This window comes from Acinonyx jubatus, chromosome B3 (assembly GCF_027475565.1).
Source record: "Acinonyx jubatus isolate Ajub_Pintada_27869175 chromosome B3, VMU_Ajub_asm_v1.0, whole genome shotgun sequence".
NCBI classification, from domain to species: domain Eukaryota; kingdom Metazoa; phylum Chordata; class Mammalia; order Carnivora; family Felidae; genus Acinonyx; species Acinonyx jubatus.
In genome coordinates this window covers 7,093,440-8,246,872 of record NC_069386.1, presented here as the reverse complement: position 1 = coordinate 8,246,872, position 1,153,433 = coordinate 7,093,440, and the positions used below count along the sequence as shown (strand labels likewise).

General features: G+C 44.9%; 1 protein-coding gene and 4 long non-coding RNA genes across 11 annotated transcripts; 3 read left to right on the top strand and 2 right to left on the bottom strand.

Moving 5' to 3' along the window:
* The first annotated feature begins 287,475 nt into the window (after window positions 1-287,475).
* LOC128316188 (uncharacterized) lies at window positions 287,476-292,827 on the top strand. The gene is made up of 2 exons (XR_008299775.1): window positions 287,476-287,585; window positions 292,426-292,827. It is a non-coding gene; the product is annotated as an uncharacterized LOC128316188 (long non-coding RNA).
* A 353,228-nt stretch (window positions 292,828-646,055) lies between these two features.
* Window positions 646,056-1,110,975, bottom strand: NTRK3 (neurotrophic receptor tyrosine kinase 3). 7 transcript variants are annotated; one of them, XM_053223582.1, is made up of 19 exons: window positions 1,027,022-1,027,971; window positions 953,038-953,112; window positions 951,133-951,204; window positions 914,804-914,872; window positions 905,196-905,353; window positions 904,385-904,527; window positions 903,812-903,953; window positions 903,087-903,383; window positions 895,084-895,107; window positions 893,587-893,648; window positions 892,406-892,508; window positions 798,498-798,686; window positions 710,598-710,728; window positions 701,304-701,476; window positions 697,982-698,225; window positions 678,072-678,146; window positions 657,739-657,780; window positions 652,109-652,267; window positions 646,056-648,161 (listed from the first exon to the last, which is right to left on the bottom strand). In XM_053223582.1, the coding sequence occupies exons 1-19, from the start codon at window positions 1,027,267-1,027,269 to the stop codon at window positions 647,976-647,978; spliced, it is 2,592 nt and encodes an 863-aa protein (XP_053079557.1). In that variant the 5' UTR covers window positions 1,027,270-1,027,971; the 3' UTR covers window positions 646,056-647,975. The 7 variants fall into 7 exon arrangements, with proteins under 7 accessions (XP_053079557.1, XP_053079554.1, XP_053079556.1 ...); XM_053223579.1 differs by lacking the exon at window positions 678,072-678,146 and having other exon boundaries at window positions 1,027,022-1,027,614; window positions 1,027,780-1,027,970; XM_053223581.1 differs by lacking the exons at window positions 678,072-678,146; window positions 1,027,022-1,027,971 and adding an exon at window positions 1,110,931-1,110,975.
* Window positions 795,748-803,210, top strand: LOC128315860 (uncharacterized). The gene is made up of 2 exons (XR_008298974.1): window positions 795,748-795,937; window positions 802,741-803,210. It is a non-coding gene; the product is annotated as an uncharacterized LOC128315860 (long non-coding RNA).
* On the bottom strand, window positions 1,021,978-1,026,988 carry LOC128315861 (uncharacterized). Its single transcript, XR_008298975.1, has 2 exons — window positions 1,023,125-1,026,988; window positions 1,021,978-1,022,312 (listed from the first exon to the last, which is right to left on the bottom strand). It is a non-coding gene; the product is annotated as an uncharacterized LOC128315861 (long non-coding RNA).
* Window positions 1,022,828-1,024,619, top strand: LOC113601948 (uncharacterized). The gene is made up of 2 exons (XR_003423303.2): window positions 1,022,828-1,023,825; window positions 1,024,236-1,024,619. It is a non-coding gene; the product is annotated as an uncharacterized LOC113601948 (long non-coding RNA).
* Window positions 1,110,976-1,153,433: the final 42,458 nt, after the last annotated feature.

The window sequence follows — 1,153,433 nt, the reverse complement described above, 5'->3', positions numbered from 1 at the left end:
TCATAGATGTATGATGATATCTGAGTGTTGTGAATACTTCTAAATTATTGAACCTGGGGTGGTCTCGGGGACCCCTGACAGTCACTTAAGTAGCAATTTATCACTTAAGATGAATTGCAGGAAGCTGAGTGTGGACAAGCATGAGAGTGAGAAACTTTTGCAGAGCATTGTCTTGGAGGGATGGACTCCCATATATTCATGGGCTTTATCTTCAGGTACCCGACACAGTTCTTATGTGGAGTTTTGAGAAAGATCCTTTCCTCGCTCTAGCAGGGAAAAAGGAAGAGAAAACATTGTGGAATATACTCAGAGATTTTTGTATAAGAAAATCCCAGAAGTCTTTGCCAAACACTTATGCTAGGAAGATAATTCCTTCTATTCCCCTTCAGGGTTCCTATATCACCTAAGAGGAAAAAATATTCAATAGGAGTCAGAGTTTCAAGGAAATAGTTGTAAACATTGAATCCAAGGAAAGAATTGGAGATCTAGGGGAAAACAATACTATGACACTGAAGAGACAATTGTGGAGAACACAGCCTTGAGACCTAAGCCCACTAAAAGACTGATTTAACAGGAAGAATACACAGTGCTCCCCATCCACCCACACTGAACACTACCACATCAGGACATTATAAACACAGTGGATTGTAACTGAAATAAGTGCAAAACACAGACTTTAAGAAGGACTTAGGGGACTAAGGTCTAGAGGAAATAAAAACAAGGATACTATAGGAATTTGAAGTCTTTGGTACCTACAGCTATAACAAATATTAAACACAGCTCTTCTTGGGGCACCTGGGTGGCTCAGTCGGTTGGGCAACCGACTTCAGCTCAGGTCATGATCTCACAGTCCGTGAGTTCGAGCCCCGCTCTGGGCTCTGTGCTGACAGCTCAGAGCCTGGAGCCTGCTTCAGATTCTGTGGCTCCCTCTCTCTGACCCTCCCCTGTTCATGCTCTGTCTTTCTCTGTCTCAAAAATAAATAAACATTTTAAAAAACCCACACAGCCTTTTTTTATAACCAAGTTAACAAAAATCATCACACTAAAGACTTATTTATCTCACTTTTTATTACCTAATACAAAATGACTAGCTTTTAACAAAAAATTACAAGGCATGCCTAGAGGCAGGAACACAGTCTGGCCAGACAAATCAATCATCAGAACCAGACTCAGATATAACCTGATATTAAAAGTATCAGCCAAGGAATTTAAAATGACTATGATTAAATTGTTAAAGGTTCTAATGGAAAATAAGATTAGACATTATGGAAGAATATATAGGTAATATAAGGAGAAAAATGGAAACACTCATAAAGGAATCAAAAAATTCTATAAATCAAAAATGCTGTCAAGAACAAAGAATACCTATGACAGGCTCATCAGTAGACTGGAAATGACTAAGAAAAGAATCAGAACTTAATATTAGTGAATAGAAACTTCTCAAACTAAGGTGTAAGAAAATGAGTGAAGACAAAAACAGACACTGCAAGAACTCTAGAACAATTTACATAGATGTAACATAAGTGTTACTGGAATGCAAGAAGGCAAAGAGAGAGAGTGGAGCAGAAGAAATTTTTGAAGTAATAATGGGTGAGAACTTCCCAGAACTAATAAAATAATAAAACCAAAGATCCAAGAAGCTCAGCGAATACTAAATAAGGTAAGTACACCCACACCTGGGCTTATGATATTTAAACTTCATAAACCAAAAACAATGAGAGCGTTTTAAGAGAGAGAGAGAGAGAGAGAGAGACAGAGAGTCACCTTACTTTTAGATGAACAGGAATGAGAATTATGACAGAATCTCATCAGAAACCATGCAAGTAAAAAGAGTGGAATGAAATTTTGAAGTGTTAAAGAAATAATACAACCTAGAGTTATATGCAGTAAAATTAGTATTGAAAAAGGAAGAAGAAATGAAGGCCTACTCAGAGGAGTAAAAATTGATCAAATTCCTCATAAACAGATCTTCTCTGCAAGAAGTATTAAAAAACAGTTGTCAGAAAGACAACGATGTAGTTAGAATTTTGAAGCTCCATAAAGAAAGAAAGAACATAATAGAAGGAATAAATGAGAGAAAAAAGTTTTGGGGGTACCTGAGTGACTCAGTTAGTTAAGCATCCAACTCTTGGTTTTGGCTCAGGTCATGATCTTGTGGTTGGTGAGTTCAAGCCCCACGTCAGGTTCTGTGCTGACAGCTCGGAGCCTGGAGACTGCTTTGGATTCTGTGTCTCCCTCTCTCTCTGCCCCTCCCTCACTTATGCTCAAATTCTCTCTCTCTCTCCCTCTGTGGCAAAAATAAATAAACATTAAAAAGTTTTTTTAAAAGAAAGAAAAAAGTTTTATTTTTATAATTTGTAATTGATCTAAAAGATTAGTGCTTAAAATAATAATAGTGGTAATCTATTAGGTGATTATAATATATAATTTATGGATAATAAGAGTGAATGACAGCAACATTGCAAGGGATAGAGGGAGGATTTGAGAATCACATGTTATAAAGTATGTGCACTACACTGAAGCAATAGAGTGTTGTTAGAAGTAGACCTGTATTGGTTGTAAATGTATACTGCAAACTCTGGGACAACTACTAAATTTTTAAAACATTAACTTAATTGATATGCTAAGTAAGGAGATGCATTGAAAGCACAAAAATGCTCTTTTAAAACTAGATAAATCATAAAATGGGAGAGAAAAAAGAAACAAAGGACAAAGGCAGAAAATAGAAAACAACCCAAAACAATATGTCAGTAATCACTTTAAAAGTGAATAGTATAAATACACCAATTTAAAGGCCAAGATTTGTCAGAATGAATAAAAATTGGCACACAACTCTATGTTGACTTCCAGTAACCCACATTAAGAACAAAGGGTCATATAAGTTAAAGGTAAAGAAATGGGAAAAGATAAACCATGCAAATACTAATCAAAAGAAAGTTAAGGTAGGTATATTAATTTCAGACAAAGATAATTCTAGAGCAAGGAAGAATACTGGGGACAAATAGAGGAAAATGTGTAATGAAAAAGGGATCAATTCTCCAAGAAGATACAATAAACCTGAAAGTATATGCACCTAACAACAGAGATTCTAAATAAATGAGGCAAAAACTGATAAAACTGACAAATAGATAAATTCACTTTTGTAGTTAGAGACTTCAACACAGTTCTGTCAGTAATTGATGTATTAACCAGGAAAAAAATCAGCAAAGATCTAGATGATGTGAACAGCATTATCAATTAACTTGACCTAATTGACATTTATAGAACGGTCTATTCAACAAAACCAGAATACAAATTTTTCTTCAGCTGACCTGGAAAATTCACCAAAACAACCACATTTTGGGCCATAAGGCAAAGCATAACAAATGTAAAAGAATAGAAACCATTAAAAATATGTCCTCAGGCCACAGTAGAATTAAACTACAAATCAGTAACAGAATGCAAGCCAGAAAATTATCAAATATTTGGAAATTAAACAATACACTTCTAAACAATACATGTAGCAAAAAAGGATTCTTGAAAAAATTGAAATATATTCAACTGAATGAAAATGAAAATTCAACTTACCAAATTTGTGGGATACATCACAAGTACTGATTAGAGAGAAATTTGTAACATTAAAATCTTGTATTAGAAAAAAAGGAAGATATAAAATCAGTAATATAATCTAATCTGATGCTTTATTTACTGTATTTATTTATTTTTTAATGTATATTTATTTTTGAGAGAGAGAGAGAGAGAGGGAGAGAGAGAGAGAGACAGAGCATGAGTGGGGGAGGGGCAGAGACTGAGACACAGAATCCGAACCAGGGTCCAGGCTCTGAGCTGTCAGCACAGAGCCCAATACAGCCTGATGTGGAGCTGGAACTCATGAACCCTGAGATCATGACCTGAGCCATAGTCTGCTGCTTAACCGATTGAGCCACCCAGGCACCCCTTAATCTGTCAATTTGGGAAGCTAAAAAGAGACAAAAAGTCTAATCTTAAAACAAGCAGAGAGAAAAAGAAAGAAAAAAGAAAGAAGAAAAAGTTGTACCAGTTATCAATGAAATACCAATTATCAATGAAATTGAATATAGGAAAACAATAAAGAAAATCAATGATACTGAAGTTGTTTTTCAAGGAAAAAAATCAATAAAATTGGTAGACATTAGTTTGAGTTAAACAATGAAGAAAGAAAGGACGTACAAATCACCAATATTGTAAATGAAAAACTTTAAGATACTGGTCCAGTGGACATTATACCAACATTTAGGGGAGAAATAATACAAACAAATAAAATCGAGGAATTATAATTCCAGCAAATGAAACCAGACAGGAGATTTCCTAACTCATTGTATTAGGGCAGAATTACCCTAATATCAAAACCAGATAAAGATATTAGGAGGAATAAAATCCTGTAGCTATATGTCTTTCATAGACATAGATAGAAATGTCCACAAAAAATACTAGCAAATCAAATCCAACAACGTCTGACTATACACCAGAGTGAGTGGGATTTATTTATTCCAGGTATGCAAAATCTTTTCAACAAAAGGTTCTAGAACAATTGAATGTTCATATGCAAACAAAACAAAACAAGGAACTCAAAACCCACATATAGACCTTGCAACTCACAAAAAAAATAATTCAGAATGGATCATTGACTGAAATGTAAAATGCAAAAATATAAAATTTTTTAAACAAAAACTTTGTAAAAATAAAATATAGCAGAAAATCTACATGATGTTGAGTTTCGTGATAAGTTTTCAAACATAAGACAAATAGCGTGAAAACCTTAATAAGATGGACTTTACTAAAATTATAAACTGCTCTGGGAAAGACACTATTAAGGGAAACAAAAGACAGGCACACCTCTATGAAGACATAAGATAGCAAATGTTGTTGACGAAGTAGATAAGAAGGAACCCATGTTCACTGTCAGTGTAACTATGAATGGGTACAGCCACTGTGAAAAACAGTATGGAGGATCCTCAAAAAATCAAAACTAGAAATACCATGTGATCCACTCATCCCACTTTTGGGAATATATCCAAAGGAAACAAAAACACTAACTGGAAAAGCTACCTGCATTTTTGTTTTATAATAGCCAAGATATGGAAACAATCTAAGTGTCCATGGACAGAAGAATGGACAATGAAGTTGTTGTATATATTTACAATCCAATATTATCTGGTCACAACAAAAGAAGGGAATGCTGTCATTTGTAATAAAAATGTTGGACGGATCTTGAGGCCATTAGGCTAAGTGAAATAAATCAGACAGAGAAAGACAAATGTGTTATGATCTCACTTATATATGAAATCTAAAACAAATAAACAAAACTAAAACCACACCAAACCAAAATAATAACCACACGTTAAAAAAAAAAACAACAACAGAAAAAAACTCTTAGAGATCAGATTTGCGGTTTCCAGAGCAGAGATTGTGAGGAGGGGGTTTGAAGGAAGGCCAAAGGTACAAACTTCCAGTCATAAGATAAGTAAATCCTGGGGAAGTAATATAAAGCTTGGTGACCATAGTTAACACTGCTGATGGCATATGTGAAAGTTGTTAAGAGTAAATCCTAAGAGCTCTCACCAAAGGATTTTTTTTTGCCTTTTTCCTCTATTGTATCTATATGAGATGATAGATGCTAACCAAACATACTACAACAATAATTTCACAATATATGTAAAGTCAAACAATTAGGCTGTATGACTTAAACTTCTACAGTGGTGTTATGTCAATAATATCTCAATGAAAAAGGGAGGAAAAGACAGGAATAGGCTGAGGGAAAATATTTGCAAAAGACATATCTGGTAAAGTACTTATATCCATCTTATTAAAAAAAACTCCTAAAATAAAAAATTCCTAAAATAAAAAAAAAACCAACATTCCAATTAAAACCAGGCAAAGAGAGGCACCTGGGTGGCTCAGTTGGTTAAGCATCAGACTCCTGGTTTCATCTCAGGTCATGATCTTGCAGTCCATAAATTCGAGCGCCACAAAGGGCTCTGTGCTGGTGGCTTGGAGCCTGCTTGGGATTCCTTCTCTCTCTCTCTCTCTCTCTCTCTCTCTCTCTCTGTGTGTGTGTGTGTGTGTGTGTCACTCTCCTACTCATGTGATCTTTCTCTCTCTTTCCAAATAAATAAATAAACTTTAGGAAAATATGGGCAAAAGATCTGACTAGACACCTCACCAAAGAAAAAATACAGATGGCAAATAAACATATCATTTGTCATTGAGGAAATGCAAAAACAAGATGCCACTTCCTACCTGGTAAAATGGCTAAAATGCAAACAATCAGAATATCAACTACTGGTGAGGATACAGAGCAACAGAAACTTTTAAATCATTGTTGGTTGGAATGCAAAATACAGTCACTTTGGAAGACAGCTTGAGAATTTCTCACAAAGCTAAAACATGGTATTACCATACAACGCAGCAATTGTGAACCCAGATCTTTGCTCAATTGTGAACCCAGATCTTTGCTCAATTGATTTGAAAACTTACATTCTTATAACACCTGCATATAAAGTTCACAGAAGTTTAAGTCATAATGACCAAAAGCTGGAGGCACTCAAAATGTCCTGAAATAGGTGAGTGGATAATTAAATTGTGGCAATCATAGAATGGAATACTATTCAATAACTTGAAGACAGGAGCTATCAAGCCACAAACAAACAGACAAACAAAAACAAAGTTGAACTTTCAATAAATGGTATTAAGTGAAAGAAGCCAGTCTGAAAAGGTTACATATTGCAGGCTTGCAATGATATGCCATGTGTAAATGCTACAACTATTATAAAGGTGAGTAGATCAGTCGTTGCAAGGAATGTAGCACAAAGAGTGAATATTCATGCATGCAAGAATAAAAGGAGATTGAGACACTTGGGGGACCCAAGTATGGAAAGTGGGTGGTGACAACATAATACAACTATTACAAATGTCTGAAACAAACGCCCTGAAGAGTTCAGGAAAAGGTGTTAATCTAAGTAACTTTGGAAATGAGCGGAGTCTATACTATGGAAAACAAAAAGATCTCTCCATACCAAAGTACTCTAAGTGATAAAACTGTTTCTCACAGAAGTATCGGTTAATAATTCTGAAAGCATTATAGGTATATCCTGGCATTAATCAATTTAAAATGGATGGCAGATGGTAGGAAGCATATTTCTCACTATTAGAGTGAGAGGTTACAGATAAACAAGGACATGAGGCTAGGATGATCCATGTGGGAATATTTACAGTTGGAGATATCAGAATGAATTAATACTTAGCTCATAGAGATGGTCACCTATGGAAATATTACAGATATATGTGTATACATAGATGAGTATGCGCACTTATTTCCTTGCTTTGATAGCGAGAAAGCCTAGAAGCAATGGTACCCTGGCAGCAATAGCTATTTATCACCCTGATCTTCGTTTCTTTTTACTATTTTATTTTATTTATTTTATTTTATTTTATTTATTTTATTTTATTTTATTTTATTTTATTTTGGAGCAAGAGAGCACAAGCAGGGGAGAAAGGCAAAGGGAGAGAGAGAGAATCTTAAGCACGTTTCACGCTCATTGTGGATCCCCACATGGAGCTCTATCTCAAAACTGCAAGATCACTACCCAAGTCAATATCAAGAGTCAGATGCTCAACCAACTGAGCCATCAAGGCGCCCCCTGATTTGGTTTTTCTTTTCTTTTTATTATTTTTTTTTAATACAATGTAGTGTCAGATTAATTAACATACAGCGTGTTCAGTGCACTCTTGGTTTTGGGGGTGGATTCCCGTGATTCATTGCTTACATACAACATCCAGTGCTCATCCCAACAAGTGCCCTCCTCAATGCCCATCACTCATTTTCCCCTCTCCCCTGCCCCCCACAACCCTCACTTTGTTCTCTGTATTTAAGAGTCTTTGATGGTCTGCCTCCCTCCCTCTGTTTGTAACTACTTTTTCCCCTTCCTTCTCCCATGGTCTTCTGTTAAGTTTCTCAAGTTCCATATATGAGTGAAAACATATGGTATCTGTCTTTCTCTGACTGACTTATTCCACTCAGCATAAAAACCTCCAGTTCCAACCACATTGCTGCCAATGGCAGGATTTCATTCTTTCTCATTGCGAAATAGTATTCCATTGTATGTATAAACCACATCTTCTTTATCCATTCATCAGTTGATGGACATTTAGGCTCTTTCCATAATTTGGCTATTGTTGAAAGCGATGCTGTAAATATCGGGGTACATGTGCCCCAATGCATGGGGTACATGCATCAGCACTCCTGTATCCTTTGGATAAATTCCTAGCAGTGCTGTTGCTGGGTCGTATTTTCAATTTTTGAGAAACCTCCACACTGTTTTCCAGGGTGGCTGCAGTTTGCATTCCCACCAACAGTGCAAGAGGGTTCCCATTTCTCCACATCCTCTCCAGCATCCCTAGCTTCCTGATTTGTTCGTTTTAGCCACTCTGACCAGTGTGAGGTGGTATCTCAGTGTGGTTTTGATTTGTATTTCCCTGATGATGAGTGACATTGAGCATCTTTTCATGTGTCTGTTGGCCATCCTGATCACGGTTTCTAATGCCATTCTCCAATTAAAATAACTGGAACACTTTGGAAAATGGCCGATTTTAAGATTGGGGCTGGGAATAGTCAAGAAGAACCTGGAGAATCTTGTAGTGCCAGAAAGTAAGCAATTGTTAAAAATTAAGCATGTGCGCGCACACACACACACAATGAAAGGAAGATGTCAAAGGTATATAGTAACAACTGAAGGAGCTCTCAATGCCCAAAGCTGGAAGAACTTGAGCAACAAAATAATTTTGGATGATAGCCCAAAATACAAAACAAATATATGCAAGCCTATATTGATATAAATAAGTTATTGGATAAATAAATGACTAAATAAAGGTGGGAAATAGACAAATCTCCCATGTAGAAGAATTTCAAATAAATCAGGTAGCTACTCCACCTTCATAGAGACGGAATCTAATCCCCCCTCCATTCTCTAAGTGTGGACTGGGCGTACGGATATCCTTTAAATAAATACAGACAGAAAGGGGTAAAATAGAGTAACTTTACAGTGGAGAAACCTTACAAATCCTACCTGAGGCAAGTGGTCAAGGTTAACAGCAGTGATAAGTCATGTGGTTAGTAGGTTGCCTTGGCATAAGATGAACATGGTCCTTCTTCCCCAAAACACATAACCCCAGTCTACAAAAACATTGGCTGCCTCTCAAAAGACAGATACGCTACAAAATATCCAACCGTGAATCCTCAAAATTACCAAAGTTATCAAAAGCAAGGAATGTCTGAGAAACCATTACAGTCAAGGGGCTTAAGGACAAAATGACAATGTTTCTTGTGATATTTTGGCTGGACAGAAATAGGACATTAGGTAAAAATGAATATGAGTAAGTATGGTGCCCCCCTGGAAACTGGAGTTCACTCCATCCTGGAGAAAGAGGCCAGCACCAGCATCTACAACATTCATAGTAAAAACAACACTGTTTCTGACAGATATCTAAGATTTGAACTGATCTTGAACTTGGCGATAAGCTGGCATATCTGTTCCAGAAAAGCAGCGTTTCTTCTGCAGTATTTTTAATTTATGAGTTTAAACTAGTTTCCCATTCTCTGTCTGAAGCCTCACCTCTCTGCTCTGCAGGTTAATCTCACACAGAGCAATTAATCTCTCTTTCAGGCAGCATTTTAAAGCAAACAGTTCATTCTGTAAGTGATCGCGTGTTGCATGGAATATTAATAAACATCTGAAAAGTTTATGTGATAGTGTCTCACTTAAGAAATCCAGTCACTCACTCAACAGATATTTACTAAGCATCTACTATATTCAAAGCACTCCATGAAGCATTGGGAATCTTTCAGAGCTGAAGCTCCCTGCCTTTCTAGTGTTTTCAATCTAGTTGGAAAGATAAAATTGCTGACCAAGTGTTTCTGACTCAACAGTGTATGGCGGTTACTCTGACAGCATTATGAACTTCCTAAGTGGACCAGGACATTATGGGCTGAGATTACCAGAAAAGACTTCTTTGAAGGCCTCCAGGATGCTGTTAAGTAGAACCGGTAGAAGAGGGCACTCCAGGAAGACTTAATAAAAACAAAAAGGCACATGGCAAAATGGGGCAATCATTTCAGAGGACAGAAATTGGTGCTCTCTGCTCTGAGCTGAGGGATGGGGAGGGAGTAAGGAGAGGGGGAACTTTACAGAGATTGTGTCGTTTGTGGCAAAGCAAAGGAGTCTACATTTCATTTAGTAGGCAATGAGGAGCCACTTCTGATCAGAAAACTACCACAATCAGACTGATAATTGAGAAATTAAGTGGTAATTAAGAGAAATCATTTTGACATCAGTGTGGAAGATGGATGGAAAGAGAATTCGAAGGTACCAAACCTAGAATCTAATGAACTAAAACAGAAGATGATGGGACTAGAACAGAAAAAACGTGTATGGGAGACACAAGGTAATTAAAGATGATGTTTCAAGCCTGGATAATTGGGTTGGTTGTGCTACCCTTACCAGAAATAAGGAGGTTGAAGAAAACTTGGCTTGCAGAGGAAAGACGGAACAGGAGCAGAATTTCTGCAGGGTAGTCCTGAGCCTGACATCTCAGTGATCATCCTTCTGAAATAATTCTTCCCCAATTAATTTTCAACTGAAGAACATTAGCTGAGCTACAAAATAGGTGTCTAGACCTATTTTTTTCCAAGTCTCCACATTTGCAATTAGTGATTATGACCAATGGAGACATATGTCACTGAATATGTCCTTTGCCACCAGAGGAACGCCATTCCTCCAATCTCAGTAATGAACGCTCGTTCTCCAAACCACTAGTTAGTATGTAAGGTGTGCAGGAGATAGTTCTCTGGTTTCATACTCCCACTACAAGACTCCATTTCCAAATGATGGCCAGTTCCTTGAAGACAGGGAGTATGCCCTGATTTTTGTCTTACAGACATGCAAAGGAGAAACAATGAGATGAGAAATGAAGAGTCATTTGCTTTTCTGACACTGCTAGACCAGCTTCTGACATTGTAGGAGGGTGCCTCTCATCCATCCTTCCTTCACGACCCCCCATGTGGAACTAATGGCAAAGGAGACAGAAATGAAATCCCCGGGGATCGGGACGTATAGCCAAAGAGGCTTGCAGGAAGCCTGAACATGTCTTTAAAGTTTATTTTTTTTTACGTTTTAACCTTTACATTTATGCTTTCGGTCTAGAATTGTGAATTTTTGCCTTCTGTTTCACAGTTGTGTTTACTCTGATATAGAAGTAATGTGTCCTTTTCTATTATTGGAGTAAAGTTTATGCTACTGGACAAATGCCATGCTAACTCAATGGCTTCGAATACTCACTGTGGGTCCCTATGGCCCTCTGGGGGTACTCCTACCTCTGTATGGTTAATATCAGTAGGATAATTTTTTTCTTTCAGAAGTAGGCAGTGTGGAAGGAGGGCAGCTCTCACATCTACCAATCTCATCCTAAGGACGAGTGGGAATTCAAAAGCCAGCTGAACCTATAAATGCTGGACCTCGAAAAGGAACTGAGGCATGTGGGTCCTCTGCCAGGACAGCTCTTCTTTACTTCCTGGCAGACAGAAATACCAACCAAGGCCTTTGGAGACTGAATGGTCAATCTTGAAATTATCAAAGCCTAGCTGTTTGGAACAAGACAGCCCAACTTTCCCTAACTACATTAACATTTCCCTCCATCCAAATATGAAAAATGGGCCCATTTATTATTTATCATCTTTCTATTTGATATTTCACCTGCTGCCAACACAGCTAAGCCCAGCCAAGCTCCCCCCGTGGCAGACCCAGAGGCAGACGATCCCAGCAAATCAGAATCATCGCACCCAGGGAACCAGATGGGTGACCTTTCTCTCTCCTGCTCTCCAGACTAGAGAACAGATAGTCAGAATCTCTAGGTGGCTCAGTTCTTTGCTTCTATAAATTAAAATGTATATTTTCCAACCGATGATGGTCTGTTTCTCAAAAACATCGATCGCATGTTCATCAAACACCATCTTTCATGCATTATGCCAAAGCAGCCAGTTTTTTTTTTTCGGTTTTCTGAAATCCCTGACACGATGCCCCCTCCCTTCTTGCCGACCTCCACTCAAAATAACATGGTGTGAACTTTTTCCATTGCTTTTTCTCCCCCTTCTCCTGTGTAGCCATGTGTTTGAAGTTAAGATATTGTCACATCTCACATTTTAAATATCATGAGGATAGGCCAATTCTATGATATTTTAAGTGCCCTCATTATGAAACATATGGCTGGAGGGGTGGGGATAGGGAGGTGGGGAAAGAAATATGGCAAATGCAGTATTTTCCCGAGGGGGGTGGTGAGGAACATGACCTGCAAGACGCAAGAATCTATGTGCACCACCACTGAATACCATCTGTTTGCATTCAAATTATCATCTTGAAATTATGACTTTTTTTTTTCATATGCCATAATGTATAGGATTCAAGGGCCAAAACACATCACAGTGTTTGCAACCAAATGATCCAGTTGCTGTCAAAGCTGCGGCAATTTAAGAAATAGGAGAGAAAAACAAGACAATGTTATATTTGTGGCACTTTTAGTTCTTTTCAAAACAGATGCATTGTTATTATAGAGACAGTGAGAGGGGTAGTCATTCACCACATCGTTCACTGGTTCATTTATTCACGCATTTACGCTTTCATTCATTCAGCAGCTATTTCGTGTATTTCATGAACCAGCCATGATGTGTGGAGAGGGGTACAGAGGTGAAAGTGACTTTGCCCCCAGGTGATCAGAAACCAAAGAGAGTGAGAAGCTTGTGATCAAACTGTTAAGACCAATTGTAGAAGTTAACAGAGGTATGACCGGAGTACCCACGTTTTTGAGGGGACAATGGCATTAACCCAGTGATAGGGACCTCTTCTTTTAAAAAAGTCTCCTTTTAAGTAGGACTTATGCGTGCAAGGTGGATGTTGAGCTTCCCTGACTTCGGAACTAGAGTCTGCAAAAATGCAAAAGTGTCAGTGAGCAATGCTTACAAAGAATTCATTCTGACTAGAACACAGGCAGAAATACAAACTATGCAGATAGAGAGTGGTTGGAGCAACTCCTAGAGGAACCCAATTTTATTGAAGTCCGATAAGGACTTTAACAGCTAATGCCTGGACTCCTGCTAGGACAATGAACTGTCTTTGGTTGGAACAGTATTTGACTAAAAACTTACTATAGAAATAACTGCAAAGGGGGCGCCTGGGTGGCTCAGTCGGTTAAGTGTCCGACTTTGGCTCGGGTCATGATTTCACTGTTTGTGAGTTCGAGCCCCGCGTCAGGCTCTATGCTGACCGCTCAGAGCCTGGAGCCTGCTTCAGATTCTGTGTCTCCCTCTCTCTCTGCCCCTCCTCTGCTTGCACTCTGTCTGTCTGTCTCTCTCTCTCTCTCTGTCAAAAATGAATAAAGATTAAAAGAAGTTTTTTTAAAAAAAGCTGAATCCCTGGGTTCTACTCCTGAAACCAATACTACGCAGTATGTTAATTAACTTGAATTAAAAAAAAATTAAATAATAATAAAAAAAGAAACCATGGAATGGATGGGCTTTTAACTTCCACACAATCCATAAACAAGGTAGATTCTTAGGGATAAGAAGGCATCCCTTGATGACAGTTAGGATGTGTCAGCAAAGATTTAAATGTCGTGGCCATAGTTAGGAATAAACATGAGGAGACTTGATCTCTTTACTAGAGAATGTATAGTCAAATTAAGGAGACAGTCACATATGTAAGAGAGTAATGAGGTCACTTTGAACTGGGTAACAGCATTCATCCTTAACAGGGTCGCTTGACCATTTTCTCTCTGACACCCTGAGAACTCTATGGAAATCACAAAATAAGGTATTGACCCTCAGACTTTGGGCAGTGATAATTACAAGCTAAAAAAATAACTACCAGCAGATGAAGATTTTCCATATTTCTGTGCTACTTCTGACCATCCTCTCTTCCCACCCACATATATTTTTTTTTTCTATCTCTCACATTATACTTCAAGAATCCCGTGGATATGTGCCTGTTGGAATCCTCAGTGTTGTTCTCTGTGTCCCCAGGAGTTGGCCAAAATATCAATTATCTTGTATTTTTAGAGTCTAAAAAATATTGGTTGAATTAATAAGTGCGTGCACGAGTTTCTGTGGATTGATGAATAGCAGATTTTTCAAAGAAACTGCCCAAGATCTATTTCTCAGTGATACATGCATTTTTAGCAGATTAAGGAACCTGAATCATTTCCAATACTTCTGCATGAGTAACACACTAGTATTCAAATGTGAAAATATGCGATCAGAGGGTGTCCCTAATAAAACTACTATTTAACTGGTACTGTTCATCAGAATTTGTATTGGGCCAGTGCTCGTGTTTCGGCATCTCACAATTCATTATCTCACCTATTCTTTACTGCACGACTGAGGGGTGGACCATACCATTCCTCTCTTTCGGTGAGGACACTGAGGCCTACTGATAATCAGCTCTGGGATTTATACTTAGGTCCTTTGATGCCTTCCCAGGACCCATCAGCCTCACCGGAGAGAGAGTAGGGAGATGTGAGTTTTGAGACCACTTGCCTCTGATTTACTCTCTGATAAGACCTTAGGCAAGTCATTTCCATAACCAAACTGCCTCGTACTCTCCCATCTCTGTATCCCTCCTCCTGTGTACCTGGTTCTACTTAACCTCCAAGTCAGACATCACCTGGTTTGCAGAACCAACCTTTAGTGCATGCGCAAGAATTTGGGTAGACTAATTTAGTACCCAGCAATGCAATGCCTTCATCAATCGGGTCAGCCATTCGCTTCCTCAGACATCTTTCTGAGGACAGAGTAGTAACCAACGCTGGGGTCCTGTGCTTCAGACTCATTCTGGTGCTGGGCAACGAGCGTCTCCTTGAGTAAGAGGCAGTGTGGTGTACTGGGGACAGCTTGGACCTCAGAGGTGACTCCCAGGTTCCGATTCTGTTTCGACCACTTATGAGCAGGTGGAACAAGGCACAAGGCATTTTATGTCTATGAGTTCCTGTCTGTAAAATGGAGGTGCCCAGCAGTGCCATAGGCAACAAGTGAAAACAACATTGTCAGAGTGGCCAGTGGCCGAGATGAAACAGGTGCGCACAATAGCTGCTGATTCCACTGCCCGTCTTCATAGGGGCTATGACACTTTCTGCTTCAAAATCCACTGGTTTCCTTTGAGTGCCAGCCTTTTCAAATCTGTTGTCCTGAGGAACAGCCCCCAGGTTTCCCCCCTTTCTCTCTTGCCTCCATCCAACTGATTCTCCATTCAGCATGAGAGAGGTTCCAAAAATATGAACTTGATTGTGTCAACCTTTTGATGAAAGCTCTTCAGTAATTTTCCATTTTCTTAGAATAAAATTTAAACAACTCACCGTGGCTGGTGATTAAATCCCCTGCCCGCCTTCCTGTGGCGTCCCTCACCACATCTTTGGCTGACAATCTTTCCAGCCCCTCCTGTTGCTGTCGCCGTTGCTGTCGCTCAGAATGCCCACGTCACTTCTACTTTAGGGTCGTTTACATCGCTTTGCCTTCTGTCAGTAATACTGTTCCCACCCCCAACCCCCAGATCTCTGCCTGACTGGTTCTGGCAAACATACTACCTCCTGACAGACCCACACACTCACCACACAATCTAAAACTCCCCCACTCCCAAGTCACTAACCTATTTTGTGCCAACTAAAATTTTTATTTGCTGATATATATTCTCTGCCCCCCTCCCATAAAAATGTGAAGTCTATAGGAATGTAAACAATGTGATGTGTCTATTTGATTCATTGCTATGTCCCCAGCATCTGGGACAGTATCCAGTACTTAGTAGGTCCTCAACAAATACTTTTGGTGAATGACCGCATCAAGGATGCTCCTCATTTTGAATACCTGGCCTAGCTGCTGGGCAAGACTTCATATTAGCTTGTCTAAATTTAGCACAAACTTTGCTTTAACTCTCTCGAAAGAGATACCACTAAGCTAGTTAAAAGGAATAGGGAGCTATAACTGTCTACAGAAAAAACACCCATAAGCGAGGCACTTTCCTTATTAAAAGGGGCCCCTTTGGGCTGTGGTGTGGGTAGCTGTTTCATAAGGATATGTGGGCGGATGGCCTGATTATAGAGGCCATTCCCTGTAAGCAAGGGTCTAAAAAGGCGCACGAAATGTTCGCTCCTGATTGCAGATCCCCGTCCGTCTTCCTCTTCCTCCCCCTCTCTCCCCTGTCTCTCCTAGACACTTATTTGGAGGTGCCTGGGCTGTCATCCCATCGCACCAACAAATTGCTTCTGTCACCTCCCCCTCATTGCCCTTCATCCCTCCCCAGCATAATTACCATCTTACTAATAAGTCAAATGAGTGGGTATAGCGAAGTGGGCAGCTCCATTTGGCTGCCTCACTGAGCGCTGGCATGGGGCGAATGGGAAAGACGGATAACGGGGCTGCTGCTGCCCCCAGTGCTCCAAGGGAAGCCTGCTAATAGATTTTCTCTTTAGTGGCTCTTGCTTTAGGGGATGGCACAGGGAACCAGCTGAAAGAAGGCAGAGCCATGACCCCCATCTCTGTCCCCAAGCTGTGCCACGTTTGTCATGGCACTGATTCCCCAGTCACCACAAAAAGGAGGCAGCCAGATCCTTCTAGGAAGGGTTTCAGCTTGCTGCTCTCTCCCCCCAAACCCGAGCCCATTCCTTCCAGACGTGCTTCTGGGTGAACGCTGCCCTTCCTGACATCCTTGCTGCCCTACAGTCCAGACTCGCAGATGAGCTTACCGGCCAGCAACTCTCACCTGGCAAATCGTGACTCCAGGCTGGATGGAGGATTCTGGGGCAGGAAGGCAGCAGCATACTTAGGGACCTTTCCTCCTCCAGGCAGGCGAGCTAGGCATCAAGGCGACTGCGCAGACCGCAAGACTTTAAAGGAACAGGAAGTCTGCACTAACGTATGCGATTTTGTTAACACATTAGCATGAACATTTCAGCAGTAGCATAAGGAGTGCCAAGTACTTAAAACGCAGTAGTGGGGCTACTGGTGTAGGGTTTCTTAATTTCATTTTAAACCCAGTAGAGCATAAGTGATGATAAAGAAAAGGGTAGACCCTGAATGGTGAGGGGGTAGCCTTGCTTCTGCCTAAGGCAGAAAGACGCCAGATGAAATAATTGTGGCAGGAAAAATGCCAATGCTTGGGCACCAGCTCGACTTTAATATACCAGATCGTGCTTTCTTTTTTCCTTCATCCACACAACAGAGCTCGGCATGGAGTGTCTAGGGGGGGCGTGGCAGGAAGGAGATGAACACCATGTCATCTCACGAATTATTCCCCTGTGCACTTTTAAAATATTAATCTGCACCCGATTATTAATCATGAGGAAGGCAGCCAGGGGTACTGGCCACACAGACCTTATCCTTTATCACACAGACCTCAGGATTCTAAAAGAGCTGATAAAAAATTATTATTGGAGGACCACCTGAGATCCATCACCTTGTCACCTTGTCCTTTCCTCCCTGAGACCACCAGGGGCTGCATTAAAATGCTCTCTGCCTCTAGTGTACAAAATAAAGGAAAGTAACATGGAGTTCTTTAAACACAGGCCTCACTGATTTGAAATGAAGGGATGAAGGTTAGTGCAGATGAGTGGAAAACCAAAATTCAGAATATTCTTAAAGAAATCTATGGATACCTCTTTTAATTGTGTACAAGCATGAGAGAACATCCCAAAGTGAATTAAACATTGCTAAAAGACATTCAGAAGATGGTCCTGGAAGATATTGAGGAAGCAAGGCCCACTCATGTCACCTGTTCCATTTTTTTCAAACACCATGAATTCTTGACTTTTGTCAATTGCAACTTGCCAGCTGCACCTTGAACCCCTTCTGGAATACATCCTGCTTTGGACTAAAACAGAGATGATGCAACCTCCGTTAGCTACATAGAGAATTGGGTATTAGATCGTCAGTTTAACTCTGTCAGCACTAGTCATAATTCTTTCAAAACAAGTTATGTGACCTTGTGGGCTTTTCCTTTAGAAGCCTGCACTCCGCTGGCAGCTCAGAGCACACTTTGTTAGTTTCCTATCAGCTGTGCTTCCAGAATCATAATCCCTCAGACCCCGAATAAATATTGTTCATTGCTTTACAGCCTCTTCTTGGCTGACACATGTAACATACAATTATGGCTAAGGAAGTGTTGCCAAAAAAGGAGGCCAAGGGGGACCAGGTAAATATCATTTTGAGAAACTTATTGTTTATACATCAATGGCTAATGCAAATTTGACTATAGGGAGGCACTTTTGGAAATACTTTATATAATTTTCACCCTTTCTTCTGGTCTTTCAGGGTTGACACTATAATGATCTTCAACTTCTCCATTCCAATTTTCTTTTCTTTTTTTTTTTTTTTGCCATTTTTTTTCTTTTGTAAGAGCTAGCATTAGCTGAGTGACTATGATGTGCCTGATGGATATTATTTGTGATTTTGATCTTTACTGCCAAGTAGAGAATTTTAGGCACACTTAGCATATAGGAAAATTAAAGTTTACAGAGATTAAGTGGTTTGTTTTAGGCCACAAAGTCCATTAAAAAATAGGCTAGGTGGGGTGCCTGGGTGGTTCAGTTGGTTAAGCGTCTGACTCTTGATTTTGGCTCAGAGCATGAATCATGGTTTGTGAGATCAAGCCCTGCAGTGCACGCACACATACAGTGCGGAGCCTGCTTCGGATTCACTCCATACCTCTCTCTCTCTGCCCCTCTCCAGCTTGCACCTGTGCACGCAAACTACCTCTCCCCCCAAATAAGTAACTAAATCTTAAAAAATAAATAAATAATAAGGTAAACTCACTATCATACCACCTCTATCCACCTTTAATAGAATTACATTAAAGATATCTATCCATACCTTTAATAGGTTGTAGATCAGAGCTTTGCCGATCCAGGTGTAATATACCTGGTTTTTGTTAGGCATCTGTTATGGGCTGAATGTTGGTGTCCTCTCAAAACTCATGTGTTGAAACCTACCTCTCAATATGATGGTGCTTGGTGGTGGGGACTTTGGGAGGTCATGAGAATAGAGTCCTCATGAACGGGATAAATGCCTTTTTAAGAAGAGACCAAAGGGGTGCCTGGGTAGCTCAGTCCATTAAGCATTCGACTCTTGATTTTGGCTCAGATCATGATCTCACGGTCATGGGATCGGGCCCCACGTTGGCATAGCAACTGCTAAGATTCTCCCTCCCTTTCTCTCTGCCTCTCTCCCACAACCACTCTCTCTCTCCCTCTCTCTCTGTCTCTCTCAAAATAAATAAATAAACATTAAAAAAAAGATTCTCTCTCTTCCCTTTGCCCCTCTCCCACACATACTCTCTCAAATAAATAAAAATTAAAATAATAAAAAAAGAAGAAGAGGCCAGAGACCCAGCTGTCTCTTTCTACCACATATATGATACAAGATGTCAACAACCTGTAAGCAAAGAGGCTTCTTACCATGACCTGATCATGCTGGCACCCTGATCTTGGACTTCCAGCCTCTATAACTGTGAGGAGTAAATTCCTATTTTATGTAAGTTACCAAATCCATAGTACTTTTTTATAGCAGCCCAAACGAATGGAGTATTCAGTAAATGTTCCTATTAAAATTTACAGAAAATATGGGCTCAAATATTAATTAAGCTAAACTGACCCCTATTCTAAATTACCACTGGAGGACCCTTTCTTAAATAAACAGATAATTCAAGTCTGTGACATAGCTCTGCTTGGTTCCACTATTATTGACATTCCGAGGAACTTCTTTCTGATCACTGCTGTCCAATCTCGGGATGCCTCACGTCCAATGCTACCTTTACTATGACAAGATACAAAGACTGATAACCAGTGGGTAGGTTTCACGAGGCAAGAACACCATTCTTTAGTCAGGACTTGGGCCCACACCTAAGCCACAGGCTTTTGTTTTTTGTTTTTGTTTTGTTTTGTTTGGGTTTTTTTTTCCTTAACTTGGATGAAAACACATGTGGCTAAATCAACCTGCGCATGACACAGAGCAGTGAAGGAAACCTAAAAAGGATTCCCTCCCAAAAAATGTTACAAAAGCTGCCATAATGGACTGAACATAACATGATGAAATTTAACAGGCACAAATATAAATTTAAAAATAAAAACTACCATCAATTGCACACATGAATAATTGGCAGGGAGGGGGGTGGTATTTATCAATAACACATGTGAAAAAGAGACAAGGGTTTTAATTGACTTTGAACTCAGTATGGGTCAACTATGCGATGTAGTTGCCAAAATACTAATGCAGTCTTAGGCAACAAGAACAGAAATAGAAAGAACTTTTCAGAACAAAAGGCAATTATCCCACTTCTTTCTGAGCCAATGAGACCACACCTAAAGTGTTGGGTTGGGTTCTGGGGAACACTCAGGTAGTGGGGGGACCTGGATCTGTGTTGTAGAGAGAATGATTGAAGGAATTCACAATCAGGATGGAAATAAAAAACATGGTAAATACCTTAAAATATCCAAAGGACTGTTGTATAGAAGGGCAAACGGAGTTCTCCTCTATGACTGTATATATAGGAAATGGCTGGGAGCCTGGGATCGATATAAAGGAGAAACTTTTTACAATTTAGAATGTTCTTCTTTCTTTCCCTTTTTTTTTTTTTTTGAGAGGCACAAGCTGGGGAGAGGAGGAGAGAGAGAGAGAGAGAGAGAGAGAGAGAGAGAGAGAGAGAGAATCTCAAGTAGGATCCAAGCTCAGTGTGGAGTGCAACACGGGGCTTGATCCCATGACCCCAGGAGCATGACCTGAGCTGAAGTCGAGATGCCGGATTGACTGAGCCACTCAGATGCCCAACTGACTGAACCAGACAGGCACCCCACAATTTAGAATGTTTTAAAATGGAATGGGTTCCAGTGGAGAAAAAGTGAGTTGTGATTCAACAAATTAAGCAGATTTGAGATGATCACCTATACAGAATTTTAGAGATGATTTGTCTTCAGTGCGTCAATGTTGGACAAGATGAACTGTGGCATGGGCACGAGTGTCATTATGTCATAGCCCATACAGATTACACATTGTTGAGCAATCATGAATCATTTGGTACATTTTTCTGTGATTTCCTCTCCCCAATTAAAATGGTAGCTCTCTGACAGCCAGGGAGTGTATCCTTATCAAGTGCTTCTCCTACATTTCTCCTTATTCCTTCTAGTGTGACACCAAGATGAACTCTTAATAAATATGTCCTGGTAGACAGCTGCCTTTATTAACTTATGTAACTAATATTTTCCTTATCGAAGGATAAAGGTATGTGCTAGTCCAACCTATGCCACGATTGTCCTGTTTTGTTCCAGTTAATATTGTATGATTTTGGCAAGCCACTGTTTGTTTATTTCCTATGAAAACTCCAAGGTTCTATCTAAAGATATCCAGTCCTAAGTAGTATAGACATGCTGGGACACCTTCGCACGTTTTAGTGTTCTCTTTGTGAAACACAGAGATGGGATTTCCAAGGTCCCTTTCAATTCTGTCATTCTACAAATCTAGTCATGTGGACCTGTTGAGGAGTTTTGATTATTTTGTCTCTTTCATACATTTTCTTCATCTCTCACCTTCCATATGTCTTCAATGACTTTGACAGTATCAGCACTGAGCCACAGATGTTAGCATCACATTCCGAACAGAGCATCTCAAGAACTCTTAAAGATTAAATATGTAGAGAATTATAAATATTTGAAATACCCTGGGGCTGGTGTATGTACTGTCTTTAAACAGATTTTTTGATCTAGTATCTTTTATTTGCTTGCTTATGTGCTGGCATTCCCCCCCTCTTTCAGAGCATCAGAGCTTCGGCAGGTTTTAAGAATAACCAAAGGCCCTGAATACAGTCACACCACCCTAAGTCCCTGCCCTCCAAACCTGCTGAAGGTTGAAGGCAAGGATGGGACCCTCACAATCTCTATACCACAACAGACCACAATACTAAGATTTGCTTTTGCTAACCCTGAACTCTCTCAACAGTTAACTATTGAAAAGTTCAAGCTCTGGTTTTAGATTCGCTGTTCACTCCCTAAGGAAAGATGAATAGCCTTGTTGGCAATCATTTCCAAGACGATGACCCTGCATCCCACAAATATTTATTCTATGTCTTTCTCGAACATCTATCTCCTAATTCTTGATCTGTTGTAATCAAAATTTTGTCATTGCAGCCCTGCCAGAAATATAATTCAAATAGACATAGGCCGTTTATTTATTAAAATATCTCATGTCTTTCCTTCTTTGTTTGCTTTCTTCCTTCTTATCGCTGCCCTTCCCATCTTTCTCTCCACTTTCTTCACTATATTTCCTCCAAAAAATGCTTTAGGGTGTTTTACAAAAAAGCACAGTGAAAAATGAAATTAAAATAAATAAGTTAAGACAAAAGGAAAAGTTGGATGAGCCCGGCACAGAGAAAAATATACAGAACACATACCAAATGATATATGGGGTGTAGCCCTGGTGTTTTGTAATAGCAAGGACAGGGTAAAAATGAGAAATTACATATAACAACATGTCTACAAGATGGAAAACAACCTGTTGACTGAAGCATGACTACTTCTGGTGCTGAGACCAGAGAGAAATAAAGAAAATCCCATGGGTTGCTGTAGACCTGGTTCTCAACATACTATTTACAAGAGGACAACAACAACTATGGTTAGAATGCTTCTTTTAATATTCTTCAAAGAAACCGTTGATCATGATGGCAAATGGCCCTCCTTTTGAAGGCACTGTATGTGGTAAAGATAGATGATAAGGAAAGAAGGGGTAGTAAGGAGGGAGAGCCAGAAAGTTTCCGTGATTAACCAGCTTAAACCAAAGATAGGGTTTCAATAACCAGAAGACTGGGTCAACTCCATGTCTTTCAGACAACTGTCTATAAACTGAGAAGCCCAAACTCCCTCTTAAGCCCAATAGAGCTCTTGGTAAATGTTCATGGGTTTGAAGTTATAATACTTAATGAGTACCAAAATACCAAGATATCCCATTTCCAACAAAATCCAGTCCTAAAGCACTAAACAGTCAAGTTTGGATTAAGGTAAGTCTCTGATAGAAATGATTTTGATTAAGTACGTGTCTATCTGTTGTATCACATCAAGAATTTCTAATATTTAAACAACCCCTCAAGATAAGCAGCATGTAGAAAAAGAGCTATGAGGATTGCATTTAAGTAACTTGTCTAAAGTCACACAGTAAGTAGAGAGGCTAGAATTCACACCCATGTTTCTCTGACTATGGAAATGGCTGCTCACCTGTCCATACTGAGGATTCCCCTTGGTTAACTTCCTGATAAATGTTTATTACATCTCTGGATTTTTTTAAGCTACCATGGTTCAAATATTTGTATGGTTTTCTGAAAGACTTTGTGATTCATTTTGGTCATATGGAGTGAAAATTCTAAAAGCAAATTCACATTTTCTCTCTCACTTTCTTTCTGTTTCTCATTTCCCCTCCCCCATCCCTCCCCTCTTTCATTCCCTCTCTCTTTTCTCTAACTTTATAAAACCTGTTAATGCCTTGGCAGAACACAACACATTTCTTGCTTCTTTATCCAGTCTTAGAAGATAAATTTTGTCTCTGATAGGGCCAAGCTCTATGGGATATCATAAGGTTAAGAAAAGCAAATGCTGAATTTGGCCCAGAGCAGAAGAGAACTGGTAGTCTCCAGTTTTCTTTTTATTTGTCCACTTTAAATGGCCACCATTTTTACATGCTCAGCATGCTCTAAAAGAGGGTTCTCTGATGTTGATATCAGAATGGGTACGGATGGAGATCAATAGAAGAACCATACCCGTGACATGACATTCACACTTGCCCAGCCTTCCATGTAGAGTCTGTAAGTTTTCTTGCACCAGTGCAAAGCAGTTAGAAGGACATTATGTCAAAATTCTTGTCCTGTGCCACTGATCTCTTCAAACTTACTTCCAAGTTACTTAAACCTTCACATTTTATAAAATAGCTTCAAAGATGAATGCCTCTCTTTTTTAATTAATGTTTTTTGGAGAGAGACAGAGAGAGCAAGCAGGGGAGAGGAAGAGAGAGAATCCCAAGTAGGCTCCACACTGTCAGCACGGAGCCCAATGCAGGACTCGAACTCATGAACTGTGAGATCATGACCTGAGCTGAAACCAAGAGTCAGAGGCTTAACTGACTGAGCCACCCAGGTGCCCCCAAAGATGAATGCTTATCACTAAAGATGCTTCTAAAGATAAGCATCACTATAGTGAATGTGCAAAATACAGAAAACAAAAATGTGGGAATAAAAAATCAACTATGATGTCACCTCCATGATGACACTGTTTACATATTTGTGAACATAAGTGTAAGCTTCCTTCTGTGTGCATAAATGCACTAACACAGGCACAAACACACGTATTTGATTTTAAGAGAATTAGAATTTCATTTAATTCATTGCATATAATTGTGTGCTATTATTTTTTAATTTAATTTTATAAGCATGTTATAAGTTTATTGAATTTTTAAGGATGTTTTAAATGAATGCATAATATCCCAACATAGGTTATACTGTAACTTCTTTAATTATCCCAATATTAGTGCATATTTATGTTTTCAATTTTTCACTATGTGAAATAGTGTTGTAATGATCATTGTTGCTTTCATACATAAAATTATGATGCACATAAAATCACTTGTTCATCTCCAAGAAGCAAGGCAGTAAGGTCTTGAGTTAACTAGCTCAAAAGAGCATGGAAAGAATTTCAATACAGAAGGGAATCGCATACACAAGTATCTTTTGATAAAAAGGAGGATGATGGGCACCTGGGTGGCTCAGTTGGTTGAGCAGCCCAGTCTTGATTTCAGCTAACGTCATGATCTCCCAGTTCAGAGCCTGCTTGGGATTCTCTTTCCTTCTCTCTCTGCCCCTACCCAACTCTCTCTCTCTCTCTCTCTCTCTCTCTCTCCCAAAAATAAATAAACCTTAAAAGAAAAGAAGGATAGAAAAAAAACACACACACATGCAAACACACACACACACACACACACACACACACACACACACACACCAAAAAACACGGGGCAAACCCTAACAAACAGACAAATAAAATCCATAAAGGCATTAGTGCAGAGAGGTCTCTTTCTCTTTTTATTTGGGCATTAATCCCATCATGAGGGCCTCACCCTCAAGATCTCATTTAATGCTAATAATTTCCTAAGGGCCTCATTTCCAAATGCCATTGCATTGGGTATTAGGGATTTAATATATGAATTCTGGGGGATTCAACCATTCAACCCAGAGCAGATACCATTTGACAAAGGGAACACAAAGTGTACCGGAACCAAGGCTGGAAAAACTTTTTAAAAAGCTGAACAACATTTCCAACAGCATGGGGTTTTTTTTGTTTGTTTGTTTCTCCAATTCCCCATATTAGCAAATGAAGCCCCCAAGGCCAAAGGACTCTTGGTGTTCTTGAAAGCAACTGAAAAAAAAATGAGCCAAAGAGGGAAAAACTATGCCCCCAAATGCTTCCCATCTTGGGACTAAGATCAAAGGATGCAGTGTGTTTTCCCTTATAAAGCAAACAGTCAACCAAACTGAGTTAAGTTAGCCCAATGGATTCATTCTGAAATAATTAGATCCTAGGAAAAAGATGGAGGTGAGGTGAATATGTATCTATAGAGTATTTACTGGGATCCTAATATATGCAAAGTGTAGGAACTACTCAGGGAGAGGTTAACCTAATGATTGGGCTCATATTGGGAAGCATAATATTTTCTACTGTGTTTTAAACATTAATGCATTTATTTGTTCAATCATTTACACATTTTTATGGAATGCATACTGTGTCTCAGGCCTTGAATGCCTAGTACTGAACCAAAGCAGACCTGGTCCTTACCTTCATGACTTAGCTTGGTGACATTTGAACTCTTCATTTGAGTCTGCAAGAAATTACATGATCCCTGGATCTACCTCAGTGTCACAACTAGAAACACTTTTCTACAGTCTCAGATCAGCAACTCTATGTGTGATCCACAAGGTATTCCTTAACTATGTCATCAACTTCATGAGCACGCAGCCAGTACAAGGGTCCAAGGAAGGACAGCTTATGCGCATTTTCTTCCCTAATCTCTCGCAGTGCCATCTGAACCCTGTTATTTCCCAAAGAATCAGGTTCTTCACTTTCTGTCTCCTCTTCTTGAAGTCTTCAGGGCACCGGGGAGGGGGGGGAAGGGCACATCACTTGCTTTTACTGTTCTTAGTCTAATCAACTCCTTGTTAAATAAATTAGGACAAAAAATATAGGATATCGAAAATCCAATTATATTTTAGTTACTCTGGCCACAGACAAATTGGGTTGTTTTCAATCCACACGTTAATTGGAAGCAGAAGATAATTTTGTTGTTGTTTTCAGAGCATTTGTTTTAAGCTGTCCCTCATGTTAACTTCTCTCAGCTCATCTCCTCAGGAAGTGGGATTTCTCTTCCCAGAGCTACACGGCTGCCCCAGGGTGAACTAGAGCCCTCATTTTTAAGGTTTCTCTCATGACACTCTTTCTATTTCAAACCATGTCCTGCCCATCTCTGCCCTAACTAACCACTACCGTTTGGGATGCAACTTACCTTGGATTTGTTCTCCTATTTCCACAGCTGAGCCTTTAAAATATACAATGCTACATTTAAAGATATACAAAATAGCTCTTGTTTCAGAGTCAAAGGATGTCTTAAAGGATATGTTATGTCCAAATAGAGGTGACTGAGGGGCATTCATTATAGTGATTTTTTTTAATGTTTATGCATTTATTTTGAGAGAGAGAGAGAGAGACAGAACAAGCGTGCACTGAGCAGAAGAGACGCAGAGAGAGAGAGAGAGAGCGAATCTCAAGCAGGTTTTACCTGGTCAGTGTGAGCTGAAATCAAGAGTCGGTTGCTTAACAGACTGAGCCACCCAGGCACCCCAGTATAGTGATTTTTAAAGTGCCTGGTAAATATTTAGGAAAGTCATACGATGCAGTAATTTCACTCCTAGGAATATGCTCCTAAAATACAAGAATATGAAGTATAAAATGCACAGTGATTATTGTAGCACTTTGATATCTCAAACAATTAAAAACTACTTAAATATCAAAATGGCCATAGAGGGACAGGCAAAATAAGCTATGATGTCTGCACAGATTAGAGTAGTAAGCAGCTAGAAAGAAAAGAATAAGAATTCTATCATATATATGTATCTATCTATATCTATATCTATATCTATATCTATATCTATATCTATATATATCTTATAGATAGAAAGACAGAGACAGACACTGAGAGAGACAATGACAGAGAGACAGAGAGAGGAAGGGACAGAGAGATTAGTTTATTTTAAGGATTGGTTCACACAGTCATAGAGACTGACAAATCTAAAATCTATAGGGAAGGCTAAGGCTGGAGTCCCAGGCAAGAGTTGATGATGGAATTCTGAGTCTGAAAGCAGGCTCCAAACAGAATTAATTTCTCTTGCAGGGACCTGAGTCTTCTCTCTTAGAGCCTTTAACAGATTTGATGAGACCCACTCACATTACAGAGGTTAACTATGGACTGTATTGATTTTGATGTTAATTACATCTTAAAATATACCTTCATGCAACAAGTGTATTGGTATTTGACCGAATAACCAGCAACCACGGTCTAGCCAAGTTGACATAAAATGAGCACTTACATATATAAAATACTGATAAAACTCAGGTTTGCATAACTATAGATATACTCTATGTTTATATAAATATAAATTTAGATATACTTTATATTTACATATAAATTGTGTGTGTGTATGTGTATATATATATATATATATATCTTTATATATCCATCTAGTTATCTATTATGCAACTGCTGCCCTCCTGTGCAGAAAGAATTAATGTAGGAAGCCTGACCCAGCTGTCTTTAGAAATCGCTCCTTACAAGTTTGATCCTTGGCTACTGTCTGGGCACTTGGCTAGTAGACAGTTCTCTACAGTGCAATAAAACTTTCCCTAACTAAAAAAGGTGGTTCACTACATCTAGACAGAGCAAACAATATGGTTTAGGCTTAATACAGGACTTCCTTTTGAGAGTCTGTGATTTTGGCATGCTCTAGTCTATCTACATAACCAAACTCTAATTAAAAACTTGGGTGCTGAGTAGGCTTCTCAGGGCATAAACATTGCACACATATTTCTACATTTTTGTTACAAAATTGAGACAAGAGTGAGCTATGTGTGGAGGGAAAGACCATAAAGAGGTCTGCATGGTGATTCCTTCAGACTCCACCTTTATCTGTTTCCTTTATGATCTATGTATATCTTCGCTACATTCCTGTATAAATCTTAGTCATGACATAACTACATGTGGAATACACTGGGTCTTTCTAGAGAATCTCGTAACACAGGAGTGGTCTTGGGAGATCCAATACATCTATCCTACTGACAATATTTTTTCAGTCTAATAATTTTTTTTAAATTTTTTTTAAAATTTTTAACGTTTTTTATTTATTTTTGAGACAGCGAGAGACAGAGCATGAAGGGGGGAGGGGCAGAGAGAGAAGGAGACACAGAATCGGAAGCAGGCTCCAGGCCCTGAGCCATCAGCCCAGAGCCCGACGCGGGGCTCGAACTCATGGACCGTGAGATCGTGACCTGAGCTGAAGTCGGACGCTCAACCGACTGCGCCACCCAGGCGCCCCAGTCTAATAATTTTTTTAAATAAACTTTTAATTGTAGAATAGTTTTAGATTCACAGAGAAGTTTCATATGTAGTACAAGCAGGTCACATATACCCCTCACCTAGTTTCCCATATTGTTATGATGGTACATTTGTCACAACTAAGAAACAAATATTGGTACATTCTTCAACTGAAGTCCACGTTTTATTTGGGTTTCCCTTTTTTTCCCCTAACGTCCTTTGCATTTTCCAAGAATCCATCCAGGATGCCAGATAACATTTAATTATCTGAACCCATAGCCAAGACAACTTGGTTCCCTTTGCTTGTGACCATTCCTCACACTTTCCTTTTTTTTCCAAGAAGTATTCTTCTTCTTTTTTTTTTTTTAACAGCTTTTGCTCCTGCTAATTATCTCTACTATTCATTTGTGTTCTATTTCATGAATTTCTGCTTTTTAGCTTTTATTATACCATTCTTTTACTATTTTCTTGGAGTTTACTCTCTTTCTCTTTGGTAACTGAGTAGAATTCTTAGCTTAATCTTTCTTGTTTTCTAGAAGTTGCAGTTAAGGATGTGAATATTCTTCTCTTTTGATGTCTGCTATGTCTGCACTACATTTGGGTAATTCCCTCAGATTTTGTTTTTTCTAATTCAGTAATAATTTCTTCAGCTCCATCTAGTCTACTAGGACAGGTAAAAATAGGTACAGATAAAGATCACCCGACAACAATAGTCATATATTGAAGAAGGGGTAGAAAAGAGCAGAGAGGATGGAATAAAAGCTAAATTTCTCTACCTCTACTCCATTTGATAATTTTGTCTTTGGATGTGTACAAATGATTTCATTATTTTAAAACAAATTAAGTCAAAATAAAGTGTAAGTGATACCTAAATGTTGAAAATAAAATAAAAGCAGATTCTAAATGCATACAAAGTTGGTGGCTTAAAAAAATACTTGATTCCACAGGCTTTGTGGGATGCATTAAAAGGACAAAAAGAACTGCAAACCAAAAAAGCCACGATTAGTATTTAGTACTCATATTGTTAGTAATAGTGTTGCTTTTGTTAATGCATGCATACATGTATACATATAATATTACATGTAATATTGTAATATAATATTACAATGAAAGAACTAATTGCCCCCCCAATTGTTCCAGATGAAGATTTTAATGCAAAAGGAAAGAGAAAATAAAATTAAGATAATACTGTTTATATTAAATTTGAATTTGAAATAATTTAGAAATATATGATGCATTTTATCTTTAGAAAAAGTAGTTGTGTCCTAGTTCTGTCTATTGAAATGGTCTACCAGTGACAGCAATACCTCATAGAAATACTAACTTTGGGGCTCAAGACTGCTAACTCTAAATACTATTTCATACTAGAAGGAACTAATAATTTTCAGTGAAATGACCGATTCCAGGTCTGAAACAAGAAATGTACAAAGAAATATAAAATAAATTTACCAGAACACAAACATCATCAATGCCTGCTGGGTCTGTGGCAAGAAAGGTCATAAGCACCCACGTACCAAGCTCTCATTGATAAAGGAATGAACAATTAGAGTATCCAAAGGAAATCCAGTTATAATAGATTAGAGCCCACCACCTTTGATTTCATAATGACACAAAATCAATCTCACTTATCACTTTAGGAAACTGTCAAGGCAAAATCTCATTCTGGAAACTGGTAGAAGGGGGAAAAAGAGGTAGGAGGGGAAAATCAAGCATTTATCCCACCTGTTCCGTATCAATTATGTTGCATGATAATTGTAAAGGTAGAAAAGTGATGTTCTTTATAGAAGAACCCCACAGTTCCTAAGTACATATTTTTCCACCCCTTAAATGTAATAAGATGTATGGACAATGATCCTAAATGACTGTTAAACATAATGGGTGAAAGATTCCTGGAGAACTTAAAAATGGATGGATTGAATCAATAACCCCTGAACCTTAACATCAAAAGGGAGATACAAGAAGATATGAAGTGACTCTTGAAATTATAAAGTGTAGACAAGTATTTATGAAGATTAAAAAAAATCAAACATGAAATGGATCAATCAAGTCCCCATCAAGGCTCAACATTTACAGAGGAAAGAAGAACATGCTCAATGATACCATATGGCTACGTCCAGAATATGAGAACACGGCAGAAAAAAACGACTTTTTTTAAATGTTTGCTTTATTAAACATTCCACAGAGCACCAGTTTTATCTTTTTTAATGTTTATTTTATTTTTGAAAGAGACAGAGTGCAAGTGGGGGAGGAGCAGAGAGAGAGGGAGACACAGAATCTGAAGCAGGCTCCACGTTCCGAGCTGTCAGCACAGAGCCCAACGTGGGACACAAACCCACCAACCATGAGATCATGACCTGAGCTGATGTTGGATGCTTAACTGACTGAGCCACCCAGGCACCCCCCAAAAACGGACTTGTTATTCTCCAAGTAAATGAGACAAAGAGAGAGGGAGAGAGAGGAACAGAGGAAATTTTATAGATGAAAAAAATGTTCAAGTCATATCAATAAAATATAATATGTACATGATGTTTAGAGATTGACTTACAAACCAGATAAAGTAAGTGTGGCACAATTTATGAAGGTGAACACTACATATCAGTAGTGTTAACATAAAGGATTTTCTTTTTCTTTCTTTCTTGCTCTTTCTCCTTTCTTTTGACTGAATGTTGGCATTGTGGTTACTTTTCTAAAGTTTATTTATTTCTACTACTTGAATGCCAACTAGTTTTAAGAAATGCAGTCTTAAAATTACTAAGTTTATGAATTTCTTTCACATATTATCTCCTTGGATTCCCATGATCAACAAAAGAATTATAATGGGAAGGTATTATAAGCCATTATTTTTCTAGTGGCATAATGAGACTTTAAAAATGCAAATGTTTGATCCCAATATCTTCCAGAAAGTAGAATAGTCAAGGTCTGTAGTGATCAGCCCAATGCCCTGTTGGTTCACTACCTCAGCTGCCCACATTTACACATTAGCAAAAAGCAGAAGGAAATAGTTACAGCTTAGGATTCTCTAGGCTTCAAATTTTCTTTTTTTTTTTATTAGATGTGCTTAATTTCACTTAACACATTCAGACAACACACACACACACATGCACACGCACACGCACACGCACGCCATGGGAAATAACCTAAAATCTATGTTCCCTTTTTGACTTAACCTATGCTCAATATTAGTTCTACTGCTGTGCGCATTTTCTTGGACACACTTTAGGACAAAGCAATTCCTAAGTCATTTAAAATGTCAACTATCTTGATTTTAACACTAACAAAGCAGCATTGAGTGAGCCACTCCAATGACTGAGTATCTAATGTAAGGTACCTGAAATTTCCCATTACAAAGAGTATAGTGTCCCTAGGATTTAATGGACAAATCAAATTTTACTAGCCCATTTGAATTCCACATATCCTTTTTCTACTATGTATGGTTCATTTCACATTACCCAATTTTATGCAAAGATAATCTTAAGGGCTGGATAATATTCCAACAAACTTTCTAAATATTTCCTCAACTGGGGAGCATTATATTTTTTTCTAAATTTTAATATTATGGACAAGCTTTGCTCCACATTTGTGCATGTGAGCTTTTAATATGAATGGTGAGCTAATTCTTCAGGATTGCTTTCCAGAAGTGGAATTAATGGATCCAAGGGGTTTTTAAGGCTCTTGATTCCCATTGCCAAAATGCTCTCTAAAAGTGTACTGAGTTGCATACCTGCCAGCAACATACCTTCTCAACACCCTCTGCAGCAGGAAGATGCTACAGACGTCTAAACTTAAGTGGCACTGACCTGCGTCTCTTCTGGGCTTTATTCTGACATGTATTTGGCCTTGCATTGTGTGTTGGGTAAGAGATGAGGGGAGCAACGTGAGGTGTTTCCTCTCCTCAAGCTGCCTTCCACGGTCCTTTTCTGTATAGTCACTTTGCCTAGAAATGGTTTCATTCAACACTTTCCTGTTTTGATGTATGAAGTCATTGAGTTTCTCTGCTTTTTAATCTCCTTAATTCTTTTGATCTGCTGGCTGGTTGAAAACAAAAGGAATAAATAGCTGGCACAGAGGAGGCAATGTATGTTTCAAATGAAGTTTCCTCTTTGTAAAGCTGGGTGAATGCAGGCATGGCCCCCTCTGCCTCTATTCTCAATGGTTCTGTGCACGGCAGCGATGGTATCTGGTTCAATGACCACGTTGTCCAGGCTGCTGGTCAGAATCAAGCTTAGTTCTGAGCCGCTCTTTTGGGCAGTAATTAGAATGTGCTGATCAGAGAATTAAAACAGTGTGCAAATCAAAGAGCAGTTTCCTTTAGAAAGTAGGAGATTAGTTTTCATTTCCTCCTGCCCTCTTCCTATTTCTAACTCCCTAGGAAGCTGAAACATGCTTAGTGCTCATCGCATGCACACACACACACACACACACACACACACACACACACAGAGTAACTATTTGAGGTGATGGATGTTAACTAAACTTGCCTAATCATTTTGCAATATATACATATTTTAAATCATTATGTTGCCATCTTAAACTTATACAATACTGTGTGTCAATTATAGCTCAATAAAATGGAAAAAAAATATGTTTATGCTTTGAAAAGGACACGGGACTTAAAACACACTGCAGCCCTAAAGAAATATACCAAATTATGTAAGCTCCCATCTTGTTCTCAGTTTGTTTTTTAGATTCTACTAAGATCTTTGAAGGCCTTACTAAAAATTTAAAGCCAGGTTATAAGGTAAAAGTCTTCCCTTGAAGCTGCGAACATATAAACTTTGGGACTTGGTTCACCACATGCATTCGTATATTCATTCATTCACTCTTCATTCATTCATGCAAAAGACATTTGTTTTTCATTTTATGCCAGCACCATGCTAGGCAAAAATGATTCATGATTAAACACAATATAAGTTTTGTTTCCAAGAATGTCCAATTCAAGGAAAAGGCAGGACCATTTATGGTTAACTCTAATATAGAAACTTCTAGAAGGACATACAGCTTTAACTCCTGAGACTGAAAACATAATGAAAAACAAAAAAGCAACACAAAAATGTCCAGCATATTACAAACTTCCATGACCATCTCACTGCACATTTGATATGCCAATTTTGTGAATTGTATTTAAAAAATGGCCTTCAACCATTAGTTAATATTTTTTAATATGTACTTTTTTCTTTTCCTTTCTTCTATTTTATTTCCAACAGCAGACCACTAAAATTCTCTGAACCCTATGTTTTTGGAAAAGTGTCACAAAAACATTCAACACATATTCAATTTATTATGAAGTGTCCTGAAGCATCAGGACTTGGTGATCTAGAAATGGGCCCCATTGGTTGTGATAAGTGAAAAGTATCTCTCTTTGACTCACTCTGGTTGGGTTTCATCATGTTGGTCTCTTGGCCTCATTTTTCTGGGGTAGAAAACTGGCTCTAATTGTTGGCCTTGAAAGTGCGCAACAGAATCATCCCCAACCATGGAGATCTTTCTCTATGATATGTAGGCCTGGCCTTGCCAGAATTCTCTCCCACTGAATGTCCCAGCAGGTAAGGACTTCTTGGTCATGTCTGATCCCCTTCTTTAGGCCTTTGCTGTTCCCCTCCCCAAATTCTAGGAATATCCATAAATAAAAAGGAATTTCCCCCCCTTTCAAAAATTAACCATGGTAAGGCTTAGGCAGATTTTACTGAAATGAACTCCCTATGGCACTGACCATTTTTATTCATCACCATATCTTTAAGAGTTAACAGGCTCCTGCAGAGAGTAGATGTTTAATCAGTATTTTGGAATAAGTAATGAGAGGATGCATTAATACATTTTCCTGATTATTGAAAATTTTAAAAAATGGACCTACTTTGCTTTGTGCAGTCCATCAATTTAACGGCATTTTCCGTGTTGACACGGAGACATCACCAGGCAAAGTAGCTGCTCCCGGAGTCCTGAATTTTCTTTCCCATCTCACTTGCATTGATTGAGACCCCAACAGATGTTTGGAAAAACAGGTTTTTTCCTTAGAGTGGCTTCTTTGTTTCAGATATTCTTAGTTATTAATGCTTTTCTTGGTAAAATAATAATAATAATAATTATTATTATTTTAAAGTATAAATTATTTTATAGTATAAATAAAAACCAGACTCTGTATGGAATAAACATTTCTAGCTGCACTGATTTTCTTTCTCCCTTTGACAAAATCAAGCTCTTTCCTGACTTTTACTTTCACCTCTGTAAGTTCCTCTGTTTGGAATATTTCCCTACGTTTTCTTTTTTGCTTGTTTGTTTATTTGCTTTTTCATGATTGGCTTCTTTTGCTTATGCAGCTCTCCACTTCATAGTAATCTTTTCTGAGAAAGTTACTACCTGATCAGGGTAGCTCTCCAGGGCATATCCTTACTTCCTAACTCCATCTTTTTTATAGAAATCATCCACAATAATTTTCTCTCTTGTTTACTAGTGAGTCCCCAGTGCCTAGCACCATGCCTCACACAGAAGAGAAATTCAATAATTATTTGTCGGCTCAATTAACAAATGGATGAATTGGAGCCCATGGGTGCCTCAGTTGGTTAAGCATCTGACTTTGGCTCAGGTCATGATCTCCTGGTTCTTGGTTTTGAGCCCTGCGTTGGGCTCTGCGCTGATAGCTCAGAGCCTGGAGCCTGGAGCCTGCTTCAGATTCTGTCTCATTCTCTCTCTGCTCCTCCCCTGCTCGTGCTCTCTCTCTCTCTCTCTCTTTCAAAAAATAAATAATAAACATTAAAAAAACCCAAATGGACAAACTCAAGAAATATATCAGGTGACCTAAAATATCTCTTCCTACTTTTAGATTTCTTGAAAACCGTGATACACTAGATACTATTAACTTTTCTACTTCAAAGAGGGCAGTCGGGGCAGTGTCCAGACTTCATATTTCATTGGCTTTGTGTGAAAAGCCCAAAGGTAGTGGTCTGTGATCACGGAGAGGAGCTTGCTTACTTATAGGCTGAGAGCTTGAGGAGGTACATGGACTGCTGCCCATTTTGCCAGATGTGAGAACAGTGATTGGTGAAAAATTGCCTTCATTCAGAGGGCTGCACTGATCAGCAAGATTTACTGACTGCCGTTAGGAGTCTGAAGTGGAAATTCCTGCAAACAATAACAGATTGATAATGAAATATTGATCGGGGATGCACATTGCAGGGCAATTCTGTCCATTTCCTCATGGAATGGGGAGCATCCTCAGGCAGTGAGGAGGGTCTGCACTGGCATCATAGCCCCAAGCCTTTCCCTCCTCCGAGGTTGATAGTGATGCTTCTTCAGAGCCATCTGGAACATACACTTATTTCTAATTTTCTCTGGGCCCTTAGGATCTCTGTTTCTTCTCCTTGTTCTCTCATCCTGTCTCCTTAAATATGGCTTTGAAAATTAGGTAGCGTGACTTGGGAAAGGTTTGCACAAAGCAAACTCTGAAATTAATCAATCAGCCTGGCTCAGTGTCAGCGGCTATAGTTCAGGAATGACACGGCCAGCCTGCTCAGCCATTACTTACATCAGAGATCACTTCCTCTGTTTTCCCTCCCACTCGTGCCCACCTGAATCCTGGACAGATGGAACAGTTTTGCAGACAGCAATGCCTTTTGGCTGGAGTGCGAATCAGAGAGTCCTGTTGTTACAAATCCTTTTCCTTTGCCACAGAACAGATAATTTGCAGGTGTCACAAGTAGGGGCTATCACCAACCATCTCCTCCGCTTCTTCATGCTCCTGTAGCTGTGGACACCGGGAAATTTGTTGTCTGAGGATAGAGAAAGATGCACTGCTTCTCAGAAGCCAGTGGGATAAGGAATGAAGTGCACTGGCGGTAAGAGCCACGAGATGTGTCATTGGGACCTGGCGCTGCCTCTTCCTAACTTCGAAACGTCGCATGGTATAATAGAAAAAGCAAGGATTGCATGGTCCTGGTTTAATTTTCAGTTCCATCACTTCCCAGCAGAAACAAGTTTCTTAGCTCTAAGACATAATTTCCTTGGCTCAGAAATAAAATTTTAATCTCTACATTGCAAGGTTTCTTTAAAAAAACATGAGATGACCCATGGCCTATTATTTGGGACCCTTCATTGGGTATCAATTTCCTAATCTGTAAAAGAGGGAGGGCTGGCCTACTAGTACCTTCTATATCCTACCTGAATGTAGAAGGTACTTCCTCATCTTACAGAATCAGTGAGAGGATTATGTCAGAATATAAACATGTGTGCTAGCCCTAAGAAGTTGTGCCTGCACAAAAGGTAGTGACTGGTTCCCCAGGTGGCTTCTACAGATGAGAAACTGGCCATGATACTGGTGACCTAGACAAAGAGTATCACATTGGCGAAGTGGATCAACCATGGGAACCAAGCTGAACACCAGATATAAATTAAACTAGAATCCCTTCTGAGTTGAGAAAATCTGGGTACATGACTCATAGGGCTACATCTCCACAAAGCTCAAAAATGAATGGGCTTGGAGGCATGGTGGGTAGTATAAAAGGCAGGGCTGAAAGGGAGACAGATTCTAAAAAGTTTCATGGGGATTAGGCTAGTTCAATAGAAAGGTTTAGCAGTACCCATCATTAAGTAAAATTAGTTCCAGTCTGAGTTAAGCCAATCCAAGGGTCCCATACGTCCTCTGTTGGAAGCATATGTTCTCCTAATTCCCTGAAGTCCATGGGGCTGTATTACAGACATGCTCTGTTATAAAGGCTGTTGATGCACTTCCTAAGATCCTCCCCAAACCTTTGACATTTCCACCTAACTTGACAATTTTAACTTCTTTTTTTTAATTTTTTTATTTTTGGTAGGATGTAATAGATCACAACAGACAAATATCCCTACTACAATGAATAGAAGGGTCATTCCAAAAAAAAGGGTGTCTATTTTGCAATAGATATATTGCAAAAATATTTTAAATAGAGAGCTAGGAAAGCAACACAGGCCAGATAAACTAAAATTCAAGAGAGGGAAGAGCTCTACCTAGCTAACCTGAAGACCACCAGCTATATACTTCCCCTGGGTCATTTTCTGATATCAAGTGTGGGCCAGATTGGGATAAAAAGACAGTATTAGCAGAAAAGAAACCAGTTGGGAGTCTTGGTGCCTGCACAGGGCTAGATTAATGGATTGAAAGCTAGATGAGTCTTAAAGCGTGATTAGTTTTCTTCATGGATAAGTCATTGAATTTTATATATATATAATATATATATTATATATATATATTATATATATGTATAATTTGTATAATTTATTTTATAATTTATATTATATATATAATTTATATATATAATATATATATATTGAAAAAAATGTAAAATATGTATATTTAAGGTCTCGGTGGGGGGGAGGAGAAAAAGAATAGAGAATGGATCCGAATAATATTTGAAGAGACAATAACCAAGAATTTTTCAAAATGATCAAAGTTGTCAACACAGACTAAAGAAGATCAACAAACCCAAGCAAGATAAGCAGAAGGAATACCATACTGATAGTATTTTCAATAAATAGTCTGCAACAATTCAATATGCATATGGAAAAAGTAATGAAACTTGACCCTTACATTATGCAATACAGGAATTTTAGAATCAAACTTGTCAAAATAAATTATAAATCCAGATATTGAGGACAACATAGAAGACTCTGTCTGTATGTGTGTGTGAGTAGGGAAAGATGTCTTAAGCCAAACGTCTTAAGCCATAAATAAATAACTGATTGACCTCAATGATATTAAGAACTTCTACCGAAAGACATCATTGAGAGAGTGAAAAAGAGAGCTGTAAACTGGGAGAAAATATTTGCACTGCATATATTTCACCAAAGAATAAAAAAATATTCAGAGTGATATCAGAAAAACAGCCAAATAAGAAATCTCTCACATGTGTCTCTCCCTCAACAATAACAATTGCATCCATCCATGGACAAAATGCTTTCATGGGAGCCCTGGGATCCAGGTAAGAGATTGTAAAACCTCGCAGCAGTGCAGAACTGAGGAGAGTCATTTTGAGAAAACATGCTCACAGCCAGGTGGCTGACTTACCAACCATGGTCCAGATGACAGAAAGCTAAATAGCTCTGTACCCCTAAGAATTTAACTACAGTCACCATTTGGTTTTGAATACAGACCAGCACCATATGCCAAGGGACCTGGGGTGAGTCACAGCCACCCATGCATTAGGTAGTTAACATAGACTTTCAGTCAAAACTCATCCCAAGAGATAAAGAAGGTCACTAGATAGTGATGAAGAGGTCAATAAATCAAGAGCATATAACAGTGTAATTATATATACACCCAACATTATAACACACAGATATTTAAAGCAATTTCTTTTCAAGTTTATTTATTTTGAGAGAGAGAGAGAGAGAGAGAGAGAGAGAGAGAGAGCAAGGAGAGGGACAGAGAGAGGAGAGAGAGAATGCCAAGCAGTCTCCACGCTGTCAGCACAGAGCCCACCACAGGGCTCAATCTCCTGAACCATGTGATCATGACCTGAGCTGAAATCAAGAGTCAGATGCTTACTGACTGAGCCACCCAGGTGCCCCTAAAGTAGATAACAACAGAACTGAAGGGAGAGATAGAAAGCAATGTAACAGTAGTAAAGGACTTCAATATTCCACTTTCAATGTTGGATAGTTCACGGATACAGAAAATTCATAAGGATACAGCATGCCTGAATAACAATACAGAGCAAATGGTCTTAATAGACATATATACTACAGCCAACAGCATTAAAATACACATTTTTCTCAAGTACACATGGAGCATTCTCTAGGATAGACCATAGGCTGGGCCACAAAGCAAACTTTAACACATTTAAGAAGATTAAAGTCATATCTAGTATCTTTTCTAACCATAATGGTAAAAACCTAGAAATCAATAACAGGAGGAGAACTGAACAATTCACAAACATGTGGATATCAAACAACACACTCCTCAACAACCAGTGGGTCAAAGAAGCAATCAAAAGGGAAGTCAGAAAGTATCTTGAGACAAAATGAAAATAAAAACCCAACATAACAAATCTTATGGGATGTAGAAAAGCAGTGCTAAGAGGGACTTTTATAGCTAAATGCTTACATTAAGAAAAAAGAAAGATTTCACAACAACAACTTAGTTTTACACCTGAAGGAATTAGAAAAAGAAAAACTAAGTCCAAAGTCAGTAGAAGGAAAGAGATAACAAAGACCAGGACAGAAATAAAAGAGAGACCACAAAGACATGTTTAAAAAGCAACAAATATTGGAGCTCCTGGGTGCCTAAATTGGTTGAGCCTCCAACTTTTGATATCAGCTCAGGTTATGATCCCAGGGTCATGGGATCAAGCCCTGTGTCCAGCTCTGCACTGTGTGTGGAGCCTGCTGAAGATTCTCTCTCTCTCTCCCTTTGCCCCCCTCTCCTGCCCGTGCTCTCTCTCAAATAAATAAATAAATAAATGAAAATAATGGTTGTTTTAAGGTGAGCAAAACTAACAAAGATGTAGCTAGAGTAACCAAGATAAAAAGGGAAGACTCAAACAAAATTATAAATAAAAGAAGAAACATTATAGGAGACACCACAAAAGTACAAAGGATCACAAGAGACCAAATTATATGCAGGTGATTAGGATGACCTAGAAGAAATTGATAAATTCTTAGAAACATACAACTTACCAAGACTGAATCAGGAAGAAAAAGAAAATCTGAACTGACCAAAAATACACAGAAATTTAAGCAGTAGTTAAAAAAAATGTCTCCCAACAATGAAAATCCCAGACCACATCATTTCACTGATAATTCTGCCAAATATTTAAAGAAGAGATCATGCCAATCCTTCTGAAATTTTTCCACAAAATCAAAGAAGATAGAGTACCTCCAAACTAATTTTATGAGTCCAGAGTTGCCCTTATACCAAATCCAGAAGAGAAAACTATGGGCCAATATCCCTGATGAATACACATGCAACCATTCTCAGCAAAATTCTAGCAATCCGAATTCAACTGCACATGAAAATGATCATACACCACGATCAACTGGGACTTATCCCTAAGATGGTAGAAGGGGTGCACAAATCAATAAACATGAACACCACATTGAGAGAACAAAGGAAAAAGTCATATTATCCTCTCAATAAATGTAGAAAAAGCACTTGGCAAAATTTAACACCATTTTATGATAAAAGCTCTCAACAGATAGAAGGAATATACCTCAATTTAATAAAGGCTATGTCTGACATACCCACTACTAACACCATACTCAGTGGCAAAAAGCTGAAAACTTCCCCTCTAAAATCAGGAACAAGACAAGGGTGCCTGCTCTCACCACTCTCATTTCATGTAAAACTAGAAGTCGTAGCTAAGCCACTGTACAAGAAAGAAAATTTAAAGGCATTCCAATCAAAAAAGAGAAAGCAATACTGTCTCTGTTTGCAGATAACAAAACATCATATATAAAACTCTAAAGACTCCCCCAAAAAATGTTAAAGCTCACGAATGAATTCAGTAAAGTTGCAGGATGCAAAATCAACATACAGAAATCAATAGTATTTCTATACACTAACAACAAAATATCTGATATAGAAATAAAAAAACACAATTCCATTTACAATAGCATCAAAATAATAAAATCATTAGGAATACATTTGACCAAGGGGTGAAAGATGTTTACATTAAAACAATAAAATACTGATGAAAGAAACTGAGGAAAACACAAGTAAATGGAAACATACCCCATGTTCATGGAATGGAAGAATTAATATTGTTGAAATGTCCATGCTATCTAAAACCATCTACAGATTCGGTGCAATCCATAACAAAAACCAGTGGCATTTTTTACAGAAATGGAAAAAGCAATCCTAAAATTTGTATGGATTGACAACAAACCCTGAAGAGTTAAAGCAAATGTGAGAAATAAGAATAAAACTGTAGGTGTCATACTTCCTGATTTCAAACTATACTACAAAGTTATAGTAACTAAAACAATATGGTCCTGGCATAAAAACAGGCACAGAGATGAATGGAATAGAATTGAGATCCTAGAAATTAACCCACACATATACAGGCGATGAATATTTGACAAGAAAACCAACAATACTCGGGGGAAAGAAGAGTTTTTTCAATAAATGGTGCTGGGAAAACTGGAGATTCATATGCAAAAGAATCAAATTGCAACCTTATCTGACACCACTCACAGAAGTTAACTTGAAATGAATTAAGACTTAAATGTAAGGCCTGATTACAGTAAAATCTTAGAAGAAGACACAGGGGAAAATCTTCTTGACATTGGTCTTGGCAACGATTTGTTGAATATGACAGCGAAACCACAAGCCACAAAAGAAAAAATTAGACAAGAGTGACTTTGTCAAATTAAAAAAAAGTTCTGCACAGCTGAAGAACAAATGAACAAAATGAAAAGGCAACTTTGAAATGGGAGAAAATATTTGCAAACCATACACCATCTGATAAGGGGATGATATGAAAACTATGTGTAAGGAACTCATATAATTCAGTAGCAAAACCGCGAACAACCCAATTTAGAAATGGGCAGGGGATCTGAATAGACCTTTTAGCAGAGAAGGGCATACAAATCACCACCAGGTACATGAAAAGATGCTGAGCAATACTAAGCATCAGGGGGGTGCAAATGAAAACCACAATGAGAAGTTACTTCACACCTGTTAGAACGGCTATTATCAAAAAGATAAGAGATAAATGTTGGTGAGAGTGTTCCAAAGCAACCAATTAGAAGGACCTAGATACACGTGTCAGTCGACCTTCTGCTTGGGTCAGCATAAATCAAATAAGTATACGTCATGCTAAAAACAATGATTCGAGTCTTTCTCGGGAAGTCGACCTCTGGTCAAAGGCGGTCTCTGTAGACTTGCAGTATGACATGAAAGGCTACTGCTTGGGGATGCTATACAAAGGCAGCTTTAATATTTCATGCAAGACTTAAACACCAAAAAAATAAACATTTGTGATATTGGAAATTCGCACTGGTTTGGGAGTCAGGACACTTGTGGTCTAAATTTCACTTTGATATGAAAACCAACTACACAATCTTCAATGATTTCTACTTTCTTTGAGTCTAAGATTGCTTTCTTATAAAATGCAGAAGTCCATTTTTTTCACTTTTCTAAACAGCAGAATTGTTTTTCCAAATGATTTTTTTCATATAAAAATACAGATCTCAGATCTGTTCCGGTTGGTGGTTAGGTGGTGTTATGGCCTAAACACTGTCCTCCAGTCTCCCATTTTGTCCTTCCAACTATGCAAAGAAGACGGCTGAAAACCCACGGGAAATAGATAACACTCAGCTCTGGGGTTCGAGGATGAAAGAGAAATCTCAAAGGCTTCACCAAGATAGGCTCGCTTATCACTTTGAATTTTAGTCAGATTTCGTTTTAGCTGGTGTGCTCGGAAGAGGCAATATTATTCCTTTTCATGTTCATAGAGATCCCTGGCTGCAGTGTGCCTGCTACCCTATGCTTCACAAGACACAGTGCACAGAAAAAAGATGCCTATAATGGAAGGCAAAATTGGCCTTAGAAGTCCATTTTCCTACCCTCTCTCTTCCTTCCACTTTCTCTTCTTAAACTTTATGCATCACCCCTTCACCACGCCCTTGGCCCCTCAATCAGAGCCCTTTGGATCAGTGTGTCCTCCCTCTCAAGAATCTAATTATTGTTGGGATATAAAGACCTTGTTAACAATGTTAACTCTGACATCAGGAATAATAATAAGAAAAAAATATATATAGAATGGCGTAATGGAAGGGACTTTGAAGGCAATCATCTTGGAACTTGGCTTTGCTGTGTGGTCTTGGCAATGACAATATAATTCTCCAAGCGATTTTCATCATTTGCAAAATGGGAATAATAAACTTGTAGAATGCTACATGGAGTAAAGTTAGCATATAGGGAGTACTTATATACTTGGCACATAGCCTGCATTACAAAAATGATAATAGATTGAACAAACTTGTACTAATTTGTGCTTTTAGACCATCTCAAACTTTCCATGGTACCTTTATGTTAGAAAGAACATTGGACTATCTGAGTCATGGCTTTCTGACAGAAGGTAAAATAGCTTTATGGGAACTGGGAGTTTGCCAGTAGACCCCTTAAATCTTAAGAACACCTCAGTTTTGGGGATTGCCAGAGAAGAACAACTTATAAATGCCAGCGTGTCATCTGGCAGCTTTGCCAAAAGCTCCAATGAAAGACATGACTCGGAAAGTAAACTTCAAGGGCAATGCCAACTTCTGTGATTCCTGTCATTCTTTTAAATTTGCCCCAATTACAGTATTAAAGGCACGTGGTGGCATAGATTACTCTCACCTGCAGAATTATTCTTCAGGGATTCTTAGAAACCATGACTAATTCCTGCTCCTTAGGATCTGGCAAGAGTGAAGTCATTCAATACAGATTATATTTCCTCGACCTCATCCTTCCTTTGCCCCTGAGGTGAACCAAAGGAAGCAGCACAAGTTCATGGTTGCCCCTGCCAGGTAACTAGAGTCAGACAGTTGCAGACTAAAGGCTCTGCAATGAGAATGTGAGCAAAATGTGAGCAACTGTTATTAGCCTCAGTTTCCATATAAGTAAAATGGGGATAATAATGTTGTTTTCTGCCTAAAGTTAACTCTAAAGATTAAACAAGTAATTTCATTGGCACATGGAAATGGCTCACCAAATATCAGTAGTTAATTTTCAAAGAGAGATTAGTGGCCTAAAATCTGGCTACATGGGATATACTCTTGATTTTTCATACAGCAGGTAAGGTTACTCTTTTTCATTTTGGTATTTTTGCCTTTCAAACAAAAAAAGATGGAAGTTTGGATTACATGATCTCAGACATAATTTTCTAATTTTAAGATTTTGAATTCATCATAACCGAAGATGCCTCCATGTTATAGAAAAAAAAGTTCTTCAAGATCTCTGCTCTACTCTCAATCTTGTCTTTTCAGATAGGAATAGGATAGGACCTCAGGGAATGGAAGATATATATGCTAAATATAGTGCCTTGATAAATCAATTTGCTAGTCAAGAAACACATCTGTATCATTCAATACACAAATATGACCCGGGGAGGTAAACCACTTACCTAACTAGTCATAATGTTTGATAAAGAAGGGGATGTAAAGATTATTTCTTGAGAAAGAAGGGGTCTCCAACTAGAAAACTGGAAGCAATCATCTTGAAAGATGAGACAGTGAATGAGTCATATGGACAAGTCAAAGGCTTAAGGAAAAAAAAAAGGAATCGCATCAGTGCTACTGATAGAAACCTACAGATGTGTCAGGGACAATATAGGTAATCTTTGAGAAGTCAGGGAGAATGGAGATTATGTCAAAAGACTAAAGAAATGGATGGCAGAGAAGAAAATTAGTAGGCAGTAAGGACCTAGTGCATAGCAGGTATTTTCATGGGCTTGATTTCAGAACAATCCATTTTTAGTAGGAGGAATCTAAAGATCAATGAGATTATGTGACTTGCCTAAAGGAATACAGCTAGTAAGTGGCTGAACTAGAATTTTAACTCAGGCCTGTCTACCGATACAACCCAGGAACTTTCATTAATCTCTTATTCATACATACATACATTCATACATCCTTCCTCCAATCATTCAAAAGCAGCAGGCAATGAGATTAAGGGGGTGACCCAGGCAGGCACTATCCCAGCATGCCTGGAGCTTGGTGTCTGGTAGAAACGAGGGCCAAAATCAAATAAATAAATGTGAATAAGGATGGCAAATTCTACTTTAATAAATTTAGCTTATAATTATAAACTTATAAATGTACTTTATAATTTAATAAATTTATTTATAAATATTTATGGTAAATTCTACAAAGGAAACAAGCAGGATGTTGAGATGAGGCATAAAGGGGGTTGTAAGTGGGATTTGCTTTAGAAGGGGGATCACAGGTGACCTCTTGAAGGAGGAAAGATCAATGCTGAAAGCTGAATCCTGAAAATGAACCAGCCATGTAAAGGGCAGGGAGAAGAACAGGAGTCCCATGCCTTCTCACTACAAAGCAAGGAACAAGGAAGTCAAGGTCAACTGCATTAAAATTCTACATTGTGTTATGATGAAGGTAGCTTGAGCGCATTTACAAAAGATTCCATAAAACTATATAGGTGTCCAGATAGGGAATTGTGCCAAATTCAGTTCCTGTTTTCTTTCTGTTGTTTGTATGTTTGTTCACTCCATCTTATTTTAATTCATTCTCTTTTTTCCTTCCAGTTTAGTTATGTTATTGAAAAATAAAAAGAATGCTAAATCTATTGTAGCTTCATGAATACACTGGACATAATCTCTCATGACATACTTGCAAAAAAAACCATGATTTAATTGAGACAAAGATGTGGTAATACTTCTGTTACAATTGAACTGGTTAAGCATCCATGGTGAAATGTATTGATGGCTCTGGAGGTGGAGGAAAAGTTCTCTGGAGCAGAGCTGTGGGATTCGACCTGTTTCGTTGAACACTGGCATCCAAGAGTTGCATACAGTCACATAAAGTATGTGTCATGAATTACTATCAGATGACTAGATGACAGTGGTGGCCGAAATAAAATGCAAAATGTCTTAGAGCTGTTACACTGTATGTAAACAAACATAAAACTTAAACAGAAAATGAGACGATTCTTATATTCACATTAAACATGATTGATTTGGGGCACCTGGGTGGCTCAGTCAGGTAAGTGTCTGACTTCAGCTCAGGTCATGATCTCACAGTTTGAGTTCGAGCTGCATGTTGGTCTCTGCACTGACATCTCAGAGCCTGAAGCCTGCCTCCCATTCTGTGTCTCCCTCTCTGTCTCTGTCCTTCCCACACTTGTGCTCTGTTTCTCTATCAAAAGTAAATAAGTAAAAATTAAAAAAAATAAAATAAAAAATAAACCTGATTGATTTTACAAATGCAGATGTAGGGAGATTGGTTGACGGCAGGTCATGTGAGCTCTACAATCCAAGGTGTCAGAAGCTTAAGCAAGTCAACTGTGCCATAAGACTACAAAGTGACATCTTGACTCATGAGATCCCTGCAGTGGGCACTGTTGGAGGCATCTACTCCACTGTGTTCAATTCTGAACACCTCCCTTTAAGAGCAATGTGGAAAAAATAGAAATTGTCAGCCATTCAGCTATTCAGTTATATTAATGCCATTTCTGTTTAGGACCTATATACCACTGTTCTTTTAATTATAATATTCTGCTTTCTTTTTTTTTTTATGCTTATTTATTTTTGAGAAAGAGAGAGAGACAGAGCACAAGTTGGGGAGGGGCAGAGAGAGAGGGAGACACAGAATCCAAAGAAGACTCCAGGCTCTGAGCTATCTGCACAGAGCCCAACATGGGCTCAAACTCACAAGCCGTGGATTATGACCTGAGCCAAAGTGAGACGCTTAACTGACTGAGCCACCCAGGAGCCCCTAACATTCTGCTTTCTGAACTTGGTATGGCTGGATCCCTTTTTGGAATTTAAACTTAAATGTAAATGAGACTTGCTCAGAGCACTTCTTTAGCTACATTATCAAAAATTAACCACTTAGGGGTGCCCGGGTTGCTCAGTCAGTTAAGCACTCTATTCTTGGTTTTGGCTCAGATCATGATCTCAGTATGTGGGTTCAAGCCCTGCCTCTGGCTCTGCACTGACCGTGTGAAGTCTCCTTGGGATTCTCTCTCTCTCTCTCTCTCTCTCTCTCTCTCTCTCTCTCTCTCTCCCTCTGTCTCATTCTGCCCCTCACCTCCTTGTTCTCTCTCTCTGTCTCTCAAAATAAATAAATCAACTTGAAAAAAATTAACCACCTAATTCCCCCCACCCCACAAGTCACCTTCTTTCATTTTATTTTCCTCATTTTCCAATTACTTCTCTGAAATTATCTTCTTTATCTATGTGTTGCAGTGTTTGAAAAGGAAGAATTTCTAATTTCCACTAGAAGTGGAAGGATGCTACCACAGAGAAGGGCTCAAAGTAAATTTGTTTTGAAAATGAACCATGTAGAGAGCAAGTGAAGAAAAATGTTAACTTTTTGTTTATGCATTTATTTATTTTTTTCAACTTATCTTCAAGTTAATTAACATACAGTGTAGTCTTGGCTTCAGGACTAGAACCCAGTGACTCATCTCTTACACATGACACCCAGTGCTCATCCCAACAAGTGCCCTCCTTAACTTTCCATTGGACTAAAAGGCTGTAGCAGAGTTGGCTGCAAATATATGAAGAACCATCATGAGAAATAAAAGGAACTGGGGCATAGGAGTTACACCAGAGAACATGTAAGATCATTAAGTAAAAAAATTAACATTCAGTGTCATATTAGTTTCAGGTATCCAGTATAGAGATTCAACAATTCCATACATTTCTCAGTGCTCCTCAAGGTACGTGTACTCTTAATCCCTTTTATCTGCCAACCCCCCACCTCTCCTCTGGCAACCACCAGTTTGTTCTCTGTATTTAAGAACTTGTTTTTTCGTTTATCTCTTTTTACTCTGTTGGTTTGTTTTGTGTCTTAAATTCTACATATAAGTGAAACACACACACACACACACACACACACACACACACACACACAAACGCACACACAGAAATAAAAAATTAAACCATGGGCAGAGGCCCTGCATAGACCTTTTTCCAAAGAAGACATACCGATGGCCCAAAGACATATGAAAAGATGCTCAACATCACTAATAATCATGGAAATGCAAATTAAAACCACAATGAGGTATCACCTTACACATGTCAGAATGGCTAAAATCAAAAACACCAGAAATAATAACAAGTATTGGTGAGGATGTGGTGAAAAAGGAACCCTTGTGCACTATCGGTGGGAATGCAAAGTGTAGCCACTTTAGAATAGGATATGGAGGTTCCTCAAAAAGTTAGAAATAGAATTACCATGTGATCCAGTAATTCCACTACTGGGTATTTACCGAAATGAAATGAAGCCATTAACTCAAAATGATATATGCGCCCTATGCTTATTGCAGCATTATTTATAGTAGCCAAGATATGGAAGCAATCCAAGTGTCCATCAATAGATGAATGGATAAAGAAAAGTGACATTTGTGTGTGTGTGTGTGTGTGTGTGTGTATAATATATATATATATAAAATGATAGATTATCACTCAGCTCTAAAAAGAATGAGATCTTACCATTTGCAACAATACAGATGGACCTAAAGGGTTTAATGTTAAGGAAAATAAGTCAGTTAGAGAAAGATAAATACCATATGGTCAGTAAGTAGAATTTAAGGAGTATCATTTTGTCTCAGAATTAAGAGGAGCTTCCTGCTTCATGTTGTCTACAGCAGTATAAGTAGCATAAAGTTGTGAGAGTCACATTCTATTCAAACAAGCAGACAATGTGCAGTTGTGCGTTGGAGAAATCTCACAACACAGCCTTGTATAGATGGGAAACTGAACTAAATGATGTCTAAAGTCATCTTTAGTAGGAATCATTTCTACATCTGTAACACCAGTAAATATCCAGAGAAGCTTTTGCTTCATTCTAACATTGAACCAGGGAGGAATTCCAACTGTGGAGAGAAGCTTACAGCAAAGCTTAGACCTGAGAAAAGCTCCATTCACTCATATTTATTATTCTCTTATGTTCCTACTTTCACAAGGATACAGGGTAAAGAAAACCAACCAACCAACCAAACAAACAAACAAACAAAAACTCAACCCAGAATGGGTGAAGAAGGGAGCCTCATTTATAAAATCAGGATTCCAACATTCTGTTGAGCAAAGGTCCTAATTATTAATTAATAAGACAATTTCCCTAAGACATTATTTACCAGATTGGCTGTGTTAATGAGGATGTTTTGCATCTAATTTAATGCACTGCAATGAGGATTTTCATCACAAAAAGGACAAACCTTCCCTGTATAATCAAAGCCCTTGTTAGCAGCAAACCTCTGTAAATAATTCCTCATTCCTAAATGGAAGCCACATGCAGCACACAATCTCTCCCAGGGGAAGGGGAGACTTTCAAGTGTGCATTTAATGTGAGACACACCCTCAGAAAATGCTCTGAAGATTCTGTATGTCCATCTTCCGGTGATTTCCAAGGTCTGCATAGCAGAGCTCACCACTGGGTAGCCACCGACCTGAACTGACCCCAGCAGGCTACTCTTTTGTTGGCATACAAACTTGTATTCTGGTGTTTCCAGATCACTCTCAATTGAATATTTCTCCAAGTAACACTCCACACCACTTCCCCTACTCAGCATTGAAATCCTGCTACGAGCGCCATTATTCTCACCCAAGTGTTTCCAAACCTCGGGGTCTACCCTGAGGCATCAATTTCCACCCCCATTTATCTCCAATCTGTTGGCAAGTCACTTGCATTTGACATTAATCTCTCAGTGCAGGAGGCTTCCAGAACTCAACTGCTTTGTTTCTGACCACTATAATCCCATCAGAAAGACATACTCAAGAATGTGATTGAAAATCATTAAATTGGAAGACTAATTGGAGTTTCTCTTCTCTTCGACTCACCTTCCTTTGGAGCATGCAAGTAATCCTTCACTTACAATATCCTTTCTAGGGGCGCCTGGGTGGCTCAGTAGGTTGAGCGTCTGACTTTGGCTCAGGTCATGATCTCACCGTTCGTGAGTTCCAGCCCCGCGTCGGGCTCTGTGCTGACAGCTCGGAGCCTGGAGCCTGCTTCGGATTCTGTGTCTCCCTCTCTCTGACCCTCCCCTGTTCATGCTCTGTCTCTCTCTGTCTCAAAAATAAATAAACGTTAAAAAAAATTTTTTTAAATATCCTTTCTTGGGCTCAGCTGGGATGTCTCTTTGGCTCTCTCAATCTTTCACCCCAACTTTAAGATGATACCTTAAAACTTTATTTTAGCAAATGACTTTTTTTTCTTTCCCTTGTTCTAAAACAAAGCCTTCTTCTAGAGTCTCCTTTCTACTCCCTCTTATCCAAAGTGAAAACTACCACAATATTACAAGAAATGTACTATTATTTCCCTTGGGCATGGCAAAGGACTGCTTTACACTGTAGACAAGAGGGGCAGTGTATGGTAAAGGGGGTAGACTCTAAAGTCATATGCACCTAAGTTCAAATTCCAGCTCAGCTGCTTACCTGCTGTGAGGACTTGGCCAAGTTACTCCACTTCATAAAGCATCAACACCCTCAACTGCAAAAGTAGGATAGTAATACGCCTGCCTGGCAGAGTGGTTGAGGACAATCCATGAAATCGTGAATGCAAAGCATTGAGTAACACATGCCTGATGCATAATAAGTACTCAGTAATAACTAGCTATTATTTATTTACCACAAATAATATCATTATAACGTTAGCAGCAGAGCAAAGAGGCTGACATCAATTTCTAGTGTTGTATGGTGGGGTTGCTGTAAATCCAGAGATGTTGAGACAGCATCCACATTATCCTTTTCATTGTAACTCCACCAGCATACCTAATTCATCATGGTCTCACCTGGACCACAGCCTTCTAACATGGGTTCCATTTCAATCTTTTCCAATGTATCATTTAACTCAATTTTTCAACACTGCTACAACTATCTTCAACACTGCAACAACTATCTTACAAAAGGCATCTTTGCTTATTTTATTTTTCCATTTGTGATAGTTTCTAAGGTCTTACCAAATATCACTGGATGCTGCTTAGCATAACATTTGGGGTTCTCTATAGTCTAGCCCCAAGCGATCGCCTCACACCTTCATTATAAGGCTAGAGAACCAATATAAAGATGCAGCGAGTGTTGGTGGCATAGATAGGAAGTCATGGAGAAAAGCAAGGGTATTCCACTTGGGGCTGGTAGATTTGTTCTGCATGTCTTTCCTCCATTGGATCAGGACAACTACTAATGAGGAAAGGGGCACTTCTATCGACATCACTTTGCTTCACTTTCTACAAGTTAAAAATAACAACTAAAAAGAGATCCCAGCCACCGTTTCCCATTTATATGTCCTAAATATTTCACTTGACAAATGCTACGACATGCAAAAAATAGAATGTACATTAGTAGCATCCTATTGAGAAAGGCTTTGAAATTTGCTATGACAGAGTTTATCTTTTCCCTCAGTGCTGAGTGTCACAGATTTTTTTTTCCCATACCTACCTATTATGTCACAAGTCCCCTGCTTTCTTAATGACCACAGGCAATTCTTGGAAGGGATTTAGGTTGTGCTGACCTGTAATAATAATGTACTAAAGAATTGAGTGATGGTGGTCCTCAGTGTCCAGGGGGACCTGGTGTCGGGCTAGCAAGCATCCCCCTTCTTTCTTCCTGAGATGCTGTTCTAATAAACAACAAAGCCTTGCTCAAGTCTGGAGCCTCAGAAGATGAGGGACTAGAAGGCTAAGTAAGGACAGTATTCTCTCCACTTGACCACTTGTATGATGCCTTGTTTTTTATCCAGTGTGTGTCTGTTGAAAACTTCCTGTGTATTCACTACTACACAAGACTGTACTGCACTGGGGGTGCCTGGGTAGTTCAGTCAGTTAAGCGTCCAACTTCGTCCCAGGTCATGATCTCATGATTCATGAGTTAAAGCCCCGTGTTGGGCTCGCTGCTCTCAACACAGAGCCCAGTTCAGACTTCTGTACTCCTCTCTCTCTCTCTCTCTCTCTCTCTCTCTCTCTCTCTCTCTCTCCCCCTCTCTCTCTGCCCCCTTCCACTCTCTCGCTCTCTCAAAAATAAATAAACATTAAAACAAAGACTGGACTGTACTGGACAGGGCGTCAAGATAAGGTGATTTTATTAGGCTAGTTAGAACCTTCAGCACTACCCTAGTTTTTACTGAGAACATGAAACTACCTCCCATCACTAAAATTATCTATATGAGGAAACATGGTCTTTTCCGGAATCAAGCAGTGTGTCCTCCACCCCCACGGAATTATTTTAATTATACCCTCAGGGCCCATTCCTTCTCTTCTCCACATAGACAGTGAAACATTGTAGAAACATTGACAGATATTCTGTAAACTGATCTGGATAAGGCGATGCAGACCTCCACTTGCAGAGACTGATAAATGACAGAGGCTAGAAAAGAAGTGCAGATGCAGAGGAACAGGGGAGACCCAAGTATAAGGATAAGATAAACCTCCATCTCTGAAGAAAAAAATTGCAAGGACCAGGAACCTTCACTGCAGATGAGTCTCTCTTATTGCCCTCCAGGGGAGCTCACTGGCCACCAGCATTCAACCCATCACTCACAAAATACCCACTCTGAAATGATGACCATCCGTGCCCCTGCAGAGTCTATCCAGCTGCTAACAGCAACTAACTCTCCTTCCAGGCATAAGCAAAAATACGGTGGTCTAAACAAATGTGAGTCCCCACCCGTCCACCCAGAAAAATAAAATGGGTCTTAAATACCTTCTTCCAAGCCGGCAACACCAAAGAAAGTGCACAATTTACCTCAAAACCAAGACAGAAGTGACTGAATGAGCCTACATTTTTCTGCTAAACAAGAAGGTTAGAGGAATATACCACCAAGTTACATATAAATTAATTCCAGGTCACAGTTAATTATGGTGATGGTGTAGGTATTCCTCAATGTCATGGGGAAATACTGCTTCAAATGAGCCAATCCACTCAGTATCCAGTGCACAAAGAGCATAGTTGTCCTGTTGAGGAAGGAAGTCTAACTTCCTGTTTGTCTCTCAGCCCCAGGTAACCAAGTCTTCTAGAGGCATAGCATGTGGGTGTTTCTTCCCATCGTCACAGCTACAGAAAACATCCTCCCTGGGACTTATTTGGAATAGGAAAAAATTCAAATTCAGCCTCCTCAACTGAATGGAAACTGATCCATCAGAATCAGATGTACACCTGAACTGAGGGCAAGGTTGTAAATCACCCTGCCTTGTGGCAACAGGGAGCCATCTATGTGAAGATTCATGGGGAAACAAAAGAAGTGATACAACTACTCTGGCCATTCTCTATAGGCTGCAACTCTTTTCATTCTCCTCCATCTAACCTTCACATTAAGCCACATAAAGGAGGAGTTTTCTGCTGTCCATTGGACACATGAAAAAACTGAGGTACCCAAAGAAGAAATTAGTGGTCTGCTTTGACCTGTTTCCTAAAGCAAGTCAGTGACATAGCTTCACTCTGGATCCCTGCCTGGAAATGACTTCACCAAGTTGGTATAAATGGTGGTCTATGGGTCAACTACAAATACATAATGGAAATTAGAGTGGGAAAAACCTTGAGGAAGATAACTCTGCCAGCCTCCTGACCCCAAGAAAATGAAGTTTTACTCTACCCATATGAAGTCCAAAAAGGTTAAATGATCACACAGTTATTATGTAGTAGGAAGTAGGATGGGAACACAATTAGTCTTGATCTCCTTCTTCTTCTTAAGCTCTCTTTTGACCATTTCAGACAAAAATGGACAGAAATCACTAATTCTGACATGTGTACATTTTACTGGGCTATGTGAGAGAAGAGGATTGAAGTTCGGCCTGATAATGAAGAAAGTGAGGAGTCAAGAGCGGAAGCAATAAATGGATGCTGAGGTAACAAACTCCTTGCAATAAAAACAGATTAGCGGCAGCCGAGGAGGAACTTGTTAGGGGGAAAAAAACAACAGATAAAATGAGATTAAGTCTGAGAATGTATAAGAAAACAGCACAAAGGCAGACTTTTCAATGAAATTTTATCTTTCACCTTTGTGAGAAGTAGCAAATTCTAGGAGCAACATTACAATGAGAGAGGTGAGTCAGAGAGTTGCTGTTGACTGTCATAGAACGAATGGAGTGTTCCCATCATGAAGAGTGACATGGAATCCACGTTGATTGACCACATTTTCTCTTTTCAGAGTAGCCCAGAGTTGGAGTGCTGGTGTTTTCCACCTGCGTGCCACCTTATCTATATTAAATGCAAGTTCTTGCTAATGGGATAATAATAATTTCTTATATTCATCACGACACTGTAGAATTTCTTAAAAATGTCATTCAAATTATAAAATTGAATGAGGTTGGTGAATATTTCAATTTCATTAGAAAATATTCAATTGTATTAGAAAAAGTCTGGTCACACAATTAATTAATATGGCAATTACTTTAACAACTTTTATCAAATGTCTACCATGTGTCAGGCACTGTTACAGGTGGTGAGGATATAGCAGTTGAACAATGCCAACCCCATTTCTCCTCTCTCCTTAGGCTCCAGTATAGGAAGCAGACAAGTAACCAATCAGTAACTATTTGTGGTGTGGATTAGTCTCAACAACGTGGGATTGAAATGTTTCTACAATGAGTGGTAATCTACCTCCCACATGTTATAATGAACTCAAGGTCTCCATAAACTTAAATCACATTGTACTCAAAGGCTCAGGATTATTTTTCAGACCTGAGCACCTACCAAATTTCACAAAATGGAACCAGGCTACCAGGTGTTTGGAGAGTAACAGTCTGCTTTTTCTTGTCTTTTCTCTTGATTCCTAATTTTTTTATCTTTTTCTTCCTTGCTGTCACCTTCCTCCATGTTCTTCATTGTTGTTATCACAAAGGAGCAGTGTACTCCCTATTCCCCACCTCATTACAATGCCATCCTCCACTCTGCTCCTCCAAATTTACTCTAGCTTTGGCAACTGATTCAAATTGTGTGCACAATTAAGGTAGTTCAATTATGGGTGAGGATTTGGAAGACATTTCTATGAATAGAAAGTATAATTGTGAATATGGACTTTATGACATATATGTTGACAGGTATTTTTAAGTTAGATGTTGACAGTATCTCAAATAAGTGGGAAGTGGGGTTGGGAGAAAAAATATTCCAAAATAACAGGTAAGATAATTTTATTATTATTATTATTATTATTATTATTATTATTATTATTTTAGCGACCTCTCAGGTTTATGGATCAGCATTTGAACTTTTAGTTCCAGGCTTGGAGGTATAACACGTAAATTAGGGCAGGTGCTACACAATAATATCCTGGAAAAAACATTAAATTTCAAATCATACAATCCAGTCCTAGTCCTTGCTTTGTTACTAAATACGTGTGTGCTGCTGTGAATGCTACTTAACTTCTCTGTGCCCGGTTAAATCAACAATTAAATGGGTTAGATCAGAACAATCAATCTGCCTAACAAAGTTGCTTGAGAACGAAAGTTGCTTGAGGGAATGAGTGTAGAAAATGCCTCGAAAAATAAAAAGTACTATATGCATGAATGTATGTTTCCTGTTAATTATTTTTCAGGCTGTGTCCTAATTTCTCCTGAGATAATGACTTCCAGAATATTAAGGAAGAAAACAGCCAAGTCAAAAACAAAAATCCAGAGCAGTCAAATCAAGAAAAAACTAGAATTAATCAGGAAAAAAAAAACCTCACTTCTTGTAAACAAAATGATTATTTGATTGTAAATGAGTAGCATAAAATTTGGCATAATTATGCCACTTTTTTTTCAGTACAATATTTAGATAATTTCAACTCTGCTTGAAATGCCACTGATCAGCATCCTGGACTGGAAACTGGGATACTGGGTCTTTACATGAACTTTAAAATTAAGTGGCTATGCATCATTGGACAGATCACTTCCCTCGTGTAAGTCTGATTTTTCTGGGGAATGAAAGGGCTGCAGTGCTGTCCCTTAAACTCGCCCAGTTTTGCTACTTCCAGGATGTGGAATAAGAGGAGAAGCAAGTCCCTCTTTGTCTGGATGTGGGCCATCTGTTTCAGGCAGACTCTGGAAATTCTGGGCATCAAAGCAGAGCTTGTGTCCCATCTCTTTGCATGTGGAATAAGGCACATCATCCACAGGTCAGGGCCTGTTGGAGGTCAGGCCCAGGGTCCCGTGTTGTTCACACCGGCAATGCCTTGACATCCCATCAATGTTTATCATTAGCCTTTGCAACAAAACTTTGATAGCTTTTTATTCCATGCTATGGGGGCCATTAGTCAGTTAGGAACATAGCAGACAGAGTGAGATCAGTCTAGTTGAGTACACTCTCAAATGAGCATTCCAAAATGGCAGGCACTGATGTACCCCAATGTATGAAGGGGTCACTCCTACTGACATGTTGAATCCTTTGGGGATAATGGTGGTATGCAGAGGAAGCTCCCCTAACAGCCTCATGTTAGACCATTTGGGAGCCATGTACTGGGTGCAGCCTCAGCCAGGTCTCTAGCTCCTTTTCTTTCTTTGACTTAGTTCTCTGTCTCTCTTTTAAAATTGTGGATGAGAAAAACACAAACACAAAGTTAATGTAGTTAACTGATTCAATTTGTAAACTAAGAACCACCTAATTTGGGGGCTGGTGCCAAGGGGTTGTCATGGCAATAGATGTTCACTAATTTAAAGGATGATTTGGTCTAGTCTTTTATCACCAAATATAATTTACAGTTCCAATGGAGATCTCAGAGGCCTGAGGTTATAGCATGCACAGCCTCCTCTCCCAGGAAAAGGGCTTGCTTCAAAGTCTTCTGTAGGCTCAATCTAGAGTAAGAGCATGAACAGAGAGAAAGCTATGGCCTCCAATAGGCAAGATAGTAAACTCAGCAGAAGAACCGTACCCCTCCTAAATCACAGTCTCTTGGGTGACCCCTGGTCAAGTCAGGTTGCTGCAGACAACAGCTATTTCAGTGTTGATTCAGAGATATGGTTGCACACAGCTGAGGAATCCAGAGATCTGTGTTCCAGGGTTATTGAAACATTAATGGATCTTAAGCAGATCATTTCATTTAATCCCACGGGGCCTTAGTGTCCCTATCTGTAGAAGGAGACTATTGTTTCAGAAAAGCAGGATTCAGCCCTTTTGCTGCCGCTCTGCACCCTGACAATAGGTCAGATATCACTACTCGATGCCAGTACACTTTCACACCTCACACTCCTTCTCAAAACTGTGCTCCAAGAAATTGCTTGCTTAGTCAAACAGAAGAGTCACGTGGGATGCATCGTATTTGAGATCTCGGATCTAGAGGAGGAGTAGTCTTCATAGAAACAGGGGTTGCTAGTGCCACTGGCGTGCTAGGAAATGTTAGCAACCAATCTACAGGGAAAAAATGTGAAGGAATGACAACAGGTAGCATTTTTCAATTTTCATGGTATAAATACTCCAACTATAGCCATTTCAAGCTACCAATGCAACAACTGGTTTGCAAAATTCTCGTTTGCGAAAAAGCTTCTAAAACTTTTGCAAATGGCTCCTGCAAGCCATTACAAACCAGCTCTAGCACCCTTCTGGCAGTGACTTCCTGGATGAAATGTAATAGAATCTATAAACTCAATGAAATTGTATGCAAAAGTGGGTATAACCATCTAATTCTTTCTGGGTAGCTGGTCTCTAGTTTTCATCAGACATTTGATGAGTTCAGGATCCAAATAAGAATCACCAGCTAGAGGATATCTACAGTAGATATGACAATTAGTGTCTGGCTCAACTGTCTTTCCAAATGTCTGGACAACATTCCTCTGGAGTTAGACCAGGCCATATAAATAGTCCTGGCAGGTGAGACATGAGCACAAGTGACATATGTCACTTCTAAGGCAAAGCTGTGCATTTGGAATATGTCTATCTGGGTCTGGAGCAGAGGCCCTGTCAGCCCATAAGAGGTATATAGTATAGTAAGAAATAGTTTTATACTATTAAGTAACTGGCCCTGAGGAGTAAAAGTGATGCCACAAAACAAATCTAGACTATTCTGACCAATACAATTAATCGAGTGCTTTTGAGACCTCAAATCATATAAATTTGAATCAAAGATCTAAGGTGACAGTTGGAATCCTAAATGGATTTATTAATCTATGACTGATCCTTTCCTGGAACTGTAGCCTGGTCCTCGGTTGTCCTCTGAGTCTCATACTCCAATGCTCAATTATTTTTCTTTCCTCTCTGGTCACAATTTTCTTCCAAGGCACTTTCCAAGCAGCTAGACTGCACCTTGGGGCTGCTTTTCCCCCATGAAGGGCACAAGTTTTACTTATGGAGGGCTGACATTACATGCCCTATATTTCCCCTCTTTATGAGGCATTGGCAGTGTGCATTATACCACATGAGTCACCATCTTGGCTAACATTATGTATAGCATGTCCAAAAGTTGATCAGCTGGGCAGACCTGGTCTCAGGTGTAGATGAGAAAGGCAGGTCTTTGTGCTGCAATTTTGAGAGAACTTAAGAATTCTCCCTGGACCCGAATAGCTTTCCAATGAGTTTATAATGCAGCCTGCAGTCCTATCATTAGAATTGTATCGCTTGGGCCAAATAAGCACCACGCTTTCTATAAATTTCCCTGGAAGGGTATGAATCAATCATCAGTCACTCCCATTATTATCAGAATAGTGATACTTGAGAGAATTCCTCCCTGGAAGCTGGATGAGAGCACTGTAGAGAAGAATTAGAATTTTTGTGAAAGAAGAGAAATGAGGGGAGAAAGAAAAAGTAGTCATTTGGGAGCAAGAACAGTGCCTAAGGAAACCACCTTTAAGTCCTTCGGCAATGCATGAAGTAGTAAAAAAAAAAAAAGATACAGTTGTCACTGACATTTCACATATAAGGAAAAGAATGAAAGTCAGAAACACTGAATGTCTTGTCTTAGGTAACACAACTTGTAAGTGATGGAAGGTTCAGTCAAACCTAAGGTGGTGGTGGTGGGGTTTATTCCAAATAGAGGACCTTTTTATTTATTCTATCTCTAAAATATAGAAGGAGACTTCCTTTTCCACAGTTCTTTTCATCTAGAGGTCATAGACCAAAATGTTCCAGAAGGAAACTGAGAAGCAACATGGATTAGAATGGCAAAGACCACATTGAGGCCATGAGGAATGGCCTGGGTTGTTCATTCCTACCTGAGGAAACGACGGGGGGCCCAGAAGTGAACAGAGAAAAGGAGTTGTGTATTGTATGATGTTTGCCCTGCACCCCTCTACCCATCCCCACTCAGGAATTTACTTTTTTTTTTTTTTAAATGTTTATTTATTTATTTTTGAGAGAGAGACAGAGACAGAGACAGAGAGAGACAGAGAGAATACAGTGGGGAAGGGGTAGAGAGACAGAGGGAGTCACAGAATTCAAAGCAGACTCCAGGCTCTGAGCTGTCAGCACAGATCCTGATGTGGGGCTTGAACTCAGGAACTGTAAGATCATGACCTTAGCCAAAGTCAGACACTTAACTGACTGAGCCACCCAGGCACACTGCATTCACTTTTTTTTCAAGCAACAAATACTTCTGGACTTCCTACTCTGCCAGATACTACCCTGTCTACAGAGGTGGGAAAAACAACTCTGCTCTCATAAGTTATTTGTGTGGAGGGAATAAAAAATAAATTAATTAATAAACAAATTGCATGTGTGGCAAATGCCATCAAAGTAAAAATAATGTCTTGTTAAATAATTGCAGTCTTGCTCTTCTACAAAATCTTGCAATGCAAGGATGGGGTGAGGGCAGGCATATGATCTCTAAAATGTTTCTGTGGCCAAAGACAATTAAGATGTGGCTGATTTCCTCTCGCTGACTCAGCAACAACCCCACCATCACAAGCCCCATGAAACCCCATTGATGTAAGGATATAACCATGAACATGTCAATATAACTATGAGAAAAAGGGAAAAGCAAACTGGTCGTAGTAATAAATATAGGGGTCCAATAGCAGGAATTGTAAGCCTTGGCCTCTCAGGAGATTACCTTTACATGCATCACCAGAGTACCAGGCAAGGCAAAGCAAAGTGAATGACGACAGCTATCAGCAGTTTGGAGTAACTGGGCACAATGATAGTCTGCACTTGTGAACAGCTTAAATAGGAAAACGAGGTAAGATTTTGTCCAAAGAAAGCTAAAAGCAATGAGTTACAAGGGACCAGAAAAGGGGAATGATGACCAGGTGCATGTGCTCTGTAATCATTTCCTATTTCCTGCATAGCTATGTGACATATTTCTAATTCAACAACAAATATAGCTGAACCTATGACAATGGGCCAACCATATTATTGTGTTCATGGTTGTGTCGCATTATTTTAAGTGTCCATTTTGGGCCAAAAATCTTAAATAGCACCATTTTTAGACACAGCAAGATCATGTACTCCTACAATAAAGGAGCCTTGGAAAGCTCATCTAATTTCATTCATTTTCCAACTCCAGGCAAAGATGAACAGTTGGAAGCTTTCCATTTGGACTCCAATAGAGGCATTTTCCAGGATCTCCCCCATACAGCCCTTACCTGGAGCTTCCTGGAGTTTTGATTATTCATTCTAAGTAGGCCACGAAGGACAGTTTGAATAGAGGATCAGAAAACCAGAATAAGACTTGAAGGAAGTATCAAGGTATTGGATATAGTTTCTACAGTCAGACATATCAGGATTCAAATCCAAGCTTAACTAATTTCTATGTGAACTTTGGCCAGTTGCTTAAACATTATATCAGTCAGGATCTAGCTGGGATTCAAATGCCATCTGAATATTTAAGCAGAAGAATTTAATTCAGGATTTACACAGGTAATGAGAGAGCTTAAGAGTCTAATAGATGATAGTCAGGCAATCCAGACATTAGTAATAAGAGGAAGTCATCTCTACCTTAGACCAGAGAGAGCAGAGGGAGAGGAGTGCTGATAACACCATTCAAAGATGGGAGCACCTTACAGAAGCTAGCCTCACGGCAGGTCTCTTTGTCAGGAGCCAAAACCAAAGAGACGAATCCATTACTTCACACCTTGGGCAGAAGCAGGGGGATAGAAATGCCCTTGCTTCCCTTCCATCAGTCACTCCCGAGAGCCCCGTCAGTGCCTACAAATGGCCAATCCTAGCCAGACACCTGTTGACATGGAAATCTTGAAAACAAAGCCTGGAGGGGTCAGCTACCCTGGAATACAGAGCTCATTCAACATGGACAGTCGATCATAAAAGGTTATTATTAAAGTAATCACTGTCAACAAATATTGAAAGTGTAACCAGTGGTATGCTGGCAAAGGTTTAACAGCTGAGTCTCCGGGGAAAAAGCCCTGATTTGTTGTTGGTTTCCATGGTCTGAATACCACCACCAGGCTAATTTCAAACATCCAACGTAAAGGCATGGAACATAACATGGAGAAGATTGGCTTATGCAAGTGTTTATAAGCAATTCCAGCACAGTGCTGAAAAGTGGCGTATCAAATATAGCAAACATCCCGGTACAGTTCCAGGAGAACAGCACCAATACTAACAGTTGACAATTGCAGAGGGGCAGCTCTGTTTAACTTAAACATTTCAGATTTAGACTATACCACCCTTTGAGTCCATATATTCCTCATCCCTTGGGGCTACATCTCGAGAGAGTCAGTCATTCTTCATAGATATTTTTGAGGAGCTCTACATCACATAAGCAATAAACCACGATGGTTCCTGTGATTGCGAAGAAAGAATCCCAAGCTTCCACCTTGTTTTGGAGCCAAAATTTAATCCCTGGCCCTCATGCATTCCTCTTGATGTCAAAGGGATGACATCAACCCTTATTACCTGAACTCTCTAGGTAAGAATTATTTTGCATTCATTTGTGATGCAAATGAGATCTTGATGTTATCTTGAAGCTTCCTCAGACTGTCTTTCCCTATGTCTTTTGCTCTCCTAGTCATGCTGTCACTGAACAACGTAAGGACAAAGTGGCAGAGCTCCTCCCAGCGACTGATGGACGACATGCTTGGATTTCTGATTTGCTGACTTCCGTGATTATGTGAAAGTATTCCTATGGCCGTTACCAGACCAGTCCACTCTTCCAAGGAGCTCCCTGCAGAGCTCTTATGGAACTATTGCTTTCAGCAATTGAGGAGGTGATCTCTCGGGCACACGTTGACCTGTGTCCCTAGATGCGGCACTGGCAGGTCGAAGGACAAGCTAGAGACACAATTACTACAGTAGCTGGGAAGGTAAATAGTCCAACATCTGGTCCAATAGGTCTGAATAAAATATCCTTAGGGAGATGTGCCTCTTATTTTCTCTGGCTGTTTTATTTATCGTGTTGGAATCCATCAAGAGTTGGTCCATTTGTTCATTTGCACTTCGCATTATTTCCAAATTAACTTCTCTTTACTGTCAATAATTACAACACTTATAGAAAATACAATATAATTAAGGTAGTAACAAAATAAATATACAAAAAGGCGAAGGCAAGGATGAGGGTCTTTGGACGTGCACTTGCACAGAAGACACAGTGAGAAAAGGGACGTGGGATCATGTAAGCAAGCACCCAGGTAGAGTGCTGTATGAAAGGGGCAATAGTCCAAGGACACCTGGGCAGCCTCTAGGTAGGCTGATACTCAGAGCCAGATCTGACTCCAACAGATGCTGAAAAGAAACAAAAAAATTAAAAGAAGGAGGAGGAGGAGGAGAAGAAAAGAAGAAGAAGAAGAAGAAGAAGAAGAAGAAGAAGAAGAAGAAGAAGAAGGAGGAGGAGAAAGAGGAGGAAGGCTAAGGCAAGAATGAGCTGAGACTAAAATGACATAAAGAAAGCTACACAGTTTGGGGCTGATGGGTGCTATGGGCAGAGATTATCAGCCACTTTTCTCCAAGATTAGAGTTTCTGTTTGTTCCACTCATTTGATGTTGTACAAAAAAAAAATGCTTGGGTATTTTGTCTTTTGATCTATGCCTTCTCTATCTTAAGCTGAACTCCAGATGTCTAGAGAGCATACAATTTGCCTAAAGGTTGTAATCGTAGCCTGCCTCAGCTAATATTTGATAAATGTGGAAGATAACAAAGTCCCACCATCCTGAAAACCTTACCTCCTGCAGCCCCCTTCCACTTCTTGGGTGAGCTCATCTCTCCAGCCTGACGTTATGAATATGCTTTGAAAAATATACATAAAGCTCGGTGCAAGACCAGTGGACATAATGGTGGGAAGAAAGCAATTCCTGTTCCCATGATGCCTTCAAGATCCAAGTTCCCATTCTGGTAGATTAGAAGACAATAAAAACCTATACTTAGGGTCAATGGTATTAATGTTAAGGAGGGTTAGGTCTGAGGTATTCCAGGAGCACTAAGGAAAGACAGCTATGAGATCCCCTAGGAGAATAACTGGCTTAATAAAGACCTGAAATACATGTAAAGGATTGTGAAGAGAGAGGAAACACTATTTCAGGTAAAGCCAGTTGATTGTACAAAAAAGGCAGGAGCAAAAAACAATCAGAGGGGAATCCTATTTTTGGCTACATCCTGGATTTATCTTCCTACCTGAAACAACCAAAACTATATGAAGTTATGGTTTTCAAGCACTGCACCTCAAGAAACAAAGAAATAGTGATCCCTGGGATGTGAGAAGAAAATAAGGCAAGCCCTATAATTGTCTCAGCTGATTGGCCTTAAAAGAATTTCCAGGCTAATCCACCAGGGGTGGGAAACCAGGGGAGACCAGTGACCCCCTAATTGCTGAGTCCAGAGCAGCCAATATGGCTAGGGTTTTCAGGAAACTGTACCAGAGAAGAAAGACATGCCAAGAGAGAGACTTCTAAATATATGCACAGGCTCTCCCTTAAGCATTTGGTAGAGTAGTGGTCACCACATGTATATGAAAACCTAGCCAAGGGCAAGGAAAAAACTACACAAACAGATTAGAGAGAACAGTACTCAGTGCTCACGCTGGCCCATAAATAGAGTCTGTACCCAAAAGCCAAACTGGAAAGCTTCATAATTAAGTGTGTGTTATATGGAATACTCAAAAGGATCTTGCATCAATAGTGGGAAATAATTAGCTTTACACCAAATCCTGCTCTCGACACTTCTGAAAAAACTTAAAAGCAAGATCTAAAAGGACCAAACTGTTTCTAAGTAACTTAACTGCATCCTAGAAGAAAGTTAAAGAATATTTATAGAAATACAAAAATATCCAGCACTTAATAAGGTAAAATTCACAATGTCTTGCATCCAATTAAATATTAACAGACACAATGCAGGAAAATATGACCCATAATGAGAAGAAAAATAAATGAAAATGAATACAGGGACGCTTGGGTGGCTCAGTCGGTTAAACATCTGACTCCTGGTTTTGGTTCAGGTCACGATCTCGTGGTTCATGAGTTCAAGCCCCACATTGGGCTCTGTGCTGACAGTGCAGAGCCTGCTTGGTATTTTCTCTCTCTTCCTCCTTCTGCCCCTCCCCTGCTCATGTTCTCTCTCTGTCTCTCAAAATAAATATAACTTAAAAAAAACCTAATACAAAACAGATACAGATGTTAAAACTAGCATACAGTTACAAATATATTCCTTACTTCTAGGGATGAAATTTACAGTGCATACACTGGATAAGATTAATGGCAGATTAAACATAAGAGATTGCAGAAGAAAAGATTATTGAACTGTGGGAAAACTTTAAGTAGCCCAATACATGGGTAATTGGAGTCCCCAGAAGAGATTATGGATATTTGAAGACAAATAGATGAAATTGTTAAACGTGATGCAAACTATAAACCAACATGCTCAGGAAAAGTTTTTAAAAACCTGAAAATAGAAGGAAAATAATGAAAATCACATATACATAATAGTCAATTTGCTCAAAATCAGTAACAAAGAAGAGAGCACAACAGCAGGGAGAGAAAAAGAGACAAATTATGAATGCAGGGACAAAGAGAAGGAGGAGAGCTGATTTCTCATCAAAAGCAGGAGAAAAACTTGTGGAGCAACATTTTTGAAGTACTAGAAAAATAGCCCACCACTCTAGAGTTTTGTACCTAATGAAAATAGATTTCAAAACTAAACGCAAAATAAAGACTTTTCAAACATTCAAAACCTAAAAAAAAAAATCAACCCACAGTATAAAATATGTGACAGAGATTCATTCAGGCGGAAGAGAAATGATGCTAAGAGGAAATGAAAAATGAAGTACAGAAACTGGTAACGACAGGGGTAAATACAAATGAGTTTAAAATTTTAAGTATTTAAATAATTGTCTAAACAAAAATAACGACAATATAATGAGAAGTTTAATATTATATATGTTATACATAATTTACATACCTAATTATATGTATTTCATTTATGTATTTTATGTTATAAATTATATTTTATATATTATATACATAATGTGTGTGTGTGTATCTGTGTGTGTGTGTGTGTGTGTGTGTGTGTGTGTACAATGCCTGACAACAATAACCCCAAGGCCGGGAAGGGAAATACGGAAATATGCTGTTTTAAGTTATTTTAAGTTATATTATGCTATACTTAAAGTATTATTACTTGAAAGTAGACTGTTGAACTTAAAAATATATCTATATACATTCAAGGAACATTAAATTAACAAAACAAAAAAGTATCACCAATAAATTAACAAAGGAAATAAAATGCAATCATAAAAAAAACAAAACACTTAATCCAAAGAAGGCCAACACAGAACCAGAAACAAATGAGTCCAAAAACACATAACAAGATAAAAAATGTATACCCAACATTATCAATAATCACATTAAGGGTGAATGATGTAAACCTCCCAATTAAAAGGCAGAGATTGTCTGATTTGATTTGTTTTAAGTGAATAAACTATGTATTCTTTAAAGAAACACGGTGTCCTTTAAATATAAGGACACAAATAAGTTAAAAACAAAAGGATGGAAAAAAGATATACTATGTTAATGCTAGTCAAAATAAAGCTGGAATGTGTATATTAAAATCAGAGAGAGAGGATTTCATAGCAAAGAATACTACCATGGACCAAAAAGTTTATTTCATAATGATAACAAAATTAATTCATCAAGGGAATATAACTATCCTAAATGTTTATAAAACTGCAAGGAGAAATAGACACATCTATAATTCATAGTCACAGACTTCAACATCCTTGTCTCAATAATTATTAAATGGTAGACTGAAAATTCAGTAAGAATATAGAGGATTTGAAAACACTGTCAACTGCCTCAATCTAACTGACATTTCTAGAACACTCCACCCAGCAACAGCAGAACACACATTCCTTTGATGCAAACACAGAATATTTACAAATATAGACTCTATTCTAATCCAAGTATCAAAACATTTAAAATGATTTAATTAATATAAAACACAATGGAATTTAATTAGACATCATTAACATAAAAAGTTCTGGAAAACTAAATATATTCCTTCCAAATAACCCTTGGACCAGGATTAGCCAAAGAGAAAATAAGAGTATTTTTAACCAAATTAAAATAAAAACACAACAAGACTTGAAGGAAACTTATAGTACTAAGTGGCTTTAGTGGAAAATAAGAAAGAATTCAAATCAATTATCTCTGTTTCTATCTTAGAAAATCAGAAACTATCAATATAGGAGCAAGGTAATCCCAGGTAAGCTTCAGAAATGAAATATTTAAAGAAAGAGCACAAATCAATAAAATAGAATGTAGTAAAATAAATGTAACCGAAAGATATATTTTTGAAAAGATCAACACATTGATACAATGATAGCCAGAGTGACCAAAAAAAAAAAAAAAAAAAAAAAGACAGAGAGAGAGGACATGAATGAGTAATATCCTGGATGATAGTAGGGGCATCACTTCACACTCTACAGATATTAAAAGTATAATAAGGAAATATCTTATAATTTTATGAATTAATTTGACACTTAAATGACATGGACACATTTCTTAAAAGACATAGTCAACAAGAAATAAATAACATGATTAGCTCCATATTGGTTAAAAAATTCAATCTGTAGATAAATACATCTCCACTCTCCTCCCTCCCTCCTCCAAAGGATACTCCAGATTCAGATAGCTTTACTGGTGAAACCAAACATTTAAGAAAGAAATTATATCAATGCCCACAAGTTCTTCTAGAAAACCAAAGGCGAGAAAATCCTTATGAAGCCAACATTGCTTTGATACCTTACCCAGACAAAGACATTATCATAAAATTACATACCAGTATTTCTTATACACAAAGATAAACGTTTGTAAAAATTTTAGCAAATCAAATCCAGCAATATATAAAATTGATAGTATGTTATGTCCAAACACAGTGCAAGCCAGAAAATACAAACGCTGCTTTAACGTTTCAAAATCAGTCAAAGCAATCTGCCACATTAATAAACTAAAAAAATAAAAACATGATTTTCTTAATAAAAGCAGGGGAGGGGAAGAAAATGAGAAAACTCCATATCCATCATGATAAAAACTCTCAGAAAACCAGAGACAGAAGGACCTTTCCTCAATATGATAATTTACAACAAAACGAAATGAAACAAAACTATAACTAACATGATAGGTAATTGCGAAGGACTGAACGTTTCCCTTAAGATCTGAAACAAGGCAAGGATGTTTGTTCTCACTGTTTCTGTTCAACATTGTAATGAAGTTTCTAGGTAACACAATAAAGCGAGAAAATATAAATAAAATTGTCCAGATTAGAAAAGAAGAGGTATTTTTTTAAATTTTCGAATAACATGATTGTCTATGTAGCAAATCTGATGGCACCTCCAAAAGCCATACTAAAACTCATGTGAGTTTACCAACACTGCAAAATGCAAGATCAATATACCACATTAGTTGTATTTCTGTGTAAAAAAATAACAGGAAATTAAAAAATTTTAAATACTATTTACAGTGCATTGAAAAATGAATGTTTTAGGGATCAATTTGACAATAATGCACAAGGCCCGTATATTAAATATTATAAGACATTGCTGAGGAAAATTAAAGCCGACCTAAATAAATTGTGCTATATACAATGTTCGTGGGTTGGACCACTCAATCTATATTTGTAAGAAGCCATTCTCCATAAATTGACCTGTAGAGTCAACACAATGTCCATTGAAAACTGGTAAATTGTTAAATTTTGGGGTAGAAATCAGCAAAATTATTTTGAAATTTATGGATATACAAGAGGCTTAACATAGCCAAAGCAACTCTGGAAAAAAGGAACAAAATTGAAGGATTGAAATAGTCTGATTTTGAAACTTGTATAACTATATTAATAAAGGCAGTACAGTATTGACATAAAGATCAATTAATGGAACAGAAATAGAATTACACATACGTGGACAAATAATTTTGAGCAAAGTTGCAAAGGCAATTCAGGGCAGGGAAGATTATTCTTTTTACTAAATAGTGCTGGCACAATTGGATATCCATTTGCAAAAAAAATGAACTTCAATTTATACCTCCTACCATATGCAAAAATTAACTCAAATGGATCATAAACCTTAATGTAAAAGTCTAATACCATGAAACACAAAAAAATGTCTTTGTGACCTTGGGTTAGGCAAAGATTCCCTAAATAGGACACTAAAAGTACAACTTATAAAATTTTAAATTTGAGAAGTTGGACCTCATTAAAATTAAAAACTTACTCCCAAAATTCTGTTAAGGGAATGAAAGACAAACCACAGACTGGGAGAAAATATTTTCCAAACTTCTATCTGATGAAGGCCTTGTATCCAGAGCACCCAAGTGTTTTTCATAAGTCCATAATAAGAATTAAGCAACCTAATAAAAAAAATGGGCAAAACATTTTAAAATACAAAGGGAATATGGGTGGCAAATAAGTGCATTAAAAGACTCTGAACATTACTCATAGTTAGGGAAGTGCAAATTAAATCCACAACAAGAAACTAATCCACTTCTATCAGAATGGCGAACATTAAAAAGATGGACCACATTAAGTGTTAACCTTGGCAAGGACGTGCAGGAATAAGAAATACTATATACTGTTGATGAGGATGTAAAGTGGTACAACTACTTTGGAAAACAGCTTGGCAGTTTCTTAAAAAGTTGAACATAAACCTATGGCTACCTACTATATGATTCAGCTATTCCATTCCTACATACTTAACCAAGAGATATAAAGGCATATATCCAGACAAAAGACTTGCAAACAATTATTCACAACATGTCTATACATAATATCCCCCAACTGGAAGCAACTGGAGAATGGCTTAACAAATTGTGGTATGTCCATACAACAGATACCATCAACAGTAAAAGAAATGAAATACTGATACAGATAATGACGTGGATCCCAAAGTAATGAATCCAAGATAACTATGCTGAGTGAAAGAGTCAGACAAAGAAATATAAGCTACATGATTCCATTTATAGAAGTCTCTAGGAAACTCAACACTAATCTATAGTGACAGCAAGCAGATCGGTGATTGCTCAATGTGGCGAGAGATCCAGGCAGGAGGAGATACAAAGGAGCAAAAGGAAACTTTGGGGATAATTGGTATGTTCACTCTCCTGATTGTGGTGATGGCTTCACAGGGGTATACATATGTCAAAACTCATCAAACTGTACACTTTAAATGTGTACACTTTCTTGCATGCCAATTATACCTCAATAAAGCTGTTTAGAAATAAAGACAGAAAGAGAATTGGATGAACCGTAAGTCAAGCTGTTGAGCATGGCAGGGACATAGACATGATATATGCTGCAGAAGAGTAAGTGTTGGAAGGCACTGGGGCAGGCACTGAAAGGGTCTTTTAAGCCATTAAAGGAGTTTGTACTCATTACTAAGGACAAAAGGAAGTCTTGGAACCTTTGAAAGCGTGTGTGTGTGACTTTTTTTCCCGTAAAGATAATTCACGCTTTAATTTTCAGTTAATTTTTATCTATCTCTTACCAAAGTTACAAAAGCAAACCAAATTAAAAAATTTAAAAAAACATACTTTTCCAAATACTTGTAACTGAAATCTCACCACAATCTGCCTGAGTCTTCCTCATTTTGGACCATCCCTGGGACTTCTGATCTCACCAAAACCTAGTGATGAAGTTTGACATAATAAATAGGCTTCTCAAATAATAAGTTATTTGCATGGATATTCATGGAAGATAGTTTCTTCATAATCCATTTTCTACAGAGACCGCTACACCAGTTTGGTTTTCCTCTGCTTGTCTGTCTTCTCTTCCTAGTAGAACGAAGACCTTTAGAATTAAGAATTCTGCAGAGGTCTCAGATCCTAAGCTCTGCCATTTTGGCATAACCTTGGGCCGATCACAATTGCTTTTTGAAACACAGCTTTGTCACACGTGAGAGGGGCTAATAATAACACAGTCCTCATAGTGTTGTAGTAAATATAATAAGCTTCGACATATGTAAAGCCTCCAGCAGAGAACCTTCGACATAGTTGAGGTTAATTTCCCCTCGTCTGCTTTTATCTCTTCTCATCCTCCTCTCTCTCAGGACTATTTCCACCAGATGATGAGATCGGAATATCCCACTTTGTTCCTCAGTTACAAATTTAGTTGGGTGTAAATCTATGATCCATTCACAAGAAGTATTGTTTCAATTTAAAAAGAAATACACAAAACTAAGGCTGTCATTATGAGGAAGACAGATTCAAAACTGGCTTGAGTATGAGCCCTGGCCTGGATTTTAATCAACACAGCCAGTGTTTTCAAGTCAGGGCCAAATTCTTGTGACACATAATACAAAATTTATGAACTTACTGAAACTGATTTATAAACTGATAGAGGATAATATAACCATACAGAGCTGGTTGCAAAATAACCAGAGGGCAAAATTGAAGTTTTATTAAAATGACCTCAGTCATTTTATCTCATACCTATGCTGGATAAATAGTCATTTTTGTAGGATCCATAAGCACCCGAGTGCTCCTACCCCCTGTTTCTAATGCATGAGGTACCAGAGTTAGCAGAAAATCATCCCAGGAAATGAGGCTCCTATTGAAATGAATTCAATAAACTTTTATTAAGTTCCTACTCCGTACCAGGCTCTGGGACAGACAGACATTAAAAACACATTCTCTCTCAAGAGGTTCTTAGTATAATGGAGAAGGGCAAACATGGTGACAGAAAGAGAAGCTAAGGTACAGGATCCTGAGAGGCATAAAATAAGCAGAGGTCAGGAGAAGTGTTACTGGAAAAGCAAGGCAATGTTTACATTCCACATTCAAGTAGATTTCTGACCTCAGGAGTCATTCTTTCATTCACCCAGGAAGTACTTAGTTTCTTTATACACCAGGCACTTCACTGTAGGAGCCTAATTTCGTGTTGTTGTTTTTTTCAATCAGATTGACCTATTACCTGTTTACTTTTCTGTCTCCCCCAACTAAATCGAGTTCCTGGAGGACAGAGACTCTCTCTAGTGGTCCCAGCAATAAAACACTTAGATTTTAAATCATTTGATGTTTACCAAAATGATATCAGATCAATTCTTATAAACTGGCTTTGATAGAAGAGAAAGAAAGGGAATAAGCAGGAAGCTCATAAGATGATGATGGAAATACTTTCACATCTTGCCAGAGATGTTCTTTGAGTCTTTCCCCCACCTTCTCTCCCTGCAGGGTGCACATGCCCTTCAGTGTTGGTTCTCTTCTGTAAGGAATGTGACTCTTTCATCTCTTCAACACGTGGGCTTTCACCCAAATCCTCTTGCCAAATAGAGTTCAAATCTACCATCGGAAGTGGGGTGGGGGGTGGGAAGAATCCAGTGCTTTATTACAAGTTCGAGACTGTAATAGCGATATTCACACATAGTTTAAGCTCCCAATCCAGAAAAGATTTCTCATACGGGGAGGCGGGCCATACCAGTAACTCTTTGTACCTCCTGGCGTCTGTCACAGGTGAGAAGAAATGGATCTTTGTTAGAAATCTCGTATCTGCCAAGCCTTCCACTAATGGTTTTGTATACAATGTTCCATTTCACGACAAAAGCCCTCTGATGTAGGATGTTTTTTGTATCTTTAGATTAGAAAATAATAATCAGCTTGGACTTCAGTCCAAGTACATTACAAAATGTCTAACTGAGAAAAATTGGGGCTTATAACCAAGTCTGGTTTACTTCAAAGCCCACAAGCTTCCACCACTCCACACAAGGCTCAGAAAGGCCACGTACTCCAATCTGATTTGTAATAACAGTCTGGATAACTGGTTACCCCAACTCTTGTCAATCCTCTCTTTAAAAGAAAAGAATGTTTTTTATTTATTTTTGAGACGGAGAGAGATAGAGCATGAGCACCGGAGGGGCAGAGATAGAGGGAAACACAGAATCCGAAGCAGGCTCCAGGCTCTGAGCTGTCAGCACAGAGCTCGACACGGGGCTCGAACCCACGGACTGTGAGATCATGACCTGAGCTGAAGTCGGACAAACTGTGAGATCATGACCTGAACTAAAGTCGGATGCCTAACCGACTGAGCCACCCAGGCGCCCTATCAATCCTCTCTTTCATCTGGGTGTTAAATGCCAGAGAAGAGGCTCCATGTAGGGTACAAGCGAGTAACACTAATTCTCATCATTTATAGGTATTTATGTTCCCCCTTCAGAAGTTTTTATTACTGTTTAATATTTATTTAAAATTTAAATTGCTTCAATTTTTTTTTACCGCAATAAATTTGTTCCAAATAGGTATTTTATATCATTACTAGGAGCATTAATAGAATAGTGATTAAGAGCACATACTAAATTCAAATCCCATCTCTACTACTAATTTTAGCTGTGTGATCTCAGATAACTCACTTTCCCTCTCTGCCTCAGTTTCCTCCTCTGGAAAAGGAAGTAATAGTAGCACTCAACTCACGGAGCTGCCACGGGGATTAGAGCAAAACATGGTAAACACAACAGTTCCCTGTATAGGTTAAATAATTAGGAATTATTAGTCATCGTTACCATTAGTACAGAAATGGAAAACCCAAATCGCCTTCTGTAAACCAAAGGTAACCATGGAAGTCAATACTATGAAAACAAGCCATTCGTATTAAATTCTGGGCACACAGTGCTGGTCTTAAAGGCTACAGGCCTCAGGCTTACTCTATGGTAAAAGGCAGTATTACTAAGTGTTCAAGGGTGGTTGACGACTCGTACCAAACGGAGTCAGAAGGATAAAAGACAAGTAATTTTCTGTACATGACTCAATGGCATTTGATTTCTTGCCGAGGCACCATCTGAAAGCCACAGCACTGCCAGCTGGACGTGAACCACGTGTTCATGAAGATGTTCATAAAGATGTGTTATGAAGTATATCGATGCACGCAGGCAAGTGAGCTTCCTTGCCTCCTTATTGGTCTGAGCTCTGCTCCCGAGATAAAACTGTCACTGTCACATCTCTGTCCCAAGAGAGTTTGATGTGTTCTGTATGGCATACCCCCTGAAGGTAGAGATGGCATCTTAGACTGATTTTATTCCTCACTTGACCCAGATTCGTACGGGAGGTGGCCTCACATAAGGTTGAATTAAGTGTTGATGTGGGGAGGTGAGAAGCCTTCCCTGACAGTAAGAAAGCATCCAAGGGGTCAGGGTTAGTGGGGAGGAGGGCTGTTCTACAGAGAATCAGACTGTTGCCTTCAAACAGAGGCAACTGTCCAACTTAAGATATGATAATGGGTGTCAGGACACCCATGCTTCCTGCCAGCACTTGCTTCATCCAAGAGATCCTGGAAGGAAGCATCAGCTTGAACTGGAAAGGCCTCAGGCCAGGTCTGTCATCAAGTCTGGAATCAACAACAGCTGACATTCCAAGGATCCACAGAGGGCTGGAGAATGGATGGGAAAGAATCCTAGCAACTGACCTTGGGGAAAAGACTTAACCTTCTTTTGTCATTCACTCATGAGACACAAAGCAAATAAACATAAAAGATACTGAGCACCGACTGTGTGAGTAGCTGTTTTTTACCACGCCGGACAGAAATGTTTGTCTCGAAGGTCTTATGGTTCAGTAAGGGATACCTGTGTAAGTAACTCTATCCAAGATATAAAGTAAAGCATTAATAGAACAATAGAGATAAGCTATAAAGGAGGTTTATGTAAGAAAGGAGTCATTTCCAACCACAGGAGCCGTGCCTTTAGGGATGGTAAGATGCAGGCAATTAAAGCTGAGGAACAGGGCAGAAGAGACAGAGGTGAGCTCACAAGCCAACCTGTGTGGAAAGTATAAGCCATGTTCTAGAAATGTTGAGTGGTCCCATGGAGCTAGGATCTGGCACAGAGCTTAAAGAAGCAAGTGCAATGGGTTGGGACCAGTTAATGGAGAGTCTTTGAATGGCAAGCTGAAGAGATTCTGGTGCTAACAGCAACGTCCATCCTTCCCTAAACTCCACTGAAGACTATGGAATGTGAGACAATAAGGAGCCTTCTAGGTTGCCTGTGACAATGTGTCATGTTCCTCACCATTGCCACCCTCTCCAGACACACACTCAGTCGTGTATATGTATTCATTGCACCTTCCTATCACATACAGCGCTCCTGCCTTTGCTGATTCTGTGTGCCCCTGCTGGAGAACTGGGAGCCAAATAAAGCTCCAAGGGCTAAAATTATTTGGTTGGGTGTGCCAAGGCACTCTTCCCCACCGGCAGAGGGTGGGGGCCAGGGGAGTTGGGCAGAGGGAGCAGAGGGTCGGAGCCAGGGGAGATGCGCAGAGGGAAGACATAAATCTCTGAGCGCTTCTGAGATTCCCTGCCACTGCATGGCCAAGCTCACTTCTCTGCAGCTGAACATTGCAGTGCATGGCCTCCCTTCTCCCCAGTTTGCCCAGAAACACATGATGAGAACTGGCCCCCTTGCCGAGTGGGGGAAGCAGTGGCAGCAGCTGTGGCCCTCTCTTCAGCGAGGTAATGAGGATTCATTCCCATTTTATCACTTCTGTCATGTCTGCTTTTCTCTCTCTGCATTATTTTATTATTACGGTTGAAATTGATTGCCGTAACAGAGCAGGCAGCTAAATCCCATTCCTTCATCCTCCCTCCCTCCAGCTCCCTCGAGTCCTTTCCTCTCAACCTTGCCTTTCTTTGCTCCATATCTTTCCCCTAGCCACCTCCTCCTGCCGTGGTATGTTAAAAGGAAAGAAAAACTCATTTGAAACAATTTACGAGGTGACTCAGCAATCTGTGTTCTCCTAACCCCGGGACCAGGCTGGAGGCACAAAGCAGGGTTCTCTGCAACGAGACAGCATCTCCAGTGTACCTGTCTTTTGGATTGCCTTCCGGAGTTGCTCCTGTGTCGGGGGATGGGAGAAGAGCGAGGAGGGTCCTGAGAAGCACCCCGACCCAGGGCTGCGGAGAAGATGCCTGATGGGGCAATGCCCAGGTGGTTTTGGAAAGGCGGCAGAGAACAGGGGGAAAAGAGGAGCTATTGTGTGGGGCAGCAGCCTCTGGCCATGTTTCATTGTCTGTGAGTGGGTGCCGCGAACTGCCTTCTGGAGGTGCTGTGAATGGCAGGATTCCCTCTGAACCTTGAAACCTGACTTCTTGAACTCATTTTCCCACAATTCCTTGAGCCTTGGCTCCAAGTATTCACGGTGAGATAGACAAGGGGAGGAGGCAGTTGGGGGAAGAAACCTATCAAGTGTAAACATGAATGGATGTATTTAAGAATATCCTCCAGGTCTCTTGGGTGGCTCAATCTGTTAAGTGTTGGACTCTTGATATCTGTTCAGGCCATGATCTCACGGTGAGATCTAGCCCTGCATTGGGCTCTGCGTTGATAATGCAGAGACTGCTTGGGATTCTCTCCCTTTCTCTCTGCCCCTCCCCTGCATGTGCTCTCGCTCTCTTTCTCTCTCTCTCTCTCTCTCAAAAAAAAAAAAAATCTTCCTTTAGAGAGAGGGAAAGAAGGACGTCAAGGCAAACCAAATTAAATGAGGAAGTTAAAGAAGTGTGGACTCACCACAGATCTGACTTACTGGTAGGTATTAAATGCTCGGTGGGTCTGAGATTCCAACTCAGATCTTTCTGACTACAAGACACATTGTCTTTCCATTTGACCAACACTGCTTGGGTATGGGGGAGTTGCAGAATCAACCCCCCACCCCAATTAGTTTGATCTGAAGGGGTATTTGCTTGCATTCACTTATTTATATTAATAAGACTGAGGCTCTGAGTTTTGTTTTGTTTTTGCAATTCCTAGAACATGGTGAAATTTTAAAATTGTAAGGTACTGGAAAAATGGTAATTTTCCAACCTAGGATAAGATAAGTAGGTGAAAAGTAATTCTATCTGGCCTGGTAAATTTTAGAAATAAGTCTTTGATGATGGGTTTGTTTAAAAAAATTTTTTTTTACATTTATTTATTTCTGAGAGACAGAGAGAGACAGAGCATGAGCAGGGGAGGGGCAGAGATAGAGGGAGACACAGAATCCGAAGCAGGCTCCAGGCTCCGAGCTGTCAGCACAGAGCCTGAGGAAGGGCTCGAACTCACAAACTGTGAGATCGTGACCTGAGCCAAAGTTGGACGCTTAACCGACTGAGCCACCCAGGCGCACTGGGTTTGTTTTTAAATCTCTGTATTTGGCCACTTGAGAAAAGAGGCAGTATTTTTTTCCTACTTTTTAACAGAAAGCTGATCTAGATGGACACTGTTGGGGCTCAGGGCATTTTAGCAGGCATGATTTTTCAGCAGGCCTGATTTTGTGCCATATAAATCCATTCATCTTTTTGCATCCCCTGCATGGATTAGATCAGACTTCACAAAACCCTGGAGTATGGGTTTGGAGGCAGTAGGATGGAACGGAACAATGAGTCTGTACCTTCCAAAGCCCAGAGTGCCTTCAGAGCTGCTAAGATTTGCCTAGCTCACCGCCCCTTAATCTTTTCTTCCCCACCCAGCATTTTTCAGGTCTTAACCATCTTCTCATAGGGGATCTGGTTTGCGTATGTGCTAAGAAGTGTGTAGGTCCTGGATGAGAAAGATGCGAAGAGGCCAGTCTTATTTGGATTCCGGATTCTTCTTGGCTACATACCAACGTTCTGAATCTGCACCACTGCCTGGACAGCCTTGCCTTCCTAATGCTCCACTTTCCACTTCCCCAGCCTTAGCTTATCCTCATCAGTCCTATGACACTAACCCCCCATCCAGCTTAATGCAGCTTCTGGGCTTGCAGTAGTAGATGGCAAATTGGGCTGTTTTTAGCAATCCTTTACTAACCTGCCAAAATAAATACTGGTTGAGTGAATGAAAACATGATTGAATGAATGCCCCCTACTCTGATGATCCCCTTACCTGAGCCTTCATGTCCAATTCCAGATGTCGCTCTGGGGCCTGGGCATCTTGCCCATTCAGAGTGAGTTGGACCCTGGATGACTGCTGAGTCGGCTCTCTTCGTGTTGTGAGAACTTTGAATTTTTGCTCGTCTGTGTTTCCTGTGTCTTGGAAGGCTGAGCTTTCAAATGCAGCTTTAGAGAATGAGAATCCACTATTTTTTTGGTTGGCAGCAAGAAGGCCCCTCAACCCCAGGAAAGGAAGGATTTAATGTTTCTTAAGTCTATAAATCTGGCCTCATTCCACTTGAATCACTGAAACCCGATTCAGATGTATTTTGTGAAACCACCAAAGGCTGCTGCACTGACTGTTAAGCCATCAAGAAGGAAGCTCAGGGCCCCAGGTAGGCCAGAGCTCACAGGAGGAGACAAGAGAGGCTCTTATAAAAGAGGTCTGGGGAATGAGGAGGAGGAAGCTGTTGGCATCCTGCAGGCCTGAATGGCCATCCTGGTTCCTTTAGCTAAGTGGATGTGGGGTGTATTATCAAATCTTTTAGAGAATCCATTGTCTCATCTGAATGTGGTGATGCTAATTTCTTGCCTCTAACCTTGCTGAATGAGGTTTCAGTGATTTGGCAGGTGAGAAAGTTTCCTTTTTTTAAAAAAGATTTTATTTTACGGTAATCTCGTCACCCAGTATAGGCTCAAACCTACAATACCAAGATCAAGAGTTGCGTGCTTTACCGACTGAGCCAGCCAGGAGCCCCCAGATGGGAAAGTTTCTAACATAATGCCTGGCATTCACGCCATGTGCCTTCTCTTCTGATACCTCCCAGAGCTGTTATATTGTGTTCCTCCCAGCCATAGACACCTGCAAACTCTCTCTGGGTCAAAACTTCAGATATTGAGCTTTCTTTCCTCCAATTCCTTAAAACCCATATGTCAAAATCATAAAACCCAGCTTCAGTGGCATTCACTGTTCCCCTGGCACTGACACCAGAAGCTCTGCCATTTCAATTGCCATATACCTTCTCAGTTAAGGATGTCTATTTAAAAACTCCCTATGCATCTGGCAAGTTCAAGTTTATTGCTCAAAAACTTCCAAGAAACTTGGCTTAAAGGAAGGGTTCATGTATACTGTTAGCTATGCTAGACCCTTAATCCAAAATAGCCTGATCCCAAACTCCATACGTTAGGATGTAGGATGACACCATATATCAAATGTAGAATTCCAGTTCTGACTGCCAAATTCCCTGACACACAGGTTTTCACGGTCCCTTTATCCCTGGAGAAGATTTCACCTACTGGAGCACTCCAAGTTGAGCAAGTGGACATGGAATCGGATGTCATGCTGCGGTTCCAGGGAGATGTCCCGCCTGCTATCTACCCACTGGCACTTCAAGAACAGACGGTGTGGGCTCTCACTCTGCCTGAATACCTTGTAGGGACCACTCCCCTGGCTTACCTTCCTTTGAGCTCTGACTGAAGGTCGTGATGCTTGTCCTTAATGTTGGGTCCACCCCAGCCCCAACTCTCTTACACCGTAGGGTCCATCGTTCCTATTAATGTGACATCTCTTGGCTTTGATGTCAGATTTTCCTAACTTATTCTCCTGAGATTTCTCTTAACTCCACATGCTTCTCGCATTACTTTAATTTGCATTACCCTTGACCTTTCCCTTCCAGTATCTTCTTTCCATGGCAAACTCCAGTACGACCCAGCTCAAATATTTTCTTCTCTATGAAGCCTTCCTTATTTCCTCCACGTTCATTCTGGGCTTCCTAAAGTACTTTATAATTGAAGGTTTTATATATTTTCCCATCTAGGAAATCTTCCCTATATTTTCAGCATTCGGTGGCTATCCAGACACACAAGTGGAATGTGTAAATAGACAGTGTAATCACCTATTATTTTTATTTTTATTTGTTCTCAGATCAACAGCTGAAGTGGTAGACTATATGCTGAGCCTGGACCCCATTTTCATAGTGAACTGGTTCTTCCGTGTTCTAGACACAAAGACAGTGGTTCTCAAACTTTAGCATGCATCAGAATAACCTGGAGGAGTCATTAAAACACAGATTGCTGGGCTCTGATGTCAAAGTCTCTGGTTCACTAGGTCTGGGGTGGGGTGTGAGAATTTGCTTTTCTAACAGATTCCCAGGGATGGCTGATACTGTTGGTCCCAGAAAGACCCTTTGGGCACCTTTGCTCTAAAATGTATCTGCATATGAAATGGGTCACTTGGCAATGCCTCACCCATTTTATAATGCTCTTTGGTTTCCCAGGTTCTTACAGGTCAACTGCTCCAATTCGTTGACTTGCTGACAACTGTTGTATTGGAAGCTTGAGCCTGGAGGCCATGCCCAGACACTCACCTCAAGCTTAAGGAACCCTTTTCTCTTGTGTGCTTGAAATTGAAGACAGGAGGAGAAAAAAATGCACAATTATCTTGGGAATGGAGCATAGTACAGAAAAGAAAATATGGCAGTGATGACACAAAGTTTGCCTTCTACCTCCCTTTTAAAATCACTATGATAAGGGGTGCCTAGGTGGCTCAGTCGGTTAAGCGCCCAACTTCGGCGCAGGTCATGTCCTCACCGTTTGTGAGTTCCAGCCCCACGTCACGCTCTGCGCTGACAGCTCAGAGCCTGGAGCCTGCTTCAGATTCTTGTCTCCCTCTCTCTCTGCCCCTCCCCTACTCATGCTGTCTCTCTGTCTCTCAAAAATAAAACAATAAAATAAATAAATAAAATCACTATGATAAAAACAAGAAACAAAACAAATCATCCCCAAGGGGCTAAGTCTGTGAATCAGAAATGTTTCAAAATATGGGAGAAGTTTTTCTGTCTGCATTTACAGAGAACAGATTATTTCAAAGATTATTGCTCATGCCTCATTCATTTAAACATCCACAAGGCTAGTGAGCCGAGAGGTGGACCAATAGAAGCCAAAATGATAAATTCTATGATAAAGGTACAGAGATGGATTTGGGTGAGATAAAGTCTGAAACACAAAAGAAGTTTATAGAAAGGTAGCAACTAGTAAGTGAAAAAATTTTAAATTAAAGGAACTCTATAGAGGAGCACCCGGGTGGCTCAGTTGGTTGAGTGTCTGACTTTGGCTCAGGTCACGATCTTGCATTCGTGGGTTCAAGCCGCTGGTGGGCTCTGTGCTGACAGCTCAGAGCCTGGAATCTGTTTAGGATTCTGTGTGTCCCTCTCTGCCCCTCCCCCACTTGAGCGCGCCCGCGTGCGCGCTCTCTCTCTCTCTCTCTCTCTCTCTCTCTGTCTCTCTCAAATATAAATAAACATTTAAAAAAGTTAAAAGAAAAAATAAAATAACTACAGAATAAAATTAATACAGTAGGAAATCAGAGGAGTATATGGCTTATAAGCAAGATCTAAGAATGCAGAGAGAAAAAAACAAAAAAGTAAAAAGTATGAGAGAAACTAAATAGATATAGGATGAAACAAAATTAATTAAGTAATTAATTAATCTGTTTACTTATATCTTAGACTATCAGTTCCCAAAGTTAGGGACCATTCATGTGTCCGCTGGTGTTTCTCTAGCACACATTACTCACTTGCTGATTTTTTTTTTGTTTAAGAATGTTAGGAATGTCAGAAAATAAAGACTCATATTAATAAATGACATGCTCGGGAACGATCCAGAACAAACAAGCAAAAATAATCATCAAACACTTATCTGAAGAAACTGCTCTTAAACTAAAAAAAAAAAAAAGCAAAAACAAAAAAACACTGTTTCATAATCCCAAATTACTGGCAGACAAAATAAGATAATTTTAAAGCATTCAAAAGAAATGCTTATGAAGCAGATAAATAGAATTTTTTTGGAAAGGAAAAAAAATAAACTTTTTCTTTACAGCACTGTCAGCTGATAAATATCTACTTGGTTTTAAGTGAGAAATTGTTCTTACCCAAGAATTCTGTTCTATGGTAGCATTTTATTTTCATGCATGAGTATGAGATGAAAATTTGCAGATAAGTGTGGGTCTAGGAAAGGGTTATCCATTTAAAAAAAAAGCTCTAAGGCTACAACTGCCAGCAGTGAGGTGAATCAGAAATAAAATCTTATGAACCTTATCATTATTTTAATTCTCTCCTGTTTTCAAAATTACCAATTTCCACTTTTATCTTTATGAGCCCCTTAATCAACTTTTTGAGTATACTTTGATATTTTTCTTACTTCTTCATGTATTAGGATTCACTTAATTTTTTTTTAAACTTTCTCCTATTTTGTTCAAACCCCTGCCCCTTCTCTCACTTCTGGCAAATGCCAATCTATTCTCTTATCTCTTGAGTTCTTTCTTTCCTTTTGTTTTTAGATTTCACATTTAATGAGATCATACAGTATTTGCTTTTCTCTGTCTGACTTATTTTACTTAGTATAATGTCCTCAAGTTCCATCCATGTTGTCACAAATGATGGAAATTCCTTTTTTATGGCTTAATAAAATATATATTATATAGACTACATGTGATATATATTATTAATACATAGTATGTATGTAATATTATATATTATATAATCCCACATTTTCTTTATCCATTTATCTGTCCAATGTCTTTTTGCGATAGTGATTTTGTTTTCTTTGGATAAATACCCAGAGATAGAATGGCGATATCACATGGTAGTTCGGTTCGTAATTTTTTGAGGAATCTCCATACTGTTTTTCATTGTGGCTGCTCTAATTTACATTCCCATTAAGTGTGCATAAGGGTTCCCTTTAATCCTCAATCCTCAGCAATATTTGTTATGTATTTATTGTCTTTTGCTAATAGCCATTCCAACAGGTGTCAGGTGACCGCTCATTGTGGTTTTCATTTGCGTTATCTGATGATTAGTGATGCTGAGCACCTTTCCATGTACGTGTTGGCCATCTGTATTTCTTCCTTGGAAACTGTCTATTGAAATCTTTGGCCCATTTTTAAAAATCAGATGGATGGGGTTCCTGGATGGCTCAGTTGGTGGAGCATCCAACTCTTGGTTTCAGCTAAGGTTGGGAGCTCGCAGTTCATGAGTTTAAGCCCCTCATCCAGCTGTGTGTGTGGGCAGCACAGGTCCTGCTTGGGATTTTCTCTCTCTCCCAATCTCTCTGCCCCTCCCCATATAGGGGGACCTATAGGGTCTTCGGTAGTTCCATATAAATTTTAGGATTGTTTGTTCTATTTCTGTGAAAAAAAAACCATTGGAATTTTGATAAGGATTACATTGAATCTGTACATTGCATTGGGTACTGTGGACATTTAACAATATTAATTCTTCCAATCCGTAAGCATGGGATGTTTTTTTCCCATTTATTTGTGTCTTTTTCATTTTTTTTCATCAGTGTCTTATAGTGTTCAGTGTACAGGTCTTTAACCTCCTTGGCTAAATTTATTTCTACGAATCTTATTCTTTTTACCACAGGATTCATTTAATTTTAATCACTCTTTTTGTAGTGATGACTTTTGAGTTTATGAATTTATCTCTGTCTATAGTTTTAATTGAATTCCACAAATTCTGATATGTAATAGTTTCATAATTGCCATACAGTTAATACTCAATAGTTGCAGATCTGGATGGCTTATTTATACTTAAGAAGATAAGGTAAAACTAATTGAGAATACTTCATTGTTTATAGCTTTAGTTTGAATTGTCATTTTGTATTGCATTCTAAAGAATTTTCTGTATGTATATTTTTAAAAATATTAAAGTCATGTTTATAATCTACACATGGACACTTTTAATGATTTTTAAAGTTTGGGTTGATGGCCATAGACCATTCTAGGTTCCTATCCCAATATATTTATGATCAGAAAGAAATGGCTTGATGTGTGAAGAATGGAAAGACAAAGAGGTATTGTAAAATCTCCTTGCCTGTAGTGACTCTATTTCTCACTATTATCCAGGAGAAAGTCTATAGACAACTCCCATATCATTCTGATTAGCATCTCTGGAGAAAAACAGATTTAAGTGCCAATAAAAATGCATTAAGAGACCTTATTATGTATCATTTCCAAGCATAGATCATTGGCCACTACAAAGCATTAGTACATAAGGTCATCTCTTTCCCACGCAGTGTGCTAGATTTCTCTTTTTTCTCAATTTTATGGGGCTTCTGCTTAATCTGATAGTCACAGATTAAGTCAATTTGGTAGCATTTTTAGTAACACATAGTCATTTATTTTTTTAAAAACTCCTGTAAACCTCAGTAAAGTTTTAAGTTATTAGTTTGTGTGGGTTTTCCCAGTGGGAACAGAGAAAGGTGGAAAGAATGGACGGTAGCTACAGGACCTCCTGCCCCTCCTTCCAGTCTAAACACTTCTCCTTGGAACAATTAGGCCTCACGTTTTACTGGAATCAAGCCAAATGGGCATTTGCCAGAAGATGATTTCAAGTCTGCTTCAAAGCTCATGGCAACAGCACTACCCACCACCACCTCTGCCTAGGTTACCGCTTCTCTTGCAGAATCTGTGACTCCATTTCTTTTCCTTGATGGTTTGGGTCTATCAGCTCCAGTGTTGGCATGATCCCCATGGTAAAGCTTCCTCCCTCTAGAAGAGTTGTGTATTAGCTCTACTAATGATTTATACTGCCATTTTGGAACAGGACTGCCTTAAGCCAAGGAGTTGGTCCCCCCTCATTGAAACAACTCTGCCAGAATACGTGCTTCCCATTCCTTTGCAAGGCACCAGATGGGGCTTGAGAAGCATAATGCTTGCTGCTTTCAGGCCCAAGAAGCCCTACTACTTTTCTAGGGTCACTCATATTTTTTTTTCTGATTTTTTTCAGAAAATTGTCCAGAGATTGGAGAACAAGGAAACTGAATCTCTCTTCTCGTCTCTCACCCTTCTCCAAATCTCTTTCAACACTAATTTATATAAATTGCTTCACAAAATGTAAAGGAATGTAGAACTTGAAGACATTTCTAATAAGGCCTTCTAAAGTGGATGAAGCCTGCACAAACATCTGCCTGGAATGGAGGCTGTAACACAGAGATGAAACATGTCCTGATAACTTCCACAATGCACTGACCCCTCTTTATACCATATCGAAGCCTACAAGGCAATAGCTCTCATATTAACTTGATATTCTGCCTGCTGCCAACACTAGGGGTTTGATCTAGCAAGATCACTACTTCTCTGGGAGATGGGAGTTATTCCATATTTGCAGAGTACTGAGCTGCGATGGGAAAATTGGTATGCTATAAAGAAGAGGACTGTGGCCTGGTATATTCCAGCAAGATTTCTTTCATAATATACAACCTCATACAGGCAAAAATAAAATGGACTTGGCTTGAAGTAGGGCAGAATGTTTTAGAGGTAGCATAAGATGTAAAACACCGACATGGAAGTTTGAATACTGGCTATTCTACATATGAACTGAATATTCTTGGGCAATTTAGTTAATCTGTTAATCTCACATTCTTCACCCTTACAGTATGCATAAAAGCACATTCCTAGTGACTATGAAGATTAGAAATACATTTGCCAATCATCTACACCATTGCCTTGGCCTGCGCAAGTCAGATGTGGAATAGCAGGAGCTCATGTGAAGACTAAATGAAACTGGAATTCTTTCGCATGCTAAACAACATCTTCCATGAGCTGGATCTTGGCCTTCTTGTATATCTTCTAGATATATAAATACAAGAGCTGTATTTAGATTACGATTTAGAAATTTGGTTGATTAATTATAGAGACACATTCTGATGAGAAATCCACGGTTTTTCCCTTCTAATTCCCAGTGTTTGTCCAGGTATATGGCTCTATTTATGGTCATTGACAACCTGGACTCAACTAGATCCTAAATAGAAACTAAGAAGAAAATATGTATGTGTCTGGAGCTCTTCTCTTTTTGTCAAAGTGGTATCCATTTCTCACTCGTTAATATCTGATTACATTTGTTTAATTGTGTATATGTCTTCATATTTTATATTTAATATTTTATGTCAGTTTTCTATTTGTTTAATATCAGTTTTATATTTGAATAATCAACTTAACTCTCTCATCCCAAGTTGTTCATGTCACAGACAAGAGATTGGCACATAATACAGTCTCGCCAACTGGAGACATAGTTCTCTGGCTTGGTTTACGCATGAGCTCACTAGCTAGTCCAAGCCAAAGAGATTCAATATAGGACTTTTGTCAGAAGTGTTGGAACTGTTGTGGGGATAAGGCAGAAGTCTGTCACAGTTGGCAGCCATCTTGCCACTACAAGATGAGGCCGGACTGAGAGCATAGAAGGCAATCGAAAAAGAAGAAAAAAAAAAAAATCTAAGGGATGGGAAGGATAAGACTGGGTCCTGATAGTATAGTTTGAGACTTTGGGTCCAGCCATACTTGATTTTTCACACTTTATTATTTTTGTCTAAATTGAGTTTCTGTCATTTTCAACTAATAGATACTGACTGACATACAGGGTAGATCCAAGTTTCCTTTCACCTAAAAATTATACAATTTGTGGGCCCTCTTTAAGAAAAGAGTACAATGCTATAAAAAGAAAAGATGATGTAAAACAGTTATTTAATGAGAATTTTAAAAGAAATCATGGCAAACATAAATTTTAAAGGACTCACAAGTATCACAAACTTTACAAAAACCAAAAATAAACAATACTTTTTATTAACTATTTATAGAATGCTTTTAATTAACTTTTTTTTTTTTACTATATGCTCTCTTTATTTGCCTTGTTATGGCACAACTATTTTTGGCATCATTTTTCTAAAGACAGTATAAAATTTACATTTCCTCTGCTGGTTGATCAAAAGTTATTTTTGTTTTAAAATTTTAATAGTTCAGATTTTTTCAGATATACAGGAAATTATTGGTAAAGATATTATTACCAAAATGTGAATTATCATAATGTTTTGGCTAACCTCTATCAGGATTGTTTTACATAGGAGCTGTAGGATTTTAGAGAATTTAAGGTTTTCTTGTATAGTGACTTCTCTTGAATATTCTTTGAATTGCTGCCATTTGCTTTCCATTCCATCCTCATTATTGTCCATCTCCTTGTTATAATGGCATAATCTGAGCTGTATGTTACCTTTGCCCATGCCAATATTTCATGTAATATTAACAACAGTATTGTGTTTCATTATTTTCCAGTCTGTTCAAACGATTCATTTCTCTCCATTAAGTGGATTATCAAAGAATTCTAGGACCCATTTTTGATGAGTTTAAAATGTATATGCTATATCATAGGGTATATTCTTGACTCTTGACAAGGGAGAACTTTTGTTTTGACTGAGTGTACAACAAAACTTCATCTTCCACTTACAGCTTTATGTATCTATTGATGAGAATTGTTCACAGCCTAGCATCTGGCCCTATTTATATCAGACTTGGTTCCTCCTTCTCTAACACCCATGTTAGTGTTGAACACCTTCAACTGTATTACAGTTTAAGCCTTGAATCCACAACTTTGTGCCACAATACTGGGCAAGTGGACCCAGTGAACAGTACTGGGCAAGCAGGCTACCAATCACCTAACTACAGACATGACTATAAACCACATAGAAATATCTCACTAAATACAGTCCAAATATCAACAAGGTCAGTAGCCACTCCAGTGCTATCCAACAGGAAGAAATGAAAGTTTGGGGTGGGGGGCTGTTGGAGTGGAACAAGATGAAGACCTTAATGCAGTGTGGTTAGAATAGCTCACTCCTACAAATATTACAAAAATAAATAACCATGTTAAAACATTGCAAGTCTCCTCTCAGAGTCTTGCAAGAAACTCACGCAAAGGTGGGACCCTGAAGCTTCTAATTCATTAAAAATTTATCTCTACTGATACAACATTTGGTTTGAGACTCTGGGAAACCGTAGAGCTCCTTATTTACAGTTCTTGGGCCGTACTGACACAACAGAAACCAGGAGCACCATTTGTGCTCTACCTCTTCTTTTTTTTTTTTTTTTAATTTTTTTTTGACGTTTTTATTTATTTATTGAGACAGAGAGAGACAGAGCATGAACGGGGGAGGGGCAGAGAGAGAGGGAGACACAGAATCAGAAACAGGCTCCAGGCTCTGAGCCATCAGCCCAGAGCCTGACGTGGGGCTCGAACTCACGGACTGCGAGATCGTGACCTGAGCTGAAGTCAGACGCTCAAACGACTGAGCCACCCAGGCGCCCCTGTGCTCTACCTCTTCTAAGAACTCAGGAGAAACCCTGAGCAATGACACTGTGAATGTCGACATCTGTGATGCCCTGATGGCTTCCACTGTGGCCAGTAGGACTGCTTAAACATTTATGCAATAATCTTTGACTTTCATACAATCATAATGGATGGATTGTCATTGCTAGGTCAAATCAAAGAGTGCATCATGTTTGGCTTTGACAGCAGCCCTAAGAGTCATTTTTAGAAAAGCAAGAGACTTTCCCTCTTTTCAACCTCAAGAGACTAGGTTTTCTTGTTTAAACATCCCCGAGAAGCTCTTATTTTCCTTCCAGACCCTGGATTGTGCTCTTAGGAACTGAGTGACTTACATCTGAAACACCGAAAATTAATGAAAGACCTTGGATAATAGAAGATCAATGTGAATAATAGGGGATTTGAAGGAGCTTTTCCCTAGGTCAAAGTAGGTCGCATGCCAAGAAAGATTTTTGCTGATTTCACCAGTAAGGAGAAATTGAGGATTAGATTTTCAATTTGAGAAGTCAACTGCAGCCTGGGGAATTTAATCGGCCACTCTACATGTGCTTCACTGGTTACCAGCAATCTCTAGATCTGCCTGTTCTGTGGAAACATGTAGAGTGAGTGAATCTTGATCATTCTCATTTACCTAATCCGATTATCTCCTTGTCTGAATGCAAACTGACAGGTGGAAAACAGACCTGTAACTGGGGTGCATTCAGCCAGGGTTCCATGTCCTTCCACTTGCTTGTCCTCCAAATGGCTCTTTAGAGAAGCTAATGAGCACAGAGCTAAAGGGCTGGAGGTCTGCATCTGGCAAGGCCTGGCATCTGACTTGGCAAGGCTCTGTGGTGGAGCTTTGTCAGTGCAATCACCTATAACAGAGGCAGAGAAATTGCCATCTGCTCAAGTCTCACTCAGTTCACTGGGGAAGATTAAAGGATCCCTTGTCCAGATCCCAGATGGATCATTTGACACTCAGATGCAAGGCTGCTTCCAGAGACGCTACAGGAGACACGGATCAGAAGGACCCCTGGACCCACCAGCACACTTTCTTGCTTAATAATTCTAACATTTTGGGGCACCTGAGCAGTTCAGTTGGTTAAACATCCAACACTTGATTTCAGCTCAGGTCATGATCTCACGAATGGTGAGATTGACAGCCCCACATTAGGATCTGCACTATTCGTCTCCCAAATAAATAAATAAACATGTAAAACAGAATTCTAACATCTTATCTTAGTTAGCCTCAAATACAAATGAAGTTAGCACAAACTTGACCTAAGTTCGAATTTTCTAGTGGTGGGAATTTAGGCAAGTTACTTAATCACTGTCAGCTTACTTTTCTCCTCTAGAACATGGAATATAAGACAATCTACTCTTATTTGTATTGTTCTGAAAAATAAGCATGGTAAAATGAAAGTGTCCACTACTGGGCTGAGTGTAGAGAGACATTCAGACAACCTTTGATCCTGGAGTTATGTTACACACATTCATTGGTCTCAGGGGCATGCTGGGCTTGACTCACTCTCTGAGCCTGTTCATGACCAATATCCTATAACCCACTGTCATACTGTGCTGGCATTCAAAATTTGCTACTTGTAAAGGGTGGGAAGACAGACTTGGGAGGGCCTGATTCAAAGTTTCAACTTGACTCAGTGTCATGAGATGAGGTTAAGAGTCGGTAGAGCCTCTCTCAAACCCAGCAAGAATACCACGTTGGCTGACACATACAGGATTAGGTCCATTTACAATGGTGATAAGATAGAGTCCCTGGCAGTTTGCTGTTCAGTCCACTAATTCTATGTATTCACATTACTGAACACTAGTGTTTGTGGAGTATCAGTAAAGAAAAAGGAGGCTAGCTCCCAGAAATAGGCAAGGAGCACCAGAGGATTCTTTATGAGGAAACGTCTCTCTGAGGATGGCCCCAAACAGTAAGCTATTTAGTTAGAAAACTCTTCATTGGGGACAAAACCTCCCCAAAGTGAATTAAGTCTACCAAACATTTTGTCTTTTTGTCCCATTCTTTCATTGGGAAGATACCTTAAGATATATGTCCTGACAAAATCAGACTGTTCTCACTCAAACTTTGTATCTTCGCTCTTTCTACCTGAATTTAATTCAAGTCAGTTCCCCTTAACAAATACAATAAAACCTTGGTTTGCGAGCACTGCTTGTTCCGGAAACATGCGTATAATCTAAAGCACTTGCGTATCAAAGTGCATTTCTCCATAGGAAGTAATGGAAACTCAGACGATTTGTTCCACCACCCAAAGATATTCATATAAAATGTTACAATACTGTAACATAATACAAAATAATAAAGAAAATACAAAATATAAAGAAAAACAAATTAACCTGCACTTACCTTTGAAAACCTTCGTAGCTGGTGTGAGGGAGACAAGAGAGAGGAGGGTTGTTGTACAGGTTGACTTTCATTACCACTAGCAGAATCACTGCAATCTACTGGCCCAATGGAATCTTTTTCTGCATGGGGCCATTGTATACCCTCTCATGGATGTTGACTACAGTACAGTATTAATAAACTCTTGTCATAGACTGTATTTAATGTAACTAGCAATCAGGCAGCAGAGGAAAGGGTCTATATCCACAGGCAGCCTGACCTAGAATGAAGCAAAGCATTCCTAAGCTCACTCTTGTACGGAAAAACAAAGGACTGTCCTCAGGTGCTTTGAAGGGACAAAAAAATACACTAGTGCCAGTTGTGGGCACCTTCCAATGTTTTGAAAAATCACTGACTTCTGCCAAATACCAAGGCCTGAAACCTAGCTTCCAAGAATGGGAGACAATCACCCACAGTCCTGCGGAGGGAGAGAGACAGAGACAGAGACAAAGAGAGACAGAGAGAGAAGAACCATTGGCTGAATTGTGATCATGTGATGTTTGGTGTCATGTACTACTTTATTGCTAGATGTCACTTGTTGATCAAGTTAAAACTCATTAGAAATGCTTGCTTGTCTTACAGAACACTTGCAGAACAAGTTACTCGCAATTGAAGGTTTTACTGTATTTGCTAAGCTCATGCTGTGTTCCAGACAATGGGCTAAAAAACTAATGGTACGATGATAATAAAGAGATTGATTTGTTACTTGTGGGAATATTCACTTCACGTCCAGTTTGTGGCAGATACAACTAATTACTACATAGTGAGGTAAGTGCCATCGTCGAAGTAGTTTAATAATAATTTACTAGGGGTATTTTTAGAATATGGAAGTGTGTAATGCTTCTCTGTGGCAGAGTCAGAGAAACTCCCTGAGGTAGTGTGATGTTTTGTTTGTCTAAGAATAAGTAGAAGTTTGCCATGGGACTTGGGGATGGATGTTAGCAGGATTTTGGTAATTAGTAAGACATTGCAGCAAAGAGGAGGAGAAAAATAAAAACAAGTTTTTATGGTTTTCTTCATGTGTGGGGATAAGGTAGGGGTGACAGTAAGAAAGCTAAGCAAGACAGTGAGTGAAATGACAAGGAGAGTCGGTGCCTCACCCAGGGTGTGGGTGTGAATTCAGCTCGACATCAGGAAAGATATCGGGACTAAACATGGACATTTGGCCTGACCTGTATTCATACAATGGTTCAAGCCACATGGTTTTCTTCATAGTTTCTGAGCCAGACAAACTTGTAATTGAATGCTGGTCTATCACCTACCAGACACGTTACTTGATAAAATACTAATCTGTTTTAAAGCCTCAGGTTAAATAAGACTGATAATACCATCCTCATGGTTTTGCTGTGAGGATTTTTTTTTAAACGCAATAAACAGGGGCGCCTGTTTAACATTGGGTAAGTGTCCGACTTCAGCTCAGGTCATGAGCTCGCGGTTGGCAGGTTTGAGCCCCGCATTGGACTCTGTGCTGACAGCTCAGATCCTGCTTGGTATTCTCTCTCTGTCTCTCTCTCTCTCTCTCTCTCTCTCTCTCTCTCTGCTCCTACCCTACTCACACTCTCTTATCTCTGTCTCTCTCTCTCTCTCTCTCAAAAACAAATAAAACATTTTTAAAAATTAAAAAAGGCAATAAGCAGAAAATACACTACATCTTAACTGCCACATAGAAAGAACCGGTTACCTTAAAGTTGTCCTTCATGAGATGGAAATGGGGGTTTTACATTGTGAGGGTTCCATGGACAGGCTTTTGGGGGGGTGGGCAGTGAAATCTGATACGCGTTTGCATTTTCCAGAAGAGATGGACCAGTTTTTATTTTATTCTCCAAAGGCTGTCACTCAGAGAAAAGCACTGGTTCCCGAGAGTGCAAGAAAGAACAGTGAAGAGGGAATATTGAGAGAGGTCTACAGTATGGAGGCAAGAAAAAGAACAGAAAAGGCATGAAGACAAAAAGATGGTTCCTAAAGACAGTCCGTTCTGTTATTGTGGGACACAGATATTCCTAAAAGTCACTAAAGGGGAGGCAGAAACTTGGCCTCCAGGACCTCACACCCTGGTTTGAATATATCATGTTACGTGGTAAAAAAAAAAAAAATACTTCACAGGTGTGATAAGTTACTAATCAGTTAGCCCTAAAATAGGGAGATTGAATGTATTTATATATCCCTTCATGCAGTGTTTTTCTTGTAGCTGAGGACAGAATTGGAAAGTAGGAGATAAAGCAGAAAGGGAAGGCAGAGAGATTTGAAGCAAAAGAATTCACGCAAAAAGATTTCACGCACTGTGGCTTGCTTTGAAGATAGAAGGGTCCATGCTTGGGTTGAGGCATGCAGGCAGGCTTTAGAAGCTGAGAATAGCCCCTGGCCAATAGCCATTAAGGAAATGAGATCTCAGCCCAACAACCATCCCAAACTGAATTCTTCCAACAACTTGAATGAGCCAAGAAGTGGATTCTCCCCAAGAGCTTCCTTTAAGAGCCCAGCTTGATTTTGGCTTTGTGACACTCTAAACAGAGAACCTGCCTGATCTACGCGATGCCTGGACATTGGACACATAGAAACTGCGAGGTAATAAATTTGTATTGTTTTTAACCACCATGTTTGAGGTCATTTATTACAGCAGCAATCGAAAACCAGTACACCATGCTATGAAAAAGAAAATGTGCAACAAAAATCACAGAGATTAAGGATAAAACACTCAAAAGCTTGACAGAAAGGTATGCCAAAATTAAAAAAAAAATAAGGTAGAGATGTAATAAAAATGGTAGCATAGTTTTACATATGTGAAATGGTTAACAAATATGTAAGTACTACAATAAAGATGCCACTTTACCTTAACTAAGACCCGAAGTTTGCTTCTGGAATCGGGCGTCAGAAGAATTGTAGCTCATGCATTCTTGTGAAATGGTGGAGGGAGGGTTATCTGTAATTGGACAGAAAATTTAATACCAGATGTGGACAGGCGTGGCTCACAACACATGATGAACTGAGTTTCCTGGTAGATGTTTAAGGTGTGTGTGTGTTTGCGTTTTCTATGTTCTTACATGACTCAATGTGGTTTTCTATGTTCATCTAGTGTTTCCCGTGGCTGTGACCAAAACCATGCATGAGGAAATATAAAATGTGCATTTTGATCAAATTCTTCATTAATATATCAATTATATTAAATTCACATTTTCAAAATAAGTGACTCAACATAGAAATAATGGCGATGGAAAACCGTAAAACTGGCCGGGTGACTGCTCATGCTAGACATTTGTCAATCTTCCTGACAACCAGGCCAGCCGGGCTATTGTAGTTTGGGGAAGTTAACGGCAATCTAAACATGAAGATGTGTAGCCACAGACAACTCAACAGGTCAAGTGTAGCAGCGGGCTTCCTCAAAGTCAGCAACAGCAAAATAATTAATCAGTATGTCTCACTTTCTTAGGGGGCAGACAGTATGAAACTAAACCATCTTTGGGATCCATACTTCAACCCTGGGAGTCAATTTCTCATTTTGCAGTGGCCTGGCTGTTATAAATCTCTTTGTAAATCTTTTAAACACAGTTTCACTTGGGTGTGTTTCTAGCCCTCCAACAATTAGTGTTTCTCATTGATTGTTTTTCTGCATGATTGCCTGTGCAGAGTCCAAAGGAAGCCAGTCCTTGGGAAAAAAATCACCAGATACTGCTGCCCTGTCATGGGCAACTCTAGAGGGAAAAAATTACCCAAGAATACAGTTTCATGAGAAAAATACACACTAACTATAAGCAGAAATGGCAAAGCTCAAGTTTATTTTATAATCTCTACAATTTGGAAAGTGCCCTTGACTTTAGTCCAACCCCTTCATGGGGTCACTTGAAGTCCAGCAAACAGTGTGCTTTGTCCAAGATCAAAGCGCAACTTAGTGTAAGAGCAAAGGAAATAACTTAGGCTCTCTACCAACTTGCAGTGTGTGGTGGCCATATCTAATTTGCAAATTTTATAAAACCTCATGCTTTTTTCGCATGAACAACACCCTCTTTATTTTTAAGTTGTGCTCCACATCAGCCAAAAGAAAGCCTGAAGGTCTCACACTGTTTTCATGACAATGTCTTAAGATTAATTAATTCCATCATTCCAATTAATCCCCTCATTTCTTCAATCATTCATTATTTCCTTCTTCAATTCCACCTGAACAAGAAGCCAGATGCCTCCTATCAGTGGACAATGTAACAGGGGCTGAGAGAATGGGGAAACTAAGACAACCAGGCATCTCTTGTGTGACATTATTTACAACCTCATTCTTGACCCCTAATGCAAATCAAGTCTTCCTCTCAAGAAAACATGCTCAGAAATACTTCATTTCTGTGTACCCCTACCATGTTGCCAAGCACTAGACTCCTATGTCATAAAGAATGGAGAGTCATTGTTTATTGTTAAAAAGGGTGTGTGTGTGTGTGTGTGTGTGCGTGTGTGTGTGTGTGTGTGTTGTAAAAGAGAAATGCAAAGGCTGTACTGTTTAGAAGCTCAATCCCAGGTCCTTTGCTATCTGTGACATAAAAAGGCTCAAGTATCCTTATAGTTTAAGTTCTTTCCAGAAGATGTGCCATCATCTGCCATCATCAAAACCTAAGACGTTTCTATGGCAACCTACTCCTCAAACCCATCAATTTTTTTTCTGGTGATGCCATTTCATTCTGTCCCAGGGACCGCATTGAAGTTAAAAAAAAAAAAAACAAGAAAACTCTCAAAAATGAAACTAGGAAAATATCAACGTGCAAAAATAAAATCAATATAATCCCAACAACATCCTGAGTATAATAAGATTGAGAGTAGAAAACACTCCCTGGTAATATTGGGTTCAGGGTGTTAATGAAGATTTAACATAACAAATAATATTATAAAAGAGGATAAAAGGATGGAGGCAGGGAAAAGCCAGCCCCCAAAAGCAAAGACGGCACAATAGTTTGGGGACAGCCAGCTTCTTCTCCTTGCTTCTCTTTTCTTCTCTGATAAGCATAAGGTTGCCGGCATTGAAATAGAATTAAGCTAAAGCTGTAAATGAGGTTTCCACTAGGAAAAGCTGTCTCTTGCAGTGTTCAGAGCAGGGCTGGGAGCAGTGCCAAGTGCTCAGGAAGCAATTTTGGAAGGTTCTGCTGGAAAGGCAGGAATCCCTGTCCTTCTATCACTCACAGCCCTTTATGACAACTGGCATATCAGAGCATCAGGATCTTATGGTGAAAGTCAGGATTTGAAGTGGCATGGGCAGTGTCCATCTGTCTTTTCCCACACAGTTACATTTCTATTACCACTTTAACTTTAGCCAGTACTAATTGTAAGAAATGCCCATTTCTCCTCCAGGGCCTTGGCTCTGAGAAGAATCATCTCTCATCTTCTGGATCCCAACTCGACTTTGGTCAGTCAAACATTTTCTGAGTGATGTTCCCCTGCTGCATCTGTAAGCATCAATCCCACGTGTTATGAACCCTTTGGGGGCAAGGAAAGTGGTCTTCGGGCCATTCAAAGCACTGTAACAGATAATTTTGTGGATACCTGGGGATGGGAGTGTGTGTGATCCGCACATGCGGGCAGGAATAGGTTTAGTGTTCAGATGAAACTCCTGCCTGGCTTTAATCAATCCAGCAGTCAGTGGTCAGGAAGAGTAGCAGGGAAACAACACATAGGCACTTTGATCTCTCTCTGAAACATGATTCCTTTGCTCCAAACCCAGGAACTTGTAAAGAAAGAGGATCAGTTTCTCCAGGAAGGCTTTCTTCTGGTGGCATTGGCAGAAAAAAGCAAAAGTTTTCATATCCAAATAAAGGGTCTCCTTAGGAAAGTAAATGAAGCCCTTCCCCCCTTAAAAGAGAAGTAAAAGAAAGAAAGGGCCGTGAGAAAAATAAATAGAATTTCCAGCACATGACAGAGAGCATGTGTTGAAAGTATGATAAACTATTCCCAGAGTGGAATCAGTCAGGATAGGTTAGATTATGCTGTGGTAACAAACAACTCCAAAAGGTGGCTTCAAATAACAACATTGATTCCATGTCCTGCATTGGCTGGGGCTCTGCTCTGCATCATCCTAACTAAAGACCGAGGCTGACAACACAGTCACTCTTGAACTCTGTGGGCAGCTTTGGCAAAGGGAACAGAAATCTCTGGAAGGCCAGAGTTTCAGCCCAGAAGTCACACAATCCTTCTCTTCACAACTCATTGGCTAGAACCACCCACACGATACATCCTGACCCCAGTGAGCCTGGCAAGTGGAGCTAGAAATGTTTGCTGAAATGAAACTAATGACTATTTCAAGGGGAAAAACTTCAAAGCACATTTCAAATTTCTAGTTTTATGTTTGATTTTTTTTTAGAATTAGCAAGTATAAGAAAAGAAAAATGCCAGTAAATAACATAGTTTCTGGCTACCTTCATTGGCCACTTTCCAAGCAAACTTGCTCAGTCTTAGAATCACATGAGAAACCTGGACATTCATTATTCATTAATTCATTCATTTTTTTTCAGCTGATAGTTACTGATTTCTGTACTAAGTCCTGTGGAAGGCACCGTGGTATCAAGGTGCATGTGTCACCTTAGTAAGCCCATGATCCTTCTGGATCTATAATTATCCCATTATGACAACCCGCCTTGTGTCTCCAGAAAAAAGCTCTCGGGTTTCATTTGTGGCTTACATTATAACAGAATTCATAACTGTACCCCCAGAGACAGGTTGATTTGAGCATCTGTACTTTGCTCTATTCCGGCTAGTTTCGCACCCTCATGCCCTTATCCCACAGGCTACTGTTAGATTGTTCTTACTTCCTCGCTATGTGATATGGTCTAAATCTGCTTGAGTCAATTTGCATCTGATTACACTGGACGTTTGAGATTACTCCCTGGAGTAGTTCAATGACCAGAGCGAGAAAAGATCATTCTTGACTTTTCATCTTGATACTCTTTTTAAAAAATGTATCCTCTAACTTCTTCCCAAATAGGTGTGAACGTGGGTCCTGGACCCAGATTTATCTGATATGTCAAGAATTCAAAAATCATCATTATAACATAATTATGCCTCCACAATATAGTTTAGGTTTGGCTTGAATGTTAACAAAGTATTTAAGTGTTAAACTTCAACTCAGAAGTTTAATATTTATTGAAGGAATAACTAGTGTGTTCCTTGAGCAGAAGTGTTTCTGTAGGAAAGGCAGAATGATTTTAGCCCTGGATATAAGAAGTATATCTTGACAAATCAACCCACTTTGAAATGCAAATCTAATTCATTCATTAATTGTCTTTAGGGAGTATAATTGAGACACCATTTGCTAAGCGAACCTGATAGAGACTGAAAGTTGCCTAACGCAAATCCATTTTTCCTGTTCACCTACAGACCCTATCTATGAGATGCCCCAAATGAACCCAGATAAAGGACCACATTTTCCAACTGCTCACATTGAGGTTTGGCCACGTGACTAAGATCTGGCCAACGAGGTCACAACCAAGACAATTAGTGACCTACCTATATTCACCCCAACTCTGCAGTGTGCTCCAACAGCCAACAGCCTGAGCCCCAGTACCTGGAACATCTTTAATGTGTTTGCCCAGCACTGTAAAGAGCCAGTGCCTGCGTGTGGCACAGCAGAAGTGCAAGCTGACACAGTCAAGAATAGTACTCAGTCAATGCTTCCTAGAATTGGTATATAAGTACTCCAGCTTTCTCATCCTTTGGGTGGGAAAAAAACCTAAAGTTGTGTATTTTATACAATTCCCTGGAACTGATTTGCCAATTTGCGCTCCAGTTGTCTGCTTTGATGGCTGGTATAATAGTAAATTATCTTTGACTGCCTCCTGTTTCCTAGATCATTCTTCATTTTTCTCCCGGTCCCCCCTACACTTCCAAATAAACTACTAGCAGTACTTGAAGACCCCTTGTCTCAGGGTCTGACTCTGGGGTAATGGGTTAAAACCAAAATATAAGCAGAATGTCAGCAGGACTCTGGAGTCATTTTGGGCCATGAGAACGAGGGCCTCATCTATGTCATGAAGGGCTGAGAAGTAGAAGAGCTGGAGCCCTGATGACCAATGAGCCTCCATGATGGGCCATGCCTTCCCACCTCCAGAACCATTCTACATGAAAGAGAACTAAATTTCTATTTGTTAAATAAGATATGTAATATGAAGTACCTTAAGCATATCTGCTTATCTTTAATATTTACCTGTTATTAATATTTACTTATTTTATTCTCTAAACCAATCCAAATTTACATATGTGTGTGTATACAGATACACACACGGGGAATGGGGGGCCTTCCTTCTTTGAAATGTAAATGGGGACTCTTTTGTGAGTTGGAAATAATACCTAGAGTGTGTGAAACAATGATTCATCCAGGGTCAGAATTCACCTGGCTCTGATGATTTAGATCCAGACCTTAAGAAATCTAAAAATCTCAAAGGATTTCTACCTCTGGGACAGGTCTCCGTCCTCCCTGCCCACTCAGGTCACCGGGATTCCAACTCTGCCTGGGCCATATGCATCTGCTGCCCTCCAGGTGCAGAGTACAGGTCCAGGCCCTGCTTCCATAGTGGATTCCTTTATTCTGACCCATCCTTATCTATCCTGTGTTATCTCTACTCATGCTTTAGTTTGAAATTAGATGGTATTATTGGGGGTGCCTGGGTGTCTCAGTTGGTTGAACGTCCAATCTTGATTTCTGCTCAGGTCATGATCCCAGGATTGTGGGATCAAACCCCACAACAGGCTCTGGGCTGAACGTGGAGACTGCTTAGGATTCTCCCTCTTGCTGTCTCTCTCCCTCTGCCCCTCTCCCTTGCTCTTATGCTCTCTCTCTCTCTTAAAAAAGAGAGAAAGAGAAAAAGAAAGAAAAGAAAGAAAGAAAGAAAGAAAATTAGATATTAGAGAAAAAATCAACATGCCATAAACCACACTTTTTTTCTCCAAGTATTTTCAGTACAATGCCTATTCCTACATTGTTAGCTTATTAGGATCAGCCCCTTGGGAAGGACTTCGTGTTTTGCATTTGTACTAAAAGCCACTTGTGGGAGAGTGACTAATGAGAACAATGCTCTGCCGGGGCCTGTGCAGTCTAGAGGGTGTGGCAGGAGAACAGGAGCATTTGTGGGCACGTCATCTGTGTGGGGAGGGATAACTGCTGTTCCCAGGCCGTCACCTTTTCTCGAAGCATACGGCTTATGCAGCTCCAAAGGATAATGATCCATGGAAAGCCTGTGAGTCACTTCCCCATTGGACTAAAGACTCACCAGATTATCTCTTCTGTCTCTGCATCTCAGAGTCCTGGACACAGAAGTAGAACACAGACATTCACAGAACATGAGAGAGGAAAGGGAGTTTGCTCTGCCACTGGCCAGATGTTGTTCTTTTTGACGTTATAGTTTGCCGGTTCAAGACCCAAGGGAACCTCTAATTCCTGAGGAGCACAGACATTGCCTCCGGGCCAGAAAATGCCTGGCTTTCTGATCAATTGTAGTTCTGGCACTTTCTGATGTGCATTCTCCAAGGAATTCAAACTAGTTTTAAGAACACTCAGTCTACTTACAAAGGAATGGGGAAAGTATATGAGGAAACAAGTACTTGCCAGGTACCTTACAGGTGCCAAATATTAGTCTAATTACTTTATATAAAACATCTCACCTAATATGTTCAACATCTCAGTAAAGAAATGGGTATTGTTACCCTCACTTTACAGTGAAGATAGTCTATAGCTGTCAAATGTGAAGCCTGGGATTTAAAACAAGATCTGAACGACCCCACTTATACCCACCAGTATCCAGGCTTTGAGCTTTCCAGTATCTTTATTCCTACTGTGAATTCAGGGTGCCTGATCTGAACCTGGCAGGTGCCAGTGTTTCTGATAAGGAGATATAGTGCCTAGTGTCTGATACACAGACCTCATGGATGACATCCTAGTCTGTCCTGAGATTGGCAAATACAGAAAGAACTGTAGATAAATAAAAGACTTTTATCCCAAGTTGCTGACCAGACAAAGCAGGGTGGGTTTGAGGAGCTAGGCCTGAGCAGAAAACCTCAGTTCTTTTATTATTATTATTATTATTATTATTATTATTATTATTATTATTTTAGATAGAGAAAGAGAGCATGGACGGAGTAGAGGGACAGAGGGAGGGAGAGAGAGAAGATCTTTATGCAGGCTCCACACAGAGCCTGACGTGGGGCTCGATCCCATCACCCTGGGATCATGACCTGAGTCAAAATCTAGAGTCCGACACTCAATCGACTGAGCCACCCAGGAACACTGAAAACCTCAGTTTGTGAGGAAAGTGCTATTAACGGTGTCACATGACTTTTAGGCTATAAGGCTGTGGGAATGTCTGTTCCACATCTTGCCCTGGTTCCTGATTCTTCCAGCCAGCCAAGTCACCCAGTGAGCAGCATAAGCTGTAGGATATGCCTCTCCACTCCTGTCATAACCAGGCTTCAGTGAGACCTTGGTTTATTACGTGCCTGGCTTAGGCTTGCCTCTGCTTCCTTACTTACCAGTGACAAATGGCAACAGAAGACTATTAAAATGTCTGATTCTGGGGGTGCCTGGGTGGCTCAATCGGTTGAGTATACAACTCTTGATTTCAGTTCAGGTCATGAACTCAGAGTATGTGAAATCTAGTTCCACTGCACTGACAGTGCAGAGCCAACTTAGAATTATCTCTCTACTCTCTGCCCTTCCCCCTGATTGTTCTTTCTTTCTTTCTTTCTTTCTTTCTTTCTTTCTTTCTTTCTTCTCTCTCTCTCTCTCAAAATAAATAAATAAATAAATAAATAAATAAATAAATAAATAAGCAAGCAAGCATTTTTTTTAAAAACAATGTCTGATTCTGGGCCAGTTATTCTGACAGGCTGATACCTAGTATGCAGACAAGGCAATGTCCCCAAAGCAAACTTGGCCATGTCAATGTGAGGATTTTAAGGTCAAGTAACTATAGTTATATTATGGAAAAAGAACACTGGACTTGGGGTCAGAGACTATGGAAATAACTCCTCATTCCACTAGCTGGTAGTTCTGTGATCGTCGGCAAGTCACATACATTTTAGAAACTTTATTTGTTGATAGAAACAAAAAAAAAATGAGGATAAGAATATGCCAAACACAGAGAGTATCTGTGGAGGACCTTTATAAACTACAAAGCATGATAAAGCTCTATAATGGTATTTGCAGAACCACTAGGTGTGGGTAGCCCAGTTGGTAGCAATCCTGAAAGACTGGGGTCAGAATGTCTTCTGTGGGGAGAGAACTCTAGTGTGGGGAGTAGGATCCTAGGATCATAAAAGAGTATACCAAAGATGAAGCCAGAAGGACATGTCTAAAGTAGGGCCATGTCATGGGGATGTGAGCTGCCACATGTCCTGGGTGTGTACCCAAGTCTGAGAAACCCAAGGCAGTCGAAAACTTGGGACAAGAGATGGCCATTGAATATAGACAGAAACCTGGAAAACCCAGAGAAGCATCTGGGATTTTGTGTTTTCGGTAGAGTATCATATGCCTGACTCATCTGAAGGGCAAGAGTTGAAACCCATATGTGGATTGTTTCTCTGTTATAATGAAAAACGAAACCCTAACCAAAATGAAGCCAGAAGGTATAGGCTAACATCCAAGGTTACATGAAGAACAGGGAAAAGATGATTGGTTAGTGACAAGTTTAAGTATCAAACACAGTCCTGGGTGCCATATGGATACAAAGGAGTGTGACAAAAGCCTGTTGTTTCAGGAAAGTTCAAATTTATTAGGGAATATGAGAAGTATACAAATCATTAGCATGTGAAATGGAGAGCAAACACCAGAGAAAAGATATAAGGCATTACAGGGAATAAGTTGAGAAAGTCATTTTGCTGGCTTGGAAACTGATCAGGAAACTGTCCGTAAGAGAAATGGCATCTGAAACGGGCTGGACTTGGCCAGATGGAGCTGAGAGAGAGGGATCTGGGAAACAAACCATAAGAGACTCTTAAGTACAGGGAACAAACTGAGGGTTGATGGGGGGTGGGGCAGGGTAGATGGGAAAATGGGTGATGGGCATTGAGGAGGGCACTTGTTGGGATGAGCACTGGGTGTTGTATGTAAGTGATGAATCATGGGAATCTACCACTGAAGCCAAGGCTACACTGTCTACACTGTATGTTAGCTAACGTGACAATAAATTATTTCAAAAAAAGAAGAGAATTCTTGACTCTGAAGCATTGGAAGACAGTCGAAGAGCAGAAGACCAACCTTAGAGGAAACTTCCACAAGCCTTTGATTTCACCTGGTTTCTTTACATTAAAGAGACGAAAGTTCCCTAAGAATGGAACTCTGGATGAATATTGCATAAACAGCACGTTGGCTTTTCTCATGCAAGGGTTCTGGGTGAATTTTTCAGGATTTTGGCACAAAAGTCAATGGCTCAGCTCAGCGTGTCCAGGTGACTGTACCTGATCCAGAGGCTGCATGGGAGTTGATACAGCCAAGCAAAGATGCTCTTCGTGGATTTCCTTACCCATCTTTAACTGTGATGTTCCTCCTAACTACACAAATGGAGGAGGGGGTAGTCCTAAGCCATTTGTCCCAGGAAAAGGAAGCTCTGCCTATATGCCAGATATTTGCCATTGGTATACGAGGGGTTTTGTGCAACCTGTTGCGGTGGTAAATAACTGCAGGGCTCATTTGTATCCATTAGGGCTTTAACCTGACAGGGAGCCCGAGGTGACCTCCCTTTGTGCTTCTCTCTTGCCTATGTGAGCACTGTAGACACAGGGAGACAAGCCCCAGTATCTCAGCGCCAAGCTCAGCCCTGAGTGATGCTAATTACCATCCCAGAGCCAGTTAAGAAAAACACATATTGTCAAGCTGGGGCTTTGAAAGAGAAAACAATGAATATTTCTTTGCCACTTTCTTCTTTTTGCCTCAACTAATTGGTCCATTCTCCGCTACAGCCACTGGGAAGATGGATTTTCCCCCAGTTTGTAAAATAAGCTGAAATCTATTTTTCTTTTGTGCCCATTAGAGCCAGCTCCTTGCTAATTGTGCCTATAAATGAGTAGATAGTTAAAACAAAACATCGGGAAAGTTTTGTGTACGTTTTTTGTTTGTTTCATTTTCATGGCATTTTGGGGAAGACTTTTTCCTTCCCTTAAGAAATGAAGCAGTGTTTAGAACCTTTCACATTTCAAGTAAAAGCCTTTCAAAATGCAAGAAAAAAATATTTCCAACCTTGGCATTTAAAGTCCATATGGTCTCTATTCAGAGGGAACAATTAACGCATAGCTGGCAACAGTGCCAGGGAGACAGACGTGTGCCGCTTCCAAGAAGGCGGGTAGATTTTTGGTGGCAGATCTAACATTTAAGGCCTTGAGCACATTGTCGCCAGAAAAGTGACATATGAGCTGGAGCTAGGAGTCGAAGGTGCTGCTCAGGGTTTCTCTGCCATTAAGGCTGGTAGACCTCTACATGCTTCACACACAGAAGCAGGTAGCATGTAAATTGTGGGTATGTATCACATGGGCTGGCATTAGCACGATAAACGTGTGTTTTGACTGATTGTTTTTGCATAATGATCAATGTAACAGGTTAGATTTCATGTTATCCAATGGAAGTGATATTCACCCCGTTTGGAAGCTAACCCATTCCCATGAACATGTAAAGTAGAAGTATCAAAAGCTTGCCTAAACAGCATAGCCCCTGAAAGTTAAACCCGACATAAGCTGTCCTGGGATATTTGTGCAGTGGCTTCACTGAGAATCTATTATTATGAGGTACTAGCCAATCTCATGGTCAAGAGCACAGCCTAAAGAAAGAGAAAGGCAAGGTAATATTAGCTTCGCCACAAAATAACTATGAGAGCTTGCTATCATCTGGGCATTGCCTCTGAGGGTCTGAGGACAGCATAGTAGTCAATAGCCACTCTAAAGTCACTTAATAGAGGGGCACCTGGGTAGCTCAGTCTGTTGAGCATCTGACTTTTTATTTCATCTCACGTCATGATCTCACATTTTATGAGTTTGAGCCCCGCATCAGGCTCTGCACGGACAGCGCAGAGCCTGCTTGAGATTCTCTGTCTCTTTCTCTCTCTGCCCGTCCCTTGCTCGAGCTCTTGCTCTCTCTCAACAACAAATAAATAAACATTTTTGTTAAAAAGAAATGTTTCTAATAAAAATAAAATGAAATAAAATAAAATAATAAAGTCACTAAGTAGAGTGTAGAAATATTTAAGCGTGGTAAGCTCTCTGATGTAGGGAAGCACCATCATGAGGGAGGCAGGAGGTTAATCCAGTCTGGGCATTGAGGTAGGATTATGGTGAATGCTGGACAGAACGGAACTTAGAAAATGAGCAGAAATGGCCGATAATGGGGAGACGGCTTTTCCTTTTGAGGTCTACCTCTTTTGTTCCCCCAGGTTATCCAGTAATGACCATACGTCATCCTTCGTCTAATAAGGAATCCATCGCTAGCACAGACTGAGTGCTTTATTTTCCCATAGTGATGTGTGTCTCCACAGACTATTCTTACATCTGTGAAAGAGAAATTGGGTTTGTTTCTTCTCAGCCATAGAGCAAAGTGCCCAATTACACCCTCGATGGGGTAAAGCAGTCTGTGAGTACAGTCAGCCAATGCAGGGCTACTCACTGTTGAAATATCCGATTGGTCTGTGGTGAACCAGGTCTGGCTGGCTGCAGTGAGGGAGGCGATGTTCATATAGAAACCAGCCCTGCTTTTTCAAGGTTTCCTCTTCCTGTTTCAAAAGTTCCTATGTTGAGAATCTGGGACCCCCTCTTGGCTCTGATTTCTGTTCCCTTCTCCTTCAGACTGTCTTCACGTTCAGTCCGGTCTCCTTTGGATCTGAAGCTTGGTCTAGACTCTGCTACCAAGGGTTTCCAAGGGCTCATACTGGCTTTTGCCCTTAGATGATGTCTTCACTACTCCTTTATTTCAGGGTCCACAGAGTCAGTAAGGTGTCCCTACACTATCACATGTCCCACTTTGGTCAGTGCCATGGACTCCTGCATTATTTTTCCATGGCTGTCCTAAGAAATTACCACAAACTTAGTAGCTTAAAACAATATTTTTTTTCCTGCCTATCTGGACAATTAATTCCAGTCCTACTTTAACACACACACACACACACACACACACACACCTTTCCTCTGATCAGTTTCACAAGGATCACCTTTTCTATACAAGGTCCTTTCCTATAAATAATACTATTCAGAGTTCCTATGTTGACACCAAGTTAGTAAGTACAGGGACCATGTCCAGACAGCACACAATGTATGTTCAATGAATTTCAGATGAATGAGAGATGACATACAGTACTGGTGATATCTCATGCTTACAGAGTTAGAGCCTCAGAAATGTATTGTAAACTTATAAATGCAAATAGTAATTATTTCTATTTCATTTCTATTTAAAATTTTTTAATATGTATTTATTTTTGAGAGAGACAGAGTGTGAGTGGGGGAGGGGAAGAGAGAGAGAGGGAGACACAGAATTCGACAAAGGCTTCCGTCTCTGAGCTGTCAGCACAGAGCCTGACATGGGGCTCGAACTCATGAGCTGTGAGATCATGACCTGAGCCCAAGTCGGACGCTCAACTGACTGAGCCACCCAGGGGCCCCATATTTCATTTATATTTTAAAGAGCTTGGGTAAAGCCAACTCAAGCCCACATGCTACCATTCAGTCCCTGTTTCATCTGGCTAACATCATTCATGATACACATTCCTATTAAACCAGATGCAGTTATTCTCAGAACAGCCCTCAAAGCTCCTCTCCAATCAATCTAAATTGGAAAATGCAATAAAACCTAATTTCCAACTCTTACCAGTGCAATGCCTAGCACAACCACAAGTATGGTGAATATTTGTCAACATAAATAAGTCACAGTTAAGAACAACCTAAGAAGACATAACTACAAATGTAATGTGATATCTTGAATGAGATCTTAGAACAGAAAAAAAAGGACATTAGGTAAAAAAAAAAAATAAGTAAATCTAAATAAAGCATAGACATCAATTAATAATAATATATCATTATTGGTTTATTAATTATAACAAATATACCATACTAATGTAAGACGGTAATAATAAGAAAAATGGGGTGTGGGTATATGGGAACTACTACTTTTGCAATAATACTGTTAAGTCTAAAACTGTCCTAAAATACAAAGTTTATGTAAAAAATTTTAAAGGAAAGAAAAATTTCTGACAAAAGAAAAGAATGAATAAGCATGAATCTAGAAGACTGAATTTAATACTGTCACCGTGAAATAAAAAACTGATTTTTACCAATGGCTTTCATTTTGGTAACTATCTAGGAGTAGTTTCTGAACCTTCTTTTCCTCAACTTAAAAACAAAGGATACAACAAACTTGAAAATTGAGTTTTAAAAGGAAATTTACACACTTTCACATAGTTATTCATCCAGTGATTCTAGTATACCCATTACATGCATGCCATGTGTCCCTATTATTGAAGAATCTTGTCACTTAATTGGGTACAACTATTCACTTGGCCAAAGCTAACTAAATTTTAGGTATGCAGAAAGGAATAAACAAGTTCCAACCATTAGGAGGCAAAAAAAAAATTATGAAGACTTGCATTTCATTTTTTAAAATGAGCGAAAAATGAAAAATAATATTTATTTCATTTTACAACTAAAGTTTAAAGTGTAGAATCTGTATTTACCAACAATGACACACTTAAGAAAGACACAGAAAGAAGACATGGCCTCGTTCGTTAATAACACTACAGATAATGTGTCTGTCTTTCATCATATGGTCAGAATGTTGACCTGAACATGGAGATTCTCCACTCAGCCTTTCAAAAGGCCCAGGGAGATAAATTCCACACAGGCTTACGACAGGCATCTTCACAGGAAGGTGCTGTAAAGTTTTGGTGAAGACCCAAAACCTTGAGAAAAGCCTGCTCTTGCATTAGCCAGGGTCTTACTGGAAATGCCTGAAGGTACATAAGGAAAGCGATTCCCTTTGACTCCTGACCCACAAGAAGCTTGGATCATTCACAAAACCTTTTGATAAGCATCTGGCCATCTGGGTTCAGGTCCAAGCCAGATTTCTGAAGTTCCTGAGATGCATCCATCCATGCTCATTATATTACAAACAAGCATGGATAAAAGGCACATACTAAAAATTGTTGTAAGAAAATGCCTTGGCACCTAGTGTCCATCATTAATAAATAAGTGGGGACTTCCTTTCTGTGGACAAGCATGGAATGTGCATTTGGTCCATCAAACTCAAGCCAGGAATCCAGAGTGATTCTTGTTCTTTCTATTTGGCGGGGGGGGGGGGGGGGGGGGGGGGGCGGGTGGGGAGAGTGAGACCAGAATTATAGGCCAGGTACCCATCTTTCAGCATGGACTCTTGTGACAAATTGATTTGAAAGTAAGTCTCTCTCCTTTACAGTGTATCTACAAGAAAAAGGCAAGCACAGAATTGGACCTGTGTTTCACCTTCTCTCTCACCTATGGGAGAATACTGTCTTGCCTCATTACCACCATTAAATCATAGCCACAAATCTTTCCCCGAGGTCCTGAAATTATCTATTTACATCCAAGGAGACACCAATTGCAGTATTTTGCCAGTAGTCATAACATGATACTAAGAAGAGATTTGGGGTTCCCTTAGGCAAAGAGGACAGGGAAAGAGGTTGGCCTACCAACACATGAATAAATATCACTAAGACGGGGGTAGAGACTTCCTCCGGAGCTGATTACTAATTCATTTAAAGGTGACTGCCATTGTCACCCAGAAAGAAAATGAACTTCTTTCTTCCATTTTCCTTCAGACAGGATCCTTATTTGACATCTGTGATCTCCTGTGTTTTAATTTTTATAAGCTACTTGGTGCTGGCAGAAATGTTAATCCTCTAAAAAGAAAACTTCAGCCCTCTTATTCTTCCCAGCCACCCTAGTGAATAGTAATAAAACATCTTCTGAACACAGCCACTCCTATGTTTTTATCCACAGTCCCAATATTCCCAGCTTTGATTTTTACCTCCAGGGTCACAGTGTACTCCAGGATAAGAAGGGACGGGGGTGGGTGAGGAATAGAAAAAAGAGGTAGAAGAGAAAAAAGGTGGTGGAGATCAACTTTTTGTGTGTGTCCACTGAGGAAAGAAGAGATAAGGTGGTGAGCAAAGGACACCTTAGATAGAATGTCGTATATTTATATATCTGTGTGAGGCTCTGGGGATACAGAAATGAATCAAACATCATAAATATCTTCCAGGAATTCACAGTCTAATGGAAGGAAAAAATATGCAAACCAATGATCTCAACTCACTTCTGCAAGTGCTATGAGACGCCAGAGAAAGGTCTTAGCTTTTCCTGGAGGGTCTTGGGATAGATTTCCTGGCAGAGATGATGCCTAAACCAGATATTAAAAGTTGGCCAGGTAGGACACCTGGGTGGCTCAGTCGGGTAGGTAGGGCACCTGGTGGCTCAGTCGGTTAAGTATCTGACTCTTGATTTCGGCTCAGGTCGGGATCTTATGATAGTGAGATTGAGCCCTATCTCAGGCTCTGTGCTGGGCAGAGAGCCTGCTTTTCCCTCTTCCTCTTCCCCTCCCTGCTCATACGTGTTCTCTCTCTTTCTCTCCCTCTCTCTCTATCCATCCCTTAAAAAAAAATGGCCAGGTGAGGCAGGGGAGAAAGGTGTGAGAAAGACTAACAAGAACAAAGCAAAAAAGGTACAATACCCAGTACAGAGGTATTTTTCAAGCTACAAAGAATTGGGTGAGGGGCACCTGGGTGGCTCAGCCCATTAAGGACCTGACTCTTGATCTCAGCTCCGGTTATGATCTCGCAGTTTGTGGAATTGAGCCCCGCATCAGGCTCTGCACTGAGAGCACAGAGTCTGCTTGGGATTCTCTCTTCCTCCCCCTCTCTCTGCTCCTCTCTCTCAAAATGAATAAATACGCTTAAAAAAAAAAAGAATTGGGTGAGGGGGAGACAGGTTGCTCAAGTAGACCAACTGACATAGACCCAAATTTCATTTTAGAAAAGTTTCACCAAAAAACAACCGCATCAAAAGTATGTGTTTTGCGGCTCTGTAGAGAGGAGATTGGAGAGACACCCTTATGCCAGGATAACGCAGAAAGATGTATAGGTTTATATTGGGAAATTAGGCAACTTCCTAGGTTGTGATATTAAAGTGTTCTTCCCCTCCTCCACACAGAGCCTGCTTCAGTCTTGATACTGACATTCCGACTTAAAGTATTTCCCACAATCATCTGGAAAGTTTGTTAAAAATTATACTTGGACCCTATTTCATTAGAATGAAAGATCCAGGAATATGCATTTAACAACATTGTCCCAAGAGGGGCACGTGGGTGGCTCAGTCAGTTAAGCATCTGACTCTCAGTTTCAGCTCAGGTTATGATCTCAGGGTTTGTGAGTTCAAGCCCTGATTTGGGCTGTGTACTGACAGTGTGAAGCCTGCTTGGGATTCTCTCTCTCTCCCTCCCCTGCTGGCACTGTCTCTCAAAATAAATAAATACACTTCAAAAACTTCTCCCAAGATACTCCCATGCCCATAAACCTCCAAGACCACCATGGGCAACACTTCTTAAGTCACTGCATGCAGAAATTCATATTTTATTTGAAAGACATTTGGAATTGAAAGACCCAGTTTGACTGGTTTCAGGTGCCTAGCAATCGACGGAGCACCTTTAACTATAATTTCCACAGGAACGTGAGAGGACCCAGAACTCCAGTGACCAGGTGTTGCAATGGGAGTGGGGTGAATGGGCTTGAGTCTCCAGAGCAGCTAGTGTAGTAGTATGGTAGAGGAGATCAATGCAGGAAAAAGGGGGGCCAAAAGAGCACAGTAGTCAAAGGCATAATCATCTTATGACATGTAACTTATACCTCCCAGCACCAGTAACCCAACACAGCCACACTATCCCCTATTTACATGGGAGGATAGGAGGAATCAGACATTCTAAATGATGTATCCTGGTCCTCACCCCTCCAGGAAAGCAATTACTAGAGTTTCAGAATGCAGAAGAAAATCTATATTTTTTTTCCTCCAAATCCTGTCCTTTTTCCATAACATCAATGGCCAATTTTCAACAGCCAATTTTCACTATATATATATATATATATATATATATATATATATATATATATATCACTTGTGCATATATATATAGTGTGTGTGTGTGTGTGTGTGTGTGTGTGTGTGTGTGTATAGTGTGTGAACTAGCTGTAACCATCTCAATTTGAGGATGTTGGCTCTTTGCATTTTTCCATCATCATCACCATTATCATCATCATAATGATCACCACCATAACAATGATAATAGCTACCATTTATTGAGTGTTGAAATTGCTACACCCAGTACAAGATGTTTAAAATACACTCTCTAATTTAATTCCCACAACAACCCTGTGTCATAGGTCATTCTATGCATATCTTGAAGATGAAGAAACAGAAGTCCAGAAAGGCCAGGTGACTTGCCCTGGATTCACAGATGCTGAAAGAGAGAGCTGCCAGTGGACCAGGGGTCTTCCTGATTTGAAAGCCTGTGTCCATACCATCATGCCATTTTCCCTTTCCTTAGTGAGTGTCCCTTCTGGGAAATCCTGCCAATGACTAGGTTAGATTCAGGGAAATAGATAGTTTTTCCAGTTTCAGCTGTAAAATATGAACTATGTTGTTAATGAGAAGGGAGCAGTGTGAGATACAAAGTGGGAATAAATGACAAGCTGGTGGCTGCCTGAAATAGTGTTGCAAATGAAGATCTGCTCCTACGAATGCATGAATTTCATGAAGCCTAGCAATATAGGATGGAAACAACCTTCTCATTGGCTGGAATCCGCTCTTAGGGGACAGCAAAGTAGTAAATCCTCCCTGGGGTCTAGATGCATAGGACCCATGTGAGATCTCACCACAGGGGGCCAAGTCTGTGTTCACAGATGGCTGATTGCCTAGGCTAATCAGACACTGACAGTGGGCTTGGGAGAGAATGAAGTTATGTCTACTGGCTGTGGGCTAGCCCATTATTCTCGACTGCCGCATTGGGTAGATTTGATGAGCATGCTAATGCTGGTGAGAACACGAGTAGACCTCCATGTCACTTTTGCATTCTGACTCCATCAGGAGAGCGATTAGGGGCAGCTGTGACTGGTGGCTGTGACTGTGGCATGGGGTGGGGAGGGGTTAAGACATGAGGCTAAATGAGAGGTGAAGTCAATTAGATAGTCTGTGCATCACAAGGACCACTAGTTGCTTTCTCTGAGACTGGACCTATGGTTTATCTAATTTTGACTTCGGACCTCCAAGCGTCTTCCCAGAACACTGGTTTATTACTGATATCTCTACTAGCTTCTTCATTTAACATTTGACTAGTATTTTTCATTCTTTTAATCATGACTAACAGGAAATATCAGACTAGTAAAACCTCAGATGATTTTGTACTTCAGCTAGTTTAATAACTTTCTGTCTCCTTTCTTTCCTTCTTCCCTCCCTTCCTCTCTCTCTCCCTCTTCCTTCCTTCCTTCCCTACTTTCTTCCTTCCTACCTTCCTTCCTTCCTCCCTCCATCCCTCCATCTCTCCTCCTTCCCTCCTTATTCATTCATGCCTTCCTTCCTCCTTCTCTCTCTCTCCCTCTATTTATCTCTTTCTTTCCTTTTGTGGACAATGAAGAAATGAAAATTATAGGCATCAATCTACTAGCGATAGAGTGAGGATTAAAATACAAATGCCTTGCTTCATGTCCCTAGACCTTGTGGACAATCATTCAGTTCACTATTCCTCCCATGATTGCCAAACTCTATTCATAACCAGATCCCAATGAATTTTGCGTGTGTAGTTCATGTTGGCAACAGACATGATAGAAGCAATGAGAGCAATGGTCTTGAAACCACCAGTGCAATCTGCAACCCAGGAAAAGTGGCAACGTGGCCGGGAGGATTCACAGCCTTTATTCAACAGAGCCACAAGTGCTGCTGCCCGAGCTGTTGTTGTTGTTTTACAACCAACATTAATACTCTTGGGGGATATTCAGTTGCCTGGAAACAGAAGCCCATCACAGAATTCATTAATATTCAGCCAGTATGCTTTTATGAGCTTTATTATATGATTTTTCTCCTTTGATCCTAATTAACAGGTAAATACCATCAAATGAAACATTCTCTAAGATTTATGGAGCTGAGTTTGAATTTCCAATTTTCTCTTTCCATTCCCAGCTTCCCCAAAGCCAGATGACTTAAGATGTGTTCACTGGGAAAGAAAAGAGGCTCAGGTCAATGTTGCTCTGTTTGGGGTGGATATGAGGGGTAAAATCCATTTATTTAAGAGAAACTGTTAACATTTTCTTCAACTCTGTAGGAACAGACCTGAAATTCTGTCCACAGATGAAGCTAGATAGTATGATTCTGAATTAAACTCTTGAACAGCACAAATACACTTCTAAATGGATGGCTAAGGTGAAAGGTGCATCAGGCTAAAATATGTAGGTAGAAAAGTGCTAACAATTCTTAGACAACTGCTTTGTGCATTGAATTGTATCTTCTGAAAAGATATGTTGGCATCCTAACTCCCACTACCTGTGAATGTGACTTTATCTGGAAATAGGGTCTTTGCAGATGGAGTCAAGATGAGGTTCCCAACTTAATAAGGATTGGCATCCTTAAAAGAAAGGACAAGACACATACAGATTGAGGGACAAGGGAGAAGGCCATGCATATGACCAAAAAATTTAAAAAATGGTTGGTAGGAGGGAGGGAGGGATGCATTTACAAGCCAAGGAATGCCAGAGATTGCTGACAATATCAGAAACTAAGAGAGAGGCATTGAACAGATTCTTCTCTACAGCACTCAGAGAAAGTGTGGCCCTGCCAATATCCTGATTTCAGATTTATAACCTCCAGAACTCTGGAAGAATAAATTTCTGTGTTGTTGTTGTTGTTGTTGTTGTTTTCTTTGTATTTTTGTTGACACCCAGTTTGTGGTAAACTAATATGGCAACCCTAGGAAACTAATAAAGATATATAATCACCTGGTTCAAGTGGGTTAAATTTGCTTTATTGATAAATACTGAAATAATCAAACATCATGGAAGAGTTTTAACAATGGTATCTGTAATTAAACTTTTTGTTCAGATACATAAAATAGAAGTACTGCTAGTTCTTGCCAGACTCTTTCTAATAAATTTGATTAACTAAAGCTCTACTAAATCTTTATCATGAAAGGCATAGTCAGGAATATGTAGTTTTTGTAAATATAATCCATAAGAAATAGAATAAGTTAAAAAGTTGAAAACAAACAAGTATTGGGCAAAGATGTATCCTATATTTGATTTTTCATTACCCTCTTTAAGATATTTCGTGGGAGACATAAATCATTAACTATTAATTCACTCATTTATTTAATAGTACACTGATAAGTCATTCCTTAAGTATGCATTTACAATGTTTTATAGATGTTTTATTCTTCTCATCTGTCCTCTTAGCTGATGCTTTTGTAAACTAAAATTGTAAATATTTGACAGATATCCACAGAATTAACATAGTCACATAATACAGACTCAAGAGATATTATGTCAATCACCAGAAACTTCTCTTTAATTTTAAAACAAATTACCCTACCTATTCAGCTAACCTATTTCTTTTTTTTTTCAACGTTTATTTATTTTTGGGACAGAGAGAGACAGAGCATGAACGGGGGAGGGGCAGAGAGAGAGGGAGACACAGAATCGGAAACAGGCTCCAGGCTCTGAGCCATCAGCCCAGAGCCCGACGCGGGGCTCAAACTCACGGACCGCGAGATTGTGACCTGGCTGAAGTCGGACGCTTAACCGACTGCGCCACCCAGGCGCCCCTCAGCTAACCTATTTCTATTACTGTCATATCAGGTGGGGTATACCAATATCCTAAAAGAGTTAACTCTTGAGATAAAATTAAAAAGTCTTCACAACTTACAACTAGTCTAATTTGCTGCACTTGAAATTTAGAGCTTTGAGAATGTTCTGTCACTTCTCCTTGAACACCTGCCTTATATACTTATTGGCTTTGGAGATGTAATATCACATGGGTTAAGACAGATCCCTGAATCCCTCATTCAAAATAAGCAGAAACTTTATAATAATGGGTCCTACAAATTGTTGGGAAAATATTTTCAAGTTAAAGAATTGTAGAAGTTTTAAAGAATAATTTACCTCCCTAAAGAATAGACAGAAGTCAATATATAAGCTGGTGGAGGTAAGAGATTGTTCTCACCAATATAAGACAATAATAGAAATGTGAAGCAGGAAGTTGTTAATAAAATTGCTAGTAATCCATCAGGCGGAAATAATCATATAGAGAGAGGGATTCTGTAAGTACATACATGCATAGGGCTTCTCAAATCCTTCCTAAAAAAGAACCACAAAAGGAGGGATTAATTTGCCAGGTGTTGAGGACATAATCTAAAGCAACTGCCACAAGAACAGACAGCCTGGAGCGTGGAGCCTGCTTCAGATTCTGGGTCTCCATCTCTCTCTGCCCCTCCTCTGCTTTCGCTCTCTCTCTCAAAAATAAATAATAAACATTAAAAAAAGCATATCTGCCATAATTGCCTACCAAGCAGCAGAGTCCATTGTTGACCAGCTTGTGTGAAGTGGACATAACTAGCACTACCCTTACCTGGGTCTCCTCACGTTTTCAGGAAGTGAGAAGGCTATATTTCACTTCTTTAGCCCCCTGTAGTGGTCAAGGTCACACGACTACTGTCTTAGTAAATTATGAGTACAAATGAGGTGTATCCCTCTTGGGTCAGGTAATGAAAATCCCCCTCATAATCTTCCAACCATTTCTTCCCCTTTGGTGGAGAGTATGGAAGTGGTGCGTTCAGATGATGAAGCCATATGAACAGATTGGATCACCATGTCATCGAGCAGGAGGCAGCTAGATAGGTCTGGGCAGGGCCCAAACTAGAGCAGACTGGGTATTTAAGAAATAAACTATGTAATAAAACACTGAGATCGTGAGTTTATTTGCCATCATACCATAAGCCCAGCCTAGCCTGACCAAGAAAACAGGCCATGTCTATCATTTGGCTTCATTAGTCTCCTGGCCCACAGAAGACCTGTGGGCATGGGAGTCTTTTAATTATGTAGTTGGCTTCCTGAATATACCAATTTACTAGGGCACTATCAACATCCCATTTCATTTAGCCCTGGGTAGATTTCAGGATGGTCCCCTCACATTTCTTCCCTTTTTACTCCTGTGAGGGAATAACTTCCCCACACAAGCCTTTCTCAATAAAGGAAGGGCTGTTTTTTGTTTATTTGTTTGTTTGTTTCAGTTTATTTCAAAGTAGATCTAGTAATTGGTCTAGAAGGGTGAAACCACAATCCTGTGGACTTAAAGAAGAGTTTCAACTAAAAGGTTAGTGTTGTGTTAAGTTGTCACTGTTCCAAGTATTTGCCGGTTTTCTCTCAGCACAGCCCCCCCTCCCCAGCCCCACCTCCATACTTGGCATTGCTGCTGGGCCAGGGAATTAGCAAGGAATTCTTTTCAGACTTCTGGTCTACCTGGCTCTGTGTTGGGTTCTGCCAATGGGACACAGGGTTGGGAAATCAGTAGTCAGGGAAAAGAGAGACCCTTCTTGCTTCTGGAGCTGACAATGTGGCAGTTGATGTAGAGAACATAGAGGTAGGCTGATTTCAGACTCCAGCATCCAAGGCATGGGCTGCATGTTTTAACCAATTCCAGGGGTGCATGGATGGTTCAGTCGGTTAAGTGTCAGACTTCAGCTCAGGTCATGATCTCACTGTTCATGGGTTCAAGCCCCATGTCAGACTCTGGGCTGACAGCTCAGAGCCTGGAGCCTGCTTCAGATTCTGTGTCTGTCTCTCTCTTCCCCTCCCCTTCTCTCTCTCTCTCTCTCTCTCTCTCTCTTTCTCTCAATCTCTCCAAATAAATAAATACTAAAAATCGTTTTAACCAATCCAGCCCTTGTCAGTGGAAATGACCACAACGGCACAACTTGCAATGCATCAACATGTACAGTACCTACCTATGGATCTAACCCAGAATACTTGCAACTCTCAATCTTGAGTATTACTGATTTTTCATTTTGCTCCTCCGTCCTTCTGCCTATCTCCTTTTCACTCTTATAGTCCTTTCTACCCTACTGCAGCCAACTTTCTGAATTAAATCCTATGGGTTTGAAATACCTAGGACGGTTGACAAGATCCTGAGGTTGTAACTACTTTAAAATTCTATTTGTGTACCGAGTAAAGGGAAACCATTTTGATAGCCACATTTGAAGCATGTTATGGAATCAAAAAAGCCTATATTCAAATGTTAGCTGGGTCACACCCACACTATTCAGTGTCATTGAGTCTCATTAGCCTTTTCTGTAAAACCAAGATGATGATATTGTCATAGCTTTAAAGTGTACTCATTATAATGTCTAAGTTATTAATATTAAGTACTAAGTGACATTAATAACGATTGTGAACATTTCTCAAGTGCTGGCAGTGCCAGTCATGGGCTAGTGCTTCTTCATAGGGACTGTTGGACAATCCATAAGACTGTGAAGTGGGTTTCATTGTCGAACACATTTCATAGATATAGAACTCAAGTTTAAAGAGCTTAACTAATTTGCTCAAGTCAACGATTTAGTATGGTGGAAGCCAATACTCTAGACTCTGCAATCTGCAAGCTGATTCTGCAATCTGACTCCCAGGCCGGCGACTTCATCACCATGAGACAACACCATTCTCATTGTATCAGAACTGCCAAATACAGTGCCTGCCGTGTGACAATCACCTAGTAAACGACAGATATTATTCCTTACCATTAGTAACTACAGGGATCACTGGCTGAGGGCAACTGACCATGCTTAACCAAGAACATCAGAGCTTAGATTAGGCTGCCACTTTTGGCTTGTCCTCCCCTCTTTCATCTCACACTGGACCAACATGGCAGTTACAACGCGCTATGGCAATGCTGTTGGGCCATGATGCCCATACCCCGGGGGGGAGCTGAAAGGGGTTTGCATTGTCTCTGCCTGTATACCACAAAAACAGAGGGACAGAGAACTTGAGCTGCTTTTAGATATTAGACAATATGCCCACTCCTCCTCCTTACTGTGAAACACGTTCATCAGTCAGAGTAATGATTAAAAGAACCAAATGTCAGAGCTGAATTAGCAAAATGACCTGATCCAGCAAAATAATGGGGACCCTAAAAAGCAAAGTGTCACTTCCTTAACAGTTCTCCTCAGATCTTTTTAAATGACCTCCTCTCTGAATTTTGCCTGAAAACCCTGCCTCTTTTTGTGTTTCCCCTTGAAGCACTCTGCGATATGATGGATGGAGCATGCCATATAAAAATAAATTGGATGGTATTCCCTCCTATTATCTATGATTCCTTGATTGCCCAACAGAGTTTTTAATAAACATTTGAATTATTTACAGTAATCTACAAAGGCATTTTAATAGTGCATGTGGTAGAGGGAAGAGAGTGAAAAATGTCTTTGCCTCACTCTGACGGAACCAATGAACCATGACACAAATGATCGCCTGCCTCATTTGTAATTATTCATTGTAAAGATCTTCATTCAGTGGCAGAAATTTTCTGGCTCTGGGTCCTAGTGATTATGCAAGCAGGAGAGTTATTTGCCACAGTCTCACCCGAGGACAAACTGTACCGCACACAAAGTTTGGGATGGACTTCAGCGAAGCAAACACAGAAGGTGACAAACGTTATTGCCAGCGAGGTCACTTTCAGCCCAGTCCCAGAGAGATGAACAATTAGGTTCTACTTTTCCCACCCATAGAGACATCACTCTGTTGTCACTCTGCAGAGTTGACATTTGTGTTCAATTATTTTGAAAAGATTTAGCCAGCTGCTTTTCCCCATTACCGCCTTATGCATTGCCGATGGAACCCAGTGTGGGTTAAGTCAATGGAGATTGTCTGATGAGGCCAGGTGCCTTTAAGCTAACTCACATCAGACACTGACATGTAAATATTCCCATCTTAGCTCACATCTATGGTCTTATTTACTTTGTTCTCCAGCTAGCTTCCATTCTAGTACACCTATTTCTTGGTGGGGTTTTTTTTTAAGTTTATTTATTTTGGGAGAGAGAGAGAGAGAGAGCACGAGTGGAGGAGGGGCAAAGAAAGAGAGAGAGAGAATCTCAAGCAGGCTCCACACCCAGTTCGGAGCCCGATGCGAGACTCAGTCCCATAACCCTGAGACTATGACCTGAGCTGAAATCAAGAGTTGGGTACTCAACTGACTGAGCCACCCAGGCACCCCTAAGTCCTGTTTTTTTTTTTTAACTTTGCCTTCTATTCTAAGCTATGTATACTCTCTGGAGTTTTCTTATAATGGATCATTTTCCTCTTCATGGTTGGTTTTCTATATTCTCTAAGAATTTGGGGAATATCTCTCTTCTAGACCCTTGTGCTAAAGCCTCTAGCTATAGTCTCTTCGGATAAAATAGTTAGCAGCACCCTGGGAAAGGCAATTCAAAAATGCAGATAAATCAGTGGCTTTCTACTTTAGGGTATTTTAGAATCACCCAAGACTTTTAAGCAAACCAGTGCTCAGGTTCACACCCAGACTAATGGAATGAGAAGTTTTGGGGCTGAGTCTAGGTATTTTATTGCTTAGAGTTTCAGGATGATCTTAATATTCTGCAGCTAAAAACCACAGATCCAAGTAATCTGAGATGTCACTTCCAATTACAAAAGAAGAAAATACTAACCAGTTGTAGTTGGTCTATATCTACCCAGATTAAATTAATTGAAAATTGATATTCAGTTAAAAACTATTGATCAAGCACTGCCCATACACCAAGTCTTTCCAGATACCAGCACTGAGCCTGGTACATTTTAGTTATATAAGCCAATACAGCTTCTTTTTGCTTAAGCCAGCTCAGTTGGGGTTTCTGCTTCCTCAAAGTTCTCTTTGATATTAACAGGATGGCAAATAAGGGGATGTGTGGGTATAAGAGGGAAAGTGTGTGTGTGTGTGTGCATGTGGGTTAGTGAGTTGATGATGTTGTGTGTGTAATAAATAGATTATTTAATAAAGAAAACATCACAGCATCCTGATGAAAGGCAGTGGTGCAGAAACCATTGTTTGAGGTGTTTTGCCTGACAATAACAGAGTCTTTCATTACATTGCCACATTCTATGACCAAATAAATAAAATAGAGCATTCATTTTATCATCATGTGGGTACCATGTGCGTGGGGGGTGTGCCTGGGGGGCAGAGACAGAGACAGAGACAGAGAGAGAAGTGGAAGTGGAGAGAATTTGCAATGAAGCTCCTTTATCAAAAATTCTACTCTCTCAGAGGACATTTGTGTAATGGAATGAAACATTTGAAATGCAAATTTCACAACATTCAAATGTGCTATGTAAGTTTCCCCCTAGAGATGAACAAAGGAGAGATATGAAAGGAAGCTTATAGGAGAAGTTATTCTAGCCATGAACATAGACCATAAGGAAGTATTTAAGTGTGCAGTAGAGTCAAATGTACAGAACCAAGGTCAGGTATGGGAGGTATGGGAGCAGACCCATACATCATGAGTTGCAAGGTTACACTCACACACTGTGAAGGGACTCTGAGAACCAGAATGAAACTGGGTAGGCTTGGGTCTTCCCATTTGAACTTGAGTTTTGAAGCTTCTAGCTCCAGTGGACAATGTCGTTGCATAACTATTACAACTAGGAAAACTACAACTAGAAAAGAATCACAGGATCCTCATGAATATTTTTAGTCTGTTTCTTTGTTTTCATCAGTGTTTAAAGTTTTGCTTCATAATTAATGCGTTTTTATGTGAGGAAAGTGTGTTTACTCATTTATGGTACTAATCTGCCTCCTACCGCAAATAGTACCCCCTGCATTTCCCAGATATTTTCAAGTAAAATAGCATGACATGTCTCGCTGTAGCAGCATGAGAACAAGCATGTGACGACAAAGAAATAAATTTCATTTTAATTTTTTAAAAAGTAACTGGAGCCCTACTATGTGTATTGGACCAGGAATAAAGCCTGAAACACAATATACCCATTCCTTCAACAAAGATTTACTAGACACCTGTTATATTCCAGTTTCCCGGTTGCATGTTATATACATGATTTAATTTGATCATTACAACGAACCAATAGGATGTACAGATAAGAAAAAAATGAAGGTCTTATGTTTCTCAGAACATTAAACCCATGTGTTTTCATAATGTTAAATTTTGATGAGCACCTATGATGTGCTAAGTACATTATACTTGCTCTATTAATTGATTATGTAAAATTCTGTATTAAGAGTACCATTTTATTGGGGAATGAAATGGGGCTCACATAGAATAAATAACTTCACAGTCACAACAGCCATTTAAATCCAAGTCTGTCTGATTCCAAATCCCATTCTCTTTCTTCTATCTATATATTATGATTATTTAGCTAAAATTAGTGAGCATACATGACTTTTGAAATGAAAAAGGAATATGTTGTTTAAAAAAATAAGGGGAAGATGCAAATCAATCTTATTCCTTTACATTCGTATTTTGGCGTTGCCTATGTATAGCAACGTCTGGGTTGACAACTTTTATTCATCAGGCTTGGGTCTGAGGAAGGGAGCATTAACCCTCCAACAAAATTATCTTTCAGAACATAATTGTGTGCTATCAGTGAATATCCTAAGGGAAATGATGGTAATTCCCCAAAATAGAGTTCTGCACATGACTTGGGCAAAACAGCATTATTTTTGGAAGTACATGTCCTCCCAAAGGGGCTATTTTGAAGGGGATGAGATTATCTTAGAACTCTCAGTTTGTTCAACATCTGTCACAGTATGTTACAGACTCACCCAGTTGTCTACTGAACCAACGGGAAGAGAGAGAGAGCTTAAAAAGCCAACAAGAACGTTGATGGATTGGAATTTGGAAACACTTTTTCTTTTGCTCACTAGAGCACTACACTCATCTGGTTTTCAACCTACTTCACTGGCCACTCCCTCTGGGTCTTCTTTGATGGCTCCTCCTTTTCTCCCAGGGATGAGTACTTGGGCTCTTCTTTATACTTAATCACTCCTTAGATGAAATCATCTACTGAGTGTCGTTACATTCTATTTCTATGCTGACAGCTACTAAATTTATAGCTCAGCTTAGATCGCCTCCCAGATGTCCAGGCTCTGATGTCCAGCTACCTACTTAATATCTCCACGTGGATAGCTAATACATATTTGAAACTTATCATGCCTAAAATCAAATTTCGGATCTTACCTCCAAACCGACTATCCGTGTGTGTGTGTGTGTGTGTGTGTGTGTGTGTGTGTGTGTGTTTCTTTAGTTCATTTAAGGGCAACTCCGTATTTATGTTTGCTCAGACTCAAAAATTTGAAGCCATCTTTAATTCCTCTGTCTATCTCTTGTACCACACAGCTAATCTGGCCAAATCCTTCAAATCATAACCAGAATCCAGCACTTACCAGGAATGACATCACCACCCCCTTGGTCAAACCACCGCCATCTCACACCATTCATTTCCAGGAATGCCCACCTATAATCAATTCCTAACATAGCAAGCACTGCAAACTTTTCCAAAGGTAAGTTAAATCATGTCGGATACTACTCAAAACTCATGCATGTTTTTCCATTTCACAAAAAGTAAAGCCAAAATCTTCACAGTGACTCACAGGGTTATGCATGATCAAAACCCTCGATTTTTCTCTGACCTCCTTACGTGCAATTCATCCTCACTCCTCTTGACCCAGCCACTTGGCCTCCTTGCTGTACCTGAACGTGAAAGTCCCAATACCACCTCAAGGCTTCTGCACTGGCTGTTCTTGGTGCAGGAACACTCTTTCCCATACCACCTGTGCCAGAATTCTCTTCCTCATCTGCGAGATGAATTTAATTTGTATTCTCCGAAAGAACCTTACCATGCTTATAAAATGGAACAGGTTCAGTAGCTAGCTACTGACTTATTTTCTACTGAAAAGGGCAAATTCCATGAAAGCAGAGGACTCCCAAATTCCAAACCAAAGCTAACATGTCCAACACCAGGTGGGTACCAGGAGATGAGAACGAAACGCTGAGTTAAGCAGGGATCTTCTGCTACCATGGAATACAGCTCGACCAGGAGACCTCACAGCCTCAAACAACCTAGGTCCAAGAACCCTAGGAAATCACATGTGTAATTTTTTTTTCCTGAAAAGACTCTTAGTCTAGTGATGTTGGACAGAAGCTTTACTTTCCTTATGGGTGCTACTTACACTGTATTTACTACCTCTATGGAGCATGTATAAACAGATATGCTCTTCCTCTTGAATGGATTTCTTTTTATATTTCCTGTCAGTTACTGTACTCCAATAATGAGAGAAATTTGTGTTATAGAAAGGCTGATAAGTATACACAGAACAGTTCATGCAGAGCCAAGCCTTTAGAGAATTAGTTAAAATCATCCTACATACAAAATTCAAGTGATCTACCATCAAGAAACCCATGGCTGTTAGACCTACTATAATCAAAACGTCATGACCATCACCACTGATACCATAAAATAACGAAAACATAACTTTGACCCTTAAGGAGTTTACAATGAGTGCAGGGACACACAGCTCTCAAATATACCTAATGGGTTGGTAAGGGCTCTAAATACGCTACGAAGAACTTGAGGCCGAAAAAGAAATGGGGACAGATTTAATTTAACTGATACAATTAGAAGAAATTTCATGAGGTGACATTTTTTTTATGTGGGCTTTGAAGGACAAAAAGAATATCAATAAGTACAAATGGAGAAGAGCCAGAAAAGCTTTAGATTATATTGTTAGTCATTCATTCATGACAAGAATTACTTACTTAGAGCTTTCTTTGTGTCAAGAAATGTCTTAGAGATAAGAAAGATCTTCCTCATTCAGAAGAAAGAAAAACTACAGTAGTAAGAAAAAGAAACTGGCTGAGGAACTGGGAAGGCAAAAAGTAAAAGCATAGTTAATTCATAAAATATGACTGGTAGAATGGGAACCAAATGAGCTTGAATTGGTCTCTTATTTCTAAAAGTGTATGATTTGTTGTAAAACTCAATGGAAGTGTTGGTTTTTAGCATAATAATCAAGAAACTTGCATGATGCACTTCAGTACTTTGGGTTCATGCAATAGCAAGGTTTTCTGAGCAGGGAAGCGGGATTCTCAATGTTCTTCCCAGGAGGGAAGAATTTTGCTAACATGGCCCCAGGAACACTGGGCTGATGAGGTTCCTCAAACACAGATCCCACAAATTCCTCTAAAAGAGTTCATTCTGCATTTGCTTCAGGGCAATCGTAACCCATTTAGATAGAAATTAAAACAGGGTATCACAAGACACCAAATTTGGTTATAGAGAAACTGACTTTACAGGGATTTTCTTGAAAGTATTAAATGTGTTTGGTGTCCCAAGTGCAATTGTCTTTGGACTGGAGTTATGGAGTATTAAAACATTTATTTGGACTGATTGATGTGGTGATGATGCCTGGTTATTTCTTGTTAAAACTCTGAGTGCCCAAACAGCCAGTCTGTCTTTGCTGTGACCATCTTGCACATTTCTATTTGCAGCATGACACAGCTCACATTTTCAATCTATACAATAAGCCATTATGATTAAACATACGTCAGGCCTTCTATTCTGCCTTGTTCTATAAACACAATTGCCATCAGTGTTTGTCTATTTAGGTACGTGTATTCGATTTATGTGACCACAGGAACACAGACTGAGATAACTTCAACTGTCCTGAGAATGTTCATTCTCATTCCTCACTGCCTGTCTCCCTTTATATCTGGTTGGGGTGATTGCCTGCCTGCCAAGATTTAAAAGGTAGACAACTGTTCATGGCATAGACTTAGAAATAGAATTGAGTACCCTGATCAGCCCAACTTCCCCCAATCCTCAAAGAGTAGCTTCAGTCAAATATCATTTGACCATAGGGAGAAATTTCTAAGTATATCACGCACTGAAATTTACCAAACAGAATAGCTTCCCCAAAAGTCAAAAAATGGGTATCTGCTTTTCCTTTGCAATCTTTCTGCCACATAATTTCATTGTCTTCCAAACTCAGTATTTCCTAGATGGCTTTTGTTAGATATGCGTAGTAAACTGCAAACACATCCTGGCTAAGGTACCCGAAGGAGTGGATGGCCAGAGCAATATTCCCAGGATATATATGTAGAGTCACTGGGCTCCTACAAAGATAAGAGTCGATCTCTTTCCACTAAAGGAAATAATAGAGATATTCAAAAGGTGGGCGATCAGGCAATGAGAAGACAAGAAGTTAATAATTCAGACAACACACACACACACACACACACACACACACACACACAAGGTTAGCCCTTCACCTGTTGTCCAGTTCTGTGCTTTGGTGGTTTGTTGTATGAGCTGAGGGGTTCGTGGAATTCAAGGTAGCTGAGCAGAGCGGGGCCAATGCTAGAGTTGGCAGGGCCACAGAGGGTCCCAAAAAGAATGGAAGTAGATGATATACCTCAAAACCTCAATTCCGGTGCTTAGTCTATAGCTCCCTTCACCTTTTCACCCTGATGACTCCCAAATTTGTATTTTTCAGATTCAATCTCTTCCCTGAACTTCAGACTCATTTATTCAACTACTAACTCCACTTAAACCAAACATCCAAAATAGACACTCCTTCCTAAGTCCACTTCTCCCAAAGACTTCTCCATGTAATCAAGTGGCACTGCTCTTCCCACAGTTACATAGTCCAAAATCTGACCATCTTCCTTGGTTTCTCTTTTCTCTGACATCTTCTATATAAGCCACCTAACAAGTCCTGACACAGTTATGTTAGAATTATACCACAAACTTGATCCGTTCTTACCAAATCTACAGCTAACACATAAAGCCAGCCCCAATCATGTCTCCCCTAGACTACCACAGAAGACCTTTAGCAGAGTTTCCTCTTTTCGTACTTGCCTCACTTTTCCCTGTGCCTCCAACAGTGGGTTCTCCAGGCACAGCAGCCAAAGGGATCCTTCTCAGCAACAAAATCAGATTACCTCAGTCCCCCGCTCAAAAGGGTTCCAGTGACTTAGCACCAGGTTTTGAATAAAATAGAAAATCTTTAGCAGGGCCTGCAAGGTCCCACATGGTCTGGCCCTGCATACTACTTAGACTTCACTTTGACACAGCTGCCCTTCACTCTTGCTGTGTTTTCAACACAGCTTTCCTGCCTCCAGCATTGTATGCTAGCTCTTACCTCTTCTTAGGATGTCTTCCCCCACGATTTCTAAAGGGCTTAACACTTCACATCACGTGGGTTTTTCTTCAGATTCTGCCTCTTAAGATCATCCTACCTAAAATAACCCTCATCTCCACCCTGTGACCCAAGGATACCCAGTGACCCAACTATACCCAACTACATTTTGTTTTCTTAGCACACACACCACCTGAAACATTATGTCTATGTTTGCCTGTTTAGTACCCGTGGCTTTCAAAAGAAAATAATTTCCATAAGAGGTCAAGACTGTTTCATTCACCATTGTTTCTTCAAAACTTAGACCAGTGCCTGGCACATAGTAGATGCTGAATACGTCTTTGTTAAATCAAAACACAATCTTGGGGTAAAACAAGATAGCTGCCAACCTTCCAGCCACAGTACATGATGGCTACACTAAAACTATTTGGAATTAGTTTAAAGAGACTTTCTATTTCTGTACACCATCTTATAAATTCAATGCTAATTGTACGTACTTTCTTATTTAGCTTTTCTTTTCTTTCTTTCTTTTTAATGAGTACAAATAAAATGGATGGCCACGGCTTCTCTTGTTTTGTATAGAAATCTTTCCCTTGAGTGCTAAAATGGAAAATTAGATACAAAGACATTTTTCTTAAAGGCCTAAGGAATGGTGGGGGAAAAAATGCATTGAGGCTGGAATCTTATGTTCTGGGTTTTTTCTTAGAAAAAACCTCAACCCTGTTCAGGAATTCCTGTCGCTGAATTAGCTATCAGGGCACCTTGTAAAGATTTAGGCATAGGGCAACCTAAATAAAAGTCAGAATTTAATTAAACTTCCACATATGTACTATGACGGATCTTACTAAATATGCAATAAAACAAATATCCTTTGCTTATGTTTTAAAATCGCAAATAAAAAGACTAATATAAAAAGTGCCAATATTGGCAAACACTTGAGAGAGTAGCTAAAGTTGGGACATTCCATCTAAAAAAATAAGACTAATGATATCCCCGCCCCCCTCACACACACACACATCTATGATGAGGCTTAAATAAGGAAAAGGAGGTGAATAGGCTTTGATAATTATACTGCACTACAGTTATCAAACATAAGGGTCGTCAAGAGTATTGGCGGGCAAAGGAGTTCCATCAAGTCCTGGAAAGCCCTAGACTCCATTCGTCACGCTTTAGCCCAGCTGCACACCTTTCCTCTGACTTAGCAGAAAGAACAATGTGGTATGGCAGAACAAACGCACATGTGAGAGGCAGGATACAGGGACCGTAGTCTCAACTGTAGCATTAGTTCACTGAATGTCCTTCACTCTTTCACATCATTTCTCTACCTTTGATTTTATATGCCATACAAAATGGACCCTGAAGGTGTGACCTCTAAGCATCTTCCAGCTCTCCATGTCGTGATTTTTATATTCCTTGGTGCAACCGTAGTATGATGCTGCCCAACCATGAGAACCTGAGTAGATGCTATGTCCACTCCTTTCATTTCCTACCAGGACAACCAATGGAGGGACATGTCTTTCGGATAAGAGACACCTAGATGGGCCGATAAATCAGTCTCATCCTCTGCACTTCTGCAAAAGCGGGGCCAGGTTTGAGAGATGAGTGGGGCTAGGCCTTGAGAGGTAGACTGTGGCGTGAGATGTTATCTCATTGGATATACCACTTTACCCCAAGAGACAGAAACTGGATAATGAAGACAAAACAATACAATTAGCCCTATGATACTGCTTTTCTCCAACTTCAGAGCAGCTCCATAAACCTTTTGCTTTATGATTTGGAGGTCTCTCAGTCTCTGTCTCTCTGTCTCCCTTCTCTTCCTTCCAGTCGAACGAAATACGCAGGTCCAGTAAGGCAATACAAACGTTCTGAGTCTCTGTCTATGTTTTCATTGTCTGGTGTCCTCCCTGTTCTCATCTGCTGCTGCAAAGTTCTTCCTTCCTGCCATAAGCACAAAACTAAGAGAATATTTTTTTTTACTTATAATAAATAAATGAATAAATAAAGATTTGCTTTCCATCTAAAAGGAAAGTGAAGTGGAAAAGTGAGCTATTTCCCCATATTTAGACTTAGTCCTTTTCTCTGGATATGCTGAATCCTATAAAGAACAAATATAAGGAGACTGACTTAATTGTGTAGGTTTTATTACAAAATGTTTATTTTTAGTTTATTAATACTAATAATCCTATTAACTGATGTATCTTAACACTGACTGAGATTTCCCATTTCTCTGGTGTAAATTCAGGCTGGCTCATTTGAACACCCTAAGAAAAGAGCAGATTTCCAAGAGTAACTGAAACGTAAAATTTGAAAAGGAAGAAGGTAAAATAAGACGAAGTGGGGAGAAAAGGAAGGAGGAAGGGGTAAGAGGAAGGAGAAGAGGAAAGAGAATGGGTAAAAAGCAAGAGGAATGAGAAGGTAGCAAGGTAGAGGGGGAGGAGGAAAGATGGAAGGGAGAGAGAGAAGGGAGGAAAGAAGGAAGGAGGGAAGGAAGGAAGGAAAGAAGGATGGAAGGAAGGAAAGAAGGAAGGAAGGAAGGAAGGGGCTTTCCCAGTTTAAGAAACAAGAAAAAAAATCAATATCAGGCAAGTCTTCAGCACTGTGAGAACACTTAAGCAGTGGAATCTGCCTAGGGTCTGGTTTAGGAATAAGCATCAGGCATAGCATGCGCACTCCTCAGGAAACCACACACCAAATTCCTAGTAGGGTTGAATCAAGCTTTTATCCTTCTATTATTCAAAAGCAGATCCCTTTAGTTGGGAGTATAGTATTTCCTTTTCCAACCACAGTATTACAAGCCAAAGTCATGGATGCTCCAAAAAACTATTAACAATCCCTTTCTTAGCTTTGTTTCCTTCCAAAGGAAGACTGCAAGAATTAGCCTGTCTGCACATCAGAATTTCACTTGCTTACTGCCCATTCATCAGAGAAATTGCAAACACATTTGGCAGAAGGATGGAGAGAACATGGTGGGATCGTGCATCATCTCATATCCACCCAAATTATATTTTCTGCAGATCACAGATTATTTTATTGGAAATAAGAGAGGAAATAAGTAAGCAATTGGTATCATGGGAGGAAGGAATGCATAAACCTCCATAACTTTGTAACTCTGGGAAGAGCTTATGGATTATTCCAGTAGTGAATTGGTAGATGATCACTGAATTCTCAGTGAGTTACCCTACTGAGCGTCTCTTCTCTACTCTGTAACAGAACAACACACAGAGAAATATGTGACTAATGCTCAAATTAAGAACATTACTTAATATGGTTCAAAGATCCCCAAAGTCAATTGAATGACTTTAGGCCCCTTTGACAAAAATAAATGGCATCACAGACTTACTACTATTGCACAACAAAGTAAGCTGTGAACAAAGCCTTGTAGATGAGAAAGTGGGTAAGTGTTGCCCTAGTCAAGAAAGTTTCTGTAATCCTGAGTAGCCTAATCTAATAAACATTGCATTAAGAATTTGAATGTTATTATCAAAACCATCAGCCTTCATAGGGTGCAAAACAACCCACTGGGATGCAGAAAGAAATTATTAGACTTTCTATTTATAAGATGAAGCTCAAAATACAAAGCAAATAAGCTTCACTTACGTTGCCATGTGGATTATCTCTGGAGCCCTTGCTTGGGTCAAACATAAGATGGTTCCAGATCTCAGGGGGTTAACAGGTGTCCTGTGGGAACACTGAAGCCACAAGACAGGGGCTTATAACTTTAGCCTTTCTTGTTTGTTTGCTTTAAGCACATTGCAACCTGCTGTAGTTCCTGTGGGCCAGGTTGAGCAGACTCATGTATTACATTATCTGGTTTTAATTAAACTATCATCAAATGGACAAATGGTTTAAATGATTTTTTTCCCAAGAGCTGCAGACTGGAGATAATACTAATAATGCAAGGAAAAGTGAGCAAGTCAAAAATGGCAAAGCTGACATTTTCCCTTAACCTTGTAGGTAGCTCTTTATCAGCCATAAGATGAAGCAAAACTCATGACTAGGTAAGCAGTTCTGACAAGGCATCTTGCTAAAAATACTAGAAAACCTCAGGAAGATTCTCTGAAATATTTACAGCTACTATTGTCAAGAATGAACTTTGTCCTAAGAGTCTATTTTGTTATAAGCTATTAGCTAATAATAGTAAAAAGTCAGCATGATTAATAAGACATAACAAAATACTATTTTTTTCATTTTATTCTCAAGGCTTTCATAAGTAGTATAGTAGTAGATATACTACTATATAGTAGAAGACTACTGATGGCTTAATATTGCAATTCATGGATCTACTTTATAGATATTAATAACAATATAAATCTAACATTTGAGCAATTCCATATTTAGCAATGTTTAATGCTAAGATGCTTGAAAAAAATGAAAATAACTGTCTTAAGAAAAATGCTTTTTCACTCTTATGTGGATCCTGAGAAACTTACCAGAGGACGAGGGGGGAGGGGAAGGGAAAAAAAATTTAGAGAGGGAGGGAGCCAAACCATAAGACTCTTAAATACTGAGAATAAACTGAGGGTTGATGGGGGGTGGGAGGGAGGGTAGGGTGGGTGATGGGCATGGAGGAGGGCACCTGTTGGGATGAGCACTGGGTGTTGTATGGAAACCAATTTGACAATAAATTTCATATAATAAATAAATAAATAAATAAATAAATAAATAAATAAATAATTTTAGATAGAGGAATAGCCTGAAATTTTAGTTTTGGGAAAGTAACTAACTGATTGTATTACAGGGAGTAAATTGTAGGAAAATATAAAAACAGAGTTATCTGCTAGGAAGCTAATTCAATAGTGAAGACAAGAATCAAAGCAGATCTCAAGGAATCAAGTAGACTTCTCTCTAGTTTCTATACTGCAAAATAGTCCTGAGTATTTGTCCACAGGGAATTGTCTTGTAGAGAAATAACATAACCCAAAGGAAAAATGTCATAGGGCTCAAAACAACAACAACCAAAACAAGAACAAGGAGGAAAAACCTACCAAGGAAGTCAGACCCCCACTCTTCACTTAGCTCTTTTGAGCTAAAACTGAGGGGAAGGAAAGGAGAAACTTCTCCTTCTCCTAGGAAGAGAATGAAATAAATCAGAAAGAGTTTCTATCTACTCTTCCCTTCATAGGATCCCTGTGACTTACATCTGAAAAGATCTACAAAGTCAGCCCTCTGTGCTTCTCAAATTTTACAGGCAAAGAAGTCTTCTGAGGAGTTAGTGAAAATGCAGATTCTAACTCAGTAACTAGATTGGGGCCTGGGAGTCTCCATTTCAAACAATCTGCTGATGCTATTACTGATGGTCAGCAGACCGCATTTAGAGCAATCGTCCAAATTTATCTGAGCTTGTATTATGCTTCATGAAAAATATGAGAGCATATATCTGCCATATACGTGGATTTATTAATGTGTAAGGTAATATATTTGTTATTACTTGCTACCAATATTATGGGTGTTACAAAATGCAACCAAAAATAGAAAATTACAAATGATAACATTTACAGTAAATGCAAATAGCAGTTCTGATATCTTCTTCCTTCACCCCCGCCCCCCACGGGACCATATTTTGTACCCTCAAAGCAGGCCTCCCACTCTGGAGGCTGCAGGCCTAGACGGTGAATGTCAGTTGCTTGTTTGTTTATTTGTTTGTTTGTTTTTGTCTGAAATGTGGGTCATAACTCCAGGTGAACAGCAATGCCTTAAGGTATTTACATAAGCCAGCTCTCAAAGCTTCCAAAATGGGGATTGGAAGCTTCCAAAATGGGAATGGGAATCTTGTGTGTATTTCTAATATGTAACTTCCAATAAACTTTATTCTTGTTGAAAATAGCATGATTATTCATCATTAATTATTAACCCTTACAAAACAGGTTAAAGTTAAAAGAAATAGCAATTTTCAAATAAATACTGATAACCTAGAATCAATCAGGTGCTTTTCTAACTAAGTTGAATTGAAATCATGCAAGTTCCTACATAATCAAACATTTTCATATTCTTTTAGCTATTTTTCACTTATAGTCTGTGTAATCAAGAGTTGTGTACATGATGTAAAACAGCTCTAAACCATGCACAAAGGAGTCCATCAAAATAGAATCATCCACCTTCCCAAACTTCCAAAATGGTTCATAAAAGAAATGGAGAAAATAAGACTAAGTGTCTTTCTTGGGCTAATTATAAAACTATATGGGTATTTGCCCCCAAAGCAAGGAAAGTTTTCTTGATGACAACCTCTCTGTGATTAAGTCACGAAAGTTACTGAATTCGTAAAAAAATTTAAGCAAGTTCTCAAAATCTCATGCGGATAAGAATTTCCTATGGAATTTGTTTAAAATACAGATTCTTGCATCTCACAGATTCTTACTCACAAATCTGAATGGAATGAATAGGAAACTAGAGAGCCCAGAAACAGACCTATGAATCTATGAAAATGTGATTTTTATAGAAATGACATTTTTAATCAATAGGGAAATGATGGAATATTCAATAAATAGTACTAGAACAATTAGGTTTCCATATGGATAAGAATTAAAGGAGCCATTTGGATCTCAGCAGGAAATAGATGGTACATACATATTGGATATTTTGAGGAAGGTTTAATAAAGGAACTATTTGCAGCGATGCTGGCAGGATGTAGTGAAACCACAAAGGATGTTATATCCCAAGGCTAGAAACTCAGAACTATTACTACCTCTAGACCCAAAGAGGAAAAGGGTGAGAAAGGCTTACCAGAATCGGGAAGTTGAGCTGTTGTGTAAGAACAACCTTCACAGTAGATGCAACTTTTAATCAAGAGGCACAACGAGCCACAGGCAACACTTCGGGGAAGAAGCTGGGATACTTAACTATTGCAGTATCTATAAATAGCACATCTCACTTTCTCCCCTCCTTCCAATTTCCTTTGGTCCTTCAATGCCTGAAATCAATCAAAAGCCAAGAGTTCAAGGGAGCTCTTTGTTGTACAAGATGTAGATGAGTATTTCTAGGAAGAGGGCAGCATGCAAAAAAGTAGGAGAACTGGCCTGGGGGGCAGGGGACAAATATAAGAGATCCAGCAAAGATTGCTAATGCACACCATGCATAAAATCAACTGGAGATGCATTAAGATTCCTCTTCTTAATTGTGGTATTCCTAAAATGAGGTAACGATTGGTTTAGATTTATATAAAATAATATACCTTGTTTTAGGAAAATCTGTGTTGCTTAGGGGGAAATTTTCTCAACACAAATTAAAATAGAATCATGGTTTTATGGTTACAGTCCTTACCAGGATGCTGAACTAGTAGTTTCTGGCTGTCTCTCCCAAGAACAAACCCAAAAGCAGTATAGAAGAAAAACCAAGACAGGTGAAACACTGAAAAATCTTGAGACTGCACACTTGTTGGTGTGGTGTGGTTTTGTCAGAGGATAAAAAATGAGACTTCTCTTGCTTCTCCCTAACCATTGCTTTGGGATCAACTAATTGATTCTCAAAGTCTGGTTCCAGGACAGCAGCATCACCGTCACCTGGGAACTTGTGAGAAATTCAAATTCCTAGGCCCTACACAGACAAACTCAATCAGAAACTGAAGGAGTAGAGCCCATAAACTGTGTTTTAACAAGCCTTCCAAGAGACTCTGATACTCACTGAAGGTACAGAACCAGTGGTAGAAATAATGTCAATATGTCCACTAGGGCAGTCAGATTTAGCAAATAAAATTATAGTATACCCGGTTACATTTGAATTTCAGCTAAAGAACAAATACTTTTCTTAGGCTAAATATGCTACAGAAATTCAAGTTTAATTGTGAATCTTGCATCTGATTGGGCAACCCTATCTTTACCTATAAATATTCAGAACTCTGGTCCAGGTGTTGTCTTCTACAGTAAACTCAGAACAGCTCAGAAGCACGTTGATTGTGAGGTGCTGGGAAATTTAAGTGGGTACTTACTCAGTACTATTCAAAACATGGTACTCCAAGTAGAAGCAATTGGCTGAGGGCTTCCAAGAGAGGCAAATTCTCACTCCTGCCTCAGAGCCATGGAATCAGAAACTCTGGGGCTGGGGCCAAAGACTCTATCGTTTATCAAGCCCTGTAAGTGATTTTCTGTGCCCTGAAGTTTAAGAACCATTGTACTAACTTAAGCTCAGGTGATCAAGTCCACCCCTTTCCTGTGAGATTCAGCAAAAATAATGAGTCACGGGATACTTATAGCCTTAAGTACTTTACTAAAAAAAGAGAAAACCTCAAAATTAGTGATCTAAGTACCAATTTTTTAGAAGTTATCCATAGAATATCTGGGGAGTAAAGAGGAGGAGGAGGAGGAGAAGGAGAAAGAAAAGGAGAAGGAAGAGAAGAAACACATTCAAGGTAAGGGCACAAATTAATAAAATAGAAAGCAAAATGCTTGGGGCACCTGGGTAGCTCAGTCAGTGAAGAGTCCGACCCTTAATTTTGGCTCAGGTTGTAATCTCACCGTTTGGGATATTGAGCCCTGAGTTGGGTTCTGCACTGATAGAGTGGAACCTGCTTGGGATTTTCTCCTTTCTCTCTGCCCCTCCACAGCTTGCTTGTGCACATGCGCTCATGCTCTCCCTCCCTCCTCTCTCCTCTCTCTCTCTCTCTCTCTCTCAAAATAAATAAATAAATGCATAAAATATAAAAAATAACTTAAAAAGAACACAAAATGCAATGGTAATGGTAAAATTAAAAATTCCACCTGAGTTGGTTCTTTGAAAAAAATTAAAATAAACAAATCTATAGCAAAAATAATCAAGAAATAAAGAGGACAAAAAAACAAAAATAACCTTGGAAAGGAATATTGTAAAGACTGAGACAAAGGCAGAGTAGAAACTTATAAGAAGATAAAAGAATATATCAACAATTATATTACAAAAGTTAAAAACGCAAATGAAGTAGACAAATCTTAAAAAATGTAACCTAACAGAACTGAGTAAAAATGCAACCAAAAGTTTGATGAATTTTACAACTATTAAGGACTGCAGCAGTTAAAGAAACACTAAGTCAAGAGGGGCTTAGTATTCATTTTTATCCAACTTTCAAGGTGAAACAAAAATGAATGTTTTAACAGAAGGATTAGCCAGTGCAGTAAGATTTAGGAAAAGAGAGAGCAAAAACTGTAGACTCAACAGGAGAAAACAAAAGTTTCATAAATGGAATGTAGTATAAGTATATATCATAAAAAACCTAAAATAATATGCAGAAAAATGTTTAGAAATAAGGGAAGCACTTGGCAAGATGGCTGTGTTAATTTGTAAACAGCAGTTGCTTGAATGTAAACACCATGAAGATTGCATATGCTAATATTTAGACTTTATTTATCAAAAGACACCTTGAAGAAAGTGGAAGAATAAGTTTCAAACTGGAAAAGGATGCTGGGAATACAAAAAAATAAAAAAAATTAACATCAAAAATACATTTTAAAAATTCAAAAACTAACCAGAAACAACACCAAGAAACTAATAAAAAAAAAAACCGGGAGATGGGGACGGAGAATAGACATTTCATGGAGGAGTAAATGCAGAAGACCAAATAAACTCCTGGAGAAATGTTTAGCCAGTAGTGACCAGGACCATGCCGGTCACGACCACAATGACATACCATTTTATATGATTTAATTGGCCAAACTTAAAAGTCTGACAATAATCACGTACTGGAGAGAAGTGCATTGATGGACTATTCTATACCTTGCGGAAGGAAGTATAACTCGGGCAACTGCTTTAGGAAAGGTTTTGGTATTTTGGAAATACACCTGTCTCTCTCTGGGGAAGTAGGCGTGGATAAAGAAGCTTTGCGTGCATTGAGAAGCAGGACAATAGTCTGCAAAGCTTCTTCTTGCTCTTTCTTTTTCCCTTCCTTCCTTCTTTCTTTCTTTCTTTCCTTCCTTCCTTGTCCTTCCTTTTTTTTATTTTCTTTATTTTCCTTTTCTCTCTTCTCTACTTTTTTGTTTTTTACTTTAGTTGACACACAGTGTTACATTCGTTAGACAGCTTTTTCTTTATCGTGCATCAGACTCCTGGCCACCACAAAGGGTGCAGAACACTTTCTCCCGGATGGAAAAAGTCTGAGCCCTTTCATTTTATCTATTTTTATTTAACTATGTATGTATGTATATATGTATGTACTTTTCGAGCCCTTTCATTTTAATGAATACCACAGCAGTTGTCTCCACAGCCACTCCTGCTACTGTCTGTGATCTCAGGAAGACCCCTTTTCTGAGACCTTCTCTTCCCTATATTGTTGAGTTGACATGCTCACTTTATTTTAATCAGGTTCTCAATTTGTAGCATCCATAGATGCTTAAGTGCTACAGTCTTCTGATGGACAGCTCCCCAAGCTCCTTACTGGTGCTGTGGATTTTCTTTTTCCTTTCATTTCACTGGGCTTTCCGGAGGAAGCAGGTATAACCTCAAATGATTCATCAGCCATTTTGAAACTAAAAGTTCTCAGAAAATTCCTTTAGAATGAGGACAGGGAGTGAGGCCTGGTTTGGTCTCTTTGAAAAAAAATTTTTTTTTTTTTTGCTGATGATTCAGAAAGATGTGTTCTAGTGGTTTGAGTCAGGATTCTTAAATTATTTACCAGACTCAGGCTGAGCTGTTAGAAATGAACATAAACAAACAGAATGAATCCGAAAGAAAATTGGGTTGCCAACAATTGAGGCTTTAAATAGCAAGTCTGCAGTCCCTGGTGCAAGGACTCTATTTTTCACAGGACAGTGGCTTTCAGATATCCAAACCCTATACGCATGGTAAGTACATTAAGACTTGTTGAAATGATAACACGCAGGACTTTAAATAATCCGTTAGCATGGCTTTCCTTTTTCATTCCCTTGTTCTCTCCCATTGGAAATGGTCACTTCCATTCCCCAAAAGTGGTCTGAAATTTTAATTTAATTTTCTTTGTAAGACATTCTAACATACTGAAATGAAAGATATAGTGAGGGATTGCGGGCCAGGTTTTTTCTCTTTCTTTCTTTCTTCACATGGCCCCTTAGGAAATTTTCTGTCAAAGCCATTGAAAGGGGTAGTTTGATGAGGTTACATACACAGTAATAAAGTGCCAAAGTTTCCAGACATTCTGTCTACTGGGACATCTAAGGTTTATCTTCAGTACTATTCAAGATATCCATCAATGAACTTACCTTCTTCTATATTCCTCTCATTTTCCTCATTCCTTAACCTTCTTCTATATTCCTCTCATTTTCTCGCCCTCTTTGGTTACACCCTCGTTTTCTATCATATCTAAACTCTAGATGCCATCCTAGGTCTTTATGGCTTGCAATGACCTACACCTGTCTTATTTCATCCCTGTTACTAGGCTTTAATCACACTGCCATTGGTTTCTGGAACATGTCAGAATTCCTGCCTCTGTGCTTTACTTCCCTCCGCTTGGAATATTCTTACTCTTCCACCTGTTCTCCCCGGCCCTGGTTAACTTCCATTTCAAGTATCACTGTCTCTAAGAACGCATTTCTGAACTTCCATGCAAATCCCTAGCACTCTGAGCTTTTCCTTTAGAGAAATTATCAAAATTGTAATCTTATACATGTTTCTTGGTTAGCGTGTCTCCAGTTCTGCACCAGGACAGGCATAGTACTGATTTGGTTTCCCACATGTGTGCAATCAAGGCACAGCGCCTAAAACTTAGGAGTTTTCTGAAACACAGAAAACAGAGTATTGTAGAACTGTACTGAGTTCTACAAACCGAAGGTAGAGTTTTACGTAAATGAGGGCTGAAGTACGTACTTGAGGAATTGGCCAGTTCAGATTCAGTGGGTCATGTGCTGCAGATGTCTCGGGTACTGAACAGCTGTTGCATTGTTTTTACCACATCCCATTAGGTTGGCAGGGCCTTCTCGCAGCCCTGGCTATTTACCCCGGGTGGGACCTAAGTCCACCACTGGTTCTGAGGATGAATTCCATGTAAAACATTAGAGACCTGAATATATTTCTTGGCCTTAGCATCTTTAGGTAAGTCACAAAAACTCTCGGAGCCAGAGTTTCTTCACCTGGGAACAGGTGAAGATAACACTTCTGTCTCAGGTCAGCTCGGGGGTTATAGAAGACCCCTTAAATACTGATCATAAAGCATAAGCTAGATGCTGGTTCCTTTCTTGACCATTGGAGTTGTGTCTAGGTTTAGGCCAAGTCTGATACCTACCTTACGGTGTTGTAAAGCTTCAATGACTTAATAGATAGAAAGTTTATAGAACAGCATCTGGCATACTGTTAAATAATGTTAACATATCCCATTTGTCCCACTTGCCATTCCACTGCATATAATCATTAATTGATTTATTCATTAATTTACAAATACTTACAAGTACCCCCTATTTTGCAGGCACTATCTTAAATTCTTGGACTAGAGAAAAATAATCATTTGTATGCTAAAACTTAAAACTTTTTTTGGGGGGGTGTGAAGGGAAACCTATAAGCCACAATTACATAGGGAGTCTGAGAGGCTCAGTCAGTTAAGCATCTGACTCTTGATTTTGGCTCAGATCATGATCTCATGGTTCATGACTTTGAACCCTAAGTCTGTTGATCTCTGCACTGACAGTGAGGAGTCTGCTTGGGAGTCTCTCTCTCCCAATCTCTCTCTCTCTCTCTCTCTCTCTCTCTCTCTCTCTGCTTTTCCCCCACCCACTCTGTCTCTCAAACTAAATAAATAAACAAGTATATATACATACCCAATCATTCATATATATATATATATATATATATATATATATATATATATATAAAATTCAGCTATGAGGAAAATAAGGTAATGGAATAAGAATTTGAAGAGATTTGGGGCACCTGGGTGGCTCAGTTGGTTAAGTGTCCAACTCCAGGTCAGGTCATGATATCATGGTTTGTGAGCTCGAGCCCCGCATCAGGCTCCATACTGATAGCTAGGAGCCTGGAGCCTGCTTCAGATTATGTGTCTCCCTCTCTCTCTGCCCCTCTCCTGCTTGCACTCTGTATTTCTCTCTCTCTCAAAAATAAAATAAAACATTTAAAAAAATAAAAAGAATTTGAAGAAATTTAGATAGTAAGATAGTATGATCAGGGATGGCCATCCTGGATAACATTTTGAGCCAAGATCAGTATATTGAAAAGGATCAAAACATTTGAAGATTTTGTAAAGATTCTCAGTCATTAATATATTATTTAACTTTCTATAAGACCAACTTTTTCTAGATCATGGGTGATCATTGTAGGACCCCTTAATTCCATGAGCATAAATAAGCCCACTGCCTTGATTCTTTTGCAGTAAAATCAATTCCTTAGTCAGGCAATTTTGTTGAACAGTGTATACTCAGTCACAGCTTATACTGCCCATGGAAACATGGCAGGTAGTGAAGACAAATCTAAATCCAGCTTAGATATCTGTCCTGGGTTGGGGAACAAATCACTCGGCCCTCCATGACAAAATGGTCCCCATATAATCAGCCTACCGCTAAAAGGTTCACTGACTTCCTGGTTGGTGGTTTGGTAACAAGGCTCAGAGTTGGTCACACAACTACAAATTTAGCACTCATTCCTGACAGTCGCCAAGTCATTGTTGGAAGACAGGAGTCCAAGCTGTTGAGCCCTTGTGTGATCTCCATGCCTACCCTCATGAATGCATTGAACAAGACCTAGAGTTGCTGAGGAAAAGAAAATGTTGCAAATTATGTGGTCCATTTTGCCCATCTCATTACTGACTCTCTTCCTTGCTGCCAGGGACTTTTGGCGAGTGTTTACTTGGAAAACAAGTTATGTCACTCAAGGCCCATTCTGAGCTTCCCTTCCATAAAATTATTACCCAAAATTATTTATCACCAAAACGCCAGACTTCTTATTTTCAAATCCCTGAGCATCCAGCCAAAACAAAGTTTAGGGGAAAAAAAATAAAAGAGAGAAATAAAACCATCATAAAATGTCACACTGGAAGCAGTAAAAATGACACTTGGCATTACAAAAGACAAAGAAAAGACAAGGATGGCCAGAAAAACCATCAACATGATATTGAACTAAAAATAATTAAATAAACAGAACTGAAATACCAAGTTAAAATAGAGAAGAAACGATAAATCCAGAAGACGAAAAAATGTCACTTGACGTGTATCTAACTCATACCCATGCAGAAGAGAGTTAAACAATTTGGACAAAACATTAACTATATAAATCAAGAAAACTCTTCAGATCTAAAAAGAAAATGTATGAATTTAAAGATTTGAAAGGCTTCTTAGATCTTGGTAAATATACTGGATTTTAAGCTAAAGAAATAATTCTTTGGATACCAAGTCAGGCACAAAACAATATCAGTTATGACAGGGATTTGGGGGTGAATTGACAGGCTCAGACTCCCCACAACATGTGCTAAAAGATGGTGGATCTCTACCTACAAAGCCTTTAGGGAAGAAAGCATGACCAATAATTTGCTAACCCTCCAAAATATTGTTCTAATCCAAAGGTTACACTGAGACATTTTTGACCATTCAAGTCTTGAGAACATTATGAGCTCTCCCAGAAGAAACTCTAGGGAAAGATCTTTAGTCAACCAAGTGAGGAATAGAGAAACCAAGGTTAAAATACCAGAAAGAAGCCCTGAATACATTCAGAGGAAAGATTCAAACAAGAGTAAGAATTATGGTTCAGATAACAGGTAAGGGGTTGAAGGCAGTGACAACATGGAAGTAATCTAACTAACACAACTGGAAGGAAACAAAGAGAAAAAGGGAGAGGTCATATAAATGTTTGATCCCCTCACCTTTTTATTCAAGGGCATCAAATGGATGAATTTAAATCTAAAATAGTACAGAATGAGGCGTACTAGGAACACTTGAGAATATAAAGGTAAACACCAGAAAAAATTAAGAAATAGAAAAGAATGAACTGAAATAGAGTGTAAGAAGGAAGGGAGGGGTGGTGGAAGTTTGCTTATTTGTTATCACTTCTGAGAATCCGCAGACACTACCTGAAGAAAGAGGAGAACGGGTATATTTTATAAAGTTATCTTCTGAAATTTGTATGGCTGATCTATCTTCTAAATTTAATATATAAAATTTGTAGTATGTACATTACACACTGAAACTTGGTCACCAAATAAATTAGTTTATAAGTTAAGTGATATTAATATAATAAAATTATATTATATATAATATAAACATTATATAGATATAAATATAATATAAAAATAATATAATGAAATCAGCTAAATTATTTTATTTAATTAAGCTAAATAAAAATGATTGCCCATGAGATACTACTGAGATTCCATAACATGGCACACCCTATATTTTCTCATGTATCTCTCCGGATGGTTCCCCCATCACAACATGTCTTATACTCTGTGCTCCCCCAGCTTCACTAGACACACATTTCCCAAAAAGATATTTGCTTCCTGACTTCTGTGTAAATCATGTTATTCCATCCACCTCAATGGTCACCTCTATGCCCCCCTCCATTGCAATATATTTAAACGCTTTCTTTGAAAGTTTTTTGATGCCTCTAGGTAAGATTAATATCATGCATTGTTTTATTTAATATATAAGATAGAGCTTTCTAGTTTTTAGAGGTATTTTTTTCTTTTCCCTGCTAAGTTGTATACTTCAACATAGTAAAGACAAAGTTTTATACACCCTTTTGATTCAAAATTTAACATGGTTAACACAAGCAATGAATGATCTAGGATAATATCTATTGCATATATTTTCTGCATTGTTGAAATTTTATGTGAATAAGAAATATTTATGTATAAGTGAACTGATATGCGTATGTAGATGTATGCAGACTATATAGATCTACAGAGACACATACACATTCAAGACTTCAGTATTCCTTGAAGGAATACAGTGCTTTCGTTCTTGTTTACAAACTCAGCAACACTTCACGTAGTATTCAACATGGAGTTGAAATTCAATTATTACTTGTAAGTTAATTTCATTCATGATCATTGGAAAGAAAAGAAACTGAATATTTTGAAAATTATTTTGCTGATTTTATATTAACCAGTATCATTCACCCAATAATATTACATTCTTCTCTAAAAGGTAAATTGATTTTTCCAAAAAACGAGAGCCTGACATTGCCCACAAGAAGTTTCTTTGTTCTCCTCTCTTAATGATAGTTTACTGTCAAACCCTTAATTTTCAGGATTATTTTTCTTCTCTCCTTGGAAGATCAAAACTCTCTCTCTCTCTCTCTCCCTGCCTCTCACTCTATCTCTATCTCTATCATCTATATCTATATCATCTCTACATCTATCTATATCTACATCTTTAGATATATCTATATCTTTAGATATATCTGTATCTTTAGATATATCTTTAGATATAGATGTAGAGATGATATAGATATAGATAGATATAGATATAGATATAAATATACATTCTATCTATCATATCATATGTAGCTATATATGTATATCATATATATCAGGTCATATATAGATATACATATAGGTATACATTCTATCTATCTATCTACCTATCAATCTCTATATATCTACATATGGTAGATAGATGATAGATAGATAGATAGATAGATAGATAGATAGATCTTCAATTGCACTAACCCAATCTGTGTGCTTTCCCCCATTGGGCTTCCTCTTGTAGAGTCAGGCTTTCACCACTATGCAGTCCTTACTTTCACTGCATGCTTTCTTCTCTGTTACTGATATCCACTCAGCCTGCCCACAAAGGAGCAGCCCTTCCTAAAGTCATGGTAGATGTTTCTTGAGAGTATTATCCTTTACTAGCCTAATTAAAGAGGGTGTTTCAGAAGCTGGGAGGTTATTCAATAACTCTGCTTATTTTTATAAAGTGAACTACACAAAAGTGTTTATTGTGCTTTGCAGATGGGCTGCAGAGAAATTGTGCTTCTTGACCTCTGGCTAGCCCCACCAGTCAACATAACTGTCTTTGCTGTTACACCCCAGTGTATCACAAGAAATAGGTCAACAGAGTTCACTACGTTTAATATATAAACCGTCAATGCCTCAAGGAACAACCTTTTAAACAAATGTGACTCCAAAGATAGTATATTATAGATTCTTAACTGGAATTATAAAAGGTAAATTACGAGTACCGCCTTGTTTTTCACATCTGTATTGATTTCGTGTCTTAAAGCAAAACTGAATCAGTTCACAAACTCAGTTGGAGTTGGGCTCTGTCTTTTATCTTTCCCTGTTTATTCCGAGTGTAAGGGGAAGTGGCTCAATAGGATATAAGCTTTAATATCATATGATCAAGATAAAGGCAGTCTTCTTTGTCATCCTAGAATATCTATACCAGGCACATATTCAGGCTGTTAATGTGGACTCTCATTCTCCATACTCAACATTGAACCCAGAAGCATGTTCTAAGACCTTATTCAATTCATAGCTGTATTGAGAGCAACCTATTAAAATAACTCATTATTCCATGGGTTCCTGATGGGCTTAAGCTGTAAGAAAATATGCAATCTCCCAAGCCATGTAGCCCTCAATTCTGTGTCCGCTGATCTTGTCCACAGTCTAGAGTTTATAGTTTCAGTCACAACGGAAAGATGAAACACAAAATACAAAAGAATTGAAGATGGATTATAGGAGATACTGTTCAGAGGAAACAAACTCAGACACAAAATTGACTTCATAAAGAGAACTTTAAAAATATGGCAAACCAAATATATCTACAGGCCTCGTGGATCTCCAGGGGCAAATGCTAAGGCTATCAAAATGAAAAAAGAATATGATAAGCTTAAAGAGGCATTGTTGTTTCCTCTTTCTACCTCTGTGTTCATGAAAGGCATTGACAAGATAGACAATTGTTTGGCAAGCGGTTTAAAATGGGAAAAAAATAAGATGCCTTGATGGATGAGACAGTGGAATTTTTTTTTTAATTTTCTTTTTCCTTTTTTTAAGTAATCACTGTGCCCAATGTGGGGTTTGAACTCAAGACCCCAAGATCAAGAGTCACATGGTCCACCAACTGAGCCAGCCAGGAGCCCCACAGTGGAACGTTTAAAACCAATTGCAAATGGATTTAGTTCCCAGCTCCCATGACATCTACCTCTGCATTTTGAAAATATAATCACTGTAGCCGGTTACATGCTACTCATGTACTTGCCAGAGTATTGTCCAACGAGTCAGTGAAAGACATCCTGGGAAGTACTTGCAATGTACTCATCTGCGCAATTACTGGTCCAAGGTATGAAGAAGTCTAAAGTTGAAGTTTAGTCAAGCCCAGAGGAATATAGCCCAAACTTTCAAAAAGAAATAACAATTAAATTGCAACACATATCCCATTTTTTTTTGCGTGAGGGAAGTCCTTGCCTTAATCTTCATTGGGTTCATCTTGGATGACTGGATGGCATGATGTACAACAATACCCTTTTTATGAAACTGAGAACAAGAAACAACAGGTGCCTGAGACAATACCACTATTATTTTTTTTTCCTTTTAGAATCTGCATGTGTCTGTGTACATTTGCAACTGTAGCAAATTACACACAGGAAAACCCAGACATATAAATTTATTCCTCATAAAAGTGGTCTCCTTTCAAGTTTAATTCAGTGTGAAAGCCATGTCTGTGAAACCTGGTTAATATTAACCTTAACTCAATCCTATTTTGAGCTAAAGATAAAGGAGGAGATATGAAGTTTGAAATTTTCTTTCTTTCTTTCTTTCTTTCTTTCTTTCTTTCTTTCTTTCTCTCTCTCTCTCTCTCTCTCTCTTTCTTTCTTTCTTTCTTTCTTTCTTCAAATTGTGTAAGAAGAATGAAAGCACTTGAGCGAGCCTAGCCCCTTGAAGATCAATGACCCTGGTGAGGCTAATTACCCCAATCCTCTCAGTGTAAATTAAAAAAAGACCTCAGTAGCTGGAAAGACTATATGATTAACTGGCTGAGAAGATTAACCGTGATCAGAGTGGTCTGGGGCTTCCTGGTTTCCCCTCGGTTGCCTATTTGTCACTTGCAGAATACACTCTGTGCCCATGAGCTGCATCTCAAAGGGCTGGGTGATTCTTTCATAGAGATTGATGGCAGTGGAACGAGGGTGGGGAAAGATGTTCCGGGTCTGAATGAGCTTGTGCTTCCCAGGGAAATGTGAGATGTCTGTGAGCCTCTAGGTACCCAGTTGTCATGGGCAAAGTCCAGATGGCATTTTCCCATCTCTTTTCACCCCATAATCCAGACATCCTGTGGAAGATGGTGGTGCTACTTTTGGTGTCCAGACATGGCGCTCCATTTAAGATCGATGCTGTCTTTGCTAAAATGAAAATCCATGTTAATTGAAACTATTTCTTTGTATTATTTATATTTTATGTGTACCTGGTTGTGGCCATCATTCTATTGTCATATCATGAATGCTTTTCTCATGTTTCCAACAGGCAACTCATTATCATAACACAGTCCCCAGTCCTATCCTGCCATTTCTCCGGCATTTTTTTCAACCTCACGCTTGCCCACCTGACACGTCTAAATGGACTTTCCACTTATGCTGGAATAACAAAGACATTGCAAAAGCCAAAGCTAAATTAGCATGTTTTCAAAAGTTATGTGATATTTAATGAAAAATTCTGTTAGTGCACAAATAAATTGGCCTAAAGCTTTAGATCCATAAGCTTCTTTGTACACTTTGGCTCAAGAATAGAATTCCTGGGAATTTATCCTAGAATAATAATAATTAACAATAATAATAATAATAATAATAATAATAGTTCATTAGATGTGAAGATGTGAAAAACAAACATACACGGCATTTATAAAATTTCCATTGTTAATTATTTAAAAGCTACTAGAAGCTATCTAAATGTCCAGCTATAGAACAACTAAGTAGATGTTATACAATTTAACAGTATACTTAAGCCAGACATCAAAAAATATAATGATTAAGACAGTACAGAAAACCAAAATAGTTTATAATGTAGTGTTAATTAAAAAGCATCATATAAGGGCACCTGGGAGGCTGTTGGTTTTGGCTCAGGTCATGATCTTATAGTTTCTGGGTTCAAGCCCCCACATCGGGCTCTGCGCTGACAGCACAGAGCCTGCTTGTGATGCTCCCTGTCCCTCTCTTTCTACCCCTCCTCTGACTGTGTTTTTTTTCTCTCACTCAAAATAAATAAATAAACTTAAAAAAAGGCATCATATAAAATACTTGTATGTTTTATAATTGTATGAAATACAACCATCCAGATCAGGAGTATACAGTAATGTGCAAAACAGAAAACAGTTGTTATGTTAAATGAGGACGTTGTTCGAGAATTTTGTTGAGTCCATTCAGATTTTGTATTTCATCATGATTCGGTCTTGGGAGATTGTGTGTTTCTAGAAATTTATCAATTTCTTGTAGGTTGTTCTGTTTTGTTGGTATATAATTGTTTGTAGTAGTTGTTTTCAATGATTATTTATAGTTCTGTGGTATCAATTGTAACTTCTCTTTTATATCCAATTGTATTTATTTGAGCCCTCTCTCTTTTTCTCTTGGTTAGTCTAGCTAAAAGTTTGTCAATTTTTTTTTTATTTTCAAAAACTCAGCCTTTACTTTCATTGATCTTTTCTATTGTCTTTCTATTTCTTATTTTATTTATTTCCACTCTGATTTGTTTGTTTGTTTGTTTGTTTCCTTTAATCTACTGTGCTTGTTCTTCTTTTTCTACCTCCTTTGGGTGTTGCAGATTTTTTTCCCCTTAACATAGACCTGGATTGCTATAATCTTCTCTCTTAGAACAACCTTTGCTTCAGCCCATAGATTTTGCTGTGTGTTATTTGTATTTCCAATTGTCTATATGTACTTCTTTTATTTCTACTTTACCTTCTTTGTGGAACCATTGGTTTTTCAGTAGTATGTTGTTGAACTTGCACTTTTTTTTTCCAGCCTTCTTGTAATTGATTTCTAGTTTCAAACCATTGTTGTCAGAAAATGTTTGATATAATCTTCCTTGAATTTACTGAGACTTGTTGTGTTTGGCAGAATGTTCCATATGTACTTAAGAAGAATGCAGATTCGGTTGCTTTTGTATATATCCGTTAATTAAGTCCATCTGTCTAATGTTTTGTTTAAGATCAATATTGCCTTATTAATTTTCTGTTTGGATTATCTATCTATTGAAGTAAGTGGGGGTGTTAAAGGCCCCTGTTACTACTGTATTGTTGTCAATTTCTACCGCTAGGTCTGCCAATATTTGATTTTTATGTTTCTCATGTCACACTTCACATCTTTCATTTTATTCTTACTAATTGTTATAGTTTTCACTATTTTTACCACTAAAAGTCTTTTAGCATTCATACTTGCTTTACAAGCTACTGATCCACTATCTTTGCTATATATTTACCCTTTTTAGTGAGATTTTTACTTTCATGTATTTTCTTATTATTAATTAGTACCATTTCTTTTCAAAGGTCCCTTAAGGTAACTTCACTTTTTAAAATTCTCTTTTACTTTCTGCTGCTCTGTCTTGGTGAATGTCATTATTTTGTCTTCCAGTTCTCTGATCTGCTTTTCTGCTTCATTCAGTCTGCTGTTGAACCCCTCTAGTGTGTTTTTCAGTTCAATTTCAGTTCCATTCTTCTATTCTTATTATTCTATTATTCAGGTTCTGTATTTTCTGTTTGATACTTTTTAAATATTTTCTCTTTTATTTATTTTATTTTATTATTGATTTTTTAATATGAAATTTATTGTCAGATTGGTTTCCATACAACACCCAGTGCTCATCCCAACAGGTGCCCTCCTCAATGCCCGTCACGCACCCTCCCATCCCTCCCACCCCCCATCAACCCTCAGTTTATTCTCAGTTTTTAAGAGTCTCTTATGGTTTGGCTCTCTCCCTCTATAACTTTTTTTTCCTTCTCCTCCCCCATGGTCTTCTGTTAAGTTTCTCAGGATCCACATAAGAGTGAAAACATATTTTCTATCTCTTTGCTGAGGCTCTCACTCTGTTCATTCATTCTTCTCCTGAGTTTGGTGAGCATTTTATGACCATTAACTTAAACTCTTTATCAGGTAGATTGTTTATTTCTGTTTCATTAAGGATTTTCTCAGAGGTTTTGTCTTGTCAGTCATTTTGTCTGACTCTCTGTGTTTGTTTCTATGTATTAGGCAAATCAGCCAATTCTCCCAGCCTTGAAGAAGTGACATTATATAGATGTCCTGTGGGGCTTGGAAGGGCTATTTCCCCTGGCCACTTATGCCAGGTGCTCAAGGGGCATCCCTGTATGAGTTGTATGTGTCCTCTGGCTGAAGGTGGCCTACAACTATAGGGTAGGCATTGGCAGGGCTCTCACCTGGTCCAGCTGTGCATATAGCTGTTATGTAAGGGTGGGCAGGGCCCTTACCAGGGCATGTTCTCCAGTACCGAAAAGCTAGAGGAAAAGTTTCAAAATAGCACCCACCAGCACTGGCACCAAGTTAGAATGAGATTTCAAAAATGGCACCTGCCACTGTCTCCATTTCTGCAGAAAGCTTCAACAAGTTCCTGCCTCTTCAGCAGACCCTTCAAGATTCTTAGCGGGTCGTCTCCACATATGATCTGGGCACTTTTCCAACTGGTGCATTTGAGTTGGATCCCAGTGTGAGTAAATCTGTGCAGAAGCCCTTGAAGAGTGATTTCTCAATTCCCAGTTCTATGATTTTCCTGAATGTAATCCCCACCGACTTTCAAAGCCAGACATTTTGGGGGATCATCTCTTCTGTTCAGAATCTATAGGCTGGCATGCCTGATGTGGAGGAAAGAACCCTCACTTCTCAGGGAAAAGTTTCATAGTTTGAGATCCCTTCCAATGGTGGACCAGTGCCACTTGGTGTTTTATTGTTTGGGGGTTTTGGTGAGCCCATCTCTGCCTCTCCTATCTATTTCAATGTTGACTTTTTATCCTTTGTTGTGAAGATTCTGTTTATCCAGTTTTAAGTTCTTTTTCAGGTAAAATTATTCTGCACATGGTTGTAAATTTCTTGTGTCTGTGGGAGTTGGTGAGTTGAGTTTCCTATGCCACCATCTTGAACCCTTCCAGGTCCTTTGTTATTGGAATCACACTCACAATGACCTCTCTGCTTTCTGCAAACAGTTGTTCTGGAACATGATGTTACTCGAGTTATTTGTTTAGGTTTTTCTGTATTATTTCAAAGCAAATCTTTCTGAGTTATATTTGATGAGATATAAGCTGGGAAGAACTTTAGAACAGATAATTCATTCAATTCTCAAGAGCCACTGTTGACTTTCCTGCCTACATCTCTGTTTATTCCACTTATTGTACAATGTGTGTTTATTCAACAAAAAATGTACACAATCAGCCTTATATATCCACATATGTGACGCATAGTCTGACTACTTCTCACCACTCAAGATATGACTAAAAAAAAATCTAAGTGAATAAATATACTCTTTCCCACTGTTCTTGCCAATATGAGGCTTAAAGAGCTCTTGTTTATATTTCCAGCTGACCATCACTGAACAGAAACAGGCAAGGTGGGTTCATTTAATGCCAATCTTTTCATCACATTACAGATGAAAAAATGTGAAAGTGGGAAGATAAGACAGGTTGAAGCAGAATGACTCTGCTCCCAGGGCAAAGAAAGGGGTCAGGCTGCCATCCTCTGCAAAACCACACAACAGGGACAGGCAGGATAGCAGAAACGTAAGCAATGAGAAAGAAGAAAGAAAGAAAGAAAGAAAGAAAGAAAGAAAGAAAGAAAGAAAGAGGAAAGGAATAAAGGAAGGAAGGAAGGAAGGAAGGAAAGAAGGAAGGAAGGAAGGAAGGAAGGAAGGAAGGAAGGAAGGAAGGAAGGAAGGAAGAAAAAAAAAGACCTGGGACATTGTATAAGTTAACTATTGCTATCTAACAAAGCATCTCAAAACCTAATGAGTTAATATAATAGTTTAGTATTTTTCACTAGACCACAGGCTCTTGGGGTTAATTCTCCAAATCTGGGCTGGCTCAATAGGCTCACACATGCATTGTGGTCAACTGCAGGTCAATGGTGTCTTGACTGACCTCGGGTGGGCTTTGTTACAGATGTAGGGCCTTAGCTGGAACAGCTGGGCTGACGTGACTCTGCTCCATGGGTCTCGTCCTCTAATACAGGCTAGCCCAGACAAAATCTTATGATGAAGGAAGAGGAGCATTAAGGAGAGCAGAAGTATGCAAGGCTCCATGAAGTCTGCATCACATCATCACTTCCATTACATTATATCGAGCCACGTGAGTCACAGGAAATCCCAGATTTAAGGGAGGAGCTGCAAAGTCAGATTGTAAGAGGTACAGATTCAGAGATAGAGTTGGGGTCAGTTTTGCAATCAATCTACTGTAGAGATGTTTAGGAAAGAGCTAACAGTCGTATTTGGCTAAACACTGTGACTGCAGATGAAAGGCAGTGGTTGGGGGAAAAGGCTGGGCTTATAATTAAAGGCATAATTAGGCTTAATGCATTTTCATCCGGTTGCCAGTAGGAGAATCTGAGCACAAAAGTGATGGAATTGAGAACATTAACCTGGAAACATTGTGGAGAATTAATTGAAGTAGGAAGGCACAACGGGTGGGGAGCCCAGTTAGGAGGCTATTGGAGGGGAGGAGTGAGGATTAATGTGGACCAGAGCCCTGAGGGCAGAGGTGGAGTTGAAGAGAGACAGGCAGGCTTGAAAGACCTGACAGTTATAAAATTAAAGGTGTTGGTATCTAAAGTTTATGGAAAAGAAGTTTCTGTGTGGGTGTCTAGGTTTACTGATGAGATATTTATACAGTTAATGTAAGTAGAACATCTCAGGAAATGATCCAGAAGGTAGGAGATCAGTTCATTCAATGGGAGTGTTGTGTTTAGTACTCAGGATAAACAAGGTATGCTATGTTATGTAAAAAGTAACCTCAAAGATTCGGCAGCTTATCACAACAAAAACCCATTTCTCCCTCACACGCCATGACTCTTGTGAATCAGTGAAGGTTCTATTCCCTCTTAGACCCTCCACAGCCATGTGGGTAGGAGCTCTACCGTAGCAGTGTTATCTTTAGGGTAATTAACTTGTCTCAATTTTCCTGAGACTTTCTATTTTAACTCTGAAAGCTCTATATCCCAGCAAACCACGCAGTCCCAGACAAAGGAGGGTAGTTGGTCACCCAATATCCTGTTCGAATACTTTGAGACAGCTAGAGTCTCTTGCTTGTTCTTTTTTGATTTTTCCAAAATCACACCATTTCTTCTTACTTGTCATTGGCTAGGAATTGTCATGAGGTCCTATGTAACTGAAGGAGGCTGGAAAAGAGAGAGCAGAAGGAACATTTGCTGAGCACCAATGCCCCTGTTTGAGGCCTTTCAGGAGGTATTATCCAGCTGAGTACATAAAAATTGACAGCTCTTAAAAACAATATAATGTAAATGTAATGTAAAACTTAAATGCAGTCAAACCATGAGGGCCATGGGCTCATAACCCTAGGACAAATTCTATCTAGACTTTAGACTCATTTGCAAACCAACTGCAAGTTTTAATGTACATTCTCATGTGTGAACATAAATAGTGCAATTCCTTTTATGCTGGTGTCATTCTCTCGGTTTTTCCACTAGCCTATGGGCAACACTTTTAAGCTCTTGTTTTCTTTAGAAGACACAGCTTTGGACAAAGCTACACTATGAGTGGATTGAGAGCTGGATTGCTTTCTCAGCTCCCTTTCCAGGAGCCCTAGGTGGGGAAGAACTTTCCCAAAGGCACACAGAGTCCCTGACTCTTTCAAATAGTTTCCATTACAAGTTTGAGGGAGAGTTTAGGAGGGAGGATCCAACAGGAACCATTTTGCTTCTCCTGAGAACACCATCTCCTCCTGTCTGAGAGAGGAAAGAATGTGGGCTGAATTCTGAAGCATTCCCCTTTGAAGGACTTGAAATATCATAATCCTCAGTGGATTGATGTTCTTGAACGTTTCACACTTGAGGCTTCACTATGTCTATGGCAATATACCATACCCCGGGGACTCAATGCCAGCTGAACATGAGCTATGTAAACAAGAACTTGGCTCCCTTATTTTTTTCTAAAGAAATAAACTTGGATTTGAGTAAGCCAGCAGATTAATTCAACAATCAGAAAATGTTAATATAATTAATCACAACTTACCCTAGATGATCTCTGTGCATATGTCTATAAACATTGTTAACATTGTGAATATGTTAGAGTTCACAGCTTACCCTTTCCCTTTCTCTGTGGCTGAAGAGGGCAGGCCTGATGTGCCAGGAGCACACTGCCAGCTTTAGAGGAGGGAAGACTTTGCAGGATCAAGCCGTCTGGGATAACATGGCATAAGATGAGAAAGGGGCACAAAAGGATTAAGCAACTTGCCTACGATGCAGGGCTAGTAAGTGGGAGTACTACTGGTTAAATCCAGTCTTCTGATTGTGAAGACTGTGTTCTCCCTTCTCTGTGAAACTACATCCCATGAGGGAGTGTGATATATATTTAGCCTCCATGTCCTCTCTGTTGACTTCATATTTTCATATAGTCTATTAGGCAAGAGAACTTCTTTGTATAGTCTTATACCACAAACATCTTCGAGATGAGGGGGCAAAGACTCTATACAGCCAATAGAGCAGATATGCCCGGGAGGACTGGTGGGGATACATTGTAAGAAGGCAATACAGGCTCTGGGCCCAGCTGAAAAAAATTTAAGACTATTCCGAGTACAGCAGATGGAAAGTCAAGGAACCAGGAGAGAGCATGGCAAGGGGCCCATTAGACTGGACATTAAGATTGATTTGGAAGTATAGTGAGATTTGAGGTCCAAGGATTGGATAGCACATCCTTCTTCATAAATTCTTTTGGCAAAATTGTGTATGTATATATGTATGTATGATTTCATGCATGCCTGCATATATGTGTATATGCACACATGGATGTATCTATCATCTATCCACACAGGTGCATAGAGTGGCACAGACTAAAGTCTGTCATTAATGCCTCAGCTGATGGCAGTTCAGATTTTCTATAGGGGAAGGGCTTAAGAACAGCAATCTAGCAGCAAATAAGTTGAGGGGTTGTACTGAAAGCTCTGTTTGCATTTTAAGCACAAAATTTTTCTTTTATTCAGAGTGACACCATATGACTTCTGAAGCTGAGATAGAACAGTGATATGGCTTCTGTCTGGTCCCCTTGGGACACTCACCCTTGGAACACAACCACTATGTCATGAAGAAAAGACCACATGGACAGTCCACACGAGGTCCCAGCCTACAGCCGGACCCTCTTTCATTGCTCAGCTGCAAGGACATAGCTCATGCTCTTGCTTGACCTTGCCCATGTCTTCTATTGGCTTTCTCTGGCCTTCATCCTTTCTTTCTTTCTATCACTGGCTCTCTTCCCCCTCCCCCCCCACCCCGCCTCAGTAGTGGGTCTTCCAAGAATCCAGTCTTCTTTCTACTTTTTGTTCTCCTAACCCTCATGCTGGAGAGCCCATGTATTCTCATAGCTTTAAACATCACTTCTATGCTAATGATTCCTACATTTACATTTCCAGCACCATCTTCAATCAAAGCAAATCCTCATTAATCACTGAGCTTCTGTTTCCTGCCTTCAATTGCCTACTGGACACATTCAGCCGGAATATCTTACTGTCACTTCACCCTTAATAGAGAGCACATTATTTAACCACCAAAATTAAATCTTCTGAACTCCCTTTCATGGTCAATGGCACCGTTCCTCCACTCCTTGGGTGGTTCCCACCAGCTGTTTCTACCTAGATTTTAGATACATACTATAATCTGAATACTTCTTTATTAACTTAATTCACAAATAAATTATACAAATAAAGGAAAAATATATAATGCAATGCATCAGCTAGATTCACAGGATATGATGGTTCAGCTTCTCCTCTTCTGAGGATGATGATGATAATGATAATGGCTAATAGTTGTTGACCACTCTCTATGAATTAGGTACTGTTCTTAGCATCACACATGTTGAATAACTTAATCTTCACAACTCTACAAGTTAGATACCTCGACTTAATACAGACTGAGCATCAACTGTGAGATCACAGCCGAATGATTTGATTTCATCACTTCTGTTCTCACATTTCAACACCCCATTCAGCATTCTCAGTGCTGGAGCACACAGCAATCTCTCTATCCTATCAACCAGTTTATCTCTTTTTCTTCTATACCTTCAATTTCTTCTGCTTCCAGTCATTATCAGTGTAGTTCCCCTGACCTCCAGTCTCATTTCTCTTCCAAACCCTTGTCAGTCAGGTCATTTGGTCCCTCTCCTTCTTAGCTGCACTATCCTGATGTCATCCTTTATCCTTTCAACTGGTAACACAGTCCAACTGGTTGGACCTCCTGCCATAATGTGACATGATTGTCTCTTGGCTACAGTCCATCCAGTGTGCTATTTATCATATACATCTTCCATATGCAACCTGTTCACCCCGATAGCCCACTTCTGCTATTCTTGTTTTTGATACTGTACTGTGTCTGTGCAAGATGTTATTACTCAGAGAAAGTAGGTGAAGGGTCGGTGGGAGCTCACTATTCTATTTTAGCAACTTACTGTCTTATTTATTTCAAAATAAAAAGTTATAAATATCCTAAGGTATTTTTATAGAAGGTTACATCCCAAGCTGTTATCATGAGATGAACTACAAGGAAAAGAAGAGAAAGCCTTTTCCTTTTTATTCTATGTAGTTTTTTTTTTGTTTGAAAATTTTACTAGATAAATATATTCGTGTATACCTTGTATAAAAATAAAAATTCAAAAAAAATCTAATGCATTTCTTTACTATAATGTGTACATTTGAATTTCAAATTCCTAATTGCCAACCTTACTACAATCCCACATTATTTTGTTTTACTTATAAATATAATCCTTTTACTCTAGTCAGGTAGTCACCTTAAAATTCCAAACACACGTCTTGTCCACTCTTGTCTTTCTTTGCTTACTCCTTTTGCAACCTCCTAGATTTGGCTATGCTATCTAAGCAGATGACTTCCAAATATGTCGCTTCCTGGTTCCCTCATTTCCCATAACTCTACTCCTAAATTTCAACTGCTGTTAGGTCTTTGCATGTAGATTTCTAGCTGGTATCTCCAACTTAGTTTGTTAAATAATTGAGCTCTTTTTTCTCCTTTTTTTAGGTGTATGTATTTATTTTGACAGATAAAGAATATGAGCAGGGGAGGGGCAGAGGGAGAGAGAGAGAGAGAGAGAGAGAGAGAGAGAGAATCATAAGCAAGCTCCATGATCATCAGGGGGCTCAATTACATGACCCTAGAATCCTTACCTGAACTGAAATCAAAAGTTGGATGCTTAACTGACTGAGCCACCCAGGTGCCCTACAATCATTTTTTATTCTTCCCCCTTTCCTTCGAAATTATCATCAATATCCTTTTATGCACATTTGGGTTTCTCTTCTCTTCATCATGGCATTTAATGTCATATAATGTCTGGCCTCAGACAGCATTACCCTGCTATCAAAGCCAGACAAGGACACTACAAGAAAAGAAAATTACAAGACAATATCCCTGACGAACATAGACAAAAAATCCTCGACACAATATTAGCAAACTGAATTCAGCAATACATTAAAAGTGTCATACATCATGATCAAGTGGGATTTATCCCAGGGATGCACCCACAAATCAACAAATGTGAAACACCACATTAATAAAGTGAAAGATAAAAATCATATGATCATCTTAATTGATCCAGAAAAAGCATTTGGCACAATTTAACACTCTTTCATGATTAAATATTCTCAACAAACTGGGTATAGAGAGAATGTTCCTCAACATAATAAGGACTTTATATGGCAAGTTCACAGGTAAGAGCATACTTATCAGCGAAAAGCTGAAAGCTTTTCCTCTAAGATCAAGAACAGGACAAAAATGCCCACCGTCACCACTTTTATTCAGCATAGTCCTAGAAGAGCAGTTAGGGGGAAAAAAATAAAAAGTATCCAAATCAGAAAGGAAGAAGTAAATTTGTCTCTATTTGCAGACAACATAATATATTATATAGAAAACCCTAAAAAGCCCACCAAAAAGCTGCTACCACTAATAAACAATTTCCACTAAGTTGCAGGATACAAACTCAATATACAACAATTAGTTGCATTTCTATACACCAATAGTGAGCTGTCAGAAAGAGAAATTAAGAAAAAAATCTCATTTATAGTTACATCAAAAAAATATAACATTTAGAAATAAATTCTACCAAGGAGGTAAAAGATTTATACAAAGAAGATTATAATAAATTACTGAAAGAAATTTAAGAGGACACAAATAAAGGAAAGGTAGTCTATGTTCATGGATTGGAAGAATTAATAATATGGTTAAAATGTCCACACTACCCAAAGTGATCTACAGTTTCAATTCAATCCCTATCAAAATTCTAATGTCATTCATCACTGAAATAGAAAAAAAATAATCCAAAATTTTTATGAAACCACAAATAATACCAAACAGCCAAAGCAATAATAAGAAAGAAGAACAAAGCCAGAGGCTTCACACTTTTTGATTTGAAACTATATTACAAAATCTATAGCAATCAAAACAACTATATGGCCAACTAATCTTTGACAAAGCAAGAAACAATACCCAATGGAAAAAAAGATAGTCTCCAACAAATGGTGTTTCAAAAACTGGATGGAGATGTGCAAAAAGTGAAACTGGATCACTTTCTTACACCATACACACACAGAAATTCAAAATGGATGAAAGACCTAAATGTGAGATAGGAAACTATTAAAATTCTGGAGAAGAACAAAGGCAGCAACCTCTCTGACCTCAATTGCAGCAACTTCTAACCAGACACGTCCCTCAAAGCAAGGGAAATGAAAGCAAACATGAACTACTGGGACCTCATCAAAATAAAAAGCTTCTGCACAGCAAAGGCAACAATCAGCAAAACTAAAAGGCAACCGATGGAATGGGAGAAGATATTTGCAAATGACACATCAGATAAAGGGTTAGTATCCAAAATCTATAAAGAACTTATAAAACTCAACACCCAAAAAAACAAACAACCCAGTTAAGATATGGGCAGAAGGCATGAATATACACTTTTCCAGAGAAGACATCAAGATGGCTAACAGGCACATGAAAAGATGCTCAACATCACTCATCATTAGGGTAATAAAAATTAAAACCACAATGAGATACCACCTGTCAGAATGGCTGAAATTAATAACAGACAAAACAACAGGTATTGGTGATGATGTGGAGAAAGGGGTAGCCTCTTACACTGTTGGTGGGGATGCAAACTGGTGTAGCCACTCTGGAGAACAGTATGCAGATTCCTCAAAAAACTAAAATAGACCTACCCTAAGATCCAGTAATTGTGCTGTAGGATTTATCCAAAATATACAAAAGTACAGACTTAAGTATGTTTACAGCAGCATTATTAACAATAGCCAAACTACAAACAGCCCAAATGCCCATCAACCAATGAATGGATAAGAAGATGTGGTACAGAGACAGTGGAATATTATTCAACTTTTAAAAAAAAAAAAAGAAGGAGGACATTTAGCATTTGGGAAAACATGGATGAATCTGGAGGGCATTGTGCTAAATGAAATAAGCCAGAAAGAAAAAGACAAATACCGCATGGAATCCCTAACACCTGGGGGAAAAAAAGAGTCAATCTCATAGAAACAGAGTATAACAGAGACTGGAAGTTGGGAGAAATAGGCAAGATTAATAAGAGTACAAACTTTCAGTTATGAGATGAATAAGTTCTGAAGATCTAATATATAACATGGAGACAATAGCTGATAACATTGCATTGTATAATTAAAATTATAATTTTAGTATAATAATTGTTATGTAGTGTTTTAGCATAATTGCTCGGGGAATAGAATTTAAATGTTTTCAATAATAATAATAAATAACAATTAATAATAACAATAATAATAATAATAAAGTGGGGTGATGGATGCATTAATTAACTCCATGGGGGAATCCTTTTACGATGTATATTTCTATCAAATCATCATTTTGTACATTTTAAGTATATCACAATTTTATTTGTCAATTATACCTTAATAACACTGGAAAATAAATAAATAAAATAAAATCTGACTTCAGCATATTCTCCTGTGTCCCTCATTACTCAACACCATGCTTCCTACGGTTTAATGAAAATAAAATCTTCATCATATTTCTAACACGTCTCTTTTCACCTCTCTGCCCCACACAAGTAGATAGCAGTGTTTCAGAGGGAACTCATCATATTTTTTTTATCTTTATATCAGTTACCTGATATTATGCCATGCTCAATAGGCACTCAAGAAATATTTGTTGAATTGAATGGATTTTCCTAATCAGATTGTGGTGCTCTGAAAATAGACTCTTCTGCACAAGAAAAAATGTGAACACTTAGTAGGAGCTTAACAAATATTCATTGATTGATTAGAATTGGCTAGCCTGGTTTCATTACTCAGGCAAAATGAAATATGGAAAATAAACTGCCATCTCAGGCTGGCTTTTTCTCCCAGAAATGAGGGGAGATAAATGATCCCCATTGAGTTATATAAGATGAGTATCTGGCCTGGCATCTGTAGAGAAGAGTAAATTAGATTTTTAAAATAGTTTCAGGGTTAAAAATGTAAGATGTTATTAGTAACACAAGTAAGGAATCATTATTAATGTAGTCTACGACCTTTATCTTGATGTACTGGAATAAGAGATTTATACATCAGAATGGGATGAATTGTTCATTTTCATCAAGGATTTGGAAACAAAGGGGCAGGAAGCTCAAATTGGGAACATTCGGGTTTGTCTACAGACCTACTGGAAAGGACACACTGCAATTTTCCATGGTTTGTGCGAGGCCTTTAGGAATTGAATCAGCCCAGAGGGAGAAGGGATTGAGGAACAAGAAAGCTACTTTTTACACATAAATATGTAAGTAGTAACCTGCAATAATTCAAAAGGAAATAAAGAAAATCAAAACAAAACCCGCATGTGTCAGTTTAAGGAGATTGGTGGGAAAAAAAATAGTATATTCTTTTAAAGTTTGCTTCCATATGACAGGGACTCTTTAACACATTCTTCATTGGATTTAAAAGAGGTTAAAAAGATTTAACCAGTCTTAACCCCGATTTATTAACTATTATGCAGATTTTGTAAACTCACTAGAGATTCAATACTAGTGATTGTAGAATCAGTAAATCTTCCTTCATGCTTGTTAGCACTTTCTATAATTTAACAAGGAGCTGAGTGTAACCAACACTAAGATTTAACATGTAGAGTTTTATTGAAAAATACAAATGGTTCAAAGATTTATTCAATGTGCTTAAGACTTAACAAATATTGTCTCAACTTGGGAAAATAAATATGGAATGAAAATGGTCCTAATTGCTTGCTCTGAAGCAAATGTTCAATTTAGCATTTTTTTATGTATTTAATAAATAGATTATTAAATCAAGTGCAATGCTCATTAAAGATGGTATCAATTTAAGGAATTCATCTCAGCTATGATTTATTCAATCTAATGCCCCATTGATTAAATGTTCTTCAGATCTTAAAAGTCCACTTCAGGTTTAATAGGTACCAGGTCAATTTAGAAAAGCATTCAGCACACGTGAAAGCCAATGAGCGAGGAAGTGATTTATACACTCCATGCTGAACGGGTACCATAAGTGGTTGTGATGTTGGGAAATTGTGAATTTAAAACGCTACTTAAAAGCATTTCAGAGGGTAAATACTGCAATTCTGTAAGCTTCTCAAGTGCCTCTAAGTGGGACAGATACAGAGCAAATAACATAACCTGAGGAGAGTGTGGTGGGTAGTTCTTGGGAGTCGACCTAGGAATATGGCTTTCTGGCCTGCCTGCCTAATAGCTAATGTGCCTTCCCTGAAAGTCATGTGAAACGGGGCCCAAGGGTTCTAAGGATGTGTTTTACTCTTCTTTGTATCATGTCCCTAGGACGCCAATCAGATTGTGGTGCTCTGAAAATAGACTCTAGGACGCCCATATAGAATTACAGCTTTGTAACCTGGAAGACGTTTTGCCTTGGTTAAATTCCATGATGCTGTGATATCATTATTCCAAGACTTGATTTCTTCGTTTTCACTATTTTTGCTGTGACCTGATAGATACAGAATAGATTATACAGCAGGTTCCACTCTGAAACAATTTTGTGGCTACTGTGTCCAAATTGTTACTCTGTGTTTAGGGACAGAAGACAGCATAGCATTTTCTCCCTAACTCTTAAATCAAATATCTCCGGATATTAGAGTAGGTAATTAGCAGAGCTCTTATATAAGCTTTTCATTTGCCCTTTTCATGCCAAAAGAATACGTTATCATTTATTTAGCAGCACGGCTGTGTACTAGACATTATTTCTTTTATTTGTTACAAATATCCTAACATAGTTCTAAATATCTGTAAGTTTATTAGCAGTAAATAACTTGCTCCAATTTAAATTGCTAGTGAGTGGCAGAAACGAGATTAGGAATCAAAAGGATCTCACTGCAAAGCCTATGATGTTCCACTTCTGTGGAATATCCAGGACAAATTTGATTAACACCACGCATTGAGTGGCTACCTTTTTTCCCTGTCGCAGTGCTAAGTACTAAGGATACAGAGATAAAAAGACAAGGCTGTCTTCAAGCAAATCACTGTCTTCTCGTGGACACAGTCAAATAGAGAGAAAATTAACGTGCAGTAAGACAAGTATTTTGAAAGAGAAATTCACAGCGCCCAAGAGGTAGTTAGTTTTACCATATGGGAAAATTCCTGGACGATTTCTGAGCCTATTAAGCTGTGTTTGTGGTAGTACTAAGAAAAATATGATATTGTGGCACACAAAATTGCACACGCAAAGGCATGGTGATATGATCCATCATATTTAACATATGGATGAAGTCATCCACATGTCTCTGAAATGCACGAACACCAGCAATATCATTTTCCAGTGCTTAAAAAAAGGTTTTCATATGCCAATTTCAATAAATAAATGAAGTAAGACTGTTCTTCCTAAAAAATGGTGCTAGAACAAATAAATGTCCAAATAATCTAATTCTTGACCTCAAACTCTCTCCATGCAAAAATAAATAAATAAATAATAATTTGAGATGGCACAGAGACCTAAAGGTAAAAGTTAAAACCATAAAACTTCTAGAAGAAAATATAGTGCCATATCATCACAACCTTGGATTAGGCAAAATTTTCTTAAATGGAACACAGAAATCACTAATCGTAAAAGAAAAATATACCCGATAGGACTTCATCAATGTTAAAAATGTGCATTCATAATTAAGCACCATGAACAAAATAAGTTGGCAAGTAGTAGACAAGAAGAAAAAGTTTACAACATATAATATTGGACAAGGAAATTGTACCAGAATATATAAAGAATTCCTAGAAATCATAACAACACCAATAAAAACAATAAAATGCAGTTTTCAAAATGGTCCAAAGACTTAAGATTACAGATAAGTCACAAAGAAAACATATGAATGGACAATAAGCTTACGATAAGACACTAAATTAGTCCTCAGGGAAATGTTAATTGAAGGCACATTAAAAAGCCATTTAATATATTCTGGAATGGTTAACATAAAAAGATTTATAATATCAAGCGTGATAGAGGAAATGAAACAACCAAAATTCTTATAAATTGCTTGTAGAAATCACTTTGGAAACTCTTTGGTAATTCTTTTATGAAGTTAAGTATACATATAGCCTACACCCCAACAGTTGCAATCCTAGGTATATACTCAAGAGAAATAAAAACATGTATCCACACAACACAAATGCAAGAAAGTTTAAAGCAGCTTTGCTCACAATAACCTCAACTTGAAAACAGCCACCAAAAGGTATATGGATAAACGCAGTGAAGCATGTCACTATGACGGAATATTCCTCAGCAACAAAATGAAGAAACTAATGATACATACAATACTATGGACCAATCCCCAAGCTATGCGAATAATATGAAAAATAACTGAGGCACTAATGAATATATACAATCAGGAGACAATTGCCTCCTTAGAGTTTGGGATGGAGAATGACTGAAAAAGATCATGAGGAGAGTTTCTGGGAAGGTGGAAATGTTCTGTATCTCGATTGGGGTAGCCATTACACAGATATATTCAATACTCAAAACTCATGAAATTTGTGGAGTCTGGGTGGCTCAGTCGGTTAAGTGTCCAACCCTTGGTTTCGGCTCAGGTCATGATCTCACACTTATGAGATCGAGCCCCACCTCAGGCTCTGCACTGGCAGGGTGGAGCCTGCTTGGGGTTCTGTCTTCCTCTCTCTCTCCCCCTCCCACACTCATTGTCTCTCTCTCTTCTTGTCTCTTTCTCTCAAAATAAGTAACTACACATTTTTTAAACACTCATAAAATTTAAGATCTTAACAATACATTTTTGAGACTTAGAGCTCAATTAAAAAGAAAGAGGTCTTCAGAAACTAAAAGAATGTTCCTTCAAATCTTCCCACTCCGTGGCAGTGAACAATTGAGGACACTGAAGAGGAAGACTGATTTAAATTCTTCAGCCAGAAAGAGTAGCCTATCACTAGGCTTTCCAGTTGGAATGTAAAATGCGTTCTACGCCTCATTCTCTATTTGAATACACTGGCGAGAGAAACCAAGCCGTGCATTTTGCTCTCCTGAAATAAGGGTTAGAAGTTGGAGATCAAAATCATCTCATATGAAGACAGCATCAGAGGGGCACCTCGGTGGCTGTCGGTTAAGCCTCCGACTCTTGGTTTCAGCTGGGGTCATGATCTCATGGTTTGTGAGTTTGAGCCCCACATCAGGCTCACTGCACTGACAGTGCAGAACCTTCTTGGGGTTCTCTCTCTCTCCTTCTCTCTCCACACCTCCCCTGCTCACTCCCTCTGTCTCTCTCAAAAATAAATAAATAAACTTAAAATAATTTAAAAGAAGAAGAAGAAGAAGAAGAAAGCAGTGGAGACTTTAGAAGGCTTAGACATTCAAGTCCTAAGTCAGCAATGGTATGTGTGACTTCATGCAAATCCATGAACTGTTCTGGAACTCAGCTTCCACTGTGTGTGCGTGTGTGTGTGTGTGTGTGTGTGTGTGTGTGTGTGTGGTATGTAGGAGGGCTATAAATACATCACAATGGACAAATATTCTGTGACAGTGATATTATGAGAGATTGAGCACAAAGAAGAGAGTTTAATAGCAAAAGTCCAGAGATACAGAAACTGAGTGACCTCTTTTAAATTTAAGATGCTTTCAGGCACCGACTGGTCAAAAAAACATCATTAGCATGATCTGAAATTAGTAATATGAAATTAAATTCCCCATGTGATGGCTGAATGAGTGGGACTTGGATGCCAGAGGCCTTTTATTTATTTTTTTAATTTTTTTAATGTTTTATTTATTTTTGAGACAGAGAGAGACAGAGAATGAACAGGGGAGGGGCAGAGAGAGAGGGAGACACAGAATCCAAAGCAGGCTCCAGGCTCTGAGCTGTCAGCACAGAAGCCAACGCGGGGCTTGAACTCACAAATCGCGAGATCATGACCTGAGCCGAAGTTGGACGCCCAACCGACTGAGCCACCCAGGCGCCCCGCCAGAGGCCTTTTAGTGGGGAAAGGAAGAAAAGAAAACTCTCTCTAAAGGCCATGAATATTATAAATTAAACAAATTAAAATCAGACTGATTTTGAAATACTCATGTGTGTACTTGGTATGAACATATTTTGTATGAGTTGCACACTCTGTCTCTATTTCTCTCTCTCTCTCTCTCTGTCTCTCTCTCACACACACATACACACACACACACACACACACATTTAAATATATACTTCATATGTGTAATTTTGTATGAGGAGTATTTGAAAACTGGGACCAGAACAAGGTCAATTAGTATATTAGATATTCACAGCTGTGTTTGGTCCAGTAAATACAGTACGTCAAACATACAGGGGCAGCTTCTTAAAAATAATATGGAAAGACAATATTTTAAGGTATTAATCAGTGATGTTTGAATTTCATACCTATTAATAGTAGTTACCTGGGTCCTTATCATAAATTATGAATGATATGTCTCTATTAAAAGATGAATTGCAATATATTCCCCTTGCATAATTTGTTGTAAGAACCTATGAATCTAAGTAGCATTTTGCTTTGGAAATATTCTGTTAGGGAGCTGAATGTATTATTTGGGATGTATCATCAGTCCCTTCAATCAAAAGTTTTTCACTGTTCTTCAATGTGTATTGAGGAAAGTTCTTTGGCTCACATTCCACCAAGTGTTACAAGTTTATGAGGATATCCCCACACCAGCAAACACCCATTAATTTTTTCAGAACATTTATTGAGCTACCCTGTTCAAATACTGCTAAAGGAAGTATACCACAAACATTTACGTACACGATGCTTCACAGAGACCTGATACTTATGCATATCAATAAAACTTCCCTGACAGATGAAAGGGCAGGTATTATCACCCCCATTTGACAGACAGGGAAACTGAGGCTCAGAAGTTTCATAATTTGACCAATGAAACCCAGGTACTAATAGGCACGATAGCAATTTGACCTTGGTCTTCCGATTTAGAGAGTAAAGGACTTTTCAGAGCCCCAAATGATGTCTCTGACTTCTACTTTATTTCTAGAATTTTTTACATTTTTTGCCACAAAAGCCACAGAGCTTATCTTTTACATGAAGAGTAACAATGACTCATGTCCTTGATTTCAAGCCACTAACCTTTAGCAGGATAGGAAAAGAGACTTCAGAATTTAAGACAAAGAGACCTGGAAGGAAAGTACACTCAATACAAGTAAGCCTAGTTATCCCTAGCTAATGCTCTTTTAAAATAGATCAGCCAAAGGGATTTCTGGAGGGAAAAAAAGGAGAAACCATCACTCAGACAAGATAATAATCTTAATTGAAATCAGAAAACCTTCAAATCTCTTTGTGTATAAATGTGTGTGCTGTAATAGTGAACATTTAGAATCCCTTTGGGATTTTAAAAATTCTGGACAGTGTTTTATCATTCTGGGTTTTTTTAAATAGGAGGAGGTGGGGCAGAGGAAGTGGCAGGGAATCAGTACCCCTGAACTATCATCTGCTTCCTGAAAATTCTTTCCTCAGTGCTTCACTGGGCTCCCAGGAACTCGCAATCTTAAAGGAATGCAATGATTTGGCAATAAGCTGTGGTTGCAGGCATCCAAGGATCCCTTTGGAGGATGGAAATAAAGGTAGTTAAAATTCTTCAATCCAACACGATAAAGATAGAGAGGAGGGTGGGAAGGAGAGATGACTCTGCTATGATTCAGCTCACAACACCCTTTGGAGAAACAATTATAAAATGCAAATATAATGGTGACATCCTTAAATAGAGCCCATCCATGAAAGCTCCTGTTCTCTTCTGTTCTCAAGCATCTATTTAAAAACAGATATCTCCAGGGCAAAACCAAGTTAGGGAAAATGGTTGATATGATTCCCCAGCCACAGGCATGAAGTATGACACTGTCCAGGTGAGGAGCTACTCTACATTGTCTCTGATGGTTCAGTTGTTTACAATGATAATCATCATTATTAACCCCTCTCTAAGAGAGTATCAGATTGTGAGGTCTTCAGAGGTTCAAAAGAAAATGCAGAGACTTCCAGTTTTAGCTCTGACATGTAAAGAACTTTGAACTTATCACTCCCATCCTTACAAGAAAAAGCTGGATAAATCAAAAAACAAAGGACTTCTGTGGACTCATCAGAGAAAGGATTTTTCAGAGCAAATGACCAGCCTGGAATCTGGAGATAAATGAATTCAAAAACTCACAACCAAGATCTGCTTACAGAGAGGAGAAACCACTAAATTGGTAGAAACACTTAAATAATCATTTTAATGAGCTCTTGGAGAGTGAATGTGGCCTAACTTGAGTGTAAGAACCCTTTGGGTTGCTATCTTAGGACTTCCACACTTTCGTGGGACTTGCCTCCATGAATGTACAGGAATCTTCACATGGCGAAGGTCTAGAAAGATCCCCTCCTGGCGCTGGAAGGAAGAGAGAAAGAGTAATCCTTGTGAAATATGACCATAGACTTCCCTATAATAAAGGCGTACTCTCTGGAGGAAAAGACATTAACAAAACTTTGTCTGGAGCCATGGGAGAATGTATTCTGTCTAGACTTCCTTTCTCATCAAAGGAAAGGAAGGACTCTAAAAAAAGAAACACTTCTGGATGTGAGAGATCAGAGAAGCAAGCTCATAAGAAGACTGGGGTTGAAGTGAATGTTGGTGGAATACCCCCTTTCCTCAGGCCTTATAGGAACATGGCCCCAGCGCCATAATGGTTGTATAGATTACAGATGAAATAATGGCAAGACACAGACTCTCTTGGAGAAGTACTTAAGGGACCCAATGTTAAGAGGGGAGACAAAAAACAAGAGCACTAGAGGAATAGGAAGCCTATGACACCTACAGCTACAAAAAAATTAAACAAAAACCAGCTTCCACTCTAACATAAAACTTCACACTGAAGTCCTACTTATCTCAATTCCTGTTACTGAATACATCATCTCCAGCTTTCAACAAACAGTTACAAGGCATACTATAAGGCAAGAAAGAAACGGGGTCTGAAGCGGTTCGTTGTGCATCAAAACCCACCTCAGATACAATACAAACACTGGAATTATAACACAGGGAATTTTAAATAATTATGATTAAGGGCACGTGCATGGCTCAGTTGGTTAAGTTTCCAACTTTGGCTCAGGTCATGATCTCACAGTTCGTGAGTTCCAGCCCCATGTTGGGCTCTGTGCTGGCAGCTCAGAGCCTGGAGCCTGCTTTGGATTCTGTGTCTCCCTCTCTCTCTGCCCTTCCCCCACTTATGCTCTGTGCCTTTCTCTCGCAAGAATAAATAAACATTTAAAAATTTTAAATAATTATGATTAATATGTTAAAGGCTCTAAGGGAAAAAAGGAGACCACATGAGAGAACAGATGAGTAAAGTAGGCCAAGATGAAAATTCTAAGAACAAACCAAAAGGAAAGGGTAGAAATAAAGGAAAAAAATACCACTGCAAACTATATAAAGAATGTTTTCTATGGGCTCATCAGTCTACTGGTCAAAGTTAAAGCAAAGAATCAGTAGGTTTGAAGATAGAAATTTACCAAACTGAAATAGAAAGAAAAAAAACATTGTTTTTTAAAAAGAACAGAACAATCAAGAAGAGTACTTTCAAAAGGTGTAACATATATGTGGTTATAATCCCTGAAGAGAGAATGGAGAAATACATAAACTGATACGCATGGGGAACTTTCCAAAATTAATGATAGACACCAAATCACAGGTTCAAAACACTAAGCAGAACAGGTAACAAAAAAGCTGTGCCTATGTATATTATATTTAAACCTCAGAAAACCAAAGAACAGGGTATTTTGAAAACAGCTATGTGGAAGGGGGAGCGGCTGGGAGGGACCTTACTTACAGAGAAATGTTAATAATAATGCATCAATATTGGTTAATGAAATGTGACAAATGCACCATACTAATGTAAAATGTTAATAAGCAGAAACTGAATGTGGGTTATAAAGACTCTCTGTACTATCTTCATGGAAATTCTGCAGATCTGAATCTGTTCTATAATAAAAAAAGTTTACTTTTAGAAAGAAAATACAGCCATTTCAAATGCATATTTATTTCTAGTCATAACTGTCTTGTAATTGTAACAACTTTATGGACAAGTAACCTCTCAACACCATGCATTTTCTGATTCCTGTTATCTCTTAGTAGGTGGAAAGCATTTCCATCACATCGCATCACATGGTCTTGGTTTGCAGAGAAGACAATGGCTGTGGGTAACATTTTGAGATTCTTTGAAGCATTAACAGACATATTTTAGGAAGTGTGACCTTTAGGATCTCCAATGATGATTCATCCATCTTTAAAACAAGTACAAAGACATCCAGACGGTTAAGTAACTTCCTCCCAATAAAACAAGTCTATCAGAACAAGGACCTTAACTCAGTTACCATATTTTTTCTGCTTGCTTTTCTTACTGATTTTGTGTAGTCAATACTATTTACATTATTTTGAAACTGATAAAAAATGTTGACAAAATGCCCCATGACATCATAATTATCATACCATCGTGCATCCTGAATGAGATAATTCAATGTCACAATCGTCAGTGGATAATAAATCCGACTCAACATGTGTTTACTGTGTTCTTGCCAAGACACCAGGTGGGCGAGTTCAAAATGAGAAGTGGAAAACGCATGAGTAAAAGTAGAACAAGATGTTTTAGTGTGACTAGAGCTCATACCACAGGAGGAGAGAAGTTGGGTTCCCATGTGTCTCAGCTGGCTCAGTGGGGGCCTGTTTATGCCTGTTAACCCATTCTGTTATAAAAAGTATCCCAGTTTAGGTGATAAATCATGCAGCTATCCCTTGAAAGGGCTTTGCATATCATCCTGGAGCCACATGAATCAATATATGCCTAGACACCCATTCCAAACCATGGCACTCCCAGTCAGGCACTCTGTTCCTAAGACTTCTCATTCTGCCACTTATTTCTGCCCACGTACTCTGTGGCATGCCTGGTCTGCTGGACACTATTGTAGCCACATGGCCTCACTCAAGTTACATAGATTCTGTGTGCCTCAGTTTCCCCATGTATAAGATGGAGATAATACCAGCATCTTCCTTACACGGTTCATATCAGGATTAAACTTAAATGTGCCTATCACTTAGTGTTCAATAAATTTGGCTATTATTTTTATTATTCTCAATAACTTTTGAAGTTTTGATCTCAGATCATTTCTCCAACTCCCAGTTTTTCACACCTAGTTAGTCTCATCATTAGTTGAATTTATCTAAAGTAGAACAACAGATTTTGGAAGAGGGTGTTTTTTCTTCTATCACTTATTTCCCAAATATTACTGAACACCTCCTGCGTTCCAGGCACTGTTCAGAGTGCTGAGAATACAATAGCAAATGAGACCCACAAAGACCATGTTCTCGGGGAGCTTTCTTTAAAATGTAGAAGTTCCAGGTTAATTTGCCTTTGTATGTCTTAAAAAATGAGGTGTCTTATTGGAAGGCACAGCTCCATGAGCACACAACTTGGTGGTGTGTTAGTGCCTTTTGGTGAGATAAATGGTACCACCCCTTTCTTCTCCAGGCACAGCGCCATGCTGGGCCTAGGGCTTAGCCACTGTAACACAGTGGTCTCAACTCTTTTTACCCTCTCTGCTGAATCATTCTGTGCAACACAGTGGCTTTTAACTACCTGGTGGTACAAAAAAAAAGAAAACACAAATGAGGAAATCATTGGATAAACCACTTTGGTTACCAGGGCAAAATCACAGCTAGCAATGTAGACTCGGGAGTTGTTAAAAATAGATGATTCTGAAGTCACAGGATTAAATGGTTTGAGGGCATAGAACATGACTGGGCGTACTCTCCCCATTAGAAATTCAAGAGAGGAGGAGGAAGAGCCAAAGAGGAACATCTGGGAAATTGCCAGCAATAAAGGAAGACTAGAAACCAGAAGCTAAGGTAAAAGAAGAAAGTATGTAATGCTAGGTCTGAGAGACAGAACCAGGTCGGCACTGTCTCACATAGGCACATTAAGGAATGTTGTGAGATATGTTAGAGGGGAGAGAAGAATTACTAAAAATAGAAGCTCTTCCGAGTTACCTTATTCCCTGACTTGTCTCTGAAAATAATGCTTTGGCAGTTAATGGTGACTGAGAATTTGCACCATTGGTGAACTCAACTTTATAATCACTGAAATATTTACATAAAAACATAATAGACAGTAATCCTCCTTACTTCTGATGAATAGAGAAGAATTGTAGGAGCACAGGCTCATGGGATGGGGTTCAGTCTTCACTGGGAAGATCCACCGGCAGAGCAAAATGGCGGAGGCAGCTCATGATGGGGAGAATCGTTGTGGTAAAGATAGGCCAGCGTTCTTGAGAGATACCCAAGAGTCAAGAGCTGGACAGATCACATAAGGAAAAGGTTCAAGTGGCCAAAGCTAGGCCAAAGTCAGGAAATACATTGGATAAAGGTGGAACAAGTTCTTAATTAGCAAATAAAGCCTAGGTAAGAACTATGAATAGCAGCCATGCCATAAATAGCTGTCTGAAGTCAAGCAGAACCTCCTTGTCCCTCCTTGTCTCATTATTCTTATTGTATCGCTTGGCAGACCTGCTGGTACATGGTATGGAGAACTAATTAGAACACCGAGAACCGGGAAAGAGAATGAGAAGGAATCATTTCAGGCTGGCTGAACAGTGAGAGTTGAAGCATCTTAATCCATGGGCATACATACACACACATGCTCCTTCACTAAAGCTCCTGGGTGTCTGTGGATTGCCAACAGAATCCTCATCCCTCCCCTTCCCAAGAGACCTCCTTGCTGAATATAGAATGGTTTATTTAGTTTATGGTGTAAGGCATTAAGTTAGGACACACAAAGAGTAAGACAAAATCATCCTCCTTCCAAATGAAACTGTGCTGATAAACAGGTGCAGAGAGAGTATACAATTCCTCCAAGCGGTGTCTTTGATGTGCTCAAACTGTCCGCCCTTTCTGTATTTGTTTATTGTGTGTTAACTGTAACTTTGCTTGTTTCTTCCCAGATGTTTGGACATCCATTAATTAGCACATCCTCTACAACGTATTTGTGAATGCATCTCACCAAGAAAAAGGAAAGGTTGGAATCCAGCTGGAAAGAAACTGTGATTAAGAACGAACACACACACACACACACACACACACACACACACACACACACCTGAATTTAGGACAGAATGAGAGTGAGATGGGAAGACAAGGGGAAGATATGGGTCCCGAGGAGCAGAGATCCAATGGGTCTCATTTTCAAGCTCACATGTCAACAAACATTTACCTGACATGTAACTCCAGGATCTAACTAATTCAGAAAATAAATTCAGTGGGAAAAAGAAGGTCTTCACCCTCTCATGTAAAATTGACCAAAGTAAGACTCCTCAAAATTCATCATTTTTCTTGACCTCCCTTTTCACCATTTTTTGTCCTGACTAGGGAGCATATCAAAGTAACTGGAAAATTCAGTGCAAAAGGGGCAATTTAAAAAGTCAAACAATCTATCTGTTTGAGAAATGATTAAGCTGCCTTAGTTTCCTAGTATGACGAACTTGTCTCTTGAGGCACAAAGTGAAAGGTGAAGGAAGTGTTTGGTTGTCTTTCCACAGAGACATGCCCAGTCTCCCAGCCCTTCCCTCTCACCATCTTGCCCAGAGAACTGACCTGCCAGAGTAGTCACATTCCCTCCTGGTAGGTATGATGCCATCGATTCCTTTACCAAACAATAGTGCCAACCTCTCTTGGTTCCTGGATATCACGGAGAACTTTCAGCAGTCAGATTTTACCCACCTCTTTGGAGCCTGTATTTTTTTTTTTTACTCTTTTAAAGTCAAGGCTCCCTTGCCAAAGGCACTGGCCTTTATATGGACAAAGATACAACGACATGCAAAAGGCCAGCCACCCTGACCAGGGAAATTTCTCATCTAGTTTAGGGTATGTCTCTTTGGAAAATTAATAATCTCTATAAAATCTCATCTCCCAAATCCCAGTAACTAATTTTCAATTTTTAACAGGTCATTTCGCATTGAGCCAGAGCCATAATATGAGACCATGGTTAGCAAACATTACCCCAGTTTTCATCAAAATCAGTAATCACCATTTGAACATTTTGCCTCTGGTTTTGTTTCTAAAAACAAAGAGCCAGACACATGCCCGCTGAATCTTAATAAAACCCACTATGTACTGAGGATCTACCATATAAAGGGATTACAATAAAACAAGGAAAGAAAAGTTAAAGCTGTTTTTGTGACAGTTTGTGGGTGAGACAAGAAGACAAAGAGGGGGCTGGTGACACTGTGCTGAGAATATTATCTCCTCCGAATCCCCACCACAGTAAGTGCCCACTTGGCATTACTACTTTTGTAGACAGATAAGGAAGCTGAAGCTCAGAGAGATTAAGTCAGAGATCCAGGAGTGATGTTTGTAGAGCTATTAGCACTGGTTAAGAGCAGGGGCTTAGGCATCTGAAAATAAAGGGGTCGAATCTTGGTTTGGTCAATGAAAGAGTAATGGCAGCGGGGGAGGGCTGGGGATTCGGTCTGAGACGACAGTCTGGTTCACAGCATGGCAATCAGATGGCAAAGCACAGTGGAAGTGGGCATGCACAGAAGGAAGAGACATGAAGGTGTGGTGAGTTCAGGAGGCCAACCAAACGTCAGGTTCAGAATCTAAGCAGAGAAATGAAATAATTATATAGTGCATCAGCTTTAGCACTGGGATTTATTTAAAGTGTGTGAGTCAGCTACCCTCATTGCTGGGGGTTGGGGTAAACACCAAATTAAGGAGCCCAAGCTTGGAACCCGGCTGGAATGCAGAATAAAGCTGGGTAGAATTAATTGATCACTTCATTGGGTAGATCAAAATGGTCTAATGGCCAGTGTACATGTATCATCACCTTTTGCTTTCATTTGAGAGAGAGAGAATGCCAGCAGGAGAGAGGGGCAGAGGGAGACAGAGGGAGAACCTCAGGCAGGTGCCACGCTCAGCTCAGAGCCCAACGCGGGGCTCGATTCCATGACCCTGGGATCATGAGCTGAGCCAAAACCAAGAGTTGGACACTCAACTGACTGAGCCCCGCCCCACCCCCGGCGTCCCACATGTATCTTCATCTTAACACAGGTTTGCATACACACAATACACTTTGCATAATAGGTGTCAATGTACTCATGTCACAGATGGGAAAGCAGAAGATGGAGATGTGTGTCACTTGCTCTAGCACCATGCTGAGGCAGGCAGCAGCACAACTGCGGTTTGAATGTAGCTGTAACCGGGTTCAAAGCCCATGCCCTCATACATGCTGTCAATTAGAGATTGGGCCCAACCAGATGCGGGGCCACTCGAGGCCAGTGTCAACCATCAGATGGAATCCGTAGAAATATGCCAAAGGGTATAAGTAGTTTATAGGAAAAGAAATCAAGAGGGCCATGGAGTGATGAAAATATGCTCAATGTTATGAATCATCAGGAAAATGAAATTAATTCATTAAGGAGACACACTTCTTGCCTACCAGATTGACCAAAAATTTAAAGTTTGATAATATCAAGTGTTTTTAAGACCGTGAGGACGTGGATAATCTCAGACACTGCTAGTGAGAATATCTACTTATTCAGCTATTTTGGAGAACAATTGGGCAATATCTATTAACACTTAAAATATAAATAACCTCAATTCATTTAATTCCACCTTTAGGATATGCCCAAGAAATATTTGCACAAAGATGTGTGCATGTGCACAAAGATACATATATAAAGACATTTGCTGCCGCCTAGCAATAAAAAAAAAAAATCTTAAAAACAATCAAAATGTCCAAATAGAGGAAATAGGTAAATCAAAATTGTGGTTGAATACATTGTAGAAGTTTAAAACTGAGCTAGATTTATGTGTAGTGATGTAGGAAAATCTTTCAGATGTATTATTAAAAACAAAACAAAACAAAACAAAAACAAGTTCCAGAACAACATCTTCATTCCCATAAGCAAACACAAATATACCAAATTCCCTACTTCTCCGTATAAATATATATGCATAGAAAAGCATAGCGAAAGATAAGAAAGGATATGCACCAATGTGAAAATAATGCTTCATCTGGAAGGGGATATGAGAAGAGGTCAAGGGGAATTTTCCTTTGTTAGATATAGAAGAGTTGATTTGTCTGAAGTTGTTTGAATTTTTAATGACATATATTCATATCCTACTTGAATAATTAAAAATAAATAAATATTTAAACAAAACAAATAAGTCAAAGTGCAGAAGATACCAAGGAACAATGCGGGGTCATGCCTCTGAAGTCTGGGCCAAGAAAGTAGCACTGTTCTTGCAATAAGTAAGAAGACAGGGAGGACAGCTACAAGTTTCAGTACCTTGCCCCAGAACAAAGGTTTTCCTGGAATCAGGTAGGGTTGGCATTTTGATCCATTTACCCATTTTCATTCCTTCCTATCACCCTGGTGGCAGTGGTGGCAGTGGGGGGAGAGTTTCTGATTTTTAATAAGAAGTCAGGGGCGTCTGGGTGGCTCTGTCGGTTAAGCGTCTGACTTCAGCTCAGGTCATGATCTCACGATTCATGGGTTTGAGCGCCACGTTGGGGTCTGTGTTGACAGTATGGAGCTGGAACCTGCTTTGGATTGTGTATCTCCCTCTCCCTCTCTCTGCCCCTTCCCCTCCCCCCCAAAATAAATAAACATTAAAAAATTTAAAAAGAATATGTCAAAGTTATGCTAAAAGAGTAAATTGGTACGAACAGAAAAGAACCCTATTTGCTCTGTATTCATATAACACTTCAGATTTACCCTAGGACCTGAGCGAACAGGTAAACAAGGGCCGAGCAGATGGCTCCAGCTTGATCTCCCTGTGGACTGAGATGGAGCGAGTGTGTCTGGATCCAGGAGAGCCCATCAGACTGCAGGGTCACAGGTCCCTTGCAAGTATGCACTTGGGCAGAGAGCATAGAATGTTGCTTCCCATTCTTGTTGGCACTCCAAGTAGGGGGATCTATGGGCTGGCTTATTCTTGGAGGGACAGACTAAAAGAGCACTGACAGCCTTCTGGACAAACAACTGGGGGCAGGGTGGTTATGAGTGAGGACAAGAGAGGAAACAGTCTGTTTTATATCTTGTCTGTGTCCTCAAAGCTGACATAGCATTGATGGCAAATGTAGCCCTGGAAATGGACATTAGGGAAACTAGAAATAGATAGGTCCATTTAGTCTTTAAAAGAAGCACTAAAGAAGGAAAGAAGGAAGGAAGGAAGGAAGGAAGGAAGAGAAAGAAAGAAAGAAAGGGGAGGGAGGGAGGAGGGAAGAAGGGAGAAAGACAAAAGGAGGGAAGGAGGAAGGAAGGAAAGAAGGAAGGAAGGGAGGGAGGAAGGAAGGAGAGAAGAAAGAAAGAAAGAAGAGAAGAAAGAAAGAAAGAAAGAAAGAAAGAAAGAAAGAAAGAAAGGAAGGAAGAAAGAAAGAGGAAGGAAGGAAGAAAGGAGGAGGAAGGGGAAGGAGGGGGAGGGAAGAAGGGAGAAAGACAGTAGGAAGGAAGGAACGAAGGAATAAGGAAGGAAGGAAGGGAGGGATGGAGGAAGACAAGACACAAATGGAGCCATGAGCTTCTGCCTGTGCTGATTCTGAGGTGAAGCATCTCCAAGCCAGAGTGGACCATGCCTCTGAAGCTCCCTGGGGTTAAACGTGCTGGCTGCGACTATCCATGGAGCGGGGGGGGTGGGCAGCACCCCACAACACCTCTTTGTAGACAAAGCCAATTACCTCAAAATGACGGGAAATGATTAGTCATGTTAATTAAAAATAATTTCCATTCCCACTCTTAAAAAGGTCAAAGTGTCAGCTCTATGGAAAATTGAGCCTTCATGCATTTTCGTTTGATTTCATATTCAAAGTCTAATTAGTCACAATTCGTTGTTGAAAGTGATAATTTTTTTGATAATGTCGTTGCTTTTGATCGTGGTGCCTTCATTATCAAGGCAGCATTGTCCTTAATACCGGCACGGGGTGGTTTTTATTCTTTTGAGCTAACGGAAGAAGATGTTGCTTCCTTGAGCACTGCTGATCAAATCCAGAAGCATCACTGATGCCTGCAGTGGAATGCAAGAGGCAACCGTTTCCGTGTCTGGATTACATGGTTTCCATATTTAAAGCAGGGGGAGGGGCCAAAAAATAAAACAAAGGAGCTTTAGACTTTCCAATCAAGGACACCTGTGCTCAATTCCAGCTCTTCGGCTTACAAGGTGTGTGACCACAGGTCACCCACTTTCCCTCTTAGATCATAAGATTCCCCCAATTTTAAAATGGAGATAATAATGCCTATCTCATCAATTCTTAGGAAAAATAAATAAATAACAAGCATCAAATGCCTAGCATAGGTCCTGGCCTTCAGGAGCTTGTCAGCAAATGTGAGGAGAAGCCCATCTGAGAAACGAGGAATCAGTTTCTTCTTGACTGATGTGGGATCTAAATGATAGTATTAAAAATAACCTTAAAGCTTTAAATTTAACAATTTTCCCTTACATGGATTGCATTACTTGAACTTCCTGCCTGCTGATGAGATATGTCATGTTGGAGAAATGAAGTGACTTGTTCAAAGTCACACAAGGAATGAATGGGACAGCCAGGCCACCGATCCTGTTTGGCACTCAAACTAATTGCATGAAACTAATTTTTAAAAAGATGTTAGCACCCTTTGCAACGTACAATCCCTCTACAGAATGTTGGTTGCCCATGGTAACGGACCGCGAGTGGAAAACACGGTTGCCTGTAGCATTCACTGGTGTTTTCCCTGTTCTGTTTGGGGATCTGAGAACAACCTCTTTATGTTAAAGGAAGGCTGGAAACAAAGGGTTCATCACAAGTGCCCACCCGCCGAAACACTCAAATAATCTAGAAGCCAATAATGCACTGCCATCCAATCCTGCTCCTCAGAGTCAGAGGAGGAATTTTGGAGGGCTTACTCTTACTACCTTTTTACCCCAAAACGATTCCCATTTGGGATCTGAATAAACAGGGGAAATGAACTGAACTCTTCATTTAAGGCTAACATACTGTGGTCATGCTTGATAGATATTGATGTGATTATCCTGTATTAAGTGCACACATTGTCACTTAATGCAAACTTAAAAAAATAGAATAAAGGCAGATAAAAGAGCACGGTTTTGATTCAATACAGAAAACAGCATGTCTTAATAGCACCCATCAACAGGGAAAGTCCATTCAATAATGCCAGTCAGAGGAGAAACCACTTAGGAAAGCAGCAGCGTGGTGGATTAAAAAGGCTTTTTGTCAAATATAAAGGTCACTGAGGCAGTAAACTCCTTAAAGGGAAAGACAATGCATTTCACGCATGAGAAGCCCAGGGTGAAACAAGACATGTTGACCATAGGAATGGATAATCCTGTCTGAGCAGAAATAGACTCAGAGCCATCATTTGCAGAACTTAATGGCATAAAAAGGTGTCATCAGGGAGAATAGGTAAGTTCATGATTGACCCAGATGCCACCTCCAGGTAAGCGTCCTTGGGGATCTCTGCAAGTGTGGCAGAATCTTCTAGAAGATCTTGCCTGAGGCCATGACCTCAACCCTGTGGCTTCTAGCTGTACGTGCAGGTGAAAGGCCCACAGTCCAGAAGCTTCCCCAAGTCACCTAGAAAACCTACTCCCTCCCCCTCCTTAATGGGAAATGTCAGTTCTGGGACCCGTCCTCATGTAGGACAGGCTCATCTGCCCGTCTGGGCTATGACCTCATTAGTGGAGTAAAGCAGAACAGATTGCTGGTGCTCATGTTAACGAACAGCCATCACTGGGTGCACTATGCAGGCCAAGAAAATAATCTTTTGGAGGAACTTGCTTGTCTATTAATTCATTCTCCTGAGGCACTCCCCGGTGTGCCAAATCATCAGATCCGACCGTGTATGGTAATCATGCAGGTCAAGTAAGGGAATAGGGTTCCAGAAGGAAAATCTATCACTGCTGCATCATTGACAGAGGATCCCAGGGCCCAAATTCCCTCCCCCATACTATTATGAGAGTGTCATAATCCTCTAGTTTAGAATTATCCCTGGGGTGCCTGGGTGGCTCAGTCGGTTAAGCGGCCAACTTCAGCTCAGGTCATGATCTCACAGTCTGTGAGTTCGAGCCCTGCGTCAGGCTCTGTGCCAATAGCTCGGAGCCTGGGGCCTGCTTCGGGTTCTGTGTCTCCCTCTCTCTCTGCCCCTCCCCTGCTCATGCTCTCTCTCTGTGTCTCAAAAATAAATAAAAACATGTAAAAATGAAAAAAAAAAGAATTGTTCTACGCAGAGTAATCTCCGACAAGGTATGTTCTAAAGTTCAGCCAATTCAAATAAGTTGCTTCCAACTGGGCCATGTATTTTACGCCTATCTCTTCTCTACCTTCTCTGAGCCTGCTCACTTTTGCATCCATACCACTGGGTTGAATGACATCCAAGTTGACCTCAGAAATGAAGGGCAGCTTCCAGGCCACCACACGGTTGTACAGGCTGTGCACTGCGAAAACATCGTTGTATCCTGCTTCAATTCTCCAGCACATATCTTGGGATAAGAATATCAAATCAGTCAGATGAAAGCAAGCTGGTTTCTGGGATTTATTTGTACTTCCGTCTTTATGTGAAGATTTGTCTCTGATGGAACATTTATAAAATAGTTGCATTGATTCTCAAGGTTCTTCGGCTAGATGCAACAGGAATATTCTCTGGTTTTAGCTTATGGAAAAAAGGAATTTGTTGCAATGGAAATGATTTAGTAAGTCTTTAGAGGTTCTGTAGGGACAACTAACTAATTTTCCTCCCTTAGTTTTATTTTGTAATTGAACTAGCAATTCGTTGCATTGAAGTTGATAGCTAATCCATTCATTGTGTTATCACTGTGTCGTCATAACTAGAAAGCGTATCCTTCTTGGCTCTTGTATACAGAGCTGGCATAAGGAACACAGTGGTCTGTCTCATTTCTCAGGTAGTATGTGTCTTCGCCAGCCTGTGACTGTTAGTGCCTTGGGTGAATTACACATCTGTGTTCATATATCCTGTGAACACTTTCCTATACCTAAGGCAATATTGGCAGAGGACTACCATTGCTTTATCCTTGTAACAGGGGTTTACTAAAGAAGGGCATGAACCAAAATGGAGTGACTAATACAGAATAAGAGGGAAAGCCGTGTGAGTATGTGTGGGTGGAGCTGATTCATATTCATGTTCCTTTGTGGCTATACAAAGGCGGTTTGGGAGAAAGGTATCATTTCACCGTAAAAACTAGGTTTTGACCCAAGTGTAAACAGCACATATTTCCCTGGCTCAGGGGTTGAGTTGAGCAATGTTGTGTGTTCCCCTTAGCCACCTGTACACCCACAAATTATGATTGAGTGTCTGGCCTCACCCTGGCCTGGCTCCATATTCATAATGGGAAAATTCTCAATCTTCTCCAAACCACAGGTCTTAAAATTAGGCTGCGGGTCTTTTGAGGAGGAGTTCTGTCTCAGTGTAATTTATGTGAATACAGATATATATGTGTACTTGTGTTTATGATTACATATATTCTCTAAAAATGTAGACCAGCTTCGGCAATAACTTTCCATGTGCTACGTTTCCTTCAATCAAAATCAGAAAATGGAATGGCCGAGAAAGGAAAAACACACTCACCCTCCCTGCCAGGCCAATATTGAAGCCTCTAAGTCATCTTCTAACAGAAGGATGCGGAAGTGGGTTTCTTTGGGGCTGTCCCAGATTTTTTCCTTCAAGGCTCTCTTCGCTTGGTTAGTGAAACTTTTTTGCAACTCCCCTTTCCCCTGTCAACTATAGAAGAGAACAGCACCTTCTGTCCTTTCCACTTCCCCCAACAAAACAGCACTGGCATCAACAACCACAGCAAAGAAACAACTGACAGCTGCATTAAGGAAACGAAACCAAACCCACTCTAGTAGACAATGAGTGAGCCCAAGCAGCGCCATGTTTCATCCCGGTGTTCTGTCTGTTTGAAGAGTTTCAAGACGATCTAATTTATAATCCTATTGAAAATAAAGTGCTCAAAAAATGAAAGCTGTTTGGTCTTTTCAAGCAAACTGTCCTTTGTTCATAATGCATTAATGGAGCAATCTTTAAATAATGACTTAATTTTTTTTTCCACGTGAAAGATGCTTTCTGCAATCAAAAGTGGGTTCTTTATTTTCTAGCCTGGCACCCGCATTCATTAGAACTAGTTGCATCCAAGTAGTAGAGGTTTATTTGTTCAGCTGGAAATGGGACATTAACATTTTAAGGGGATGATGCATAAGCTTTTAGAGATAATATTCTCCCTGCCCTATTCTGTTGACGCTTTCTTTAAAAATGCAAAACGCAACATAATTTTCTCTCCCTAAGAAATGATGAGTTTATAATAAACAGTTTATCACAAGAGCACAATTTTTGGCAACCCCCTGCCCACTTTCAAAAAAAATCAAAATTTGGGTAACGAAAGGAAGGAACGCAAACACAAGAGACGCCCAGAATGAAGCATGCGTCAAGCTTGGATCAACAGTGCGCATCTCTTGTGAATAAGTACGCACCCCAGTTTACCAACAGCTCTGCACTGTCTTAGCTGGCAGGTGGCTGGGACCGCCAAGTCCTACTGCTCACTCCTGTTCTTCCTTTCTCCTTTGTCATTAAGTGCCCCTCCTCATATGGAAGGGATTCCCTCTCCTCTCACCTTCCCAAAGATTTCCTCCTTCAAGCCCCCACCCCTCTCTCCCGCATCATCACTTACTCCTAGTCTTCCTTCTAGACTATTAGTCTTCCTTCTAGTCTTCCTTAGACTATTCCCATCAGCACGACAACAAACACTAGTGTCTCAGTGTGATCTCGCCTCAGCCAGGGGCCATTGCTCTCCCCCATCCAAGGCCCGGCTTCATTTCTCCTTGTTTTTAATAGCCGACCTCCTCCAGTGTTGTTTATACATGCTGTCTCCAATTCTCCATTTCCCGGACTTGTCAATCCACTCTCATCTGACTTCAGTCCCTACCACTCCATAAAATTGTCTCTTGCTAAGGTCACCAAAAAGCTCTCTTTTGGCAAATCCTGCAATCACTTCTTCTTTTTCGTTTTATCCCACTCAAAAATCCAACCACTCTTCCCTATTGGTGAGTGGGACAAAATCCCTCTCCCGTGGAAGGTAGAAGACAAGGGCCACCAACAATTCCCATTACTCCTGGCTTTGAATCCCATCCAAATATCCTCATTCTCAAGTTCCAGACCACGGGATAGCAAATGCAACTCTATCCTGATCTTCACTCATTTGTAGCTTTATAAAATTAAAAAGAAACTGGCCAGGGGTTATTCTGTAAGGATTTCCAGGTGACACTGTATCTCCCATCACAAAGATGCCCCCTTGGGCCATTGTCCTTTAGAAGTCCTAATGGTGATTTTTTGAATATGACACGGAAGGACAAATGCAATCAACTTATTATTTTTTTTCTAACCCTGGGCTTTTACTCATATCTCATGTACTGAAAATATGGAAACTCAAAGCCAATTTTATCCTTGAACATACGTTTGATTGTTCAGCGTGTACTACTGAAAAGGCTTCTGTGAGGGCTACTCCAAGAATGAATTCTGGTCACTTATCACAGAGCAGTTGCTCTGTTTCTTTGCTAATTTTATGGATTTAAGTCAATTTATTAATGAAACAGATGGAGACGTGGGTGTTTGAAGGTACGTGGCAGATAGCGATGGGGAATAAACTAATTCACCAACTCTTAACAGGAAACCATCTGAGAACTTAACTAAGAATTGTCTTTAGAACTCAGAGCTGCTGTTTCGCTGGAATGTGTTTGTACGGTGTACTGATTGTCCCTGAGGGAATTCATTCTCTGTCACTTTTCTCTCTCCCATGCTTGTCAGTGCTCTCCACCAGCTCTCCTCCCACGTATAGCTCAACAGCATAGCCTCCCTGATGTTTTCACTTGTCATCTACTTGTCCATCCACCTGTGTTTCTATCTTGGAGAGCACCAGAAATTACAGACACTTCAGCAGCAGAGTTGGATTAGCATGAACAGCAAACGGGGCATCGTAACCTCCTCGGATTCAGCGATTCGCTACCTTCACAAGAGATTGGCCAAGGGTCCACACGGAAAAAAACCCAAAATAAATGGTATTGCAACACCTCCTGGGATTTGGGGAGGCCAGAGGAATTCGGGCCCCGGGGCGTATGTGAAAACCTGAAACCCGTGACATTTCAGTGCCAGAAGAGTTTTTGTTTTCCTGCAGCCACTGCCCAAGGGATCCGTTCAAACACATCCCTGGGACTACAGACCTCTGCTTTTGATTGATTGCCCATGGCACTTCTCCTCCATAAAGGGTTCTCAATGCAACAACAGCCAGCTGTGAAGTCTATTTGCCCACAGTGTGAAAACTTTCAGCCTCCAAGCCACCAGCAGGTAGGTCAGTGGGCACCCAGCTCCGCTAGTCCCCGCAGCTTTGTGTGAGTTTATTCACACTCCGCTGATGGGTGTTAAGAGGGGTCTGTGTGCAAGCAGGGATGCCCAGGTTCCCCAAACCTCCTCAGTTCCATTCACTGTTGTCAGAGGGGAGCCCTGCACACTGAATAAACCCACCCTTCCCACCAGTGGTGAAGAAGGAGGTGGATGCCAATGGACTACACCCTCCATCCACGGAGATCTAGGAGTCCCAGCCTACAAACCTGTCTATTCCCAATATTCACTGTCTTGCACTTTGAGTTCATAAGGAGTAATCTTTTGTTGTCCCACATTCCTGTTCATATTATAACAAACTCCAGAATTCTAGGTCACCCTTGCCCACCCAACTCCAACTCTGACAAGGTTGTGCATCTCTGCTCCTCCCTCCCCTGCTTCCACCACTCCCCACCCTCCCATACCCTCCCTCTGCACCACTTGGAATTCCCAGATCCTTGGCAGCTAAGTCTCCTAGACCCCCAACCTCTTCTCCCAAGTTCCTCTTGAGCTTCTCATTCTAACCGAACCCAGAGTCAGTCTTGCCAACCGCTCTCTTGGAAGCCCTGTCAAGTGGTGGCCAGTTTCCCTCACAGCCCAACTACGGCTGGGTCCAGAGGTGGCAAAGGCATGCATCCTCCTTGGTCCTCCCCACCCTTCCAGACCATCTGAATGCACACCTTCCTTCTTCTAAAGTTTCCAGACTTGACTCTCTTGACATCTGATCATATCAATAACTCCCTGCTTCAGTCATTTCCTGGATCTTGCATCATTCTCCTTCATTTCTGGAAGATATTTTCTGTATGCTCTTCTTGTCCTGCTCTCCAACACTACTCTTCTTGGCAGTTGTGATACACACAGAATGACTTTTTGAACACCTCAGCATCTCAGCTCCTTGAACTTTTTTCCCCATCGATTTTGCTCTCCACCACTCACTTCCATATTCATAATCTACACCCTGTTGTTACCAATGAGCACAACCCTTCTGCAACTGTAGTTCTATGCACCCCATTCTCTGATCCCTGTCCCCTATCATTCCAGATAATTCCCTCATATAACTTGACTCCAATAACATCTTGTCGGCACCTTTTTACTGTCTCTCTTCCTGATGTTCCTTCTTCTTCCATGGTCTTTCACTAAATATCATTACTTGTTACACAAATCCTCAAGCCTGTTTTTCCTTTTCACTTGATCACACACAATTAGCAAAGACAGAACCATAGTCAAGTCCAACTCCGCCCACTTCGTGTATGTATCTTAGTTACAGAGCATAGGAAACACACAAACTCTCTGACTTGTGTCACCTTTAGCATATAGAGATGAACTTCAAATGGATTTTAATGGTACCCAGCAGTCTAATGTCAAGTCCCTTTTTTCCTTTAAATCTCCACCATCTTGGGGTGCCTGGGTGGCTCAGTCAGTTGAGCTTCTGACTTCGGCTCAGGTCATGATCTCACAGTCTGTGAGTTTGAGCCCTGTGTGGGGCTGTGTGCTGACAGCTCAGAGCCTGGAGCCTGCTTCAGGTTCCGTGTCTCCCTCTCTCTCTGACCCTCCCCCTTCATGCTCTGTCTCTCTCTGTCTCACAAATAAATAAGCATTTAAAAAATTAAAAAAAAAATCTCCACCATCTTCTCCCTGACTCTTACTCTCAGGCTTGATTCATGATGCCTACCTCACTGAGAAAAGTGATGTGGTCATGAGAGAACACTCTCCCATATTTACTCACAAGTTAGCATATTCACTCTGCCTTCCCACCTTGTACCATAGTAGCAACACTCTTTGAAGGAGTTGCCCTAATTTCTCTCCTCCCACTATTTCCTCAAATAAGCATCTTCTATTTAGTCAAGTATCTGATCACACCACTCTACCAAATCCACACGTCTCAAGGCCACCATGCACCTCTACACTGCTAATGCCAATGACTAGTTGCTTGATTTGTCAGCAGTATTTCAGGAAGCTGGTCATTCCCTCCTAATTCATACACCTTTTTCTCCTTTACTTTGCTTCCAGGATGCTTTCTTGGTTTTCCTCGCATTATACTGGCCATTCTTCGGTGACCTTGGCTGATTTCTTCTCTTTGCTCCGACCTCTTACTTTAGGGGTGATCCAGGGCTCCGTTCTTGCCAGTGACCTTGGCTGATTTCTTCTCTTTGCTCCGATCTCTTACTGTAGGGGTGATCCAGGACTCTGTTCTTGCCGGTGACCTTGGCTGATTTCTTCTCTTTGCTCCGATCTCTTACTTTAGGGGTGATCCAGGGCTCCGTTCTTGCCGGTGACCTTGGCTGATTTCTTCTCTTTGCTCCGATCTCTTACTTTAGGGGTGATCCAGGGCTCCGTTCTTGCCGGTGACCTTGGCTGATTTCTTCTCTTTGCTCTGATCTCTTACTTTAGGGGTGATCCAGGGCTCCGTTCTTGCCGGTGACCTTGGCTGATTTCTTCTCTTTGCTCTGATCTCTTACTTTAGGGGTGATCCAGGACTCTGTTCTTGCCGGTGACCTTGGCTGATTTCTTCTCTTTGCTCCGATCTCTTACTTTAGGGGTGATCCAGGGCTCCGTTCTTGCCGGTGACCTTGGCTGATTTCTTCTCTTTTGCTCTGATCTCTTACTTTAGGGATGATCCAGGACTCTGTTCTTACTCTAGTTCCTTACCTACCCTCCCTCCCCTGGTGTTCCTATACCATCCCACAGCTTTAAATACCGCCTATATGCAATGACTCCAAGATGAATATTTCCAACATGAGCCTCTCTCACGAACTCCAGATGCCTATGGCTACCTTTCTATGTCTCCATTCAACATTTCCAGAACATCTCAAAGCTAACTTGTGCTCCTCATCTTCCCCCTGTATCCTACACCTGCTACACCCCAATTTCCTCATTTCAGGCATTTTTCCTTAGGTCAAGATACTTGCAGCCATCTTTGAGTTTTCTTTTCTCTTACATCTCACTTCCAGGCAATTTATCCAACACATCAGGCAGATTTCCAAGTCAGTCTTGGCTCTTGTTCTTTCTTCTTAGAAAGCATTTCTTCCAACTCTCCTTCAGCTGCTACCCGGTACCTTCTCAGTGACTTTCTTATTGCAAACTGTATGATATCCCCTCTAAAACTCATTCCCTAGTTAATTTTTCTCCACATTTATGAAACATTAGATAGAATACACTCATATATTCTTTTAAGTATCGTTACAAATATTAACCCATTTAAGTTTAGTATAACCCTATGAGATGCATACTATTATCATCACTCCCTTTCTACACATGAAAAAAAAATGGAGGCACAGAGAAATTAATAACTTGCCGAAGATCATACAGTTGTCATCACACAGAGCTGGAATTTAAATCAAGGATTCTGTCTCCAGAGTCTGCACCCAGCCATTCCAACATGCTGCCTTTCCAAAGGCATAACCTTCTGGCATGCTGGATATATTTCAGTCATTCATTTGTTTGCTGTCTGTCTCACTCTTCTAGGATGTTAGAGCTATCAGGGCAGGCAGGTTTTACTGTTTCTGTCACTGCTATACTCCCAGGTCTTAGAACAAACCCTAATGCATAGTACCAGCTCAATAAACACTTCTTCCAGTCGGTGACTGGACCGACAGAGAGCAATGCTATTCCAAAATGAACAAAACCTTCACTCAAGAGGTTTATGTAGCTCTGAATAAACAAGATTCATTAGAGTTATTTTAACTGGCTGCAATTGTTAAAGGCTATTTTTTTCCAACTGTGATCAGCATGCTTATAAGTAAGTGGGCACTATGCCATTCATTCAATCTGATGATTACTGGAGATTTTAGCAAAAGTTTCAGTTCCAAAAAGAGCGGGGTTCAAGAACCGGCAATCGGATAAGAGACTGGATCAGAGTGTGGAAAATGTGGACAATCCTTGATAAGATCAGAGACAATTACTGAGGGACACCTGGATGGTTCAGTCGGCTGAGCATCCGACTTCGCTTCAGGTCATGAGCCGAACTCACAGTTCGTGAGTTCGAGCCCTGCATCGGGATCTGTGCTGACAGCTCAGAACCTGGAGCTGAGCTGCTTCGGATTCTGTGTCTCCCTCTCTCTCTGCCCCTCCCTGATCATGCTCTCTGTCTCAAAAATAAATAAACATTTTAAAAAAGACAATTATTCATATTGAGAGGCTATGCCAATTTTAATTTGCATCAACTCTTCGTCTTTCAATGTAAGGTTACCTGCTCTTGCAGAATGCCAACTCAAGAAAGTAAGTGATCTGCTCTCGATTTAAAGCCAGAATGAAATACAGGTATTCACCACCTGCTATGAGACCCACTTGGGCCAGCTGCTTTAGACCCAATGCTTGGGCTTTAGACTGCCTGGCATTGCCAGCGAGAAGCTCACTGACCCCGAGCCAGTTACTCGGCCCCTCCAATCCTTATTTTCTTTGTCTGGGACACAAAAATAATAATAACAATACCTATCATGTAAATTTGAAGAGAGTGTTAATTTAGTAGACGCAGTAAAGCTTTCATCACCGTACCTGGGAAGTCATAAGCACTTGGTAAATATGAACAGTGAACGTTCATCACACACCCAGCCTTCACTCAGGTTATTTGCTCAGAGTTCCTTGTGAGAGGCAGAGCTGGGATTCATGTCTCAGTTGGCCTGACACCTGGTCTACCACACTACCCTGCTTCCCCTTGCAATACTTTCCCGAATGTAGTAAGAGTATTAATAGTGAGATCTTCTATGTGCTCGGAAATTACTATGTGCCAGGTTTGTTCTGAGAGCTTGACATAAAGCTTAACTCATGTAAACTTCACGGCAGCCTCATAAAGTTAGACCCTAACATTAATCCCAAAAGTAGACCCAGAGAGTTCGGTGTGGCCAAGGTTACCCGGTTAATACGGGCCAGTGCGAAGAGTCCCACCAGGCAGCTTGACCTCCCGTAGCCCAAGAAACCACCAGAAGGTATTTCTCTGAGAAGGAAAGGTGATTCCAGTCCCAAGTTTCCTGTTCATAAACTTTTGCTGTTTAAACCTTGATTTTCCCATGTGGAAATCCAATTGTCATACGGACTCTCCGACACAGTAATTAGCAGTAATAATAGTAATAACATCTTGTCCTGGGCTGAAAAATCTGACACTGACTAAAGCAGCCCATCTAAACAATTGATATTAATTACATGAGGTTTTTAGGAATAATCTGCCTGACACAACTCCAAAATGAGAGGATTAAAAGGCAGAGATAATTCTCAGCAGCTGCTGAAATGGCATTATGCAGAGATGTGACTGACGCCAGCTTGTCAAAGCATGCCTTGTCTTGACTGCTCAGCCTACGTCCTGTCACCAGGACAGTCGGTCAGACCATTCATCGGTCAGTGAACAACTTATTTTGCCCGGAAAATCCTTTCACATTTCTCCATGTCAGTCCCTTCAGAAATTTCCCTTGGGAACTATTTCTGCTTTCTCCTCCTGAAGTTGACCTCAGCTTTACAGTTTCAGAAAGATGGGCCATGGATTCCTGGTTGCCCCGGTCTGGCAGGGCTGCTGGAAAGAAGTACCACAGACTGGGTGGCTTGGACACCAGAAATGGAGTTTCTCACAGTTCTGGAGCCTCCCACAATCTTCCACCGTCCTGATTTCTTTTGGGGCCTCTCTCTTTGGCTTGTAGGCGGCTGTCTTCTCCTAGTGTTGTTACATGGCCTTCCCTTTCTGCTCGTGTTTATCTGCATTCTAGTCTCCTCTTCTTAGAAGGATGTCAGTCATATTGGATTCGAGCCCAACCGAATCACCTCATTTGAACTTAATTGATGTTTTAAAGACGCTGTCTCCAAAGACAGTCACAGGCTAGAATACTGAGTCTTAGGACTTCAACATATAAATTTGTGGGGGACACAATGCAGCTCATAACGCTCATTTAGATCTCAATGCCCTAAAGCTAATTTTGTTGCTTTAGGCCTCCATTCTCAGCACCCCTCCTCTGTCAGGGGAAGCCTGACAGTGTGAGCATCGGTGCATATAGACAACAACAATTTAGCCACCCTGATTTCTGTTGCCACAAAGGTTGAAACATCAGGCCATAGATGTCTCATTCCATCAGCTAAAGCACAGCTTTGGGGAATGGAGAAAGAAAAAAGAATTCACATAAACTGAGCACCTCTTAAGCCTAAGAATAATGGAAGACGATGTCTTTTACATATTGTGTTTCTTTGAAAACTCTCAATAGCCTTATGACATAGGTATTATTATCCCAGTTTTAAAGATCAAAAAAAAAAAAAAAGAGCCTCAGAGAGTTTAATAAGCTTGTCAAAAGGTCATGCAATTAATAATAGTGGAACCAGTAGGTTTGAATTCAAGCCCAGTAGAGAGAAAGACAGAAGAGAAGGAAGGAAGGAAGGAAGGAAGGAAGGAAGGAAGGAGGAAAGCAGGGAGGGAAAGGAGAGGAGAGGAGGAGAGGAGAGGAGAGGAGAGGAGAGGAGAGGAGAGGAAGGGAGTGGGGGGTGGAGGGCATAAGGGTAGTAAGGAGAAGGAGCAATGGAATTATATTTGAAACCACTAGGACAACTGTTTGATCACAGCAGAAAAGTTTAAATTCACATTTCCCCCCAAATGAACCATTTTATAGCACAGTAAAAGACAGCGGCATGTGATACAATCAAATGCCACCCGTTTGTTTAATCATTATGTCCTTACAGGCTCCCCAGACGACCATCACGTGGGCCCCGGAACAATTTGCAGGTCCAACAGCCTGCCTTTCTTTCCCCTAACATTCCGAAGCATCTGCCTCTGAGGTGAGACGGGTTCCGGATTCTTCTGGTCTCAGTTAGAGTAGTTGTAGGCCTGTGCACCTCTGCATCGATATTTTGGAGCAATTCCTTCCGATTGAAGATAAAGAAATTGCTGTGAGAATCCACTGGGAGGGAGGGACTGGTAGGGGTGGAATAGCAAACATCAAGGATTCCTGTGTTATACAAAGAGACCAAGGAAAGAAAAGGAAAGTTCTATGTTGGAGGTCCCTCCTCTGTTAGCATTTGACAGATGAGACTGCCACAGGAGTTAGCTCATCACATTTGCTGGTGGGCATGAGGATTATGGGAAAGGTAATTCTTGGGAATTCTGACGGATGTCTGTGTCCATAGACTGCTCCTGAGTGTCACTGGGTCTAAAAGCACCTCTGGTTGAAAAACACTGACTTAGCTGGTCCCCACATTTCCTTCTAACTGTAGAATTACTGGCTCCTTAAATCCTAATGAATCCACTTTCCCCAAGAACCTCTGGATTGGATTACACCTGCTCAGGACATATGGCCCTATGCATGGGAGGTGGGTACCTAAGAATGAAAGACACATTAGTGGACAGTTTGAGAAGTTTCCAGGAGCCAAATGTACTTGAATATTCTTTCCTCATGTTAAGTTGAGTTCATATTCAGGGTCAATGTTAAAAGGCCCTGGAGGATTTATAAATAAAACAAAATTGGACCGTAATAGGACACAGATGTGGGTCCCGGATGCAGACTGCGAAGATAGGCACCCGTTTCAGAGAAAAGTATCCCCTGTCCCCTGAAATGAAAAAGGAAAGAGCTGCATCTTTCTGGAGGATCAGGCCCCCACCGAGACCCTGGCTGTGCTTATTATTTCGTCTTCAAGTGAAAAGGTGGTACAGCATTTATAAAGCCATATGCTCTGGGAACTCAAGCTGGGACAATGTTTTGGCTTGCCCTAAATTTAATGCAGTTTTTATATATGGACATAAAAATATACATTTTTGGAATCTCCTCCGCATAATTACTTGGTAACCCCCACTTTTGAATTCTGGCCGACCTGTCTATTACAATGCTACTGGGAACCTTATTTCATACCACACCAGGGAGGGGGACAGCAAAGGGCTGAGAAGTTGGAGAACTCAGATATTACACGTGCTAAGGGGGTCATAAATATCAATGTAAAATTTAATGCAAAAAGGCTGTGGGCACCTAACCATTCGAGTCAGAAGATAATGCAGATGGAAAGTAGGGTTGAGCTTCCAGAAGGTGGTATATTTTTGGTAATTTCTTTGAAAGGTGTATAATAGTACTCATCTTTGCCAATCCATGTATGAGTTGAGCATGTTTCTAGCCATGCTTTGGGACCCATTTCCCATTTGGAAAAAGCAACCACCATCATAGTAAACGTAAAAATAGCTCTTATCAAACTTGTTCTACGTGGTAGGCATTGTGCCAGATGGTTATGCTACCTGTAAATTCTCATAACAATTCTGAGTGTCTTATTATATCTACCTCACAGATGAGAGTTTATAGAGATTAAAATTCTAGCCCATGTCCCACATTGAATTCATGACTCCTTGACTCTAAAAGCCATGATCTTTCCACAATGCAAATCCAGATCCAGCTTTTACACACAGCAGTATTGTGGACACTTGCGTTAATTGATTTAACGAATTCTATAAAGTGGGAATCATGGTTTCTTCTTTAAAACCTTGAAGTAAAACTCAGAATCCTTGTTTCAGCTTTAAAAAAAAGTTTTTTAATTTATTCATTTTTGAGAGAGACAGAGACAGTGCGAGTGGGGGAGGGGCAGAGAGATGGAGAGAGAGAGAGAATCCAAGCAGGCTCCGCACTTTCGAAATCACAAAACCATGAGATCGTGACCTGAGTCAAAGTCCGTGGCTTAACCGACTGAGCCGCCCAGGCACCCCATTGTTTCAGCTTTTAATGGCTTCTCCTTGGTTAACGTGAAATGATTTACCACATCTAGCCTCCTTCTCCTCATTTGAGTCACAAAGTAGTGAGAAAAAATTTGTACGTGTGAAAAAGAAATAAGTTCAAATTAATTACTCTGGGAAACTGAATTTTTCATTATTTAAGAGAGGTCTAAGATCAGTGGTTGACAGGATAATCTCTAAAGCTACATTGTCTAGCTTTAAGGCTCATTTTGCCAATTCCTGGTGTAAGTGATCTTGGTCAAGTTCCTTACTTTCTCTGCACCACGTTTTTTCATTTATTTTTTTTTTAAGTTTTTTATCATGTTTATTTGTTTGGTTGTTTTTCGGAGAGAAATACAGAATACGAAATGGTGAATCTTCTTTGGAAAACAATGTGGAAGCTGGTCAGAAGTTAAACATGGAGTTACAATATGACCCAATGTTGCTAAGAACATACACAAGAAAAATGAATACATGTGTATACACAGAATTGGCACATACATTTTTTATAGCAGCTTTATTAATAATAGTAAAAAAAAGGATAAATGGCAATGAATCTAAATGGCAATGAACTGATAAAGTGAATGAGTCAATGTTGAACAGCAGTGCAATGCATATTATTTGGCCAGAAAAAGGAATGTCGTACTGATGTGTGTTACAATGTGGATGAACCTTGAAAACATACTAAGTGAAAAATCCGGTCATAAAAGATCATATAGTTTGTGATTCCATATTTGTATGAAATATTCTGAATAGACAAATCCATAGAGACAGAATTATTGGGTTAGTGTCTGCCCAGGGCTATGGAGGTTGGAGGTAAGTGTCTTCTAATGATTATGGAGTTTTTATGGGGGTGATTAAAACGTTATAAAATTAATTGTGGTGACGTTACATGACTCTGTGAATATACTAAAAGCCATTGAATTGTACAAAAAAAGAAAAAAGAAGAAAAAGAATTGGAGATTGTGGCTTTAAAGAACTAATGGACGAAATGACACAGACTAAGTCACCTGGTCATGAGGGAGAGTCCTCAGACATTAGTGGGATATTGGTAAAGAAGAAAGAATGATCTCAAAATTAATAACCTGAGAAATAGGTGCAGTTCGGTGCATGTTTAAAATTAGAAATCAATAGAGTCCTTAAATCTTTATAGAGAAATAAATCCTGCCAGAACCCTTCTCTTCCAGGTAGTATTATGTGGTGACATCTATGGATTAAAAAAAAAAAATGCCTTGTCACACAACATTAACACCTAGGATTATACACTAACAGTCTACCCATATCAAAAAATACATGCAGGGAAACTGAGTTATTGTCATCACAAAACCCTGGAATAGTTATCTTTGCTGACCGAAGTCTCAGCCCTGATAAGACAACCAAGTCCTGTCAACTCTTCATCGTGTAACATTTCTTTTTTAATTAATTAATTTTTATTTTGACGGAGAGAGAGCATGAGCTGGCGAGGGGCAGAGAGAGGGGGAGAGAGAGAGAATCTCAAGCAGGCACCTCACTGTCGGCACAGAGCCCCGTGTGGGGCTCCATCCCACACACCACAAGATCATGACCTGAGCCGAAATTAAGAGTCGGATGCTGAACACACTGAGCCACCCAGTGCCCCCATCAGTAGCATTTCCTACCTTTGTCTATTCTTACCACTACCAGCTTCTTATTACCTCATCCCCGTATTGTTTCCATAGCTGCTCAAATGCTCCCTGCTTTATTATAATTTACCTTTTTCTCCAATCTACTCAAGCTATTGCTGTCAAATAATCTTAGTACAGGCTGCTAGTCAATTCAAATGTCCAGAAATATTCAGACTGTCACTCGCTCTAGGAAAAATATCCAAGTTCTTCATTTTGGCACTCAAGGACATCCTTCATCATGTGCAAAGCTGTTTATCCCAAATCACCTTCTGATTCTCCTAAGTCCGCTCTTCCAACTAGACCGCCCTGAACAAAGATCTGTTAGTATCTCCCTCTGCACCCTGCCTTTCTCTTAACATATCTAACTTCTGCCAGCTTTTAAAAGTGCAGTCTTTTCGTACTTTGTCACCAATGCTAGGGTCAATTTCTATACTGAATGAAGTTTGGCCCTTTCTAAGAAACATTCTCTGACCATTCCAGGCAACTGTGATTTCTGAGTCAGTCTTAACACCTACTGCTTTGCTGTTCATCATGTTCTACCCAAGTGAATCTTAAGCATTTCAATAGTGTCAGTGACTTAAGGTTTTGGAAAAGCTTCTGCAGACATACTGAGTGTTCAATAAATAAAGAGAAATATCAATAGAACTGAATGACAGAACTGGAGAAGAACAAAACAAAATGTTGGGGAAAGACCTTATGATACATCTAGCCTAAGCATGTTTTATACACATGGGGAAACTGAGGTCCAGAGATGGGGATAGACAGGCACAAGACCTGGCATTGCTTCAATGGCAGAGCTAAGGCCAGAGTCTGGTTTCCTTATTCCTGCCTTTTTTTTTCCCCTTTCCCTCTAGAACGTGTTGCTTAAACCTCACTGTTGCTTTTAATAGAACGTCATCCCAGAAATGACTAAACGTCCTCAATTTGCTCTCAGGTGGGCAAGTGGTGATGGGAGAGAGGCAGGCCATCCCTCTCTTATGCTAAGTTCTAGAGAAGAGACACAAGGAGAGTCGTCACAGGGCCTGAGAAGCAAGCTCATCCTGAAATGACCGGTGCCGTGTCATCTGGAATACCACCAGGGCCAGACAACCTCCATGAGACAGTTCGGGTGGATCCAGAGGGCGTGGAGCTCCCAGGTACAATTTTCCACAGGCCCTACTGTTCCAGCTTAGCTGGCCGGAAGGTCCAGGAGCAAACGGCCAGTGACCTACTTGGTAATCTGTCTTGCCCTTGCCTGGTCTGGCAACAAAGTGGACATATTGTAGACACAGGCACTCTCAGCTCCATAGCCCACCTTTGGGAGCAGACACCTCCTGGGAAGCACCCTTCCCTGGGGAGAAAGCTAGCCCCCTGCTTCCCAGAGCATCTTCAAAGTAGGAAAGGAAGCAGGTTATATTTATGGCCACATTACAATTACAGTGACGTGAAAGTTCATGATTAGAAAGATACCTTTCTACCAAGGTAGAGGCACCGAGCCACTGTGCCTTCACATTGGGTGTCCCCATTCCAGTGGCGTTTTCGTTCCGAATCTGCTGTCAGCTAACCGTGTGACCTCTAAGCGCCTACCATAAGCTCTCTGAATCTTGACTTTAGTAGTTTCAAAACCAAGATGCTGGGAAATATTGACACTAAGGCTATTTTTGATTCTAAAATTTTGCAGTTTTAAGATTTACCATGAGCATCACACTATACAGTTTATGAATTTCTAAAAAAGTCCTCTCACGGTATCTCAGGCCATCCTCACTACCTGGGAGTGGGTAGCCCAGGTGCCGTTAGCCCCATTTTACAGATGAGGTTATGGATAATCTAAAGATTACAACTGAATGAGCAGCAGAATGGAAACCCAAGTCTTCCAGAGTGGGCACACGATTCAGCCCACGATCCAAATCTGGTATGCTGCCCATTTCTGTAAATAAAGTCTCCTCGGAACAAAGCCACGCTCACTTGTTTATTATGTATTGTCCAAGCCTGCTTTTGCACGTGCTACAATAGTGGAATGGAGAAGCTGAAGCTGCAACAAACATTGTATGGTCTGCCTGGCACATCACAGGAGAAGTTTGTCAATTCCTATTCTATAGCATAAGTTTGTGCTTTTCCATAATAATATCTAGCCCCTAACTCTGCAAGACCACTCACCATGTCTAATTCTTGGCATCACTGTAATCAGAACCCGACCCCTCTTTTGCCCCGCCAACTCCCGCCTCTCGACTCCTAAGTCGGTTGGAAAATCACTTGCAGAATGGAATGCAAGAATGAAATTAATCTGATTCCAAAAACAACACGCACTTTATCCATGTCCGTTTTGACGTAGTGGTAGAAAATCAAAAAGGGAAGAAGAGGAAATCTTTAATCATCTATGCACCTGCATAAGAAAAGAGAAATGTACGGTACAAATGTGCTGATTTCATTATTATTATTGGGCTGTTGAGCACTAGTGGTAATAAAACACATAAAGCCACAATCACTAGCCTAAAGCCTTTCAACTGAAGCAAAGCACACAGCTTAAAAACAGAAGCAAGCTCTAGAAAAACTGGTGAAGTCTCTGAGGTGTGATTGAGCTCTCAGATGTAAGCATTGAATAAGGATGCTCATTCGGTGTCACAAACCCTACAGTCACAGAAATATTCAGTGACTGAGTATTATGGGGTTTTCTGATTCGGTGCACACATATGTGTGTGATATTTCAATTGTTACAACTCCATTGCTTTTGTAACTGTTTTTAATTACTCATGAGACCATTTCTCAGTACAAGCTGAGCATATGGGCACTTTGCATTTTTTAAATTCTGCTTTCAGAGTTATCCATGGGCTGAGAAACCCAAGTATTTCTTTTCAAATGTAAACAAGGTATTACAGGAGCCTTTACACCAAGAGGGAAACAGCCTGCTGGGTCCCCTTTGGATCACTATCCTGAGACCCCCACTAGGGAGAACTTCGCACACAATGAAATGTTTCCGGTTGCTGGAAGCTATTTAGTCATTCATTTGACAAAGACAGATTGAAGAATTGCCATGAATGCCACAGTGGATGAGGACAGAAATTAATGAAAGAGGATCCTTGCTTTAATAATATCTGTGCATGATAAGATAGTTATTGAATCCTTCACTCATTTTGCAACTGTGTATATATATATATATATATACACACACACACACACACACACACACACACACACACACACACACACACACACACACACACACACACCCTGCCCTTAGTGAGCCTAAATGTTTTCTTAAATGTGCATAAGAATTTATAACACATATAACTAACACAGGACTCATACCTAGGATATAGAGAGGACTTTTAACTCAATAAGAAAAAGATAGAAAATCCAGTAAGAAAAAAATGGGCAAAATACATGATAAGACACTGTAGAAAATAGGATATTCAAATTACCAATAAAACTAGATGTAGACATTCAACTCTATTAGTCAGAGAATTGCAAATTAAAACCACAGTATGATAACCTACTAAATATCCATTTTAGAATGGCTAAAATTAAAAATCCAGAAAATGCTAAGTGTTAGCAAGGACGTGAAGCAACTGAAATTCTAGTTCATGGCTGGCAGGAGTATTGATTGGTAAAACCAACTTGGGAAACTGTTCAGTAAAGTCAAATAAAGTAGAAGGTGCCCCGTGACCCAGGAGTGCCTTTGCATAAATGGAGGCATGTTCATGACAGTGATATTTGTAATAGTCTCAAATTGGAAACTATACCACCCCCCTACCCCACCCCTGCAACTACTTTTCAGGAAGACGATGGGACAAATTACACTGTGCTATGTTCACCCTATGGGATATCACATAACAAAGGGAGGAAATGATCTACAGCTCTATGTAACAATACTGGTGAATCTCAAACACATCATCGTGAATCCAAAAGACAATGCGTAGAAGAGATTAATGGCTCTATGATTCCACTTATTTAGGACACAAAGACAAAACTGACTTGTCATGTTGGGAGTCAGGGTGGTGGCTACTCTGGGCAAGGGTATAAAGAGTTTGTGACCAGCAGGAGCATAAGGGGGCTGCTGGGGGCTGCTAACGCTCACTTTCCTCATTTGTATGTTGGTTTTGCCCGTATATTCATCTTATAAAAACCTATTGAGCTATACACATATGAGTCGTTTCGTCAAGACTGCATATAAGACATTTCACAGGAGAGAGTTAAAATGAATTCTGAACAAGTTATGGGAGGGGGCTATGTTTTCCCTAGAGGAAGCAGAGGCCCCAACGGTGGTGTTGAGCTAGGCTTTAAAGGTGAGAATGGTTTCGCCACACAGAGGGGGGATGATACATTCCATTATGAGCAGAAGAGTAGACATGGTAAAATGTGGAGCGATCCATGGAGCATGAGGTTTGTGGAAGAAGGATAAATAAAGCTATAAATAAAGCTGGAAAGGTAAGCTTGAGCCAGAAGGCGGGGCGCCTTGATGGAGGCATTGGGCTTTTGTGAAATAGGCAGTGGGGAGCCATTGAGGGGGGTCTAAGCAGGGCAGCGCTGATCAGACCTGTGTGCAGGGAAGATTAACTTGGCAGTCGTATTGTAGAATGAATTGTAAAGTGAAGAAACTGGGGGGGAGGGAGACCAATTTGGAGGTAATTGCAGTTGTCTGGGTGGTACATAATTAGGCCTAAATTAGGGTAGTAGTGTGAGTTGAAAAGAGAAGATGTGTGTAAGAAGCATTAGATGAGACAAAGCAACTTATTGGATTTTTATGTCAAGGGAAAGAGAAAAGTCCAAGGAGGCCAGTCTGGGCGACTGGAAGATAAATCATGCTGTTAACTGAAATAGATGAATTAGGATCTCTTCCTCCAGGGCAATGGCTGAGCATGGGTGGTTTTTTGTATCTTTTACACCAGCGCTATCCCCTGAATACAACAGCTCCGTGCGGCTCAACATGACATCTCTCAAGCCCAACGCTATGGCACTTTGCCGGGCATCTGTATGTAAAACAGATTCTGACTTTCTTACGACGGGAGCTGTCTCACTAAAGGGTGCCTTTTCCAAACTTCTTTGCTGATGAGCCTGGCGATAGGGGTAGGTTGCAAGAAGTAAACGATATAACTTTGAGGCTGTACCTCAAACATTCCTCTCCTCTTGTTTCCCCCTTCCTGCTGGCTGATATGCAGATGTGATGCCTCTGCTGGATGAGGGCTCCAGGAACAGGATGTAGCCACAAGACAGGAGCCCTGAAGCAAGGAGGCAGAGGCAGCCTGAGTTCTAGATGATTATAAACCACTTCTCCAGCTCAGTAATCTCCCTGGAACTTTCTGCGGCAGAGAAATAAATTCTTTCTTGTTTGTGTCACTATTAGCTTGAGTCTTTCTCTATTAATAGAGTTAAGTTGATATCCTAAATAATTCAGACCCCAAGCTTGTGGTTTTGATCCCGAAGATATTATATTAAAATGTCATTTTTTTGGTGCGATTATTTGGTAACAGGAGCCAGTGATAAAACAACTCACGGATTCTGCACAAAGATCTAGGAACCTTCCTGAATATATGTGATGATGTCTCAAGCAGGGCTCACTCATAAAAAAATTGCTATCTATGGAACACTTTCAAAATGCAAACACTGAGTTTAGAACACTGTCAGAAAGATCCTATTTTTATCCCCATTTTCCAGATGAGGAAACTGAGTCATCAAGAAGGTTGAAAACATCTCTCAAGTTTCTACTCTAATGGTCATAATCCTGTTTCCAAATTGTTTGACACCACAAACGATTTGGAAGAGCATAGAGGTAGGGGCGCCTGGGTGGCTCAGTTGGTTAAGCATCTGACTTCAGCTGAGGTTGCAATCTTGCAGTTCGCGAGTTTGAGCCCCATGTCGGGCTCTGTGCTGACAGTTCAGAGCCTGGAGCCCGCCTCGGATTCTATGTCTCCTTTTTTCTCTTCCCTCCCCCACTCGTTCTCTCTCTCTCTCTCTCTCTCTCTCTCTCAAATATAAATAAATATTTTAAAAATTAAAAAACAGAGGCGCCCGGGGGGCTCAGTCGGTTGAGCGTCCGACTTCGGCTCAGGTCAAGATCTCACAGTTCGTGGGTTCAAGCCCTGCGTCGGGCTCTGTGCGGACAGCTCAGAGCCTGGAGCCTGCTTTGGATCCTGTACCTCCTTCTCTCTCTCTTTGCTTCTCTCCCGCTCACACTCTGTCTCTCTCTCTTAAAAATATAGTAAACATTAAAAAATATTAAAAAAAATAAAAAATTGTTAAAAAAACAAGATAGGGCATAGAGATAGATCAGTCTTTGTTTACTTCTACCAAACACTAAGAGTTTGAAGCCAAGTCACAGAGAAGATCACAGATTCCTGTTCCATGGAGTGCAGACCTTAGCTTTCACTTCTCCTGATGCAACCCGATGGCTCCAAAGCCTCACCTGCTTGTAGCCCGTCAGGGACCTCTGTCCTTTGCATGAGTGTCAGGGAGGACAGGCTCAGTGGAGCAAGGTGGGAAGGGACAGAGAGAAAAGGCAAAGAAGAATGTGAGGGACAGCATCGTCACCTGAAAATTAAAGTTGTTTCCTGCTGGGTTTAGTAAAACAACTTAGAAAGCAACGTGAAAACTGGGGCTGCAAGATATTTGTGGGAATACTGGGTGTTGCGGGGATAAGAACAGAGCCCACGAGAGAGATGAACTTGCAGTCATCTCCATGCAAAATTGCTGAAGGGTTTGTTCAAAACAAAAAGAAACAAGCCTGTAATAATAACAATACACCTGTCCATTTCCAGTCCAAGATGTTCAAGCATGCTGTGTGTCTGATAAAAGAAAGAGCTTAACAGCTCGTCTTTGAGTTCACGATCATGTAGGTCAAGGATCATGTTGTGGCTGCAGGGAGACGCAGTGTTGACGGAGTAACTGTGTGTGAAGGCGGTGGATGGCTTCTCTGGAGCTCAGCCGCCACTCCTGTCAAAGAGATGATGTATTTGGGGGGTGCCTGGGTGGCTCAGTTGGTTAAGCATCCAACTTCGGCTGAGGTCATGATCTCATGGTTCGTGGGTTCAAGCCCCACGTCGGGCTCTGCGCTGACAGCTCAGAGCCCAGAGACTGCTTCAGATTCTCTGTCTCCCTCTCTCTCTGCCCCTCCCCCACTGCTCTCTCTCTCAAAATAAATAAACATTAAAAAAAATTTTTTTATAAGAGTTGATGTATGTGGCATTCTCGCCTCACCACAGAGTGGAGGACAGGAGGCTGATGAGCTCAAAGCCCACCAGGACCAGTGCCAAACTATAAAGTCAGGGTGACTCCTGATGCAAAAGAGGTACCAAAAAAGAAATAGATACAAGGGAGGCATCCTAAGAAACCAGAAAGGACCACGAGAAGGAAGAAGAAGTCTTGCTTGGGGAATACACGGACTCAGCTAAAGCAGGTGGCAGGAAAGACACATCGCAGGTTTTTGTGTTGGCTGGTTATTTGGCATAAGCCATTAACAGAAGCTAATGCATCCTTTGAAGTCTTGGGGGGCAGGGAGGTGCAGTAGTAAGATCATCCCAGAGAAAACCTTCAGAGCCCGGGGGAAGTGTCTTTTCACTTTCTGATGTTACGAGAGTAAAACACAGAGATAACAGGGACTCTCTCAGTATAATGTGAAGCATTTTATTCCACGTTATAGAAATGAAAAATAATTTCCAGGCTACTAAATGAAATGCTAGTCGTCATTTTTTCTTGTAAAATAATGAAGTCGATTTGGGCATTCTGCCCATTGACCAGGAATATAATTCCAAGTTCTTGTCGTATCCATGGAAAATCCAATTAAAAATTACAGCATGTTTTCTTCGAACATAATTTGCCATAAACGTCTGTGTGTCTGTGTCTAAATAATATCTGCAATCTCATCTAAGACAAAATATACAAATCAATAGATGGGATGTGTAATTGCAAAGAGCTTATTATTTTATAGGCTCTTTCGGGGTTCTTGAGAAATGACCAGAGGAAATGATATTGGGCCAACTTTGCAAGTGGAAGCAGAAACAGTGTACTAAAATCTTCCTATCCTACTGCTCATTCGCTGAGCGGCCAAAGAACACTGTCTATATACACACATGATATGACATACATCACCCAGGAAAATCATCACCCACACAGTTTGGAAAACAGGGTAGGGTTAAGTGTTATGACAGTTGGAATATGAGCAGTGTTAGATTATTATAAAAATAATGCTGCCTTCTATTTATGCAGTGCCTTGCTCCTGCTGAGTTCCTGGTTCAGCCATATCTTACTGTGAATTCTATTAATACATTATGTTCAAAGTCATCCTTCATGCACAGGTCATTACTGGCCTTCGTTCTCACACAGCCCCAGTATGGGGTTTCCTAAAATTAATCTTGTTTCAGAAGCAGAAATTCTGGGTATGCCACGCTCTGGTCATGCAATGTCACTAGTCACTGGGGGAATAAAAACATATCAATTCTAAGAGAAGTCAAGCGGTCCTAGAATGCTACGCGTCCTGGAATCTAAGTCCGACTCTTACTGTAATGGAAAACAAATGAGACGTTGGACAATAATAAGGAATATTGGGCCTCCTGTTGCAAAAGGGGTAGAATTGACCACGGAGATGGAGCCATACATGGGAGGTCTCTCATCACAATTCAAGCCTCTGAGGGAAATTCTTCAAATTCACACGCTAATTTTTCCTCATTAATTTGTCCCCTCCATCACAAAGTATATGTTCTAATTATAAAAACAGAAGTATTCCAGACCTGAAATAACTTGAGATTTGGTATCATGAGTGATTAGCTTCGACTCCAAATGTACTGTCTGCTCGGTTTAATCTTTCCTTGTTACTTGTTCTCTTACAGCAACATGCTCCCTCACGCTTCTGAGGGTTTCCATATGCTAGTCCCTCTTCACGAAATGCCTTTCATCTCCATATTTATCAGCACAACTCAAAGCAGACCTTTTCCACCTGGCACTGTTGGTGATGTAAGACTGAAAGCCAAAATTGCAGGGGGAAAAAATGTCCTTCCTGGCTTTTGTTATCAAAACCAAAAATTGCAGAGAGGATGCTCCTAGTAAGAGGTAAATGAGGAGAGACTTAGAGGAGACTAAGGACAAAGCACGGAGAGGGGAATGAGTTTTCCAATGACTGAGCTAGGGGTCTTGGGGATGAATGAAAGGCAGGATGTCCACCCCCCTCTCCAGGGAGCATAGTGGCCACAATATCTGCCTGGGGAGGAGAGGTGGGTATTTCTACCTTTCACAAATCATTCCCAGGAACTTGAAGCCTCTCCTACTGCCCACAAGCACATCAGCACTGCCTAGTATGACCTGAAGACCACAAAGCCATTCTGGAAAGTTCTGCTGTGAATAAGGAAGCAACCTGCTGCAAGGCTTAGTGTGAGAAGGAGCCCCTTTGGCATTCCTTAGTCATCCAGAAGGAAGAGGCTTCAAGCCAGATTCAATCTGATTTTAGCCAACTATTATATCATTTTGTACTCAACTGAATTTTGAGGTGAAATTTTAGATCTCTTAACACTCCGTGTCTCTAGTGCATTGTCCATAAGTAAATATTAATTTAATAAGTAAATGAAGATTCATTTTGTACCATTCTGCCACTAACTTCCTCAGAGGCCTAAGTCAGAACACTGCTGTGCAAGTGTTCAGAGCCCCACACATGCACATGCGGTTCCTGTAATTAACCCAAGGAGGACCGTGCAGGTATGGTCACTCTTGGCCACCTGGGCATAAGTCAGTCCCTAGATCAAGGTCGCTTGTCCTCAGGCTCAGACAGAGTCCTCTGTACATTTCCCTCTTTCCATCCCCCCCGCCCCTACATATCAATCTAAGTCCTTCTTTCATGAAGCCCAGTAACACGTCCTGCTTCCTCCCTGCCTCTGCAATGAACACACCCTGAGGACAGAGGATGGGAATGGGTTTGCGCCTGTAGGAGTGAGCCTCGGGAGCAGGACTGGGTAGTACACTTACCTGCCTCCTCCAGCCCCAAAGTGGTGACTTCATCCATGAACTACTAACCCTACCAAACCTTCCCCGGGCTCCCCACCACCATATTCACAACGTCCTTGGGCAAATTCAGAATAACACTTTGGAAATGTGTGAGATCTGTGGGGCACCTGGGTGGCTCAGTTGGTTAATCGTCCAACTTTTGGTTCCGGCGCAGGTCATGATCTCATGGTTCAGTTCAGGAGTTTGAGCCCTGCATTGGGCTCCGTGCTGATAGTGAGGAATCTGCTTGGGATTCTCTCTCTCTCTCCCTCTCTCCTTTGCTTGCATGCTCTCTCTCTCTCTCACAAAATAAATAAATAAACTTAAAAAGAAAAAGGAAATGTATGAGATCTGGGAGTGCTTTGAGCAGAAGCTACTGTTATGTTCAGCAAGAACAGGGGCACTTCTTGAAGTCATTTATATTCCTGCTCTCATTTTTTTATTCTTTTTTATCCTTTTCCGGTATTATGTACATGATTCCTTTTTTTTAAAGCCAGACATTACGTTATAAGAAATGAGATGCAACAGAAAAGAGTCTTTTATGCAAATGCAGGGGGACGAACAAGAGTAAATGAAAACCATTTATAATACGTAAAGTTCGAAATCAGCTGGTGTTTAATAAAAAACAAAGTTTAGACAAATGTTCCCCATAAATCACTTTTGAGTTTACTTAGCATTCCGTTTCTTCACAACACGAGTGCTTCTTAGCTAAGCGAATGCACTGACTTAGTGACATGTTGACAGTGACTTGCCCCTTACATGCGTCCTTTCTTGTGATTTTTTTTCCCCTGATGTTATGCCATCTCAGCCAATCCAGACAGTACAGGGGTGTGCGAGCGCGTGTGTGTGTGCGTGTGTGTGCAGAAAATTAGTATTTCACGTGAAACAAATCTGAACTCATACTCTTGCAAAATAAGTCCAATGATATTTCCAGTAATGATACTCTAGTAATGATCCTAGTTATTCAGCTGAGTTACGCAGAGGCTGAGGTCCAAGACCTCAGAGGGATCCTGATTCTTTTATTTCTCTCACCGTGACATGTTGTCCATCAACAGCCACCACAAGGGCTCTCTTGAAATATATCCTAAACCCTCTCATTTGTCATTTCGGCCACCCCTTCCATCCTGGTCCATGTCGGCAACAACACAGTGCTTGTGTGAGCTCTCTCTTGGCATTCTTCCTCCTCTACAGGCTGTACTCTGAAGAGGCACACTGAATGATGTGTGTAAAACACGGATCAGAAAGGATATATTGTTCCTTCTCTGTTATGATGTGCGTACTTCTTTTTGAAGGACAGACATTATATTATAAAAAATGAGATCTGAGGGGCGCCTGGGTGGCTCAGCACATTAAGTGTCCGACTTCGGCTCAGGTCATGATCTCACAGTTCGTGGGTTCAAGCCCCATGTCGGGCTTTGTGCTGACAGCTCAGAGCCTGGAGCCTGCTTTGGATTTTGTGTCTCCCTTTCTCTCTACACCTTCTCTGTTTGTTTCTCTCTCTCTCTCTCTCTCTCTCTCTCTCAAAAATAAAGAAAGAAAGAAAATTCATACTGAACATGAATGCAATCACAGAAAAAGTAGCTGACTGTGGGTATATGGATAAAGCCATCACCCAACAAACTGAAGATATCAAGCCAGAGGAACTGAGTGAGGACAAAGTCACTGACATAAATGAGGAAGGCAGTGGTGAAAGAAAAGATGAAGATACCTCAGAAGGGATTCTAGTAAAAACTTTCCATTCAAGGAGGCTTCAAAATTATTTCCTGGCACGGGAAGCACAAAGGAAGACTGTTGAAAGCTGATCCAAACTTAGAGGTGAGTAGGACAATTTCCCCAAATATAGAAAAGACGCTCACTCCATACGGTAAGTTATGTCACAAAAAGTAAGGCAAGAACTACTCAATCTATTCTTGTATTTTACAAAGAAATAAAACACTTAATTTTCATGCTGATGCTTTAAATTGCAGTAGATTAAAGAAATACTAGCTTTGCTCTTTTTTTCATTTTCTGATACACGTGTAAGTGACAGTAAGAGAGTTTTTAATGCCTTGAACAAAATTTTAAACATCACAGAACAATTGGAGAGTATCCAATTGATTTTTAAGATGATGTTGTGCGGTTTCAGCTTGCAGGTCATTTCTACAGTCCCACACTACTGAATAAAGCGAGGACTGCTTGTAATCAATTCATCCCAGAGCAAGCAGCAAAGCGAACAAGAGAATCAAGAAGAATTGCAACAAGGTTTTTAAACAATAGCCAGGTGACAGGTTATAAACCAACTATATCAATAATGTCATTATATGGAAGTATTGTAAACATCTCAATTAAAAGACAGATATTGTCATGTTAAATGTAAAAAACAAGGCCCAATTATATGCTGTTTTTAAGAAACACTCTGTAAGTATAAAATATGCTTATAAAGGAAGAAGACAGAAAAATATATGACATAAAAACACTCATCAAAAGGAAGCTGCAGTGGCTGTATAAATATCAGACAAAGTTGACTTCAGAACAAGAAATATTGCTAAGGATAAAAAGATGCGTCATATCCTGATAAAGGAGTCAATTCACCAAAAAGACAAAACAATCCTAAATGTATTTGCACCTCACATCAAAGCTTCCATATATACAGAGCAAAAACTAATAGCTTGTGACTTCAAAATTCCTCTCAGGAATACATACTACAAGTAACAAAACATCAGTGTGTCTTTGGAAAACCTGATGGAGAGTATCACTCATGTATCAAAATTGACATTTATGGAACACTCCATCAGACAGTAGAATACACACTGTTTTCAAATGCACATGAAATATTCACCAAAATAGATTATATTTTGTGCCATAAAAAAAGACTTCAACAAATTCAAAATAATTTAAATCATATAAACTGTTATCTGACTATAAGGAATTAAATTATAACAGTTGTCAAAAACAGAAAAATACCTAGAAAAATCCCTCCAAATTTGGACATTGAACACACATTTCCTTTTCTTTTTAATTTTTTTAAAAAATGTATTTATTTATTTATTTAATGTTTATTCATTTTTGAGAGAGAGAGAAAGACAGAGTGCGAGTGGGGCCAGGGGCAGAGAGAGAGGGAGACACAGAATCTGAAGCAGGTTCCAGGCTCTGAGCTTTCAGCACAGAACCCGACATGGGGCTCAAACTCACAAACCATGAGATCATGACCTAAGCCGAAGTCACCGACTGAGCCGCCCAGGCACCCCAAACACATATTTCTACATAACTTATGGGCCAAATAAAAAGTTATAAGGAATATTAGAAAATATTTTCAGTTGAATGAAAATGAAAATAAAATAAAACATTAAAATATGTAGGATGCAGCTAACATAGCACTTAAACAAAAATTTACAGAATTAAGGGTTATATTAGAAAAAAAAAGAGAGATCTCAAATCTCTGATCTCAACTTTCGCCTATGACACTGTAAGAAAAACAACAAAGTATATTTATGGCATTCAAGAAGAAAGGAAATAATAGTAGTAGGAGCAGAAATCAATAAATTTAAAAATAATGGAAAGAAAACAAGTAAAACAATAGTTAGTGTGTTAGAAAAAATTAATAAAGTTCATCATCTTTTAGCCCAATAATGAACAAGTTACAGCCCACGGGCAGAACACATCCCACTGTCTATTTTTGTAAGTAGAAGTTTTACTGGAACACAGCTACGCATTTGTTTATTTTCTGTAGCTGTTTTCTACTACAACAAGAAAGTTGAGTGGTTGAGACAGACCAAATGACTGGTATATTCAAAAATATTTACTATATAGCCCATTATACAGAAAGTTTATCCAACCCTATCCTCCTCTGGTCCGACTGATGAAGAAAACAAAAAAGAATAAATAAATGTTCAATACCAGAAATTTTGAAATAGGAGATTTCATTGTAGAGCCTATAGTCATAAAAAGGGTAACAGAGATATAAAACAAAAAATATTATGCCAACTTTTTGACAAATTAGGTGAAATAAATAAATTTCTTGGAAGACATAAACTACCAAAACTCACTCAAAAGCAAGTGGATACCCTGAATAGTTATATAGTTATTGCAGAAATTGAAATTGTAGGTAAAATCTTTCCCCCACTCAAAAAAAAAAGTCAGACTTAGATGATTTCACTGAGGATTTTTACTCAATATTTAAGGAAGAAATGACACCATTTCTACATAAGCTTTTTTTCAGGAAATAGGAAAGGACAGAACGTTCCCCCACATGTGTTATAAAGCCAGAATTACCCTGAGATCAAAAGAAAGACATTACAAGAAAAGAAAATCCTCAAAGCAATATCCCTCATAATCAGAGGAACAAAAATCCTCAATAAAATATTAGGAAATTGAGTCCAGCAAGATTTGAAAAGGATAATACATGACCAACGGAGTTTAATCCCAAGAATGCAAGTTTGCTTCAACATTAAGAAATCAATCTGTGTAATTCGCCACATGGATAGATTAAAGAAGAAAAATCATACAATACTCTCAATAGATGCAGAAAAATCATTTAACAAAGTTTGATATCCGTTCATGACAAATACTCTCAGCAAACTAGGAGTGGAAAGGAACTTCCTCAGGGTGATAACGGTCATCGACAAAAAAACCTACAGCAAATATCACACTTATTAATGAAAGACTGACAGCTTTCCCATTGGACTGAGAAAAACACAAGACTATCTACTCTCTCCAATCCTGCACAGCATCATTGGATGTCTCATTTTCTGCAATGACGTTGGGGTTCTGCTGTGGTGGGTAGACATATACAGATTTTTTTTAAAGAGAAAAAACTATCTCTATTTACAGATTAACAATTATCTAAGTAGATGGGGCACCTGGGTGGCTCAGTCAGTTAAGCATTTGACTTCAGCTCAGGTCATGATCTCACTGTTCTGTGCTGACAGCTCTGAGACTGAATCCTGCTTCAGGTTCTGTGTCTCCCTCTCTACCCCTACCCCACTCACACTTGGTCATTTGCACCGGTCTCTCTCTCTCTCTCTCTCTCTGTCTCTCTCTCTCTCTCTCTCTGTCTCAAAAATAAATGAACATTAAAAAAAAACCAATTAGCTAAGTAGAAAATCCCAAAGAATCTACAAATAAGCTTCTAGGAAATCTTCTAGGAAATCAGTGAATTCAGCAGGGTCACAGGATAAAGGGTCAATTGTAAAGATCCGTTGTACTTGTACATACTATCAATGAATAATTAGAAATTAACTTTTAAAGTACTTATAATGATAGCACTAAAAACACAAAATACTCGGATGCTAATCTAACATAATATATACAAAATCATTATGCTGAAAACCACAAAACACAGAGGGAAGGAATCAAAGAAAGCCTAATGAGAGAGATATACTATGTTCACAGATTAAAAGGGATAATATGATTCGAGTCAATTCTTCTGAAATTTATTCACGGATTCAAGTAATTCCAACTGAAATCCTAACAAGACATTTTGTTGAAATGTACAAGCTGTTTTTAAAGTTTACATGGAAAGACAATTATAATAGCCAAACACAATGATGAAGATAAAAAACAAAGTTTGAGGACTCATACTAGTTGATTTCAAGACTTAGTGTAAAGCCTCAATAATCAAGAGAGTGTGTTAGTGAAAAAGCAGACACATGGAACAATTAAACAAGGTAGAGAACCCAGAAATAGACCCAAACACATTTAGGGAACTGATTTTTTGGCAAAGATGTAAAGATAAGCCAATGGAGAAAGAATGGTTTTTTCAACAAATCACATGGGAACAATTAGACATCCATCGGCAATAAAAATAAGACAAGAAAAACTTTGACCCACTCCTTCACCACATACAAAACTTAACTCAAAAAATGTTGTAATCTAAATACCAAATCTAAAACTAGAAAGCTTCTAGCAGAAAGCATGGGAGCCAATCTTCATAATCCTAGGTTATATCTAAGATTTCTTAGATATGACACCAAAAGAATAAGCAGTAGAAGACAAATTACTATTTTGGACTTTATCACAACTATCATCACCTGTTCCTCAAAAGACACTGAAGACAATGAAAAGACAAGCCAACAGACTGAGAAAATACACATTTGTGAAGCACATGTTTGGCAACAGACTTGTATTTATCCAGACTACGTAAATAATTCTCAACACCCAAGAAGAAAACAGCTTATTTTTTTTTAATGAGCCGGAGATTTGAATAGACACATTACTAAAAAAGAGGTATGGATGGTAAATAAATACGTGAAAAGATTCTTGACATCATTATGCATCGGAAAACTGCCAGTAAAGCCTAAAATGAAATACCGCTGCACACCTATTAAAAGCCACTGGAGCGTCAGAAGCAAGAAGTTATAAGAGCTCACGAACGTTTGTTGAGGATAGACTGAAGTGGGAATGAATAAAAGATTTGTCTTCTCCATTGCAGTTGGACTTGCCGGGGAGGACTTCCGGTGGCTTGGATGTGTAAGGGAAGGTAGAAAAGAGAGCCAAGTGTGATTCCTAGGTTTTCAGCCATATGGGTCAGAATGATTGTGGTGACTATTTACTAAGACAGAGAAATGGGCTGAAGGAAGATTTGTGGAGAAACTAAAACATTGGAAAGAACTAGAATATCAACACCTCTCATTTTTAAGCCCTGAAAATATACCTACTAGAAAAAGGAATAGAGATAAAGAAAAACGACCGTAGCGCATTATAGATGTCTGACTTTTCTCTTGTTACTATAAATACTTAAACAAAAAGATGCATACTTTATATAATTGTCATTAACCCATCAACTAAACAAGTCTATTGCAATCTATTGCCCAGTACTAGGTTGGAATGATGAAGGACACAAAAATTAAAAGTTCTGATCGCTGCTCTCAAGTAGCTTTTGACCTAATTTAAGGGATACATTGGAAATACATAAGTAGAAAAACAAAAATAAAAAAATAAAACTGACACAAATAATAAGACATTGAGCATGACATTAACAATGTCCTATGGCTGTGCATGCACATTGTCAAATGCGGGGGGGGGGAGGGGCAGACACAGAGCTGACTTCAGAGGACAGGCTATCCCTGTGTGCTCCAGTAGTCTGGAAAGTTCTTTTGGTGGAAGAATTTGATCTCCATGCAAAATAATAGAGAGGATGTTTCCTATCAAGATACATAATCTACACCACAATGCAATTCTCCCTTTGTCTCAAGTGGAAAATTTATCATTTTTAAAAAAAATTTTTAATGTTTACTTTTGAGAGAGAGAGAGAGAGAGAGAGAGTGAGCTCCAGTGGGGGAGGGGCAGAGAGAGAGAGAGGTGGGGGGAGACACAGAATCCGAAGCAAGCTCCAGGTTCTGAGCTGTCCGCACAGAGCCTGATGCAAGGCTAGAACCCACGAGCTGTGAGATCACGACCTGAGCTGAAGTCGGACGCTCAACCGACTGAGCCACCCAGGTGCCCCCCCACCTTTTTTTCAATTTTTATGAAAAATTATCTTTTTTTAAAGAAACAGGACTGGAAGTAGGAAACTAAATTTTGTAAAATCAGTAAAGGGCCTCTAAACAATTCTTTATAGAATTTTTGAGCCATAGACTCTGTCATTGAAAGTCCAAAACTGAATATGGACCCAGCCACACTTTCTTCCCTCCTGGAAGCCTCTTTATGGCCAGAGGTAAGAATTCAACACTGTCTTTGATCCTCCGATTGTAAAGTCCTCAAAGAGCATGTACAATGAATGACTGGCCTTATGTTAACAGACTATACCTTCTGTGCCAAGATCCTTGTCTGGGATAAGTAACTTTTGGCCTATCAGCCAGGCTAGACAAAGATCAAAGTTATGTTCACCCTGGAACCCTTTTCATACAAATATATTTTGGAAAGCAGTAGCACTAAGCTACACAAAACTGATACAGCTTACCTGTGGGATCATTTATTTTTAACTCGCCCAAAGCAAATAGAAAAGGCTTTCTAGATTAGAGGTACCTGTTTGCAAACAATAGCCTGCTGTGATTGGCTGGCCTTAAATAGACATCCATGTGACCACCTTCTGGTTAAAGGTAGTCCATACGTTCTAAAGCACCAGTTCTGCTGGGAAAGTGATTGAGGCTAGTGCTTCCTGCTAAGGACTCAGAGAGTTTGGATAGTGCTTTCCAAGGCCAAATGAGAGTAAAGTGAAGGACATAGCCCAACCTATTTGTGGCACCAAGTTTCACAGTGAGTTTTGGTCACCGTGTTGATGACATTGGTAGTGTATTAATTTTATAGTGAAAAAGAGCACGGTTGTATGAAATAACAATAATTAGGGAATATCATCGAGTCTTAGGCCCCTTCACAATGGGAGAGCTCTTTTCATCTCAGATGAGTCCAGCACTTACTCTGTGTGACAAAATATAGGGTGGGAGATATATATGTCGCCTCATATTCTGCCTCAGCACAGCTGATTTCCAAAAGGGGAAAACGACAGAAAAAGGAATCAGGAGTTAGGGAAAAGAAAAAGTAGAGGAGAAAGAGAGAACAATTTCAAAACCATATAAGGTGACAGAGAAGTCATTGCTTGCAGGAAGAATGGCAGATGACAACCAAACCTTCTGAGAAACAGGAGGAATCTCAACTCAGTCCACCACACGGACTTAGGAGCCTGCACACGGCTATGAAGATATTCGGACAGGCTAAAGAAATAGAAATTCCTATTCTTAATAAGGGGCGACTGAGGTGAATATCCAAGTCCTGCCAAGTCAACTCTAGACTGGAACCAACTCGCTCCTTCCTTGACATTGTTCACACCTCAGTTCCAATGTATCTCCACAGAGAGGCCATGCCTGACTCGCCAACCCAAAGCAACATTCTCAGTCACCCTCCCTGTCAGCAGGAACGATGACAGAAACCACTCTGTGTACACCAACTGAGAGATTTGAGCAGAAGAAATTGGTTACAGAGGTGTTAGAAAGGCTGAGAAGTTATTAGTGACTGTGAGAAGTCCTGAGAGTCCCCCAGGACTTGGAAAACAGAGAAAGGAGAAGGTGTTAGCAGAAGCCACATGGTGAATGAGCCCCCCTCACACACACCAGCCTGTGAGGAAGTCTGAAGGAGACACTGCACAAGTTGGGTGACCGAGCGTGGGATAGGGCAGAAGACTCCACAATAAAGCCTTGTAGTGTTTACTTTCTTCATTTTCTGTATATTCTCATGGTTTGACCTCCTAAAACCCTTTCTGGCTAGGGAGATACTGCCCCCATTTAATGCCAGCCAGTTCTCTCTCTCTCTCTCTCTCTCTCTCTCTCTTTACAGTTTATTTATTTTGAGATAGAGAGAGCAGGGCAAGGGCAGAAAGAGAGAATCCCAAGCAGGCTCCACACTGTCAGAGCAGAGCCTGAAGTGGGGCTCAAACCCAAGAACCCTGAGGTCTTGACCTGAGCTGAAGTCAAAGGTTGGGAAACTTAACCCACTGAACCACCCAGGCGCCCAGCCAGCCAATTCTTTTGATAGCAAAGGACTCGGCTGGGAGCATGCGTTTGATATGCAACCTAACCAGACCAAGCCAGACCTCCTCCATTTGCTCCATACACCCCAGGAGGCAATATTTCCGTACCCGGATCATCCCAGGACCAGGTACCAGGCAACTAGAGGCCATCCCCGTAGGTTAGAGGCCACGAAATTTATCCGAAGTAACCACTCCCGAACTGTTTCCCTTGCCCTGCTTTTTCTTTCCCTCAGAAACCTTAATAAGGGCTCAGTCCTGTATGCATTCTGCCTCCTGACCACCCAGAAGTTTCCCATGTAGCCCGGTCCCTGAGTCCCATGAGTGTAATATACTTCTGCTTTCCTGAGTCTCTCCAATGCCCCCTCTTTGCAGCGGCACCTGACTGTCCATCCCATAAATGAACACAGAGCAGATTGCCAGAACTGGTGAAGGGTGCTGGGGTCTATACTTGCTGCTGAAAGAGAGCAAGCGAGACCCTCCTTGTTCCTCTAATTCTCAGCAAGGCTTCCCTTCCCTATCCCTCAGCAGCGCAGAACCTTGAAGGATGCCTTCCGGCAACAGTCAGGAAATAGTTTCTCTGATCTATATTCCTTCCTCACCTCATCTCCAAAATATGCTGGAGTACAGAAAGGCAAATGACCAAAACAGTATGTTCCTTCAGATGTATCACTCCCCGAAACATTCACTTGTTTGTGACTGACCTACCCACTGCCTGCCTCCTGCCCACAGAATGAGAAAGCATGAGATCAAAGACACTGAGCATCTCATTCACTCCTGTTTTCCCAGTGGCTCATGCAGGGCCCAGCGTAAGTTGGTGCTCAATAAGTACTTGTTCAGCAAATGAATGAAGGAAAAATAATGAAATGTATAGTCTATTAAATAAATAGATTACTCATTTAAGCTGACTCTACATTAAACTGTTTCATTTCCATATATTGGTTTAACTATTTCTACCAATTATTTTCTTTACAAATTCCTACTAGAAAGAAGGAAGAGGGAAGGAAGGAAAGAAGGAAGAAGGAAGGAAGGGAGGAAGGAAGGAAGGGAGGAAGGGAGGGAAGGAAGGAAAGGAAGGAAGGAGAGAATGGAAGGAGGAAGGAAGCAAGGAGGGAGGGAAGGAGGGAAGGAAAGGAGGAAGGCAGCAAGGAGGGAAGGAAGAAAGGAGAGGAAGGAAGGAAGGAAGGAAGGAAGGAAGGAAAGGAGGAAGGGAGGAAGGAGGGAAGGAAGGGAAGGAAGGAACAGAGGAAGGAGGGAAGGAAAGAAGGAAGGAAGGGAGGAAGGAGGGAAGGAAGGAAAGGGAGGAAGGAAGGAGGAAGGAAGGAAGGAAGGAAGGAAGGAAGGAAGGAAGGGAGGAAGGAGGGAAAGAAGGGAAGGAAAGAAGGGAGAAAGGAAGGGAGGAAGGAAGGAAGGGAGGAAGGAGGGAAGGAGGGAAGGAGGGAAGGAAGGGAAGGAAGGGAAGGAAGGGAAGGAAGGAAGGAAGGAGGGAAGGAGGGAAGGAGGGAAGGAGGGAAGGAAGGGAAGGAAGGGAAGGAAGGAAGGAAGGAAGGAAGGAAGGAAGGAAGGAAGGGAGGAAGGAGGGAAGGAAGGGAAGGAAGGAAGGAAGGATGGAAGGAAGGAAGGAAGGAAGGAAGGAAGGAAGGAAGGAGGGAAAGAAAGAAGGAAAGAAGGGAGAAAGGAAGGGAGGAAGGAAGGAAGGGAGGAAGGAAGGAAGGAAGGAAGGAAGGAAGGAAGGAAGGAAGGGGAGAGGGATGGAGGAGAGGAGAGTAAAGGGGAGGGGAGGGATGAGGGGAGGGAAGAAGGAAGCCAAAGGAAAACACTGCAAGCATTGTTGTGTATCATTGTCACTATTTGGACTAATTGTCAATAAACTGAAAAACAAGCTGAGATTTTTGTGGCCAAAGAGCATACTAGTTTATGCCCCAATGCAGAAGAAGCCTTTCTGAATTCTTCCTGATAGTGCCACTTCCAACAGCTGGCTTCTATAAATAAAGCCACTTCTCTGTCTCTCCAGACCAAGCTCCAATGACACCAAACCTTGCATGCTTCTCGGATGTTCCGGCCTTGTCACAACACAGTGCCTTTGCACATGCTGTGCTTACTATTTGAAGCCCCCATCTCCATTTCCCAGTTGGCAAACATGAAAAATGTCGCAAAAGGTTAATGAGACTCTTCTGGTCCTCTTCCCAGCTCTCTCTACACCTTTTTGGATCTGTCTTGTGTCTAGCCTTTATGACACAATATGACAGCATTAGTTTACCCGTCAGACTCTCCCACTAGAATATGAGTGCCAGGAATCTGAGAAAACTTGGGTTTGCATCCATCATAGTACCTAGCACAGAAGAAACTGCATACAAATACTGAAGGATGGAGGTGTGGGAGACAGAGACAGAGAGACAGGGGCTGGGGGTAAGGGGGGGGGGGCAGTGGGAAGGAAGAAGAGAGGACTTTTCATTCTATAAAGAGACACAAAATCTCCCTCTTTATATGTTGTCATTGTTAAACCAGTCCTCCGTCATCAATAGAACTTCAGATTGTGTTTCCAAAAGTTGAAATTTCATTTAAGAAAGAGACCTGCAGTGTTCTACCCTCTTAGATAAACTTAAACCACTTTAGATACAAACCCTTTTTTCCGCACAAATGGGTGACATATTGTAAATCCCTATTGCTTTCAAGCCTTATTCTTTCTTTCTAATTTTTTTAACGTTTATTTATTTTTGAGACAGAGAGAGACAGAGGATGAACAGGGGAGGGTCAGAGAGAGAGGGAGACACAGAATCTGAAACAGGCTCCAGGCTCTGAGCCATCAGCACAGAGCCCGACGCGGGGCTTGAACTCACGGACCGCGAGATCATGACCTGAGCCGAAGTCGTTCGCTCAACCGACTGAGCCACCCAGGCACACCCCCAAGCCTTATTCTTTCAAATAGCCTTTTTGAAGTTTGCTGATTCATGGTGGCAAGGCCATCCTTTCCATTCTATGCTGAACCTTATAATAACTGTCTTCCCTACCAACCAGTGTAAGGGCCCTCCTCCCCTGCTGACCACAGAGCAGGTCTTGGAGGGGGTGCCAGGTGATTTTCAAGCACAAAAGAAAGCATGTGATTCTGATGCGAAAAAAAAAAAACGGTGTTGAGGTACCCGGGGCTCAGAGCTGCCAAACAGCCCCTTGTTCCCCTCCCGGAGATGCATTGCTTACAAACAACAGGCCTTGTTTAAAATTTTGAGTCTATGGTCTTTCTCCACAAAGACTGTGTAAAACTCTAGATAACTCGGGGTTCATACAGCTTCTGGAGAGAATTGATGATCTAACACCATACTGCTGTCAACTTTCTCCCAAGAGAAATATCTGTATGTCAATATCTATAATGCCCAGGATTCAGCTTCCCTATCCAATTTCAAAATTCAGGATTTCCTTTTTGCCTCTCTTTAATCTTCTGATTGCCAAGAATCCTCAAAGATTAGAGTTAGTGATTCTGAGATTACATTTGCCAAGTTCCTTTAGCACCTTGGGATGGAATTCATCTAGGCTGAGGATTTAAACTTCTTTAAACAGGTAAACATTCTCTCCCTACTTCCTTATATATCTTGAGTAGTCTGTGTCATTTTTACAGTTTTTTCCTGTTCTCACCATTTTAAAGCCTAGTTCAGTTGCTAAAGAACTCACAGTGGAGTAAATTATGAATACCTCTCTTCCCCCCTCACCTGTTAAAATCATATCACCATCGAAGGAACAGGCTAAAGCCTCTTGCTATAAACAAAGCTTAAAGGGCCATTTGTGTTGTGTTCAGTGCTTTGTATGTCCCACCTTAGTCTACGATTTTGTCTCTACGACATAAGAACTAGGAGTCTATGCTTCTAACTCGCATTTTTCCTTTGCAACCTTTATTCCTTTAAAAACCCGTGCTTAGCATAATACCCTCCAGTTCCATTCACATTGTTGCAAATGGCAAGATTTCATTCATTTTCATCACTGAGTAGTATTCCATTGGGCGGGGGAAATGGGTGATGGGCATTGAGGAGGGCACTTGTTGGGATGAGCACTGGGTGTTGTACATAAGTGATGAAACATGGGAATCTATTCCCGAAGCCAAGACTACACTGTATACACTATATGTTACCCAACTTGACAATAAATTATTAAAAAAATAAATAGAACAAATTTAAGTTAAATTTTAAAAATAATAAAAATAAATTAAAACCTGTGCTTATCAGAAATGTAATCTGTGTGCCATAAAATGGTAGAAAGAGAGTCACATGGAAATATTTTTGGTAAATAGGTAATCAAGTAAATAGTATGGTGGCAGATAATATAAGCATGGGTGACAATATCAAAAAAGGGCAAGGTGGTGCCCCTCCATGATGTAAGTCTCCTTTCCAGCTCCATCTTATCTGGAAGAAATTTCTAGGACAAGGGTTAAGACCTCCTGCACCTTCAGGCAACTCACCGAACCAGTTGGGCTTGAAAAATGCCATTTATCTTTTCAAAGAGAGAGGACATATAAAACTATAGCTTAACAAAAACTCAAGCACCGACTGCACAGGCTAAGGAAATTATAGAGGCAATTTTCTCACGTTTCCTAATTCACTTTTCTTTGCTAAAAGTCTTGATTAGGTTCTTATTGAGACTCTCCATTTCTTGTCTTTTTCTGGTTTAACATCTATCAGGGGCTCCCCAACACTGACATCCACTTTTTCTGCAAGGACATGCATTTTCCAGCCCCCTGAAAAGCTCACCTGTGTCTCCTTTCCGTGACTCTGCACAAGCTGGTCTTTGTTGCTAGCATGTCCTTAACCCTCCTTGACTTCTTACTAAATATCTCTTCATCCTTAAAGACACATTGAGGTCTCCCCTCCTCCAGCAAGATCTTTTTCCTCCTCTTCTAACCTTAATTTTCTCTTCCCCATCACATCAGTTCCTCAGTATTTATGACTGTACCTAACAACATGCATTTTTCCTCATGATCAAAGAAAACCTTGCTTTTTTTCCCAATGTATCCGGTTCATCAAGGAACTCTGTGATGCTCTTTATTCAAGTCTGCTTACAGGAAGGCATACTGATGACAATACCTCTTAAATTTTCCACTTCTCCTCTTGAAATTAATGATGGCTTCCAGCGATAGAAAAGTCAACTACGCCCTCTGTATTGTATTGCCTAATAATTTGCCTTTCTGTTTCCATGAGTAGAATGTATGCCACTTGAGGGCCAGGACATTGGCGCATTCATGATATCACCTGTCCTCTGTCTTCAGCTTTGTTTCCTGGTTTTCTGACTGAGGTTCCCCCTTCGCTATTCTCCTCCCTCACCTCATGCCTTTGTGTGACTATCTCTTACATATGAAAATGGTCTATTCCATCCCTCTTTGGCAAATTCATATCTTTCAAAGCCCAAGGAGACTACACTAAATGTTCTTTGGCCCCTATCACATCCTGTGCTTAACTTCCTAGGAGATCCCCAACCCCCTGCCCTGTCACATTGTGTTGTCATTACTTATGGATCGTGTCGCCTCAAGTTTGTAAGCTCCTGGGGGACAAGAGCTGTGTGTTCATTTTTTCATTATGGCCATGGGACCTATTATCAAGCCTGGCATAGAATAAGCCATGGTGAATGCTTATCAACAGGACTGGTTAGTTTCACTCCCCTCCACCCGTCTGGCTCTCCCTCTACCTCCAGCTCTGATTCTCAGTGAGCTGTGGGGGGTGTCTCTCCTTTCCAGTCTTGTCTTTCCTCTCGACACAGGGTTGTTTCAGCAAATCCTCTTGGTCACAGAAGAGCCATGCATGGTGGAAATGGATCTGTCCATCTGAACACAGCTCTCAGTGGTACCTGCTTGACCTCAACAATGAGCAGCCCTTAATGTGGATTTCCTTCCTCTGAGTCACCAGAGAGGAGAAACCTTTCTCCTAGAATCTTTTGTTCTCATTGGGTCTCATACCAAGTGCTCTTTCTTTGGTTTCCTAACTCCAGCGTCTCCCACGAGAGACCTCTGCGTCCTGTCCCAGGGCCTCATGGCTCAGGCGCCCTCATATTCCAGAGACACCGATTCTTTGTAGACAGCAGTGGTTGCCAACCAGAGCACTGGCTTTCAGATGGACCGCAGGGCCTTTGACCATAGGAGGGGTGGGGAGGGGGGTGCTCCTGCTGGACACACATGCTAATTGTGAGGAAAGCTTTTTTTTTTACCTTGAAGCATTAGTCATCTAACAATTATTACTAGATTAATCATCCCATTTGGGGATACCCTAGCCCTCTTAATGCTTTATCAAAAAGAAAATCATGGAGGAGCGCCTGGGTGGCTCAGTTGGTTAAGCGTTGATTCTTGATTTTGGCTCAGGTCATGATCTTACGGTTTGTGAGTTCGAGCCCCATGTCAGGCTCTGCGCTGGCAACGTGGAACCTGCTTGGGATTCTCTCTCTCCTCTCTCTGCTCCTCGCCTGTTCTCTCTCTCTCTCTCTCTCTCTCTCTCTCTCTCTCTCTCTCTCTCTCAAAATAAATAAAGTTTAAAAAAAAAAGGATAATCATGGAAATTCAAGATGCTGAAAGTTAACAGCAGAAAATTCTGTTTTTTGTGCCCCCACACCCTGCCCATCTATTTCTGCTTTACATCTCTTTCAGTCCTGAAGATGCCAAGGTTCAGAACCAGCCCTCAGGTTTTCTGCCCCTAAATTAAGAGTTTTCAATGTCTTTTAATCATAAATGTTTTTATCTAAAAAAATCAAATGCAGATTCACCATATATGTTTAAAAAGGCTTATTTGTTCAACACTGATGTATTTTAAACTTTGTATAACAGCAATTACTGCTTAAAAATTAAACCAATGAAGGGCGCCTGGGTGGCTCAGTCAGTTATGCATCTGACTTCAGCTCGGGTCATGATCTCATGGTTCACGAGTTTGAGCCCCGCGTCAGGCTCTGTGCTGACAGCTCAGAGCCTGGAGCCTGCTTCAGATTCCGTGTCTCCCTCTCTCTCTGTCCCTCCCTGTTTCACTCTATCTCTCTCTCTCAAAAATAAAATAAACATTAAAAAAATTAATAAAAACTAAACCAATGAGAACAATAAGGCAAGCTTCAAGACTTTAAAATGTTTATCACATAAGTTTTGGGGTGGGGAGGTGTTGGATGTTACATCAAACCTAGCATTCAATTTATTTCTGCATTTTGTTTCAGCTGCATGGTGCCTGGATAATCCTGATCCTCATAGATAAATTGTTGCATATAGTCACAGTTGTGCTTTTTATGTTTTTAAACTGTTTTTCCCCAGTGTTAAGTGTGCTTGGACATTTTGTTTCAGAGCTGAATCCTATACAACATCACCCAAAGCTACCAAGAAGCACTAGAACTGTTTACACCATAATAGTTTCACTATGGGATGTGTGATTGAGTTTGCTTGTACTAGTTTCCATGATTGGAAATTTAGAAGAAAAGGATAAATTCATGGCACCTGTACAAAAAGACCAACTATGGGGGTGCCTGGGTGGCTCAGTCGGTTAAGTGTCCGACTTCGGCTCAGGTCATGATCTCACAGTCTGAGTTCGAGCCCTGAATCGGGCTGTGAGCTGACAGCTAAGAGCCTGGAGCCTGCTTCGGATTCTCTGTCTCCCTCTCTCTCTGCCCCTCCCCCCTCATGCTTTATCTATCCCCCTCCCTCAAAAATAAATGAACATTAAAAAAACATTTAAAAAGACCAACTATATATCCAGAAGCAGAAAAAGCTTAAAGTAATAGCTACACAAAACGAATTGTAGGGGCGCCTGGGTGGCTCAGTCAGTTAAGCGTCCCGCTTCAGCTCAGGTCATGATCTCACAGTCTGTATGTTTGAGCCCCGCGTTGGGCTCTGTGCTGACAGCTCAGAGCCTGGAGCCTGCTTCAGATTCTGCAACTCCCTCTCTCTCTGTCCCTCCTCCGCTCACACTCTGTCTCTCTGTCTCTCTCTGTCTCTCTGTCTCTCTGTCTCTCTCTCTCACAAAAATAAACAATAAAAAAAAACTTTTTTAAAATGTACTGAAAACATAGTAAAGCATAAGCATGATGTAATATGCCGAAATTTATGTATAAAACTTATTTGATGGTTTGTTTTTCATTTTTTGAGTTCTAATATTTTTCTGAACAGTTAATAACATATTAAAGTATTTAAAATATAAAATATTTTTCTAAAAAATTAACAAGTATTTGTATAACTCTTGCACATGTTGCTTGAAGACCATTTAGCAAATGTATTTCTGTCATGTCTATCGCCTCCGTGTAGGGGCCAAAAGAATTTCTGTGTCTAGTACTGACCTCATCTGTCCTTCAATCCTGCTGAACATCACCTCTTGATATCTGGCGAATATCTCCTATAAAATGGATAAAACCTCCTTATCTTTCCCCTAAAATAAACTCCTCAGCTGTTTTGACAGGGCTTGGTACCTCTTTCTGCCTTTCATTTATAACGCTTATTATCTGGAACTGAAATTTTGACAATTAATTAATTTCTGTGATACTGATTCCATAAGTAATTTACATTTGTAAGTTTTATCTCTGAACCGCTTTGTATAATGTGAGGGCAGGGATTCCAGCCCACACTCTCCTAGTTCCCTAGCCACAGTAGCAAAGCTAAGTGCAGAGAAGGCATTTGATACATTTTGTGAATTAGAATTGGTTAAAACAAGATCTTACAGCTGATTCATGATCCTTAGTCCCAGTATGCATGGATTATAGTTTCTAATATTAAAGGCACCATTGTAATAACAGCAACTCCTCACTTAAATCTCTTCTTTTTACTCAGCTCATAGTATTTCCCTGATTTCATAATCTTTTCCTTCAAAGTTATCCCTGAGATGAGGGAAAAGAACCTCCTGATATACTACGGGCTAGAAAAATCTAACAGCTACTACCTCAGGCTGATGTTCAACCTTTGTGGTAAAGAAAGCCCTTCATTTTGTAATGCTAATGGAAATGAGGTAATAGACAAAGATCCCTTATAGCTCAAAAAGAATAATATTCTCAAATATTCATCCCTCTCACAAAGTCCCGTCAGGGCTGCCTGTGGGGACCCGCTGACATCCAAGGCTCCTTCCAACTCAAAAGGAAAAGGAACATGCTTCCAAATTTGCATCCTCAATAAGCCAGGATTAATGCCTTGAATCTGGGTGATTCAATAACTTTATGCCCTTGGGCAAAGCTCTTAGTCAGAATAGGTTTCTGTTTCTTATCTGTGTTTTGAAGTGAAAGCTAAAATAAATAGTGCCAGGTTTTGCCAAATGAAAGGTAGTTGAACCCAGAAAACCCCAAACAGGTAAACTGTTGTTTCCCAAAGCTATACTGGAAAAAAAAAAGCAAATAAGAGTTATCAATTATTATGCTCTTACTGTGTACCAGGTTAATGCACATATATTTCTAGTTAATGCCTACAAATATCCTACCATTGAAGTTAATCAACGTGCACATTTTTCTCATAAGGAAAGTAATCCTTCCTCCTACAGGGGATATTGGTAATAGAGGCCAGGGTCTGGATTTAGCTTCCATATCTGTGCAACTCCAAGGTGTGCTTTCTCTAGCTCTCTGGAATGCTGCATGCTCTACAAGGCCTCATTCGTGGAGAAGCTCTACCCTTCAAGCACAGCCATGCTCTAGTTAACAGACTGAAGGGTTAAAGACAACCAGAGTGCCAAAGTGCCCAAGTCTGTGGGTCAGGGGAGCCCTGGGTCTCTCAGACCCAAGAGAAGAGAGTTTGCAGGTTAAGATGGGCTTTGAGGGGGATGGATAGAAATGTGAAGTGTCTCCCTCATGCACTTTTCGATGCTTAGCTGGAAACACGGTGTTCTATTCACAACAGCTTCAACTAATTTTAAAATAATTTTGCACATAGGCTTCACTAAGATTAGCGTCAAGGCATAAAAAGGGTGGGGCCTCTTGCAAGGTGACGGAAGGACAGATGGCCACCTCCTAGCATTTACACGGGTGTCGTGCTTTATTAACTGTTTGCGTTTCCTTGCAAAATGGGCATGCATTTGGTATTTTAAAATACAGGCTCTTTTAATCTTCTGCTGTTTCATTTCATATGCATTTTAATGGATGTGTTTAACTTGATTCTTGCCTCCTAATGTGAATTAATCCCAGAGGGCACACATTTTATTGAAAAGGGAAAATAATAAAATAAAATGACTGAGTGAAAAGTTAAGCTATTCCTGTTCTAGATGACTTGGTAAGAACCGGCTCACTGAGAAAATCATCTTCACTGGGCATCAGTGCATGAGGCCTCAGTGGGGCATCTACACCAATAAAAAGAATGAGACGGAAATGTTGATTGTGTATGCAAACATTTCAGGTGATTTCATGAGATTAAAAAACTAAAAAGTAAAAAAAAAAAACACCACAAGTCCTAGTTGGGAAAAGCCTCCATGGTTTCCAGTGAAGCTGAAACTGGAAATGAACAGCATCCTCCATCGACTTAGATAATTGAGAAAAAATATTTATTATGGGTCTTGATATGGATGTAGGAATCACAGATAATACAGACCCTTCTTTCAGATTGATTAAAATTCTCATCTGAGGTCCTCGGCAACCAAGTAAACGGAGACAAATAAAATGTTCGAGGTTGGGGGAAAAAAACAGAGGCAATAAAGATTTACGAACAAATAAATCACAGAGTATCTGCCTAGAAAAGAAAGAATTGAAAGGAATGTGGTGGACACCACTAATGCTCATCAAATTCTCATTAAATATCAAACAAGTGCTGTTCATTTCCTGGTAGGAAAATGCAGCTGGTCAGTGGGATATGAGTGCCAAGCACCTTCCAAATGACCTTCCATCTCGTACCTTCAACCCTCACTTCGCAATGAAGGTCTTAAAGACCACACGTTCAAAATGGCATCACTTCAGGGCACCTGGGTGGCTCAGTTGGTTGAATGTCCAACTTTGGTTCAGGTTATGATCTTGTGGTTCATGAGTTCAAGCCACACATCGGGCTCTGTGCTGACAGCTCAGAGCCTGGAGCCTATTTTGGACTCTGTGTCTCCCTCTCTCTCTGCTCCTTCCCCACTCATTCTCCCCCCCTCCCCCGCCTCTCTCTCTCTCTCTCTCTCTCTCTCTCTCTCTCTCTCTCTCTGTCTCTCTCTCACACACACACACACACACACACACAAATAAGTAAACATTTAAAAAATTTAAAAACAAAATGGTACCTCTCCAAGATGGAGGACGGTTACTCAATGTATAATGAACTTTGATTGTGGCAAGAAATTAACCTTTCCTGTGTTAAGCCACTGAGATTTTGGGATTTATCCATTGCCACAAAGAGGATTAGTTTACTTGGATTAATACAGAATCACTCAAGCCTTTAGATACTCTGAAGTTACAGGGTAAGAATCAGCATGGATATTGGTTTTCTGTTGTCATTAAAGAGGAACAAGGCAAGACAGAGAAGGTATGACTGAGATGAGATATAAGGAGAAACAAATTGCATTTTAATATTCCTGAGACATAGACATGATCTACCAGTAGACAATTCTGGAATTGTTCTTGTAAGGACAATTAGCAAAGATCAGTAAATCTATTGATAATAATATTACACAGCATGGAATTGTATATATCCAAACATTTTCTCATGGTAGCTTAAATGAAGTTCTTCTGGGAGCCTGGAGGTGACCAGATACTGTCTGGAGATTGGTTTCTACCTCATAATTTTAGAATGGAAACACACTCCATTCTGGTGCCTCCAGCATTTGACCAGCAAGAGACTTCTCTCCATCCCATCTTTGACAAAAAGAAAAAAAAAAAAAAAAGCAACATCCACAGCTGAAAATGACCCAAACACACCAAAGAATGCCTGGATAATGGCAGTGGTCTATCTCATAGCATTTTGTGTCTGCCCCTCAGGCAAGTAATTCATCATCACAATCTCACCAGTGAATCACAGGGCTCACACACTGTTACAAATTCTGCCTTTCAGCATGCCCAGAATGAACCATTACGCTTCAACCCAGTATGAAATAATCCCAGTGAAACCAGCTGACCTGTCAGAGGGTGCCTAGATAACACAGAAAGACACAGCACTTAATGCAGTGGGGAATCTGTCAAAAACCATAAAGATTGGTGTAAAAACAAGCCACACGTTATTGATCTGGTATATTACAGTTGCTTTGAAAATAACTGGATCTCACTTTTGCCCTTTAATTTCTCCATCTTAATCACATTCTGTCAAGACCCGGACATGCATATTATGCATAAAAAGGTCAAGAATACCCTTGTGTGCTGCCTGACCCAACACTGAAATGTGTCGTGGACATTGGCGCACAGGCATACAAAATCACAGGCCTCTGTGAGCTAGACCAGCCAGAAAAATAGAGCTTGATGAGACATGAGCCTGTAAGACAAATTTACAGTCCAAGGCATGAAAAAAAGATGTCTGTAAGAACATCTGTAAGAATATACAAGAATATACAATGTCTGTAAGAATATACAAATTTCAAGTAACCTCTCCCTCCCTTAACTTAGACTCTGGATCCAAACAATGGGATGCTCTCCTAGGAAATTTAGACCAATTTGTGGACAGCCCTGTCAAAGGCTGATGGCCAAACTTTGACCCAGTTGTAAACGTTGCTTCTACCTTTATGGGGGCTGATAATATTCTTGTGCTCATTTTTCTTGAGTCCCTGTATCTTTAGATTTGTTGGTCTTTAGCTGAAGCCAATGAAACATTAGGAGTTTTGACACCCCCCCCCCCCGCCCCCACCACCCACCATGCTACATGCAACAAGGTAGCTCCTAACCACTTGCTGATTCTTATACGCTCATTTGGGGCTTACTTCTGACACTTTTCTTGGGGGAAAAATTGGTAATTATCCTCTCTCCAGGGATTCAACACCAAAATTGTTTCTTAATGTCCCTCAGGGCCGCTCTGTGAGCCTCACTTAAATATCATCCCTTTGCTTTTCTTTCTCTACTGCCTTTATCTTTCTTTCTCTCTCTCTCTCTCTCTCTCTCTCTCTCTCTCCACACACACACACACACACAATATGTTTATTACACAAACAGTATATCTCCTAAAACTTTCCTCTTCTTACAGATTTCATAAGCTTCTCTGATTGGTCTTCCCAGCTCATGCTATATCTGTTCTTTCAGTAGTCAACATCCATTATTGATGTGAAAATAAGAAAAGACCTGCCAAATGGGAAAAGCAAAACCTATTCCCGAGCTTGCTCTTGCAAGGGACTCAGCCACCGTCACTTGTGTTTTGACGGAGACTTGAAAGCAGGCAGAGGACTAGGAAGACTTTATAGCAGAAAGAGGAAGGCTTCAGGTGTGCCCTGATTGGAAGCTTTTGGCGTGGAAGGGGGCTGACTCGAAGAGGGGCATCCTGTGTGATTGGCTGTGGGTGCATTTTTGGCTTTCTCTGCTTGATCCTAAGTTGGAAGTGAGGACCGAAATTAGAAGCCCTGTCAGTTATTAATGAATTCCAGGCTCTTTGGGGTCGATCATTACAGAAGTGATTTAGCTTCCTAGGTTGTCGCTAGAGATAGCAACCTGGCTTCCTACAAGTGTCACTTCTGGCAAGCAGGCTGGCTTCCTGGGTTATTCAGTGAAGATAAGGGCCTGGTTTCCTGGACAGGTTACCGCAAGTTCTGAGTTAGAGTTCTACTTTTATACAGGATGTGGCCATCGTCTGTATCCTCCACCTCTCAGTGCCTACCTACCACGAGTGAAATATTGTTCAAGGTACAGGTTGTGAAGATGTAACCAAACAGTCTTTGCTCTCTTGGAGCTTATGTCCCAGTTGGAGAGATGGAAATTGCTGTGTGATTCGTCCGGTTGTGGTAAGAGCTATGGAAACCAAAGCAGGATTGGGTAATAGTGAAAGATAAAGTAGCTCCTATTTTAGAGAGACTGGCCAGAGAAGGCCTCTTTGAGTAGATGACATCTGAGTGTTCATTCTCCTCTGTGGCTTGTGATCCTTTCTTCCCCAGAATACATCGATGTTGCTTGTAAACTCCAGAGAACCCCTCATTCCTAGGCTCAAACCTGCAGCATGTCAGAGACGTGTGATGTCAGGGAAAGACCGTAGGAAAAGGGTCCACAGGCAGTTCCATCACAGATGCACTGTGTGACATTTGACAAATAACACTTCCTTTGAGCCTCAGTTTATCTTTGAAAACTTTTTTAAATGTGTATTTATTTTGAGAGAGAGAGAGAGAGAGAGAAGGCATGTGCATACAAGCAGGGGAGGGGTAGAGAGAGAGGTGGAGAGAGGATCTGAAGCAGATTTTTTTCACTGACAGGAACAAGCCCAACGGGGGACTCAAACTCACGAACTGTGAGATCATGACCTGAGCTGAAGTCGTGCGCTCAACGGACTGAGCTGCCCAGATGTCCCTCTTAATCTTTAAAACAGAAATAATAATACCCACCTCAGCAATTTGTTGTAAGAATAGAAACAAAATATATCAATATCACATGTGGCATTCAGTAGAGAAACTTATTAGTCTTGGCATGATCCACTTGGCATGCCTGAGATACTGTGATAGCTTCTGAGTTAGGAACATGTTGCAAAGCCTTCATAATCCAAATGCAATATTTAGGACAGGTCCCGTCACGTATCTCTTTTATTAATTACAGAATAAACAGATGCCCGTCTTTTGTCAATGAAGAGACCACATGAGCAGAATTATAGATGAACAACGTGGGGGTTAGGGGCTCTGACACCCTGCACAGGCAAAAATCCATACCCTGGGGCTCCTGGGCGGCTCAGTCAGCTGCGTGCCTGACTTCAGCTCAGGTCAGGATCTCACAGTTCACGAGTTCGAGCCCTGCATCGGCTTGTTGCTCTCAGAGCAGAGCCTGTTTTGGATCCTGTGTCCCCCTCTTTCTGCTCCTCCTCTCAAAACTGTATAAACATTTAACAAAATCCACATATGACTTTGACTCCTCCAAAACTTAACTACTAAAAACCTACTATTGACCAAAAGTGTTGATAATATAAACAATTAACAATATTGTGTATGTTATGTGTATTATATACTGCATTCTTCAATAAAGTAAGCTAGAGAAAAGAAAATGTTATTAAGAAAATCATGAGGATGAAAATATGTATTTATGGGACTTACTGTATTTATGGGAAAAAATCCGTGTGTAAGTGAACCCACTCAGTTAAAACCTATATTGTTCAAGGGTCAACTGTATTGCCCTCAGGGAGAAAAAGAATAAGGTGGCTGGCCAGAGCCTTTACCAGAAATCTATTGTCTTGCCTATGTTTGTCAGGTAGTAAGAGCTGCAGGAGTCATTAACCCTTCCAGAAAGGCTGTTAACTAATCTTCATCAAGTGGGCACCTCTTCCCAGAGCCCACGTTTTCACAGAAAACAGTGTATAGAGTCCCAGTAGTTTATGGGCTATAAAGGCCATCATAGGACTTCATAAATACCCTTTTGCTGGAGAAGCAGGACTGTTGAGAAAGTTTGTCGTTATCATTTCAGATGACTTTATAAATTCTGAATTGAATTTTTGAAGTCATATTGGCTCTAAGACTCCCATGCTATGTCAAAAGACATAGTGTGTATATACACTGTATCAAAAATTAGTAATTATGGGGGCGCCTGGGTGGCGCAGTCGGTTAAGCGTCCGACTTCAGCCAGGTCACGATCTCGCGGTCCGGGAGTTCGAGCCCCGCGTCGGGCTCTGGGCTGATGGCTCAGAGCCTGGAGCCTGTTTCCGATTCTGTGTCTCCCTCTCTCTCTGCCCCTCCCCCATTCATGCTCTGTCTCTCTCTGTCCCAAAAATAAATAAAACGTTGAAAAAAAATGGTAATTATGGAAACTATTCTTTACAGAAGTGCTTCTCAATCTGTATCATGCAAAAGAATCATCTGGAGAACCTATTCAATTACAGATTTCAGGAATTGGGCTGGAGAACTGGTATTTCTTTTTTTTTAATTTAATTTAATTTAATTTAATTTGAGAGAGACAGAGACAGTCCAAGTGGAGAAGAGGCAGAGAGAGGAAGAGAGAGAATCCCAAGGAGGCTCCACACCACCAGCACAGAGCCTGATGTGGGGCCCGAACTCACAAAACCCTAAGATCATAAATAGAGCCAAAACCAGAGTTGGACGCTCAACAAACTGAGCCACCCAGGCACCCCTGGAGAATTGGCATTTCTAACAAGCTCCCTGGTGATGCGATTGTTGGTCTGGGGACCACACTTTGAGTGGCACTGCCATATAAGCCAGCGGATAGAGTACTCATATTCTCAAACCAAAACACACACACACACACACACACACATACACACACACCCCAAGTTTTGTACAAAAGGCAGCAAAGAAGATGTAGTTGGGACTCTTGAACATTAAATTTTCAGCATATGTCATAGGTTCACAGAAACATTAAGAATGTGTATTTGAAATCGGCACTGTCCTAGAAAATCCAGGATGTCTGATTCCCTGAACTACACACCACTTTCCCAAATGGTCTAATTAGTTCCATTTTGGAACAATGTAACAGAAAAAGATTTCTTCTCCTCTTTGTTTACCAACACAGCCAAGCCCCAAAGAGGAAGAAAAAAATAATACAAAACATCACCATCTCAGACCATCACCATCAACAGATGTTAGCAATATCCCACCCCTCCCTTCCCAAGCCTTGACCCTCGCCCTGACAATGGCTTTGCAGAAGTGTGGTGACCTGAGGACAAGGTGAGACTCCTGGCCCCTGTCCTGATCGCAATGGCAATCTAAGGAAAATCAAGCAACTCAAAAGGAGGGAAGGAGCTTAGTGTTTGGCTATATAATGCCAGCCACGGAGACAGGCTGTTAGAATCTTCCAACAATACTTTTAAGAAAATAGTAAAGTTACCAACTAATCCACAGACTTGAGCCCAGTGGGTTTTTTTTCAAGAGTTGCAAACAGCAGTGAATGAACCTAGCTTGATAAAGTCAGGAGCAGCTGCTCTGTTTCCTTTGAGGACTCAGGATCACCCCTCCATTCCCCTTAATTACTTGATGGGTATTCAGTCAATCAATGAAAGTAATACCATTAAAAATTAGGGAGCCAAGTATTGAGATGAAAATAATATATTTAAAATTCTTCTTTCTCCCGCACCAATCTAATAAAGCCCTAAAGAATCTAACTTGTTTTTGTTTCCTACTCTATTTGCTGAAGTTATTGGTGTCCCTATGCTTCAGGCAGCACTGTGGTGCCTTTGACATCTGGGTCACCTTTTCCTGCCTCTTCCTTGACTTCTTCTATACAACAAAGGTGCCATGTTGCTCCTCTATGGTTTCACATTTATGCGTCTTTAGGATTTTCTCTAGTCACTATATTATCCTTGAACTTGTAAGCCAAGAAGTAAAGAAATATTCATTTCCCTTTTTGTGGCAGAAAAAATGCTGAATTGGATGTCAGGACACCTGAATTTTCATCCCAATTCTGCAACTAACTAGAGGCATGACCTTGTACAGGGTACTTGACCTCTAGTTTTCTCCCTTATCCATAGAAAGAGGTACTTGGTGCCCTTTTCATTCCACATATGTTTATTTGTCAAACATGTTCCTTCAAGTGGTGGAAAGAAGAGAGTATTCATTAGGTTTCGCATCTTGGTGGTGACTTTCTCTTGTGGCTTTTATTCCCCTCTGAGTGATGCACACCATCCCTCTACAATGAAGATAACTTCTCTTGTTTCTGAAAGGATTCTTCACATGGTTTCATAAATTGTGTGTTGTGTATAATTCATTCATTCACTTCCTGTTTCCAGTGTGTCTGACACTGTATTTCATAGACAGATATAGACAAGAGCTTAGTGTTTCTCTGTGGCCTGAGAGTAAATCACAATGCAAGATGTCCTTCCTCTCCAGAGAGTTGTGAGCTCAACCATGTCCCATTTATAACTTCTAAACTTCTGACACGATAGCTTCCTGGATGAGATGATATTAAAAGAAAAAAAAAAAACATAAGGCAGAGTTTGAAATAGCCGAAAGATTGATCCATTTTGCAGGCACTTCCTTTTGTGCCCGCTGTTAATTTCACATATTTGTGCCTCTGAAGCAGTCATGGGATAACCTTTACACTCATCCACCTGTTCTGGACATTCTCCTTCTTACAGATATGACTGGTGCTTCCATAGTTTCTAAAGAAAGTAGTTTGGGAGTGGCAATCTGGTTGAAAGGGAAGAGTTGGGAGTTCGTGTGGAGAATCAGATGAAATAGTCAAGACACATAGCTATTCATTAAAGATGCTTTACCTCCAATTTCATAAAACTGAAAAACTGCTTATGTATTTTGGGGGAGAGTGAGGAAAGTGGTGATATGCTACAGGGTGGTCATATGCCCTACACTGTATTTTTAAATGTTTATTTATTTTATTTTTGAAAAAGAGAGAGTGAAAGCATGAGCGAGGGAGGGGCAGAGAGAGAGGGAGAAAGAAACCCAAGGAGGCTCCGTGCTGTCAGCACACATCCCAGTGCAAGGCTCGGATTCACAAACCATGAGATGATGACCTGAGCCAAAATCAAGAGTCAGATGCTTAACCGACTGAGACACCCTTATCCTACACTGTATGTTAAAGATGGACAACATGTGCTATCAGATCTAGTAATACCACTGGGAGAATATTATCCTCTGTGAAAGATCAGTTCCTTTATGAGCACCATAGAAGGAGGGACAAGGAGTGATGGAATAAAACGAAGGAGCTTAGTCTAAGAAAAGAAACACTTTGGACAGGGCATGATGGCTTTAACCAAATACATGAAGGGCTCTCACAGAGAAGGAATATTTGAGGTGAAATAGAAAAAATAAACAAAACTAATGGCTTCTTTTGTTTCAATAAAAAGAAAGAAATTTCTATCAGAGTTGTCCTCTAAAGAAATAAATTACCATGTGAGGTAATTAGCTCTTTATCACTAGAGGTATGCACGGTAATACCAAGTGCCAATTTTACAGAGAATTTCATGCCTAATTATGACAATTTTGGGATACTGGTTTTAAAACAAAAGTTCTCGGGGCACCTGAGTGGCTCAGTCGGTTGATCGTCCAACTTCAGCTCATGTCATGATCTCAGAGTCAGTGAGTTGGAGCCCCGCATCCCGCTCTGTGCTGACAGCTCACAGCCTGGAGCCTGCTTCGGATTTTGTTTCCCTCTCTCTCTGCCCCTCTCCCAGTCACGCTCTGTTCTCTTTGTCTCTCAAAAATAAATAAACATAAAAAAAAATTTAAACAAAAATTCTCCTACATCTCATGTTTTCCACTTAATTTGAGTTCAGTGATACTTTATTCTTCGGAAACTCTTCTCATTTCATTTCACGCTGCCTCTTTCTTTCACAGTTCGGACATATCCCCTTAACATCGCTTCATCTCTCTGTCATTCCTCCCCCTTTTTCCTATGCTATGGCAATCTCCTTATCACCCATGTAAATGTTATTCAATTAAACTTAGTTCAGTGAACATAGGCTGAGCTCCTATCGTACTTAAGTTCTGTGATAAGTATAATGTGGGGGGGGGGGTGCAAAGAAGAATCCCAGGGAGATCTTAAGGGAATTTGCAAGATTCTCACGAAAGAGAGAAGGCAGGCCCCAAAATAGCCATTATATAAGACAGAAAATAGCCACTGCTATTTTTAAAAGCCTGTGGAGATCACATCTACTGGAATTGCTTCGGGGAGGAGATAGCATCTAAGAAGAACCTTAAAGACTATGGAAGATGGATTCCAACAGCCAAAGATAGAGAACGATGGGCATTTTTGACACAGTTAACACTTGAGAATCGACATAGAACAGGAAGGGGCAGGATGAGTTTGGGACCAGCAGGTAGATCATCTGACAGGGCAGATGACTCTGCATGATGAGAGGTGAGCAAAGCAGGTTTGGAATGTCTAGCAAAGAACTCGGAAGTTGAAAGAAAGGACTTTTTATTTATCATAACTCAAGGAGCAACTGCAGAGTATTTAAGGTTATCGGAGAAAGAGAATGATAAGAGATGTTTTATTGGGAAATGAATGTGCTAGTTTTGCTTAGGAAGGATTGATGTAAAAAAAATGTCAAAAGTGGGAGAATCAGCAGATGACTGTGCTAGTTTGAGAAACAGCAGGATTTCAAAGAAGTGAGTGTCTGTGGTGGAGGAAAGGAGCTGTCAAACCCTGCTTGGAGACTTTTTTCTTAATTTGATTATGTATTTATACTCATTGGAGAGAAATCCAGAATGTAAAAGAAGTGGGAAGAGAAAAACCTACATCACCAACACTACTAACAATTGGCAATAGAGATTAACATGTAATGTATTTCCATCCTGACTTTTACTCTTTATACACTTTCTTACAAATTTGGATGATACCAGGGGTGCTTGGATGGCTCGGGTGGTTAAGCAGCTGACTCTTGGTTTTGAGATCGGTCAGGTCATAATCTCACAGTTGTGGGATCAAGCCCCAGAGCAGGCTCAATGCTGATGATGGAACCCCTTGGGATTCTCTCTCTCCATCTCTCTCTGCCCCTCCCCAACTTGCTCTCTCTCTCTCTCTCTCAAAATAAATATATAAACATTAAAATAAAAAATGTGGATGATACCAAAAACAAGAACAACAAAATTTGGATTATAGCCATACACTATTTTTCTCAATTGGTAATGTACTACTATTATTTTTTCAGGTCAGGAAATTCATGTTAATGACTGCAGAGCTTGTGTGTGTGTGTGTGTGTGTGTGTGTGTGTATGTATATATATATTTTCTGATTACTTCCTTAGATAATAGGTCAGAGACTACTCCTAAACCATCCACAGTAGTTGTTTCTTGCTTTCTTTTAGTATTTGAACCATGAATTTTCAATGAGCACATAGATGCCAACAATAAAAGTGACATTTTCTAGCCACCTTTTCAGCGAAAAACTCCAGGTGTTGGGATCTAAATGGAAGTGTAGTGTGTGCCTTCTGCAAAGGGTCACTTAAAAGCCAAGTTTTCTTTTGGTCTCCCTTCTGATAGGATGGCTGGGACTGAAAGAACCTCCAAAAAAGTGAGGAGAAGCTTTTGCTGAAGCTGATCAAGCAATAAGATACAAGCTTTTGCTGGGTCCATGGTACCTTCTATGGAGTGCCGTATCAGCCCTGGACTGCTCACTTCCAGAAAAGAAGAAGTACACTTTGATCTGACTTGAGTCATTTTAGAATTTGGTTTTCTATCAGATACAGCTGAACTAATCCTAACTAAAACAATGGCTTTGAAAGCTTGCACATTTTTAAGGCTTTCTGTACACATTACCAAATTTGAGTCCAACAGGGCTGTGCTGATGAATATCCTCACCAGTAATGCATAAATTAAGGTTCCAGTCTCCATTTATCCTAGGTAACACTAGGTACTATAATTCTTTTTAAATCTTTGCCTGTTTGGCAGTTGATAAATACTATCTCTTTGTTTATATTCACATTTCCAGCTCATTTTTCTGGATCTTTTTTCCTATTTCTCTTCCAACCCCCTGACATAACCCTCTCTTTGACTAGGAATTCAGAGGAATCATCTACGTTAAAAACATAGCCCTGATGATGAACCAGTTGGGTATCGCTGTTCTTTTGATACCTTTCTGCCTTCTATTCCAGAAAGGAGAACTTCTGATCCAAAGACAGTGCACTAGGGGCTCATTCTTTTGCTTATAATTCTCTTTCCTTGATACCTGATCTGTTCCAGCAAAACATGCTTGGCCATCACTCTAAAGTGCTCAGGCTATTTTACTGCTGCAAAAGAAACATTAGGGTACAAACTTTAAGCAAATTAGCCAAATCACAAGTATATAGAATATTTTAGGATTCATGGCCACCTTCACCTCTCCTTCTCCGTCTACTCTCGCCTGCTCACTGGCCTGTCCAAGGGCTCTTTTTCTATACCCTTTTGGTCTTTGGGGGAGGCAAGTCCTTTTGTAACTGGTCTAAGCCTATCTTTTCAGTGACCAGTGAAAATTGTTCTTGCATTCAAAGGGAAGAACCCTATTCTGTAACTTTACATTTTCCCCTTAAACTCTCACGGTAGTAAATCGCCTTTCTCTTCCCATAAAGATCACCTCCCTTTATTGAATACAACCTACTTAAAAAATGACAACACAACAACTCTGAGGACAAAAAACAAAATAATTAAAAAAAAACTACAGTAAAACTTCCAAACTTTAAAATCTTCATGATGTATGTCAATCATCTTGTCTCACATTTTCTCCCCAACCTAGCCTTTCCCCAGTATCTATTCTTATTAATTCTGCTTGCCTCCACTTTACAATGATGTTACCATCCTCAGGTAAGACCCTTCCCACTTTCCCCCAAAAGGTCATTTCTAACTGCCTGTCTGCACACCGATCACCACTTTTTTTTTTATTATTATCTAAATTGTCATAACTACAAACACCCGGAAAACCCAACGGATTTTGAATGCAATGTCCCAGACCAACATGGACTTCTTCCAAAGCCAGTTATAAGTTAGAGGTGGAGATAGGAAAAATGCAATACACTGTTTTCTCCATTATCTTTCTCATCCAGGCATCTGGCCATGTAGGAATCGCTATCCATTACCTCTCCTGCTGACTACAGGTATAGTCCTTGAGGCCATCCTAGAACTTGTGTTACCCACCCCCATGTTTTACCTGAGAGCCTTTACTTATTTGTGTTGCTTGGACTGCCTCTTAATATAAAATCATATTTTGAGTACCTACTACGTGTCAAGCACTTTTCATGCATCACCTGGTTTAATTCGCAAAGTAACTTACGAGGCAAGTGTTATCATGAGCCCCGTTTTAAAGGTGGAAATCCTAAGTCTCGAAGACACAGCTCGCAATTGGTGGAAACAAGATTTAAACTCTGGCGGTCTTAAATCTGTTGGCATCCCTGTCAGTGACACCCTGCCATCTCTCCCAAAATTCCTCCAGCTTTTCCTAGCTGGGCCTATTTATTCTCTTTCTTTATTGCTCTCCATCACTCTGACGCCTCTGCCTGGAGGTCTTTCTGCCATCTGCATATCAACTCGAATTCCACTGAACTCTTCACTCGCCTGGGTCTGTGAGTTTAATCATAACAAATCCGTTGTACCACAAGACTCTTCATTCATTTTGGCCCTCTCCTCCCAGAAGGCTGAGCGGGCTAAATGGAATCACTTGTGATGAAAACCAAGCTGCAGCCACCAGCTTCTCTCCTAATCTGCTTTTTTGATGACAATTTGCATCATTTGATCCTCAGATCAACCCTGGGGAAAGGGTCCTGTTATTATCCCCATTTTACAAACGAGCAAACTGAGGCTAGGTGGCTCCCAGGAACCGGTCCAGCTCACCCACGCACCCAGCACTCGAGTAAATGCTCTGCACAAATTTGGTACCTACATTCTTAACTACGATAGTACAACGTTTCAATTTTTTAATAATGTTGCTGATATCTTATTAGAATAGCAGAAGCCCACAGGGAAACTAATTACTGAACAGCCTATCCCCAAATCCAATCAATTTCTTCATTTATATCAGTCAGTACGTGGCCATGTACATACCCAATTTTACCTATTTACATTATGTAATATTATGGACGGAATTATGTTTTTCTACATTTTCCATTAGCATTATGTCAACCACACAACTCTCCGGCAATAAACTTAAAACCAGAAGGAAATAGCTGATTTCCTAGCAACGTATCCATTGCCAAAACTGACCCATTAGGAAGTGGAAAATGTGAAGAGGGTAATTACCGTAGAAGGGATAATAAAAGGCACTAAGATTGGGTGAATTGCCAGCTAACTTTATCTAATCTTTAAATAACAGGTAATTCCAATGTTATTTAAACCACCCATTGATAAAACGATGGACATTCATCCAATGCATTTATGTGTACAGTTGGACTTTAATAACAATATAATAAAGATGCTACAGGGAGGAAAAATATTGTACAATCTCAATTCAAATAGGATATTAGAAAATTGATCCTACAAAGTTATTAAAAGACTACTACGTTATGACTGGGTAAGGTTTATTCCAGGAAACCAGGATGGTTAATATCAGGAAATCTATCTGCATAATGCATTATGTATTACGAACATAAAGAACAAAACATGTGCAAATAGACCAATGCTGAAGTGATTCTTGATAAAATTTAGCAATCTCTTTTAATAAAATATTAAGTGAACAGTGAAAAAAGAAACAAATAAAATATAAAATGCCAAATGCAGCAGAAAATATTCTCTTGAATTGGTGATATCTGTTATTTAAATTAAAATTAAAAAATCAGACTGGGAGAATACTCATTGTCACAATTATAATTTAATATTACCTTATCTCAATATGTAAATGCTGAAGAGAAAGAGCTAAAACTATTTCATAACGATCACATTTCTTTCTCAAATATGCCAAAAGGCTGAAAAAAATAGAATTTATAATAGGATTTACAAGTTAGCAATAGACAGCCACGCATAGAAATAGGAAAAGAAAAATTCATTTATAAAAGCAAAAATAAATTATAAAAGACGTAAGAAAAGTGTCATAGAAATGGCATCAGCTAGAGGTGATAAAGCTATATAATCTCTTGAAAGATCAAACAGTACTGAAACAAATGGAAAGATATGCCAGCCTTTTGGATAGAAGACTTACAATCATAAAATATAAAATCTTTATATATTAGTAAATATACTCACATTTCAGTTAGAACCCGGGAGAATCATTTGTAATGATTATATAAAACGCTTTTAAAGTTTACATGGAAAAACAACTTTCATATAATAGCTACTTTTTTTTTTTTTAATGGCAAGGAAGGATGGAGAGGGGTACTGGCCATGCCAGGATGCAAATTATCCTAAAAACAGTGTAATCATGTCAATATGGCACTGGCCAGAAAAGACAATGGGATTAAAGGAACAGAATAGAAAATCCAGGAATCAGTCCTGGTCCATATGAGAACTCAGTTGGTATTTCAGTTCAGCTGGAAAGGAACAGACTTCTTAATAAATAGTGCTGGCGAACTGGTTACCAATCTGGAGGAAAATAAAGTTGGACCTCAATTTTACACAAAAAATGAAAATATTTTCCAGATGGATTGAAGACTGAAATGTCGAATATGAAGCAATACAAGTCTCAGAGACAATCTTGAAGACAGTATGTATAATCCAGAAGGAGGAAACGTTTCTGACCCACACTAGAAACCCCAAATCTATGAAAGAAAAAAAAAATCGATACATTTGCCTATGTAAAAATTGACAAATTCCGAATGATAAATGGTACTCTGAATAAAGCAAATAGGCAAATATTAGATTTGGGGAGAAAAGCGAAGAGCCTCTAAATGATACAAAAGAGTCAAACAACCATGAATATTCGTAACAATTTTCCTGAAGAGCAAACGCAAACAGGCAACAAACTTATTCAAAGATATGTAAACTCATTGGTTACCTAGAAAATGCAAATTTCAGGAACCAGCTCTCACGTGATACCTGTAAGCCCAGCAAATAAGCAAACAAGGAAAGCAGAGGGGAATGGTTGATGACAGTATGTCCACACCATTCAGTTTCTTGCAGAATTTAAAACCAATGAATTAGTCCAACTGACTTGGATTTTTTTTTTCTGATATAATATTAGAGGAAGAAAAGATTCAGAAGAGTGAGTACAAAATGATCTGTTTTATTTTATTTTTTTAAATTTATTTCTTTATTTTAAGAGAGACAGAGAGAGAGAGAGAGCAGGGGAGGGGCAGAGAGAGGGAAAGAGAGAATCCCAAGCAGGCTCCGTGCTGCCAGTGCAGAGCTCAAAGCGGGGCTCGAGCCCGTGAAGCCATGAGATCATGACCTGAGCTGAAACCAAGAGTTGGACGCTTAACCAATCTACTCGTTCAGGCGTCCCCCAAATTATCTATTTTAAGAGAGCAAAGACAAAGAAAGTTCTTGACGTGTGTATAACCAAGACATTTTAAACACGGAGAAAACTATAAAAGGGTGCCTAATTATGTTTCTAACAAGTGTTGAAAAAGTATACAAGTCAGGGGGTTGGCTGAGGTGCAGAAACAATAAAAGGGGCAGGATTGCAATAAAAAGATGATGCATGTTAAGTTGATTTTTTGTGTTTTGGGGGGAAATGATGCTTATGAGTGCACGTGTAAGGAAAGTGTTTAAAGAAAATGTTAAAAATGTGAACAAATATTATTCATGTGCTCCTAAATTAATTTCACTATCACTAACACTGTGTTATGTGTGTATGTTATGTGTCCTCATTTTCTCTCTCCTTTTAGATTTCTCCTCCCAGGACCATTAAAAATATTCACAGCCTTGCACGTATCTTCTTCGTTCTTCTCCACCAATGACATTGTTATTTATTGTAGCAAAAGTAGAAGAATCTAGAAACTACCTTATAGTCCTACAGATCACAGCTGCTCGCATTAGGTACCCATTTGTTTCCCTGGGCTGTGTTAATTCTGTGCTGTTACGACTCTGGGTGTTCAAAGTTCTCCGGCCCTGCTCTCAATTCTCAAGAGAGCACTGTCTATGGATGAGTCATCATAAAAGAGTCAAATATCAGAGTCACGACTGAGACTGAGCCATGCCAGTCAACAAGATCCCCGCGATGAGAGAGGAAGGTTTATATGGTAAGAGCCACTGGGCCAGGCCTCAAGGAAGGCCGGAAAGCAATCTCTTTATACACCATCCTTCTAGTCTATAGATAAGACATACACCCTTGAAATAACTAAGCCAATGAGGTAACTTGTGAAAAAGCCAGGGATTGCACCAACATCCTATCTAGCCTCTGAAAACGACACACTGGAAAGGCACACATGTACTTCCTATGCACCAACGACTCTCGCCAGCTCTGAGTCATGGAACCTCAGGAAGACTTGCAGGTAAGTATGACTCTCATGTGTGTTTACAGATGACACACAGAAAGGTTACGGAATCCTTCCCTGGGTCACGTGCACCAGACACTGCACAGCTGACCTTCAAACTCAAGTCTTCAATCCTCAGGGTCTGGGCATTTCACCACTGCCCCATGCTGTTTCTCAATCCAGGAGGGAAGGAAACCCGAGAGTATGCAAGTTGACAAGATGCTGAGTTTCAGGCACATGAGGACTGGTTTACAATGTCGTGGTCTGTCTCAGTCCCTCAATATCCAGCAGCAGTGTCCCCTGGATAGCTGAAGGCGGTGAGAAGGTGGACACTTACCCACCTGAACAGAGTCAGAAGAACGGGAAACTTGCTGTGATCTAGGGAATGGATGCTTTCTGCAACTTTTATTTATTTTTTACACTCACGCATACATTCAATGCCACTTTTATTGTTTTTCCCCCTAATCCCATATTTGCAATGAAACTGATTTTATCAGCTGCAATTTTGCCAACCGTGGTGTTTCTTAAGATTTGGCTAGGGATCGCTGCACTGAGATTTCCCCAAAGTTAACACATCAGCACTGATAGGGAAGGAAGTGATTCACTTGGCTGGCAACAAGCTGTGAGGGGCTCCAGGGGAGGATGCTGGAAGTTGGAGGAAGCATAGGAAGCATACAACCCCATCTGGCCAGATATTATCCTGGGCCCTGCACAAAAATAGAACTCCGTCCTGGGAGGGCCTCTCCTGGGGTCCTCACACAAAACCCTCAAAATAGCCTGGAGCACTTATCCCCACTGACACAGAATGAAACAGAGTTTCCATTAAGGATTTCATGAAGGGCACAGCGTAGAATTTGTTTAATACCTAAGTATTTGTCTACTTGGACTGCTATAACAAAATACCATAGCTTGGGTGGTTTAAACAACAAACATTATTCCTCACCATTCTGGAGGCTGAGAAGCCCAAGATTAAGGTACCAGCCAACGCAGTTCCTGGTGTGAACTTCTTCCTGGTTTGCAGCTGTTGGCCTTCTCTCCGTGCCCTCACGTGGTGAGACAGCTCAGGTGTCTCTTTCTATTTTTATCAGGGCACTAATCCCATCATGAGAGCCCATCCTTCATGACTTCCTCTACACCTATCTCTCAAAGGTCCCATCTCTAAATCCCACCACATTAGGGTTTAGGGCTTCAAAATATAAATGTTGAGGGGACACAATGCAGCTTTTTACTTTTGAATAACCTCCCCCCCCCCACACACACACTTATCTCTTCTTTCCCAATTTCTTCTCTCTTCCTGTTACTGGGTCTCTCCTATGCCTGGGAACCTTCTTCCAACAGGCAGCCCCTAGCTTTTTCCATCCTTCAGAAACCGCTCCTCTCTTCTCTGTTTTCTCATTTCTTATACAGAGCTGACATTTCTCCTCTGAAAAAAAATGCCGTTACACAGAGGTTGCCTCAAAATAAAACAAAAGATCCCCACACTATCTGATTCCATTCTCCCTAGATAATGGTAGAGAAAAATCTAATTTCCCCATGCCACAAAATATTTTCTTCTTAGGACACATTTTTAAAAATTTACCAAGTATTAATTCATATATGTTCAACTGATGGAAAAATAAATTCTACATGTACAGGTCTTCCCCTATAACTGGGATTTGTCTTAAAAAGTCCCATGTTATTAAAAAAGGAAAAAACTGAAAGGAATGAAGTACTGATATGTGCTACGACATGGATGAACCCTGAAAACATCATGCTTAAGTGGAAGAAGCCAGACACAAAGGACCACAGATTGCATGGCTCCGTGTACATGTGGGGCTGAGAATAAACAAACCTCTAGAGACAGAAAGGAAGTTAATGGTTGCCTCAGAATGAGACGGGTGCAGGCATGATGAAGAATGTTGATGGGGATGGAGTTTCTTTCTGGACCGATAAAAATGTCCTAAGTTCATAATGGTGCTGGTTGCACAACTCTGCAGATATCCTAAAGACAATTGAAGTGGGTGAACTGCATGGTATATGATGGTATATGACTGACATCTCAATGAGGTTGTGTGTGTGTGTGTGTGTGTGTGTGTGTGTGTGTGTGTGTGTTTAAAGCAGAGTCTCAAGTTTTGAAAAGTGGAATTATCTCAAAGGCAGGCTCTAATAATGCTGGGTCCCTGAAGGTATCTAGGCTGGATTACTGTACAAAAATTGTGTCTTAAACGATACCCAACCCATTTGCCTCCACCTAGCTAATCCTAGCACACACCGGCACCTTTTACTGGGAAAATGGCCCTGTTCCCAAGGAGGAGTATCCAAATATGTTTTTAGTCATAACTATATTATTGGAATAAGTAAAACATCAAATATGTCTTGACACACACACACAACATACATTTGGATGTATAGATTCCTTTCCATTTTGTCATACGACCAATAGCCCTTCTCAACGGTGGCCAAACCTTACATGTTGCACATTCCCTATGGGCAGTGCGAAATTAAATCAGAGGAAAGATACGTGGCCATTTGCTGTTAGAATTTAAGAATAGAACAGAGTAAAGAGTATGAGAGCATGCATCATGATTCGCAGGAAGAGGAAAAAAAAATTAAAACAAAATTCACAACCAATTAGAGGTCTGCGTACATGCTAATTGCTGTCTGTGAGAGGTGTCCCATCAAGAATGGCAGCTTGTCTATGTGAATGAGAAAGTGTGAATGAGTGAGCATGTTGATTCTAAGGTAGAACAAATTCTTATCTCACAGGTTCAAATTTTCCAGGCTCATGAATATGACACATTAATATTCATTAAGTGGAACACATTATCATTTTAGAAGGAGATTACTCGGGACTCACTATTTTCATTCCATCACATTTTCCAATTAGGAGTCCCACTTTTGCAAATAATCAGCTTTCCGTTGCCAAAGGCTTTTCAGCTGCATTCTGGCAAGCGGCTTTGCGGCTAGGTTCGGCATCCATTTAAGAAACAGGAGAAAACTGAAGTACAATTATATATTTTTTTTAATGACAGGTTAATCTTCCTGCAGCAAACCTGATCATAAAGGAGCCATACTCCAAAGGCAGAAGGCATGAACCCCTCATAGAGAGAGGGACTCAGACAATGAAGTCTGAGAAGAAGTTGCCTGCAGTTATTGAAAAATAAATGTGCCCTGTGAATGATCTTGGAACTCTCATTAAGCAAGAAGCAGCAGCCATGTAAGGGGAGACCCTTGTGGTCTGGAAGTGAACTCAAGGGGCACAGCTGATAACCATCAAAAAAGGCCAACAACAGAGTAGGACGAGAAATAATGAACAAATACGTGCATATCCTCCAGACTGACATTTTAGGTTCTAGATCAGACCTTTTTGTTGTTGTTGTTGCTGTTGTTAAAACTTTTGATTTTACTAATGATTTTACCAGATGAAACACTAGTCTAGGACAGGTTTGTTTGTTTGTTTGTTTGTTTGTTTTTTAATGTCAAATAAATTTGGTATAATGCACTCTGATACATTAATGTTTCTTAATCATTAATCCCTAATCAAAGCAACATCTCTAAATAAGGTAATTTAATTTCTACCTAAAACAAACATTCATGAATTTAATATGAGATAGCTAGGATTTTTGTCTACTTGCAAAAATAAACCGAATCAGAACTCAGTTGTTATCCCTTTGTAAAAAGAAATGCACACAAGGCAAAAAGAAAACAAAACAAAACAAAGGTGTTGAAAATAGTATGTTAAGGAAAATGAGTTGTCCTTTATAATAGACTACCAGTTCTTAGTCTTCCTTCCCCGAGACAGCTACTTCACCAGTGTTTTTTTATTTCATCTTTTTCGAAACAAACTGTACACATGCATCCATACAGGCACCACCTGTTTTTACTTACATCACTGGGGACATGTTCTATGCATATTACTTTCCCAATTTCACTAAAATCTATCTTGTACGTAATTCTACGGCGACATTTATAATTTAAACTCACTACAGTGGAAATAGACTTCACTAAAATAATCTAGTCAGTCACCAAAAAATAAATAAGTAAATGACAATAACAAGCCCCAAAGCAGGTTGGGGAGCCAGAATCCAGAGTTGCTATTATCTAAAATGTCTCATTTCTAACAACAACAAAAAATATGCAAAGAAACATACAAGTCTGACCCAGACACAGGACAAAACAGCACGTAATAGAAGCAGAGTGAGTAAATACAGGATTTAACAAAGACCTCAAAGCAGATCATTACAGATATGTTCAAAAAACCAAAGGAAACCATGATTTAAGAATCAAAGTGAAGTATGATGACAATGTCTTATCAAATAAACTATATCACTAAAGACATAGAAATTACAAAAAAAAAAGAATGAAATGGACATTCTAAAGTTTAAAAAAAACAATAACCAAAATGAAAAATTAACTAGAGAGGATAAATAGCATATTTGAATTGGCAGAAAAAAGAAATCATGAACTTTAAGATGGATCAATAAGAACTATACAATCCGAAGAACAAAGAGAAGAAGGAACGGAGAAAAATCAACAGAGTCTCGGAGAAATGCAGGACACCATTATGTATAGCAACATACACATATCACAGGTACATCTTTCATAAACGAAGGTGAAATTAAGACATTCCCAAATAAACAAAATATGAGAAAATTTGTTGCTTGTAATTCAGCCTTACAAGAAATAGTAAAGGAATTTCTTCAAGCTGAAATAACATAGATTTGGGAAACTTACAAATAGCTGGAATTTAGACAACACACTCCTAAATAACCAGTGGAAAACATAACAAATCACAATAGAAAATAGAAAATACTGAGATGGATAAAACAAAAACACAACACAGGAAAACTTACAGAATGCAGAGAAAGCAGTGTTAAGAAGGAAATTTATAGCTGTGAACTACTATATTAAAAAAAATCTTGAAATAATAACCTAACTTTATATCTTATGATACTAGGAAAAGGAGTTAAACTAATCTGAGAGCAAAAAGAAAAGGGGAGTGATAAAGATAAAAGTGGACACAAATGAAATACATAATAGAAAAATAATAGATAAAATCAGAAGTTTATCCTCTGAAAAAAAGCCAGAAAATTAACAAATCTGTAGGAGATTGACGAGAGAGAGAAAGAGGCAAGATTCAAATTACTACAATCAGAAGCAAAAGAAAGAGGGGACATTGCTACCAATCTTACAAGATAAAAAGTCTCATATACCACAAGAGAAAGAAATCTATAGACAAATCTATCTTATCAATATATACACAAATACCCTCAAGAAAATACATACTAGTAAACCAAATCAGCAACATACAGAAGGATTATACACTATGTTCAAGTGTAATCTATGCCAGGAATGCAAGGTTGGTTTAACACTCAGAAACAAATTAATAGAATAGATCCTATCAATAGAATAAAAAAAAAAAAAAAACCCAAAGACCACATGATCATCTCCATAGATGCAGAAACAGAGTTTGACCAAATCAGCTTTCCATGACAAAAGCATTCAACAAACCAGAAAAGAAGGGAACGTAGTCAGCCTTGAAAAGAGTATCTTTGAAAACCTACAACTGACATCCTGCTTAATGGTGAAAGACTGAATGACAAGTTTTTATTTGGAAAAAGAAACATTTGTCCATTCTCAATCACTTTTATTTAACATTGAATTGGAGGTTCCAGCCATACCACTTCAGCAAGGAAAGGTATGGACATCCAGATTGGAAAGGAAGAAGTAAAACTATCTTTACTTGCAGATAGCATGATTGCATTTAGGAAATACTAAGGAATCCACTAAAATCTATTAGCACTAATAAAAGAATGTGGCAAGACTGTGGGATACAGGATAAGTAAACCAAAGTTATTATTTATTTTTTTCTGTATATGACTCAGGTGTTTCCCAAAAACAAGCACCAATTCTCTGTGGATACCAACTGGATATCCTACAAGTCCATTTAATTCTGACACTAACTGCTTGGAGTTAGCACAGTTTCTACAAGTTAAGGCTCAGTCCCACAAGGCTGTCTCTGCTTCACATGCCAGTTCCAAGTCCCAGGAGCCACCTGTACTTCTGATCAACTGGCTATATCTTATAGGTTCCCATTAGCCCCTGATCCCAAAATTCAATAATTTGCTAGAATGGCTCACAGACTCGGGAAATACTTTACTTACCTCTAGGAGGTAAATTATGGGTGGTGGGAGAGGTTTTATACGGACCTTGCATGTTCTGTCTGGGTACATTACCCTCCCAGCACTGTGATGTGTTTATCAACCCACAAACTCCTTAAATTTCATTGTTCAAGAGTTCTTATAGAGCTTAATCTTTATACCCACCCTACCAGCAACCCCTTCCTAGTGATGGGTGAGACTGAATCACTGAGTCTTTCTGGTAACCAGCCCCACCCTGAGGCGATCTAGAGGCCTCATCTAGGTCACCTCATTAACATAAACTCAGATGTGATCAAAAGGAATCATTATGAATAACAGAAGACACTCTTGTCACTCAGGAAATTCCAAGAGGCTTTAGGAGGTCTGTGCCAGGAATAAGGAAAAAAGAACAAACACATCTTTGTTTTAAACCACAACCGCCAATGAACAATCCTAAAATGAAATTAAGAAAACAATTCCAGGGGCACCTGGGTGGCTTAGTCTATTGGGTGACCAACTCTTGATGTCTACTCAGGTCATGATCTGATGGTTTGTGGGTTTGATCCCCTTGTCTGTCTCTCTCTGCCCCTCCCCCACTCACATGTGAGCATGCTCTCTCTCTCTCTCTCAAAAAAATGTATAAACATTAAAAAAAACAATTCCACTTGCAAGAGACTAAAAAAATTAAATGCTTAGTAAATTTAACAAAAGATGCATAAACGTTATACTCTGAAAATACAAAACATTGTTACAAGCAGTAAAAAAAATTCTAAATAAATGGAAAGACATCAATGATCACAAGATTGAATATTGTTAAAATAGCGATATTCCTCATTTTGATATGAAAATGTAGCCAAATTCCTATCAGAATAACAGCTTTTTTTTTTTTTGAAATTTCCAAGCTGATTCTAAAATTTGTATGAGAACTCATGGGACCCAGATTAGCCAAAACAATCTTAAAAAAGGAGAACGTATTTGGAGGACTTATATTTTCTAATTTCAAAACTTACTGCAAAATAACAAAGTATTCAAGACAGTGTAGTTCTGCCACAAGTGTAGACATATAGATCAATGGAATAGAATTAGGAATTCAGAAATAAACCCATAGTGTCTATGGTCAATTGATTTTCTGCAACAGTGCCAAGACTAGTCAATGGGGAAAAATAGTCTATTCCACAAATGGTTACAGGACACTGGCATATACACATGGAAAACAAAGACACTTCACCTCCAATTTCACATTGGATATAAAAATTATCTCAAAATGGATCAAAAACCTAAGGGTAAAAGCTAAGGTTAGAAAACTCTTAAAAGAAAATAGGAGGAAATCTTCAAAACTTTGATTTGCGGATGAGTTCTTAAATATGACACCAAAAGCATCAGCAAGGAAAAAAATAGATAATAAACTTCTTTACAATTAATTTTTTTCTTTGCTTCAAAGGACACCATCAAGAAAGTGAAAAACAACTCACAGAATGGGAGAAGATATTTGCTGAGCAAATCATGTATCTCATAAGGAACTGGTATAAAGAATATATAAAGAACTCTTACAAAACCAAAAAAACATTCCAATTAAAAAAATAGGCAAAGTATCTTGATAGACATTTCTCCAAAGACAATATACGAATGACCAACAAGTGCATGAAAAGATGTTCAACATCATTAGTCATCATGGAAATGCAAATAAAAACCACAATGAGACAGGACTTTATACCACTAAGATGGCTATGATCAAAAAGACAGATTACAGCAAACATTGGCTATGATATGGAGAAATTGTACCCTCATACTGGTCTACATATAAATGGTGTAGACATTCGGAAAAAGAGTCTGACAGTTTCTCAAAACTTAACATAATGTTTCCATTTGACCCAGTAATTCTACTCTTAGATATACACCCAAGAGAAATCAAACATATGTCCACAAAAAACAAACAAAGAACACATACATATATGTCCCTAGCAGCATTATTTGTCATAGCAAAAGATGGAAGCAGCCCACATTGTCCACCAGTTGATGAATGGATAAGTGGAAGGTGGTATACTCCATACAAATGAATATTATTTAGCCATTAAAGGAAGTGAAGTACTAATTCATATTACAATACAGATAAACCTTGAAAGCATTGTGCTCAGAAGTCAGCCCAAAAGACTACATATTGTATGATTCCATTTATGTAAAATATTTAGAATAGGCAGATCTGTAAAGACAACATGAATTAGTGGTTGTCTATGACCGAGGCAAGGGGGAGTGGGAAGGGGGAGGAGAGTGGGAGTCCCTACTAATGCACAGGGCTTTCTTTCTGGAGTGCTGGAAATGTTCTAAAATATGTGGTGATGATGGTTGCCTAAATTTGTGTGTAAAGAAAAAAAAACTCTGTTTTTCCACCTTCCCATGTAGGGAAAAATGCAGTGCTTCCCTACAGTGTCCTCTCCTGTGAGTGTCCTTTCCTACTCAAACAAAATAGTTCTGACACTTCCAATTACCAAATGTGTGGGATTTTTTTCCCCCACACCAAGCAATTCTATGATACCAGCTGGGTGTCCTACAATTTAACTCAGTTCTGACCCTGTCTACGTGGAGAGAACATCAAATGCCACAAGTTAAGCGCTCAGGTCCACGAGACTGTCCTCCGTTCTCCCCAACGCACTTCAGACACTATTGCTTTCGACCTACTGGCTATAGACTAGAAGTCCCAACAACCCCCTTTTTGGGTTTGACTAATTTGCTGGAGCAGCTCACAGATCTTGAGGAAGCACACAACATTTACTAGCTTATTGGGGCATCTGGGTGGCTAGATGGGTTAAGCCTCTGACTTTGGCTCAGGTCATGATCTCCTGGTTTGTGAGTTCAAGCCTTGTGTTGGGCTCTGTGCTGACAGCTCAGAGCCTGGAGCCTGTTTCGGATGCTGTGTCTCCCTCCCTCTCTCCCTGCCCCTCCTTGCTCACTCTCTCTCTCTCTAAAATAAAATAAACATTAAAAAAAATTACTAGCTTATTAAAAGATATGATAAAGGATGCAGATGAACAGCCAGATGAAGAGGTACACAAGGTGAGGATTGGGAAGTCCCAAGTGCAAGAGCCTCTGTCCCCATGGAGTTGGGGTGTATCACCCTGCCAGTGTGGACGTATTCACCATCCTGGAAGCTCACTAAACCCCCTACTATTGGGATTTTACGGAGGCTTCCTCATATAGATATGAGCAGTTATTAACCCCATTTCCAGCCCCTCTGCCCTATCTGGAGGATGGGGGTTTGGAGCTGAAAATTCTAAATTTCTAATCCTGGCTTGGTCTTTCTGGTGACCAGTCTCCACCCAGGAGCCATCCAGGAGCCTACCCAGAGTTGCCTCCATAGAACAAAAGATATTCCTCTTCTATTATAGGAATTTACACGGTTTTAGGAGCCCTGTGTCAGGGACAGGGTCAATGACGCATATGAGAACAGGAGAGGCTCCTGGTGTTTTTCTCGTTTAGGAATTTATAAGGATTTTAGGAACTCTGTGCCAAGAACTGGGAGCAAATATATATATATATTTGCTCCCAGTTCTTGGCACAGAGTATATATATATATATATATATATATATATATATATATATATATATAAAACTAATATTAATATAAATAAATATATACATAATCTGTGAGTATACTAAAATCATTGAATTGTATATGTAAATTGCTGAATTGCATGGTATGTGAACTATATCCCAATGAAGCTGTTATTTTTTTTATTGTATAATTTTAACTCTTCTCCGTCACAAATTTTTCTTCCTTTAATCTGTTGTGGATTATCTAGGATAGATGTGAAGTTTTCAAGTTCTCAGAAAAGAAGACTATTACTATTTTCATCCAGACATGAAAAGAGTGGTTCTTCTCACCGGATTTAAAAATGAGAAGACATTTTCCTGCTGGTTTGCAAGCCCCACACTTTAAATAAAGTTCACATTTGTGAGTAAAGCATTCTGGTATTTTTTGTTTTGTTTTGTTTTTGTCACTCAGACCCACACATAAACATGAAGCGTACTAAGGATACAATTCTAAATTAGGCAGCTGATTATTTATTTAAGGGAGAGTCTAAGGGAATACAACACAAAGAAAGAATTACAACTATTTACACAGAACCTATCAAAGTTTCATTGGATAATTAAGACTTTGCCTATTTCACTGTGAGGAAAGTTGATTAACGGAATCCTGGAAAATCAGAGCCAAGGAGAAACCCTTGAGATTCTCCAGCCCACATGATTAATTTTAGAAAATGAGGATACTAAAACCCAGAAAAGGGAAGTGTCTTCCTCAAGGTCATTTGGTCAAAGCCAGGCCACATTCAGGCTTTTTTTTCCCCCCCAAGCTCCTAATATAGCTAGAGACAAGGGAGGTTCAAAATTCTGCTTATTAAAAAGAAAGCTTTTGGGAAAGGATTGTGGAGCTTTCCAACAAAGGGGATACCTACCTTCACATAATACTCATTTGCATAGTTAACACATAGGTCCAATGTTAACAGAGGCCAAGCAATTAAAATATGACTGTGCTTGGAATTCCTGGGTGGCTCAGTCGGTTGGGTGTCAGATTTCAGCTCAGGTTATGATCTTGTGGTTTGTGAGTTCAAGCCCCGTGTCAGGCTCTGTGCTGACAGCTCAGAGCTTGGGGCCTGTTTTGGATTCTGTCTCCCTTTCTCTCTGCCCCTCCCCCACTCACACCCTGTCTCTGTCTCTCTCAAAAATAAACATTAATGTGGATGTAAATTTTAAAAAATAAATAAATAAATAAATAAATAAATCTTTAAAAAATTATTTTTTAAATGTGACTATGCTCTAAATAGAAAATTCCAGTTGATGTCCAAGCAGAGGACATGGGGAATAGGAAGGAAAAGAAATTTTGTATTAGTGACTCTGGCATGGGGGACACTCAAAAAGGAAACTGGAATATTTAGAAAAACTGAATTCAGCATGGAGGAATCTCAGCAGTCTAAGGAAGATGATCAGGGCTTGATTCTAGACAATTCTAATTATTAGAAAGGTCAGCCTTGCATTGATTAAAAATCTGCTTTCTTGAAACTTTCAGCCATTAATCCTAGTTATTTTCTCTGGATCAATGCAGAATAAGTTTGTTTCTTCCTCCACAGAGTAGCCTTTAATATTAAAAAAGTTTTTTTTCTTGTTTCCTTTAACTATTTTTCCTCTAAATCAATCTTCCCCTGGTCCGTCCATAAGTCCTCATGTAACAAGACTTTTATTTAGAGCAACCACAATCTCAGCCATGCTTCTGTGGTACTCTTCTTTGACCCTGTGATATACAGGAGTTCATATTCAATTTGCAGCCCAAAGAGTCCACTCTAGTCTGTCTGTCTGTCTGCCTGTCTGTCTCTATCGCTCTCGTTAACTCACAGCATTGCTATGAGATCAATTAAGATCATATAGATGAAATGGCTCTGCACGTTACCAGGACATGTACATGTGCATTAATCCTATCAACCTTTCCTTTGTAGTGATTGACAGTTCTTATTTCAAGAACCAGCCCTTTGATACATAAGACAATGAGGGAGCGCATCTCTATCATCGTATTTCCAAACCTCGGTTAAACTCTCCCTCCACTGTTTTTGCCAGCTCTGCACAACACCCGTATAATTAACACTTTTTAATTCAATTCCCTTTTTCTGTGTGAGTAATGATAGACATAAAATCAATCATTATTTTGTTGGGGTTTTTTTTTCCTAGTAAATTAAGTAAAACACATAGCAATGAAAACTAAAGTATTGCTCACATGCAGTGTAAAAATCAATTCACATATCACTAGCTGAAGTGACCTGCATTTTAGGAAGCACTGCTCAACTGAACGTTGCTGGAAAAGTCTGGAGCTAGTTTCCATTCTCTTTTCATTATATGAAATGAATGAAACCAGCTTCTTGAACTGATTTGAATCAATTCCCCATAGGTATTAACCATGCTCTTGGAAGTAACAATGCCATGACCCTGTAGGTTCTGAATACTTGGGGAATGGCATTGGATGTGGCCCACAGTAGGTATCTAGGAGTTGTTGTGGGGTTACCATGTCAGAAATGACAGAAATATGGGAAAGGGGAAGCTAGAGGGCAGCCATGCAGAGTGAAGTGGTGATATTATGAGACGGGACCTTATATTTACACTGTTCTCCACAGTACCCTAAATCTGACCATTGTCCTTGACATATAATCCACCTCCGCTTACATTTGGGTTAATAAGAAAGTCGCACTCCCCTATGAGGTAGATGTCGTTACTTTCTCAGAGAGCTTATTCATTTGCTCCGAAACCCTTCACTAACAGGTGTCAGAACTAGGACTCAAAACGAGATCTGTTTGACCCCAAAGCTCTTACTCGTTCCCCAGGTACAGTGTCCAAGTCCAGCCTTCACTTGCACAGAAAAGAAGAGTGCTAATCTTTGATCCTACTGGCTGGCTAAGCCTATCCTTTATCCATCAGGGAAACCCTGCTGCAGTCTGGGAGAGACCCTGAGTCCAGGCATGAATCTGCTCACTCAACACTTCTGTTGCATAAGACAGACTATGATTCTACCTAAAGTTAATTCTTACCTTGCAGTTGCTTCCAACTCAAGCTTTGACTAGAAATAGACTAATTTGGCAAAAGGGAATAGAAAGACATTTTTCAACCTCACTGAATTCACAGCAAACAGCAACAAAAAAATCAATCCCCAGCCCATCTTAACAGTACAAATTTATAATTGGCTTTGCATGTATAAGCTGCTAATTTTATTTAAGCACTTCTGTTTTTGAGCAAGTTAAGGTGTATATATTATCGAGAAAGGGATACAGGAAGTAGAGAAAAGGAGGCACGGAGCTCAGAGCAGGATGGATGAAAAACGCTTCCGCAAAGCCCCTCAGTGACCATGATCTTAAAGTCCTCCTCCCAGAAGTTCTACACATGGACGGTGCCACCAAAACACAGCTTGTTTTGATCCTATTTTAGCATGACTATAATTGATATTTGTATAATTGAAAACTTTCAAGGTGTTTTAACACCATATGATTTTCAGGAAAATCCCCTGATATAGGCAGAGCAACAATTATCATCCCTGCTTTCATATGGGAAATCAAGGTGTAAGAAAGATGAAGTGCCCCTGCCACCCCCAAACACACCAAACTGGTGATTTCCAAAGAACGAGAACCCCTCTAACTCCAGATTCAGTATTCCTACTATGATATCATGTGACGTTGTCTGTGTTAAAGGATTCTTTTGGGTATCTGTCATCTATTTAAACTTAAGTACCAAGGGGATGCCATGTTCCAAGGTTACTGGAACAAAAAAGACAAAGTTGCTATTCGTTACAGTCCAGTGTAGGAAGTCAGAACAAGAAACAAAGGACCAAGTAAATATGTAAAACTCAGAAGGTAGTGTGTTATAAAGGAAAAGCCAGGTAAGAAGTATACTAAGAGCCAGGGGGTTAGGAGAAGGTGCATTTTATATATTGAGAAATAGAGTGTACTTCATATATTGATGGGATACAACCCATTTTACATAACTCGGGGAAAGGATATAGAAATGCCACCTTCCAGTCCTGCTAGCATAGTGAAGAAAACTTGCAAAGTAGGAGCAGGGATTCAATAAGATCCTTGGGTCCTATTGTAACATATAAGGGCTTCTGTTCAGAGCAGACCATCGTTCCAATTCTGAACAGATCCTAACTCAGACCCCCCAGAAAGACTTGCCATCTTTTCTCAAAATTGAGAAGAATGCATTAACAATAAGGAACATCCCTGGAAACTAAGGCTGTGTCTAGACAGAACTTTCCAGAGAGAAATAAATTGTACATAAAAGAAGTGCCTGTCATAAGAACAGTAGATGTGGGATTCGGGAACACACGATGGTTTACATTACTACTGTGGCTCGATGCATCACCTGTCACTTTCAAGGAGAAGGCAGGTATCTAGGGGTGACAAATTACAGGACTTGTGAAAGCCCTCCAGCTGACCAACATAATTACTCTCAACCCTCATGCAGCCGTCCGTCAGTGTTCTGAGGCAGGCATGTTGGAGCCTAAGAGAAGAAAGACACGTTCAGATTCCCTTTCCTCACTCATCCCAGGCACGTCATGTTGAAGTCTCCATATTATCAACAAAGAAGGAGAGACTCTGTTTACAAGCCCTCTTGATAGATCACCAATATTCAAGAGATTAAATCATACCGAGAAAAGAAAGGAAAGGAAACAATCTTCTTTCTTTAAAATGTGCTCAACCTATCATGCATCAAGAGTCTACTAAAGCTCCTACTACGTACTAAATCTTCATCTAGATATTTTCCATGAGCCTCCTCTACTCTGTCTTCCTTCAAAAGTGTATCTCTCTCCTAAATTTATACTCACCAGGGCAGTTTATCTTTTAGAACAGAGATGGCAGATATGTTCCATTTTCCTGTTGATTGTGCTCAGTTAATCATGCCTACCTGGAGTACAAGGTGGAAGAGCTTAGGGATCTCTCTGCTCATTTGAAACTAGCACCAGGATTGATTAGCAATGTCTGCCACGGCCTCAACATATAAAAGCTTCAGAAGGAATAGTATTTGAGGAACAACAACAAAAAACAAAAACTTGTAGATAGGTAGTTTCTAAAGCTCTCAGAAACATTATAGTGATCACAGTCATTTTGAATCTCAAATCTGGCTAAGGGTTCAAAATAAAGCCAAGCTTAAACATTGCACATTTGAGGCATGAAAATAACTCCTGGGTCTTTTTTGTCAAATAGCTTTGAATTCACATTCCATTTCTGTGACTTGACAGCTGTGAGAATTTGGATAACTTGTTTATCCTTTCCACTACTCAATTCATTCATACGCTAACTAATAGTTCTGAAAATACCCACCTTTCGTTGATGTTAAGATGAATTGAGGTCACGGATAAAGTGAAGTACACAGCACAGAGCCTGGTGGAGGGTAGGAGGCTCAGTGAATGGTATCCTTAAACAAAATTTAAGGCACAATAAATCATTCCCTTTTCTGTGCTTTTAAAACACTGTTTATAACTTTACTGTGGAATTATTGCTCTGTATTATAGTTTTATTTTTTTACCATTTATCTCTCTTTTATTGTGAGCTCTATGGACACAGGGGCCATGTCTTACTCATCTGTCATTTAATGCATAATAGATAGTTGGCAGAAAAAGTTGCCTGAATGTACAAAGGAAAAAACAACAACAGCAAAACATGTAGAAATACCTATATTCAAGAGAATGTTCCTTGTTTGCGAGCAGTTTAATTACAAGTCATGGTTCCAATGTTTAAAGGATCTTTACTTGATTTCTTGTTTTTCTTTGTACTATTCTAGCCTTTGGCTAGGCAATGTAAGAATCATGCCACTGAAGAGAAAAATGAAACAGAAAGATAAATGTTTGGGGGATGGTGCCTGTTCTTACGTCCCATTTATTACCACATTGGACTGCAAGCTCTATCCTAATAATGGTGACCATATGCCTCTTATTTTCCTTGTCAGGCCCAACTTCCAATATTCTACCATAATGTTTTATAAGTACATACAGTAGTCCCTCCCACCCCCCTCCTTATATGTGGTTTCAGTTATCAGAGGTCAGCCATGACCCGGGAGTAGAAGGCCCTACTTCTGAAGTGCCATTAGAAGGTCAACAGTAGCCTAACACTCTGTCACAGTGCCTATGTCCCTCACTTCACTTCATCTCCTCACGGAGGCATTTAATCATCTCACGCCACTATCATCGAACTAAAGGTTAGTACAGAACAAGAAGATGTTGTGAGAAAGAGACGAAAGACCACATTGACCTCACTTGTATTGTAAGATATTGCTATAACTGTTTGATTTTATTCTTAGTTATAGTTGTTAATCTCTTACAGGGCCTAATTTATGAATTAAACTTCATCATAGGTATGTTTGGATAGGAAAAAAAAAAACAGTATATATGCAGTGAGTACTATCCATAGTTTCAGGCACCCACTGAGAGTCTTGGAACATTTCCCTGGTGGATAAGAGGGGACTACTGTATACACTTGCCACATCACAAATTTCATTTTCAATTCTGAAAACATAGTAATCATAGCATGTGGCAAAGACCAGTGTCCAAGGTCACCTGAATATTCTCTAAAATCTGGACCAGAACATATTCTGCCTGAAGACATTGAGACGTGAGCCCCAAACACATGTAAGAGTCTTTTATGCATTTCACTTTCAGAGACGCATTTCCTTCCTTTTTTTTTTTTTTTTTTTTTTGTAAGATCTCAATTTGCTTATTTTGTTTTTAGTTTACATTATTTGGCTGAGTCAACTTCTGTAACTCCACATCACTACAATTTTTTTTAAGACATTGACTCCTTTCTCATTTTATTTCTTCCTGCCCTACCTATGCTATTATCTTGGGTGATTTCAATGTCCATCGGGATGACCCATCCACTTCCCTGATGTCTCAGTTATTTAACCTCTTTGTATCCATGTCTCTTTTTCATCCCATGCCAGTCACCAAATCTCGTGGAGATATATATCTACCTGAGAGGCTGCTCATCCCTTAGAACACCTACTTTCTTCGGTAATTAAGTCCAGACACCCAAATTTATCCAGTCCTCTTTCAGGTTCTTCCAATTACACCCAAACATTTAAAAAAAACTGTTGGGACTTCCAGTCTCTGAGCTCTCTCATTATGAAAACTTCTTGTTTCTTCACTCTGCCTCCTGTTTTTGGTAAAATTTCAAGGTCTAACATTTCAACCACTCTTACCAATTTCTTAAGCTCCCTTGTTCCTGGTGGGGTTTTTTTCTCTTTCTTTCTTTCTTTCTTGCTTTCTTTCTTTCTTTCTTTCTTTCTTTCTTTCTCCACAGAAGTCTGGCCAAAACCTATATCTGGATGAACACTCCTGCCTTATGTGTCCACCTTTACATATAGGCACCTGTATACTGCTGAAGAAAAATCCACAATTACACAGACAGGCATTTATAGATATATGGTCACCAATAACAACTGACACACAGCAACTTGCTCTTCCATTTCCTATAAAATTATTCCAAAGCCTTTCACTGTTTTCAAAACTCCCATTTTTTCCCTCTCTCTCATTCAATACATAGCTTTGTCTTATGTTTAAGAGAGGCAGGGAAGAAGAGAGAGAAAGAGAGAGAGAGAAGAATCCATGGGATAAGACATTTAACTTCTCAACTCAACTACCTGTACCAACATCTACTTTTCCTCCTTTATTTATGTGACAAAGAAGATCCAAAGTCAATAATTCCAGCTGTGTTCTGAATGATATTCACTCCATCAACTTCATGAACTTTACTCCTTTAATTATCCTTTTTCCTATGAGGTCTTCAATTTCCCAACCATTACTGAATCATTCCCATAACCCATTAAATATGCTCTAATGTCTCCTGTCCTATAAACAAACAAAAAACAACCAAAAACTTCCCTTAACATCCATCTCTTCCTCGTGTTGCTATTTTTTTTTTCTCCTTTCCTTTATACAAGTCTTCTTAAAAGAATTGTCTATGCTTCCTGCATACATTTCTTTACCTCTAAGGAAAGTCTGATAAGGCCACTGGGCCATCCTTTAGCTAAACCCCCAATAGAGGAATCACTATATCTTCCAGGAATGGACCTGCACCATCAGTCATGGCAGTACTCCTTGGATGGGAGCACCCAAGGGAAGCGTGGTAATGAAACCATGGATTTCAGAGCACATCAGCCGGAGCCCTCGGCTCCCTCCAGTCAGAGATCTGAGAGGTGCATCCCCAAGGCTGTCACCTTGGGGATCATACTAAGTCCTTGTTCATTTTTTACTTTAGAATGATATGCAGACGGACCATTAAAATAAGAGTGCTATTATATAGAACGTGAGGTGGTGGCTACTTTAAATTGAGTAGTCATTTAAATTAAAATTTGAAGTACCCAATTACATAAAAGTTGAAGAGAACAGCATGACAAGAAAAGTATACCAATGGAAAAACCTATATGGCAAGAAGGAGCTTGAGAGAGTGAAAAAAAGCCAGAAAGAGTGCCATTTTGGCCAGATCGCAGCAAGCAAGTAAAAGAGGAGTACAGGGGCCACCAGGAGAGAAGAGAGGCTCCAAATACTTACTAAAGGCTTTATAAGCTAGAGTGAAAAGCTAGGGTGAAAACTTTGGATTTTACTCTAACTTCTGATCCATATAAGAAACCACATAAGACTTTTAATTGGGGGAGACATGCATTTGGAGTATATATATTTAAAATATCATTTAAGATGAGAAACAATATGAATACCCATGACGATGAGACGTTTTGATCCATACAACAAACTAGCGTATCACTGTTAAATAGGATGAAGAGGTGCTACGTGCACTGTATATATAGAATTATGATTAAAATATGCTAACTTAAAATTCAAGAGGCAGAACAGTTTGACAGGACAATTATTTTACAACATTCTGGGAAAATATGAACATGTTCATGTTAACCTCTAGAAGGTTGCACTAGAAACTGGTAGCAATGGTGACCTCTGGAAGGGGACCTGGTTAACTGTGTGACAAGAACTGAAGGGAAACTTCAGAACTTTGGGAATTTTGCAAACTTTCTCATGGGTCAGTAAATACATTGAATGAAAGGTTAGCATGAGGGAGGGGCGCCTGGGAGGCTCGGTAAGCATCTGACTTCAGCTCAGGTCATGATCTCACGGTCTGTGGGTTAGAGTCCCATGTCAGGCTCTATGCTAACAGCCCAGAACCTGGAGCCTGCTTCAGATTCTGTGTCTCCCTCCCTCACTGCCCCTCCCCTGCTCACGCTCTGTCTCTCTCTCAAAAATAAATAAACATTAAAAAAAAAGTTAGCATGAGGAAGGAATAAATTACAACCCAAATGGAATACCAAATTAATATTTCCAATCCAAAATTACATCCCAAGCCCCAGACATGTCTATCTGACTGGGTATGGGGTTATCTCCACTTGGAAGGAATTCATCAAACTCAACGTAACCCAAACCAAAATCACCACTTCCATTTATCCTTCAAATTTTGGCTTCAATGTCACTTGTTCAGAGACCTCCCTGGACTGCTCTGTGTGCCCTATCACCTGGGACTGTGTGGTTCCTTCTTACTCTCCCTGCACTGTACATTTCGTATAGCATCAGCCATGACCAATCTGTTAACCTCTGCATCCTCACTGCCTCACAGACTCTGGCTGAAGGAATATACGTGATTTAATAAAGACAGTCTTTCAGAAATCATTCTTAGATTTTATGAATAAGCTATAGCTACTATTTCTGTAATGTCAATTATTTTACAGAATTTAAAGTATAAGAGTAGTTGGGAAGGGATGTGATTTAACATACAAGGAATAGATTTCTATTTAATATGGCTGATGAAGAAGAAATTTCCCTTCCTAAGCTAAATCATAAACAGTTGACAGACTTTTGGAAGGAAGGAAGGAATGAAGGAAGAAAGGAAGGAAGGAAGGAAGGAAGGAAGGAAGGAAGGAAGGAAGGAAGGGAGGGATGGGTGGAGGCAGGGAAGGAGGAAGGGAAGGAGGGAGGAAAGGAGGGAGGGAAGGAGGGAAATACACCCCAAAACTGAAGTGGCAAGACACTATGAAAGGGCTTTTGAATAAGCATAACTAAAACATTCAAATTGATTTTATAGAGGGGAGGAGAGACAGGAAACCAGAAAGCAAAAAAAAAAAAAAAAAAAAAAAAAAAAACCCCAGATGATTGTAAGAGCCACATTGCATTTCTAGATAAGAAAAAATACAAATATTAAGGGGCGATTGGGTGGCTCAGTTGGTTAAGTGTCCAACTTCGGCCCAGGTCATGATCTCACGGCTCCTGAGTTAAAGTCCCTTTTAGGCTCTGTGCTGACTGACAGCTCAGAGCCTGGAGCCTACTTTGGATTCTGTGTCTCCCACTCTCTCTGCCTCTCCCCCATTCTCTCTCTCTCTCTCTCTCTCTCTCTCTCTCTCTCTCTCTCCTTCAAAAATAAATAAATATTAAAAAAAAGAATTAAAAAAATAATAAGTAACTTAAATCTCACTGAGTGAACCTTAAATGCAATGATGGTTGTAAATATGCTATTCAAGAGGCACATATACAAACATTATTATATTATTATTATTACTATTATTATTATAATCAATTTTACTGTTAATAAGTAGTTTCAAGGTACTCTTGATTAAGTTACTCACCTTTCTCTAGATCTTCTATAGAGCTAATGTCTTTGTAACACTTTTTGATTTTGCATTTCAGAAGATCATGTGTTTTGTCTAATTTCAGTATAAATTTTGACTCACTTAAGTGAATTTTTAGAGAATATTCTAAAATGGCTACCAGGATTTCTGTTCCCAGAGTAGTTCATTGCATTTGAAGGACCGTCACGAGTTTATGACAAGGAGCGAGGGAGAGAGCATCAGGCTGGCTTCGTAGACACAAGAGAGCATGTGTAGAAGCAAGTGGAAAGGAACAGAGAAGCAAGGCCAACTTTTTATTTTTTTGAAATGCAATATTAATGCACAAAATTTTCAGCCAAGTCAGTTTTCTGAATTCAAACACATGTAAGTTACTGTCCATGGTCACCGTGCATTAGCTGATTAAAGTCTCGGAAGAGCGTTGCACTAAGGGCGTGTGTGTAATTTCAACTTAACGTTCTACAAAGTAATTGACCATGAACCCTATTTTTATTTTTCTTGCTGCCAAATACTCAGTTCACATCTACACAGGCCCACTTTAGAAAATTCTAATTTAAAGTTTCTTTCTGTAGCTGCTGACACCCTCTCTCTATGCCTCTATGCCTCTATGCCTTAGTCTGATACCCATATTTTGCTTCTTCTGCCCTTTGGCCTCTGGGCACAGGGAGGAACTTGCCTTAGTGGTGACCCGAAGTGTGTACCTCAGGGCAACATGCCACCCTCTGAGCCAAGCTTCTGGTTTTAGATAGTGTTCTGACCAGACCTAAGCCCAAAGGCTGCTTAGGCATGGATGAGAGGCCACTTGTCACGTGAGGCATCTACCTTTGGTCTGTAAGTGCCTGGAGGTTTATAGGCTTACAGCAGTTTCTCAGGGAAGCGGATGAAAGGCAACCCCAGGATATTGCCTGCCTGGACTCCTAGGGTGATAGCTAAAAAATAACACATATACGCAAAGGAAAGGGACTTTCGGGTCAGGTGTCCCGGGTTCTAGCCTCCACTGGACCAAACACCAGCCTAGCAAGTTTACCCCCCACCCCGCCAGTGTTAAGTTCCTTTCCTGTGAGATGGAGTGCTATCTCACAGAGTTTTGCGAGGTGTTGAGATAATGTAAGTAGAGTTTCTGGAAGATTGTTGGTTTTCAATAAGTAATAGCTATGACTGATTTTTCTAATTAAATACACACACACATTTAGGATTTCACATAAAATGATTAGTTATTTATTGCCACATATAAGTATGCCAGAAAGTTAGCAGCTTAAGGTAATATTCATTTATTATTCAGAGCTCCTGTGGGGCAGGAGTCAGCCCAACTGGGTCACCTGCAATCAAGGGGTTGGCTAGGCTAGGGTCTAATTTGAAGGCTCATTTCCAAGGCTCCTGTGGTTAGTGGAAGGATTCAGTTCTCTGATGTCTGTCATTTGGAAGCTGCCCTAGGTATCTTGTTATGTGGGCCTCGCCATGAAGCAACCTACATCATTAAAGCCAATAAGGGAAAGAGGCAACAGACAAGAGTTTTCTAGCGAGACATAAGAGACAAGGTCGACGCAAACTAATCATGAAAGTGGCATCTCATGACCTTTGTCATATTCTCAGGTTAGAAGCAAGTCACAGGTCCGACCCACACTCAAGGGAGGGGACATACACTGTCTGAATACCAGGAAAAGGAGAGCCATCTTGGATTTGGTCTGTCACAAACAGGGTCAAATCACACAGGCTGGGGTTTAGTTGTATTCACCCCCTTTCTTTTTGGTTGTATTTCTCCCCACCCCAACCCCCTTCCCTTTCCATCCCTTTCTACCTACATCATCTGGCATTTCTACTCTTGGGTAATCCATCTTAATAACCTGGTTTGCATAATATCACATTTTCTCCAGCCAGATACAGATATAGACAGATAGACTGATTGACTAAGATAGATAGATAGATAGATAGAGATATAGTTGCATAGACACATATATATGTACATGTATGCATATGTGTTTATATATATTTTTCATTTAAAAAAAATGTGACCACATCACATCCATCTATTTATATCCTGATTTTCCCACACAGAAATAGGCCATGGAAGTTTCTCCAAGGCCAAAGATACAGTACTAAGCTACACAATAGGCTGTGATATTCACAACACCTAGCCTTCCACTACTAATAAGAATTCACTCAGTTTCCACTTTTTTGGCACCAAAAACAATGATGCAATAAATATCCTTGTGCATGTATCCTTATGTACTGAGGCATTTGTTTTTCTGGGATAGTTTCCCATAGTTGGATGTCTGGGTCAAAGGATATTTTCAATTTAATAGATATTGCCAGATTGCTTTCCAAAAAAGCTATATTGAAGCACATTTCCACTAGCAATATATTAAAGTGCCCCTTTCCTCTGTATCCCTGCCAGCAATAGGTGTTACTGCTCTGTTCGGTGCTTGCCAATCTGATGGGCATAAAGGATATCTCATTACTTTAATTTGCATTTGCTGACGATTGGTGAGGTTGAACGTCTTCATGTTTGTTGGCCATTTGGAGCTGCCTCTTTGTGTGTTGCTTCTACATAGTCTTTGCTAATCTTTCTGTTGGGATGTTTGAAAGGGCTATTTATAGAAAATGGATGTTAATTCCTATCACTTGCATTATTTTTTTTTTCTCCAAAGTGATCATTGTCTTGTATTTGCTTTACATATGGAATCTTTTTCCATACAAAGGTTTTCTAATTTTGTATGGTCCATATACATACAGGTTTGTTTTGTCCTATTCCTAAAAAATACATGAAGTGTCCTAAATATTCACTCTCTTTTTTTATTTAATTTTTTTAATGTTTATTTATTTTTGAGAGAGAGAGAGAGAGAGAGAGAATCCCAAGCAGGCCCATCACTGTCAGCGCGGAACTGGAAGTAGGGTTCAATCTCACCAACTGTGAGATCGTGACCTGAGCCAAAATCAAGAGTTGGTCGCTTAAGCAACTGAGCCACTCAGCTGCCCCTGGAAGAAAATGTTACTTCTTCATTGTATCTGTATAATACTTCATGAAATCTGTTAGTTAAGAATTTATTTAGGTTTCTGCGTCTATATTCATAAATAATAGGCTTGATTTGCTTTATCCACTCTTCATTGACTTTGCAAAAAGAGCTTTACTGACATGTAATTTACAACTATAAAATTCACCCAGTTTAAGTATACTATTCAGTGACCTTTAGTAAATTTACAAAGTTGTCAACCATCACCACAATCCAGTTTTAGAGCATTTCCATGGCCTCAAGAAGAACCCCATGTGCAATCAATTCTGGTTCCCATGCTCAATCCCAGGCAACCACTGCTTCCTTCTGCTTTGTCTATAGAATCGTTTTGTGTGAACATTTTATAGAAATAAATCACGCAATACGTGGTCTCTGTGTCTAACTTGGCATAATGTGTTTGAGATTCATGCATTTTGCAGCACGCTTCACTGTTTGATTCATTTTGATGACTGAATTTGTTTTCTTTATACAATGTATAATTTGAATTTTGGAATTAAAGTTTAGAAAACTTCCTAAGATGATTTGCGAAAATGTTTAATATCGGTGGTGGCATGTAATTGTCTTATGAAACTGAAATTATCTTTCCCTTAAAGAGGAGTTAGAATTAACTGTGAATCCACTGGTGCCTTTTTCAGTATCAGATATGGAACTGTTTTTACATCCTTTGTTTATATTAATTGATCAATTCGAATTTCTACTTCATCTTGGATCAGTTTTAGTAATTTATATTTTGCTAGTAAATAGTCCCTTTTTTCCTAGGATTTCAAATGCTTGGCATGTATTCTTGAATATCTCTCCTTTAGCAATATATTTATAATCATAGGTCTTTTCTAACCCTTAGTCTTGTATTTTATTTTTTCTCTGTTCTACTCCTTACTCTCCTCCCCCTGTGCCTTCTCCTCCTTCTTCTTTGAAGTCATTAATCAGGTCTATGTCATATTTTATGGTCTTTTAAAGTAATATCTTTTCATTTCTATAACCTTTTTACTATTTTTGGTATTAATTTTCTCTAATTTCAGGTTTTCATTTTTTCAATTCTTTCTTCCTCATCTCTTTTGTTTTGCTTCTTGTTGCTTTGCTGGTGTTCTTTTTCTAAAATCACAAGAGGAATAATATCTTCTATTTTAGTTTACATTACTTTTATTTATAAATAGACAAAAATGTAGATTATACATTATGCAAAAAAAATTGTTTTTGTTTGGTTAAATATTCTTTTCATTGCTTTCTTAACAGTTTGTATTTTCAGGTTTGCGGTCCTCTTTGATTCCAGGAATATCTATTAGCTTACTCCTCAGAGTCCAAGTAGGTGAGCTAATTCTGCCAATCTTCTTAATATTACAGTTAATTTTACTGAACTGCATGCAGGGTATATGGGCTATACAACCTTTTTTTTTTTTGTAATTAGGTTCAGATCAATTTATAGGAATGTTCTGTGGACTTATAAAAATTTATATTATTTCTTTCAGGAATACATGGGTCTATACTATTAAATAAAATTATTGTGTCATTCAATTCCTTCATGTCTGCATTTATTTTTCCCATAGATCCATATAATTTCAAAATAAGTGTATTGAAATCTACCATATTAAATGCTTACTACATTCCTCTTGATTTTCAAATGGATTTATATATTTAGCTATTATGGTATTTACTGCATACGACTTTGTGATAGTATTATCTTTTGTATCAGTTGCATCTATTGTCATTATATTGTGTCCCTCTGTTTGGTACTTTTAACCTTAGAGTCACCTTGATTACTTGATTGAAGTAATATTGTCATCTCTACTGTTTGTACTCATTTGCTTAATGTCTCATTTAAAAACAAACACATGGGGGCGCCTGGGTGGCTCAGTCGGTTAAGCGTCCGATTTCGGCTCAGGTCATGATCTCACGGTCCGTGGGTTCGAGCCCTGTATCGGGCTCTGTGCTGACAGCTCAGAGCCTGGAGCCTGTTTCAGATTCTGTGTCTCCTTCTCTCTCTGACCCTCCCCTGTTCATGCTCTCTGTCTCAAAAATAAATAAATGTTAAAAAAATAAGTAAAAATAAATACATACATACATACAAAAACACGTTAAAGTTTTTTCAGTTCTATCATTTGCTCTTATGTCTTTTATTTTAAAAAAAACATGTTAAAGTTTACTTAAAAAATAAATAGCATACTTTAACCCAGACTTAACTCTGTCAATCTCTTGTTTTTAATGGAAAAATTTCATCAATTCTCAATACATATATTATTTTATTTCTTCCATTTCTATATCTACTATGTAAAGCCTTTAGTGATTTCTTTTTTTGTTTTTACCTTTCCACTTTTTTTTTCCACCAGTTCGATTAAGTTTCTGTTCATTTTGGTTTTTATTTTTTTAATTTGTAAGTTCTACTATGCTTTCCCGTATTCTGGCTGATCACTTTCCCTTTCCAGAGACTTGTAATCAGATTCTACTTACTAATATTTTATGAACTCTTTTTCAGACCAAATATTCTACTAACCTCCATTTCCTTGCCCTTTTATGAGATGAAATCTCAGAATACCTTTACTCTCCACTTGTCCTTTCTTTCTTGCCACTGAGTAACCCCTACCCATATGATATCTTTAGAATGCTTCTTCCTCTTTCTCCCCAGTTACTACCCAAGTTCAGTTTCACAGAGCTAACTATGTTCAGATGTAAGCAACTGTCATTTTTTCCTTCTAGATGCTCTTTTTATTGTAATAATCCATGTTGGTGCTCTGTTACAACTTTTCAGAGTCTGTCATTATCTATTTATATATATGTGCATAAACCAAGATCCATTCCTTTCCACATGTTCTTCTCTGCCTCCACTTCTCCTTCCTTGAGATCTTCATTCAGATGGGTCTGTGTGTTGGAGTTGCTTTTTGAGAAGTTTTCTCTGATAGAATAAGGGAGTGACCTACTCTCTGAACCCTGATGTCTTTTCAATGGTATTCCTTTTAGTCCTGACAGATAGATCATAACTTGACTAGGTATGGGATAACTAAGTTGTAACCCTTTGTCTCAGCAGCTTTCAAATGTTATTCTGCCATCATCTAGCCTCCAGCTTTACAGACCAGAAGAGCAATGGCAGTTTGATTCTTTTTCCGTGTTTAGATACTGTGATGGACTAAATTGTACCCCCAAAATTCACATGTCAGAACCCCAACACCCCTTTGACTGTATTTGGAGTTAAGTTCTTGAAAGGGTAATTAAAGTTAAATGAGGTCATAAGGGTGGTGCTGTAGTCTTATAGCACTGGTGTTCTTATAAAATGGGGAGGAGAGACCAGAGATCTCTTTTTCTCTCTTCATGTACACACAGAGGAAAGGCCATACGAGGGCATATTGAGAAGGCAGCTGTCTGCAAGCAGGAGAAAGGCTTTATCTGAAATCAACTTTGCTGGCATTTTGATCTTGGATCCAGCCTCTAAATCTGTAAGAAAATGAAAGTCTATTGTTTAAGCCACCCAGTCTGTGGTGTTCTGTTATGACAGCTTGAACAGGCTAATACTGGTACATTTTTCTTCTTACCGGGAAGTTTGTGAGAATTCTCTTTAGCATTGGAGCTCTACAGTTTTATCAGGATGGATTTAAGTGTGTGTCTTTTCCTTTTTTTTTTTTTTAATGTTTATTTTATTTATTTTGAGAGAGAGCGCAAGCAGGGGAGGGGCAGTGAGAGAGCACCAGAGAGAATCCCAAGTGCAGAGCCCAACGTGGGGCTCGATCTCACAAATAGTGAGATCATGACCTGAACCGAAATCAAGAATCAGAGGCTTAATCCACTGAGCCACCCAGGTGCCCTGGTGAGTATCTTTTCTCATCAACTCTACTGGAACTTGTATCATTTTTAATCGAACAGACATCCCCCACCCACCCACCTCAGGGAAATTTTATACACTTATTGGCCAATTATTGTCTTTTTCCCATTTTTTTAATCTCCTGAAATCATTTTATTTACATTTTTGGTCTAAGAGTTTTGTTTTCCAATTCTCTTATCTGTTCTCTCATATTTTCCATTTCTATGATTTGAGACATTTCTTCTAACGAGTTATTTAGGTTATGGCTTTGGGTCTTAGCAATGACTACCTGACTGTCCTCCCAATTAAGCTACTTACTGATTTTTGAATAGTATACCAGAATCTCATTTATCATTTTTTATTCAAGAAATTCAAATTTAACTGCCAATTTTCTGCCTCCATTAAAAAGTCCACTTCTATCCAGTTGACATCAAAATACTCCTATAATCTTCACTCAAAAATTAATGAAAAACAATTGAATGAATTCATGACATACTTACTATGGTCCAGGAAATTTTTAGGCAGGCACAGGCACTTAGTTACAAAAGCTAACTTAATTATTATCCTCATAGAGCTTATAGTCTAGTCGTATAGACAGGTGCCATACAAACCCATTCATAAATATATGAAAACAAAATTTAAGGCATGCCATAAGAGAAAATAAAAGAGCACCACAAGAGAAAATAACAGGTCAGGGTGGAGATAAATGGTGTATAGTCAGGAAGGCTTCTCTGAGAAGTGAAATATAAGCTGAAAATGAAGGACAAGTTGACCAGTTCAAGATATCAGTGGGACATTGTTCCAGACAGAAGAAAAAGTTTACAAAGAGAGAAGTCTATTCAGGGCATTGGAAGAAGGTCAGCACAGTGGGAGCAAGCTGGGCTTTGGAGGTCTTGTCAGAATGCAGTCTTCTTTGTAAGAGCAATGAAAAGCCATTGTCGTGTACTAAGAAGAAAGTAAAATGATCCAACATTCATGTAAAAAGGATGATTCTGGATGCTGTTTGAAGAATAGATTGGGAGTGGGTGGGTCATGGGTGTTTGTAAGGAAGCAGAAGATGTCATTTAAACTAGGGGTCAACAAACTTCTATAAAGGACCAGATAGTAACTATTTTAGGCTTTGCAGTCTATTTGGCCTCTGTTGTGACTAACTTACTATTGCAGCATGTAAACACCCATAGACAATACATAAATTAATGCACATGGCTATATTCCCCCCAAAATATCTGATTCATAAGTACAGGTAGCGGGTTGGACTTGGCCTGTGAGCTGTAGTTTGCTGACCCCCTACTCTAAGCATTTAGAGATCCTTCTTTCGCTCACAACAAAAGAACATCACTGAGATGCTGATCTCAAAGTTCTGTATTGTATCCTTTAGTCTGATCCTGATAACTGGAATATGCAAGGTTCTCAGTAAATATTTGTTGACAGAATAAGCAATGTATAGGACCATGCTATTTAAACTTGTCTAACAAGGAAAAAAAAATTGATAATTCATACTCTTGGCTTGGTGTCACTTAGCCAGTTGTCTACCCATAGCAAAGCTCATTGTGGAGTGACTAAGTAAGCAATACTGGTCAATTAATTAATGCGGAAGATATTTCAAGTTTGTCTTGACTTGTATTCCTCTCTGATAACCCATTTTTTCTTATTAATGGAGACCCTACATATAATAGATTTCATCCCTTCTGATTCTGAAATATTTTACGGTCTCCTTTTGGTATTTGCATATAGTTAAATAGACTCCTCACGTTCCTTTATTTATTCTCTATTTGATACGTAAGATGTGTGCAATTATTATACTAAATAACATGATATTTGGATGTTGGATATAGGAAAGCACATGGATCTAAGCAATATCCCCAACACTGAAATGTTGGTAGGGCATGAAAAAAATTGGTGTATTTTTTATTACTAATGAGTAGGAGGTATGTGTGTCTACATGCCAAGACCCCATAAACAGAATAAATTAACAGATAGAAACTTGAGCTTGAATAACTCTGAATTAGGGATGATTTGAGCATTAATAGGTCTATTACCTCCTTTTCCTGAAAGAAAAGTCATCTTTGTGCTTATTATAGGATGCCAGCTGTGATAGTGATGGGTGTTTGCTAATCTGAAAAGGGGACTGGAAAAGGTATTGCAATGTTTAGAAAAGCTTAATTTATGTAAACCTTTCCCAAAGTTTCATCTTTTTTAGCTCATCTTAAGATGTCATAGAGGAGACACCACATGGTCAGTAAAAACTCCTAGGAATCTGCCAGCCAGACTGTTTTTTGTCCTCATACGTTCCCTGAGAGTAGTCCCCTTCTGCCCTATAAATACATAAATTTTCCATATATGTGTTTATATTTATTGCAAATATTTTCTCAGTTTGTCATTTACCTTTTAATTATTTATAAAGATTTCAATACACACAACTTTTCATTGTGTTCAATGATATACCCTATCTACTTAGTTTTACTATGTGTTTCAAATTGTACTAAGTTATTAGCACATGCTATTTTATTTAATCTGTAAATCACTTGTAAAGTACAAGTGCAATATTGCAATTTTTTTTTTCTGGATGAGGAAACAGAGGCAGAGAGTTTCAGTGTCTTCTCCAAGGTCACATATCAATTAGCAAGTGGCAGGGATGGTCTCTAAAAGCCAGATAATTTGACTCCAGAGCCCATGTTTTTATATTATTTTCTATATTTTCTTTGAGGTTTTTGCCTCAAAAGGCCCGACCCACTTTAACATTAGATAATTTCCCTTTTCTTAACACTTCTCTGTTTGCTTAACTCTCCACTTCTTTTCCTCTCTCTTTTCCTCCTCCCCCAACCCTTTCCCTTCTTTTGGCCTTCTTCCCCAACTCCTACATTCTCTTTATTTCATCTGGAATTTATGTTGAGTGATGGTGTAGGGTAAGAATGCAAGTTATTTCTTCAAATAGTTAAACAATTACTCCTATAGTACTTATTAAATATTCTGGCATTTTGTCAATGACTTCTTGATTTTTTTTTTTTTTTAAGTGAGCTGTATGCCCGACGTGGGCCTTGAACTCACAACTCTGAGATCAAGAGTCACACATTCTGCCAGCTGAGGCAACCAGGTGCCCCATCAATGATTTAAAATGCCGTCTTTATCATGTGGGAAATAGACAGACTTGATGTGGATTTTATTTCATTGTTCTGTCCACTGCTTGTCCCCCTATTGTTACATTAATACCACATGGTTTAGATGTTTTAATTCTGTAATGTTTTATTACAAATTCTTTATCACAATCAAAAATATTAACTTCAAAAAATTGACTATCATGCTCATCTGTTCTGCCATATACATGTTTTCTTGATTAATTCTTTCCCTTTATTTACCAGTTTTCAAGTAATGAGTTGATTCCCTTACACTCCAAAGGGAATGTTCGGGGGATTTGGGGGGACTATCATTATAAACTAATGGATTTTAAAATATGGGTGTGTTCTAATCCATCTTTGGACAGTAAGTGTCTTTAAGTTTTATCCTAGATTATTTTAAACCAAACCTGAAGAGCCTTCAGTCACTTGCATATGTTCTATGATCCAGACTCATTTTCCACATTTCTTTCCCTAAATCAGGAATCAGCCATATCTTCAAGGATCTTTGGTTAATTTTGTTGTTAAGTAGTTCATAATCTGTGCACGAGCAGCACTCATTTGGTCATGGTTTCTAGGTTTTTACTTTGGGCGAAGAAAATGTATCATGAGTTCATACTGATATCCCCATCCCAATGTAACATTATTGCTTTTGGCATTTCTTATTTGCTTTTAGATTTGGCCTCTTCCTTCATGCTGAAAATCTTTGTTAGCATCATCATTTACTTGGTTTATGTGCATACACACACACATTTTGAGCTTTAATGTAATTTGGCCCAAAAATACATGCACTAATATGGTGTTAAGGACAAACCAGCAAAGCAAGGTGGATTAGAAAAGTAGAACTTCTATTTGTTTCTGCCTCCCCCTATAGAATAGAATATTACAAAATATGGTTTTATTTCCATTTTTAAATATCCATCCATCCATCCATAGAAGCTTTCCCCTGACTTGGTTAAATATTGACACACTATATAAAAATTTCTTCTTGTTTTGTTGTTGTTGTTGTTTCAGTCTTTTACTATGACAAAATGCTGTAATAAACACCTTTGTGAATGTGTATTTTTCTACTTTTGCAATGTGTCATTTTTAAAAACTTCTAGAACAGAGATTGCTGGGTAAAATAGTATGTGTATATATAATATGTATATATAATTTTGCTAGAAATTACCACCAAATTTGTTGTGCAATTTTACATTCCCATTGGGAATCTATGACAGTGACTGTATCTTTCCAGTCACTGTCTCAACAGTAGTGTATTTCTCAAACTCTTAGATTTTGGCAATCTGAAAGGTGAGCAATACTATTTCAGTATAGTTTTAAATTTTTATACTTCTTACTATAAGTGACATTGAACGTCTTTTCATATGTTAAGGACCATCCTATAAATTGATGATTTTATGTATTTTTCCCATTAGTCTATAGGTTTTGCTTTTAAGTTCATTTATTTATTTATTTATTTAGAGAGAGAGAGAGAGAGAGAGATTGCAGGGGAAGGGCAGAGGGGGGAGAGAGACAGAATCTGAAGCAGGCTCCACACCATCAGTGCAGAGCCCGATGTGGGGCTAGAACTCATGAACTGTGAGATCATGACCTGAGAGAAAGTTAGATGTTCAAACTGACTAAGCCACCCAGGTACCCCTGTCTATGGGTTTTTTTTTATTATATTTAGAAACTCTTTTATTATTAACATTACTAACTCTTTCACTGTAATTTGCAAGTAAGTTGCAAACTCTATGGTACTTGCAAAAACTATATTTTACATAGTTTTACATAATCTACAAATTTATGTATGATCTATAATTTTATATTATATAAAAGTACAGTTTTCCCCTATTGATTATAAATTTTTAAGTTATTGTTAGGTAAATTATCCCTTTTTCCGGGTTATAAAATAATTAATCTATATTTTCTTTCAGTATTTGTAAGGTTTTATTTTTCACATTTAAATCTATGATTCATATTGATCTTTTTTGGTATGTGGCATGAGGAAACCAATTTAAAATTTTTCACTTGGGTATTCATATACTCCATTTTTGTTCATCGAAAAGTTCATCTCTCCCCCATCGGTATGAGATCTTATAATGTTATATATTACATTTTCATTTTGCAAATAAGTCTATTTCTGGCTCTGTTCACAATGTTCTCAATTATAGACTCTTCGCAAATTTTTTTGGTTCCTGCAAATGACCTTTATAATTAACTTGTCTGGCTCCCAGAAAAAAATGCAATTATTTGTTATTTGGGGTCTTGTTATATTTACATATTAACCTACAAGTAGTATACTTTTAATGATGTTGAATGTTCCTTCCAAGAACATGGTATGTCTTTCAATTTGTTCAAATGTACTTTTATGTCTTTCAGAGTATTTTGTAATTTTCCTCACAAAATTCTTACACAATTTTTCTTAACTTTTAGTTGTTTATTTTTGGTTTTGTGTTTGTTTTTGCTATTATAAGTAGAGTCTACTCTTTCAATATATCTTCCAGATTGTTTTTTTGTATGTTTGAAGTTTCCAGCTTTTGTGTGTAGATATTACAAGCTGCAAATGTATTTAATTTTACTTAATTTTTATAGTAGGGCTTCCACAGATTTTTGGCAGGGGGGCTGGTGGGGACTGCTTTCCAGATAATCATTTCATCATTCAACAAAAGTAATTCTACTTCTTCCTTTTTCATTCTTAAGGCTTTAGTTACATTCCTGTTTAATTCCACTACTAATGCCTCCAACACAATGATGAATAGTTCTGACCATAGCGTGCTCAATTACATTGTGTTCCACTTTTAATGGGACATTTTGTTATGTCTTCATATTGTCACATATATATAAATACACACACAAGCTGTTGCTTTAAAAAATCTTCATTGAAACATAATTTATATATAGTAAAAGTTATCTATATAAAGTACAGAAATCAGTGATTTTAGTGTATTTACAGAATTGTGCCACTATCAAAACTTACCTAAGTTTGGAACATTTTCATCATCCCAAAAACTCATAACCACTAGCAGCCACTCCCCATTACCCCTCCTGAAAACTAGAAATCTACTTTCTGTCTCTGTAGACTTGCCTCCTCCTAAAGACATTTCATATAAATGGAATAAACAACACATGGTCTTTTGTCCCTGGCTTCTTTCACTTATGTAAGGTCTTCAACATCCACCCATGTTCTCACCCATCAGCACTTCAATATTGCTTTGTCGTTACCTACCAATATTCCACTTTTTTTTTTCCATATTTTTTTTCCTCTGGAATGGTCCATTTCTGTGAATGGACCACAGTGACTTATCAATCCATCCAGTTAATGGACCTTTGGAGTATTTTCACTTTTTGACTATCACAAACAATGCTACTAAGAACCTTCACAGGCAAGTTTATTTAGACATGTCTTCAATTCTCTTGGGTACCTACCTAGGAGTTTTGGAATTGTGGATCATATGGTAACTCTGCTTCACTTTTTGAGAAACCGCCAAACTATTTTTTTTAATTACTTAAAAAAACTTTTTTTAACATCTGTTTATTTTTGAGAGACACAGCATGAGTTGGGGAGGGGCAGAGAAAGAGAGAGACACAGAATCGGAAGCAGGCTCCAAGCGCTGAGCTGTCAGCGCAGAGCCTGATGCGGGGCTCAAACTCCCGGACCGCAAAACCATGACCTGAGCCGAAGTCAGACGCTTAACCGACTGAGCCACCCAGGCACCCCCAAATTGTTTTTCAAGTGGCTGTACCATTTTACATACCTATCAGCTATGTATAAGGGTTACAGTTTCTCCACATCCTTGTGAACACGAGTTACCATCTATCTTTTTGGTTATAGCCATCTCAGTGGAGTTCAAGTGATATCACATTGGAGTTTTGATATGCATTTCCCTAAAGGTTAATTATACCGAGCATCTTCACATGTGCTTTTTGACCACTTGATTATCTTCTTTAGAGAAATGTCTATTCAAAATCCTTTGTGCTCTTATCGTCCTTTTCTATTACTGAATTGTAAGAGTTCTTTACATATTCTAGATATCACTCTCTCACTAGACATATGATTTTGCAAATATTTTCTCTCATTATGTGGGTTGTTTATTTTTTTATTTTCTTGAGGGTATTCTTGGCAGCATACATTTTTAATCTTTATTAAGTCCAAATTATCTGTTTCTTCCTCTGTTCCTTGTGTCTTGGCGTCCTATCTAAGTAGGATTTGCGTAATCCAAGGTCAGGGAGATTCACTTCTATTTTTTTCTTCAAGGAGTTTTATAGTTTCAGCGCGTACTTTCACGTCCATGATCCAATTTTGAGTTAATTTTTGTGTGTGGTATAAGGAAGGGGTCCAGCTTATTTTCATACATCTGAATATCCAGTTATCCTAACATCATTTGTTGCAAAAACTATTCTTTCCCCCCACTGAACTGCCCTGACACCTTGTCAAAAGTCATTTGACTATACATATAAGAGTTTATTTCTAGACTCTGAATTCTATTCTTTTGATTTATACATCTATTCTTAGGGCAATACCACATTGTTTTGATTACTGAAGCTGCAACAAGTTTTGAGATCGGGAAGTTTGAGTGCTCTAACTTTGTTTTGTTTTTGTTTTTGTTTTTCCAGATTCTGTTGGTTATCCTGGCTCCCCTGCTCTTAATAAATAGTTTGAAAGCAGCCAGTGTCCCAAATTGTAACGTTTGTTTTATTAGAATGTTTAATTGTTTCATTCAATTTTATTAAGAGATTAATTATTAACTTTTTCTCATTCTACTATTTCTTATAACTCTCTGTAATTCTCCCCCGTTTCCATCACTAAAACTTCAGATCAATGTTAAATAATAGTAATGATTGCATGAATCCTTGTACCATTACTGACTTCAATGAGAATTATTTTAAAGGCTCACTGTTAATGATGATGTTGGCTATTAATTTTATATAATGTTCTTGATCAAATTCTTCCTAGTTCATTAAGACCTTTTGATCAGGAGTGAATATGGATTTTTCTCATATTTCTGAATCTTCCTTTTCCTGTCTGTGCAGCAAGAGTATTGAGGCTAGAATGGATCACAGAGTCCAGTCAAATAAATGCTAACTCTGGGTTTAGACACCACTGGGTTTCTTTCCAGGTTTCCTGACCAGCTCTGGGATAACTGAATCTGTTAGCTAGCATTTTCTCAATTCCTCGTTGACAGGAAACTCTGACTGATCATACATAGCTTGTACTGTGTTAAGGATTAAAAATAATATCAGCAAAGTAGCTGACATGTAATAAACAGTCAAAAGACAGTGACTTTTATTCGTTTTGCAGCCTCACCTCAAAATGAGTTGACTGTGTCACAAAGATTCAGAGAGATCTTAAGAGATGAAAGGGATATGAGCAGGCAACTAATTCAATCTCAGACACAAAGCATCACCATTCATTCTGTGGCTTCATCATGGCATGGTTTATCATGCCATTTATCACACCCTTTCACTAATGCACCTTTTAAAGGTAATTAACAATCTTTTACCATGAATTTAATGACCTATGTATGTGTCTCAAATCTCTTGAGTCAAGCACTGTGTGATATTCGAACCAGTATTTGATTTCTAGTAAGCATGGACGAGGGCACGTATACATCTGTAGTTGAATGGATAAAGGAATGGATGACCCAATAAAGTAATTAGCAAATTAATCAGCTGCTTTTGTGTTTTCCCCACTCCACTTCCGTTTATTAGGTCTAAACATATGGAAAAAAAGTAATCCGTGTGTAATCATGTAAATTGTACCCTAGGCATCACTGATGTTTCCCCGTAAGACCTACTCCATCACTGATATCATTTCTAAGCACCTCCTCTTAATGAATGAATGAATTAGTGACTTCAGCTAAGTCCATCTGGTGCTGCTGTGCTAGGAGGGGTGTGCAAGCCTGAAACACTTAACATCCAAGTATATACGTTTAGGGTGGATTCCATATTTTTTTTCCTCTGGAATTTGCAGCTCACTAATCCATTTTGGACAACATGAGAGGAATGGTATGGAAACACTTTTGGTGTTACAAGAGAAAGAATTATTGGAGACTTACTGCTCATTTTTCTTTTTTGTTTCCCCCCGGACACCTGAGTACCCTCAAATCCCACTGCAGGTTGTCCTAGGCACGTTTATCAGTACGTTTACAGAGCTGCTAATTAATTCTTTGTAATTGCATGGTATTTTCTGCCTCTGTTTCTCTCCGCTGTCCCAGCCTTGGAAACAATATGTTCCACCTCTGGAGACTGCCCTGGTAAAAGCCTATTAATAAATAATTAAGTTTGGAGACTCCTGCAGTGGTGAGTCATGACTGGAGAGCATGTGGAAGCCATCTCCATGGTAACGTACCAACAGGAACTGAACTGCTCTATTTCTCTTTTCATAAGTGTAGAGCGAGTGGGGGCAAAAGCATAGATTAAAAAGAGATTTCGTTTTGTGTTTTTTTTTCTTTTTAATTTGCTTTTCAAAAAATCTGTGATTGAATTTAGAACTCAAGAGAGGTTATGTTTATGGCAAATGAAGCATGATCTGTAACTGGATGCAAAACCTCCCACTACCTCTCCCCCCACCCCACCCCCTGCTTGCCTGTTCTCTCCAGCATCCTCAACAGCATCCTCCAACATCCTCACCCCAGTTCTACCATGCCGCACAACCTCCTCTGGTACTAAATGTCCACTGCTCACTCTGCCATGGGCTCCTGCCTCAAAGTTCACTCCCTTCTCTGTGTCCTTCCCCTCTTAGCCTGTCCTGTAGTTTAAACTAACATTCTGGCCATAGAAAGGACCTGGGTTTTGCAGTAAGGCAGGTCTGGCTTCTGATCTCAGCCTCTTCTATTCACTAACCATGTGACTTGGGAAAGTTCCGGGACCTCTCTCCATCTGTTTCATTGCCCTTAAAATGGGAATAATAATTCCCTTGCAGGGTTGCAGTGAAGCTTAAAGGAAGTAGCACAAAGTAGGGGTAAGAGAACAGATGTGTGCATCAGATTGTCTGGATTTGAAACTTCTCTTTGCCTCTTATTCACTTTCTGTTTTAGGGCACTTTATGTAATTTCTCTATGTCTCAACTTCTTACCTGAAAAGTTGGGTAAACAATCATCTACTTCTTAGATTTATTTGGAATGTTAATTTACAGGATGCATATAAAAGCCTTTGGTAAACAGTGGGCCTATATATATATAGTGGTCCTATATATATAGTATATATACAGATAGATACACGTTGGAATTATTTTTTAAGTGTATTTATCTATTCTGAAAAAAGAGTGAGAGCAATTGGGACAGGGGCAGAGAGAGAGGGGGAAAGAAAGAATCCCAAATAGGCTCCTCACTGTCAGCACAGAGGCCCATGCAGGGCTCAAACTCACGAACCGTGAGATCATGACCTGAGCCGAAGTCGGACGCTTAATCAACTGAGCCACACAGGCTTCCCTACTTTATAATTATTAATTATAATTATAAGATGTTTGATAAACAAACTGTTAACTATTATGATGATGATGACATTTTGTGAGACAATGGAAACCTGATATAACAATCTAACAACACTTCCTGAATAGGTGGGGATCAGCAGCATGAATGCAACTTAACAGGAGTCACTGATTACTTGTGCCCTTGCCCAGACTGGCACTTAATTCTGCATCAGATAAAACCTTTGATTTTTCAGACCAAGTCTGAGCCTACTTCTCCATTACAGGATCACAGTCCAAGCCAATATTATCTCAGCACTGAGATCATCTGTTCTGGATATACTCCATTCTCCTCTCTCTGATTTTCTACTCTGTGCTTCAGGAGTCTGACACCTGCAGTTGGCACGTCTTAAGCTTGTTTGCATTCAAGTGGCTTTCAGGCATATTAGGCCAAGAAGAACACAGTGAGAGTTACACATGTACACAATGGAACAGTGTGGGCTAGACGTGGAATCCAGAGGATTCACTGGGCTCTCTCTTGGCTCTCCCAAGCCCAATGTGGAAAATCATGACAACTCAGCATACACTAAGTAAGTGGCTTAGGTCCTTCAGTCATGAAGTTATGGGTCATTCTAATAAGCAAAGAACCTTGGGCTGATGACAGAGGGTAAGGGGACATAATGAGTGGGACAAGAGGAAAGTTGTGGCTACCTATAGTAGTGGTAACTATAACAACTGTGCATATTTTATGTTACTTGATCTTTTTCTACCTTTCCCTCTCCTGCCTTAAATAAACTACCCAAGAAGAGGCTACCATTAAAATTCAAGTTCCAGGTAGATGTGCGACTGAATTGACATCATCCTCTGACCATGTGGTGCTAATATGACTTTTTCTCTCCTCTGCTTTGGGGATGAGTGTTTCTTTACTTCATGAAAAGCAGGAATAAATGCTGAATGGCAAAAGGGTAGACTGTGCTTGTTACTTTTGACTTATTCTACATCACCAGATCTCCAGGGCTGTGCTTTGTTTTTCTTTGCCCTGCTCCACCCCCCGAGATAGCAGATTCCTGCAAACGCCTTGCTGCCAGCTTTGGGTTGGGTTTGGCCAAGGGGAGGCATCAGCAAGTGACCGAAGGGTGGGGAAGAAAAATGGAGGGAAGAGCGCCTGGGCTAACTATCTCTGCCCTGCCACTTCCATTCCATAGTGTCTCTGGCCAACGCCATGCCCTTGCACGGCTCCAGTTTGGGCCAGCATGACTCCCACTCCCACTGGGCTCCTGTGACAAGATTTCCTCCCTGCTTGCTCTTCAACCACAAGATTGTTGATGGCTCCCCACTGCTGTATCTCTGGCTGCTTCACGATCCCCATTTGTACCCTTAATCCTGACAGTTCCTCTGTAAGTCATCCTTCATTGGCATCTTTCCATTCAAACCCAGTTCTTCTTCCTACCAGGGCTGTCACTCATGTGATATCCCACAGAAAAATGGCTCCCAGACACTGGTCATGTGTCAGTGCCTTCCATTTCGGTATGCCTACACATAGGATGCCCTCCATAAAGGTTTGTTAAACTCAAAGAAGACTTTGGAATTAGAGATATTTAGAATCACCTAGAAGGAGATGAGCCCCGAGCACGGACACAATCGGGGGCAACCATCACACCCATTTGTTATTAATATCTGTAGATAAGTACGGGGAGTCTTGGCCTTTTTCAGCTCACGATGTCACCAATGACCATCATATTTTAAAAAATCAAACCTCTTACCCATGGTTCATTTATTGTTGCGAATTGTCGGAATTTTCTTCCCCAAATTGACTTGACATCTGCAGTACAACCATAGATAATGGTGAGTCGTGCCTTAGGAAGCCGACTTCGAGATAACTCAGGAGTAAGAAACAACTGCCTATGGATTTTGAAAAAGTCTTTAAACCAGAAATATTGCGAATCATGTCTCAAAAGCCACTGGAACCATAGTCCCCCCTAAGCAATGAGAATTGCCACCATACAACTCAGCTCCATCCTGGAATCAACACAGCAGGCTCTTCACAGGCAAATTCTCCGCAGCACTGTTCTCTTGCCCCTTCTATGAGATATGAGCTTTGTGGCCACAGTTAATTTTCTGTTCTGCCCTCTAGACACCACTTCCCATTGTATTAGTATCTGCAAATCCTATAGGAGAGAACAACTAAAAAAAAAAAAAAAAAACCTGCTGTAAGATCCCCTGCTTTTTTTTTTTTTTCCTTTCAATCCCCAAGAATATTTCATTTCCTGCATTGGGAAGCAACCTCTTGTCTCTTCCTGCCATCTGGACTTTTTAGTTTATCACTTAAGGTTTAGGAACTTATCAAGTCCCTGTGTTCTCTGCTGGGCAGTTTTAACCCAAGTACCCAAGTGATCCATTTCTTTATTCTACATGTCTGCAGTCCTGTCTAATGCATCCTCCTGCCTTGGCATTATCTGTGATCTTTGACATCTTCTACTGGCTTTCCATCCTTGCTTGCCACTGTGTATTTTATAAACATCTTGACTGATGGATTTCACTTAAAGTAATGTGGTTTTGCCCCAAATGAATGCTTAGAAGCAGCAGATGAAATTTTAGTTCTCTGAAATGCGATGGATGTAAATCTGATTAATTGTCTCACCGACTCTGGGAACATCCGGGGATCTCATTTCCTGCCTAAGTCGCTGGAGCTTTCACATTAACTTTTGGCAGGTAATATGGTTGGGCCCAGTCATTCATCTCCAATAAAGGCACTGAAAACACATCAGGTTGGAATTTTTGACAGGTAGATTGGGTTCTGCTTTCCAGTAAAGGAAATTTCAGGAACCAACACTTTTATTTTTTTACTCTTTCCTCTATCCCAGAAAGGTTTCCACATGTTAACATGGGGCATACAAGGAGTTCTTTTTCTTCTGTCATTACTCCACAAAAGAAGCAAGACCATGGAGTTCTTTCCTGGAAAATACACGATTTCAAGAAAGGAATTCCACACTAGGCCACCTTATTTTGGTTCTCCTAAGGTTTACTGAGTTTATCTCAGTAACAGAGGTAGGCATTATGGGGGTTTTGTGATTCAAAGCAAGGGAAACAAATATTTATGTAAATATTTGTAGACTAATATTTGTAGCAGCTTTATGTATGCTAGCCAAAAACTGGAAACTTCCAAATACCCATCAGTGGGTGAATGTATAAACAAATTTTGGCTGTATCTATATAATGAGATACTACCCAGAATAAAAAAGAATTGATTACTGATACACACAACAACATGGATGAATCTCACAGTAATTGTGCTAAGTGAAAGCAACCAGACAAAAAAGGATACATACTGCACGGTTCCATTTATATAAAATTCCATAAAATGCAAATGAATCCATAGAATCTCAGAAAGCAGGTTGGTGGCTGCCTGCAGATGTAACTGGGGGACAGGAGTCAGATGGAGAAGGGCAGGTGGGAAGGATCACAAAGGAACACAAAGAAACTTTGGGGGCCAATGGATATACATTCATTAGCTTAATTGTGGTAATGTTTTCACAGGTATATACCTATGTCAAAACTTAGGAAATTGCATACATTGAAGAGATTATTTATTGAATATGAATTAGTTCTTAATTAAAAATAAAAACAAGGGCACCTGGGTGGCTCATTTGGTTAAGTGTCAGACCCTTGATTTTGGCTCAGGTTAGGATCTCACAGTTAGTGGAATCAAGCCCCATGTCAGGCTCCGTGCTGACAGCGCAGAGCCTGCTTGGGATTCTCTTTCTGTCTGTCTGTCTGTCTGTCTGTCTGTCTGTCTCTCTCTCTGCTCCCCACCTCTGTCTCTCAAAAGAAAATAACAAACATTTAGAATAAATAAATAAGCAAAATAAAAACAAGGATCTGGAATCAGACTGCCTGGGTTCAAATCTTAGCTCCTACGTTCCTCAGCTGTGTGATGTTGGCAGTTTACCCATCTTTATATTGTTTCCTTAACTGCAAAAAGGGCAAAAGGTTAACCTATCTTACAGGGTTATCACGAACGTTCAACTCACTGAGCATGTAAGCACTTAAAGCAAAGTCCAACATGTAGTAGGTACTCAATAATGTTCGTTTCAATCACGTTTATGGCACTGTATCTGGCAATCTATACACATCATCCCATTGGAGCCTCCCAGTAATCCTGTGAAGTACTCAGATTCATCACACAGAGCCAGAGACTGACATACCATGTCACGGAGCTAACAACAAAGGTGTTATAACCTGCCTATCTAACTCCAAACCCTCAGGCATCTCTCCAAGGAGCCACAAGTCCAGCCCAACACCCAGAACAGTCCTTTGAATACACTGTCTGCATCTTTGCCATACCTTCGCGGATATGAAAGTGACTTGCTGAGGACTTCACACCTTGTCGCCCACCGTGGGGGCCGTGAATTTCTAGGTCATCTTGGCCAAAAGACTTTCTAGTCCTTGGTACCTGGCAAACCCAAATAAGCTCCCTAAAGGTTTCTTGGTGAGGACCCATCCTAACTTGGTGCCCTGTCTAAGATTTTTGTGTCTTCCACCAAATTTTGGGGTTTTTTTCTTTGTTTTTTCTTTTACTCTTCTTTTATTTATTTCTTTATTTATAGAAATGTGCACTCAGATGAACAGAATTAGTGTGAAGCAAAGATCTGTAGGAACCAGGGAACCTAATTAGGGCCATTTCCCAGGCAACAGTCCACATATCCTCAGTCTTACCCTTTATACTTATCTGCCCCAGACCAGCTTGCAGGCAGGAGGTACTATGACAATGACAGGGGAAAGAGCACTGGACAAAGAAGGAGGGCAGACAGTGGTTTACTACCGCCATTTACTATCCTCCTGACCCTGGACAGGGCTCTATTATTTCCCTGAGGCTCAGAAAGTTCTGTACAACAGCCATAGTAACCGTGCTTTGCATGGCACTTCCCAGATCCATACCGTATGCTTGCTCGCCTCATCGCTTCGGTTTCCTATAACAAGGTAAGTACTGTTGTGTTCGTTACTGGATATGAAAGTTCAGAAAGGTTCAATAATCCCTTTTAAAGGTAGTCAGTGGTGAAATAATGGTTAAGACTTTGCACACAAGGCCACCTACTTTACAAAACTGATGTGAGAATCAAGAAAGGTATCAAATGCAGAGAACATTCTACAAAATTGCAAATCACTAGTTAATAAAAAGATTTGGGGGTCACTGAGATACAGCACCGAGACCACTGACCTTGGAAGAGGCCTTCCCATGTTCTGACGCTCTGTCGCCAAATAGTTGTGTGTTTTTGGACAAGTTCTTTAGCTTCTATGGGACTCAGTTTCCTCATATGTAGAATAAAATGGTTTTCCACTCTGTGATCACTAATATCTAAGGAGTTTTCTAAATAACCAAACTCTTTTCTTATGGGCACTTGAACTGCCCTTATCCCATTAATTTCGGTAGATTCCTTTCTAGAAATGGGTTGGAAAGGGGAAAAAACAAAAAAAAAAGAAAAGAAAAAAGGTGGACACAGGGAGAAAATTCAAAGGAAGAATCTTGGAAAACTTAGGTATATAATAGCCCACCATCATATTTTAAGATTTCATTTTCTCTTTTTCATACTAAATAAACTCAGTTATTGTGAGCCCTCCCCACAAGCCTTAATGTCCAGAGACTTCACCAGTCCCACTGCTTTGCTCTGGATGTTCTCAAATTTCTTGAAGTGTGCTCTTTTGGGAAAAAAGGAAGATGTCTCGAAGGACAAGCTGATGTAGATGGTCTGCCCATCCCAAGCTAGACCCCAGGTTTGATTTGCAGAACTGTATTTTCTATAAGTAGAAAAACCCCAAATTCAAACCAGGGACTTTGTAGTTGAGGTTCTTCAGTTAGCCCATTTATCTGCACTACTGAAATAATTTAGATGGTTTGCCAACCAATTCTTTTCAGAGTGCTTTCATCCCTAGCATCAAGAGGTAGGGTCATGGGGTGGAATCCATAACTTCCTCAATTTCTTCAAAAGCGTTTTTAAAATATTTATTTACTTATCTTGAGAAAGAGAGTGAGAGAGAGAGAGCACATGCACATACGGGGGAGGGGCATAGAGACAGAATCCCAACCAGGCCCTGTGCTGTCGGCATAGAGCCTGACGCAAAGCTTGATCCTATAAACCATGAGATCATGACCTGAACTGAAATCAAGAGTCAGATGCTTAACTGACTGAGCTGCCCAGGTGCCCCAAAAAGCATTTTAATATTGTTGAATATCATTGTATCAGTATTATCCTGGAACTGGTATCCTCATCCAGCCCACAGGACAAATCCAGCCCCTTTGTAAGTAAAGTTTTATTGGGACACACTCATTTGTCTGCATGTTATCTATGACAACTTTTGCATTATGATGGCAGAGTTAAGCAGAGATGAGTAGCAGATTTTTGTATTATGATGGTGAAGTGGAGTAGCAGATGCAGAGACCAGGTGACCTGCAAACCTATCCTCTTGACCAACTTGGCCCTTTCCAGGAAAAGTTGCCAAACCCAGTCCTAGAGGATAGAAGGATCATTCTGATGGCCAACCTTAATGCAAATGCTAAAGGTTTAAAGGGTTGGTAAAATACAACTAGATTTATTCTTACTTCCTTCTGTAGTCCAGGAAACATTCTTCTTTAAAATTAAACTAAGAGAGTGAACTCCAAGTCTATAACTAAATCACCTTATCACCTTAACCCAGCAAAAATAGTGGACCACATCAGATTTCTGCAACATGACTCCCCCTTTCCAAGTGTTTTATGCCTCCATGGTCATTAAATCCTCGCTGAAAATCTATCAAGTTGGAATCACATAGACAAGAAGATATTGTTTATTTTACTCACCTCTTATAAATGAGCTCAATAAAGCAACAGCCAATGACATTCTTATAGCACTTAATGGGGGGGGGGGGCGTTTGCACTAAGGGGCTTCCATTAATTGTTTTATCCAATTCTCATAACAATTTTATATGGTGAGAGTTATTATACCCATTAGGCAGATGAAGAAACTGGGAAATCATGGCATTGCCCATAGGCTTGAGGCCGCTTCATACCTGTTCCCAAAACTCCTCTGTGGGGCAGAGGGAGATAAAAGTCCATCCAGAGTTATAGGGAGAGAAGAATGGCCTTACTGGCAGCCATCTGATAATGGCCTACAGGCCCTTATGGAAAAGAGCTCATAGCAGTGAGTTATTTACTGTATATCATCACCTTCATAGCCAGAAAGCATGAGCAACGGGCACTCTGGACTTCTTGGGAGAAGTCACTTTACCCTATGGGCCACACTCTTACATTCACCTTGAGGAGAAATTGGTCAGCAGGTTGGAGAACCCTGCATCCCTTAAGGTCCATGATCATGTAACTGGAAAAACACAAAATTAATATTCTAATTAAACCGTTTTTGACATCAGTACACATGTAAGATAGCCAAGAGGCTACATAAGGGACAAAAATTGATCCAGGGGTTTGCAGAAGAGAGGAGACCAAGAGATACATTTCATGTTTGCAAAATGGCACGCCAAAGTAAAGAACAAATCCAAGTTCATTATGACTTTCCCAGTATGGACAGTCTTTGAAGGGTGATTATGAACACCATTAAGTGGAATGCAAGTAAGGTGTTGATCATTTTAGAAACTTCTTTTAATGTCCTTGAGAAGGTAGAAATTAGTCCCTCTTGAAAGGCACCTCTAAACCCTGATGGAAAACCATAGGCTGACTAGAGATGAAGGGGGTCAATGAAGGAAGATTTTTGACCCTAAAGACATGTTCCTTGTCCTTAACATACGAGGAAGCAATGAAACAGAAGATTGGCACGTGATGTGTTAAGAACTACAATGAGAGTGAGCTATAGCTAATACAAAGAACATTTCAGTGAAATATACAGAAATCATCAACTCCAAGATATCTTAATCTCAGTAAGGAAATACTTGTGCTGAAGCGTTATCAAGTGGTGCAGTGTTTATTTAGCCTTAGGGGACGCATACCAAGTGATGTTCCATGCCTTCCTTAGGGAAAGAAAACAAGTATGGCCTTCCCATCTCTATATCCCCAAATGTGCCCCACTTCTTGTTTGGGGATCCTAAATATTTTTCGAATGGCTTATTTCTCCCCGAATGCACTATTTGCATTTTTTCAAACCGTACTTTTTTCTTCTTATTTTCTTACCATGTTCCTAAACTCTCCAGGTTCACTCTGCTAACCAAATCAGCATCCTCGTCAAATTTAATTAATATACTATGTGCTTCCCCTTCCACATCATTAGGAAAGATGCTGAATAAGACAGGGTCCATGTCGCCGTCTTTCCAAAATGCTGTCATTTCTACTACCTTCTCTTTTTATGCAACCAGTCAGCTTTGGGCTGCTACAATTGCTCACCTCCAAGCTGATATAAATGCCCTGATAGGCTATCATTTTGTGAAATGCTCTGTGCAATGTGTTAATAAAGTCAAGACCAGGGACAGTTACTGTATCCGACTTGTCCTCTCATTTGCTAATTAAAGCCAATAATGAATTTGAAATTTGTCTGGCAAGATTTCCTTCATTATTAGTGCTACAATTAGGTTTATATTTCTTGTTCTTCTCATTTAGATGTTTACACACATACACACACACACACACACACACACACAGAGAGAGAGAGAGAGAGAGAGAGAGAGAGAGAGAGAGAGAGAAACACTTTTTATAACCTAGACTTTTCTTTAATTTGCTGTTAAGAAAAGTAGTTCAACTTTGAGCCTGTTGATTACAGATTATTTTCTGGAAAAATCGTCTGCGAGTCCAATGACTAATGTTTTACTTTTCTAACTCCAAGAGGAGCTAAAAGCAAGTCCTGTCCCATTTGCCAGGGTTTGGCTCTGGATTGGATTTTATGAGCTGGAATAGAGAATTCTTACTGGATACAACTCCAGTTGCCAAGAACAATCAGCTCAAAGTCCACTGTGAAAAGCTGAGGTTTAAATAAAGGGGTTAAAAAAAACAAGTGTCAAATCCAGGAACCAAAAGCAAGAATCAAAGAAGGCTTTATAGAGGTAAAATGGTGAGTGGAAATGGGATCCAAATAAGAGGCAGGAAGGTATTGCATGGGGTTTTCACAATAACTGCCATGGGTACCAGAACAGGAGTTTCTATCTGATCAGCAGCTGCAGCCTGTTGATGAAATTAAAGGGTGGATCAAGACCACCAATCATTAGCATCCTCTTCACCACCCTAGGAATTAAGTGTTTTTATGGTAGAATGTGGAGGCTTTAGAACAAGCCGGTGGGGGGGGGGGTGTCTTATGATAATCATCATCTCCTTTGGGTTCCAAGCCTCCTGCATCTCATATACTTTCATTTTTGCATTTATGGTGAGAGTGTTCCGGATGGAACGTCTATCACTGAACAATGCTCAGAGACACCTGTCACAGCTGAGGAACTGAAGGTAGGTCCAAATTAATGAAGCAAGGACAGTGTCAATAAGTTGAACTTGCAGAAGCGAACAAGGGCCAAAGAAATAAGATTGTATTCAATGTGTAAAGACAGTAGATGAAGAACAAATAGAACTCACTAAGTGGTTTTAAGCAGGACAATGACATAATTCTCTCTGCAACTTCAAAAGCTGACCTTTGGGTGGACTGAAACTAAAGACAGGGCACCTAAGAGGAAATTATTGTAGGAGTCCAGGGAAGGGTCACACGTAACCTACGCTGAGTGATGGTAAGGAATAATGTGGTCACTTTTAAAACTTTTAGAAGGCACATTAGACACGGAAGATGAGATTGGAGGAAGAAGTCAAAGAGGACTCCCAGATGCTTCGCTTGGGCCATCAGGACAGTGTTTCCATTCACCAGACAAGGAGCAACTGAGGACAGTGGTTTGGGCAAAAAGATTAATAAAGTAGATCGTAAGTATAACAATGATCACATCTAATTGATACATACCTCCTCACCAGTCACTTACTTCCAAAGTATTTCCAAATATTAATCTCATGGAATTGCCACACTAATGCGACGAGATAGGAAAAAACTGAAGACATACAGTTGGTCAAGCACAGAGTCAGATTCAAAACCAAGTGGTCTGATGGCCTATTATGGAGTTGAGTTGAGACTGCAACATGTCCATGGGTAGAGGCCCCACAGATCTGACTCTCAGAAGAGCGGTCAAGGCTAGGTGTCTAGAGGAAGTGCAGTTCTCAGTATTTACAGTCCTAAGAGATTCACCCAAAGAAAGCAGATCTTCACTTCTAGAATCCAACCGACATTATTTAAACCTACTATGGGAGAAGTATTATACTGTAGGCACAGAAAAAGAGCATTTACTCGAATCCGTCTCCTTAGCTATGTGTTCTTCACCACAGCTCACAGTTCCTGCCCCGAGTGGTTCAAACAATTGGGAAGACACGTGATCCTATTCCTCCCTCTGAGCCTGGAGCAGTACTCATCTTTCCCTCACCCTGGATTCACATCAGAATCGATCCACACAGCATTTGTTAAATACAGATGTGTAGGCTCTACTCCAGTCCTACTAAACCTGCATCACTGAGGGTTTTGTTGCTGTCGCTTTTAGCTTAACAACCATTTTGAATATATAGCCACCGTTGAGGCTCACTGTTCCATAGACCCAAAACACCTCTGAAAGTAAAGGCAGTAAAGACAGCCAGCCAAACCACCAGGAGTTCAAAGCTATCTAGAACACGTAAGACCATCATAACTGAACCTAGCTTATACTCCAGGCACTGAATGAGATGTTTTGTATATATTATTTAATTTCACCTTGGACAAGAAAGTAGTTTCAATTATCAACATTTTATTTATGGGGAAACAAAGTCACATTGAGATTATAAGTCCTTCCTGGGGTGCCTCAGTGGCCCAGTTGGTCAAGCGTCTGACTCTTGACTTCAGCTCAGGTCATGATCTCATGGTCTGTGAGACTGAGCTCCATAGTGGGCTCTGTGCTGACACCAGGGGACCTTCTTGGGGTTCCCTCTCTCTCTCTCTCTCTCTCTCTCTCTCTTTCAGTCTAAATAAACATTTAAAAATATATAAAAAATAAAATGAAAATATAAAAATCATTTCTATATGCAGCTCTCTACTATGTATATACATATATATACACATAGATATATATGTAGTTTGTATATACATATATACACACATATAAAATATATAGCATGTATTACATATAACATATCACATATAATATATATTACACATTACTCCCAGCCCAAATGCCTTTTGATTCTTATCAAAATGCTCTACATTAGAGGGTGAATTGGTAGTACATTACGGCGTGAGGAGAATAGAGAAACTGAGCCAAACCAGAAGGAGAAATCAGTCTGCTATCAGCTGAGAAGGGACCATTGCAGTCCGGAGTCAGCTGACAAGAGACCTCTGAGCAGAGTGTGAGTGAAGTACCCAGGGATGGGTCAGAACTCCAGCCCCAGGAGGGAGCCCTCAATGAGGTTATGCCCAATTTCTCTCTTTTTGGTGAGATGGAGAGCCCTGAGGAATGAGGCCACCTCTCAGCATCTAAAACAAAAAGCTGATTACTACATCTGCAGACAGCTGCTTTTATGGAGGATGTGCAGAAGTGTGGAGTCTCTGGGCCAGAAGCCTCAACAAGAGCAGCAAGACAGGGTTTTGCTTAACCAAAGCAGGGGAAGTGAGGCCAGTTCTGATTGGCTGACTTTCAGAAAGGCGGGACTAGAGCGAAGATGTTGCCAATTGGCCGGATTCAGAAACAGGAGGCTGCCCAGGATGGGCTGGTCTTCAGAAGTTTTATTGTTCAAGCTACTTGCCACTGATCAACTCATTTAAAACCAGTTCTTACAGTTAACTTTTGCCTTGCTCACAGCTAGCAGACTCTTGCGAAGAGTACAAGAACTTTTGTTCCCAAGAGTTCATCAGCGTGGTGGTCCAAGAGCTATTGGTTACAAGGCAAGAGGAGGCCTTTGGGTCGGCCGGTGATATTCCGTGGAATCCAGCTACCACTAAAAGGTGGGGGGGGGGGGTGCAAAGCACACTCAGTCAGTGTGCACACTCATCTCTAGTTAGTATTTCCTGTGAGGGCATTATGGAACTATGCAGTCCATCATCCCAGTGTTGTATTTATAAAAACTGGAGCAAACGTCTAAAACATCCAATTGTATTTGAGTGTTTGATTCTTCGAAATCTTGCTCTCTGTTTACGTCTGTGTTCTTTAAACACTGAGGGCTCTACCATGGCTGTGCTTAGCTGTTTTAATAAAGTGGTCTGCTCTGATTATAAAAAGAGGTTATCGAGTGAGAAAATCTAATGTCTGCCGGTTAGCATGCATAAGGTGGAAGGCTAGCTGTGTGGATTATGAAGTCATAACCCAACCCCCGTTAGTCACCTGGTTGCTGCTTGAACTACACTATCTAGGTGTAATTAAAAACTCTCGTGAGTCCCTACTGTCATCAGTAAGTTAAATCTCCATTACAACTACACCATCATAACAGCCTACTCCATCCAGTAAGCTCCCACCCCTGACCCCACCACCCTGCCCCAGTCTGCTTACCCCCACCCTCCCAAGAACAAGAACAACTATTTCTGGGTGCAGTCTATTTCCTAGATTGTGGGTAAGGAAGCAAAAGTGGCCTTGCGTACATTCAGTTTGGGCCACATCTACACAACGCTTTCAACAATTGGTTCATTCTGTAATTCAGCGAAAAACAGGTATCAGACATACTTGCATAGAACTGTATCACATAAATAGTTGATTTTCCAACATGTCATTTCCTTTTTATTTATGTATTTATTTTACTTTTCAGCTGGCTGCTTCTGTGTTGACGCAGAGATGCAAACTTTATTATTCCTCATTTGTTCCAATTGAGTTATAGTCCCTGAGACTGTCTGAATGACTCCAACAATCTAACTTTTTTTATTTGTTTGTTTTCCAATCAGTTCACTTTTTTCCACCATGAAATCAGCCATGTGCTAAACTGTCTGATAACCACACGGCCCCTTTCTGTCACCAGGCTGATGCCATTAAGATTGCCTCTGCTGTTTGAGGGCAGGGTCACCCCATGTTCTGAAGCATCCTTTTGCAATGCGCTGAGGAGGTACTGGAAATCATGGATCGCTCCCTCAGCTTCTCCTTTGGCACCCCTGTGATGTGAATTTCAGAGCTATAGATTTCATAAATGAATTGATGAAAAGCACTTTTTTAAATTAAAATACTACTACTGCTACAAATACTACTAATAATAAACACTTAGAATTCCAAGCAACCTCCTAACTTCTCTTTACCTTAATCTTCTTGGAGGGACTCACGCTTCCCCACTGTGAGCTCCTCCCCTGTTGCTTACAATCCCATTGATTCTAACTTCCTATGAGTCCCTTGTGCATCATACAGGCCCTCTCTTTCTTTGACTCTTGTCTCTTTTACCCTCATTCCTTCCTCTTCGCCTCCAGCTGTCCTCAAAATGATGGCACTTACTGTTCCCCTTTCTCCCTTTGTCCAATCCTGGTGACACCTCTGCTCACCTGTTTCCTGCAGCCAGTGCCCTCCTAGATTTCTTCCGCAACATCCTAGGTGTCAGGTCCAGACTGCAGCCCGCATAACTTCACGTTGGTATTTAGCCCAGCTGTCCATTCCAACCTTCTCTTAGCTTCCAGAACTTTTCCCTTGGTTTCACTTCTTGACTATCTGACTCTTCCCTCCCAGGCCCCTCTGTTTCTCCTGCTGGCTCTAAGGATGCACCTTTCCAGGATCTCACACTCAAAAATCTTGTCTTCTCAGGCACCTGGGTGCCTAAGTTAAGGTTAGGGTTAAGGGTCAGACTTCAACTCAGGTCGTGATCTCACAGTTCGTGGGTTCGAGTCCTTTGTCAGGCTCTGTGCTGACAGTTCAGAGCCTGGAACCTGCTTCAGATTCTGTGTGTGTGTCTCTCTCTCTGCCCCTCCCCTGCTCATTCATTCTCTCTCTCTCTCTCTCTCTCTCTCTCTCTCTCTCTCTCTCTCTCATCTTTGTCTCTCTCTCTCTGTCAAAAATAAATAAACATTAAAAAAAATCTTCTCTTCTCATTCCACATCTTCCCCACAGCATGCCCCCCCTGCCCCCACAGAGACCCTTGCTCACTGTGATTCCCAGACCCATGGCTCCAATTCAACCTCTCTCCTGAGCAATAGATCACACACGTCTACCTGGCTACTAGACATTTCCAGATGCACATCCAGAAAACACCATGATTTCAAAATATTAAAAATTGAAACTCAATTCTCACACACCCCCCAAAATCAAGTTCTCCTACTGTGTCCCCTCCTCCCCATAATAGCACCAATATCCACCCAGTCACCAGGTTAGGAACTTCATAGATACATGATGCCTTCCTCTGCCTTAGATTCCAAAGCCAAATTGACCACCGGGCCTAGTGACTTTTCCTCCAGAACAGCTCTCTGTTATGACTGCTACCTTCTCAGCTCAGGCCCCCATCACTTTGTGGGACTCCTAGACTAACCTCTTAACTGCAGTCACTGGCCCCAGAGATTCTCATCCCAGTCCAGCCACAAAGGATTAAAGCTTATTATCACTTCTCTGCTTAAAATTCTTCTGTGGATTCTCATTTCTTACTTCAGGAGGTTATAAGCTATTTTTAGTAGTGTGACCTTTCTCTTTAAAAATACTCTTAGTAGAACTCCATTGTGTGAAGCACATACTCTCCGTGCTGCTCTGGTTTAAGTGAATCCAGAAGATCCAGGATCCTGCAATGCTCAGCCACTCCACTCTGTGTGGTGGCTCCCGAGATGCTTCTATAACCTCAGCACTAAGAGGGACAGTTGAAAATCACCGATGGCATAAAGTCTAAATGATGTGCATAGACATACCCGGGTATTGGGACAGACTGACCACTCCTGCCATTACCACCACCTCTATTATCTTGGTGGCTGGCATTAGAATTCTGTTTAACGGACACTAACTTTGAGAAAATTCCTATAGCATCCTTTAGTGTGAAGGCATAAAACCTGGCTGTTGCCAAGTTTTCAGAAAAGAAAACTAGGGGTGCCCGGGTGACTCAGTCAGTTAAGTGCCCGACTTCAGCCCAGGTCATGATCTCAACTGTGTCTCCCTCTCTGCCCTTTCCCCGCTCGCACGCTGTATCTCTCTCTTGCAAAAATAAATAAACATTAAAAAAAAATTTAAGGAAAGAAAACTAACCTAATCTGCCTGAAAAATGAGGAGGGATTTCTGTCTAAGGAGATAAAGGGCAGACAAGGAAAGAGAGGATAGACAAGAGACGGGGAGGGGTGAGGATACAGAAGAGGATATAAAAGGGAGTGGGGCATGCAAAAAATATTTCAAAAAAACAAAATCCTGGTGATAGAGTGGCTGAAAGGGAAAATAGAGTTACCCAAGACAATGTTTTGAAAGATTTGGAGTTTTTTGTCTGTTTCTATTTTGCTGTAGAGTGCATGGTAAGAAGTCCTCCCATGACCCCCAGTGCTTAAATAAATTCACTTTACAAGAACTTCATGTTGAGTGGATTATCTTTCGAAAGTGTAAAGGGCCGAGAGAGTGTTGAATCTATGCCAATGGAGGGGGTAAATGAACTAGTATATGCAGATATAGGAGGTCAGAGTATAATGGACCTGGGAAGATATAAGCCCCAGACATTCACAGAAAATGTAGGGAAGGTTAGGGTGATCCCCAAGCAATGGTTTGAGGGTTCCTCAAATGGATGAATTTCCAGTGCCCCCCGGATCTGGCTGAAAGTCAATGACGGAATGATTTTTTTTCATTTGTTAACACATTCAGAATATGTCAGTGATGGAATTAAACTCTCTGACCAAAGGCTAGTTCTAAAACAAGGAACCCTAGTATGCTCAGAGCTCCTTAACTAGCAAGGGAGTTCAAACTCACTCAGAACTAGCTCCAGTAAAAAGTTCAACCTAAAGAAATGTTCATTAATATGAAGGAGAGAGAGTAGAGTCAGGATCTTATCATACTGAGTTTTCAAGCAAAACTCTTTGCGACCTGGCTCCTGTATGCTGCTTCTCTTTGAGCACACTTCTATCCTCTGAGCTTCGTTTTTCAGTTCCCTTATTACTGTTCATATAATTGAACATACTTATCAAGCCAGTAGTCCTGACGTTCTGGTTCCAGCACCCAGAACCATTGGACTGACTTGATGTCCTTGTTGTTTAATTCAACTTGATAGAGGGAGTAACGAGATGGCTTGATTTGGAGTGGAATCTACCACGAGAGCAATTCACTGTGGCTAAGAGAATGGAGTCCCACCAAATATAAGGCCACCTTGGGCAGTGACAAGATTTTCGGGTAGGTGAAGTGAGCAAGGAAGAAACAGTCTACATATGAAATATCATTGTTCATACGCTTCCTCTTTTTTTGATTCTGTTGGCTAGACTGGGTATCCGCCTATAGATAAACACAGAGATATTTCCAGAAGATGCCTGTTTGGCTTTTCTTTGTGTGTTTGTTTGTTTGTTTGTTTTAACAACATCACTTATTTAGTTATTTATTTTAATGTTTATTTATCTTTCAGAGAGAGACACAGAGACAGAGACAGAGAGAGCACAAGTGGGGGAAGGGCAGAAAGAGAGGGAGACACAGAATCCGAAGTAGACTCCAGGCTCTGAGCTGTCAGCACAGAGCCCAATGCAGGGCTCCAACTTGCAAACCAATAGATCATGACCTGAGCTGAGGTCGGACCCTTAACCGACGGAGCCACCCAGGCGCTCTGGCTTTCCTTAGTTTTCATAGTTTGGTGATACACTGAGAAACTAGAATGTCTGAAACTAGAAAGTCTGCAGTTGGGAAACTCAAGGATTTCATAACTGAGTCTCAAGTCTTCTGACGGTTTTCCTACTGAGATTTTGTATCCTTCACATCATTCTCTACAATACAGATTGTCCTTTACATAATACATGTATTCCTAAAAGGTTGTGTGGGAATCAAATTTTTATATTTGGGAGACAGTGCCCTATAATAACGCAGTTTCTTCACCTATAATAACGCAGAAAGTCAAATTCTATTTCAAACTCACCAGGAAGCATTATATTATTTAAAGAGCCACATTGTGAATTTCTTCTCTGTGGTTGGCATACTGGTCCACTAATTGATCTGTTTTGCAAATCTGGATTTTCATCCATCAGGCTTTCTTGAATCTACCTCAGAAAGCCAAACAGTAGCTTTGGAGAAAGTTTAAGTGCCAGAAAAAAAAAAAAAAAATACCTTATGAGCTAAGTGTGAAACCCAGAATTTTAAGTTCCACTCAGTAATTTAAGTAAATTACATTGATTCAAGGGTGATCTTCAGTGATCCAAAGTAACGGAGTTCTTTTTTTTTTCCAAGTTCTTTGCATTTTAATAGTCTCTGCCTCTGTAAGTAACAAGCAAGCTTCTGTGAAGAACCCATTGCAAATTTATTCCTAAAATCTCGGCTCTTCACCTTTCAAGGAATGGAACTCATGAAATTGAGTAAACAAATTGCGGGATGGCATGCCACATTCATTCAGAAAACATGCTGATTACTCAGCAAAATGGCGTTTAGCACCACAAAGGAGCCAAGGAGAGAGCAGCTACATCAAATCCTCAATGGAATCCGATATCCCCACCTGTGGGATGCCTAGAGATAACAGGCAATTGTGTCCAAAAATGCAATTACCAGAAGGGAAGAAAAAAGAGGTACTCTCTTTCCTGAGGAATGGAATCGTGAAAAGAGTCTTTCATCATGGACCAGAGTATACTCAAAGCATGGTTTATGCGGTCTTGAGTCCCAGTAATGGTCTGATTTCCCCTCATTATATACTCGCTGGGTGCAAGATGGCCTTATCATTTGCATCTAGAATAGCATCTTACTCCCCTCCCCTAGGCAATCACTCAGCCTGTTGTGTCAGTATTAAAATAGAACCACTGCAAATAAATAGGACCCATATTCATTTTTTTCAGAAAGGTGAGCTTTTCAGAATCCCTTTCTCCTCACGGTGCATTATTAAGGGTGTTATTGTAATCATAAAAAGAAAAGAAACCCTGAATGAATGAGAAGTAACAATTGAGCACCATCAAAATTAACTTGGTGGGGGGCAAGCATACAGTGATGAATAAAAGTCCAAGCATTTTGTTTAATATCTTCATACATTTACAGACAGGTAGAAAATATTGCCCCTGTTTTACTGATGAGGAAAGGGAAACTGGGCTTGCCTAAAAGGCATATTTATAATGCCTAAATCATCCCTTTAAAACATTAATTGACCAGGTGGGGGCGCCTGGGTGGCTCAGTCGGTTAAGCATCCGACTTTGGCTCCGGTCATGATCTCACAGTTCATGAGTTCGAACCCTGCATCTGGCTCTGCGCTGACAGCTCAGAGCCTGGAGTCTGCTTCGGATTCTGTGTCTCCTCTCTCTCTGCCCCTCCCATGCTCACCATCTGTCTCTCTCTCTCAAAAATAAATAAACATTAAAAATTTAAAAATATATTAATTGACCAGGTGACTTCTCCACCTAACAATGATGTGGCTTAAAAGATGGAGTCTCTCCCATGGGTTCTCGGTGTGCAGCATACCACAGGGAGCTGAGACCACTCCTCAAGAAGTAGGCTGGGGAAATGTCCGCGATGATGTAGGGAAAGAAAAACTTGCTCCTACCCTTTCAGGTTCTGCGACTGGGCCTCAGGTAAACTAATAGAAGATAGGTCAACAGGAGAAAAGCATACAAGTCGTAATTAACATTTTTACATGCATGAGAGCCTTCATAAGAAAAGTTAGAAGCCCAAGAAGGCATCAGACCCAAAAGCTTTTTGAAGAACAATAAGTTGTAGGGATGTGACAAGACAAAGGGGCTTGGGATCGGGGCAGTAAATTGTGGGGACGGTGACTGGGAAATATATGGGGGAAGCTAACAGAAGATAAGGAGTTTTTCGTAGGTTTGTTTGGACAAATCTCTTTCGGCATCGCCTCCCAATTTCCAGTGATAAGAATGTTCTCTTCCCGGTACAGGGAGGACACCTTTCTCGTGGGAAATTTTACAACCTGCTCTTAGGTGGAAAGGGGACGATCAGAGAGCTGTTCCTGCATCTGCTGTTTCTCAAGCGCCTTCAGCTCAAAATAATAGGCCCAAGTGGCGTATCTTGAGGTAGCACGTGGTGAACCTCTTTAAAGATGAGGACCCCACGTACTTTGAGGAGCGACTAGCACCACTTCGGGTCAGCTCCAGAGTGGAGGCGCTCGGGGTCATCATGAGCCCGCAGGGGCGTAGACAGGTGCCTCCTGCCTTCCCTTTCAAAACCCTTTACGTTAGAAGACAATGACGATGTGGTTAAAAGTAATGTTGAAAGGTTTCAAGAAAGATGGTACCTTACAAGTCGAGGAAATGTCTCGCAGAAGCAAAGGCTAAAAGGACCCCATGATATGTGTACAGCCCACCAAAGACAAGGTAGCCAGTAGAGAGAGGAGATGGGATAAATTACACGCAGGAAAAGTGAAATCCCACTTCTCTTCCCCCAAAGCTGCGTGACCCTGAGCAGATCTCCTCACTTGCCCTGGGACCTAGCTCTCCTACATGTAAAATGGTTTTAAAATAATTGCAGAGCTACCCCTCGGGGCACCTGGGTGGCTCAGTCAGTTTACGCGTCGGACTCTTGATTTCGACTCAGGTCATGATCTCACCGTTTAGGAGCTCGAGCCATACATCGGGCTCTGTGGTGACAGCATGGAGCCTGCCTGGAATTCTCTCTCTCTCTGCCCCTCTCCTGCTCAAGCTCTCGTGCTCTCTCTCTCTCTCTCTCTCAAAAATAAATAAATAAACTTAAAAAAATAAAATTAAATAATTGCATAACTATCCTCCTTCAGTGTCCTCTTCCAGGCTCTGCATCCAGAGGGATGAAGCCTGAGGACTTGGTGATCCTGGGAGGACTGGGGGAAGTATCCCACCACCACCTGTCGACTAGTAAATTCCACGGAGGAGATAAAAACAGCACTTACAGATACAGAAGTACCCACTACCTACCAAAGAGAGACAACTTGCAAGCACCTATACATTATTTAGTAGAAATTCATTTGTTTATATGTGTATGTAAATTTAATAAATATCCAGTGGCAGCCAGATACAGAATTATATCCCTTTCTTCAGGAACATGCCTCCAAGGAGGCTTCAAAAGCTGTATTTCTCCACTCCTTGCCTGCCAGGTCTCAGAAGGTCAAGGTTTTGTGTTGCCCTGGCAACAGCTGATAGCATCACTACGACCTGAAGCAGCATCACTCTAAGTGGTTACGATGTTATCCCAGTTGCTGAGGAAACGCACAACCTTGCACCAGGCAGGTGGGTAACCGTGGAGTCGATCTCCAACCATTTTGCTTTTAACAGTCTATACTGGCAAATGCGTTCATCTCTGCATAAATTCTGTGAACAATTGGGATCTTAAGGAGTTTTAGTCGTTCCTTTTTAAAAAGCTCTTAAACGCTTCACCTTTACCACCTGAAACATAGTGCTTATGTCTGAAAAAATAAAAACATATTTATTATTCCTCTATTTTACATGAAATTGCCACCTACACTAAAGTATGCCATTTACTCCTCTACCTCTCCTCCCTAATCAAGCCCGTGGGTTTTTTTTTTTTTTTAGTTTGCTCTCTGCTATGTATGGGGGGGGGGAGGTGTCTTAAGATAATATTGAATCTTTAAAAGTAGATGCATAAAAGCAGAGAAGTCCTGTTCACCATCTGAGTCATCCTTGATCGGTTCCCTCTTAAAATGCATCATCCTCTGTCTTTCTTATAACCAAGGGCTTTAAAATTCAAATGTTCATGAACACCAGCTTTATTAAAATTAGAGCTTGGGGAAATGGCTCGGAAAAGGGAGAAAAGAATATTACCCAACCATTTAAAAGATGCTAATTAATGAAGTTCTGAAGCCCAGGGAGGACATTCGATATAGCAAGGGTTTCTCTACCAAGGAGGAATGAAACTCATCTGAAAACAGAAAACAAACAAACAAACCAACAAAAAAACCCAGAATAAAATAAAATTGAAGTGGATTAACCCAAATCTTCCCCCAGGTGCTGGAGTGGCCTCGGGAGCTCTGTTCGATTACAAGAACCCCAGTGAGCCTGCCCACAAGCTGAAGGTATTAGCATTTTCTAGTGCTACTCCAGGTTGGTCCCTGAGCTGTTGGGGGCCTGTTTCTCACGCTCAGTGGAAACCCCCTCACCCACTTGATTTGAGTCCACTGCCTGTCCTGAGCATTGGTGACGCTCAGCCTTGGAGGAAGCAGAGAATGGGAAGAGAGAGTCTACCCAGATGATGGCTCCATTCTGCCCTCTCTCACCTGGCCAGAAGCTCTTCTCGTGTTTAATTATGGTGAAGGGATCACAGTCTTTCTTCTCTCCTCTTTTACCTCTATCAACCACTGCCCTTTGACGTTTGGAGTTTGTAGCAATATTTCCCCCTCCAAGTGCAACGTCACACTCAGACCTCAGTGGGCCCTTCCAAAAAGCCCATAGTTAAGCATGTATCGACCTTGCCAATGGTTCCCTACACTCAGCAGAGTAAGTTACGTTTGATTTTAATCTTTTTATGAATGTGTGTTGTGGTAGTCTTGTCCTTCATACCACAGGAACCTCTCTCTCTCTCTCTCTCTCTCTCTCTCTCTCTCTCTCTCTCTCTCTCCCCCCAGATATTGCTATGGGCCAAGAACTGAAAACTTCCATTGAGTGAAAAATAAATTCCTTGGGGCATAAATAAATAAATAAATAATCCCAGCTCTATAACAGAAAATCATTTTCTGATGCCTGCTAATGATTTCCCGATACAGAGATATCCTTCAGATGACCCAAGTGTTGTCTAATGACAGTGCTGGGTCTAGAGGGGGTTTAGTCCTTGGAGGAGAATGGGATGGTCCCCTGGGTGCAGGCTGTGAAAGGGAGAAGAAGAGACTGTCGGATGGTGGCCAGTGTCAAAACTCTGAAAACAGGATTGGAATCACATATGTCATAAGTCTACTGCCTTGTGAATACCCAGGTGCCTCCCTGTTGAGTTCCACCTTCCCTAGACCAAGGCCAGATCTTATATTTTGTAGCTCTGTGAGTCCAAGGGCTTCCCCAAGGAGGGGAAGAGGTATCCCCACGCTTTTGCCTATGTCGTGCTGTCTTCTGGAATGTTCTTCTCCTTCTTGCCTACTCATTTGTCCTTCGATGATAATGCAAAGGTTACCTTGTGTCAGGCACCTTGCGAAGTGCTTTATATATCTCATTCATATTCGCCACAATCCTATGAAGTAGGTATTCTGCTTTCTGCTTTTCATATGGGGGGGTCTGGGTCTTGCAGAGGTTAAATGGCTGGTGCAAGGGCATGTTGGTTAAGAAGGGATTTATCCGCTCAAAGCTTTTGTTTTTAACTACCATTACAGATGCAGCTGAAAAGTAGCCTGCTTTAGGTGGCCTTTTCCAACATCCCCAGAAAAAATGTCCACACACCCCACCATGATTCAGATATCTTGTATACCCTTCTCTGAGAATACTTACTACACTGGGTTGCAATCAGTTCATGGAATATTTTAAATGTGTATTTTTTTTCTAGTGGAATGTGTGCTGTGGGGTGGAAGCACCTTTACAGTCTCGGCCCCTAGAAAATGACCTGGCACACACCAGATGCTCAGTGATTTTTTGCAGAAAGGAAGCATAACTGATCACATGAATAGAGGGTGAGGCAGAACAGCACTGTCCTGAGGACCTCTGGACACTGACATCTGGATCCTTCCTTTTCAGCTGATTGAGAGGAGAGTTAAAACCTTCTTTGCATCAAATGATTCGAGCAGGTGAACCAGATAGTCTGTATCAGGAGGAGGGCAGGGGAGCTGGCTGCAGGCTGACACTTAGACTCAGGGCAATATTTACCTGTATAAATAAATGTGTATTTATTTATTTTGACAGAGAGAATGCAAGCAAGGGAGGGGCAGAGAAAGAGGGAGACAGAGAATCCCAAGCAGGCTCCTTGCTTTCAGCACAGAACCTGATGCTGGGCTTGATCCCACAAACCATGAGATCATAACCTAAGCCGAAGCCAAGAGTCAGATCCTTAACCAACCGAGCCACCTGGGCGCCCCATATTTACCTGCCTTCTTATCCCTAAAGGTGGTGAGGTGGGCTGGGGGGACCCTCTACTCCTGGGGCTGGCATTGGGTCGAGAAGGGCAATAAAGTCTCACAATTTCCACCTAAAGATCCAGACTGCCTGGCAGGGAATCAGCAGGGGCCAAGGTCACACACGGCAGAGGAAAGACCTACACTCCCCAGACAGACAACTCCCCCTGCACTGTACTAGTGAGGATGTCTCCAGCCAGGAGAGGAGACACTTGGGAATCTTGAAACTTCTCCTTTTACATCCTTCAAGTGTGGGAACCAGGGACGGGAGATGGCAGGCAAGGGACTCTGGGGTAGGTGGAGAGCAGGGCCGTGTGGGTCCTCAGGTAGGAAGCCTCTCGGGGCAGGCGGAGGAGGACAGCGTGTGCCTGTAGTTTCTCACCTGGACGAGATGGATGCCGGGAGGAGGAGTGGCTGGCACTCAAGCAATCTCCTTGCCGTTGAAAGTCACACAGCCAGGCCTCCATGATGATGATGGGGACACTTACGTACAGTTCTCTTCTAGGCACGTGTTGATTGTCTTCCTGTCTCATTTTCCCTCAAAACACAACTCCGTGTAAATGTGTAAATAAAAGAAAAGCTAATAGGGTACCTGGGGCCAACATTAAGGAGCCCCAAGGAGGTGCTGGTAAGTAGACCCAGGAGCCCCCAAACCGTCCTTCTGCTGTAAGCACTCTCTGGGTTATCGTCAGAAAGTCCTTGGAAAGGGGAGCCCTGAGCGCGCCGGGTTCCCTTATGTGAGAGTCCATATTACTGACAAACCCGTTCTAAGGGCGAGTGGCTGATAAAAGTCTTGAGAGGAAAGGGGGTGTTTGCATCTCTTGTGCTGGGAACTCTAGATCCCAGAGCCCTTGGCAAAGCTGCAAACGTCTCCATCTGTAGCATCAGACCAGAATCAGTCGCTCCGCGGCTCTCACTGCAGAGGCTGCACAGGGTCACAGCAAAGTCATCCAAGGGGAGAGCTCAGAGGCTACTGAAGTAATGGGGTCCGCCTCTCTCATTTGATGAGGCCCAGAGAAAATGTCAGAGCTGGATTGCCAGTAACCAAGCAAGTGCGTGCTTAGAGGATCAGCAAAGAGGGCATCACCCAAATAAATAAATGATAAAAGAAAAATAAATTAGAAAAAAAAAATCAGCTTCAGTGAACTTATCTAGAATCAGGTGATGAGAGAAAACTTAAGCTATTTTAACCTTAGCATTCATGTAAGTTTGGGGGTTAGATACCTTTAATTGCATAAGCGGGCGGAGTGGTTCCAAACCCCAATATTTTGGCATTTTGTGTGTGGGAAGGTCTTACAGGGGCTGTAGAGAGTGTTATCATATTCCTACAAAATCAGGCTCAGTCTAGAGAACCCAGAGTGAGGGCAGAGAATGTTTTAAAAGAAGTGACTCTTCAGAGAAGTAAAGTCTCTCTAGGTTACACAAGATGGAAAGAAATAAATGAATACATCTCAGAATAACACAGACTGAATTCCTGGACTAAAATGTCTACTCTGTCACTTACTACCTGAGCATCCTTGAGCAACTTACTTAAACCTTTCTGATCTCTGATCCAATATCTGCTCCATAGTGTAAAAAAAGTACTTACACATTTGTTGTGAAATGAAATAAATTAGAATACAAAAAAATCCTCTGCAAACTGTAAAGTGGCATAAACATATTAAACGATATACAGAAAAGGAAGCAAGAAGAAGGAAGAAAGGGGCAGGAAGGGGGGATTGGTTTTCATCGGAGAGTGTGTGATATGGTAGATTTTTTTTCCCAAGGGACCAGAGGAAGATGAATTGCAGAAGTCAGGTGGAATACTTTTACTGTAGTCCATGATGGATTTAACTTAATAAGTATAATATAACTGCGCTGTAATTGAACAATGTTAGTGCCAACCCAAAGGGTGCCATTGTTTTTGATGTTTAAAGAAGCCGGATTTTACCTATATAGAAATATTTCAGGATGAAGGGTCATGATGGGGTCCATGTGATGTGATTTGATGCATGGCCTGACCCTTTACTATGGGGTTCCACAGGGAAACATGGATGGATGGATGGATGGATGGATGGATGGATGGATGGTGGTTGGATGGTAGATGGATGATGGATGGAGGAGAGAAGGGAGGAAGGAAGGAAGGAAGGAAGGAAGGAAGGAAGGAAGGAAGGAAGGAAGGAAGGAAAGAAATATGAGTATCTTCCAGTGCTCTAATGGCCCCATTTGCTTGAGTGATTTCCATGAAAGGGGCTCACCTTTTTAAAAGTGCAAGATCTTTTTAGTGCATCATCCCTATTACCTTTATCACAAACCAAGAAAAAGTGTTATCTTTATTTTACAAAGACCAAAAGTGCCCCGAAGGGATGGTTAAACAATGTGTCCAAAATCCCATACACTCTTGGCAAGATTGAGATTAGCATGTAGGAGTTAAATCTATAGATATTCCCCTGTAACATGCTTTTTCATCATTTCTTAGAAGCGGGGGGAGAGGCAGCCTTTACAAATATAGTTAACATTTTTCATGTCCCCATGGTGCTTGGCATGAAAAGTAGGTGTCAGGGGAAGAAAAGGAAAAACAGCTAAAAATAGAAGAAGCACATTTCCTGGTTGTCAGGGACAGTTCCCATTCATCCTCATCATCTCAGTAAAAATATTAACGACATACACCTTCAGTCTCAACGTATCCTCACCTGGGCTTTAAGTAGAAACCACTGTTTATGAGCTGACTAGTTTATAGTTCGAATAGGAGTCATAGTCCAAATATTCCTATTTTTTTTTCAGTTGTGTCCTCCTCAGTTACTGACTGAGGGGGGCCTTTGGTCAAAGTGGGTACCTCCTACGGAAAAGGCGGCTCCCTAGGAATTTGTCAGTTCACACATCCTTTCCAAGCTCACCAAGTCCCCTCCTACCTACTCACACTTTCTCATATACTAGTGACAAGGGAAGGAAGTCGTGTGACTTGAAATAGCCACATGACAAAGAAGACAGACGACGAGGGTTTCACATTTGAGCTTAAGCGTCCCGTTTGCCTGTGTCTGGGCTGCACCCTTGCCATAGGCCCGGGTAGGTAGGGAGAAGGTCTGCATATAGGCAGGCTTTATCCCAGGTGCCCTGACCCCTGCCAAGGCTGCCCCCCCACCCCACCCCCACCCCCGCCGGCCTGCCTGGGTCTTGCTCCTCTGCCCTACCATCAGACTTCATTTTGCAGAAAGTGTCGCCTACTCTGTTCCGTTTTTCTTTCCAAAGAAAGAAGCATTTCCTCATGGCTTATAGTTAAGACCGCGATTCCCCAGCCAGCGCTAAAGAATATTCCCAGTACTCGGACAATTCGCATTCGGGGTACACGCTGGAGTACTTAGTGACTGTGGGAGTCCACCTAAGGTCTTTCCCTCTTCAAGGCACCAGCCTCCTCGTGTCTAAATATGAGGTTGGAATAAATGGATGCTAAGCAGTTTCTCAATTCTAGGACGTGGTTCAGAATGGGCCCTGCTTCTGGGCTTCTCCGATCTAAATGAAAGCTGGTTTCCTTCTATGCCAGAATGTGAGTGAAAAGCCCTGCACTGCTTCAGCTCAGGCTGCTTTCCCCGTGGGAATGTCCTGTTCCCTTAAGGCTTCCTTTACTTTCTCCTCTGCTTCAAGATGAACTCAGCAGGGGCACCCGGGTGGTTCAGTTCCTTGGTCTGACCTCAGCTGGACTCATGATCTCGCAGGTCGTGGGTTCAAGCCCCACATTGGGCTCGCTGCTGTCAGCCCACAGCCTGCTTCAGATTCTCTGTCCCCCTCTCTCTGTCCCTCCCCTGCTTGTGCTGTCCCAAAAATAAATATGTCTTTTAAAAAACAAGTGCACCCATCACCTTGATCTGCATCCGCTTCAGCCGAGGGTGTGAGCCAATGCCAATCTCCTCTCACCTAAAACCTTTGCATGTCTGTGTCGGCCCCAGCTGATGCCGAGTTCCCCCTGCCCCTAATTTATTAGACTGAATATCGCTGTCCCCAAAGTAGCTTCATTCCATTTATCTCTGACTCCATATTTCTTCACGGATCTTTCCACCGTGGTCTTGCCACAATCACGTTTTCAGTGTCCCATGAGTGTCGCACATCAATCTCACAGCCTTTTCTACATCTACCTGGGTGTCTTAAGAGATGCCTCCGACTTACATGCCTCCCAAATCGTGCCCCAAACCTGCATCCCTTGAGACTCCCCCAAACCTATAAGTGGTACCATTACTTATTTATTGTGGCTCAGACCCCCCCAATTCCTCTTTTCCTCACCCCTGGCATCTAATCCACAAGCAAATTCTGTTGGCGACACCTGGAAAATATATTGCAAAAGTAGTCACTTCTCACCATCTCCAACGCTACCCACCCGAAGCGGAAGCACCACAATCTCTTGCCTGATCAGTTGGTTGCCTGAGTCTCTCTTGTCTTGATACACTGCAATTCCCACATAACAGCAACAGGCGGGCTTCAACCCTTTAGCGTGGTCCACAAAGGTTCTCTGAGCCCTCCAGGTCTGTGCCTGGCTGTTTCCTTCACACCCAACCACTCTTCCCCTTCACTAAACCATGAGAAACCTGCTCCTCGAACACAGCAAACACGTTCCTGCCTCAGGACCTTTGCACTTGCTGTTCGGGCTGCTCACATGGCTCTTCCCCATCTCAGATGTTTGCATATTTAGTTCTGCCTTACCATTCCCACTGATATTCAACTGTCACCTCTTGAAGGCCACTTTCCTGATGCCCTAATCCGAAGTGCTCTCAACCTCTTCCTGTACCTCTAGATCACGTCGCCCTGTTTTATTTCTGTTATGCACTTAACAGCAGTTTTTGTTGCTGTGCCTTATTTAATGTTTTTCTCTTTCCCCCGATGTAAGGTCTTCGAAGATAGACCCCTAGCCTGTCATATTCATCCTTGTACTTCCAGTGTTTAACAGAGCACATGGCAGCTAGCAGACATCAAATTAAGTGTCGAATAAATAAATGACCAATGAAGGGGCCTCACTGGAATCTGCCAGAGCTATAACAAATCTTGTTTGTCCATGGAGACTTGCCTGACCGTGGGCCCAGAGTAGTTTAATCACATCCAAAAATCCCTAAGGAGCCTCTCTTTCTGCCTCTTACAGGGTATCGTCTGGGCTATCGAACTACTTTCTTGACTTAGCCTTCTTCACTGTGCTATGGGCAGCTGGGGCTGGACTCTGAACACCCCCTGTCTGCTTTGACGGCGTAGAGGCGCCAGAGGCAGACTGGCAGCTTGGATGTGTTTTCTTCCGACCCACTTCAGTCCTTCCCAACTATGAGCCGGTTGTGGCTGTGCCCCCTTGCATTAGCAGATGCCTCGGTTTTCAGTACCCCCACCCGCCTCCCACACACCCACCTGCACACTCCCAGGGCGCCTCCTTGTGTCTGCTCCTCAGAGTCTGAGTCTCAGCTCCTCCGGGGTCCTGCTCTGACTTCCTCAGCACCTGTGTCAGGTGGACACCTCTCTCCTCCGAGAGCTGGGTCCCACCCCACAGCCCCTCCTCCAGCGCCAGGGTTCTAACAGCCCCTTCCTCTTGCTCTTGTCTCTCCAGCCCTGAGGTGGTCCTGCTTCCCAAAGGTAGCATCTCTGTGCTACCTCAGCGGCCACTTTTGCCTCTTGCCACTCAAGACCTGCCTCACTAGGTCCTTGTATTAAATTCTGAATGTTAAAATAACTAATGTGGTTTTTATTGCCCTGACTGGATCCGGCTGACAGAGGGATGAATAATTCATCACTTTGCACCATTTCTGTTCCCTCTTCGACCCTGTTTTGTTGACTCAGAGGGATTGGGATCCTGTTTAGACTAGGGATAACCCCTCACTTAACCCTGAACCTACCAGTGGTGGTACCTCCCACACTGCAAACGGTCATGGCTGATAACGGACCCCTTGTAGTTGCAGAGGGGAATGGGGTCATCTTTTCTGTTTTTAGAACTAGGATTTTTAAACCTTTCTGGAGAGAAGCTCTTAATCTTCAAGCCCTCCAGGATAGGAAATTCTTCAAATGTTTATTCTAATTATAAAATTTCTGCCGGGGTGCCTGGGTGGCTCAGTGGGTTAAGCATCCAACTCTTGGTTTCAGCTCAGGTCATGATCTCACAGTTGGTGAATCCGAGCCCCATGTCAGGCTCTGTGTTGACAGTGCGGAGCCTGCTTGGGATTTCCTCTCTCCCTCTCTCTCTGTCCCTCTCCCACTCATGCTCTGTCTGTGTCAAAATAAATAAATAACTTAAGAAATATATGTAAACCATGCCAGAGCATCCTAGCTGTCAGGAAGTGCTTCCCACATAACGCGGGCAGTGGGGACTTGCACAAAGAGGGAAAGAGTTGAATCTCAGAAAATTCCCAGATTTGGGAAATAGGTGATGAAATGTGTCCCCCAAGCAGGTTCCTGCTGTTTTCCAAATAACCCAATTATTTGACTGATCTCCAGGTTAGTTCTCGCTTTCTCTTCTCTACCCCGGTTTCTTTGTGTATGTAAAGAAAGGCTGTTTGTTTAAAACGTGTGAAAACTTGCTTGTAAACACACCTGGCCCAAATCGGCTCTCCCTGCCAAAATTAAAGGTGTATTAAATATTTTTTAAAAGATGTAATATTTTGGGACCGTGTGGTATGCCATTCCTGACTCCCTAAGCAAGGAAGAGCCAGGGTCCCGCGGACCTGAGGTTCGAGCCGGGGGGGGGGGGGTGCCTAGGAGCCTCCGCAGGTGGGACTGAGGATCCAAAGTGCCAGGGCCGAGCTCCTGCGCTGCGTGCCCAGGACACAGATGCTCCTGAACATGCGTGTGGCCCGGCCTCCGTGACTAAATCATTCCTTTCCTTTTCCCGGAGGCATGTAGTTTTATGCTTGATCTAGGAGGCCCCCACCCTGACCTACGGCCCGCTCTGCTGTATTCCTGAGCCCTTACGGGTTATTACAGTCCCCCTACTTCGGGACCGGATAGTGTCCCCTTCAGCCCCTGTCCACCCTCTCCCTGCCACCCTCCCCCCTCCACCCTAGGATGGCCTCCATTCTCCCAGGCTCACTCTCCCAGGCTCACTCCTGTCTCTTTGGGCTGGAGTTTTCTATCAACTCTGAAAACTGACACACAGAGTGCTGGCTACTTCCCTTCCGCCTGGTGCGTTCCTGGGGTTCTGGTTCTTTCTGGTTCTGACCTCCTTGCTTCCCTCTTCTCCAGAGGCGTCTGTAGGTCTGATGGCCATGGCCCATGTCAGGAGCAACGCTACAGGTCATTACACTCATGACAAGGAGCTCCCTCTGTCTCTGCTACCTCACGGAGGATGCTGGATTCTTCTAGTGACCCCCGACAGACCGGGGCATGGATAGCCACTTCTTCCAAAGAATCTAGGGCTCACGGTGTTGCTCAGCAGCGATTAGCTCTTTGCTCGCCCAAGATTTCATTTTCAGTCAGATTGTGGCCTCGTTATGACTTTTAAAATAACAGTGATCTCCATCCACAGTGTATGAAATTGATCTTACTACTTAATCATGACATCTTTTTTTTTTTTTTAAGTTTTTATTTAAATCCCAGTTAGTTAGGGGCACCTGGGCGACTCAGTCGGCTAAGCGTCAGACTTCGGCTTAGGTCACGATCTCACAGTTCGTGGGTTCAAGCCCTGCATCGGGCTCTGTGCTGACATCTCAGAGCCTGGAGCCTGGTTCCGATTATGTGTCTCCCTCTCTCTGCTCCTCCCCTGCTCACACTCTGTCTCTCTCCCTCTCTCCTTCAAAAGTAAATAAACGTTAAAAAAAATTTAAATCCCAGTTAGTTACCATGCATGTACTATTGGTCTCAGATGTACAATCTAGTGGTTCAATACTTCCCATACATCACGGTGCTCATCACAAGTGTCCTTCTAAGTCCTCATCACCTATTTCACACATGCCCCACCCACCTCCCCTCTGGTAACTACCAGTTTGTTCTCTATGGTTAAGAGTCTGTTTCTTGGTTTCTCTCTCTCTTTCTCTCTCTCTCTCTCTCTTCTCTCCCATTTGCTCATTTGTTTCTTAAATTCCACAATGAATGAAATCATATGGTGTTGGTCTTTCTCTGACTTATTTCGCTTAGCATTGTACCTCTAGATCCATCCGTATTGTTGCAAATGGCAAGATTTCATTCTTTTGCTAGCTGAATAATATCCCATTGTGTATATATACCACATCTTCTTTATCCATTCTTCAGTCAATGAATCCTTGGGCTGTTTCCATAGGTTGGCTATTGCAGGTAATGCTGCTATACACATTGGGATACATGTATCCCTTTGAATCAATATTTTTGTATTCTTAGGGTAAATACCCAGTAGTACACTTGCTGGAATATAACAAAAGATTCTTGTATTCCAGGTTGTAGTATCTTGTTACAGGGCTACCATTTGTGAGAGTTTTCCAATAACAATAATAATAACAATGTTAACGTTTGAGTCACGGTCGAGCACAAGTTTTAGTGCTATTCACATATTAACTCATACAATTCTCAAAAAAGAACCCCAGGGAATAGGTTTTATTATTTTCTCCATTCGACACACAAGGAAACTGAAGAGCCAAGCTTAAGCCACTTGCCTCAGCTTGCTAGTTGAGTAGTAAAGCTCGTACTTGAGCCTATATATGCGAAGCCCAGAGCTCAAGCTCTCGAACTCTATTCTATGCTATTTCTTGAGGTGGGTGCAATTCCTCTCCATTATTTTTTCTGTCTCGACTTCCAGCAGGTCCCACAGAACAGAATGGCAGGCCTCAGCTTGATATCCTTACAGTATGGTCAAGTGAGAGGTTCTGGAATCTTCTAATTCTTTTGTATGCAAGCTGTGTGACTCAGATAAATTACTTAACCTCTCTGAGCCTTTTCTCTTAACTTTTTGTTGTTGTTTTTCTTCTTCTTTCTTTCTTCTGACATCATTTCTCACACCAAATAAGTGGCCCACTGTTCCATTCCATTCGGACACTACTTGGCAGGAGTGCAGACTCCTCAGGTTAAGGGTTCGGTCCCACAAGACTGCTGCTACTTCACACATGAGTTCCACGTCCTGGGGTAAACCGGTATTTCTGATGAAACGGCGATAAATCCGAGGTTTCTACTACCCCCTCCTTAGGTACTCTAATTCACTAAAACAATTCAGAGAACTCAGGAAAACGCTTTACTGATGGCTGATAAAAAGACACAGCTCGGGAGCAGCCAAATGGAAGAAATGCATAGAACAAGGTTTGTGGAGGGAAGGCAGCCCAGAGTTCCCACGCGTCCTCTCTGGGAGCGTCACCTTCCCAGCACCTCAGTATGTTCACCAACCCAGATCTCCAAATATTGTCTTTTCCTGGAGTTCCATGACACCAGGCACAATGGATTGAATCATTGGCCATTGGTGATAGAATTCAATCACCAGCTCCCCACTCCTCCCCAGAGGTCAGGGTGTGGGCTGAAAGTTCCAATTCTCTAATCATGGCTTGGTCTTTCTACCGACCAACCCCATTCTGAAGCTATCTAGAGGCCCTAGTCTGCAGCCATCTCATTAACATACCAAAGACACTTATCATTCTGAAAACTCCAAGTTTTAAGAGCTAGATAGCAAACGCCAAATATGTATTCTTTATTATAGCACAAGTGCAAAAAAAGACGTAAGAATATCTATCGCATCGGTTTAAATTACATGGACTGATATAAAATTGATGCCGTGAGTACTTTGAAGCCTTAAGACAAATGAGAGCTGCTTTTATTTTTCCTCCAGTGGCCCCAAGGTCTGCTCCAGGTATCACTTTCCCTGTTAGAAGTCACACCAGGCAAGGACGTGTGGCAGCCATGTATCTGAGAATCTCTAGCACATTTAACACGGCACGTTCAAATGGACTATGAGTCCCTGTCAGGGCTGATCTGTGTCTCAAGCATGAAAAGCAACAAACAATTGTGAGCTTTCACTCCTGTTGCGTGAAGCCCTCTGTATCAGTCACTGGAAATATCCAGAGGTTCAAAATCACAGGGGGTTTGGTGGGGACGCTTTCTTCATCACCCACATAGCTAGTTCAATGGACTGAATACTTGTGCCCCACCCCAGATTCATATGTTAAAATCCTAACCACCCCCCCCCCATGTGATGGTTTCAGGAAGTGGGGTCTTTGGAAGGTGATTAGGTCATGAGGGTGAAGGCCTCATACATAGAATCGGTGCCCTTACCAAAGAACCCCAGGGATCTCCCTGGTCCTCTTTCCACCGAGTGAGAACACAGTGAGAACTCAGCAGTGTGCACATCAGAAGGTCATCGCCGGAACCGAACCATGATGGCATCTGGATCTCAGACTTCCACGGGTCCGGAACTATGAGAAACGCGTTTTTGCTGTTTATAAGCTGCTCTGTCTATGGTACTTGTTGTATCAGCCTGAACAGATAATTTGTCTCCATTTTGCCTCTGCGTTCCCTTTAAAAACACACCCCCATTGTTCATAATTTGCTTTTATCCATAATGCCCTCCACACCCCATCATCTGCCTGTTGAAATGCCCACCACTGTCTGGGGCCAGTCCCAGAACCATACCCTCCATGTTGGCACCTCAGAAGGACACCCCCCCAGCAGATTTGGTTCTTGTTTTCTGCATCATAGTGCAGCACACTCACCTCCTGTGGCATCAGTTATTTGAGGATTAGGGTGCAAGCTTTACAGAGCTTCTGGATTGCCAATTCCAAAAGCACAAATGTATCACCCTACTCCTCTCTCAAATAGCACCGTGTCTTACACACAGTGGCCTGGGAATGGATGTGCGTTGAATGAAACAGATTCAAATATAATCAAGCACAACAAACCACCACTGACTGTAAGGAGGAATGGATGCCTTCTGTGGACTCAGCCCTCCGCATACCAGAGTCAGTGCTGCCTGGAACAGGCTTTCTGGAAGGGCTCCCAACCACTGAGGTCTGGCTGCTAAGCCCCAGCACCAAGATCAAAGCAGGTGTTAAAAATATCCCTTAATCTTGAAAGTTAAAATTGCGATGAAAAGTTTCCTCGGAAGAAAGGTAAATAATATTGGATTCTCTGTCAGGGAAATACAATTGGATGATCTTAGACCCATCCCTCTAGTATCCTGAGTGTTCCTGTATTCTGGATTCAGAGTCTCCTTTTTTCTTCCTGTCTCTCTCTCTCTCTCCCTCTCTCTCTCTCTCTCTGTTCCACTCTGTTTCTCTCCTCTCTCTCTTTCTCTTTCCTCCTGTTTTCCTGCCTCTGTCTCTCCTCATCTCCCTCCTCTCCCACAATGCTGAATGAAAAATAACAAAGCCTTCATTTTCGGCCCCTCCTTTTCCTAGAGTCTATCCCTTCTCTTGAGACATTACATTGTTCTTTCCAGGATGCTAACATACCTGATGGGAGCCCAGGTTTCTTTTCCATGATGGCTTCAAGCTGGTCCTCTGCACGTGTTATACCTCAGCCTGCTTGATTGGACCCGGGCGTCCCCCAAATTTCCAGAGTCACACAGATATGCAGACGTTTTCGGAGAGCTTAATTCAACAGATACTTAATCTCATTTTTTGTGGGTTGGTTTTCCCTAGCTTCCCTCACAGAGGGTAATTTATTTTTAAGTTCCAGGAGCATTTTACTATAACCTCTTCTCAGTTGACTATGACAATAATAACAGCAGCTATCACATATTAGATGCTTAATATGCCTCAACCACAGGGTTAAGGGCTTTGTGTGAGTTCACTGATTTAATTTCCACAATAACCTGATGAGGTGTGGGTCTTGTTTGTTTGTTACATTTTTTAAATCTATTTTGCCTTGTTTTACAGATGAGAAAACCGAGGCGGAGAGAGATTCATGACATTTCCAAGGATCCTAATAGGAGCTTGACTCTTCACAGTGTCCCTTTTCTGCCACTGTCCTTTTAAGCACGTTGGTCTAGACAGCACCTGCCTCAAAGGCCAGTTGTCCAGCCAGGGCAGGTTGGCAATGCTGTTCCCACCCAGAGTCCTCCCTATTCCAGCTTCTCCTCCTTCACCACTGGCCCAAGACGTGTACGCATCATCCCACCTCCAGACACACCCGGCTGCGGCTGTAACACAACTTGTACACAAAGAGAGACATATCTTTGGAATGCATCTTAGATTCAATCCCCACCAGGCGATACAGACGATACAGTCAAAGGAAGTACGGAGAATGCTGAGACAATGAAAGCTTGTGGCATTCAATGCCACTGTCACGTAGGAGATGCACTCTGACGAAAAAATACAACCCAAGACAGAGAGGACTCGGCAGGACCCCTTGGGTAGGAAATGGCCTGAGTCAGTTTGGGGGACAGGAATGTATCTGTCATCTCGGGGGGCACTGTGGGAATAGTGTTTTCATAGAAGAATCGGGAGTAGACACTATTTGAAGAGTGTGGTATCGGATGACGAACGTGTATGTAATGTCATGATAAGAAGTCTGGGCACAGTATCTGAATTCAGAAGTTCATTTCCCACCAATAGAATTTTCACATGTAAAGGGTCCATAGGTTAAAATATGTTCCTTTAACTCTAAGGAATTAGGGAGGCTGAGCCATGGTTTTTTGTTCATCTGATGTCACCTAGAAGCCATTCCTACAAGGCAAAGACAACGACAGTTGTTTTCCGGAAAGTTTTCTAAGCTGCACAAATTAAAGTCACATTATCTTATTTGAAAGGAGTATATATTCAACATTCTAAGCCCGAGGCAGAATTCAGCAGCATGTGGGTGCTGTTTAAATTCATTGCCATTACCACGCACAAACAAGTTGATCATTTCTTACTTTGTCAATCCTGCCACTTCAGTAGTAAATACCATTGGATCAACAACTTAATTTATCTTTAAATTAGCAAGCTACGTAAAGATAAAGGACATATCTCAAATGTTGGTGCTACACACAGTTCCGTGCTACTGCCAGAGTGACCTTTCTAGCAGTGAATCAAACCCGTCCCTCCCCAACTGAACTCCCCAGTGAGTCTCCACGGGTGTAAGGAAAGCCCCTGTAACATGATGAACATTGCTTTCCATATCTTAACACCACACACTTTGAACCCAAAGCCAGATCTATACACTCTTTGCAATCCATCCCATCTTTACGTATCTGCACATTCTATAGCTTCTGCCTAAAAACACCCTCTCCTAAAAAGCATGTAGTGGGGCACCTGGGTGGCTCAGTCACTTACGTGCCCAACCCTTGATTTCTGCTCAGATCATGATCTCACAACGTGTGACATCAAGCCCGGCGTTGGGCTCTGAGCTGACAGCAGGGCATCTGCTTGGGATTCTCTCTCCTCACTCTCTGCCCCTCCCCCACCCCACTCACATGCCCTCTCTCACTCTCTCTCTCTCTCTCTCTCTCAAAATAAATAAACATTGAAAAATAAATAAGTAAATGGGGTGCTTGGGTGGCTCAGCCCGTTAAACATCTGACTTTTTGTTTCAGCTCAGCTCACGATCCTAGAGTTGAGCGATCAAAGCCCCTTGTGGGGCTCTATGCTGACAGTGCGGACCCTGCTTGGGATTCTCTCTCTCCCTCTCCCTCTGCCCCGCCCTGGCTTGTGCATGCACTCTATCTCAAAATAAATAAATAAATAAATAAATAAATAAATAAATAAATAAAGTGGCAGTGTTTCAAAAGGAATTTAGTAATTTATTTCTTTACTTCTTTGTACTTTATTACATTTATTAAGCTATGATTGTTATTACCATTACTGTTATTTTGCCTAGCGCTAGGTTTGTACAAGCCTCCGAAGAGTGTGTTAAGGGAGCTTTTAGGAGTATCCGCATTGTATATAAGAGGAAATTGAGGGCCAAACATCTTAAGATAACTTCTCAAGGGCAAAACCCACAAAGTTCAGAATTAGGATTTGAACCCTGGTATCTGCGTGAGTCCTAAACTTCTAATACCTGTTGTGCAAGCAAGGGAGACCCCTGGGAGAGGTGTTGTGTATAAAACACAAACACAGACTCGTTGTGCAAGGCACAGTCCACCATTGACTGCCTGGGGGCCTACAACAAAGGCTAACTTGTGTCCAGGAAGATGAGTCCAGAAAACTCCCTCCCTGGGGAAAAAGTGGTTGTATTTTCTCACCTGAAAATTCCCTCCTCAAAGGTGTCTGTAGCCAATGCTTTTTATTTGGTGGCTTCTGCTCCAAGGGTGGGCTTTGAAAGCCCTATCAGCCTACTGAATATCTGACCCATTACCAGATGTAACGCTGGATCATCCATTCGTTTTCTTTCCCCCTTCCTGTCTCCTGAGAATCGCTCTATTCACACGAGCATGCCTCACCTCTTCCTGCCTCAGTGTTTTAAATGGGAATGTCAATATCACCGCACAGAGGCTCACGGGTCACCAGGGAATTGGCAATCCCATCTGTAATAGGCCCTTTACATTGAGGACACTGAGTAGCTAAGGTGTAATGTACCAGAGGAGAAAGAAATGAAGCCTCGAGTGAAATCACTGTTTAAAGCAGTGTATCCCCAAGTGCACCCTGCAGAATGCAATCCTGTGAGATGCTCTGTGATAAAATGTTGGCAATTGATGGGCCATAGGTTTTGTAAGTTTTGCAAACGCTGTATGCTACACCCCTATCTTAGAGATTCACATTTTATACTGTAATATTAAAGGCTCTGAGAAGTCTTGCAATAAGGACTCTAACCCAAATTTCTGACTTCATTTTGACACAGAACATCTCTTCCCTCTCTTTGGATTTGTATAAGATCTATTAATAACACAGAATTAGCATTCCATGAATCATAGTTTCGGGAACATTGATCTAAAGCACCTACTTTACTAAATGGAATTTAAATAAAAATTAAAAAAAAAAACACCTACTTTAATTGCCTACTTTTAGACTGTCAGCTAATATCTAAAATTGTACCACTGGGAGGAAGGAAAAGTTCAATTCACAAGTTCTTTGTATTCATAAATTGGTTATCAGAACAGCTGGTTGTCTTTCCTTTTCAATCTTTCTTAAATTACCCATGTTCCAACCAGGTACCAGCACTAAGAGTCGTAGGATGGGGAGGAGTAATTGTGCCCCAGGCACAGCTTTGGTTTCCATCTTTCTTCTTAGAAGAAAGTTTCCTCATGGATGTCTCTTAACTATGTCCCTTCTTGCTACTAATTTACTTGAAATCATATCACCAAGACTATTGCAGTAGCCACTTAACTAGTTTATCTACTTTCAGTTTCACCCTGCTTCCATCCAAATGTAATGCATGCCACTGACCAGGTTGGTTTCCTAAACCACCACTTTGATCAAAGATGCTAACAGCATCAGGTTCTCTTACTGTTCTACCATTTTTTGTTTATTGGGCCAGTAACCATAGTGCCTTCTCATGGTTACAATGTAGCTGCTGCAGCTCCGGGCATCAGCAGTGTTAAAGCAAATCTATTCACCTCCTCTTCTTATTAGTTTAGAAAATGTACCCCAGAGGCTCTCTAGAAACTTTTCCCCTATTGCTCATGATTGAATCATGAGTCCATTCTTAAATCAGTTAGTAGAAGGAGAAACAGAATTATGATTTAATTAAACAAATCCTTATCCATCCCTGGGACTGGAAAAAGGAGTCACCTTCCTTTAAGCATACGGGAGGATGAACTTGTGGGAATAAAAAAAAAATCAGAGCTGTGTTAACATGACCCAGGACGGAGGGATGGCTACTAAAGAGATAATTACATCCAACATGTACCAGGCACGGTACAAGACACTGGGGCTTCAAAGATAAATGAAAACATATCCCTGTTCTCAGGGTTCTCTGAAAATAACATAGATTAAGAAGAAACAAAAGCAGCAAGAAAAGAACTAGAACAGATAGTACAATGGAAGCCAAGAGAGAGAGTTCCAGGAAAGAGAAATTCACAAGTGCTGCAGACAGATAAAGTGAGATGGGGACTCAGAAGAAAACATTAGATTTGGCAAGTAAGGCTTCCAGGAGACTTTATTAAGAATAATTTCAATGGAGAGTTGATTCAGACCAAGAGCAAACTGCAATAGACTGACAAGCATGGGAGGTGAGGTACCAAGGCAGCCCTGTTGGGGGTCATGCCTGCCTGTAAGCTGCAGGTCGCTTTGCAATAACATATGGTGAGCAAAATGGCAAAAGAAGAGCCTGCACTCGGAACAGTGTTGCTATTTCGGCCACTGCTGCCTGGGAGGTTTGCAAAATGGGATTTAGGTTACAAGATTTATGGGGTAAAGAAAGGGACTCAGTGGGAGGGGATTGTGGAGAATGTATTTCAGGTCCCATCCCTAAGAAGGAAAAGTGTACTATGGATTCACACCATTAAGGACAAGTACTCCTTGGCTATTCCTTGCATTTCTTTCTTTATGAAGGGAACTCGGTCGGCCTCCTAACCCTGGCCCCCTGCCACTTCTTCCTTTATCCCCTTAGCAGAAGTAGAGGGCGCTGTCTGAGAGCCATGCTTGTTTCCTCTGTGCTTCTTTTTCCTCTTGAGAACATGCCAACCCACAGAAAGCAAGACACTTGCAGGGTTCCATGCAGGTTTGCTCATGTGAAGGGCCTTCGGTGCTCCGGGACTGCCCATGACTCAGTAGATAAATCTTTCTGCCGTGGGTGTTAGAGTTACAGGCTGATTGAGCCCCCCTATTAAACTGTATCTTCAGACTTAGTCATTACTGATAATGAAGTGATGAATGGCCCCCCATCTGTCTTATGCCTGGCTTTGTTTCCTTGTGTCAAAAATAAGATAGGGAACAAGAGGTTCTGTTTAAGGTCTCTCTCATCCCCCTGACCACCCATATAGCCTAAGAAACTGAGCTCCCCTCTGGAAACGATCATCCACAAAGAACAGTTCAGACAGCAATCCAATTATCAAAGCAAAACATCTAACATTGTTTTTTTGTTGGTGGTGTTGCTTTGGGTTTTTTTTCCCCATCTCAGAAAATGGTAAAAATGTTCTGGAAATTCCACAAATCATGAAAAATACCTGATACCATATGGACAATTTCTCTACCCCTCTGGCCCCCTTCCTTATTAAACATAAACCACAGATTTATAATGCAGATAGTTATTACTATGCTTTTGATTAATGACTTTTGAATCAGTAATTCTGACAACATTTTACAAAATCAATTTATTTACTAATAGGCAGTACTAATTCCATTTATCTGCAAAAACTTTTTTTCAATATTTCACATATGAACAGGGATTTTGGTTGTCTTTCTTTAAGTTTTTTTAATGTTTATTATTTTTGAGAGAGAGAGAGACAGAGTCAGAGACGGAGACAGAGACAGAGAGCAAGCAGGGAAAGGGCAGAGAGAGAGGGAGACACAGAATCCAAAGCAGGCTCCAGGCTCTGAGCTGTCAGGACAGAGCCCGACGCGGGGCTCGAACTCACAGACTGTGAGGTCATGACCTGAGCTGAAGTCAGCCGTTTAACTGACTGAGCCACCCAGGCGCCCCTGGTTGTCTTAAACATAGTAATAATCATTAAAGATTGACTAAATGGAATGAGAGAGGGATGGAAGAGATAAATACATTCATGATTTCAGACTTCTTGAAAAAAAAAAAGCAGATGGACTTAATGCTTCAGCTACTGTCGTGAAATTATGAATCTAAGTTCTTTCCAAGAAGGCATCTCACCCATGTTGGATTCTACTGCTTAGGTATTTGCAAAATTCACATGTATCTCTGCGTGAGCATTTCCAAAGTTCCAGGCTCACCTCCAGCTTCTCCATCCTGATTTCAAACACTTCCATTACTGGAGTGGCTGTGGACTGCAGAGATTCCCAAGACAAGTGGTCTTTCTAAGAAACGTAGACAAACCCTAGTAATAACCGAATCAAGACTGCTCAGGTTACCTCAGCCCCCAGGCCAGTCTCCAAGGAAAGGATGGAACCCAATGCATTAAGCACATCAACTTCTGAATGAGCACCTTTGCATCACTCAGGATTTAATCATAGAAGCAGAGACGCCATGAGTGAGGTAGAACAAGCAATTACTGTAGGGATTAGACCTTAAGCTATATGGAAGCTCAATTTATAATTGAGCCTAAGGCATCATAGGTCAACCAGACCAGCAGTTGGGAAGGAACGATGAATGTGGATGAGAGCCCGGATGAACTAGAACCAGTGAAGATGAGCCAGAATTCAGAAGGGAAGCAGAAACTCATAAGGACGAACTGATCTTTCTCTTAGCGCCTGACACCTGGATTGTGAGGGCGACGCGAAGGAGAGGCCGGCACCCTTTGCCCTGGAGCTGCAGAGATGCTTCGTGTGGGACATGAGAAACCTGAAAGAGGAGATTCGGTGAGAGCTGGAGTAGGGGGAACTCTAGGCGCTTCTCCACACCAACAAGGTGAGTCAACAGATAATCAGCAACGTACGTGAGCTGCCCCAGGACCTGATGCCTTGCATCAACCTTCTGAGAGTATAAAATATACTGCCTCATCTCCACATTCTACATGGCTTTTCTGACCAGTAAGGAAAGCAGCTCACAGGGAACAGTTTCTGTTTCAATTGCTATTGTTGCATAATAAGTCACCCTAAAACTTAGGGCCTTAAAGCAAGCACAAATCATATTGTATCTCTGTTTTATGGATCAGAGATTCAGAAGCTCTTGGCTGGATGTTCTGACCTGGGCTCTGTCCTGTTGTGGTCAATCAGCAGCTGGGTTTGGAAAGGCAAGGAGAGGGTGTAGCTGGAGGCTGAGGTTCCAGGACCTCTCTGTATGGTCGGCCCACGTAGGCTAGTTTTGGCCTTCTCATTACATTTGGGCTGCTAACAAACATAACTTCTACCATATTGTATTGTTTGAAACAGATTCAAGGGAGGATGGGGGGGGGGGGTTCATCTCTTGATAGGGGAGTGACAAGGTTCCAAAAGAGCACAGGGGAGAGGAGACATCGGGAGGCACAATTCTTTCTTTCACTATGTCCAAACAAAGACAAGTGGAAATCAGCTCTTGAGGCTTTCCACCTTGGTCATTGCCCAGTAATTCCTGAAACCATACAGCATTGATGATTAACATCAGGCTAATGTTAATTCTGTTTGTACTTCCTGACATAATTGTGATATATCTCTAAGTGTAGTCATGATAATCCCAGCTATAAATATTTTTCTTAACATTGAGATAATGCATATCTAGGAGATGAGACATCGGTGAAATAAAATAAAGCCCACACTAAAATGATTATGAACAATTTTAAAGTACTTATTATTTTAACCTGTCTGGGCCTCGGTTTTCTTGTCTATGAAATGAAAACATTCTACTTGAATGGCTTTACTTGATCTTCCCCATATTTATTGAATCTACAATAAATAAGATCATATTAAAACACTCTCTATAAGATACAGAACTATTAACTATTTTCTTACCAAATGATAAAATCCTTTTTGAGGAATGGTATTTTTGCTTATTCTTTCCTATGTTTACACATGAGAAGTACACGGCATTATTAAGAAATATAATTCTTTGAATCTCCTTCCAATCTTTTTGATTTTTGGACACGTGCAGTGATTTTTATCTAAAGCAAGTAATACATGATTCAAATATAAGCCAGTTTTAAGAAATGGAGATAAGTTACTAAACTATTTACTGTTCAAAAAAGAAAAGAAAGCTCCTATAATTCTCCTACATTTCTCTTCATTATAACCCTCCACAATGTTTGCTCATATGGATCACAAATGAATCTTGGGAAAAATCTAGCAGGGACTTTTGATTAAATGGTATGTTGAATAAACAATGCTGAAACATTTTAATGAGGTCAGATAAAAAGACTCTGCTGAAAAGAAATATTTAAAAAATCACTTTGAGGCTCTATCCTCAAACCATTTCCTGGAGACTTGGGGCTCTATTTCTTCTTGTTGTGTCGTTATCCAAAGACTTTAAGAACACTCGTTGGTTTTGCTACCATGAACAATTCGTGGCTCCTTAGCACACAGATTCCCATTGCTGGATTTCTGGAAAATTTTGAGGCGCATTCTAATGAAATCCACACAAATAAACACCCTGTTCAAAGTCAATGATAAAACCCAGTTAATAATATGCCTATAGCTCTTTATGAAGCAATGCCAAGACATTGTTTCTTGCCTGTGATGGCTGCTGATAGCCACAGAGTTACAAAGACTTACAAAAAAAAGTCAACTAGAAATTTTTGAGACAAAGAAGCAAAGACCTGGGAAGTGAAATGAACAGACCATACTCACATAAAAAAAAAAAAAAAATGAAACTGTTACTTAATCCGGCCTTATAATATGATTGGCTTAAAAATGCAGTAGAGCTTAATGGAGGAAAAATCCATGTCTATAGCAGGCATGCAAACAAGGGAAAAAAAGAATCAGAAGAAAAGTAACCAGGATGGCACACAGAACCAGTGAGCATGGTCAGCAAACAGGAGGTTGGCACTGCAGATTTAAGAGGTAGAATGGTTTGAGCCAATACAAACGTCCAGAGTGAACCCATGAAGATGGGTAATAGAAGTGAAATGAGGTCAAGGAACGAAGACGGGCAAGGACATTGCCATGCCCACTAAGACCCCCTAGGTGATTACAACATGCAGTGGGGACAAAGGCTGCAAGTTTTCAAAGTATAACCGACTTGGGGACTAAACAGGAGGTCATTAGATGACAGGAACAATGTGGGAATGGGGACAGAATAGGTCTCTAAGGACCAAAGGTGCTCTCAGGAGATTGGAGACATAATGGTGTGGAATCGGCATGGGAAGTCTAGAAGCGGGCCACCTTCTGGTCCTGACATGTTTGGATCTTGGGAGAATGAACTTCTATGCTTCACTGGGCCACCCAGAAATCTGACCTCTGAGAAAAACAGGATTCAGTAAAGACAGCAAAGTCAATGAATGTACTTCTAAGAGGAGATAATGTAAAGAAGTTTGTTTAACCACAGGGGGAAATCTCCAAAAGAAAAAGTGGAAAGGTTTGAGACGGTGAGGGGAGTGGTAGAAACTTGGGTCTGAGGGTCTGAGAGCTGGAACCAGAAAGCTGTATGGGGATGTTACTACCCTACAGCCAGACACATAAAAGATGAAAAATACATGAATACATCCCACAAAAAGACTCAGTCTACATAATAAGATTGCTCTAGCAAATGTAGTTATGGTTAAACTCAAAATATTAAATCCATGACATAGATACGTATATGTCCATATAGCAGGCATATACATATATACTTTAAAAACTTGTTTGCTCCTTATTCAGAGATAAATCTTGTCTTCCCATCTAGCTTGTAAGCTATTAAGAAAGGCACTACGTTGTGTATAAGCATGATTAGCATTGATCAATAGCCAACCATCAATCAATGGGTCCAACCAAATTAAGACTCCCTGAGAAGGCTAACCTACTTCTTTCTTTTTTGTTTCATTTGCTGAAAAGAAAATTAAAATATTTTCTTATCTGAGACTCCTATGAATCTGTCAGTGTGACCCACCATGTTGATAAATGAGGCTGAAGACAGCTTAGGCTTGTCTCTTTCATTGAACCCCCTGAACTCTCACTCCTGATTTCAGACTGGGCCAGCTTCTGAAGCTTCTACTTCCACACCATGGTTCCTGCCATCTGTGATATCCCACAAGGCTGTCTCTTGCTAATACCACCTACATTTCACCGCTCCAGTCCTCAGAACCTGGAAAGGCTGCAAAGCAAAAGCATGGGATGAATGTAGGAAAGGTTTGTCTTTCATTTCCACATAGAGCTCTGAAACCAGACAAGGAGAGCTCGTCAGCCTGGGAAGCTTCTTTACCGGCAGTAATCGCTTAGATTCAGGTGCAAATATGTAGTTCATTCTGATGGGAAGTCCAGTGTCGCAGAAGCGACGCCCTCATTGGCACTGCTTATTGGTGACAATTACGAAAGGCAATTGTGAGTATGTTCCCTAGAAAAGGTGAAAATAGTCAAGCCAAGTGGATTTACTCCTAACCGCTCATTGTTCTCTCTTGGCTCCATAAGACCATCATGTTAGAGCAGACAGGGCTTCCGGTGGGGCACACGGATCTATTCCCAGCTTCTGGCTGAATAATGCTTCTAAGCCTACTAAGAAAAGTTAGTGACTTGAAGAAAGTCCTTTCCTTTGTCTCACTCAAATCTCTAAGTTCTTAAGTTACACCTGTTCCTCTCAATTTATCTCCAGTGCATATCTCTAGCAAGAGTGTCTAAGTTTTATGTATATCCCTTGAGCCTGAAAGAGTATACACTCTCAATCCATCAGACAGCCATATAGACTGAATCTAAAATTGGTTGCTTTATTTTTTTTTTTCCGTTTTGCATCAAAGCACAGGCAACACAACAATGGGAGGTTTTGCTCCTGTGACTACTGTATCATATGGAATTCTTACTTCCTGGTTGCGCTTAGCTGATAAGCCATATGGCACCAACGTATTGGGAAGAGTCTGAGCAAGCTTTTCCAAATACAAATTATTATTCATAGTTCCCTAAATTATGCAAATGATACCATTCATTTTCCTACCTAATCCTCTCTGGAGACGCTCCAAGGTCTGAAATGAAAGAAATTCTTCTCTCGAACCTATGTAATCCACGTTAATTGCTTTTGACAGCAAAGGGTGGGATGGTTAGATAGTGCAGTGGTTAATACTTTAATCATATCACCTCTGCAACAAACTTAGCTGGGTGCAGCACTCTCAAGAACAGCCATGTCAATGCATCCTCATCGTAGAATCACAATGCAATCACAATCTTAACTGCATTTTAATGTAAGTGAACTTAAGGCAGGTGAAGGAGAAAAGAGGATCAGAAGTGGGAAAGAGAGGTGGGGGGAAAGACCTACCTAACATCCCTGGGGACAGAAACATTGATTTTGCCACTTAGTCTCATCCTATGGAACAGAGGTCAAGTTTTTTCAAGACTATGAGACTTCTAATAAAGCCTTTCGTCTATTTCTGTCCTTCTTCCCTACAGCAGCCTCGCTCTCCCCATTCTCCACATCTGGCTTCTCACTCCTAACTACTTTTGCTTTTATTTTATGTTGTATTTTTTTTCCTACTTTTGCTTTTAATACCCTCTCTATTCATCTTCCAAGCCTGAACTCAAATGCCACCAGGTTCATGGATTTTTTTTTTCTTCCTTCTCCTGCTAGAAATTATCATTCTCTTCTCTGTAATGTCACAACACATTCAAGCTCTCTGATAGCATTTGTCTAGAAAGACCCTGTAATTTAGTAACTGGTATGCATGTCTTACTTCCCTGAGGCTTATGTCTAGGGATAAGGGAAAGAGAAAAATCATGGCTTGACAAAAGCAAAAACAAAAATTTTAAAATACTGCTTAGCCCAGGCACATAACAGATGCACAAATTAAAGTATATGCAATAAGGGGAACCTGGAAGGCTCAGTCAGTTAAGCGTCCAACTTCGGCTCAGGTCATGATCTCGCAGTTCGTGAGTTTGAGCCCTGTGTTGGGTTCTGTGCTGACAGCTCAGAGCCTGGAGCCTGCTTCCGATTCTGTGTCTCCCTCTCTCCCTGCTCCACCCCCTGCTCATGCGCTCTCTCTCAAAAATAAATAAACATTAAAAAATTTTTTAATATATAATAAATACATTAATGAGTAACTGAATATCTAGTCTCATGAATTGTAAGCTCCAACATGAAGGAGACTATGTCTTCAAGGTATAGATAGTATTTTCCCAACTCTACCCTCATTAATAAAAAAATCTAACAAGACCTCTTATTCGTAATAGATCTTAATGAACGTAAGTGGGAATTACATTGAACCCGGATGACCGTAATGGGTGGTTGTGCTGAGCCAGACATGACAGGTAGTTACAACAATGGACATTAGACCTTATGACAATGAGAGTCATTTGGTTCTACTGAAAAAAAAAAATTATCTGACTGGGATGGACCTAGGATGAAAGTTCTCTCTATTAAGACATCAAGATGTTAATTCAACAATTTTAGTTTATGAAATATGCAATTTTTCCCCAAAGAAAAAGAATGGTAAAGGTTAAAAAAAAAGTAAATAGTCATGAATTCTATTTAAACTGTTCATAAATAAAAGAATTGATTACCATGCAGTTGGAAAAATGGAACATATGTTAGTTGATAAGCTCGATTCAGACTGTTTGCTTTCAGTTTCTTTTAATTTCTACCATTGAAGGAGAAGCATTACAAACCGTAGGCAAAGTTAAGTGGAAATAGTAAATGAATCTCCCAAAGAAGATGCTGTATTTTCAGTGGGGTCTATTTAACAGTATGAACACAAAGACAGTGTTTTAACAAAGCCACAACAATAGCAGCATGGTGGGCCACAAGGAAAGAAAGTTCTCAGTAAATATTTCTGGAGGGAATACTTCATTGCTATGAAATACTGACTACCTCAGAATGCTATATGACCCCTTCATCATTTTTTGCACATTTATGACAATTTGGGACTCAAAGAAAAAATTAACTTTTGATCATAACACCTATCAACATTTCTTTCCACTCGATGCTTAAGAATCTACTTGATGTTTATACGGTTGTTTAAACAACCAAGGCAGTCTTGGGGCGCCTGGGTGGCTCAGTCAGTTAAGTGTCTGACTTCAGCTCAGGTCGTGATCTCACGGTTCATGAGTTCAAGCCCCATGTTGGGTTCTGTGCTGACAGCTCAGAGCCTGGAGCCTGCTTCCGATTCTGTGTCTCCCTCTGTCTCTTCTCCTCCCCCACTCATGCTGTATCTCTCTGTCTCTCAAAAATGAATAAATGTTAAAAAATTTTTTTAAAATAAAAGAAACAACCAAGGTAGTCTTAATTCTACAAATCATTGTATAATAATCACTAACATGTGTTTGTCATTGGAGGCACTGTACACCCTGAAGGACCCCTCTGAAGACCACGAAGAAACCAGCATCCAAGATGTTTGGCTGACACATCACCTTGACCAGTCCATCTACCCTGACTTTTGTGACAGCATGACTTTGGTTGATCCAGCATTAGCTGACGCTGATCTTGATATGCAGAGCCAATCAGAAAACCTGGATGTTGCTTTCCTCCTCTATACTCACAACCTACACGAATGATGGCTCATGAGTCTCTCCAGCTCTCTTTGCAGAATATCAGCAATATGTACATCAGCCCATCCTTTCCAGGATTTCTGGGAAGATTCATGGGATAACTATAAAGCAGTCTAAGATGTCTGAACACACATGAAGGTAAAAAAGAAGAAGAAGAAGAAGAAGAAGCAGAAGAAGAAGAAGAAGAAGAAGAAGAAGAAGAAGAAGAAGAAGACGACGACATGCCATGATTTGGTGGTTCCTTTGTATATTTTAATTGCACACTTATAATTTCTGGAACACAAATAGAAAAAAAAATGTGTCAACTCTAATGAATGAATCATGAAGGAATTTAGCTCTGTTGCCATGGCAAGTCCCATCAACCCAGTATGATGGACATTTTGGCTTTGTTCACCCCCCTAATGGGTGGGGGACTGAGTCAAGGGTTATTTTTCTTTGGTCATTAAGATGTCCAATGCTTCAAACCCTATTCAATCAATATGTTGCCTCATGCTGGTCTAGAATTAAATTCTACACTGGCAAGCAGATATTTCCAAAAGAGGTCCTTTACCTTCTGTGAATTATTATCCCTTCAGTGCAAGGAACTTCTTAATTCATCGTTTCCTGAACTTAAGTTATTCTTGTACCACTTTCCAATTTTCCAATTTTTCTCATGTCTATAATACCACCTGTAATGTAAATTACTTAAAATATTTCTTTATATCCTTAAGCAATACCATCCATTAAATAAGATTTAAGGAGCTGGTTAGAATTTCATACATGAAATAAATACTTTACGACAAATCTTCCTCCACTTATGATGGGGTTACATCCCAGTAAAGCCATAATACATTGAAAATACTGGAAGTTAAAAATGCATTTAATACACCTAACCTACTGAACATCATAGCTTAGTTTAGCCTGCCTTAAATGTGCTCAGAACACTTACATTAGCCTACAGTTGGGCAAAATCATCTGACACAAAGCCTATTTTATAATCAAGTATTAAATACTGCACGTAATTTATTGAATACCATACTGAAAATAAAACACAGAATGGTTGGATGGGCACAGAATTGTAAGTGTATCCTCTGTTTGCCTTCATGACTGCAGGGCTGATTATGAACTGTGGTTTGTTACCGCTGCCCAGTTTCGAGAGAGTACTGTACTGCCTATGGCTAGCCCGGGAAAAAAATCAAAATTCAAAATTCGAAGTATGCTTTCTACTGAATACATATTGCTTTCATACCATCGTGGAGTTGAAAAATCGTAAGTCAAACCATCATGAGTCAGAGTCTGTCTGTATAAAAGGTTTCAAGGGCTACCTGAAATGATCTCACACAACACCATCATTATATATGCCACGTTCTGAGAAATATTCTTTGAATATATTACGGAAAACCAAACTACTTAAGAGGTTCAGGATTTGTAGCAGTATGACATTCACATGAATCCTATAGTGTCTGGGACACATTTATTGAGCACAGGATGTCTTCATAAAAAAGGTAGGCCCGATAAGTACATAAATAAACTCTTATGCTTTTTCTACTCTTTCTTTGTGCATATGCTAAAACATACATGTTGATCGTTGTCAAATTCAAAATGTCTTTATATGATCATTAGCAACTCTTGACTCAGGTATTTACAGCAGCAGACACGAATCTGAGGGGCAAATGTGAAGAGAAGTGTAATCGCCTTTATTTATTAATTTTGTAAACTTAGCGGGGAGAAAAGGAAAGAACGCAGATCTGGGAGTTCAGAGTGTCTAGCTATAGATATATTTTTGTGTTCTGTGTTTATGTGTGAGTCATTTGTTCAACCTTTAGTTTTTCTTTTCTTTTTTTTATGTTTATTTCTGAGAGAGAGACAGAGAGACAGAGAGAGAGTGTGTGTGTGAGCGGGGGAGGGGCAGAGAGAGAGGGAGACAGAGAATCTGAAACAGGCTCCAGGCTCTGAGCTGTCAGCACAGAGCCTGACGCGGGGCTCGAACCCACAAACCGTGAGATCATGACCTGAGCCGAAGTTGGATGCTCAACCGACTGAGCCACTCAGGCACCCCATCAACCTTTAGTTTTTCAATCCAAAATAAGGTTGGATTGCCAAACTAAATATAATCTAAAGTCTTTTTCAGCTCTATTTCCAGTAGTCCATAATTAATCCATCGTAAAGATTTAAGGCAAAGGAATATTAGAGGTCTGGTCCCAGAAGCTCTCTCAAAGGCACTTTACAAATGTTTTGTAAACTGAATTCCAATTTCTGGCGTGGTTTTTTTTTTTTTGGATATATAACATTAATATTGTATTTGAAAAATGAACACTTCTATAACTATACAATGAATAAATTATTTTCTACCAAAGAACAACCTGGAGGTCTGGCTTTGAGGAAAACAGCCAATCTCATCCATCACCTGAGCAGACATACTGGGAATTTATATAACAGGACAATAGGTATGATTTCTGAATGTTCCCTGAGGAGGTAAATTAAACTCAGGCTGCATTCCAGTCCTTGCCAGAGGAATTCTACCCAGAGGCAAGTGAGCTAAAACATTTTTAGGAGCAGCAAACTTTACGGAGACCCACATTCATTCCCTGTATTACTTTCTTATTGTTGTTTATCTTTTAATTTGGGTTATATGTGCTTACATGCAGACTTGCCAATTATTTTTACAACCAAATATTTTTTTATTTCTTTCATTGCCTGAAAATCCTAGAGAATTTCCTCTAGAGAGGCAGTTTGTATTAATTTCTGTAGTCTTCTATTTTTTTTTCCTATTCAATGTCACTATAATCATTTGTTCTCAACCCAATACATGTTTCTTCATTTGCTTATGAAGATGGGTGGGAAGATCTTTTAAGGCTCTTTGACTGTCTCTGACACTTTTCATGCAGAGAATGAGTTCTCCGTGTGTCACCCCTCACACCTCTAAAAGTATAGGCTGGATTCCTACTACAGAGCTTGCAAGGGGTAGAGGACATTCTTTCCAGTAAGTTATCACTTTTCCAACTCTACATGGTAATTAGAAATGATGTGAATAAAGCCAAAGGAATATAATGTTAAAACACTGGCAATTAAAACCACTCAATTGCAAACCAATCCATGGGACACATACTGATGTGATTCTCCTATGAAAAGATCCCTGTCTCTTTTTTTCTTCCTATTTTTGGGTGTTGAGGGATCAACTTAATCATGACTGTGATCATTCTGTATATGATTTTGTATCCTGTGTTTGCTGAAATATAATAACATACTTTATATTATTACAAGTTATCTGTATACATTTTTAACATCCATATAGTATTCCATTGGATAAATGTATCACAATTAACCTAACATTTTTCATTTTTAGACCCTTGGCTTGTTTCTAAGTTTGTATAGTATATGCAATAAATATGTCTTCTCTTGCAAATATGAGATTTATTTCTTGTTTTTCTGTTCATTATTTTAGGAGTATTTTCCAGAAGTAGAATCATTAGGTCAATAGGTCAGGTCGTTTTTACATCTCTTGAAATTTATTACTGAATTTCTTTCCAAGAAAGGCTTGTGTAAATTTATACTTCCATGGGTATAATATAAGTCCTTTCCCCTTTTCAGAGGGTATTGTGATTTTTTTTTTAAATTAAGTCTTGCAACTTTGATAGGGGGAAGCAAAATAAAATCTTACTTTTAGTTTGTATTTTTTGTTTATAAACTGAATTTTTGCATAGGATCATATTAAGCTGTTGAACTATTCTCTTTTGTGAATTAACTGATGCTATTTTTCTTGCCTATTTATTTACGAGATCTCATTTTTTGTGACAATTTATATAATCTTTTTATATATAAAATATCCACTCTTTCTGCCATACATTCTGTGAATATTTTCCCCAGTTTGCTTTTTTACCCTTTAATTTAGACTTAATTTGTTTACATATTTACAGTCATATCTTTGTGAGCTCTTTCATTGTTCTTTCATTGAAAGCTGAAAGGTCTCGTCTAGAGAGCTGATAAATATGAATTTCTATTTTCTCTATTTTTCTAATACTTTATTATTTATCTTTTAATTCCTCACTCCCCCAACAAGGACAAAATCTTGGCAAGGAGAAGCCAGCTTCTGGCTAGAAGACTTAGGCATCAGGTGTCTTTAGGGATTTTGGTAGCCCTCGGATGACTCAAACTTGGCCATTTTGAACATCAATCTACAAATGGCTATAACATACTACTGCTTACATTATTCAAAGCTCTGTACTATGCAATGTGGGGACAGGAAATGGAAAAAGAAGCTAACGATATGACCTTGTGTACGATCTTGTGTAACCAATCCCACATCTTATATGCAATAGCAAAAATGGCATGGCAGTCCTTACTCTTGGTAAATATAGGAGCCTGCCATAGAATACCATGTTCTATTATAAGTATCTAACAAAAGAAAGACTCTAAGTCATGGCTTTTGTGTTACAAAGAGAAAACGTTCACTCTGTACCATGTAACATGGTATGGCCAAATTAATTTCACTTTGGGTGCCTTGTACTGGTACTTTTCTCTAATTGAACCAGCCATAATTAGTCCAATAATACATCTTCTAAATGGTCAATCTGAACACTAGAATCAATGCCAACCCTCATGGGTGATAGAGGAGATTTGTTTATAATTCATTTAACAGATTTTCTCTGAACACTGTCTTTATGCCAGACCCTTTTTTAGGAATTAAAGGTCTAAAATATAAGTAACGTACTGACATCACTCCCTAGGACAGTGATTCTCGAAAGTGATGGATGGTTTTTTGAAGTGTAGATTCCCAGACTCTTCCTCAGATCCTCTAAACCAATGTGGAGCCTAGCACTGTTTGTGTTCCAAATTCTTCATGGTGATTTTGATGAGTCCCCAGAATAGAGAACCTCTCTTTATGCTCAGAGAGCAGTGAGTGGATCTCTTCTTAGAGGGTAAATAGGAATAAACTTCCTTTTATGAGGTCATTCATCTAAACCTAGAGGTTTTACATAGAGAATCTCACAATCTTTGTAACATATTTGGAAATTAATCAATGATGTCCTCATCCCACAGATGAAGAAACTGATCTTAAGAAAAGTTCAGGAATTTGGCCAGGGTAATAACATCTGTAGTCAGTGGGTCTGTGATTCTAACTCAAAGTTCTCTGATATTTAACTCCACATGAAAGAAAAAAAGAAAAACACAGCAACACTGTGGATTAATTGGGTTGGACATTCTTGAGAATTAAATCAAAGAGTTTAAGCCCTTTGGTCAAGAATCTGCATATTTCAAAACCAACCCATGTGTCACAGCACGGTAATTATAAGATGATGGTGAGTCTATCTCCACACTCTTTTGCTGGGGTTTCTAGTTTCATTTGTGTTGAAGCTTTACGTAACCCATCATGTCCTTCTAGGCTGATATTAACCACATCTTCCTACTACATCACAAACTGCAGGTTATATTTGTTTTCTTGATTGGTCTGGCAATTGACTCCTTCAGGAAACTTGAGGGAGGGCAGAAAATGGAACCACTTTTCATCTATGCCTCTCTCCAAAAGGGAATAAAATGCTTTGTTCCCTTTAACAAAGAAAAAGGCACAGGAAAAACTGTAGTCATGTAGCCATATCTCATTTTCGGCAACATGGAGCCCCATGAGTTACACTGATTGAAAAAAGAGATTCATCCCCCAACTCTTTTGAAAAATTAAAAATTTGAAGAAATGCTTCCTCCCCGGGGACACAATCACTAGGTGTCTTCAATTTTGCAAAAACTGCTTCTCATCACCAGGTTTATCCTTAGCATGAATATAATCTGCTTTTCTGGTAAGCCGTTTAGAATATCAGAGTAGGCAGGGAATGTATAAGTCAAATCTTAATGGATCAACTTCATGTTACATGTGAAAAGCTAAAATTCTGAGAACTTCATCTTGCAGCAAGAGTTTATCAGTACAGTCAGAATCACCAAATTTTCTTGAGCAATGGTTATATGTAAGATACTCAGGTAGGTGCTGTGGGAGACATAGAAAACAAATATAATCTCTGATCTGTAAGAAACCAAGTGTCCAACTCTTGGTTTCAGCTCAGATCATGATCTCACAGTTTTGTGGGTTAAAGCCCCATGCCGGGCTCTGTGCTGACAGTGCAGAGCCTCCTTGGGATTCTGTCTCTCCTCTTCACGTCTCTGCCCCCTCCCACTCTTGCTGTCTCAGTCTCTCAAAATAAAGAAATAAACTTAAAAAAATAAAAAGACATGTTTCTCTGAACCAACGATGCTAAACCACAATTTTTCAAAACTGAATAGTATTCCACAACCTCTTTTTTTAAAGTCAAAGATTCCTAAGCATCAACATCAAATGCTGTTATACTATAATACATATGTCACCTAAATACGTGCAAACCTAAAATTATGGACAAATCTCTGATGTTTAGTGCACTGATAAAGCCATAAAACTGAATCAAATTTAGCAACTAAATCCAAACAAAACTACCAAAACCAGTAACATTTAAATCAATAATACTAATTTGTTAGATGGATGGTGTTACTGCATTGAAACTCAACTTGGACATTCAGTGTGAGTGTAGTGCTGAAGGCTTCCATGCAAGTTCTTTTGAATCTCTTTGTCCATATCATTGGGGCATACCACCATTTTTGTTCCCCTAATTTTTTTTTCATAGGAAAGCCATATTTCTCACAGCATCTCCTAAATTATTTGAGTTTCACTTGTCATGAACCTATCATTTATATATGTGGTTAATCCCTGCTCTGGTATTCTTAGAGGAAATCTGGTGCCCATGGGATCACAAGGTCACATGCAGACTTGCCTAGTGAAATGACAGGGGGGTTCAATTATTTGTTCATCATCCAGCTGATCAAACACATACTTTTATTAATTTTTTAGATAACCATTAAGGAGAAAGCAGTTAAACTCCTCTCTCTTCTGGCAAACAAGCCAAAACAATACAAATAAAAATGGACAAATTAGGGAACATGTCATCAGACACCCAGGGACACACAGATTCATGCTGAGAAATGCTCACAACAACTCAAGACAATACATTTTCCAGAAAAAGAAGAGCAGACTAGAAAAGTCTCCGTAGCAGGACAGAGAAAGCGGGTTCCAAGCAGAGTTTCCAACAACAGGTGGAATTTTAAGTAGACGTATGAAGAGATAGCTTCCCAAGGCAGAAGAGGAGTGAAAAAAAGCAAAGAGGCAGAAGCCTTTCAGACATGCTTGGGGATGGGGAGTGGACCAGTTAACTGGAATGTTCTAGAGGAGGCATAGTGATTTAATTTTGCCATAGGAGTAGTTTTGCACCCCCCCTCCAAGTATGGTAATTCTAAGTAATGCTTAGACAGAAACATAAGTTGGTGAATAGAGATTTAAAGTATTTTCATCACTCGTAATGAAGGAGGTCGCCTTAACTTTTACAACATGATACCAAAACCCATTGGTATCATCTAGCTGGGAATAGAGCTCTTCCTGCTTATGTAGGTAGGAGAACAGAGGTGGTATATATCTTTCTCTGTTCACACTCTCATTTAACTTCTTTGTAGGAAATTTAGGTTTCCCCTTAGCCCCCCCTCCCTTGATTCCAAAGATACACTTCTCAATAAGCTAAATTAGTTTGATTGACCGGCTGTTTTCTATTTTTTCTTAATAAGCTTTGGCCATCAGGGGAGTGGCAAGAAGCCCTCCAAAGTGCTAATGTACCATCTGATTAGACGTGTGCTGCCTTTTCCAAGCACCAGTTTGCACTTTGGCGACTTAATAAGTGTAATAGGAATCTGAGGAGGACTTCTCTGCCCCTCTGGACCAGGACACAAAGCTAGGACATATAAATCAAGTACTCTACCACCACCCAAGTGTGATGAATGGGGGAAGGAATGGGAGAGAACGGGAGAATTGTCAGAGACATGACTTATTAACCTGAGAGAATGAGGGTGCACATGTTCCCCCGGCCATGGGGAGAGTGGATGTTTGTTTCCTACATGTCAAGTGAGAGGGTCTCCAGGAGAACAATCTGTAGAGATTGTGAAGTTAGTGTGCCGCAGGAAGGAAAGAATTGCATCTTATTTGTTTATTGGGATATCTGCGTATGTAGTGGACCCGTTCACTGTCCTCTCAACCTATTTGAACAGAAGTACACGGGAAACACAAGAGAGGCCAAAGAACGGGGTAGGGCACCAGAGCACTCTGGACTCCTATTGTTCGTTATGGCAAGGACGCCTGAGTTGCCCGTGAACGAGCCAAAGAACACCATGTGAGGCAGGCCCGACCTCAGCTGGCTTGCTAGTATACCACCCAAGAAGGTTGGCACACTGGGGAAAGGAATACAGCAACCTGTTAGGTGGACCCCTTGAGGGAGAAGCTGAGAAGTGGAGGGGGGAGGGGAGAAACAGATGGGATGAAGCTGGAACACATCACCCAATTAGGGCATCTTAATAATAAGGATGTGTCTAATAAGCGCTGGATAGCTCACACCTACATTCCATGAGAAAGTCAACGTTTGGATACCTGTAGCATTTGACAAAGAAGCCAAAAGAGCCAACGTAGGATGACCAATATGGTGCTAGTTATATAAGATCATTTCTTGTCTCTCATGTTCCCTCCCCGCCAAGCTTACATCAGGAGCTAGAACCAGACGAGAAGTGAATGGAGACAATGTCCCATATGCCACTCACAACCTCTCTCTTCAATTGTAAATTTCTGGGGCTGAAATCTGGTAGGTATCAAAGAAAAGGGAGATGATAAACCCTGAATGAGGGTATGAGGCTTGGGTTTCAAACTAGATGAAACTGGATTAGACTAGACTTCTTAATGATGGTAAGTGATAGATACCTATGAGACCTGTCATTATTAAGAGATGGGAAGGGCAGATTCAACATGAAGACATAAGTAGAAAAAAAAAAAAAGAACTATCGCATATTTGTACCTCACCACATTCAGACTTCAGTAAGTTCCTAACCCAGGAAAAGAGAAAAGCTATTAAATTCTATTTCACTGGGTTGTGGATCAATGAATTTGAGCATTAACAGAGCTGAGTTTTAATCTTGTCTTGGCCCTTATCAGTCAGGTATCCCTGGACAAATTATATAAATTGTTCTGTATGTTAATTTTTCATCCATAAAATTGGGAAAATGTTACCAACCTCATCAAGTCGTTCACGGGGGGGGGGGGGGGGGGAGGTTATATGAAAATAATTGACAGGGAATCTGGCAACTATGTTCCTTTTTTTTCTTTCCATATTCTCTTACATTTTTCCATAATGCACACATATAGAGTATTTTTTAATATATAAAATGTTGCAATCAGTTGATATATAATTTTGTGTTTTGTTAATTTGCTTCACAGTTTAGAGCTTTTCACATATTGAAATTGCCACATATTATCATTTTAATATGTTTAAAGAAGCCATCATTTGTGATAGAGTTTGCTTAGCTGATTCCCTTTTGTGGGAAATTTGGGTAGTTTCCAAGCTCCTCCTTCCCAGTGTAAACTGTGATGTTGCTAACATTAAAAAGAAATCACTTTAACACTTTCCCCATCCCTAAAGATAAAAGGTCTTAGGCAGTCAACATTGCCTTGGGATATCACTTCCCAAGTGGAATTATTTATTCTATCAATTAATATTTTTATTGGCATCTCTTGAAAGTGCCCATATCCCTAGAATACCTAGACTTCTAGCTGGGAAAAAAAATGAAAAGAAAGCTTCCTCTTGACTTATGAGTCTTAACTTCTCCAGAGAACACTGACTTATTTAATTTGGCCTGGTTAAAGGAAAACTCCCCATGAGTCCATGCTGGGATTTTCCAAGACCCTTCCCAATTTAGACTCAGGATTAAATAGCCTATAATAATTTCATGCCACAGTATAGCAGAGCACACTGATTTAGTTCTATTAGTGCTTTTTTACCTACATCTCAGCTTTCTCTTCCCCAACAGGCTGGAATGCAGTTTCTTTATCTTTCCCAAGGCTGCACTGTAGAAATCTCTTCCTCCTATCTGCCATCTGCTTTAATGCTGTCTTTTGTCCCAAATCCCAGTTGCTCAGGTTCTAATTATTATCAACTTGCCCATTCAGGTAGCTGAAAGTCTTCTGAATAAATTACACACTACCGTATTCACATTAAAAAGTGTATCGGGGAAAATCCACTATTTCCTATCACGAGAAGGGCATATGTGAGCTCAATCATTTCCATTTCATTTCAGGCTTGCTGCTAAAATCAATTCAGTTTCTTTTTTTATTGAGACATAATTTACATACCATAAAGTTCGTTCCTTTTTAAGGCTGAGTAATACACCATTGTAGAGCTATACCATATTTTGTTTCTCCATTTATCACTGGATGGGCATTTGGATTGTTTCCACATTTTGCCTTTTATGAATGATGCTGCTATGAACATTTGTTTATAAGTTTTTAGGTAGGCATGTGTTTTTATTTTTCCTAGGCATATATGTAGGCATGGACTTGCTGGGTCATATGCTAAAACTGTTTAACCTTTGAGGAATCAACACACTGTTTACCAAAGCAGCTGCACCATTTTGCATTCTTCCCAGCCATGTTTAAGGGTTTCCCTTTCCCATATCCTACCAATACTTCTTATTGTCTGTCTTTTTTAATATAGCCATCCTAGTGGGTACAAAGTAGTATCTAACTAAGTTTTTTTTTTTTTAATGCTTACTTCTTTTTGACAGAGAGAGAGAAAGAGGCAGAGCTCTAGCGGGGGAGGGTCAGAGAGAGAGAGGGAGATGTAGAATCTGAAGCAGGATCTAGACTCTGAGCTATCAGCACAGAGCCCGACATGGGGATTGAACCCACGGACTGCGAGATCATGCCCTGAGCCAAAGTCAGATGCTTAACCGACTGAACCACCCAGGTACCCCATAACTGAGGTTTTGATTTAGGTTTACCTACTGGCTAAAGGTGTTGAACTGACCATCTTTTCATATGGTGATCAGCTATTTATATATCTTCATTGCAGAAATGGCCATTAAAATAATTTGCCTAGTTTTAATTGGGTCATTGATCTTTTTATTGTTGATATGTAAGTATTGGTGTATTCGAGACACCAGACTGTTATCAGATATACGCTTGTAATTATTTTTCCCATTCTGTGAATAGAGTTTTCACTTTCTTGATTATGTCCTTCAGAGTACAAAAGGTTTACATTTAACGAAGCTCCATTTTTAAATGTTTCGTTTGCTTGTGCTTACGGTATCATATTCAAGAAGCCGTTGCCGAATCCTGTCATAAAGATACATATTAAGTTTTCTTCTAAGAGTCATATACATTTCACTTTTTGGTCATTGATCCATTTGAGTTGATTTTTGTATATAGACTAAGATATGGTTCCAAATTCATTAGTTTGCATGTGGATATCCAGCCAACCCAACACCATTTGTGAAGACTGATTTTTCCCTTATTGAATTGTCTTGGCACTCTTCTCAAAAATCAATTGAACCAGTTGTTTTTAGACTCTCAATTCCATTCCATTGATCTAAATGTATATCTTTATGCCAGGACTGTATCATCCTGCTTGCTGTAGCTTTGTAGTGAGTTTTGAAATATGGAAGAGCGAATACTCCAACTTTGTTCTTCTTTTCCAAGATTGCTTTAGTTCTTCTGGGTACCTTGAATTTCCGTGTGAATTATCAGCTTTTCAATATGTGCCAAAAAGACAGCTAGAATTTTTGATAGGAATTGTATTAAATATGTAGATCAATTTAGGTAGTACTGCCTTCTTAAAAGTGCAGCTGCTCTGGAAACCAGTGTGGTGGTTCCTCAAAAAATTAAAAAGAGGTCTACACTATGACCCAGCAATAGCGCTGCTAGGAATTTACCCAAGGGATACAGGAGTGCTGATGCATAGGGGCACTTGTGCCCCAATGTTTACAGCAGCACTTTCAACAATAGCCAAATTATGGCAAGAGCCTAAATGTCCATCAACTGACGAATGGATAAAGAAGTTGTGGTTTCACCATTCACAAAAATAAATTCAAAATGGATAAAGGACCTGAATGTGAGACAGGAAACCATCAAAACCCTAGAGGAGAAAGCAGGAAAAGACCTCTCTGACCTCAGCCGTAGCAATCTCTTACTCGACACATCCCCAAAGGCAAGGGAATTAAAAGCAAAAATGAATTACTGGGACCTTATGAAGATAAAAAGTTTCTGCACAGCAAAGGAAACAACCAACAAAACTAAAAGGCAACCAACGGAATGGGAAAAGATATTTGCAAATGACATATCGGACAAAGGGCTAGTATCCAAAATCTATAAAGAGCTCACCAAACTCCACACCCGAAAAACAAATAACCCAGTGAAGAAATGGGCAGAAAACATGAACAGACACTTCTCTAAAGAAGACATCCGGATGGCCAACAGGCACATGAAAAGATGCTCAACGTCACTCCTTATCAGGGAAATACAAATCCAAACCACACTCAGATCACCTCACGCCAGTCAGAGTGGCCAAAATGAACAAATCAGGAGACTATAGATGCTGGAGAGGATGTGGAGAAACGGGAACCCTCTTGCACTGTTGGTGGGAATGCAAATTGGTGCAGCCACTCTGGAAAACAGTGTGGAGGTTCCTCAGAAAATTAAAAATAGACCTACCCTATGACCCAGCAATAGCACTGCTAGGAATTTACCCAAGGGATACAGGAGTCCTGATGCACAGGGGCACTTGTACCCCAATGTTTATAGCAGCACTCTCAACAATAGCCAAATTATGGAAAGAGCCTAAATGTCCATCAACTGATGAATGGATAAAGAAATTGTGGTTTATATACACAATGAAGTACTACGTGGCAATGAGAAAGAACGAAATATGGCCCTTTGTAGCAACGTGGATGGAACTGGAGAGTGTGATGCTAAGTGAAATAAGCCATACAGAGAAAGACAGATACCATATGTTTTCCCTCTTATGTGGATCCTGAGAAACTTAACAGAAACCCATGGGGGAGGGGAAAGAAAAAAAAAAAGAGGTTAGAGTGGGAGAGAGCCAAAGCATAAGAGACTCTTAAAAACTGAGAACAAACTGAGGGTTGATGGGGGTGGGAGGGAGGGGAGGGTGGGTGGTGGGTATTGAGGAGGGCACCTTTTGGGATGAGCACTGGGTGTTGTATGGAAACCAATTTGACAATAAATTTCATATATTGAAAAAAAATAAAAGGGATGACACCAGCACACGTAAAAAAATAAAATAAAATAAAATAAAATAAAAAAAAAAGAAGTTGTGGTTTATACATACAATAGAATACTACTTGGCAATGAGAAAGAATGAAATTAGGCCTTTTGTGGATGGAACTGGAGAGTGTTATGCTAAGTGAAATAAGTTGTACAGAGAAAGACAGGTACCAAATGTGTTCACTCCTATGTGGATCCTGAGAAACTTAACAGAAGACCAGAGGGGAGGGGAAGGGGAAAAAATAGTTACAGAAAGGGAAGGAGGCAAACCATAAGAGACTCTTAGAATACACTGAGGGTTGATGGGGGGTGGGAGGGAGGGGAGGGTGGGTGATGGGCATTGAGGAGGGCACCTGTTGGGATGAGCACTGGATGTTGTATGGAAACCAATTTGACAATAAATTTCATATAAAAAAAATACTGGGTCTACTTTAGTAGACCTGAGTGGCTCAGTTGGTTACGTGGCTGACTTTTGATTTTGGTTCAGGTCATGATCTTACAGTTCGTAAGAGCGAGCCCCATTGTCAGGCTCTGTGCTGACAGCTTGGGATTCTCTCTCTCTCCCTTTCTCTCTGCCCCTCCCTGGCTCAGTCTCTCTCTCTCTCTCTCTCTCTCTCTCTGTCTCTCTCTCTCTCTCTGTCTCTCTCTCTCTCTCTCTCTCTCTCTCTCTCCTCTCTCTCTCTCTCAAAAAACAACAAAAAAATTTAAAAAAATACTGAGTCTACTAATGAACACAGAATGTGTTCAATTTCTTTCAATAATGTCTATGCTTTTAAGTGTACAAATCTTATACTTCTTTTGTTAAACTTATTCCTAAATATTTTATTCTTTTGATGGTATTTCAAATGGAATTGTTTTCTTAATTTTATTTACATACAGTTCCTTGGTAATGTATAGAAACACAGTTTATTTTTCTACATTGATCTTGTATCCTACAAGATCCTTACTGAACTCATTTATTAGCTCTAATATTATGTGTGTATATGTGTGTGTGCGTTTCTGATAAAGGGTTAGTATCCAAAATATAGAAAGAACTTATAAAACTGGACACCCAAAAAACAAATAATCCAGTTAAAAAATGGGCAGAAGACATGAAAAGACATTTCTCCAAAGAAGACATCCAGATGGCTAACAGACATATGAAAAGATGCTCAACATCACTCATCATCAGGGAGATACAAATCCTTAGGATTTCTATGTATAATATCATGCAATCTGCAAATAGAGATCATTTTATTTCTTTCCTTCAAATCCGGGTATCTTTTATTTCTTTTTCCTTCCTAACTTCCTTGGCTAAAATGTTCAGTGCGATGTTGAAAAGATGTTCCATGAACAAACATGGTTTTCAAACTTTCAACCTTTTAGCAGTAAGTATGATGTGCCCCGGGAGTTTTGCATAGATGCACTCTCTCGGGTTGAGGAAATTCCCTTCTATTCCTAATCTGTTGAATGTTTTTATCATGAAAAGATGCTGCATTTTGTCAAATGCTTTCTCTATGGTCTATAGTGTTCTTGTGATGTCTTTGTCTGGTTTCGGTATCAGGGTAATATCGTCCACTTAGAATAGATGGAAAGTGTTCCCTCATCCTCTACATTTTGGGACTGTTTGTGAAGGGTTCATATGTATTCTTTTAAAGTTTGGTAGAATTCACCAGTAAAGGCAGTGCACCTGGAGTTTTCTTTGTGGGAGATGCTTTGATTATTCACTAAATTTCTTTACTTGTTATAGATCCATTCAGATTTTCTTCTCCTTCCTAAGTTAGTTTGGGCAGTTTGTATATTTTTAGAAACTTGTTCATTGCTTTTAGGTTATCCAATTTGTTGGTATAAAATTGTTTATAATATTCTCTTCTGATCCTCTTTATTCCTTTAAAGTGAGTAGTAACGTCCCTACTTTTATTTTTGATTTATTAATTTGGGTCTTCTCTCTTTTTCTCTTGGTCAGTCTAGTTAAAATTCGCCAATTTTATTGATATTTTCAAAACACCAACTTTTGTCTCACTGATTCTACTGTTTTTCTAGTCTTCATTTTATTTATTCCCACTCTAATCTTTATTATGTCTTTCTTTCTTCTTGTTGTGGGATTTGTCTTCATTTCCCAGTTTTTTAAGGTTGACTTACTGATTTGATAGTTTTTTTTACAAATGCAGGCACCTGCATTTATACGTTCCTCTCTCAGCACTATTTTCACTGTATCACATGCTGTGTTTTTGTTCTCATTCATCATAAAATGTTTTCTAATTTTCCTGCAACTTCTCTTTGATCCATTAGTTATTCAGGGTTTGCTTAATTTCCACAAATTTCTGGATCTCCCAAATTTCCTTGTTGTATTGTTTCTAACTCTATTACCCGATGACCAAAGAAAGTGCTCTGTATGATAACAACCAGTTTACATCTCTTGAGACTTGCTTGGTGGCTTAAACTATGGTTTATCCCAAGGAATCTTCCATATGCACTATTCCAAGGAATCTATCCCAAGGAATGTTCTGTATGCACTTGAGAAGATCCCAAAGAATCTATCCCAAGGAATGTTCTGTATGCACTTGAGAAGAATGTGTTTGTGGTTGCTGTTGGGTGGAACATTTAATAGGTATTTTTCAGGTCTAGTTTTCAATATTGGAAGTAGAGTGTTAGTTTGAGCCCCGTGTCAGACTCTGTGCTGACAGCTCAGAGCCTGGAGCCTGCTTTGGATTCTGTGTCTCCCCCTCTCTCTGCCGCTTCCCTGCTCATGCTCTGTCTCTCTCTTAAAAATAAATATTAACAAAAAAATTTTAATTAAAAACCATGGAAGTGGAGTGTCAACATCCCCCACTATATCTTGGGGTCTATTTGTGCACATATGCTTGTAATTGTTGTATCTTGCTACGGATGACATTTTTATCATTATAAAATGTTTTTCTTTGTCTCTAGTAACAATTTTTCTCCTAAAATTGATGTTGTCTGATATTACTAGAGCCACTCCAATTCCCTTTTGGTTAATGATTGCATGGTGTTTGTTCCGTTTTTTTTTAATCTTTTTGTATCTTTGAGTCTGACGGGTACCTATTCTAAGCAACATGTAGTTGTCTAATGTTTGTTTTCTGTTGTTTTGGTTTTTTTTTACTTTCTTCCAATCTTTGCCTTTTATCTGCAGAATTTCATTTATTTACATTTAATATACTTAATGAAAAGGTGGAAAATTTGTCTGAAATTTTGCTATTTGTTTTCTGTCCATCTAATGTCTTTGTTATTTCTCTATTCCACCAATATTACCCTCTTTTGTATTAAATAAATATTGTCTACTATAACATTGTAATTCCCCTGTCATTTATATTGCTATACTTTTTTAATTTTATTTAGTGACTTCCCTATGGATTGCAATTGACATTTTAAGTTTTTAAAAAAATTTTTAATGTTTACTCTTGAGAGGCAGACAGAGCATGAGCAGGGGAGGGGCAGAGAGGCGGGGGCGGGGGGGAGACACAGAATTTGAAGCAGGCTCCAGGCTCTGAGCTGTGAGCATAGAGCCTGATGTGGAGCCTGAACTCATGAACCTGTGAGATTATGACCTGAGCTTAAGTTGGATGCTTAAGAGACTGAGCCACCCAGGCACCTTGACATTTTAAGTTTTAACAATTTAATTCAGATGAATACAACTTAATATCAATAGTCTAGGGATGTCTGCATGGTTCAGTTGGTTGAGTGTCTGACTCTTGATTTTGGCTCAGGTCATGATCTCCCAGTTTGTGAGATTGAGCCCTGCATCAGGCTCTATACTGACAGCACAGAGCATGCTTGGGATTCTCTCTCCCTATCTCTCAACCTCTCCCCCACTCTCTCTCCCTCAAACATAAATAAATAAACTTAAAAAAAATCATCTACAAAAATTTTGCTTCTATGTAGTGTCGTTTCCTCTCTCTCTGTTTTGTGTGCTTATTGTCACACAAAGTGCATTTTATACATTACATGCCCATGAGCCAAGATTTATAATTATAGCTTTATACCATTGTCTTTTAAATCAGATAGAAAGGGAAAAAGTAAAAAAAAAAAAATTAAAACCACTTTAATGTTGTTTTGTATTTACATATAAGTAGCCTTTACCAGTGCCTTTTATTTCTTCATTTTGGTTCTAGTTTCTGTCTCATGTCCTTTTCATTTCATTCTAAAGGGCCCCCTTTAATATTTATTCAGGTAAATCTGCTAGTGACAAATTCTCTCCATTTTTTTGTTTGTTTTTGGGTTTTTTTTTGGAAAATGTCTTAATTACTCTTTCTTTTTTGATGGATAGTTTTGTTAGCTATAGAATTCTTGGTTAATCTTTTTTCACCACTGCCTTTGACTCTACAGTTTCCATTGTGAAATCATTTTTTCATCTAACCAAGGATCTTCTGTATGTATGAGCTGTTTCTCTCTTGCTGCTTTCAGTGTTCTCTTTGTCTTTGGCTTTGACAGCTTGATTATGTGTGTAGGTACAGATCTTTTAAAATGTATCCTAATTGGAGTTTGTTGAGTTTCTTGGATGTGTAGATTTATGTTTTACATAAAATGTGAAAAGTTTCAATTATCACATCTTCAATTATATTGTCTGCCCCCTTCTCTCTTTTCTGTTTTTCTTGAAACCCATTACGAATATGTCAGTATCTCCTCGTCCCTGTAAGGGTCTGAGGCTTTGCTAATTTTCTTCATTGTGTTTTGTTTCTTTTCTCAGAATCAATGATCTCACTTGACCTATCTTTAAGTTTATTGATTCTTTCTTCTGCCAGGTCACATATGATGTTAAGCCCCTTCCAGTAATGTTTTCATTAGTTATTACAATTTTCAACCTCAGAGTTCTACTTCATGATTTTTTAAGTAATTTATGTCTTTTTATTGATATTTTGTATTTGATGATGCATTACTCACATACTTTCTTTTAGTTCTTTGGATATACTTTCCTTTAGTTCTCTGAATATGTTTAAAATAGTTTTGTCTACTAACTCCAATATCTGCTCTTCCTCAGGGATAATTTTTACTGATTGTTTTATTTTTTCCTGTGTACAGGCCTTATTTTCTTTGTTTCTGTTGTTTGTTTGGTCACTTTTCTGAGGTAATTCTGTAAATTCTATATTCTTTGTGTTGTGTGGTCTCTGAAGTTTCTTCTTGGTTAGTTTCATGATCAGTTAGTTTAATGACTGGATAGAGATTTCCTTAAACATCTGAAATCAATGTCTTCCAGTCTTTGCCAAGTAGTTCTCTGTGCGTGTTGGGTGATGACTTCAGCACAATGTCACTCTTGCCTTCACTTCCTGTCTGCTCAAAGCCTCAAAGCTAGTGAAAGGTGAGAGCTTAGGACTCTCTCATGTCTTTCCTGAGCATGCACACAGTCCTTACACATGCATGTGGCTTTCTAGATTTCCAAGAATATGCCAGAGCTTTTCAAAGCCCTGATAGATAGTTCATCCTCCAACATTTCCTTTCCAGATTGTTCGCCCCAATTTTTATCCACAACTATAATGTTAAATATTTGTGTGTGATTGTTTTTGATGAATACCCCAGGGAAAAGTTGTTTGCTATGAACAAATTCTGAGTCAGGTCAATAAAAGCATCCCTGTCATGAAGTCTTCCAGAGAGCCAGCAAATGGGTTAAATAATGACAATTCTCTGAGAATGGGGCTTAAAAGAAGCTCCAACCCTCACATTCTGCCCCCTCCAGTGACTACCAGGATTCTGGTTTTCACTATTATTGCAGGATATGATCCTCAAGGCTACCCTGGAGCTGGAAATAAGACAATGGAAACAGGGCAAGTGAAACCACAAAACTTGTTCTTATGGACATTCAAAAAAATTTTTTAAGTTTATTTATTTATTTTGAGAGAGAGAGAAAGAGAGAACATATGCAAGTGGAGGAGGAGTAGAGAGAGAGAAAGAGAGAGAGAGAATCCCAAGCAGGCTCTGCACTGTCAGCATGGAGCCTGACATGGGGCTCAAACCTACACACTGAGATCGTGACCCAAGCTGAAATCAAGAGTTGGACGCTTAACCAACTGAGCTTAACCACCTGAGTTTCAGTCCCTGAAACTTTTTTTTTAAATAAAGTCTCCCAGAATGCTTCAAGCCTTAGGTTAATTTTCAGTTCTGAAAAACTTAATTCTGACCATTTTTGCCACTGTTCCCATTGATTTAATGGAGGAGAGGTTCTGAAGGTTCTGACTCTGTTAATGTTACCCTCTCCAGTAGCTTCTTCGACTACCAGTTTTGTCTCTCTCCGAACCACTCCACACATGGATGGCAGATTAATCCTTCTAAAGCCCAGCTAGGATCTTACTATCATTTTAGAAATCTTTGATGGATTACACACCTTCAATCCTTGATCTGGTATACATGACATCTACAACATAAGTTGCAGCCAACCTCTCCTTAACCTTGGCTGCCACGATTTCCCTTACCTCTCTTCTAATCTCTAGCCCAACAGACTACCCATTCTAGAGTTTCTCACCTTCATTGCCTTGTCATAATTTCTCTTTTGTTGGGAGAATGCTGGCTGTTGGATGGGATTTTTTTCACTGGACTAGCAGCTCACATATTTTGTGTGGAAAGACTGGTTGTTAATGGGCTAGAGTCTGACGGGAAGGGGGAGGCCTGCTCACCTGAGCTATTTAGGAGGTCTGCTGCCTTTTCTGATATATCCTTGCTGAGTCTATGGAGTTAGGCTCCGCTGATTCACCATTTGTTAGATCAAGTGTGATTAACATCAACAAGACACCTTCTACGTAGATGCTGTGAGATGTCAGTGTCCCTAAGAGAAGTCTACGAAATGGAAAAACCTATAGTTCCTCTCCATTGTGTGTTTCCTTCCTGCGAGTCTCCTTCAACTATTCAAAAAAACAAAACAAACAAACAAACAAACAAAAACCCACTCCACTTATGACACTTCTGGTCAGCAACAATGTGGAGACATTCCCCCCACATCATGCAATTCTCTGTGACACCAGCTGAGTGTCCTATAGTTTAACTCAATTCTAACACTATCTACCTGTAAATAGTGTCAGATCCCACAGATTAAGGGTACAGTCCCACAAGACTTCCCCCACCCCAACCCCGATTCAGAGGTCAGTCACAAGCCCAGGTTGTTAACTGTGCTTCTGACCAACCAGTTAGACTAGAGGTTCTGATCCCCCTCCTTGGGTTTGATTAATTTGCTAGTATGACGCACAAAGCTCAGAGAAACATTTTACGTATCAGGTCACCAGCTTATTATAAAAGGATATGACTCACGAACAGACACATGGAAGAAAGACCTAGGGCAAAGTATGGGGAAAAGGCATGGCATGCCACTCTCCCCATTCCTCCAGGAGTTCAATCCAGAAGCTCTCTGAACACTTTCATTTGGGGTTTTAATAGAGACTCCATTACATAAACATGTTTGATTAACTCATTGGCCATTGGTGATTGATCTCAACCTCCAATCCCTCTCCCCACCCCAGAGATCAGGGAGTGGGTCTGGAAGTCCAAACCTTCTATTCACATGGCTGCTTCCCCTGGCAACCAGCCCTCATCCTTAGATGCTTCCCCAAAGTCACCTCATTAATGTAACTAAGGCACCTTTTATCATTCTCCACACTTAGGAAATTCCAAGGGTTTTAGGAGTTCTGCCAGAAATGAGGTCAAAGACCAAATATACATTTCTTGGTATAAATACAATTTTACAGTATAAAAGTATACTATTAAGTATGCAGTATAAACTATATAGAAAATATAGTAAGATAGTATACAGTAAATATATGGTAATATAAATATAATATACAGAAAATATATAGTATATTATACTATATATACTATATAACATAATATAAATGTGTACAGTAAATATTATAAAAGTACACCTAAATATATATTTACCACAATAAACTATAAATATATACCTATATTTAAACTATAAATAAATACAAGTATATAGTATAAGTAAATATAGTAATATAGGATATAGTAAATATATAATAATATAAATATATACAAAATATACAGTATAAGTATATTATATATATATAGTATACTATAAATATGTATAGTAAACACTATAAAAGTTATCTAAATATAAATATACTTACTATACTACACTATAAATATATATAGTGTAAATACATGTAATAAGTATATAGTATATAATAAATATATGGTAATATAGATATAATAGAGAAAATTTAGAAATATATAGTATAAATATACTATATACACTATACTAAATATTATACTATACTATAGTGTGTATACTATAGTATACTCTGAGTATAGTATAAATATGTATAGTAAATACTATAAATGTATACATAAATATAAATATATTTATTATACTACACTATATGTATACTATTAATACATACCAAATATACTATATATAGTATGCATTGTAAGTATATATATTAAAATACTATAAAGATGTATAATAAAATATATTTACTATATTACACTATATCCATATTTATACTATAAACATATAGTAAGTATATAGTAAATATAGTAATATAACATATATATAATAGTATATGGTTAATATCTAGTATAAAATTATAACATTGTTTCATAAAATTGCATGAAAATAAAAAGTCGATATAGTCAGGGGCAGCTGGATGACTCAGTTGGTTAAGTGTTCACTCTTGATATCAGCTTAGGTTAGGATCTCCTAGTCATGAGATCAAACCCCACATCAGGGTCAGTACTGAGTATGGAGCCTGCTTGAGATTCTCTCTCTCCCTCTCTGTCTGCCCTTCCCCTGCTCACTCTCTCTCTCTGTCTCTCTGCCTCTCTAAACAAATAAATAAATAAATCAAACCAGTAAAAGTGAATAAAGTCAGTCTCCAGCCACTTTTTATGATAGGCTCTGCGCTCGCTCTCTGAGTTGTCTGAAGATAGTATGCAGTTTGATGTTTGACTTTGAGGAGTTTCCAACCACACCAGATTAATAGACCCGAGAATGTGAATAAATGCCAGAAAAGAAATTAGCAGTGTGTAATATGTTAGCATTTTACTACAGCCAAAGGAGAGAGATGTCAGGGAATTCTCCTGAGGATGAGGGATTTGAGTACGGTTTTACAGGCTTTGGGGAGACAGAAAAGAGGAAGGATTTTGAGAATAGGACATAGGAGGGTGTAGGAGGTGCTCAAATTTTTTTAAAAAATGAACTTTTGATTTAATTGCAACACATGTTCAAAGGAAGTGGTTGTGATTCTCGAAAAGGTTCTCACCTCAGCATTATTGATATTTGGGGCCTAATAATTCTGTTATGGAAGGATGTGGTTTGTATCACAAGATGTTTAACAGCATTCCCAGACTCTACCCACTAGATAACACTAGCATCCCCCCACCAGGTGTGAAAGCCAAAAATGTCTCCAGACTTTTTTAAATGTCCCCTGTTTGGGGAGGAGAGTAAAATCACCCCTGGTTGAGAAGCACTCCCAGAATGTAACGGTTTTAAACAAAAATTCATTCTCATCTCTCATAAATCAATCAGTTCACCGGGCTCAGGAGGACCACTCACACTAAGACCTTAGCAGAAAGCTGAAGAAATGGGGTGTAAATGCCAAATTTAGAAAACATGGAACAGAACTGATTTCAGGATTGGAGAGCCAAGCATCTGAAGCCAGGGGTGGGCAGGCGGATGGACAATCAAGCAACTTTGTGTGTAAGCAAATGGCTTGTGGATGTTTTAGCACCTTCTGTGAGCACCTCTGGATGCAAGGTGGCCAGACTAAATAGACTGACAGGTATATCAGTCATATGGATAGATTTGATTGGCTAGATATAGATAGATTTGAAGCCAAGGTAGACATTTACTTGCTTCCCAAACACCAAAGGAGTCAGGAAAGGACCTCAATAATCTTAGCTGTGACTTTTCAAATATAATAGCTTTTCCAACAAAAATCACCTGGAACACATATGTATACTGCAATCTTTAATATTTTCACACACTACTTTTGTTCAACTGCTTTACCTCTCTAGTGGCTACATTTCTACCTATTTTATAAATGTTTGTGATAAAAATGTTTCCATTTTTCTCTTTGGGTTTTAGGTAAATCTTGGAGTTATGTCCACATAACAGTAACATGGCATATAACTTATGCTTATATGGCAGTCTTATGCTTGGGAGATATTCCACACTTTTTCTCATTCCATCTTCACAAGAATTCCTTCATGTATGCATAGAAACACCCTCTTAAGAATGTGAGTTTATGGGTATCTTATTCATTTTTTTCTTTTTTTGTAAATCCAGCATAGAACTTAATCAGTTATCACCGTCTTGCATACCAAATAAAAAGTAAGGAAATGGGACTCAGAGTCAAGTGGTTGGATGGTAAACTGAAAAGAACAATGCCATTGAAAAGACAAGGAGGAAACCTAAAAATATATTCCTAAGTGAAAGAAGTCCAATCTAAAAAGATTACAAAGCATATGATTCCAACAGTATGACATTCTGGAAGAGGCAAAACTATGGAGAGAGGAAACAGAGCAGTAGTTGCCGGGGGCCAGGTAAGGGGAGGGATGAATAGGCAGAACACGGAAGAGGTGTAGGGCAGTGAAAACACTCTATATTATACTAGACTGTATTATAGTATTACAATGTATTATACTATAATGACAGATACATGTTATTAAGTATTTGTCCAAACCCATAGAGTGTAAAACACCAAAAGTGAATCATAATGCAAACTACAGGCTGAGCAATTATATGAAAAATGTACCTCTCTGATCAGAGATGTTGACAATGGAAGAGGTTATGTATGTGTGGGGGTAGCGTATATATGGGAAATCTCTGTACCTTTCTCTTAATTTTGCTGTGAACTTAAACTGATCTAAAAATAAAGAGTTTTTGTTTGGGGTGTTTGTTTATTTGGGGGGAGGCTTTTTTAATGTTTATTATTGGGAGAGAGAGAGCACAAGCAGGGAAGGGGCAGAGAGAGAGAGGGAGACACAGAATCCGAAGTGGGCTCCAAACTGTCAGCAGAGCCCGACACGTAGCTCGAACTCACGAACCATGAGATCGTGACCTGAGCTGAAGTCAGACACTTAACCAACTGGGCCACCCAGGTGCCCTGGGAGTTTTTGTTCTGTTTTGTTTTGTTTTCTTAAAGAACCATGTACTGAGAGTCGTGGATTTTCATTGTTGTGCTAGCTGGAAAAGAAAAAAAAAAGTATGACTTTATGCAAGATACTCCACCCTGTCTCATTTTACTTGTCTATAAAAAGGAGGATATCCTTATTTGTTGAGGGCACAGGTTCTATTTCAGTCATGCCTGCTGCATAGAAGAGATCCAAAACCTATTGCTTGAAGGAATGGACCAGCAAATGAAAGATTCTACTAAATGACCTCTACTGCCCTTGTCAACTCACTCTAAGATCCCGGAATTCATGGTTTGCACAACCAGCTAGTATCCTGAATGCTTCACTTGTGTTCTAGATCTCAACGATACATTCTTTCTCAAGGAATTTGCTAGAGCAATTAGATGCTCTCTTAAGCAGCATCAAGTTCTTCATTTTTACCGGAGCATCTCATAAGCAAACACACATGCTCTACTATCTCCTACCTGAAAACACAGCAAAATAAAAGCGAAAAACCTTTTGACTTCAGTTCCTGTATCACCTACAGCCCGTGTTTCTTCTGTCCGTTCCCAGAGAAGTTTCTCCAGTTGCTCGCCCACTGCCTTATAACCTGTTCCAATCAAACTTTCTCACAACCACCTCGATGAAACCAAGCACCCCTTTATTATAAAATTCAAAAGTCATTTCTCAGACATACCTTACTTTTCTGGACTATTCTGTAGTATCTGGCAAGTAGACCACTGCTTTATTTTGAAACATCTACTTTTCTAGGTTCTAAAATAACACACGTTATTCTAGATTCCCCCTCCCTCACTGGTGACTCTGCTCACCATGTGTCCTTGGATCAAATGCTAAATATCACAGTGCCTACAGGCTTGATCAAAGCCATCAGTTGCTCCTTATATACACTCTTTTCCAAGATGAGTTTATCCCACCCCAAGGCTCCATTGCTTGTGATTCCCAAGTTTATACCTCCAGGTATAAGTTCTCCAACTGAGCTCCAAGATTTTAAACCCATTTGCATACTTGACAATATGCATAGATGTTGAATAAGTACCCCAAGATTAATATGAACAGGTCAGAACACCAGAAGTTTTCACCCAAATATATTTTCCTCCAGGTCTTCCCCCATCCAGTTGATTAATTCAGAAATCAGGGATTCATTCATGAGTTCTCCTTTTGGCTCACCCTCTACTATTAATCTACCAGGAAGATTCATTCTTTTTATCCACTTCTATAAATATTTTTCAAGTGAATGGAAATGAAAATTCTCTTTCTTCACTTTATTTTTCATTCCAAGTTAAGTTAATACAATTTATAGCATTTAAAATCTGCAATTCACTCCGTTGAACTGAGAGTTGATGAGGAACATATCCACAGGAAAAAATATATATATATCCTACAGAGTTTCATGATGCCAGCAGTCAACATGAAAGCCAACACTTAAAATAAATGAAATAGAGACTACAAAGACAATAGAAAAAACATCAATGAACCTAAGAGTTGGTTTTCCTGAAAAGATAAACAAAGTTACTTTCACTAAACTAACCATGATGAAAAAGAGGAAGGACTCAAACACAATAATAAATGAAGAAGGTATATTACAACTGGAACCGCAGAAATACAAAGGATCATAAACTATTATAAGCAATTGTATGCGAAAAAAATTTGATTACCTAAAATAAATGGATAAATTCCTGGAAATATACAATCTACTACGACTAAATCATGAAGAAATAAAAAATATAAACAGGCCCGGGCACTGAGTTGAGCGTCCAACTCTTGATTCTGGCTCAGGTCATGATTCCAGGGTTAATGGGGGATCCCAGGTTCAGGGGACCAAACCCCATGTCGCTCAGCATAAGTCTGCTTAAGATTCTCTCTCTCTCTCCCCCGCCCCTCTCCCCTGCTGGTGCTCTCTCACTCTCTCTCTCTCTCTCTCTCTCTCTCTCTCTCAAAAATAAATAAATAAATAAGTAAATAAATAAATAAATAAATAATAAATAAATTTTAAAAAGAAAATATGAACAGATCAATAGTGACTAATAAGATCGAAGCAGTGATCAAAAACCTCCCGACAAGGAGTGCCTGAGTGGCTCAGTCAGTTAAGCATCCAACTCTTGATTTCAGCTCAGGTCATGATCTCGGTTCCTGGGTTTGAGCCCTGCATCAGGCTCTGTGCTGATATCACAGAGACTGCTTGGGATTCTCACTCTCACCTCTCTCTCTGCCCCTCCCCCACTTGTGCTTTCTCTCTCTCTCAAAATTAATGAATAAATTAAAAATAAAATAAAATAAATAAAAATAAAAGCCTGCCTACAAAGAAAAGTCCGGGACCAGACGGTTTCACAGGTGAATTCTATCAAACATTTACAGAAGAATTAATGTCAACCCTTCTCAAATTTTTCCAAAAAATTAAAGGGTAAGGAACACTTCCCAACTCATTTTATGTGGCCAGCATTACCCTTATGCCAAAGTCAGACATTACAAGAAAACTATAGACCAATATTCCTGATTAATATAGATGTAAACATTCTCAACAAAATTCTAGCAAACCAAATTCAACAGCACATTAAACAAATCATAGACTGTAATCAAGTGTGTTTTAGCCCCGGAATGCAAGGATTATTCAACATATGGAAATCGGTATGCACGTTACACCACATTACTAGAATAGCAGATTAAAAAAATCATATGATCTCAATAGATGCAGAAAAAACATTTGACAAAATTTAATGCCCTTTTATGATAAAAATCTCTCAACAGATTTAATATAGAAGAAACATACCATAACATAATAAAGGCCATATATGAAAGATTCAGTACTAACGTCATACTCAGCGATGAAAAACTGGAAGATTTTCCTCTAAAACTCAGAAATAGGACAAGGGTGCACATTCTCACCACTCTTATTCAACATTGTACTAGAAGACCTAGCCAGAGTAATCATCCAACAAAGAGACATAAAAGGCAACCCAAATTGTCTCTGTTTAAAGATTACATAACCATATATAGAAACCCTTGAAGACTACACTGTTAGAACTAATAAATTTGGTATAGTCTCAGGTTGCAAAATCAACCTACAAAAATCAATCATATTTATATACACTAACAACAAAATATTGGATGGAAAAAGAAAAGGATCCTATTTACAATAGCATCAAAAACAGAATATTTAGGAGTAAACTTAATCAAGGAAGTGAAAGATCTATATATTGCAAACTACAGGACACCTGTCAAAGACACTGAAGGAAAACGAGTAAGTAGAAAGGTATCCCGTGTTCATGGATAAGAAAATTAATATTGTTAAAATACCCATACTACTCAAATCAATCTTTAGATTTCATTCTGTTCAAATTTGTATTCCAGGTCAGCTGTAACAAATATAACTTATTTATTACAAAATATTAAAGATGCTGCATTTTACCAGTGTTTACCAACACTAACACCAATAATTGACGCAAACTGTGCTATTCTAGGATTTTATAAATAACACTTTTATTTAATCCATTGTTAAGCAGATAATTGATTCACATATAATGAAGCCACAAACCATAATTTACATAGCACATTCCTTGAGGGCAAGTGCGATCTCAATCTTCTCTGAGTTCCTACGGTAAGAGCAGGAGTCAAGAAAAATGTGTTCCGGAACAGTGCCCTCCCTGTAGGCTCTGTCAGACACTTTGGGCTTCGACTTGTTTTTTCCAGCTTGTGTTCCTGTTTTAATGACAACCACACAATTCTATAGGCATTGGCTCCCTTTTCTAATTACAGCTCTATCCGAGTGGGTAATCCTGATTCTTTGCAACCTCCCTCGCTCCTAATTTAACACTTAGCATGGAAGGAATTTACACAATAAACGCAAGATGATGATAATGATGAGGAGGCGATGGCTCTGAATGCAATCACAGGAGTGAGTCAAAGTGTCTTCCTTCCTGACACAGCTGTCAGATCCTGATGATGTGCTTCTGTCCCTTGGCTGGGAACTGGTGTTCGATACATTTTATACTGAGTCAGAGTCCTGCAGCTAGTAATTGGATCCCATTGATTTTTAATGAGTATAATTGTCTCAAGGGTGACTGAAGCTACTTTTTTTTTCCTTCCCCCAGTATGTAAGTTAGCTTGGTTGCTAACACTGGGAACCGCCAAAGGGTTCACCATAAGCTAATGCTAGTTAGCCACAAATTGAAAGGTAGCAGAGTTGAGGAGGAGTGGAGGCAGAAACCTTTGGCAGAGGCAGTGACTAATCACGGCAGACAATTTATGTGCTCCCAAGCTCATTGCAAAGGGCAATAATTGTTTTAAATACAAAAGGTGTTGAATTCTAATTGGGAGTAATTGAAACTCACCAAAATATTGAATAAAACATTAGATATCTTCACCGCTGTTATCTTTACAATTATCCTCGGGAGTAAGAGCAGCGCAGCCCATGAGCTGCGGTAAGCCTCGCCCGAAGCCCAAGTCCCTGCCACTCATTACTGCCAAGGGTTTACCAGCAAGAGCCCCGGCTGAGCAGATACCAGGTTCAACTGGTTGTATCTGCACGGCGCCTCCCGAAGGTACGACCGGGCGTGGACGAGCGCAGAGTCCGTTTCCAAAAGAGTGAGCTTTGTAAACGAGACAAGTGCACCGGGCGGGGTGTCTTGCAACAGCATCCGTGCGCTCTGAGCACTACTTCCACAAGCCATTATGATGTTGCTCGGCGTGCCATCTCTCTGAGCCCAGCCTGGGCAGGGGCTATTAGCTGCTATTTTCCAGCTGTTACCCTCGCCGTGTCTGCTGTCACATCGTTTGTCGGACAGATCCCGGCTTTGTGGCACATCCCCTCCTCCTCTCCTCGCCCTGCACCCACTGACAGGCTCTTCTTGTATTCCATCTGCCTATGACACCAACATGACAGTCAGAGGGATGAGGGCGGGAGGCTTGGGTGGCCGAGACTAGAAAATGTAACCGAGCCTGGCAGATGGGGAGGACAGTCACAGATGACACAAAGGTGGCAATGGAGGAACACACAGGGGAAGCCTACTTTACGTCCCCTCATTAGATCACGAGGATTGATGGGAGGCCCTGTGTCCTATTTTTCCATCTCAATGTCCCCAGGACCTAGCCCAGTGCCCATTCAATAAATGAATAACCCCAGCTTGTTGAATGAACCTATACAGTGCAAGTCTATACAGCATAGTGTTGTGGTTGACAGCAGAGGCTCAGGAGTTGGAGAGAGCTGGGTTCAAATCCTGCCTCTACTTGTGCCCAAGATATCATTGTAAAATAGTCTGAATAAACATGAACAAGTACTTAATTGCTGTATATCTTATTTTCACCATCTGTAAAATGGGAGTAATAGTGGTCCCCAACTCATGGATGAGATAATGCAAGCAAATCACAGAGCACAGGGCCTAGCACACAACGAGCCCTCAAGAATCCACGAAGATAGCCGCCATCTTACACGGCCACGGTAGGTTCCCAAAAGACATATACAATGGTCAGAGTGCTTCTTTTTTGTGGCATATTTAGGGCTGAGCTGAAAGCCCTCTTTGTTACCAGCTCAGACGTTTGAAACAGTTCTGTACCTGGAGTGAGCAGGACTGGTCAAGGGAGATCCTGAAACGCTCCCCGTGTTCTGTGCTTGAGGCCAGACTACAAGGATCAGGATCCAGTTTCCAGATACCCATCCCCAAAGTCCTCCAGTGTGATTCACCCTCTGGACGTAGCCTCTCTGAAGGTGAGAGGAGAAAATAAGCAAGAACAAAGGAAAAGAGATTCTCTTCCTTAAAGTCTGTGACCGCTGGCCTTACTACCATCAGTGTTTCCTTTGCACTCATCAGCCCCAGGAGCAGCCCTGTCCCGCCTGCCCGCTTTGGTGGAGGAGGCATTGCCCCTTATTATTTACTCCTTTAACTAAAAGTCCTAGACTTCATGATCATGACTCAATTGTGTGATCCTGAGGACTCTATTTTGTCTTGGCCCCATTTGAGTATTTCCCTCCCAGACACGTGGAGAGAGAGAGGCTGGAAGGTTAGTGAGTGCATGAGATGGGGGTGAGGAAGTTGCAAGGGGTTTGGCTGAAATCTGAAGCCTTGGTAGGCCACCCAACTGAGCTGTCTGAGAAAGCCGATTTAGAGAGATGGCTGGATCAGACGTCTGGCTGACCATAACACAATGGAAGTCTAAAACGTGATGGAAAAGGGCAGGATATTGTGAACTGCACACAAAGTCATGGTCAAAATATTAAGGCTTGATTGGAGATACAGCACATGCATTAGGGCTGGAACTGGTCGGTTCAGACATGGTCCAGATGTGGTCCAGATGTGGTCCAGATGTGGCCAGAAGCCTGTTATTTTTTGAGCCTGTGACCTAAACTCTTGGGCTATCTCAGATGTGCTAAGAAACTGACTCATGTTGGAAGGATGCTATTAACATAATCTTATGTGAGCATTTCCTAAAGAAACTTCCAGGCACCACACCCCTAGAGAGAACATCCCCTGAGAAGAAGTAATGCTCTCAAAAGAGGAAACATTAAGGGAAAGTAACAAATACCCTGGAAGGCAAGCAAGACTCTGTTCACTTTCCACCTTTAAGTGGCCCACAATATACGGTGGAAAGTGAAAAATCTTGTCTCAATCTCTCCTTTGTACGCTCACTCTCTCACTCTCTCTTTCTCCAATAAGGACATTTATGGAGTCAGTGTGATTCTTCGAGTCCTTTCAGAATGGACATCCCTTGAGTGCAAACCTCCTCATTAGCAAGTGAGGAGCATGTGGTGACAAGAAGAATAAGATTCTCCCTTCAGCGCACTTTTCTTTCATTTGTGGTACATCTGGAATAAAACTGAGAAGCACGGTCCATTGTCCAGACTGAGTGTGGGCAGGATCTCGGGACCCCAAGGGGATTCCCACGCTCTGAGCAGACTGAGTAGAACCCTTTCTGGGCACAGGAGATGAAGAGGTATTGGAAAACCCCCTGAATACGACAGCTCACGCCTCAGTCAAGGAGAAAAGTAGTCGCAGGGAGGGCCACAGGCAGTGTGATAGCTACAAGGTGGGTCGGGACCAGAGAGCATCACTTTGTCTTCTTTGCAGGAGAAGAAACGTGTGTGGCCTTTATTTATTTTTAACTGAATTCTACTGAATGGCTGATACTAGCTCACACTTAAGAAGGAATAGCCTCGGATCTGCTTTTGGGATTTGTTTCCTGGAATCCACAGTGACCACCTGAAGGCTCTGAAAGGGGAGGGCGCCATGTGGCTCCCTCTAGAGGGCTGAAATCAGACCCTATGGCATGTTCATTTCAAGCTGTTAGGGGCTCAAGGCCAGGAAGAAGACTCAAGGTCAGGAATCTTGACTCTGCTTCCTCTGAGAACTTCTTCCAAGGTGCATCACAGCTGGTGAGACCCTTCTGGTCATTGGCTTGTTCTGCCATCTACCACACTGTTGTGTTGGAAGAGACAGAGTGTCATGCACACAATACATGCTGCCTTTAAGGTCTTGAAAGAGATTCAACCTGGAGAAGAATTTAGCCAGAAGTCAGGACAGTAGGTGAATCATGGGGAGAAGGATTTGGCCTAAGTTGAAGCGACTTCTTTGCCCCACAAAGTGTTGAGCCAGTGCTTGTATTTTACTATTTTTTAATGCCTATTTATTCATCATGAGAAAGATTGAGAGAGAGAGAGAGAGAGAGAGAGAGAGAGAGAGAGAATACATGTGGGCAGGGCAGAGAGAGAGGGAGAGAGAGAATCCCTAGCAGTCTTTGCAGTCAGTGTAGAGCCTGACTCAGGGCTCAGTCCAGGGAACTGTGAGATCATGACCTGAGTCAAAATCAAGAGTCAGACGCTCAACTGAATGAGCCACGCAGACACCCCACCCAGGGGCTATGTTTTAAACAAATGTAGGCCAGCAGAAGATCGGGGTAGGATAAAAACTCCCTTTACTCTATCAAGTCTCCCTCTGATCGAGAACACCGGTCATGTGGAACTGGTCCCTGGGAGGAAGGTGGATGAATTCTCATAAAGAGGATCCGCTCTCCCAAAACCGGGTCCTGAGGTTTGAAGCAAGAATACATATGGAGTGCACCATGCAGAGAGCGGTAACGGACTCCAAAATAAAATTACTGGACCGAAGAGAGTCTAGGCTAGTGATCTTGAGTTCAAGGCAAGGTACTCAAAATACGTGGGACTGGCTGTAGTGCGCAGCTAATGACTGTTGCTGAAACGCATCAGAGCCCAGTCTGTGCTGTGGAGTCGATGTCTCAACATGGGATCGTATCTGAAAAGAAGGTGAACTGGGGAGTGCCAGGGACACATAAGCCATCTGTGCCAGACAAGCGCTGGGCTCAACACCAGCACTGGGGACAGCCAGAAACAAGAACAGTGGCAGAGCAGACCCCAGCAGACCCCAGTTCAGGGCTGGAACTTAGAGAGACCTCTTGCCATGGGAAATGGAAGCCTGAGCTTCTGGGGGAAGGACATACCCAAGACTTCTTATGAATGTGACACCTTGCCCTGCAGCCAAGCTATTTTTTAAAAGCCACGTAATGATTTAAACTTTTCAAAACGTTACCATAGCTGCGCCAACGGTAAGTGTTAACGTATACCGGGCTCTTCCCAGGACCTACCACACGGTTTCCTACTACATGGAAAAGGGAAATAGGGTGCTCGTTCAGAAATTATTTCACCCAGCACGAAACCAAACACAGGGCCCTTCTCAGCCAAGTGCCACCAGCCCTGGTTGCTCCTAAGCGTCAGCCACCACCCTTAGTGCTTTACATGTATTAACTAAATAAAATAAAACAAAACAGCCCTGCGAGGCAAGAACCATTCTTATCTCCAAATGATAGATTGAAGAAACCATTAGCAGAGAGGTTAAGGTAGGAACCCAAGAGATGTCAGGCTCCCGCAAAATTTTCTCCCAGAAGTCACACTGTCACTCCTGCCCCCCGTGTCACATTGCTCTTCCGTCAGAGAAGATCACCCAAGACAGCATTATGTGAGAACAGAATGGCCCACCCTTGAGAGAATGAACTTCCTGTCCCTGGAGGCATCCAAGGTAGACCAGTCTCAGGAATCCAGAGGAGGTGATGCGCTTTTCTGGGAATCGAGCAAGATGAGAAGACATGAAGTCTTTGTCGGATGAATGACACCAGCGGTTCAAAAATTTACATAAGAACCATGCAGGGAGTGTGGAAAATAGAGACCCTTGGTACATGGAGGCCAAGGAATCTGAATTTGCAATATCTACAGGTTCTTTTTTTAAAATGTTTTTATTCATTTTTGAGAGAGAGAGAACTAGCAAGGGATGGGCAGAGAGAGAGGGAGACACAGAACCCAAAGCAGATCCCAGGCTCCGAGCTGCCAGCCCAGAGCCCGACGCGGGGCTCGAACTCACAAACTGCGAGATCGTGACCCAAGCTGAAGTTGGACACTCAACAGACTGAGCCACCCAGGCGCCCCAATATCCACAGGTTCTGATAGAACTTGCCAACAGGTGAGGCTTAGAGAAATAAGTCCCTCTACAGGAAGTCATTTCCAATTTCCCTTCCAGGTGTAACTTCTTCGTTTTGTATTAATTCTGTGAAACGATTGCATGTCCAGGATACCACTGCTCTTTCCCTGACTCCTGTTCAGCCCTTCCTCCTCCTTCTTTTTCCACATCATATAATCCATTCCCACCACCAAGCGGGGGGTCTGCCCCTGCCGTTCCTTATCATCATGTGCTCTGTCACCTTTCCCAGGTTTGTTCTCACCTCTTTGCCTAAATGTGTGCTTTCCTCTCCTCAGTGTTCTTTCTCACGTGTTTAGGGATTTATCAACTCTCCCTTGAGCTTGAGCAAGTTACTTTCCTTGTCCATTTCTGCATCCCAATCCATAAAATGCTGGCCTAGATCATGTCTGTGATTCCTCCCAGCCCTAACGACACCTGTCGTTAACATGAACGCCTGGGAGTAATGCCATTGTAGTGACCTCCACCCGGGCCCCTCAATCCACAGCACTGGCTCTCAGCATAAAATCCGGCACCTCGCTGGCACCGGAGCGAGCGAGCTGGCACCTCGCTGCAAGACTCAAGTACAGAATTCCATCTGTCATCCAAGAGATGCCCTTGTATATACCCCGTGGCAAGATCACAAGGTGTTTCCATCAGGATGATGAAGCTTATGCAGCAAGCCTCTGGCATATTTCTATGTTTCTGTCACTTACAAGTTGTTAGTCTATTTATGAAGCCAGCCATTAGATTACAACTCTTTAGAGACCAAGCAAGTATGTCTTCTTTCCTCAGAGAAAAACAAGGGTGGTGTGGATTCTGTATCATGTTCCAACTGGTGAAGCCTTGGGATTTTCCTCACCCCTGCTGGGGTTCTAAGCTCTGGACCAGTAGCAGCAGCAGCATCTGAGAACTTTGACTAGAAATGTAGCTTTTCAAGGCCCACCGGAGACCTCTGAATCAGACAGTGTCCTGGGGCCCAGCAATCTGGTTCCCTGGGCCTCCCAGGTGATTCTAATGTATGCAAAGTTGGAGAACCACGGATCTGGGAAAACTGGCTGAAAATGCGGACCATCAGGCCCCAGTCCGAGATTCCAAGTCTGTTATTTGGGGGATTCGGTTCTGATAGTCTGCATCTCTGCATTTTTACCTTGTCTCTCTGTGGAGACATACCGTTTTACATTTATTTAGTACTGTGTATATTACAAAGGGCTTTCACAGGCTTTAAATTCAAATTTTCCTCTTCAGAGAATTGAGGACAGTTTCAGGTGGCTATTTTGTTATAGTCTCTTGGTTCACTTTTTATTCAATATCTGTCTTGCTGGTGTTAGAGTTATTTATGTGTGCCCTGTCATTCTTACCAGGTTGTGAGCACCTGGAGGACAGAGGTATCATTTTCATGAGCTTTGCATAAGCCTGGCTGTAGCCCGATGCTTTTCCTAGAAAAGAGGATCAGTAACTAGTTGAATTTTATCCAGGTACACATCTGGACATTGTTAGTTTACTTTGGGGGACGAGATGCCCAGGTGAGCCCTACATTCTCGGTTTTCCTGTGACTAGTCCCTCGGTGTGACCTTCAGAGCAGCTACAAAGACAATGACTATCAACACAAAGTGAAAAGAAAGAGAGAAGGGAATAACTTTCGCTGGTAATTAAGCTCAGAAATACACACACATCAATTATTCAGTTTCTACAAGTCCTCATTAATATAGGCTTCTCAAGTACAGACAGCATAATCATTCAAATGAGCGCTGGCCTCAAGTTTATCTTTGCACATTCGGTGAAAGAACAATAAAGTGTGTGGGAGGGACAGTCATGGTGCAAGATGGGTTAAACAACAGAGTGACAGTGAAACGGAGGGCAATGCCTAACAGAGTACTTAAAATTCCAGCAGGGCCCATAAAAGGCAGGCACCACATACAGACGAGCTTACCTACATTTATGCTTCACATATACCCAGAATCAAAAGGTTTGGGAGAGTTGAGACCCAGCAACCTATAATTTATGTACATTTGCCATTGGTTCAAACTGCTGCAATTAACAATAGACTCTACGTTTTATATTTTGCTTTTTTACCGATTTGCATGCTTTTTTAAAAAGTTTATTTGTTGGGGCACCTGGGTGGCTCAGTCGTTAAGTGTCCGACTTCAGTGCAGGTCATGATCTGACGGTTCGTGAGTTTGAGCCCCGTTTCAGGCTCTGTGCTGACAGCTCAGCATCTGGAGCCTGCTTTGGATTCTGTGTCTCCCTCTCTTTCTGCCCCATCTGCACTTGCGCTCTGTCTCTGTCTCTCAAAAATGCAAACATGTTTTTAAAAATTTTAAGTTTATTTATTTTGAGAGAGAGAGAGCAAGAAGGGTAGGGGCAGAGAGAGAGAGAGAGAGAGAGAGAGAGAGAGAGAATCCCAAGTAGCCTCCCGTGCTCAGCCTGGGACCTCACACGGGTCTCAATCTCACAACCATGAGATCATGACCAGAGCCGAAATCAAGAGTCAGACACAACCAACTGAGCCACCCACATGCCTCCGATTTGTATGCTTTTTAAGGAGAGTTCTATAAATGGATTTTTGTTGTGTTTTTAGAACATATTCTTGGGGACTTGACCTCCCTAAGTTTGATTAATCTCTTTCCTTTATTTTGTGTGTTACCATGTAAGCCTAGGTCCTTCTGTGAAAATCTGGTGAAAGGAATAGTCTATGATTCCCTCCCAACTCTGGCTGGGTAGGAAGGATGAAATCTGTAGTTGGTACAAGTCTGCATCATTTGACAATACTAAGTTTTGGTGGGGATGGAGGAAGAGCTACCTGTCTGTCCTTATGTATTGGTGTAAGCACTGAGTAGAGAGATTTGGCAAGAGGACCGTGGCTTATGGATGCACATACATAAGAGGTAAACAAACAAACAAAACATGGTTGAGACAGCTCTGTGGCCCATCAGCTTCAAGATAATGGTTGAGGCCGGGCAGAAAGGGAGGACAGTGAAAATGGGAGGAAGCAGACCTCTGCAATATCATATCTGTAAGACTTTATAAAAAAAAAAAAAAAAAAAAAACAATTGCCGGGGCACCTGGATGGCTCAGTTAAGTGTCCAACTTTGGCTCAGGCCATGGTCTCGTGGTTTGTGAGTTTGAGCCCACATCGGACTCAGCAATGGTGGTGCGGGCTGGCTTGGGATTTTCTCTCTCCCTGTCTCTTTGCTCCTTCCCCACTTGTGCTCTCTCTCTCAAAATAAATTGATAAAAATAAATAAAACTTAAAAAAAAACCCAATTGCTAACATAATTGCTTTGGAGCCAATAAATAAATAAAAGTTACTCTTATTACATGGTGCAGAAAGGAACTCTTTCAACTCTGGATATGGCTCTGACCTCCTAATAGGAAATAGACTATGGTAGTCTCAGGTCTCTAAATGAAGCCTGCTTGTCCAAGCTTGTAACTGAAGCATGAGGTGATGACGCTTTGCAGGACCTCAAAGAGTGGATGACAGAGCAGGTCTGCTTTTCAGGGAGTCTGGGGACGCAGTTGGGAGCGAAGGCTGGAAGAGAGTGAGGAGGAGGGCAAAGTGGGCTAAAAAAGACATTTATAGAATGCCTTGTCTGAAAATCTAACTTACGAGATTTAGGAAATGATGAATGAAACCAAAATGTAGGTGAGTATGTGCATGTACTCACACACCTACACCACCCCCCCTCCGCACCACATGCACACAATGACACACCTGTCCACCAGGACCCACAAGGAATCCAGAAGAGCAGAAGAATCTTTTCCTCTTGCCTTTAGATCTAAAGAGATCAAGCTAGGGGTACCTGGGTGGCTCAGTCAGTTAAGCATCCGACTTCAGCTCAGGTCATGATCTCACAGTTCATGGATTTGAGCCCCGTGTCAGGCTCTGTGCTGACAACTCAGAGCCTGGAGCCTGCTTCAGGTTCTATGTCTCCCTCTCTCTCTGCCCCTCCCCTGCTTGTGCGCTCTCTCTCTCTCTCTCTCTCTCTCTCTCTCTTTCTCAAAACCAAATAAACATAAAAAAAAGAGAGACAGAGATCAATCCAGACTGCACAAGGTTCCCAGGGCCCCCACACTGGCATCCAAGTGCATGGTAAAGAGCCAGGGAGAATAAAACAGTGTGACCATCTCCCGGCCTCTGCTCTACTACAAGACCCCCGGTGGCTAAGGTCCCAGATCACATCTGCAGTTTGGGTGTCTATTCTGATGTAAACAGTAGATCTTTGGACGATGATCTGTGATAGAATCCCCCGGAAGCTCAGTTCAATAGGCAGATTCCGAAGCCCCAGCTCAGACCCCCTAAAGCAGAGTCTTTGGGGTGACGCTGGGCACTCCACTTGCCTGTGAGCTCCCCAGTGATGCTGATGTACAACAAAGCTGGGAAACAGCCAGTGTCCCGCGGGCACCACACTCATGAGCTGATGTTATCGGGGGGGGGGCGCGGCACTCCAGAAAGGCCCCACGATGTCTCACTGCAAGCTGGACAAGTAGGCCTGAGTCACAATCTTAACATGAATTACGAAAGTGTGACATTTTCTTGAGTCACTTCCATCACAGAGGAGGGTGGCCCTGGAAACGTCGGTGTTCCCCAGAGACACTTCTTAGCATCTTTGCAACAATATGAGACTGGGTGCAGCTCCAGGGCCGTAACAGGGACCAGTGTTACGGGAAGGTAGAAAATGAGATCCTCCCTTGTCAGGAGGCTGGTCAGAAATGAGGCTGCACCGCACGGTTTGTGCAGGACCAGAGGACCTCACCTCCTGGCCTCCCGCAGCCTCCTGCCATCCTCCGAAAGGGTCCCCCCGCACGGCTGTCCTTCCACTCTGAGCCCTGGGACTCAAGAAGCTACGGAGCGATAAATCAATTATGAAATGCAAACCTCGATTACTGCCTGTCTGCTTAATTGTTTGACAAGTTAATTAATCTCCCAAGCAACTGGGCTCTGTTCTCCCTGTAAATTGTGGGGAAATAGCTCTCACAGGTCCCCGAGGTCTTGGCGGTACAGTATCAATGAGGCTCCTGGAAAACGAGGAATAATAAGCGTTTAGTGGGGTCAGCGCCTCAACATAGGAATGAAGAGGTTTGCTCCAGCTTCTGCCCAGAGGCGGTTTTGTCACTAATTTTTTGGCTACTAATTACAGCCTGCACTTGTCTTTATTTGTTTGTTTGTTTTTATTTCTCTTCCAAGAGACACATTTCTTTCCTTTCAGATGAGTCCCTATGATTCAAATGGCCAACACTTCCATATCGTGAAAAACCCGATGGGGGTGTCAGACGACTCCCTCTTGGGGTGGGGGGCTGTGCCATGAGAGCTGCCATGATGTGTGAGGACGGACCTTCTGGACGGTGAAGATAGGTATGTGTCGTGGGCCTCTGTCTGGCTGCCTGAAGTAGCTACTGCTTTCTCCGCCTTGTGACCACATCACACTGCCCTGTCATCTGTGGCCGTTAGAAACTCCAAAGGACAGAGTGAAGTTGAGAAACTAGATTATGCCCAATAACTTTCAAGAATTTCCCTGCACCAGACTCACCTGGAGGGCTCCATTGAAATTCAGACAACTGGATACCAACTAGACCTACCTGTGTTGGAATTATTAGGGACCAAACTCAGCAGCATTTAATAAGCTTCCTGGATAGATTGAGACCCACTTGGGTTAGAGTGGGGGAGAAGTGGCTGCTGGTGGCTATACCAAACAATTCAGAAACACACTCCCTAATTAGTACCATACCTGTTTGTCATTTTACTCTTTAGTATTATTTTGTTTATATCTTACACCCTGCCCCTGGGCCTTTGCACCAGCTGTTACCCCTGTCTCCAAGGCTCTTTGCCACCAAGCATAGCCCAATGCTTCGTTCAGGTTAGCCCATATGACCAAGCATAGTCCTCTTGCTCCATTCAGGTCTCGGTTCAAATGGCACATCCTCACATCCTCAAAGTCTTTTCTGATCTCTATCTAAAACACAACTCCTACCTAATGGGATAATGAAACTTTATAAGCTTCTTCATAGTACATATCACTACCTACAATTGTATCGTATCTTTGTTTGCTATCTAACTTCCCACTAAGATTTAAGCTCCAAATGGGCAGGAATTCTCATCAGTTTTGTTCAGTGCCTTATATGAAGTGCTTAGAACAGTGCCTAAATTATGGGCACCACCCAGTAATGTGTAACATCTGTCCAGGGAATGAAGCAGTGAGTGAAAGATGAGGCATAAATTTGCCAGTAGTGGTAAATGCCAACCTCACTTATATTGGCAAAATCACAGTTAGAGAGACCATTATGGATCCTAACAGTTTAAAACATAACAAGTTTGGGAAAAACAGGACATAAAAATGTACAAAGGAGAACAGAACTGAAAACGCAGCCTATCGAAATATGTGGGATTCACCTAAAGCGGTGCTTATAGGGAAATTTATAGCACAAAATGCTTACGTTAAAAAAAAAAGGAAGAATGGTCTCAAATCTATAAACTAGGGTTCCACATTACAAAACTGTACACAAAGAGACAATTAAACCCAAGCTGAAATCTAAACATAAAAACAATAGAGAATATAAATGAAACCAAAAGCTGGTTTCTTCAAAAGATCAATAAAAATGATAAAACCCTAGCGAGATTTACAAAGGAACAGAAAGAAAAGATACAAATTACCAATGAATTTGAAAGAGCAGATAACACTACACAATATGGCAGACATTAAAAAGAATAATTCATAAGGGAATCAGAATCTATAATTAACTCTATGTACGTAAATTTGAGAAATGAGAGAAGACGAACCAATCCCTCAAAAAGCAGGAAGTACCAAAACTCACCCAAGATGAAACAGTTAACCTCAAATTCCTATAGCTACGAAATAATTTGAATGTGTAGTTAAGCCTTCCAAAAATGAAATCTTCAAGCTCAGATAATTATTGCAAAACTCTACCCAAAATTTAAAGATGGTATAATACCTTTTCTCTACAACCAATTCAAGAAAATCAAAGAGGACAGAACATTTCACATCTTCTTTTATAAGTCAACCATGACTCTGTAACAGAAGCCAAAGCCAGTGCCAAAATTGAACGATACGTATCAATATCCCTCATGAACAAAGACCAGAAAAACTCCTAACGACATATAAGCGAATCAATAGATCAGTATAGACAAATAATAAAAATCACAGCCAAGTAATATTTGTCCTGGGAATGTAAGACCAGGTCAATGTTCTAAAGCCTATGAACGTTAATTCACTGTTTCCTGTAAAAATGGTCTAAAGATGAACCACAGGATCACATCAGTCAACGCAGAAAAAGGAAAGACTGTTTTCTTTTTTTTAAGTTTATTTATTTATTTATTTTGGAGGGGGGAGGGGGTTGTTGGGGGCAGAGAGACAAGGAGAGAGGGAATCCCAAGTAGCCTCCATGCTGTCAGAGTACAGCCAGATGCAGGGCTTGATCCCACGACCCTGGGATCATGACCTGAGCCAAAATCAAGAGTCAGATGATTAATGGACAGAGCCACACAGACGCCTGAGAGCAACAATTGTTAATAAAATACATCCACCCATGATAAAAACCCTCAACAGATTAGAAATAGAAGGGAACTTCTTCAACCTAACAAAAAACATCCACATAGAACACATCATTATACTTACTGATGACAGACTCAATACTTTCCTCCTAAGATTGAGAAGAGGATTTCCCAGCCCACTGGTCTTACTTAGTGTAGCACTGGGATTCATCGTTAGTGCAGTGAGAAAAAAAGATAAAAGGCCTACATGAGGAATAAAAAATTAAAACTCCCTATTTGAATTCAACATGATTTCTGTTTAGAAAATTTCAAAGACTTTACAGAAAACAAACCAAAAAAAAAAAAACTCTTAAAATTAATAAGTGAGCCTAGTAAAGTCATAGAATAAAAAATGTCATAGATATGACACCAAAAACATAATCCATGGAAGAAAAACTGACAAATTGGTCTTCCTAAAAATTAAAAAAATCATGCTAGTGGAAGGCACTCTAAAGAAAGGAGAAGACAAGCTATAGACTGGGAGAAAGTATTTGCAAACCACACATCAAAGGGCTTGTATTTAGAATATATAAGGCACTCTCAACATTCAGTAGTAAGAAAAGAAAGCCAATTTTTAAAAGATTCAAAAGCAAAGACTTCCCCAGAGATTATTTAGGCATGACATCATCACAGGAAAAGATTTCCAACACCTTTAGCCATTACAAAAATATCAATTAAAACCATGATAAGATCCCCCTACCTGCACAATCCCTTAGAATCACTAAGGCTACCACGGAGCTAAGACAACAAGCGTTTGAGAGGGTAGGAGGCAAATAAGAACTCTACCTTGCTGGTGTGAATGAACAATGGTACAGCCACTTTGTGGAACTGTCAGTTTCTTGCAAAGGTAAATACACACTTACCATATGACCCTGGAAAATAAACTCATGTTCACACAAAAACTTGCACACAAAGCTTTATAGCAACTCTATTCAAAATTGCCAAAAATTGGAAGCAACCCAAATGTCCTTCAGTTCATGAACAGATGAATAAAATGTGGTACATTCACATAATAACATTCATAGAATGGGATACTATTTAGCATTAAAAAGGGATAAACCACTGATTCACAAAATATTTGAATGGATCACACAGACATTATACTGAGTGCAAGAAGCTAGTCTCAAAAGGTCATATACATTCCCCTTACATTTAAATAACTTTCTCAAAAAAAAAAAAAAAACATAGTGATGGACAGCATATCAGTGGTCACCAGAGTTAAGGTTGTTGGAGGATGCAACTATGAATGGATATCACAAGGCAGTTTTGGGGGATGACCATTCTGTATTGCAATTGTGGGTGTCACACGAATTTGTACATACATTAAGATTTTATAATGTACAGCCAAAAAAGTCAGTTTCACCACATGATCATGTTAAAACTAAAATTAATTCTTAAGAATTTACATAGGAAATAGGAAAAAAGAAATGAAGAAAACTAGGTCAAAAAGAGAAAAGAAAATCACAGGTGCACCCAGCTGGCTAAGTCAGAAGATCTTGGGGTGGAGTTTGAGCCCCACATTGAGTGTAAAGATTACTTAAAAATAAAACCATTAAAAAAAGAGAGAGAAAAGAAAATCACAATGTCTTAGGGTCCCTCTTGGCAACACTGGGCAATTAATGACTATTCCCCAGTTCTCAGCTTCCAACATGGTACCCAGATATAGCAAAAGGGCTTTCACCTGGAACAGGGATTCAGAACCACCTGGGCAAAGACTGGATTTGGGATTCCACTCAATTTTCCGTCCCCATTATCCATTAGCTTCTAAGGTTTTGACTTATTGATCTTTCCCAACAATCTCTAGGCCAGGGGAATCAGCCTTGGTAAAAATAGTAGAATATTATGATCACCTGGTTTAGAAAATCCCAACACCTCGGGGTTTTCATCTCTCAGACAGCCCCCAGCATTCTTATTTGTTAAGCATTTCTCAGGTGAGCCTAACATAAAAACCACTCTGGAACTATGAGGATAACACAACAAAGAAACAAAGAAAACAAAACAGAAACAGACTGATAAGTACAGAGAACATAACTGATGGTTGTCAGAGGGGAGGGGATGGGGAAGTAAAGGGGATTAAGAGGTACAGTCTTCCTAGTCATAAAACACATAAGACACGGGGATGTAATGTACAGCATAGGGAATATAGTCAGCAATACTGAGACAACTTTATATGGTGGCAGATGGAAACTAGACCTATTTCGGTGACCATTTTGTAATAAATATATTTTGTATAAATATCGAATTGCTATGATGCGTACCCAAAACTAATACAATATTGTATGTCAATTATCCTTCAATTAAAAGAAGAAGAGAAAAAGAGAGGCACAGACGTATCGTGTATGGGTAGAGCTATTAATCTAGTCGGAGAAATGGGAAGCAAATAGGCTTTCCAGGACGAAGAGAGCTATGTTGGGATTTGATGAGGATCACTTTCCAAGACTGGATGAGAATTTTGAGTCTTGGGACAGAGCAAATATTATCTGTGTGTGAAAGGATTGTGAAGGATTATTGCCAGAGGGAAGATTATGAGAGATTGCACAAATGAGTTTTCCTCCTCCATCAAGAGATGGGATTCTCTTTCCCTCCTTGAGTCTGTACTGAAGTGACTGGCCTCAGCCAACAGGAAATCGGTGATTATAAAACATGCGTGGACCTGAAAAGCACCTGTTCCAGCTGCTTTTGAAACATGTTGTCATCATGTCATCTGGAGATGTTGGAGAAAGGGCATGTGGCCCAGTGGCCCCTGTGACCCAGCTGTCATCCTGTCAACTTCCCGAAACAGTGTGCTGAGTTGCCCGGAAGCTGACCACAAGTGAGTGAGTGAGTCCAGCTTAGGCCAGCAGAGACAGAGCTAGCCCAAGCCAACCCAAATTCACTCTCAGAATCAAGAGCTCAATAAATGGCTGTTAACTTAAAAAAGAAAAAAGAAAATAATATGACTTCGGTTGCTTCTGGAAGTTTAGTCGTCAGTCAAAGTCACTGCCATTATCATGCCATCCAAAGTGTTGATGGCGATTCCAACCAAGGCCGCAGGTCTAGTTCAGTTCTAGGCCTGACTGGAGCTGGGAGCACATATCTAGGGGCAAGAGGGGGCATGGTTTCACAGAGGTCATGGGACGGAGGGAGGGCTCCCGTCTGGTTGCAGCTTTAAAGCACCCAACAATGTGTTGCAAGATCATGGAATGGGAAGAAAGAACAGATCTCCAATAACTGAAAAATTCTGTATGATCCAAGCCTCTCCACATACTCAGTCTCAATGAATCCTCACAAAAGTCCTCTAGGAAAATGGCTTTCATCAAATCAAGCAGTCCACCCAAGGCCCTGCGTCTTGCATGTGTGAGCGGTGAGGCTGGGCTTGGAAGGGCTAACACCCTTAACCACTGATCAGTCTCGCATGCAGCAGAAGGAATGCCCCACTTAGCATTACATGGATTTGTAGCCAAATTTTCTCTGTAGCACCTATTAGGTACAGACTGTGGGCAATTATATTTCATCTCTCTGCACCTTAGTTTCCTAATCTGAGAAAGTGGGGCGCGATAAGAGCTATCACTTAGGGAAAACATAAATGAGTTACAAGATAGAAATGTCACTCAGTAAATGTTTCCTGTTTCTCATGTTCTATGATAGGATATTGGCTTTCTGTGGGTCCTGAAGTTTCGGCATGAAGTGCAAAGCTTTACTGCATCACTCTGTAATCCTAGGGCATTTCTTCCACTGACGTTTGCTATTTCTCTCTCTCTCTCTCTCTCCCTCTCTCTCTCTCTCTCTCTCTCTCTCTCTCTCTCTCTCTCACACACACACACACACACACACACACACTCATTATTCACAGCTTTCAAAAGACACATCTGCTCTTACCCTCTCTCTTTGTTCCAGACAGCACACACACTTTGCCTGGGGCCAAACTCCACTTGCTCACCTGCTCTCTGCTACATCTGCTCATACACATTTGTACTCACATCTGAAGTAGCACCTTCACTGAAATCATTCCCCTACTCCCCCTCTCCTCCCCATCAGAGAAAGGCCCCGGGTCCCACCTGAACGAGGCTTTGTAAAATAGCCCTCCCGAAGCTGTCGTCTTCAGTTAGTGGGGATAATGGGATTATTCTATCTGTGTAATAATAACATGTTCAATTTAAAGCGAAAAAAAATCTGAAGCCACTTAAAAGCTGCTGTTTGGCGCTGATATATTATTTCAGTAATGAATAATCACTGAAGATATTATTCTGGATGCAGTTACCATGCAGTGATGTGAATAAAATGCATTAGATGGAAAATTGTATTTCAAGTAAATATATGCACTGGTAGAAATGTATCACCACCCATTAATATGTATTAATTCAGACCCAAATGCCAACTGGAGTGCGCCTACATGGGTTTGAATGGCAGGCAGTGATTTGGAAGTGGGAGGAAATAGGTTTGGATTTGGTCAAAGAGACTGAGAAATGATAATGAGGGTTGTGGTTCATGATTCAAAGTGAACAGGCGACAGAGCGGGCCTGCGAAGCACCCCTCCCACATCTCCTTCAGAGACTTTATCTTTGACTAAAGTCTACTGATAACTGACATTTCTGAAGCAGGGGCTCTTTCCCCTCTTCCACAGTCTGCATTTTCAAAGATCCTTTCCCTTGGAGAGGAAACCTGTAAAAAAATTTTTTTTGCTAGGGTAACTACTTTGCATCTTAGCTCCTTCCCCCCTCCTCTCTCTCTCTCTCTTTTGCTCAGTGCACAACAGGAGCAACTGTCAAGCATATCATCATTAAGATGAGCTTCTCCAATTCTGAAATCTGCAGGGGCTTCCTCATTAGCAGATGGCTCCAGATCCAAACTGCAAAGGCGGCTTCCCCATTCTTAAATGGGACACTCTCAAGCCCTCTGCTTTTCTCATTTTATGGTTTTCTAGGGTACTCACTCCAAAGACTTAAGGACCCCAAAAGTATTGGCACCTTAAGAGGGGCTTTCTCAGGCATGCATTTTCTCCTATTTAGTGCAATTTTATTTAAAAAGGTACAAGTGTGAACCTCTCTGTCATTACAAGATACCCTAGAAAAAGTGAAAAAACAAAATAATATTTCTTAAAGCACGTAGTCAACAAAAGATTAATAACCAAAATATATAAAGAATAGCCAAAATATTAACATAAAAAAGAAAGACAACAAATAGGAAAATTGACAAAGACTAGACCAGGGGTCTCACCAAAAAAAAAAAAAAAAAGGAGAGAAAGAAAGAAAGAAAGAAAGAGAAAAGAAAATCCAAGTGGCCAAGAAATCAACATTAAAGATTTTAAAAATGGAAAATAAATCCACAATAACATATCTTCGAACACCCATCTGATGGAAAAAAATAATAATCCATTGATACCAAGTGGATAAAATTGCAGAACAAGAAAAGTTCTCATACACTGCTGATGGGAATGTAAATTAGTAAAATCTATTTTTTAAAATTTTTTTTACATTTATTTATTTTTGAGAAACAGAGTGTGCCAAAGCATGAGTGGGGGAGGGGCAGAGAGAGAAGGAGACACAGAATCTGAAGTGGGCTCCAGGCTCTGAGCAAGCAGTCAACACAGAGCCTGATGCAGGGCTCGAACCCACAAACTGTGAGATCATGACCTGAGCCTAAGTCAGACGCTCAACCGACTGAGCCACCCAGGCGCCCAGTAAAATCTTTTTTTTTTTAATTTTAATATGTTTATTTTTGAGACAGAGAGAGAGACAGTGTGAGCACGGGAGGAGCAGAGAAAGAGGGAAAGAGAATCCCAAGCAGGCTCCGTGCTGTCAGCACAGAGCCCAACTCAGGGCTGGCTCCCCAGAACCATGAGATCATGACCTGAGCCAAGATCAAGAGTCAGATGCTTAACTGACCCCAGTAAATCTCTTTTGAAACAGTATGGCACTGTCTTCTACAGCTGAAGGCGTTCATGTTCTATGCTACAGTCGTTCAAGTCTCAGGCACCTACCCTCGCGAAACACATGCATGTGTACACAAATACCCATAAGAGCACCGCTCAAATCTCGCCTCAAACTAAAATTACCAGTAGAATGGACAGAATACGGTGTATCCACACAACCAGGTAGCATGCAACAATGAAGATGACCAAGCTACAATTACCTGCAGCAAGATGAACATTCCAAACATAATACTGAGGTAAAAAAAAAATAATAATAATAAGATCCAAAATACATACAATGCAATTGCTTTAGGTATTGTTCGAAATGAGGTAAAACTAAACCATACTGTTTAAGGATACACGCATTGTGATAAAGTCTAAGGGGAAACAAGGAAATGACAATCCCTGGGTTAGGAGGGTGGGTACTTCCACGTGGAAGAAAGAGAGAGGCACATCACATGGATTCTGGGTGCTGGTGCTGTTCTAGATCGTGACTTACACGGATGTCGGGTATTGGCCTCATAACCATTTGAACAAATACACACATCACCACTTCCTATTCTTACGCCACTATGCGTGTTGTGGTTTGCCGTAAGTTAATGGTAAAAATGCAACACAAACAGGCACATTTCTCCAGCTGACTATTGAAGGCACCCCGGTTCTAGCCTCCCATCTCTTTCCAAACTTTAGTTTACGATTTCAGCGTGCTGGCCTGTCCTCCACCCAGCCCTTCTCTGCTGCCTGCAGTGCCTTCTTCCACTGTCCCAAAGGTAGGCTTGCTCCAGTAAGATGAGAGAAGGCAGGGCCCACGCCCTTCTCCTTGACACGTGGTCTCCTGAGCTCTCCATGGTACCAATGTCTCCCGGCCCAGCCCTGCTCCTTCTCATCGCCTCAGGGTTCCTCTTCCTCCCCTCCACTCAATCTTGGCTCTGCCCAGGTCTCAGCCTTGTACCCGCCCCCCCCCCCCCCCCCCAGCGATCTCCTTCCTTTCCATCTGCTCTCCTCTCCTCTCCTCTCCTCTCCCTTCTCTCTTCCTTGATGGTCTCATCTAGACTGTCGGCTTTAAATATCCTCTCTGATCACCATGGCTTCTATGGTTTCTGCACTCCCGTCAACGTGGCACTCGAATTTGTATGTTTAAGAAGCATATCAGACTGAACATGTCTGGAACAAGAATTCTTGCTCCCCAAACCTGCTGTCGAAGCTGCCACCCCCCACCCTTCTCACTCTAGTTAAATAGCTGTTTCATTAAACCAGTTTCTTGGGTAAAAACCCAGGAGCCAAACCCAAGTTTCCTTTTCTCTCACTCCCTTTTCTCTGACGTTCCATATATTGCCATGTGCTATCACTTTTTTTTTTAACATTTTTTAATGTTTATTTATTTTTGAGAGAGAGAGAGAGAGAAAGAGACAGAGCGCAAGTGGGAGAGAGGCAGAGAGAGAGGAAGACACAGAACCTGAAGCAGGCTCCATGCTCTGAGCTGTCAGCACAGAGCCCAACACGGGGCTGGAGCTCAGGAACTGCGAGATCATGATCTAAGCCGAAGCCGAATGCTTAACCAACTGAGCCACCAGGCGCCCCTGCCATGTGCTATCACTTCTGCCTGCTAAGAGGGATCTTGACTCCATGCTTTTTTCCATCCAACTCAACTGCTCCCACTGTCGGTCAGGCCCCCATCACCTGTAATTAACCGTTGCAAGTCCTCTTGGTGAGACTCCCACCTTCCACTTGAGCACACACCTCCTGCAATCCATTCTCTGCCCAGCAGTTTTAGAGATCTTCTTTAAATAAATAAGGCAGCACTCTACTGTTAGCAACCTGTCAATAGTCCTCTATCACCCTTAGAATGAAATCTGCCTTCCACGCCATAAGCGACATCTTCCCTGCCCAGTCCACCAACCTCCCTCATCTTCAGTCTTGGACACAGACACACTTTGCTGTAGACACAGTGACCCTTTTTCTGATTCCACCGAAGTAAGAGCTTTCCCTGTGACCTCAAAGCCCCTGAACTCCCCAATGTCCTCTTCTAGAACGCACTTTCTCCAGGTCTGCAGTGTCTGACGCCTTCTCCTAATCCCTTCAAAGAGGCTCTCCCTGACCAGCCATTGTGATGTGTCTCCCCCTGGCACCTCCGTGCGAACCCCTTGCTTTATTTCATTGACCCTAATTGTTTTCTAAAATATCCTATTTGCTGAGTTGAGGTCTTGTCCCTTGTTATGTCCCCAGTTACCAAAATAAAGCTTGACACTCCCATAAGTATTGACTGAATGAAAGATAGAAAGGCAGGGGCTTTTCCTAACTTTACATCCTTGTCTTTTCCAGAATTTACCACATTCTTAAGAGTAGATAAGAGTCAATTTTCCTATTTTATGAAAATATGCAAATGTAACTGAATTTTTAAGGATGCTCACGATTACTGTGAGTGGCCATTGTACTGTGTGGTGTGGATTATGGTGAATGAAAATTCTCCTTTGCTGCCAGTGTATAACTCAAGAGAATTTGGAATTCTTTGGAATTTGTTGGCAGTAATTATCAGAAACTTTAAAAATGTGCAAAGTCCATTACATCTACTTCTAAGATTTTGTCCTGGGAGAGGGGAGCACAAACCATATGAATATGTACTTATAATAACAAAACAAAAACTAAATAAATACAAAAATTCTGAAAACAATTTGAGTATATACAATAGCTAGGATCTGGGTAATAAGCTATCTTGGGGCACCTGGGTGGCTCAGTCAGTTAAGCTTCTGACTCTTAATTTCACTCAGGTCATGTTCTCATGGTTGGTGAGTTTGAACCCTGCATGGGTCTCCACACTGAGCGCAGAGCCTGCCTAGAATTCTCAATCTCTCTCTCTTTCTCTCTCTCTCTCTCTCTCTCTCTCAAAATAAATAAGTAAACTTAAAAAAAAGGTATCTGGAAAGTTGAATATCTTGAAATCCTTAAAATTATGTCATGGAAAGCTGATCTTCTAAGTTGCGAAAAGATATTTACAATGTGATCATATTTTCATTGAAAAAAGTCATCCTATTTTAATATATAAAATTATGCATAATGAAAAGTTTGAATAGGCATACGACACAATGTAAGCAGTGGGTGGCAGACTTATGAGTGAATATCTGTATTTTCAAAAACATCTACAATGAATTATATGTTTCAATTTATAAAAATAACAATGTATTTGGTTCTTAAAATATATATGTAGGTATACAATGAAAAAAAATGGCACATATCTCCACTAGATAACCCTTGCTGATTTTTTAAATGAAAAGTCTTCACAATGTGAAAAAAGCAAAGCAGTATAAAAAATGAAAGCTTCCCTAATATGTCCTTCTTCTGACTTCATTTTCTCTTCCCACCAGAATCCCTACTAACATTTTCTTTTGCATAAGAAATGTTTCTCCATAATGACTTTATTTTCTCAATAGCTGGAGAATATGCCATTGTAAGGATGCGCCATAATTTATTCAACCACTGTCATAATGAGGGACAATAGGATAGCCATTGGGAGTTTTCACTATTATGAAAGATGATGTACTGTGTAGGGAAATCTCCAGAAGTTTAACTGCTGAGTCAATGCGTGCGTACTTTTTTATATTTTGGCATATAGGGCTAAACTGCTCTCCCAAAACACAAGTGTCAAATAATATTTGTGATTTGCTTTAGGGTTGCCTTTTATGTCATAATGATATCAGAGGATGTTTCGTTTGGTCGATTAATTCATAAAGAAAACTAGAGCTTCTGCGTTCTCAGGATGGGGAATTTAGACTAGGTGATTTGTAATGCCACTTCTAGCACTAAAGTTTTAAGGATTCCATAAGCCACACTCGGAAACACAAGAAAATACCGCCAGAACTACACAGTAAGAAAGAAAACTTGGGTTAAGAGAACGAGCACTGTAATGAGAGTCCATACTCGGTGCTCTAGCTCCATAGTAAACATGTGAGTGACATGGAGGTTCATGAGCCCTTGAATTTGGGAACAGGTCACAGTGTCATTCAGGACTGACCTTTGAATCCAAGAAGTGCACTCTGCACATAATCCACAATGGATTGTGTTGTGAGCCCACAATGGATGGCATGCGATGCCCCGTAGCAAGGGACACCATGTGTAAAGGTTACTGCATGGCCCCGTGGTGTTCATTTTGTGGCTGAGCCATTGTGTGTTCATTGGGATATATAGGCATAGGGGGAGTAGGTCAGTGACACTGGAAGCATGTGACATTCACTTGGAAAATTCCAGGCATGCAAGTTAATTATGAATGACCTCTAACATTTGAAAGTTCAACCCTAGGTCTTTTCTACCCAGGCAAGGTGACGGGAGCAAATCAAGTGTCTGTTGCCCATTATCCTCATAAACAGCCAGTGGATTCGTGGTCAAAAGGAGACTGTCTGTTCTTTTGATTAACCTGAATTCCTTGGTACAAATTGGATTTGCTTATTCTAGCTATCCTCAGGTATGCCTGAATCCCAATGAATTTTACCATTTTAATAAATAGCAGTGTCAGTGTGATTGCTCTTAAAACCCAGCCACTTGTGGAATAAAATATATGCAGATTATACAACAATCCTGTATAATTATTTCAGAGCAGACCTAGTGAGAAAATCCTTGTTGTTAAGATGATGAGATAATTATGGCTCGAGATACAGCTCTCTTCCAGAGGGAAGAAAGAGGTTGGTCATTTGGATTGCTAAATGTTACAAATGTTCCTGGGGAGAGGGAAACTAGTGGCCTAGAGCTCAGAGAGAAGAGAGGAGGCTGTGTTGTGGGGGTGGGTAGAACACAGCAGTGTGTTACGAATGAGTAGGAAGTGGTGGGTATAGGGCTTTGGGACTGAAGCCGATTGACCCAGAAAGGAACCGATAGATCACGATAGCAACAGCAAGCAACAGCTAACACTCAGTGCTGACTCCGTGCCAAGGACCAGCTTTTCGCAGGCAAGAAGTCACTCAATTCCCACAAAAAGCATTTCGTGTGGATACAATTATTGAGTCCACTGTAGAAATGAGAAAACTGAGCCCAGGAGAGAAGTAGTCTGCCCGCCATCGTATAGGTAGTGAGTGGTGGCACCAAGCTGGAAACCAAGAAATTCTGACTTGAGGGCCCCTCCCTGTCAACAAATCTGCCTGGGAATCATGAGACCAGGAAATCCAAAGATCTTAGGGAAGTTGTCACATCAGATCACTGTTTTTGACAGTTTTCTCCCCAATGTTCCAATGACGGCTTTGTCACTTACAAAGTTTGTTTAATTTCTCTGGACAACATCTTGAGAAGATTCTCTGACCCCCAATTTTCTCAGAAAACTGTGGCAGGGACAATCAGTGGATCCTGAAAGACTCACACCCCCTTCCAGGTGTAGAACTATGGCGGAAGAGCGACTGCCAAGACAGGGACTCCATTTCCCAGCCTGCCTTGCATGTCGGGGGCATCACATGACCGCTTCTGGCTAATGGAATGTGAGCAGAATTAATCCTTGTCATTTCCAGGGTGAAATGCATAAATATCTGTGTGTCTTCCTTACACTCTCTTCCTCTCTGGCAGTCACGGAGTTCACACGGTACCAAAGGTGACAATGTCCTAAGAATGAAGAAGCCTGGATCCTTGAGTCACTGGATACTCAGGACAGTGAGAATTGAAAATTTTACACAAGAAACAAAATGAATATTTATTCTATTAAGTCCAGAAAAACCAAGGTTTTTTGGTATAGCATTTAGCCCTACAGGGTTATTTGGGGACCTAAAAAAGGCAAACATATGCCTATTCAGTGTCTTACACACAGTTCCTTTAAATCACTTCAGAGCCCTAAAGGTGAAGGGGTGTTTTGTTATGCATAACAAGCCCCTTTCCAGCACAACTGAGTGTATATTAACAAGGTAACTTCTGGAAAGCACCTAAAGCTGGTAGCCAATTGGCAGGGGAACCAACCATGAACACAGGGGTAGAAATTTCAGTCCCCTCCCCAGCTCCGATTTCTGGGAGGAGAGAGGAGGCTGGAAGTTGAATCAATTAGCAATGGCCAATGATGTCATCTGTCATGCCCATGTGATGAAGCCTCCATAAAAATCCAAAGGAAGGGAAATCAAAGAGCTTACCAGAGTGCTGTCCTATGCCCAGCAGCTTATGCTGGCCTCAGACTTCACATGAACAGAAACTCCCTCGTTTGGGACCCTGCCCCGTGTATATCTTCATCTGGTTGTTGATTTGTATCCTTTAATATCCTCAGTAATAAATCAGTAATCCAGTGAGCAAATGTGTTTCGAGATTTCTGTGAGCCTCTCTAGCAATGTAATTGAACATCAGGAGGGGGTAATGGGAGCCTTCAAACTGTGGCCAGTTGGTCAGAAGCACAGTAACAAACTGGGCTGGTGACTGGCATATGAAGGTTAGGGGATGTGCCATCTTGTCTAACTGAGCCCATACATAGCGTGTGGGATCTGGTGCTATCGCCAGTAGTTAGTGTCCTATTGACTTGAATTGTAGGACACCCAGCTGGTGTTGGAAAATTATTTGGTGCTTTGGGGAAATCCCTCCCCCCCCACACACACACTCAAATTGGGTCCAGAACTTTTATTATTTTTTAGTTTATTTATTTTAACACATAGAGAGAGCAGGGGAGGGGCAGAGGAGGGGTAGAGAGAGAGAATCTTAGGCAGACTCTATGCTTTCAGCACAGAGCCCAGTGTGGGTCTTGAACTCATGAGCCATGAGATCATGACCTGAGCAGAAACCAAGAGTCAGACGTTTAACAACTGGTCCACTCAGGCACCCCTGTGTCCACAACTTTTAACCCTAAAATTAAGTCCCTCATGTTTTCCATGAACCTATCCCAAACAAAGCTATTGCATATCTCATGGCTAGGATTTTATGAATAAAGACAATATGAGGCAGGCTGAACATACTCACTTTCCTTAAAAGATCTTCCCACCCCTTATTTAGTAAATTTCTGCCATTAGAGAAATAGTTTTTGGAGCCCTCAAAAACTTTGAATTTTTTCAATATCAGTAGTAGATTTAGCAGTTTATACTTTTAGTTTTAACAATGCTTTATTCTTGGAGGCAGGTCCTTCAAAGGAATCAGTGACATAATGAACACAGTAACAAGAATTCATGGGCACCAACCTTAAGTAAACCGTAACCTCTGCCTAGATTCTTGTGTACTACTGACAAATTCTGACTGTGAATTGTGTCCACAGAGGCTAATTATAACACCATGACCACTAAAAGAATCCACGGGGATTCATCCTGAGAGCGTGACCCTCCCAATACCTCAGACCCTGTTTTTGCTTTGGATCAGGTGCCCATTTAGCCTGGCTTCTGACATCCAGAGTTAATTAAACAAATAAGCATTTATTACTTCTATGCTGGTGCATAACAAATTGTCACAAATTTAGCCCCACAAACTTCACCACACACATTTGTTATCTGCTAGTTCCTGTGGGTCTGGAGTCTGGGCACAGAGTTGGGTCCTCTGTTTTGGGTGTCTCATAAGACTACAGTCAAGCTGTTTGCCAGGGTTTGTGTCTCATCTACAGGCTTGACTGGGGAAGGATCTGTGTCCAGGCTTATTTACATGGTGAAGGGCAAGCTTGTTTTGGGGGGGAAGGCTGTTGGACCAAGGGCCTCAGTTTCTAGTTTTCCGTTGGGTAGAAGTGGCCATCTGTTCCTTACCATGTGGTCCCCCTCAGCATGACAACCTGCTTGGTGAAAGCCAGCAAGGGGAAGAGGGCAAATATCCCCGGTATCCATTTTCCATCTTTGTAATACATTTAAAAATTAATTAGATCAAATCACTCCCCTGTCTAAAACCATTTAATGGCCACTCATTACATTTAAAGAAAAAATCCATAGCCTTTACCAGGTGCGCATGTTCTAGGCTTTCTCTCACTCCCTGACCTCAACCCTTACCATTCTCCAGCCTTATAATTGTGCCTCACCACACCACCCTTCCTCCCCTTCCCCTACATTGCCAAACTTATTTCAGCCCCAGGGCTTTTGCATATGTGGTTCCATGCTTCAGAGCAGGAAACACTCTGCCTCAAAGTTTCACATGGTTCCTTTGTACATTTCAGCTCAAAAATCCCCTCCTTAGTGACGCCTCTCTTGACCATTCCATCTAAAGAAGCCTCCCCAAAGCCATCACTTTCTATCACATCCCCTGGTTTTATAGCTCTCCATAGCATGTAATGCACTTAAAAACTATCTTCTTAGTTTGTTTCCTTATTATCTGTCTCCCTCCACCAAGATCTAAAATGCATGTAGGTAGAGACTAGGGCTGATTTGTTCACTATTCTTGTAGTATAGCATTTACTGGATGGATGGATGGATGGATGGATGGATGGATGATGGATGTTATTTGTTTGGGAGTTCCTTCAGAAGGCCATGTGGTAGTAATACTATGAACCCTTTGTCAATCAATTAGTGAAGCAGGGTAAATTCCCAAATCATAGAGAACCATCAAACCTAGAAGAATAGTCTCCTTCTGCCTGTTTCACTACAGGTCACGTGGAGTAGAAGGTTCAAAACCCTCATAAATGGAAAATTATGAGGGACAATATTTGAAGCACATTTCTGCTCTTAAAAACGTATGATCCAGAAAGTTCTGGGAAAAAAGATGAAGCAAACTTAGACATCCAGGGGAAGAAAGCTACAGGTTGGCCATAGGAAGAAAGGTGGCTAAGAGGTTGGGAACGGTGCAAGAATCCCCCTTCTGGGAACTGGATAAGCTAGGAAGAAATATCAGCTGCTCAACAGACTATAGGCTGAGCAAGATTGGAAACTAGAAAAATCTTCCAGAAGAGGGGAAGCTGAGCAGTGCCAGACAAGGGATCAAGGAAGATAGAGCAGAGCAGGGAGGGATTTGGCTGAGGCTAGGAAGAGACGCATTCAAAATGAAGGAGGCAGCCTTCCTATCGCTCACAACTCATTGTAATTGTGTATCACTCCAGACCTTCAGGAGACAGGAAAGAAAGGGGCTGCATGTGTGTTCTCTGTGTTATTTCCCCTTTGCAAGGGAAAGAAGCCAGTCTGACAGGCTCAAGTGAGACCACAGAGGTAGTTGAGGTCCAGATCAAACTCGACTAAAAGCAGTGTGGTCATTTCAAGACTTAGAAAGCATCTCTAAGTGAAGAGAAAAAGTCAAGAGGCGAGTTCCAAGACTGACCCTCTCCAATGACTGCCATTGTTACACCAGCAATGTAACACCTACCTTCTCAGAGCCCCATTTCTCCATCTGTAAAGCGAAGGAAGCGAACAAAAACAAGAATCACACGTTCAGATGCTTTCCAGGAACCAGAGTGTTTATGCAAATGGTCAAAGCGAATGGGCCTGGGGTTGGGAGGGGTCCGTGGAACCCTGCGGGAAGCAGGCCTTGTTTAGGGAAACTGTCTTATGGAAATAAATAAATAACAAATAAATACTCTGGGTGTCAAATAATTATGCTTGCCAGCTACTGGTTTGCAACCTCTCAGGAGACAGTCTCTGAGACCTTTGTCAGTTATAACACATTTTTGTGGATCTGCTAATTATATTTGCTCTTGAAAAGGAATGTGAATTCAGTACATCCCCTTGATTGTAGGAGAGAATGAGTCCATTTGAATCAAGGGGAGAATGGCAGTGTGTAAGCAAAGAGCCTTGATGGTGCCACAGGAGCTGTGACCGGGTCCCTTGGCCACAGGGTCAGGGTTGTGAGTGTGGCTCGGGGACAGGGGCCACGTGCTCTCCTAACTTTCCTTTCCTCTCCTCTGCCCACTACAGCTGCCCACCCCGCTCGGCTCTGTTCATTTTGCTCGCCCCGGTGAGCATCGGAGAAGTGAGGCAAGATGCAAAGCCAGTACGTGCCTAGGGGGCCTCCGTGAACATAAGCAGCCCCTCTGGGCAGACACAACGCCACAGGCACATGGCTTTGCAATGGAGCTCTTCTGGCTGGGCTTTCAGATCCTCCTGCTCCTTTGGCTGACACTTTTGGGAAGCACAGAAACCGCATCATCAATCACAGCTGTCCTGAAGGGAAGGGAGGAGATGCCTGCACAGGGGAACCTGAGGGATGCGGGGAAGGGGCGGGAGCGGGGGGGTTGGTGAATGGAGCGCGATGTACCAGATTCCTGCAACTCTGGCCAGGCCGGTGGATGGAAAATTTTTAATGACAACGAAGCAACATAAAGCCACGGTTATCAGCCCTGCTTCCATGACCATCTCAGTCTCCCTCCTGGCAGCACAGCTAAGAGATGGTCCTTTGTGACACCGAAGCCCGGCATAAGAGGCCACGATGTATCATTTGCCTGGCAGAGCTGGAAGGGGGTCTGGCTGTCCCTGGGACATCAGGCTCTGCAGCCCAGTTTACTGTGGTGATGCCCCCCTCCTGCCCCCACTCCCTCACTGAGGCTTAGGAGCTCAGCAGAAAGACCTCCCGCCGTGCTAAGGACAGAGAATTTGCCCTCTAGCAGGTGCCTCCTTCCTGCCCTCAGTTCTTCCTCCTCTCCCAGCCCACCTCCAACTTCTGCCTGCATTTCCTGCGTTCATCCCCTCTGAGATGAACATCCGCTCCCACATCCCGCTCCCTAGGGCCCCTCTGAAACGCACCTCGCGACCCCCACCTCCCACCTGCAGGAGCCCGCAAACCCACTTCGTCTTGCAACTCTCAGGGGACTCGTGAGTATCACCAAGATGCATCACAGCACCTTTGCACTCCAGCCCCCACCCAGTTGACACCCGGTGCACGTTCGCAAGGAAAAGGCCAGTAATTGGTTTTGCCGGGGGAACAACCTCAGAGATAAATGTCCTGTGTACCATCATTTACCTTCCCCGGGTGTATGTGTGTTTCTGTCTCCGGTGCGGGTCCCTCTCATTGCTCACTCCTCGAGCCCCGCGTGCCATCGTGGTGACAGAGGGGCTGTCAGGACCGCCAGCACGCGGCTTCGGGAGGAGAGAAGCCTTGCTTTCCTGGCTCAGGCAGATGGGCACACGGCTCCTGAATCAATCTGCTCCTCCTTGATATCAGCCTCCCTTTTAGTTAGCACGCCAGAGCAAGGAAGCTTTAAAAAGAAAGGCTATTTGGCAATATTAATCTGCACCCAGTTGATGGCGTGTCTGAGGGCAAGAGCCATGTGGAGTCTGCCCCCTGCACCCCCACAGGAGGAAGTCAGGCTGCTTCTCGTTCGTGGGATACAAGGATGCCGTTCTCTGGCCTCTGTCTCCCTGTCCCCTCGGAGTCTCCCTTATCCGTCACCTCCACCTGTCTTACCTGGGCCCCACCCCCCTGCACCTGCTCCATCAAGCTTCCATGGTTCCATAATTCTCTTGCATTTCTGTTCCCGGGCACAAGTTATTCCCTCCACCCGGCTGCCTTCCCACCCTGGATGATTGTGAATCCTCCTCCTTTTCTCAGATCTGTATAAGTGTCACCTATCAAAGTCTCCTTTGGCCTCTCCCACCGCTCACCTGTCTCTTCGTCTCCCTGAGTATCCCAAGCCCTGGGGGCCACTCTGTAGGGACTCCCATGCAGGAAGGCTGGTGAGTTTCTGAAGGATGGGGGCTGCCTGCAGCGGATCTGTGCATTTTTCCAGACCTTTGAGACGGTGTTAGAACAGGATGACATTTCCTCCCCAGCTCCCAATAAGCCATGAACTGACTGCTTAAAGAAGGGAAGGAGGCAGAGAACTTCAAGCTCACCACCTGCGAGAGATGCTTACTGATTAACACCATCCCAAGGGCGGCAGAGAGAGTGTTTAGATTTGGACATTCCTGGATTTTCTTTCCAGCTCCTTCCTTCTCTAGCTTTCTGACTCAAGTTAAGGTCGCCCCTTCCTCCCGGCTGCAGTGTTCTCACCTGTAAAATGTAGATCATGAGACCTCCCGTCATCGTAGGGCTTACAGAACGCGTGACGTTCTGCACACAGGCTAGTGGCACCAGATGCCAGACATTAATTTAATTTTGCTTGTAACATTTTTTTTTTATCCTTTCAGTTTATTGTACAGATAAAATCCTGTTAAGGCAACTGCGGTAAGAAAAATCTCTCTGTAAAAATAGAGATGAAAAATTCCAATCGCTAGCTATGATTAATTTATTCAAAGCCATACCCAGGACAAGAAAAGCCTCAAGTATCACAAATTTGGAGGGTCCAGTAGGGTTCTTTGAAATCTGACTATAATATGATTTTGTATTTAGTGTCATTCCTTCATGAATTATATATAGATAAAAACATTGCCTAATTATTTGGGTTTCTTCCATACATCACTTAGTACTTAGCACTTGTCCAGAGTTTTCCTCAGCCCTTCTTAGAAGACTGACAGAGCCTTATACGCCATTTGTCCTTGGAGTCCCCAAGCAGCAGGCAGCAAGAAGGCACATGTTACCATTTGGAGGCAAGAGGATTATGAAAGTGCCCAGTATTCTCCAGCGAGAGGATGGGGCATAATACCTAATTGACACTTTTATGTAGAATCACTTTCCTACCCCAAAGCCCAATCCGTGTCATTCTAATCCCATTTCCAAGCCAAACTCTGGCTTTCCCTGGTGCCCACCTTCAGCCAAGCACCTTACTGTTCTATGTCCTTTTTAAAATTTGTTTTAGGGGTGCCTGGGAGGCTCAGTCAGTTAAGCGTCCGACTTTGGCTCAGGTCATGATCTCACCGTTCATGAGTTTGAGCCCCGTGTCGGGCTCTGTGCTGACAGCTCAGAGCCTGGAGCCTGCTTCGGATTCTGTGTCTCCCTGTCTCTGGGCCCCTCCCCTGCTCATGCTCTGTCTCTCTCTGTCTCCCAATAATAAATAAATGTTAAATTTTTTAAAATTTGTTTTAATGTTTATTTATTTTTCGAGAGATGGAGCACGAGCCGGGGAGGAGCAGACAGAGGAGGAGACACAGAACCCTAAACAGGCTCCAGGCTCCGAGCTGTCAGCATGGAGCCCAATGCAGGGCTCGAACTCATGAACCGTAAGATCATGACCTGAGCCGAAGTTGGACGCTTAACCGACTGAGCCACCCAGGCACCCCGCTTTTTTTTTAATCTGTTTTAACCTTACTGTTCTATGTTCTAAGATTTTTATTAGAATATGCAATTCCTATGAGAATAATTCACTGTTTCAACCCAATTTAAGGAAACTGCACTCACATTTTACCCATCGACTGAGTGATTTCTTCTTTTATTCAAAATGGTTATTGGACACTCCTGTCAGGACCTGCACCAGGTTCCCAGCCATGGAACAAAGGAAGAATATAGGGGTTCCTCAGACCAAGTCCTTACCTTCCAGAAGTTAGAGATAACTGTTTTAATGTTTATTTTTTTTAATTTTTTTTCAACATTTATTTATTTTTGGGACAGAGAGAGACAGAGCATGAACGGGGGAGGGGCAGAGAGAGAGGGAGACACAGAATCGGAAACAGGCTCCAGGCCCTGAGCCATCAGCCCAGAGCCCGACGCGGGGCTCGAACTCACGGACCGCGAGATCGTGACCTGGCTGAAGTCGGACGCTTAACCGACTGCGCCACCCAGGCGCCCCAATGTTTGTTTATTTTTGAGAGAGAGAGAGAAAGAAAGAGAGGCAGAGAGAGAGGAGGACAGAGGATCTGAAGCAGGTTTGTGCTGACAGCAGAGAGCCTGATGCAGAGCTCGAACTCATGAACTGTGAGATCATGACCTGCGCTGAAGTCAGACACTTAACTGAGCCACCCAGGGGCCCAGAAGTTAGAGATCCTAAGAGATGGTAAATGAGTACACACATCTCCCTGCTGCTAAAAGATACACGTGGTGCCACAAAGATGGAAATGCTGCCCCTGAAATATCCAAATGAATTATGGATAGGCTAACCAAGTAATATCCACTGTGTGAAAGTCCCAGTGACAGAAAAGAACAGGACATAGGTTTCAATTCCTGCTATGACACTTAACTAGTTGTGCGATTAGAGAAAGCTATCATCCTCTCTGAGTCTCTCTCTTCTTCTATAATATTGACGGGCAGGGATGTTATGAGGCGTAAAGGTTTAGCATCTAGAAAGCATAGTAAGGACTATGAATGTAAGTATAATGAATACGAGCAGTGTCTCTCCAAACCCACTCCCTGCTAAGAAAGGTTTATGTGTGTTTGTGTGTCTGTTTTCTGTGCACCTGCTCATTTGTCTTGTTTCGTTGCTATTTCTACTCACATTAACCAATTTCTAGTTACCTGGTTCTTGTTCTAGAAACTTCTCATCATTGTAACATTATGGGGAGATCAGAATGGCATGTGCTTACTGAAGCTCATGGGGGGGGGAAATATGTTAGAATTCTCCAAAGTAGATCAAGTCAGCCATGAGAATTCTGAAATGTCCACTGAGGATGTATTCATTACAGTTGCCAATTTTCCATCATGACAAAATTGAAATGGAAAAAATATATTAGGACCACTGCAATTGATCTGCTTGGAAAAGGGACTGACATCTCCTGTGTTCCCAACATGGGCACATTTACTTATCAATGGATGTTCCTTCCAATGATCACCTTCTGGGTTTCACTCGTTCGTTCAACAAATAATTATCAGGTGCCCAGCATATAACTGGGGTTGGTCCTAATTCTTCATCTTCCAGATTCTTCTATTGGTGCAGACAGACAAAACAGCTCTTTGGAGTTGCAGGTGTTCCGATGTGGGCATGAGTGTGTATGCCTATATGTAAGGTGTATGTGCACAAGTGGCAATTTGTGTGCATGTCTATATATACATATGTGTGCCTGCCTGCATGTGTGTGCCTGTGTGCACTTGCACGTGTGTGTGTACATACATAGACACGTGTGCTCTACCCCACTCACATGTGTGGAGCAAGAAGTATGCCTGTGTGTATATGTATGTGTCTATGTGTGTGTGTGTGTGTGTGTGTGTGTGTGTGTGTGTGTTTCAGCCCTTCCCAAAAGATCAATCCTGCTCTTTTAAAGAGGACTTTATTTTGGTGGTCAGTGTGGAAATCGTGTTGCTGGGAAGATGAATTACTCTATGGGATGTTCTGCTATTTTCTTATAAGATACTGTACAATCTTCCGATTTTCTACCTTTCCATCGAGACAGTCAAGAAACAAATCACGATTCCTACTAGTGTCTCAGAAACTCTACTTATCCCCAGTCATTCAACCAATGAGAACTTAGCCTAAAGCCAAGTACAGATCAGGCATTCAACAAACACTTGAACGACACTACGACTCTGCCCTGAGTCTGTGTATCACATGACTCTACCCCACTTGCCAGGTTTGGTCTGGGCAGCCTCAAGATGGCTTTAGCTAAGTAGGAGGTGCTTAGAATCCCGATACACATGTCCCAGGCTCAGAGAATTCAAGAATCATCTAATTCTAATGTCAGCCCATTGGTTTATTCCAGAAATGACCAGTTTGGGTAAAATGCACCGCCCTCGATCCAGCCACAAGGCAGGTGGTATTTCTCCAATAAGATGGGCTGTCATCCCCCTGGGAGGCTGCCTATGTCCTCAAAGAGGGGCCCACTGACAGGTGAGAGCAGGAAAGATTCCAGAGACAAGACACAAGTGGCAGTGTAATCCTGAGGCAAATTAGGGAGGAGGAAGCAAAAGGACACAGAGGTTGCTTCTCGGACACTGCCACTGGAGGAAATGAAAGGCAGAGCTAAGGAAATGAAGCTGGAGACGGGGACACGAGGAGGCTGAGCTAAAGCCAGAGCCGTCATCCTTAGGAATTTCAATTCATGCGGGAGGCAGGGCCCTGGAAGAGGATGAGCATCGAGATCTGCAGAGCTGGCTTAACGGGATGCCCAGGGATGAGAACTGGGCGCAGAGGCTGGGTCTGGCTCTGCAATTCCCAGCAGCCTGGTCCAGGTCACAGGGCACAATCTCACCGAGCCTGGTCTTCTCCGACAGTGATATGGAAAATGATGACACCTCTTCACAAAACTGTAGGTTCTGTTTACCTGGACAATATAAGTTTAGTAATAACTTTTTAAAACCCTGGCATGTGCTAGAGGTGTGGTTATTATTAGCTGCATGTTGTCATAAGCATTAAACTGGTTTCCTGAATCCCCAGAAGGTACAGCTCTCCTCTGAATAAGCCTCCCCAGGGAACATTCCCCTCCTGTCAACTCAGCTTTCTTGACTTTTGCCATTTTCACCTATGTCTCCCCTGCTCCCAAGGATAGGGGCACTAAAGGGCATGATTTTGGATTTGTCGATGGCCGTGTCCCTGCCTCCTGAGTCACGGGACATATTGCTGAAGTTTTCTGAGCTTTATTTCGTCTTCCATAAAGTGAGAATAAGAACTCCTAGATTTCGGACCAGCAAGAGCAAAGACGATGAATATAGAATGATGATGACCCCAGTTCCTTGAGAACAAGTGCTCAGTAAAGCCTGCTGTCTTTGTTCAGGCTGCTATAACAAAGCACCCTACGCTGGAGTGCCTCTAGACGACAGGAACTTACTTCCCACGGTGCTGGAGGCTGGGGAGTCAGAGATCAGGACGCCAGCATGATCAGGGTCTGGTGGGTCGCACACCGACACCTTCTGTTTGTGTCCTCACGGGACGTGATGGGCAGAGAGCAGAGACAGGAAGTAAGCTCTCCCTCCGTTGTTACAAGGACACTAATCTCAACCCCGAGGGCTCCACCTCCATGACCTCATCTGCTCCTAGTCCCCCCCACCAAAGCCCCACGTCCTAATTCCATAACATTGGAAGAGAAGATTTCAACGTACGAAATTTAGGGGGACACAAACATTCAGTCTGTAACAACTGCCTGTCCTACAAAGAATTATAAGCATTTATACTACCACTTGCTATTGGCTTTAATAATGAAATAAGCCTCATAGTAACCAGAAAGACCCTTGCTTGTCAAAACCAGGGTGTCTCCTCTGGGGGAATCACTGGTGTGTGGCCAGCTGCTGGGTTGTCCCTGTCCTTTTACTCCGCCAGAAAGTCACAGAGAGGCGCCCTGACGCCTGGTGGCTGTCCTCACCTCTCTTGCTCCGTAACCGTGAGCAACAGCACCCACGTTTACCCAGGACACGCCACAGGTTGTAGTCAGTGGTGACAGGTTTTAATTTCCTGCCACTCTCCTTCTGGAAACGCAAGCCCATCTGGCCCCGTAAAAGGCACACAGCGCAGAGATACCGCAGGACAGAAAATGGAGACGTGAGCATGGGGACAGACGCAGAGCAAGCCCTTTGCTGGGGGCTGTGTCAGCCCCTCAGCCCTCGTCCGCCCGGTACACAGTGTGCCCAGCTCTGAGCCTGGTGCTGCCAGGCACACAAAACCCCTTCAAACTGGCATCCGCCCTTGAACGGTTTGCACCACACATAAAATATTTAGGAAGCGATCTCAGACACCATGCAGTCACGTGCTGTTTCCTGCAGTTCGAGAATTGTGCGAAGAATAGTAAGGAGTAGTGGCCTGGATGTGAGTTTGCAGGGAGCAGTGGAAGGAGGAGAAGAAAGTACCAGAAGGGGCCGCGGTGCCTCTTCCCAGAGCCAGGCTCAGGGCGCACACAGCAGGCAGGAGGGATGAAGCGAAGTTCTTGGCTCCTGGAGAGAAAAGCACTCAGCTTTGAGTGACAGCCCAGAGTCCCAAGGATCACAGAGTCAAACATAATTAGATTTGTTAATTCTTACTAATTCTGAGACAATTTGTTTTTATTCAACCTGCCTATTGTCTCATTACCAGCTGAAACCAGGTCTTCTCTGACTTCACTGTCCCTTCTAATCTCGCGTGGTTGATATCCATAATCATTTTACTGATACAAGTGGCGATAGAGTGGATATCGCTTCACCGCCCCCAGGTGCGTTAGCTGCACGGAGCTGTGCCTTGCTGCGTCCTGACCGTGTCTGCCCTAATCCGGCTCCTCTCTGCTCACGGCAGCATCCAAAATGCTTCTGGCATTCCATCAATATTTCCTACATCTGATTACATGTTAGGTCTTGATGTTTTATTCGTAGGTGCTCAAACATTTTGCAGTCTGAGGGAAAAAGCGGTCCAGGGCAGCCGAGAAAGCCAATTGCAGAGAAGGTAAAACAAAAACACACATCCTCTATCTCTTTCCTCCTTCCTCCTTGCTCTGTCCCTCTGTCCTTATGCCGTGTTCTCTCCGCAGTCTCTGTCTCTGTCTGTCTCTCTCTCTGCCTTTCAGTCTCTCCTTCTCTGCCCCTTCCGTGCCAGTGACGCAGCTCCTTAATGGTGCCCACTGCCAACTGCAAAACCATTCCAGGAGCCTGCCTGCCAGAAAACCACCACCCAGGCCCCCATACAACCACTGACGTACGAGGTAGCTCCCACTGCCCTCACATGGGCAGCGACTGGGCAGGCTGGGACAGACTGCCTCGCCCTGCTGAGTTAACCCCACATCTGGGGACTGTGTGGTGGGGAAGGAGTTAATGCCGCAGCCTGGAGCCACCCGGAAGGTGTGCGGGCTTCAGGGTCTTTGGTCACCTGCAGGAGAGCTGAAGACCCTGCTCACCTCCACATAGCGAATCCAGTGGGGAGCAAACAAGGTCCGAGGCATCTAGATTCTAGATTGGAAAAGCACATCAAGGAAACATGTCATACATAAGCCTTCTCCAGTTTGGCCAATGGAGCCTTTGTATTCACTCAAAACCATTGGTGTGGATCTTCCAAGTACAGTGCCAGATGTGGGAAATCCAGAGGTGAGCAAGACACAGGCTTATCCTCAATGGAACCCTGTCTCGTAGACCATTAAGGCCAAACACCCAATGGAACTGGAACCATAGCTGGATTGATTTGATGGTGTTTGCTCATACTGCCTCAGGTAGTTTGAAAGGCTGAGCCATGATGTCAAGTCATTATATCCATCTATGGACCATTGGGACGGCCAACAGGATGTAGTTCTGGCCAACACTAGGTCGTCCTTCTCCCAGTCCTTCACCTTACAGCTATGGAAGCCTAACACCCCAAATGCTCATAAGAAGAGTCTGACAGCACACAGAAGAAGGCAGACTGCCTAGGGACCTTGAGACTCAAGAAGCAACATGGTGGTAAGTTTCTGGGTTTCTTTGCTGCCTTTCCTACATCCCAGGCCAGGCACTGCAGAAGCCTCCCACTTGGCACCTCCAACAGGCACCAGCCAAAAAGGTTCAAGAAAAGCCAGTTTCCCTGAGTCAAAGAGCCAGAAAAAAAAACAACACAAAACTGTTCTGGCAATGATTTCTCTGCTCATGTAAAACTCCTGCAGAAAAACTGCAATCCCTCAACAGAGCACAGGGGAACGGGGCTTCCACCCCCATCCCCAGAGGAGGCCAGTGGAGATGAGCTGGACCCCCTACCCCAGACATCAGCGAGCAATTCCATGAGGGCCCAACATCCCACGTCCCACCCAAGGCACCAGTGTGGCCTCCTGTGGAGCTGGGCCTCTACCATCACCTGGATTCAAGTAAACAAACGAGGTGGTGGCAGGCAAGCTGCCTTCATGGTACCAGCAGAACCCAGTGGAGACCTGAGCCTCCACCCCACCAGCATCAATGAAAGGGAACAAAATGGCGGAACAGCGAAAAGGAACAAGCAGAGCTAGCTGCGAACCCTCTGCTTCTCCCTCCCCTCTGGTGTCACTAGGGCCCTGCAGAAGCCTGAGCTTCCACTCCCATTCTGCAGCAACGAAGCAGACAGAGAGGCAGTGGGCAAGGGAGAAGACATGTAGGCAGCCACATGATTTACAACTTCAAGAGGGAGGCGAATCCTAGGGACCTGCCCCTTTGAGGGGCTGTTGATACCCCTGCTAAATTTAGGAACAAAGTATGAAAGCCATCTTACCTAAGATTTCCAAGATGTTGGTGCCTAAAGGGCTTTGAAACTGAATATTCACTCAACCCCATTGAATGTCACACCTGCCAGGCTCCAGGAGCTCCAGGAGCTCCAGGAACGGGGAGGTGCTTGAAATATACAACGAAAGAAGCCTTCTATGTTGTTCAGGGTTTCACAGTCCTAGGAGGCAGGTAGGCGGGTAAACCACCAATGGTAAAGAGAAGTGTAATCAAGACTTGTTGCAAAGTATAGCAAGCAAGGAAGGGGAGCCCCTAACCTGGAGGAAGGACTCAGACAAGGGTTCACGTGGAAGTGTATTGAATGACCGAACGCTTTGAATGAAACACTATGAGTTATGAGGCAAAAAAAATCCAAGAGCAGGGGAAACACATTGCCAGACTCTAAAAGGAGGTGTTGTTTGTGTGCTTTCCACACCATGAAAAACGTTCACTTTCTGTAAATACACATGCATTTACCTTCCAACTATGCCACCCCCGTGCACCTGACTTCCATGGGACACAAGCCCAAGTTCTCCTACCTTGTCACTTGCCTTACCTTCAAAAGGATTTGACGAGGTGTTACAAGGTCTCACCAGAAAACTGGAAATCCCTCTGGGGCCATGTGCACTTTGGGAAGTTAGAGAGAAGTTACTTTTCTCTTCATCATCCCAAGCTACTGACCCTGAGCAGACCCCTTTTTCAGGGAGATCAGAAAGCCTCTACGGATGTCTAGATCCCTGCTTCCATGTGGGGAAGCCTGTGGCCCCAGCCCACCCCTTCCTGCTAATCCTCCCAGACCCTTTAATGCCTTAGGGGCATTTCCTCAGGACATAGGCATTTCCTCCAGACAAAACCTGGATTCTGGAAGTCTTCTAATCTGTTTCATTGAGTAAATCCTACCTTTTGTCTGGGATCCCTCTTGCTCAAACAGAAGTCCACACATTTTTCAGAGAACTCCACCCCCTAATAAAACCCCAAGTCCATTATGTCCCGTCACCAAAAGCAAACTCTGATAATGGCTGAAAAGCTTCCTGGAGAGGTGACAGTGCACGTGTCTGACGTTTTGAGAGACAATTGCATATGGTCACACAGAGCTTTGTGGAACGTCAGTTGGGTAGGGGAAGAGGCACCTGCCACTCTCCCTCTCTCACCTGCGGCTGTGACCCTCTTAGAATAAAATGAAATAATGAGCTTACGGCATCATCCAAGCAAGAATGATGAGCCAACCCTACTTCCTTCCACTAAGGATTCTCTAAAGGTTTATGGTCAGAAATACGACATTCAGAAAAGATACGTATTTTTTTGCACATGGTTTTATATTTGTGTTACGTCCGTTTTGTTTGTTATGTTATGTTATATATATTCTTTTCATCTGTTTCTTTCTTGTCTTCCAAAATTGTAAGAATAATAATATCTTCTCCATACGGTTTATATAATAATTAAGTGCGATATGAAAGGCCAAAAATAATAGTGGCCCCAATAGTATCTCAAATGAATGTTGGTATTGTGAGCACTGCCAGCTTCGTGCAATGGTAATCCATTACGCTTATAAAGGATGTCAGTGTGCTGAGAGTTTTCATGTTCACTGCTGGTGAGACAATTGCTCTTATCTCCACATTAGGGTATCAAGACAGTTCAGTGACGTCCTCAGGGCTCAGACTAGTAATGACAGCTGGGAAGTGCAGAGTAGAGTGGTGGTTACGAGCTTGGCTTCCGGCACCGACCACAGGGATCTGAATCTTAGCTTTACTCCTCATGAACTTTGCAACACTGGGAACATTACCCAGCCCCTCCAACCCTCCTCCAGCTCTTTGTCTTATATCATCATTTCTTTTTGGTTGTGGTGTGAGTCAAATAAAATAATTGATGAAATGTACTTACTGCTCTGACTGTCATGCCTAATACGTGCTAAGTAAACCTTAGCTACTTTCACTGAATGCAGATTTTCTGAACCTCACAGCCTTTTTTTTTTCATTTTTAATGTTCATTTGTTTCTGAGAGAGAGAGAGACAGAGAGAGTACGAGCAGGAGAGGGGCAGAGAGAGAGGGAGACACAGAATCCGAAGCAGGCTCCAGGCTCTGAGCTGTCAGCACAGAGCCCGACGCGGGGATCAAACCCACGGACCGTGAGATCGTGACCCCAGCCGAAGTCGGACGCTTCACCGACTGAGCCATCCAGGCGCCCCTGAACCTCACAGTCTTTACACAAATGTAAAGATGTCACACTTAAGATAGCTGTTTTAAAGTTGAAATTAACTGGGAATTCTGCTCTCATCCAACAGGTGGTGAGAACAGGCACCTAAGAGGTATGCCACAGAGTAGATAGTCACGAAACAGATGGATGTTTTGTGCAAAGGGCTTACGTTCTACTTTAAAATGATGGAGAACAGGGGCGCTTGGGTGGCTCAGCCGGGGAAGCGTCCGAGTTCGGCTCAGGTAATGTTCTCACTGTTCGTGAGTTTAAGCCCCCCGCCGGGCTCTGTGCTGACAGCTCAGAGCCTGGAGCCTGCTTTGGATTCTGTGTCTCCCTCTCTCTCTGCTTCTCCCCCGCTCATGCTCTGTCTCTCTCAAAAATGAATAAAAACATTAAAAAAAGAAAATTTTAAATGAGGGAGAACAGATTCAATAGCGCACGAGAAGTCTATACCACTCTCCGACCCCAGCCAAGGTATGTCTAATTCCTTCTTAATACACAGTATCACATAGACATAAAGGGTTAAGGAGGAATTCCAGCTACCTAAGAGCTGCCAGGAGCCCAAATATGTTAGAAGCAGATGTCTTTTAAAGTCTCCATCATGTCTCCATCATGTTGCTTTGATAACCAGCTTCTTCTCTCAGAAGAAACACGGAGATAGTAGGGATGGGGAAAACAGGGGAATCACTATTCTGGATTGTCTAATGAGAAGACCTGCCTGATTATATGGAAGATCCAGCAAAAGAGTGGCTATATGATCTCAACTTTTTTAATAGAAAAGAAATACATTTTCCAAGTAGCACTTCATGGTTTGCATCTCAGAGCTAAGATTTGCAATCTGATTCCACCAACTGATCTGCACGTGACCTTCAAACATTTACTGAAATTCTCTGAATTTCATTTTCCTTATTTCTAAAGAAGATATAGATGGATGTGTTCACTACTAGCACTATTGTCTGAATGAAATGAAATTATATATAAGAACAAACTAGCCTAGTGCCTGGCATACAGCGGATAGTCAGAGAATACTAAATTGTTTTCCTCGAGTTTGAAATGTCAGAGTTCGAAGAAATGATAAAGGGTCTCCCACAGTAGGAGATTCCAAGAACGTGCATGGCTAACATTAGATGGGGAATTTCTGAAAAGTAAAAATACGATACTACACATTATGAACAATTCCGATGAAGGAGGAAATGGTGCTAAGGAAAGACATGTAGTGTCACAGGGAGTTTTCTAGCAAGCTCCGATTGCAAAAGGCCAAGCATCAAATCATGGACAGGAGGGCATGTGAGCAAGGAGAAACATAAAGCAGGGGTACAACAAACCCATGGGGACACTGTGTGGGGGGATAAACCACAGCCTATGAATACTCTCAAAAATGCTAAAACGACAGAGATTTTGAAGCTGTGTCTGGTGTGAACAAGGAGGCCACAGGCATCCTGCTTGGATGGCAGGGTAATAATATTAACCTAGGAGGAGGCACTGGCAGAACTCTGTGTATACCTCCTCTGCAGGATTTGGCTTGGGGGTTAAGAAGATCACCACGGCTCCAGAAACAGATGGAAGGAAATCAACAGTGGAAGCCAGGAGATCAGTTAGGATTATACCGTAATGCTTCATGTTAGAAATGGTGATACACTGGACCAGGCGGTTAGCAGCAGAGGAAGTGAGAAGTAAAGGCTCCTGGACATCTTTTCATATTTTATTATGAAGAACTTCCAAACACAAAAATGGTGAGAACTCATCAAAAAAACTTCAGCTCATGGCATATCTCACTTTTTGTATCACCCAGTCACTTCCCCTTGCTCCCACTGGGTTAGCGAGAAGCAAATACTAACCCATAAATAATTCAGTAGGTATCATTAAAAGTTAGACTCTTGTGAAAAACATAACCACACTGTCATTTTTACAACCAAAACATTTAACAATCATTCCTTAGCAGCAGCAAACATCTAATCAGTGATCAAATGGACGCTGCCGTCTCATAATTCTTTGTTTCTTTACAATTTTCTTTTAGGAGTCGATGCTCAAACAAGAACCGTGCCTTCATGCATTTCTTTGATGTCTCCCAAGGTTTTACAACCTAGAGGTCTCTCTCCCCCTTCTGTATCTTCCTTAAATTTATTTTTGAAGACACTACGCTGTTAGTACTGAGGAACTTCCCATATCCTCGGTCTTGCTGAATAAATTCTGTGACATGTTCATCCATCCCTTAGATGTCACATAAACTGGCAACTGAAATTAGCTCTTGGTACAAATTCTGTTTGATTTTTTTTTTTGCAAGAATACTTCATTGATGGTGATGTGTACCTTCATCGGAGGCACTTAATGTCTGACTTTACCTCTTTTTTCTTATGTTAAAATTGAGCAACAGATTCCAATGTTGTCACCTTGACCCATCATGGATTTTCCCATAGCTGGGCACTTGATGCTCTGAGTAGACATCAGAAGCATTGCATTGATCCATCATTTAATTCAGGATTTCAAACTAGTGGTAATGTAATGATATTCTTTTTTTGTTCATTTTTTTTAAATCCTAAAAGTTTTCTATTTAAATGTTTGATGTATTTGATGTATAATGTAAACAGAAAACGCAGATGGATATTTATCTGGCTTATTTTACCAGTTTTCAGAATAATGAGTTATTTTCCCAGCATCCTCCAAAAGTGACCAATATGATTTGTGTTTTGTATTAGTATGAATACATGGATTTAAAATATTTGGTGTATTTCAGGGTGCCGGAGTAGCTTAGTCAGTTAAGCATCCAACTCTTGATTTCAGCTCAGGTCAGGATCTCACGGTTTGTGGGTTCAAGCCCCACATCAGGCTCCACTCTGATGGCATGGAGCCTGCTTGGGATTCTCTCTCTCCCTCTTTCTCTGCCCCTCCCCCATGCACACATTCTCTCTCTCAAAATAAAATAAAATAAAATAAAACAAAATAAGGTAAAATAAAATATTTGGTATATTTAATACATCATCATACTTATTCTTTTTAAATTAAACTTTTTCAGATAATTGTAAATTCACAATTGTAAGAAATAATACAGAGAGATCCCATATACTGTTCACTAAGTTTTCTTCAATGAAATTACTATAGTTAGGCAAGATTACAAAATATCTCCATCAGAACACTGATACTGATACAGTCAAGATACAGAACGTTTCAATCACCACAAGGATCCCTTGTGTTTGGCCTTTTATAGCCGCCTCGACTTCTCTCTGAGTCCCTCCTAAAACTCTGGCGACCACTAAGTTCAAAAGTTGACATTTTACATCTAGGTCCATGATCCATTTAGCCAATGTTTGTATAATGTGTGAGGTAAAAGTTAATTTGTTCTGTTTTGTTCTGGGTTTTTACCTACAGATATCTAAGTTGCTCCAGGACCATTCATTAGAAAAGTTATTCTACCACGATGGTATTACTTTTACGCCATTGTCAGAAATCAGTTGGGAATTCGTGGCAGTGTATATCTATAATGTCTATTCTGTTCCATAGATCCATGTGTCTATTCTTCTCCCAATATCACAAAGAATTAATTACTGTGGCTATATAAGTCTTGAGCATGGATAGAATGACTCATCTCATGTTATTTCCCTTTTATTTTATTTTACAAAACTGTTTTAGCTTTTCTAGTCCCTTTACTTTCCATATAAACTTTTTTTTTAAATGTTTATTTATTTGAGAGGGAGAGAGAGAAGGAGAGAGAGAGCAGGTGAAGGGCAGAGAGAGAGAGAATCCCAAGCAGGTTCCACACTGTCAGCACAGAGCCTCACACAGGGTTTAATGAACTGAGAGAACATGTCCAGTGCCAAAATCAAGAGTTGGATGTTTAACCAACTGAGCCACTGAGGTGTCCCCCATATAAACTTTAGAATAATCATGTCTATAGCTGCAAACAAAGTCCTCAAATGTTAAGAGTATTTGCATTAACTCGTATACCAATTTAGGAAAGATAGATATCTATACTCTGTTGAGTCATCCAATCCATGAACACAGTGTATGCCTCTCCATTTTATTTCTTTGACCAAACTGTTGTACTTTTTAGCACACTACATACTAGTATATATTTTGTTAGATTCACACCTAAGTATTCTTCCTTTATTTTTCCTTTTTTGAGCAATTCTAAATGCATTCCATTTTCAATTTTGCTATCTATGTGTTCATTGTTAGTATATAGAAATATAGTTAAATTTTGTTTATCTCGTATTTTGTGACCTTGATAAACTCATTATTCCAGGAGTTTTTGTAGATTCTTTGAGGTTTTCTATGTAGACAATCATGTCACCTATTTCCGTTCTGACCTATATGATTTTGCTTCTTTTTCTTGCCTATTGAAACGGCTTGGGACATCTGGATGGTGCAGTCAGTTTAATGTTCAACTCTTGATTTCAGCTCAGGTTATGATCCCAGGGTCATGGGATCAAACCCCGTGTCAGGATCTGCACTAAGTGTAGAGCTGCTTGAGATTCTTTCTAAGAAAGAAAGAAAGAAAGAAAGAAAGAAAGAAAGAAAGAAAGAAGAAAGGAAGGAAGGAAGGAAGGAAGGAAGGAAGGAAGGAAGGAAGGAAGGAAGGAAGGAAGGAAGGAAAGGAAGGGGAAATGGCTAGAACTTCCAGCACAAAAGTGGTGAGAGTGGACATCACTGCCTTCCTTCTGATCTTAGGAAGAAAGCATTCATTCTGTCTTTCACCATTAAGTAACATTAGGTCAGGTTTTCTGCAGATGTTCTTTATCAAGTTGAATAAAATCCCTTCAATCCTCCTAATCATCAGATTCTAAATCTGAATAGGCACTGAATTTTGTCACTTACTTTGCATCAATCAGTCAATGACTATAGTCATGTGATTTTTCCTCTCTGCTAATCTGTGTTTCTTAATTATATATTTCGATCACTTACATTTAGTGTGATTATGGATTTGCAAATCTTCCATTTTATATTCTGCTTTCTGTTCTTTGTCTCTATTTTTCATGCCACTGCTTCTTTTTCCTGCCTTCCTATGGGTTTATTTGAACATTTTTTAGAATCCCATTTTGATTTTTCTATAGTGTTTTAAGGGCATTTTTTATAGCAGTGTTAATGTTTGCTTCAAGTAAGATAGATATATTTAGATACATACTAGGTTAAATATATAAATATATATAATTGTTTACTCTGTTGACATTTTACTAGTTTGAGAGAAGTACAGAAAATTCACCTGCATTTACATCTTTTAACCTTGCCATGTAATTATCTTAAACACTTTCTCCCTATATTCTTAGAAGCATTTCAGATGGTGTTATCATTTTTACTTCTATAAAACATAATTTGGAAATCTCAAGAAAAGAAGGATGAGGTATATTTACACATTTTTACTCTTTCTTTCCTCCCTTCAACATTTCTGTTTTAAGAATTTTGTTTAGCCATTCTTTAAAAGCACATGTGCTACCAATAAATTCTTTTAGTTTGGGGAGCCTGGTGGTTCAGTTAGTTAAGCGCCTGACTTCAACTCAGGTCATGATGTCATGGTTTGTGAGTTTGAGCCCCACATCAGGCTCTGTGCAGACAGCTCAGAGCCTGAAGCCTGCTTCGGATTCTGTGTCTCCTTCTTTCTCTGCCCCTTTCCCACTTGCACTCTGCCTCTCTCTCTCAAAAACAAATAAACATTTAAAAAAATTTTTTAAATAAATTCTTTTAGCTTTCCTTCATCTGAGAATGTTTTGATTGCCCCTTGGCCCTGAGGGATATTTCTGCTGGATATAGAACTCAGAGTTGATAGTTATTTTACTTTAGCATTTTCAAAATGTGCCATTTATTTCTTCCTTCCACGGTTTCAGATTTTTTTTTAAAAAAATACTGCCATTTAAATTGTTTTTCCTGTACAACTAAGATGTTACTTCTCTCTTGCTGCTTTCAAGACATTTTCTTTGAGTTAGTGTTCAGAAGTCTGACTGGGATATGTCTTAGCATGGATTTCTTTGGATTTATTGTTTTAAAGTCCATGCAGTATCTTGAATCTATAGAATGTCAGAATCTTGAATGTCTCTTGCCAAATTTGAGGAGTTTTTAGCCACCATTTCTTCAAGTATTTTTTCAGTCTCATCTTTTTTTTTTCTCCTTTCCTTCTGGAATTCCAAGGACATGAACATTAGATCTTTTGTTATAGTCTTATAGGTATCTGAAACACTGCTATTTTTCTAATATTCTATTTTCTCTTTGCTGTTTCTCATTGCTGCCATATGAGCACAGAAGTTCAGCTTCCCCACTCTGCCTCTGTTGACACACAAGAAGAGCTTCTCAGTACTTTCTGGAAGATTTGGGGGTTCTTGGTCCCCACCAGGCCTCCACTGATATGCGGTGGAGGGCAGAAGTGGTTCCCATGTGGCCTCCATTAACCATACAGGTTAAGAGTAAGGCTGACTTCATTACCACCACACTGTGGTGAAATCCCTGACTCTCCACTAAACTCCCTCTGAAACAACCCCACTGAGTAGGAAGAAAGTGGGACCTCATTACTAGCAGGTGGCAGTGGAAGTCCCATGTCTTTCCATGTCTTTTCCAGTGATACTGCACAAACAGAGATGGTTCATTTCCACCTGGTGTGGATGAGTGTACCAGTTCTTTTACTGGAATTTCTCTGTCACTATTCCAGGAGGTATTTAGGCAAGTATAGGCTCCTCATTTGCCTTTGCTGATGTGAGTAAGGATACAGCCATATATATTTTTTTCCTGTGGTATTTGACTGCAGCACAATGGTTATTGTTTAAAAGTTTTCTGTGTTTCTAGGCTGCTTTCTTCTTGGTCTTTAACTAAAGGAAAGAGGCTTTGGCAGGGGAGGGGGCACTTTTTTGTCTGCACTCACTGACATTTTCAAGTTACTCACTTGAATCTGGGGTAGGAATATATGAGACCAAAAGAAGCCCCACAGGACTTACCACAGGATCCTTCCTTCGGTTTTGAGGTATGCAACCAGTCTACCCTCTCTTCTCCACATTCTAGAGTCTTTTTATGTGTGTTTTATATATAATGTCCAGAGTTTTTAGTTGTATCTAGCAGGATTGGGAAAAGTGCAGCTACTGTATATTCCTAGAGGGAGAACTCTGATTATTCTTTCTGATTCTGGAAGTTCAGTATTCAGTCAAAACAAGCATCTTCGGGTTGAATCTTGTCTCCTTTTAATACTATCCTAGCAGTCTTTTATAGCTTCCCTGCTTTCTGGTGCAGTAAAGGCATTTCAAGATCATTGTTTTGTTATATGACTAAAAGTGTTTTAAAATAACAGTACAATATTATTACTAGTAATATGATTGCTGAAAGCAGTTTAAGATTTAGGGGCTTTTCTTGCAGTTTTATTTTGTAATTTGGGTGCAGCATACAAATTTTTGTTTTAAATGCATTTTAAATAATTCCAGTCTATACAGTTATGTCAAAAAATGCTAAAAAGTGACACATTTTTCGGTTCATTCTTTTTATTTTGCTTTTGAATGTTAGGAATTATTTTATTACAATTTCAGTTTAGTTTTATTTTATAAATATGTAGAATTTTTTTTAGTTCTGATATCAAGAATACAAAATAAGGCATTTTCAGAAATGTATGGCTTGTATCTCTGTTCATTCCAGCCTGTTTGTTCTCTGCCCTACTGATCTGAGGTGTTGATTTCACTGCATGGAAATGTATTATATACAATAGGGCCTATTTCTGGATTTTCTGTTCTATTTTATTGTTCTTTTGTGCTATTCATGCACCAATCCCCATTGTTTTAGTTGCAGAGGCTTTATAACATGTTCTAATATCTTGTTGAGCTACTCCTTCATTGTTCTTTTTCATAAAAACTTGCCTTGCTTATTTGTTTTGCCAAGTAAATTTATAATCAAGTTGTCTAACTTCTGAAATAAGCCTAATAGTATTTTAAGAGAGTATTATATGAAGTTCACAAATTAAATTAGGGATGTATTTCAAAGATATATCCCACAAAATTTCCAGAGAGATTGGATGTGGGGTGTAAGAGAACAAAAACAGACAAGGATAATCCAAAGGTGTTTGGGCTAAGAGAAGAGACGGACAGAGAAGTCATCAACTGCTAAAGAGGCAGTTGTGATGGGAGCTGGATTAGGGCTCATGAACTTAACATTTGATATGTCAGAATTGAGAGGTCTAAACCTAATTATAAATATCAAGTAAGCAGTTGGAAATAGAAGAGTCTGGAGTTCACAGTTGCAGGTGTAGATTTGGAAGTTACTGTCAGGGGGTTCATGTTTAAAAGCATGTAACTTGCTGATGCTGCCAAGGGCAAGAGTTCCAGAAGAGACTTTATCCAGGCCAAGTGGAGCATGGTGACATCCTTGTTACTGGGCAAGCAAAGCAACTGAGAAATAGAATGAGGAACCTGGAGCGATTGTATATAAAAACAAGACAACAGTACACACAGGGAGAAGTGTACCAGTCCAAAAAAAAAAATGGGCATTGGGAAGAAAAAGCCAGAAATGGGTTGGCTAGGGAATGCAAGGGCTCACCGCAGGAACAGGTCAGTCCTACAAGGCTGTGGGATATGCAGATAAAGGCGGAGTTCTGTGCTTATAAACCTCTCCAGAAAGAGATGGCCTCAAGAGGCCGTGTCTTGGCAATAATAATATCCCACAGCGTCTACAGGGCTATTTTTCTCAGGGATCTTTGTTGCAAACACAGTTACAATATTTGACAATATTTACTAATTATAAACAGATTCATTAGAAATATAAGGAATTTCATAAACCTGAGATGATGAAGGTCCAGGGTTAGAAACTGGCAAGACCCTTGATGGTCAATAGTCAGGAGCTATAACATCTGAGTTACAGAAAAAAAAAAAAACATTTGCTAAGGACACTCTCAAATTAGAGACAGTCGCCACTACTCAGCAGTTGCTGGGAAGTCACCATAAACATCCCTTCAGTTTTGCATCACCTCCTCCAAAATCAAAGTCCTGAACAGCAATATCCGATTATTAGCCAAGCCTGGGGGATGTTCCTCTACACTGGCTGCCTGACAGTGCTAAGAGAAAGGAGCTCTCCCCTCTGGCTTCCACTGTGGGAGCTGTGTTATTGCAATCTATCAATAGGATGTGCACTAGGAGAGTTCTCCAAAAATAAGACAGGGTTGAATGCTGGACACATGAAATCAAAATGTCCATCACACATGCTAAAAGAATTTGCACATCTGATAGCAGTCTCGGAGGAACAGAGGGGAGTGGAGAGCTCTGCTTACAGACTGCAGACATAATTTTCATCCTAATTTCCCCAAAGCAGCAAAGCATGGATTCTGGAAACTTCCAGCTCATAAAGTTGCAAGTGTCAGTAGCAAGGAACGGACTGAGTTGAAGAATCAAGGCTGAACAGGACCAAGGTCAGGAAGGAAGTTGGTCAGGTGATATTCTAAAAGTGCTTATTAAATGGCTGACCTGCTACCGATGAAATATTGTAATGCACAAAAGCTAATGCACCCAGTTACAGGTTTGTAATTCAGAAAGATCCTAAAACTCTAGAACTCTTGGCCAAAACACACTGGAATAAATGGGACAATGTAACTGGGACAAATGTGGCATTCCGCATGTAGTTTCCACACACCAATTGCTCTCTTAGAAGACAGAATAGCCTACCCTGAGAAATTTAGTAGCATAAGGAACATGAAAAATCATCTAGTTCAACTCCTTATTTGAAAGGGATGTTAACTTGAAGCTCAGGCAGAGGTAGGGGCATCCCCAAGGATTCACAGCCAACCAGCAGTGGAATCAGAATTAGCACTCAAGTCTCATGGCTAACTCGTTTAAAATACTTTAAAAACTGCCCTAGAGTGCCTTTCACGTGACATCATCCAAGAAAATGATTTGATGATGAAGCTTAGGAAGCAGGTGTTTAATAGATGCCAATAGCATTATGCAGCTGCTAAAATATTAACACAGACATAGTGTGCACGGAACGAGGCACCATGTGCAGAGCTGGAAGTAAATGGCCCGGTGTTTTGTGCCCCAGTCAGCCACCCCTAAAGAACTGTGCTTGCCTCTGCCAGTCACACTTAAGAAGCACTCTGGCTAACCAGGGGGAATCCCAATAAGGGAGGGTGAAGGCTCTGTACATGGCTGCAGAAATGTTGAAGGAAGAGTGGAGATCTCCAAAAAGCAGCAGCAGCTAAGGAAAGAAACGGTTGCTGCCCTCCAATGTATTAAAAGCTCTCGTGAGAAGGAAGAGAGTTTTTCTGAGTTGCCCTGATGACAGAAATTGAATCAGTGGGTAGAAGTAACAGAGGAAAGATGCGCACCCCCCATTGGTAGGGCTGTGTAAGCACAATCTCATCTAACTTCACCCATCCGCGAGGGAGGCAGCAGCAAGCAACGTTAAGGTCATGTTCAAATCCCAACTTTTTGTGATTCTATTACTTTTCAAGGCAGAAATTAATTTTCCTATCATATATAAAGGTCTTTGAAATTAGGCTCATTATAATGTCTCAGAGAGGAGTGACCCCGTCTTACTCTTTCTGTGGTCCCCACAGTGTCTAGAACAATGAAAGATACACAAAAAAGTGTTCAATCAATACCTCCTGGCTCATAGTGCCTTTCATATTCTTTTATATTCCTCCTCCTTCTGCTACAATCATTGATGCTGATCCACGTATTACGGAGCAGCAAATAAAAAAATGGCTACACACACATGCATGGTTATCTTGAAGGAAATAGAAAGAGACATGAGGAATGGGTTTTAAATTTTACGTATTTGTGGCAGAATAATACTTAAACATGCAGTCAGTGAAAAGAAATGACTTAATGCTGAATTCATACCTTTATGCACAAGATCACATATAACAAAGCTTGGCATCGTTCCTGTGTTTATCTCCATTCTCCGCCCCTTGGTTTTTCTAGAAGATTCTCTTTCGATGTTGAGAAGCATGCTATTACAATAAGATGAAAAGGATTTTGGCTGGAGGGCTGAGAGGACAGTGGATGATAGCAGAGCTCCTGGCTTAGATACTGAATCTCAGCCTGACTGCCTCTTGCACAGTTGTGTGTTTAGAAATGTGACTCAAATGCTGAGACTCAGTTTCCTCAGCTGACAATTGGAAATGACACTGCATACCTCCCTGTACAAGTCATCATGAGGATGAATGCAGTCTGGCATATCACAGGCACACATTAAAATTAGTTCCCTTGCATTTGCCTCTGAAACTCTTCCAAGGAAGAGTCATTTCATGAACTATCAAAGGGCTTTGCTCTTCAGGAATTTTCTCTCCCAGTATCATTTGGGAAGTTGTTACCTTAGCCAAGAATGGAAATTGTGTGTTAATTCATTTGCTAACATTGTTCATTGGGTAGTGACTGCCCAGGGCATTATTCCAAGTATCCTTAAACTATTGTAGGCTCTTGGGGAAGGAACAAGAGAACTGGGATACTTATAGTGAGTACCTGTGCGGAAGCAGCAACAAGGAAGCCATATATTTGCCATCCTTGCCTTCAGCATTAACAATCAAGGCAATGAATGATGACAAAGTTTAGATCAGAAGTGTGTGTTTACATCATGTTCAATTCATTTAAACCACTTAGGTCTCAGGTTTCCTAACATAAAGTGATTGAGATCAATAAAAATGATGATGATGATGATGATGACGACGACAACGATGCAAATGATACACCTGCCCTATCTGCCTCACTGAGACATTGAGAACCACCCATCTGGGTGGCCACGAGTGCCAAACGGGAAGAGAAGACGTTCTGAAAAATCAAAAAAGAGAGGGATCAAATAATGTTCCCTTCTCAATTTGCATAGCAAACATGCCCCTTTAAACTGTGATTTTGAGGAATCACTGCAAAATAAAATCAAGGACATTGCAAAAGGAAATGTTGTATCACTGTTGAATTAATGGGCTGCTTCTCTATTCTTGTCTACGCTCACAAAGAGGGCAGCTGGCATGTGAGAGCTGAAGCTTCTGGAACTGTTTATTATCTCCAGGGACCTTGCTTTTCTTGCTAGGAGAATCTGGCAGAGCTGGATGGGAGCCCCTTCCTTTTAAGGGAAGAATGAAAGATAGGGCAAGCTGTTTCTGATAAATGTGATAAAGGATCGATTTATTCAAACTATTTCATATTTATTAAGTTCCAACAACATACGAAATACCCAGCTGTGGGGCCGAAAAGGTGAATGACATTTGCTATAGATGAGACCCAGAGAGATTTTATTTGAAGGTGAGTGGGGGGCAGGTTTGATGAAGAAAATGCCATTTGATATAAAGAAACATATTTTAGGTCAAATGGACTCCTCTGGGAATTTTGCAGAAAGATTTGCCCATGGGAATACAGTCGATTTGGGCAGTGCCCCAAGTGAGAGTGCAGGTATGTGTATGTGTGTGTTTCTGTGCATAGGTACGTGTGTGGTGGGGTGGGAGCTGGAAACAATGGGTAGTAGGACATTGCTAGTGAGAAATGGGAGACCCGGGTAAAACCCCAGAGAGGCTTCTTCAGCCCTTCCAAGCAGGTCACCACAGACAGGAGGACAGAGCAACAGGTAAGGCCACCATAGCCTCCCCGGTCAGTAAATATACATACAGTCTTTGTAATGGCACCTTTCATAACCTATGTGTGATTTGATTTAATGTCTCCAGTTACAGTTACAATAAATGCCAGTTCTTCTTTATTTAAATGATGAAGAACTCTCTGGGCTTACCACTTTCTGCCCATTATGCCTCCGTTTTCTCACTGGAGTTCTTGGAGATACATTGCTTTTCTGTTACACCCCCTCTTCTCTTTTTATCTCCATCATTCGCTAAGTCACATTTTTTTTTCTCCTTTGCAATTTTTCCGATAGCCTTTCTGTTCAGGGAAGGATTAGCCTTGCCCAAACAAAGGTGACGCCCTTGACTGGCCCCTGGGTGGGTAACCTCTAAGCTCTTGGAATGCCTTGCCTGAAAAGACCGCCTTTGTTTGTCTGGGAAACTTGTGCCATATCGAATAGCCTATGCCAGCAATGTGATTTGCAGTGGGGGACTTGCGTCATGTGTCACCGTATGTCATTGCTGAGAGAAGCAAGCACTGTTTGCACAAGCCCAGTGGGAAAGCACAATGGAAATTCTGCATCAGCTCTCTTATACCCTGCCCTATGCTCCTTTTCCCGTTGCTGATTTTCATCTGTATCCTTGCATGGTGACAAACCATGACTGTGAGTACCATAACTTTGTTGACTTCTGTGAGCCCTTCTAGTGAATCATAGAACCTAAAAGTGTTCTTGGGAAACTCTCAGACTACATTCTCTTTTTTCCTTTTCTGTGATCAACCGACAGGATTCAGGTGGGAGTGGCTCACGTGGCCCACAGAGAAGACCAATTACACAGTGTTGGGGACTGATGCAAAATGAGGAAGTGGGGAACTTCATTCAAAAAATATTAAGAATTTCTGGACCGTGAGAGTAAATATTAAACCAGGTGTGCAGTCTTTTCAGCACCGGGTCAGTGAAACTGCACAGGATGCATGCTCATGAAGGTGGTCCTGCCCATTGGCTCCTTCCTATATCTTCTGCCTATCTCCTGCCCTCTTCCTTACTCTCCAAAGAACATCACAGAAATTCCTGGTCAAATGAGTCATTAGGAACTTTTATGTGCCCTGTCATTTATGATGTGCCAGGAAGTGTGCATGATCTTATTTAATCCTTTCAAGACCCCTGAATGGTCACCTTTCCTGTGTCCATTTTATAGGCAAGGAACCTGAAGATCAGAAATGTTAAATAATATGTCCAAAGCCACAGCTGATGTGATACAGCTTGGATTAAGACCCACAGCAATCCAACCTCAATATCTGGACACACAGTCACTGTGTCAGATAGCCTTACATGAGGCTCTCATGCATCTCTAAACTTACAAATAGTTACTTCATTGAATTCCAAGAAATGGGGAACAGGCCACGCATAAGTACCTCAGGTGTCTCTGTTTCAAGAATAATGACAAGTAAAATAATTGCTCTCCCCAACCCACCACTCCAGAAGGATCTATTTGTTAATTGTCACATAGTGTTCACAGAGTCAGACTCCATTTTCCCTGAAAAAAAACTTCCCTAGCATCATTCATTCCAGAAAGTTTATGTCAGGTCCCCACCACCATCCTCTCTGGAACTTTCCCTCTTAAAAGCCCCTGCTGAACAGCTTGCCTACCTCATCTCACTCAGCTCCATTTGCTCTGCCCACAGGTAGACCCCATGAGAGGGGTGGAGCCCACTGAATTAGACTTATATCACACCACAGAATTCAAATGTGTGTGTGGTGGTGGAGCTAGAAACAGACACAGAGACAAATAATGTCAATAGTCTGAGTGATTCCAATCACCATTCCATTCATTGAGGACATACGACTTCAGGGACCTGGACACCGTTGCTAGGAATCCACTGTCTCCCTAGTCTGTGTTGTTTCCTAAGTGCCTCTGAAAGTGTGAGTATCTAACAAAACTGGAGGCCATGCTTATGTTTAAAATGCTCACGTTGCACAAAACTTGACTTCTAAAGGCACATCAACAATTTCATCTCCTACTCAAGTAAAGAAACCATAATCTAGTCCAAGTCTTAGGAGAAACCATGGCTGGGTCCAATTTACTGAGATGTGACATGTCACTTTCCAATGTAATGCTTCCAAAGAGATTTTAAGTCTAGATTTTGTCTTGCAGTCAGACTTTAAACCAAAACTCTACGTGAGCTGTGACTCCATCAGCATTTCCTGGGGATTTGCGGCCAGGTTACTGGGCACTTGCCTGCACAACTGTGGAGACCCCAGCCTCCAGTTGTAGGGAATTAGGGCTGTATCTTCACCAAGGAAATCACAGTCCTACATATACTGATGATTTGGAGCCACAAAAAACAACAGTCGACTGAGAAAACTATGTTATAGAGAGGCGAGAGAAACCAGTTAAGAGGTATGAAAAGGGAACTCGCTATTGCGAACAGAGACGAAGAGAGAGGGAGATTGGAAAGAAGCCTCCTTGAATGGAGTGTGAGGTCACCGCAGGCCCCTCCCTGCTCATTCTCTCTCCCTTCTCCTTTTACAGGAGCATCTCAAGGTCCAGGAATGATTTGTACTCTGGATTCAGCTTCTGTTGCTCCTTATAGTCTAACAGTCCCCAGCAAAGATTACCTTTTCTCTCTTTTTAAAAATTTTTTTTCAATGTTTATTCATTTTTGAGAGAGAGAGAAAGAGAAAGAAAGGGAGGGAGGGGCAGAGAGAGAGAGGGAGCCAGAGGATCCGAAGCAGGCTCCAGGCTCTGAGCTGAGAGCAGAAAGTCTGATGCAGGGCTCAAACCCACAAACTGTGAGATCATGACCTGAGCCGAAGTCGGACGCTTAACCAACTGAGCCACAGGTGCCCCTTTCTCCTATACTGTGATGCCAAATTGCCGACCAAAGTGCCACACAACTCTTATAGTCTACAGCCATGTGAATAGTGAAAAGAGTACATCATTTCTAAATTCCAATTTGGATGCAAAAGCATAAGCCATTCATTCACAAACACTTCCTATCATTTTTTTTAAATGAACTACTCCTGGGGTGCCTAGGTGGCTCAGTCAGATGAGCATCTGACTCTTGATTTCATCTCAGGTCATTATCTCAGGGTCATGGAATCGAGCCCCACATCAGGCTCCATGCCCAGCATGGTGTTTGCTTAAGATTTTCTCTCTCTCTCTCTCTCTCTCTCTCTCTCTCTCTCAGTCTCTCTCTCTCTTGCCCTCTTCCCAGCTTGGGCACTCTCTCTCTTTCTCTCTAAAAACATTCAAATTAAGATAAATTGCATTAAATTATTAAATTAAATTAAATTAATTTGAATGAACTATTCCTTCTATATCTTGGCTATTGTATACAATAGATGAATGGATAAAGAAGATGTGGTATTTATCTATAATAGAATATTACTCAGCCATAAACAAGAATGAGATCTTGTCATTTGCAACAACATGGATGGACCTAGAGGGCATTATGGTAACTGAACTAAGTCAGCCAGAGAAAGACAAATACCACATGATTTCAGTTATATCTGGAATCTAAAAACAAAACAAAACAAAGCAAATAAACAAGCAGTCCCTTAAATACAGAGAATAAACTGATGATTGCCAGAGGGCAGGGGGGTGAGGAATGGGAGAAATATGTAAAAGAGATTAAGAAGTACAAACTTCCAGTTATAAAATGAATAAATCACAGAGGTGAAAAGTATAGCCTAAGAAACGTAGTCAATAATATTGTAATAAGGTTATATGGTGACAGATAGAGACACATTCAACATAGTGAGCATCACGTAATGCATAGAATTGTCGGATCCGTATGGTGCATACCTGAAGCTAATATAACATTGTATGTCAGTTATACTTCCACAACAAAAACAGAATGCACCATTCCTGAGCTAAAACATGGTGGCTTACATTATGTGCATTGTAGTGATTCTGTCAGCCCTCTCCAGAAGCCTCCTTTCCTTCTCTTGTCTTTGGCAAAACTGAATACAAAGCTTATTTGAAACTTTATTTTCAACCGTCCCACCCTCCAACGACCCTCTCCTGCATGGCTGATTCAGGCTGCTCTATCAAGTGTATAATCCCATCTAACATCTTATCCTACCTGGGGTTGCTCTGACCTTTTTTTTTTTTTCCCTTAATGTTTGTTTATTTGTTTTAGAGAGAGAAAAAGTGCAAGAGGGGGAGGGGCAGAGCGAGGAGAAGAGAGAATCCCAAGTAGGCTCCACACTCAGCACAGAGCCCAACTCAGGGCTCAATCTCAGGACCTTGAGATCCTGACTTGAGCCAAAATGAGGAGCCGGACCCTTAACTGACTGAGCCACCCAGGCGCCTCACTTCAAGTTTCTTTTCTCAAATCAGTCATCACGGCTTTGAAACACAAGTGGATGTTTAGTGCCATCTTGGTTGGTTACTTCTCAGCTACTTTTTGCTTAATCTTCCCATGTTCTTACTATTCAACTCCTTCTGTTCCCCCTGCTCCTTCTGTCCATCATCCCCTTTCTCTCGGCACTGGCAGCACAGATCATTGTCCTCCACCTCCGTCCTGTTAACCCTGAACCATATATCTCTTACCACCATCCATCTACTCAAGCAGTGATTAATCATGTCTTGCTTTGTGACATCTCTTCTGTTTTCCTCTTTTGCAGCTTTTCAAAGTTTGTGTGAGTTCCTTGAGGGCAAAGGCTCTAATGCTTTCGTTTCACAAGGCACATGGATTAATATTTGTTGATTGAAAATGTTATTAATTCGTTCATCGTCTAAGCAGTGACACTCCAAATAAGATTGTACAACGTTGCAAATGTCACTGACGAGTAGAACCATTTGACGGAGGGAGGGATGGGCTATTAGAACTAGCAGACGTCTTTCCAAAATGCTTAGCAGGGAACACTTTCTGTAGTCCTTTTTGTATAACAGCTGAAGAATAACTTGGCATTGGTTTTGGTTTCTCTTCTCTTAAGTATTCAAGTGCCTCTAACAGTCTGGCACATAGTTGGAGCTCATCAAATTTTTGTGAATGACTGACAAACTGAAACGTACTTTCAGGGAGAATTGAAATCTAATGATTTTTGTCCCATCAGCAGATTAAGGGACCCCTGAGAGGCAGACATGTCACAGGATGATCCTTTGAGACAAGACTGCTAAAAGGTCCAGAACAGAGCTGTACTAGGGACAAGGGAAAATACTTCTCATAGAAGGTAGGAATACTGCACAGCAGTTTTATAAAGACAATGAAAATATAAATGCCAGCATGTATGAGGACGTATGTATTTGCTAGTAACAAAGTACCACAAACTAGGTGGCTTAAACCACAGAAATTCATTTTCTCGCAGTTCTGGAGGCTAGAAATCCAAGATCAAGGTGTCGACAGGGTGAGTTTCCTTTGAGGACTCTCTTCCTTGGCTTGTAGGCGGCCATCTTCTCGATGTGTCCACACATGGTCTTCCCTCTGTGCAGGCGCATTCGTCGTATCTCCCGGCGTGTCCACATTTCCTCTTCTTGTAAGCCCACCAGCGCTTTTGAATGAGGGCCCACCCTAATGGGCTCATTTTCATTTAATCACTTTTTTCAAGGCCCTGTTTCCAAATACAGTCACATTCTCAGGTACTGGAGGTTAGGGCTTCAGTACCTGAATTCAGGATGAGTAGGGGGGCACATTTTGCCTTGTAACAACAGAGATGGAGACTCCACAAAACATTCTCCCAGCCTCGCAGTAACTGTGTGAAGTCAATAATTTCAATATTCGAATTTTATGGTTTGAGAAAGGGAGGACTAAGAAGTTAAATAATCTTCCCCATGCCTGGCAGCTAGAAGTAACAGCCCAGAATTCAAACCCACAACTTCTGACTCAAAACCGAACGCACCGTCTACTTCAACACGCCACCATGAACAGAAGAAACGCAAGCCATGAAACAGTTGAGGGAAAAGGAACAGAGACCAGAAAGGAGGGAAAGTCTGTAAATTTCATCCCAACGCTAGGCCTCCTGTGACATCCCAGAAAAGCCATGACTAATCCTTGTTTCTCCATTGCCAAATGAGTGACCTGAATTAACTCTCTCCGCTTCCATTTTGACATAAAAGAAATCTAAGAGCAATTCTCATTTCCCTAGGGATTTTGAGGTCACCTGACAGAGACAGCACTTTTGAAACAACTTTGTATTGTGGAAATCTGTGAATAAATAGAGGGGCTGCACTCCTAGTAAATGACTACTCATATATCTACCAAAATTCAGCATATTTAATACTTGGCTACATTTGCTTATATACCTACCTTCTTCTCCTCCTGGTTTCATATCCATCTACTATCTATATCAATCTGTCTATCTACCTATCTATCTATTATCTATGACCTATCTATTTATTTCTATTTTTGATAGACCACTATGTCATTTCATCTTTAAGTAACTCATCATGCAACTCTCAAAACAAGGGTCATCTCCCACATGCCCAAATAACTATTTTCATGTCTCATAAAATAAACAATCCTTTTCTAATATCATATAACCAGCAGCTCACATTCAAATATCCCTACTTCTTCCCAAAATGTTTTGTATAGTTTGGGAATTTTTAAAAATCAGTCTCTAATCAAGGAGCACACATTAATCTGATTATTAAATCCGTTAAATGTGTTTAATCTAGAATACTTACTTCCTCCTTCTTTTCATGACATTACCTTGAAGAAGAGACCAGGCCTTTCATTGTTATTGTTGTTCCACATTCTAGATCTGTCTGAATGTCTCCCCATAGTGTTGTTTAACTTGTTTACCTATTCCCTGTATTTTCTGCCATCTGCAGTGTAAAAGCCTAATTAATTTCAGATTACATATTTTAAGCAAGATGAGTTCATGGGCAGTGCTGAATTTCATTTCACATCACATTAGGAGGCATGTGATGTTGGGTTGACCTACTCTCAGTGAGGCTGAGTTTAATCACTCTGTGACAACCAGACATTTCCACCGTAAAGCTGCAAGCTCCCTACATGAAGAACAAGTTCATGTGTAGAGTGTTCCTTAGGCAGCACACAAATATCTAATCTGCACCAGTCTTTCCCTACTGTGTTAGTAACTATGGACAGCCCTTGCCTTGTGGACAACACTGAAACCAAGAGGCAGCACTGGTCCAAGTCTTAGGTCCCTGAGGAAGGAAGTTCCTTGGGTAGAGGCAGCATGTCTTTTCCATCTCTGAGATTCTCTGGACTCAGGCTCTAAGTCTGAAACTCCACATGTACTCGGTGAGGCTTTGCGCTGCAATGTTTATAACACTTTACTACGTAAATGCAGAAGACAACATAGTGGGTACCTGGAAATCCACAGAAAGTCATTAAACAAAAGGCGATCTGAAGCATACTTACTACACTACCAAAGGCTAGCCCCAAGAATCATAGAGGTATAACACTGCATGTAAAGAATATCTGGTTTGATCTGAACTCCTACCAGCCTCCTGGAAGCCGCATTTTCCAAATTGTTTGGAGGAAAGTCCACAAGCAATGTTAAATAGGCCCTTTTATCCTGAACCCTGGATTGATGGTTGCATAGAGGACAGAAATAAAACATCTCTTCCCTGACATGTTGTCTCCCTTCCTAAATGAAAAACCAAGCCATTAAAAGGCCTGAATACACAGGTCACAAAAGGAGAAGTAATAATGGCTATTATATATTAGAAAGAGACGATCTTTTTCTGTTCCGTCAGGTTATAAGCCTCTGAGGGGCAGAGATTCTGTCCAGTTCATCAGTGTATCCCCACTACCCACGCCGGGGGCTTTGTATTCAGTATTGTTGGAATAAATTTGTATGGATTGACCTAATGAGCAGCCCCCGATAATCAAATCAATGCAAATTAGAACAATAAAATATCATTTTCAACTATCAAATTAGAAAAGATTTTTAAACTTTTTAAAGACACTATAGCATTAACTCTAATAAAGCAGGGCCCACAAGAGCATAAAGTCTATATTTCTTACAGCATAGAAAGAAAAATTCTAAAATATGAATGCTATTACTTCTGGGAGATCAGATGTATAGGTAATATTTTTCTTCTCCTTTGTACAGTTCAGTATTTTTCAAATGCAGTTCCACAGACATGTTCATTATCAGGGCTGGGTGGGTGGGGAGCAGTATTTAAAAACAAAATGAGACTTTGCCCTGCTTCCTCAGAGAGGATACTGCGTGCCTGGGCCACAGACCCTGCGAAAGCAGAATTATTTTGATAGCTCTGTGTAGATGTTTTCTGTGTCTAAACGCCTAAGTGACCTTCATATGGTGGGCATAAATATGTGTGAGTGTGTATGTGGTTTTTTGTTCTTCTCTGTTTTACTTCTTTCTTCCCTAGCAGGTGTGTTTGAATAGCAGCCCATTACTGTTCACTTGATGCTATAAATATTTATAAGCATGCTCCAAGGAAGCTATTGTATCATAAACCGGTCAGTGGCATGGCCAGCTGCTTTTTCTGAGCAGAGGTGTGAGACCGCTTCTGGGGAGGTGGGTCCTACCCAACACAAAGCCCTGGAGCCTGTGAGGCGTGAAGGTCTAAGCGGAGGTTCGGGAAAGACATCGAATCAGTCGCCGAAGGGGAGGGCCTGATTGCTGTTGAGTAGGTTGGAGTCATGAAGTCAACACTGGGCTGCATTTGAGAGGAGGGTTTCTGGAGCCTCAGTTTACAAAGCCAGTCTTGTGGCTCAATCAGCCCTCGCAGTATGCAGGCTGGAACTTATTCCCACTTCGAGTTTTAGGGAGGCAGGTGTGTGTGTAGGTGTGTGTGCTATTGAGGCCAATGTTAGCGTGACATGGGCTCATCAAGGTGCTGACCACTGAGGTTGCACCAAGTCACGGGAGCATCCTTTCCTTTCCTAGTGTGGAAGGATAAATACATAACTGTCCTAGAGACATCACAAATGAGGTCCTTTACCCTGGCACTTAGTACACTAGACGCTAAACCACAGAGAGATTGAGCATATCACACCTAACCAGCAAGAGTGGACAGGAGATGACAGATACCCTGAGCTCCAAGAAGCTGTCCAAAACATTGTTTACACTAGAATGGTCTTTGGAAGTTAAGGGATGAGCTGTCTGCCTCCCCAAGGCTTCTAAACAGCTGGGGACTGACCGTCAGTATCATATCGTATCAAGAACTCTTGAATGTCGGTTCAGAAGACCTAACCAGCTTCGTGGTCTAATTCTCCCATCCACGGTATTCGGGACAAGTCACTTCAACACAGACTCCCTTTACGCATTTGTAAAATGCTCACATTGCATTACATTTGTTGGAACATGCAGCGTTTTGAACCGTGTTTGGTACATGGTAAGTGGTCAATAAATATTGGCTGTTATTTTCTCATTTTTTTAAAAATTTTTTTAACGTTTATTTATTTTTGAGACAGAGAGAGACAGAGCATGAACAGGGGAGGGTCAGAGAGAGGGAGACACAGAATCTGAAACAGGATCTAGGCTCTGAGCGGTCAGCACAGAGCCCGACGCGGGGCTTGAACTCACGAACCGCGAGATCATGACCTGAGCCGAAGTCAGACGCTTAACCGACCGAGCCACCCAGGCGCCCCTCTCATTATTTTTTTTCTACCTGATGCAAGAATGTCTTGGTCTGGACTCCACTTCCTCCTCCCTACCTACCACCAACCCATCCACGTAGGTCAAAGCTTTGAACAAAGGCTTCTCAGCAAGGTGGTTATTTGGGCTATGATCCCAGGAAAGAGGGACAGAGGAGTAAAAAGGAGGGAAAATCCATGCACGGACGGGTTATCCAGTGGGCTACTGCCACAAGGAACTGATGCTGAACTGTTGGGACGTCCAAAGAATTAGATGAAACCCGTCTCAGAACAGACTGCCAGGGAATGTACTTATCCACTGGTTTAGGACAAGGGATTGTCTTCTTACACCTGCATGAAGCTGGCTGCACTCTGCTGAGAACTCTCTACTGCCAAGTGGTTGTAGCAAGGTGAATTCAAGAGGATTCACCATGGCTCACAAGACACGTCTCATATAAGAGGCTTATATAAAACTCCTTTCCAGTTCAAACCCATCCCAGTCTATCTAGAGGGCTGATGGGCCGGGCCCACTCCCGAGTCTGATTTGCAAGAACCAAGGCGTTTGCTAGAAATGATAGATGACTGCACACATCAGAGCTGACAGCCAGCCCGGTGAATAACCCTGATGCACCAGAGAACAAATGTCACCCCTCAACAGCCCCAGTGGTGCAGAGGGAGAGTCGTGGGACAGGTGCAGATGTTAGGCGAAGGGGTGACGTGGACGCCATGGAGGGAAACTGGACAGTTTATCGCCTGAGGTGCTGCAACATGCCTGCTTTGGTCTCCACCCCCGCTCCCATCCTCTGCCACCTCATTCCCCGCCATGGTTTGGATGTCACAGTCAGAAGGGGGGACCTTTAATCATGCAAAGTCAGACAGACTGCTGTGTCGTGAAGTTTCAGGAAGACACTGAGGGCAGGAGGCATAGAGGGTTATGAATCCTGGATTGGGGAAATGGCCAGATCGTCCCAAATGGACAACAGAGGAGCATTTTGTGGTGGATTCTTTAGGGCGCAGCAAGTGAAGACCCCAGAAACAGTGAGGTCCATTAGGGCAGTCATCCCAGGGACCCAGCCCTGGAATTCACAGATGAGTACGCAAACCACATATTTTGAGACACAACAGAAGCAGCCATTCATACGGTCCCTTCTGTTTGCTATTATTGTTTTCCCCTTTTGTATTCTCAACTACTAGCCTGAGCAACAATAGAGAAATACCTGTCTCGCTGAGTTCATTTGGAGATCACACTAGACAATACAAACAAAAAGGTAACTTAGAGAAACAAAGATGTTTCTCCTTCTCCTCCTTCGTCTCCCCATTATTCGTATTATTATACTATTATTACCTTAAGGCACCATTAAGACATTTTGATCGTTTTCATTAGAAGTGTTCCTAAAGTCTCTGATATATATTCTAGCATTTAAAAACAAAAGACACAGAAGGCAATGACATTTTTCATTGGGGTTTCACAATTTTCGTTACTAATACCCATTATTGGCCTCTACTGTCATAATGATGTTGATATGTGCTGAGCGATTTGTCACTACCCAGAATGGCCCGTTACTGCCATGGTTTTTATCTTTTTTTTTGCCTTTCCCCTCGCTATCAGACTGTCAGCTGTCACTTTTTGTTGTCAGTCTTTCTGCTTCCTGTTCTTTGCCGTGCTTCTAATCGGTCCACTGGCCATATATTGTCAAGTAAATATCAAGACACAGGATCTGGCAAGAGCCATTTGTATCGTGTGCGCGTGTATGTGTGTGCGTGCATGCAAAGCGATTTGGAACATGTCTCTGGATGCCAGAATATTAAGAATTTCTGGGACATATTGTTTGAAACAGGACTGTCCCTGAGAAATCCATGCATACGGTTGTCATGACAGCTCAACTGACAATAGCTAGGGCCTTGCTGAAGTGCCATGTGGGAAGGGCAAATAAAAGCACCAAATACATGCAGATTAAACATGCGGCAGCATAAGGTCTGGCCTACGAACGGCATGGCGGTTATGCTATCCTTCCAACCCTTATGAAGGATGCACTTGCTCCCATAAGCTGTCTTCACACATTCTTGGTAATGCACTGACACGTCTTCTCTGAAGAATCTTAATAGTGTGTCTGCATTCCAGGACAGCTGGTAGGAAATTGAAAAATTCCTCCAAAGCCTTAAAACTGCTGACACACTGAACTCAGAATTGGAGGATCTGGGTTCCAGTCAACTGCATGACTGGACAAGTCACAGCCCCTGCTGAGGGACGCTTCCTCATTTGCGAAATAAGAAGCCAGCCAAATTTCTGAAGTTCCACTGGGCTCAGTGTCCATGACGCAAGCTTCCAAAGGAAACAGATCTGAACTTCATTTTTTTTTTTTTAATGGGAATTGGTTAAAATGAGTTGTTTGTGTTTTTGATATCAATAGGAAACTGTAAACCACAGAAATGGATATTAGAGTTCAAGACAGAAGTCAGCTTTGGATATAAACTTTCTCTACTGTTTAATACAGTGGCTTCTTTTCCATAGGAGGACGAAGACCCAGGGGATGTCCCAGGGCCCAGTGGATGTTTGAAACCACAGATAACATGAGCCCTATATATACTATGTTTTTCTGATATATAGGAAAATTTTAATTTATAAACTAGGCACAGTAAGAGATGAACAACAATAACTGATAATAAAAAAGAACAATTATAACCCTAATATACCATTATATACCCATTAATGTACCATATTAGGATAGATTAGGTCTATCTCTCTTACAAAATATCTTATTGTATTGTACTCACCCTTCCCTTTCTCGAAATGATGTGAGATGATAAGAGGCGTCCGCGATGAGATGAAGTGAAATGAGTGATGTAGACACCGTGACGTAATGTGAAGCTACCACTGACCTGCGGACAATACATGAGAGGGGGATCATTTGTTTCTGGATGATGGTTGTCCACGGATCACTGAAACCACAGCAAGCGAAACCCAGGATAACTTGGGACTAGTGTGTACCTTTTATAGGTAGAGCTAATAGTCAAAACATTTAACCCCTGGTAAAACATAGAAACAGACTGATTACAACAGATAACTAGCCAATGCAGCCATATTAGGGGGAAAGGGGACAGCTGAATATCCATGTTAGTTTGTCATCTTCTTAAGAGTAGCATGTTTCACTACCTCACTCAGTGCCCTTCTTTTTTTAAATGCTCGTTTATTTATTTATTTACTTATTTATTTAGAGAGGGAGCAGGGAAGGGACAGTGCGAGAGGGAGACAGAAAGAGAATCCTAAGCAGGCTCCATGCCCAATGCAGAGCCTGACATGGGACTCAAACCCATAAGCCCTGACATCATGACCTGAGCTGATATCAAGAGTCGGACACTTAATCGGCTGAACCACCCAGGCGCCTCACTCAGTGCCTTTCTTGCAAGACCTGAGAACAAATGAGCGTTGTACAAATAATGAGTATGAGTGCATGAACTCCAACATGTTATAAATAGGTGACAGCTGTCATGGCTTATGCCTCTGAGAAAGAAGACTGGGTACAGAAAAGCAACACCACATTTTCCGAGTCAGGTGAAAAGGAGGAGGCAGTTCAGGAAACAGAGGAGGGAGCGATCAGAGTGCCTGTTTGGAGAAAAGCAGAGAGGATAATGTCGTGGTTAACTTGGGGAGAAAAACAATCCACATGGAATTTGGCTAAATCAACAATGTCAAATTCTGCGGAGAACAACGTCCTGTTGCCCTTGGCCTTCTGGTCAGTTTCTTGCTTTCTTTGCTTCCCGGAGAGGATGAAAACAGAAGAAGAGGGGTCATGGAAAACACCAGCCCAGCCCAGCAACTCCTTTAGCAATTAGGGCACAGGCTCCCAGGGGAAGCACAGGCACAGCCACAACATGAGAGCTTCTCTGGGGACGTCCTTCATGCACTGGATCTCTTCCATTCCCTCCCTCGCAGGCACACTGAGACGAAGAAGTGTCACCGCAACCTACCTCGTGTTGCATTGCTCTAGGACCTCTAGTCTGCCTGCCTGGTTCTTGCTAGCTGCCAGATGCTTTACCAGATGTTCTAAACGTGGACACGGTTAGTTATTTTCTGCGAACAGCAGCCTCTAGCGCCCGTATATTCCAATTTCTGCTAAAGGTTCTAGGGCAAATAAGTTGCCCATGAGGAGAAAGAGGCATGGCCACCAGGGTGTAGCAGGTGACGTCACTGAGAAAGCCATCCATTGATAACGAACGAATGGGCTCTGCCTCTTCTCATCAGATTTTCTGTTTTACAACAGAAGAGATGTGAAGTCATGCCCAATCCACAGACAAGGAGCCAAATGAATTTGGTCAAATGAATTGTGGTCAAATGAATTTCTCTTCATGTAGGATATGAGATGACATGATACTTGCTTTCAGACTTCTGGTGATCATCTCCCTTTGTGCCATGCCTGAGACCCCAGCTCATTGTCAGCGTCTATGGTGGGACAGGCAATTCATCTGCAACCCTGGTGTACTGTTATCATATTTCTGGAATGTACTACTTTGGAGCTGATCAGAGCATCTAGGTAGACACTCTTATTAAAGAAGCCCAGATCACTGGTTCAGTCCATATTTAGTCTGGTTTATGTGGTCTCTGCCCCACACCCAAGTCTCCACCTACACTGCAGCCATCAACTATCACAAGGGACCTAGAACATGCAAGTGTGCATGAATCAGTACAACCTTTTACCAGTACTGAAAGTTCCGTGAAGCAAACACTCCCCCATACCAGGAACAACTCTCCTCTCCTCCTCTTCTAGCCATTTACTGAGCCAAGAACCTTAGGTACAGTGATCCCAGACCTTCCGAATGAAGCAGCAACTATTATTATCTCCAATGCATGGATGGCAACTAAAGGTAGAGAAGGTGAGTGAACCAAGATCACACAACCAGTAATTGGCAAATCAGAACTGTCCATCAGAAAGCCCAATTTTCTTCGCTACTCTCTTAGTCTGTTCTCTTCAAAAGGACAACATTTTGTTGGACTTTACCATACTTTCCCAGTAAACCTAGTGCATGCCAGCTCTTTACCCTCCTTAGGACAGAGACCACAGAGCCTTCTTCTGGGCCTCTGACTCTCAGCCTCAGCTATCTCAGGTGCTTTCCACACTATCTATGCCTGGTGACTTGAAGAAATGCCACTTTTTACACAAAGGAGAGTAGTGTCACTCTCTTCCACTGATTCATTAGGTTTGCATAAATGTATATGTGCATGTGTACATTAGCCACACCCCTTCAACTCCAGACTCTATGCAAGTTACTTTCACATTTATACTCTTGATGTGCCAAACATGACTAGTCATCATCGGACAATTACAGGTGACATTTGCTCCTGGAGCCCGGAACAGTGGAGTTTGCTACCATTTCCATCCTTGAAATTGTGGCAGGGATCATAGAGTGACCTCGCAGAATCTCACGGGGAAACCTTGATTTTTCTCCTCTGAAATTCCAAGCGTGTTTCCTAATCATGACTCTCCATGAAGTTTGGCATTTTGTTGTATCATGTGGAAGTGATAGAACAGGAGCCTTTATAGTGTTGTCACTTCATAAGTAACTCATTCCAGGACACTTGCCCAAGGAAGAGTCCATACGTAGCACAGTCCTCACCGCTACACAGCCTGTTACCACAGACATGTGCTGTGTGCACTTTCACATACATCCACATATGGAGGAAAATCCTTTCTGACACCTGAGTTGGGCAATGGACATCTTCCTCCAACAAGGAAATATCATTTCAATCAATTCCCAACTTCACCTTTATTAGATTTCTAGTACAAGCTGTGTATATTCACTGATTCAAAAAGAAGAAGAAAAAGAGAAAGCAGAAAAAATATTTAAATAAATAATGGCCACAAACTTCCCAAAATTTACTTAAAGCACTAATCTTAAAATCCAATCAACAAACTACAAGCAGAATAAACACAAAGAAATGCATACACAAAGTAGACTGAAGTCGTCAAAAGTCAAAGACAAAGAGAAAATATCAAAAGCAACAAGGGCGTAGTGGTTCATCACATACAAGGAGTCCTCAATAAGATTAATGGCTGGTTTCTCAAAGGGAACTATGGAGGACTAAAGGCAAAATACTAAAGGGTTGAAATAACAAAGTAACTTGGGGCTCCTGGATGGCTCAGTCGGTTGAGTGTCCAACTCTTGATTTCAGCTAAGATCTTGATTCCAGAGTCGTGGGACTGAGTCCCACACTGGGCTCTGTGGTGAGCATGGAGCCTGTTTGAGATTCTCTCCCTCTCTCTCTCTCCCTCTACCCCCTCTTCCCCACTCATGCTCTCTCTCTCTCTCCCTCTCTCTCTCTCAAATAACGAAATAATAAATAAGTAAATAAATAAATAACGAAAAATAAAAAGAGTAACTTGACTCCACATGAAAATATTCAGAGTAATTATAGAGGTAACTATAGAAATATATTCAAAAGAATATTAATATATTTTAATTGTATGAATATTTTCTCCTAATTTAAAAATAAACTGCACAAAGTAATAATTATAACTGTGTTGATGGACTCACAATGTGTAAGCATTTAATTTTTATGACATGAAAACACAAAGAACAGAGGGAATGGAGCAAGTTTTTGTTACGCTATTGAAATTAAGTTGTTATTAATCCAAACTAATTTTTTATAAATTAAGATGCTAATAGTATTCTTCAGTGCAACCACTAAGAAAATAACTCAAAACTTAGGTAAAAGAAATGACAAAGATAAGTGATACGCTGGAAAATATCTATGTGACACAAAAGAAGATAGTAATAAAGGAATACAGGAACAAAAATATAAGACATAGAAGACCTAATAGCCAATGGCAAACACAAATCATATCTTACCAATAATTACATTACATGTAAATGGGTTAAGCACTCCATTAAACGATAGAAATTTACAGAATGAATAAAATAAACATAATTCAACTACATGCGATCTTCAAACATGAACTTCCAATGCTACTATAAAAAAATTTTTTTGAAAGTGAAAAAGACAAAAAAACATATAAAATGCAAACAATAACAAAAGAAGTTAAGGTGCTCTAACTACCATACTAGACTTTAAGACAAAAATTGGGACTAGAGGGAATGAAGAACATTCTTAATAATAAAAAGGACAATCAATCAAGAAGATTTAACAACTGTAGGTATTTATGGACTTAATAACAAAGCCCTATGATACATGAAGCAAGAACTGTGAGAACTGAGGGGAGAGACGAACAGTTCAACAACAATGGTTGGAGACTTGAACACCTCTCTTTTTTCTAATAGAACAACTAAAGAAACAATCAACGAGAAGAGACTTGAAAAACACTATAAACGAAATTAAAAGGTGTTTCTATGAAGACGTCAATAAAATTGGCAAGCCTTTAAACACGCCAAACACGAGAAAACAAGAGAGCACTAAAATGACTAAAGTTAATAACGAAAGAGGGATATTATTATGACTGTTCTTAGAAACATGAAAAAGAGTATATGGGAATACCATGAATAACTGTATGTCAACATACAATATAATTAGATGAAATAAACAGATGTCTGGAAAAACACAGACTACTAAAAGTGGCTCAAGGGGAAATGGAAAATCTGAAGAAAACTATAATAAGAAAAGAGATTGAATTACTAATCAAAACACTACCCATGAGGAAATGCTCAGAAACAGACTTTCTGGTAAATTCTACCAAACATTTAAAACAGTAATACCAATCCTTCACAGACTCTTCAAAAATGTAGATGAGGAGAGAACACTCCCCAGCTCATTTTACGAAGCTAGTATGACTCTGATACCAAAACCAGACAAAGAAAAGAACCTAGCACAAGAAAAAACACCTAGACAACAATATCCCTTATGAATATAGGCACAAAAATACAGTAGTAGAAACATCTAGCAACATAGAAAAGGGAATATACAGCATGACTGAGTGAAACTTACGCCAGGAAGGGAAGGCGAGCTTTACATAAATAAACAAATACTATAGTAAGCCACAGTAATAACAATAAAGTACAAAACCCCATGACCATCTCCATGGATGAAGAAAAAGCATTTGACAAAAATCCAACATCTTTTGGGATGCTTGGGTGGCTCCATCGGTTGAGTGTCTGACTCTTCATTTTGGCTCAGGTCATGTGGTCTCACGGCCATGAGACCAAGACCCGCATCAGGCTGTGCTAACAGTGCGCAGCTTGCTTGAGATTATCTCCCTTCCTCCCTCCCTCCCTCTCTCTCTCTCTCTCTGACCCTCCCCACTCACTGTTGCATGCTCTCTCTTCTCAAAATAAATGAACAAACTTCAAAAAACCCAACATCTTTCATGATAAAAACAGTCAACAAAATAAGAAATGAAGAGAACTACCTTATCCTAAGAATGAGTATCTATGTAAAACCTATAGACCACATAACAGTTAATGTTGAAAGACTGAAAGTTTTCCTCCTTAGATCAGGATTAAGAAACAATCTATTCTCAACACTTCAATTCAACATTGTACTGAAGGTTCTAGCCAAGGTAAGTAAAAAAGAAAGAGAAATAAAAGCCATCCAGTTAGGAAAGGAAGAAAAAAAGAAAGAAAGAAAAAGTATTTCTTATTTATTTATCTAATGTTTTTATTTATTTTTGTGAGAGAGAGAGAGAGACAGAGACAGAGACAGAGACAGAGAGACAGAGCATGAGTGAGGGAGGGGCAGAGAGAGAAGGAAACACAGAATCCGAAGCAGGCTTCAGGCTCTGAGCTGTCAGCACAGAGCCCGACACGGGGCTGGAACCTATGAGCTGTGAGATCATGACCTGAGCTGAAGTCAGATGCTTAACCGACTGAGCCACCCAGGCGCCCCTAGAAAAACTATTTCTATTTGCAGATGAATTGATTTTGTATATAGAAAATACCAAGGAATCTAAAAAGCAATTGTCTGAGCTAATAAACCAGTTCAGAAAACATATCATCTGTTAATATACAAAAAAATCAATTGCATTTATATAAACTTGAAATAAACAAGTAAAAAATGTAATTAAAAAAACAGTTACATTTACAACACAACAAAAGGAATAAAATCCATAGCAATAATTTTTTTTTTAAGGTGCAGGACTTGTACATAGAAAACTGTAGAAGCATCGTTGGAAGAAATCAAAGGACACCTAAATAAATTGTGTTCATAGAATGGAAGATTAAATATTGTTAAGAATTAGAAGTTAAGACTGCCACCTGGTCACACTGAGCTCATCACGCTCAAATTGATCTACAGTCTCCATGTAATATCTACCAAAATCCAGACATATTTTTGTGGACATGGATGACCTGATCCTAAATTCGTATGGAAATGGAAAGGACTCAGAATAGATAAAAATCTTGAAAAAGAAAAGAAGAGCAAATTTGAAGGGCTGACACTTACTGGTTTCTAAACTTACTACAGTTTTAGTGTCAAGACTGCTGCGTGGTATTGAGAATATATCTCTTTATATCTCTCTATATCTATCTATCTATATATATATATTAGAATTCAGAGTTCAAAAATAAATTTATACATTTTTAAGCAATTTATGCTTAACAACAACGGTGCTAAGACAACTCAATGAAACCATTGGATATCCACACACAACACAATGAAGTTGGACGAGTACCACACCCCCTGTACAATAACTAACTCAAAATGGATTGAGAGCTAAATATGAGATCTAAAACTCTAAACCCTTACAAGAAAACATAAGGTGCATCTTCATCACCTTGGACAAGGCAATGGTTTCTTAAATAAGATGCCTAAAGCACACCAAACAAACAAACACAAGAAGATAAATTGGACATAATCAAAATTTAAAAATTATGTGCTACTTCAATCAACCCTATCAAGAAAGTAAGAAGAAAACCCCCAAAAGAAGAGAATTGTTTTTGTAAATCATGTATTTGATAAAGTTCTAGTATCTAAAATATATATGGAATTCTTTTGAATGACCAATAAAAAGACAAATTAACAAATTGCCAGACAATTTGAACAGACATTTCTCTGAAGAATATACACAAATGGCCAATAAGCACATGCCAATACATCAACATCACTAGTCATTAGACAAATGAAAATAGAAACCACAAGAAGATCCTACTTCATACTCACTAAGATACTACAGTAAAAAATTATTGGGGTGCCTGGGTGGCTAGTCGGTGAAGCGTTTGACTTCAACTCAGATCATGATCTCACAGTTCGTGAGTTCAAGCCTCGCCTCGGGCTCTGTGCTGACAGCTCAGAGCCTGCAGCCTACTTTGGATTCTGTGTTCCCTCCTATCTCTGCCCTCCTCCACTCACACTCTGTCTCTCTGTGTCTATCAAAAACAAATAAATATTTTTTAAAATTTTAAAAAGTTATCAACCATGATGTGTCAACTGGTAAGGAGAAATTGGAATCCTTATACATTGCTGAGGGAAATGAAAATGATGCTGTCGTTCTGGAAAACATTTTGACAGTTCCTCAAAAAATTAAACCTAAAGTTATCATAGGACCCAGAAATTCTACTCCTAGGTACATACCAGAGAATTAACAACATATACTTATGAAAACTCTTCTAAATGAATATTCAAAGCACCATTATTCATAATAGCCCAGAAGTGAAAATAGCCCATATCTATCAACTGATGAATGGCTAAACAAAATATATTCCATACAATGGGATCTTATTCAGGCATAAATAATGAAACACTGGTACATGCCACAACATGGATGAAACTCAGAAACGCTATGCTAAGTGAAAGCAGTGGCCACATATCATATGATGTCATTTATATGAAATAACTCAGAATAGATAAATCCACAGAGACAGAAAGTATACTCGTGATGGCAAGGACAGGAACAGTGAGGAATAATTAATCATTGCTCATTGCAGAAGTTTTGTTTTGTTTGTTTGCTTGTTTGTTTTGATGTTTATTTATTTTTGAGAGAGAGAGAGAGAGAGAGAGAGAGCACGAGCTGGGGAGAGTCAGAGAGAAGGGGAGACACAGAATCCGAAGCAGGCTCCAGGCTCTGAGCTGTCAGCACAGAGCCCAACATGGGGCTCAAACTCACAACCATGAGATCGTGACCTGAGCTGAAGTTGGATGCTCAAATGACTGAGCCACCCAGGCACTCCTAGAAGGTTTGTTTTTAATGTGAATGAAAATGTTCTGGAATTAGACGGTGGTTATGGTTGCACAACCTTGAAGATACGACAAAAAAATACTACATTATAAACCTCAAAATGGTTAAAAGTGTAACTTGCAGAAAATGAAATATATATATAAATTTAATAGCCATATAACTGTTAAGACTTTAAATTCATAATATGAATTTAACTCCCAAAAAGAAATCTCCAGTTCCAGACAGCTTTTCTGGAGAATTCTACCATATATTTAAAGAATAAATAATGCCAATTGTACACAAATCTCTTCCAGAAAATAGAAGAAAAGGGAGTACTTCCCAAATCATTTTATGAAGCTCATATTAACCTGGTACCCAAACTAGACAGAGATCGTACAAAAGAGAAAACTACAAGTCAATGACCTCATGAATATAAACCTAAACATCCTTAATAAAATACTAGCAAATAAGATTCAGAAATATGTAAAAGCAATTATACACCATGACTAAGTGAAGTTTATTCCAGGGATGTAAGGATGGCTTAGTATTTGAAAGTAAATCACTGTAATCCAGCCTATTAATCGGCTAGAGAAGAAAAATCACATGGTCACATCAGTCAATGTAGAATAACATCTTTGGGAAAATTTGACATCTGTTAGTGATTAAAAACACTCAGAAAAATAAGAATAGAGGAGAACATCCTCAACTTCATAAAGAGCATCCACGAAAAGGCCTACAACTAACACTTTGCTTAATAGTGAAACTGAATACTTCCCCCGCCCTCCACCTAAGATCTTGAATGGGGAAGGAGTTATGAGCTCTCTTCACCCTTATTCAAAATATTGCTACACATTCTAGCCAATGAAGTAATGAAAGAAAGGGAAATAAAAGGCACACAGATCAGAAAGAAAGAAAGAAAATTGCCCCTATTTGTAGATGGCATAATTTTGTATGTAGAAAATCCCAAAGAATCTACAAAAGAACTCTCAGAAATAATAATGCTTTCTGTACTTTCTCAGAATACAAACTAAACATAAAAAATAAGCTGCATTTCTATATACTAACAAAGAAAACATAGACACCAAAATATAAAATGTATTGCTATTTATAATTGAATAAAATAAAGGAATATTAGGTGTAAAGTTCACAAGACATGTGCAGCCCTTATATGCTGAAAATCACAAAATGCTGATAAAGGAAATCAAAAGTGGGCTGAATAAAGGGAGGGCTATCCCATGTTCATGGATGGATTGTTCATGGATATAATAGAAATGTCAGTTCTCCCAAGATAGGTATATGGCTTTAACACAGTTCCTGTCAAATGTCCAGCAAGAAGATCTGTAGATATAAGTATGCTTATTCTGAAATATATAAGTAAAGGGGGCTAGAATAGCTAAAACAATTTTGAGAAATAAGAATAAACTGGGAGAAATCAATCTACTCTACATCAAGACTTACTATATAGCTACAATAATCAAGACTGTGTGATATTGATTGATGGATAGATGTATTGATCAACAGAAAATAACAGAAATCAGGGAAATAGACCCATAGAAAAATGTCCAGTGGGTGTTGAAAAGAGTACAAAAGCAAATCAATAGAGGAAAGCTAGCCTTCCCAGAGAAACTGGATATTCATAAAGAAAAATCAACCTCAACTTGCTATAAAAATTGTCAAAACTGATCATAGGCTTAAATATAGAAGGCAAATGTATTCAACTTTTAGAAAAAAATGTTGGAGAAAGATCTTCAGAATACAAGGCTAGGGAAAGAGTTCTTAGACTTGACACCAAAAGTATGATACATGAAAGGAAAAAATAATAAATCAGATCTCATCAAAAACAAAAACTTAAGGGGCACCTGGGTGGCTCAGTAGGTTAAGCGTCTGACTTCAGCTCAGGTCCTGATCTCACCATTCATGAGTTTAAACCCCATGTCAGGCTCTGTGCTGACAGCTCAGAGCCTGGAGCCTGCTTCGAATTCTGTGTCTCCCTCTCTCTCTGTCTCTGTCTCTCTCTCTCTGACTCTCTTTCTCTCTCTCTCTCTCTCTCTCCAAAAACAAATAAACATTAAAATATATATATATTAAAAACAAAAACTTAAGCTCTGCCAAAGACTTTTAAGAGGATGAACAGACGTGATACAGATGGAGAAAAATATTTGCAAACCAAATATCTAACAAAGGACTAGTATCTACAATATATAAAGAATTTTCTACCTCAGAGTAAAAAACAGTCCATTTAAAAAATGGAAAAAGACGTAAGAAGGCATTTCACTGAAGAGGATACTCAGATGTCAAGTAAACGTATGAATATATAATTAACATCATTAGCCGTTATACAATGCAAACTACAACCACAATGTGATATCATGATGTATCTATCAGAATGGCTAAAATACAAAATAGTGACACTACCAAATGTTGATGAAGATGTAGAGAAACTGGGCTCTTCATATATTACAAGTTAGATGTAAGATGGAACCACATTCTGAAAAACTATTGTGACAGAAAAACACCAAAGGTACAACTACCATGCAACTCATCACTTGCATCCTGAACATTTACCTTACAAAAATGAAGCTCTATGTATACACGTGCACACACACGCTCACTGCCTCCACAAATGCTTAGAGCAGCTCATTTGTTGCAAACTGGAAACAACACAGATGTTCTTCAGGGAATGAATGCTTCCCGATCTGTGCTTACATCTGTATCACGGAATACTGTTCGGCAATTAAAGGCCGTGGCCTGCGGAGACAAGCAACAACTGGTCGAATCTCCGGAGAATTATGTGGATTGAAACAAGCCATATCAAAAGGTTACATACTGTATGATTTCATTTATACAACACTATTGCAATGACAAAATTGCAGAAGCAGGGACAGATTAGCAGTTGCTGCTGATTAAGGACCAAGGGGTGGGAGAGGAGGAAAGTGGTCTGTCTCTACCTTGACTGTATTAATAAGAATATCCTGGTTGTGATACTGTATGATAGTGTTGAAAGGCGTTACAATGAGAAAAACTGGGTAGAGGGAATGTGGGATCTCTGTAGTATTTCTTAAACTGCATGTGAATGTACAATTATTTCCAAAATAAAGAGTTTAATTATATATATATATTTTTTAATGTTTATTTATTTTTGAAGGAGAGAGAGACAGAGTGTGTACCAGGGAGGGGCAGAGAGAGAGAGGGAGACACAGAGTCCTAAGCAGGCTCCAGGTTCCGAGCTGTCAGCTCAGAGCCCGGTGTGGGGCTCGAACCCACGAGCTGTGAGATCATGACCTGAGCCGAAGTCAGACGCCTAACTGACTGAGCCACTCAGGCACCCTGAGTTTAATTATATTTTAAAAGAGAGACAGAGAGGCACCTAATGCCTTAAGAGCATGTAATAGGGGATATGGCTCAACTGAAAGATATCAGGAAAGACTTCCCTGGGGTGTAAAACCTAAAGACAGGTAGGAGTGCATTAGAGAGTGGAAAGTAAAGACAGCATACCTATGATGCTTGTCATGGGCAGCTGCGAGATCTCCTCACTCACCCACCAAATCTAAACAAATTATAACAAATCTAAACAAATTATATAGAGGTCTTAACTGATTCTCAGAAGATCTCAACACCACGCATCTATCTTAAGGCCATGTCCTTGAGCAGCTTCTGGGAGCAAGGAAGGCAATCAGAACATGCATTCCAAGGACAGAGGTTGAGGTGAGGAGCCTCCAAGAGCTTGGGTCCAGCTCACCTGTCCACTGGTGGTCACGCCCCCTCAATGACTTTCCCTAACATACAGCTTTGCGGTTCAGTTCTCACTGGTAGGCACCGAGCTCCAAGTGGAGGGGATGCACACAGAGTGGATAAGCACCATCCCTGCTCCTCAGGAACTATCACATGAGAGAAAGGAACACATGTGCTAATAGTGGTCATATCCGAAAGTGCAGGCAAGCTGCTATGCAATATAGACATGGGATGCTATAAAAGCCCTGCCTACCTCTCTGATTAGTATTCTTTCTTCCTAGTGGTCTTTAATCAACCTATCAACACATGGAACGGCATTGTTGTGACTAAGAGCATGCTATTTAGAACTGCAGAAATCAAGATCCAAATCCTGGTCCCGCTACTTACTAGCTCTGCATCTTTGGCTTAAGTGGTATTCGTTTTTGCTTTTGTTTTATTTTCCTTCTCAATTGCCCTCTTTGGGATTATCTGATTATAAACTACATCCTTAGTTTTCCTCTATACTGAGTTTAAAAATATACAGTTACTTTAGAATCATGTTGTTTAATAGTGTAGCCTCTAGTCACGTAAGTTTAATTTTAAATTAACTGAAATTAAATAAGATTTAAAATTAAGTTCCTCAGTCACAACTAGCCACATGTCAAGTCTTCAATAGCCACATCTGCCTTATAGCTCTGTTTTTAATATTGCAGATCTATGGAACATTTTCAACATCACTAAAAACCCTACTTGACAAGTGCTGTCTAGAAATTTTAATATGTATATTTAATATAAAATCTAAAGTTCGCCAGAGTGTTTACCCTTTTCTCAAACAACACCGGTACTTTCGAACGCTTTAATTTTTAACAACTAACCCTGGACTGACTTATTTTGTTGTTTGTTTGCTTGTATTTTAGCTTAATATTTCTTTTTAACCACACAAAATATACATTGCTCTATTGTTTTAAACCATTGATATTTGTTTACATTTACCTATTTACTGGTACCTTTCTCTCCCTTCCTCTTGGTAACATTTTTTTTCCTCCTGAGATTCCTTCTACAGAAGTTTACTTGTAGTAAATTATTTCAGTTTCTATTTGTCTGAAGAGATCTTCCTACTTTATTGATCCTAAAAGAGATATTTTAAAAGGAAAAATATTTTAACTATGAAGATAAAATTTCACCTTCTCCTTGATTCCACTGCTACTTCTGTGAAATCAAATATTAATGGCCATTTCATTGTAGGCCATCTGTCTTTTTTCTAACTGCTTTTCAGAACTTCTCCATGTCCATGTAATCTCCATGTAGAAGTTGCATTTTACACTGTGTTTCACTGAAATGCAATTAAGAACAAATTTAATTTATTTTAGGTGTGATTGATTGATTCATTCATTCATTGATTTTAAATGTGGGCTGTCTGTACTTAATGATTGATATATGTAACTAATATGGAGCCTAACCATTAGCAATGGAAGTATTGACTTTCCTTCATTCTATTTTCTCTCTTTGAGATTCCCATCAGATATGTATTGCATCTTCTCACTGTATCTTCAATATCTCTTTTAATTTTTTGATATTTTCCATCTCTCCGACCTTTTGTTTATATTCTCAATAATTTCTGTGTTTTAGATTGCAGTTCATTCTCTAGTGTCCTCCATTATACTAATTCTCTATTCACCTGTGTCTAAACTATGATATAGCTTATTGTACATTATTAAGGTATTCATTTCCAGAATGTTCAACTTGTTTCTTCTTCCTATGCATCACATCAACCTTGAAAGACTCTTTCCCCATACTTCCTTTCCTAATTTCTTCATATTTCTTAAAGTTCCTCTTGATATTCTGTTATCTAAATTCTAATACACGCAGTCTTTATGGGTCTGTTTATGAATTTGTTTTTTGTCTTGTTTTGTTGCTTAATCTTGCTCATCTTGACTTCTCCTCTTCATGTGTTTTAATTTATTTTTTATGTAAGTTATGTTCTTTTTATCTGTGGAAATCCTTTGAAGCCTGGGTTTTTGTTCCTCCACATAGCGTTTGGTTTGCTTTTGCAAGTCACCTGGGAATGACTAACCTTGAATTATTTAAATATGTATATTTAAGCTTGGGTTTTGTTTCTGTAGGCCACAAGCTTTGAATATAGACTTGAAAATAGTAATACTTCAAGGCTACTTTTTTTCCCTACTCTTTGAGTGGTCAGTGAAAAACTCTGCACGTATTCCTACTGTCTTACTCAGTAGAAGAATTTTTTTCCTAGTTTATATCATCAGATGTCACTCTTTATAAGTCTCAGCTTTATTCTGGCTATCTCAGAACAATAGCCTTGTTTTGTTTTTGTTTTTGTTTTTGTTTTTGTTTTCCTGTCCTGTGTTGGGGCAGTCTTTGATTTATTTTTCTGGGATACATGGTCCATTGAAACCCAGAGTATAAACCACCACGGCAGGTGCCAGATCCTGCAGATCTGCACTCTTACTTAATGCCTAATCCTCACAGAACTCCCTTATTTTCCTTTCCCCCAGATCAGCCATGCCATATTTATGTAGCGCATGTAGTTGTATACTGGGAGAAATGTCTATGACCTCTAATCCACCACTGTGTTCAGATTCCTATTTTTTAAGGTTTCCCTTAATCTGAACTGGAGAGTTTAAGTTATAGTGAGATTAAGAGTAGGAACAGGAGGACACGTCAGGACTCATTAGAATAGTGTAGGCAAGAAATTGAAATTTCAACTGCCACGGACTTGATAGAAATGGAGAGTAGGAGATGGTTTTGAGAGATATTGAAGAAGTAAAATCAGCACTAGCTGTGGTGAATTGAATGTGGAAGTTGAAGAGAGGTGTTTGGGACGATGGTCGGGATACTGTTCAATCTGGGTAACAAGTTAGATGTGGTGCTGGTCGCTGAAGGAGCAAACAGGTGGAGAGAGTAAGATGATGGGCTCAGTGTTTAACCAAATGTGGTGCCTTCGAGACTTCCACATGGTATATGGGGGCCTAAGGGTCTAAGCTAGAAGTCAGACTCTGAATTAGAAATATGAACTCCTATGTCATTCTCATATGTCACTCTCAAATAGGGCATGGACGAGGTTACACAGGAGGAAGACGGAGTGGAAGAAAAGCAGATCCAGGATCAAGGCTTGAGGACTTTAAGCCCTAATGACCAGGAAGAGAAGGATGAACTTGCAGTCGCAGCAGTACAGCCAACAAGCTGGAAGGCAGACAAGGAGAATACTGTTGCCTTTCATCGCTTTTCTTCTTATACATAACGTCAGCCATAATGACCTTCCTACCATTCCCTGTGTGTTTTGTTCTTCCTGGTCTCGATGCCTTCGTACATGTTCTCTATTCCTTCTACTTGGAATATCCTCCAGATCAGGAGGATATTCTTTTTCCACCATTCACTATTGTTCCTGATTAAACCCTCTAAGTCCTTTAGGGTCAAGCTCAAATGTCAGCATTACTACGCAGTCTTTCCTAAATCTTGCCTAATCCTATCCCACACAGGCATCGTTCATTGTCCTTTTCTCTGTCCCCACTGCATGTATCCAATGATATTTCAATTATCCTTCCGCCATCTGACGACAACAGATTTTCCTTTCGTTGTGGAGCCGACGTCTTGCAAAGCACTTCTCCCAATGCATTTGGTTCACAGCGGAATCATTTTTCTTTTTAATAAAAAGACGTAAAGTAGATCTCCAACAGGGTACAGGAAGTACTTTGGACAAAGAAGTCAGCCCACCAGCTGGCATTAAAAGGACCCAAGGTGTCCATTCAGTTAAAATCAAGGCAATATGGGGCTATGCACAGGGATCAGCCAACACACACGCTCGCTACACCTCTCCCCTTCCCTTCCACACTTACCCATAAGGCTGTTGCCTTTAGTGACATCTTCTTTTCCTATTCTCTTTAAAGTCTTACCTATATGTTCCACTCAATCATACTTCGCCTAAAGAAAACACCAAGGGGTGGGCATTACAATCAGTATGAGGAACACACCAGGCGATGTTTCTCTAATCCTCTTTCTTGCTAAAGAATTTACTGCAGATAACAACACTGAACAAATCTCATGAATTCAACTAAGCAAACTAGGCAAGTACATAGCATGAGGATTAATGAATCGATGCCAGGGTGAGTGACCTTCACAAGGTGGCCAGAGAAGGGAAGGGGCACTGTCTTTAAGCAGAGAGAAGGTGGGGAAGAATGGGTTGGAGGGGAATCCCTGGGGATGTTACAAGGCATGGGTAGAGGAGGTGGAGAGTGAGGGGAACCTAGCAGTCAGAACAGGCAGGATGTCAAAAAGATCCTTTGGTGGCACTGGCGCGGGTCTTTGCAACGCCCTCAGTGATGCTCAGTATTGTGGGGGATGTTCTGGGATCAGGTTACCTGGAAAGAAGGGACCAAGGGGGCAGTTTCAAGACTGTTTGGGTTTTCTTCCCAGTGTTAATGCTTATTATGGCTGAAACGGAATTGACAAAGAGCTTGTGCTGCTGACATCACTCCATAAAAATTGGGCCATGTCAGCAATCTGAAGCAAGTCAATGGGTCACACTGAGTCCTACCAGGCCTTGGGTAAGAGAGTGGCAGGCTTGCGTGAAATTGTGACAGATGGCCATCTATCAGCACCCAACAGCCACGGCACCCACAGTTGAGGATCCTGAGCTCAGCACTCAACTTTTTCTGGTATTTTCCCACAAATTTCTTCTTCCTTCTTATTTCCCATTATTTCCCCCACACAATCCATGTCTCCCTGGCAAACAGAACTGCATATGATTCTACCAACTTGTGCCTTCCGATGTCCATCACATCATTGTCTTTTTTTCATCCCCCACTTGGAATTCTCACCTCTCTGCTGATCTACCAAACACAGCCTCTCCTATGGGTCCTTTACCAGGCACCCTGTCAAAGCACCCTCTTTGTGACATACATGTATGTGTGCTTATGTATGTCAATATCTACCTACTAACTCACACACCTGTGTGCCCGACACCTCATGGCAGAGCAGATATAACACAAACACTGAACCTAAGTAAACAGGGTTAGAGCCTGGCTCTGTCACTAACTGACTCTGATCTTGGGAACTTTACCTCACCTGCCTAGGTCTCAGTTTCTTCATCTGTTATGTTTATACCACAGAGTTTTAGGGAAGATTAAATAACCTAACATACAGAAAACATCTAATGCAGTTACTGTTCATAATAAATGCTGATTCTAGTCCCCCACCCCTTCTGTCGAATTTACTGTATGCTGCCTTAAAGATATTGCCCCTCCCCCCACTATTTTGTAAACTCCAGAAGTAATGCTTATGGTTTGGACGTCCTTCTCTTTCTCTCTCTGCAGAGGACGTCTCACCCGACAAACCAGAGATGAACGAAAGAATGAACAAACACGCACATAGAAGAAAACTCCGTTACTATTTCAAGTTTGTCTGAACTGCTTCCTGAGACATGAAATTGGGGCATTTTAAACAAAAACAAACTCAAAGCAAACGCCAATGCTTCTGCTCAGTTATTTTTGTTATTTTAGTCCCAATGACCAAAATGACTTTGTAATACCCGTGAAGGGAAAACTGTACTTTGTAAAGGTCACGGGGAAATCGAGGTGGTATGCCTCGACTCACTCAAAACAGGTTAAGAGCGCTGCTTCAAACCTAGACTCGTGTAGAGATCGACCTTGGGATTGTCACTTATTACAAAGCGTTTCCCTCTGCACTCTGGTTTTAATCCCGTTCTCTGAGAGCTTCTGCCCTCTGCACCACAAAAGTCCCCTCTTTGCAGGACGGAAGCCATGGTGGCTTGGAAGTGAGGGGGACAAGATGGGACTGGATTATCTCCATAGCTCCCTTCCAGTTCTAGAAACTGAGTTCGTGCAATAGGACACGCAAGCACCTTACAGTATAAGGGGTAGCTGTTGCACTCCTGGTCTCCCTTTTCTCTCTGAGAATAAATCAACACACCCATGGAAACCCATGGAAATGCCATCCGGGGCACTGGCCCCGCTTTGCTCAGCCTGGTCTGGGCCTTCCTCACTGATTCAGAACAGAACAGGGGGGAGGGAGGGGAGTGTAAAGCACAAGAAACTGCTGCTGGAAGGCGCTAAGAGGTGCTAATTGTTGCTCAAGATCTTATCGGGTCCTGCTCCGAGGTATCATTTAACCTCTGGCTCCTGGCGGCTGCTCCCCCAGCTCTCCCAATAGCTGCCACGGACATGAGCCTTCTCCTCCCCAGACCTTCCTGGTGCCCAAGAACACTGCAGAGAAAAGGCCCTTCTTGAGGGAATCCAGACCGGGCGAGAGACCCAGGAGCTAGGATCAGAGGTATCCGAGCGGTTGTAAACCTGGCAGGGCTACCTAGACCCAGGCCCCCACCCTCAAACCTAAAGAACCACCATCTGAGGGTGGGATTCAAGCATCCTCCTTTTTCAAATCCATTCATTTCCTCAGTAGCATAAAATAGTGAGAGAGGTAGCCTGAAATACAGGTTAGGAACACCGCACACTGCCTGGGTACGTCCCCTGGTTCTCTACCAACAACCTTCAGGCATTTCCTTTGAGCTCAGTCTCCTCGCTTGAAAAATGGTGACAGTGGGGCGCCTGGGTGGCTCAGTCGGTTAAGCGGCCGACTTCGGCTCAGGTCATGGTCTCACGGTCCGTGAGTTCGAGCCCCGCATCGGACTCTGGGCTGATGGCTCGGAGCCTGGAGCCTGTTTCAGATTCTGTGTCTCCTTCTTTCTCTGACCCTCCCCCATTCATGCTCTCTCTCTCTCTCTCTCTCTGTCTCAAAATTAAATAAACGTTAAAAAAAAAAAATTTTTTTTTAAAAAAAAGAAAAATGGTGACAGTCAGTATATCAAAAAGCTGTTGTGAAAAATCAAATGCCAGGGTGCCTGGGTGGCTCAGTGGGTTAAACATCCACTTCGTGGTTTCGGCTCAGGTCATGATCTCGTGGTTCATGAGTCTGAGCCCCCCATCAGGGTCTGGGAGCTGGCAGTGCGGAGCTTGCTTGGGATTCTCTCTCTCCTTCTCTCTCTGCCCTTTCCCCCTCTCCAAGTGGATAAATAAACTTAAAAAATATTAAATGGTAGTGTTTGTAAAGCACTTTGAGCAGCATCTTGAACACAGTAGGCACAAGCTAAGACTTTGTTAAATAATACTAAATAAATATCATTGCCTTTCATCTCATCTCATTCTCATCACCTAGAAATTTGTTAGAAATGCACATTCCTGAGACCCTACCCCAGACTTTTTTAAACCAGAAATGCTAGGGTGGGGCCCAGCAGTCTGTCCTAAGGAGCCCTCCAAGTGCACATTCAAGTTTGACAACCACTGATTCTAGCCATAAACTCTTGTTCAAATCCTTCTTCTAAACCAATCACATGCCCAACATATCCTCACCTCTATGGCCACCAAATCCTCTTCTCTGTTCTCCCTGGAGAGGCATGTGAGTCATCCTAGCATTCCAGGTATCCTCAAAATGCATTTTTATTAGTGAGAATTCTTTTGGGAGAAAGTAGCAGACATCCTGTTCAAACCAATTTGGGCCCCAAAGAGGATGTATTGTCTTGTATAACAGAAGGGGTTCAGTGGGGATGATAACAACCCATGTGTATTGAGCATGTACATTGTGCCCGGCCCTATTCTAAGCACTTTAGACCCATTAACTCATGCAATCCGTGCAACAGCCACTCACACAGCTCCAGCCCCCCAGCCCCTCACCTAGCCAGAGCTCGAGGTCTCGCACGGACACCCTCGGCGCAAGCTGACATGCTGACTGACAGGCTCTTCCCTTTCTCCTCACCCTCCTCACAGCCTCCAACAGTCTCCTGTCCTCCCACAGCACCTCAGCCACCAAAAGGCATAGGCTGCCACAGGGCCGTCTCGGTCCTCCTTGTCAGCAGTGTCTGAGCCTCAAGAAACAGGGCCAGGAGTACTTGCCTGCCTGGGAAACATGAGGATTGTGTCTCCTGTGTGCCTCCACCCAGGGCATTCGATGAAGATTCCTTGTTCAGTCTTATTTACCTTGACTGGTCCTCCACTTTACTTAGAGACCATGGAACATCCAAGGTTGGAAAGAGAAGATAGCCCTGCCCGTGGGGAAGCTGATTTAGCAAAAGCAGAGATGTAGGAACTATCGCCATCACATATCATTACATCCACACTCAGATACGGAAAGCTGCTGCTCCCAACCAGACCGATATGGGCAACCTCCTGTCTCCGATCGTCCTTATCCGATCAATCAGTTATCAGTCTTTGACACTGGGGCTTTCTGAGCTCAACTGGCACCCATCCTGGGGCACATAATCTAGCATGAACTGGCCTCTGGGCTCCAGAACCTTCAACCCCTTCCCTTGGACCTCTTTCATTCTTCTTTTTACTCTTTGAACTCCTCTTCTCCATAAACCTGTCTCCTGCAAGCCAGTATGAAGCTAGCAGGCATGTCCCTTTGCAAATATTTGCATAAGCTGGCCTTGCCCCCGTTCAAATACAGGCCCCACTCTAGCATAAACTTTGTCTTCTTGCCACTATTCTTTCCAAGACTGAGAACTGTCTGGCAATATGCAGAAAGTTTGGGACACAGACTCCAGAGCCAGAACTCCTTGGGTTCAAGTCCTAGTCCTTCCATTTATTCACTGTTAACCCAGGACACACAGCTAATAAGTAACTAGCTAACCCTTTCTGTGCCTGAGTTTCCCCATACATAGATGGGGATATGTATTAGGGTTCTCTAGAAAAACAGAACAGATAGGATGTGTATAGAGAGACAAAGATTTATCTTAATAAAATAAATTGGCTCAATCAAGGCCTGACAAGTCCAGAATTTGCACAGTGGGCCAACCGGCTGAAGACTCAGAAAGTCAATGTTGCAGTTCAAGCTCAAAAGCCCTCTGTTGGCTGAATTCCTTCTTGCTTGAGAAAGGCCAGTCTTTTGTTCTATTGAAGACTTAAGCGACTGGATTAGACTCACATCATGAAAGGGTAATCTGCTTTACTCAAAGTCCATCAATTTAAATGTAAATCTGACCCCGAATTACCTTTACAGAAATAACCAGAATAATGTTTCACCAAATATCGGGGCACTGACACCCAGTCAACTTGATACGTAAAATATACCATCACAGGATACAGTGGGACCTATGCCACAGGGTTGTTTTTGAGGAACGAGTTGATATATATAAAGGATCGAGAAGTAGATGCCCAATTAAAATTGGTTGCATGAGTGAACTTTCCGAGTTCGTCCTCTGGGCCAGGTGTTGTAGATATTGAGGGTGAAGAAAATATATTCCCTGTCCCCGAAGGGACTGAATCTAGTAGTACTGAGCTGCGTGAATAAATGAACAACACAATGGAATAGATGCCTTAAGAGAATTATGTACCTGGCTCTGAAGAAAAGCAAGGAAGAGTCTCACAAATGTGTCCAGGGGAGTCAGCGATGACTGCACGGTGTCAGTTAAGCGAGAAACGAACCTCAAAGGAAGGGAAGAAACTTGTGAGGATTCCTCAGCCCAAAGACCAGCTCTAGACTGGACCAAATGCTCCAAGGTACTCACGGGGGACCTGAGGGAAAAAGCTAAGAATGCCAATCACTCTACCTACTGCCTAGAGCCAGTCCTGGACTTGTTCACACAGCTGCTTCGTACCTGGACTGGAGGCCTGCTGCTCCCGCCGTGAGCCCCAGAAACCTCAGAGGGACCCCCAGCTACATGCCATCTCCTGATACACAGGAGTAGGGCTGAGGTGAGGCAAGTCCCTGCGTGGTCTGATACCTAGACCTCGTGTAATTATAACCCCAGAAGATGTGGTCAAATAGATTCATAAATTCAATCTCCAGGTGGAAACATGTTGCATTTATAAAATAAGCAGCTGTAAACACGAAAACATCAGGAATGGGATTTGGTTTTATTTTGTTTTTGTTAAGAGGAGAGAGAATTGCTTTCAGAGTCTGAACCCAGCCCCCTTGCCCCCCACTCTCGAAATGGTCAGCTCCCCTGACCACTCCAGCCAACTGTGTCCAACAAGAGCCCGGATGCCCTCAGATTCTCTACAGTGACTAGCTCCTGCCTTCTCCTCCCCACTTCACCCTGGCCCACCAGGATCCATCTGGTCATTAGAGCAGATGTTCCCAACACCCGCTGCCATGCACAGGGCAATGCAGCCTAGTATGCAGTGCATGGAATGTCCAGTTAGCAAGGGTGAATGACCAATGACCAGCTGTGTGACTATAAAAGATAATTATCCTCTCTAAGCATCAATTTCCCTGTCTGCAAAATGTGTATGAGGATAACTTTGATTCTAATAATTATCACTGCACAATAAACACCTCAAACCTAATGGTATAAAACAACCATTTGATAATGTTCACAGATTCTGAAGGTCGATAATCTGGAAAGGACACATCGGGACAGCTTGTCTCTGCCCATGAATGTCTGCGGCCTCACGTGGGAAGATCTAAGGCTGGGAGGGAGTTGACAGCGGAGGCCTGAAATCATCTAAAGTCTCCTTTACTTATGTGTCTGGAGTCTGAATTAGGAGAACATGAAATTTAAGATCATGAGCCAGGGTACCAAAAGATAGCCCTTCCAGAAGTGTGGGTTCCTTACAGTACAGTGGACCGGATAGTTGGACTTCTTATATGATGGCTCCAAAGGTGAGCAACCTCAATGAGACGGAAACTCCATCACCTTGCAAATCGTGTTCTTCCACCCCTGATGTGTTTGGCTGGCTATACGCTAACCACAAGCCTGCCCAGATTCAAGGGGAGAGGAATTAGCCTCTACCTCTTGATGGCGGGATGGCAAAGTTCGATATGAGAAGGGAAATATTATGTCAGCCATCACGGGAAAATAAGACCGTCCACATTCCTTTACAAAATTGTCAGGAAGCTGAAATAAGACTGTATATCAAAGAACTTGGCAAATGATAGATGCTCACGAATCTGCTTCCTGATCTTCAAGTCGAGCTGAATTGCCAAGTACGCACTGGTGACATTGGACAGCAGCCCTTTTAAAGGCTTCTAAGGTTGTGTCTCTCTTCTCTCCACACATCAGAGCATCTTTCAGCATGTCTGGAACTGAACTAGATCTGCAACATTTTTGTTTACAAATAATCATAATCATAATCAGTCATAAATTAAGAATATCAGCCTGCTAACTGTCAGGCCCTATTCTAATGCAACACTTGGTTTCATCTCCTATTACTATAGCCCTTAAGGTGGGTATTAATGTCTCCATTTCAACAAGTAAACTAAAATTCAGTGAGAGTGATTATCTAACACCACAAAACAGTCAGACCCAGGACCCATATTCCAACCTGGGTCCAAAACTCTATCTGCACCCTACATGCAAAGATGCTCAGGCACACAGGCGCTGGGAGAGGGAGTGGTCTCTTCAATGATGTTCTAGTAAAAAAAAAATGTTTTTTTAATTTTTTTGATGTTTATTTATTTTTGAGAGAGAGAGACAGCATGAGCAAGAGAGAGGCAGAGAGAGGGAGTCACAGAATCCGAAGTAGGCTCCAGGCTCTGAGCTATCAGCATGGAGCCTGATGCGGGGCTCAAACCCACAGACAGTGGACTGTGAGATCATGACCTGTGCCGAAGTGGGACGCTTAACTGACTGAGCCACCCAGGTGCCCCTGTTCTAGTAAAAATTTAACAACCATGTAGCCAAAAAAAAAAAAAGTAGATATACATGAGATATCTGGGTATGTATACACATATATACACAGACACACACATATATACACACATCTTATGCATTTATTATAAATTTTGCTGATACAAAAGATATATAGCATATACTATGGAAATATTACATTACACACAACTCCTCACTGAAATTCCTTTTTTTTTTTTAATCTTATTTACATATTTTGAGAGAGAGAGGGAGAGCTGAGGAGGGACAGAGAAAGAGAGCTGAGGAGGGACAGAGAGAGAGAATCCCAAGCACGGTGCACGCTGAAAATGCAGAGCCCGATGCAGGGCTCAAACTCTCGAACCGTCAGATCGTGGCCTGAGCTGAAACCAAGAGTCAGACGCTTAACTCACTGAGCCACCCAGGTGCCCTTCACTGAAATTTCTACAGAGCCAACTGATTCTTACTGAATGTGTGTCATGAGTTTTGTCAAACTCTCATGTCTGTAACCAACCTATGGTTTCAATTGATAAATGAGTGTAGTTCCAGTGTGAATGTTGGTAGATATTTTTTGTTTATAATCAATAAGTAAATTGAAAACGGAACTTCACCCATTGATCAATGACATGATTGAATTCTTTGCCAAACCGGATAATCGTTTTCATGTGGTATTTCCTTCCATTGTTTGGCGTGTGTGCTCTGTTCACAAAATAATGGCTAGAAGGTGACACATTTCTAATTCAATATGCATTATTTACATTTTTCCATCCCCTTCTATGTAGACAATTGTTGGCTCATAAACCTCTGGTAAGCGCCCTGGGTATAATCTGAAACCGATCCCGAATAAAGTGGCAGCCATTCTAGGTTGGAAGGTGGAGGGTTTAATAAGCAAAGAGAATTTACTTACGAGGCTTGTCTTGGGCGGCGGCTACAAGACGAGTGGATCCCCGCACGGGCGCGCCACATCTTAAAAGTTTATAAAGCGGTCTTAACTGGGTTCGGTTGTGTGTACCCATGTGGTGTTCTCAGCCCCACATTGCCATCTCAGGGCCGCGTCTTTGGAGCAGCCTTTGGGAGCAGGAAAGGCAAGGGACGCCCACATTCCAAGGACAGGAGAGGGAGGGAGGGGCCTCTAGGTGCCTGGGGCCAGCTCAAGGGTCAACTAGCGATCACGTCTTCTTGATGACCTCCCCCAGCAACAATCCAGAAAACAATACATCAAGCCCTGGTTTGTGGGGTTTGTTGATTTCCATCCTGTTAATGCTCCCACCATGGCAGTTTCAAGCTACCCAAACAAAAGATCATTGAATATCAAGTTGGGGAGAAATGAGGACAACATTGTATATTTCTGCATTTCTATCTTAAGGATGCAATAGATATAAATAACTTACAGAGCATAGTTAATAGTTAAATGTTGTAAAATAATTAGGAAGTGATGGGTTTTGAGTATTTAGTAGCTTTAAAAAAAAAACATAATGTACTTAGAATTGTCAGCTCATACTATTTAAGTTTCAAGAATGACTGTATGTAATAACCACTTTGCAAACTTCCTAAAAATTTAGCAGGGAGCTTTCGTTGGTTGGTATGAATTAGATCCAGCATCCACTAGTCTCTTTTGTCTCAATTCGACCCCTACTCATACTCTGCCCGGCTAATGAGCCCCTCCTTTCTCAGCTCTGCTCACTTGCACTCCCAGCGTGCTCTGGGGCAATATGGTACATTACAGAGTAAAATAAATAGTGCCATGTCTAAGACTTTAATCTTTCTATTTCTCGAGATCACAATAAGTTCTCCTTCTTTTGCCCTAAGAGGACTCCCCAGGTCTCCCTTCCTAACATCTGTCAGTCACCGTGCACTTTACTATAAAGATCACTTGGTTTCTTCCAGCCTGACTGATGGGAGAAGTCACCTCCTTGTGGTTTACTCCACTGCTGTAAATTACCCACCGGCCCTAGCTTACTCTGAGGTGCTCTCCTCTCAGATGTAACTTGTTCCACTTTACATCCATGCTGTAACTCATTAAACCTGTGTTTCACTCTGGCGTTCTGCTCATTACAATAGGCAGAGAGAGCTTTGCTTCTGGGAAGCGCAGTTATAATGAGGACAGAGTGTTCAGCACAAAAACAGCTTCTAATAGCTCATTAGGAAAATTGACTAGTTAGGCAGAACTCTTGTTCCCTCACTTTGACTAAAGATCTGAAAGCCTTTCCTTCTCCGAAGGATAGGAACGTTGATGATCCATTCTGGGTTCCTCGCCAGGGCTGGCCAGAAGCTCTGACTTCATCCTGGAAATGCCTTGAAAACCCCTAGTGCTCAGGTGGTTGGTAGACCCTCAACACTGTTGACCATCTTCCCTGAGGAATAGGTCATGGCTTCCTGTGTGTGAGTGTGTGTGCGCTTGTGCATTTGCTCGTGCAGAAATGGGGTAAGGGATGGAAAGAAAGAATGGGGCAAGCGACTGCCTTTGCCCTTACCTCAACCCTTCTGATAGGAACAAGATGTTATCAGTTGGTGGGGGATCTTGAAATTTCAGTCCTATTCTCAGAGGCTCCCCCAGTCTTTCCCTTAAAGGCATTTCCTCAGCTCTTGATAAAAAAAAAAAAAAAAAATCCGAATTGGGCCTCCTACCTCAATGAAAATCATGATCATTATTATGATAATTGAGACCGTAATTTCCCCGAGTCACTGAAAAATCAACAACATAACCAGTTCCAGGGCACACAGGTTGAAGCAAGCATTCACTGGATACATTTGTGAGACCAAGTTGCAATCGTTGGTAAGGTGACTTTCTCTGTGGTTTTCAAACTTTATAAATATGCATATATTTTTTAATTTTTTTCAATGTTTATTTATTTTTGAGACAGAGACAGAGCATGAACGGGGGAGGGTCAGAGACAGAGGGAGACACAGAATCTGAAACAGGCTCCAGGCTCTGAGCTGTCAGCACAGAGCCCAGACGTGGGGCTCCAACTCACAGACCGCGAGATCATGACCTGAGCCGAAGTCGGACGCTTAACCGACTGAGCCACCCAGGCGCCCCTATAAATATATTTTTAATCCAAGAAAAGATTTCTTCAAGCAACATTTTACACAGAGCCCAAGCTATAATGTTAAGTGATGAAACTGGATCATCTCTAGTTGAGAAGTGGAGGACCTGAGGTTTTGGCTCCCCATCCCGTCCAGCTTCCATTCCTTCTGGTTGTACCCAGGCACCTCTTCAGAAGCTCTGCGCACAGACTGGTCCTGTCACGTCCCGAGGCCCCAATAATGTGCATAGCCTTTCATGCAGCAATCTTACTTCTAAGACTATAGCATAATAAAACAAACAAGAGCCAAAGAATGGTGCCCACGATGTTCATCTCGTCTTTGTCCATAACCCTGAAAATTTTATAAGGCTAACTAAATGTTTCCTAAGAATAGGATTGGGTTAAAATAAATTATAGGATGTACATTATAGGGTGTACAAGTGGAAAAATAAGCTTCCATGAAAAGTGATGCAGATTTCTATTTATGACACAGAGAAATATTCTTTCATACTGGTGAATGGTGGGGAAAAGCAGTACACAACAGTAGGCCATGATTTGTGTAAAATTGTACATATGGTTATATATGCACAGAAGAAGGTGCATCAAGATGGCCGTGCTGGGATTTAGGATGATGTTTTCTTTATTTAATTCTGTAATTTCTGTACTTTTTAATTATTTATGATAGACATGTGTTGTTTTTACCCAAAAGAAGAAAAGAAAAACACCCTAAAATTTAAATAAAACAAAAGAAAGAAATCACTGCTCTTCATCACTTTTAGGGCAGCATTCGCGTCCCTTGACCTGTTTGAGACTACTAAACATTTTCTTTTTTTTAACTTTTTTTTTTTTTTAACGACGATTCCTTTTTGAGAAACAGAGACAGAGTGAGAGCAAGGGAGGGGCAGAGAGAGAGGGAGACACAGAATCCCAAGCAGGCTCCAGGCTCTGAGCTGTCAGCACAGAGCCAGACGAAGGGTTCAAATGCATGAACCATGAGATCATGACTTAGGCCAAAGTCTGACACTTAACCAACTGAACCACCCAGCACCCCCAACATTTTCAAAACAAATATAGTCCACTGATTTTTTTTTTTTTCCTCCTGGAACTGAGGATATCTCTGTTTGTAGCACCTGGCAACCATGGCCTGCTTACCTCACCAGACCTGGATATCTAGCACGTGGTTTCCACCTTTCGGGTGACTCCAGGTGATAGACCAAGAAAATGCATGTGCCCATCTGTGTGTCCTGGGGAATGGTACTGGAGGGGAAGTCTCCAAGGCCTTCCTGGGCCTTCACTTGTGCCACTGTGGTCTGGGTGATCTGACTTTTTCCACGCATCGTCTACTAGTAGCATCAAATGGAAACATAATAATAAAAATCCTAATCCACCAGCCCTCTGCACTCTGGAAAACACGCCACAGATAACCAGAGGTATGTCTGGCTCCCACTTTGTACCTGCAAAGCAGTCTGGTTCTGCCAGCAGGACTGCTGCTCCCCAAGGCATCGTGAGACCTGACGGGTGCCCATCAGGGTCCGAGCCCACCGAAAACTGGCACCTCTCCCTGGAGCCCTCAAGACGCCAGAGCTGTGCGGCCATTGCTGTGAATGAAAGAGATCTGTGTTTTGTCAGTCATGTTGGGTAGAGCTACAGGGTCCCTGAGGCAGTGACACTCATGGCCCCTTGTTCCCATAATTCAGAGGATCTCTTCAAACTCGATTCCCTTGGCCTCTGTCTGCACCCTTGGCTGAAGGCTCAGACACTAGTTGTTGGACCTTAGCTGGAGGGTACATCAGGTGTCCCCCAGGGGAGCCCTGCCCCGAGATGCCTGCCGGTCACCGCTCCCTACATGGCCCCTTCCCCTCAGGTAAATAGATGCCTATGAGAAGTCACGTGCAAACCAGTGGGCTGCCGAGAAGCGGCTCACCCCCCTTCTTCTTAGTGCACAAACCGTCCATGCTCTTTCCTTATCTCCCTCTGCTCCTCTCAGGAGCCTCTCAGCTCTCAGAAAACATGTATAATATTCTAACCCAAATAAGTGCCCTGGATGTCCTCATATGATGTGTGCTGTTTCCTCACCTTAGCCTGCTTACCTGTGACCCCACCTGACGAGGGGAGGCTGAGACACAGGACTCCAGCCTGCAGAGGGCCTACTGGCCGGCTGTGCTGGACATGGCCGGCTCGCTTTCATCCCAGCTGCATGCATGTTAAGGGATGAGCCAGGGAGGCTCAGAGAAGTGAGTAAATTGTCCCAGACCATCCGGTCAGTAAGTGATTAAATGGACTCGAACTTCAGCCTGTCGGACTCCAGCAAAAGGAAGATGTTCTACCGTGTCTGCCTGGAGAACACGGGACCCAGCTTGTCAGGAAGAGTCCATATTCCCCAGCCAAGTGGGTGAGTTCCTGGAAACATCTCATCTAGAGCAGCTTTGAACTATCGCGCGTATCATTCATAACCATTCTTCTTTCTGAGAGCTGAAGTCTCATCTCTCCCAGAAGACTGAGGCCCCTCGCAGGCTGGAACTCCAACTCATTTGTCTTCATTTTCCCCATCAGCGCCTAACATGATCCCCAAGGTATGTTTGTCGACTGCATTTAATTTTCTGGATATAAATTGAAAAATATCTGGAATGGATTAATCATTAGAGGCTCTTACTTTTTCTATTATACAGTGTGTTAACCTTACCATAAAGTCAGCCTAATACCTTTGGAAATTTTTTTTTACAAAGTGTCTGGGATGTAAACCAGGGACCTGCCTATATCCAACAGAGTAGATTAAAATGATATATCATAAAATTTAAAAATAATAATAATAAAATGATATATAGTAAGTGAAATTGTATATTACATGAGACATACAAATTAAGCCATTATTTGTATTATTTTTGTAATATTTTATCATCCACTTTATTATTTAATACTATTTAGTATATATTCAGTATTTAGTGTTTTAGTGTTAGAATATTACATAGTTTTAGTATTTTAGTATCTGCTAGGAATTATTATTACTTAGTTTAATTACTGTAATTATTATAACCAATAGCAGTAATATCTGAATAGTGGGTTTTTTTTTTTTCCTCTTCTGATTCTGTTCCATGTCTTCTATTGTTCATTAGAAACCAGTTTTCATCAGGCATCTGACTCTTGATTTCAGCTCTGGTCATGATATGACGGTTTGTGAGTTCAAGCCCCATATCGGGCTCTGCATTGACAGTACAGACCCTGCTTGGGATTCTCTCTCTCCCCTCTTTCTCTACCCCTACCCCACTTGCTCTCCCTCTCAAAATAAATAAATAAACTTAAAAAATAAAAAAAAAAAGAAACTGGTTTTCATCTATTATTATATGTATCATCACGAGTGGAAAGAAGTTTCTGAAAACAGCAGAGGAGTGAAAAGCTTTTGCCATCCCTTGAGAAAATCCAGCCCAGGACTAATTTAGGATTGGAGACCCAGACACTGATAAGAGGAAAGAGAAGGGTTTATTTTCAAGTTATTGATTAACTGAGAATTAAGAGGAATGTTATTGGGGCGCCTGGGTGGCGCAGTCGGTTAAGCGTCCGACTTCAGCCAGGTCACGATCTCGCGGTCCGTGAGTTCGAGCCCCGCGTCAGGCTCTGGGCTGATGGCTCAGAGCCTGGAGCCTGTTTCCGATTCTGTGTCTCCCTCTCTCTCAGCCCCTCCCCCGTTCATGCTCTGTCTCTCTCTGTCCCAAAAATAAATAAACGTTGAAAAAAAAAAAAAAAAAAGAGGAATGTTATTGTTGAAAGGCTGAATTTATAAAGGAAGACTAGTTGTTTTGTTGTTTTGTTTTGAAGAGTCTTTGGGAGAGAGAGAGCATGTGAGCTTGGGAGAGGAGCAAAGGGAGACAGAGACAGAATTCCAAGCACACTCCAAGCTCAGCACAGAGCCCAACACAGGGCTCAATCCCACAACCCTGGGATCATGACCTGAGCCGAAATCAAGAGTCGGCCGCTCAACTAACTGAGCCACCCATTTGCCCCCTAAAGGAAGAAAACTTTGAATCCGATACTGAAACAATGCAAATATCACGATTAGGGTAAAAATTTAAGACCTCCATTCTGTTCATTATTCTTCATGATTGGGGTCCTTTCTGCATCTCACTAAGGTGACCAGTGTTCCAGACTCCGGGAACCTACTGCGTCTTCTCACACAGAAGCAGCAGACCGCTCCAGAGGCTTTGGGGACAGGAGTCAGGACTGAAGATATTACTTCCAGGTACTCGAGGTGTGAACTTGGGAACAACCCTTAAAAAAACAAGCCTCAGATTCCCTGTCTGAATGATACCGATGTTACTACCTAAGACACAGGGGTTTTGCATGAATTAGGTGATAGGATATTTGTGGAGATACCTTATATATGTTGGGTGCTCAATGAGTTGATTCTGTCCCATATCTTAAATCACCTATTAGAAGCCAAATGTGTTTACATCTGTTACCATAGCCTGTACATCTTCATGCATTATTAAAAATAAATACTCCTGGTAGATAGCATTTTAATAAATGACCCATGCAATTATATGAATGAATTCAAACTACTTAATTCTCCTCTAATGTTGAACTTTTAAGTTGTTTTTTTACCATTGGACAATTATGCTGTGATGAGCACCATCTGTAAAATGGGGCTAATACAGCACAGCATACGGTTGTATCAATCCATTGGCACAACGTTTGGGGTAAAAGAGAATCTCTAAGTAAAATATTCTTCTGCTCTTAACCATGCCAACCTGCTTGTGCCACACGCAAATTCAATCAGAGCCCAGGGTTGTAACTGGGATGGGCAGATTTGCCCAATTCATTCAAACTGTCCGTCCACCTCCCATTTTGTGACCTAGCAGTGGCTCAAAGACACAGATGCATCTTTGTTGACCTCTGGTTTGTGACTAGGAAATGCAACTGCTTGGAACATGGTGATACTAGTAAAGACAGAAAGCCCCAAATGAGCCATCTGTCCCCTTCCCCACACCCAGACCACCTTGCCTGGCCCTTCACAGCACCCCGCAGCTGGCCCACTTGTCACCCCACCTCTGAATTCACTGTCTCTATTATCAAATGGTACAATGGACTAGACATATTGGGATTCCTGTCACTAGACAGGAGAATCCTCATTCCAACTCTGCCACTTATTAGCAGTGTCCCAAGGATAATTACATGATCTCTCTGAGCCTCAGATTCCACATTGAAAGCAGAGTTAACAAAGCCTATCTTATAGGGCTTTTGTAAGGAAAGAGTGGGATCATGAACATAACTCTGGGCAGAAATTCTGACCCATTCTAGCATTTTCTGCTCTTGGCTCCCATAGTAGGTGATTCAGGAAAGACTAACACTCATACTTTGGCCTCATCCCTTCCATAGAACCCCTACCCCATTGCCTCTATCTACTCTTGTGGCCCAGGTTTCCCTTATGGAAAAACTGGCCCTAAATCATGGCATCCTATGGCTAATTATTGGCCTTGGCATTGTTCCTCAAGTAGTAATCCTATCACTGCCCGCCCCCTCCCCCCCCATCACTACCTGTCACTTCATTCAAGTCCAGAGTCTCAAGACCCTACCACAGTACAACTCAGTTTAAAGTCACTGGCTCATACCCTGTCTCATCCTGTGATTTCTCTTTAAAGAGGAGAACCCTGACTTACTTATGTCTCTCTGTCTCCCTCCCGAGGCTTCATAAGCCTTCTTTAAAATCCCAGCTGGGGAATTGGATTCTCACTAGCAACAGATAGATTGCCTAATCATTTTTCCCATTTTCGGGACTTTAAAATCCCCAACACCCTGATTCCTTTTACTCCATCCACACCAAAGAGCAGTCAATTATCTGAACTTGCTTTATCTACTCTGGGACACAGTGATGGATCACATTATGAAACAGGAGAAGAAAACTGGAAAAAGGAAAAGAAAAGAAGAAAAGAAAAAGAAATGAGAAAAAAAGATAACTGAATATATCAGTATTACTCCCTCACTTCCTACAGGACTACCCTTCAGACGGATTGCCCTGCCCATGGACTCTGGCCAGCTACCGTGTAGCTCTCATGAGCTAGGTGTCAGAAGCTTCACGAGGAAAAGAATTATGCTTTGTTCCCTTATGTTGTTTCCTTTGTATGGGGATAGGATTCATCAGGAAATGGTCACCTTAAGATATCAGGCTGTGAGTCCCCAGGAGTGGGAGTAGATATACATCCATGGCTTATAGACGTAATGTCATAAATACTGCCTGGGCCCTTCTCTGGTTTCTTGCCTTTGTCTAGCTGTGTGATTTGAACTAGTCATACAACCCATCTGAGCCTCAGTTACTTTATTCACAAAATCGGCATCTTACCAGCTGCTCTGCCCCAAGACTATTGACAACAACCCAATAAATTAGCATCTGTTGAAAAAATTAAAGACTGTAAAGTGCTAAGGTTATAGCATGTCTATAATTCTCAATCCTTTGCCTGACTCACTGCCCCCCAACTTGCGTTCGCACTGATGACCCTCTCTCTTCTTTCGCTAGGAAGAGAGTTGCCAGCTGGGACAAAGAGAAGAGAACACAACAGAAAATAGATGACAAAGAGACTATTTTTAGTCTGTTCTTAACATCTCTCATATGTTTCATGATGATTCATGCTTTATCCCTACTTTGCCCCTGCGAACAATTCCCTTGTTTTAATACACAGCAATCTCTGCAGGGGTTTTTTTTTTTCTTGCTTGTTTTTCAAGTGGATATATTTGATTATGGCTGAGAGAGTCTCACTGGAAAAAACTCACGCGTCTCTCTGCCTCTGCTCCCCTCCCCTCCTTGCACACAAACTGCTATCTCTAAATATTTTGTAAATAAATAGATTGATCCACTTTATGTAGTTCTAATGATTTACGTTGTAGAGTAAATCCGAAACCAATAAAAGTGAAGATCACAAGAATGTGAGCCTGTTTAAAGAGGACTGATTATTTTTTAACAGTTTCCACTTACTCTTTACTCTTAGTTATGCCTTTCAGTCATAATCAAAAGCGTCAGCATTGGTCGGGGGGAATAATGAGCTCTTATAGTTTACCGTCATGTTCACACCTCCCCCTGTCTTGGCTCACATCCCCCTCCCTTGCTCACTGCACCAGATGACAGGAAATGTTTAGCATCCACTTTGAAAAGCATAAGGAGAGGGGAGTTCTACACCGTTCCCCCACACCATATTTCCTATCTCTGAAATATAAATATACCTTATGGAAAATGGTGCAGAAGAGAAAGACCAGCCCATGAGGAGGGCTGGTTTACGGCAACACTGAAATCCCATCTGTGGTCATGGATGAACTTGCTATTGGTGCGTCATTCGTGCGCCCTTCACATGCGTGCTTCCCAAGCTCACTCAAAGGTGCCGCCCTGTGCACACTTATCACGCTGCCATTGGCTACTGGAATATGCTTGGACAGTGTGAGGGGCAAGATGCAAGTGCCAGGGAACTCCTGCCCATGGGAGCAGCCCGGCAGGATGGACTGGAGCTGGAAACTACCCCGGCTTCCCCCACACCTGGGTGTGACAGGCCTGACGCATATCCTACGCTTCCCACCCTGAAGGGGGCCTGCGCCCCAGTGGCTCACCGTAGCACCCTATCCATTGACACCCCTTCACTGTCCTGCCTCACTTCTCCTACCAGTGTTTCCGGGATCAGCCAGCCACACTCAGGATCCGCTTTGGGAGAAGCCCAGTCTAGGATGATTATTTTGCCAGGATCATCTTACTATTTCTCGATCAGCACCTTCCCACACAGGACTAACTTCTCAGTGTCTACGCCCTGGGAGTCACTCTGTGGAAGCTGCTCAAAGCCTGGCCCTGGAGGACAGCATCATCACGTGACCCAGACGGGTCCCCACTGGCCTGGCTCCGCCCCCACGAGGACTGTGCTTTGTGTCCCTGCTACCGAGAACCATAGCAGGGTACAGGTGACAGGATTGGGCCCCATGTCCTTCAGGATGATGGTATCGTCTTATCCAGAACCATAATTCTCCCAGGAAGGATTTTGAACGAGGCAATGGAAGTGATAGGGGTTGAGAAGCTTCTTGGAATCCTCCGAGTTGTTCAGGTAGTCAGATGCCCGTCCAGTCCAACCTAACAGAATGTGTGGGCTTTTGAAGGAATGTCTGTCTTGCACTTGTGTGTTTGTTGTTTGTTGTTTTCCCGTCCCTCTATGTCTTATTCCAGTGCTATTTCCCTCGTCCATCTTCCTCCTTATTCCAGATTGGAACGAGTCTCTCCATTTCCCATGTCCCTCTAGAACTTTCCTGGCCCTTTATTATCACCGGGAAATGTTAACAATAATAATAGGACAATAATTATAATAACAACAATGAATAGGCGACGTCTGTGGAGGACTTACAACATGCCACACACCGTGCTCTTTGCAAACGTTGTTTCCCTTAATCCCCATGATGATCCTATGCAGCAGGTCCTGTGAGAATCCTGTGATCCGCTGATTGCACGAATGAACCCCTTTCCTTATCCCTCCCTGAATCCGCAGCACCCTGTGCCTTGTAACTTCGCAGCACCCTACCTCCCCCTGTGGGCGGGACATCACCTCACTGCTGGCTCATTCATGCAGGTGGGCTCATGTGCAATCGGTTAGGGAACATTAGCAGACAGGAAACAAGGAGAGACTTGAAAAAGGGCTTTTGCATTTCTGCTCATTCTCTGGCTCCTCTGACACATACATGAGATGTGACTGGAACAGAGCTGATGCGTCACAGTCATCCTGGTGCGAGGCCGCCCTAGATACGCCCACAACCAGCAGACCCTCAGCTATGTCAGTAAACCCAGAACAAGAAAAAAGAAAACAAACAAACAAACAAACAAAGCAGAAGAAATGGCCAGCTCTAGACTTAAATTTCTGAACTGCAAACTCATGAGCAGATAAATGCTTATTGCTTTAAGCCTCTGTGTGTTGGGTCATTTCTTATGCATTATTACAGCAATAGGTAAGTGACACACAGCCTCATTTTAGAGAAAAGGGACATGAGACTGGGGGTAGTGAAACTAAATGACAATAGTCACACCACCAGTGAGTTCTGTTGGACTCAAGAGATGGTTCTCCAAACCTCACCCACTTTATCTTCCTTGCTTGTACCTCTAGCGTTGAGGGCAAGGAGAGTAAATTAAATATGTATTTCCTAATTACACACAGTTTCTGGCCATAGTAGAAATCCAATGTGTGTTGCATTATGTTGTCAAAGTTCAATGAAGAGAAATCGTAGGTTCATTTTTAAACTAAGAGATGAGCCTAGTAAATGAAAAAACTACACACAGCACTTCATTTTCCCCTTTACCGAAAGAGAAAAGTATCGTATCAGGGCATCTTTTAAAGTACGTTGGCCCCATGGGGCGCCTGGGTGGCTCAGTCGGTTGAGCGTCCGACTTCAGCTCAGGTCATGATCTCACAGTCCGTGAGTTTGAGCCCTGAGTCGGGTTCTGTGCTGACAGCTCAGAGCTTGGAGCCTGCTTCGGATTCTGTGTCTTGTCTCTCTCTGCCCCTCCCCTGCTCATGCTCTCTCTTTCTCTCTCTCTCAAAAATGAATAAAAACACTAAAAAAATTTTTTTAATAATTAAAAAAAAATAATAAAGTACGTTGGCCCCTGAAATACTTGTGGGGCACAATCTATTTGGTGTTTGCTTCAAATTATTCCAGAGGAGAAAAAAAGGATTAACAAAATCCTAATATTTGCTGCTGGATACATGAGTTTTCACTATACTAATCCCTCTCCCTTTAAGTATGTTTAAAACTTTCCCAAACAAAACCTTTAAAGAAAGAATAAAATGCATTTAACAAAGAACAGCAGTTTGCAGTCTTGCCTAAGATGCTAACTTAGGTGAGTCGGTTACCGTCCCAACTCTTGGAAATAACCCATCCACGTAAGTTTACGTCAATGTATTGGAGTGGAATGTGCCTGCCACGCCACTGAATGACCCCTCGTTGTTTTCTTTTAGTCTCAGGCCTGAACATTTCTTTTCGTTCTCTGCATATGTTCTGGGAGTCTTGTGCTTAGTGGTACAGCAACATCAATCGACTGCAGTGTTTTATTAAGTTTATCAAGTACCGGAATACCTTGTCAGCGGCACAGAATTATAAAATCTGTCCTCACACATCGTAGAGCAGCTGTTCGTGAGCACATTTTGATTCATACTTATCCTCTTATTTAATTCATTTAATGGGCTCACGCTTGGGGACTCACTGGGGGTGCACAAGTGTGCCATCACCCCTGTGCTGTAATCTAGGGCAACGATGCAGCAGTTCCGCTGATAACAAGTGCACCTTCTGGCGGGGCCTGCATCCCACCAGGTAAATTACCCTTCCCAAACAATCCACCATCCTTCGACACGTGACGGCGGTCACTGTTTGCTGGGTAACATCTAATCCACTCAGCTAAGCCCAAAGGGACCTCTGTGACCTGCCTCCTATGTGTCTTAGTTGTGAGGCTGGTAGCTCAACAACATGGCTGGTGACAAGGGGGAGGAGTTTGAACCTGGGAACGAGAGAAACTAGAGAAAGTAACCAGGCTACATCGGGTAGTTGTTGTAAGGGCAGTTCGGTCATCAATACACAGTAACCAAAGAACACAATAAACTTCTACCTTTATCAGACAAGGCATCAGAACAGAAGAGTCCTACTCAGCCAAGAAAGAAGGGAACTGGAATGTGGGGCTATTGTGAGCTGGAATGGGATAATGTAACAAAAGACAGCATCGTGATAGGTGCTCCCGAAACTGTCATGGCAAGCTCTATGTTATCCCCTTTTCACAGATGAGGTAACTGAGACTCAGATAAATTAAGTTGCATGGCTTCACAGATAGTAAATAACGGCCAGCTTTTGAAGCTCAGGCTGGACTATTTCCGTGACACCATACGGCTGCCACACTGGGCACTCATAGGAGTCCAGGAGGCACGGGACAGCACCAGCTATGTGGCGGTATAGCAGCATGGTTTGGGGCCACGGCTGGGCTCAACGGCAGACCTCCCAGCAGAAGTGAACAGGATCCAGCTGGGGTTCAGGCGACTTTCTAGACCCTGGGGAGTCATCAAGTTAAACAGAGAAGCTTGTCATGCAAAGTGGGCGAGGATGCAGGGGTGGATATAGCTCACTAGGTCTGGGTGCACCCAGGACCCACCGATAGGCGCGAGGAAATGTGGGTCTTAAGACAGCCAGATGAATTCAAGCCTGGATGTACTGATGGAAGAAGGCAGTCGACATCCTTTCTCCAGTCAAGACCAATGTGGCAACGCAAGGGGCTTGTTGTGAGTCACAGATCTTAATAAGTCACAGCTGGGAAGGGCTAAGAGGGCTGCAGGATCTGACAGGTATCACTTAGAAGTTCGGCCATGCCCCTCTAGAAGGCAGATGTGATCATCTGCTCTACGAACAGACTGGCTTGTAGAGCGATAAAATGATCCACAGTGCAAAACCAGACTTTGAGGCCAAATAAGTCTGGGTTCAAAACACAAAGCGGCCACTGTTCCTGGACGAGTAAACTAACCTTTTTAAGTGTTATTAAAATCACCACCTTCCATAGTTGCTCAAAGGTTAATATGAGTATAAAATGAATATTTGACACACCAGGAGAGTCAGTGCTCAATAAACAGTGACGGTAATTTCTATCTTTGTTCACTGGTACAATTTCTAGTCTCCTGGAAGCCTCAAGCCTCATATTGTTCATTCCAGATACAGTCTGCAGGACCATGCCTTCCCACTTCTGACCTCAAACAGACTGCTCTGTTAGCCTGTCAATTCAGAATATTTCACTGTAACACACAGGCGCGATGCTACCCAATGAACTGTTGCTTCAGCTTTTAATTTGTGTGGTTTCACAATAACTGGGCTTTCTGTTCTTACCCATTTCTACCTCCCACATTATGTGCTATTCTGGGCCATCTTGCCCTGGTGGCTGACTTCCATCAGCCTAAATACTCTGAGCAGTTACAGCTCATTGGGCCAGGATGCTTCTTAAATTTCTTAAGTTTCCAGGCCATTGGCTGGGACAACTCCCTCCACTTTGTTATATTGATGCTATTATTATTATGTTTTCTTCTCAAGCACAATTCTGCCAATGTCATTCCATCCTGGTCTATACCCTCTAGGCAATAAGAGCATGTTCCTAAAGCCAGCCCTCCAGCATCAGGGGATTTAGACACTCGGGCTCCAACAGGAAACTGTGATCACACTGGCACACATCAGAAATGTGAGTGGATAAACAGGCTTGTCCTAATCCTGGCTTTGCTTCTCACCCCTGGTCAGTCTTAAGGAGACCAGGAAGAGGAAGAAGAAGAAGAAGAAGGAGGAGGGGGAGGAGGAGGAGGAGGAGGAGGAGGAGGAGGAGGAGGAGGGAGGGGGAGAGGGAGAAGGAGAACACCAGTACAGGAAATCTGATTTGGAACAAGCTCAGATCCCCCGACTTCTGACCAGGTCCTACTCCTGAATTCTCCATTTTTCTCATGTATTGACCAGGAGACAGCCTTCATATAGGAACAACATGGTCTTTTACAAATCACACGTTTATTTCTAGAAAACAATAGCAGCCACTCTCGTAAGTCCCTATATTGAGGTAAAGTGTTTTATTAGTCAATTTTATTGATTTCTTTAGGCCCTGAGTTGTTCTTGCCTTTCGAGTTATGTTCCACTGCTGCATGTTCACTCTTTCCACGGCCGCTTTGGTGGCTAAAACAAGCTGGGAAATTACCCTCTGGCCTCGATAACCCATCTCCCTGGAAAAGCCTTATATATTCCACCAGGACCCCAGTCTCCTTCACCTTGCCTGCCCCCTCGGGGCTCTCCACCAACCCAGTCTTCCTCATCTGACTCCTGCTTCGAAGCTTTCATGCTGCCCACCAACCAAACACCTTCTCTCATCAGTAGAACCCAAAATATTGGGCCCCACATGGTGGCAAGAAACAGTAGCATCATGAGGATGCATTTAATCCATTCCTGGGCCTCTCCTTCTGATCCCAAGGACTCCTTGTTAGAGTCTAAATGCTATTTTCTTATCTCTTCTCCTTCGGCTAACACTCTCCCACTGGCCAGTCATAGAGGAAAGGAAGAAAGAGTGATAAGGTTGTATCTGCCTCAATGAAAAATAAACAGAATTAACTTCTCTCAGGAAAGAACAAAACTATCAGTCATGTAGACTGGCCAGTGCAATTTTGACCAGAGGCTAAAATCGTACAATGTAAACTAAAAGTTTCCAAATCCAATCATTCAAAAGTTGAAGGGCCTAGAGACAATACCTATGACCTCAGATGCCCAGCCACTGTCCTGAGATGGGGCCATGGACAAGGTGAGATTGTGCCCTCAGGCAGAACCAGTATGTCTGGGGTGGCAAGGAGTCTCAGGGGAGGGGCTCAAGTTTAAGAGCAATGGTTCTCCATAAGCAAGACTGGTAAACAGGCTTCTTGCGTGGAGGGGCCCAGAATTGTGTCAAGTCTAGCCTACATACCTCACGGATTCAGAATCAAGTTTTCCAGTTTTAGAAGTGTTATGTGTACTTCCTACCTATGAGGAATATGCAGTGGGCAGACCAAGAATCTCCTGTTCTTGGAAAGAGATACCACTGGATGACTGTTAATACCAGTTAAGTCTACCCCTTTTCCCTTCTTGACTGGGAATTAATTCGGGAACAGATGCAAGGAGTCCGAGTTTATTAAACCTTCAATACAACAACAAAGTAAATACTATCATGACCACCACTTACATATTGGGAAATCGAGCTCAAAAACAGTAATAAATGTGTTTTGGGTCGTGCAACCATGAATAATGGGGCTAGGATTAGAGCAGAAATCTGTCTGTTTCCCAAGGACAGGGTTGAGGCCACTGCTCCGCTGTCTAACAAACTATATCCTAGGGTATTTGGATATTGTGCTTAACAAGAGTTTATGATCAAAAAAATAGAAGGAAGCTGAATATTTTATCATCTCTGTAAGACTAATTGTGATAGCAGGGAGGCTAGTGCTCCATGGAACATGGTTTGGGAAACTCTATCCTTCAAAATACCAACTCTGTATAATGAGGCTACCGGGAAGAAGGACCAAGTAAGGTCAGTATCTATTTGAATACTGAGCATGCCGATGGGGATGAATATAGTGCCAGTGACAGCAGCTACCATGGATTGCTTCTCTACTCTGTGTCGGTGGCACTTTATAAATGTTAACTTCTGTAGTTTTCACAAATACTACAGATCAAACATCAGCATTCCCATTTTGTAGATGAGGAAACTGAGGATAGCTCAAGAATTTGGCTAACTTGCTGAGCATCACAGTGCTGATAAAGGGTAGGGCTTATACATCAACCCCTTCCTCGCATCCCTGCAGCCTATCCCCAGCCCACAAATTCCTATGGCTTTCCCATCAGGATTTTCTTTACCCTGGTCAATTTGCCGGATGGAGTTCTAGAGGAACCAGTGCATCCCAACAGATGCTCACGCACTGAAGCATGGCCCTAGAACCTGCAAACAGGGCGACTCTCGGATGGAAGATCTTGGCCAGTGGAGGGCCACCGAAGGTCAAAGGAAAACATCATGAAATTCCCTCAAATATTACTCTACCTGTCCCTGACCTCTGCTTTGTTCTTGATGGCTTTTATAAGCAGGAAACTATCCCAAAGAGAAATCTTTTTATAAAATGAAGTTTCCCGTGCTTCAGACATAAGTAAATCATTTCAAGTACTCTTTAATTCCTATGCTGGCCCTTTAGACAAACGTTGATAGCATTGGGAAGTGTAATTACTAAGCTCTGTCATAAACTATATTAAAGGTACCACTAGTGATGTTATTTCCCATTTCCCAGCTTTGGTCTCTTTCTCCACTTCTCTTACAATTTGCCAGAACCCTCACCCAGCACGTTAATTTCTTAATTTTTATCATAGTTCTTCCCGAATTTCCGTAGACCCTTCTATGGTTGTGTTTGGGCAGCACCATCCATCCTACAAACATGAACGGTGTGTGTAGCAAACAGGCAAAGTGAAAGGCACTCAGAGGGCACACTAATCTGAACACACCAGGAAAAGACAAACTAGAGCTGATTATGCACACTGACAAAGGGAAGGCCTAGAAGCCAGCCAGAGACTGGAGGCAGCGCAGAGATTAGACAGCAGGGCCCACGACTACCCCAGGCTGCAGGGACAAAGGTGGAGCCCCGGGGCTGGGATTAGCCGGTACCAATTAGACCCACAGTGAATGGTTCTAACTTCTTACTGGGCACTGGAGCCCCTGCTAGAAATGCCACCAAAGGCAAACAGAGAGAGGAGGAGAAATATCTCGGCTTCTCCCTTCCTCCCAGACCCCATCTTCTCCTGAGCCTTCCATGGTCAGAAGCCAGCTAAATGCCAGCCGCCATGGGACCTGAAAAATGTAGCCAACATTGTATTTCTGTGTTGTTGTTGTTTTTAAGTTCCCCTTTTATATTCTGAGAGGCTCATTTCCTTGAAAACTAGAATTTTCCACTAGTAACATTTTAATTTAAATAACCTCCCCTTGGATGAAGCAAGCCGTAGGGACGCAATGTTTTGTTCAAGCTCAGTGGGGCTTAGCAAGGGATGAAGTTTGCAAAGAGCCACTGAAGGCCATACAGCGCCCCCCACCCCGCCCGGCATAGCAGCCTGGGGGTTGCAAGTCTGAAGGGGTAGGCACGGGGCCGGACAGCCCCAGCGTCTACATCTGCCCCACTTTCTTTTCCTTTTTGTTTTGTCTGTCCCTGCATCATGCAGATATAGTGGGAAAAGCAAGACAGCATGCTGACGTCCTAACACCAGGTTTATCGGATTCCGCTATTAGCCTCTTGATAATAATACTAACAGCCACCAGTTATTGAGAACTTTCTGTGTGAATTTCCCCGTAGGAGGAATGCACTGATATCGTCTTCCACTTACTAATGAGGAAACTGAAACCCTGGGAAATTAAGTTGCTTTCCAGGCCTGAAGAGCTGGTAAGTGGTGGGACGCAGGCTGTATCGGAGCTCGGGCCTCCCTGACTCCAAAGCACAACCAATTACCAACACGCTCCACTTGTTCATCCTCACCGAATGACGGGAGGCAAGGTGCTCACAATGTCTGAGTTTCCATCGAAGGAGGACGATCCATATTGACCTTGCCGGCTCTCACCGCGTGGCCGGGATTCCCAAAGTAGATCACGTAAGCGAAAATGTTTTGAAACCTCTTAAGACGCCCTTGCTTTCTATCCTATTATTTCCACTTCTTCTTCTAGCAGGCACTGTCTGGTTCCTGAAGTCTCTCCACGTGGGGCTGAGCTACTATTTTTGGCCTGCCAAGCTGTTTTCGTTTTACACCAGAATGCGTGCTCCATTTGGGTAATGGCAACAGATGTGACAATGGGAACAAAACTCCCACCAGCCACGTTCTAACCCAAACATCCCAGGAGCTGCTTCCAGAACGCACCTCCTCACGTCTGCTCCCGGGCAGGGAAATGCAGGGAGGCGAAGTTCTGCATCACTGTCTTTTACTAGCCTTGATCATTTCTGATAAATGCTCTTGGTAATCACTTTTCCTTTCCACGGCTTTGAGTTCTGGTGTGTTGTCCATATTATATTAATAAAGGTCCGCGGGGAAAGGGTGATTTGATGGAGGTTAAGGAATCATTGTAAGAAAATGTTTTGACATTATGTTAATGCCTGTCAGTGTATTATCCCCAATTTAAAGTTAATCACCAAAATTATACTGCAATTTCAAAAATGTAATGAAATAAGATTTGTTGAGGTGTGAATAATAAAGAAACCAAGAACCGAGAGCTAAAATAGAAGTAAACTTCTGGTTTAACCCCTTTGTGGTTTCCTGCCAAGGGGCAAAGAAATAAATGCTGATCTGGGGCCTGTGGATCTTGGCAAAAAAAAAAAAAAAAAAAATGGATTCAAAATCCAGAGAAAAACAAGAGGTCTTTGTGTACAAGGCAACACAGCCAAGCATTGAGATACAAAGTTGAAATTTAAATCCATGTCAAAAAGGTTCCCAAAATCTGGATGTTTGTCATTATGTGGGCAAGATATTTAGACACTTGATAAATTATTCAATTTTCTTATAAACGGCTGATGTCTTGCCCGGGATCTGACTTTCTGCTTCCAATGGCCTGTCAAACTTTTCTGCTTGGGTACTCGGTCACCACCCTGAAATCAAACCAAGCTTCTCACATTTCCCCCAAAGCCAATGCTCCTACTTTATGTGAGTGTTAACAGGATTTTCTCAGGCTCTGATACTTGGAACTCTGGAGTCATCTTTGACCCCTTGAATATTCATGCCATCTACTCACATCCAGGCCTTAAAATTCTTTTGAGCTGTCCTTTACAAATAAACATGGGAACAATAGCATCCATTTGCTCATGCCTGCTACAAGACAGGCTTCACCCTTAGGTGTGTTTCCTATGTTATCGTTAGCCCCCCAAACAACTTCGTAATATGGATATTATTATCCCATTTTAAAAACGAGCGAACCGAGGGGGGCCTGGGTGCCTCTGTCGGTTAAGCATCCGACTTCGGCTCAGGTCATGAGCTCACAGTTCGTGGGTTCGAGCCCCAACTTGGGCTCTGTGCTGACAGCTCAGAGCCTGGAGCCTCCTTTGGATTCTGGGTCTCCCTCTCTCTGCCCCTCCCCAACTTGTGCGTGTGCTCTCTCTCTCTCTCTCAATAATATATAAATGTTAATTATGCTTTTAAAGAGCAAACTGAGATTTGGTGTGGTCACTGGCCCAGTGGCTTGCTGGGTAAGTGCGGGAGTAGGTCTTTCTGCTTCAAAGCCGGCGGAGCCTCCCAGGGCCAGCCTCTTGGCGTGGCTGTGGAGACCCCCCAAGATAGCCCAGCACGCAGCAACTGATGGTTGCTGCTACGCCCTCATTCTTTCCCGCCACACTCGCCATGCCTGCCTTGGTCCCCACTGCCACTGTCCTTATCCTATCACTCAGAATTTCCTGCCAGGACAGTGGCCAGCCGCTGGACCCCATCTCCCTCCTCCGCCCTGCACGCAGCTGCAGGACGGATCTTCCCAAACACACTTTAGTGAGTTTTGCCCCACTCGAGTTCACAAGCCTTTGATGGCTCCTCAACTTCCTTTGGAAGACGTTCAAAATAAGCCAGCCCTCCCAGGCCCTTTGTCACCTGCCGCTTTCCATCACCACCACCCTCAATCCCAGGAAGGCAGGGGTGTTTCCCAGGATCCAGCTGGCCTCTGAAGTGCTCGCACACCCTCTCCTACTGTGACTGCCCCTTCGGCTTCCGCTTTAGTCTTCTACTTTGCTAAGACCCATTTCGAATGGCCCCTCCTCCGGGAAGCTTTCCAGGACCACCCAACCTATCCTACCTAGCTTTCCCCTTCCCTGACCTCTTATAGTGCTCTTTACCTGCCTCAAACATATGGCACTAATCACAGGCTGCCTTGGACCGTGAACAGCTCTTGCCCTCAACTAAAGGCAGTGTGATCTGGTGAAAAAAGCACATATTTCCAATGACAATGGACGGGCATTGGAGTCTAGAATCTACCACTAATTACCTGTTTGATTTCTCAAACTACTAGTGGGTTTTTATCCATCATTTTAATAGTAGCTTTGGTGATAGATTTTCTTCGCTAAACACTGCGTGTGTGGCTAAGCCCCTTATCGGTGTTATGCGAAACGAGGTGATCACGTTATCCCCATTTTAAAGACAAAGAAACAGAGCTTCAGAGAAGATAAGCAATTTGGTAATTCACTTCAGTCAAAAAGCCCGTTAAGTATGAACTGGGATCATTCGGGGATCCAAAAAGAGGTTTTAATTTATCTAGGAGAGCTTTTAATTTACCTTGAAACACATTCCATACTGTTAGCATTTCAGGCTTCTGCAATCAAATGCTGTGAAGACGCCCCCCGCCCCCCCCACCAACCCACCTGCCCCCGCCACCAACCCACCTGCCCCCGGAAGTCCCTGCCTTTGGTCCCTCCATTCCCCAGCCTGCCTCTTCCCTTCCTTTCCCAGTAGGGGGCATGCCTGAGGGAAGGATGCAGCCCACAGCATCATCCCGGGACTCCCTGAGCTCACGGCCAGGTAGATGCAGACAATCAGGGACCTTCCAGGCTGGAAAGTCCTCTCCAAGCCACAGGGGTAGCTGCTGGGCCAGACACGCCCACCTCAGGGAGGCCAGGGACTGTGCGTTTTCACCTCGACCTAAACCCCTCACACTCTTTTCCATGTGCCAGGCGGCCTCCCGTACACTCAGCTGAAAACCAAGGACCAGTGCATTGAGAGAGATGTCCTTTTATCTGTTGCCATGGAATTTGATGAAGCAGGATACATAGGAACACCCACTCGGCCTTCGGGGAGCCCTTCATGACTTCAGGTACCTGTGCCAGTGCTCTTAGGGCTCCACGCATCTCTGAAATCCAGAGCTCTGATCATCCGCATGTCCCTTCGCCTCTGCCTCCCGTCCCACGTCCCACTCCTGATGCCTCTCATCAGCCACACTGCCCTTTGCTGGCCTTTCAACCTTTCATTTATCTCCTCATTGAGATAAGACAGCTGGCCTTGGCTGCTGCGTTCAGAGAGAGGATGGGCCGCTGATTTATTGAACGGCGTAATATTTCCGCATCTCATTCCCCAAGCCCATCACACGGTCATGTGTCTTGTGGCCGCTCTGACGGCCACCGAGCATGGAGTAGATGTCTTCATTGAACGGCCCGTAATGATGACACTGGCTATAGATCTCACATTCTTTCTTTCCATTTTTTTTTTTTTACCTCTTTCTCTCCTTTTAACACAGACATTGCAGTTAATTCAGAGGCCACTGGTGTGTGCATAGAGTTTAAATTGCTGCCTTCCAGTAAGCATTGCCTAAGCCTCGTTGTGCAATGCAGATAACTGCCTCTCAGAGAAATTCCTTAAAGCAGCGCTGCTCCCCACAGTGCTTGAGCCCAAGTTTAAGGGTAAATGTTTAATAGGAGAGGCCACTCTGCCACCTGAGAAGCTCCTGGATTTCTAGGGCAATAAGTCAGCTTTCCAAGATGAGCATTGCATTGATTTGCTGAGCAATGGAGATCAGAGTGTGGGGAACTTGCTCATCTCTTTGAAGGGTATAATTGATGCCACCAAGATCAGGTCAAGTTGGTGGTAGCCCTTGCTTCTCTCTGAATATTTACAACTGAGTCGTAATGCTAACACCTATATGCCCAGATATTTTAGCAAAGGGCTCAAATACGGTATTGGAATGGTAATTTGTCTGGATTTCATGCGCCCCTCATAGAGTCTGGATCAGGCAGGTTTCTCCAGAGAAGCAGAACCAGTAGGATGTGTGTGTGTGTGTGTGTGTGAAAATTTATTTCAGGGAATTGGCTTACACAATTGTAAAGAATGGCAAGCCTGAAATCCATAGGGTAGACTGGAAGTCTAGAAACTTCCAGTTTCTAGAAGCAAAATTTCTCATTCCTCGTTCCTCAGTTTTGCTCTTAAGGCCTTTCAACTGATTAGAGGAGGTTCATGCACATTATCAAGGATAATCTCTTTTTTTAATTTTTATGTATTTATTTTTGAAAGAGAGAGCATGAGCAGGGGAGGGGCAGGGAGAGAGAGGGAGAGAGAATCCCAAGCAGGCGCCATGCTCAGCACAGAGCCCGATGTGGGGCTTGATCTCATGAACCACAAGATTATGACTTGAGCTGAAGTCAAGAGCTGGATGCTTAACTGACTGAGCCATCCAAGCACTCAAGGATAATCTCTTTTATATGAAGTCAGCTAAAGGAGATATTAACCACCTATACAAAATACCTTTATAGCAACACCTAGATTAGGGTTTGGTTGAATAACTGGGTATCGTAGCCCAGCCAGGCTGACACGTTAATCATCCCAGGGTCAAAATCAATAAGCTGTTGCTTGGGAGCCCTCCTTTTTAAATCCATACCAGCCTAAATGAGCCCCCTCACTGCACAGCAAATGGCAGCCCCAGGTGGGAGCTTTCAAAACTAGCTGATCCTGAGCTAATCACGATGTTGCTTCAAGGCATTTTCCAAAGACCACCTAAAACTTAGTCTCTACTCCCTGCACCCTACATCTTAAATTTCCTGATATTTTGGTGATGCATTCAGGATCTTCTTGCTAGACTCTGGGATTGATTTCCCATGTGACCCTCAGTGTCACATGTACCCCTATTATGGGGTCCATTTCACTTAACTTCTGGGTCTCCTTCTCTCAGCTCCAACCATGTACACTAACTCCAGTCATTTGTCAAAGCTCCTCTAGGAGAGGAGGAAGATTCACAAAGAGGAGGGATTTATGAATGTGCAGGGGTCTAGCTGCTCAGATGGATGAAGGATCCATGGAAGGGAAAGGAGGAAGGAGTAAATACCACCACCACCACCAACAACAACAACAACAGCAAAAGAAACAGAGAAAAATCTTGACACTTTCACTAACTTGCTGTGACTTTGGACATCTTGTGTGCCCTCTCCAACCCTTCGTTTTCCAGAGTATCCAGGAGGGTCATAAACCTACTTCATAAGTGTGAGGAGATAATAGTATGCACTAAGAAAATTCATGTTTTCTTCTTTCAGAAGAAACTGTCTTCCAGCTCCTTTCAGTGAGTGAGTCAAATGGTGGGCTCCTGCCTGTTAAGAATGGGTGTTCTAGATATCTATTGCTGTATAAAATAAATAAATAAATAAATAAATAAATAAATAAATACATACATACATACAAATAAACAAAATAAATAAAACTTCCCCAAAACTCAGCAACTTAAAACAATAACAACCATTGGCTCTGCTCATGAATTGGCAATTTGGGCAGAGCTGAGGGATAGATTGTCTCTTTCCCATGTGGCATCTGCTGGGACAGCTTTATGGGAGTTAGATCTACTTCCAAGATCACTCTCTCATATGGCTGATGAGTTGGTGCCTCCATTTCTCTCACATAAGATTCTCTATGGGGTGATCGGTTTCCTTCCACTCTGGTAATAGAATTCTAAGACACAAGAAGAGGAATTTGTGAGTCTCTTAAAGTCTGTACTCAGAAGCTAGTACAGTGTTACTTCTGTTGTATTCTCTTGACCAGCCATACACCCTGCCTGTATGTAAAAGGAGTAGACATAAACCATACTTCTTGATGGGAAGAGTGTCAAAGAATTTCTGCCCCTGTTCAATCCACCACAGTGTTCCAGTTAACACTGAAAAATAGGGCCAGATTAACCTCTTACGTAAAACAACTGAAAACTGAATAAACATATGAACCAACATTATCCAAAACAGTGGAAAGAGGCAATGAAGGCTAGCAATTCCCAAGGATAGAAACAAAAAGCTGAGCCCTAAGATCATCCCAGTTTACAGCCTGGTGGAAGTTTCCAGGTCACAGTACAGGGATGGAAACCCAAGAAGAGTCTAGACTTTCTCTGATAATTGAGGAGACAGAGTCTGAAAAGGCTAAGGCAGCTGGAGAGTGCAGGGAAGAATACAGAGGAAGAGAAAGCTGCAAAGAGAGAGTGCTCTAGATATCTGCAGGAAGTCCCCATTACACATTTAGCTGCATACTGATCAGAACAGGCATGTGGAGGAAAAAAGTTCTCTGACCCCAAAGATTCAAAGAAAGAATCACCTGAAAGGATTAGCAAGAACAGAGTCTGGAGCTCATGGAAGACCAGGAATAGTGCCAGTTCCCACATGTCACAGTGAAAAACCTCATAATTTAAAGGGCTAAGAAATATCTTGCCTCAGAGGTGGGGAAAATTAGCCTTACACTAAATTCTCTGATCCCACCCAGAAAAGCTTAAAAGAAACACTATAAAGTGTCAAAGTGTCTCCAAATAATTTAACCATGTCCTATAACAAAACTAAAATTTATTTACAAGAATGCAAAAATATCCCACAACCAGGAAAGTAACGGCAATAATGATGTGTAGCACATGACCAAGAATTACCAGGCATGCAAAGAAGCAGGAAAATCAACTCCAAATCAGAAAATTCAATCAATAAAAACTGACCCAGAAATTACATAAATAATTGAATTAGTAGACATGGACATTAAAATAGTTATAATAACTGTATTACATATATTCAAGAAGCTGCAGGAAAGATTGAACATGTTAAGTAGATATAAGAAAACTATTTTAAAATGTAATGAGATCAAATTTATAGAGATGAAAAGTACAATATCTGAGGTGAAAAATACCATGGGAGGGATTCACAGAAGATTGTAGGAACTCTCAGAAGAAAATTATTAGTAAAGCTAGAGACATAGCAAGAGAAACTATTCAAAACTCCACACAAAGTGAAAAAAAATGTAAAAATAAACAAAGCATCTGTAAATTTGAAGAACACTGTAAACCCACTATCCAAAAAGCTCAATGAACCTCAAACAGAAGAAGCAGAAAACTACTCTAAGGCAAATCATCATCAAATTGCTTAAAACCAGTGATAAAAATTTTGATGGTTTCCTGTCTCACATTTAGGTCTTATATACATTTTGAGTTTACTTTTGTGTATGGTGTAAGAAAGTGGTCCAGGTTCATTCTTCTACATATCACTGTCAAGTTTTCCCAACACCATTTGCTTAAGAGACCATCAATTTTTTTTTACGTTTTTTAAGTTTATTTATTTTTGAGACAGAGAGACAGAGACAGAGCACAAGTTGGGGAGGGTCAGAGAGAGAAGGAGACACAGAATCTGAAGTAGGTTCCAGGCTCTGAGCTGCCAGCACGGAGCGGGCTCAAACTCATGAACTGAACTCTCTCATGAACTGAGAGATCATGACCTGAGCTGAAGTCAGCACTTCACTGACTGAACCACCCAGGCACCCTATCTTTTATCCATTGGATATTCTTTCCTGCTTTGTCAAAAAGTAGTTGGCAATACACTTGTGCATCCATTTCTGGGTTCTCTACTGTGTTCCATTGATCTCTGTCTGTTTTGTGCCCATACCATACTGTCTTGATAACTACAGTTTTGTAATACAGCTTGAAGTCCAGAATTGTAATGCCTCCAGCTTTGGTTTTCTTTTTCAAGGGAAAGGGGTCTGGTTTCTGGTTTCTGGTTCCATACAAATTTAAGAATTGTTTGTCTAGCTCCGTGAAGAGTGTTGGTTTTATTTTGATAGGGATTGCATTGAATATGTAGAGTGCTTTGGATAGTATAGACATTTTAACAATATATCTTCTTCCAATTCATGAGCATGAAATGTTTTTCCACTTGTTTGTGTTTTCTTCAATTTCTTTCATAAGTTTTCCATAGTTTTCAGGGTACAGATCTTTTACCTCTTGGGTTAGGTTTATTCCTAGGTATTTTATGGGTCTTGGTGCAATTGTAAGTGGGGTTGACTTGTTGATTTCTCCTTCTGCTGCTTCATTTTACATCCTGTGACTTGCTGAATTCATGTATCAGTTTTTGCAGTTCTTTGGTGGGGTATTTAAGGTTTTCCATGTAGAGTACCATGTCCTCTGAGAAAAGTGAAAATTTGACTCCTCCCTTACCAATTTGAATGCCTTTTAGTTATTTTCGTTGTCTGATTGCTGATGCGAGGACTTCCAGTACTATGTGGAACAACAGTGTTGACAGTAGAGAAAACAGGCATCAATTTCTTTGACCTCAGCTTAAGCAGCTGCTTACTAGACATGTCTCTAGAGGCAAGGGAACAAAAACAAAAATGAACTATTAGGAGGCTCAGTCTGTTAAGTGTCTGACTCTTGGTTTTGGCTCAGGTCATAAACTCATGGTTCATGAGTTCAAGCCCTACATCTGGCTCTGTGCTAATAGCACAGAGCCTGCTTGGGATTTCTCTCTCCATCTCTCTCTGCCCCTTCCCAGCTTTCTCTCTCTGTATCTCTCAGATAAATAAATAAACAAATAAATAAACAAAAAACATTAAAAAAAAATTTAATGAATTATTAAGACCTCATCAAGATCGAAAGCTTCCACACAGCAAAGGAAACAATCAGCAAAACTAAAAGGCAACTGATGGAATGGGGGAAGATACTTGCAAATGACATATCAGATAAAAGGTTAGTATCCAAAATCTATAAAGAGCTTATCAAACTCAACACTCAAAAAACAAATAATCCAGTGGAGAAATGGGCAAAATACACGAACAGACTTTTCCAAAGAAGACATCCAGATGGCCAACCGACACATGAAAAAATGCTCAACGTTGCTCATCATCAGGGAAATACAAATCAAAACCACAATGAGATACCTCCTCACCCCTATCAGAATGGCTAAAATTAACAACTCAGGAAATAACAGGTGTTGGCGAGGATGCAGAGAAAGGGGAACACTTGTTCACTGTTTGTGGGAAAGCAAACTAGTGCAGTCTGGAGAACAGTATGGAGGTTCCTCAAAAAATTAAAATTAGAGCTACCATATAACCCAGTATTTGCACTACTAGGTATTGATCCAAAGGATACAAAAATGCTAATTTGAAGGAGCACATGAACCCCAATGTTTATAGAAGCACTATCAACAATAGCCAAATTATGGAAAGAACCCAAATACCCATCGACTGATGAATGGATAAGGAAGATAGTATATATATATATACACACACACACACACACACACACACACACACACATACATAATGGAATATTACTTGGCAATCAAAAAGAATGAATTCTTGCCATTTGCAACAACATGAATGGAACTGGAGGGTATTAGGTGAAATGAAATAAGGCGGTCAGAGAAAAACAAATACCATATGATTTCACTCATATGTGTAATTTAATAAACACAACAGATGAATATAGGGGAAGGGAAGCAAAAATAAGATAAAAACAGAGAAGGAGGCAATTCATAGAGACTCTCAAATACAGAGAATAAACTAGGGGTTGTGAAGGGATATTGGGTGGGGAGATGGGCACTATGGATGGATGGGCATTAAGGAGAGCACTTATTGGGATGAGCACTGGGTGTTATATGTAAGTGATGAACCACTAAATTCTACTCCTGAAACCAGTATGACTCTATATGTTAACCAACTCAGATTTAAGTTAACAAAAGTGTAACCAATGACAAAAAGAAAATTTGTAAAGCAGCCAGAGAAAGCCACATCATGTACAAAAGAACAAAAATAAAGCAGACACTAGATTTCTCTCACTGGAAACAGCAAGAAGCCAATGGAGCAACATCTAAAGTGCCAAAAGCATCCACAGTAAGGAAGACTTCTGTGTACTCTCCTACTTTGGAGTATTTGTTTCCTAAGGCTACTATAAAACTTACCACAAACTGTGTGGCTTAAAACAACTGACATTTACTCTCTCACAGTTCTGGCGGCCAGAAGTCTGAAACCAAGGTGACAGTAGGGTTGGTTCCTGCTGGAATCTCTGAGGGAGAATCTGTTCCAGGCTTCCCTCCTAGCCTCTGGTGGTTGAGAATAACCCCCGGCTTATAGATGTATCACTCCAGTCTCTGTCTACACCACTATGTGGTCTTCTTCCCCGGGTCTTCAAATATTTCTTCCCTTGCAAAGACACGAGTCATTGGATTTAGGACCTGCCTTACTCCAGAATGACATCATCTTTTTTTTTAACTTTTTTTTTTCAACGTTTATTTATTTTTTTGGGACAGAGAGAGACAGAGCATGAACGGGGGAGGGCCGAAAGAGAGGGAGACACAGAATCGGAAACAGGCTCCAGGCTCTGAGCCATCAGCCCAGAGCCTGACGCGGGGCTCGAACTCATGGACTGCGAGATCGTGACCTGGCTGAAGTCGGATGCTTAACCGACTGCGCCACCCAGGCGCCCCTAGAATGACATCATCTTAACTTATGTCTTCATCATATCTGCGAAAACCCTATTTCCAAATAAGGTCACATGCACAGGTCCAAGGAGTTGAGACTTGAACAGGCCTTCTTGGAGGACATAGTTCATCCCATTACACTATTCTCCAGTGTCCCAGTGGATGGAGAGGGTCCAGTGGAGCATTCCAATGTCCTGGGAGGGGGGGAGGCAGTCACCAGATCAATGAAGCCTGGATCCTAAATCACACTGAAGGAGACCACCCCAGAAGCATGTGACTGAACTGTGACATTAGGTAGACCATAAAACGGTAGTGTGGGAAGCCACTGAGACCATCACGAAGACTATTACGTGCCACCATTATGGGGACTAGGGGAGATCATGCACGTAAAGAACCTGACGCGTGAAAGGTGTTAAGTAACATACTTTGATATTAATAAAGAGGAGAGGGAAGGATGAGTCTATATTAGATCTCAGATCAGGCTCTCGGTGAACTTTGGGGGAAACCTGGAAGAATGGCAGGCTTATACTGGATTGTCAAAAGACTTTGATCCCAAAAGGAATAAAATTACCTGATAAAAAGGCAGAGAGGGCACCCAGGTCCCTGCAAAGCGTGGCATTACTCTTGTACCACAGCTCCCTTCCCATTCCAAACAAGGACAATTGAGTGAGCCAGTTTACTCAAGTAAGCATTAGGCAGAGCAGACAGGTGATTCAAAATTAATGTTTGACCCAGTTAACTGGCAGATTCCGTCACAACAAACTCCAGTACATAAAATCTCGGTTTCTGGCTGAGCCAAAAAGGAAATCCGATCTTCTGCTGTTTCCAAGCAAAATCAGTTTACAAAATTACTTTCTGTTTCCCCATACATCTTCTGAAATGACTATAGACCAAATAATCAATTGATTTGGAGCCATTTTTTACTCTCATCCAAAACGGAGAGATATTTTTCATTCCTCTCCAAAAGGGAAAATGTTAAATCACATGTGAATTGCAGATATAAGCATTTAAAGACTGTTTTCCTGTTTTGTTTGTGAATAATTTTTCATTTTATGAAGGCACCAAATATCTCAGTAGGTAAAATCAATAGCAGCCACCAGAGCGGATGGAAAATTCTCCAGGCTTAATATGGTTTCATGCATGGCTGTCAAAGCTGAATGTCTTAAGGGAACAAATAGTGAATTCTCTGCCTTGGAGGAGATGTATGAATTAGAGTCTTTTCTTTTTAAAACTAATCTGTTGTATAATGGTTCATTCATTCAACAAATATTTATTAAGCACTCATTGTGTGCTACATATTACATCAAATGTTTAGAATACACAAAAAATAAAATTGGGGACCTACTCCAGAGGGAAAAGAGTCTAGTGAAATAATGACTACAATTTAAAGAGAGCTTGCTAAATTCCAAGCCCTGTTCTAAGCACTCTATAAATGTTCAGTCATGTACCTCTCATGATAACCCTGTGAGGTGATACTAATATCCCTATTTTACAGATAAGGGAACTGAGGCACAGAGAATTTAGAGTGCTCCCAGTCCCACAGCTTAGTTAGATGCAGAGCCAGGGTATGAGCCCAGACAGCTTTATTTCAGAGACTGTGCTTTCCTTATGCACAGAGCCCATATACAAGCACATCATTTCACCAATGTGACAAGAGACAGAGTGTAAGAATTTGGATGAGAATATTCTATGTCTACCCCCCTTTTATTACTATTTTTTCCCAGTTCTGAGCAGAGTTCTTGGCCTATGGCAATCATTTTTTTTATTATGAAATTGAGTACTCAAATAGAGTAATAGAAAGTAATCTAGTAGACCCACACAAACAGCTCCCACATTTGCCTGAGGAAATCATGGAAGGCTTCTCAGAGGCGATGATTCTGAGCTGGGTGCTTCTGGAAAGACAAGTTAGGCATTTGATAGGTCATCCAGGGGAGGAAGAACTTTCTGGGCAGCAGGAGTTCAAAAACACAGAGGCAAAGACATCAAGGCAGGCAAAGAGTGGCCAAGTAAGGGGATTAGAAAGAGCTTATGATGATTGCCCTGAAGAGTAATTGATGATTTGTGCAGCGTTAATCTTTGTCCAGAGCCAGCAGTGCTTCTCAGACAGTCTCCTGGAGCCCTGAAAAAGAGTCGTTTGGTGTGTTTCTTCTTCATTTTTGAAAAAAAAAGATGTCAGGCTCTTTGGGATTAGAGTTTCCTAAGAATGTTGCTCCTAAACTAAACCTTGATATAAATGCTTCCTAACATGACCCTGGAGATCAGTCAAGAAGCTCCACTGCCCCGCAGACCTGAGAGTCAGCATTTTGCTCCACCAGCAATTCTGAGCCAAGGCCACCCTTTCTTGGGTGGAAAAAGTCTTGGGTGGGAGCTCTTTCTTGGGTGGAAAAAGTCAGCCAATCTTTGGCAAAAGTTGTGGTAAGTGTGAAATTCCATACATTGAAGTGTCAGAAAGAAACAAAGGACAGACCATCTGTATATTCTTGCTTTCTGGAGTCCAAGATTGCATCTGAACTTGAAAAGCACCTAAAGGGCTGAACTGAGAGGATCATGGAGCATGCGGTGATGAGAGAGAGCCTTACAAAAGGCAGCAGAAATAGGAAGAGGTTTGGATACTGGTCAAAGTGGGTGAGAATGAGCCGAACCCCAAACAGAAGTTTCTGCCACCATCCCCCAATTCAGGCACAAAATAAAGTCAAGAGAATGTAGAGACCCTTACTGACTCAGCAAATTCCTTAGCCACTTCACAAAGAGCTATCCTGTCTTAATTCTTTTTCTTCTAAATTTCTGGACTGACTACTTTGGGGCTGGCCAGAGAGTCAATGATCACCTGGTGGATTCTGTGCTCTGTTCCTGTAAACCATTCTGTGCCCAACCAGCATCATAGCTCTTGCTGTTCTCCTCTGTTCAGACCATTTGGGTTCCAGAACTTGACTTCTAGTTATGTTGTTTTCCCCCTCCTTATGGCATCCACCATTATCCAAATTCAGCAAGAAGGTTAAGAACGTTAAAGTCAAACTATCTGAGCATGGAACCGTACAGACACCAAGAGATAGTGCCCACAGGATGGGTCTTAAAAGGGTATTTCCAAAATAAATAACCAAGTAGCCAAGGACGTTGCTAATGACTGATATGTGAGTTTCAAGAGTGATTCAAATGCCTATGTTCCATGAACATTCTTAAACAGTTATTCAGTCATAATATTTATCAAGCACTTATGACCTTCCAGGTTCAGGGCATCAGGCTAAATACTGTGCTTAAGAATGGAGGGAAAGAAGGAGGAAAGGAAGGGAAGGAAGGAAAGAAGAAAGAAAAATAGTAAAGGAAGGCATGTATTAGGTGTTTCCCAGATGACCAGGTTAGAACTCACATCAATTTGCTCATTTCTTTCAGCACAATTATTTGGTATCTCAGCTTCTACAGAAATTCTTTCTGAATCAAAACAGGAAAATTATTCTTGAGGTGTTTCTTTCTGTCCTGTGTGGTCTTACAGTCCCAGGTTGTTGTGCTCTTGTCCCTTACTGTTTGTTTCTTTCTTCCTGAAGAATCCATGGGCCTCATGGAAACAGCGTGCCCTACTCCTAAAATCTGTCGACAGCCTGAAAAGTCTACTCGCTGCTCCTTCCATGACTGCCCCTGTGCCTTGTGGACAGCCTATCCTCTCCAGACCTCCCTACCTTGGGCAAAGCTTAGGCATCAGCGAGACCTGGAAGAACCCATGTCACCAACAGGAAGAGGCTTGTTCCACCATTATTTGGAGCCACTTGCTCAACCTCTGCTCACCCCCAGTGACTGGACAAGTCTACCTTTGAACTTTTTGCTGCTTCTTCCCTTCTCCATATATATCTGTAAGGATCCCTGTGTCCCAAGTCCCAAGTAAAGAGCCACTCATACTGCTCTAGGCTGAGGCAGACGTTTTCCCACAGACAGTTTCTGCTCCTCTTGGCTGATACCTGGTCCTAGAACTCAGTCCCTTACCTTCTTTGCCACAGTCACTCCAGGGTGACTGGCTTTCAGTCTCTGCTCCTTCAGCCAAACCTGTCTGATTCTCACCAGCAGGTTTGCTCTTTTACTTGGAGCTAAGGGTAGATGCTTCAAATGGAAAGAAATTCTAGAAGACACCATATGGTAAATGGCAAATCAGTGGAAGAGTTGAAGAGCATAAGATCTATAGGAGTTCAGATATGTAGGAATCATGGTGAATTGGGCATACCCTGAATGGTGCAGGCTCAACTTGGGTCATGAAGAATGAGTAACCCTCAGATAAGTGCATAAAAGGAGGGAAGGCATCTTAGAAGGTGTGGGCAACTGCCAGCAAAATTGGGGTTGGGGGGAGCAGGAGAAAATGCCAGTACAAGCCAGGGCAAGATTGCTCTAGATGCTTCCAGGAAAATATAAGAGACCTCCGTTTCTGAAAGAAGGACCCTTTCTTCATTCTTCAGGGCTTTTGTCCAGTGCCACGTTCTCTTATAAACCTTTCCCAGAACTGCCCAACACATGGATATTGTTCATTGTGCAACCTCTTCAATTCACCTAGTGACGTGTTGGGTGCATTTTAATTTGTGAGTATTTCCCTCATCCTTCTTACTCCATTGCAAGCTTCTTCAGATGGTATCACATTTTAGGCTTTATGGAAGCATTAATAACCTGAGACCTCTAATGTATGCATATTATTTAGCACACAGCTAGGGTGGCCCTATAATTTATCTTCCAAACTAGGGCACTTTGGTGAATAAAAGGGGGTCAACCAAAAATTACTCTAAGGTGACACGCATTAACCAATATGGCCCCAGGCTAACAGGATGTATAATCACCCTACCCATAACAAATTTCTTTCTATGAAATTAAAGGCTGATTATGAATTAAGGAATTCCAAAAAGGTCTTGTGTTCACATTGGTTGGGGGTGTTGTCTTGTGGTTTCTCAGTGTTTCTTACCAAAGCAGCTACTCTCCACTGAGTGTGCAGCCTCTTCTGCTATCAGAAAGATTTGCCTTTCAATGGCGTATTTATTTTATAAATAAGCAATAACTGCACTTTTCCTAACTACTGCATACTATTCAGGTAATGCATGAGTGAAAAACCATAGCCCTTTGTCTGCTGAGAGCTCACAGTCTAGCAAGGGTCCATTTATTCACTCACTCACTCACTCATTCATTCATTCATTTATTCAACAAATACTTATTAAGAGCTTATCATGCAACAGGCCAGGTGGTGGTGAACAACTTCCCCAGTCCTTGCCCTGAAGGGGCTCCCAGATTGTACTCCAGACCGCAGAGTGAGAATAGGGCACTAATAAAGGCCCTTATGGGCTTTAATGTTGGTCCAAAGGAGGGAGGTAACACTTTTACTTGGAGGCATTAGTGGGCTTTTACAGAGGAGAAGAAAATGAAGACATAATCACAAGCAGAAAGAGGAGAGAGAGATAGTTCAGGCAGAGAAAACAGCACAAGCAAAGGTTGAAAGGCAGAAAACAGCAAGCTGAGAGGTGAAAGTAGAGAATTAGTGGGGGGTGGGCCACAGTGGGGCCCAGTGGCCAAGCTGAGAGCTCTAAATTGATACATTACTCAACCAGGAAACATTGAAGGTCAGCATCAGCTCGTGCCATGATCAAGTATGCATTTTAGAGAGATTATTGTTTTTGAAGAACTTATAGCAATTCCTCCAAGAGTTAATTTGCAGAAATTCAATGTGGACATTCGCCCATGACATACGCTACCTGCCCTTCCTTGCTTATACTAGGCTCCTAGAGGGCCGTACAGGTCCACAGAATCCTTGTACTTGGAAGCACATCATTATGTCACAAGATGCCCTTTCCTTGATACAGGGTGTGTTCCTACAAATAAATGCCATATTATCATGACAGCCCTAAGATGTACTATCGAAAGAGTCTAAGAAAATCCCCCTATTTTACATGAAAACAAAGATGTGTTAGGCTTCTGTGATTTTTCAGAATTCTTGGTGACTGAATTGTTATGTGGATGTGAGTTTCATGAGCGGGGACTATATAGCCTCATAAAAATAGCATCATTACAAGGCCTGGCTTTATTTCTATGCTCTTTTCCAGTCACCTAGAGAGATGTCCGTCTCAGCCAGAGTGGACATGGATGAGAGTTACCCTCAACATAAAATGATCTGCTAGCTGCCCCTGGTCCTGTCCCCTTATCCTTACATCCTCCTCGTGGCTCCAGACTGTTCTCATTTCCTCTCTCTTGGGAGGCAGCTTGTACTGTGCAGTCTGCTTATTCAACACAAGCTAATTTTTGATCTTAGACCTAAAGCTTTGAGTTCTTGAATATATACGGCTTTTGCTTAATTCATAAGGACTATGTGAGGAATAAGAATTAGACCATTTCCCCTGTGTTCCAAAACAACCCTCCCATGATAACAGGATAGTTCTGGAAAAGGTTCTCAGAGACTGAAAATTCAGTTCCCTAGTATTTTCACAATGAATTAAAATCCAGTGGGGACTTTAATTAATCTGCTAGAAAATGATCTATGTTTAGTTCGTTTTCTACCTATCAATAGAGACCAGAATCTTAGCCCACAAATGCACGTTTGGCAAAAGTTTCAACTTATCTTTCTGTATCTTAATGAATCTGTTTCAAGGTCATCCCATTCTCCTTCTTTACAAAATTTTAAACTTTTGACAATTTAAGGTAAACTGAATTCAACAAGTCCATTAAAAGTTTTCTCCGTTCAGTCACAGAATAACATCACTTTCTCTCCTCGGATTTGGATCTAAGTTTAGTGTATTCACACAAAGCCAAGCCAGCTACGTTGTTTGCAGTGCCCAATGCCAAAAGAAGATGTGGAATCTCTTGTTCAAAAAATTATTAAGAATTTCAAGACTGCATTAAATTAAGCACGAGGTCTTTCTAAGCATGATGCTGTGAGATTGCAGAGATAGTGTGCCCAAGAGGTAGGTTTTTCATATCACCTTGATACTGGGCTGGGGAAAGGCATCTGCTGTATGCCGACATCTACAAGGAAGGCCTTAGTCCCTCCAGGATACACATCATTGGTCCTAGCTGACATCTAAAAGGTCCAACCCCAAGACCACTGTCAAGCTGCTTTTAGATGCATGGTGGCCATTGATCCTTGACCTCTGCCATGTTGGCATAAGTACAAGTTCTGTAAGGATGACAATCCCACTACCACACTATCCAATCTCCATCTTCATTCCTTCTTTGCCATGCTCGACATTTCCTCAGGTCTTCAAGTACAGATGAGGCAGAGAAACAGGTCTGCTCTATTCTTAGATCCCCAAAGCTCTCTGTGAATTTCTGCTCAACCCCCCCCCCCCCCCCCCCCGCCCACCAACCCTTGGTCATGCTCAGCTTAGAAGGGGCAGGGGGCAAAGCCCGTTCACAGAGATCATGCCAGTATTAATTGTATTGTTATCTGGCTCTCACCCTACTTTAAAAAATTGTTTAATTATTCTTTTAAGAATGAAGACATGTCATGGCAGCAAAGATATCACCCTGCCTTAGGAGAGGGAATATCAGCTTTAAAATCCTGTAATTTATTTATTTTGTGGTCTAAGTTCCCACGTGTTCCCCATTCCCTGAGCTATTGGGTTCACTTATGCATTCACACATTTATTCAAAAATAAATTTTAAATGCTACTAGATTCTAAGCCCCGAGTTTTAATACTGGGCACATTGTGGGAGACCAGAAAGACAATGTTTACGTGAAACTTATTTTCTAGATCAGGTTTCAGCAAACTGTGGCATGCAGCCCAAGTCTAGCCCACTACCTATTTTTCTAAATGCCGTTTTAGCGGAACATAGCCACACCCAATCAATGTTCAAATTGCCGATGGTTCCACGACAGCAGACCTGAGTAGTTGTAACAGAGATTGGACAGCATGCAAAGGCTGAAGGGCCAATTTGACCCTTTAAGGAAAAGCTTGACAAGTATTGTACTAGCAGGTGAGCGGCACAGGTAGTAATCAGATAAAAAGATATAACATATAAGATCAAAGAGTCAGGAATCCTATACAAATACAGCAAGGCCAGAGGATTGAGAACCATGAGATGGCTGGCATAGGAAAACCATTCCAGCGAATCTGGTCAGAGAAATGTTCTCTGAGGAGGTGTCATCAAGGCCAAGGAAGATGGGAAAAGAAAGACATAGCATTACCTGAGGGAACAGAGAGTATAAATGCCCTGAGCAACGGAGTCAGCTTATCCTATTTAAAAATTCTAGTTAGTGGGGCACCTGGGTGGCTCAGGGGGTTAAGTGTCCAACTTTGGCTCAGGTCATGATCTCACGGTCCGGGGATTCGAGCCCCATGTCAGGCTCTGTGCTGACAGCTCAGAGCCTGGAGCCTGCTTTGGATTCTGTGTCTCCTCTCTCTCTCTGTCCCTCCCCTGCTCATGCTCTGTCTCTCTCAAAAATAAATAAACATTTTTAAGAAAGGGTAAAAAAAAAAAAATTCTAGCTAGCAAAGTCTAGTTGGAATGGAGGGGGCCAAGGAGTAAGACAAAATATACATAATATTTTATTTATCAAAATTGCATTGCATTATATGGTTTTCTTTTCTCTGGTCTTGATAATGACAGACACCAGAGGAAGAGAAGAGCCCAGAAAACAAGTGCCAGCAATTCTTGAACTTTCGTTGCTTCCTTGCCCGCAACCTCCATTTATAGGTTGTTTCTTCTTGTCTTCTTACCTTTAGATAAACTCTAAAGGATGGAAAATGCTACAGAGAAGCACGAGATGGACAACACTTCTATCACGGCCATGACCAACTGACTCACAAATGGAAGACATGTCACCCAGTTCCTCTGCCCACCAGCAGCATGACTTAAAATATAAGATGCTCTTTAGTGTGTTGTAATGAAAGGAAGGTAGATTTCGGTGTCACGGAGATGCTTTCCAGGCTGACAAGCAATTTACCTTCTCTGAGTCACAATTTCTAATCTAGAAAATGCAGTTAATAATGCCAGCCTTTGAGGATTTTCATAGAGAATAAAGGATTTAATACACAGGCAGTGCCTGGCTGGATTCCTGGGTGCTTACTGCATGCGATTTTACTACTCTCCCCCTTCTTCCCTTCCTCATTGCCAGTGGCACAGCACAGCTTGTGTTGATTCATGGCCTAACCGCGGCTCCTTCTGATCCTTCATCAGTCTGTCTAGCGTCCCCAGAGGCAGCACTGCCTGCCCTCGGTGTAAGGGGGGTGTTGACATGAGAGAGGGGTGGTGCCCGCTCACACATCTTGCCGATGCCCTGGAGCAGGCAATGGATTAGCCTCTGAGTACAAACATTTCACTTCTCCCTCCAGAGGCTCCCCTGCCTGAGCCCACCCAGCCTGCTTTTAGACAATGCAAAAATCACTGGCCCATTCGGTTAGGTTGGGAAAAGCAGTCTTTTGACTAAAATTGATGAATTACTAAACATTATCCAGGCCTTGGTGGATCCTGGACTATCAACAGCAGCAACACCTAAGAGCTTGTCAGAAATAAAGAATCTCAGGGACACTTGGGTGGCTCAGTCAGCTGGGCGTCTGACTCTTGCTTTTGGCTCAGGCCATGATCTCACAATTTGTGGACTCAAGCCCCGCATTGGGCATTGCACTGATAGCACAGAGCCTTCTCGGGGTTCTCTCTCTCCCTCTCTCTCTGCCCCTCCCCTGCTCATGCTCTCTCTTTGTCTCTCTCTCTCTCTCTCAAAAAATGAACAAAAGAAAGGAAGAAAGAAAGAAAGAAGGAAAGAAAGGAAGAAAGAAAGAAAGGAAGAAAGGAAGAAAGGAAGAAAGAAAGGAAGAAAGGAAGGAAGGAAGGATCTCAGGTCACACCCAGACACACTGATTCATAATCTTCATGTTAACAAGATCTTTACGTGATCTGTATGCCCATTAAAGTCTGAAGACCATCAGGATACGGCAGGGGTTCTTAATCTAGCTTTTATGCAAGGGTCTTGATCCCATCCCGAGAGAGTGTTTCACTTGGTCTCATACTTTTTGAAAGCTTCATGAGTGATTCTCATGTTCAGCCAGATCGAAAACCACTGGTCCATGAACTACTCTAGGTTGATGCTCCCCTAAATTTCAGCAGGGTTAAGAGTCAGGCCCCAAATCACACACTGAATGCCTAACAGAGGTGGGATTAGAAATATAGTCTCTGAATGCCCACTCTGTATCCCATTGCCCTTCCCTGGGCAGATGGATAAGGATGTATGTTCATTCTTATAATGATCTGTAAGTTGATTATGGCAGACAGTTTCAGACTTCCTAATTCTAAGTATTGAATCTACCCAAATCGAACTCTCAAAAAAACTGTCCTGAAACATTTTTTATTCACGTTTATAATGAGGGCAGATGATTTTATGGAAAACCTCCACCATACCCTTCTCTCTGAATGAATTTTGGTGCTCAATTCTTCTCCTACTGTATTGTGTGTATTAAACCAATACTTTCCATTCGTTCTTTGTCTAAGATCCAATCTTTTTCTGCTGGTTTAACAGTTACCTTCAATCCATCTTCTAAGCCCCAACCCAAAAATAGACTTTCTTTATAGCCTATTTCTATGATTCTCCTAAAAATGGTCTTTTTCTTCCTCCAAAACTCCCTGTTGAGCCATGTGAACTTCTCTGAAGGCGAGTGGCAGAGACAGTGCTGTGAAAATACTGCACACCCTCCATCTCTGCATCCTCCATCCTCCTCGCTACTAGATTGGAGCTGTGTGAATAGTTCATGCCAACAGACTGTGAGTTCTCCGTGTCACTTCTTCGCTGTGGCATTTAAGAGACCTCATGCTAGCTCCATTTCTTTCTTTGGGTAAAAACCTTGAAGGCCACATGTTTATACGGTGGTGTCGCAAAGTGAAGAGAACCTGAGTCCTTGTGTCACCAGATGGGGACAGCTTCTACCCCCCCCCCCCCCACTGAACATAGTGTGAGTGAAAAATAAAAGTGTCATGCTAAGCTACTAAGATTGGGGTAGAGTGTTCTGGGAGCAGCTGGCATTATGTAACCTAACAAGAAGTCCATGACATTAGTGTTTATCAAACTTTAGTGGGAATATGAATCATCTGAGGATCTTGTTACAATGTTGAAATTCAACAGATGTGGAAAGGGACCTGAGTTTCTGTATTTCTTACAAGCTTCTAATGATACCAGTGATGCTGGTCCTTGAACAACAATTTAGTAGGAAGACACTAAAACATTCGGCATTGATCTATAATACTCAAACACATTCTTCCTCTCCAACTAGACCATAAGCTCCCATTGGCGTGTTTCAGCATCTGTGCCACAAATCTGTTCAGGCGAGTTGACGACACCAGAAAAACTTGTGGAGGACAGCCCTCTGAAAATGCTGTCTTCCATAAAAGCAATGAGAAAACTAGCAAAAATTGGGGAAAAAATCTACTTTTCCAGAACCCTGGAAATTAATAAAACACTTGAACCAATCTGGGGAATATTTATGCAAAATGAATTTTTTTCAAAAAAAAAAAGGCATAATATCGCTAAGGACATTTGGTTTCTAGCATTTTTTTTCTTCTGATTCTAGTCCCATTTTGCACTTTCCAGTTCTGTGCCAGTTTGAAGAATAACTGACCAGAGACAAGTGAAAAGCTATAGCCTAGAAGCCACTGAGGGGAGCAAAATGAGGGGAGAAAAAGGGTCTCTAGTTTTTTTCAAAGCTTCATTCTCAGAGGACAGTTATTATATCACCTGTACAGTCATTTCCCTTTAAAACCTTACTTACAAAGATGTCTGTATTTGATGTGATTCAAAGATCTAAAATTGTGAAAACTTTTCCCCAGGGGAGATTATAAAAAATAATTATAAGCAAGTGATTAACTTTGAAGCTGTCTGAGGCAGTGGAAAACAGTTGGGGCAAACAACAGATAAACCAAAACACTTAAAAGGTAAAGCTCAGGAATAAAATGTCCATAGGGTTTTGAAAATGTCTGATATAGTGATATAGTTCTTGGAATCTAGAAGGCCATGTGCATGCCCAGGGAAGTACACATGCCCAGAGCAGTTAACTGGATCAAGAAAGGTCTGAGATGGACCCAAGCTCTTGTCTCTGACAGAACTTGAGACCTTGCCCAAGTAGGAACTGGAGACTGGCACAGAGTGTTCAGCTACCTGACTGAGTGTTTAAGGCAAGCCTCAACATGCACACAGAGCCCCGATGCAAAAATTAAGAGATTGATCGGTTTCCAGGATTTAAGGAAACCTCTGTCCAATCATTAGCTGACCACTAAGATAACTAAGCAGAGATGTAAGTGTCCACACATGACAAAGAGTTTATGGAATTAGTTCAGAAAAGTCACCAAAGAAGCAATACCAGCTACAAAAAGTAGCAGCAACAGCAAACCCTGGGGGGGTGGGGAGGGCAAACCGATTTCAGCATTACCACATTATGTTATTTAAAATGTCCAGTTTTCAGTGAAAAAATTATGAGAGGAAAAAAAAAACATGAATGCATAGATAATACACTTGTATTGGTTACAGGGGGGTGGGGTGGGGAAAAAATCAATAGAAACTCCCTGAGGAAGCCCATTGAACTTGCCAGATAAAGACTGCAAATCAGCTACCACAAATATTTTTAAAGAGTTAAAAGAAGCTATATGTAAAGACCTAAAAGATTGTATAAAAACAATAACTCATCTAACAGAATATCAATAAAGAGATAGCAATTATAAGAAACAAATTCTGGAGTTGAAAAGTATAATAACTGAAATGAAAGTACACGCTAGTTTAAACAATGGTTTTAGCTGGCAGAACAAAAAACAAAGAACTTGAAAATAGGTCCATTGAGATTATTCAATCTGAGAAACAGAAAGGAAAAAATGAAAGAAATTAACAGTGTTTCAGAGACATCTGGGACATCAACACATGAATAATGGGTGTTCCAGAAAGAGAGGAAAGGAATAAACAGAAAGAATATCTGAAGGAATGACGCATTGAAACTTCTGAAATATGATGAAAAATTTTACTCTACATAGCTTATTCTTTTTTTAAGATTTTTTTTTATTTTTAAGTAATCTCTATATCCAATGTGGGGCTTGATTGAACTTAAAATCCCAAAATCAAGGATTGCATACACTGCTGACTGAGCCAACCAGGCAAGCCTAATCTACATATTGAAGTAACTTCAGGTAGAATAAACTCAGATATCCATCCATAGACATATCATAATCAAAGTTTTTTTTTTAAAGACAATGAACAAACTTTTAAAGCAACGAGAAACATACGACTCATCCTCAATGAGGGAAACACCCAATTTCTAGTCAGAAACCATGGAGGCCAGAAAACAGTGAGGTAACATATCCGAAGTATTGAAATTAAAAAAAAAAAAAAAGTCAACCAGGAATTCTATATCCAGCAAAACTATTCTATAAAAGTGAAGGATAAATTAAGACATTACTGGATAAACCAAGACTGTGAGAATTTGCTGCTAACAGATCTGACTTACAAGAAATACTAGAGTGAGTCTTTCAAGCTGAAATGAAAGGGCACTACACAATGTTTGTAATTCTTTTTTTCCTATATAATTTAAAAAACAACTGTAAAAGGCTATAATATTTATTGGTGAGGACAAAGTGTTGAGGACAAAAATCAGTTTTGTTTCTAGAAATGAAAAATCTGTAAATGAAATTAAGAAAGGACTTCCAATTGTAAGATCACCAAAAAGAATAACTTAGGAATAGATTGAACAAAATAAGACTTGTACACTGATAACTAGAGAAATATCTGGAAAGAAACTAAAGAAGAATTAAATAAATGGAGATACATCTGATGGCCATGCATCAGGAGATTTAACAATGTTAGGGTGGCATTATTCACCAAATTGATCTACAAATTTAACGTAAGTCTTATCAAAATCCAAATGACTTTTTTTAATGTTTGTTTATTCATTTTTGAGAGAGAGAGTGTGTGTGTGTGAGCAGGGGAAGGGCAGAGAGAAAGGGAGACACAGAATCCAAAGCAGGCTCCAGGCTCCAGGCTCTGAGCTGTCAGCACAGAGCCCATCACAGGGCTCGAACCCACAAACTGTGAGATCATGACCTGAGCCGAAGTTGGGTGCTTATCCAATTTTTATGACTTTTATTTCATAGAAATTGACAAGATGATTCTAAAATTTATACAGAATTGCAAAGGACCCAGAATAGCCAAAACAATCTAGAAAAAGAATAAATTTACAGGATACACATCTCCCAATTTTAAAACATTACAGGAATAAAAACAGTGTAATAGTGACATAAAACTAGACATTAGATCAATGGAATATAACGGATGGTCAATAAATAAACCCATACATCTATGGTCATTGATTTTTTTACAAGTCTTCTAAGACAATTCCATGAGGAAAGAGTAGTCTTTTCAACAAACCATGTTGAGGCAAATGGAAATCGACGTGCAAAAATATGAACCTGGATCCCTACCTCACACCATATACAAAAATTACCTCAAAATCAATCAAAGGCCTAAAAGTAAGAGCTATAACTGTAAAACCCTTAGAAAAAAAAAAACATAGGAGTAAATCACTGAAACCTTGGGTTAGGCCATGCTTTCTTAGCTGTGACACCACAAGCACACAGAACAATAACAAAAAAAAAATAGAGAAATTGAACTTCATCAAAATTAAAAACTATTGTGCATAAAGAGACATAATAAAGAAAGCTAAAAAACAACCTGCAAAATGGGAGAAAGATTTGCAACATACATATCTACTTCAGGTCTAGTATCTGGAGTATACAAAGAACTCTTAAAATTCAACAATAAAAAGACAAAAAAGCCCTTTTTTTATTAACTGGAAAAGGGCCCAAATAAAGATTTCTCCCAGGATGATATAAAAAATGGCCAATAAGTACATCAAAAGATGTTCAACATCTTTAGTCATTAGGGAACTGCAAATCAAAACCACAGGGAGATCCTACTTTGTATCCACTAGGATGCATATAATAAAAAAGACAGACAATAATAAGTCCTGGCAGTATCTTGAGAAGTGGGAGCCCCATGCATTGCTGATGGAAATGTAAATTGTACAGCCACTGTGGAAAGAAGCTTGGTAGTTCCTCAATAAATTAAACATAGGATTACCATATGACACAGTAACTCCACGCCTGGACACATATGCCAAAGAATTAAAACCATATGACTACACAGGAACTTGTACATAAGTACACATAACAGCATTATTCACAACGGCCAACAGTGGACACCACCCAAGGTCCACCACCCAACGATGGGTAAACAAAAGGTGATACATCTTTAAAATGGAATACCATTCAGTCATGTTAAAACACACATGAGCCTTGAAAAGGAGCAGACATAATAGGTCACATATTGTGTAATTCACTTTATGTGAAATGTCTACTATAGACAAATCCAGAGGGAGAAAGCAGGTTAGTAGTTGCCAACAACTGGGGGAGGGGAGAACCGAGAGTGTCCAGTAATAGACACAGGATTTGTTTTTGAAGCGTGAGAGTATTTTGGAATTAGAAAGAGGTGGTGGGGGCACAAGCTTGGGAATATACTAAAATGACTGAATTGTACATTGTGAGAGGGAGAGACATGGCATGTGAATCTGTTTCTATAAAAATATAAAACGGAATCAAACAGAAAGTCTTGAGTGGGAAAGTACAACAACTGAATGAAACAGAAACAAAATACAAACAAACAAAAAGAAAGTTGAAGAGGAGGGCAAGAGGAAAAGAAGAAGATTAGAGGGACAGAAATGTTTTGTATTTGATTAGGAACACTGCCCTTCTACAAGTTCCCTGCATAAGTTTTGTTTTTGCAGACTTTTCATATGCTATTTCCTCTCCCAAGGACATTCTTTCCACTCTGATCTGCCCTGGGAAAACATAACTCTTTGAGCTCAAACTCCGACTCCAGTATGAAGCATTCCTACCTCTCTGCCAGGCATTTAGCCCCTCATTTTCCTGCATAATTGTAGCACTTAGTACCAGCTTCTGTGGCAGTGGGTCTGTATACTCCTTTTTAACATATTAATTAAGGCATATTTTTACGTACTAATTAAGGCATAATTTACATTTGGTGAAGTAGACAAATCTTAAGTGCAGAGCTCAATAAATTTATATATACGTGTGTGTGTGTGTGTGTGTGTGTGTGTGTGTGTGTGTATACAGTCATGTGACCACTCAAGTCAAAATACAGAAGATTTTTAGCCTCCCAGAAGTCTGCCTTCTGCTCCTCCCAGCTAGATAACCAAAGATAACCACTATTCTGACTTCTACCTGAATAGATCCATCAGGCCTGATTTTTGGAATTCATATCCATGAAATGAAATCATTCAATAGGTATGATTCCATGTCTGAAGTTTTCATCCAACATTCGGTTTGGGAAATTCCCTCATGTATTTGTGTGTAGCAGATTGGTTCTTTTTCATCGGTGTATAGTATTCCATTGTATCACTACACCACAGTGTATTTATCCATCCAAATGGTGATGGATTTGCGGGTGTGTTTCCATTTGGAGGCTGTCACAAATAAAATTTCAAGGGAACTTCCCCCATACGCTTTCTGGTAGATGTAATGTACAATTTAGTAGACTTAAGCCCTGGGTATAAACCCAGGAACGGCAGTGTTGGGTTATAGTACGTAATTGTGTTTAGCTTCAGTAGATAGAGACACTTTTTCAAAGTCGTCCCATTCTACAGCACTTCGTGACAGTGTGGAGTTGTGTCTTAACTGCCCGTGTAGACACCTGTCTCTCTCCTACCCTGTTGACACCCTGAGGGCAGGGACTATACTCTTTTACCTCTGAATCCCAAGTATACTGTCTGACACAGAGGAGAGAGGGCATTATGCCTGCAAGGCCCGATTCCAAGGACCAGCAAACCTCGTCTGCAAAGGGCCACACAGTCAATGTTTCAGGCTTTTCAGGCCTCGTCACCACTCTGCCACTCCTACCGAACTCCCCCACTGCGGCACTATGGCAGCCTTAAAGAGCATGCAAGCAAATGGGCGTGGCTGTGTTCTCATAAACTCTCCTTATGAAAACAATTGGTAGGTCAGAGTAGGCCAGTGGTGCATAATTTCCCAATCCCTGCATCATACAACCTCAGCCCTACCCCTGTCACGTCTCTGGTCTCATCCCTACCACCAACCTCTCGGCTCACTTCACTATAGCCACACTGCTCCCCAGAATGCTCGCATCCCAGGGTCTCCTCGTCTCCGGACCTTCTGCCCGTATTTCCCTTTCCGGCATATTTCCTTCGAGTGGCAACCTCACTTCCTTCGCTTCTCAGTCAAATGTGATTTTCCAATGAGGCTTCCCGATCTCCCTCCCCCAGTTAATTTTTTTTCCCTAGCACTCATTGCCACTAATATAGTATACGTTTGACTTCCTATTGAGTGTCCTGTCTGACTCCCCATCCCACTCCCCCATACCTCACACGCATACATGAGAAAGGGGGTTTCTGACTTTTTTGCCCCCAGGGCTGCATCCGCAGAGCCTGGAATAGCACTATCGCACAGCAGCAGCTTTGTATGTCTTTGCCGAATCCTTGCAGGTGCAGATAGCTTCTGACCCCAGGGCCTACAGTTACAAGGCTTGCTCTAATCCATGTGCCTGGTGTAGAGCCAGCCCTTCCCACCACAGCCCTGGGGTCATGGAGCCTGGGCATCCAGACAGCAGGAGCAGAGAGACCGAGAAATGGTCCCCACCAGAGTTCAGGCTGAACAGAGGGGCGGGGTGACAAGAGACAAGTCGGCCACCACAATTAAATGCAGATTTCTGTGGGTTGTTATGCAATGATATTGTACTTATATCCAAATGGAATGGCCATGTGACTTGCCAGGCAAAGCCCAAATAATTATGTCTTTATGCTATAATTATACAGTACCACCAAATTACAGAAATTAGAGGTAGAAAACAGTAATGCTGCTAATGAAACCTTGCTTCCATGTGAGGCCTTTTTTCCAAACAGGTCAGAGTGTTTTCAGACGGTTTCCCGGCGTCACTCTCCCAGAGGGAAAGAGGCTGTGGGAAAGTTGAATCCCCATTTAGTAGAAAGGAAAACTGAGCTCCAGGGTCAACATAACTGCTTTCAGACCACATTACGTCACTGAGGGAACAAAGTCAGGAATTCCTTCCAACTCACCCCTGGGCTCCTCTGACCCTGTACACTCCTCCCAGGAAAACCCTTTGTTCTAACCCTCCAGAGCTTCTGAAAAGAAAAGTTCCAGGCCTTGAAAAACATTCCACGATGTCCATTTAATTAATTTTTTATAGAATAAGCAATCAGTTGAGAAAGCTCTTAGCTTTTGATGGCATCTTTCATCACTCCTGGAGAGCTTTAAAGACACGAACACACCTCATAGGAGGAAATCTGGGTCATTCCAGCCTCTCCTCTACCCAAAGCTTTGGCCACATAACCCCAGGCAGTAGTTATTATCTGCCCCATTCAGGGTGGAAAAGCTGGGGGAGCTTTTCTGAAACAAAAGATGGAAATGGCATTTATTGTGCAGATATAACACCCCAGGCTTTTTGTTAAAACAGTTCTAAGTATATCCCTTGGTTTAGCATTGTTCAGACAGTATTGTTGTCTTTGTTTGTGGAAAGCAGGGAAATTGAGACATAGAAAGGCTCAAAATTGCCTGGTATCACCCAGCTGGAGAGTAGCAGAGTGGAGATTTAAACCCAGGTCTTTTTGCTCTAGAACATATTGTGATGTGGTGACTGTGCACCATGTATTCTCGGCGGTGCATAGAAATAATTCCCAGGCAAACCACTAACTTCTAGGAAGAGATACCTCTCACTCCAAAATTACATATACATGAGGATAATTGTCTGAATAATAATGATATCAACCATCATCTTTATACAGTGATTTTTGAGCTTCAATGAGATATAATTCCCATGCCATACAATTCACCCATTTAAAGCATACAAATCAGTGTTTGTACTTCCGCAGAGTTTTGTGACCATGACCACAATCTAAGTTTAGAACAGTTTCATCACCCAAAACAAATCCTGAGTGGTCACTTCACATTTTCCCACAACCTCCAACCCTAGGCAACTACTGATCTACTCTCTCTTTATTGATGTGCCTATTATGATCATTTCACATAAATGGAATCACATAATAGATCATCTTTTGTGACTGGATCTTTGACTTAGCATAATATATTTTTTTAACGTTCATTTATTTTTGAGACAGAGAGAGACAGAGCATGAACTGGGGAGGGTCAGAGAGAGGGGTACACAGAATCTGAAACAGGCTCCCGGCTCCAAGCTGTCAGCACAGAGCCCGACGCGGGGCTCGAACCCACGGACCGCAAGATCATGACCTGAGCCGAAGTCGGCCGCTTAACCTACTGGGCCACCCAGGCACCCCGACTTAGCATAATAGTTTCAAGATTCATCCACATTGTAACATGTATCAGGATGTCACTACTTTTTACTGTCAAATAATATTCACATTTTGGATACGTCATATTTCATTTGTGTATTCATCCGTAAATGGACATTTGGGTTATTACCACTTTGGGCCATTGTAAATAATGCTGCTATGGACACTTATAAATGTTTTTTATGTGGACATATGGTTTCATTTCTCTTGACTACCTTGGAGTGGAACTGGGGATCATATGGTAACTGTTTCGCTTTTTGAGAAACTGCCAAACTGTTATCCAAAGAGGCTGCACCATTTAACATTCCCGTTAGCAATGTATGAGGATTCCAATTTTCCCACATCTTCATCCACAATTTGTCTTTTTATTAAAGCCATCCTAATGGATGTAAAATAGAATCTCATTAAGATTTTGATTTGCATTTCCCTAATGATTAATGATGGTGATATCTTTTGATGTGCCTATTGGCCTTTTGTATATCTTCTTTTGAGAAATGCCTGTTCAGACCCTTTACCCATTTTGATTCAGGTTACCTTTTATTTTTGAATTATAATATATATTATATTTATATATACATTCTTTTTTCTGAACATAAGCCTCTTATCAGATAAATGGCTTACAAATATTTTATTCCTTTCTGTAGGTTATGTGTTTACTCTTGATAGTATTGTTTCATACAAAAGCTTTTAAGTTTTATAAAGTTCAATTTATTTTTTTCTTTTGTTGCTTATACTTTTTCTGTTGTATCTATTCTTTGCTGCTTAACCCAAGGTCCCTGAGATGGACTCTGTGTTTTCTTCTAACATCTTTACAGTTTTAGCTCATGCACTTATTTTTTTATGCATTTTGAGTTAATTTTTGTTATCATATGAAGTACAGGTCCAAGTTCATTCTTCCGCATGTGGATATCAGATTGTTTCAATACCATTTGTTGAAAAGACAATTCTTTCATCCACTGAATTGTCTTGGCAGACTTGTAAAAAAATCAATGGCCATAGATGTATGGGTTTATTCCTAGACTATCAATTCTATTTCATTGATTTTTATGTCACTATCACACTGTTTTTATTTCTGTAATAAGTTTTGAAATCAAGAAGTGTGAGCCCTTCAGCTTTTTTTTCCTTTTCTAGATTGTTTTGGCTACCCTGGGTCTTGTGTATGAATCTTAAAATCAGCTTACCAATCTCTTCCAAAAAAAGTCAGTTGAGATCTTGATAAGGATTGTTGAATTTGTAGATTAGTTTGGGAAATAATGCCATCCTAACCATATTAAATCTTATGATCTATGAGCATAGGATGTCTTTCCATTTATTTACATCATCTTTAATTTCTTTTCACAGTGTTTTACAGTCTTCAATATATGTCTTATGCCTCTTTTGTTATATTTATTCCTAAATATTTTATCATTTTTAATGACATTGTAAGAGGAACTATTTCCTTAACCTCATTTTTGGTTTTCTCATTGTTAGTGTATAGAAATACAATTGATTTTTGTATATCGGTCTTGACTTTACAACCTTGCTAAACTTATTCATTAGATCTCATACTTCTGTGTTGATTTTTCTTTAAAAATTACTTTAACATTCTTCATTTCATGTGAAGTTGGAGCTGAGGAGAAAAGCATACATCAACCACAGAGCTCTTATATTTCAAATGAAGAATCTGAGACTCAAAGAATATAAGTAACTAGTCCAAAAATACACAGTGGTAGAGCAGAGACTTAAAAGTATGCCATAGAAACAGAAGTTGAGGCCATGGGAACTGATGACCCTATCCCAAGAGAAGAGTGTGAGGACAAAACCCAAGAGCAAAAAAAAAGAGAGAGAGAGAGAGAAGAAATCCAAGAAATGGGCAAGGAGATGTCACAGAAAAGTAGGAGGAGAATCAGAATAGAGCAAGCACTGTAGGGGAATGGTGGGGCAGTGAGGCAAGGGGAATAAAGTTTGGGATCAAAGTAGCTGAGCTTATGGTGTTATCCTGGGTACCTTGTCTCTTATTCTCTTACAGAATTCATATCTTCACCAACAAATAAGATTTCTACTATTTGCTTTAAAAGGAGATTGTGTATGTGAAAACACTGTGTATGCAGCAAAGGGTTCAACAAATTCCAATCACCATTATTTGATTATTATATTATTAACCAATAGTCTGTCCACTGAGGAAAATCACTGGAAGTGAATATTATAATGGTCCTGGGAGAGCAGGTTTAAAATAGTCAGTCCTACTTTAAAATAGTAGGACAACAGCCAGAAAGAGTTTCCTGAACATGTGCACAATATTTACATGGGAGTCTGAACTCCCCTCTCTTTTGAGAAGTTTGAAGGTAATGAAAAGGGAAACAACCAAACAGAAGCATAATTTTCCCTTGTTGAGGGAGGTTGGCCTTTCCTGTACCTATTGGGATGGGGGCACGTAAGCAAATCTGCAAGCAAAACAGGAGGCAAGAAAGAGAGGGAGAAATCGTTGGGAGAGAAGGGGAAAAAGACTTTAAGAGGAAGGAAGACTAAGTGTTGGCAAGGAGGAAGGACCCTTCTCCCTAAGAAGCAAACCCAGGAAGAGAGGAAAGACGAAGAGACAGAGAAATGCTGACATGGATAGATAACAGACATATTTCTCAAAAGCATACCATGTGCCAACAGCCTGCTAAGATAGTCCATATTAATGAATATGCCACAAAAAATGTATAATTTCTAACACAGAAACAAGCAGCAGAGGGAGGGAGATGAAGCTTTGGGGGAATAGACACAGTCTGGGAAACCAGCATATGGTTTAATAGCTGCCTGTTTCAATCCTGGTCTATAGATAAGGTTGATCCACCCACATCCAATTAGTTGGCTACTGGGGAAAACTCTTCAGAGACCAGCCCCAGCCCAACACCACTGCTGCAAGCATTTCAGACCCATTCTGCTAGGTCTTGCTTACAGGACTTCCTCCCAGCTGTTGATTTTTCATATATATGTATATGTATATGATTTTTCATATATATGTATATATATGCATAATATATATAATTATATATACATAAATATTATATATATACATAATATACATATATATACATATATGTGTGTGTGTGTGTATATATATATACATATATATATATATATATATATATATACACATTTACTTCTATGGTTTTCATCCTTGGAGCTCTCTAGGACGTGACTTATATCCACTCTGGCCTTTCCCTCTTCCCACTGCTATGAAATACCATCCTACACTGCTTTGGTCCCCAGGACCTGACTTTGGCTATCACCCACTCTGCCCAGAGATAGGAATTTTGACATTAGAATAGCAATAAGAAAAAAAAAAAAGCATAAGATAGTAAGGCCTCACATGGAGTAGGGACCCATTCTCTCTTTCAAAACAAGTATCTCTAAAGCATGGGTCACAAACTCAAATAGTAGGTAATATAAGTGTGAGAAGCAAGTCACATGGAGGGTATGGCCAATGGTAGCACGCAGGCCCTGCTCACCTAGCAGGGACAGGCTCCACTCATCCCCAGCCAGCTTCTGCCATGGGGAAATGTGGCAGATTCTCCCACAAGGGAAGATCTTCCAGTTTTTCCTAAGATGCAAAAATTTCAGTTTTAACGTGAATTCTCTCAATCTTTATCTGGAAGCAGCCAATCTGGAATCTCAAACACTATACAAGCTAAGTAAGTCATATCTGCAAACCGTACTTGGCTTTCAGCTATCAGTTTGCACTCAATGCCCCTGTTCTTATACTAACACTGTCCTGAAGGATGTAGCTTTCAGGAAAAAATTTCTCTCAAATGATGTTCTTCGTGGTAGATGTCTACCTCTCTTTGGCCTTCACTCTGAAGCAGGGTCAGCACAACACAGATCACAGGCCAGATAAAGCCCATGGACCAAATCCAGCTTGTGGCGTATTTTTATAAATAAAGTTTTATTAGAACACAATTCATGCTCATTCATTTTCCTGTTGTCAATGGCTGCCTTCCCACTGCACCAGCAGAGATGAGTAGTTGTCATGGAGACCCTAAGGTTTGCAAAGCCTAAAATATTTACTACAGGAACCTTTACAAATAAAGTTTTCTGGCCCTGCTCTAAAACAAAGAAAGTTCATAACAGACCCTAGGGCTGCACATTATTATTCCAGGAGGAGACCTCCTGGTGTCATGCGATATGGAAGCCCTGGTTAATAATGAAGCCTGCTGCTTCCCCCCCATTCTCTGGGGCTCTTCAACAAATGAGGAAGAGGAGCCTGGGAAGCAGCTCCTTATAGCAGAAACAACAGGGGTTTGGAAATAGGAGACTCCATTAGTGATGTTGTGACTCAAGCGAGTCACTTCAGTCTCTGAGCTCCAGGATGAGAATTTTACAATTGGGAAGGATTTCTGACCTTCAGGATTTCTTTGAGGATTAAATTGGATTTGTATGCAAACGTGCTCGGTTTCTGGCACATATAAGGTGCTCAATTAACAGCAGTCATCTTTATATTTGAGCACTTTGAGCACCGCAACGTCAAGAATCCATCAAGAATCCAGCTTGGACTTGAAGGCATTTTGAGCACTGCAGAATTTAGAACTAGACCAAGAACTTTGTTCTGCTCATGGAAATGAATCATGAGAAGGTGTTCCTCAGGCTCATGACATTGCTAATGGTGCTTCCAATATATATCTTACCCATCCCACACTTGACCCAAGCCTGTTCTGTACCCAACCCATCCTGAGGTATCTTACCAAACGTCAGGAGGTTAAACATTTCAGATTCCCTCTCTCTCTCTCTCTCTCTTCTTCCCTCCCTCCCTCCTTTGCCTTCTTACTCTTTCTCTCTTTCCAAGTATCATGAAAATTGGCCAAATTCGTAATTTTGAAAATGAGACTTTGGCCATCCATCATTCTCCCTGTCACAGCCAAGGGGCATGCTGCACGTTCCCTGAAACTTAATTGCCTAAGATGATGGGGGAGATAAGGTTTCCCATCTGGGCCAGCATTGAGTGTGCACCGTGCAAGTGGGGAGATAATTGCAGATGGGTGATAAATCCAAGGAACAAATGGATGAAGGCCACAGGAAGGTCAGTCCAGCTGCCCAGAACCTCATCCTCAGCCTCATCTAAGATGAGAAGGCTCCCACCTCGTCCATGGCAGTCTCTGACCTCACATGGAAGGGCTGCCAGCAGTGTGGCCAGGAACCAGCTATCTTCAGTCCTAGGCCTCATGAGAAGGACACCCTCAGAATTTTCTGAGAGATTATTCCTATCGGAAAGAGACTCTTAGAAACAGAAAACACCCTGCAAGAGAGGTAACTGAGCTGCCCTGAGCTTTCGGTGACTCTCACTTCCTCTTTAACCAATTTCCTCTCCGCATTTGGTGACACCATGCAAATAGGTTGCTCTCACATCTGATATTACTCGAGGACTTACGGGGACCCAACCTAATTAAAACCCAAACTTATTTGTACAGCCTCTTCCGTGGTCCTCATTCTCAGCCCAGACCCCATCCATTGCTTCCACTGTTTTCATTAATGCAAAGCGAAGAGGCCCCTGAACACTGCAGGGGCATCAAGCCCTCCAACACTGGCCTCCATTCACTGATCTGCACAAATGGCCACATTAATCTTTCCTCAGCCCCGCTCAGGCCACGTCTGAGCTGACCACGTCCCTGCTGTGATATGCACACTGAGTCCCCTTTGCCTACAGAAAAGTGCCCCCTGTGCTGCGATATGATCTTCAAAACCCTCTCCTGCCTGACCTGCTTTTGCAAATTTCTCTCTCATGACTCATCGCCTGATCCCCAAATACCCTGGCATCTCCTACCTCTATACCTTTCCCTCAAGGTTCCCCTGGCCTGAAATTCCTAGTGCCTCTCCTCCCAATTTCTACCCCACAAAATTCTACCAGCCCCCAAGGCAGTTCAAATGCTCTTTTAGAAACATCCTCCCTATACCCTTGGGTGGAAATGACCTCCCCTGCCTTGGTCTGAGTTTGCCTAGCATTTTGTACCTTCCTTAGTGTTCTCCTTATATTTGGTCATCTTCAGTCACTATCTGGTTGCATTTGACCCTTCTCACAAGTTAGCAAGCTGCTCCATGACAAGGACTAGACTGTGACCATCTTTGTGTAGCTAAACACAGTGATGGTGCCCAGCAGTGGAACAAGCATGGGGTTTGGCACACAACCAGCCTATTTCTACCACTTTCTCGTTCCGGAATCGTGGAGAGGTTATTTGCCTGTCTGAGCCTATTCCTTAATCAGCAAAGTGAGAATAGGAAGGTCTGACGCACTGTGTAGTTTCCCTTTTATTAAAGTGTAGTTGACACACGATGTGACATTAGTTTCAGGTGTAAAACACAGCCATTTGACAAGTCTATACGTTATGCTATGTTCACCACAAGTGTCGTTACCATCTGTGTTGTGTGGTTTTTGATTAAAATCCCATGCCAGGCATGAAGTATATATCTAATAATTGCCTCTTCCTCCTCCCCCTCTAATGCTTCTTATTTAGTATGAATTCTCTATGTGTCCTTTTTGTTCTGCCATTTCCCTTAAAACTGAGTTTCCCTTGACATCAAGGACGATGCCCTCGGTAGTCTCCTAAAGGTCCCTCCCCCTCCAACCTGGGTCTTGGGTGTCTTTCCACTTGGTCTGGACAATAGGCTTGTCAGGAGCTTGATGAATGGGCCCTGGTCGGACTGGGAGCGTCTATCAGGAGGAAATGTTTGTTTTCAAAAATTTGCTCTACAGGACCTAGATGAGAGTTTTACTTTTAGAGTTAAAATCCACACTGAGGATGAGGACTTGTGGTTTTACTTTAAAGGACTTCCCCTTTCATCAGTTCCCTCCTGCAGCTCAAACCTCCCACAACTCACTTTGCTCATCTACAATGCACACTCTTCAGCCTGGCACCCGAGGCTCTCTGCACTAGGGCCTCTACTCACCCTGCTCTGTTATCTCTACTGTTACCCCACACTTAAGCCACCCTGGTCTGAGTGTTTCCACTGCAATTTCCTGCTGGTTTAGAGCTGGTGGCATTCCAAGAGGTCAAGGAGAAGAGCAGGATGTTTACTAAAGATAGGAAATAGCATGAATAAAGACATAGGGGTCTGCGGATGCTGGGGGTTTGCACTCAGACCTCTTTTCTTCTTCCTGCTGACCTCAGAAAGGTCATCCACCTACCTGGCAGAATAAACAGGAGGGAACTTCTTGTTCTTGTATTCATCAGACCAGTCAAGAGGACCTACTTTGACTTAGGCACTACATCAACACTGAGACTTCACAGAGAGAACTACCTAGAACTTGTCCCCAGCTCTTGAGGGCAGCCAGCATAGCAGGAGAGACTGACACAGAGGGCATCCCGAGTAGATAGATGGATACAACATTGCAGGTGCAGCAACAAAGCTCTCTAGAGCCAGAAGCAGAATTCCTCAGTCTGGGGTCCGTGACCTCCTGGCGAGAAGAGGTCCAGGCAGCAGATTCTCCAACAGATCTGAGAGAGGAAGTCTCTACTATTGCTCTGGAACTGCTGAGAACTCCCCACTCTGCTCCACCTTGTCTGAGTCTTCCTCATTTTATCAGCATCTGTAAGCAGTTTTTTTCATTGACCAGATCCAGAGGCTGGGTATAGCCAGTAGATCAGTGATCCCTGGACCAGCAGTATCAGCATCACCTGGGAATTTGCTAAAAAGGCAAATACTAGGTCCTATTCTAGACCTACTGAATCAGAAAGTCTGGGGGTGGGGACTGGAGACCCAGCAATCTGTGTTTTAACATCCCTCCAGGTGATTCTCGTGCATGCCATTATTTGAAGACAACAGTTCTAGGTAGGTGATAGACTCCAGAGGGGCCTGAGTGTCCAGAGATGGGGGCTGATGGCCTTAACTGCCTCCTTCTTTCTGTGGCGATCCTCAATACGGGTCACAGAGACCCTAGCATCTTCCAACGCTCATGTCCATTCCCAACCACTCTCTCTTCATCAGTGAGCTGTGGCATTCCATCAGGAACGATGTCTGGGATTTTCTCAAATGTATTTGACAATTTTTATCGTATGTGTGTATGTAGGCAGAGCAATGGGGTATGGAGGCTGGCACGGGTGACAGGAAAATGATTTCCTCATGGAGGACATTCCAGCAAGTTCTCAGACATGTCACAGGCTGCAGCACCTGAGGACCACCGCACTGAGCCATCCTTATATAAGAATGGCCAAACATGTGACATCCAGCCATCTGTGAGTCTGCTCATGTGTCTACGGCCCTCATTATCCTCCTGTACACAGGAAGGGATGGGGATTTGCCTGCTCTGACAAGTCTGGGATCAATTTGTAGCCATACAGGAGTCAGTTTCACAATGATCCTCGCCAGGGCTCCCAGCCATTACCGCCGTCTAGCCTGGCCAACTTGCCATGGCTCTTGCCCAAAGGGCATTTATCTAAGCATAGAGCACACAAAAGTGCCATGTGGGGTGGGGATGGGGTGATCGCTTCCCCTCCGGGGCAGTGCAGCGGGAACAACATCGATGAGGCCTCCCCGAGAAGGCATGGCCTGGAATCCTGTATGCCGGGTTCTGCTTGTACATAGAAACACCAGAACACAGAGACCGACTTTCCTGGGAAGGAGTGGGGAGACAGGAAGAAGTGTAAATGAGACTGTAAGGAAACAGCTTCCTCCCTACCTTTTAGCGGCTTACAGGGAGGGAGACAGGAAACGTGCGAATGGCAGGCTGAATGAGCAGTCTGTTCTGCTCAGAAGCCACTTCTCTGACAAAAGATAAACGGAACGCCAAGTGCTCTGTGCCTGGATGTCTGGGGGCCTCCGGGAGCCTCCTCACCACACGGGTGGCAGTGTGGGAACCCCAGAGCAGGAAGCACGAGCTGGGGAGGGAGGGAGAGAAGTAACAGAATAATGGGGCTGGGGATGCTGACTCCAGCACCTGACAGCCACCGCCTCCCCTGCAGAGTGTATGCTAAAGGCTCCGTGAGCATTAGCTCATTTCATCTTTACGAGAGCCCCCAAGAGAGAGTTACCACTCTCATCTCTACCCTATAGACCGTGAACTAAGGCTCACAGAGCTTGAGTGACTTGTCCAAAGTCTGTGTTGGAACTGGAATTTGAACTGAACACAGGGCCTGAAGACTCAATAAATGCCTACTAAAGAACTGAGTGGGGGAATGATTGTATGAGTTCTATCTGACAGTCAGGATCTATTCCAGCCTTGGCACTGATGTGTGCTTTGGACACACTACCTACCTTCTTTACTCCTCCATCCATAATAATTCTCACCTTATGTATCATCAAGGGTTATTCTAAGAATCAAAGATTCTTTTCTTAAAGATTTTAATTATTTTCTAATGTTTTATTTATACTGGAGAAAGAGAGTCAGAGCGCAAGCAAAGGAGGGGCGACGGAGACAGAGAGACGGAGGCAGAATCCGAAGCAGGCTCCAGGCTCCGAGCTGTCAGCACAGAGCCCGACGTGGGACTTGAACTCACGAATCACGAGATCATGATCTGAGCCAAAGTCTGACACATAACCGGCTGAGCCACCCAAGTGCCCCTAAGAATCAAAGGCTCTTAAAGAATGGTTGCCCTTGCATATCCCATGCTTTTCCATGGCTGTTTCTGTTGGTCTGGACCAGCCCTAAACACTCTTTAAGATTCAGCTCACATCTATCTCTCATGGGAAGCCCTGCTGGCCTCCTCCATGGCAGCAAGATTCTTCCCTTGGCTTGGCTACTCCACCTGTCTCACTGCATTGTGACCTTTGGGTCACGTGCTAGCTCCCCCACTAACCTCTTTGATGGCAGAGACTGTCTTATTCATTTTTGTATTCTCAGCTCCTGGTCGTATTCTTCATACAGGTAGAGTTCAGGAAATGTTTACTGAAATCATATACATATGGGTGTGTGCACATATACACATACATGTGCATACATGCATGTATTGTGTGTGCGTGTGTGCCAAGAAAATTGCTTAGCCTGCACATTGCTCCACCATAGTGGCTTGAATTAGGGAACAGGTGCAAAGCGAGTTAGAGAAGCTGACAACATAGTCTGCTGGCACCAGTGGTCTTGCCACTGACTCACATTCAGCGAGATGTAAAGAAAGGTAGTCGATTCCGGGGAGGAAATCTTTGCTTGTTGTTCGGCTGTAAGGCCATAATTTTCACCTGATTCTTCCTCTCAGACAGGGCTTCTCACCCTCAGCATCACTGAGATTTGGGGCCCCCTAATTCTTCGTTGTGGACGTTGTCCTAAGCAGTGTAGAGCGATCCCTGGCCTGGCCTTTATGTTCACTAGATGCCAGCAGCGTTTCCTTCCCCTTGTTGTGAGAAACAAAAATGTCTGCAGACATGGCTGACTGTCCCCTGGGGTCAAAATTACCCCCAGTTGAGAATAGTGCTTTACGTGTTGTTAGTAGTGACTTGGCACGGTATTTGGGTTTTAAGGTCTTTGGGTTAGATCTGTGCTTTGGGGAGCAAGTGGAGACAGGTCGGAAGGGTGGCCTGCAAATCATTATGGGACAGGTCTTCCTCCAAGATCTAGGCAGGCCTGAAAGGCTGGGGAAATGTTAGGGACCTCGAAATCTGACAAGTTATGGCTTATTTGAGAGACAACGAATTTGAGATCTAACAGAGGAAGGCCAGTAGAAATGATCCCAGGCCAAAGAACCAATCAAAAGTCAAGAATCAAGTCTCAAGAGAAATTGATTATGGTAGACACAGATATCTGGCCTCAGAGATGAGGCTCCAGGGGGGTTGAAAGGGATTTGAAGGTATAAATCTCACCCAAGAAGAAGGTCAGAGAAGGCAGGAACACTGTGGCTGGGGACATGGGCCTCAGGGCCCCCATGCCTGGCTGTCAATATGATAAACCACTAGCTCCTTCTATTCTCCAGCCCAGAAACAGAGTTTGGTCCCCTGGAAGGGGTGGGGGATGAAGTGGCCCCCCGTTGGGGAAGCTATTGGACTTTCTCTGCTAGATCTCCCACTCCAGGAGATGTCTTTCCCTCCCTCAATAACTCATTCTTGAAGTTCAAGCACTGACTTTCCCAGAAATTAAGGATGTTTTGTTTTTGTCATTCTTGTTTGCAACCATGTAACACAGCCCATTCAGCAAGTGTCCCGCCCTAGAAACAAGGGTTTGTTTCATAACACAGTCTGAGGCTTGTCCAACAACGTGCCTCTGAGGCCCATGACTCTCTTTCCAGGGCTAACCTCGGTAACATGTCCACACTGCAAGGTTCTGGTTTACAGGAGGAAGCACCGAGGCCGTGCCTATACTGACACCAAGCCTAGGGATGAAAACCAGAAGGAAAAAAGAGCAGTTCAGGGTTCCAGGAGTTCCAGTCACAAATTTTAAAGCTCCAGGTGTTTGGAATTTCTAGTTGGATTGGCTGAAAAAATGACTGATTTCATGCAGATGTGGGCATCAGGTAGAGTCAGTTTGAGTTACCAAGTGGGGACACACGCACGTGTGTGCACGCACACACACAAACACACACACACAAAGATTGAAGGAAAATATTTCAGAAGATACCTAGTTTATTTTAACCTACGGCACAGTAACAATCTGTGAGCACCTGAAGAAGGCGATTTTGACTGTTAACGGAACTCAAAAATTACCCCAGTCTAGAAAAGTTAAGTCTCTACCTCTGCCATTTGGGGCATTCTGCTCTGAGAAGCGAGAACGATAGAATTCCTTGAAAACTTCGGCAGTGTTTGCTCAGAACTGACAGCAAACAGAAACTGGAAAAAAAAAAAATGGGATTGAAAACAAGGCTTATTTCAAAACCTAGAGCCTAAAGTACAACATGATATTTGTAGCATTTGGGGACTTCAGCTCTAAATAGCCCTGCTGCACATTAACTAATGCAAGGATAGAGGAGAAGGGTCTGCAAACAGCTTCTGAGGGAAATACACGGAGGGGCAGCAAGTTTGAAAAGCACGCTCTTCTTTGTCCAAAACTATTTAATAAAAATAAAATCCAAAAGGCAGAACCAAGCTTTCTCTACTTTCTAAAGAAGGTGAGTGAGTAGATTGGCCACTGGAGAGATGCCAGCCCAGGTAATGAAGAAGGAAGGAAGGGATCCAAAGCTGAGCTGAGGATCTCATGTTCTAAATGCGTCTTTAACAAGAGGAAATAAAGACAAGAAACAGGAGCAACTAGGAAGTAATGAAATCTTTCCCCAAATTGTGATTGTCAAAAACTAGGTAAGAAAAAGAGTGGGGGAGGGGCACCTGGGTGGCTCAGTCAGTTGAGAGGCCCACTTCAGCTCAGGTCAGGATCTCACGGCTTGTAAGTTCCAGCCCCGCGTCTAGCTCTGTGCTGACGGCTCGGAGCCTGGAGCCTGCTTCGGATTCTGTGTCTCCCTCTCTCTCTCTGCCCCTCCCCTGCTCATGCTCTGTCTCTCTGTCTCTCAATAATAAATAAACATTAAAAAAAATTTTTTTAATAAAAAAGCATGGGGGATATGAATGTATACAAATCAGTAGATTCTGATGACGTGGCTCCTGGTATATTAAGGAAATTGGCTAACGTGCTGAGCCACTTACAGTGATCAGAGTTACAGATTATTAAAAACCCGTGAAGCCTAGGGAAGCTAGCTGGAGGCAGGAGAAAAAGGGTGGTGCTGAATAAAGGGGGTAAGAATCCACTGATGTTAAATGTTAAAGGGGCCATTGCTGAAACCATTTGTCAGAATTTCTCACTGCTGTATTTCAGTTTTATGCCATCATCTTGCGCAAAGGGAATTCAGCCTAAAGTGGATAGGAAGATGAGGAGCAAATATATATTATCATGGGAATTTTAACAATTAATAGCAGGGGAGTCTATCCTGGTTTTTTCTCATTTCCTTGGAGACTTTTATAAATAGGCCAGTGAGACTTCTCTCTGGCGCTTAGGTGATTGCTCTAAGTTTACGTTAGCAATACGACCTCCAAAGATTTGAGGACACTGGGAAAAAACAAATCTGCCGGTGGAAGTGACGGAAGGTACTCTCGACAGCACAACCTCTCAGAAAGTACTTCTAGGATGGTGAGCTCAGATCAGGCCACCTCATGCCCTGAAGGAGGGAGGTTTTATTGCGGTCGCAACTCAAACAAGACAAGTGGAAGAAGGTTTGGCCAATATCCAGAGACAGTAAAGTGCTTAAAAGAGGTGCTCGGGTTTCATGGGAATCCACAAAGTATTGCAGGGTCAGTCTGCGAGCAATGGTATGGGCCCCCAGCGTGCTTGGCTGACAGCGTGCTGAAAGCCTGCCTGTGTGTGGCACAATTTGTGTGGCCCCTGTGGCGACAGGGCCACTGTGTTACACTGTTCCCAGGCCATGCGATGCAGAATCTCACCAGGAACATGTAGGGGTGCCCACAGAAACGGAGGAGCTTTGGAGCAAACTCCGTCTAGGATGAAATCCTAGCTCTCCCTCCTCTGTAAACTCCTCAGAGCTTCACATTTCTTACCTGTAAAATGACAGTGGGTGCACTTAGTAGGTACCCAGTAAACATGGGACTTCCTGGATTACATCGCTGGTTTTCCAGAAGTCCAATGTGGTAAATTCTTGCTGCTTGTCACCATCTGTAGAGAGTGAGGGTGAGGTAACATGAGCACTGGTGTATAATAATGATCTGCTCAGGGTAGGTAGAGTGATCTATGCAGACATAAGCATTCCCCAAGCTCAGAGACAACTGAATACAGGTCTCAGAACCTCAAGGGGAAAGGAGTGAAGGACCTCTCATCGTGGAGATCTTTCCTGTAGCTAACACTTCTGAAATTCAAAGGAAAGTTCCAGACCAGTCTCCGATCCCTCAGGAGAAGTGAGAGAGGGAGGGAGAGAGAAAGAGAGAGAACGAGAGAGCAAAAGCATGTATTAGAGCCCAGGGCTCTGAGGGGTGGGATCATTTCCAGGGAGGTCTGGAAGTAGACAAGGAGGGGTGTCTGAGGTCAGACCAGTGCCCTAGAAGGGTCGATCGACCATTCTTCCTTCGAAGACTCATCTAAAGGCACCCACACATCAGAGACCCAACGTCCAGGAGGTAGGCTGACTTGGATGTCCGCACTCTCCTTTCCTTCTGTGCCCTGTTACAAAGCCAGCACTGGAAATGACCCCAGGTATCAGCATCAGCATTGTTTCCCAGGGTTTAAGTGCAGGCGTGATCATCACTTTGACCCTAGAGACCCCAGATCAACCCTAGAGACCAGAATCTGTAGAGAGCAGAATTGATCAGGTCCTTCCGCATTCCTTCATGAATCTGGAACACAGTGCCACCTCTCTTAGTAGACGCTCCCAATCCTTCCTTCCATCCGTTTTCGAGAGCCATGTAGCTGACCATGTGCTCTTGATCCAGGCCAACATTACCATAAGTGGGACCTAATTTCACTTTGTTGCTCATTCTTGTTTTTGTTGAAGTTTTTCTTTGAAGGGGGAGAATCCTCTAGGGTAGCGACGGGGCAGGGTCAGCAAGCCCACCTCCAACTGTCAAACTCAACCAAATTACAAACCTGTGTGCAATGGAATTCATAGACAGCTTATTCCACTGCAGGTGATTCATGAACCCTGTGTCCTGCAGAGTGGGTTTCTTGCCCCCAAATCTGGATCTGTCCAGTGGCCCAGATGAGGGGCCTTCCCAATCCAAGAGAATCCACTGCTCTTCAGGAGGGGACCTAGAGAGACAACTTCAGGAAGACTGGAGGTTTGGGTGCAATCAGACAATACTTGACATGAAAAGACAGTGAGTATTTACACTTTACTCTTTTATTGCTGACATCCTAAAACATGTAGAGACATAAAACTAAGTACACATCCCTTATTCTTCTAATTCTTATACAACGCTAAAATCAAAACAAAGTCACAAATCAAATGCAAACAAAGCCAATAATATTTAAATTAACAACATTAATTTAGTGTGATGGATATGGTTCTTTTGCTAAAACTAAATTTCGACTCCCCATGTGAATATGATACTGACTGCTGTGGAATAAATTATTTTGAATCTAGCATGCTAATACGAATGTGGGCTCTGTAGTGACTCAATTTTCTGATTCTTTCTCTTTGTTCCTTGCAAACGACTGCAAAACCATCCCTGGTTCAGGATGCAGTGACATCACTTGGATGCAAAGCATCCTTTATAGTCTGATGTACCTCTGTCTCTTCCTCCTTTGCCTGGATGATTGGAATAGTACTAGCTGGCGTTGATGTAATTCTAAGCAAAGTGTAAAGGTAGTCACTGAAATGGTGGCAGTATCTTTTTTTAAGTTTTATGCCAAGCTTCTAGAAAATGCCTACAACACATAATTTGGCATAAATATAGAATCGCACATTTTAAATACCATGATGGAGAACTCAGAGAGCTCTCAAGAATTTGTCTGTGGACCACCCCTCAACATCCATTAAAGGTTTTTCAACATCCATTAAAAAACAATAACACCAGCGAGGGGAGCCTGGTTGGCTCAGTTGGTGGAGCATCTGACGTCAGCCCAGGTCATAATCTCATGGGTTCATGAGTTTGAGCCCCACATTGAGCCCGCTACTGTCAGCGCAGAGCCCCCTTCAGATCCTCTGCCCCTGTCTCTCTGCCTGTCCTTTGCGTGTGCTCTCTCAAAAATAAATAAAACATTTTTTTAAAAAAGAAGAACTACACCAAAGCAAGGGAATTGTAGTATATTCATATCAAACCACCTAGTGGTTTGATAATTTCATGGTTCTTATCTTGGGTGCCTGGTTTAAGGAAGGACCCAGAAATATTAGCACAATGAAGCATGGTGATAAGGGACAGAATGGGTCAGGATAGGATAGGATCTATTTGGGCCAAAGAGATTAATAAGATGACCTGGGTCCAGAAGGAATTAAGGACAGATGGCCACTTAATTTATATTAAAGCAAATAAATACCATAGATCCGTGGATGGAAAAATAACTCCAGCCTCTCAGCAGTTGGCAAAATTGGGGGTAGTGAGCAGGGCAAAGAAATACACTTAATAATCTTTTTAATGAATGAGTATACAAAGGTGACTGATAAATGAAATGATATAATCATTATTTCATTCATGTCTTCATTCACCCCAGCATGTGTGTATATCGAATATTTACCAGGTCCTGTACTATATAGCTGGATATCCTAAAAACCAAGCCGGCATGGTTACTTTGCCTAACAACAGAAACAGCCAAAGTTCTGAACGTCAAGGCCAGGGTAGAAGCTATTTGCTTACTGTCTCACTTGGAGCCTCCCTCTTTCAGGCCAGTTTTGTAGCTGAATCCTTCTGGGAGAGACAGAGACTTCAGGCAGAGACTTTCTTGCTGCCCCCCCCCCAACCCCCACAAGGAGCTGGCACATATCCCTGTCAGCTTTTGGTCAGACTTCTGCTATATGAGCGATTGTTATAATTACAGAGCTACGCGTTCATTAACCTCAGAAAGGTAAAAGTATACTTAACAAAACACAACCATGATTTTATACTAGGATAATTGCTAGAGATAACTGAGCCAAACTTCTTGTAGCAACCCACAAATACAGGGGGACTATGGTAACGCTTCTAGGACCTGATGGAAGGCATCCCGGGACTTCAACCATGGGACAGGAGGGGGAAGGGGAAAAAGAGATCTAAGGGGAGGAAAGAAGTGGGTCCTCTGGGCCTCAACTAACCCAGCTATGATCGGCTTCTGAAGACCACGGACAATAGTCAAAAACACATCGGAGGCTGTGCCGACCTTTAAGGAATCCATCATGATGGGCAGGCGAAGAGCTTCAGGAGACTCTGGGTGCTAGTCCTGGCATTCAAGGTATCTTATGAGTTGGTCTCACAGCTGGAAAACAGAGTCTGGCTTACCGAGGGAGAGCATCTTTTATGCATCTGGAACCTGGCACAGAGTCTGGCAAAGGTTCATGCAGGGAAACGAAAAGATGAATGGATGGCATCTAAGACTATTGGGTCATCTGAAGCACAGAAGCTTCCAGATTTCAGGACACAAGATGATCCCAGATTCCATTCACTGGTGAGGTGGACTCCTGATAGTAAGTGCTGTTAGGCTCAGCAGTCATAGACTTAGGGACTGGACAAAGCTAGCGTGGTGACCCTAGGATCTTCTCTACAGGAATGGGCAGAGATGAGGCAGGGAGGGCAGGACAGGCTCAGCCTGGTTCTATGAAGCAGCCCGCTCAGCATTTACCTGTCATTACTGTGACTGGCACACACACTGACAGGTGAAATTTTAAGATGATCCCCAGTGAGTCACACCTTTGTATCCTCCCTTCCCCTTGAGTGCAGGTGGTACCCGAGACTTGCTTCTGGCTAGGAGAATATGAAGATAATGAGGTAGTCACGCCCACGATTAACGTATGTTACGTAAGATTCTATCTTGGCAGACTAGGGGGAGAGATTCGCCTGCTGGTCTTGAAGAAGAAGCTACCAGGCTCCGAGAGAGACTATGGAGGGCACCCTGGGGAAATGGCCTGAGGGTGGTCTCTTTAGGATCTGAGAGTGGTCACTGGCCAACAGCCAGGAAGAAAACAAAGACCTCAGTCATAATAGACACAAGGAAATGAATTCTACAGTGACCGTAATGAACTTAGAAATGGATTTTTCCCCAGCTAAACCTCCAGATGAGAATGTAGCCCAGCCAACATCTTTTTTTTTTAATTTTTTATGTTTATTTATTTATATTTAGAGAGAGTGGGGGGTGTGGGGGGAAGGGGCAGAGAGAGAGGGAGAGCATGAACCCCAAGCAGGCTCCACATTCAGTGTGAAGCTTGACATGGGGCTTGATCCCACACTTATGAGATCATAACCTGAGCCAAAATCAGGAGTCAGATGCTTAACCGACTGAGCCACCTGGCGCCCCACCCAGCCAGTATCTCGACTGCAGCCCTGCGAGCCCTTGAACAGCTATGCTCTGCCATGCTTTGTCCACAACGGTGACTCACGACACCGTGAGATAATAAGTCTGTGTTGTTTTAAGTGCTAAATGTTGGTAATTTGTAATGCAGCAATAGATAACTTAGTACACTATCTAGAAATAAACCCCAGCTCTACCTCTCATCAATGGTGTGTTATTTTTGTGCCTCAGTTTCCTCATCTGTAAGATGGGGAAGATGATAAAAGTTGTACCTGCCTCTTAAAGTTCATATAAGAACAAAATAAGTAATTTAACATTAATCTCTCTACAACTAAGTATAAAGCCACTATTTTTGGCATCTGCCTACTCCAAGATTGGGGCTCAACACCAGGGCAGTTTTGCCTAAGATGCAAAGCTCATAATCAGGATATGTTACATATGGACACATTTGCTTTTTTCTGAGTATCTCTGATCTCCGTTTTCAGATCCCATTCTCTGTATGGTCCCTTATACTGACTTCTGTTGTTTCCTTCCTGTATGTTCAGAGGCCCTCACACATTGCTGGGCCTTGGATTATAAGCCCGTTTGTCAGTCAGAGCCTGAACCTCCAACCACTCTGACAGTTCAGTCTCAGATCCTGCCATTAACTATACCCCCTTTTCACAGTGCCTTCATGTTCTTATGCCTCATTGCTCTTCTGCCCAGACCCCCCAGATGCACCTTTTGCCCTAAGACTGCATAGAGTTCATCATGTCCTGGCCCCTTGTGAATCATCCTGGTGCTGACATACAAATATCAAACCCAGGGCTGGACGCTTCAGCTTATCACACTTGTAGACCACTAAGAATACCATTTGTGCTGTAAAAGCTTTGCAAGGACAGTGAGCTCCAATGAGTCATATTCAGACCAGGGCTCTGATTCTGTATCCATTGCCTTGTCCTCATAACCAGTCCCGTGAAAAAGAGAAGCTGAACATGAAATGATGAAGCAAGTAGAAATCTCTACCTTCTGTACATTGAAAAACTATAAGGGTAAAGATGGTTTAAGAGGGACCTAGGTTTCAGTCAGGTTGGTCATGGATGATAACTCCTCAAACTTGTCCCCAGCATGTGACACAATGTAGAGCACACTGTTGGTGCCGTCGATGACGTTAACTTGAACCACATGGGTCCAACCAGTCACATGTCCTCTCTTAGCCCAAGGTCTCCATCTGTAAAATGGGGTTGGTAATCCCTAGATAATAAGACTGCCGTGAGTACTAAAGATAATGTGCAAATGCCTAAAATAGGGGCAGGCCCCTGGTCAGTGTTTCGTAGTAGATTATCAGGAAATAGTAGCTATTTTATTAGAGGGAGCTGAGGAGAATTCCATGTGTTCTGATTCAGGACTCTAGATCACTGCTATTGAATAGAAATAGTGCGAGCCACAAATGTAAGTCACATATATGATTTAAAATTTTCTAGTAGTCACATTAAAAAGATAAAAGGAAACATGAAATCTGGTGTACATTTTACGTTTTTATAGCACATCTCAGTTTGGACCAACCGCATTTCAGTTGGCTACCATATTGGCCAGTGCAGGTCTGCAAACTGAATTACCAACAAGCCAGTGGCTTGGACGAAGTGGCCAGTGGGGTTGTTAATATCTATATTAATATCTTGTCAAGTTCCGTGCTGTGGAGTAAAAGTGAAAAAGAAACAAGCAAGCCGTCATGAGAGCCCACGGAGGTAGATTCAGAATTGGATAGACTCTTGCAGGTAGGGACCTTCCCAGGAAATTCTAGAATTTCTACCAGTTCATTGTGGAAAAGAGAAATTGTAATGAGGCCAGAATAGTCTACAATGGAAGAAGTTTCTTAAAAAAAAAAAAAGAAGGAAATTTAATGTTTTATTTATTTTTGAGAGACAGAGAGAGAGACAGAGAGACAGAGTATGAGCGGGAGAGGGGCAGAAAGAGAGGGAGACACAGAATCTGAAGCAGGCTCCAGGCTCTGAGCTGTCAGCACAGAGCCCGACGTGGGGTACGAACCCACAAACCGCGAGATCATGACCTGAACCGAAGCCAGAGACTTAACTGACTGAGCCACCCAGGCGCCCCTATGTGAAAGAAAGTTTCTTAATGCTGCCACCATCCAGCAAGATGGAAACATGAACTCATTCTGAGACTCACCTTCTTCTACTCTAGGGAGACTGGGGAGGCAATCCTGCATTTCATTACATCTCCCTGTTCGAGCAGCAGTTTTTCCTTCTCCTGAGTTGTTTCTCAGCACTTCATCCAATGGGCTGTTCCTCGTTTCAGACAGGCGGCCATATTGCAAGCCTCTCTATCACCCTCCTCTGCTCCCCCTCTTCCTTGTACAAGCCAACCAGAATGTTCCTCAGATGGACACCGTTCGTAGGGAAGCACTGGCGCCTGCAGGGAACAGAGATTGAAGCAGGGACACCTTGGCAGAAAAGCTATTTGTGTGAATATTAATTAGCACAGCAGCTAGTTCTGGACAATTGATTCCAAACTCCAGATGTTCCCATTCTAACTAAAAGTCATGTGGAAAGAAAAAAAAAAAAAAGGAAGAAACTAATTGGTTAGTAAGTTGTTCATTTTTAGTGTCATGTGGTGAAATAATCCAGGACTGCTGAGCTGATGGGATTTTGCCTTGTTCCTCCGGACTTTCAGTAATATTTTAATGTACTTGCTCATTCCATCCCTCTTCTGCCTGTGGGGCATTTTTTCCTTATGTGTCCTTCAGATGCAACGATGCTCTATTTTTTTTTTTTTAACGTAGTGCTGGTCCCAGTAGAGGGAAAAATGGAAAGCATGGTGCAATGAAAGAATATGATGTTCGGGTGCCTCAAGGTGTGGAAGAAAGGACTCAGCTCTTCATCTGCACCATTTACCGGATTTTTCTAAAGTTTTTTGTAAAGATTTTCAGAAGTTTTTTGTAAAGAGCTAACACCTACCCTTAGAGTTTCCCTCGATGTAATTTATTATTATATCTAGTGTTTGACATTTTCTAAGGACTTGGCAATCATTATCATGGAGTCGATCATGACAGCCAGCCCCAATTATTCACAGATAATGAGGAAAAGAGAAAGGACAGAGAAATGGTGCTCACAGGTCATCCAGAAAACAGGTCCCCATACAGTCTTGACAATAACCTCATGATTGTAGTTTCATAACATGTTTCTGTTTTCAGGTGAGGTGCTATACACATTGGGATGACTGACCAGGACCTTGACCCCAAAGAATAAGAAGAGAAAAAAAAAACCCAGAAAGATGGGTTGATAAGAAAGTGAATTTTTGAGAGTGTTTACGTACGTATTGATCATAGCCTGGGGGCCAGCTATCCAAATGAGTAAGGGCAAGAGTCACTATAGGCTCAGGTGTAATGGCCCATTGAGAAGATTTTGGAAGGTCAGGACTAGTTGCACTCCTAGACAAAAACCAGAGGAGTCAAGAGCGAGTCACAGTTGGATTGCTTATCAGGAGATACCGATATTCACTGGGGAGGTGCAAAAGGGTGAATAGGCAAGGAGAAAAGGAGAAGAGCTTGTCCTGAGCCTCCCATGGGGATAAATGACCATAGGGCTCACACCAGGAAACTCAGGAGTGCAGAAACTAATACATGGAGGAAAGAGAGGATCCCAGTATCCTTGCCTGAAGTCCATCCTGTATCACCAAGTAGGAACCAAAGGCAACAGTAATAATACTATCTCAGTTGATTCAGCCAAGCTAGAAGATTAAAGATTCAGAGGGGCCAACAGGTAGTAACAAAACTCAATATGACTGAAACAAAACTCCTCCACCTTACCCCAATCCTTCTTTTTGCAGAAATTCCCGTATCAATCAAGATGGCCTCCAACTGCCCCGTGTTCATGACAGAAACTCACCACCAACTGGTCGTGGAGTTCTATCTTGTTCACCTCTCATATTTCTCCTGAATCATTTCACTTGTGTCCCATCACCACCCTACTCTCAGTACTGCTGGGGACACTGAATAACCTCTGAACTGTCCTTTTCTTAGCCCACCTACCCCTCTCATTCATTCTTTGCACAGCAGCCAGACCAAGACTTGAGAAATGGAAATCCAATCATTTCACTCACCCAATTAAAGCCCCTCCGTGGTTTATAGTTGCTCTTGGGAAAGAACAGCCCCAATCTTTACCTTGGCCAACAGGACCCAAATGCCTCTCCAACTCAGTCTGCCACCAGGACCTTCAGACTCACACAGCTCCAGAGCCCCTGGTTTCCCTTCAGTTCCTAAGTGCACAAGATCCTGCCTGCCCAGGGTCTTTCCACATTCTGTCCCCTCTGCTTCCGGCCCTCTTTCAAAAGTTTATACCCATTCATCCTTCAGCTCAAACCTCAAATGTTTATTCCTTGGCAAGGCTTTTCTTGCCCTTCCTCACAGATCAGGGAATTTCTCCCTGCTATTCCTGATAGGAATACCCTCAACTTCTCCATGGCGGTCCTCATAAGGAGCTGCAATTAAATAATCAGTTGTACAAGTGTGTGTCTGTTCTCCCCGTCGGTGGTAAGTTCCTTTTGTGTTGCTCACTTGGGACATGGCCGTCTGTCATGCTGAATGCATAGTAGGTGCTAGATAAATGTTGATAAAATAAATGAGGGAATGAATGAATGAATGAATGAAATCAAGAGGGGCTGGGCTCAAGAATCAGAACCACAGTCTGGCAAAGGAAGGGTCTGGTTAGAATCCGCTGCTGGCTCTGTCCTTAATAGATTCCCACCGAATCCCCACCGGAGCCTTACTAATGGCCTTACGTCTTTACCTCATTTCCCAAGATTCATAGAGCAGAGGGGAGACTGTCCAATTCTCTGATCGTGGTGCACATGCCAGAATCCTAGCTACCGGGGATTAAGCACTGCCTTCTATCAAAGTGCAGGCAATGAGAAAGTCCTCAGCTGTAGGGACAGTGTTTGAGATATCAGGTCCCTAAAAAAGTTGTGATACAGGTATTTAATATCCAGAAATAAAAGAGAACAAACCATGAACAAACTTTATAGATAAAAAAGGTTATTTTTTTTTTTCTGTCCGGAAACAAAATGCAGACACGATTCGGCTTTTTCTCCTGCACAACACACTGATTGTTCCCACGAGACCGATCCTGAGCTCATAAAAGTTCACCCAAGTTTAAAAAAGTGGTGAGCGTGTGGAAGTAAATCCTATACATTCTGCAAAAGGTTTTGAAGTTCTTCCGATGTCAATAGAAGAAACCCTCACGTTATTCATGAGGAAACTGAGGCTGATATAAGTGAGGCTTTCTTAGGGTCTCGCTCCAAATGAACGAACCAGGAAAAGAATCCAGTTTCCCTGACAACCAGCTTTATGCTTGTTTTCATGGTAACATGCTTGGTCAGGCTTTCAATCCGTGACCAAACTTTGCCAAAGCGCCAGCTTTGTTTTTCAACACAGCCCTTGATAGCACTTACCAAAGCCTTAGATCACAGTTTGGCAAACTCTGGCCCCAGGGCCAGGTCTTTTTCCACCTGTTCGTGTAAGTGAAGTGTGATTGGAACGCAGCCACACCCGTTTGTTTCCCTGGTGTGTGTGACTGCTCTCGTGCATCAACAACAGAGCCAGGGATTGGCAGAAGAGACCTTCTGTCCTGCGAAGCCAAAAGTATTTACTCTCCAAGGCTTTACGGAAGAAGTTTGCTGATTCTTGGTTTAGAGCCTAGGGAAATTATGATCCTTCCTTGTCCACATGATTTTTAGCGCTTCAAAGGACTTCAGCACAGAGGAGAGCCTCGGTGCGTCTGTGGGCACGTGACCAACGGGATGACAGTCGTTCACTTAGCGACTCCTGAGAGTGCTCCTGCTACGTCCAAGTCACTGCACCACAGCCGGAGGTGGCACTGCGTGATGAGGGCACATGAAACGTTACTTCGTGTAATGTAAGCATCAATCCGTGTTCTGGTGTCACATATCAATGAAATATAAACGAAACTCCAAACAATGGTTTTATCGTTCTCTTAAATTGTCTACTTCTCCCCATCCATGGGTACAGAAAACCAATCAGAGTGCAATTGTATAAACTGCCCTGGGTTTTGTACATAAAAATCGATGTAAATACCGTATCTTGTTACTTTTCACTAGCCAAAATCTGTGTATTTTCCAATCGTTAGGTAATTTATCCTGACAGTTAGCCAAATTTACCCCCACACGCTCCCCACACCACACACAGACATTTCCCCAGAGTTATGCTCCATAGGTAAAGGAGATGGGGTTAAATTTTATTGACAGCAAGAAGGAGGAAACTAGCTGGTGGCCAAGCATGGTTTCCAAATACTTCATTGCTTGGGGCGCCTGGGTGGCTCAGTCGATTAAGCGTCCTCTTCGGCTCGGGTCATGAGCTCATGGCTGACGGGTGTGAGCCCCGCGACGGGCTCTGTGCTGGCAGCTCGGAGCCTGGAGCCTGCTGTGGGTTCTGTGTCTCCCTCTCTCTCTGCCCCTTCCCCGCTCATGTCCCCCACCCTCTCTCTCAAAAATAATTGTTAAAAAAATAAATTTAAAAAAATGTCCTAATACTTAGTTTCTCCTTACACAGGCAGCTGAATCAGAAGCTAGGGGGCGAGACCTCGTCGCCCACTGTATGGCCACATTCATTCCTCTCAATGCTACGTCTTTGGACGGAAGCTCATCAAGGATCCGTTGCTTTGCCCCGTTGTCCCAGGAAGAGAGAGCTAAGCCCTCTGCTCCTGGGAGAGCTGGACGGGCCAGACGCTGGGAATGTTTGGCTTCCGTGCACTTAATCTTCCGTGTACAGCTTTCTCTTTTGATAAACAGTGGGACCCAAACTTCAGCAGCAGGTTCAAACTGTGGGGCACGTCTCTGAGGCTGGGGACAACGGGTGAGCCGTCCTGAGGCAGGGAAGAAACCAGAAAGTCTTCTGGCCTACAAGAATCCCCCAGCGTGACCGTGCCTTCTGCCCAGAGGATAGAGAGCGGGTGCCCTGGAGGGGTTGGTGGCTTAGGGAAGAGAAGCGGGGGATGGGGTTACGATGCACAAATATGTGACCCCTGCTTTGCCCTTGGCAGACCCCATATAATAAGATTACTGTGTAGTCCTCATTGCTTGTCCTAGGAGCGGCCTAATCAGAGGGCCAGGGAGGCATTTTACATCGGGATCTACCATAGGTATTATCTGCCAGCCGTTCCTTCTAATTTCATTTTCAGAGACGGGGATTTGCGGCTGACTGGAGAGAACAGAAATGCAGACCCAGCCCCGAGGGCCTCCGGGCACCCACAGAATGCACGAGACCTGCCAGGCACTGAGATCTCGCCCCCCTCGTTCCCCACCTGTCGTCACAGGCCCTGAAGAACGTTGGGGCCCCTGAGGAGGGACGCTGAGGTCACTGCTGGGGCCACCTGCCAGCCTCCTCGTGCCTGTTTCGAGTCAGCTCTGGTCATCCGTGGCATCATCTGATACAACCCCGGGGACTGAGTGCTGGAGAAGCGAAGCCAGGGTTTAGTCAAAATCTTGGCTCTGCAGGGCCAACATCATGTCCCCTCTGCAGCCTGACGCCCCATCCGTACCCGGGTGTGAGAGGCGGTGAGACAGTTCTGGGCTGCCGGGCACGATAATTCTCTCCTGACCACAGTTTGCAGGAGAAACCGAGAACATTTTCCCAGCCTCGTCTAAACGGGGTTAACAGAAAAGGACAAGAGGAGAGGTAATAAAGTACAGAAGTGAAACATGCAAAAGGAAGCAAGAGTCACCTCTGGACTTGTTTCTCTGATTCTGGCCATCTGGAGAAAGGCCCGAGTGAAACTCAGGAGCCCCGCCATCAACAACTACTCCAACCTAAAGCGATGACCCCCAAGGGGTGAAGACCAGAGAGGGGGACCCAAAACCCCACGAGGTCATCCAGAGGGCACTGATACCAAGGGCCACGGGTACGAATGGCCTCTCCAGGTCCTCAACAGGCTGGGCTTCTATGAAGAGAGCCTGGCCTCGAAAAGGCTGGGCTCACATCCCACTCCTGGCACTTATGCTCTGATGACCTTGGCAGAGTCACCTCTCACGGTCAACCCTCAGAATTCCCATTTATACAATGAGGAGTCAAACTAGGTTAGAAGTCGTGAGCTCAAATGCCAGTTGGGGCCGTGCAGATATGGAGATGAACCAAAGGGGTAAGTGTGATTTCATGGGGAGGGGTGGGGACTGCGTGGACAGAAACTCAGGTCAGCGCAAAGGGGCAGCCACTGTCCTGTCCATCTGTTTGCAGCCATGGTGAAATGCAAGCCGGCACTGCCAGATGTATGACTTTGCAACAAAAGTGGACAACGCCAGGCTTTATGTGTTGGCATGTTACTCATTCACACGCAAACACACACGCACACACACACATACACACAAAATATGGTGGTGGGTCAGATTTGTCATGGGCTTCAGGTTTTTCATTTCTATAGATGATTGTTGAGGTTCCTTTTTGCTCTAATAGTCCGTGATTCTCTCTCCTGCTCCAAGGGACACTCAGAAAATGAGAGAATTCCGAAGCCTTCTGAAACAAAAAGTAAGGATGGATCTCAGAGCATGCAAGGCAATAGAGTTTCGGGACCTTTCTGGAACCAGGGGCTGCAGGGCAATGCCAGGCAGAGCTTCCGAGTCTGTCCCTGCTGCAGAAATGTGACACTCCCACAGGTTAAACTGTTTTACAAAATGAACAACAAAGGCTTGTTCGTTGGCTTGGGAAGGCAGGCAGCTGGCCAAGATCAAGTCCAGGGGGTGGTGGCAAGAATGACTTCTGGCTCCTCGCTTGAATAGCACCCAGAGAAGGAAGGCCCATTGAGTCCAGAGAGCTGCAGAGAGCTGGAGTATAGCTCCCAGTATAGCTCCTTCCTGCCTCTCCCCTCACTCCTGGGCTTCTTCCTGCCAGGAGCCTACCCCGGACCATCCATGCTGTGTCTAGAGGGCCACACCCCAGGAATGATTTCAGAGGGAAAAATTGCACCGGAAGCCTCAGATCTTGAAATGATGGCTACTTCTTTCTGGACCCACCCACCTGGACTTTGTGTGGGTCACTCAAGGTCACCCCAGTAATAACCCGTCTACCGATTGCTGAGCCAGCTACTCCACAGGCATTCGTTCTCAATGCCAACTCTTCGAAGAAATGCACTGCTATTTTTCCAGTTCCACAGTTGAGAAAACCAAACCTGGTGGAGAGATGCTAACTGAGTTCACAGCCGGAAGGGGAAAAACTAGGTTTTGAGCATGGTGGGTCAGAAGCCACAATCCCCACAGAGCTTGTCCCCGGCTGAGAGATGCTCAGAGGCTTGGGTCTTCCTTTCTGGCTACACCTGCTCCAACCAGTCCCCGCACACACACCCCCCCTCAGTCAATGCCCTCCTTATCTAGAACTGGAGTCCAGGGGAGAGGGAGGGGAGGCCACAGAAGGAGAGAAATTTGGAGGAGTTTGTCCACCAAAGTCAGGAGAGAGATGGAGTTTGTCAGATGAAAACGCAAACATCCTCCTGACCCTGAAAACTGGCGTGGGTCCGGGGTGGGCAGCCTTCTGTGGTGGGCAGTGCAGCCAAAGGCCAATGAATTCAGCCCGGTATTCGACTTGCAGCCAAGAATCTGGGGTGAGGCCACCTCTTCTCTTAAAGAATTAGATGCAATGATTTTCAGGGGATTCGGGAAAACTGTTTGTTTCCCTCTGCTTTTTCACATTTCCACACCAAAAGCCCGCATTTCCTGGAGGTCTCCAATGTGCCCGTCCCTGTACTAAGTACCTTACACGCTTCATCTCATTTTCTCCCCACGGCGATCCTACAGATAAATGGCATCGTTGTCCCCATCGCACTGATAAGGAAACTGACCTTAGAGAGCAGAAGTGACTTTGAAAATGGCCCAACTATTAAATGGCAGTGTGGAGATTCAAACTCGACAGCCTGCTGCCAGGGAATACGGACACCATCTTGCCTCCCAAAATGATAAAGCCAATATTTATGAAGTGTTTACACACTCTTCACGTTCAGGACGTCCTTTAATCCAAGCTACGACCTAGCAGATAGATACAACCATTACCTTAGTTCACAGATGTGCAGAACGGGGCCGCAGAAGTTAAGGTGAGTCGCCCAGAAATACAAGTTTGAAAAGTGGCGAGCTTGGAATGGAAAGTAGGTAATTTAACTTCAAACATCCCCCTCTCCTGGTCCTATTTAATCCCTTAAAAGCTAAGTGACACTTCAGGGCCAGGTGAGTCAGAGGAGGCAGGGATAGATAAGAGAAAGAGGAGGGGAGAGAGATGGGGGAAAAGGAGGGAAGGAGGGGGAAGGAGGTGCCCATGAGAGGCGGATGCGGGACGGGAACATTATAGCTGCTAACAGCTAAACCAAAGGAAAGGTCGGGGAGGGAGGTGGATTGCGGGACAAATTCCACATGCCTCTGTTCTTTCTGTGACCCAGATAAAACCCTCTCATCCTGAAGATGCTGGTCCCTCCACTGTGGGCAGGGGTGGGCGTGGGGAATTTTATGAAAACTGTTGGGAGGGGGCAGAGGGATGTGTGGCCGTACATGTCTGCCTTTTCTGAATCCCTTTTGCATTTTTCGGTAAGATTCAAAACCATAAATTATGTAAAGCCAGAAAGCTGAAAGGGCAGACCCTTTCTGGAGTTCATTTCAAGTCTGAAGTTCAGAACACTTTTAATGACATAATTGCAAAAGGCAAAAATCTATTTGGGAGCAAACTTCTCTTCGAACAAGGAGTGAATTCTCAGACAGTGGCACAGTGTTCCTGTCTCTGTGTCTCAGGGGTGGGGCAAGGGGTAGGAGCCCAGGGAGAAGGACCCCGTGCGTGGCCTGGGAGAGGGCCATTGCGAGGATTAAATAAGTTAATAATCGCAAAGCTTGAGGATACCGAACGGCACCCGAACCGAATATATGTTAGCTGCTGCTACATCGGGATATTCTTTCTTACGTACAAATGGCCAAACACTATACCTGTCTACCGAACCCTGCACTTTTCACCTGACAATATCGTTTCTGGAGCTGCCTCATAACGGCAGGATGCTATTCCACTGTAAGACGCGCCTCCCACGGACAGACACTTAGGGAGTCTGCATTCTCTTGCTCATCACGAGGCTGCAGCAATGGTCATCCGGGTGTATGTGCCTGTTTGGTCACAGGTACAGGATATCCGAAGGACTGTGTCAGTCAGCCTCGGCTAACTAGATGGCGGCAACAAACAAAGGTCAACATCTCGGCAACAAAAGGTTTCCTTCTTTGTTTCCCAGTCCTGTGCGGATCAGGTCAGGCTCTCCTCCGACATTGACTCACGGACCCCCGATCCCAGCAACTTCCACTCCGCAGCATCATGATTTGGAGTTCTTTACAGCCATGGGGACAGGGACCACGTAAGGACACATCCCTGTTCATATAGTTCATAAGGGAAGTCACACATAGCATCGGCTCACTTTCCCCTTGGTCCCCACCTAGCTAGCCACAAGTGCGGGTAGGAAATACAAGCCTCTAGGGTACCCAGAGGCAGAGACGGTGTGGTGAGGTTCTTTGAGTCAAGGATGAATTCTGGAAATTGACCCACTCGGCAGGATATATTTTGAGCTCATGAAGTGTTTTCCGTACCAGTTAGAAGATTCCACTGATGTGACTATATGTACACTTAAAGACAGAAAGTTCCTTTGCATTCAACAACGCTTTTAAAAGAAGAGGTATGTTTTATTAATCACAATTCTGTTTGAATTAAGAAAAAGTAAATTATAAATAACATAAAGGTGAGACATGTTATTTATTCTGTCTGTAATGATTGGTGCTCCTAGACATTCCAGGGCTTTGTGAAATAATTCCACTGTCCGGGGCGGGGGGGGGGGGGGGGGGGTGGTCTGCAGACAAAGGTCAAAACACTGATCCTCTGTGCAGGCGCTCAAAGGCAGCCATAGTCTTGATCAGGGCGGCTCACAAACACATTACTCAAGTCTGCTTTAATTCTATCACGCTCAAGCTACTGAAGATCCTCAGGCTTCACACCCGCCTTGTAGACCCCGCCACCACCCACTCTCCATATGGCCTCCCGTGACCTTTTACAAATGCAGACCACATCGCGTCACTCCCTTATGGGGTTCCCTCTACTCTCAAAATAACATAAGCTCGACTGTGGCTTCCAAGGTCCAAAATAATCTGGACCCACTGCTCCAACTTCATTCATCTTACACAAATCTTCTCTGTTCTTGCTTTGATCAGATCGACCTCCTGTCTGTTCCTTTCAGGTGCTACAACCTTTTGCTTTGAACCTGCTTTGCCCTCTGCCTGGAGTGCTTTTCTGATATCTGGCTTACTATCATCATCCTTCTAGATTCATCTCAGATGCCACCGTCTCAGAGAGGCCTTGCCAAGGTACTATCGCATCACCCCATCTATTCCCTTCAGAAAATTTTCCCAGTGGAAATATCAAGTGTATTGTTATTAGTACGCTTATTTTCCTGTTACCCCCACCGGAATGTAAGTTCCAGGAGGGCAAGAATAATAAGTACCTTGTTTACAATAGTATGCCTTCAGCAGGGCCATGGTGATGAATAACTTGAGAGGACACCATTCATCTTCTATTCTATCGAAGGGCCTACTGAAACCAGATATTCCCAGTTAGAGATGATTTCCTTTGGCTGAAGACATTATACTTATTTACCCAACTCACACTAGGAACGTAGGTCGTGTAATTTATTTTTGCTTCTGTTTGAAGCATTTTGGAAGACAAGATATGGAGAGGTAGGAAAGGAAAGGGGGCACTGATTGGAAGTGAAGAGTCTGAGGAAACCAGGCTGTGCTAGAAGGAGAAGAGGTGGGACAGTGAAAGACTTGGAGAATTCATTTTCTGAATTTGTACAAGGCTAGTGGCAGGTGCAGAGAGCAAGAGGTGGGATGTTTTGGGAAGGGGCCCTGGGAAGGGCAAAGTGGGCATTACATTCTCTGCACTGAGGCATGTTCCTTCTTAATACATAATTCATTCCTAATGCAGCTGCAGAAGTAAACTGCTCAAAACACCTAGAATTCTGACACCACCAGGGACAGTTGATGGGCTGGAGACAAGGGTATGGGGCACACCCACGCCTCCTCTGGCTAGACTGTTCAGGCACCTTGCGGGAGGCACGCACGAGCATGATGTTGGTCCTTAGGGCCTCTCGGCACAGTGGAGAAGCCAGCCAAAACGGCTTTGCTTGGGGCTGAGCAAAAGCAACCACGGGTGCTCTGAGAGTAGAAAGCAGGAGCACTGGGCTGCGTTTGGGAAATAGGTCAGGGGAGGCTTCCTGGAAGAAGTAGTGTCTGAGCTGAGTTTGAGTCGGGCACATAAAAAACCTTGGCAGCATTTCACCAGGGGCGGTGACATCCAGGTCTGGGGAGATGAAGAGGCACACTCTGAACTGGTAGCATGCCTAGGAATGGGGACCGCTTTGTCTGCTTCCGGCCAAAGCGTGCCTTGGGTGCACCACTTGGATAAAGTCTTGCCGTGTGAACTCTCCTGCGGCTTTCACCTGCTTGGCAAAAAGCACTGGGGTCAGCCCGCACATTAGGAAACCCACCACAAAGCCGAGGGATGGACATGTTCAAGAGGTTCTGCCACACGGTACATTTCTGAACTACTAGTTACTAAGCTAACACGTGGCATTTCGCATCCAGAGAAGGGAAGGAGGATGATTAAGATTTACTTAGCACCAGGGCGCCTGGGTGGCTCAGTTAGTTGAGCGTCCGACTTCAGCTCAGGTCATGATCTCATGGTTTGTGGGTTCGAGCCCCACATCGGGCTCTGTGCTGACAGCTCGGAGCCTGGAGCCTGCTTCGGATTCTGTGTCTCCTTCTCTCTCTGCCCCTCCCCCACTTGTGCTCTGTCTCTCTCTGTCTCTCAAAAATAAATATTTAAAAAAATTAATAAAAAAAAAAAGATTTACTTAGCACCTTGTCTACTGAATATTTTTAGCGTTTGATGTTAACCTATCCCATACCTGTAAAGAACTGTAGGTCAGTAGGTAATAGCAACTTTTGTTTTTTACAAGTTAGAGACCTGATTAAAAAAAAAATCCCCCTCTCCTGGAGAGCCCAAGATGGTCGAGGCTCTGACAATATCTCTTGCATGAATTCATTAGGGTTCACAGTCACCTTAAAGGATAGGTTTCATCTTTACTGTTAACTTTTACAGGTCAAGGTAGTGACGTTTCTTTTTTTTTTTTTAATATGAAATTTATTGTCAAATTGGTTTCCATCCAACACCCAGTGCTCATCCCCACAGGTGCCCTCCTCCATGCCCATCACCCACTTTCCCCTCCCTCCCACCCCCCATCCACCCTCAGTTCCTTCTCAGTTTTTACGAGTCTCTTATGGTTTGCCTCCCTCCCTCTCTAATTTCCCCCCCCCCCCCCCAAGGTAGTGACATTTCGAGAAGACAGATAACCTACTCTAGATTACCGGCTAGAATGTAGTAAACCCAGGGCCCAGCTTTTTCTACCACACTCCTCTTAGGTCATCGAGCAGCACCTCTCAAAGTTTAATGTGCCTCTGAGTTACCTGATGACCTTGTTAAATTCAGATTTAGCAAGTCTGGGGAGCAGCCCCAAACAATCTCCCAGATACAGCCAATGCCACTGGCTCAAGAGCTAGTTGTTGAGTAGTGAGGCGCTAACCTAGACAAATGTCCCTTTGCCAGGTGAACAGTTCTCCTTAAAGGCTAGCATGCTATAAAATTCTGTTTCCTTTCTTCAGACATGGAAACCAGGGTTTGAACTGTTTGGATTACCTGGCCGTGCCAGTGGGTACTTGCCAAACGCAAACATCAGATCCTGTGGGCCGGTGAGCCATGCCGTGTCATGAGCTAGCTTCTATGAATATCCCTCTCAAATCAGCAAGGAGGTCTCACCAAACAACCTTCCAAAAGGTACTGACTATACAAGATGGGCTTTCGTGAGAGAAGTATCTTCGGTCATTGACACCAATGTTGAAAGTCGGGGGTCAGGTCGGGGGTCAGCTGAAACTAGCGTCTCTACATTCATCACAGACAATGAGATCTTGTCTCATTATCATCTAAGATACAGAGATAGTTCTATGGAGACTCTCATACTACATATATGCCCTTTTGGAAATCTGTGAACATTGAGGGGCTCGGATGGACAGCGAGTGGAAGAGCCAAGCCATATGAAGGTCATCTGTAAGACCTTGACCTTCAAAGATTCCTAAACAAGGGCTCTCCATGCGTTTGGGAGAATATAGCATGCAGTTGGTGGCATTTATAGAGCAGAGAGGAAGCAAAGGAGACACATCTGTTTCATGTGTGCAAGGAACATTCCGGCGAGATGGACAGTCAATCCATAGAACCCAAGAGGAGCCCGTGCCCAAATCCTCCAGCCATGAGATCGCTTTCTGCGAGTAGAGGCAGAAAGATCATTACCGCCTGAGAAATGAAATGGAGATGTGATTGGAAATGTCACGCCTTGGGTGCATGAGCATTGTTTCAATAATCAATCACCCAAATTGAATTGCTTATTTGTACATCTGATTGTCTTTGCATTATTTAGAAGCTATTTAATGGCAGCCAGCCTGACAGCATGCATCTAACACATGCCAGATAGATTTAGGAGACTCGGAAACATCTCTTTCTAATTGTTTAGACAGGCATATTGATTGCTATTTCCTCTTTCAGGGTTCTCTGAAGCACATTAGGTCCTTGGTATGCTCAACACACATACACAGGCGCGTGCACATGTGGAAAATAAGCAATGCCCGATGCAGAGGTGGAACCTGCAGGGAGCATCTGCCCCACAGGGGGGAAGGTGTATCTAGAACCAGGAAGGGAGGTGATGAGGCTCTAATTTCAGCATCACTACGAGGCCCAGATTCCGGCCCAGCGATTGAGGACTGCAGGGTCCAGGACGGGTAAATTCTGACAGTTATTTTGTGAGCTTTCTGGGTCTAGAATGCATGGCAGTTTTCTCAGAGAAGCTGTGTTCCGCTGTGTCCTGATTGTCTGGCACGCTCCCCAGGAAGCTGAAGGCACTTGCCCAGAGTTGGGGCAGAAGGTGAGATTGGTTCTCGCTTTTTTCCATTTCTGCAGAACACAGGCAGGGGCTGAAGACACTGCCCTTTGGTGTGTGGCCGTGACTGGGATGACAGAGTATGGCTGACTGTGATTAAGAAAGCCCGTCCCTCCCTTCTTTGCCTCGCTCTGGCGTTTCCATAGTGCCGCTTTATTACACTGTCCGGGTTCCTTGGCTGCTAAATATAAGAAATTAAAAAGTAACGACATTAATATCCTGGTAGATCAGGGATTTTTGAGCTTAGGTCTGTCTCAAAAAAACCAACAAGTTTGATGTGATATGCACTCTTCTCCACAGAAATTATTCTTTTTTTTTCTTCTTTCTGTCTTTCAAAGTTTATTTTTCTGCCTTTTTTTTTCTCCTCCTGCCTGCCTTCGAAGGGAATTTGCATGACAAATGCCTTGATGGCAGTACTCCTGGAAGCCCGAGCTCTGGTCAAGGGTAGCCCTCCTCCTCAGGGATTCTGAGCCCCCAGTGCCAGGGCCCCAAATCCCAGCATTTCTCTGTGTTTACATCTGGCTGTAGAAGACCCTCCTGCTCAAAGCAGGGGAAACTTGGAGAGCCTCAAAGTTAGCAAATAGCTTTTGCAGAATGACATTTTGATGAGTGTATTAATTTGAAAGGCCCTGATTTTATTCTGTGGCTGTTTCCAAGGTCAAGCTCAGGATAGGAGAGAGTGACAGCCATTTTTCAAGCCAGGAAGTCCTTTGTCAATAGCCACTGGCATTTTGACGCGCCCAGGGGGCTCCTTGGTGTCACGCCCACCCATAGCTAAATCAGAACATAAGCCGATTTCCACAGATGCTGCCTGCATTCTCCCCCCAGGATCTCAACTCCCTGGCTTCTCTAACCACAGCCTAGCATCTGCGCTCCATTTAGGAGCACTACGTGGGGTGCTGGGACTATGTAAAGGCATGTGGATAGGACCCATGCCCTTGCAAGCTCAAGGCTTAGTAGGGAGCCAAAAGATAAAACCTGTAATAGTAAGAGTCAGTACTGAATTAACAGAGGACAGACAGGTCAGCTTGGACTCGGGAGTTGGTGAAGAAGGGTCAGAGGAAATGACACGTGTGTAGGGTTTTGAAGAAGGAATAGGAGTCTTGCAGCGAGAGAGCAGCTTATGCATGGTCACGGAAGTGTGAAACAGCTGGAACCACCAGACCATGGCTTCACGGGTGAGTTGGTATGTCCGGAGCTCTCCCTCCAGCTCCAGATTTCAACTCACCAAGACTGGATGAGTGAATCTTTAAAGGCATCCACATACCCTTTGCCAGTTGACCCTAGTCAGGAGACTTCCCAGCCCCTGAGAAGAGTAGAGAGGGTGTCCTGATCATTCAGGGTCTGGGACATGTTGGGAAAGGGAGGATCCGAAAAACACTTTCCCCTGGGACAGCTGCCTGCCTCTCCACCCTACGCACAAGGCTTTTTGATAATAGTTCATATAACCCTTAAGTAGAGGAAGAGAATGGGGTGCTGGCTGCTGGGTGGGGAGTCGAGCAGGGAACTGAAGACCCACGCTCCTCGCCACGCACCAAGAGCTTGTTTTCCTACAGTGTCTGCACACCCAGGAAGTGCAGAAAGGGAACAGTCCCCTCACCCTCACGTGGGAAGGTTCCTTATCACAAAAACCTCCCTCGGTCCCCAGGAGATGTCAGCTGTTCACTGAGATCTTTCACAACGTCAAAGGTCTTTAAATATCAGCCCAGCATCCAAGGATCCAAAGCCCCAAGTCCCTCTTCGCCCCCACCCGCCTTCAAGCTCCGTAATTTCCATCCTGTCCTCCCCAGCCCTGTTTATTTTTAGTGGCGATAAACCCAGCTCCTAATCTTGAGAGTTGATCTTTTTGAGTAAATTTAATTAACTACATTTTTAACTCCACTCTCCTCAGCCTTGGCAGGCGGGAGCCATTTGTCTTGCAGATGAAGGGTCTGATGGAGAGGGGGAAGGAAGAGGGGAAAGGAAGGCAACACCAGAGCCAGAGCCTGAGCCCTTCCCCTTCCCCCCTTTGTGGAAAGACATCAGTTAAGGATGTCATTCTGGGCCATGGAAGTCACTGTAGATGGCCAGGCTGGGGATCTAGAGGCTGGGGATGGCAGGGAGGAAGAGTAGGCTCTGAACCTGACATGGGCCAAGTGAAGGAGGGAGGGCAGTGAGCGTGCGTGAGCGTGTGTGTGCACATGTACCCGTGAGCGCGCCCGTGACCATGTGTCACTGTCACCGGGCTGACCGCTCTGCTGCTAGGGCTGCCATTTTTCATGGCCTCCTGCCAGGGTGACAAACGGGGAGGGGGCAAAGCAGTCTGCTTTTGCCGCCTGTATTTTCCCCCTCTTTGTTTTTATTAAACGCTGATTATTAATATTAGAGATGGAACACTGCCACAAGAAGCCATTTGCAGTTAATAAGGCTGTCGCTGCCGCCTGGGGAGTTAATAGAAGCCTGAGGAAGCCATGTGAGAACCACTTAATAGCCACATTAACCAAGTGGATCAGGAGCCCGAGTTACAGCCGGCCTTGGCGAGGTTGGTCAGTTCGGGGCCAGGCCCCCTGGCCGAGGCTCCCCCAGACCCCGCGGGGACCCGAGTGATGCCTGGGTGTGCGCAGCTGCTGGGTCTCAGGCCAACTGTGCACAAGAGGCTTGGGGGGCGGCGTCCCAGCCCGCAGCTGTGAAAACACTGGCTGGGCTTCCAGGCAGGCCAAGCAGGTCTATCGCAGGACAGGGAGGGCTTTGGCCCCCGCATGGGGCCTCCCTCCTTTCCTGTGATGGCAAGTTTCAGGGCACTGGTTCCCCACCCCACCCTGGGTCGTGACCAGCCTTGACAGGGAGGCTTGGCAAACGTGAAATTAATGGGGGCAGGTCTTTGAAATGTTGGTGCTGCTGGACTCTTAGAGGAAGAGAAAACTCTAAAGCCAGCTCTTACTAGACTTGTTTCCTTACTTGTGGAGGGTAAGAGCTAGGGAATGGGATGAACGTCCATTTGCTGTGGGTCCTGGGGAAAGTGGTTCCCTGCCCATGGTGAGAGGAAGAGGAAGGGTGGCCGAGCCCCAGGGTGTGTGTGTCCTCGGGATCGGGGACAAGTATGACTGAGGAACAGTATCTCCATTCCCTTCGCATGGATATCCCTATGCCTGAAGAAGATACAGTCCCTTTTTTAAAACAAGAACAACCATCCCCACAAAATAATAAGCAGACACCTCCCAGGTGAATAGAAAAGACAGCATGCTTGAGGGATTTCTTTCAATCACTGTTCTGTCCTTATTACGTCTTACCAGCCTTAGGAATATTGGAAGAAATAATGACCAAGAAATAAGATACCTGGGAATAAATTTAACCAAGGAGGTGAAAGTCCTCTACTCTGAAAACTAGAAGGCATCAGTAAGAGAAATTGAAGATGACACAAATAAATGGAAAGATTTATTTCCATTTCATTTCTTTCAATCTGTGTTTATAGATTGAAAGAATTAATATTGTTAAAATATCCACGTTACCCAAAGCAATCTACAGATTCAATGCAATCCCCATCAAAATCCCAATGACACTTTTCACAGAAATAGAACAAAGAATCCTAAAATCTATATGGCACTACAAGAGATCCCTAAGAGCGAAAACAATCTTGAGAGAGAAGAACGAAGTTGGAGGCATCACACTCTGATTTCAAACTATATTATAAAGCTATAGTTAAAAAAAAAAGTGTATGGTACTGACATAAAAACAGAGACGTAGATCAATGGAGCACAATAGAGAACTCAGAAAAAGACCCATGCATAGTATGGCCAACTAATTCACAACAAAAGAAGCAACAAAATACAATATAGAAAGAACAGTCTCTTCAATAAATGGTGCTGGGAAAACTGGACAGCCACAAGCAAAAGGATGAAAATGGACCGTTTTCTGGACCACACTACAATTAATTCAAAATGGATTCTAAAGACTTGAATATAAGACCTGAAACCATAAAACTCCTGGAAGAAAACATAGGGAGTGAGCTTCTTGCAGTCAGTCTTTACAAAGATTTTTTGGATCTGACTCCAAAGATGGTGGGGTCGGAGGGGGCACCTGGGTGCCTCAGTCAATTGAGCATTCGACCTTTGATTTTGGCTCAGGTCCTAATCTCAGGGTCGTGGGGCTGAGCGCCGTGTCAGTTTCCATGCTGAGGATGGAGTCAGCCTCTCCCCCTCTTGTGTGCATGTTCTCTAGCTCTCTCTTAAAAAAAAAAAAAATTTTTAAATTCAAAGACAAGGGGGACAAAAGTAAAAATAAATAAGTGAGACTATATCAAACTAAAAAGCTTCTGCACAGCAATGAAAATCATCAACAAAATGAAAAGACAACCTACAGAATGGGGAGAAGCCATTTGCAAATCATAGATCTAATAAGGAGTTACTATCCATAATATGTAAAGAACACATGCAACTCAAAAACAACGATGACGACCCAAAACATCTGATTTTCAGAATGGGCAGAGAAAAGGGGCACCTGGCTGGCCCAGTGGGTTAATCGACTGACTTCAGCTCAGGTCATGGTCTCGAGGTCTGTGGGTTTGAGCCCCAAGTCAGGCTCTGTGCTGCCAGCTCAAAGCCTGGAGCCTGCTTCGGATTCTGTGTCTCCGTCTCTCTCTCTCTGCCCCTCCCCTGCTGGTGTTCTCTCTCTCTCTCTCTCCCTCTTTCAGTAAACATCAAAAACTTTTTGTAATTTTTTCTTAATCTTTATTTTAATTTTTGAGACACCCAGGTGCCCCAACATTAAACATTTTTTTTAAAAAAATGGGCAGAGGATCTGAACAGACATTTCTCCAAAGAAGGCATAGAGTTGATCAACAGGTTCATGAAAAGATACTCAACATCACTCATCATCAGGGAAATGCAAATCAAGGCCACAATGAGACATCACCTCACACCTGTTAGAATGGCTATCATAAAAAAGACAAGAATAACAAGTGTTGGCAAGGATGTGGAGAAAAAGGAACATTCATGCATTATTGGTGGGAATGTAAATTGGGGAAGCAGCCAATGTGGAAAACAGTATGGAGGTTACTCAAAAAGTTAGAAATAGAACTACCCTATCTAGCAATGCCACTTCTGGGTATTTATCTGAAGAAAATGAAAACACAAATTTGAAAAGATGTATGTACCCCTATGTTCACTGAGGTATTATTTACAAGAGCCAAGGTATGAAAATAACCTAAGTAGTCATAGAGGAAGGGATAAAGGAGATGTGAGATATATATATATATATATATATATATATATATATATATATATACACACACACACACACACACATATATATATGTATATACATGTATATACACAGTGGAATACTATTACTCATCCATGAAAAAGAATGAAATCTTGCCATTTGCGACAACATGGGTAGACCTTGAAAGTATTATGCTAAGTGAAATAAACCAGACAAAGACAAATATGGGATGAATTCATTTCTACATAGAACCTAAAATAACAAAATGAATGAACAAAGAAAAAAAAACTGATAGATACAGAGAACAGATTGGTGGTTGTCAGAGGGGAGGAAAGTTTGGGGGTGGGTGAAATGGGTGAAGGGGGTCAAGAGGTACAGACTTCTAGTTATAAAATAAATAAGTCCTGGGGATATAATGTACAGCATGATAATTAGAGCCAATATCATCTTGTGTCCTTGATAGTTGCTGAGAGAATAAATTTCAAAAACTCTCATCACAAGAATTTTTTTTAATTTGGTATGCTAACAGATGGTAAGTAGACTTATTGTGGTGATCACTTTGAAATGTATACAAATATCAAATCATTACACTGTACACCTGAAACTAACATGCTATATGTCAATATACTTCAATTAAAAAAAATGGCCTGGAGCAACTGGGTGCATATTAGACATTGCAAAATTGTGTTTGTAGTGCCCATGTGTGTCTATGTATGTGTCACTGTAGGGATCAGCGGGTTTATTTGTCGACCTGTGTGTGTGTTTCAATAGTCTGTCCGTGTGCCTGTATCCATGCAGTTCTTCAAGCTTGTGTATAAACACATCTGGGGCAGATACCCTCTTCATTTCCTTTCCCTGATCCGTGTTCCCTCCTTCTTGGATGAAAATACAGCCTGAAATCTTCCGTGGTGGAATCTGTTGGGAGTGCTTCAGAGCTAAAGAGTTATGCAGGATGAGGAAGAGCTAAAGGGAATCAGATCTGAGGAATGTGAATAAAATAATAATCATTCTGACAACAGTACTTGGAAAGCTCCAGGGAAACCGGAAGTTCTGGGGTTCTTTCTCTCATTTGAGACACAGCTTATCAATCCTAGAGAATACAGCTCATTTCCCCTTACCCCTAAACAGAACCAAGTTTCACCTATTCTGTGATATCAAAAATCTGTTGGGTACCTGTTATTTGCAAATGTTTCCATTGTCAAACAAAGGTGGTTGAGTCACAAAGACTCTGCCGTTAAAAGTGCATCTCCCCTACCTAGAAAAGTGTCAGTAGCATCTCAGTGTCCAAAAATATTTGCTGGAGGACAAGATGAAGACCCTGTATGAAAAGGCTCATAAGAATATCCTGTCTTCTCTCTCTTCTGCTCCAGTGAGGCAGGACATGGTTTTTCACATGTGGATAGATCAGAGTTCAAAACCCATCTCTACCATTCTCTAGATCTGTGCCATTGGACAGGTCCATCTGGCCCATCTCCTATGAGGTTGCCCAACAATGAAATGGCAACAAAGACACATAAAGAACAGGGGTTTGAGGATGTGATTAAATGATACATATGAAGATAACAAAGGAGGGGTTCAATGATCTTAGGTGCCCTTCCCTGTCCTGTTCCTGGAAAACCAAAGCAAGAAGCACTTTGAAGCGCAGGGCAAGTTTGGATGGTGGTTCCAACAATAGGCTCAAGGGTGCAAGGTTCAGATCTTGTCTCTGCCATTCCTGGGCCCAGTGCTCTTAAGAAAGTGATTTTATCACTTGGTAGCTCAGTCTTTTCATTCATAAAATGGGAATTCCTTATAGGGTTGTTGCAAAGATTATGTAAAATAATGCATCTTAGCACCTTAGAACAGGACCTGACCCCCATGGCCACCCTAGCTAGTGCTGTTATGATCTCTAGTGAAGGTGAAACGTATCTGGGGAGGAATGATCAAGGTTTCCCTTGAACATCTTGAGGGAGTAGAATAAGGGCAGAGGGAGCTGTTTTCCTGCAGGGAGTCTATGCCTTGCATAATATGCAGAAACAGAGCACCCTTCTTTGAGAAGAAAGGATCTACCATACTCTGTGTTTCAGACAAAGGAAAAAGCACGCGGCCGTACTAACAATATGAAGTGTTGTAGATCTTTCCCGTGCTATTTCAGCTGGAGATAGCCCCTAACACTGGAGTCCCATTCATGACAGCATTTACTAAGAGATACTTGTGATGAGGAAGCTTGAACAGGATCTTTAAGAGGGAAAAAGTAGGTGATCACTGACACTCAGAATTCAAAGATCGCCTTTCAAAATGATCTCTGTTTGAATCACAAGTGGGACACTTGAAGGGGCGTCCCTGGCCATTTGAGAATCTGAAGAGCACAATTTGAGACATGGCAGCCTGAAGCTTGAAGCAGCAGTGCCAATAGCCGACTGGTTCAATATCTGCAGGGGTTCACCCACCAATCAAAATGTGTTATCGCAGGCCAAGAGAAAATGAGAGGGGCTGTCTACACTTGTCCAAATAGCTCACTTGACTGATGTGTGTTAGTTGACTTCCTAAAATGACTTACTTTTTCTCATGCACAAAATCTGGGTCTTCCCAGGAAGATGATGACTATATATTATCTGTTGGTCATGTCAATCTGGAGAAGGCATGAAAAGGTTTGGTGCCAGGTAGGTGCTGGAGGAAAAAAAGATCAGGGAACAGAAGCAGCATTTTCTCCCCTGGATGCTGAAGACATCCAGGATGGCCATGGTACCTGCGGGGCCAACTAGGGCCTGTGGGCAAGCCCAGTAAATTTTATTCCGTATTGAAGGGGGAAAAATCCACTATTTCAAGGAATAAATGTTTTCAACATGAAAAAACGAAATCTTTGAACAATCAGAAGAGAAAGCCATTTTCTTCAGTTTTGTAACAGATTTTCCCAGTTGGCATTCAGGGCTTGGGAAAGAAGCCATCATAGACCCTCGGGGTGAGTCACCACAACTGACAGAGGTTGGAGAGTTCTCTTGAAAATGTACTTCTGTCAGGGATTAAAAGCCTAAATTCCTACACTAAGAATGTGGGAGTCATAAGCTATTGGCCAAGTTTTCAATATGGTGGTGGGATATGAGCGAGAGCATCTCTGAAAGTCTAATGGTTTAGGCAAGATTGAACATGGAGGTGACTGTCTCTTCCACCAGTGACCTAGATAGGGCTGGCCATAATCTTTAATTGGGGCCTGTCATAACTTCTATAACCAGGATGGTCATGGTCACTGAATGGGATCAGCCACTCCTGCTTCTGAAACACATTGAATACCTGGCCTTCCAGCCAAGCCCCCATGCAGGCTGGAGACAGCCCACCCTCAAGTAGAGAGCAGTTGGAAAAATCATGATGCTTTCTCTGGTTCAAAGCTCATCCAAGCATGGCCTCTGCTTTCCAAAAGCAAACAATCCAGGGAAATGATTCTTAAACATGTTCCACTGCAAAGCACCTGGAATGTACTTATTGGAACATTTTTAAACATCAATATGTGAAACTCGTAGTAACCAAATAAATATTTTTGAAGTAAATTAAGTTATAACCCCATCATACTAGATACCAGTCGAAACACACAGTATAAGGTGCCGTGGTTTGAAGACAAAATGTGGGTACTTAACATTTCTATCCAGTCAATTCATTTGTTTCTTGAACTTGAAAAACACATGGGGTTATTTCGTTTTAGTTGGGGAGCTCCTCAGCCTAGCTCTCAGTATCCCAACACCTGTGGTCAGGGTTTGAGAGTCACTATCTCAAGATAGCATACATAAACATCAAGCACTAGATCATTGTCAAGGGCAGGGTTACACCAGGGAGAAGTGGAGAGTAAAAAAGTAAAGAAACCTCTTATCTCTCCAGAAGAGTCTGGAGCCAGAACTCAGAGGCCATTTTAAGACACTGAAGGAGTTGTCTTTTTCCCAAATAGCTAGAAAATTGACAAATAGGTAAAATATTGGTACAAGAAATGAGAATTCACAGTACCAAATGACACACCACATAAAGAAATGGAAGGGCCCTTTTAGTCTAGACTTTAGAAATTGGGTTCACCTTGCACCAACTCTATTGATTGGTAGCAGCTTTCCGGAGCCTTGGGCTGAGAAAGATTTTGAAGCTATTGGACACAGCAGAGAAGCAGGCAGTGACCTGTGACATCTACGTAGGCAAGCCCTGACCTACTCCCATCCCTTATGGAAGAAATGAGGGAGCACAGTTCCAAAAAGAGATCAGGCCATTTAGAAGTAGGGCAGCAGTAAAACTTTGACTTTCTGAATACTGAATTACATATTAGAATTAGATTCAAATCAACATATACGGTATTATTATGTGTCATGTACTATGGTAGGCTTTGGGAATACACAAACTCCTCATATTAAATCACATATATTCTGGGTTAACCGGTGTTTATGGTTAGCCTAAATTCTCCCACTGGTTTTCCATTTCTGGTCATTGTTTTAAATCTGAGCAACTAGAAGTGCCTATAATGTTCAAAAGAAATTCCAACTGCCTTGCCCGTATATGTCGATCTCTGCCAGGAATCTTCTCTGATCCAGGATGCTTCCCTAAGCTTTGGGTGTAATTCTTTCTATTGTACCCCAGGGTCATTACACTGTTTGCAATGCATCCACTCTAAAAAGTCATGTGGGATTCTCATTTACAAACTGAATTAAATATCCAAGGTCCTGTGGGCACCAGAGGGTCAAAACACCATTAGGCCATATAGGTGGAACATTTCCCTCTCCTATAGAGAGGTATTTGGATTTTAATAAACCAGGAGATACCTGCATTCTCTATCGAATGCATAAAATGCAGGGTTGTGTCTAATGTCACCAACAGCACTGTCGCAGAACTCTGGAAACGGCACCATCAAATCCTGTGGCTGAAGCTTTGGTGGCTAACCAGTAGTTTCTCAATTGACCACAATTTTTTTTTTCTTCTCCACTTACCCTGGTGATAGAATGGCTCGTGCAGAAAAGGGGTTGATGAATGAGAAACCCGGACATGAAATTCTTAATAGAAACACATTTTTTGTTAAATGCATACACGGCAGAGGCAAACAAGGGACTTTTGGAGACTCCCCTGAGGAAATACCGGAAGAAGGCCAGTGTGGAGTGAGCCTCGTTCAGAGGGAAACCCGTCTTGACGTCCGAAACCCATGTGGGTTCCCCAAAGCCCCGTCAGGCTCTCGGAGGCCACAATGGACACAGAGTCTTCTTAATCTTATGATGGCTTTTCAAAGAGGATACGAAATGCGTGCTTGTGCACGCAGCCAAGAAGGCTTGCAGAGAGCACTCTTTCTGGGAGCTGCTGGGGGAGTGGATCCCAGAGGCAGGATCACACCGAAGGCAGCAAAGGTCCTCCCAGCACCAACACCAGAACCCTCCCAAACTCTCACATCACGACCGACAGTTAAGTGGCAAATGAAAGGGAAGGGTGAGTAAGGTAGGTTTGGCCATGCCGTGCAACACTACACAGCTGTTCGAAAGTGATGCTGCGGCAGCATTGACAAATAGAGGAAGTTCCCTCAGATATGCAGCTACCTTAAAACACAAATGACGGAGTTAGACAAATCTCTGTGCTATGAGCTTCCCTGTAGGAGAGTCTGTACTGGCTGAAAGACATTTGCATCAGTGGGTACTTTAGTTCTCCAGAGTTCAAACTTTCTATACTTCTCAAAGCTATTTTTTTAATGTTTATTTATTTTTGAGAGAGAGAGAGAACAGGGGAGGGGCAGAAAGAGGGAGACACAGAATCCGAGGCAGGCTCCAGGCTCCGAGCTGTCAGCACAGAGCCCGACGCGGGGCTCGAACCCACAAACATTGAGATCGTGACCTGAGCCGAAGTCGGACGCTCAACTGACTGAGCCACCCAGGCACCCTTATGCATCTCAAAGCTTTTAAAGTAAACGTGTACATTTTATAACCAAAAGTTATTTCTACAGGTTGTTATCTACCTCTTGACTCAAACACTCAGGGGCCTAAAATATAAAGATTCCTATTTCTAGATTCTAATTTTTTTTTTAATTTCCAGTTAAAGGGGTGCCTCGGTGGCTCAGTCAGTTAAGAGTCTGACTCTTGACTTCAGCTCAGGTCATGATCTCACAGTTCGTGAGTTCGAACCCCCGCATCAGGCTCTGTGCTGACAGTGTAAAGCCTGCTTGGGATTCTGTCTTTCTGCCCCTTCACTCTCTCTCTCTCTCTCAAAATTAATAAACTTTAAAGAAAATGAAATTTAAAAATTTTCCAGTTAAAGATTCTGGGCTCTACATTCTAGCATTGAATTTAATGATTCAAAAGTTAATCCTTAAACCAACTGCCCTGTGCCTTGCTGCAACTTACATCATGTTCTACTTTATCTTGCAGCTACGTGACTATAAGCCTTTCAGGAATTCCTAAATTTCCTCTTAGCTTTCTGCCTTTAAACTAAGTAAACTCTCTTTGTTTTCCTTTCTAGAGGAGCCCTATTTTCAATATCGACTCATTTCTATTTTCCCTCCTAAATCACCTTACTTTGCTATTTTTCATTCTCTTTTTTTTTTTAAATTTATTTATTTATTTTGAGAGATATAGGTGGGGGAGGGGAAGAGAGAGGGGGGGAAAGAGAGAGAGAATCCCCAGCAGGCTCTGTGCTACCAGCACAGAGCCTGATGCTGGGCTTGATTTCATGAACCACAAAGTCACAATCTGAGCCAAAATCAAGAGTCGGATGTTTAACCAACTGAGCTGCCAAGGCGCCCACATTCTCGTTAATAAAAGACTGAGGCCGGAGCTGGAGGCCATGTTCTTAAGAGGTAGCTTGTTTATGAACCCATACGCCTGCACACACACACACACACAACCATACACTTTCCATTTGTGTAAAGAGAAACCACCTGATAATTTTTTCCCAACAGGAAGTGCTCAGCCTGTAACAAAGTTTTCTCTTCCACTTAGTATCTACTAATTTCCATTACAGTACTCCCTCCCCACTGAGAATTCTCATTATGCAAAATTCTAGTATATGTGATTTTAATTCTGTGTACTTTTTCCACATTAGAGAGAATTGCAGTTTGAGTATGTGGAAGTCACAAGTCATTCTGATACATTAAATAAAAATGCATTGAAATATACATAGTAGGGGCGCCTGGGTGGCTCAGTTGGTTAAGTGTGGGACTTCGCCTCAGGTCATGATCTCATGGTTTGTGAGTTTGAGCCCCGTGTTGGGCGCTGTGCTGACAGCTCGGAGCCTGGAACCTGCTTCAGATTCTGTGTCTCCCTCTTTCTGCCCCTTCCCCGCTTATGCTGCCTCTCTCTGTCTCTTTCTGTCTCTCAAAAATAGATAAACATTAAGGGCGCCTGGGTGGCCCAGTGGGTTGAGCTTCTGACTTAGGCTCAGGTCATGATCTCACGGTCTGTGAGTTCGAGCCCGGCATCGGGCTCTGTGCTGACAGCTCAGAGCCTGGAGCCTGCTGCAGATTCTGTGTCTCCCTCTCTCTCTGCCCCTCCCCTGCTCATGCTCTGTCTCTTTCTGTCTCAAAAATAAATAAAAACATGTAAAAAATTTAAAAAAATAAACATTAGAAAAAAATTAAGAAAAAACAGAAATATACATAGTAAAATAACATCTCATAACATGGAAAGATGTCTCAATATGTTACTGAATTGGGTTAAATAGACTACCAAAACAGCATATAAAATATAATCAAGAAAATTATGATCATAGGCCTGGTAGCAATATCATACCTTGTCCTGTGGACTGGACAAGATAGGCACAGATTGGTCAGATGCTGGTTTTGATTGAATGTCAAGTTGTTAGCTGTTTTGAACATTGCCTCCAAAAGTAGCAAAATGGGCAATTATTAATCTCTCTCTGTCTCATTTTTTTCTTATCTAGGCCAGCCAGGGGAAATGGGATATAAATTTCCTACTTTGGAAGTGATTACGTGGCTTAGGACTCATGTATGTAAAATGCCCTGTATAGACAGCAGGCACACAATAAATGGCTATCAATAAATGGTATATTAAAAACATATTCTACAAGAATTCAGGCTACAAAACATTGCATGTTTATCATCTTATGCGAGCAATATGCCAGGGATAGTCTTCCGAGAAGGGGCTAAACCTCCTTTCTCCTTCATCCCATTGACATGGGCCACCTACTGTCACCAGCCATGGGGCATGCAGTGATTCCTCATTTGTCTGCCATGTTCCACGTCTCCCACTGCGCTGCCCCAGCCAACCACTTGGCTTACAGAAACAAACAATCGAGTCTTTATGAACTGAGCATGAATGTATGTACATGAGAAAGAGAGTAGAAGAACATAGGCCAACATGAATAGCATTCGGTGTCTCCGAATGGTGGTCATATAAGCCGCTTTCATTATCCAGTGTTCGTACGTAGCCTCTACGATCTCTGTGGGAAGACATATTGTGATATCTACAAGAACAAGTAAAATACTTTTTCAATACAAAAGAAGGCGTTGTGAAAATTTGGATATACAACCAGGCTCCCACATTAATGTCTCTTCCCTTGTAGAATATCCAAACATGGTTTTAAAAAGATAACAAGTACCTCATTAAATTTGCAAAGAATAGAAGTCTTAAAAAGTTTCTAGGTTAACAAAGGAGGATAAAGGAAAATTGACTGTCTTCTATTACTTGTTAATAGTATAAAATGTCACTGATGGTGTCTTTCCTTAATGCTTTTGACTGTATCGCTTTATTTTCAAGGAATGAAAACTATCCGTGTCCTGTTAACAGTAGTTCACTCACGATTACAGGCCTCAAGCATTATTTCCTTGAAAAGGCCTTCAAGTCTTTAAATACAAATTACCCTACCCCAAATTCTCCTTATACAAGATTTTGTTGTAAATATGGCATTTATGAGCAAGGAGGCTGTTCTATAAAAATTTTATTTCTTTGCATATGTCCGTATTGATCCTCAACAAATTTTGTGGGGGTTTTTTGAAGTAAAATAAGATTAGACCTATGTCCCTTACATCAACATCTGTTATAAATAAGTGTAAGACTTGATTGCCATAAGCAAAACTATAAAAATTATAGAAAAGACATAAATGATTATTTCTATAGTTTTGAAAGGAGATGGTCAAAGGCTAAAGTCAAAAAAACTGGGTGGTAGATTTTAGGACCTACAAACCAGACAGAACATATGCAGTCATTCTCACAGCCAAAGCTAAATGGTGAATGACTCATGGGGAAGATTGTCTGTAACAGGTATGATTGACCAACTTACTGTATAAAGTGCTTTTCCACCTAATATACAAAAAATTTGTGGGGACAGGTGGGTTGTTTAAGCAGGTGGCAGGTGACCCAGGCACAGAGCCACCTCCCCGAGTGACCTCTTTACCACGTGAGTGTCTAGGCTTCTACAGGGTCCAGTGGATCCAAGCAGCTCTGGTAAAATCGCTGTATTTCCCTTCAAACTTGAACTATGGGGGAAAAATCTATTAGCTTTCATTTTAAAAGGGAAAGAAATATGACATTTCTTGCACCTGAACGTGTTTCAAGAGGACACCAATCTCTTTGCCTACATTTTCTGAAAACAAAACAAAAAACAAAACAAAAGATTGCACCGAAAGGGAATTTTATCTTACGGTCCAAGAGAACCTTGCTACAAAACTTCTTATGCATTTTGAAAAATAAACAAAATGAAATAAGACAAACAATGGGGAAGGATAGCAGGGAAATTACACAAGATACGGAGTGCTGGGGATGGCTTGCGTGATGGTTCACTGAGGGGCTAGCTCTCCTCGGCCTGGAAAGCACTTCCTCTGCACCCTGCACCTGCCCCAGGCTAGTCCCCTCATTTCACTCAGGTTTGGGCCCAAAAGTCACCTCCTCAGAGAAGCCTTCCTTGACGACACTTAGCTAAACAGCCCTACATCTCTCTCCACCTGTGTCTGGAACTCTATTAACCATTTACTCACTTAACTACTTAGTTTCTGCCTGTTGCACTGGTTTTCCCACCTCCCATCTCCACAAAGTCAAGGACTTTGTTATGCCACTATTTTATCCTCAGAGGGATAAGGGATACCCCCGGAGGGATGCCTGATATGTAGTAAACTCTCAATAAAATATTGACTGAACACATAGTACATATTAAGTGATGTGCCTTATCGTTAGAGTTATCGGTGATCCATCCTGTTACTGGCGACCCATAGCCTCAGTGTTGACTTAGAGCAGACCACAGTAGAGGTTAAGGAGTGGAACTGGGCAGTCACACAGACATAGATTTTCCCCCCAAGTTTTATACTGTAAAAAACCCAAACCTACAGAAAAGCTGCAAGAGTAAAACGTGAACACTCACCTAGTTACCAATTCACTTAAAACTCTGCTACGTTGCTTCCTCCCTCTCTCTCTCTCTGAATAAACAAAAATGTGTATATAGACATAGACATGTACCAACAGATACTTATGCACACACAGACACATATATATACACCTACACACACATTTTGTTTTTGATAAACCATGTAAGAGATGGTTGTGCACATCAACTCTTGAATACCTCGGCAAGTATCTTCAAAGAACAAGAACATTCTCTCGTAAAACCATAATACAGCCATTGCACTTGGAGAAATGTCGTCTTAGCACTATACTACGGTCTCACAAACTCTTATTATTGAAATTTCCACCATGCTCCCAACCCTCTCCTTGCTACATGAGCCATCTTTAACCTAGGCTCTGTCCAGAACAACATTGCATCTAGCCAACGTGTGTTTGCTCTCTCTCTCTCTCTCTCTCTCAACCTAGAGCCCCCAGCCCTCTTTGTTGTTCATGACATTGACTCTTTTGAAGAGTTTGGTCCAGTTGTTTCACTGAACCGTGTGTCACATCGGGTGGTAACTCAGATCCAGCTCTGATTTGGGGCTCTATCATCATAGTTACTATGTGAATTCCAGCAGATTTCATGGCCTCTCTGAGCCTGGACTTGGAAATTTATAAAAGGTGGATGATAATAATATCTCTCTTAAGAGAGGTTTAAATTAAAGAATGTTTGAAAAGTTTTTAGCACAGAGCCCAATTCTAGCACTGTCATTTACCAGCTGTGTGACCTTGGACAAGATTCTTAACCTCCCCGTCACTCAATTTCTTTATTCGTAGAATGGAATCATAGGAACTAACTCTTAGGGGTTTTCTCAAGATTAACGTTACACATGCAGATCACTTGGCTAGCATATAATAAGCATCCAAAAAATGTTAGCAATCTCATTGTTATTAATAAATGCCATGCAATGTCACACAGTGACACCACAGTAGCTTTTGAAACCTAAGACTGCTTCTTTCTTCTCCACATCCTGGGAGAGCTTTGTAGGGACATGTATGTTCCTTTTATAGCTTTTCTGTCTCTTCTGTGTCAGGTTAACTGCTTAGACTTCTGTTTGGGCCATAGGACAACCCGTTCTCACTAATCTGGCTAATAACCAGCTCTTGGCAGTAGAATCCGGGTGACTGTATTTGATAAAACTGAGTATAAATGGGTAAGAAAGTGAGTCCACATTAGTGGACTTCTTGCCTTCTTTTATTTTTGCTCGCTTAATTTAATGTTAAGCTTCTGGGTAAACACTCACCCAATGCACAGTGAACTGAAGTACCTATCATCTAGTTTAAACAACATAATGTCCCTCAGAGTGGGTCTGTAAGGGCCAATATGATTTAATGTCTTCATCAATGGTCTGGCAGAGAATTAAGAGCATGACCATCAATCAGCCAGACATCAGCCAGCATCTTTTAATTCAGAGCTGGACCTCATACCCCAGAGCCTGTGTTCCTCGAGTGCATTGGCACCTGGGCCCTGTCCCTGGAGAAACTCTGGTCCCTATGTCTTAGTGCAACACGCCCCTCACATGTCATTGTTTCTGACCTGCGACTCGAGTGGACACGATTTTGCACTCAGTCTCCATTCCATGTGCATTTGGTACCCAACTCACTCCGCCAGCAGCCTCCTGGGCCAGCCACCTCTCCAGCCTGCCCTGCCTCTCAGGAGGGAGAATTAGCCAGCATCATGGTTAAGCCAGCTCCCTCTGGTTGAACTCCAAAACAGATGTCAAACTCAATCCAATATCCAGCCCAACTGTTTCCTGGCACTGGGTAGAGATGATGGCCATTCAATTTAATTTATTTTGAGCCAGTCTATGTTGTCTTATTTAGACATACCTATAACACATCTTAGATGATGATGATTGATAGATGATTAATAGAAAGATAGATAAGGCATACCTATAATACATCTTAGATGATGATGATGATAGATAGATAGGTAGATGATAGATTAGACATACTATAATATATCTTAGATGATAGATGATAAATTAGATAGATAGATAGCCAGAGATAGATATGGCTTTGATTCAGTATTAGACCTTCCAGCTTCTTTTTTCCCCAAATTTGCAGATATGGTAATGCAGGATTTTCAAGTGTAGCTGATTGGAAATTTCTCTTCTTAAAGCAATATCCAATAAAACACCTTCCTTTATTTATTTCGTGTGTGGACTTCACTTTTGTGCCTTGAACAAAGCTGAATTCCTTCCTAAAAGCAATTTTTTTAAAACAGTGAAAGCCCTTGGTTTTTCCTAGTGCTCTATAACGAGTTGCCTCCCTGCTGGGGACAGGCATTTCATTAACTTTTCCTTTCCGGCCTTCCTAATACAGGAGTCTCATCTCTCTCATGTTTAGAAAAATAATAAGAACTTTTTCTGCCTCCTTTTACCTTACAAGCGAGAACCAACATTTCAGAAACCAGGGTCTGATAAACAACGGGAAATGCCATAAACAACCCAAATCTGATAAGAAGGCTGGAGACAATAACAAAAAGTGGTGTAAAAATGGTGGGTTTCCATTGGGATAACTGAATTAGGGAAAGAAACACCATGTGCATAAAACAGGCAACTGAACAATCTTTCCTAATTATAAAAGTCCAAATTCAATTTAATTCTGCCCTTTGTGTGCCAGACATTTGCTAGATGCTAGAAGATGGAAAGATAAATAGGACATAGTTTTTGCGCACTGGCTAGAATGGAAGAGAGATATGTTCACGTTTTTAAACAGATATTACTATATTACTAATCATTGCTTTATTTCCAGGTTCACTGGGGACCCAGAACACTACTGAGCAGGGCACTGTAAGGTGAATAGGAGTTTGTGGAATGTGTGTGAGTAGGAAAGGCAATCCGAATGGCAAGGAGCATGCGGTGGCCAGTGCACAGATCATCTGCTGAGAAGGGCCGAGATGGGACCAGAATGAAAAGGGCGAACAAGGTGGGAAAAGATAGTATTGACTAAGGAGTGTGGATTTGATTCATAGCTTCTATATCCAGCCGTAGGAAACTACCGGCAATCTTCTCCACACATGTGGCTTTTTCATGAGTTTGTGTCTTTGCGTACCCTGTTTTCTCTGCCTGGAATGGGCCCATCCTGTTCCTCTTGCCAGCATTTAATCTTCCTTCAGCACTGAATTCCAGCTTCTTCTTGAGGAGGGCCGCACTGAAGGCCATCCAGCAGCCCCCACCCTCTGCTATAGTATGGCAGCACAAAAGAAATGCAGATATACAGCTCAGGAACAATTAATAAACCTATCCCAAGCTAAAAGATAGCCAGATTTGAAATCTAATTATAGCCCCGCAAACACTGGAGAATCAACTTAAAAGCTCTTAGAATTTATTAGCATTCCATAAATGGCCATATGCAATGTAAAAATATGAAAAATGTGAACAAAAATCAGATTTCCTATATGCTGGCAACAATAATTTAAGATATAATGGAAATAAAATTACGTTTACAGAAGTAAGCAAAAAATACCAACTACCTACCAAAAAGAAAGGGCTAAAAAGGTGTGCCAGGTCTCTATATAAAAGAGGCTATAAAATAGGGGTTAGATTAAACAAATTGAGTACGCAATGCACCTGGATGAGAAGACAGAATTTTTCCAGTATGTTCATATTTCATAAAAGTAAGGACTAAGATTAAATTATTAAATAAATGATTAAATAAATCTAAATCGAAATTTCAAAAGTCAAGGAATCAAAATTTCATTTCGATATTTTGAATATTTGCCAAAATGATTTTAAGGTGTCCTAGAAAAGCAGAAAAGAAATAGCTATACTGGGGGGAGAGGAACGAGGTATCCATTTGCCCTAAGAGATACTAAAATATGTTGTAAAGCTGTAGTAATTTAGTAAGCATGACATGGATTAGAGACAGTCCAGTGAAATTGACTGGATCGTCCAAAAGTGAGTGACAAGTTAACGTCAAAGGGGCAACACAGAAAGGTGTTATTAGTCAATGATACATGCAGCAAAAAATGTTAAACTATTTAAAAAACACATGAAATCTTAATAGACACACAGACTGAAATAAACTCCAGGTAAATTAAAGAATTAAATGCAAAGGCAATTAAAGGATATAGATAAATATCTTTAAGCTCTCTGAATGTGAAAAATATCCCAAACAAAAAAGCAACAGAAGAAAAGAGAGGAAATGCAAATAAGTGTAACTCTATAAAACATGTAAATTTGTACACACCAAAAATAACAATGGGCAAAATGAAAACCTAAGTAAGAAATTGAAGAGAAATATTTGTGAAATTTGAATAAGAAAAAGACTAATAACACTAATATGTAAATGGTTCTTAAAAACCAATAAGAAAATAAGGAAGATAAAAATAGAAAGTAAAAAAAAAAAATGAACAAATGAGACAAAAATAAAAATCACAAAAGAAGAAATACAAGACTTATAATGAGATTTTTTTTCAATGTTTAACTCCTGCTAGTAATAAAAGAAAAAATGTTTTAATGTTTACTCTTGAGAGAGAGACAAACAGACATAGTGTGAGTGGGGGAGGGGCAGAGAGAGGGAGGGAGACACAGAACCCAAGCAGGCTCCAGGCTCTGAGCTGGCACCTCAGATCCTTATGCCGGGTTCAAACTCACAGACTGCGAGATCATGACTTGAGCCAAAGTCGGACGCTTAACCAACTGAGCCACCCAGGCGCCCATAATAAAAGAAAATTTTTAAAGGATGCAGACTTAGTCTACCAGATTTGAAGATGTTTTTTTAAATGATAATATTAATGTTGATAGCATTAAGATAGGCATGTTAATACACCCCTGGCTGGAAGTGTGAAAGGATCTAACTTTGGGCCACCTGGGTGGCTCCGTTGGTTAAGCAACCAGCTCTTGATTCCCACTCAGGTCGTGATCTCATAAATTATGAGTTGGAGCTCTGAGTCATTCAATGCTTGGGATTCTCTCTCTCCCTCTCCCTCTGTCTCTCCCTCTCCCTCTCTCGCCCTCTCTCTCTCTCTCTCTGCATCTCCACCCCACCCCCACCCTCAGTCTCTCTCTCTCTCTCTCTCTCTCTCTCTCTCAAAATAAATACATACACTTAAAAAAGAAGGATCTGGGGGCACCTGGGTGTCTCAGTTGGTTAAGGGTCTGACCTCAGCTCAGGTCATGATCTCATGGTTCCTGAGATCAACCCCCACACCAGGCTCTGTGCTGACAGTGCAGATCCTACTTGGAATGCTCTCTCTCCCTTTCTCTCTGCCCCTCCCCTGCTCGTACATGCTCTCTCTCTCAAAAATAAATAAACATTAAAAAATTTTTTAAAAAAGGATCTAAGCTTTATAAAAAGCAATTTATAATATGCATACAAACTTTTAAAAAAATACCAAAATTCTACTTTTAAGGAGTGAAGAAAAGGCATTTTTGCCTTTTAGTCTCTTGAAAGTAACCATAAAAAATACATGAAGAAAATGAGATGGGACTAAAATCTCCATTTTCCATGAAAGTAGAGAACATCCTTAAATGTAAGCATAATACATGACATAAAAATGCAAGTGGAAAAACAAAAACTGACTAGCAGAGTTTACGGAAGCCAAAGTTAAGTTAGGTGGTCAGCGGAGTGCCATGGAAAGCGAAGGCTCAGGTTTCTTATGTTTTTCTGCTCTTCATCTTTAGGGTGACAATTCAGTCTTCCTGGGTGTTTCATGGTCACAAGATAATTACTTAAGCACCAGCCATTACATCTGTGTTCCAAGCAGGAAGAAGGAGAAAAAGGAGAAAGCCAAAATTCACCTACATGCCCAGATCTAGTTCCCTTTATACTATCTATCTATCTATCTATATGTATATATATAATTTTTTTTATTTGAAGTTTATTCATTTATTTTGAGAAAAAGAAAAAATGTGCAAGCAGTGGGGTGGAAGGGTGGGGGCAGAGAGAGAATCCCAAGCAGGCTCTGCACCGACAGCACACAGCCCAATGAAGGACTGGAACCTACAAACCATGAGATCATGGCCTGAGCCAAACTCAAGAGCTGGATGCTTAACTGACTGAGGCATCCAGGCGCCCCAGAGCGAGTTCCCTTTAAAGCTTTTCCCTTTAAATGATTACCATGCAAAGGGAAGCAGGAAAACATTGCTTTTTAGCTGAAAACATCACCCCCTACTATATAAGGGTCTGTTGCTAAGCAAGAAAGGGAGAATGAATTTAGTCCAGAAAACTTGGCATGTTTGCCTCGGAAATCTTTCAGATAATAAATAAAAATGGAAAATCAAAGGACAGCAATGCATGCACGTTATTTAGAAATATGGGGGGAAAACCCAGCAGAAACCATCATAAAATTTGAAAGGCTTTGTCTTCTGGGAGGAAGACAACAGAAACAAACAAACTAACAAAAGAGACCAGAGGGCTGATGTGCTCTTTTTTATTTTAACCCTTTTAGCACTATTTATTTTTATACTATGGTCATGAGCTCGTTTATCAAAACAAAATATAATTTAAAAGTTCAGCTTCAAGAGGTCCTGGCAATTGCAAAGCTGCTCAATTTTATTAGTAACCAAATTAAAAGATAGATTAAAAACCAATGAGATCTCGCATTCACCCATCAGTTTATAAAATATTAAAATGGTAATAATGACAAGCACTGGCTCAGGTGTGCAGAAACAGGTCCTCAAATACTGTTGATGGGAGTATGAATTGGTACCACATTTTTAGAGATAAGTTTGGCGGTGTCTATTAAAATTTAAAATATGCATCTCCTTCAACTCAGGAATTTCACTTCTAGGTGCCTACCCTAGAAAAAGATGCAGCATTTTGTCACTGATGCAAAATGGCACAGACAAGGATTTTCACTGCATAATTACAGTAGGAAAAAGTTTAAAACATCATAAATGTCCGTCAGTAAGAAAATAACTTGATAATATGGTCTATTTATACCATAGAACTCAATATACTGGTTTTGATTTTTTTTTTTTTTGAGGAGGGGGTGCTTCCTTGTTTGTTTGTTTGTTTTTAAAGAAGTAAGCCTTATATGCTTTGTCATGAAAAGAGCTCCTACATATATCATTAAATGAAAAATGCATGATGTACACAACAGATCTAATGTTTGTATGTTAAAAAAGTCTAGAAGGATAACCTTTAAACTGACCATAGTAGTTTCCTCTACTGAGGGGAATCTGATTGGAAAAGAGAGGCAAGGAATGGAAAATAAGGCATATTAAAGGCTTACTTTAGGAGTACAACTTTATTCTTAAAATATCTTATATTTGTAAACATATTACAAACTTAAGAACAGTATCCAGGAAACAGTCTCCTAAAAAAGACAGAGTCCCCTGGTATTGAAAAAGCAGTGAACTCTGAAACCACGGCTGGGGTGCATTTAGTCTGTGCTTCCTAGGTTTCTGGGGAATCTTTCATCTGAAGGAAAGAGGTCATGGTTGGTATTCACTGAAACAATCTAAGGTAGAAATGAAAACAACCTATTTTTCACTTTACCTATTTTTGAAATGTGTGTTTTAATTGGGTGATTAGCCAGTTTTGTTAAGAATGTGATTACAGACATAAATTATCCTTTGAAAACACTACTTGAAAAAAAAAGCACCACCAACGTAAACAAAACCAAACATAAAAAAAAAAAAAAAAAAGAAAACAATTCAAATCCAACTGTGCTGTTATTTTAAGAACAAGATGTATTCGGTCAAACGCAAGTGGAGCTAACCCTTTATCTACCTGAATTCTCTCTTTTTCCAGCCCAATCCATACTTGACTCCAGAAATCATAATCGTTACATCTGGACAAAGTGGTGCTTTCAACATGTACAATTTGAGTCCTGATTTGGAGCCTGGGTTTCAGGGCATGTAAGGTCCATTATAACTCACCAAGTTCAGAGCGCACCTAACATCAGACACAGAAGATGCCCTCAGTCCTCTCAAGGTAGAGAGGACTGCCATTGGAGTAGAAGCCTGCCACATTGGCCCTGGGGTAGGTGGATGAAATGAAAACAAATCTACTTTTCCCTTCTGTCCTGCACAAGGCTCCCAGTCAGGAGGAGAGAATAGCATTATCCATGCAAAGTGCAAGGGCAGGGGAAATTTCAGGAGGTCAGGATGTAATTATATGGTCAGGAATTTCCCTCCTTCGAGCCCTCGGGGAATAAAACACCCCACTCATATTATGTCATAACGAATACTTGAAATAGCTTGGACAGGATCCAAGAGCCAGTTTGAGATTGTCTCTGTTCCCTCATTCAGATCTGGTGAGGAAATTTCATGAGCTGAACGTGATGTGTGTGGAATTCTAGAGCAAGGTATCTGCAGCGTTTGCACATCAGACTGGAGTTACTTTTTGCTACCTAGGCAGAGTTTGTGGATGAGAGAAAAGTAACTGCTCCCTTTTTTAATAAAATGCTCATCCATTGCAAACTGCCCCCAAACATCACAAGAGGGGGGAAAAAGACCTCCCTATTTTTATTGTCCTTGGCAATGAGTACAAGTGCTCAAAATTAATTTTGCAAATAATTGCACCTTCCACACAGCTTGTCTATAAACTGAGAGGTAGAACCTCCAACACAGGGGCATCTGGGTGGCTCAGTGGGTTGAGCATCTGACTTTGGCTCAGGTCATGATCTCACGGTTCGTGAGTTCAAGGCCCGTGTCGGGCTCTGGGCTGACAGCTTGGAGACTGGAGCCTGCTTCAGCGTCTGTGTCTCCCTCTCTTTCTGCTCCTCCTCCACTCCGCTCTCTCTCTCTCTCTCTGTCTCTCAAAAATAAATAAACATTAAACAAACAAACAAAAACAGCAAGGAACAGTCTTTCCTGATAATAACAAAGCCTAGCTCCATGCTCCACTGCTGGTTCAGTATAATCTAGAGTCTCACACCCTCGTTTGTGTCTTCCCAAAGGGACGTAACATGTATGCACCACTGTTTAAAATTTGCCTGGTTGTGTTTTTTGCATTATTCACTACAGCAGCACTTCGATGTATGTGTGACAGGAGGGAAAACTAAGTCCCAGGGTCAGTCCACAGAAGGCAGAGACAGGATGCAAAACCCAGTTCTGAAGGATTCAGCTGTAATCCCTTATACCAAGGTCAAGTCTCAAGTGCTCACAGTGCCTGAGGACAATGACGGTGCCCTCTATGGTTATATTTGGTCGGGACGGCTGCAGAGAAGATGCCACCGAGTTGCTGATGTGGGGCTAGAGAGCCCAGAAATGGTACTTCCTTCCTTCCTTCTGGCATCCCCAGAAGAACCCCACACCGGCCATGGCCCTAAAGAATGATGCCCTCCACCCTTCTCCCTGCCTTCAAAGCCGGTTCAGATAACATCCTGTCCATCCAGTTTTCCTCATCCTGCCAGCCAGGATCCAGCCCTTTCTCAACACTCCCATACTTCCTGTGCATGTGGCTCTCCCACCGACAGCCACCATCGGCCCGGTGTTATGGTCAGCTGTGAACATGAACGTGTCTCTATCCCCCATCCCCACGCCCTAAATATTAAGCCTCTTAAGAGAAGCACCAAGTCCTTCCAACTTTTTCCAACTGGCATGTTTCACTGAAGGAAGCTAACACAATGATTTGTTCGTGTTGGGCCCTTACATGTTGAAGTTCACTGACTTGTGTTGCATTCAATTGGTAGAAGGAAACTGATAACCCAGTTTTATTTTTATAATACGTATAAAAACACTTAAACTAGGCGCATGTGCTGAAAAGCATTTTGCATGTTAAATATAATTTAATCCTGAAAGCTGCTTTATAACACAGCTAGTAGAACGGTGTTTCTCTCTCTCTCTCAAAAAAATAAATAAATGTTAAAGAAAAAAATTTTAAGTTGGGCGGTGGGAGGTGGTTCCTGGGCGGCTCAGCCTGTTGAGCCTCTGATTCCTGATTTTGACTCAGGTCATGATCTCATGGTTGGTGAGTTCAAGCCTCCAGTCAGGTTCTGTGCTGACAGAACCTGCTTTGGATCCTCTGTCTCCCTCTCTCTATCCCTCCCCAACTTGTGTGCTTTCTCTAAGTCTCTCCAGTAGATGTTAAAAAAAAAAAAAAAAAAAAAAGGACTGCATTATTGAGCTGTAAAGGTGAACACACCAGGATTCAAAGAGTTGAAGCCCCAGGCTATTGTGTGAGTGAGTGACAGAGGTCACATTCAAATCCAGGTCGCCAGCTCATTTCTCGTAGCTGCACTTAGTTCTTTCAAGGGAGACGGCACCCGGTCCTTGGCGTCCCCCCACCCCAGCCTCCTTCCACCTTCCCTCCGTGTGTCACCTGACACGAACACAGCAGGGACCACATGCCGGGCTTTCTCTGCCCCACACCCTTGTGCTTCCCTACGTGCCTTCCTGGGAGCACCCCAGACGCTCACTCGGGGCCCAGGCCATCTTGCTGATGCTACTTGTTCATCCTGGGAAGAAAGAAAGAATGGTGTATATATAATATAAATATAAACTCTGTTGTGGATAACGTCTTTTCTCTCCTTCATAGCACCGTCTCCAGGTAGAAATACTGCCTCCTCCGTCCTGAAGGGTGCATTTCTTGGGGTTCCTGGGTTTACCATCCTGCCAATTTCCCCTGGAATATAGAATACCCTGTCCTCTCGCCGCCTCTGTCTCTCTGTCTGATCAGGCCGGAAAGGGAGTAAAGGAAACTGACCTTGCTGTGTCCAGTCCTGGGGTCAGCGGAGGGGAGGCCTCCGGGCCCATCTGCCAGTCGGGGTCCACAGGGACAGCCGTTCCAACACACCAGCCGTTCCAAGAGTGACAGGTACCACCAGAATGGCCATTGTTCAGGTGGGAATCACCTCCTATTCCCAGAATTTTAGTTCTATTTCTTTACTTTTTTTTTTCTTTTTCTTTCCCTTTTCTTTTTTATTTCTTTTTTAGAGAGATACACAGACGGGGGGGGCCCAAGTGAGTGAGGAAAAGAGAGAGGGAGAAAGAAGCAGGGCTCTTGCTCACCCGACAGAGATCGAACTCACAACCGCGAGATCATGACTTGAACCAAAGTCAGATGCTTAACTCACCTGCTCCCCCAGGTGCCCCTTTTTCTTTTTCTTTATTAAAATTGATGTATTATTTTGAGAGGGTGGGGGAGAGGGAAACCGTGAGCGAGGGACAGGCAGAGAGAGAGAGAGAGAGAGAGAGAGAGAGAGAGAGAATTCTCAAGCAGAGAATCTCTGTCAGCACAGAGCCCAAGACGGGGCTTGAACCCACTAGCCGTGAGATCATGACCTGAGCCAAAATCAAGAGTCAGATGCTCAACCCACTGAGCCACCCAGGAACCCCATCCTTGTGCTCCTTTGCCAAATAGAAAACCTGTTCTTGATGTAATTACACTGATAACCCTGGGCAGCATGGCGGTGGTCCTCAGCCGGCTGCTGTCCCCACTGCCAGCCACCTGTTCGGCCACTCCAGCCATCACCCAATGGCCGGGGGCACATCGGTGGCTTTCCTACCCTCTCACAAAGCACAGGAAAGCATGGTCAACTGGGCTGGTGGCCAACCCTGTCTTCTGTGGCTTCTTCTCCATCAAGCTTCAGATTCCACTGGGCTCCCGAAATCCTCCATTTATAGTGGGAACATTTTCCCACAAAGGCTCAGGAATGGACATCAGGCCAGGAAAGAGGATCCATGGTCTCTCTCTTTGATCTGCCTGCTTCAGAGAGACCATAGTAGATCGTTCCTGCCAACGCACAGCGATGAAACTGGGAGATCCCGTGCACTACGGAACCAAGGAGTGACCAGGCCCTGACCCTGGCACCAACCGCAGTTGGTTCTGCTTCCCTGGGCCTCAGTTTTCTCATCTGTAAAATGAGAAGTTTGGAATAATGGGCCTCCTCAGACCCCAGCCAGGCTCAACCTCCAATTTCAAGTAGTACATTTTTCTGCTCCGAGTTGCTCACTTGTTAGATGGGAATATTACTGTCTGCTCACTTTATTCTCCGAGATAGTTGTAAAGGAGAAGCTGTGATAGATACAAAAGCGATTTGAAGTGGCGTAGGTCGGGTGGATATTACATCGGAGGGCATGAGTCCCAGCAGCCTGGGATGCCACTGTCACTACACCGCCTCAGATGAAAGCTCCACACTGCTTGTATCGAGCCAACCCAGCCCCCTCTCACATCCCTATGCCTTTTTTTTACCTGGATCACTTCCTACCCTCCAAGGTGGATCCTCATGGAGAAGAGTCAGAAAAAAAACCCAAAAACCAGTAACTTATGATTATGAGAGGTCTCTAACCCCATCTAGACATCTCAGGGCTATAGACAAGTATCTCTTCCAGAATATTCAGGCTCAGTTTGCATTCCTCTAATGGCGGGGAACTCATTACTTCATAAGGTAACCCACCCAATGGTTGGGTTGCTTAATTGATTCGTAAGTCTTCCTTCGGTTGTCTAAAATACCCAAATAGCCAAGCATTGGTAATAATTATGCACTATGTGGCTGCACAGATCGTTTAATCCTGCCAAGCTCACCACTCCAACCCACAGCATCTACCATACGTGGTCCTTCATGCCCTTGACCCCTTTGCCCCCACCTGCTGCTGGGCTTGCCACCACATCAGGGGACAAGTCCCCCACACATCCTCTCGCTCAGCCACACCCCTTGTAAAATGTGTCAGAGGCCAGTTTGGGTCTGACTAGCATGAGACCCATGCTAGAGGTATGTCACCTCCCACCCTCTGAACACCACTGTGAGAAGCAGTTTTAGGGCTGCGGGGGAGACATTTTCAGAAGTAACATCGCACCGTTTGTTCCAATTAATAGAGCAATTGTGTGTCAGGGAATTCACTCCACCATCAACCTCCACCATAGAAGATCAGCATTATTAACACCATTCATCAAGTTAGAAAAGAATCAGAGAGGCGAGGAACCCTGCGTATGGGGACCCTACTTAGCAGTGTGGAACCCTGATTCCAAAATGTTTCCCAAGTATTCCTGAATATTCCTGGAAGCTTCTTCCAGGTCAGCCCTAATCTATATCCCTTTTATCCTCATCCAAGCAACGTTTTCTTGTAGCGGGAAGGGTGCACGAGTCCATAAACCATGGGTGCTCCAGATTCTAGACAGCTGTCCGTTTGCTTTTTGCCTTTACCTCCTAGACCGCCAGCCGCTGGGATTCATGTGGGTGTGAGCATCTATCACTCAGCATTATTCCTTTCCATCCCGGCCCTTCCCCACGCCGCTCGACACTCCCACTCCTCACTGCCATCGCCACCAACCTTCTTTCTCTTCAAGGGGGAGGGAACCATCCACTTATCTCCCCCTCTTCATTTTTACTCTTGGCTTTAATGGCCTGATTCAGCAACTTCTTCTAAATCGCATCTGTAATATCCTATTTTCCACAGCCACATTTACCATCCGAGTGTGATTCTGTAAATAAAGAAGTCTGGTTATAGGGGCTAAGAAACACATAAGCCCAACAAGCTGCCAGGAAGAATTAGAAGCTTGGAGCACCCCCAGGTTTGGAGGGGCGTCAGGGAGGGGTGCTGCCCTCCAGGGAGACGCTTCTCAGAAGGTTAGAGCCCCGGGGCTGATTCCTTCCCCAAGTGTTTGTTCTTGCTACTGCTTCCTAGCATTTCAAAGCTCTTACTTGCAGAAATCAAATCGATATTCCTTAAGGAACAGTGAGCTCCACTGGACTTGGCCTTGCCCCTCTTGGACAGGGAGCTTTAGAGCTGGAATGCCCTGGGTTCAATCCTACCTTCTACCCATCCAGCTGTGGCCCTTGGGCACATTGCCTTGTCTCACTGACCTCAGTTTTCTCATCTGTAAAATATGTGTGTTTATATCTTCCAGCTGAGTAGTCAGAGGAAAGAAGGAGTTCTTGTCTATAGACTGCTTAGCACAAGGTAGATGATAAGAAATTGTAGTTGTTAATTAGGAAACTCACAAACTTGTTGTCACTGAGAATGGAGAGGTTGTTTACTAGATCAATCCAAACGTGAGGTGATGGGGGTTGAAAAGGCCTAAGAAGCATCTTTCCACGTCTGAGCTCCTGCCTCAGGCAGCCAGGTCCCTGAAGAGCCAGGCCAGGTTGGGGATCCCAAATTCTTTAAAGAGTGCCTCCCAGCTCGCCTGTACCAATCAGTGGCTTGCTTGTCCTCAGACTTGCCCCTGCCCCTTCCTTGCCTGCCCTGTATTACAGGGGTAGAGGTCCCCGCAAAAAGTGTCTCCCAGACTCCCTTGCCTTCTGGCTTCCATTAGCTTCCAGAAGCAGTTGGCAGACAAGAGGCCAAATCAAGCCACACTGTTTCTGCTTCTCTCTGTCTTTCTGCTTCAGGGGGCATTGTGACAATAGCTGTGTCCCAACGTGGTTCCAGCTCTGGCCAGTGTGTCCCTCTGTCCCCTGTCCCATAGTCTCCTAGATGCTCCGGATCTTGTGTTCTGACAAAACCACCTCTCCCCATTGTCCCTACAGCGTGGGGATGGCAGGGAGTCCCTGCTTGGTGCTCACTTTCGGGTTTCCTCACCACCCCACTTGGCTTTGCAGTGTTTCCAACGCTTTGTAACTGGTCCCTTGCATCAGATTCCCTCAGCTGAACTACCTGGCATGAGTTTCCTGACTATAGCCTTGACTGATATACAACCCAGACCAGGAAGGGCCCTGTTCTTGTCATTTCGTAAGAAGAATCTGGAAGACCAGATTTGCAGTAAAAATGATTCATTAAATGATACCAGTTAAAATCAAAAGCTTCTCTTTTTTTAATGCCTGTTTTTGAGAGAGAGAGAGAGAGAGAGAGAACATGCAAGCAGGAGAGGGGTAGAGAGAGAGGGAGACACAGAATCTGAAGCAGGTTCCAAGCTCTGAGCTGTCAGCACAGAGCCCGACTCGGGGCTCGAACTCACCGAAATGTGAGATCAAGACCTGAGCCGAAGTCAGGCTTAACCGACTGAGCCACCCAGGCATCCCCAAAAGCCTTTTGATCATAGATTAGGTAGGCTTTCCCTTAGAGATCAGCTAATCTAAATCTTTGATTTTTTTTTTCCTGTTGAAGAATCCAAGGCTCTGAGGGTTTAGGGGATTTGTCCAATGTCATTTGGTTAGTGGTTCTTTTTATTCTCCCAGGGGGCATTAGCCTGAGATGATTTGAATATCTGCATCTCCATAACACAAAGACAAACACCATTATTTTTATTTTGCTTGAAGGGGTGGGCCTATATTTACATAGATATTTCTTAAAGGACACGCTACAACTTTGCATCTTTGCATTGCAAATAAGTGTCAAATTCTAGTAGGTCAAATATAAATAATAGACAATGGTATGGCAAGGCTGGGCTGGACTACTAAATCCACGCATTGTACTCCTACACATACAAACATACACGTAGATATACAGATTCAGACAAAGAAAGAGACACAGATACAGAGAAGGGAACAGGTACAGATATAGATATAATGTTCTCCCCCTAGGTCATTACTTGGTTTTAAAAGGAATGAAAACAGCATGCTTTTCCACTCGCCATGCATAAATCATCACTGAGAAGGAGCTCGGCAGCATCCTTGCAAACTTGTCTTAGAGGATTAAAATGCAGGGAAGGTTCCTTTCTTGATGACCCAAGCAAAAAAAGTTCAAGGACAAAGCAGACTTGGCTGGAGCGGGGCTGGCGGGAAGAATGGCCTGGCTCACAGAGGCATGAGGACACCCGGGATGGGCTATTTAGAAAGAGGCAGTAATTACAGGGGCCGCAGCTGGGCTGGGACAGGAGTGCTGGCTTTAGTAAAGAGGGCTCTTTCCCAAAGCACAAAATCTGAAGCCAGAGTCAGAGTCTGACTCTTGGAGTCCGGAGCAGAAGTACAAGCAAACATGGTTAGAAGAGCAGAGGGGCTCATCCAAATAGGAGTCCAAGTTAACCTTGGGAGACGGAGAGACTGGTTAAGAAATGAGACAGAAACCAAAGTGTCAAAGATGACGGTTGAAGAAAGAGCCAAAACAAACCAGCAACGGATGTTCAGAAGACCTAGCAGTTGGCCTGGAGAGCCATGGAATCCGAGGGAGGATGGCAACAATGAAGATGGTCTTTATCCACATCAGAACTCTTGGGTTCACCCTTCTGGTCCTTAATGGGGCCAGGGTCGCATTCTATAGTGAGAGCTTCACTGTCTGGGCACAGCCCCAAGGAGGCCAAGACTTGGAATTCGATCCCTCCAGTGCCACGGGATGTCATCTGACCAGTGACTGCAGACAAGCCACCTCTCAAATGTGCCCAAATGTACCTCCTGGACAAGAAGAAGCTCAGGTCGGCTGAATGAGAAGCACAGCCAACCCATATCAGCGTTCACACCAACAGCTCCCAGGCAGCACATTCTGGAGCTCAGGAAGCACAGGTCTGGATGCTAAATCGGCCTTCAAGAGCCTTCTGATGTGATGTTTGCCACCCCCCTACCCTCCAGGAAGTCACAGAATCCTCTTTGTCATTTTTCTTGCCCTCTCTCTTTTTTTTAATGTTTATTTATTTTTGAGAGGTAGAGAGCAGGGTAGGGCAGAGAGAGAGAGACAGAGAGAGAGAGAGAGAGAGAGAGAGAATCCCAAGCAGTCTTCATGCTCAGCGCAGAGCCCAACATGTATCTCAATCCCACAATCGTGAGATCATGACCTGAGCTGAAATCAAGAGTCAGATGCTAAACTGACTGAGCCACCCAGCCACTCCCCTCACCCTCTCTTTTAATCTGTCTCTGGTGCCCAGTAAATATTTGTTGGATTTGAATTTGGAATTCTAAAAGGTATATAACATTGGACTCATCATATCAGCTCTATGCACTAATCAGAGTGAAGGTCAATCGTACACGGAGCTCCAGCCTCAGTAAGTGTCCTTCTCCCATGTCAGATTGCCTTTCCAGCTGAGACTGGGGAGGTTGACAAGAAGAGGCAGCTGGGGACCTGATTTGAACAATGGAAGCAGGGAAGGCACTGATCGGGACAAATGCAGAGACTGTGGACATGTGGTTGGTGTTATCCTCTGTGGATCTGGCAGACAAGCGGGAGTATCTATCTTGTGCAAAGTAGTGGACGTGCTGTATGAGACCGGCCATGCCCACTGCCCTCCACAAGTTTAACCACTTGCGGTCCAAGATGTGAATCGACCAAGCCTATACCAAGGGGAAGATGAGGACTGCAAGGTTAAAATGGGCATCTGGGTATGTGATACGTATATGATGATGATTGTACCTTTTCCCGAGGTTATTTTAAAGATTAAATGAGAAATTTTCAGAAAAAGCTTGGCTCGTTTTTGCCCACCTTCCCCAGTGAAATGTAATACAAATGATTCATTACTAACTGAAGTAAAACTCTTGGAGTTCTGAGAAGTGGGACATCTCTTTTGGCTTCAAGATCAAGGAACAAACTTGGAGAAAATGCCAGAGGAGCCCCTGAGGTACTGGATGGATTTGGTGGGCAGAACAAAAGCCCAGAGGGCATTTCCCTTGATGATGAGGGAAGAGCACGATTCCAGGTACAGAATAGTTATGCTCAGGGCACTTGAGTCTTTGGCACATGCTCTGACTACAGAGCCCAGACCCACATCTCCTTTTTTTTAAGACTCTTTAAACCTCCTTATCTTTTGCATTTCTCGCCAGGATGAGATTTGTTGCTCACAGACATTGTTTTCCCTAAAAGCCAGTTGAGGCAGACATACTGCTTTAAGCTTCTTCTGTATCTCCCAGGGCGCTGTGCGCAAAGCAAGGGCTTAATAAAAGCTTGTTGGGTAATTAGTTGACATGGCTCCCAAACTCTGCCCACCCCCAACCTCAGATTCCTCTTATAACCTCATTCAGGCTTCTTCCAAATATCCACTTTCGATCTTGAGTTGTGGTGGGCAAAGCGGTGTGTGGGCCATCCTCAGGACGATGCAGGGAAAACCCAAAGTGTGTGCCCAGCCAATGGTGAATGAGAAAACTTTAACATGAGTGAGGTCCATATGCAAAAAAATAAATAAACAAAAGAAAAGAAAAGGAAAGAAAAGAGAAGAAAAGAAAAATCTTCAGACCAGTAGATTGCATCTTCATAGAATTGTTAGACGCAAAAAATATTTGATTAAAGATAAAAAAAATTTTAAATGCATACATAGTTGATATACAGAACATTCAAACTAGCGATTAATGAGGTAGCCTCTATGGGTTTCTTTAATTGAATGAAATTTTGACAAAATATTTTTTCATTCACTCGTTATCACTCAGCGAATGTATTTTCAAATTAGCTTTATTGCCTTTAACGTGCTGACTTAAGGCATTTTGGTGCACTAAGTGTCGCTTTTGCAGAATATTTTCTTAATTAACGTTTACGGTTGCTCTGACACTGGTCTCACCTGCCTTTGTGAGGATGGAATCTAATTTTTTTTTCTTGATTGGCTTTCCCATTTACAGAACACATCCTAGAAGGAATCTCCTTTAATATTCAGATTAGGCTCTCCCTGTGGCTGCCTGCCTCTCTCTCAAATGTAAATGAAACACTCAGAGGGGGCCCTTCCCCAAATGCAGACCACGTTCTATGCTGTTCTACACTGATCACCACGTAGGGAAACTTCACAGCAGTGACCACCCATGTCCAGTGTCACCACCCCCATGCAGAGCCCACATCCAACACCCGGCGCCTCATCTGGAGATTTCCAGCGTCGGGGCTGACCCCTGGAACAAAGAACCCAAAATGATGGAGATAGGAAGTGACCCTGAAGAGAAGGAGAACTTGCATAAATCTGGCCCCTGTGACTGGTACCGTCCTCAAGATTTCCTGTAGTTCACAGAGGTCCGGAGAAGCCTAAGGACTCCGAACTAGTTAGAGAAAATGCCGGAAGGGGATCCCAGATGTGCTCAGTTTGAGCGGCCAAGGATACTGTGAGTTAGAGATATTAGTAGTTCAGGGAGTGTAAAACAACACAGGAAACCTGTTTTCTGTCTTCGTTTTCCGGTGCTCTCTTTGAGCACGTATTACAATGCTGAGCCTAAAAGCTGTCAGTCTCTTTTAGCACAGCCTGTAATCCTATTAAAAAGGATTATTCCATTGTCCTGGGCTATCAGATCTTGGTAAGAACTCATTTAGGTCAACCTTTTAGGAAATTTACACACACATGGAAAACAATGTTATATCAGCCACTTGCCATATTTCTCAAAGAAAACCGAGCCAGGCAGGCTTGCATGTGCACAATCCTGTGCCTTTTTCCTTTTCTCTTAAAGCCTCATGCAGGGTCTGGCCCTGTAGCTTCTTTGGTTCCTTCGTTCTAACAGCAAATGGGGGGATGTGCAAGGGGGAGTCGGAGCCTGATAACGTCCATGGAAAAGCCTGGAGTGTTAAATCCACTTCAATCCCCTCTGCTTGCTGTGAACCTCCCCCTGTGTTGCTTCAGCCACTCAAGCTCTAAGGAAGAGAGAGGACAAAGGGACAGGTGCACAGGATGGGTGCAGGTACCCAGCTAGTGGTCAAGAGATCCTTTCGACAGGGTTTCTGGGTGTCTAGGGACCCGGAATGATTCATGCACAGGCTGGCGATCACTATCCCAAGCCTGACTCAGTGCCTCCATCTCCTCTTCTGACACGCCCCTTTCAAATAATGGCACCACTGTCATCTTTCTTCAAACTAAAGCTCTGAAGTCATCATTCGCTCCTTCTTCATCCCCATAACACACACCCCATCAGCTTCCTCAACATCTCCCAAATCCTTCTGTAGTAAACAGCTTCTAACCTGGATCCCAATGATCCCCACACCCTTGTGTCATCTACACGCCATGAGTGTAGGCTGGACCTAGTGATTTCTAACCAGTAGAAGAGAGAGAAGGTGATAGGAGGTCACTTCTGTTCTTAGGTTGCTGAAGACTATGACTTCCGTTTTGCTCATATACTCTCTCTCTCTCTCTGGCTTTTTTCACCTGCTTGTTCTGATGGAAAGAGATATGGGGCAAGGAACTGAGGTTCTTAGTCCGATAGCTCGTGAGAGACCGAATCCTGTCAACAATCACCAAGAGACCTTGGAAGAGAACCTACCCAGGTTGATCTCAAGAGGACAGAAGTCTGGTCAACACCTACACTGCAGTTTATTGGAAACCGAGAAGCAGAAGACCCAGCTAAGCCATGCCCAGGCTCCTGAGCCACAAAAACTATAAGATACTGAATGTGTATTATTTGAAACCACTAACTTCTAGGGTAATTTTTATGTAACAATAGATAACTCACACACACACACACACACACACACACACCATTCCATCCTCTCGCACTGCTCTTGTGTTCCCTTGTCTAGAAAATTTTAAAGACCCACTTGACTGGTCTGCCCTGCATCCCCAAGACCTTAGGTCATCTATAGTGAGGATGTTGCCACAAAAGGATAAAGTCACCACCTCTCGTTTCAACCAAATCAATTTCAATCCTACCCATTTTCTGTTGTGTGCTTCTTGATTAGATTTCCTTTGTTGCAGGAGAAAGGAGAGAAAATTGTTGTTTCACTGTAAACATCAAACTAGAAAACTCTGAGGGTGAAGGAGTCATGGCAGCATTTGTGAGTGAATATTCTGATTCTCCGCGGTAAGACCACTCTTCTCTGCCTCCTTCAGTTTAGGCGTGACCACGTGACTGGCTGAGGCCAGTGAGGTGCAAATGGCACATGTCACTTTTAGGTGAAAGTATTTAGTTGCCCTTGCTTGGATCCCATTTTTCTGTTCCCTACCTTGGAGCTTGGAAGTCTGTGACGAGCAGAACCCATTCTGGCCACCCAGTGAATTAGTCCCACCTCTAATGTCACAGATATGGGAATTAGAGAGAGTAGAAGGGATTGCTTGAGGTTATCCAGCAGAGCATCCAGAACCAAACCCTCTCCAGGATACCGGGCTCCTTACGATGCTGACAAGGTCTGAAGATACAATTGTCCAAGCTGCCTTACAGATGCCTACGGTTCCCCCATAGAGGGATTGGGAAGGAGCTGCTTCTCATGGGAAAGAATGAAGAGTGGCAAGTGCTGCTGCATTGGGGTTGGAAATAGGGAGCTGAAAAATCTCCAGGGTCTCCAGCAATCCCCAGGCAGTTTCCAGAAGTCAAAGCTGGTCAAAGCTTTCCGATCAAAGCTGGTCGGATGCTTGGCCCAAATTCCTTCCAGCAAATCATCCCGATTGCTGAATGGCCTTTCAAGTACTCTGAAACTGGCCCTTGGTAAGCTGAGGTGGGCTGTCAGCAGGGTGACCTTATGTCCTGCCTTGCCCAGAATAGTCTTGGTTTATACCTATTGCCCCGAAATAATTATTAATAGTGCTCCCTTTCTCTCTCAGATGCGTCCCAGTTTGGAAGATAAATCACACAGTCACCCTAGCTTTCAGACTGCAGTCACTTACCGCGTTTCATTTCCCAATTCACTCCCTACAGACCGGTGCCCACTGGCTGGTACAGAAGGAAGACTTCACCAACTCAGAACTGCCAGCGAGAGTCTGCTTCAGGTAGCTGTTAGGCTGTGGGGACCCTGGGTTTCTGTCTCCTCCCAGATACCATCCGGCTGTGTGATTCTGAAAAAGTTGGCTTCCCTCCTTTGACCTCCGTGTTATGCAAAATAATGGAGCTGGATTGAATGGTCCTTTGATTTCCTTGCAGCCTTTGATTCCATAAACCTGCCTGGAGAAGTTTCCAACAATGGAGGGATCCACATGGGCACTAAGCACTGAATGCAGATGGAATCAATCATGCAGCCCATAGATATATTTACAACTTTTCCTTTCAAATCCGGGTTGAGCTGTTGTGATTAACAAAATGCAAAATCTCTTAAAAGCACTACGGAATTCTGCTGCGTATCATCAGATACCTTTCTCAATCAACGAGATGAAAAAGTGTGACTACTATCAGGTTGGGGGAGGAGAGTAAAAAGCAAAACACACTGACATTAAAAAAAGATATTCGTAGCGGAACGGCTTGAGGACCACTGAGCTACAGTAAGCAATCAATAAAAGCATGCAAAATTTTGCATAATCTGCATATTTCCTTTTTCTGGGGAAAGGCACCAGGAGCATTCATCAACCTCTCCAAAGAGACTGTGACCCAGATAAATTCTAAAACAATTATTCTGCAAAGATGAAGAGGTCAACAGTTTCCAGAAGCCCTGAAGCCCCAGCTCTACCCCCAAATAAAGCAACATTAGTTTCTATTTGTTTCATACTAACTGTGCCACGGAGATCAGAGACTGTGCTAAGTGCTTTGTAGGGATCCTAGTCCCTTGAAAGAGATGAGAAATTGAAAGCACAAAGGAAGCAAACGAGTCATTTACCCTTATTGTGGGCAGAACCAGGGCTTAATTTCAAGCACCTCTGACTGACACCTGTATTCTCCTCCTGTGACATGTTGCCCACTAAACCCACCTTCCACTGAGAGTTGAAACCCAGTTATTGTTCCAAACTGAGCTTTCCCTGAAGGAGGCAGCATGGAGTGAAGGGACGGAAGGAGGGCGCCAGTGATATTAACTGGGATGAAGTCAATTTCTCTTTAAGAGAAAAAAAAAAAATCTAGATCAGTGACAGAGATTCTTCATTTAAAATTTTTAAAGTATCTTTAGAAATTTTCATCAACAAAATTAGCTGCTGAGCTAAATTCTCTCCTTCTGTAGTTAAACAGGAATTAAAGAAAATACTCTATTATTTTTCTGTCTTAGTATTTTTTTCAGTTATTTATTTATTTTCAGAGAGAGAGAGAGCACACAAGAAGGGGAAGGGGAAAGAGAGAGAGAGAGACAGAGAGAGAGAGAGACAGAGAGAGAATCCCAAGCAGGCTCCACACTGTCAGCCAAGAGCCCGACAGGGGTTCAAACTCATGAACCGTGAGGTCATGACCTGAGCCAAAATCAAGAGTCCAATGCTCCACTGACTGAGCCACCCAAGTGCCCCTGTCTTGGCATTTTTCTACAGTAAGGGCCACAGCGTAAGGCATGTAAAAAATAAATCCTAAGAGAAGACAACATAGCCCTTGCCTCCGAACTCCTAAGGCAGGTGAGCCAGGTGGGAGTCAAAGGGGTCACTCTCTGGTCTGTCTGGTCTCAGAGTTGCACACCCTGCAACTACACGGCATGTGCAAGAGGCTTCCAGGAAAGGGCTGCACCAAACCTCTGCCAGTTTCTTCCCTTTCTAAGTCACCAGGTAGGAAGTCTTCCCCCATCGTGCCCACTTACTCCTGGGCCACATCCGGCCTGCATCAGGGAGCCCCCCACCAAACCCCCCAGTTCCCCAGCCCGACCCCCTACACACACTTGCCCCCTCCACCCAGCTCACCCTCCTGTCTTACGGTTCCTGCCCCCTGTCTCACGTGGGGTGTTGGGAGCTACCTGATGATTCAAGGCACATCCTCTTGGGTCTATGGCCGCAGATGGGGCATCTCACTTAGGGAGCATCCCCCAAGCCTCATCCAGTACCCCAATCTCAGCTCTGTAGGGTGGGAGGCTCCTACGGGCTGTGCTTAGCTGTCTTTTGAGCAATCAGAAGGATGAGGTAGGGGGTATACCAGTGGCTACCTTTGCTCTGGCACATTTGAATTCAAACAAAATAATATCTTTCATCTTATATCTTGCTTTGCTCTAAGATTCTGTTGGCCTTAAAATATTCATGTCAAGAGCCACTCTCATCGCGTGAACATTGCTGCATCCGAGAGAAGATTTTCTTTTTCCTTTTTCCTCATCTACTGAAACCTGTGTGGCAGGGAGAGGCAGTGCTCACCAAACAGCCATGCATTCCTCTGTGGCTCCCAGGGGGCCTCCTGGCCAGGCCAGCAAATGAGATGGGAACTAGTGTCACACGTGATAGCTTTTCTCCCTCGCTCCCTTTCCCCTGAGGAAGCAACTTCGGACACAAGTGCGAAGGGTGTCAAGGCAGAGATCATCCGATTGGCCCCCTCAGAGCCATCAGTCATGCATGGAGCTGGGCCACGAGGATCACCCCTATGAACTGGGCCTCTCCAAGAGGAGGGCGGCGGATGGAGACGGGCAACCGCCTCGCTCATCATTGAAGGAGGTCCTGCACACCCAGCTCTCCTCATGCCTCCTGAGAGCTGAGTGCAATCAAAACCCTACACAAAACAGTGCTGATGTGCGCAAGGGTGAAGAGAAAGAGGAAGCACAGGAGGGTGAGGAAAAGAAGGGCTTAAGGGGGAAGAAAGGAGGTTTTAAAGAAATGAGACCAGTGGGAGAGGGACAAAGCATAAGAGACTCTTAAAAACTGAGAGCAAGCTGAGGGCTGATGGGGGGTGGGAGGGAGGGGAGGGGAGGTGATGGGCATTGAAGAGGGCATTTTGTGGGATGAGCACTGGGTGTTGTATGGAAACTAATTTAACAATAAATTTCATATATTAAAAAAATAAAAAAATAAATGAGACCAGGTGAGAAAGGAAGGCATGGAGGCCGGGGGCGGAGGAGACGCCTCGTCATAGCCTCAGAGGACGGTGCAAACGTAAGCCACCCGATCACGGCGCTACAAAACAAGCGTGATGGTCTCAGGACACTGTTTGTGTCTCCTCTTTCAGGCTCACAAACTTAAAAATAATAATTCTGCGTGATATACATACAAATACAGGTGTATACCCATACACACCTTGTAATGACCGCCTTCCGGAAGAACAAAGAGCCCAGGTCCTCAGCCCTGCTCCATCCGGGGCTGTTCCTAAACCTGCCTGGGTCTGGGTCCTGGAGCCAGCATCCCAGCCGCCGCAGGCGAGCCCATTCACTGCAAACCTCCAGCATCTTCCCCCCCACCCTGCCTGTCTTCTTTGGGACTCCGGTTTCCCGGGTTTGGCCAATCACCTGGGGCCAGGAAAGGACACATCCACATCGCCGTTTGTGCTTACAATGGTTCCAAGCTCCCTTCCCGCAGCCCAAATAGGCATTTAACCCCCATCAGAGTGTCCGCTGTCCCCCAGAAGATTCTCACAGGTGCCCACAAAGTGGTCATGGCTGTCTTTACCACAGATTGCCCCTTTGGTTATCTTCCTCCTCTAATGGCCACGTGCCAATTTCCGCGGCCTGAGGGGGCCTCTCTGCAAAAGAAAACCCCACTGTGCCTCTTCTTCCCAAACTTACAATCCTCAGGGAGTCAGGACTCTCCTGGCTTCCAAGTCTCTGCAGAGAAATCCCAGCCTGCTTTCATCCCTGGACACCCTAGGGCCCCTTGGTGTCAAAGCAGCCTACTGGGGCCCAGAGCCTTGCATAGTGTGTCCAGACCAATCATATCAGCCTTTGACTTGCACCCCAAGGGCAGGTGGGAAAGTATCCCACCCCAATCTCTCCTCCCCATCTTTTCCCCTTTTCCCTCAATCAAAAGGCCTTCTCCCACCCCGAAACCCCTGCTCACCTCCTTGTTCATCAGTAGGCTGGGGTGGGGGGAAGTAAGTTTGTCTACACTGTCGGTCCCAGCTCGGCCAAATTAAAATGCGCTCGTTGAGATGCCCGAAACCCCAGTCTGCATATGGAATATACACGAGGTAAAGGTGGCCCAGGCTGAGAGCAAAACACTTAAAGATTCTGCAAAGGTCATTACCACCCATACGAACGGGAAACAATATTTTTCCAGATGCATGGCAAGGTGCCTACAGTCTCCCAAAAAGGCCCAGTTCTTGGAAGGAAGAGGAGAGAGTGTTTCAGACCCAGGGGCAGTCCCATCAGAGGGGCTCCACGAGTGTCATTCATTCTGTCCTCTTGACCTCTACCTCTGATGGCTGCCTTACTTTACCTGTTGCCTCTGTTTCTGGGACCTGGAAGAACATGGCTAGTCACAGTACTAGTGACAGGTACAATTCTCCCTCCCCCCACCCACCTCAATCTGTAGGAGGAGGCGGAGAAGAGGTAGGGCAGTGTACTTACAGAAGTGCCTGACCGTGTCCCCAAGAACAATCTAAGCTTGGGGTGGGAATAGAGGGATAGAGAAGGCAGGAGTCAGATCCATGAGGTGGGGGCCGAGCCATCCTTACCCAGAATCACCCATAACCACCCATCACACACACACATACACACGTGATGCATGCACACAGCGGCAAGGGTGCATGGTGGAATAATCAAGGGACAGCCAGATGCACTCAAAGAGGTTGGGGCGCCTGGGTGGCTCAGTCGGTTAAGCGTCCAGCTTGGGCTCAGGTTATGATCTCATGGTTCGTGAATTGGAGCCTGCATCGGGCTCTGCACTGACAGCTCAGAACTTGGAACTGTTTTGGATTCTGTGGCTCCCTCTCTCTCTGCCCCTCCCCTGAACATGCTCTGTCTCTGTCTCTCTCTCTCTCTTTCAAAAATAAACATTAAAAAATTTTTTTTAGTTATCAAGAGGCAATGAAGGCTTAATCTTTCTTTAGGTGGACACTGTTTCCAGGTCCTCGGAAGAGGGAAGCCCATCCTAACCCCCCAAAGACCCAGAGAATGAGATATATCATGGATGTGGGGCCCCAAGAGATCCATTTCTTCCTACCTGGTTGCACTGGGAAAGACTCTGGGAGAACAGGAGCTCATTCCACTCCACCTTCCACAGGACCCAGAGGCTTAATCCTCTCTGCAGGAAGATGAGAAGGGAACTGCCACCGGGTCCCTTGAGCAGAGCCATACCCCAGCTGAAACCCTCTGAGATCTGTCACATCCAGAAAACCACTTCTAGGACCTTCTGGGTTCTTCCAAATCCCTGCATGGTCCTCGATATCTGAGCTGCTGAATAGTCCTCACACTTAGTTTTCCCTAATCCAAAAACAAACAAACAAAAAATAAATGAAATAAATAATAATAATAATAAAAGAGAGAGAGAGAACACAAGGGGAAAAAAAAGAAAAGAGACAACAGGAAAAGAAAAGAAAATGCCATAATTAGCTCAAAGCGGGTAAAATTCACTGGCTGAGAAAAGAGGCCGAGATGCTCACTGCTGTCGGCTTGTTTGCAGCCAGATGAAAATAAAAGTGAATGTCTTTGCCCCCAAGAGTGCAAGGTTCTTCTTAATAAAACACAGCAACCATTTGAGTTGTCCCTCAAGCCAACGCGGAGTGCCCTTTCCTCTAGCGTCTGGGTGTCCCCCGCGCCCCGTGGTTCTTCTCTGATTGGGTAATGAGAACTTCTCGGCCGAAGGCTGGCTTTATTTCCAGACTGCTTTGCTGCATTTCTCCCAAACACAGAAGATGGGTGTCCGGAGCAGTCGCTGAAACAAGATGCTGTTCACACTTAGCTCAACAGCACCAAAACACGCTGGGTGAGGAGAGCAGGGGGCCACGCTTCTCCTGGAGCGGGCCCAGCCCTGCCCACCGGGGCCTTGCGTCCTTGCACCGGATGGGGGACGCGAAGCCAAGGCCACGGGCGGTCCGTGTGGGGAAGGCATTGATACCCTGCTGGTGATTCCCCATTCGGTCCCTTTGGCCAAGGGGCCTGACGAAGCGGCCTCCAGCCGGGCGTGGAGGAACCTGTCCTGCTTGCTTCTGGAAAACCCCTGACAGACCTCCTATCTGACTCGGCCAAAGGGAGGCCTGCGAACACACAAGTCCTCTGTTGAGTTAGACGCGAAGCGCGAAGCTGGGACTGGTGAGCCCGTGGGAGAGATGATGTGGCTGCTGATGGCGCTGGATAGAAAGGAGCTTCCTAGTGCAGCGTGAGACGAGGCCCCAAAGAGATCCCCCGGACCCTTCACCCACCCATCAGAGATGAGTGCGAAAAGCTTCCCGCAAGGCCCGGCAATGGCCTGTTCCAAAAGCAATTTAGAGGGCCGATGTAATTGACTTTCTATTAGCTTCCTTGAGGGATTGTTTCATCCCATCAACCCCTGGTCATATGCAGACGTAATGTCTAACTCGGCGAGGCAAGAACAATTAGCAAGGTCCTGAATTGTGTTTCTCCTGCACCATTTATTACAGCGCCCCATGTTTGAAGTTAAGATAACTGCTTCCCAAGAACTGTTAACAAGGGCCTGTGCTTCATAGCCTTAAATTACCCAAGAGAGACAGGATCTGCAAACCCACTTTTGGGTGCTAACAGCTGTAATTAAGAGGGTGCTGGTGTCTTAAATGGACCCTTGAAGACGAGGCTCTCTGAAAATACAAACTGGGAGCCTTAAGCAATCTCTGACTGATTTCCAGACCCTGTTTGTGGGGCAGTGAGGGAACCACAGGTAAATATGACAGCATCTCTGACTGTAGGGCTCATGCTCTAGCAGAGGAAAGGAGACAGAAGGCAAATGATTGTAACAGAAGCAGATTCCAGTAAGTGCTATTAAGGTTAAAAAAAAAAAAACCACAGACTACTATGGCCATGTGGCTAAGATGGTTTCAAAAGGGGGTCACTTGAGCTGGGCCTCAGATGAGTGAAAGTGGAGGAGACAAGAGGGAAGTACAGGTTGAAAGCAAGTTCACAGGTGAGTTGATGATGCTGGTCTGGGGACCACACTTTGAGAACAACAGTATTCTGACTGCAAGTGAGAAAGACTCACCACAAACTGGCTGAACAAAGAAAATTACTAGCAAGTCATTAGCTCACTGCAAATGAAAACTTCGTAGCCAATGTTAGCTTCAGGCATAGCTGGATCTAGGGGCTTAAAGAACATCAGCCACTTTCTTCATTTCCAAGCTCCATTTTCTCCTATGTTAGTTTCACCCTCAGGTAAGCTTTCTATACTTAAGACCCCAGGCATTTCAAACTTACAATATTATTATAACCAAGAATCCCAGAAGAAAAGAAAAAAGAGTTGACTGTCTCCACAGTTCCGTAGAAGTCCCAGAACTGAGTTTCTTGTGTCCTGACATACCTGGCCCAACTGAGCAGATTTAATGGTCTTATTGGCAAGGCATAGATCATGTACACACCACCTCCTGGATTCCTGGACTAAAACTGGGGTGTGAATGAGTTCACCCCAACCTCCCCCCAATATGAAGTGGTTTTTTAAAAAAATTTTTTTTAATGTTTTATTTAGTTTTTAGAGAGAGAGAGAGAGAGAGAGAGAGACAGAGTACAAGTGGGGGAGGGGCAGAGACAGACGGAGACACAGAATCCAAAGCAGCCTCCAGGCTCTGCCCTCTCAGCACAGAGCCCGAGGCGGGGCTCCAACTCACCGAAATGGGAGATCATGACCTGAACCCATGACCTGAGCATTTAACTGACTGAGCCACCCAGGCGCCCCATGAAGTGTCATTAAAACAAACAAAGAAAAATTATAAATTTGTGGCAGGTAAAAACAGCAGAAGTACTTCAGGTACACACCAGAATGGTCAAAAAAGGTGCCAAGCAAGGAAATTTGGATGTCATTCACTTGTTCAACAAAATCATTAGAAATCCTTCCTAATATGAGGCACTATTCAATAACCTGAGGATATAGACCTACAAGGCAGTTATTTATACTATTGTTTCCTAAAGTGTGTTCCCAAGAACACCAGAGCTACAAAGTTTTAAGGTGTTTCTATCACAAAGAGTGGTTGGTTTATCAGTGGGTTATACCAAGTGAAACAGATTACCAGAGGACTCCTGGGGGCCTTTTAAATGCTAATGAGCATGGTGACTCTTTCAGAGGGGCATATGATGTGCAGCACTTTCCCGTAGAAGCCCTCTGACCCTTCTTCTCCTTCTCCTTCTCCTCCTCCTCCTCCTCCTCCTCCCTCTTCTTCTAAGAACTCATTCTTAGGGTTCTTGTTCTACAGAACACATTGGAAGATGTATTTTCAGGATGATTCATCTGGTGGCAGAGGGTGCTTGTATTGGAAGGGGGAATTGGAAAAGAAAGGACTCTAAGTCCTAGTTTTCTTCCGCTTCACCCCGCTGTTCTTGATCCGCAAGTTCAGCTCCTCCTTGTGCTCTGTCCCCGTCTCACACACACACACACACACACACACACACACACACGGTAGTCTGAAGGGACCAGGATGGAGTCTACATTGACAGCAGCTCAGCGAGTCACATTTTGCCCTGACAACCACGGGTTGGTCCAGCCTCTCGCCAGTGGCTCTGTTTCCGGTTGCCCACCTGCATCCCAGCTCCGAGAAGCCACGTCCTAGTGCACAGGCTGTCGAGCTGAGGCCCTATGGAGGTACCACCAGTCCCACCCCAAGGGCTGGATTCCACCACTTGCATTTCCACCCAGTGACTGCGACGGTCCACCTTTGTTGCTGGCGCTGGAGCATCCTGGCAGAAAAGAGAATGTGAGCCGGGAGCAGCACAGAGACAGAGCCTGGGGAAACTGATCCCAACCGCGGGGACATCAACACAATAAGCAGAGAAGTTAGCATGAGCTTTGGAACCAGGCCAACCTGGTGTTTCACATTTGTGAGTCCCTGTTTACTCATCTGTAATAGTAGTAAAATAATAATAATAATAACAATAATAATAATAACAATATACTACTTCAGTGGATATTCATTATGGCTGGTCATCATCTGGAGAATTTTTTAAAGAAAGTTATTTTCTGGGTCTCAGAAACCCAGAAAACCTCCTGAATGAAAATCTCCAGAAGGATGTGGGCGAGGAGGGATGGGCATGTGCTGAGGAGTAGTAAAATAATAATAATAATAACAATAATAATAATAACAATATACTACTTCAGTGGATATTCATTATGGCTGGTCATCATCTGGAGAATTTTTTAAAGAAAGTTATTTTCTGGGTCTCAGAAACCCAGAAAACCTCCTGAATGAAAATCTCCAGAAGGATGTGGGCGAGGAGGGATGGGCATGTGCTGAGGAGGCCTTCCAGACTGGAAAGCACTAACCTCAGGTTTCCCGAACCTGCCTGATCATAGGGGTCATCTGAACACTTGATACAAGTGTGACTATTCTGGCATCTTCCCTACAGAATTTGATTCTATGGAGTTGGATGGGACCTGAAAATCTATATTTTTAAGTATTCCCTGGTGATTCTTTTAATCAGGCAGAGTTTGGGAAACACATCTATACACCCTTTCAGGGGTTCTTAAGCCTGACTGAATAGTCAAATCACTGGAAGAGTTTCAAAAATGTCCAATTCCTAGGCCTGACTAGAATAATCTCCAGGAATGGGGTCCAGGCATCAGTCCCCCATGTGGTTTCAGTGAGCCACTGGTCTACACATAAGATTAGATGGAGCTTGAGATCATATAGATAGAACACTTAGTGCACTGCCTGACAAATACTAAACACCCAATAAGTATATAATCATTGATTCATGTAATCTGAACAGTGTAAAAATGAAATTAAGGGTCTTAAACTTTTTTTAATTCAAAAGCTTTGGGGTTTTCTTTAATAATCCAAATACACAGTAAAAAAGAAAGAGGAATATAATAAGCCTCCATATACTCACTACCCAGAATTTTTAAATATCAAAGTTTTATCATATTTGCTCCAGGTATTTTTTGATTTAAAAAAATTCATAATGGATAAAATTCAAATTTCGTGTATTCCTTTGCTTCCCTTCCCAGACAACCTCCCTACTGAAATATGTTTGCATCCTTTTGTTTTTTTGCTACAGATACATCAATACACATGTATTTACCCCCAAACCCCAGAGTATCCTTTTATATAAATGGGCATAAAAGATTGTTTTAGGGGCACCTGGGTGGCTCCGTCGGTTGAGCGTCTGACTTTGGCTCAGGTCATGATCTCACAGTCCTTGAGTTCAAGCCCCATGTCAGGCTCTGTGCTGACAGCTCGGAGCCTGGAGCCTGCTTCGGATTCTGTGTCTCCCTTTCTCTAACCATCCCCCATTCATGCTCTGTGTCTCTCTGTCCCCAAAATAAATAAACATTAAAAAAAATTTTTTTTAATTTAAAAAAAGATTGTTTTAGGCATCATACTGAAGCTTTGAGTCAGTATTTTTGTGACATTCATCCATATGAGGCATGTAGATCAATTTCATTTATTATAATCACTGTTAAATCTAGCATGTGAATATACCACACTTTGTGTATCCATTTCCCCATTGATAGAAATAGTTTCTAATTGTAAACTACTGAAAACATCTGCTACAGTGCTTACACATCCAGCTGGGAATCCAAGAGGGAAATGTTCTCTCTGGCGTATTTCTACAAGCGTAAAGTTAACGTCATGGACACCAGTATCCTCACCTTCAGTATGTATTGACACTTGGTTTCCAAAGTGGCTACAACAAATGTCCTGCTCCCCAGAGATGTATGCCAGATCCACGTCCCCTCATCCTCGCCAACATTTGGCATTGTTAATGTCATACTCAGTAGAAACAAAGTCGAGTTGATTCATAGAGTTGATTCAAGTAGGAAAAAAAAAATATGTGAAAGGCTAGGTAGTTGACAGAAGCACCCACTGGGGAGGGCTGGGAACCAGGTTCATGGCTACTCGGCCCAGGATACATCCAAAACCCAGTCCTGTGAAGGAACCATTCTCAGGCTGCCATCAACTCCAAGTGCGGCTCCTTGCAACAATACCACTCAACACTCTTAACACTTAACATGCTTAGAGGCGCCTGTCGTGGCCCCATGTGGACCCAGCAATCTATTGTCCCATGACCTTCACTACCTCCTGGAAACATCTAACATTTTCAGCTTCTCAGAGGAAGGTTGGCTTTACCTCAAACAATGGGGAGGACCCCCAAACACGAAGAGGGTTTAGATGCTGGATGGGCAAGATTGGCAAGTACCCATTACACGGATGCTCTGATGAATGCAAAAGTCATGCTGTTGTGTTTACTTGCATTCCCTTATTACTATGGAGTTTGAACATCTTTTTCGTATTTTTATTGGTCCTTTGAGTTTCTTTTTTTGGGAAAACATTCTGCATATATTTTCCATATTTTTCACTAAGTTGTTTGCTATTTCATATTTGATATGTAGTCATTTGCATATTCTGAATAATTATCTTTTGTCAGTTAGATGTGGCAAATGTATTCTTCTGTTGCTTGTATTTTCACTATATTTTATGGCATCTTTTGTTGTGCAGAAGTTTTTAATTTTAATATTGTTAAATTTATTGATACATTTCTTTAAGAGTTATGCATTTTTTTTTCATAAGTCAAAACCCTGGAAGGTCTCCTTATATTACCTCTAAATCTCTCTCTTTTTTTTTTTTTTTTAGGGAGAGAGTGAGAACAAGGGACAGAGAGAGGGAATCTTTTTGTTTTAAATTTTTTAATGTTTATTTATTGTTGAGACAGAGACAGACCGTGCGTTGGGGAGGGGCAGAGAGAGAGGGAGACACAGAATCCAAAGCAGGTTCCAGGCTCTCAGCTGTCAGCACAGAGCCTGATGCAGGGCTCGAACTCACAAACCGTGAGATCATGACCTGAGCTGAAGTTGCATGCTTAACTGACTAAGCCAGCCAGGTGCCTCTGGGAGAGGGAAACTTAAGCAGCCTCCTTGCTTAATGTGAAGTCTGACCCAAGGCTCAATCCCACAACCCTGGAAGCATGACCTGAGCCGAAATCAAGAGTCAGCCACTCAGCTGACTGAGTCACCCAGGCACCCCTCTAAAATTTTTATTAAAGTTTTGATTTTTAGACTTAGGTCTTTAATTCATCTGGAATTTATTTTTGCCAATGTGATAAGATGGAGATTTAAATTCATATACATATATATTGTTTTCCTATATACAGCCGATTTCTCCCCCCTCCCCGCAACCCCCACTGGTCTGTAATGACACTTCAGTCTGATACCATGCCACCATATTTGTTTTTGTCAGCTCGTAGTGCCTTTATTATACAGATATGCTGCCAACTATGGGAGTCGTGAGCCACATGTGGTTAGTTAAACTTAAAAGGATTAAAATGTAATAATATTAGTAATGTTATTTCTTGGTCTCTGTAGCCACATTTCAAGTGCTCAGTAGCCACATGTGGCCTGTGGCTACCATATTGGACAGCTTAGAGTTTTACCATTTCTATCATTGTAGGAAATTCTATTGGAGTTGCCTATAATGTTGGTCCCTTTCCTCAACTTACACACTTCTATTATACACTTAAAAAATTACTGTGGCTTTATAAGTATTGATACTGAATACGGCAACCCACTTATAAATCCTCCTTCCTCATTATCCTTCAAAAATGGCTTAGCTATTCTTAGACTTACATACTTCAAAACAAATTTTAAAATCAGTTTATGAAGTTCTATGTAAAGTTTTATGGGAATTTTGTTTAGAATTTTATTGAATTCATAGATTATTATATGAAGAATTCACATCTTTGTGATATAAGGTTCTTTCCATTCATTTCCATGGTATATTTCTGGGTTTACTCAGGTTTTTATGTCCTTTAATAAAGTTTTATAATTTTCTCCATATTTTCCCTGCATCTCTTTTATTTATTTCTTGTTACCTTATCGTTATTGTGGGTATTGTGAATGATTTTTTTATAAAGGACATTATCTAATTGGTGGAGTAGAGAATTCATTAGTTATGGACTGTTGAGCTTGTACCTATCATTTTTATATCTATTCTAATTTTTCAGTAGATTCTCTTATATTTTATATAGATATTCATTCATATATCTGCAAATAATAAAATTTTCCTTCTTTATAACCCTTACTTATATCTCATTTCTTTATTTTGTCTTTGAGCATTGGCTAAGCCCTTCAGTGCATATTGAATAATAATAATAAGGAAAGAACATCCTTGTCTGATGTTAATGGACTCACTTCTAAGTATCACCAGTAAATATATATTTAGTAAGTTCTCTCTATCATGATAGAGAAGATTGTTTCTTATCTTAGTTTGCTATGATATCTTTTTAATCATCAATATATTTTCAAATTTCTCAAAAGGTTTTCTTCAGAATCTCTTGAGATAATCATATGATATTTAGGTAGTAATATGATAATATGGTAAAGAGATTCATAGATTCATAGATTAGATTAATAGAATTTCTGATGCTAAGCCAACTTTGCACTTTGGGGATGTACTCCAAAACTGTATTTGTTTTGTTTTATTTTGTTTTTCACACTTTTAAATTTATTTGTCAATGTTTTTAGAATTCATTGCAACCTGGTTCTTGCATACAATTGAGCAACATTTTCTTATATAATCCCTACCTGGCCTTTTCATCCCCTAATAATAAAAAGTTTAGGGGCGCCTGGGTAGCGCAGTGGGTTAAGCTTCCAGTTCATGATCTCGGCTCAAGTCATGATCTCACGGTTTGTCAGTTCGAGTTCCACATCGGACTGTCTGTGCTGATGGAGCAGAGTCTGCCTGGGATTCTGTCTCTCCTTCTCTCTCTCAATCTCTTTCAAAAATAAATAAATAAACTTCAAAAAATAAAAAATATAAAAATAAAAAGTTTACTTGGGAGAGTTCCCCCTTATTTTCCCCTGGTGAAATGTGCATAGAATAAAAAGAGTCACTTCCCTGATAACCTTTAATGACTATTGCTTGGTTCAGGTTTCGTTCAGTTCCCTTGAGTAAATTTTGAGAAATCAAATGTTTAGTTTGTTTGTTCGTCTAAGATAGTTTGTGAGCAAAGGAGACATAGTCTGTGGCTACAATTAATGGGTAAAAGCTTCAAGGAGTCTGACTCAACTCTGTCTCCTTCTGGGATATGGGCCAATTGCCTGCATCTCTTCCCCTCGTCTTCCGTGCCCCCCTAAAGCTTTCACCACCCTCCTCCTTCTCCAGGTTCCAAATGCAGTCTTTCCATGGGGATTCTTCAGTCAGACCCCGAGGCTATCAGAGTGGGCCATGGTATCCCCAATTCTCTACTTCTTCCTAGCACTTAAGACAAGGCCGTGAATCCTTTTGGTGTCAAGGCTTTTGTACACAACTCACTTTATGAAATGACAGAGGAAGGCTCCAGAATCCCAGAAGATTATAAACCTGTTACAGACCTAGGCCTTTGTCTGGAAGGCCTGACTTTCCTTGTGAAAAAACGATAACTAATGCTCCTGTTGGCTGCCTGGTCACCACTTTTCATCCTGGGGATGGGTTTCATGACAGCTTTCCCCTCCTTCCTCCACAAAAAGCCATCTTCCTAGTTAAAATGTCAAAAAAGACCATGGAGGCAAATCCACAGACATCCCCCGGTATTTAGGAGGGTAAATTGCCTCCTTGAGCCCTTCAAGCTATATGACCGCTTGTCTCCAGGCCTCCACACTCCCTGTCATTTTCTCATAGCTCCCCGGCATGGGAAAGAGTCCTTGTTGCCAACTCTTGAAAAATGGAGAAGCCACAGCCACCCATATGGCAGAAGACTGGACATGTTTCCACAGTCGATAGAAAGAAGGTAGAAGAAAGGAAGGCTGCTGACTGCTCTTGTCCTGAGCCAGGTGACTCCATCCCTAGCCGTGCAGCCTGCGGGCTGTGAGAGAGCTGGAAGGGGGTCCCCAGAAAACACGTCACAGCCGTGAAGCAGAAACTGTGCCGTGGTATCTGCAAATAATTAAACATTGCCTTTGTGCATTAAATTTTATTCTCGACAGGAAAGGTGCTGGGGCTCCAGTGCTGAAGACAGCTTTGAGTCTCTGTCACCATGGGCCCATGACTGTTCTGGCTGGAATATGTGTTTCTACGGAAGTGCCTTCTCAGAGAAGTGCAAATTGGACCCAGTCATGGCCTTGGGCTCTTTGTGTCTCTAAAGACTGTCTGAATTGCTCCTTGGACTCAGAATGGCTTCTTGGTTTCAAACAAAACTTGTTCCGGCTCTTCAATATCCATTCCACACTAGCTAGGAGCACTGATTTCTGGGTTCTGAGCCTGACCCCAAAAGGTCACGAACGTCTGCCTTTTGACATGACCACTTGGACAGCTCTCTCGTGGGCACAGGGTCTAGACAAATCTAGTCTTTCTTATCGACTAGAAGAGAAACATGTAGACAAGGCAGACTTGTCCCCGCCAGCATTAATTTTAAAGGATGTATAAATCACCCAGCCCTGCAACAAACATGTTATGGTTCTGACAATCCCTAGCTAGTCTTGTGATTTTTAACTACTAAAAACAATCTCAATGGCACCTTCGGAGATGTGGGTACTTGACCAATTGGTGATGAATGAAGCAGTCCTTACGTATGGTGTCTGGTGAACGTATCTGGAGAGACGTGTTCCCTGTTTGGAAAAGACCCAGCCACAATGGAGATAGAAATAAAAATAAAGAGCCTCCTATAAAATTATAACCTTGTCATTTAAGTCAACAGTGTCGATGCCATGATAGAAACCAGTGGTTGTGTCACATTGTTTTATCACCCTAATTACATCAAGAACACAGTAACTGTCTGGCAGAGATAAGATTAAGGGAAGCAGAGCCCTTCTGAAATTTCCAATAGACAGCACCTGGATTTATGGACTGATTTTGTGTTTGGACATTAAGTTCAATTACTTTCCTTTAGCTGTGAAGAGTTCTGTCGCCAGGGAAACGTCATCTGGTTGATCCTGCATCACCCCAGCCTCACTCCCACCCTCTCCCTGGCCGCTGATCTGCCCAGACAATGCAGGGTCTCACTCTGGGAGACAGAAGCTGTCTGTTTTCCTCTCCTCTGCCTTCTCCTGTTTTTCCATCCCTCTAGAGGCTGAGCGGGGAAAGTCACAGCATTTTCTTGCTGACTGAGAACCTCAGGATCAAAAAAAAAAAAAAAAAAAAAAAAAAAAAAACCCAAAAAACAAAACAAAACAAAAACAAAACAAAACAAAAAAAACCCCAGAATCTTAGAATGACAGTGGGGGGAGGGCCCACCAGAGTCTTATCTGGTCCCATCACTCTCCAGTGCTAGCGGCTGGGGTTTTGGGGGTAAGTAATGACCCAAGGGCACATAACTGGAGCACCAAGATGTCCAGGCTCCTGGAGAAATCCTAAGTTCACTTTTGCTGCTCATTCTAAGCCTGTGTTCCCCCTTGGCTCATGCTGGCACGAATTCAGCCACCCCTGCCCCAGAATTTGTGTCTGCCTTTAAAGGCTAAAAATATGTATATAGGGAGCTTCCATTCTCTGGTCCCTCTTCCTGCCTCTCTGTGGCCTTCTCTACTCTCCTCTTTCTCTCCTCTTGCTTTCCTTGAGGTGGACAAGGGGAGAGCAGTAGATCTGGGATACTGTGGCTCCTTCCTTCTTCCAGGGTCCTTACAAAGTTGGGGAGATTGGCCAGAGTTCGGGGGCAGTCCAGGTGGCCAAGTGTAGGGCTTCTCTAAACCTGATTGCACAACTGAATTCCCTGATGAGCTTTTAAAAGCACAGACTCTAGAGTCTCTCCTGGACCCTCTAACTAGAATCGCTGGGTGTGAGTTTAGTGATTTAGTATGTTTCCTATGGGCCTTCTAATGGCCATTCCAGAACTAATTAACAGACCACGGTTTGGAAACTGTGGAGTTTGGCGTCAACAGGACAGAAATTTTCAATTAAAACAAATCTTAGCTCTCGCTCATGTACCTCATTGTGATTTTGGACAGGTTACTTACCCTCCCTGAGACTCAGTTATCCCATTTGAAAAATGGGCTATTGGGGCACCTGGGTGGCTCAGTCAGATACGCATCCAACTCTTGATCTCATCTCAGGTCTTGATCTCAGGGTCATGAGTTCAAGTCCCACGTTGGGTTCTGAACTGGGTGTAAAGCCTACTTAAAGGAAGAAAAAGAAGAAGAAGACGACAAATGGGCTAAGGATAAAGCATAATATGATACATAATTATGTGCACATAGTTGATGCATAATACATGTACAATTTACATCTCTACATGATGCCTACACATAGTATATGTTCAAAAAATGGCAACAGTTGGTACGTAAGATACTGTAGGTCTTCAGGTTTGTGCCCCATGGCTTCCCTTACTTCCAGGGCCCCAGGGTTTCTCCTTCATGGTCAGAGCCTTGTTCCTTACTGTCCTCCCTATGTGGGCACTGGGCAATGGGGGCCCAGCTCCCTAGTTGTGTCTCCTGTCAGTAAAATCATAAATCAAGGGAGGAAATGTGCTTCTGACCTTGAAAGCAGAATCTTTGTGACTGGTCTGTGAGGTGTGCACAATTTTCTGTCCTGTAAGCACTTAAGCTATTGTACACAAACAGGACCCTGCACACTATGACTAGATTCCACCCCAGCTTACTTCCAGGCCAGCAGGAATCCAGCTGGGGTTTTGTTCATCTGGAAAGCAGTCAAAACAGAAAAGAGAGCTAGAGGGAAGGGGAGAGAAATCTTTGGTCCCTGGAGAAGCAGCACTACAAGTGTCTTTCTGTCCTCTAGGCAACTTGTGTCTCCTGCCCCGTCTCCCCTTTCCCTCCACGCCATTATTCCATGTGTAATACGTAAAAGGAGCCTCTGTTACCATTCATTCCTTCTTAAGTCATCGCAATTTGCCTCCTGCATGCATTAGGTCACCGATGACCTCCTAATCACAAATTCAGTGGCTTTCCCATGATTTCATGGATATAAATTTGTTTCCCAATCCTTAGCAAAGAACGGCACATTTTTTCTAAATTAATTTAACAAACACTTACATAGGGCTTACAATGTGTCAGGCAGTATTCTGAGTGTTTTTCAAATATTAATTTATTTAATCCACATCATAGCCTTATGAGGTAGTCCCACTTTATAGAGGACACCAAGGTTCAGAGAGATTAAGTAACTTGCCCAGGGTCACCTTGCTAATAAAGTAGCAGGGTTGGAATCCACCCTGGATATTAAATGTTATTATATTGCCTCTCAGAGCAAAGCCAACTCTGAACCCCCACTTGACAAGGCTACAGAGACTAGCAAACTATAACATTACTGTGTTCTTTCTCCACCTCCATTGGATCATAAAACAATTCCTGACCTTAAGTGTCTCCAAGTAAGCAGAAAGGAGGCCGATTCTTGGTCCACGATGGTCACTGTCATTATATTTGCCCCCTCTGCTGCACAATGGCATTGTCAACACCATCTTCCTCTTAGGCCAGGATGTCAGGCACTCCTGTTCTGAGCAGGCTTCCGTGGTGCCCCTCACAGCTCTCTTCTATGCTGTCTACAAGGAGAACCTCCAGGCGGCAAGGCTACAACATTTGGTGTATAGTCTGCACAGGTATCAGAGGCAAACCCTTTCCTAGTGCCGTCAAGTCAGGATCAGGTCACTGACACTCACAGAATCTCACCCTCTTCTGTCTCCTAGATCACAAAGAATCCAAGTCTTCCACGTTGAGTCACCAATTTGCCCCGCTTGCGCACAACTTTCCTGGCTCTAACAATGAAAGTCCCACGTTTCAGACAAGCCCTCTGTTTTGGGAAAACCAGAACAGTTGGCCACCCAGATCCCAAGAGCAGATCTGGGAATTGGTCTCCTTCAATATTCTTTGGATTAGGAATTCCATAGACAGTAAAACCTTGGTTTGTGAGCGTAATTCATCCCAGAAACACGCTTGTAATCCAAAGCACTTATATATCAAAGTGAATTTCAAGAACCATTGGCTTAGTGGTGATCATGTGACATTCAGTGTCACACACTACTCATATTGCAAGACACCGCCCATTTATCAAGTTAAAATTTATTAGAAGTGTTTGAATTTAATTAGAAATGTTAAAATTTATTAGAAATACCAAGTTTCTCACAAGCCACAGTTTTGCTCTAATTACTTTTTGGCTGTTAGGGTCTGTTTCTTTGACTGTCACATGGTGTAAAGACAGCCATATGTGAGCAAGAGGGTTATTTGGGATTCAGTCCATACTATCACAATCAAATTCTTCCCTACTTTGATTCCTGTCCATTCATTCTCCAAAACCCAGATCACTTCCCACCTCACATTCAATCTTTCCCTCAACACTCAAATTGTTTCCCTTCTGAAGTCTTCAAGAAAGTAGTATCCTTGCATGTCGTTTGTCAGCAGCTCATCTATGGCCCTATGATATCACCTGTAGTGATAGACTAAGCTGACATTTACATCTTTTATTGCTGTTTAATTTTTACCTTGTTCACATCTTATACCAAAAGAAAAAGTCTTGGCAGGAAGAAACCATTATATTTGTATCTGCCTCTAAAATTCTCCAGATCCCAATTTGTGGACGGAAGAGGTTTCCCTGCCCCCCCCCCCCAAGCAAGTCTTTGGTATTCAAGAATACTGGCTGGGTGTGCTATAACTCATCTCAATTCTGACACTATCTACCTAGAGACAGCATCAGATCCCACAGGCTAAAGGTTCAGTCCTGAAAGACTGGCCCTACCTTTTCAGATGCCAAATTGTAAGCCCAGGTTGTTCCCTGCACTTCTGACCAACTGACTATACTTCACAGGTTCCCACGACCCCCTTCCTGGGTTCGAATCATTTGCTAGACCAGTTTATAGAACTCAGGAAACCTATTTTACTCACTAGATTACCAGTTTATTATAAAAAGATATAACTTAGGAACAGCCAGATAGAAGACATGCATAAAAGGTATGAAGACAGGGGCCAGAGGCTCTATGCTCTCTCCAGGGGCTCCACTCTCCCCAAACATCCATGTGTTCACTAATCCAAAGACGCTTTGGGTTTCTGTGAGGGCTTCATGACATAGGCATGATTGATTCAACCTCCCTGGACGTCAGGGGGTAGGACCTAAAGTTCCAACCCACTCATCACATAGCTAGCTGGCTCCACTGGTAACCAGCCCCCATCTTTGGGTCCAATAGTGTCTTCAGTAACATAGCAGAAGACACCTTTATTTTTATCACTTAGGAAATTCCAAAGGTTTTAGGAGCTCTACACCAGAAATAGGATCAAGAGTCAATATATATTTCTTATTATAAATCACAATATCACAAACTCCAAGCCAGATATAGAGACTCGCACATAGTCATTACTGAGTCACAATTTGTTGGGTTGACTTTGTTTTGGTTTGACATAATTGTCTGTGCTCCTCTGTAAGGAAATAGCTCTAAGATGGTTTGGTGCTGAACCAAAGACTCATCTGGAATACTTATTACAAATGCAAATTTGGAGCCCTACCCCAGACCTCCTAAATGGAAGGTCTGATAACTACTGTTAGTAGAACGATCCTGGGGTTTTAGTCCAATATATCTAGATTTTCATCCACATTACTGGCCAGCCTTGGAACTGTGCCTTGGAACCTATCGATTTCTCCAAGCTTTAGTTTCCTCATCGGAAAGATAATGAAACAAAACCTCAGAGTATTACTGTGAGGGTTAATATTGTAACATGGGTACAGTACATAGCACTTGGAATATTATAAAAGATCAATAAACACTGCTCACATATCCACATAACCTATGAGCAGATTTCTCCTTCGAATGAAGCAGCACCTACTTTCCATTTTGTTATATACTAAATGAGATTTAAATGTTCCTCTCCTGGGGTCACCAAGGCCCAGGCGGGCTCTACAGATCTTACTGAAACACCTCCCCAAGAACAAATTTATTAGAATAGCAAGATATGTGATTTTTCAGTGGCCTTTTTTAGCATCTGCCCTATGGGATCGTGAACTCTAAAGAAAAAAAAAAAATAGACACCTGGTCAACGGGAATCATTGAATAGAAAGAATCTATACTTCAAATACTGAATAACTGCTGACATAGAGAATGAGAGTACTCAGCTATTAGGATGTCGGTTCTGTAAAGAATCAAAATAAAAAAAGAACAGGTCTAACACAGAATAGCCTCTGAGATCAATCAATGAGACACAAACAAGAGAATACAAAGGAGGAGGAGGAAGAGGATGATTCAGACAAGAATCAGACAACATTATTCTGAGTAAAGATTTCCCCACTGATGTGGCAAACAGGGCATCTGTAATTAACACCAGGGCTACATTTTAGGTATATTTGTATTTTACAGGTTGTTTACTGTACACATTTTTTTTTGCTTACATTAACTGTTAATCCTTATTCATTCTGTCACATAGTTTTCTTAATCTTTTTGTTGTTAAAAAGCCCTTAGCTAAAATAATTTCTTTTTTTTTAATTTTTTAACTTTTTAATTTATTTTTGAAGGAGAGAGAGAGACAGAGCATGAGCAGAGGAGGAGCAGAAAGAGAGGGAGACACAGAATCCGAAGCAGGGTCCAGGCTCTAAGCTGTCAGCACAGAGCCCGATGCGGGGCTCGAACCCACAAACTGTGAGATCATGATCTGAGCCGAAGCCGGACGCTCAACCGACTGAGCCACCCAGGCGCCCCTAAAATAATTTCTTTTTAAAAAAACACTTTGTGTGTGCTTCTGTTATTGGCTCTTCTCACACTGTCATTTATATTCAGATCTACCTCCTCTGTTCAACTTGGGAAAATCTGGAAAGCAAAGTTCCATCTATTTTTGTGTCCCCAGAACTCAGCACAGAGCTTGGCACATAGTAGGTAGTTGATATTGTTACGTTGTATGTACTTGAGTTGAAAAAGGTGTCTGAACATGACAATCGCTTTTCTAGCACCCAGCATGGATGGACAAGGGGAGACATCGTGTGCAGATGGGGGTCCGAACAGTCATCCTTTTCAAAAGATGCCACAGAAAGACCAAAGAGAGGTCAGCAAAGTTCACCAATGATGCAAGCCCTTTCTGCAATTCTAACCGTGTGATTCAGGGGTTGGAGAACCTACCCTCTTAGGGTCAACAAGGCAATCGGCGACCTTCAGTGGCTGTAAGTTTTCAGCATTCAACCTCCCCTTGGGTTAATGTCCTGGACACTGTATGTTCATCCATTATTTAAAAAGTACTGGAACTAAAATGCTTGTGGACCTCAGAGAAAATCTTTGCCCCTTACAAGTTTTGCAACCCTTGGTGTATTATTTAAATGTCTCTTACGTATGCACAGAACTATGACGGGCAGAACCAAGCGATAGAAAGAATATGAAGATTTTAGCAAAGAGCCTGACACATGGTAAGTTTTCAATGAACTGAAGGACGACTAGAGGGGAGACGAGGAAGAGGAAGAGGTGGCTGGAAGGGTTAAATGAGACAGTTACACGAGTATCAGCCCACTTCTGCTCTGGCACACAGTAGGTCCTCAATAAATGCGCACTCCATGTCACTCACTATGGGTGCTCGGTGAAATAGTGTTGAATTGATGGTTCGTCATTCCTCCACCAATCAATAACTGAATTGATGAATGTTTGACTTAGAATGAAGCAGTTCTGTTTCAGACAGTCTTGAGTAAGCGAGTTGAGTCTCCTTTTTCTTCCCACCTTCAGTTCTTCAGTGATCTTTTGACTTTACAGTGTGAAGCTTCCAGACCCCCTCCTCAATGTGCAGTCGACAAGCCTCTCTGAAAACTTTTTCTTTCCACCCTTTGGGTGATGAATTCAATAAGCGGCACTGACATCAGTCGTGGCCAGGCGGTCAGAATTTTCTCTGAGTAGGCAGCATCAGCCCCTCCCCAGTTCCAGCAGGAGACCCTCCTGTATCACAAGTTTGGTGAGAGCACGTGTTCAGGAGGAGGGCTGGGCAGTCCACGCAGGTGGTGCTCAGGAAATAGGCCTGGAAATGGAGGTGGTCACATTCTGCCCATACTCAGCCTGAGAGTAAAGGTCCTCTTCCCTTCCCCCTTCCGCGTTCCCTGTATTCAACGAATATTTACTTACTTTGTGTTTGGCACTCAGGGGCCAGGAGTGACAAGACAGGGCCACTGTCCTGTGCAAGCCTCTCTGCTAGCTGTCCTTGCGTCACAAACCCCCGGTACCCGTCACTGCCTCCAGCTTCAGTTCTGTGTTCCATACAAGGGTTATTGAGCCTACTACACCTGCTTAAAAATCTTTTCATTTTGAAATAATTTCAGACTTACAGAAGTTACACAAATAGTACAAATAATTGATGTGCACTCTTCACTCTGATTCCCCCAATTTTAAATTTTTTACCGCATCGGTTTTATCATCTTCTCTCCCTCTTTCTATATACATATGCAAGTTCTGAAGCATTTTAGAAGGATTTGCAGACATGGGGCCCCTTGTCAGCTAAATACTTCGGTATGTATTTCATAAAAGCAAGGACATCCTTTTATATAACCACGGTACAGTTCTCAAACCCAGAAAATTAACATTAATGAAGTATTATCTAATTGACAGGCCTTATTCCAATTTCACCACTAGGATTTTCCCATGAGAATTCTTTGTAGCAAAAGAAAAAAAGCAAAGTCCTGATCCAGAATCCAATCTGGGGCCCTGTCTTGCATTCAGTCATGATGTCTTTTTCCCCTTTAATCTGAAACAGTTCCTTGACCTTTGCCTTTTGTGACCTTCACGTTTTTGAAGAGTACAGGACTATTCTTTTTCAGATAGTCCCTCAGTGTAGGTCTGTCCAGTGTTTCCTCATGATTTGGTTCAAGTTGTGCGTTTTTAGTAAAATAACACTGCAGTGATGCTGTGTTCCCAGTGCATCGTATCGTATCAGGAGGCACGTGGGGTGTCCTTGTCCCAGCGCTGGTGAAGTTAATTTGGATCCCTTGGTTAAGGGGCTTTCCATCAATACCACTGATGAGACTGTAACGGTGTCGCTGTATGGCATTATTTTTCTTTTGAACTGTGTTAAGTGCCTTGTGGAGAGGTACTCGGAGACTAAGTAGGTATCCTTTTTCTCATGAAAATTCGACTCATTAAATTTAGCATTCGTTGATAACTCTTGCCTGAAGAAATGATTACTGTAGTGGTTGCCAAATGGTAGTTTTCAAATTCCATCATTCTCTATTTATTAGCTGGGATCCCACTAGAGACAAGAGCTTACACTTCTCCATCATTTATGCATGTATGCATATGGATGAGGGTGTATGTGTGTATAGCAAGGTATTAGGTTTCTATTGCCGCTGTAACAAATAACCACCAACTGACTGACTTAAAAAAAAATACATGCTTATTTCCTTAAAGTGCCAGGGGCTGAGTTCAAAATAGGTCTTCTAGGGATGAAGTTAGTGTGCCAGCAGGTCTTCGTTCCTTCTAAAGGCTCTAGAGGAGTGCCGCTCCCGACTGTTTCCAGCTCCCAGAGGCTGCCCACATTCCTTGGATCATGAGCCCTTTACAGCAGTCACACTACTCCCAACTCTGCTTCCATTATTGCACCTCCTTCCCTGACTCCTCTGGTTCTTTTATGGATGTACAAGGACCCTTGACACTTGTAAATTGGACCCACCAGGAGAATCCAGGAGAATCCCCCCACCCCAGCTCAAATTGCTCAATCACACGGGCAAAGATATTATGTGACATATCAAGGTAACATAGTCACAGGTTCTGGGAATTAGGATGTAGAAATCTGTGAGGACCATTATTCTGTCTACCACAATGAGGACGGATTCATGAATTCTGACTTTATGCGTTTTAATCTATAACGTTACTGATTTTGACCTCAAATTGTCCAAACTGTGGTCAGTGGGAGCCACTTTAATCCTATTCCTGATCCTGCATCTTTTTGACCCATCCCCATCATTCTTTGAGTAATTTTCTGCTTTCTGGCACAATATGTTCTAGGTTCAACTTACGGTTTTCCTGTCCCAGTTGTGTCTGGAATCAGCCATTTCCTGATTTGCTTTATTTTATTGGACAATAATATTTAGAAGCTAATATCTGATCATCTAGTATATTTTTCATTACTACAGGGCCCTCTCATTTGGATACATACTCACACATCTCTCATCTATCTATATCCAAGTGTATCTATATAGGTTAAAATATTTCAGGCTAATATGTCCAGTCCCAAGCCAAACCACAGAGTTTATTCTCATCTTCCTTTTTCATGTGGTGAAAAAGAGTTCTCTGACACTGAGAACTCTAACTCTCATTTCCACAAAATATTTTACATATTTGCTCAACCCTAACAGTACTTAGTTTTTGGGTTTGCTAACCCATATTCCTGTGTAAACAAATCTACTAACTACAGTTCAGTATCTGTTTACAGTTCTTTCTGTCTGTAGCCTGAGAGCCTATGGTCAAAACACAGTATTTGAAGGTTACTTAGGTTAATTATCCCCCTCTGCATTTAATGCAGTTACATCTCCATGCTTTTTTTTTTATCTTGTTTCCTTCAACAGGAACGACCACTTCACCAAGCTAACATTGATCAAAAACTACAAATCAACTGGGAGCCCTTCCTATTGAAGAAGTCGGTCCGTTTGATAGCTCTCTTATATCAATTTCTATTTTGTCTTAAATTGTTTTCTTTTCTCTGGGCCTCTCCAATCAGAATGAACGTAACGTTAGGGTGTAAGGGTGACCTCTCCCCATTCTCATCTTCCATACAGCCTCCAGATAAAGGATATAAATCTTCGTGGAATCAATGAAAACAGCCCTCTGGCTAGAGAAAGTGGCAAAGATGATTAAAAGAATGAGAAAAATAAAGGAGTTGAGGCAATGCAATCATGCCCCTTACAATTTTACAATTTTTGGTTCTTCCCAATCCTAATAATATTTGACTTATTGTCCATAATGCCTAGGGTTCCTATTTGAAGTTCACAACATCCATCGAGCATAGGGTGGTAGGTATTATTGGCTCCATTCTTATACAGGAGAAAATTGAGGTGCAAGTAGATTAAATAACAGGCCCAAGCACTCTGATTAACACATGGTCTGTACCAGAACAGGAATCTACTTTTAATTTCTTAATTAAAAATTTTCTGTTACAAACGCACATGCTTCTTGTAACAAATCACATCACTCAGATAGGCACGAAGGAAAGTTAATAGTCTGTCTCCTCCTCCCTTGTCCATATGCCACTGATATTAACCAAATGGCACGTGTCCATCTATACTTTCATCTGTCAAAACTGTGTGGAATCTTGATACTCTCATGAATGCCAGGATTCGAAGAGTAAAAGACATCTGATCCACCTGAGGGGAGGGAACTGAAGCCAAAGACTCACTTTGTGATGCCGGTCACATGTCAGTCGTCTCCCAGAGCTGACGGAGGTGGACTCTCAAACTATGGTTGCTGCAGAGAGGGGAGCCCCCGTGATTCTTGGGGACATTCAAATGGCTTCTTTCTTCTCTGAGGCTGGAGAATGGGAGTCATGACCTAGTTGCACTCCAGAGTCTCTTTAGCTACACAAACCTATGATAAATAACTTACTTCCCCTTTCTCAAGAAAATTCTGCATTCTCTCCTTGTCCCCATGCTGGGGAGGCCATGAGTAGTGTGGGTGGGGGTATGTGACAGGATGCAAAAACCTTCCTCTTCCTGCATTCACCTCATTCAGAGAAATGAAGAAAGAACAAAGCTAACCTCTTGTGTCTTGCCTAGCCATCTTTCCTTAAGAATCCCAAATTCACGGGGCCCCTGGGGGGCTCAGTCGGTTGAGCGTCTGATTTCGGCTCAGGTCATGATCTCCAGCGTGAGTTCAAGCCCCGCGTCGGGCTCTGTGCTGAGAGCTCAGAGCCTGGAGACTGCTTCGGATTCTGTGTCTCCCTCTCTCTCTGCCTCTCTCTCTCTCTCTCTCTCTCTCTCTCAAAAATAAATAAACATCAAAATAAATTTTTAAAAAAAGAATCCCTAATTCGTTTCCTGCCAGGTGCTTGCTTTCAGGACCCTCTTGGAAAGCTGGTGACATCCAGTTCTGGCCCGAGGTATCTCCAGCAAGTGGCTAGATGGGGGTGTTGTGTTTCCAGGGAAGGCCCAGGCCCCTTCATTCTGTTCTACTTTCCGTTTCCTGAATTTGAAAGCATGAATCAAGAACCATATCTCCAGAGCCTGGAACATCTATACTTGAAGACGGAGGGAGAAACTGCTCAAGGAAAATTTCAATAATCCGTACCGTGGATACCAAATCTCTGCTCCATCCCCCCTTGTGGAAATTTCCCCAGAGCCAAGGGATCCACAGAGTGGAGTTCTAGCACGGTCTCTGTCATGATTCCTGGCTCTGTGTCTTTAGATAAGTCACTCCAGTCTCTGAGTCCCCCGCAACGCAAATTGTTTTGACTAGATGGATCTCTACATCTCTTCTAGCTCATGCCCACAGGCTTTAAGATTGAAACTAACCACTATTTAGATTTCACACAGCCTTGGGGGACCTCTCCCTACGTATCTTGGTTGGCGCTCGAGTCCTGGGCTGGGCCCCCAAACTCTCAACCATTAATAGTGGGCCCGCTCTTTGCTCAGGGCCGGCCAGGCCTCTGACCACCTTCCTTTGCTCGTGGGAGGTCAGGCAACCCCCTCTTATTAGAATGGACACGATTCACAGGCCTGGCATCAAAGGAAGTCTGGTGAATAAATCTCCATTCACTGTGGAGGCTTTGGACTTTACAAGGGAAATCCAGTACAGAGTTTCCAGCCAGCCTAACTACCTCCCAGAAGCCACACAGGTTCTAAAATTAATCACATCCTTTTCTTTTGCCCCGTTCCTATTTTACACGGTAACTCATCTTGGCAAAACGGCCAAAGGTTCAGTTCAGCAGTTCCCAACCTGAGGTCTCTAGACCTGTAGGGATCCATGAAGGGAGTAGTGGAGTTCTTTGAGCTATTTTCAATATTTCCAAAAGCCTGACAGAAACTGTATATTATCTGAGATAAGGCTGCGTAGGCTAACTAAAATGTCAAGCCGCTGTTGGCTGTATCCTATCCGTTCAATGTGTGGCCCCAACTACCAGGTGTTGATCTCAAATTGGAATTGGAAGGCATGTGTGCCTTTGATGAACGAGCAAGGGGCAACTCCATTAGTTATACCTGCAGGTCGCTCATTAGACAAAGTATTTTAAGGCATGGGGTCTATGTGGGGAAAATAACAAAAAGTGCCCTCATGGTAAAGAACTTGGAATCCCATGAACTGAATCCACAAGCTGCCTTCATGTTACCATCTCAGCCTCGCCCAAGGAAGTACATCATCTGTGAAGCTGTCAGCCACTCTGGTCCCTTTGCCTTGAGATATACGGATCTGCTATGGAGAAAAGCCAGGCATCTGCCTCGACAACCATTTTCCAAATTAGGGAACCTTTAAAGAAACTCTAAGGGAGCCATAGAAGTCAGAGATACATCAGGAAGAAATGATGAGTCCCCAAACGCGCTGACACGCCAGCGTCAGGGTGTGTGTTTCTGGGTATATGTGATTGTGTGTGTGTGTGTGTGTGTGTGTGTGTGTGTGTGTTGGGACATGGGTAGTTGGGGAGAAACTAGACGTGTCTTATAGGATTTTATGGGTGTTGGTTGCAGAGCAGAAGTGAGTTTCTAGTGTGGTCTGAGTTGTTGGTGAACAAGTGTCCGTGGAGTGACGTGCAGTGTGTGTAGGTAGGGGCTGGATGTGGATGGAGTGGGGCAGCGAGAGTAGGCGGTGGGGATGTGTATGCGTGCGCATAACTCGTGGATGGATGTGCAGGGAGTGAAGTGGAACTCTGGAGCCTTCTGATATAAACATTCGAGAGAAACTCTCCCCTAGGCATCTGCTGAGTGCAAATACAATAGACGAGAGTTTATGATTTCATAGATTCTAAATAAACGGAGGGTTAAATCAAGTTCATCTGAAACAAAACAGCCTGTAATAGAGAGCCTGGTGCTGCAGAATCTGGCAGGGGGCCTCCGGTCTTGCCTTTCCCGACCCAGAGGCAGAGCCTGATTGTTTTCCCCATGGGTTCCGCAGCCCTGTACTGGGGAACAAGGGTACACGGGTGGGGATCGGTGAGAGGAAGAAATGAATTCTGCTTGGGGCGGTGGCCTGCAATGATCTTGAGCAGACACACAGGGGGGCTGGGGATCGCTTCTGTGAGAATGAGAGGGTGAAATACAGTCAAGAGACACCTTCTGGATTAGAGACTGTCACAGGGATGATTCCCTGGTTATTTTACAAGATACCAGCTGGGGGAGTCTTCAGGATCTGTGGTTCCAGGACTATACGAGTTGGTGAAGCACAGGAACACCGCGGTCTCGTCTTTGCCTTGGGAGTCAAACCATCTCTGCCTCTTCCAGTGCCCCCTGGTGCCCCCATCTGCTCTCCGCCTTTGTCCTGACCCGCATTTGGGAGAGTCTTTCTCAGGCACAAGGGGTTCCTCATCCCACGAATGATCGATCCACACAGAGCTCTCATTCTCTTCATGGGAAGGTTTGGGGTCTGGGGTTGTTTCGTTTTTCCCTCTGTTGGATCCATCCTGCAACATATAGGAGATTTCTTTTGCTGGTGTCTTTTACTCCAATCAATAATTTCTCAGTGCACTAAGTGGGCCAGTATGAGAGACGGGGCGTTGATGGGAAACCAGTGTATCGTTGGTGGGGGGTGACAAGCCAGGCAGGTCACATCTCTGGAGACGTGGGTGCCCATCCACCTCTGCTCAGCTCCCTGTCCCCTGTCGGTGCTCCCCACCGGCCACATAGCACACTCACGAGGGTTGCCCCCTCCCAGGCCCTGCTCCCCTAAACCGCCTCCTGCGTCACCAGACAAACACGGTTTCAGGGGCCCCACTCACATTCCTTTGTTCGCAACAGAAACTCTAACATCCTTCCCCGACCTACACTCCAGAGTGCCCTTAGGCTGCGATACGCTGCCGCTGTCATTGTTGTCGCTGTTAACTGCTCTACAACATCCCTTTCTGCTCTGTCAAAACAAGTTTCTGCCTCAGGTTCCTGAGCACTGGCTGAGGGAAGGCAAAAGAGAGAAGTACACAGTAGAGAGAGGGACCGAGGCATTCTTTGCCCACTGATTTAAAAATGCCCAATCTATCATGCCAAAAGTATCCGTAGAGTTTTTTAGAAGACTCACTACTTTCTTCAGCCATTAAATTTCTCCATGCGAATGGTTACCAAATCACAGCCCAGGGATCCAGTCGGGCCCACTTCCTGATTTTGTACAGCCCGTGAGCTAAGAACCCTTTTACATTTTTTTTTAAGTTTATTTTATGTATCTTGAGAAACAGAGAGAAAGAGAGAGAGCAGGGGAGAGGCAGAGAGAGAGAGAGAGAGAGAGAGAATCCCAAGCAGGCTCTATACCATCAGCCCAGACAAGGGGCTCGATCCCATGAACCATGAGATCATGACCTGAGACAAAATCAAGAATCGAGTGCTGGGGCACCTGGGTGGCTCAGTCGGTTGGGCATCCGACTTTAGCTCAGGTCATGATCTCATGGTTTGTGAGTCTGAGCCCCGCATCGGGCTCTGTGCTGACAGCTCAGATCCTGGAGCCTGCTTTGGATTCTGTGTCTCCCTCTCTCTCTCTGCTCCTCCCCCACTCATGCTCTGTCTCTCTCTCTCCCTCAAAAATAAATTAAAAAAAAAAAAGAATCGGGTGCTTATCTGACTGTGCCACCCAGGTGTCCCCTATTTTACATTATTTAGTTGTTTTTTTAATAGTCAAAACAAGACTATTTCTTGACACATGAAAGATATCTGAAATTAAAATTCTAGGGTCCATAACCAAATCGTATTGGAATACAGTCACCTTAATTTGTTTTATCTCATGCATGGCAGCTTTTGTACGGCAGGTTTGAGTAGTTGCTACAGAAACCATATGAATGATCCACAAAGCTGAAAATATTTGTCATCTTTACACAAAATGCTTGCTCGCCACTGATCTAATCCAGTACTGGTATAGCATGGTTTTAATTACTCTAGTTTCATAAAATGTGATACTTAGTAGGTGCTAAGGATTCAAGTTTTGTGGGGGTCCGACACTTACATAATTTGGGGGAACTGCTTTAAAAAAAGAATACTGGGGCACCCCTATGGCTCAGTTGGTTGAGCATCCAGCTCTCGATTTTTAGCCCAGATCCTCATCCCAGGGTCATGGGATCAAGCCCCCAGATGGGTTCCGTGCTGAGGGTAGAGCCTGCTTAGGATTCTCTCTCTCTCTCTCTCTCTCTCTCTCTCTGCTCCTCCCTGCTACCCGCTTGTGTATGCACACACAATCTCTCTCTCTCTGAAATAAATTTTAAAAAATTAAAATAAATAAAAATTTTAAATGAATACCAAGTTAGAGTTAAAATTAGTTATAAAAGTGAGTATTTATTGAGAATGAGTGAAAGGTTATGACAAATCACATATTTGTCAAAGTTTTCAAATGTTACAAACATCACAAAATCCACAAAAATAACATATTGTCCATATAATATACTGTCTGTATCAATTAACTGACATGTGTGGTACTTTTTTCTACATTTTGGGGGCTATATACCCTTTATCACCTTCTTCACCTAACAACAATTTTGTAATATTTTCTGCAGTGAAAATAAAAAAGTTATTCAAACTTTCTTCTAACACAGTTCATTAAAATTTAAGGTTTTTAAAAATTATTTTCGATTGCTTCCAAAAGTCTCTTTCAGCAGGGTCCGTGTTATTGGTAATGACAGGTAAAGGTGTAAGAGTTTTGTCAAATTTGGAAAAACATCAACATAACTTCTTTTGTATACAACCTGTAAGATTTTAGAGAATTTCAAGGTTTCTTGTGAAAATGTGAAATATGAAAAACTCTTTGAACTGACACACTCCTTCAGCCAGTTTCATGTCAATATTTTTGTTTGTGGCAAATTGTTATTTTTGTTGATGTTGACTTATTGTGTCAAATCAGCAATAAATGTAAATATTTTCCAGTGCGTTCCTATAACTCAATATCCTGATTACTTAGATTATCAAACAATCCATGAGTTTATCTGTAACTTCTATTTAAACCATATCTCTTTCTCTTGATATAATTATGACTTTTTATATAATTTGGCAATTTTTTTTTGTTATACTTTTCTTCTCAGTGTCTGCACAATTTTGTTAATTTTATAACTCAACTTTATTGCTTTGGTTTCCTGCTTCAGTCTTTCTCTGACTTCTTTATTCTGCAATAAATAAAGATGACAAAAGAAGTTACCTTTTATATCCACCCAAATCAGAAGTCTATAATTTCTCACTATTTTATTGAAATGTTCCAAAACTTCTTTCCAAATTGCAGTTAGAAGAGTGTATTCAAGCTTTATCAACTTTATGAATACATTTTGCATCTCATTTGCTTTCTGGTTTCTCTCTCCAGAATGAAATTTAGAGCCCTGGAAATATCACTGTACCTATACTATAAAGCTTGGGCACTGGGTTTCTGGCTGAGGGGAAATTGAGTTTGGGACAGACGTATGGGGTTCACGGCCACTCCTGCATATGGTTTGGTTATTGTGAAGCCGTCCCCCTGTAGCTAAAGCCTCCCACAATGGCCCCTGTGTCCATGACCCCATCATCAATCTGTCTAGAGCCAATACCACCAGACACAAGTGTGGCAGAGGGAAAAGCAGAGCAGAAAGAGATATGTGGTTAGGAAATCTTAATTTGGCAGTTTTCATGGAAACATAAGACCACAGAAGTATGCAGCCAGGCTCCCCCCAGGTCCTCGAGAAGAATGAGGAAATGAGGGTCCTAAGGTTTAAGTTTCATTTGCTACATGATAAACATACCCCCGATGGCAGGACACGTTTCCCCCTCATTGTCCATGTTTAGAGTTGCATTGATTCTACAATGTTCCCTTCTCTATGCCCTTGACAGTTTGTCAAGTTCCATGAAAACTCTTGTTAGCTTGAATTAGGACTGCATTAAAATTTGAGATAAATTTGAATCCTGTTCTCATTCCTCCAATACTAAATACTTTCATCAAGAATGAGTTCCATCTGAGGTGCCTGGGTGGCTCAGTCAGTTGGGCATCCGACTTTGGCTCAGGTCATGATCTCGTGGTTTGTGAGTTCGAGTCCCGCATTGGGCTCTGTGCTGACAGCTCGGAGCCTCGGAGCCTGCTTTGGATTCCGTGTCTCCCTCTCTCTCTCTCTCTCTCTCTCTCTCTCTGCCCCTTCCCTGCTCATTCTCTGTCTCTCAAAAATAAATAAACGTTTAAAAAAAAAATGAGTGAGTTCATCTCTCCATTCCTCCAGGTCTCCTATATGTCCTTAAATCAAGTTTTGTATTTCTTCACACTTCCTTGTCTTCAAAACTCCGTTTTTCTTTGTTGATCTTGAATCACATTACTAAATGCTCTTCTTAATTCTAATATTTGCCAGGAGTTTCTGTAGAAGATTCTGTTGTCTGTAGTAAAAAAAAAAGAAAAATATTTGTCTCTGCTTTTCTGATATCTATGAACTTCTTAAATTTTTCTTGTTTTGCTTCATTAAATAGGGCTTTGGGGAAAGCAATGCTTTCGCAGATATCTTTATCCCTTAAAAGAAGTTACTTTTTATTCCTTGTTTTCTATGAGATTTCTTTTGATTATTGGGTTTTTTGTTTGTTTGGTATGAATGTGGAAGGATAACAAACATTTTTTATATGAATTGGGATAAGCAAATAATTTTCCTTTTATCTGTTAGTGTACTGAGTTTTATTAATAATTTTCTAACGTTTATCTTTTCGTGCCCTTTTTTTAAATTTTGTAATGTTTATTTTTGACAGAGAGAGAGAGAGAGCACGAGTTGGGGAGGGGCAAAGAGAGAGAGATACACAGAATCTGAAGCAAGCAGGCTCTAGGCTCTGAGCTGTCAGCACAGAGCCTGAGGTGGGGCTCAAACCCATGGACCAGGAGATCATGACCTGAGCAGATGTTGGAAGCTTAATTGACTGGGCCACCCAGGCGCCCCTCAAGACTTTCTCTACTTGTAATTTTTTAAAAATATTTTTCTAATTTTTTAATGTTTATTTTTGAGAGGGAGGGGAAGGGGCAGAGAGAGAGGGAGACCCAGAATCTGAAGCAGGCTCCAGGCTCTGAGCTGTCAGCACAGAGCCCGATGTGGGGCTCGAACCCATGGACCAGGAGATCATGACCTGAGCCGACATCAGACGCTTAACTGACTGAGCCACCCGGGCGCCCTCCTTGGTCTTCCTGATAGTCTCTTGAGTGCGAAACTGTTTATTAAAATTTGATCTTATTGACTAACAAATGCACTTGAAGATATAGATTTTCCTCTGGCACTTACTTAGCCATCGTGTTTTCTACATGATACCCCTGTTGTGGTTCATTTCTAGCCTTGACAAAGCAACAGCCCATTTTAAACAAGATACAAACCAGGAAAGTCATGAAAGGAACAACTGGAAAATGTGACTACATCAATATTACAGTAGGCTAAATTTTACAGTTTAAAGAAAAAACAGACTTGAGAAAATATTTTCTTCCCATGGAAAAATAATTTAACATCCATCTTTCAGTAATGGTTTCTACAAATCAATAAAAATGATTGGGACAGAAAAATGTTAATGTCCCAAGTAATCAGTTAAATGAAAAGGAAAACAAGGGCATGAAACTCTCTCACCCAATAGACTGGCAAAGAGGGAATCGAGAGGAAAGTGTGAGAGAGATAAAGTCCCAAAGACCATGTATAAAGAAAACTCAACAGCTATTCACAACAAACACTCTCAGCAGTCAAGGACTGGAAGTGAACTTCTTCAATCTGATAAAAGGGGTCTACAAAACAACCAATAGCTAACACCACATTTTTTTAAAAAACTTTTTTTTAATGTTTATTTATTTTTGAGAGACAGAGAGAGAGAGAGAGAGCAGGAAGGGCAGAGGGTGAGGGAGACATGGCATCTGAAACAGGCTCCAGGCTTGAAGCTGTCAGCACAGAGCTCGACACAGGGCTTGAACTCACAAACCGTGAGATCATTATCTGAGCCAAAGTCAGAAGCTTAACTCACTGAGTCACCCAGGTGCCCTGCTAACACCACATTGAATGATGAAATAGTTACTGCTTCCACCCAAGGATCAGGAACAAGGAAAGGGGGACATTACTTCTCTTCAACATTATACAGGATATCTTATTCACTACTATAAAACAAGAAAAGTAAATTAAAAGCATAAAAACCAAAAAGGTAATGAGTAGAAGTTCCTCTACTGTAGATGACATAATTGTTTACATACAAAATCTCAAGGATTGTACAAATCAACTAGTAAAACTAATCAGTGAGTTTGGACAGATCATAGAATAAAAGGTAGTATACAAAACTAAGGTGTATTGTTCTATTCTAGCTGCAAACAATTAGAATATAAAATATCAAAATCCCAATTACAAGCGCTTCAGAATATGTAAAATATTTAGTGATAAATTTAAAAATTTTTTAATGTTTATTATTTTTGAGAGACAGAGAGAGACAGAGTGAGACAGAGTGCAAGCGGGGGAGGGGCAGCTTGAAAGGGAGACACAGAATCCAAAGCAGGCTCCAGGCTCTGAGCTGTCAGCACAGAGCCCAATGCAGGGTTTGAACTCATAAACCATGAGATCATGACCTGAGCTGAAGTCGGACACTCAACTGACTGAGCCACCCAGGTGCCCCTTTAGTGATAAGTTTTAAGTAGATGTGCAAGTGTTGTACGTTGAAAACTAAAACAAAAAAACTAAGAAAATGTTTAAAAGAAAAATAAATGAAGAGATGTACCATATTCATGGATTAGAACACTCAATATTATTAACATGTCAATTCTCTCCATACTGATCTACAAATATAATTCCCAATCAAAATCTTAGCAAGCTTTTTGTGTAGAAATCGACAAGCTGATTCCAAGATTTAAATGGAAATGCAAAGACCTAGAATATCCAAAACAATTTGGGGGGAGGGGAAAATGGATACACTTACACTACCTGATTTCAAAACTTACTATAAAGCTTCAGTCATATAAACAGTGTGGTATTGGTTAAAGGATACACATTTAGATTAATGATTAGAATAGAATATCCCAGAATTAGATCACTAAAATAGGTAAATTGATTTTTGACAAATATACAATGGAATCAATAGAGAAAGGATGGCCTTTTTAACAAATGGTGCTGGGACATTTGGATATGTATATGCAAAAAAATTAACCTCAATTCATACCTTATCGAGTGGAAAGCCCAAAACAGAAAGCCCGAAATTAACCCACATCTTACAGTCATTTAATTTTTGACAAAGATGTCAAAGCAATGCAATATGGATAGAAAAGTTATTCCATTCTGGAATAACTAGATACTTCACACCAAACAAAAATTAATTAATTAATTAATTAATTAATTAATTCAAAATTGATCATAGACACAAATGTAAGAGAGAAAACCATAGAGATTTTAGGGTAAAATATAAAAGATGTCTGAGTAGGCAGAAGCTTTTTAGTCCACAGAAAACAATTGGCATAAAAGAAAAAATAATTAGTTACATTTATCAAAGTTAAAAACATCCGCTTATCATAAGATACCATTAAAGAAATGCTTAGGTAAATCTACAGATTGAGAGAAAATATTTCTAAGTCACGTACCTGACAAAGGACTGTGGGTATGTAATTTGCATGTTACAAAATAAGACATATGTATAACCAAAAACAGATAAAAAAGCACTTAGCATCATTATGTATTAGAAAAGAGCAAATTAAAAACACAATTAGATACCTTTACATACTTGGCAGAATTATTACATTTATAATGACCGACAGTACCAAGTATTGACAAGGTTGGGGAGCGACTGAAATTCTCAGACAGTTAGTGGGAATATAAAATGGCACGGTCACTGTGGAAAAAGGTCTATCAGTTTCCTATAAACATATAGTTACTATAGCCATATACCCAGTAATTCCATTACTACATATTGAAATAAATGATATAAAAGTGTTTGTACTCAACAAGACTTATGTACAAGTACAGTAATATTCCTGGTAGCTTTATTTATAATAACCCCAAACTGGAAGCCGTCCGAGTGTTCACCAATAGGAGAATGAATAAATACACAGGGATATATTCAAACAGTGGAATAATATTCACCAATAAAAATGAATGGGTTATCGATACCCACAACTTTATGGATGAATCGCAGAGACATTATTCTGAATAATAGCAGTCTTACATAAAAAGTGCATACTGTGAGATTCCATTTATATGAAATCCAAGAAGAGGTAAAATTAATCCATTGTGGAAAATATTAATGGGGCACCTGTGTGGCTCACTCGGGTAAGTGTCTGATTCTTGGTTTCAGCTCAGGTCATGGTCTCACGTTTCGTGAGTTCAAGCCCCATGTCAGGCTCTATCCTGACAGTGCAGAGCCTGCTTGGGATTCTCTCTCTCTCTCTCTCTCTCTCAAAATAAATGAACTTTAATAATAATAATAATAACCATCCGACTGATGAGGGAACTTTCCCAGGTGATGTTTAAGTTTAGTGCCTTTATAGGAGATTGGGCGAACACAAGGGTAATATTTACTGAAACTCATGTACACTCAAGAATTTCACATTTCATTGTATGTAAATTTTACTTCAAAGAAAAAAAAATTCCTGTAAACACATACTGAACTGTATATAGCTATGACCAAATGCTGACATATTTAGGGGAGTGCACCCTGACCTTGCAACGTACTCTGAATTGCCCCAAAAATGAGACAAATGAATGGATGAGTGGGATGGATAAGCAAATAGCTATTTGGTAAAGTAGATACAGTAAAAATGTTTGGTATTAGCTGGATGGTAGGGATACGGGTATTCGCGGTAAAATTCTTTCAACTTTTTTATATGTTTGAAATGTTTTCTAAAAAATGCTAAAAGAAGCAATGAAAGGAGGTTCCCAACTCCACAAGTTGCTAAGCCTGAATCCTGCAAGAGCCCTAGTAGCAAGCACCCAACTAGGACTCTCCCTGCAAAAGAGGGATCAGGGCTCAGCTGGCTACCAATGATCCTATCAATTCAGACAAAAGAAGTTCTTCCTTTCAAACAGGGCCCTTTTCTTTTGTAAAATGAGTTAGAATACAATGGTTTCCTCTGATGTGGAAGCATTGGTTTATGCCTTCAAATTCATTAGAGGGAACGTACGAAAAAGCTGAGAAGCAAACTCCGTCAACAATAAGGGAGAAGCCAGAGCCTGAGAGTTTGTGTGCTTTGACGGAACGAGTCAGGCACAGTTTTCAGAAGCAATAACCTGTAGCTGTTAACAAAAATATCAGATGTGCGTGGAAAAGCTGGAGTTTACCTCCAATCCTTCTGTTAATGCCCTCAGGCTGAGCTCTCCGCTTCTGTGGAATGAAAGTGTTTGTTAAGGGATTCTCTGCAGTATGGGATCTGCAGACTGCTCAGGTGAGGGCTGCAGGTGGAAATCTGAGGGAGGAGAGAAACGTGGCCCCGAGGCAGAGGTTGAGAGCCAATGTGATTTAGGTCACCGCAGAGTTGACTTCAAAGGCTCTCTAACTGAATCTGGCCCTGGAGTCCCCATGTCCCCGATTTTCCTGTTCACTTCCAGTACCAAGCACTTGGCTCACTTGGTTGAAGGGGGCACCATCAATGTACAACCACATCTGTGTTCCTCTGGAAGTGTTTGCCACAAGACTTTCATATTAAGACATTCACATATCACAAAAGAAACTTTTGAGCAGGCTTCCTGCAAATTTCCTTGTTTCAGAGGCCATCCTTGGCTATGGCAATAATAGAATTAGGAACTTTTTATTGAAGACCTACTGTGTGTCACGTGTTGCATCGCATGCTGTGCCCGCAGTAACCCCCAGCATCGAAACACCTCTGAATGTTAGCTTCTCAAATAGGGAAACCAAAGCTCAGAGCGGGTCAGTACCTCATCCCACTCAACCGGTAAGCAGTAGGATCAATATCTGAGTCACATCTGCCTATGTCCAAAATCCACGTTCTTTCAATGTTATCCTTTTCATGTATTCTGTGACTGTTCTGTGTCCACACCACATCTCTGTCCACCCAGCCGAAGACTGGAGATTCAGGTGGTCTCACTGTTTAAAGCCACACCACCAGCCAAGTAATTCAGTTACAGCATTGAAGGCCACCTCAGGCCCCAGACAGGCCAGGCTTGTGCCCAAGAGGCCAACCCAAGAGACAGGGCCTGGGGCCACAGGGCAATCTGAGGTCTCCTACACCTAGAAAATGCAAGCTGCATCTTTAACCTTGAAGGCCTATAGTAAGAGCTGAAACAGGATCTTCTTGGGTATGATGTGCATATTCTAGAAGGCTTTTATTAGTGAAGGGAACCATTCCATGAAGCATTCCCTTTTCATTCGGCTCGCAGGTCCATGGTTTGAATATATAGTGAGATATAGGTCAAGGTCATGATCATCTGTCTACAGGGCTGGATATTACCCCCAAGCCAGTCGGTCATTAATTCAGGGAATTTCCCAAGGCACATAACCTCACTTAACCTGACTTAACCAACTCAAATTTTGCTGAATTTCCTCCCATTATTAAGACTCTATGAGATTAGGAGCTTTCAGATTCACTTTGAAATAATTGTTTTTAGAAATCAATTCCTCTCAATTATGCTAGCAAATTCCTAGAAATACACTACTTAAACAAGTTTCATCCGGCACAATATTGGGAACAAAGATGGCGGCATTCACTGTATCCAGTGGAATGAATCCAGTTCCAAATTCAGCTCTGCAAGGTGAGTATTGTCCACATTTTACTCTAAGGTAATTGAAACTCAGAGACTTTAACTTACGTAACTAATACGTGGCAGAATCCTGATTCGAGGCCGGGTGTTATTCCAAGTCCAATCTGTAACATACCATAAAGCTTTACTTTGAGATCTGTGAAATTTGAAACTCTTATTTAAAGTGTTTAATTTTCATGACCTACATAAGGCAAGCGATTGCAGAAGGCCCATCCAGGATGGCAGTGGTTCTTAACTGGAGGGAGATGTTGCTTCCCAGGGGACATTTGCCAATGTCTAGAAACATTTATGGTTGTCAGTACTGAAGAGGTGTTGCTGGTTTAGTGGGAGGGGCCAGGGATACTGCTGAATATTCTCTAATGCACAGGACAACTCCCATAACAAAGAACCATCCGACCTGAAATGACAGGGGTACCCAAACCGCAAACCCTGCACCGTGGTACAGAAAGAGGTGGAGATAAAGGAGGGGAGAGCTGGAGAGGAATACATCTTATTTAAAACCTACAAACATTTACCATAGCATCACAGAAGATGTTCTTTCCTTTTGCTGTTTAAAAAAAAATAGAGCCATCAGAATGAAGAAGAATTGAAGTTTGACAACAACCATACGTCGCTGGTGTCACAAAGCATAAACACAAACGAGCCATTTGGTTCTTAGCTCCTACAGCCCAGGTTCTGCCTGGGGAATAGTAGAGATGTGGGGTTGCAAAGCTGAAAATTAACACAGTCCTCTCAATCTGCAAGCTCGGAAGGCGGAGGCTAGACAAGGAGGCGTGAAGTCCACGTCAAAGACTTACCACCAGACATCCGAAAACCCAGATGTGTGCATACATGTGCTACGGTGTTCCACTTGGTTGTACTTGACCTTGCGATCAATAGAACATAAATGGGTTTCAAAACACCACTGGGCGCACTGGTGTCATCTTTTTAGTCAATGAATTAAATTATTAAGTTGCTATGATGGTGTCAGATCAGGAGTGATTATAACTGACCTGAAAGCATTTTGGAGAAAGTATACAACGAGGGCAGTGACTAAAGTTTCACTGGACCGGATATGCAAACCATCGCCAGTCCCGCGTAGGGTGATAGCTGGGTCAGTCCTGCCAGACATGAAAGTGGTTTGGAAACTCACCACCAACCGGTGAGCTTGGACACCCAAAAGGCTGCTGAGCTCCACATGCAGCCACAGGTTGGCCTTCCCCTGTGCCTCGGGGGACTGTCCAGGATGGTGGACGTCTGGGGTTCTGTACTCAGCTAGACCTGGACCCAATCCAGCCTCGTCAAGTGATCACAAACCTACTTCACTACCCTAAACCTTCATTTCTGTCCAGTACAAAATGAAGCCCACTCACAAAAAGACTCAGGGGGTTTTTACAAAGGCAGAAAGAGACAGTGTGGGTTTAAACCAGTAGCCCTCAGGGCTTGTAGCAGGTGGGGGGAACTACAGAAAAAATAGTCAGAGCTCATCCACTCCTGGAAAGGGGGACGTGAGGGTCCTCAGAGCTAAGGGAGCAGACACTTAGATCTCACGGTCACTTCTTGTGCCATATTCATTTTTCTGCTCCTTCAGCGTCCTCCCACTGGGTAGAATCCCAGCCATCCTGCCAGGCAGCTCACCCCCGTGGCTGCTCTCACACCTCCCAGCCTGCGGTAGTTGGGACACCTGGGGCCCACTAATTCTCTGTTGTGAGGCTGACCTGTGCAGTGGGGGAGGTTTGGTAGCACCCTTGGGTCACTACGTACTCAATGGCAGTAGGCACACACCTCCATGCCCATCATGACAACCACAAATGTCTCCAGACGTTGCCAAGTGCCTGGAAAACAAAATCGCCTCCCCTTGGAAAAAACCCTTAGGCTCTGGCGTAAAGGAAAGCAAACACAGGTTGACATTTGACGGCAGGTGTCACGGGGCCTTCTTCCCCCGAGCTCCTGGAAGCTTCTACTGGACTCTCCCCTATCTTTCTCTCCTACAGACCTCACCCCTACCTCTCTCCTCTTGGGCCTGTTGCTTTATTCGGCAGAATAATGCCACTCTTTCTTAATCTCAGCTCACTCTGCCCAGACAAGCCGGTAGTTCACGACCATCAACCCCATCAAAGTGGACACCAAAAAAAAAAAAAAAAGAAAGAAGCTCCCCTTTCTCCTCAAGGGAACTCTTTCACAGCTGTGAACAGCAGACCTAGGCTGCTTTAAAAATAGAACCCGCAGGGGCACCTGGGTGGCTCAGTTGATTAAGCCTCTGACTCCCGACTTCGAAATCATAACCTCCCAGTTCGTGGATTTGAGCCCCACATCAGCCTTCACACTAATCGTGCGGAGCCTGCTTGGGCTGCTTTCTCTCCTCTCTCTGTCTCTATGTCTCTCTCAAAATAAACAAACTTTAAAAAAAAAAATGGCGTCCCCAGCCCCATATGCGATTGTCAAGCACCCAGCACGCTGTGTGGTGCAGAGCAGACACGGCAGGTGACATCTGTCATTGTGCCTACGGGCGGTGCATGTGTCCCTGAGCTTCCTTGGTTATCCTGCTGGGTGCCCTTAGAAGAGGCACTGGATCCGTCCTTCTTCACCCTGGAAGTGGTCCGTGGCTGTTGATTAAAAGTGAACGAGGACTTCAACCACCTCCGTGTGACCTCAAACTTTTGATTGATGAAGTTCTTCTTTGTAGCTTATCTCTCTCTGGTTTTGTTTTGTTTTATTGAGAGAGAGACAGACAGACAGACAGACAGAGACAGAGCACAAGGCGGGGAGGGACAGAGAGGGAGACACAGAATCCAAATCTGAGCTGGCTCCACACAGAGTCTGATGTGGGGCTCAAACTCGAGAACGGCAGATCATGACCTGAGCCGAAGTTTGACACTCAACTGACTGAGCCACCCAGGCGCCCTTTTTCTTTTTTAATGTTTATTTATTTTTTGAGAGAGAGAGAGAGAGAGAGCATGAGCGGGGGAGGGGCAGAGGCAGAGGGAGACACAGAATCTGAAGCAGGCTCCAGGCTCCGAGCTGTCAGCACAGAGCCCGACACGGGGCTCAAACTCACAAACCACGAGATCGTGACCTGAGCCGAAGTCGGACGCTTAACCGACTGAGCCACCCAGGCACCCCGATTTCTAGCTGATCTCTTAATTCATGCAAAAGACCCAGTGGGCAAAGCACCCCATGATGAGGACTAAGGTTATCCCCTCAAGCAATAAGGACTGTCCTATGCCAACAAGACCCCATATTATTGACCCCAGGAGAGTGATCGACATGACCTTCACTGCCTACCTGCACACACGCACTGAACTTCTTCCCACATTCTCCTTACATAAACCTAGAAGTATCTTCAGCACTTGGGGGACAGTCTTTGAGATACTAGTCCGCTCTCTTTCCTGAAATACATTCCTTTCCTGTTTCACCCCCATTCATCCTTCTGCCTTTGGATTTGGTCAGCGGTGAGTGGCCGGGCCTGGGGTGTTTGGGAGGCCTGCAGCCAGGTTCTCTTTCACTCCTGTGCCCTGGCTATGCACCCCTGCGCCCCAGCTATGCACCCCTCCACTCCAGCTATGCACCCTTGTGCCCCAGCTATGCACCCCTGTGCCCCAGCTATGCACCCCTGTGCTCCAGCTGTGCATCCCTGTGCCCCAGCTGCAAAAGCAGGCCTTCTTCTTCCATCCCTGTATCACTGAGAATCACAGGGAAGCATCGTTTCCAATAATGAAAATATGTCTTGTTTAAGACAGAAAATCACATATTCAATACTTCCTATCAAGGATCTGGTGTGTGTGTGTGTGTGTGTGTGTGTGTATGAAGGGTGGCTTGGGGGACAGGGGCCATGGGTTGGAGCACAGGAAGTCCCCGTCAGGGGAGCACATGCTGGCAGTCGAACGAGGGTGGGGCCGAACACCCTCGGCGCCTCCAAAGGCCCGTCTCCCTGTCTTGCCGAAGCTCGGCGCAGCCGGCCAAGTGCTGACGTTATCACTGGGCTTCAAGGCCTCATTGTCCTTGCCTTATAGTTTCCAGTTTCACGGGTTTAAGTGTCTCCCTTTGCCAATAACATTTCCCCTGCTGCTTATGTCCTTTCCATCTGACTTGTATCGATCGCTTCCTCCCAGCCCTGAAGTTAAAGAAGCTACAGTAGCCTGCGTCCCCATCCTGGCTGCCAGCCTCAAGAGCTGGCGTGTTTATGGGCGGCAGAGCGGGTCGGGCTCCAGCCCCAGTCGGTCCCCGAGGCTCCGCTGAAGGCCTGGGACATCACAGCTACCTGCTCATCGATCATAAAACGTCTAAGCCAGGAGGGGATAAAGGAAGCATCTAGTCCTACCTGCTCGTCTGACAGGTGTGCAAATACAGATCAAGAGAGGAATAAAGACTTGCCCAATGCCACCCAGATTGTTAACATGGACCGAGGACTTGAACTCAGGGCTTTTGAGTCTGATTCATGTTACAACAGTGTTCTCTACTCTTCATTCCATTTTATTTTTTTTTATTTTTTTTTTAATTCTTTTTTTTTTTTTTCAACGTTTAACCATTTTAGAAGCAAAAACCATCCTTACTCTAGATATTCCTATTTGGGGCTGCCACGGGCCATGCAGCCCTCTGAAGGGGTAATTTGGTTGAGTGCAAGAGACCCAAATGGTGTTTGGGGACTTTGGAGCCTTGATTGTCCTGGGGTTGTGGGTAACCTCAACATGTCAGCAGTTCCAGCCAAGCTCCCTTCTCCCAAGCTGACTGCACGTCTTAAGATGTCAGATCCTTACAGAAAGTTACTGTTTTTAACGCTGAACTTGCATCTAGCTTGACGCAAGAGGTGTGCTTCTAAAACACTTGTATGTCTGATGAAAACTTGATTCAGATATGTTCTGGGCCCAAATCTCCTTTTAACAAATTCACACTGGGGGTGCGCCTGGGTGGCTCAGTCGGTTAAGCATCTGACTCTTGATTTCGGCTCAGGTCATGATCTCGTGGTTCATGTGTTCGAGCCCCACATCGGGCTCTGTGCTGACAGTGCAGAGCCTGCTTGAGATTCTCTATCCCTCTCTCTCTGCCCCTCCCCTGCTTGCTCTCTCTCTCTCTTCTTCAAAATAAATAAACTTTAAAATACATACATACATACATACATACATAAAAATTCACACTCAGGGGCACCTGCGTGGCTCAGTTGGTTGAGCACCTGATTCTTGATTTCAGCTCAGGTCATGATCTCACGGTTCATGAGTTCAAGCCCTACACTGGGCCCTGTGCTGACAGCAGCCAAATCTGCTTGGGATTCCCTTTTTCTCCCTCTCTCTCTGCCTCTCTCTCTCTCAAAAATAAATCGACCTCTAAAAAATTAATTAATTAATTAAAAATAAATTAAAAATTCACACTGAGAGGTAGCCGTGGTGGTGGCCGTGGTGGAGGAAGCATCCACGGGTAACACCAACAGGAATTTTTTTAATGAAATCACATTTTTTTTTCCATTGGCTTCCATTATAATTCCCAGGAAGCATTAATGTTTCTTCATTCCTGATTGATCTTTAACTGGTTGATGGTTTCTAGCATTTGGCTTTTTGGTTTTCTATTCTCCTTCCCTAAAATAAGCAATTTGTGATCCATCAGGACACATTTAAACACCCAGGAATGGAAGCTGCTTGGGGAGGCTGGTATTAGGTGGTTGCTATTTAAACATAATTCTGTGGCAGATCCCTGGGTAAGCCAAAGACTTGTTATGTAATAAAAATAATTGCCTTTTAATTGGCCTATTTGATTTTCTTAAATTTTCTATCAGGTTCCCTTGGGAGACAGTGCATAGCACTGGGAATAATCCATTGAGTGAATCCCATAATCAAGGGTTGACGCTCTGCCATTTATTTGCTTTGTGATTTAGAACAAACCATTTAACCACTCCGTGCCTCAATGTCCCCAACCTGTGAAAATTGTCATGGTGATTAAATGACTACACAGCCTCCCTCCTCCTTCTTTTGTCCTTCCTTTTATTTCTTAGGGCAAACCTGCCAAGTGAGAGGGGCTGTTTCGGGACAGGATGCTCATGGTCCACCTGCTGCCCCATCTCCAGCCAAGACTTATGGATGCCACCACGTGACCCACCAATGGCCTTGAGAGTCAGTTGCTGTCTCCCTTGGCTTGTCCCTTTCTCCCTGTGAGTGGGTCTTGCACTCTGCTCTAGCATCAGTACCAAAGCATCTGCAGAACCCCAAACACAAAAGGGAGGTTCAGGGCCCCCAGTCTTTGCATATACCATGCCCTCCACCTAGAGCACCTTCCCCATTTTGTCCATTTAATGATTTCAGGAAAGACTCAGCACAAGCACCGCCTCTCCTATGAAACCTTCCCTGACCAATGCTCTTTCAAGGGTCACTTTATCTTTGCCACAATCCTTACGAACAGGATCCAATCACTGGCTCTGTAAACCTCTATTGAGCTCTCTTGTGAACACAACTATCTCTTCAACTAGTGAATAAGATCCTTATGCAGAACAGCCTTGACTTACCAAACTTGTATCCCCAGCATGTAACACTGTCCTTGACACAGTAGGTACTTAGTAAATGTTTCCTGAACAGAGGAAGGAAGGAGGGAAGGAAGGAAGGAAGGAAGGAAGGAAGGAAGGAAGGAAGGAAAAGAAAGAAAGAGAAAGAAAGAAAGAAAGAATAAAAAAGAAAGAAGAAGGAAAGAAAGAAAAGAAAAGAAAAAAAGAAAGAAAGAAAGAAGAAAAAAGAAAGAAGGAAAGAAAGAAAAGAAAAAGAAAGAAAGAAAGAAAGAAAGAAAGAAAGAAAGAAAGAAAGAAAGAAGGAATTTGTTTTAAGTTAGAGCTGGTAGCTAGCTGAGTGTGCTGGGCTGACTAGTATCCCCTAAATTCAGATCCACCAGAACCTGTGAATGTGAATGTGGCCTTATCTGGAAATAGGATCTTTACAGATATTATCAAGTCAAAATTAGATCACACTGGGTAGAGGTGTGTTGTTATCCAATGACCAGTGTCCTTGTAAGAAGGCAATCTGGACACCTGGACACACACACACACACACACACAAAGCAGATGACCAGGTAAAGTTGGAAGCACAGGTTAGAATTAGGCTGCCTCTATCCAAGAAATCCAAGGATTACTGGCACACACTGGAAGTTAGGAAAGTCAAGTAAAGATTCCTTCCTAGAAACTTCAGAGGGAGCATGGCCCTGCAGACACCTTTATTTCAGATTTTTAGCCTCCAGAATTGTGAAAGGATATATTTCTATTGTTTTAAGCCACGCTGCTTATGATCATCTGTGCCAGTAGCCGCAGGAAAGGAATGTACTATACCGAGTAAACGTACGTCTCGGGGCTATTGAAGCAAAAAGTGGACAGCTTCTCCACCCCAATTCCTTTGTAAAAAAATTTTTTTCAGCATTTATTTCTTTTTGAGAGACAGAGAGAGACAGAGTGTGGTCGGGGAGGGGCAGAGAGAGGGAGACACAGAATCCGAAGCAGGCTCCAGGCTCTGAGCTGTCAGCACAGAGCCCAACACAGGGCTCGAACTCACGAACCATGAGATCATGGCCTGAGCTGAGGTCAGATGCTTCACCGACTGAGCCACCCAGACGCCCCTCCAACCCAGTTCCTTTGGTTGGATGGATTCCTGCCCCATCTTCTCCCTAGTTTCCCCTCTCACTCCCTCTCATTTCTTTTTCAATTTTTCCTCTTCACTAACAACTCACGGCACCTTTACACGTGTCCCACACCATTCAAACCTGTCCAACCTCAGTCTTTCCAACACAGACACTCCATAATAAACATTTCCGGAGCCAGAGTAATGGGCCAGCGTGGACACAGACAGGAATGACGTTGACCTGCTTAGAGGGAGTTCCAAGTTTAAGGAGAACAGCATTTCCTGGGGTCCTCATAAAGCCTTTTTTATTCATAATCAGCCCCATTTTAAACCTGGGAAATCTGGAACTCATGTGAATCGATTTAATTTCCTCAACTCATGCAGACAGTGTGAGCAGGGCTGATACCCACACCCGATGTAGCCCAATTATGGAAAGACCCTAAATGTCTATCAACTGATGAATGGATAAAGAAACTGTGGTTTATATACACAATGGAATACTACTTGGCAAGGAGAAAGAATGAAATCTGGCCTTTCGTAGCAACGTGGATGGAATTGGAGAGTGTTATGCTAAGTGAAGTAAGTCATACACAGAAAGACAGACACCATATGTTTTCACTCCTATGTGGATCCTGAGAAACTTAACAGAAGACCAGCGGGGAGGGGAAAGGAAAAAAAAAAAGGTTAGAGAGGGAAGGAGCCAAAACACGAGAGACTCTTAAAAACTGAGAACAAACTGAGGGTTGATGGGGGTGGGAGGGAGGGGAGGGTGGGTGATGGGTATTGAGGAGGGCACCTGTTGGGATGAGCACTGGGTGTTGTATGGAAACCAATCTGACAATAAATTTCATATTTAAAAAAATAATAATAAATAAAAAATGTAAAAACAAAATAAAATAAAATAAAGTAAATAAAACATTTAAGAGCTTCTTCCGTCCCCTGCAGCACGCCCCTGACTTCCTAGCAGCTCAGCAGGGGAACAGCCCTCGGGGAAGAGGCGAGGTTTCCAGGACACCTCCCTCTTATTTGCAATTCCTCCTCCTCCCTCACAGCTTTGGCAATCGGCTCAGCCTCCGGACCCTTCTGCCTGGTAGTATCCTGGCATCCTCATGGGCCATCTTGGGCACGTGACCGAATTTTCCTTGTGACTTAAGTTCCCCACCTGTACAATAACTGCCTCATGATGATGTCACAAGAATTAAATGAATTATGACATACAACGGTCTTATCGTGGAACATAGCAAGGGTTACCGCCCTTGTTAACGCCACTCATGACCACCGGCTCTGTCGCACCACCATTATTATATTTTTTCTCAACTTCCAATGCCACGGCACCGCCCCCCGCACGCCCCTGTGAGTCCTCCAGCCGGTGCTCATAGATCCATCCTGAGAACACCCAGCATGCCGGATTCCAGTCTGTGTAATAATGCTCAGCTCCAGACAGACGTATTAGTTTGAACTACGTGACACTGCCTATAGAAAATTGTTCCTGACCTACAAAAATGAGACTTTCATATGGCCTGATCTAATAGATGCCAACTCTTTTTGTCCTTAGAATCGACAGACACAAACTGACTATCTTGCTAGCTTTCCAGAAGAGAAATTTTAAAATAATTTAAACAGAAAAAAAAATTTTTTTAATGCAGTTGGAAGGAGCTGTGGAAGGGTATGTCCTTCCCCGGTGGCAAGGAAGGAGGGGGACCCCAGGAAGGGGAGCCCCCACGCCAGGGGAGAAAAGGGGCCCGGAGCCCACCTCTGCGATGTGAGGCGAGCCTGGAGTGAGGGGGGAGCCCTCTCTCTACTTCGGCGTGCAGGCAGGATCTAAGACAGGACTTGGCGGGGAACGCGGTAGTTAGCACTTTGCCTTCTAAAAACTGACGAGGAGGATGATTTAAAAACAGTGAGAGAGAATGAGAGGATCCATTCTCAGAACATCTGAGCCGTCCTTCTCTTCAGCTCCCAAAGAGGGGCCCTCAGATGGACTCGGGGCAGGTGGGCAGGGCCGCCTTCCCAGGCTCCAGACCAACTCCTTTGAAGCCTTGTTCAGATCTGCTGCTTCTCCCAGAAAGCCCCGCCTGCCTCCCTCCCCGGTGTTAGCACCTCATTAGCACCCTGCCAGCAAGAAAATCTATTTAAACAGCTCTTGCTGACACAGCAAGCCTTCTCCCTTCCACTGAGGATTCTCTCAGTCCCCTTATGACAATGACAGTCTGGGGCTACGGTCCTGCTCAGCAGGTTCCAATATAACTGGCCTGTGACTTTGCTTTGCCAGCCCTGTCAGCCCAGGTCTCCCATATCAGCCAGCTGTGTGGGGGTGGGGGTGACGGGTGGGGAGTGGGGAGTGGAAGAGGGGAGGGGATGGCAGAAGATTCTCCAAGGTCAGGCTGCATGTGACTCCCCTTGGCTTTGGCTTCACACACAGATGCAGAAGGAACGATCTCCTGGATGTGCCATTAAAGGACTCTGGTGATGTCCATTCCATCAGTAAAACCCATTGTTCCCACATCAGATTACTACATCGGTAGGAGTTGCTAAAGCACAATAGATGTGGACACAGAGCCATTATTATCCATCGATTCTTTGATGTATTCATCCAAATGACTTCAACAAACATTCATTAAACACCTACCATATTAGGGGCGCCTGGATGGCTCAGTTAGTTAAGCATCTGACTCTTGATTTCCACTCGGGTCATGCATGACCTTGCAGTTCATGAGTTCGAGCCCCACATCTGTCTCTGTACTGACAGCTTGGGGCCTGCTTAGAATTCTCTCTCTTCCTCTCTCTGCCCCTCCCCTGGCCTCTCTTTTTCTCTCTCTCAAAATAAATAAATAAAAATTAAAAAAAAATAAACGCCTATCCTAGTAGAAGGCCTTATTTTGTGTTTGCTCTGATTCCGATGTCTTTTGTCAATGGGAGATACCGGGACAGCAGGGTTGGATAGAAATGACAAGCATTGATCCAGATTGACAAGCACTGACACTTGGGGACATGTGGTTTTGACTAGCTAAAGATGGGGAGGGGCCCTGTCATCTTAGGGAAATTTGAAGGTTTGGAGCATTTGTGCATCTGCTGAGGGGTAGGTGGCAGAAAAGGGAAGGCTATAACTAGGGTGCTGGAGGTTGCTAACATACTTCCAGTCTCTGGTGCTCTTGGCATCCCCCAGCAATGTTGGAGTTTGGACCACGTAGTAGACTTTTGGAGCCTGCCTGACCTTCGCCCCTTCTAAGGGAAACCGTCTAATGTCAGCACCCATTCAAGGGTCAAAGTAAGCAGCAGTATTTTGTATCACATGGTACCTTCCCCTGACTACTTCCCCTGACTACTGAGCGCAGCAAGGTAGGCACCTAACGAGGGCACTCCCTTCCACGGACTTGGTATAAACAGACAAGCTGGCCAGCAGCTTAGCGTGAAAGATGAGCTGAGACAATGAGCATTCTCTTTGTCCACGGGGACACACAGAAAGACGGAGCGCACCGCGACAGGAGGCTTGATGAAATGAAGCCTAGAGACACAGTCAAGTGTAGATGAGCTACGTGCAAGCCGAACTCACAAGAGCCCAAAATGATGAGGAAGCAGAGGAAGCTGGCAGGACAGGCGGGAGGAGCAGGGGTGCAGGGAGAAGAGAAGAAAAGGAGGAGAGAGGAGAAGAGGAAGGGGGAAGGAGGAGAGGGAGGAAATGAGGGAGGGAGGTACAGGGAAGGGAAGAGAAACCATGCAGCAGCCCCAGGAAAGAGAAAGAAGTGGGAGAGGGAGAGGGAGGCCCTAAAGCTGCCTCTGTGTGTGATGACACTTCGGTTCTAACTCCAGTTCCCACAAACCCGTGCCTTTACTATAAACTCCCTTTTCAAACTAAAGCAGAGCCTAGAACATGAACACACCATTCCTTCCTGAAGGCCGGCGTGTAAGTGGAAAAACCACAGGAGGCACTAAGAATGAACATATGAATATTCACCCTGAACGGATAACCTCACGTCAGAGAAGGTCAAGTTCTGCAGCCAGAGGAGTTCGGGTGAGGTCAGGTTTTGCCGCCAATTACGTTACGAAAAAGTTTCCATTTTCTGAGCTCTTGCGGAATTGCAGATAAGGCGCTGTGGGCCTGTGCTGGGTGCCAGGGAAATAACAGGCTCGCGGCCCGCGGCCTTCTTCAAAGCAAGACCAAGGAAGCCCGGCCTGCGTGGGCCGCCGAGGTGATGCCCACACAAGACGCAGCCAGAGGGCCCTGGAGTGTGGCCAGCACCGCTGCTGGCAGCGCTGTCCTGGCTTGGAGAGCCTGGGGTTCTGCTGGCTTGCTGCCTTCCACGTGCACCTGTCCCCCCTGACCTTCCTGCGGAGTGACGCTTCTTTTCACAAGATGCAGCAAATCCAACCCCTGGGGAATGGCCAATAGTCCCTGGCCTTGTGCCAAAGGACCTCATTAAGCACTGCCCTCCCAGGGAGCCCGGGCCTTGCTCGAGCTGCCTCACCTTCCCTTGCTCCCGAGGCAATTGCTGTGTTAGGTTTACTCACCTGTACACATTTTCTGAGAGGGAAGGGCCTCATGGGGCGCGTAGCCCTTCCCCACCTGGCTCTGAGGTCCCGACCGTGAGGGAGAAGACAGAGCCACCTGGCTCATGCTGATGGAAGAGGGAGGCTTGAGCTGGTAAGGTCTACAGATTCACCTCAGTTACTCAAAACTTTAGGGAGTGCTTCTCTGTGCAAGGCCTGGTCTAGACACCTCTGAGTACCTGCTGTGTGCGAGGCCCTGGTGTAGACACTTCAGGGGCTACCCGCTGTGTGAGATGTCCTGTTCTAGAGGCCTGGGAGGAACACACAGGTGAATAAGTCCCAGTTGCTGTCCTGAAGGAAGGGGTAATAAAGGAGGTAACAAACTTTCTTGTGGGGGTACTTGGGTGGCTCAGTCGGTTAAGCATTTGACTCTTAGTTTGAGCTCAGGTCATGATCTCATGGTTTGTGAGTTTGTGTCCTGCATCAGGCTCTGCCCTGACTGTGTGGATGGAGTCTGCTTGGCATTCTCTCTCTCTCCCTGCCCCTCCCCTGCTCTCTCTCTGTCTCTCTCTCTCTCTCTCTTTCTCAAAATAAATAAACTTAAAACAAATTTAAAGATAAATTTTCTTGTGGCCGGCTGAGTGCCAGAGGCTATATACATACATTCATCCACTGATACTCACGACTCTCCTGGGAGCTCGGTAGGCTCATGTGACCTTCCAGGTAGGGGCTTAGGCAATGGAATTTTCTTCCTCCCGGGAGACAAGATCTATGGAACTGGAAAAACAGCCTCAGCACCAGCACTGAAACTCCACTGTGGACAGGTAGAATCTTCTTAGTATGTTCTCCCTTTCGAAATGCCCCCACACCTCTATTTCATATACACATTCTAGGCTTAGGAGGTGGTTAGGACTGGGATTATTATTTTACATCCTATAAAATAATGTGTATACATACAGATATATAATATAGCGTATGTAATTACATATTACACAACATAATTGTATTGTAAAATATATCATTACATTACAGAATTATATATAAATGTAGCATAAAATAATAAAATGTATAATTATATATTAGTTAATATATATTAATATATAATATATATTAGTTATAAGTATATATTAGTTAATATATAATATTGTATTAATATTATAATAGTTAATATATATTATTAATATATATATATATTAACTAATGTATAATTATACATTTTAAACTTGAAATACTATATAGATAAGATGCTTACTCAGGGTCACATTAGCATTTCCAAACTCAGCATTCTGAATAAATATGCAACAGAACCAGAATTATTCAAGTGACCCAGTTTTCAGGGTGTGCATGCATGCATGTGAGTGTTTGTGTGCATGTGTGTGTGCGTGTGTGTGTGTGTGTGTGTTGGATGAGGCTGGGGACAAGATGGGAGGACACATTAACCTTGATTGGAAATCGTATTAAAATTGATCAGGGTGAGATCTGTGAGAACTGTGAGATAGAGTTTGATCTAAATAAGCTGTTTTTATTTCAATAAACATTTACTGACCCTCTTGTGTGCCCATTGTTAGAAATATAATTATTAAGATCCTGACTGTACTCTCAAGGAACTTCATATAGATCGGGGTGGGGGGGGGCTTGTACCTAAGTCCCTAGGGAGTAGGGTGGCTCTGCTGTTCTGTATATTTCTGTGACCACATCAAGCCACATAAGAGCTTAGCCAGAACCAGGGCACCTGGGTGGCTCAGTCGGTTAAGCATCCGACTTTAGCTCAGGTCACGATCTCATGGGTTCGTGAGTTCAAGCCCCGCATCAGGCTCTGTGCTGACAGCTCAGAGCCTGGACCCTGCCTCAGACTCTGTGTCTCCCTCTCTTTCTGCTCCTACCCTGCTCAAACTCTGTCTCTGTCTCTCAAGAATAAAATAAACATTAAAAAAATTTTTTTAAATAACAAAGAAGAGTTTAGCAGGAACCTAGCACGGAGAAAAGATACTCAGGAAGGCTTAGGGGAGTGAGTGAATGAATAAATGAATGAATGGTGGGTGATCCTTCCTGGTCCATGGCCAGGCCCCACAGGGTACCCAGGTTCTGAGTTCACGTCTCTCCCAGGAGATGACATGCAACCCAGGCCACTTGACCTCAGATAGGAAGAGTCTGAGAGTGGCAAGCGCCAACCAGGCTCCAGCTTTCCTGAGACACCAAGTCCCTACCCCAGCCCTTATAACTCAGGCAAGTACATTTCATTTCTGCCTGGTAGGTGTGCCCTCCACACCCCAACTTAGCTTGTTCCTATCAGCTGACCCCTGGGGCCAGCGTTTTGCCCTTAGCCTCCATCTAGAAGCTGGTGTCAAGTGGCCAGATTTTGGGAAGTCCCAGGTGCTGGCTTCCTGGGGAGCTTTGGCTCCATTGAGTGGCTTTCCCCACACCACACTCTGCCCTTCTGCTGGGACCCCTTGACTCTGCAGTAGATCCTCCCACCCACCCTGACTCACCATTTGCCCCTGCACCGCCTGCTTCTTGTGCACTTGGCCTGGTGGGCTGGCTTTCCTCGCTGTCCACTCCATCCCAAGGAATGCATCCACTGCAGTTGGCCTGGTCCTGCCTGGCACCGTCACTAGATGCAGCAGTCAGCATGGCCGGTGGCCCCAAACTTGGAGGGGGTGGGGTGTTGCACCAGGACAGGACTGCGGTCTACATGGTGGTCTGGAGTCCAGATGGCCAAAGCCGGTTCAATAGGCCAGAGCGGGCAAGTCCGGAAGCAGAATCGAAATGAGTGACTGGAGTGAAAGAAAATCAGAGCAGACCAGCAGGGCCGTCTACTCATCCTCCAGGGCCCAGCCACCCTGGGCTGTGGCCATTTGATGTGACTCTTTCCTTGGAACCATCGCTTCTCCTGAGCTCTCCAGCGTGGACCTGGCAGAGAGGCATGCCAGTGGCCGTGGGGAGGAGAGTGATGGATGGTCTGTGTGCTGGATCATCACAAATGCAGGGACAGCTGCCTCCAGGCTGGTCTCCAGCACTTGGCCCTGAGGGATGAGTGGGAGCCCCAGAGGCAGGCCTCTGCCCTCAGAGTAGAGCTGCTGCCCATTCCCAGCCCAGGGCTGGGGCTGCCCCGCAACCCTTGTCAGCTTCCCACCTAGTGCTGCTTGATGCTTGATGAGAGCTTCTGGAAGCTTCCAGAAGCAGGAAGGAGAAGGGAGAACAAGAGCGGGTGGCTTGTCAGAGACTGACAGGAAAGGGGACAGCTCCCTGGGGCTTGACAAGGGGCCCAGCCCAGCTACACGCACCAGAGTGGGGTGCAGAGAGCCAAGACTGAGCAGGGTGCACCCCCATCGGGGACTCTTGGCTTCCATGGTGGTTCTTTTTATCAGGAACATTAATGAAGCTAAAGAAATTTGAAGACAACACAAACAAAATAACGGATTAAGACACTTCCTATATTCCAGGTACGCCTGTATTCTGTGCATTTCATTCAATGTCCCAGTATGATTGTCCCCGACCATCATCATTACCTTCGTTTCACAGGAGGGGCACCTGTAGCCTGGACAGGCTAAGACACATGCCCAATGTCTCCAAACAGGTGAGCGCCTGAGATTGGTGCCACTGAGCCAAAGCCTGTGTGACACCAAGTCCACTGCATTGTGAATCCACATGCATGGAGAGGATTAAAAACCAAACCCAGGACCCATAAAAGGACGTTCATCCATACGATGGAACATTATGAGCCATAAGAATGAAGGAAGTACTGACACGTGCTTCACAATGAATGGTCGTTGGCAACATATGAGATAAGTCTGTCACAAAGGGCCTTATTCTATATGATTCCATTTATATGAAGTGTCCAAGAGAAGCAAGTCTACAGAGACAGAGAGTAGATGAGAGGTAGCCAGAGGCTGGGGTCCTGGGGGGGGAGAAATGGGGAGTAACTGCTTAATGAGTATGAGATGAGAAAGTTCTGGAATTGAATAGGGGTGATGTTTGTACACATGGTGAATGTACTTAATGCCACTGAGTTTTACACTTTTTTTTAAAGTTTATTTATCTACTCTGAGAGAGAGAGTGTGTGTGTGTGAGCAGAGGAGAGAGCCAAGCAGGTTCCGCATTGTCAGCGCAGAGCCCCACGTGGGGCTCGAACTCTGTGAGATCATGACTGGAGCCAAAACCAAAATTCAGATGCTCAACTGACTGAGCCACCCAGGCGCCCCTGAATGACACGCTTTAAAATGGTTAAAATAGCAAATGGTTTTTTAATGTTTATTTATTTTGAGATAGAGAGAGGCAGAGAGAGTGTGAACAGGGGAGAGTCAGGGAGAGAATGAGAGAGAGAGAGAGAGAGAGAGAGAGAGAGAAAATTCCAAGCAGACTCCATGCTGTCAGTGCAGAGCCTGAATCAGGGTTTGAACCCACAAACCGTGAGCTCATGACCTGAGCGGAAATCAAGCATCAGATGCTTAATGGACTGAGCCACCCAGGCGTCCCTAAAATACCAAATGTTATGTGTGTTTATTTTACCACAATAAAAAGAATGCAAAGATAAAAATCGTAGTCCACTTTTCCGCACTGGCAGGCAGGGGGTCCTGTCCCTACTTGCAGATACCCACTGAAGCTCTCCAGTGCTGTGTCCCTCTTTTGCTAGCCTTGCTCAAAAGCCTCCTGAAGGCTTAGGATAACCTCGTTCCAGGGAATGAGCAGTGGTAAAGGGAGGCTGTCCCTTTAAAACCTACCCACCCTTCACAGATGCGATCACTCATCCCCTATGTGAATGCGGGGAAACTCACACCTTCGAATGGGGGTGTAGGTGCATGTAGAGAAAGTTCTCTTTCATTCACACTAATTACCATAAAGGCAGCTACATTTTGAGGGGTTACTGTGGGCTAAGGCATGAGGCAAGGTGCTTTTGATGACATATATATTTTACAACAATTCAGCAAGGCTGGTGTTATCATCCCCATTTTACAGATTGGGAAAATGAGAGTCTGAGAGGTACAGTGGTTTGCCAGACACGGCCAAGTTGATACACGGCAGAAAAGGCTTCTAAAACCCTTTCTCCAACTTCAAAGTCCATGCCTACCTAGGGAAAGGACTGTCCGTAATAGACAAAGTCCTGAATTGCAGAATACAAATGAATTACTGTGGTTGAATTTTTTCAAATACATTAATTAAAGCTGGAAATAGAATGTTTCTTGATAGGAGTCCCCAGATGTGAAGTATTCCACGTAAATTGCATGCTAAGCTTTGTTTGGAACTATGTGCTGACTTGTGGCATAAAGGTTCACTTACTGGAAAAGAAATTGCAGTTGCCAACCCCACACACAGTAGAAAATTTGCATTTCACTTTTGACCTCCCCCAAACTTAACTACTAATAATGAGAATCCTGGAGACCCTTTTTACTGTGATACCCAATTTACTAGAGAGACCAACTGCCCTGGTGGAGGTAAACCTCACCCACAGATACCGGCAACATTTTGACTCACCGTAATAGGTAACAGGAGGTGCCTGTGAAACTGTACTACAGTTCATTTCATTCCTTTATTTTTTAACACAGTGTTTGTATGTTTGTTTACATTTCTCTGTCCTGCAAAAGGTGCCGTGTATGGTCTGTGAGCGTTTGTATGCATCAGTTTTGATAAGTTTTAACTTCTTATAATAGATTTGTATATATATTATGGTAGTAAATGATAAAAGACTAGAATCTGCGTCTACTTTATGCATTCATGATATACCCAACCTCTTAATATTTTAATATTTCTAGTCTATGCAGTTCACTGCAGGTTTTTCCCAAATCGTCACGAATCTCCAAAATTTTTTCTAATATATTTATTGAAAAAACTGGGATGCCTGGGTGGCTCAGTTGGTTAAGCTTTCGACTTTGGCTCAGGTCATGATCTCACAGTTCGTGGGTTCAAGCCCTGCATCGGGCTCTGTGTTGACAGCTCGGAGCTTGGAGCCTGCTTGATTCTGTGTCTCCCTCTCTCTCTCTCTCTCTCTCCCTCCCTTTCTCTCTCTCTATCTGCCCCTCCCCTGCTCATGCTCTGTCTCTGCCTCTCAAAAATAAATAAATGTTAAAAAAAATTTTTTAGTAAGAAAAGAAACAATCCGCATAAAAGTGGACTAGCATGGTTCAAACCCGTGTTGTTCAAGGGTCACCTGTATTTGCAAAGGAGAATATGTAAAGTCAACAGTGCTAAGTTAGTGGAGACCAATTGGTGAGGTTTTAGTGATGTGTGGTACAGGTGGTTTCATCACTTCAGTCCCATCAAGGAACAGTCTAGTATGCAGCCATCATCATCCTATGAGTATCTCCTTGCACCATTTTCTGCATGGGTAATGTGAGTAGGGAGTAATTTTACATGTCCTAAGCACTTCAAGATGGAGTTGTCCAGACGAGGTAGTTTGGATCGACTCAGCAAAGCCTTGGGAGCTTGGGTGGTCTCGGTCAGCTGGACCACTCAGTGGTCACCCACAGTAGCTGTTGATGGAGAGCCCTCATGGAACGGGGACCTACCTGTCGAACAGCTCCTCGGTCTAGGTGCCACAGCAACCATCCACCTAGTGGGGCGTGGAGGAGAGAATGGCTTTGTGTCCAGTGGCTCCCTAAAACCAAACAGCAGTGGGGGTCTTTTCATGTGCTCTCCTTTCCCCCAACCTTTACAGTCCCCTAGGAGGGTGGGGAACATTAAGGTTAGTATTTTCTGCACTTGGTTCCTCAACTTTTCCAGCCTATTTGCACAGCCACATTGTGCCCTGTCCCCTTGGGATCTTCCATCTTGATCCTCAAGATCATGGGTTTGTTTGTTTGTTTTTTATCCTCAAGATCATGTATTGGAAGTTTTTTTTTTTAATGTTTATTTGTTTTTGAGAGAGAGAGAGAAAGATCATGAGTGGGAAAGGGCCAGAGAGAGAGGGAGACACAGAATCCAAAGCAGGCTCCAGGCTCTGAGCTGTGAGCACAGAGCCTGTCACAGGGCTCGAACTCATGAACCATGAGATCATGACCTGAGCCGAAGTCGGATGCTTAACCAACTGAGCCACCCAGGTGCCCCTTATATTGGAAGTTTAAATACAGTTCTTTTTCTCCGCTGTTCCCATTTCAACCACCCTAATTCTTCTCTAAGCAATGTGGAGCCTGCCAGCTCAGTGGTTTCCAAAGTGGAGTGCACACTGATTCATTTCGGTATGAGAGAAAATATTAAAGCTTCAGTACATCGTTTAAAAAAAATTTAATTATGCTTTATTGGCTTCAATATATATGAATCAACAGCAATGCATATATATATATTTATAAGTAAATACACATATATCCGTGTGCAATAAAAGAAATCCAGAAAGCCCTGTTCTAGATGATTACAAAAGGTCCGTATATGTAAAATGTGAAAGCGAAATTTAAAAAAGGAAGATAACTATTTCAAGATACTGTCAGCTTTCATTTATTTCATTTAGCCTATGAAGACTAAGCCTTCTTGTATAGCAGAAATAAAGTTCTATAGGTCCTGATACTGTCCAGGTCGATATGAATCTACCTTAAAAAGTGCTTATAGCCCAAAGACACCAATGAGCTGCATTGATCCTTGACCTATAACAGGATGCGAGAGCAGGAGCGAGGCAGAGAACGGTTGGGTTTTGTAAGGCTGTCCCTTCCATTCGGTGGCTCTGTGAAGGCTCCCACTTTATTGTGAAGCCCATCTCAGGATCTGTGGGCAGGAATGTGTACAAACCTATGCACAGCATTGGAAAGAGAGGACAATGCCCCTATGGGAAGATATGCATATGGTCCGTGGACTAATATGTACCCTATGCCTGGCTTTGCTGTCCCCTGAATGCCCCAGTGGTTGCAGAGGAAGGCCAAGTGCCCCGCGTGCACCTCAGGAGTAAGCAGGAGTTGCACATGGCCTGCTGTCTTCCCTTAGCTCCGTCCTCACTGAGATCACATTAAGACCATGAGGCCTCTCGTGGGGGAGAGAAGAATACAATTTTCTTATTGTACAATCCATTTCATTCCCAGCTGCGGGATTAAATTTATTCCTTTCTGAAGTGTTGTCTGTGTGTATAAATCATTTAAGTTTATATGTTTTCGTTGCTGTGGCAACCATGTGGCTAATTGAATTCCAAAGTGTCTTTCTCGATTTCAAAGCCATGATAAAGAGCCACAGCACTTAACAGTGGGAGTCAGAACAGAGGCAGAAGAGGCGGTGGAAACAAAATTTAAATGACACATTGTCCAACTGGCTCCCAAGATCCCAGAACAATACCACTCTGATGAGCCAAGCTAGGGCGCGGGAGATTTCTTCTGAAGCGAAGGTTGATAAACGGTTGAGGGGGAAGCTTCTCTGCAGAAGTACCTGCATCTTCTGGCCCTGAATCCTCACGGTCTCTCTCTTATCCCACCTGACGTGCTCGCTCTGCCAAGGGCGGGACTGAATTTTTTCACACGGAGTTTTACTAGCAGTTGGCAAACACCTGCCCAGTAAAAGCTTCTTGGATGGATGGATGTACAGAGAGATGGATGGATGGATAGATGGATGGATGGGAGAAAGATTACGAGACAATTTAAAAGGAAGTTGGCATTTTTAAAGGGACGACTCAATTCTAGGCACAGTGTGATACATCTATCACAAACTCAAAGCAACCCTTATAAACAGGTGTGTTTGTTCCCATTTCGTAGATGAGGAAACTTCAGACCTCAGGGAACTTGTCTAGTGAAACTCTAGGTATGTAACAGGTATAGAATATACCCAGGTCTATAAAACTCCAAAGCCCATACACATTCTACATCTTCAACTATATTTTACTAGCTCCCCTAATCAGAATAAATAGAACACGTTTTTCTGCAGCATCTCTCATCTGTATTATTTCCTTCTTTTCTCTCCCTCTCCCTTCCTTCCTTCCTTCCTCCCTCCCTTCCTACCCTCCTTCCTTCCTCCCTCCCTTCCTTCCTTCCTCCTTTCCTTCATTCTTCCCTCCTTCCTCCCTCCTTCCCTCCTTCCCTTCCTTCCTTCCTTCCTCCCTCCCTTCCTACCCTCCTTCCTTCCTTCCTCCCTCCCTTCCTACCCTCCTTCCTTCCTCCCTTCCTTCCTTCCTCCTTTCCTTCATTCTTCCCTCCTTCCTCCCTCCCTCCCTCCTTACATTCCTTCCTTCCTTCCTCCCTCCCTTCCTCCCTTCTTCCTTCCTTCCTCCCTTTTCTCTTTCCTTTCTCCTTTTTTTCTTTTTCTTCTTCTCTTTCCTTCTTCCTTCCCTCTCTCTCCCCCTTGATTTGATACTTTCTTGAAAAACTCAACTCTTCTTTGTGAATATGATATATGCATATTAAAAAATTAGACAATATAGAAAAATAAAAGGGTGAAAAAAAAATCACCCAATATCTCATTACCCAGAAATAATACTCCCCCTAGATGAGCATTGCTACAAGTCTCCCTCTATTCATACACAGTATGTAGATAAGGCGTTTTAATGCACTCTAATATACTTTCTGTTTAAAAAAAATTTTTTTTAATTTTTAGAAATTTTTAAAAATTTATTTTTGAGAGAGAGAGACAGAGCACAAGTGGGAAAGAGGCAGAGAGAGGGGGAGACACAGAATCCTAGGCAGGCTCCAGGCCCTGAGCTGTCAGCACAGAGCCAGACACGGAGCTCAAACTCACAAACTGTGAGATCGTGACCCGAGCCAAAGTCGGATGCTCAACTGACTAAGCCACCCAGGAACACCTTACATAAAATCAGTGCACTGAGTTACAACTGAACTTTCCCCACTCATGTTTATTCAACATAAGAAACAAGAATTACTAAAAATTAATTCACAGTAGATATAAAAAATTTATGTAAAACATTAAAGTTGAAGATATTTTTGAAATTATTTGTTTCATTTTAGTTGATATTGACTAACATCCCACCAGGAGAAATGAAAAAAATTCTTACAATGGCTCCCAGCAATTTTTGCTACTTACAGCATAATTTTTATATTGTCAATTTTTATATTATTTCAATTCAATGTTTAGAACATTATTTGCACAATAATTCAAATAACTATAATTTAGATTCCATACTCACAGGAATTCACTGCTAACCCAATAGGTTCTTCTTCCAGAATTGTTTTCCTATCTTTGTTGAGGGGAGACAGAGGAGTAACACAGTGATCTTCTCTGTCCTTTGACTTTCCACTTGAATGACAATTTGCCTGGGTTTATAAAATTCCTCGGGCATGCATTCTTTGTTAAATCTTGAGACAATCCTTCCACCATCTTCCAACACAGAGAGTTTAACCAGAATTTCCTATTTTTTTATTTGAGAGAGTGAGCACAAGAGCATAAGAGCACATCAGGGAGGGGCAGAAGGAGAGAGAGAGAGAGAGAGAGAGAGAGAGAAAGAGAGAGAGAGAATCCCAAGCAGGCCCCACGCTCAGCATGGAGCTCAACATGGGGCTCGATCTCATGACACTGGGATCATGACCTGAGCTGAAACCAAGAATTGGATGCTCAACAGACTGGGCCATCTAGGCTGCTCGAGCATTTCCTATTTTAACCATAGTTCTGTGTTTAACTTTTGAATGAATGGATTTCATCCACAAAGAGCTTTGTTTTGTTTGTCTCCATTTTTAAGGAGAGCCCACTGTTGCCTTGGTGGGGGCCCTAATTGGATTAGAAACAGGGCTGCCCATAATTCCCTTGAGTCACACTTTCTTTCCCACCAAATCTTGTAGACACAGCCCTATTGCCTCTGTGCATAGATTTTGATGTGAAAAAATACAAGACCAGACTGATTTTCCCTCCTTGAAGAGGGCTTTCTTTCTCATTCCTGGCTACCTCAAAACTCTCTCTTTATACATGAAATTTAACAATTTAAGCAGAAATTGTCTCTGTGTTCCCTTGGAACACAGTTTGACCTTTCAATGAACAAATTCATTTCTTCCTAAATTTAAGGATATTTTTCTTTTATTATAAATTCAAATATCATTTCTATTCCACTTGTTGGATTCTCTTCTTCAAAAACAGCACTTAATCTGAGCTGACTTACCTTTGACATCCATATCTATTCCCTTATCTGTACTGGCATTATAGCTCCTTTTCCTCATACACATAGTGACTTCCTTAGAATTCCCTTTTGTGTCATAATTTTGATTTTGACTTCATCTCCTACGTTCTTTGCTGTTTTTGATGTATTACTTCGGAAAGGATGATGCTGTTGCTTTTTAATTGGCTCTCTTCATTCCTGAAGGTCACTTTTTCCTCTTTAAGTTTGCTGTGTATCATCTAATTATAAAGCTTACTTTATTAAATTTTTATGTTTCTCTTGTTCTATAATTCTAAGCACTCTTAGAGAATTTCTTTTCTATTTTCTCTCTTCAAGACTTAGCTCTCCGAATGCGTTTTGTGCGCTTTTTTATTTTTCCCCATCTATTTATCCACCTTAATCCATTTCCTTTATTTTCTCATCTGTGTATCTACATAATACTGTGATATGTGTATGTAGATGCACAGATGCATCTAGCACATTATCGCACTTTTTTTTTACTAATTCCTTCTTAACATGGGCAATTATGTCCAGACCTTCTATTTATTCTGAGCCAGAGTGGGTGAATTCCCTTCACACCCTTCCTACCTTAACTGAAATCTTCATCCATCACCCAGAGTTTGGGGGCTGAGTATTATATGTCATCAGTTTGGCTATAGAAATTCAAGGAGGACAGAAGTACTGCCCAGCAGGGACCAAGTTTTGGGAGGACTAGGCAGGGGGTGCAAGTGTCCTGTGGCAGAATATTTGGCTACTCTCCCGGCCATGACTGAACACCCTGGAGGTGTGGTTGGGTCTCTCCCCAGAGTGGAGCCCTGGGCCCTAGGGAGCTCTAACCAACTTCCTGCCTCTGCTGAGAATCTCACAAAGTCGGCAGGGGCTTCTACACCACAGGGTTTGCCCCTGGCCTCCCTGCACTCCCTTGGCCACTTATCTGCAAATCTCAGCATTTGCCTGTGCTTCACTTTGTCACGTTTATACAGATATTCTTAGTTTGTGATTCTTTTAAACAACATAATGGCCTTGGGTTTAGATGGTCTGCCGACCTTGGTTGAACCCCATCTCGATCCCTTATGACAGTAGTTTGCAAACAAGGGTCGATTTTCCTGTCCCAAGGGACATTTGACAACATCCGGAGAATTTTGATTATCATGACTGGGGGATTCCACTGGCATCTGGTGGGTAGAATCCCAGGCTGCTGCAGAGCATCCTCCATGGTGCTACCATACTCACAGGAAAGCCACCCACAGCGAAGGATGGCCTGGCTCAAAGTGCCCTAGTGTTCAGGTTGAGTCGCTGAGTGCCTTCGTAGCTGAGTGCATTTGGGCAATGTTTGAAAGCTCCCTGAACTTTAGCATCTTTGTCTTTAAAATGAATGTCCAAGATCATTGATCAATGAAGGATTGTCAATGTTAATGATCATCTTAACAACACAATGATGACACTTTCCATGATTACCATCAGCATTATTAGTAGTAGTAAAAGTGCCACTTTTTGAACAGCTGTATAAATGCAAGTAATTACCTCACCTGTTCTGCACTTTAATTGTTGCAAAGTTGAATTCACTTTGAGAGCGGCATTGTCTTTTGCTTACTCCTACTGTTTAAACTGTTGAGGGGCGCCTGGGTGGCTCAGTCGGTTGAGCGTCCGACTTCGCTCAGGTCACGAACTCACAGTCCCTGAGTTCGAGCCCCGCATCAGGCTCTGTGCTGACAGCTCAGAGCCTGGAGCCTGTTTCAGGTTCTGTGTCTCCCTCTCTCTCTGACCCTCCCCCATTCATGCTCTGTCTCTCTCTGTCTTAAAAATAAATAATAAACATTAAAAAAAAAAAAGAACGAAGGAAAAACTGAGTCTCAGCTGTGGAGACTCCACTGACAGGTTAGAAGTGTGAGGGAAGAACAACTTCCAGCACCATGGCCAGAGAATTTGACCCTGGCATTGAATCGGAGACCTTGGTAGTGATTCTGACTTTGATGCTATGAAACAAAACTTCCATGTTTTACTTTGTCTTATTGGTAGAGAGTGGCCATAGTTTAAATATGTCCAATGTTGGTTGTCTGCTGTGCATTTAAGCTAATAGTACAGACTATTATCTTACCATGCTCCTATCTTAAGACCAGTAAAGTGGTCGGGATAAGATATCTGCCTGGGAATAAGATGGCCTGACACCAAGGCAGCCGTGCTTTGCAGATGCTTCTTCCTTGCCTTCCAGGCATCAAGGCGATATGACCGTGTCTCAGGGCTCATGGAAAGAGCTCACCCTGACCTATAAAGAAAACACATGAGAGGCCTTGGCCTTGGTCTTGGACTCCTTGGCTCTGCTAGTTCATCTATCCAGCCCAGACCTGCCTTCTCAGAGGAGGCTTGGGGAGAACCTACGATCGTGTGCAGGTATATATCCGACTATAAGTCCTGTGAGTTTATAAAGTCAGCAGAACATTGTAGAAATAGCATGAGCTTCAGATTCAGATGGATATACATTCAAACTCCATCTCTGCCATTTATTAGCTGAGGGACACTAGGCTAGTCAATTAATCTCTCTGAGATTCAGTTTTCTCTTTTAGAAACTGAGAATAATAAGGTCCATGTAAGCATCCTTAGGATGCCTCATCCTTAAGATGAACCTTAAATAGTAGCTTCAAATTTTTCCCTGTCCCTTTATACCATTCAGTTTTTGACAGCAGGATAAATTTTTACTTTTGTAACACTTAGTCCAGCTTTGAAGCTGTGGGAGCTGTTATTATTCCTGGATTCATTAGTGGCTGCCCGTGATGTTCTCTTTGTGTGTCAGTCAGGGACACACGACCATGACAAGGCTGGGGGAAGCTGAGGAGAGACGGACTGAATTTGGACAATGCTTAGAAAAGTATGGAAGCTGGGATCTTCTTTAAAGCATTTTGCCTTGGGAGGCACAAATCAATAATGTAATGTCGGTGTTGTCAGGGACTCCCCTGTCCACTTCTGTAAAGAAAAAGCCTCCCAGGGAGAATCTAATCTCAGCCAGGGAGGCACTGGGTTCTTAGAGAGTTGGATGATGGAGACCACTCATAAGCAGATAAGGAAACGAATGAGGGTGGTGATGCTGATGATGGTGATGGTGATGATGATTCCCATCATTTATTTCGGCCCACCAAGGGCAAGACCCTGCACTAAACACTGTGTATGTCCCCACATGACCTCATACTGTAAGCCAAACCTAGATAAAACGATGTATCTTTTACATATGAAAAAAACCTGAGGCCAAGAGAAGCTAATATCTTGTCTGATATCCCCAGCCAGTTAATGGATGAGGAAGTCTTTGGGAAAAGGAGAGGCATTTTCCATCCTGGTTGTTTGAGGGACAAAGTGGCCATGAAGAAATCAGAAGATTTACCTGAGAAATCCTCAGAGGTAGGAACAAAATTTTCTTTGCAATGAGCCAGGCGTAGGCTTGAATTCTGCCCTCACCTCATGCCTGATTTTTTCCTATGGCAAGGAAGTGAATCTTTCTGAGACTCAGCTTCTTTAAGCCTCAGTTTCCACATCTAGAAATATTAAGATACAAATAAGGGGTGTTTATGATGGCTTAGCGAGAAAGCTCTGGGTAGAGGTCCACATCAGCTGTGCTGAGGTTGGACTACGGGAACTGAGGTGACCAAGGCTGATGGGGAAGCCCAACTGTGGGCACAACATGGGGAAAACAACACGACCTTTCTCTAGAAAAAACGTGAAGTTCCTATGACAGAGATGTAGCCAGGTTTTTAACAATGCTGCTTGTCTCAGCGAAATTTGGTGATCGGCTATTTCTGGATGGAAAACCCTACATGTATAGACTGGAGAGGAAAACATCATTATAACTCTTTCTAGGTATTCTGGCCAACCTTTGCTGTCTCCTAATTTAGCATGAGAATCCTCATGAACATTTGAAAGTGACTTCTCACCCGATTCCTCTGATTATACTCGAACGTGGAGACTTCAACATGGTGAGACCATCAGCTCAAGATGAATGAGTCCAACTCTCTTCTGTCTACATGGACCTATACCCCATTTAAGAGTTGAAAACTAGTGGCCTTTTGGTCCCACCTGTGGACTAGGAAAGGAGGAATAAGGAAAATGACACAGCCACCATCATCCAGGCAGGATCTGGCATGCTATATCCTACTCCACCAGACCCTTTGCAAGTGGCCAAACACCACGTTGCCTCTTTGCCATTTATTCCCACTGGTTCTGAACCGTAAGAGATATCCATCACAGGTGTCCGTATCTCTATCACAGGTGTCTGTCACGAGGCACAAGTAGCAACAGTGAAGTCCTCTCACTTTGGGATGTCAGGGCCCTAGCTCACTCTGACAGACAGAACCAGGGTCTCAGAGCCCAGCTCATCCCAAAAAAGGACAGAGTCCCTGATGAGCATGCCATCAATAAATACCAGAACAGATGTCATGAAATTCCAATCAGAAGAATTTATAATGTGAAGTCAGATATTACATAGTGAGAAATAAATAAACAGAAATTGTCAAACTCCTGGCAGCTGGGGCCAGCATCAGAGGCAGTAAATGAACTAACTCCATAAATCATGTTTATGATCAGCCCCATTGCACATAACTTTGCCAGTGGGGCTTTCCATTATGTAGCAGGAGACAGTGGATTGTTTCATCTCCTAGAGATAGGAAATGAGCAGAGCCAGTGTGTCCCTGGTGTCAGAACGCGATTGAGACATCACCCTGTTCTCTAGGTCAAGGTGTGCAAAAGGTCTTGGGAGAAGGCTTCTTCTGGCTCTCCACCTGGAGGAAAATTCGGGAGAAGGTCACAGCTCCCACTGAATTCTGGTTAGATGCATCTCAAAGCCCTAGAACTTATCATACACAACATAAGGGCAAAAAGAGTGAGAGGTTGACTCTGTTCTCAGAGGAGCCCTGGGAGTCTCTTTATCAAAAACTCTTAGCCATCATCCAAGTAGTGAACTAAAATTCTGTCCTCCTTTGCCTTCCTTCTGCATCTTGTTATACCCTTACTCTAGTAATCTAGACCATCTTCTGTTCACCGTGGGATCTGGAGAATGGGACAAGGTCTCCAGGCTCTAGCACATTGTAGTACATCTAACATAAGAACGCTCCTAAATTTATTATGTGAATAAATAAAGGAATGACCATCCTAAAAGAGTCCTTCAAACCATATTTCTCTTCTGTCTTCTTGGCTTAGAACCCTCCACTGTGGTCTTGGGCAAAAGTTTCCATCCATGTGATAGGAAGCATACAGTGGTGACTAAGACCAACTGCTGGGTTCAAACTCTGCCTCTCCCTCAAGTAACTGGGAAGCCTCGGACAACTGTCTAACCTCTGAGGCTTGATTAGCACATTTATACAATATTAATTAATTAATATTAATATCTGTCCCCTTAAAATAATTAAATCTTTAAAAAAATTGTAACGTTTGTTTATTTTTGAGAGGGACAGAGACAGAGTGCAAGTGGGGGAGGGTTAAAGAGAGAAGGAGACAGAATCTGAAGCAAGCTCCCAGCTCTGAGCAGTCAGCACAGAGCCTGACGTGGGGCTCGAACCTACAAACCATGAAATCATGAGGTGAGCTGAAGTTGGATGCTCAACCAACTGAGCCACCCAGGCGCTCCTGAAAGAAATCTTGGCAGAGCGCCTGGCAAATGGCGACTTTTGACCTGCGTACGAATGCCCCTTACCATGTCCTGGCACCTTGCCTATTCCAAAGCCTCTGGATTTCCATATTGTAGCATTTGTCTGCGAAGATACTTGAGCTGGAGTGGCTAAGGGGGTGTGTGCTTGTTCACAAGAGTCTGAGGGAAAAAGGACTATGGCTGAGACACTCAAAGAATCATGGATTTCAGCCAAGGACTATGCTTTCTCCTGAGGTGTGGCTCTCTGGCAATCAGCTGTAGTCTGGAGATGGCCTTATCCAGCAAATCCTCCAGGCTGCACCATCTAGCTCTCCACGATAAGACTGAGACTCCCACAGACTTTTTCAAGGAAGCTGTCCCTCCAGACTTTATGGCTTTAAAGTCATTCCCTGGCCCTTGCAGCTCATCAGCAATGGCAAGCAGGGCAGTAATTAGACCCTCTGCTGAGCCTTGCAGTGGCGATTTGAATAATTGAGAACATTGCAAGCATTGGTGATGGAGGGAAAGGGAGGTTAAAATAGAACATCTCCCTGGCTAATAGCTAAGTAACCTTGAGCATCCCAACAGGACAAAGGAATGGGGTTGGCCCAGGCGAAGGGGACCCACCATGCCTTGAAATATTAAGATAATGTGTTCTGAGAACCTCAGGTAGTATCCTTGAAAGCTCCCTCCTATGTATGTCCATGATCTGTGCCAAGAATTAACCCCTAATCAAGGACATCAGCTGTGATAAATCTGCATCTCTACCTCGTGTCTCACGAGTGCATTCCCAGCACTTCTGTTGATGCCATTAGAGGCGCCTCCAGGTTCCGTTTCAGGGACGGCCAGTTGCTATTTCTGAACTTTGTCAGGTGATTGTTTCTTTGTGTCACCACTGGGGTGATGATTTTTTTAGAAGCATGTATTATCCATATCTTCTGGTACTGAAAGAGGCTTTTATTTGAGAGATTATTCCAGTTTTTGTTTACCTGAGACTCCTAGCTACAGGCAGGTAGTTGAATGAGATTATCAGTCAAGGACCTTCCAGGCCCAAAAGTCCATAAATTTGTCAAATCCTTGTAATCTCTTTCCAAAATAAATGACAAATCATGGGTTACAAGGGTGTGAGGACACTCTAAAATGCAGATGTGAGCTCTCGAGACCTTTGGTCTTTGTGTGGAGCAGGAAGGACCCTCTGGGGAGGATGGGCTGAGGGTTTCAAGGATGAAAGGAAGGTAGGAGGGTAGGAGGATCTGCTGTCACTCGCTCCGGTCGATTGCCATCACCACTCTAAATAATGAAAGAGCCAAGCCACAAGGCCTAGACTGTAGAGGGCATTCTTCCAAATCCTACTTTGAGAAGCATCTACTGTTGCCTTTAAAAGCCCAGTTCTGACATGGTTGCTGCCATGGGAGGCCACTGTTGCAAGACCAGCCACAGACTGGGGAGGAAAGATATTTACTCATAATTTCCACATTGTCAGGGCTGTTCAGAATTCTGGATCCTGAATGGTTTTTGTAAGTTGGGTTCATGAGGCATAGTGACAGCACTTTGCATGCTGTACAAATGATCTGGGCCTTGGACAATGAGAAATTCAGTTCAATTCAACAAACGTCTAGTAAGTAGATACTAAGCACATATCACTGTATAGACAACATTAGCCCTTGACTGGAAAGATTTAATGCATGTTTGCTTACTCATTAAAAAGAAATGTATATACTAAGGATTTTTGTTGACCTAATTAGGACCTTGTAGTTTATATGGCCACGGAGCAAGGCCAGGTGAGAAGTATGATTTATATCACAAGGGACAATTGAAGGACAATGTTTCTGTACTTTGGCTATGCCAGCTTCTTTCACAGGGATAGAACCTTCGAAAAGGCCATTTGGGCTTCTTCCCACACAGAGTCCCACGTATTATACATTTTTTGTAAATTGGTATGGGCAGGTATTCTAGGGATAACATTTTTGATACATGGAGATTAGGGAGAGATTTCTATTGTCTTCTGAAACCCAAATGTGGTGCTGCAAGTTGATCCTTAGCAATAGGCTTTGAGGGGAGACGTGCTTAGAGAAAACAGACAAGTTTATCATGTGGTACAGATAAGCGGCTGGGCTAGAAAGGGCTGGCACATGACCTGGGGCTCTCAATTTTCCTGAATTTAATTCCTCTTTTAATACCGTGTGATACTGTGTGATGAGATCTAAGCTCTTCAACTGGTAGCTTTGAACCAGGGCAACTTTGCCCCCCCTAGGGGACACACCGGGTAATGTTTGGAGACATTTCTGGCTGACACTCTCTGGGAGGGGGACAGAGAAGGAAGAGTGCTTCTAATAAAAATGTTGATAAACATCCTAAAATGCACAGAACAGCTCCCCACAATGGAGAATTCTCTGGTCCAAAATGTCAACAGTGATGAGGTGGGGGAACCCTGCCTTAAATCTTTCCACAACTCTGTTGACCTCTCATGATTGAAATTACAAACTGAACCTCCCTGTCTCTCTCCCACAACCACCAGTGCTTTTGAAAGAAATTAATAGAAGCAAGTCTTGAAATTTCACTATAGGAAACACATTATATGAAGGAAAGGAGAGAAAAAGATGGAGAGAAAGGAAGGATTAGTGGAAAGAAAAGAAGACGGAGACGGGGTTTTAAAGTAATTAGGTCAATGAATCCTAAAACCTTTGGGATAAAAGAATAGCCAAGGGAACATATCTTATCCCACCTTAAAACTGTTATTGAAATTATTGTAACTAGGAAGTTGAATAACAACATACATGGAATGATAGGACACCACCATGACATACAGCTCAGCCATGCCTCAAATCAAAAATGTGTGTATGTTCTTCTTGAAACACTCATCTCAATCCTATATTCAACCTAGGGTCTACCTTAAACATTTTTCAAGCAACTTTTACTCTCAGCAAATCAGGGTCTCAGCTGTCAAGATGATACTGGATCCTATACTTTTTGCACACATTTGGACTTTGCCAGATTTCAACATACCTTTAAATCCAACACACTTCTCTACTAAATAATGAATCCAAATAAAACAAGGGCATTCATGTTTTATACTTTATTTGAGAAGAGACCCTACATAAACTATGTCAGGAGGATACAGGTCTACACACGATTTCATCAATCAATAAATGGAGTTGTTAACATAACATTGAAGATATGATACCATGAGGAAGACAGACATGACCAAGAAGTATTTACAACTATCACATATGATATATTTATATTGGAGATGGATATATACATATATACATGTACATGTGCATATACATACATATGTCCATACATACACACACATATATACATATATATGTATAAAATGTTTTTAAGCAATAACCAAGAAAAGAGTTTGCCTTCTTGTAGCAATTAACTATTTGAAAGTGAAGAATGGGTGGTTTTCATTAATGTCATGGTGTTAAATCTCTGCCCCCACATTTAACTTCAACACTGATAGATTCCAATGAAGACACATGTTTGCCTCAGGATGGAAGCATGAGGGTGAAGAATGGGGTGATGGGTACGGGGCTGAGTGAAGGACATGCACAATGGGAGAAATGACCTTTGGTGATACCATTAAATCATCCCTTTGTATTAAACATAAATTATTAATACAATTTAAAAAAATAATTTTCTGTTTTCTTTTGAGGTTGGGGAGGAAGGTAGGGTGGGGTGGGGAACAGAGAAAGGGAGGGCACTTGCCTTTTCAACACATCCCTTAATATCAACTGAGAACACATCCCCCCTACCCTGGGGCCATCTTACCAAGTTAGAATCCATATTTTTTGCATAAAAGACACCTTTACCCAAGGATTTTATTTAGACCATAAGCCTCTTCTCTGAAGGCAAATACAGTCATTATTTTAACTAAATTGATTCTCCAGGACTTGCTAGGATGCAAATAAACTTAGCATAGCCAATGGATTTAGTTGTCATAAATGAAGAGAATGGAAAAAATAGTACCTCAAGGAAGGGGTTACTACTAGTAAAACCCAGTTTTACTAAAACCTCAGTCACCCATTTTAAGTTAACAACTTTGGGATCGAAATGATGGGAAACAAACATGATCAGCACTGTCCAGTGGCCTGGGGGGAAGAAACAAGCATCATGATGGAATACGTCTAAATCATTAAACAGAACTGAAGAACAATCCATTGAGATTAAAATAAATAACATACAATCCAGTTGAGCACACCTCAGCTCTGCTGCTGTCAAGGTCTCCACTGTGAATGGTGGCTTGGCTGTACTACATCCGCTGCTGAACGTTTCCCAAGCCATGCCACGTATCATTTCCTAAACTCTGTAAGATTAGCTTGGCCTCGGAACAAGTGTGTGTATGTATCACATGTCCACATGCCATGTACACCATTGTTCATCAGTCGCCATAATCCAACTAATGCTTCAGATGGCCAATATGTTTATATAAACATTGGGAAACACACACAAACACATGGGCTCAGACAAGATATAATCACTTTACATATATTTAGTACAGAAAGCTTAGGGATAGGGATGAAAATCAGTTATAGCAGCACCTAAACTTCATTTGCAAAATTCTTCTCTGAGAATATAACATCCTACGAGTGCACTGAAGTAGGTACCAGCTGATTTTCCAGATATTGAAAGTTTGCTGCACAACATCAGCCTAAAGATAAAGGGACATGTAATGTCCAGTAGGAAACAAATCAGTGTACATCATTTACACGGCAATAAATCCTTCATTTCCCTTGAAATAAGATATGTAAAGTAGCACTTAGTTTAATACAAGTTTTGTTCTGCTTTAGACCTAGCTGTAAAAAGCCATTCATGCAAAAAATTACCTCCAGTTTTAGCTGGATGTTTAAAGGACACTTCTCCTGAAAACAAGTCCCTTTCACATAGGGAAGGGGGAAATAATCCCACTCAAGACAGCCAGTGTTGACTGACAGTGGAAAATACAAGACTTTGGTGTTTGTAGGGCATTTGCCTTAAGAACCCAGAAGTAGCACTGAGTTCATCTCTAAGTAGGCAGAGGGCTAGAAGTGCCCTTGGATATTATAGGAATTTTCCAGAAAAAGTACTGAGAACCTCCATACAATTTTATTCTCTGGTCTGTTCCCTCCCAAGACTTTGATTGGCATCATCTCTACTTCTAGAGATGTCTGCTTCTGTATCTCTAGTCTCAGACCACTTTTCTCCCTGGTCAGTAGATCATTTGTTTCCCACCAGGCAATCTGCAACTTCTTCTTCTCTGTTTTAAGGGAAAAAAAAAACACTTCTCTTATTGAGCTCTCCTGTAGCTGTTGATCTTCCACTTACATTCTTTCCAAACTAAGATTTTTCCTTGATGTCAATATAAAACAAATCTCCTCCATTCTAAAGGGACTCTAATGGAGAATGTTTGAACCTGCCTTCCCCTAGCTTTCACACAAATAATCTAGAGGAACTCATGCCTTTTTTGCACGGCAAGTGTGAGCACTGGAATAGGACACCCTCAGGAGGACAAGGAAGGGAGGGGAAGGATGGCTTCTCCTCAGACCTACCCCAAGGTTAAACATTACAGTTCCATTGAACTTGCTCCTTTGAGACCTGGCTCTGGCCTGCTGCTTCCACCTGATTTATCCTAAAAAGAATCTTTTATGGTCGTAGACCACCAAATGTTATGAATTATGATAAGCAACACTGAAGGTGGGAGAGAAAGTAGAAGAGAGGGAGTGCTCAGAGCTTTGGATGGTCCAGAGGCAGCTGAAGTGGAATTTATTCAACGTCTGTGAAATAGAAGACAGTATTTAAGATGAAATGTGCAGTGACTGTCTTGCTTTCTCAGCCCAGGGGGCCATCCTGACAAAAGTGAGGAGGATATAGCTGATTGTTAAAAGAAGACAATGGTACCTCTATGATGACATTTATGCACTATTGTTGTGCTAAATGACAACTGGTCAATCACAATGCCAAATGAAAACATTTGCTTCTGCTATGCTCATTTTCTCAGGGTACCCCTTCAGTCTGGCCTGATGAAGGCTTCAAGGAGCCATTTGCATTGTTTAAGGCAAAGTTAGCTGCTGAACAGGACTCAGATCTGAAGGGTGGCTGCTGGCATTCAAAGCAGTGCCTACCTAGCGTCTCCAAAAGGCTTACTAACAGCATTACTGGGCCCTTTTCCTCCCCCAAAGCTCATAGCTTCTGTTCACCTCCTGTGAAATATCGTCTACAAATGCACACAGAATAAAATGTAGACCTGTACTTTATGGGAACCATGCAGATAAAAAAAAGGAAGCAATTGCCAGTAATCAGCCTCCCATTTGGGAGTTTACAAATCAATGGTGCCTTGTGAAGACTTTCTGCAGAGGGTTCCTCTGCCTAAGTGTGCTGTCCGTTGATGTCTAGGTGTCTTTCTTTCCATTCCTCTGAGCCAGGAGACCTGGCAGTATTAGTCCAGCCTTCATCATTTGTTGATGAATGTGACAAAAACAGCTAAGCCACTAGGCTTAGAGCTTAATAAAAGATGTGAACACCTGAACTTTAGAATAAAGTCTTGCAGGCGGAGGCCCCCATGGATAGGAAGTAAAGGAAAAACCTACTCTGCCTTGCCTAGAAGGCCAATCAAGATAGGTTTGAATTCAATTGAGGGAGGTGTTTGCTGTCCCTGGTGCTGAAAACAGATACCCAGGAATCACTGACCAGCCAGAAACTGTGTCTTCATCAAAGTGAAAACTCATTCAGCAGAGGCTGACTGTAGGCAGCAGTCCCAAAACATGTTTCAAATGCCTCTTTTTATGCCATTTTAATGAAAGTGGCCCTGAAGTGACCCTGGTTTTCCTGCAGGACAGAATTAATGCATCGCCATAATACTGATGGGGTAGTTCATCCAATCTACCTCCCCATTCAGTCCCTACTTACATATTCCCTCATGTAATGCAAGGACCTCCAATTCTTAGAAAAGCATTAGGGGCTGCAGAAATTACCTACATACTTCTTTTTCCTGATACCAATTACAGACATGGGATTGATTTGACTTGCTATGATTAAAAGTTCCTGAAGGAAATACTTAGGTAAAATGTTACCACATACTGGAATATGGGCCCCTGAATTTCTCTCCACCCCAATCTTATTGTCACATTCTGAGAAACTGAGCAGAGCTTTTACTATGCCTAAGGTCTAAACCCAGAACTATTTCTTTACTGGCTCCACCCACCCCCTTTCAGCCAACACACACACACACACACACACACACACACACACACTCTCTCTCTCTCTCTCTCTCTCTCTGAAAGTGAAACTTACTTAAGAAGGAACATAATTCTTCCCTTAACAGTACACAGTTTTTTGCCAGAGAAAGCAGGACTGCTGTTTTCTCTCCCATTCAAAGTGAGAATGTTCTTGTCCTGACTTGCTTTCTTTTCATTTTATTTGGACAGTGCCCTTGAGCTTACCCACCATGGCCCACACACATAAACAAGAAGGGTCCTTGATGCTGTGGGGTAACAGAAAATTACCATGGGCCATTTTTGGTTGCTTCTGACTCTACTGGGCTTGGGGGGGTCTTTGCTTTTAGACATGAACTAAAATTAATCTTTTCTAGCCTTGAAAAGGAAGTGTCCCAATAGCCCCTCAAAAAGACTAAATTCTCAGGAAAGGGAAAAAAGCATTAAAATAAGTTCTTCTTGTTCCTGTTAACATATTAGATCAAATTTTCCACTTCCAGTGAGTTATTTCTCAAATGATACCTCTGAAATCCTTAAATAATCAGTCTTGTCACTAGGAAGTTACACAGTGAAACGGCTTGTTCAAAGCAGGCCTTCACAGTACTGTGAAGGAGGTCATCTCCTCGGGATTATCAGAATGAATTATGGAACACTGCCCTGAACTAGCTTGCCTTCTCCAATTTCACACCGTAATTTAAAATCTTAGTCATAACCCAATTTAGACTCTCCTTTCAAAGAAAGCTGAAATGCTTTCTGTTGCTGCACAGCTACAGGGGGCGCAGGGGGCAGGGGGGACAGAATTTCAGCATGGAGATGTTGCTTTTCTATGTAAGACAAACAAAAATTGAGCCCAAGGTAAAAAGAGAAAACAGAAGTCTGAACTTGAGCAAAATATTTGTGGATTTCTTAGGATTTCAGGTACTCGGCTTTATTCTGATTCCTCTCTGGAGTGATCAAAATCTTTTTTTTAATCATGCACAGCTCTTAGTCAGTTACATCACACCTGGTTGTGGCTCGGAAATCTAAAGGAAATCACACTCTAAAGATTAACCTTGCCAAGTAGTCACCATTGCAAGGTACCTAAAATAGTGGCTGATGCTACAAACACCTGGGATTTTTTTAGGGGCTGTAAATGACTTCACTGTTGTAACCTTGGCAATCTGGCCTCAGGATTTACTGTCAGGGGTTTCATTTTCAATCAGAGGCGTTTCTCAGTGGGAATCCCACTCACACCTACTTGTTGGTGCTCAAGGCTATCAGAAGTGTGGTTTAGCATTTGGTCTTCACTCAAGCAGTTCATTCCATCTTAAAGTTATTTCCCCATGTACAAAATGCTGGCCCCAGAATGAATGCAAAGCTGCTTCAGGATCATTATCACTTCGGGTACTTCCTGCAAGATTAGTTTTACCACCCAATTTATAAAGGAAGCTTCATACAGTCTTCAGTTAAAAAACATTACATTTAAATCTACAGAATCTCATAAAATCAACAACGGATGATCTGGAGTTCAATGCAGCAGGAGACGGCATCTTGCTATAAAATGTTCAGGGTTCCAGGCCTGAAAACAAAACCTACCGGTAATCTCTTTTCAATGACAAAGCCAAATGGATAAACTATCCTCTTTCTGCTTATATTTTTGTAAAGGTATTCTCCATCTCTCGAAGCGCAGTGGCCAAAGAGGAAAATGCCAAGGCCACAATCTAGAAACCAGACTGCAGGGGGAATTTAAGAAATTTGAAGGCGAAACTGCTTGTGTGCCTTGAAAGAAGGCACATGCCAGAGCCGCTCACAGCTCGGCATCAGCAAGCCTATTTGCAACACTCACTGCCAGAGAGGGGGCTTTACCTCTTCAAGGGGTCCTGTGGCCCTCACAGAGCACTTTGACAGCTATGACTTCATTGGGTGCTCATTACAACCCTCCGTGACAGGAGGGCGGTTGTTAGCGGCTCTTTTCTGTGGCTTAAGAAACTGAGGCACAGAAAGGATAATGCTTTTCAGCAGGAAGTTGAGATCAGAGGTCCTCTGTGTCCTCAGCCCATCACCTCCCTCCACCTCACTTGCCATTTTATCACAGACAATATTTAACATAGACCCCATGTCTTTCCTAAAGAAATAAAAATGAAAAAAAACCTCGCTGAAAATATTAGAAGGCCCCCCCCCAAAAAAGCAACACTGAACTATCCCCAGAGTTATAAAAAAAAAAATGATATTTGATAAAAAAAAATAGGGGTTGGGTTAGACATGATGAATTTTAGTAGTAAATGTGGATAGCTGATCATAGTTCATTATTGTGTTTTTAGAGCCATGTCAAGGACAGAGTTGAAGCATCTATTGAAACATCGTGATTTGCGGAATAGAGGGTCTGGTGTCCTGGTGATTTCTCCAGTGATTTCTTCCACCTCATTGTTCCTTAAAGAGGGAGCATGTTTCTCAGGTTCATTGCTGTTCTTAAGGTATAAACCCTTCTTGTGCCATCACTGTAAAGATCTCATTTGATAGAAAAAGCCTCTTATCCCCCTCAAGATTTAGATGCTGCAAACCTTTGTGTCAATATTATAACCATTCCACTAAATAAATGAACACTGTGCTGACATGTGGTCTGTGGTGCTCCTGTTCCGTAGGGGCATAGTACACTCACACTGGGAGGGGCCTGGAAAACAAAAGAGAAAGCCACTGTTTACCATTTATCTGTATATTTAACAGCCAGGGGGAAAAAAAGCCAGAGAAATTTGAAGGAAAAGCTGTTGGTAGCAGGCTCTCCTTTCTCAATAGAGCCAGAAGGAAGGGATGACTTCAAAAAGACAGACTGAGGCATTATAATAGGCTTGTTGTCCCAGAGTCTCTGGTGCAAAAGCAACTGATGAGGTGCTAATGAGGAGCTAATCACTTGGTCCATGGAGCTGGAAAGAGACTGATGGATGGCTGCTAGAACATACAGTTTTCTTCTCCAGGAACCTAGCTAGGCTCAATCACAAGTGCGGCTGATGCTCAGGGTAGGGAAGAAGGAGATGGGCCCAGAGGGCTTTCCTTGACTTTCAGAGATAAAAGCCAGACTTTAAGGGCTGGAGTCAGGGACAGCGGATGGACCACAGGAGTTCAGAGTTTGGACAGCGTTCAACAGCAGGTGTGAGATGTGAACTGACTGCAAGATGAACACCGGGCTGACTCTGTAGGATGGGAGGCTGTGCACACTTGTTCTGGGTGAGACTTGAGAAGATACGCTTTAATGACAGCTGGTTGGAGCCGTCCCTGGGTGAAGTAGATCGGCTTAGCCCTCACTGGAATCAGAGAGAGGGCTAGTCTGCAACTAGCTGCCAGCTGCCCATTTATACTAAGGACACTTCCACCTTGGGCCAGATAATTGAGGTGACTTGTGCACAGCCATCCACCAAGTAACACCCAGTGCAGTTACTCACTTCCAACCCAGTGTTCCTTCCATGTCCCATGGAACATCTAACTTTCCCAGGGAAAATCGGACCCTTTCTCATCAAGTTCTGATTCAATCTGAATGTTTTGAGTTTCCTATCTAAAGGCTTCAACTCCAAGATAGCTTCAGTAATCTGCTTGAACTATGTATATCTGTTCACATGTATATCTGTACTTAGCACAGTTCACATGTACATCTGTACTTAGCACGTATTATTCAAGCCAAAATTCAGTGCTTCTCCCCGCCCGACCATCCTCCAAATTAATTACATAAAATCTATATCAAGGTTTAGTTTGGTTTTGTGTTTCTCTGAGAAAACTAGTCCAACCTTTAAATACGAAGGTTCTGAAAACTTGGGATCCAGTCTCCTTTGAAAACACCCTAACTTCATAAAATGATCCATAGTGGAGAAAGTCACAGGCTGTGTGACGATATTAAAAGAAAAGATGAGCTGTAGAGAAGTTTAAGAAGCCACATGTCTGGAGCATACTTGCTTGCATGCACATAGACACAGATATCAGTGGGATGAACATGCAGGGCACATTGGCTTGTTGGGTCATATTGGACCAAGACGAGTGAAGATGCATTCGTGGGGGGCGGAGGGGATGGTGTGCACATGTGTGCATTTAAACAAGTATTATAAATAATGAGGGATGAATGTAGTTTGCACTACGTGAGCTTGAGCATCTAGAACAAAATGCAACACTGATAATTGCTTTCAAATAATGTCCTCAGGTTTGTCTCTGTATGACTGTGACATTAGTTGGCCCAGAAATCTATTTTCCCCAGTCAATAAACACAGTGTCCTTGGCCGGAAGCTTTCGTTTCTCCTAAAGAAATATCTGAGAACATACAAGGAGACTGTTACTCCTATTCAAAGCAAGAGGCAAGGTAGGAAAAACAATTTCAGAGAGAATCAGAATCAGTAAAACCCCCGGAGAAATATGCTCTCTGGGCTTCACGGTATTCTAAACTCCGCAGGTCAGTTTCCCAAGACACCCGGGATGGTGTGGAGCAGCCCGAAGGAGAGAATCTGAAGGTGGAGGAGTCGGAATCTAAACTAAAGGCCTTTTCTTCAGACTTCTGATGTAATTAACAGCCTTGGTTTGTAAACAAGCCATGAATTCAGATTTGAGGTTCCTGCTGGCCGCTGTGCCTTTACGTGGCATGGCACAGTTGGGTCAGAAAGGGTCCAGGCCACGCTGGAGCCCACCACCCCATAAGGAAAGAGCTGACACACCGGGGCTTCCGAGAGGTATACGCTCTGTCCCAACCAGGAGAGGAAGGAGCTGGGGCTGCCTCTCTCCCATAAGGATTGTGGGAAACCCCTACATAGACCCAGGGCAAGCCCTTTGTCCATCAGAACCCACTACCCCATCTGGCCACCTGGCTGTAGCCCTGACCTGCTACATCCACACCAAGAATTGCTGGGGGACCCCGGGGAGCGGGGTGGTGGGGGGGAGAGCAGGGTTCACTGAGGCAGTGCACACTAATTCTTCATAAACCATTTCACTTTGTGCAGCGTCGAGATATGCTGCAAAGCCGTTTTGTCATCAGCAGAGTGGCTTCCACGCCTTGATGTGCAGTCCCCTCGGGAAAAACCAAGACAGTGACCCCCACTGTCACTCCCACGGAGCGGAAAACTTGGCTCAGCACTGTGGTCAGAGAGAGGTCAAGAAGCTCCCTCTGCTGGGCTCAGACCCCAGTCATGGCTTCTCTGCTCCTGGAGGCTAAAAGTTCACGGATGGAGTGAGCAGTGGGTGGGGAAGGGATGGGCCACCTAGGGTTCCAGATGGGATTTGCAGAGATACACCACTTGCATCCCAATGAGCTTTGCAGTAAACTTCACTGCACAGAGGTTAATCTAGATGTCAACGTTGTCTGACAGCATCGAAATTACTCTGGGGCAGGGCTCCTTCACAAGTCTTAATATAACAGTCAATTCCATCCCGCCTGCAGGAAATGAAGGTTTTCTGCTTTGTGTGCCGAATCATTCAGTGCCAATTTTCTCACTGTTTGAAGTCCTAACTGTTTGTGGTCCTGGAATTCACCTCACATTAAGACTTTCATGGAGTAGGAGATGTTGGATTGTCAGTCCCATGGAGGCAAGAGGATACAGCCAAAAGAAAAAAAAAAAAAAAGGAAAAAGTAAGAAGCACAAAAATGAAAGAAAATCTTCTTTACTGAGATTTACTTCCCTTCTGCAGAAAGCAGAAATCAAATCACCTGGACCAGGTTTATTCATTTACCCCAGAGGTGGGCTCAGAAGCATCGGCTGAACATCACATAGCTGTTAAATGGAGACGGGTCACGGAGAGTTCTCCAAGAAAGAAACAAAACATTTAAGGAAGCTATTCATTTGAGTATGTCCTCCCAGTTAACATATCACAAAATTCTTCTTTTTTAATGACTTCCATACACTCTTCTTAAATGAAGGAATAACTATCAGACCTAGACTTGAGTACTGACATTTCTCATTGGGCTTCGGAGAAACTGCATCCAAAACAATGTTCGAGAATATAGTGGATATCAGGGTTCTCAGTCTTCCTTTGGACTTTGATGAAGGACGTCTACACTGGTCATTGTCTAAAGTGATAACAAACCAATTCTTCTCATAATATGTCAAACTGGAAAGCAAGACACCTGAGCTCCAAGGTACTTCTCAGATGCCCTGAGCCTCACATGCTCAGGACTTTCCTCATCTGTGTTCTCTTGATACATCTAGAAATGTCTAGCTTTGTTGGCTAGAAGTGTCTCTTGCAAACTACAAGTTTGGGCCATAGCACTGCACACAAAGCAATGTTTACCTTGGTGATTAGAGGAAAAATTAACAGAGCTTACTGTCTTGCCTCAGTATGAGGGGAAATCACTCAGCACACTGGTTTAAGACACCATCCCTACTGCAAGTATCAGACAAGGCCTAGTTTTAAATTTGGAACTTAGCTAAAAAGGAAGGGGAATCTGAATTTTATTACTTTGATCGAGAATTCCAAGTATTTTGAGGGGGACCTCAATCTCCACAGATCTCCTTGTGAAATAGGAAAGCATCTATATTGGCACACTGACCCTTGGGCCAGAGACATCTCTTGTTGCAACACATAGAATTTTTTTAGGAAGTCAAGGAAAACTATGATTGGGGAGATTGCACCAGGGAAACAGAGACTCTCTCAGAAGCCATGATTCAGTTCCTTAGGGTGAAACAGTTTATGCTTACAGCAAAAGTCCTAATGCCCAAAGTAGTGACACAAATGTTCACCACATCCACCAGTCACTTTTCCAAAAGAGTGAGCATGATCGGCATCTCGCATTCTCTCTGTCACATCCCTTCTAGGGAGTGGTTGTGTCTACAGTCCTGGTAAATTCAATGCTGACTCCCAAATGGCAAGTAGTAGAAAGCGCTCCTGCAAGGTAATCTATCAGACTGCCAGAAGGAGGGATTTTCAGATGCCCAGAATGTTGTCACCAGCATTAATCCAGGGAGCACCAAATGATCAAATTTTACAAAATGACAGATTTCCCAATAGGATCTTTCTGTCTCTTGTAGGCCAGTCCATCTCTGGATAGCTCATCTCCAAGGAATGTGAGACTGAAAGAGACCAAGCATCAAGTAATCCGTTTGCTGAGTCCAAGCAGAACTTCACTGAAGTCAGTCTAATTGAATATAGAGACATAAACATACAATGTATATGGGCCTATACTTCCCCTCAGATGATGCTACCAATGATGTTAAGCAATCCCAAAGCATTTTCTGGAGTCTATATTGAGATCTTAACAATGATACAAAGACTTGGAATTTCCCTTTAAAACCTATTATGTGCTAGCCTGAACATTTTATTTGGTATCAAAGAAAAGTTTGGCACACCAGGGACCAACACCAAAGTGGCTACAGCACCAAGCCCTGAGCTAAGGGTGCCATTTCTTGCTCTAAGGCAAATGCCATTGGGTACTCTAGCAGGCTGGCTCCACCAAAGCTGACAATAGCCATCCCAGGGGCATCTGAGAGTGGTCCTCTAGCCTGTCAGGACATGGCTCATTCAATCAACACCTAGAGGCGTTTCTTGGCTTCAGACTCTAAGCAAAGCACAGCGAAGCTCTCAAAGCCCAAGACTGCCTGTTGCAGTAACCACACCTTGAACAAGACAATCCGGCTGCTGTTTAGTTTGGGAAAAGAGGAGCAAGGACACCATTCATCATTCCTGAAAGGAAAAGGACTTGGGTGAAGAGTCTGCATCCTAAAATACTGCCCTCTTTCCAACATCCTACCTCCTGGAAATAGCATTTGAAGGGAAACATCTGTTGGTTTCTGAGTTCAAATTGCCAGTGGCCTGCATGAGAGGTACGCAGGCGTGTCTCCCTATCTTGGAATGGTTTCTGCTGGCTCACGGTGCATCGGTGTGGAATGGAGTAGCCAGCTAGCTGAGGAAGGAAAGCCTGTGGAAATCAGCCATGGGGCCAGGTGGCAGCCGGTGAGCCCGTGTGCCTGTCCCCCTAGCCCCCAATATCCCTCAACCCTACCAATCACTACAGTCTTCCCTATGTGCCTTCCAGAAACAATTTCTTGCCTTGGGTAACTTTTCCTCCTCCCCTTCCATACCTGCCTTTCATCTTGTCTCTTATTTCTGATAAGCAAGTAAAAAAGCAGAGAAAACAAAATAGGTGGGAGCAGAACAGAATTTTTTTTTTAATTGAGAAGAATCCCAAGGATATCTATTCTGGTCTCTCAAATGTCTCAGATGAGAAATCTGATACTCTGAGAGATTATGACCTGGCCATGGTCACCTGGGTAACCAAGAGCAGAGCTGGGAATTCGACGGTCTTTCCACATCCCTGCATGCTCCCACCCAAGCTCCCATGCATCCTGTAGTGTCCCAGCACAACGGAATCCTTCTGCTTTTGAGGGGGTATCTCACGCACCCCCAGAAATTGGCTGTCAGCTCTCCTATGGGTGTTGGTTTCTGTAGTATTTAGCACCAAAGATATTTGCACTAGTATATTCCACAAGATAAGCATCACTAGAGAAGAAGGGTAAGGTTCAAACTGAACCCAGAAGGACCAAGGCTCCTTGGCCTCCAGAGGGAAGCCTCTCTCCAGGGAGGATCTGGGCATGATCTGCTGAGTGGAGGAACACAAGTCTCTCGTCTGTTAGCAAGAGAACACTCAGTGAGTCTCGAGATCCACTGAGGTCAGGGATATAATAAGAGGGCGGCATCTGGTTCACGTCCAAAGTCAAGAACAGGGAGGACCCTTGGCCATGCCTCCTTACTCCAAGGTGGGCACCCAACAGCAGGTCCCTGTCACTCAGTCCAGGAGGGGACCAGATGAGGAAGACATGGCAGGGAGGTCAGCCTCAGGACCTGGAGCTTCCCCCAAGGCTCATGACGGTGTCTGCATCCAACCGCATCTTCACGGTCCCTCTAGCATGCTTTTTTAAAATGTGGATTTTGGTGTGGAGGGGTGACAGTGGGACGGATTGGGGTGGCTACAGTGGCTGATGGGATGTCACTGTAAGACTCATTTAGTCATTTAGTCAGTTTAGAGCTCAGTGAGCTCTTTGAAAATAAATAGATAGATAGGCCTTCGCCAGAGCTTTCTAGGTGTGCAAAGAGGCTGGGGATGGGGAAAAAGACCAAACACGCCCTCTGGGTCTAAAGTCATCTCGGACATCTGCCATTGTGACGGAGGCACCAAGAAGGAGAGGAGTGTCTACAGGACCCATGTGGGCCCAGGCCCTTGAGCCCCCGGTGGCAGCTGCCCCTGCCCACACAAGGCCCGAGGAGGGCCACCCTGGAGGGCCACTGTAGCATTCCGGGGCGCTACCGAGAACAATGGCACAGTGACTCAGCACTGTGAGAATCTAAACACTTCAGACCCTGAAGGGCCGGAGATGAACAGGCACCTCTTGTTTCGCAGACAGGAGACTGAGACCCAGTAGAGCAAGTCTCAGCCGAGCTTCCCACCACAGGAGGGATAATGTCCCCTGCTTGCTCCCAGGGCCCCGGGTGCCCCTTCAGTGACCACAGTCCTAGTCTTTGCCTCCCTCACCCTCCAAAAAGCTTTTATTTTTCCTTGCCTTTACATAAGTCAACATGTAGACTGTACAAAGAGAGCACGACAAGGGGGTAAGAAAGCCGGGCCTCCCTCTCTGCTGCCCCTTGCTCTGCCCTCACGAGAGGCAGCGGCTTCCAGGGGACATGATGCAGACACATCCCCATGGCCAGCACAAGGGCCTGTACAATCAGACAACTTCCGTCTCTTCCAGGGCTCCTGGCTCCCGAAGGAACTGTCTTCTTCCATCAGGCTGTGATGACTCTGCACCCTGAGGTGAAACCCTAGAAGGTTCCTCATTCCCAGTTGCCCAGCAGCTGCCAACTCCTTCCCACACCCCCTCTTCCCAGCCTATCAGTGACCATGAGGTTCTAGAAACACAGCCTGTGAGATGGAAGGTCACACAAGGTCTGTTTTGGCAGCAACGGGAGCCTTGGGGCCTCACATCTAACCAGAAGGCCCTTCCCCCTCAAGGCCCCCCCTCCACGCTCACCTCTCTCTTAGTTACCCTGCTCAACACCAGACGGCACAGTTCAGCCAGCATTAGAGGCCCCAGAATAGAGCCACGGCCTCTGGGCGGAAAGACAGGAGGATACCTGCCATAGGAGAGCAAAGGGTTCCTCTGAGGTGGTCGGTCCACCCAGCTCTCCTCCAAAGTCCTTTGGGTTGGGAACCCAGCACAGTGAAAACCCTAAACCAAACTCCGGCTCCCCTCCCAGCCCAGCTGAGTGGCCCCACTGATCCCCAACTCCCAACCGAGGCCTACAGTCTGAGCACAGCTCTTTTCTATTGGAATAAAAACATTTGTGGGTCTAAAAAAAAGAAGCAAACCACACATACAGGATTTGTCCCAAACCCCACAGGGATGCCCGCACTGCAGCTGACCAGGCCGCCGGGGGCCGCCGACAGCCCCTCTGGCTGGCAGGGCAGGGTGCGGGTCCGAGCCCCCCACTCCCCGAGGCTCCCACTGGGCAAAGGCCAGTCCACTAGGTAGCTCTGTGCTTGGGGTGAGGTGGAGGGGCCGGCGAGCTGGGAGGGGCCAGGCGGTTGCCCTCCGGAAGCATTTCTTTGTCGTGCATCGGGGAGGCCCGGAGATCTGCCCCCGTGACAGCCCTTGACAGCAGCGGCCAGGACCCCAGCCCACACGCCTCATTCTCTCTCCCTGGTCAGGGCTCCGTCCTCATTAAGATGCCGCGCCTGTGGCCATGGCCCGCGGCGGACACCTCCCAGAGAAGCCTCGGCCCCTCCCCCCACCCCCAGCCCACAAAAGCGATTTTTCAGCCCCTGCATTTTCACAGCAGCTCAAAGGCAGATGCATCAATCCTTCCAGGGCCTGGAAACGTGAGGAGAATGCCAAGGGGCCGGTGCAGGTGCCAGATAGATTCTCCCCTGCTGGCTGCTGCCCACGGTACCTCCTCGCTCCCGATGCAAGCGCTGCCCCACGCTCTGACTACACCTGGCTCCCTTCCCTGGCAGTGAGGTTCACCTGGGACTTGCGAGAGGCCCAGGAAGTGGGGGGCTGGGGACCTGGGCAGGCAGGATGAGAAACAGAGGACACGGAGGGGCACACTTTATAACGACCTACAAGGAACGAAGCCTCCTGCTACCGGAACCCTGCTGCGTCCACATTTGCGGGCAACACGCGGACGTTCCCTTCGCCCCCAAACTCCCCCAAAGGCCCGAATGCGGGAGGTGGGGCTGAGGAGTCTTTCCAGCGAGGGAAAGACGAGAGGCAGTGCCTTGCCAGGGAGGGTTCGAATTTCAGCTTCTTCTTCTGTGGCTGAGTCCAGAACGTCCAGTTCTTGAGGTTCAGAGAATAAATGGCACGTCCCTTTCAAATTTAGGAAGGAACGTGAGCGTGGTTTACACCCAAGATGGATGAAGTCCATTGTCATGATGGTTTTGTGTCTTGTCGGTTGTTACGTGTTGACTGGTACACGCCCTCACTGACTTCCAAAAGCGTCAGGACTCTACTTTCCAGAATGGACAACTGGGGGAACTGTCTTGAAGCAGAGGAAAGGGGAAGGCGTGGAGGCAACAGTCAGGGGAGACATGAGGCTTTTCCAGAGGCCCCGGGTCCGGTGTTCTTTCCCGCTGCATCCTGAGTGCAGTTGATGGGGTCTGTCCATGCACCTGTGCAGAGCTCGGGGAGGGGGGGGGGCCAGGGAGGGGAAACGCACCTGTGCAGGTAATCGCCTGAACAATTCGCACTCCACCCCAGCTCCTCCTGTCCCCGCACGAAGACCGTCTCTGTGTCGTCAAGGTCTTCGGCTCCGAAAAGCCGGAGCCGAAGAAGCAGGGACCCCAGCTTCCGTCAAAGGGGGTTTCCATTTGTGTTTATAATATTTAAGATTTTCTGAGTTGTTGTTACAGTCTTATGGTTTCTGTGTCAGCAGCTTCTCTCTGTATTAGAGAAGGTATCTCTCTGTCTGTGGATATAGATAGATAGATAGTTAGATATATAAATATATATATGTATATATATATATATTCGCCAAACTGCCTTACAGGGTTTTTTCTTTCCTTTTTTTTTTTTTTTTCAGTGTTGTATGTGTAGCAGGCACTTGAGTTTATATGAAGATGTTCGCTTCAGTCAGGATGGAAGAAAGGAGTGTGAGGTGACAAGGGAGGATGTGAGGCCGGGAGACAGGAGGCAACAGAGTACGCATCCGTGACCGCCAGCCACCGCTAGCCGAGGATGTCCAGGTAGATGGGGGCGGCTTTCCCCAAAGCGTGAAGGACTTTGTAGATCTCCTTGATGTTCAGCCGCTGCTGGGGTTCCCTCTGCCAGCACCCCAGCATGACGTCGTACACCTCTTTGGGGCACACTCGGGGCCGCTCCAGCACACGACCCTGGGTGATACACTCGATGACCTGAAAAAGTGGAAAGCGGCAGGACGTTACATCCAAAGCCCCGCCGGGGCCCCGCGGCTCACACCCAGCAAAAGCAGCAGGCGACGACTTCACGGAGGGGCTCCAGTGCAGAGCCGGGGTGCCCCCCTGCACAGGCGGCAGGCTGGCTGGAGACAGCCCCGAGTCTCTCCCCTGTCCTGTGCAGGTGGCTGGCTGGCCGCGCCCACCATTGATTGCCCTTTGTGCCCCGCCCCTTGGGTCAGGTCTTCACGGACTCCCCCACATACACTCTCCCCTGTACTTGACTCTTCCTCTCTGGCCCTCAATTTCATCTGAACGCCGCCCTGCATTCATTGCCACTTAGCAGCAGGGTCTGGCATCTGACCTGTCCCTCCCCTCTTATGAGCCTGAATGACTTTGAAACCCCCTTGAAGGAGCTCTACACCATCTGGCCCCTCCATGCCTCCCTCCCCTTAGCTCCCACTTCCTGGCCAGCTCCCCTCCTGCTCCCAGCCTCTGTGTAGAGCACCTTGCTTATCTCTAAGCCACCTTGCGGGTCCCTTTCTCAGCAAGCCCCCACCCCCTGCTCTTTGCACTAACCCGCATATTTGGTTTCTGTGAACATCCTTCACACCAAGACTGCTGCACGATTCACCACTGCCCAGCTGGGTGGCCGGCGCAAGTCAGTTAACCTCACAGGGTCCCAGCACCCTCATCTGGAAGATGGGGATCAAATGTCTGCCTTGACTACCTCCTAAGTGTCGTAAAATGCAAACGAAGCCAAGAGCACGAAGCATGGCAACACGTACTGAAGGGGAGGCCTAAGGAGGAGTAGGAAGAAAACAAATAACGTGTGGTGGGACCCACCCCAGATGGCCACGTGGGGACCATGCCTGTAATTTGAGCTTCATTTCCAATTTCTCAAAGGCACTTCTTTTTTTTTTTTAATGTTTATTTATTTATTTTGAGAGGGAAAGAAAGAGAGCATGAACAGGCAGGGGCAGAGAGAGAGAGGGAGAGAGAGAGAATCTCAGACAGGCTCCGCACTGTCAGCACAGAGCCTGACGTGGGGCTTGAACACACGAACGGCGACATCATGATGTGAGCTGAAATCGAGAGGCGGATGCTCAACTGACTGAGCCACCCCGGCACCCCATCAAAGGCACTTCTTTGCTGACCTCGAATACGTGACGTTTCAAGGTTTCATCTTCCACGACTTGGGTTGGTTTTAACTTCTCCCTAACTCTGGGCAACTTGCCCCAAACTCCAGTTTCCGTGTTCGGAGATGGGTTGTAATGATAAAAATACACAGAATCATCTCTAGCTGAGTGCCTCTAGTGTCTTTGGCCCCGTGACTCTGTGTTCAGTTGGGGAAGACAAGTGCCTTTGTTCTCTTTTGTCTCCCCCTGCTGACCCCAACAGTGCCATGTTGTCTCATGTCACTCTGACCCCAGGACAGCCTGTCAAACCTTCACTGGGTCAGCACCTTCCTGGTCCTGTTCACCCCGGGGGTTGGAGCCAGCCCACGAGACTCATTTCTGTGCCAGCCCGATAGGTCTCCAGCTGCTCATATTCTCCCGTTCTTATTAGAGCCTTGTCTCCACACTCCATTACCTTCACCTCCACGGAAAGGGATCCAGCTCAGACTGCAGCAGCTGTTAACGCTACGACCAAAAGTGCTCTGTCGTGTCTTCTGCAGGGTGGGGCTGGCTGGGGTGTCAGCTTCCGTAAAGGAACCCGTGATCAGTAGCTGCCAGCACTTGGCTGCTCTGGAGGGTGGAGTGGGACAGGTGGCTGGAGGGCAGAAAGCCCACCTTCAAGGCCACTGTCTCACCAAACTGTGTTAGAAATGATCAGAAACGTTGGGGCACCCAGGTGGTTCAGTTGATTAAGCATCTGACTTCAGCTCAGGTCGTGATTTCACAGTTCGTGCATTTGAGCCCCGCGTCAGGCTCTGTGCTGATAGCTCAGAGCCTGGAGCCTGCTTCAGGTTCTATGCCTCTCTCTCTCTCTCTCCCCCTCCCCAACTTGCACATTCTCTCTCTCTCTCAAAAATAAATATTTAACAAAAATGATCAGAAACACTTTCTTGGCTACTACAAGCCAACTTGGGTATCCAGGGCAGATCTTCTACTGACACCAATAGTCCCTCAACCCAGATCCCCTCTTTACTGGAGCCACCAAACTACATGGAGGCTCTGCTCAGGATGTGTGTGTGCCTCTGTGCGTGCATGTTTGTGCATGTGTGTGCACGTGTGCATGTACATGGGTGGGTATATGCATGCATGCATGTATCCGCGTGCACACATGTTTGTGCATGTGTGTGCATGTGTGTGCATATGCGGGTGGGTGTGTGCATGTATGTGCATGCACACGTCTTTACATGTGTATGTGCATGTGCACATATGCAGGTGGATATGTGCACACATACATGTATGTGTGTGCAAACATGTTTTTACATGTGTATGCACGTGTGCACATATGTGGGTGGGTATGTGCATGTCTGTGTGCGTGCATGTTTGTACATGTGTGTGCATGTGTGCACATATGCGGGTGGGCACACTTGTGGGAACCTTTGTGTTTACCACCGATCCCACTGCCCAAGAAAGCAGCAACAATTTTTCAAAACACTACAACAAATGGGTTTGGATACACTTTCTTTCTTTAAAGGTCATTAAAATGTCTTGTCCTACTTTGGGAAATGTGGTTAAGACTCATATAGCTTGTGATTGATGAGATACTACAGACTTAAAGAAATGCCTTCTTTTCAGTCTTAGAAACTCACTGGTTAGGGCACAGGTGAACACAGCTTCCCAAAACAAAGATACTTTCTTGAATATTCAGATAAAATCGTAATACTCAAAGGCTCCTGTGGGGGTGCCTGGGCGGCTCAGGAGGTTAAGCGTCCCACTTCAGCTCAGGTCACGATCTCACGAGCCCCACATTGGGCTCTGTGCTGACAGCTCAGAGCCTGGAGCCTGCTTTGGCTCATGTGTCTCCCTCTTTCTCTGCCTCTCCCCCACTTATGCACTCTCTTTCTCTCAAAAATAAATAAACATCTAAAAAATTAAAAAAAAATAATTGCATTCTCTTATCAGTCTGCTTGGTTGGAAATCCGAGCCCCTTACTGCCCACTAACTGTACTGAGTTCTCCAGGGCAACATGAGTCTGGTCCAGACACAAGTGAGAACCAACCTGACTGGCTCTGGAGCCAGGACTGCTGTGACCATGGCCCAAGCCCTCTCCATGCCACAGAAGCTCCCACCTCTGAGATTCTGGCCAGTCCCCTCCAGAACCCCAAACAGTTCCCTTCCCTCTGCCCTGAATCTCGACAGGTATCTGTGGAAAGTACTGAGTTATTACAGCTAATGTGCTCAGAAACGTAACTGGCACTAAATGTTAACCATTGCTCAAATCTGATTACTGATATTTTTATTATTACAAATCAAAATTATAAAAACATAGAATGTGTTCATTATTATTATGTTTACTATTATGGGTCCTTTTATTCCTGGAAGTCCACACACGTCGCTCTGTCAAGAACGTGAAATGTGCCTTCCCCACCTACCATGCTGCACCTCCCTGGGATGCCCAAAGCCTTTGGGAATCCAGATAATTTGGGTGTTTCCACAAGATGGCACAATTGAAGAACTCAGAGCTGTTCTTTGTTTTCATTTTCTGTCTTAGTGAAACATGTGTGATGTTTAAGTGTAGCAGAACAAACAGGACCGTGACTCGCATCTCAATTTAAACATCTGATTTCATGCTCTCTTGACAATTATGCCACAATTCCTACAGCTATAATTTTTTTCCTACTAAGAAGCTCCCCGCTCTTGCTTCTGCCTACATAATGCCCTGCTGGCTCCAAACCCCACCTGATGTTTTGTATACTATGTCTAAGTCCTGGCCTGAGCCATCTCCTATCAGCCTTCACCCAAATCGAGGTTCCCATCTACCCCCTTCTGTACCTCTGTGTTTGAGAGCTGGAACCACGGCTGCTTTCCGTAGGTGAAGATCTCCCACAGGATCACCCCAAAGCTCCACACATCGCTCTCCGTAGTGAACTTCCGGTACATGATGCTTTCAGGGGGCATCCAACGGATGGGGAGCATGGTGTGTCCTCCCACCTAAAAGGGGTCAAGACAGAGGGACACACAGAGTGACCAGATGACCAGAGTCGGTCATGCCTGTCTGCACTCTTTATATGTAGATGTGCTCTCCATGCCTCTTATTCTAAGATAGCCACACCTTGATACAACTTGTCTCAGAGGCCCAGTGGGGCCCTGACATCCAAGATCTACACACTGGAGGCAGCTGGAGTTGCAACTAGAGATAACCCCTAAGGGAAAGTGGGTTCCTTGACACAGAGCATAAAGAAAGACCCCAAGATGATTCGGGGTGGGAGAGGTTTTAGAATCTGGTACTAGAGCGAACCTAACCTTGAAAGGAGGTCCACGGGAAGTCAGCAGAGTCACTGAGGGAGGCCGTCAAGTACAGGAGTATTTAGGCAGCAGGTTAAACTCCTTGGCCATGGCGGTTAAAGCACAACATTATTCATGTGCATCTAACCTGCAGAACTATGACTTTACCTCCTACCTGATGATCCTGTATTTCTCATCGCAACTTAAGACTCAGTGTTTCAAGTGAAGGGGACAGGGAAGTTCCAAATGTGTGGAAGCCACTTGCTAATAAGAAATCAGGTGGACTGAAAGAGAATTTATGACAGTTCTTAGTGACATCTCAAAGTCCAGTAAGAAAAGTGTCTTTTAAAATCTAAGGGAGGGTGCCTGGGCGGCTCAGATGGTTAAGCGCCTGACTCTTCATTTCGGCTCAGGTCATGATCTCACGGTTCATGAGACTGGGCCCCACACTGGGCTCTGCACTGTCAGTGAAGAGCCTGCTTGGGATTCTCTCCCTTTCTCTCTGTCCCTCCCCCACTAGCACACTAACATACCACATGTGCCTGCACTTTCCCTCTCTCTCTCCCTCTCTCAAAAATAAATAACCATTTTAAATAGCCTAAGAAGACCCACCCGTGGGTCTACAGATTTGACAGTCAAGGACAAGAGGAAGTGACTGACATTCAGGGTACCCTTTCCTGAGAAAACATTAGGGAAATCCTCATGGACCAGCAGGCTAGATGTACGGTGTAAGTATAAGACAATCCACAGCTTGTTTTAGAACTCAGGAACTAACTGTATCCTTAGTAAATACAACATCAGAAACGGGGACTTTTGGCTAATACATAGAATTTGTTGTTAGAAAAGTGCTTGCCATTGATAGAAAGAGCTCTCTATAAATGTCCCGATGAACTATTAATCAGAATTTCTTGTTCTTACAGTGGGCTGGTTGGAGGTATAACAATAATGGACATTTAGGAAAGAATGACTTATTGGAAAATGGGCACTCTTATGTCTAAAGAGGAAAATGATGTCTGCCTTATCTACTTGAAATATTTTAGAAGATAAATGATTATAAGGATTTTCAGGCACTATTTTCAACCTGGGATTTTATAACCAAGATAGCTCTGTGTCGTGTGTAAAGACAAACGAGGGTGTTTCTTTCAGACAAGAAAAGACTCAGAAAGTTGGTCCCTCTTGGTTTTTCAGAAAATAAAGACGAGAAAATTAATTGAGGATTATTCCAGAAAAACAGGGGGAAAATAATCTACACTAGACAATGACTTGGAACATAACAAATACAGTACAGCAAATAAGTCACACACACAAAAAATGCAATTTAAATCTAAATAATGGTTGGGGAGCCTGGGTGGCTCAGATGGTTGAGCATCAGACTCTTGATTTCACCCCAGGTCATGATCCCAGGGGTCGTGGGATCCAGGCCTGTGTCAGGAGACTGCTTGAGATTCTCTCACTCTCTCTCTCTCTCTCTCTCACTCTCTGTGTCTCCCTCTGCCCCATCCCTGCTCTCATTGTCTCTCACTTTCTAAAATTAAAAACAAAAATCTAAATAATGGTTGCTAATCTGATAGTAAAATGTAATATAATGACTAATAAAGTCTTCTAGTAAAATAGAGACATAAAGTAAATAATAATACTAATCATGCTAAGAGTACTACCATTGCTACCATTAACAGTACTTATCTGGAATGAAATCTCCAGATAATTTCACATAAGTACACAGAAGAGTAGGAAGATAAATCATTAAAGCCTGACAAAGGCTTCGTCTTTTTGGGAGGGAAAGGGAGCAGGTAGACAGTCATCAATTGTTGATTACAACGGTTTCAATTTAAATTTCCTTGCTAAAATTTTTAAGTGGCTCTTAGAAGAATAGAAATAGTACATACAGCTTTCAAACCAGTTGTTAGAAAAAAGAACCAAAAATCTCTGGCCGATACCAAAAAGGCTACAAAAAAGAGGAATGGGATAATGATGTGGCACAAAATGAAAAAGAAGTTTAAATAATACCGCTATAGACACTAAATACAAAAGGGTTGCACTGCCTCTTAAATAAGAGAAAAATTATGTTAAAAAATCAAGATGTGTGTTATTTAGAAAAGACATACATAGAAGAAAGTAACAGAAAATATTAGAAATGAAAGAATGCAAAAATACAGTAAAAATAAAAAAGGAATATATATTAAATATGCTAATATTAAAATATAATATAAAATATATTAAATCATATACACACAATATATTATTAAATGTAAAATATTGAATATTAAATATACAATATTTAAATGTAAAATATTGAAAATTAGACATGTGTGGGAAAAAATTTAGAATGCCAAGAATTAAATAAAGAGAAAGTAGTTTATATCATATTTCAAGATGGCAAAATTCACCATTATGATAATTATGACTTATTAGGCTCCAAGTAACATAGCAACAAAAATGTACAAAGACTAAAAATAGGATATAAGCAAAAGGAAGCTGACAAAACTACCATTATAATGGAAAATCAAAACACTTCTTTCACAAATAAATCAAGAGGACGAGATAAATGAAGATATGTTTAAAAATGCAGATGAGTATGTTAACTAACTAAAATTTAAATTAAAAAATGGAGATGAGTTTTAATTGATAGATATGACTATTATGATTGTCTTTCTGCCTCCCTAAAAAAGCTGGAACATTATTTTCAATTATCTGAAACAATTTATAAAACCAATCACATATTATACCTCAAAAGAAATCTGAAATTCCAAAAGAAAAAACACAGTACATAAGAAACAATACACATTAAAAAAATGGGGTGCCTGGATGGCTCATTCAGTTAAACATCCAACTCTTGATTTCAGTTCAGGTCATAATCTCATGGTTCGTGGGTTCAAGTCCCACATCTGGCTCTGTGCTGATAGCAGGGAGCCTGCATGGGATTCTCTGCCCCTCCCCTGCTCTCTCTTTCTCTCGCTCTCAAAAATAAAGAAATATATGTTAGGGGCGCCTGGGTGGCTCAGTCGGTTAGGCATCCGACTTCAGCTCAGGTCACAATCTCGTGGTTTGTGAGTTCAAGCCCCGCATCCGGCTCTGTGCTGACAGCTCGGAGCTTGGAGCCTGCTTCGGATTCTGTGTCTCCCTCTCTCTCTGCCCCTCCCCTGCTCATGCTCTGTCTCTCTCTGTCTCAAAAATAAATAAAACATTTTTACAAATTAAAAAAAAAAGAAATATATATTTAAAAAAAAAAAAACATTTTCTGTACCAAATAGGAATTAACAACAAAAGAATAACTTTTTAAAAAGTTTCTCTTTGGGCAATTAAAAAACAATTTGATAATGGAATAACTGAAAATTAAATGTAAAATTATTTATTATGATAACAATTAAGTGTGTGTTCATTGAAGCCTATGAAATATAGCTCAAGTAATTTTTTAAAAATACAGCATTTAAGCACTTATTTTTAAAATAGTTAAAAATATAATTAAATTAAAATTTAAAATGTGATTCCACAACAAAAGTAGTAAAGACCTACATGATCATAGAAAGCAAGAGGAAATAAATAACAAAGATAAAATGAGGAATTGTATAAAAGAAGGCAAAGTAAAACAATAACCAAAAGGGGGAAAAATGTAAAAAGGAGACTATATCTTTACAATTAATTGCTAGTTCTGTCAAAATAATATAAACCTTTGGCAAGGTTAATAAGAGCTATAGAGAAGACAAATGTAAAATGTTAAAAATATTACAACAAGAAATTTGGAAATATAGATGCCATAATTGAGTTTCTAGAAAAGGTTAGTGAAAAAAAAAAAAGAAAAGTAGAGAATCTAAACACAAAACAATTACAATTATAGTAAAAATTCTATACAGTAAAAATATACAAGGGCCAAGTGGTTTTTTGGGGTAAGTTCTAAAATTTTTTATCCTATTTATACTTTTCCAAAGCAAAAAATAAAAAATAAAAAAGTAGAAACTTTCCCAGTTCATTTTCTGTAACTTGAATATTCCTGATGATAAAATCAATCAGTCAAACATAGCATACAGCCTTAAATATATGAATACAGACATAGATATTTTATCTATATATGTGTAAAGTTATGTTATAAATATAGCCTCCAAATATGAATAATGTTATATTGAATCAGCAAGATATTACAAGAATTCCATATTATAACTCAATAAGATTTATAATAGAAATGCAAGGATGCCTTAGTCTTAAGAAGTCTACTGTTTAATCAGTAAATTAAAAGATAAAAGAAAAGCCGTAATTTCAAAAGATGCCAAAAATTTCCAACACATTTACCTGATTAAATGTCCAAATTCATTAGTAATAGAAGGTAACTTCCTTTATTTAACTTACTAAATATTATATGTACTAATAAAACGTTAGAAGCATACAAAGTATCTTCTGTCACTAATTTTATGCAATACTATTCGGGTGGTCCCAACCAATGCAATAAAGCAAGAAAAAAAGCAAGGCAGAAACACTGAAGAGTCAAAGCTGCCAATGCATGCATATGGTAAGATTATTCAAGGCATTTAATTAAAAAGCAATTCGAATCATTACATGATTTCGTAAGCTACCCATTTATAAAATGAACCTACCAAAATCAAACTACCCTCATATACCCGTAGTAATAAATTTAATAGAAAATAAGTTGCTTAATAGCACAAAAAAGCTTAATTCCCAGGCATAAACCTAGCCAGAAAATGTACAAAGTTTACTTAAAGAAAAGTATTGAAAAACATAAAAGAAGATCTGAAATGTGGAAAGGTATGTCATTTCCCTGAATAGGAAGACAATATCATAAATCTCTCATTCCTACCTCAAATTAGTCTGCAAATTCAACACAATCTAAATGAAAACCCCCAATGGAATGATGTATGGAAATTGACAGGATGATACCAAAATTTGTCTAGAAGAATAAATACTTGATAAAAGCTAAAATACACTTGAAATAGAACAACAAGGGAGATTTACTCTATCGGATTGCAAAACATATTATCAAACTACAGGAATGAACACACGGTGTTATTAGCATAGAAAGAGACAAATTTCATTGACCAATGGAACAAAACAGGGTCCAGAAGCAGACCCATGTATAATATTGGAATTTAATATATGAAATGATGGGTTAGTAGTCAAAGTGTTGGGACAATGAACTATTCATTTGAAAAGTACACTTAGATACCTACCTCACACCATATACAAAAATCATTTCCAGATGGATTAAAGAGCTAAACGTAAAAACAAAACAATAATAATATTAGAAGAAAACTTAGAAAAGTATCTGTATAACTCAGGAGAAGAAGCCCTTCCTAAATATGACACATGTTCAAGAAGCCATAAAAGATAAGATTTAGTGATACAACTTATAAAAACCAAACACTTTTTCATGGCAAAATACGAAATAAGCATAGTTAAAAGACAAATGACAGAGAAAATATTCGCAATATATGTAACAAAGGATTAAAATTCATATATTATAAAGTGTTCCTTTAAATTAGTTTTAAAACAGCAACCTGACCGAAAAAAAAAAAAATGAGTAAAGGATAAGGGCAGATGGTCCACAAAAGGGTTACAAATGAGCACAGACATATGAAGAGACGTTAATTAAAACAATAAAGAGACACACTTTTGAATGTTATATGGGAAAAATTGAAAAGATTGAAACTATCTAGTGCTTGAAAAGGTACGAGGATAGAGTTATTCTCAAGGGTCACTGCTAAGACTTGGTGCAGCCTTGTCCACAGGCAGCTTGGCAGAATCTGTCTACACTACAGATGTTGAGTGCCTTTTAAGGCAGTAATTTCACCTCTAAGGAGCCTTAGAAAAATACTTGGTCCTATAAGCAAAAACTATTGGTTGAAGGGGATTTTTATTTCATCGTTTTTAAGGGCAACAATTTGCCCATCATTATGCATAGATATGTAGTGGTTAAAAGGAATATAGGAGAGTATGTGCAGTGATGTGTAAACAGGTCTAGGATACATTAAAGGAAAACACATACATATATATATGTATATATATACATATATATATTAGCATTCTTATTTATGTAAAAATGTGTCATACATAAGCAAGTACATTAAAAGGGAATAATGTGTAAGTCTGTAAATGCATAGAAAATGATCCAGAAATATAGTCTAGAGAAGGAAGCGAGAGTGAGCACTGACCAAAGAGAAATCCCACTTTTTCACTATATGTATTTCTATACTGTTTGTAATTTTATCCAATCATGTATCACATTTGAAATGTTTAAAAATAATAAAAGGAAAAACTAAACACCTGAATGAAGGAAAACCAGTAGACCTAATTTACATAAGTTCTGATTCAAAAGGTAGGTTTTTTTAATGTTTTTTAACATTTATTTGTTTTTGAAAGATAGAGAGACGCAGTGCAAGCAGGGAAGGGGCAGAGAGAGAAGGAAACACAGAATCTGAAGCAGGCTCCAGGCTCTGAGCCATCAGCACAGAGCGTGACGCGGGACTCGAACCCATGAACCAACCATGAGATCATGACCTAAGCTGAAGTCGGATGCTCAACTGACTGAGCCACCCAGGTGCCCCTAGAAGGTGATGTTCTTTTAAAGAAAAATTATGTCTGCGATAGAATCCTGTGGAATGGTTTATTTTACCTGGTTTCTTGATGGAAAAAAAAAAGTCAGGAATACAGAAACATCCCTTTTGATGCAAATTTTTAAGTAATGGATTCCTTCAAATAGATGCTGATTGTTTGCTTCATTTAATGATTTTATACACAATCCAGAAGAGGTGTTCCAGACTGAAATCTCCCAATTTACAAAGAGGGAGGAATTCAAGTGTGCTGATACAAACTCTGATGAACTTAAGTGTTTGGGAATAAAAGTATTAGAAGAGTATTAATTGGCTGCAGGGACTTCACGAAGAAAAATTGTATCAAGATTTTTACCACCAATGTGAGAGAAATTTATAAGGCATTCCTCTGGAAGTGAACTAAAATATTTCAAGAGGCCAGTAACATAACAAAAAGAGCAATAAATTGGAAGTCAGAAGCCCTGGGTTGTGATGTGACCTTAGACAAGCACTCAACCTCTGAGTTTCAACGTCCTCATCTTCAACACAGGAGTGAAACATCTCCTGCCTCCAGTGAGATCATGTATGTAAAAACCCGCCGAGTATCATTAAATCCAAAAGCATACACATAAAGTGCAATGACTGTTCACTGTGTGTGTCCTTACATGCTTGAGAACAGCATAACAAACCTAATTTCCTGGTTTCCATATTCCCCATAAAGATTTACCTGGCCAACACTGATTTTTCCCCCAGGACTATCTACATCCTTCTCCCACGCTGGAGAAATCTAGTCTGGGAAAGGTAGTGGTTAAATCCTTCGCTGATGAAAAAATAATAATAAAAAATATATATTTACATTTATTCATAAATATATATGAATATAAATATGATATAGATATATATTTATATTTATTCACAGGGGTGCCTGGGTGGCTCAGTCAGTCTGACTTTTGGTTTCAGCTCAGATCATGACCTCAGTTTCACGAGTTCAAGTCCCGCATAGGACTCTATGCTGGCAGCCTGGAGTCTGCTTGGGAGTTTCTCCCTCTCTCTCTCTGCCCTTCCCCAACTCACGCTGTCTCTCTCTCAAAATAAATACATGAACTTAAAAAAGCTGACAAGTATTCCTAGGGTAAAACCTATCCAGACAAGCGATAGGCTGAAATAATAATCTTCATATCAGTAACATCAATTAATACACACTGAGTACCAGCCATACATCCCTCATTTAATCCTCTCTCCCTTCCTATAGGATAGAATTCCCTATTCCTCCCTTTTCACAGATGAAGATAATATAACTTGCCTAGGCACTGCCTGAGAAATACTAGCTAATGATCCAAACTATCAGATACGTTAAAGGTCTGAAGGCTGAGCTTTGAAACGGGAAACGTACAGGAATAAGGCAAAGATTCCAAGAACTGATTCTAGAAAGAAAATATGTACTTAGAGATCTTTGGATTATACTACCTTAGAGGACATTTCCACCACCTATATTATCATGGATTCCCATGTTGCCAGCCTGATCATCTGTTACGTCCTCTTTCACCCGAGGGTACAAGCAGGCACTGAAGATTACTTACTGCCCGGACCCATGATTTCATTAGGGGCTACAAAAGCGTGGAGTTCTAGAATTCCCTCTGCATGTACCAGCTGGGCATCTTCTATGAATAAAAAAGTTCCCTCATTAACTATTTGGTTATACTGATAACACTTCGTTGAGGAAATGTTCAGTTCTCTCCCTTATTATCAGCGCTCAGAATAATGAATTCGTTCCCTAGCATCCTCCAAAGGGGACCAACAAGAGGTTTGGCTTGATTCTGGGAAGCATGCAATTCGACTCATGTTGGGGTGGGGGTGGGGGTGTGGCTGTGAGTGTGTAGACAGGGGTGTCTTTTAACCCGATGAAGAGTCTCAGTTTATTATGATTGCTCTTTTTGATGCTTACTGTTCCATCTTTGGCCAGTGGCAGCCTCTTAATGTTGGTGCCTCTCGCATACCCCGGGCCTTGCTTCTGACATTAAATACTATTGGAGGCTCCGGGCGTCTGGGTGGCTCAGTCGGTTGAGCGTCCGACTTCAGCTCGGGTCATGATCTCACGGTTCGTGGGTTCGAGCCCTGCATCGGGCTCTGTGCTGACAGCTCAGAGCCTGGAGCCTGCTTTGAATCCTGTGTCTCCCTCTCTCTGCCCCTGCCCTGCTCACACTCTGTCTCTCTCTCTCTCAAAAATAAATCCACATCAAAATTTGTAAAGAAAATATTGTAGGCTCATATTGTACATTTGCTGCCCCAGCCCTAGAATACGCCATTTCTCCAAGAATCCCTGGATTCTTCTGGTGGACAATGGAATTTACAGACTACACTATGGACGCCAGGAGTGTGGTCATTGCTATTGGGTTGAGTTGCTCATTATTTCTAGGTGTCTATATTGGAAGTCGCTAGAAAAAAACTTTTCTATTAAAAGAAAATGCGTCATGAGTTCATATTGATTTTTCCAACTCAAATTTAGGATTACAGAGCTTTTACGTAACCTCTTCGATTTTATATCTATATTTTTTCTTATGCTGAAAATCTTGATTCCTATGTCAGTAATATTATTTATTTGCTTTATCCTAATACATGTTCATATATAAAATACATGTAACATACTTAATGCACAGTTAGGTTTGTTTGTTTCACTTTGCTTTGTATTTTTAAGAATTGCTTTAATCCTTAAAATGTAAATGTTTATAATGATGGTTTCAAGGTCAAAACCAATAAACAAGGTACATGAAATTTGAGTCTAATACCTCTCTATTCTCTCTCCCCATTCTGATCTCCTCTTTCCTATAGGTAACGACATCTTGTTTGCTTTTAGTTCATTCTTCTTTTAACATCAGAAAATACATATTACATCCATTTTCCATTTTCCTCACTCTCTTAGATACTCACTCTCAAAGTACCTGTTGTGTACTTTGCTTTTTTGTTTTGTTTTGTTTTTTGTTTGTTTGTTTGTTTGTTTGTTGCTGGGATTCCCTTGTTCCTTTTCTAGCTATGTAGGACTCCCCTTAGCATGACTATGCCACAGTCAGCCCCCTATAGATAGGACTTGGGTTTTTCCACCTTTTTGTTATTGTCAATAGGGAAGTGCACATTTTACGTATATCTTGGGTGACTGTTCCCCCCACTAAAGAAGAACAGTCTAGAATTCCCATTCAGTGTAACAGGTGGTTTCAATCCAGGATCCACGTGATTCTGGAGACAAGTAAAGTTTTTCCAGTGGGTACCCAGGCAAGAATCATTTTGAAGGATTCTGCAGATCCTAAACTCCCATATGGATTTTTTCTAACGTTGACTGAGAAGCCTCTGTGGCCCAGCAAACCCTTTTCCCAATTGTGCACACACACACGCACACACGCACACACCTGCCACTCTCCAAAGGAAACACCAATCTCTCACTCGTTCTAAATCTCAGGGGAGAAAACCTACCGAGTACAAACAAATAAACGCTATGAAATATTGGTACAGGTGCTGAAAATGAATGTCTCTAGTGGCCGGAAAATAAATCCTTTTGCACATCGAGTAGTTTCCAATTCTTTTCAAACAATTGAAGACGGACAGACCTAAAAGAATTATGAGCTAAGGGGAGATTTAAAAGAAATTTTGATAAGAGACCAATGTGAGATTTTAGGCAAATAGCCAGATAACAGTTCAAAGAATTGAGTCACATTACAATAACAAAACTCCTTCCTTTTTCTCTATTTGTTTACTGTGAATAACATTTTTCAGTTCTTATATTGACATATAGAAAAAACAGAAGTAGAATTGATCCTGAACCTTCCTTACTTTAGCAACAAATAATATGCATTATAGGCTACTGGAAAAATGTGAGAGATGCATTTCCAAGAATATTATACTTCTTATCTTTCATATTCATCAAAGTTGTGATATATGTACATTATTTCGATCTGCTGCCTACTTCCGTGTATTGCTAATAATTGTAATGATAACTCAATCAAAAAACTATTAATATCTAGAAACTAATGGTTATTGGACATTAAAAATTAAATTTAAATCTTCATACATATTTTCGTCACACTAAATTATGACAGAGTGGCCAATAAAAGGCTTCCGTGCATAAAAATATAACACATAAGGATAAAATCTGGTAGGGTAACTGGGATGAAAACATAAAATCAGGAAGAAAAAGGAGCCATGTAAAACTGACTGCTTATGCACTTGTTCGTGTGTTTAATAGATAATGTGTCAAATTGCTCTGGTATTTAAAGTTCATTAGATACATTACAGGAGTGATGTATTTTTTTCAATGTCAATATTTACAATATTCTGGAAATGGCATCCTTCGCAACTATTTAAAATCATGTTGCAGATTTTATATAGCAACTTAAAACGTGCAGGGGGAGTGCACAGGTGACTTTTCAAGATTCTTTTAGGGACATCAAATCTGAAGACCACAGGTCTAGAGACTGAGCCTCTAGTGATGTGACATTTGAAGTCTTGTCTCTGATTCAATCTGATCTTTCCTCAAGGCACTATCCCACCCACCCCAGCCAGCAGTGTAAGGGGAGGGAATGCAAAAGTGTGTAACAAGAGCAGCACCTCACCTCCAGCCGGGGGGCTGCCTAAAAGCCCCAGCCCCACTTCTTTAAGTCCTTGGCCCTCATTCCCCACCCTGCCTGGGGGCCAGGAGTAGCCGGACTGAAAGTGTGGAAAGCAGATAGGATAGAAACTCTCAGACTCCAGTTCCCCTGAGGACAGGATGCACCCCCCGCCACACACACACACACACACACACACACACACACACACACACGTAGTCTCCTGAGGTTCACCTCCCCACAGCCACTTCTCCTCTCCCATTATCCTGCTCTTTTCCATAGAGAGACACCCACTCCCCTGCGGTCAGAGGGATCCCACTGCTCCGGGTTAAAGAGGAACTCAGCCGAGCTCTGGAAGGTCCCCAGGTCTCTGCATCCAATTACACAGAAAAGGAGGCCACTGGTGGGTTGCAAAGAACACAGACAAGCCCGCTTCTCTCCTAGAAGTTCAAAACGTCTATGCTCACACAACTCTGACAAGCTATAAAGGAGACAAAGTGACCCATATATTCCCGATAAAGAAACCACGACCCAGCAAAGGTGAGCAAACCCAGATTCACAGGGCACGATATTTCTGGAACGAATGGAAGGATTCAAGCTTCCTCCATAATCGCTCATTGGAATGGGCCAAGTCAAAATCTGTCAAAGCCCGTCAGAAGCACAGCGGCCTTCTGAACAGCTGTAAAGCCTTCGCGATGCGCGTTAATGGCAAAATAGCTTCATCATAAAGACTGCCATTCGTCATGGGTGTCATTATTTTTTAACTTAGTCAACTTTATTTTTCTTGATTGCATGTCTCAGCACGTAAAAGAATCTCCACGCGATCTAAGCGGAACAAAAGGCTTAGCATACGCGCTCTCCATCCACTGGAAGTTCTAGTTTCCCATCTGCCTCAGTGGCTCTGCCTCTTACCCCTTGTTCTGCGTGTCAAGCGAATCATCAGCCAAGGCTGGCAGTCACCTTGAACACGCTCCCAGCAGCCACTACTACAATCTTTGGAATCACTGCCACTCTTGTTCCAGAGGGCCTGGGGTTTTCACACACCTACGCCATACACCAGTATTAGCTACATCCAGCATACGTATACATACACCCATACATCCAGAAGGCAGGTGTGTCAATACACACGCAGGTGGGTACAGTCATAGACACAAACACAGGCCTGTTGACCGTGCCCCGATCACACAAAGCTGGTGAAACCTCCCTTCGACGCCTCCTGAAACCAATGGCCTAAATGTAAAAAGAAAGGCTCCATGTCCTCTTCACATGTATCTTGTCTCCCAGACGCAAAAATAAGCGGTTTCACTCTAAATCACTCGATGAACTCTGCTGGGAGCTTCAAAACTTCAAAATAACACGACTGTCTTTCCAGGCATTAACGTTTCTCACCACCTGCTCCTCCCCCCTCCCCCCCCCCCGACCCCTCAACAGCTGGGCTGTCTTAATAGCTCCCTCCCCACAGATGTCGTAGGGCCACCAAAGCCTTAGAAATGCCATTCTGCCCTTCCAGAATGTCCCCTGTCTGCCCACCCTCCTCCTGTCCCTGATCCCCTCTCCCCTTTTTTCCCCACGTGGCTATTTTGAATCACAGATACTGTATTTTCAACCAGTTCTTCACCCCTCGGCCCAGCCCCATCTGCACATTCCCCAATCATGCCACTTTGGTGTGAAAGCCTGTACTCCTTCCAGGATGCTCTCTGGGGGACCAGCCCTACCCTGTAACTTCACCCACTCCATCTCCCCAAATCCGACATTCATCAGAATCCAGCACTCCAAAGGAGAGTCCGTGCTAGGGCTGTAGCTCGGGAACATACAAAGCTGGAAAAGGGCTTGGAAATTACTTAGCCTGCCCCCAAGGCATGGAAACCTTGGTTGGAAGAGAGGTAGTGACTCGCCCAAGGTCACTAAAAAGAGTAAATGAAATGGAGGTCCCATAGAGTGCTGTTCTTGTTTTCGAGGTAAACGTGTTCCTGGAGAAAAGCATATATTAATTAAGACATGCAAATCAAAAATACACAGATATGAAGTTTACATTTCAGTTCTATAGCTTCCTGCTTTCCATCCTGATGTGCTTAAGCTTTGGGTCACCAAGAACTCTGTTTCCCCAGTGGTGTGGGCAGTGCCTTAGGGATGTATCCATTTGTATAGTCATCTGATTTAAATTGACAGTATGTGTGTGCACTGTCACAAATGCACGTCTGTCCGTGGCGTCACCCGAGTTATGGATATTCCATGGTGAAACATTTACATAAGAGATTGAGATTTTCTATAGTGACATCAGACTTCGGACTTCATACAGCAGGCTTGTTTGCCTTCATTTTGCCTCCCCTCCTCTTCCTGATACAGTGGAACATGCTATTACCTCGCTTCCTATAGACACAAACTGAAGACCTCAGCCCTGGGTCTAGGAGGTAGTTGGAATTCTCTGGAGGGAAGGTACAGAGAAAACTCACAAAGACATCATTATAGGACGGCTCCCTCTGAGCAGGGCTTTGTGACAGTTTATGCAAAAAGCATCCATTTAGCAGAATCTCAGTGGAATGGCTGTTTCAGACTGAGCCGCTAGCCCCAGGATTAGGAAAAACCCTCAGAGTCTTCCAAAAATACAAGGAGTTTAAGAGCCAAGCTGTTTAGCAGTGTGAGCCTAGAGGATAAATAGGCCCATTGTGATTCTCCCCAAGTCTCTTACCTAGAGTTGCGTCTGCCAGAAGCAAGTTCTCAGATGGAAGTCCCCGGAACACATACCTTCTATAACTTCCCCTTTTGTTTTCCCCTTTCTAAATCCTGTCTAAATGCTGGCACTCAGTCAGAGACCTCACTGTCCTTTATTGCCCCCAAGCAATATATTTTTTTATGGAGCAGTCGGTGCAAGTCCAAAGATGTAGGTTGAAAAATAACTTGGCCCTTATTTTCTTTTACAGATGCCTAGACGTGGAGCCTCCTGGCTGCACTCAAATCTACCAGTGGAAACAAACCATAGACACGTTGTGAAAAGAGCTCAATTCACTGAACAAAGCTGGAGGTCTCACTTCGGCTCAGATGCATGGATCACACTGGCTCTAGACTGATCCATCCAAACCCCAAGTGCTTGCTACACGTTCGTAGGTAAAGGAAAATAGGAAATTAAAGCCTTCTTGTGATAAATCTAGATTTTTAATTTACCCTGTTCAGCACAGGCTGCACTACCAAGGTTTTGATTTAGATTCAGATTTATTTAGCAAACATAAAATCACTTCCAGGTAAGACCAGAATATTCAGTATTCAATGCCAGAAAAAAAAATCTAAAAAAATATGATAACTGATATTGAAAATGTGCATATAGGATAAGGAAACAGATGATCCGAAGGGACAAAGGGGATAATGTATAAATAACTTAGCCGATGCCTCTGACTCGCTAAGCAACCTTAGGGAACGTATTTAATCCCTGGAAGACTCACCTTTCTTAAATGTAAAATAACAAACTATATAGAACATGTACAGAAATTAAATGAGATATTAAATGAAACAAGCATGCAGTTTTTCTGCACACATGCACATATGTATTACTTTTAACCTAAACCTTCCTTTTAAAAAAAAAAAATGTTTATTTTTTTTTGAGAGAGAGCACCAGCAGGGAAGGGGCAGAGAGAGAGGGAGACATGGAATCCAGAGCAGGCTCCAGGTTCTGAACTGTCAGCACAGAGCCCGATGCAGGGTCCGAACACACAAACTGCGAGGTCATGACCCGAGCCGAAGTCGGTGCTCAATGGACTGAGACACCCAGGCACCCCTAACCCAGACCTTCCTTGAAAGATGCTAATTTCTCAGTGCTTATGGCTATTGTATAGCACTTCCCTCTATTCCAGAAACTTGGACATTCTGCCCAGGGGCCCTTACGACAGCGCGACACCACTCCTGGACTATGGATAAGGAAATTGGCTCAGGAATGGAGTGTCAGAAAGTCCATGGTAGGCAGAGGCCAAGCTAAAGGTTAATTCTTCTCATTATGGGTTTTGCGGGTTCGGGGCAATTCCACCTGCAAGTGCTGGGAACACATTTCCAGGATCGGGGTGGGGGGGCTGCCAACCTAGATCCTCGGAATACTTAGCTGTCCACAAAAGCAGGGAAAACCCAAGAAGAGCAGCTAACGCTAGTCTCAGAGTGGACAAGACTGGGCAGGTTAGAATATTCTATGGCCGGAGCTCAAGGACTGTATTTCTCCTATGTGTGATGCCTCATGGCAGGAAAAAGAAGGAAAACTAAGATGATTTGAATTTAAAAAGGTGAAGACTGAGACAGGATCTTTTTCCTCAAATGGCATGCTGAGCCGCAAACTGTCTTCTCCAGCCAACTTCTCAGCGACGTTAGTGACAATAAAATACTTCCTATCGATTGGATACCCGTCAGCCTTAAGATGACGCACTGAATTCTTCGACCCTGGTTCTGGTTCTATGACATCATCTTCTGACCCTGCGCCTTCCCTCCGAGTGCGGTGGTGAACACAGCTGACGTGCGCCAATGGCACTATGAGAGAAAGACCCTTTCGAATAAGTGACAAAATATTCTCCCGTGCTAGCCAGTGAGGTCTCATCTCTAAATTAGCCCAGGCAGGGTGCCCACCTCTTAGCTCCAGATGAGAAGCTAGACTGGTTGGCTTTCTTAATTGAAAACTTTTTGTTTCTAACTCCAAGATTCCAGCAGCCTGGCACACTGACCTGCCGTTTGGAAAGGCGGTCATACAGACGGCATGCTTAGATCACGGGAGGACGCGCCTGCACAACCACGGCTGGGGCCCCACGTCAGCTGCCCGAGAAGCAGACAGCTTAAACCAGCCTCCATTTGCTGCTCTTGATTTCCATTTACCTCTGAGAGAATCTGTGTGGACCAGAGACTGTGCCTAAAGCCTAGTTAGCAGGGTAAAACAACTCTTGACCAGCATTAACATCTAGCCTTACTCCCTACAATGACAGGGACTTCTGTACTGGTGTGGCACCTGTCACCATTAGGGGCTGCTTCTTAACTGTGTCTAAAAGAGGTTTTGCCAGCTGTGCCCGCCCCCACCCCCGATCCCCCACTGTGATAACTCCTGGCGTTTGACCTGGTTTGCGTATCTCTAATCTCCCTGGGCCACAGGTTGGAAGGAGGCAGGTGGCTGTATGCCTGGGTCAGTGGAGAGGTAAACTGAGGCAAGGCCTGAAGCCCCCTGGCAAACCACACCTTGCATACCCTGTTCAAGGCAAGGGCAAGATGCCCCATTAGAGAAGGTGATACGTGCAGAAGCAGGTCCCCATAGTAGGAACAGAAGGCAGCCCGTCCCGAAGCAGGTCTTCCAGTAGAGGCACGATGGCATATGGCATCATGATACAGAGTCAGACACACAGCCACAAATTCACAGCCATGTCACTGCAGGAAATCAGCTAACCTGTCTGATCCTCAGCTTCCCCATCTCTTGAACACCGGCCGTTTACCTCCGGGTGGATTAAACAGACCGTGTGGATTAAATAAAACACTTCACGTAAAGCATTTAGCATCGTACCCAGGATGTGGCAGGCCTCGATACATGTTGGCAAGAAGCGGCAGCCACAATTGGTGCGGTGATGCTCGGGCGCTGTTCTCTGATAAACATTCTCAAGAAGCGTCCTCTGTGAGGTAACGGGCTGTGTACTTCTGTGTGTGCAGGCAGATGGAGGTATCTGGTGGTAGGAAACACTTAGGCCGGGTGAGGAAGTGAATTCCAAGTGTCCTTCGCTATAGCTCTTTCAATGTGCGCTTACCCCGAGGAAAGAGAAGTCGCTTCTGGTTGTGTGCAGTGATAATAAACAAACCAGACCCTTGCCCCCTTCCTGCCCCCTCCCTCCACCCGCCCTGTGCCCTTAACGAAGCATTCACTGGCCCCCCAGTCACAGGGCTTCCTGCAGGTTGAACAGATCAGCCAGAAAGGCACGGCTATAGCTAGAGGTAAAATCTGAGACTTCCAAACTACTCCAAATTAATCATTCTAGCTGGAGGGAGACTCGGGCCTTTGGGCCCCCCTTTTGTTTTATTAACTGCCAACTGAAAATGCCAGAAGTAGCTGGGGAAGAAGCTCAAAATGGGGGACGGGGAACACTTTGCATACTTTAATTACTTCAGTAAACAACACATACCACAACAGAAACCTCCCATCCGATGGCTACATCCCCAGGCAGAGGAAAGCTGGAAGGGCACCATGGGACAGGACGTAAAAAAAATATGCCACTCCTTCCACTGGAGGCTGCCTTATCCAGCTTCTCTGAGCTGAGGCCAAGCTTCCTGTCCACCCACTGACTAGCTGCTGGGGCACTTCTTACGGGGGCAGGGAGAAACAAACACTCAGCAACTTTTCACACCGCCAAAGCTTTCCCGCGAGTCAAATGCACCTCTACCCCCAGTGGAAAATGGGTTCTTCTTTGAGTCACGAAGTAAGACCTTCTAATTCTAAAGGAGGTTCACTTGGTGCCCAAGAGGACCGGGCTCACAGATGACTTGCCAGATCTCTGGCAGGACCACAAACGTGGAAGAGTGGATAAATTCCTCCATCCACCTTCACTTAAAGGTGGGGGTTCAACCTTGGCAAAAATGATGGGATGATGTTCTCAGGGCAGCCCGCAGATGAGTGACAACAGCGGGGGACCCGTGAGCTGCGAAGTGATTAATGAACATAAGTTAGCACCGCTACTATTTTTCTGCATCATGGGTTCCTAGGTAGGCCTTCCCCTGAGAAATTCTAGGAAAGGGGTATTAATTAGCCCAACCACACAACCCGTACAGTGACTAGAGATGCCTCGAGCATCCTAGGAAGGAGGCAGCTGGAAGCAAGATCTGACACCATGGGAGGCCGTGGAATAGAGTGGAAAGAGCAGTGGATTGTGACTTGGGTCGTCTGCATTCTTGCCCCAGTACTTCCAGGGTGCTTCCGTGCTTTGTACTCTCTTCTTCCTTCTTCTCGCATGTTCACAGCTGTAATAATTCCATAGCTGGACCAGAGGGCTGCTAAGACTCTTCTCCACTCAAAAACTGCGTGAGGTTGTCCCAAGCAAAATTTTCTGACCTGAATCAACATACCAAGAGCACTGAGCCAAAGCTCATCTCAACATTGGCAGCCTGCCTTTCCAGAGTGGCATGTGTACGCATGTGCGCGTGTGTGTGTCTGTGTGCATGTGTGTGCATGCGTGTGTGTGTGTGTGTGTGTGTGTGTGTGTGTGTGTTGCAGGCGGGCCAACAAGCACAACAGGCCAGAACTCAGAAGCTCCAGGGCCTTGCCTTAGGTTTACATCATACCACCTGGCTCGTCCCTGGGCCCCTGTATCTCATTTATAAAATTGGTAGGGTGAGGAAAAGGGCTGGGCTAGTTGGCCTTTAGGTATCATCTAGTTCCAAAGTGCTATGATTTGGTGAAGCGGAGACTGGATAAACTCTGGATGCCCCTCCCAGTGCTGTGCGGTTAGGGCTCTGAGGCTCACAAGCTTCACACAGCCCGCTACTCTACAACTGAGTCCCTGAGTGCCTCTTTGCAGCAAAGGGTGTGAGCCAAGGGTAGTCTCAGATAAAAGTATGGAGGAGCTGTCCCTCCACACAGCATCTGGCATCCCAGGCCATAACCTGAGGCATGCAGCTGTGCGTTGCTCCTTCTCCCTTGAAAAACAAGCCCTACCTCTTGGCTTCCCTTTCAAGGTCAACAGGCGAGGGAAGGCTGTTCTGAGGATGAACCCAGGAGAAAGTCTTAAATGCTGAGCCAGTAATCACAGTTGGGTGGTTTTTTCAAAGGCATTCCTACTCTCTTATACACATTCGTGTCTCCAAAAGCACAGAAGGAAGATTAGAGCAAGTGGGCTTCTTGTGTTTAGGCTAATGAAAAAACTGGGTGAAGAATCTTCAAGGGTCACCTGATGGGTCCCCGAAAGGTGGAGCTAGGCTAACTCTGGAGTAGGTCATCCTTAGAGTTGAGCCCTCATCTTGATTCATCATAACGGATAGAAAGAGATGCTTTCAACATTTCAGCGTTGGGGCCAGTAGTGGAAGGCTGGTCCCAGGGATACAGAACAGCTTGTTGAGTGCCTAAACTATATCAGGATCTGCACTGAATGAATTAAAATGCACTGCTTCATTCAGTCCTCCCAATGTGCCTTGGCTCTCGAAATTATTATTATCAACAGCACTGCATAGACGAAGAAAGAAAGGATGGGAGGGAAGGAGGGGTTAAGCAACTTATTTGAGTTCAAGAGGTTGGAGAGCGGAAGGTCCAAGCCTCACACCTAAATTATTCCGATTCCAAAACCAATGTTCTGCACCACCGAATCAGAGTTCTTGTTCACATCCAAGTTGAAGGAAAACTCACTGGGACGTCTTGAGGCATGTAAATTGATGGGTTTGGGGTAGCAGATCTTGGGAAGTGTGACAGGAATCCTAGAAGTTTATTTCTATAAAAACACCCGTAAAAGCTGAAGAGGGATTTTTCATTCGGAAATACCTAAATCTGCAGATGTAATGAACTAAGAAGGGAGCCTACATCAGCCCAGAGAGCACTCATCAAAATGACACCAGAAAACACTTGTATGCCCCTCATAGACAGACTAGAAAAGGCAGTCAGTTGTGGACTTTGCTTCCTTAGTCCTTCTTTTGTAGCTTTTCTCAGCATAATGTCTGGCCTGACTCAGAAACAACAGTGATTATTTCATGCCTGGTCAGCAGGGCTCCCAAAGACAAGGCATCTCCAGTGAAGACTAGTTTTTTTTACTGAACACCTAGGTCCCGGATAATCTGTTCAACTGCTGTAGCATGTATCATCATGATTTCCAAAATTCATTAGTCTTGATTCTTTGGAAATCTATCTCCCCATTATCACCTCTTTCCCTGAGATCACTGTCTCAGGCAGAAAAGGGGGAAGACGGAGAGAGAAGGAGGGATGGTAGGAAGGTTGAGTGGAGATGAGAAGGAAGGAGACAAAGACAGAGACAGAGCAATGTATGTGAAGCCTGGTGATTTAGTCCGGTCTTAGAATTAAGCGGCACCAGAAATAAGCCTTAAATCTGGATTTTGTGATTATGAACACAATACATTGCCTCTTTGCTTAAGATAGATTGGATTAGGTTTCTGTCACTTGCAGCTAAAAGAATCTTGATATAACACTGGAAAATTTGACTCTCAATTTAGTCTCTACTTCTAGGAATAAAATGTCTATTTCTAGAAATGAACTAAGAAGGAAGACTCTGAGAGATCCCAGAGGCCCAGGTAGAAACCAACTGCCCAGCTAGGGCAGAACTACAATATGCCTTCCCTCATCCACAGAATGCCCTTTGCTCCTTTTCCACCCTGCATGGTGGCACCCACATGCCTGGGTTTCATCAGCCATAAAGCATTGCAAGGACACAGTTGACAAACATGTGGCTCTGAGACCAGCACTTGCACTGAAAGCTTTCCTTGCATGGCTGCATCCGCCCACATACCGGGCTTCTGCAGCCCAGTGCCTTTGACTGGAGGTTACATTAGACATCTACTTTCCATTAGGGTTAGCCACAAGTGCCAGGATGGGAGGAGGCAACAAAAATCAAAGGAACCAGCTAATTCTCAAGAGAGACCCGTCTGACCCAAGCAAAAGAGACTGCGGAACTCATGTGATCCGATCCCCTCCAGTACCCCCAGACAGGAGGTCCTGTCTCAATTCTTCCAGACGAATGGGTTTCTCATGAATCATTTGTCCCGAAAGAACTGCAGAAATAAACTTCAAGATAAAGTCCAGAGCAAGGAGTACAGAATCCCATCACAAAGACTAGGGAGGTTTTCTTAACAAACAGTCCCAGATGGTACATCTAGAAGGATTCCCTTCCTTCACTGTCCTCTTCCCTCTGAACCCCTCAGCTTCTTTACTTAAAGACCTGAGCTCCACCCCATTCCAGGAAACTCCTGTCCTGCTGTTCTGGGAGTTTGCTCTGATAGGAGACATCAATTTTCAGATCACCAGAAAGCAAAATGCTAAGGGCGTTATGAGTCTAAAGAGTAATTACAACTTAAAGGGCAGAGTTCCCATCTCTGGATAAATCTCCAGGTGAGAATCAAAGGACTGGCCCTGGGAACACCAGCTCATTGCTCTGAACCTATAAGGACATGAGATACTGCATAATTTTAGGTTCCCCCTAAGAGGCTATCTTAACTATCTTGATTTGCAAGGCTTGGGAACCAACGAGAAGGTAGGAAATCACATTCTGCAATGTCAGGGCTGTTAAACTGTCAAAGTCCTAGTATGTATTATAATGTTCTCTAGTTCATGGACACTTCGCTGCATCCTGATCCACCCCACAAACTCAGTGATAGCTGAAGCACACCGACATGTAGAGAGGGTTGAAAACACCCATCCGAGGCTCTTGTTGCGTGCCCTGGGCATGGAGAGACAGGTCTGTGTTCTCAGGTTCCTCAGAAAAACTGGGTTCAACTGGGTGGAGACCTACACACCCTGAATGCTTCTAGTGCAAAAGGTATGTCTCTAATCAGGTTTCTAAGGAGGTCTTTGGACTGGGGCATACTTGTGACCACATGCTCTCACTGACTTGTGTCAAAGGCCTTGGCACTGTCCTTCCAACTGCAACTAAACATTTCCTAGAATTACAGCATACCCTGCACGTGTGAGTAGCAGGGTAGCAGGGTGGGCCTTCTATAACCTGTGAAAAGAAGGATATCCTTGTCAGCTTGAAATAGAACCAGACTTTTCTGATCTCTACTGCTGCTCCCAACTGGGACTCCATGGGACATGGGTGCAGAATAGAGAAGCCAAATGATGTTGGGATGAGTCAGTATCTTAGAAAAGGTAGCTTGCCTGCTTGCTTGGTTGTTTTTTCCAGAAAGGGGACTCAGAGGGATAAGTCAGAGGAGAGTACCCCATGGGGGAAGATGAAAGATGTTTTGCTCCTTAGCCCTGAGTAGCAAAGTGATAAAGGGAAACCAGACAACAGGCCATAAGCAGTAAAGAACCAAGACTTGATGGGGTAGTCATAATCCAGTAGTTAGAAGACCACAGTGAGAGACATTCACGTGCCTGGAGTATATTCCTAAGTGACACTGATACTGTCGTGATGAAGAAAACCCTTGGCAAATGACAGAGTAATAACTTCTCTCTACCCATATGACACATACCGTGACACTGAAAGAGACATTGCCTTGACGTTCACTGAAACCTCTGGATAAATGTGTTCTAGAAGTCCAAGAAAATAACAGCATCATAAGTGGAAATACTCTCTTTTGGCATGAAAGGAAAACTGGATAGGGTTACTGACATCTCAAAGTAATTCTTCACTTTGCTAAAGAGGCTCTCTCTGGTGCATATAAATGATGGTTTGTTTGCCATATAGCCTTACCAAGCTTGTGCAGAAAGTAAGAGGCTACCTAAAGTTTTCTTCCTGGGAAGCACATAAATGTTCATTACACATAAATACAAGGTTACATGGTGAGATTGATGTTAAGTATAACCATAATAAGATATGGTCCAGAGACATCCTGCTTCTTGCTAATAGCAGTCCCAAGACTCGATGCAGTCTGTCTGTGGATCCCATTCACAAAGGCAGGCAGGAAATTTAGGATTCTCTTCAAGCTGAACCCTTCACTCAAACCCCTGTCAAAAAACCTTTATCCAGCCTCAGACCTCCGCATGCATTCTCCCCACCCCTATTATCTATACACAGACCCATGCATCGTCCCTCCTTCCAACGTGCGTGAAACCCAGAAACACTTGACACGCTGAAGTCCAGTTCCACCTCTGCCTAGGATGGACGCCACAACAGGAAGACTTGCTCTCATGCCCCCGTCCCCGATTTTCCATGCCTATCCCCATTCCCAATGACAACGACACATGGAGAAGCGGAATTTGCTGTCCCTTCATGCACAATCAGCAAAGACTGGACAACCACCCCAACATATCTACTGCTCCTGATCCAGCCATGCAAATAAGCCCATTCGCAGGACCTTGGGGGATAACCTAGGAAGTCCTCCCTTTCCTTTCTTTCTCCCACTTCCTGCCAACCGGTATCTTTGGGTGAATGCAGAGACTAACTGATAGAGGCAGGATTTCAGATTTGGCTCAATGTAGGCTTAAATCCTGGCTCCACTGTTTTCCAGTGTTGTGTTTAAACGTCAGTGTTCTCATCCTTAAAGTGGCACTATGATAAATATTCATGGGAACAGTATAGATTAAATAAATCAGCCTCTTTAAAGTCCCTATCCAAGTGTTTGGTGTAGGTGCTCATCAAAGATAAGCTGCCATCCCAAACCACCCCTGAGGACACCAGGTGGAAGAAGAAAAGCCCTTAAGATGTCCTGAATGGCTAGTGCATGTCAAAGACTGAGGGGCATTCTATAAGATGCTCTCCCAAGTGGAGAAGCCCACAGCCTTACTCACTTTGACAATGTCTTAGTCATGTCAGCCAGAGGTGAAACCTAACTACTGAGCAGACAAGGTATGCTTCCAATGCCATGGTCACCTTCTCCCTTCTCAATTTTTGTAATTCTGAGGTTTGTATTTCTTGCTTTGGAGTCATAATGTCTAGACCTGACTTGTTTCAGATAAATTTTATCCAAGCTGTGAAAGCCCTCTTTGGCTAAATTAAGTCAACTATATAACTTAAGGTATGTTATATGCCTTAAGCTACTCAAATGCTTTGGCCTCCCTGTCTAAAATTGTGCATGTGTGTGCGCACACACACACACACACACGTACATACACAACTATCACCACCACCAGTAGTACCACCAAACACTTCCTTTTTCTTTCTCTGCTTTATTTTTCTTCAAAGGATCTATTATTCTTTTACATATAATATATTTTACTTTATCTTTATTTTCTATTTCCTTTATTAAGGGCAGAGATTTTTTCCTGTTTTTATCACAGTTGTATCCCCCAGCCCAGAGGATAGCTCATGATATATGGACAGTGTCCTAATTTACCAGGGAAGGTAACAGTTTATGCCTGTAGTGTCAATTTAATTATTAATAGCTTCCCTTTTCAGTCTCAGAGGTGTCCAGGTTTAGACAAATATACAAAGTTGATTAATAATAAGTAGTTGTTGAATTTAATTAATAAATTTGACCAATTTGATACTTTAATTAAAGCCATCAACTCCTCAAACCAAGAGTTTTACCCCGAGGTGAATGAATTACATATGATGTTAAAAGCATGAGAAGAGATTGATTAATCTCTTATAATGGCCCTGCTTTCAAAATTCTCACAAGGCTAGCAAACATGGTCATTCTGATAAACTCTAACTCTACACAGCTGTTGGCGTTAAAAAATCCTGAACTGTAAGGCCGTTATTAGTAACAGTGCCAAGAGGAGATATCTATAAAAACGTGGTCCTGAGAGAACCTGGGAAGCTATGCCTAATTTACCTCCCTAACCGTATCACAAGAGAAATGAATGGAATTGGAAAAGCACCCCCGTGCACCTGCCCATGAGACTGCAGCATCAGGATGATATCACGTATTGGAGACTGGAGGTCTCTCACTTCAAAATGAGCTACAACACACCCCATAGTGTCCGAAAACAGCCTCTTGCCTGTGGGAAAACATCTCGAGACGGACATGTGTCCTCCTAGGCTGGGTGAGGTTTTTAAGGCTGGATAGGTAAATGTTGTAGTTCTACTTCCCCAAGTGGACCATTCCCAAAACAGAAGGAAACAGCCCCTAGATGAAAAGTGGAAGGAAGCCATCCAGTTCAGTTTGATGACCAAGGCAAGACAGATGGAACTCTGACTCCGCATTATGTCCATTCTCCATGCCAGAGATTACCACAGAAATTAACATGGGGATGGGAGAAAGCTTCCCCCAAATACTCGGGGAGATGCCTCAGTCATGGTGCTACATAAAAACTGTCCTAAACATCAAATTGCTTAGACAAGCTTCATTTCAGGTCAACAGGGAGACCCCCGCTTCTTCAGACCCTTTAGCCTATGTGGCATTCTCAATTCCTTAAAGGGAGTGTAGGCACCCAAAGTGTACTCAAAACTCAAGGTCACACTTCCTGAAATGCAAGAAAGCAGCCAAACCATCATCCATGCAGAGCCTCCAGCCTTCACCACACACGCAGGCTTGGACAGAATCCTTGGCAGCCATTTAAACTCCGGTGGCTCTCCCAGATGTGCACCTAATTTTAGCAGACTATGGCCCCTCCACCCCCCACCATGCTTCCTCCCCATGAGATATCCCAAGCACATCAATGGCTTTGGCAGGAAACTTCCATGGAAGTGAAATGATGCCCCCCCGCCTGCTGGGAGGCAGGGAAGGAGAGGTGGGGAGCATCCCCCGCCCATGGAAGTTCCTCTCCAAAGTCTGCAAGCTGTCGGTCTGTGTGTGGACGGCCCTGCCCAGCCCCCTGGCCCCAGAAACAAAATCCAGACTCACTGTGGAAGCTGCCGGTGCTGCTAGCCTCTGTCGCTGCCATGACACGCTGATCGGGCCCTTCTGGCATGGCCCTTCCTGACAGTGAATGGAGGAGAGAGCGGGGTAGGGGAAGAGAGAATAAAGGATGAAGGCAGAGGAAGGAAGCATGGAAGGATGAAAGAAGGGAGGATAAGGGGAGTGGGTGTATCTTTAAGTGAATGGCGAGTTTCCTGGCATAGCCTCCAGACACCTGTCATACCACTAGGGGAAAAGGCTGACAGCATCAGCCCAGCTCCAAGGCCCTCACGCAGGAGTCCAACCAGAGATGCTACCCACAGCTCGGCAGGCACACCATCACACCACTCTTAATACATGGCACCCAGCTGTCTTCCTTTTGGTCTTCTACCAAGATCCACTGGCTTCCCTCCAAGGGCTCAGTTCTACTTCCAACAAGATGAGCCTCTCGGCCAACTACCACTCTGAAAGGAAGAGGGTTTTATCCAGAATTTTCACCCCCTTAAGTCAAAGAAATAGCACCTCTCCAAAGTTTCGGAGGGAATAGCTGTCCTTCCTGTCTCCAACAGAAAAATCACTGAATTCACCACCACTTTCAGGGCTTCCTTCCCAGATGCCCTTCCCTGCCTGCCCACTTTGGAAAAGGGGTGAGCTAGCCAGATGTCACCTGTGTGGAGCCTCAGCCTTTCTTCTCCTTGGTATCAACAGAGTCAGTGTGTACAGACTCCATTACCACTTGGGAAAAACTCATTCCCCTTAAAAGGCCTCTTGAGAAGTCAGAGGAGTAGGTATGTTAGGCAGCTTTTGAGAAGGGATATGCAATGACTTAGCAATGGCATTTCTCAAGTGCCTCCCAGGTCAAGAGCTGTGTTCAAAAGACAAGAGACAAAGCCCCTGCTCTCAGTCAAACCAGAGGCATAGAAGCATATCAAGGACCCAACAAAGAAGAATATTCATGAAGCAACACATCTCAATAGGGTGATACTGGGGAGACCATCCAGTGAGAACAGTGAAATGGGACCACTGGGTTTGATGGCAGTGAGGAGCAGACAGAGAGAAAGAACAAAGAGAAATACGAAAGAACAAATGGTAAGTCGAGAAGAGAAGACATTATGGGCTGAATGATGTCCCTCCCAGAACTCATTAAGCTGAAGTCCTAGCCCCCAGTCCCTCAAAATGTGACTGCATGTGGGGGTGCCTGGGTGGCTCAGTTGGTTAAGCGGCCGACTTCGGCTCAGGTCATGAGTTCGAGCCCCGCGTCAGGCTCTGTGCAGATAGCTCAGAGCCTGGAGCCTGTTTCAGATTCTGTGTCTCCCTCTCTCTGACCCTCCCCCGTTCATGCTCTGTCTCTCTCTCTCTCAAAAATAAAATAAACGTTAAAAAAATTTTTTTTAAAAATATGACTGCATGTGGAGAGGTAAGTAAGATAAAAACAAGGTCATATGGGTGGGTCCTAATCCAATACAACTGATGTCCTTATAAGAATAAGAAATTTGGGGGCACCTGGGTGGCTTAGTTGGGTAAACATCCAACTCTTGCTCTCTCAGCTCAGGTCATGATCTCACGGTCCATGAGATTGAGCCCCACATTGAGCCCCAGGCTGATGGTGCAGAGCCTGCTTGGGATTCTCTCTCTCTGCCCCTCCCCTGCTTGCATGCATGCTTTCTCTCTCTCAAAATAAATAAATAAACTTAAAAAAAAGAATAGGAAATTTGGTCACAGACATTCACAGAGGGAAAAAGATGTAAAGAAAGACACGGAGGAAAAGACAGCAAGTACAAGTCAAGGAGACAAGCCTCAGAAGACACCAACCATGCTGACACCTTGGTCTCAGACCTCCAGAAGCATGATGAAATAAGTTTCTGTTGTTTAAGCCTCCAGTCTGTGGTGCTTTGTTACAGCAGCCCTAGGAAATGTATACAGAAGGTATCAGACATGTTGGAAATGAACAAGCACCACTGTGGAATGAAGGCAGGCTGGCTGGGGTAGAGCTGAGAGGACTTCTTGTGGGAGGGGGCCAGGAAGCAGTTTGGCAGACAGCCTGAGGGCCCTGGGGGCCAGGGTAAGAAATTTATAATTTTGTGAAATGAAGATTCACTCAAATCTCTTAAAGAAGCAGCTGGAATGATGGAAGGTTTGAAGAGTATGGGCAAGGTGACTCTGAATCTGAAGGTACATTTGTTGATCCAAGAGTTGGTCTGGTCATGGAGTGGACTAGGGTGCTTCCTGACAACATACAAAAACAAGTAACACTGAAGTAAAGAGAGAGAAAGATCAGGTAAGGAGTCAGGTATAGATGATGAAGAGACAGGTTCAAAAATGCCTCCCCTTTGGGAAATGTCCCAAGAGGGTTTTCACTCATGCTAACAGGCTGCTGAGTATCTGCTTGAGAAGCAGGAGGTGGCCATGGTGAGTTTTATCTCCAACAAGCCAAGTTTCAATCACCAGTGAATTCTCCAGGGGAGGTTAACAGCTTAAGCAATCAAAGAGAGAAGAGGTGGAGGCTAAAAATGTAAATTCAACCAGCTTCTGCCTAAAAGCAAAAAGGCATTATAAGCATGTGTGTGTGTGTGTGTGTGTGTGTGTGTGTGTGTGCGCGCGCGCGCGAGGTTTCCCAAAGTAGATGTCTAAAATAGCAGCACCAGAACTTTAAAGGAGAGCAAAAAGAAAAACCAATAGATGAGGTAAAGAATGGCTGGGATAGGGAAGAAATTGTGGAGCCAGGCATCACGAAGGCACTGAACAAGAATGTTAAGTGGTCAGGGAATGGAGGGTGGAGAAAAGAATGGGGCAGCTATTAATAAATGTCATTCAACAGTTCCAAAAAGGATTAGAATTTTTAGAGGAAAGGCATTTGAATTTTGCCAAGATGAGATAATTAGTGACCCCCAAAACTTACAGTCAATGAAGTGCTGAGATCAGAAGCCCAAAAATTAAGACAGAAGATAAAAGCAACCTATTTCAGTAGTCGAGGAGACACATGCCAGTTGGAAGGGGCAGAAAGGTCAAATGAAGATTCTTCTTTAATGTAGAAGAGATAGACCATGGATTTTGGAGTACAAAGAAGGGAGGAAGTCTTCAAGGTTTCAGAGTGGGACAGACACAGTCCCAGAGAGCAGTGGGCTAGAGAGGGCAGGTGACACGTGGTGAGGTGTGAGGGAGGCGAGAAAGAACACAGACGCGAATTTGTAGATATGGAGAGGGTGAAAATTTCATAGCGTCACAGAAATATATACTTGACACACTTCCTCGTGCATGCATAATAATGGCTCTTTACTTTTCTGCTTTATACCCATCTAAGCACTTTCTATTATAGGGTTGACTCAGGATCTCAGAACTGGGGCAAAAGCAAAACTTTGAGGTCACCTACTGCAACCTCATGTTCAATGCAGGTGTCTCTATAACATGTCTAAAATGTGGTCATCTCGATTTCCTGGAAAATTCCCCAGAAATGAAGAACCCACCATCTTACTGGGTGGTCTGTTCCATTTCCACATGGTACAGGTAACTGCCTTGGGGCATGGTGCTTCACCAACCTAGAGTTTTCTGGCCCTGCCACATCCGGAGGTAAGGGAACATGTTGCAGAGCCCATTTACCAGGCCAAAATGATGGAAAACAATTCCCCAGATGATCTCTGAATGGGATGAAAACTGGTTTTGTGATTTCTGATTGTCCCAAACTGCAGCGCCCTGGAGCACCATCCCAGGTCAGTCATTCACCAAGAGGTACACCTGCCTCCTTGTTTATTTCACTGAGCAGACATTTGCAGAAAGCCTACTGTATATCAGATATGGAGTTTTGTGACTGGAGAATAAGGCATGGGTGTTGCCCTTTCAGAAATCAAAACTACTGTGAACAAGTATGTGTTGACAGATGTTCTCGAGAATACATTTTCACAATAAAAATGTAAAAAAAATCACTTCCGACAACATATTTGAGGTATTAGGGCAGCATTCCTCACCTCTGATGACCATGTCCTCTGCTCCGGGCATTTCTTCCCTACCCTTAAGTTTCACCGAATTTGTGTTACATTTTTGGGACTATGCTTGGCCCAAATCACCTTACTGGTGCTGGTTTTACTACCAAACTGGAGATCCCAAACTCTCTGAATTAGGGTCTCCTTGCTTGTTGCCTCCTCTTCCTTAAATATCTTTGCCACAAAGCCCAACTAGAAAAAAAAATGATGGAGCTGACTTATTATAGGTTCACAGTTCTAACTCTAAAGCCTACCTGACCTCATAGAGACCCTACTGTACTGGTACACTATTGAAAACTTCCTTTCAAAAATGACCTTGCATTCCTTAAAAAACCTTACCTATGAATCAGAGCACTGAACCCAATCTGCCCTGCCTTATTTTTGTGTGTAATCTGAATAATACTAATTAATCTCTCTGAGCCTCAGTTCACTGGTAGGAATAACAACAGTGGCTCAATTGACTTCCAAGTACTTCAATGATGATCAGAGAGAAGCACTGGATCTGAGATGGGGGACCAATATTCTTGCCTCAACTCTACCACTAAATAGATGCATGAACTTGAGAGACACCTGCTCCCTCTCTGGGGTTCAATGTCCCTATCTGTTAAGTAAGTGGGTTTGACAAGATGACCTCCAAGTTTATTTCTAGCCAGGATTTCACAAGTTTACCAGCATAGATTGCTTACATAAATTTTACCCAGGCATTTATCAAGGACTCTCATGAAATACTTTTGAACAAAGAGGTCAGTATGTGGAGAAGAAGAGTCCAAATGGCAGGAATCATAACCATAGAATAACTATATTCAAAGAATGCTGATAATTGGGTCAACATCTGCTTGGGAGCAAGACTCCAGCAGCAAATCCAAGCCTTGAGCTATTGTACATTCCAAAAAAAAAAATTAAAAATACACTTAATTTCTGGTACATTGTACATTAGTTGCAGGTGGCACAGAGCTGGGAGGAAAAGCTATATCTAGACCACAAAGAAACCTTGGTAGAGTGGAATACGGAACCAAATCTAACAAGAAGAAGCCACATTTGCTATACATAAGATCAAACAAAAAAAAAGAGCCAGCAACAACAACAAAAACATTTAAGTGAAGAGTAAAAAAAAGCAAGCAGAAGATAATTTAAAATGTTGGGATACTAGGGTCATCTCTGTGAACTTGGGCATATAAACCTAAATTAGTCCCAGTAATTCAGGCCCACCTGCCAAAATCTTCCCTCTGTAAATGATCCTTCAACACAGATAGATACATTCAATAAACTCACATCGACACCTTATTAGATCTCTTCAACTCTGAGAAGCTAAGGTTTGAGCATGACTAAAAGGATGCAGTAGAATCCTTGAATTGAGAGCACTGATTGGGATGGGATCTACCATAACTGGGACAATATGACACAGGTACCACTAATTCCCTTCCCTCTACCCATGGTAGACATCACCAATTAATCCCACATGCTTTTTCACTGATTCTGGATGCAACCGCCAACTTCCTCTTATCATTCTACGCTGAGGAACCACTTTCAGTCTAGGAGAACTGGTACCTTCGGGACACCTGGGTGGTTCAGTGGGTTAAGCATCTGACTCTTAATTTTGGCTTGGGTCATGATCTCACAGTTTGTGAGTTCAAGGCCTGCATCAGGCTCTGCATTGCTGACAATGCAAAGCCTGCTTGGGATTCTCTCTCTCTCTCCCTTTCTCTGCCCCTCCCCTGCTTACATACACACTCTTTCTCTCAAAATAAATAAACTTAAAAAAAAAAAGAACTGTTACCTGAGATCTACTTGCCATCCCTGCAGCCCACAATAGTTGGCATCAAGGCAATTCGATTTGCAAGCAACAAGTCATGTTTTAGGTATAAAGGACATCTAGCGACATGGAAAGCATTAGCGGTTCTGACAGTAAAGTGACTCCTCTCCATTTAGAAATGAAGAATACAAGCTGGTCTCTTTAAGATCAGCAAAAAATGGCTGAAAACAAGAATATATGCCCAGGTCATCTGTAAGAGCCTGAGTGGTTTCCAGGCCTTCACAGCTCAATTGTACCCTGATTGATGCAAATGAAGAAAGAATATGTCTTTCAGAAGGGGGACTGGCCGGTCATAGAGACCTGGGAAGGGAATGACACGGAATTGGATGGTGGCAGTGTTCATCCCTTCCTGGCTTCTGTCAGGGGAGAGACGTGGACTTCGGCAGAAGACTTGGAGTACTTCTAAACTTACTGGAAAGTCTCTGTTATCAAATGGATATGGGTATATCAGTCTCCCTTAGCTGGATGCTTCTAATAGTTTGATGCATCTGACTTTCTTGCTTTGACTTCTTCTTTAAGCAACCTTCTCAATATGATCAGGCTTCCCACACAGACTGGCTTATTGGGAGTGAATGCTTTGATCATATAGCCTTTGAATAATCTGGCCCCCTGTGTGCATTAATAAGTTGTCCTTGGGGTGCTAAGTGAAGTCTCATGGGCGTTTTAATTATTGTGAGACATCCCCTCAGGCTTCTTCACGGATAAGCAGATGTTTGGGCCTTTGGTGGGGAATCAGATCCCAATATATCTACCCAGAGTCCCCACATAATGATTATTGGTGTATGGCAAGTGGGGACTTACAAGGAGCCATTTAAAATGGATTAAATGCTTAGGCCATTATTCCTTACCCATTACAAACATTTGACATGGGATTATATATTTTTTAATTAAGCACTTTCTTCAAGCATTCTCATAAAAACAGAATAGGTTCCTTTGCTTTCTAGGAAACTACAGGCCATGCAGATGCCCAAATAACTCAAGGGCATGAATAAATAAATAAATACAAAGACCAGGAAGCTGGGGGTTTCCCCAATGGGTAAGAAAAAGAACAAACTGGGCCACAAATCAAAGGTCAATCCTGGCTGTAGAGGTGAAAGAGCATGACTCAACAAAGAAAAGGTAGCCAAGGTTGTCATGGTGATTGGCAGAGTGGGACACATGGCATGCTGACCACCCTTGCCAATCAACTTTAGGACGTTGATGAACTTAACTCATTTTTTCCAGAGTGTACATGATCGTTTTCTTAGCAGACTATACTGGTGGTCATGGTGGTTAAGGGTGGTGATGACAGGGGTCATAAAACCAACAGTACCCAGGCCAACAGTTCAACACTCTTGTATATCCATCATCTCATGTTATGCACAATAACGTGCAGTGACCATCATGCTGCATATGACAAGAGAGAGAAAGGAGGGAGGCCTAGTTAAACCAGCCTTTTATATATATCTATAGTTATTGCCTATATACGCCTATCTAATATCTACATCTATATCTTACCTCTATCTCTCTATACATATATTGTTTTTATCCCCAAGGCTCTAGTGCACCTGACCCCAAAATCTTCCTTTGGGGCAACAAGGGATGGCACACATTTAGGATGCCTGGAGAATGAGCTCTGATTCTGAAGACCTTCGTCTACCATAGAATTCATGGTGTATATTTAGCAGAAGTTAGCTCCTAATTGGAGCCACCAATTCTACAACGGGAAGCTCTACCTTTGAACAACTAGATGCTTTCTCTTTCCTCCTGGGCTTCCGACAGACCAACTCAAGTGTCTAAACCAGTCCCAGAGGAATAAGTGGTTTTGCTTTGTATTTGCCCGAGTTGTCTCGAGGCTCTTTTCCCTTCCAATTTTAGTACCCAGCACCCAAACCCACGATAGGAAATACCTTGCCTTGTAATTTAAAATTATTTAAAATTTCTTATATATAATTTCTACCTTATTCACTTACATAGAATAATAATTACCATCTATTGAGTGCCTAATAGGTATCAGGCAATTTGCATACATTATCTTATTTAATCTGCACCAAAGAAGAAATTGTTTCCCCCTCCCCACCCCCCTCTTTCTCTATCTATTTATCTCTCTGTTTCAGATGAGGATCTAAGGCTTAGAGAATTTATGAAATTTTCCTAAGGTCACATAGCTCATAAGCAGAAGCTCCGAATTCAAAGGAATATCTATCTACTTGACTCCAGAATTAATGGGTGTTCTGCCCACTTTCTCTCAGGTCTTCTCTCACCCCTACCTCAACTTTGTCCTGTGGAATTAGCTAGGCTAAACCTGAAAACAAAACCAACTAGGACTAAAACTTGCGTTCAAAATTTTGAATTTCAGATGCTGTACTGACCCGGTCCTCTGCCTCTTCTTCCTCCTCCCACCCACCCCTCCCTCCCCCCTCCAGTTTAGATAGAGCACAAAGTCTTGGGTTTTGAGGACTAGGAGACAAACAATTCCCTACAGGAGGAAGTCAAGGGAACACACTGTTCTCTTTACATGCAAATATCTTAATTACAGCTGGTAAAGAAGATATTTGTATGGAAATTTATGTATCTTTATATGTTCTGTATTCAGTTTGCCTCAGAAAAAAAAGAAAGGTCTTTTACACTTTGGTAACCCAAACAGGGCCTGTTCAGATACACAGAGGTGTCAGTTGACAGAGGTTCTGCTATCCTGTCCTCCATGTGAGCAGAGAAGAATGAAATGAGACAACATCTGATTCAGGAGCCTCTTGACCCTGCCTCTGTTTCTGGTTTCTTCAGGATGAACTCCAGTGTAAAGGTGTCTCAAGTTCTCAGGATTTTCTGATGGGTCATCTCCCTGTCTTTTTTTTTTTCTCCCAGTATCTGTCCCTGTGGAGGTAAGGCTGACTATGACAGAATCCATCCCATACGTTGCACCACCATCATGGACAGAGGATAACAACCAGATTTCAAAATTACAGGGAGATGAGACCAAGTCTAAAAGAGACCACTGGGAACTGCTCTCAGAAAAAGGACATTATTTTTTGGCAGGGCAAGGGAAGGAGACACGTATATTCCACTGAGTCCTCACCAGTCAAGATACACCCAATGAATAAAATACAACCAATAATCTATGAAGAGGCTATACTGGTTTCAATGAGCTTCTTAGCATTGTACTGGTGTTGTAATGTCTGTTTTATAATATAAACCATGTTTATTTCTACTGAAAACATAAGATGAAACAGACTTACCTTACAGCAGCTAGACGTAATTGAGGATGTCCTACTTCTAAAGGGTATTACAAATTAGAAAGAAAAAGATAAATCTCTCACTGATAATGGCTTTCCTTCACCACATCTGGAAAGAATAAGAGGGCACCTGTAGAATCCCAGGAGATGCACCACAATAGAGTGAGTAAACCATCTGTCCGGGGTGGTTTTGATGCTATTCAGCTTGGGGCCACAGGGGTGAAACAAATGACATTTAAGGCTCCTTCCAGCTTCATGTTTCTTTAAAATGGAATGATTTGGCATTTGTTCATCTGTTTCTAACACTCTAGGGATACAGACAGGGTAGGTGGCCTGTGCATTTGTGTAACATCCATCCTGACCCTCGATTTTACTGTTATTCTTTTTTCAAGGTGATGATGAAAACTGCAAGAGACTCTGGGTACCCAGGCCTTGGCCTTCAGTTGACCTTCCAGGCCCCACTGATTCTGATGGCTTCTCTTCCATACTCCACTGCTACTACCAGAGCACGAGGCCTCATTGCTTCTTGCTTGGACTATTGCCACAGATGGCACTATGCCTTGGTGGTCCTGGTTCCCTGCAGCCCACCCTCCACTGCCCGATGACCTGTCCCCACATGCAGCCTCATTTACACTAAAACAGATGATGCAACTTTCCACGACAGTCCACTGGCACCCACACCAGAACAGCTGGACTTCCAAGGCCTGCCGCAGTGGCCCCGTCCTTCCTTTACAAACATTTCCTTCCACGCGTCTGCACTTTCGGCCCGCTGAGTGACACACTGTTCTAGGTCACCTTCCTGGTGTGGCAGCCTCCAAGCTACCTCCATGCCTTTGCTCATGCTACCCCCCGCCCCCCCGCCGACAGGAGTGCCCTCCTAAAATTCAACCCACTGACCACCCATCAACCCCTTAAGATCCACATCATCCCTCTGATTAAATGGGCCTTTGAAATTGGTAATGGTAACCCCTTTGTATGAGTTTTCCTCCCTCTGGCCTGTTGGGGAGTTACAAATTTTCATCTTGTTTTATATTCCCTGCAAAAAATTTAATTTCCTTGGGAACACAGACTGCATTCTATTCATCCTTGCACATAGTCAGGGAATTGAATTGAATTCTGTTCCCAACATGTGGACTTTCTCAATGGCTAGAGGATTTGGCACGAGGGGAAATGAACCAGCATGGACAAAGTTCAGCAGACGTACAAAGTGGATTCTTCATCATAAGGCCTAAGGCCCTCACACTGACTTTGCTGTTGAGAAATCTCGGGGTCTTGAAAATATCACCAACCTTTCTAAGGCTCTTCCATAAAATGGAGGCTAATAATCCCTGGCAGCTTACTTCTTCCCTGCAAGTTCTCAGAAGACCTTCTTCCTTTCCAGGCAGAACAGTAAGAGGCTGGTGTGCAAGCACAAACCCCCACAATCAGCATGTGTAAAATGAGCATTACTCTTTCAGCTGGTTTGAGTGCGAGGGTTTACATGGTCAACTGATGAGCCGCAGAAAGGCAGGAAAATCAGGTGATATTCAAAGCCAGCTATTCATTCACTGATTCCCTGCTGCTACCAGTCTTGTTCTCATCATCACTATTACGTGTGGCTGGAACACATAGATCTGCCCTAAATCTTAACTGGGGATCCCAGTGCTTAGCCCTGCAGGGCATGGAAGTCCCTCCACAAAGTACTGCAAGAGCTCCATGACTGAGTGCAGGTAAGAGATAGAAGAATGCCATGGCCCCATGTTCTTCTACTTCAACTAAAGCACTTTTCTCTCTCTCTCCCCCTATCTACCTTCTCCCTCTCTCTCTCTCTCTCTCTCTCTCTCTCTCTCTCATAAGGGTCCATCTGAAGAAAAGATTTACTGCTATAAAAAATGTGTTGGAAAACTATGCAATGAATCCAACCTTGTAAGTTGAGAAGCAAGAGTACTGACCTAAAGTCAGTATCACCAAAGTAAGTGAGGGGCTGAACCAGAACCCAGTCCTTTAAGCCCTATCCAGGAAAAGGATCAGTGAAGGCATCAATGTATCTAAAGATGAAATGGCAGAATACCCACCAAAGTCCAAACCATGAGTTCCCATGAGGTGACAGAAAACAATGCTATTGGTGTGGCCAGTCCCCTGTGAAGAGGTGAGAAACCTCAAGACAATGACAAAGACAGACAGGAAGTGCCTATATTGTATATGATAAATTCAGGTCGATGGCCAGAAACATATTTATCCCATGTCTGTGGTCACAGCAGGGACTAAATCTTCCTGCCTTCTAGTCACCACATTAGTCATGGGACCCCATAAGCAAAGATGGAGGAACACTCCCCAGCACTAGCATTCCTAAACCCCTGTGGGGAGATGCCCAAAATAACTTCTTCACTTTGTTGCTGGAGTCCCATCGATTGTACCTCAACTTCCTGGTCATCATGTCCTCTCCAAATCATCTTCATACCAGATTGCTGGAGTGTTCCATGGCTCAAAACACCAGGCCCCACCCTATATTCACTTCTGAATTTTGTGGAATGCTCTCATTGCAGGTAGATGTCCACAGCACTACAACTGTGTTGGAATAGGAATAACACAGTCTAGGAAAGTTGAAGGTTTGGAAGCGCTGAGATGGACAAAAGAATCCAAGTAATTCCCATCACTGATAAAACATCAAGAAAGTCTTTCCAACAATTCTTATGCCCATCAGGCTGATTTTTGTCCAATTACCTTAAATATCCCAAAGAGCTGAAGAAGAGGAAGAAAAGAAAGCAAATTTCAATCACTAAACTAGATCCAGGTATTATGGGGAGAAGCTATTTCAAGGCTGGAGGTTGTTCCTTTGTTTTATCAGGAAGGGGAAAAGGGGGCTGGGATATTGAACAGCTGTGGTCCAGGGCAAAGCAATAACAGAGAGTGCTTAAGAGGACGTTGGCTTTATTCTTGTATCTTCAGCCCTGTCTCCCTTCTTTTCTAAGGAAACCAAGCCTCGGGCTCAGTTATCATTACCACTAGAACTTAGCCCCATAGAAAGTAAAACCTAAAAGAGACCATAAAACCAGGATCCAAACCCCAGAACTTACAGATGAAAGTAAAGCCTCTAACTGGACGTAGAGCTGTCATTGAGACCAAGATATCCTAAATAGCAGTCCTGTCCCTCAACGAACTTGGATTCCAAAATGTCTGATATTTTTTGTATAATTACTGTGCAAATCCATTGGCTTTAATCAAGGAAACAAGTTCGTAATACCTATAATCAGCATACATCTATCCTCCACACCTTCCTCCATGTTCATTCCTTCTGTAGCTTTGTGCAGCTTAATGGGACTTAGCATTAAAGTTGTATTCAGAATTCGCTCAAGATGTGTATAACATGGCACCATGTCTACAGCAGATGTTCTGGCCAACTAAAGCTCTGAGCATCCCCAGATGTCGGCTTATAACCATGTCTCTCTGCTAGAATGGGGCACCCTCTCCCAAGGCAAAAGAAAAGAACATACACATAGTTTAAGGGGCTGTGAACATGAGGAGTCCCAAGCCTTCCCTTAACCTCCTAATCTAAGCTAGTGAACTCTAGTCCTATCAGCATTCTCTCTAAAGACAGTGACCAATGATTGCACAGTTGCAAAAGATTCCTGTAAGAGTCTAGAATTACAAGTTGCTCATAAAGTTGAGTCCCTCAAGAACTTCTTATAGCCCACCTACCCCTCTTCCAGAACACAGGGAACTCTGGAGTTCTGGGGCCTCTGAAAGGTGAATTAAGGATTGCCCTGGGGCAAAGAGATCCAAAGAAGACAGTCTACAATAGGTAGTGGATCCCTTCACCTCCACTTCAACCAAAAAGTCCTACTGGTTTAAGGAACAACGTGGCTAAGTGCAGTGCAGTATTCTGGAGTGGGTCCTTGGACATTAAAAAGGATATTAGTGGGAAAATTGATAAAATTCAAAGTTTAGTTTCATTAACAATTTGCATCGATGTTAATTTTTTTAGTTTTAACAAATGTTGGCCATGTATCATGGACAACAGGAGGAAAAACTGGGTGAAGTGCATATGGGAACTCTCTTTATGATCTTTGCAACTTTCCTGTCAATCTAAAATTACTCCAAATAAAAATGTATCTATAAAAAAAGGAAATGGGGGGCACCTGGGTGGCTCAGTTGGTTGAGCGTCTGACTTTGGCTCAGGTCATGATCTCGCAGTTCGTGAGTTCAAGCCCCATGTTGGGCTCTGTTCTGATGCCTCAGAGCCTGGAGCTTGCTTCAGATTCTGTGTCTCCCTCTCTCCACCCCTTCCCCACTCATGCTCTGTCTTTCTCTCTCTGTCTCTCAAAGATGAATAAACGTTAAAAACGTTAAAAAAATTTTTTAATAAAAAAAAAAAAGAAATGGGACCATCACTTTCCTTAGGAATGGAATATAGACTCCCCCTCTCCCCACCCCAGCATAGTTCTCCTCCAGATAAATAGGAATATGGGTAACAAATTATTAGGATATTCAACAAACAGCAAGGGAACAATCAGGCCCCATAACGGGGCTCTGGCCACTGGGCCGCCTGGATGCGATGCTCATTGTCCGATAGAATCAATTTTCCTACCATGGTGCCTCGGCCTACTAAGGAAAACCTAATGGCCGAAAGCCCAGAGACAAGTCTGCCTAAGCCCTCTCCAAAATGGGTCTGCGTCCCTCAAGGAGCAGTATTCCCAACTACTAATCCTCTTCCAGGCAGTTAAGCAGGGTGTCAGGACACAGTATTCTTGGCCTTGGAGGAAAGATCTTAAGACTCAGGGCAGTTGGCAGCCACTTGCCTAAGTGGGGATGAACAGAGTTGTGAAAAGACCCATCCTTTTAGCGCTGTTTCAGATTTCCAACTAGGGGGACACCTACTGGAGTAACAACTGGAATGCTCTCCAGCCTGCATCCCACCCCTTGGGAGGAATAACTTCTCTGATTGGTGGGGGCCAGCATGCAGGCCACATCCTTTCCCCCTTCTGATGGGCATCTGTCTACCTACAGAGAATAGAAATGAGCCACAAGAGTTCTGCCCTAGTAGGGCAAAGCCTGAAATATTCCCAGGCTGCCATGATTGGACAGAAAGTCTAGACTGGGAATTCAATACGAGGAAGCTCATTGTTGTTGCCCAGCGAGGCCACCATCTGCAACTATTCTATCATGATACAAGTGCACATTATAATCTCCATCTGTCTGGATTCCGTGTCTCAAAGGGCTCAGAACTCAGCATCTGAGCAGGGAAGAGGTGTGCCAGATACTGGGTGAGCCTCCCAAAACCCCAACAAAGAGCAAGGGGTATTGATGTCTCTATGTAATCCTGCAAGTCAGCTGGCTGAAATCACCATCACTAGTTTTTAAGGGCAAAAGCAAATTACAAGTTCTTTCACAGCTCTGGCTCCTCCTCCACACACTTCCAGCTATTTGGCTTCCATCTAAGGGCCTCTCTCCACGTAATACAAAAAACGAATTAATTAGTCAACAAAACTTTGAGAATGTATTTTCTTTTCAATTAACTTGGACTCCCTTTGATTTAGAACATTCCACCTTTCCCCACCTAGTCAACTGAAAGTGTTTTCTTGTTGGTATGCTTTTTTTTTGCTTTCCAGGGGGGATGAATGGAAGCACCAAGATGGCAGGTGGGGCCAAGCTCCCCCATTGTTTACAAATGTCACGTGACACCCAGACTTTGCAAGCAGAGGATAAAAGGGGCATCTCAGGATAATCTCTCCATCTTCAGGATGGGAATAGCAGTAGAAAGTAAGTCTATCTTATCTTAACCTTCCTGATACATCATCAGACATGGAATGATATGCCATTAGAATGGAACGTTGGAAGAGAAAGGAGTTTTGCTTCACCCATACCGTGGCAGAGATTGCCAGCTGCTCACTACCACCCATGTTCTTCTCTTCTACCTGAGAACACAGTTACACTCCATTTCTCAGCCTCCCTTACAAACAGTGAGACCATGCATGTGATCGGGTTCTTGCCGTAAGAGACAGTCCCCTCTTCCAGATCAGACCCATTAACCACATGCATTCTTTCATGTCCATTTCCCCCTTCCAGCTGTGGAATGGGGATGGATGCCTACGGTGACCAAGGACACCACACAAAGAAGAGGGTAGAGCTCCAGCAGCCTGAACAACTGCACAAAGGAGGGCTACTTCTCCAACAAGTTCACCTGCTCATACTGGTATATGACCTACAAATAGGCTTCTATTTGTGTGGGAACCAATATATATACATTTGCATCTATTCACTATAGCAGGTGGCCTAGCTTAACTAATACACTTGGGTAAGCCTTATTCAAAATGCCCATTTTGGGATTAGGAAGACATTGTATTTTAGCTCCAATAATAGTAACACTAATTAATATTTATTTAACATTTATTATCTCAAGAGCTTTATATTCATTAAGTCTTAATCCTTACAGTAAATGCATATGATATGGACTAGTAGCCCCATTTTACAGTTGGGGATGCTGAAAGGTTAAATACCTTGCCCAAGGTTATCCAGCCTGGAATTATAGGAGCTGGGATGCAAACCAGGTAATGTGGGCCCAAGAGCCTATACTTTTCATCACTGGCCATGGGGGCACCATGGCATCCACGAAATCAAATATTCTACCAGTCAAATCAGTTTATTCTAGATTATTCCCACATCCAAATGGGTACTGTTGACATCCTCCCAGGGGTTCCCAGGCACCCTGATCTGGAATTGCCAACTCAGAACCCAGTGCCTTGTTATCAAATGCCAGACATGACTTCTGTCCCCCTTATGTGTCTCTGGTGACATTTTGGCATACTTCCCCTGATATCTCCTGGACAGTTGGCTCCACCCCCTACCAAGACTCAACTCTGACTTGGGGTCATCCTTGACTCTGACTACCACTCACCTGTGTCCTCTGGACATTGTCCCCAGGTACTTATTCTACATGCTTAGATAATGGATTCCCTACAACATCTGCAAAGACTAAGCTCCCCTAGATGGGCATCTGTTTGCCAGTCAGACTACTCTTGGTCTGGCCTAATCTACTTCTTGCCTAACTCTGAAGCCCCATTCTGACTTCATCCATTCATTCCTATTTTTATTGAGCATCTATAAGTGCTAGGCACTGCACTAGGCACAAAGGACAGCCAGGTGAACAGGAAGGCACTCTCCTGGTCCTCTGGATAAGGAGGATCAGAGCACTGGGCCCTCGGATCCTGTTTTTCCCATATTTCAGCATATCGCCTCCCTCCCAAAATAAAAATATCTGCAAACATTTCTATTCTGGAATCCCAGATTCCTCCTCTTCAGGACTCTCAAAACTTTCTTTAATTCCAGATTCGACCGCTGACTCCTTACTGTTGTCTGATGTCCTGAGAAAGGTATGATGGGTACCAAAACCGCACCCCTGTCCAAGCCAGTTTAAAAGCCATCTCAGAAGTGTAGAGTGAGTGATCCACAGGAGGGAAAGGTATCTGTCACTGGGCAGAGTCTTAAGAAGACAGAACAAATGGTCCTGGCACTCTGGTGCAGACATGTGTGTTTTCTCTTTCTAAATATGTAATAGGAAATCAGGCAGCTCACCTTTGTAAACCGTTTGCGTATCACTCATACATGAGCCAGATGGTGCTTCTTGTTTTAAGAAATTAAAAAGTTTTAAAAAGAATGTAAGGAGGAACTTGTCTCCATCTCTCTTTGTTCTTGTGTACATATCATGGAATCTGCGCTGGGCAGACGAACACTTGTATATGTGAGTGTGCACCTGCGTATACACACACACAGACACACACACACACACACACACACACACACACACACACACACACAAGCTCGAATCATCTGCATTTAACTGAATTAGGCACAAGAAACCAGCAAACTCCTAGGCTCAACGGATTTCCGTAACCTACAGTAGCAGAGAGGTGCCAATTTGTCCTGGATGTCGGCTTGCTGAGAGAATCCTTCAGTGTTCTTGCTATATAATAAATCACTGCATTCCCCCCAGAGCCTCAGCTGGTATACCAAACAAAAAGAAATGTTTTGTAAATCACCTGAACATGGACTTCACTCTCAGATTATGAGGACCATATAAACACTAACCAGAGGAACAGGCAAGTACTGATGATCCAGTATTTCTACCAAAGTTGAAACCCTGGGAAGGACATTTTCCAGAGGTGGTCAACTTAAAGACCTTATTCCTCTGGGGCAGCTGCATGATCCCAGTTTATTTTCCAGTGGTCAGGAGGCCCTCCTGTCTGACCTGAGAATTACATCTGGAAACCAGAGTATCCCTGTGGCTCTCCTGCCTTGGGTATGAAGGGGGACTAAGGAAGATAATATAAGCTATGGTTTATCCACTAAGTAGTGTATTCCAGGCTCTTTACACAAATTAGCTTGCTTAACACCAAAATAACTCTGCAAGAGACTATGTTTGTCCTCATTTTTAAAATAAGAAAATTAAAGAGAGTTTAGGGGAAGTGTGTTGGGGTCCCATGGCTGCTAATGGTGGCATTAGGTAACATTAGGTCCCAACGCAGAATACCTTTGTCACCCTCATATCTTCCAACATGGATAACAAGACTTCAAAGTTCATTACTGATGTGACCTCTGGGAAATCTACTTCTGCCTTTTGTTTTACAGGAAGTGAGGGCGGGGGAGCTGTGTATAGGTTAGGACATCGTGAGCAACTGAACATGAAGATACGATACAGGCTGCTCTCGGAATATGGAGAGTATAATATCTACCCACCATCAGTGGGATGCACAGTTTTCCTGCAGTGCGCTGTTTTTACTACCATAACTCTCTTCTTTATTTCATACTCCTTGGGACCAAAGACACACATTTTCAAGCCAGCTGGCCTCAGCTTATGCCTGGCTTAGAACTCATGAAAAAAGCAATTGCAGATACCTGGAGAGTGGACGTTTTCCACCTCACTCTCCCTTCCTCAAATTCCAATCAGCCCTGGCGCCCACAGGAAGGAGATGGATCTGCCCCTTGTTGCTCTCCCAGGAGTAAAGAGCATCAGTTCTTAGTCGTTAAAGCAAGAGGAAAGCCGTGTCATTTGGTGACTGATAGAGGTGATTTTTTTTTTCTTTACTCTTCTGAATCGGAATCAAGAAATAGTAAGTGCACTCCTTGAAGTGAGCTTGAAAGCTGAGTCTGCACACATTCTGGTCAGATATTATTTCCCAAGACCATGGTAAAGCCAGCTGAGAACAGATTGGCATAATCACACATCTGCCTCACACAGAAAAACGATGATCCTTCCCTTGCTTTTATCAACACCAACATAAATCTGAGCTCAGCCAGACAGGCCAGCAAACCCCATTACATAGAACGCAAAGCAATTAAATGGTGCCAACTCCAGCCAGCCTCAAGAAATCTATGGCTCATGGCCTTTAGTAATGATACCAATGTCTCTCTTGGAAATGAGTGAAAAAATTAGTCTAGATGCTAAAGAAAGTCTCCGCTTTGGTATTTCCTGGCAGGTCTGCCCTGGCCATCCATCTGTGGCTACTGCTATGTTATACTCCCTTCTCCATATCTGGGGATGTTGGATAGGGCAGGTGGCTCAAGATATGGCCCAGCTTGCTCAGATATACTACCTTCCCAGAAGCCCTTTGGTCTTCTTTGCCTCATATTCTCTCCTGATGGTATATCATCTGCCATCCTTTGTTGTACCATGAACAAATCACTTCTAACCACAAAGGGCATTTCTTAAATATTTCATTTTTCTTCAGGTCCTGGCTAAAATGAAGTGTCTCGAGTGATCAGTTTTAATGTCTTGGGCAATGTTGTTCAGGCAAAGCCACCAGGAGCATCCAGATAGAACTGATCTGTATATGCCACCCCCAAACTTCCCACCTCCTCGTCCATCATGCCTAGGCTGACAGGACAATCATATCTGAGCTCTTCGACTCATAATATGATCGTTCGTTCCCTACATTCATTCCCCACAATGGCTGCCATGCCTCTTGACCTCCAGAAGTTTGTCCCACCCTTCTCTGATGCCACCTATCCAAACTCTTCAGCCATTCGATGTCCCTGAAGTAAAATTTACGTATCTCATGAGGCATGTGCCTTCCGATCATTTTTCAGAAATTACCCGATCTCTGCATCTCAGGCTGCACACATGTTTCCCTCTTTCAGGGTCAATGACACTCATGCCCACTTGTCCTTTCCCTGGCAATAAAAACACTGTCAAAACCACTCAAATCCATTAGAAGGGGATTTCCAAAGACTAAGGGAGAAAATAATTCTGGGAGAAAAATAAGATACCTATTAACGTATAGAAGTAAAATTGAACGTGATATCTCCTCTCACAATCAGAAAGCTTTTGTTAAAGCCAACCTGCATCTCTCTCAAAAGTTGGCAACAATAACATGCTTTCTTGCTTCCTCTTTCCTAAATCATTGGGGTGATCGTGCTCAGCACCTCATTAACGATTTTTGCTACTTTACTTTGGGTTCTGACTTCTCATTAAGATCTGCCTTTGAAGGAAAGATGAGCCTACCCAGTCACCAGATAATTTCAGAGAATAAAATGTGTTGTGGGTAAGGCTGGATCAGGGACTGAGGTGGAAGATGTTAAAATGTAGTACCAAGTTGAGCTTGAATATGTGTGCATTTTGGGCATACACATATACGTATGGGTCCGTTTGCATGAAGAATGAGTATTGATGCAAGTAAGAATACGATGCATATGTCATTGCAACGGAAGAATATATTTGAGCTAAATGTCCAAAGGGAAGGGACGCGTGAGCTATCGAGAGAATAATACACAGGTATGTCAAGAAGCAGAAGTGGCCAAAGGATGACCATTGCGTGTATGTCTGGGCACGGGTGCGCATGTGTGTTCTCTCAAGTGACAGGGTTAATGGACAATGACAAAGACATGTGAGCGAGGTGCTAGTTCTGCTGCTGAGTCCTGCAGCTGGAAAAGCCACCTTACCCTGTAGTAATCGGTGCTGTAGACATCTCTGGACATGCCGAAGTCCCCGATCTTCACCAGCAGATTGGCTCCAACCAGGCAATTCCTGGTGGCCAGGTCCCGGTGCACAAAGTGCTGGGAGGCCAGGTACACCATGCCTGAGGCAATCTGACTGGCGATGTGGAGCATTTGGGAGAGACCCAGCTCGCCTTTTGCCTGGCGTGGCTGCCCGTCCACAAGGATCATAGCATCTGGCCCATGGGCCCTGTGAAGGGTGGGAGAGAAGACAGGGGACAGGAGAATTCAGGAGATCAAGGGGAGTAGTCTTCTGGATGCCGTGATCTCTGGAATACGCCACAGACATGGATAAAATCTCTCCTAGCCTACTTATTGCCTAGTCTTATCTACCCAATATTACATCATGTGAGTGTGGATATGAGTACAACCAGGTTCCCAGCTAAGATGATGCAGACATACTCTAATGGATCAGGAAATACATCTACTCTTTTAAACATCTTAACGCTATTCAGGAGTTTCCTGGGTTCTAGATATCTACTACAGAATCGTTAAAAACAAAACAAAACAAAACAATAGCTAACTCTTACAGAGCCCTTACTGTTCCAAGCACTGCTTTAAGGACCCTACATCTATTAATTTACTTAATCCTCCCACTCCAATTTTGAGATAAAGAAACTGAGGCACAAAATGATCAGATCACCTGGCCAAAGTCACAGTAGTGCCGCAGTGGCCTTATGGGTAATCAGGAGGCCGACTGAAACCAGGCGGTGTGTGGCTCTGGAGAGCTTTAAACTTCAGGGAACATCATCCAGAGGGCCAGCTGAACAGAACCCTGGGCTCCTCCCCCTATGATTCTGATTGGCTAGGTGGAGCTTGAGTATTTGCATTTCCCACAAGTTCACGGTGCTGATGCTGCCAGTGGGCAGTCCACACTGTTGATTAGCAGGGGTCTTGAGTCCACATTCATACCCTGACCACCACGCTGCCTAGGACTGGGTAACTTTTGTTGGTGGCAGAGCCGGCTGGAGAGACCCTATGACCCTGAAGCCAAGGCCTCTGAAGCCTTGGTTGCCCCTCCATCCCAAATTAAGGCCCGGATTTGTTATCCTAATGCCGTGCCTTGTCATATCGGTCACTTTCAGTATTCACTCTTTTTTCCAGAAAGCCCAATGAGCCGTAACCATACCCAGAGCCCTTATTTATGAAGTTGTGGACCAAGGAGCCCTGGTATACAGAGAGGCCTCGGCCTGTTTTACTGCTTCTCCGATTTCCACTGAAAGGAGTCATTAAATATGAACACATTCATTTTACTGTCTCCTGTGGGATCTGCCTACTTCACCCCTCCAAAAGAGAGCTACGGCATCAGCTCACAAAGAAGGGGCATCCGCCAGCAAGCCTGCACTCCTGTCTACCAGGAGAGGACACTGCAGCCTGCCCCTAAGAGCCACCAACTGCCTTGTAGCCTCTTTTTCTCCCTCCTCCCTTATATTGGGAATGACAGTGGCGCACAGAGGCACCAGGAGCTCTCTGTAGCCCTGTGTGTGGCACATGGGGCTAAAGGCACCGCTGAATCTGTGGTGAGGGCTCGGTGGAAAATGGAGTATGTCCCTCTGACCATTCCAGGGGGTGCAAGCACAGCCTAAAGATCCTCAATACCGAGAAACAGCACTGCCTGTGTTAATGACTGGTTCACAGTTCTGATAAAATGGTAATTGTAATAATTTAATAGTAGCTCTCACTGACTGAAAACCCAGCTACATGGAAAACTCATCCAAGTAGTATACAAATATAATCATTCAGTACTCATAACAGCAAACATCTGAAGCAGTTATTAACAGTCTTGTTTCCTAGGAAAGAGAATTAAGGTTTAAGAACTTGCTCTACGTTACATGGGTAAGATGTGACAAATTCAGGATGCGAACCCGGGTCTGTCTTATGATAAGGGCTGAGTTCTCCAAGAGAGGAATAAATTTCGCTGTGAAAATCCAAGTTCAGGAGGTTCCAAACACCCTACAGATACTTTCCACTCCTCGGGGGCCATTTTTTGGAAATCCAGCTCATAAGAAAAGTTCATTATCTGCTACGGGCCCTTTCCATTCCCCCTTAAAACCACAGCGCCCAAGGAATGTCTCACTTCAAGGACATGCTCATCAGTTTTTGGTGAGTAGCCACAGTGTTCTATGACTTACATTCGAATTCTGAAAATGTCACTATGGGCCATGGGAGTCAATGGAGTTCAAAGGTGGCTAAGACCACACCCTAAGTGTCTAGGGCCTGGTTGTTCAAACCTGCTTCCTGGGACCCTGAATTCCACAGATCCTCACACATGGCTGCCCCCTCCACATCTGGGCACTACTTGGAAGTGGCAGATGTAGGAAGCAGAAGAGTGTTAACCCTGCTCTAGTGGTGAGAAGCTGTCCTCCCTGGGGAAGATAGAGTCTGCCCCCCACCAGAACTTCCGACCCCTGCAACCCCATCCAGAACTCCTGGCTGGGGTTCCATTCTCTTACCAGTTCCCTCAAGAGGACCTCAAAATCCAGATGGTGTAGATCCAGGTTTGGGGAAACCCTCTTACCACAAATCCGATCTTTCTAGAATAGTGCCATCCCACTGAACTTTTTATTCATAAAAATATCATATACTACACTAACATGGTAGCCACTGGCCACATGTGACTACTGAGTACTTGAAATGTGGCTAGTGCGACCAAGGAAATGAATTTTTGAATTCTATTTAAGTAGTGTAAATTTAAATTCAAATATCCATATGTAGCCAAGGTACTGGGTAGCACAGTTATAAATTTATCCAAGGAAAATCTGCTGTTCTTTTTCAACCATCATGGCCTCCTGATGAGCTTGTAACCTTGGGCCTTCTTATTCATCACGAAAAAAGTCTCCACCATGAAGTTTTCCAGGAGGGGTGTAATTAGCTCTACTTTGCAGCACTGAGAAATGTAAGGCACAAAGTGAGAAAGCTATTCAGAGAATCAGGAGAAAGGGCGGTTCTAGAGTCTCTAAGCTGAGAGTTACAGGCTGGTAGGGGCTCCCTCCTCGGACTCATTCCAGAGCCTTCTCTTGTGGCCAGTCTACTTTGTGATCAGGAAGAAAATACTCCCTTGTCACGGCCCCCTCAATGTTACCCACCAGAAATCAGTGACGAAGGTCTGAAGCTTGCTCCTCAGGAGATGGTATGGAAGATTGAACAGCTACGCCTCATTTCTAATCCCCAGACTTAAGTGGGAGTAACTTCTGACTCCAGGTGAAGTACAGGGGTTCAGCAGAGCTGGGTGGGGGGACTAGGGGTGGGGACCGCAGTCCTTGCTTACCTGAGGAACTTGTTGAGGTCTCCGTGCTTCATGTACTCAAAGACCATGATGAGCGGGTCACCGTCGCCACACACACCATAGAATTTGACAATGTGCTCGTGCTGCAGGTTGGTGAGCAACTCAGCCTCCCTCTGGAAATCCTTCCGGGCAGCCAGGGTGGGATCCTTCAGGGCCTGGAAACAATGCACGACATGCTTTTCAGCAACCGGAGGACCAGGGCCTGTCTGTTCCCCTCTTGGGAATAAACCTGCCCATAATAAAGAAATGCAGGTTCACAACAAATCATGTCATCTCTCATGAAACAGAAACCAACTTTCTGACCCCGTCTCCCATCCACCAGCCAGTGATTTCAATTCATGTTCATCTCAGAGCCCTACACTCTCCCCGAGGTTGGTGTGAATGGCAGAGGGAGGGAGCTGTGGAGGTGGAAAATCTGACAAAGGTCTCTTCCCCTAAGGTTTCCTTCAAGAAATGGTCCCACAGCTAAAAGAAACAGTGGGAAAACCACCGCCCCATTGCTTGAACTCTACAAATTAGCCTTTGCCCAGAGCCTACCAGAAATCAGGCAGACAACATAATAAACTCTCCTTGTTCTTTCTACTCCTTGAGTTTAGATGGTGAAGGAGTACGTATTTGCAGAGAAACATGAACGTGTTGGCTTCTAGAAGGCGCCTGTGTCCTCCTAGTAGGAAGGTGAAGGAGGCACTGGAGAGTGAATGGGGCTGCAGCTATGGGGAAGGCAGTGAACAGGAAGCAGCCTCCGGGTCCACTCAGGACCAGAATGGGGTGAAGTCCCTCTAAGTCGCAGGGTGGGATGGGGAGGTGGGCATCCGGTGGCCACTAAAATGCCACGATGTAGCCCCTGTGGGGAGGGAGAACCCAGGAAGAGCGAGAGGCATCAGACCTGCCCCAGGGCCCAGGAAGATAAATGGGCAAGCAATGGCCAGGAGGGGTGTCAGGTAGGAGTGTGGTGGCTCCAGCACAAGAAGGGGACCATGAGACTGATGTGGAAGATGCTGAGCACATCGAGGGATTGTGGACAGGGCACTGCCACAGGGATGCAGCCATGTTAGGCCAGAGGAGCATGACCAATGAAGGAGAGGGCCCCTTCCTGCAGGAGACACGGCGTGGGCAGGTGTGCGCACACATTTCTTCGGGCTTCCTCAACTTCCCCACAAGCTCAGAAGGCAAATGGGGCCAAACAAGACCCACTTCCTTCAGCCAACACGGTTTAGTAACCTCATGGGACACAACATGAGGCAATGAGGGGGGAGGGTGAAGTATGCACACTATGTTCAGATTAGTGAAATCCAGACTGGCATGAGATGGGTTTGCATCCTCTCTGCCAAGTATGTGGCCTTTCTGGTGATTTAGGCAGACTGCGCTCCCCCGTAGACCGTGGTACCACCAAAAGCCCCCCTACCCCCTCCCCCGCGGCCCCAGCGAGGTCTTTCTCCGGCCACCGCAATGCCCGTTAACTGAAATCCACAGGGCTGCCTCGGCTGACAGCGCTGTGGGAACATGAATATGCAAGCCTCATATCTAGGGGGCCCATCAGACCTCATCAGTCATTAGCACACATTACTGATGATGGACTCGGCACCAGAAGGGCCCTAAACATCACCAGCTTCCACCTGCTCCTTCCTAGAGTTGGGAGAAACTGAGGCCCAGCCCTGTCTGGGAGTCAGTCCACATTCACACGTCTGAAATGACAGAGGCGTACAGTTAAACAGGACCTCAGCCCCTCTCGACCCCCAGAGTTCAGTGGCAGTGCCTCTAGCCGCGGTCTCTCAGCCAGAGGTCAAATCCACTCCAACTTCAACCAATACCACCTTTCATTCTTTTCAAAATTCGGAGCTTTCACCAAAAACGTGTTTGAGTAAACGATGCTACTATTGACAGAAATGTTGGAATTGACCCAGTGTAGCTTTCCCACGTGATAGGTCAGGAAACTGAGGTCTAGAATGGGGAAGTGACTTGCCAAAGACCGTGCCAAGAAGCCATAGCTTGAATCTGGAGCCCAGGATACTTTCCTGTGCAGCGCACCTGCTGGATTAACTTACCAGATGAATCGGTCACTAGGTATGTCCCCAAGGGAACAGTGGGCACAGAAGTTAAACAGTGTGAAAGGGCAGAGGAGAAGGCCAGGAAAGGCGAGAATGTGGCCTGATGGCAGAGGGACCAGGCCCCACAAGGATGCTGAGCTGGTGGTGCAGACCCAGACCGGAAGGAAGGTGGGCGGTCCAGCCCATCGCTGACTTTGCCGCCTCTGATCTCATGTGCGCTCCTCTTCTGCTCTGGCTGCCTTCTCAGGGAAGCTACCCAGTAATGAAGGAGTAGGCTGCTGTGTGCCCACGTCCAGCGGTAGCAATGGCATTTACAAAGCCTTCTTGCTACGGGTGGAAGAAGGCAGGGTCATGGTGAGACAGGGTCCTCTTGGTGACCCAGCTCCTGAGCTGCATGGGCTGGGCCATGGGCAGAGGATGACTGCCGGTGATTTATTTATTTTCATGAAGAATAAGAGGGGGGAGAAAAAGAGGAACCCAGCATGGGTGGGATAGAGGACTACAAAGATTTATGTGAATGCTGGATTTACGAGAAGGAAAAGTAGATCAAATTTGGGGCCAGCCAAATGGCCTCTCTCCATCTCTGTAAATCATTCTCTTGCACCGTCTGGACACCAATGGCAGTCATGGGATATTTCCGTTCTCAGCTCTCAAGCAATGCCAGCCAGCATCCCCAAGCCTGGCACCCTACACTGCCAGGAGGACGGAGGCTCCTCATTTGGGAGACGGGGCACAAAGCAACCGCTGTCTCCTAGTCTCGCCACAGCCTTTCTCTGCTGCCAGTTCCCTCTCTGCCTTCACACTGGGATTTCCGGTTCCTGGGTCCAACCTGAAGTTCCTATGTAACTGGCAAAGGGTCGGGTTTGGTATCTGGGGTCCAGGGATGCACATGGCCCCAACCCCTAGGGATAGATGCATCTGGGACAGAGAATGACAGGAGGAGACTAACGAGGAGGAAAACCAGCTCAGAGACTCTCCTGCACTGTTCAGGGGCATCCACACACCCAACCCCTTCCTCAGGGCTGGGAAACCTCAAAGTGGATCACCAGTCAGTGGCACCGGTGAGCGCTGGGGGCAGAACTGGTGCTCATCACGGCTGCCAACCATTATTGCAGGGAGTTGGGTCTCACCGACGGGTCTCTGAAGCCGAGGCGGCTCCTACCTAGGTCCTTTGAGCAGTATCTGTAGAACAAAGAGATCTGGAATTTGCCCCCTAACTTGTCTCCTTTCTTGTCCCCCCAAATTTGAGGACAACACACTTTCTGATCTTCCTCTCTAAGTGTGCCATCTCTCACGTTCCCCCCCCCACCCAGGCCTGGGTCCCACTGGGGCCCCTTGGTCACATGGAAGGGAAGCCATCCTGACGGCAAGAACACTCGAACTTCTCAGTAGCTCCCGACTCTGTCAAGGTCATTTTTAACATCCTCCTCTTGTCCAGCCTCAGGGCTGCCGCCTTCCAGTTTCCTTTTCTCTTGCAGGGGGGTGGGGGTGGCGTGGAGGGATAGTTCAAAGTGTTTGGTTTCATATTGCATTCGCACACCGAAACCCATTTAATATGTGCGGGGATGCACGCATTTCTAAACGTCCAAACTTTTAATATTCAAACACACACACGTCAATTAACCCTTTTTAAGTATAAAAATCATGGGGTGCCTGGGTGGCTCAGTAGGTTGGGCGTCCGACTTCAGCTCAGGTCATGATCTCGCGGTTCGTGAGTTCTAGCCCTGTGTCGGGCTCGGCGCTGACAGCTCAGAGCCTGGAGCCTGTTTCAGATTCTGTGTCTCCCTCTCTCTCTGCCCCTCCCCTGTTCATGCTCTGTCTCTCTCTGTCTCAAAAATAAATAAATGTTAAAAAAATAATAATTAAGTATAAAAATCATCTTTCTCTTAGTCTGAAAATCCGCAGCCACTTCTTGCTGACACTCTCAAATGATTTTATGAGAGAGTAAGATGGGTAGTTATTACAGACATGGATGCCCTTCTCTCTTCTGTCTTCTTAGCTTAAAACTGGCCATTGGCTTCCTGCTGTTTTCAGGATAAAATCCAAACCCCTTAAGACAGTTGATAGGCTCCAAACGTCAGGTCTCCCCATCTCTCTCTGCCTCATTTCCTCCCATACCCTCTTCCCCTTTATTCATTACACTTCAGTCTCATTGGTCTTTCTGTCCTTTGTACCCACCAAACTTTTACCTGCTTCAGGCCCTTTGCACATGCTGTTCTTTTGGCCAGAAAAACTCTCCACCAAGTTATATCCACATGACTGGTACTGTCCATCACCCTCTGAGGAACATCCTGACTGGCATCTATTATGCCCTGAATACTCACTGCTAATTGGATACTCAGACAGATACTTCTGTCCCAGAGGGGAGCTTGCCAAGGGTCAGCTCTGATTGTTTCCCAAAATCATTTATGATCCATCTGTTAATGTCATTGCTTAATGTAATGAAACGTCATAGAAAGCAATGAAATATGAGTACAAAATGTTGGCTGTTTTTATGGAGTCTGAGATGAAGACTTTAGAGAAACCTACTAAAGGTCGGTGTTTAGAAAGTGTTAAGAATAAGAGGAAAACCTATGCTTTTAAGAAATTGGGAAAATAGTAAAAATCTGAGATTCTGCACTAAAAATGTTTTCAGTGCCTATTCCAGTGCAAACTAACTGAAACTGGAAATCATGATTGCCCCAAACAAAAACAAAACAACTCTCCAAACTAAAGGGAACTCAAGAGCTGGCGTTCAGACAAACTGGAAGAAAGAGATTATTGGATCCAAATGATTAAAACCGTCAATAACCACAACATGAATTTCCTGCAGATAAAATTAATTTCACAGGAATAGGCTGATAGCGATGTTAAAAGAAGTAAATGCTCAAAGAGAGTGAAGAAATAATTATTTCAAAAAAACCCCAAAAAACCAAGAAGGTATGCCACCAACAGAGGGAGAAATAAAATTCAGATAACAACAAAACCGTGAACCAATCAGGTACCTCGGAAGTCGATTATGTGGTTCATTGAAGTTAAAACAAAAGCCTCCACAGACAGGACAAGCACTGCACTAGATTAAACCACAAGAATTCATGACTTGGAGCAACGGGGAGACTCCCCCGGGACAGAGCATGGAGAGACACGGGGAACCAGGAAAAGCAGTGACGAGGGGCTCATCCCCTCATCTGGGAAGGAGAAGGCCTGCCTGGATCTGAGGTGGCCCCACCATTGATTCACTGCGGGTCCTTGGGCGAACTGCTCGACCTCTCTCTGTGTGCCTCAGTGTCCGCTTCTGTGAAATGGGGATAGCGGCGATGCCTAATGCTTCTGGAGGCCGTGAGAACAAACCTTCACCCGCACACATTACTAAGAGCAGGGCCCAGCATATCGTGAGCACCATAATCAGCATTCTCTGTGAGATGCTGCTGTCATCATTCTGCACATGCCCTCCTCTTCTTCCGGAAACTTCCCTTCCGGGCTCTACTGTGCTAGAATTCAGAGATGTGAGCTACAGAGGCCTGTGCGTCCCCTCTCCTCTTTCATCCCCAGGGTCTCATTCAGTGCCAGGCACATAGTAAGTGTTCAATAAATATTTATGGCATGAATAAGTGGGACATATTTTTAGGAATACGATCAATCTTTGAAAGAAAAGTCTTTTATAGCACACTGAATTATTACAAAACTAATACCAGTGTTTCCTTGATGTAAGGAAAAAATTAAATATTGCCAACACCCCCAGAAGGGCTCCCACTGCATGCCCCGCCCCTCCAGTATTCCTTCTCTCACCCCAAAGGTGACCACTACACTGACTTATGCAGTCCACAGTCTTGGCTTTTGTAAAATACTTGCGACTATCTAAATATAAATCCCTTACCACTAGAGTTCAGTTTTACTTGTTTTTTAAACTTGAAATAAGTGGAATTATATATATATATAGATATATATCTATATATCTATATATCGATATATCGATATATAGATATATATCTATATATCTAGATGATACATAGCTAGCTAGATGATACATAGATAGATAGATAGATAGATAGATAGATAGACAGATAGACAGACAAATAGGTGGGTGGATGGATGGATAGATAGATGATTGATAGATTAGATGATAGATGATAGAAAGATGAGAGAGGATAATGGTAGATAGATGATAGATGGATAGACAGACAGAAAGATAGATAGATGATAGGTAGATGATAGATGGATAGATAGAAAGATAGCAGATGAATGGATAGATGATAGATAGATAGATAGATAGATAGATAAATAGATAAATAGGTAGGTGGATGGATGGATACATAGATGATAGATGATAGGTAGATAGATGACAGAAAGATAGATGATAGATAGATAGATAGATAGATAGATAGATAGATAGATAGATAATGGGTACAGGTCTAGAAGTAGAAGTGCTAGGTCACACAGTATGCTAATGTTCTAGAATACCAAACTTTTTCAAAATGATCATACTGCTGCGCCTTCCCACTAGCACTTGGTATCGTCACCACTATGTTGTCATTCTGCTTGGTGTTCACTGGTATCTCAATATGGCCAACTTGCATTTTTCTGACGATTAATTAGGTTGGACACCTTTCTCATGTTCTTATCAGCTATTGGCTATCAGAAGAGACTCTTTGAGATCTTTTGAACAAATGTATTCTCTGTCAAGTGACTATTTAAAAGTGGCACCACCTATTTAAAAATATAAACCACATATTATCAGTCTTACACTACCCTTATGCACAAATTACGCTCTGTCTTGCCCTGCTCTCCTTCTTTCTCGGGTCTTCTTTTGTCTCCCCAGCAGACTACAAGCATCCTCAGAACAGAGGCTGTGATGTCTGCTCCGTCTCCCCTATTGCAACCACCGGGCAAAAGATTCTTGCCAACTGATTTAAAACCACAATTTGGGGAAAACCTAACCTTGGGTTATACTCAGATGTGTTCTCTGAAAGTCCACAATTACCCTGCACCAATATGAGAACAGCCTCAAGAGGAAGGAGCCTGCACAAAGCAGTAAAATCTAAAGAGGATGAGAAACAGGAAACACCATTTCTCGACCGTTCTCTAGAGTAAATGAGTGTCTTCTCCAGGGCCTGGAGTCTGGGTGGATCCCCCGGGCTGCAAATGTTGTAAAATCCTGGGGCACTCATCTCCTCCACATTCCCAGACCCAAGGAGAGAAGAAAACCATCTTAAAAAGATGAACACAGAAACACATTTTCTGCATTATCCAATCCGGGTACTGTCCTTTAACGCCTGACCACTCAGTGAGGAACATTTCCCAAGGTTTGGGGCCATCATTTCATTTCCTGCTCAAAGCACAAAAATGTCCGTTTCATTTACCAGTCCCCAGACGGATATTGGAATGCCCAGTGGATTAGTGTCTCCCGATAAATTAAAAGTTTCAGAGCAGTGCAGAATCCTTGTTTGGAGACAAAATTAGAAATCTTTCCACTCCCCTGGTCCAAGCTGTTTAAAGACTTTCTTGCTTATCTGACCATCCTGCGTCTATGGAGGTACACTGAACAAGTTTATTCTCAGGCAGTCTAGCAATAATAATGATTAGCCTTCACAGAAAATATACTCTAGTTCCTTATTTATTTTCCAGATCCTTGGTCAGCAGACAATGCCTACTTTTGTAAAATATACATATATTTTTTCTAATAGATGTGTGTGTGTGTGTGTGTGTGTGTGTGTGTGTGTGTGTGGAGAGGGAGAGAGAGAGAGAGAGAGAGAGAGAGAGAGAGCAGTTGTAACAGGTAGCATATGGCCTTCAAAGCCTAAGATATTTATTATCTGGCCCTTTTAGAGAAAAGGTTCAGACCCCCTATTCTAGCTGGTCAGTGTAAGCTTGGAAGGCCATATGTCATGTGTCTAAGCACATTCAATAAGACCAACATTGAGAATGATGGTGATAATAAAAACCAGTAGCAAGTACTCTTTATTGAGCATTTACTATGTCCCAAACAATGGATGAACAATTTTACATGTTGTGTGATTTCATCACCAATGCTTTTAAGGAAGGATATTGTATTTCCCATTGTACAGATAAAGAAACTGAGGGCTGGAGATGTTAAGTGTCTTGTGTGAGGTTGCACAGCTAATCAGTGGCAGGGTGGGGTCTCCCTCAGGCTCTCTGACTCCCCCGCTATCCCTGGGGGCTGCAGAGCATCTGTGGAGGCCATCTGCCCTCCGTGGACAGGCAATATGCAGACACACAAGACTGTGAATATACAGACCCCAAAGTCACAGAAGCATGGAACTGTCATTGTGAGTGGTTTGGTTGGAGCCCTCAGTGCTAAGGGCGGGACCCTTTTGAGGTCCCAGTGAGAGTCCTCATGGGGGGGGTGGTATCTCTTGCTCTCAGCCCAGGACACCAGGCAGAATTCACCCTCCTCTCAGAGGCCTTCCTGTGGCACCCATGGAGGTCAGTCCACGCTCCAGAGCAGGGCTCCTGACACCTACTTGGCCCTTGTCTGTACAAATCATGTTCAAAGATTTGTTTAGCACTGATTTATAGGAGAAGCTGTTCTCTGCAGGCTGAGTGCAGGGGTGGGGAACTGGTGGTAAGTCTCTTCTCTACCACCCCACACAATTCAGCTCCTGCACTGCTGGCTCAGCAGGACAAAAGTCCTGTGGTTCCTGGGTCCATCTAAGTACCTGCCAGGAGGCAGTTACCCTCGGGGGTCTGAACCCGGATCACATGCGTGGGGGTATAAGAAATTTTTCCGGGTTCACTCACTAGTCTCCCTGTGCTTAGTTAGTAGCTGGTCCTTCCCCACTCTTCTCCATCTATTCCCAGTGACGTCTGCTGCCCTTGACCGGGGGCTCCCAGATTCTCCTTCAGCTGCCCACCCTTCACTCAACTCTATTCCTGAGAAACGTCAAGTGACTCTCCAGGCACGGACGACACATCCTGTTGAGGTCACTGAGGAGGGGGGAGGGCCAGCTGGGGACAAGGATGGGGACCCAGGCCCTTTCACAGGCTAACGTACTCCTCTAGCTGCACCTCAGGCACAGCCCCCTTAGGTGCCGTAGTTCTTGACTTCCAAAGTCAGAGGAAGTCGGTGTGGATCCAACGGAAATCTCGCTGCCCTTAGAGCAAGGGCCCCTGATTACAATGGATGAAGAATGCCCCTTCACACCAGGAATGGAGCGAGCCTCTCCCGCCTGCTCCCCGGCCCCCAGCACCCCCTCCTCCTTCCTGGGGCCCGCAGACCTCTGGGATTTACCTTCACGGCCACGAGCATCTTGTCCTTGGTCGGGCTGAGGTTGTAGCACTCAGCCAGGAAGACCTTGCCAAAGGCTCCCTCGCCCAGTTCCCGCTTCAACACGATGTCCCTCCTCTTAATGTGCTGCACGTCTGTAGGAGGGGGACAGAGGGGAGAGCAGCTGATCAGTCCTAGGCACCTGTCCTCATGACAGCAGGGGGTTCTACTTCTGGGTCCACAGCCAGGGAGAGGCAGACGCGGCCAGGAACCCCAACTCGGGCATGACAACGGGCATCATGTTGTGGTTTCAGTCTGACGCAGAACCAAATCTCACCTCTGTCCCTGACCCACCCCAAACCTGTCTAACAGCTGCCTCAGCTGGAAAACAGAATCAACAGTAGCTAAAGCACAGGATTCTGGTATAACTAGCTAGTTAGTGTGTGTGTGTGTGTGTGTGTGTGTGTGTGTGTGTATGTGTGTGTGATATACACACATATAGATCAGTCTCAACAGCACTCTCATGTCACAGGAATCCCCTGGGCATAGTGCACATTCTGATTCAGTCAGTAGCTCTGAGAATCTGCACTTCTAACAAACCCTCAGGTAACCTGCGTGCTGTGGGCCCTTGGACCGCACTTGGAATCGTGAGGTCTCTGGGGTGTTCAAAATCAGGTTTGAATCCTGACTCCACCTCCTTGCTCGTTTTTTGGGCTTGGGGAAGTTATTTCATCCCAGTGCCTCGATGTCCTCATCTATAAAATGGGATTAACACCAATACCTTTCTTGTTGAAGTCTTGTAAAGATAGGAGATAATCCATTTGAAGAGTTTGGCCTGGCACCTGGGACAGTGTGTGTGTGTGTGTGTGTGTGTGTGTGTGTGTGTGTGTGTGCACGCACACACATGCACACACACGATTCTTGTTATACAAGAATGGCTGTGACAATCCTAGCACGGTGCCTGGTTTGTGATAGAGATGACTCTGTGGCAGCTAAAATTATCTGGGGGAAGCCTTTACTTGACAAATCCCTCTCCTCTGGAAGACCAATGAGATCATGAAAGCCAAGTCCAGAGACTGTCCCAGAACCACGGTCCAGGCAGAGAACAGCCACGACCCCCTCCACTAATTCAGCAGGCTAAGTCCATCTGCCAGGAGAAAGCAGAGATATCACCTCAGCTGTCCCATCTACTTGGAAAGAATGCTACGAAGGAATAGAACGAGCAGGGGGCTAGTGATGTAAGGCACAAGCCAGAGTTTGCTCACTGACCTTCCCCTTAAGTCTGCAACAGGCAGGAGCCCACTAAACATCTGTATTCACACTACAAAGAGCATTGCAGAGCCAGGAAAGAGGATTGTCTCAAATGACCTTGTCACAAACTGAAAACCAAAGACAGAGGACTGTGGCAGACTGTCCCCATGAGCGAGGACACATGTGACAGGAACAGACGAGGGTGGCTGCAAGGTTTTGCTTAGTGTTTTGGTTGGCTTGGGAATTCCTTTCAGAATAGACTATACAAACCTCTTTGTTTTTGTTTTTGTTTTGTTTTTTCCTATCAGAATTCTTGGTCTCCCCACGGTGTCCCAGATGACCCGCGGATCTGTGGGAGGAAGCATTTACAGAGCATTTTTCTCTCCTCCCCCGCAAGACAGAGCTGCAGGCTCCCAACGGCTGGTGGCCGCTCCTCACGGGCCACGTGACTGCCAGGTGGCTGCCGTGCTCTGCAGGGCTTTGCCCCAGTCTTCGCAACAAGGGAATTAAAAATTGGTTCCCTTCTTTACACCCTCTGTTGCTATTTCTTAGCCTCTGAGGAGTGGTATTTGTCGGCCTTGAAGGGGAAGGCTAAAGAGTCCCCCACTGAGACAAAATGGGAGGTCAGGACCTGTCTCGGGGGAGGCCATCTGCTCATCACGGCATAATCATTCCCGGGTGACTAGTGATGACGCACAGGGTCCTGCAAGGTGAGCATCCTGGCGTGGCCGCGGAGCGGAAATGGGCTGGGAAGGCAGCTTTATAAGGCCACGTCTGCACTTCTGAACATCGCAAGGACTGGTAAGGAATGAGAGGTCAGGGGCACCTGGATCGAGACCTGGATCCTCCACACAGCATGGGCTTGGGCGCCTCACAAAGCATCTTAGGACTCAGTTTACTTATCTATAAAATGGGTGTGGGAAGATAACACAAGTTCTACTTACCTACTACATGAGCCTTTGCATATGAAGATTTGTAATTCCTTAAGTCTTCTTAAGTGTTGCATCATTATGGACATTATTTTACAAGCAGGAGAAACAAGGGACAAGTCAGGAGTCCCCAGCTGATGGCTGAGACGGGACTAGAATCCAGAGCATCAGGACAGGCCAGAGTAGCCAAACCACTAGGGACAAGCTCCCTTTGGCCCCAGACCCCACCCTAAACCCCAGCCTCCCTCGGCACTGTAAGAGGGCAGTGTTGTTCTCAAACCTGAGCTGCCACAGAATCATCTAGAAGGCTCGTTAGAGCAAATGGCTGGGTCCTTCTCCCAGAGATTCCCATTTGCTAGGTCTAGGTCGGGGCCTAAGAATTTGCCTTTCTAGTAAGTTCCGGAGTAATGCTGACGTTGCTGGTCCGGGCACGCCACTTCGAGAACCACTGGAACAGGAGGGCATGGGAAGGGGGGGAATTGGCCAGCTCTTAACAGACAGTCGTGTGTCCACAAATGCTGTATCCGTTTTTCACCATCCGAAGGCCTGCAAGCCTGGACTTACCAGAGGTCCCTCCCCCCTGCCGAGCTGTGCAGCCTGGGCTGCATCAAGGTCCCTCTCGGGGCCTCAACTACTCATGCATGTGATGGTGATCATGCCTCTCTTGCCTCCTTATGTTCCTGACACACCCCCATAAAGGCAAAGCTAACAGTATATAAATCTCTGGGTCCCTTGGTCCACCTCCGGGCTGGGCCACCTCACCAGCCCTGCGAGCTCTCCTCACTCACGGTAACTGGGAGCAGGATGAAAACGGAAGGACGGGGGGAGCTCCACAGAGAGTGGGCTCTGGTGTTCAGCTTCCGAGTCTCAGAGCCCGCTCCCTCCTCTCCCTCCCTCGGCAGCAAGAATCACAGGCGCTGAGGGGCGCCTGGGTGGCGCAGTCGGCTAAGCGTCCGACTTCAGCCAGGTCACGATCTCACGGTCCATGAGTTCGAGCCCCACGTCGGGCTCTGGGCTGATGGCTCAGAGCCTGGAGCCTGTTTCCGATTCTGTGTCTCCCTCTCTCTCTGCCCCTCCCCCGTTCATGCTCTGTCTCTCTCTGTCCCCAAAAAATAAATAAACGTTGAAAAAAAAAAAAAAAGAATCACAGGCCCTGAAAGGTTCGGGCAAGTCAGGTGGAGGCGGCAAAGAGGGGACCGTTTCTCAACTCTCCCTCCACATCCCAGGAGTTGACAGTGTGGCAGCAGCTATGGAGCCCCAACCACGGGAGGGGGCAGCATTAACAGCCGTGGGCCTTGCACAGTCATGGGGGGGGGGGGGCAGGGGGAAGGTAAGCACGTTACTGCAAGCACGAAGCAGAAGCCTCCCACGGACCCAAGTGTCTTCCCCAAATCTGCAAACAGATCTTTTCCAAAGACTTGGAAACACCCAGTGGCTCAGAATAAAACAGGCCTGGCTCACTCTAGTTGTCTTCAGGGAGAAGTATTTTGAGAGTAATACCTGAGCTTTGTCCACAAAGGGGGAGGGGAGATCTAGAAAGGGCAACGGGAGGAATGGAAAATAAAAACAGATTCCATTCCACCATAAATCCTCCCCCAGGAGAGAACACCCTCCCTCCCCTCCCCACCACCAGCCATGATGGTAAGAAGTTCCACAAGACACCTGGAGGCTTCCGCAGAGAGAGGCTGGGTTTGGGCCAAATGCATAAGGCAAATCACTTCCGTGTGGACAGCCCCATGAGCCAACAAGACTCAAGACTCCACGACACCATCCGAGCAGCTGCCCCCCACCCCACACCTAAGTTGGAAGAAGTAGGGCAAAGGGAAGTTAATCGATGGGCAATGCTACTCTTTGGTCAAATTCAATTCTGATGATAAGCACCGGAGACAAGGGCTATTGTGCCCCATTCACGGATGGGAAAATGGAAGCAGGGGCAGCTTCTTAAAGTTCACAAGGCCAGAGAGTGGCCAAGGAAGGACTCCCTCCTTCATACGGCTCCCCAGCTCACGTTCCGTCCACGCCTTTCTTCCATCCTACCCTACTTCATGGCCACCAAGATCATCCGGTCCACAGAACGTCGCCCCTCCACCTTCCCTTCTTCCAACCCTATCCGATTCCTCTTACCCTGCTCATCCTGGACTCTATCACCCAAGGCAAAAGGAAGGTGCACCTTCCCAGAGGCTCGGGGGAGGAGGGGTGGGACGGGAAGAGTGTGGGAGGAGAGGGCGCTGCTCGGGCCCTGGGGATGGCTGGAGTGAGCCATTCCCATTTCTGACGTCCTCGTGTCTGTTTGGGCCCCTTTTTGTGCTTATTTTTAGCTCACACAGTGCTGCTCAGAGCTGCCTCTGGTGAAGCCATTTGACCCGCATGCCAAAAAGTGATGGATTCTCCTAGGAGGAGAGGGCATCAATCTCCTTTTACTGCCTGGCTGGCTGGCCCAGCAGAGTCTGGGTCACAAGGCTCAGACACTGGGACACTGGCAGGGGAGGAGGAGGGAGAGGGACGCACGGCCCAGGCCGTGGGAACACCTCCCACTCTCTAGCAAGGAGGGGCTGCTACAGAGAGAGCCAGGGGGCCGGTGCCCGGTAGGAGGGGTCTTTGAGAGATGTCTCGGGCTGCTGGAACTTTCTGGCCTGACTCTTCCCTAGCTCCTTTCTTCGACAGAGCCCCCACTTGGGGTCTGCCAAAGGAAGCCATCCGTAGGGTTTCTCGTTCCCGCCGGACAACTGGTTCATCAGACAGAACAGAATGAGGGTTTCTGGGTTTCGGTTACTGCTCCATGAATTTTCCTCTGCAGCGAGGACCAAGATATTTATACCATATGTATGGGCCTCCCTGCTGTGAGGTCTTCCAGATCTGGAGTGAGCTTGACCTAGGGCGAGATCACGAACCCAAGCAGGTCACAGCCACCTCGGTACAGAAGGTCTCGGAGCCCGTACAGTTCAGTGGGCAGACTGTGGTTACCCCCTCATCCTCGCCATGTTCCCCTGGGGGAGGTGCCTCACCCAGTGCCTTCTGTGACCTACACAGATCCACTGAACAGACAGACATGGCCAGGGACGTAGGTGACCACTGTCAGCCCCACGTTCTGGGGAAACAGGGATGTGCCAGGCATACACATTACTCAGCGCTGCCGACCAAGAGGAGGCATAAAACCCCCCAAAATGGTGTGGCTGAAAAACCAAGGACTTGGAAAAAGAGATGGGTCTGTATTTGAACGCTGACCCTGCCACTCACTGGGCTGAATCCACCCTCAGGCTCTTGTTCCTTATCTGTAGAACGGGTAAGTGACTTACCCACTCGGCAGAGTTCTTAGGAGGACAGGTTTAAACTTTCTGGATAATAGAGATAATTGGAGCGATCTGAAACATGATGGGCATTTAACACAAGTGTGTTCCTTCCTTTCTACAGGATTTTCATTTTACCTGAGAGCTCAGTCTACTGTAAACAAAACAGTGACTTGGAAAGAAACCTGAAGAGGGGTCAAGATATTCTCCTGAAAGAAAATGGCTGAGGCTGCTCCTGGGTGGGGGGTGGGGGGTGGGGGGTGGGGGGGGTGGGGGCGGGCCTCAGCACTGACTCAGACTGTCCAAGCCTGCCACCACCATGTCCAACCTCCTCCCTCTTCAGAGTCCAAAACAGTTTGTGGGAGGAGGTTGGTCAGACAACGGAATAAAGACATCGAAGGTAGAGACAGCCACCTAGTAAAGATTACTATTGATCAGTAAGTAGGGGAAAAAACCCCAGATTTCCCAGGGTCGGTGGTTATAAATAATTGTGGTCCTGACTCTGCTGTATGTCAAGCAGCAAAATCACGCCCAAGGGCTGGCATGCTCCCTCAGTCAGACCCAGAATGTTTTAGCAGAACCTCGGTGCTGTGGCCAATGATTGTTCTAGGAGGGCGTGCACCCAGGCAGCACCCAGACCGTCCTCCCCTGAAGGCTGTTTCCTAAGGGGCTCAGAAGCAGGCCGTCCCAGCAGCCCGAAGGGACTTCAGCCCTTAGCTGAAGCCTGATGGGTTCTCCCGACCACCCTGCCTTCCCTTCTCACCTGGCCCGTTGTCATACCCGGTTCCTAACTTTCTCCCATCAACTCTGTCTCACTCTGTGCTTGTCTCTCAGCTTATGCTGTTACCCCTGGCGCCCTTACTGATAATAAAAATAAGTTCCGTCAATAGAGCACTCACCCCGAGCCAGGCACCATGCAGTGTGCAACGCGTGGTCTTGCCTTCACAGCTGTCTTAAACACAACGTGCTGCTGAAGTTCAAGGTGATAAAGCACTACGCTCAAGGTCACCCAGCTGGTAGAGGTGGCCCATCAGACTCTAGAGTCCAGTGCCACCCGGCTCCCCGTCACTCGTGACAGCCCCCTCACCTCTGTCACTTGTACCCTCGTGGAAGGCACTGCTTTCTGAACCAGCAACTGTGATTGGTGGAAACCAATCCCATCCCTAAGGACAGACACAGAATCATTTCCAGTGGAACCTGTTCTTGCCACCCTCGGCTGTCACCCTCGGAGCTCAACACGGGCAGCACGACGGCCTCTGGAGATGAGGTTGGCACCAGAAGGTAGAAACCCAAGGCCCCCTCACAGAAGAACAGAGGGGCTCGATGGCCTTGGGGCTCTCACATTACAAGGTAAGTCCTGAGGGCGCCTGTGTGGTGAAGGAGGAGGGAGATTCTTGGCCGGCAAGGGGGGAAGAGGGAACAAAGGAGGAGTGAGGAATCTCTGAGAATTTGCACTCGCCGGACCCCAGGGTCTCAGGCTGCCAAAAATGCTCAGAAGAAAACATCAATTCGATACCACACATTTAATTGCACGTGAGATGGAATGTCTTTAAATGGAAGAATAACATTCCCGGAGCTCCAACGGTGGGTGTTTGAAGGGGCAGGAGGGAGACGGAGGGTCAGCTCTGAAATCTCGGAGGGGGAAGGAGACCGCCGAGACAGGGCAGGACGCCTGCTTTCACTAGAGGTAGGAGTTTCTGCCTGCCAGTCCAGACCCACCCTCTCCGCTTCTCATGGCCCCGCTGGCTGCATGTGGCCTCACGCCGCCGGGCGGCGGGGCAAGAGGAACGAATTTCCCCTTTGGTCTTGCTTAAGGGCATAGCCAGGGAAGCGTGCACCCTGGCCAGAGGCAGACCCTGTGCGCTGGCCGCAGCTGACCCGGCCAGTCCTCCGCCTGGACGGAAAAGCGCAGCGGGGCTGACCCATCCCAGTAAGCCACTCTTGTGAAGCAGTCCCCAGATGACTGACGGGCTAGGAAAACAAGAGGGCCTCCTGAGTTCGTGTCAAGGATCGGTCTAAGAGAAGACGTTTCAAAGGCTGGAGAGCCAGCCCGAGGAAAGCTGCAGAATTTTTCTTGGGGGTCTAGAATTTAGCATCTGCCTCTGGCTACTCCGCAAACGTGGGTGGGGGGTGGGGGGTGGGTAACAGTGATATGGAAAAGGACTGTCTGCTGCTGTTGCTGCCCTGGGATGAGGCTGACCGGACTGCGAGAACCTGAGGTTTCTGCTGGCCAGTCCACGTCCCATCCTACGGCTCATCTAGCCGGACGGGGGCTCCCCTGGCCAGTGCGAGGGCTCGGCAAAGGGTGCTGGCAGGTGTTCAAGTCAAAGAGCAACGAGGTGTGTGTTAAAGTTGGTATGCTGAGCCCAGCAGCGGGCACAACGCACAGCAGGTGCTCACTAAATATCTGATGAATGCACGAATGTACGAGAACTCCCTTGGAAGCATTGCCGGGGACTCCGGCGAGGAGAACACCGCAAAGAGGGAGGAAGAAGGGAAGCAGAGGGAGCAGTAAAAAGAAAGGAGAGATGAGTGAGAACGGGAGAGGATCCAGGAAGTTGCAAAGAGCAGCCTTATTTATGTCCTGGCTCCACGACCGGCCCCGGGAACCAGGACCACATGGCACCAGGACCGCGTGGAGCCCCACATGCCTACCCTCCCTCTGGGCGCTCCGTCTAAGCAGCGTGGCTCTGCGGTCTCGTGTGAGGAAGCTCAGGGTAGGCCGGGGCTCCCCTCGGGGGCACGTGCGCGCCCCGAGGCTGGAGGTAGGGGGCTAGGACGCCGAGACGCCGTGTTCCCACCAAGATGAATAAATAAATAAGACACCCTGCTGTTTCTGGAAGCGGCAGAGGGAGAGGATCAGCAGAGGACTGTCTGTTCTGGGGTGATTTCCAGCTCACGTTTCCTGACACAAGAAGTTCAGGAGACAGCGGGAGGAAAGTTCAGATGTGTCCCTGCCCGCAGGTGCTGCCCCTGGAGCTGCACCCACGAGCTCAGGTGTTTACTGACACCCGGGGGCCCCTGCCATGCGCCTCCCTAGCCAAGTCTGCCTTGTGTGCCCACTCTTGTGTGCCTCGTCTACGTGTCGCGCTGGTCCTTCCCATGGTGAGAGGACCCCTCTGGCTCTCATTAAGCACTGACTGCCCGAGAGTAAAGAGCAAAGGAGCTCCCCGAGGAAAGCATCTGGAATTGAGCAGCTAGGTGCTGAAAGATGAAACTCAGGCTCCAACTGGAAATCTGTCCCTCCAGCAACTTGCCTGGCGCCCATCCTCTCCCCTTCCTCTGGCCTGGATCTTTCCTTTGCAACCTGACTCACTCAAAATGCCCACACGAGGGGCTCGGTCTGCATCTCAGTCTCCCCAGAGGCCCTCCTCCGCCGGCAGCTGCCTAGGGATGCTGCTTTGGCTTCTCAGCCTGGGCATCCAACCCTGTCCCCCAAGTCCATCTTGTGGCATTGCGGCTTTTCACCGGCAAACAGATTGTTCAAGCTTGTACCTTCCCGGTCTGCAGCTCCAGGCCAAGACGCAGACTGCAGGGCACTGGGGAGCCTCGAGGTGGGCCAGAGGACCAGCCACCCACTCACAGAACACGCCGTCGGCCTCGAAGACGACCAGCTCCCTTACATCCAAGAGGAAGCCGAACCCGTTCACTCAGGGGTGGGGAGGAACGGGCGTTATAAGATTTGTGTAGGCAGAGGCAACGATACATCCAAATATACAGAAACGAGCACGAAAAGAAGAAAGGACAGAAGGGGGCCCTCTTGTAAGTAAGCACCAGCAGTAACAGCAAGGTGAATGAGGCAGGAGTGGGTATGAATTCACGTTCAACAACACATTTTTGGAGGCAGCAGTTGGCAATTTTCTAAGCCCGTCTCAAAGCTTCACCGTTTTCATGAGTGAAATTAAGAAAATACCCCGCTCGGGGCGCCTGGGTGGCTCAGTCAGTTGAGCGTCCGACCTCAGCCCAGGTCGTGATCACAAGTTCGAGCCCCGCACCGGGCTCGGTGCTGACAGCTCAGATCCTGGAGCCTGCTTCGGATTCTGTGTCTCCCCCGCTCTCTGCCCCTCCCCTGCTCATGCTGCCTCTCCTCCCGCTCTCAAAATACATAAAAACATTAAAACAAATTTTTAAAAATACCCCACTCAATGAATTGTCATGAGGGTTCATAGCATACTGTGTGTATAGTAATGTGTCCAAAGTGTGTTAAATATACTAATGACTGTAAAGTTTCACAAGGGAGCATGCCAGCTCTTTCCTCCCACTCACCCCCTCCTCAAACGTTCCATGATCTCTGAGTACTTACTCTTTCCAATCCTTAATTTCCTCACCTGTAAAATTGAAATAATTTCTAAAAAGTGCCAATTGCATGGCATTGTTGTATCTGCAAATGACACAGAGGTGTTCACGCTTAGAACAATGCAGACGCACAAAGTAGGTGCTCAAATCGCATTAGCCCAGAGCATCAATGCCTTCGGGGTAGTCTTGGATATGCTACTGAGAACTCGGAGAACCTGAGAACCTGGCCCAAATCCCCAGGCTTTTTCTTCCTGAATTCCCTACATAGATGCATAAAATAGGTCCGACAGATGGATGGATTGCTCACTCACTGTCCTCTGAGCTCACGTCATGGATTCGCGCCCGAGCGTCTTTACCCACACCGTACCTCCAGCTGGGTACTCTTCTCCAGCTCCCACCAGGAGAAATCAGCCCATGCCCCCCAGGCAACTCCAATCCCAATCCCACCCGCTCCATCAGATCTCCTCCCAATCTTCCTCGAGATCCTACTATCCCCTCAGCCTGTCTATGCCTAGTGCAGAAACAGGTGTCCTGGGGCCCCCCTCTGCTTGCTCTGCTTTTCCCCCAAGTAAACTCAACTCACCCCAGGCAGCTCACAGAAAACAAGCTGAGCACATGCTTGCTACCTCACTGGAGAGAGCGAGTGACCTTAGCAAAGGCCAGTAGGGGATTTTTACATAATATACGCTGGGAATCTTGAGACACAGGACCCTGGGTTATTTGTGGGCACAGGGCCCAGCCCTTAGATCTCCCACATTCACCAGCTGCACAAGGTTGCTACTGTCCCGTGGCCTGCAGAAGTGTGTGTGCTCTCACTCTTTCCCTGAGCAACGAACCCAGTGAAGATTTCAGTTTAGGCAACCCTAGGAAGTGAACAGGTCACCCAGTGAGGCCATGGGGCCCCATCTTAGGGCCCTGTGGGAGGCCTTTCTTTACAAAGGTTCAACTTTAATTCTGCTTAAAGCAGGAGGCAGGAGGGCTCAGTCTGAGAGAAGGTGAGTGCGGTTCCCAAGGGAAGGGAAGGCAGAACACCCAGGCCTTGGGAATTCAGAAACGCATCTTCCCTTCTGGGGCCCTCAGGGTCTTTCAAGAAATAGCTTTCCTCTATGCAGGGCTTAAACTCAGGACATAGTTGGAACCGTCTAGGTCATACCTATGCCCTCTTTGAGAGGACTTCCACGCCTGGGGGCGCGGGATGCAGGAGATGCCTCCCAGTGGCTCTGGTCACCCTGCTTCCTGTCTGCTCCGAGGGGTTGTGGTGACAAACCTCACCTGCTCATCTCCACATCCGCCCCTGCCCAAGGGGTCGACAGCTCCCTCGGTGCTCCCTGCTCAGCCCAGCCTCCTTCCTAGCCCCCTCAACAGAGTGCTCCTTGCTGCCGGCTCACCACCAGGCCACCCCGTTATTCCTGGCCAGACTCTCCTTCACCTGACCACACCTGTTCTGCCAGACTGTTGCAGAGCCCCGAAGCTCACCTCCACAGACGGCAGAGGCTGTCAGGGACCTGGGGAGTCAGCGGCTGGGCTCCTTTCCAAGGGGATGTTCCCATTTCCAGCCCCCACTCCCAGAGCTGAGGTATCTGCCAGGCGCCTCCCCCTCTCCAAGCCTCCCGCTCAGGTCCTCACTGTCTTCAGCCTTGTATCTGACGGGTTCAAGGTCAGAGGCCAGAGCCCACGGGTCCCCGCCACGCAGGCCCTTGGCGTGGGTAGCCCGTGCTCAGAGCAGCCAGCAGATTCGTTCCGCACGGCCTCCACACTCCCGGATCCGAGCCTCCCCTGTCGCAGCCCGCTCGCTCTGCCAGGTGTTTCCCCCACCACATCCTCTGAGCTGACTTCCAAGAGTTCCCCCACACCAGATGTTAAACGCACTGGCCGGTGGCTTCCTGGCCTGTCTCCTGAACCACCCCCCCCCCCCACGCCCCGTAATTCCACAAAAAAACAAAAACAAAAACAACACAAACAAACAAAAAACAACAGAGAAAAAGTTGGAACTGGTGGAATGCTTGGTACCACCTGACCCCTGGAATCCCTCCACGGGCTCGGTGGCTAAGGTGAGGTCCATCCAAGTTCCACACATTTTAAGCTGCTTCTAGGGCACCCGTAAAGTCATCAGCAACACTTATATGGTGCCTTGGATCAGAAGAGCATTCTTTCTAGTTCTTTTTGGCGCCAAAAGAAATAGAGTCACGTAGACATTTGGGCTTTGGATGGTATCTTACCGGTCCTTTGGAAGATCCCAGAAATTGGGGGTCAAATGGCTGTTAGGACCAACGTCAGTGGAAAATTTGGAGATGTCACTGAACATCATTAGATCTGTGTTGCTGACAAGTGGCCAGCTGTCATGGTTAGATCTGGGCACTCTTGGGTAGTCCCCAAAACACCAACATGGGGGCTCAAGGGCACGAACCTCAGGAATCCACGTAAGACAGACTCAGGAGCCTGGCTAGAAGCCATGTTCCCGTTGCCTGAGGGTGGACCTCAGCTCCCTCTTCCCACTGGCCTTGGGGACTCCTCCCCTTTCATTTTTCAAAAGAGACTGTTGTTCGGTGTGGTCACATCTACACACCCTCTGTCCCCTGTGCTCATCATTACCACAGACCTCGGTGATCTTCCTCTCCTGATGCTTACCTGCCCCGTTCTCCACTCGCTCTCTGAAAACAAGCCCTTCCAACCCCCTTGCCCGCCTGTCCCTTGTGCCCATGTGGGTCACTGACCTTCATCCCTGGCCTGCTTTTAGCTGCTTTCTGCAGGTTCCTCTGTTCCTGCCCGACTTTTTCCAATACATGTACTTTGTTTTTCTCTGAAATAGATCTTCACTGCAGGCTCCCCAGGCAGGCGTGAAGGGCTCCTTGAATCCCCCCCCCCCATCCCCACAGCACAAAGCACAAGCAGGGCCCACAGGCCAGGCTGCCATCCCTCTCCTGCCAGCTCTTGGGAGCTGCCAGCTCATGCCAGCTCCATGCCAGTCCTGGAGCATGGTCCCTTTACACAGCCCCTCCTGGACCCACAGACTGAAGCCAGAGGAATGGAGTCAGACAAGCCATTTCCCCCACCTGCTCTTTTACCCTACAAACTGGCCCCCTTTCCTCTGAGTCTCTTCTCTGGGAATTTGCCCCCTTTTTTTTTTTTACTTTCAGCACAGAAAATGCAGAAGCTGAATGACCAGGCAGTATGGCCCGGTCCTGCAAATATGTCTTGTGACAATTACACATGGGTGTCATCCTGTACAACGTTTCCACATCTATGAGATGTGAGATCAAACATATGGGAATCTCCAGTTACTCTGGGTCATGACTTAGGCAGAATGAATGAGGAAATCCAAGTTATAAAATCAGGAAGGAATTAAGTATTTGGATCGGAGAGCAGTCATGGAAAAAAAAAAATGTTATCTGCAATGGAGCAAAACCACTTGACAAATGTCTCATGGAAACGAGGAGAGCCCCAAAAAGGTCTCTGGCAGACCAGAGTTTGGTAAATGGAATTTGCTGGGTAGTGCTCACGATTACTGATTTAACACGTGAAAAGTCATGGCATGCTGTCCCCCTGGTGTGCGGCCTCTTCTGTTGTACTTTGGCGGATGTTCGAAAGAAACCGAGTAATAACTAAAACCATCTATAAGTGTATTCATAAGCTCCTGACAGCCACCGTGATTTCAGGGGGTCTGAATTGTTTTATAAGCCCTTCTACTTCTCAAGCACAATTCCTTGGCCACAGGTTTCCCGGGAACGTGGCAGGAAAAATGAACCATGAGATGATACAGTTTTCTGGCCCTGTGGGCAATGGAAGAACAGGGGGTGACGAGACGCTTCTGACGCCATGATGGATAAAGGCCTCAGAGGTGGCGTTACTGCAGCTCTGCTACCGACTGACTGGCTGTGTGACGCTGGGCATCTTACTGAACCTCTCTGAGATGACGTCTCTTCTGAGTGTGATCCCCTTCAGATACTGTAAGCGAATGAGATGGACAGTGGAAGGCATCCAGCAAGCGCTGAGACTACGATTCATCTCTTTCTTTTCTAAGTCTATTTATTTATTTTGAGAGAGAGCGCGGGCACACGTGAGCGAGCGTGGGAGGGGCAGAGAGAGAGAGGGAGAGAGAGAATCTGAAGCAGGCTCCACACTCAGCACGGAGCCCGACGTGGGGCTTGAACCCATGAACTGTGAGATCATGACCTGAGCCGAAACCAAGAGTTGGATGCTTAACTGACTAAGCCACCCAGGTGTCCCCGACGATTCATTTCTACTCTCTTCCCCAAGACTGTTCAGTTTGGGCTGCGTCACAAACGCTAACGCACCTTGGCATTGGTGCACTCAGAGACAAGCATACGTTCGAAGGTCTTCCCTCCTCTAAAAACACACCTGTTGCATCTGTCCACCTGAAACAGGGATTTGTCTGCAGAAACCCCTGCCTGTCACTTTCGGCTACAGAAAACTCTGATCGCTCCAGGCTATAGGCCTTCAAATGGGGCCGTTCGCTTGGCTTACGGAGGCTGTTTGTTATGTGCTGTCTACTACAGAGGGTCAGGAGATGGCGAGGCACAGGGAAGCTGGAGGGCAACACATGATAAGCTCACGGTAGGTGGAAGTCACTTGGAGTAGCTTTTATGTTGGCATATGAAGTCGTAGGAGTGGCTGAAAGTACACGGGCAAGTGAGTGCTCTGTGCCTGGGTCCTGGCTAAGACGGGCATGGAGAGAGCCGGAAAACGTCCCCCCGCGCGGGGCCCGGTAAGAAACCCATGCTCCAAACCTACCTGGCAGGTGCAGCCCACCCCAGCCCCTGCCCCGTGGCGAAGCTGGACAGATAAAAGGCCAGTTCTACAAAAGCTGTCATTTTGACAGTGATGGAACCTGGAGCCCCCCACTTCCTTGCCGAGGGGTCACATAATTCACCCATTCTGCACTGTATTCAACAAACGTGCATTGAGTTACAGCGTGTGTCAGGAACCCGGCTCTGCGCTGGGGGCGCCGCGGGGAATGAGACACTCTTCGGGGGCTCAGTGGTCCAGCGTGGAAGGCAGGTGAGTCACCAGTAAGTCCAATTCAGTGCGATGAGCCCCACGGGGAAGCAGGGAGAGGACGTCTGGGGCCCTGGAAGGTGCATCTAACTGGGTCTAGAGGAGTCAAGGAGACCGCTGTGGGGGAAGGCGATAACTCTCTCTGAGCCTCAATTTCTTCACGTATGAATGTGAAAATCTACGTTAAAATGACTTTCACGCAAGAGTCAGATGGAAAACGTTCTAGTTCTGTCGCCCGTCAACAATAGCAATAAAAATGCGTGTGTCAAGTCACTGCAGGTGCTAGTAAACAGCGAGGCTCTATGTTTTGGTGGAGGGAAGGGGAGGTGGTCTGGGGAAAAGCCTCCCAGGAGAGCTGGCCTCGCTCTGACCACCACACCTCAACGCTCTGGTTGTGCCTAGAAATCTCCTGTCCCTGAGGCATAGTGGTGGCTTTTATGGCCTCCTTAACCAAACTGGCTCTGGCCAACACTGCTGGACACAACCTATGGAACCAGACTGCCTGGGATCAGATTCAGTCTATATGTCTATCATTTTGTTCTGTGACCTTGGGAAAGTTACTTAACTCTCCGGCTGTTGGTTTCTTCATCTGTTAAAAAATAAAATAAAATAAAATAAAATAAGGACATAATAATCACAATGCCTGCCTCATAGAAGTGGGTTGAGTATAGAGGTGCCTGGGTGGTTCAGTTGGTTAAGCGTCCAACTTCAGCTCAGGTCACGATCTCGAGGTTCGTGGGTTCGAGCCCCGCATCGGGCTCTACGCTGTCAGCTTGGGGACTGTTTGGATCCTCTGCCCCTCCCCTGCTCGCTCACTCTCTCAAAAAGAAACATTACAAAAACAAGAAGCGTGTTGAGTATAAGTGTCTCAGTATGTGTACATTACAGTACCTAAACCAGGCGAGCGTCATTAAGTGTCACTGTCACCGCCATCTTCATTATCATCATCGAGATCTCCGTCACCCTGGTGACCACAGTCCCACAGAGGGAGCATTTCAACTGGCGGCACCCTCCCTGTGGGAGGTTGTATGACGTCACTAAGAGGTTGGGCTTGACCCAAACCCAGGCTCCGTTGCCACTAGCTATGTTACCGTTTTGAGCCTTGATTACCTCATCTGTGAAATGGGCTGATAGGAGCACTTCTACCACGGCATTGTTGCAAGATTTAATGAGACCACGTATGGAAAGCAGGCTCGAGCAAAAGGAGCTCTCAGCACACGGTAGCGGCTATGTCACTGCTGGGTTAGCTCAGAGGAAGTGAACGTTCACATCGAATCTGAATGCAGTCACTCTATCCTTTCAGGAGGACTGACACACTTCACGTGAGTGAGAAGTAAGTCTTCTTACTGCTTCCTTTGCCTCTCGGACACCATGAAAGAAGACAGAGACGTCGGAAGCTCGTACTGGTTCTCCAGCCTGCTGGAGACCGGACCGGAAGTAGATGCCTATCACCTAGCGGAGCACCTGAATTCATCTCCGTAAATGCAGAAACAGGCCCCATGTCGAGCAAGGAAGTAATGGCATTGCTCTGGACACTGAAGCGTGGTGACTGGATTTCCCTGGGAGGACACCCGGAGAGAGAAGGAAGGGGAGCCTGGTAGCATGGGTGTGGCCCGTCGGCAGGGTCGCGGGAGGACTTGTCAGAACAGAAACGTCGAAGATTCAGTATTTCCTGCTTTGGGTTGCTATCACACAATATCAAAACTATCGCAAAAGCCACTCTCGGCGCACAAAGTTCACGTATGCGTGATGTTCCGAGCGTAAAACATTTAACAAAAGGCATGCTTCCCGTATTGGGGATGAAGATTCAGATCAGTGATCCATGCAGATCTTGTAATGTCACCCAACCTGGTAAAGGCAGAGACTCTGACGTTTTCACAAGAAGCGCAAGACAATCTCAGCCTCCCCATCCCCAGCCATCCTTGGACACACAGTGGGGGAGGGGAATGAATGTGTGGGGTGGGGCTCGAAGGATGCTCAGCTGTCATCTGGCTTGTGAAGTCATCCTCGTTGTCCAAATCCCTCCCCACCCTCTCTGCTTGGTCTTTCACGTGTGGCACGGCCGAAAGAGAAATCATGCTTTTCACCCCAGCACCTGCCCTTTTCAGGGCCCTCCTGGGTATAAATGGCACTCCTTTTCACTCCGTGACACAAGCCCCCCAAGCCACCAGTTTTCCTTGATGGCTCTCTCCCGCATGCCACCAATGGCCATCAATAAATCCTGTCGACTGCAGCCGCCAAACATGTCTTAAATCTGTCCCCATCCCCTTCTTCCCATCCTGACACCTTCACCCTCATCCAAGCCACGATGGCCTCTCATCCAGGTGATGGGCCCCTATCTGAGCTTCCATTCTCCCCCCGCCCCTCACTCCCATCCCAAATCCCCCACTCTGGAACACGGTCAGCCGGCCAGGGTCACCTTTAATAAAAAGCAAAGAAGGAAACTTCATATCCCTCCCCTACATCAGATCTGAGTTTAGAATGAAAAGCACGCTTGCTCTGTCGTTGCTACGGGATCTGATCCTGCCTACCCCTGATCTCATCACCAGCCCTCCTCCTGCACCCACCCACCCCTCCACTGTCCTCTCCTGCCCTTCCTTCTCACCTCACACATTTCAAGCTAGATGACACTTAGAGCCTGACAGCAGCCACTACTTGTCCCCGAGTGCCCACTCTGTAGCCATTCAACTGAAAGGGGTCACTTCTATCCCAGGATGTTGTTTTCATTTTCATGCATAGCACAGCAGGGCTGCCATTGGGAAATGGTCTTACCGACTCACTTACCTATCTGCTTATCATCTGGGCTCCCCAGTGGGAAACCAGCTGTGCAAAAGCTAAGACTCCTTGGGGTCTCCATCAATACTGTTGTACCCCAGTAGCCCAACATCCATTAGTCGAATAGATCAGCGGGTGCCTTGGTGGGTTTTATCATCGTTATTACCTAGGGTCCTGTGACCCTGAAAACACTGAGGGAGGACTGGAGATAGAGTACCAGGCAAGGTGGCGGCAGCTTCAGCAGAACCGAATTCTGAAACCCAGGCAGATGTGCTAGTTATTAAACCAGGGCAGGGCCAGCAGGAAGGAAATCACAGCTCTGAGTTGCATAGATCCCATCGGCACACTCAAGAACGTCAACATTACTGAACATCAGAACCTCGAGTTCTCCACCTCTCCTGAAATCCAACTCAACCTGAGACTCTACACTCAGGCTCAGGCTCGATCACAGCATTAACCCACTAAACCACAGACGCCAACGAAAAGGGCCATTTCTTCAACTGGAGAGTCCTCAACTACATTGCAGTTAGGTGGGCCCCATGAACCTCTTCAAGGGTAACAGCTAGGAAGAGGCAAGGTGTGGGACTCGCTCAATCTCTGGGACACCTGAAGGAGGGATCGTTGTATGGGGTCAAGTCAAGCTCCCGGGAGGGTGGGAAAGGATGAAGGATGTCGCCTGCTGCGTTTCCCTGGCTGCATCCTTCTAGGCAAAGTGAGGAGCAGACCCAAAATTTGGGTCTTTGATGCAGGCAAAGTCAAAAGGGCAGAGAAATTGAGATCAGCCAAAACTCACTGCAGTGAAAACAGGTAGTGTTTGCCCCCCTTATGAATTAAAGTTCATCAATATCTGGGCCCCCTCCCCAACAAGAGTGACCCAGAACTTCCTTCCAAGGGGACAACAGAAAAACTACCCCCGCTATAAACCAACTCAGTCCTGAATGCCTTTGTTTTCTACCTCGCTAAGGAAATAGAAATTCCCTCAATTGCCTCCCCGCAGTTTTACTTCCTTCATTTTTAGCTTTCCCTCTGGTCTTAGATGGAGTTCTTTTTTCCAAGGTTAATCCCTCTACCCAAGCTTTTGTCCTCAGCTTTTTCCGTCTACTTTTTGAATATTGCCCAACTAGTACTTACCTCTGTTGGGTACTTTAAGTCTCTCCTTCCTGCTGACCTCTCATCTACAGGATAAGGTTCCTCCTATCCTAATAAAAAGCATCCCCCCACATTAATGAAAAGCACTTAGGGACCCTATCTCTTCCCCCTGGAAATTTCTCCCGTGTTCCCCTTCATTACCAGACTCACGGGTAGTTCACTACTCGTGCTGTCTACCATTCTTCATCTGCTTACTCATTTCTCAAGGCTTTGCACCCTTATCACCTCACCCTGAGACCCACCCGTCACAATTTCACAGTGATCTCCTGATGCCCAAATCAAACGGCTTTTTCTTAGTCCTCACTCGATGCCGGTGAACCTCAAAAGCCCTTCACAGTCTGACCAAAGCTTATCTGAGCTCCCTCACCCTTAGCCATCTTGCTAAGAACGAAGAGGGTGATCACTTATCCTGCCAGATACGGCTCCGCACAGGATTCTGCAATTCCAGGGAGCCCAAACACACACATATTGATCACAAGGTCATGTACAACTGCGTCGTGCACAGCCACCTCTCCATGAAGCTGCACCCACACGTGAATCATCTTTGCAACCCTGATGCGCAGCCCCACCCTTTGTGTGAAGTTTCCATCAGTAAATAATCGCGCTCATTAAATCACTGAACATCATTAAGGGAGTGTGTGTCACTGAGGCATAAGAAACCTCAGGTGGCTGTATGGGCGCACTTCCAGAGAAACTGAAAGCGCTCTTTGCTGGGAGATCTTTAAAAAGGAAAGGAGTATTTAATTAATGCCTTCGCGAGTAACTTTGGAAAAATGAACAACTATTTATCAAGCACCCACCGTGCCGGGCTCCGAAGCATTAACAGTCTGCACACTGGCATGCCAGCTGTAGCGGGAACTGAGGAAGGGGAGGGAGAAGTTAGGCGGGCGGGAGCAGAGCACATTCGAAGCGGCTGCAAGGCAGGGCCGCTTCCTGGCTGGGCACCGTGGCGCCCCGAGGGCCCCTGCTTCCGGAGCTGGGGCGGGTCCTGCCAAGGGCATGGCTGCACAGAATGAGCGATGAAAGGCCACTGGCCTCCCTCTGGCCTGGCCATCAACAGCTAACGCCTGCTCCAACTGCCCGCAACTGCTTCTTTGCAATCCCATCGCGGGGAGGGAGCTTGGAAGTCTCTCCGAATTCCTTCCCATCCTGTACTTCCTTGATTCCCAGCTACCCTGGCTTCCGGGAGGATGCCAGAGAGCCTCATATGGTGGGCCACACATGCCTGAGCGGGCATCCAGGGCTGGCATCCACTGTCCCTCCTTCAGCCTGGCAGATAGAAAGGACCAACACCCAGGGATCCTGGAATACACATGGCATCTTGGCAGCCACCTCTAACAGATGACCAATGAACAGCTTGCCTGGGCTGTAGGAAGTGACACAAACCTAATTGCACTTGTTGGTTCGACTTCAATGCTCCTCCCAAGCTCAGTTTTTTTTTCCCCTTCCCTGTTGCTACCAGATCTCGATCCTTAATAACCACCCCCTTACGCTCGTCTGTGCCCCCACATATTTGTATTTCTTCTGTATCATCTGCTGTGCTGTCCATGGACCTTCTCTGCCCCTAGGACCTCATCTCCAGCAGACAAGAGCCCAGGAACTCAGAAGGGAGGGCAAATTTCTCCTACTTGTCAGTTTCTGTCCCATGCCCACCCCTGCAAGGACACTAAGGACCCTTTTAGAAAAAGAGGAGATGGCATGTTGGAAGCCCAGCATGGGCTTTGCTGTCACCACTGAGAGCTGCAAGAGCGAAAACATACCTACCGTTTGAGCAAAAAGGCTGCAGATTTGGATAATCTTATGATCAATCTCCACCCCTCCGTATTTCCTGTTGCTATTTCCTTGAATTTGCTCCAACGCGTTGACTTCTCTCCAGTTTGGGCCCCTCCTCTGCCTAGTGCCCAGATCAACGGGTTGGCTGGAAATGCCTCGCTCTGAACTGTCTGTGGCCTTTTTACAGCCGCTTTCAATCTCTACTGTCATGTCCCACTCAGTGTGTTCCCAGGAGGCCTCCTGCTTAAAGGCCAGGGCAGGAGGTCAGGATACATGGGTACTGCCTCCCAACCCTCACCCTGACCTTGAGAAAGTCAAAGTGCCACGCTTGGTTAGCCATCTGTACGACATATGAGATTAGAAGCTTCACTCAGAATCCCATTAACATTTCTGAACTGTGCAGCTCAGAACCCCAGCCCTAAAAGTTGGTAAGGCTCGGACCAGAAGAGCATTTTGGGGAAGAACACGATGGGAGTGTGGGCAGCACTCAGAAGTCACCTGGGAAAAGGTAATGACCAATGACCCCTGTGTTCACTAAGTTTGCATCCTGGGATTTTAAGCCATCATGTTTCAGAAAGAGATGGCTCTTCCTATGTCAACTCTCTGTTACAAGAAGACAGCTGTCTGGAAAGATCATTTGCTGGGTACCGGCTGGGTATTTACATACCCAGGGGTATCTGCCATGGGCCACAAGGCAGTGATGCTGTGACGCACAGTGCCCTGCTGGGGGGCTGCCTTCACCCTTCCCCTCGTTCAGCCTCGCTACCAAAAGTTCTGAAACACGTGCTCTCTTATTCACTAAGAACTGAATAAATAGAACAGAAGAATCCTAGCTTCCAAATATCGGGGATAAATGAAATAAATACGGCATATCCACAAAGTGAAACATTATCCAGCCATTAAAAACCCTGCTATGACCCTCTATTTATTGAGGTTGTGGGGCACCCCCTTCTCATATGTTACTACTGACAGTACACATATGGGCTGCATATACAAATCAGATGGATCCAATAGCCTATTGGGATTATTTGGTCCTGTATTAATATTATATTTAGGTTCAAGGCATCGCAGTTAGTTGTAAGAGAAAATACTGTGAAGAAATTACATCAATTTGATACACCGATACAATGGAATAGTATTTATTTCTAGAAAAAGAATAAGGTTTCCTTCAAGAAACTGGCAGGGGGAAACCAAAAAGTGTAGAATGATATGTATGATATACTGCAAATATGGAGGAAGAACAAGAACATATTTCAGAGTTGTTTACAGCTGGTTATTCATACATAATTGATAATGACACTCAGCGGTTACCTACGTGGTGATAGTGGTAATAGGAAGAGTCTACAGATGAGGGACAGGTATAGGAAGGGGAATTCTCACCATTAGATAGACCGATAGGTACTGATACACATATTGACATAAAGATGTAGATTAAAATTTATATATATAAACTTTATTGAGGTATTAATTGCCTCAATATTGTTAAGATACATGTATTTTTAAAAATTTTTTTAACATTTATTCATTTTTGAGAGACAGGGACAAGAGCGGGAGAGGGGCAGAGAGAGACGGAGGGAGACACAGAATCCGAAGCAGGCTCCAGGCTCTGAGCTGTCAGCACAGAGCCCGACGTGGGGCTCGAACTCACGAACCACAAGATCATGACCTGAGCTGAAGTTGGACACTTAACTGACTGAGCCACCCAGGTGCTCCCAAGATATATGTATTGTTTACCTCAATATTATTGATATATATATATATATATATATATATCTTCATCAATCATATATTGATACATATGTTATTAACACCTCAACAGATGTGTAAATAGTACCTCAACCTTATATATAATACAGTAAATATGTATGTAAAATAAAGTATAAGTATATAATATATAAAATAAATGCATGTAGCATATTTATATAAAATAAAGTTTATACAGAGAGAGGTATCTTCTACCTCAATATTACATATCAATATATATACTATTATATATCAATATATCAATACATATGTTATTGATACATGTATCAATAATATTGAGGCAGAGAATATCTATACGTAAACTTTATTTTGCATATACTTTATACACTTATTTTATATGTTATATACTTACATATACTTTGTTTTACATGTATATTTACTACATTATATATGTAAACTTGATTGAGGCATTATTGACCTCCCACAAAATTCACCCATTTTATTTTTAAAGATTTCACTTTTTAAGTAATTTCTACACCCAATGTGGGGTTTAAACTTACAACCCCAAGATCAAGAGTCACAAACTCCATGACTGAGCCAGCCAGAGGCCCCAAATCCACCCATTTTAATGTACAATTCAACAATTTTTAGTATATCTACCAAGTGGCACAGCCACCAAAATCCAGCGTTAGGACATCTTCATCACCCCAATAAGATCTCTTGGGTCCATTTATAGTTACTTCCAATTCTCAACCCCAGCCCTAGACAACCACTGATCTACTTTTTCTCTCTAAAGCTTTGCCTCTTCGGGATATTTCATACCAATGGCCTCATTCAAAATGGGATCTTTTGAGTCTGGCTTCTGTCCCTTAACATCATGTATTTGAAATTTATTGATATTGTAGCATGTGTCAGCACTTCATTCCTTTTTAAAAAAAAATTTTTAATGTTTATTTATTTTTGAGAAAGAGAGACAGAGCGTGAGTAGGGGAGGGGCAGGGAGAGAGAGAGACACAGAATCCAAAGCAGGCTCCAGGCTCTGAGCTGTCAGCACAGAGCTCGATGCGGGGCTCAAACCCACAAATGGTGAGATCGTGACCCGAGCTGAAGTCGGATGCCTAACCGAATGAGCCACCCAGGTAACCCTGTACTTCATTCCTTTTCCATACTGCATAATATTCCATTCTATGTATATGCCACATTTTGTTTATCCATCTGCCAGTTCAGAGGTATCTGGGTTGTTTCTACCTTTTAGGTATTTTTGAAAGTGCTGCTATGAATATTCATGTGCCTGTGTGTGTGTGTGTGTGTGTGTGTGTGTGTGTTTGGAACCATGTGAATATATGGCTTATACAAAATTTTCATATTGCAAAATATTGTTTAAATGGCACATGCGATCTTATAAAAAAGAAAGTAGCAAATAATGCATGTGCACGCACATGCACATAGAATGATTTGATTTCGTTAAATAATTAAATAAGTACATAAAAAAGATTAGAAGGCAGAAAGCTAAAATGTTAACAGTGTTGTCTCTGGGTGATGGGATGGTGGATAATTTATGTGTTTGTGTGCTTTTCTGTATTTCAACAAATTTTCTACTGTGAATATAAATTACTTTTGTAATCAGAAAAAAAACCCCACAGTGTTATTAGAGGAAAAAATATATCCTTCCTATTCAATTTCTCCTGGGTCTTTACCTCTCCATTACAGAATGATACCCTCTCAACAATGCAAAATGGGGGGGGGGGGGAGGGTGCGGCCTTTCTCTCTCTCCTGTACAGTGCTGGTCACAGCATCTAGAAAACTGCAGATCCCCAATAAATACCAATTAATCGTGAGGACCTCGAGATCAGTCTCCATGGCAACCTGACAAGGGCACGACACCACCTGAGCACTGCCCCGGCGTGGAGATGGCCCAGCAGGCAAAATGCCCACCTCCAACAGCCTGAGGCTGCCAAAAGGCCATGGGGCAAAGGGATTAGGCTTCCCAAGGCTCTAAGAGAGAGACATCTCTTTAAACAATGGGACTTTGGAAGTCTCAACTCATCACCCTAATTGTGGGGTTCCTTGAACTGCCATTTCTATTTATACAGCTGCAAACAGATGTCAAGATCCAATATTTTTAAGAGCTGCACTGAAAAATGAAGTGTCCCTCCCCTATGTTTATCTCATGCATAATTTCATCATATTGCTTCATAATTATTCACTAGTCTGCACCAGGCCTGCCCCTTACATTTGCAGGACCAGGAACAAGAGAATTATTGAAGCCCGTATCTCACAGATCTGAAGATTTGAAAGTTGTAAGTCAAGCCAACATGCTGTTAAATATAGTACATCCTATCCTCCTACCCTGTTAAATGTATTTTCGGAATGATTTGAAGGGCAAGGTAAGAATGTAGGTGTCTCAGGCTCCTTGGAGTTGTGAGTTGGGACAGGTTGTGCCAGAGACTTGGCCCCAGCCTGCTCTCCTTCTCCTTCCCACAACCAAAGGGCCCCACCTAGCCTGAACCATGCCACAATCATACTCCCCTCTGCCCTAAACAGCAGCCAGCCCCCTTGGCCAACGCTTGGGCTCGGCAGTACATACGTCTGCAGTGCAACCCATCCTTAGGAGAATAGACCGATGGAGAGGTCTGCACATGGCATGGAAGTGAGCTAAGAGCCATTTTGCTGAGCAATTCTGGTTTAGGCAACTGCACCTAGAAGGGGAGTAAGGCCCAGGGTCCAGGTGGTCACTTTCCATGGCCCTTGGACTCGTGGCAGTTGTAGGAAGGTCCTGAAAAGTATGGGGTCCTTCTTAGCCAAGACTAAGAGGTAGCCTTCAATCTTCATACTAGACTGGGTTTCTCGACCTTGGCACGACTGCCATTTTGGGTCACGTAACTTTTAGGGGTTCTCAGTAATGCCTGCCTTCAGTAGTGACACCCAAAACTGTCTCCACGTGTGTCCCCTGGGCAACAGGTCACTACCAGTCTTTGAGAAAGACTGACTTCACTAGACTACAAAGTTCTTGAGGGTAGGAAACATGACTCCTTCACTCAGTGGCAGAGTGCATGGCATTGAGCAGATGCCCAGCGTGTGTTTGAAGGGCGAATCAACGAACCATCTGCTCATGACCTCAGAAATATTCTCGAAAGGCCCTATTCTCCTGGAGAGGACTGTCGGTACTGGTGTCAAAGAGCATCTCAGAACAAGCTGAGAGCAGTTCTCGGTCCCTGCGGTATGAAAGACAAATCTGGGGTACGAAGGTACAAATGACAAGAGACGGGAAAAACAGCGCCACGCGTCCAGGACTGCCTGAGATGTGCACAGAATTAACCCAACGGTCCCTAAGATGTCATGCACTTCACAGTCCTATCTCCCTCTACCAGAACTTTCCAGGTCAGGAGTGTGAGGGAGGGGGCAGGGTCTCTAAACTTAAAACAGACACTCCTATGGGTCCTGGTAGAACCCTGCTGAGCCCCACACGTTCCTTAGACAAATCCAAATGTGATGCACTTGGAGGGCTAGAATACACACGTTTGGGCTTCTGACCTACAAGGTGTTGATTGTAAATTTCCTTCATCCCATGCCATTCATTCCACCCTCTTTTACCATCAGGATTTTAAAACCCTATTTGTGATGAGTGTCTTCAATCAGCCAATCATGCTTACTGCTACAGCAAGCCCATGCTCCTTCTCCAGAGCAAGCAAACATCTGTCTCTCAGTTTTCTTCAGAATAGATGAATTCCTTCCCGTGTATTTCCCGTATTCCTAGCAACTGAGTATCTGCATCATCAGTGGTATCTGCATGAAGAAATGGGGTTCTGACGGTAGCCCCACACTTGGAGCAAAGAGCCTGACTGGTATCATTCACTGACAACAAAGGGACCCAGACTAGATCTGAGAGGCTGCTTGGGCCTCAGTTTCCCTACAGCAGCAGGTCTCAAAATGTGGTCCAGAGACTTCTGGTAGCCCCAAGACCTTATCAGGAGAGCCATGTGTTAAAACTATTTTCCTAGGAAGGTTTAAAGCCTAAGGTCTACTGAGATGGTCTATGCATTTTTTTCCCCTCTCATTTTCTTACAGGTATATGTGGCGTTTTTCCAGTGGCTTCCTGCTACGTGATGACATCACCTGATGGCTAAGTGGGATGTGTGCGTGTGCTTGTGTTTTTAAGATCTTGCTCAGTTCTGGTTTCCACTGCAATAAACAGAGATGGATTTAACCCACATGCAAAAGCTCTTTAAGGTCCTCATAATTTTTAAGATTGTAAAGGGGTCCCAAGCCCAAGGGGTCTGAGAACCACTGCCCTACAGCAACAATGCTGGTCACACTTCTACATCACCGAAAGCAGGCAGTGGAGGAAAAATATTTGGAAGATCTCTCTGAGAGGTAGAGTAAGTTACCGGGTATAAAAATAAGTACATTTTCAGAGTTTTATAACAGGAGTGTCACTGTGACATTTTAGCTGCAAAATGTTCCCTGGGTTCTTCTAGGTGGGGAAAAGACAAGTCTAGAAAAAACAGCAGAAGTATTAGTATTTTCAATAAAAGTAATACATAGTAAACACACTGATGCTTGGAGGCTTACCTATGATCAGTTTGTACTTGGACTAGCTTCACCTCAACATCCCCAACCTGTCAAAAACCCATTCCATTTGTTCGCGTCTCTGAGAATGTCCAGGGTGTGCAGAACAATTGGGAGGCACAGGGACCGAGAGCACATTTGTATTATTTGTGGAGGGAGAAGGCAGAGCATCTGAAGCTTGTCATTTTTAATTTAACTGCAATTCTGAGATTATCAGTGGATTTCAATTACCCACGCTATAGAATCAGGATGTGATTAGCAACCAGAAGCACTTTTTTAAACATCTAAACAACATCACTGTCCAAAATAAGCAGATGAAAAGACTTCATTCTTTCCAGCTTTAACACTAATCCCTCTATCACTTCTGATTTTCCCTTTTTAAATTTCTTCTAATTCCTTTTTACCCCCCTCACATAACATTGATGCTATTTTCTCTGCCCTCCACCCCTACCCAGGCACTGAGGTGTTCTGAACACAGGGCATCATTCACTTCCCCAGCATACCCAGAAAAGGCATATGATCATTGCCTCCATTTTGCAAACGGAACGTATCAGGAGAGATATCCGCCATGATGAAATAATAGCAACATGGCCAACTGGAAGCCAGGCCCAAACCAAGATGCTTCACACCCACCCAGGAGCACTATGCACGTTGGTGGGTGTGGAAAGAGGCGGTGAAGGACATGTTGGAGACCCCTCGAGAGGAAGAGATAACTCCTGCTTTTTGCAACAACTGTTTCTAGAAATTGCCTCCCCCCAACTCCCATGTCAAAGGACTTGAATTTTTTAAATTAATATAATAATAGTAATAGTGATACGAGTAATACTAAGTAATTCAAGGAGAGGTCAGCGGCACATCACTAACGAGGCAAGTTTTGCCAGTTCAAGGCTGGGGCAGATAAATAATGGAACATGAACCACCGTCTTAAGCCTGGCCACTTCTCTACAGCCTGCTTCCATCTTCTGTGCTATAAATAATTCAGAGTTTTCTTTTTTCTTAAATATCACAAAACCAAGTCGGAATCTTTATGTGAAGGATTCTGCTGTGTCCCTCTCTCCCTCCTCCCCTCCCTCCCCAGCCAGCCCAGGCAACTCCCCAGAGAACGACCCCTCAAGCTTTAACATTTATTCTTTGACATTTCAGACTATTTGTTAGGCAGAGCTGCCTTCTTGAGATCAAAGTCGGAAAATCTTGCCGAGAACTCCCGCTTGGCCCCGTCCAACTGTGACAGAGAGGGTCTATTAACCCCCAAGCATCTGCTTCCTTCCTCATCCAAAGAAATCCACCAACCCTCAGGCAAACGGGCAGCCATTTCTCTCTCTATTTCCCTCCCCTTGCTTTCAAGCCCCCCAGCCTTTCGGGGCGGGGGGCACAGGTATTCTTCACATGTGATACACCAAGACATTCAGCAGAGGGAGGTGACCTCAAGAACCAGAAGATGTCCCCCACCAGGAGACAATAGCGATTCACGGGGATATGGCATTTGGGGCACCCATCTAGTAGAGTCTTTTATCTGAGGATTAGCAAGTTGAGAGAGAGATGCGGAACACGGAAAGGTAACTTACCCCAAGTCATTTACATCTTCAATTCTGTGTACTACCCCTAGATGATGTCACCTCCACCAGCCCGGGAGTGCAGCCAGGGTTAGCGCTGAAGTCTTAAACGCTTATGTGAAATGACTTACCATTTTCTTCTGAGATACCACAGTGAAGGTTTCCTGCTTCACAAGAGTACCTATCCAACAGCTCCCAGATTCATTGTTGCCTGTATACAGGGCAGAGGGCAGAAGTAGGGACGGACGCCATAGCCGGGCAAAGGTATTGGGGTGTGGTCGTTCATCATGATATAAGGTCAGTGGTTAACATCCTACTTCATTCTTCTTTAAAAAAAAAAAAAGCTGTGACCACACCATAACTCGGTGTTACCTAAAGTGTGTGTGTGTCAATCTATTGGTAGGTATTAAGAGAAGTCTATGTTCAATTAGATTGGGAAAGTGGTAGGACAAAAAGGTTTATTTAAAGGAGGACTTCTCAGAGGCTTTTATATCCTAATGTGTACTGTGAATCTGTAAGACATTGGCTATACCGCGTAACATTCTCCAAAGTTATTTGATGGGCTCTTAGGAAAGCATTGTTGCAGCCAATGGAAAGGAGAGCACTTGATCCTGACGACACTGTTTATTACATCGTTTACCTAATAACTGGAGTAAGAGGAAAAGGTTTCTCTGAACACTGAGGACTCAAATTGAGAGAGAGTCATATTGCAGAAACTGAAGTTTTGCCCAAAAAAACGGGTCAATTCACATGAGACAATAGTTGGTCAAGGGATTGACCCTCTGAAGCAACTAAGATGGCCAAAAACGCCACCCTGAAAATACACAGTGGGTTATTCTGGTCTTCTTCATGACGATATTGGCCCTTTGGTAACAGAGGTAACCAGTGGCAATTGCCTGTTATGGTAGCAAAAATGCCAAACCGACAGCCATAAAGATGGAAGGATTCCATGAGTCATTCAAACATGGACTCAGAATTTAAATTCTCCCAAGAAGGACATTCCCAGAATCTATTCTATATTTGTGATGCCTTCTCTGCTCCCACTGACTGTGGGAAAGAACGGACTGAGGTTCTCACTGGCCCGCTCGGCATCTGGCTCCCTCTGAAGTGAAAGGCTTCAGTCCAAAGCTGTGGCCTTCAGATAAGAGCTGCCAGAGACACGGATCCTGGATGTGACCTCTTGGCCAGACTGAGCTTGTAGAGACCGTGGCTCATGACAAAAATTGCTGTGAGATTTCCCCTCAGGCTGTTATGTGAGTTTTCTCTCAGAACTAAGAGCAAGAGAAGGCTAACACTCCAGTGTATATAGAATAGACAGGCCGGACTCAGCAACTAGCCTGCATTCTGGAATTTTCTTTCTCCCTGAGATTGTCTGAAGGAGGGTCTGGGAGGAACACCCACATTGGATGGCCCAGGGGACACAGACTTTAGGACTTGCCCCTTCTTGACTTTGGCAGCAGGAGGGCAGATCTTGGGGACAGCCTGTCCAGCCCATGCTGATAAAGACTAGGAATGAGAGAAGTCTTGTAGGTCCGGAGGTCTCCTGTGTTAGGGATCTAAACCTTCTCAGCTTCAAACTCAAGGACTTTCCATGGCATGTGTTCCCGATACCCCCAAGAACCTTGGCTGGGTGAAGTAAATATTACCCCAGGCCTGTTCAGCCAATTAGAGAGCCACATCACAGACTACAGACGCACCTCCTTCCCTTTAGAGCACCTGTGACCCCTTCCCGCAGCCCCACACCCTCTCTTTCCCCTGAGAAGTCCATTTGGGAGTCAGGATAGCACGACCTTTGGCCAAAGGCTGTCGCAAGCCTTGCAGAGTAAAGAACACGGTGTCGCAATTTCAAAACAATGACCCAAGGACCAAAACAGACCACAACTGGTGTCAGCTTCAGAGTAAAAGGAGGTGGCATTTCAGAGCTCTATAAAAGAAGTGTCACCCGGCCACATTTGACAGCAAGGAAATCACCTTTCTGGGGAAAGAAAGGTCCCTGCCCTTCTCACTGCAGGACGAACGTGGGGACAAAGGAGGGAAGCCTGTGTCTTTTTAAGGGAGACAGGCCAATAGCTCCACTGAGGCCCGCAAAGGGGGAACCCAGGTTCACGCCGCTGCCGTGGTAACAGCTCGCAGGCGGCAGAAACTGAGGAGGGAAGAGAGCCACGAAGGCAGCCTGGGTGCCACTACTGGCCACCAAGGCCTCAGGCGTTACTCACCAGAGTCAGGCTTGGCCAGGGCGGGTGGGGTAGGGGGAGTATCCGAGCTGACAGGACGCCCTGCCCCCCGAACTGTGACGAGGCCAAAACGAGAGAGCGCCACCCCGGAACTCATTCACACCTTGGGCTGGCTCGCTCCTGGGTCTTCGAACCCTTTCCACTGCTGAGTGGGGAGTGTCGGCCATCACTCCAAACCCTGATCATCGCTTGACAATGCTCTGACAGGGGCGTGGGGAGACGTGCTCAGCCTCTCTGCCTCTCAGAAGAGCCACGCTCCATTCCTGCTACGCCGGGTACCCCTCTCTCCGCTCTCAGCCAAGTCCAAGTTAAATTCCTCTACTTCAGAGAGGCCTCTGGCAGCTCCTGTTTGCAGAGAGGGTCACAGGGAAAAAAAAACCACGACCCTGAGCCGCTCAGGGTGGCGTTGGTCATGTGCAGAAAGCTCGCGTGTCTCCTGTTTGCTAGGCTTGGGAAGTGTCACGAGGCCCTCGGCCGGGACCTCTCTGCGGCTCTGGCTGTTCTCTGGGAACTGGGTAATCCTGCCTCCCCCCTCTCCCCCAGATAGTTCCAAATTCCTTCTCAGAGTGCACCCGCACGGACTGAGCCTTGCTTTGGGCTGGAGGCCTTTGGCACAGAATCCGAGCCAGCAGCATCCTGTACGCCCCTGCGGGATGTGGGATCCTCAGAGACCCTCCCACCTGCCTGTTCCTTGTTTAGGGCAGCCCGCGGGCCTTATCCGAGGCCGGTCCCCATACCTCCTCCTCCTCCCCAGCAATCACCGTCCCCCGCCCGGGAGCACACAGAACACTCGAGCCACACACTGCCATCCACCTCGAGCCCAGCACGGTGCGGAAAGACGACTTAGCCTTCAGAGGTCTACACCCAGATATCTGGTGATGGAGGGGAAGTGTCCTGATGGACAGGGACGAAAGTACAGAGAGGCCACAGACCTCATCCCCCATGCAGAAATCTCCCTGAGCAAGCAGAGCTTTAATTCCAAGGGGACCCCTGGGTTCCTTGATGAGCCAGCCACCGAAAAGGAAGAATTGGGATTAAAATCCTACCTAAATGGATCTCAGAATCCTGATGGAATTTTCGAACCACCTCCCAAAAAAGCAGACAGGGGACCTTTATCTCTTGCCAGCAAGCTCATCTCCTTCAACTCACTTTGGGGTTCGAGTAGGGTTGAACCAGGAGTGTCACTTAGCTCTGAGAGTGGTGTCAGATCCAGGCTGGGGTTTTGCGGAAGGTGGGAAGGGGGGTGTGGTCACAGGATTTCTAACGGCAAAGGGCAGAGCCGGAGCCTCAAGGCAAACGTGGGCTTTGCCTACATCGGCCCCACTGAAGGGTGGCGGGGGGGTAGCCCCAGGCCCCGTGGACAATCTGGTTGCAAACCAGGCTCCCCGTCCGTCCTTTGCTCCTTGCTGCCCCGTCACCTTCTCCACTGTCACACGCCAGAGTTGCTCTCCATTCCTGTCCTCCCCAGAGCAGCCTGCATCACTACCCCCCCCCCCCAGCGCCTCCCCCCTCCTCCCCTATTTCTCTCTCCCTTCCAGAACCACTGCAGCAGCAACGCAGGAGTCTACCCGGAGCTCAGGCTCCCTGCACCCCGAAGAATGAAGGCCCCCCGCCTGATCCACGTCCAGCGTGGCTGCATTGATCCACCTGCTCTTGTCCAGCCTCCGTGCCATCAAAGCCCCTCTGGCCCCCTCACTACTGTGTCAGAGACGCGGGAGTCTCTGCTCGTGCCTGGGCTCGGCCTGTGGAAACCGGGCCCGGACAGGAGAGGCAGCCCGGCACAGTCCCACCTGTGCTGAGGTCACACCTGTGGCTGAGAGGTGGCGGTGAGGACGTGGCTGCTGTAAGCTTGGCGGAAGGAATTCCCACACAAGAGGGAAGAGCCAGGGCAGCCCAGAGGCCAGATTCTTGGCTTCCGCATTACACGTGCTTCGCCTCGGTTCTTTTCCCGGGTAAGAAACATGTGGCTGAGTTTCGACACACCGGGACGTCTTTTGGGTGGGACAAGAAAGTTCGAATACGGACGGGAAGAGTCAGGCAAGGATCTTCCTTCCTTCCACCACCTTCCTGTCCAAAGCTGCTCACACTTGCCCAGACGTGGGCAGCCTCACCCACCATCCTGAGAATGGGGTGTCTCACCCAATAAGCCCTCCCCCAACATCAAAGATGCCACCATCGTCTGCCTGGGAATCTTGCCAACTGCAAGCCAGATCATTCATCTTAGACCTAAGACCAACCACGCTTTCGGGTGCCCGGGGTCACAAAATGCTAGAATGGGATAAAGAAAAAACTCCCCAGATATTCTTTTCTGGGGAGTCTTTAAAATCACCGTGTTTGAGAGGTGCCAGGAGGAGCTTAGGGAGGATGGCATCTAGCCTCGGAGAGCCCTGAAAGACTTGTTCACCTCGGGAGGGGTGGCTGTGCAACTCCCCCAGGACTGCGGCCTTCCAGAAGCAACAGACAGGCTGCTCTGTGGAGCACACTGCGAAGTCCAGGAGGCCTCCTGTCAGCCCTGGTTCTGCCGGTCACCAGCTGTGAAAACCAGGGCTGGTTACTTTCTGAGTGTCCGCTTCTTCCGGGGTAAAATGTGCCTGGCTTTGAGCGGGTCTGCAGAAGGGACACACAGTTGTTGTTGTTAACGTCCCACAGGTGGGCCCATTCTTTGGCGCTTGGCAGCCAGTTCCAGGATCTGGCCATGTAGCCCTTGTGAAAGGCTCCAGGCCTCTCCAGAGCATGTCCCTGGAGGGCCCTACCCCCCGTTTTCACCACTGTCTTGAAAGACACAGCGAGTTTCCTGCTCTCCAGGCTCCAGAGAGTAGGGTTCAGAACCGTTGCTCCTCAAACACCCCTTCCAAAACAAAGATCCGTCTAGCGCCCGGCAAACACACAGGCTTCATGGCCTGCGTCAGCTGTGGACCTGAACCACGGGACCAAAACGTACGCTGAGGTTCAGGAAAACCACTGTGAAATCCCATGGGGAAGATTCCAAACCCGGAAGGCCTTGCTGGTCCCCGGAGCTTCCCCGCACGAAGCCTGTCCAAGGCAGCATCCTTCTGGGCTGAGTGGTGCTCTCCGGGTCTGCCCTGCACCAGCTCTAACTGCCCCGGAGGCTCTAACACCGCAGTAAACATCTGGGACTTCGGGGCCCAGCAGGAAAACAGAGTCCTGGGCACTAAATGTTGCTCTCCCTGGCTCTTTAGACTTTTCAGCTCTCCTCAGATCTCACTCCCAGCACAAGGCCTGGCCTTGCACCTCGTAGGCAAAATAGAAGCCACCAGACCAGCCCTCCTGCCCTTTGCTGCCCCCAAACCTCTAATCCCTCATCTTTCCTCTTGCCTCCTGCTGTGCTGGAACAGCCCTCCCTTCACAGGCTGGTGGCACCCCTCCCTCTGAGCTGTGTGCTGGTCCTCCCCTCTTCTCAGGGGCCATTTCCATCCATCACCTCCTCTCCCAAGCATCCAAGGCTCCATGTATTAGACCAAAGCAAAGGTCAGATCTCTCTTGCTAAAAATGGAAGTTTTCCCCAATAGCCCCGCCCCTCAGCGATCCCAGTTCCAGACCTGGGACCACCGAGAGGACAAGGGAATGCAGGGCTGGGGCAATGCCCTCCCCAGGCCATTCTAGAGGAGAGGAACTTCCATTTGGGGTCAGGCTGGGGGGAGCTCAAACTCAATTTAAACAGATTAAATCAATGAGGGTCAGGAGGTCCCTGTTGGACCTCCGTCTTGAGCTCACCCACCTTGCTCTACCTGTCTCACTGTTACCTGCTAAGGAGGCGAGCTCCAACAGAGCCTGCTGAGGCCCAGTGAAAGGTCCAATCCCACCCAGGAACGTTTCCTCAGTCCCTGTCTTCCACTCTTGCCCCAGATGTCCTGCATACAGAGTCCCTCCACCTAGGTAGAAGATGTTGTAAGTTACAGAAGACATGGCAACCCCTTCCAGCTGGGTAAAGCCAGGAGCCCAGGGCACACAGCTGTGCCCAGCTCACTCATGCATTCTACTCTCGGCAGGACCCCCATGACTGCCTCCCACTTCCCGCAGCCCACAAGAGCCCCATGGGACAGTCCGGCCCACCTGAGGGTGTGTGTGCGGGTGTGTGGATAGGGTGTCCCTGAAGGATAAGCAGACTAGCCTGTAAGCCCAGAGCCCAGTCCTCCTCTGGCAAGGTCACGTCCTCAAGACCCAGGGAAGGTACAAACCGGCTCCATGTGAGGGAAAATCCTATCGACTTACTGGTTCGAGGGTCCCTCGGTTCTTCTCCCCAAACCTGTTACACATCAGCTCTGAAGAAACGATCTCGATAAGCCTCGGCTGCTCGGAAACAGAGCAGTCTCCCAGACACCAAGGAGGTGAGGGTCTCGGGGGCTTGAGCAGTGTCTGGAGGAGTCAGGTTTGAACCTGGCCTCTGCTTCTTGTGCTGTGTGACCCTGGGTGAACCACTAGACCTCTCTGTGCCTCTAATTCTTCCTTGATAGGACGAGGAAACAGTTCACTAGATGGATTTGACCTATCTGGAGGAGTCTCGATGAAAACCACCAGTGCAACAGATTACAGACACTTTTGTAAACAGGACTGAGCTAAGAAACTTCTTTAAAAGAGTAACAATTGAATAGGTGTGGCGGGAAATGTGAGAATTTCTGGATCTTTAACATTCTTTGCAGAATTGCCAAATAAGAGGTCTGATGCAGTCATTTCATTAGAAAATAAAGTGTTTATTAAGAAACTATACACTGAACACTCCTATAAGTCTCTGTGGAAATACAACGCCCCATTGTCATAGCACAAGGTGAGAAAATGGCAGAATAAAGGATGCTGGGGTGGATGGAGCCTGGCAGGCTGGAAATGAGGTAATGATTTACAATAATTAAAAACATCATCCTCAAGCTTACTCCTTAAAGCCACACTCGGGAGGAGGCCCTGGCCCAGAGGGTCAGCAGGACACGGTGGGGAACAGCCTGACACGAAGCGTTGGGGGGCAGGGTGGCGGGGAAGATGGCAGGAGCTGGATAAACACACATCTCAAGGCCCTGGAGGAAACCTGAATCCCCACATAACACTCTGGATGCTACGGTGTCCGGGAGGCCACCCCAGATCCGGGCCAAGAACCTAGAAAGCTTCGTGGTTTGAAACCCCATGGAGGCATCTGCAGAATCAGGCTGGGAACCCGGCACAAAGAATCACCATCCACAGGACCCAGGAAGGAAAACCTTAAGCGGGACTCTTACTTCCCACGTCAACTTGCCAAAGGCAGAGACTATTCTCTATTACTGTGCGTCACCACCCCAAAACTTAGGGGGTTAAAAGCCACCACCATCTTGTCCGAGGAGCTCCCCGTGGGAGACCTCTGCTTCACACTCTCCGCCGTCCCATCAAGGGGCAGCCTGTGCTGACTTCCCACGACGGAGGCGCCTGGGCCAAGCCCGAAGTCCACTCGCCCAACACGGCAGCAAATCTGGGAGAGGTTCAGGCTCTACCACTGTGCCTTTCCTATCAGAGCTGGGGAGAGGCATCCCTTACCCTTTCACTCTCCCCAGTGGATTACACTGAAAATGGTGGGGGTGGGGGGAAGCAAACCCCCTCTTTGGGAGAGGGTGGCCATGGAGTAAGGCATGAGTCAAAGCAAGCAAAGTAAACACATATATTGACCAGAGAACAGGATGACACTTCCATGAGAGGGGCTGGAGGAAGCCAATTTTTCCTTCTCTTCCCCTTCAGTTCATCTTGGCCTTGAACTGGTGATTCCATTGGGTTCCGAAAGTTCTGAGAGTCAAGAGTAAGTGAGAGTGGGGGTAGAGAGCCAATCCTGGGATCAGGGACTTGTAGGAAGGGCCTTGGCCCCTGGCTCCCTTGGTCCCTTGTGGTCCTAGCAGGATGGCCAACTGATGGACAAGACCTCCCGCAGCAAAAGCTTGTCAGCACTGCCGATCTAGGGGCCAAGGAGTTTTCTAGTATCACACTCACTGTGAGCCATTCCAGAAAGAAGAGGAAGGTAGGGGGAAAATGTGTCCAAAAAAAGTATGGTTTTCTCCACCAAAAAAACCCTCAAAAAAAACCAAAAATATATATATATATATAGAAAATGATTGGTTTCCATTCTTTCCTCTGAGACCTAATCTGGTGCCAACACTTGGGCCTGGCTCCCCCTCTCTCAGCGCGTGGTCTCCACCTCTGCTTAGCCGCTCTTCCCCGCTGGAGGCTGCAGGGCGATGAGGTCACTAAGAGGACAGCCTGGTATCCTAGGGAGAGCCAGGGAGACCCCACGCTTCCAGGCAGGGTAAGTGAGGCCGGAGCACGGCTGGGCTTCCATCAGGCTTTCTCGTGCTGGTTGGGTTGTTTTTGTAAAGCAAGAGAATGGCTAGTGTGTTTAAAAGGTGGTTCTTGGTGCACAGGTTTTTAATTCTCTTTATCGGCTCTAAAGTTGGTGGCAGGAGCTGCCTCGGAGGCCGGGAAAAAAGGAGCACAGTGATGACTGAGGGAAAGGGCGACCCTGCCAGTGGCGGATGGGGGAAGACACCCATCTTGGTGGTGGTAAAGGGTGCAGGGGCACCGGTGGCTCATGCGGTTTCTACTTAGCATCCCCGGATCCAAAGAGAACAGTGCCTAGAGCTTCCCACCTCTCAGAGGGCCCAGCCTACCAAGGTGACATCAAAACAGGGAGGCTTAAAAGGAGTTTTTAAAAGCCATGACGTCCTTTGCTGAAATAAGCACTGACATCCTCAACATAGATGCCATGGTTAAGAGGCTTGGAATGTCCGGGAAGGCTTATTGGATTCAACATAATTTCTCTGAAACCTATAAAAAACAAAAACAAAAGAACAGAAAAACAGAAAAAAGCAAAATAAAGTAAAAACCAAAACCCCCAAAGAAGATCAAAACTAGGAGGGGAGACGGAAAGGGGGCTTGAGGGGGGTGGGGGAAGAGGGAGGTACGGACACAGATCTATCGGAAACCGTCAAACGAATTGTCAGCAAAAGGGAAGGAGAGGGAGGAGGGGATTAACTTAAAACCAAGCGTGGTCAGAGAAACTGGAAACACTCCATTTTGCTGCGGCCTCCGCTGAACCGAGGAAGGGAAGGGAGTCAAATATTCAGGGGCTTGGGCCTTGGATTGTCACGGAACAGCAGAACAGCCTCATCTAGGGAAGGGCACAGCCACTAGGGTCACTGGGATGGGGGGAAAGGGGTGGGAGGGAAAGCGTTCTCAGAACCTGCATTGCTAAGGGATACCAGAGGGCCACTTCTAACCCTAGGAGCTGGAATTCTATAGGTTGCCTTGACCATACCCGTGAGGGTGGCGGGGGCGGGGGCGGGGGGGGGGGGAGGGCTGGGAGCGGAGCGTTATTCTTCCAAGCCTGCCAGCTCTCTCTCATTGACTTTTGGTCTCATTTCACCGGCTCGGTGGAAATTTAGGAAATAACGGCTGTTCTCGCAGCCTTATCGTAACTCCAAGTCTTACAGAGGATAAAAACGCCCTGGAGGAATGACAATGGCAGCCACTTGCACGACAGCTCAGCTCCTTTCCGGCCACGCTGCCATAGACTGAATTAGGAGATCCAGAGACGTGGGTGTTCCTGATCAAATCTCCAGATGGAGGTTTCTCAATCAACCCCAGATTATAATAATGTCTGTGAAATAACGTCTGTCTAGAGAGTGTGTGTGTGTGTGTGTGTGTGCGCGCGCGTGTGTGTGTGCGTGTGAGCACGCACCTGCAGACAAGACAGGAGCAAGCCTATCTTCTCATAAAAGCTACGGGCAGGTATGTGAAGGGCACAATGGACAGCTGGATGTTGGGGACGTGATGGGGACAGACTGAGCTGGTTGCGCGGAGACTCTCTCCTCCTCATTCCTGGATCACGTGATGCTCAAAACACAGTGGAGTAATCTGGACACTGGGAGCTCTCCATCTGTAGGGAGCGGGGTCAGATTTGTGAAGACGGAGGGAAACTTCCTTGTCTGTGACATCATGTTTAGAGAGAGGCTCAGCTTCAGGATGAGAGATTTCTGCGATAGCTTCCCCGTGCTAACCAGGGACGAGGGCTCTCTTGGGTCTGAGGTGGAAGGGAAGGCAGGCCACGGGTCTGGGCAGCCTGCCTAGGAGGTGTGGGACACCACTGTTCCTATCCAGGTTGTGGTCCCTCTCTGGCTTCTCCCACACCCTTCGCCTCGGCCCTATGACATGTCCTCCCTGGAAGACTCCTCTGACCTAAGGGATTTTTAGTACCAATCCCACACTGGGCACCTAGTCATCCCCCAGTCCTCTGGGACATACTGGAGACTCCATGTGGTCTTAAGATCTGAAGAATCAAAACTGGTCGGGGGTGGGGCCTGTACTGCATACAAAGACGTCAAAGGAGGTAACTCACCATGTGACCTTGGGTAAGCCACTTCCCCACTCTGGACCTCGGGCTCCTCATATATATAGTGAGTTGATGAGACTAGATGATCTCTATTGTCCTTCAAGTTTAATATCCCATGATTGTCTATGTTTGAAAAGACCCCTGGCAGAAGAGGCAGACACGGGGGAATTAATGGTCAGTATTGAGCCCCAAGCACAGAAACAAGGGGAAGTATTTTTCATGTGCACGATGCCAGAAGCAGAAGCCAGGTGTTCCCCGATCCATAGTCAACACTGCTTTACCTAGAGGGGCACCTGGTTCATCTCATGCATACAGTCTACAGACACTGTCCTCACAGTATCACACAGGAGCATTCAAGAACTGCGCCAGGGGGTCAGGGAAGGTTTGCCGTCCCCATGAACTCTGTCCAACCCCCTCCCTAACATCCTTGCCCCCCACCCCCCAATCCTCCTTCTTGGACCAGAGCAACCTGAACGTGTGCCCATCATTGCTCTTCTGGATGCCATTCCCAGGGCTGGAAGGAGGATTCTTATCACTTAGGTAATGGCCCTGCAAGTCCCAAGACCCTCTTTCTGTCCCCTTCTTTCTCCAAGAAAAAATTCAGCTAATCTCTAAGAGGAAAACAATTTGATAAGCGGGGGAGGACGAGGATATGGGGCATGGGGCAGTGGCGAGTTTGGTCCCTCAAAAATCTTTCCTGCCTGAGTTAGGGCATAAACAGTTGGAACGATAAATGCTGTTGGTTCAGTAGACCCAAGGACTACAACTCCTATGAAAGGCTTATCGTTATAGCTGGAGAGTGAAATCTCCTTTGGAGGCCATGCAGCATCATGGGTCCTGGAAGGCTCCATGTTGGATCCATTAAAGGCAGGGCCAAGCCTGCCTAAGCCTCTGCCAAGGTCCCTGAAGCTGCCTCCGTGAACATGAGCCTTTTCCCATATTAGCCGGGATCTGAAGTTTGTTTTCTCTGGAACTCTTTCCCAGGTGGAGCCTTTCCAAGATTCTAAGTGCTGAATCCTGATAGCATAGGAGGCACTGCTCCAAGATCCTCTATTCCTCCCCCTCTTGCTCTGAGCAGCCCTGGAGCAGGAAGGAAAAGGCATCTGCTTGGGGGAGGGCAGGGGAGACCAGGACCACCGTGGACACTGACTGGGAAAAGCACAGATGGATGCAGGGAGGGCCGAGGAGGGGCAAAGCCACCTCCAAAGAAGGCCTTGCTCACTGTGCCCCCACGGACCCCCGTGTGTCTAACCTTTTCCTCCATCTGGTGACTGCTCTACACAAAGTTGTGCAGCATAGAGTTCACTGTGGGCGCTCCATAACTCAGAACAGAGCCTGGTCTTCAGGGACTGTCTGGTATAGGTTTCCTGAGAAGGGAGCCAGAGACTCTGGGATAGTTTGGGGAAGGGAGGGGCGCTGGGAAGGCAGGCTGGGGGAGAAGGGGCGCTGAGCACCCACAGTACTGGATGAAAGGACCGGAGCCAATTCCCCCGGGCCAAAAGCAGGTCAAATCTTCAAGGGCAAGTGATTCAATATTCACTGCAGCAGAGAAGGGAGGGTTCCAACGGCCGTGCAACACAGAAGGGGGCCTAGACCTTCAAGCCTCTCCACTTTTCTGACAGCCTCACAGATCCCAATCATCTGTCCCTCTCTGTGGTCTCACCACGGCCCCAGGGCCGACCCCTGGCCTTGGCGACCTAGGGCCCCCAGCTTTCTGGCACCTGCCAGCGAGAACTTCCTTGCATCTCCTCTGCCTACACACTCCTCACATGGCTTCGGATTCTCCCAGCCTCCTTTTCTGTCCCTGCTTCTTCCTTTTGTTATGTGACATGATAATTTCGTTACCTAACTCCATAAAGTGGTTTAGGTTGTGGCCTTGATAAAAGGCCCAATACCGAATGGAGCTCTATTGGATTATTTTCCAACATTTCCTCTTCAAATGTATTTGTTTGTCATCTTCAAGTTGTTACATCACACGAGTGCTTAGCACTTATATTGAGAGAAGCACTTTATACTCAACAGTGGGCTGAAATACACAGGAGTCCTGGCGCTGAGGTCATGGGTGCCTTGGTAGGGAACCGGAGGCCCAGAGCAATTCAGATCCTTGTCCAGAGAGAGAGACAGAGACAGAGACAGAGAGCAGGAGGGGACAACAGGACAGATGGAAGGGCAAGAAGCCTGCTCTGCACCGCACCCCAGCCAGGGGGTATTGTCTCCATAGCCTCCTTGCTTTTCCCAAGGGGTAAGAAGAGGTGAGAGGTTTTGAACCATGCTGCAGGAAGGCACGGACTGAAGAAGGGAGCTGTAACATGTCCAGCTGTAACAACCCTACCACCAGATGCATCACTGAGCGCCTTGGCATCCAAAGATCTATGTAAGTTACGGACAGTGCCAGGTGATGCCTGTGGCTAATTCAGTATCGCCCAACATCCTTAAAGGGCTGATGTTATTAACTCCATTTTAAGTGTGGGAATACTAAGGCTCAATAATATATTTAAAAAACAAGCAAACCAACCAAGTTCACTTGTGGCAGAATCTGATGCTGACCCAAGCTCTACACAACCCCAAAGTCCTTATACGTAACTACTTTGCAGTATGGCTTCCATTTATTGAAAATCAATATCCAGGGAAAAGAGGCTGAAATGGAGGTCAAGGCAGCAGTGGTCGGGACATTCTGCAGGGGAGGCAGGACTTTATATATGGCTCCCTCTACAAGACCCAGATGGAAGACAGGAGTCATCTTTCCTCACTAACAGCTTCCCTGGCCAGGGAGATGAGCATCCCATGCCCGCCCCTGCCCTCCTCCAGCAGGTGCCTGGTCTAACCTTACCCCAGGCTGCTTCATCTTCTGCACTGCCCTTACAGTAACACTTTGCATGGCCTAGGACCTTCCAAGTAAGGAATCCCAAACTGTGTCTACACATGGACTCCTTCATTTTGATGGCACTTCTGTGAGTTCAGCTCAGGAAGGATGAAAAGTAAACCTGATGAAAGAGAGATGGTAACGAGTTTGGAGAGAAGAGCAGTTACCCAGAATATTGTTACGCCCGTAGCAAGAGTGTGAAGTATCTGAGCATACCCCTAGGAAGCCAAGCGTGGTGCCCAGGAGAACTCTCTCCCCAGCACCCTCCCCTAGGCCACTATGTAAACAAGAAGGCACAGGAACGAGTGCATTATGGTAAAGAAAAGCTCCACCACAGGTCTCTCTTTCTGCATTTCCTGCTTGTGTGGTGTCATGGAAAGAAGGTCACCAGGGAGTCCTACTGGTCCCTGGGATAGGACCTTTGTTCTGCACCTTTGGCTCCTGATGTGGCCACCGCTCTGTCTTCAACCTATGTTCTTTCTTCTCCTGCCATTAGATGCAACAGAAGGCTGGTAGCAATGACCCAGGTGGGTGGGACTCAAATGCCTTGGCTTGCTGTCCATGATACAGCTTGCTTAAAATTCTCCTCTCTCTTCTTTTATCCTGAGGTTGCAAACCTAACCTATAGGCCATATGTGGCTCCAGGACGTGTCTTTTTTCGGCACAATTTCTTTTTAAAATTTTTTTACTTAGTTGCCAACATTTAAAACTCGGGAGATTTCACATTTAAAATTTCCACATTTCTAGCTTCCCTTGAAAATCCAAGAGTGCTGGCAATGCTGGGCCAGCTATTTCTGCACAGTGACAATCAGAGCAACATGGTAGCCACTCAATTTAGACAGGGCACGTGTTCTCTGCTTTTCCATGCACTCTACCACTCCCTGTTACCGTCTACCTGGCCCCTTGACTTATTTTCAATACCTGCATGGTTTGTCTTAGAGTTTCATACTCTACAAGGAACACAAAGCCAGCACTAGGTTATGGGCTGTGCACTAAAGGCCAGGAAATGCCATCTCAGCCAAGCCTTGCTATCTGTCCCTGTAATGACCAAACTATGCTCCCTCTAGTCATGGCTTAACCCCTACATCCAAGGGACAAACCTATCTCAGAAGGCAGAGGCAGTTCAGGAACTCAACCGCACGGGTAAGAGGGCATCGTGTTTGGAAATAAAATTCCCAGTGAGAAAACGTGCCGGAGACCGCGCACAACGCTGCTGTTGGGGAGAAGGTGGCACTATAGCACCGTCACTGGCTGTGTGTTCCACGCTGCTTACACGTATAAGGCACCTGACCAAACGCTGTCAAGTGCCAGCTATCAGGCCTCTTCACACAGCCACTCCATTCCACGGGACATGATCTGACCCAAGTATCCCCACATCCTTACGCAGACAAACATGCTACAAAGGGTCCCACAGGCTGCTCAAATGTACTTGGCTGCTGAACTGAAACGTCCCTCTTGTACATTTCCTGGCTAAGAGTGTGGAACGGAGATTCCCCAACGTCAGTATGCAGTGCCTCTTCTCGTAAAGCTGCCTCGGTACAACCCGGAAAATAAACGATGAGACCTCCCTGGCCCATGTGGCAAGTCTGGTTCCAGTTGTGTGCAGATATTCTGAGGGAGGGGACTGAGGCTGAATGTACCCCAAATGTGATTTAGCGCATAGAATCATGCCAAAGGGAGTCAGTGGGAGGGCATCCACACCTGGGTGATGCAAAAGGGCACAGAACATTGAGATCCTCAGATGGCAGCAAGAGGCTAGCCCCTGATGGAAGCTTGAGCGCTCTGTGACTCTTCCCTGATGGGTATTTTCAAGGCTTGCACTCAGAAGCAGGAGGATGTACCCGGGGGCTCCATCCCTGGCATCAGGAAGATTGTCCCAACAATAAGTGCATCTTGGCTGAAAGGGGTGAATGTTAGTCCCAGAGAAAGGGAAATTTCTTCCACTCTAGGACGTGGATGAAGTGACCACTTAAAATACTCCATAAGCCATGGAGTAAAATTAGTCATATGTCCACCATTCTCAAAATTAACCATATAAGGGACAACCTGTAACGGCAGAACGTCGCCTTCTCTTGTTGAGCTGAGAGGAGAGGGAGCCTCAGGTGTTGAGAACCATTATCTTCATCCCTCCCCTTCCACTCCCTGAACTTCAAGATGGCTGTCTTTACATTCAGCACATTTTTCCTTTTCTTGACTTTTTAATCTTTTCAATTGTTTGACATATTCACAAAGTATAGACAAGAGCAAAACTATGTGCTCACCACCCAGTATCAACAACTGACAATATTCTGGTATCTTCTTCCCAAATTTTGAGAGAAATGATACATCACAGCTACGGGTCTGAACACAAGAGCCGGTCCACGATCCTCCTCTGCTTATATCCCAAACCAGAGTTAACCACTTCCCTGAAACAGATGATCATTTCTAAGCACCTCTGAATAATTTTGCTACCTAGGTATATCTCGATACACACATCACAGCATTATTTTGCCTCAACAAGGGATGTTTTCCAGATTTATCTATGTGGATCTATGTTGATCCAGGTAGCTTTCATTAATTTTAACTGACGTAGTCTACCATGTGACCATACTGCAAATCATTTCTCTGTTCTACCGACTGCCATTTGTTTCCATTTTCTCATTATTCTTTTAAAAGTTGCAATAAATATTATTGCACAAGTCTCTTCATGTGAGTGTGGGAGAGTTTCTCTAGAGCAGCAGTTGGCAAACTTTTCCCACATAGGGACAGACAATGAATATTTTAGGCTTTATACAAATCATCAAATCTGTTGCCACTACTAAATTCTGCCACTGCAGTCTGAAAGCAGTCACAGACAACACATAAACAAATAACCATGTTCCAATAAAACTTTATTTACAAAAACAGATGGGAGCCACTTTTGGCCACTGGCCCAAAGGCCACCATTGGCCAACCTCTACTCTAGAGGTTTGTTACTCAAAGTGTGGGCATGTGGGCCACCACCAGCAGCAGCAGCAGCAGCTGGGAATTTGGCAAAAATGGAAAATCTTACATCCCCCCAAATCAACATCTGCATTCTAACAAGCTCTTTAGGTGATGTGTGTGCAAAAAAAAAAAAAAAATATTTGAGAAGAATGGCTTTAGAGGATTTCCTTATAATTTAGTGCATATAAATCCTTCAGTGTATTCTTTCATGTTTCCCCAAAGTGATGGTACTAACTCATATTTCTAGGACCACTAAACAGGTGAACTTCATGCCCCGTATCCCCATATCAGATATTATTTCATGTGTGATGGATGTTATCTCCTTAAGGTTTTAAGGTGTATTTCCCTGATTACTACTCAGGTTGTGTATCATATACAATGTGTGTGTGTGTGTGTGTGTGTGTGTGTGTGTTTAGATAGATTGATATGTAAAGTATATATCTGTATCTATAGATAAATAGATCTGTAAAGTGTGTACACACACACACACACACTTACTTATTGGTTATATATATATATATAGGTTGTTGGTCTTTTGATTTGTAGGAGTTTGTTTATTCTGTCTACAAATTCTCTGTTGGATACATGGGTTGGAATTATATTCCTCTAGTCTATGGTTTGTCTTTTAACTTAGTATATGGCATCTTATATAGATTTGTTTCTAAATTCATGTCGTCAAATGGATTGATCTTTCACTTTACGATATTTATACTCTGTATCTTAAGATTTTCCCTCCTCAAAGTCAAATTATGTCATCTTTGCTTTTATATTTAACAATCTACCCTAGAGAAGAACTGCAAATAATTGATGTAGAGACTCCTCACTGAAGGAGGTAGAGCTTCAGTCCCCACTCTGAGTATGTGCTTTGCTTATTAGGTTAATTTCAAAGAAAATGGTAAAGGGGAAAAGTAACTTTATAGTGGAGAGGGCACCTGGGTGGCTCAGTCAGTTAAGTGTCTGACTTTGACTCAGGTCATAATCTCGTGGTTCAGGAGTTCAAGCCCCGCATGGGGCTCTCTGCTGTCAGTACAGAGCCCACTTCAGATCCTGTCTCCCCTTCCCTCTCTGCCCCTAACCACCCCTTTCATGTGTGTGTGTGTGAGCGTGCACACACACACTCTCTCTCTCTCTCAAAAGTAAACATTAAAAGAAAAAACTTTACAGTGGAGAATCTTGGCAAACAGTGCCTCAGCCAGGTGATTGAAGTGAGCCTCATCAGTGACATGTGATCACTGTGATGTGATGTGATGTGATGTGATGTGATGTGATGTGATGTGATGAAAATGGCACTTACCTCTGTGATCTTTCTTCCTAAAACCCATACCCCAATTCACAAGTCTAAATTGGAAGACATTCTGCATAGAATCTGACCAGTGCTCCTCAAAACTGTCAAGGTAATCAAGGACAAGGAAAGTCTGAGAAACTGTCATAGATCGGAAGAGGCAAAGAAAACATGATAACTGAATATAATGTGGTATTCTGGAGGGGATCATGGAGCAGAAAAAAAATGGGGAAAAACCAGTGAATCAGAGTAAAGTATTGAGTTTAGTTAACAGCAATGTACTGATTCTGGTTTCTTAGTTGTGACAAATGTATCATGGCAATACAGGATGATTACAACAGGGGAAGCTGTATAAGGGAGTTCTCTGTACTATCATTACAATTCTCTGTATATCTAACTATTTAAAAAAAACCCTTTTGAAACAAACAGTTCTACTTTTAAACTTCAACCAGAATTTACAACTTATTTTGTGACTGATATGAGGTGATAGTTTAACTTTATTTTTCCCCTTGTGGTTTTACATTATCGTTCTTCCCTTTCATACTGATTTGCAGTGACATATCAAAAATACACACTTATCCACACATCTATCTGTCTAGATTTATGTAACTACATACATAGGTGTATGTATGTATGTTTTCTAAGTACTTAAAAAAATATTATACTTTGGCCTGTTTGTCTCTGCTATCTTAATTACTGTAACTTTATAATGTCCTTTTGTCTACTGTAACAAAATTCCTCAATCTTTACCTTCTTTTTTAAAAAAATACCCTAGGTATGGTCTTTAATTCTTTCATATGAATAACCGAATAAGCTTATCAAGCAAGTGCCTTCAAAAACCCTGCTGGGATTTTTTACTGTATTTAACTTACAGAGTTGAGGGTGAATCAACAACTTTATTATATCAGTTCTTCCTACTCATGATGAAGATATATGCTCCATTTACTATTCTTCTATTATTAATAATGTTTTATATTTTTCCATAAAATCTTGCATATCTTTGTGAGACTTATACTTTTTCAAAGCTTCATTTTTTTAGTTTTATTCCATTTTTGCTACTGTAAGTGAGATTTGTTTTCACATAAATTTTCTAATGGTGTTTAGGGAATATATTGATTTTTGTTTATTGATCTTGTATTTGGAATTCTGCTGAACTCTCCAGTTAGTTCTATAGTTTTCTGATGTTCTCTGTAGGGTGATCATAGCATTCATGATTAGGAGAGTCACCAGTCTTTCTAAGTCCTGTATTTCTTTTCTTGCCTTATTGCATTGGCTATGATCACGAGAATATTGCTGAATAAAGGTCATGATAACCAGCATCCTTATCATTAGATTTGTTTCCATGTGTTTCATGCTTTTCGATTGCAGTTCATTTTAAGTAGGATTTTTTTTCCTTTTCCTTTTTCATTCACTCATCACTGTCCAATGTTGTTGTTTTTGTTGTTGTTATTGCTGTTCTTACTATTGCTTCCACTTGGGCCCTTACAACATCAATTTTGAACTAGTCTTATGATGATGGCTTGGGGCCCCTACACAGTAGCACTAGGGATATAGCAGAACAGTCTTCAGATACTTGGGTAGCTTAACTTAGTCCATCATCTCAAAGGCTGCATCTTTATCCTCTCTCCCCCACTTCTTAGGCTCAGAGATTCCTATTTCCTGTGCTCACAGACAGGAAATGACAACATTATTTTTTCAGACTCTTTTCATCAGTGTGAAAGTTTGTCCTCAGCCCATGACTCCAAGCAGTAAATCTAATCCCCTAACAATTTGGAGCACCGTAGTTCTGCAGATCCTTTCAGAGCTAAATTCCCATACCTACTTTCTGCCTCTAGACTTAAAAGCCCAGCATGAGGATGGATGTAGCTCTGCTCATCATCTTTTATTTCTGTACTGTTTCTGGTCTACCAGGTTATTTATCTTGTTTAGGGGAAGAGGCTAGCTATGTCTTTTTAAGTTTTTATGTCACTGTTTTATGTTTTGAGCAAGGGAGATGCACTAAGCCATGAACTCATAACACCATCTTGATCAGAACCCAATTATTTTTCTTCCTTTCCACATTAGAGAAAACACGTATTTTCCTTGTTTCCAAAGCCAACCATTTACATGATGCCTTCAATCCTATCTCCGACTTCCTTCTTCAGGTATTTCCTACCCCTGGCATCTTCCTTCTCTCCTGTTCTATTCCCCTTTCTGCAGAAATCTACATATGGTCACCTCTATCTTTTGGTATGTACACACCTATCAACAAACCCAGCCTCACACTCCCAGACTCACAACCAAGTAAATGATGGAGCACTGTCCTCCACTTTACCATACATACCATTTACTGTCATTCCATATCCTTAGTTCTTTTGGGCACCAACATGTTGCATAATTTGATCCCAACTATAACCCCCACTGCCACACAGATCACTCATGCTTAACTTTCCATAACCTAAGTTCTCTTCCCTCCAGAGAAACTACTCTCTTTGAAGATCACCAATGATTACTCCACAACCAGATTTTCTCCGTTCCTTTTTAGCTTGATCATTCCACACATGTGGCACCTTGACCACCCCATATCCCTTATGACATTTACATTTACAACACTGTGCCATTCTGCTCATCTTCCTACCTTCTATTCCCTCTCTTTCTGTTGGCTTCTCTTCCTCCACCTGTGCCTACTGTGGTTTCCTCATGCTCTAATCCCTGACTACTCAAAGTGTGGTTCTTATGGGGCACATGGGTGGCTCAGTTAGTTAAGTGACCGATTCTTGGTTTCGGCTGAGGTCATGATCTCGCAGTTTTGTGAGGTCAAGCCCTGTGTTGGGCTCTGCACTGGCAGCACAGAGCCTGCTTATAATTCTCTGTCTCCTTCTCTCTCTTCCCCTCCCCCACTCACATGGTCTCTGTCTCTCTCAAAATAACCGTTAAAAAAAAAAAAGTGTGGTTCTTAGACCAGCAATAGCAGCATCACCTGAGAGTTTGCTAGAAATGAAGAATCTCAGGCTCTATTCCAAACCTGAGTCAGAATCCGCACTTAACTTCTCTGCCATGTTGAAACCCAGGAAGGATGCATGTGCAACATCTCTCCCTATTTTCCCACCTGACAGATCAGAGTTTTAGAGAATAGAAAAGTTGTTTTTTAGAACCGTGTGATATGACTCGTGTGTATGTGAATCTGTATAACAATATGCCACATTATTTTGAGGTTCTACAATAGTATCTTGGCATTTGCGAGGCATTTCTTCTTCCAAAAACTTTAAATAATGATTATGTTAGCCTCAAAATATCTTGGTGAGGTAAGGAAAGAAAAAAAATTATCATCTTAGCATCAGTGCCTCCTACCCCTGACTTGACTATGTGGCCCTCCCAGAACCAAGGTCTTCAACTCTGTCTGGTACCCCAAGGTGCCTGACTTTCCTCAGGGTCGTGACCATATTGTTTAAGATCCAATGAGCAAAAAGCAAATGCCAGAGTCTAGCAGGAAATGTAATCAACAAAGTCCAAATCCCTGGGCGGTATCAATTTTAAGAAGATTATTTTAGAGTAGGGTATGGCTAATAGGATCAGAGGGCTGGCGCATTCTAAATTTACAGCCCTATTAAATAACATAAACTTGTGAGTTGTTTTTCTGGCTCTGAATTTCTATGATTAGGGATGATAAAGAAGATATTAAAGATGATAGTGGAGGAGAAGATGAAAAGAAGTCAGAAAAGGGCTCCACCATACATCTGTATAAAGCAACAGTTCTTAACCTATCTTGGGGCCCTCTTTAATTTCTTTAATCAAAGCATGCAGACACAGAGACATACAAGAAAGACTCATGCATTTTGGGCAGTGGAGGTATCACAATCTCCCTAAATACCCTAATTAACAGTGGCAGACACATGTTACACAGATCATAAAGCATCAGAACTTTGCAATGACAGACAACTGTGACAGACACCAGCAAAGAAAAACGCAAATCCCTGCTTCCACTGTGCTCCAAATCTCTAAATTGCTGACCCATGCTGAGGATCACCTATGCCCATGGGAAACTGTTCAGAACTGGAAAAAGGAAGTGGGAATACCAATAGAAATAAAACATAATAGAGGTGCCTGGGTGGCTCAGTCAGTTAAGCGTCTGACTTTGGCTCAGGTCATGATCTCTTGGTTTGTGGGTTCGAGCCCCGTATCAGGCTCTCTGCTGACAGCTCAGAACCTGGAGCCTGCTTCAGATTCTGTGTCTCCCTGTCTCTCTCTGCCCCTCCCCTGCTTGCGCTCTGACTTTCTCTCTCAAAAATAAATAAAATATTTTTTTAAAAAAGAAGGAAGACATAATTATTGCTCTAGACTAGAAGCTTAAAATCCAGTGCCAAATATGTAAGGGATACATCTTCTTAGGCTTACCTAGCACTAATTTTCCAAATATCTGAGTATCAATCTTCCAGGAGTCAAAAAACAAAGGGGTGGGGGGGAAGTTTACAGTCAACCAGACTCCTAAAACAAATGATTAGATACGGGATATACTCTAGTGAGTGTCAAGAGACAGGTGCCCACCCACAGCTGAGGAGTTCAGTGAAGGAGTGATCACATGTGAAGGGAAAACAGGTGGTAGAGATGGTCCCTAGGCAGAAATACGTAGTGGTGGGGGTGGCATTCCAAACGGTGGGAGCAGCTTAAGAAAAGTACAGCAAGTGGGAGATTATTATGGGTTTATCTGCGCCCCCCCCCAAAAAAAATATAACCCTAGCACTTGAGAAGGCGACCTTATTTGGAAACAGAGTCTTTCGAGATGGTCAAGCTAAGAAGGTAAGGTCGTAACAGCAGGCCCTAATCCAATATGACTGTGCCCTTATAAAAATGAGAAATTTGGAACACAGGTAGACATCCACACCCACCCACATCCACCCCCCCCCCCCCCACACACACACACACCATGTGAACAGGAAAGCAGAGACTGGGCTGACGTGTCTACAAGTAATGCCCAAGAGTGTCAGCAAAGTACCTGAAGCCAGGAAAGAGACAAGGAGCAGATCTTTCCCTAGCGTCTTCAGAGGGAGCCTGGCCCCAGCAACACCTTGGCCTTGGATTTCTGGCCCATGAGACAGTAAATGTTGTTCTAAGCTATCCGGTTAGTGGAACTGTGTTATATAAGCCTTAGCAAACTGAGACAGGGATGTCCTTCCAGAAAAGCACAGAGTATGATTCAGCTGGAACATAAAGCAGGAATAAAGGAGAGATGGGCACAAGATCAGCAGGGGCAGTGGGTAACTAGTACTGGGGACAACGTGTGAGCCAAAAATGGGACTTCAATCAAGTGATGGTGGTAGAGCCGCATGGTAGAGAGAATGGAGAAGCAGGGACTGCTGTGAACTGATGACAGATAGCTGAGGACAGATGGATGGATAAATGAAGACAGACAGATGATGGATCAATAGATACAGCACGGGTGGATTCAGGGATAAGAGATTTAGAGTAAATGATGGATCAGCTAATGACAATGGCCCCTCTACTTAATGTTAAAAATCAATTTCCAAGTGTGGAATTCTGTTTCCCACTTTCAAAACAAGGTCACGTAGTTTTGGGAGAACAAATCTCCTGTAAAGTCATGGGAATTAGATACCTGGGGATAGCAGTATTCTAGGGAGCCCGGGGAGCCCCTGATCGGGCAGCCATGCTTGGCCTGTACTCGCCAGCTCAGTGTGATAGGGGTGTGGAGTGCCCCCACCCTTGGGACCTCAACCCTAGTGAAAGCCCTCCAGCCTTGGCTGAAACAGAAAGGACCTCCGGTCATAAAAGCAGTGCCAGGAGAGCAAGGGGGCATTCCTAGAGGTTAACTACAGCGGGAGACTCAACCTCCTTGGAGCGGGTCGCATTTTTCAGTGAGGCTTGAAGGAGAAATAAGAATTCCAGGTGAGAAAATAGGAAGGAAAGTTATTCCCAGCAGAAAGAACCGTGTGAGTGATGGTCTTCGCGATGGTCTTCGACAAAATACATCTGAGGAAGTGCAGAGGGTTCTCCTCAGGAAATAAATGGAGACGATTAGCATGGGGCAGATCTTGAAGGAACTTCAGGATCTTGGGTGATGGGTGAGTCTTGAAGGATTTGAAAGAAAGGATGGCCTGAGAGCAGATAAAGGTGAACGGAAAAGAGAGAGATGTGGTGGTGGTCGGCAGGATAGGGCAGAGGCCAGCAAGCTTTTTCTGTCAAGGGCCAGATAGTAAATATTTCTGGCTTTACGGGTCTCTGTTGTAACTACTCAACTCTGCCGTTGAGTGAAAGCAGCCACAGATGACTGGTAATGAATGAGTGTGGCTGTGTTCCCATAAATTTTATTTATGGACACTGAAATTTGAATTTCATATCATTTTCATGTGTTACGAAAGATGATTCTTCTTTGGTATTTTTCCAACCATTTAAAAATATAAAAAAACTTTCTTAGCTCCTATGCTGTACAAAAACAGGTGGTGGCCTAGATTGGGCCTGCACGCTGTATATAGTGTGTGGACCTCTGGGTTATAGGGTGACCCGTAACAGGCTGGATGCTGGTAAATCAGGGGTCTGGGCAGTGTCCGGTCTCTCCAGTGTGCCTGATGATATAGGGACAGTAGCAGCACTGGGGGCACCTGCAAAGGAGCAGACCCGGGAGGGCAAGAGATCTATCAGCACACACCCACGAGACCATGCCTGCAACCCTTAAAGACAGTGTGGCAACACTGAGAAGAGGAACTAGAAACCTTATGCCCTTGACTTTCCTTCATCAGACCCGAGGCAAGACACCTGCCATTGAATGATGCTCTTCAAGCCATTGCATTGCAGCACACAGAGTCATTCTCCGCTCCGAGCACTGTAGTGGAATTCATTCACAGCAGACCTGCTTTAGGTTTGATAAGATCAGTAAAAGAACAGAGACTAACACTGAGGCAACTTATTTCAGAGACTTTTGTGTATGTGGATGAATTCTTTGGGGGATTTTTGTGTGTCTATTATCCACCCCGCCTCCAGGCGCACTGGCTGCCTTAGGAGGCAGGACATGTCATTTCTATGCTCTAAACTATTATCACAGTCAACTCATTCGATGCTTTAGTGGCCCTGCTTCCTGTGCTTCAAATGAGGATGGGAGTAACTTTCGTGGTGGAGGAGCAAAGAGTAAAATACACCTGCCGTGAACGGTTAACACGGCAACACAGGAAAGGAGAATGAGCCCATCCTAAGTGTCACTTCTACTTCTGTGGTCAAGTTGTGGATCACACACAAGTGATATCAGCCCCCTTAGCTCGGTCTTTCCACTGTGTAATGGGGGTAATTAGAACGGCGGTAACCAAGGGGTTACAGATATGTATGTGAAGTGCACAGCTCAGTGCCCGGCCACAATCAGCATGAATGAGATGCTAATTGCAAATGTGACCCATAGGCCATGTGCAATGACACAGCCATGCATGCCCCAAGAATAGAGAAATGGCAAGGAGACACCTACTTTGAACTATCTCTATTATATAGAGTCCCCTAAAACTACAAATCCTTTAAAATCTCCAGGCAGTGATAGTGTAATTACAGCTCTATTCTTACCATCCTGTGTGACCCTTCTCAGGTTTATTATCCCACTAAGTCGACAAGCTCTGGAAGGTATTCCACCTGCAAATATACACCCAGACACCCAGATAGTTAAGAGGCACAATTTTTACATGAATGCTTTTGGGCATATCACATGCTCTCAATTCCAAAAACACACCCCTCCCTGTTGTCATAATAGACTGCCCCACGTTATGTAACCGCCAGGGCCCCCAAAGCATGTGAGTGTGTGAACTGGTATCAGACTGTGCAAACAATGTTTTTACCCACTGCAATGACCTTACTCTTCTTCAAGTATCAAGTATGACCAAGTCTTACCTTTTTACAGTACTTTTTGATGGGTACATGGTCTTTAATGTCCAAGGGAAATACAGGAAATCGGGGTACCTTTCCTGCATAAGACACCTGGGGTCATGGTTTCTCCAGAGATGTGCGTTAAGTATTTAGGTAAAACTGTATTCCTTCTGGACACTTGTAGAGACCCCAAAGCTCACATCATCCCCGTGCAATCTGTGAGAGTGGCAATAAAATGAAAACTAGATGGTCCGGCCCTGCAGGAGACGGAAGGGTCACTGTCACTCTAAGCTTTGATTTTTCGGCCCGTAAAATGGACAAGAGACTTTTACACCTTCTAGCTCACCAGGCCATTCTGAGCTTTAAGCAGTATCATGTGGGAGTCTGCTCTGAAAGTTAAGAGTGAAGGATTTGGTAGCCCCAATGCTATTAAATTTGGGGCCCGACTGGCCCTGACTGTGCAAGGCTGTCCTCTGCATTGTTACGAGGTTTAGCAGCATCAACTCTACCCACTAGATATCAGTAGCATCCGCCACCCCTAGGACAACCCACTGTGTCTCCAGACATTCTCACAGGTCTGCTAGGGAGCCGAGTCACCCTGGTTGAGAACCACTGCCACAGTGTGTTCCACATCAGCAAGAGTATTCACTAACAACTTGCACTTCAGAAACTGGGGTCTCAGGACCCTTACTGCCAACCAGACTTCCATCTTTAATCATAACATATTCTGATGCTCCCCGAAGCCCGTGGACTGTTAACAAGGGCTGAGAATGTCAGAGCTGTGGACCATGTGGCTGCCTGAGCTATGGGGCAATGGCTGTGCCAGCAGAGTATTACTACACGGGGGGACCCTGAGGGGTCCCACATGACACGGTGGGACCCAGGGTGGCAAACAAGCCATACTGAACTTCAGGAGTAAGTTTTTTACAATCTTGTGAGTCCATATTCAGATGCATTTTTTAACACATGTCAATGCACTGCCAACCACCCCTTATTAGACCATATTAAAGGGTTTTTAATCACTTTTAACCAGAGTCATTCCTAGATGTCCAGAAACAGAAACCAGAGAAACTTCAATAACCATTATGCCGACCAAGAGCAATGTAGATTCCATCTGAGCAATCTCCCACTCAGCAACCATGCTAATTAAAGGCCCCCAGAAGAGTCAAGATAAAAATGTCAAATGAGATTTGTTCTGGACTTCAATGATTTACTGCCTCACATGATCAAGTTCCAATAAGCCTGGGAAGAAAAGCCTGGGCAGGGGTGGGGGTAGGATGGGAAGGACACTGCTGGCAAAAGCCAACCTGCAAGGCCCCAGATGGGACGTACTGGGGTGGCAGATGGCAATTCCATCCAGCCTCAACGACGGATTTCCCCAAAGCCACCCCCCCCTACTTTTGCAGGTATTGCCCGGGTCTCCCTGGAGTAAGGCAAGGCTCCCGTGGATGCTTCTTAAAGCTTTCCCTCTTCCACCCACCCACCCACCCACTTTGTGAAGTGGGTTTGAGCATTAAGCTTGCATCAAAGGATATTTTAACCAACACTCCCAAGAGGGGCACCATTGGATCTATTTTCAGGATGCTGGAGAGTGTAACTTCGCATCCCACACTTTGCTTTTTATGAGGTGCTGTGGGAGAAGCTTCTGTTAGCCCACAACATTTGGAAAAGTTATTCTTCCTCTGAACAACTGCCTGTAGCCTGTAATGTTTACCTCTGTGCTTTGGCCACTAGGACGGCGGGAGCCAAGTCTGCAAGCTCCCATGTAGCAGCACACACTTGATAGTCAACTTCTGCCCCTAGTTTTACGTCCTTACACTTATTCCCCGTTTCCAAACACTGTCATCCCCTTCATCCGTCTTGCTTCACTGCTCGCAGACACTTGTGCAAAACACCTCAAACACTTTTTGCAATGAGATGGGATATAAATGAATAACTAACATGTAAACGTCTTCTTTTTCTCTTATGTGAATTTCATTTCCTACGTACTGAGCCATGTATTTATTTCCCTGGAGGAATACAGTGGGCTCCATCACACGAAGCTGCTGTGGGTGTGGGTTTGAAGTATGGCTGAGGACATTAGTAAGTTGGAAAAGTTTACCTCCAAGATGACCTATCTTTGAGACTTGAGGTAGGCTCATGTAATTCTGAACTCAAATAAGGAAAATGGCATCGGGACAGGCAACAGTGGCTTCCTGGGAAATACAATGACCCTTACCAGAGATGGGGACGGGGGAGGAGGAGGGAGAGGGAGAAGGGAGCCTCCACATTGCATTATAATACAATTTAACAGAACTAGGTACTTTTTTACCATCTTCTGTGAGACTCTACTCAAAAATATTAATTGGAAGCTGATTTGATCACTTTCTGGCCCACAGAATAAGGGATTCTGACTTTTCAGAGCTCCAACTTCTTGGTGTTATGATGGTCGTATTCTCATATATATATATATATATATATATATATATATATATATATACACATATACATATACATATACATATACATATACATATATATATATATATGCGCGCACTTTCTGTTGCTCCCAATGGGGTATGGAAGTCACAGAATTGAGGCACAGGCAAGAGTTAACAGGCAGCGGACAGGTACCAGTATATTCATACCATTGTTAAAATGCTGAGGTATGGCCACACCAGTTGGCAACTAGCCATGTCCTTGAGTACCCAGACCCTCAACACTACTGAGTCAGCCCCTAGTCCCTCCTCTGAGAATCTCCATAATCTAGCACAACAAGCAAGGTGCAGGTGTCTGTTCAAGTTGGGCAGGGTCCATGTAGGTGTGCTTTTTTTTTTTTAATTTGTAAATTGATATGTAATTCACAAGCCATAAAATTTACTGTTTTAAAGTATACAATTCAGTAGTTTTTAGTACCTTCAGAAACTGTACAAGTATCACCCCTATGTAATTCCTGAACATTTTCATCACAAACAAAATCATGCATACCCATTAGCAGTCACTCCCCAGCCCTCCCACCTTCCTGCCCCCCACCCACCATTAACCTATTCTCTGTCACATGGATTTGCCTATTCTGGACAAATCCTATCAACGGAATCATGAAATATACAGCTTTTTGTGTCTGGCCTCTTTCACTTCACATAATGTTTTCAAGGTTCATCCATGTATCAGGACTGTGTGTTTGTATTACACATTTCCAACCCTCTTGAGAACACAACTAGAAGGGGAACTGGTGGGTCAGATGGCAGCTCTGTGTTTAACGTCATGAGGAAATGACAAACTTTTCCAAAATGATTGCACCGTGTTTCTCCCTACCAGCAATATACAAAGGTTCCAGTTTCTCCACATCCTCACCACCACTTGTCATCATCCAACTTTTTGCTTACAGACATCTTAATGGGTATGAAGTGATCCCTCGTTATGGTTTTGCATTTCCCCGATGGCTAATGATGTTGAGCCTCTTTTTACATTCTTATTAGCCATTTGTATATCTTTGGAAAAGTATCTATTTCAATCATTTGCCTATTTTTCAACTGGGTTACACGTCTTTTTGTTGAGTTATAAATGTTCTTTATATATCCTGGACACAATTCGCTTATTAGATACACGACTGCACATATTTACTCCCAATCTGAACACTGTTTTTGCATTGTCTTGATGGCATCCTTTGAAGCATAAAAAATTTCTACTGTGATTAAGTTCAGCACATGCATATTTTTCTTTTGTCTCTCATGCTTTTGGTGTCATATCTAAAAAGCCATTACCTCATCCAAGGCTACAGAGATTTTTACCTGTGTTATCTTCTAACAGCTTAGTAGTTTTAATTATTACATTTAGGTCTTGGTTCTATTTTAATTTCTGTATATGTTGTGTGGTAAGGGGTCCAACTTCATTCTTCCGCATGTGAATATCTAATTGTCCCAGCACCATTTATTGAAAAGATTATCTATGTCTATTGAATGGTCTTGGAAACCTTGTTGAAAATCAACTGAACATATAGGTAAGGGTGTATTCCGGAGACTCTCAATTCTATTCCTCTGATGTATATGTCTATGCTTATGCCAAGTCCCACACTATCTCAAGTACTATAGCTTGGTATCAAGTTTTGAAACTAAAAAGTTTAGGTCCTCCAACTTTGTTCTTTTTTAAGATTGTTCAGCTAATTCTGGATCCCTTGTATTCTAAGGGATTTTTAAGATCAGCATGTCAATCTCTGCAAAATGCAGCCTGGTTTTTGACAGAGATCACGTTGAATCTGTAAGTCAATTTGGGAAGTATGGCCTTAACAATATCAAGTCTTCCAACCCATAAATGTGTACCAGTTGTTAAATTAAAACAATATTTGATAAACAAAGTTTATAAAGTATAAATATTTATGCATTGATAAAATAATCGCCCATGGGAGTTTGCGAACTTCTCATCACTGGAAGTATTCGTGGAGAAGTATTCATGACAAGTCTTCATGAGAGGTATCTGTAGAGAAGGCCATTGGTAACGTAAAAAGGATTTCCTCTCTATGAAAAATACTGCTTCTTTCAAGGTAAAAATCTAAGAGCTGAGCTGTTTTGAATCTTCTCCACTCCTCAAGCAATCAAGCACTCAGGATCATAGAGGAGAACTGGACCACCATAAAATCTCAAAGGACGGACCTAAGTTCAATCAAAGATGGATAACGGGAGACCTTGTTCAAGACACTTCCACCAGCACCTGACTCTTCCTTCAAGGAAATGGTGAATCTGTTGATAGTGTTTCTTTATGTAACTCAAACTTCAACCCTGCTGATTGAGGGTTCTAGGAATTACAAGAAGGACAGAGGACTTCTGTCCCAATCAATTTCCTCATCTACTAGTAACTACCAGTTGGGAGAATCTTTGGAATGTCTGCTTTAATCCTTAAGATATTTGATCCTGGAGTAGCAAAGCAAAAGGCAAATAGGTATACAATATCACTGTTAACCTCATGTTGAAATGGAGAGAAACAGTATTAAAAAACTAAGGCTCAACAGAAAACCTGAGATACCAGGTTAAAAAACAACTTCCTGGAAGCCCAGGGAAAATAAGACTCTTAAGAATCAGAATACCCAGAGGTCCTTAAAATCCAACAAAAAAAAGGAAAACAAGGATGGCTAATCAGGTGAATCTCAGCCTATTATAACTAAGACACAGATATATTAAAAAACAAACACAACAAGCAAACTCCCCAAACGAAGAGAAGAGAAAACACACCTGGGGAGATTAGTAAGCAAGTCCAGATGAGGGTCTATTTAGTGAGTCCCAAAAACTCAACTGCCATTTTGCAAAACCCTCCAAGGCTAGAGAGAAGACTTTCAATCCATCAAAAGCAGCGTGCCAGTATGTGAATCCTTAGTTCCACCCAATAATCACAGAGCAAAAGGTAGGCCTAGGGTTGAGAAGGTGACAAGGGAGATAAAAATTGTTGAATTATTTGACTAATTCTTTACTGAGGCAATCAAATGCTAGACACTCCCTTGTCTTTTGAAGCTGATAGATGGGAAGCACACAAAGAGTGTTCTGGATATAGCTGACAGCTATGTGGAGATCAACTGGGAGGCCTAGAGGAAGCGCCTCTGAGCTCTGAAGCAACACTATGAACTTAGAGACCTGCTAAAGAAACTATTCACGTGCCTTTGTGGAGACCTAAGGCTACAGAGGTAAACTGTATGCCAGTGTGGTTCAGAGCTACCTAAAGAAAAATCTTAGCACATTCTGAGGGCTCACTACCTGACAGGCATTGTTCTGAGCACCTGCCAGGTTTTACGTCCTTTAAACCACGTAACTCCGAGATGCAAGTACCATATGGGCCTAATTTTACTGATGAGAGAACTGATGCCCAGGACAGGTTAAGTAACTTCCCCAACGTGACACAGTTACTAGGAGGCACAGCTGAGATTTGAACCAGGCAAGACGCCTCTAGCAGCCACACACCTAACTACTACAACGCTCTGTTCCTCCAAGAAGCCAGAGGACCATGTAACACATTTTCAGCCAGGGAACCACTCATTGCTTAAGCCAATATAACATATGGAGGAATAAACACTTTCTTCATAAAGAAAAGTCAAACCTGATGAAAATCCTCAAGGGAGTAAATAGGCACAAGGGTGTGGGGGACCAACTGCTAGGATATATTTGGATGCATTTTTTTTTTGCACGAAGATTCTACCCAATGGCTATTTTTAAAAATGGAAGTCTCCATGGTAATTGAGGAGATAGATCATTGCGGATGGGACTCTGGTCAGAATCTCTTGGAAGTCCTTCCTCAGTCAAGAGCAGAATCACTTGCTTCAGGGCCACAAGACAGACAGGACAAGGATCCTTCTTAGCCTATCTGGCTTTCTTGGGGTGCTTTTGTTTGCTGTGCCCCTGACTTGACTGTGGGCTCTACTTTATCTGTCTTGTCCCTCAGTTTATGTGTGTCATCCTCCACCTGGTCTGATGCCCTATACTTCACCCATCAGAAACTCCTTCACTCTTTACCTGCTCTCCACACCCTGAATGTTCCTCCTGGTATCCCTGATCTCCAAGAGGACTACACCAAAGTACCTCTGATTTTTAGATGATCCTAAGCTCTTCCACATAATATAATAGTTTTTTTAAGGCATAAAGTACAGGAAGATCTCAAGAGGTTTTCTGCATGTGCCTTGGGCAACACGGGGGGATAGGAGGGGCCCAGAAAATGGACAGATAAACTTTCATGTGGGCAAGAAAAGGGAAGTGCTTTTCATCAACGGAAAATCCAAACTATGCAGCCTAGAAAAGAGACTTAGGACAGATCGAAAAGCATTCCTTGAGGATATGGTCTCAACATGCACCACTCTGGCCAAAAATACCAACACACTGCCAAGCATTATCAAAACAGCTATTGGAAAAAGAACACATTGTCCTACCCTTGTGCCAATTCAAGGCACATTTGCATGAAAAAGAGCGTGTTCGCTACTGCCTTCCACAGGGCAAGAAAGATACAAAAACACTAGGGAAGGCTGAGGAGAGAGCAAACGTTTATAACTTGGCAGGTGTGGAGAAAGAGAGTGACAAGTCAAACTTATCAAAGTTGTAGAACAAGGGGGGAAAGACTGACCCCAGTAAATGATGTTCTCACCAGCACTCAACTTCTCTTGACCAGTGCCAGCAGGATAGAGTTTATCACAGCACTGGAGTATTTCATATGTGAAATGGCATGCCGTTTAATCTTCCCAATGCCTGGAAAAATGCTATTTATTGTTCCCATATTATAGATGAAAACACAATGTAGCCCAGTGAGGTTAAGATGTGGCAGGAGAGTTGGGATTTAAACCTGCATCTGTAGAATTCCAAAAGTTTTCTCGTGCATCCTTTTCCCTCCGTGTACTCAGGGTTCCTTGCTCACTGGGATCCATCCAGTTAGGCACTATATTGGTCTTTCTGACCCATGCTCTCTGGACACACACTGGTACCACCAGAGAGCCCTAAGGAGAGGCCAGCATGTTGCCCTGAGAAGGAACCAGGTACCTAAATGAGCTTAAACTGAAGGTCAGTCAAGATAACGATGATGGCCCCACATGAGCCCATGAAGTAATGTCACCGCGTGGGATACTTGTGTTAAGATGAAAGTCTTTTGGGGACAGGTTTCCCTTGCCAATCAGTGACTCTGACAATGGGTCTGGCAACAGGCCTATCTCTAAAGCCTAGAGTTTATCTGCCCTAAAGTCACAATGGTCTTCACGGGCTACTTCACAAAACCAAGTTTACCCTCCGTGTGGGCTTCCCTACCACAATCTGTGGGAACCCCCTTCCTTTATCTATAAAACATTTAGGATCCCCCCCCCGCCTGAAGAAAATAGACAACCTCAATCCCAGTTAATATTTTAACTCTGAAGGGGCCTCTGGTATTCACCAAACCCCTAGAAAAACTGACGTCTGCATATCCCACAGCCTAACAGACAGAAAATCAGAAAAAGATACTGGTGGGGAATGTCCCCCTCCCCTTACTTACATGATCTGGGGACCCCCAGTTCCCCCTCCACAACCACATCATCTCCGTAACACTCCATTCCCTCCCATCCAAGATTTTGACTCCTGAACGTTATGAACAGCCTATTAGAGACAGGGTGCACATTTGAAGGGACCTTTCTTCAAATAAATATGGTAAATCCAAGGATACCCGGAGCACAGCAAGTCTGTCCAAAAGGACCCCTTGTCCGTGAATATCCTGATGTGTCCTGGGCTGTAATAGGAGGCATTTCCCAAACTCTTTGACAGAGGAACCCTTTTTTCAAGAGTTTCTCATAGGACCAGCGAACTTCAGAACACATACAATTTGCAGCATTCATAATTGTGAAAATAGCCCCTGACTTTAAAAAAGAAAATTAAAATGCTCGTTACCAAATCCAGCAGGCGGTAGGGTGGGCGACTGAACAAGCGTATTTCGGTCATCTTTCCCCCTCCCCGATTTTTTTCCGTAACTTCTTAGAATTATTCTAGGCTTTTCTCTCCTTCTCTCCCACTCCCTCCATGAGAGTGTGACTCTGGAGAGGGATTTAAATTACACGGGGATGAATCTTCTGCAGCTCTCACTATCCTACAGGTCTCAGGTGTCTTCACGGCAAAGTGCCCTTCACATTAGCGACTGCTCGGGGCACACCTGACGCGAGGCTCTGCCCTACCAGGAGCCAGTGGAGAATGGATTGACGAGGACTGTCATGCGCACAGCCACGGATCCCAAGAAAGGGGACTGCTTGCAGCAGGTGGCGGCCTCAGCAGAGGCAGTTCTGTCTGGGGACCGCAGCCCTCCGCACGCACACAGCGCACATGGCTTCGGGCGAACGTTAAGGGATGAACCGAGAAGCCCTAACCCCCTGGGATGGCCTGGATCTGGCGCCGAAAGAGGCAGTGAGCCTCTCTTTGATGTGGAAAATGGGCCAGGACATCTGCGGCTCTGACACTGGGATTTCTGGGAAAACGCACGTGCGCACACATGCAGAGACTCGCACACGCACAGCCCGTGACCGTCGCCGATGACATGGATTCCGAACGCGGCACTGCCTCAGAGACTTGAAGGTGACATCGCGGGCAATTTCCACACTCCCTTCCTCGTGCCTGGAGAAGGAGGCCCGTCTCGTAAGAGTGCTCAACTGAGAGGCACGGTGGAGAGACTGCCAACAAGCACATGGGCCATCTCAACTGGTGCCACCTGAGAAGAAATGGAAGGCGGTGCGAAGGTTTCATGTGGAAACTGGGGAGACACGGCCAGAGGCCTCCAGAACGGGGAGGTGCACGACCAAGGGCATTGCTGTACAAGCACACACGTGCGCTGTGGCCACGACAAGTGTGACGGCTTGTGTAACGCTCGTAACAACTCTCTCACGTGGTCATCTTAGTGTCCCCACTTCACAGACAAGGAGAAAAGCGAAAGTGGATTATCTAAGACACACAATTGGTAGTTGGCAGAGCAGGACCCTGGGTCTGCCTGGTGTCAAAGCCAGTGTCCTGCCTGCCACATGGCCCTGTTTGCTGAATGGCTCCAGACAGAACAGTGAGGTCCAGGGAAAGGGTCCCCAGAAGGCGGGCTCCTGAGTCAAGACAGGGTCGCTTTCCCACAGTCAGAACTGCCTGAGTGGACTGGGCCACCTAGAAAGAGGAGCTTCTGATACCCTAGAAGAAGGAACTGAGATTGGATGACAGGTAAAAGGGACACGAAGGAGACACGTGCACAGAAGGATCTCTCATGCCACCTTCAATCCTGAGACTTTCTAATGCAGACTTTGTTCAAACGGAAGACAAGACGTGCATTCAGAAGACCTGTTTTATCTCCTGCCCTCGGCCTGTTTCCAGGTATGTGAAATTCTTCTATTAAAGATGTGCTTATTGGAATCAACGCAAGGACTGTGGGGCACAGTCTGAAGACCTGAGTTCCAGGTCTCTCTTCCACACACAAACCAGCTGTGTGTCTTGGGCAAGCCGCTTGACCTCTCTAAGCCTCAGTGACCTCCTCTGCAAACTGAGAAGAATCAGACACACGAGGCTCCTTCTGCCCTGTGATTCTGCCATTTCCAGGAGCTCTTGGTTACCAGGTAAACATCACTTCACAACTATAGCTTCTCAGCATCCTGGGCAGGAATGCATGGCAGCATCCATTTGCCATGGAACATTCTACTAGGATGACTTGGCCACATCCCCGTAGAGTCGCAGAGATCCAACAGAACCAAAATATTCACATACACTAGAAAAAAAGAGGTTCCTCTTTGGAAGGAAATGTCCCCAAAAAGGAAGATGCCAAAATTCATCTGAGTTGGGCGTATCTAAGAAAAAGAGCAGAGTCCTGAGACTAACCAAGAGGAAATAATATACTTGCAGAACCAGAGAGAGGAACACAAGTGGTTCTCAAGGAACATCCACACATTGGATGTTGGGAGGGAAGTGTAAATGCAAAAAGAAGGGAGGGTTCCCGGTTCTAACTCGACCAAGGCCACCCACAACACGGTATCTCTCAGGATAAGGGTCTTAACCACACAGGGCTTCCGTCTCCCCATCTGTAAAGCAACAAGACTGGACGAGATCAGTAGTTGCATGTGCATCAGATCCCCCGAGAGAAACCGGCAGGCCCACTCCAGGACCACAAGCCAGGATTCCGGGGCGGGGGGCCCAGGACCCAGTGGTGTCTAAAAGCTCCCGTGTGATTCCAATGCAGACCACAGAGGACACACGTTTGGTATCCACAGGACCAGTGGCCTTCAAGCACTTGGCCATTTAAACTTTTCTGACACCAGCAAGTGAGTCTATTTTCCCGTGCTCGACCCCAGTCTCCCGGCAATCAAGATTCTTGGTGGTAGCGGAGTTGCAGTGAAGAGTAACCAGGGCTCTGCCCCCAGCAATTTTTCATATTAAACAGATGCTACAGTATCTTTGATCCATGCTCCATTATTCATAAAGTCATATCTGTTCCTGAAATATTATCTTGACCGCTACCGGGAAGTGGAATAAATAAGATCCACCTCCATGACCATCACCTCTCTGTGCCACTCCTGCCGGCAGATCCCCTCTCCGCCAGCAGCAACACATACACCCCAGACATACAGACCAGCCTCGCTCGTGCGACCGGAGAAGAGACAAATTAAGACTGAAGGAGAGGGATGCCAGTGCTCAGCTACGGGAGAACACAGTCCTGGCTTTCTTCTCCGTCTTCTTCTCTGTCTGCCTCGCAGGGCCCTCTGGTTGAGGGACAGAGGTTAGTCTAGTGAGAAGAGAGTTGTCACTGCCCATAGATTTGTGGCTTTATAGCTAAAGACGTGTGGGAGAAACCTCAGCTTTGGTGACATGTTCAAGGAGTTTAATTCTCCATGTGGTTAAAAATATGAGGGCACCTCTGATGAGGAGGAGGAGGATGATGATGATGATGGTATTAACTACCATTCAATCTACGGTATTAATACTACATGCTGAGCACTTTGCACACATTTCCTTTTTTTTTTTTTTTAAGATTTATTTATTTTTGAGAGTGCAAGAGGGGAAGGGGCAGAGAGTAAAGAGGGACCGAAGATCCTAAGCTGGCTCTGCGTGGACAGCAGCGAGCCCGATACAAGGCTCAAAATTCATGAACCGTGAGATCATGACCTGAGCCAAAGTCACTCAACTGACCTAGCCATCCGAGTGCCCCTCCTTTTTTTTTTTTCTTTTTTTACATTTATTTATTTTTGAGAGACAGAGAGAAACAGAGCACAAGTAGGGGAGGAGCAGAGAGAGAAGGAGACACAGAATCCAAAGCAGGATCCAGGCTCTGAGCTGTCAGCACAGAGACCGATGCGGGGCTCGAACTCATGAACCGCGAGACCATGACCTGAGCCGAAGTCTGACGCTAAACCGACTGAGCCACCCAGGCGCCCCTATTCTTTATTTTTAAAAAATACTGTAACTGAACATACATATAACCACACACCCAATAATTTTAATCATAAGTACATCTCCAACAGAAATATATACATGTGTCTGTGTGTGTGTGTATATGTATATGTATATATATATATATATATATATATATATATATATATTCACCAAAAGATACACTTTACCATCTTAGTGCCCACAGCAACATTATTTTGGATAGCCGAAAGAAAGAAGGAAGGAAGGAAGGAAGGAAGGAAGGAAGGAAGGAAGGAAGGAAGGAAGGAAAGAAAGAAAGAAAGAAAGAAAGAAACAAAGAAACAAAGAAACAAAGAAACAAAGACTGACTCAGATGTCAACTGACAGTAAGATGTATAAAGGAACTGTGATATATTCATACAATGTGATACAACACAGCCATGAGAATTGCAAGGCAATGTGGCCATCTTGTCCATTTTTCTCCATCACTTCATTGCTGTCTGGCCTGTTTCCCCACTACCAGTCACTTCTTGATCCTTGTAATCAATCTCATTCTTCTGCTCTGCTCCAGACTTCCAGGACCCAGCGCCTGATCTCTGTCTACTCCTTCCATCTCCAACACCACCCTCCTTCTGCAAACTCTCCCCACCTTTGCATGCGGGAGCCCTCTGCAACAGCCTGCCCAGTCTCCATTTTCCTCCTCTTCCCCTTCCTAATGCTTGGCCTGGCTCACGGCACTAGTTTAGAACTCTGTTCCTCTGTACGCCCTCTCGTTCCGTATCACTTCATTCCCAAGGCTCCAACCACCACCTCAATGATGACTGAAGATATGAATATCCTGGGGAAAGGAGAAAAATTGATGTGAAGTAAATTGGTAGTTCTTTCTTCAAGCTTTTTAATATTTTTTTCCCTGAAGTAGAAGGAAAGGTTGAGAAGAATTAAAAACCATCCTTTTTTATTGTAAATGATGAATCACATGAAGATATTCACATATTGCTAACAGGTTCTATTCCTAAAAGCAATTTAATAAACGTATCGAACAAAGAGAATTTTATTTTAAAAGATATACAACTGACTTTTGTCCACTAAAGTTCCGACAAATAGAAATTGTAAATGTAAGAGCAAAAAAAAAAAAGTATTTTTTTTACCTCCAGTGCTTCTGAATTTACACACACACACACACACACACACACCCCAATGGGTTCATAGCAGTTATGTGAATCTGGCTCTCTAATTTTCAGTTCAAAGCTCTTGCCATCACACAACACTGCCACCCTTACACTACCCAAGAAGGGGAAAAGTCCATCTTTTTTGACAAATGTTCTTTTTGTTCCTTTTTGGTCTACAGCTTGTTGGGGAATATTCCTGTCCTCCAATATTAGCTTGAAATGGTTTGGGAAGAACAAGCATGGCACACAGGCCATAATAACCTGTCTCCTGCCACATACCTTATATCCCACTCATCCAGAACACGGCTCTATACCTTTGCATATGCTGTTCCCCAGCCTGCTTGGCCTCTCCATTCCTGCTGCCTATAATCCCTACTCGTTGGTAAGCATTCACTACCAAAAAACCCAGTCTCTAGCTTGCTTTTAAAAAATCAAAATAGAGAAGAATTTGAGATATTTTAGCTGGGAACTAATTAGAATGTGGCTGTACTCAAAATTCTAAGGATATACAAGATGCGTACATTTCCATATTGAATAGGAAGAGGTTACATGTATCTAAATTGAATACATTAAGGGACATTTGCTGTATTCATTTATTTTCAGAACCTTTGAAAGAATTAAATTCTCGCTAATCTGGTATTTTCTGGCAGAATCACCTTCTCAACCTTAGCAATGAGGTGAAGCTTGGGGGTTGGTTGGATCATGGTGGGGGTCAACTCTGAGAAGCCAGGACTGAAGATACACAGGTCCTAGCTGCCTACACATAGGCTGGTCACTGAATGACGTCAGCAAATGTGCCACTGACTCCACGTGGGGAGACATTTCCCACCACACGTTACTTTCAGAGGGGAAAGTGTGACTTGCAAATGATGTCAAACCACATCTGCAGGGCCAAGTAAACACTGCCTAGATGGCCTCATAGGGCAGGAGTGTTTCCGGGACATTTAAAATTCCTTCTTCGGGGGCACCTGGGTGGCTCAGTCGGTTGCGAGTCTGACTCTTGATCTCAGCTCAGGTCATGATCTCGTGGTTCATGAATTCAAGCCCCACACTGGGCTCTGCACTGACAGCATGGAGCCTGCTTGGGATTCTCTGTTCCTCTTTATCTGCGCCTCCCCCTCCCCGCTGGTGTATGCACGCACACGCACTCTCTCTCTCTCTCTCAAAATAAATAAACTTCACAAATAAAATAAAATAAAATTCCTTCTTCAGCGTAAGTGAGGCAGACTGTAAGGACGGTACTAACAGTCTGATAGAATGTAGCCATTTCTCCCCAAAGGCAGGCAGCTGTTCCAAGTCCCTTGCACACATTCCTTCATGCAGTACAGAAAGCCCTGACAAGGCAGGTCCTCCCGTTACTTCCTCCCGTTACTTCCACTTTACTAGGACACAGGGAGGCTCAGTGAGATCAGGCAGCAGCAAATCCAGGTTCCGGAGCCCAAGCCTACAGAGCTCTTCCCATGCCCAAGAGCCTCGGGGACCAGGAAGGACACGGCACACATCGTTCCTTGCAGAATTCCACACTCAGCTAGCTGACTCCCATCCTGCCATCTCGACATCACCCACAAACCCCCAAGATGATGGGCCCCTGGAGGGACAGGGATAACCCAATGCAGCCCTTTTGACCGGGCTGCTAGGACATGGAGTGTGGAGTACGGGAGGCATTTTCACACCGCTTGAAACAAAAACCTTTACGCCTGCCATCTTTATTCCCAAATAGCATGCAAAGCTGACATCTTGACCCCCTTCCCAGCCTCTCCCCACACCTTGCTCATACCCCATTTCTCACCCTCAAAATACTCTGACCCAACCTCTGACAAAATCCCCCATTTAGAGGAGCCAGGGACAGCACAGGAGTCACAGAGCGGGGAGGATAAGGGGTGTAGATGAGGGCCTCTTGTTTATGTGATGACTGCCCCAAAAAAGCGTTTTACATATTCATATCAAAGCAGCCACATTAAAACGACCTATTTGTTCACTCAGCTGTCCTCAGAGAACCCAATGTAGTACCTAGAGCTTAGTAGGTGCTCAATAAATGTTTACTGAATTAATAGCAAATTTTAAGTACCACCAACTATTGTCCTGAAACACAGCTCCACTTTTTCAAATATTTCAAACTGAGAGGGGTGGGGGGGGGGGGCGGCTACCAGTGTCTTACACACTGTATCTCATTCTCTGGTGTTTATCAGAATCACCTGGAGGGCTTATTAGAGCACAAAATCACTGAGCCTCACCCCCAGAGTTTTTGATTCAGTGGGTCTGGGGATGGGGCAATCTCAAGAATTTGCATTTCTAACAAGTTTCCAGGTGATGCTGATGACACTGGTTTGGGGACCACATCTGGAGAATCACAGTCTCACAAGAACGACGGTCTTCTGAAATTCCACTGAAAACATATAGTGGCAGGACGCTGAAAAATCACGAACACCACCTTCCTTCGGGTCAGGATTTAAGCAGGTAATGGAAGGTGTGGAATGCAAACACAGTGTCTCTACACCCAGTGTGCCATCAGCTAGTTTGCCGAGAAAATGCCTGAGATAAGGACCCACCCGCTGGCGACATAGTAACAGCCAGAAACAACGAAAAGAAAAACGTCAGTGTGCTGTTTGTCAACTGTGTATCACGTGAAGTCACTTAGAAGTTGAGATGTGGAGGGGGCACCTGGGTGGCTCAGTCCGTTAAGCGTCTGACTCTTGGTTTCAGCTCAGGTCATGATCTTACGGCTCGTGGGTTCGAGCCCCACACTGGGCTCCGCACTGACAGTGCGGAGCCTGCTCAGGATTCTCTCTCCCCCTCTCTCTGCCCTTCCCTTGCTCGACTTCTCTCTCTCTCTGTCTCTCTCTCTCAAAATACATAAATAAAAAAAAAGAAGTTGAGACGTGGAAACGAACTCCCTTTGTGAGCTAATGCATTCAGTACCATAGAAACTATGTGGGAATCAGGTAGCCGTCTAGCCACAAACTTGCCTCCTTTTTAATGCCACTAGGAACGCAGACAATCTTCAAAAAGACTCTGAGCCAAGTCCTTTTGCTAGAATAATTTTGGGTCCAAGATCTGAAGGTAAAACTATGAGCAAGGATCATACTGTAATTGCAATGGACTGGGTACAAAACCAGGGCCAGGGAAGACTTGATCTCGGGCTGCCATGGCAAAAAGACAGGTTCCCTCCGATGCTTCAGGAATGAATGCTTCCGGGATTCTGCCTTGCAGTACCTCTCCTGCAACATGGGAGCAGATTCCTCACAGGCACACGGTCTCTGATTGCTCTCCCTACCAGCTTCAGAGACTTTTCGTTTTGGTTTTTTTTTGTTTTTTTCAGAAGCAAAAGGCACTGGTCTATCTATGTTTAGAAACGCACACAACAAATCAAGAAATAAATTCATATATGGAAGGGCCCAAACGCTAGTCTCCAAATCCAGGCAAACTTCCATTTTTATAAGCCTCTGAAGACAATATAAATAAATCAGAAGTTGTCGAACCCGCTGGCAGCGATCGCTAAATCTCTCTCATTTTCTAAATCATTTCTTGTGCTCTTTCTAGAACGGGGGGCGGGGGGATGTCTTTCCGTGTCTGCTTGAAACTGTCCCTAAATTCAAAGAGAATCACCTACTTTGTTTTACCTTTTTTATTATAATGTCGATGGCGCCTTTACTTCTCAAGTCATTACCTGTTTCTGAGAAACTGATAACAATGTCAAGCGTGGTAAATAAAGACTGGAACTATTTAAATGCAAATTCTATGAATAAATTCATAACTGTTGCTTCAATAACCTACACCGTGTAACACTGGCACGGGATCTGCTCCCTCCACGCAAGGGGCTCTTCTCCAGTCCCCCGTGACCGCCCATCCCTGTCCCTCCAAAGCCTGTCTCCGCTTCCAGCTACTGCCACTGTGGCCTGGAAGGTCCTTACCTTCCATCTCCACCTACGCGCCCCTTGGCTTTAGAGAAAGCCCCAACCCTCTGACGCCCCTCACCCAAGCCTCTCCTCCCCTACTTTAAACGAGCTGGTGTTCTCTATGCACACACCCAGCCCTCTAGCTGCAGGGCTCCTGTGACATGCATCTCTGAGACATGCTTCATGCCTGGATCACCAGGAACTATTACGGGCCTCTCTCCCCAGCTGGAGTGTGGACTCCCTCACGTGGGGACGGTGCCAGCCACTCTGTTCCTCTCTCGGCCTCACTGCATCGACTCTGCAGCCAGTAGTTGCTCCATAATTAGGAGTTCTGTGTAAGACCCATCCTTTGTCCTCATTTTTTTCCTCCCGCACTGTGTTTACTCTGGAGTTGGCATTGTGATGGAGGACAAAGGAGTGCATTTTGATTGACTGATTGCCAGCTGTACATGGCACCGGTGTGAAAACAGCCCTGGCTGGACGCACAGACACCAGCTGCATGATTTTTAATGATATGGAATAAAGGTCCATGGCACATTGCTAAATGAACAAATTCAGATTATAAAACTGAGTGCCAAATACGGTCTTGTCTTTGCATAATACAAGCTTATGTGTCGGCGTGTGAATGTCCACGTGTGTTACGTGTTTGTCCGTGTATCTCTGCAAAGAAAAAAGATTGGAAGGCAGGGCACCAACACGTTCACGGCTTTTATCACTGGGTGCATGCAGCATGTGGGGCAGTTCTTATTTTCTTCTCCGAACTTTTCCGGAACTCCCCCCAAAATATTTACAACGAGTATATACTACTTGGAAGGAAAAATAAATATCAGGCTTTACTTTATTATTATTTTTTTTTCCTAAGAGGCATACAGAGGTGAACCAGAGCTGTGAGTCATACATGAGCATCAACAAAGGATCAATTGCTAACACGGAATCCTGCGGCATCTGGTCAAGACATGCAGGGACAAGCCATGGGCAATTCTGCTGAAGGGTCCGGAATTTAAATTTCCATCAGAACTGTCCCTGAGCACAGCACTACCCCTTCTTACGAACTCTCCCCTGGACCATTAAGAGTCGCAGCTATTTGGGTCACTTTGCTGAGACCAAAGGGGAGAAATGAGCTGACCTCCAGTTGGAGAGCTAAGCCACCCTCCATGCCAGCTCCCTCTGCAAATGGGCACAGCAGGGCACACCCGCTCCCAGGAGCCTCTCACTCAACGCCTCTGCCATCTACATTCCAACGATGTAAGATGACGGATACTTTTAATACAAGAGACCTGTCATTTATTTATTAGCTGGGGACAGGCACTGCAGCCGAGAAGGATGCATTATAAATCAACTCCTTTCTCAGCCATTAAAAATTAATACAGTTCATAATGTAGAACGTCAGTAATTTCTTTATTAGAGCAGAGTGTAATTTTTTTTTTCTTTTCTTCCAGGTTTTGTTTTTACTTCCTCCCTTCCCTGAGGATACCGTTTTTTCTAATGAGTGGCTGGGTATAAATTACCCCAGGGAAGGGTATAAGGAAACACAGTCTTTCAGATAGAGGTCAAAATGGAGGAGTAGCATTAGAAGCTCTTGAAAAAAGACCGCTGACCAATTTCCCCTCAGAAATACGGTCTTACTGTGCCTTATGGAAGCTAAGCCATGACATCCGTCATTGGTTTCTGACCCAGCGTGCCCCAGAAATGGAAGGCCTTTTAGGTCCCCGATTGGTTAGAGGGAAAGAAGTAGATAAGGACGGTAATTATAGGCATGTTGGGAGGTCTCTGTATTATCTGCTGAGGGTTGCTTCCTTTTTCTATTGTCTGCAAATTAACCTGACAGTCACAAAAAGCACCGAGGTATCAGTAGCCCAGCACCAGATCCTTTGGCTCCCCCATTAGATCCAGTCAAGGATGTCGGGTAGACCAGATGATGCTGGAATATGCAGAGACGCTGAGTCTTTGAGAAGGCTTCCCCTCACTTCTCCCCAAGTCGTAGCTCCACGAAAAGCGAAAACTTGGAATCAGAGAAAGGGCAGGCAACAGTCTGCACTCCCTGACATCAGAGGACGTCTAAGGGAGAATCCAGAAACTACATGTCTCCTCCATCCATCCTAAGAACATGGAGGGGTTTGCAAATGGTTGGGTCAACCAACGTGACCTTCTCAAGACCTCCGCCAAGAGGTGTGTATGTACGGGAAGGGGACCTTCCTGCGCATGCGCACACTGCCCGCCAGCCAGCTTCCTGGCTCCGGGGTGGGGCCTCGCCTTGGTGAAGAGCGTGGCGAACAGCATGGCGCCAGCAGAGGCCACCGGCATTGATGTCTCTGTCAAACCAGCCACGATTGAGTTAAAGCTCCTAAGTAACCAATCCCCACAAATCCCCAAGCACATATTTAAAATCTATTTTCAGAATTACACTGAGCATAATTCAACCAATCAATGAGCCATTAGGAGTTTAGTCCCAACACTTCTTCATTACCGGTGGCATTAGGGCCGCCCGACTCAGCAGAATCCAAGACGAACAGTTGCTGCATCACCAGGAATTCTAAGTCTGGGCATGGATGGGAGCTAACACAGCACCTGGTGAGAGGCCCGGCTGGCCACAATCTGGGTGACAAATTAAGCTACACGGCCACCAGGGACAGGGTAAGAGGACGCTTGGCCGAGAACGAGGCCAACTTGGCTCCAAGGCCTGTGGTCCTCCTCCTTCCGTGCAGCCCACACACAACCTCCAGCACCCTTCTCCAGCGCCCATCTCTACCCCACTGAGAGGCCCGCCTTCCAGGCCACTGAGGCTCCAGATGGCCTCCCGGGGTAGGGATGAAGAAGGGGTTGCCTACACAGGAGCCATGGGAGTGCCAGAGGGGGACTGCCTTCTGCTGACTCCATGGTGGGCCCCATGGGCCACCCAAGCTAGCATCTGTCTGGGAATCTGCAAGACCATCCTCAGTCTCCCAGAAGGTGGGGTACAGGTGGAGGTCAGCTACCAGGAAGGGGAGGCAGCCCGGGCCAGGGCACAGGCATGTTCCTGAACCCCCAGGTGGGAACCCTGGCTCCACCACTGACCAGACAGCGACCTTGGGCAAGTACCACAGTTTCCTGATCTGCCAAGTGGGGGTCGCAACACTTATGTACCAGGTAGGCTTCACGTAGAAAGACCTAATGAAGGGAAGAGCAGGTGGCAGGCTCTGTCATACCGTGGCTTTGTCATTTCCTAGCCACGAGACTACAGCAAATGTCTTACCTATCCTGTGCCTCACTTTTCTCAGCAACAGCACCTACCCCATAGTTTTTAAAAATTAAGCCCATCTATTATATTTTTGCTGTTTTCTTTCTTTAAGTTTATTTATTTATTTTCAGAGACACAGAGAGAGCATGAGTGGGAGAGAGACAGAGAGAGAGGGAGACAGAGAATCCCAACAGGTTCCACAGCAGCAGCATGGAGCCCGACGCGGGGCTCCGTCTCACGAACCATGAGAGCATGACCTGAGCCGAAATTAAGAGTCAGATGCTTAACTGAGCCACCCACGTGCCCCTATTTCGACTGTTCTCAGGTGCCTGAGAGCAAGTACTGTGCAGTGAAAGATTTTATTCTTATTGTAAGGTACTTGAGATTCAGAGCCTGGTTCGTAATAGGCACTGACAGGTATCGAGGAGGTGTTGATTCTCTCCTCCTCACCAACCCCCTCCCCGCTTACCCTCTTTTCACCCCTGCCCCCACATCCTCCCCAGAAACCACGCTCCCCAAGGATCACACAGCAGCTCCCAGGAGTTCACACAGCTTGCTCAACTGAGATCATCGCATCCAGCTGAAGCCACATGAAGGAATTTTTCCTTGCTCGGGCATGTAAGTATAGCCTTGCAAATCAGCGGGACCGTTTACCCGGCCAGAACAGCGATGACGACAACCACAAACTGCCAGCTTGCTCTCCCTAAAAGGAGAAAAATGGGGGGTAAAACTGACACAGAATCACTTTTCCCATCCTCCTCCTACCACCTCTATCTCGAGAGGCTTCTGCTCACTCTCAGAAGAGCAGGACGGAAGCAGTGGGCAAGGCCGCACGACAAGGTGAGCACGATTTACCCTCGGCAAAGCACCGCAGGGACGGGCGTAGTCATTTCCAACAGCCACTCCTGGATTCTTCCTTGCTAACAGAACCCTGATTCTGTGCCGGTGTCCACTCCCCTCCAGGCAGCCCCGTGCCTCTGGAGAAGTATGTTCCATCCCCAAGCCCAAAGGAGAATCTGGATGAGCCTCAAGTGCCTGTGGTAATTCCGTTCTCTTGGTGGGGGACGGGTTTAGGAATACGACGTCACTCCAGCCAATGAGACAGGAGGGAAAGTCTCCTGGGGGCTTTGGGGAAAGGTCTTCTCAGTTTTAACAACACACAAGGAGAGACAACGCTGTGCTGCCCCGGGTCCATGTGCTTAGCGGTGATGCCTGAGGCTCCTGCAACCATTTTGTAACCATGAGGGGAGCCAGTCCGGTGGTAAAGCAAAACACAGAAAGACAAGAGGCAGGACAATCACAGAAAAGCAGAGCTGAAGTCCTAATGTGCTGGGAGCCTTCCCAAGCTATTTAGCGGAGCTAACGTGATGCTCAGTTTCCTTCTTGTGTTAAGCCCAGTGGGTCATGACTGTCTGGCACCTGCAGCCGAAAGGACCTCAACTGATACAATCAGTGCCCAAAACATGAGATACGTGTGCAACTATGACAAGGCCCACATACGTGTACATGTGTGTCTGGAGGATGTATACGTTCGTCAAGAAAAGACTGAAGGGGCCTCATATTTCAAAAACGAAGTCACCTGAGCAGATGAGCATTACAGCCCTAGCTGTGGAGGGTACCCTACGGGCACAGACATACAAGTAACTCAGTGAGAGGGACTTGGGAAGGAACACGGGTAAAGCAGGGGGGTTCACGGGCACTGAAGTCTCATCCAAGTAACGTTTACTGACAAGGAGAGGCGTAAAACCAAGAGTAAAAACCAAACAAATGAAAGAATCCTGCTGTGAGTCTCTTTCCCATCCCCCGTTCGGGCTCATGGTGTGTTGGTCTCATTAACCCAAAAGGAAATCGGCCTGAGCCCGCTGCTCATCTACATCGATCATTTCCTGACAACCACGGTATTACCGTGTTCACTCCTAAGAGCATCTCGGCGGCTGCAGATCTGGGTGATAAAACGCGATTTCTTAGCGTCGGGGAAAAGAAGTCGTTGGAGGGAAGGATTCTTGTCTTTTGAGAAATATCATCGGGCTTTGAAAAATCTCTATTCTTGCCACCACTGAGCTGGTTTCCCACACCAGCATATTTGAATCAGGGGTTGTGACAACAGTTGTAAAAATACTGTTGTCAGGGAAAAGACGATCTATGTATGTCACTTAGGCAAGATGACAGGACGCTTTCAAATTGTCATGCCACTTCATCTCAAAAAATACCAGCTCAGGTGGTCGTGTTTTCTCATCTCAAATTTAGAGACGCTGGATGCCTTTCCCAGAGTTCCACGGTGGCTGAGCAGGTAGGCTGGGACCAGGGTCTAGGACCAGCCCCCTACACACTCCTTTTACTTTCTTTTCTAATGAAAAATGACCCCCTAGAACCAAGGGTTCGGTTCACTCTCTCGGCTGGTTGAGACCTTGCCCTGGCCCACTTCGTGCCAAGAGCATCATATGCCCTTCTTGAAATAAAGAAGCACTTTGACCTTCCACACCATGGTTTGGAAACAGTGGCTTGGAAGGCTGACAGCCTGCAACTCATGCATTTCTCCTTAGGAACGGCTCCCCGAGATTTCAATCCTAAGTGGCAAGTCTGCCTGGAAACAGTGAAATGCAGGAAACAGGAATGCAGTGAAAATTTGGCCATGACCAGCATTGCCGGATCTGGGGGTTTAGGAAGAGTTAGAGGCACCTGCAAGAGCTTCTAGGCCGAGAACAACAGACAAAGACTCCCCTGATCCATTTGAATGAAGGGCGCTTAGCTCTCTGCCAGAAATCCTGAAGAATGCCACCACCCCAACTCTGGGCATTCCCATGGAACGCAGCCACTTCCTGTCCCTCCCAGAGGCTTGGGAAGAAATGTGACAGCACACATGCCAAACGGGTTCAGGCCCATCTGGGCACCCTGTCACATGAGTTACCACATCTGCCGGGGAGGCGAAAACAGAACCCCAAACCCCCAGAACAGCCCAGAATGCGATCCGCTGAACATCTGTGTCCACAAAGATGCTAACAGGCCTACCTCAAGAATCAGGCTCAGAGGCTCAATAAATCTGGCTAACGCTGCAGACCCAAGGCCCCTCTTGCAACGTTGCAATGACCTTCATCCTTGAAGGCTCCCAGAATGCCACAGTAAGAAAGTTATTTAATCCAGGTTTTCCTGAATGTACTTGACCACGGAACATCGTTTTTGAGAAATGCCTATTAGCACCTCTCAGAGCACATGGCATTCGAGGCAGCTGGGGAGAAGATGGAGGGCATTTGGCCTCTGGGCTTCTGGCTACGCCATGGGTGGGTAGTGCTTGGGTGTTCAGTCGTTGAGCATGAAGAGTACAGCACAACGGGAACCTCCGGCCCCTTTGGCAATCTCCCATCAGGATTATGACTCATGTGCTCATTCAGAGGAAATGGAAATGACGACCATTTTCTCCTGGAAAAGGGCTTCTGGAAAGAGAATACTAATAGGGGCGACCACTAAGGAATGATAGAGCTCCCTGCTGTCCCTAAACATGGGGGTGGGGAACTTTTTTCTCCTTTCCCACCTTTTAGCCTCTGCCCATAAGAGAGGAGGAGTTTTTAGAGGCACCCAGGTGGCTCAGTCGGTTAAGTGTCCAACTTCGGCTCAGGTCATGACCTCGCGGTTCGTGAACTGGAGCCCCACGACAGGCTCTGTGTTGACAGCTGGGATCCTGGAGCCTGCTTCAGATTCTGCGCCTCCCCCCTCTCTGCTCCTCCCCCACCCTCTCTCTCTCAAAAATAAACAAACATTAAAAAAGAGAAGTCTTGGGGCGCCTGGGTGGCTCAGTCGGTTAAGTGGACGACTTCGGCCTGGGTCATGATCTCGCGGTCCGTGAGTTCGAGCCCCGCGTTGGGCTCTGGGCTGACAGCTCAGAGCCTGGAGCCCGTTTCAGATTCTGTGTCTCCCTCTCTCTCTGACCCTCCCCTGTTCATGCTCTGTCTCTCTCTGTCTCAAAAATAAATAAACGTTAAAAGAAAATTAAAAAAAAAATAAAAAAATAATAGAAAAGAGAAGTCTTAATCTCGTTGGAGACACCAGAAAGAACCCCCCCACCCTTCCCTCGACCTGTGTCCCTGGCTCCTCCCTCGGAGAAGTGAGTGATGTATCTGACGGGTGAGATGGGCAGAGTCCATCATCTACCATCTGGTTTCTCTTCTGAGCGGGGCTCACACAGAAACAGGAGACTCTCCCTGCACGTGTGGTTTTCTACAGGGCTGCTGAGCTCCTGGCTTGCAAAAGGTGAGGCAGGCAATAACACCCCCCCCCCACCCGCCGCCCCCATGCAACTAGATGAACATCCGCTGCTCAGACCCAACTCCTGTGTGTGCCTCCCAAATTCAGGATTTGGGAAAGGCACCAAGAAGCCCACTTTGGCTTTTTAAGTCCAAGCAATTTTCTTCAGTCCAGCAATAAAGCCCGACTTTTGATTCCTCTCTGACCCCTGTGTGTGTGTTTTCGGCTGGTTCTGAATTATCACCCTGATAAACCTCAGAACAGACTGGATGCCAGAATCCAGTGGGAGGGGAAGAGAGAAATGTATCTCTGGCTAGTCTTGGGCTGGACAGGATCTCCAGAGGGGGCTTAATCCTCCCACTCCTTGAAGACAAGACCGAGGACAGGCCAGGGGGACAAGCAGTCCCTCTGCGGCTAGGGCTCTGAGGGAAACCAAGGACCCACTCTACAGCGTCCTTACTTTTAACTGTGGGAAGTGACCCCCACCCTGGGCCCGGGTGCAGTGATGCCCCTCCAGGCTAGGGGTCTTCCCCTTCTTTGCTTAGCCAACTTGAAGCACGTGCTTCTCCCCCCAAGTACTTTTTCAAAGCCAATTACTGTGTATTTACAGTGAGTACAATTATACCTAATTACTTAATTAGCATGACTGCATGCAGCTACTAACTTTGAGTATGTGATTATCGCACGGAAGCACAGAACAGATGAGGTCATGATATCCAACAGGAAGGCAGGTTGTCTTGGCTCAGGAAGATGGAGGCAAGTCTGTCTCTTTGGGCTAGTTGGTTACGGCCCCAAAGTGTGTGCTCACGAATGTCTAAGGTTTTCATGTAATTGAGGGGAAATAGATAGTCTTCCCGGGACAGGGAAAAACAAAGACCAAATGTCATGCTTAGTTTATGCCTAGATCTGGGGGTCCTGGGAGTCGGCGACCAACAGAGGTTAATCTCTAGGGGCTAGGACCCTCAGCAGGACAAGTATGCGGGCCCAGGACATAACGGCCTTGACTCCCAAGATAACCCATTCTGGCATCATCTAGCTCTTTCCAGAAAGAAAGGCAACTGGTAATGCGTCAGAGCCATCTTTTCCTCCAGCAATGTTGGGATCACCAAACTGAGCATCGCAGGATCCTCAGGGGTCAGCTACTTAGTCTAGTTGTATTTGAAAACAGGCTTAAAGAAGAACCAGAGGGAAACAATCCTAATCTATGTTCACTTAAAATGTCCTCTGAAAGACTCCCTGGCGAGCAACGCCTGGAGACAGCCCATCACTGAAAAAAGCTAAGGCAAAATGTCAATATTACCTTCACCAACCTCTGATCCAAGCTGTACATGTAGTTGGCCCATCAAGATCCACCCAGCAGAATAAAGGAGGCGATGCCTCCCCCCACCCCCCTCCACCCACATCGGTCCTATTTCTCTCCGTGTCACGTCTAGCCAAGCCGGCCTTCTAAATCAGCCACAGGGAGCAAATGGCAGACCCTGGTATGCCAGCTTCCTCTTCCCAGCTGCAATCCCAGAGGAAGAGCTCACAGCCCAGCCCTGTAACCAGATCCCCTTCCTTCCATCAGGCATGTCCATCAGAACTTCAGCTAAAGAAAAACCTAGAAAGCCTTACTCTGCAGTCTGCTACTCGTTGGGGGGGGGGGGGGGGGGGGAGGGGCAGCCTCCCAGACAAAGGAGCCCATTTTCCATATTTCATCTGCAAGTCCATTATGCTGAGCTAAGTGGCTGGGAATAAACACCCATCATTACCCAGCACTAAGCGATGTTTGTTAGTACAGAAGGTGACAGAAATCTATATCATGCCAACGCACTATTAATACTGCATTATATGTACAGGCTCTGGGCTTCCTACCACAGCTGGGAAACTGGCTTCGGCAGCTCCCCTTCCAGAAGAGGCACGCTCCGTGGCCGACTGGCCCAGGAGAGGAGGAGGAGACGAGCCACTCGCTCACTCCCGATGAAGGAACCTCTGGTTCCAGCTGAAAGGGCACAGACCTAGAGGCTCCAGCTTTGGTTATCTGTGTGCAAGTCGTTGTCTGGTAGGCCGATTGGGTTAGGGGGGATGCCCTGAGGCCAGCACCCCCAAGCAGCTGCAATGTAGCCAAAGAGGTGTTAGGAAGGGCAGGTCCTCCACCCCACCCCAGGGCCCAATGTAGGGTTACCTGCCACTTAGTAAGAGCCCAGTGAAGGTCTGCTCAGCGGCCAGGGAATGAAGGAGAAGAGAGAGTTTGAGGGAGCCAAAAGAGATGGGTTTCGACAGCCTCATGAGAACGAGAAGTTCTCTCATGAGAACGAGAACAGAACTGCCAGGTCAGCCGGGGAGGGTGTGTGGCAGATGTAGGGAGACAGGAAGAGGGGACCAGCCAGGAGGGGCTGACAATTAAGTGCACACCTATGGTTCCAAGTACAGACACTGGTGTAGAAAACAGAACCGGTACAGGAGGCCCAGGAATCCAGAGCCAGCTTCACAATGACACATGGGGAAAGAGAAGGCATCAGCAAGGCTTCGGGGAAACCAAAACAGAAAAGGAGTCAGAGGCTGGAAAGGTGAAGGCCACCAGGGGCTGGGCTTGGCCCCATGGTAAACACCCCAGTCAGTAAACCGAGGGGCCGGTTTTGCAGTGAACGTGGTGCCTGGCCTCTGCCCAGTGACAGGTTAGGTGTGAAGCATGCTCACTATTAGTCTATGTGAGCATCCAGTAAAAAGTATACAATCAGCAGTTGCTGGTAGGGCTTAGAGCACAAGAGAAGGTGCATCATACACACATGTGTATACACACACACACACACACACACACACACACACACACACACACTCTCTCTCTCTCTCTCCAGAAAGCACACTAAGAAGGCAGGTGCGTACTATCCCAGGAGATCCTCGGGTAGGAGCTGATCGGCGGAGGCCAGTCTAATACAAAATGAAAAGAACCAGACTCGGTGAAGCCACTTGGAAAAGGCCAATTTGGCAGTCTCTTACAAAGCTAAACATACTCTCCCCATACAATCCAGAAAACACACACACCTAGGTGTTTGCTCAAAGGGGTTAAAAACTTACGTCCGTGCAAAACCTGCCCACAAATGTACATAGGAGCTTTACTCATAATTGCCCAAAACAGGAAGCCACCAAGATGTCTGCCGTGGACTGAGTGGGTCCCTCCAACAAGAGATATGTTGACATCTTAATCCCCAGCACCTTGGAATGTGACCTATTTTGGAAAGAGGGTCACTACAGATATAATCAGTTAAGTCAAGATGAAGTCATACTGGAGTGGGGGTGGGGGGGGGGGCACTCAGCCACTAGGCCCGGTGTATGCAGGAGGCAGCCATGTGAGGCTGGACACACAGAGGGGGTGCCATGAGAGGACAGAGGACTGGAGAGTTGTGTGGTTGCAAGGGACACAGGCAATGCCGCCAGAAGCTAGGAAGGGGTGAGGAAGGGTTCCCTAAGGGTTTCAGAGGGAGCATGGCCCACTGACCTCCTGTGTTAGACTTCTCGCCTCTTGAACCTCAAGAGAGTAAATTTCTATTGTTTGAACCCACCCAGTTGGCGATACTTTGTCACAGTAGCCCTGGAAAATTAATACAATGCCCCCCAATGGGTGAAGGGATAGGAAACTGCGGTACATCCATTCGATGGAGCCTTAGTCGGGATGAGAAGAAATAAGCTATCAAGCCACGAGAAAACTTGGAAGGGAAAAACCAAAAACGCACGTCACTAAGTGAAAGCGGCCCATCGGAAAAGCCAACACACGGTAGGATTCCAACTATATGACACCCGGAGAGGGCAAGACTGTAGAGACAGTACAAGGATCAGTGGCTGCCAGAGGGTGGGGAAGGGAGGTGGACAGGTGGGCCGTAGGGGACCTTTCAGGGCAGTGAAACTGTTCTGTGTTGACACTGCTCTGTCACAACACGCACAGCGAATGCTTTCGTAAACCATGGACTTTAGTTGATAATATGTCAGTACGGGCACATCAATGGTAACGAATGCACCACGCTGACACAAGATGGCAAGAACAGGGAAAACCGGGGGCAGGCGTGTGAGGGAGTGAGTGGAAACTCTCTGTACTTCCTGCTTAATTCTTCTGTGAACCCGAAACTGCTCTAAAAACAAAAAGTAAATAAATAAACACGAATGGACTCAACCCCAGGGCCAAGTATTGCCTTATCTGAAGGCAACCACGATGCCCTGGGGACTTGATTCTGTGAACAAGGGTAAGTGCCGATCGCCAGACCAAGGCTGACCCGGCCGCGTGACCACAGGAAGCTTCAGCCAAGGTCCTCCTGGGAATCCCATCCCTCAAGAGCCCATCCGCAGCGCTGTCCTGATCCAGGAAAGGGGGAGCAAAGTGAGCCTCCGTAAAACAATAAAACTGTCCTCCTTCCTCCTCAGCCAGCTGTGGTGAGTGCAGGAGGTACAGAGTAAATGCCTGTGGATCACTGCAGTCCTTGGCAATGAGGCTGGATGGGAAATGGGAGGGACGCTGCTGTCTGCAGGCCTGGGTTTTAATCTCAGCCTCTCCCCCAAGAGCCACGTGATCTACAAGTCATTCAAGCTCACTGAGCCTCAGTTCTTTATCTGTAGAATGGGGACAGCAGCCTCCTCCTCAGAGAGGGGGTGCAAGATCGCCTGAACAAAAGATGTATGATGCCACCCCAACGTCTGGTCCAGAGGAGGCTGCTGACGCAGACCAATGACCTTTCCCTTTGTGTCTAGAAAGTCTGGGCCGTGAGGATACACTCACCAGGCGTCCTCAACACACACTGGTTGGTTCCTCCTTTGCCTCTAGTCCCACACTGTATCTTCAATAGATAATGGAGAATTATGACACAAAGGAGCTACTTCTTGGAACACATTCAAAGTCAGGTTTGGGAAACAGAACACACATTTTTGAGAAGCGACAGGATGACCTAAGATTTGATTCAAAGTCATTCAAGACTAGTGCGCGGCATTTACTCTAAGCCAGGAGTTCCCGGCGGGGGGGGGGGGGGGGGGGGGGGGAGGGTCACTTTGCCATCGCCTGGGCCTAGGAAGAGGTTGGAAATGAGCCAGATGCTGAATGATGAATAGGGGTGCAGAAAGGAAGGAAGGGGTAGTGTGGGGGCCAAGTGAGGAGGGGAGATGGGCATTTCAAGCAGGAATTACACTAAAGCAGCAGGTGTGGGATTGGTGTTCCGGAAGGACGCCACCAGGGGTAAAGGCCGGTGAAGCACCAGGCAGAAAGGTGGAAGGTGGGCTCCACGAGTGGCCCTGAGGGAGCAGGGGGTGCCGTTTGCCACTTGGAGATCAGCTATAGTTGGCAGCAAGTTCCTGAGGGTAGGGACCACGCGTGTCCCGTTCCCCACTGTTTCCAGAGCCTAAAAGGAGGCCTGCCACAAACCCTCAATGAATCCATTTTGAACGGATGAAAGGGAGAAAAATCAGCCCAACGACAGTGACTCGGAGGAAGACAAAGACAACACAAAAGGGTGCGGTCTAGTTTTGCAAAGAGATCAAGGGTGGCCAAGTCAGGGTTCCTGGAGAAGCGGAGAGGGAAATGGAGCTGCAGGGCAGGGACCTTAAGGAGGTTCGGGGGTGAGTGGAAGGTGAGCAAACAGACACTCTCTGCAGGGGAGGAGAGGGGAGGGGACGGCTGGCCGGGGTGGGGCGGAGTCCCTGGCGAGATCAGAGGGATGGAGAGGTGGGGCGGGCGGACTCTGGGAAGGTAACAAGCAAGACAGAGACACCCTGTGAATAAGGCAGGTGCCCTGACCTGGGGACAGAGCAAGGGAGGGCGGGAAGGCGGGCACAGGTTGGCTCCCCAAACGGCCTCTGCTCTCCCAAGCAAGAGGCGACGGTCTTCTGAAAATGGGTTTTGGAGAAGGGGATGAACAGAGAACTCCAGGGCTTTATGCAGGGCCAAGGCGCCTACCAGCTGGCCCGCGGAAAGAGCCAACGCGTGACTCCTCAGGCAGCAGCCGGGATCCAGCCCCAGCATCTGCAGGACAGACTGCAGCCGAGGGCTGTCGCGAGGGTGACCAAGGTAACCGAGGGCTCCACGTCGCTACAAACACCGCCACACCTCCCCCCGCTGGCCCATCTAGACCGGCCCCGCAGTTTCTAGTTCTGTAGGATCTAGCGCCCCATCGGCTGTGTGACAAGGAGGCCTGTATCCATTCCTTGATATTTTCGAGAACCAGGGGGCTGTAAATAAACAATGAGGCGGCCTCATTAGGCTTCAGATTCCATACCTACTCCCGAGGAGGAGCCTTTTCATTCAGGTCTTTCAGAGTCCCTGGAAAGGCTGAATAAATTGAGAATAAAGACAATGCTGAGCACGGAGTGCTTGCTGGGAACACAGGCAAGCATCTGATAAGGGAAGGTATGAGGCGATCCCCAAACGTCCCTGGAGCCCTGACCGGCTAGGAAAACTGCCGGGGACCAGACTGAAAGACAGATAGAGGGAAAGCAGGGGACGGGAGCAGCATCCTGACCTCTCTGGTCAAAAAGGTCCCACCAGTTATGGTAAACACGTGTTGCGGAAAGAAAGGTGCTTCTGTGCGACATCCATCACTGGGAAACCGGGGGAAACAGTGTCTCCAGGCAGGTGTACGAGTCCCTGCAATCTCTCCCCACGTTGCACATCTCCCGTGGGACGTGGGAGGGAATCGATGGGAGACCCCCCAGGAGATGATAGGAGGTCTTTTCCTCCCTTAATACCCTGTGCCTTGCCATTCTCCCTCCCCGAAAGGAGTGACCCCAGCCCCGTCTGCAGAGTCACGAATGTTCTCTGCTTCTTGATGGGCCAAGGCACGTGTGGTTTTTAATTATTTATGACAGTGTCTCACTGCACACGGGGATGTGCCGCGGAGTCACTTTTCTCAACTGACAAAGCCTTTGTCATCAGAGACCTGCTGCCTCTTGGCTGGCAAATCTCAGCTGAGACGCGGGCCGGGCACTGCCTCTACCCGTCAGCGTGAATCAGCCGGGGACTCACAGAGGCGGGGCTAGCCAAGTCCCGTTACGAGGCTCCTGCGCACCCCTTGTTGTTGCCATCCATGTTTTCCGAAAACGGTTAGGAGCCATCCGCGGTCTACTGACAGGACAAAATATGCTGCTTCCCCGAAAAGGACACTTCCCTTGGTAGCGGAGGGTTTTAACAACCTGAAGGCAGCTTGTGATTTCCTTCACTGGAGGTATGGCTTGTTCCCTTATTCCTTCCAGTCTTCATCCATAAACCTGCTTCCCCTCCACCTCCACTGACCCCTTCTTGTTTACAGGGACGTACTGCCTGGATCCTTCAATAGTCCGCTTTGAATCACAAATGCAGAGGTTAGGAAGGAAGGCTTTTCCTCTACACCATTTCATAGGGCGATAGCTCCTTGGCTGGGACTGGATCCCCACATCAAAGGACACTCCGATCCCACAGCTCTCTCCACGGCTTGCACTTACTCCTTCCCACGTGCCAGATTCATCCCCACCCGGCAATCGTCCTGGGAAGCTGGTATCAGGAGCTCACGCGACCCAGAGATTAGAACACCAGGAGCCCAGAAATTCCACCCTTGTTACTCACGGATTTCGGATTTACAAAGTCGCCCACTTGCTAAAATTTAAGCGTCACCCCCAAACCCACACTCTTGGGCGCTTTTATGGTCATTCGTAAACAGGCAAGCAGTGGCGAGAAACCCGAGTCAGCCGACGTGCACGTTTCCACGTGACGTGCTACCTTCTTATTTCCGCTCTCCTACTGTAAATGAGCGTCCCTTCTGTAGTCCCTTTAGTGCCATTTTCTGCATGTGTGCTTTTTGTGGGTGGTTTCACTGGATATAATGGCCCCAAGCATAGCACGGACTTTCTAACATTCCAAAGAGCCAGAAGGCTGTGGTGTGTGTGCCTTATGGAAACAACAGGTGTGTTAGGTAAGATCCGGGTGCTAGAAAAGCGTCCTTCAGGCATGAGTCATAGTGCTGCTGACTCTAAGTTCAATGTTAATGAACCAGGGACATCTATTAAATAGGCGTCTTTAGACAGAAGCACACATAAAACAGGTTATGTATTGATTAGTTGATAAAAACGCTGTGACCAGATGCTCACAGGAACCTAACCCTGGATGTCTCCTAGGAGCAAGGGCTCAGCGGCCACTAATTCAGTGTTCACGGTGACTCTGTTGGAACATAAACTACTGTAAATAACGAGAATCAATTGTGTATTCAATACAGCAAGGCCTAAGTTCTGTTCAAATGCTAACATGGCTCTGAAAAGCTCAGCAGCGTCAACTCTAGACCTGGCTTGGACTCCATGCTACCACCCCAGAAAACCTTTCCTTCCAGCCACACTCCGGCCAGTCCAAGATGAACCTGACTGGAGGCAAGACCTTTAGCCAGAGCAGAACCATTCTTAGCACTGTGTTCCCCCACTATTTATCTGACACACAGGTATTTTTCTTCCCTTGCCCTGGTCCGGAACCCAGATATCCTTCCTCTGACACTGACGGGGGTGGGCGTCCAATAAACACAGAGACCAATTCTGGAGGACGCCCAAGGTTGGAAGGCACATGATGATCTCATTCTGACTCGAGCCCAGAACCTCCCACTGTGGTAATCCTCTCTCTAAAAATTGGAACCAGAAAAACAGAAGCGAAGGTCAGTGAGACAGCTGAATGCCCACTCTGCCGTAGGACGGACCAGCGGGAGCAGCAAGAGTTCCGTGAGCTACCGTGTGGCCCGAGTACAGCTCTTGGAAGAGCAAGACTCGAGGTGCCTCTTCTGTGGCCAAACCCCGAGCCCCGCGGACAGAAGAAGAGAACCTACGGCACAAGCCTGGGGTCGGGGAAGGGAACTCGCAGCCTCCCTGTATCTCATTTCTCCTGTCGGAAGATGAGGCCTTACCATAACCCGGTCTTTCCATCCCTTCCAGCTCTCGGGCAATCTCCAGGGGCCTCTGCTGTCTCGCCTGAACTGGCCGACCATTTCTTGAGGGCAGGAGCAGGGGAGGCTATGCGCTGGGGTTGCCAGCCCTACACTGACCCTGGGACACAGGGAAGGGAAGAACTGCTGGCTGGAAGGTCCAAGCCACGGAGGCTCCGGAAGCTGGGAGAGGCCCTGGGAGCTGGGAGAGGCCCTAGCAGAACTCAGCAGGAACACAAAGACAGGGGCTGGAACCAACAGCAAGTAAGAAACGAGGAGGAAACAGGTGCCCGGAGTCCTCTGATCGGAATGAGACATCTGCAGAGGGAGGTGAGGTGTCCAAGTGCTGGGACCGGGATCAGATGCTCAGAAAGTGCGCACTTCGGGGCACTGGAGGGGCAGCTAGAGAGATGTTTCCATTCAAAAGGTGCCCACCACCCTTCATTCCCTTGCCCTCTCATGGAGGAGGCTGGGGTGGAGGGTCTGATGACCTCAGGGGCTGTTGTCTGGACAGAGTCAGGTTACACTTCCTAAATGCATAGGCCAGGTCTGTAGAGAAGACCAGCCTGGTCTGTACCCCCTGCCTTACTGGGAGCACCTCTCCATGTGGGGCTGGGGCTCCTGCCTCTGGGCTACTTCTCATCCTGAGCCCCCTCTGCCACAACGGAGACCCCTTGATGAGGCTATTTTTTTCAAGTTTTGAGACAAACAGGGAGGGTCTCTTAGAGAGGGGGAGGTTAGCAGGTGGCAGGTCACCTCAGAAGGTTCCAGAACCCCAGCTAGGTGGTCTGTTGCCATGGCCCCTCCCCTGCCCTCCCCAGAAGGGACAACATTCTACTCCAGTACTCACACGTGTCCGGCTTGTGGCAGTTGTGTCCCTGACGGAAGTACTGGGGGTTCTCAATGACTGGGATCCGGGTCATGCCGATGACCACCGTGTCTGGCCCAGCGTCCAACGACGAGGGTGTGGTGATGCCATGGTTGATGTGGTGCAGCGGGCTGGCTGAGTCCTCCTCGCCGCTGATGACAGCCACGGGGCCTGCACACACCAGGAGAGACACAGGACTCTGATGAGGTCATGTCTGGCCAGTGCCTGGCCCTGCCCACAGACCCTTTCATGATTTTGGCCACCACATTTCCATAAGAGTAAAATCCACTGCAAGAGTATTCCCCGAATGCTCTGGAGTCTGCATTCAAAGAACCACCTCTGCATTCTCTTTCTTGAGAGAAACATCCACGCTATCACACACCATGGAAACAGCTGCAAAATAAGAGTGTATCAAAATGACTAGGACATGAATTATTTGTACTTCCCCCAAATCCAAATTAGTTCAAAATAATGCAAATTTTACATGAGTTCTTGGCTTATGTAGGAACAACGGGCTGAAAATTTTTTTTTTTTTACACAGCAGGAACTTGCACCCTGCCCCTCCTCCCTTCAGGAGCTTTAAAAACTATTTTTTAATTTTTTTTCATGTTTTGTTATTTATTTTTGAGAAAGAGACAGACTGTGAGAAGGGCAGAGGCAGAGAGAGAGGGATACAGAATCTGAAGCAGGCTCCAGGCTCTGAGCTGTCAGCACAGAGCCCGATGCAGGGCTCGAACTCATGAACCACAAGATCATGACCTGAGCCGAAGTCGGACACTTAACTGACTGAGCCACCCAGGTGCCCCAGGAGCTTTAAAAACTATTGATGCTGGGTCCCACGTCCAGATTTTGATTCAGTTGGTCAGGGGACAGACCTGGGCATCAAGATTTAAAGAGCTTCTGTGTGAGTCCCTGGCATGGCCAGGATCTGGAGCCTCTACTTAGAGCCTTGGAGGCTGAGAGCCTTTCCAGAGTGGCCCTTGGAATCCTACAGGAACGTATGTAGCTTTCGCTGGACTCTATCACCTCTACCTCTCTCGGTCCATGGGGAAATAAGCCGAGTATGAGCCCAGAGGGAGCCAGCTTTCAAAGTGACAGTAATTTGTCTGCATCACTGATAGCCTTCAGGCAACTGGGTCAGTATCCCACTCTTGAAGGATCCACCCTGCCCCAGTGGCTTCAAGGAACATCATTCGTGTCTTCACCAACCCCGACTCCACAATTTTCTAACCCAAAGAAGAAACCCAGTAAGTCGGGTTATTTACAGAGATAATTATTGCCGCCATCTTGGCAGAGCAATGGTTCTGTCTGGTGGTGAGGTTCTCCCATACATACAAACAGAACCCAGGTAAAGTGCATTAGCTGTGACTGTGGCTTCATACAACTAGTGTTTGAAACGGCTGCTTTGCAAGACACGTGGTCCCAAGACAAAGTGCCTGCTGTGATTTGGTTTTGCGACTTGAACAATATTTCCACGGCAGAAATCCATTACATCTACTGAAGTTTATGGGGAGAATATTTCCCATCAAATAGAGAGGGGAAGCACCAATGAGGCAGAACTAAAAGGGAGACTAGTAAATGCAAGCTGGGGACCCTGAATTCTACTCCGTCGGCACAGACAGGCTTATTCCAATCCATGACAAATGCCTGATGGTGTTTGGAGACCGTGTGAAAAAGCAGCAATGAGTGGCGATAATCACTTGCCCTGCAACCAGAGAGGCCAGTGCCTGAAAACACCTTGTAAACTTTGAAAAACTTCATCGTGATTCCAATTCATCAGTGAAAGCATAGCACGGGTTTTTACCACTCCTCCCGCCCCAAATGCCTCTAAAACATAAGAAAGGAAGGAAGGAAGGAAGGAAGGAAGGAAGGAAGGAAGGAAGGAAGGAAGGAAGGAAGGAAGGAAGAAGAAGAAGAAAGAAGAAAGATTAAAGAAATATTTGTACACAAAGAGCAAGAAGAGGGGAGATGAGAAGAAATAAGATATTTCAGTGTTTTGGAAGATGCAATGTAAAACGAGGAAAGCTCGCTTACAGGGACTGCAGGGGGAATATTTACGGAAGGTCAGCTCTGCGGGGTGGCCTAGTACTTGAAGGGACAGGGTCGCCCAGAAGGCTGGGGTAAGGCTCAGGGCTGGAACAAGGTACCCAGGCCATCACCTTGCTCCCAGTCTAGTGGTTTCTTCCTGGCGAAAATTAACTGGAAGGGCTCCGGGGAAGGACTGGCCCCCTTCTTCTTGCTCCTAGAAGACAGAAACCAAGAATGACGGTGCCTGCCATCTACCCTACTCCTAGTCTCTTCTGTAGGAGATTCAGGGGATGCTTCTCTGCAGAAACCAAATGCCTCAAAACAAACAAACAAAAAACAAAACAAAACAAAAAACACCTAGCTGTTTACATGTGGCGGTCTCCCAATGAAGCCATGCTTACTTTGTGATCATGCCACAGTGAAGGCTAATAGTTGACAAGGCCCATCTGTGTGTGTAAGTGCTTTCTAATCCTTGATTCCTAAATATGAGAAAATAGCCCAGGATCACCAGACACTTAGGCAAAGCTGCAGCATGAAAGAGAGAGTGCAAGACAAACAGACAATCAGGGACCGACAGGAAACGGAGGCAATGCAGGGAGCAGAAGACTTTTTTTCTAAATCACTAATGTCCTCAGAGAGACCAATGAAGATATCACACCCATAAAACAAGAGGATATTTAAAACGTGAACAATTTAAGGCTAAGAAAAAGTCCCTGAGAATTACGACCATTAGAATTCGAAAGTCAAAGAACAGTGGAAGAGAAAGCCAAGGAAATTTTCCAGAATCTCAAACAAAAAAGAAACAGGAGGTAAATAGAAAGGAAAAGATAAAATTAAAGACTCCATCCAGAGACTCGATATCTAATTAATAGAAAGGTAGGGTAGGGAGACGGAAGGAGAGAGAATAAAAAGATTAAAGAAAGGATTAAAAAAATTAGGGAAAAATTTCTCCAAATGATCTGTCTACTCAGTTTCCAGCACAATTAATACACACCTGTGTGCATATGGTGTAAGCACACGCACCCCCCCCCCCACACACACACATGCATCAAGGCACAAAGTTATGAAATGCCAGCATCTTGAGAGAAGACGCTAAGAGCTTGTAGGAGGGAGGGAAGGGTCCCATTTCGAAAGGAACTGAAATCAGAAAGACAATGCAATTCTCCATTACAACCCATTGTGGCTTCCCTGTGCAATTCCTTCAAAATTTTGACGGACAAGTTTTCAGCCAAAACTCTACCCCTAGAAGTTTGTTCACTCCTTGTAGAAAGCAAAAGAAAGGTATCTGCAGGTGTGTAGACATTCGCCTCCCCCTATCCTGGGAAGCAGCAGGAGGGGACACTTTGGCAAGACAAGGGTACAAATGGGAAAAGAAGGGATAGAAGATACAGTTCCAAAAAGACCAAATAACAGAAGCCCCCCCCACCCCCCACCTCACCCCCTTCTGTTCTCAGCATCATGGGATGTGGGTTGTTATAGTGACACGGAGGCAGGACACCACATCAGGAGGAGTCTGGAGAAGACAGAACGTTGGGACGTGAGCCTTTTACTGTTTCTTTGAATCTGTGTCTCACAGAGTCAATGGACAGCGAGTGGTCAACAAAACGTTCCAAAGCCTGTAATCCAAAACAGTCTCTGCTTTCTCAACGTTATTCTAGGATCTCAAAGGGATAGGTAAGGGCCATGGGGAGGAGAAGGGTCCTGCTACAGGCTCCTAAGCCATGGGAAGGGATGGGGTCACCCAGGAAGACTTCACAGAAATCTAAGAATAAAGCAAACGTTGAAGCCCTAATCCTTAAAATGCAGGCAGAGGAAGGGGAGCAGGGAAAGGAACATGAGAAGAAACAGCCAGAAAAGCAGAAGAGAATCAGTAAAGGACACTGTCTTAGAAGTTAAAGGAGGAGAATTCCTACAAGTTCAAGAGCATCACATACTAAGGCCAAGTAGGGTGAAGAACGAATATAGGCCACCGTGCATGACAACACGAAGGTGGCCTTAATGACAGCAGTTCCCACAGAGGAGTGACAGGAAGAAAACATTCAATTACAGCGGGTTGAGGAGTAAATTAGAGATACCGTAATTGCCATAATAATTTTTATTATTGTGTGCATTCTACGCATCAGGCTCTGTAAATGCAACTCCTTTAACTTTATAATGCTTCTGTGAAGTCAGTACCACCATTTTCCCCATTTTACAGATGGAAGCACTGAGGCATAGAGCCGTGCCTTGCCCAAGGTGATGCTGGGATACAAACCACCAGTCTGCCCAGAGCCTGTGCGCATGACCATTACGCGGCACTGCCTCCCCAAAAGTGCAGACTGTGGGCGAAATGGTTTGTTCAAAGGGACGCTTGGTCATTCTGGTACATTATCCTCCTCGTGACCATTTGCCTTCAATTGCAGGTCCCTGAGACCCTTTTTAAAGAGGTTCCTCTTGATCCTTGAGAATGGGGACAAGAGTGAATCACCTCATTAGACTCACGAAGATAGATTATGGGTAATTCATCACGAGCTCCGGGTCCCAGAGCTGCTGAACGCTTGTATTCCGCTACATCCACATCAAAAAGAGCACTGTGCCGTCAGACCGCTGTCCGGTCCCTGAGGCCCTCTTACTCACCTCTGCTCCTCCATAAACCACAGTCCTTAAAATAAAAGCCAATAAAGAGTGCAGAGACCCATCACTTCAAAGAACTTAAGAGGACACCCCTGTAGCTTGCTCCTGCCCACCTGCACCAGCGTCCAGCACAGTGCCCAGCACGGCTGCAGCCGGTGCTGAGTGAGGCAAGTCCTTTCTTTGGGACAGGGCTGCCCTGGATACGGCCGGACATGTGGCCTCTGTGGACCTGGGCATTAAAAGCCAGTATCAGGTTCATCAGTGGTAACAAATGTACCCGGGCACTGGGAGTGAGGGAGGCTATGCATGGTGGGGAAAGGGAGGGGAGGGACACAGGAACTCTCTGTACCTCCCACCCAATCTTGCTATGAACCTAAAACTGCTCTAATGGAAAATCAGGGGCACCTGGGTGGCTGTCGGTTGAGCACCCAACTTTGGCTCAGGTCATGATCTCGCAGTTCCCGAGTTCAAGCCCCACAGTGGGCTCTATGCTGACAGTTCAGAGCCTGGAGCCTCTTTCAGATTCTGTTTCTCTCTCTCTCTCTCTCTCTCTCTTTCTCTCTGTCCCTTCTCTGTTCACACACTGCCTCTCTCAAAAATAAATGAAAACATTAAAAAAAAAAGTGTTTAAAAAAAATAAATGTTAAGAAAGCCAGTCTCCCCACCCAACACACAATATATTTCCCGACACCCCGCACGATGACAGAACTGCCCCAGGTTGAGGTCCACTGACGGGGCACCTGCATTCATTCTAGGAGCTGATTTCTCTCACCAGCTCTGGCCACTTTTCACATCACTTGCCTCAGGGGAAAACCCACAGACCTGGGGCCCCTGGGCGGAAAAAGCATTTCTTCTCCCCTTAATAACCGCAGAGAACAATGTATGCGGACATAAAGGAGAGCGAGTAATGGGGGGGGAATCTCATCTGTCCAGGGAGCCCCGTTTTCCTGAAGCCACCAAAGACTACGGCAGGTCAGGAGGAGGAGTCAAGCTTGCTGTCTTCCAAAGTCTCCCAACACACACACACACACACACACACACACACACACACACACCTGTCTAGTACCTGTGACAGGCCTCTCTGCTGCACTAATCCTAATGCAGCACACAATTATTTTGTTATGCCGCACTAACAAAAAGGAAGAGAGACAGGCTTGCAGGCTGTCTCAAAAGTTCCAGCTTTTGAGAGAGAGCCAGGAGGGAATACAGGTCTGCTCAGACATTCCCATCACATAATTTTTCCCCCAAACTAGTGCCTCCTTTCTTTTTCTTTTAGATCTATAGTGGGTTTTGTGCTTCCAACCATGCCATAATAGAACCACTGGATAATTAGAGAAAGCTTGATGGCCCAGGCAGGTGTCGTGCCCAGCAGGATGGTCCGAGCTGTCCTTACAGCGTCTTTCTCTTTCATTTTCCGCTCCTTCAGTGGGAAAAAATAAGGGGGCCAAAATGGAGTAGCTCAGATTTTCATTAAGTGGTTGATTCCAATATGGGGTTGGGTTCCCCCAGAAAGCAAAGGTCTCTGATGAAAACATGAGACGGAATTTCACTGTGGTACAGTGAACTCTGACACAGGTGAGTGGAGGCCCCATCGCAGAGGAACTGGGGGGTGCCAAGTTGCCATGAGGTCTGCAGGGAAAAGGCATCCTGCAGGAGCTCTGAGGAGTCAGGGTCCTTAGTGATAAAGGATATGGGGGGACGATGCACAAAATGAGCCAGGGAAAAGCAACAGTGTCCCTGGTAATGTGCTAACACATAAATGCTCACTTCCCCTTTCATCAGGGGGAAGACTTCTTTGGAATCACTTCACCAATGTCCTGCCCTTGTCACTAAAATCTTTCTGTTCCACCAACTCCCTAACTTTCAAAGCATTAACAATTCTCAGAAGACCGTCCCCAAGAAAAGCCAGCCACCAATTCAACACAATGGCATTTGCTCAGCCAATATGCAAAAGTGGTTCTCCTCCAATTTCCAAAGGAATGACTCAGAGTCCCAAGGATGTAATCGTGACAATTATTCTCTTTTCATCTGACCCTCAAAATATACTGTTACTCCCATCTGACCAACTAGAACACGGATCCCCAAGTAAGCTTAATAATTCACTTTCCAAAAATTGCCTGTGTAGGAAATGATGGAGCCTGTATCTGAATCTATGCTTGTTCATCTCCAAAGTTCTTCCTCTTCCCACCCAACTACCCATGTTCTCAATAGTATTGCTGACATGAAATATTTTTTGCAAGCAGACCTTGGTATAAATACATGAGGCCATATAAAGAAGCTGGGACATCTGAACCAAGGAATCGAAAAATAGATCACCAAATATCTTCAAGGCAGTACAAACTCATATAAAATAACTCTGGGCAGTCAAGGCCAAATTTATGGCTCAACTATAAAATCCCAGGCCCAGGATCCATTTCTACATTCCTTCATTTATCTTTGTACTCACTTCCAAGGTGGAGGCAATCTCACCAATTCAGAAAACCCTCTTACAACAGTGATTGTTATGAGAGCTGTTCACCAAGTGTTTCTAGGTGCTGGCAGGAGGGCAGTTTTCTGTACCCCTTCAAGTTAGGTGCTGCCCCATCGCTTTCTTTGGCTAATGAAAAGTGAGCAGAAGTGACATGCATCACTTCCCCATGGAGGCTTTAAGATCCAGTGTGTGACCTGCCACCTTCTCTTTTTCCTGCCTTGGCAAGTGTGGAAGCATGAGGCAGAGCCTCGGGCCACTCCTGCCCCTGGGTGAGGCAGACACTTGTCTGGAGAAGTGTCTGCAGCCAACACCAGGCGCATGTGTGGCATAAGTAAGAAATACGGCTTTGTCGCACAAAACCATTGAGATTGACAGGGGTGCTGTTTGTTACCACAGCATAACCTAGTTCATGCTGACTAATACAGAAATGAAACCATCCCCACATTTAACAATGTTACTTGAATGTTTTCCTTCACAACATCTTCAACAAATCTTTACAAAAGTATCCCATGCAAAGGATGCTCCTTTCATCCTCAATGATGTAATTCCTTTTAAAATGTCTCCTCCCAGCTCTCTGTCCCAAAACTGAGCTCTAATCTAATCTAATCTAATCTAATCTGGTTCCACATGGAGCCAGACCATGACCTCCACTGTTGGAAGAGACTCCCCCACCACATATCTGACTTGGGAAGTAAAAGAAAACAACCCTGAATGGGTCTCATGTTTTCAATGTGTCAGAATGAAGCAAACAAGCCAACCTTTGAATTAAGAAAATGATTTTTTAAAAACCTCAACCTTTTCCTACTGATAAAAATCAAATATTGATGTGTCCCTGGTGAGTGAGAGCTTCGCATCAACAAATCTGGGAGCAGGAACTCATAAAATGGAATAAAGTGAGAGCACAACAAACACAATTAAAAACCCAGCCACGCTCAGAGAGGGATTCCATTTACTGTCTCATAAAAAAGAGCCTAGTCCTCAGAGGCAAACAAAAGAAAATCAATTTCTTTAATTTTTATTGGCAGATGTGGGACAGAGGCCAAGTGAACACGGGCTGTGCCCAAGAGCGTACCTGGAGACAAGTCACCAAATGTCTGTTCCTGGGCCAGCTCCTGTGTTCCCTCCCCTCTCTGTCTCCTCCAGCTTCCAGACAGACGTAGCCCCCATGACCTCAGGGACTCACAGGCCCTCTAGGCTGCCCAAAAAGCCATGCCCTCCTCACTTCTTGGTGCCCCTTCCTGAATCATTTCCCAAAAGATAAGCTCCATTCTCTGGCTTGAATTCCCTCCCAGCCTCTTATAGGAACCAAAGGTACTGTTCATGCCTCCTAGCTTCCCTAGCTTGGGGGTTCTCATCGGTGATTGAAAATGATGCCTCTGATCAAACAGCCCAAGGGCACACATTTAAGGAAAGAGAAGCAGGACTGAAACTAAGAACAGTGGCTTCCCTCACCTCAGTTAATCATCACAACCCTGGGGGTAGATCCTGTCATCCAAGGGATGCCACTGAGGAACCTGAAGCTCAAGGAGCTTGACCTTGTCCAAGGTCACAGAGTTAATAAATGGTAGACAAACCCACATCTATCTGACTTCACAGTTTGGGCTCATTTTGTGGCACCATGCTGCCTGACCCTCTAGGATTGTTTTTCTGACACTGGGACAAGTGATAATGGATCAAGCACAATCTCCCTCCCATTCCCAATCTTTATTCCATCGAGAAGCCATCTGTAAGAAATCTGGCTTCATTTAGGAGTGGAGCTTATGACATTTCCAGAGGACTTTAGACCCGGAACCTGTGCACCACGTTGTGGTTAGAAGGAACAACTCCTGTGTAGGAGATCCAGGCAGAAGAATGGCAGGCAGCAAGGGACCCGAGAACAAGGAAATATGCATCCTAGAGGGAAGGCAAACATCATCAGCTTTCTCCAAAGACTATACAGACAGCATTTCAGAACATTCCAGGCATAAACAGGAAGCGAATAATTACCTCCCAGTTGCATATGTAAGACAACTGGAATACAAAATGCTGGTGCTTCGGTCCAAGGCCCCACAAAAAGCTTACAGCTCAAGTCTCAGCATTCCTCAAGTCATCTTTAGCCACTGTACTTGGACTAGCCAGTGTACCCCAAAATAGGGGCACTCACCTCCCCCCAAAGAATTATGCGGAGCTCTTCCCCCAGCCTCGTGGGGACTTTTGGCGAATGGAAGGAGACATCGTACATTGTGAGCATGTTGTACCAGGTGCTGGCATGTGGGATCACCGATGTCTCCACACCCTTCCCACACTCACATCACTTTTTCCACTAAGGGAACTATTTTGCGTAATCTGCAACATCTTAGTTCAACACCATGACCAAGAGAGTGACAGGCCAAATTTGTATGAGCTAAAGCCCATATGCCTCTGAGTTTACCTCGTTCACGGGTGGGAAATGCAGTACCTAAAACCCCAAGGGTTGCCCTGTGGATGAAAGGTCAGGAGAGACAGAGGCCCTGCAGGTGCTGGCTGATGGGGGGCTTCCCGGAGGGCCTCTCAACAGCTGCACGGGCCTCACACACTCCTTTGCAGGCAACAGCTCACCCAGGGTATGCCTGAAGGAAACCCTCCTCATAATGCTTCTGAGTACATGTGGAGAAATGCCACAGCATCTGTCACCTGCGGAACACCGGGCTTCTTTCCCCAGAATAGCTAATGCTTGATGAGCACTGACTGACCACCAGGCACTGTCCTGGGCTTCGTGTTATATGATCTCATTCAGTGCTCACGGTGGCTGCATAAGGTGGGTCCTGCAAGCAGAGTCCAAGCAGTCAAGGGGTCTGCCCAAGACACACAGCTAGTGAGTGACAGCATCGTGATTCTAAATGGACCAGTAAGACTGCAGAGCCCCAACTGTTCATCACTCCCCTATATCCTCACGGTGCGTAATTGACATGGCCTCAAATTGGTGAGGTCCACAATGAAAACACTTCAGAACAACAAGACCCCTAAATCTCAGACACTGAAATGAAGTCAAATTTATGGATGGAAGTCTAACGATTCTTCCAGGCCATTCTGAGCTTGTAAACTCAACCCCAAGCCTTGGGAATCCTGTGTTCGTACCCAGCTCCCCCTGGGCTTGACAAAGAGCCCATTACCTTATGACAGACTAAAAAGATATTTCTCTCCTTATTAGAAAATGTTCACTGGGAAGATACAAGGCCTCCTAGATGCCTCAAATAGGGAGAGGAATGAGATCACAGAACCTTTAGAATGGGGGACCCATGACAGATGTTAACTAGGCTTACTGTGGTGATCATTTCACAGTGTATACAAATATCCGATCATTACGTTCCACACCAGAAATTAATACAGTGTTATGTGTCAATTGTACCTCAACAACAAAAAAAAGACAGGAGGGTCCCATGATTGTGTGCATTAAAACCCATAATCTAATATCAATGGGAGCCCCTCATTTCTGTATGACTCATTATCACTCACAAGGCAATTTCCTCTCCATGAACTCACTTAATCACCACAGCAACTCCCTGAGATACTCAACACCCCCTATTTCACAGATGAAGAACTGGAGACACAGAGCTGTTAAACTGACCAACCACAGAGTCAGGGGAGAACTCTGACTCCAGCTCTTCTGACTCCTAGTCCAGTGCTCTTTTGAGTTCACATCAAACTTACTTCCTCTAGAAAAGTAAAGGGTGGTTCTCTATCTGGGAGTAAGACCCAAAATGGCATTTCTGGGAGCTGTGAGGACTCCCCACCAAATGGATCTCTGTGGAAGTTGTTTGGGGATTTCAGGAGTTTGGCTCTGAATCCCTTACCTATGATTTCAAAGTGACAAGGAGTGACTTCTAAACCACAGGGCTACCACACATGATAAACCCAGACAAAGGGAAAGTGTGCCTCAGGAAAGGAAGTGCAAGGCCCAAAGTCAGCCCCATCAACGTCCAGCAAAAACTGTCCCACAGAAGGCAGATTCTTGTGATCGTCCTTGGAAGGGACAACAGGGCCCGTCAAGACATGCCCAGTTTTCTCTGCAGTCTCAAGGTGAGAAACCAGGGTTCTCTGGTGGTATCCACAGAGTTCAGCAGGCCCTCAACATCATCTGCTGAGGGTCCCACACCCTGCACTGTCTCACAATACGCCCTGTCCTTGTAGAGGTGATGGGCTGTTGTGGGTGGGTTTCCTGGCCTTTCTGTGGTCTCTCACCCACTGCTCACTCGACCGGGGGTTGGCCCCTGCCCACCTTGGTTGAACATCACCCAGGCCCAGCTCTCTGTCAAGGCAAGTGTTGTCTCCAAAAGGACTGTATGTCCAGGTCTCAGAGCCCTGTAACAGCAACCCTCTACCTGGCATCCATGGCAAGGGTACCAACATAGATAAGTCACAGAGTGGTCCTATGACATTTCCCTTTGGAAATTAGTTATGCCATTAGCTTGTGTTATAATGTTCACGAGAAACACCATGTCCTTGAAAAACTATGAGAAAATTCTATCTATATTTGATCCCTACATTTGAACTTGTCTGGTCAGACTCTCCTGGGGTCAACACTGATCTCCTCATTCATCCCAAATTCAAGCTCCTTAGCTCCTGAAGTCTCTAGATCATAAAACCCTAATGGTCAAGAATCCTATCCTGTAGATCTTTGAATTCTTCTGAGACCCTAATAAAATGCCTTTAATACAGCAGGCTATTAGAAAACATACATTGCGGGGGCGCCTGGGTGGCGGCCGACTTCGGCTCAGGTCACGATCTCGCGGTCCGTGAGTTCGAGCCCCGCGTCGGGCTCTGTGCTGATGGCTCAGAGCCTGGAGCCCGTTTCAGATTCTGTGTCTCCCTCTCCTGACCCTCCCCCATTCATGCTCTGTCTCTGTCTCAAAAATAAATAAACATTAAAAAAATTAAAAAAAAAAAAGAAAACATACATTGCGATGGTGCTTGGGTGGCTCAGTTGGTTGAGCATCCAACTCGTGATTTAGGCTCAGGTCAAGATCTCACTGCTCGTGAGTCTGAACCCACATCGGGCTCTGTGCTAACAGTGCAGAGCCTGCTTGGGATTCTCCCTCCCTCCCTCCCTCTCTGCTCATTCCACACTGTCTCCCTCTCTCTCAAAATAAATAAATACCTGCTTGGGATTCTCTCCCTCCCTCTCTCTCTGCTCCTTCCTCTCTCTCTCTCTCTCTCTCTCTCTCTCTCTCTAACTTCAAATAATGCATTGTCTGAGAGCTGTCCCAGATATCGGTAGGCACTGCCTCCCAAAGCATATTAGGTTCCTTTCACTGCTGTACCAAAATACCACAAGCTCAGTGGCTTGAAACAATGGAAATGTAATCTCTGACAGTTCTGGAGGTGAGAAGTCCGAGATCCAAGTGTCAGCATGGCCATGCTCCCTCTGAGATTCCAAGCAGAATGCTTCCTTGCCTGTTCTGAGCTTCTGTTGGGGGTCAGCAGCCCCTGAGCATTCCTTGGTGTATGGATGCATCACTCTCCCTGGTCATGTGGCCTTGATGTGTGCGTGTGTGTGTGTGTGCGTGTGTATGTGTGTGTGTGTGTCTGTCTCTTCCATTTTTATTGAGGCCATTAGTCAACTTGGATTAAGGGCCACTCTACTCCAGTATCACATCTAAATGTACATCATGACCTATAAATGTAATTTACCCACTTTCCCCTTGATGAATATTCAGAATATTTTTGCTTCTTAAACAGTGCTGCAATGCCTGCCTGTGTATACCTAGCCTTGTATTTTGGAAGGTGTGTACAGTAAACACCAATAAATTCTGCCATTTTGTTCCCCCCAAAAAAATAAAAAATTAAAAAAATAAATGTACATCATGATCACACCTGCAAAGACTATTTCCAAATAAGGTCACTGCACAAGTATCAGGTGTCAAGACATCAGCCTATCTTTCTGCAGGACACAATTCAACCCCCAACACAGGTCTCCCACCTCAGCCCCAGGCAGTGGCAGGCATAAGGGATGGTGAGAAAACTAGCTGGGGTGAACGAGGAATGCACTCTACAGGCATTTAACCTTCCGAGGGCAACTTCCCAGGAACTGCAGCACTAAGCCCACTCCAAAACCCTCAAAAAGAGACCCTCATATTTTAGTTCCTGGTTCATGCCACACCTTTCAAATCGGCCTTCTCACCCACACGCTCATCAAATACTGTCTCGCGTGCTGGGCTGTGAGCTAGAGACTAGGGAGGGAGAGAAGACACATCCCCGGTCATGAAGAGGCCGGCAGGTCTACAGGTGGGACATACGATAAACCAAGAGAGGATGTGGCGAGGATTACGTTACAGGTGTGCCCAGAGCAGTATGACAGCACAAGGGAGAGACACTGAGCCAGGGCAGGAGACAGAGAGGAAGTCAGCCTCAGAAGGACCCCACCCAGCAAACACTCTAGCCTGGAGGTCCATCACCTTTCATCCCAGCAAACACAGACATTATCTCTGCTTACTTGGTGGCTGTCACCTCACCTGTAAGGTACCTTGAACCTTGGTCATTGCCTCTGCTCCCCACACACCTGGGCAGCGGTTGGGCAAGAGCCTCGGCAACCCCTATTAATCCCTTGGCTCACGCACCCCTTTCACAGACAAGCTGTAAAGGTGACACAAGCATTTCATTCGAACAGTGCTACAGCAGGAACAGAGAAGGGGGCAGAGGGTCGACTGATTTCCAGCACGTGAAAGCATAAAGACAATACCAGAATCAATCCAAATAATATCGTATCGGCTCTGTGATCTCTTCCCTTGTACGGCACGCTTTATATACTGTAGTACCCGTTCCTGTTTGCACACCAGCCCCCATCCTGGGGCAGAGGCTCCCCTGGCCAGGCCAGCACTTAGCAAGTCTCTAAGAAGCCCCTGGAGTCACAGGCAGCAAGGCAATGATGTCACAGGCACGCTCCCCAACAGACGGTCACAAACGTGCCGCAAATGCCACGCGTGCTCACACAGACGCACTCCTAAGCAAGAATACACGTGAACTCACACACACAGTAACACCAGTTTATTGCTCATCCGACAGGTGTGTAAGAAGACTTAACGGTCTGCATTTCTTTACAGTTTCACCCCTTCTCCATGGGGTGAGTAAATTCTCACGAAATTACTCCATGGGTTATATATATAATATACTTAAGTATAATACACTGAGGATATTAAACCCCCAAACCAAATACCCCACAAAGAGGTAGTAAGGTGGACGGAGATAAGGGAGATTCTAGTAGTAGTGAGGGAGTTGTTTATTTTTCTAAAGATGGACATATGAGCCAGACTGGCACAAAGGAAAAAAATCCTAAGACTTAACCACCTAATCTAAAAATGTGTATTCTTCTCCAACTTTGTGACTTCCTGCAATCGCTTTTGAGGTATTATTCTCATTCTGATTTCCAGAGCAGGTAACGTTATTAAACCTACCAATTCATAAGAACTTCTCATTTTCATGGAACCCCCTCTTCAAAACCTGGTTTCCTCATGAATCCATTAACCTAAAGGAGATTCAGGTAAGGAAGTAAAACTCGTCCAAGTATCTCTTCGTTCAGTTTACATATGCTTCTTTTGAAATTATTAAAAGGAGGGTGACCAAACATCACTTTCCTAGAGTACTTCTTGTTTATGCCTGTTGCCCCAGGATTGCTTTGGATGAAAAATGACAGGCACCCTAATAGAAAATAACTTAGGCCTCCTGGGTATGGAAGTGGAGGGTGGAGAAAAGAGAGTCATGGGTAGAATCAATTGCTGTTTTGGACTCTAGGCACAAAGGGGCAATACCAGAAGTAGGCAGTGTAGCCAACATGCTTCCATAATTTTCTAAATTCCCCATGAAGCAATCTTTGGAGGGGCTGGCATGTATCTTCTAAATATCCATATAAGACAGTGTCCTTCTTGGGCGGTCAATAAATACCACTTGATGATGATGATGCAGCCAATGATTTTCCCTTCCCTCTTCTTCCTCTCCTCCCTTCTCCCCCAACCCCCTTTCCTCGGGGTATAGGTCAATCAATCTCAGGCCATCTTGATCTACTTGGAAAGCTTAACTGCCATGAAGCTAAACCACTTGTCCTCTGGCTCCAATCTCTTAGAGAAATTAGTGCCAATGGAAGTGTCAGTATCAATTTCATAATGTTATTGGATGAAGGCAAGGCTGGGCCAAGTCCCATATTCCTGACAGGCTATCAAAGTGATGAGGATTATGGGTAAGGAGACAGACAGCTCTGACAGGAAAGGCAATGACTCAAGATCAATTAGACTGACAAGACTATCTTTAAGCCATATCACTTAATGCTGACACTAGTACCTTTCCCACAGAGATTTGGAATACTGGATGCAGAGTGTTCCTGGTGTCTCCAGGGGTAACCAGAGAGCCTGGAGGCCTGCAAAGCAGCCTCTGGCCCTACACTTCTCCCGAGAGAATCCGAACAAAGGGCTCCAGCGAAAGCGAGGCTCTTGCTCTCGTGATGGGAAGACTAAATATCTGGCCCCCGTTTTCCTTTTTCTTTCCTGCCTTCTAAAGAAAATGTCAAGATAAAATGTAAGCTACGTATTTAAATTTAATTCCTTTGCAGAGTCGAGGGAAGGCTTAGGATTATTAAAATGGAAATCAAGATCTTGTAAAAAGTCAAACCGTCCTAACAGGGAAGCAGATTTGTCATGGAAGGTAAGAACAACAGATGGGTGCCACTAGGGTCCTGAATTCCAATCCAGGTTCTTACCCCTGGCATTGCTGTGAATACAACTGCGTGCGATCAGGAAGCGGTCACGTTATTTCTTTGGGGCTTCACGGTCTCACATAAGGTCAACCGTAACCTCGTGCTACGCTGTGGCACGATGAGGAAATGAAATACCAACAGCACCAAGGGCAACAGAGGGATGAGAGGATTTTTTTTTTTTTCACACCTGGCAAGGTAGGCAGAAATTGCTTTTGTTTCGTTGGTTTTTGTTGTTTTTTTTTTTCCTGCGCTTGACAGAAGATACACAGAAATAGCCCTGGAGCTAAGGATGTAGTGGCTATGCTGATGGGACTGAAGAGAAAAAAGCCAAGTCTGACTCCTGCTAAGTGAGTACATGCAAGGATGTTATGCTCACACTCCCTCAGTAGTAAGCCTAGGCTATTTTAAATCCTCTCGGTTAACAGCTTACTTCCCCTCGTTCTCTTGAGTGTCCGTTCCCAGGGCAGCCAGTGTAATTACAAGCCTGTGAGGTTACAGCTATTTAAGCAGGTTGCTTTATTATTTTTTAATTGCCTAACAATATTGTTTGTTAGCATTCTATTAAAAACCCCACAGTGTTTCGTAATGGAATTTTAAATTCATCCTCTTTTCAAGCGTCCGTGTCAGAATATGCGTGTGTTTGTGGGGTTGGCGAACACCAGTGTTAATCAGCCGATCCTGTCGCTAACCTCGGCAGTTAGGCAAAGCAAAATGATGGACGGAAAAGATCAGTATATAGGAAGCCTTGGCTGGATAATGTCAATCCTGGCCAAGAGGTGGTTGTCAATATTATCTGGAACTGCTGACTTCCCAAACACACTGAGAACATTGGCCTAATATGCAAATGTGCGAATCAGGGGATTCCTCCCAAGGTGCCTTTAAATAGCAGGCCCTTTAAAGGCACAGTAGTACAGATGTGGGTATTTTAAGGTCATTAACCAACTGGAGGAGAAGTTGGGGCAGAGAAACTGGACGTGTCAGAAGCCTCTGCTAATCAAAAATGGTTCAGAATTAGTGATGAAGCATCTCTGGGACTGGTGAAGAAGATTCTAGGGAACTGTTAAGAAAGTAAAGAACTTTTGTTAGGCACACACGTGGTATTGTTCTCCTCATGCTCACAGACCCAAACGTGATGTACTTTATACTCAACGATTCAGAAACCTATCTACTGGGAGAGTTTAATGTGTTATCTTTGTTGAAGGCAGGAAGTCTCCGTGATGTCAATTTAATGCAGAATTCTTTTCTCAACTGCAGTTAAACATTATAAATGTAAACAAGAGAACTTCCAAGGAGAACTAAAAGAAGCGTTAATATCAGGGTCTTTATTCACTGTCCTTCCTTACTGTTGGCATGAATTTGAAGGTATGTGTTGTTGCAGCCCATGCCCGGAAAACACCTTTCAGAGCGGGGAGGAACTCACGAGTCCCAAACAAGATGCTCTTCCAAGTCACCACAGTGGAATCCTGAAGCTAGCAAGTGGCATTTACTTTTAAAATGGTTACTTCTAATAAGCCCAGGTATCATTCCCATCTTGACCTGGGTTCACAGAGGGTCTATACATGGAATGTTTTCAATTTCAGATATGGCACGTGTCTTTTTCAAGTTTCTGCTAGGTGGACTGAGTGACCCATAGATATTATGTACGTTATGTATGCACACACACACGCACACACACGAACTAGATGTTCTTTATGGGGAATCCTCTATATCCCATGCCCTGGACTATGCTTTCCCGTAGTCTCTTGTTAATCAAACTACTGTTGGATGAGTATCTACTATGGCGAAGAACTGTCCCAACTTATAGGTATTGCGTCACTTAACCCTTACAACCTTGCAATGATGTCTCCATCTTAAGGACAGAGAAACAGAGACTCAGAACTATTTTATTAACCTGTCCATACTCCTTCAGCTATAGATGGTGAAGCTGGAATTCAAATCCAAGATCATCTCCTGCCAAGGTCAGTACGCATACACCTGCCACCATCTATCATTTTAAGAAAACTTCAAAAAGCCATATGAAGAGTAAGAGAGCATATTTGACATTTACCTTGGGTCTGTAGGCAGCATTTCCTTCAAATTCACTCGCTAATTTTATTTAGGTATGCCCTGATTTACAAACATGTACAATTTAATCTTTTTAAAAATTTTTTCTATGTTTATTTTTGAGAGCAAGAGAGACAGAGCATGAATGGGGGAGTGGCAGAGAGAGAGGGAGACACAGAATCCGAAGCAGGCTCCAGGCTCTGGGCTGTCAGCACAGAGCCCGACGTGGGGCTTGAACTCATAGACCGCGAGATCATGACCGGAGCCGAAGCCAGGCACTTAACCGACTGAGCCACCCAGGCGCCCCATACAATGTAATCTTGATGCTCAAAGCCCATCATTACTTAATGATCTACCAACCGCCATTCCTACCATCAGTTGAATAAAAAGACTTTTTAGGTTACTCCCCAAGTGCACAATGTACATTTCTATCCCTGTCATACCTGTGCCCTAGCCTTGACTGTCAAATTCTGCACTTGAAAACTGGGAGCCAGCTCAACTGCATCGCCACCTCGAACGCTTGCTTGTACTAGCCTCTCCCTCTCCTTCCTCCCCATCCTGCCCGCCTCGTCACTTCCTCCTCTAAAGTCTTGCAGCCCATCTGAAGATCAAGGGTTCCCTGTCACTGCTATTGCTCCTTTCTACTGAGCCTCACTCTCTGCAAGCCAAGAATAAGGCTTTTAAAAAGGGGGTGGGGGAGCTGTTTCCGACACCATCTCGTTATTCCTCCTGACTGAGAAAAGACAACAGCGCTCACAATGATGACGAGAACGTCCATGTCACAAGCATATTCCCGCTCTCTGTTAACTACTATGAAATCAGTCAGGTCACTTTACCTCCCTAAGAATTTGTTTCCTCATCAATAAAGTTGGGCTCACCAGTCACGGCCTCATCAGGCTGTTGTTAGGGTTAAAGCAAGCATTTATGTCAACCACGTGGCATAGTGCTCCGTAAATGTTAATAATAATACTAATAAAGTAAAAACAAAAATAAGCGGCAGGGAGTTACCTCAAAAACTTTGTTGTTCACACTTTTAAGCCCTGTGCCAATTATTGATACGACAGCTTTTTATTTTGAGAGAGAGAGAGAGAGAGAGAGAGAGCGAGCATGCGCATGTGTGTGTGAGCAAGCAGGGGAGGGGCAGAGAGAGAGAAAGAGAGAATCCCAGGCAGGCTCCGTGCTGCCAGCATGGAGCCTGACACAGGGCTTGAACCTATGCAGTGAGAGGTCACGACCTGAGAGAAAATCAGGAGTCAAATGCATAACTGACTGAACCACCTGGGTGCCCCAAGAGCCTCTTATTTTAACACGACCAACTAACGGCAGTGTTTGCATGTCTGAAAGTCTCCCATTCCATGCTAGGGAATTACAGTTAACCAATGCTTCTCGTGTCTGATCAAAGAAAGAGTACTTAATGGTGCAAATAAGACATGAGCCTTGTTGGAGGTAGAAAAGAGGGCCTCCGCTGACAGACTGGCTAATGACTCTTTTTGGCTTCCATGAACTTTCACCTGATTTTTCAGCTAATCACGAATTTAGCCGGGACTCAATAAATGTTAAAGGGCAGTGTTACAGACTGCCGGATGGATGCACATAGTTCCCTAGCTTCCATACATAAAGGGGAAGGTGCAGACGAAGTGATATAGTAAGTATTTCCAGGTGTTCATCTGAAAGAACAGGACAGGAAGTACACAGCACTTGATGCGGGGATCCCTCACCCCACATCATGTGGCCGAGGGAGGAATAAGTACGGGTGCTATGTTGTATCCCCCAGTGACACGGTGAAAATCAGGACCGTGGTTCAGGGGGGCGGGCACACACACCTAGAAAGTGGAAATGTCAGTGTGAACGCACATCTGTGGGACTTAAAAGCCCCTTCCCTAGTCTTTGGGCAGGCACACCACACTGCTGCAACTCAGCATGTTAATGCCCACGGGCGTCTTTTGAAGGGGCATCCGGACTCCTGCTGGCAGAAGTCCCCCCCTCCAGCCAGGCACTGTATGATACTGTAAGGTTAAGCGTAATTAATGCTGATTGTAATCACGAGGAATTAATACATTATAATAGTGAGCTAAAAATGGCTTATGCTAATAAATCAACGAAGAATGAGATGGGAAAGTGAAAAGCCTTTGAGTAATGGGGCTAGGGTGGGGGGGCTGCAAGGAGGGGGACGTATGTGCCAAAAGTTGCCAGCACACAAGACTGCCAAGGTGTCACAGCAGCAGAAGCACTGGCCTGTCATACTCCAGGTATTTGACCGATAAGGAGCTGGAAATTAAAGCTACTTTGGGGCTCAAGGGTATCAGGTGACAACTGTGGGGGCCTCATTAGCTGCATGACTTTGTTCTCTGAGCTCTGCTTTCCTCATCAGTACAACTCAGTAATAAGCCCATTCACCACATCTGACATTTATTAAGAGTCTACTATGTGCCCGGTACTGTTCCAGGGACGAGAAATACAACTGTGTACAGCACAAAGCCCTAGTCTTGTGGAGTGAACATTCCAGGGGGAGTCAACATACGGTATGTAGATAAGTAAACCAATAAACACATGTCAAATGGTAACGAGAGCCATAAAGAGCGATGCAGCAGCATAAGGCGGACGGTGAGTGATGGAAGCTAATTTACATGTAGGGTGGTCTTGAGGGCTAGGATCCCATGGATCCAAATGGCCTGGCCCACAGGTAGTACGTGGATGTTCCACGAGGTAGACGAGCAGGAGACCTCAGATCCAGTCAACAGTGGAAGCACTGTGGGGGGGGGGGGGAGGGAGGGGGGGTTTGAGCAGCTTCCTGGGACTGATACATAAGATCCTCGTAAAAGGTGCTTTTCAGGAACAGTCTTTAAAACCTGTAACCACAGGTGCCTGAAATTCACCCTGAGTTTGACAAGCACAAACCAACTAGGGGTCTGACTCTCAACATACACTAAGGCCGTTAGGCATCTTGGTTAAGGACAAGGACTGTGGTGAGAGCCCCTCTAAATTCAAATCTAGTCTCTCTGGGTCTCAGCGGAGCAAGCTATTTTTCCTCTCCCGTGCCTCAGTGTCTCCATTTGAATAATGGGGAAAACAGTAGCACCTACCTTTCCAGATTCTAAGACTGTTGCAATATTTAAATTAAGAAATGTCTGGAAGATGCTTTAGCGCAGTGCCTGGCACACGGTAGGGGCTTAATACATATTAGCTATTATTAAGAGAGTTACAAAGTATTGGGAGTATGTCTGAATAGCTTATTGAGAAGAAATTCTGTGATTAACAGAACTGCTTCTTAGAATTGGACGTTCACATCTCTTCCCAGAGATCGCGCTCCACAAAGAGGCACTGATTATTTAATCTGACGCTACAGGAAGCTGACAGAAGGAAGGCCTGCCCCCTTCCGTGCAGAGGTAGACAGCCATTCGGCACGTCGGGGGAGGGGAGCGGAGTAAGGTTAAGAACTCAGTGCGAGGCAGTATTTTGGGCTCTAGCTCCATGACTGATGGAGCACCAGTTCAGTACAAGCTGGAGGCCCTCTGGGAAAAAAGAAATGGGAATAATAAAATCTGCCTCATTTGTTTGTACTGCCAGTTAGGCAGTCAGTCAATCCCAAAAAATACACTGAATGCCCGTTGTGAGCAAAGCATTAAATAATAACATTAATAGCTACCATTTGTTGGGAACTTAATGTAAGCCAGGCATGGTGTTCTATATATCCTACTGACCTGGCTCACAGCCTCTTCCTCTGTGAGTTCTGGCCTACGTGCCCCCGCTGTAGACACCCGCCCAACCCCTCCTTCCTTGGCATCCAACCCCACTCCCCAGCATGGGACACAGTCCTCCTTGCCCCGAAGCCTGTTCTGGGGTCTTAGGTGCCCTACCTGAGGGAGGCCCCTGCAGAGCAGGGACATGTTGGAGTCATGCCCACATCCCACAAAAGGATCAGTGCATTGACAGGCATCCAATATGGCTAAAATGGATCAATGACTGACTGAATAGATAATTCAAAATAGCACGTACATCATATCTCAGTTCTAGAGTTCTGAAAAGTACTTGGTAGGTGCCCTTATGGTGGCGACCCCATGGATCCAGCCGGAATACTCATGGGGCTCCATTTCCTCCTGGGTCATTAGGATACACTGAATTTCCCCCTAGCTTCTGAAAATACAGCAGTGCTTACTATGTTCCAGACACTGTGCTCTCTGCATGCACAATTCCACTGGGTTCCCACAGTTCAATGAGGTAGGTAGCTCTTATTAATATCACCACTTTGCAGATGAGGAAACTGAGGCTCAGAGAAATGTAGTCCCTTGCCCACATCAAGCAGGTGGAAATCAACTGAGCTTTGATTTCAACACATATGTGTCTAACTTCACAGCCCAACACTTCCTGTGCTTTACAAAGCCGTGAGGTGGCAGAGGGCTGAGGGAGGTGGTGTATCTGAGGGTGTAATGTATCCTGTGAGCTTAGATGCTGGCTATAAATACAAAGCCCAGGCCCCCACGGTAGAACCCCAAGCCCCCGGGATTCTGCAGATGAACTCAATGCTCTGTGCCAACAATCCTTTTCAGCCCTCCCCACCTCTCTATAGGAAAGAGACGAAGACAGGTCTGTGCCACTTAAAAAATTAAAGCAGGAGGAGTCGGCAGATGGGGACATGTGGCGTCTTGGTGACCACATCCAACCAATGCCACTGGCGCATCAGTGGCAGTTCTAGGAGAGAAAGCACTTCCCGGTTTTGGACTGGGCTCAAGCTCAGACCGTAATAATGCAATTTTGTAAGAACAACCAAATAACATATTTCCTGGAAATAGAAGACACGCGAAACCAATGACCCTCAGAAACATCACGGTCATCGTCACCATCACAGCACCTGCCTACGTGCACACAGCACTTAGGATTCCCAGCATTTACAAGTTCACTGGCTCATTTGCTTCCCGTTCCCGGTTACCCTCCAACACAGGTGAGGAAGGCGGGCAACGGTTTCCTGCCCTTCCAGTCCGTGACCAAACCAAAACCCAGCAAAGTTCCCGAGATCACCCCATCAACCAGCCAATGTGAAAAGTCAGGATTTCTGCCATCACGGCACCATGCTGCGGGCCTATCCCCCTTGATTCTATGCTGCAAAATGCCCAGGATGGGGAGGAAGACCTTAAATGGGGCAGCCACAAAGTGTGCTCCACGTTTTCCCCTCCTGGCAGCTGAAACAGACTTAGGATCCGGGCTGCCTTGATGACGAAGGGAGGGCAGGATTGAAAGCGGGTCACGTTTTATGTCCCCCATCATCACCAAAAGGAGACAACCAAACTTTGGCGAAGGCTGCGACGGCAAAGCACGGTGCCCCGGCGGCAGAATGCCCAGAATGTAGGTTAAGGCACAGCTCGTGATCAAACCAGAGAGAAAATGGGCAGAAGAGAAAAAAAAACGGAGAGTGACAGGCCCCTGGCTTCTGGTGGGGAAGCTCGGTTTCCCCGAGCTCTCAACTGAACAAATCAGTGAAGACGAGGGGGGAGGCATTATAAGCACCGACCCTTTTCATATATATGTATTTTTAATGTGGAACCTCGATCATATGGTAGGAAGTTGAAGAAATATGTGTAGAAAATGGAAATAGAGCAAAATTTATGTCTTTTTATAGCCAATGATTCATACAGAGTGATAGCTCTTAAATATTAATAATAAGTAAAAAAAAAAATTTAGGGCAGGAGGGTGCAGATGAAGGGAGACGGTAAAATTCCTGTGTTTTCTGCTGTTGTTGTTCATGATCCAAACTTAGAAAAGTAAATACAGTAAACATCCTACCTATAGTTGGCAATACTTATACAGTTTATCACGTGCCTCGGGGCCTTGGTTCCACTTGGGAACAAACACACTGCTTCAGCTTGAGAATGAGATCATAATTTGGAGCTGGGAAGGAACCTGTTTTAAGAATTAAAATAATCTCACACAAATTTCAAATATGACAGAGACAGCGTTTTCACAAAATGTGCAGTTCACTCATTGCTGACTTCCACAGAACCTTAGCGAGCTTCCTCGTGGTTAGAAAATCTCGGAGACGGTGTGGGTAAAACCCCTTCTGGCATTCCCCTAGTGTCTCCACATCGTGAAGCCTCAAACAGAGGGCTGGCAGGCTCAGGGTAGGGACGAAGTCCCTTCTGCTTCTGCCCTACACCTGAGCAACAAACTCCTTCAGGTGGTCATCAGGAGCAGAAAGAAATGTGTCCTGACCAATGGCAGTAAGTCAGGTTCCTTGGCCAGTCCTGGAAGGTGCAGGAACAGGAAGCCTCTGGGGACCTCCAAGGAAAGGCGGAGGTGCTTCTATATGGCTGTCAACTACAAGTTCAAGAGAGCACCTAGTAGGTCAGGTCTGTCCTCCTAGCACTGAGCTCTGCCCCGGGGGCTGCAAGGTGCTACCACCACCCCGATCCCCACCCTGCAGCAAGCCAGGGCTGGACCCATGCTTATGCCTGGGGCGGCTACTGCCCCACCCATTCTGAAACCCACTGCCATTATCTTTCTGGGAAAAAGGTCTGACCCCTTTGGTCTCGCCCTTCCTTCGCCTCTGATGATGTGCTGGGAGAAGCCTGCTGTCAGCACGGGGCTGACACAGTGAATCACCTGCAACGAACGAGGAGAGCCAGAGACGAATAGCTGAGCAGATGCTCGGACCCCAGAAGCCACGGGTGACAAAGCTCACTCCCCCTGGGTGAGATCTCACACGCTTTCCAAGCCCATCCCTCTCCCTGGCGGGTAGAAGGCAGGAGCAGATGGCAGAGAGCACAGCCCAGGGCTTGGACTCTGACAGGGTCAGAGGCAGGTCTGCAGGAACTCAGGTGGCTTTGAGCTACGGGGCAAACTGGAGTGTCCTGTGCAGCAGGTAAGTACAGGACCCTTAGATCTTGGGTTCAAATCCCGGCTTCTCCATTTCCTAGTTGAGTGTGGCCTTCGAGACCTGAATTAACTTCTCTCTCAATTTCTTCATCTGTAAAACGGTAGTTAGAAGACCAGCAAACCCACGGGGTTGTCACATCAATTAACATACGAAAAGTATTTGGCACACGTTAGGTTCGTATCTTCAGTGGAACGGAGTAGCTTTCTTCCAGAGGTCAAAGGTTATCCAAAATCTTAGGTCAAACAGGGGGAGCTCTATCTTGCAGCCTCTCTTCTGTCCTGAAGGACTCCTAGCACGGCAGAGAGAAGACCTCTGCTACCACTTTTCAAAACTTCTGCCCCAAACCTACCCTAGCGCCATTACCCTCCTCCACAGCCCAGGGCTTATTCCTAGGAGAAGAACCTCCCAGCTAACAGTGCAAAAAACCTCCCGCATATTCAGACAGTCTCCAACTACTCTACCCTCCTCTGAGCTGACCAAAACCACATGGCTGGAAAAGTGAAGTGGGGTCACATTCAGGAGAGCAACTCAAGAGCCACGTGTCAGATTCTGGAAATCTCAACGTCATCACGTACAGGATGATGATAAGCAAAGGGTCTAGTTGCCAGTGAGGTGCCCTATTTTATTCTCCTCCAAGCCAGCAGAAAGCAATATGGGACCCTGGCTTCTCCCCAAAGATTCAGACATTCAGCAGCAGCAGCAAGCTAATTGCTAATCTATAAGAGACACAGCCGGCCCGCAGGAGGTACGCGGCCCCTTTATTTCAGCCACAGGCAGCTCTCTGTCTGAGGCCCGTTAGAGCTCTCCTGGAAAAGATAAAACATCCTAGCAGCGACAGGCCAGGGGGCAGGAGGGGGGCCTGCGCCACTCCAAGAATTTGACGAGTGCCTGATACCGGCAGCAAAAATAAGCCCTTTAATAAACTAGAAAGTGGGGCGCCTGGGTGGCTCAGTTGGTTAAACGTCTGCCTTCGACTCAAGTCATGATCTCGCAGTTTGTGGGTTCGAGCCCCACGTCAGGCTTTGTGCTGACAGCCAGAGCCTGGAGTCTGCTTCTGATTCTGTGTCTCCCTCTCTCTCTCTGCCCTCCCCCTAGAAAGCTATTCATTTCAATGGATGCTGCATCCCCTCGGTGCTAGTTCATCTGTAATTCAGATAGATCAAGGATGGCTCTGCTGGGAGATGAGAGTCCAGAATACAGAATGATTCTGTGCCCCAAGAGCCGGGAACTTCACTTGGTTAAGAGCATACGTGTCCCATGTTCTCTGTGTTGTCGCTCCCCTCTTCCCATCCCCTGTAAACCCTGAGCTACAGGCACAAAACTGGAACATGGTACCCCAGACCCATAAACACACAGCCCGGGCACACCCCACATCTGCACACGCCTCATGCCCATTTCCTGCTGTCCACAGCTCCAATCACATATACATACACTCTGGCCAAGCGTCCCAGGGCACCTCGACCAACATGGGCAAATGAACATGGTGGTTAAGGTGCCATCACCCATTTTCCAGAACACCCACCATGTCCGCAGAGAGAGCTGCCTTCACCCTGAATCACGGTGGAGGGAGGAGGGGAGAGCAGATGTTATGGGCTGAATAGCGTCCCTCCAAATTCAAATGCTGACGTCCTAACCTCGAGCACCTCAAACTGTGACCGTATTTGGAGACAAGGACTTTATAGAAGTAATTAACTTAAAATGAGGTCATCAGGATCAGCACTAATCCAATATGCCTTGTGCCCTGATAAGAAGAGGAGATCAGGGGGCACCTGGGTGGCTCAGGTGGTTAAGTGTCCAACTTCGGCTCATGTCATGATCTCCTGATTTGTGGGTTTGAGCCCCACATCGGGCTCTGTGCTGACAGCTCAGAGCCTGGAGCCTGCTTCGGATTCTGTGTCTCCCTCTCTCTCTACCTCCCAGCTCACACATTCTCTCTCTCCCTCTCTCTCTCTCTATCTCACACACACACACACAAATAAATTAAAATTTTTTTAAAAAAGAAGAAAAAGAGGAGATCGGGACACAGACCTACACAGAGAGAGGACCATGTGAAGACAAGGGGAGGAGACAACCCTGTACAAGCCAAGGAGAGAGGCCCCAGAAGGAACCAACCCAGCCGACACCTTGATCTTGGACTTCCAGTCTCCAGGACTGCAGAGAGACTTCTGTTGGTTAAGTCGCCCAGTCTGTGGTACTTGGTTATGACATAGTTAAGAATCCTAGCAAACTAGGCCAGGGGGGAGTTGTGCTCACAGGGTCACACAGCCACCATAAACGGGGCTCAGCCTCTGTCAGTAAATGGTCAACCGCTGTACAGGACATCTGTCCCTAGAACTCTTCTGGTCTCCCGTGGTGTAATGACGGCACGTCTGTTAGAGAGGTTTGCCGACTTGACTGTGCTTTCAAAGATTTCCTCCTGCTGCTTCTACAACTACCATGGAACGTGGGAGCCCAACTGAAGGTCAAGGTCTGAGCGTTCCCGAAGTATCCAAGGGCCACGGCCGCGGGGTAACAGTGATGGCAATAAAAGTGGCCACCAGTTTTGAAACGTTCCATGTGCCAGGCCCGTGCTAAGCATCTGTGATGCGTCATCCCACTGAGTGCTCTCAACAGTCCTACCTACAAAAGGTTAAGTACAACCACTGTCCTTACTGTGGGGTTGAGGAAACTGAAGCTCAAAGAGACTGAAGGAACTGTGTAAGCGACAAGCTGGGACCTGCGCCCCGGCTGAATCACAATAATTTAAGTTCTGTTCAGTTGCACAAATATTGACGGTGTTTGTTTTCTCCTCCGAGCCCCGTTCTGGAAGGTGCTGGAGAATATCTGGCCCTTCCAGTCAAGAGTCTGCTTAGTTCCCATCAGGTACTGATGTGGCCTCAAAAGTCAAGCTGTCCTTGAGCAGCTACTGAGGTCAGAGACCCTGGGTCTTGTCTCAGGCTGGCCCAGCTGCTGACCTGAATGCTCTCAGCCTCAGTTTCCCCAGTGGGGACAATAACGTCTGCCCTGGCCACTTCCCAGGGTTACTGTGAGGCCGGATGAGATGATAAAATGGGGAGGAGCACAGGCTGAGTTGGCAGCAGATACCAACGGGGGGCCCACCAGGCGCCCGGCAATGGCCACACAGGAGGCCAAATCTGTCCTCACTGAGCTTGGTTCCAGGGGGTGAGACCAATGACACAGAGCAAAGAGTACACAGAACATGCTGTGGGGGACTGCTAAGTGCTGTGGAGAAATATGAAGCAGGCTAAGGGACCGGGTATGATCCGGGGGCGGGGGGGGGGGGGCAGCCCCGAGCAGGTGACATCTGAGCAGACATCTGAGGGAGCCATGAGACCATCGGGGCTACGCAGAGGGAACCATGCATGACAAATCCCCGAGGGAACGGTGTGCTCGGCGTGGTCAGGAGGAGCTCAGGGCGGTGGCGGGAAGGTACTGGCGGGAAGGGAAGAAGGACATGAGGGCGGAGACGCAGCTCCACGCCAGGCCACGCACGTCCATGTGGCCACGGGGAAGAGTGGGTACTTTGCCTTGCGTGTGATGTCATTGGGGGTCGAGCCCTCGGGAATGGGAGACCTACTGTCCTTTCCCCGGGACCACCGGGCCGCTGTGTGTGCGTGGAGGCGGAGAGCGGAAGGAAGGAGCCGCTGGAAGGCCATCTCAGTATTTCTTCTGCCGAATTTCCAGGTGGCTGAGTTTTGCGCCTTGTTATCAGACCACAAGCTGCCAACGCTTCTCTTCTCTTTCTTTTATGGTCTTTTTAAAAAATACATGTAAAACGATCTTCATTAAGAGAAAAGTAACTTGTTTTTAATTTGCTCATCCATTTTAATGTTTTTCATGTACCGTCATCGATTTTTATGTTTAAATATTTCTTCTCGTATTTCAAAAACAGACCCCCTTGTTTAGCAACTTCCAAAGCTGGCATCGGGTAATAACTTGTTTGCCAAGAAAGTGTGCTTCCCCTCCCTCAGCTAATAAAAAAGAATCAATAAGTCCTTACAGATGCCTTTAATAAAGATTAAATAAATGAATACATTTAACTTTTGCCTAACCATGAAGTCTGTACTGGTAAATAGTCAAATAGCACAGTCACGTTGGAATATCTAATGATCGCACTGGGCTCTGAGAAGGGAGCCCTACCGAGGCCTCCTTCACACTACTGACTGAACTCCTTCTTGACCGCCAATGGTCCAAAGGGGCACACAATGCTCGTGTCCCCCTCCTCAAGACGAGGCGAGGGGCAGCCTGTGGCCGCTAAGAGCGTCTTGAAGGTGCTGCCTTCAGTGCCCATACGGGTCAGGACAAGTTGACATTAATTAAGAGAAGCAGCCCAGAGCAGGCGACGGCAGTGCAGACCCACGGCGGTGTGCCCGGCTGGAGAAGACAGGCCCCGCTGATTCTCACTCCCCCACGAGGCCAGTCCTCCTCACTTCCTGCTTCTTCAGCTGGTGCCTGGCAGGAGGGCAGGTCCTTGCCAGAGCGACATCACACAGTCTGGGCGGGTTCCAAGGCTTCGAGGCCCCACACCCACACCTCTTTCCCGGAGTTGGCTGTCACGCAGGAGAGCCTGGTGGGGAAGACTGTAGTCTTTGGAGACACTCAGAGCTGGGCTGGAGTCTCAGCTCTGCTCCCGCCTCACCATGTGACCTCGGTTTCCTGTCTGAGCCCCAGATTCCCTCAAAGGTAAACGGGAGTGATGATAACAGTACCTGCACAGAAATGCCACATACGGGTCAAAGTGTTCTGCACAGCAAATAGCCTAAATATGACACGGTTTCTGGCACTTACAGTTGCCTACCCCTTCTCCCCATTTTGGGGCTGGGCATATGTCTTTGCAACCCAACGACTACATTTCCCAGCCCCCCCTGCAGCTAGGGGGCATGTGACAGAATTTGACCAATGGGTCACAGGGTCCTAGGAAATCTCCTTAAAAAGAATGGATTAGGACCATTCTCCCTCTTCCCTCTCGCCCCTTAAATGCTGATGTGATGGCTGGAGCCCTAGCCACCAACCTGGCCCATAAAGCAACACAGTAAAGACAACAGAGCAGCAAGACAGAAGGACCCTGAGGATCACAGAACTAAAATAAAAACCTTGGAATGCTTACATCCGGACTTTCTTTTCACAAGAGAGAAATAAACGTTGATTTTTTTAAAAAGCCATCATTATTTTGGTGGGGGGTGGGTTCTGTTACTCACAGCCAAACTGATTCTGTCATTATTATCATTCCTACCATTATTCTCAGTATTGGTTTTGTCAGCAGGGTGAGGAAGCTCCTTCCCTCGGGCTTCTGAGCATCGGCCCTGGGCTTCCCTCTCCCTGGGCCAGCTCTGTCAGCTCCCCTGTGTCAAAGACCTAAGGCCCCCTATTCTCCTCCACTTCCAGAATCCAAGGCATTTAGAACCTCTTGTTTTCTCCACATAAAGATGTTCAGCGAAATGAGTCCCCTTCCATCTACCTCACACAGACACTCGCACTGCTTTGGGTGGAAAAGGCCAAATTCTTCAGACTGGAGTTCAGAGCTGGTCCATAAATGGTGGCAATGTTAATGGCAATGGTGGTATGATAATCCGGGTAAGACCTGTCCAGCCTCCCCTCTTCCTTCCCCACCACCAAGTTATGCACGTCCCAGGGACACACAGAGCTGTTGGTGGCTCTCTGGACAGGCCTGTTCTCTCAAGCCTGTTTTTAAAGATTTCCAATCTTTCTGGAAAGAGCTGCTCCAACCACTTGGATTTCCATGTGTCCCTGAAGACTCGGTTCAGGTGCCACTTCACTCGGGAGAACTTTACAGACAACCCCCATGCTTCGCTGGGTGTCCCTGCTGTGCTCCCGTAGCCCCAGACTGCTCCTCCACTCATGGCTCACCCACTTTCCCCGAAGACTGAGTCCCTTGGGCAGCAAGCGTGTGTGTGGAATCTGTACCTGACACTGAGCACTGGGATGGCCCCCAGCTGGCCCCAGTCATCAGCAAGCTTCTACTTCATCTTCACACTCCAATACCTGGCACAGTATCCATCTCACAGGTGATAGCATCCAACAAATAACCCCTTGACTGGACGGATGGATGAATGAACTGCTCCCTACAGCTACTTATCTCTGGTCATCGAAGTCCAAATAACCGGGAGCCCAGAAGTAAGAAACTGATGAGCTGGATGAAAAGAGAAAGACCCTCCCTTGCTTCTGTCTTGGTCAATGTAGTGGGCTGATCAGTGCCCTCCCCCACTCAAAAAAGAAAGATGGCAGCCTGGAAGCTCAGATCATCCCCTTATTTGGAAACAGACTCTTTGTAGATGTTAATTAAAGGTAAGGGCTGAAATGAAATCACACTGGGTTAGTGACACGTGTCCTTATAAGAGACAGAATAGGACACATAGAGACACGGAGAAGGCAGCCATGTGAAGACAGAAGAAGAAATTATATTTATGTAGCCAAAAGCCTAAGACCTCCTGGAGCCACCAGGGGCTAGAATAGACAAGGAAGGAGTCTTCCCAGGAGCCATGGAGGGAGCATGGCCCTGCTGACACCTTATTTTGGACTTCTAGCCTCCAAATGGTAAGAAAACAAATCTCCATTGTTTCAAGCCATCAAGTTTGTGGCAATACATTATGGCGGATTTGGGAAGCAAATACAATAACCTAGGGATGGGTCAACTGCCTTTACAGACTGTCCATCAAGGTCACACAGGACCTTACTCCAGATCTAAACTTCACATCCACAACCCCTACATCCTCTCTTTTGATTCTTCCCTTTTTCTTTTTTAAACTACCAGGAAAGATGCATGCACTGTCTCGCCAACGTGGCCATGGCCTTTTGGGGTGGGTTCCATCATTATCCCTATTTCACAGGTGAGGAAACAAAGTCCTATGGAGGTGAATCATTTGCTCCAGGAGGCACAGTTGGGCCTCCTATCCAGGTCTGTCTGGTTTCCACACTCACAACTGCCACACTGTCATTCTTCCTCATCCATACCCGCCACTTGCACCACAGCAGTGGAGTTCAATGTCTAGATAAGGAAAGGCTGGAAATGACAGAACCCCAGAGCCCTATAAGAGCCCAAACTCAGTTCAAAACAGGTTTCTGAGGTCTGTGCTGCTGAGTCCCAAGTCCCATCCCTGATTCTGGGTAACTCTTTCATTCCAGGATTCAATGGCCCCTTTACCCCTACCCACAACAATGGACCACAGGGTTTCCCAAAAGTTGAAGAAGAGGAATCATGAGTGAGAATAAGGTCTTTCACACTGAGGGCTCCTTCAGTGCAGGAACCTCATCTGGTTTTTTTCAGTCTCTCCAATGCCTGACACACTCACAGGCACATAAACCAGGCTTGATAAAAGATTTTTGTCATCCATTAAGAGGCTATGAAAATTAGATAACTCTAACTACTACAACAGTAAAACTCAATGGTGTCCATGAATTGTACAGACCCAAGCTCCAAGACTGTAATTTCTCTATCCGTTATAGAGAGAAGACAGAGATGGTCTCAGCTTCGCACTACTGATAAGTAGCCAACATAGCATGGAAGACTGGTTTTTCTAGTTCTGTCCCTATCCTTTATCCACTGGATCATCATCCTGCCTACCAGTCTAACCATTCCATCACCAGGGGGAATAAATCCACGGTCATCACAGCTTCTATCTAGAAGAAAACTTTGTCCTTGATCCTGTTTCCAGTTCAGAAGGAGTTTAAAACTTAAGTCAAGGGATGCATGGGTGGCTCAGTCGGTTAAGTGTCCAACTCGATTTTGGTTCAGGTCATGACCTCATGGTCTTGAGATTGAGCCCCACATGGGCTCCGCACTGAGTGTGGAGCCTGCTTAAGATTCTCTTCCTCCACCCTTCCCTTGCTAACACACTAGCATATGCATATGAGCTCTCTCTCTCTCTCGCTCTCTCACTCTCTCTCTCTCAATATAGAATTTAAAAAAAAAAAATTTTAAATTAAAGTCAAAAGTAAACAAGGTAGAACCTTGAGAAATCCATATGGTCCCTGTCCCCAAGTCAGGTGGTTTGAGGCTCTGCCCGGTGACCAGATGGCTGCTCAGGGCTGCCCATTCTCTGGGACACCGCCCTGCCTGGAGTGGAGGGAAGGGTGTTCCAGACGGCCAAGACTGGGCAAATACCCCAGAATATTGCTGGAGCAGAACCTATGCCCCTACCATATGCCATCTGGATGCCTGTCCCCTCAATTTTTATTCTCATGAATCCTCAGGGATAAGCCCAGCTAGAGATTCGATTAGCCAAATCCCTACTGAAAAAGTTCTCGCTCTCCTTAGGATCATTCTCCTACTCATTTATGGAAGCCTCTCGTCTAAAAACGGGGCAGGAATTTTAACCCAACAGAGGTTCACTACTCCAAGCTCTCCACTAAGCTCCATCTAAAACTTTCCAACCAGACAGCTGTGGGGCTTGCTGGCCTATTCCAGCATACCCGTAACGGACTCTCTTCACGCCTCCATGAGTCACACCGCCAAGATTCTCATTCAGCAGGAGACAGACCCTGATTCGGGGAGGAGAGGTGAGTTCCCCAACGTGGCCTACCGTCAGGACTGATCCCTTGAGAAGCACATCTGGGCCTTAGGGTATATGAAAGAACAGCACAGCAGCTAAATCGTGCGTAGAAGGTAAAACCGACAATAAAGGAAACAACCACGCAAGCTCTTTCTCCCCATTGGAGACAGAACCACTGTTTGGCTTTCTGACATGATTTGTTCTGATGTCAAACTTCTTGAAGGTAAAGACCATGTGTTCCTATGCTCCACAGCCCCTAACCCACCCCTGAACAAGGAAAGACAATCAGTGGGTACCCCAGATGTGCACAGGAGAGCAATGGGTAGTTGGCTACCAAAGCCAAGGTGCGCCACAAGGACAATGAACAGTCCTTGCTCCTAGAAAAGAAGAATGGGAGATGAAGATAAGATTGTTGTCCAGGATGAAAGTCCACGTCTAATGACTATAGACTCCATTCCTCTTCAATCACCCAAAGGAACGACTGAAGGCTCATAAAGAGACAGACACACTGTCCTGCCTTTCTAAATCACAGCCCCTCCTTCCTGTTTTGTATGCCCTTGAATCGAAAATTCTATAGCCAAAGAGCACCATCAGGAACATCTGTCTAATACAACTGCAAAGTTCTGGACGGACGGGGGAGAGAAGAGGCAAAGACCAGGGTACAGAGAAGGACACTGGAGTGTCTGTCTGTCCCAAGTTCACCCCAGCTTTCCGTAATCTTCCCTGACTATCTGTATGCAGAGCCTTGGCCAATCCCAAATCCAGTAACAACAGAACAACAATCATCAAAACGAGGAACAGTGCTACCCTGGGATGGATTTTTCTGTGTGGTCATGACATCGGGCTGCAGGCTTCTTGACAGATGCCCCCAACTCCTGTGCAGACAGCCCGCTTAACTGGGGTACTTGGCACTACTCTCTGAATGCCCATAAGGACCGGAGCCCTGAACCTCCCTCAGTGGGGCCCCTGGAAGGGCCTTGGCTAGATGCCCCTTTCCAGCGAGGCTCTCTCCTCCCAGGCGCCAGCGGGCCTGTCACATCCCTGTGTCAGCTAAAAATCCTCTTGCAAGTCTGCCTTCCCCACCCCCAAGCCTTCTCCCAGCCCCACTCATACTCCCCAGTTCATCCCACTCCCTCACTCTGTCCAATATCCCGCATGGCCCCTGGAAGTATGCAGCCCACCTACCTATTTCCGACCTTCTCCCAGACTAGTTCCATTGAGTGTGAGTTCCTGAGGGCTTGGGCCCAGGCTGTGCAGCCCCTCGGAGTTGTAAACTCCCACGGCTGCTTTCATTCCACTTCCTCTCGATTATTCCACTATGCCTGCTCTACACATTTATCCACAGAGATTCCCATTGAGCATAACTCCCTACAATAATTATCTATGGTTTCCATGTATTTATCTCTGGTATCTATTTAGATAGAGTATCTACCATCCCTCCTGGATCTATTTTCATGTCTCTCTCTGTCTATAGTATTTATCTCTATTTTAACATGACTGCCTTTTTTTTTTTTAACCCTCAAACTGGGACAGTTCCCAAGGGGATGGGCTTTGCCTGCAGTTAAAAGCACGATGTGATTCTACACATGCTCAGCAGCTAAACTGGTGGTGGGTCAGAGTAGCGGTGCTTGTTCAGCAGAAAGGCATGGGCTTGGAAAGCCAAGAGGGCGCAGGGGATGTGGGAGGGGGCTGCAAGCTCTCCAGGACTCTCCCTGGGTGAGCCCATCCACGAGGAAGGGGACCAGGCTAAAAAGAGAGCAAGAATGGAAGAAACTGGAGGCACGTTCTGGGTTCAGATCCTAATCCTACCTCTCCTTGAAGTGCTCTGCCTCAATTTTCTCATTCTATAAAATGAGAATCCTGTAAACCCCTAACTCAAGGGATTGGGGTCGAGATGAAGTGTGATACACACACAAAAAATCCTTGACACAGGGCTCGATGTAGGTAAGTGCTCATTAGCGAAAACTACTGCTTTTCTCACTACCATTATCGTTGTCATTATGCTAGGGTACGTTGTTGGTCATTTTTAAGAGAGTCAACGCCTTGCACTGTGAGGGTCTTGGGATGGAGACATTGACATGTATATTCCTACTTCAGGAACAGAGTAGACAATGGACACTTAATGAATGAACACACCTACCTGGACTCTTTCTTTGAGGAATACGGGAGAAGGAAGGTGACGGTACAGAAGGCAGTGAGGTTTAGGAGGAGAACTACACGTACAGCACTGAGCAGCTTGAAGCCCCACAAAGCAGGTGGGATATCTCACTGAGGGTTAAAGAGCTAAGCTCTGGGGCTTAAATGGGATGGACAGGGCCTGGGACTGCGGCTGTGGGGTGAGCAGGAACCGAATCAAAGGCCTGCTAAACAGCAGTGAGGGTCCTGCCGGGGTGTGAATGCCAGATCTGCAGTGGACCCACTGAGCCTGGGTCTATGGCCGCCCTGCTCAGCATTCCAGGACTGGGAAAGTAAGTCACATGATGGGGATCAGCAGAGTAGGGCTGTAAAAGCAAGCTGAACCAGGGGAGCAAGAGGTGGGGGAGTCTAGGTTCTAGGGAGACATCTTGAACGGCTAAGGATGGGGTTGGTCCAGATGAGGAAACGAATGCAGCCAAGAAGACCCAGAGGTCACGGGGAGCAAGAGACAGGAAACCAAGGTGGGGTATAAAGAGAAGGAACTGAGGGAAGAAGGGAAATAAAGAGGTAAAGGAGTCTGCATCTTCGAGAGTTTCCAAGCAATGGGCAAGCCAAGGAGGTGCGTGGCCGAAGTGGAGTGGATGTAAAGGTCACAGATGAGTAAGGGGTCGATGATACAGGGACATGTTGAGGGTCAAGAATCAGCACTGCATCAGACCTGGGAACTTCGGTCCTGCTCTCAAGTTCTACAGCAGAACACGGCACCTCTGAACAACCTTGCAGGAAGAGAGCCACCATAACCACCTCTGGGCAACCACCCTGCGCCCTCAATCCAAGATGCATCACAGGGGAAGGTGCTGTCAGGAAGCTCATGGCACCGCACCCTGATGATTTGCTCTTAATACTCCAAGTCCTTGTACTGATACAATCTTCATGACCCCCGTGCAACTCGGCACAAGTTTATCCAGAGGGGAAAAAACTGAAAGGTATTAACCAAATCTACCAACTCAGAGACCTGAGGGGGACGTGCAAACATCTGGGATCCCAATGATTATGCAGTGATGTTAAAGGGAACAGGGTCTGTAGGGAGCACGGGTGCGGGCAGAGCCGTGTTGGCTCCTCCCATGAAGAGGCATGCCCCCTGTAGAGTCATGCCCGTGCAAGAGGAAACGTACTAAGAGCAGGACGCTGACACTCAGGACCCAGAGATGCCCAGGCCTATGTTAATAGGGCTGGCAGACAGATGGGGCCACGCCATGGAGGAAGCTGGCACAGAACATGAAGGATCTGGCTTCCAAACTCCCAGATGCCAGCTACAGCTTTCCATCTGCCTCTTCTCGTCCTCTCCTTTCGTGTTTCACTGTTGACACGGTACATGTCCAAACACATTTGCCGACCTCAACGAAGGAGGCTGACCTGGTGAAGAGGCAGGGGACCTCAGCACCCAAAGGGTTCAGAAAAGCAAGGTGCCTCCTCTCCAGCATACACCCAGGAAGCCAGAATCCATAGGTCACTGTGCAGAGTCTAGAGAGATCTCAGGAAAGTCCAGGCTGCCATAGCAAGGGCCACGCCTGCCCAGGCAGAGCCCAGAGCAGCTTCAAGCTGCCGCCAGCACACCTCGCAGCCTTTTCTGTCCTGCTTCCCTCCTCACATAGTCCTTAGCACTGCCTTATTGACATAGGACCACTGACGGGGGGAAAAAATGAAGACACCCCCCCCCATCAGCAAATTCAACAGAAAACTTGCCTCCATGGACAGCCCCATTCCAAAAAGGGGTCTGAGAGGTACGAGGAGGAAAGGCCAGGAACTACAAGAAGAACCAGGAAGCAGCCAGTGCCCTGAGGTCTAACGGGCTTGGGCAGCATCCTCAGAAGTACCTGTACCAGATCAGCCCTAGAGTACACGTGCTCTCTCTCCCCTTTCCCACCTACCTCCGGCCTGGATCACCCACCAACCTGAGCCCAGCGGGAGGGCCAGGAAGGGTGGGGCACCACTCAGGGGGTTCCCGAGGATCTGTAGGCACTCAGGCTAGCCATCATGCAGGCTGGACATACAGGATCGTCACAGATGGCCCTGATATGGTGAGCAGGCAGAGAAGGATGACCAGGGAGGTAGAGGGAGAGCTTCAGGTGTCCTCTGTTCCACTGAAGCGGGTCATACCTAGAGGACTGCTTAACGTCAGGTGGCCAATGGCCAACAATCAGCCCAAACCCTCCCCTTCCCGTGCATCCTTGCTCCTTTTGCTCCAACTCCCATCCCAGCACTCACACCCCTTCTCTCTCCTCCATGATCACCAGTCCCCCACCCATCCTGTGAAACACAAGCCTGTCCCTTGGGCACTCAGTGTCCACTTGAGGCTTGAGGTCTACAGGGCCACCTGGGAGCAAGAACTAGGGCCAGCCATAGTAACAGGTCTCTTTCCCTTGTCCTGAACTGCAAGCCCACGAACGACGCTCTTAGCAGCCAGGGGCCTAAGGACCCCTTTCAACTGGCACCCAAGAGGCAAAGCCATGGCTAGAAACCCAGGAGAGGGAAAAGAGGCCCAGATGAAAAGGAGAAGGAGAACAAAGATTCCTAGCCCTCCAGCAGAAACATAGAGAAATAAAAGCTATTAGGGAATAAATAAAAGATACAGAAAGAGACATCAGCCTGGCCTGACATGACTTTTTCTTCTCTTGCTGCAGTAATGATCTGATTAGCGTTCAATCCAACCGCATTCTTCACGTCCCAACTCATCTTCACAGAGTCTCGACTGCCTCTGGAAGATGGATGGCAGTCATCCAGGAGGTGGCTCCGATGAAGTCGAGGGGCCGATGAGCTGGGGATTGCACACGCCTCCCCGCACCTGAGGCCCAGGACCTCGCCACATCCCAGGGATGAGGGCAAGGGCTGGGTGCCGCTTTCCTCTTGACTGGCTCTGCAGAGAGCAGCCTGCCTTTGTGCCTGAGTACACGATGGGGGTGGAAATGAGGAATCCACAGGGCCCACTGCCTAGAAGATTCCAGCCTGTCCTTTCTGCTCGGGTCTCTCTTCCTAGGTGTCTGTCCAAGCTGGTCATGGCCAGAATGCCAGAGAGGGATAGGGGTTGGCACCGGCCCACGCATCCCAAGAGTAGCGCCTTCACGTCTGAACACCTAGATCCGTGCTTCTGATGCCGTGAAGATCGGGAAACAGAAGCAGGTCAGGCATTATCTGTGTAGGCACCATGCTGTCTGGTTTTAGGAACATGATGTCACTTAATCTGAACAGCAAGCCTGGGACTTAACATGTCATTATTCCCATTTGACAGCTGGGAAAACCGAAGCTGGGGGACACAAGTGACACACTCCCTGTCACAGAGCTGGAAAGCACCGGCAGTCCTGGTGAGAGAACGCTGGAGAAAACAGATTGACCTGCTATGTTAAAAGCACCGGGACTGTGCTACCAGCAAGAATTAGCAGGCACATGAGTCTTACTTTCCTAAATTTTTTTTTTCAACGTTTATTTATTTTTGGGACAGAGAGAGACAGAGCATGAACGGGGGAGGGGCAGAGAGAAAGGGAGACACAGAATCGGAAACAGGCTCCAGGCTCTGAGCCATCAGCCCAGAGCCCGACGCGGGGCTCGAACTCACGGACCGCGAGATCGTGACCTGGCTGAAGTCGGACGCTTAACCGACTGTGCCACCCAGGCGCCCCTTACTTTTCTATATATAATACCTGTTCTTTGGCAGGGCCCCATCGCCTATCCCCGGCCCTGCTTTTGAGTCCGGCCACTGTGCCTCTGACCCTGATTTCTCCTGCCCCAGCAGACCAGCACAGTCCACGGAGAACCCTGGAACAGTCATTTTGGTTCTCAGGGATCCCAGGACAAAACCGACCCTCCACCTCACACTCCTTTCAGTGGGCTCTCAGGGTCCCCAGAAGAAGGAAGGTCATGTGCCCCAGACCAGGTCAGCTAGGCACTGGTTTTGCTGTTCTCTGGATCCATTACTGCACAGGACATTGCCAGGCAGTTAGAAATGCAGGTGGGGAAAGGGCGGGCGTCCCATTTCCCAAGTGGTACATCGGGCCAAAGTTGCCTGTTACTTTCTGTTGTTGTTTTTATTTTTTAATTTTTTTAATGTCTTTATTTATTTTCGAGAGAGAGAGATAGAATGCGAGTAGGGGAGGGGCAGAGAGAGAGGGAGACCCAGAATCCGAAGCAGGCCCCAGCCTCCGAGATGTCAGCACAGAGACCGACGCGGGGCTGGAACTCACAAACCACGAGATCATGACCTGAGGCAAAGTCGGATGCTCAATGGACTAAGTCACCCAGAGGCCCCTGTTGTTTTTTTTTTTTTTTAAATGCTTTTAGTTACACTTAGGCAAGGTGGCCAAAAGCTTCAGGTCATGTGGAAATAAGCACGGTTTGTTCTTCTTGTCATACAGTTAACATACAATTTCATAGGACACACAATCTGTTTGGGAAACTTGGGGAAGCAGTAGCAAGAGAAGGGAGGTGGGGTGGGCGTTTTAAAAGCGGAGGGATTTGGCAGCCTAGCTGGGGCAGGGGGGGGTGGGGGAGGGTTGACAGGCCTGCCAGGCTGGGAGGGGCAGAGAGGGGAGGGCAGGCAGTGCTGGCTCAGGGACAGCAGGGAGCCATAGATGGGCAAACCCAGAGCAATGAATGTTCTGTTTTCGGGCAGCCTCACTGCAGCCCAGTCAGGACAGCTCACATTCAGGGGGAAAGAAATCAAGCATTTATTCAGCACCGACTATCCGCGTATCTGATCCTGACAACAACCACGGCCTTCATTTCCATTTGACAGACGGGGAAAATGAGGCTCAGAGAGCTTAAGGTCACGGAGTGGCAGAGACAGGTTTTGACCTCACATCTGACCGGTCGTAGAGCTGACACTGGTATAAAGACACCAGTGGTTCTCCAAGTCTGGCTTCCAGGCCAGGAACATCAGCCTCATCTGGGAACGTAAAAAAGCAAAATTATCAGGCTCCATCCTCCTCCCCTTAATTGAATGAGAAACTCTGGGGATGGGGCCCAGTAATCCGTGTTTTAACAAGCTCTCCAGATAATGCTGACATGGATATCATTGAGCGGACAGACAGTCACAGCCTAAAACAGGGATTCCCTGGGCGCCTGGGGGGCTCAGTTGGTTAAGTGCGCAACTCTCGATTTTCAGCTCAGGTCATAATCTCATGGTTCGTGAGATCAAGCCCCATACCAGGCTCTGTGCTGATGGTGCGGATCCTGCTTGGGATGCTCCCTCTCCATTTCTCTCTGCCCCGCCCCTGCTCTCAACATAAATAAACATTAAAAAAAAATGTTTAAATAAAAGAGGAATTCCCTAAATAGGGTCTCCAAATATGGTTTGCTATAAATGCAAGTTCTTGCTAAGAAATGCAAGTTCTTGGGGGTGGGGGTGGGGATATGGGCAAAATTAGTAAAGTGGAATATGGTTTCCAGGCTTCCAGTTATGGAAATAAGAAGTCACAGACATGAAAGGTAACAGCACCAGGAATATAGCCAATGGTAGTGTAACAGCCTGTATGGGAACAGGCAGTAGCTACACTTGTGAGGAGCACAGCCTAAGGGGTAAACTCGTCCCATCACTGCGCTGTCCACCTGAAACTAAGTAACATTGTGTGAGTCAACTACACTTCAATTAAAATAAAGAACTGAGGGGCGCCCAGGTGGCTCAGTCAGTTAAGCCTCCGACTTCGGCTCAGGTCATGATCTCGCGGTCAGTGGGTTCGAGCCCCGCATCAGGCTCTGGGCTGACAGCTCGGAGCCTGGAGCCTGCTTCGGATTCCATGTCTCCCTCTGTCTCTCTCTCTCTGCCCCTTCCCTCCTCACGCTCTCTCAAGAATAAACATTAAAAAAAAACTATAAAGAAAGAAAAAGATACAAGTGTTTAGGCCCTACCCCAGACCTACTGAATCTGAAACCCAAGCAGGGCATGGGGCCCAGGGACTGGTGGTGTCACATGCCTTCCAGGTGGCTCAGATGCACGCCCAAGTTTGAGAACCACTCACTGCTTTACCTTCTGCTGCCTCTTCCTCAGATAGGACGGGACAGAATAAGCAAAGTGGGACAAATAAGCAAAGAGGGACAGACACCCTCGGCTTGTCCAAGTGCAAAACGATGGGCATTCTGTCACTAATTAACAAGCTCCAGGAAGTAAATATTTCAATGTGTTACAGTAGCATGGAGGGCAGGTGGAGAAGAAGGGAAGAGAAAAAAAATATAAAGATACAAGACCCAGGCAAAAGTCTAGAGTGCTGCAGTCCCCCGGAAGGGGAAATGGCTTCAGCGCCATGGCAGGAGGGTGGCTTTCACATAAGATCCAGAGGGGTGCCTGGGTGGCTCAGTGCGTTAAGCGTCCATCTCTTGGTTTTGGCTCAGGTCGTGAGCTCAGGGTTCATGGGTTCAAGCCCCACGTTGGGCTCTGCGCTGACAGTGTAGAGCCTGCTTGGGATTCTCTCTCTCCCTCTCTCTCTCTGTCCCCCCCACTGTTCATGCGGTCTCTGTCTCTCTCAAAATAAATAAATAAATTAAAAAAAAAAAAAGAAAAAAATAGATGCCTCCAATTAGGTTTTTCTTTTTCCCCCTTTTTTCCTTTTTCTGGTGAGATTTACTCCAAAAGCAACTAGGGTTAAATAGCAGAAACGCTTGTGGCCTCAGGTAAATTCACCAAATGGAAATATACCTGTAGAAGAAACATGCCAGACCAAAGGGCTTGTCTTTATCTCTGGTGGGTATGAAGACCGTGCCGGGCTCTGACGAACGCCACGGAGCACGCTTTCCACACGCCACGGTTTAGTGCCCGCAACAGCCACCTTCCCTTTTACACGAAAGGAGATGGGAGATGGGGGCTCAGAGAAAATGAGTACTTCACTCAGAGCCTCACGGTCTCGACGTGAGGAACAGGATCCACTCTTGCCGTGCTGCCAGCAAAGGCCGAGTGGCCTCTGGTCTGTGATGGTCCGTTAAAACGTCTGTTAGAAGGAAAGCATTTGGTGCTGTCCAATATGGTAGCCACATGCGACTACTGAGCCCTTGAAATGGGGCTAGTGGTACCGAGATACTGGCTTTGAAATTTTACTTAATTTTAATTGATTCTAACAGCCACACGTGGCTGGTGCTCACTGCATTAGAGAGGGTAGGTCTAGACCAATGGTCAGTCTTCCATGTCTGATTGTAGGCTGGGCCTGGTCTCCTGAGTGCCCAAAGTTCTGAGGGAAGTGGGGACAGAATTCTAGCACAGACTCCAGTCACAGAACACGGCAGCAAACATCCTTTAGTCTCGACCACCCTCACTCAGCATCCTCTTGCTGGTGAACGGTGATGTCAATGGCCACACGTGACCTGGTCTTCCTGCGGCTTTGACAAAGCAAACCCCACTTTTCCTGGGGCATCATCATTCTGCTTCCACACCAGAGAAGTTCATCTTGACATAAAAGTTTCCCAGGATTCGATCTGACCAGTCCCAGTCACAAATGAACCCCAGTCTTTAAATAGTAGTATAGCCTTATGCAAGCTATGGAGTTCTAGAAACATGTTTCCCCCTCAGTAAAGATGGGACTAAAGTAATTACCTGTGATGATTTACCGGAATGGAATGAGCAGATGTATGATGCATGGAACCTCCCACATTTCCTGACAACCTTTCTCCCTTACCCTGTGCTCAACCACACCATTCCTCTTGGACCTGAAGCTCCTTCCTGCCTTCTAGGGGGTTGTTCTGGCTCTTCATGGATTATAAGGCACCTCACATCTCTGCCTTCAAAAATGTTTCCCCAAACATAATGCTTCCAGAATTAGTGTCCAGAATCCATAAGCAATTCTATGGTCACCTGCAGCCGAGTGCCCCAACAGGCTGCACCTCTACGCTGCCTACATCAGCGTGATGTCCCTACAGTGAGCTGGACCACACAGGCTCCTTCAAGCGTGGCCTCAACTGAGGTCACCTGAGAGCTCCTCGCCGCCATCCAGACAGTCAGCGACTCCTTCACGTTATCTTGGCCCCTCTCCAGCTGAGGCCATGGCTAGAATGTCTAAAATCAAATTAATTTTGCCTTCACCAGTATGATTGTCAATAAAAAGTTATTATTCAGTCAGTGGATGTTTTAATTAGCAAATGTCAAGCACTGTCACCTTCCATTAGTAGTTTAATGGTTCTGATGGAAAAAGCCTTTAAAGGAACCCCAGGAGAATCTCTCCATCCCTGAAGTGGACCCCACAGAACCACTTCATGCTAACCATCCTAAACTCCCTTCTTGAAAGTCCCAAAGAGGGAACGTCTCCTTCTCGCTCGAAAAACATCCATGTACCCCAAAGTTCCCTCTCTCCAGCTGGACTCTCTTTTGCTTTGGTCTTGTGAGAGTTACCTGTAGGAACAGTCAACATCCCTTACGGGAAATAAGAGAGAGGGACACTGAGCGCCCCTGAAGGGGGTTATATGAGAATCCCAGTCTTACCGCTGACCATTCTGCAGCTTATTCAGGACAAATTATTTAGCTTCCTTAAGACCTCAGTTTCCTCACCTAGGAAATAAAGATAGTCATACTTATTTCCGATGACATGATACATGGGAAGCATTTAGCTCAGAGCCTGGCACATATCCAATATTCAGTTTATGGTAGAACACGCTTTTGTTGTTGATGGTGGTATTGTTGTTATTATACAGGGAGCCTATAGAGCAGATCACGTGGGATTTACTCCATCAAATCCTTTCCTGACTCCTCGCTATATGCTCCTTTATTCCCGTAATATGCCACATGAAGCTTTATTCCTTGATTCATTCATGGTTTCACTGATTCATTCATGGCTTCACTGACCCAATTAATATTTACTGAATGCTTACCATATGCCAAAAACTACCCTCAGGCTGGGGACGCATCAATAAAATAAACAGGTCCTCATCCTCATGATGCTTCCAGAAGGGGAGCTGACTATTTAACAAATAAGCATACCCACCACACACAGAAGCATCTGACATTGTGATAAAGGCAATGATGGGAGAACACCATAAGCAGGAATCAGAGAGGGGGCAGAAAACACTCTAGTAAGCCAGGGAATCACAGGTTTTTAAACACTCTTGAGGATAAAATTGGGTTTCAAGTAGACTTTGAGATTCCAGAGGGCAAAGACCAGTTCTCAAGATCTAGCAGCGTTCCAGAAGAGGCTGAATGTAGATACAAAGGGCTGGGTGAAGGAATGAAGGAATGGGTTCCTGGATGGATAGAAATACATCTGCTACACCTTCAGTGACCAGAAGCATTTGGGATTCTGCCCTCACTTTCTCTAGTTCCCAGCATCCTACTGGCCCCATCCCGAGTCACAAATTGCATGCCTTGGAAATGCCTCCTGGGATGCTAGATCTCAAAAAACCCTTACACAGACAACATTCTCCATTCTGCCTTCCCAGCCCTGCCTCCCCACCCTCGCCCTCACCCCAGAGCTGTCTCCACTTCTTCCAGGGAGAGTTTAAAAATGGAAAACCACGTGCAAATAAAACCTTGAGAAACCTGACGCCTTGAAGTGGTAAGCACCTTCTGGGGAGGGGGGTGGGTTGAGGCTTGAGTCATTTGTCTGATTGCAAGGCCTCAGGCAGGGAACAAAGACGTCCTAGCTCTTGGCGGCAGCGTGCTGAACACAGTAGGGGCACTCCGCAAATCGTAAACAACAGGCAAGATGAGGCGGCAACTGGGAAAACTGAGTAAAACGCTCTGCAAAAACCTCCCTCCTGCACATGGGGAAGGGATGTGGTGCCTGCGGATGTTTCAAGGCACCCCAGAACCAGAGCCCCCCGGCTGGACCGTCCCACTAGGTCAAAGAACTTTACCCCACTGGCAAAAGGCAGGTTGATCTCCCTCCCAGACACACATCACTCAGGAACACTGGTACCGACAACCACACAGCACAGCAGACAGAGGATGGGCCAGGCTGGAAAAGAAAAAGACAGAATCTGGTAGGGAATCCGGGAACATGACCTAAGGGGGCTCCACGGGCTACCTGGACTACAGGAACTCAACCAGCACTTCCCACTGTTTTGGGAAAGGCAGCAGAGAGAGTAGCCACTAGCCCAGGGGTGGCGCGTTGGAGAAGAGAGAGAAAACAGGTTTGGCAGCTGAACAGAGCTTGGATCTGCCATGTATTAATGTCATGACCTTGAACCTGAACCTCTAGGTCCATTACCATCTCTGACCTTCAGCTCTGTCATCTCAGCAAGGGGCTTAGGGGCTGTGGTGAGAATTTACACTCCACTAGAGGTGCCGGGAAGGCCTGTAGCGATGCAGACAAGTTCCTGCTCTCAGAAAGTGTCCATTCTAACCAGGGCAGGAGAAGCGACTATCTCACATGGCAAGTCGTGATAGGTACAAGGACAGATAAAGCAGGGTCAGGGGAAAGCAAGGTTAGAGAAGGCCTCTGCAATCCTGTGACCTCAGAACAGAGACCTAAACAAAGGGATGGGGCCTGGAGAAGCAATGTTCCAGACAGAGGGGAAAACAAAGAGCAGATTCTCAGGAAAGATGTTCTCAGCACGTACGAGGGGCAGCAGGAGACCACGGTGGCCAGTGGACAACCAAGGCGGGGACGTGGCAGAGATTTAGGTCAGGTGTGGAGGGCCTTGGGCTTTCTGCTGCTCGGAGGCATGGAGACAGCTTGCAGCGTGTTCTGAAAGAACCCTTGGCTGCTGGGTACCGAGAGGAGAGTGCAGGAGCACATGTGGCCAACAGAAGCCCATCACAACTGCAGAATGAGAGGTAATCATGCACGGACAGGAAGCACCGGCGGCAGAGCTGAGAAACAGGCCCATGACGTGCTCCGAAGGCAAAGCGAAGAAGCTGGAATTAGAGGTACGGTGAGAAAGAGTCAACGGAGATGCTCCAGGGCTAGACAACAGCTGAGTCAGCACCTAGCACAGAGCAGGTGTTCCATGTACGTTGGGGCCTTTCTCCCTTCCTGACCCCACCTGCCAGCCGCCATGATGCTAAAGGAGAGGGAGACCATGATGCCTCTGGGATCCAGAAGTTTAGGAGGCAGTAAGAACTTGCGGGAAAAGGTGGCAGGGCCCATGTCAACAATGATTCCTGATCCCAGGGCACTGGCAGTCACAAGCTCTCCATCCACAGCTTGATGGAGAGTGGACATTAGACATGGCCAGCTGATACAGACTTGAGGAGGGGGTCAGAATTCTAATACAGACCTTCAAAGGGCTGCATTTTGGTTGTTTTAGAGAGAAAGAGAGCATGCGAGCAGGGGGAGGGGCAGAGGGAGAGAGAGAAAATCTCAAGCAGGCTGCACACTCAGCACAGAGCCTGACTCGGGATATGATCACATGACTGTGAGATCATGATCTGAGCTGAAATCAAGAGTTGGATGCTCAACTAACTGAGCCATCTAGGCGCCTGTGAATACTGTTTTTAATTACAGACGTAACACGTGTTTAGTGGACATGACATTTGACCTCAAAATTCTACTTCTATGAATTGACAGATGTCTGTGCAAAAATTTAAGTAAAGGACAATCATCAATGCGTTAGCAATAATGGAAAACTGCAGGGGGACCTGGGTGGCTTAGTCAGTTAAGCATACGACTCGATTTCGGCTCAGGTCATGATCTCATGCTTCGTGAGATCAAGCCCTGCACTGCATGAGCAGCCTGCTTGGGATTCTCTCTCTCCGTCTCTCTCTGCTCCTCTCCCATTCACACCCATATGCACACTCTCTCTAATAAATAAAATTTTTAAAAAGCTTTAAAAAATAATGGAAAATTGGAAACAACGTAAATTTCAAACAATGACAGATACATTAAATCTCTTACTTGCAGGGGCGCCTGGGTGGCTCAGTCCGTTTAGTGTCTGACTTCGGCTCAGGTCATGACCTCACAGTTTGTGAGTTCAAGCCCCGCGTTCAAGCTGTGCTGACAGCTCAGAGCCTGGAACCTGCTTCAGATTCTGTGTCTCGTTCTCTCTCTCTGTCCCTCACCTGCTGGCTTGCTCACTTGCTCTCTCTCTCAAAATTAAATAAAACATTAAAAAAAAATCTCTTACTTGCAAAGGGCAAAAGTAAATCACAAGGTAGAAAATAAAATTCACCCATAATGTCCATACTTAGAAATAACCACAAGCATATTTCCAACTTTTTTCTATGCATCTACGTGAATTTTTTGGTTGTTAATATAAAATTGGGACCATAATGGATATACTGACTTACAATCTGACTTGTCACAAGATAGAAAATAAAATTCACCCGTAATGTCCATACTTAGAAATAACCACAAGCATATTGCCGGTGTGTGTCTTTCCAACTTTTTTCTATGCATCTACGTGAATTTTTTGGTTGTTAATATAAAATTGGGACCATAATGAATATACTGACTTACAATCTGACTTGTTTTATGCAGCAAATATTGTAAATATTTTCATGCCATTAAATATCGTTCTACAACATATTTTAATGGTTTCATGGTGTTTCATTATTTGAATGAAGCATGATTTATATAACAGATTCCGTATTGTTGAACATTTCAGTCACTTCCAATTTTCCACCACTACAAACAGTGCCTCGGTACACAAACTCATACGTGAACTTTCGTGAACATCTCTGATTATTTCCTTAAGGTAACAGAAATGCCAAGACACAGAACTGCCAAGTCAAAGAGACTATCCATTTTTAATGTTTTTTAAAAATTCCGTTGAACAACCCTCCAGAAAAGTTACAACAATTTATACCCTCAGAGCAGGAAATCAGAGCTCCCATTTTTCTGCATCTAAACTATTGTGTATTATCATTTTTGCCAATTTAATAGGGGAAAACAGAATCTTGTAACTGATTTAATTAGCATTTCTTTGATCCCTACTTAAGCTGAACAAATTTCCGTACATTTATTAACCACTTTACTTTTACCTTCTTTTTTCATTTCTTTTTTTATTCTGGGAATTGCCTGTTCCTGCCTTTTGTTTATCTTCTTCATGCTGATTTTTGAGAGCTTATTCGACCCAAAGGCAATAATTTATAAGCAAAAGTTATTCCAAAAGCCACCATGGACCCAAGGACCAAACATCACTTGTAGAAAGTCCCAGTAGGTTTGGCCAAAGCCCATGATGGCCCGGATCTTCCAACCTTGAGGCCAAAGGGCCCCAGATTGCTGAAGGGAGGAGTTGGGAGCCAGAGCTGCAAAGATAAAGACCTGGCCTGGCTCTCTCCAGAGGTAGAGAGCAGTAAGTTGGGGACACAAGCATGGCAGTGGTGGCCCCAATATGGCAGGTACCTGGGAGCTCCCCTGGAAAGAAAGGAAAGCGGGCCTGCAGAGGTTCAGCCGGCACTGCTGGCTAATCATTCGAGTTCAAAAAAACGACTTATCTCTCAAGAACTCAAGTGTCAATACGAGGCAGCATGAAGTCTCTGAGAGCCACTGGGTTTGGTTTCCCTAGCCTTAGCGCTAACTGAAAGACGCTGGGGCACATTAGCCGGGAGGGGGACTTTCAAGGAGAGCTGTACATAGTTCACTTCTAGCACTGATTGGCAGAGGGCAGCTGCTTGGGTTGGAAACAAAACTGTTTTCCAAAAGAGAACGGCAATCTCCCTCCTGCACGAGTGTGCCTGGCCTGGCAGAGGTTCAGGCCTCCACATATGGACCCTAGAAATGAGACAGAAAGCCTCAGGGTCTGGATCCAATGACGGGTTCAGGGGCTCGGGAGAGGAGAGAGGGTGGGTGAAGTGGGATGGGGCAGGAGATGTCCCACACCTGCTGGACAGCCAGAAGCAGCCCGAAGTGCCCCCCTGCTCCCGTCGGGCCTTGATCCCAAGCAATCTGCTGCCATGCTTTGTCCAAGCCACGTTCCTCAATCCCACTGACCGGCCAGGTTTCCCAACCAGAGTCCAGGCACACCAGGCTGACAAGGCCAGTCCGTCTCTTCAAGCAACCTTCCAACTGCCTGTCCTAAGTGCAGCCCCTTTCTGGAAGTCCGGCGAGCTGGTTGTGAACCCTCCGTCCCCTTGCACGCCTCCAACTTGCCAAGACCCTGTGAATCTACAAGGGCTGTGGAGGCAGTGCCCTCCTTCCTCGGCGCCCCCACATTCCTCTGTGTATCCAAAGGGGGAAGGTAGGCGCCTTCCTCCGTCTAAGGCGGCAAGAAGTGCCTGAAGCAGGGTGGGCTCCACCGCACTGCAATCCCTCCAGGGCCCGCCAGGCCCCATCCACAGACTCACTGAGTTTCACCTTTGTGATAAGACAGAGGCTACTCAATCAGAAGCCACTTGGGTGCCCTCAGTTCCACTGCGCCCTTCTTGGTCACTAAAGCCCTGCTTTGAGCAGGAGACCTCACTTGTAGTTTCCGAGGCTGACCCTTCCCTGTGTCTTGCTCGCCCTGGGCTCTGCCTTCACCCCTCCACCAACAATCTCCAAGCCCGGACTCTCAGTCAGTGTGCTAAGAGGTTCACCAGAGAGTGGAGCCCCCCAGCCTTTAGGGGTGGGAAAGAGGTGATGAGGATTTTTCTACTTTTTAGTTAACAAATCATACACATACAATTAAGAGAATCAAGGACACTGATCTTATGTGTACAGCTCATAATATGTTTAGGGGCGCCTGGGTGGTTGAGTCAGTTAAGCGTCTGACTCTTTTCCTTTTTTAATATGGAATTTATCGTCAAACTGGTTTCCACACAACACACAGGGCTCATCCCAAAGGTGCCCTCCTCCATGCCCATCACCCACTTTCCCCTCCCTCCCACCCCCCATCAACCCTCAGTTTATTCTCAGTTTTTAAGAGTCCCTTACGGTTTGGGGAAGAAAAAAAAAGGAAAAAAGAAAAAAAAAGGTAGAAAGGGAGGGAGCCAAACCATAAGAGCGTCTGACTCTTGATTTCAGCTCAGGTCATGATCTCACGGTCGTGAGGTGAAGGAGCCCTGACAGTGCAGAGGCTGCTTGGGATTCTCTGTCTCCTCCTCTCCCTGCCCCACCCCTGCTTGCTCGCACGCATGCTCTCCCCCACCCCAAAATAAATAAACTTTAAAATAAAAAAAGAAATGTTTATATAGGTATACACCTGTCTCGTCATCAACCACATCAAAATGCAGAATGTTTCCAGCCTTTCATGCCTCCTTCCAATCATTACCAGAAGTGACCACTATTTGACTTCCATCAGCACTGATTAGTTTTGCTTATTTCTGAACCCATTCCATACAAATGGAATCACATAGCATGTTCTCTCTTGCGTCTGGCTTCTTTCACTCCACATAATGTCCCTGAGACATTTATTAAGTTTGCTGCTGGCACTAAGGGCCAAAGAATTTAGTGATTCCCATTCTAGAACACTGTGCCTTCAGACTGGGTTCCAAGGAGACAAAGGGGTCCCACCAAGTGGGGGAGGAAGGAGCAGGGGGCATAATGGGGAGAGTGAATTACCCTGTGGTTCATCAGGTGAAGCGCTTTCTTTATCTGCGTTACACAGGGGGGTTCCTTAAGATTTCTTCTGCCTCAAGGGTTCTAGGGCAAAATGACAACACAGTTACGGAAACTGCTCAGAATCCCTCCAAATATATGGTGGTTCTCTGTTTCTTGGTCAAAACCAGAGAAGGAAATTAAAGACACAATGGCCAACACACTTTGGGACATCTGGATGATTCTGAGTGAAAAACAAGCTAACCGTCCCTCAGGTATCCTTATTACTATCATGAAACCAGTACACCTCCCAGCCCCGCCCCGCCCTCTTTTGACAGCAAGAATTGTGCCCAGGAGATCCAAGACCAAAGCTGCCAACCCTCCGTCCCACCCCCATTCTGGCCACTGGGGGTGGTTTTCCTAATTGCCACGTCTGAACCCCAACAGATGTTCGCGTTGCCGAGGAGGCTTGCGATAGATAGTACAGGCCAACGTGGGATGGTTCCTAAAGGTTCAGGCAGTGGTATCCCACAAGTCAATGTGGCTCATGCTGATCTCTCTTTCCCCCATGGGTTCGAGGTCTTGCAGGAGTTATACATTGGCTCCATCCCCCATCTGAAGGCACAGGGGAGATGTGTGAGGAACAATTCAATTAAGAGAAAAGGACTGCAGGCTTGAGGAGTAAAGAGAAGAAACCCAGGACTTGCTGGTAACTCCCTTGGCTCTAAGCCCCGGCACTGGGGGAGAGGGGACGTGGGGAAGGGAAGGTGGGCAAGACCACTCAGCCTCTGATTCCATCCCAGACCTTGGCGGAGACAGACACACATTTGACAAACACTCTTCCCCTAATTGTGAAGCCCCAGCGGATTGCAAGGGAAATTTAATCCATATGTCTCTGATTCATTTATACTTAACTCATCAACATGCTGTTTTGTAAGAGCCATTTCGTGTCCAAGTGCCTTTTTTTTTTAAGCTCTTAAAACCCTGGGTTTTTTCTTCGAAACAGGAAATCATACTGTGCAAGAGAACAGGAACTTGAACCCTCAGAGGTTCAAACTGGGTTCAAAGCTCCTCCTTCCCCAGAGACCCCAACCAACTAGAAGGGTGTCCGGCTGTCTCTTTGCTCCCCTGCACCACGCTGGGAGGCAGGGATCCTAAAAGCAGCCAAATCAGACCAGGAGAAGCCTGGAGAAAGCAGCAGCACTGGACGATTTCAGGGTCAAAATGTTCTGTTCACAGCCAGGCCTGTGCTTCTCAGAGCCCATGGAGGCCTGCAGCCTGCAGGAGGGAGGGAAAATCAGCCAGGAGTTCCGTTCTGCTTCATTAGAAGTAGCATCTTTACTCAAAACAGAATCCTTACAAGCAGGTTCCTCTGGAAATGATCCGGGGCCCCTGGTCTGAGCTCAACTGTGGGCTTTGGCAAGGTCTCCGTAACAGCAGTGAACTTGCAAGGTCCAAACCAGATGGATGGAAGAATGACGTGCTGTCCAGCCTCCCGTCCCCTCTCTCCTGTTCCCTCACCTTGCTGACTTTCCTCTGTAGTTGCATATACACACAGTAACCCCTCTCTTCCTTCTGGCCCAGCGGAGCTGAAGGTTATCAAGGTGACAGTAAATGAGTGGGTTGGTTTCCTTAAACCTCAGCAACACCTTGAAATACAAGCAGAGATTCTGAAAAAATAAAAATGTGCCGGGAGCCACCATTAACTCTGGTCAGCCACATCCTCTCCTCAACATGGGGGGAGTGGGGGGGGGGGGCGGGTCCTGTAGAATCAACAGTGGCCGCATGCCCTAATGTGGCTGTGCACAGGGTTTGTGCACATAGTATGGTTCAGATAACCTAAATTTCAGGGGCTGACAATTCTTGACTGCTTCCTGAAGAGGAGGAAGAGAATTTAGCATGAATTCTTATGTTAACTAATTCACAGGGTCAAAGGGGTAGAAAACAAGATAGCCAATGCCAAATAAGTCAGAGGCAACTTCAGGGCAGCAAAGAAGCTATGACTGATAAAAGCCCCAATCCTCTTCTCCTTTTACACTGAAAAACAGGCTTAAAGCAAAACATCTCCGAGACACAAGAGGGACCTATCAGAGGCAGGAGCATCACCACCCTGAGCCAGGAAAGCAGATTAGTGCACAGTGCACAGTGCACAGTCATTTGGAATGTTAATATTTGCTTCCCGCCCACTCCGTGCCCCACTGACTCTGGGTTTGGCTGGGTAACTTGCTTTGGGCACTACAATGTAGGGAAAGTGATGGCGACAGTTCCAAGTCAAGGCTTTAAGAGGCACAACATGTTTTTCCTCATCCTCTCACACCCCAGCCACCTGCCATCTGCTCTGCTACCTCAGCCGGGGCCCCCAGATCAGAAACGTGGAGGACCTAACCCACAACCTGGAGCAAAACTCAGCCAAGCCCAGCTGGAATCAGCCAAACGCCAGCCAACCCACAGGCCCGGGGACAAGAAATGAATGCTTTTGGGAAGCAACAGGAGACTGGAGATGTTTGTTACTCAGCACTATGCAGCCATCGCTGACTGAGACACATGATTAAAATCAGTAATAACCAGACGATGAAGAAGCACTTGGATCAGCTTTGCCTTCTAGGAAGACCTGGCCTAGCCCAGTCTCGTTCCAAAAAACTGATCTCCATGGCAGCTCAAATCTCTCCTGTCGTTAGTTTAGGACTTCATTCCACAAACACGTACTAAATCCAAACTGTGCTGGCCACTAGGAATACAGAGGCAAATGAGGACATTACTAGGGCTGTAAGGAGCTTACAGGTTATTTGACAGAGGCACAGAGAAGAACGGCACAGGTGGCACAGGCAATGACAATGGCAGAACAAGCCTAGGATGTCAAAACTCTGCCCACCAGGGGTGCGCCCACCTACGGCGGGGAGCGGAGTGCAGGGGTGAAACAAAGGGTGATCAGGGAGGAGGACCTCATGGGTAGGGTTGGTGTCTGAGGCCTGAACCCTAAGAGAGAAGCAAGGTCAAGCGATTCTAACGTGCGGACAAGTTCAGGAACCACTGCTCCAGCAAAGGCAAAGGGAAGGAGACAGACGTGGTCACTATTAGTTGTCCCCATAGACAGGGACAAGTCCAAATGTGCTGGGTTCCCAGGGACAGAGGGCTGGCTTCTCGCAGCTCTCCCCCCACACAAGGTATTTCAAGGAGAAATGGGGACACACCCATCTTCTGCCCTAGGGCACATGTGGGCAGCATCCCTCTCCTCGAGAGCTGCTCTCTGTTGGCCTCGGCCACCATAGCAGTGGGTTTTTCAGGGGACCAAGCCTTAGGCAAGAGCCACGGCTTCCTGTCTCATACCTGAGCAGGACCAGTTTGTTACATTTTGGTCTCAGAGAAGTTTCTAGCAATGGAACACACACACACACACACACACACACACACACCCCTTAAAGTCAGTTTGCCCACACAGTTCATCTGAATATTAACTGAGTGTGATGTAGATAATATAACAGTTAACAGGACACAGAGAGTTCCCCAGAGGCAAAGTGTGCACCCCAGAAAGTCATGAAATGCCTTTGGTTTGCATATGGAAGCAAGAGTTGGTCCTATAGAGTAAATAAGGTTCAAGAGCTGAAAAGTGGGAAGGGGAGGGGCCGCACTGTGTCTCACTCAACCAGTGAGGTCTCCTGTTTTCTGCAAGGAGCCCCAGGGGAGTGCTGAGGGTCCCAGAACCTTGAATTTTGCCCCCACAGAATCCCTCCTGTGAGAGGCACCCTCCCTGGAAAGAAGCGTCTGCTGTCACTCGAGAATCCTGGTCCTTGGCCATGGAAAGCACTGGGGCAAGTGGGGGCCAGAAGAAAGTGGCAGCGGCATGCGGCCGTGGAAAAGCAGTGGAAAAGGCTGAGACTTTCCTCCTGATCAGTAGCAGACATCCGCAGACAGCTGAGGGCTCTTCATGAGACCCCTGACATCAGTGTCGTCGGAGCCCTGGGGCATCCGGACGCTCCCCATGTTGACTGTGGTGACAGTTTCAGGGCTAGATGTCAAAGCCTCATGCTGTATACTTTAAATATTCCCAGATTGTTGTGTTTAACTCAGACCTCAATAAATCTGTTTGAAGAAGACCAGTGTGGAGTTGGGAGACTTTGGGAAAGTCATGAAACTTCCTAGTCCTCAGTTTCCCCAACTGCAAAAGGCGCACAGTGAAAGAACATGCCTTTGTTGTGAGGTTGCCGTGAGGAAAGCCAGCAGCAGAACACTTAGCCGAGAGGCTGGCTTGGAAATATCAGTGCCTATGTTTAACCTAGTAGTCCTATCAATGATCAGTATTATCAGAGTAATAATTACAGCAATAATAACAACAATATGAGGCAATAACTTAACAGGCATGACAGGCTTCTGTTCATCCTAAGGGGCCCCTTCCATCTGCCGTAGTAACCGTATGCTCCGTCTCTTCGACCCAGGTTCCAGCACGAGAAACGTGGCTCGTGGTAACGGTAATGGCACAGGATTAATAGTAATAATGTAGTAAGAGTAGTAACAGTGAGAGCACAGGGTAATAGCAATATAATACACATACTCTTAGTATCTCCCAGTATTATACATACATCAGCACATATAACATGCTACTGGAATAGCATAAACACAGTAATACAAGTGATATAGTAATAATAAGGAATAATAAGTAATATAATAATAACAATACAGTAATAATAAGAGCAAGAGCAGCATAGAAGCTCTCAGCCCAAGGGTGGGCTGTGAAACGAACTGCCAGCCAACATGAGCCGGTATTTATCGCTCAAGAAACCAGCATGCATGGTTCCTGTCTTGGAACGCCCGGGAGCACAGTCTGGCTTAGAATGCAGGTGTGTTAGCTCCTGGGTTATTTACTCGAAGAAAATGAAAACACTAATTTGAAAAGATACACAGAGCCCTGTGTTCTCTGCAACGTTATTTACAACAGCCACGTTATGGAAGCAGCCCAAGTGCCCATCAACAGATGAATGCGTAAAGGAGATGAGACATATGTATCTGTGATGGAATATTACTCGGCCATAAAAAGAGAATGAAATCTTGCCATCCACCACAACGTGGATGGAGCTACAAGGGTATGATGCTAAGTGAAAGAAGTCAGTCAGAGAAACACAAGTACCATATGACTGTGGTCATGTGGGATTTAAGAAACAAAACAAATGAACAAAGAAAAAAGCAGAGGCAAACAAAAAAAGAAGATTCTTAACTCTATTACAGACAGAGCAAACTGGTTACCAGACCGGAGGTGGGTGGGGGGATTGGTGAAACAGGTGAAAGGGAGTAAGAATACACCTGACGAGCACTGAGTCCTATACAAAATTGGTGAATGACTATATTTATTGTATACCTGAAACAAATATTATATGTTAATTACACTGGAATTTTAAAAATAAATAAATAAAATTAAAAAAAAAAAGAATGCAGGTATCAGAGCTCGACTCTGGCTTTCCCACCTTTGAGCAGCCACAAGTAGGCTGCTTAACTTCTCTGATCTTCAGTGTCTCCATGTATAATAAATGGAGCTAAATCTATTTCTGCCTCTTAGGGTCACTCGGAGTGTCCAAAGGGAATATTCACATTCTGTGCTGAGCACAGTTCCGGGCACAGAGTTGATTAAAGAAAGCTGGCTGGTTTCATCTCCTTGACCCTCATCATCATCACAGCCACCAAAATGAGGCCACTTGGCCCCTGCCTGTGGGCTGCATGACAACTGAGCTGTCCCTTAAGTGTGGTGAGACAGAGGGAAGATGGGTCTAGAAAACAACATGTTTGAATTCACATCCCACTCCATTACCTCCTAGCTACATGCCTGGAGGCCTCAACCTTTCTGAGCTCAGCTCTGTTATCTAAAAAATAATTTAATAACCAAGAGCCTAAAAATGCATATTATTTAACCAGATCACTCATTTTCTAGAAATTTAGCCCAGGGAAATAATCAGAGATGTACATGGAGATTTATGTACACTGACGTCCATCAGCATATTTTAAAAATAGTGAATAACTGGGAACAACCGAAATGTCTAATATAGGAGATTAATTATATTATGGTACATCCAAATGAGGTAATACTGTTCATCCACTAAAAAACATGTTGTCAAAGACTATTTAAAGACATGGGTGAAATGTTAGCGACAACTTACTAAGGAGAAAAAAAAAGTGAAACTACCCAGCTTTACTGGCCTGAGTGCACCTTGGTTGAATTTGAGGAAATGCTCTCTCTGATGGATGCTGCTTCTTGACCCTATCTCCAGCTGCCACACCCTGCCCTTGAGCAGTGCACAATCCGTACTACTGGACTCAGCAGCCCTTCTCGCTCCCACTCCGGACCTCTGTCGTTACGTCCCATAAAGGAGCCCCTTCTAAATACAAGTCAGCTCCTGTCCCTCCCCTGCTTTATATCTTTTCAGGCTCCCTGCTCACTCAGAATGGCCACCAGAGTCTCTACCACGGCCTAGAAGGCCCTGTGTGGCCCAGTCCCACATACTCTCACTAACTTCATCTTCTACTACCCTCCAATCCCCCTCTCCCCAGCCACCACCCTCCTCTGTTCTTTGAACATGCCACACATGCTCCCACTTCAGGGCCTCCGCTCTGGCAGCTTCTGCCATCAGGGATGCGCTTCCCCAGATATTTACATGGCTCACCACCTCACCTCTGTCAGATTTACTCAAATGATACCCTTCCAGTTAGGATGCTTTCCGTAGCTGTCCATCAAAACCTGCAGCCTCCCCTTAACACCCTCTGTCTTTGCGGCTCCTTTCCTTCAGCGCTTATCACCATTTGGCGTTTCACGTATTTTGCTTACTGGTTTGTCCCTCTCTCCCTATTCTAAAGTGAAATCCCTAAGGACAGGGTTTTTTTGGTCTGTTGTGTGTGCTGCCGTACCCCCAGTGCTGAAAATGGTTCCTAGTATATAACAGTACTTCCTAGATTTCTGTTATATGAATGAAGTAGGCACAGTAGGATCCCACGTTGATTTGATAGAAAGCAATACGCTGACAACAGTTATCTCAAGAGAGTAAAAAAAGCAGGTAATTCTTTCTCTCTCTCTCTCTCCGTGCTTTTCACTATTTTCCAAAACTTTGACGTGACCATGTACTTCCGTAGCCTTCGAAACAAAAAGAGCTGGGCGATAGTGTTCATTGTCTATAACAAACCTACCTTCCCAGGTGGTGGCTAGTGAGCATTGGCCCCTTTTCCCAATTCAGACACAGCACCTTAGGGAAGGCCAAGTTGCTGTCTGGGCTATTTGGGGGATCACAAAAGAGAATAAAGCAATGTCCATGTATCAGCCAAAACCACAGCAAAATCCCTGCCTGGTCCCCAATTTCTCTGGCACTGAAACCCTGCTTTGTCCCGCCATCCTCCCGGAAGGCAGAGGAGGACCCATCCCAGGACCCAGACCTGTCTCGTCACCAGACTTCCCTGTCACTGACTTCCCTTGCAGATCACCACCCGTGAGGCTTCTGCCAAGTTCTCTGGATCCACTCCAGGGCCTCTGCTCTGGTTCCTTCTCCAGGAACACTCCTCCCCGCACTGTCTGTGAGGTACGTTCCCTCTGTGCTCAGCTGGTCCACGTGCTAGACACTTTTTTATTGGGCAGAGCTCCCCAGCCCCTCCAGCTGGCTGCATCCTCCCAACTTTCTTCTCCGCCCTGCGTGTATCAGCACCTGACATGCTCCACACGTATCTGATGGTGTACTGTCTGGTCCATCTGTCCCCACGAGAATATAAGCTTCATGAGAGCAGAGACTCTATTTACTGCCGAACCCGGATGTGTAAACCAGTACTTGGTGCGTGGTGGATGCTCAAAACTGACGGAGGAAGAAAAGCAAGCAAGGGAGGGAGGGAGGAGCGCACCCCCTAGGCCACACAGACAACCATTCCTCCATCCATATTGCCATAAAGAAGGGCTAAGAGTGAGGTCTGCCTAGAATCTCTATCATAAAATCACTTGCACACAGGAAATCCTTATTGCACATCTAGCCACGGTCATTTCTCCTCTAGAAATGAAATGACGGCAGATTTCTCTCCAGTCGTTTCTAGGAAGTTAACACCAGGAAAAAAAATGTTCATAATAACAACCGGCTGGTAACTTTCAGGATCTAGATTTACACTGTTCTCCTCCACCGTCTCCTCTTCCCTCCAGCCCCCTCAGAACTTCTTTGGCTACTGACACCCCCCAGCCACACAATCCCAGCACATCCTCTGCCCAGATACCAGACACTGGCAAAGCCAGGAGGCAAACACTAGCTGGCAGCTGGCTTGATCTCCTCCTCTCTGCTGGCAAGGCCACGGCCTCCAGCCCCAAACAGTGTAGGAAAGCACAGCTCATCAGGCAACTCAGACACATTCCTGCTCTTGCCCAGCACTCTGGGAGCCTGGTGCTTGCTGGTGGTGCTCAAGGCATCTGACCAAAACTCTCACCTTAAAAAATACCAGCCAACACCCATCACAGGACAGCTGCTGATTTCCAAATTTAGTCCCCAGGCCTCCTCTGTGATCTGTGACCCACGAAGGCCCTAAATGGGGAACCATGGTAAACTGGGAACTGGTTTTATTACCTGCAACTTATCCCAATCAAAGAAGTGGGGGGGGGGGGGGAGGGGTGGCTAGACCTCTCATTAAACAGAGGCCTCTAAAGGGACTTTGGAAAGACCAACGTACTACTGGGAATTAGGGAAGATTCATGGCATCTCCAAACTGGGGAAGGAATTAGCAGGAATGGCAAATGTATGTCACCTCAAGTGTCAACCCTGATTCAAGTGGTAATGGAAAAGTAAAGCATCGTGTCGAGAAGGATTCTGTGCCCGGGTCCAAGCCTAACAGGGCCGTGATCAACGAGTGATATCTGCCATGAGCACAACGGCGGGAAGATCCCACATCTGTGTGGTTAGAGGGAGGGGAGACTGTTCCGTGATGGTGGCTCTTGGACTCTTTTTATCTCCATGGCTCACCTACCAGATAAGTGTCCCCCAAATCACAAGTGATTCCCAGTGAGCTAACTAAAGCTCCCTGCCCCATCCTACTCCAGAGAACGTATCAGAAGGCATGTTAGTGAAGGAACCATGAATCTGCCCTAATTTCCTGAAAAAACTAAACGTCCCACAGAAGCCGGCCTTCTCCCATGGCTCACAAATCACACGCACCCCATCCAACAATGGAGCCTCCATCACAACATGGCAAACGGAAACCACGACTCCAAGACGCCCTCCTGCCTGGCACAGCCTCGCAAGCAGCTCGTGTCTGCTCTGCCTGCAGCCCAGACGCAGCTCCTCAGCACAAAGACGACCTCCCACGGGGACACGGGGCTGGCAGATCACGGAAACGTGACGGCCGACGCTGCCTGGCAGGGTCAACCTTCAAGGGCAGAGTCGCAGCTCTGGTGGCTGAGGCCCCTCAGCTAGTATCACCATGGAGGCTCCCACTGCATGGCCTCCAAGGCCAGGGCCTGAAGGTCCTGTATCCATTTGACCATCAACCCTAGATCACTTAGAGCAACGGCCACGCCTCTGGCAGGTCCGAGCCATAAGCAGGACCAGAGCCTGGGTCAATCTCCAGCAGGCAGAGGTTTGCCTTCCCATACCTGGGCTCTTCACGTTGCGGAAATCAAGCCCCCGGGCGAGGCTGACCCCCTGGTCAGCCCCGACAGGATGAAGGCATGCTGGTTTCATGCCTTAACAAACTATCACAAACCCAGCGGCTTACAACAAGGGACATTTACTCTCTCACAGTTCTAGAGGCCAGAAGTCAGAAATCAAGTATCACTAGGCCAAAACCAAGGTGTCAGCAAGGCTGTGCTCACTCCGGAGGCTCTCGGGGAGAATCTGGTTTTAGCCTGTCCCAGCTTTTGGGAGGGTATCAGCATATTCCTTGGCTTGTGACTACATCACTCCAATCTTCTAGCACCTTCAAACCTCTCTGCCCATCCCCCATTATGAGGAGTCAAACTGCTCTCAGCCTCTCTCTTGAAACTGTACATATGGACAGTGCACCTGCGGGTCCCCCGAGTCTATTCCTTCAACAGTGTTCAGATGGAGCGGACCCAGGGATGCCCTTTCTTCCAGCCTCCAACCACCCTCCAAACTTTTTTCCAGGCACAACTTTCAGAATCATCTTCTTGTCCACCCTCTGCCTCTGGGACCAGCCAACACCGTATTTCAAGCTTGGCTCCTTATTACCCATCAACCGTGAGCTCCCAGGTTTGTCAGAATTATTCCAGCATGATGAAGGCCTCTATCAACCACCTGGTCCACATGCATCTTCAGGTCTCTCCTACACCTACCTCTCTCTGGGCTTCTATTTCCACCACTACGATGTGCCTCTGGAGGGGGTGGGCCACCTCTTCTGGGAGTCGGCTACAAAGTACAAGGATGCTGAGCGTCTCTTGAAGACGCAAAACCAGCACAGTAGTCACCCCCTCTTCCAAGGCATGCAAAAGCCATCCCAAGATGAGTGGGGTAAAACCCTGGACTCCATGGAAGCTGCCATGGTCCTGGAGAACCTGAACTGGGCCCTTTTGGGTCTGCATGCCCTGGGTCCTGCCCGCGTCGATGTCCGAGACTGCGTGGAGAACCACTTCCGGGATGAGGAGGGGACATTCACCAAGGAGATGGGAGACCAGACCCCCCCACCCCCCGCCCCGACTCACATCCGCAGGCTGGCCAGCCCCCAGTCTTGGCTGAGCAGTAGCTCTTCCACAGGATTGCACTCAAGCATGACTAGGAGCCTCTGGAGCCCAGCAGCCTTTGAGGGGCCCCTCTGGCATCTCCATGGGGCCCAGGCTCATGCCACTAGGCATGCTTTTTAATGCCCCTGGAGCTTGGGAGAGGACATGTGGTCCATGGCAACAATAAAGCTCTCTGCAGACAGACTGACACACACACACACACACACACACAAGACATATGACCGCATTTAGGCCCCACCCTGGTAATCCAGGATAACCTCCCCATCTCAAACTCCCTCATTTAATCACACCTGCAAAGACCCTTTCTTCTTATAAGGCACTATTTACAGGTTCCAAGGACGGGGGCCTGATACCTTTTAGGGAAGAAAGGGGTGAAGGCGGCATCATTCTGCCCACCACAGAAGGCAAAACCAAGTGCCGCTTTGCTTCAGTGTAAACAGAAAATTATTTTCCCTTGATAAGAAACCTCAGACAGATGGGGAAGCCCTTCCTGGCAAGGAGGAACCTCACTTTGGTCCACAAACTCAGGCATCCATTCTTCTCCTTTAAAAAGCCAGTTCCGGAGAGAACAGGAAACAAAGGAGGATACCCACGTATCATCACCAAATGGGTGGCATGACTGGGGCACAGGGAAGGGAAGGGCCTGGAAGGGACCAAAGACCCTAGAGTTAGGATTTCAACAGGCTCTGTCTGCATCTAAAAGTTGTGTTACTTCCACTACAGCGTGTTTGTCTCACATCCCAGGTGGTACAAGAGGTCATCATGATGGTGATCATGCAGTCTGATCCGAGAGCCAGTGTCATAACACGACGGCATGGGCCTCACCTTCTCCATGGGCACTCTGGACCAGAAGGCAGCGCGGGCCTCACCCCCGCCATGGGCACTCTGGACCAGAAGGCAGCACTCTGGCTAATGACTCAGGGAGGATCCCTCTAACCCTCTCTCGGGGATTCAGTATTTTTTTAAAGTTTGTTTATTTATTTTTTGGGGGAATGGACAAAAAGAGAGAGAGAGAGAGAGAGAGAAGGAAAGAGGGAGGGAGAGAATCCCAAGCAGGCTCTGCACTGTCAGCACGGATTCCGACAAACCACGAGATCATGACCTGACGCAAAATCAAGAGTGGGACACATCCAACTGAGCCACCCAGGCGCCCCAGTAATTTTTGTTATAAATAACAAAATTGTTAATAATAACGTGGGTCCTCTACTTACCTTGTGTAAATACCTCTCATTTCCTGAAAGTCTCAACATTACAAGCAGTAGCCTCCCTGATTCCTACAGGAAACTGAGGGCTGCAGAGGGCACACAGCCTGAGCCAGGTCACGTACGCGGTGGAGCCAGGATTTTGAGAAGCCCTGACTCCCGATCCCATGACACAAGGAAAGAACGCATTCCCAATCCCCTCCCAGGACAGTGTGGCTCCTTGGAAACTCTAGAAAAAGCCAGTGGAGTGGGCTCCTCTTGCTGCAGCCTTTGGAGGAAAGTGAGCTGTGGAGAGGTCTTGGAAGAAAAGGAATCTTCCAGGAGCTTCCCAAAGCAGATCCCTCCCAGCCTCCAGAGAAGGCTGGGAGGAAGAATGAGATCACACCCATAAAATACTCTGCCTTCCGGGAAGAAGGATTACGTGTAGACTGTGAGTACCCCCGCCCCAGCCCCGGGGGCTGGGCTGTGCACAGATTCAGAAGCCAGGGCCTGTGGGACTATCTAGCACCCACAACCCTAACGGACTGAGCAAGCCTCCAGCGGCCTGCAAACGTGAATGCATCTCCCTCCCTAAATAGCTGATTTACTCCCAGGGAATAATTTATGGGAAGAATACGGCTCAGTGTTTTCTATCGTTGTGAATTATTACTATTGCTTAGATTAAATCTGTGCAAACCCATCATAAAAGAATGCATCTGATTGGCCAAAGGCTTATTACAGAATTATTAGAAATCTGACGGCTAAATGAGGGTGGGAGTCTCACAGAGCTTGTTTAGACAAGCAATGGTTTCCCGACACCCACTAACTGGGGTTTGTGGACAAATCCATGTTGACGGCACACAGCGCTGGCACTAAAGGTACCTGCTACCACGGCCCCAGACTCTCTTTTGGTTCCACTGACATTACAGCATCGCAAGAACAAAGAATGGAAGCATTCACATCCTCTAGGGAGTTGACTGTCTTTACACCAATGGCTACATTCTAGAACCTAATCATCCCCTCAGAATACACTCTGGCTGGGAAGCCATATAAAGAAATAGCTGCTATGCTATTTGGAGGGAATGTTTCAATAGACGTGATCATATCCCCCCGCCTCCTTCTTACCAAAATAGGACTGAGAAGCTGTATTAACCCAGTCCCTTTCCAGACCTGCTTGCTATCCTGTCCAATTAATTGCAGATCAACATCAAATCTCCAAATATAAACTTCAAAAAATACAATAAATTGGCTACAGCACGAAATCCATGAGAGTTCAAGTAAATGGGTACCTAACCCTCCTGGGGGTTGGAAGGCTTGAGGAGGAGTAAAGTTGAGGTCTAAAGATTTAGCTCTAGTATTTTGGTGCCTTTGAGGATGAAGCAAGAGAAAACATGAGGTTTGGATATTCTAATTTCTCCAAATTTTACTCCCAAGGTATCTACATACCCCAAGTACAAATTCCCCTGCCCTTTTTTTTTTATTACTTTTTATAAAGAAATGGTTGTAGGCCCACAAGAAGTTGCAAAACTAGTACAAAAAGGTCCCACATACCCATCACCTAGCATCCCCCAGCGGTGACCTCTCACACAAGCATAGTGCGTTACCAAAAGCAGAAAACTGATTGGCACAATCTTATTGAGATTTCACCAGGAAGCCCAGTGCCCTTCTGCAAGTGGCCATTTGTCCATTTTTAGCTGCCCAGCATCCATTCCCTAATAGCAACTTGATTTCCTATAGGGGAATCATCTTTCTTTTATCGTATGTAGTATAATTGGAAGGATAATTTTAGGTGGTGACTTTCCGAAAGGAAGCCAGAGTGACCTCTCTCCCATTCCACACTCAGAAACAGTATCTTCTGTTCCACTAGAAGATATTAACTATGCTGCTGGCTTGCCACGTCCTGGAACACAAAATCATACTCCCTCCCCTTCCCAAGCCAGCGTGCTCCTCCTGGGTCCTCACATTCCAAGAGTCCTCAACATCCTTCTGTCGACTAGCCTTTGCCTAGTGGGCGAGAATCAGTTTCTGTTGCTTGTATACACGAATACAGACCGAATCACCCGTGATTCCTATCAACTGAGAATGCCCTGGGCTGGGATCACACCCATCCAAGAAGATCCCACCACACCTTGACGTAGACCCGGAGGCAGATCAGGTGGCTGCTGTGGCGGCCCCACCTCACATCCCTGGTCCACCTGAGTTTACTAACAACCATGGCAGACAGTCTCAGCACCCTGACTACAATCCCCCTTAAGAGCCTGCGTTTTACCGCTTTGTCTGAGGACTTCCTCTAGAAGCACAGGAGTGAGCTTGGCCCTGCGCAGGCAGACCTGAGGCCTGGGGTCGGGGGTGTTAACACCCTGGAAACAAGCACTACCAATGAATGGACAGCAGGGGTCAGTGAGTAGATGTCCTCATCCCTGGATCTCCATGAGGGGCACATCTCACCCCTCCCCAGCAGGGTGGAGCTCCGGGCGTCTGGCAGTAATTGCTCAAATGTCACACCTGTCCTTGGAAACTCCCCTTACCTTCGCGTTTTCCCACCTGCTCCCATATGCTTCCTGGAATCACCTCCCAGATAAACTACCTGCCCATCCAGTCCTTGCCTCAGAGTCAGCTTTGGGTCAACCTGAACTTGAGAATGAAAAACAGAAAAGCCTTCAACAGCCTACCTAAAAGAAAGAAGAGAGAGCTTGCTAGAGCTTTTTGGCTTATCTGGCGGAAGGCGGCGTGGCTATTAAGCACCTGTGGCTAGTGGTGCTACAGGCGGAAATGGTAATATTTCACACGTACTGGGTTGAGTAAAATAAAGTATTCATATTACTTTCACCTGTTTTACTTTGATTAATAGGTCTACTAGAAAATTTAACATTACATACGTGACTCAAATAGATTTCTATCAAATGATGCCAGTCGAAGGAATATGTCAGGTAGCAGTAGGGATGTTATTGCTACTATCATTGATGCTGTTAGCATGAGAAAATGGATGGACCAGAGTACTATGAAGAGTGCCACAATTATTTATAGGTCTATCTGAGGAACTCCTAGGGTAACAGTAACTCATGGATAAAAATGCTTTTACCCAGGGGCACCTGGGTGGCTCACCCAGTTGAGCATCTGACTCTCCGTTTCAGCCCAGGTCATGATCTCACGGTTCGTGGGTTCAAGGCCCATGTCGGGCTCTGCGCGGACAGTGAGGAGTCCGCTTGGGATTCTCTCTCTCCCCGTGCCCCTCACCTGCTCACACACGTGCTCACCTGCTCTCCCTCTGTAAATAAATAAACTTTTTTTAAAATGCTTTTACCCAGTACAAGCAGAGGAATAGAAATGCTGACTTTTACATGAGGACCGTGGCTTTGTCAATCAGTCACACTCTTCTCTAAAACATTCTGGCAACATGTTCATCATTCCCGTTGATACAGGGGATTAATTCCATCATCGGGAATCTAAGCGATGGGACGGATCCTAACTAAGGAAAATGTTATGCACAAAAGATGCTCACCTCATTGGTATTCAGAGCTGTATTTATAACCTGAGTGACCAATAGAAAAGGGGAATGGTGATACGTAAAAAATACGGCTGACTCCGACTGAAGGGCCTGCGATCCTTAAAAATGACAGTAATAATGATTACGTCACGCTATCCAGACTATTTATGATACCATGCTATGTGAAAGCAAAGACATAAAATTGCATCCATGGCACGGTAAATATGTAAAAACCCCAAAAGGCAAGGTGCCAAGGTTACGTAAAGAGTGATTATTTGGGGTGTGAGGGCAACTTAATGGTGGCCTCTATTTCCCCAAATTACTTTTATGGGCATTTGCTACTTTGATAACAAAGAACAAAGACTACAACACCCCCCTTCTTTCACCTGTGAGCTCGTGCTTGTTTGCAAAGGATGTATCACCCTGCAGTATCCTTCCATTTTGTCAAATTGATGTTACAAAACTATCTTTTCCTCTGACAAGGAGGAACAAAGGTAAATCTAGTTCCAGCTGCGTCAGAAACAGGAAGACCACCGTGGGAAACACATCTTCTGCGTGGCTGGTGTATTCTAAGCACAGGGGAGTAAGTCATGCCTGCCCACGGCAGGGAGGTCTTTTCCTGATTGACAAAAACAAGCGGGTGGCCAAGGAGGCTGGAGGCGAGAGGAGAGGAGTGGACTTCAGAGAAGCTAGTGCCGTGGCCCCTACAAAATCTTCCCTGAAAAATTAATCCAGATTGGCAGACTGTGCATGTAGGTCAGCCCCGAACATTCACAGGATCCTAAGCTTTATTTACAGGGGCTTATCTTTCATGCCATTCCTGGAGTTTAAGCAAATGTGGCACATGAGCCGTTGAGGCGTTTGGAGGAGGATAACACAGAGCTGGGCGGGACGGAAACACGGGGAGACGGTAAACAACAGAACTCAGGATAAAATGCAATGTCTTTTCTCGGGGGAAGGGCCCCAGTTAGCGCGCAGGCTACGGAGAGGGTGGGGTGAGACCTACGGAACGTGTTAACATCTTTATTAACAACCTGGAAAAAGATGTAAACAGAACATGAATTCTCAAGGAATGGGTCTCCAAGGGCCAGAAGACTCGAGGAGGAACAGCGAAGGGGGGTGAGGGCGAGGCCGGGAGAGAGGGGGCACGGACAGGTGGAGTGTGGATGACAGGGTTGGGTCAGGGCGCGGCAAATGAGACCGCCGCCTTGGGCACGACACGGAAGAGGTGCCCCAAACTCGGCCATCAAGAGAAATCATCCTGCCAAGTAATGCTGTAAAGAAATTCAAACTTAATGCAAAAACCTATTGATTTTTTTTTAACCTTGATTGCTGGGGGTTTCTGGTACCTTCTTACATTCTGTGCCCAAGGCCTCGCTCACTTCACTTTAAGCCTTGAAAGACACTCAGAAAAGGAGAGAGGGTTGTGTGAATGGCAAGGTGTGACCCCAAAGGCCAGATGGAGAGCACGGGGTTGAAGGAGCAGAGCACGTGCTGGGCGGCCTAAGGCCCGGACACCGTGGAATAGGGGCTGAAGGCCAGCCAGGAGGCTGTGAGAGGTTCCGGGGAGGTGCCCAGAGGAAGCACATCGGGCAGCTTGTTAGCCAACAGGCGGCAGCAACTTGAAGTCTAGGGACTTCACAGAACCAGGGAGAGCAGTCAAAATGTGAAGCATGACTGGATTTGGAAGTGGACGGGAAAACACGACCCAGCTGAGGAAAAGCAAACAAGACGATCAGGAGGGCAGCCGGGGAGAGAGACGGTGCCTCGCCTTGTGGTACCCGCTCAAAGCTGACACAGGCTGTAACCACAAGACGCTGGATGACGTAAAAGACCGTGATGGTGTATGTTCTGAAGAAGAACGGAAATTCCAAGGCTGGGTCCTTCAGTTTTCCGATTTACCCCATCCCTTCATTACCCAAGTATTTGCTAAAATTCTTAAGGGTTCATGAGACGAGGAGGCCAGAATCTAAGCTCACAGAGATGCAAAACGTTATGGCGGAAGAACACAGCATCGAGTCAGGGGACTGGGGTGCAGCCTGGCTCTGCCCCAACCAACACTGTTCTCTAAAAAGTCACCTGGTCTCCCTCCAGTCTCCAGCTCTGTATCAAAACCAGGGAGTAGGGGAAGGACTTCAGGACTTCAGGACTTAAGGACTACTTGCTTCTTGGGGCACCTGGGTGGCTCAGTCAGTTAAGTGTCCAACTCTTGATTTCAGCTCAGGTCATGATCTCAGGTTTGTAGGTTCGAGCTCTGCATTGGGCTCTGCACTGACAGCACAGATGACTGCTTGAGATATTCACTCTCTCTCTCCCTCTCTTCCTCCCTCCTTCCTCTCAAAATAAATAAATAATCATTTTAAAAATAACCATTTGTCTCTTAGCCTATCCCCACGTCGATCTAATAGTTTCTGAGTGTTCATACGAACAAGACACAAACACTGAAACCAGAAATTGGATGTTGCAGTGAGGTGATCAAATCAAAGCAAGGATCTAGTCCCACAGGCACATACTTAAAGGCTTCAGGGTTTGGAGAGGGGAATACACAGCTGGCCAGGATGCTTTGGAGCTTCTCTGGCCTTTTGAGAACTCCAGAGTTGGGAGCTCCTGTCCAAGGCAGCAATGGCGGACAAAGCTTAACAACTGCAGATTGTGCGTTCTTATTCTTCCGGAGAGGACAGTGAGGTCTCAACATTCAGTTACCTGAGGCTCACTCTTCACCCCTCCATGCCCTGCCACCCCCATTCCCAGCCCCAGTGCTGGCCACCCTGCAGTCAGTAAGCCTCTCCAGAATCTACTGGGAAAAGAAGAGACACATGGGAAAGGGGTGAACGAGGAATCAAGCTCTGTCCAAAGAACAATTTAAGGAGTTTTGGTACTGTTGTAAGTGTATTACAGGAGCCAAGAAGGACTCATCCTACCATTTACCCCCAATCCTCAAGGGGTTTCCATCTAGAGAACTTCATGCAAGAAACAGTGGTGGATGGGAACGAAGCGTCACAGGGTTAATCCCTGAGCCAGCAGCCGACTACCCCAGTGGAGAGTTCTGATAAACCCTACATGCCCAACAGACCTGCCTACTCTGCCTTTTGTGAACTGAAGCAGGCCTTGCCTACCCTGCCTACTTGACAGCAGTCAGAAGGAGGCGGAACAGAAGGATGTATCAGAGGATTTCACGAGAAAGAGGACCCTATACGGCTGACCTGTTAGGTATAGGAACCCTGACCACTAGTGAAACATAGTCCTATAATGAACGTCCAGGACTCTCTCCAATCAGATTAAAAACTCCGCCTGCTGGAGAAGGATAGACTGGAGAGGGGGAGAGGAGATGAGGAATCCCCACCCACCAGCACAAGGACCTGCCTGGGGCCACTGTGCCAGCTTCAGGAACCCGTCTCCCCTAGTCCTGTGCAACAGAGTTCTTGATGGGACAGGGACAGGATGCTGACAGAAGAAGCAATGAGTGGCTCTTGGTGATGCCTCCAGAATTAGAGTCATTTGGGAAGATGTGTCTATTCTCATGAGCCGCTAGACCTGAATTAAGTATCTCTATTCAGTTATACAAAAACAAAACAAAAAACCCACGTACCTGGAAAGTATAAAGAAAAAAAAGGGGGGGGGGCTATAAAGAATTATCTTAAAGGCTCTCAGAAGAATCTGCTGCCCTCAACACCCCTTCAAGAAGCCTCCTCCCAACAGCTGGATTTCAATCAGCAATCCTCCAAAGAGCTGAGGAATATCCCCACCCCAGGCTGAGGATCACCTTCCATAATCCCACAGCCCTTCGAGGACTGTCTACACTACTAGCTCAAAGGCCTGCTACACAAAGGTATAGCCACCTTCCAGGCATTGCTGACGGAGGGCATTCTGATGCCCCTGGGCATGTTTCCCACGGTCTCTGCCGATCACACTAACACCACCAGCCACCTACTAGTACCCGACTGGGGACAGACTAAGAACATTACGGATATCAGTACATTTCATCACAACAACAACCCTCTGTCACAGATCTAATTATAAGTCCGTTTCATAGATGGGGAACGCTGAGGCTCAACGAGCTTAAGCAACGTGACGGGTGGTTTCACGTGTCAACTTGGCGAGGCTATGGTGCCTACATATTTAACCAAACCTTAATCCAGGTGTTGACGTGAAGGTATTTCATAGATGTTGTTCACATCTACAATCCTGTTGACTTTAAGGAAAGGAGGCTCTCTGCTAATGTGGGTGGGCCTCATCCAATCAGTTGAAAGGCTCCAAGAGAAAACAATCCCAAGGGTTCTCAAAGGTGGAACTCTGTTTCAAGATTTCAGCATTAACTCACTCCCGCCTAAGTTTCCAGCCTACCAGCCTGCTCCACAGACTTCAGACTTGCCAGCCCCCACTACTTCATGAGCCAATTCCTTGAAATAAATTTCTTTGTACACACACACACACACACACACATATATATATATCCTATTGGCGTGGGGAGGCAGAGTGCGATTTTTCTGACTCGACACAGTGGTGAGAAGACAGGACAGCTTCCACACTGCCCATGGATTGAAGAGGCAGACAGACCTTAGACTGTACAAAGATAGAAACTGCTTTCCTTCTTTGCATCAAAGTCGTGTCTACTCATGCCAGTCTTTCACTCTTGATAAAACCACTGCGAGGGATATCATAAGGGATACTGACTTTTACATTTTTTTAACAGTTATTTATTTTTGAGAGAGAGAGAGAGAGAGCGACAAGGGGAGGGACAGAGAGGGAGACACCGAATCTGAAGCAGGCTCGAGGCTGTCTACACAGAGCCTGACACAGGGCTCGAACTCATGAACGATGAGATCATGACCTGAGCCGAAGTCGGACACTCAACCGCCTGAGCTGCTCAGGAACCCTGGGAAGAAGGACTTTTAAAAGGCACAAGTCTTCAGTGGCCATAAGTGTTCCCCACAAGAAGGGGAGGGATACAGGCATATGGAAATCCAGCCACAGCCTCCCTTCCCCCACACAGATCCTACCCTAACCAGAGACCATGGGCTCTGTCCCCTTTGAGAGACTAGATGCATCCCAGAGGTCCTGGTTGGAGTGGCAGAGCCTGGATTCCATTCCATGGGACACCACTGGACAAGTCCAGATGACGGACATACTCCTGCATACTTGGCTGCTCACTCTGGCTTGCCATGCCCCTCGATCCCCCCTCCAGTCTAGCATCTAGTACAATGAATGGACCCTCTCCTCACCCAACTAGCCACACCTTCTCTGCCTCCAACCGCCGGGCTAATCCTGGGGCAGAGAATATCGCTTTACAGAGTGTCTTAGCTACAAATAACACTAACTTAAAATTGCTGGCTTCAACATGACAAGGTTTGGTGTGAGGTGTTAAGGCACACATCCATCTTGAACACTGAAAGACAGCGACGTTTTGCTACGTGCTCTCATGCACAGCTCTCTGGTACGTCCCAGAGAGCTGTGCATGAGATTCCTTCCAGCTCATAAATGGGTAAGTTATAGTTTACACATAAAAGGTGCTTCTCAACCTCCTTTTGAAATCCAGTCTACTGTTTCTAATGAAGATGTGCATTTCCTTAGGACAATCTTTGTCTTCCCTGCTGCAATCAGAGATCACATCTTCATAATGTTTGGTCACTTGTTCCTTCCTTCACAATCTTTTGTGAGCATCAAGATTCCAGCTGCTGGTTTCTTACTTTGTCATTGATCCAATGTTTTGACTTTTTTGGTGAGCTGCCCTTGACAGTCTCATGCTGGTGCTACTACCCAGCTATCAACATGAAATTCAGCTGCTTCAACTCTGAGTGTGTGTGTGTGTGTATGTGTGTGTGTGCGCGCGCGCCTGTCGGCTCAGTACCTGGCTGACTGCACTCTCCGCAGCCTGTGCTCCTGCTTCCCCAGGTCATCTCATCATTCCTGAGGCTAGCTCTGTGCAGCGAGCTCAAGAAAACTGACCGGCTAAATTGTGAGAATACAAGCATTCCTCAATAGCCCACTGGCCTCGGCAGGGAGGGGGAAGGAGAACACAGGGGATAAGTTATCCACCCCGAGGGGCTCAAGGCCAGAGCCAAGGTGTCAGTTCTCTGCTCACCTGGCCTTTTATGTTCAGGACGCGAGCTTAGCTGTGCTCTGCCTCTGCAGGCTGGGCGACCACACAGCCTGCTGGAAACTCTGCTGGTTCCCACCTGACTTGGTGGTGAGCCTGAGAGTCTCAAGTCCTGGCGCTCTCCATGGGCTGACATCTCAATAGACGTTAGCCAAGAGAAGGCTGTGCAAGGGCTCCAATTACTAAGACTTCATTCATCTTCCCAAATGACTAGGAAGGATCATCATAAATAATTCAAACTGAACTACGCAGAGAGAGATAAAGCGCATTCTGGTGAGGCCACGGACATGATGATTATCGCGGCTCCCCCAGTGTTCTCTCAACACTGCCAAGTCCAGGCAACTGCCATGGCTCTCCTGGGTACCGGCGGGCACTGGCCTGGCTGGACATGCCTAATGCCTCAGAAGTGTCCACACACAATGAGGAGGGGCCACTGACCATCACCTTAGAGCCACAGAAGGCTGGGCTTGGGAGAGGCCTTAGCAATGAGGTAGCCCAACCAGTTGGCTCATTCTAAGTCATGGAAATGGAGAGTCAGAGAGAGCAGGGACTGCCCAAGCCACACAGCCATCCCACACCTCCTTACCCCTGGCCTGACACTCCTTCCAGCAGCCCTGCCGAGCTGCTGCTTCTCTGGGTCTGAATTTATCTTCCAATAAAATGAGAGTAGGGCTATGTCTTTTCCCTATGCTTCCTACAGAGGTGGAATAAAAATAACTCTGTAAGATACTCTAAGTTCATCAAAAGAAAGGGACCTCATGAGTGGAAGCACACACATGTGCACACACACACACGCACACACACACACACACAGGGAAGCACTACCCTTCTCCTACCCATGAGATCCCTAAAAATATGCCAGTGGCCACTTTGTGAGCCCTGACCGTGTGTGAGTCACTGCCCTGTTTCCCATATGTAATCCCAACTCCTGCTCCCAAAATTCTTCCAAGTAGGCACGATCCATTCAGATCCACACACAAGGACACGTGAGATGCAGAGAGCCTAAGTGACTCACCCAAGACACAAAGCACCCAGTCTATGACTTTGGTTCCCATCTAAGGCCAGAGCTTGTGTCCACAGCCACTGCCTCCCACTGCCCCCCCCCCCCCGCTACCTGCACTTGCTGGTGTGTGTACAGCTGTCCCCTGAATAACTCCGGGGCTGGGGCGCCAATCCCCATGCAGATGAAAATCCATGCATAACTTTCAACTCCTCCAAAACGTAACTACTAATTAGCAAATGTTGACTAGAAGCCTTACCGATTCTGTAAACAGTCAACGAATACCTATTGTATGTGTGTATTCTATACTGTATTCTCACAATAAAGGAAACTAGAGAAAAGAAATGATTATTAAGCAAATAATAAGGATGGGACACCTGAGTGGCTCAGTTGGTTAAGTGTCCAACTTCAGCTCAGGTCACAACGTCGCGGTTCCTGAGTTCGAGCCCCACGTCAGGCTCTGTGCTGACAGCTCACAGCCTGGAGCCTGCTTCAGATTCTGTGTCTACCTCTCTCTGCCCCTCCCATCCTCACACTCTCGCTCTCTAAAATAAATAAATGTTAAAAAAAAATGAAAAAAAGAGGCAATGATAAGGAAAAGAAAATACGTTAACAGCACCAAAAAACACACGTGTCTAAGGAGATTCGTGCAGTGCAAACCCACGAAGTTCAAGGGTGAACTGTATGTGCGTATGATTAAGGATTCGGTTAGGATTACATATTTCATGCGAGCCCATCCTAGTTCCCACACTGGTTTCTGCTCATGGAGGAGCTGTACCGTCAAGGCCTTTGAAATGCCCCGCAGTGGGTGATCCATAATTGCAGATTGATGCTGCGGCCGCGAGCACTGCAGACAGAAGAAGGTTAAGTCGGCTTCTGCCAAGCCTCTCATACCTGATGCTTCCTGAACAAAGCCAGGCTGAAAACAGGCACAGAGGGAGCCGAGAGGAGCTGAGAAGCTGAGGAGGCAGGGCCTAGGTCTTTCTTACACTCATTCACATTTTATAAATACACTGTCTGCCCGTTGCATTGTAGCCTCAGGGCAAATGGGCAAAATTCCACATTAACCAAATGAAATGGTGTAATACACAAGCAACGTGAAAAGAGGAAAGCAAGAAAGAGAAAAAAGCTTTGCAGAGTCCTGGAAAAGCCAAAGAGCTGGGCCTAGTAAATAGCATGGAGAGAGGTTTAGGAAATACTGTTGAGTGGGAAAAAAAAGGTCAAAAACCAAAAACAGCATGGACCATTCTAGGCCATCTTTATTTAAATATATGTGTAAAATATATATGTGGATACACTCAGGTATAGATTGATGGTACACAGATCTGAGTCTGTGTGTGCCCTTGTGTCTGTTCACATACACGCATTCACAGGCATTATGCTCACACTGGTAACTGAATAATGGGATTACCGCTGACTTTTCATCAGTAATTTCTAGATTGTCTTTTTTTTTTAATTGTAATGTTTATTCATTTTTGAGAGAGAGAGAGAGAAAGCGCAAGTGGGGGAGGGGCAGAGATAGAGGGAGACACAGAATCCGAAGCAGGCTCCAGGCTCCGAGCTGTCAGCACAGAGCCCGACATGGGACTCGAACTCACGAACCATGAGGTCATGACCTGAGCCAAAGCTGGACCTTCAACCAACTGAGCCACCCAGGTGCCCCCAGTAATTTCTAGATTTTCTATGATGCAGTTATACTCCTTTTATAAAAATAAGTACATAAAATACAAAAAATAAATAAAGGTCCAGAGCTTTTGCTGGTCCAGAAGAGCAGAGGCCCCCTCCAGCGGCCCCCCACACACACCAGAATTCTGCCCGCAAGCTTCACAAGCTCCCTGAGGAAAGCCAGGCAGAGACAATTAACAGCTCCGAAAGCCTTCTCTGGCCTCCCTGGCCCAACCGTGGCCCATCCCACATCTGCCAAAAGCAATCACACAGACGGGAGCCCAAGTTCATCCACCAACAGATGGACACGTCCAGTTGGGCAGGATATAGATACAGCCCACTGTGTGCAAAAACTACCACAGGAAATGGTGAAGTGAAAATATCACATAACCTGAGACCCGAACTCACCGAATCGCGAGCGGTATCATCACGCAGTCCCAGGTGGTTGTGGGAGAGGCCAAACGGGAAGGGGTCAGAACCTGGAGATCCAAAAGACCAACACGGTGGGGAGGGGCAAGGGACTGGGGAGGTGCCTAAGAAGAGACCAGTGGAAAGAGAAGGTGCCACCCTGCAGATGTGGTGGCAGGCAAGTCGTTGCAGGCCTGAGAGGCTAACCATCATGGCGGCAGGAAAATGTGACAGTGCCTCACGGAGAGAGATCCCAGCTGGTGGTGCCCAGCCCCACAGCTGATAGAGGGCCTGGCAGACCAGGGATTCCAATCTGGAAAAGGTGACGAGACTCCTCGTTCTGTGAGATACATCTCTCTTACACTTGGTCCCCATTAAGGACATGAACATGTGCCATCTGCATCCCCACCCCCCCAGTGTCTAGACTTGTGCCTCCCACACAGAAAAGATCCTCCACTGGACCCGCGGAATGGGAGATGTCCCCAGATTCACTCCTGCCATTCAGAGAAGCCAAGTAGGAGTCAGGAAGGAGGAGCTACTGGCCCCCACCTGCCAGGTGTTCAATCTACCCTGGGCTCCTGTACACACACAGCATAAAAGAAAGCTCACTGCCCATCCCACCCAAACTCTGACCTCTCATGACCCAGGCCTGGTGACCTCAGAGGAAAAACTAATTTGTGCAGTGGATGCTCCTCTCCATCCTCCCTACTCTGTGCTCCCTCTGATCTACCCTGTTCTCCCACTCCAACCCAATGGATAGAATTACAGAATGGTACGACCAGAAGGGACCATGAAAGCCACATGGCCCAAATCTTACTATGGAGCACAAAAGGGAAGTTCCTAAGATGTCCAATGATAAATCAGAGTACAGCCAGAGCTAACCCCCAGATTCCTAAATCATTCCAGGACACCTCCCCAAGCGAAAATTACAAAGGTCAGAACACAGACGTGGGTCCTTCACTGGAAGCTAGAGCCTTGCTAAGCCAAGTGTGGCTAGGATCGGCCTCACCTGGGAGCTCACGAGAAACGCAGACTCTCGGGGGCCTATCTGGGACCTATCACGTCAGGATCTGCATCTTTAACCAGATTCCTGAGTGTTGTCTGTGCACAATAAAGTCTGAGATGCTCTGACCTACAGAATTCCCCCTCTGATCCACCTGTGCTGTCAGGCAAGAAGGAGCCCCTCCCTCTCTGTGCCCAGCCCACCCCTCACTTCTCCCCAGCCCCACAGAGGGCCTGGAAATGAATGGCAATAAAACACAGAACAACAACAATGCTCCCATTTCCAGTCAGCGAATGCTTCTCCCCTCATCCACGGGGAGCCTTTGTGAGGCGCTTAAATCTCTCCGTTAAGCAAACAGCACGACCGACCGCACATGGAAGAACAGGTGGCAGATGACTGGTGAGGGCCCCGAAGAGCAGCAAGCGGGCTGGGCCATTAAACACTGCAGGTGGACAGGTGTGGCAGCCGGCCCCCACGCGGAGGCACAGAGCGGGGGAATGGAAAGCGGGGTGCTCAGCCGGCCACCTTGCGGAAGGAGGGCAAGCACCTCGCACAGGTAGGAGGGGAGAAAGCGACCTGAGCGAAAGGACGGTACCCCAGCCCCACACTCCTCTCTCCATCCTTCGCCCTTAAGTCAGCCGATGCCTGACATTGACCAAGTATACTCATCCTTCCTGAAGGTCACAGAAGAAACAGGGACAGTAATTCGTGTATCACAAGTTGGCAGTGAAAACAAGAGGAGAACATGTAGACACAGTGCCAAGCACAGTGCCTGACACACAGTAGGGACCCAATAAATGAGAGCTTTCCCTCCCATCTCCCAAAGGGTGCGTGCTAAGTAGGAAGGAGGCTGGGGAGGCCACTGGGAACCTGACTTCGCCAGTCGGGCCCGGCCACTGGAATTTTTTAAGAGATCCCCAGGTGATGCTAAGGTAGGACCAAGGCTGCAAACCACAGCCCTAAGAGGACCTGTGGATTACCCGCAGCGTTATCTGAATGCAGCCACAGTCGTAGTATTTCTCCCCTCGCTACTTAATTGAGGAACTACTACATGGCCAGGGACCAAGTGAATACCTTTATATACACCTAAAGCATTCATTAACTGGGGAGGCAGAAGCTCAGGATAGTTAATAAGTTGCCGTAAGTGCCACGGCCTCCCAGCAGCAGCCCCCAGACTCGACCCCAGGCCCATCTGACACTCTGCCATAATGTGCACCAGGAGCACGCCGGGAAAGAAACCACACTGGTGTGAACACAAGAAGAAGCCGGACAGGTGGTGTGAACACAAGAGTCAGTCGGACTGGTGGTGCAACGCAGCACAGGCTGTGGGGGAAAGGAAGAGACACTGAGGGAGAAGGAGGGCCACTTAAACACCGGGTCATCTCAGGGAAAGGAGTTCCATCCTAGCGTCTGCCCGTGTGGGGGACACCCTGGGGGTGGGAGGAGGGACACAATGCCTGGGAAGAGAATATCCCCACCTCCGTCTCACTGGTAATCAACAGGCATCGAAAGAAATGCCCCCAGATCACACTCCCCATCACAGTAGTAACAAAACCACGGGGGTGCTGGTGATCCGGGAGGAGCTCCAGTCCGGCCCTTTAGGTGCAGAGCCCAAGGTGGTCAGAGGACGCTCGTGCACCCATCTGTCAGACGGCATTAATAATGCGGGGCACGCAAGCCCAACAAGTCTCCCAGGAGAGGCAAGCACTCACCAAACACGTCTTCGATGACTGTGCAAGGTGATACAGAAGGAAGGTGCATGGGGCTATAAAAGCCAGTCACGGGTGCACCGTCCCCTGCTCGGGGTGGCCAAGGCAGGCCTCCTGGGACAAGGCAGTCCAGGCAGACTGCAGTCTCGGGGAGCACGGAACAGTGTGGGGGCAGAGGAAAGTCCCCAGGGGCAAACAGTGGAAATCCTGCAGCAAGATGAGTCTGGGCCCACCACACACCACCAGAAGCACTTCTGGTAAGAGCACGGGGAAGCCTGGAATTTCTGGACACGGAACGAGACACAAGCAAATCTCCACCGCCCAGTGTGGCTCTGAAGCTTTGCAGTGTGGGGCACGTACCGGGGAGCCTGGAATGGAGGGCTGGCAGCAAAGACAGAGGGGGTAGCTCCCAGAGCTATTTGGGAAACGACAGCCACAAGACAGGGGCTGCGCCAGAGCAGGCGCAGGTAGAGGGGTGGGGACTGGCAGAGGAGAGATACACGTCGAGAATGAATGACCCTTAAATCTCTGGCTCTCAGGACAGTTCACTGAGATACAAGTGACAGGGGAGGGAGGCCACCCCCGAGCATGGTTTGGGGTACGCTGGCCGAGGCTGCTGGTTCTCACCTGTCTCAGCCACATCTCTGAACCTGAGCCAAGCCCCCAGGTGGCATCTGGAAATGGGGTGGAGTGTGCTATGTGGTTTTCGGGAGTCATTGTGGAGAGAAGCAGGAAGACAGAGCAGGAAGGAGTGGGGGGCAGGGATTAAAGGGCCAGAACCAGCACCACAAAGGGCCCCCATTGGCCTGCATCCCAGTGTCTACCTGACGCAGGATAACTTATTGACTGTTAGCGTGGGGCGTTTGCCACTGGTCTGTGAGCAGGCAGGAGGCGCTCAGATGATGAAGGTAAGTAAAGACCCTGTGAAGGGTCTGTCAAGGGCTTCCTGCAGCTTTTCAGGCTGGGAATCACCATGGCTCCCAGCAGCCCTGGAGCCCTTTCCATTCTGACTTTAAATGGACTAAGAGCACACAGCTTTGGAGTCAGACAGACCCAATGACCCTACTACTGACCTACCAGAATCCCAGCCTTCTCATCTGTAGCAAATGGGATGATCGTGTCAACCTCAGAGGAAGGCTGTCAGAATGATGACAATGACTGTATAATTAGCTACTGTTTGGTTGAGCAGTTACTCTGCTCCGGGTCTTGGATTCTACGTTCTGGTTCCCGTTCTATGTAAATGATTGAAGCTAATTCGATGAGGAAGCCAAGCCTGCAAGGTTTCACATCATGAAGCCACGTCTCAAGGCCAACCAGGCTCTCAAAACGTGGTAGCTCTTGGTATTCTCAGCAGGTTCTGACCCACCCACATTGCTGCCTGGCAGAGCCATCAGGCTGAACCACCAGGCTCAGAGCCAAGCCAAGTCCCCAGCTGAGGGGCTTTTGCTTCCCCTGGAGTCAGCGAGGTGGCTGAGGCTCAGGCAGGCTGGGGTGGGGAAAAGTGAGGAGGGAAGAAATAGCCCGGAGGACAGCCAAACATTGCCACTCTAGCTCAGACCCACCTTAGATGGGTGGGGTGCAAGCTTATCTCCATGGGCTCCAAGTGGGGAAAACGTTGGCCACCTGGAACCTCGAGCAATCATCACAGGAAGGCCACAAGAAAGTCTCCCGATGCCCACAGGGCCTGGAGACCCCAGGAGTGCTCAGGACCCCCTCAGCTGAGGCGCAGAAGGATCCTAGGACTTGCACCACCATCAAGTGCTGGGCCATGGCTACTCCTCCTTGGCTTGGGAGCTTAGAGACACGTGGGGACACTGGATCTCCTGGGAACAGGTTTTGAAATTATTCTTCCCCAAAGCCTGGAGAGAAACTGGACTGTCACACTACAACCTTCATACTCTTCGGCTTTGCATTCAAGCAAACCTGCCATCACTAACGATGTGATCTTGGGCTAATAATCACTTCATCTCTTCAACTGCCTTGGCGGGATAATACGGATAACAGCTACCATGCAGAGTTGTTTTAAGGTTTCACTTGTGTCTGAAAAGTGTCTGGCATATAATAAGCACTTTATTAATGGTCACTATAATATGGCCTGCTTCTTCAAATAGAAGGAGCTCTTGGAAAGCTCTCCCATCTTCTGATTAATTTTAGGGTCCCCTGTCAACCTACGTCAGGGGTCTGAAATGATGGCCTTATTTATTTTGTAAATAAAGTTTTATTGGAACACAGCCAAGCCCATTCATTTGCATGTTGTCTACGGCTGTTTTCCTGCTACAACAGCAGAGTTTGAGCGATTGCAACAGAAACCATATGGCCAGCAAAGTCTAAAATATTTACTATCTGGCCTTTTTATTAAAAAAAAAAAAAAATGAAGAAGAAGAAGAAGTTTGCCAATTTCTGATTACAATAAAGTTTCCAAACATTAATGAGCACCATAATCACTCAGGGTGTTTTTCTAAGAATAGAGATTCCTAGGACCTAGCACCACAATACTGAATTCAGGAGATGTGGCCCAGGAAATCTGCATTTTCATCAGTCCCCACCACCATCAAGGATTCTGATGCACACTGGAAGGAGCCCTGGTCTGTACAGTCAGTAATCCTAAGTGACACCAGAGCCCACGATGTCCCCTTGAAGGGGCAGATGGAGCCTCGGTGGGGAGTGAGTCAGCACTCTGCCTCCAGTAAAGGAGTGCAGCCTTCCCCCCAAGCAGCTTCCTGCTTCATTTTGTTTAAAGGTTCAGTGCAGAATACTTGGAAGACAAAGAAAACAAAAATCACAGAAAATGAAATAAAAAAGCATCCATAATCCCACCATCCAAAAATAACTACTGTTTCCATTCTGATCTAACTATATGCTCCGGGTATTTTTCCTAGGTATCTATGTGAAAATACTTCCCCTTTATTTTAGGGGAAAAACACAATGAGAAACCTGCTTGCAGTCTTTACTCACTTAGAAATGAACTGTTAACTTTTTCAGGTCAACAAATATTGCCTTAAAGTATCATTTTTTTTTAAATATGTACCTGTAAAAAAAAAAAAAAAAGGAACACAGTAAATATATTCACACATCAAATGATCATACCGTGCACCTTAAACTTACACAATGTTATACATCAACTATATCTTAATAAAGCTGGAAAAAAGGAAAAAAAAAAAAGGACACAGTAGATCTCTCGGAGCTAATATGGAAGGATCCCAAGGATAGACTGTTGGCAAAAATAACATGGTGCAAAACAGTCGATTAAGCGTCCGACTTTGGCTCAGGTCATGATCTCACAGTTTGTGGGTTCCAGCCCCGCATCGGGCTCTGTGCTGACAGCTCAGAGCCTGGAGCCTGCTTAGGATTCTGTGTCTCCCTCTCTTTCTCTGACCCTCGCCCGTTCATGCTGTGTCTCTCTCTCTCAAAAAATAAATAAACGTTAAAAAAAAAAAATACACGCAGACGTCTGTATAAAAGTAGTGGGGGAAACGTCGATCCTGGCACAGCACTGACTATCTCTGGAAGGGTATGCCAGAACCCCTCACAGTGGTGACTCCAGGAGCAGAAAATCAGGCAGAGACTGATACTTGTCACGACGCTATCTTCTGTGCTACTGGGCTTTCTTACTATTTGCATGTATATCCTTTGAGAAATATTAAAAATCTACTTTCGAAAACTGTCTTTCTTAAACGTCTGCATTGAATTCCATCATAGGCGTGGACCCCAATGTGCTTAACTGGCCATTTGTCGCTAGACGCTTAAGCAATTCTCACTCCGTCTGGCTGACTGTGGCAGTCACAGTGGAACGAAGGTCCACACATGTAAATGCGGGTGGCCGTTTGTGGGGATTACCGTCGGTTAAATTCTCAGAAGTGGAATTACTCGGACGTGGGCCTCTCGTGATTTTAGCCTTTTAATGAAAACGCCAGGCCACCTTCCAGAATGGCTGCCCCCAATCCACACGCTCAGCAACAGCAGACGTGTGCGTCCACTTCCCCATTTTCTTAAACGGTCCTAATTTCTGCTCGTGCCTCTCTTCGGAAGTCCGCACGCCCCACACGGAGCCAGATCGGGCAGGCATTTCGCCCCCACAAAGCAAGCCCGGGCAGGGGCTGGTGCTGCTGGAGCCATTTCCACCAGTAAAGGCTAATAAAAGCGCTCAACCCCTGCCTGCTCTTCCTAGAGGCCGAGCCAACAATGGGGTGCCCCTCGGCACCCCCTCCACTGGTTCAAGGCCAGTCTGCCAAACTCCACTTATTTGGAAGGAGTCACTCTGAAAAGCGGTTCCTAGAACCATTCAGGCGCCCTCCTCGGGGCTTCGTGTCAGGCCCTGCTGGCAGACGGACAGACACTGGCATTCTTCTATTCTTCTATTCTTCCCCTGCCTGGAACAGGTCTGCATGGCTGCTACAGCACAGAGGCCCCTTTGAATTCAGGATGCCTGTCAGGTAGACAAGCTTGGCATTTCTGGGACTGGGGGGGAAAAAAAACCAAAACCGTTCCAGTCTTTGGCCAACGATATGCAATTGTTATTCCGCAGTGAACTGGAGGGCAGGCCAGGCATCCTGTGCAAATATGGACTCCTGGAGCAGCAGGACGGAGGAGAAGGCAAGTCCAGCCTCCAGCAGACAGCCTGGGCGAGCACCCACTGAACCCATGGGGCCTCCTCCCCCGACGGCCCTACCCCGACCCAGTCCGGGGCCTGCCAGTCCAAGCTTCTCCTGTCTCGTGTAGCGCCCAGCACCGCACTCAAGATCAGCCATGGGAGGAGGAGCAAAGAGGACACACAAGCTTCTAGAAGAGGAGAGGAACCCTGGGCTGGGAACGCCAGCCTGCCAACTGACCACTGGCCTCTTGGGGGCCCTGCCCCAGGCCCTCGTCAAAGGGGACATCGGTGGCAACTGACCTTGCACCTGTCATGGAGATAAGTGGATGTGGCAGCAGGCCTCACAAGCACCTCTGCATGGAACGAGGTGGCAGTTTGGTTTGAACCAGGGAAGCCAGTATAGAAACTGCCCTAGGAAACATGAGAAGCTGATTTACCCGAACAGGGCAACACTGAAATGCCCTAGGAGCACAGGCACACCTCAGGGGCGCCTGGGGGGCTCAGTCAGTTAAACGCTGGGCTCTTGACTTCAGCTCAGGTCATGATCTCACAGTCCGTGAGTTCCAGCCCCACGTTGGGCTCTGCGTTGATGGTGTGGAACCTGCTTGGGATTCTCTCTCCCCCTCTCTCTCTGTTCCTTTGGCTTGTGTTCTCTCTCTCTCAAAAGCAACAAACTTAAGGGAAAAAAAAAGTGCAGGTACGCCTCAGAGATACTGCGGGTTCAGTTCCAGACCACTGCAACAATGTGCAAACAGCAATAAAGGGAGTCAAATTAATGTTCTGGTTCCCCAGTGCATAGAAAAGTTATGTTTACGCTACACTATCGTGGGCAATAGTACAATGTCTAATAATGTATATACCGAAATTAAAAAGTATTTTATGGATAAAACATGCTAAGCTTCATCTGAGTTCTCAGGGAGTCATAATGACCAATCACAGGTTACCAAATCAAATATAATCACAAAAATGCCTGAAATACTGTGAGAATTACCAAAACGTGACAACAGAGACATAAAGTGGGCAAACCCCATTGGAAAAATGGCATTGGTAGGCTTGTTTGATGTGAAGGTTACCACAAACCTTCAATCTGCAAAAAAATATGCAGGATCTGTGTGGAGCATGATAAAATGAGGCGTGCCTGTGTTGGTTAGATTTTGTAGTCTTTCTGTCGCATTACTCCAGCCAAGAGAGTAAGCCTCAGAGGTTGGCTAGCGTTGGTAAAGGCCCACAGGATGAAATGGAAAACAGAGATGGGACCTAAGTCCCAGGTCATAGACCTGAGGTTTTCCCCAGTGGCTTTTAGTCCCTTGTATGGGCCTAAGTCCCTAGAAGTATAGGCCACAGAGCTGTCTCTGGAAGCATCTCAAAAATGCAGACTCTCAACACTTCTCCACGCCCGATTAATCAGAATCTGCATTTTCAGGGCACCTTGATGGCTCAGTAGGTTAAACATCTGACTCTTGATTTCGGCTCAGGTCATAATCCTATGGTCCGTGAGTTCAAGCCCCACATTGGGTTCTGTGCTGACAGCGTGGAACATGCTTGGATTCTCTCTCTCCCTCTTTCTCTGCCCCTCCCCTGCTGCCTCACTCATTCTCTCTCTCTCTCTCTCAAAATAAATAAACATTAAAAAAAAAAAAAAAGAATCTTCATTTTCACAGGATCCCCAGCATCTCCCCACCAAGGTTCATTCGCACAGGAGAGTCTGAGAAAGACTGGTGGTATTATCACCCGTTATTTCTCGACAAGTGTAAGAGAATGGTTCCTAAACTCAGTGAGCATCAGAATGCCTGGAGAGACTGTTTGTCCCCTGCTTCACTCCCGGTTCTGACCCAGTGGGTGTGGGGCGAATCCCAGGCATCTGCACGTCTAACAAGCTCCCAAGTGATCAGATCAGCCGGTCCGTAGACAGCACACAGAGCCAGCAGCAAGTGAAATAGACGACTGCATCTTGGACCCGGACACCACTGGTTCTCCACCTCGGCCGCACAAGTGAAATCCAAAAAGCGTGCCTGTGCCTGGTGTTCACCTCTGGGTTCTGATTTAATGGGTCTGAGGTGCAGCCTGGGCTGAGGGATTTATGTAATTTCACTCAGTGATTGGAATGTCCAGCTAAGATTGAGAACCACAGATTGAAGTGACCTCATTTAACACCTGGTCTTCCTACCTCCCGGTCACATGATGTTGGGTAAGCCAGCCATTCTGAGCAGATTTCTCATCCTCAGAACGGGAGGAATAGCTACCTCTGAAGACGATTTGTAAGATACAGTAGGCATTTGGTACACAGGAAGTACTCAACGTATGTTCATCGCCTCCCATTCTCTCTCCCTGCTATGTTAGAAGTGAAAAGGGTGTGCCTGGGTGGCTCAGTGGGTTAAGCGTCTGACTCTGGATTTTGGCTCGGGCCATGATTTCGCAGTTCGTGGGTTCAACCCCCGTGTTGGGCTCGGTGCAGACAGTGCCGAGCCTGCTTGGGATTCTCTCCCTCTCCCTCTCTCTCTGTCCCTCTTCCCCTCTCAATCTCTCTCTCAAAATAAATAAACTTTAAAAAAAAAAAAGAAAAGAAAAATCAGCTAATATTCTTCTCTTTTACCCCAAATCCCAGCCACTCTGGAAAAAGGAAGCACAGAAATATGTTTTCTTCAACACCATTCAAGGAAAGATTAAGTCACTAGGGCCTGCATTCGGGGAGCAGAGCTGGCTTCACAGGCCTGCACCCCGACTCCATGCTCAGGAAAGCCCCGTGCTTGGGGCAGAAAGCTCTACTGTAGCCGCCTTGAAATTCTAATGCTTTTTGAACATCTTGCACTGGGTCTCACCAATTAGGGAGCCAATCCTGTCAAGGGGGAAGCTAGTGAGGCTGGTACGGGGATGCCAGCAAATCCCTTCTGGCTTACGGAAGCAGACTTAATACAAGAGAAAAGAATACGGGGGCTTGTACCAGGGTGATTTGGGGAATCTCTCTCTAAATGTACTAGGGTATCGAGGAAGGGAGAAGAGTATGCTGTTAACCCTCTGTGTCAAAGAACCAGGAAGAGACCAGGCCGACCAGAGGTTCCTCTTCCTCTCCTCTCGAAGCTTGGGGCCGGAGCGGGCAGCGGACTCATCTGGTCCCTGAGCCACAGCTGGACAGAGGACACCATTCCCTCTGCAGCACACCGCTCTGTCACCCCATGCGGCTCACCCCCATGATGGATGCGCGGTGCGAAGGGCAGGGGAGGGAGAAGGAACGGTGGCCAGGGATCTGCAGCAGTTGGCTGGTTTGTTACTGTTTACCGCATGTGGTTTTTCTCCCCTTGTCCAAAAGCGTGTTTCCCGATCAACAGTTGTTTTGATCTCTTTGCTCTACTGCCTGTGGTCTGGAGGGCGGACCTCTGGACACCCCAAAGCCTTCTGCAGTTCACGGGAGAACAGACTGCATAAACACAGGGCTCAGGCAGCGCTGCCACGTGGAAGTTTCTCATTAGCTACAGTCCACGGTCACTCTTCCTCTGGGCAAGTGAAAGCCTCTAGGACGCACAGGAGACACAGACACGGAAAGAATGCTCCACGAGAAGGTGGAGGCTTCTGCTGCAACTTGATTTTGAGGGGGGGCAAAACCATGTTGGACAAAGTAGACTGTGAGAAAGTCCAGGTTGGCAACCACCACCCATTTTGGTTTCCGTCCTGGTCCCGTGATACAGGAAGATGTCTGGATCGGTGAGAAAGTATGTCACCGGAACTCTAGATGAATAATAAAATACTGAAAATTGGTGAATTTTTCAAGAGTAAAAATTAGTATAGATTTGACTTTATTCCCAGTTTTTAAAAAATCCCTTTGGCTAACTCATATCCTGATATATTTTTCTTAGGTGTGAAACTTCTGTGAGGGCCAGTGTTTGTCCAAAAGTCTGTTTACACCTACAGGAATGTGTAAGGCATGTGACTGTCAACTGTCACATGCGTCCTTGGGGACAAAAGGCGGAGAACTTCTACACCGAGGTGTCGAAGGATGTTAACCCTGCGGGAACCAGTTTGAACAACGTGAATTAAAAAGAACTGTATCGGGGCGCCTGGGTGGCGCAGTCGGTTAAGCGTCCGACTTCAGCCAGGTCACGATCTCGCGGTCTGTGAGTTCGAGCCCCGCGTCAGGCTCTGGGCTGATGGCTCGGAGCCTGGAGCCTGTTTCCGGTTCTGTGTCTCCCTCTCTTTCTGCCCCTCCCCCATTCATGCTCTGTCTCTCTCTGTCCCAAAAATAAATAAAAACGTTGAAAAAAAAAACTAAAAAAAAAAAAAAAAAAAAGAACTGTATCTTACTGCCAAAAATCAAGGGAGTCAGAGAGGCAATCGCTCTAGCTATGGAGCCAAACATACTGGCCACGCTTGGCCCTACTGAACGGGACGCAGGACCCTGCCAAGAACAGCCAGCTAGCAGGTAACGACAGAGGAAAAACATTTCGTAGCAGACTCTATCTCCAGGGATTTCCTTTTTCAAATACGAGACTCGGCACCAGAGAGCAGCCGGTTCACTGGAGCCCTGACAGAGGCACGGAGCAGTCCCCAGTCCAAAGATGACCCATGGCGACAGTGCAGGGTCTTCTAGAACCGTTTGCCTCACACCCGCAAAACCCTCACGAACACGGGTCAGCAGAGGCGTGCTAAAAAAAAACACACACTGCCTCCCAGCCTTCTTCTCGAAGCTCTGGGCACCACGTCCTAAAATTCAGTCACCAAGTGCGGTGAGACTTCATCTGCAGCCAGGAACTCACAATGAAGTCCAAGCAGAGGAAGAGAAGCAGAAGGCTCCTGGATTCAATTACTTTACGTCCTGCCTGCAGATTGGCCACATACCTAACCTATTTAACAAGAACTTGAGCAGATGTTGGGAGTGTTCTTGGGGGTAGAAGGGTCTGTCGAGGAGCCCAAAAGGAGAGAAAGGGCAAGAAACGTTTGTTAGCAGAGTACAAGGAACTAGGATAACAATATAGGAAATGAATCCAAAAACTACTCTCAAAATTATGTTCAAAGAACCACTGTCCACCAGGAATCCCGATCCAGGAATCCCTAGTACAGGACCACTGCAATGGTCCAAGGTTCCTTCCTCCCTGGGATACCTCAACTCAGAGGAGGAAATGGAAAAAGAAGTCAAGAAAGAAAAATAAGCAAGAAGGAAGGATGAATGTATTCGAGGAAGTCAGGAAACCCAAGTCCTTTACCCGGTTTCGCTTTTGCCTTGCACTGCTCTTGGCTTCTGATTCAGTTACAGAGACGTCAGACGGTGCATTTCTCAGGGCAGAAGAAGCAATCCTTTCAGTGGCACCAACAGCATGCTCACCTATGGTCCACATGGCCTTCCGATAGTCCCAGAATTCTGCTATCTCCACACCACTCTCCTGACATCAATTCCCTGGCGGTGTGCTCACAACTGGGGACACACGGACCCTCTAGCCCAGCTGAGGAAGAAATGATGCCAGCTGGAGCATCAAACCTGAGGAGACCAAGAGCCCTCCCAGCCCCACCTCCACCTAGCCGGAAGAAGTCCTTCTTGGTGCAATGCTCCAAGGCTAGAAAACAGCTCAGAAATGATGCCTTTCCAGGTCCAACCATCCCCCTTCACCAACAGGTTAACCAGAGGGATAATAAGACCATTCAACACAAGCCCCAACCCCCCGATATGTTTTGGCAGGAGCCAGCCCCTCCAAATCAAGACTCTGGCAGGATTCTACAATCCACTCAGAAGACAGTTACCATCTGTTTATGGAAAGAATGTTAATAACCCCCAATCATCATCAAATAGGCAACCACTTTACTTTAAGTACCTATTAACGGACGCTAATTCACAATGGAACGGTCCTGGAGTGCCCATCCACAGGCACCAGCACTCATCCAACCATTAGGATAAACGGAAAGCGTAGGCTGATAAGGCACTTGAGGTATTACCGGAAGCCCCAGCAACAGCGCTAGCCTACCTTCCTCCCCAGCCTTCCGGTTTCCGCTGCCCTGTTGTGAGGTCTCCAACACGTCCGGAAAGAAACGCAGGAAGTCCCCTTAGCCAGGGAAGCAGGACTCTCCCATCAGCCCCCACCTTTCCCCCAGGCCAGGTGTGCCCCAGCTTGAGAAAAGTAGATTAACAAGAGGCATTGCTGAAAGCCCCACTCAAGTGAGACAGCATTCAAAGACAAAGCGTTGGAAGAACTGGGTTGATCTCCGAGTTCATCTCCCGGACCCTCCCAGGCTCTCTGCACACACCACGTATGTGGGAAGTAGGGCCGGCGCTGTCCTAAGATAGCTGTGCACTCAGCAGGTTACTGCACTTCTCTGATCTGTCTCCTGACCTGCACAATGGGGGCATTCACCTAGTAAGTCTAAGGTTTGTTTCAGCTCTAAGAAACCAGTATTCTGTCTCTTCGATGGGAGTTAAGAGGAAGTCAAACAGTATGAACTACACCACTACAGCGTCCCTGGTATAGAAGTGTGTAAGGACTTGGAAGGTAGTCATGAGGGAAGAGGCCAAATACTGGCTACATAAACCCACACACTTGCTTCTTTCTCTGTTAAATAACTAGGATACCTTACATGAAAACTACAGGACCTATTTTACTATTTCAAGACACACGTGCATCATTTATTTGATCATTTTTCTAACAACCATATGAAATGAAGATGGCAGGTGCACCGTGGATGTTCACGATGGGGCGGCCAAGACCAAGGAGTTAGGTCATTCCCTGGCCATGAAAAGTGGTTGGGGCTGTGAGCCGGGAGTCCTAAACCCAACTCGGCCTAACCACACCCTGAATCCAGAGCACAACACTTCCTTTTCTGAGCCACAGCTCCTTCGTCCATAAATGCAGACACCATTAAGCACCATAGATCACAGCCATGGTCTTCTGATGTCCAGTTTAAAAACATTTTGGGAAAGGGAGGTTGGTGTAAACTCTCAACCATGTCATTTCCAGGCCCAGGACGCACTGGCACAATACAATTAGTTGTTAAAATACTGAAATGTTTGTATATGTTTACCTCCCAGTACATGGCCCTTGCCCTGCCTCTCCCAACCATCCCAGGATCCAGCAATCCAAGAGTTAAACCCTGGCACAGCAGGGAGCCTCCAGGTCCCTGCCCCTGCTGGGGGTGGGGGAGGGCACTTCTGTTCTGAAGGCCAGTTCCCAAAGCAAACTATACCAAACACTTAAACAATCACCCCCCACTGCTCTAAAGTCACACTGGGCTTCAGCAACAGCCCAAGGAAACCCCCACTGCTCTAGCTCAGAATCATTTCAAAACCTTCGTGATTCCAAGAGATGCGCTCCCACCCGAATGTGACCCTTCCTCAAGCCAGTGCCGATGAACAAGATGGCAGGTGATCAAAGTAAAGAGGTGTCTGGGGTGCCTGGGTGGCTCAGTCAGTTAACTGTCTGACTCTGGATTCGGGTTCAGGTCATGATCTCACGGCTCATGAGCTCGAGCTCAGTGTTGTGCTCTGCGTTGACAGCACAGGAGCCTGCTTGGGATTCTCTCTCTCCTCCCCAAATGTGTGCACACTATCAAAATAAACAAACTTTAAACACACACACAATGTGTTTTATAAATGTACACACATAGGGGCGCCTGGGTGGCTCAGTCGGTTAGGCGGCCGACTTCGGCTCAGGTCATGATCTTGCGGTCCATGGGTTCGAGCCCCGCATCAGGCTCTGTGCTGACAGCTCAGAGCCTGGAGCCTGTTTCGGATTCTGTGTCTCCCTCTCTCTGACCCTCCCCCGTTCATGCTCTGTCTCTGTCTCAAAAATAAACAAACATTAAAAAAAATTAAAATAAATAAATAAATGTACACACATATATGCACACATAAATCCACACATGTATGTATGTGCATACTTTCTCTTATACGGTATATATTGGTTTATATAACATACTGTACGTGATCACTCGTGGGTGTGTTATAGTCTTTCATCATGCCGGTTAAAACTATTTTGGTACAAGTTCTCTTGTCCAAATTAAGTTTATTAATAAGATCGATGTAAGAAATATATACATTTTCATTTTCTAGATGTCTACGGGTGCAATTCGTGACCCGTAAAAGAACAAACAAAATACATCTGCATATGTGTATATACACACAGAAGTGTAAAATGAACTGGTTGCCAACCTGGCCACTCACATCACCATGGGGTGGAGGCAGCCTGCAGGGTGTGAGCTGGTGGGGGAGAGGGTCAAAGGGGGGAGGGCAGGTGCTCAGAGACAGCAGAGAAAGAGAGGTAGAGACACAAGGAGAGGGAGAAGCACAGTGGACTGAAGGACACACACGAAGCCCAGGTTGGTGGCTGTCCATGGGGACACTCCTTCGGCCTTGGGCATGGGACCAGAGGCGAGAGCTAAAGCAAATTTCGTTGGTCAGCAATGTCTCCTCCCTTTATTCTAAGAATAAAACATTACACGCGAATATAAAAACAAAACAGTAAAAGTTACTTATTCTGAGTGGTCAGAATACGAGTATTTGTTATACCAACCTTCACATTTCTGTATTTTTTCTTATTTCTCAAAAGGAAGAAAGCCTCGTCCACACAATGTGTTCCGGGCCCTCAGGTGTGGACACTGGGTATTATTTCTGAGTTTCCCCCATTATCCCCACTCTATCTCCCACTGCCCTGACACCTCCAATTGCCAAAGTCGCCCTTATTAGCCCATTACTGAGTTACACACACGCTGTGCTTTCTTTTATGATTAACTATACGGTCATCTATTTCAAGTTCAACAAGCATTTGTCAGATATTGTGCGAACTTTCAGGCATCCCAGGCCGAGTGATCTGTGGTTTCTGGTCCAGCAGGACAGTCAGATGATGTGTGTGCCAAGGAATGACAAGGCACTGGGATTAGTACAGAATAAAAGCATCCTTACTAAATACTGCGTGTGACAAAGGAGGGCATGACTGAGTCAAGAGGATGGCCCTTCTTAGAAGGACAATAAAAGGAGCCAGGAAAGGCTTATACATAAAGAAAAGAAGGGGGGAAATTACAGCCCCAGAGCCCCTTTTATATGCCAATTACACATAAATCTCAACACTCAGCAATCCAATAAGGCAAAAGATGCTGCAAGGGGTTAAGTAACTGCTAAAAACAAAGAGCAATTAAATGGCATCTGCAGAGTCTAACTGAGATTTGAACATTCAAAGCTGAGCATGGGGTGGATATCAAGAGGTGGAGTGGGGAGCTCCTGGTACCCACACCTTCACTCTCTTTCCCGGACTGGGATGCCTACTAGCAACAAAACATCAGGGTGTATGCATCCTGGGGCATCTACTCACTCATCCTAAAATGGGGCCCAAACCCAAGTAATCAGGAGTAATGAGAGCAGACACATGCAGGCTTAATCCTCAACAAGGTCAGCCTGGGACCCACCCCCACATCTGGCCTCCAAGTACAGCCTACCTTCCTCAGGCTGCCTGGCTCTCAAGTAGGGGACACGCCCCTCCCACCTATGGGGATGTGTTCTCCTGGGCCATCCAGGGCCAAGGAGGCAGCTCAGCCCGGGAGAGGGGAGCGGGGGCTGAGAGAGAGGCTCCGAGGACAGCTGAGGGGAAGGCACCGCCCTGGATGCTGCCTAATCCATCCGACATGGGGACACACTGTTCCAGAAACCGGATGACAATTAATAGGAAAAATCTGCTCTCTCAGTGCTGCCAAGCATGTCACAGGGTCTCAGCTGGTGGCGTGCCTCCTCGACGAGGAGCAGAAATGCCCCATTCTTCCCTTTGGTCAAGGCCCTGATGTCGTCTCAGGTGGAAGGAGAAACAGCTAGGAAGAAGGTTCCTCCCACGATCGGAAAACTTTGCACAAGCAACAGTCTATGCAGGGGCCCCAAAGCCAGGGGCCCGAGGGTTACACCAAGATCGAAGGCTCGGGGCTCACTCAGTGCTTTTCATCCTCCACCTCTGTGAAGCCCTGTCTGGCACAGGGGAGCACGCACAGATGAAGCATCTCCAATCAAGGTGCCTCCCAGTGGTCTGATCATGCTGAAGTCATGGGGCTTTGGGTCAAACTTCCATCCCCTCTTTATAACTGGTCTGCACATGTATTTCTCCGGGTCAAAATATTTCGTATGATTCAAGAAAACCTGGCTTGCCTCGCTGTGACCTGTTCAGCTTAATCAAGAACGGAAAGAGAGTACAGAGGCAGGGAGCTTCTAAGAAGCCCATAGTCTGCCCTCCTCTTTTCCATCTTTCTATTTTTCTGTAGGTATCTTTTGCTGAGTATCAGCATTCTCAACTTTTGGGGGAGTCACAGGATATTTTGAGAGTGTAACAGAAGAGGGGGACTAGTTCCGTTCCAAACCCCCTGCGACCCCACCGCCACGTACACTCAAACATGTGCATGAGTTCAGGGGACCACAGTCCCTGGAGATCTCATTCTTGTGCCCTCCTTCAGTCCCAGAGTCCCGAGGTCAGGACCCTCACCACAGATACCAGTTCATGTGTAGAAGCTGCAGAAATTCATCTCTGTGGATGCCATACCCTCACCAGAAAGCCCCAACCTGGATCCTAGCTAGCAACCTGCCAGCTTGTTGGACCTTTTCATCATCCTTCCCTACCTACCTCTCGTCTGACACCAGCCATAAAAGGAAACCCCAGAGGGGAAGAGGTCCTGAAATTCAAGTTTCTGCTTGAGAACTGGTACCCAGCCTCCCTGGAGCCATCTGGTCTGATCCATCCCTGGGACTGGGCAGATGGATGCTAATTCACCGTGTTAACCCCTTTTGTGCCACTCCCCCACCCTGAGCCTTGGTGGAAAAGCCTCAGCGCACAGCCCACCCTGGCCATAACGGGCTGAGTCCTCGGCGTTGTGGAAGCTGGCCAGCAGATTCAGCAACCATGTTGATCTTGGCATCCGTTCCGGGACCCTGTGTAGAGCTACGTGCGGAAATGCCATTGCACGGGCAACCTCCCAAAGCCAGGGTCCACCGCCCCACATCTAGCCGTGCTGGTACCTTCTCATCCCAAATCCAAGGCAAGTGTGGCAAGAGAGAAACCAAGTTACTCCAACAAGCAGTCCTTTTTCTTACCAACGGCCTTCACAAACTACCCTCACGCAGCAGCCCAGCTATGCGATGCTTCTGGCAATCACGGCAAAACCAGGCAGCCCACAGTCCGGCCCCCGCAGACACCAACACAGCTTCCAATCCATCACTACCAATAATAAGGTGTAGACAGGCGTCTCCACCAGGACCACTTAAGCACACTACCAAACAGGCCCTCCTGGAGAGCGAAGGGAGAATTAAAACAGCATCTTTTGATCAAAAGGAACCACGGTTCCCCCACGAGACCCTTGCAAATAAAAATCCCACCTTACCCTTCATTCCAAATTTGGACCGTCGACCGTACTTGTTGATCATGATGAAGAGAACCACCAACAGGACGCAGGCAAAAGCAGCAAGTCCAACAGCTATGGATACCTGGAGGGGCCAAAAGCAGACGGTTGAGAACAGTCACGGGAAACCCACATGCGCCCAAATGAAAGCAGTCCCACCGCAGGCACAGCTGCAGCCCATTCAGGACTTTGTAAAGACTTGAGTGAAGTCTTTAGAAGCAGTAATTCATGAGACGTTCAGCACATTAAAAGAAAATTAATTCCCCAACTGGATGAGAGAACATTCCATGATTCAGCCTCTCATCTGGGAGCCATCATCTGCAGTGCAAGGGCGGTTTCAGAGGGGTTTGTCTATTGTTTGTTGTTTCTTTTTGTTTTGTTTTTTTTTTTTTTAAGTTTATTTATTTCGAAAGAGAGAGAGGGAGAGAAAGGAGCACAAGCAGGGAAGGGGCAGAGAGAGAGGTAAAGAGAGAATCCCAAGCAGGCTCCATAATGCCCACCCAGAATCCAAGGTGGGGCTTGAACTCATGAACAGTGAGATCATAACCTGAGCTGAAATCCAGAGTCAGACACTTAACCGACTGAGCCACTCAGGTGCCCCTGTTTGTTATTTTAATGAACAACACCAACGAAAAAAAGCAAAAAACACACAAACAAAAAAACTCTGTACCTTCACACTGACATTCTTTACAGAATATTCTTATCCAGAACATTCTAGGAGATCTGGACTCTAAAAAAGCCCCCTTTGCTCTCCTCCCCAGAGAAATCTCTGGCTCTGAGAGTCAGGCAGGGGAGGTGGGGGGCTTGAAAAACCCACCCAAGGATATGCTCTGAGCAACTTCGACTTTTGTAGGAGACTTGTGTGGCTAGCGTCCCCTTCAAATCAGGCCCATCCAGGCTCCTAACAGAGTGGGGATTTTCAAACCGTTCTCTTCCGAGCCCTAGGGCCTACAGCGGATCCTCAAAGACTTCCTCAAACAATGACTTATTCTCATCAAACAAGGCAGGTTTCAAACACCTGAAAGGAGGTCATTCATCACAGTTTTGTTCTTTTCTCTGCTGTATACACAGGCTCCAAGCAAGGTAAAACGTCAGCTACTAAAACGAAGTCTGAAAACAACTTCCTTAGTGACCACCTTCCCCTTGATCAAAAAGTGACTCACCCCAAAAGTGTCTTCCTCCGGTTTGTGGGTCACAGTGATGGGCGTGGGGCTCACATCATAGACTGAAAACCAAACAGAAGAGGAGGAGGAGGTTGGCTCTCACTGGTCTCAGCCACAGTCCCCGCCCGAATCGCAAGGACCCCTCAGGAGTTCCTGCTGGAGAACATCCCCTTCAAGCCAGACTCTGACTGTCGGACCTCCTCAGGCTTTGCAGGAGTCCCCAGGGACCAGGCCCCTTCGGCTGCCTAGCTGGTGCTGACAGCTCAAGGGCAAACTCTGCAAGGAATAAAGTACCCTCACTGCCATCCCCCTGCCCCCATTCCAGAACAAGTAATGTCACCTGGGCCACGTGGGCCATGAACTATTAGGTACAAAGGGGTAGAAAAAATGGTTTGGGATCCCGGCCAGGGTCTGCACTGGACACATTTGGTGGTGATGGCAGCTGGTGCTGATGCTCGGCTACCCTCTGTTGTGGGCTCTCCTGCTCCTGTCCCGGGCTCCCCAGTGCCCCTCCCTCTCTCTCTCTCTCTTTACTCCTCAGCAAGACCCAGGAGGCCCGTGGCTCCAAGAACAGCCCAGTGTCCGCTCCCCTACTGCAGAGGTCAGGACAATGGCAGCTCAGGGTAAGACGCAAGAAGGTCCATCTGACCAGGAGGCACCACCTTTTCCCAGCAAAGCCTGGACGGGAAGCCAAGTGTCCATTTGTCCTCTGTCTCAAATCACCTCCTGGCCACGAAATGGCCCCAATTCAGAAATCTCTGGAGGGACATTCTGTGAGATGACAAGTCCTCTCAGACCAAGGACAAATAAAGGAGTCACACACGATCTTCACGTCTGTGCCGAACAGTAAGGGGTGCGCTCGGTAGGACTGTCCACTATCTCAGCCCACACACAGGGCAGAAATGAGTGCCCGCTGCTCTCCCACAGGGGACAAAAGGAAAAGCAATAAATACAGGTTTCCCCACAGCCCATGAGCAAAACACCACATTCTTTTAGGATTGTCTAGTCCTAGCCCCAAACTGCTTATAAACTGAGCCTCGCTAATTCCACTTGAGGACACACAAGCCTCAAGAGAGCTTGTAAATCACTCACAAGGTGAGTCCCAGCCAGAGTCCGGGGTCTTCAGAGCAGGTGAGGAACACAGGTGTAGAGGCTCCCCGTTCTCTCCACAAGAACAGGGTTGACCAACAGGGGTCTTACCCGGGAATATAAAACCCCACATCCCTCCTTCCCATCCAGGCAGGGAGACCCACAACAGGCTCAGACCTCAGAGAACTCCCTGGGGGAAACTGAGGCCAAGAGCCCAAGAGGTGTGCACCTGGAGCTTCCTAAGAGGTATTTCTACTCTCCGGCTGACCTTCACAATTCACTCAGATGCTCTCAGCTGCCAGGGGTCTGGGGGTGGCCGTGGAATAGGAAAGAGGGCTAGGTGGATTCAATAATTATTGAAAGTATCAGAATGAATCAGTTCCAAAGCAGAAAGTAAAGCAGACTTACTAGAGACAAAGTTATCCGTGCTCTCTGCAAAAAAGACAAAGAGATAATTAACAAGTGTAATAAAAACCAGAACAGATGCACTCTAGCTTCCTAATAGCTACGACCTCCCCCATTCGCCATGATTCCCCCGTCACCCGGCAACTGAAAACTAAAATCCTTGGCATATCCACCCCTCCTCCACACTACACAACCCCTTCAGGAGGTGGTCTTCCAAGTGGGAAGGAAGGAGAGAGAAAGCTCCTAGCTTCGAGGGAGGTGGCCCGGCCCACCTGGGGCCTATGAGACGGAAAATTAAAACGAGACACAACGTCTCACCCACGATGCTCCGTCCTTCGGGTACCCAGAGTGCTGGGGGTGTTGGTGGTACCTCAGAGCCAAGAAGAAATGCTGCACGGTGGGCTTCCCCGGACCTTCCCTGAAAATGCCAGCAGCTATGACCCCAAGACTGAATTCTTCAAACTGACACGTGGAGTTTATTCTGGCAGGTCCCGGAGACGTTCCTGGGAATCCCTCTATGACCCTGCCCGACCCCCGGATGAAAATGTGCTACTGGACCTTTGCCTCTAGAAATGGCTCACCTAACAGTGAAAGCTCGTCATTATTAGACATTGATTATGAGCCAGGGGCGGAGCTACATGCTCTATGTCACACATCGCTCGATCCTTACAAGCATCCTAGCAGGTGGAGAGCACTATCCCCATTTAACAGAAACAGAAACAAGCTTACAGAGGTTAAGGAAGGAACAGCATCTCACTCATCCAAGAGGGCACAGAAGGAGCTGATTTCAAATCCAAGTCTGAGCTCGTAACCACTCTATCAGAGATTCTCAAATTCTAGCAGGGAATAGGACCATCTAGGGTGTGAGCACTATCTTTCTCCAATCAAAGGAATGAGGGCTTCCTGGAGAAATGCATCATTTCAGGCCTGGGTCAGAGGAAGCATAAGATGTACCTGGAATATCTCATAGTACTGGAAAGTAAGAAAGTGCTCCAAATTAATGGGGGCACGGGAAAAGAACACAGGAGCCAAGGTGAAGGAGCTTCCAATGACCAAATTTGGGACAGTTTAAGCAATAATATAAATAAGGACAGTCATGGATTGTTATGGGCTGAATTATATCCACCCAAAATCCATATGGTTGAGATCCTAATCTCCAGTTCTTCAGAACATGACTGCACGGAGAGACAGGGTCTTTAAAGAGGTAATTAAGTTAAAATAAAGTCATTAAGGTGGAAGCTAATCCAGTACGGCTGGTGTCCTTCTAAGAGAGGATATGAGGACACAGACACACATGGAAGGAAGACCACGTAGAGATACAGAAAGAAAACACCCATCTGCGGGTGCCTTGGGGGCTCAGGCGGGTGAGTGTCCAACTTCGGCTCAGGTCAGTATCTCGTGGTTCATGGGTTCAAGCCCTGTGTCGGGCTCTGAGCTGTCAGCTCAGAGCCTGGGCCTGCTTCGGATTCTGTGTGTCCCTCTCTCTGTGTGTCCCTCCCCGCTTCGTGCACGGTCTCTGTCTCTCAAAAATAAATAAACCTTAAAAAAAAATTAAAGAGAAAAAAAGAAGACACCTGTCTGCAAGCCAAGGAAGAGAGAGGCCTCAGATGGCATCAACTTTGTGGACACCTAACCTCCAGGCTTGGGAGGAAATAAATGTCTCTTGTTTAAGCCGTCCAGTCTGTGATACTCTCTTATGGTAGCCCAAGCAAACTACATGCATCATAAGTCATAGGACAAAATAAATACCCATGAGTCCATACCAATATAAATAAATAACTGAATGAATGGGGAAGAAGAGAAAGCTCTTCCTTACAGTAGAATTCCACTTAATAAATACAGAAGGAATGACGGAATTAGAAAAATTACCACTGACAAATAACCACTGTTAATAACCGTTTCAGGCAAGAACCATCAATGAATGCTAAAATTAATGTGTGAACGCATGATAAGAAACAAGACACTTACAAAGTTTCAAAATATTATACTCGTTTAGTTACAAAGGGAGAAAAAAATCACGTTGCAGGGCGCCCGGGTGGCTCAGTCGATTAATCATCTGACTTCGGCTCACGCCATGATCTCATGGTTCCTAGGTTCGAGCCCTGCGTCGGGTTCCGGGCTGATCGCTCAGAGCCTGGAGCCTGCTTCGGATTCTGTGTCTCCCTCCCTACCCCTCTCTCTCTCTCTCTCAAATATTTAAAAAAAAAAAAACAAAACTTTGTTTAAATAATAAAAAAACCACTTTGCAGTGGAGAACGGTAGCAGACACGATGTCGACCAAGTTAATGTCACTGGTAATAAGAAGCATAGATGTGCCCTCTGATACGATGTCCTGAAAGGACACAGCATCATTTCTGTGGTGTTCGTGCCAAAAAATGCATTAACCCATATTTAATTGGGAGACGAGAGCAGACAAACCCAAACTGTGGGGAAGCCCACAAAATAACTAGTGAGTATTCTTCAAGAGTGTCCAGCTCAGGAAAGACAAAGACAGACTGAGGAACCCAGAGACCGAAAGAGAATAAGGTGACGTAGCATTACGTGCAGTGTTATGACCCTGCTTTGGGTCCTAGAGAAAAAAGGACACCAGTGGACAAAAATAAAGAATAAAGTCTGTAGATGGGATAGCAGTGTCGGTGTTAATATCCTGCTTCTGCACATGGGATTGTGTTTATGTAAGATGCTAACATTTGGGGAAGCTGGGTGATGGGTACAAGGAGGTTCTTTGTACTGTTTTGTTACTTTTGGGGGTAAATCTTAAACTGTTTCAAAATGAAGAGTTAAAAGTCTTAAAAAATTTTTTTTCCAAAAAATATATATTTTTTTAATAGACCTAGATTATTGGTCCTCATCCCAGAGATTCTGAGTCAGGAAGTTTGGGGAAGGTCTTGCCAATTTGCATTTCTACCAACTTTTCAGATGATTCTGATGCTGCTGGTCCCTCTGAGAACCACTGCATTATATTACATCTACTCCTGCCCCAAGCCTACCACACCCTGAAAAATAAGAACAATTCATTCACTTATTCATTCATTCATTCACTGGCTAAGTCCTCACCATCATTATAATTATGGCTCATTAAGCATACACCAGCAAATCTTCTTCTCTACCTGTGGAGAAAGTGATGCTTTCTGTGAAGGAGTCTAGAGAAAGTCCTATTTATAGTGAATGTACCATTAACAGATGGCTTGCATTATCACCAATAGCGAAACCATAGAAAGAGCCCGAATGTCCATCGACTGATGAATGGATAAAGATGATGTGGTATGGCTATCACTCAGCCATCAAAAAGAATGAAATCTTACCGTTTGCAGTGACATGGATGGAGCTAGAAATGTATTATGCTAAGTGAAATAAGTCAATCAAAGAAAGACAAATGCCATATGATTTCACTCATATGTGGGATTTAAGAAACAAAACAGATGAGCACATGGGAAGGGGGGGGAAAGTAGAGCAAAGCAAACCACAAGAGACTGTTACTGACAAAGAACAAGCTGAGGGCCGATGGAGGGAGGTGGGTGGGGGGTGGGCTGGGCGGGTAATGGGGATTAAGGGAGGCACTTGTGATGAGCACTGGGTGTTGTATTTAAGTGATAAGTCACTGATTTCTACTCTGGAAACCAATATTGCACTGTACGTTAACTAACTAGAACTTAAATTAATTTAACTTAAATTAACATACATATATGTATGATACATATAACATATATGTTGCATATACATATGATTAATATATATATTATATATACATATGAAAATAAATGGCCTGTCTGTTGTCCATTTTGCACCATTTGAGGCAGACCAAGGGAGCTTTCTCCAAATTCCTGAGCCTGCCCATCATGCTACCACCTTTTCTGAATTGCACGTAACCAAATGCCTGATTTGTGGGAAAGATGGAGGAGAAGGGGTTCTACCCTTGGTTTCAGAGCCTGAGGAAAGAGAGGTGCCAGATCAATCCATAATTAACACCGATCTGCTTATTTCTCACAAGCCTCCCATTTATTAGAGAATAGTCTCAGGTCAGCCAAATGTTTTGGCCACATCTGTGAACCCCGCAATCTCCCAATCAGCCTCTGTGCTTAGCTCCCTTGCTGGAGCCTAGGAACATTCTCCCGTCCAGGAAGCACGTGAGCCTCGGAACAGGGAGACTTCATGGGTCTCCTCTAACCTGGAATTTTGCACTGGAAGAGGACAGCTGTACCAGGAGTGGTCCTCACCTCTGACCCCACCAGCAGCCAGGGAGATGACCGGACCCGTATGCCACAGCGCTGTCTGAGCGTGACCGCGGCGGGCATGGGCATGTGTGCAATGCTCCCCCAGTCCCAGACTGCACCCCTCCAGTCCCAAATCGCGTCAAGAAGAGCCTTGCAGGGAAAGCCGACAAGGCCCAGAGAAGGGAGAAGGGAGGCAACAGCCTGCGTCCAGACAAAGAGCTGGACGGAGACTTGTTGGCGAGAACAGATGCCCCAGCTTCAGCTGGAAGAAGGGAGCGGGGAGGCCATGCCACAGCATCTGCTCTCACCGCGCATCCCGCACAGGAGCCCCGTCCCAGCACCCCTGCACTCAGCTGCCGGGGACTCAAACACGGGGAGGAACACCTCCTTCCCGCTCCCCTGCCCCCCGCCCCTGGACCGGGCACCAGCAGCCTGTGCTGGTCTCCACAAGTTCCTCAGGGCAAGGGAACCAGCCTGGACAGAGGCCGAGAGCTCGAGGGCAATGATTTCTTCCTTCGTTTGTACCCAGCGTCCCGAGGGAATTCTGCTTCTGCTGTTGTAAAAATCTCCGTGAAGGAACTGGACTTCCCGGCCAAGTAAAAAATGAAAATTTAAGAGCTATGGCAGCTCACTTATTCCTAAATATTCTGTCAAGAGTTCTCAGATGTTTGTTGCACGTGTGCAGGAAAACACATGCACACACACACACACACACGCACACACACACCCCTTAACAACATTCCTCCTTCTATCACATCTAAGGATCTCCAACTTCACATTCTCTCCCAGACTACAGCCCACCCTGCAGTCACCCCGAGCCTCTCCTGGCCCTCCGCTCTGGACACGTGAATCCCTGATTTTTCCTGGCTTCCCACTCCTATGCCCTGATCCCCTCTGGTACCCCCTCTAAGGTCCTAGAACCCCAAAGAGGACTGAGCTCCATGCTTCCTGAACCATCCTCTCTAACCAATCCTTCCAGGGACCTCCTTCACCAAAGGCTGGGTGCCATGCTGAATATTCTAGTGCTTCTCTCTGTTCAGCATGGACAGTTTGGAAACACACACACACACAACTTTTCCAGAACATTTTTGTTTTAATGTCCTACTCAAAAAATCCTTACTGATGGAACCCTCCGCATTTCCAGAATGTCCCATGAAATATATTCATTCCAATCAAATCTCTCCCGTGGGTCTCAGGACCATGAGGAGTCAGGAAAGGAGACCCTCACCTTTAGATCTTGTTTTGCCCCCAACATAGATCCCCTTGTCAGGTGCCCTTGTGGGTTTTCAAAAAAAAATTAAAACAAACGGTACTCTGGGCTTACTCTGTGCCAAGCATGGTTGTCAGTACTGGAGGTGGATGAATCCTCCATGGGCGAGCTAATCTTTACCACCGCCTTCGAGATAGAGGCAGGGGGCGGAGTAATTTGCCTGAGATCACAGGGCTGATGAGCGATTTAGATTCCTAAATTCATCGCATCCCTCCACCTCCCAAGAATCCTGGTTTAAGAGCTAACAGCTGTTGAGCCCCCTTGGCACTCGTCACTGCGTTTCCTCCTCAGGGCAACTTAGGCAGGGAGCTGTTGTTCTTGCGCCCATCCTACAGATGAAGAAGCAGAGGCAGGCTAGTGATCGTCCTTCGTGACACGCCAATCACGTACCAAGCGCCAACCCTGTTCTCGGAGCACAGGCCGCCTGTCTGGCAGGCTCGCAGAAGGGATTTGCGCCTCGGTCTGATTTCAGAACCCTTAATCTCCATGCTCTGCATGGAGAGCGAGAGAGGACCACCTGTGATAAACATAAATGGGACGTCCCAACACCCTCGTGGCAAAAGAGAAGAGCAGGAATCCACAGACAGCCTTCCAGCCAGGGCTCGGCGGGTACGAGGCGGACTGCCTGCTCCAGGTAATTTACTCTCCTGAACATTTTAGACGTTTGACGTTGGCCCATCTTTTCCCCGTCACTGCCTTTTCATCATGCGTTGATTCCTTCAGATTCATAAAGCAAGCAGACTTCCGCACAGGGTGGCCCTGGCAGGGTGCACGTGGCTCTGAGGAAGTACCTGCGGGTGGGCGGTTTCCCCTCGGGCCTCTCTGTGACTCTCCCCTCACGCCCACCTCCTGTGGCCACAGCCCACCGAACACCGAGGCAGCGAGGCAGCGGATTACAAACGAGGGAGCACCAAGTCGCCCGCGGACTTGTTAAAGTATGGAGCTCTGGACCCCACCCCAGGGCTTCTGATTCAGCAGGTCCGAGTGGGGCTCAAGGATCTGTTTCTAACACCAGGTGATGCACTAGGCAGACAGAGGAAGGGCAAAAGGGCCTCTCTAGCCCCTCACACCAGCAAGGCCTGGCCTGACTATATGCCCCTAAGAGCAAAGTATCTCTGCAGCTAAAAGCTGCTGCTTCCACAGTGCCCCCGGGACTCTTCCAGCTCCCAAAGCAGGGATGGCGTGGCCCACGGTGGGAAAAGTCCCGAAGCTTTCGGCTGGGCATGCTGGGGGCGGTGCTGGAAATGCCGGACCAAACAGGAATGCCAGGGTCTTAAACACCAGAGCGTTCTAGACCCTCTCCTGAGCGACCGTGCACCACCCTCCTCCCCCCGGGCCTCAGTGGCAAGAATGGGGCCTCCCACGAAGCCTCATTCTCTGGAGTTTCACTGTTGGAGCCTCCAGTTGGGTTCTCCTTGCACTGAGATACACAGGATCTTCTAGAGCTGCGGCCTCTGTTATGTGCGGGCTCTGAAGTCACCTGCACGTAAGCAGATGTGGCACAGTGCTGGCTCTGGCTGCCCCATGTGTGAGGGGGGGGCGGAGGGAGGGGGGCTGTGCACGCGCACCTGAGACCAGTCTTCACACTCCCCTTAACCTCAGCAGAACCCCTGAGATCTGGAGACTGAAGGTCATCCAGCCTGTTCCCAGCAGAAATCACCAAGGTCATCAAAGATCCCAGGTTTCACTGACAGAAAGCCATCAACTGCTGAACCCACCGAGAGAGGCTACCCACACGTGCACTAAACTCTTTGGGTGTTTTCTGCTCCTCCGACTTAGGAAGGTATTCGAAATACTGTAGCCCAGGCAGAGAAAGACAGAGTCACCTCCCAAACAGTCAAACCATAAAGTTCCTTCAGTACTCAAAGGTCCACTCAGCATTAGCACCACCGCTGGCTGATGACCTCAGGTACCACACCCCCCCACACACACCCCCACCCCACTAGGTCACCACAGAACGGGAGAGAAAGCTCAGAGCTGGAAGCCTACACTCTCGCCAAGCCTTGCTACTAACCAGCAAGTAGAAGGAAACTGGACAGACCCTGAAACCACTGCAATAGAAGGTCGTCGAACCATCATTAGGTGCCAAAGCCTGTGGCACGCGTTTTGCACACCTTAAGTCATTTAAGAGGCCTGCGATTCTTACAGGAGTGGTATCGTCATGCCCATTGCACAGATGAAGGAACTGAGGCTCAGCAAAGCAAACCATCTCGCCCAGAATTTCACAACCCATAAAGGGCTGGGTCGAGATTCTCTGTCTTTCTTGTCTAGCTCTCAGTCCCTCTCTCTACCATAAAGGGGCACGTCCATATGCACACAGCTGCACACTCCCGAGAGGGTCTGGCTTTTCACTGCGACGCCTGATGAAAAACAGCAGCTTTACCTGATTTACTCAAAATGCTGCTGGGGGCTGAACACGCCCCCGGGTGAGTCTGTGACCGGAGGTGGCGGTTTGGAGGCTGTGCCTTCTCTCTACCACTGCCCCGCCCCGCATGCTCCCGGAAGGCCGCGGCCGCCCTCACCTGGGAAGGGCTCCTTGAGGAAGTGGCCGTTGATGGTCTGGTTGGCCGTGCCCAGCGGGTTTTTGGCGATAAGGGTGTAGTTGCCATTGTTGTAGTGGGTGGGCTTGTTGAAGAGCAGGCAGCCCTCGGACACCTCGCCCTCCTGGTAGTACTCCACGTGGGTGATCTTGGACTCACGCAGCGGCTGCCCGTTGTGCAGCCAGTGCAGCGTGGGCGGTGGGTTGCCACGCACCACGAACTCGATGCAGTGCTCCAGGCGCAGCTCGGGCTCCTCCAGGCTCACCACGCGCGGAGGGTCTGCGGGGGATACGCCAGCTGACTCCCAGGACTCAGAGTCTCCCGCGTCCCAGGGCAGCCTTCCAGAAACTGGGATGGGAATCCCAGTTCTTCCCCGGCCAGCTCTGAAAAGACTGGGGGGACAAGCGGTTTCCCCACCACCGTCCCCACCACCTTCCCCTAAGGAGGGGGAAGGGATGGCCGTCTTTACCCGAGCCTCCCAGGTCCAGCGCACCTGGAGGGCTCCTTCTAGGGGGTAACAGAAGGCAGACTTGGGTCAACTGTGGGGTATTCTGAAACATAGATGAGGTGGAAGCATGCCACCTCCTGGGGGACAGGGACAGCCTTTCTGGAGTTACCAGCCCAGGACTAACTCCTCGAACACCTGCCCGCCTCCCACGCTGCCATCACCTGGGTGCACAGCCACCCCCTTAACGGCAGCCACTCACAGTGCACGGTGAGGGCGACGCTGGCATTGCTCATGCCCACCACGTTCTCCGCGATGCACGTCAGGGTGAAGCCGTTGTCCTCACTTGTCACGTTCACCAGGGTCAGGTTGATGGCGTGCACATTGGTCCAGTTCAGATTGGTCTGAAACCCCAACAAAAAGAAGGAATCGGTTTCTACAAAGTGACTCCCCACCCAACTCCCAAACACCTTCAGGGATCAAAAAGAAAGCAGTGCAGCAAGTGAAGGAGGCGTTTCCTGCTGGTGTGTGCACCAAGGGCCAGGCTCTCTATAGCCAAGAGCTCAGGAAACCCTCCCATTTACCCTAGAAGGTGAATGGCAGCCTATACCCATTTTACAGATGAGAAAACTAAGGTACAGAGAAACTTACTGGCATGTTTAAGATCAAGCTGGCAAGAAAAGACTGCAGCTGGGTGAAAATGAAGTCTGCACGAACTCTCCTTCCCCTTCCTTATCCTCCCATGCCCTGCTCCTATTCATGATCTAGCTCATTTAGACTAGGGCGAGGGCTCCCTCCCCAGCCTCCCGATGGGGCTGGAGCCTCGGACGCCTACCTGGTGGGTGTTGATGGACTGCAGGCCAGTGACTATCCAGTCTACGTCAGGCAGCGGTGATCCAGAGCCATTACAAGTGATGACGGCATTGTCACCCTCTCGTACGGTCAGGTTGACGTGGCTCACGCTGATCTCAGGAAGGTCTAGGAGGGAGGACAGGATGAGGGGAAAGGTAAGTGAGCACTTAACACCAAAACTCCGTCCCTGGTCTGGATGCTGGCACTTTTGGCACCAGCTGCTGGAGCTCCGGGAAGGCCACAAGTCCCTGCACCTCCTGGGCAGATGTCAGACCTCGTGGGTGGGGGTGGGGCAGCTCCAGCAATGACGTCAAACGGCATCTTCCACTTTGGGCATTGCTTGTCAAGCTTTAGTCTGCTTCAGACTCCCACAAGGAGTTTGCTAGGAATTCAGATTCCCGAGACCCATCCTGAGACATTCTGGGATCTTGTAAGTCTGTGGAGCCCGGGAACCTGCTTTTCTGAAGTACCTGAGATTCTCCTGATACAGAAAGGTCTAGAGACCATGCTTTGAGACATACTCCTCCGGGTCTGGTTGACAAGCTGGTCAACTGTGGTCCATTGACAAGGGACACCCTTAACTCCTGTCTTCATTGCTGAAACCAGCCTTCTCACGCCTGGCTCACGAAGGAACAGGAATGACCAAGGAGGTAAACGGTAAGCTAGACCTGCACCCCGTGCAGAGTTCCAGGCCGGGGGGGGGAAAGGCCCTGGCTCTCCAGGCTACGGCGCAGGGCCGTGTCTGGGGTGTGAGGGATGCCTCCCCGGAGTGCGGTGCCAGGCGGCTCACTCACCACACTGGCTGATGTTCATGCGGAAGAGGGGCAGCTGGGAGCCGTCCGCGTTGATGCAGTAGAGGTGCTGGCTGCTGAGCTTGGCCTCCCCCTGCTCCTGCCACAGCTGCATCCAGCGGATGTCACAGCTGCAGTTGAAGAAGTTCTGCTCCAACCTCCTGTGGGCAAGACGACAGGGGAAGGGACCTCCTGAACCGAAGATGGCCCAGCTCCCTCCCCGGGGCTGCGAGGGAGGCCCCCACCTGCTCTTCAGGGACGAAGCAGAGGAGGGGTTTAGCCAGCTCTTGAGAAAAATTAAAAAATACTTACAAGTCCATGAATTTGTCTAGTTTTTAAACTAATAAACTCGTCTGAAAAACAGAAATCCACTCCACTCAACCTACCTTGGCAACAAGACCCTTTTAAATATGTCAGCTTGGGATGCTCCTGTTATCAAAACGCCTCCAGCAGCTTCCCATCTCATTGAAAGTCAAAGTCAAAGGTCCACGGGGTACGCACTGCTCTCCATCACCTCTCTGATCCCATCTCCTACCTCACGCTCCTTTCCTCTTCTTCAGTCACACTGACCTTGCTGTCTGACAAGGTCACTAGCATGACCAGCCTGCTCTTGCCTCAGGGCCTTTGCACATGTTGTTCCTTCTACCTGCAGAGTTCTAACCCATAACGTATCTGCTAGATTGGCTCTCTCACTTCATTAAAGAATCAGATGGCCTCCTCTGATCACTCCTACAGGTAAGCTACTGCTAACCTCTGCCCTCACACTGTCCAGTCCTCCCTCCCCACCCCCAACTATTCTCTTCTTTTGAGGATTTGTCACTGCCCAGCATCACTTTGAAAAATTATTTGCTTGTTTATCACCTGTCTCACCAAACAAAAATTAACCTCCATGGAAGTCAGAGACTTTGCCTATTTGGTTCATTGCTGTATCACCAGTCCCTATAACTGAGCTTGGCAAATAAAAACCCATTGAAAGAACAAAAGAAGGGAAGGGGAGGAGGGAGGGAGGGAGGGAGGGGGGGAAGGAAGGAAGGAGGAAGGAAAGGGTTACTCTCCCTGGGGAGTAAGTAGTTAGCTATTTCTAAGATATGCTCAAAGCCCATCCTGGGACCAGCTTTATTCTTTCATTAATTCAACGAAATCCTTACTAAGCCCCTGTTCCATGCTTGGCTGTGGGCGGAGTGCTGTTGATACAGAGGTGAAGAAGACAGTCTCTGCTCTCCAGCGGCACTCAGCTTAGTAAAGAAGAGCGTCTGACGGGGAAAGAGTCAAGTTCAAGGCCTTCCTTCTCCACTGACTGTCCATGTGACTTAGAGCAAGTCCCCGCCCCTCTAAATGGAGTTATCTCATTAGGGGGACAATGAATGGCTTTCACTGACGTAAGACTCTTCAAGTAAAGGGCATCTGATAAATCTGAATGCCTGGATCGGTAAGAGGGATGTGATTCTCTTTCTGGACCAGTAAGAAGATAAATCCGCTGGTGCCCAGACAGAAGGGCTCTTGGGTAACCAGGATATTTTGGACAAGTGGCAGAATCCCGAAGTAATTAAGCATGCATCCAAATTGATCGGCTTTCAGGAAGAAGTGAGGCCCCGGGGGAGGAATCCGTGTTTCCCAGCCAGTGGGACACCACAGGTAGAACATGGCAACACCTTTGCATGATTTCCCTTTGGTCTGAAAGTACGCTGCTCTCTTTCAGAAAAGAAGAAGGGACCTAACCTTCACTGAGTATCTGCTTCCCACAGCCACCCTAGGAGACGGCCGGCACTGTCCCCCTACAGACGAGGGAGCTCCTCTTACGTTTGGAGGGGTGAGTCACATGCTCGAAGTCCCTCGGCTGGTGTGCAACAAAGCAAGGCTCCATACCTCAGCCCGTTGACTCCAAGCCCCCACCTATCAACTACGAGGTGCTTCTGGGTGTGACGGGAGACACAGAGGAGCCAGCACCACCCCTGACTTCGTGGCTCCTGGGCAGAGACCCGGGGAAGAGTTCAAGGCGATGCTGGAGGCTGAGATGGGAACACAGGAAAGAAAGGTCGCGCCAGGGCACAGAGTTCATGTCGAGCGGCACTGGGAAATAAAGCCGCAAGGGGGAGTAGAGGCCAGATGGTGCAGGACTCTTGCTGCCACACTGAACATCGAGAAGTCTGGAATTCATCCAGGGGGCAGTGGGAACCAGTGAGACCCTTGGAGCTGGAAGTGATGGGAACAAAGTCGGTCTGTGCAGGATAAACTGGGGAAGAGGAGAGCTGGGGTGGCACACTGGTTGGGGTGTTTTCCAAACATGGGGTCACCGTGTAGTCAGGGAGTCCGTGCACTTCTCAAAGCACCCAAGCAAAAGGATAAAGGGATGAATGGGAGATTAAATCCAGTCTGCACACCTTGATGAGACCCAGCACCTGGCGTGAGGCTCTGTGCACCCAGACGGGACTTCTTCTCCTCATTCACGCGTGGACGCGTGGAGGCCACCAGGCTCGATGCCAACGTTCTCAACCTTTTTGGTCTCAGAACTCCTTTTTACTCCTAAAAATTACCGAGGGGGCTCAGTCGATTGAGCATCCAACCCTTGGTTTCGGCTCAGGTCATGATCTCACCGTTTGCGAATCAGAGCCCCGCACCGGGCTCTGGGCTGGCAGCAAGGTGCCTCCTTGGGATTCTCTCTCTCTCCCTCTCTCTCTGCCACTCCCATGCTCACTCTCTCGCTCTCAAAAATAAATGAATAAACTTCTAAAAAGAAGTACTGAGAGCCTCCAAGAGTTTTTGCATGTGTAGGTTATATCTTTCACTATTTCCCATTTTGGAATGCAAACAGAAAATTTTAAAACAAGACACTGCCATTAGCACAAACTCCCTTGGTCATCAGGGCAATGATGTTATCACATGGCACGTGACCTCTGGAAAAGTCCACGGCACCCCCACAGGAGAATGGAAGTGAAGAAGGCAAAGGACATGTCAGATTCCACCTCGTGGTCCCCCTGAGAGGGTCTTAGGGACCCCTGCGGGAACCCCGGACCCCCATTTGAGAGCTGCTGCCTGGTTAATAAGGGCCCAGAGTAGACTGGTAAGAGTGGGGGAGGGGCGGAGGGGATTAAACAGGCACCTTAAAGGAAGACAAGGTGGTATTTGAGGCTTTGCTGGAGGCACAGGGAATGAGTGGAGGTTGACACCAAGGTCTGAAGCTCCAGGAGACAGGAAATCAAAGAGAAGGTCTTTAGTTGAAAACAGAAGAGAAGGAACCAGTGGAAAGAAAGAGGTTCAATGTACTAGGAATCGGGATGAGGTCCTAGAGGAGCAAAGTGAAGGGTGAGGTCCAGACCTTGGAGGTTGTCTGCCTTGGCATTAAGGCTAGAGGCCACCGTGGCCGAGACAACGGATTGAGAGGAAAGAAGACAAGTGGGCAAGAGAAAACGAGCGCTGAGAAATAAAAATGGAGAAACATTTGCGTCACACTTAGCACGTACCCGCCACCACGCTCAACACTCCACGTGCATCACCCCCGTTTAACCCTCACGGCAAGGAGCAAGCAGGGGCAACAGGTGTGTGGTGGCTTCCTTGGGAAAAGCAGAAGGTCAGAATGGCTGCCCAGCACGTGGAGGGCAAGAAGGCCTAAGGATGCGGAGCAGCGTTTGTATTCGTGTCGCAGGGGAGGTGTGGACGGGCCTGGAATGGTAGCCAGGGTCCAGACGCTTGCATATATGCAAACTGAACCAGGTCAGCCTGGTTTTTCCCAGATGCTCACTTGACAAGATGTGGTCATTCATTATGAAGTAGTTGTAAAAATACAAATTATCCACCTGGGTGGAAAAGATTAGCAAGCAAGGGGCTGGGCTGGGTTGCTTCGAGCCCCCATGCTTCATTCAGTCCTGCCTCACCCCAGCCCTGCTCTGCTGAGTACCCCGACTTCTCAGTGACCCCCCCTCCCCCCGCCAAAGGGCCGACAGCACCAAAGTGTCCTGAGGCTGGTGGGAGAATTAAGTGGGCTGACATTGCCACGGATAAGCACACTGGCTTTTTGTTTCCTTCCATCCCTTTCCTCTAGAACGTGGTCCAATAGAAAGGATGTGCCATGAGACCTGGCCCACCCTCCATTCCACAGTCTCCTGGAAACTGCCAAATAAACCTCAAGTTTTCCCCTATCCCTCAGGACTTTCCTCCTAGAGGGCAAGACGCACACACACACAACAGAAAGCACGCCGAGTCTCTCAAAACAGGGGTGCCCTGGGCATCCTCGGAGCGAACGGACCATGGTCTTCGCACCCTGACTTGGGGAGATGGGCCACAAGCAAAGAAAGGCAGCCCTCAATCTACATGATGCTGTCAGTTGTCCCAGCGGTCAGGTCTCTCAATGAGGGGCCCTCAGCCCCGGCTTCAAGGGCTGTCTCAAGGATCCTGAAGTAAGGCTTTCCCTGCCCCATCAACAATGCAGATGACCCCATGAATAATACAGCAACAGCTGCTCCAGGGCAAAGCTTACCAACACCCAGCCCTGGCCCCAAGATGGCCTGGGGCCTAATTGCAGGGCCCTAGGGGATTCCCAGCGATTAACTCAGCCCCATCCATCCAAGCACGCACACACAGACACCCCACTGCAGGACTAAGGCCACGACAGGGTGTTTAGAAAACACTGATTCCCCTCCCTCCAGTCATCACTCTGGCTTTCTTCTCCCCGCCACAGTGCTGCCAGTGGCAATCTGGGGCCAGCAGGAGAAAATGTAGAAGGGACACAGACCTGCTGTCATTGAGGGAAGCACGTCCAGAGGGCCAAGTGATCATCGCTGGCCTCCTAGAGGTAACACAATGGCAGAAGTACACAAAAGATCTGGGTTGAGCCGGCTGTCACCTTGGGCAAAGACAGTGCACTGAACTGTGTCTCTCCCAACCCCTGCCCACCCCCCCCCCCCCCCCGCAAAGATCTGTTCAAGTCCTAACCCCCAAGACCCACGAATGTGACCTTATTTGGAAATGGAGTCTTTCAGGATATGATCAAGTTAAGGATCATGGCATGGTCATGAGACAGGATCATTCTGGATTTAGGGTGGGCCCCTATATCCAACGACTTGGGTGTCCTTAGAAGAGGAGAGACCACAGACAGAGAGACAGGGAGCGCAGCCACATGAAGATGGGAGTCACAGACTAGAGTGACACTGACACAAACCACGGAACACCAGGAGCCACAGAGCCACGAGAAGACAGAAAAGATGAGCAAAGATTTCTCCGGAGAGCCCCTGAAGGGAGAGGGGGCCTGTGAAGCCTTAGCTTTGGCCTTCTGACCCCCAGAGGAGTAAAGAGTCACTTTCTATTGTTTTAAGCCTCCAAATTTGTGGTGGTTTAAGGCAACCCTAGGAAATGAATATGGCAAGTAACTTGCTTTTCCAAGACTCTGCTTCAACGTCTGTAAAACGGGGATAATTGCGCTCGACCCTGCTTCTTCACAAAGTGATGAGGATTCGTGATAACACACGTTAATGTGCTTTGTGAACCAAAAGAGGCTAGAAAGAGGCCAGAAATTATTATTACAGTAACTCTACTATTCACATGATCACTCAGGAACTGCTCTGAGAGTTATGGAAAGTGATCATGCCCAAGTCTGGGAGAAAGAAAGTGCCAGGATCAGCCCAAACCCACCCCCACACTGAGTTAATATTTTACCAAGTCAATTAAATCTGCAAATTATACCCGAGGTAATATCATTTTGCTTTAAGAAAATGAAATACTCCAATCTGTTTTAATCATGACTGCTCTGTGCATGCAGGGTATTAAGAGAAGCCTGTTCAAGATACACTAATGGTCCTTAGGGTATTTCTGGAAGGTTTCCGTGCTGTGGGTTTATATCCTCTGGTGCCTCTTGCCTTTGCCTAAATTGTGTCATGGGATTCAGAATCCAAGCTTCTTTTCTTTCTAGTTCATTCTTTATCTCTAAGACAATCTCTTTTGATTCTTGCTCTGATTTCTGGACAGACAGTTCCAGTCTTCTCTGTAAGGAAAAAAAACACCATCTTGATATAGAAAGAAACTTCTCAGAGCAACTGTGCACCATCAACTCAAATTTCTGCAAACTCGTGCCATTGAAACAGGGCTGAGGACTCCAAAGGGAGTCCTGAGAGATGTTTCCAGTTCTCCCAATAAGATAAACACAGTCTGGACTTGTCAGGGGCAATGGGCCAGGCCAAGACCATACCCTTCATGGGTATGGTCTTCATCTGACAAGAGTAAGTGAGAAATGAGTAAAGGAAGCCTCCAGCACATGACAAGGGCTCTGAGATGCTAACTTGTCTGGGTTTTTTTCCCCTGGTGGTATCACTAGGGAAGCCACCATCTTGAGAGTGATTTCCAGAAGGAGACAGGTAAGTATGGGGGTAGGAAGGGGTGGGGGGAGGTGGCGTTGCTGAGTTGTTTAAGGAAAGAGCACTGGTCTTTGAAAACAGCAGACCTGGATGGTGGTAATGCTAATTCCCATAATTCCAATTCCCATGACCACTCTTGAGCTCTGTGATCTTGGACCAGTTGTTTAACTTGGCCAAGCCTCAACCCCTCATTTGCAAAACTGGTTATAATGATACCTCCCATGCGGGGTTGCTCCAAGGATGAGACAGGACTTTGTTCATAACAGGTGCTCAATATATAGCATTTTCGTCTCCTCCTCTACTACTGGAAAGGTCAAAGACACTCAGTCTTTCCAATGAAGAATCCCAACAGCATGCTTTCTCCTATCAAGGATCTTCTAGTGGGAGAGGGTCTGGTTGGGGTAGGCAGACATGCTCAATGGCAGAATGAAATGTGCTGAGAAATCACTGCACGCCCTAGTTTACCCTTTCTCTTCCCGCAGAAGGTGGCTCAAAGCCGCACACTTCTGGCTTTGTAATCTTCCGGCTGCCACGGCACGGAGAGCCGTCTCCCCTCGGCCTCTCTCCTCCAGGGCCAAGATTCTTTCTTCCTGGAAATACCCAACCCATCCCCACACCCCAGTCCACAGGCTCCACTGGGCAGACCCTGGCAGTCTAGAAGGCTCGTGGCAGATGGCGCCATGTGGACTAATCAGGAAGTCGGACAAGAAAATATTACCCCCTCTTCCATTTGCCAGGAACTGAGATTGTTTGGATTTTAATCATAGCCACAGCTAAGAGCCAACATGAGGCCCCTCCATCCAAAAGATAAATTTTCCACTCTCAACATTCAATTCTTCCTCAAAAATAGACCCCTACCAGGGTGTTTGTTCCTTGGAGGGGGGCTTCTTTATTTTCCAATGTAATTTTTTTCTTATTTAACAATATGACAGAAATAAAATACTCTTGGATATGGTGGCTCTCACACACTGACTCACACTGGAGGGAACGTCTTCATTCCTCCATAAGTCACATCTAGCTCACCGGTGTATTGATCCCGGGCAAAGATGAATGCAGAATCCCATGATCCTCTGGGATAAATCTGACATTTTCTTTAAATATATATCCACGGAACAACTGTTTCTAAAACTCCACGAAACAGGTCACCATTGATTTCACATCCAATGATTTTTCAGAAGGAGCACTGAACGTTTTCTCAATAATTCAGCCAACTGCAGACCCCAGATGTCCCCCAGAGAGATACTGTCCCTCGCCTCCTACAGAGGAAGGCGCAGACATTCCAGGAGAACCAGACAGGAGACTCCCAAGAAAGAGAGCCCCCAATTAGCTCCTTATGACAGAGTCCCTGATCAGTACTAGGGCAACGTCAGAAAGAACTGCAATCACGCACTTTTTGAAAATTATCACAGAACCCATCCTTGAATTAGAAAGAGATTTTAAGAGCCTGGGAGACAGCTAAGCATAGTGGTCAAGACCTTGAGTCCATACACTACCACTTGGTTAATGGGTAACCCAAAACATGATACTTAACCTTGCTGAGTACCTCAGTGTCCCCAAATGTGAAGTGACAGTACTAATTCCTACCTGATAAATTATTACAAGAATTAAACAACGTACATAATTTGAGAGATTGCTTGGCCCAGTGCCTGGCACAGAGTTAGATCTCAGAAATCGCTGTTGGCAGTGACCTTAGCAGTCATGTTCATTTACCACTAAGGTTTTTTCCACCTACAAAGATGGAAATAAATACAATGCATCAAGTCTAATGGTCTGGCATTTAGCTGTCTGTGACATCGTCTAATTTTTCAGTGTTATATAAACAAATAAATATATATTTACCTTTTTCCAAGCTCAGGTAGTTTTTAATTGGTGTACATCAAGATCTCAGCCCTACGTGACCCGAGAATTGTTGATTGCTTGCTATGTCTACTATGCCCAGGCCAGACGAGTAGCCCAGAGGAAGGGGCAAAATCCTAAGAAAGGCAGTACTAACCTAGCAGTATTCTCTAAAGTCTACAATACTGTCGAAGAGATCACCTCTGTATTCCCTGACCCGAAATGGCCTTTGAAGAAGCACAGGCACTCAGGTCCATAAGGATAAGTAGGATATACAAGGCCCTCCTGGGGTAATGGGCTTACTGGGTCACTGGATATAAATATTCCCCTCCTGACCAACTTGGTTGGAAAAGCTAAGATTATGACTCAACCATGAACTCAGGTGTTCCCAGGTGGGGGGAGGACAGGTTGGAAGGCCAACATCATGGGCAGAGACCCAAGGCCACTGCCTCTTGGTAAAGATACTAAGCAATCTCTATTCAGTGATTTGGATTTGAGTCACTAAGTAAAAGGGAACACGTGAGCAGTGTCTCTGGAACCCTGACTCCCTAATTTCATCCATGCCTTAATTCCTTTCCAATTTATTCCTTGATTTGTTCCCCCGACATAATATGCTGTCCTTCATCCACAGAGGTGGCCCTGATGACTCACACATCCACAGGAGTTATTTTTTCCAGCAGTGGTCAGGAATTTTCACTCATCCATCCAACATGGGTTTGTACAAAATGGCTGGAGGGGATAGGGCTGAATCCATGAGCCTTGGAAGGCACCAAGGCCAAGAAGTCCACAGGCAGATTAAATAAATACATGGACTTGCCTCCCACCATCCCCACCATCAAGATGCCCATACTCAAGACAAACAGGCTGACAAAAGATTATGAGTGATGGACAGGATGTGTGGTCTGAAGTCAGAGGCCTGGGTTCAAGTCCTGGGTTGGCCAATCCCTAATAATGCAATCTTGGCTGTGTCTCACATGCCTTTTGGGGGCTCAGAACCCTCACCTTAAAATGAAAAAATACATTTTTTATTGGAGATATCCCATGATGTTCATGATGATAAATCTAAAGTCACATAAATGAAAGCACACCTAATAATCTACAAAACCGTGTATTATCAATGTGATTTATTATAAATTCATCAATACACTTTAGTATTATAAATGTCAACGCTGTTATTACCAGTTACCTACAGATAACAAAACTGTGCCCTGCTCAGAGGTAAGATTCCTGTCTTCTTCTGAAATGTACTGTGCCAAAAAGAGCCTCAGAAATCAAACGACAGGGTGGCTCACTCTCACTGAACATGGTATACTCCGTGTCACCCAAGCCGAGAAGCCCCTTCGAGCGCACACCCAACCTCAGGTGGCTCCACTGCCCAACACGTCTCCCCACCCAGCCTACTACGTGCATGGTCTTCAAGACCAAACTTACAATTCCCGAAGACTCAGCGTCTGGAAGAGCTGCCATGAGAGTGTGGTAAGCCGGTTACTCGACAGGTTTCTGCAAGAATGACAAATAAAGGGGAAATTAAGGGACAGACCTGCGTAAGTAATGCCCATGGTAGTAAGCTTGGTTATTTCACGGGAGCCTGGCTGTGTTGTTGTTCTCCTTGGCTCCATTCTGCTAACAATATATGCCTGCCAGTAGTCAAGGCCACAGATTAGGTTTGCAGAAGATTTCGAAGAAAGGGAGAGATTTTACAAATGTAAAAAAAAAAAAAAAAAAATCGTGGTCATTTCCCCACATCCTCACACTATAATAAGGGTTCAGGGAAGGAGCCTTCTGGAAGCCACCCTCCTCCAGGAGGACAGAGACCTCTCAGGGTACACAAGCCAACTAGCATTCTTTTTCATTTCTGTTCCTGAAGTGTCACGGATATAAAAACAACTGTGCATATTTAATGTATACATTGTATACTTCAAGATAAGTATATACCCGTGAAACTGTGACCATAAACGATGCCATAAACTTAACCAGCAACTCTAAAAGTATCCTTCTCTCTCTCTCATTTATTTTTTTTTTGCAATAAGTATTAATATAAGATACATCCTCTTAACAAGTTTTTTAGGTATACAATATGGTATCATTAATGGACTATGCTGTACCATAGCGTATCTAGGACTGACTTACTCATCTCGCATCAGTGAAACTATATACCCTTTTACCAACAAGCATTCTTAACATTCACGATAGTGGAAAAAACCTCTGCAGGTCACCTACAATTTCTTCTACCCAGTCTCTCCCCAGCAAAGAGGTCCATCAATGATCAAGACATCAGCCTTTTGTTCACACTTCTGTTCTCCTCCTAATGGCTATTTAATTGTTCTCATTAGGATGTACAGGGGAAAGGAGCAGCCATTAGTGTTCCAAATAATAGAAGAAACACGCCCACGGTTATCACTTTGCCAGGCTTGACAAACAGCTTCTGATGTGGTAGCAGCCCTTAAAGGCAGCAAACACTGCTAGAACTGAAGTAGACCCCAGGAACAACGTACTCACGTACTGATGAGCACGGATGGCTGTAAGGATGCCACGTAGGTAAATACCGACCCGCACGCACACAAGCATGTGTGTACTGGCATCCATTAAACACACAGGTAGCAAATGCAAACGCACACTCTCGTTTATTCACATAAGCAGATGCACACATATGCTTACACACGCACACCCCTATTTAGGTGATTTCTATAACAGATACTTGGGGAGAACCAAATACAGGCTACAGTGAGGAATGAGGGGTGGACGAGACAGAAGGAACCCCTGACATTTTTATTCAAGTTATAAGGGAGTAAGCAAGAGAGCTGCTGTTTGCCATGAAAAGAAGGAAGGGGACAAGGTGATGGCATTACCGACGTGGAAGAGGGAGATGGCTCCTTTACGCAGGAGCTTAGAGAGGTGCTCTCTAAGAGGGTAAGAGCGAGCTGAGCCCAGAGTAAGAAGGAACCAGTGCCAGGCTTGGGCTGTTCCGGGCAGTGGACGCCAAGAAGAGCAAAGGCAGGGAGGAGGCCAGTGAGGAAGAACGCAGGGGAGAGTGGTTGGGGGTAAGGGAGAAGAGGAAAGAGCCACACCCACCTTTGCTGGCCACAGTGAAGACCTTGGATTTTATTTTAAAAACCAACGAGAAGGCAGTGGATGGCTTTAAGTCGGGAAGTGACATAATCTAATTACCTTTTTTTTTTTTTTTTAAGTAAAAGACAAGACTGCTGGAAGGTGGCAGACCACTTAGGAGGTCTCTGTATTGAGGAAGGGGATTAGAGATAATGAAGCAGGTGGACTGGGAGGAGGGGAAGGGAGGGGGAGGGGGCCGCCAGGACCTCCTATTGGATTGGGTCTGGGAGAGGAGGCAGGAAGACGCCAGCAACAAGGCGAGCAGCCTTATTTGCTAAGACCAGGAAGGCTGTGCAAGGGTCATATCTGGGGGTGGGGTTCAGATCAAGAGCTTCCCCTTGCAAACACTTAGTTGGAGATGCCTGTTAAGACATCCAGGGAGAGAAATCAACTAGCCTGTTGGCCAGGGGCTAGAGGTCACGGGGGAAGTCCAGGCTGGTGAAATCACAGAGAGTATGCACACCTTTCACAGGGACAGATGACAGACACAAGGACCCGAGGGACACGGCTTCTCCTTTGCATCTGAGGCCGCCCTACCCTTGGTGACAGCCTGTGACTATGTTAAGAAAGGCAACCCCGTTTCTGCAAGTGCAGGAGACTGGTAGACAAAAAAGGGGGGCCATAGTCAGGGAGGGGGCCCTAAGCTTCCTGTTGTGCTCCCCCTGCAGCCAGCACTGTCCTTTCAGGGCCCTCCTGCCCGCAGGGCGCTGTCTAGGGTAGGTGCCCCGCAGCTCGCCTCCTGCCCGTGGGGTGTAGAGCTCTAATGTGCGTGACTCACCGAAAGCTCATCAACCGTGACCTGTCCACATGCTCCCCTTCACAAAACCCCTACCAGCAGTCTGCTTGTGCCTACAGACTTCCTGCACCCGTGCTGACCAGAAGGAAACGGGTGATAAAGGAGGACCTGCACAATGACCACTTGAGGACACACTGGGGCAAAGCGCCCTGGGACCCACCGCTCAGGAGGCTGGAGCGTGGATCAGATGCACACGCCAAGCTGTGTGGGCTAGAGGCTGACTTTACAGTAGGTTTCGCGCCTGGAGCTCAGACCTCAGGGTCAAGGACACCGGGTGTCGATGCCACTCTGAGTCCCTGTTACCATTAGCCTCTACGATGTTTCAGCAAATGTGAGTGACGCGTCCAGGCAGAGTCTTCTGTTTTGTTTTGTGGTTCTCCCAGCTCACTGTCTACACAGCGGCAGCAAAAGTAAAGGCAAGGCCCGCCTGCCATGAGGTCTCGGCCTCCCTGCAGCACAGCCTTGAACAGAACCCCAGTTCTAAAACGGAGCAGCACCCCGTAAGAGTCAGCAGCCAGGAACCCCAGAGTCACAGAGCCCTCAGAAGTACGCCCCGTCTGTCCCTCCCCCACCATCGCCACTCCACCCCCAGCAAGAAGCAAGAGACAGGAGTAATCTGGATGAAGTGGGGACCCTGCCCATCCCCGAGGGGGTCCAGCCACGGAGAGTGCGAGGGGTTCATGGGGAGCCGGAGGCAGGGGGCAGGCTGCCAGCAATGTCCCTTCACAAAGGTCATGTTATGCTACATCAGGCAGAAATGTCATGAGAAAATTGGATTCTGAAAGATAGAAAATACCAGGAATTCTGGGCAAATCACGAATAAGAATCAGTATTATCTCCTTACTACAAGATGGATGGGACTGGGGGGCAGGGGGCGGGACACTCCGTAAGGGGGAGGTGGGCTCCTCTTCCTCCGAGGGGCGTCCTGGCTTCATCTTCCTCCTGCCCCTGCCACACCCAGCAAGATTCCTCCAGTTCCTTGGCCAGATGGAGCGGCCACTGCAGTGGTCACAGGCTCTGTCCAGGAGGACAAAGTCCCCTCCTCCCCCACTGCCTCGCTGGTACACAGACCATCCTCTCTTGTGGGAAGGAAAGCCTGCCCTTACTCCCTCTACAGACCAGCTCCTCTCCCCTCTCCCGTCCTCACTCCTTCCCGCCTCCCTGCACTGCCACCACGATCAACACCCACCTTTCACCAAGGGCTAACTAAGCACCAGGTACTGTGTTAAGCACTTTTACACTCGTGACCGTATTTAATATTTACAGCAACCATACAAAGCAGGTATCACCATTATCTCCACATCAGAGATGAGGAAACTGGGGCTCAGAGGTTGCTGTCCGAAGCTGAGGAGGTCTGAGTGGCCTTAATGCAAAGGCTCCAGCAACGAGCAACACGTGACACACCCCGGGACATTTGCAAGCAACTCACAGACATCTAAATTCCCAAGTAGACACACACACACACACACACCCCTCAGGTGTCGCCAGAGACAGCCACACTGTGCTGCACAAGTCCCTGGAGAAGTGCAGTGTGAGCAGCCTGTGCGACTGCACACAGCACCTCGCCAGAGAGAAGCATCCAGCCCCAGAGACAAATGTATCCACAAAAGACAAGTAAGGCAAACATACAGCCACCACGAGACAAGCAGGGCACGCCTCTGGCCACACGGGCATTTATAAATGCTCGTGGCACAGGGCACACGGGGAAGCTGAGAGGGCTTTAACAGACTTACCACCCACTCAGAATTCACTGCCCCTGATTTTCCTTCCAACTAGCGCCTCACCTGCACTCACCTGTCGCCAGTTATTGATGGGCTGGTTATCTTGCTCATCAGACAAGGGTTTACTTAAGAACCATCCTGCCTCTGGGCCCCACAGCAGCCTCTTCCTGGATCCTCCTCCCTAAAAGATCCATTATCACCTGTCTCTGACTTTTGCTTGGGTCAGCGGCCAGTTTCCAAGCCACCTGACCACTGGAATTAATTCGGTGAGCACAATCTTACGAGATGATGTATCAAACACTTTCCCAAAATCAAGCTCTGTGACATTGCCCCCATATCCCTCATCCGAGACTACCAAACAAAGCCATTAATTCTGTCCTGCGCTCCTGGCTCTCTCACAGCCCAGACTCTGGGGCCCAGAGTCATGAACAATGATGAGGCAGTTACTGGGTGCTCTGGGGACAGGGAGCCAGACACACAGATGGCCAAAATCTGACCCTGAGGAAAGACAGGGCTGAGATGGCCCTTCCTGCATTAACCCCTTGGTGATCTCCAGTGAACTTCAGTGTGGCTAGCAGTCCCATGACCTTCCTAAAGGGGGCGCCCAACTGCAGCAGCACGGAACCCGTGAATGCAGAGGATGTCACCCTCTACCCTCGGAACCCTACTGTCCAAGGAGAGGATCACTCAAGAGGGACCTGTTGCCAAGAAAAGCCAACCAGATGGATTCTTCCGTTGCCCCAAAGAAACATATCCTTGGGGGCTGAGACTTGAGAAGGTGACACTAAACTCCATCCACAAGAGACCCAGGAGATGAGGAACTTCATAGATTTCCTGGATTCACGGCACGGCAGACATCTGGAAGTGCCCCCTCCTCTACTGGCAGAGGCAGGCCCACGGGGCAGGTTATGTCTCAGGACTCAACTGTGTAAGGGACCGCTGGTGGCAGGTGCCCCGCTATTCCCGTGCTATTGTGCCAGACCGTCCCACCCGCCACCTAGGTCGGCCGGGCACCCCACAACACCTGTTCACGTCCACACCGTGGACCCTTTGTCGGGTCTGACCAGCCCCCACTTCGGTTACTGCACACTCACTCCACCCCTTCACCTCCTCGATCCCGCTCACTGTGGTTTTGTCTTCTTGGTCACGGGCTCAATTGCGTCCCCTCAAAATTCATACACTGAGGGGTGCCCGGGTGGTTCAGTCGGTTGAGCAACCAACTTTGGCTCACATCATGATCTCAAGGTTCGTGGATTCAAGCCCCACATTGGGCTCGCTGCTGTCAGCGCAGAGCCCGCTTCAGATCCTCTGTCCCCCAATCTCTCTGCCCCTCCCCCACTCGTGTCCTCTCTCTCTCTCTCAAAAATAAATAAAACGTAAAAAAAAAATTGTATGTTGGGGCACCTGGGTAGCTCAGTCGATTAAGCATCTGACTTCAGCTCAGGTCATGATCTCTCAGTTTGTGAGTTCGAGTCCTGCATCGGGCTCTGTGCTGACAGCTCAGAGCCTGGAGCCTGCTTCGGATTCTGTCTCCCTCACTCTCTGCCCCTCCCCCATTCGTGCTCTGTCTCTCTCAAAAATAAACATTAAATTTTTTTTAAAAAAATTCATATGTTGACATCATAACCCTCAGTACCTCTAAAAGTGACTGTACTTGGACACAGAGCCTTCAAAGAGGTAATTAAGGTTAAGTGAGGTCACTGAGATGAACCCTAATCCAATAGGGCTGGTGTGTTTATAAGAAGAGATTAGGACACAGGCATGTACAGAATGGGACCGTGTGAAGACACGGGGAGAGGACATCCATCTACAAGGCAAGGAGAGAGGCTTCAGAAGAAGCCAACCTTGCCAACGCCTTGACCTGGGACCTCCAGCCTCCAGAACTGTGGGAGATACCTTTCTGTTGTCTCAGCCACCCAGACCTATTAGAGCAGTTCAAACAAACTATATACTTGTTGTCCTTAGTGCCTCATTTACCCCCTGGCCCTGACAGCCAAGCTGGCTGCTCTACTGTGACCCCTGAAAGGCTCCAAGCCATGACTTTCCATCACTACCTTGCTCTATGCCCAGGTGCTCCAGGAACCCACCTCCCAATCAGGTTCCAGCTGCTAAGATCTAACCTGGCATCTGTCCACTAGGTAGATCCCCCTGGGCACACGCAGGTGTTTTTCTGCAAAAGAGCGTGAAAAGAGAAAGTTGAGCTTCCTAGGACACCCACCTGGCCCCTCCCTGGCCGCCACACCAACTGGGGAGCTGGCCTGGTCAGGTGGGATTGAGGTGACTTCCAGCCTCAGGCTGGAGGCTCAGAGACCCGGGCTCTTCCTGTCAACCAACTCAGAGACTGATGGTGCTAACGCCCTGCCTCCAAGAGGCCGCGCCCCCTCAACCTGCCTTTCCCCAAGCATCCAGACTGAGGAGTCGCCTCCGTCAGGAATCACCCTCCCAGATGGCCTCAGGGAGTTTGTTCTCTGCTCCCTGACACGCAGTAGTCCTGGTATCTGAGCTGCCTTCTTGGATGCATCACAACTAGGGCTGGGTGTCCTGGGGGATCGGCTTTTCCAAGACACCAGAAGGTGCCAGGTTCTCTCTCTGAAGCCCTGGGCCCTTTCTCCATCTTCTCAGACCTGCCTGGGAGTCGTGCTGGGAGAAGCCCCAGCCGCCCCTGCTCCGGGTCCCACAGGAAGCCCGGAGCCCGCTGCACCCCGGGCTGTGCTCAGGGGGAGGGCCCAGCCTGGCCCACCCCGGAAGCAAGCTTGATGCACCAGCCACCCCTCTCCATCTCTCAACGCAGCTTTCCAGACACTACCCGGTGCCTCCAGGGCCAGTAAGTGCATGGGGAGCAGCTGATGCCCTGGGGGGAGGTGCCCACCCTTACCTTCAACCGCATCCATTGGGTGGCCCATGGAGAAGATGGGGCATGGAGGGTGGAGGAGGGTTCCTCAGGTCCCCCACAGCTCCCTGTATATCTGTATACATGGATGGGATTTTAACGGGGCCCCACCCACCCCCATGTTGTTATCACTGGGCCATAGTCTGTGTCTCCTCTCCCGGCCCTCCACTCTCTTCCTCTATTTTAATTTTGTGTTCTTTTCCGGGTTCCACCCCGAGCCCTTGTACCGCCTTCCAGATTCCTGTTTATAAGTCCCATCTCCTCTGCGCTGGACTTGGATGTGAAACTCGTCTCAATAAACCCTTTGGAGCAAGGGAAGAAAAAAAAAGAATACTGAGAACCGGGAGTGATGAACGCCACAGTCCCTTGACTTTTCCTAGAGGATTCGTTCAGCCACTTGCAAAAGGCATGATTCTGAACACCCTAGGGGCTCCAAGCACAGCTAACCAGAACACGGCCAAGGTCAAGCCCCTCCTCATCTTGTAGGCTCCCAGGAGCTGAGGCTCACTGGCTGCATCCATCATCATCTAAGTCTTATTTCCTTCATCCAAGAAGGCAGCATTTTGAAAGGGGGGATTCTTGGGGCACCTGGGTGGCCCAGTCGATTAAGCATCTGACTCTTGATTTTAGCTCAGGTCATGATCTCACAGTTATGAGTTCCAGTTCCACTTGGGATTCCTCACTGAGCCTAGAGCCAGCTTAGGATTCTCTCGCTCTCCCTCTCTGCCCCTCCCCCACTTGTGTGTGCGTTCCCGCTCTCTCTCAAAATAAATACATATTTTGAGAAAAAAAAAGAAGAAAAATGCGATTGTTCCTTCTGTAAGAGCCAGTGCCCCCTTGATGATCTGTCTGTCCTCCTTCCCTTTCCCCATAAAGGAAATATCTCCATGGGTCTTCTTGGACAGAGCCAACCCCCTCCCTTGCCAGGATTCTTTTGACATTGCTGAAGAACCTGGAGGAAAGGTCAAGAAAGGAGAACCCCCTGATGCAGCACCAACCCCACAGAGAGTTTGCTGGAAAGAAGCCAACCAGCCACGGAGAAGGAGGCAGCTGACAGTCTACTGCAAACTCCTCCAAGAGCCAGAGCATGTATGCGTCATTGACTTGACCTTGAGACTGTGTGTACAGTTGACCCCACACCAGAGGTGACTGCAGCCTGCCATGAGGAGCTGTTACGGTGACGGCCACCAAACTCCCTGGGCTGAACAGGCAGGGAAGAAGGAAGCAACACGCAATCCCATCCCCAAGGCCTGCTGCTGGCCACCCAAGAGGCTCTAAGAGCCAACCTCTTAAAATCCAGTGTCTGTGACAAGAAAGCTGGGGCTGCTGCCCAACCTTCCTCTTGAAGACCAAGAAATATCCTTCTACATCATTGATATATTTGCTTTTCCCTCAATTAAACGGCTGTAAAAGGGGGTGGGGGTTAAAGCCATTTGAGCCATTTTTATTCAGCTAAATTACACTGGATGGCTCATTTAATGAACTTTAATGAAGCCAAAATGCTTTCTCTAATCAAATCTCCAATGACGTGACTGGTGCCTTGACCTTAGATTGGGAGGCTGGAGACAGCTATTCTACAAGGGCCCTGTGTTGGGCTAACCCAGGGTTTCCCAGAGTATGTTCCCAGGAATCTGAGGTCCGCAGTACATTAAGGGATTTTCCAAAGGGAAAATATTCATGTTGCTTGAATAATGTGGTTCTCAACAAAACAAAACACACTTATTTACTGCAGAACTTCTCAGAGCCTTTCCTAAGAGAAGGAGCTGACCTACTGAATCTCAAACTTACTGGACCACAGAATCATCTAGCAAAAATATCACCCCAACCCCCCAAAAATCACCCCACGTAACATAGAGAAATGATGGCTGTCATAAGAAACATGTATTTGCTCTTGGTACAGGGTTCTTGGCTCAGAGCTGCCAAAACACTTAGGATTTCTTGAGCAGTTAAGAATAATGGGAGGATCTTTTATTATAATATTTGATCTCTTGTCCTCAGTCCCTGAAATTACTTCAGAGAATGAGGTGACTTTTGTAAAGCCCCTGCACATGGGCGGGGGGGGGGGGGGGCGTGGTGGTGGTGCTGATTGGAACTCTCAGTCCCACCCCCTCATTTCTGGGGAGGGGAAAGGGAGCAAAGGTTGAATCAGTCGCCAGTGGGCAATGATTTGATCAACGATGCCTACATAATAAAGCCCCCGTAAGAAAGGAGTTTGGGGGCTGGCAAAGCGGAACACTTCCAGGTGCCACCATGCCAGACCCCAAACGCCACAAGGACAAAAGAGCCTTTATTTGGGACCTGGCCCTAGGTATCTCTTCATCTGCTTGTGGAATTTGCATTCTTTACTATCCTTTGTAATAAACTAGTAATCTAGTTGAGTAAATGAGCTTCCTGAGTTCTGTGAGCTACTCTAGCAAATTTATCGAACCCAAGGAAGGGGTCAAGGGAACCTCTGATTTTCAGCCAGGTTGTGAGAAGCACCAGTGACAATCTGGATTTGGGACTGGCGTCTGGAGTGGCAACTGAACCCTTCACTTGTAGAGTCTGATGCTATCTCTGGGTAGATAGTGTCAGAATTGAGTTGAATTGTGGGACACCCAGCTGGTGTCCCAGAATTGCTTGGTGGTGTAGGGGGAAAAAAACCCACACATTGGAATTGGGTGCAGAACTGTTCATCGTGGTACGCAGGGGCCAGCAAGCTATGGTCCGTGGGCCGGCACTGTTTTTTTGGTTTTTGTAAATATGATTTTGTCACAACACAACCATGCCCCTTCATTAACGTGTTGTCTGTGCCCATGTCCTCGGTGGGATAACGGTCCTCCAAAGATGTCCACATCCTAGTCCCCGTTATCTGTGAACAGATCAACTTCCATGGCAAAAGAGACTTTGCAGATGCGATTAAGAGTGTGGACCTTGAGAAAATTGTTCTTAATTCTCCCAATAGCCCCAGTGCAATCGCAAGCATCCTCAAAAGTGGAAGAGGGGGACAGACAGAAGATCAGAGAGAGTTGTGACAATGGAAGAAAGGAAAAGAGATGTGATGTGCTGGCTTTGAAGATGGAGGAAGGCACCACAGGCCAAGGAATGTGGCATGGCCTCTAGAAGCTGCAAGAGGCAAAGTAACAATTCTCCCCTAGAACCTCCAGAAGGGACCCCAGCCCTGTAGACATCTTGATTTTAGCCAAGTGAGGCCCATGTTGGACTTCTAAGCTACACAGTGTAAGACAAGAAATCTGTGTGTTTAAGCCACAACGTTTAGGCAATTTGTTACAGCAGCTACAGAAAACTCATACACCCTTACAGGGCACCTGGGTGGCTCAGTCAGTTAAACGCCCAACTCGTGGTTTTGGCTAAGGTCATGATCTCACAGTTGTGGGTTCAAGCCCCATATCAGGCTCCATGCTCACAGCATGGGGCCTGCTTGGAATTCTCTCTCTCTCTCTCTCTCTCTCTCTCTCTCTCTCTCTCTCTCTCTCTCTTTCCCCTCCTTGCGTGCTCTCTCTCTCTCAAAATAAAGTTTTTGAGAGAGAGAGAGAAGAGAGCGAGAAAGCACATGAGCAGGCAAGGGGCAGAGGCAGAGGGACACAGAGAGAGAATCCCAAGCAGGCTCCACCCTGCCAGCAAGGAGCCAAATGTGGGGCTCGAACCCACGAACTGTGAGATCATGACCTAAGCCAAAGTCAAGAGCTGAACGTTTCACTGACTGAGCCACCCAGGTGCCCAATAAATAAGGCACAATGAAAAAAATAAGGGGGGGGGGGTGCCTCCACATGGCTGGCTCAGTCGGTGAAGCATCTGACTCTTGATTTTGGCTCAGGTCATGATCTCACAGTTCATGAGTTCGAGCCCCACATTGGGTTCCACAAGGACAGTGTGCAGCCTGCTTGGGATTCTCTGTCTCCCTCTTTCCCTGCCCCTCCCCTGCTTACTCTCTATCTGTCTCTCTGTCAAAATAAAGAAACATTATAAAAACGGAAAGCAAGAAAAGAAAACTCAGACACCCCTTGTAGCTTGCCTAGAGCCACAGAGTTGAGTAGGTGTCACAGAGACCAAATGGTCCGCAAAGCTTAAACTGTTTAGTACGTGGACCTTTACAGAAAGAGTGTGCCAGCACGCACCCACCCATAGAAACATAATGTGAGCCACATACGCGGATTCAAATTTTCTAGTGGTCTCTGAAAAGAGACGAAACTAGTTGTATTCATACTTAATATAAAATGTTGTCAATTGACGTGATCGATATCACAAACGCTAATGAGATATTTCATATTCCTTTGTGTGTGTGTTGTAGCTTTGAAATCCATGTGTACTTTACCCCCATAGCACATCTCGTTTGGACGGGCCACATTTCAAGGGCTCAACAGCCATGGATGGCCAAGGCTACCATACTGGTCCACGAAGCTCTAGACCATCTATAAAAGCCAGGCACTGACTGGGGCCCTCAGTGAAGGAGCCTCCAGGAGGTGGAGAAGTCTAACTAGAAGTTCTCCAAAGTCAAGTCAGATGTCCTCTCCCCAGACGCCAATCTGTCCCAGAATCCAGCAGTCACGTGGAAAGGAGTCACTTCGGTTGTCCCCAGCTCTGTGGGGACCGCTGAGCAGCTGCCAGCATCCTCTTGGGCTGGAGAAGCTCAGGACAGGCAGGAAAAGGGGACAGGACTTGCTGCACACTGAGAGGGTGAAGAAGGACTGTGGCCCAGCACACGAGAGACTAAACTTGGGCATGACTGCTGGACCTCAGGAATGCTTGGCCCACCTCATCAAGCCCAGACTCCGCCTTGAAATTCAGGTCTTTTCGCACAATGACCTCAACCACTCCGTCACCCCCACACCTCCCTTCTCATAACTAACCCTAAAGACCCCACTGTCACCACCGCCCCGAGCAGAGTGGTATCGCCAGGCTGGCTACACCCTCACAGCTTCCTGGCACTTCTCCATCTCCACACATGGCCCCCAGCGTCCTCTACACTTTCATGCACTTGCTCCCTGTCCTCCAGGTATATTTCAAATAGCCCTAAGTATGGCCAGTGCCGCCCACACCGAAACCTTCCCTTCCTTCCTCTTCTCCCCATGCATTCCGTCTGGGCCTCACATACAGCCCACATCTCAGACTTCCAGCTCTGTCTGCTGTGTATGTTTTGGTCTCCCCCAGAAGACTGCTCTTCCTTCAGGTAAAGAACACACTTCTTTTCAGTTCAATAGCCTTTATAGCCCCTGGAGCATAGTAAGCGCTCAATAAACATACAGCAAGTTCAGTTGAATTCCCACAAAACCTTGGCATCACATGGGTCTGGGAGCTGTTCCCAAGCTCTGTCACCCTGGGCATGTTACTTGACCTGTCTCATCATATGGAAACTGGGGATACTGCAGGGCCTGTCCCCATGAATTATGGTGAGGATTACATGGACCTTGGCAAACGGGGCACAGAAAGCAGCTGGTACGAGGCCTGGCCCTTGATAAATACAATCTATCATTTTCCATGCATATGGCACCTCTCCCCTTATCTGCCCATCTCCAGTCACTGCTAGAGCTCCGACAGGCCCAAGCCTATTAAAACAAGTTCCAGAGGCCCAGGCGATAACCCCCTGAACTCAGGCATCAGCAAAATCTCAGTTCAACCAAAGAACACACAGCCACCCGTTTTAATTGGCATCTACTCCCCTGGAGCCGTGCTGGTGTCTGAACTCCTGCCCAGCCCAGCCCCGCCCCTGCCCACATGCTCGGGCAGAGACTGAAGGCCCCACAGGTCAAGGGAACGGTAGCCCTCACCACAAAGCCTGGGGACCAGAGGTAAGGCTCATGAAAAAGCCTTACCATCAGCTCTGAGCCTTCTTGCAGTCTGCTTCTCACCAGACCTTGAATGTTACTGAGACTATATTCTGAGGGGTTTTGCTCCCTGGGAGTTTCTTTTCAGACAAATTAACCAAAAGCTAATTGCCCTGAAGCATGAGGGCTCTCTCTGGAGCTCTGAGGGGGTGGGGGTAGAGGGTTGACGGGCATGGGGCATTCCTACCAGTTGGTCCCCTCAGGGGAGGAGAAGGCTGGGTCTGGCTCCGGGAGCCACGGCACCCAAGGGACTCTGGTACATGAACAAAGGTGACACAGTGATGTGGCCAATGCATCACACTCATTTTTCACTCAAGAGCTGTTGTGATGAGAGAAGAACAAAGACATGGGGAGCATCTGTGAGACAATCAAGAAAGCAAAGCAGGGGCTACTGAGGGAGAAGGGAGCCACAGGTGAGTGTGGCTGCGGCCACAGAGAGGCTGGTGAGGAAACTGCCACATGCACCATTGGGACTGGAGAAACCAGAGTCCGGGGAAAGCAGGCAGGGAGGAGGGCGGGCAGGGGCACGAGTACCACCCTGCTCTTCAAGAAGCAGGACTTGAAGGCATATTCCCGCGGAGTATCTCACTAAAGCGAGAACTGGCACCCAAGATCTACGTTCTAAGATCTACTCTTGGGACTCGAGGAAGATCTATGGCTCTCCCCAGAACAACACAATGTTAAGCACCAAGCGGCTTTGGGCCTGCTTATAAAGAAACATGATTAGCCAGCAATGCATCTGATCCCTCGTGATCCCTCGTGATGAGTGGCTGGAAGGAACACAGGCCAGGGGTGGGTTGGGGGAAGCATCTAGGACACAGGTTCTCCAACTCTGGGCATGAGCATCACCTGGAGGGTTATAAAAGCCAGACAACCAGGCTCCATCTCCCAGAGCTTCTGATTCAATAGGCCTGGCCTGGAATTTGCATTGCTAAGCAGTTCCCAGAGTGACGCCCACCCTGCCAGTTTGGGAACCACACTTCCAGAACCACTGACAGTAGTGAAGTTTTGTCTTCGCAACGAGTTTGCTTTGCCTCTCATCAACTCCTTCTGTCCCGAAAGGTCAGATGATCGTTAGTTATGTTAGTATGGGAGAACAAAACAGCCATGTGTCCAGATGTAAAGAGACACCGTGCGAAGAGCCAAGGAATCGAGAACTCCTGGGAACAGACGCCATTGTTAATAACTAGAAAGGGGACTTGGCCTCCCCATCTGAAACCTGGTGGAGGGCTGCACCATGAGAGGTGCCCATAGGCAGTCTGGAGAAGGGCTGGGACAGTGCTAAAAACGGACTAATGTGAGCAGGTGGGGACCCTGCTCAGCTGCCAAATGGATGGGGTCCCCCTGAGGCCAGGGGACGCACCAAGGAGCAGAGACCTTAGCCCAGGGCCTTGCGGCATTTTCCTAGGAGACTGGAGCATGGTGTCATCGACTAGGATGAAAGGGTTAACTGAAGCCGCTCTTTCCAGAGATAGCTTTGCAGACAGCTGCCTAGGGGCTTCAGGTGCCTTTGCACCGGAGCCCTTCAGGCCTCCGTGTCTCTCCCCCTTCCCAGACCAGAGCCTGTCTGTGGATGTAAAGAGCTGTAGCCGACTGCTGTCTGCCTCCCTTCCAGCAGAGCCAGGAGGACGCAGGGATGTCACTGTCACCTGGCAGCCTTCTCATCTGCTGGGCTGGCCAGGAGACCCGGTCACGGAGACCACGTGAGGAAGTAGGTAACAGATTCGTTTTTACGACGGAATGTGTAGGCAAGGGGCACTGCAGGGAGAGCCCAGGCAGGCAGTGTGGTGGACAGCTCATTATGTCCCCACTTTACTGCTCTGGGATGCCGCATCCCATGGGGCGGGCAGGAGTTTTCTCAAAAGCGTGATCCCAAGACCAGCGGCATCAGCATCACTGGGGACTCGTTAGAAATATACATTCTCAGGGCCCAAGCCCAGACCTGCGGAATCAGAATCGTTCGGCATGAGCCCAGCACCCTACGTGGTACCAAACCCACCAGGCGACACCGGCTCCCGCTCCAGCTGTGAGCAGTGGCAATAGTGGCAAACAGCACCGACCCCGGAGCCAGACAAACAAGCTAGACTCTCGGCTCCGGTCCTCGGAATCGCGTGACCCACCCTCCAAGGACGTTACTGAACCGCCCTGGGTCCGTTTCTTCATCTTGACCACACAAATCATAATAGTATCTGCTTCGTGGGGCAGCTCTAAGGATTAAGATGAATTTATGGATATCAAGTGCCCAACCAAGTGCTTGGCACGGGGTAGGTACTCAATGTGTGGTGAGGCCGGTATTGAGAGTGGTGGCGATGACCGTGGCTAACACACAGCGACTACTCTGGGCCAGCTCTCTTTAAAGGTTCTATGCGTAAGAGCTCACTTAGGGCACGCGGGTGCCTCAGGGGGTTGAGCATCCGACTTCAGCTCCAGTCACGATCTCACGGTTCCTGAGTTCAAGCCCCACATCGGGCTCCCTGGCTGTCGGTGCAGAGCCCGCTTCGGATCCTCTGTCCCCCTCTCTCTCTGCCCCTCCCCCACTCGTGCATGCTCTCTCTCTCTCAAAAATAAACAACATTAAAAAAAAGAGCTCACTTAAACACCACAACAACCCTATAAGGGACGTGCTATCTTCATCATCATCATCATCATTTGTCATCATCGCCACATTCCAAAGGAGAGATCATGGAACAAGGAAATTAGATACCTCACCCTGGGCCAGCAGCTGCCTCGAGGGGGAGCCACGAATCGAACCCCCACAGCCTGGCTGCAGTCTGTGTTCTTTACCACCTACCAGGAGAAGCAGGAGGTGGTGTGTTACTGGGGACCCATCTCCTTTGGTTCCCATGACCCCTGTCTTCCTGTGACCCACTAGGACAAAATCCTACCATTCTTAAGCAGAATTCGGAAAACCTCCCCACCCCCAGGTGTGGGAAGACTGAAAGTCTTGGTCTCTTGAGAGGGGGAATCACATCAAATTTCCCACCATGTCCCATAGTCCAACCGGGACCACACGTAAAGCCAAAAGGGACGAAGACCCACCTGGCAGCAGCAAGGGGCCCAGGGAGAGGCATGGAGATTCCCTCAACCAGCAATCCGCTCCCCCTATGGGCTCCCGACTTGACTGCAGACCAGAGCACAGGCAGGGAGGGGCCTGGCGGAGCCACATACATTAACAACATGCCCAGGGTCAGAGCGCCTCAGGGCACGTCTCCAGGAGGCACGTGGGCAGGAGTCCGGCAGCAGAACACACACGCTGAGCTGCCAATGAGTCGAGCACAGGTCAGCCTTTTAGCATGACTGCCTTGTGCTGGCGGGGGGGGCGGGGGGGCACATTTGGGAGCACTGCTTCCCGCTTCTGCTCTGCCCTCAAGCTGCTGAGAAATTCCCTCTGCACGCATCAGATTCTAGAAACAGCAAGCAAAATGGAAGTGCAATAAAGACGTAACGGGGCTCCGTGTTCCTATCAAATGTTTACACCTGTGATGAACCAGCAGCACCTGGGACTAAGAACTCTACCTAAGACTCTACCACAACCCAAGTTTCTCCCGGATACTTCGAAGGACCAGCACCATAGCAAACAATATAAAGCTTCCAGGAGGTCCGATCCTTGCTTGGCCCCTTTCTAGCTCCGTAATTCTTGGGAGAGCCCACTGCATCACTAAACCTCTTTCTCTCCTCTGAAATGGCAGCAGAATCTCTACCACGTTAAATGGTGGGAATCAAATAAAATATTACACGTGAGCGCCCCATTCAGTGCCCGTCTTACACAGGCACTCCACGGAGATGGGCTTTTCTTACTAGCAGAGACTCAGAAAGAAAAAAGATGATGAGCTATCACACCTATTATGGTATGACTGAAGTGAGAGGGCCCGCCAGGGGAAGGGGAGGGATGAGGGGCAGGGCCCACACTTCAGATTCCAAATCCTTATAAGAAAACAGGAACGTGGAGGGAGCCATCGCTGCAGGAACAACAAAACAAGAAAACTCGCACCAGACAAGGCGCTCAGCAGACACTGCTAAATGGTTTCCAATTAATTAACTGATTACATGATAGAACAGAAGGGGATTCGAAAGAGCGCTGTTGACCTTTAAGAATAATTAATATATCAGGATAGCAAACCCATCCAAGGAAAATAATGAGGAACATTTTAATATTACATTCAAAAGCTCTGGATGGGGCAGCAGATGGGCCTTAGCTAAGCAAACTCCAGCTCCCTCCACCTCCTCCAGCTTCCTATCTACCCACCGCCTCCCACCCAGCCTCTTCCTCCAGATCCTGAGACCTCAGGCCTCCCACCTCTGTGCAGGAGCACGGTGGTCCTGGCCCAGTCCTGTGACCAGCCCGTCCGCCCAGGTAACAATAGCAAAATAAGGAGGGCAGGGTGAAAGGCTCCCCACATTACCGAATGGAAAGGGAGATGCTGAAAGGGGCACATCAGCTCCCCCTCTGCGGTCCACATGGGTATCGAGAAGCCTCTCTCCCCACCTAGGTCACTGCCAGAGTCAGCACTCCAGACATGGGGTAGGTGCCCCTCCTCCTGGATCCTGACATACATGGCCATTCCACTGTCAGCCCTAATGGGTTACAGGGTGTGTGTCTGATGGCAAACAGTTCGTACCCTCTGGGAGGTCATGGGCCCACCTACCTTGGTCACAGTCTATGGTTCCGAGCATCCAGCAACATAGTGTTGTTGAGTTGATCTGCAATGAGTTCTCTGCCATGAACAGACTTCCTTGACACTCTGGCTCCTTCCTCCTGGAATTTCTGGCAAATTCCTAATCACCCTCCAGGACTCCCTGAAATATCCTTCCTCCAAAAAGCCTTCCTGACTGCCACCTCCTCTTGCTTTCCCCACTCACATGTTCCCAGAGCAGTCTGCCCATCCCTTTAGTTTAGCACTTGTCATACGGTCAAATACTGTCAATACTTCGTTACCCAGTGGACACCCTAAGAGTAACAACAAGGCTCTTCTCAAACTCTCTGTATCCCTGATATGATCGAAATACCTGGTAGAGAGTAGGTACCCAGAGAACATGAGTTGAATGATTCCAGGATAAACGGAAGTACTTTGGCTAAAAGGAGGCAAACCCCATAAAACCTTCACTCCTCTTTAGATAGCTCCAAGGATACAAGACCCGTTCATTCAACAAGTACCGATGATGGGTGACCACACACCCTGATTTGCCCAAACAGTCCCAGTTCACACCTGTTGTCCCAGAATCCCATCCAGTAAGTTCCCTTTCTTTCACTTTGTGCCCCAGTTTGAACAATAATTTTACTGAATTCCTACTATGTGCTATGCACTCTTCCAGCTGTTGGTTTATAGCACAGAACAACAAAGATAGGCAAAGTCTCAAAACAAAGTTTTAGTATCATCCCAGCTTTTACTATATTGAAAAGCAACCTCCATCCCCTCGATCATTCAGCCCATACTAATTTGGTACCTAGTCCACGGCAGGCAAGGCTAGGTGCAGGCACACGAAGTGAGTAAGACACATTCTCCCATGGAAACCATTCACTGCCTATGTTTCCAGAAGAATCTGGGGAAGGAGACTTGTCTCAAAGGTTTGCATGTGGCTCAGAATTTGAATGCCCCTTCTAGTCTTTAACCCCTGCTGGCCCCACAGAATGGTGGGATGCAGTCAGGTTGGTCACAGTCCCTATATCCATGCACATCAGCTGACCCAAGGCAGGTGTCTTGCTCTAAAATATCTTGGGTTGTTTTTTTTTTTTTGCCGGGGCAGGGGGTGGCACCTGGGTGGCTCAGTTGGTTAAGTGTCTGACTTCAGCTCAGGTCATGATTTCATGGTTCGTGGGTTTAAGCCTGGCATTGGGCTCTGGGCTGCCAGCTCAGAGCCTGGAGCCTGCTTCATATTCTGTGTCTCCCCGCCTCTCCACCCCTTCCCCATTCATGCTCTGTCTCTCTCTCTCTCAAAAGATGAATAAACATTCAAAACTTTTTAAAAATTAAAATAAATAAAACATCTTATTATTTCTAATCCTTAGAAACAGCAGGTCAGAGAGTATTTGCAAGAAAGCACAGGGCTACAGATATGAGAGACCCTGGAGAACAACCCCTAGAGCCCCATGACTCCAAGGAGACCCAGCCCACTCCTGATCTCCCTCCTTATTCCTCAGGTTCTTATCTGTTTTCACACAGACTCTCCCAGCCCAGCTTATTCTAAATTCCTGCAGAGTTCAGGATCCTACAGCTATCCTTATTTCCAAAGCTCACGTGGCTTTGCTTCTACTAAAATTCTCCACATTACCACTCTCTCTTCTCCTCCTTGACTGCCAGTGACAGCCATGTCCCCTCTCCTGAGCTACAGCCACAGTTAGGGGCCAGCTGCCCCCATTTTCCCAGCCCCACTCCTATCTCAATCTCACTTCCAATGTCAGCTGAAAACATCTCTTTTCTCCTTTTAATTACACTTCTCTGCTCCCTCTCTGTTATTGGCCTCATGACTCAGGGCTTTAATTTATTCACCAAACAATGTCATTACACCACTGTTTTCTGTAATTTATACCATGCACAGTCTTTTGGCCTCTGTTGTCCAATTCTGCAAAATGTTTGGGAAAAGCAGTGCTCATTCCTATTCCCCATGGCCTCTCTCCTGCAGAGATCTGGCAGAGTCCCCGGAGACTTATGCAAGACCTCTTATCTCATACTGAATATATGGAGCCCAGAATGACCCCCACCCTACTTGGTTCCATGTGGATTCTCAAGGAATTGTTTCTTCACATCCCCCCAGGTTGTGTGAGGATCGTATAATCTGGAAGCAGGAGGGCATCTGTCTATAGAGCCAAGGCACTTCGGATTGAGACGTAGCAGAAATGAGAGCTAAGGAGAACGGAATGGAAAAGCACATGAGGGCATGGTCCTGGCAAAGACTGGTACTCCCAGGGGAGACCATCCACACAAGGAGTTGTGAACTGCTTTTCTGCTTACCGTTCTTTTCACAAAGCAGAAGACATCGTTTGCACTTTGATCAGAAACATTGTTAAATGAAAGCATGCAAGTCAATTTCACTGAATGGTCTGAATTTCATAAATCGTGCATTGAGCAGGGTGCCAAATTCAGCTAATTCTTTCTTATACCAGTGCTACTTACACTGACCTCAACTTAATTTAAACCTTGAGCTTTGAACACAAGTGCAAACAATTAATTAACTTGCTAATCTTTGTTCCGTGCTATGGGGATTTTTTCCAGAATCATTAACAATAATCATGTGAACAAACTAAAGAAAATTGGGATACAGAAATAATTTTCTGAGAAGTAGAAATAATGAGTAGCATTTATTGAGTGCTTGTTAGGAACTAATTACTAAAGATATTAGATATCAGATATTAAAGATATTAGTCCACCGACTCTTCCCCAAAATCATTTATGTTCCATATTATTGTTATGATTTGTTCTCATTTTACAGATAAAAAAAATCCATGGCTTAGAGGTTAGCTAGCTAGTTCAAGGTCACAAAGCTGGTACTGTTAAAATAAGGGCTGAATCAGTGTGTCTGTTTCCAGAATCCATCACCTTAGCACACTACCATAGTGTGTGCCTGTGTGTGTGCGTGTGTTGTCTCTGTGTGTGCATTGCACCTGCATGTAAGCCTGAAGGTGTCTGGACTTCCAGTCAAGGGCTCTGTTTTATACACCCAAGTGAAAGCCTTCCAAGAATGAAGAGGGCACAGGGACAAGAAGTACCACCAGTACCATAACTCAGCCAGCTCTGCTATGCTGCTCCCATAGTTTGTCCCCCTCTGACTATTCCTATGATAAAACACATGACAGATGCACTTGCTTTTGGCCCCATTCAACAGAAACAGAACAGGCTTGGTAAAGGAATAAGGACAGCAACTCTGGATCACAGACCCGGGGAGCTCTACCCTTGAGGAAAGAGCCCCCCTGCAGTTCAGTTCCCTTCTCATGGACCTAGAGGATTCCCTAGTTCAGGGTAAACGAAGTCATAAATCATAATCCTCCTCCCCTCTGCCCTGGACCTGGGAGGAGAGAATGGAAATGAGTAGACCCTTCTCACATGCCCTTTCCTGTTTACGTTTGGATCTCACCAGGTAGGCCAGCAGAGTTCTGTCCACCCCATGTGCGAGGCTCTTCCTGAACACCACCCGGCTCTCACTTAAGAGCACAGCTGAGCCACCAGCAACTGCGATGATGCTAGAGAGAGGAAAACGGGGAGCCCAGGACCTGGGAGCCTCTCTGGGGAGCTGTTGACAGCTTACTGGGCCCCCAGAGCTCCCTAGGCTCTGGCCATGGTGCTGAATCCCCAGGGACAGGAACAAGGAGGCTGAGAGCTGCATAAGCAAAAGTAATGGTAGTGAGGTATCAGTTTCCCTGCAGAGAAAAAACAATTTTTCAACATTCCTTTGGGGAAAGCTGGGCTCCTAACCACCTCCAGAGACGTGAACCAGCCTTTGCACCATGATACAACAGAAAGAACATGAATTCTGGAGCAGAAATTTACAGATATGAATCTGTAACTTTAGTTCTGTGACTCTGGGCAAGTTACATAACCTCTCTGAGCCCCAGAGTCCTCATTTATAAAACAGGAAGAATGTCACTTATTCGAACAGGATTACTGTTGGAGGAGTGCTTAGCAGGGAGCTTAACACAATAAATATTTCTTCTCTTTTTTGTCTCAGCTTTGTTCCCTGCTTGCTTGCAAATGTACATGCACACACACACACAATCTAGTTTTCTCCTTCCTCCTATAAAATACTGCACACATTCCTTCAAAAACAAATTTAAGACCCATGTCCTTCCCCAGCATCCCTGGAATACGAGAACATTTCTCTCTGGTATGGTCAGCACCTATCAGCAAAAGTTAACATATCGGCATCTCTGGTTTAAGAAAGCTCATTTTATCTTCCCAACTAGACTGAACAATCCAGTCCCACCTGAACCAAATCCCGCTTTAGAATCTCCATCCCTTCCCACCCCCCAGGCCACAGCACTGGCCATGGGGAGACGTTTCCACAGCACCTTTCACCTGTATTTAACAAGGCTCATCATAGCATTATGCATACAATCACCTAATATAGACCATGAATCTAACAATATTTGAATGTGTTGGGCTATTTTTGAGTTAGTTTCTGTCAATAACCCAACTACCATAAAATTGCCAGGAAAATCAGTGTTGGTATGCATTTCCCATGTAGCAGGAAAGTAACCAAAAAAAAAAAAAAAAACAAGGTGGTGATGGGTCTATGGAAAGTCTCAGAGCAGCATCAAAACTCTGAGGTCCAAAAACCAGGTAAGTCTCCTCTCAGGTGTCAGCAATTACTTAGGGAACAGCCCAGTATAGTGGAAAAGACAAGGCACGGGGAGTCTGAGACCAGGATCCTGGTTCCTACCTCCCTACTTCTAGCTATGTGGCCTTGAGTGACTCACTCTCTTCATTTCCTCAATGATAAGACAGATGAGAGTAATTGCTATTTCACCTTAATACTGCATGTTAAATAAGGTGGTACTTTTGAGAGTGGTTTCTAAAGCACTACAGCCATGTTGGGGATGAGCACATTGCTCAGGGAACTGGTCATCAGTCACAAGAAGAAACAGGTCCATGTCACTCTTGTAATACCACACCACACACTGACCACCCTCACTCTCTGTCTCCCTGCGGGCCCCCAGATACATCCACTCATTTCACAAGTGTACAGGAAGACCTAATAGGTGCCAAGCATCTTCAGGGCACATCAACGGAAGCGTGAATATGGTACAACAAACATTACAAACTCCATGAAAGTCTCGTATGATCTAGAGAGATACAAAGGGAAAAGACCTAACATCTGTAAGGAACTTGCTATGTGTCAGGGATCCAAATGCATTCTCTCATCCAAGTCCCAAAACACAAGTCTGCGAGGGGGATGACTTTATCGCCAGAGGAAGAACCAGCTCAGAGAGATTACGTGTCTTGACCAAGGTCGTGCAGCTGCTCAGCAGTCTGGCTGGGGACGGAGCCCAGTTCTGACGGACTCCAGTATCCATGCCCCGAAACACGTTATGCCTCTTCTCAGCGCTTAACCAGAATAAGGGAGGGAAGGAAGGAGGGCAAGAAAATCCTAGGAGGGCCCCATGCCTATGAAATCACCTAATAAATGCTGTTGATGGTCTTGAAAAGACCAACATGGGCTCTCAAGTATGCCGAGTCATGGCCGTCGAGTGAGGCTTTCCGGAGATTCCTGAGGTCCAAGCAGAGACGGACACCAGTGAGAGAAACAAGGGGGGATAGAAGAAGGGAAGGATGGGAGAAGAGGGAAAGAGCAAAAAGAGAGAAAGCTGCTGGGGATCAGGCCTGGGGAATGCAATTATTAATATTCTAAATGGAGTTGTGACTGCTTAAGCTTTATTTAAGAACATGCCCAACTGTATAATTACAAGGCCTTAATTTGTTTTCTTTTCCGCACAATAAATAAGGAGCACACGGTTGATCTTTGCAAACACCGCCCTTGCTGGCATCAGCAGAGGCTCTTGATTGCAGACGGACAGCTGGCACGCAGAGGGGCAGCCCCACTGCCACCTGAAGGGGTGAGCTGCCTGCCCCCCGAGGCACAGCTGGGCACACCAGATGTGGGGAAGGACAAGAAGACCAAGGTTCCCTTTTATTTCAGGAGAATGCTACTGGGTGGGTGAGTAGGGAGGGCATCCCCCTGGATTCCCCCGTGGAGCAGGCACTGCTGGGGGCACCTAATTCTCAGTGGCCCTGACACAACACAGAAATGGGCTCACTGCACCTCAGGGGAGGAAGCTGTTCAGTCTCTCAAAGGCAGAAGCCCACTTGCTATTGATGGCCCTGGGCATCAGACCTGCCAATGAGAAAAGGGAAACTAAGGATCCTGGGGGGGGGGGGGGGGGGTGGGCGTGGGTACCTTTTTGTACTGCCTCCTTAAGGACCACAGGGCAAGATGGGGACGGTGGTCAAGCTGTCAGCCTGACTCCAGGTTCAGTGGGGGCTGCAGCACACAGTTCCCTCCACCCAAAATAGTCCCCACCCAATACCCCACCACCCAACCCCTCACCAAGCTTCTTCCAGCTGCTGACTCCCACCCCACCTCCCAGGTTTCAGACTGTCTATCACCATCCCAGAGGGCCTTCCCTGCTCACCCAAAGCAACACCTCCCTTTGTTAAGCAATCCCCGGGAGACCTTAGTCCCCATCACACTGTAGAGTAACTCCCTCCACCCTCTGCCTCTCTCTCCTGCCCCTGGCCCACCCACTGAAGCCAGAGACCTAAATGTAATTCATCTTTGCAGCTTTGCCTGGGATATACTAGGACCTCAACAGATGTTTCTGATGGAAATTAATGAATTCACATCTCAGGAAAATGCCACATGACCCCAAGGGCCACTATGAATAAACTTCACGAGACTCTAAGACACAAGGTTGGTCAGGGACAGCATGTGGCTGAGCCCCACTCTGTGGGACCCAATGCCCTTCTGATCCAGAACAGTCACAATGGCTGGATTACCTAGAAGCCCACCCGGGAAAGGGCAGAGGACGACAGCAAGTCCCAAGAGACAAAGGGGTTAACCCCGGGAAGAGACTTTTACAAATCCATCAAGAAAAAAACCAGGGAAAAAAAGACACGAGACTGCTGGCCTGCTAAGGAATGAAAAGGGACGAGAATTAATGATGACTCCAAAATAGCCACGAGACTAATCTCATTTTCTAAATCTGTCCTTAACAAGAAAAATGGAGAAAAGAGATGTGGACAAATGGAAAGTAATGAAGCCTTAGGGGAAGGGAAAAAGGGAAAGAAAATCTACTAAGAAAAATCAGGGCTGGAAAACATGGGCACATGGTCTAATCCCCAAGGCTAGGAGAGACGGAGGCCACAGTGTTTACTCAGCATCAGACTGAGCTTTGAGAAAGCTGACAAGGTTACAAGAAAACCCTTAAAGCTCAGTCCAGTGGATCCTAGAGAATGGAGATACCTGAAATGAAAAAGCTCTATGCCGCACACAGGGTTTCGATGAAAAGAATCACACATCACAAACACTCTGGCTGGCAAGGTACGCAGCCACACTGTCTGGGTCACGTTGGGTCCGCCCTAGGTGGATCAGAATGTTGCCCATAAAACAAAGTGAACAGAAAGAAATTATCAGGGAGGACATCCTTAATCCCAGGACCACAGGGAGGCTGCAAGAGAAACACAAATGGACAAGAGGAAAGAAACTCAATTTAGGAAGCTGGCTACCTGCCTCCCTAGGGAACAAGATGCAAATTCTTTCCAGGGCTCCAGAAAGGCAATCACCCAGAGACTGAGGGTGTGACTTGACTAGAAATCAGAAGCAGCACATAAATACGTGGAGGCTAAGAAATTCCAGGTTGAAAATCCTGAGCTTGGCGAATTCTAGGATACAAAACACACTTGGGTTCTATGGAAGCAAGAAGGACCCGTCTGAAAGAGGCACAACAAATGCTCTGTCTGGTGTCACCAGATGTTGTAGAGGCTGGGCTACGGGAAGAAGACCCCGGCAGATCTACAGAAATGACACCACTCGGTGGCGCAAGGCGGTGTCAGGTGCTGAAGCTGCACACACCCCAGCACAAAACCACGAGCTGTTGAGGCAGGGACCTTAGAGCTCATCTAATCTGGTCCATATCCTTCCACTTTTTTGTAGTGGGCTCCACCACCTGCAAATAGTCTTTCCTGGGGCTGGGGCCAAAGACAGCCAGGGCTGGGGCCATGCAAAGCAGCCTTGTCTGAAAACAGGCAAGTTGAAAGCCTCCTTCTCCTGCCTCCGTACATCATAAGTGTGGGTTTATCTCCACCTTTTCCATCACCAGGCTCCATTCTCTCTACTGAACACCCACCCTGTGTGATGCTCTGCTAACGGCCCCCCGAGTGCCAGCCGGGCATCACCCACCCACCTAGACCCTGCCTGCAGCCGGGTGTAAACAAGGACTTGGTTTCAGACACCCCCTTAGTATTCTCCCACGGGCCTTCTTCCAAAGCATCCGTGATCCTGAGAAGTGCCACTCTGAAGCTTACTGCCTGACCATCCTTCCCAGCCGGGTTCCAGAAAACGGACTCCTGCCCCCGCTGGACCTTGGGTGGCCACAGACAATAGATGGAGAGTGGAGTTATTAAAAGGGAAGGCTCTAGAGTCCCAGAGGCAGCCCACCCAGGGTTGGCTTGTCCCTGCCACTTAGTAGCTGTGTCAACTTAGGCAAGTCACTTAACTCTGTGCCTCAAATTCCCCATCTGCAAAACGGAGACATCAATGCCCACTTGCCATAAAGTGACGTGGGAAGTGCACAGAAAGCCAGGCACATAGTGCTGCACAGAAAGCTGGGCATACAGTGAGTGCTTCACTGATGTTAAGTCCATGGGACTCACTGCATCGGAGTGCCTGCCCTGCAGGGAGGTAGGGAGAGGGGAAGGACTGCAGCTTTTCCCCTGGCCCTGCCCCTTGACGATCCCAGATTTCCCAAAATGCTGAGGCCAGGCCTGGGCCATCTACAACACCGCTTCATTTTACAGACGTAAAAATGGACTGGATAGGTTAAGTGGCTCACCTAAGGTCACAGAACAATGCAGAAAAAGAGGAAAGTTCAAGGAGCGATCACCCAGCTGACAGCCAAATGGTACCTCTCAAAATGACAGCCATCCAGGTATCAAACGGCTCCCCACACCCGCGTGAGCCCAAACTTCAGCATCTTCTTCCCTCCTGCCCACGAAGCAGACATACCATGGCACACGGTGCTGCCTCGTAATGATCTGGGGAAATCCTCCTCCAGTGACAAACGGTTCCGTTTCCACACCCTGTTCCCTTGGAATTCTTTCAGAGCTGACCTGCTGGCCAGACCCCATAGCCTGGAACCATGAACATGTGTCTCAATAGCTCCGGGAGGAATTTCAAGTGGGAAAAGGGCCGCTCTCACACCATGGAGAGCGGCAGCCCCTGTGTCATAAGTGCCCAGGCCCAGCCATCCAAGCCCACACCTCCTCCAAAGCCCAACCCCACTGTCACCTGCTCCACAAGCCTCCTAGCCACTCCAGCCCACCTCTGATCGACAGTCATACTTAAGAGTCTAAGCCAGCGGCCCCTCCGCTGCCTTGGATTGGAAGACTGGAAAAGGTCAACTTTGTGCAGAGTGTCAAAGGCGTGAGTGGTATCATGAGTAACACACAACCTCTAAAGAGAACCACCACTGGGGCGCCTGGGTGGCTCAGCTAAGCATCCAACTTCAGCTCAGGTCATGATCTCACAGTTCATCGGTTCGAGCCCCGCGTTGGGCTCTGTGCTGACAGCTCGGAGCCTGGAGCCTGATTTCAGGTTCTGTTGTCTCCCTCTCTCTGTGCCCCTCCCGTTCGTGCTCTCTCTCTCAAAAATAAACGTTAAAAAAAATTTTTTTTAAGCCACCATTGGCTCACAATTTACTTCTTCGCACATATAAATTCAAGAAGGTTCAAAGCCATCGCTGCAATAGCATCCGCCTCCCTTGTGCTCTGAGACCCTTTTCTGAGGGAGACAGAAAGGAAGAGAATGACAGCTAAGCACTGAGAGGGTCCCAGTACGTGCCTGCCCATGCACGGGTTATGGCCATCGTTATCCCTGGTTTATCTGTTTCTTTTCTTACTACAGCCAATGTTTAGTCCTTTCTCATACTGCATGTCCACAGAAGGTCAGCTGTGGCTTTGTCCCCATCAGCTTCCCAGCGAGACTCAGGATAATGGAGCAGCCTCTGTCTGAATGTAACATCCTGTGTCCCGTGACAAAGGGCAAAGAGACAGGAAAGCCCTACACAGGCTCTAAAAGCTTCTGTTGGAGAGAGGCATGGGACACACACACACATACACACACACACACACATGCACGTGCATTGTTTTTATTGATATATAATTCACATACCATATAGTTCACCCACTTAACCGTACGATTCGATATTTTCTGGTACATTCACATGGTTGTGCAACCACTTTGAGGACATTTTTCATCACCCCCAAAAAAGAAATTCCATACCATACCCAGTCTATTCCTAACCTATCTTAACTACAGTGAAGACCGTAAGTTATGAAAGTGTTCCTTTATGCCCAGTAGAATATGGCGTAATATAAACCTCATTTGTCACATCTAGAATAGTAGTTTTAGGCACCCTGGGGCACCTGAGTGGCTCAGTCGATTAAGCGGCCGACTTCGGCTCAGGTCATGATCTCACGGTTTGTGAGTTTGAGCCCCACGTCGGGCTGTGCTAACAGCTCAGAGCCTGGAGCCTGCTTCAGATTCTGTGTCTCCCTCTCGCTCTCTACCCCTCCCCCACTTGCACTCTGTCTCTCTGTCTCTCTCTCAAAAATAAATATTAAAAAAAGAATTTGAAATGGCTGTGACCTGCTAGGTATAAACCACACATCCCAGCCACCACACGCCTGTCTCTAGGACATCCTCGGATAGGTTCTTAACTCAGGTCCACAGGAAGGCTATAAATCCCCAAAAATGCGTACAAAATGGTGTGCTGGGGCAGAGGGGGAGAACTTTTTCTGAGAAGAAATTGTACAGCTTTAACCATATTCTCCAAAAAAAAAAAAAAAAAAAAAAAGGATCAGAGTCACTCTCCTGGCTATGCCAAGGCCTCATATTCCCCCAAATAGCTGGTAAGCTCTGTAAGGACGGGAACCATGTCTTGTGCATGATAAATCCCCTAGAGCATGCAGCACTTAGAAGGGAAGGAACACAGGAGAGCCTTAATACATAGTTCTCTATGTATTTATTTGGCTGCATACTGAGAATGTGACTGTCACAGTGTAACCTCAAGAATCACAGCAACAACAGCTGACATATACTGCTTCTTATTATGGGTCACATATTCATCTCAATACTTCGTATGCATTAATCCATGTAATCTTGCTAACATAACAACCCTCTTACCTCCCGTATTTCAAACGAGGAGATTCGGGCACAGACTGATTCAGATTATGTTAAGTGACTTGCCCAAGATGTACAGATATATGGAACAGAGCTGGAAGTTAAACTCGGGCAGTGTGGTGTGAGAGCACCTCTTAGCTACTCATCCAAAGAACCAAACTGGCTGATGGGATTTCGTGCGAGGCATCAGCTCGAGCACCAGGTTCGAGGGGACTTCTGAGCAGACAGAGCTGTAGGAGCAGAAATCTCAAAGACAGAAGTTGCCTTCACTGTACGTTTTCATGTGACATTTCAGCAGAGTGGTGTTGTGATGGGATTGTGTCCTACTTGCACATTTTATAGCAGTGTTATGGTAGAGGTGTTTTGTGTACATTATTTGCCCTGTATAGCCTTTCTTTTTAACACAGCTTCAATGTTCTCCACCATACACAGAGTGTGAGGAGGTCTCGCTAGAGAGGACCCGAGAATGGTCAACAGGACGATACGGTGGAAAGAATGTCACGCTGCTAATACCAAGACCTGTGTTCTAGTCCTGGCTCAGTTCCTACCCATAGATCTTGGTCAGAATTCTTCTCTACTATAGAAGAAATCCACCCTCTCGTCCACAGAATGATCAAGTCAGACTAGCCAACAAATGGCTATGTCCAACAAAGAGCTACGGGCCACTTGCTATGGGACAGGTGTTATTCTAGGTACTGGAGCTACAGCAGAGAACACAAAGTCCCTGCTCCATGGAAACGGACATTCTCGCAGGGGACACGGGGTATAAACAATTTAACAGATAAATGAAAGAGATATTTCCACACAGTCAAAAGTAACAAGGGCCAGGGAAACTGTTAAGCCACAGGTTGTAATTGGGTGACCGGTGCATGAAGAGAAGAAAGGCCACGGAAACTGGGTGGTCAGAGAGGCTGGGCGAAGCAAGGGGCATCAGAGAGAATGATGACAAGGAGCCAACCATGCACAGATCTGGGGCCAGTGGATCAGCAAGGACAAAAACTCCAAGGGGAGGAACGAACATGGCACATTCAGGGAACTGAAAGAGAGTTAGTTCATAAGGCTGCAGCAGAGGGACGCCTAGGTGGCTCAGTGGTTGAAGTGTCAGCTCGGGTCATATCTAGAGATTCCTGAGCTGAAGTCACGCATCAGGCTCTCTGCTGGCAGCGCAGAGCCCACTTCAGATCCTCTGGTCCCCTCTGTCTGCCCCTCCCCATGCCCGCGCATGTGCTCTCTCTCTCTCAAAAATAAATATTTGAGAAAACTGAATTAAAATAAAATAAAATGGGCTGCAGCAGAGAGCAAGGGAGGAAAGTGCCAGGGAAGGAGACAAAGAGAGGAAACCAAAACAGCCCGAATCCTGTGGCCATGGTAAGGGGTTTAGCTTTTATTCTAAGTAACGTGGAAGTAATTGGAGGGCTTTAAGCCGTGGAATGACACAACTGGATTTTTGTGTTTCAAATATCACTCTGGCAACGGTACTAGAAACGAAATGTAAGGAACAAAAAGTAAGAAAACCAGTTAGGAAGCTGTTGCCAGAGAGCCTGGACCAAGATGGTATATGGTGGGTAACCGGTGGAAGGATAGAAGAAAGCAGGCGAAGGGAAGAGAAGCAGCAAAATGACTCAGGAGATTCTCGTGTGAGAGATCTAGCGGCTGGTACTGCTTACAAAAACAGGAACCACCAAGGGAAACAGGTTTGGAGGGAGGAGGTGGACCGAAACCAACAATTCTGTTTTCGCCAAGTTAAGTGTGACCCAAATCTTAGCCACTCAAGTGGAGATGTCAAGCAGGAGATTTAACAAAAGTGGTTTAACATATGAAAGAAATCTAAAGGGCGGAGATGAAGGGCGCCCGGTGGCTCAGCCAGTTGAGCATCTGACTCCAGATTTCAGCTCAGGTCATGACCTCTTGGTTCGTGAATTCGAGCCTGATGCTGCGCAGACAGCTCGGGATGCACTCCCCCCAACCTCTCTCGCTCTTTTTTTCCTCTCTCTCAAAATAAATAAACTTAAAGAAATAAAGAGCAGGGATGAGAGCAGAGACAGGAATATAAATTTGGGGGGTTAGCTCTAGAGCCCTTTCTGCTTTAATTACCTGTGATTATGGAGAATCAGAAACCAATGATCAGGGAAGAAGTCATTAATAACAGCAAAAACATATACTAAGTCTTCCATAAAGCACCATGTTAAGCACTTTCTAAGCATCATCTTATTGAAGGCTCAGGACAATCCCATGAAGTAGGAATTTTTACAATCCCTTCAAAACTCACGGAAATTCAGCAGCTTGCCTAAGTAAGACATAGAAGCTTACTACGTAAGACGTGAAGGATCCAGATTTGAACCCCTGGCCCTTCTCTCTCTAAAACCCATGCTGTTAGCTACACAGTGCTCAATGGCTAAGTCCTCCAAGTGGAACAGAGGAGGTAGGGCACATGTGGGAGAAGCAGTAAGGGGATAAGAGTACCACTCACCAATCCCTTTGGGACCTGGAGGAAAGTCCGTGCAGAGGGAAGAGGCAGACAGGAAGGCAAAAGTCTACTGATAAAGTATCTACACATTGTCTCGTATCCCAGAATGGGGGGCTACTTCAAGGAGAAAAAGCATTGAGTGATTTACAATACATAATGAATCAATCTCGCCACGTTTCCATCCCAATAACCTTGAGAGAAATGTACTGCCTTCTCAGTCAAGTTCTGAAATGGCAGGGACTCGGCCGATTCCTCTTTCCTACCCGCCCAGGGCCATCGACTTTCTCTCCTTGGGAACACAACACAGTTGACACAATCATGCTCCCATCAGGACATTCTCCCCCTCGTCGCCCCATCACACTCCCACACAGGTCAGCTCAGGGCTGGCTCACTCAGCTGAAGATCAAGCGTGCGTCTGCTTACGACAGAGAGGAACAACTTAATGTGGTATCCAGAGCTTTGTGAGCAAAAGCAAGAAACGGAACACCAGAGAAACCTGACCACAACAACTCGAAGGGATTAAATAAATTCTTTTGGCTTGCTGGAATCTCACATTGCATATTCTTGGAAATGAAGGAGCCACAGGCTAATCCTAAGAAGTCTTTTATAATAAAGATATTCAGGTTGTAACATAACTGTCGTTACAGGATTTGACCTGAATAGGAAAAGAAACCAAACAGAACTTTCTCAACAGAGGTCTTGGAGGATGGATGGTGATAAACCCCCAGGAGAAACAGCAGCTCTCTCTTATAAAACTTTAAAGACTCCCGCCCCTCTCATAAGGAGTTCTTGCTGGAGAACCACAGGGAGAGACACAAACATAGCCTGGTCTGTAGAACAATACACGGACTTCAGAGGCTTGGGGATCAGAGTCCAGGTCCTGGCTGTTCCGCTAACTACTGTGTGATCTTGGGAGCAGTCAGTTATGACTTCTGTGCCTCAGTGTTCCCATCTATCAAATGGGGATAGAGGAACCCTAACTTAGGGTTACCAAGAGGAACACGGTCGTATTTGCAAAAAGCACCAGGCATAGTCCTTAGCACAGGGTCAGTTCTCAGTCAATACTAGCCTTTCCTTCTTCTCTCCTGACACTAGCCTTTTTATGCTATTTTCTAACTACCTTAAGAAGAAAAAAAATTTTTTAATTTCTTCAGTGAAAAATATTGCCCCTTCTGGCCCATGAGGTATAACGGAAAGATTCCTGGAAAGAAAATCAGAGGACTTCACAGTAGTTTGGCTTCTACTCACAAGTGAGACCCTCTCTAGCCCTGCCTCCTGGGCTGCCTACCACCCTCCCCCAGCCAGCATGGGAATGAGAGTTCAAGGAGATAATGTGGGAAAGCACTTCGAGAACTCTAAAGTGCTCCACAGATGGAAGAAAATATCACCATTTTAGTGCAGTTCAGAGACAGACGTCTACATTATTCGGCTTATGGGGACCCCAGACTGCAAAGATCCGGCCGATGTGAGCCACGCCAGAGAAAACAAACCCCCAAAAAGGAAGAGATGAGCCAGCTGCAGAAACGGGGCTGGGAAACTCGGCAAATAATCCAAGTTCACTAGTGCGGGTGGATGTGGATGTGGATGTGGTCTCCAATCGGATGGAAACCAAGGGTAAGCTCATCAGCCGAATCGTTTGGGTCCTTTCTGAAACTAACATCATCAGAGAGGGGTGTTCAGGGAGTCTAGAGCAGGGGGACTAAATGGAAAGAACAGAGAATCTTTCCGGGGTCATGCATCAGTATTCAAGGAAGAAAGACACGAGAGATTGCAGAGGGGAGTATCCCAGGCTCCAGACAGATGGACTGCACTGCAGGATATATGACTTTTCCAGAACAAAGTCGCGGTCAGAATCATCAAGGCCACTTGGTCCCCCCTCTTTGGTTCTCTTATCACCACCATGAGTAACAGTAATTATTATCACTATTAACGACTGCGGTTTCTGAACCCTGACCATTTATTGGTCACTGCGCTAAGTGCTGCGTGTGCCTCCTTAACCACATCTTCCCCACATCCCATCCGCAAAGTGTGCCCATTTTACAGATGAGCAAATAGCTATTCCAATTATCCACTTGGAAGATCTTTATCCTTAAGAATCCTTAATCCAGGAGCTAAGAAAAGGATCTAAGGGTCAAGGACACGCCAGTGTCTCAGAAAGGCTCTCCCTGGGTGTAGATGAATCACAATTTCCTTTTCTCAGGCTCAATAAAGGACAGAGAAAAACCTGAAGCAGTCAAGAAAAGGTGGTCAGTCACTCATAAACCTTGAAGTAGGACACAAGAGTCCTCCTCTCCAGCCTCCTTCGTGACACACAACTTGGCCTCAACATCATTGGTTCATTTTTCTGCCCTGAAGAAGAAGCAGACCCTGAGTGATGCAACAGCAGCTTAGAAGTGGGGGGGGGGGGGGGGGGGGGGGACAGAGCCAATCAGGACAATTTAGATAACTTGACATCAGTACACAGGGTGATGATTTCACTTCCTGCTTCTTATTCCGTACAGAGGAGACAAGAAAAGACTTCTCAGCCATCACCTAAAAAAAAAAAAAGAAAAAGAAAAAAGCCGCCAAGCCAGGGCTCGGCAATTAGTGTTGGAGTAAGTGATCATCTTGTGATTGCTCAGCTGGGGCCCAAGACTTGTAACTGCATTCAGAGTACAGAAATAGAAGATGCTGCAAGGGAGCAGAGAAACCTGGCCCGTTTGCCAGGAGAAAAATGTCCTGAAGCTGCTGGGAAATTCACTCACTTGGGATCGGGGGTGTGTCCTCATTAAGTGGGAAAAGTTCACCAATAAGCCCATCGATGAAGTCCACCTCCTTCACTCCTCTGTGGAGTGTCCACTGTAGCTTCCTCTCGACAGGTGCTAAATCTCTCATACCAAGCTAAGCATCCCAACTGGCCTCTGATGTACAGCCAGGCCCAAATTGGGGGTAGATTGATCGTAGCCCATCCTTCTTGCCAACAGCAAGCACTTTGGCAAAAGCTGCCCGATGCTACCAGGAGAAAACAGGGCCCGAGGTCATGGGCAGGCTCCCAGTTATCAACAGAACCACTCCAACCAGACCCGTTCTGCCCACCAAACCTTGGGACTCTTACAAGCCCCACAAGCCTGTCACGGCCACCACCCAACAGACCCCAGATCATCCCCAAGGAGACCATGGGTCACACCTTTCTTGCAGGATCTCAAGGGTAAGTCAAAGGAATGTTCCAGTACATTGCACTTCAGAGATGCACCCCTGCTCCCATTTCTGGGGCCCAAAGAAAACTGAGAGATCCCAAAGCCCCCTCGATTTTCCTGAGAGCTGCAGGTAACCCAATGCCTTAGAAGTCTCTAGGGCATAAGCACCCGGCCTCTGTCCTCTCCCATGTTGACAGCTTCCCTCCCCCAAGTGTGACTACCACAAACTGGTACTCCATGTGCCATATTCTGCGCATGGAGATGTTCTGTTTGGCCCGTGGGGTAGAGGGGTTTTGTCTTCAGTTGCCAGCATTTAAAACTTGAGTGGTTTCGCTGGACCTCCAACTCTTTTTGAAAAAACAGTAAGTCTGGCAACGCGAGGCCCCCACCCCCACGCAACAGCAGCATCACCTGGCTGCCCCTTCAGAGGGGACATGTGGTCCCCTGCCTCCACCGTCCCCACGTGACCTGCCATGGGTGGTTAACTTTGTGAACTTTGAACGAGTTAGCATGAAAAGAAAGACTTCTCGGAGGTCAAAAGCTTCTTCCCCTGGGATATTTTACATTGAAATTCAAATCCCCAATAAAATAAACACCTGGAGCATCTGGTCCAAGGCCCTCCTCTGGTTCCAGCTACACCTCCAGCTGCAAAGAACACACATGAGGAGAATCTCACCACAGATGCTAGACTAGGATAAGGGGCAACAGCTAAATGGGACATTTGGAAAGGAGGTCTCGTCCCCCACAGCTAATATGTCAGGGCCTGAGCAAGGGCCTTGCAGCATGCCAGTTCCAGATGGAGAAAAGAAAGGTGAGCACCAAGCAAGGGTGGCCATAACTGGTGTGTGTGTGTGTGTGTGTGTGTGTGTGTGTGTGTGTGTGTATTCACTGATTACTTACTATGTGCTTGAGAAAGCACACAGAGGAACAGAGGGTGAGGCCAGGACCTCCAAAGGGAACCACCCCCACCACCACAATCCTCCATGGTCTCTTCTTTTTCCCTTCCTCCCTTCCCGCCACTTTCTGAGAGCTTCCTCTGGATGTTCTGCCTCTTCAGAGGACACTCCTATCCAGCAGACTGCCCTCCTCTCATCAAATGCAAAATGCCTCAGCCAGTACAACTCTCCTGTGGCCAAAGGAAAGATTCACCTGCGCGTCACTGCTCCATTTTCTCCCCAAATACAACAGACTCCTGCCTCTCCACCTGGTTCCTGCCGAATCTCTACCCTCTCAGGAACGTGCCCAGTGGATGTCCAAGGTGGCCACAGGTCTAACCAGAGCCAACCCTGGGGAGGCCCTTCCGCCATCAGACATGGAAGGCAGAGGGAAAGAAGGGGTGGAGGGAGGTACAGACAAGAATCTCACCCAGAGCCATGCGACCCGCAAACTGTCCCAGACAAAGCTGTGTGACCTCTTATGCAGGGGTCTCCATTCTCCGAGCCCTTCTCCACGGAACCCAGAGCCTATTCAGACACAACACTTGGTCTGCCCCTGCCTTCCCTCTTTTTCCAGCCCCACCTCAGCACACAGCCGCACATGCACACACACACACACACTCGGACCTACAAATGCTCTCAGAAGCATAGCGTTCACATCACAGATAAGTGGAATATCTTATTTACATTCCCATCAAATTGCAAATGAAAGACAAACAAACTTGGGAGTCAGGAGACTTTCCCCCTCCAAGCCCTGGTTTAGGCTTTTCCTTCTGACAGGAACCTTAGAGGTCCTCAAATCCCAAACCCTCACTGTAGGAGGTAAAGCTGGAGGCCCAGGGCACACAGTGACAAGGCCAGGCCCAGACCTCAGGTCTCCAATTCCGCCGCCCAGCACTCTCCTGCCACGCGCCCCCTCCGGCTCCCTGCAGCCCAGGTCCCAGCTCTACTCACATATAGCGCAAGTGAGGGTTCTTGGCAAAGGCTCTGGGCTGGATGCTCCGAAGTCCTGAGTTCTTGATGGTCCTGGAGAGAGAGAAAAACAGGGTCAGCAGAGCCTACAGAGCACCGGGACGTCTGCTCCCAGCTGAGCTGACAGAAGGTCGCACCAAGGCTGCGCCTGCAGCCGCCCCTGTGAACTGAATGCATTTCCTCATCTGCCAGCATCACCAGGGGCCCAGGGGATGGTATCTGGACTCACACCCCACCGGGACCCGGGAGAGGGATCCGGATGTGCCCGCAGCAGTCGGCAAGCAGGTAACGACAACCGGTCTCCTCCTCAAGAATCGGGTCCAGTGACTGTCCCTACTCCCTCTCCAACCCCAAGTGCCCCAGAGCCACTAACACCTAGAGTCAGAAGGAGGTGGCTGGGAATGTGGCACTTTGGGGGGGTACCATCAGTCAACCACAGGGTTGAGGCAAGAACACTAGTCTGGAGACCTGGGTTCAGGTCCTGCCCTGAAACCCTAGCTACTGGTGAGACCACAGAACACCCTTGCTTTCTAGGCTGAGAGGAAATGGGGGAGGGGGAGGGCGTGGCCTCTGAAGGCCAGGACATCCCCCAAGTAGGTGGTACTGACTCTACTAAAAGAGAAACAATGGAGCAAAGTGCAGAGGAGAGCTGGCAGTGCCCAGCACCCCTCCGCAGCCCCCCACCCCCCTCCCACCTGTGACCCCACCCAGCCCTGGGGCAGTCTGACATCCCCCTACCCCCATCCCCACCCATGACTTCCCAGCGACCCCACCCAGCCCTGGAGGCAGCCTGACATCCCTCCCACCACACACCCACCCATCACCCACCCGTGACCCCACCCAGCCCTGGGGCAGCCTGACATCCCCCTACCCCCATACCCACCCATCACTCCACCCGTGACCCCACCCAGCCCAGGAGGCAGTCTGACATCCCCCTACCCCCATCCCCACCCATGACTTCCCAGCAACCCCACCCAGCCCTGGAGGCAGCCTGACATCCCTCCCACCACACACCCACCCATCACCCACCCGTGACCCCACCCAGCCCTGGGGCAGCCTGACATCCCCCTACCCCCATACCCACCCATCACTCCACCCGTGACCCCACCCAGCCCAGGAGGCAGTCTGACATCCCCCTACCCCCATCCCCACCCATGACTTCCCAGCGACCCCACCCAGCCCTGGAGGCAGCCTGACATCCCTCCCACCACACACCCACCCATCACCCACCCGTGACCCACCAGCCCTGGGCAGCCTGACATCCCCTACCCCATACCCACCCTCACCCACCGTGACCCCACCCAGCCCTGGGGCAGCCTGACATCCCCCTACCCCCATCCCCACCCAAGACTTCCCAGCGACCCCACCCAGCCCAGGAGGCAACCTAACATCCCCCCCCCCACACCCATCCATCACTCCACCTGTGACCCCACCCAGCCCAGGAGGCAGCCTGACATCCCCCCCCCCATACCCACCCATCACCCCACCCGTGACCCCACCCAGCCCTGGGGCAGCCTGACATCCCCCTACCCCCATACCCACCCATCACTCCACCCGTGACCCCACCCAGCCCTGGGGCAGCCTGACATCCCCCTACCCCCATCCCCACCCAAGACTTCCCAGCGACCCCACCCAGCCCAGGAGGCAACCTAACATCCCCCCCCCCCACACCCATCCATCACTCCACCTGTGACCCCACCCAGCCCAGGAGGCAGCCTGACATCCCCCCCCCCCATACCCACCCATCACCCCACCAGTGACCCCACCCAGCCCTGGGGCAGCCTGACATCCCCCTACCCCCATCCCCACCCATGACTTCCCAGTGACCCCACCCAACCCTGGAGGCAGCCCAAAGCCCCCGCTGAGACGGAGACCAGGCACACTCACAGCTTCTGGAGGCCGGTGTAGAGCTCCATGTCCACTGCATTGAGCGTGTGCAGGCCCCGCCAGTTCTCTATGTGTCTGCGGGGGAGGAGGAAAGACAGGGTTCAGGTCGGCCGGGGTCCACAGGAAAGGTGCCGTCTTCAGAGCCAGAGAGACCCGGCTACGAATCCCGGATCGCCTACACACTAGCCAGGCCTTCTGCCAAGCGGCCAAGGGTCTCTGAGCCTCGGTTTCTCCCTCTGTGAGGGGCTATGCACACCACCTGCCTGAGGAGATCGTCACGGGACCCAGAGCACCTGGCCCAGGGACAACATTTAGTGTCCCCTCTCAGCTCCAGAAAGCTCTCCTTTTTTAAAGACTCGAAACTCGGCTTCCCGGTTGGGCTTCGTGACTTAGTTTCCCTTCTTCTAAGGACATGCTCATTTTCTTAGTGGTCCAGAAAGACAATACAAATGATACGGTTTTTAAAGGGGGGAGGGGGAGAGTGGCTGGACAGTGGGCATGGCTTTCGAGTGGAAGAGCCCAGGAGGAGCACACACCGGATTCAGGTCCCCCAGGGTCCAGACACTGACCGCCTCGTTTCGGTGACCCCAGCCTAACACATCTGGAGTTCAAGAACACTAATAGTTTGATTGGGCAGAACCAACTCCAGAAAGTGGACAGGCTGGGGACCAGGGAGGCGCCACGGCGTCACAAAAGGAAGTGAGACCAAGGAGCCCAGCTCCGGCTTCACCTCTGGGACCTAAGGACCGGTGGCCGTGAGCAAGAGATATGACCTTTCTGGGCCTCTTTTGTCTTCATGTGCAAAGGGAGAGGGTTTACACTAGATCAGCAGTTTCTCTCCTCACAAAGGTCTCCGCTTAGAACTTTCTCCCAAGGGACCTCATGTTTAAGGAGGCTTGCATGGAGCAGGCACACTACATTTACTAAGTAATAATTAATTCATCTTCTCCGATTTATTCATCGAAGATATAAATCACCATTAGCCAGAGCTTTTTATCGAAAGACATAAACCAGCACTAACTCGTCCAGTAGATAAGCTCCAACCCAAAGCAAAGGAACTGGGAAGTTCTGTAAGCACAGGAGGCTGGCCTGTCCTAAGTTTGATTCCTGTTCTTTTTTCTTTTTTTTTTGATATTGACCAAATGCCAGACACAAACATCCTCCAACTCAGCCATCCAACTACTGATTATTAAGACCCTTTCCAACTCTAGGGTTGTGCGAGAAATTACCATTCATACACCTCTCTGTCCCAAGGAGCTGCGAGGGGCCTCAGGGGAAGGCCCTCTGGGGCCCACCCACCCTCCTGGGATCTGATACTCCCCCCGCATTAGGGCCCCTGAGGTCAAAGTACCCTCTCAGCTCATCCCGCGACACCGCTATCCAAGGCGCACTGAGGCCAGAAAAGTGGCAGCCACCTTCCCCAGACACCTCCTTCCCGGCCCCGCCCCACCCGTGGCTCTTCCGTCTGCCATCAAGTAGAGCCAGAGCCAGGAAGGCCGCAGGGCGGCGGTGGCCAGGGCCTCTGGAAGCATTTCAAAGCCTCACAGTGACAAGGTGTGCAGAGAGCCCGTTTTGTACCACATTCTCTCGGGGTTCCTGCTGAGCAGCCAGACACACTGGCATCTGCTGGGGACATGGACCAGGTGGCCAGGTCGGGACCGAATTCCAACTCCAAAGTCCTCTCCCTGGAAGTCTCGCGGCCCCAGGGCAGTTTGCTGGGTCTGGTCCTGCCTGGGCAGGGACCCTGGCTCCGTTTAAGGTGAAAAGGAATACCAGAAGGAATAAAATGACCTGTGCCAGTGCCCCCCAGGTGTGTTCACTGGACCATCAGTCCAGGTAAATTCCCAAGTAGGTCACACTGTTCCTAAAGACAACCATTCATTCACAGGAGCCCAGCTGCAGGCCAGGATCTGCTCCCAACAAGCAGCTGTCAATCAACTGCTTAAATAAACGAAACCATTTTTCTTAGGCCACATTAGAAATCCGTAAATGTGTCTGTATTATGGTTGAGTTGGCAATCATCAGTGCAATCTAACACTTTGCCCTTCCTGGCCCTCACGGCCACACTTACCCTTATGGCCACACATTGACCCCTCCTCGACATAGGCACACACTGAGATATGGCAGTGCAATGGGTGAACTCTTTGGTGCAAAGCGTTCCCTGGTTACGAGGCGACGGCCCCTGCTTCCTCTGTTGGGTCTGAGTTTCCCTATAAGGGGGAAGAGCATTTTCACAGCCACGGGGCCACGGTGTGGTGAGGAGTCTAGGCTCTAGAGCCAGGTCAACAAAACCACAGCTGCAACAAAACCACATCCACTTGCCTCGAGCCAGGCTGCCAGGATACGGCCCGGCCCCGTCGCTGCCTCTGCCTATGTGACCCTGTCCAGGTTACTCCACCTGTCTGAGCTTCGGTTTCCTCATCTGTCAAACGGGGTAATAAAACACCTCCAGCATAAGAACGAGAAGTGGATGGAAAAGACGAGGTTAGAAGCCCCGTACGACAGCTCGGGACACACAGTAAGTCCTCGGGGAATGCTAGCCTGGATGGTTATTTTTAACCCTGTGCTTCGCTGAAGCTGAGAAGTCTTTTCAAGCTAAAAACGGCATCATCATGGTTCTGCTGGAAGTTGTCACTTCTCAGCAATCATTGATAAAAACTCCATGTGGCAGAAAAATGGAGGGGCAGTAAATCTGTCATTTATGACCTCCAGGAAAACTGTTCAAGCAGAAATTATGAACAGGTTCAGGGAATGCACAGCCGGCAGCTCGGAGCAGGTTCCGAGGGACGCGGGGGTGGCAAAGGTGCAGCCTGACATTTGTACATGACATGGGCCGGGCACCTGCCAAGTTCTCCTATGACTCACCGCTGGGAACAAGCCCCCGGCGGGCGGGGGGGGGGGGGGGGGGGGGTGGGGAGGTGGGGGGGGTGGGGAGGTGGGGGGGGTGGTCAGTTACGGTAACTATGCTGGCTGCCACGTGTTAAAAGTTTGAGTGGAAAAGGCAGGCTCTAAAAATAAAATAAATAAAAATATACAAATAAAAATACAATTAAAATAACAAATGGATAAACAGAGCAAATTTGGTTTGCTTTTGTTCATGGTAAATAGTAGTGACCTGGGCCTAGTACGATTGATTATATGTGGCTTCTTTTATTGTGGTTTTCTGGGCTTCCAGGATGTCTTCCCTGAGCGCTTATTTTACCTCTTGAAAAACTATCCATAATGATCATTTTTTAAAGGAAAGTGAGGCACTTGAACCTGTGCAGGGCAGTCACCAGTCACTGTGTTCCAGGGCCCCCCGCTGTGCCAGCCAATCCCTACGGAGGCATCCCAAGAGCCCACCTCACCGTGGGAAGAACTCCGAGCCCTGCCAGGAACACGAGTCAGTGGGACTACGAGACTCAGTGCTTGTCCGCTCCAGCACAGAGTATAGGGTGGTGGCTGGCCCTGAAGAGACCTGTAGCCTTGTGCTCAATCTGTGTGCTTCCATCATAAGCAGCGAGGGGTGGGGGCAGAAAGGAGGCAAGATGGTGGACTCTAGGCTCCCGTCCTGACTAAATTACCTCCAGGGGAGTCTTTTTATACCGTTGCTCTCAGCAGGAAGTGATTCTGCCCCCCCACCCCCAAGGAATATTTGGCAACGTCTGCAGACATTTCTGTCAGTCATGACTTGCCGGGGGTGGGGGGGGGGGGGGGCGGGGGACGGGCAGGGAATGATGCCAGCATCTAGTGGGCAGGGGCCAGACATGCTCCTAAATGTTCCACAAACACTCAGGACAACAAAGAATTATTGGCTCTAAATGTCCATATTGGGAAGCCCTGCTTCATTATAAAGGCTTCTGTCTTGAGATCACCATTGAAGAATGCATTCCACAGCTTAAAACAGCAACAACTTTGATAATGGCTGCTTTGCAGCAAATACTAAGGGGCCCCAGGCCAAAACCAGAAAGCTTGCCTCTAGGTCCCTGGGTCCAGGTGAGAGGAGAAAATCAAAAGCCATGGCTCCCAGACCCCCTCAAGTCAAGGGCATTACTTGAGGAAATAAGGGACTCTTTGGCACACTGGACCAGGGGCAGTTACACATCCCAGAAGCAATAACGGTCTCCTCTTGTCCGGCTCAGCCTGGAACCCACCAGCCAAGAGCTTTCTCCATCACTGAGAGTTCCTCTTCTGCATGGCTTAGTCCTGCATGGAAATGGGAGTGCTCTAGCCTGAGAATCAGCTCGGGGCCCTGTCCCTCCTCTGGGGCCACCGCCCTCCCTGGACACCCCAGAATCCCAACGCTTCGCCAAGAGCAAATGTGCAACACTCTTCCAGAGAGAAGGGAGGAAGTGAGGCTTCATTCATGATAAAGTTGAGCAACCAAGCCAGAGCCAGGCTTAGGGGAGCAGCTTGGAAAACCTCAGCGAGGTCTAGGTGAGCCTCTGTGGTCAAAGAACACGCTGCTGTCCGGTGGACTGGGGTTGGGCGTGTGCGTGGCCTCTTCAGGAGTAGAAGAAAAACTATCAGAAATGAAGTCACCCCCAGCAATTCACAACAACAGCATGCAGTCCTGAAATCAGACAGCTGCTTCACACCCATTCTGGGGATGAACTAGGGCACAAGCGAAATATTAATTAAGATATCCACAGAAAATATAAAAAGCCTTTGTGCTAGAATAAATCTGACTGTGCTTTTTGTACCATAGCTTTTTTTTTTTTTTCTTCCTTCTGTTTGGCTTGAGCCAATATGGAAATGAATTGGCAATCTCCAGGCACATAAAAATTAGATGGTACAGACTGTGTGGTCCATATTTTAATTAAAAACATGTCATGTGGATATGTTTAAGAGTTGTTTAGAATTCCAATATTTAAGTACTATACATAGAAAACTCTAGAACACGGACACATCTACCCCCCTTCCATCATGACGGGACTGAAGTTCATGCAAAGGCCAAGACAGGCCTGACAGAACTCTCCTCATCACCTGGACGTTGGGCAAGACAAGGGATTAGCTGGTGGCACAAGACAGCATCCTTCCTTCCTCTACACATGGCAGGCCGGTATTACCTCATTTCTGCAATCTTCTCTCTCTCCTCCCTTGCACTAAGACCGCTGTTATTTGCACTGGGATTTCTCACTGCTATTAATGATCTGTTCTTCATAACCAAATTTTCCGGACAACTAAATTTAAATGCAAAACCTCTGCATGTTCAACCTCCTTGCTAGATGTTTCTTTTTGCCCGAAAATGCATTACACACCTCCTTGACTTTTTAAGCAGAGGAGACAGAACATGACTTACATTTTCTTGATGATCTGGGATCATCATGACCAAGCTAACTAGTCTGCTGAGCTATAACACAGTGACACCTTCAGAGGTTCCTGAAGCATGCAGAATTTACACCTCTACCCAAATGGCCCTACCCGGACATGATTCCTAAGTCTTAATGGTGATTGTATCCATTTGCAGCAGCTTTCTGGCTCTTTCTTTGTTATCCGGCCGTGGGACATCACCCCTTAGACACCTCCCCGAGGTGTTGGCCTTTCCTCCCCTGAAACGCACTGCGACCGATCTGCTCCGCAGCCCCTTGGAGCACAGAGGTTGAGCGGTGGGCACCCTGGAGGCAGGGTGACCAGGAGCCAACACCCAGCTCTGGCACTTGGAAGATGTATGCTCCTGGGCCACTTACTCAAGGCTCTCCGGTCCTCAGTGTCCTCACAGGAAATCTGGCTGGTGTGAGAATTAGATGAGGCAAATGTCTTAGTCCCCAGTTCAGTGTCGACGCATAGCATCTGAGTGATTAACAGCTGATTCTATCACTACTGTTGGAACCACATAAGTAAAAGTAAATAGAATCTGAGTAAAGATCTAAGAGAATAGGGGCACCTGGGTGGCTCAGTCGGTAAAGCGTCCAACTTCGGCTCAGGTCGTGATCTCACAGTCCGTGGGTGCGAGCCCCAGGTCGGGCTCTGAGCTGTCAGCTCAGAGCCTGGAGTCTGCTTTGGATTCTGTGTCTCCCTCTCTTTCTGCCCTCCCCTGCTCGTACTCTGTCTCCCTCTCTCTCAAAAACAAGTAAACGTTAAAAAAAAAAAAAATCTAATTCTCCTGAACACATTGAGAAACAAAGTTTCCTGATTTGGAAAATTAAATGCTTGAGCTGTAAAAAAAAAAAAAAAAAAAAAAAAAAAAAAAAAAAAATCTAAGAAAATATAAAAAAAATAAACACACATGTGCATATGCATGTGTACACACACATGACTAGGTAGATGCTTGTCCCTATTTTCTTTGTTCCTAATCTCCTTTCTGGATAATTAAGGCGAACAGGTAAGTGAAGCATTCTTAGAGGTGTAGTCGATTGACATTTTCCTGGGGACACCTAAGTGGACACACTAATATCATGTTCCGTATATCCGCTCTGGGAGGTGTATCCTGGCAGGCGGCAGCTGAAACAGGCATTTCTCAGATGTTCCTGTATCCGAGTATTCCACTCCTCCAACACAGACCCTAAAAGCTTCAGCGAACAAGGCTGTGCACACCTGTCCCTTCTCGCCGGACGGTCCGGGTCAGACCTGAGGCCCCCACCCCCTTCTCCGAACCCTGACTCCAGGATGCGGGCCTGAAACGAAGTACGGAGTGGAGTACCTAGGGGAAGCCAGCCTGGGATTCCATTCCTTAACAAATCAGCACCAGAGCACACGCACGCACGGGCACGAGTACGTACGTCCGCACGCACGCACGCACAATCACAACGAATGTGCCGTGCATTTGACTCCGAAGCCTTGTAGGGCAGTAAGGAAATTGATTTGTTATCCAGGCATATTATGTCTAGTGATCCAGACAGAAGCATTAGCTTTCAATTATCTGATATGCTTAGCATCATAAACAAACCGTCTGGAGCAGGAGCTCTATGGCACTGAGGAACCAAGAGGGCTGGGGAGAGCCACACTGGATCACACCAGCCAAGTCACCAGGCTCTGTCTCCCTTGACAGCTGTCGGGGGGGGGGGGGGGGGGGGCGGGTACAAGACGCCTGGGGAGCTGGGCCTGAGAGCCTAGAGAGCTTTCTTGGGCTGGCAACCCCAGCATGCCAGCCCATTAGCGCACCAGCTCTCCGAGCAGCTGCACGCCAAGGACCACGGTGAACCAGCCCAGCATCTGGGACCCGCGGGACTGCAGAAAGGAACATTCAGACCGTGCCGGGAACAGATGGGAAACGACAGCATCTGTGTCGGCTTCCTGATCAACTCCAAAGCTCCTGCCAGGAACAGGGAACGTTTGTGCACACACCTGTGCTCTTCAGGTGCGGAGATGCTGCGTCTGCTAACGGGGAAAAGGACAAGGGCACACACCCTCTGCTACCCTGGCTAAGAAAAGGCCTCTCATCTGGCACTTGGCTGGTTCACTGGGGAATCTAAGCTGTCCTAGTTGCCCCCCCACCCCCTGCCTCGCCTGTGACCAGACTGGCCGGCCTCTCCCCAGTCTAACTGCTGCCGGCTGGGCAGGCAGGTGGGTGCAGGCTGGAGACCCCAGGATGCCCACACATCGGCACACGTGGAGCCGCACCTCTAAGCTGCAAACAGACACTGCCTCCTAACTGGCCTCCCTGATGTCACTCTTCCCCCTGACCAGTCTCTACCCCTGCACAGTCACACTCTCCCCCGATCCAAACCCTCCAACCGCTTTCCTTGGCTCTTACAACAAGATCGGAACACTGTGCCATGGCCCCGAGGCCCTGCATGAGCTGGCCACTGGCCGCTGGCCACTTCTATGGTCCCTTCCCCTAACACCTTCTCCTTGTTTTCTGGGCCCCTGCCCCCCTCTCCTGCCTGTATTTAAACACACCAGACTTATTCCCAGCCAGAACTTCCATGAAACACTCGTTGCGGTTCCTTCTAATCCCTCAGGGCTCCCTGCAAAGGTCACCTTCTCAGAGACGCCTGCTCTGACCCCTATGTGAGCTCACCCCCTCCTTTTCCCCGCCAGCTGCTCTCTGACACAAGCCCCTGTTCATGTCCTTCACAGCCCTTAATAACCATCTGTAATTGTCTTATTTGATTATTTGATTATGTGGCTGTCGTCAGTTGTCTATAGGCTAGAACTACGGCGCATGAGAACAGGGATCGTATCTGTCTTACTCACCACTCACTCACCTCCAGAATTTCAAATAAGGGCAGGTACCCCCGGGAAAGTACATACTCGGGAAGCCATCCAGGTTGGTGCCCAGCAGCCACCTCGTGCCTGGGGCCTGCCATAATCAGCACCCACACAGTCCCCACTCTGGACCCCTTGAGCATCCTGGAGCCCCCAGGTCGGACCCCACAGGCACCTTGAACTTGATCTCTGAACAGGGATGTGGCCCACGGCACACCATTCAACATCCCAGTTGACATCCTAGAGAATCACTACAGGGCCCAGAAATGGTCTCTGGAGGCCCCTGGACCAGATCTCAGGTCTGTTGCTCACCATCAGTGTCAGGAGAGGGACTTGAAGTGGGCAGGGCCCCCTCTCGCCAAACACAGGAGGAGATGAGGTGGGCTTTTGGCACCTTGGCACATCTTTTCCATCTTTCCCCTTCCTACATGACTTTGACTTTCACCAGATCAGTTTTCCGAGGGTACCGACCAGAAGTATGTGTCTCCAGTGACAACTGAGGGAAGGAATGAATGAATGAATGAATGGTGAATGAATGCATGCATGCATTAGGGAGCCCACAAAATGATCAACAATGTACTCAATGCTCCATCAGCTCCCCACGTAGACCTTCCCCTGCCCTCAACCCCTCTCACCTTCTCAAGGACTCATTCTCCTTGTCTCTCCCTCTCTTCTCTGTACCCTCACTTTCTCTCTACTAGATTTTTCCATCAGCATACAAACATGTTCTAGGAGAGCCCATTTCAAAGGAAAATCTCCTTCACTCCATGTCCTCCTCCAGTTACGAACCCATGTCATTACATCTCTTTACAGCCAATATTTTCAGAGAATCTGTCTACTCCCACGAGTGGGAGGAACCACTTCCCTCCTCACCTCCCCTGGATTCTCCATCCCAATTAGTCTTCTGCCCCCGCCACTCTACTGAAACTGCACTGCCAAGGTCACCAGTGATTTCCATGCTGGCAAATTCAGCAGACTCTTCTCTGCTGTCTGGTTACCCAATCTCTCAGGGGCATGTTACCCTGTTAATAACCACTCTTTCTTTCTTGAAACATTCTGTTCTCTACGGATTCCTTGACTCTCCTCTCTCCTGAGTTTCTTTCTCCTCCCCTGGCTACTTCTTCCTAGTGTCCTCTGCAGGGCCCATATTCCTTCTCTGATCCCAAAATGTTGGCGTCTCCCAGGTCTTGCCCCAGGGGCCCCCTTCGCCCCACCATGCCATGGTGATCTCGCCCACGTGCTGGCTCTGAACACCATCTATGCACTGAGAGCGCCCAAATGCATGTCTCTGGTCACACTTCCCCAGGCTCTTTCCTGATACATCAGTAGGTCCGACATCGGCCCTTGCTTTCCTCCCGCTTGGGCCTCTCCGTCCCAATAAACGGCAGTGGCATCACTCAGGTGTCTAAGCCAAACTTCCTCAGTGAGTGATCCTGCCCCTCCTGCATTTACTGCACCTGAGCAAGTCCACCTCCACGAGAGACATCAGCTCCATCCATCTCCCACCACCTCACCTGAGCCCAGGCCATCATCACCTCTCCCAAAGGCCACTGTCTCCAAGACAGGGCCACTGTTTCTATTCTGGCCTAAAAATCTGTCCTTCATTCAGAAGCTTGAATGAGCTTCTTGGAACATAAATCTGATCACGTCGCCCTCCCCCACTGTACCCACCCTCCAAAAACGGACCTCCAGTGGCTCCTCCCACACTTGGGGTGAAATCCAGACTCCACCACAGCCAGCAAGGCCCCACGTGTCTGGCTCAGGCATCTCCTTCCTCGGCTCAACCCAACCCTGTTCACTTAGTCTCACTGGTCTCCTTTCTGTTCTCCAAAACACCAAGCTCTCCCCTCCTCTCAGGGCCCTTGCGCTTGGCTTCACCCTTAAAAGTAACTAAAATCTCCGTAAATGTCATCTCCTCAGAGAGGCATTCCCTAACCAACCTAGCCGAAGTCGTTCTCTATAACCTTCCTCTAGATCAGTTGTTCTCAAGCCAGGGGCGGATTCTCTTCCCCAGAGGACATCTGGCAATGACTGGGGGCATTTTTGATGGTCACGACTGGGAAGGTCCCGCAGGTAGAGGCCAAAGATGTGACTAAATATCCTACGACACAGGACAGCCCCCTCAGAACAAAGAAATGATTCCAGTCCAAAATGGTAACAGTGCCAAGGTTGAGAAATGCTATTTCCTTTAGATCACCTGGCAAAATCTGTAATTACCCCACGTATGTGTTGACTTGTTTACTGTGTCTCTTTACTAACAAAATGCAGGTTCCATGAGGGGAGGCAACCTGTCTATCTTGGTCACTGTTGTATTCACAACTAGATCCCTGTACATGGCAGAAAATTCGAACGAACAAATTAATAAACGATTGTCCTTCCTTGCAACCTGAGGACCTTGCAGCCAAGTCATGAAAACCCTACGGTTGCCGACGTCTGGACAGGACTCGTATTTTCCCCAACCATTTGAAGAGGCTGAGGTATAAAGAACAAGCTGTACCCATGGGGCTGGGGGGTAGAAAGTGGGGAGGTCAGAACCCCATGGACTCTAGTAGACGTTCTCCTCTTGTCTACAGATGAAAAGTCAAACCACACTGATCATAAAACCTCCAGCCCTCACTAGACATCTCAGCTTTGAAGCAGAAGAGAAGGAAGAGGTCTTTGATGAATCGTAGAAACAGCCCAAGGCGGGGAGAGACGCATTGACTTTGACCCTTTCTCCCCAACGGGCCTTGGAGAAGAAAAGTCTGAGCAAGAAGTAGAGTTTGGTCCAGACCAGAGCAGCTGGCTTGAAAGTAATCCAATAGTGCAAGCTTTATGCCTAAAATCAGCCGGCCCCAGGGGTCCTGAAAGTGCTGCCCTTCGGGTGGCCAATTTCCTTAGGAAAATATGAAATGGCCAGGCCACCCTTTACTGAATTATAAAGCACTTATCACTTCTTTAATAACTACCCACATGGAGGACTTAATTCACTCAATATGGAAGTTATAAAGGCGAATTGGTAAGTGAACACTGAGCTCAAGTGCACTGCATAAAGACTTATGAGGGCAATATTTTCCCCTATTAAAAGGGCAGATTTCCTTACTGCAACTCTGCCTCCGAGTTAATGCGGAAACGTCGCTCCAAGGCCCGGGGCATTTTGATTGTTAGACGGTAATTCCGGGTCCCTGGGAGAGAAGGGAGTCCTTGACTTTGAAGGAATTATGATCTCCGCAACCTGAGGGTGTCAGAGTGATTAGTCAAGGTAACCATCAGGAAGACAAGATCGCACTGGCGGTGCCTAGCACAGCGCGCCGGGACATGAGCAAGCCACAGAGAAGAAGGGAGGAGGTGCAGGGTGGAGGAGGAAGGGTGGGCTGGGCCAGGCCTGGAAGAGGCATGTGCAGTGGGAGGCTGCGGGAAGGGGGAGGCACCTTGAAAGACATGGGCACTGGAAGAAACGCCGGCTTACAACTGAGACCTAAAAAGAACGCATTAACAGCATCAGCCCTTGTGATCTGGACGCAGACCAGCCCTGGAGTTCCTTAAGGGTTCCAGAGGTTTCCACGTAGGGGGCTGCAGAGGTGGTCCTCCTCACTCAGGGAAGGAAATTCCGCTTTTCCTCTTGTTAATTTTCCTCTTGCCTTGCTTCAGCATCGCAAGCAGTTTCCTTCCCTCTGGCCACAAGCCGTCTGTTCCTCTCCCCATATCCTCCCTCTCTTGGAAGGCATCTCTCTATTCGAATGCCTTCAATTACTGCCTAATTAGAGATTATTTCCAGTTCGGCTCTACCCCTGACACCCAACCTCGCCCCTGTCCTGTAGTTCCTGTTCCCACAATACCTATTCCCCTGGACTCCCAAGAGCAGCATAGACAGAACAGCTCATTCTCAACCTCCTGGATTCTCCCAAACGACCTCTGCTGAGTCCTCCTGACTTGAAACATTACAGCGGAGCTGGTGAGCACATTTCAAACGATGTGCAGCACCGGTGGGCTGGCAACAGCTCACACAGATGGCCACATTTAGAAGGAATCTGGGGGTAAGCAGGAAAGAGCTGTGATCGATTAGTGATGTCTGCCATGGGCCTAATACACAGAGAAGGGCCATGCAAGTAGCATCTATTAACCACGTCTCTCCAAGATGCGTTCTGACATCTCTTTCTAGCTCTCGCTCTCTCTTAGCGTCAAGACCCGCCAATCCCTCCTCCATGATATCCCTAGTAACTAACTTCCCTTTTTTTCTTTTAATCTCCACAGCCCATATCTGAGAGAGTCTCACACCCAGAAGGAAACTTTTCAGTTTCCAGCCTGTGAGCTCTAACCTGTTTCGGGGTTGACCGTGTCTTTCATAGGCTCGGGGCTAACCGATGCCTCTCGTGCCATATTAAAACTTCCTTTAGGAAGCCTCAACACTGCAGAGAAGCCTGTCACTGAGGAGGAAGAGGTTTTATGAAGAGCCACAGACCCTTTGAGAACAGAAACCACTTCTCCACTACCCCCTGTGTCCAATCCTTCACCCTGTTGAAATGCTTCCCTGAGGCTCAAATCCAGACCGGAGCAGAGAGCAAAGGGGACTTGCTAGTGGGACCCACACGAGTGGCTTTTGGGACTCTTGCTTCCCTCATTCCTCTGTCGTAGAAGGCAAAAAGCCAAGCTGTGTCAGGGAGGTGCGCTCCCATCAACAGAGAGCCAGCCTGTTAAGCTCCGTCAGACCCCCACCTCCCTAGCTCCTCCCTCAACTTTTGGAAGGAATTTGGTGTAGCAAAAAATAAGGGGCTCTGAATCTCCAGACTGCCACTGACCTGCTGGGTAATCTCCCACAGCCTCAGTTTCTTCATCTATAAACTAGAGATGATCCTGATGCCAGTTTCATGGAAGCATCAAAAGATGAATTAAAACAGTGCTTGTACGGGGGGCGGGGGGGGCGCCGGGGTGGCTCAGTTGGTTGGCGTCCGACTTCAGCTCAGGTCATGATCTCACTGTGAGTTCAAGCCCCACGACAGGCTCTGGGCTGACAGCTCAGAGCCTGGGGCTTGCTTCGGATTCTGTGTCTCCCTCTCTCTCTCTGTCCCTCCCCACCTCTCTCTCCCTCTCTCTGTCTCTCTTCTCTCTCAGTGATAAATAAACATTTAAAAAAAATTTTTTTACATAGTGCTTATAAAAGACCTAGCACATTGTCTGAACACCCTAGAGCTTAAAGTATGTTTATTTCCCCTCCAAAAACACAATCAGTGTGACATAGTAAGAAATATATTTGGTCTCTGCTCTCATTTCCTAGCACACAGCTTCTAAAACCCTTGGAATTTCCAAAGTGGTAAGTGTCTTGTTGTCTACTAATAAGACTACCGGTAGCTAGGGGCTCCTGAACAGCCTCAGGCTGGGGGCGGGGAGCCAGGGGAGCCAAGCTTGTAATCTCAGGGTTAGAACTGTCAGCCCCACCTGACTGGAGGCTGACTTCCTCACCAATGGCCATGATCTAATCAAGTAAGCCCACATTAAGAAGCCTCCATACAAATCCCCAACAACGGGATTCAGGGAACTTCCAATTAGTGAACACAGGGAAGTATGCAGGGGATGCAGGGGGTGGGGCAGAGAGAAGGGGTGGTCAGTGCACCCGGGAAGGGCACGGGCACGGAAGAGCCCCGTGCCCCTCCCCCATCCCTCGCCCCATGTATCCCTTCCATCTAGCTGCTCCTGACTTGTATCCTTTTATAACAAACTGGTCATCTAGCAAATACATGGTTTTCCCAAGTTCTGTGAGCCGTTCTAAGCAAATTACTGAATCCAAGGAGGGAGTCCTGGGAACCTTCGACCTCTAGCTCGTTGGTCAGAAGCGCAGGTGGCCATCTGGCCTTGCAACTGGCATCTTAAGTAGAGAGGTGGTGCGGTCTTGCAGGACTGAGCCCTTAACCACGGGGACTGACACTAACTCACGGCACATGGCATCACGACCAAGTGAATTGGAGGACACCCACTTGGGTGTCTGCAGAGATCTGGAAAACTGGTCGGTACAGGGGCAAGAAGTGTGTTTCTTCCTTTGAAGCAATCACTGGATTGTGCAGGGACTGAGGTCACGCACCGGGGCCTGCCTGGCCAGGAGAGTGATCCCGCTTGTGGCGGCAGTGGCCGAGGCTGTGACACGGCTGCAGCGGGAGACCCTCCTCCTGCTCGCTCCCCATGGCTTCCTCTTCACAAGACAGTCAAGCGAAGCCCTCGCTGCCAGGGCCGGTTCCCTCTGGCTTCCTCGGAGCCACCGCCTCTCCCTGCCGGCCCCTGGGTGCCAGGGCTTGGTGGAGCCCCATATTCTGGGTCCTGACATCACGTCTTCCTCCCTCCACAAGCTCTCTTCAAACCACCCTCACCCAGCTGCCGTCAGCCGCCACTGGCCTCACCCTCCAGTTACTGGGGAATTGCTCCTGTGTGGCCGCTGGTGTATGAATGTGACCCTGTCACTTCCGTGTCCAGGCATCACGTGCCTGGCTTCCCTCAGGAGAGCGTCAACTCCTTGACCACGGAATCCGCCGCATTCTCTTTACTTCGGTCCCTCCTCCTGCCCTGTGCTCGCTCCGTGCTCCTGAATCCTGAGCGACTCTCGGCAGCTCCTCCTTAACACTGGAACCAGGGGGGTTCTGTCCTGTGGGAGGCAAGAGCAGTCCAGGGGGCGGGGCACGGCCAAAGTCCAATGTCATGGGTCAGAGGCACACAAACCACCGAGCCACTGACAGACAGACGGACACGTGCACCTCAGACCTCCTCCTTCAACTCAACTCAGATGCCCCCTCCCTCTGAGAGTCCTCTTCAGGCCCCCCTTGCTAAGGCATGAGCGCCTCATGCCTCGGCCGTGCTGTCACAGAACCAGGGTTGATGTTGGACCTAAGTAGCACCTGGCAGAGCAGGAACTCCAAATGGACTCTGGCCAAAGGGCTGGATCAGGCTGATCAGGCCGAACTAAGGCTGATCCTTAGTTCCTGGATCCGGGGGGGGGCGGGGAGAAGAGTGGGGGAGAAGTTTCCAGAAGAGTCGCGTGTCTGGGGTATTGGGTGTGGTCGCTTAGGGGGCTCAGGACGGCAGCTGTTTCCCCGCTGCTGTGAAATGCTTCCACCGTTTTAACTTCCTGGTCCTACATGGTGTGTGATGGCAAGTATCAGCTCCAAACAGACTGTGCTTCCCACAGGACACTGGGGATCTTGTCTTATACTCTTTGACATGCCTGTCTCCCCACGAGACTTTGAGACCCTTGAGGGCAGGGACAGTCTTTTATCTCCGCATCCGCAGAGCCCCCACGGGGCACCTGGTTCCTTAAAAGCGCTCACTAAATCTGGCAGGCACGCAGCAGGCACTCGCCTCTCCTGAGCTGTAGGCTGCACCCTGGAGAGAGGCATTTACTCTCCTGCAACCAGCAAAGAGAGGCCCAAGGCCCCGTCGGGGGAGTCCCCCTGGCGGGACAAGAAAGGTAAACGCGACAAAGACACCGAGGGATGCCCTCTCAGGGGAGCAGGTGATGCACACTCACTGGAGGCTGGCTCTCCACACTGGAAGTACCAGAAACCCCAAGGTCAAGGTGACACTGTCTCCAACCCCAACACCTGGGGACATCTGGACATTTGGCCTCCATTCTGCAGACATTCCCCCTCTGCAGGCTGGTAACAGCACAGTCCCCTCAGGGAGCCGAGGGGCTTGGGAATGTGGCACCCCACAGCCGGCTCCCGGAACGCAGTTGGGCAGGCAGGACTGCCAGGGCCCCACTTCCCAGAGCAAATGGCACAGGAGGGAAGTGGTGCCGGGGCCCAAGGGCTAAACGAAAGGGAAAGCCCATGAGCTGGAGAGGGGAGCTGGGGCCAGAACACATGGGATTTTCAGGTCACACCCCAACCAGCTCTCCTCTTGCACCATCCAGGAGAAGAAAGAGACACAGAGCCCGTGGCTGTCGGGGTGTCGGGGTGGAACAGGGAGTCAACTGGCAGCATTACTGAATGCTGAGCGTGAGCCTCTGGCTGCTGAGCTCACCCAGACCCGCCACTCTCACCGGGAGCAAGGACTTAAGGCCAGAAGCCTGTCGTGGTTCCGGCCTGCCACATGGCTGTCAACCCAAAACGCCTGTACCCCACAGGCTCATCGCAAGCCTGGGTTGTGCTGCCCAGTCGGGGCCTCCCCTCGGCAGCAGGTCAGTCCTGCAACTCCACTTCATCCAGTCATTTGTAAAGCACCTACTATGTGCCAGGGTGACCTCTCACGGCACCGCGGCACACCCCCCTTCAGTACCCACGGTGAGGGATTCACCAACGTGACTTCAGTGCAGTGCTGGGACGGGGGTCCTGCCCAAATCCTAACCACTCAGTGGAGTACTACCAACCCAGACAGCGCATGTTGGCCTCCTCCCAGCGGCCAGGCCCAGATCCTGCTCACGCTTTGTCATCGCCAACTTCTGATAACTGATGGGACCAATTTCAAACTGGGTGTGCCCCGATCTACCCCCCTTTGAATCACAGAATTATCAATTTTGTGTTCATGATAGCACTGTTGCCTAGACCTCCCCCCCCCATATTAGAGGTCATGGTCAGCCATACCAGCCCCAACCGGACTCAAATCCCATATCCTCCCCACCAAAATACGCTAGAATAGGGTTGCTGACTATACCCTGGGGCCCAGCACAGCTGGGTCCATTTCCCCTAGACCCGAGCTCACCTTTCCCTAGCTTTCTTCCTGTTCTCTACCGGCACGGCCCTGGAAATTCAGAATGCCTAAACAGCTGCACCTACCACCGGTGGGTCCCTGGGCTCTAATGGAGGAGTGGGGGGCACTCAAGCCACCCCACCACGTGCAAGTCAGGAATGTGGAGCCCAGGGTGGCACAACACTTGCCTGCACGTTTCCTGAAGAGTTAACATCGTACGGTAGCCGGTATTCAGCACAGACCGTTGGGGAAATAGTATGGCACCAAACTCTCCCTTTCTAGAAGCTACACGTGAGCAGAGGGGGTCAAGGTGCAAATGAGCTCCAAGGAAAACACTGCTGATTCACACCATCTGCGCTCCCGGGTGGCTCTGGCCAGCCCACCGAGTTAGAGACGGTGCTCCGATCTTTGAGACGTAAGCCACTGCATACAGGTTATCTTGGGGTCCCAACACGTCAGAAGAGGAGGCCAGGAGGCCACAATGCTGGGCTTTTTCTTACTGGAAACTGCTTGCTCACTGAAGCCCACTGGGTCTGCTCAACAGGGGATGCCCTGGAAGAGTACACCAAGCTCTTCTCGTGGATGACAGCTTTACACAATAATCGTGAGCGGCGCTCTATATATTCTCTCCTCTGTTCCCTTTCTCCTTTCTTTGTAAAAGGTAACACATTTCCAAGAAGTCTGGATTCCTGGAAAGGGACTCCACCAGGGCTGAGAACTGCAAATCTATTTGCTTCCGAAGAGGGGCCAGGGGTCCACAGATTAGCATTCCCAAACACTTCTAATGGCTTGTCCCTGGTTGATTCCTGCTGCCCAAAACCTTCCTGAACTCTCCACCCGGACTTCATCTCTTGCCCTCCCGGTGCTCTCCTAATTAATCTTACCCGGGGTGGGGAGGCAGCGGGGAGCTTTTCCTCACCACCATCCTCGTTCCTCTGCAGTCTTGCTCAGTTTCTTCCAACCTCACTTCCGCTGGCTGTCTCCCCCATTTCGTTGGCTTTCTCTCCCTGCCTTTCCCTTCGGTCATTCATCTCCTCTCCGGCCAGCGGATTTGTGCAGTCTGAAATCACAGTTGGCGGCTTCAGACAGAATGCCCCATTTCTCTAAAGCAGAAGCCTCCCAGAACCCAGTGAGTCAGTGTTTCTGAAGGCCATCCAGCCCTCGGCAACCTCCCGCGGACAGTTATCGGGGGAGTTACAGGACTAAAGGTGCACTTTTTGCTAAGAGATTCACTCACATTCGTCTTTGGGGTGTCACAGGCTGGGCCCCAAACCTGTCCCTGCCCCAGAAGTCCTCAGAGGCCACCTCTCCATCACTGGTCCAGCCCACCTCCGCACAATGACCTGGGCACAGCGCTTTTTCCAGAGAAGAGGTTGTTGCGGAGCAGACATTCACGTCTGCCGTGTGAGTACCAACTACAGGCGGTGGGTGACCTGTGTCTGCAAGAGGCTGAGCAGGTCCCGTGGGCCTGGTTTCAGCACAAAGGTGGGAACCTGTAACAACCCAGGCCCGAGACCTCAAAGGTAAAGACAAGAGTCTAGTATCGCTGATTCCCTAGGAAGGAAACGTGCAAACGGCTGGCAGGAAAACAGGGTCAGGCTGAGGCTGGATGAGGCAGTGCAAACCCTCATTTACCTGCATGACACGGATCTCCCTCAGACCAGTCCACGTGGCGCTGCTGGCTGACTCCCCGTGCCTGGTCCCTGCATCTCTTTGTCGTGTTAAAAAGGAGACAGCGGGCTCAAAATGGAGTCACTGGTGCTAACCCCCCCCCACCAGCAAACCAAGATGTAATGCCTAACCCAACAGCACTTTCGGTCCCCACACATAGGACTTTTAACCAGACAACCTGGAGCTTCCTGGTCAGCATTAGGAAGCAATCCACTGACAGACACCTTCTACCCTGGCCTAAAACAGTGCGGTGTTTTTTTTGCTAGTGATTTCCTTTTCTCCATTCCACTCTGCCTTTAAAAACCCTTCTTCCCTGCTGCTCCTCGGAGCTCCCTTCTCTTTGCTAGCCGGGATGCTGCCCTACTCATGAATCACCAAACATCAAAGCCAAGTAGATCCTCAAATTTACTCAGCCAAATTTCTGTTATTCAACAGATTTGGGGCCAGCGCCAGGACTGAAGAAGACTTTCAATGGTTTGGGGCACAAAGAGAAACACAAGCATGGAACCCTGGGAACCTTCTGAGTTGACGATCTTTCTTGTCATCTCCAAGGGCCGGAGTCAGCTCCCTCTTGTATCTGAGCTCTGCCCTCTTCATGCGGAGGCTCCTGATCTAATTGGCTTTTCAGTTCCCAATTCCCAAGTTTTTGAGTGTGAAACCCCAGCGCTTAATTCTGTCCCAAGATTCATGTGGGAACCATCTGTGGCAAGTAGGTAACTCCAAAGCATGTGGGGCCCCGGGGCCACAGTCCCCATTTGCTGAGGTCTGCTGGTTCAGACCTCTCCCCAGTCCAAGGCTCCACAGGAAGTGCCAGGGGTGCACGTGGGGCCTGCTACTGGCCAGTCCACGGTAACTTCAAAACCCCGGCCCTGCGTTCTGCCCTCAGACTCCAACCGGGAATTGCTGGTGTTTTCGTCCGGAGTTTCCCGTTTGTTTGAAATCCTTCCCCCGATTTCACGCTGGGAACTGCTGATAGCAGCTGCTGTTCTCTGTGTGTGTGGAATCTGTCCACCATCCCCATTCTTTGAGGTCCATGAGTCCAATCCTTTCCCCAGACCCTAGTGCTTGGGTTACTGCTGAGGTCCACAGTTTCGTTTCCACAGTCACCGCTGGCTTCTGCTAATGTGCATGGGAGGTAAAGGCTAATTGCTAATGGGGATCTCAGAGGCCAAAGAGCCACACCATTGGTGGGCACGAGCTGAGCTTTTAAAAGCTGTCAGAGCGCTCCACACCCAACCCAAAGGCTCCCCTGTGAGGATAAGTTGGTCACGGAATCGGTCAGATTGACAGGAGGCAACCTGCCAACCTCAAAAAATGTCCACGTCATGAGGTGTATGATGAAACCACACAATCCCCCACCTCAAGGCCCATCCCCCTTAGGCACTGATGGGACTCCGAGAAACCCAAAATTTAGACTAAAAAAATGATAATCATAAACAAATACAATTGACCCTTGAGCAACACAAGCTTGACTAATACTCGGGTATTGTACAGTACAGTACTGTAAAAGGATCTCCTGACTTCCCTGATAACATTTTCTTTTCTCTAGCCTACTTTACTGTAAAAATAGGCTATATGATACATATCAGATACAAAATACATGTTCATCGATGTTTTATGTTATTGATAAGGCTTCCAGTGATCAACAGACTATTAGTAGTTACATTCTGGGGAAGTCAAAACTTATATGCAGGTTTATAGCTGCAAAGTAGGTCATCACCACTAACCCCTGCATTGTTCAGGGTCAACTGTAATAATAAAAATGGGACACCTGCTTATTTTATGTCTAAAACCTGTCATCTCAGATGCTATAAATACCTACACAAATGGGAAAATCTTACTAAAGGCAACTAAGAGCTACAATGGCCTTATTGGTACATTCCAGTTGGACAAGATCTTTTTACTTAAGAAGAATGCTTGGAAATCAGGGATCCCATAGCAAGCAAACAGAATGGGATATCTATCTTAATTGGTACGTAGAAGCTTCCAAAAGGCTTCAAGAGTCTGAAGCAACTTCATTAAAGAATTCATTGTGAAAGGCTAATGAAAATTTAAAGACACAAGATCATAAACAAACGTCCACCAAATCATTAGCTTTGCAGCTACAAGGCCAGCACATAAAATGACGCCTGGGCCTCCCACATCACACTCTCCTGGGGGCCCCTCAGCAAACCACTGGCCCAGAAATCAATGTGTTAGTTGTAATCAACTGGGACACTATAAAAGAGATTGTTCTCCAAGGCCCTATGCAAATTTTTTAACCACCAACTCCAGAGGCCCCCATCCACCCCTGTATGGGCTCCTCCCCAAATTGACAGGATGCTGAGGGATTTTCTGGTAAACTGCTATGTTATTCCCTCAATAGTTAAGGAAAACTAAAATTGAAATTAATGAAAATCCTTGCCAAATTCTAGTAAATATCAAAACTCTGTTTAATTGGTTTAACTATAAGCACTTACAAATCAAGAATTTCTATTTAAAAAAAAATTTTTTTAATGTTTTTTATTTATCTTTGAGAATGAGAGTGAGAGAGAGCATGAGCAAGGGAGGGGCAGAGAGAGAGGGAGACACAGAATCCAAAGCAGGCTCCAGCCTCCAAGCTGTCAGCACAGAGCCCGACGTGGGGCTCGAACCCACGAACTGAGGGATCATGACCTGAGACGAAGTCGGACACTTTAACCGACTGAGCCACCCAGGTGCCTCACAAATCAAGTATTTCTAAATCTCAGAAATACAACAGAAACTAACCCAACTGCTTTTCAGACTCACATGATGTGGAAAGAGGCTCAGTATTAAATCTAGTTTAAGTTTGTTGTTTAATTAATATAGACATGTCTTACAGTTATCAGCATCTAATTTAATACTTTTATCCCACCCACGTTTATAATCAAATAAGTTCATGTTACCTCTATTACAAAATTTGTCAACATGAAAAAGAGCTTGGTACAATGGCTGACTTTGTCTAATGTCTCACAAAGTTTTTGCAGGGAATTTGAAAATAGTTGTTAAGAACAAGTAAATGGGGGGCGCCAGGGTGGCTCAGTGGGTTCAGCATCTGACTTCAGCTCAGGTCATGATCTCATGGTTTGTGAGTTTGAGCCCCACGTCGGACTCTGTGCTGACAGCTCAGAGACTGGAGCCTGCTTCGAATTCTGTGTCTCCCTCTCTCTCTGCCTCTCCCCCGCTGACTCTCTTCTCTCTCTCTCTCAAAATAAATAAATAAACTTAAAAAAAAAAAAAACAAGTAAACTGAACATATGTAAGTAGGATACAAATGTTTTAGGTAAATTGTTTAAATAGTTCCCCTTTATCTTTTTGGTAACCTGAAACCTTAAAGTTTTGCTAATATATAATGAATGAGTTAAGCTAAATTCACTGAATATCCAGATCATTCCAGATAAGATAAACATACTGAAACATTACTTACTGAAAACAGACTTATCCATATTTTGCTTTCTTATACAGAGGAACCAAAGATATTTGAGTCCATTAGCAAATGTGTTTTATGCACACTGAAAATTTTTCTCTGAAAAAAGCACATTTCTAGAAATCATAAAAAGTATTCATAAGCCTGCCAATTCACAGAATGCTAATGTAAAAGACAGTTCACAATTGTTTACTCCCTAGTTAAGGTTCCTAAGGGTTAAGAATTCTAATTAACATATGTGATTAGCCGAAGCAATTTTGAAAAAGAAGAAAAAAGCTGGAAGTTATCACTCTCTTTCATTTCAAACTATACTACAAAGCTACAGTAACCAGAATAGTATAGTACTGGTACAAAAACAGACACAAAGATCAGTGGAATAGAATAGAGAACCCAGAAATAAAACCACACTTACATAGTCACTTAATCCATGACAAAGGAGCCAAGAATATACAATGAGGAAAAGACAGTCTCTTCAATAAATGGTGCTGGAAAACAGACAGCAACATGAAAAAGAATGAAACTGGGTCACTCTCTTACACCATATATAAAAATAAATGCAAAATGGATTAGAGACTTGAATTTGAGACCTGAAGCCATAAAACTGCTAGAAGAAAACAGGCAGTAAGCTCTCTGACATCAGTCTTAGCAATATTGTTTTTGGACCAGTCTCCTCAGGCAAGGGCAATAAAGGTTAGAATACACAAATGTGAGCACATCAAAATAAAAAACTCTTGCACAGCAAAGGAAACCAAGAATGAAACAAAGAGGCAACCTCCTAAATGGGAGAAAGGTATTTGCAAATCATACATCCAATGAGAGGTTAATATCCAAAATATATAAAGAACTTACACAACTTAATATCAAAAAAAATATGATTAAAAAATGGGCAGAGGACCTGATGACATTTTTCCAGAGAAGACATACAGATGGCCAGCAAACACATGAAAAGATGCTCAACATCACCCATCATCAGGGAAATGCAAATAAAAACCGCCTTACACCTGTCAGATCAGCTATTATAAGGAAGATAAAAAAAAAAAAATAACGAGCGTTGGCAAGGACATGGAAAAAAGGGAACCCCTGTGCACTGTTGGTGGAAATGTAAATTGGTGCAGCCACTAGGAAAAGCAGTATGGAGGTTCCTCACAAAATTAAAAATAGAACTACCCTACAATCCAGCAATTCTACTTCTAGGTATCTGTCTGAAGAAAACAAAATCACAAACTGGAAGAGATACATGTTACCCCTATGTTCACTGCAGCATTATTTACAAAAACCAAATTATGGAAGCAACCTAAGGATCCATTAATAGATGAATGGGTAAAGAAAATGTGCTGTGTGTGTGTGTGTGTGTGTGTGTGTGCACGCGCGCATGTAATATAATAGCCCACCATGAAAAGAAAAATCTTGCCATTTACAACAACATGGATGGATCTACAGGGTATTATGCTAAGTGAAATAGGTCAGAGAAAGACAAATACCACATAGTGTGGATTTCACTTATATGCGGAATCTAAAACAAAACAAGAAACAGAAAGAGACTCAATAGATACATAAATACAGAGAACAAACTGTTGGGTTACCAGAGAGGGGAATAAGAAGTACAGACTTCCAGCTATGAAATAAGTTAGTCATTGGAACGTTATGTACAACATGGCAAATATACTCAATAATATTCTAATAACTTTGCATGGTGACAGATGTAACTAGACCGATCATGGGGATTATTTCTAATGTATAAAAATACTGAATCACTACAACAGACACCTAAAACTAATAGGATATTGTATGCCAAATATATAGACACATATATATTTAAAGCCACTAGAAACAGTAAGGGAAACACCTCCATATGCAAGAAATTAGAATGTGTGCTTTCAGTAAAAGAAGGCATGAGGAATGGAAATGCATTTTTGTTGAGGGAAAAGAAAGTAATTTTGCCCTAAAGCGAGGCTGGTGATTTAATAGAGGAAAAACAAAGGACAGAATCTGAATGTAAAAAACAAAGTTAGAGAAGGTTGGTGGAAAAGGAATCTTTGAAAAGGAATTTTAATGTGTGGTCCAGCTGGCTGATACTAAAATGAATTTATTTAAAAATGAGTTTTAATATTAAAAGTACACTGGGGCAAAATTAAAATTGGGCTTTGCTCTGTGTTAAAAAAACAGAGATCTTCTTAGATTATTGGTCTGCTCTTAGTAAGAAAGTGTAAACCAAGGTTTTTCTTTACCTTTCATATCATCTGTCAAGTAAAACAGTCTATATTCTGTCTTTATCAGGTCTTTGATTACCTAGGAGAAAAAACTGAGTCTTTTCAATATTAAAACAGCTAAAGCTTTTTACAACTAACTTTCTGTATTTTCCAACACAGTTTTTAGTTGTTACTTTTTAATTGTTACTTTGGTGAAATGAATAGCCAAGTATTATTTCACAGAGACCCATGATCTTATTTGACCAAGCGTCCAAACCTTTTGATATTTTTGACAAACCTCCCAAAAATAAAATTCTTTTTAAAAAAATTTTTTAATGTTTATTTCTTATACAGAGCATGAATGGGGGAGGGGCAGAGAGGGAGACACAGAATCAGAAGCAGGCTCCGGGCTCCGAGCCATCAGCACAGAGCCCGACGCGGGGCTCGAACTCACAAACCATGAGATCATGACGTGAGCCGAAGTCGGACGCTCAACCGACTGAGCCACCCAGGCGCCTCAAAAATAAAATTCTTTTTGACTTTGAACTAACTTTGGGATTCTTCCAAAAGATCCAGGGACATCTCAAATGATTTGTTCTCTCTCCTTACAAAAAGAAAGATCTTAAACTAATTAGGCTTATTTAGTATGATAAAGTACGTGGGAAACATTGTCAAATAGGGGAGAGTAAACCTTCTTAGATCATATTTGTGTGGATACAGGTTATTGATAGAGGTGCCCCAGAAATTGTATGAAACTCCTAAAGATCTATCATGTCCTAACAGAATGTAAACACTTACAATTCCAGTTCTTATCTCAAAATGTTGTAGGTTACAAAAATAACCAAATTTCCTTGTCAAATGCATCGTAACAAACTCTCATCAGACCTTTAACCATAGCCATTTTTAAGTCTTATCATTTACAGGCAGTTACTGTTTTACTCAGATGCTTTACAAAAGCTTCCCGCAAATGTGTTTCATTTCAGGGACATTCACGCAAAGGCATCTGACAAACACTCTACAATACAGGTTTCTGATCACTTCGATACGGGTTCTGACAACAGACCCCACCACTGGACAGAATAGGAATTTACAGAACACTAATGGAGAAACTGGTAGCTTCATAAAACTTTGCACAGAAGATTAAGACCAACAAGAATTAATTACACGGAACTGAATGACCTGAGGAAGACGATTATAATTTTTATGACTTCTTGTTTAACACACTGCTGGTTCTCTAATGTTTTGCTTTTCCAGATTTTAGGAAATCCTCATCTCTTGTCTGTTAAGCTGCCAACAATTTGGTTAAGATATACCTTTGTGAACAACAACAACAAAAAATCTACTTTTTCTCCACACCGATCCCTCCAGAATTCCAAACCCCTTCAGTATTCCTTTCATGGCAAAATAATTAGGTATTTACACAAGTTCAATAAGAATCGGTCTCCTTTTAACGGAACACAATTACAAACACTGGTTATGTTACCAAGGCTTTGACTGGAAACGTCATATTTCAGAGAGAGAGAGATACATAGACTCAGATACGACCAGACCATTTTAAGGAATTAAGGTCGACTTTACAGACCAAATAAAGCCCCTTGAAAAAAAAAAATCGGCCCCTTACAATGTTCCAGCAAAGCAATCTTTAAAAAAGAGCTTAATGCAGTCAAGCACTATTACTGCTGCGCTTATGTAAATAATTAGGCAAAGTTTAATGCAAACAAATTAGCTTTACTATAAAAAATGAAAGTAATTGTAGAGAGAAGAAATTATGTTTATACCTTTATCTATATTTGTTTCTAATCCTCTTAATTGTCTTTGAGGTTCTGTCATACAGCTGAATTCTTCCAGTTTCCTCAAAAATCTGGCTATGACTCTCCAAACTAACATTTCCAATTTTCTCCCACCCTTGGGACCTGGGAGTCAGTAAAGACAAAGACAATCCTTGAATGTCCTTGGAAGGCACCAATACCGGGTTCCTTTAACTGCCCACATGACAGCCACGTTTCACGGACTTAACCCTTGGATATGCATCTCACAGCTGAAGAAGGCGCCAGATGCCACGTGGTCCGGTACAAACGCCGGGGACCTCCAAATTCAACAGCCTAGGAAGAGGGGCAGCCGACATCAAAGTAGACAGCTTCCTCCCAAGACGCCAGATCAAGACGTCACACTTGAAGCAAACATGACACCCTTTCTTCTTCCCGTTCTTTCCTTGACACTGGGACAGGCCCGGAAAGATTAACACCCTCAATCCAGGTATCTCGGGCCATTGTGAAGTGTGGGGGGAAGCCTCTGGAAGTTAGAACTTTTTATTTCAGGCTCAGAGAAAACTTAACCGACCCGCCGCAGTCCCTATGAATTAATGCATTCCCAGTGCCACCTTAGCAGGAAACAGTCTGTGCCCCCAGAGGATCTGTCGCTTTCGGTGGTGGTTGCTACTCTCCTTGGACCTATGAACGCCTTGATGGCTGGCACAGAGCCGGGCATTGTCGCTCAGGTTATCTGACTGTGCCTCTAACTTCTTGCAAATGAACAAAGACACTTCACTGGTTGACTCCTCTTGGATTTACATCATTGAGTTAGAAAGGAATCGCGAGGAGGCATTCATGACTCAGGGTCTGCCTCCTTTGGCAAGGCCATATGTTCCCTAGTTAGGAGTAAATGTAAATGAGAATACAATCAGAAACCTTTCCTTACGTCTTGAAAATATTGCAGAATCCATTGCTAACACAGTAGATGCCCAAAAAATATCCTTACTCTCAAGCCAACGTCATTGTCGATAACAGAACAGTCCTTGATGGCCTTTTAGCTGAGCGAGGAGTTATCTGTGCCGCGGCCAGAGGAGTTATCTGTGCCGCGCGGCCAACACCACCTGGCCGCGCTGGGATTAACACTCCTGGGGAAGTTGAAACTCTGTGAACTAAGATCACTGAGCCAGCCAATTAGCATAAAAAAGTGATTCCCTCAATGAGGTCTTTCTCTGGCTTATCTGATTTTGATTAGTTTGGGTCTTAGGGACCGTGGCCCTGAAGTACCCTCCAAACACTGGAAATTACCCTACTGACAATAATCATGATAATCTCCCTGGTGCGCTGTATCCTCTCAAAAGCTTTTAATGCCTGTCCATCGCCACTAACTACCAAGCAAATGACCTCCCTGAGGCCGGAACGTCAGAAAAGGAATGAAGAATATGGCCAACTTAAAAATCGCGAACCTGTGGTCGTGGCCCAGGGATATCACAGGGACAAAGCAAGAAACGTCACGACCTGTGAATCACCACACGGAGGATCCACAGAAGCCGTAAGAACTACACAGCGATCACGGAGAACGGGGCTTGGCCTTACATCTTGATCACCTCTCTGTCAGGCTGAGTCTGATCGAAAGGGAGCAATTACTAAAAATTAGACGGAAAGGCCAAAACGAGGTGGCTTGGCCTAAGCCCCAAAGTCAGCAAACCAAGACTTAATATGAAATCTAACTGCAGCTTCCACCCGCCCGGAATGTGACTTTTAACCAGCCAACCTGGGATTTCCTGGTCAGCATTAACAGGTAATCCTCTGACGGACCCCTTCTGTTTCCCTTAGGAGGGCAAAATAATGGCCTAAAATCATGCATTCTTGGGGCGCCCGGGTGACTCAGTCGGTGAAGCGTCCGACTTCGGCTCAGGTCATGATCTTGCAGTTTGTGGGTTCGAGCCCCGTGTTGGGCTCTGTGCCGACAGCTCGGAGCCTGGAGCCTGCTTCAGATTCTGTCTCTCTCTCTCTCTCTCTGCCCATCCCTCACCTTGTGCGCATGCATGCTCGCTCTCAAAAATAAATAAAACATAAAAAAAAATTTTAACACAATGCATTCTTTGCTAATAATTTCCTTTTTTTCTGTTCCCTCCCTGCCTCTAAAAAACTTTCTTTCCTGCAGCTCATTGGAGCTAGATGGGATACTGCCTGATTCATGAATCACTGAACAAAGCCAATCTGATCCTCACATTTATTCAGTTGAGGGGTGCCTGGATGACTCAGTGGATGAAGCGTCCGACTCTTGATTTCGGCTCAGGTCATGATCTCACGATTCCTAAGTTTGAGCCCCACGTCGGGCTCTGTGCTGACAACTCGGAGCCTGGAACCTGCTACGGATTCTGTGTCTCTCCCTTTCTCTCTGCCCTCCGCCCCCGCCAGCACTCTCTCTCTCTCAGAAATAAACATTTAAATAAATAAATTTATTCAGTTGAACTTTTGTTAATTACTGGCCTGAGAGCTTTTTGGGGGGCAGGCCAAGCGCCCACGGGACTGAGCACCCCAGGAGCACCTCGGATGACGGCGAACAAATACCCCGGGGTGCGCCACCAGGCCCTCCCTCCGGTGTTCTACACCACCTCCCAGAGTTTCCCCCGGGACTGATCGCCAGGTGTCCTGTCCTGTCACTGGTTTGCTATTACATGCTTTCTGGCCTCCCGTCTCAGTTCCCCACAACCTACTTAGGTTTCCCAGGATTAAGTCCCAAATAGACATAAGACCACCCGCCTCTGAGCAGGTTTCTGAGTCTGCTGCTAGGGGTTCCCAAACTATGACACCTTTTTGCCCACCGGCTACTAGACAAAGGGAATCCAGTCTGCCTTCCCGGCACTGTCTCCCACTACACGACTCAGACCCCAACCATCCACTTCGAAGAATGAAGGGCCACATGGTTTGGTGTTTCACTGTGTGCCAGGCCCTGCGCTTACCCCCCGGAACCTCACTGACACCCTAACAGAAGCGCTTTCTCACTCTTGTCCAAAACGAAGGCACGGAGGCTCCCGGGTGTTGGGTGACGTCCCCGAATGTCACACAGGTTCTCGTGGGCTGAGTTCTGAAGCAGCTCTCTTCCCGACGCTCTGCCGGCCCCTCAGCACCCTGGCCCCTCTAGCCACTGCTGGTATTTCCCCTCCCCGGGCTACCCCAGGCCCCTCCTCTTTCACAGTTAACGTGACAACTATTGAAAAACCCACATAAAACCACAACACAGTATGGAAATGTGGGGGAGTGATATTTTGATCTACGTATCCCTCAGTGCTACTCACTCTACAGTCTTGCCTTGAATTCCTAACATTTGGCCGAGCTTCTCGTTTTCAAGCCTTCTCACCTTTAGCATGGGAGCTCTCTGTGGGCGTATCTCCTCTCCCCGCAGGAAGGCCCCCTTCTTGGCACCCTGGTTACACCACAAGATGTGCTAACAGTCCTTGCTGAATGAACTAATCAATTACACGAAGGTGTGAGGCTGGGAGCCCACACAAGCCACGTGCTGTGGCTGCACCCATCCACAGCTGCTGGGCAAGGCAAGCAAGCTGCAGGCACTGGAGAAACACTCACGGAGGGCCCGCTGCCCGCCAGGCACAGTCCCTGGCTCTGGCGCTCACCGAGCGTCACCTCTCAGTAAGGCGGGACACCTGTGCGAGGTGGCAAAGCCGGGGGTCCGTCAGATCCAACTCAGCTTTTATGGGAACTGGAGGCAGAGACCACGCGGTTCTGAGACATCATTGTTAGCGACAAACGGGGCCTGAGGTGTGGACGACATCCCTCCCCCCACGCCCACCCTTCTCACGGGGAAACGAACGGCCTCAGGAGCACCCGGACACTGGAAGGGAAGCAGAAAGCAATTCAGGGCTGACACGTGACGTTCATCAAAAGGGGTTTTCTCTCCCCTCTGCTGCCTTAGCATATGCTTTTCTGTACACGGGGTGGGGGGAGACAGAAGATGTTAATTCAGCTGCAAGACACATTTCAAATGAAGCCTTGATGCCTCAACGTCCGTGTGGGGGGAGATACAGACCACTCTGGCTCAAGGGAGCACACGCAAGGCCTGTCCAGGGCCCAGACTGGCTGATGTGCACCCGGGCTCACAGACCATCCCAGCTAGCCCCACCACCAGGGCCCTTGGAGACTCTCACGCAAGCCCCTGTCCCAGCCTCCGTGGGCTCTGAGAGCCCAACAAGGCAGAGATGCCCATGGACACTCACACCTCCCTGCCACGGATTTCTTCTTAGGAGGCTACGAACTGCTACAGACCCGAGCTCTGGTACAGCCAGTCACCTGAGATACAGGGAACATATCCAGCAAGAGCCTCAACTTCCTGAGCCCCCAAATGCGACGCAGCCACACGCAGCCTTTCGGGAATGGCCATCCTAAGCCCCCGAACCGGTGGACTCCAGGGTCAGCCCTCTTACTCCCATTTGATTCTCCAGGCCCAGAATAAACAGCGTGCAGGGTCTGACTGCAACAGAAGGATCCAGGATAGTATGACGATGGGAGGGCACCCGGCTGAACAGAGGTTTCCCACAGCCCTGACCCGCTAGCCCACAGCCACATCACAGGAGGGAAGCTGTCCCACTTTTCACTGGTGGGGCCACTTTTCACTGCTGGGCCAGTCCTAACAACTGAGCCTCCCGCCAGACATTGGCCTTTGTACCCCAACTTTCTGATTCCTACCCGCAGCCCAACCACACTCTTTACTACATCATGTCTCAGATGAAATCCTGGTTCCCCTGAAAGTGTATCTCCAACATATCTGAGGAGCTCAAGAGAAACGCACACTGCTGTCCTTCTGAATTATGTGCTACCTCCGTGGCCTCATCTGACCACATATGCCTGGGCAGCAAAGAAGCGTGTTGGGGAACAGGAGTGGTCTCCGGAGAAAGGTCTCCCTCCTCCTCCACGTTCTCTCAAAGATCCAGTTACCAACTGTGGAACAGCACACAGCAGAGGCCTCTGCCAGAGGCAAAAGAGGCAGATCCCCAGCCAAAACCGCCCTCCCAGACAGGCCATCGCCCCTCCCGGCTTCCTGGCCACACCATCAGCATCACCGGCAAATCTGGCCTGAACACACACTCAGGGCCAGAGGCGCCCGGCTCTGGGGAGATGGCAGAGATGTGGTCAGACACACGAGGAGTCCTTCCCCATCCAGGCTGCCTTTGAAAGTCACGACTCCCGTGCACAGACACAGGTCACCATGCTCCACTTGAACATGAACAACAGGTAACCTTGTGGGTCTTGACAGGCTGGCCTGCAGAAACTCCTCCCCACTGGGCTTAGACCCCAGAAGCATGAGACAAGCAAGGCTGCTCTTTTTCACATCAATGCCAAGCTGTTCCCTGGCCACGTGGATCCACCGCGGTCCTCCGTCCGGCACAGCCACAGCCACGGCATCCCTCCAGCAAGCCTGGATCACTCCCAAAGGAATGGCAGTGTCAGAAACAGGAATCATTCCTTCCAAACAGCCCATCCCTGGGGCCTCCCAAACACTGGTACTCGATATGCCCAGAGAGACTTCCACTTCTCAAAGACCATGCATCCCTCCTGTCCCTCCCATATTGAGGGACCCATCACCTCATCCGTCTCCTGCCTAGTCTTGACCCCCTTTGGATGTGCCACTGTAGCCTGAGAAAGGAATGCAAAATGATCCTCCCCCCAACAAAGGGAAACAAAACAGAGTGGATAAGAAAGGAAAAGAGATTCACTATGAGCACTTTGACATTTGTATGATATCTACATCATTGCTTCTCAGCCTGTAACATGCCTGCAAACCAGCTGGGAAGCTGGTGAAACTGAAAAAAAAATCTCAGTGGGTCCGGGGTGGGACCTAAGATTCTGCATTTCTAACAAGCTCCCAGGTGATACGCATGTTGCTGGTGTCCACGCAACATCCTCTGAGTAGCAAGAGTCTGTCTACACAACGCTCGACAACAGCATAGACAGGCACTCAAGAGTCTCTGTTGGGTTGAATTAAATTGCAGGAGATGCTGACTTTGATGGCAGGAAACACGAATAAGAGCTAGTGATGAGTCAAAGCAGTCACCACAATCAATGGTTCGCAACACCGGCCGTACGTTGAAATCACCAACTGTAGCCTTTGGAAAATGCCAATGCCCGGGCTCCACAGACTTCAGAATTCTGACTTCACCGGGCTCAGGGAGAACCTGGACATCTGTATTTTTTAAAAGCTTCCCAAGTGATCCTAATACACAGCCAGATTAGAGTACCAGGGAACTTGGTAAAACTGTTTCACTGCCAGCTATGGGCCCAGAGTGAAGCATTAGACACGTGGAACTGAGAGAGGCCACGTCCCTTCCCTCAGTGAACATATCCACCAACGGGAGAAACAGGTCCTCAGTGACTCTAACTGAAAAGTACCAGAAGACGTTATTTATGTGAACTGTTTTGGGAATACAGATGAAGAAGCAACTGCTCCAGCCTGAAGGAAATGAGAAAAAGAGCAATCAAGCAGTAAAGATATTTGGGCTTTAAAGGATGAATAGGAGTTTTCTAGGCAGACAAGGGAAGCAGCTACCCCGAACTTGGGATCTTCCCCATTATCGGTTGTATGGAGATGATGTTTGGCCAGGACTTGGGGTCCTGAATTCTGGGGCCAGCTGCCTATGGCTGCCCAGGTACAGGAGAAAGATGTACGCACAAGGATCAAGGTCGTTCTTGTCAGCGGCCGGCGCACTTTGAAAGGCCAGTGGTGTGGCCAAGACGTGATGTAAGTCAGAGTCCAATCAGGAAGATGGAGCCCACACCCTATACCCCGAGAGAGGAAGTCTGAAGGGGAAATTAATGACCTGCGGGAGATGCTGAAGATCAAACAGGGACCCACACTACAACCCAGAGGTTAGCAGCATCTGGAAGCCCTCGGGTCGAAGGGATACAAGGAGGAGGTAGTGCTGTGAAGCCCAGGGTCAGAGCTGGAGAGTGTGCGCCAGGCGCTGGCGCTGCTAAGAGGTGTAGCCACTGCTGAAGGTGCCAAGACGATGCCCGGATAGCGGGGTGGGAGCCTGCCTTCTCCCTTCCCAAGCCCAGCCAGGAGTCGGTTAGCAAAGGAGCTTGGGAGATGTAGTTTGCAAGAGGTAGTTTGCAGGAGTCAGGCCCGGAAGGGCAGGGATGGATGGGAGCACCTACAGGAGGTAACATTCCTTCTGGCCTTCCGGCAAAGGCAGGCTGAGCATGCGCCCACACATCCCTTTTCCCTACAGTTAAACCTCTACTTGGCCTGGGACAGAGCTCCCCAACCCACGTACTACAGACACTGTCCCCGCAGGACCTGAGGAGGTCACCGGCCAGGTCATCTCTAGCTGCAAACACCCCCTCCATTTATCCCCATGGCGCCACACCAACATTACCAATCCCTGTGTTCGGCGATGTGCAAATGTGTGCGATACAGTGCTCTCAGAAAATGCTGAGGAAGACAGAGTGCAGGCAGGCCACACCTAGGAAGAGAACATTTTTCTCCCCGAACAGGGAGGGCCTGACAAGGTGAGGCAGCCCCAGACCACTGAATTCTGCGGAGCTCCCGGGAGAACCAGGGCACAAGCAACTCAGAGAAGGGGAGGGTCCCAAAACAGACAATGACGCGTTCTGTCTTCAAAAGAAATCCTTTTGAGGATTTCATACAAATTTTTACACTCCTTTTTTTTTTTTTATTTAACGCAGTAATTTTTTAATGGAGACAAAATTCACCTAATATAAGATTAACCATTTTAAAAGTGTATAACTGGGGAACCTGGGTGGCTCAGTCGGCTCAGCATCTGACTTTGGCTCAGGTCATGATCTCACAGCTCATGAGTTCGAGCCCTGCGTCGGGCTCTGTGCTGACAGCTCAGAGCCTGGAACCTGCTTCAGATTCTGTGTCTCCCTCTCTCTGCCCCTCCCCTGCTCATGCTCTGTCTCTCTCTGTCTCTCAAAAATAAATAAATGTTGAAAAGAAATAAAGAATTTCATTTCTTTTTTATAGCTAAACAATACTCCATTGTGGAGATACACCATATTCTGCGTTTCCATTCACCAAATGATGGACCCCTGGGTTGTTTCCACCTTTCAGTTATTTTAAATAGTGCTGCTATTAGCATTCATGTCTAAGTTTTTGTTCTAGTACCTGCTTTCAAATCTTCTGGGTGTATACACCAGAGTTCCACTCATTTTTAAAGGACTTAAGGGAACATATAATGTAGACATAATGTAAAACAGCAAAATCGGGCACATAAACAAAACAGACTCTTAAAAGGGAACAGAGAAATGTATGCCAACAGAAATCCAAGATGAACTAATTCCCACAATCAGCCACTGAATTTTGCCATGGGTTTCCTGGAAGCTAAGGTGAAAAGGGAAATAAATCACGTTACTTGTCATTTGTCAAGATAAACATTCTTTCCCGGGCACTCAATCCAGAAACGCATCTATAACATGGAAGCTTGTATCAAAGACTGTGAGCGACATTGTGAAAAGCATAGTCTTTGTATTTCTGCAAGAGACAAAAATGTTCTCCAAATGAGCGGTTTTGATTTTTCTTTTTAACCAACTCTATATGGATCGTGAACACATTTAAACTGTAATTCAAGGGGCACCTGGATGGCTCAGTCGGTTAAGCGTCCGACTTCGGCTCAGGTCATGATCTCACGGTCCGTGAGTTCGAGCCCCGCATCGGGCTCTGTGCTGACAGCTCAGAGCCTGGAGCCTGCTTCAGATTCTGTGTCTCCCTCTCTCTCTGACCCTCCCCCCCTTCATGCTCTGTCTCTGTCTCAAAAATAAATAAACATTAAAAAATTTTTTTAAAAAATAAAATAGAATAAAATAAACTGTAATTCAATGAAGTCAATTTTGTAGAATACAGCCCAGACACATCGCTTTGTAAATACCCAATTTTAATAGATGAATCAAATGTGAAGAACCCCCAAGACAGAATAGTCGAAGCATCCACTGAAAGTCCTAACAGCTCATTTCTTCGGCACGTCCCTGGGTCTCTCAACACATGCCCCTGATGCAGCCCTTTCACGCTGCTGGTCAGAGGCAGAGCCTTAAGGTCAGACGTGGGACATGCGGGGAAAGCTGACATTCGGCTGGGGGGTTTATGAACCACCTCTGTGTCAATGGACCCCCTCCTTCCCATCAATGTAACTACTGAGGGCTGAGCTGTGCTGACTTCTGACTCTCCCTTCTCCTGGCTCCTCGAAGCTGCTTTCTCAACCTGGTCCAAGCTTCATCAAAGGTACTTTGGGGGCACCTGGGGGGCTCAGTGGGTTAAGCGTCTGCCTCTTGGTTTCAGCTCAGGTCACAATCTCACAGCTTTGTGTGTTTGAGCCCCACATTGGGCTCTGTGTTGGCAGCACGGAGCCTGCTTGGGATTCTCTCTCTCCCTCTCTCGCTGCCCCTCTCCCACTCATGCTCTCTCTCTCTCTCTCTCTCTCAAAATAAATAAACTTAAAAAAAATTTTTAAACCTATTTTTGCTTGCACCCTCTCTCTCTCTCTCTCTCTCTCTCTCTCTCTCTCTCTCTCACACACACACACACACACACACACACACACACACTCTCACACTCTCACACCCCAGGCCTCCCAAAGCCAAGACAGCACCATGTTCCAGCCATGGCTGCTGTGGGCCAAAAAGCTCACCAGGCAAACCTCCAATGTTCCAGTTGAGAGCCATGGCTGAAGGTCCAATGTCAGGGCTCTTGGACAGGGCAGGGCCTAACTCTGTCCTCAACCCCCTCCCGGGGTGAGAAGCATCGCCCCGCTCGAGGGGAAGCAGGTCACGGATGCACACGGCCAGCTCCATGGAGCTGGGAGGTACCCTGCCCCCAGCACCTGTCTGAGGTTTACACCACAGTGAAAACATGCCTTTCCTCTCCTCACACAGACCCTGTTCGGACGTACAGGCAACAAGAAGAACAGTTCCTGGTCACCTACAACCTGGAGTGGTAAATCCTGAGGTTGGAGCCTGTCGCTTTCTGACACGAGGCCAAGGCCCACAAAGACTGCACAACTGGTTCAAAGTCTCCCGGTGGGTAGGTCCATGGCCCTTGCTGGCCGGCAGAAACGGTCTGCTTTCAGAGCTACCTGGGTTCCTTCCCTCACCTCCTTCCCATCCTTGGAATTAGAGTAAAATGGGAGGGACAAGGACAAGCTCCTGTTCGAGCTGGCCCTAGCCCTTCTCTTGGAAAAGTTGAGACTGTGAAGTCCAGACAGACAGACAAGGCAGTTTGGAACCACTCGGGGTGTGAAGAGAGCCGCGTGGCTCAGCAGCGAGTGCAGGTGGACTTCAAACGACAGCACGTACCCGGGGTCTACCCTGCTCGGGCACCACCGTAAATGCCTCATGTTCGGGAACTTACTGTAACCCTCCCACAACCCTCTGAGGTAAATACTACCACAATCTCCACTGTACAGAAGAGAAACTGAGGCACAGAGGGGCCAAGTAACTTGCCGAAGGTCGCACAGCTTAACGGGGGTGTGAAGTGAGGCAATGCAGCCGAGGCATCCGTGCCCTTGGCCACTGTATTGTTTGCTAGGGCTCCCGTAACAAAGTATCACAAATTTGGTCACTTGAACAATAAAAACTTACTCTTTCACCAATCTGGACACTAGAAGTCCAAAATTAAGGCATCAGCAGGGCCATGCGCCCTCTGACAGCTCTAGAGAAGAATTCTTCCTGGCCTCTCCGGGGTCTTGGTGGTTGCTGAGAACGCTTGGCGGTCCCTGATTTGCAGGCACATCACCCCATTCTGTTCCATCCTCACACAGCCTTCTGCCCTCTGTGTGTCTGGGCCTTCACAGGGCCTCTTTTTTTTCTCTTTTTTAATGTTTATTTATTGCTGAGAGACAGAGCGTGAGTGGGGGAGGGGCAGAGAGAGAGGAAGACACAGAACCCGAAGCAGGCTCCAGGCTCCAAGCTGTCAGCACAGAGCCCGACGCGGGGCTTGAACACATGAGCCATGAGATCGTGACCTGAGCTGAAGTCGGACGCTTAACCGACTGAGCCACCCAGGCGCCACCAAATGGCCTTCTTAGAAACACTAGTCATTGGATTTAGGACCCGCCAGAATCTAGTACGACTTCATCTTAACTAATTACATCTGCAAAGACCCTATCTCCAAATAAGGTCACATTCTGGGTTTCTGGGCACATGGGACTTTTGTGAGGACATTATCCAAGCCAAGACAGCCGCGATGCTATACTGCTTCTAGAAAAGGAGACGTAACTAGAGCCAGGACCTCTTCTGAGCCAGGAAAATATAAAGCAGACAATGAAAACATAGAGAATCAAGACAGGAAAATGAGCCCCCCCACCCACCCAAATGAACACTCTGCATCTTTCCATGGTGCGCTGCCTTCCCTTATGATCCCAGCTTGAAGGACACTGGCCATCTCATCTCCTAACCATCTGGGCCCAGGGCTCCCCCTTCTCTAGGAGACGAGCTCCTTAAGGGCAGTGCCTGGCACGTAACAGGTGCTCGGCAGATGGCTGAGGAACAAAACGCTTTCGGGGTCTTCTCCCTTCTTTCTCCCCCACTCCGGTGCCTGGATTCCTCCCGCATCTAGCATTTAAAGCTCAGGAAGCAGTTCTAAAGTTCAGCGATGGCACTCTATCAGAGGGAAAACATTCAAGTGTGTTAACAGCTTCCCTGACAAATCCAGACTCAAACAGAGTGTCATCCTTGGGGGGGGGGGGGAGAGGGGGGTCAGTGAAGAAGAGAAGCTGTCACCAGGGAAGGGCCACGGCAGCAAAGCCTCTCGTGGCTTCCCCCAGTCTTCGTCACGCCCGCCCTCCCGCAGTCATTCCCTCCGCGGGCACACATTCGTGCCTACGTTACACCGCCATTTACCCAGGCCCTCCCCGGCGTCACGGGCAGCAGCCACCTAGCACTGAGCCTTGCCGGAGGAGCTGCTAGAGAGAAATCCAGAAGGTCAAAAGGCAGCTCTCAGCAGTTAGGCTGCTGCGGGGATGAAAGACAGAAAGAGAAGAGGTGGAAGGAATTCTAGAACGGAGATCAGGAAGGCAAGCCACAAAACGAACGCAGGTGGGCCACCTCTGGGAAGTCACGTGCTATCTAGGGCCTCAGGGGAGGGACACCGGCACCTGGGAGGGCAACTTCCACTGGACCTTTTCAATACTGAGCCACAGAGAGTGACACACGCAAAGAATAAATAAAAGAAGAAAATCTAAACGTTAACGCGAAGGGTCCTTGCACTACGCTGTTCGCTGTTCGGTCATCAAAGGGAAGAAACCATCCCCCCGCCCCCACCCTTATCGGGTCATCACGAGACTCACATAAGAAATGGGCGTAAAACACAGCATCAACCCAAGTCGGTGTGCAGGGACGTTAGTGGCCCCATCCCACAGCGCTTCTGTTTAATCGACGATCACATGAAGGGTGTGGGCAGGAAGGTCAGAGGGACAAACCACTGTGTCAAAAGGGCATTCTGAGCTCAACCTGGCTTGTACTGGGACTACCTCCTGAAGTCAAGTAGCAGATCTTGCCCCTAGAGCTCAAGGTCTAACGTCCAGGCCACACCAAGGCCAGATATTAAAAACCGCACACGGCGGTCCCAGGCACCTGTTCCTACTCAGACAGAAGCCATCCTGGTGTACCTGAGCCTAGGAAGGAGAGAAACCTTGCTAGAGAATCAAATGCACCCAAACAGCCCCTCCCCTGGGGTCTGACCAGCCCAGCCCGAGCACCAGGCCCCACCAGCACCAGGCCGGCAGAGGGGAAGCTGTTCTGCACAGCCCCAAATTGGCAGCGAGGCCTGGCAGAGGGCTGTGGCACGTGGGCACAGCCAGAGGGAGGGCGGTCTCTGTAATCTAGGATCAGCAGCTAGAAGCGTCTTGTCACCACATCCATCCTCCCCTAGAACGGGACTCCATGAGGCAGATCCCCTGGATGGCCCAGGATGGCGAGGGCTATTGGCTTGGGAAATTATGATCACCCCTCCTTTAGGGACCCCAGGGTCCTCTCAAATGCACGCCCTCCTCCCGTCGCAAGAACTCCAGAGTCTATTGTCTGCCCCATTCTCAGGAAACGTACCCCATCCTGCCTTGCTGTAGCTGTCTGTGGCATCTTCTCGGCCCCACTTCCTCTATATACAAATCCCTTCAAAATAAAGGGCTACATTCGGTTGGAACTCCAAAGGGTGGAGTCACAGGGCAGTGAAGTAACAGAACAGTTTGGGGCTCGAGGTTAACAGGTCTTCCCAAAAGCACTCTTGTGGCCAAAACAAGCCCATGAAGAAAGATGCTCCACATCACTAATGAGCAGGGAAATGCAAATCAAACCCTCAACGAGGTACCACCTCACACCCATTAAAATGGCTGCTACCAAAAAATCAGAAAACAACAGATGTTGGCAAGGATGCCGAGAAACTGGAACCCTTGTCCACTGTTGGTAGAGCCGCTGAAGAAAACCATGTGGTTGCTCAAAAAATTTAACACAGAATTACCATATGACCCTGCAATTCCCCTTATAGGTATATATCCCCCCCAAAATTCGAGAGTAGGGTCTCAAAAGAGAGATTTATACACTTGTGTTTACTGCAGCATTATTCCCAAGAGCTCACATGGTGCCATAACCCAAGCGTCCATGAACAGATGTGTGGATACGTAAGGCGTGGTATATACATAGAATGGAGTATTATTCCGAGGAGATTTGGACACATGCTACAAGACGGATGAACCTTGAGGACAGTGAAATAAGCCAGTAACACAGACAAATATTTTGTAAGTCCACTTATACAAAATACCTAGAGTAGTCAAGTTCAAAGCGACAACAGTAGAAAAGTGGTAGAAAAAAGGGTTGCCGGATCTGGGAGAGTTGAGGGAGGAAAGGAGAGTTGGTTTCTTTAACGGATACAGAGTTTCATGTCTGCAAGACAAAGAGTCCTGGAGACTGACAGCACAATATGAATGTACTTCACACTACTGAACTGCAGACTTCTTCCCTGACATGTATTTTACCACAGCTAGAAAAGAGAAACACAGCAGACTCTGGTGCCCATTCTTCAGGCCGCCATCTTGGAAGAACAGTTGGCGGACAGGAATCTCAGTTCTTGCCAAAGGCCAGTGGGGGCCCCAGGACACCTCCGCTCCCCCAGGGTTATGTGTCACTGTGCTTCAAGGAACGACGTCTAATCTAGCCTGGCCCACTATGTGTCAGCAGGTAAGTCACACAAACCCCTGCCTGTAGAATGAGGGAAGCGTCTGCCCTCAGCCTAAACAGGAGCCCTCTGTGGAGGCCTCTCATGGACGGTATTAAGAGGCCTCCACAGAAAACCGCCCACGGGGGAATCATCAGGCCGTTGCTGCAAGGCCGTGGTGGCTGGTGGAGGAGACCCAGGCCGCGGGGCCAGACAGACCCGCACCCGAACGCTGCCTCTGCCACTTCCTAGCTCTGCGACCCCACGTGCCTTGCTGTGTCTTTCCGAGCTCAGATTTTCTCCTCTGTAAAACAGGAGAGCAATGCTCATTAACTAGCGTTGTTCTGTGGATCGGACAGGATTCTTGCTATGCAGCTGGCAGAGAAGTCTCTCGACAAGCGAGAAGATGGTGAGGACTGAGTGGTCAGCTGGAGCCCCGACGTCCCAGGTGTCAGGCTCACGTTCCTCTGGGGGTCTGGGGTCCCTAGGAGGTCTTCCCCCCAGGCCACAAGTGACTTTGCTGCTCCTGCTCCCACACCAGAACCCAGAGTTCAATGACATCACCTCCAGCCTCGCACCTGCTCCTCTCATGGAAGGTTCTGATCTCACGTTAACCCCTGTGGAAGGAGGAGCTTTAGGGGGCCTGGGACTCCCTCAGCCGACCGGTTCTTCATTCTCATCCAAACCCACCTGTCTGTGAACCCAGTCTGTGTTCCCACCAAGGCCTTTCTCCATCCCAGCAGTGGGGACAGTCAGTACAGAAGAGGGCATGAGATCACCCACCTGGTGTCTCTCACAACACAGCCTGGATGACAGATGCCATAGCAACAGCCCTAGCAACGATGACAGGAGACACCCTCTTGGACCCAGACGGATGGGAAATACGTCAACCACCACCAACCACATAGGGAGCAAGGGCTGGGGGGGGGGGGGGCAGACACATGCAGAATGCCACCTGCCTGGGCACAGAGGGAAGCCCATTAGCTGAGTCCAACTTCCCCTTTCAACATCAAAGCGAAATAATCAATGGGAAGAGGACAGGGAAGCTGGAAATCCCTTGGACTGACAGCACATTAAGGTTAATCCTCTCTAGCCAGCTGTGTGGCCGTTCAGCTACAACTGTGCTGTCTGCTCAGGGCTCTCGAGGAGAAGCCCGGACTGGCAGCTGGGACACTGCAACGTGGGGGGATCCCAGAGCCCCTCGCCAGCCAGGGCTGGGCCTCCCGAAGCAGGCGGCTGGCCTCTCGGCTTCAGATGCCCATCAACAACAGAACCTAGCAAAAGCCTAGAAGTTAGAACCACTCCTGCTCCCCCCCACCCCCCAGTGGGTAGAACATCCTTGTCCCAGGACAAGGTCCACTGAGCCCAGGCCCCCAGCAGCCTAGCTGTGGGGGTTGGGGGGCAATTCCATTTGCAAAGCAGTTCATCCTGGTGAGAAACTGAAGTAGGGATTTGTCCAGGCTTCCAGGGGTGATTAGGGTGAAAACCGAGACTCGAAGAACATTAATGGGAGTGACTAACACACTCCCAGCACTTCTGGTGCTGGGCCATGCTGTCCACACTCTCTGAGATGAATGGCATTATCCCCACTGTGTGCATGATGACATCTGAGGACATCAAGACCCACAGGATAACCTGCCTAAGATCACGCGACTCACACTGGGAACCCTGTGTCCGAACCCAGGCGTGCCTTCACCTCCTCCCTGGCCCCTACCAGCCTGGCCTCTAGTGTGACCTACGGGCTGGCAGGGGAGATGGGCTTTCAAAGGCCTGCAGAAAACCCCCCAAGTCAATCTGGCTACAATGTAATAGGCTGGGGTTTAAGAAAAGATGCAATCAGAAAATCAAAATACAGTAAGATAAAATCAACTAAATGGAAGGAAAGGGAAAGAATGCCAGCAGCAAGGAGGACAATGACCACACGGGCTTCTGGCCACACGGACACGGTGCAAAAGCTTCTCTAGCAAATGAAGAGCCGAAGCGTGTTGGGGGGACGAGTGGTCTCTGTGGCAGGGGTGCAGCTGGAGGTGAGGACGGGTGGGGGGGGGGGACGACCCACCAGAACACAGTAAGACCCCAGTTTCTTCTACCCAGAGGGACAACTGAGACCTCGAAGACCACCAAGCCAGAGCCCCCAGGGAGGCCTGCTGGAGGAGGAAATGCCACCACAGATGTGCAAGGTACAGATAGCCGGGTTCAAATCCAGCTGTGCTAGTCTCTTAGCCCCTCTGCACCTCTTACCTGACCAGTGGGGAGGACAGGGCCCAGCGTGAGAGTTACCTAGAAGGATACGTGACCAGAGATGGGAAATGACCCAGCCTTGCAGCCTCTTAGGAAACGGTTGGATGAAAGCCCCTCTCCGGGCACTCCTGGAGCCCACCCATCTTTGGACCACCCATTCCTAGCACACGGCCACACATGTGGGCGGCTGGCTTCTTCCCAGCCGGAGCAGGAGCCGTCTGAAGACTCCTTCCTCAAGCCAGGGGAGTGGCAGGCCACAGGACTGCCCTCCCTGCTTCCACCCCACGGTCTAAAACTGTGTAGCCCTAGGGAACGAGCGCGGCAGGAAGGGCCCAACGGATCAACTCCTCCAGGGATCCAAACCCGAGAGATGTAACATCTCAAAGTGCTGGGGCACTTGTCCAAAATGCCAATTCCTGGGCCGGATCCCAGGCTACAGGATAATCACCCCCACCCCCACCATGGAGACCAGGATCTGCTCTCTGTGTTTTTAACAAACTATCCCAGGGATTCTGGTGCATGGCCAGGGTTGGGGATCTCATCCAACCCTTTCATTTTATAAATGGGGAAAGCTACTGCCAGTAGATTTAATGCTGATTCATTTCAATTACTCTTTCCCTGGTTGGAAAGTACTACAGACTCATTATGGAAAGTTCGGGAAAAATGAGAAGATACCAAGAAAACTGAAGCCACTAATAATCCTGTCTCGAAGAAATAACCACCCTCCGCATTGGGGCACTTCCTCCCGTCTCGTTCTCGGGCCATAGCGATGATGAGATGGGGGCACAGCTTGAATCCGAGATTTCTGCCACATACGCTTCACCTTAACTGCTTCACACATCATGGCAAATTCATGAGAAAAAAACAATAATGATAAAAAAAAAATACTGAGAGATTGTAAACACAGTCAATAAACAAGGTAAATAGCCAACGAATGCCAAGGGCAGGGCCGAGCGTGGACCCCAGATAACCTGAACCTGGTGCTGTGCCCGCTCTGTCCACGGACAGCCCACCAGCCGCCAGACATGCACACCTCGACAGGGCGTCCAGGCCAGGACTCCAAGGCACGGAGCCCGGCCCCCCAGTCACGGCGACTGGGGAAGGTAGGAGTCCCGTTCAATGGCTCGTGAGGGCCAGCCCAGGGAGTCGGATTCCAAACAAAAAGAAACTAATGACACATTGTCGAGACTGATTAGGCCGCACAATAGAAAAATTACAGGGCTGTTTGGTCCCAACAATATAAGATTAATTTATCAATACAGCTTATGTGACACGGGAGAGACGACAGCCTGAATGGGGGCTCCTTGCTCACCTGATTGCAACTGGAATCTTGGCCACAGAAGCAGGCCATGCCTCAGAGAATGAGCCAGAAAGCAAACTTTTCAGCCCATGCAGGGTGGGGCAGTACAGAGGGTCGGTCTGCTAGCCAGTGGGAGCGCAGGTCTGAACTCAGAGTTCGTCCATCACACAGGCACAGATATGGAAGCAGGAGCCTGGCGTGAACACGCACGTGAATCTGCATATTCTCCCCTCACGAGCACGAGGCAGGTACCACCATGACGCCTCTTCGAGGTCAGGAAACGGAGACACAGAAAGGTGAATAACTTGGCCAAGATCACCGGCTGGCAAGTAGCAGCCTGAGGATTCAAACTCCAGCAGGAATCAAATTCTAGTCTGTGCTCCAACCCCCACTGAAACCGCTCTTCGATAAGAAAAGAATAATAGAACAAAACACTCCCCTCTTCTGACTCCCCACTTTCCGTTTCACGCTCAACATACCACTGCACATGGAACTCAGTCATCACCCCGCGATATTTCCTGCGACTAGTGTTTGAGAGGTGGGGAAACTGAGGCAAGCACCCAGAGCTCACAGGCATGCCCCAGATGTTTAGGCTGTCCGGTTATCAGGTTGAAATAAATAAAACTGCCATTACTGTAGACCAAAGGCAGCACTTTGACATGAACTGACCACTTCCTGGAGGGAACAGCCGTGATCTAGAACCAGAGGGCTCACTTCCGGGATGTTGGAGTACCAGGGATGGGACTAGGTACCTGGCATTCCAACAACTACTCTGTGGGGAAGTACTGCTATTAACGGCAGATAAGGAAACTGAAGCCTGAGGGGACCTCATGATGCTCAATGTCCCACAGTCGGGCAGTGGCCGCCTAAGACTAAGTGTCACTATGGGGCCACAAGGATCCTTTTGGGGATGCTGGACTCTCAACCTGCACTGAGTGGCCTCCAAACTCAATGCAAGCAGCGGGGTAAGGTGGGCCAGCGGTGGCTGGGGGAGCAGTTGGGGCGAGGAGGGGAAGCTGGCTGGAGGGTGTGCGGTCACGGGGTGGGGGGAGGGGAGGGAAGGCCCCGCTTCCCTTCTGCCTCCAGCCGGAGCTGCAAGGAGGGGGGCCAGGGTCCGGCAGAAGGCAGATGTCAGCAGCTCCAGCTGGAACACCACCTCCCACCCAGTACACGGGCCCCAGGGCAGACGGTGACCTTCCTTCCCTAGCATCAGCCAAGTGGATTGTCCTTGACCAGCTGGCCCGGACACAGCATCACGGGGAGGCCACCCAGGAGGACTCAGTGGCCCGTGTCGCCATGCATGAGTGCCGGGGGTGGGGGCGGCGGCCGATCACAGCTATGCCACCACTGCCTCACTGCCCCCTTCCTCCCCAGAGCCCCTCTCTGCCCGCGCGTCCACAGGCACTGGAGCAGCTGGCAGGAGGAAGAATGCACCAGAAACAAGAGGGCAAAGGCAGCAAGGGCAGGGGGTACGGGGCTGCCTTGAAGCAGAGCTGGGGAGACCCCCACACAAGGAGGCAGCTGCAACCTGGGGACAAGCTTTGCCAGAGACAGCATCACCACCCCCATCCCACGCTTTCTCGGACTAGGTGCCCAACCATTCTGGGTCTGTATTTGTTTCTTTACATATATAATGAGCACGATAATATTCTCCTTGAGCCAGGAAAGGGTTAAAGAAGATTGCACATTAATAGCTCTTAGTGCAAAATGAGCATTTGATAAAAGGTGGCCGTTACTGTCATTAACAGGGGGTAAGCAGAAACTCAGAAACTTATGGTCCAGAGTGGAGATTGGAGACAGAGGCAGTGAGTGCCTCACACACATGGGCAGAGGACCACAGGGACAAGGGGCAATGAGGCAGAAGGGGTAGACTTGGGGCAGGAGGGGCGCAGCCAGATGGCCTTCATTCTGCGTGCTCTGGGGAGCCGCAACAGCCACATAACTACAGAACTAGGAGGGCCCGGAGCTTGCCTCCCAGTACAGGTCTCAGACACCACCTCTTGGGCAGCACAGACGCTGTAAGAAACAGCCCTGCACCTGTCGCCCTGTGGAGGGTACGGCTGGAAGGTCCCCGTGTGAGCATCAAGCCTGAGAGGAACAAGGCCCCAAGTTCAGATTAGGGTCCTGCCTGCAAGACGGGGAGCCATCCCTGGCCCAGGACCACAGCTCAGCCCCTAGAACTGACAGGGAGGGTCCAGGGCAGGTTGGAAAGTCAGAGTTTGAGGTCCAAATAGCAAGCAGTTAGGAATCTCCAAGGACCTGTGGGCACAGGCAGACGGGCCCTGCATGATCTGCACTTCAGGGCCCGAACACTCTCTCTCCTCTACCTCCCCGTGGCATGACTTTGGGCCCATGACCTACGAAGTGCTCTGAGACTCAGCTTGCTCATCTGTGGAACGGAGCAAATGGCATTGTTAACGCCCATTTCAGACAAACACTGTCATTATTCCTGAGATCATCTCTGTAAAGCACGGAACATAGTAGGACTTCGATGAACAGGAGTTATCGGGACTGCCACTGTTACTCTCGAGGCCGGTGACACCCCTTCTTCAACAGGAACGTATGGCCCAGGCATGTGCCAGGAGTGCTGTCGGGCTTAGGCAATGCCGCTAGGAGGAGACCCGCCACTGACCTTGAGGAGTCCCCGCCTCGTCAGGGAGGCTGCTCTATGGGCGATGCTGCAGTGGGGAGGCGGGCAGGGTGGCGGAGATGTGTACCGGCCCCCATGCTCTGCAGGAACTCTGAAGTCGAACCAAGTCTGGGAGCAGGGCTTAGCAAGCACAGAAACACAGCCCTTGACTTTGAAAAGCCATTATGGTAATATTTGCTTTTTCCTGTAATTACCTCACTTCATTCATTCCTAGTATTCTGCTTTTCACTTGAATGCCAACCAGCACCAAGGGGGTGCAAGAAACATGGCATTTCTCGTGGCAGGGTGTAGAAGGCCGTGCGTTCCTCGACCAAAGGGCAACGCCAGGAAGAACCAGAGGGAGAGCGTCTCAAGATGAAACGAAGAGAGACCTGTGGAGAAACCCCAGTGGATCTCTCCACCTGCGCCCCTGCCCCTGGGTCTCCTTCCAACGCGGGTCAAGGTTTTGCTGGAGTAAGAGAAGCCACTTCCGCCCAGAAGACGTCAAATGCTGGGCTCAAGCAGATGGGGGTTCTGTGCTGAGCCCGCACCCTCAGCCTGATCCTACAGAGACCGTAAGAGCCCCACAAGCTTCTACTGCCCACCTCCTCTCGGCAAACCCCAGGAACACTCCGGTTTCTGTAGGAGGGGCCCCAGATGCTATTCAGAGAAGGCCCCCGGAGCAAACGGGAGATGAATGAAGGGCAGAGAGGAGTGGAGGAGGAGAGGAGAGAGAGGAGGCAGGGGGAGCTGAGGCTGGGTTGCCATGTGTAGGAAGGCCTCTCTCCTCGACTCCCAGCTGATTCATAAAGCAGGGTCGTGATTAGTGGAAGTGGCCAGGCACTGACAGTGCAGATGCTTCCCCACCCGCACGGATCTGAAGCCCCCTCGAGAAATGCAAGGACCCCTGACGGGCTGGGTCAGAAGGGGTGGGGAACTGGGAGGAGCCTACCTACAGGAAGGGCCTGGACAACAAGGCCATCCTGGGGGCACCATGAATTGCAGTCAGTGAGTGGTCACTTGCAGCCCTGACACACAGCCCACACTTTGTTTCCACCTCTGGCCCCGAACTCCTCAGACCCCAGGCCCCAGACAGAAGGCCCTTGCAAAAGGCCGATGTGACAGGCCAAGGGCAATTCCGGGAAGCAGCTTAGAAGCCAAGAGAGCACTGGACACAGAGTCAAAGGTGTGGGGGTGAGTCCTCACTGTGACTGCAGACAACACCTCTGTCTCTGGGCCTGTTTCCTCATCTGCACAATGAGGGACATGCGCCCCCCAAGCCCCCAGCCCCCCTGGCCTGCCGCTCTGAGATGGAGAGTCCTAAAACCAAGGCGGCACAGGCCAGGTACTCTCGGGCAGCGCTGTGTTCTTCCCTCCCCTGCCCCCGTCCCCCAATCCCCAGCCCCCTGCACGCCTCTAACGTCACTCTCTCCGCAAGGCTGGGGATTGGGGTGCAGACCCACAAGGTTTACATTCCCGTCCCAGATGAACCATCTGGTCCCAGCAATTTCAGACTCAAACTGTTCTAGACGGGGTCCGCGGTGGGCAGGCAGAGGCTCCTTGAGACTGTCAGGCACCCCAGGGCCCCTTTGGGCAGGGAGACCTAGGGGCCAGGCATGTTCAGCCTCAGAAGCCCCTCCTCCCCATTTGTAGCGCCCTCCCCGCCAACCTCCGTCCTGACTCAGCCCCCAGGTGGAGCACTGGGCCATGCTTCCATTGGCTTTGCATCACCTGTTGCTCATGCAAACCTCTTCCACGGAACCCCCATCCCTGCCCTTGGGCCCACACACGTTTCAGCAGAGGACGTGACGTACTATCCCACTACCAATAAAAGTAACGACAACAACACCACAGAACGTATGGAAAGCACACACGCCAAGTGTTTTATGGGCGCTGTCTTACGTAATCCTCTAAGTAACCTCCTTAAGAAGGTACCGTGACTATCCCCATTTTGCATATGAGAAAACTGAGGCTCGGGGATTGAGTAGCTCACTGGATGACCTAAGACATCTGACTCGGGTTTTCCCGTCTTCTTTCCTCTTTACTATTGCCATCTGGATACTTTCTCCACTTTTGCTCCTTCAGCAGAGAAGGGTGGTCCCTCTTCTTTTAATCATCCAAAGACCCAGCACCGTGCAAGGTAGTGCAACTCAGTGGCACCAGATGCTGTCCCGGCCTCTGGGTCTGTGTCCCTCATCCTCTCTCTTCCAGCTCCACATGCCCCATTTCCACCCTGAGCCACGTCTCCTGCTCCTTCAGCTTTTCCACTCCACAGGCTCCTTCTGGTTCCAGTGCCAGCGGAGGGGAGTGTGACCCACTGCCTCTGTCCTCTTAAAAAAATGTGTTCCCACCAACCCACCGCTGGCCGCCCCTGATCCTGGCCTGGGTAGCCAAAGCCTGGGAGGGACGAGTCTGCACTCACTGCTTCACTGGGCCCGCCTCTGCCCTTCCCCTCCAGCCCACCCTCACTTGGCCAGGACTTGGCTGACCACCCCCTTCGTCCTAGAGGCTGCAGCCTGCTGGCAGCAGCACGAGGCATTCTCCCCCCTAGCTCGCTCCCTCCTGGCCCTCTCTCCTCACTCCTGCCTCCAAATGGAGGCTCTCCCTGGCCCTCAGCCCCTCTCACTGTCCACTGCACCCTTGGCTTCGGCTCTCGCCTCTAGGCACATAATTCACAAATCTCCAGGCTGGCTTTGATGCCCGAGGCCAGCCTTGAAATGCCAACTCCCGGGCTAGACACAGGCCTCTGGATTTCCAAGTCAAAACCCAAATCCGCTGTGTGAAACCAGACGCATCCCTCTCCTTCCCAACCCACTCTCGAGGCCTGAGCCGCCTCTGTCTCCTGCCGATCGCTCCTCCCACCCCAGGCTCCTCACTGGAAACCCCAGCTCACAGGCTCCTCACATGCCCCCCCCACCCCGGGGACCATGTCTGGCCAGCCTGGCCTCCCTGCCATCTCCCTCTCCAATGCCCCCCTCAGTTGCACTCTTACTGCCCTCCTCCTAACTCTGCCCTTTGTCCCTCCACCTGGAGGTGACTCTGTCTCCCAAGGGTCTGCCCACCCCCTCCCCAGGTGTCTGCTATTTCCCATCCATCTCCGACTGCCATCAGAGCAATCTCCCTGAAACACAGAGCCTGCCACATCACCCCACTGCCCCAGTCTGGCCCCAGGTACACAGAGAAAAGGTCACAGCCTGCACCCAATCCCCTGAGAGTTGGGGTGGCTGTTTGTCCCTGCCCTACTCCTTCCTCTTGTCCAGAGTGACTCAGCATTCATGTCCTCCCTGACCCCTATCCCCAGGCAGGCCCAGAGCCCCCCCTGCAAGAGCTCCACAGCACAGAAGCCCAGCTCTCTTTGCTCACCCTCCCTAAGGGGGTCACTGTGATACACACACACACACACACACACACACACGCACACACCTCCTGAAGAGCGAGAGAGGAGAGCTACCACATCAGCATTTGTGGCACACACCTCTGGCTCCCCCTCTGCTCACTGGGAGCCTGAAAGCCGCATGCTCACTGACCCAGCCTCCCCAGCAGCCAGAGATGGCCACAGTTGGAACATGCAGGGGTCTGGGTGCAGGGGTACCTCTGGAAACCTCTTCCTTTCCTGATGGACACTCCTCATTGCTCCCCCTTCCGAACCTGCCCTTTACAGGTACACATGGACAGCAGCCACCTTGCAACCATGACAGAAAAACCAAGAGAATCACAGAGACGCTGCCTCTGATACAATCCAAGCTGCTAGACCAACCCCAGCCCACCTCTTGCCGTCTAATTTTACACCAGGAAAATAAGCTCCCTGTGTGTTTAAATGACCAAATTCCCTTTCCAGTTACCTGCAGCCAAACACAAGGCGGTGTGGTCACATACACAATCTCACTGAATTCTAACAGTCACCCTGGCTGGAGGGGGGGGGGGGGGGGAGGGTATTTGTTCCATGAGGAACAGAAGCTCAGAGAGGTTAAGTGACTTGCCCAACATCCAGAGAACCAGGATCAAGCCTGCCTGATGCAAACCCCAGTTCTTCCCAATCTGCTTCTAGAACTGTGACACATCCCAGCATTCCTTGGGTGACTCAATAAGGAAGACCCTGAACTTACTAAATCTTCTTCTCTATGACCCTTTAGAGATGTGGGAAGGGTTACACCCTCCTCAGGCTGGGTGCCCTGAGCACTCCCCTTCCGAAAGACAACGCCTTGGTCAGCGGCTAACACAGCTGGTACCCAGAGCTGTTACGAAGCACCCCCTTTTGGAGCCTGCCAACCAAACCAGCTGGCTCGTCAGCCTTAGAGCTGGGTGCCCAGGCAATGCCCCGGGGACCCCAGCAGCCCTGTGGCTCTGCTCCCAGCCACCCTCTGCACACGGGCAGGTACGGCCCCCCTCCCCTGCTCATAGGCACTTGCTCGCTGCCATCGTCCACGAAATGAAACAATCAATGGTACAAATATTTTATCTAGTTCCCCACATGGTTATTTTATTCGAGGTGAATGGATCAATGTAGACCAGGGAGCATGGAGCGGAATTTCTCACTGAACTGACAGCGGGAACATTTGTCCCAGCGTGGAAAATCTAACCAGGTTCTATCCAGCTGATGGTCAGGGCTGAGGAGTGAGGGGTGGTCCCACGATCTCCAGGCGCAGCCTGGACTGGTGTCCGTGACTGACTGTGGGCGTGAGAGCACGGGCTCTGGGCACAGACTCCCTGACTCCAATCCACTTCATTGCTTGTTAGCTGGGTGATCTCGGGCACACGACCTAAGTTCAGTTATGTGAGAATTAGAGTCACTGAATCACAGGTGCCCAGCACCTTACTCTGGCTGGGTGCAGAGTAAGCACCCAGAGTTAGTGATGCCATTACTACTGCTGCCATCGTCATTGTCAACATCCTTCCTTCTGCATCAGGACTTCTGCAGCCAGAAGGGGGATAAGGATCAGAGCATGTTTACATTTTCCAAGATGACCCAAATCCATGCACGGACACCTGTTGTTCCTCCAAGGATGTTCCCATGTCCCCATTCTGGAGCCAGAGACCTTGATCATGGGAAGATTAGATTTTGTGCAAAGGGTCCTTTGCTCTGTTAGCAGAGAGCTGGATGTTGGACAACTCATTTGCCTTCTCTAAAAATGGCACAGTGAGATCTGGCCTTCCTCATAGGGCAGTGAAAAGTTACTGTGGAGCAGCATTTGAGGGTAGGTGAACACTTATCTTAACATTCCCCATTACTGTTACTAACCATCCAACAACCGATCTTGGGCTCCACCAGAATGCTGGCATCTGGACTTCTATTACCTGGCAGCATACCTGTTTAGAGATGGGCTTAGAGCAAGAGAGGCACCGTCCCACCTACAGAAGTAGTGAGGGGAGGGGTGGGGGGAGAGGGACAGAGAAGCCGAAAAGATCTTGCCAATAAAGACAAAGGTAAAATGTTTCTGGAAACGTTTAACAAAGTTCTCACAAGCGAAAGTCCCTCTCCCAAGGAAAAGCCTGGACACCATCGAGAAGGCGGGCTGGTCCTGAGATCCAGGATATGCCCCCTTCTTTAAAAAGAATCCTTGGTGCTTTCTCCACTAGGGACACTTCACGGACAAGGGCCCCATCAGAGACAAGGTGTCCTGTTCCAGGCCACTTTCTACCCTGCATGAGAATCAGCTCTCACAAGCACCACAGACTCTGTGTCCCAGACAGAAGTCACCCTGTCCCCCATCACCTATACCTGCTCAGGGCAGAAGTATTTTCCCCTCGCCCAAATTCTGGAAACTTCAGTCCCTCTTAACACCTCCATCTCTCACACTCAACGGGTGTAATCAGAGTGGTTTGAAATTTCTGCATAGTCTCTGAAATATCCTTCCCGTTCCCCTCGTCTCCCACCCACATCACCCCACCTCTGAGCTGCTGTGATCGCCTCCTGCCGTCTTCCTCTACTGTATGCTCCTCTTCTCAGACCACATGCAACTGACATTCAATACCAGCTCACGTACAGGTTCTCTCTCTCACGTACATGTTCTCTCTCTCACACACACACATACACTCACAGGTAAGGTTTCATGCATACATCGAATTTATGCAAATTTAGCTCTGTGCAACCAGAAAGAGGAAAAAATAGTAACTATTTTTAAAACGCTGGTGCTTCTGCCCCCACTTCACTCAATGAGAGCATCTGCCAGAACAAGCAGGACAGACGTGCTGTGAATCTGCTGTCCCCTCAGCCAGTCTCAGCCCCCCGGGGCCTCTCCCACTGGGCACAGAGTTTTCAAAGATCGCTTTCTGCCTTACACACTGATTCCACTATAGGACTTGAGGAAACCCCACCAAAGGATGGGTTTTTTCCAGGTTTCTGGGAATACGAGCCATTTCTTTGTCTATTTTCCACACTTACTGTTAGTTCTAGTTTTCCATTAGCAACCATACTTAAAAAAATCTTCAGGGGCGCCTGGGTGGCTCAGTTGGTTAAGCGTCTGATTTCGGCTCAGGTCACGATCTTGAAGTTCTTGGGATCAAGCCCGCCATCGGGCCCTGCGCTGACAGCTCAGAGCCTGGAGCCTGCTTGGGATTCTGTGTCAAGTGAAGTTCAGATGGTCTCAGGTCAGCAGTCGAAGCCTCCCCAAGAGAGCCCCGGGGCTCATCTCTCAGCCCTCAAGGCCCTGGACTCCCTACCCTCCAGGCTAACGGGGCCTTGGTCTCCTCTAAGGCACTGGGCTGGGCAGCCTCTTCTGCTGTATGCTGCACTTCCTGCCCCAAAATGTCCTCCCCTCCCCTCCCTCCCCATCCAGATCCAACCTGAGCACCAAAGGACACCCCCCTTATCACCTCCTTCACCAAAGTTCGCCTAGCCCCCCCCCCACCCCCACCACACATCTTTCTGTGGCAACAGACCCTCACGGAAGATCACAACCACCTGCATTCTCTGGATGAGCTTGTCCCACCTCCGCCAGAACTGGTCTGCTCCTCTGCTGTAGCCTCTGGGATATCTAGCCTTGCACACCACAGGTGCTCAGATAACGGAGGAAGCGAAGTGGGGTGAACTAGACTGAACTGAATTGGACAGCCCCGGCTTGACTCGGCTTGATGCAATCATCGCATTCTTTAAATCAAAGTCTTAGTAAATTTGGCAAATTGAACATTTGGCAAACAGGCTTCCGATGAGTTGCTTGAAGGCCAACTGGCCGTTTGCTCAATGGTCCTTTGGGCGGTTGGGCCTCTAAGTCACTTGGCTTGTGGGGAACTGGCCTCTGAGAAGGTGACCCTCTGCAAAGTGTCTTCTGCTTTTTGGTAAAGTCCTGAGCAGAAGGGAGGCATCTGGGTGTGTTAACAGCGACACATACCAGGAAATGGTCTCAGAGGCCTGCTGAGGACCAGGGGGAGCTTCCCCACAGCCCCTGGGTGACACTGCAGACACTCCAAGACACCCGAGCCCTGTGAGAGCTGGGAAATGCTGGGGAGACTCACCCCTGGAAAGCGTCTGTGGGGTGCTGTCACGGCCCCCAAGCAACGAGCAAACCGTCTGCCCAGCCTCCGCGAGCTGGTGTTCTGAGGATGAGGACCTGCTCACGGGCTATACTCACAGAGCCAGGACCAAGGACGTGTCCCCCTGCCCCCTACCCCTTCCCCCCCAACCCCCAGCCCAGAGTGAAAGTTTGACTAAGGCTCAGTGTCTTTGCTTTTATAAATCTCTGCCTTTTAATGACGACTTCAAGGCTGAGGGGAAAAAGGACCATTAAACTCACTGAATAAGTTAATGGGGCAGAGAGAATCTATTTCGAAGCCACCCCAGGCTATTTTCCTCTGGAGCTAAAGCCTGAATAAGCAAAAAGAAAAAATTAAAACCGTAGAGCGCATTGCCAATAAATAACCCCCAGTGTAATCTCTCAGCATCCAGGACTTCATTTGCGGAGATATTATAATGCAGATCACTTGTAAAACACCCCTGGTTTCAGAGTTCCACCTGCAGTGGTGGCTGGGGTCTTATTATCTGCCCAGGCCCCTCCCTCTCTGCGGATGCCTCGGAATGGGCTGCTCTGATCAGACTCCGGGTCCCTCAGGCATGGAGGTGAGAAGCTGAGTCCTTCTCCCTTAGCGCACGAAAATAGGCGTCCTCACAAGAGGAAACCCCGACATCCTCCGCTCCCCCAAGCTGTATCCCCTCCTTCAAGGACTCCCGAGTTGCCTTCCTAATCTGCAACCTGGTCCTACCCTCCTTAAACTTGAAACTCTCTCTTCCCTCTACACAAACCAAATACAGCATCTCGGTTTCTTTTGCCTGGACAGCTCCTCCTTTTCTTCCTAAAACTCTTCTCCTCCTCCTCCCCACCCCACCCCCCAACCCCCCATCTTCACCCCTTCCCCATCGCTCCTCCCTCCTCCCCTCCCCCTTCCTTCCCTTCCCTCTCTCCTCCCCTCTTCTTCCCCCTCTTCCCCTTCCCTCCTCCCTCTTCCCCTTCTCCCACCCCCTCTCCTTCCTCCCCCTCCCCCTCCCCCCCACCATCCCTCCCCACACTCCACTCCTCCCCCCTGACTTCCCCTTCTCCTTGGCCCACTTCCCTGCCTCCTCCAGGGGAGCACGGGGCCTCCCCAGAACAAAGCCGGAAACGTGGCTCTTAGGGCCAGGAGAGCACAAATAATTAAATAAGTCAGAACTCCTGTTGGTAAATGTTGAATCCCACTAGACACACGTTGTTTACTCTTTAATATTTAAACATGTTAATTAAATCTCTGAATAAACAAATATATTTTAGCAAATGGCACTCCTCAGTCGGAGCTCCACGCTGCCACCGTGCACCTCAGGGCCTTTAAGATGAGGCCAGGCCGTCTCTGTGGACTGCCCTTCGCAGGCCATCGGGCCAGGCAGCCGGGCTGGACTTCTGGCCAAGGGGGTGATGGACTCGACCCCACTCCAACCAAATCTGCTCCTCTCGGGACCCACGGCTGCCTCTGGTCTTCCCTGACCTTCAAACTGTCCCCCAGCCTCCACGTCCCCAGCGTGCCCTCTCTCCTCCTCCGTTCATTCACGCACATGCACTTTGGTCCAGGTGTACTCAGCCAGGCAGATGCTGGGCACCAGAAAGAACGGATACCCAGGCCCCCCCCCCCCCCCCCCCCCCCCCCCCCCGCACACCTCAAGGAGCTCACAGCTGTCCCTTCCGGAAGCCCATCTCCTCGGGCAGGCATGGCTTGGGCCCTCCCTACTTCACCAGGCACAGGGAACTCCCATTAGCTCCTTAAGGGTTCCAGATGTCCCTCTCCCGGAGTCGCTCCACCTAGAACAGCCCCCCCCCCCCCCGGGGCGTTGGTCCCTCCTACGAGGCTGGTGCCTGCTCCCTCTTAGCGGTTTCTTCCTCTGGGAACCCTCCCCACGTGCCCCAACCCCAGAGGGCCCACAAGCCCGCGTGCTTCCCGGAACACATTTACTGCGCCCATCGCTTCAGATGTAAACTGGATCATCTCCTGTTTGAAAGGAAAAACATTCCAGGGTCTCCCGTGTCCTCAGATTAAAATCTAAATCCCTTCCCAGGGCCTGCAAAGGTCCCGCCGACCTCTCCACCCTCACCCCGGCCCCTGCACACCCCACTCCGTTCCCCCTACCCTGCCCCGGCCTCCTAGCTATCTCTCCCCAACACCCTTCTCCCCCATTCCCACCTCAGACGTACACACACACACACACACACACACACGCTGGAAAATTCCACTTTCTAAGCTTCAGGAAGCACCTCCTCTCTCCCTCATGCCTCAGGTGAGGGCTGGCACTGGTATCTCCAGGTAAGCCCTGCCTGCCTCCCCTCCGGGGGCAGCCCCCCACCCCCATCACATCACACACATTCCACACCCTCTGCCCCTCAATGTCCTCATCTGAAAGACAAAGACAGGACAGCACCCTGTGTCTATCCTAACCCAGATTCATCAAAAGCAGTCCTATTGTGTAAACTTGGTACAACCACTTTGGAAAAAGATCTGGCAGTGTTTCATAAAGTGAAATATAAATATATCACACCATCCAGAAATTCCACTCCTAGGTCCAGACCTGAGAGAAATCAAAGCACGTGTCCACAAAAAGCTGTGCGAGAACGTTCACTGTGGATTTACCCGTAATGGTCCACAACTGGGAAAAGCCAGGGTTCCTACAACAAGGAGACTCAATAAACAAACTCAAGGATTCCGTAAGACGGAATAGTGCCCGGCAATAAAAAGAAACAGATTCTGTTACCTGCAACAAGATGCATGAACCCGGTCTCTTCCTCTGGGAACCCTCCCCATGTGCAGGGGAACCCTCCCAAAACATGTTGCTGAGTGTGTATTATACGATTCCCATTTACATGAAGCTGTAAATCAGGCAAAAGCAATCTATTAGGGAAAAAATCAGAATGCTGAGACTGCCTCTGGGGACGTGAGGGCGGAGACTGGCTGGGCAGGGACATGGGAGCCTGGAGCCGGCTTCAGATTCTGTGTCTCCCTCCCTCTCTGCCCCTCCCCGTTTGTGCACTTTCTGTCTCTCTCAAAATAAACAAACATTAAAGGAAATTTTTTTTTAATTTAAGAAATAGATAAATTATAAATCTGCTTACGGATGATCATCTTTCATGGCTTAAGGCTATTCTAAACTTGCATTTTAAGAGAAAACAGAAAGGATCACACGTTGAACACCATTTACCCATCACCTGAAATGAATAATCATTAATTAATTCCCTAATTATCATTTTGTCACATGCTAATCTCAAAACACAGAGAGAGAGGGAAAACATCACAGATAAAGTTAACAGCCCTGCGGCTCCTTTTCCTCTCTCCCTAGAACCAAGGTTGTCATGAACTCGGTTTGTACCCAGCCACAATTTTATCTTCTTACTGTATTATCTGTATCCAACACGTTACATTGGTCGTGGTGTTTTCTTTCTTTTTTTTTTTTAATTGCACTTGTGGCATAGCATTCTGCAGCTTGTTTTCTGTTTTCGGGTTTCCATCAGCATCAGGTTTTCAAAACGTAGCCACGTTACTGCACAGACATCAAGATTTTCACTGTAACAGCTAAATGCCATTGTAGCACATCAACATACCCCAGGTCCCCTGATCTCCTCCCCTCCTGAGGACATGGGAGCTCGTGCCAATGATCTCACTCCCTCACACGATGCTCGATGAATGGGAGAAGGTGGGATCCGGAGTGAGCCTGGGTTTGAAACCCAGCTGTGCCATTTATGCGTGGCCTTAGGGCAAGCTCTTGCACGGTCTGGCCTCGATTTCCTCATCTAGGAAATGAGAGCAGCTCACCATGCATATGGCTGAAATGCCATAGAAACTGCTCGACCAGGAGAAAGTCCTCTAGGAACAACAGCCCCTAGGGCTGTGTGCTCCAGAGACTGGGAAGCCAGAATGATCAATAAACACAGGTCTGGACAGACAACAAAGAACATCTCAAAGGTGGGACCTGAGGGACAAGAAGGGCTCAGGTGAGCAGAGGAAACAGCCTGACCGAAAGACTGAGAGTTGGAAATGCATGGCGATGTTTTGGGAAGGCACGGGGGGGGGGGGGGGGGGAATAATGGGAGGCAGGAGGCCATCGAGATGCTGCAGCCTAGACGTGAACAGAGAAGTCCGAACTTGACCCTGGGAGCAATTAGGACCCAACTAAGGCTCCTGAGCTGCAATTACAGAATTATTTCCCTGCCTTCCAGATAGTTCTTAAAAATGAACTGTGAGTCTGGAAAAGTGCTATGAAAAACGTTAACTGTGCTTTTATTTCCCAACTACATACTGGATCACGTGGACCAGAGCACATTCTGGCAAGTCCAGCCCGGTGGGAAAAGGGGAGAGTGGGGGCCAGGGTCGGAATAGAGCCAGGCACCACAGTTGGGGTGCAGAGAGAAGAAAGGGGAATGGAGAGAGAAGCCGGCACCTGGGTGGGCCCCATCAAAATATGCTCAGGAGTGGGTTAGTGTGCTTCTAGAACGGAGGTATTCAAACTTTTCATGGCCTGGGAAAATTCATACAAAACGTATGCACAATACTATCCCAGCTCTGATCTCCAGGGAGTGTGCCCCGAAAGCCATCAACACAGCTGTCATTTTCAAAGTGTGGTCCCAGGGCCAGCAGCACCCACATCACCTGGAGAGACTCACTAGAAAGGAAGTCCTCAGGTCCCACCGCAAATGGGAATCGGAAATTCTGGGGTGGAGCCCAGCAGTCTGTGCTTCGCAAGCCCTCCTGGGGCCAGGGATGCACGCACAGGTGTGAGAACCCCCAGGGTCCCTTCCCACAAGCCTTCCACACACATAGGACCACCCCTATGCAGCCTCGGCCCTCTCCAACCTTCTACCCAGTCCCCAGCCACGCCACTCAGAGTATCAGAGGTCAGAGCCTGAAAGGCCCTCCGAGATCACCTGGGCGGGACTCCTGGTTTTAAGTATAAGAAAACGGAGGCCCAGAGACAGCCAGCACCGTGCCTGGACTCACCCAGTAAGCTGGTGGCACTGATAGGACCCAGGAAGTCCCTGTCTTCTGCCCCGGTGTCCTCACTCAGAAGACATTCTCTGGGATGTGGCTGAAAACACCTGTGCCCACAAAATTCAGGAATCTCAAACTCCACCAGGTCCCAGAGGCCCCTTCACACATCACAGGTGAGCACGGTGTTATGTCTTGTATGCCAAGGGGCATCTGGGAGCTGCAGGGACCCAGGGGGGGCCCAAGACTAAAGGAAATAAGGGCTGGAAAGAAAGAGAGAGGCACCGATAACACCAGGGGCACGAGGGGGGCCCTGGGACCGAACATGCCCAGTTCAAACCCCAGCCCTGCCACTTACTAGCCAAATGGCCGACCGAGAACAAGTTCAATAGCCTCCCCATGCTGCAGTTTCCCTGTGCTTTCATAAAATGAGGCTGATAATAGTACCTGCCTCGTTGGGCTGTGCCGAGAACAACAGGATTAAAATAAGCCAGTCCTCACAACAGCCGCTGGAACACAGTCACTGCAAGGGTTTGCACTCTAGAAGTCTGCTCTGCTGAGGGCAAAGCCCCAGGCCACAGAGGTTCGGAGAGCAAGGAGAAGGAGGCGCCCGGTGCTCTGGGTGGAGGCGTGTGCATGGTAACTGAGCTGGGATCTGTTCTAGATCTGGGAGACATTCTGCCAGAAGCACCCCCATCCTGCTCATCAGGTCTTTACTGAGCACCTACTAGATCCTGACTACTGGGAACACAGCCAAATGCAACCCAATCCCCAGCTGCTGATGCTCACAGCACAGTAGAGAAACAAAAACACGAAGGAGCCTGATGCCATAAAGGGCATGTGGCTGGAACCCAAGAGTCTCAGCTGGACTGAGACCCTAGCCATGCCACCCTCTTCCATCCACTGACCCACCTGGGGCAGGTAAAGACAGACACCAGAAAAGGGAACAGGGTGGAGCCCCAAGGCCTGCACACACCAGACCAGAGTCCAGACAACAGCAGCCCTGAGTGACTGACGGAAAGAAGGCAGGCAGGCCAGCACATCGGCTGGGTGGGGAGGCAGCTTGCATGCCGGGACTGGGGCAGGTGGGGTGGGGAGGCAGGAAAGAGTACCAGTCATTTGCATGGAGACAGGAAATTACTCCGGACAATGAAGCCAGAACAAGAGTCAGGAAGGGAGAAGGTCACACAGCTGCTCCCTGGGGGCCCCAGGCACCGCTCTGAGCAGAGAGGAGGGGGAGTGTCGTGTTCCCCATGGCGGGGGGGGGGGGGGGGGGGGGGGGGGGGGCGGGCCCAGAACGGCCTGGGCACAGTGTCTGCTGGGGTGCCCAGAGGAGGAAGCAGGCGGCTGACCCTATACCAGCACAGAAGCCAACCTCTGTGTACCAACTGGGCATTCATCCCACCCGTGGCTCTCCTCCACCCAGATCACCTTCTGATGGGACTTTCTCCCAGGAACCTGGCCTGTGAGGGGGTCAGAGGGAATCTGGCTGCACCCTCAGCACACCTGGCCCAGCTTCCCTGCAGCCTGGAGGGAGATTCCCACGAGCAAGGTCCAGGGAGCTCTCACAAAAGGGGCTGGCCCCTCACAGGCTCTCACATAAACACGCTGAACAAATGCAGAACTGGGGAAATGAGCGTCTGGGGAGAGCACCCTGCAGCCTGTGGGTGGACACACGGCCTGTGGCACTCTTCCTTCCTGCCTCCCTGCCCCTGTCCCCTCGGCTGCTGGGGGTCACCTTCCTAATAGCGGTGACCTTGCTCCAATCTTGGTCTCCCAAAGTCAGAAAGTGACAGCAGCAGAAATGCAGCCCCCCTCTTGCCTTTCGTACATGGCTTCCCCGAAAATACCACGGAGCCCCTTGTGGACAACAGCAAGGCCAATGTCGACCTCACGACCAGGGCCCACAACCCTGACAAGTTAATTCCACTGCTTCCTCTGACATTAGATGGGCCTGAGAACAAGGGAATCCAGAATCTGTAAATCTCCAATTAGAAACACTGCACCCTGCCCACCTCGGGGAAGCCACGTTTTCATGCGTGTACATTTTTCTTTAAACTTCACATCACGTGCATTTTCTAAAATCCTGCCCCTGCTTCTCCTGAGACAGCCTTTTCAGCTGTCACTCCTTTCACTAAGGCTCACCACCCCAACTCGACTCTGAACTCCAAGAGCAGGGGCACCTGGGTGGCTCAGAAGGTGGTGGCTCAGGTCCTAGTCTCACAGTTCATGAGTTCCAAGCCCTGCATCAGGCTCTGCGCTGACAGCATGGAGCCTGTTTTGGATTCTCTCTCTCCCTCTCTCTCTCTGCCTCTCCCCTACTCATGCTCACACTCTCACTCTCTTTCTCAAGGTAAATAAACCTTGAAAAAAAAAAAAAACCTATAGCGGCGCCTGGGTGGCTCAGTCGGTTAAGCATTTGACTTTGGCTTGGGTCATGACCTCATGGTCCCTGAGCTGGAGTCCTGTGTCAGGTTCTGTGCTGACAGCTCGGAGCCTGGAGCCTGCTGTGATTCTGTGTCCCTCTCTCTCTCCCCCTCTCCCACTCGCACTGTCTCTTTTTCTCAAAAACAAATAAACATTTAAAAAATTAAGAAAAAAAAAAAAACCTGTAAGCTCCAAGAAGACATGGCCCTTTATCCTCTCCGTGTAGTGTCCCAGGGCTTAGCACCGTGCACGGCTGGAGGCTGGAACTAGTAAGACAGAGAGGGGACTCCCTCCTCTCCGGGTCCTACGGGAGGAAGGGCCAGGCTGGCCCTGCTGGTGCCCCTGCCCACCCTTCCGCAGTAGCCCAGATGCTGGGATGGGCCTCGGCAGGCAGTGAGGCAGGTGCTGGGCACCCCACAGCCCGGGTGCACATGCAGTTCAGCACCCACAGTGGACTCAACGTGCCCCAACACCAGCCCCCATCAGCGGTCTCTTATGCACTTGGAAGATAGGCCTTTGAAAAACAGATACAGGCCCTCCCTGCACATCTCCCCAGGGACAGGAGCCAGCCACCCCATAGGGCACAGGACCTTCCCACAGAGGAGAGAAATCTGCAGCCACGGGGCCGCACGCTGGGAAGTCAGGCCCTTCCCTTCACTGCCAGGGGCGTTGAGGAGCCCCACCTCCTCTTCCATTATTCTCTCCCTACAACTGCCTCAAAGACGAGGTTTCTGCCAAGGGAATGAAACTACACCCCTCCTCCACGCCCCTGGCCCCCTCCTCACTTTCTCATGTTATTTCCCACTTGGTGTCTTACCGCCACATTTGTTAAAATGACTGCCACTTAAGAGGTGGCAAGGAGTCAGAAACGCAATCTGGAGCAAAGCTGATATTAAATAACTTTCTGAGCCTGGCACGTCTGCCAAGGTTCCCTGCTGAATCTCAGGTGCATAAGGAAGAGGCCACCGAAGGTAAGGAGCCAGTCACACCCCGATTCCAGCCTCACCTCTGCTGGGGAAAGGCCCCTCCCTTCTCCCAGTAAAGCCTGAAGCTTAGCGGTTACCACTAACCCCCCCTTTCCCACGTGATCCCACACACCCCTGACACACACGCAAACGCACACGGCCTGAAACAATTCCTGATACTCATATCCAAAGATCCAAGCTAAAAAACCCTCCCATTCGACTAGCCCAGCAACCTCTCGCCTTGCCATTTTCCAGGTAAACACACTGAGCCTCCAAGATCCTGAGTCTTGTGGCTGGTGGCTAGGGCTAACCAGATAGAGTGGTTGGAATTAAAGCACCTCCCAAAGAGTAGCAATCCCGAAAACACCAGAAGGGTCTGGGTGGTTGATGCCAGTATCGGCTGGCTGTGATAAAGTCACTCAGCTGGACGCGTGTGCTCCACAGTACGTAACCTCATAGCATCGGCCCAGGCCACAAAGATTTCCAATGGCCACCATCCCACTCGTGACCTGAGAGAATCACCTGTGGCCACTAGCACTCGAAGACCCCCTGAAGCCAATCACCCATGATGCAGTTTCAATGTCGCCTGCCCCAACAGTGCCCACCACTGCCACCCCAGCCGAACACACTGCTGTACTCCACTCCAGCCTCTGGGTGTCACTGCTGCCCCCCAGTGACTTGGAACCATAGAGCACTCCTTGGTGAGTATAAAGGACCCCAATAGGCCAACATGATCACGCAAATAACTCTTGCCCTGCATCCTAACTTCATCTTTCTTCCAGAAAGAGACAGATGGCCAACCATGGAGTGAACACCATGTTCTGGACACTTTCCACACATCGTATAGTTTAATCCTCACAACAGCAACACCTCCCAAAGCACCTTACTTTGCAGATGAAGAAAATGAGATCCAGAGAAGTTAAGTAACTTACTCAAAGTTAAAACAAAAAAAAAAAAAAAAAAAAACAAGCAAGGGAGAGGGCGAGTGTTGGAACCTGAGTTTGAAGCCAAATTCTATGACCTTTCCACTATCCAATTTAGCCTCCCTTGAGATATGAGACTCTAAGCTACGGAGCTACGGGCCCTAGTTAAATCAAATGACTTTACCATGACCCTCAGGGATGCTGGAACCTGTGAGAAAACCAGCTTTGATCAAAGGCACAATCTCAACAGGGCAGGCAAACCAGTGCCTCCTTCCCTGCAGAAATCATGGTCTAGTGCCCTCTTGTGGCTCAATGTGGAACTGGAGTGAATGTGAATGGGAGGCCCTTGAGGGTGGACTGGAGGATTCAGGATTCACCCCCTTCCCACTAGATTCCTAAATTCTTTCTCCCAGGACTGGTCCCACAGTCCCATCTGTAGCTGACAGGCTTAGTCAATTACAGTAGCCCCGAATGGGATCATCTAGCGAATGGGGAGCTACCCCAGGCAAGAACAGCAGTAAAAGTCCATGGGACCCCATCTGCAAGAGGCTGGGTGCTCCTGAATTAGTCTGCATAGAAATTCCCCACATCCAGAGCGCCTGGGACACTCTGCCCCCTGGTACCCCAACTGAGTCTATCAGTGGGAACCAGCTATCTCCCTGCTCTTTTGAAAGATGTGTACCTTAGTCACTTTGTCACCTTTTCCAGATATACTCCATCTTGGTCCTTCTGTTGCCTTCCTCAGCTTGGCCCAGGTGCTACCTCCACCCACATAACTCCCTCTAGTCCCATGCTTCAAGGACCCGGAAATGTCACTGCCTATCACCTCTGTGAGACTCCCGTCGTACTACAGGCCAGTTTGGCCTCCAGGCGCCCATCACGTGCCAGGCACCTACCGTAATCTCGTCTAATCCCGACAACTATTCTACAAAGATGGACACAGTTAGCCTGATCTTTCAGAGAAGGAAACTAAGGCTCAGGGAAGTTACACAACGTGGGTAAACTGACACAGGGGCAGAGCCAGGATTTAAACTGAAGGCCACGTGGCCAAAGAAGCCACTATTCTCCCTACCACACCGAGCTGCCTCCCAGACAAAAGAGCCATTGAAAATCTCGGGCGCCAGAATTATTCTAACAGAAGGCCTTGGATTAGAAGCTTAATCCGTCAGGGTGAGCGTGCTGAGCTAGAAGGAGAAAAGACTGAAAGCAGAAAGAACAGATGAGAGCCATTGGAAGTATCTGTGCCCGTGGGGATGAAGTTCTGGAGTGTGGTAATGAGAAGAGGAAGAAAATGAGAGGAACGGCGCATGCGCGCGTGCATACACACTCCCTCGTGAAATCTTACAATAGCATCATTGCATTATTAGCATTATCTCCGTTTTTCAGGTGAGGAAACTGAGGATCGAAAAAGTAGCCAGTCCAAGGTCACAGAGCTGGTAAGAGGCAGAGTTGTGATCTCAAGCCATACATAAGCAGGGTTGCATACACAGACAACCTCCAATCTAGCAGGAGGGCCATGAACGTCAGCTTCACCCCTGCTCTTCAAAGTACCAGCCTCAAAAAAGTGTCAGAAACGAGTAGGTGGGGAAAGACTGACTGCAACAGAGAGGGTGCCATCTGCAGCCCCGGGATGGGTCTCAGGACAGCATTGCAAGACACGGCTCTGTGAGCTGAACACCCACCACGAAAGCAGAAGACCCCATCTCCAAAGCTGACAACCACAGTAGTGGGACAGGGCTCACGTGTGGACCAACTAGCGAATGGGGCCAGACAGCACCTGCTCAATATGAGACTGCCCGAAACAGACAGAAAAGAGCCAACTACTCACAGAAAGGAAACGGTCCAAACCAGCTTGTCCAGGCAGGGCCCGTCAACTTACGTGGGGATCTCTGAGGGAGAAACAGAGCCCAGAAAGACTAAAAGACAGCACCAAGGTCTCGCACCTGGTAATCATCAGGACCTGGTATTTACTGAGCAGTCACCTGGTGTCTAAGTGACCCCCAAGCTTGGCATGAGGGGAAGGGGGCAGGGAGCAGTGAGCAATCCCCCCACACTAGGTCAGTATATCAAACAGCCTGGGGGAGTTCATAAAGCTCAATTCTTCTGGGACACTAACCCCACAGCGTAACCACCTCTAAACTTCTCTGTGTCCACATCAAGACTGATCTTCGTGGGCAGGAACTACATCCCATTCATTCATCTCCATTACCCCTGTGCAAATGTGTGGATCCCTCCTGCTGCTGCTGCAGAGACAGACCAGAGGGGAAGAGCAGTGACTTCCGTCCACGCAGGGCACTCTCCCAGCCACGTCCCGGGGAGCTCAGGCCCAGGAGACTCCCGTGGCTGGGCTGCAGTTATGGTGAAGGCAGGACCAGCTCTGCAGAGAGAAGCCCTGCCTCAGGGACAGGCGACCTCCCTGCTCATCCCTGGCTCAAGAAAGGGTCTGAAAGCCAGGTCTGCCAGCCAGCGCACATCTCACCAGGCTAGAGCCACATCCCCAGCTCAGGCTGGTGCTGGCCTTCACCAGCCTCCTACCGTCTCATGCGCAGCACTGCCCTCTGGTGGCCACCGGGGTCTACACGTAGCTGAACTTGGCAAGCAGGAAGCCAAAGGCTTTAGAGCTTGTTTACGAAGACCTCAGACGTGATGTGCACAGCGAAGAGAAGACATGCGCTTGTGCCTGCGCAAAGACACCCCCAGATGCGCACACACAGCCTAGTTTACCGTGGGAGGCAGCAAGGTTAGGACAGCGAGTCTAAGATTGCTCCCTTCATTTTCTCTCTTTGCAAGAGACTAGGGGCTCCTTTCCCTTCCTCTGGAAGAGCCCAAATCCCTCAGCCCCACAGCAGCCGCTAGCAGAGGGTGGGGAAGGAAAGCCACACCAGCTGGGGAGGCAGGGCCCCACGCCAGGACTCACTAGGTGACTGAGCCAAGCCCATCCACCTCCCTTGAGACCCACGTTCCTCCTTGGTAAAACTGGGTTGGACCCCAGTTATTTCCAAACCCTTTTCCAGATCAGGTGATTTATGGTTCAAAGTCTTGATCTTCTTCCTAACTCAAAAATACCCCCAGACATCTAGAAATAGAAACAATCCACATGGCACCCCACTGTTTAGACAGCCCATGAAGCACATTACCACATCGATCTGACCATGACCCCATGAGGGAGACAGGCAGGAGTACCCCAACTCCCAGAAAGAAAAACCAAGGCCAGGGAGGTTCTGTGATGCGGTGAGCCCTCCAGCCAAGCAGCAGCAAAACAGGGTGTTTCCACAAAGGCAGGCCCTGCGGTCTCAGCAGGACTCCCGCCGTCTCCACAGGGACAGCTGTAGCCATCCTCCCTGCGTCCAGCTCATCCCCGTGGAGAGGCGGACGGAGCTTCCGTGAGCAACGGGGCACAGCGCAGGCGAGAGGAAGGGTGGAGGAGAGGAAAGCCGGCTGGTCTGAGGAGGCAGCAAGAGAAGAGCCATGAAATCAGGGAAGACACTCTCCACACCAGCTCCCAGCTCTAGCTGCTCGGCACTGTAGACATCCCCCTTCTGCTCCGCGTCCATCAGCAGTCTTGAAACCCTGAAGCTCTACCTGCGAGAAGCCCCCTTGCCCTCCACTCTCTCACCCGAGCTCTCTCGGGCGACAGGCAGTCAGGGACACGATCCTGCTGACCACACCTCGGCCCAGAGCGGAGCTGGCGGGGACCCAGCCGTCGCCTTCCTGAATCCCCGCCGGACTCAGCCGGCACCCGGTCTCCTGGGGGAGCTGACCTGACCTAAGGCCAAGACACCACAGGGTGGTTGGTCAAGGAGGCCTGGGAAGAGGGCTTGGCTGAGACACCGCCCTGGGGGAAGGTGCTGCGGGGAGCGGGTCATGGAGGCAAGCCCCCAGGCCTCCCCGACTGAGACTGCCTGTCTGTGACCCCATCAGCCAGTGCTGCCAGGCCAGCCCCATCCCCATCATCTCATTCGCCTTCCCCTCTGACCGCACCGCCAGGGCAATTCTCATCCACAGACCCGGAATGTTACAAAATAAACGACCCTTCTAGGCCTTCATGTCGACCCTCTTTTTAATTCTTAACGGAGTACGATGCTCGTGTATTCACGAATGACTATACAAATGTGTGTGTCTACCAACATATACTAGCCCAAGAGTCCAGACACTACAGCTTGACATTAAACGTCAGCCCACTCTGTGCAAAATTAAGCAAGTCAAATTCGATATCTAGCTCGTACTGCACCTGTAAAATGGGATTAATATTAACTAACAGTACCTCTCTCCTAGGGTTCATGTGAGATCGTAATGAACTATTACTTCCAAAGTTCTTGAAACAAGGTCTACAACACAGGAAGCCCTCGGTACAAGTTAACTGTTGTTATATATTGACGACTTTCTCTTTGCTGGGCGTGATACAGGGCACTGCCCCTCAGAGCACTGATAAGAAGTAGTTACCGCTATGCTCAACTTACAGATAAGGCAACAGAGGCCCAGAAAAGGTAAGGGGCTTGTCCAAACCTACGGAGAGGCCAGGCTCCGAGGATCAGCTGGGGAAACCCAGCCACCGTGTTCCTCTCCATGCTTGATGATTCTGAGGAAGGAATCCCAAATCTCCTACCACCCAGACCAGGCACACTGGTGATGGGACAAGGCAGATGGAAGGAGGGCCGGGGGACAGAGGTGAGGCTGGAGAGAGAGGATGGGCTCCCCAGCCCTGCACGTAAACAGAGCAGAGCAGAAAGCCTCACCGAGTGAATCTGTAATTGGCGAGGGCCGCAGGCTACAAGGAGCCGTGTGGCTGCCAGCCTCGTCTAGTTGCTGCCTCTGGGGACCCCGGATTTGGAAACATCGCCCCAGAGGGAGACACAGTTGTGGGCAAAGCTCTGGCTTTGACAGAGCAGAAGAGGGTGACGCCTGCCCCAGCACCTGAGAGAGGGACCCTCCAGTAACCCGGCACCACAGGCAAGTCGTTGGCTCTGTCTGGGCCTCTCGCAGTCCCCTTGGGCAGAAACATGAGGGAGGGGACGCCTGCAGCCGATCCTTCCCACCATGAGTTCTGGTGAGCCCTGCACAAAATTAAGGATCCTCATGGGGACTCCCAGGGCTCCAGTGGGCACTGAGCTTCTGTTATGACTTCAGTGGAGTCCTCATCCTTGGTGATCCAACCCATCAAACAGGAGCAGCAAACATGCCTGGTCTCCAGGAGTATGTGTTTCCCAAAGTGAAGGCGAGTGAGGCTCATGGGATAACAGACGACTTGAGCGGCTGACAGCCACCACCAGATCTGGTGAGGGGCGGGGCAAATGCAGCCTCCACTCAGGCCACACCTAGACCCATCTTCCAGGACTCTCAGCTGTCCTCCAATCCCTCACAGACGGACCGTTTCCAGAATGCTGCCCCCCGTGGGAGAAAGAACTTTCTGGATGAAAATGGAGCCACAGGATGTCTAGCCAAAGGACCACCACCAGAAAGAAGAGTCCATGGAACCAGAGAAGTCATGACTGGAGCACCACAGAAGGAGTCACGAGACTCTTCTACAGCTTTCCTTTTGGGAGACATGCAGCTCAACCCTTTTCTTTATTTTGTTGATCGGTACTATGGGACTGCTTATGATCCCTGCTTATGCGCTTCAAGTAGCTGTGGCCAAAATAAACCCAACCACTGTAAACTGGAAAGCATAAGAGAAATGCTGAGGTGTTCAAGAGGTAAAGAATTTCCTGGACAGAAACAAAAGGCAGGACCTGACGGGTACTAGGAGATAGTCTTTTGAGACCCAGCCTGGCCCTCCAGTGGTCCAGTGCTGAGATTCTCCTCTGCCACCCAGCCTGACCCCTCCTCTCATTTTCCCTGCTCCCCCTGCCAATCAACCCACCCCTCCCCTGGAACAGAGCCAAGAGGGAGAGTCTGGGCTTCAGGGTCACCTATCCTACTGTCTACCCACCTCCCTCCCAAACCCAGGCTCTTCTAAGCCTTTTGGATTATGGACACACCAAGGTTTTTTGATTACGCATGCTTTAGCAATAAAAATTTTATCTTGTGACCCCAGAACGCTCCTATTTATTAAACCATATGCTTGTGTATCTTCAGTCCATATGCTAAATATTGAACATTCCCTTTTCTAGACAAGAATAACTTGAAATGGAAGTTCTAGCATGTTCCTCTCACATCCAGAGGAGGTCTCTGCTGGGGCAATGACTGGAAGCTTTGCAGAGGGAGGTCTCCTTCTTGCCTTGAGCGCAGAGGAGAGAACAGACAGCCATGAAGCCGGGTGTCTGGCCTCTCAGAGGCTGCAGGCCCCAGTACATTGCTAAGTGTGGCATTTGGTCTGGGCAGTTGAGTCCAAACTGTGTGGCTCTTTCTAGGTGAGCCAGAGTTCTCTAGAAGTAGGAAGGGAAGGAAGAAGGAAGGGGAAAATGGCCAATGGCCAGAGAGCGATCAGCCCTGCCCTCTTCTGGGGTGCATCACAAAGGTCAGCTACCAACCCCAAAGACGGTGCCCTTAGAAGTGGCCTCACAGAGCCTCATAGGGGTGTTCCTTGGGCTAGGATGGCAGATGTCCAAGATGGAAGGGGCACCGCCCCATGGCCTCAATTCATAGCTGAATTTATAGGCTCAGAAAGGCTACAGCACCTCCTAAGGCTCACAGTGGGTTAGGGGCACGACCAGCGGTAGGACTCATGGTGACTCATCCCTTTCTCTAAGTCTACCTTCCCTCTGGCCACCTGGAGGCCCCGAAGGGAGGCCAGAGACCTTGCCTGTGATCCCAGTATAAACCAAGGAACGGAGTCCAGTGGCAGGAGAGATGCCACAATACTGGCAAAGGTCATCCCGAGAGAAGGTCACGGCCCACCCACACTCCCACTTAAGAGTCAGCTGGGGCGAGGGCTCTCCCCCATTACACTCGGAGAGGAAGAGAAGGCAGCGGACAGGCGGGGCAAGGACAGACAGCATCCCAGGGGAGCAGACATCAGGCCCCTCCCTTCTTCACAGCCGCAAGCGCCACTCCAGCCAGGCAGGACCCTGAGCTGCCTCCCAGGCCCCAGGCTCAGCCCTCCAGGGACCAGTCCCCAAAGGCTCTCAACGCTAGGGTCAGGTTGGGCCAGTGTTCCCTAAAACCAGCACGTGCTCAGGTCCCCCTGGAGCTGTAGAGATGATACCCTGGGCCCCAGACTGTGCCGGGAAAGACTCACTTGGGCTTGTGGGGGCTGAAGACTCTGTCTCCAAGCAAAATCCCAGGACCTCTGGAGTCCAGGGTCCCCAGTTTTCATTCCAGAAGCGCCCCACTCCCCAGAGCTGCCACCACTCCCCCTTCCAAATCTCACCACAAAGGCCTCCGGATTGAGCCCACCTCCCTCAGGCCTAGCCTAACTCTCCAGAGCCTGGCTGAGCTCCATGATGCCCTTGGGGCCTGGCTCACACCCCTGCCTGCATCCCAGCTCTCAAGGGTAATTGTCAAGGCTGGCTCTTCCCTTGATCCTTAGAAAGGCTAAGTATCAAGGAGTCAATACAGCAGCCAAAGCCCGAAAGATCCTTCACCCAGCCAGGCAAGGGCCTGCAGGGAAGACCGGGGACACAGAAGGACCTGAGAGCTGCAAACACCAGCCATCCTGGGGTGGCTCCTGCAGAGACCCAGTTGGTGGCTCAGAGTCCCAGCCAAGAAAGAGCTCATGGTATTCCCAAGGCGGGGTAGCCAGTCCCAGGAACTCTGGGCCCTGTGAGCCATCTCCTCCCCTTTGATCTTCAGACAGTCAAAGAAGACACCATTCAGATCCAACCCCAGGCAGGCTTGACCTAGACAGTGGGCCCACCTCCCAGCCACCGCCCTCTGCCTTTGTGACGTCAGAGCCTGGTGGGGCCAAAGCGCAGCAGGGCAGTGCGTGGACCCTTCTAGGTAAGGTTACTGTGTGCCCTGGGCTCCAGAAGGACTGGCCTCCTAAACAGAAAGAGGCCAAGGGAGAGGGCCCTTGGGGAGGAGCGGAGGGCAGACCCACACTTCTGCCCTGATGCCTTACAGCGGCTTCCCTCCTGATACCAACGGGACAGCCCCCTGCTCCATCAGAGGCACCCTCAGCCAGCCTCCGATGGGTACACAACAGCCAAGCCACACACGACCCTGAGAGAAAGACCATGAGGCACCTCTCAACTGTCTTAAAATTTACGTATTGTCAGTTAAGCACTGAGGGAAGGACCTTAGAACTCTACGGTCCCACAACATCTGTGGAAGCCAGCCCCCCCCCAGTTCCCGTAGCTAGGCCTGATGTCGAAATCTGGCTACACCCCAGCCTCTTCTTCATCCCCCAGAGTCTGCCCAAGCTGCACCCCTAAGCATCCACCAGCAAGAGCTTCAGGCTAGTAGAAGACTGCAGGACCCCTCAACTCTGCATCTCTGATAGCGCCAGAAATCGTAAGATCACGCTTTCCTCCGGCCGAGCCCCGGCTTCAACTCAAGCCCCCTTGCCAGATCATGCCGAAGTCGGGCCTCCTGCCCTGCAGTGAGAGCTTCTGTCTGTCCTTAAGGCCCTCCTCCCGGCCTGCTTCCACAGGCTTCCAGGCAGAATTGGGGCCTCATCTTTGGTGTTGGACGGACAGAGATCCAAGCCTGGCTCTCCACTGGGGCTACGTGCCCCCAAACATTACTCTGCCACCCTGAGCTTCCATTCCCTCGGGTAAAACAGGACACGGTGACATCTGCTTCCCAGGCTGAGCATGATTCCCCCTGCCTCCCTCCACTGATCTCTGCCTCTGGGCTAGAAGACGAAGCCCTTCCCCGAGTTCAGTCAATACCAGCCATAGATGTAACAGGGCACTGGGGAAAAGATGGGGTGAGGAAGGGTCATCCGACCCATGACCTCTGACCTGCCTCTCTCCCACCTGCCACTCCACACAGCTCCTGTGGGAATCCAGTTCCCTGGCTCTTAGGTGTTGGGGTGGATTTAAAGAGAGGAGTCCCATCTGCAGAGTCCCGAAGCAAGGATGGGGACACACACACACTCTCCCAATACACTCCCTGCCCACCGTCCTCCTGTATGTCCCACTGGAGTCCTCCAACACCCAAGGGGACAAGAGACTGCCCCATCCCCACCCATCACCCACCTTTCCAGCACCTCTGTCTCGGAACCACTGCCTGGAAAGAGAAGCCAACTCTCCTCGATCAAACTGCTTCCCCAAGCATCGCTTTCAGAGGAGCGCTGAAAACCTCTGCCTGGCTACAGAGAGCCTACGTGATTGTGGCCATCCCTGCCTCCCTCTGGCTTCCTACGGATACACATATCCTGGAAGCAGAGAACAAGCTGAATAAGGCTCCCCAGCTCCCAGAGACCCACACCAGGCCCCCTTCTCTCCAATCCTTGGCCCACTAATCCCCCTGGAAATCCCTAGATCCCACTCCTGAGCCCCTGGACCCACTGCTATGCTCTCCCCACCCCAGCCCCCACAGCCCGATGGTGCACTTCCCAGCTGGAGTTTCCCTGACAATCCGCTCCAGACCCTCCTCCAAGCATCCTCCCGGATGCTGGAATGCTGTGGCCCGAAGGGCAGGAGAGGCAGAGTTGGGTCCATCCTGTTTAGCCCCTGCCCCCCTCCAACCCCTCCCACCTTGGCTGTTTGTCTTATCCCAGGCCCACCCGCTGAAGGTAGTGAGGACGTGAGCAGCAGAGCTAAGATGTGGGTCAAGCTGGTCTCCTGGGCCAGGAGTCAGAGACATCTCCCAGGCCGTACATTTCCTCAAACCGTTAGTGGCAAGAACACGAGCACACTCTCCACGAAACCAAAAGGCTGGCGGGCTTTCTTGGGAGAGCAGGACTGCATTCCTCCCGGCCTGGCCGCCCCATCTCTGAGGCAAAGGGAGGGTTGCCGCCGGGGAGAGCAGCACCAATGGCAGACTTAGCAGGGCTTGAGTCCACCCCAAACGCCTTCCTGAGACCCCAGCCCAGACTTCAGTGTGAATCCCTCTTGGCTTCCTACTCACTTTGAGGGACCCCAAGGGGTGTGGACCTCGGGAGGGGGATAAGAGAGCTATGCCCTGGGCAACCCCAGTGCGTCCACACCCATCTCTGGATGTCAAAATGGGGGGGGGGTCACCTGGCCCTGAGGTCAGTGGAAGAAAAGATGGCCCAGCTTCCCTGGACCCTGAGCTCTTCTTTCCCGGGGCTCACAGTTCTATCCCCGACCCCTACCCAAGGTTGGGGGGAGGGGGACGGGTGGGAAATACGGGCCACCATAGGTCTCGCTCAGATGGGGCAGAACCAAACAAAACGCCGATCCGAGTTGGATTTTCCCCAAAAAACGCATCTGCAAGATCACATAACCCCCATCCCCAAGACACGCCAGTCCCCTCTGCTCCGTTCTCCATCCTGACTCGGAATTACCGGAGCAGTCATCAAAGCTCACAAGGACGGGATCTGTAGGCGCCCAGATGCAGATGAGGGTGGGAAAGGCGGGGGGGTGTCTCGGAAATGCCCAAAATGGGGTTGGAGAGGGCGGGCGAGAGGGAAAGGGAAGAGGTAGGCGTCCATGACGGCCACGACATGTCCAAAGTCTCCCCGCGAGCAGCCAGCTCCCAACTTGTTTACTTGTCAGCGTGCTTTGCGGTTTCCAAAAGGAAATAGTTAAACATCTCGGCTGGATCGCGTACAGTCCCTGTCACCTTCCCTACCGGCTAAGCGCCGCCGCTGTCACTGCCGCCGCCTCTGCCGGGAATCGAACCTCGTCTACTTTATTCCACTCGAGCGTGGCCAAACTGTTGCTATTCAGTGGGGGGCAAAGAACTCGACGAGCCACAGCGGGTGGGGGCGGGGGCGGGAGCTGGGCCCCGTAAGCCCTCGGCCGGCTGGGGTCCCCTCCAAGGAGAGGCACACACGCAAGCCCCGGCTCACGCGTGCCGGGGCCGGATCACCTGGACTCCGCCGCCCGAAAGCATCTCCCGAGCCACGGCGAGCCTGACGCGCGCCCGGCAGACGACGGGCAGCGGCGAGCTGGGGCGGGCGGGCGGAGGGCCGGCTCCCGGCCGAGGGCGGGCGGGCGGGCGGGCGTGGGGGAGACGCGGAGCGAGAGGGGAGGCGGGCTGGGGAAGCTGCCGCCCGACTTACATGGAAGTGATATTCCTTGAGATGTCTGTGATGTTGATGCTGGCGTTCCCATTGCTGTTCCCTGAATCCTGCCCTTCCAGGAGGGGGAAGAGGTTCCCATCGTCCGGCCGCCGGCAATTGATCTCAGTCTTGCTGCAGACACAATTTGCAGGGCAAGCCAGCACGGAGCCCACATAGTCCAGCCAGACGCTTCCCAGCAAGAAAATCCGCCAGAAACTACACTTGGCTGGGCAAAGAGAGACATCCATCTCCGATCGCGGCTTCTAAAAAAGAGGAGGAGGAGAGGAGAGGGGGGTGGGGTGGGGGGAGTGGGGAGAGCTGGGGGGGAAGGAAACAAAGACGGCGAGGGAGGGGGGAAGGGGGAGGGGGGGCCTCTGCCTTTGAAACGCCGTGCGATCAGATGCAAAATCCTTCAGCGTCTGAAACCATCGCGGCCGCCGCCGCCGCCGCCGCCGCTGCCGCCGCCGCCGCCGGGTGGGAGCCGCGGGGAGCGCCTAGTGGCGCGGTCTGCCTGGCATGGTGGCCGGCTCGGCGCTCGCCGGCTCGCCGGGTCCGGGGGCTCGGGAAGCGAGCCGCGCTCTCCGACTCCGAGACTTTGCAGGGTTGCAACAGACGGTGGGGAGGCAAAAAAGAAAAAGGAAAAAAAAAGAAAAGGAAAAATATGGTGCTAAAGTCACCAAGTCCCACCTACTGGGCAGAATTAAAACGGACACACCTGCAAAATACACACACACACATACACTCACGACGACACACACCCGGAGCCCGGGGGAAGGAGGAGGAGGAGGAGGAGGAGGATGCAGTCCGAGCTGCAGCAGCCGCCGCGAATGGCTCGTCGCGCGCCTGCAGAAATGTACAAGTGCTCAGAGCCTTACGAAACGCACGGGTTATCGGAGCGTCTTCCTCGGCTCCCTCCCTCTCTTCCCCTCCCTCCTCCCCTCCCTCCTCGCGGCCTCCTCCCCCCCGCCCCGGCTGGGAGCGGCAGGAGAGCGGAATCTCCCCCCTCCCTCCTCTCCCCCTCCCCTTCCCCACACCCCACTCTCTCCCCGCCCGTCCTCTCCCCTCCTCCCTCCCCACCCACCCACCGGCTCGCGGCTCGCGGCTCTCGCCCGCACCGCCACCCGCAGCCGCGCGGCCGCCCGCCCGCTCCACGCCTCGCGGCCCGGCGCCCGCTCGCCGCGGCCAAGGGGAAACCAAGACGGAAGGGAAAAAGTTGCAGTTGGGATTGAGAGGGTCTGGGCTGGGGAGGGGGAGTTAGCGAGCTGGCTTGCGCGACGCCGAAAGGCGCTCTCCTTTCCACTTTTTGGCCCTCGCGCTGCCCGGTGTTTTGCTGCAATCCGGACCGCGAGAGGAAGTGAAATGGACGCAGCCGAGGTGACCGGGGAGTGCTCCCGAGTCTGGGTGGGGGGCACAGGCCCGAAAACGGCGGCGGGGGAGGGGGGTTCGGGAGCGCACTGGAACCGCAGAGAAGCACCCAGAGCCAGGGACGGGGGTCCGCGGACGCGCGGTCCTCCGTCTAAATGACACTTATTTCCGTGATCGAGAGTCTGGGAGCTGGGCTCGGCTGGGAGGGGACTGAGGGGCACGGGAGGGGCTGGTGCCCCCACCCCGCACCCCCTGCGCCTTCTTGGCGGTGGGCTTTGCGTTCGGCGTTGGGAGGGGAGGGATGGAACCGGCGCCCCAAGGACTGCGCTAGGGAGCCGAGGTGGCCCCGGGCGAGTCGTGCGTGGGAGAGAAACGGCCGGGGAAATTGAGATGCAAGGGGCATTTTTTGGCAAGCAGACCAGCACCGTCAGAGGCCGGCTTCTTGGGCTCGGCTCTCGGGTGCGCTGCTCTGGCTGCCCGGTGAGGGGGCGGGCGGGCTGCTTTCTCCGGATTCGGGGGCGCAGAACCTCCCTTCTTCCCTCCCACACAAGCACCCCTTCCTGGTAGGGGCGCAAAGCAGGTGCAGCCTTTGACGCGAGCTCGGATCCCATCGGAGAAGAGAAGGGTCCCCGCTTTTTGCCTGGGTAGGGCTTTTTCTTTTTCTTTTTTTAATAAAACGTCAAAATGCCAAATGTGAGCTGTTTGCTGAGAAAACCAGAGCATTCGCTGTGGGAAAGGAAAAGAAAGGGTTAGGGAAGTCCGAGCAGGCAAACACACTACAGCATTCACACGCAGAAGAAAGCTGGGCTCTCCTCCCCGATCTTGGATGAGGGCAGGCGACGAGGCGAATACGCTGAATTCAACTGCATCCAGCATCTGAGAGGCTTCTCCCCCACCCCCCTATGGATTCCGATGCAGGTCAGGCAACTTGCAGGCAAGATGGGGGAAGGGGGTATGCGGGTGCCACCCGCCCACCCCAGGCGCAACCACAGACAGACCAGGCGCCTGCGAGTGGCACTGTCGCTGTGAGTAAACTTGGGAAGAAAAAAAAAAAAAAAAAAACGGAAAGAAAGGAACATGTCTATAAAAGGCAGTTTTCCCGACTTCCCCTTACATTCTGCGATCCCTCAGCCTTGGTGAGACTTTTACCCCCTTGTTGCCATTATGGCCTTGTCCCCAGACTGGCATTTTGCCCTCCCACCAGCAGGAGGGGACAGAGAGTGGAGACCTCCTTAGTCTGACAAACCAGTTCCTACTGGTCCTAGGCCAACCCCCTGATACCCTCTGTCCGCTGGGAACCACCCTGCCCTGAAAGTCCCATTCTGGGAGAGGCCTGAGAATACCTGAAAGCCTGGGAAACTGAGGCAGAGTCAAAGTTTGGCCTCAGGAGGTAGCAGGTGGCAGCAGAGATACACAGAGAACCTTCCTCAGACCACCCCAGGGGAGAGTACAAAAAGCAGGGAACGACAAAGGGATGGCGCCCAACAGTACTTTTCCAGGCTGAAACTGAAATGGTTGTACCTAAACAATGCCCGGCACACTTTTTGGGGGGAGTGAGAGAACCGATTCTTCCCATCTCCAGCAGAGAAGGGGAGGTGCCCGTAAGTCAGAACAAATAAAAAAAAAAAAACTTTTAAAACCCCTTTGGAGATAATAAAAATGCAGGCTGTGAAGCTAGGGGCCCTGATGGAACAAGAAGCCTTTCATCCTAACAGTAAAATGGGATTAAGATGGGATGTTCTGTTTATGCTAGAGCCCTGGGCCTGAGCAGGAAGTGGCAGCTTAAAAGGAAGGAGGCCCTTTTTAAAGCAGATAGACTAGGAATGGAGAGAACAGAGTTCCAGTTCTGACCACTGGCAAATCACCTAAGCCTCTGGGCCTCAACTTTCGTGTCTGCAGAATGACTAGGTTGGACCTCGCTATCCAAAGTGTAGCCCTCTGGCCAGCAGCGTCCGCATCGCCTGCAAGTTCTTCAAATGAGACATATAAGGCCCCCACCCCAGACCTACTAAACCAGACTATCCATTTTAACCAGCTCCCCAGGCGATTGATAAGCACGTTGCAGTTTGAAAAGTACCAAGATGACTCCCAAAATACCTTCCAGCTTGAATATCCTCTGGTTCTACGTGGACCTGAATATTATTCAATTAGGGTGAAAAAAAAAAAAAAAACTTGACTATATCAGGTGCAGGGACCTTGTTAAGTACAAACTTAGGAAGTTTCACCATAAGTACAAGAAGGTGCTCACTTCACCCAGGGATGTAATACACTCTTGCTTCAACATTTCTTAACCCCTGAGACACACCAGATTTAGTTGAGAAAGCAGGAGAAAGCGTCCATTGTAGATACCCTCCTCTTCGTCAACAGGGATCCAGAGCATTTGGGGTGTCTCCTTGGTAAAAACGTCCTGGTTGACAAGGAATAATGCCTGACACATAGTGATTCTAAGTCTGCAGCCATCACTGGGTCCCAGAGAGATCAGGACCCAGCTCAGCATCCTGCCAATCGGGATAAACCTTTCCACCTCTTCCTGCCAGCTGCAGTCTTAGAAATGAGGAAACTTAGCACTATAGCCCCAGCTGACCCATCAGAGGCAAGAGGAGGCAAAGTTTTTTTTAACAGAAAGTAAAGCTTTAGATGGGGCGCCTGGATGGCCCAGCCAGTTGAGCAAACGACTCTTGATTTCAGCTCAGGTCATGATCCCAGGGTTGTGGGATCGAGCCCCATGTGGGGCTCTGTGCTGAGCATGAAGCCTGCTTAAGATTCTCTCTCTTTCCCTCTCTGTACCTCTCCCCCGCTCACGCTTGCTCGTGCTCTCTCTATATAAAATGAAAAGAAATGTTTTGGAAAGTTTTAGAAACCCTTTACAGTGGAGCAGCTGCCTTCTGGTAGTAAGGGTTTGGATAAGGTGGGAACCCCTGATTTGGATGTAGCCCCCCATCAAGGTGGAGGGGAGGCCACCCCCTGGAGCACAGCAGTCCAACCTCTGTGCCATCCAGAGAAAACTGAACACCTGTCTCATCCCAAAGGGCATGTTCCAGCTGTGTGAGCACCTGAGATTCCTCCTTGACTATTTTGTTTGTAAGGTATCCCCAAAGCCAAAATCCCTTGCCTTCTAGGAAAGGAGGAAGGGAGTAAAGACTCAGCAGGCATACAAACATTAAGACGCTGACCCAGGAGTCATCACCTCCCAGTACCTCCCCCCCCGCCAACCTCTGCTGGCCCACTCTTCACATGTCTGCCTTTCCAAACCCAAACCCAACCACATCCGCTTTTCCCATGAACCCACACTCCTAAGGCAGGGACCATGTCACAGGGATGCAGGCCAGACCCCAGGCACTTTGGATTCACCCACCATGCCCTACTCCTGTGGTGTCAGCCTAAATCCAGTAGCTGTGCTGCCAGACTTTCCAGTCTGAGAAGAAACAGGGCCTCCTGCCCAAACTCTGAGCTGGGAAAAGAAATGTACTGGTAGTGACTAGGAGAGCACCAGAGGAGACAGAGGGAAAACCATGCCCTGAAGAACCTGCTGTTCCAAAAAGCTATTGGAGCTGGCCAACTTGGACTTGGGTCTGAGAAAAAAGCCTGTTTCCTGGGTGACCCAAACTCAAGATGTGAGGCGGAAAGGCACGGTTGGAGGCTGGGGACATGTAACGGTATCCAGAAGGCCAGGTGCCAAGGAGGGAGTTTTGATCATACATGGAGGGTGAAAGCCCCACTTACCACAAGATGTCAAAAGAAACAAGAGAATCTAACAACAAGATGCCCCAGCTCAGGATCCTGACTCAAATCCCAAGGTCTTGGGAATGCACCTGCCAGGAGGTTGGAGCTACCTGCCAGGGGGAACAGAGCCCCTTGCCTCTCACTCCTCAATCCTGTCCATTATTTTCTGAGGATACCCAGATTCTCCTGTGCTGCCCTGGAGGGAGTGTCCGGAGGGGGCTTGGGGTTCCTCACTGGGGATGCTGCCCAGGTGATTCTCTACTTCTTCTACTTACCCTGGATGAGAGATTCACAGAATCTCTGGGCTGGAAAGGACTCTCAAGGCCAAAGACCCACAGCCCTACTTGATGCAGAAATCCGCTCATGACATCTCCAAGGGCTCAGTCTGTGCCTCCTTGAACACCTTCAGGGACAGGAAGCTCACACCAACCAAGCCCTCCCAGTCTGTCCACAAACAGCTTTATTCCTTGGATAGCCTTCAGTTTCAAATACTAAAACCAGCCTCCCTGAAGCATCCATCCTTGGTACTAGAGGTACACCTAGAACCCCAAGGAAAAGTCTAGTCTCATTTCTACAAGCCAGTCAAAAGGGTGCCCACCTCTCAACTCTTCTCCGAGCAAAATATCCTCAGGGCCCTCCCTACGCTTCAAAATCAGTTTTCTGATCCTTCCCCACTGTGGTCATTGGTAGTACCTTCAGGTTTCTCAATGGCCCCTTTAAAGTACACTTCAAGTCTTGCAGGCTACAGGTGCTGTGACCTTGGGTACAAGATGGTAGGCAACTGTAACAAAACTAAATATGGTTTCATGTAATAGACCCAGTGAGATGACTGAGCCACCCAATAGCATTTGACCTTGGGCAAGGCACTGAACTCTCTGTGCCTCGGTCTCCCCATCCACAAAGTGGGGGTTCACAGGGCCTAACTCACAAGGTGGTTGTGAGATAATGCAGTAAAGCACCTTGAACAGTGCCTGGCACACAGTAAGCATTCTGTGTGTGTTAGCTTCATTATTCCACTTTTGAGGTACCCAGAAGGCTTTCCTGCTTCCACTGGGAAGCCTCAGGACCAACCAACTATCCACCAACGGGCAAACGCCCTGGTCACCCTAAATCTCATCCCACACGTGCAGGAAACAGAGCCCCCTAGCAATGCCCCCTAGCAAATTAACTGCGTGGGGCTGAGCTGTGGGGTGGTCCCCTGCAGCCTCTCTACTTCCCATGGATGTTCTCAGCTGCATTCCAAGACCCCAGAGTCGCCAGCAGCCAGGGAAGGCCCCAGGCCTGAGCGCCATGTGGAACAAGGCACTGGGCACTGAGAAGTAACCCCAGGGCCCTCCCTGGTTCTCCTGCCAGGCTGTTGCTCCAGGGTTGGGGGGTAGGAGGGTTAGCTTCCCTCTGCCCAGGGGGTAGCCCCTGCTGAGTCACCACTGGCTGTGAGCAGTTGGGCTGGGTGGGAATTCAGTGCCACAGGGACTGACGCCACAGTCCTGCCTAGCAGGGGGTTCCCAGCCATGTCCACTGCAGGTTCTGCAAAGAGCAGGGTAGAGGGCAGACAGTCACGTCCACCCTCTGTCAAAGACCGTTCCTCTTAAGCCTCCTGCAGTAACTTACACACACCCCACCTACTTTGTATTGAGCAAAGGGCAGCCAGGCCAATGGCCTTCATTTGGCAGAGGAAGGAACTGAAATTGACAAGGTGGGAAGCTGAAATTGGAAGGGAGGAGGGGGCTAAAACTGACAACCTGGGAAGCTGAAATTGAGGGGGGAGGAAATGGAGGGGGCTGAAATTGACAAGGTGGGGCAGAACCTTCTAGGTGAATTTTTGTTCACCTAGAAGGGGATGTTCTTCCTGTTACCAGCCTTTTTTTTTTTTTTTTTTTTACGTTTGTTTATTTTTGACAGAGAGACAGAGCATGGGGGGGGGGGGTGGGGGCAGCACAGGAGACACAGAATCTGAAGCAGGTTCCAGGCTCTGAGCTGTCAGCACAGAGCCCCACCGACAGGACTCCAACTTAGGGACCTTGAGATCATGACCTGAGCCGGAGTCAGACCCTTAATGGGCTAAGCCACCCAGGTGCCCTTATTTTTTTGGGGGGGGGCAGAGAGACAGGGGGACAGAGGATCCTAAGTGGGCTCTGCCTAGACAGCTGAGAGCCTGATGCGGGGTTCAAACTCAGATCATAGCCTGAGCCCAAGGCAGATGCTTAACCGACTGAGGCACCCAGGCGCCACCCCCCTCCCCATTATTACCAGCTTTTAAAGTATAAGTTTCTTGAGGACAAGGACCTTGCTTGTTTTATGTACTGATTTGCCAACCCCTTAAACACAACTGATAAGTAACAGATGCCTTACACATGTTTGTTAAGCAAAACCCTGCACTTTGAAACCTTTCAACACATCGTAAATAAGGGCTCAGTGTCAGTCTATTAAGCACCAACAGGGCTAGGACCTGTCCCTGCTGTTCACTCTGTTCTCCCCGGGGCCTACCTCAATGTCCCCGCAAGAGTGGGCATCACACATTTTGGAGGTGATTTAATGTACCTTTTTGCTGCCTAAAACCCCACGCATGTCCCTAAGAGAAGTTTGGGACAGAACTGGGGTGCCTTGAGCTGACTACCTCCTCCACACCCCAGAGTTATACTTGCTGCTGTAAACTTGTCCCTGGCAGAGCAATTATCAAGGGGCTTCCAGAACAGAGAGATAAGTAGCTCCTGATGTCAGTTCCACAGTCAGGAGAAGGTTGGGAACAGCAGTTTCCAAGGCAAAGCCAGACCACCTGGGCTCTCATGAGCTCTTCACACCCAGCAGAGCAGGGGGCTGAGCCCAGGCCCACCAGCCCCAGTACTGTGGCCTCTGTCCTGCAGAAACCCAAGCCCTGTTCCCTACCTCCTGGGGCCCAACTACATGCTCTAGTCCTTCCCGGCCAATCCAGCCACGCTATTCAGCCCCTAGTCTCCTGTTACGCCGTCACTACCTCCCACGCTGCTCGTTTCTCCACCTGTTTCTCAGCAAAACAGCCAGGATCACACCTTACCCTGCCCTGGCTCAAACACCAGCTTCCAGATTCAGCTCTGAATGAATTTGTTCATTTAGTGTCAAAAACCTATCGGGCTGTGTCACCTTGGGCACGCTGCTTGACTTCTCTGATTCTCCACATCCTCCTCTGCCACATGGGGAACCAGTCATCCCGAGTATCCAAGAAGAGGTTGTATGTAAAAATGCCTCGTGGATATGGAACACTCCACAAATGACAGCTACTGGTTCCTTCTAACCAGGCAGTGGACACCAGGACCTTTGCACATTCCATCAGCATTTCACACCTGATCTGCCTGCAATTATCAACCACCGGTTGGTCTCAAGAGTTAAGGGAATGCCAAGGCAATGCTTTCTGTCCACACCTCTCATTATGGTCTCTCTTTGGAGGAGCAGCTAAAGCATGGGCATTAGTTCCAGGCAAATCTGGTCCAGATGTTAGCTCCAGCACCTACTGGCCGGATGCCTGGGCACATCCTGTCACCTTGCTGAGCCTCTTCCATCCTCACCTGAAAAATGTAGCTATGTCATTTCCCTTCTTTTCCTCTATATTCTCCTTTAGGGGCCCCACCCTTTCCCAGATGGTTCAGCCCCCATAGTAGGGTGCTCTTAAATTCTGCCCTCTCTGCTTGCTGGAAACCATCCTGACTTCTATTTCTGACAGCAGCACAGACCTCCAGGAGATCAGAAGGCTAGAGAGGTGATGCCCCAAAGTCCTTGGGCTCAGAGAGGAAGACATTGCCCACATACCTGGGACTCAAAGAAAGAAATTACCCAATCGGCTCCAGTTCCCTCTGGTGCTGACGGTTGCTGGGAACCACGCACGCACACACATTTAAGTAGGTATGAAGAGCAAGTGGAAAACCACAAAAAAAAAAAAAAAAAAAAAAGTCTTATTTGCTGAGACACAAGTGTGGGAATTGGGGAAGCATTATGTTGGGGGGAAGGGACATGAGGAGCCATGCTCGCCTTTGGAATGAAGAGACAGCTCCTTCCCACAGGCTTGCTGCCGTCCTCCACCCCCTCCCCAGCCCACAGCACCAGCTGCACTGCCTGGGAACCGGGGGAACAAAAGCCTAGCCCAGGGAGTTCTGGGCTGGGGGGGCGGGGCGCGACAGGGGATGAAGTGGGGGCGGGGTACAAACTAGCCCCAGTGAGCCCGAGCCAGACCCCCCGAGAGCCCTGGGGTAAGGGCGTGGAGTGTGGAGGGGGTCCCAGAGACCTAGCCTGGACACAAACCCCGGGTCCCTCCAACTGGTGTAAGGCAAATGACCCCCAAAAGGCAGGGACATCGGGATGCCCCCTTCATCATGTCAAATTCGAGAACTACCCTCAGGACCCCAAAAGAGAGAGCCCCAGGAGCCCAGCCCTGTGGATGGATGGCTGTGACCCTTTCCCAGTGTGCCTTGGAGGCCGTGCTTCCAGTGACCAGCTCTGTGCTCCCCTCGCCCAGGGCTGGGCAGTACTTCTGCAGAACATTGTCTGAAGGATCCGTCCCCTTTCTTGCAGAGCTCGTGGCCGTGCCCAGGCTCGAGGTCCCCACTGTGCTTAGGTGTAGCAGGGACCTTCCAGGGGCTGCCCCCACATACTGTGAGGGCCATGGCGGGTCATCTCCTGCAATCCTGGAGTCCCAGGGATGAAGCGGAGCAGAATGAGGACAAGAAAAGGAATGACAAAGGCAACCACGATGTATTGACCTCTAGGTGTATCATTCGTCTACACCCTTCGTATGCACGATTTCACAGAATCCTCACAAACGCCCTGTTTTGCAGAGGAAGAAACAGAACCAGAGAGGTCACATTACTTGTCCAAGGTCGCCCAGCTGGTACTCGGCAGTAAGAGGCAGGCGTTAAACCCCAACCACTGCGCCCACCGCACGGAACCACTTCTTGCGTGTAACTGCCCAGTAGTGAGGCAGGAAGGAAAGGGGGAGGAAAGAGGACAAGCCTGCCCTTCTGCATCCCTACAGCCCTCTGCCAGGGGTTCTCTCCTTGTAATAGGGAAGAGAGGGATAGTGGGAGGACTCCATTGTGATCACTGGGCCAGTCTAGGCTTTGTTGGGGGGCAGGATTAGTCTGCGACCTTCCCCGTGGGTGGGTTTCACCCAGCAGCCAACTACCCCTTCCCAAGACAAGATCACTCCCCCAGCCTTCCCCCCACTCCAGCGAGGGGTAGGAGTTCTAGAGGTGGGCCCTGGGCACAGCGGCCGCCTTGAATGTCCTACCCGAGCGTCTGTAATAAACAAATCAATAATTAAGAGAGGATGCACATTAGCCTTTGAACAGGTTCCAGAGAGAGTTTATTTTTGATCTTACATGAGGTGAACAAGTGTGTGTTCAAAGCCTGGGGGAGGGCGTGGGCAGTGACAGAGAGCTGGGGCTTGGAGGGGTGGGCAAGAGCAGCCACCCCACCTGTAGCAGGAACCTGGCTGTGCAGGTAAGCACGGGGGAGCCGGGGAGCCGCAGGCAGGTGGGCAGACACTTGGGGGAGTGCCCAAGGATGGGGTAGGGGCTGAGGGTGTATGTGTGTGTGCCTGTGTGTGTTGAAGGTAACTGCTGGCCCTGAGCACATGAGGCTGCTTAATTAGAAGCAAGGGTTGGGGAGAATCTCCATTCTCTTGTGCCAGATTGAGTTAGAAGCCACGCTTGTAATCTGTTAGCTCTGATCCGAAGATTACAGAATAGAACATTTTAAATATCAGCCCCACTTCCTGACTCCCACTGTTCTCTCCCTTCGCCCCCTGCTGGCCAAGGTAGCCAGTTCACTCTCCCTTCCAACTTCTGAGTCCACTGGAACTTTCCAGTTCTGGAACTTTAGGAAGAATAAAGAAGATATTAAATTGTCTTTCTATGAGATCAGTTTATCATGAACCCCACTTCCTCCCTCCACACATACACACACACACACCACAGCACATTTTACAATTCTAGAATGCTAACACTTGAATGACCCTTGGAGATCAACCAGTCCAACGTTCCTCACACTTCTCCACCCAGAACCCCCAGGCACACAGGAGAATGAATCCCCCTATGGGTGGCGAGGGAAGACAGGGAGGTGGGAGAGGGGTTGAAGTGGGCATCAAATTTCTTTGAAGTCTTGGGGCGCCTGGGTGGCTCAGTCAGTTAAGCATCCGACTTCAGCTCAGGTCACGATCTCAACAGTCCGTGAGTTCGAGCCCCGCATTGGGCTCTGTGCTGACGGCTCAGAGCCTGAAGCCTGCTTTGGATTCTGTGTCTCCCTCTCTCTCTGACCCTCCCCCATTCATGCTCTGTCTCTCTCTGTCTCAAAAATAAATAAACATTAAAAAAAATTTTTTTTAAATTTCTTTGAAGTCTTACACATTTCTTTTTTTTTTTTTTTGTAGTTTTTTAATGTTTATTTATTTTTGAGAGAGAGAGAGAGACACAGAATCTGAAGCAGGCTCCAGGCTCCGAGCTGTCAGCACAGAGCCCGACACGAGGCTCAAACCCACAAACAGTGAGATCATGACCTGAGCCACCCAGGCGCCCCTCCATGGAAACATTTTAAAACGTTAGTTCATGCCAGAACACGCATGGCCATAGCATACAGTAGGAGGATACACTCACATACATTTTAAAAATGAAATGTGAGGGGCGCCTGGGTGGCTCAGTCGGTTAAGCATCCAACTTTGGCTCAGATCATGATCTCGCGGTTTGTGGATTTAAGCCCCGCGTCGGGCTCTGTGCTGACAGCTCTGGGCCTGGAGCCTGCTTGGATTCTGTGTCTCCCTCTCTCTCTGCCCCTCCCCCCCTCATGCTCTGTCTCTCTCTCTCTCAAAACTAAACATTTTAAAAATTAAAAAAATAAAATAGGGGCGCCTGGGTGGCTCGGTCACTTAAGCGTCCGACTTCGGCTCAGGTCACGATCTCGCGGTCAGTGAGTTTGAGCCCCGCGTCGGGCTCTGTGCTGACAGCTCGGAGCCTGGAGCCTGCTTCGGATTCTGTGTCTCCCTCTCTCTCTGCCCCTCCCCTGTTCATGCTCTGTCTCTCTCTGTCTCAAAAATAAATAAACGTTAAAAAAAATTTTTTTTAATAAAATAAAATAAAATAAAATAAAATAAAATAAATAATAAAATGTCTCCGTGGAGCACAGTGGGTGCTCCTGGAAGATGCACGCTCTACTCATTATCCCTGCCCTCAAAGCCCTCTGATTGACACAAAGCCCTCCATGGAAACCTATGCTTTAAGAAGCACACATACTGTCCAAACCCCTCCTCCCCCACCCCTGCAATTTTATAGGTAGAAAAATCAGGCCCACGATGACTGTTAGGTCCCCAGGGCCACACAACTAGTTAGGAGCAGAGCCCAAGGCTTCTCTTCTAAGGCATTCTTTCATTGACAACACAGAACCAACGCAGATGCTGGCTGGAGACCCCAGAACCTCATGCTCCAAACACAGCTGGCCCCTCCTGAACCACATGCCTCTCTCTCCAAACGTAAAGCTACCTTTTTAGCACAACAGCATTTTATGACAGATTTTTTATGACATCGTCTCTCTAAACATCCCTGTCCGAGGAACACAAAATGCTCGGACACAAACTCACTCAGGCCTTATGATAATCTCCCAGAATTCAGCAGAGTACAGCAACTTTGGGTGTTTATTGGATTCCTATTCATCCTGCCTCTTTTGCAGAATGGATTTGCAAATAAATATGATGACCTCTCCATTATACAGATGGGAATAATGTGACTTTCTCAAGGTCAGATGATAGATTTGGGGCAGTGATGTGGACAGGATTTCAAGCTGATGTTATACAGTCTAAAAAGTCATGATTTAAACACCTGGCCTTACTGGGTGGTTATAGCAGCTGGGCTGGGCTGGACTGAGCTGAGCTGGGCTGGGCTGGGCTGAAGCTGGGCTGGGCTGGAGCTGATCTCAGCTGAATCTGGGCTAGACTGAGCTGGGCTGGGGCTGGGGCTGGGCTGGGCTGGGCTGGGCTGGGCTGGACTGAGCTAGACTGGGCTGGGCTGGGCTGGACTGAGCTAGACTGGGCTGGGCTGGGCTGGGCTGGAGCTGGCCTGGGGTTGGGCTGGGCTGGGCTGGATTGGGCTAGACTAGGCTGGGCTGGGCTGGATTGGGCTAGACTGGGCTGGGCTGGGCTGGATTGGGCTAGACTAGGCTGCACTGGGGCTGGGCTGGGGCTGGGCTCGGATGGGCAGAAGCTCTGACTGCCTCCTGCTGAGGTCAGGAGCTGCAAACTTGAAAAGCTTCTAAAAATACCAAGCGCGTTTCTTACAGGGGGGCTGATTCAGCTGACCTTTCCTAAGGATGACCAATTTGCTGACTCTGTGCTGGGGAGGGGGGCGGGCAGTGGGCAGAAAGGCCTCCTATTTCTCTCCAACTGACTCCTGGGCTGAAGTGGGAGCAGGATGGGAATATCCCCTCGTGCCCAGCATCCCTCACTTCTAATGTGTCCACTGAGCATGAAAAAGAACTTGGAGCATCCCGGAGACTCGCCAAAGGGCAAGCATCAGGTTAGGCAAGATTGTGGAGAAGCCAGATTTGGTCTCTGGTCTCACACAGCGCATGGTCTGCCGGCCCAGCTAAGGAAGAGAGCAGACTGTTACCCTGCCACGTAGCAAACAGCAGGACATTTCGAGGAAGAGGCTAACTTTGATTAAGGAGAGCTGTCTTTCACTTATTTTTATGTACATTTGACATCCTTTACCAGCTGCTGCAGGAATAAGACCCTGTAATCAAGTCTGGGGCCACCCAGGTCTCAATCTTCTTACCTGTAAAATGGGCAGAGTGAAAATGGGGATTTCACAAACTCCTCCCGGCTGGGCCCCCCATACTGGCCGGCACCTGCCTGAAGCGAGGGCCCTCTTGCCAAATCTTGAGGTTCTGTGGGACTGCTCCCAAGTGTAGTTACCTTCCCTGACTCTATTAGAGCTAACCTTGGTCCCAGCCCCTGGAGGGAGAAGGGAGAAAGGGGGAAGTTGCCCTTGGTGGTATTTCTCTGCCTAAGGCTCCTGGTAGGAGATCCTCCCTCTTTTATTTCTGGCAGAGATAGCCCCTGGCAAGCCTACATCTCATCCTGGCAGCCGGGCATTCTGGGGAGAAGATTCTAGTCCCCACCTGTCTGATAGCTCATGGGTTCTGCCCCAGAACTGATGTGGGCCAGGGGGACAGATACATGCGGGAATCACAGCACACACTGGCTCTTCCCCATACAGTGCTGGCCTAAACTGACCCCCTCTGCCCCAGCCTGTCATCCTCCTTGGCTTCGGGGAGCCAGTCTTCCAAAGACAGACCTGGAGCCTTGCTAGGACAGGATGCTGTCCACCCAAGGATGGAAATGAACGCTGACAGCTCCTGATTTATGCCCTTGTTATCCTGTAAGGGAGACAGGGAGGCAGTTTAAAAGGCCAGCAGCATTCTGAGAAGCATAGCAAGAAACCCCATGCCACCTGGAGCTGCCCACTGGTTCCCCAGCCAAAGAAACCTTCCTCCCGGAAGGGCCAAAAGCCAACCCGGACAGGGAGAGGAGGGCAGGAAGGGTGCTCCACAGTGCCTTTGGGTGCAGGTGCTGGGACACCCCCGACCTCCAGGGGAGGCCTTTCGATTCACCTTTGCAGGTGAAAAGCCAAACATGCAGAGGTTAAGCCTGAAGTTACACAGTGAGGAGGCCAGGAGCAGACTTGCGTCTGTCTGACCTCAGAGGCCGCCTCTTAAACAACTAGAGATCAGTGGAGTCCGGTGGGGGATAGGGATGGGAGGATGGGGCCCTGCTGTCAGAAGGAGGGGAAGGTGGAAGGAAATGGAGGCTGTAGGAGAAGCACGCGGGAGAAAGGAGCAGGCAGAGGAGCTGCGGGAGGTGCCGAGAGGGCTCGGGAGACCTGTCTGCTCCAGACGGAAGGTGCCAGGTTGAACTTTCTGCTCTGTGGCTCTGGAGAAACGATCTGTGCGGGACAGACTCAAGAACAGCCCTGGCCCCCGCCTCCTCCTCCGGGTGTGGGGAGAAAGGACAAGGCTGCTCCGCTGTGGGAAGGCTGATCCAAACTCCTCGTTAAAGGATAAAAAGGGAAAGACAGCAAGGGGTGGAAAGCACATGGTGAGGGCTGACGTTTTATCAAAAGATTCCCGCTTTACATCTTTCCATAGATCCCCACTGCCTGCAGGACTCCAGTCCAGGCTCCGTCATACAGTATGCAGCACTTCCGAGGACCTGGCCTAGGCTCCCTTCCTGCCTCCTGGGCCACCAGACTGCCCTGGTTCCTCACACCTGGGCTCCAGATGGCACGGTCTCACCTGGCCCCACCCATCTCTGCACTTACCCATCTCTGCACTTTTGCACCTTTGATCCCCACAGCTTCTGCCTGTCAAAATCCTGCCTTAGTTTCGAAACCCTGGACATCCTACTGCCTTAACAAGCCTCCCCAAGTTCTCCTACTAACCTCTCTGTCCCTGCACGTTCAGAGTGTACCAGCCCAGCGTCTATGACAGCATCGATCAGAGCCTTCCGTGGCTCAGAGATCTGCCTCCCTCCCAGAACTCGAGGTTCCTTAAAACCAGAGCTTACTGTGTTTGCACGGAGCTCAGCACCTGTGCTGATCTAATGCACACTGAATTAAACTAGAAAATTAAGCCAGAAAATAATGCTTCTTTCTTTCCTTTCCCCCCACCTTCCATCTCGGAAGAACCTTTCTTTGGGTCCCAGAGACAAAACTCGCAAACTGAGTAGTGTGGTCTTTGAATAGAGTTCTAAGCTCAAGGCAGGTGGGGCCACGTCCCTTTGTCTGGCTCTTTGTGTGAAGCTGGAGTTTGTGCTTCCATGGAAGGTGCCTCAGTGATGTGAGATCCCATGATCATTGGGAAACTGGTCTCACATTCCCACAGGGCCTTCGGGACAACTTGAAAGGAAGTCAAAATATCTGAGAACTGAACCAGCAACCACAATGATTTCCTTGCTCCAAGGAAAGTCGTGTACTAAGCCCAATGTCAACAGTGCCCATCCCAGAATAATGGGGTTTTGCAAGAACAAGACCCAGCCACCGAGGCCACATGGCCACAGGGTTCGCTGATGCCCCTGCAAGCCCAGCCCCAGTATGGAGCCCTCTGACTCTGTTCCTCCTCCCTCGAGCAGCAGACGGCCCGAGGTACCAGTTCCCAGTATGGGATGAACAGAGGGGAAAACCAAGCTGATTTCAAGATTCGTTAGACATCCCAAAGAAATAATGGATGCCAAAGGAGAAAGGGGAGGGCAGACCTAGACCGCATGGGACACTGCCCATAGCTCCTGAGTTCTGGGGAGATTTCAAGCGGCGCTGAACATGGGGACAGAGCATCGCTCCTCAATGTCTGCCCCAAGCTGTCCTTCAGCGAATCACACTGGCTGAGGGCTGACAACAGGGCTGGCCAGGCGGCAGGGGAAGAGAGGGACGGGTGCAGATTCCAGCTCTAAGGTAACCCACTTGCCTGCTTGGCCCAGGACTTTTCAGGTTTTGGCACAGAACATCCTTCATCCCAGGAATGCCTCCATCAAGGACAAACCAGGAAGGGCAGTCACCTTCACTCCAGCCAAGCAGATATAGTGACTCCAAGGCCCCATGGCTTCTGGTTGGAGATGCCTCAGACTCTACAGAAGATAGGAAGTAAACAGCTGGCTTCCAGGAATGGCCCACGTAAAGGGGACCTGCCACCACCCAGCAAGTACCCACGCTGAGGCTCAGAGAGCTCCCCTGATTGCCCAAGATCACAGAGGTAGGACTTGAACCCCGGATCCTCACTGGGAAGGGAGCAGGAGGGGAGCAGCAGAAGCCTTCCTCTCTGAGCTGTCCTACCTCCGAGACCCCTGAACACATGAGCTCTGTTGCCGGCCCTCACCCAGAGACCCGGGGGAACCCGGTGCAATTAGCAGTTCCAGGCTCAGCAAATAGCTGGGCACAGCCAGGGGACAGCAGGAGAGGCTGAGCTGTGAGGCCAGTGACCCTGCCAGCTGCTTCAGGTTATGGCTAAGTGGCCCCAAGGAAGCCCCGGGGTGCAGAGGGGTGGAGAGCTATTTGCTCTCCGTCTCCGAGGCTCAGAAGGAAATGTAGGGGCTTCCAACTCAGCCCCATCCTGGGCTCGCAAACCTCTAGGGAACTCACCCCCTCCTGAGGGGCCACTGGTCATGTCTGCTCAGTGAGTCATCTCAGCCCAGGCAGATGCACTCAGCCTCAGCCTACTACTGCCGGCCCTGTTCTCTCCGCAATAAAGAGGTCAGGCTCGGGGTGTCTGGGTGGCTCGGTCGGCTGAGCGTCCGATTCTTGATTTGGGCTCAGGTCATAATCCCAGGGGCGTGGAATCGAGCCACGCACCAGGTTCTGTGCTGAGCATGGAGCCCACTTAAGATTCTCTCTCTCCCTCTTCTTCAGGAAATACACGGAGCTCAGGTTCCTTCGGTGGTTTCTCACTTGAGCTAGTTTGGAGTCTCCTGGTCCAGCTGCCCTTGGTGTCTGTTACAGCACATCATATCCTTTAAAAGACAACTCTGGGGGCACCTGGGTGGGTCAGTCGGTTAGGCGTCCGACTTCAGCTCAGGTCACGATCTCATGGTTCTTGAGTTCAAGGCCCACGTCGGGCTCTGTGCTGACAGCTCGGAGCCTGGAGCCTGCTGCAGATTCTGTGTCTCCCTCTCCGCCCTCCTCTGCTTGTGCTCTCTCTCTCTCTCTCTCTCTCTCTTCAAAAATAAATAAGCATTAAAAAAAAAAAAAAAAAGACAAGTCTGACTCCTCTTCACGGGGACTTGGCAAGAAAGACTGGAAAGTGACCAAGAGAGAAGGAATGGGGACAAGGGTTTCATTACCAGCTGATATTAAATGAATCCCATGCTAAGTTCCCCAGAACCGATGGGGAAATCCAAGAGTGGTCAACCAGCGCACAGCAGAGCTCAGATCTTCACTCTGCATATTCTCTCCCAGCACGGATTCACGGACAAGGCAATCCGCTCTCACAGCTGACTTGTCAATTAGAACAGAAGTCTTCACGTGGGCAACTCTGAAGTTATGCCACCTGCAACCAGTTGGCGTTTGGGGCAGAACTTTATGTCTATCCCTACTATGCCACACCTTGTGGATTGATCCCTCCGTTCTTGTCTGTCCAGATCTTCAGGCATCTGGAAAAATCACCTGCCCCACCCCCCACCACTTCATGTCAGCTACAGGTCTGTTTGCCAAATCCTCAATAAAACGGAATGTTCTGCAGAACCGGAGGCTCAGCTAGAGACAAATCACTTTTGTTTGAGGAGCAAATGCCCACCCGCTCGTTAGCGTTCACTCACTTCTCTGCCTGGACAATTTCCCTCCCCTCTGTGAGCTAAGTGCACCAGCCCATGTCCTGTCCAGCGGGGCCCTCCCAAGGAAGGCCTCCCTTTCCATTTTCTGGTAAGTCCCAAAAGTCCAGCATCTCCCCAAGCTCCACACACCCAAGGAGCCAAGACCAAAGTCCCAGAGCCCCAGTGCCCAGGCTGCACGTCACACGTCTTTGTGGACGTGGGGAGGCTTCTTTGCTTAGAGAGATATACCTGCCATGCTGGAAGCGTGCAATAAACGGCCCTCAATTCAAGAGAAATGAAGCATATTCTACATATGGGTGTGAAGTTCTGAGCTGGGAACTGGCTTCCAGAGGGGCTTCAAGGCCACCCTTCCATAAACATCCATCCATATTTACCCATTGGGCCATTCCTAAAGCCCTTAGGCAAAAGTGTTTTTAAAGATCTCCAAGGGGGAAAAGCAATACAGTCTCTGTGCGGCCTTTGACTCACTCCACCATGCACTCGTGGACTGAGCATGCGCCATGTGCCAGGCCCTGGGGTGGCGGGGTGGGGGGGGTGGGGGGGGTGGGGGTGGGGCTACACAATTGGACGCGATGAGAAATTGACCTGCAGGAGGTGACAGTCTGCTCCGTTAGGGAGTCGTGGAAACAATGCATGATCGCCATATGTGAAGTGCCCTGGTGGCTTGCTCTGAGCACCCAGGCGACAAAGGGCCTGCCCTTGCTTAGAGGAGGTGATATTTGAGCAAGAGTGGAGGCAAGGTCTGGTCCCCAGTTGTTCTAATCTCCCTGGGGAAGAAAAGGTGAGGCAGAGTCTCTCCTTAACTCATTCCCAGCCCATAAGGGCCACGGGGTTGAGTGAAGGGAAACAAGTGTGTTCTCCTATCCCCTCCGGGGTCCTGAATCAGCCCGCAGGTCACAATGCCTTGCATCCCACCCAAAAGGGCTGCTTAGCAGGCAGAACATTCCGGTAAGCGAGGGCTGCGGTTTGCATCGCCAAGGCCCCAGCTGGGCCTCAGCTGGCATCTAGCACCACCTACTGGCCACAGAGGGAAAAGTGAAGGCTGAGCTGTCCCCTCCTCCCCCTAGGTAGGGCTCCTTGAAGTCACTCTCTGGGCCAGACTGTCACGCCTCTCCACACCCTGATCACCCCGCCGACCCCCATCTCTCCACCCAAGGGCAGAAGGCAGCCTTGGAAGATGACACGGACACTCTGAAGGGAAAGAGGCCATGGGACCGAGTGGAGCAGTCAGACCCAGAGACCATCTGTACCCAGGAGCATAAATAAGGGAGATGAGACAGAGGGCCAAGCAGGAAAGTGAATGGGAGTTAGGACCAGGCAACGAAGACATGGAAGGTGCTGGAGGAGGCCTCCCTGGGGAGAAAAGACGAAGCTGTCCTGGGAATTCCAAGGTCCTCGGGAGGAGTCACATGCCCGCCACTGCAGGCCAGGTGCCAAAAAGTGCCCTCGTTCTAGACGGTGTCCCTCCTCTTACACACAGATCGTCTGGGCAGCTCCTCCCAGCCCTCCAACCTCAGGCGGGCCTGCACTTGCTACCGCTGCTCTGCCCAGGTCGACAGCACCCTTGTGGTGCCCGGCCCCCCCTACCCTGCTCTTGGTAGTTGGGAGAGAGTAAGGAAGGGTAGGAAGAAACAAAGGAGGGGGAACAGGGGTGAGGGTTTCCACACGAGCTGATATTACGTGAATCATATATATAAAGTTTCCTTTGTAAGGTTAACATGCAATTAAGCATCCTTCAGTTTTGAATCACCAGCTCAGGGATTTCTGCTTCGAGAGAAAGAGAGCCTTCTGGGCACTAGCAGCAGCCGGCACCCCTGCCAGTCCATGCTCCCCCTCTGCCTGGGGTTCCAAAGAGGGGCCCACGCCTGACCTGCTGCCTGCGCTGAAGAGCAGGACACTGCCCTTAAAAGCTGGGGCTTTGGGCTCAGAGAGGCTGGCTGCTGACTTTGGACTTTCACCCTCTCTGAGCCTCAGGCTTCTCCTCTAAGAAACAGACGTGACAATACCGTGTCACAGGACTGTTGTAAAGCGTAAGCACCACGAACCACTGGGTGCATTACCTGGGAGATAAGCACATCAGGGAAAGGAGCCCCCGGCTGCGTTGTCACTGGGCTTCTTGCAGCCCCTTCCTTGGAATTAGCTCTCAGGCAGGGCTCGAAGCCTCCCCAGCCAGCGCTCGCAGCCTCCTGTGGGCGAGGAAGGAAAGGTGGGGGCGAGGCCTGTTCTCACCCGGGGAAGAATGCTCCTGGGGTGGGTGATGACTGCACACCTCACCCACAGGGGAAGGCGCTCCCCTAGCAAGCTGAACGGAAAAAGCCAGCGCCCCTCTCTGCTGCATTAATTATTCAGAACTTCCCACGGCCTGGGGCAGCTCTGGGGGTGTGTGAGAGGCACCAGCCAAAGCCAGTTTTGCCTTCTCTGCCTGAGGTGTGGACAGCAAACCCAGCACAGGGACCCGAAGGAGGGTCGGAGCTGTCTTCTGGAACCTTGACTCTCCAAAGGTCCAGGTGATGGGAGCAGTAGGCATCACACAGGAGCTGGGGCTTCCCCCGGGGTTGGGGTTTCCAGGCTAGTGTTTCTCAAGCTTCACAGTGCATAACAATCCCCTGGAGGGCTGGTTAACACCCAGATTGCTGGGGCCCCAGCCCCAGAGATTTTGATCCAGCAAGTCTGGGGTGAGGCCCGAGAGTCTGCATTTCTAACAGGTTCCTGGGTACAGAGCTGCGGCCGCCATTGTAAGTTTCAATTGAAGTCAATTAAAATTTAATTTAATTTATTTACTTTAAAAATATGGATACTTGGCCCCACTGGCCACATTCCAGGGCCTCAGTAGCCACATGTGGCCAGTGGCTACCGTATTGAACAGTATAGACAGATACAGAACGTTTCCATCAGAGCAGAAAGTTCTATTGAACAGCACTGCTCTACAAAGTCTATCCTGAATGATGGGAATATCGTGGGAGATGAGGAAAAAAGGGAGTGTGCATCTAAAGCCCCAGGGGAGGCTGAGGCTTTATGAGAGCTTAAGGAACCCTTGGGGGGAGACGGGCCCCTCACTCAGAGACCCTCCAGAAGGATCAGGGTGTGATGTGAAATGCCAAGGAGCAGCCCCAGCCCGTCACTGGCCATGACGGAGAAACACAGGCACCATAGTAACGGGATGGAGGGGCATTTTTAAAAGCGAGCTTGGGGGAGCCGGGGAGGGGGGAGGCATCGCTAAGATCTGAAGGGAGGATCAGGAGGGAACCAGGCCTCTGGTATTTTCTGCTCAGCTCTGATCCACTCGCCCACAGGCCTGCTAGTACCCATGTCAGTCAGGACGTGAGCAAGCGGCTGGGTTTTGTCGTGCGGGGTAGGGGCAGCCGGGAAGGACAGAGCCCGTGCCAGGCAAGGAGCCTGAATAATGTGGCGCCTGCTCTGAGGAGAAGCATACATCAGAGCTCTGAACAGATGGCCCAGCAAAAGGGGTTAAGCAAAGAGATCGCTGTGAGGAGTCTTGTCACTCGCGTTTGAGCGGAGACCCAGGAGGAACAGACTTTCGTTGGGTCCGAAATAGCAAGTGCCAGGGAGGAGCGCGAGCCGCCTTCCCTGCCCCCTCCCCCTCCTGTCCCTGCCAGCGCACCCTGGCTCTGCGAGCTTCTGCCAGGGACAGACAGGGGCTTCTGACAACGGAGGGAGGAGGGCTCCTGTGGGTGTGTCTTTGTCACACAGAAAAACACAAAGGAATCGGCTTAGGGGGTTGGGGGCTAGAGGTTTCCAGGCCGCACCACTGACTGAGCCCAGACTTCAAGGGGCTTGGAAGTCAGTCCCAGATGTTCTGACTCTGACCTTCTTCCCTTTTGTAACCCTTCTGTAGGGATTTTGCACCCCCAACCAGCCTGGGACACAAAGCTACTGGGCTAGCTGTAGGGACCCGGCACAAGATGGGGCACTGGGTCATGTGGCCACGTGGTCCCCGCACATCTGTTTTGTCCCCTTGCGCTTCCTCTCCGTTTCCAGACAGTGCATCTGCCTCCCGCCTTCTCTCCCTCTTTCTCCTCACTTCCTCTTTCTTTCTTCTTCTCACATCCTCCGCTGATCCCTAAGGAAACCAATTCCATTCTCAATTTCTGGGCTTCCCGAAGCCACCCCTCACCTGCCTCTCCACCCCTGGGCCCTGAAATTCCCGGGACCAGTCTCCCTGTTTGGCACAGAGCCTCTCCTCACGGCCCCTCTCCTTTCCCGCAGCCTCTGCCTACCTACAACCTCCTCTTTAAACCTCTCTGACCACTCCTTCCTGCCAATCTCTGCAACCAGAGTCAGCAATGCAACCAAATTCATTATCCCTGAGCCCAGGGTAAGGAACTTGGACTCTGGTCCCGCCATCCTTTTGCCTGACAAGCAATCATTTCATATTGATTTTGGATAACTTTTTTGGTCTATAAGGAAGGCAGATTTTATGATGCCTTAAAATATTATATATATTTAGCATAAGAAAGATTGCAAAAGGCGAAAAGACATCACCCAGTTACACAAATCTATTACTTCCAAGGAACTTCACCTGCCGGGACCTCCTTCAGGAATATGCTGAAAAAATCATCACCACCTTGGGGTGAGGGCAGGGATGCCCTTCCCATGGGAAGAGTAAAAGTGCACCCGTGTTTTCAAAATTGTCTTTAAAGGTCTATTTCTTGGGGTGCCTGGGTGGCTCAGCTAGTTGGGCATCCAACTTCAGCTTAGGTCATGAGCTCACTGTTTGTGAGTTTGAGTCCCACGTCAGGCTCTGGGCTGACAGCTCGGAGCCTGGAGCCTGCTTCGGATTCTGTCTCCCTCTTTCTCTGCACCTCCCCTGCTCACACTCTGTCTCTCTCTCTCTCAAAAATAAATAAACAATAAAAAAATTAAAAATAAATAAATAAAAGTCTATTTCTTGTTGGAAACCCTGAACAAAGGTTTCACACCCTAGGCACTACTGACATTTTGGCTGGATCCGTTTTTGTCCTGGGGGCTGACTGTGCATTTCAGGATGTTCAGCAACACCCCTGGGCCCTAACCACGAGGCGCCAGGAGCATCCCCTGCCAACTGTGACAATGAAAAAATGTCTCCAGACGTTGCCAAATGTCCCTTGAGAGACAAAATCACCCCTCACTGAGAACCCTCAACCTGACAACAGGCAGGTTGTTTTCATGGGACAGGGAGGAGACTGGTGACTCTGGACAATCTTCTAGGGCCGGGGGGAAGAAATATGACTCTCTCAGATGCATGCGGGGCCACTGCCCAACTTGAGACTTAACCCATGGCCACTTGGCCTCAAGACGGTGACAACGGCTCGTGTGCATTGAGCTCCACTCTGCTCCAGGCACGGACCTGTAGAGTACATCCCACGTGCTATGTATCACACATCATGTAATCTCACCACACCAGGAGGGGACCTGAGACCTGGGGAGGCTGAATGGCTGGTTTAGCCCTTCCTCCTAACTCCAAGCTTGGGCATCTGTCCCTTACCCCCTTGGTTACCCCCTTTGGTACCCCCTTCCCCCTTTGTAGACCTAAATGACTGCACACAAGCACAGAAGCTCGTGCCACAAACTCCTAAGCGTGCAAGACATGTTTGCAAACATTAATTCTAACGCTCTACACCACTCCCCACCTTGAGCCCCCTTTGTCCTGGTTGACAGAAATGTCGTCTTAGTCCTTCTGGAGGCTCCCCTGCCCAACAGCCTCCCTGGGGTTAGGTCAGGGCTTCTGGGTCTTCAGCTGTGCCAACACACAACCAGGGGACAGGCAGCGTGAGAGATGCTGTCAGCCACCTGTGCACTCAGATTACCACTGAAATAGTCACAGTCACTGTACGGCCCGCTTGAGTCTGATGGCTCACTACCTGTGCATAGTACTTGAGACAAGGACCCTTTTTCAAGGCTGCATATAGTCCCACGTGCCAGGCTGTCTTTCCAAAGACGGCCATGATATCTGCCATCCCACATGTTCTTACAAAATGACTTTGAAACTCCTCCCAAGGTGAAGAAGGTCTTGTTGCTATGACACAAGGTGACATCATGTGACTGTACAGGGAAGTGCAGCCCTGTCTGGTTTTCATAAGATGCGCGTGCTTAGAACCTAAACCGCCATGTTATGAGGAAGCCCAAGCAGCCGCGAAACACAGACACATGTGGGTTTTGCAGCTGACAGTCCCAGCTGAGATCCCAGCCAACAGCCAGCGATGACTGCCAGACATGTGAGTAAAGGGCCCTCTGATGACTCCAGCCCCCAGCCGGCAAGTCACCCCCAGGCTTCTGTTGCCCCCCCCCAGATGTCACAGAGCAAGAACAAGTGCTTCTTCCGCACTCATCCGCTTCTTAAGTGCTCCTTCTGCATTCCAGACCCACAAAGTCTATGAGCGTAATAAAATGATTGTTTTACAGACTTTGGAGTGGTTTGCTATGCATCAATAGTAGGCAGAGAATCCACCAAACCCATCAGAATGCAGATGCACCTGTCTGGGGTCTTGCCTCCTCACTGGGGCCCTGCCAGGGACAAGGGCACTGATCTGGACCTGGCCCACCTCTCTCTCCTCTCTCCCCTGTTCGGGAATCTCTTTCCAGCCCAGGATGGAGAATCTAGCTTCCCTTTTTGCTTTTCCAAGCCACTTCGTTTATATCCAAGCATCTCGTCCTTCTTCCTTTCATCTTTCCATAACACATCTGACTTTGCCTAATGGCTTAGACTTTCGAAGCAGAAAATCCTATGAGACACGCAGGCTTTCCACGTGCCCTGCCATCTCTCCTCCAGGGGAAGAAGTACAGAGTGAGAGGCTTACTTCTGTGGGACAAGGGAAAGGGAAAAACACCCCCTGGGAAGGGGGGGAAGGTGCATAGATTATTTTTAACAGCTTTATTAAGACGTAATTCACATAGCATACAATTCATCCTTGTCAAGCATGCAATTTGGTAGCTTTTGGGATAGTTACAGAGTTGGGCAATCTTCGCTGTGGTCAATTTCAGAACATTTCATCACTTCAGAGAGAAGCCCCACATTCCTTAGCCATCATCCCCCAATCCACTCCTACCTCCCGGTCTGGGGTAACCAGCAATCTGCCTGTCTCTATAGATTTTCCTATTCTGGACCTTTCATTTAAATGGGATCATACAGTATGTGGTCCTTGGTGTGGCTTCTCTTCACGTAGCACAAGGTCTTTAAGTTTCGTCCCTGCTGTAACAGATGCACATACTCACACCTCAAGGTATCCTCAGGCCAGAGACACCCGTCCCACATCCCCTACCTCCCTTCCAATTGTGGGGAATTTGTTTTCTGCACGTAAAGAGGAGCTCCCGCTATCACGCACACAGCCATTCCACATGTGATTGCGGTGGGGTCAGCAACTAGAGGACCCCCCCCCCGCCAAACTTGGGGTCCATGCCCCAAAGTGAAGTGATAATGGAGCTCCCGACAGCCCCTCTCTCTGCTGTTCCCTGTGCGATTATGTGCCTCCTGGGTGTCGTGAATGAACTACTTACTCTGCGGGACCTTAGGTGAGCATATGTGGACCTGCCCTGCCCGGTCACCATGAGCTCAGCCAGGAGGAAGGGAGTGGAGGAGAAAGCTAGCAGGGCCCCCAGCCTTGCTGGGGGTCTCCAAACACCAGGTCTGGGGCAAGAGCTCCAGTTCCCGGGATTGCTGGTGTGGAGGGCTGTGAGCAGGCAGGGTTTAGGACCCAGAGCCAAGTGAGAGCTGCCAGTGGAGAGGGCTTGCGGCTCACCCAAGAAATGGATGAAGAATGGGCTGGAAAGGGGTATGACCATCAATGAACCACAAAGCCTTTTAGCGTCCATTTGTGACTGCTGCTGAACAAACATTTGCCAACACGCCGGTCACTAACTGGGGCTTGGGTCTCCTGGGGCAGCCTTGAACTCCAGCCCAGAGCCCCACCCCCAAACAAAGGAGAGAGGATGTGCCCTCAGCAGCCCCATCTTGGTCTGTGTAGATAAATCCAGACCTGGAAGACTGCAGCCCTCCACCTCCTCACCTGTCCCCATTTGTGTTCTGGTCCTTGGCAAGGAGGAGACCCTGAAACCTTTAGGTTAGTGCACAATGCTCCGTGATGAATAGAGAGGAGCCGCTGGGCTCTGCTGTCTCAGAACAACTGCTTAGGTATCAGCTTCCAGAACCGGCTCCTGTTTAACCCATACACTGCTTATGAGTCCCTAGTTGGAGGAAGGCACAGACTCTGTGTGTTAAGGTTTATGCAACAGGTTCTATCTCCCCAAAACAAGGGACCAGAGGTGTGGAAGAGCCTATAATTTGGATAAGCGGAAGCGGAGCTATCCCTCCAATGCTCCCCTCTGTCCTTTCATTCTCTAGGGTGCTGGCCCCCAGAGTTCCAGTCAGCTTGATTTGAGAGTCAAGAGTGGGGTTTAGAGCACACAAAGCCCCAAGGATCTCATAAAGGGGATAAGAATTCCTGGCAAGGAGCAAAGGATTAGGTTCCTTTACCTCCTGACCCAATACAGTGCCCTCTTTGATCCATGAACCAGCCAGATCCTTCTGGCACGCCTTCCAGACACAGGGGCTGTGGGCTGGGGACTCTTCACATGGGGAACAAAGGGCAAAGCTGGAGCACAGAGAGGGCGGAGGGGTCAGAGTAGCCTTCCAGCCCCACCAGCTGATTTCATCCCCGGCCAAGGGGGTTGGGGGGAGCACGATGTTTCACTGAAATGGAAAGCTAGTCAGAGACCAGAACACAGGAGATGTCCAGTGTGGTCTTACTGACTCTTAATTTGTCAACTCTCCTCTGCTGTTAAGACCCATTGGCAGAAGAGGGAGAGAAGGTGACAGTGGAAAGTGTCAGGGACTCTGAGAAAGGGCTGAACACAAATATCAACTGAGTCAGGCTGGGAGAGCACCCTCTCCCCAACCTGGGTTCCCAGTGCCACCAACCCGGCAGCAGAATTGCCAACAAAGCCGTGAAGCTCTGTGCGCGCCCCCCCCACACCCCACCTCGCCCTGCCGATCCCCTCCTCTCCGCTCCCCTCCCCAGTGGCGTCCGCCTGTTTATTTGCTGAGCACTGGTTTAACAATGCCCTGTTTTTATGAGTTGTGCTGTAGTTCTTGGTAAAGCACTTTAATCCACTTTAATGCCCCCACTCTGCTCCTCCGTGACAGGCTGGTGGTTACTCTAATGCATCCCTCTCACCTCAGGGTTACTAATGAGGTCAGAGGGAACGCAATATCCCAACTGAATAATTCACTAATCAGATGCTACAGACTCCAGTGGTAAAATTTATTTCTGACACCTCAACAGCAAATGGGTTTGTGGACACACTCCCTCTCTTTTTGCTCCAGAGCTATTTCTGCTAAGTGGAGGGCTGCTGTGTTTGCTTAACAAAAGGGCTCTGGTCTGGCCACAAACACGGCTCATCAATGGGGGTGGGGGGGGGGGGGCTTGCATTTCTGCAGGGGGGTTGGTGGAGGGGGATGGGGACACCCAAGGGCAAGCCCTGTTGAGATGGGGCTCATGCAGATCTGGGCTGCCTGCTGAGCCCCCTTTCCCTTTTCTGGCCAGCAGCAGGTGACCTCCCACCCACTTTACCATTGTGCACAAGACCACTGAGATCCCTGCTCGCTGTTAGATCCCACCACCATTAGATCAGTCATTCTGACCAGTTGTCCTTTCGGCAGCCTTGCAAATGCGTGGAAGCTCCCCAGAACCACTCCCTAGGAAAATGCACGCATTCCTTACACTCACTTTGCACTCACTTTTCAGGAGTTCCTAGCTCCTAGGAAGGCCTCAGATTCAGGGTAAGACTCTTTTCTGCATTGGGTCCTGCTAGATTCTCTATCACTAGATTATGTTCCACACTAGCTGTCCATGTCCCCAGTTTACAAAATGGAGAGGGAGTGCTAGAAGTCTCCAAGCCCGCTCCATAGTCCGGGGTTCTAGGAAACTCCAGCAGAGCCCCTGAGGCCTGGTTCTTCCTGTACCAGTCCACCCAGAGAGACGGCCCCCCAGCCCCACCCTAGGCAGATGCTGTCTCCAAGAGAGGGGGTGACTCTTAGGGACTGGGAGGACACACATCCATCTTCAGATTCCAGCCACAGAGAGTGTCCCCTGTCCTCCAACACATGTGAAGCTGCAATTCGAACGCCAGCCAGAGTTTCTCCAGGAACCAGAGCAAGTGCCCCTTTTCCCGAACGTTCCAGGCTATCTTGGATCGCGAAGGTTTCTTTTTTACCTCTTCAAGTGAACAATGCCTGGCATATACGAAGTCAACCACAGTCCCAGTGTTGTGGGTTCAGGGTCTCAGACAAGAAGGAACACGAGAGGCCTGCCTGCCAGGCTCCAGACCCCAGCACGAGTGCGCCAAGCAGAGGGCTCTGTTAGTATCCTTTCACCTTGACTGTGTCTCTCTCTCTAAGTATATGCATACATGTACAAGAGAGATACAAAAATCCAGACTATAAATCAAAAGTATCTTCAATTCCCCCAACAAGCCCTACCGTTCAGACATCCTTTGTCATGGAATTAAAACCAGAGCTTGGGGGGCTCTCTCTCCTTTCTCAAACCCCCGCACAACACACAGGGGTCCAGAGCCCTCCCAGGTAGCTGTGCCAGGTGACTGGAGTCCAGCCACAGCCCGTTCCCTCCCTGGGCACAGAGTGTTCTGGGAAAAGTGCGGGAGGAGCCTGGGATGTCTGGAAAGAGCTGGCTGAGAGGAGCGAGCCCAGCTCTCATCCACGTGTTTTTATTCATCAGCAGCCGTGCCACCTGAGGCTGGTGGCCTACCCCGCCTCCCGAGGCTGCGCCAAGGTGCTGGAGCCGGCAAGAGCTCGGCAGCTAATGAAGGGCCCTCTCCTTGGCAGGAGGAGGATGTGCCTCCAGCCACTGGCAGCTCACCAGCCTTAATTGCTGGTCTGCTCACTCAGCCCCTCCCCAGTTCCCCTCCTTCCCCCTGCCCCTCTCCCCCTCTGCTAGAAGCTAAAGGGGCCTCTGCTCCCTGCCCCAGAGGCCAGGCAGGGGGCTGGCGGTGGGGGGCAAGGTCCCTAGGCTGAGTCAGGTGTGCCCTCAAGGTCACAGGGCTCCAGTCTGCTTTCTGTAAACAGAGGCAGGGGTGGCCCCTCCCCAGCAGCCTGCCTGAGCTGCCCCAGTCTGCCGGCAGCTTCCCTGCTTGACCCTTGCTCTGAGGTGTGACCCCAGCTTTGCACTCTGATTCTAATTTAGGAAGCTTCCTCCTCGCCTGGTTCCTGGGAGCCTTGAGCCTGGCATATGGATGTGAGTCCCGCTTTGCTTTGCTGAATCAGGCAGATTAACACTTGCACTCCCGGACTGGAGCCTGGCTGGGTCGGGAGACTGTCACCTAGCAGGTCCAGCACCCAGATTCTGGCTCTGGCTCCCTGATGCTGGGTGGTGTTCTTTGTCACAGACTGTTCCAGAACCTATCTCTTCACCTTTCTTCTTCTTGGTACTCAGTCGTGAGCCCTGAACCTTTCTTCCCCTTTGAATCCAGGATGAGACTGTCTTGGCCTGATACCCCATGGCTCCCAGGACCCAGCCTCTCAAGAAAACAAAGGGAACTCACATTTGCTGAGTCGTTTCCATGCACCGAGAGGTGTGCTAGGGTCTTTATCTTTGAGGCAGTTCTGGGAAACCTCATTGTAGCCATTTTACAGATGAGGAAGTTGAGGCTCTGATAGGTGTGTAGGTTACCTGTGTCCCTATCCACTTTCCTGCCTCATTTAGCTCAGAATGAAAGAACAACTGCGTCCTGACTCAGGTGTCCTCTCTGAGGAGGCTCAGAGAGTCCTGACTGAGGAGACCAGAAGGACATTATGGAAGCAGACAACATGACACGTCAGCCCACACCTCCATGGAAGAAGGGAAGGAGAGCCGAAGGGCAAAGCCTTTACCCCGGGAGGAAGCACTCACCCCAGCAGGAAGTAGTTACTCCTCCTCAGGATACCACAGGCTTGGGGTCTCAGGGGAGGCATGTGGGGCAGTGGGAACAAATGTCCAGGGCCTCAAGCACCCCGGCTCTGTCACTCAGCAGTTGTAAGGACTTGGACAGGTCATTTCACCTCTAAGCCTTGGGGTCTGCATTATGGGAAGGTGCAGGACCAGATGACCCCTCACGTTCCCCTCAGGTTCTATCATTCTACATTGGGACACAGATCCTTTGTACAAGGGGGCGATAATGCATGATGGTGACCAAGACGTTAATGATATTAATAATGAATTAATAATGAAAAAAGAAGAACTAACATCTGTGGGGGGGGCTTATTATGTGCCAGACATCACACAGTGTGTTTTACATGGATTATTTTATTTCACCCTCACATCAAACCTGTGAGAACCAGTACTGTTCTTGTTTCACGGTTGAGGAAACTGAGGCTCAGGGGTGTCCTGCACCTTACCCAAGATCACACAGCTAGATACTGGCAGAGCCAGGAATCACACCAGGTTCTCAGACTTCCGACTGCTTATAGCCACTTAGGCCCTTCCCTACTATGCTACATAAATGACTTTACCAGTCATTGACCATGCTGTCTTGAGCCCCAATGGGAGAAGGCAATGCATGCTTTTCCAAGGAGTAGCATATTGGGAGTTAGGAATCTGGATTACATATTCATTGGCTTTGACCCACTCTATGACTCAACTTCCATCTATTCATCCACCCATTTGTAAACTCCTTTTATCCTCTAACTAGGTTATTTCACTCAAAAATTCACCTACACATCCATTCACTCGCACACCCAGCCATCTACCCATCAACCTATTTAGCTACGCATCCATCTATCTATTCACTCATTCATCTATCTAACCTCCCATCCATTGATCAAACCACACACGTATCCCTTCATCTATTCATTGACTCAGTCATAAATTTCATCCATCCATCCACCCACCTATACAACCATTCACACACATACCTATCTACCCATCCTCCACCTACTCGTTCATCTGTCTCTTCATCCATGTACTCACCCATCTATCTCCTCACCCAACCATTTTTCTATCCACCCAGTCACCTCTCCATTCACACATTCATCTATCTACCCTCCCCACCATTCATCAAACCACACACCTATCCATTCAACTATTTATTAATTTATTCACAAAGCCCATGCATCCATCCTTCTATCCACCAATTCACCTTTCCTTGCAACTGCTCTCCCATGCACCTATTTACAAATTCACCAACCAACTCACCCATCCAACCATCCATCAATTCATCCAGGCTTCCATCAATTCTTCCATTCATTCACTTAACACGTTTCGACCACAGAATATTCCAGATCCTGTATTACGTGCTAAAGATAAAAAGGTGAAAAAATCGCAGATTCTGCTTTGAAGAGGTCAAATCACAGTGGACAAGAGAGTTGCACATAACTAGGCAACTGCAATAAGGAACGATGAGGGGTGACACAGTGGGAAGTGTGCAAAGATATGGGATTTAGAACAAGGGCCTCTGTGGGGATCAGAGTGGAGATCAGGGATCTTCTCCCAGCTGCACACGAGAGTCCCCATCCCCCAAACAAAGTACTGTCCAGCCCCAAATGTCAATAGCACCAAGGTTATGACACTGAGGAATCTATTCTGGAAGGACTGTAGATAGTTCAAGACAGCTGGTGTGAAGGAAAGAGTCAGCAGTGAGAGAAAAACCCCAGAGAGGTAGTCAGGAGCTGGGTCGAAGACTGAAAACCACATTCACTGAGCATTTACTGCCTTAGTTCAGGCTGTTATAACAAATTACCATAGATGGGGGAGGCTCAAACAACAAACATTTATCTCTCATCATTCTGGAGGCTGGGGTGTCCGAGATCCCATGCCTGGTGAGCTCCTCTTCCCAATTCATACACAGCCATTTCCTCACTCTGTCCTCAGATGGCAGAAGGGGCAAAGGAGTTCTTGAGGGGTGGGGTCTCTCTTATACGGGCACTGACCCCATCCACGCCGGCTCTACCTTCATAACCTAATTTCCTTCCAAAGGCTCCACCTCCAAGCTCCATCACACTGGGGACTAGGACTTCAACATATGACTTTGTAGGGGACACACACATCCAGTCCATAGCACTTACTCTGTAGTAAGTTTTGGGAGAGGCCCTGGGAATCCCGAGATAAAATAGGATCCAGCATCTGCTCTCTAGAACTTTAAAGTCTCACTGGAGAAACAAACAAGACATAACCACGAGAAGAAAGAACTTCCAGCAACGGAGCCCCTACTATGCACCAGTCTCTGTTCCAGGACCTTCATATTTATTATTTCATGGCTCTCCTACAATAATTGTATGAGGCAGGCACTTCTTTTTCCACTTTACAAGGAGAAAGCTGAAGCTCAGAGAAGTTAAAAACAAACAAATAAACAACTGGCTCTCCATTATACCGTGAGTAGGTAATACACCAAAATCCACACTGCCCAGCCTGGCATCCCAAGGTGGCAGACAGGAGGCAGATTACCAGTAGGGACCTTGATGGAGAGCGTGGTCCACACAGACATCATGGAGAGAACATAATTTTGCCAGCAAATTGAATGAACAGAGGAATCAGATATGCAGGAAGCACAGGAGAGGCGGAGGGTGAGTAAATAATTCTTGCACTGCTGAGCAAGAATGTGGCAGGTTCTGGAAACCCTGGGAGATGAGGGACTGGGGGATGGCAGAGAAGAGGAAAAGGGTTCTCTTGGGAGCACACTGCAGCAAACTGCATGTGGAGCTCTGCCAGTGCAGGTGATCTGCTCGTGGCCACGGGAGCCCAGAAGGATACCAATGGTGCAGACATGAGAAATGCCTGTCAACAATCTCCAAGGAATGCAGAGAGAGTCAGAAGGAAGAGTTGAGAGGAATTTTATGTTCTGAGCCTGAGTTCTGCCTAGAAATATCTGTGCCCCAGTCCTCTGAATATGGAAACTCCCTCTGCCTGCTCCCATCAGTTTCCAAGGGGAAGGGGCAGCCTACAGGGATGACCACAGGAGAGCCTGCTGCTATCTTCTGCCCCAGCCGGGCCCGGGGGGACAGTGGATGTCCTTCGGGGCATCACATTTACCTCTGTTGAGAACTGTGCCCACCTCCTTCGATTCCTTCCTACCTGCCATATACATCACACACACGCGGGTGCACACACACATGCACGCACGCATGCACACACAGCCACACACATACAGGCACCAAATCTGAGGGTTCAATGGACACTGCCCATCAGATGGGAGAGACAGTTGGCTGAAGAAAAGGTTCACTGGCCCCACTGCTCTGAGCTACATCAGGGTGAGAGGCTTAAAGAGAATCAATTTCGTCCAAGAAATCTGAAAGGAGACAGGGAGGGAGGGGCTCGTTTCAGCAGCAGCCAGAGAGACAAGGCAAGGGAGCCACAGCCCAGGCCAGGGGGAATCTTTGCAAATTGAATTTCTGACCATAGCAGGGAGACAAGCCAGAGTGGAGGAAAGGTCTGGTCTCTCTGGGAGGAGCCCAGTGTCCCTGGGTCAGAGGACCAAACTTTGCCTCTCAGGGAGGCACAGGAAAATCCTGTCCCAGGACAGCAGTGCCCCCCTTCCAGGCTGCCCACTGGCTCCTCATGTCCTCCATTTCTCCTTCACCCCTTGGTATTTCGGCCCCCTTCCTGGTAAGAAGGGGAGACAGGGAGGACCAGAGACTCTGCCTCTGGAGTGAGGCCTTAGAGGTGGGAACCATCCAGGCAAAGAGGAGGTGTGAGCCTGAAACGGGGCATTACCTGCCACCTGTAAGGGCCACAAGGAAAAGGCAGCCCTCCTGACCCTGCTCCATTGCTTTGAACCCAAAAGGAATCTTCTATGGTTAGTCAACTGGATCCTCTGTCTCTCTGACTCTGAAGACCCTCCCATCCATTCCCCACCTGCCTCAGACAGTACCTGAGCAGGCCATGCTTAGTGAGGTTATGGTCAGCATTACATCCAAAGAGGACCCTACTGGAGAGTGTGGGCCAGGATGTGAGAAATGGTATATGTGTGCAATGTGTGTGTGTGTGTGTGTGTGCACGTGCGTGTGTGTGTGTGTGTGTGTAGAGCATACCCAGGGCATCAAGCAGCAAGAGTCAATCTTAGCCTGATCCTTGGGAGAAAAGAAGGTTACCCAGTCAGCCCTCTCTGGCTCTGGGCTGATACATCACACACTGTTGTGTTCACTTGGCTTTGGTTTGAAGAACAAGACCCTAAAGATTGTGGGAGGAGACCTAAGGACAGGGCTCAGGAAGCCCTAGGAAACAGCCAGCACTGTGTTCACAATGGAGTGAAGAAGAGGCAGGACTGCAGACCCTATTGGCCAGGCCAGGCCAGCCTCTAAGGGACGGCGGGGGGTGGGGGGGCGGTTAGTTGGGATACATCAGTGACCCAACAGTATTCACAACAATGGAAACACTTCCAGAAGCAATGGCCTGCTGTGTGGAACAATCCAGGTGCCCTTCTTCCTTCCATCAAGAACCTGTCAGCCTGCAAGTACTTTTATGTGCTTTACACGCATTACATCCACTAGAATGGTTTTGTCCAACACAGCAAAGCACTAAAACAGTGCCTGACATGTCCTAGGCACTTAGCAAATATTTGCTTTGCTTTGTTGATAATCAAAGAAGCATCATCTTGGTCTTGGGAGTTGTAGCATGTTAAGGAAGATTCTACTGAACTATGAATGAACGGAACTACCACGGCCAGGACCGGCCAAATGAGGGAGGCCTTATGGGGAAGAGAGGAGGAAGAATGAGGCCAGGGTGTCTTCAAAGAGCCCCAAGCCTTCCTTGTCCAGGAGCAGTAGGCACAGGGCCCACCAGGGGAAAGGCTTGTCACCAGTAGCCACAGAAATACTTGGGGGAGGGACACGGGGCACCCTGGGGTCAGGAACCTGCTTGCAATGAGAACTGGATCTGGTGGAGTGTGCCTCCAGCACAGACAGAGAGCCTCCTTCCAACCATGGAACGATCCCTATACTTTGATACCGCCAAGGTGGGGGCCTCACCTGTGAGCACTCATGACCGGGGGCTTCCTACGCACCCCTCCCCTGCTCAGACCCTCCAGAGTGAATCAGCCTCCCGTCTTCCAGACCACCGGCTGAGTTTAGATATCATGACCACGCTTCCTCAGGGCCTGATGTCCTCATGACAAGCTCATGTGAGGGGGACCAGGCGCCATCATCACGAACCAGCATCTCTGAGACCCAGCCACCTAGACCTGTTGCGTTCCCTTCCCTCTTCACTACCTTCTAGTCCAGGCTCTCTGCACCCCGAGGGACATCCTCCTCTGTCCCAATGGGCTCGTGCCACCCCCTCCCCCAGACCAGAGCGGCTCCAGCCACTGCAGAGGGGTCAGGCTCTCTCGACCACGGGGAGATCATTATTTTAAAATGTGCCCACACCTCTGGAAAGTGTCAGTGCACAGAGCAGAGTGAAAATAACACACCGGCACCACCACCACCAAATGCCACCTATCACAACAGGGACCCGACAAATGAAGAAAATAACTTGGAAGGTGGGGGAGGGGTTTAAGGCTTTAGTCTTGGCAGGACAAGGGAGGTGAGACCGAAGTCTGAAAAGGGGGAGGTTCCCCCACCCCATACTAGAGTACCGTCTCTGCAGCCCTGAGCTCGGCTCCCCACCCATGTCGGGTGGCCTGGGCCAGAGCAAGATGTGGATGCAGAGGGCAGACACTAGGGGTCCTACCTGGAGGGGAGGTCAGTTTCAGGCCAGACCAGATGATCTGAAGTGGGGTCACCAACCCCAGGGCTGGAGAGAGAGAGCATGAGCCAAAGAGAAAAGCCAAAATGGGGCACAGGAACCAGGGGAGACATCGAGCACGATAGGGCAGCACAGGAGGGGTGGACACGGGCGTGGAGAAATTCTACACCCAGGGAAGCTTCTCTTGCCCACCTCACACACACCACGAGTGGGCTTTGAAAGGCGTGTCTGTCGTCACATTGATCCAACTCTGCTCCCTGCTCTGGTGACAGTACCCACGTCTCCTTCGGAGAACAAATCCTCCTTCGTGCCCAGCCCACAATGGAGGCTCTGGCTTCAGGGGTGGACAGGCAGCCTGGGCCTGGCCAATCGGAGTATTCCATCCCCCTGGCCATGCCAGTAGCTCATGGACGGACTTGAGAGTAAATCCTGTCACGAGAAAGAAACTCACATCAAGCCGAAAGCACGACATAAGCCAACTGCTACCAAGGGCCACTATGCCTAGAGGGCCTGACTGAGAGAGAAGTAGACAAATGGAAAAGAAACTGCGAAGTCAGAGACTAAGAGAGAGAGAGAGACAGAGATGATGGCACTATTTGAACCCCAGGATCCAGCTGTACTTGACCCTGAGGTTATACAACTTGATACATTTCTTTGGCTTTAAGCCACTAGGATTTAGTGTCTGTCACTTGCACCTAAAGAATCTTGGTTTTTCCAGATACTCCAGATGCATTAAAAAGGCCCAAACAGGATGTTGTCTCTGGCTGATGCCTATTAGGGAAGCAGAGAAGCCATCGGTCAGACAGAAGGTTTGCCAGAGTATTTCTAGGGCTGACTCCACTGGGCACCCTGCAGACGAGGCCACTAGGGAGGTTTCTCTGCATCATGGTCAAGTGTGGTCAAGTCAGAGAGATACACTCGATGGAAGCCCAGGCCGCACGCCAGGACTATAGACACAAAGTTCCAACACAGGCCTCTCTGCCTCACACGGTGGCAGTGGCCGCTCTGCTTTGGTACATTCCCCCAGAGCACTAGGCAGTGACAAAAAAATTCTGATCCCATCCTGCTGTGTGCAACTGGGACTTTTGTGAATAATTTACCACCTTACGAAGTTGTGATATCTCTGTTGTTTGTCTAACGTAATGAGATTATGAGAAATCATTGGTTTCTTTTTTTTTTTTTTTTTTTTTGGAAAATGGATTTCACTATTATTTTTCAAATTTAAGAACTGGTGGCTAAAAAGTCATTTTAGGCCATGATTAGCCTTGTCTAGGACAGCAGGTTAGCCTACGCGTCCATTTAGTAACATTATTAACATCTATTTACTAACATTAACACTGACATTTACTAACATGCCCAGTCAGTGGCATGGAGAACATTCGTGTATTTGGGCTACCAACAACACTACCCATCTCTAGAACCTTTCTTATCTTCCAAGTTGAAACTCCTTGCCTGTTAAACACTCCCATCCCCTCCTCCCCACGGGTCCTGGACAACCAGCCTTCTATCTTCAGTCTCTATGAACCTGACTATTCTAGGTACCTCCAAGGAGTGGAATCACATGGTATTTATCCTGTCATGACTGGTTTATTTCACTGGGCATGGTCTTCAAGTTTCCTCCATGTAACATAGCTTCTGGGATATTTTGTGGGCAAACCTTCTAACAGTGGTGCTTCTGTTCTTAACTGAGGTGGCCAGCTCACCTGCTTTATTTCACACCTAGAAAAGGTCAAGTTCAGAGAAGGAAATCTCTAAGTATGGGCCCAGCACCCTATAATTCCAGCAGACTTGAATTAATTCTCCTGGGAGTGAGCTGCTGGCCTCCTCACACATCTGGCAAACCTCCCTGTTAAAATCCTTTCCTGATGAAGAAAACAACAAGGAATCAGATGATGCCTCCTGCCCTCCATCCCTGAGAAAACCCCCCAAAATGGAGAAAGGTGGTCCCGGGACCCAAAGAATAATTTGGCTACCTATTCATTTGCTTTCCCTCTCCTCCCACTTCCAACCAACCTCATAAGGTTGAAGGTGGTGATTTTAAAGAAAGTTTTGTCAGGTTAAGCATGTGATGTCTTGCTCCAGTCGCAGAAAATGAAACCTTCCCTGAGTGAATTTCTGTGGCCTTAAAAAGAATTGAGCTCTTGTTCCTAAGTGAACCAGGTATACCCATGGACGCACTCACACATAAACCCTGTCAAAGACACTGGATCTTGCTTGTGAAGCTTTTCCAGATCGCCCATCCCAAGCCACTAGTCTTGTTCGGGCCATTCCTGGGTTCTATGTGAGTTATTACTGAAGCCTAGATTCCACTTCTTGGCCCAGACCCCCCAGCACATTATGGATGCTTCACCATTCCTAACTCAGCATCTCCCAGACAGTTTTCTGAGACTTGCCCTCTGACCCCGTGCCCTGCCGCCATTCACATTGGATCCCAATTGCTTCCAGTCCCGGTCTCAAAAATAAACAGACCAGAGAAAAGGGCATGGACACTATCCCAGAGAACCAGTTCTCCCACCTGCCCAATCCCAGCCATTGGCAAGAGGGTAGGCAGAAAAACCTGGAAAACCTATTCCTGCCTACTGAAGTCTCTCCCTGCCGTACAAGGCTGAGGAAATCCCCACATCGTCTCTCTTGTCCCTACAGGAGCACCCTTGGCTTAGACCAACTGGCGGAGTGTGCCTACATACTATTGGGAAATAGTCATACTATCTGACACTCTCGGTTAATTTATGTGAGATCTCCTGGGCCTCATTGAGGGGGCTCTGTTTGACAGAACTAGAGAGTCTATGATACTCCCCTGATTGAACAGACAGGTAAGTTTTGCCCCATTGACACGGAGAACAGAAGTCTGGATTCAAGGTGCATTAAGCACCCTGTGGTTTCATTATCCAACAGACAGACATGTAACACCTTAAAAATAATAGGCACAAAGAGATCTGGATGGACCCAGGTCCAAGGGCTGATTTTTAAGATTCGTTTACTTTAATTCCACTTCCATCTAATGACAGTAATATGTTCTACTCAAAGGGTGGAAGAACTAAGTGAAATAGTTGATGTAAAAGTGTTTGACACATTGCCTGATGTAGATCCCGAATGTCATTTCTCTTCTTCCTTTCCTCCCCCCCTCCCTCCTCTGTCCCTTCGTTCCTCCCTCCCTTCCTTCCCCCTTTTCCTTATACGTAGGAATTTGCTGACTCCATGAACTCCATGGTGTTTTCCTTTCCACTTGCCCTATAATGACCCACCCTCACCCTGGGAAGAGACAGTCTGATTGGCCCAGGCACAGACCAGTAACTGGGCCATATGCACTGGGGTGCTGTTTTGTTTTTTTTTTTTTTTAATGTTTATTTATTTATTTTGAGAGAGACAGAGCAAGCAGAATTGGGGCAGAGAGGGAAAGAGAGAGAACCCCAAGCAGACTCCACACTCTCAACACAGAGCCTGATTCGGGGCTCGAACTCACAAACCATGAGATCATGACCTGAGCCGAAACCAAGAGCCAGACGATTAACCGACTGAACCACCCAGGTGCCCCAGTCGCTGTGTTTTTAAAGGTTGTGTGTCCACACTCAGCTCCTCTTCCCTCTAGTCTACCCAGGACCTGGCCATCCCTCTCTTCAGTGCCTTCCTCTGTCCAGCTGGCCACAAGTAGGAAACACCCAGGATTTGCATTCATGCTTCCAGGTATTCTTTCACCATTCAGTTCTTGACTCCCATTCAATATTCTGAAATCCTGCGAAGGAACAGAGGTCAAGACACGAGCATTTCTGGACTCTGGAACATAGAGTAGCAAACTTCGAAGTAATGTGTGCCACCTACTGCCAACGGAGCAACTTCAGCCTGGCCTGGCAGTATTCCCCTGATGCTCAGAGGAATTTCTTCACCCTTGATGTTTCTTCCAGCTCTAGCAGACCTGTCCCCCTTCCCTGGCCAGGACACCCCCGAGTTCACCAGTACTGCCTCCATTCAGGGCCCTCAGTGGAATCTCAGGGAGGCGTGGCGGAGGCCACAACACACAATGACCTCCAGGAATTCACCCGGAAATATTCATTAGGAGGAAAAGGCACCTCACAGGCTGGAAGGAAAATAAAAATAGCAGTAAAAGAAAGATTCCTGCTCATCCTGGGATGAGGGCCCCAGCCTTCGGCCCAGACCTGACAGTCCAGTTTTCTTGCCATCTGTTTTAGGTAGGTCAGATTTTGTGGCTAAAAAAATTGGTGCTGTCCGCATAAATATAGTTCATATTGCATTGCACATATTTATAAATATAAGTGCTGTAGCACCACCACATTGCCTGTGAAGAATGCAAGCAGGTTGTGATTAGAGGTGAGCCAGTTGTTGATTGTGGGTTAATTAGCTCTGCTAATAAACTGCCTGTAGCCTTACTTAAGAAAAATAACATATTTCATCTTAGGTAGAACAATTACGGTGCGTGTAAAATAGATATTTTTGCCTATCGAGCATGTGAAATGTTTTCTTTGGAAAACACACACACCACTCTTCTTTTTTTAAAAAATTGTTTTTAAGTTTTTATTTATTTATTTATTTCGAGGGAGACGGAGACAGCGCGAGTGGGGGAGGGGCAGAGAGAGAGGGTGAGAGAGAATCCCAAGCAGGCTCTGACGTCAGAGGCCAACTCAGGGCTCGAACTCACGCAACGGTGAGATCGTGACCTGAGCTGAAGCCAAGCGTTGGACGCTTAACCGACTAAGCCACCCAGGTGCCCCCTCCAAAATAATTTTTTTGAAATCCACCCCCCAAATTCCCCAGGTGGATCGTGGTAAAGATGAACTTCTAAATGGTTGGAATGGCTTTCCAGTTGCACAGCTGATCTTCAGCTGATGGCCACTGGCAACAAACAGAGCATGTTCCAACGAAATCAGAGTTGGACCCCAGTGGGAACCTGGGGGCTGTGGGACAAAGAGCAAAATGAGCTGAAAACAATAGGGCTCAGAAGAAATGCCGCCATTAGCGGTGAGAGGGACACTCACAACGGGCATCCATAGGACTTCGTGAGGGTGCCATCGCGGAAGAAATGCCAACGAGGGGGCGGCAGCAGACGACTGCAAGGGCGTGGTGGTCCAAGGAAGAGGACAGAGATGTGACTCCAGGCACAACATCAGGGGACAGCTGGATCCTAGGTCTGCACAAACCTCTCATCAACAAGGGTCCTATAAACTTGGGGCTGGAAGAGCCCTTAGAATTCCTGGGATTCTGGGATGGTAGACACCTGACATACTGACTACCCTTCTCTTCCCCCAGCACCTTCGCAGACACAGCCAACTGGGCATAGGATTCTTTCCTACTAGTCCATCGCAGCCACTTGGAATTGACTAGAAATGGTCATTCCTGATCTCTGCCATCTTTCATCCACTCTTCATCTTTGCTTCAAGGTAAGAGAAGTGAGATCCAAGATAAGTCCATGTGAAGTATTTTAAGTGACCTTCACAAAGGTCTCTTGATTTTTTGCACTACAAACCGTGTCTGGGAGGCTTTCAGACAGGTGTAGTTAGTTCTCAGTTTGACCAAGGCCACCCTCAAATGAGTCACAATAAATCTTCCAGAACCTACAAAAATAATCCACAGGAATGCAAGAAAAGAAAGTGATATTTGTTCCAAAGAATCACCTTTCAATGAAGGAGGATGCAAGAATGTAGACTGAAGGGCGAGAGAGGGTCTATGTGGCCATTAGGTTCCACGCCAACAAGAACTGTTCTCCATGGGTGTTCAGCCAGCTGAGACGGTGATGTCAACTAAGATGAACACTCTTCCCATCGGGGTGTCTTGGTTGCTAGGGCTACCATAGCAAAGTACCACAGACTAGGGGGCTTAAACGACAGAAATTTATTCCTCACAGTTGTGTGGCTTGGTGTCCCCTGAGTCCTCTCCCCTTGACTTGTGGAAGGTCACCTTCTCATTGTGCCTTCACATGGCCTTTTCTCAGTGTGTGCATATCCCTGGTGTCTCCTCCTCTTCTAATAACATTAGTCCTATTGGATTAGGGAACTGCCCTTAGGACTTCATTAACCTAACTACCTCTTTAAAGGCCTTGTCTCCAAATACCACCACACTGGGGGTTAAGGTTTCAACATGGGAACCTCAGAAGACACAATTCAATCTACAACACAGGCTCATCAAACCATAGCCCTCAGAGCTAAAGGGGTCTCAGAAAGCATCAGCTCTAGCCCCTACCCAGCACAAGACTCCCTTTCTAGAACATAAGTGTGTTCTTCCAGGCTCTTCCCCACCATGGGCAGGAACTCTGCATCCACACAAACACAGGTGCATGGAGGAGGGGCTAGCAATGCTGCCAAATGATGGTTATTGATCGAATAATGGCCCCCAAAGCATCCATGTCCTGACCCGCAGAACCTATAAATATATTAAGTTACATGGTGATGGGGAACTAAGATTGCAGATGGAATTAAGGTAGCTAACCCTAAAATAGGGAAACAAGCCTAGATTATCTGAGTAGGCCCAGTGTAATCACAGGGGTCCTTAAATAGGGAAGAGGCAGGCAGAAGAGAGTCAGAAGGACATGTGACTATGGAAGAAAGCACAGAGATGCAAGGTTGCTGGCTTTGAAGATGGAGGAAGGAGCCACAAGCCAAGGAATGCAGCAGTCTCTAGAAGCTGGAAAAGACAAGGAAACAGCTTTACCCCCAGAGCTTCCAGAAGGGAATGTGGCCCTGCTGACACCTTGATTTCGGCCCAGTGAGACTCAATGGGGACTTCTAACCCACAGCACTCTAATAAAACAGTGAGTTTGTGTTGTTATAAATGACCAAGCTTGTAGTAATTTAGTACAGCAGCCACAGGAAACGAATACAAACGAATACGGAGGATGCTACCCCAAATGCTGACAAAGGGGGACAACAGCATTGAAAGGACCCCCATAGGAGGGATGGCAGGGCCCCCACCATGTGGGAGAGCAGCCTCACTGCTCCCTGTTGATCGAACGTGTCATATGTGGACTCGCTTTGCTGACTGTGATCAGCTCATGGGCTGGCTCAGTGCTGGCTCGACGCCATTCCATTCCTCGTGGCTTCAGGGAACCCCTCCTGTGGAGTCTGACCTCCTGTGGGACCTCTATCCTCATAGGACACGAGTGTCTCCTCAATGACACCATCAAGCTCCGAGGGCCAGAGCTATCAGCTTTTCAAAAGGGAGACAAGATGGATTCTGGAGTCAACCTTGGGTTCTCAGTAACTATTTGAAAGGAAAGGCAACCCAGAATTTTACGCGCCCATATAGTAGGTAGCATCTAGGAAAGTCCTTGCTGTACAGTGCTTTCTGATACAATGCATTTTTATTTTTTAAGTTTATTTATTTTGAGAGAAAGAGAACAGGGGAGGGGCAGAGAGAGAGAGAATCCCAAGCAGGCTCTGCATTGTCAGTACAGGGCCTGACGTGGGACTTGACCTCATGAACTGTGAGATCGTGACGTGAGCCGAAATCAAGAGTTGGACACTTAACCGACAGAGCCACCCTGGAGCCCCATGAAACAACGTATTTCTTGAAGACAGTTCAAACCTTTGAAAGGTGGCCTTCCCTGTAATGTCAGTCATCTCTCTGAACTGTTCCTTTTGCCCCCCAGGACCTTGGCAGACAAGTCTGTGATCTGTGCAGATCTAGGTAGGCTCTGCTGTGGCAGGAAGCCTCCCTGGGGAGGGGAGAAAGCCACGGGAGAAGGAAGGCAAGAGCCCCTTGGTAGCCATAGCTTCTGCCAGACCAGGGAGCCAGGCTGGAGGCAGGCTGTCCAATCTTGGAGAGCCTGGCAGATAAGCGCAACCAGTTTTCCCTTCTCTCCCGGAGCCCAGAACCCAGGGACATGTGCAAGGCACGTCTGGGCTTTGGTGTAAAAATAAACCCGGGGCTGTCAAGCCCCAGCATATTAATGACAATTAATGATTCGTTCTAATCCTCCCTAGCTCTCCGTGGGCATCTGTGACATGCTTTGGGCTGGACACCCCTCCCCACTCCCTCCGCCTCCTGCAGATTCCATCCATATGCTGAGCTGCTCGGAATGCAGGTCTGGGAGGGAAATCTAATGGCAAGAGACGCCCACTACGAAACGCCTGCCCAGGGGTAACTGGGGAACAGCAGCCCATCGCCACGGGTGGGGGCTCCCCTGCCTGGGACCTGCAGGACCCGAGCAGCTAGCATCTCCTTACAAGACCCCCGGGGCCAAGCAAATTGCAGCCTCCAACATGGACTCCCGGGGTCACATTTTGGCACTTCAGGGGCTCCTGCCTCTCGGCTCAGACCCCACTCAAAGAGCAGCCCCATTTTCCCCCTGCTGACCAGCCTCGTCCCACTCAGGACCCCAGACCCTACAGGCGAGGGGCAGCTGCTCCCAGCCCCAGAAAGCCCCCATCATCCTAACCTCTCTTCTGAGCTAGGAGTGTCTCAGAGGCAATGAGCCCCTTTCTGTGTTGCTGCGGCACCCTGCATGACCCCCCACCCTGAAGTACTCCTCATGGTGTGCACCTGGTCACCCTGCTTCCTGGCCTTGACTGTAACACGGCCAGAGTGGGGAGGCAGGGACCACACCTCTCTGTTCTCCACTGGGTCCCATTGCCTGGCGTGATGCCAGGTGTGTCGCAGGGGCCTAATAAATGTTGGCTCTCTGCCTGGCCAACTGGCCACACAGGGAAAGTGCGTAGAACCACACCTCACATGCACTCAGTGCCCTGCGAGTATTAGCTCCTGTTCTCAAGCATCACCTACTTCATTCAATCTTCCCACCTGCCTGTGCACTAAGTCCCATCATTCAGAGGAAGAACATAAAGTTCCCTCCACTGGACTGCTAAAGCCAAGTGTCAGACCCAGGTTGCGTCTGCCCCATTCCACCACGGTCACTTAAGCACAGAGGTGGGGTCCCGGCCTCACCAAACAGAGCAGGCTTGTGGGGGGGAGGGGCGGTGGCGGTTCAAATGAAATGCTTGCGGATGATAAGAATTCACACACACTTCTGACTGATCAATACTTGAGAAATGGGTGCAGAAGGCTGAAGAAGGTCCAGCAAGAGGTGCTCAGAATGTTTGTGAGAACGTGCCCTGAGTGAGGTCTGGGCTCAGCACCATGAGGTTAGAGGCAGGGATAGTACTGCTGACACCGGAGGGGAAATTATTTGCATTGCTGACCGTGGGGCCAAGATTTCTGTGCAAATCCAGGAGTAGGTGCCTGGGTGGCTCCAGCCCAACCCATGCATTTATAACCCACTCACGCGGGAGAAGGAGAGGAACCGCTGGAGACTGCCAGTTTCCCCTTGTGCTATAATGAGCAGGAGATAAACTTTGCCTACATAACACGCTGCCTTTTCTTGCCAGTTCCATTTGGGATTAAAACCACAATGAGAAAAAAAAAAAAGAAAAAGAAAGGAAAAGAAAGAAAAATGGAATCAAAAAAGCCCCGAAAACCAAGTACCTTGAAGACTTTTCCCCCTTTGAAATCTCTCTAATTGGGCACTTATCTGGGGCGGGAATGTGGGCTTCTCTGAGCCATTACAGAAACACACACAATGAGGAAATTGTTGCCTTCTTAGTCCTATACGGAATGCCTATTATTCCCGTTGAAGCTGCATTGGGTTTCCACACTGAAAGTCTTTTGGTAGCAAAGGAAATCTCTCTCTCCGAGTCCCCAGCTGGCCTGGGGAAAAAGAATCAGGTTGCTGTCATGGACTCAATTTTAACCACCAGATTCCTCCTTTTAAAAGCATAACCTCCTGCACATGCAGCCCCGAAACGTGATGTAAAACACCCAATTCTGTAATGTTTATGCGTCCATTTCAGGCACCAAGGCAGCCGGGAGGATTTAACCTGCTCACACGGTGCTTTCATCTGGCTTAGTGCGGCTGCTTGGTTTTCCGGCCTGCCTCTCCGTCCACCTGTCTTCTCTCCTCCTAAGACCCAGACGCAGCTTCCATGGGGACCCAAGCGGAGAAGCACCTTCCACCCTCGCCCTTTCTTGGTCCCCCAAGACACCGAATCAGGGGATATCCATCCCAGTAGCAGCCTCTCTCTCAGATCGAGGTTGCTGTTTTACAAGAAATCAACAGGATCCACCTCTTCCCCGAGCACATTCTTTCAGTTTTTCTTATAGAAAAAGGATGGTGATGCGTGACAAGCCATCGCTCCCTTGAGCCCACATAACCAAGAGCCACGTGTGTCTGAGCACATGCAGACTGCACTCAAAAACATATTTGTTGAGCTGTTAAACCAAATCCTGCATTAGGGTCTTTCACGACTCACCCCTCTCCCCACTTCCCCGGCATGCAGTACACCGCCGCCCCCCGCCCCCCGCCGGCACCACCACTGCAGTGACCTCCTATCATACCTCACCCCGCTTGTCCCTCCCCCAATCCAGCCCCGCACACTTTTCAGGTTGGTTGTGTCCCTGCCTTGTTCAAAATCCCCACTGGCCCTGCATTGCTCCCAGAATAAAGGTGATGCCTTTAGTCCGACACGTAAGACCTCTCCCGACATGGCCCCAGCAGATCTCTGCACTGTATCTTTCACGGCGCCCACGTAGCCCCTGGCCAGCTGCTCCCCATCCCTTGTGCACACACCCACGCTTCCTCCTGTGAGCTTGCTCATTCTACACCCTCTGCCTAGACTGTCCTCCCCTCCAGTTCTACCTGTCATATCCCACCCCACCTTCGAAGCCCAGCTCCGGCATCACTTCCTCCACGAATCTGCCCACATTTAGCCTGCTACCTGGCCAGCCTGGTGCGAGGCTTGCCATGCAACTGATTTGGCTCAGCCATGTCGGTGTTCAAAATCCCCAAGCCCTAGCTTAGGGTGACTCCCATCCCGTCTCTGATACTCACCCCAGTGGTAAGGGCAGACCAGGGAGGGAGGGGTCTGGGGATGAGGCAAAGGTGTCTGGTTTACACATTTCTTAGCTGGGAAACAGCTGGGCGGATAAAGGTTTGGTTTTCCGGTGCACTAAAATGTTTCTCTCTCGGAATGAGCGCGGGAAAAGCTCCGTTCCTTGCCTGCCCCTCCGCAGGTCTTCCATATGGCTATTGAAAAAGGGTGTGGATAAATGAATGAAGGACTCTCCCACAGCTTGTTGTACCTCCTCCCCTCCTTGGCTCACGTGGAGACAGACACCAGCCTGAACCCCTACAGAGTCTCCACGGTGCCCCTCTTGCCCTCTCAGCCCCCCTCTGTGCCTGAAACTCAGTCACCGCCCTAGAAACTCTGCCGCCAACGGCTCAGCCCTCTGATGCCCCCTGCCTGTGTCGCTGCCCAACGCTGCCCCCCACCCCAGAGTGCTCATTGTGAGGCACTGTTGCCTCTTCTGCCAGATTTCTGGTGGCACAGCCTGGCTAGATTCACTGCAAACCCATCCGCTCTTCCTCCTGGCACATACCTGGACCTCATTCTAGAGAATGTAGGGTAGCCACATGACCTCATTCTGACCAAAGGAACATGGGAGGAAGTGATGGACTTCTATACTTCACCTCCAGGCCTAGCCCATAAAACTTCCTGTTCAGTCTCTCTCTCTGTCTCTGTCTCTCTCTTTCACTGGATGATTGCAGACAAGGAGGAGGCTCTTGACTGCCCTGTCCAATATGACAGTGGCCACATCACCACCACGCAGACAGAGAACATGTCCATCATCACAAGACGCTCTGTGGAGCCCGTGTTGAGTGAAGTCTGGCCCAAATAACGGCTCAGAGCAGACTCATCACCTACTCCTCAAATGACCTTTATAAGAACGAATGTGGATGAGAAATGACCTTCATTTGGGTTAAGCTGCTGAGATTGCGAGATGGTTTGTGACAGCAGTTAGTGTACCTACCACCCCTTGCTCGGTCGTCCAAATACTCTAGACATAGCGCCCAGTCTCTCTACTCATCATCTGTGCCTTCCTCTCTATCCCCAGAGGGTACGACCAGTGGTCAGGTCTTCATCCTCTCTTCTTGGCCTTTCCTCATTCCTGCCTAGGTCTGTGGCTCTTTGCATCCTTCCCCTAAGCTCTGCATTTCCCAAATTCTTCTCTCATGTCTGCCAAATCCATGTACTACCTCTATTATTATTTATTTAATATCTTTCCTTAAATGAGCTCCTTTTTTATTTAAATAAATATATTGAATAAGGACATTTTCTTTACCTTCTTAAATGGAATTACTAGTATTACTTGCTGTACTAGTCAGGGTTCTCCATAGAAACAGAACCAATAGTGTGTGTGTGTGTGTGTGTGTGTGTGTACGGGGGGTGGGGGAAGATTATTAAAAGAAATTGCCTCAAGCAATTATGAAGGTTGAGAAGTCCCAAGATCTGTGGTTGGCAAGTTGGAGACCCAGGAGAGATGATGGTGTGGTTCCAGTCCAAAGGCCTCCAGGCTGGAGACCCTAGAAGGGCTGATGTTTCAGTTCAAGTCTGAGGGAAGGAAAAGACCAGTGTTCTAGCTCAAGGCAGTCAGGCAAGAGGAAATTCCCGCTTCCTTAAAGGAGGGTCAGCTTTTTTATTCTATTCAGGCCTTCAACTGACTGGATAGGGCCCACCCATGTTGGGGAGTACAATCTGCTTTACTCAGTCTACTGCCTCAGATGTCAATCTCATCCAGAAACACTCTCAAAGACACACTCTGAAAGATGTCTGACTGAATGTCTGGCTCCCTACGGCCCAGTCAAGCTGACACAGCACATGAACCATCACACTTGCCACAATCAGCAGACAAATAGGTGGAAGCCCAGCAGTATTATTTCAGTTCAGCTAGAATCTGTAGTCTGTCTTAGCTCTGGGCCTGAGGCTTGCTATTTTTCTCTATTTAAAAGGGAGAAGGGCTATTTTTCTCTATTTAAAAGGGAGTCACTGGGTGACTCAGTTGGTTGAGTGTCCAAGTCTTGATTTTGGCTCAGGTCGTGATCCCAGGGTCATGGGATCAAGCCCCACATCGGGCTCCATGCTGAACGTGGAACCTGCTTAAGATTCTCTCTCTCTCCCTCTGTCCCTCTCCCCTGCTTATGCTCTCTCTTTGTCTACAATTAAAAAATAAATACATAAAATAAAAGGGAGATTAGCAAGTATTGGGGAGTTAGAAGTGAATTGACACCACACAGAGACTTTTACCTTAAAATAATCATAAGGACTATAAAGGGATCCAAAAGGAAAGATGTCTGCCCCTGTGTGATTCAGCTCTAGAATGTACATTCATATCCCATCTCAACTTATCCCCGGTGCCCACCAGTGGGACCCATACCCACATGAGGGCTGCTATCCTAGACTATGGGCTTCTGAGGGCCAAACCCACATCCTGATGACAGTCACATCCCCCTTGGTGCCTCACATATAAGAGCCACTTAATAGACGGTAAGTGAGGGAAGACCTAGCCGGGAACGTTCTGTGACCTAGTTGGCGGTTTCTGTCAGAAGTAGAACATCATGGCGGAAGAAACGGGACTAGCATGTTAAACCACACAAAAGGTTCCATCTACCAAATAGCTCCTGTGGCACTTTGGGGCAGGGCTGTGTCTGAAGGAATTAAAACACTCAGTAGCCCCAGGGCCAGATTAAGACATTCTGAGGCTCTAAACTCCGTGCCACGTCACCCAAAGCACCAGAATGTATTTTCACAGAAAGAACATTGGACATTTATATCTAAACACAGATCAGAGCTGCGTATACACAAACACACAGTGTATTAAGAGAGAAGAGAGGGAGAGAAATTGGAGCGGAGCAGAGAAGGCAAAGAAGAAATGCAATGTGGGGGGAAGAAGAAAGCTGAAATCTGGTTGCGGCTCTTCCTGGTGTGAAACTCTTTGTGATTTTTCCGCTTTGTAAGAGGGGCAAGTCCAAGCTCCTCCTTAGATACACAGAGCTCTGGATCATTTATATCTAAATCAACCCCCTCCCTGTTGCCCTGAGACCACCCGGTGTCTGCAGGCCCCCACAGGAAGTGCTAAGAAGAGCTGTCCCCCTACATGCTTATGGACGACCCAGGGGCATCTTTAGCTGACAAAGCCTTAATTTCACCCAGGACTCCCTGGGCTGGGGGCGGGCGGTGAGGTGGATTCTTAAAGATAGATATGGAAGTCTGGGAGCTATTTTCAAATTTCCAAGGAAAAAAAAACCCTAACGGGTATCATATCTTTTCCGGCAATAAAACCTACTAAATTACCCAAAAGTCAGTCCCAAAGCAGGGCCCTGGACTTACCTCTAACAGTACATTTCATTTTCCTGCCTGTCTCCCCAGAGAAGCACATGCTCCTTACAACGGAGAACCATATATTTGCCTGATTTTTCTTTTTCAAAAAAGATGTCCTCAGTTCCCGCCGCGTAATAATCCCTAAACAATGCCTGATGATTTAGTGAGTGAATGAGTGAATGGCAGAATGAAACATGTACATGTGATGTTGCGCTGTTTTAATCACACCCTTTGTTACACACAAACACATATAGACATAGACACAGACATAGATATAGATATACATATAGATGACATAGATATATCTTTGAGTAAGCGAATGCACAGGCAAATCCACTGGTAGTAAATGTAGATTATTTCGAAGGAAAAATTACTCAAAACAAGTTTTAAAAAAATGATGAAGCGGGGCGCCTGGGTGGCGCAGTCGGTTAAGCGTCCGACTTCAGCCAGGTCACGATCTCGCGGTCCGTGAGTTCGAGCCCCGCGTCAGGCTCTGGGCTGATGGCTCAGAGCCTGGAGCCTGTTTCCGATTCTGTGTCTCCCTCTCTCTCTGCCCCTTCCCCGTTCATGCTCTGTCTCTCTCTGTCCCAAAAATAAATAAACGTTGAAAAAAAAAATTAAAAAAAAAATGATGAAGGAGGTGCTAGGCCACGAAGAGGCTGGGAACCTCTGACAGTGCACACATACACATTTGTCCCCACACAAAAGCCTCAGAAACCCACACTGCCCCCAAGGAAGCAGCGTCCTGGGATACAGTCTGCTTCGAAGGCAGGATTTCTCAGAGTTCTGGAGACTCCCAGCACTAGACTCAATGGGAAGTCGGGTTAAAATGCAGATTCTTAGGTCGTACCCAAGACCAGAGAGTCTGAAGATCTGAGACTAGGACCTGGACTATACATTCTAAGTCCTTTGGATCAGTTTTAAGCACTCACAAGTTGGAAAACCATTGCCCTAAGAGCTTATGCGCAAGTCCCATTCTGGCCACCTGCTGCCCAGAGCCGGGGATGGGTTCAGAGCTCTCTCATCCCGGTACTCCAGCTGTGAGCGCTCATCCCTCACCTGGGACCCATAAACATTGTATCAGAGAAACGAGGTAGTGAGAACGAGGCATAAATCATGCTCCTCTACCCCTCTTCCCACCCCTGCCTTCCCCAAAGGAAAACCCCCACCCAGGGACTGCTCACCGGGTATTTCAATAAACTCCAACTGGTCCTTTATCAGATGGTCCAGTCAATTAGAACTTCATCAGGAATCAATTTGTGAGGCCCAGCTGAGATGTAACTATAGATCAGGGCAATGGCAACTGATTATCCCACTAATGGAATATTCCATTGATTAATTGAGTATTTAAATCCTTCAGACCATGGCCATGCTTGCTTGCTGCCATTGTTGCTGGATGAAAGGGGTATGGAGAGCATCTCGGTCAAAGAAATGAACGGTTCATTCTTCATTTGTCAGCTCTCAGCAAGACAACAGGTCTGTGCTTGGTGCCCAGAAAGCAGGAGCATTGCAACGTCTCCAGTAAAATGCAGGAAGCTCTCAGCTGATTGAACCAGTCAAGGGAAGATGGGTTTAAATGCTCCATTTTCCTGCAAGGCTCTATGCCAAGTGTCTCCGAGAAACATCCATACCCATGCTTCTCGAATTTCCCAACCACCTGGAGACTTGTTACATCACCTGGGGTCTATTCAGCAGGTCTGGGGTGAAGCCTGAGAATTTGCATTTCTAGCAGGATCCCCAGTGAAGCTGGAACCACACTTTGACTAGCACTTACCTACAATTTATAAACATACATTTTAACAAGCAGTAGGGGCACAGGGTAGGAGGGGGAGGCAAACGTTATCTAATATCTATCTGAGTTATGCTGGAGTCTGAAATTTAGAATGCACATTTTCAATGCCAACGCAGCATTCACAACAATCGTAAAACGCATACACGCTGCATCGATGAAAAGGGGGATGCAAGCCACACATTTTACTCGGGCCCTTGATCATGAGTAAAAGTTTTGTTTGGGGTTTACGTCCTAACGCCAGTTCTTGGCCGCATAACTCTGGATAGGCAACCGGGCTTCTCCAGGCCTGGGTTTCCTTGTACCGATGCTGCCCTGTTCCCGCATTGTGGAAGACTCATGGTAAGAAAGCATAACGCGGTGCTGGCATGTGGTAAAGACGCAGGAGACGGAAGCTATTGCTGTTATCACCCTGATGCCCAATACCTAAAAAGGTCTCAGGCATCAGGTTCCCTTTGGGGAGAAGAGGGATGCAACTGCTGTTTGCCGAGAAGCAGATGCGTCTGCTCAAGGGACGGGAAGAGCCCGGGAAAAGCCCCTTGCTCCCTGCATCTTCTCCAGTCACCGCACAGGGTCTTCTCACGTGAGTGTGAAATTTCTGACGTGCAGACCTTCCAAGGGGCCAAATGAAATTTCCCTGAGCAGTCAGTAGACTGTGAGGGAAAAGGAAAGAAGCAAGGAAACTGGCATGTGTTGAGACCCTGCTAGAGATGCTATGCACCTTTTTCATGAGCGATCTCGTATCATCTTTCCTAAGGCCTAGAGGGGCTGATATAATTATTCCCATGTTTCAGATGGAGAAACTGAGAGTCAGAAGAGGAAAGAGATTAGCTACACAACCAGCTGGTAGGCCGCAATTGGAGCCCAGGTTTGCTCTGCTCGGAGGTCTGTGCACATTCCTCCACACCACACCGTGTCCCAGTTCTGGGTGTCTGTGCAGGTGTAGGTGTGAATGTGTGGGTGGTGCCACACTGCCATAAGATACATGAGTGTGGGGACGCCTGGGTGGCTCAGTTGGTTAAGAGTCCAACTCTTGATTTCAGCTCAGGTCATGATCTCATTGTTCGTGAGGTTGAGCCCTGTGTTGGGCTCTGTGCTGACAGTGTGGAGTCTGTTTGGGACTCTCTCTCTCTAAAAATAAATTAACATTTTTTTTAAAGATACATGACTGTGTGGAGATGTACAGACATGCCACACAGGCAGACGTGGGTCATCCGTATTCAAAGCACACTGGTGTAAGTTATTCTAGTCGCTCAGTGTTCAACCTATCCCCCTGAGGACTTCCTAACACTGCTCCTTCCCTGACAAATATGGATTGCTTCATTGGTCCTTAAATTTTCATTTGAGTGACCTATAAAGCACAAAGAGTGACAGCAGTTCTTGAATTATTTTAGTCTGTAAACCACTTCAACAGGGGAAAAGATCGCATCAGCTACCTAAGTATTAGCTCCTGCAAATAAACGTCATCACCAGAATCAAGGGGAAAACTGGCACTACTCTTGATGGGACACCAATGAGAGAGGTCTGATTTTCCGAAAATATCAGATGTAAATTCTTCACCCACGTGATACCAAATCAGACCCACAGTCACCTTGTAAAAATTAACCCTAAAACAGACGCACCCATCAAAACCTGAGGACTTCTTATACATATGTCTGAGAACTCTCAAACTAGGAGATCGTCTTTCTCCCAGGGACGTGAGCCCAAGTGTTGGAAGGTTATAGAGTCTGAGAGAATAGGACACTGGGATAAGTCTGCCCTCAGCCCTAACTTTGATGAACACACTTCCCCATGTCTTTATTTCAGGTGTTTGGGGCGCCCATTAAATAGATTCACATATTTAGTGTCATACAGGGTGCATGCAACCGGGCATCCAGAATGTTGACTTTTCCACTAACTAGCTGCTAACAGTACAAAATGGTCTATCTCTATATGGGCCTCAACGTCCTCAGTTCTAACGTTCTGTGATTCCAAAAGATATTCTCCATTTGGCAGATGGGATATTAAGGGTCCTGTCCTTGCAGTGAAGGCTCTTGGTCTAGACAAGGATGTTTCCTCAAAGGGTAATTTGAGTTGGCACAAAGTATGACATAGACAACTTTTTCATAGCCAGCTTGATGGAAGGCAGGGACGGCATTAAAAATTCAAAAAGCAAAGACCAGAATTTAGCCAATGGCCTCAGCCCACACCCCAGCTAAGCCTTTTCAGACTTCCGCCATGTCCTGTGTGGGTTCTGAATCCTGCCAACTGCAGGCTCAACCTGGCCAGTCCCTGTGCCAAGAAGAGCCAGCCACACAGCTTCCTCCAATCTCTGCTTCACTCACATGAGAAGGACTTTTAGAGGTGGTCTGTGAGTGGAAAGCCACCTTCTAGGTGGGCATGGGGTCACGGTAGCTCTCTGGACAATGTCAAGAGGGTGAGGCTGTACCCTCTCTGCCTCGTGCACTGAGAATGACCTTGTGCCCTGCTGCCTCGCTTCTGAACCCATTCCAGTTCTTATCAGGAACCAGGGTCCACCCTGACCCTCTGAACTTTTCCCACCAATCCCTGACTCACCTCAAGAAGGTAACAAAAGAGCTAGACTCCTAACCCAGTGCTTCTTTCCCCAGACCACACAGCTGCTCTATGTGCACAGGACAGTAGGTGGCAGGGTGAATATATATATACAATTAGTTACGATGCTGTGGGCTGCATGTAACAGAAAACCCAACAAAGGTTAATCAAGAAGGGCATGTATTTACCTAACCTAACAAGTTATGGAAGCTTGGAAGTTCAAAGGTCTATTTAGTGATCCCACAGTGTCATCAAAAAACAAGGTTCTTTCTTGCCTTCTCCTCTTCCATCACTATCAATTTTCTTTCGGCTCATCTCCTCATGGTCCCAAGGTGACTGCTGTGGTTCCAGGCATCAAATCCTCACATGACCGTATTCATAATAAAAAGAGGGCACATCTTCCTTTCGTGTGTCTCTCTTTTTTTTTTTTAAGTTTATTTATTTATTTTTAAAAAGAGAGAGAGAGAGAGAACATGAGTTGGGGAGGGCAGAAAGAGAGGGAAAGAATCCCAAGCAGGCTCTGCACTGTCAGCACAGAGTCCAACATGGGGCTCGAACCCACGAACCACAAGATCATGACCTGAGCCAAAATCAAGAGTCGGGCGCCTAACCAAATGAGCCACCCAAGCGCCCCCCATGTGTTTCTTTTTATCAAGGAGGAAAATGTTTCTCAGAAACCTCCTTGCACATTTCCTCTTAGATCTGATTGGCAAAGTGAGTATGTGACATTAACATTTATAGTAGAAAGCTAGCTCTACCATCAAGAAAGGATTCGGAGTGCAGAGAGGTCTGTTGGCTAGGCAACCAGCAGCGTCTGCCCCAACCACCAAGATGGTCATTTATCTGGGTAAAGTTGGGCCATAAATACCTTTTAGATATATAAAATCACTTCCTGAATGAGTTTGGAGTTCCAGGATGACATAAATATTAGAAGGCAAGTTTTGATAGGAGATATGAAAGGCCATTCCAGGCATAAAGCTCAACCACATGGCGGCAGGAATGGCAGACCCACAGAGAGATGCCTGCTGCAGCTGGAGCGTGAGTGGTGGTGCATGTCAGGGCTCCCATGCTGCACAACCCCAGGACACGCCATCTACCTAGGATACAGTCATGGCACACTGAGAAGGTGCATGTGTTGGCACATAGAGTCTCAGAAGAAGAGCTGGGTCCCCAAAACAGCTGGAAGTCACTGCAGAACCTTCAGCACTGCCCCAGGTCTCTAAGATCCCCCCAGAGGCTCTCCCCCACCTCCCAGGCATGCCTTCCCCTCCCCCCCAAGTCTGCTCTCCCTCCTGCCTCTCTTGCTGGACGTGAGATGCAGATGGCCCTGAGCCCAGTGGACCAAACCTCCTGAATAATCATCGATGAGCAAGAAGAAACAGTTCTATTTTTTCCATCTCTCTCCCTCCCTCACCGTTCCATCTTCGATCCCATAAGAACATGTCACAAATAAGAGAATAAGAGAGCCCTAGAGAAGAGCAGAAGACAGATAAATGACGGTCACTGAATGAAACTGAGGGTGTGGTCTCTCCAGAAGATCTCTCTGTTATCACTGAGGCTCAGGTGTCAAATAACCTCCCCTACTCATATCATGCCTACAGGAGAGAAAAAAAAAAAGGAAACACTAACGGGCCTCTTGGAGGGCCTGTTGTGTGCCATACAGTAGGTGGGTACCATCTTATGTAATGTGGCACATCACTAGTGAAAACGAGCAAGCCCCAATACAGAGTCTGCCTTCTTCATGGCTTCCCCCTGCAACCAACAGAAAGAGTTCCCATCCTTTCTCCTTTAAGAGGTGAAAATAGGTTTGGGAAAGCAGTGAGGTTCTGAGCGTTGAGCCAGGGCTGTGAGCAAATGGGATGGTGTGTGTGCACGCGTGCATACAGGTGAGCGTGGGTGCGTGTTGTGTGGCTCACCAGACAACCCAGCACGGATGCCTTGGAGCCATCCATGACAGGGTGGCCAAGTGCTGTCACCAGAGTGCTACAGTCACCCAAAGCAGCTGCCCAACCAACTGGGGTCTGAGCTGATATTACAGCCCCTCTTGTATCCCCTGACCTTGGCTTGGTTGTCTTGGGTTACCAGCTCTCCACACTGGCCATCCACATTTCCATCTGCCACCCTAGGAGGCAGCCTACCTGGGGTTTTCACAGCCATGGGGTCCTACACAAGCCATGAGCCACCCTGGGTCCGTGTTTCTGTGGCTCCTGTGACCTTATGAATGCCATGCAGTGGGTGTCGCTCCCTCTATTCTACAGAGAAGACACTGAGTGACCCTCCCAAGGCCACACAGCTAGCAAGTGGCTAAAGCTGGATCTGGCATTGATCTTTGTGACTTAAAAGCCCTTCCATGGGTTGAGGGCCCCATTTTCCCTGAGATGGGGATAGAGGCTCTCGGGGCGCCTGCGGGTAATAAGAGACAGCTGCTTTGCCCACATCTGTCTGGTACATTTTTGTAGCGTGAGGAGCTCTCTTCTTCCATGGCAACCACTGGGGGTTTGGGCTGCTAACCCCATCGTGCAGGACAATAGCAGCCTAGGCCAGGCAGCACCGTGTTCCCATACCCCACTCCAACCTCTTTGTGTTGGTAAACCCTGGATCCCACTTTTCTTCCTCCCAGCTTCTCGTTTATTTTTCCAAAGAGCACAATAAGCAGAATTGATTTTAGAATAAAAACCTCTGGCTTATGCACAGAGGCATTATTCAGAAAGGTTAAAAATGATGAGGAGGCATGATTTCCCATTAACCTCCCTCCGTAACCTTGAGACTGAAATGCCACAAGACCGAGGTGGCCTCTCTTGATGGTGTCCCGTGTCGGTGGCTGTTCCAGGTGGGCCCTGTGCACGGCGCTGCCGGGGTGCCCTTGGTGGATACAAACCCACAAAGGACAAAGCCAGCAGAGCTGGGAGAGGCCCTCTGCACTGTCTGATACAACTGCTTCCTTTGCTAGCCGGGGGGGAAGGAGGGTAGTTCCATCCAGAGAGGGGAGGAAACCTCAGAAATGTGTCAGTCAGCTAAGCAGAGAGCTACATGGAATTCTACGGAACATCTGGTCAAACAAGGAAACTTGGCCTCCTCCCTGGGGTGAAGCAAACATCTTCTGCATTGAAATGCCCCCTGGGAATTCGGCTTGTGCTTGTCTCTCTTTCGAGTGTACGAGGTGGTGCACAGGCGCCCTGGGAGGACTTGGAAAATCACCTCTGGAAGAGCCACTAACCCTCGAGTCACTGACATGGGTGTAGCAGAGAGAAATCACCTGTGAGCAGGTGGGCAAAAAGGGAATTTTGTGTTTAGAGGGTCTGAAGAGAGTCTAAGGGAAGGGAATGGATTAGGTCTTAAGTCCCAGAGAGGGCACATGTCTGACCCAATCCTGACCCAGCACACCTGTGCACATGGATGTCCAGAGATGCCATCCCAGGATACAACTTGCTCGGACCCGGAATGGATGTGAATGAGGGTGCATGGAGTCCCCGGGGATGAGAGGCGGGGCTGGGGAGGAGGACACCCCATCATGTTGCAGGCAGTTGTTACCCGCCCCCCCAGCACAGCCTGTTGACCCCTGCTCTGGGCTCCCAGCATATACTGTTGATGCTTATGACGGCACGCATTGCTGTCTCCCTTGCATTAGCTCAAGCTGGTTTAGCACTGTCTTGTCTTTCCCTCTAGAAGGTGGGCTCCTTGGGGGCAGAGTTCATATCTTATCAATACTCAGACACCTACATACATACACCACCTCCAGAGTCCACAGGGAGCATCTGGAGCTTGCTCTAGAAATTGGGCCATGGTCCTGCCTTGCCTAGATCGGTTGGGGGAAGGGGGAGACAGTTAAGAAGATTCAACAAATCTCTAGCAGGGAGGTTGGGATGATGCCAGGAAGGCTTAACTAGGGGCCAATGGGTCTCCCAAGGTAACTTCTGCCCCAGCCAATTCACCAAAGCATAAATCGAGGGGCTCAGAAACTTGATGTGTTAACACACTAATAATCAGTCTGTCATTTGGCAACAACTAACATCAGCTGAGTTCTTCAAATGGCTATTCAAACTGGGCTCTGTTAATTCACATTGAAAAATGTGTCAACATAATGGTAATACAGACTAGAGCGCCTGAATCTGACTGACAAGTGTGATCGCTCCTGGATAAGGTCCTTCCCATCGGCATTAAATAATGCTCAAGCCTCTCTCCTCTGAAAAAGAACAACAGAAATAATCTACCCCCCACCACACACACATACATACTCTGGGACTCATATCTTCCCATTTCTGCCTCTCTTTTCAGAAATGAAGTTCTATAAAGAAGTGTGCATTGTTATTATTGCTGTTTATTCACTTCTCGATCCACAGCAGTGACATTCAAGACATTTAGTTTCCAATATGGCCTGGAAACCTACCAACTAAACCTAGGGTTCAGGCAGGGTCCTTGAGACCCCCTGCTGGAGGCTGACTTTGTTAATGGATTGTGCGGAGATATTGGGGGGGCTGGGAGGGGGCAGGGAAAGGGCAAATGGGCTGGGATGGTGGAGGATCATTTAAGGGGCTCAGGTGGTAGCTATTTACCAAACAATACATACATATTTCAATATTCTAATAACCAGCACGACTCTATTAGTTATGGTGTAAATACCAGCCCTGCTCTGTCACTCCACCTAAATAGCTCCTGCTAAGGTCATCGGTGACCGCCATGTTGCTAACTCTGGTAAGGATATTTTTCAGTCCTCACCTCACTTGATCTGCCAAATGTGTCTGACACTCCTGACCGTGCCCTTCTTCTTGAAACACTCCTTTCTCCTGGCTTCTCTCACCTCACGCTTTCTTGGGTTTCTCGTGCAGTTTGGGCAGCTCTTTTTTAATCTCCTATTCTAGATCATCCCATCCTACCTGGCGAGTAAGTTCGATAAATCCTAAAGTCTCCATCTTCAGCTCTGTCCTTTTTCAATGCTATTCTTCCTCCTTCAACAACTGTACCCATGCCCATGTTTTCAATTTCAATTTACACAACAATTAAGCCACAATTTATGTCACCAGCCTAAGACATTCCTCACTTTAGTGTCTGAAAAGTACTTTAGGACAAAATATTTATAAGACACATATCTGATAAAGGACTTTTATCCAGAATATATATTTTAAAACCCTCAAAAGTCAACAGTAAAAAAACAAGCCTGGAGCACCTGGCTGGCTCAGTCGGCAGACCATGCGACTCTTGATCACAGGGTCATGAGTTCGAGCCCCACATTGGGTGTAAGGCTCAGCTTAAAAAAAATTTTAATAGGCAAAAGATATGGACACTTTAAGAAGATATACAGGTGGTGCATATCAGCATATGAAAAGATGCTCAACATCATTAGTCATTAGGGAAATGCAACACTAAACCACTACATACCTATGAAATGGCTAAAATAAAAACATAATGCCAACACCCAGTGCTGGCAATGATGTGCAGCAGCCAGCACTCTTGTGAATTGCTAGCAGGAATGCAAAAAAGGTGCAGCCACTCTGGAAAACAGTTTTGCAGTTTCTTACAAAGTTAAACATATACCTATCATTCGACCTAGCAGTCCCCCTCTATTTATAATCACTATTTATTCAACAGAAATAAAAACATATGCTTACACATAAATCTGTATGTGAACACTTACAGTGACTTAATCATAACTGCCCAAATATCGGAAACAACTCAAATATCCTTCCACTGAACTGTATAAGCAAACAGCGAGACATCCATGTCACAGAATAATACTTAGCTATAAAAAGGAACAAACGATTGTCACGTACAACAACAGGGATGCATTTGAAATTCATCACGCTAGGGCGCCTGGGTGGCTCAGTGGGTTGAGCGTCCAACTTTGGCTCAGGTCATGATCTCCCAGTTCGTGAGTTCAAGCCCCACATCGGGCTCTGTACTGACAGCTCAGAGACTAGAGCCTGCTTCAGATTCTGTGTCTCCCTCTCTCTCTGCCCCTTGCCTGCTCATACTGTCTCTCTCAAAAATAAATAATCATTAAAAATTAAAAAAAAAAAAAGCATCATGCTAAGTGAAAGAAGCCAGATTCAAAAGGCTGCATTCTGTATGATTCTGTTGAAATGACATTAGGAAAAGGCAAGCTATGGGGACAGAAAACAGATCAATGTTGCTGCCAAGGGGCATGGGGGGGACCTTTTTGGATTAGTGGGAAACAGGACCAGCTACATAATTTGCAGGGCCCAGTACAAAATGAAAATGCAGGATGCTTGTTCAGAAAGTATTAAGAAATTCAAGAAGGTGACAGGAAAGCATTTAACGAAGCACAGGGCCCTTCTAAAGCCAGGGCCTTATGCCACTACATAGGTCACATGCCCACGAAGCCAGCCCCTGATGGAAATGTTCTACTTCTCTATGGTGGTGACTACACAGTGCGATGCAGTTGTCAAAACTCACAGAACCATGCATTTAAAAGGATGAATGTTACTGTATGTAAATTAAGGCCTTGATAAATCTGATATTTAAAAAAAAAAAAAACCGAGTCTTATCGAGAGGAAGCCTCGCGCTGATGCAATCTGAGGATCACCCTATGGAAGGACAGGCCCGTGACCTTCAAACTGCACCTGAACATCAGGGAAATACTGAGAGAATGTTACAGACTGGAGGAGAGTGAAACAGGGTAGTGGCCGTATGTGACATGTGTTCCTGGATGGGCCCCTGGGCCAGAACTGGGGAAAGACCTAGATGAGGTGGTCAGTATAATGTGAAGGGGACTCTTGGTTTTATGTCCTGATTTGAGGTCAGGTGTGGTAGGAATGTGTCTTTGTGAGGGTGGATTTCAGGGTGATGGAACAAATGTGGTCAAGGCTAACTACTGGGGAGTCTGGGAGAAGGGGACACAGGAGTTCTTTGCACTGTTTGTGCAACTCTTCAAGTTTGGTATTATTGCAAAATAAATTTTTTAAGTACTCCAGAATCAATAGGTGCAAACCAAGCCTCATGATATCTCCCAAAACCTCACCCCTGAACTTTGTCCCTCTCAATGTGTTCTTCTCACTTGAGAAATGACCCCACCGGCTCCTGGGGAAGTGAGCTGGAATCTGGAAGGTTCCCCTGGGGCTCCTCTTCTCCCTTGGCCCCTGCTCACCTTCCTGCTTCTTCCCACACCTCCATACCTCACCTCTAGCCAGACTGGCCTCTGCCTCCCCCACCGGCCAATGCCACTTCCTCAGGAAAGCCCCGGGACTCCCAGCTAGGCCAGGTCCTGTGCTGTGCTACTACCCCGTGGCCCCCTGGCCTTTGGGCACCCTGTCTATCCTTGGGCGTCTCACAAACACCTGCATGATCTACATGTGCTGGGTTCTTCCATCAACACTTGCCTCCATCACGAGGCCAGGTCTGGTCCTGCCCACCACTGTTCCTGGCACTGCTTCACACACGGGAGAGGCTCCGTAAATATTTGCTGATCAATGTATGGGGAGTGAATGAATCCTCGCACATCTCTCGGGGGGCGGGGGGCGGATTCTCATCAGAGAACTGCTCTGGTCGGTTTCAAGTCAGGAAGGAGAGTGAGCTGGTTGTGACATCAGAAAGCAGGATAGACTTCTTCAGGTTTGGGCTCTCTACCTTTGCCTCCTAAACTCTGGTTTTCCCTCTTTTAGACAGCCCAACCCCCTCCCGACGGATTCTCCTGTAAGTGTGTTAATTTACCCAGACCCTGCTAGCCAAGCTTGCCTTGTCCCGCGACCTCATATTTTGCCCATCATTCACAAGTGTACATGTCTTTTGTGGGGGCTTAACTCTTCCCAGGCAATGAAATTTTCCTTTACTAATAAGTTCCAGAATGCCATATAACAGGGCAAGACTTCAGATGGGAACCCCTGCCCCAGCTCCCCCTTCTCTTCCCACACCCACTCATTCTCACAAGGGGTCCGGGGCCCTCCTGCCTGTGGACTCCAAGTCCTGCACAGCCAGGCTCTGTCCATAGCCCCATCGTGTGCCCCCGACCCGGGGACACCCCTGGAGTTGGAGGTAAACATACCAGGGAGCCCATCCTGGGGAAGTGGCCCGGGAACAGATGCCTTACCCGGCCCTAGAAGTCGGCGCTGAGCATCCAGGCAGCGAGGTCAAGGACAGAGTGGAGGGTTCCTGCAGGTGTATCCCCCTTAGCGCCTTGGGAGGGGCACAGCCAGAAGAGGACCAGAGTGGGGTAAGGGTTGGGACAGGAGCCTGGGCTATCAGATCTAAGGACAGTCCTGCCATCTGCTACCGGTATGCACTCCCTACCTCGGCAATTTGTGTTCTGGTCTATTTATTTAGAGGGTTGCCAGGGCATCCATTATGGAAGGTAAGATGCACGGCGCTGGAACATACATATCCCACTAATTGATACTGAACGCCGAGACTTGTCTCAGTGAGTGATGAGGTCTGAATACAGAGCATAAGGAAAGACATAAAAGAAGGTTAAAATCACAGGAGCCCAGTCCAACTCCCTTATTTTAAAGAAGAGTAAACTCAGCCCCACAAAGTCTCAGCAACTCTCCAAAGCTGAGCATCTAAGTGGCAGTGCCACGTCCAGAACCCGAGGCCCAGAGCATCCCTGGCTGGGCACCAAAGCGCCTAATACCTGGGGTTAGGGAGGACGGTGTCACACAAGGGCGAAGTGTGGGGGCACCAAGCACCACGCTGCCTGTCGCTTGAGAGACGCTGGACCCTGGGACAAATGACTCAGTCATGCTGAGTTTGATATTCTCATCTGTAAAATGGGTGTGGTGTGAGTCCTGGATCCACTTGGTTCAGATGCTGGAAGGATTAAAAAAAAAAAATCCAGGCAAAGTAGGCAGCACAGTGTCTGGCGTAGAGAAGACAGCTAGAGAAACATTGAGTCACTGTTAATTTTTATGACGGCAAGGAGGATGATATTCACCAAATATTGTTGTATCCACAGGCTCTTCGGAATGAAGGGCTGAGTGCGGGATTGGGTTTGCTGTCACCACCCTTGACGTGGGGAGAGTTCTGGAGGCTTCTGCATCTCAAGCACCTGCATTTCCAATTTCCTCCCCACCACCCTGCTGTGGCAGCTAATTTATGCCACCTCGATTTCCTCTCCCACTAACCTCTCTCCCTCCCCTCATCAGGCTCTCAAACCACAGTCACCTATTCTACCCGTCCTTTCAAGGAATAAGCTTTTGACTTTATTTACTCTTTCTAATATACTTTTGTTTTTATTTCATTAACCTCTTCTCTGCTTTCATCCTTACTATCATTTCCCCTTTTTTGTTGTTTGTGTTTATTCAATGTTCCTCCTCTAACTTCTTAAGATGACTACCTAACACCGCTCCTTTGTTGGGAGAGCGGGGCGGGGGGGGCTCTTTATTGCTAATGAATGCGTTTGAGGCTATAAATTTCCCTCTGAAAACAGCTTTCACCGTGTGTTAGATCCGGGGGCTTACACCCTTCGTAAAAAAAAGACTTCTGAACACAAGTAAACTTCAGCTCAGGTCTTCAAAAAAACAATCAAAAATTCAAAACTGATGAGACGCATGGCTGATGGGTTAATGCTTGAAAGCCCATCCTCAAAGCTCTTCTTCCTCTTCCCACTGATCCCAGCCCGGCCTTGAGGGCCCAGGCCTGCACCTCCCTTCCCGGAACTTGTGCACCAGCTGCTAATGACTTTCTGCCTCCAGCTCCTTCTCCACAGCGTGGCTTCTGTGACCTTTCCAATTCACAAGTGTGTTGTCATTGCCCCTCTGCCCAAAACCCTTTAGTAACTTTCTCACTACAGGATGCATTTGGCGTGGTGGATGGGACCCCTTGTGTGAACACCGGCCCATCTCCAGCCTCAAGCAGGCTCACCCTCCACTCCACCCACCCTTACCCTTCACCCTCGGGCAGAACCGTGGTTTGTACTCCCCCACACGCCCCGCTTGCTTCAGAGCTTCGTCTCTTTGCTCTGCGGCTCCCTCCGCCTGCCGTGCCCACCACGTATCCCCTGCCAACCCTGCTCTGTGACCACCTCGTCTGGACTTGAGAGCCACTGGCTTCCGGAAGCTTTCCCTGGCACTCTCCCTGGGCCCTGGCAAAGCGCCACCGGCCTCACACAGCCACCTGGACACCGCTCTCCCCTGTGCCTTACCACACAGCATTAAAATAATGTTTGCTTGTTTATCCATCACTTCACCGTGAGCCAAAGACAACATTCTCTTTAACCTGGGTCCCCAGCCCCTCGCTCAGTGCCAAGTTTGATTGCATCTGATCAGTGTCTCTTGAGCCATTGGCCATAAGGGGGCCAATTGGGGTTCTGGGAAGCAAACACACACACTAGAGCAGATGCAGGTTCCCTTCCTGACCGAAGGCACGGCCTCTTCAGCACAAGAGGTGGTCCCCCCCAATCTCCATAAAGCCTCATTGAGTCCTAGGGCTCAATGACAGGCAGACTGGCTGGTCCTTCCATTGGGGCAGATGACATTGGTTAGGGGTCTAGCCTCTATTGGGCATTTTCTGTTTGGCAAGAATGTTAGGGGGGCGCATGGGTGGCACAGTCGGTTAAGCGTCTGACTTCAGCTCAGGTCACGATCTCACGGTTTCGTGAGTTCGAGCTCCACATGGGGCTCTGTGCTGTCTGTGCAGAGCTCACTTGGGATCTTTTGTCTCCCTGTCTCTCTGCCCCTCCCCTGCCCACACTCTCTCTCTCAAAAATAAATAAACATTAAAAAAAATGAACGTTATATGGTGCACCTCATTTGATTCCACGAGGTATTCCCATTTTCCATGACAAGAAACTGAGGCTTACAGCAGTAATTCTCAAACTGTAATCTGCACAGGAACCACCTGGAATCTTGTTTAAAATGCAAACTCTGGCTCAGTCAGTCTGGGCTGCAGCCTGGGAGCCCGAATTTCTAGTAAGTTTTCAGGTCAGCTGACGCTGGGATCCGTGGACCTCCCTTTGAGTAGCTAGGGCTTAAAGAACGGAGTGGAGGCAACTCCCTTCCCATCACACAACATCCAGAACAACACTGACAGGACATTGTGCAGCGATGGAAATGTTCTACAATCTGCACTGTCCAATACGATGGCCACGAATAGCTAGTGAGACTGAGGACCTGACTTTTTCAATGTTTGACTTCATTTTAATTCTTTAAATGTAAGTAGTGACATGTAGCTAAGTGGTAGCTACCATATTGGGTCAGTGCATCTCTAGACAAAACTGAGGAGAGGAAGGGGTCGAAGGGCCAGCCCTTCCCCAACAGGAGTCCAGGGGTGGACTCGGTCCGAAGCTCAGGCCTGGGAAGGCTCAGATGCAGGAACCACCCTGAGCTTCCGGCTGGCGTCTGGGACAGGGTAGGGGCTGCCACTGCCCACCTGGGCACTGGGAGGGAAGAAACGCGCTTCACAGCATGCTCTGCTTCCGTGAAGTAATAAGCTCCCTGCCCTGAGTGGTGCCTGCAGGAAGGCTGAGGAACGCAGGGGAGGCCTTCGCCCCTCACAGCAGGCCGAGGCCAGGGGCAAGACTGCTACTAAACACTCGTCTCTGTGCCAGGCACTCTTGCAGGCACAGCACATATTGGTTCACTGTAATCTCCACAGCAGCAATTTTCCCTTTGTACAGATAAGGCACAGAGAGGTTAAGAAACTTGCCTAAGGTCACACAGCTTGTGAGTGGCAGAGCTGGGGTTCAAAGCCCAGACATCCAAGCCTTTGCTATTGCCTGCATGCTAAAACTGAGAAGGGGGTGGTCCGTCTGGCTTGGAAATGATTGCATTAAGGAATGTCTAGACCTCTGGCATCCCAGTGTAGACCCTTTATTAGGGCTCCAGAGCTCTCCTATGCCATTTGCTCCAGTGAGATGGCAGGTCCTGGTGAAGACCAGTGGCCAGGACTGAGGCCATTACCAGCATCACCAGGGTAGGGAGCCCAGGAGCCCAAGCCAGGGGGGCCTGGGCAAGTCCTCTCCTCCTCCTCCTCCTCCTCCTCCTCCTCCTCCACCACACTGTCTCCAGCTGTGTTCGGTCAGACAAGAGAGCACTCGGCCTCATCTGACTAAGCTGTAAGTTGCAAAGAAGGTCCCAGAGGAGAAGGGTGCAGGATCAAGTAAGGTGGTGTCCATGGAGTAGAAGATTCTATTTCATACCCACAGGGCACCCCAGGACACAGGTCAGAGAGAGGCTCTCTCCCTGGCCTGTCTCAGAGCCCACCTCAAAAGTACTCAGGCAGCTGCTGGCCCTTTAAATGGAGCCAGCTCCCACTGGGCACTCATAAAGCTCACTTCATTCATGAATTAAGTCCCTGACATCCCATATCTGTATGATCAATATGTTTGTTTATTAGCAGCAGCTGCTGTGTTTTAGCGAAGGCGGTGGACCCCAGTGAGAGGGCCGCTCTTTAACCACAGAGCAGGGCCTGGGATGGGGAGCAGGAAGGCCTCCCGCTGGCCGATGGGAGCTGGGGCTGGATAGGGTTTCATGATAATGGTCCTTTAATTGAAATCACTGGTTCAGTAGGACCGTTGGGTCGGGAGCTGTGTTGATGGCTCCTGGCTCAGCCCCTCTTCAAGAGGTCCATTAACTGGTGGATGTGCTCCCAGCTGCTGGGCTAGAAGAGTAGCAGGAACATGGCTGGGGGGGTAGGGGGACAGGGGTTGGGGGGAGGCGGCTGCTCAGGCAGCCCAGCAGCATCAGCCATCAGCTTCAGAGTAGCTGCCGGGGGGGGGGGGGGGGGGGGGGGGCAGAGGGGGTGGGACTTCAGGTAAGACCTGCCCACTGCGCCTCCCTGGCCTGGTCCCAAACCGAGCTCAGCCCCAATGTCCCTGTCCTGAGTTCATTTCTCCCCAGTGACTCAGGAATCTCACTCCCAGCTGACTTATGCTTTTCCAGAAGAGGACTCATCATTTTCCATTTCTGATATCTGCCCTTTTGATGATTCAGGATCCCTGCCTCTTGTGCATTTGTGGTGCTGGGAGGTCCAGGGAGCAATCCCCAAATCACTACTTCGTTCCTTCATTCATGTGCTTGAAGAACATTTAACAAGCAATATCTATATGTCAAGACCTGGGGGCGCCTGGGTGGCTCAGTCGGTTAAGCGGCCGACTTCGGCCCAGGTCATGATCTCGTGGTCCGTGAGTTCGAGCCCCGCGTCAGGCTCTGTGCTGACAGCTCAGAGCCTGGAGCCTGTTTCAGATTCTGTGTCTCCCTCTCTCTGGCCCTCCCCCATTCATGCTTTGTCTCTCTCTGTCTCAAAAATAAATAAACGCTAAAAAAAAAAAAAAAAATTATATGTCAAGACCTGTGCTAGGTTCTGGAAACACAAAGATAAAACAATGTACTCTTGTCCTAGAGGGATTTAAAATTCTGTGGGGTAAAAGCATGTGAATATTGAGAATACAAGAAATTAGCAGTTTTATTGGGAAATGTGTGTGATGTATGGTGGGAAAACAGGAGATGGAACCTCTGACCTTTCCATCAGGAAGATGAAAACCAGGAAGGTGTCAGCTGACCTGAAGGAACCTGTCCTAAGCTTTTAAGTTAGCAAATTTCCAGCCCCACAAGCCTCTTCCATTTCTTTAGACCCCCCAACATTCCAGTCCGGACTAGCAGGTCTCCTCTACACACCATAACATGCACTGTGAACCACAGCCTGGCACAGCCTGAGAAGGCAGTGCTTCTCAACTGGGGGCAATTTGCTCCCAAGGGACATTCAGCAATGTCTGGAGGCATCTGTGGTTTCACACCCAGGAGGGTGGGAAGGGGGAAGTACCACCAGTATCTAGTGGGTAGAGACCAGAGATGCTGCTGAACATCCTACAGTGCACAAGACAGCACATCTCAACAAAGAATTATTTGGTCCCACATGCCACAGTAATGCCAAGACTGAGAAACCCTAGGCTATGAAAATGTCTTCATATTTTATTCTGCGTGAGATATAAACACAAGCACCTTTACCATTTATGCCTCATCCATCCATCCATCCATCCATCCATCCATCCATCCATCCCTACTTCCAACATGCAACCAACCCTTCCAATGGCTAGTCTTGCTGCCTATTCTGCCTTTCACATTGTTATCTTGACCTTTGGGTTTCATATTGGTTATCACCTTCTATGACAAGACCCTGGCTATTTCCATCTCTACCCCCGGAATCCTTTAATCATAGGGCTGTCCTCCTGAAAGTTGTTCACAGTGAGAAACATTTCCCATTTCCCTAGACATGCACTACCTCCACTCCCATCCTTGCTCTCCTGCCTCCACCCCATATTCAGCTTTAAGTGTGGACACATGGCTAAGAACACCACTCCCCATGCCTATCACCAGAATCCTATCCTCCCAAAGATCTTGTCTTCAGCCCTACAATTCAGTTGGGCATGAACACAGGTCATCCTAGCACACAGACAAAGGTCAGGCTGAATAGGTGTCACCAATTCATCACACCACATTTGCCAGCCCCTAATTTAGGGTACTGACCCCATGATAGCCTACACCCAAAAATTCTGAGTTACCTTCAATATCTATCTCATTAAAATATCATGATGTCAAAGATGCTGAGAGATTCCATCCTGATTTTTTCTGTACAGGATGCTCAACAGAAAATCCCAGGTTACCAACTCACTGCATACTGGCCAACTTCTAGGAGGCTATAGAAAAGGTCAACTGTTGCCCTTAAAATTTCTAAACCAAAGACGACAAATAACCACCTCCAATAAACTGACGGTAGCTGCTGGGAGTAATGTGTTGGGAAGGATTCTGGGGCAGTGGAGGACCAAGGAAGATCCTTTAGAAGGGGCTTTTTGGAGTTCTTAGTCATTTCCTCCTCCACTCTTTAGCATAATTCAGTTTTGATCCCACAACTCACTTATACTTCAACGAGGCAGCTGGCCCTAAATCTCTCCTATTATAAAAATTCTAGAACCTTAACCATTTGAGGCCAAGTTTTGGGGAGAGTCAAGATCAATTAGCAATATTTTTACATGCATACAGGTGGGAGGAGTAGAGGTACTAGGTGGTTGCCATTCTTGCATCTAAATGGAAAATGAATTGTAATACATTCTTCATGCTATTTTTTTAGTAGGAGTAACTATAGTTTATGGTCAGTGTTTGGGTCTTCATGAGAGACCCAAACCAGTAGTGAGATTGATTACACATTAAATGAAGTTGACAATGCATTCTCATTGACTTTCACCCACGATAATGTACACAGAAAATAAACCTGTCTTCAGTCTGCACATTTCAAGGACCCACGCATTGGAGAGGCACCAAATCTGCGACTTTGTTTCCCTGTCAATATGCATATACCATAGAATATCCCAATAATCAGGGATTTTGCAAGTCCCGAAGGATTAAATCAACCACTTAACCAATGTTTGAGTATACTCGCCAACATTTCTGCCAAGTTGTTGTATGAATAAGTCCACAGATGAGGATTCAGTCTTCTGCCCAGTGCAGCCCGTTTGGCCTGGGCTCAGCTAGAAGCTCTGGTTGGTTAAACATCTTCCTTAAAGGGAACAAAACCTATAGATCTATACTTTCTATCCTTCAGCCTCACTTCTCCCTCTTGAGGACCCTCAGAACAATCCAGTCCTCTTTCAGACATTCCTTCAGTTATCTCATGATGGGATCCTAGACTAGGGATCAGCAATCTATAGGCCAGGGCCAAATCTGGCCCTCCACCTGTTTTTATAAATAACCTTTATTTGAAACACAGGCACACCCGTTCATTTATACATTGTCTACAGATGCCTTCACACTTCAACAGCAGAGCTGAGTAGCTGTGACCCAGACCATACAACATACAATACTTAAAATATTTACTATCTGGCCCTTTATAGAAATATTTGCCGATCTCTGTTGTAGACTACAACTTCTTCAGCACCAGCTGAACAAACCAGCTCTCATTGGTGAGCATCCTTGGCAAGGTTGTGACTCTTTTCATCCTTACCCTCCTGCTCACTCTCCTTTTAACAGCTTCTTTTAATTTATGTTCATTTTTTTAAAAGGCAGATCCAAAAAAATAAATAAACAAATAAAATAAAAATAAATAAAAAGCAGCTCCAGAACTATGCTCCTGCAGGGGCTGACCAAGGCTAGTATCCTTGCTTTTCCTTAACAGTAAGCCCTTCCTTCTGGAAGATTGCATTTGCTTCCCCATGGTCAATAGGCACTGCTGCTTTACAAAGTGTCCCCTGTTGACAACAAAATCGCACCACCATTACTAGCTAACATGTACTGAGCACTTGCTATAAACCGGGCCAGTGATCAGTATTTATTTTATATCATTGCTTTGATTGTTTCCACCCAATTACCTTACAACGGAACCCTATCATTATCCCCATTTTATAAATGAGGAAATTGGGGGCTCAGAAAAGTTAAGTAAATACCCAAGGTCACACATTCTTAAATGACAAAGTTAGACCTTAAGCTCAGGCTCCACTGACTCCCAAGCTCCTCTTGTAAGAATGGCTTTTCCCTTCCCAGAGGCTGGGACTTTGTTGGGTGGGATTTGGCTGTGGTGCCCAGAAAAGTAAACCTTGACTTTGACTCAACAATTTAGTTCACTTGCATTCATTCATGCATTCAATCATTTATTTATTCAAGAGATGGCCCATTTGAACAACTACATATGCCAGGCCTTGTTCTAGGTGCTGGGATAATAGCAGTGGACAAAATAAAGAAAATTCACTACCCTTGTGGAGCTCACCTTCCAGCGGGGTGGGGGAAAGGAGAAGAGGCATAAATAAAATAAATATAAAAAACATATATCAGAAGCTGGCAAGTGCTATAAAAACAACAAAGCAAGGAAGGAACAGATTGCTGGAGTGAGGCAGGGTTACAGGTCTAAGCAGGGTGGTCAGAATAGCTTTGGTGTGAAGGGAACGCACAGGTGGTGAAGGGTTGAGCCGTGTGGGTACCTGGAGGAAGTGCCTTCTGAGCAGAGGAAGTGCAATCGCAAAGACCCTGGGGCAGGAATGTGGCTATCACAGTCCCGAAGTGGCAAGGAGCCCACGTTGGCCAGAGCAAAACCAAGGGGATAGTAGTAGGAAGTAAAGTAAGTACAACAGATTCAATGTTTATCTCTCCTCCCTGGCCCACCCCCCAAAATTCATATATTAAATCCTAATGCCCAGTGTGATGGTATTTGCCTTCAGAAGATGATCAGGTTATGAGGGGAGCCCTCATGAATGGGATTAGTGTCTTGATAAGAGATCTCAGAGAGTTCCTTCACCCCTTCCCACCAAACAAGGATGCAGTGAGAAGATGGCCATCTATGAACCAGGAAGTGGGGCCTTGCCAGACACTGAACCTGCCAGCCCCTTGATTTTGGAGTTCCCAGGCTCCAGAACTGTGAGAAAAAAATTTCTGTTGTTTATTAGCCACACCGTCTATGATATTTTGTTATCGCAGCCTGAACGGACTGGGACAGTGAGAGAGGTAAGAAGGGGCCAGACCCTCTAGGGCTTGAGGCTTCAGTAAGGTTTTCAGGCTGTAGTTTGAAAGGTCAGATGATAAGCCACTGAAAGGATCTGAGCAAAGGGGGGATGGCATCTGACTTATGATTTATTTTTTTTTCAAATTTTTATTTAAATTCTAGTTAGTTAACATACACTGCGATATTGGCTTCAGGAGGAGAATTCAGTGACTCATCACTTACATATGACACCCAGTGTTCATCACGAGTGCCCTCCATGCATCTAGCCCATCCCCCACCCACCTCCCTCCATCAACCCTCAGTTGGCTCTCTATCGTTAAGAGTCTCTTGTGGTTTGTTTCTCTTTCTTCTCTTCTCCCCCATTTCCCATATGTTCATCTTGTTTCTTAAAGTCTACATATGAGTGAAATCATACAGTATTTGTCTTTCTCTGACTGACTCATTCTGCTTAGCATAATATACTCTAGCTCCATCCACATCAGTACAAATGGCAAGATTTCATTCCTTTTTTTTTGCTGAGTAATATTCCATTGTATCTTCTTTATCCATTCATCCTGACTCATGCTTTATTTTTTATTTAAAAAAAATTTTTATTAGTTTATTTATTTTGAGAGAGAGAGAGCATGAGCAGGGGAGGGGCAGAGAGAAAGGGACAGAGAGAGAGAATCCCAAGCAGGGTCCACACCACCAGCACAGAGCCTGACTTGGGGCTCGAACTCAGGAACCATGAGATCAGGACCTGAGCTGAAACCAAGAGTTGGACACTTAACCCACTAAGCCACCCACCTGCCTGTGACTTATGCTTTAAATGGCTCCCTCCAGCTGCTGGTTTACAGTGGACTTTGGAGACAAGAGTAGAAGCAAATGGGGCAGTCAGGAACCTACTGAAATGCCACAGGAAACAGATCATGATGGCGTGGACCGGGGTGGATGTGGGGAGAAGTGACCAGATATGTTTTGGAGAACTCCTCATGGATAAAGGATGCCAGAAAGAATTCCTCATGGATAAAGGATGCCAGAAAGAATTCCTCATGGATAAAGAATGTGGCATGTGAGAGGAAGAGGGGAGTCGAGGATGCTACCAAGATTTCTGCTCTGAGTGACGGGAAGGATTGAGCTGTCTTTAATGGAGATGGGAGAAGGCTGTCCAGGGTCAGGTCTGGAGGGGACAACTGGGAGTCAAGTTTGGGCACACTCAGTGTGTGATGCCGATTACACAGCCAAGTGGGGGCGCTGAATAACCAGTAGGCTATGAGAATGGAAGTTCAGGGAGGATCTTCTGGTTCATTCAGCCCTTCATTTGTTCACAGCTGTTCATTGAGTGTCTACTTCAGTTCAGCTAGTTGCAAAGGCATGAAAATGTTTCTGGAGAAAAAATACACTTGTATTTATATTTAGATCAATGCTAAATGGCACATCCTACTATCTTAGATTATTAACACCTATCACTCCTCCATCAGCAGCACGAGCACTCCCTCTACACAAACATACACATGCACACGCACACATGCACACACACACGCACACAAACCACAAGAGGATGGAGCCTCTGCAGAGGAAATCTGGAGTGAAGAGAAGGTGAGAAGATGAGTAGACACTTCCTGGATGGAGGCAGAGAGAGCTCTCTCTAAGAGCTCACTGCTTCTGCCCTCCTGTGTCTGACACTTAGCTCCTGCAACTTGGGAATCTCCCCACCCACCTCGACCTCTGCCTCCTTGCTCATCTGGCCTGGCCACCTTCTCTAAGAGGAATGGCCCAGCCAGCATGGCTGTCCAAGGAAGGTGTGTGGCCACCTTCTAGCACTGCAGTGAGGGAAGATCCCTATGGTCTTAGATGACATCTTTCTTTTCTTTTCTTTTCTTTTCTTTTCTTTCTTTTTCCCTTCCCTCCCCTCCCCACCCCTCCCCTTTTCTTTTCTCTTTTCTTTTCTTTTCTTTTCTTTTCTTTTCTTTTCTTTTCTTTTCTTTTCTTTTCTTTTCTTTCCCTGGTTTAATTATGGCTTCTGGCAGAGAGGGCTCAGCTGGTACAGAAATCCGTACTCCAAACTCGTTGGCACAAAGGTTCCAGCCAGACAGACCTGAGGAGGCTTTTCTCTTGGACTTAGGCAGGGAGATGGAGACTTTTTAATTAGAAGTTGTTATTAATGGGAAATGCTGCAAATTAAAACTAGGCCTCCTCCCTCTCCCTCTCCCTCCTTCCCCACTATATTTATCTCTGATCTCAATTAGAAAGTTCAGGGACTCTGCTGAATAGAATTTGCGGAGATGAAAGCTGCTGGAGACACCAGGGGTAGGGGGAGACATGGGAGCGGATTGTGGGGGTGGGGAGCGGAGGGGGAGGGGCTAGCTGTGACGGGGCGAGGCCGCGGAGTCCTGGGACCTCTGGCCAGCTCCGAGCTTGGGAGAGGGTCCTGGAACTGCCCCAGAAAAGGCCTCCTCAAAGCTCTTTGTGTCCCTAACACTGCTGACAAATATCTCCCCCACTCTCCCGCGAGGGAGTTACTAGTCACCAACACAGTGATGAGACATCAGAGGTGGCTACACTCCGAAGAGGGCTGTGTTCAGCAACAGTCAGTGACGCCTTCAATTTGGGCTGGTGTACACATTTCCCAAAACTTTCAACTAGAAAACGACCTTATTTTTCCCACTGCAAAGATAGTGCATGATTGTTACTTTCAAAAATTTCCATGTTACAGGTAAGGTTAAAGTGGGGGAAAAAAGAAAAAATTATTTGGAATCTTGCCACCTAAAAAGATTTACACTGCTAATCGTTTTGGTGAACATCCTGCTTACTCTCTGTCCCTGTGTCTCTTTCATAATTTTGTATCTTGGGGATAATGCTATATATATCAAATGTCCTGAGGCAAGCTTTTCCCTCAACAAAGTATATTGTGAGATACCTTTCTATATCAATCAACATAAATCTATGTCATAATTTTTAATGGCTAAATGGCATTCCATTATGTGGGTGCACCATCATTTATTTAACCAGGCCTATCTTGGTGGCCATTTAGGTTGTTTCTAGGGCGCATTCTTGCAAACAGTGCTGTGCCTCCCCTCTCCCCTTTTAACACTATTTTCATAAACATTTTTTGGAGGTATAACCGACATATAACATTACATTAGTTTCAGGTGTATCGACAACGATTCCACATTTGTATACACTGCAGAGTGATCGCCAAAATAGGTCCCTTACTATCTGCCATCATACGAAGTTACACATTTTTTTTGCTTGTGATAAGAACGTTTAAGATTCACTCTCTTGGTGACTTTCAAATACACACTATGATACTGTTATCAGTATGTTATAGTGATATGACTATAGTCCCCATGCTGTACATTACTTCCCCATGACTTGGAATCTTGTCATTTGCGACAACAATGGACCTAGATGGTATTGTGATAAGTGAAATAAGTCAATCACAGAAAGATGAGTACTGTATGATTTGACTTACAGGTGGAATCTTTAGAACAAAACAAACAAACAAAACAAAAGTAGATACAGCGAACGGAATGGTGGTTGCTGAGGTGAGAGGGAGACGAATGGGTAAAGGGAGTCAGGAGGCAACAATTTCCAGTTACAAATAAGCCTCCCCTTTTATAGAGCTGAGCAGGGACAGACCGCCTAGCTCCCTCCTTCCGGCTACAACATGGGACTTCTCAGGGTCCAACAGCTCCACCTACGGGCTGGAAGACCCCAGAGCAGTAGAATTTTCTCAGCCACCTCAGCTGAGAGTTAGAAAGTCTAAGGGCAGAACCTCCAGCCCCTAACATTCTGCCTAGTGGCCGAGAGCTGTAGAAAGTTGCACGGTAAGAGGATCTAGAACAACAAGCAACCTCCTTTCAGGGGCTAAACCCTTAGATGGACCTTCAGATGGGTAATAGCCCAAGCTCAGCACATTCAATATGGTTTTCTCTGATTATTCTATCCAACCATAAGATATTTGGAAGCATGATCATGATAATCTAATTCTACCAAGGGGGTAGGGGGACTTCAGAGCTGGCCAGCCCAGGAGCAAATCCCCAGCCTCGCTGTAGGACAGAGGTCAAGTGACTTGGTCTGAGTGTCATTTCCTTCATTTCAAAATGGTAATAATGATCCCAACCTTGCAGGTTTGTTTGAGAATTAAAAGTAATGTCTTGAGAGGCTCACCATATGATCAGTGAGGTAGTAGCTTTAATTACGATTATTATTAGCATTAGTTATAGTAGCAGAATAACAAAGTATTAATACAAAATTTTTCTCTATCATGCCTTCTGCTGGTCTTAACCAAGGAACATGTACAAGACATGGGCCCTGCCCTCAAAGCAGACACAAATCTCTCTGCAGGCAACTCTCTCAGGACGCAGGTCATTAGAGAGGCACAAGGTGGCTGTGGGGAGTGAGTGGCTTCCTGGAGGAGGCAGCACAGAAGATAGAAAGAAAGGAATATGTGGCACAATGAGGGAAATTTAGGAGTCAGGAAAGAAACGCAAAGGCCACGAGGTCTAGCTCCCTGTTCCCACACTCCCGTCAGGCCTTCTCTGTTTGCCCAACTGCAGGGATGAGCCACAACCACATCTGGGAATCAGCACTTTCCCTCCACCAACAGCTCAGCGTTGGAAAATTCTCATGCTCAAAGCTGAGGAAGCTCTAGCATAGGATTGCTAAACTGTCAGGATGATTAAATGCAGACCTCTGCGGGGAAGAGAGATTGTGGAGCCATAAACACGCTAAGCGACCATGGTCTTGGGTGGCTTAGGCTATCATCTGCCAAGAGCAAGGACTAGTACAAGAGACCAGATGACCTCCTGGCTACACCAGCCTTGTGCTCCAAATTTTATACACATGTTGCCCACCATCTGTGTTTCCAATCCATGCTGAGGACCTCAGAGCACACCCATGACAGCCAGTGTGGTGGTGCTGGAGACGAAGCAGTGGATGGGGCCGGGGGTGCCCTCTCCATCCTACACCACTGCCCCATTTCAGACTCCTACTGCCTCTTCTATGGGCTACTATAACCATCTGTGGCTGGCTCCAGCAGTCTTTGTCTTTCCACTTCAAATCTTCCCCCACTCTGCTGCCAGATTACTCTATTGCAGCTACTCCCCAGCTCAGAAACCATCCATGGCTCCCCACTACCTGCAAATTGACCCAGCAAACAAAACTCTCCATTATCTGACCCCAACTCTTCCCCCAACCCAACTTCCTCTCCAGACATAACAGAAAGGCCCCATGTCTCCCAGACACATCCTGTGCTTTCCCACGTTCCTGTCTTTGCTCAAATAATACCCTCTCTTGACAGTCTCTTCCTCCAGACCTCTACACGTCCAAATCCTCCAAGGTGACACCTTTGCTGGTCGGCCATTCAGAAAGCCATTGTGGCTTTCGTTTGTATCTTCCATATGGAAGTTAGCATTTTAAATCTTTCATAATTATTAATGATTCTAGAGTATGGGCTTCATAGACTCATCCTGGAGGACAGGGACAATGGCATTCACATCTGTCTTAATACCCTAACAATGACCTCTATCTGGCAGATGTTCAGGACACACACCCCCGGGTCTTATCAACACACCCCCTTTGTCTCATCAACTATATGTCCTCAACTAAGTCACAGTCAAAAGCCTCAGGTTTCTTGTCTGTAGAATAGGGGGCTCATATCATCTTCCCAGGGTGACTTATCCATCACAAAGCTAACAAATAGGATCCTACACTCCGTGACAAAATCAGTGCAACCGACAGGGCGATCTCTAAGTAGGTGTGTGGGATGGAAGAGAAAGAACTGAAATGGGGTTGTCTCTGTTCCTTCGCCCGGAATCCAAGCAAAGTTCACTGCCTTCCCAAAGGTGGTGCTCGGGAACCACTGGAAAGCGACAGCTTCATTTTATCTCCCTTCCGGAGATGCCGCCTCCTTGCCTGTCCCTCAGAGGGCAGATGCTGGACCTCTGGTCCCTTGCAGAAGGACACATCCCGGTCCCCTCCCTCTCCCTGCGAGTAGCCCTTCCCTTCCTCTCCCCATCCAGGGTCCCGGGCCTCTCCTGCCCTCTGCTGGGGGACTGGGCTCTCCAGGCAACGTCAAGGTGCTCACTCCCACGGAGCAGCCCAGACTCTGAAATTACCCCTCGGCTGCTAATTGCTCGCTGCTATCTCTCCCTCTCTGCAGGAATATCATTGCCAGCAATTAGCACAAAGATCCTTTCTCACTCTGGTTAAGATCCCAAGCTGCAGTTAAATGCTCCCAGATCCCATTTAAATGATTTCAAATGCAATTCATTCTGGCTCATTAAATAATTCCAGGGCTGGCTTTCGTCCTCTTACCACCTTAGGAATCTCTTTTTCCAGAGAAGAAAAATAAATGAGGGAGGGTTGATAACGGGAGAACTGGTCCGGCCTGGGAGAAGGAAGGAGAAGATTTTCTGTTCTGGCCTCTCCAGTGCCTTGTTTTGCATTTCGCTCCCTCCCTCTGGCTCCCGCCCCGAGCTCCCCCTCCAGCTCTCTCCCTCCATCCCTTTCTCTCGGAAATGACTTCACCTGACAGCTATGGATTTAGAGCTTTTTTGCCAATTACTTATGCCCAGTGAGAAAATAGGTTTTTAATGTCTGTCCTTGTTCCGCCCAGCCGGGCTACCTCACGGGGAAGTGAGCCCACAGCCCTCTCTCCCTGACCAGACTGTGCTCACTGCCCAAGCTGCCAGGCTGGGGAGGGCAGAGTGAGGATGGCTGGAAGGAGGGGCGGGGGGAGCGTTGGCCACAGAGGCTCTGTTCATGGAGGCAAAACCCATGCTCCTGAGGTCGTTCCAGCCCGTGCAATCCACACCCCATGCAGCTTGGTTCATCGTGCATTCAATCATTCCTTCATTCTTCACTAATTACTATGTTTACTGAGCACTTACTATATGCCAGTTACCAGGAGAGCATTTTACATTTGTTACTTTGCTAACTCCTTGGAACAACCTCATAACATAGATATTCTTATTAAGGCAGTTTTACAGAGAGGGAAATTAAGGCTCCAGAGAACCTTCATAAATCACCCCAATTCACACGACTAGTAAGTACCAAAGTGAGGACTTGAACTCAGGCACTGTTGTTCCTAGATGGGCATGGCCCTGTGCTGCAGTGACCTACCTATGCAGGGCTCTGGCACACCTTGGGGGCCCTGCCCCGGCTGAGCTCCCTGCCCCATCACAACTCACTTGCTACCTGGGGAGATAAATACTTAAACTACTTTTTCTAGAACACGGCGCACGGCCTGTGAGGGCCATGATCAAGGTCTGTGCAAAGTGCTGCTAGAACTCAGGGAACAGAGTCATCCGTTCTGCCCTGGGAAGGCGGAGTGCAGGCTGGGATGGGCTACTGGAAGAGGTGGCCTGTCATCCAGGCTTTGAAGGCTGAGGAGGAAATCAGCAGAGGAAGGAGAGAGGGGAAAAGGTATTCCCAGGAAAAGAGTGTGAACAAAAGCTGGAGGCTCAAAAGGGCCTGGCACGATTCCACAGCATCATCCGAGGCAAGACACAAGCTGTACATGACCGAGTGGCCTGGAGATTTGTTGCAAAAATGTTTCTCTGTCTAGGGCAGGGGTTCTCTCTGGCAGGGGATTCACTCCGCCCTCCCCCTCCAGTGGACTTTGGGCCAGGTCTGGGGACATTTTTGGTTGCCACAGCCCGGTGGGGAGGCACTACTGGCCATCTAGTGGGTAAAAGCCGGGATGCTGCTAAACTTTCTACAGTGAGCAGGACAGCCCCCACAACAAGGACTCATTCAGCCCCCAAATCTCAATAGAACGGAGGCGGAGAAATCCTCCCAGAGTGAGGGTGCTATGGCACTCAGAGCCTAGTGAAATCAATTCTAGCTGAAGAAATCAGAAAAGTGTTTGTGGAGACGGGGCATTCTTGGAAACAGGCAGGATGGACATGTGGGGATGGGGATAGGAGAGAGCATGAGCAGGACCCAGAAGGTGGAGAGTGAAGGACACATTCAAGGAGCTGGCCAGATTGGCTGGTACAGGGTCCGTGAGGAGCAGGCCACACAGAAGCGCTGACAACTAGCAAGGGTTAGATCCTCGTGAGCCTTAAAGCGATTGCGAATGATTCAGTAAGGCAATGGGGAGCCGTGGAAGGGCTATGAGCATCAGGAGACAGGGTCGGAAATACGCTTTAATTCATCAGGCTCTGATTAATTAATCAGGCGACGTAGGTAGAAGCTAGAGGATGGGAGAGCAGTTGGGAGCCGTTTCCATATTCCTGGCAGGAGTTCTGCCAACCTGACCTTGGCTAGCGGCAGCCACGATGAGGAGAAAGGACAGTCCCATGAGACTCTGCGAGGGAGGGGAGGGCTGGGACCCGCAAGGCCCTGGAGACCGACTGCATGCATGGGAGGAGGAGAAGGAGGAGGACAGGAGGCTTCAGGGAGGAATCTCCATCCCTGGGGAGCAATCGGCAACACAGGCCACGCAATGGCAGACGCTGAGGGAGTCTGCAGGATCGCCTCCCCCCGACCACCACTTCTGCCTCCGGGAGAAGCTGGCAAGTGGGAAACGCCAGCCACCTTGCTCACTGGCAGTCACAGGGGTGGCACAAAGGGTGGACCCAGGAGGATGCAGCAGAAAGAGCTGCTTGGCAGGGCCTCAACAGCATCCCGCTGGCAGAGAAGAGCAAAGACTGAGCATCCAGACGTTGATGGGGACGGTAATGACCACAGAAGTTACCATTTGCCAGGAGTTTACCCTGGGCCAGGCCCAGTCCTAACACAGAACACAACACTGAGGCATAGCTGAGCCCCATTTTACCCACCAGACAGTCCTCTAGGAGATACAAAAACCAAGCTCCTATTAATTACTTTAAAATTTAAATGTAATTTGATATTTTAATTTGTTAAAACAAGCATGCATTACTGTTGCAATTAAAAAATATAAGGATTTAAGGGGCACATGGGTAGCTCAGTCCGTTTTGATTTTAGCTCAGGTCATGATCTCAGGGTCATGATATCAAGCCCTGCATCGGGCTCTGCATTAGGCACGGAGCTTGCTTAAGATTCTCTCTCTCCTTTGGGACGCCTGGGTGGCTCAGTCGGTTAAGCGTCCAACTTTGGCTTAGGTCATGATCTAGCAGTTCACGAGTTCAAGCCCCGCCTCGGGCTCTGTGCTGACAGCTCAGAGCCTGGAGCCTGCTTCGGATTCTGTGTCTTCCTCTCTCTGCCACACTCCCACCTGCGCTCTGTCTCTCTCAAAAGCAAACAAACAAACAAAATTTTTTAAACTAAAAAAAAGATTCTCTCCTTCTCTCTCTGCCCCTCTCCCACTTGCTCTCTCTCTGTTTAAAAAAATAAATAAAAATAAGGATTCTTTTCATGGAAACCAAGATTTTTTTTTAGACAAACTAGGTTTTTTTTTTTAATATGAAATTTATTGTCAATTGGAAAACCAAGATTTATGGGCAAATATATTCACTACAATATTTTCTAGAATGGCAATGTGTTTGCCATCAGTGATTCACCAACTACGTGTCAGGCATTGCATGAAAGCAAACAGCTATTCTCTTAATAAATAAATAAATAAATAAATAAATAAATAAATAAGAGTTTGCTAATTTTTTAATGTTTATTTTTGAGAGAGAGAGAGAGCAGGGGAGGGGCAGAGAGAGACGGAGTCACAGAATCTGAAGTAGGCTCCAGGCTTTGAGCTGTCAGCACAGAGCCTGACGCAGGGCTTGAACTCATGAGCGGTGAGATCATGACCTGAGCTGAGGTCAGGCACTCAACCAACTGACCCATCAAGGTGCCCAAATAAGAGTTTGCTTTTAATGAACTAGCATACAGTACCAGGTCAATAAAATGTGTTGAATGGATTATTCAATTCACCCCAATTAGAACAGAAGGGCACCTGCCTGGGCCTAGGCCTCAGGTATAAGCCAGAAACAGCAGGTATAAATCTGAGTGCCACATCATGCTGGGTTTGCCTCTAAAGTGAGGAGACCTGAATAATGGGAAGTGAGGTGAGAGCCACCTCAAACCCTCTTGCCCCAGATCAAGTCCTGGAGCTAGGGGCTGAGTCTATGACAGGGGAGCAATGCCCCCAGGGAGTCAGGAAGAGAGATGCTGAGGAAGGGACCGGTGAATGACAGGGCAGGTGAAAGGTTTTGTGAAGTGAGGAGAGCTTTATTGAAGAAGCACTGTAGACCTCAGTTGCCATGAAACAGGGCACCTGTTAAGTCTTGGTGGCATACCATAACTAGCCTGACTTTGTCACTCGTTAGTCAATGGGTCAGCAAAGGGGTGGGAGCAGGGAGCCCTCCAGCCAGGTTTTTCTCAGGGCAGTGACAGAGATCAGGAGGGCAAGGCCAACTGCACAAGGTATTCCAAGCTCCTTCTGGAATCCGCTCTGCTAATATCCAACCAGTCAAAGCAAGCCACATGGCTGAACCCAAAGTCAGGAAGCAGAGAAACACACTTGCCCTTTTGTGGAAGGAATTACAAGGCTTCAGAGCAAAGGATATATTCAGTGACAGAGAATTAAGGGCAACCATCAACTACGCGGTCTCAGCTCAGAGCCTGTTTGCAATGTCTTACTCTTATGTACCAAATTTTCCCAAAGAAGGCGCTCAGAGAGGGGCTCTTTGTAATGGGTGAGTGCTCTCTGCCACGAGCAGAGAATCACAGAAGAGAAGGAGGGCATAGGGAGAGATCTGGTCCATGAGCTGGAAGCCTTGCATCTTTTCACTGCTCTTGGTGCTCAACCCTATTGAACTTTAGCTTCATCTGATGCTAACCTAAAACCAACCTTAACCTTAACTCTTAGATATTGTTGATCACCTAGTTCTTTATGAAACTGAAGAATGTCATTCTCTCGCTGTTTTTATCCTGCCCCCAGCCCAACCCAAGCAGTTCCTTCTCAATCTTCTTTGAAGGTTTTCCTTTGACCACCTGCCCCTGAAAATACTGGTGTCCTCCAGAATGCCATCTTAGACTTCATTTCTCTCTCCACACCATGGATGAGCTTCAGAGCACTTATAAACCCCAAGAAAGTTATTTAAACCCTTTAAACTTTTTTCTGTTTGTAGATTTCTGAATTGAGGGTTCACGGGTTTCGAGGGGTTTCAGATTACCCATAGGTTGCCCCACCACTGCTCTGTACTCTGATTCTCATCTTCCTTCAGTCTTTGAATAGCATCTAGACCCTAATACTTCCCCTCCCACCCTTGATTCCACCCAAACCTCCATCTCTCTCCACGCAACTGCCCACTTAGTGCCACACGTACCTCAGAACAAACCCATGACAGAGTTCTAAGACAGAATGTATTGTCTCCTCTCCTCATAGATTCCCAAACTCAGTGGCAGCATCAGACTGCCCTATCCTCTACAAAGACTTTGCAGAGTTGTGTCTGCCTTTAGCCTTCCTTTCCAATTATTTCTTAAATACATACCTTCCCCTCCTTCCCAGCTCTCCTCAGTGTGGGCCCCAACACCTCCTCCCAAAAATGCACCAAAGGTTCCCCACTGCCTTCAGGATAAAGAACAAAGTTCTTGGCCGGCCATAGAAGTTCGACTATGTGAGCTGGTTCGCACCCACAGATGCAGCCCAGGCTCTCCCAACAAGCACCACGGCCGATTACTCACAGCTCCCAGAGCATAGCATAGTCCCTCTAGATTTTCGCACAGGCTATACCCTCTGCCCTGCTCCCAAACTTTTGTCCTTCCTGTAAGATTCAGCTTTGACATTATCTCCTCCAGGAAGCATTCCCAAACCGCACACTGGGCAAGTGCCCTTCCTTTGAGGTCACATAGAACCAAGGGGTGATTCTGTCATAGCTCCAATGAGATCATACTGTCCACTGATTTATAAATATCACATGAGCAGGAATATTGTGTTTGCTCCTCAAAGGCCTTATAGCATATGATACAATAGCAGGTGCCCTATAAATGTTTGTTGAGTGAATGAATAATAATAGATAAATGGATGAAATGTTGGTTGTGCCTCTTACCTGTCTTGTGATGTTGGGTAAATCTCATATCTCCTATAGACCTCAGTTTCTTCATCTGCAAAATAGAAATAATAGTCTAAATATTAGTACTGAACAATGAATGGTAGCCCAGTCGCACAACTGAAAATTACATAATCAAAAAATGTTTATCAAGACTACGTAGTGACATGGACAATGCATATGATGTTAAAGCAAAAGAAGGACAGAAAAGCAATTTACTGTGATTACAACTACATAAAAACAACAACTGTGCACACAAACACATTCGCACACACACAAGATCGAAAAGACGTGTCCTTGGGTGGTGTGCCCCTGCGTGATTTCTCCTTCACTTTATATCCCCATGTTTTCCACATTTTCTTTAGAGAATGTGCATTATTTTTATGATGAACATTAAACTTTATTACGAAAAGAAAAAAGGAAAGAGGTTTCTAAGAAAAGAACTCCGCATCCTCCTCACTTGGCAGTGTGTCGAATGCCTCCCGCACACTCAGGGACGCAACTCACCACGTCGCTCCCAGGTCTTCTTACTCCTGTGCAGAAGCATGTCCCTCCCCCGCACCCCCGGCCCTCCCACGGTGCTCACAGGCAGTGCCTGGCGCCTAGACGCATGTGCGGGGGTGCATATGAGCACCACGCCTAGAAACGAACTCTGTCCCTGGTCTCCAGACGGTGGGAGGAAACGCAATGCAGCCTCAGCTACTTCCTCTTACCTACAATTCAGCACAGGATGGACAAACATATTTCTGAGCCTTGCTGTGTGAGAACACACTCCTGGAACCAGCTCTTTGGGACTGCCCGTTTTCGGGGTCTCAAGCTGTGCCCTTAAATCCCAGGAAGGGCGGCCCATTTCATCTTATTTAGAGCCATGGAACTGCTAAAGTCAAAGGTATTGGTCTAACCCGCACTGGGGAGGCTTCTAGGAAACCCACAGCCTCATCCAGTGCTGGTGGAAGCCAAAAATGGCACAGTCTTCCTGTTGAGTCATTTGGCAAGATGTATCTGACCCTGATTTCCACTTCTAAGCGTTCATTCAGGAATGCGGTGAAAGGCAAAACTCAAAGGATGTTCATCAGACACTATTTATAATATTAAAAAACTGGAAACAACGTAAATTCCAAAATAGGGATTAAATAAATTATGATATACTCATTAAATGGCTTGCCATGCAACCATAGCAATATAACAAGGTAGGGAAATCACCCATTATTTAGAAAATTTGTGGAATACTGTTAAGACTGGAAAATAGTCTATACATATAATCCGGGTTTGCGATATGTATAAATGTATCCTCAATGTATCTATAAGCATAGAGAAGAGACTGATAGGATAAACAGGAAACTGTGAGTGGTTATTTCTGAGTAGTAAAATTTCAAATGGCTTTTCTTCTTTTGGCTCATTTCTATTTTCTACATTTTCTGCAATTAGTTTGGATTGCTTTTGTAACATGGAAAAATATTTTAGAAGAGTTCTATTTTTAACAATCTTCGAATTCCCTTGAGCCATCTTATTTTCTAAGTCTTGCGTTATGGATTTGGCCACCTTTTCTTCAGTTCTACTCAGTTCTACCTTCTTACGGTTTCTGATTATGCCCAGTTTCATCCACTCTCAGATAGACTGGGAGCTTCCCAAAGACACTGGCCATTTCTTCTTTATCAACCAATTTCTGTTTATCAGTTCAAAGACTAGAGTCCTAGGACCCCATGAGTTTCCACCTGTCCAACAGATGAATTTAACAGGAAGGGAGGTCTAAAGGTTGCCAGAGACTCGGCCTGTAGTTGAATGGGATTTCAAGCTGGGTGGATTTCCCCATCCAGAGCTGCCTCACTCTTGCACAGGTTGTTCACTGCACAAGGCACCCACACATCCAAGGGGGCAAGCGGAGGCTGAAACCCCAGCCTTATTCTGCTCACTGAGTCTCATGCTCACTGGGCTCACAGGGTACAAGGGGTCCTTTTTAAAATTCAGAAGTCAAGGGGTGCCTGGGTGGCTCATTCGGTTAAGCGGCCGACTTCGGCTCAGGTCATGATCTCGCGGTCCGTGAGTTCGAGCCCCCCCGTCGTGCTCTGTGCTGACAGCTCAGAGCCTGGAGCCTGTTTCGGATTCTGTGTCTCCCTCTCTCTGACCCTCCCCCGTTCATGCTCTGTCTCTCTCTGTCTCAAAAATAAATAAACGTTAAAAAAAATTTTTTTAAGTAATAATAAAATTCAGAGGTCAAATACTATATGATCTCACTCATCTTTGGAATTTAAGAAGCAAATGAGCAAAGGAAAAAAGAGGGGTGGGGGAGAGAGAGAGAGAGAGAGAGAGAGAGAGAGAGAGACCAATAAACCGACACTTAACCATAGACAACAAACTGATGGTTACCAGAAGGGAGGTGGGTGGAGGGATGGGTCAAATAGGTGATGGGGATTATGGAGTACACTTACCATGATGAAAAAATAAATAAATAAAATAATAATTTTTTTTTAAATGAAAGAAAGCAGGTGATCAAAATATGAGGGGAACGCATCAAAAAGGCAGTCCTGCTGGCCAGATCTGGGACAATGTAAGCATCAAATAAATAATAAGGGTAACAACAGATTATAAGATGCAGAATAAACTATGAATCGTGTATACCTCCTGATATCAATGAAAAACAATTAAAAATAAAAATAAATAAATGTTGTTAAAAAACATCCTTCGGTATAAGTGCAGGTCTCTCTAAATGTCCATCTAGAAGTAATATTTGCATCTTGCCAGCAGTACCTGATGGTCAAAACTTGTTTGTTGTGCTTTTATAAGTTCTGCCAGTTTGATGGGCGTGAAAGGGCATCTTATGTGAAAAATCTTAGAATATTGCCTGGTTCATAGTAGGGTCTCAGTAAGGTTGAGTTACTATTTTAATTAACATTTCCATAATCAATATGGACATGGGGCACCTTTTCATTTGCTTGCTGATCATGAAAGTTTCCTCTTTGGTGAAAAAAATTAAATTTTAAAATTAAAAAATAAATAAAATTCAGATGGGCAACCATCCTCCTGCCAATCATGGCACCTGCAGGGCTGAGTCTCTCTAGAGGGGATGAGTTTCCAATTTGCACAAAAATGCCGTGTGCTAGCAGTGGCCTTGTCCCCAACACCGTCTGCATCGGGAAGCCAGTACTGATTTCCTTCATCAGGCTTCTATACAGATATTAGATCTCTTCCTTTGTCCTATCATCTCCTCGAATGCTTTCTAATTTGTTTCTACCCTGAGTTCCTCGACTCTCTCCTGGAGCAAGCAACAGCCTTGCATGCCACCCCATGGAGGGGGAGTGGGGTCCTGCTCAGGTTCTCGGCCCTGGCTGCATATTAGAATCCCTCAGGGAGATTCGTAAAGTCTAGATGCCTCGGCCACACCTCAGACCAATTAAATCAGAAGGCCTGACATGAGACCCAGCCAGAGTTGGAAAGCACTACAGCACTGGAAACAACTTGAATTAAAAAAAAAAAAAAAAAAAAAAATATCCTGGGTTTAAGGCTCAGCTCCTCTCTGCTTCTCACCACACAATCCTGGACAAATTACTTTACTTTTTTCTGGCCTGGTTCTTCAACTGTGAATCCACCAGATCAGTGTCTTCAATCAAAATTAGAATGTGACCTGGTAAACCCTCTGACTGTCCTATCGCTGACCCCAGAATGAGAGAGTGAAAGAGATCCGGCCACCGTGACTGAGAGAGAGGGGTGCAGTTGGGAAACGGGGGGAGGGTACGGGCATGAGGTGCTAAAATTTCGGCTCACCAGGCCATAAAACAGTGGTTGGGAATTCTAAGTCTAGATGCTCCCTGAGAGTCCTCTCCTCCCTAACAATTGGTATTCTGTACGTGTGTACGAAGCTGTCAGGAAGACAAAACTCTGCTTCCACATGGCTCAGAGGGGATTGTGAATTGCCTAAATATGACACCATTTATTTCTCCCAGATTCAGGTCATCAGGCTCAGAGAATTGGCTGCTCCTGCCGCTGCCTCCCTCCGCCATCTTGAGTCCTCCCTCCCCTTGTACTCGGGAAAACCTTTCAGCTACTGCCAGCCATTGCCAACCAGCTGGCTCCACTGAGAGATCACCAAGAGAAACAAAGTCACCGGGCCAGGAAAGTAACAACCCTTCAAGGAATTCGTCAAATCTCTTAACCTTTTCCCACTTTTTCAGCTCCTCCCACAAAGACAAGCCACATGCCATTTTCTCCACACTGAGAAACTACCCTGTCGGATGATGTGGTATAGTAGAAAGAATGGTGGGTGAAGCCCCAAAAGACTTGAGGTCAGGACAGAGCTCCACCACTTCCTAATTGCTTGAAGAAGCATGCCCTCCATGAGCCTCAACTTCCTCATCTGTAAAATGAGGTTGATAATATCTGTTTTACTTTTCTCACAAGGTTTTGTAAGGATCGGTTGAAAAAGTGCAGCTAAAAGCAATTAACACACTCTGTTATTTCAGCCTAGTTTCCCAGCCTACATCCTGCCACCCTTAGACTCTGTGGTTCAGTGGGGCCAACAGCATCCCCCAACCATGCTCACTGGACAAGGGAAGGTCATATGACCTAAGCTGGCCAGTGGGCCTTTTGCCGGTTCTACTACAGAACAGTCCTCTCTGCTGGGAGCCATCTTGTCCCCCCACAGGAAGAGGTATTCCAAAGAATGCAAGCAACACAGAGAGAAGCAGAACGGGAGATGTTTCAGAACAAATTTCCCATGATGTCATTTGAGCACCTGCATGAACTCATTCATTCATTCTTTCATTCAACAACTAGTCATTATGTCCGTCCTATATTCCATGTCCATTTCTGGATGCTTGGCATTTTGTGGTGAACAAAAGAAAGACTCTACCCACCTGGAGCCTGCATGCCAGTAGGAATCCCAGGCAGTAAACAAATACCAAGTATATACATAACATAATGCCAAGTAATGATAAGTTATGAAGGAAAATTAAAGCAGGGTAAGTGGATGAACACAGAAGGGAAGATGCTGTTTAGATAAAGTGACTGACTCCAGCTCTCCCTACGGATTTTCAAGCTCTGTGAGCCAATAAAGCCTCATTGTGTTAAGCGAGCTTGAACTGGGTTGCCCTTGGTGCCACCAAGATTCCTCATGAACACAGCTTTACAAATGTAAGCATTGGTAATGCTGCTGCTGCTGATTACTATAATAGCAACAAAACAGCCTCTTGAGAAGGAACTGGACCACACCCTTGGGAATGCATATCTAAGATATTTATGCCCATGGAACAACCCAAGGACAGGAAATTATCAATCGATTTCCAGAAGTATTGTCTGTGGAATTAAACACATACAAAGGTCATTCCTCTAGATTCATCCACTCCATCAGTTGACTTGAAAGTCAGAAACTTAAAAAAAAAAAAATGTGTTTAGGTCAACTACACTTGAATTAAAAAAATAATAATTTTAAAAATGTGCTTAGAAAATTGGAGTTGATCATCGAGTGAAATAAACTGTTAGGTTGGTCCATCTGTGGCCTGTTGGCTATCGAAATATTGCCAGCACGAACACCCTACCATTTACATGGATTTAAGGGACACTCTAAGGGCATGAGGAATAATTCAGTTACAGAGCATCCACAGCCAGTATTTGTGGGGAGCTGACTCCCTGTGGTTCTTACAGAGTAGTTAGAGGCTGATAGTTGCAAACTCTGACCTCACATAACCAGTTGCCAAGGGTAAGAATGCAAATGCCCAATAATATCAGCATTCCCACAAAAGTTTTCAAACTTTCATCCCTTTAATTTTAAGTTCCTAAAACCCAGGACATTTTTCATGCTTTCTAACTCACCCCATGCCCTCTCACATACATAGACACATAGGCACATAATCTCTGGAATTCTGATGTGATGATTAGTATTTAAGGGGAGCTCCAAACATAGGGTCTCTTAGCTTGAGCTCTTAGAAGGACTTGGGAGCATCCTATATCACTTTGATGCACAGGATGTATAACCAAATAAAGAAAAATGTGAAACTGGAACTTCTATCATTGTCCTCCTAGGCTGCCACACCCACACTGTGAATAATAATTTGCTTTACTCAGATTAAGACATGTGCAAGCCAAGATGAGCCTACTCAAAAAAAAAAAAAAACAAAGAAAGTGCTTCAAGCCTTCCTGTAGCTGCTGGAGTTTCCTCATGTTTCTCTTCCACAAATTGCAACCATTGTGGAGATATCACATTACCTGCTGGGGAAAGGTGTTCAGTAGCACTGAACTAGACAGCATGAGGACCCTTTCCAGAATGTCTAGCAGGCATTGTGTTCTGTAACTGGGCTGGTTTAAAGTATTGCACACCAGGAATGAAATGAGCTTTGCAAGGGCGGTGTTCTGTCCGAGGTGCTGTGACTATGGTTTTGGCTCCTTTTTGTACTTGAATCTTGACTCCAAGAAACGTTTATAATCTACCTGATAAATATATATCTCAACATGTCCCCAAAAATGTTGGAACACAGGCTGTTACATGAGGAAAGAGTTCTATGGTCAAGGAAGTTTGAAAAACACTAGGTTTTCTTTTTTAAAAAAAGACTTTTTAAGTGATAATACTCATTGGTTACCCAGAGCCTTTTAAATGGTAATACACATTGTGACTATCCCAGAGTGAGGTATGCCAGCGCTCCCAATTTTTTTTATCACAGATATTTTTTAGGTAGGAGCACCTGTTAACACCCCGCAGAGCACAATCTGAGACAAAGCGAATTGTGACAATATTCAGTAGAATTCTTTATTCCCAGACATTGGGGCTTCAACACAAAGGGATAAATGAGAATGTTTGAACTAACACACTATGGAAAGAGATTAAAAAGAGATTATACTCTGGTTTTAACTTAAGTACAATTAAATTCAGCAAATTACAGATTAAAAATTTTGAAAACTTCTCTACTTATGAATGTCCAAGTTACAAACTTTCATGGAGACAAAGCTGCAGCACATCAGCTCGGCCTCCCACCAGCAGATGGCAGTAGTTGTAGTGCAAGGTCCTTCCAGTTTGGACCACAGAGTCCTTTGTTAGCAAGCAGCAATCTTGCCAGAGTTCTACTTAGTTTTGCAAACGTGGTTAATCCCACTGTATCCAATGAGTACAAGAACAGCAAATGTTTTAAATAAAAGGTGTGCAATTGCAATGGAACTGAAAGAAGAGATAATAAAAGACTGAAAGTGCAGAGAAAAAATAAGGACTGTTGTGCTCCTGGTGCTGTGATTCATCCCAAGAGGAGGCATGGTTTGGGAGAATGCTTAGCATAAGCCCCGCTGCACACACACCGTCCATGAGAATCAGCAAGAGAGGAGGGGAAAGAACAAACGCCAGGGGGCTTGAGAGCAGGGGGCTGCAAGATGAGCACCCACATGGGCTTCCCATAAGCCAGATGTCAATTCAGAAGAAAGCTGGGACTTGGCTCAAGGACCCAACGGCAGAGCATGGCGAATGTGCTGTTGTTGAAGTGTGTATTCGTTCATTCAGCACCTGTTTTACTGAGTGCCTAACACGACCCAAACATACTTGCTGGCTACTGGCAACACATTAGTGACTAAAACAGATATGTCCCCACCCTTGAGAAACATACATACTATGGGAAGATGCGGAGAGAAACAGGCAATAAACAAACAAAACCATAAAAGTGTACATGTTGGTGAGTACTATAAAAGAAGCAAAATGGAAAACAGTGGTAGAAAGCAAGAGAAGGGAAGGTGGGGTGCTGGTGGTGTAGATGTGGTCCTCAGTGGATAACCAGGGGTGGACCCTAAGTTCCGGTCCCTCCAAATCTTCACAACATCACATTGAGTGGGGAGGTGGAAAATGTAGCTACCGTGGCAGCTTAGGGGCTCCACAGGAGGCAGGTGGAGGTGGGAGAGTGTCACCCAGATCCACAGACCTCCTAGTACACTGCACTGATCTACTTTGGAGAAAAGATGGCCCAGGAAATATTTATCAGCACAAAGAAGAAGCATCTGCTGGTTTTCAAGTTTCACAAGACTCATACTCCAATTAAGTGGAAATGCTCCCCGGGTCTTGGTTCCCCTGGACTCAAACAACAAATAGAGGAACTTCTGTGCTATCTAGCAAGGCTGTGGTGTTAATTTTTAACTTCTTATCACTTAATAACTGAAGACATGTTTTAGTGGATTTAACTAAAAGAACCATCTGTTAACCTGATCTGGATTTTTTCTTATCTTGTGTACCAAGGAGTCTGCTGAGCCTCTTCTATTCTTCCTACACTGATCTTGACCCACAGTTGTCTGCACTTCCTGTGTCACAGCCTTCTATTTGCAGACAGCCCCCAGTTTTTATTTAACATATCAAAAGCACGTTCAGCATTTATCCATTATGATGCTGTGTTTGCTAAGATTAGGTTTGGCGATGAGTAGTAGCCAATTCAAAGTAACAATGGCTTAAAAAGACAGAAGTTTATATTTCTCTCTCAAATAAGCATTGAAAGACAAATAGTCCAAGGATAATGGCAGCTCTGCTCCACAAAATCCTCATGAAGCAAAGCTCCTTTTCTCTTATAGCTCCAGCAAGCATGGCCTCTGTTTACTCAGGAGCCAATATGGCTGCTACAGCTCCAGCCACCATATCTGCATTCTCAGGACAAAAAAGGAAGAACAGTCCCTTCGTGGACCCTTCCCAGTAGTTGCACTCACCTCTTCCACTTACATCCCATTGCCTAGTCATATGCCCAGACTTAGCTGCAAGGGAGTCTGGGAACTTATTCTCCATCAAAAATAAAAGGGCTGCCTCAGCCAACAAGCTCTACAAGTTGTCTGTTACTAGTTTTGATGGCTCTGCTGTGTTGTTTTTCATCTGTATTCCTACCTTAGCTCCTTCTGGGTTCTGTGCTCTATGAGAAGTCATATCTCCCTCTCCTCTGAGGTGAAAAGACACAGTGTGATTTTGACAGGGCTAAAAATGGCACATTGGGCAAACACCCAAACACCAGGATATACCCTAAGTATTATAAGAAAATAATTTGTCTAGATTGCAGCAGCTTATAAATTTGCTATTTAAAATCATCATGTCCAGGGTCTCTGGGTAGCTCAGTTGGTTAAGCATCTGACTCGATTTTCGCTCAGATCATGATCTCACATTCATGAGTTCGAGCCCTGTGTTCGAGTCTTGAGTTGGGCTCTGTGCTGACAGCATGGAGCCTGCTTGGGATTCTCTTTCTCTCTTTGTCTCTCTCTCTCTCTCTCTCTCTCTCTCTCTCTCTCAGTAAAATAACTTAAAAAATAAATAAAGGTAAATAAAAATAAAATCATCATATTCACTGTTCTAAGGACTGAAGCAGTAATTTTAGTAAAGTGTCTGAACAAGGAGGCAAAGGGGAATAATTTTAATGAAAAAAACCACGTTATACCACACATAAGCTCAGAAGCACTTTACCCACTTACAACCTCCAAGAAATAATTATTGCCTCACAGATGTTCATTAACTGTATTACTTCATTCAACACCTACTTCTTGAGCACGTGCTATGTGCCTGACACTGCTCTAGCCATGGGTCATGCAGCAGTAAACAAGACAGGCAGGGTCCCTGTCCTCATGGTTCTTGTATTCTAGAAGCAGAGAGGAAAATAAGAAATAAGAAAATAAAATAATCACACTTTCTTGCATAGTGGATAAGAGGACAGAATGGCAGGGGTAAGTGAAGGTAACATGTTATTGACTAATAGTAATAGCTAACTCTTACAAGAACTTACATGGGATGGGCATTATCCTGAGACTTGACAGACACTGACTCATTTAATCCCCACAACAATTCAGGCACTCAGGCACGTGGAGCCATTACCATGCTCAAGGTGGCAGAGCTTAGATTTGAACCGAGGCTGACTGGCTCTACAGTTCTCGCTGTTAATGCTACATGATAATATCCTCCTGAAAGAATGAGTAGAAGCCTGCCATGTGAAGAACTGGGAAAGAACATTCTAGAAAATGGAATAAACTTCAGTACGGGCCCTGAGGTTAGACCAATCCAAGATGTTTAGAGAACCATAGGAAAGGAAGCAGGATTAGAGACTGGAGGTGGTGAATGAGGTGGAGAGTGACATAAATAGGCCAGGTCCACTGACACAGGGCCTGGAAAGCCAGCCCAGGTAAGGAATTGCCAGAGAGTCACAGAAGCAGGTCTTTGTGCCACTTTCTTCACCACCACTCATCCTCTCTCAGTGTGACACTGCCGCAGAGATGCTGAGCTGTGCTCAGCCAGAAAACACCCATGACCATCTGCTTCTAGTCGAAAGCAAGGTCATCTACAGAGGGACATTATGCCAACATTGGCTCAAAAGCCCTATTGTTAAGCTCTTGGAGTTAAGAAGAGTCGCCATTTTTTTCTTTTATAATCTGTCACATTTTTTTTAATGTTTATTTCTTTGTGAGAGAGAGATAGCACAAGCAAGGGAGGGGCAGAGAGAGCGGGAGACACAGAATCCGAAGCAGGCTCCAGGCTCTGAGCTGTCAGCACAGAGCCCAACATGGGGCTCGAACTTGTGAACTATGAGACCATGACCTGAGCTGAAGTCAGACACCTAACTGACTGAGCCACCCAGGCACCCCTGGAGCCTTGTACTAAGGCTGATAGCAGGCACTTTCAGGGCTCCTCAGAAGAAGAACCCACAGCTCCTATCCATTCCTCTGTAGGTACTGCAGAGTCTCGGCATGGTGTTTCCGCCCTCTTGATGACGTGAAGGAGAAGCAGTGGGAGGCAGGAGTTCTGTGTGATGGAGTGGTCTTCTCCCACACCACTGGGCCTAGGACAGACCTCTTCCCTTGGAAGTGCTGGCCATGGCCATGGAGTTTACCTCCTCAGGTGGGTTGATAACACCACACAATAATGCCCCTGAATCAATACTCACTGAGGTCTGGGGCTGGCTGCTGAGAAGTATCCTTAGAGAACCTGCCTGAAGGAGTCAAGCCAGTAACAAGGGCTGTCTGTCCACAGTGACCTCTTACATTGGCAAGTCATCCACATGCTTGTTCCACGAGACAAACCTCACCTTCTTTTTTCTTTTTTTTAGTGTTTAGTTATTTTTGAGACAGAGAGGGACAGGGCATGAATGGGGGAGGGTCAGAGAGAGAGGGAGACACAGAATCCGAAGCAGGCTCCAGGCCCTGAGCTGTCAGCACAGAGCCCGACACGGGGCTCGAACTCACACACCATGAGATCATGACCTGAGCCGAAGTCGGAAGCCCAACCAACTGAGCCACCCAGGCGCCCCAAACCTCACCTTCTTTCTCACCCTGCTACCTCAAAACCTTAAAGGCTCCCATTCCTATAAAATAGAGCAAACACTCCCATTGTGTGTACGCGGCTTTTTAATGACCAATTGCTGCTTCACTGTTCAGGTTCATCTCCCCCCCGTCCTCCATCATGCCCACTTTCCTCCCTCATGTCAAATACTCTATTCCTCAAACACATGTCCATTGGTTCAGGCTCTGCTCTCTACCTAGACTGTCTTCCCATCTTCCAGAGAACTCCATCCTTCATGGTTTTCATTCAAAGTCCACATCATCTGCAGAACCTTCTCTGACTTCCCCAGGCACAGGGGACATTCCTTCCCCATCCTGGTCAAATAGCTCCTTGCACACTGCACTATCAAGTTTATCTGCCACTGCCTTCACATGCACTGGTTGAGACAGGGTCCAGTTTTTACTTACCTTTGTCCCCCAATAAAATTTTAGAATTGTCTCCATAAAGGTCTGGCATATATCCTGTTTAAGATTATTCTCAGTATTGGGGCACTTGGGTGGCTCAGTCAGTTGATCTCATGGTTCGTGAGTTTGAACCCCACATCAAGCTCTGTGCTGACAGCTCAGAGCCTGTAGCCTGCTTCAGATTCTGTGTCTCCTTCTCTCTCTGCACCTCCCCTGTTCACACTCTGTCTCTCTCTCTTTCTCAAAAAAAAATTTTTTTTCCTGGGTACCATTATAGAAGTTTTATTTCCCTAGTGAATGGGACTTTTTTTCTGTATTATATATTCTGGTTAATGATTACTCATATATGAGGATTTTTTTTTTTGCTTTTACTTTTATCAATCTATCAAGCTATTGTATTAATCTATCAATCTATATTGATAAACATAAAAGTCTTTGAACAGTCATCTGGTTCAAAGACTTTTTCTTAAAATAAACATGAAGCTTCAGTCTTCCTTCTCCCCTACCTCTTTAACCCATTGCCACAGACAACTTTTCATTTTTTTTAGATGATTCTTTTCGTATTTACCTTGCGATCTCTAAATACCATGTTTCTACTGCTATTTCTTGATATTATTTGTAGAAATTATATGTTAACTTCCCCCTAACCTTCCCCTGGCCAACATGCACATACTCCCCATCCACATTAGTTTACTAGGGCTGCTGTAACAAAGAACAACCAACTAGGTGGCTTAACCAAGAGAAATTTATTGTCTTGTGGGTCTCGGGGCTAGAAGTCCAAAATCAGGACATCATCGGGGTGGTTCTTTCTGAGGGCAGTGAGGAAGAATTTGTCTCATGCCTCTCTCTTAGATTCTGGTGGTCTACCACCCGTCTTTGGCATTCCTTGGCTTGTGGACGTAAAATTGCAATCTTCATGTGGCATTCTCACTGTGTGTTTGTCTCTATGTCCAGATTTGCCCTTTTTATAAATACACCAGTCATATCAGATTAGAGCCCACCCTAATGACCTCCTCTTAATTTGATCACTGCGAGACATTATGTCTAAAAAAGGTCACATTCACGCATAGTAGGAGTTAGGACTTCAACATATTTCAGAGGAATACAATTCAACCCATAACACCATCCTTTCAAAACTATATAATTATATCATCACACTGTTAATGTTCAGTATTTACACTGTAATGAACCTATAGCTAGGCAGAGCTAAGCCATGTAGCTCTATTCCCTTTCCTGAATAATTTTGTTATATCCCTGGAGTTAACAATTATATTTTATTCTGTTTGATTATTTTTTTGTGTGTTCTTATCCCAAGCTCAACTGAAAACTCCCTGCCAGTTGTCTAATTTATGTTTCATCACATTCCCCCACCTCAGCTACTGTATCAATTTCATCATGATGAATTTCCCCTTCCCGAGCCTTCTGTCCTGCACTAATGTGGCCAGATTACTCTTTGGAGGATGTCCCTTCACCACTATGCTAGAGATTCTCCTTATTTCCTGTTTCTTGGATCAGATATCTTCCCTTTTTTAGCTACTCCCTTGATTTATATAGTCTCCAATAGTTTCCTAAGAAAAAGTGTGCAAGAGACAAATATTTGAGACCTTTTATTTCCAATAATATCTGTATCCTACTTTCACATTCAATGGATAGCTTGACTGGGTATAGAACTGTAGGAAAGAAATCATTTCACTTCAGAATTATGACAGCAATAGCTCCAATACCGCTATTCAGAAGGCTGAATCACTCTGCTTCCTATTGTTTGTGTGAACCTATTTATTTATAAGAGCTTCTTTTGGTTTTTTTTCTTGGTTTGTTTGTTTTTCAGTGTAGTTAGAACACAGTGTTATATTAATTTCAGGTGTACAATATAGTGATTCAACACTTCCATACATCACCCAGTGCTCATAACAAGTGCCCTTCTTAACCCCCATCACCTATTTCCCCCATCCAACCACCTCCCCTCTGGTAACCAGCAGTGTGTTCTCTATAGTTAGGAGTCTGTTTCTTGGTTTCTCTCTCTCTCTCTCTTTTCTTTTCTTATCTTTCTTTGCTCATTTGTTTTGTTTCTTAAATTCTACATATGAGTGAAATCATATGGTATTTGTCTTTCTCTGACTTATTTTGCTTAGGATTATACACTCTAGCTCCATCCACGTTGTTGCCAATGGCAGGATTGCATTCTTTTTATAGCTGAATAATATTCCATTTTGTATATATACCACATCTTCCTAATCTATTCATCTATCAATAGACACTTGGGCTGCTTCCATATCTTGGTTAATAATGCTGCCATAAACATTGAGGTGCATGTATCCCTTTGAATTAGCATTTTTGTATTTTGAGGGTATGTTAAGAGCTTTGTTTGATCAACAGTTGTGGTAGGCAGAATTCTAAGATGACCACCCAGTGATTTACACCCTTATAGAATCTGAATGTGAGTAGAACCTGTGATTTACTTCTAGCCAATAGATTATGGAATGGTAACTTCCTTGATTAGATGACATTCTATGACAAAGGTGATGGGCTAATCACTCGTGATTGTATTATATACATAGAAGGTTCTGTCTTAGACTGGAATGGGAGATTTTCCCATAGGCTCTGAAGAAGTAAGTTGCCATATTGTGAGAGGGCTTGTGAAAGGGCAGTGTGGCAAGGAACTGAGGGATCTCCAGGAGCTGAGGGTGACCTCTAGCTGGCAGCCAGAAGGGAAGCAGGGACCTCAGTCCTATGATCACAAAGAACTGACTTCTGTCAACAACCACATGAGCTTGGAAGAGAACTCCAAGTTCCAGACTGGAATGTGGCATAGACTGCAGCCTTGGGAGCCCCTAAGCAGAGGACCCGTCTAACCCATGTCCTGACCCCTGGAGACTGTGACATAAGTGTACATTGACTTGAGATACTTATGTGCATGGTAATTAACTACAGAGTGATAGGAAACTAATACCATAGTACTCTAAAATTTCATGATGAAAAGCTTTTAGTAATGGTTTATTTTCATTTTCTTAAGTAATGAGAAATTTTCTTGAATTATTTCACCAATTATTTTCTCGTGTCCATTTTCTTTGTTTCATCCTTCTGACTCCTATTATTTGGATATTGAATATCCTAGGTTGATTTACATGTAGATTTATATAATTTTTCTCTTCTACTTTGCATTTTTCTGTCTTTTTGTTATACTAGCTGAGAGATCTGCTCAGCTTTATCTTCTAACCCTTCCATTGAGTTTTTCATTTCTGCTACCATGATTTTCATTTATAACAGCATATTTTGTTCTTTCAATATTCTTTCCTCAGAGAGCATTATGTTCTTGTTTCATAGATGCAATGTCATCTGTTATGTCACTAAGGATATTTATGATAGCCTTTTTCATTGACATTTTCTTCTCCCTTCAAAATTTCTATTTTCTCCCTGTTGCCTCCCTATAAGCTTACTGGAGTTTCAGTCTTTCATATCAGAATCTTTTCTCAGATCTCTGGTGGTCATATTTAAGAGTAGGGGCCTACGGGGCGCCTAGGTGGCGCAGTCGGTTAATCGTCCGACTTCAGCCAGGTCACGATCTCGCGGTCCGTGAGTTCGAGCCCCGCGTCAGGCTCTGGGCTGATGGCTCAGAGCCTGGAGCCTGTTTCTGATTCTGTGTCTCCCTCTCTCTCTGCCCCTCCCCCGTTCATGCTCTGTCTCTCTCTGTCCCAAAAATAAATAAACGTTGAAAAAAAAAATTTTTTTTTAAAAAGAGTAGGGGCCTAAAGCACTGACTGGAAGCTCTGAGCCCATTGGTGGAACTTGCTGGTTGTGAACAACACTGTCAAATGATATGGCTGAACCATTTGCTAGGGAACCTCAACATCAGTCCTTCAATGTCAGCTTCTTCTGGAGCTACTCAAATTTCACAGAGAAGAGTTTTCCAATCTCCTGCTATGCAGTTGAAGGCTGTGTTTGGGGATTCAAGCAGGGCAAGGTGTAGGAGAGAAGGTTGGGAGTCTTAGCATTTGGTTTGTGCTCAGTTATTTTTGTCCCCCTATTTTCAGTATGTACCCCTGACTTCAACTGTGTCTGGACCCTCTCTTTCACCTGTCTATAAAATAAGCCAGGATGGGAGAAAGCCTGTACTTTTATGGACAGGAAATCCTGTCCATAAAATAAGCCAGGATGGGAGTACAGCCAAAGCCTGTACTTTGGCCAGGATGGGAGAACTTCCTACCCGGCAGCAAGAAGAAAGGGAGGGGCTGTAAAGGTCTGACTACCTCTTTTATTATTGTGGTAAAACATATATAACATAAAATTTGCCATATTAACCATTTTTAAGTGTACAATTCAATGGCATTATTTATATTTACAATGTTGTGCAACAACTGCCACTACCTATTTCCAAGAATTTTCATCACAGAAATTCTGTACGCATTAAGCAAAAACTGTCATTCCAACTGCTTTTTAAACAGCTTTCCACCAACCCTCTTTATTCCCCCTTCTACCTCCAGTCTCAAAAGTTTCCAGTGCCACTGATCCCTGAGTCTTTGAGGATGCTGCAGTGTAAATGATTGGTTCTTAGGACTTTTCTTTGTTATGTTAGTTACAAAAGCTATCATTTTCCCATCTGCTTTCTAACTTCCAAAGTGATGTTGTCTCCACTCTCACTGTAATCCTTGCAGATTTATGGCAAAAAAGGAACTCTTTACTGGTAGTTTTAGTGGCATTTCAGGACAGTACAAGTTAGATGAGTGTGCTTAACCCACCATTTTTACTAAAAATTTGATTGGGTATGCAGATCTTATATCTGACCACCTTGCCAAAATGCTCTGACTTCCAACTACTTTCCAGTCCATTTCTTAAGTATATGATCATGTTGTGTACAAATAATGAGAGCTTTAAGATTTCTTGCAACATGGTCTCTTGAATTGATGCAATTCCCCCATCAAACTACAAATATGTAGAAAATTCAAGAGCTGTACTTGAAAGAAGGAGAAATGCCATGGTGTCAGAAATCAAGACAGAAGTCAGAACTAAAAAAGTACAGGAAAGGTAATAACCACCCACAGAGGGCTTGGGGTTATGGCCCAGGGTCGAACACTCACATAAGACAAAAGATGCTGCCTTAGCTCTTGAAGTGGGGACTCTGGAACTGAGCTGTAAGAGGTGCTTTTTGTGTCCTGTGTTATATTCTTTGGCCAGCCCCTGGTTTCCATGTGACAACATGACAGTGTCCCATGTCTAGTGTGCACCTAAGAGCAGAAGCCAGGTCATGTGGGGCCTAATAGACCAAAATAAGAAGTTTGGAAGGTTTTTACATCGCAGAATGATAGTATCTTATCTATGTTTCCAAAACATGCCTGTGGCTGCTTTTAGTGGGAGCAAGAAAACAAGTTGGGAGGCCACTGTAGTTGTCAAGGGGATAGCTCTGATCTATTATCTATTGCTGGATAACAGACCAAATTTAAGTAGCATTAAAACAATAACCATTTTATTATACTCATGGATTCTCTGGATCAAGAATTCAGAAAGGGTACAGTAAAGAAAGCTTACTTCTGCTCTGTGAGGTCTGGCTCCTCAGCAGGAAAGTCAGATGAGTGTGGATGATTTCAAAGACTAGCAACTATGAAAGTGGGACTTAGCCAGAATTGTCAACTGGGCCACCTACATGTGCCTCTCTTGGGCTTCCTCACAGCATGGCAGCTCAGTCAAGAGGGAGCATCTGAAGGGAGAATCCCAACAGGACCAAACAGAAGACTCGTATGATCCATCCTGAGAAGTCATGTAGCATCACTTCTGCAATACTCTATTGGTCACCATAGTCCTAGGCCCATCCAAGTTCAAGGGGAGGGAACATCACCACCACCTCTCAATGGGGAAGCATCAAAGAATTTGGAGGATGTGTTTTTAAAGCACTAAGGGAGAGATGACTGTGGCTACAACTAATACAATAGCAGTGGAGATGGTGGGAGAAATCAGATTCAAGAGACATTCAGGAGCCAAGCCAAGGAACTTGCTATTGAATTGTGTGTCAGAAAAAGGTGGAGTGCTATTTTAAAAATGAATCAAGGGTAGCTCCTATCCTGGGCATTTGGGTAAATGGCAGTGCCATTTATGAGATGGGGGTGGAGTTATCCCAGAAGGTTTTATTTCATTCCAAAGGAAAGGTTAAAATAAAATTACATTTTTGACCACCTAATATACACAGATTTTGCGCTTGAAATGTGTCTTTTCATTTAATCTTTGAAACACCTCTGCGAAGTAGGAATATTTACTTACATTTTTCAGATGTAGTAACCAAAGCCCCAAGGATAAGCTACTTGCATAAGGTTGCGTGGAAAGTGAGGGTCAGAGCCAGGATTCAAACTTTAGACTCTACTCTCTCCTCAACAATCCTCCCTTAGCCAAGCTCACATAGCTAGGAAATGGAAGAACTAGACTTTGGAATAAATTCTAGCCCTAAAGCCGCTGCTCTTAACAGTGCAGGTCGTGACTGAAGGCAACGCAGCAGGTTTACCACTGGGACCCAGCCCATTCATGGAAGAATGCTAACTCTCTGAATAAGAATGTCAAGGCCCCACACGATGCCCAGTGCTCCCTGGACAGTCCCACGCACATCAGGATGCTCTGTGGGTCATAGATGATTTTCAATTTCAAAAACAGAGAAAGGAGAGGAAAAGGAAGAAAAATGCCTGCCCTTGAACACCTTGACCTAGAAGTCACTACCTAAAACTTGCCCACAGATCATCCATCCACCCAGGGTATGGTCTTATGGATGTTCTTTGAAGACACAGAGCTGTATGGGTGTTAACCCAAAGGGAACAGCAGTATCATCAACTTTTGAAATGCGAGAGAAGAGGTGTTTGTTTTGCTTAAGTCCCAAATCTTTGATCATCTGCATCACAAATTTTTGATGCTTCTGGCAGTCTGCAATTGGTGAAAATTAACACTCAGGTAGGAAGCAGGTTAAAGAAGCTGCGAGAAGTGAGATTTAGGTCTTAGATCTGAATGGCGGCACCCTTTATCTCCACCCTCTTCCCACTCAGAAGCTGAGGCTTGTTTATTGTCTCTCTCTTCCACTGGAAGTGAAGTTTCTTGAGGTCATGAATGTACCTGCCATGTTCACTCACTCTCCAGCACCTAAAAAAAGGGATCTAGTATGGACTATGTCCTCAATAAGTACTTGTTAAATAAATGAATCAATAACCTAGTTACTTTTCTTTCCTCCTACACTAGAGAGTAGCATCTCTTGCCTATTGGTGAAATCTCAGGGCACCAAATCAGTGCCAGACTTCCCATCCCGACTGCCCACAGCCCGAACCAGGATAACTTCAGCCCAAGAACAGCACTAGGCTTCCTGATGGCTGGCACACTATCAGGCGGGCATCCCTCCATTCATGATCCTGTTGGAGCCTCCATGTAACCGGCAGTCCCCAGCTCAGGGAGTGTCAGAGGAACCAGGCAACCAGAGAGGGAAGTTCCACCTGTGTCTCTCCAGCATGCCAGTCCTACAGCGAGAAGCAGAGGGCACACATCCTGTGCTATGTCCCCAGCCTATCCCCATCCTGCTTACCCCATCAGCCAGCCTTGGCTTCATGCCCACAGCTGACACCAGCCTCTTGCCCAGAAAAATGCCTACTGGGCTACTGGATTCAGTGTGATATTCAACTCAGGATATTTGATAACCTTAGACAGCAGTAAGGGTGAAAAGAGAAAGCAAAGGGCAAGAAGGAGGAAGAGAACAGGGAAATTAAAAATGGACATTGGTTTCAAAGGGAATGGGTTTCTGAGGGAGGAGAGGAAGAAACGAAGTGACAAATTCTTCCTCCTTATAATGGATTTTTCCAAACCATGTAAAATTCTTCTCTAGAAACTTAAATAAGTTGTGATCAAAAGGTCCTCATGAGTTTTGGAGGCAGACAGACCTGGTTTTGATTCCTGGCTATGGCATCTGCTTGTTCTGTGGTTTCTGCGGCTTCTCTGGATCTATTTCTTCCCCATGAAAGTGTGGCAATTACTTGTAGGGGGGCTATGAAGATTCAGTGAGGGATGGGAGGTGAACTCGCCCCGTGCACCTCACAGCCACTCAAAAAGGTATTTAAGTTTTTTCTTTCCTTGCTCTCCGCGCACTCCCCACCCCACGTTGAAACCCCGCCTTTGGTTGTCCTCTATTTTTGATTGTGGGTTTGCCTGTTCCAAAGTCTCTCACAAGCATCTGACCCTGGATTGTGAGCTCAGGAAATAAATCCGTCTATGAAGAAGCCCTGTGATAAATAAGTTGTTACGCCCCAAGCCAGCAGTCAGCTGAAAATGGGCTCGGGAACATACCTGCCTTCAGTGGGACTGCAAGTCTCGTGGTGAGGTAAATCGGGGGGCAGCATGGGGACAGCGAGGTCTTGGGGTGGGGAGAAATAGGGGAGGATGAGGAAACTGAGGCCCAGGGCGGTTAACAAGCTCACCCATGTGAGTTAGTAGGTGGCAGAACTGGGATTCCCAGTCAGGCCTGTTGAAACCTGAGCTTGACCTCATAGCCTCTGTGCTGGAGGCCTCTGCCAGTGTGTGATGCAGAAAGAGAAGTCCACAGAGGACCAGGAGGCTGTGTGTGTGCTGTACAGGGACAGACACCAGACGTCCCCATGCAAGCAGCAGAGTCTTCGAGGATGCAGGGAGGAGAAGTGGCAGGGCAGACTGGGTCCCGGACCACAGTCCCAGGGGACCCTGGGAACTCTTCGGGAGGGATTTGGGGGTGGGGACGGTAGTCAGAGTGTGACTGTCCCTGAAGTTCTGTGGACGGGAGCTGTACCCTTCGGGTCCTTTGATGCAGATAATAAAAGCCAGCTCTGATTAGCGTATCTTACACAGGAAAGGAATGTGCTGGAGGAGATCAGAAGAACTAATATGAATCCTCGAGAACTTGGCTCAAATCACTAGGGGCCTGGCAGCCATGAGTTCCTGCAAGTCCACCCAAGTGAAAAGCTGATTGGGACCATGCTGATGGAGCACCCATCCGTCACCCCAGCACCCACAGACGACAAGTGATGCTGGGGGCTCTCCTCAGCTGCCCGGCCCCGGTGACTGATTCCAATACTCCTACGTCACCACTCTGTCCATGTTTGCAACTCCAGCAGCATCCCCCAGGAACCCCCAATAGAAGCTGTGTGTGGGGGGTGCCTGGGTGGCTCAGTCGGGTGAGCGTCCAACTTCGGCTCAGGTCATGATCTCGCAGCCTGTGGGTTCGAGCCCCGTGTTGGGCTCTGTGCTGAGAGCTCAGAGCATGGAGCCTGCTTCAGCTTCTGTGTCTCCCTCTCTCTCTACCCCTCCCCCACTCACGCCCTGTCTCTCAAAATTGAATAAATGTTAAAAAAAGAAGTTAAAAAAAAAGAAGCTGTGTGTGTGTGTGTGTGTGTGTGTGTGTGTGTGTGTGTGTACGATGAGGGTGGATTTCAGGAGAGGAGATTCCACAGTGGCACTCTCTGCCTCCCACAGTGACAGGTTGGTTCCTGCCTCTCACCAAGATTCTCTCGATGCACGGATTTTCCCAAATAAAAACGTGTCTGGATAGGTGGTAGACAAACCAGGACAATGTCCACCTCAGATACTGACCCACCTTCCATCCTAGGCTGTGACTCTGCCACAGAGCTCACAGAAGATTTTCTCAGACAATCACTTCTGGGAGGTAGACAGAGCAGATATTAGGATTTCCAGCTCTGGATGGAGACACTGAGATTCAGCTTGCCCACAGGCACCTGGCCAGCTGGTGCGGGACAGGGAGGAGGACCCACAGGTCCCCCAGTGCCCAGAGCAGCAACCCTGCCTCTGTTCCACACAATGCCTCTCCCACAACAGGGGCTGACACGTCCACCTATAACCATGGTTCCCCCAGAAGCTCCCTGATGTCACCACAGTGTGCCTCCGAGGAACCTGCCCATTCACAGTCACCTGGCAGACAGGCCAGCCAGCACATGGCAGAGGGCAGAGAAGACCTCCTGGTTCCTCTCTTTCTTATGACAAGCTCAGCATACTTCCCGGAGACCCTCTCCTCCATCCCCTCTGAACGCTGGGAAATGACAAAGAAAGGGGGCCATGGAGGTCAGAAAAGGGAAGTCGGCTGTCACGTGACACCGCGGGCTTACCCCCTCCGGTATTATATCTGTGGTTCATGCCGAGATGTGGCGCCAGACCCAGAGAGCAAATGTCAGCTCCTCGCCAGATGTGTGACCTTGACATGTCACGTAAGCGGCAGCCTGTTATGTCAAATGTGAAACAGTAAAACCACCGTTCCCCTCACAGTGTTGTGGCGATAATTGAATGAGAGAAAGATGCACCCTGGGTATGACCCTGAAGGGCACGATGATTGTAACCAGCTCCTCGGACTAGCCTCATCTGGTGGTTTATAAACACAAACAGCTTTGCTTGATCTTTTTCTCCTTTCTACTGCCTACTCTCCTTTCTCTGTCCATGATATATTGAGCAGTTCACATATATTTTCTGGGTTTTTTTTTTCCAGGTTTTCACCGTTCTTAAATGTAGTAAAAGTGTGGAGGAATCTAATAGAAAATCTTCGCTCTCATCTGATCTAAGTGGCTCCCTTCCCAGTGGCCGGAGGCCACAGTGGGAAAGAAGACATCTTGGGTTTCTCCATCCTTCTTGTTCAGTCTCTACCCCATTCACTCAACTGCTTGCACCACATGTAGGAATGGGGGCGAGTTGTGCGGAAGGAAGGGAAATAAAGGTCACAGAAGCTTTCACTTGACTTGTACTGTTGCAGTCTGTCACGGATGCCCTTCTAAGGCTTCCTGGCTCCCCTCCCCTCCCCTCCTCTCCTCCCCTCCCCTCCCCTTTTCCTTCCTTCCTTCCTTCCTTCCTTCCTTCCTTCCTTCCTTCCTTCCTTCCCTCCTTCCTTCCCTCCCTCCCTCCCTCCCTCCCTTCCTTTTGTTAATTATTGCAGTAAGAACATTTAAATATTATGGCATGAGACCTATCCTTAACAAAATTTTAACTGCACAGTGCAGTATTGTTAACTATAGGCACGATGTTCTACAGCAAATCTCTAGAACTTATTTGTCTTATGTAACTAACACTTATATCCACTAAACAGTGACTCCTCACTTCTCCCTCCCCTCACCCCTGGCAACTACCCTTCTATTCTTGGTTTCTATGAGCTTGACTATTTAGATTCCTCATATAAGTGAGATTATGTAGTATTTGTCCTCCTGTGTCCAGCTTGTTTCACTCAGCATATCCTCCAGGTACCTCCATGGTGTCACATATGGCTGGATTTCCTTCTTTTTTAAGGTTTAATAATACTCTATCACACACATGCACATGTGTGCATACACACACACACACACACACACACACACACACACACACACACATCTTTTATCCATTCATCCATCAGGGGACACTTAGGTTGTTTCCACAACTTGGATTGACTTGAACTTCAACAGCGCTGTAATGATCATGAGAGTGCAGATAGCTCTCTGAGATCTTGATTTCAATTCTTTTGGATATATACCCAGAAGTGGGATTGCTATATCAAATGGCATTTCTATTTTTAATGTTTTTAGGAACTTCCATTCTGTTTTTCGTAACAGTTGCACCATTTTGCCTTCCCACCAACAATGTGCAAGGGTTCCAATTTCTCCACATCCTTGCCAACACTTATCTTTCGGTTTTGTTTTGTTTTGTCTTGTTTTTGATAACAGCTACCCTAACAGGTATGAGGCAATATCTCATTCTGGTTTGATGTGCATGATTAGTAATATTAAGCATCCTTTGGGGTTTTGTTTGTTTTTGCTTCCAAGTTGTAGGAACCTATAGAGATTTTGTGAGCCCTGTCCTCCCCGTTTGGGAACCTCTCTGTGCATGGCATCTCTGTGCAAGAGAAGTGCTCTCAGGTGACCTCCTTCTACAGCCCACATCCAGTGACACAACCTACACAACCTCTTTTTGTTGGGGGAATCCTCTTGCACAGGGCCCTTTCCAAATGCCATCACCCTCTTAAAAACTCAGAACCACTCAACTGGAAGAGGGAAGAGCCCCACCTGCTCAAGAAAAGCCCAAGGAAACTACAAGCTTCCCAGAGACGTGTGTCCTCCAAATGCTCTGCACGTCCAGGAGCACCTCCCCAACCAGGACCCATGGATGGAGCTCAGCAGGGCTGGGGCGACACACAGAGCTGGGCTTCTCCTCCTCTCGGATGTGCTCAGTGTCTAGGAGCAGAGATGGTCCCTGGGCTCCTGCACACGAGGACCTGAGGAGCAGGGCAGCTCCTGTGGGAAAGTGCTGAGCAGGGGGCGGGGGCGGGGGTGGGGTGAGCCAGGAAGCCAGAGACAAGGCACTCAGGAGCCCTTGAGTTTTCATCCCCCAGCACACCTGCTGGTCCTCACAGAGGGCCCCCCTCAGGTCCTCACTGTTTCCCTTTCGCAGAGCAAAGAAGAGAATGGGGGAAAAAGTGACCACATAATAATAATAATAACAAAAATAATGGCAAAGCAGCTGTAATTTGCTTAACTCTTATCACAAGTCAGCACAGGCCCAGGCTACACAGACTGTCGCTGTCAATGTTCATGACATTCTGAGGCAGTGGGCAAGCAGAATAATGGCCCCCAAAGAGATTCCTGATCCCCAGAATCTCTGTATGCTCCGTTACATGCAAGGAGGAATTAAGGGTGCAGATGGAACGAGGGCTGCTAATTAGCTGACCTTGAAATAAAGAAATTATCTGGGTGCCCCAATGTAGTCATGAGGGTCCTCAAATGGGGCAGAGGGAGAAGAATGAGTGTCAGAGTGATGTCACGTGAGAGACTCAACTGGCTATTGCCGACTTTGAGGACAGAAGGGGCCACGAGACAAGGGATGGGGGTAAGGAAAAGGCAAAGAAACAGATTCTGCCCTGGAGCCTTCAGATGGGAGCCCAGCCCTGCCGACACCTGAATTTTAATCTAGTAAGACCTGTTTTGGACTTCTGACCTCCAAAACTGTAGAATGAGAAACTTGTATTGTTTTCACCCACGCAGTTTAGGGTAATCCGTTGCAGCCCGTGGGTACTCTTATCAGATGGGAAAACTGAGGGTGGGCTTCTTCCAACTGTGGGCCCAGGGCCAAAGACTTCCCCCCTTTCAAGTCCTGTATCCAAGCCTTCTCCTCCTCTTTCAGACTCTGAGCTTCTCTCCCTAATTCAAGACCTAAGACTGTGTTGGCAAAGGGGAAGATGCCACCTCGTGGGAGAGAAAGAGGAGAAGCGAGGGGGGGCCCGGCCAGCACAGGTGTAAGGAAGGAAAAAGGAACATCTCCCCAGGGCTCTGCAGGCTGTCTCTGAGCAGATGATGCAGAGTGTGTGAGGGAGGCTGCTGCCGCCCCCCAGCCCATCACCATTCTCCCTTCTGCCTCCCTGCCCCCTCCCCGCCTCCTACTCAGAACCAGTGACTAATTGCATTGCATTTCTCTTTGACTTGCGTCACCCAGCAGAGAGTGTGTGGTTGTTTTTACAGCTTATTCTTTCAGGGATTCTAAGTGACATTTTTAAGTGCCCTTCCCCTTTCTTGGAGCCGTATACCCTCCTCTGCTCTCTCCCCCTCGCTCCTTCCTTCTTCCGGGGGCTGCAGGTGAGAAGAGGCCTGCCCCCAGGCCTACAAAAGCAGCAGAGGGGCTCTCCTGCTCCCTGATCATTGGGAGACCCTGGCAAGGGTGAGCCCCTCAGGAGGCACACCCCACCCTGCAAAAGAAAGCCCACACCACACAGCTGCCTGAAAGCCACACCTGGGTTCCTTCTGTCCTTCTTCCCCTCTTTTCTTTTTCCCTCCCTCCCTCCCTCCCTCCTTCCTTCCTTCCACGAATATTTTCTGAGCACCAGCTAATTGCCAGCCCCAAGTACAGAGTGGCAAGCAAAACAAACATAATTTCTGCCCTTGAGGTGATAGGCGGAGGGGGAGGTCCTCTGTTGTCCATCAGGAAACTGGCTATTCTAACACAGTGGGTATATATATGCTTCAATCTGGAAGGCTATAGGGGCCATTGCATTGCATCGAGTAGGGACCAAACCAAACCCAGGAGAGGAAGGACGATCAGGAGAGGCTTCTAGGAGGTGATGTTACAAAATGAGGGTGAGAGGGGCGCCTGGGTGGCTCAGTCGGTTGAGCGTTCGACTTCAGCTCAGGTCATGATCTCGCGGTGTGTGGGTTCGAGCCCTGCGTTGGGCTCTGTGCTGACAGCTCGGGGCCTGGAGCCTGCTTCGGATTCTGTGTCTCCCTCTCTCTCTGCAGCCTCCCCCCCACTCACACACTGTCTCTCTCTCCTTCAAAAATAAAATAAACATTAAAAAAATTAAAAACAAAACAAAACAAAATGAGGATGAGATGTTGGAGGAAAAGGGGAGGGAATGAGCAGAAATAAAACCCCCAAAACTATCATCATGGTTAGAATACGATAGAAAAAGCAAAGGAGTGAGATGAACAGTTCAGTGTGAGCCATCGAGCAGCCATCTGTGGTCCTCAAGTTTCCTGCCCTACAATGTAAAGAATTTAGGCCAGATGACCTCTAAAATCCCCTCTAGCACTAAAACTCTGGTAGTCAGGACGTTCTACCATTTTTTTTAAAAAAAGGCAAATACAGCAAATGACAGAGAGCTGTAGAGTGAAAGGCAGTGGGTGGGCTTTGTTTCTGAGGACCTGTATTTAAATCCAGGGCACTTGCCACCTGTAAAACTTGGGCAAGATCGATATGCTACTTGAGCCTCAGTTTCCTCATTTGTAAAATGGGATGAGAATGTTACCTGTTTCACAGGATTATCAGTAGAATTATCCTGTGAAGTGATAATGAGAGACTGTTTACAAGTGTGTATTGAGTGCCCAGTGACTAAGTTCTTAGCACCCGGTGACTAAGTTCTCAGCACCCGGTGACTAAGTTCTGAGCTACCACTGCCAGGGGTGTGCCTACTGGCCCACACAGAACGTTAAGGACGCAGGGATCTTTTTTTTGTTTGAGTTTCAAGCAGAGACTCTTCACATCAAAAGAAGGGAGGTGCTTAAAACCCCAAATTCCAGTCAGAGAGCCCAGGAGTACAGTCAACAAAACATTGCTGATCCCAAAGGACTTTTTAATTCCTGCCAGAGAAGCCACTGATGGGGCAGGGAACTGTAACATCACAGGACCCTCCACAGATTAGATGACCAAAGACCTCCCACTCCTAGGGCCTAACGAGCAGGCATCCCAGCACAGAGCAGACCATAGGGACAAGAATACAGAGGGGCACTCAGACCAAAACCCACTGCCAGTCTCAAATCTGCTAAGCCTTACCTGCTCCTTAGTGAGGAAGATGCAGAGACCAACATCGGGACCTGTGTATGGGGATCACTGGTCAACCGTCACAAGAGTAAGCCCTTCCCAGGAAATAGTTTGGACAGTATCCAAAAGTCCCCAGTGGAAGAAGAGCTCCTGTTCCACATGCATACCTGAGCGTGCCAAGAGGGAGTAAATCCAGGTAGGCCACTCCCTTCCAGAACTCTGTCTGGGGGTGTGCCACTCTGACAAAATATCCAGCATAGCACTCGGCACGCAGTAGCACACAAATGTTACCTGAACAACATCTCACTTGTGTCTGTTATTTGCAAAGTGACTTTATATCCATTACCCCCTTTAATCCCCACAGTAACCCTATGGGGAAGTTGCTATTACAATACTCTTGTAGGAGCCAGTAGTGCTGTTCACCAAATGCTTCCGTATCTCCCCCTTTCTGGGCACATGTTAAGACCGTACTTCTCTGCATCCTTGGAGTTAGAGGTGGCCATGTGACTTGCTCTGATCAATGAAACATGAACAGAAATGACTTGTGTTACCTCCGGATGGAAGTGGTGTGAACCACTGTGCCATTATTTGCCCCCGTTCTCTTTGTCCAAGAGTCACAAAAATTGGAAACATTTCTGATGATAATTTTTTTTTTATCAATCTGAGTCCTAGAATGAAGGCAACATGTAGCAAAGCCATACATAAGTCCAAGATGGACATGAAAAGTGAATAAGAAATAAATCTTTGTTGCTCAATGTCACTCATCATCAGGGAAATACAAATCAAAACCACATTGAGATACCACCTCACACCTGTCAGAGTGGCTAAAATTAACAACTCAGGAAACGACAGATGTTGGCAAGGATGTGGAGAAATGGGAACCCTCTTGCACTGTTGGTGGGAATGCAAACTGGTGCAGCCACTCTGGAAAAGAGTGTGGAGGTTCCTCAAAATATTAAGAATAGAATTACCCTATGACCCAGCAATAGCACTGCTAGGAATTTATCCAAAGAATACAGGAGTGCTGATTCATAGGGGCACGTGTATCCCAATGTTTACAGCAGTGCTTTCAACGATAGCCAAATTATGGAAAGAAACTAAATGTCCATCAAATGATGAATGGATAAAAAAGATGTGGTTTATATATACAATGGAATACTACTTGGCAAAGAGAAAGAATGAAATCCTGCCATTTGCGGCAACATGGATGGAACTGGAGGGTATTATGCTAAGTGAAATAAGTCAGAGAAAGACAGATATCATATATTTTCATTCATATGTGGAACTTTAGAAACTTAACAGAAGACCATGGGGGAAGGGAAGGGGAAAAAATAGTTACAAACAGAAGGGGGAAGGCAAACCATAAGAGACTCTTAAATACAGAGAACTGAGGGATGATGGGGGGGCAGGGGAGAGGGGAAAATCGGTGATGGGCACTGAGGTGGGCACTTGTTGGGATGAGCACTGGCTGTTGTATGTAAGTGATGAATCACAGGAATCTACCCCCAAACCAAGAGCATACTGTATCCACTGTATGTTAACCAATTTGACAATAAATTCTAGAAAGAAAGAAAGAAAGAAAGAAAGAAAAGGAAAAGAGAAAAAAATCTTTGCTATGTTAAGCAATTGAGATTTGGGATCATTTGTTACTGCAGCATGAGCCTACACTGACCGATACACCCATGTCACAGATAAGAAAACCAAGGCTGAGTTAGGTTAAGTGAACTAACTTGCCTTAAGTAACACAGCAAGATAGGAGCAAACCCAGAATTTAGAGGGTGTTCTTGCTGATCTTAAGTCCAATATTGCAAAGCTGTTTTGAATCTTGAACTTTGTCCCTTTGGAACTAGAACTACAGGACTTCTTTATCCTTGTCATCAGTCCCTAGGATCTTGGCTTCTGGTGAAAAAGAACACATGAAACAAGTCAGTTCATGACTACCTTTTCTGGGTTGAAATTTCCAAGAGATTTGGAACCTCCCAATTATAGTCAAAGCTCATGCCAACAGTAAGCTGGCAAGGATATGCCTCAGTTTCTCTATTAATGACAGAGAAGATGGCTTAGGTCACCAGCCCTTTCCTATCTAGAGCTATGAGAGGAGATAAGAATAGGCGTATGGGAAGAACCAAGTAATGACTTAAGCAGGGAAGGCCAAAAGTCCCACCCACAAAGAATAACATTCACCTGAGCCCCAGGCCAGACCACCAGACAACTCTGGAGAAGACTACCGGGTCGAGGATGGCTGGGGGATAACTGTCAGTGGAGCTCAGTCACCGGTGACAAAAGTGGACTAGGGTCTTAGATGTACAGCTGCATCCAGCATGGATTATTCTTCTAAGAAGAGAAATAGATACAGCTCTATACTTGGAGTTAAAAATATCCCAGAGTCACTGCTCTTGGCTTAGGCTGCTAGCCCAAGACTTTTAATGGAGGACCTTGGTACACCGCATAGCCAGCCTCACCCCGGCCCAGGCCTGCATAACGACCTCCCAGGCAGCGTGTCGGACCTGTAGTCCCTTATAATGTCCTTTACAGGTGCTCTGGGTTCACTCAGCCTTATCCAGCAGTTCTAACATACTAGGGTAGCAGGATGGCCATCCAGGAGTGGCCAGACAGGAAGGGTCTGGTGTAAATTGAGCATTTACCAGGTGTCAGGCACTGCCCTGGACATTTTACTTACTTAAATCATCTCGACTTCACAGGCTCTCTGTTGAACTGATGCTGATTTGTTCATTTTGTGATGAGGAAACTGAGGCTCAGAAGACAAGTAACTTAGCACAGTGGCCTCCAAGAATGAAGTATTCATATAAACATTCATTCTTATTATTGTTACTGTCATCATCCTTGTTTTCATCATTTGGAAGATCCAGACTTCAAAGAATTCCATGGTGTCTCAAACTCCTTCTTTTAGACATCAGTAAACTCTTTAGATCAAAGTTTCTCAAACTTGGATGCAAATCAGAACTATTTCAGAAGTTCTAAAAAATTGCATATTCATGGGTTCTACCTCAGTCCAACTAAATAAAGATCTACAGGTTTGGGTCACAGGCCATGGCATTTTATCTTACCTTCCCGATAACGGTAATATCCCTCCTAGATTGGAGAACCACTGACCCGGTGGAAGAAGTTTTACAGCCATCTGGCTACTCACCCACACCTCTACTATCTCACTCTCCAATGAAGTGGGGTGGGGTCTCTAAAGTCTGATTTCTTCTGCCTGAAATCTTAGAAGCCTAATAATCTCTGATCATCAGAGATTGGTCCTTCGGTGGGGAAGTGGTGTGTGTGATTGCTGAAGTAAGCAGTCTCTAAAATGGCCCCCAAATTTGATTCCCTCCCCGCACCGCCCCATTCCCAATAGTCACACCCTTTGCAACCCCCCTCTCCATGAGTGGATTTATTCATTCATTTCTAACAAAGAGAACATGGCAGAAGCGATGGGATGTCATTTCCAGTATTGGCTTATAAAAAGATGGGGGCTTCCATTCTGGGGGCCCTCTTTTGTTCTCACACTCCCTCACTAGGAAGGAATTCAGCTGCCCTTAAAAAGCAACTCATCCACTCCCCCCATCAAGCCTTGAGATGACTACAGCTCCAGTTGACCTTAATTATAGCCCTGTGAGAGACCCCACACCAGGAGTAACTGAATTTCTTACCAACAGAAACTGTGAAACAGCAAATGTTTCTTGTTTCAACCATGAAATTTAGAGGTAATTTGTTAAGAAGCAATAGATAACTAATACAATTACCCTTAGGGTGACAGTATCATCGTAGGCAGAATAACAGCCCCCAAATGGCACCCACATCCTACTCCCTGGAACCTGTGAATATGTTACTTTACATAGCAAAAGGGATTTTGTAGATGTGATGAGTTAAGGACCTTGAGATGGGGAGATTTCCCTGGATTATCCTGGTAGGCTCAGTATAATCACAAGTGTCCTTAAATGGGGAAGAGAAGGACAGAAGAGTCAGAATCAGAGATGTGCATGGCACAGTAAGAAAGGCTCGACTGGCCATTGCTTGCTCTGAAGAGGAGGAAGAGACCACAGGCCAAGGAATTTAGGTGCCTCTAGGCAAAGAAACAGATTCTCCCCAGAGCCTCCAGAAGGAATGTGACCTTGACAATACCTTGATTTCAATTCAGTAAGATCCAATTCAGACCTGTGACCTCCAGAACTATAAGATGATACAACTGTGATTTTTTTTAAGCCACCAGGTGTGGTAATGTATTACAGGAGCCAGAGCTGTAATACAAGCATGTAATAGAAACTAACGCAGGCATGAACAGCACTGGGAAGCGTTTTTCTACCCAAAAATGTTAGTCTTGACATCCCTGTAGGAAGCCAGGCTTCGGCTAGCAAGGGTACTGGGATGAAGCTATGGGGCACATGAAGATAAGGATGAAGTAACTAGTCTGCCCTCTTAGGGGGAGACCAACTAGGCACTGGCCTGACACACACCAGCTATCACTCAAAAGCATGCCCCAGATGAAACCTTTGAGAGACTTACTAAGAGGGTAGGACTCATTCAGGATAGCGTCTGTGCCTTTCAAGGTGTCTACACCACCATCTCCAGGTACCAGCAAGGCACAGAGCTGCCCATGAAATTCTCAGCCCAGTTCCCTACTGGTACCACTCACTCCCATCTCGACTTCCAGAAAATGGAGGTCAAGAGTAATGGGGCAGTATTGGGGACCCCCTAAACCTCAAGTCCACTGAGATTTTCACAGCCATATCTGACTTTTCTTTACTCAGATAAGAAATCTCCCCACCACCCCCCCCCCCCCAGATGGCCAGGGAGTCTGCCCAGTGGATTGCTGTTATTGTAAGATCTCTCACTTTACTGATCTGATCTAATTTTGTCCCTAATCAATCAATGAAGTAAGTCGAGAAACTAAGGCTCAGAGAGGTTAATGGATTTCAGAGCCAAGACTAGAATCCAGATTTCCTGATTCTGGCCCTACGTTCTGTCTAACAGACCACACTTTTGCCCACTTGTAGCAAAAGAACTCGAATTAAAATCTAATCTATAGGGCTGTGAGACAGACCATTAAGTTCCAAGCCTGGCTCAGTCACAGAAGTGCTGTCTGTCACTTCCCTGTGCCTCAACTTCCTTGTCTATAAAATAAAGATCTACGGGGCACATGGGTGGCTCCATCAGGTAAGTGTCTGACTTCCGCTTAGGTCATGATCTCATGGATTGTGAGATCAAACCCTGCATTGGGTTCGCTGCTGTCACACAGAGCCCACTTCAGGTCCTCTGTCCCTCTCTCTCTCCTCTGTCCCCCTCCCCCGTTTATCTTCTCTCTCTCTCAAAATAAATAAATAAACTTAAAAAAAGTAATAAAATAAAATGAAGATCTATGGGGCCCCTGGGTGGCTTAGTCGGTTGAGCATCGACTCTTGATTTTGGCTCAGGTCATGATTCCAGGGTCATGGGATGGAGCCCCGCATCAGGTTCCGTGCTAAGTGTGGAACCTGCTTAAGATTCTCTCTCTCTCTCTCTCTCTCTCTCTCTCTCTCTCTCTCTCTCTCTCTCCCCCCCCCCCCCGCCTCTCTCCTGCCGCTGTGGTTTCTCTCTCTCTCTCTCTCAAAAGTAAAATAAAAATAAATAAAATAAAATAAAATAATAAAGATCTAACAGGAAACATGAAACAGAGTTTGTGGTGATGTCAGGGAGCTGAGGAGGAATACAGAAATACCCAAAAAGTCAGTAGTCACCCCACTCGATTTCCCAGACCCAAAGCTAGAAACCATGAGGAAAAAAAAAAAAACCTCTCCAAAGTTTTTTTAGAGCAAACTTTGAAAACTAGAATGTGGGTGTGAGCACTACTTTAAGGGTTTATGAAGTGACACGTGGATCACCTGTCAGGGAGCCAGGATTAGAATGCTGGGTTTAATTACACCGAATATTCCACTTTCTTATGCAGAGGCATAATCAATTATCTTATTTAAAGGCATTACGATAATGTGTGTGTAAAATGGAGCCATTCCCTGTATTGCATTAGATTCTACTAATTATAGGAGAATGTTTGGAGCTAAAATGTCAGCTTGTCATCCGGATGGCTTGTAATTCAGGATTTGCATTCACAGATGAGAAGGGAACTCTGACAAAAATTGCATTCAGCCCGAGTCTGGCCTCCGCCCTCACTGGCTCTAGCAGTGTGGGGAGCACTGGTCTTTGCTCTGCCCCCACCCCGCCTTCCAGGTGTGGGGAGGGGGGGCTCCACCCCCTTTCCTTCCCCCAAAGGGCAAGACAGTGAGGAAGGCGTAAGGGCAGGACCAGAGCACAGCAAACCACACCAGCCACAAAAGAGCAAAATCCCCCTCAACCCCCTTCTCTCCTGTTTTGTTTTTTTCCTAGTAACTGAAATTCCAAAAGTGGTGGGGGCTTAAAAAGATTCGGGTTCCAAAGAATTTATGATCTTTGGCTTTCTTGAGACTACCAATCTGATTCGATTTAATTCAATGCAACAGGTATTTCATGAGCACCTACTACGTGCAGCACGCCAGGAATTTGGCTCAGGCGGCACTGGCTAATAGTGCAGGCTCTGCAGCAGGCTACTGCTGCCACAGCGGCCTCTAGAACTTCCTGGACACGAACTGGGAGCCAAGTTAGCTCTCATTCATCTGAGTCCCTGTCTGTATAGTGAGGATGGTGGGGTCACTGTTGAGGTTGAGATAGATGATCTCTGTGGAATGCTTAGAAGGAGGCTGACGTCAATTAAGCAGTCCGCAAAGCTTAGCTGTTACTGCATCCGTACATGACGTACGTGACCACGACAGTCCAGGAGGACAAACAGGCACTCAGCAAGGGAGGGCTCCCTGCCCTCGTAGGGGTAATCACACTAGTACTCACTTTCTCATAACTATCTGCTTTATAGCGAATTATTTCAATGCCTGTTTCTCACTTTATCCTCCCAAAACTCAAATGATTACTCCTCCTCCCCCCAAAATAAAACGGACCTTTCTGAGCAGTGAAATAAGTGGATTTTCCTTTCGAGAGAACCCCTCTGCCAAGGGGGAGCAGGATAACAGCCCATCTGGACAGAAGCGGGTTTCCATTCAAAGTCTCCTTCCCGTGGTTGCATTCTCGCACATCTAGCCCCAACCTATCTGGAGGGTGGAGAACCAGGGCTGGGCCATACCGGGAGTCCTGCCCCCAATGGCAAGCAGAGGACGGAAACAGCCTGCCCCAGCTGGCTGACGTCAGGGGGCCAGGGGGCCCTCAAGGGGGGATGTCAAGCTTCAGTGTCCCTCTCCACAGTGGGCACTGCTCCTGGACCCACTCCTGGTCAGTGGGCTATTGATTCCTGCTCAACAGGCCCTTCTCACCTCCCCACTCCTGCCCAGGACCCCGGGCCAGCTTCCTTGGCACCCATCCCCCTCTCAGGACTCTGAGCAAAGCTTCGGACTTTCACCTGACTGCCACATGAGACGTCATGCCTCCATGCCTGCCCGCAGGACTCAGGGACTTGGTCGACTCAGTTGACTTCCATTCTCTTGATTGAAAAGCCCAGCCCCATGGATTGGTCACTTGGACATGATCTGCTGCTGCCTAAGAACTCCCAAAATGGTCAGGCTGACTACGACCAACTCAAAACTATGTACCTGGGGCACCTGGGTGGCTCAGTGGGTTAAGCATCCGACTCTGGTTTCAGCTCAGGTTCGATGGGATTGAGCCCCACGTCAGGCTCTGCACTGACACCATGGAGCCTGCCAGGGACTCTCTCTCTCTCTCTCTCTCTCTCTCTCTCTCTCTCTCTCTCTCTCCTCACGTGCATTCATGCCCTCTCTTAAAATAATAAATAAACATTAAAAAAAAAAGTTAAGTACCTAAAACACCAGCTTGGCCAAAAAGCCAATCAAAATCAGGTTACTTTACCTTCCCTTTCCCAGATGCTGTCACTGTCATTCCTCAGCTGCCCTTAGACTTTCAGAAGACCCATCCGAGTCTTTGGGCTCCAAGGAGAGAGACCACGCTTCCCCCATTCTGTCTTCCCTGGGCTTCACTCTTTCATGGGGTCCTGGTGTTTGGAAGCAGAACCATATCTGGGGCACCCCTTCTCCTCAAAACGAAACTCTTAATCTCTGGTCTTAAACCTTCTTCTTTTGATTTGTTTTTATAATTACTTTTTGTTCTTTAAAAACTATTGTATGCCAAGAAAAATATTAAATGCTCACTGTAGAAAATTTGGAAGGTCCAAAAAAGCAGAAAAAAGAGGGGGGAAAGTCACCATCAATCTTTGGTCAGGAGGCCATTACAGTTAGCATCTCCTTGTTGAGTTTTATAGATGGGCTTTCTAAAATTAAATCAGATCACAGACTGAGGTTGGAAATTAGCTGCACTCAGATCACTGTGGAAGTGTGGGATCCACTCCCCTGTGAGGACCACTTGATAGTTTGCATTTCTTCCCCAAACAAAGAATTTCCCGTGGTCTGATCGCCTGTAACAAATCTTTAGGGATGGCTAGCCAGGCTGCTCTTGAGCTATACTTTACTTTTGTCCCTGGAGAAACCTGGTGCCTGTGTCCCTAACCTAGCCCTCTTGAGTCATCGCTATGGTCCCAATGTTTGTGGCCTGGCTTCAAAATTCATATGCTGAAAGGCAATAGTATTAGAAGCTGGGACCACTGGGGGGCAATCAGGTCATGAGGGTGGGGGCCTTGTGGATGCCCTCAGTGCCCTTCTGCCACGTGTGGACACAATGAGAAGATGGCAGGTGATGATCCAGGAAGCAGGTCCCCACCAGACACACAACCTGACTGTCCTGGCACCCTGATCCCTGACTTCCAGACTCCAAAACTGTGAGAAATAAATTTCTGCTGTTCCCAAGCCAGCAAGGCTATGGTGCATCGTGATGGCGGCCAGAACGGACGAAGACGGCCACCCTCCAGGTTCCAGGGGGCCCTGCTCCCCTTGAGTCCCACTTCCTCAGCCCTGGCCAGGGCCCCTCCCCTGAACCCAGATCCATGTGTCCGAGTGCACCCCAGTGTCTCCTTGTCACACCCAGCTGCGCAAAGCCCAATTCGCTCATCTCACCCTGAGACCCCCCCCCCCCCCCCCCCCCCCCCCCCCGCCTTCCTCGGCAGCATTGTTTACTCGCTTAGCGCAGCTGGCAACCTCCAAGGCATCTCTGACTCATCCTTCTTGCTCGTACCAGTCACTCATCAAGCCCAGTGTTTTGTCTCGGAAATGTCTTGCACGTCACTCCTGTCTCCTCCCACCGCCACCACTGCTGTCACCTCTCCTGTGGCAGTCAAGGCCCTTTCTCAGCAGCCTCAGTCTCCCTTCCCAGTCTCGTTGACAGTACGTCTCCCCAGACAGACTTCGTACATTCCAGGTACAGTCCCAAGTGCCTGTCATTGACATCCCCTGCCCTGTGACAAGGTGCTCCTCATCGGGCCCGTGCTACATCTGAGAATCCAAGGGTCAGAGGAATCAAACGTCTCGGTTATCTATGAGTCAGTGACAACAGATCCTCAAACTCAGTGCCTCGAAACGTCGATGATTTTTTTTCATTTCCCACAATCCGGGCTTACAACCTGGGGGGTCCTTCTGCAGGTCTCGCCCGGGGTCACTCAGCTGCCGGCTCCCCCGGAGCTGGAAGGGTGCCTCACTCGTGAATCTGGCAGCTGGTGCTGGCTAGGAGCATGATGTCTGGTTCTCTTCCACATGGGCCCTCACCCCCCACCAAGCTAGACAGGCTTCCTTTCATGGTGGTCTCAGGGCAGCGTTCCAAGACAGTGGAAAGCAAAATCTACAAGGTCTCCTGAGGCCCAGGCTCCAGGACTCACCTAAAGACTCATCTACCATATTCCAGTGGTCAAAGTGATGAGCCACGGGCCAACCCAGTGAGAGGGAGATGGAGAAGTGAACTCTTCTCTCGGAGGGAGGAGTGGTGACATCTCAGTGCAGAAGGGACACAGGGAGGCCTGTCTCTTTGGCCTGTCCAGGACCATTTTTAGAATAAGCTACCATACCAAAGAACCTGTCCACAGTCGCTCACTCAACCCAAAAGCCCCAGCATATGAGCCAGGGCTTTCTGATGCCTATGTGCTCCCATTTTCACATCTACCGCCAAACCTGCTTTCTACCAAGAGGAGGCCATCAGGGGACGGGTCACCCAGAGGAGTCACAGTGGTGACACCGCCTGCTTTGCCACCCTGGATGAGAGTGGCTGTCCAGTGGGCCGGCACCGCCTCACCTTCCAGTGGCACTGGCTATGACAGCAGCTGCCCATCCCGCCTTCCCACCACCGCATCCAGCTTGGCTCCAGCAAGCAGCATAATGCGGGGCTTGAGATCTCCCCCAGGTCCCCAGACTCCATTAAGGAGCTGATTAAAGTTTGATGCTCCCATTTAACACCTATTAGCAAACCCAGTGCCCTCCTGCTTGGAGAGAGAACTTGGAAGAGGGGGCCTCCCCAGCTCCCAGCGGCACCCTTCCTGCCAAGGTGGCAAACCATTAGATGGAAGAAAGCAGAAGCAGAGCTGGGGGGCGGGGGAGGACCAGCCCTTCCTGAGCCCCAAAGAGGGACTGAGAGCTTAAGTCCTCAAGTGCAAGTGTCCCACAGTGGATGGTGGGACTGGGCAGAGATGAGACACTGGCATCCGAGAAAGTGAAGCATAAGGGATAGTGAGAGGCCCCCTTCTCTCCCCTGCCTTCCCACAAGGAAAAGATCTAAATTGTCCAAGATCATGAAAAGATGCATCACGGGAATGAATGTCATCAGGATACAAATGCTCCAGCAGAAAGAAGTGGATCTCTGTTCCCAAGGTCAGGTATGGGAACTCCTCGCAAAAACTTCCAAACGGAAGGGGATCTGAGAGAAAATGACAGCATCCCGTCTCTCCCTCCTAAGCAGAATGACTTAAGGGCAGCGCATGTTGAATCGGGGCTAGGAGGGAAGAGATAATCAGCCGAGTGTTGACTGAGCACTTCATATGTTAGTCCCTGGCACGAAGGGGGGCTTGCACAAAGCAGAAAGCAATCTCTACCCTCAAGGAGTGTATAATTTCACAAGGCTACAGGTGCACACACACCTGCAGTTAAGTACCACTACAAGGTGTTGAAAGCAACAGAGAACCGGGATTTGACACCCAAGCTTTTCACTTACTAGTTGTGTGAAAAGCTTCTAAAAAGCTAATTCAAGCACTTCTGGTTAGCACTTAGCAAACACAGTGCCCTGACGCTCTGAAAGGGAACTCAAAAGGGGGCTTCCCCAGTGACCTTCAAGGCCACAGTGCCAGCCATTAGGAGAAACCTAGCAACTCACACTTCACCTCAAACCTCAGCATCCTCATCTGTAAAATGGGCATGATAATACCCATTGAAAAGGGTGATTAGGATGATGGGATGATATAATGCACACAAAAGCACCTTGTGAATGTTCGAGGGCAATTCAAGGTCATTGAACAACACTTATGGTTGTTATGACAAGTGCTTGGAGAAGAACCCTTCTCCTTCAGGTTGTGGACCTTCCTGGGGTCACTGTAATAACATGGAAATTGAGATGTGTTAAGGTTTATCCAGTTAACTTTATTCCCTATGAGGCCCTCTCCCTGAGATATGAAACCTTTCCAGTCCTACCCAAGAACTGTGGCCTTGGCTATATGCCATAATAGGTGTTTTCACAGCAGAGCCTGGAGGAACCCTGTGATGACCCTTGTCCATAATATGGATGTGCCCCCAACACACCCACCTCCCTCCCCTGCAGGATCCTGTGGTTGACCGATGGCTCCCGTTATCTCTGCTTCCTCTTTTGGCCTTTTCCTCTATCCAGGGCTCTTTTGCTCTGAGACTCAATGCTCTTGGCCTCCCTTTTACCTTGGCCAGCCCTCAGCACCACCTCCTGGGGGGTCAGGCAGACTTCACATCACTATGGCATCAGGGGAGGGCTGGCTGGCCAGGGAAGGTCCGGAGAGAGGCGAGGGCCCAGTGTACCTTGAGGAACACATCTCCCTGAGTTTGGAGGGATGGGGTGGCCTCAGCAGAAGGGCCGTTGTGCCTCTCTGGGGGGCCAGGACAGCAGAGGTTCTGTCGGGGATGGTATCAAGTGGACTTGAAAGAGAAGCCCAGGGCCCTGTGGTGGTCGGACCTTCCCTGCCAGGCTGGAGAGCTACGTGTGCTCTGTAGATAGTGGTGACACGGGGTGCCCGGGTGGCTCAGTCGGTTAAGATAGTGGCAACACACTGCAGATCGGGCACGTCTGAGCAGTAGAGGGATGGAATGGAATCACAGCAGTCTCCCTCATCCGCGAAGAAAACGTCCCAAGACCCCCAACAAAGCCTTCCCTGTGCTCCCAGTGGACTCTACTGGTTTTCCCTCTATGCCAGGGGTCTGCAAACTACAGCCCAGATCCCACGGACCACACGCTTTTCTCTGGAGCATGAGCTGAGAATGGTTTTTACGTTTGTAAGCGTCCGAAAAACATCAGAAGAATCGTATCAGGATACAAGAAAATGGTGCTGAGGTCAACTTTCAGTATCCATAAACAGTGTCATCAGAGTCCAGGCACGCACACTTGTTCACATGTTCTCAGGCTGCTTTTGTGCAACTGGGGGAGAATTGAGTAGCCGTGAGAGACCACATGGCCCACAAAGTCAGAAACATCTACTCTCTGACCCACCCCCACCCCCACTCTGTGTTGCTATGGTTTTCATTCCTAACAGCTCCAGTCCTAGGAACCAGCCGTCTTTTCCGTGGACCAGGAACAACTTGAGGAAGAATCCTGTTCAACTCTATCCCTGGGGCCTGTCCCAGTCCCTGGCAACAACAGACACTCAATGTTCTGTTCCCACCAAAAATACTTCTTCAACGGCCCCGGCCCCTGCAGGCAGGCCCGTGTGCCTGGGGTCTGGCGTTGCCCCTTGCCTTTGGCCCCTCCAGCCCCGGCAGTGGCGAGGTCTGCTGAAGACCCTTACGGAAGCAGACAGCAGAAAGCGTTCCGCTCACCGGGACACGGAAACCGCAGCCTGACGGAGCAAGCCGGCTTTCCTCAGATCACGCAGGTAGAAGGGCCAGAGCAGAGATGCGAGTCCAGACCCTTCCCCGCAAACCTTGTCTGAACACGGCCTGGGGCCACGCGGAGGGACCCGGAGAGCCCTTCAGCTCTGGGGAGCCGGGATTCCCTCGGCAGCAGAGTCCCGGGACCGCAAGCAAACGCCGCGGGAGTGTTTGTTGCGTGGGGTTTATAAGTAGCATTTGTCTAATAAAGTAATTTCTGAACATCTCACATCCCCTAATTACTTGTCACAATAATGTGAGGCATCTCCCGGCATGCTTGTTTTTCCCGTTGCTGGCACAGAGCGGGAGCTCCTGGGCCCAGGAGGCGGAGATAAATATAGCCACTCATTTACCCACCAGTTGGGTTGCCGGAGCGCACAACCATCCACGTGGCCACTCCACACACGCCAAGCCCGTGCGCGCATGCACCGGGAGTGACGCTGCTCGCGACGCGTGACGTCACTGTCGCTTCCTGGACCAGCCCTAATGTGGAAAGGGGCGCAGACTTGTCTGCCCAGCATGGCACCAACTGGCCACAACTGGGACCATTTTGGGGGAGTTACTGAGGGCAGTGATTTAAGAAGGAATCTCTCTCGTGATAGGAGACACTTAGTGATGCCCAACCAAGGGCATTTGTCACTAGGCAAGGACGAGTTACCTTCTAAGGTTCTCAGAGTTCCCAAGCCCAAGTCCTCCCACAACGTTTACCCAACCCGTGACTTTCTTTAGGGTCTGCTGAGGATCCTGTCACTAGCCCTGCCTCTTGGGAGGATCAAGAGCAGGGCCATGAGGTGGTGATGCACGTGGTCTCAGCTCTTTCCTTTCTGGGTCCACACTCCCATCCTCCCTCAGCGACCCCTTTCTGGCGTGCCCAGTGTCCCCACAACTCTTGAACTCCCAGCAGCCCCTCCCCAGAGTCTTGACCAGAGCCTTTATTTCCCCACATCATGGTCTGGAGGCCCCAGATAAAGTGCTTCAGAAAGAACGTATGTGTTCCCCCTCTTTCCATGCATGTGCATGAACAGAGCTGACCCCAAATTGTCTAGAAAACAGCCCCAATCTAGAAAGGCAGAAAACTGCTTCCTGCAGGCAAATTCTCATTTCTCTCAAATGGTCTTGCTCAAAGGGTCCTTCTTGCTTGCAAGGCTCCAGGTGGATACAGAACTGAAATACCTTGTTGCGTGGTATTTGTCCAGCTCCTCCCAATGTAGGGATCATTCCCGGGGTGGGGGGAGGTCACAGGATTCCCCTGCTCTCTGGTGTCATTCTGTGAAACTCCAGGACTTGTGTGTGTTCAAAGCACCCTGTAAGCCCAGTCATGCCAGGCAAAATACAATGGCATTTGCCAAACATTAAGACTGGCTGGAAGAGGCTTTGGGCAAAACAGACAGCGCCACTTGGAACAGATTAAAAAGGCCAGGTGTCTTCAGTGTAGATGTGTCCCTTAGACAACCGTGATTCCCAACACTTCTGCCCAACCACCTGAGGTCCATCTGAGGTTTACCCAGTCAGTGGCTTTTTTCTCACTGGTTATTCCAGAAGACCAGATTTTTTTTTTTCCTCATCATTCCCTACCCTGTTCCCTTCTACTCCCTGAACAAGCTGAAGTTTCCTGCAGTCCCCTGTCAAACCTGAGAATCAAGGCAGAATGAAGAGTGAGCCCAATGTGGATTGACATTGCATCTCTGCTAAATCTTAGCTGTGTTAACCTGTTACAAGCCACTTAATCTCTTTTAGGCTCAATTTCTTCATCTATAATATGGGGGTTGCAATATCTATCTCTAATACACAACTACCATTTTTGCCTATCCAAAAACCATTCTCCCATCTTCTGGTGTCAACCCCATTGTTTTCTTTTGAGGAAACCACATCTTTCTCACTCTAAATCCATGTAGTTTAGACGGGGCAGGCGCCCCCATCACCGTAAGAGGGCAGATTGCCCTGGGTTGGCAGTGAGAGTACAGCCAACAGCCTGGCCATAGTGATTGGCTCAGGAAAGGCCATGTGACCAGGCCAAGCCAATGAGAGTCAGCCCTGGGATTTTTGCTGAGGACATTGCTACAAAGACAGAATGGAAATGTAGAGCCGGCAGTGGTCACCTTTGCCACCATGTGAGGCACGCCTGCCAGAGAATGAAACCAATACAGAAAAAAGCAGAACCGGGAAATACAGAAAGAAATTCCTCAGGACACTATTTAAAGAGCTAGACCCAGCCATATCTGAAGCTCATCCTTAAGCCTCCCAGTGACGTGAGCCAATTTCCTCTATGCTAGTTTAAGTTGGGTTTCTTTCACCGGCAACTAAAAGTCCTGACTGATAGTCTACCTCCGGGCTTTTGTCAGAAGCAAATGAAACAGCATATGCAATCACCTCGCAGACTGCTGGCACATAATAAGAACTCATTAAATATTAGTCACCTTCCCAACAAGAGGAGGAAGGGAAAAGTGCCAGTGGACACAACACTGAGAAGACAAGAAAGATATATAATCAACAGAACAAGAGCCCAGAAGAGCCAAGAAGGGATGAGATCAATGCACGGGTGGAAGGCTTAGCCTAAGCAGGGACAGAGCAGGGAAA

Coding starts and splice junctions, on each gene's coding strand:
- NTRK3 (XM_053223582.1), bottom strand. CDS start 1,027,269: ATGGATGTCTCTCTTTGCCCAGCCAAGTGTAGTTTCTGGCGGATTTTC. Junction 903,384..903,811: donor CGTCGCCCTCACCGTGCACT/GTGAGTGGCTGC, acceptor TATCCCCCGCAG/ACCCTCCGCGCGTGGTGAGC. Junction 892,509..893,586: donor CGGAGGAAGACACTTTTGGG/GTGAGTCACTTT, acceptor TGGCCCCTCCAG/GTATCCATAGCTGTTGGACT.